The sequence below is a fragment of the Daphnia carinata genome, chromosome 6 (genome assembly GCF_022539665.2).
Source record: "Daphnia carinata strain CSIRO-1 chromosome 6, CSIRO_AGI_Dcar_HiC_V3, whole genome shotgun sequence".
Classification (NCBI taxonomy): Eukaryota; Metazoa; Arthropoda; class Branchiopoda; order Diplostraca; family Daphniidae; genus Daphnia; species Daphnia carinata.
In genome coordinates this window covers 5,918,751-7,020,834 of record NC_081336.1, presented here as the reverse complement: position 1 = coordinate 7,020,834, position 1,102,084 = coordinate 5,918,751, and the positions used below count along the sequence as shown (strand labels likewise).

Below are 1,102,084 nucleotides of genomic sequence, written 5' to 3'. Positions count from 1 at the left end.
TCATGTTAACGTAGCCAAGAAAATGAGAAGGAACGGCGTAATAAATATGGTACACAGTTGGAAAGGTATATATAGCCAGCATCAAAACAAGAGACCACCGAGCGTGATGCAGTTAAATAGAAATTAAAATAAATGACTTTATTTCAAAAGGCCTATGTGTCTCGTATGCTAATTTCCTTCCCTGAAAATTTATGTATTTAAGAAAAAAAAAAAAGGCCACAAAAGAAAAAATTCAATTCATTTAAAAAGAACGTTCGAGGAGTGTATGCGGTAATATAGCCTACGGCAGAATAGCTAATTGCATCCATATATCTGGGGGGAGTACTTCACGTAACACAATAAGAATCATTACGTTTTCCCCAGACTTGTACTATATACATGATATTAAGGGCTGCACGTATAGATATAATCAATGTTCGGATGTCGTGAATTTTTCAGGACTATGTGTACATATACTTGTATTTTATGTATCCATCGAACGAAGGTTTAAGGGGGAAAATACTTCGGAGGGTCACACACACACACACAAATGTATATACAGACAAACGAAAGCAAATGGTTCGCATACAACTGGTTTTGTTTCATTGATTGGCTCCCAGGGAATAAAACAGCAGCCGGTTGTTAGACCTCCTTTCTCATATACTGGACATATACAACAAAACAATCTACAGACGTTTTTCGTTCTCTTCTTATTTTTGTTAGCATCCATCCATAGCATAAAAACGAACTGGTCTAAAAATGAGTTGATGACAAACGAAGCGGCTGCTATTATTCTTTGTGTGTTTTGTTATGATAGCATACATATATATATATATATATATACGAACCAGCGTTGGTTGGACCTCTCTCTCTCTCCCGTTAGTTAAACACATTTTCTATTTGTGTCCCTGTCAATAATAGCCTGAAACACAAACACACGGACGTTAGAATATGATAATGACGTCCACACGCAGCGTATGGTGAATAGACGAGGCCTAAAAATATATATATATACACATTTTGAACCTATAGTCCTCATTTACTTAAGCTCATATAAAATACTTATCAGCATTTATAGATATCTATAGAGAAACGTACTGGTCTATTGGCAATTGAATCCTTATGTGTGTAGGCCTATTGTACGCGTTTGTGTAGCCATATTGGGAATATATAGGTAATGTGACGGATGAACTGATGTATTGGAATACGGTTGACTGGAACTCGCGGCTCACATGATGACATAATGATATGGCATTTTTTGTGTGTGTGTGTGTAGAAAGAGGGTGTGGGCACACGGCGTGATGCGCACCAGGAAGGGCCGATTCTCTTGTGTAGCGATGGAAGAGAAAAAAAAAACGATGAATGGCGCACTCAACTGCGAAATTATAATCGCCCTATCAAACGGTTCTAGCAGCGGACGAAAGCCAGGGACCCCCATAAAAAGTCGGAGGGATTGGCTCCGATCCATTTCCATTCAGATCCAATGCCGCGATATAACACAAGGACATTTTTTTTTTTCTAAAATCTGTTTTTCTCTTTTATTCTATACGCATCTCTTCGCCTTATAGATATTTGTTCTTTATAGACTGTCGACCGTAGGGGTCCATCTAGTTAAAAAAAAAAAATATATATATATACGTCGCTTGGTAAAAGAAAAATATATAATAAAATACTTGGTTAGGTAATAACACACATACATACAGGAAAAGCAAATGGGGATATCAAATCCAATCTAAAAAAAAATATACTTAGAAAAATAAGGGAACCCTCGGAGCAGGGTGGAAAAATATGGAACACCATTGCATCTGCTTCTTGTGTATAAATGTAGTGCGTATAGAAGCACTCATCGGTGATGGCCCTGTAATGTATACATATACCTTGAATTTTTGTAGAATTAAAAGAGAAAAAAAAAAAAAGGGGAACTCCCAAAAAGGGGGCGGTGAACTGGAGCTAATAAGAGGGTAGATGCGACATTAATACGTAAAACTTGGCCATCAACATCGCTTCTCGCTTTTGTTAATAAAAATCTATCCCCTTTTTCGTATTATTATTTTTGTTTAAAGCAGACGGGCAATTCTTTCAGCGCATGTCATAAAAAAAGCTGAAGGGAAATGGAGGCATAACGGGTGTGTAACCCACCAAGCAAAAAGGGGGGGGGGAGAAAAAAGATGAAAGGCATAACGGTTAGGAAGAAGGAAAAAAAAATGGTGGTTGGCTGGAACACCGGGTTTCCCCTACACATATGGTAGGCGTGGCTTTATGAATTTCATAGTCGACCAATGTTCTGTATGCTTGTAACGAGCGAGGGCGTCGCACATCATAACTTTCATAAACGTGCGCGTTCCAGGCAAGCCATCCCGGCGCGGACCAATAGCGACGATGCGCATATGAAATTCCATATTTTCTTTTTGTTTGCGTGCGCGGCTAACCAATAGGAAGACCAAAACACCGTTCATCCGTTTTTCCAACGATAAAGAGAGCGGATAACATTCAATCATTCCCGTATGTGACGCTCTCGGCCATCGATTTTCTTTTTTCTTGTACATCACGTAGGGTGTGTGCCGATGCGGCAAAAGAAAAGATGTACATATATATACGGTTGGGGGGGGGGGGGGAGGGTTGGAAGACCGGGCCCGATCAATAAAGTGACCGTTGGACGGGCCGTCGTCGTTTTGCCCCGGCTGAATCGGCATTTCACGTTTTCTTGCAGAAGATTGTGTAGCAGCAAAGGCAAAACGCGGATCCCCGAAACGAACCTGCGCAGCATTTCCTTTGTCCTGTTATTGTATAAATCGAATCAAAGAACTATACCGCAACTAATGTATAGGCTTGTATTGGTGGGCTTGACGTATTTGGTGTATAAGTAAAAATAATAGCAAAAAAATATAAAAAAAAAAACCTGGAACAAATAAAAGAAAATGGCCGACTAACGAGACACTGATCAATTCGATTGTTCAATACGAAAACAGTGGGACGAGGCGGCTGATGGGATGTTTGTATCGACCAGGTCGGCTGGCAATCTCCAGTCAACCGGTAATGTGGTTTTATCGTTTATAGGATCGTAATGTAATCAATCATACGATACACGCGCATATTAAGGTTGACAAATCAATCGGAATCGATTCTTCCATATGCAGTGGGCTGTGTTAGGTATAACTTGAGAAAACGTGAAGTCCATATTCAATAAGCCTCAAACGTGGCGTGGTATTTCGATATAAATGAAAGCTTATCCAACATCAATCAAAATGTGAAAATCAACTATCTCTTTTAAATGCTGCGCAATGTTGCGTCGTTTTTCACATTGAAAACTGGATCTGCAGCTGCTGAATGATTCTATTACATGAAAAGCCGTTGTTAGAAAACGAGTTATTTAAAGAACGAACTTTAAACACGACCATATAACCATCACTAACTACTACCATACGAATTTGACTGCAGTTTTCTTCTTTTTGGGCTGTGTTAAACGCACATACACGGTCGGTAAAACGCCAGCTTTTTAAAGAAACGCTATTTGCTTGCTCTAATTTTACCGATTGATGCGTACACACCGATAGCTTTTAAATGTTTTACTCGCTATCCCAATGGTTGGTTTCGACTGTTTCACGCGTGAACGCACAGGAATGTATATGTATATGCACCTATTCTACGCAGAACGGTTCCATATAAAATACGGATATGAACGGCAGGCAGGAGCAGCAAAAAAAAAAAAAGAAAAAACAATAAGACCGGGGAACGTTTGAACGACCGTCGGCCGCGTCCACGAGTTTTTTAAAACGGCGACGAAAGAATAAATATAAGAATAGGCAGCATAAAACTGGAAAAGCCAACGCCTCTATATCCCTCCCTTTTGTCTATTTTCTGGGTGATGGGTAAATATAACTAAATCTGGCCGTCTATACTAAGAAACACACAGTGCCATTCTTCTCACTTCATTATTTCTTCTTTCGGGGGCTTCTGACGATGGCGGAGGAGGCCGTGGGATACGACGGATCGTCAACAAGGCGGTTCTGTTGGGAGAAAGAAAGAGAAAGAAAAAAGAAAAAGGAAATTCTCATTCCACCTAATCCTTCTCAATATCTCTATTTATTTCAGTCTTCGGTCTCTCCCCCCTCTAGTTTTGGTGCACAGACAAAAGAAGCTGGAAATAAACGTGTCTTTCAAAACTGTTGTCGACTTCTTTCCTGCTTTCTATATAGACTTCAAATGGAAATAGAACACACACATTTTCGAATTGAAAGAGCAGCTATATAGTTATAGTACGTGATGCGGCATCCATATCATCCAGCGTGGAAAACATAGAAAAATAAAATTGAGAAGAAAAGAACGAATTGTTTGGAACTAATATCACAAATGGGTGAACTTTGATTAGAGCAAACATCAGAGACGTGGAAAAAAAAAGAAAAAAAAAAAAGGGCGGATCATTCCAAAACAGGATGGAGAAAAAAAAATGGAGTACGACCTAATAAAATTTAAAAAAAACCTCAGTGAACTTCTTGCGCTTCGGATAAGACGTTTCTATAGAATATTGTTCCCACCAATCCGCGGTATCAAATCCAAAAGGGCGGGCTGAGTCAAAGCATTCGAAAAGGGGGAACTATACAATGCAAGCAGGTATATGTATATATACATATGTACTATAGAACATACACACACACACACACATGCACAGGGCTATATAATAGTTCCATATGACTGTGTGCACCCGTTTGGCGGTCTTAGCTCTTTTGCGGCACTATTATTTGCCTCTTAGAAGATGATGGAAAAGCAGCAGATGTATCGGCACGTTAGACCGCAAGCTCTTCGACAAATATTCCTGAATGACTTGTTTATCCATCCACCATATACACACACAAACTGCAGACGTACAAGCTGAACGAGAAGAGGGGGACAAAGAATGATAGTTCTTATTTTTTTTTTTCGGCACGAAGAGGTTGCAGACTGTCGTGATATGGCAAAGGCTGGTCACGAAAAAAGAGGGGGGGGGGTATACTGAGTAACACAGTGTGCTGCCGGTAGTCATCTTATACGTTCGTCTTTTATTTTTTTTTCTTCTTCTTTTCTTCTCTGTTCTGTTTGTTTCCGACGGCCTGTCTGTGTGTGTGTGTGTATTTATTTTCAGAATCGCAGGCACATACGCGGCCGTCCGCTTTCTTGTGCGCTTTGCCGACTTTATGAGTCGAGGAATGCAAGCGTCTTGCAGTCAACAATTTCCTAGACGTTGTGGAGAATAGCATTCTGTTTCTGTGACGCCTCTTGTTTTTGTTGGGCGGCTGAACTGCGTTACGGACGGCTCGGATCGTTTTTAGCGTGACGGTTAAACGAGCGGTTTAATTGAATTGATTGCAGTAGATGGGGCCTGCATGCCATCTATGGAGGGCTTTGTTAATCATAGTTTAATTCCAGAGAAGAAGTAGAAAAAAAAATTTTACGTTATAGTTTGAGAGCGACTTTTGCGCAATAGAAGAGTCGGGGATGTTCCGGAGGAAAGGTTTCACGTCGCTTAATATGATAAATTATACGAAATTGCTCAGTTTTATTATAGCAGAATGGAATACTATAAGCTAGCTTGCAATTTTATTACGGAAAGTACACCTTTCGTGAAAGGCAACGCTCGATTTTTTTCTGTCACGATAGCATACCGACCGCCATCTAGCAATTTTGTAAGGAACCATGCACTGTAACTCATGTCATCTACTGCTGAGAAAAAGAACGAATCAAATTTGAGTTTGATCCGTTTGATCACATTGCTACTTCTCCGTCAATAAAAATGTAAAACATTCATAAACGAATAGTGATTTACGAAAAAATCTAGATGAATGCAATCTGGTTATATATTTGCCTCTGGGTTGTAAGTGTCATAGGTTAGAATAAAAGATAAGGGACAAATTCAACTGTCAGTGCAGGTACGACAAGTAGGCAACACACTGAATTGTTAATGATTAAACACTTGTGGCACATAAACCATCGTTGTTTACAGTTCCAGAAGGACAGGCAGATCCAGCAGGTCCTTGCGAATATACGGGCGTGCCGATATAGTTTCCAGTTGGCCCATAGTTGCAAACATACATTCGGTTGTATGGAGATGTTGGCCAAATCTGGATCAATTGGAAAATGAACCCATTTTTTAAAGTATTCTAATATCATTATTTTGTGGACAGTAAGTTCTTACGGCAGTTGATTGGTAGTATGCAACTCCACAGCCAACAGTAGTAGTTGTTCCCCAAACTACTGCAGTGTAATGACCAATAGTTTTGGGTGGATTTGATCTTTACATCCATAAAGAGCAGAACACAGCAGATGTTAGTTGTTACTTATTTGCTATTTGATTCAGGATTGACTTACGGAAAGCTGGTGACATATTCAATTGCCATGTTGTCAACTTCATTGTACCAAGATGTAACAGCTCTATTCCAATCAGATGTGCCAAGGGAATCAGTAGAAGAACCAGAAATATGAATATTCTGGCCTACTGGAAAACGAGCTGTTTGCAACACAATTATCAAGTTAGGTAACTATCAGCTTATAAATTTTGAGACAAATAAATATTGAACTCTAGTTCTAGTTCTTGACATAACACCATTACGTTACAGTTTGCATACCGACGTCTCTGCAGGCGTCGTGCCCAAAAACACATTGCTGGGCGTGGGTTTGGGCCATCACGGCGAGTTCATCATCCCAAATCTAGAGAATCGAATTGATTTCCATTTGCATACATCGTAGAATTTACAGGATACGCATGTAAGGTAAGAACAGTATTTGATTCTACTTATAGGCAGGTATCTAGTTTGCACATACCAATTCCCGCATATTGGATGCCGAGGGTTGAGGACCTGGAAGACCACGAGTCTCGAGGCCTTTGGCAACTCGACGGCGATAGTCATTATGCGCTTTTAAAATGATTGGGATCTCGGCTGTAGTGACATTCGATTTAGTTGGGTAGGGGGTAGACAGGCAGCTCCCCAAGAAGTGCTCTGAACAACCACAAATTCTTAGTTCTAGGATAAATTCTAACTTACAAATTTCCAATTTAAATTATACCGAGTACTTGCAGAGAGTATTGGTATTGGGTGGGCATGTGCTTATAGTACAGTAGGAATTTTGCGCGTGGCCAATATTTGCAGCCCCGAGGACTAGTAGAGCAATAGTTGCGAAATGCATAACTATTCTGTTTGGTTTCTAAACAGCAATAGAATAGAATCAGATATACATTTAAATTGAAAAGATATACTTCATGGCAAAACTAAAAATGAAAGTTATAGTTACCTGAACTGAACGATAGTGAAGTGAAGTTGTAGTGATGAGTGAGTGAAATGGTTTCCGTTTATATACGAATTTGAGAAACCGTAAGTTCATATAATCCTCTGTCAATTGCATTGCAATGCATTTTTTTCGGACGCGCAGATGTTTTTCTTGTAATGATGACGAATCCGTGGTTTTCATTTGAAAAAGGAAAACCTTGGTGGCCTCGTTTTCCGTGAATGTGTCGGGCTGCATTGGTCGGATAAAACGGATGCAAATAATACGAGTCCCCGTGTTGCACGTGGACTGTACGCTATAGAGGGTACGGAAACCGCAGTAGTGGAGATGTATTCCAAAATATTTGCACTCATTTCGCACCTACGATAGTTGCGTATTTCCAAGGTGATGTGATTCGGTACGTCCTCCGTGCCGTTTCTTGCGGTCGTGACACGTTTAAGTACGATGTGGTGAACTGGTCTACATTTATTGATCAAGGGGGTAAACTCAATAATATTTGTTTACGTTCCCCCTCAACCAGGTTTCATCTTCCTTCTTATTATGGAACGTTTACTGCCTTAATTGTCAAAACTAGTTTTGATCGCGACAGATTTTATTTTCTTAATTTATCTTTGTTAATTCTTCTAAGTTCATTCGTGTAGATCATGCATGATTTTCTCACTACTGCATCAGTAAATAAATAGTAAAATACCCCTTTGTTTTCAACAGTCAGCACAACTACTAGAAGGGGGATCAAAAATCTACAATAGTCCGGTTGCTTTTCGCCGCCTCCCGTTGGTTCATCATCCAGCCTCCGCATTGGTGATGGGTATGTTAAATCTTTGTACTATTAAGCTTTGCGTGTCCGTGTTGATGCGCGGTAAAATTCATCTAGCAGTTTTTGAAAATGCCGGTCGCCCATTTGCCAATCAGAAATGGGTTCGAACGAGTTTATTTATAGCACTGTGTATTTAAACGCTTACTGAATTTTTACTGGAGGAAACGGGTAATCCTGAAGCAAAAAAAGGGAAGTCTGAGGAGGTAACACAACCAGTCCATTTTCTAAATATCGATCATGATGATCATTGTCGATTTGTTTTCTTTGAACGTTGGGGCGAGGATGTCATCTAAACAGTTAAATGTAGCGGGAATTTAAGTCAAATTCCGCATCGCAAAATAGTTTTGATTTTTACCGTATTTGTGAGTTGGCAATGCGTTTGATTTTTGTCGTGTTTACTTTCTACGTGCCGTTGCAGACCCTTTTTCGTCGTGTATTTCTAGGTTTCCATTTTTAAATTGTCGAATCGAAAACAAAAGATGATTTTTAATTAAATAGGGTTTAAATTAAATCTTAGCCAGTTTTTACCTTGACGCAAGTTTTACATTGGAAGAATTGCCGAGGGTTTTCCTTTTGTTTCTTCCATTCTACAGCATTGGACTGAGTAGCAGCAACTTGTACATCTAGCAAGCTTGTAAATTCAGTAAGTTCAGCAAGACATCTTTCTTGAAATTACCTCGAATGTCTTCGACGCTTTTTAACTTCTTCCGCAGTCTTTGTATTTCCTTGTTAAGACAACCAATAGTGGCAACGTTATTAAGATTCCTTCTGTACCAATAACAATCAACATCGGCCACAATTTTTGGAACCTTCAAACCTCTCTTTTCCTGATAACCGTTGTCCTAGCAATACGTTAGTACAGAAAACATGTTGAACAATTATGATTAAAATGGAAAGACGGTTCATACTTGCGGCTGATGGAAGTGATGGCAGAGTAAGGTGGGAGAAAATTCAGCGTCTTCTTGGGTCGATCTTTGTAACGGATTAAACTCCGGTTCAATTTGTTTTGCAAAGTCCTCGTTCTGTGCAGAGGACTGTTTGTCGTACTGTTGATCGCGTACACCGATTAATGTGATTTCCTGGACGTTGTAAGGTTGTCGATCATAAGAAGTGCCAACCTGCGACTCCGATTGTCTATTACTCATGAATGGATTTACGACAGCATGGTGGATGTGATTGTATCCGTGGATTGGGATCAGCGGAGGGGGGATGTCATTCTCCTGTTTCACATGTTAGAAGAGAACTAACGTTAAAAAGGATACAAATATAAAGTGTCGTGTTTTTCTTAGAGTCGTTAAAAGAAACACAATTTGACGTATTTATGTGGGAGTCACCAAAAAAAAACGGAGGGTTTCAGCTTTTCTTAAAAGTTGTTGAAGAAAGTTGAACTCGAATCTCCTGAACAGCTGTATCGCCTACACGTTTCGGCATAAAATTAAGGGGTTCTATGATTTTCTAATTTTCTTGTATGCGTATGTATTCACTTTGTTCTTATTCGGCATTTATAACTGTAATGTTTTATAGATATAAGGTAATTTACCCTTGCAAGATATTCGGTTAGTAAACGAATTTTAGTAGCATTACTTACAGAGCAATGACGTTTACGTAAACAAAATTTCACTAATAGTTGCACTTATCAACTCTTTGTTATCTTTGCATTAAAATTGCAAAAGTACTCCCACAGGTGGCAATTTCCAAAATAAAGTAGATACTTGTTGGGGATAAAGTCAGAAGGCGCTAGTTTATCAGAAAATGGGGTACTCACTATGTCGCCACAGCCCTGCCTCATTGGCCACCAGAATGCGAGTGACCTGACGCCGCACTGACTGGCCCAACGAGGACCATAGAAAATTTAAACAAAAACAAAACAAAAAAAATGAATAGTGGGGTTTGGCCTTTTTTCCCTCTTGTCTGTGGCTTAACGCGCTATACCCGTTCGCATTGATGTTTAGAATAGGAGAACAAACAATAAAACAGGTAGTTTCATATTTCAAAGTTAAACTTGACATTCTTTACAAGTGCCATGTGATTGCTGTATTTGATTTCATACATTTCTGACAAAGAGTTCCAAGTACAACAATATAACAAAGATAAAATCTTGTTTAACATCTGTTTTCTCGGGCTGGATGACATTCTAAAAGGACTGGGAATCGGACGGGCAGTTGGCCACTGGTAAGGTTCTACAGTTTCTTCTGCCGACGTTTTGTTCCAGTGGTTTTCTCATCGTGGTGAACTTTGTTACATTGGTTAAATTCTGCTTTGAACAATGCTAAAAGATGAAAATCATTATTGGTTGTGTGTTTACGTAAATTGAAAACAAAACTAAGTTACAGGCAAGTTTTTCCGAAAATACTCCATCAGGCGAATCGCCGGATCAGGAACATGACGTGTGTCCATTTTATCTGAAATAAGTGGTGAAAGGCACCCAACTAGTTCCCAACCACGAACAATCAAATCGTAGACCAGTATGCAGTACCTCGATCCATGATCGAACGTGAACGGCGAATTAAATACTTCAATCACTACTGGAGGTGCACTTTCCCAATCTTGCAATAATGTTGCATAGGCATCCCTACTCATAAACGAGAAATCTCTGGTATCATCAAGTGGCACTGCGAAAACCATCGGTCTTATCCTGGTGCCGATCACACGAAGATGAAGTTCTCCAGACCGATAGGAGGAGAGTAATCTTTCTATTCTCACTATTTTGTACTGATTTTGGATAACGTTGTTTTGCACAGGTAGATCAAGTGTGTACTTCAAATCAATCGCTTGCCGAAGAGGTTGACATTTTTCTTTGAAGATGAGTTCTTGGATATGTAAAGGATTTTCAAATAGAAGTTGTAATCGGTCCGAGATGGATGGTATTTTAACAGGGCAACAATTGGCGTCTTGCATCCTCGATGTCTTGATTTGGAATACAAAGACGATTGACGAACTCTGGCGAACGATAAAGATGAAAGTCCAGACTCGTGGATGAAGTCAAGTTTGCGGAACGGAAACCCTTGGAAGACTGACACAAGATGAGACGGTAAGGGAAAAAAAGGCATATTGACCTTCTCGTGTTTGCTGACTGCTGCAGCTCGTGTTATTGGTGGGGCCAAAAGTCAACAGACCGTTCGCTTCTAGACTTTGTTGTTCCAAAATTTATGACGACCTCTCTGGGGGTTGTTCTTGGAAAGAGTTTTCACCGAGACTCTTTCGACAATAAATTTATGGCACATATGGTGCTTTATAATTTTGAGACAAACCTCTGAAAACTGCCAAAGTACACCAAGATAATGTTGCATGAAGGGTAGTCTACGTTTTTATACTTCTATCACGAGCATCTTCGTATAGCATTTACATCCAAGTTAAGAATTTTGCATTTGGAATATCAACATCTGCAAAAGAGAAAGAAAATGGTTTTATAAAATCCAATATTTGTAATGACAATATTGAAGATTTCACCCGCCGTCGTTCTGCGAAGTGCAGCTTTACGACATCCTTATCTTTGCAAACAGTAATCAACATGGCAGTGTACTTTACGCCTGATTTACAGGACGGTTACATTCCTAACAACGAAATAGTTACCAAAATTGTTCTAGTTTTCGTCCAGACTAATTTATATTTCTTCGGCATTGTACAAACGAATCTTCAAATTCATCTGACCGGCACAATTTATCTGGTGACATGACCTAACACGGCTATTCAGCAGTCGTTTTAGTTCTGAGTAACAAAATCGGAACCACTCCATTTGCCTGCAAAAAAATGGCGTCGCAAAGCCACATCACCATCACAAAACATTTCCTCTTTTTCCGTAATAAATATGCTAGTTTCACTGTGAACGATTTACAGTGTTTCTTGGTGTTAGGTTATGTTCTAACCATGTGCATATTGAATATCTGAGCTGAGTTATTTAATATGGACAAGGCTGTAATTTAACGCGTTTCATTAGCCGAGACCATGTATTAGAGCCCATATCTGAAATGACAAATCTGCTTCTCTTTTTTTTGTCGTTTTCATTTCCTTTGGTAACGACTTTTATTTTCTTACAAGGTCATCACAAATGGAAAGAGAACCCCAGGGGTTTCTCAAACGTTGCAGCATTGACGACGGTTAGTGTATATCGTCCAAACGTTTAGTTGGAAGCGATGGCCGAAGGTGATAAGTTGTTGGAAAATTGAGCAGTTACCCTTATCGGTGTATTTCAGCATATGGTGTCGATCGTTTACTTGAATTCATCACACAAGTCGAAATCTTCAGTCCATTAAGGTAATATTCGCAAATGGCATTAATTGTTACTGAATTTGCAAATAATATTGATTCTGCGAAGCTAGAACATTCTGCCATAGCACGTGTTCGAACTTTTTCATGTCGTGTTCACGATTCAGCCAGTTAAACTTTTACTTATAAGTCTTTTGTTCGTACGTTAACATTAGCTGGAATTTGTAGAAGGGATATTGCTAACTAATTCATGATAAAGACGTGCTTGGCTTTGTTTTGTTCTTCAAACAATTCGTAGTAGAAAAAAGTAAGGTTTCAACGTAAAACCTTTAGGGATAACATGGCGTTGGGGCATCGTCCATCTGTTATTACAGTGTGCAGTTAGATTTCGTCTCTCTCGCGTTTGTTATACCAGTGTGGTTTTTGCAGTCCTTTCTTAACCTCTCCAAGTTACCAGGTAGTGCTCAAGGCTAAGATCGTTTCATGGACGTGTGATTTTTTTTATTGTTATGAAAGGTGGCATCGGGTGTCAAAACAGTTTCAGGAAGACGCTATCAATTGTAGTTTTCGGTTGTACAGTACCTTACAAACTTTCATTCGGATATTCATCTGCCTCTATGTTCCTGATGATAATTGATTTGTTCATATTGTTTTGTTGATGAACGTTTACATTTTCATCTTCTACGTGCATCCGAAGGTAAAAGGAGTGCATTGAAGCCTGTCGTTATTGAATGATATCCGTAGGGTTTTCTGAAAATTAACTTTATCAAGTTGTTGTCCGCACATTGTTAAGCAACACTTAGTTCTGCAGAACGTAGTTAAAAGAGAAGGGTCACTTGTCGGCGGTGAAATATTTTGTTAGTATGTACGCCGTTCTTTTATCTTTGTGTATACAAATTTTACACTATTTACCCTACACTAACAGTTCTTGGTATATTTATTGATATGTTAATTTCATTTTCATCCAGGTTAGAAAATGGAAAATCAGTCGAGAGGAGGAGGGCGTGGTGCAATGGCATATCGAGCACCTCGAGGAGAGACTACACTTCGTAAACAAGGGGGCAGTGGCCGCTTATCGCTGGGTGCAATCCCCAAAAATAGTGAATCGCCAATAACTGAATCATGGAGAAGGGCATCTCCTACAGTCTACCAATACCAAAAAGGATATAGAGGGCGAGGATTTCATGTACCAAACTCAATGCCACATCAAAGGCAAGGCAGTCATCGAAGATTGGATTTTGAATACATCATGAAGTTGGCAAGGGACAATGCACAACCATCGGAAGTGATACGTTGTCTCGGCGATCCCGAAAATGATTTAGCTCTCCAACTTCAAGAAAATTTGAGCAATGTCGAGTATTTGGAAATTATTATAGTCGCCCTTGGAGGATTCTGCATGAAAAATGGAGCCTCGCAATTCAGAGACAGTTTCGTTACCGTCGTGAACATCTTAACGGCACAAAAAATATTTGCATACGTAATTTCAATGATCACAAACATTCCCATGTCTCGGGCCAAAAATTTGCCGCCGAAAGAGGAACGTTTGAAACGCCTGACCACCGCGATCTTTCACCTGACAACCGAAATGTTGGTCTTGACGCCCGCCTTAAGTTGCCACGCGTTGGGCGAAAATTTCTTCAGTGATATCATTTCATTGAAGGCCATGCCTTCAATAAAAAATTTGAACGTCGCAGATGCCTTTGATGTTCTGGAAGGCGGGATTCAACAGTTACAGGTGAAATAATTACGACAAGATATTTCGATCGTATTAGTTTTTTTAATGTGATTGTTTTATGTAGACGGCATGGAGTCAACACATCCCCGTTGTAGCGAACAAAGACGAACGCCGCACTCGCAGGGAAAAGTATCTGGAAGAATTGATTCTACAGGACCCGCCCAATGATTTCCGGACGCTGAATGTAATGCCTAATTGGGAGGATGTGTGCATGGATTTTGAGCCTTTCCTCCGTCCGAACATTGTTAAGGGCAAGTATCCAAACATTGCGACCTATCTGGACATTCAATTCCGCCTACTACGCGAGGATTTCTTTAATCCATTACGCGTTGGATTACTGGCGTACAAAAGCCAGACGGATAAGAAATTTTCACGGATACGAAATCCGGATAACATTCGTCTTTACTATGAAGTTCGAATTCTGGAATACCATATGCACGAAGAATGTTATACGATTCAATTCTCTAACGCCGGATTAAGGAGAATCGTCTGGGAGCACAGCAAACGGTTTCTTTACGGATCGCTCCTTTGTCTGTCCTCAGACAATTTTAAGTCATTCCACTTGTTCACGGTTTTGGATCGCAATCCGAAACTTTTGGAAGAAGGCAAAATAAAAGTCAAATTTGAAGGCGGTACATTATCGGAAGCTCTCAAAATGCAAACGTTTGTCATGGCGGAATCAACAGTGTTTTTCGAATCTTACCGAAGTATCCTAACAGCTTTACAACGGATCAGTCCTACTAATTTTCCGTTGGAAGACTACATACTCGGCCGAAATACTTCACCAGTAGTTCCTGATTACCTCAATAGGTACCTCAATAGGAAAAAAGTAAGAATAACTTTAAAATAAAAAAAAATTTGTCTGTTTCATTTGAAATATAATATCAATTAAACTTAATATTGTCGTTCCAGGCTCTCTATGATTTGACGTGCGTACCAATGCATGTGCCAAGTGATGATAAAGCAGGCAATTTTAAAGTAGCAGAGATAAGCGTTTATGATGACGATTCCTCTAGTAAATCGAAACAATATTTCCCTATTTTAAAACGACGCCGTTTACCATTTCATTAATTGTTTTTACGGTTTGCAGATGAGCAAGGAGGCAAGCTCCGCGAGCAAGAAGTTCCCATTCTCGAACCAAGCTTACGTCTTAATGCGAATGAGCTGGGACTGGATCCTAGTCAGTGTGCTGCATTGTACGCAGCGTTGACGCAAAAAATTTCTGTGATTCAGGGTCCACCAGGAACTGGGAAAACGTATTTAGGTCTGAGAATCGTCCAAACTTTACTGAAAAACAAACAGTACTGGAATGTCAAACGATATGCGCGATCTTCGCCTATTTTGGTTATTTGCTACACCAACCATGCTCTAGACCAGTTTTTAGAGGGCATATCGGAATTTACTCGCAAGATAGTGCGCATTGGTAGTCAAAGCAAATGTGCGGCCCTTGAGCCTTTTTCGTTAATGGCCTGGAAGAAACAGCCAGGGCGATATTCACACGGGGATACCAGAAGATGGATTTTCGAAATAAATGACCAACTACGTGAGATTGACAAGTACCTCGTTTGGTTTTCTTTACAAGAAATGAGATATGTAAGATATATTGATCTAATAATGGTATTGCTTGACAGGGAACGAGATGTCCTCCGCGGTGTTATGATGGTGATGCATTCACGTGGACTGATTCACGAAGATTCACTGCTGTACATGAAAATCATTCCAAAATCTCTGCACAGTGCATTCGAGGCTTTAAAGCATTCAATGGTGAGATCCGGCAACAGAGATTGGACAGCTTTGGGATGTTGGCTCGGAATTTACAGGAACGAAGATCTTCAACAGCTTTTCAACTGTTTTAGTAAAAATAGTTCTGAAAAGCATCATGCTACGAAGAATTTGCCTGTAGTTTCACCAACGGAGGAAAACGAAACAGCAGACGATCAGTGGGATAAGGAACTCATTGAAGAAATCCAAAGTAAACCAATTGTAATATTCGTGAAGTACGAATGCAAAATCTCTTAACTTTTTCCGATTGTTCTCCTTCTAGCTAATCGTAAAGTAGAAGACGACGACCACTTGGCGTCTGTAAAAGCGCAGGCAGTCGATAGACATTCTAAGCCAGAAGATGAAGCCCTTAAAAAAGTGTTTGTGAAGTTCAGCTACAAGTTCAGCGAAGACGAAACATTGGTTAAGCAGTTCAGAGAATCAATGGAAACTATGGAAGAAGAAGATGCAGCTTGGTATGAATTTCATATTCGAGACTTGCAGAACAGAATTTTACTTCTGCGCCAGGTGCTTCAGACGGTTCCTACGCTTAAAGAAAAGCAACTCGATGAGTTGTACACGAACGATATAATGCGAATCCCGTTGCATATTCGTTGGATGATGTACAGTTCCTGGAAAGCCAAAGCTCTGGACATTCAAGAAAAGCGAATTACCAAACTTGAAGAGAGCTATGTGAAACATGCAACACGATTAAAAGACGTTCGAACTCTGGAATCGGCTGAGATCTGCCAAAACGCTGATATTGTAGGTTTGACTACAACAGGAGCAGCTAAACAGAGGGCCCTCCTAAACCATCTCAAACCAAAAATAGGTTGAACGGCTTATTCGTTTACCAATCCATTCAATCCCCTTCATGATCTTATTTTTCTCTCCAGTTGTTGTCGAAGAAGCAGCGGAAGTTTTGGAAGCCCATGTAGTTTGCGCATTGTCATCGTCGTGTCAGCAATTAGTTCTCATTGGTAAAACGCGTATATTGAGTCATGTTGCGTTGTGTATTCATCACGGACTTCTTTTTTCACAATTCACAGGCGACCATCAGCAACTGAGACCGCCGGTCACGGTCCATCGTCTAGCCAAAGATTTCTTTCTAGACGTTTCGCTGTTCGAAAGGCTGATCAAGAATGGGATGGAGCCTTGCATTTTGGGCGTTCAGCATCGTATGCGTCCCGAAATAGCTCGTTTAATTGTCCCTGCTATTTACCCGACGTTGGAAAATCATTCTTCAGTTCTGAATTATCCCGCCGTACGAGGGTTGGCGTCAAATATTTTTTTCTTGACACATTCGGAGCAAGAAATAGGAGATCACGAAGGCAAAAGCCATTTGAATCCGTATGAAGCGCAGCTTTCCCTGGCTCTGGCTCGACATCTCATTATGCAGGGATATGCGCCCAAGCAAATTACAATCCTCACTACGTATTCCGGCCAACTTCTTCATTTTTTCAAGATACGCCGAGAACAACCAGCTGTTCAGTCTGTTCGCATTTCTGTAGTGGATAACTTCCAAGGTGAAGAGAATGACATCATCATATTGTCCCTTGTGAGGAGCAATGAGGATGAAAACATAGGATTTCTTCGCATCGAGAATCGTATTTGTGTGGCATTGTCAAGGGCTAAACAGGGATTCTATATGATTGGCAATATGCAAAATTTGCAAGGGAAGAGCAAATTGTGGAATGGTATTAGCAAAATGCTTGAAACGAATGCGCAACTAGGACCGGACTTCGATTTGCAATGCCGCATTCACGACGTTATAACAAAAGTAAGTTACACAGTGATTCTGTCTAAATTTTTATTGCTAAATATTTTTTTTTTAGGCGCGTAAAGTGACAGATTTTCCACCGGAAGGTGGATGCCTGGAGAATTGTGCTGTAACTATGGGTTGCGGGCATGTTTGTCCAAAGATTTGTCATGCTAGTGATCGGGAACACACTCAATTCAAGTGCAAAGAAAACTGCACCCGTTTTTGCCCTGTGGGACATCCATGCCCAAAGAAATGTTTCGCAGATTGCAATCCTTGTGTGGTGCGAGTGACAAAAAAACTTCCCTGCACCCATGAACAAATCGTATTGTGCTATAAAGACCCAGCCAAAGAATTTTGCCAGACACCTGTTTGGAAGGTAAGTTGTATTAATCGATTGTTGATAGATCATCTGTTCTGCAATAATGGAAACGTTTGTAGATTCTACCAGCTTGTGGCCATGGAGTTGATTTATTGTGTGGAGCGTCTGTTTCGGAAGCTGTATGTCCCGAACCTTGTGGAATGACTCTCGATTGTGGCCATATTTGCCCACTTTCTTGCCACAAAAGGAGCTCCCATGCAAACGTGAAGTGTCAAGAGCCTTGTCAACGTCAGTGTTCTGATCAGCACCCATGTACGAAGATGTGCTTCGAAGATTGCGGCAAATGTCACGTCAAAATGACGAAAACTTTGCCATGCGGCCACAAGGTGAAACATCTGAGGATGGTATTGTTTTTTTTTTTGTTTGTCACATATGTTCCTTTCGAATTTCAGGCGGAAGTGGAATGCAGCGAGCCGTTAGGGAACGTCAATTGCAACGTAAGAGTCATGAAAACTCTTACAGAGTGTGAACACACAATTGAAATTGAATGCAGTAAATCGACTGATGGCTATAAATGTAAGAAGCCGTGTGAAAAAACATTGTGTATCGATGGCCACCCATGCAAAAAGCGCTGCTTTGAACCGTGCGGACGCTGTTCGGTCAGAATGGAAAGGCAGCTTAAATGCGGTCATTCGGCCGTTCTGGAGTGTTATGTGGATCCTATGACGGTTAGATGTCGTATCTTAAAAGAAGGATGTCTGTTACCTCTGTGTGGTCATCGAGTGGCCCTTCATTGCGGGAAAGACCCGTATCAAGCGGTTTGTCCTCGTCTTTGCAACGTACGGCTCGAATGTGGTCATAGTTGCACCTTAAGATGCCACACTCGTAAGGATCCAGACCACCAGGAATACCAATGTAAGAAACAATGCGGGAAGACGAAACAAGGCTGCAAAATGAATCACAAGTGCGGCAAGAAGTGCTTTGAGGACTGTGCCCCTTGCAACGTGAAATGGAAACGAACTTTGCCGTGCGGGCATTCAATTTTTACCGAGTGTTATCGCAACGACGAAGATATCTTTTGCCCGTAAGTTGAATGTAGCATTAAGGCTTCAAAGTCAAGTAACGTTTTTTTGTAAATAAATCTTACAGGAAAATAATGACAAAGGTTATCCCGGAATGCGGACATGAAGCGCAATTAGAATGTTCCACTGTACCAACTCGGCTTCTTTGCAAAGAAGTATGTAATTTAACGTTGCCTTGCGGTCATGCATGCAAGAAAAGATGTTGCGAACCGTGCAATCAAGCCGATTGCAACGAACCGGTGACAACCTCGCGATTGAATATATGCGGTCACCACGTCACGTTGGATTGCAAAAGCTTTCATGCAGGTAAACTCCGTTGTGTTGCTTCTACGTGCTTATTCAGCATTCGATTTGTTGCTTTTAGTTGACGGAATCCCGACCGAAATCCAAATGCAGTCGCATCTGAGAACCTGCTCGAAACCGTGTAATGCCACGCTTGATTGTATGCATCGCTGTAAGGGCACTTGTGGCGGATGTTTCAATGGAAGAGTTCATCGCGCGTGTGATGACAAGTGCGGCCGTTCTCTCGTCTGCGGACACATCTGTGACGTCAACTGCAGTCTTACTTGCCCACCATGTAGAAAGACATGTGAATATTCGTGCTCGCATAGCAGGTGTCGACATACGTGTAGCGAACCTTGTAGCGCATGTCAGGTATGCATGGTTTTCTTTTTTTCTTGGTTCTATAATGGATGAATTTTCAATATTACTCTTAATGTAGGAGCCATGCGAATGGAAGTGTCAGCATCAAACGTGTGGGAAGAAATGTGGGGAGCAGTGTGATCGCACTAGATGTGATGAGCCCTGCAATAAGAAGTTGCCGTGCGGTCATTCCTGCATAGGACTATGCGGCGAAATCTGTCCACGGCTGTGTCGCGTTTGCGATAAAGATCAACTGACGGATTTCATTTTACTCGGTAATGAAGAAAACGACGATGCAAGGTAAATTATACCTCAGTACCAATGTGTTCCAAGCGTGTTTCATACTGATTGCTTGCATTCCACTTAGATATATTTTCTTACCGGAGTGTGAACACTGTATCGAAGTGGAAGGCATGGATCACTGGATGGCTACAGACGGAGGGGGCCAAATTCAGCCAAAATGTTGTCCTCGTTGTAAGACCACCGTTCGGATCTGTATGCGCTATGGCAACATCATCAAAAGTACCTTCGATGATATATCAAAAGCGAAAAAGAAAATTTTGCAGTTGAAAGGCAACCCCCAGGTGTTCTTCGAAAGGGCTACTACACAAGTGAGGAATTGCTTAAGCCTTATCAACAAGTGCCAGCCGCTTAACAGTCCGATCGTCACGTCTGCTTTTGAAAGTTTGAATGGTATTTGCCAACAGGTAAAACCAAAGACGAAAGGCAAGGGAAAGAAAGTCAAGCCGTCGATTGGGTCCGACATACGTTTTCAAATCGAAGTCAATCTGAGTGTTATCGAGAGAGTGCTGGAAATGATGGCAAAAATGGTTGTGAAGGTTAATAACCCGCACGACCCCCGTAGACCATTAGCGTCTACTCCTGCGCCCACGACAACCCAGTCGATATACATGGCCCCGGAATTACGTGATGAATTGCACGCTCTCATTCAGAAATTGCTACTTTCTCTGTTTGAGAGATCCCGGATTTCCGTAAAAGAACATCGAACTGTCGAACGTGAATTGGAGCGATTGGAATATATTCAAGCTTATTTTGTTCTAAAAAGCTCTGCACTCTTTCCAACCGTTGGGGTAACATCGTCTGAAAACCAAGTCATACAAAAACTTCTAATGAACAACGTTCGAGTGCTGGAAGATGGAGGAAAAATTGAGATAAAATCTGCGTTGGAAAAATTGGGAGCCAAACTGAAAACTGGTCTTGGAATCAGCGATAAGGAGCGGAGAGAAATTGTTTCGGCAATTGGATTGGCACAAGGACATTGGTATAAATGTCCCAACGGCCATATTTATGCCATCGGAGACTGTGGAGGAGCTATGGAGGAAAGCAGATGCAACGAATGTAGCGCTGTTATAGGAGGGCGGAGTCACCGATTGCGCGACGGTAATAGTTTGGCTGCGGAGATGGATAATGCCACTCGCCCCGCTTATCCATTCTAAGCATGAATTCATTTTCTTATTTGCCTCCCTTTTTATCTCTTTTTTCTTTTCGTTTCAACTTCTTAATTTTGATATAATTGCATGTTCTAAGCATGGGTTTAAATTTAGAACGCAAGCAATGGGGGATAGCAGTTGCTTTTTTTTAATAAAACACGTTGGTTGTTGAAACTACCAATTTATTTTTTCTTCGATATCTTAAAAATAATCAATTTGAACTTCGGCAGTTGCAAAAAAAAATGCAAATCCCGTAGTTATTTTGTACTTCCACCCCTTTTAAACAATTATCTGAAAAAATTCGCTTATGTCTTCCTGGTTCACTGCTATCTCCCGTAACGAGAAGTTTTCTAAAAAAAAAACCTTGCTTTGCTACCACTTAGTTAATCTAGTGTAGTAATTCGTTAACTTAGAAAAGTTGTTTTAAAACGGGGAAAAATGTATTGCACGATGAAAGATGAAATAACATAGATGTAACGACAACTAGATCGAATATTTTCTTTTGTTATTGCCCATCTTGATGACAATCGAATATCTTCGCACTTTCAATTTTAAAATCATCTCATTAAAACAAAAGATCTACAGAATTGGATTTGTGGCAACCGTTTACTTGGAGTGATTCTGTTAAACATCCAACATATTGGGTTTCAAAGGACACATTCACTCACTGTCATTTCAAGTTAATTACGAGTTTATTAATTCTGTTTATTTGTTAGAAATGAAACGAGAGCATAAATTAGAAAAACAAGAACAAGTAGGAATGGCGTGGTGAATGCTAAAGCGAAAACATCTGTCCAGCAAATGTGTTATTCGAATGGATCGGATGGAAGAATTTGTACCACCTCTTCTTGGACTGTTTCAGTTTCCGCCTGAGCAAAACTAATTCTTTTTTCGAAAGCTTTCGTCTTACTGAAGGAATGCCTCAATGACGTAGCGTCCGGCGCCTTCGGATTTGAACCTTGATCGAATATCTGGATCAATGGAGTTAGTTTGCGGACGCTCTTACGACTGGTCTGCGATGCATTGCAATCTTCAGCCACCACATCCGGTTTCGAGTCGTCAGCCTTCATGGAAGGTTCTGATTCCTCCGGTTTCAACTCGTCAGCCTTCTTGGAAGGTTCTGGTGCCTCCGGTTTCAACTCGTCAGCCTTCTTGGAAGGTTCTGGTTCCTCCGGTTTCTCGACTGCCTTTGGATCGTCGTCAGCAGCAACACAAGAATATTCAATCACGTCCTCCGGATTTACTGCGCGTTCGATTTCTTCGAAACAGGGCACAGAGATGGGGCTGCTGCGAGGTATGTCGTACCCAGGCGACGGGCATTTCACTTTAGTTTTTAAAGGTAAGAATGGTTTGAGTTCCTCCACCTCTAGATCCTCTTTGGTAACATTCCCGCAAGAGATCACCGACTTTTTCCTGGCAGGTTTCTCATTTTCAAGGGATAGTGTCAACTCGGAAGAGTTTCGAGATGATTGGATTGGAACCGTAATGATGTCTTGGCATGGATCAGCGGGTGTTGGATCGAAGTATTCCGGTTGAACGAGGCCAGGTGATTGGGGCTCCATAATTTCAATTACTGTAGCTTCGTAAGTATATGCGTTTTCGGAAACGAAAGCTTCTTCCTGGACAGACTTTTCACCTTCCGATTTTCGAGATTCGTGCCGTTGGAGGACTGAAATTACGGGCACTTCGGCCACTTCACGTTCGATGAGTTCCACCAACTGCTCTTTTTTATGCGTCTCCTCTTTCGACTGATGCTCTTGTCGCTTCTGTTCTTCAGTAATCACATCGTTCTTTACCGTGAGCTGTTGCTGGTCTGATTCGAGAATCAGCGACGTTCTCGCCGAACTTTTCTCTGATGCCACCGCACTTTCGTTGCTACTTTTGCGACTGCGGTCGTTAACGCAGAGCTTATCCTTGTCCACGGATTCTCCCTTGCGTTTCATACTGATTTTGGCCGACATAAAGAACTGTTTCAGCATTGCTAATCCGGATTTCCGACGGGTTATATCCTTCGTCTTTTTACCGCCTTTCTTTTTATCATCCAGCGATTCGGGATCTTCGTTGCCATCAGCACAAGCTGAGCTCTGTTGTTCACTGGAAGCTACAGTTACCTTGTCCTCCTGTTGACTTCCTTCTGGTCCTTTTTTGCAGTCGGTTTCGTCCGGAACAACGTCTTTTTTATCTACCACGTCGTCAACGATATCCTGACAGTCGACCCTAATTGTGTCTGAATTCCGTTTTGATAGAATATCGTCCTTTTTAGGGAACAAAGTTGCGTCCGCGTTGACATCGAAATTTGATTGGGAAACTGATTTCTGTTGTTTGTGCTCAACAGCATTGCAGGCTTCGAGAAGACTGTTCATGCTTTTGCTATGCCTTCTAGAACTGCTGCCCGAATTAGGCGTCTGCAAGTGAGATAGAAGCTTTCCTACACCAAAACTAGTGGGCAGTTTGGGAACGGATGGTAAACCCTTCTTTTTGTTAACTGTTTTAACTGGTTCGATCTTGGTTTCCGCCACGTTTTCAGAGCTTTTGCTGTTTAACAGCAAGAAATTCGAAACGCTCTCGCTCAGGGGTCGAACTTGCTTTACGTTTTTCTTTCTAAGTTTAGGAGTTTCGCTGATTTTTTTGTCATCTTCTGCTTTTTCTTTCCTGTCCCATTCTTCATTTGGCGATAGTTCGACACGGAAAAATGACCGATTGCTGTCATACGTGCTGTATTTTTTCCCGTGGCCGGGAATGAAACCGAGCGAAAATCTTGAAAATGGGCTTCCCATTTTCTTATCTGTTGTTTCACGCTCTTCAGTCGTAAGCAAAACGTCGCTCATCGTTGATTTAGCTTTACGATTTCGATTCGAAACGGGAGATTGAACATTCACGTGAGGGTCGGAAGATCCCGTTTTTGATTTCCTTAAAGTTGATCCTTGTCGTCGCAATACGATCGACGCTTGTAACGCTTGTAACCAAAGTTCACATGATTTTTCATCTGTGGTTCTCTGCATGTAAATTTGAAAAAAAAAAAATAATGTTTAAACGAAAGCATCAACGTAGCGATTAGAGAACTCTACCAGCCAGTGAGGTCCAGTGTGAGTAGAGATTTGAATTCCATTCTCGACGCCGAGTGCTGGTAAAACATCGTAGACCAGTCCTAAATCGAGACGCTCGTGGAATTTGCCCAACTTTAAATAATCGGCCTCGGAGCGATAAAATAAAAGTAGGCGTCCATTTAGGACGCAGTACCACCGACGCCACATGGAAATGAGCCGCTATGACGTAAATAATTTTTATCAATTCAACTCTGTTATCTTAACATTAAATATGCCTTACCTTTTTCCCTTTGTGTTGAAGGTATCCGCATAACTTGTTGTTTTCTTCCTCACACATGTTGACGTTTCCCAAATTCGATATGTGCAACTAGAAACCTGAACGTACAGTGAAATACGAGTGCGCCTCAAAGGCGTTTTTTATCATTAAATATGCCCGAGATTGAGAGGAAGAGAGAGTTGGCATAGCCTCTTTGCGGTTAACCCATTTTGTAAACGGAAGTACATACACTTCCGTTTTTGGCCTTGTACAGATTAAACGCTACAAAGCATCGGTACACGCGGAGACTGTGACGATGTGGAGTTGCTTCGTACACGACCTATTTATTTTCATGCTTACGAAGGTGACAAAATTCCACTTGTCGAACGCACTGAATCCAAATTTCTATTTATGTAATTGCATCGTCCATAGTGCCAAGGCGAATTAATATGCTTTTTTTACTCATGTTCTGTGCAGGGTATGCGGAATGATTCGTGTCTCTGGGAAAAACCCGGTTAAATACGGCGTTATGAGTAACGTGAATGCCTTAAATTATCAGATTGTAGAAGAAAATATTGCGGGTAAAGCTAAGGAGTCGGATGGATTTTTAGCGTGCGTCATCCTTTGTGTTAGATTTTATATCCGTATTCTTGCGAAAGACAAATTCGGATCCTATTACCAAACGTTAAGGAACTACCGTGTGGAAAGCTCGTCACGCAATCTACATATCCTACTTATTTGTTACTTTGCTGCATTCAACAAACTGGGACGAGTAAGTCTTCTTATTGAAAAAGTTTGGCTCAATGATACAATTGTTTTTAATGGTTCAAAAGTGCTTTAATTTGGCAGATTTCTTCATTTGAGGCAACTTTAACAATTCATTCTTCTTCTCGCCAACAAGGTAATTATTCATTCAGATTATAATTAAAGAAGATTTATTTTTTCCCGCCACCCTTACATTCATAATATTACTACTTTGCCATGTGAAACATAACTCAAAATCGGAAATCAGAAAAGAATTGATGCTGATCATCATTTTCTATTTCGTGCTTGATTTTGTTTTGCTTTTTTTACCGTAAAGCTACAATGTGCCAGAGTCAATTCAAATCGTAGAGGAAGTGGTTGTGATCCAGGTAACGTAACGAGTAATTCGGGTGTACACACCTGCAAATCGAGGATCAGCACAGCCCTTGCCGAAGCTGGTGATACCAATTTGAACATCGTCCACCAGCATGGGACCACCACTGTCACCCTGTTGGCCGTTAAGAAAACCACCTGATTTCTTCCAATCGAACAAACGGTGCGGAATAAAAAGAAAAGAAACTAACCTGGCAAGTATCTTTACCCGGAGACGCTGCGCAAACCATGCCACTAGTAATCTTATTATTGTATTGCAGATTGCACTCTGTGTTCGTCAAAACAGTAACCGTAGCCTTGAGCAGATTACTGGAGACGGTCCCACCTTTATCAAAAGCAAATTTCGAATGGTTTTATCGTCTACAGAAAAAAGAAGTTCGTGATACGAACACTCACCAGCAGAAGTTGTTCCCCATCCGACAATTACGGCCTGCTGGCCTGCGTACGTAGTGGTAGCATCAGCTAATGGAAGCTTAGCGAACCGGACGTTTGTTATCGGTGAGTTTAAAGCCAGTAGAGCAATATCGTTATCCTGTAATTGAGATGGAAGCATTTAACAGGAATTGAGAGATGAAATTCGAGTCCATAGAACGTTTACTTGTGTGTTGGGATTGTATGAGGCATGCACGACGAATTTCCTCACTCCTCTGCTAATAGCACCGGTCCCACCACTTAATCTCGTCGTGTTGACGGTCACCTTGAACGTGCTGGCAGAGGAAGGAGACAACCTGTTGGCAACAATAGAGGTACTAACATTTCCATCAAGAGTGATTAATAGAAATACTAATGAAGAACCATATAGTTTTCACAATCTGCTCTGGGATTAAATCATTATTTTTATTTCGAAACATGTAAACAACCGCTCTTAGGAAATCAATTTACCCGTCTACGCAATGCGCTGCTGTCAAAACAATTGAAGTGGAAATCAAGGTTCCGCCACATGAACGACCACCGAGGTTCAAGGCAGCCTAAAATGAAATACTGAGTTTCATTAATTCTTACCATGATTTAAAAAATTTAGACCAACACAGCTATGCAATTAATTCGGCTACTTATTTTGCAGACGTTGTATCTACCTGATATGGAAATTCGCCTACAAGGGCAGCAGTTCCACCGACAATTTTATTCGCATCTGCCGTAATTTGTTTCCGCAAAGATTGGCGGTTGAACTTAACTTCTGCGTGCATTAATAATATAAAACGATTGGTAATTTTGAAAATATTTTTAAAACATTCGAACTAAATTATGATATTAACAAATTTGAAGACTTAATCATTGTTTGTTGATGGGTTTCAGGCTCCAAAATCGTTAATTCTTACCTCCGTAATTGAGAAGACTAGGAAGAGAACTGGAAAGTGCATAATTAACGAGGCACATCAACCCGATAGCCTGTTTAACAATAGTACGACATTTTAAAGAAAACTAGTTTTAGTTAATGCCAAATTCTGTTATCCACTCTGAACTGAGGAGCCAACAGTTTTAAATGGTCATACCAAGAACATGGTGCGCATCGCGAGTTACTTGCAAGGGTAAGCAGATACAATAAGCCAATGCTAATGTGAGTGATGACCAACTGAGGGGAAACTGCCGCCTTTTAAACCTCCTGGTAAATGCAGGATAATACAAGAAACAACAGCCGTCAGATGGAAAGTAATGCAAGAATGAAGTCATCAGGTTGAACTCTGTTATACGCATGTGGACACAAGATGGGCAACATCGTACAAGTGCAACGCAAGTGTTTCAAAACCACGACTCGTCTTGCTGCAATGGACCCTTGAGTATTTATCTAACAATCACTGATTTACACCGGGTTGCCCCCAAACGAGACCGACGCCTAATAGCTGCCCCTTCCAATTAGGACTCGTCCCCGATTACCTGAGATCCGACTTATTACCGTACGGTACTGGCGCTACAGATGTAAATGTATCAAAAAATTCCGTTTATTTAATTTTCCCTACGCACCAGTATGTTACGGCATCAAGCGGGATCTCGGGATCTACCCCCCATATCCAATTGCGTTGTTCTTTCTAGCGAAGAGAAGAGGCTTCCTAAAAATTGTGTTCCTTATTGATTTTTTTTGTAAATTGACAGTTCCTCATTCACTAACTTACTGTTTAAATAACTGCTGCTAAGAGTTGTAAAAAAACAAAATCAGTCCAATTTAATCGAATAATAACAGTGAAATCGTGTGACGTGTTAAAACCATATTCCAGAGTGAATTTCTCCCCAAGCTTCATCAGTTCGTAGAAGGTAACTCATTATAAATTTTTAGAAATTAAATTGTTTCTACTCAAAAACCTTAAAGGACAAAATGCAGTTTGCTTTCTGTTATGGAACAGTAAGATTTCCTTGCGCGTAACTTAGATTGCATGACCTGACTGTTATAGTGCACCAAAAGCAATATTTTGTCGTGTTGCTGCCATTTTTATACAAATTATTAAAAAAAGAAATGGTTTTTGTTCACTTTCCCAAAGCAAATGGTGGCCCTGAAAAGGACCGATTTTTTTGGATGACGAAAGCAAATAATGTCTAAGCGCGTTCACCACGAATACGACGGGCCAGCTGGATGTCCTTGGGCATGATGGTAACTCGCTTGGCGTGGATGGCGCACAAGTTGGTGTCTTCGAAAAGACCCACCAAGTAAGCCTCGCTGGCCTCCTGAAGGGCCATCACGGCGGAGCTCTGGAAACGCAAGTCGGTCTTAAAGTCCTGGGCGATTTCTCTGACCAGGCGCTGGAACGGCAACTTGCGGATCAGAAGCTCAGTCGACTTTTGGTAGCGACGGATCTCACGAAGAGCGACGGTACCGGGGCGGTAACGATGGGGTTTCTTGACACCGCCAGTAGCCGGAGCACTCTTACGAGCAGCCTTGGTGGCCAACTGTTTACGGGGCGCCTTGCCACCGGTGGACTTGCGAGCGGTCTGCTTTGTACGAGCCATATTTGTGTATATATTTAGTTTAACTGGTATGCTGGCTCTATATTCCTAAGTGACGGACGTTGAAGAACGAAATCATGTATTTGATTGCTATTGGTCGGAACGATTATTTTTTCACGTTTCCGATTGGCAGGTAAGAAACAGCCAATGGGAGATGGACAATCGCCTATATAAACTCTGACAATGTGTTATTCCACACAGTGAATTTTTCGACAACGTTGAATTCAACATGACTGGACGTGGTAAAGGAGGTAAAGGACTCGGTAAGGGAGGCGCCAAGCGTCATCGTAAAGTTTTGCGTGACAACATCCAGGGCATCACGAAGCCCGCCATCCGTCGTCTTGCTCGTCGTGGTGGTGTCAAGCGTATCTCTGGTTTGATCTACGAGGAAACTCGTGGTGTTCTGAAGGTCTTCCTTGAGAACGTCATCCGTGATGCCGTCACCTACACGGAACACGCCAAGAGAAAGACGGTCACCGCCATGGATGTCGTCTACGCTCTGAAACGTCAAGGTCGTACTTTGTACGGTTTTGGTGGTTAAATCTCGCAGACTATTTTGAACCAATCGGCCCTTTTCAGGGCTACCACATGTAATCAGAAATGGAGGTCGTTGCCATTTGTCAATAGCGATTTGCTTTTCATGCTGCTTTTGAAAGATATCGTAAACTTTACCATTGTTTAAATGAAATGTAAAAATAGAAATTTTACGTTGCAGCCAACTAAAACTGCAGCATATGTTTGATAATTTGTCATAGTTCATTTTTAACGGTAAGGAAAGTTCACTCTACTGCAATGATAGAAAAACAAGAATCAGATAAGATTGTTAGAGGTAAGATTTTATGTTACAACAGACCTACACTGACAATATTTTCCGTTTTACGATTTCGTTGTTGCGTTGTAATTTTGGATCTGTGGAGAAAACTTATCAAGTGCTGTTCGGACTGGATCATTTCATGTTTCTTTGTATTGCGTATTTCAATTCTGTGGTAGGTTTGCTCACCGAACTGCAGATAATACTTGAACGAAAAAGGGGTTCTCTTATTGACTTGAAAGACATCGTTATTGGTGAGATAAGAGTGGTCAAGACCTGTTTTGGTAAATAAATAATAGGCTAGATTACGATAAAAAGGTGACTAAAGGTAAAGAGTATACCAAACGTAAAAAGAAATCGTCAAAATTTGTTATTTTGAACATTTGATAAGTACATAGCCAGATATTACCACCGGTGTTACCTTTCCCACACTACTGAAAATCGATTCCAGCTGATTGAATAACCATAACCTAAGTTTCGTTGCTGGTGAATGCTTAATTGGGGAAGACGTGCATCATATAGCAAGTCGCACACTAGTTTAATAGTGCAATAAATAATAACTATCCAGCTGCAAGAAATCTGTTTCGGCGCTCTTTTTTAAAATGATTAGATAACGAGCTCTGACTGTATCTATACCAATAGAACACACAAGAAACAGAAACGCTGTAGAACTCTTCTTTTTCTTTAAAATGTGGTGGCCCTGAAAAGGGCCGTTTGGATTGAGAAGCCAAGAGACCATATAATCTACTTGGTGCTGGTGTACTTGGTGACGGCCTTTGTGCCTTCAGACACGGCGTGCTTGGCCAACTCACCGGGCAAAAGCAGACGGACGGCCGTCTGGATTTCCCGGGATGTGATGGTCGACCGCTTGTTGTAGTGGGCCAAACGGGAAGATTCTCCGGCGATGCGCTCGAAAATGTCGTTGACGAAGCTGTTCATGATCGTCATGGCTTTGGAGGAGATGCCGGTGTCGGGGTGGACCTGCTTCAACACCTTGTAGATGTAGATGGCGTAGCTCTCCTTCCTCTTGCGCTTTTTCTTTTTGTCTCCTTTGGCAATGTTCTTTTGGGCTTTGCCAGCTTTTTTCGCTGCTTTGCCGCTAATTTTAGGGGGCATTGTCTAAGATAAGTTCCAATATTTCTCTAAATACTGTGAATGAAAGGTCCTTTTCGTACAGACCAATTTATACAAAAATGTCCCCATCCCTCTACCTGATGGTAGCCAATTCAACGGATTAAATTTTTAAAAAGCAGATGGTTTTTCACAGAAGGGGAGGAGCTACTGATAGCACACAAAGACCGCGCGCAGTTGGACAAAGCAAAGCGTAGTTAGACATAGTTGTCGTTGTTGGCTACCAGTATTCATCCTCTAAAAGCTATAAAGCACTTGGTAGACAGTAAATGTTCATCGCTTGCTTTAGAGCGCTCGATTACGTTTAATATTTAGAACATGTCTGGTCGCGGCAAAGGTGGTAAAGTGAAGGGAAAGTCAAAGACCCGTTCGAGCAGGGCCGGACTCCAGTTCCCCGTCGGTCGTATCCATCGTATGCTCCGTAAAGGATCGTACGCTGAGCGTGTCAGTGCTGGCGCCCCCGTGTACTTGGCCGCCGTCATAGATTAATTGGCCGCTGAAGTTTTTAAGTTGGCCGGTAACGCCGCTCGTGACAACAAGAAGACCCGTATCATCCCCCGTCACTTGCAGTTGGCCATCCGTAACGACGAAGAGTTGAACAAACTTCTCTCCGGAGTTACCATCGCTCAAGGTGGTGTCTTGCCCAACATCCAGGCCGTCTTGTTGCCCAAGAAGACCGACAAGCCCGCCAAGGCTTAAACCTTTCCTCATTGTTACTAACAAACGGCCCTTTTCAGGGCCACCACAATTTACTGAATTGACGGTTGTTGTCACTCTGTTAACTAGGTACCGCACCGTAAGACTTGTAGCGGGTGATTTGAGAATTGAGGTTTCATCATCTCCAATCTTTCAAAAGTTTACTTCGATAATTAACAGCAGTTTTTAACATCTAAATTACGACGAAAGGAGAAGCTGGATGTTTGTGTGGAAGGAGAACGTGCGTTAGATTGTGAAGTAACCAAAAGATTTCCAACCTATTCCACGATTTGTCATGATTTTTCAATTGTCGAGAACTAGATCGTTTTTGTTACTGGGTGGTAACTGTTATTGTTCTTAAGGCCAGATTATGACAGGTCGCGTTTCCGCCTCGTCGAGTTACCCGCTTCGGAATCTGGAATGAGTTGCAGCCAAATTTAAAGTTTGCTGCTTATTTTTCTTCTACCTCAATGGCTGCATGTAGAAGCGCTACTTGTTTTTCTTTTTCATAGATGGCAGCATATTGAAGCGCTCCTTGTCCTTCCTAGATGACACCATTTTGAAAACTAGTAACTTCAAGGCCAGAACTTTTTTCTTCATTCGTGGCTTCGCTGGCGATGCAATGAAGCTGTTCTAGAAAACTGGAGTAATCTGTAGCTCTAGCGTCTTACTGCTTCCACAATGTCATTAGTTATGTCTATTTAATCGCTAAGTATGTTAAGCTCCCTCCACGTATTCCTTAAGTAATTTGGGGTTCCAGTAGAAAGCAACAATTGAAAACGGAAATGGAGTTTTTTCCGTTTCCCTCTTGCGACTAATTACTAAAGCTTCTAAAGAGGTGAACTCTGGTATACTATTTTTCGCCAGATGGCGTGGGGTTTCGTGGATTCTCTAGGAATTAACTAATACAGTTGGCTATGAGATACTGAACGAATATGTTGTTTAAAGGAGCCATTTCCGATCTGGATATCTAAGACCATTAAATTTATTTAACGCATAGGTTTTCTGATTTTATTCCATTGATATTTAGCTGTTCTTTGGTATTTACAATAGAAATTTTCGGATATTTTTCTTAAAAAATTACTTTTCTGATTCGTTTCACCTACTTTTGAACTCCTCAGCAAGTCAATCACCACGCGGTCTGTTTAAGTAGGTGTCAACTACTGTGTTAAGCTATCCAGGCATTGTACCATACCCACATTCTGCCATAACAGTAACTCTAAAGTGTAAACAAGCTGTAAACCAGCTGCGACTGGTGAAGAACTTGTCAACATCATGTAGCAAATTCCGTCAAATAGGTAATTAAATATTTTTACTTGAGTGATGTGTTGGTTTACAATAATGTGTTCTTTGTTTTAGCAATAATTTGTACCAATACAACAACCTATTCTGTTGCCATGAAATACTTGTCACAAAGAATCACATAATTTTCTACCAAAGGTAAATAATTATAAACTGTATGTGTTGATAAGTGTGTGTTTCATGAGTTTCAGTAGAAAATCATTAAACATTAAGCTTTGCCTCTTTGATGTGGTTGTATTTCCCGAGCAAGCACCATTTATTTAATAGCATTCTGTTTTGGTCTGGAACTGGCCTACAGCCATTCTTCTAATCTCAGGTGAAATAGAAAATTTTATTGTCATATAATTGTGCTTCCAAAGAATTTTCAAATTTTATTGGGAAGAAAAGCTTTTGAGTGGGATTGGCACTATAGGCAGGAGGAAATATACACTCGACTGTTCCAAGTAGAGTTTGCAATTGCCGACTGATAAAGATCATAAATTTAGCCCCTTACTGTATAGTTCATTTGTTTGTTAAATTGTGTACATGTTTGTTCACAGGTAATTGGTTGCCATGACCTCCTTTAACACAGTATACCTGAATAAAACATTCAGGTTGTGCTGGCTTGAGATATAAATAGATTTTTTATAATTTCTTCAGTTAACATGCAAGAAATGCTTTGGACAGCACTGGGTTTCACCCAGTTTAAGTGAGTGGTTATTCTTATGTTTACCCAACCACTTCTGTAATAAGTTGTTAATCTAACATTAGATTGCAGTAGAACAACTTGCAGAAACAGTTGCGATCACGTGTTATGCGTATTTTTGTTTTTAGAAAGAAAAGAAAGGCAGTGCCACACCTGTGATTAGGGATTTTATCTGCTGTGATGGAATCAAGAATAAAGGTTAAAACATGTCCAGTTTCAAACAAGATGATTGTTGGCTAAATATAGCTGATCATACACTTAACCGGAGGTATAACAGTTCCTCTGGACCAATGGAAAGCTAGCGCAAATTTGATATGGTAGCCACCACGGCTTACGATTTTTTTTTAGATCATTTATACGATACAGGAGGTGCAATTGAATTTATTTATGTCCATGTTTTTCTTCTAGAGTATTCGGAGCTGTCCTTGGTTTCGAATTGGCAGTCTTATCACATTCTTTTACATCCATCACTGCATCCAGATTAGTTGTGTACAAAAACCCAAGGTATACCATATAATTGCAAACTTGGGTGTTAATCACCAACTTCCTCTTAGGGCTATCTTTTGCAAGTTAAATTTCCCTTGCAATATTATATTTGTTATATAACTAGAATTTCTTTGTTATTCTGAAAACAAGTCCTTTCGTTTTGTTTGACCCAAAGCTCGAAATGATTCAATCCCACATCAATCATTCCCATAATTTGCCGTGGAACTATCCCATAGCCCATTTCGGTGGACTAAATTCGGATCCGCTAAATTAAGCAGCTAGTAGTCTTTCTATCCTAATTCAACCTTTCTTTTTCATTTATTTGTTTTTCTTTTTTTCTCCTTTTTATTTCTTTCTTGTTTGTATGCAACTGGACACCAAGATGTACAGCTAACAACACGCCAGGGATCATAAAACAATGACCAGGCCATCACTTTGGTTTGTTCCTTCATAATAAAATTTATCCCACCTCCATCCCTGCAGTCTTAATTGCACTTAAAGAAAACATGTAAAGAATAGTCAATGAGTCAATACAGCATTAAACAACAAGTAATGAACTTAATCTCGCTGACTGTAAACAATTTGTCCTCACTTGTTTCCAATGTAATATCATACTATATTAGCATTTTACCCTAACTATTTCCAACAGTTAAAGCCAAGAAATTTTACAGTTCTAATTCAGTCCATATTGAAACTCACAAAAAAAGACTTATATGCCATTCCAACAAGTCTGCAAGAAAAAGAACCGCAATTTGGGGTTGAAGGGATGCGCCATTAGGAAATAAAAAAAATTGCATATTTAGCCAATATCCTCTTTTTTATTACGGTAATAAAAATTATTCATTGTCCCAGTTTTTATGGAGATTACAAGTCTGGTTAGTTTCGTTGAGTGCGCGATAGTTCTGAAGTTCTTCGTAACTTTCAGTATACTTCCGGGAAATTTGCACAAAATACCTTAAAAATCAAGTCGAGTACTCACCATGAGTATGTATAAATTATCGAGACTGCATATTGTTAAAGGTTTTTTTAAAACCTTGGTTACTTCAATTGAAAACCCAAAAGATTGAACGCTACCGTCGTCTGCCATGTCCGCCATTAGCTATGTAGACATGCAAACATTTTTGCTCTGTTGTTTTTTCAAGTTTTTCCCTTGTTTTGCGCATCTTCATCAACGAGTAAGTAGCACACGATCATTATTTTTATCCATACGTTATTATTTTACTTTATTGTTGGAATTAGGAGGGTGGAAGTCTCTTATGTTAAACATCAATGATAAGTTGAACACAGAATGCAGGCAAGTCAAGTCAATAGTCAGCTTTTGCTTTGAACATGCAGTCTTCTTTTTTTCTAAGGTTAGATGTCCTCCAAGTCTTCTTCAGAGCATAGCAGGAATATTATTGACAAATTTTATGCTAGAGGATTACTTGACCGTGAATGTTTAACATAGAATCGTAAGCAGACTTAAAAGGACTGGCTGAATTATTTCAAGCTCAAGCCCACAAGCTGATCTATTGCTGTTTAACATATATGCATTTCTTAGCTATGTCTAGAGAACTAAATGGTTTATTACTGTGGTCACTTTTGTATTCAATATCGTGACTTCTGCTGTACTAGATATTCCACATTTCCTTGTTTGAACTTCTTGAATCTTCACTCAACTAACAAAAGTTTATGGCAAGTGTTTGTGACAAGCTCTTGTTGAAAGGAGGTTGACAATATGGAATATTTGTTTATCATTTAGGAAAATATTTCTTTTGAACGAAAGACTGTTTTACAGAAGTAGCATTCCTTGCCTTCAGTCAGTTACATCATTATGGCCCTAGTAATCTTAGGAAACTATTCGAGCTAGTTTGCGTTTTTCACTTATGTCACTTTAAAATCTTTTTTATTCTTAAGTTGTTCTTTTGTCTGATTTATTAACATCTGTTACACAGGGTAGAAAGAGAAAGTCCTCGTAGTCGCCTTCTTCGCCATTGTCTCATCGCTGTCTTCGCCATCGTTTTTACGATCGTCTCATCGCCGTCTTCGCCTTCACCATCGTCATCGCTATCTTCGCCTTCGCCATCGTCATCGCCGTCTTCGCCTTCGCCATCGTCGTCTTCGCCATCGCCTCATCACCGTCTTCGCCATCGCCTCATCACCGTCCTCGCCATCGCCTCATCACCGTCCTCGCCATCGCCGTCTTCGCCATCGCCTCATCACCGTCTTCGCCATCGCCTCATCACCGTCTTCGCCATCGCCTCATCACCGTCTTCGCCATCGCCTCATCACCGTCTTCGCCATCGCCTCATCACCGTCTTCGCCATCGCCTCATCACCGTCTTCGCCATCGCCTCATCACCGTCTTCGCCATCGCCTCATCACCGTCTTCGCCATCGCCTCATCACCGTCTTCGCCATCGCCTCATCACCGTCCTCGCCATCGCCTCATCACCGTCTTCGCCATCGCCTCATCACCGTCTTCGCCATCGCCTCATCACCGTCCTCGCCATCGCCTCATCACCGTCCTCGCCATCGCCGTCCTCGCCATCGCTTCATTGCTGTCTACGCCTTCGCCTACGCCATCGTCTCATCGCCGCCTTCGCCTTTCGCCATGGTATTGTTTTGATTTACATTGTAGTGTGTATAAGTTAACCCATTGGCTGCCACCCCGTTTGCGTCCCATTTTTTTTGTAGCTTTAGGGACCGGTGGCGCTGTTCTGCCTCATGGTTTCTATACCATGGGGTGGGACAGTCGCCAATGCGCCTAAAGGCACAAGGCCTTGTGTCTTTAGGCGCATAGTAGGCAATGCACCAGCAGGGCCTCTCTTTGTCGGTACAGTGATAGTTTACCTGGGGTGTGCATTCCCGGAAAGGTTTCTATCACTGTGCCAGCCCGGACTTTGTCTTCGGACAAGTCCCACTTGGTGGCGATCCTTATGACGCCACGCGTAGTTACTGTAGTTTAAGCAACCTAAGGTTGCATGGCCTGGCAGCCAATGGGTTAACTTATTTAAGTGTATGTATGTATGTGTATTTGTATGTATGTATATATTTGTATATTGTGATGTATGTAAAATAGTGGTGGAATTGTTGGGTGGAGGAGGGACAATAAAACAATTCATTTCAATTTACTTTTTCCTGTGTATTTTATTTAACATTAATTGACTACAAATTATCAAAAACTTGGAATACTCGTTCCACCACCTATAACACTTAACAAACCAGCGATCGACGATGAATTTGTTTAAACACACCTTTTCACTATCGGACAAACGTACATACTTTTTGCTAAAGAAAGAGAAAACAGAGACTTAAGAATTTTCACATTGAATTTCTCTTTCTTTTTCCATCTACTGTAAATCAGAATTACTGAGCAAAGAAAAAAAAAAATAGCTTTAAGAAGCTGCTGTGCTGAAATTTAACCAATATCAGCTTTAACTTCTGATCCGTTGCAAGGAAGTAATGATTCACCAAACACCAAAATCTTACTAGATATACTTTATTTACACTGTAACAGTAACAGGTGACATTTCCTTCGGCCACAAAAGGATCTCACAACCAGCACAGCATACTAGGTACATTCCAGAGACCTGCAAGTACACTTACAAATTTGTTTTGTTAATGATAAATAATGAAACCCTTATCAAGACCTGAAAGAATCATGCTAATTAGATAGGAAAATATTTCACAAAGTAATACCAATTTATCGAAAGAAAAGCTTTGGTGACAAAGCTTTGGTGACAAAGTTAGGTGACTTTTACTTACAATTACGAAATGCTGATACTCACACAAAAATTGAATGCCTTTTTAAGTAATTGTCAAAGTACGGTATGATGTTCTTTCATATTAAGCTTTAGCTATAATACTTAAGAACTTTGTAAGAATTTGTTTTGCTGTGGTTAATCTATCACCAGATGAAAAAGGGAAAGTCTGCAATAAAACCATGCCTCAAAATACTGGAAATGTGAAGAGAACGATGGAAACGTCCATTACAGCCGTCATCCTCGTCGATGCCTTGTAAAATACAACAGCTAACATAACCATAGCTCCTCCTTTAAATAATTTAGAACATGTCTGGTATTAAAGATTCTTTGACATTAATTTTCCCATAATACCTTTAAGAAGTTAGAAATGAAATGCATCGTGAAATTTCAAGAACGGAGACGTTGATCTGAGCTGCCATCCTCAAGTCCGACGCCACGCGAAATAGAACATCTGACGTGGCCAAGCTATTCAGAATTGGATTTCACCGCTAGATGTCTCGAAAATATTCAGAACAATAGTTAACAGAACAAAAATGCTAAGCCGAAACACCGAATATTTCTGCTGCATCGCGCTAGCCCTGTGGCGTACTGGCGCGCTAACATTGAGTCAAATATTCGATGTATTTCGAAAACGATTATTTAATGAAGAAAATAGCAATTTTACCGGAATCAGCATTCATTTTTGAATATATCTTGTGATATTCAACTAATTCCGATGAGTGTTAGTTTCTGCAGAAACAAATTTTAAGCCCGACTAAATAAGCCCGACTTTTCTTATTTTTTCGTTTTTTACGTTTAATTAAAAAACCATAAGGCCAATTGAAAAATAGATTTTATTTCCGTGCTAAGCATTCAATTCTGGTTCGAATTCATGTATTTTAAGCGAAATTTAAAATTTAGCCAAAAATGAAAAAGTGCAAAGGCTATAGCCTTACCACTTTTGTCAAAATCGGCCAAAAATTACATCTCTTTGAATTCGACGAAAATCACACAGCATAATAAAAATTTAACGCTAATTTATAAAAAGCCACTGGTTTTCTTGTCAAGTTAGTCGTTTTTGAATTAAACCGAATCTTCGTGCAAAAAAAGAAAAGTTGGGCTTATTTAGTCGGGCTTAAAAAATTTTTTCTGCAAAAACCGGCACTCATCGGAATTGGTTGAGTATTACAGAGTATACTAAAAATTGAATGCTGATTCCAATAAAATTATTATTTTTTTCGCTAAGTCAACCATTTTGGAAATATAGCGAATATTTCTGCTGCAGCGCTAGCGCTATAGCGTACTGGCGCGCTAGCACTGTGTGAAATATTCAGTGTATTTCAAACACCCACCGCCACCTATGGAGTTTTTGTTCATTCTAAAATTCTGAGCGTCACCTATGGACATTTTTCTGCGATTTTCCAAAATGTTTATTTCTTCTCCATGCTTTATTTCCCAGTCCTCACGTGGGCAATCGATGTGTTTCTTAAAACACAAAAAAGTGATGCCTTGTGATTCTTTGAACACAAAGTAGTGATGCCTTTTCGGGTTCTAGGATAGAAACCCAGATTTTTATCTTTGTTAAACGGTTAAGGATAGTACAAAACAAATTTGATCCACAGTGCCTCTATGATTATTTTACTTATTCGTAAAACCAACTATGATAGCGAAATCGTTTGCGCTTTCTTTAGTTCGCCTGAAATGGAGTGCAATAATAAAGACAAGCAAAGTTGCCGGGAAAACCTTATTCAGCAAATACTTGTTAAGTAATACCAGCTTATACTTCCAAAGAAATTGGTGAACTAATAGTTTCTTCAATCATCAATCATTCTAGTTACAAATGTTACAATATCAACAAGTCTTAGTGGAATTGGAGATACTTTACAGCAACAATATGAAATTTTGACTGGTGATAACCCTAACCAAACTTGGAATAAAAAACGAACAGTAGACATGTCAGCAACAGGCACCGTAGTAGGAGGTTATCATTACCATTGAACAATATGTTTCATCTCTCTAAATCCTAATACCTTCTCACTTTAAAATTTGTACAATGTTTTTATATTAAATCAGTCATTTGCCATTTTTGGTACAATTGGCTTGATAAAAGATTACCTGGAAAAACTTTCAAAATAGTACTGAAGAAACTACTGGTGGATCAAGTGATTTTTTCCCCATTTTTAATTGCAGTATTTTTTGGAACAGTTGGTGTCTTAGAACAAATGAGGTACAGCTCTTCTACATGTTTTTAGAAAAGATTTTAGAATTTACCTTGTATCAATAGCACTGCTGAAGTGTTGGAAGAAATTAAAGCGAAAGCTTGGAGACTTTATGCTGCTGAATGGGTAGTGTGGCCTCCAGCTCAGTTAATCAATTTCTACCTGCTGCCAACCAGATTTAGAGTACTATATGACAACACAATATCACTAGGCTACGATGTCTACACTAGTTATGTAAAGCATGATAAAACCTAGTTTTTCCCAGGATACATTGGGACCAATATAAATACATAGTGCATATTCCAAGATGAGCAACCTATGTAATGAATATTATCATTATCTTTACAAATCAGGATTCAATTGTCTTTCAGAGAGTTGGATTTTCTCTCCTGGCTTAAATGCTGGCATCCCAAGGTATGGACAGCTGGCGCAACGAAATGCATCTCCAAGATAACACTGTAATTTAATAGATTAGTGAAGAAACATCTTATCCGAGAGAATTTCAACTTACACTCCCACAAGATGATGTAGCAGACTTTGTTGCAGGCTTTACTGGCTGACCTGCTTCAAGCTCTTCAGCTAGTCCACAGGAACAGTCTTTGCAAGCTTTGCGCTTCCCGGTTGTTCCACATACTTAAAGGAAAAATATGATGTTACAAATTGTTTCATCAAAAATTATTGCTGAAAAATAACAACCTCTTAAGGTTTCAGCGTCAGGTTTTTTCAGGTCATTCTCATCAAGCAAATCATCTTCATTGATTAGCTCAACTTGGTCATCTACAAGAGCATCTGAAAGAGACCATACTGCTGGTTTTGCAAATGCAAGCCTGGATGATGACCCCACTTCAAAATTAGGTGTCTGGGCAAAAAAGGAGTTTTCAGAGGTTTTAACAATGATATTGCAGAATCCTGCAAGCTTGAGGTCTGCTGAAATTCTATCAGATTTCTCTTTGCCAAATATGAGCCCATTTGTCTTCATAATCCTAACAATTTCTGATAGAAGCTCAAATGAATGTTGTGCTGTATGTGGTTCAAATGTATTTGAAAGAACCACATCGAAAACTGAATTTGGGTGGTTAGCTGCAATAAAAATAATGCAACAATAATTAATCGAATGCTTAATAAAGAAGTTACGCGACAGCTTACACAAAATAAGACGTTCAAAATGCTCAACTATAACACGACTACATTGTTGGGTCGAGAGTTCCTGAGAAAATCTTTGTACATCTTCCGGGGAACTACCAGCACCCCACAGTACGAGAACTGTTCCATCTTTTAGTCTATTAAGAGCTTCTGATGGAATCGTTGCAAGTGACATTTTCTTCCAAAGCTGACTAGATAAATACAGATTGCCAAACACTGTTTTATTTGTTGTCAGGGCCGCAGTAGACTCGTCAGACGCGTGGCGTTTGACAAACTACCATTACTTCGAAGTTTTGCAACAGTAATATTTGGAATTGGAATGTGCAAAGTCATCTAGTTTGTGTAATGCGAAGCAACTGAAAATTAGGACATCTAGCGACCATTCAAAAAGTTTTTTATTGTCATGCAAAATTTGAAAAATCTTGCACCTTCTCTTCCCTTCATATGGAAGTGTATCCTTCTTAAGATAAAAAGAATAAAATGGTGTAGGGATTTGCAATGGTGACTCGGCAAAAAATTTAAGTCATAAATTTTACTGATTTTATCTTTATTTATTACCAAGTCACATTGTACGTACACACTTTTTATTAGCGCCTTAAAGATGGCAGGGAGTTCTTGGCACGTACGCAAAAAGGTTTTTTTAGAACCATTATTTCGTAATAGAAACATGAACAGTGGTAAGTTGTTTTCTTGCAAGTAGTGGTAGGTAGTTGCAAGTGTTCTCACGTCAATTAACGAAATGTAACTACGCAAACATAATTAGGTATCCAGTGGAGATTTCCTCCAAAGGCTCTAACCTTTATTTCCACTGCTCTGAGCTTAATCTGGCTTTTATGTAACGAACTGCATTTCGTTTAACAAATACACATCGGCACTACCTTGTTAGGTCTGTACCCTCGGTTCCCATTATCCGTTAGTCATGGGTCCTTAAAGAAACCTGTGGGGCGTGGAAAATGTCACATGAACGCGCTGTGTCTGACATTACACACCTTTAGTGCTCAAGTTAGCCATTTTTCTTTTCAGTATGTCCAGTATTACTTTACTGACATAATCCTACGTTACTTGTCTTCGAAATCTAGTCTCTGCTGCGTCTGAAATGACATGTTTCCTTACAGGGTTTATGTGTCGCTCTGCATTGGTTTCCACGCAACACATCAGGAACTGATACAACAGGCTCATGGCCCGGTTCAGTGCGATACCACAGTACGGCATCATCACAATCCATAGATAATCCAATTAATCCAAATCATTCGTCAGTGTCTGTCGCCTTCTATTTATAGTTCGTTTCTGTCATTGTTGCGTTTGACGATTGATGCGTTTCCGCATGATCAATCGATGCCTCCCACTACTGGCGTGAACGATCCTTGCCGCCTATCATATTGATTATGAACGATGCGTGCAATAGATGGCGTTGAAGGCACATGCAACTCGATGCGTTTCGTGTGACACACAAACGAGTGCACGTAGCACAGTATGCAAGGGACCGTGAGCCAGTTGCGGCTTCTCCGCTGGATCGTCAGGACGCAGACGAACTGAAATCCGCCAGCTGAATGACTGTGAAGCCTGAGCGGCTTTTCTTTTTCCTGGAATCCAGTTCAGTGCCGGATTACATTCCAGTGCCGCTATTCCCTAGCCGATGTGTTCAGAGTGACGGGCTTTTCTGTACACACATACAAATACACACGGAGTCATCGATCGGACGGCCCGCGGAAACTGAAGCTGATGCCCTTTTGCTTATAGAGCCTCTTGCAAGCGCGTGCCGCCAGTTGAACAACTCGCAGTTGCGTGTGGTGTGAGCTTGCGCGCGTCTGTGTGTGTGTGTATGTGTGTGTACCCGCCAAGTGTGGTGTTGTGTGTGTGTTAGAATGTGACTGTTTGCAGTCGACAAGAAGGATCCGCACCGGATATTGAACCGGAAACCTCTCTCTAGTCCGCAATAAGTAATAAGTGAAGGGGAAAATACAGAACGGTCCCTAAGATCGACTGAATGTGTGATGCAATTGTCGAATCGATCGTAAAAAAGCGATTGGAAACTGAATTACATCTACCGAACAAAAATTCGCTCAGCGCTCAATGCCAGAGGCATGCAATCCTCGCGCACTGATTCCAACTGGCTACTCTAATTGGATTAAATTCCTCTGCTGGGTCTTCGAGTTGATGAGTGCTAGCGAAGGGGGACTTTATAATTTCCTGTTGCCCCGCTGAACCCACTGACGCGCCAAGCAACTAAAGCGGGTGCACACTAAAAAATTCAATATGGAATCGACATTGTCGGTAGATCAAAACCGATTGGCGGGGCAACAGCAACCGGTGCCACAAAGCCAGCCGAAAGTTGAATTGGCAGAGGAAGAGGCCGGTAACAGCGTCAGCGAAGGCGGCAGTTATGAACGACATTTTTCTCCATCTGGACAACAGCTGGCTACGCAGACTAACCTTGAGCCTGGCTCTCAAGTTAAAGCAACCAAATCCGTTCTGTTTGACACTCGGTCAACCACCCATGCCCACAACAAGAAAGTTCAATCAGGTAAACAATTGCAATATCATCAAACAAACGTTCGGTGCCAACGAAGACGTTTGGCTCGCTTAAATGTTCTTGATCGATGTGTATTGATTGCCTCTTCATCTACAATTGATTTTGTCCTATACATCCCGTTCTAATCCAATTTTAATGATACGTGGCACCCCCTCTGTAGGTTGTTATGCAGCCTTTATTTCTTATTCTATACAAAAACAAAGAAAGATATGGGTCCGAATTTTTCGGCATTTAGGACACAGTATATGTCTTTAAAAAAAGTCTTTCATGTGTCGCCGTTATGATTGTGGCAAAGAGAAAATGAGTAGCATAAAATGATATGATACGTGGTTAGAATAACTAAGCCCGTTCCGGTGCGAATCAAATCGATTTCTTCGGTTTGCTGGGCGTGGACGACTGTGTATTGCTTTTCTGTTGATGAAAAACGACTAAGCTATAGCTGTTTTGGGGGCGAGGGAGGATAGGCAGAGAAGGCAAAAATATAAAGAGACGCTGATTGAGTCGCAGCCGTTGTAGCCGGAGCTGGAGTGTACCTTAGAGCTATTCGATCGACGTGTGTCCCCTGTATAGTTTCATCATTGATATGCTCGCAGCCTCCCCGTAGATAATTGAAAGACTCAGCGTGCACTAATCCCAAGTCTCTTTCTCTCACTCGTAGTTCCAGCTGTGCTGTGAGCTGAGCTGTGAGTGGCTCGGCCTCTTTTTCCCCGTCTTTCTTTCCACCACGTAAAAATACAAACAACAACAACAAAAAAGAACTAGATCAATATAGACACCCCCCTATATGGATAAAGATTTCGACAGTAGGTAATCAAGTCCTTTCTAAACTTTGTAATCTGATGAAATCTGACGCCTCAAGTCGTCCTGCCAATTCAGACACACTTTGATTTTTGTGTTCGCTATCTTTCGATCTTAACCGGCAGTAAATGATGGGATTCGAAAAAAGAAAATACGATAACTACCCTACTGTTTCTTTGGTGGTAATGCTACTGTCGTTAGCATTCTTTTTATATTAGGAGAAAAAGAAAAGAAAAAAAAGCAATAATATAGGAGGAAAAGGAAAACAAAGAACAAAGGACAATTGGGAAATCGATTCGTCAACGTATACATGTTGCCAACATTGATACAATGCTTATGTAAACTATACAGAGTTCGTTCTTTGTTTCCCCCCCCCCCCCCACTGAAATTCGTGTTTCAATTTGGGCTTGTCACCAATAATCACGTTTTCATGTATTCCGATTGGCAGATATAATTACGTTATCGATAGCGATGGGATTATAACCAGGAAATTGATTTTTTTGTAATTTGAAGCCGTACTGCGTGACCTTCGGCCGATGTCGTTATTTATCGTATTTTAGAAATGTGTTTTATTTTAACATGGGCAATATAGGAGCCAGGCCGGGAACATTTTTTTTAGTTTATAGACAAATATAGGGACATAGGGTATGTGTATGAAGAGCTATATTTGGACTAGTTGTATATAGGAACACATAAATCATATAGAGCCGTTGTCTTTTTACGTGCTCGCGACTGCTTGTCTTTATTGGTCGCAACCACGTTGGACATTGGGCTTGATTAATAGCCTTTTTTTTTTTATTCATTTAAAACTGGCGTGCCAAGTTTAAGTTTTAGACCGCTCCAAATGCTTCACTGGCCATCATGCTATATGCTGGTCGTAGAATATAGCTAATCCGTTATTCAGGCAGTACCGTATTGCTATTTCCGAGCTCCTATCCTGTTTATGGATCGATTTTTTAATATTTGGATGGCCCATGGGCACTGCCGTTGCGCCTTAGTACATCATGCTGCAACATCTTACTTTAACAAGAAAATCGCCCACTCGCCGTCTCCTGTTCCAAACATATAATCTTTTTTTTTTCTTGTGAAATGCTCCAAACATCTGCGTGTATACAGCAACAGCCAGACAACCATCGGACGGGGGGGGGGATAGACCTGGGAATCGGTGTTATTGTATAATGTGAACCATGCTAGTCTTTCTTGTTATAAGCGGAACTGAATCACTGCAGATCAGGCATGCAAATCTTAAAGGCGATATCAGTATTGCGAGCCCGCCCTTTTGCGTTTACGCCCTGTATGTCAAACAGTAAAAACTAAAAGCTAAGAATTCACTTATATGAAAAATTCTTTTTAAATCTGTGCACGAAAAACCGTATCCCTTTTCCCATTGACTTATCGCAATTGATTTCCTGCGCGTAAAATCATGCGATTTTTTGTTGGCGTTTGCCGCCGGTGGTTTCCCGCAATCTTGGCGGTTTGTTTATATTTATTTTTCTGGCCCTGTATATATGAAGCATTGCCGTATCTATTTCAGGCTTCAAAGCTAAGTGATACTGAAGGATAGACAAATTTCATTTGCCCTCAGACTATGACTGGGTACAGCGAACGAGCAGTTTCACATATCACCAGTCGATCCTAATAAAGCTGAGAATCGGTCTCGTATGCAAATGAGTCTGCTGTGGTTGAATTACATTCTATTTTGGGTAACAACCAACGCAACGGAGTTTGTTCTGAAGGCGCCGGAGATTTGTGTGACTGCGTTTGAAGTATGAACGGTTATACATCTTCGTGTCGATTGCTCACGTTTTTGAATATCAAGTTGATAAAAGTTTAAATTCTTTCGTGATTATATGTTTACAGTGGCCGACTGCTGGCGTTGGATGGTGCGTGGAAGCAATCTGATAAAAGTGCGACCCAATGGACGTACTTACAACCGCTTCTTTTCGCTCGACGATGACCTGTCGTGCATTCGATGGGTACCAACTAGCAAGAAAGCTTCAAAAGCAACCGGTATGTCACATCCGGCAATTCAATTTCGTAAACCATTTGACAAAAAAAAAAGATTTAAATAAACAGAACTAACAAATAAACAGGATAAAATTTAGGTATATGACAATTCAGTGGACAAATGTGAAACTTGCTTGATGAAATATGTTTTGCGTTAGTTATAATCATAGAAGACTCTGTTCGATAGGGTAATTAAAGATAATTGTTTAGGAAATTAACTTCAACCGGAATGATCTGTTGTCGGTACGCGGGGCTTGTTATGCAAACGAGCTTTTAAGTTCAGTGGCACTCCCGCCACAGCCACAATTTATGCATGAGATATTTCATGTTTGTCGTGCAGTCCCCTTCCAAAGCCCTCCCCAGTGAGTGCTAAAATGAACGACGTTGAATATTTTCTTGTTAATATTTAGTTCACGCATGCGCGTGTCGATCATTGATTCACGTCATCGATATATACGGTGATGGAAGCAATCAACACTTTGGCCTACGCCATCAAATATCCAATTATTTCCTCTGCGTCGAAAATGCGATAGGAAGGCTAATGGTGTAGGACCAAGTTGGGCGTTGTTTACTTAAGTTAATGTCATGACATCAAATGAAGAGAAAAAGCAGTTGAGACTTCTTCCGTAGGTATGCAAATGAAGAGGATATAAAATTCAATCAGCATTTATTCGACGAGTTTTTAATCGACCAATTTATTCGATTTCAATCAATTTGAATTCTACTTGGGAAATGTATAATCTTCGATCCGGAGTTCTTAACAAGGCCAACTGCTGAACGATGAGCCCTTTCACCAGATTGAAAATGCGCACCACACTGCATTAATTTGTCTGATATATAAAGACGTGGGTCGATATTCCATGCGTCTAAGCAATTCATCTTTATACGCAATACTCTGCTGTGGGAAAGCCTTTTCACAAATAACAATGATTGTATGCTTGACGATTGGCTAGTATCAAATCATCTATGCAAGGCTTGGCGGCCTTATATAATTTTTTGTAATACTCTTTACTTCCTTTTGAAATCGGACTATACCCAACAAACTGAAAAGCCTCTTTATAAAAAGTAACAGTGTACATAAAAATATAGAAACTTTCAGCTTCAAGATGAAGCCACAGAAGCGGAAAAAAAATCGTTGGGCGGGTGGGTGAACGGGGTGGGGGATCTTAAAGCATCACGCACGAAGAGACGAGAATATCGCGCAGATCGATATATAGACTGCAGGGCAAACTATAAGTCTATTAAAACAAACTTTTGCTTGGCTGACACACAAATGTTGAAAGTCTAATGAGCCCACGTGTCTGATCCCCTGACCTCAACCTTTCCTACCTTGACAATACCAATACAGAACGAAAGTACTGGTTCAAACATTTGACAGCGAGCGAAGGCCTTCAACGTTGCTATATCGATGGATGTTTCGTTCGATATCTCGTTATAGATTAGACTAGCTTTTGTTATGTCAGACTAATCACACGCCTTATTTGTACACACTAACACTAAATTCAAACAAGCCCATCAGAAAAAGAAACGAGGCAATATCGACCTCCGTGATTACTAGTTTTGTTTTGCATTCTGTACGGTGTTCGAGGTGCTGTAAATTGATAATAAACAAACAAATAAAATTGAATTTCTAAACAATATTTTCTTATTGCTATCTTTTTTTAGTTCCAATATCGAGCATCCGTGAAGTGCGCTCTGTCCATACGTCAGAGGTACTAGGACAAGGTGCCTCTTCTGTGCCTACTTCTGGCGCAGGTGTGGCCGTGGCCGTTGCAGCTTCCACCACTTCTTCGGCTTCTTCGACTTCCGTTGGAGCTGGATCTAGCACTTCGTCATTGGATTGGACGTTCTCCATAATCCACGGGGACGATTTCTCTTCGTTGGATTTAATTGCCTCCTCGGCCGAGGAAGCAACCATCTGGGTCACTGGCCTCAACGCCCTACTTGGCACCCAATTATGTAAATATACTTTTATCTTTTTCTATTGTGCATATCAATATTTTAGCACCACTGTATCTCGGGTTGCTTTGTAAACCTGGTTTCGGCAGCTGCACAGTCCTCCCCTTACATACCTCTTTGCCAACTTTGTAGGAGAGCAGGGATGGTATAGTGGTTCACAGACTTCTAGATCAATCACAATCGGACAGTGATGGATAAACTAATATAACTGCTAGAGCTTTAGGCTATTTGAAATTCCCGCACAAATGGTTGGTCTGTGTTCGCTCTATGGTGGAATTGGAGGCATTCAAGTAAGACAGGTTGACTTCAACATCTCAATCACGCGTATGACGTAGCCGTTTGTGAACACATAGGAGCAACAATTCGTCAGCTGATTTCACGCGTATAATTATTTGCATTTGCATAGACGTTTCTTGGGACGTCCTGCTGGTCGTGACGTGTTACCTGCGAAACTTGAAAACGCTGCATCTGCTGTGGAACCATGTTAATTAAGGATAGCAAAGCTCTTAGAGGAATTGGCAAATAGATGCGTCATGATGTTAATTAATTATTCCTCTCGTAACAAACCGTGAAACCTCTGTTTTCCAAACACGTAGAGATTGTTCAAATCGTACCCCGTCACTTCATTAGAAGGCTCGCAAGTTTGCTCTCATCAAAGAAATGGCCTTTTCGCCATCTCAGAAAAATAGAGAAAATGATTATAAGATTTAATTATTAGAACAGTTTCACTACCCAATCGATTTCGGGTTTGAATCTGGACGCGTCTAATTTATATTGCCCAACTGTATGGGACGGTTTGATCCTCTACGTGGTCAGGGTGCGCTATCGCAATTCTCTACGACCCGCGTCCCTTTATGCCTTTATCGATAAGAATTGCTTGTATGCTATATTTAGAAATTCGGGTCGACCGTAGCCATCCATATGCATGTTTTCCTTTTCGTTGGTAACGAAAGAAAAAAAAAAGACAGACGTGGGATGTTCAGCATTTCAAACGATTACATCTTCCTCAATTTCTTTGCTTGTTGTATCTTGATATAGAAAAACTGTGTTTTTTTCTCTCGCTCTCTTCCTTTTATGTAACACACAAGTCGACAAAAGCCTAGTTTTATTACAAAAATGGGCACGACTTGAATTCGAGCCAATCGAATTTTCTACATCAACAACCGAGAAGGAAATCCTTCCATATTTTTTTTTTTTTTGCTCCTGTTCCAACAAGCTAGACGTATTCGATTCTATATAGAAGCAATGCAGCCTTTATAGGACGCGTGATTACTGTGTACAGTTCACACACGGTACGACATTTCGGGAATGCGAGATTTAAAAACAAAAATCGATTTCATTTGTTTTTTGTGTATGTGTGTGTGTGTTGTATAGACTGCATTTTATAGCCCTACCTAATATGTTAATCTAGTCTACATTGTCTGTGAGGCAACCTGAACCACATCATACACATCAGATGTGCGCGGCTCCCTTTTTGGGCTATACACGGGCAACGCCTACGTATACAAGATTTTCTTTTGTTATTATGCAGGACTGCAGTTGAAAGGCGGTAATATTTAGGCTTATATTCTTCATGCCCCACAGGATCCACAGCAATCGATGAACGTGCACGGCAGCCTGGAACCTTAATGCTCGTCGTATACTCGCTCAGACACACATATACACACGAGTGTGTGTATGTGTACATCCCCCACGGTCGTGTATGGCCCACTTCCAAGTGGGCAAGATGTAAGCTATTTTGGGAATGAAAAAAAAAGAGAAGCCGCTGTTGTCGGGCCTGGCCGTATATACTATTGGCGATAGTTGCAACAAAAACTCGTATGTCAACCCATAAGAAAAGATGTAGTAACGTAATGGAGAAGAACGTATCAGAAAAAAAAAAACCAGTCTGAATAGCCCTATGCACTTTCAATAACTTTTGGCCGTAGACATAAGTTTAGAGATGATGGCGGTCGGTATATAGGATAAGTTTCTTTTACGTATACACATAAGGGTTATTGTTGCGTGCACACGATGTGCATAGCCTTATAGCTCATGTAACCTTTCCTTGTCTTTCGAGAAAGATTGTTTTATCGGAAAGAGAAAAAACAAAAATTGTATCCTAGGCTAAAGATAAACACAGGGCCTTAGAGTAGCACACATAGTCGCATGAGAAATGAAACAGATGACGTAGCGCAACGTCTAAACAGATAGCCCCATATCTGATACAACTGTACGTGCTTCTCCATGTTGCCTTTGACATTTCAAAAAAGCTATGGATATCCTTTATTATTTCTTTTTTTCTGCGTGTTTGTTTCCTGCCTAAAGTAGCCAGGACCACCAACGAGATTTATAGTCTTATACGTGCATGCGACCTTGCGAAGCTTTTGTACCTATTCGCCTTTCGATGAGCCGAATATCAAGCGGGGGAGGCCCTGATTGTTAATGCGATGGTCATTGCAGTAGTTTTGAACTTTAGGCCATTGGGACCGACGTGATGTTTTGGTTTTGGAAATAAAAAAAAATAAAAAGGGTTGCAGGAACGATTGATCGCCAATCGCAACCAAACATAAGCGGGGCACGCGAGCATATCGAATTGCTTATTCACGAGGTACACATTTACGAGGCACAAAGCCGGTACTTCAGTCAGCGACAGTGACTTTACTTTTGTGATCAATACGCCAGAATAGCAGCAGAAGAGATAACCGCGTGCCTTATTCGCATGCCTCGCAAGTGGAATTAAGTCAGTGATCCGTGACTTTGAGGAACATGTTTCCCTTTTCCCTTTATCTTTTTTATTCTTGGAACATCTTTTTAAAGCCAACAAAAAGACGTTGAAATAAAAACAAACGCATCATCCTCTTTCGCCACATAAATTCCTTTCACGTAAATTGCGAAAACATTCCGCCAATATCTAGGCGAGACATTTCAAACAAAACTTTTTCTCCTAGAAACTTATGCACAATAAAAAAACGTCAAATAATATTTGCCCAAGTTACGCAAACTTTTGCATTTCGCTTGTGGTTTAATTCTATACGTCCGTTACATAAGTATGAAAACGGTGAAACGATATTGATCAATGGATCACTGCCATTCTAAATGTATACCGTCGCTTTTGACATTTAGCTATAGAAATAGCGCTGATATTATAACAAAAACGCTAACTGATTGAACGGTTCTTATTTGTTTGTCTACTTTACTATCAGCACCGAATGCGCTGGGAGAGACGGATGTGCTGCGAGTGCGCTGGCTGCGAGAGGCTTTCGAGAGGGCCGTTTCAGATACAACGGCCTCCATCAATGAAATTAACAATGCTGACGAGACATCTGCCAACGCCTTACTCAACCTAGACCAAGATGCGGCAATGGCTCTCCTGAAGGAAATCAACGCCGACTTGGCTGCAAGCCGAATACGTCAAAAAATGGCGGTAAGACATCTAACGATAAACATTTTTTTTAGGGCACAACTTATAGAACGTATGTATATAAAAACATGTATATCTTATAAGACGCACAGACGTTGGAGATGGCGTGAATTGAAATGCTTTTGACGATGTAATTGGTTCACGTGTCAAATCAAATCAAGCCTTTTGACGTGTAAACCTCAACGCTGTCTCTATGACATTTGCATTTAAGAATATTGTGTCATTTAAAATTACTTGGCCTTTTTTTTTCTTTTATAACGTTCTGCTGCAATTTTTTTGCGTGGCTAGGCCCACACAGTTTGTTTAGTGTACGGTGTTGATACTATTGGCTATATCTATCCGAGATCCCATTTACTTTATTAACTACTTGGGTACGCGTTGCTAATTTTAGAACGAGGGCTTTTTATATTGATCAACAGTGTTAGCCCCAATTACTTGATTTCTTTGTTTTTGTGTGTGTTTGCGTGTGTGTGTGTGTGTGATTCACAGGAGTTTGACTCGATGAAATCTCCTGCCGATCGCGGTCGGATCAATAGCGATGAGTTCGTCACCATGTTCCAAGAAATGGCTACCCGACCGGAAATATACTTCCTTCTCATCCGCTTTGCCAATCGTGATTATTTTACAGTCGAAGACTTTCGTCATTTTCTTGAGTGTGAACAAGCGGTAATATAGCTATTGCATTTTTGCATTTTTCATTTCCAATATGAGAGTTTCTTCCACTACATCAACTGATGTAGCCAATTTCATTTTTCAAACGGGGATAAACAAAAATAGCTCACGCTTTGATTCTGTTTTCACGCATTGTTTTGCAACTCCTTATCGTATATCTTGGATATATTAGAAAAAAAAAAATAGCTGCATCAATATATGGCTTCGCTAATGGGGGGCTAACGTTATATCCAATGTCACCGTGCTGCTAAATGTGGAACTACGTAACGAAGAACGGAAAGTTGTTTGGCTGGTGCTAAGCAACTGCCATTCAGCTCTAACATGTTCTTCTCAAAACGTGTACGTTATAGAGAGAACTGGAAGTAATTGCAACCATTGTCCCTATTTGTTGTCTTGTTCGGTCGATAACAGATGACAGACGTGACGTTGGAAAAGTGCTGCCAATTGATTCAACTTTATGAGCCGTCATCGGAAGCAAGAGCAGACAATCAACTATTGCTCGATGGTAATTTGCTCATTTAATGAATCCCTTGTGACAATAAATCATTTTCTATCGAGAAAAAAAGAAAAAAAAGATGAATCGATCATGAACTATTCGGATGACCAGCTTTTTCATGGCTTTGGATAATAGTTTCATTTGTTTCTCACGTAACACCTGGCCAGCACCCTATCTCTTAGAAATAACCTAACTCATCTTGTGCTCTGTATTTTTGTATTCCCTGCTTAAAGATGCTTGTCCAGCAGTCAGTTATCTCGTAGCCCAATGGGAACGCTCGTGAATGATTGTTATGCGTCGTGGACCGAGTACGAATAAGGCCTACAGCGAATAGCCCCCAAACGTCCGTCTAGCTGCCTTTAACCTGCCTTTGTCAGTAGGATGGTGCAAATCAAATATTCAACGTCGTCCCTAACTGACGGGGGAGAAGCTAATCGCTTCTGTAGTCTAAGTTAGTTAGTAACCTGTTGTTAGTTAATTGTAGTATAGCATCTTTCCGCTAACGGCTGTCTCAGACTGTTGGCTCCGTAAGGTGGGAAATGTCATTCTGTACATTAATTCCATCAGAAATTGTGGACCGGGGGGGGGGGGGGGTGGGGATTTTCAATGTAGGGTAATTAACTTACGAGCAACGACGGATCTTGCGTCTTCCCCTGCATTCAAGCAATTGAAAAGGGGAACGTGTAAATAGGCGCTATATTTGCATCCAAGTCGAATCATAAATGAAAGATGAACGAGCGAGTGAATCAGTCGAATGCAAAAGACAACAGCTCTGTAAACAAATAAATAATTCACAGTTCAACTGAACCCAGCACGTACGTACATCGTTTATTTAGATGATGCAACAAATCAGGGCCAATGTATTTATAAGTAAAATTGAATGAATAAGAAAGGCTTCTAAACACAGGCATTTGTTAAATATTTTTTTCGTGACGAAGGTTATTAGATTCATCACTTTTTGTGACGTCATAGAATAGCATAAGCTTTTGAGACTTGGGACTAAAAAAAAAAACAAAGGGAAAAAAACTTTAATTTAATAGACGAATCTCAGTAAATGTGACATCTCATCATTAAAGCTTCTCGGTCCCAATTTCTGCTCCTTCTGCTTGTCGTCACCAGGGCGGAAGATTCTCAGTGGAACGTGGAGGTTGTCTGTACGCTAATTGGCATGTTCTCAAGATTTCCGACCTTATTTGTTTTTAACTTTAGTCTGGAAACTGTGACTTGTGCAACCAATGATAAGTGTCTTGATGCAATCAACGCATCTAGCTATTGTCACAGGCCAACTGAATTTCGATGAACATCAATTCATTTTTGCAAAAAAAAAAAGAAAAATCATCTCTTTTCATCTTAAAGGTATGACCCGCTTCCTCCTGTCGGAAGAAGGCGACATCTTCCACCCACAACAACTGCACGTCCATCAGGACATGACTGCTCCCATGTGCCATTACTTTATTTCGTCTTCTCACAATACCTACCTGCTGGAGGACCAACTGAGAGGACCTTCGTCGGTGGAAGGATACGCCCGCGCTCTCCAAAGTGGATGTCGATGCATCAAAAGTAATTTCAAATACTGCCCAAAACTTATTGATGTCGGTGACGTCCATTGGGACAGTTGACCTTTCCCCTTCGTTCAAATGTCGCTTTCATTTCAACAGTATTTTTCAGAAACTATTGTTATATTCCTCCTTTCAGTCGACGTCTGGGATGGTCCCGAAATGCCCATTGTTTACCACGGCAACACATTGACTAGCAAAATCGCCTTCTCCGATGTAGTTTCTGTCATCGCCCAATTCGCCTTTGAAGCCTCCAAGTCAGTAGACGCACACAATCTGTAGCTAAGCATCATCTATAGTGCCTCTAAGTTCACATTATTATCTTTGGTGATAACATAACATTTGTTTGTGGGCGGATTGCGTGTTTGCTATTATGTAGGTACCCACTCTTCATTCACTTGGAGAACCATTGTTCAATATCGCAACAGAAAATAGCCGCCCGAATAATAACAGAGCTCTTTGGACAAGCTCTTCTCAAAGCGGCTGACAAGCCTTTAACACTAACCAGCCCAGAAGAATTGATCGGCAAAATCATCATCTTCGTACGTGTTTTCATATTTACGTGACATTTTGTTTCTCGCTAACGTGCGTCTGGCATTTTGTAATGCAGGGCAAGAAATTCGGTTCGGATCAAACGGAAGACGGAGGAGATGTCACCGACGAGGACGAAGGTGCCGAAACGAACCGGACGCGAGCCGGTCGGGTAGGACAAGCGTCTCGCCGGCTTCGAATTTGCCGAGAGCTATCCGATCTGATTGCTTTGAATCGTGGAAGCAGTATTAAATTACCCAGCAGTCGTGATAAAAGTAAGCCCCCCCCCCCCTCTCTCTCTCTCTCTCTCTCTCTTTTTATTCCTTTTCGTGCTTTAAAAAGATTTACGATCCAACAAATCAAGCCGTGCGTGTGTCGCGATACACACACACACGAAAAAGGGCGACACATTTATTGCGCATTAATGGCATTTTAATGAACAGCTATAAATGCGGTTAACTCTGCTATCGAGTTTTGCTATCATTTAAACGTATATATTTTGCGGGAGGCTTAGATTTTGACCCACATTCATCCCCCCCCCCCCCCCCACGCAATAGCAATAAATATAAGGCCCACAGCTCTAGGGAAGTCATGACGTCATGTTGATATTTGGGCACTCTTGGTAAGTTCTAATTTCGTTTTACTTTATGCGCTACCATAGGGAAAAATATGCGTTGCACATTTCTGATGTACAGTATATAGCAGTAAAAAGATATCCAAGGCAATATTCTGAAGATATCGTCAATGAAAACAAAAATGGCCGACAGTCTTAACAGTTTTTACTTTCCTTTTTATCCTTTATATATATATATATATATATATTTCGATTGGGGCAGAAGTATTGCAGCAATGCGGCTATTCGCTGAGTGAAAGCGCAGCTTCCCGTCTACATGCGAGCAGTCCCGGCATGTGGACGGAAATGGTTCAACGTTCATTGCTACGTGTCTTCCCGAACGGCAGTCGAGTCGATTCCAGCAATTTCAGTCCGCTAGAATTCTGGAATGCCGGAGTGCCAATGGGTAAGTTTCAAAACCCCTCCCCCCTCACCCACTCTCTCACTCTAAATTTAAAAAAAACTATTGCCAATCGATTTTTCAATCGATATAATTTCTCATCCTTTGATTCCCAAACACAAAAAGAAAGAAGCGCGGCATTACAATCGCGCGATTCTTGGCTCGATATGAAAACTTTCAGTCATTTTTTTTTTTTTTGTTTTCAATTCATTGTGTTGTTATAGTTGCGCTGAACTTCCAGACCCCCGGTTTGATGATGGATTTATACGACGGCAAGTTCCGCCAGAATGGCGGATGCGGATACGTTCTTAAGCCAGCAATGATGCGGCAGCCCGGGTTCAGCGTTCCATCAAGCCTTAGGGAGAGTGCGCCCATTTCACCACCGCAGCTCTTGCGAATCAGGGTACATAAAAAAGCTTTTTCAAAAAAATATATTTATATATAAAAGAGAAAAGAGGAAAATGCGTGTCCCATATATTTGACGTCATCACGTGTACACGGAAAGAAAAATGCTTTTCTCCATAACGTTTGAAACATTTCGGCAGATTATTAGCGGACAGCAGTTGCCCCGTCCAAGAGGTTCGGCTGCCAAGGCTACTATCGTCGACCCTTATGTACTTATTCAAATATACGGCATTCCAATCGACTGTGCCGGTATGATGGCCTTTTTTTTTTTTTAAAGAATTAGAACAGATGAACAGCTTTCGGAAATTTATGATTCTATGCCTTTTGCTTTTTTTTTTTTTTCGGACACAGAGAGGAAGACACGGACGATTCCAGACGAAGGAGACTGTCCCATCTTTGAGGAGAGCCTCGAGTTTTATATTCACCATCCCGAAATGGCCCTAATCCGTTTCATTGTCCTGGATGACGAGTTCATCGGTGACGACTTCATCGGCCAATACACCATTCCATTTCCCTGCATTAGACCCGGTATCAAACTTTCATGCGTTCAATTCCCACTGCCTTTTTTTAAATCTCTCATCTTCTCTTCGTTCAACTTCAAAGGATATCGACACGTTAGGCTGCTGTCTAATTTAGGGGAAGCCCTTGAAAACACGACGCTGTTCGTCCACGTTGCCGTCAGCGAGAAATGGGCCGGAGAGGTAGTTTCACTCTTTCATCTGATCATCGGATTAACGAGTTACTTCATTATTATTATTATTTTTTTTTACTCTTTTGATTAGCAGCTATTACCGAAAAGCCGGAACAAGCACGGCAAGAAACAGGCAGTCATTCGGATGACTGGCCTGAGACAGCTAGACGAACATTTCAAGGTGAACATCATTTCCTTTTGCCACAAAGAATGACGTTATCCTCTGGTTGGCATTAATGACATGACTTCCAAGAAAAGAGAAACCCATGTTTAACAAGAGGGTTGGTGTAATGAGCGGCATCATATTCTTTGATTGCACGCGTGATTAGCTGTACAGTATTCGGTTACAAACGTTCGCCTTATGAAAATGTCAAATTAAAAGGACAACCAAATTCTTTTTTTCTTTTCTTTCTGTCATCCGATTTCAGAGTTCAATAGGAGCCATGGTGGAGGCCTCTAGGGCTCGTAATAACGTGGCCCAGGCGCTATTCGAATTGCGCTCCGAATGCGGACTTCCCATTACGGCCAACGTGAAACAATGTCTGCGCGTTCTCCTTCAACGTCTAGCCAATTGTCCCGAAGTCGTCAGCTGTCAGCTCAGCTCGGATAATGTGGTTAGTTTCTTCCTGTTTAACTCTATTGATTGCAAGTTTTTTTGTTTTCAGGTCTATGTATTCAGCCTTCGGGCTAACGACCAACACGAATAATCACGGGGGGGGGGGGGGAAATAGCAGTGATTTCGAACGTGTTTCCTCCAACGCTCGTCACGTTTTCTCTTTTTTTTTTTTTTTTTTTTGCATATTAGAAAGCGCTTTCTTTCAATCGTTGACAGCTAATCAATCAAATCAACCTAATTGCATAACCATTACGCGAGAAGAGGATGCATTTGTAAAACAACGGGGATATTTCTCTGCTTTACAGACAGCTCATCTTGCGGAAACACGTCAAACAACTGGCTTTGAGATCGGCTTTGAAAAATGTATATATTTTAGTTTAATCACATGGTTTGCTGTGCACAGTCAACGGCTTATCAGCCGAGTGCAGCAAAGTGTGGCAGTCATTTGGCATTTTAAATGTTGCAAGTCGTTTCGTTAGTCACGTTATTATTTGATTGAATTTTCTCATCGAATGTAGGGCACGTCTATCTAACTTTTTTTTTTTTTTACCTTTCGTGTGCCAGTTTCCTGTTTTGAAAGTGGAGACGAACAGCGGAGGCGGCGTGAGCAGCGGCAACGGTTTGGGCAACTTGCCAACACCTCTGTATCGTACGCTGGTTGCCTTTGAGAAATCGATACTTGAATGCCACTTCTTGCGGGATAAAAGTCCTGCCATCTTACGTGAACTGGAAGAAGTCCTACAAGCTTTAGCCAAATTTCACGACCAGCTAGACGGACTGATTGAACAGACTGGACTCAAAGGGAAACAATCCGCACGCGTGTACGACGTCCACGGTTGGAATCTCAGCCTCATTACGAGTCACGTAGAGCTGCTGCGTCAATGCCAACGTGATTGCGGATTCATCCTCGATCAAGTATTTAACATTCCATCTATATTTTTTTGGAATTGTTCAATCATCCCTTTCCTTTTTCTATAGATCCGCAATGCCAATATATCGCTGGATGGGCTGAGCCGACATAATTCCGAACGATGTTCTCAGCATCTTCAGGTGGTGTTGTCTTCTTCGTCGGGGTTCGGCAACGCAGACGAACCTTTGGGAGGGGGCCCACTGTCTTCGTCGTCCTCTCCAGCACGTTCGAACGGAACTAGCGGCCACTTGCAGCTGTCACGATGTACTACCTCACCGATGCCGATGCAGCCCGACGATGTGCAGAAACTGTCCGAACCGAAATTGAAGGGCATCTTAAAGAAATGCAGTTCGGCTCAGGACATTTGCGCCACAGTCGATGGGTACGTCATGTCTGCAACTGCTGCAGCGCATAGTCCTTACAACCTGTACGGCAGTAGTCCCAGTGGTAGCAGTTGTACCGTAGCGCCGCTTGCGTCCATGGCTAGCAGCATTAGCAGTAACAGCAGCGAAGATGGCCCAATGACATCAAACTCTTAGTGAAAAAAACATCTCAATGTGTTTGCGGTTTGATTGGACGATTGTTTCTAACCATTCCACCTAAGCAACAATTTATTTGTTCGTTAAGGATTTGATAGGCTCTTTGATTTCAGGTCGTTTGATTGCGGCATTATGGGATAATTCTTTTTTTTTTTTTTTTTTAAATCTACCACAAGATGTTTGATTCATTCACAGGCGAATCATTCCAGCCCATCACATTGCATTTTGAATTGGAAGGCGGGAATGTAAACTTATGCTAGTCCATCTAGTCTCCCTTTTTTTTGTTGCCATTTATCTCAATGAAATTTCTTGTTTTTGTTAGCAACATTAGCTCGACCGTTATCTTGTCATACGCCCCACCAAATCAAAGCGCTGGTATTATAAAATGCGTATCGCTATTGTACAATGCTTGAAAAAAACAAAACAAATCCTGTACGTTATCCCAATTTGAAAATTGGCACCTGTTTCGATGTGATACTATTTTTGTTTTTCTTTTTTCGCCGTTTTTATGCGTACGTATACATGTGTATATGATTCTCCTTTTTGCGCGCTTCTTAAGCAACTGTCGAAAGCCAGTTCTCCTGTTTCTTTTAACGGCACAGTAAGTGTTTACGTAAGAGAGTCTCATTTTGATTGATGGTCTCAAACGATGAATGAGTTTAATCTGTTCTCTTCTTTTTTTTTTTTTCTTTCTCTCCCGTTTTATTCGTGCTTACTAAACGTTGAACGGCTCACTGAAACGTGTCCCCTTCGGATAAAAAACAAAACAATGGTGGACAACAGCTACGTACCGTGCCCGCCAAAGGAGTATCCAGATGAAGACTAAAAAAAAAAGGCGGTTGTTTTGGGTTTGTAAAATTTTTTTTTTTAATTCGAAGATTGGCCAGTCAACGACACTGTGTGTCTGTGTCACAACAAACTAGTCTCTTTTCAACACGGAACAAAAAGGAGAGAAGAAGAAGAAAAACGTGTACGAATGAATCATTCGTGTTTGATTTCGCGCGTCGTGTACTTTCGTGCGAAATCCTAAAAATGATACGTTGTTTCTAGTTTTCAAAGATATAATATATCGGAGAGATAAATACGTAGCTGTTATAACTGTCTGTATATCAATGACTTAAAAAAAAAAAAAAAGATTAAAACCGTGTACCACGCCCTACTTGTTATAAATGCCTCAATAGGAAAATCTGATTTCAAGTCTTACAACTGTTGTTTCAATTCAATCATTAGAATTAAGACCCGTTTCACCTCTAATCACATCAGATGAGTTCCAACATCATCTTTCACGTTTCATTTAAAAATATACCTACGGCTTTATCTTAAAATGTATTGCGTTTTACGTAAGAGATCCTCAAACTGAAAATGTGCAAAGTTTTTGTGACGTTTGAAAAAAGGCGATGACGATTTGATTGGCTCTTGACATATTTTGCATATGGGCTGTTCGTGCCCCCCGTGGTTTTCATTCTGTTTTGGTTTCAAACCCCCCCCCCCCCCCCCCCCCACTTTTGTGTGTGTGTGTGTGTATATGCTCTCTGCACCGTCAAACTTCAAGCTAGTAACAGCATCAACAACTATTTCTGTTTGCATCCGCACGTGTTTTTCCTCTTCGAGTTTGTATAACTCTTTTGCCGGAACGGCAGTCAACAACGGCACCCACCCCCGTGAAACAGAAAAAAAAAGCCCAACATGGAGGAGCTGCGTTCTTCATTTATTTTAGCATCAATATTTTCTGTTTTCTTTGCCTTTTTTTGTTTTTTTTTATTCTTCCTTTTCTTTTTTTTTGCTATTTTTCTCTGCGTTCACCTACGTAGGAACGTACGTCATCCCTACTGCATTCGTTGTGTATGTGCGAGTGTCTGCGTCTTTCGCGAGTGAGAACAATTCATCAGCATGACTCAGCCGTAACAAGAAAACAACCCCGATGCCCTGTGTATACACACCTATAGAGAGCACTAGTATATATATATGCCATCTTTCTGTTGGACAACAACACACACACAAAAAAAAAAGAAAAGAGAGGCCCGTATAGATGATGTGGCTAACATGGATGGTTTGCTCAACCGTAAACAGCACCATCTTCGTGCGTCGGGTACGTAGCTGGACGCGGCTGCACTTGTATACCAAGTGTCAATTTTGTATGATGATGCATTGTTCTTTTCATCAAAGTAAAGGCCAGCTGCCGATGAAGAATGAACGACTATCTTGTTATTGTTTTTGTTTTGTTTTTTTCAGTTCCCAGCTCCGATGTTGCGGATAGTTTGGCGGGTGGGCAATCACTTGCGTTATACGAACGACGCCATAGAATGTTGAATGAAGCGGCTATATCATAAATTTGTAACTGTTTTTGTGAGGATGGAGACTAACTGATGTTAACGATGCATCACTGACGTTCTCTTGCCTTACATTTAGGAATGGCCCGAATGGATTGGCGGAATAAACAAGTTCTTTGCGAATCGAAATGTATCGGACCGTTAAAAAATCAAGTGTGGATTTCTGAGCCCAGCAATTCATCCCATGGATGTTATTATAATTCTATCCAATTTGGCTCAGATCCCCCGTATTTTAAATGTTTTGATTTTGGTGTAAAACTATTTTTTAAAAATTGATCAATTAAATGCGTTTTTATAGCGCAATTTGGCGGCCACGGGCCAGCAGACGACTGATGGAGTCGACTCGTCACCATCAAGTTGCCGCTCCCTTTTTTTTTGTGTGTGTGTGTTGCCGTCCGTGCATAGAACAGCAGACACAAAAGGCTGAACATTCGTGACTGTACAGTCGGCGGGAAATCAGTGCGAACATCCAACCGGTGAACAGATCCCGAGTCGAATTGCTGCTGGCCATTACGTTTGAAAACTATAGCCGCTGTTTTAATGGTTACCGGACAGTTAAACCCGTAAAGTTTAAATACTGTCACCGAAACTGAAATTACTCATTAATCATAAGGTAAGAATGAATCAAACGTTTTATGTTTTTGAAATGCGCTCGGCCCGGGTCTTGTGACATGCGCGGCGGAGGGGCAAAATGTTAACAACTTGTTGCCGGAATGGAATTTTTTTTTTTATATTTTGGGTTTGTTGAATAACTTGAGTAATAATGAGCTTTCAAAATGAAGCGATTGTGGGAATTGATGCGGTATTGGAAATATCCTGTCAGGATAATTGGCCCCCGTCAGTCGTTTGTGAGCGTACCGCAGCTAGTTCGTAAGGAATCATAACTCTTTATTCTTAATCGAATGGATATCGCAAATAAGTGAATTTTAAAGTTAAAAATATTAAATTACGAGCTATTTAAACGACTGATTAAGTATGCCATCTAGTGGTTTTAAAGTAAACCACACATTTTCACCGAACTTTTCATGGAAGAGCGTCTCCGACAACCGATTTGAATTGAACTTGAAACGAAACACAAAAGCTCCGGGATATTACGAAATGAATTTCGAGACCCGCTTTTTAGTAATTGACAAACACAGATTTTTACGAGCAACGTTTTATAGACTCAACTATCCCAAAGCAGAAAGCCCAAATTAGAAAACAATAAATCGCAAATAACTCGCGTTTGCTTGTTGTTGATTTGATCCTCTTCCTGCCCTTGGAGGAGTCTGGAACACACAAAAATGCAGCCATTTTTTTTTTTTTTTTTTTTTTTTTTGTTTTCTTTATTGACTCAGCCACTCCGACAAAATAAACCATGTGTGTATGTGTGTGATTCGAAAGAGTTCTCCGCTCTTTTTCCACGTTACCCATAGCCAGTTATTATGTGCGTGTGCGTCCCTAAACATTATTTGGCTAAACCACGCTGTTGTTTTGTTTTCTCTTAGATATATATGTATGTGTATATTTATATATATATATATATATATATATTCGTCGGCGCTGTCCAGCGTCGTCGTCGTCGTACCGTTCTAGACTTTTCCATTTGGGTCTTGTTTACCGAGACCTTGCATTTTGTTGACACTGGGCGCTTGCTTCGGCTGCTTGCCTTCCCCCTTCTTTTCTCTCCCACTGAGTCCTCCTACCCTTCCCCACACTCTTCCACCTTCTCGAATTGGATTGCGTCAACTAGCGTGAGCAACCGAGTAAGAAGGTGGGGGGATGGAAAGAACAAAAAGGGCATCCTCACATCGACGTTATAGGGCCTGGACAGAGAGAAGAGAGCCCAGCTTTTTATTTTCTTGTGTGTACAACCCGGCGTATATAGTCTGTTCATTCCCACCTAGAAAACTCTCTTCGTCCCGTGTGCCTCGCGTGGTCCGTCTCTCTCCCTTTCTTTTTTTTTTTTCACCACCCAACCACACTAACCTCCCGAAAAGCTTATTCCCTCTGCTTTTTTCTTTTTTCTTTTTTCTTTTTTTTTTTTTTTTTTGCTGCTGGCCCTACTTTGTTTTATCAAGGATCCTTGTTGGTATTTTCCCTATATTTATTCTCTTTCTTTTTGCTCCGGCGTGGGCATTCGTCTTCCGGCACGGATGCAGCGACTTTGTGTGTGTCCTGTATGTTGTTTTGTTTGCTCTTCACATTTTTTATTTTTATTGTTTTTCTAATTTTCTGGGAGGAGGAACAAAAAGGAAAGAGGGGGGACATCAATGCGATGACACGTAAGGACAGGGGGTTTTGCATTTACTCCAGCCGTTTCACCGATCGTCCAGCCCTTCCCAACGATCACCTAAAACAGCAACACTTTACGTGATTATAAACGAAACGCCAGTGTAGGAAAAAAAAAAAAAAAAAATTGCGGGGAATATGAATAATCGAACGATTCCCGAAAAAATAGCGGGACGATTGGACGCTTGACGTTTCCGCTTGTTGGCTCGACAAACGGAGGCCGACCCGTGTGCTGACGTCTCATGCGTCTCTTGCCAAACGCTTTAGCTACTGTTGACAAGCCGATTCAATCACACAGGTTCTTCTACTTTCATCTTCGTGTTATATACTAAAAGGGCTGGCGATGTTCGATTTCGTAGGCATCCAGGATCGCCCCTCCATCTCGAACAAAAAACGAGGGTGAAAATGATCGGAGAGAAATGCGACCTTTCCGTTGACCTGGCGCGTCATTTTTCGCTCACGCTCCAGTGGACATCAAGTTAGCGACGATGTGATGATGCGATGGTATAAACGAAAAGCGAAGCAATCTTCCTCCTTTCGACTGTCAGCGTTTTTCTCTGTGTGACTAACGACACCATTAAAGAACGTATCTTTGTAATCTTTCAAATGATTGTTTCGGCCTAAGAGGGAAAAGAAGAAAAAAAAACGTTTGTCACTATATAGCTTAATTGATTCGATTCCGATCAATCAATTCCCCTCTCTTCTTTCTTGAGAAACTTCATCGAAATCTCGCGATGGGTGGAGAAAAAAGAGGAACTTATCAAAAAGATGTTATGAATTGTCCTCGATCGCGTGATTGTGTTCTTTTTGTATATTTGTCATTTTGAACGAATGGTTTAAAATTTGCATTTTTTTTTTTCAGGGGGAGGGAGGAGGGGGTATATAAAACAATAAGAAGGGGGGGGGTGAGACACGTTTAATGAAACTGACGAGGCCTACGCTTTGGCATATTAAGACTTAATCAAATAAGAGACGAAACTCGTTGAATTCAAGTGGATCAATTAACAGGTCAATGCGCGCTTGTGAAAGGGCTGGGCGCGGACTCTAATGATAAGCGGAAAATAAGAATTATACAAACATGGTGCTTTCGCTTTATTAGGCAAACTATGGGAATCCGAGATGATGCATCCGTTTCCTGTTGCTGCTGTCTTTACGCATATATTGTTCACTCTTGCCATGTTGTACAGCAACTCATAAAACTTGTTATTTGCATGCAGCCCGTCAGGGCCCTTTTTCAAATGCGTCGAGAGCCCGCATTGCCGAGGAAATGGCTTGTTGAATGATGGAACCAGTTTTTTTTTTTTTTTTTTTTTTGCTCTTTTTAAACCAATAACTCCTACTAAAGTAACACGTGATGACGAATGAACGCAACGCTCTTCATCAAAACGTTTTTAAAAGACAGGCAAAATAAAACGAGACAATTGTTGTTGTTGTCGTGCAACTCGAACGATGCATTGAATTTGATTTTATTTTTGATTTTGAACTGTAGCTGCGTTCGTTCACGTTGTTTATCTGTTGATCACGCACACACGAGACTAGCGCTGTACTATCGAAAGACGTGACCAATGACCGCACAATATGTCACTATTTTCTGCTTGCCAACGCTGGATCGCACGCAAGCATAAACGTATATAAACTCAAATAAAATAGGGGGACAGCATCAAAATGGCCAGTCACCAAACGCTGTAGATGTTGGGATAGATCTTTTTTCATCGAAACATCTTTTGTCTATCCTGTTATATGGTATACCATCAAAACTATCACAGAAATGTACACAGTGTACAGCCAAACTAAATCGTTCTGCCCTCGATCCATCGAAAACGAATGAAAATCTTCGCTCCCCTTTTCTCTGCAAAAACCGCCACATTTATCGACATATTTATGATGAACAGATAGCGCTTTGATGAGCTGACCGACTGGACACAAGGCCATACGCACACACAAACACACACACACACACACATGTAGACCACACACACACACATATATATATATATATATACGTAGGAAGCGGAGCGAAATATGTACAAACTTTGATTGGATGACCGCAGTCTCGCAGCCTGTTTTATGGATTAATATCAAAGCATGGGGACATGGGTGATTTCAAATATTCTTTGATTGCGTATACTCCCAAACCAATATCTAATAGGCTACATACCACCAAACTGATATTCGTGTGTCTGTGTCTCGATCTTCTAACGTATATAGGCGTACCATATACTGAAAGCTAAGCTTGGATTTATTGAAAATGGGAAAGAGCTCATAGGATACGTTTATGTATATCTACGTATATATATAATAGTACATAAAAAAAAAAAAGAAAAAGAAAAGAGAGAAGTCGAATGATGAATGGTTAGCTCTTTTGATTGTTGGCTACCGTGCCATAGCGTAACAAAAGATCCTCATCGTCTTCTTTTCCTTTCTATAGTTTTCCTATCGATATATATACATATAATATATATATACTGTATATATATCTAAAGGCTCTTTTGCTTTCAAAGTTTTTTTTTTTCCGCGCGTGTGTGTGTGTGTGTTTCTCTGTTCAAATCTCTCGCTCGTCTTTTCATATTCAAATGGGTTTACTGGTTCTTTTCACATGGCCACGCCAAACCATTCATCACGTAACCTCTTTTGGGTCTACTTTTTGTAGCAGCGCCTAGGGCCACACAGATATTCGTAATATTTGTGTGATGTATTATGCAACTATTTCACGTATAGAACACTCGCATTCACCGTTCTATTGGCCTGTTGTAAAGCCGGCGATTTTTCATCGATCAAGAATTAAAAAAAAAAAAAAAAAAAACGAGATGAAAGGGGAAATAATAGTAAAAAAAAAAAAAAAAAACCAAAGAAACTGTTTGCCCTCGAGTTATATGGCTGTTGTGTCCGTACACATTCTGCGTTTGTTTCTTGCTTTCAAGTGTGTTTCGGTCACGCTATTTATCTCCGATTTGAGCCCTGTCAAACGCATCCTGTTGTCGTACAAGCATTTTTTTTTCCATAGAACGATCTCCCTCCCGCCCCCACACACAATAGCTTCAATGGTACAATAACAATTTTTGAAGCTACCGCACTTCAAACATTGTAAGTCCATCATCGATAGTGCAAGATCGTTTCTTATTATTATTTCGTGTCTGTTTATATATATATATATACTGTATATATATACGTCGGAGCCAGTGCGTGTGTATATTACCCGCGTAACGTTATGTCGATGGCTGTTGAGGACTTGAGGTCCACTTCTATTCTGTCTTTTGAAGCCAAACTTCTTACACGAAGGAGGGGGGGGCGGTGCATATAATGACAGCGGGAGTTGTGTCGTCATTTTGATGACTGTTGGCTCAGCAAGAAGCACACTTTGGGTTTTCCTGCTGACGGCTCACAACAGATTATCACAGACACATAAGGGACGGCGAAAGAAAAAAAAAACAAAAAAGGACACAAAAGATTTTTGGAGAGCTTTGAAAAGAAGATGCTGATGGCCGGTCAGGTTTCCTTTTTTCTTTCAACAGTAAAAAGAAACGTCTATAGAAAAAACGATCGTTTTTTTATTTTATTTTTCAATGTGTATAAAAGACATTGCCAGCAGAGGGTGAAGTCGTGAAGATGGTCATAATGTAGGACTGTCCACTGTTGGAATCGACACAAAAGGGAGGGCTACCGTGCGCGTTGTGCTCTTCGGCAACCCCCCAAGTGGGCAGAGACTCAGCAAAAAAAAAAAGAAAAAAAGGGAGTATATCTATATAGCGTCCGGCATGGACGGATTTATTCGGCAACGCTAGCGCACCGGATGTATTGATATTCCGGCCCTTTGGCCGCTTTAATGGCTCCATCCAATCAATCCCACTCAGTGTACACGGTAGACTATATATATATATATATATGTATGTATATATGAGTGTACTCTCTCTCGCTCCATCGTAGATATATACTACTGTCTAGACGTGGAATGTCGTAGAGGTAGGACAGCTTGGCCTCAACGGAAGAATAACTTGCGACTTTCCCGCCCCAACCCAACCTAAATAACAGCGCTTGATTGATTCTATTAGTATTGGGTTTTTTTTTTCTATTCCCCTTTATATTGAGGTAGTACTTCTTTTAATTAAATTGAAAAAAAATTTTCTGTGGGCGGTCGCAGTGGATAGTTTTATTATTTTTTTTTTGAAATAATCGACAATGTTTTTTCTTTTTTTTTCAAATGATTGGGGAACAAAAAAAAAAATCATGCTATTATTTTGTTTCCTGGTTTGGTTCATCCGAGCGTGATTATTTGCGAGTCACATCATCTATTGAAAAAAAAAGAACTAATCATCGGCAGGAAAAAAAAAATAATCTAACATAAAAAAAAAAAAAATAGATTACAAAAGAATCAGGAAGTTCTTTCTGATAAATGAGGAGGGGGGGGGGGCTGAATGACCACCCACGTATTATGATAGCGGTGTGATGTAACGAACTTCTTGATCGATCTTTTTATTCTTGTATTTTTTATTTTTGCGCAAGTTAATCACTTGAATGATTCTATGGAATCATTCCCTATTGTACCAGTCCCCCTTCCGCTAAATTTTCCTTAAAAAAGATCACAAGACAAAGGGCCAAAGTCAGAAAAAATATGAATTCAATTTCAAAAAAAAAAAAAAAAAAAAAAAAAAAAACTATACGCTAATCGTTAACGGTAATAAACTGTTAGCTTCATTGAAGCATTCGAAAAATAGCTGCCCACCCAAAGAATATCGATTGTGCAAACGGCACTAGCAACACGGAAAACTGACTATTGTAATTTCCCGAGCATAGAGAGAGGGAGAGGGGGGAGAACATCGTCGTCTATCGTAACAGGAGTTGGGTGGACAGAACGTGAGGGTGGGGGGGGGGAGACGGAAGACGGTTAAAAGGTGGGATCGATGTTGACACAAGACGCGCGTCATCTTTTATTTTAAATATTCCCGCCGCTAGTCGGGACTGCCTTTTTTTCCCTCTTTTTACAAGAGGGGGGGGGGGGGGGAGAGTGAGGTGTTGGATGTAGTAACTAACTGGCACCCAAAATCAACAACGACCCTCAGAGGGTCCCCCACGAGCTCGGCCAAGTTCCAAAAGCACAACAGACAACAACACAGGCACACACGCAGAGGCCAGTGCACTTTGCTGTTGTTGTTGTTGCTCTCTCTCTAACTGTGCCACCTTCTCCTCCCGCACGATACACAACGTTAAAAGAGAGAGAAACGAGTGGGTGGATATAGAGGGAACCTTAAAAAAAAAGAAAGAAAAAAGGGAGAGTCATCGTCAACACACTTTGCCTCATTATTCCCGGCATGTTGTTTTCTCTCTGTGCTTTGGGCCCTCTTTTTTGGAAGGCCCTTGTTTTTGTTATGGGCCAGTTGATAAAAGAACAAACAGACAAACGTTTCGGACTTGCAGTCAATATTTCCTTTTGAATAAAGCTCGTTTCCGTTGACGTCCAACAGCATTTTCCTTTTTTTTTTTTTTTTTTTTTTAGTTACTCGTGTAGTTATAGTCCTCGGGCTTTGGGACGTCGTTGTTAACGAGCGATGGACACGTATCACCTCGTATTATTCATGTTAAAAAAGAAAAATGAAAAAAATGAAGATCAAAAGATATTTTCTTTCAAAATGGACACGTCGATTGAACCACGGCACGTGTCGCATTTTGGCCTACATTTTTTGTTTTGTTCGTCCATCCCCAAGTTCTATATAACACGCCCTAAACGGTATATATATATTTAAAAAAAAACACAAATTTAGAAAAGAAAGCGAAACGGGGGGGGGGGGGGGGGGGGGGCTAAGGATAAAAAAAAAAAAAAAAAACAGTTAGAAGGTGTTTTTTTTTCTCCGTAAAACAATAGCCGACATATATGTCCATTTAAAAACAGACGTTGTACACCAAGGCCTACAATGACCCAAAACAAATCCAGTGTTATATAGACTATCGGTCTTGCCAATGGAAAGCTTGTTTCGGAGCAAGGTCACATCTGAAAAAAAAAAAAAACCCAATAAAGGTGAAACAAATAAAAAAAAAAAACAGAATTTGTATGTTTTTGATGCAAAAAACATAAACATTGATCAGACGTCGGTTGATTTCATTGACCTTCAACCGTAGCCTTTTTTTTTTCTTTCGGCCGGGGGTGACCTCCGCACAGTCATTTCCGAAAAGCAAATGACCTCGCGTGACCCTTCCGACTCGATGTGCGTGTTCCCTTTGACTTAAATCGGCGAGAGAGAGAACGAACAGTGTCATTTGTATACACAAACAACAGACAAGCCGCCATGATTCTTTCCCACCCTCGTCCCTAGAGTGATGCGCCGTCCTTTCTCTGTGTGTGTGTGTCTCAAAGTCAGCTGGTAAACAACACACACACACACACAAAAAAAGATGCTGGCTCATTGTGATGGATCCCTCATCTTCCGTTGTCTTCGGTATGTATATACTTGATTGCCCTTTTTCATCTTCTTCTTTAAGTCCTAAATGAAATAAGAAAAAAAAAAAAAAAAGGAAGGAGGGGGGGTGTGTTACATTCGGTAAGGTGATTAACTAGCGCTCTAAAGATTTGCGGGAGGAAGGGCTTATAGACAAGTGTTGATTGTTTTAAGAAGAGATTGTGAAAACATTCGAAATCAATGAGGACGGAGGAGGGAGGGGTGGGGTTGTTGTTTGTTTTTTTTGACGTTGTGCGTAAGAGTTAATTTGCATAGACCGAGAGAGCGATAGGGTCGGGAGTTTTAGCAAAGCCCTTAGCACGGCCCGAACTCACGCCGTGTCATTTTCATTCTGTTTGGGAGGCAGCGCGAGTTTAAAAAAAAAAAAAAAATGTTTCAAACTGTTACAAGCGGTTTTGCCGAAATGAAATCGTAAATTATTTTTTTTTATTGACACGAAATAACAGTTTTTCATTCGAGCGACCGCACGCCGAGATCTCGTTTCCTCTTGACCATCTGATTTTGCCTTCGTCACAACGAACGCGAAAAAAAAAAACAAAAACAAAATAACGCGCTGAACATTTCAAATGTCGAAGGGGAGGAAGGACTCGTTAAACACACATAGCCGCCGTTTTGTTTTGTTTCTTTTTTCGACTTGCTTCCATCATTAAACACACATCAATTTGCATGTGTGTTTTTCTCTTTCTCTCTCTCTCTCTCTCTCTCTCTCTCTTTTTTTTCGCAGTTTAGTTTTTTTTTTTTTTTTTCTTTTGCCTTGGAGATATATAACTTAATTGGAAAGGGGAGAACAACCTCGTTCGTGAAAAAAAAAAAAATAATAATAATTTTTTATTGTTTGAACCACCGGAAGGGATGTGACGTCATCGCCTTAACTAAAAAAAAAAAAAAAATTGGAGAGGGGCTGAAAAGATTCTTTGTTTTTTTTTTTTTTGCACCAGCCACGACGTTTGACGATCCATTGATTCCGTTACGCATTTGCGTAAAAAAAGACCAAACCAAAAAAACAAAGAGACTCGTTTTGTTTTTAATTTTTCCTCCCCATATTATTGCGACCTACCTTTTTTTTCTTTTTTTTTAAAGGGCTATCGCGATAGCGATCTTTACCTTCCCGTGTAAGCCGTACTGCAGCGAACTACTCATTGATATGTTCGCACTTACATCCCGCTCATTTTTATTTATTAATTTTTTTTTCTGCTTTGTGTTTTGGCTTGTATCACATTAAACGCAAGCTGAATTGTATGTACGCGTTTGTAACAACAAAAAAGAACGCTAAACTCGGATGGACTTGATGTATGACCATCAAACACGACGGCCATCCTGTTGCTCTGTGCGTGTGTAACAAGAAGCGCAAAAAAAAAAAAGAAATTTTGAAAAAAAAAAAAACTTGTAAAGAGGGTGAACTGAGAAAGGACAAGAGGCAGAGAGTTCTATGTGCATATGGGGATATCGGCAACACAGAAGGAATGCCGTTTTTTTTTTTTGCCTTGTGTTACAGTCAACTAACACAAGACGGGCCAAAAATAAAACGCGGCTTTTTATTATTATTATTTTTTTTTTTTCTTGACACTAGAAGTTCTTTGCCTTTAGTGTTGGCTTTCTTGTATTTTTCTGCGTAGTGTCCAATGACTTAACGCTGGTAATCATTGGTTGAGGAAGGGACACAGAGGCAAAAGAAAAGAAAAAAAAAAACGGCGAAAAGCGGAGGACGTATCGTTTCAGTTTTTTTTTTTTTTTTTTTTTTTGAAGGGCAGTTTCGAAAAAAGAAAGAGAGAGAGAGAGAGAAGCTGTCAGACATAAATTACATCGGCTGCGAAAGGTATATAACCCCGGCCATATACACACACACACATATATACCTTGGGTTTTCTTTCTTTTTCTTTCCTTTTTGCTGAAAATGCCCCTATTGTAAACTTGCGTGTGTGTGTGTGTGTGTGTGTGTGTGTGTTTGCGATGCGTAAGGCCTCTGAAACGTATAGGAGGGTTGACGGGGTGGGATGGTTGTTCCATGGGTGGGCCCAACAAGATGCAATATGTTCGCTCAAGACGAGGTCACTTACCCTGAAACTCGTAAAACATTACAGCAACTCATATGAAAATGAACTTTTTTAAACAACAAAATTGTAATGGGGAAAAGTTTAATTACTTTGAATCATTAACCCTCCTCCCCCCCCCCCCCCCTTTTCGTTCTGTTTGACTCTAATTGGGAAACGAAAATAATGCCCCGCCAACAGATGGCCAAAGATGCGGGAAATTTGAAACCCGATATGATGGTGGTTGATAGACTTATCAGATCGTGTTTTGATTTTGTCTTTTAAGTAAGACATTGTTCTTCTTTAAAGATAACAAACAAATTCTGGAACAGATTTCGACTTGGCGATAGGTTGGCAAAGAGGTTGGAAACAAAGGTGTTGCAAAGGTGCACTCGTTTTTCCTCGTAGACGAAATTCGACGACGATGTCAGCTTATCGACGACATCCGATTTTCTTTTGTTTTTCATTTTTTTTTGTCAGAATGATAATAATAATAATACAGAGAAAAATGAAGGAGAGGTCTGGGAGGCGAGGGGGAAAACAATTGTCACACCGTCACTTTGTAAATTGTCCAGTTTCCAAAGTGTGCCTGGAAAAACTGGTTTCTCAGATTTTTTTTTTTTTTTCTTCCAAAAAGCCACCCCCCCCCCCTCTCACTAACCCCCTACCCCCCCGTCCGCCTCTCTAAAACACCATATGCATTGGGACAACCCTCATCTTCACTTGGGGATTTACCCTCCCACCCACCTCCCCTGTTTTTTTTTTTCTCTTTTAAATGTATACACATACTCATTCCTCAACTTCTACTTGGCCAAAACCAAGAAGCATGAGAAGCAAAAGAAACAAACTGTGTTTAGTACTCGACGAGCGAGAGACGCAGCCAGCGGTCAGCAAGTTCTTTGCAAAACTCATTAACATTTCAGTTTTTTTTGTTTGTTTTTTTTTTCAAACTGAGGTCGGGTTTTTGATTTGACGTGAATTCGCACAGAGACGCATTTCGTTTTTCGATTGTATATTTTTTTTTTTTTTTTTTTTTTTTTGCTTACGTGTGGCGCATCCGGTGGACGTCGAAAGACTCCACTCACTTGAACTTGTGTGTTGCAGTTGTTTTCGTTTTTCTTGCAATCAACAGTTGGGGTTCTTTAAAAAAAAACCATCGGGAAAACAAACCGGATTATTAATCGTCTTGAACATTTTTCTTTGCGTGTGTTATATAACTAGTGCGGGGGAGAACGTTCTTCCGGTGCGCGCGAAATTTGAAATTCAAGAGAACCAAACCCAACCAGGACGGACAGTGTTTTTTTTTTTTTAGAAGCTTCCGGTTTGTGGCCCCAAGATCTACGGCGCCCCATTCATCCATACATCGTTCCGTAAGTCGAAACTATATGTTTTTTTTTTTAAATCTTCTTTAAAAAAAAAAAAAAGGGATGACGTGTACAGAGGAAGTTTCTTATTGGCTGTCGATGATCTACTCATTTCCGAGATTATTATTATTATTATTTTAAATACCACGAAATGTTTGCGTCTGGGTGTCATTAGTGGTTTGGAAAGGACGAGGTTGTAATCTGGTAAGGAACGTCCGTCCAACGTAGTATATCATTTATTTTTAATTAAATAACAATTCAAAGTCCATCCGGAGAATGGGAAATGGACCTCTTTTTTTTGTTGTTTTATTCCTTCCCTTTATTGTACAAAAAAGATGAGGGGACGGAGAAAATAGGAAAAACAAAAACAATTTATGTAGGGATGCTGTACCACATATACACGTCTATTTTTTAAGAGTGAGAGGGGGAGAGGGGGGGGGTAGTTGAAGGCGGAGGGAGGGGGTGTTCATTGATATCTCAAAGCCAAAGTGTCCCCGCCGATGCTGCTGTCGATGAGATCTTTAATAGCTTTTTTATTTTCATCTTTTTTTTTTTTCTCTCTCTCCTTGGCATTGAAAGGGGGTTCCTCCGTTCCTTTCGAGTGTAGCGGTGGCAGGGAGGGGTAGGAGGTCATTCATTATTGAAATTCCGAACTCCTCCTCCCTAAGTCGGTTCCTTCTCTGTGAAGTCACACAGATCCTTTTCTCTCTGTGCGTACATGAGACATCCACAAGTTTTTTTTTCTTTTCTCTTTCTCCCGGACCCAAACACAAAATTCGAACCAGAAGGGAAGTTGAAAAAAAAAAAAAAAAAAAAAAAAAAAAAAAACTTGTAGTGGAACAGGTCAGCTCGTTCCAGCAGTTGTTCCTTCTCCCGTTTCATGATCCTTCCCTTCCTTTATTCTTTTTTTTTTTTTTTGCCTTACCATTTTTTTTTCTTTTTACGACACTTCCGAGCGCGGCTCAAACACATACGCACAAACACAACTGTAAGAAAGAGAGAGAGAGAGAGAGTGGTCAGTCTGCGAGGCTCTATATACATGCATTGCGTCGTTTGTGTTAACACACACACACACACACACACACAAGAAGAGGGTCTTATGGCCCTCCACTGTGTGGGAGGGGTAACTGGAACTTTTCGAACCCAGTCAAAGGGAGGGGAATCTATGGACTTTTTTTTTTCTTATTATATATTCCCATATATACCGCTGGCTTTTCTTTTATTTTTCGCCTTCAGATTTCAATGCACCTCCTCTTTGTGTGTTCCAGAAGGGGAGGAAGAAAAAAAAAAAAAAAAAAAAAAAAAGAAAAAGAGACCTTCAATGAGAAAAATGTTATTTCATTTCTTTGCCGCTTTTAAACTAAGAAAATCTTAGTCACACGTACACAAGCGGCCATATAACTGTCCGTTTTTTTTTTTCTTATGTGCTCCTCCTACCATTTTCGAACTGGGTACAACAATCAAGACTCTTTTTCTTTGCACCATATGCAGCACCGAATGAATTGCTGTGTTTTGTCTTCTTCTTATTGGCTTCGGGGGTTGTATACACTTAACGCGCTGGACTGTGGCCATCGTTTGTGTGTGTATAATAAACAAGGGAGAGAGAGAGAGAGAGAGCATCTTTAAGGTCAGGTCAACATGGCACAATTGGGATTGTGCGTTAAAGTTTCTCTTCGTTGCTGTGCGTAGCGCGTTATTGTCCCAGCTCAAAAATGCTCGGACAAACAAGACTATCCCTTTTCTTCTTCTTTTTTTTTCTGGAACACACCTGGACCGTCTCTGAGAAAACTTATTTGATGAAACAACATTCGTTTCATTTTTTTGGGGGTGGGGGGGTGGGAGGGGGTTGGGGAGTTTTCTTTATTTATATTCATTTGAATACGAGGGATTGAAAAGCCCCGGATGCTTGTGCAAGTTTATCGGATGAAAGTCAAAGTCAACTGGGTTAGCAATTGAACAGACCAAAATGTGTTGCTCTCCCTCTCTGTGTGTGTGTGTGTGTGTGTACAAATAAAAGTTTTCATTTCCATTTGGACAGAGAAAAGAGGAAAACTCTTTAAAGAGAAAAGCCCTTTTGATTGAAGAGAGAAAAGAGATGGCAAATGAAGATGCTCCGAATAAATGTACAGCGAGAGAACACCCCCCCCCCCCTGCTTCTGCCAAACCCGAAAAGTTTTGACTCTGCTACTGTACCCTTGCACTTGCTTTTTAGTCATCTGTTTGTATTTCTCTTCTCTTCTTTCTGCTTTGGGTGGTGGTAGGGAGGGGCCTTTCTCCCTGGGCACCAGGCGGAGTCGGCCGCTTGATCAACTTGGGCCGAGTAAGAGATTCACGTTTAAAAAGAAAAGACGAGGAAGGCTTCTTCGAAAGCAAGTAAGAGAGAGCCCTACAGTCATTGGACGGGGGTGGGGGGGGGGGGGCAGAAAAAAAAAAAAAAAAAAAAGGCCTGGAGAACAGGGGCCACCACTAATTGGAATAATGCAAATGAGCAAGTTGCTTCTTGCCTATGTTCTTCTTGCAAAAGAGGCGGTGAGAGGAGGCCAAGTGAAGTCACGTTATATATCTGTGTGTGTGTGTGTGTGTGTGTGTAGGCAGAGCGCGCAAAGTCTTGGCAAACCTTTCAATAGTTGACGAAGCGTTGTCTTTTATGTTGCTAATTAGTTGGCTGACGTTTTTGAAGAGGTTGGTAACCCAGAGCCGTTCCCTGGTAGAAGATTTTCTTGTCTTTTAACACACAAACTCGCCCATCCGCCCGCCCTTTCACTCCCCCGCCCTCGCAAAAGTCTCCCCCCTCCCCCCCCCAATCATAGTCGACTGCATTGGAATCAAGCACTGGAACATTTTATATTTCTGTATTCAAAAGATGTCTGACGCACGACGTCGTCCTTTTTATTTTTTTTTTTTTTTTTTTTTTTTTGCGATTCCCTGCGCAAAAGATGACACGAGTTAGAGAAAACGTTGAGGTGGTATCAATCCATCAGACATTTTGGAATTTGAAATTTCTTAAGACTTTGTGTCGTTACGGGTACAGCATTCCCTAAATTTTTTTTTTTTTTCTGACATTATCGCTTCTTTATTTTATTGCATAATTTATTTTTTTTTTTTTTTTATAAACTTCAGTCCGGATGCGTTTGCGAGGTGTAATCCGGATACAAGAGTTTTTATTTTTTTTTCCTTTAAAAAAAAAGAAAAGAAAAAAGATAGTGAACGTATGCGACACACGCCAATTGAAAATGGGCAACCCGCTGTGCGGTTTTTCTTTACAATGTTATTCTTATATGTTTGAATGTTAAGAGTTTTTCATATCGTCCATCCGCACAGTCCGTTGTATTTAAAAAAAAAAAAAACTTTATTTTTTCTGTTCGTGTAATGAGACGCAATTGTTTCGTGCAACACACTGACAATTTTTTTTTTTTTCCCTTTTTGTCCATGTAAATGCGTGTTTCTTGTTGGCATCAGACCGTTTTTAATTGACGTAGAAAAATAGCGAGTTAAAAAAGAAAATCACGCTCACGTGCGTCTAGTACACATGTCGTGATTGGGGTGATGAAACTTTTCTTCTTTTTTTTTTTTTTTCATTCGAATTTTTTATATATATATATTTTTTTTTTATGATTTGATGAACTCGCCTGGCCATAAGACACAAATAAAGGGTTGGTCCAATATTAAAATGTGTAACTCTAGCGCTAATCATTATAATAGACCTCCTCTCCCCCTCCCTTGAAAAAAAAAAACTGGGCTTAAATAAAAAAAAAAAAAAAAAAAAAAGAAAAAGTTTTCATTTGTGTAGTTGCGACGTCTGCGTGTCATGCCATCATCATCAACAAATTGTTAAGAAAAAAATACAACAAATTGTCGCCAAGTTATCGATCAAATGGGAAATGAAAAAGGAAAATAGAACAACGTTCGGCCATAAAGCCGAGGCTTTTGTGTCATGTTCTGTTAGCCATGGAAGACGGTCAGCTTTGGCAGTCTAATGGTGATGTGCCACATCAATTAGCCACTTTGCAAAGGCATGACCCCACACAATCCAAGTCCAAGTTTTTTTTTTTTTTTTTTTTTTTACCTGTCTGAATTACACACACACACACACACACACACATACAAAAAGAGGAGGGGGGAAGAAAGCCTAACCGACGTTTATGGGAATTCTTTTCAATAATAATAATCATTTTTTACGTGTGGCGTGACACGGAGAGGTTAAACATTTTACTAATTATCATCGTACCTATTGTATTGATTAGACAAAAATCTTGGAAATTTTTTGAATTTTATTATTCTTAAAATCGTTGATAAGATAACAAACGTTTCAATCTTCGATCATGTCATTTTTTTTTTTGCTTTTTTCTTTTTTTTTTGGCAACAATTTCGCGTTGACTTGTAATCAGCAGCGCCAAGTGGAGACGTCGACACGGTTCTTAACACCTTTCGACTAAATCATCAAGTGTGTTAGCCGACGGGGACTTCTTTCTTCTTTTTTTTTTTTTTTTTTTTTCCTTCAATGCGGAGAAGACCTTTTTTGTTTTTACTGTTTTTCTTACATCATCTATTTAAACTGCAAAACGGACGAAGAGGTTTTAGTTGCAGCTACCATCAGCATTTTCGCAATGGGCTTTTCCCCCGCGTTCGGCCTCTAGTCACGCGCGGCTCGCCGCACAGATGGATGTCCTTAGAGAAGCTAACTCTTTCGACCATCTAATGATTAGCTTGAAATTAAAATAAGACAACCAGGATGGTCCGAATGCCAAAGAGGAAAAAGATTCACGTTCGGCTATGCGCCCGATTGATATTAGATCACGACAGGTAGTCACGCGAGGCATCCGAATTTTTTTGTACATCCTTCCGCCCATTTTTTTTTTTTTTTTTTTTAATACCCCCATTTAAAAAAAAATAAATAAATAAATATTTGGCAATAGGGTGATAAGAATTTGTTCATCGATACACAATCGAAAATCGATAAATCAAAATGGACAAATTCAATCGAGTTTTAAAACAAAAGCAGACATTGTTTAGTGATGACGTGGAGTTAGGCCAGTAATATCGTGTTACTCGTCATTACGTGAGTGCCTATACACGCTCCCACCGTGCGGATGCAATGGATTCATATAGAGATTCTTCTTGTTGTGCGTATTTCTTTTTTGTTTTTTTTTGCGATCTGTTCGACTGTCTGGCTAATTAATTTTCTGTGTGTGTGTGTGTGTGTGTGTGTCTCTCTCTCGCTATGTGTGTGTGTGAGCATGTGTGTTGACTGCCAACTTGTTTACTCTCTTTCTCTCGTCGGCCATCTTGCTTCAGAGGAAGGGAAAGAGATTGAGGAGAAGAGAGGGGGGGGGGAGGAGGAGGTAGGAAAAAAAAAAAAAAAAAGGGAGTTGAGTTGTTGTTGTTTATTATGGGATGCAATATAAGAGCCGTTGCTAACGACAAACAAGTCCGAACGGAGGGAGCCCCCAACAGCACAGGGAGGTACGGAACCAAACATGGGGGTAGGAGAAGGAGCGGGGGGGGGGGGGGAAGGGTAGTAGAGAAAAAGAGGAGGGCTTTTAAAAATGAGGGCGAAGGTGGAGTGGGTGGGGAATGGAAGCAGAGGGTGGCCAACGAGGAGGGGGCTTCGAGTTTATCCAGCGCCAACAACAACAACAACAGACCCCCGTCCTCCCTTTTTTTTTTTTTTCCGAACCTTCTCCTCTGATGGACGGTCACGTCACAAACACACACAGACACACACAGACTAGAGACACACACTCACGAAACCTGGTGTGCAGCCACCAGTCGCTCTTTTCACTCACTTCTCCGGCCGCTTCATTCAAATTTTCTTTTTGAAAGCCGCCAATTTGAACAAGAATTCATCCGCACGCAGCGTTCCATCCGCTTATTGGATTAATAAATTCGAACGGGCAGTGCGGACGGTTTGGCAAACAATTCACGCCACCGGCAATTCTCGTTGTGTCGATCTTGTTATTGTTTTTTTCGTTTTGAAAGTGAAAAAAACAAAACAAAACAAAAAAAAACAATTGAACACGCCCCCGTTTATTTCGTGATCCGCCGACGTCATCCCGCCCGCAAGTCCAAACGGTCTAAGGATGAGTTCCACTCCGCATTTCTCCAGGTTAGAATTTTGATACAAAAAAAAAAAAAAAATTATTGTTAAATGTTGCGATTTTGTTGTTGTTGTTGTTTTGAGCTATTTATAAACACGCTAAAGGTCCGGAAACGAATGAAATAAGCAAAGTCACATTGATGTGTATGTGTGTGTATGTGTGTGTGTGTGTACGTACGACGACGACTTGTTTGCGTCCGTCCGTACCGACAATAATATTATGAATTGAACAGATTCCAACTGCGATTAGATTGATCGCCTGTAAGTTATTGGCAGACAATCACTAATTATGCCCCCCCCCCACCCCTCGGCCTTCGCATGTTTTTATCGGATGTTTTATTTTGATAGTTTTCCGAACAATCAGAGAGCAAAACGTGTTTAGATGATTTACAGGATTCGCTTGTTTCCCATTCGAACACACAAGAGCAATCGCTTTATACGTCTCTCTATCTCTCGTTCTATTTTGAGTGATATTTCTGTACTTGTCGTATTGATTACTCGCTCTGCGGGACATGTTTATCAATGACGTTGAGTCTCCTCCTGTTTTTTTTTGTTTTGTTTTTTTTATCCCCACCCTACTTTCCACCTATATTTCGTGTATTTATAGTAACCGTACGTGGTTGACCAGGCAACGTCAATCCATTGTTTTGAATCTGTTGGGAAGGTTATAGGTAAAAACCCCGAGACCTATCGGAGGGACACACACACACAAAAAAAAAGCCTAGAAATGTTGTGTTGACATGCGGATCATTTCAATCGCAACGAATGTTCGATGAATTTAGAAATGTATCAATTTTTTTTTTTGGGGGGGGGGGAGGGGGAGGGCCAAAGATGATGATGCCTATCTCTCTCTTTTTTTTTTTTTTTTTTTGAACTGCTGATAGATGGTGGCAATCGGCTAAAAAGACGATAGTCCTTCCTTCCTTCTCTCGGATGTTGCCAACCCAAACTTTTTAGTTTTTTTTTTTTTTTCCTGCCCGCAACCCGCGCCAAGAGAAACAATAACAACAACAACAACACAGACGATAAGGAATGATTTTAAAAATAAGCTTTTATTTTTAAATTCTAAATAAGAACTGCAGAAATGAGTGGCTGGGAGTAGGTGACTAGGAGTAGTAACAAGAAGAAATGATTTCGGCGAATATCGAAATTCTGTTTTGTTGGCATCTCTCGAGGATGGAGAGATAAGAGAGTCCGAGTCATGGCCGGTGCGTTTTTGTATGTAAACAAACATTTTTTTTTTTTTTTTTTTTTTTTTTGCCGTAGAGAAAAATGGTCGTCCGTGGAAGAGGAAGCGATAGAAAAAAAAAAAAAATACGAAGAGAAGATGATGATGGTGTACTATATACATGTTGTTTTTGTCTGTTCTTGCTTGTCCCTGCGCCTTCCTGCTTGATGTTTGTGTTTTGTGCGGTAGCCTCGGCCGAAATGAGCCAGTGGGTCCGCACCAAGGCAAGCAAAAATAAAATGAAGGGCTGGGGGGGGGGGGGTTTGGAAGCAGAGAGAACTTTCTATTTATCTCCCGGGATGTTTTTCGGACAACATAGACCAGGCCCAGCCAAAAAAAAAAAAAAAAAAGAGTAGGGGCTATATATATGTATATATCTTAACTATGTGCTGTTATTTACTAAAGTAAGAAACCTTCCTCCCCCTCCCCCCTGTTTTTGATGGTGCGGGAGAAAGAAAAAAAAACAAAAAAAAAAAAGCCGGGTGGAAGATGTTGTTGATTGTTTCGGGTCGGCTGCCTCCTCCCTTTTTTTTCGCCTGCTACACCTACCCCACTCCTTCATATACATATACCCTTTTTTTTTTTTTTTACCTTGTCTGCCAAAAAACGTGCCAAAGAACATACCATCCCTTAACCGCCTTGACCTCACGACCCCGACTCGTTTTTTTTTAAATTTTATTTTTCTGCTTTGGACCTTTGACCTGTTTTTGTTTGTTCGCTTGGGCCGTTGTTGTTGTTGTTGTCTGGGTTTCTGAGGATTCCTTCGCGTTGCCTTGTCTTGTTGTTTGTTGTTCTCCTCATTTCCTGATGGATAGTTTCAACAACCCCTCTTTTTTTTTTTAGGATTAAACAACAACAAAAAATGCATCCCCTTCTCCGGCAGAAAAGAAATGATTCATAGTTTCACGATCATCATCAATACGTGCGGACACTTTAGAAATTTTATTCTTCCTTTATTTTATTTTTTTTTTTTTGTGAGGCCAACTAGAAAACAAAAAATCGATTCACGTTCATTAACCAAATTCTGAGAAGTCCATTTTTTTTTTTTTTTTTTGTTAAAACCCCCCCCCCCCACTCATTTTATTTATTATTTCTTTTTTTAACTGTTAGAAAAGAGAAACTGAAAAAAAAAAACGGGAGTACTGCGAAAAAAAAAAAAAAAAGTTTTGTTTCGCTGCAAAAAGCGTTACGTTGGATTCGTTAAAAACAAAACAAGAACAAAAAGTGTTGCGGCAACCGAGAGTTTCAGGCTTTTATTTTATTTTATTTTTTCGTAAATCAACAGCGTATAAGTCTCATCGCCAAAGAGATACAGTCAACTCGGTCAGATTACACGCGCACACAAACACGTAGACAACACGCACACACACACACACACACACAAAAAAATATATGACGACAAGAAACATACGTCAAAAGTTATCCCCCCCCCCGCTTTCTCCGCTTCTGCCATTGCAACGTTCCATGTCACCACTTGCCACCGTTTTTTTTCTTTTTTCTTTTTTATAGTGTATACCTGTCGTGGGAAAAAAAAAACAAAAAACAAAACAAAAGAGGGACCAGTCGAAAAATTCTTGTTTCGTTCGCTTTCCTCTTTGGCTGTGTGTGTGTGTGTGTCGCAGCAAAAGCCTTCACTAATTGCTTGTTTATCTAATTGTTGTTGCTGGCAACAAGGTGAAACTCTGTGCGCGCCACACTCTCGGAATAGGGAGTGTAGCATGGGGACGAGTAGCGGGCCATATCTGGCTACAAGCACACCTTCGTAGGGTGGAGGGGGAGGGGCGAAGGAGGGAGTAAGAGAGAATTGCATCCGTATGACTAATGAATTTTCGTATATTTCCTGTGGCTCCGCTAATGTTTTTTTTTGTTGTTTTTTTTTTTTTTTTTTTCGAAGACAACAGAGAGAGACATGCAACAGAAATGCCGGGCTACAGTTGCATTCATTACGGATGTGATTGTTTTCACTTTACGTACGACATGCGAATCGATAATCAGCTTCGCTTGGGCTTTTCAATTGAGACGTCTGGTTAGATCAGGTGGTTTAAAGTCAAACGAAATTTTGGAAACATCATCGTTTTCAATTCGACTATTATCAAATGCTACGTAACATAAAGAATAATGCGCTAGTGTATTTTCTCGATCGTTCTGTCGTTGCATGACAAATGATCGAAGATGGCAGAACATCTTTTTTCTTTAATGGTTGAAGGATAAAGTCCCGCGTTTCTTTCCCGCAAGGCAATCGAACGCGTTCATTTCCCCCCCTCTCTCCTTCAACAGTACACACTTTACAACACTGTGTGTATGTGTATACACACACACACATACGGAGCGATAGGGAAAAAAAAAAAAAGATTTAAAAAAAAAAAAAGAGGCTTTGCGATGATGCGCTTTTCAAACGTCATGTCCACGCGTGGCGTCTGCCGTGCCGTCGGGGGGTTCGTCGATTGATGAACTCCCGGATCATTTTCGGATATCTTGCCTTTCTTTTTTTTTTTTTTTTTTTTTTTTTTTTTTCTTTTACCTCTCCCCATCTTTTTTTTTTTTTTTACCCTTTCTTCTTTGTACATCCATAAGCTATATAGTTTATAACTGGCCTTTTTCTTTCTTATTTACCCGCATACGATCGTTTCCGCTGTATCTTTTCTTTTTTTTTTTTTCGAGACGTAGAACGGACAACAGCAGAGTCCAGTGACGATCGTCGGACATCATCTGAAAGCTTTACCATCAATTGATGGCTTTTATTTTTTTTTTTTGCGGTTGTTCCATATCAGAAACAAGGGATTTGCAAGACTCGCTGATGTTTTTTTTTATTTTTTTTTTTTTTTGGGGGGGGGGGGGGTTCCTGTTATGCTTTAAACAACAGCAGCATCTTTTTCTTTTTGCGCTTGATTCAACGCGATCGACGCACAGCAGTTGTCGCATTTTTTGACGAATTGTTTTCGTGAGCTCGCGCTATTCGTCTTTTAGCAACGCAAAAAAGAAGGGAGAGAGGGGCGTTGCCCAGGGGGTCGTTTAACATTACCCGCGCTTCCCTTTTTTTTTTTGATTTATTTTTTTTTGTTGTTGTTGTTGAAAATTGCGTTTAAGTCCTAAATATCCGGCCTCTCCCTGTTGGATACTCTCTCTGTGGTGGGTCTTTTAATTGTTTAGCATTGGTCACGCTCGTTGTGCGATTTTCGGCCGTGGCCGATCGAGTGCGCTTATTTTTTTTCATTTATCAGACAAGAAACTGGAACAGTCTTGGCTTTTTACCGCGTCCCATAGCCGATGCTAAGAACTGAAAAGGATCGCGCGCTCTACATTGTGTACTTTATGATGGCAGCCTCCGTCCCCCCCCCCCCTTTTCTTTTGTCTTATTATTGTGTGCTGTTGTTTTTTTAAAAATTAGTTTATACTTTGCATTGTTTTTGGCCTGTTCCAGTCCAGTTCGCTTGGTTGACTGCTCATGGAATGTTTTTTTGTTGTTGTCTCCTATCGTCTTTTTATTCGAAAACTATTTGCTCTCGTGCCGGACACAACGTGCCGCCGCGTTCAACCATGCCCCCTCCCCCCCCCCCCCCCATCTGCGTGACCGCCTCGCTAATCTGTCAATTGTGAAAGCAAAGAAAACAAAACGTAAAAATAGGATGGCGTTTAGAATTCTAAGGAAATTAATTTAAGAAAAACGAATCTAAAACTATTTGTATGTAATCTAATTTTTTTTTTCCTTTGAAAAAAAAAAAAAAATAACATTGGATGTTCACGCGTTCGATTTTATTTCTCCAAAATGGCATTGAAGAATTTGTATTTTTTATTGACGCGGCGTATTATTTAGTGTGCGGCGAAATTGTTCCAGCATCCATTCAAAGTCCGCCACATTCGAACGGGCCGTGCGCGTTCAAAAAAAAAAAAAAAAAAAAATATGGGAAGACGTGTGTGCGTTATACGCGAACAACATATCACATCAAAATCAAAAGGATAGGATACGTAGAGTATGAAATAGAAATGGGGGGTGGAGTACGAAAAGAAAAGGGATCGACTTTTGAATGTCGAACGTTGCGCTAGAAGCAGAGTAGCGAGAAAAAAAAATCATAGATCTATCTCTGCTCCAGCAGTTTTCTTCACCCTCGTCCTATACAACGGGCCACTGGAACGTCTATCCCCTTCACGATGTATAGCCTTCACCTCTTTGCATTTTTCCCTATTGAAAAGCTATATAGAGAGACAGATGATCTATATATTTTATTCACTCGATGATAAACTATCGCTCAAAAAAAAAACCAGGAACGACGAAGATTTTTCTCTCTTTTTTTTTCGAACTGGTTCGGTTGGGCCTCTGTCTCGCTTCCATCAAGCTGCACCAACTATGCGCCCTTTCAAAGTTTCGCACGTCTATTTTTTTTTTTTTAAATGTAGATGTTAGTGACTTTAATGTAAGTTGCCTTCTATAAAGTCAATCCGCACTTTAACATGCCAAAATGAAATTTGAGTAAGACTTGCGGAAGGGTTTAAGAACGACGAACGTAAACAATCTGCAATTGCTATGATTCATATCTAATCAGGACCTGTAATCAAACACTATTTGTTGTGAAGGCCATTGGATGAACACCTGTATTTTCAAATCGATTCATCGTGAGCTCTTCGTGAAGACTTGCGAGCGCGCAATGTCGTGGTAGACACAACATGTTCAAACAAAAATAAAGCCTATGGCATTAGGCCTGCGACAAAGACAGTCCATTGTGTTACTAATCTTTGAAAATCAGATTGCGATGCGGTTGATGATGTCGCGATCGTGTCGTAGTGGGTTGTCGAAAAATGAAACGACACATACAACAAAAAATAGAAGGGAAGACTCTGATACGAATCGGAAGGTGTCAGCCAGCACTTCGGGCCAGTGCAGAAGAGGAGAGACTCGGAAAAAAAAAAATGAGGGTGGTAAGTCAAAAAGGTTTGTTGGGAGGGAAGAATGGGAGTGGGTGGACGGTGAGGTACACCGACGAGTTGCATCGGCGCGCAAGTTCTTCTTTTCCTTTTTTCCTTTTTTTTTTTTTTTTGCCTTTTCATTTCGGCTTCATTCTTATTCCTTCTCGTCTCTCTCTCTCTCTTGCCGTTTGGGCTATTGTGGACAGCCGAAAAGGAGGGCCGGCCTGGATGGTTGGGGGAGAGAAAAAGGGGCGGCGGCGGACTAGCGTCATTCTCTACTCAATAGTTGCAGGGTCGAATAAAACACACAGACACACACACACACACACACAGAGCAGCAAAGAGTTAAAGCCTTCACAAAGGGTGTATATCACTGGGTGGTCGTGTTGAATGCGGCCGCAGTTGGGTGTTCTCTTCTTTACTCCGCACACTTGACACCGGCTCTCCACCTCACTCCGCACTCTCGTTTTCATTTTTGAATCGGAACCCCGCCCGCAAGTTGTTACCTGGTCCATCCTTTCCAAAGCTTCCATGCCAGATTAAATTTTTATTTTTAAATCATCCCTGCGGATTCTTGTTTGTCCCCATACGATATTATATATATCCTACCGTGCCCCGTACAAAAAGATCCCGAGATTCAAAAAAAAACAAAAAAACAAAGCAAACACAGTTGGGAAGTCGGTGCGTTCAAATATGGACTCATGGTGAGTAAAGCTAAAACTTGTAACGTTGAACTCGCATGCCGGGATAATTTAGTTCAAATGATTTATCAGAATCACGCCCGTACAAATTGCGTTGTCCGTTGATTGAAGATTTCATTCATTTTTATTTTGAACTCCGGGGCTCGTTTTTATGTCGTAATGATATCTAACTCGGCCTCTGTTCAAAGTGATGATGTTTGACGTATCGTGTACGAATTGCTTGGTTAAAACATAAAAAGAAAAAGGAGGGGTGACAGCCGTTCGCGATTCTTATTTAGGAGAGATAACGTAATGTATAAATTTTTTTATTCATTACGATGTGGCCGAGAGTTGCACGGGACAACTCATTAGCAAACGGAGGAGTTGTGTTTGTACGCGTGGTCGGTTTGTGCGGCAGTTTGTGCGTCTTCTAACCACCGAGTGGGTGATGGAAGGGGGCTGTGCGAGGACTCTGCCAAGCACACACAGACACACACAGACACACACACACACACACACACACACACACACACACACAAAAAAATAAAAAAGTGAGACAACATGTTGTATATCAAGACGACTAGACTCTTGATGATGATGATAGAAAGGATGGGCAAAACGGGTGAGGGACACTTCATTATTTCGTCATCATCTTTCGATTCTATACAAACAGAGCTCGACCACAGACTCCTCGGCTTCCCACCCACCAAGTCTTTTATTTTTATTTTTTTTCATTTTATTTTTAATTTTTGTACTTCTCCCTCCTCGCTCTTTCGCCTATGTGTGTGTGTGTGTGTGTGTGTACTGGCTCTTGTCTTTTTAATTGCGTTTGAATCGTCCGATTGTTGAACTCGCACTGAGTCGCTCTTTCTTGTTCATAATTGGATCGGTGCACCAGTTCGTACAGTGTGTCTACGTATTCACGATAGATATGTATATTCTTCGCCAAAAACAAAAGAGATGCTTGTCTGCTGCAACTGCGTCTTTTCAAAACCCCCCCAAAAATCCCCTCCGCCACCCGAAAATCAAACAAACGTTCTTTCCCTTGAGCCAGCACACTCGGCAATTGAATTTACTGGCCCAAAAATTCCCGACGCTCCATTTCTTCTCCCCCCCCCCTTTTTAAATTTATTTGTATCTTTCAAATAATAATAAAAATAAATGAACAGTCCATTTTTTTTATTTTAATTCACTTCAAATAGGTTGGGGAGCGCGTGATGGATCCAGAAACAGACGTCGACGGTGCCATCAACCTAAGCACTCATCAGCAGGCCGAGACTCAGCCAATCCTCAGTGACCAGCAAACGACATCGTCCCCGACGCTCAACCACAACGTGAGTTTTCTCCTCCACATTCATTTTTGATTTCATGAACATGCCGAGAAAATGAACGTGCATCACTTGTAATCGTCTAAGGCCAAAACAAAAACATATCGCCAGTTGATGGCGTCATAAGTACGTGCAAAAGTATCGCCATCCGTGCATTTTTCAGGTCTATAAAGGATTGAGTATAACGGTGTCGCAGCGGCAACCTGTCAAGGATCTTATTGGATTGCGAGGGGGGGGGGGGGGGTTGGGGGGTTGGCAGCTCTCACGTCATAAGATGCTAGTCCGAACAATCGCTTAACCATTTTGTTGTATTGTGGTATCGGTCTCGAGCGGCTATCACCCACAGCCTTTCCCCCCACGATCAAGAAAGAGAGAGAGAGAATAAGAAGGAGTCTGGTTGACTCGCCAGCTCACGCACGTCTCCATTGAATGGTCCCGTTGGGAGATGATGGGCAGCAGTGGATCCGCGCGTCGGGATCGGGAGACGGTCCCGCCAGTGGTTTGACTTTGTCCAACGAAAAAAAAAAAAAAAAGCGAGCAGACAATACGGTGTCAGCTTCGGTTGTTATTTGTGTGTCCTGGTGAAAGACTCGATGCCTCGAGTTCATCGTTCACGCACACACCAAATAAACGACCAATCCATCCAACGTCCTTCCTTTTTTTTTTTGCTTTCAAATGGCGGCTCCCCTTCTCTGATAAGTGGCACACCAATCATACGTATTGACTGCCATCACTCGTGTGTGCCCTATTTTTGTTTTGTTTTTTATCTCGCAAAAAAAAAAAATCCCTACTGAATTGTCAAATAGAGAACCAGCCTCCGCAGGATCCATATCATATGTATAGGCCTTTGTTATTAGATGTGGAAATCGTTTACTTATTGTATAGCAGTTTTCGTTTTTCGTCGATGCTTTAAGTATGGGCCCAATTGTTTTTGACACTCTATACACATAGATAGATTGTATATAGCGAAGCATATGTTAAAAAAAAAAAAGAGACAACTGGGTCTAGGCTGACGACGTTGGAAGGTGGGTGGGAGAAGGGGGGGGATAGGGAGAAACTAATTAACTGACTCGTTGGTGATGCTGATAGGGCGGGCTCGTTAGCCGCTTGTTTATTCGGAGACGCAAAGCGAGTTGGGGTACGACAAGGGTCGGTGACTTTTCTCACAACACAATCATTTCAACTCGTCCCGTGTAGCTTATTATGAATTTTGCCCTGCTCATTCGAGTTGAGAATTAGAAAAAAAAAAAAAAAAGAAGAAGAGAAAGAGACAGGAGGAAAAAGTTAAAACTTAACTGCGAGAACCCGTGCCCGTGATGCTGACTCATTAGTAAAACGTCGAAACGAAGAGTTAGACACAAATATATGAAGACGAAATGCTAATCATATCTATCACATTTCCTGGCAAACTTGATTGGCCGCTTTCGTATACCGGCAGCACTGTATAACAACCCTCTCTCTATGCTTTAGGCCTTTCTTTTTCTTATCGGCTTAATACGTTCAATTTGAATTGACAAGTGTGGGGGGGGGGGGGTTGTACCGACTCTATCGAGGGTATGACTGCAATTACGACATGTAATGAGCCCGTTTTGGCCGTTACCTATTAAGATCTAAGTAATAATAAAAAAGAAACGTTTGTTGTCGTGAAACCGATGGCGATGCGTCTTTGTTGGCTTTGCTGACAAGTTAACGGCCAGCGTTCTCAATCATCATTCAATGCGTGCTGTGTTGCTCTGATGGTGATGGAAGATCAACCGCACGAGCCTCGTTTCCTGTAACAAATTGCTCGTTCATCACCTAGAAACTTACAGCATTAAAAACCGTACAGTAGGAGTTCAATTTTCCTTGGAAATGTGGGAAAGGTCAGCATTGAAGAGTAGTATGCGAACTGCCATTAATGCTTCGAACTTTGTTTGGATGTACGGCAAATTCTTTTGTGTTTACTGAGCTAAAAATTGCAGTGACTATAGAAACGATTAAGAGAAATTCAGTGATGCAAAAATATTGCGTGTATCATAGGTCGAACAGAGAAAACGAACGTTTTCAGCCGTGTACCCATTTTGTGTTTACCGCGTAATAATGTAGGACTACTAATAATACCTATATACATAGCTGCTGGCCAGAAATTTTTTTCTTTTTCTTTTTCATTGTTGTCCATCGTCAAACCGAGCTAGGAATACATTAGAAAAGGGTCAATGCATTGAAGCGAACGCCCCTTCTCTTCATCGTGGCGCTCTCTTTATTCAACATAAATATCGGCAGAATCGGAGTAATGTCTCTCCCCCCTCCTTTGACAACGATCATGCAGCATGTAATAAAAGAGGCCAAGCAAAAAAAAAAAAAGAAAAAGAAAGAGGGGACGTAGCAAGATCATATATATATATATATATATTATAATAGTGTCCTATAATGTTTGTTCTTGTTTCCGATGCAACCGATGCTCATAGTAGCGAAATATAACGCCCGTGACGATAGACCCGCGTGTGCGATTGTCTTTAACCGACGAAACAAATGGCTTACGGGGAGGGGGGGGGGGGAGCTTCTTGTGTGTCTGTTCACCGATTTTTATATTTTGTTGTCTTCAGCTTCCCTCGTTCATCGCTTTTTTCCAGAAGAACGGTCGCCCTCCCTGTCCCTAAGTTTTTTGGTGGTCAGTTCTCGGAACGCGTCCAGTTTTCAATATATTCCAACTCCCTCCTTTTTTTTTTTAGGCTTCTATTTTTATAGGCGCTCTTGCTCCTGGTATTTATTCATCCAAATGAACAACGTTTACTATTTCATTTTTTTGTTTGTCATGCGCATCCTAATGTTCTGGCCTTCTTTTTATGTATATCCAACACGCAAATGGCCTCTAGCAAAGAAAAAGAAAGAAAACGCTGTATATATTGGACATCAAGTCTTTTAACTCTACATCACAGTCGATCATCGGCCCGTGTGTTTACACATCCTTCTACTCCATTCGATCGTGAAAAACGTCATAAAACAAAAAATTTTGGCCCATTTTCCATTTCGCCTTTCCTCCACATTGAAGATTTCCTTCGAAATCTTATAATTTTATTTTTTATTCCGAGTTTTATTCGTAAAAAAAAAGAGTAGGTCTATGAGACGTTTCGGACAACAGATTGAAAGCAATCCCTCCATTGGATGAGATCGTACCGACTCCAGCAATACAGACGTTGATTGACACCGGTCTAACTTGTTTGTTTTTGATTGGGTCGTATAGAACCAAGTAAAAAATCGCCCCCGTTGGGCTATAGAGGAAGTTTAGATCGCCTCTGTTCTCTTTGAGTCACCTGTGCAATGTTTTGTCGTGGAATATTGCGCAATGCTGTGGTAGAAAAAGGGGAGGACGACAGTTTCTTGATAGAGACATACTGCCATTAAATAGACCGAAAAAAGAAAAGAAAAGAGTTTTCGGGGTGGGTTTGCTTCCTATATGGCTCGACGCCATATTATAGCCACTACCAACCACCCTGTTTCGCCGCCTCAATTTGTTGCTCGATGGCAAAATGAAAGGAGCAAGACTCTGCCGAAGATAGAACAAAAAAAAAAAGAAGAAGAAAACATTGGAGAGGGGGAATTTTCAGTGCTGGCCATATACTGCTGACATTAGCATTTGGCAAAGGTTCTCTATAGCTTTTATAAAGCCTTTGCCCACCCCTCAGCCAAGCTGAGAAGCACACGGTGGACATCTTCCATATACCTTTTGCTCTTCTTCCGACTCCTCCTACTGCCTCGATCGTCCCTACACCACTAAGCAGGGAGATCCCCTCCTGTTTCTATTGCAAACTTCCTTCCGACCATCTTTCTGTCCAGCGTGACCGCGCGTCAACCCTCTTTCCCTATGGGCCCCGTCTTCTTTTTTTTTTTTTTTTTTTTTTTGCCTTCCATCGTGATGCCAGTCGTAAAAAACAGCGACCCGATCGTAGATTTTCTTTTCTTCTTCTATTCCTTAACCAGTTTCACCTCCCCTCTTCTTATTGTCGATTGCTTTCTGCTGGCCATCGTCCGATGAAATGTTATTTTCTGCGGTTCTCTTTCTCAAAAAAGGCTCCGACCGCGATATCCTTGAATACAAACAGTTACCGTATTCGATATATAGACTGTCTCTCTTTCTTTCTCTCTTTTTTTCTGTTTCTTCCTCTTATTATTTCCCAATCGTTTAGTTCTTTGGCCTTTTTTTTTATTTTTTGGTTCTATTTTTCGATATTACGCCATAGTACGTGTTATACCAGAGGCTGGATGTATAGTGTATAGAGAACGGAGGGTTGCTGCCAGAGTTCGTGAGTGTGTGGGCGGGATAGGGAAAAAAAAAAGAGATGACAGTCGTGCGGTCAATATTGTGCTCTTTTCCTTTTTTTTTTTTTTTTTTTTATATTTCTTTTTTTTTTTTTTATTTTCTGTCCTCAAAACAGTGCGCGAGTTTGTCAATATTTATTGTCGTGATGGCTGATTTTCTTTTCTCTCGCTGTCTACAAATATTTCCTTTATACACAACTTCTTCTAGGACAACAATGGCCGTCTGGTTAATCGATCTAAAGTTCCAGCTTTTTATTATTCCGTTTTCTTTTACGAATTCGCTAACTGTTCACGTTTCTTATCGAATCAATTTCAACGCCGTCGTCTTTGATTACATACAAGTTAACCCGTGTAAAAAGGCTAACAATTTTTTTTTTTAAAGCAACCTACGATTTAATAAACAAAACGTAGGTCCCAATCGCTAGGCTTATGTAGATCTTAAAAAAAAAGAAAAGAAAACGGGGACATTCTTCGCTTTCACAGCATATGGAGGGATGAGTGAGGACTATGCAAAACAATAACAAAAAAATAAAAGGGGACGGGAGCCTTTTATTTTGCCCTTCTAATACTGATGAAAGATAGAACAACGAGTCAACACAGACCACTTTATCGGGAGAAACGGTGGGGTGGCCAAACACGGCGCAAATATAGTCGACGGCCGTTGCGCTGTTTGCTGATATTTGCTTAGAGCAAGTCGCACGCAGGAGCGCCGGTGACTATAGACAGCAACTCCGTTCGAAGACAAAATACGCATACAGCCTCAAATATAATAGGAGACCAAAAAAAAAAAGAAAAATATCCAGGGCAGGGGGAGGCAAATAAGAGAAGTTGGAGATGAGCTTTCCCTCTTTCCTAGTCCCCCTATTTACCCACATGACAACGAGCCATGAACAACAACAATTCTATACTCTGTCTCTCTCTTCATATATTTTTGTCTTTTTTTTTTTTTTTTGTTTTCAGTTTTTGTTCTACTTTTCCAGCATATCAAACAAACTCGGCTCTTTCTATCCTTCTAGTCCTAACCGGAGGTAAATATCACGGGGAAAAAGGGGGAGGAGGGACTAGCAACCCCAGAGATAAATCACAACATCGAGACTGTTCTCCGCTTTTCTTTTTTTTTTTTCTCTCTTCCTTCTTCTTGATATATAATCCGGCAGTGTTCGTTTGTTGACTCTGCCATTTTTCCCAGAGTCCTGCTAAGGCCAGGCGAATCGTGCCCAGCTTCTCGTGTCTTGTGTGTATCCGTCCCCCAGTCTATCGCCTCTTCGTATGCACCACCTCCGCATACCTATACAATTTTTCCGTGTGTATATTTTCGGTTATTCAAATTCGGGTCAGCATATAGGTACACATAGAAGAAAACACACACAAATACAAATAGAGTTTCAAAAAAAGAAGAGGGGGGGGGGGGGTCCAGCGAACGTGCTGTCCGGCCGAGTGGCGAAGGCTGATTCTGTTTGTTTATGACGAGTCGGAGCTATTTATCCTAGTTTGCTGCATCGCCAAGTTCACACAATACCTTCAGAAATCTAAGCCTATACGCGCCTACCATGTATACTTTATCTATTTATTTTTTGCTTTCTTTGTACAACCCAGTTTTATTTTTTTTTTTTTTTGCGTTGGTGTAGAGATCAACGCGAAAGACCCGAGTTTTTCTTCTCCCTTTTCACGAAATTCAAATCATTTCAACGCCGATGCGCTAAAATCGAATCCTTTCCGATGGAAAACGCAGACCTTTCGTGCGTGTGTACATCGGCAAGTGGCGGTGAATTTCAAAAGAAGATCCCACTCTTTTCTTACGCCCAAAAAAAAAAAAAAAAAGGGATCGCTAACAAAAGCGCTAAGCTTGCAAAAGACATGTTCGCTAGGTGAACGGTTACGTTTGTCCATGCTTGCTGTGCAAGGACCGAGTTAGTGATATATTTAATAGTCAAATGATCGACGCCATAATAACGCCCAGTTTGCCATTCATTTGTTTTTTTTCCCCTTGTCTTTTCTTCCAACGAAAACAAAGGAGACGGAAGTTTCTATTGTTCGATCGAAACGCGTGAAACCATCGCGATGTGTTGGCAGAAAAAAACATTTTCGAGTGGCCGAGTGATAGGGGTTGATGTGTTTTGCTTGTATTGTTTTTTTTCTCATCGTCTTTTGTTGTTCTACCCTATTTCATTTGTCAGCAAAAGAAACTAATAATCAAGAGCATCGTCAAAACTGTCTCTTCTGCATTTATCGCCACTCCCCCTCTTCCCCAAATGCCGAATTCCAAAAATATATGTTGTTGTCACGAAAATTGAGAGGGACTAACACGTTTTTTTCAAAAAATGTATTGTGTCAAACCCCCCTTCGTGAACGAAGACCGAACGATTCGGTCAAGTGTCTCGAGTTTAGAGAAGGGTTTTCGACTCTTCACGGCACAACGTGCCGTCTCGTTGTTTATATGAAGAAGAGAGTTCATCATGAGAGGAAAAAAAAAGAGGAATGAAAAGAAAAACAATCATTCGAAAGACAATGGACGTTCTCTTGTTCGTCGCGCGTGTTTCAAGTGCTTCATCACATACCGCAAGCACTGACATCTTTTCTTTCGTTCTGAAAACGCGACTCGTTTACTCGAGTGTTGCTTATAATCGACCAATGAATATCGAACTAGCTACACAGAGTTAAGAAACATGTTTATGATTGTCAAACAAAACTTGTTGGTGGAATTTTCATTTCTAATTTGGTGGATGTCGCCGGTTGGTCTTAGTTTAGCTTCTTAGGTAGGACTATGGTAGGTTCGCACGAAGTGGAAGAGCAATCAGCAGTTCTGTGTCACGAAGGCTGAAGAGAAGGTCTCGTTTTTGTTAGGCCAAAACTTTGTTGAAACTCGATTGAAAAGCGAACGCCGTGGTGTGGCCGTCGGCAGTTTCGAACGTGAGGTCCTGGCTTATTCGTCCAACTGGATGAGCTTTCCGATTCAAACAGCCGGAAAACGTAACTTTGGGTTTCGGCCTCACAGCCGGGAAAGGCCGAGCATAGTCACCCACCTCTTTTTTTCTTAATGTTCCATGAGCGTATGATTCGAAGAGATGTCTATATGCAAATAGCCAACGGAGAGAAGCCGACGCTATTTAACAGTGAATTAAATGGTATGCAATCAACGTTGGCAACGTCCCAAATTCACTACGAGAATTGATGAAGTCATTCGAAATTAGGCAAAGATCGTGTTGAATGATTCGCACAAGAAAAAGTTCAAACTGAAACACTTTGAAATTAGGCACCTGCACTATCCTTCATTATGCATTGCAACGATCTAAACTTGTATATGTTAATGAACGCAACTCACTTGATTGATCTTAATTCAAAACCTTTTTAACTTTTCTTTCTTTTTTTTTTTTTTGCTTAGGCCGTTTCGCAGAATCGCAAGGAATCGCTTTCGCCTGAAACCAAGTTAGACGAGGACGGTTCTCCCGTGCGTGATCCAGCAAATTTGCCGATTCTCAGCACCAGCACGGGTTGCAGTAGCAGCAGCGATAGCAGTGACAGCAGCAAAAGCAGCAGTCCACCGGTGATCCATTGGGAACCTTCATCGCTGCTCGCTCCCATCCACAAGAAGAGCGAACAAACGATTACATCCGACGTCGATCCAGCTAATCCATTAGCACCCACGTCGCTGGCCGGAAATCATCCGTTGCTCATGACGCCACAAGGACTCGCCCTGCAGCAGCACGTCCAGCAATTGCTGCGTGATCAGCTCATCCACCCTCAGGTATATACGGTTCCGGAAGGGAATATTATCTGGAACTTCAATAATCAAAACTCCCCTCCGCGCCATTTTTTGTTTTTTAAAGTTACAGAGTATGTTGCTGTACCAGAAACAGCAACAAGAGAAACTGGCCGACCTGGGCCGCAAGCAGCTGGAGACTGTGATGCAACAGCTCCAGGAGCAGCTGCAGCTTAACTTGATCCAGCAATCTCAGTTGATGCAACAACGAAGCGGAACGGGCGTCAGCGTTACGGAGCGAAGGAAAAGCAACGAACTGGCGCAGACGTTGGCTGGACAACAACAACAGCTCATGCAACAATTGCAATTGACTCAACGTCATTACCTGATTGGACTCCAACAGCAGCAATTGCTCACATCTCCTCCCGCATCAGCTGGTAAGAATAATCGAGCTGATTGAATGAAATCAAAACATTTGATTACGGTGTGTTAAAATAGGCGAAGAAGCACCGACAGATAAATCGACATCCGGCTGGAACAGTAAAGAATCGTCGACGTCATTGGCCGCCGGTGGATTGAACGTTCATGTTGCCGCATCCGGCCTACCGACCGTTCAGGTCACTGCGTGCGATTCACCTGCATCCATCAGTCCCATGCGGTCGTCTGCCGATTCCGGTAAAATGGTGACCAACGGTCATCCGCACGGCAGTGGCGTCTATTCGTCGTCTCACGCGCATTACCAGCAAACGAGTTCCACTGGTGACATGAACGACAATCTGATAGGTCATCATCACAACGGCGGAGTGCATTCGTTCAACATTTCCGCATCGAATGGAATGAAAAATGGCGATCAGCAGAGATTCTCGTCTTCTTCATCTACGCCGCTGTCGTCCTCTTCGTCGTCCTCGCATCCATTGTTCCTCTTCGGAGTGTGTCGCTGGCCCGGATGCGAATCTCCGTGTGACGACGTTTCCACCTTCTTAGAGTAATCATTTCATTCAAATGTTTCAATCAAGTCTTTATGATTTTGAATTGAATTTTTACAGACATTTGAACCGTGAGCATGTGCTGGACGATCGTTCGACGGCCCAGACCCGAGTTCAGATGCAGGTGGTGGCCCAGCTGGAACTTCAGCTGCAGAAAGAGCGCGATCGTCTTCAATCCATGATGGATCACTTGAATCGAGCCCGCCAGCAGCAGCAACAAGCTCCGCCACCGAAACAGTCGCCTGTGAAAAGCAATGGATCTGCAATGCGCGGTCAATCGGGCCCTCCTTCCGGCGATCCTACCAACGGACTGCAACAACATCAACAGCATCACAGAATGTCACCTTCGTTGGCCGCTTTGGTCTCGGCCACGATGCGCGGAGTGATGAATCCTTCGGCATCGTCGCATCCTCACCTGTTGCTTCATCCGCCGACGCAGTCAAATCACGCGGCTTCTTCGATGAGCCATCAAAACCAATCGCAATCGCGCAGAAGACTGTCTGAAAAACCGAATTCCGCATCGAATTCCGGTTAGTTTCTTCATGTTTCTTTCGTCTATCGCTCTAATTACTGATCTCCTGTGTGCTAACGTTCGTGTGACTGATCCAAAACGATCTTCCTTTTTTTGTTTCGTACATGGCTGATTCGCGCATTTGTCCCCCCGTGTCTCGTTGCGGCTGAATGTCTTGTGCTTTGCTTATCGCTATGTTCGGCACTGTTAAAGGCGCCGTCGAAGATATCCGCTTGCGCAAACGGAGCGTTACTGAGCGCTCGGCTATGGATATTTCCGAAGGTACTTTTCATTCATTTGTTTTGCTTTGTCCCAAGTTATCCCTTCGTTTAAAGATGGACATTTTCTCTTGCTTTCGTTTCTCTTTTTTCAATTGACGTTTCTTTATCGTATGTGTTGATCAACTAACATCTTCATTCTTGCTATTTCTTTCTCGTTCTTCCTATCTATCATCGGTGACCGGTCTGTTTTCCTTCTCCGGCTGTCTCTATTTTGATGTAACACACACTCTTGGGCGCCAACGTAAAGGACTGCCTTATCTGCTTGATAGAACCGGTCTGGATGTTCATCAAGGTAGTCCATTCTAATATTTTCTAAGTGCGATTTCTTTCTACAAAGTTGGTTGGGCTCTTTTTGTTTAACACGAATTTTAACCCATTTTCCCTGGTCTTCCTACTTGGGATTCATTCCCTCTTTGCATTCTTGACATTTCGTTATAATCCAGATGTAATCAACTATTTGATACGATTCGAGACTAACCTTTAAAAATGACTGATGTAGAGTTGCAGCGCAATCGTGAGTTCTATCGCAACACGGACGTCCGCCCACCCTTCACGTACGCCTCTCTCATCCGCCAGGTTAGTATTTGAACAATTGCACCGGAAATGATACTCGTATTGGCATAATATCTTTTCATTGAATAAATTACAAAGGCAATTATTGAATCTCCGGAGAGACAGTTGACGCTCAACGAGATCTACACGTGGTTCCAGAACACGTTCTGCTACTTCCGTCACAATGCCGCTACATGGAAGGTACCGAATTCATTTCATCTTTCTTTTTTTCTCGGTTTAGTTTTGCCGTTGAATCAATTTGGGTCGTCTCAGTTTTTTGTTATTGGACGTTCTCTTTAAAAATAACCATTCAAAAAAAAAAAAGGGCGGGCGGGTCATGGTTACATATAGGAGGGTAATTTAGTATTCAAAGTGGAATAGAATAAGAGGTGTGACTCCCGCGACGTCCATGTTGCAATGGAATGTCGTCAAAACACATAGCGAATTAAGAAACCGTATACAAGCCCGTACAAAAAACAAAACCATATAATAGAACGCAGTGCGCCACAACCTGTCGCTGCACAAGTGTTTCATGCGGGTGGAGAACGTCAAAGGAGCTGTCTGGACCGTCGACGAGGTGGAGTTCCACAAACGCCGACCGCAACGGTCCACTTCGGGGTACGACTATAAACCTTCAATCAATCATAATTTTAAACTCTCGCTAGTTTTCGCTCTGGTTGATTTCTACTTTCGAAAATCCTATCTCTTTTCCACTATTCAAAACATTTCCAAATAAATAAGATCATTCAAAACAAAATCTGTGGGTCTCCTAGTGGTTTCGTTTCTTCGATTGTTTTCTTTTGTTTTTTTCTATATATTTGCGGGCTTATCTCTTTACGTTTTTCTTTCTTTTTCTTACAATCTTCTCACCCCCCCCCCCCAAAAAAAAAAACACTTTGCACATTTTTTTTCTCGCCTATTGTCTCACACGGGCACTTGAATGTTTTTGTTTTTCACAACAATATTTCTTGCCTACTTTTCATCGTCTTTTCGCTCTGACATTCCTTTTAAAAAAAAAATTCGTTTGTTCATAACTCGTTGCGTAGCCTTATGTATTACCTTTAAGCCGAATAGGGGATATTATTTCATATATATATATATATACGTCTCGTTCGTGTGCTTCGTTAAGCCTATATCGTGACTGGCACTTGCCTGGATATCAACATTCGCTTAACCACGCCCGAGTATGCCAACTGCCCTCAATTCATTTCATGGTCACGTGTTAAAAGGCTCTAGAGATGCCTCTTAAATGAAAGCAAAATAATGTAGATACAAATGAACTCTTCCTTTTTAATTGGAGATTAAATCTCTCGAATGACATATCATCGTCCGTGTCCAACAGCCATTCTGCGGGAGCGATAGAACGTGATTGAAACGATTGTCGAATGGCCATTTCTTTTTGCGAAGGCTTCATGTACTATGCAGCAAGAATGGCTGCGTCCTTGGTAAACATTTTACGAATAACATATGGCGTACAATTACCACAGTCGATTGGGCCAATACGATTTATTATTATCGCCCTATTTTTGAACCGATTTCTATTTGCTCTTTTCCCCTCACATTATTGACCGTTGTTGTTTTCTCCAAACTAGACGGTTATCGTTTGGTCAAATGCCCAAACTCCAGTGGAAAACAAAAACGGGAATTTAGGGCCAAAACAATTGACAACAGCAAAAGCCGATTCTCTTTCCCTGGTGCTTCCGGAACGTTCGTCTTCCGGCCGCGCGAGAACACGAATTATCTTACGCCTATTTAATAATTGAATTCGTAATGAAATTAGCATTAAGATTGCTCAAAAATGTTTAGCTGCCAACGAGCAATTTGTCGAGATGCACGTTTTTGTTTTTGATCTCTTTGCGGAAAAATGAAAAACAAAAAAACGCCCTCGGGTTTTTGTGTCCAAGCAGAATGCCATCCGCACCAATCTCTCGCTGCACAAATGCTTCGTTCGATACGAAGACGACTTTGGCTCGTATTGGATGGTTGACGATGCCGAATTCGTCCGACGACGTCACTTGGCACGCGGCCGGCCTCGCAAATTCGAAATTCCCGCAGCAGCCGCAGCTGCAGCCGCCGCCGCTGTCCAACACCATCAGCTTCAGCTAAATCTAAATCGTCCGCCTTCCCCACATCCGCTGCAACCACCTACACCGTCAACACTAGTCCGAAATCGCAGCGCTGACGGAGCGACAGCTGAATCTGCCCAATGTCTGGTCTTAACTGACGGAAGGAACGTAATCAGCCGCTCTGCTTGCGCACGTCGCGCTAAAATAACGGCTCAGTAAGGAAACAAAAACAAAAATGTGTTTAAACGAGAAAGAAACAACGTCCTTCGTGCGTCATCCATCGTCAACGCACCTGCCAATCTTCTCTGGTTGTTGTCAACATAAGAATTTATCTCTTCACAAAGATCCATCAACAATAGCTAGTTGATATTTATTATGCCGGTTGAAACCGGGTCAGCCCAGTTGAAGATTTGAACGGTCCCAAGACGATGGGTACACAAAAGCTGAAAGAGTAGAAGAGACGCATATAAATCCCGTGGCATTTATTTATTTTTTTTTTTTTTTCACCGTGCGCTTCTTTCGTTTTGGCCAGCGCTTTACTGTTTACCCGTTGTGACCAACTGTGTCGAAATTATAGAATAGATCTTTGATGTTGGTATTACTCTGAAACAGAATGCCCGATTATGGCGGTGGTGATGTTGATTGAAGTGCAAGAGCCAGTCTATAAAACGGTTGGCATTAGGCACGAATTAGGCGTGAATGAACTGTTGTTTTATTTTAGGAAAAAAAATAAGAATCCCGAATCAAATAGTTCTTTAGAACAATCTACGCGTGATTTGCTTTGTCGTATTATGCTTGGGTTAAAAAAAAAACGAATAGCTATCGTTACATTTGGAAATAATATATCTTTTTAGTTTGCCTATTTTCAGGATTCGTGATAGTCTGCTTGATCTATTGCATAAATATCTTGCATCAGTGCTCCATCCTCTGCATGCTAACGAGTTTGACCTGCATGTGGAAGAGTCTTTGTCGGTGTAGTCTTGTCTGTCCTTTTTCTGCGTCCTCCTGTTCCCACCTGGTTGGCTTTGGTCCTCTTATTAGTCTGAATTTTTGATACTTCTTCTGCATCGACATTAAATACCTCTCACGTTAAGACGAGTTTAAAGTACAATTGATTTAACTTTTTAATCCTTCACAGAGGTGTTCAGTCAAAAAGCCCCAGCATGACACCAAGTCCGACCCTTTTCGGTGAAGCTCTCAACGCAAGTCTGCAGGTAAATTGAACAATAACTTCATGAATATGAAGATATTTCAACAGTTGATTTAACTTTACAGGCCGCTTTGGCGGAGAGCAACATGAGTTTCTTACAGCGAAGTCAGTCTTCTTCGTCGCAAAGTCCAATGGATCGCTCTTCCGGCTTTCATCATCATCATCACATGCTGGATGGACCTTTAGGTCTCGGAGCGAAACGCGTTAAAGTCGAAGCTCTAGACGAAGAGCTAAGCAGCTGCAGCATGAAAGCGCCTCCGATCCCATCCGAAGAGTATTACTGCCGCAATCCGGCCGGAGGCAGCAGTTTAGTGGTGGTCAAACAGCAACAACACGAGACTAGCGGGGATGGTGGAGGCAACCATTCCAGTGGAACCGACAACGAGGACAACAACGATGCCTCCTCAACTGAAAACTACGAACCACTTGATTTCAAAGCTTGGCGAGCCCAACGTTCAGCCAGCAACAACACATCGACCGCAGCCGCATCAAACGATGAGGAAGATGAGGAGGATGATTTCAGCAACACTATCCCTGGCCGTGCTTCCATCACGGTGGAAGTGGGTCCTGCTTCGTCCACTCGATTGATGGATGCTAATTCCGCAACCACGGGTTCCGACTTCATGACGCAAACTGTCCGCAGCGCTAAATAAGAAACATCATTCACGCCGTCCACGTTGGACAGTTTGCGTTCCTTGTATACAAATATGAGCCGGCAAAATGGACAGAATGGTGTTTTAGGAAGGTGAAACATCAAGTTGGGCAACAGAATATCCTCATCACAATTCAGGGGCATCGAATAAACGCGAGCTGTCCATCACCTCGAATTTCGCTAGTCCGTCATTTTCATTTCTTGATGTTCAAAAATTCAGTGAGCTCTCATCTAAAGATTTATGACGTGGTCGTCTACGATTTTTGTTTTAAATTCCTCAGTATTATCACATTGTCTTGTTCTTATACTTTGGATCAAATAACTGTTCAGTGTTTTGCACTTTCTGCTCTATGGGTCTTGCCAGAAAAAAATGTGTCAATATTTTCTATTGGTTTTGAAAATCAATTCAACTCATTTGTACCTTTTTTTGCTTGTGACATCTTTAAAAAAAAATATTATTTGAGTGCCAAAATAACAACGGGGCATTGAAATTGAAATCAGGTAAAATGAATAATAATAATTTAAAAAATTAAAAACAAAACAATTCGTAAAAATGTCAACGTGGTACCGAGCACTCCACTGACAGTTTTCAGTTGCGTCATCATATTTGTGTTGTGTTGTATATTACTTACGTGGCACGTCTGTTCAAATACGTCCTTACGCGAAAGTTTTTTCTTTTCATTTGTTTCTGGCTCTATTGGATTCTTGTCTTATCTTCAAAACCCATAAATGTGAGTGGTTTTCATGAAACGATCGTCCCTTGAAAATGTGTCATATAATCTTATTGTTCTTTTCCTTATTTCAATGTGGAATTCAAAGTTTTTTTTGTTTCTCGCTGCTAGGCTTATTTTCGTTCTCGTGCGTATCTCATTTGTGTAGTTGATGACTCTGCTTGTTCCGCCGTATCTTCCATAGCTACCGAATCAAGTAATTTTTAGTCTACTGTAATTCTGCTGGCGCTAATGAACATTGATACACATGAATTTTTTGCAGACGTATGAGTAGTATATGTTTGTGGATCAATTCTTTTCCTCTCGATCCTTTGCTGTTATAGATCGGTCCTCAAAAAGTCGAACAAACTGCTTTCGATTATTGTAATTATTCCATTTCTACTATTCACTATACAAATACACCAGTCAAATAAGATGCTCTCATGTTTTGGCTGCCAAGTTAGTACACTTGTTATTCGACAGCTGATTCCGATTAAAAAGTTATTTTTTGTAAGTTTAACATTGTCTTTGTTTTGTGTGTTTTAGAGTCGAACATTAGTCAAAGCGGGGTCGGAAACCGGACAACATCCTGTTCTTCCGCAACATTGGCGATGGCGATTCGCGGGCTGGAGACAAACCGAGTTTCTGCTGCGTTTTTTCTTTAAGGTACGGTGCAAATTCTTTGTTGACGTGTTTGTTTGCCGGTATGTCCCATCCGATGTAATCGCCATTTTTGATGTTCTCGGCCTCTAACCAAATGCGCAATGGCTCGAAATAATTGAGCAGCGGAGAGGCTAGGATGTCACGTTGCCCAGTCAATGCCTCCATCGCATCCTGCCAGGGTCGTGATGCTCCTAATTTTAACATTTCCCTGTTTGGTGAGAAGAAAACTTTAAACGTTGAACACCGTATTGTAAACGTTGACGTACGCTAGGGCATCTCCGGCAGCGGTGGAATTGTAGAAATCGCATTTGTACAAGGGGCCTTCGTGTCCTGCCGCTTGGCATAGAACTTCATTGAACTGATATTGGTAGAAAGTGCGCATGAAATATCGAATCATGTCAAAGTCGTTGCAAACGTGATAGATGGCTGTAATATCCAAGTCAAGCGCGGGATCACGTCCTACCGGCGGTGCCACTCCAACAACTCGAGCTCTAGAGAGTTTTGATTGACATTCATTGTTCTTAGTTTTTGGATTCAATTTATAGTTGCTAAAAAAATAACAACTTTACTTTTCTGCCCAGTAGTTATCGTTGAGCTCTTCGAGCGGGATGTCGCCTCTGAACATGCTCCAGCGCCAAGTGTCTTGCGTCAAATGGAATGGCAGGGTAGAGATGGTGTTCAACGCTTGGAATAGCAAGAAGTTCATATCCACGTCTGCCGCAATTTCACAGGTTAATTTCAATTAAGTTAGCGTTATTCAAAGTATTCATTATTACCAGGATCATCGGGGACATTTAGAAGACCGATGGCGTTCAAATGCTTGGTAGTAGAGAAACTCATTGCCATTAGTTCTCCAACAGCTTCGTGAAATCCATCATTGGCTCCATCCCTGTTTTTAAATAATCCAATCATATGGATTTAAGTAATTACGTCTTTTTCTTTTATATAGGACATCGAACTGATACGGACTGACATATCTCAACAGATGCAAGATAAAAACAAAGGAGGCCTTATGTACAGATAAATAGGTAAGCATAGACTTAAGAATCGATAAGGACAACCATGATAAGCATGTAGACATTTTTATTACGTTATTATTTATTACTAACCTGAAGTTGAGCGGCTGGAAGGCGTATTGCTGAAAATGGATGCAAAACAAAGGTATCAGTATCTTTTCTTTCATGTGAAGCGCTTACGCACAAATTACCATGTAATATTGAATGTGTCCTAGTTCGTGATGGACGGTTTGAAAATCTTCAAAGATAACTTTAGTGCACATGCGAATACGGAAATCTTTGCCATCGTAGAAGTCCCAAGCCGTAGCATGGCAAGCAACCTCACGGCCGTCAGTGGGCTTTTCCAACATAGACAGGTTCCAAAAAGTATCGGGTACGGGTAGCAAACCCATCGACGTGTAAAACTGATTTCCTGTTTGAAACATGCGTTCCACAGTGTAGTTCTGGCGGATCATCTCCGGTGTGGGATCAGTCGACGGTTTGTCGGGGTAAGGGATGGCGATTTCGTTCAAATTGACCCAGAAACGGCCCCACATGTCGCCTAATAAATGAGCCGGAAGAGGCCCTCGCAAATCGATTTTATCTGGTCCGTAGGCATCGTAGAGTTTGCGGCGGATGTACGCGTGTAATTGTTTGTACAGTGGCTCGACTTGAACGTAGAGATCTTGAACAATAGTTTCCATTTCAGTGGTTTCGTACTTTTGTCGCCATTGATCGCCATAATCAGCGTAGCCGTTGAGTTGAGCTTCCTTGTTTTTCAGTTCGACGTAACGCAAGTAAAGCGGGCGGAGTTGACGACCAACTCCATTGTGCCAGGCCTGCCAAGCCCACAGATGATCGTCATAGTTTCCTACTTGTGCCATCAGTTCAGTCAACTCCGGTTCAAGGTACATACATTCGTTAATACCCGTCATCGGATTGGATCTGCAGGTCTGTCATTCCAGTAAAATCAGCTTATATTTATTTCGTTAATTCTTTTTAAAGGTCTGCCTTGCCTGATACGTGCCGTAAATGTTGGCCATCTCGCTAAGAATATTGTACAATTCTTCTGATTCTGCTGGTTCTAGACTAACTGAATCGAGATAAGCTAATTGACGCTTGATGTCTTCGCTGAAATTAGTCGTATCGAATGTGGCCGCAGTGGCGCAGGCTTCCTCGTAATAAGCTCCGGCAACTCCTCCTGCTTGCGCCTATCATTGAGATTGTGTTTGAATAAATAATCGTATTTAGGGAAACAAAAATTTCGGTGTAAAACACTGACAACAGCGTTGGCGTTCTCGTCGGTCAAATTTGTTTCATAGTTCCACGAAGCGATAACGTACTGATTGACTAAGGCCCCATACTCTGTGTTATACTCGTTCAGGAAAGCGATAGCGTCGGCTTCATTCGAATTCAATCGTCTATGAATTATTTGTCCCGTAATTGTGATTAATAAAACAATAGGAACGCTGTTCGTTGCAGATTGAATCTTTAAGTAAATGCGTAATTAAAATAAAAGCTTACCCTCCATGAAATTTGACGCTGATAGCTGAAATTAAAGAACAGCAAAGGAGAGCAAGTGATAAAAGAATACTACTCGTTGCCATGTCGTGTGTTGATGGAAGCCACCCGACAACTGCAAAACTATAGGATAAAACAACTGTTTTATTTTTTTTTTTTCAGATGTTGGCCATGACGATTGGAGTCAATCGGTATTCGTAATCTCATAGGTAGACGTCAACTTCTGATACGGAACATACGGTGATCTTTCAACAAAGTAAACATTGAAGGTATTAATAACTTGAAAATCATGCCAGGATTAATAACACGCACGGCACTTAGTTTGACTGAACGTCTCCCGATTTGAAATAAGGATTTTATCATGATGATGTAACTTAACATGAATTTGTCTAAAATTCTAGGGAGGAGGTATTCAGAAATTGGCCTCATCTTATGGTTCACGGAGTGACTATCTTTTAAATACCCATCTTTTTATACAGAAAAGGCAGACCGATTCAGTACTTGGATTGATGATGGATCATTCATGCAGACGATGTTGTTTGCTGAAATCCATAGGTGAGTAGCGTTCAGAGTGTTGATGCAAAAACGTCCATAAACAGCGAACTTACCGTGCTAGCGCGACAATACCGTTCAGCGTTTGCACGGCTGCGCTGTATCGTAATAGGGTGCCTATATTTGTTACCGTTTTCCGTTTATTTCAGAAATCTTTGTTCTCATAAAAACCGCACGTCAATTTTCGTGATTCTCTTATATTTCAAATATGAAGTTCGTGGTAAATTGAAGATTCTCGAAAAAAAAAATGGGTGAAAAAGTCGGGATTATTTTGTCTGGCTTATTTTGTCGGGCTTATTTTCAAGCCCACTAATTTGCCGAAAAAGTATATACAGTACATACTAGACCTGCCGTAATCGCGATTGTAAATTAATCGCGATTGCGATTTCGATTAAAATCTTAATCGGCGATCAAATTATTTTAAATAATCGCAATAGGCGATTAAAGTGGAAAAAAATTAATTTTTAATCGCGATTATTTTCCGATTATTTGGTGATATCTATGAACGGTAGATGAGACTATATGAAAGTCTACACATAGCTGTGTCACTTTAGTAGCAGACGGTTTTTTTTACATGTTCACTTGTTTCAATTTTTTTAAATTTAAACAATATGGCAATCCGTTTTACACAAAAAAAAAAAAAATTTTGCCAAAAAAAAAAAAAATTACACTTTTTTCTTTTTTTCCGACACGTAGCCATCTACCGCTCAGACTCGTTATTACTGGCGTAGGTAATTCCAGTCCATTGGATGCCATTCGCAGTTAGTTCAGTAGCGTGGCTGGAGAATAACGTGTGGCTGGAGGAACAATTGAAAAATGGATAAGATAATACAACAAAAGGATGGTAAGTATAAACATTATTATATTGGTTTTTAATTAATAATTATTGTTTATTAGATCAAATTATGAAGCTGCAGGCCCAATTATTGGAACAACACAAAATACTAGATAACAGCAAAGCTAAGGATGGTAAGGCCTAATACGTAATGATTCTATTTATTTGCTTTTATTCATTCGTGTTTTGTAGCTCCAATTTTGAGTCTACAAGCTCAGCTAGGGGAATAGAACAAATTGGAACGGAACAGTTTCCAAACAGTGAAGGAGGTTTTTCAAAACTCATCCCTAACTGAATGTGAGGATGAGTTGGCATTAGGCGAACACAGTCAGGTACCTAAACTTTTCAAATAAGAATTCAAAATAACTATAGAATTTTAACAAACAATTATTTATTGTCTAGTTATTCAGTCCACCACCTGACAGTGTGTAAAATTTAAATTCTGTTAGTGCTGCACTAAAAGAATCGTTAGTAATAAGTTCATGCAGCAAAGGAACTGAACAATTGTGGGACCGTATTTGGGACAAAAATGGGTGTGGTACGGAAACCCAGAAATGGCACGAGTTCAACATAAAACATGGGTTAGGTACTTTTCGGTTTTTTGTCTATCAAAAAAGTATTTTTAATGCTATTATTTTGCATTTGCTGAATTTTAGTGGGGGATCAAGTCAAGTCTGGAAGTGTTACAGGATGGAAGAGTGAGCCTACAGTTGAAAAAACACTGAGAGTGCATTACCATTAAGGTATGAGGTAAAGTAATAGAGTATGCCAATTGTCTAATGAGAAGTACCATCTTGTGTGAATGAATCCTGTATAACAGCAATCCTTTATAGTTATATCACAGCTAGAAGCCTCAAATAATTCTGCTTCTCTTGCTAAAGAACAACTTGTCCTTAACGTTCAGAGTGTTGGTGAAGCTGGGTACTTAAATGGCCCTAAAGATGTTTCACTTCGCTGGCATTGCAGCGATGAACATCATACATGGACTCTTTAGGTATGAAAGAAATTTTGTTGAAAATTTTTAGAATTTATGACGAAGCATTTCTCCTCCTTTTTGCCAACCATGTCTAATCTACAAAAAAAAAATTATCCAATAGGAAAGGATTTTCAGCATACTGGGAACACAGCTATCAACAATGCAACATTCTGTGGGTGCTATTTTATCATTCAAGAGCCTTATACAATGATTTTTATCTGCAATTTGTATGGCCTTTCCCAAGCTTCTGCCAGAAGTTGCATCTATGAGTCATGTAAGTCACATGAGCAACAATTGAGATGCTTAATGGTGTTTTTCTTTTCTCAGTGTAGGTTGATAGTAACATTGGATCTGAAAGATTCTTGGTTGGGGCAAGACATTGAATAAATTGTAATGATTGGATGTTTAACATGACATTTCTATACTTCATTCGGATTCCCAAGACGGTATTTTATATTTAAAAAATTGAAGTGCATATCTGGGCTCCCTTCTTTCTGAGGCCCCGTTTCCCCTAAATTTCTAATAAGCCCGTAGGGGGTCATGCCCCTACTGTACGGTATATATAAAAATAACATATACCGAGGTTTGGAGGGCTCTGGCCGGAAAGGGGACGTGGGGTGTTCGCTTAGTCCGATGATGTGTTCACGGAGGGCGACGTGGCTGCCCACAAATCCGAATTAAAGGTTAATCGCTCCTGTAATAAAATGTTCCAAATCTTCAGCTCTTCTTCCGGCTTCTCTTAGCCAATCACCGGGTAATCTCCCCGGTGGGTCAACAAGGCAGTGTCTCCCCCTGTCTGTGTTGACGGCAACTTTTGAAAGGGCTATTGTGCCTTTTTAAAGTTGCAAAATCATTTATATGTGCAGAGTAATGTCAATACAATTTATATTTTAAACAAAAAATAGCAAAACTTATGTTTTTAACTGCTTTCCTACTTTGCCTTTCTTTTTATCTTGCTTGGTCTTGGGTTTTCTGCTTGGCATTCTTCTTAGTTCTTTCTTCATATAATATTCTTACTTCGACAATTCATATTAAGTCGACTGGGATTTGAACCACAGAATTCTTGCACCATAGGCCGGCGTGCTACCATTATGCCATACTGCCCTTGTTAACATTGTTTCGGATTGTGATACTTATATAGATATTCAGTACACACTAGCTTATTGTTGAATGCATATTAGTCATTTGTAAGTTCATGGTTGGAATAATGGTAAAGCATGTGGTTGTCATGCTAGAATACTAGGGTTCGATCCCCATATCAGTAAATGTACGGCTAAATAATAAATACAAAGTTAAATAGTGTAAAATCGTTTTTATTGTCCCTCCTTCCACCCACATATCCACCACTATTACATACATTTTAAAATACAGTACACAACATACAATACATACACAAATACACTTAAACTAACACGTTGGCTGCCACGCCACCATTTTCTACTGTCGCTAGTGTCGCTATCCTAGGGATAGCGACCAAGGGGGCCGGGTAGGCCGGGCTGACACGGCGATGAGACCTTTTTGGGAACGCACACTCCAGGTCTCATCAGCCGCATCGAAAAAGGGAATTCCCTGTGGTGCGTTGCCTACGGGCCATTCGGCCAATCTTGGGCAGTGGCGCTGCTCCACCCCATGGCAGATAGACCATAGAGCAGAACAGCGCGGCCCGTCCCTGTCAAGCTACAAAAAAAAAGGGGATCAAAGTGGGTGGGTGGCAGCCAACGTGTTAGTTTGCAAAACATAATACAACATAAAACAAAACACAACCATACCACGAAGACGAGGCGACCACGAGGTGATGAAGGGGCGATAGGGGAGGCGTAGACGGCGTGACCACGAGGCGAAGACGGGCGAGGCGATGACAGGGCGACGACGACGGGCGAGGCGAAGACGGGCGAGGCGATGACAGGGCGACGACGACGGGTGAGGCGAAGACGGACGAGGCGATGGGCGAGGCGAAGATGGGCGAGGCGAAGACGGGGCGACGGGCGAGGCGACGGACGGGGCGAAAAGCCAGGCGACGAAGGATTATGAAGTGAAGAACGGGCAAAACTTAGAATTTTGATTCAATTTTGCGTGGAACAGAAGATGATGGCATAGTTCCAAATGATAAATATGAAGAAAACATGTTACTACATGTGGAATGTAATATTATTGGCATAATTATAACAGGGAAGGAAATTTACTTTACCCTGTTGTCCGAAGACTGCAAAAGTTGTAGGGCTGGTAATTTTCCTGAAGGAGAAGGCTTGGCAGACCTACGATGGGATATTATATTTAAACAATGGTAATAGTAGATAAGCCTCAAACTTAAAATACCAAACAGGACTGGCTGTGATGTCCATTCCTATTTAAGTTGGTTGGTAGTGGTTAATCATTGGAATCCAAACAAAGAGGGACATGTTGCACTAGTCAGATTAAAGCTGTTTCTGATGACTAGGCAAAGGATAGTCAAATTAAACAGTGGTGTGTTGGTTCTATTGTTGGTGACCTTCCCACTGGTTAGTATGTCTTCCGTTGTAAGTTTTACAAAGCTAGATTTTAAAGTCAGAATCATGCCAAATGGTATATTAACGGCCACATACAAGTTAAATACCTCTCAATAGAGCAACAGAGTAGCATGATGGAATGCTAAGGTCATAGTTTTTTGACAGAGCAATTTGTGACAGTTTGGAATTGGCAGCTTGCATAGCTTGCAAGATTGCTCGTTACATGAAAAATTAAATATTTGGTTTGCTTCACTTCCAAAACGACACAGGGAATAAAACACTTAATAGTACTTAATTTTATACAACTTTCACTGGAGTCTAACATTTTTAACGAAGACTTTCAAGCAGGATTCACTGCTTACACCACTGTCACACGTAAACATACCACCATTTTGGAAGCGCAACAGCGACATCTAGTTTTTTTTCTCAACAATCAAAATAAAAGTGAATCGAAGAAGAATTAGTGAACAAGTTGTTTATTTAAAAACCTCGGTATTACCATTTAAATACATGATTTAGATTGGAAATTTCACAGGGTGTCAATTGCGGCTTTTTACAAGCGTGTCTGACCAGCATCAAACTGTAGTTTAAGAATAAATAATCTTACGTGTTTTTGTTTAAAATAGTACTTCCCAGGTCTTGCCAGCTTTTAGTCGCATAAATATCAACACATAATCACCAGGTTTTTCTTGTATCTTCTCGGTTAGAAAATGAAAATACAAAATGACAAGGTTAAGTCAAAACAACGAATTACTAGAAGATCAACTGTCGGTCACACAACATGATACAAAAACACGACATTTACATATAAAACAATCGGTTCGGTATTGCGAACGCCTGTGTGCCCTTTGCGCCAATACCAATTTAATGAAGATATTGACCAAAAAGAACGACATTTTAGTTTTTTGCGCTCGTCCCCAGAGTCAGACGATTGAACGTAAAAAGTATAAAACACGCTCAAAATAGCCCAGAGAAAACTGAATCGGATAGCGCGGAATAACACGCAGGAGAATACCGAGTAGTCTAACAAGAATAACGTTTATTACCTTTCAGCACATTGTAAAACGGTGACAGTCAGTAGGATGTTTCATATCCAATTGGAGACGCCTACGTAGATCCTTGGGAAACTAAAAATTTTGGGCAAATCAAGGCAGTCCTCAAAACCCACTTCCTGGTGACGCAAGTTCACATATTATTTACATACTTTAACGGCTGTTGATGCTAGCTGCAATTTTTCCGGCGCAATGTAAATCCATCAATATTAGTAACCTAGAAAGAGAAAGTTTTTATTAGAAGAAAATAAGGATGATTCTTAATGTTCCGAGAATAATTAAACTTCGATAGGTCTTATTTACTAATTACTCACCCGATTTAGTATGTGTCACGCACCCTTGTTTTGCGTAACAGCCAGACAGAGAAAACATTTTAAACCTTGGCTAAGGAGATCCGCCGGGCTCATCCAGGTTACGTGCTAGTGCTTTTCCATAAAACCTTCATTGTTAACTTGTTTGGAATTGATGTGACTCCTTGTTGTAATTATAGTAGGAGAGAAATCCCTTGATTTAACGTAATCTGGAAGGGAAAAATATTATAACGATTCAAGAAAAACATGGCTATTAAGATTACCACTAACTAAAATCTTAATCCTTTAAAGATAAGTTTTGTGCATTTCAAGAATTATTGAACATCAGAATTTTCTATTAATTTACAATCAGGACAGATTAATATGTACCACTGCTATTGAAAAATGTAGACTGTACGTGATGTGTGCGATAAAAAAAATCCAGAAAAATATCTGTTAATTCAAGTTCATCTAATTTTCAACCATTCTACCATACCATTTCATTCCAACTACAGGGGAAACGGCCTCACGTGCAGACTTATCAAGGCGTATTCGGTTTTCTCAAGTATAAAGCACGCTTTGAAATAGATGGAATGATTGTCTATTGGAAAGCAAACGAAATCATCCAGAGCCATTTCGGTCAGTATGGGGATGAGTTGAGTGCAATCCGGCCGAAAACCTTCGACGAAATCAACAGAAAGGATTGAAAACTTCCTCGATCGACAACTTAATTCGACATCTTGTTAACTATATGTTTTGCCCTGATGAGGAATGAATCACACACTTCTGGGATTTAAACTACGATAGGCCTACTCCAATATACAGACATAATGCAATTTTAAAACATCCGCCGCGTATATTCGAGAAAGCCTATTAAGCATAAAATCAAAAGGTGTGTATATAGTTTACATGATGTGAAATAAGAATAAAAAATCACCCGAATTGTAAATTTATTAAATAAATCCCGTGCTTAAGGCTTCGCCTTTAGACCTCAGCCGGATTTAACTTCACCCCGTTCCCACACTGACCAAAACGGCTCTTAGTGATTCCGTTTCGTTCTGCCTGCATTTTCACTTTCAAAGAAATACATTAAACAAAGATAAATTTATACGTAATAAATAAATATCCGCAAGGAGGCCGTTCCCTTTGTAATTGGAATTAGCTTTGAATTTGTGGAATAGAATGGTATAGTAAAATGGAGGACGATTGAGGGATTACTTATGACAAACTACGCAAGATCTCTAGATGTTAGAATGATTTGGATCTAAATGGATGTCCTACCTCGTTCACATCACTTGAACATTTCAATTATATATGAACACGGGAAGAGCTTCTCAGCACTCAACTTCAGATTGAGAAACGTAAAATTTTAAATAAATACTATTACTTGTATGGCTTCCAACTATTTTGAAGTTGAAGCTTTGCTGCTGTGCCAATTCCGGATGTTTAACTCTGTGTTTCTAATAACAAACCCTTATGATAATGGTAGATACATGGTTGCATGTTGCTGCGTAGTCGGTTGTTTTAAAGACGAATGCTTCCTTTTCTTTGCTCTTGTTTCACAGATAAGAAAGACTTCAGATTAATATAGCACATAAAAGAATTATACGACTCAAACCTTACCTAGGCCATTGTTATTTCAGACATCAGCAGCGTTGGCAATACAAGACACACTGAAAACGTGATACAATTTTGAAAATGTTTTAGTAATGTTTAAAATGGAATCTCAAAACGACATGCCTTGCTTATAGAAGAATAAGGTTTTCACAGCTAAAAACAAAGTCCTCGAAGTACATAGCGTAAAGTGAAAGCTGTAACAAAAATTAATTAAGAATACAATTAATGAATAAATATTTGTATAACAACGTACCACGTAGTATCTAGATTCCAACCTTTTTGTTGTTTTAGCCACGACAACATGGATATGGACGGATAAACGTCAAACATGCGAAAAGCAGTACGGTAGTCCAAAAACTCTTATCGGTTTTCTATGTAACATCTTGCCCAAAAATAAAAGAAACACGTATATATGATGAATTAAACATGTGGTCTAAAGAAGAATAGCAAAAGTCAGTTAATTATATAGCTTTACCATGAATGAGAACCTGCAACTGGTTACTGATGTAGTTTTTTCTTTTTCTTGTTGTCATCTATTGCACCGAAATAGCAAGCCTTTTCCCCTATTGCACCGAAATCTTTCGTTGCAATCTTTTTTCACTATTGCACCGAAATCTTTCGTTGTGTATATTTGTTGTTCCATAATATAGTTTTTCCCCTATTGTACCGAAATATAAAAATTCTTATACTACTAATATACTATGTTTTTTACTAATTAAGATTTCGGCACAGCATTTTTTTACATTTTCAACTTCGGCCAGACAATGACGTTTCGTGTAGCGTCCATTTTTGCCAAGACTATGCCTTTGTTGGCCAAATGTTTGCCATCCAGACTATGCCTTTATGTGGCATAATTTTTTTAAATCTTTTTTTTCGGCGGGCCATTTTTGCATATGCCTTCCTTGGGCATCTTTTTCATTTTTTTCCATTTTTGACAAATCTTTTTTTCTTTTTTTTTAAGATTTTGAAAAATGAAAAGATTTGTCAAAAATGAGTAGTAAAATAGGTGAAAAATCGGAAGCTGAGGATGCAAAAATGGCCCGCCGAAAAAACTAAAAAAAAAAACTATGGAACTAACCTGGACTCATTAAAAAGTAGTACTATGGCCGCTATTGTAACGAAAGTTCTTAGATACGACATTATTATTAAAATTTCATAATTTTAAGAAGTAAATAGTAAAATTTAAGATAGTAACAACTTTTAAGTGCAAGGAAATCTTTCGGTGCAATAGCGAATAAGGCCATTTTTGCATGTTTCATTTTTGAATCTTTTTGAAAAAAAAATGAAAAAGATGCCCAAGGAAGGCATGTGCAAAAATGGCCCGCCGAAAAAAAAAAGATTAAAAAAAAGACCAACGAAGGCATAGTCGGTTGGCAAAAATGGCGTGCCGATGAAAAAACAGGTGGATAGCCCACGTAGATTTTCAGGCCGCCAAGTGGCGTGCATAATGCTAATTTTCCTTAAAAAAAGCCTTAACCAGGATATAAGATGAAATATTTAAATATGAAAGAAGTTTTAAATTTATATAAATTTGTCAATTACTATTCTGTTTATAATTACTAGGCTGTACGTTATTTCCTAATGGTGTTAGATACAAAAAGGAACAACAAAAACTTACGGGTATCGAATTGGGTCACATATCCCGATCATAAGCTGCCTGCATCCACGAGCCGTCTTTCAGGAACAAATGGGGACGTTTCTGAGCGTATAGAACAAAGTTATGAGCATGCAAAAACTTCCAACTAAGAGACAGAACTTACGTTCAATGTTCTTTTAAGATGACCTCTTCTCCTGGAAAACCCTTCAGTTTTGTGGGTCGATCTTTAACGTGTAGTGAACAGTACTACAGATCGATTTTTAGCCTGGCAAGGTTTTAAATTTATATTTTGTCCATTTTTAGCCTGGCAAAAAAGGCGAATTTTTTTTGCCATTTTTAGCCTGGTTCAATGGCTTTTTTGGTGTGCCATTTAGTGAACCCCGATTTATAGTAGGCATGGCTTTTCTTCATTTTTCTCTCTTTTTTTCTCTCTTCATTTAGCCCCTTTATTTCTCTTCTCTCTTTTCTCTCTCTTTTTTTCTCTCTTCTTTTATTCTTTCTTCTTTTATTCTTTCTTCTTTTCTTTCTTGAAGGCGTAGAATCTTGCGTATCTTGAATGATGAATTGGAGGGAAAGGGAGGGAGGGAAATTGGCGGTGGCGGGACTTGAACCCGGGGCCCTCAGAATGCGAAGCGAAGGTGGTAACCACTGTGCCAGGACCGCACATTCCAAACAAATTTTGCTTTGGGTGTCACCCATTCAAATAGGTAGCTTAAGAAGCAATGTAATAATCTAGTATGGCGCTATGGCTTAGTTTACGGCTACCATGCTGATTTCGCGGGTTCGATTCTATGTTTTTATATTATTTTAATATTTTTTTTTACGTTTAGCAACGCACTAGTAACTTTTGCCCGTGCAAGACCTGGGGATAGCGCATTTTAACGCTTCTTTTTCTTAATTTTAGTCGGCCAATCGTTAATTTGAGCCAATGCCTAATTTATTCGTTATTTTTCCGTCTAATTTTAATTCTTTTTTTCGCATTAAAACACTCTCTATTTTTGCCCGCAAACCCTCTCCCTTTATTTATTTACTAGTAACGTTGGGCCCGCCCAGGGCCGGGGGATAGTTGGCGCTAGCGTATTTTAACGCTATTTAAAAAAAAATTGACCCATGACTATATTTTGCCCGTCTACTCTTAATTCTATTCATCAATCAAGAGTTCCCCTTTCATCCCCGCCGACCCACTCATTGGTTCTGCCGGCCATCCCCTCACTTTCTCTGCCCAACCACACTTTGCCCGTCGACCCCCTCTCTGCCCGTCAAATCCCATTCTGCCCCCAAAAATGCCCTGACATCTACCTTTTTCTTGCATTTGCCCACCCTTTCGTCACAGTCTCGGCCCGTCAAAACCCCCGCTATAGTTGTCCGTCCACCCATTTTTTGCTTCTGCCCGCTGTTATTGCCCGTCGACCCTCTCTCTGCCCGTCAGCCCCCGTTCTGCCCGTCGGCCCCCTCGCTGCCCGTCGACCCACTCATCTGCCCGTCGACCCGCTCATCTGCCCGTCGACCCACTCATCTGCCCGTCAGCCCACGCGCTGCCTGTCGACCCACTCGCTTCCCGTGACGTGACTCGTGATGTGACAGACACAGGCTCCTCCTCTTCAAAGACATCATGTGTCGCCATCTAGGTAAAATCCAGTTCAGTCAGATTCAAACAAAAAACAAGCTTAACTTTCTCTTTACTTATTTTCTCAGAAATCTGGATTGCTATAAAAACCCATGATTTTGAATTGAAATTCAACGATGATGTCGGAAAACCAGTGCGTGTTATTCCGCGCTATCCGATTCAGTTTTCACTGTGCTATTTTGAGCGTGTTTTATACTTTTTACGTTCAATCGTCTGACTCTGGGGACGAGCGCCAAAAATTAAGATGTCGTTCTTTTTGGTCATTATCTTCATAAAATTGGTATTAAGTTAATACCTTTGCATTAATATTATTAACGCAAAGGGCACACAGGCGTTCGGAATACCGAACCGATTGTTTTATATGTAAATGTCATGTGTTTTCGTATCATGTTGTATGACTGAGTTAGTAATTCGTTGTTTTGACTTAACCTTGTCATTTTGTATTTTCATTTTCTAACCGAGAAGACTCAAGAAAAACCTGGTGATTATGTGTTGATATTTATATGACTAAAAGCTGGCAAGAAATGGGAAGTACCATTTTAAACAAAAACACGTAAGATTATTTATTCTTATACTACAGTTTGATGCTGGTCAGAGACGCTTGTGAAAAGCCGCAATTGACACCCTGTGAAATTTCCAATCTAAATCATGTATTTTAATGGGAATACCGAGGTTTTTGAATTAACAACTTGTTCACTAATTCTTCTTCGATTCGCTTTTATTTTGGTTGTTGAGAAAAAAACTAGATGTCGCTGTTGCGCTTCCAAAATGGTGGTATGTTTACGTGTGACAGTGGTGTAAGCAGTGAATCCTGTGTTTGAAAGTCTTTGTTAAAAATGTTAGACTCTAGTGGAAAGATGTATAAAATTAACTACTATTACGTGTTTTATTCCCTGTGTTGTTTTGGAAGTGAAGCAAACCAAATATTTAATTTTTCATGTAACGAGCAATCTTGCAAGCTATGCAAGCTGCCAATTCCAAACTGTCACAAATTGCTCTGTCAAAAAACTATGACCTTAGCATTCCATCATGCTACTCTGTTGCTCTATTTAGAGGTATTTAACTTGTGTGTGGCCGTTAATATACCATTTGGCATGATTCTGACTTTAACATCTAGCTTTGTAAAACTTACAACGGAAGACATACTAACCAGTGGGAAGGTCACCAACGATAGAACCAACACACCACTGTTTAATTTGACTATCCTTTGCCTAGTCATCAGAAACAGCTTTAATCTGACTAGTGCAATTGTTTAAAGTAAACTTGCAGATAAGCTGTCATTCGTAATTAGGCAATCATTTCACTCATCCTCAAGTCATGATAAATTTAATAAGAAACACACCCCCACTCAACTTGGAATGTAATTGATGAATCATGAAAATTGACACCTGTGCTGCCAACGTTTCTTACATCTGGGATGACTGGCCGCAGTGAGAATCCTTTTCAAATTCATTACAACCGTTCAGCTACGAAAAGAAAGAAATGTGTCACACTACGCAAGTTTGTCAAAGCCCATTGTAAAACAATTGATCAGGAGTTTGATTCCTTCAAGTTCAAAGCAGAAAACAATCCCAGTGGATTGAATGACCAAAGAATAAAAATTTCTTTGTTAAAATTATAGCCTTGTTTTGAATTCGTACTTCAAAAGTTTTATGTACCTGACCAGGTTCACCAACTTGCTCATTAAACTTCTCTTGAAGCACAACTTCTTCAACATAAATCATTTCTAAAAATTAATTCTACCTCTGAGGTCCTATTAAAATTAACTATACCACGATAAATCATAATTAATCAATAATTACCGTCAAGTCCATCCATAACTATTAACTGCTGCTGTCCGTGTCTGTGTGCTAGCCATGGCCTACTATAATAAACGGCCAGCAAGCGCGCAATACGTCCTGCGCCTAAAACTAAATTGCCAGAGGGGCCTAATACCCCAAATCGAATTCCACTTTCCACAGCATGAATCCACCGATTCCGATTTCCTTCATTTTTGCCACTGATTGGCAATGGGGGAGAGGTACTAACGCCGTAGTACCCCAACCAGAATTCCACTTTCCACAACCTCTTTCCACGTATTTCCATTGTATATTTGTTACCAAACAGTGGAAAGTGGAGCTCGATTTGGGGTATTAGGCCCCTCTGGCAATTTAGTTTTAGGCGTAGGAGGTATTGCACGCTTGCTGGCCGTTTATTATAGTAGGCCATGGTGCTAGCTACCGCCGTCCTAACTAGGTGCTATCATTACGAATTTATGTAGTTAGGCAGACGACGCTAGATGGCTAAGGAAGAAAAAAGGAAAAAAGTGCGATTTTTTTTGGGGGGGGGTTAAAACGGACTGCCACAACTGCTAGATAGCGCCTAAAAATAATCGGAAAAACAATCGCTAAGAAATTTAATCGCCGATCAAAATTTTTCAACAGACGAATGATCGGCGATCATTTTTTTTTTTGCGATTATCGACGGCTACCGATAATCGCTCAAGAAATAATCGGACGGCAAGTCTGTACATAGCACAACAACTTAAATATTTTTGATTACTCGATATCCATAGATTCCACGTCAAATTGAATATCATTTTCGTTATTTTCGTTAAATTTTAATCGAAATCGTGCATGTTATTGGCTATTAGGTTTAAAGAATTTTGAAAAGGAAAAGTCGGGCTTATATTGTCAGGCTTAAAAATTTTTCTTATTAAAAAATAATGTCATTAAATCCCGATAACTGCATATGATTCTGATAAAAAATTAGCCAAGCAACATGAATATGCGATGTTTTTTACGTAAATCTTATAGTTTTTGAGTTATCTAAAATATAAAATTAGTGTGTGTGCGAATCAAAATCATTACTAGCGCGCCAGTACGCTACAGCGCTAGCGTGACACATCAAACTTCTTTGATTATTCAAAAACCATAAACTATGTAAAAACAGATTTCATTAGCGTGTTCCTTGTTAAATTTTGAATCAGAATCATACATAGTTATCGAGATTTAATGATATTATTTTTTAATAGGACAAAATTTTAAGCCCGACAACATAAGCCCAGCAAAATAAGCCCGACTTTTAGTTTTTTACGGTTAATTCAAAAACTATAAGCCCAATGTCAAAATGAACATGATTTCCGTAATCAGCGATGAATTTTGAATCGATATAACGCATTTTTCATTGAATCTGGAATTTGACCAAATTTGAAAAAGTGAGAAGGCTATAGCCTTCTTACTTTTTCATTTTTGGCCAAATTTCAAATTTGGCTTAAAATACATGATTTCGATGCAAAATGGAATGCTAATCACGTCTATAAAGTTTATTTTTTAATTAGCCTTATAGTTTCAAACTTCTTTTATTATTAAAAAACCATAAGCTCTATGTAAAAACAAATTTCATTAGCGTGTTCCTTGTTAAATTTTGAATCAGTATTATATATAGTTATCGACATTTAATGATATTATTTTTTTAATAGGACAAAGTTTTAAGCCCGACAACATAAACCCAGCAAAATAAGCCCGACTTTTAGTTTTTTACGGTTAATTCAAAAAATATAAGCCCAATGTCAAAATCAACACAATTTCCGTAATCAGCGATGAATTTTTAATCGATATAACGCATTTTTAATTGAATCTGGAATTTGACCAAATTTGAAAAAGTGAGAAGGCTATAGCCTTCTTACTTTTTCATTTTTGGCCAAATTTCAAATTTGGCTTAAAATACATGATTTCGATGCATAATGGAATGCTGATCACGAATATAAAGTTTATTTTTTAGTTAGCCTTATAATTTTTGAATTAAACGACAAAAACAGAAAGCCGGGCTTATATTGTCGGGCTTAAAATTTTGTCCTATTAAAAAATAATATCATTAAATCTAGATAAACATATATGATTCTGATTCAAAATTAATCAAGGAACACGAGAATGCAAGTTTTTTTTATGTAGAGCTTATAGTTTTTGAGCAATCTAAAATATAAAATTAGAGGCGAATCGAAACCATTACTAGCGCGCCAGTACGCTACAGCGCTAGCGTGACACATCAAACTTTTTTGATTATTCAAAAACCATAAACTCTACGTAAAAAAATCCATTTTCATGTTCCTTGTTAAATTTAAAATCAGAAGGATATATAGTTATTTAGATCTAATGACATTATTTTTTGATAGGAAAAAATTTTAAGCCCGACAAAATAAGCCCGACTTTCTGTTTTTCACGGTTAATTCATAAACTATAAGCCCAATATAAAAATATACCCGATTTTCGTGATCAGCGATCAATTTCGAATCGAAATAATGTATGCTTAAGTAAATCTAGAATTTGACGAAAATTGAAAAAGTAGGAAGGCTATAGCCTTCTCATTTTGACGAAAATCATCAAAAAGCTAAATCTTTCAGAATTCAATAAAAAAGACACACAATAGGCTCAAAATCGAACGCTGATTCTAACTGGCATGTTAGTTTTCTTGTTACTTCTGAAGTTTTTGAATTATTCGCAATCAATATTGCTTTACCGCAACTAGCCTACTTTTATATTTTAGATTAATCAAAATCCGTAAAGTGCACGCCAAAACAAAGTTCATTTTAGTGATTCGCGTTACATTAATCTTAATCATGTATAGTTATCCCTATTGATTAATTATTAAGAGAGTTCCCCAGTTAAAACCTAGCGCGCCAGTGCGCGACACCGCTAGATCGATGCAGCACAAATATTCGGTATATTTCCAAAACAGTTGATTTAATGAAAAAGTAACAATTTTCACAGAATAAGCATTCAAGTTTATGTATATTCTGTGATATTAAACCAAGTCCAGTAAATGTCAGTTCTTGCAGATTTTTTATGCGAAAGTCTTATCTTAATTCCCTTCGCTTTTTTTTCAATTTATTCGTTGTTTCCTCCTAAAAACATCAAATAATGACTAATTATACATGATTTACACTCAAAATTTTACAAGAATCACTAATTTTGAGTTTGTTTTTACGTGAAATAATAGGTTTTTGAAATAAACGTAAAAGACGTACTCTACTTGTAATTGGGACTTTCCGTGAGTGTAGGCCCTATTCATTTTCAAATCTCGTGAAAGCAGTTCGATATCGTCACGAATGCCATCTGGTGAAAAAATATCGTAAAATAAATGCTAGTTGGTTGGATAGTCTGTCATCAAGACAAAATCGCTATCGGGAAACTGACACAGCAGGTGGTATCCGTGGGCAGATGTACCCTAATAACCTTCTGTAGGATAGCACACGGGAACATTAAATTAAGGAATTTTTAACAAAAGGAAAACGATCCTCTTAGAACGGCATGGTTTTCTTTTCTTCTAGCGTAGCGTACAACCCTCAACAGTTTAATCCCATTAATATAGAACGCAGGAACGAAAAGCATCGCATGAAAGCCTCGATCCGATAAACACATACGCCTCCACAACAAAACTAGTCGCAAGGGTTTGCTGATTGAAAGCAGATGTGGTTGCAATAAAAATTAGTAAACAAAGCTGAAACAATTTAAAAATTAGTAACAAATTTGAAAAGTAAACGAAAATTTTTATCGAAAAGCTTTTTTTGTGTGTGTTTTCTTCAAATATTCAGCAATGTCATCCTCTTGTAGAGCATTTGACGGCAATATAAATCAAAGCCCTGGCTACATAAGAATTCAAATGCCCCAGTTATATTAGTTCTTATACTGCTGCCGACTAATTACGATTCAGGGACTTTAGTCCGTTATGTTTACGATAATCAAGACGAAATGTGCACGATTTGCTGTAGATTCTAGGCAATCATTAGATTTATTTTTAGGATGTGGAAAATATCGATTTCCCAGAGAATAATTGGCGATAATCATTACCGGAACTTCATCATTGTCATGAATCCAAACTATTTCAAATATTCGCAGTTTTTTCTCAACACTGACAATTAAGGAAAAGAATTGATTTTTGAAATATGAAGACACGCATTTGAAGTAGGAGAAGTGTTCGAATCGAATATGGAAAACTGTGCAATATCGCACAAGGACTGAGCCAAAATCCCCACATCAATGTCAGGAAATTTTCTCCATCGGTGCAGAATAATGATGTACGACAGCAAAAATTCCGTTACGTCGTCATCCAATTCTTCATTTTAAAGAAGCTCATGCATGTCGCTGGTTTGTCTCAAATCCTTACACAAGTACCGCGAAAAGAAGCCAGCATTTCATAAATGGATGCGTAAATACACGAAACTTCGGTCGCCCGTTGTTTAATAACAGAAAAAACGGGCAAACAGAGTTAACGTGATATATGTACTACGGAATGACCACTATATTATGCAAAGGCTGTTGTCCGATATTCGATTTATTTGAACACAACTTGCGCAGTTTTTTTATTCCATGATGGATATTGTAAAAAAGCCCAATGGGTAGGGCAGCCGATATTGGGTAGAGCAGTGTAAATATCCACTGCTTCGTCAAATATCAATAAATATATATATCAAGCTGTTTGCACTGCTACATGCGTCGACAGAAGTAGGTAATCTCTTTGTTTGCCATTACATAATGGAGAAATAGAACACCGATCGATCACGAGGGCTTCATTATAGTATAGGCTATACGGAACAGTATTTTGGACCATCTGAACAAAGGCTTACGCAAAAGTTGGCAATTTATGGGTCCAAAGACTCATTACATATGAGGTTCCCTAAATAGTTCATTACAACGTTCAGCGAATTAATGTCTTCTAACTTTCACACAATATTTGCTGAACCGCTCTGAACACAAACTAGAGTCTTTATCGTAGCGCAGGGTCGCTTTAACTGATTGCCATGTTTTCAACTTTTCATCGGCCCATATTGGTCAATAAAAAAAGGATTGTACGAAGAGGTCTAGTGCAAAATTTAACCTGTCGTCTGATGGCTTGACCGTCGGGAAAGTTTAACTTTGTCGGTACACAAAACCCAACTGGTGCTTTTAACAACAACGAGTTCAAAGCGCATTACTTGGAGAAGCTGTTGCACTGGAAAACGTACACGGTTATGTGCAAGTGAACAAAAGACATGACGAGGAACCAAAATTGGTTAGAACTACATGCTCGAAAAATGCTTTCCTTTAGTTCAAGACGGAACATAAAGAACACTGAGACGGCGCAGCCATGATTCAGCGCAATGGCACATGTGAAGAAATATAGCAGAAGCAGTCGTAATAATCTAATAGGAAAAAACAGCATCATTTATTTCTGGAAAGTTCAAGCAGCATTGATTCGTGTTGTATCCAGTGCACGAAACAAATGCGATGACACACGCAAGCCCTCTAATACCGCACGCGATTAATTGCGCTCTTCAGAAACACGAGAAATTTGCATATCATTTCTAAAAACCATTTGGCGTAAATGATTTCACGACCCGTATGTTCGGATTAATTAAAGCGAAAAATTGAAAGTGTCACACGTTGAATTTCTTCAACGTACTGTATAAATGTAAGATGATTTCATCACGTATACTCCTTCCTTCGTTCTATTCTCCTCCCACTCCCCACCCCCGGAATCCAACGTTACGTACTCGAGTTGCTACGGAAATAATCCCAATATGCACTTAAGGTTTTCTCTTTTGCTTGTATTGTGTCCGCCGATTGCCAATTGCCAGATGTAAATTGCACGTTTAGCGAACACCTCTGCACTCTTGCATGGACCATAAAAGGACTGTTTCCATGGACTAACTATAAAAGAGGATGTTTACTTTATACGTGGTGCACTGTTTAGGCGAAATCTTTCAGCCATCAACATTTACGTATATTGAAGTTCGGATTTTCGTTGCATACAAACAAACGCTGGTATTGCATCATCCTGCGATTGCGTTGTTGCCTTTTAGTTCATTCTTCGATGCCCTATATACAGGAAAGCAAAAACTCACGACCGAGCACGATCCCATATGCTCGGCGGGCTTTTCCAATCATAAAAGAAAGTCATTTAATGTTTTGAAGCGTACGCTCTTCTACGTAAAAGAAGAGCTGGTGGCGAACAGAGTGCCTCCTTGCGAATCCGGAAATAAGCGGAAGGGCATTATGCGTATAGATCTCAACATATTCGGCGGATGAACAGCTGCTCTCGACAGAAGGCGATTCCTTTTCCCCGAATTTAGTCTCGACTATAAAGGTAGTAGTTAGCGAGCTAAAATATTTGCGTATACAATGGGCACAAAGGTTCGACCATTTGCATATTCGGAATTGAAACGACCAGACAAAAAACGCTTCGTGTATTCAACATGGAAGGCATTTATCAACGTAGATAGAGAATTTTAGTATTTTCTTTGAGTTACGTCATCCCGGTATTAAAACATGGGATTCCACCAGTAACCTCCCGGAAGACAATTGCATACAATACACTAAAAGGAACCGAGATGTTCTGAACTGGATATGCGCAAGGATTCAAATTACCAGTTCTAGTTTAAGGATTTTAACCATATCAGCAGACAGGTATAATGTCCGGAAGAACGGAAATTACTCTGTGATAACATGGCGAATGGCACCATCTAATTAATTTTAAAAGATATAGAATACAGGCCCACGTCGTTTTTAGAGTTATATATAGTACTACCTCGGCAATGCACGTAGGTAACTAAAGCGAGATATATGGTAGATAATGTTTCTCATTAAAGATTTAACGTCTATTCAAATCGTGTTGAGCTGTTTCAGTTTCTGGGAAAGTTCACCTAACGATATTCAGGGGCAGAGATGGAGATTGTTTACATCGAATCTGTTGTCAACAATTGTACACCATTAAAACAACACAATTGGGTAATCAAAGAAGATTATTCTAGTTTGTCATGTTCAGGACGACAAAAGACTAACAGTATTAAATATTTTTCTTTGGCAAATTGAAGGTATTTATTTTCTAGTTTTAACAAATTCTATGTACGTAATAACAAGAGGTTATACCATTCATTAGATTCATAGGATTGCCACGGTTCGATATACTAGGGCCAATTTCATACGCGAGTCATGGCATTGCTTCTAAAAGCAAAACCCTTAAAAACCGCAATTGCTTTTAGACGTGAACATCTAAAATACCGCAAAATCTTAAAGTATCACGAGATTCCAAAAACCCTGACGACAATTCATGGAAAGCACTCGTCTCGCTCCATTATTCCGCCCACAACAAAATAGCATCCTCCATTAACGAAGCTGTCTGTTTCTGCGACGCTGGTTTAAGCACCGCACCGCCGACACACAAGTTTGGAAATAATACAAAGATGCATGTGATTGTCAATATTTCAGAGTGCAACTCACGCTTCTTTTGCAAACATCAACCGCATATCGTTTCCAACCAACCAATTTTCTATTATTATTATTTGTTGGAGAAATTTATTTTTATTTGTTGGAGACGTAATCTATACCTGGGTTTATTGCGCTTGGCTGTTGTTTTCAGAGAGAAATTGAAATCACGTTGCACGAAGTGATTGTAACACGAGAGTTTAAGTATATACACTCAGTTTGTATGTAAGAAGTTTCCCATCTTTATTGACTCTATACGTTTTGGATGCTAATATTGCGATGTTGATTAAGGAGGTAGAGTAAAAGAACTGTCGCCAACACACGAGGCGTGCGGACATGCGCTGAAAGTGCTGAGGACGTGCTAGATATAAGGAAGAAAATAAATGCCGTACGTTTATAAGCTCGAGGTGGCTCTACCCTGGAACAGCTATACGTGCGAACAGGTCGAGCAAGTTGAGTTCCTCCCGAAAAACAAATCGTGTCTTCATTTTTACGGGCCACTTATAGCTGTTGCCGTCTTGTTATAAAAAATATATTGGCTTCATTCGTGATAACAAGCGAGCCAACTCCTCTCAACGTCTTAAAAATTTTGTTCGCAATTTGTTCGTGAAAAGAGATTTGGCATTTTTCGTTAAACGAATTGTTTAGCAATTAGTTTGGAAAGTTATTTTTTGAAACGCAGTGAAAGAATTCTAAACATCTTTCATTGATAACGATTCAGTGTCTTCCACAAACACGCAACGTGATATCTATCCATGACAAAAGGTGAGTGTCGTGTTTCCTTTCAGCAAGCATTACAACACCACTCCCTTCAAATATTAGCAAAATAGCCTCGTAGTGTATCTGCTTTCCGATCAGGTAAACTCCGTATTCATACAAATTAGTATCAAGTTTTATGAGATAGAAACGAATCAAAATTGAGGAAAGAGATTAGAATTCTTTCTCACGTAAATAGGAATTTGCTACCCACAAGAGCGCGAGAAAAATAGTTTCTCCGTAAAAAAATTTTGTTCGTTGGAAAAAAAAAAACTTGAGCTGTTATCACCTTCGCTTTTTTCCCAATTAAATTGTAAGCAAGCAACTTTGTTCTTTTTTACCTTAGCGCACAGTCCAATAAACTGACCATACACGCACTAGCACAGCCGTCTGTACATTTTCTCTACATAGTTCTCGAGTCGCAAATCAAATATAAAGAAAGTCATTTAAAGAATGTCGTACGACGGCAAGACTCCATAGTCTACAAAACAAGATTCTTGGAAAGCCGAGCACTATTACTGAAACAAAAAGTAACCTTGTTTCATTGAGAAGTTACATTGGAACTCGCCCATAAATAACCAACCCCCTGAAATGCGTGGAAGCGTTCATCTCTAATGCAACATAAGGTAGCACAAACCTAACCCAAATGTCACAAACTCTTGTTCCATTGCGATATTCACGTCAAAGTTAAACGGCACAGCTAAGTGTTAATGCCATATAAGCCAAATGTCATCATATCGTACATTTCCGTGATTGGAACCGTTATACTAATTCGTATTCTTATTTCTGTATCCGTTAAAGCTAACAGGCTACACACAATCAATAAACGGATGGAGAACTAAGTCACTTAGCCATTGTCTCATCTCGTTGTTGTGACGACATCATTGCGAAACGCCTGTCGTGCAAACAACTCGGTGCGCAATGGCTTTTACATCATTGGAATAAAACTGAATAAATGTACTGAACTTCCACGACAGTGTGCGAGGAATCAAATCCAGTTGAACTGCTGTGTAAACAAACAACAATGACAGAATACGACAACCTTTCCGACTCGAATATCGTTCCCTATGTTGTTTCATCAAAGGATCTCCATGACAATTGGACGTTACTAGATGAGGCCCCGACTCTAACAACGAGCGCTTCGATTAAGGCGACAATCCTTTGCATTATGGCTGTCGCGTCGCTGATTGGAAATATGGCAACTCTAATTAGCATCGCTCTTACGAAAAGAGGGACCAGCAGCTCGTTATACACTCTTCTCTTCCAGGTATTTATCTCTACTTTAGAAACGTGAATGAAAGATTAAAAAAAAAAGCGATTTGTTCAATAATAAACTGACGATTTCGTTCAAACTGCGCACAGCTGGCCATTTCTGACTTGTTAGTTAGGTGAGTTATCGTTCTAAATCAAATGGTTTTTCCATTCGTGGTAAATCAATTCAATGTGAACATATAACAGTGTGTGGTGCTTATCCGGAGAAGCCGCCTGGACGTACACAGTGGAGTGGAAAGGAGGGCAGTTTTTGTGTAAAACTTTCAAGTTTTCCCAGGTACATATCATTCATAACCTGTTACATCTGCCTAGTTGCGAAATAAGCATGGACAAGGTTTGGATTCTTGTTATAGTTCTGAGTTAAGCGCCATTAAATTTTACCGTACGGTTTTTAGTGATGGGTATTTTCTTAAAAGAGGCCAAGAGTCATCGAGTACCTGCTAGCCTTTCATTATCTTTAATTCGATTTATACAAGAAAAGAAAACCATTCATGAGAATGACGGACGAGTTCCTTTTGTGCCTTTCTCTTTAGGGGTCCCATACGGCATACCCATATGCTTTCATTTCACCAATGAAATTACTTGAAAGGTCTACCTGCTTTTCTTTTTAGTATTTTTCTGTCTGTGTCCGTTTAGCAACTGGATTTGAGATTAAATTTGATGTCTTGCTGATTAAGCCTTCGTCTTTATAGCAATTGCTATGAACTACCTAAAAGAGCTAAACACATTTCTTGTACATCCGAATAAACAGGTATTCAGCTTATACTTGTCAACCTCAACTATGGTAAGCTGTTTTCTAAGAAAAGCCATTGATCACCAGCAAACTTAAGTACACGTCCACGTCCCTACATATAGGTGCTGATAGGATTTGATCGATTGAGAGCTATTCGTCGGCCGATAAGCCACCGTTCGTGTCTAAAGCCAATCTGTGTTGCTTGGATGCTTAGCGCAGCATTAGCTTCACCTCAGGTGAGCTCACATTGACGACGATAAAATACATATAAAATATTTATGTTTTTTTTTCCCCTTATGATTCACTCCATTTTCAAGCTTCTCATTTTCCGTGTATTGAAAGGGCCATTCCGCGAGCTTTTCTATCAGTGTGTTACCTATGGATTTTACACAGAAGAATGGCAAGAGCAGCTCTATACTGTCTTTAGCCTCTTTACAATGTATGATTTTAAAGATACAATGTACAAAATGTACAATGGTTACTCCGATTTTGAAATTATAGGTTTGTCATTCCGCTAGTTATACTGGTAGTTTGTTACGTCTGCATTTTCTGCACTATCGCAAGTAAGTTGTTTTCCAATAAAAAATGTTTAACATTTACGCCTTACGAAAAGGGACCTGTCGCCAATGGGCTACGTTAATGTGCTTTAAAAAAGTAGAAAAAGAGCGGGCCTTCGTGATACGCGCACCACATCCATCGATGGAACGCTGGCCGGCCGAGAGTCTCGTTTCAAACGTGCGAGCGAGAGATCAACATCGGCAACATTCTCCGCAGCGACATCACACCATTTTCAACAGACGTCGTAACAACATCTTCAAACGGGCAAAGATGAAATCGCTGTACGATGACGAAAGCCTGTTCTTATATTTGTCACTATTACCTCACGCGTTTGCATAATAGGCGGATTTCCATTATAATTGTTACCGCTTTTGTGATATGCTGGGCTCCATATTACTTCATGATGATTACTTTCATCTTCCTCAATCCTGATGATAAGGTACCATTTGGATTTTGCACTCTCCTAGGCGCAGCGCGGAATTCGTAATCCGGAGTCATGTTGTTTTACTTAGAGAGATTCATTCTGTGGAATTAAAGTTGTTCTTTTTCTCGTTTTCATTTTTTTTTCATCAGTTGGGAGAGGACATGCAGTCAGCCATCTTCTTTTTCGGCATGAGCAACTCGTTAGTTAATCCCCTCATCTACGGTGCCTTCCATTTGTGGCAGCCCTCTGTTGGAAGAAGTCGAAAGCTCCCCGGCTCCTTCTCGACAGCCTTCACGTAAGTCACGAACCAGCACGTGTAACACCCCCTTTGATCTGATCAGCAACATGTCTCGCTTCAAGCTCGACTGTCCCATTCTTATCAAATATCCATGTAACAAGAACTTTTTCTCTTGAGTTTCAGACAAACTCTTATTGCTATAAGAAATAAAAAAAGGGCAATAATGCCCCAAGTTGTATATTACCATCGAAAGAAACGCACACACACACACACAAACGTAATGTCACGCTCCTTCTGCTTGTGACAATGCAAAACAAAATCTGCATAAACAAGTCCCTTGATATATTGATAAAAAAACAGCAGACGTTTTGCGCTTGTCAGTTAGAAAACAAGGACAAGAGGTTCATATAAACAATGGCATTTTTTTTGTTGCATCTCGCAATTATATTGTGTCTCAGATAACGTTCTATGTGACCTTTCATGTGATTGTTTAATTAACCATCCTGTTGTCATAGAGATAGCGTACGTGGGGGACTGGTAGCCGGACACAGACGTCGCCCAGAACCAGTAACTGGCCATGCCGTTGTAGTACATCAGGCCCCAATGACTCCTTCCGCTGTTCACAAATCACACAAGCGCTGTTCCCTTCGACGACAAAATCGGCCACATCCATGTCGATATCGAACGTCTACCACCAGTCTCTGAACTTATGTACATTGTAATGTACACACTACTCACGCCAAGCGTCTTCTGCGAAACCTGTTGTGAATTCAGCGAGAATTTCCTGTTGGACACATCCTTTAAGATCAGCTGGAATTTGTTTATACGTAAACACTATATCTACCTACACAAAATCGAGTTTTCCTTGACTCTGTTAACATGCTTCCACCGTCAAATTTTGTTTGCTCAACATGCTGAATCATTCTTTTGCTGTACAAATTTAACAATACGTAATCGCTGAAGTTGGTAAACAATGAGTGAAAACATAAACAAGTCACACGCTGTCAGCTTTTCTCAATTTGGTATAAATTGTTTTAGCTTTGTTTAAACGAGCAAACTTTCCCCTACTGGCGTCAGTTTACAGAATACAAAACATTCTTGGGTAGACTGTCAAGAAGCGGCAAATTGGAATTCTTGGAAGATGTTAACTTTCCCACCTGAAAAGGGATTGTGTTTATAGCGCATCATTGTATTACTTAAGTTCGTGTTTGAATCGTGAAGAACATCGACCCAACTGGCCGCTGCTGCTGCCCGTCAATAGAGTGCAAGATCTTTAATCATATTACGTCACCTGGCAACAGTTATAGCTCTACCAACTCATCGATCTTTCAAGTTGCTTGTTATTATTGTTCACGCCTGTATGCAATAGACGCTGTATTTCAAATCAATACCGTTCGTGCCAAAAAATCTCGGTATTTTAACGACCACCGAACGTCCTGCAGCAAAGGTACGAAAGAAGCTAACTGAAATGCAAAACCGGACCTACCTTCGGCTTAGAAGTACAACATAAATCGATAGATATCGACTGCAACACTGTCAGTCATGCTGGCAGAAAGGGCATGTATTGCAAGGGGTCACTACAGTACACGCCATTTCCTATCTGCGTGATTCCCTTTTTATGCAGCAGTTGACCGTTCACTAGAACCCAGATTGGGAAAAAAGCAATTCGGCGGAAACTATCTCGCATCGATTTGCTTCGTATTTTTTTCAACAGGCTTGTAAAAAAAAAAAAGTAATGGAAGTAAACATCAATCCGTAGAAATACACAAATTGTATATATCGAAGCTGCATTGAAAATGTTTTCATTTCCCTCTGTTTAGCTGCTGCCCGCTACAGACGTCACGGCATTCAATTAGAAAAGCCAAGGCGGCTGCCTCACCCCCCCCCCCTCCCCACCTGTAGCTTTCACATTAAAAACTAGTGCCCAAAATATTTTGAGCTGAATTTCCTGTTTTTTCTTCAATAAAGCAACGGTTCGAACGAATGCGATTGCGTAATCTCGTTCAAGCCATATTCTAACGGAAAATAGGATGACATCCATTTTAATTCGTAAAAAAGAAAACCAATATCGTTTCCTGTTCAAGAACTTCGAAGGTTGACGTCTTTTACGATGTTGGGTTTCAGAACTCTGACCCATCGCCATCCTATTTCATTTTTTAAAATGCAACCAAAATAGGAAAATAAACGAGAGAAAAATAAAAATCCTTGCGTAAGACCGATGTTATGTACAAGCATTTGCTCTTTTTGGGGGCGGTTGAATGGCTAAAGCGAGAATCGTACCTTTTGACTGAGCTGGATTAGATTTCTTCTAAGGGCCTAATTTTATGGTTGTCTGATTTCGTCAATAGAATTCTCTTTTTTCGTTTGAGACCACAGAAATATGTTCATAAATATGTACCATGTATAAAAAAAGTGATTCAATTATCTCAGACATCTATCAGAACCCTTTCGCATCGTAACAATCGGCAATCGGCAATCGAACCGAATAGATCCTGTTTTCAAGCTATCATTTATCGAATACGCAGGACACGGACAATTCACTCCATGGTACAAACTGGACAACGAGAAATGAGCTACAGATCTTGTCGAAGATGATAAGCCTTTAAAGTAGAATTTCAATATGACGGCTGATTGTTTCAAGAACACATCAGGCTACTTCCTCAATATGCTACACGCTGTGCAGCAAAGGCAGATAATACATACTGAGCTCTCGTTGTTGATTGTTTGGGGCAGAAACAATACGAATATTGAACCCCGTCGTGTGGTACCATACTCACCGGTATTAAACTTAAGCTCAAAAAATGAATCAACAAAGGGGAAGCGAGTTAACTTCTATTAGCATTCCTCGTCGGAAATGAGCAGGTTTCAACAAACATCACAGACTCGTAGGTGTATATCAATTTTTTCATATTTCATCATGATACCCTGAACTTGCAATACGTTGCGAACTATAATCTATTGCGGAACTCTGAACTACTTGCATTTTGAATGATTGCTACAGATTAATAAGCCCGCATAATTTAATGATTAATCAATTATTCACCGGCAGCGAATGCTGCATGATTAATCAGCTTTGGAAAAAACGACGGCTAATTTAATAATAATAACAAGACCTCGTGATTCGATCCTCTGAATGGGTTCACGGATTCATTCCTAATAGATGCTGAAGAGGGTTGCTGCATTTTGACCGTCAATTGCCGTCATTTCGTGAAACATTGAAATTGGCATAAACGTTGGGTACTAATCCGATTATGCCCGAGTCAGCCAATTTCGTTTCAGGTCATTTGAAGTAGGAATGACATAAGAGATTGCCCCTGCTGGAGTAACGGCACAAATGTTTCTTTCATGCGACGCATTATGCGGCTAACTGGAATTCTTAATTTCGAGAGTGGATCGACTTTTCTAGGTGATTACTTGTCTTCGCGGCAAAGTCGTATACATAATATATAAAGATGTCAGTTTGATCATTTTCGTGCTGAATCAGTAAAAATTGGAAACTCGCGTTTGTCCTTTTAAAATCAGTCGATCGTAGTTGCGCGCAACAAACGATTCAAGCTGCGTATGTTTATACTTAATTTATTTAGTACCCAATTTGGTCACCCTGTACTCTCCAAATACACCATGTATGATATTCCGTTACCTGCCATTGTGTCTCTATTCTTATAAGCTTTCGCTTCAAAGTTGGTACGGAATAAACCATTATTATTAGTTTTCATTTATGGCACTGCACGCAAGAATCGATCCCCTAGCAATCCGATAAGCCGCAGTATTCTCGGAAATTCGTCATAGAAACATATTCCTGCAGCATCAACGACCACGTCCCATTATATAGCATCTTGGATAGCTGGAAGGTCAAAGAAAACTTAATTTGTCAGAACGTGGTATGCTAATCAATTCAATCTTTACGCGAACTTCTTTATTTTCTAACCGAACAATGAGTAGAAAATCGATCGATCGGGATCCTATTCTTTTCAGCTTAAGGTTTAAAGCGTGATTCCAAGTAGAGTCCGCAAAGGTTTGGACCTGGGAAACAGAGAAAAAATCACGGACATTTTCGTTTCAAAAGAAGACGTCTTCGGGTACGGTACTTGCAAATTCCAGTCAGTTGTATGTAGCATGCGCATTTATAATGTTACAACGCATTGTTGAATGGTTCAACAACTGATTTATTTACGGAATTCAGGGTGGGATTAGAAACGTACACTTAAGCTTTTCTACAAAGTTTCTAGAGTACGGATAGCCGCATGCCAAAGTCGATATGAGTCTATATACCCTGTGATCGGCAAGCATCCGTTGCTACCGTGGGGGAGCAGGGTCAGTTTTATTCTTCTTGGTGTGTGTAAGGAGTACGTGGCAAAATTAATTTTCAACTTTTATTGATTCGCAAAGCATTGGATGCTCATTTTTCCCTTCTGTTTTTCAGAAAGTTTCGTTTTCGTGAAGAATCGATGGCAGTAGTCTGAAAACTTGATTCTGTCAATGACTTGTCGAATTCTTGCCGAAGAATAGTTGTAATACTGTCAATTTCATTACACATAACGTTGCGCTTGAGGAAGCAAATCTTATTTAGCAGCAAAATTGTTGCAGCTGCATTCTCCTTCGTCGCATTTTTTCCCCAGTGTCATGCATCATCCGCAGATAAAACTAATTTGAAAGTTCTCTTATACACGCCCACACTACAGTCGTACACTTTAGTTTGAGCAAAATCTTTTTGAAACACGGAGATACAATGGTGCGTCATGGTACCAAAGTGAGACACACGTCACAATAAACGCGATCAACAAGAAAATGGAAAAGGGAATCACCATTTCCTCTTAACTGTTACGTTTGTATCTTTCACTCTTCAAGTAAAAGATGTTATCGTTGGTATACCTTATGTAATGTATCGAAGGATATTGAGTTGTCAAAAAGATAGGACCACCTGTCACGTTGATTTGCTAAAAATAATTTTTTTTTTTTGCCAATCATGTATAGCTGGAGCGAACGCACAACAGTCAAACAGAATTGCATTCTGCTTGAGTAACTGAAATAATAATGATAGTGATAATTGCGAAATAGCAAGCAAGAGAATTATAGCAATTGGAAAGGTTGTATTTTTGCCAAAACTGCAAGGGGTTATTAAACTTGTACGTGTAAAAAGTCTTATTTGTTCGATTAGACGGTAATATTCTTCTCTGTGTGTTTTCCTACAGCCATTGAAAGCTGCGGGTACGAAAAAAATTCATTTAACCTTTCAGGTACAATTCAATTTTTATCCTACCAAATTGCCGTCACCACCAGGTGGTCAATCACAAAATTCAATTGCCATTGGGTACTCGTTGTATTTTCTATTACAGTACATTTAATCCTTACAGATGCTCGATCCCAAAGTACATAAGCCAATCGCGTAGTTACCTTTGTATACCTCAAATTCCTTTAAGAAGGAAAGGGCTAGAAGTTTACCAATAAAATCTACTGTAAATTAAACTTAAATGTAGCACGAGAGCTCTAGAATTGTATTCATGCAGATGTATGTCGACGGAGGAGCATCATTACGGCATGGACATAGCTCATACAATGCATTGAAGATGTTAGCCTTATTCCATGGCACCATCCTCCATTGTATATGGTACACACCAGTTGGTATTGGGTCGAAAACAGATGTCAACAGGCAGTTGCTGCATATCCAAAACAGTCGCGTAAGCTCTTATTGATTAAAACTGTGTGTTTTATTGCTGAGGAAAGAAAGCAATCTACAATTCTACCTCTTACAGCGTGTATATACAGTATATATGGCTATTCTCTTTGATCCGCTTTCGTAAGCAAGCGCTCGATTGAACGAGATCGAACTTCTTGCTGTCGTTAAAGTATGATGAAATAAAAAAAAAATTTATATACTGTACCTAGACGACAAACAAAACTAAAACCACAAAGACTTTTGCCGACACTAATGACGAAACATCCATGCTAGAAATGTTGAAATCGTTCAATGAATTTAGCCGAATGAACTGCTTTCTCTGCACAATGAATATGTTATCAATGCTTTTGATAACGAATCAGAACACTGCTGCATTTTCCTTCGCCGAGGCACGCGTCATCCATCCGCAAGCTGTGCAAACGATATTCCACTTGATAGCTCAAGGGGTATAAAATAATATGATGCGCAGTTGCGCGCAAGAAAAAATGCTCCAACAGATTTATGATGACTGATGTTTTCCACCATAGCTTCCACCTAATTGACACGAGAACACTCCATTACATCATCGGAGCGCAAAGATCTATAAGACTGCCACACAATCTATAGGACCCCGCTAGCTACTGAATGCAGAGCTTCTTGTTATTTCCATAATGGTACCCCCACATGCTTCATGTGTTTCATCTTAGCAGCATCTTGGCGTTTTCCTTATGCCACTTTAGATGATAGCAGCAAACTTGGATCATGTGCAAGATTCCGCTCATAAAATCTTTGCTTTAAAAATCCCATTTTTGTGCTAACCGCCTTTATATTGATGTGGCGGGTGTATACACAAAGCGAAGATTCTGTCACGAGCGTCTGTGATCATTCCCGCATCATTCTTTTTCACGGAGATACCTCATTTTGTAACTCATACCATGGCAGTGTGGTTAACAAAAAAAGGGAAAAAGGCGGAGAAGATACATCAAAGCATGGGTTGCAGAAACCAATCTGAAGGAAGCCAAAGCCTTTCCCTCGTATGAATACGGCAAAGCAATAAAAATGTTTCTTTTTCATGGCAGTGGCGGTTCAACTCATATTGACAGAGCCTGCCATGATAGTTCTTGATTGAAATATTCGCTTAAAAATCTATCGCAATCGATTTTGTGGTTTGACATAGTTGGTGGATGAATACGTCATACGCTGAATAATAGCATCATTATTCGAAATTTAAACCTCCCAGTTCACCGATCTACAGATTAGAAGTTTGCAGCGCAGTTTTCTTGGAAGTAGGACACTATAATAGCCCAACACGGGCGGTGAAAGCGGGACTCGACAGCTCGTGATATCAAGGCTTATTTTTTATCGCCTTTGCAATCTGGGATATAATGCGACGTTCGGGAGCAGTTGCAAAAGCCGTTGTTAACGACGTCTTTTCCGTGTTTCTCATTTTCTCTACTTTTTCATGTTGTTCGTCTTTGATGCGCCTTCTTCCACCTAGCGGAGGTCTCCGAAACTATGTTCTATTTATAAGTCCGATCGCGATCAGCTGATCCCGCTATTCCTTTAGCGAACTACCGAAGTAAAAAAAACCTCGCTTGTTAACCGGTTATGGCGGCTCCTATTGCGAAATCCAACCTTGTGATGTTAAAGGTACTAAAATTACACAGTTATATTTGTAAAAAATGTATTGGAGTGATTTCTTCTTTTATTTAGAACGCTTTAAAATATGTTGGACTTCGCGGAATATCGACCTCTCGACCAGCCTCTGCTCAGGTACATACGGTAGATCACGATTCACTGATTGACCACATTAACAATAAAGTTTAATGCAGCTCACTGTGAGAGATGCCCTCAATCAAGCAATGGATGAAGAGATGGAAAGAGACGAGAGGGTTTTCATTTTGGGTGAGGAAGTAGCCCAGTACGATGGAGCCTACAAGGTTTCAAGGGGATTGTGGAAGAAATATGGAGATAAGCGTGTCATTGATACCCCTATCACAGAAATGGGTTTTGCTGGAATTGCTGCTGGTGCTGCCATGGTAGGTGTTTTAACTGAAACAAGCTGAAATAACAAAATTGGGTGTGCATCATTTCCTATTACTGCTCCTCAGGCAGGATTGAGACCCATTTGTGAATTCATGACCTGGAACTTCTCTATGCAAGCGATTGATCATGTGATAAACTCAGCTGCAAAAACATTCTAGTTAGTATATTATATATGATTATCATGCCAGTATTACATTGCATCAGACACTATGAAACTTGCAATTTTTTTTCATTTTAAAAAGTATGTCAGCTGGAATTGTCAATGTTCCCATTGTCTTCCGAGGACCTAATGGGGCTGCTGCTGGAGTTGCTGCCCAGCACTCGCAGTGTTTTGGTGCATGGTACAGCCATTGTCCTGGTCTCAAGGTAGGGGTATTTTTTAAAATCATATTTGATTGCTAACTCTAGCGTCCCTTTACGTTTCCGTAATACAGGTCATTGCTCCATATTCTGCTGAGGATGCCAAGGGCCTATTGAAAGCTGCCATCCGTGATCCTGACCCTGTCGTCTGTCTAGAAAACGAAATCATGTACGGAACTCCCTTTGATGTGTCTGATGAAGTCTTGTCTAAAGATTTCGTCTTACCCATCGGAAAAGCGAAAATCGAACGGGCCGGTATGCCTTGAAAATGTTGGCAACAAACAGTGCTTTTCTTAATTCAATTTTTATCTTCAAAACTAGGCAAACACATTACTTTGGTGGCCTTCTCGCGCGCAGTTGCCACTTGCCTGGATGCCGCAAAAGAGCTAAGCGCAATTGGCATCGAGGCGGAGGTAATCAACCTACGAAGCTTGAGACCATTAGATTTCGACACCGTCATGGAATCCGTGAAAAAAACAAATCACTTGGTCTCCGTTGAACACGGCTGGCCTCAGTCAGGAGTGGGAGCAGAAATTGTGTCTCGAATGGTCGAAGGTATACTTGCACATTAAATTTTTTTTCTATCGGTTCTTTTAATCTTAATTATTGGACTCAAGGCCCCGGATTTTACCATCTCGATGCCCCACCGATCCGTGTGACTGGTGCTGATATCCCGATGCCATACGCCAAAACACTTGAGGATAACTCTCTGCCCCAAGCCAAGGACGTCGTCCGAGTTGTAAAGAAGATTCTAAACGTGCAATAGATCAACACAGTTCGACACACCAGTGAGACAAGACCAACATCAAAGTTTCTAGATCTTGTATTATTCTCTTTCTCTCTCTCTCTTTCTCTCTCGTGCCGATGTGTAAATCTTGATGGGTAGACTGAAGAATCTTCAACTCGGCAATTCGAGTTGAAAAACTTAATTGTAGTTGGTTTGGTTTTTGCGTAGTGATGAGTAGTTACATTTTTTGAGTTTCATCGTTATTGGCGGCTTTATTTTTTTTTAAGTGAAATTATTTAGCATTTCGGTGTTCATTTCATTGACGAGTTAGAGAAAAAAAGAGAAAGTTAAGAGAAGATCGAACCATGGAATAGAACGTACAATATACATGGGGGTAGTAGATGGGAAAAAAATGGTACACATTTGGAATGGATGGCGATACAGATCTGTACAAAGATAAATAACGACAGCCATATTATATCGCAACAATGAGACTTGACCGAACGGGCAAAACATTCAGACCTTTTCACATAACGTAAAAGAATGAAATAATAGACGAATTTTGAGTTGCAGTTAACAAGTTGATCTCGGCCTCATTGTCTCTGTGTTGAAGGTAAAAGTAGACGTAAATTTCACGTTTACAATGTTTATTGTCCATCCGATCAGACTGATCGTTGTCAAAACGGACATCCACGTAGAACTCGAGCACGTCGCACAACTAGATGAACCTGGAAAATGGGAAAACAGATGTTATACAAAATTATTAATCTCTAGCAACACTAATGATGAATTTTCATGTTAGTGACCTCCAAAAATTTGGTATTTGATGTATACCGTACACAATAAATCAGACTGAACTTCAACGTAGCATTCGCTTTTTGACAATTTAATTTTGAATAGTTAAGGAATTCCAGTGCTGCGGAATCAAAATTGTTTTGACTACAATCACTTTGAATTTGAATAACTTAAAAACCATAAGTTTCAAGTCAAAATGAACTTAATATTTAAAATCCTCGTTAAATTTTGAATCTAAATCGTTTATCTTTGTAGTCATATTTGGGTTTTAAAAAATTAAATAAAAAAATATTATTTTTTAATAGGAAAATTTTTTAAGCCCGACAAGATAAGCCCGACTTTTCCTTTAAAAAATCTTTTAAACACAATAATCAATAATATACACGATTTAAATTCAAAATTTAACAACAATAACGAAAATGATATTTTATTTGGCGTGGAATTTGTGGCTTTTGAGTAATCTAAAATATAAGAGTAGTTGCGCTTTAACAACTTTGATTGCGCATAATTCAAAAATTTCATAGGTAAAGGCAAAACTAACATGCCAGTTAGAATAAGCGTTCGATTTTTAGACTATTGTGTGATTTTTATTTAATTCTGAGAGATATTGCTTTTTGATGATTTTCGTCAAAATGAGAAGGCTATAGCCTTCTCACTTTTTCAGTTTTCATCAAATTCTAGATTTACGTAAAAATACGTTACTTCGATTCGAAATTTATCGCTGATAACGAATATTGGGTATATTTTTATATTAGGCTTATAGTTTATGAATTAACCGTGAAAAACAGAAAGTCGGGCTTATTTTATCGGGCTTATTTTGTCGGGCTTAAAATTTTTTCCTATAAAAAAATAATGTCATTAGATCTAAATAACTATATATCCTTCTGATTTTAAATTTAACAAGGAACATGAAAATGGATTTTTTTAACGTAGAGTTTATGGTTTTTGAATAATCAAAGAAGTTTGATGTGTCACGCTAGCGCTGTAGCGTATTGACGCGCTAGCTAATGGTTTCGATTCGCACACATACTAATGTTATATTTTAGATATCTCAAAAACTATAAGATCTACGTATAAACGAATTTCATTTTCGTATTCCTTGGTTAATTTTGAGTCAGAATCATATACAGTTATCTGGATTAAATGATATTAGTTTTTAATAGGAAAAATTTTTAAGCCCGACAAAATAAGCCCGACAAAATAAGCCAGACATAGGTAAAGGCAAAACTAACATTCCAGTTAGAATAGGCGTTCGATTTTGAGACTATAGTATGATTTTTATTTAATTCTGAGAGATATCGCTTTTTGATGATTTTCGTCAAAATGAGAAGGCTATAGCCTTCCCACTTTTTCAATTTTCGTCAAATTCTAGATTTACTTAAACATACATTATTTCGATTCGAAATTCATTGCTGATCATGAAAATCGGAGATATTTTTATATTGGGCTTATAGTTTATGAATTAACCGTAAAAAACAGAAAGACGGGCTTATTCGAGTCGGACTTCAAATTTTGATTCGCAATTCGATTAAATCTAACCTTTCATAGCCTAATTGGCATGCTAATTCCGAATAAAATGTTAGATTTTCGTTTAGTCACGTAAATTTCAAATAAAACGCAACCCAAGTGTTTTAGTGCAATCGCTTTGAATTTGAATAACTCATAAACTATGAGTCCCAAGTGCGTGTGCCTTAACGCGTGGAAGGTGGATTGTCACCAGATGATTAAGCAGAAAAAAAAAAGATTGAAATAAATGGTAAGCCAGAACAAAGGGTTTGTTAAAAAAACGCGAGTCAAATGGTGTTTCGTAGTATCTTTTGCGCATTTCAACGTGTGATTAAATAATGGACCCGCATTAATTTTGCTGTGGTTCGTGAGAATGAACGCACACGGTCATGCAAGTGTCTGATGAAATAAACAAAACAATCTGCTTCTTCACTCTGCCAACGCTCGGCTTTCCGTTTTGCTATTCGATTAAATCAAATATTCATTCTTTGGAAATGCGTCACGTACGTTCCTCACGTCCGCAAACGCATCAAACTCAAAAAATTCCACCCACCTGATGTGGTGTGGTCCCAGTTAAAAGTCCATTTGCCATCTGAACGAGATTTGGCAGGTTTGCTGTTGGTTTCCTTTTGATCGACCGTGTCGGGAAGTTTGTTTTCATGCGAACGGCCTTTAAAAATCACAATTTAAATGCAATGAAATAAGGTTTATTCGACAAGCAAATACCTTTACTAAATGGATCCGCTAATCTCATCTGAGTTTGATTGCTTGAGTCTTGACTCCAGTCTTCTAATTGCGCTTTCGTTTCAAATTAAAGATTAAGAAAAAACGAATCAAGTTGGAAAACGCATAATAACTTATTACGTTATCTTACCTGGGCTGATGGCGGCTACAGGGGGCAAATTCGCGCGGTTCGATGCCGTTGACGTGGTGACCGACTGTGTATCTACTCACAAAAAAAATTAAGCAGAGGTTTTTCTTATCCGGAATAAATATACGGCTTCTTTATTATTAAAAACTAGCGAATGATTTTTCCTATAGGGCATACACTGACATGCTGGCACGATCAATTTCCTGTTGTGCAACTCGCATTTCTAATACGGTAGGCGATCGATTCATACAAACCGTAGACGTAAGCAAAGTTACATCTGTTGCCACTAGTTTTATACTGGCATTACTTGTTGTACATCCACATGAATCCACGTTTTTCTGATCGTGCTGAACATAGCCCCTCGTCATTTGTATAGGCGACAGGCAATATGACATGAACCTCTAGCCGAGAAGAACTTTGACGAAAGCTAACGGATATGTGATCGCGTTCGTTACATAGAAGAATGAATGGTTTAGCCATTCACCTTGGTCATTGAAGCTCAACAGATGAATTCGAGCATACATTAACGGCATGAAACGAGACGTGTGTTACGTCAATGCCTCGTCGACGTAATAATCAAACAGGGGAATCATGGCCAACTTTCTTCGCAAACGTAAGGGGAAATTAGGGAGTGTAGAGAAAGAAAAGGAGGGCATCGAATTGGCGATGAACGACACAAGAATATACAACAAGTCATACCCTAAGGGGACGGAATAGTTGGGCGAACAATCGAGTCCTTACGCAGGGACCCGCGCGTGACTAGGATTGTTCATCATTTTTTTGTTGGGAGGGATGACGCGTGAAGCCCAACAGTTTTCCGCCAATCGAAAAAAGATTGACAATGGCAATTGCTCACACGGTCAAACTAAACGGAGTTAAAAAAAAAAAGAAATAAATGTGTTTAGGATTTTACGGGCCAATAAAATTCTTGAATGCAAAATAGGATAAAAGGGGCTCATTGCCTCCACTTTAGATCTTTCACCCCGAAAAGGCAGCTAATGCGTTCTCATTATTTGTAATAAAGCCCTTTTATAATTGTTTGCTTTGATTCATGCAAACTGTGAGTGGGTTTCTCTCTAGAATTAAAAATAGAGAAAAAAACAAAACGTATTTGCGTGCAGCGGCGGGACCAAGAATTAAACATTGCGGGAGCAGAGATCAACGAACGATATCGATCATGAGAATAATTTATTACCAACAGAGCCACCGACAATTCCTACTAAAAAGGAAACAAAAGACAAAAAAAAATAAAAATTACAAGAGCTAGGGGGAAAAAACAAAACACAAAAAGAATGCCATAGATGAATCGAGATAGAGTTGGCGATATTGAAGCACCGGAAGCACTGGGACGCGACAAACGACCACATAATTCATCGTAGGGAATTCTTCGTGAGCATGTCTTCTTTACAAACCTATTTTTTTTTTTCTGAAAAAAATATACAAGGCAGCTATATCGCCTGTAAAACAAGATCATACTAACCGCAATTTATTTCAAAAATGAACTCGCATCCCCCGCGATCTAATTTGAACAAAAATCAATAAACATAATCTATTAAATAACAAATGGATATATCCCCTAAATGTCGTCTGACATTATTGTGCTCTTAATAGCGTATGGGCTTCAAAATGTTGTTTAATAAACATTCCATTTTTCGCCACTGGAATTTAACGATCCAGCAGCCTCGCTTCCCTTTTTCCTTGTTTACGCTTTCCTATATAGGCTTAAAAGGGAAGCCATACCAAACATGAAAGGCTGTGGACAACTATCGCGGCCAAAGGAAAGCGAATCGCAGTCTTATCTATCACGATCGATCGCAAAATCCTGTACGGTCAGCGTCTGTTTTACCCAAGACCACCATAACCAACCCTTATATACATTTCTGTGTCTCTCCCTCCTTTTCTCAGTTATGTTTTGGCGTTGATGTCGGCCACGAATTTCTTTCGGCGTCACATTGCAATCGAACAACGGCAGATGGGCTCCCCTCTATTTTTACCCTTGTCGTTTGCCCGCCACACGACTCCTATTACCCCCAACTGAATTGTACGCAACCCCGTTTACTACCCTCAATAACACACCCTCGTGTTATGTCCCCTACGATGCGATTGTTCTGCTGGGGTTGTAATATACAGTAGAAACCCCTCACTTCATTTTCATATATAAAATGCTCGGTCCCATTTTTACATGGACGGCTACCTTCTTACACATTCGCAAAGGGTTATTATTCCGGAATATTGTGTATTAGACACACTGAGCGTCAGTGGACGTTGCTGCGTGATCGTGAAACAAAGGGAGGCTGGTCAAGCCCAGTCGAGTTTAAATAGACAATCGCATCATGACTGCGATGTATTTTATAACACTCTCATCTAAGCGGTTTAATGCGATGCAATTATTCGAGTAATGCCGACCAAATCTCAGATGTTTTATAAAGAAACAAGGGATTCGGGTATATTTGCGGACGCTTTGCGGATATGGATTTAGTTCCAAGGTGTAAATCTGTTGCAAGACTTAAGCTGCCATTACAAATAGCTCTTACTGGCTTCATTATTCCGTACGCTCTAGAAATAATGGGATCGTTAACTTGTCCCAGCATTAATGTCTTCGCATTTATTTCTCGCATATCTCCGGATTAAAACGCAATAAAGATTGGGTAAAAAAAATAAAAGGTTTTGCATACAGCCAGAGGCTTGTGTCCCTTTTAAGCTCGTAATTCCGTTACATATTTATCGTCACGGATTGGTTAAGCAGGCTGGATGTATTGACACTTGTCCGCAGTCAATCTAAACACATGGAACAAAATAGCCTTGTGGGATATATTCCTTTCTCTCTCTTTATTCCTTTTTCTTTCATGATAACAAACTTCTGTTTATTTCTTATCCATAAAAAATAGATGTTTCCCCTTTTATTTTTATTTTTTCTAGTTGGGGGATTTGCTGTCGCGGCTTGGATAACGCCATCGTTGATAACACTGAGGTGTAAAAAAATGGGGACGAGGTTTTAGGTCCGATGGTCGTAGAAAAGTTACTATATTTATCATCAAAAGCCTCTTCTCTTTTTTTTTTTCCCCTACATTTACTCAATATTCTCATTCCCTTGCTCTCCCCCTCAAAGTTTTCTTCTTTCGCTGTGTCCGCTAAACTGTTGGAACGATTTTCCTCGAGATCTCGGCGGGCAAAGGAAGTTTTGATTCAACAGCACCACACACACAAAAAAAAGGGAGGGGAACGTGTGTAAGTTATTGCTGTAGCACTCTCACAAAAGTCCAGCCAAAAAGCATAGCAAAAAGCTTTGGACCGCTAAACGAGTTTGTCAACCCGGCGTCAAGTTGCGTATACATTGAGATGGGCAAGATCTGGGACTAAGCGCAACCAGCTAACGTGTCCAGCCCCAAACTTTTCTTATTTTTTTTTTATGTGAATGTTCCAGTCATTTCCAAGTTGTGTGTTCTACATGGGGAAAAAAAGGGATACAGTACAAGATGACCCGAATACCCCAAGCCACAAAACATTTCTTCTCGTTTGCCATCATGCGCTGGTCTATAATATGGTTAGGCAACATATGAAAAAGCAAAGGGGTTTGATAACTATTAAAGCCCATCCATTTTTGCCCGTTTTCCCTCTTTATACGCAATAGCCATCGAAGAGAATATTGAATTGTTTGGTTTGGACGCTGTGCCGGAACAAGCTGTCGCTTCAGGAATGGCACATTAATTTTATTATTATTTCACACAAAGGCCGGAACCCCTCAGTTTTATTTGATGGATAAATTATGGAATTGAAAGGGCGAAAAAACCCAAAGGACAATTAATTTATATTACAATATCGCTCTGATGGTTGAAAATGCAATTATTATCGGGAACGGCGGACGTGCGACCAAGTGTTGTAAATAGTTGACAAGCGGAAACATACAACTCATTCACGGTATCAAATGCATTTCTCGGAACACAGCGAGACAATATTAAACCCGAATGATACAGCCTCTGATTTCCTTATACATGGCTCTATCTGCTTTAATAAATCGAGATGGGAATAAAAAAAAAATGAGGGAGCTATACTTTCGTTGACCGCTAGCTATAAAAACAACTTTTATCAGCCTTCACGTTAAAAAACAAAACAACAACTTTACAAGGGGAACGGCGTCGCAAAAGGCTAAAGAGATAAACATCATCGTCCTACTATAGCCGCTAGAAAAGTTGTTTTACATTACAATAAAGAAAAAAATATGATTTAAAATAAAAGGAGATCAATATAATGGGGGATGTGGTTGACATTCTCGAGATTCGCTTTTGATAAATTCCTCAAAAGTTTGCACTCCAATTTCCCTCGTTCGTATATGTATAGCCTTAGCGGGGAATGTACGTAATGAACGTCGGTGGTATGTCATTAATACACACGCACCCCTCTCTTAAAAAAAAAAGCCATTGCCGTTTCGTGGGCGCATCTTATTATTTTCGTTTCTCTTTAAAAAGAGCCGCAAAACATCTCTCCAATATCAGTGTAACAAACGCGAAGCGACGTGAGAAACGATGAAGGAAATGTCGCAAACAACGAGCCTTTCTCATCGACGTTTCCGTTGAAAACATTTTCTATATACATAACGGCGTCTATAACAAACTGTAATGTCCCCCAACAAAAAAAGGAAAACGCACATTGAAAAGTCTGAGGAGCGATGTATATCCCACCTTTCTTATAATATAAGATTCGAGAGGGACTACCCGATTTCCTCGTATTTTAATGTTGGACTCAAACTCCTTCATCGCGTTGCGTTCTATTATGAAAAAAGGAAGAACGAATCCCATATTCAAATGAAAATGGGCACGAATATAACGTAGATGACATTTTCTTTCAACAAAAAAAAGGAAAAAAGAAAAAACCTTTTGTCGTACATTCAATTGGTGAAAGTACTGAGGGTGGGTAAAGATGAACTCTTTACTGACATTCGCACGCATTCCCCTTTTATATCATGTTTCGTCTAGCAGCTGATGTTGTTCGGGGAAAGACGGAAGCGAAAGATTGAAAAGAAAGAGGATGTCATAACTTACGGTGGAAAGTGATGACTCCGTCAGCTTCGCCGTACTGATTCTTAGCCACGCAGCGGTAGGCCCCGTAATCTCTGCTCGTGACATTGACGATAGTCAATCGCAACTATTTCGAAAATGATAAATAAAAAATATCAGGAGATGGATTGACATCACACGTTTGATTGGGGAAGAGGGTGGCACAAATACTTGAATACGAAACGCTGGCCAAGACGTTTGCGATGAACCGCTGGGCGTGACGATGGGTCCAATGGACGAAGAAGATTGCATGAGATATTTAGCCGCTTCGTGCAGATCCGTTCCGTCACTGCGACTCCAAAAATGCAGAGCAGCCGGACTGGATTCAATGGTGCAGTCTAGCGAGACGGTCGACCCTAGCGGGGCGCCAATCAACTGCTGATGAAGCGTGACCGAAGGCGGAACTGTTGGACGCATCCGGACAGAAATCATAAAAAACAAAACAAAAAATACATAAAAGAAAGACAATTAACGTACATATACATTTTCATCCTGTCAGACGGAATTTTTTTTTTTTTTTTTTTGGGGGGGGGGGGGTGGACAGTGACACTGTCCGAGAGAGAGTTAGATCCGCTTGTCGCATTTGAAAAATAAAAAAAGACACGAAAAATAATGACGTCCGTAGCGGAGGCTTTTCATCACGCATGAACAATCAAGCGATGAATAAAATTATCAGCCAGGAATATTTTGTTTAAAATTTTAATGAACGGCATCCAACACCATGATATAAGATCGCGGAATTCATAGGAAAAAAAAAAGACTTACATTCGACAGAGAGACTGATGCGTTTGCTGACGGTCGGCGGTACGCCGTTACTTGCGATGCACAAATAGGCACCCATATCGTAACGGCTGACTTTGTTCAGGTCCAGATGTGTCCCCTCCCATTCGGTTACTGTCATACACAAACAACATCATCATTCCAATCAATCAATAATCAGAGCACACACACACACACACACACACACACACACGAAAAAAAGGATTGCCCTGCAGCTAACACAGATTGAATCATCACATTCACACACACCCCCATATTCATCTGCAGGAAATTGTCCCACAAAAGTTTTGCTCTTGACAGTTGTTGACCCTTCATTTTTTTTTTCAAAGCGAATTTCGTGCTGTGCACATTTTCCTATTTTACCCATTTACACGGGGAGATAATAGAAACACGTAAATACCGGCGTGTGTGCGGTTGATGTTGATGAGTTTGCCGTCTTCTCGCCGCCAGCGGACCGTCAACGGCGGTGTGCCTGTTGCGTTGCACGTCAACGTCACAGAGCTCTGCTCTCTGGCCGTCACGCTGGAGCTGCTTAGAGCGTCGTCGATACTCGGCGGTACTGGATAGGGACGGGATATGAAATTAAAGGCTATGTAGAAAGCACAAGGACTGCTTTGAAAAAAACGTCGCCATCCTTCGTGAAAATGAAGTAAACACGCATTGTTTTGCATTTGCTGGGCGACTGAATTTCTAAATTCCGAATATTATAAAATAAACCAAGCGCTTCCGGTATTTTTATTTCCCCGCCCCCACCTTTTAAATTCGTTTTACAACCCAGCATATGCAAATCGGCTTGTTCTAATGGATTTCCAGTGGCTGACTGCGGGACCTAGCCATTTCCTCTTCAACGCCATTTAAATTTTAAAAACTCTATTCATCCCTCTAATCTTTTAAAATCTTTAATTCCCCCCACACTTTATCCAAATCAATGTTTCACTTTGATGAACCCCACCACTATAGGCGTTTCACACCGCGATCATCAATCGCAAAAAACGGCACCCTATTTTTCTCTGATGCCCCTCTGCGACGATGCCCCTCCGCTTTCAGCAATAGCCAACACACACAAAAATACCAATCAAGTTTAACCGCGGGAATAAGAAAAAAAGGGGGAAGGGAGGCGGGACAGCACGTGTCACTAGTTTCAGATGTTTGTGCCCCGCGGAAAGAAAGGAACGAATAGGCTCCTCTCACGGCCGCATCAGACGCAATCTGTCTCTTTGCTACATCGCCGACACACACACACACACACACGCGTGGTAAATAAAGAGACACACAATATAAATGTCTGCGTGAAGGACTGAAGGCTCTCCAGTTGCTCGCTGACTTGTCTGACACTTCGTATATACGACACCAAGGAAGGGAGCTCTCTCATTCACGCCGCTTTGCACTTTTAAGAACCCCTAGAAGGGAGCCTTCTATATCATATAAGGGAACCAATAAGACGGTGAGTCTTTCGAGTCAATCAAAGCACATCCAGATGAAAAATCGGAGGGGATTTTGGATCGAAAAAGGGAAAAAACAAAAAGCCCTTTTTCTTCGTGAATCTCATTGCACGTCTACGTAGTATATGTGTACATTGTGTGTAGCATGGTGCGATAGATATGTGTGTGTCCATATAAAAACTTGAGTGAAATGTCTTCCCATTTGTTGATTCGGTAAAAAGAAACAAAAAAGAGTACTGGTCAAATATTTGTTTATACGAGAGAGAGACGGGACGGATATAAAGGAACCGGAGATTGCTTCGACTTTTCTCTTCTTATTTTTGATTTTTTTTCGGGAGACTATGTCTGCAAGGCCTTTTTGTGACTGCGGGATTGAGCCCCTAGGCGGGTCAATCCTGAAAAAAAAAATAAATAAATAACAAAAAATTCGTTGATTTGTATTTCACATTTCTTAAATTCCATTTTTCCCAATCCTTCGTTGATCCCTTAAAAAAAAATTTCGCCTGTCTCTATTTTTGTACTCAAAGAAAATCTACGTCAGAGAGCCATAGTCTTCTTCTGTTGTTACTACTTCAACGCTATTTCCAAAAAATTCGGGATTGTTGCACTTCTTTTAGTTTATGCCCCTAGACTCTGTATACGCAACACGATCTATACATGGCCCTACCGCGTCGCAGCAATGCACATTTCGTTTTCCCCACTTGAGTATGATAAATAAGAGGTCTTTTGACTTTGTTCACCAGTTGGCATCGGTTGATAGACCGTGATGGATCGATGCATTCCATCTTATATCTCTCCCCTCTCTCTGTATGCACACGTACAGACCGTGTGTACATGAGCCTATTTCATCAGTGGGGAAAGGGATCTCAATTGACGATGCTTTTGGATCGGGACCCAAATCTCCCCCTCTATCTCTTTTGTCTGCATCCACGAGCTGCGCAACACCAGAATATATATATACACTTTCTTTTAACGAACCATGTCAGCGATTAACGGACCTTAGCCAAAGTTTGTCCCTACTCTGCTATTCATAAGAGAATGGCTCACATCTCTTGTTGAGATCATCAACATTTGCTAAACATACATCATCCCTCTTTGGCCCTGTCGAGAAGGGGGACGACGCAAAATGGAGGAGGATTTCCGTGTTTTTTTAATCGACGTTTTTCTTTGATGATTCCTGCATTTATTAAGCGATAGCTGATTGGGTCTAAACGCGATGCACTTACCGACAACGGTGATGTAACCGACGCGAGTCTTGGCAGCGGCTGTGTTGATTTGGCACCTAAATTCAGAATCAATTTAATGAAGTCGAACTTTGTGATGAACGATCGCGTATTTTACATGTATCCGCCGCGATCCGATTCTTGAATGGATGCGATGTGCAAATTCCATGTGTGATGCTGGTCATGCGAGACGCTAATGCGAGGATTGCGCGTGATGACGTGATTCTGCACCGTCAGAATAGCCGACCGTTCCATATAGATCCAGGCGACCTGAATGATCCAATAGAACGAAGGGCTCTTATTTAATCCATTCACGAGATTGGCCGGTCCCTTTTATCCCTCCCGTTTCACGGCATATGACCCCAGACGTAAAACAAATTCAAGCTGCACCACAGGTTTATACAACAACAACAAACAAAAAAAGAAAAATCCATACCTTGTAAGAGCCGAGGTGTTTAACGGAGCACTGCAATTTGACATCTCGGCCCGCCGTTACTGTCAGATTTTGTAGCGGTTCCACGAATTCAGGATCGGGACCCATCGAACCTGTTTTTAAACCCAAAAACGCGTTAGCTTTATACGTGAAACAATGCGTCTATGAACGACTATGACGTCATTCAACTATAGTGTGCAACAATTTTGGGTCGCATCAAAAAGGAGGTCGTTTTGTCTGTTGTTCTGCTTGCTCCCAACTACACACGCTTATTCCCTTTCCCCCGTTCTTTTTTTTTTTTTTTTTTTTCATTTCATCTCAGCTTCATTATGAGAAAATTCGATTGGATTCTTTCGCGAAATTCGAGGCTGCAAGGCGATCCCCCGGCTGCTTCTCTATATTACACGCGTCCAGGCAACGAAGGGGGGCAGCTAATGAAGCCAAACAGTTGCTAATAAGGCCCCCAGTATCTAAACTAAGAAACAATATGTTCTACTCTACATCGTCTACACGAAAAAGTTCAGAAATAAAAGTGTGCAACATTTGTTTTTTTTTTCTTTTTCTTATTGACGACATGTGCACACAAATGATAATGACATCCTTATGTCGAATTCTTTGAAACGACGAAAGAATATATATATATATATATTAAATGTCTCTTGTTTGTTGTATCATCTTTTTTCTTTTGATGTTTCATTACGTGCCTCTGGGCGAAACTTTCGACGGGTTGTTCTCACTAACTTTGCCGGGCCTTCAGACGAATAGAAATAAACAAAACAAAAAAAAAATAATGTCGTCCTGCGATTTGCTGTACTTGGTTTTCTTGTAACATGTGTTCCTCTGCTAACTGTTGTTAGATTTTCAACTTGGAGCATTGTACATTATAGACATAATATTTCCTTTTCAACTATACGCCACGCACATATTTTTTTTTTATTTCCTTGAAAAAGGTTCGTAGACAACAACAAAAGTTGTGTGTCTGTGTACTACTGGATTATTACGTTCAAGTGTCGGCAAGGATTTCGTGTACCTTTGAGACCGTGAGTTTGCTGTCCCTCTCGTTTTTTTCTTCTTCTTCGACAGAACGTGATCAACGTCTTTGTCAAAAGCAGGGAGAAAGAGAGAAAAAAGGAAGGAGCTTCTAACGAAAAACAGTTGAACAAAAAAAAAAGATGCAACTTCTTGAGTCGACTCTTGTGTGGAATCTTTTCATCGTGTACGTACAATACTTCATAAAGATAAATAAACATATGTATGAATGTTTGTATGTCGGTCATTTTTTTTCTTTTGCTCTACATTTACACGCAGACGGTTGGCGTTGAACTGGAAGATTGGCCGCCCACTGGGGAGGCCAAAAAGTGTTGAGGGGAGAGGGATTAGATGAGGCGCAGTTTGATGCACATTGGGGAGCAATCCGACCGTACGCTGTATTCTCGTCAAGAGCTAAAAGTGCTCTTAGAATGTATAAAACGACTAAACAAATGAAGACAAATGACGGCTTGCATCTCTTTGATCGATAGCCTCGTTTTTTTTTTTTTTGTTTCTCTATTTTTATTTGAAAGTTGTAAAACAAATCGAATTTTTTTCGGACTGAACATTTTCAAATCCTTTTTTTTTTGTTCGCTGTGTGTATGAGCCTTGATCATTAGTCCTTTGGTGAATCTCGAATTTCTACAAGGCCCTCGGACTTGGGGTGCAGTCGATCAAAGCGAACGCACCGTTGGTTGTTACTCGCTGAAGTTACATGTATAGAGAAACATGGACGATGATAAAAGTCTAGTGACGATGTGAGTAACTCGAGAGCGCCTCTAGGCTACTAACTTCTCATTTTCTCGCTGTCCATGTTGCTCATCTCGGTATCTATCACATCGCCAAATGAGCTACACACACATTTCGATGTTCTTCCTTGTTTGTTCTTTTTTTTTTTTTTTGAGGGGAACGCATTATAAAACGGACGGAGAATGACCTAATTTTTTAAAACGATTTGACGATTGAATTGTACCTTTAGCGACGGCGAAAACGGGGGTCGTTGAGAAGACCAAAACGGCCACGATGCTCGTCCAAATGGCCAGCAACTTGGCCGATTGACACCGGTGCGACATCGGGCGACGAGGACACGTGAAATGCGACACCAGTCCGTTGGAGAAAACACGATGAATACGTTTACTGTTGACCCTACAGTATTTTCGGCTATTACCACTGGCAGCACTTGACGGGTTTGCTCCGCCCGTTTCAAACATGACGATGACCCGTCGATTCTTTTGTGTTTTCGTCCCTCCTTTTTTTTTTTTTAGATCTTTGAAACCGTATAGAAGTCCCCGTTTACTGTTTTTAACATACAAAAGGTTCTTCCCTTTCCCAACTTGAATATCCAAATGAATATCGTGAACGACAACACGAACGCTGTAAAAACGTGAATTGTCCAAACTGTATGCGATGGAGGTTTCCTTCACCGTCGGTATAAACACAAAACTATACTTTAAAAAAATATATATTATGAAGGATTGTGGATGAAAGAAAACTTGGGTCGGACAGAGCTCAAAGAAAGCACGTCGCTTGCGGATGCCGCTCGGGCGCTGACTGAGCTTTCCGGCGGTTTACGTTCCGTATTTTATTCAACTCCCAGCACGTCATCCCGCCGAGCGTTCCATTGGCGCCGGATTTTTTTTTTGTGATTGTACATCCGCTTCAATTGTATACATGCGCATCTAAAGAAGCGATAGAAAAATTCGTTCATTGCAACAATAAAAATTTTAAAAAATGTACCTGACTGAAAAGATGGCGAACAGACTTGAAGTGAGGTCATTTCTCATCAAGGATGTTGCTTAAGTATAATCCTGTACATGTCCATAAAAGATACTCCCCCCTTCTTTTTTTTTTTCAAGTGTGTAAGACAACATCTGTGTATGAACAGCCAATGTTTCGCAGAGTCAATAAAAGCCACCAGTTTCCCTTTTCAATATTTCGTTGCCATCTTTTTTGAATGTGCGCGGTCGACTTAATACCCAACAACGAAATAAAACACACACAAAAAGAATGAAATAGAGAAGATGAATCACAAGCTTTTGAAGGGACGCATACACATAGCGGAGGGGCATGCCGAATCCGACGTTATGAACTTTATACGGATTCCGACAGGCTTTCGTGTCAACACGAACCGATGAATTCACAAACGCAGCCGCAAAACGCAGCAATTTATTGGCGGATGGAGGGAATATGTAAGTAGAGTTTGAAAAAAAAAACTGTCGCCCATTAATGTAGTGCTCCTTTTTTTTTGTTTCTGATGGATGAATTAGTCCTTTAGACTAACCAACCATAAATGTCCATATAGAACAGCTAGGCTTTTTAAGTGCACAGAGGGAAAATGGCCGGCTTATCCGACCAAAAACTTTGTGTTGTTGTTGAAAGGGAGAGAAACAAATGGTGAACGACGCGAAGGAAGTACCATCGGCTTTTAGGATAAACGGATGTGTTGTTTTGCGCAAAATGAGCGTGCGAAACTTTGCGGATTAATAATCAAAAGGCGTGAAACCTTTTGTCGTTCTGAAATTTGAAGCAAAACTTTGCCCTTTAAAGTCTGAAGAAAAAAAAAAGGAGGGATGCAAAAATGCAAATTTTTTTTGCTTCAGGAGTAGTGACGAGACATTGTTGGCACGTTACGACTAATTACAAATTGTGCAGTTATGACACACATCGTACGTGACTGATCAATTAAGAATTTTTCTTGGCATATACCATAGAAATGCTCTCTCTCTCATGTTCTATTCGAAGAAAACCGAGTTAGCTTTCAAACCTAATCCTCTGCGAAGGGACCCCCTTTTCGTCTATTAACACGTCATTTCTGTGTGTGTATACAGTGCGTAACACAAATCAACCAAACGGCAATAGAAGGCCTTGATGAAATTAAAAGACCTTTCGGGGGAGTGCGTCCAATTAACAAGGACTGACTACATCTTTGATTGTGTGTGGATCAATTTGTTTTTCCCGATTATCTCGACGTTCCATAACGCGGATAACATAACTTTAACAGCCTTCAAACTGTTGGACTTACGAGACTTTGTTAGTCGAGCAACTGATGTGGAAAAAAAAACAAGTTCCTGATTGCGTCTTTCTCGGGTATTCCCAATTTATTTTGAAGGTTATCGCAAACTCCACGTGGATGTACCTGGAACATTTGAAAATAGTCCGCAAAGTTTTTCGTTTCACATCGTCGTCAAACTCAATTGAGCGCTACTGCCACAATCGCTTGTCGCATCACATTTAATTGGGGAAGGTACGTCTGCGTGTGTTTGTCTTTGGCTTGATCCATGCCGATGGTTGCGCGTTTGTTCCATATCAAGTTTTATTGTTGAGAAGAGATCGGTATACATCAGACGTCAATGATATCCACCACTGCGATAGTATAGGCACATCGACACAAACGACGTGGGATATCAAACGCCCAACTTTACTTTAATAGCCATCATTTTCTGCGTTGAGAAAGACGATAGGCGCATGCTCTCGCTAATTGGTTCAATCAACTCCTGATGCGATATAGGCGTATAGAGTTTTACACTCGTGATAATTTACAACATCAACTCTTATTGCACTATGGCTCAGCGGCCATTAATCGTCATCACGCTATATTCTCTTTTGATTTATTTATATCTCTTTTTTTTTCCTAAAGTCTAAATCGATTGTAATCCACGATCAGTTGGTGATATATCTCACTGACCTCCCCGCAAAAAATAAGAAACATAGCAAATGAAGATCCTTATACATAACAATGCCCATTTGTTCTAATGAAGGCGAATTAAAAAAGAAACGAGCCCTCCTTTGTTTCATCACAATATATGCAACAGGATAAAAATAAAAAAGAAATTAAATGTGAAACTAAAAATCATTTGTAACGCTGTCCCTTTTCGGTTGAAGAGGAATCGAGTGCGGCGCTTGTCGGGCTTATAACAAGGCCCCGAGATTGAAGCACTTGAGTCAGGTAGACATTTCTCTCAACAAAGCACATCCTTGTTCTATACATTTATGTCTGTATAATAATACGCACATAAATTCAAGTATACGTATCTTTGAGTGCGTAATAGAGAACGCAACCCTCTTCCCAATTAAAGTGAGACGAGTGAGGCTGCCCGCGTCAGGGACATTTGAAATGATGTGTCCGGCCGCTTGTTATTAAAACCCCCCGCAATTCTATACACGCACGTCTTAGAATGAACTGACGCACGTCAAGAGCAATACATAGACTGTGTCACCATGTCGATGATAGTGAAAGCAAAATTCGCCCCCAACAAGTTGATTCTCAGAATCGTTATGCATTTTGCTGTCGTTCGCCCACCCAGTCAAACTCTCGACAGCGAACGCACGACATTGACCCTTTTAAATAATTACGTATAAGTTTATTAATGTACAACAACAAGATAGCCTAATTGGCTATATAATCTCTCGTGTGTATGGATGACGGTGTGTGTAGTTTTAATACGCTTAAACATTTGATTTCCCTTATGTAAGAGTGTTATTACTAGGCACCTGCATCTTGCGTATAGAGATACATCCTTAACGTTCTGCGTTTTATTGTGAGCGGTTGAAATGCGTAGAGATGGTTCGGGACAAGGGAATACTGTCGTTCATTATAGAGAACATGATCGACCCTCATGACATACGACGAAAGAAATGAAATGGGAGGGGTCAACTGGATGCGATTGGACTCCCTTGTTAGGGTCTCTCTCTCTCCCTTTTGTATCTATATCCGCCTATGTTAGGCTATGCCGTACGTTTGAGTCAGGGAGCACGGGGGCGTCTCGACGCTCTTGCTCCCTTCGGGCAATCGACTAGCATCCTCCCCACCTTCGTGTCTACGGCTTCTTTTTTTCTCTCTCCCCCCCCCCCCCCCCCCCCCCCCCAAACACAGTTCGATGAGGGCTTCCGTTTAAATAATCTTTCTACATTTATTTTAAGTCGACGTCAATATTTTTACTTGTGGATTTTTGCTTTATTTTTTTTTCGGACATTTTACCTACGCTTTTCAAAAACGGAATGGCGGTCCTTTTATTGTACCGAACTTGTTGGACTGTCTTTTATATGACCCGCCTGGACGTGGCTGTCCGTGTAATTATGGGTTTATCCCGCCCACCCCTTCTAGCTCTATTTATATGCCAATCCTATTGATGATAGTCCCTTCTTTTATAGCCTCCCCCCCCAACCCCCGTTCTTTCTCTTCATCATTAAGACAATTTTTTTTAGGGACGAAAAACCTGCAATCAGCAACGTTGCATTAAGAGATGAAAGAGGTCTTTGCCATTCCATAAGGTTTCAGCGTCTATTTGTTTTCTTTAGCTGCGTCGTTCCATTTATTTATTTATTTATTTTTCTTTAACATTTTTCTTCAATCCCTAGTGTTCCGCTCATTCCCTGTTTCCTTCCGGTCGCACTAATTAACCATCTCTTCGTGCTGGGTTCACTCTCGTCATCCATAGAAAAGATGAAGAAGAGAAAGTCTTTTCCTTTCTTTTTTTTCCGTTGTGTTCGCTATCGTCAAACTGAGCGGGACACGATCCTCGAGGGAAGTCTATCGTGCAGCTGTTGAAAAAAGAACGAAATTTTTCTATCGTGACAAAATTTGAGGATTTAAAAAAAAATAATAAAAAATTTGAATTTCTCATCAATCAGACAAAATAGTTTTCCGCATATTGGAGAGATTTTTACAAGAACTGCTTTTGGAATTGAGAGGATCATGGCCACCAATCAGCTAATGAGCTCATTTCGGTCAGTGAATCCAAACTGGAAAGGTGTGGCTCAGAGATTTTGCTGCATTTACAAAAAAACGGTCTAAAGACGAACTTCTCAAGAGCCTGGTTTCCACATTATGGCGATTTGAAATTAACCTTCCCCCGTCCCTTGCGCTCCCAACCAATCAATTATTATCCCCCAATCCCATGCTATTCCATCGGTAGACGCAGCATCTACGAAAGAAAATGAGAACACCCAAAAATATATCTTGATAAATCTTCCCCTTGAGGAAATGAAAAAGGGGGCGTTGAAAATCACGCGAAAAAAAAACACGTTACACACACTGCATCATTCGTTCACAACATTCGTGGCGATTGGCGTACGTTTGTTAACGCCATTGCAGCAGCTAAATAGCTCCGCTGCCGGGCCAATTAGTTCGCCAACCTCGACGGAAATCAATGGCTTACATAGACCGTTGATAATCTTTGTAAGATCCTATCATCAATTTCAATACATCACGAATTGATGGTCTATACCCCCCCCCCCTCCCTGCATCGAATATGTATCAAGATACTTGATTTATTTTGGCAAAAAAAAAAAAGAAACATCGATTGTTACCAGTCGATTGTACCATTGGCCGTTAAAGATAACTTACAATGCCAATGTTTTTTGTTTGTTTTTTAAGAAATGACGCGCACATAACTTTGAAGGGGATTTTCTGGGGGGTCCACTTGACACGCCCCCGAATGTATGTAAATACTTTAATGGCATCTAGAGCGGTATAGACTGGATGACTCTTGTCTCACTTTCTCAGCGGTCGTGACGGATGATTCCACGCGCACCACTCCATGAATTCACGTCGATCGCTTCAATGACGAACATAAGGGAAGAGCTTCATGCATAGGTGCGTATCGGAGCTTTACGAGTACATTTCCATGTTTTCCTTCCTCACATTTTTTTTTTCGTGGAAAAAGAGACGAAGCGATAATAAGAAGGATGATTTCATTCGTCACTGAAAAAAAAAAAAAAATCTGATGATGGCCTTCCGAATCAGCAGAGTGGATATGGAGGCAAGACCATAGAGATCGATCGTCGCTCAAAAATAAAAATAATATTTATTTATCGACCAATATCCCGCATCGTTCCGTTTACGTGAACACAACTCAATCACAGATCGAAAATTCTTTGAGATATTATATACGGCGCTCTTTTTAATTACACCTAGCAGCAGCTTGATGTTTTGAAAATATCAGCAACTAACTCACCAACCCGATCAGTCCACTATTTTCAATTTGTTTAAGTGACATTAAAAAAAGGAATAGAAACCGATATAGATTATTGACGGCCCGTTTGTTCGAAGAGGATTTTGACAAATGATGTGCTCCAACGGCTTGTCAGTTGAGGCAACATCCTTTAGCCTCCTAATGCATAATCAGGCGATAGATTAGTAAAAAAACGACTCCAACTCCTTTTAGTTTGCTTGTCTATTTTTCTACGTACCAAATGGGGAAAAAAAGCTAAGCTTCGTTTATTCCTTTTTTTGTGTGTGTGTGTTTGAGCTAAGATAAGCTGACGAGCTTCGTCGTTTGAAACTGGCGCGTTTGGTTAAATTTAAAAGCGAAAAAAGAAAGAAGAATAAAATAGAAGAACATGAAGAGGGAAATGACGGCAGCAAAGGCTGACCTTGTTTATTTCCCACGACTAATGGCCGTCATCTGTCGCATTCTATATCTTTCCTTCCTTTAAATCGTTATTAAGCAAGTAGTGCGCCCTCCGTGTGAGTGTGTTTGTGTTCTCCTTATGGCAGTTTGCCCAGCCGTTGGTGTGGCACCATCACCATAGCAGTTCAAACATTGGACATCCGAGAAGATATTCAAACACGGAAGAATCCCATCTTTTTTTTTTCTTTTGCCTTCGCTTCTCTCTCTCTCTCGCTGTTATATACAGTTACGTGCAGTAACAATACATGTTGTTCGTTCAAAACGAGCCCGCACAATCCACTCGGGTTTCTTGTCCACTTGAACAGCACTGTATCGTCATATGGAATCCAATTAGTTTTCAGCTTTAAATGAATCAGTTTTCTCATGTTTTGATTAAAATCTAATCATCCCCCGTTTCGTTCGTGCCGCTGTCATGAATGTCTAATGCATTTTCATTCGGTTTTACCGCCATGGCTGACGCAGTTTTTAATGCATAGAATTCATTAATAGAATGGCACCGTGTTGTACAGTGCCATCGAAAGCTGGGCCACGTAAGAAAGGCTGTCCGCATTTTAACATCGCATCACTTGCAGCCCACGTCCAGCACAAGAGCGTCACGTGCATTTGTGTTCGATGGTCAACAACTATTCAACGTTGGCGATGTTTCTTCCATTATACACAGACATCCAATATCAATGGGATAAAATAGAATCGCACTGAATTATACAAAATCTTTGCGATGTGTATACATACCATCACTGGTGAACATAAAGAATCGATCAGTCTGATTGAAGATGTGAGCGTGCGTTAAACTTGCACAACAGCTTCCTCTCTCCCTTCCTAAAGTTCAAAGTCTATTAGATATATAGAACTCCAGTACATCACCGTGAGCTGGGGCTTATGCACGACCCACTTTGCAATTTTTTTTTTTTTTTTGTACTACATTTTTTTCTTGTGTACGTTTTCTTTTCTTCGGGTATCATAGTCGTACTAGCATTACCGTGATTGGATCCGTGACGTTGACGTATATGCACTTATTTTATTTTATTTTATTTTTTTGTGTGGACAGCAATAAAAAAAAAAGAAGGCATCACATTTCAGAAAACTCTTTTTTTCTGAAAAAAATGATGACAATAAATGTTAGTACTATGTTACGAGGACCAATCTCCATGTCACATATTAACTCTATAGACTTCTGGTGGAGGATGCCTTCGTCATAATCAATATCTTTCGTTCTCTCGAGTTTAAAAAGAATTTTCTTGATCCACAAGGAAAAAGAAAAAGTGTGTATGTGTGTGTACACTACGAAGGGATAGATTCTTTTTATTTTTATTTTTTTTTTTAAGGCTGTAGAAGTGAGCGATTCGACAAACAATTTTTGATTTTCCAGGCAAACATTGTGCACCCGGTTTTCTCTGTCAGGATATATACGAATCCAATGAATCGTAAATAAAAAAGAGAAGGACACACCCGTACATGTACTATCAGAAACGATAAAAGTCTATATACAAAAGAAAAAAAATACAGACAGTTAGAAAGAATCATCTGTATATCTATATATTTTTTCTGTGTTAGACCTCCAAGGATACGCGTGCCGTGTTTGAAAAGCGAGGACTCTGATTGCAAACGGTCTCTGTGTGTCAATTCTCAATGGCAAGGGATAAAAATCTTTTAGATTGATAAAAGCTCGAATATAAGATGCGAGGGGTCGCTGTACTCTATTGTTCTATACGTCCGTAAACGTATAGCCGTTGTACGTCGAATAGTTAAGATCGTATATTATATACACAGGGTATTTAACGGAATGAAACTATGCGACGTTGGGCGACAATGTAATTAGAATCATTTCTAGCCTCCTGTTGATATATACATTCATTCTATTGCAGCGATTGTCTTTTCGTTGAAATACATCATCCGAATTATTACACAGTCATATACGCAGACCGCCATCATCGATCTTTTTTCGTCGAGGAGGTTGGATGTGACCCATTCGCACGCGAGCTGCACATCATTAAATGATGCGGCGATGAATTGATGTTCTCCCTATATATATATATGTGAAATAAAAAAAAGGGCATCATTAACAGGCACTTTTTAAGAAGCCAAAAAGACCTTTGTCTATATTGGTGGAGAGGCGTGTAGAAAGGCAAGCGTGAATACGAACGATGCCCGCGTCTGCACGCGAGGGTTGGGCCTGATGAGACGGGCGTTTCTCAACGACCTGCCGTCTTTTGGTGCGCTTGTTTGAAGATGACCACTTATTATTTTTTTTTTCTCTTTTTTTTCTAGCGACATGATATATACAGAAATAGCACACAAAACACAAGACAGACTCACAATATAATATTATCGACTGTACTGCGTGGCTATAAAAGTTTGTGGTCGCTGAGGCTTGATGTAACAGTCTCCCTCTCCCTCGTTCTTATTTTTTAGCTGTTTGTCTCTGCTCTTCACTTGTTCGTGTTTTTCTCTCTCTCTCTCTCGTATATGAGGCTTGTATATGGTATGTATGTTCTTGTGACACAAAAAGAGCTAGCTAGAGACCGTCGTATCGATGGGGAACATGGTCAACGATCTGTGTGGATTGCCGCACATAAATACAAGACTCTTTGTTGGCTTCCCCTTCTTCTCGTATATATCAAACTAGGCTCTCCTTCTGTCTCTTTCTTCCCTCTTCTTTTTTTTTTATATGTATACTTTTTCCCGAATAATATCACATCAATGATAGTATCTGATCCTTTTTGGCGTAGAAATTCAACGAGAATCCAGGTTTCGATTGGCAGATAGATCACGTCTCAACGCCACTTGATTGAGCTAATTTTTTTGTTTTCTTGTCTGGGGCTCGACCCTTTGATTTGTCTGCAAAGTCCTTTTTGTCATGGACATGTCGACGTTTGACGTACACCAAATTTTCGGCTCCATCGATCAGCTGCGAAAGGGCGAGGACTATCTGCTCATATACAAAAGACAAGGTTATTGAGTCAAGTCCCTGTCAACGAGACGCAGGATTTGTTTCCACGCTTAAGATGAAGCTCGTATATAAATGTAAGGTCTCGAACAAACGGTGTACATCTCTACAGATTTTTCCCTTTTTCTTTTGTTTTTTACGAAATTTCCTTTGCAATCATCTTAACATGCCAGAGGACATTTGTCACAACGGTCCCTCTGTATGTAGATTTATGATGAAAAGCGCAATGTATAGCTCAAAGCTTCGTGAGCTCCTATGCGAACGCTCATATTGCCTCTAGAACTAGGTCTGTAGATGTTCTCTATTCTTTACTTATTGATGTGATATAACCTAGGGTGGGGGAGGGAAAAAGTTCATCTTTTGTTAGTGTTCATCAATCACCCCTTCCCCTCTCACCATAGACGAGTTCGCCCTCCATTTTTTATTCTGGTAGGTATTTCTACACCCCAACCGAGCGAATTGGTCTTGTCAAAAAGATGGGGGAAAAAGAACTTAAAAATAAATTGGGATCGTGGAATGTGGATTTGGCACATGACCCCGTGCCGAGGTACACTCGCGAGCAGAATCAGTGTCCGCGTGAATAAGGACGCGCCTCTCTTATATAGCGACACTGTCAGCAGCGCAGTAGCAACAGTTGCAACAAGCTGATTCTATTCAAATTCTGGGAAATTTCCGTCGTCCATTTATTTTTGACTGCCAAAAAAAAAAAAATGTGAAGAGCCAGTCGCCGATGGTAACGGATGTTTTCGCCCACTGCTTGGTTGGATCGAGTGCATTATCGATCGCCCCATCCAATAACCGGATCTCTCTTAAAGAAAAAGCACGCAGCTGGAGCATCTCGTAGTGGCTTGTCATTTACTACATCTCTTGACATTTTCAAATGCTATACGAAAGGTACAAAAAAAAACACACCATAGTAATATAAAAATTCGTTGACAGTCAATGTGCGGAGTAGGCCCTCCCCGGCTGTATAGTCGCACATTGAAAAGGATCATCGACCGGTATAATTTTTTTTTTCCTCCCCCTCCTTAAACACTCACCATCTTATATAGATCTTTGAAAGGCGCACGGAATGGGTCACTACGTATTGAACGAGAAAAACGACCCGTTCATCAATAACTTTACCGCTGGATGTGTGCCATATAGCAGATGGCTGCCGGAGGCTTCTCTTGTGCAGTATATATGCATTATAGAGTGCTACCTCACGATGGCCATATTTTCTTACGTTTATCTTTATTTTTTTTTTCTATTTTTATAAGCGGTGGGAGTAAAATAGGTGTTGTCGCGTACTTCTAGTAAGTTGGATTTACATTTAAATAGTGGAAAAGCAGTAAGCTAATCATTCTTGCAAAAATCACGCCCAATCAAGAAGAATTGGCCCACTTGGATTTGAAACTATAACGGGTTGAAAATGAAATAGAACTAAAACGCTATTTATTTATCTTTGATGAACAACTCGATTTCTTTGGCCCCTTTTCGAGTGTTCTTGAAGAATGGCGATAGAATTGCGATATATCCACGGAACAGGCCTCGTGCACTTCTTTTGACACGCAATCTCGACGTGTCGTCGTTTTCTTTTTTCGCAAGTGATTTATACCACCGAGCAATAATATCGAAATGGATCGAAGAAGGGCAACACGGCCACTCTCTCCTCCATCACAATCATCAGCTCTGATTGATTTACTAACAATCGTTCCGCCTCCAACCCTCAAAGCCATTGATATAGACTTCGTTACACGTTAGACTAACGTTTTAAATCTACACATATTACTATGGAAAAAGAGTTTTTTATATGAATTTTCACCTTGTGGTTTGCTGCTACCCACGTTGAAACGCTCTATTTTTCGTTTGCCTTTTTGTTGTAATCGACCCTAATCCGTTTACACGGTCACTTGGACGTTCCGTTGTTGGGCCGATTCTTTTTTTTACAATTCGATTTGTCGACAACCCACGAGGCAACCCACGGCCCGTGGAAGTGGTTTCACGAAGGATTTTCAAAGACCGGAGAAAAGGCTCACTCGCTTCTTCCAATAGGGAAAAGTGGGATATAGTTTCTGACAGACCCCCACACATACACACACACAGAATTGGAGTTTACCCCGGCACGCTAGCGGCCAAACTCTCGGGGATATGTTACGTTATAATGTAAGCTCAGAGATGGCCGTGAAACATCTTGAGGAATAAAACGCTATGAGTACAAAAAAGAAAAAGGCAGGGTGTATGTGTGTGTATACAGATGGAGATGGTTGGATCTGAACAAATGAGAACAGGTCGCAGTGACGGGCGCAAATCGAAAAGCGTTGTAGTGTGAAATGCCAACCTAGTCGTAGGATTGCGGCCGTCAGAAAGTGTCGGCGACAACGAGACCACCCTCCCTAGCCGTCGATGGTTCGGCACACGAACGACATACAAGAGAGGCCGCTCCCTAGCGGATCTATAAGCTTCTTCCGCGTAACACAACAGTCCTTTTTTTTTTTTTCTCTTCCTTATACGTATTTCTTCTATATCTGTCTGTCTCTTAAGCTACGCCCGCCCTCACCATCGTCTTTCTCGATCTGAACGGCAACATGATAAAAAAAAACATGGTCCGGTCGGCCACACTCAATCAGTTTTTTTTCCTTTTCTTTGCCTTTCATAATGTGTCTGTATATAACTATTGGGTATTATTCGGTAAAGGTGGGATTTGATTCGGTCCATTGAGTTCTGGAGCACTTGTTGACCTATTTCGTTTATCTGTGGCTTACCTAATACGATCATTTCCATTTGACGTAAAGGAATTTCGTATAGCTAAAGAAGCTTTAAATTTAAATCTTTTTTAAATTGTTAATCTGCTTGTCGTATTCTATCAATTTTTCTATTTTCAAACATGCCATTAAAATAGTGGAAGAGCAGGGTGAGTGAGATATTTGGGGGGAGCAAACGGAGGCAAACGACCGGGTTGTTTTCCATAGAAGACCTCGTCAAAAGACGAGGAAGGATAAGGGGAAAGCGAGCAGGTTGGCATGATTAATAGAGGAAGAATACATCAATTATTAAGGAGAAAGGAAGTGCGAGAAGGCCGCTTCTAGCCGGTTGGTTGTATGACAAGAATTTCCGAACATCCTAGAACGAGAAGCACTTGAATCTTGTTTGGCTATATTCTGAGTTTTTATGAAACATCGGACGAACAGAGGGGTTAGTGAATAGCGTCCAAGACTGTAGCACGTCAAACTGGCAGCATAATGTTACGAGCAACGAGACGGAAGACGAAAGGGACCTCTGGCATGTGCTTGTTGACAACTTTGGCTTGGATCCCAACCAATTTGAGTATCCCTTTTTCTAAATTAAAAAAAAAAAAAGAAGAAGAACGAGTTGTCTGGATTGTATCGCTAGCATCTATTTAAGCTTCATGTTTATTACGACTATATTCGGCCGCTTTTACCGCTTCAACCGATTCGTTCACCGATCTCCAAGTAACATTTGAAAGCCTTTAGGCCTGGTCAAAACGTTATTTGGTATGAACCTCTCTTTATTTGCTGGAATACTCGACTGGCATATGAATTCGTGTGGTAGGTCTAGTTAATCAAGGGGAGCTAGCAGCATACCTTTGTTTTTCTCCTTTGTTCTGCGTTTGCGCTACGTCAAGTCGTGCAGTGGTCAGCACAAGAATGGCCTAACAAAGGCGAAAGCAGTTACGGTTCTAGGCGTGAGCTGCATGCTTCCGAGTCTGAAAATGAGTTCCAGTGATTGTCGTTTCACAAATCCCTTGTCTACACATCGCCTGGACTAGTCCTTGTCAACTTTCTGGATGGATGATATCACGCTGCGGAGAGCGGGATCACGATCGACGTGCGAATGGATTCCCCAGCGGCCATCTATCAACAAAAGGGCGAACGAAATATGAGTTTTGCACTAAAGAATTGCTCTATTGCTATTTAAATGACAACAGAAGTGGGAAAAACAAAAGAGAACGAAAAAAAAGAAAAAAACAAAGAAGACGGTACGTTTATATATTTTGAATTTATTTGCTTATCTTCGCCTAGTTGTAGTCTTTGCATATCGTCTCGAGGTTCGGACTTTTTGCGCGTTTGGCCTCAACATTGGCCTCGCATTACCTTAATTTCATGCATAATGCAAATCGTATTATTTGTATTTGTCATAGACCTTTTTAACTGCGCTAGTGTGTGTGGTTGCATGTATATGTGTGTGTAAGTGTGTTGTGCAAGCATGTGTTGAAATGCACAAAATAGTTGAATTATCGATGAATTTGTTCTACCTTTATCTGCTGTTCAATCACATCTTGGCCGAGATAAATCCTAGTTGATCATAGTATTCATTCCTGCCAAATGAGATTGGCAGGAATGAAGAAGGACGGTTTTCTTCTACAGAAAAAAGGTGGAGTATCTAGTGTAACTTGAATCGAACAGTTCAGTTTACCACCGTAGTGTGTGCGTAATAGTCCTCACAGGATCTTTCGTTGACCGGGTGTCCCCAACCCGGCACCCGTCAGTCATCTGACCCAGATGGATCTGTAACCTAGCGGATCAGGTATATTGGATGTTCTTCTTACGTCCCTGCTGCTTCCAACGGATCTAACTGTCTTACATAGTCACGTGATTATACCCTCATATCCATGCGTAATACTCCGTAATGGAGTACACATTCACGAATACCACGGTATGGATGGGGGACCATCCTCACAGAAATGATCATCGACAATTTCGGACCTAACTTCCGTACTAGGCCACCTGGACGGTCACAAACCTAGCCAGCACCATGACTCTTACCACGACACACATGCAAGACTGTGGGCTCAACTGCTGATTCAAGCCGGCTGCATGACTAGAATGTCTAATGAAGGGTATTTAGCGATCAGATCTGTCATCCAGCCACCTTTCACTCTACACTCAGCCGCCTATAGTACTAAGGAGGATTCCTTAGTCACTAGCTTACTCCACCTCTTCACTACATGGTTTGTTCAAGCTTTATATACAGTGAATTCTGGCATCGAAACACTGTTAACAAAATGGCCACCATGTTAGGTAAATTAATGGCTATAATTGGGAAAATATTTCGAAAATTTTAAAACGAAACAGTGAACTTTATTTTTGAATTTTAATTTTCCTCGCCTGTCAAGAAATAAAGATAATTTGTTAAAATGTTAAGATATTCAACGACTTTTATTATGGACATGCGAGGTGGATGTACGTGGTATCCGTAGCCGTGCGGCAGATGTCGACACTATTATTCAAGGTCATCTCCGTCGTCATGCTCGTCTGCAGAGTGATCCAGATTTTAGTGTTTCAGCTGAAATGAGTGCAGCCAACTGTGTTCATGACTATATTCTGTATTTGATTCCTGACAACTCATTTGTGTAGACGTCTTCCTTAAAACAAGTTCGAAATTGGTGAGAGGTAAAAGAGCTTAACTTTACCTTTTCAATATTGAGTTTTTTTCGCCAAGAATTATTAACTGAAAATCAAAGGTTATGGATGAATGCATTTCGCTTAATAGCTCAAAAAGGGGCCAGTGATGTCGCAGTTTTCCACCATTTATTGGCATAGGATAAACCCATTATTTCCACTGGAAATGTATTAGTCGAAAGCCATATTTGATGATCATGCTTATCATGTTATCATCGAGGAAAACCCGGCTCACGTAACCGACCTAAAAATTTCTCGGGTTATCACATGTATCGTGATGGCCATTTCCCCACGAAATAAGCCCAGGTACACTACAACCTTAAAACGTTTTTCTTTCTTTTTCTTTTTTTTACTAGCCAATTGCATGTATCATAGAATCTGCCCATAATCCTAGGCAAAATGTTTTGCTTCATGTTTACGGTGAGTCATTTTCATAGATTTTCCTTTGTTTTTGAATTTCATGTCTTATTCTAAATGTCTCACGGTTACCGTGGAAACCAGGAAAGGTTTGATTTTCATTCCAACGTGTAGTATCGATAGCTATTGATGTTGGCGTTGGCAATTGCCATGCCGTATCCTGAAGCTGAGGCTCCCATCGTTGTCTCACCGGAGTTGCTGGATACTGTGGCACCTGTGGACGAGCTGGCCGTACCATCCGAATTTGCTGAAGGTAAAAAGGTGGACGAGCGTTATCGTCCCATTTACGGTCACCAAGCAAGTGATGAGATAATCCAATCCATTTTGAAATGAACAATTGAATTGGAGTTAAATGCAGCAGCAAGAAAGGAACGCGAAAGCCAAGAAACTTGCTGCTATCCGCCATCGGCTTCAAAAAGCTTTGGAAGTCGAAGAGGTACAAAATAAACATGATAAATAACAGTTCACTAAAAAAAAAAAAAAAATTCCAATGAAATTTACATAGCGGCGGTGCTGTGAAAGAGAAGAGTTATGGATCGAATATGGCTGCGAAGAGAAGGAAGAGCTGGAAACTAAATAAGCTGAAGAGCTAGAGAAGATGACTCAAGCCCAACGAATCACATGGCATGAAGATATAGCTGAATATTTCCGCCAACTTGAACTTAAAAAGAAAGCGCAGAAAGAAGATGAACTTAAAGATGTTTTATGGGTAAACATACTCGCAATTCCCTAATACCTCCAAAATATGCTTGTTACCATTCGAATTTTTCTGATAGATGTTCGAGCAATTCGCGCTGGAGGAAAAGGCTAAACGAGAGGCCACCGAACGAAGACACAATGATCTAACGCAATTGCAGAAAGAGCAGATGTCCGTACTCGAAGATCGACGTCAGCTGACGAAACTGGAATTTGCTGAGAAGGATGAAGAACGACGCATGGAAAAATAGCATCAACAAGCCGAGGACGAAGAAATCGCAAAGGAAAGAAGAAGAATTTTGGAGTAACACGCTCCGCTTTTGATTGGTTTCATGCCACCTGGTCTGTTCCAGAACATGGCATAGATGAGTTCGCTACCCGAAAACATTCAGGCGCATCTCCGCCAGTACGTTCCAATTTAAGAAGATCCAGATTTATGGTAAAATGGCAACTATTCCACTTTACTTTCCAAAAAATACCAATGTCTATGTGATAGTTTCTCGGTTTTCGCCGCTCCACACTCCATTTGTCTCAGATAAAAGCGTTTCTTAGTAAATTTTGAATCCATTTACTTATTTCGCATAGTTGTAGCCTTTGTATATCGTCTTCGTGCGGGTACGTTGATCCTGGTGTGTGTCCATAGTCCAATTAACCTACTGCGCTTTTAATGGCGTGGCAAATTTAGCTTTGTTATTTGTCAGACAATATTTGTATGATGCTTGTCTGATTGTATTCAGTTGTTTTGTTTTGTGTTTGATATGTCGAATGTTTTACAGCAAATTGTACAATGTTTTCACATATGTGAAGATCTGAATTGTTACGATATTTGTATGCTATACAGTACAATAAACCAAAACAGCAGTCAATCACAATGCATAGTACTGTCTTATTCTGTTCGATGGTGTAAACATATAATGAAAATTTTACCGGAATCCTTAATGCGGTGTCAATCGCAAGATAATTCGATATTTGAGATCTTCCTTCAGTAACTAAATATTTTGAAATTAATTTTGGTAACTTTCTAAATTAGCTTTAGCGTACAGTCACTCATAAAGAAAAAATGTTACTAGTAGAAAAATTAATTTCATTATGGCATATCTTGCACTTTCAACCATACATGACAACTGTTATAAATGGCAATTCAATTTTATTAACTATTTAGTTTAACCTACGCCGGAAAAGAAATACTTAAAAAATGTTAGCAGACGATATTTACAAGCCGGCAGCAGACGAAATTTATCAAAATAGGTTTTTAATAGCAGCTAGCACCGTTGCCAGATTACAGGAAACGGAACGCGCATGCGCAAAGTGCGATTCAAACGAGATATTCCACTTGCCTCTTGCTTGGGTCTTTATGGAGTTTTATTGTTTATAGGTTAAAAAAAAGTCTACTCTGTTTTTGTTTTTCAGAGAAGTTGGTTGAACATGATTGAACAATATTTCTAAAAAGTGAAGCGTTAATAATCCCTGTTACTTTTGCAGCGAAGAATGAGATGAGAATATATATTACGTCCAAAACCCACTTGCAAATGGGTTGAGATCGAAAGATATTCGCCCTTTTCCATAAAGATGCAGGAATAATGTACGTATATTATTTGCCTCTTGACGAGTTTTGCTACAAGAATACAAGATGGGAAAAAATAGAAGTAATACTCCATTGCCAACGTCTTCAAGAACAATACGGACAAACATTATCGAAGAGCGAACGAAAAACGCGCCTGCTACCCAGCCCATAACAGGACACCTTATTTTACAAGAGGTAAGCAGCGAAAACGTCATCTACGTAGCTGAAGCTCTATTTTATTGCCTTACCTGTTTTGTCGGCCCAGCGGTACGGGACTTTTTGTGTCGAAAAGGTATCCTTTCATCCTCAACGAGCAATTACGACTACGCGGATATCATGCAGCAACTAAGGTATCACAACGACATCGACAGGAAGTTTCTTGTAACCCCTCTCTGCTACAACGAAATCACTAATGCCATCTGTGCAAGAAATGAAGTGTGCCATATCAACCTACCTGCGGTGAAGAAGAACTGGTCGCGCAGTTTCCAAATTTTGGAGAAGCTTTGCCGCAGTGTCGGTAATAACCGTAGTGCCAGTGACGTACAGACTGTTTACAGATGCCTCATGAGCGGTCAGTATCAAAATGCAATCAATGATAAGCCTTTTTTTTTGTGGTAGTAGCGCTTATAATGAAACCACCGCTTTCGGCCTTACATTCATTTTGTATAGTTGCCTTGCAAGATATGTTAGCCCCGCTCTCCGTGGCTTTTTGATACATGAAAAGCGCCAAGCATCGTCTACTGATCTTGATGTCTACTACAACTTGAAGTTCATCATAGAAGAACAAAGATGTTATAAAAACTATCTCGCAAAAGGTGCTTTTCAAAGAAATGACGCTCTACTGCTGAAGACTGCAATGGACGGAAGAAATTTTATTTGTCACGGGAAGTTCACGAACGTTTTCACGAAGTGGAAAAGTTATCTACAGTCTTGGATTGATCTTTTGAATATCATAAACGCAAAAACTAAAGCCAAAGAAATTCGAGATTTCCTGAATGCAATCACTGTCTCTGAAAAGTTCGGGAAAGAGATTAAAATTAATTTGATACTCTACTGAAATTAAGATGAAATTTTTTAAACCCGTCGCTTAATCCACTTCGGTGTGACACAACAATGTTTAATTCAAAATTTTTTAAAAGTTAGTTTTACTTAAAATTTAAATTGCCGCAGGTTTTGTCCTGAAATAAACATTTATGCGATCTACGTTGCTTATGCATTCAATTCATTGTAAATAGTTACGCTTCGTGTTTTTGTGTTTGAATGTAGGCATACCTGATAAATTGCCTAGTACACACCATGGTCAGACTCTGCCATGGTCAAGCGTGCGTAAGGCATTGGAACTGGCAACGTCGAACTCAGAAAATCATACGAAAACCTGAAATCTACCTTGTTCATTTACGTTTTAAAATTCTGGCAGTCTTTTAATAACTTCTTACTTGAAAGTTCATATGAATATATTTATTCTTCAATCCCAACAGTTAGCACGTCTCCCTGTATTTTGTCTTGTTCATCATGGAAGGTGAACTTGAAGAACTTACTGAAGAACAAATCGTCGCACGTCAAAGAGTGGTAGGCAGTGAATTAAAAAACAAAAATTCGTAGTATTGTTTAAAGTGTAACCAACATTACAGAATAAGGTCCTACAAAGGTTTGACAAAGTCGCTTTCAGACTTACATATTTCTTTTATGAAGGAGGTAAAAAAAAAAATTTCCATGTTTCAGAAATTTGATGCTCCTTAATTTACAAGAAAATATATTGTAGGTCCAATTAAAAGACAAAACATAGCACCACATCTTTTTTCTGCGCTCAAGAACTGTGAGCGCCATGGCAATTACAATGCCTTCTTTGCAATCTGGAAATTTTTGGTAGATTATATGGATTGATTGAATGTTCAAAGCTTATTATTTTACATTTCTCTGTCATTCTAGGCAAAATACCAACTATGTAGCAAAGAATTTGATTGGAAACTTATTGTAAATTTCCTAGAAAAAGATGGAATTGGAAACCTACCCTTATTATCAGAAGCAATCAAAGTGATGTGGCCTTTCCAAACCCGGTATCGTGATGAAGCATATCTGGTCAATACAGTGTTTCTTTTAAAGAAAGAAATGTATGAGAAAGCACAAGAGGAAGCCTCCAAGTTTACTGGTACTAAGTCGATTGATCATTTTGTCATTTGGTAGTTAATGTTTTCATTTTGAGGCAGGTAAACAAATATCAAACCCCACAAATTTTGAAATTACTAAGGCTGCTTCTTCGGATTTACTTATGGGCTACAAGACAATGTTAGATTATCAATTTGTCGAACCTGATGACAAAGAAGCACTGGCTGTAATGAGAGAGTCCTTTGATCAGCTTCTTTCTAACGACACCTGTGTACCACTGTTTGTGGAAACTTATGTCTGTGTTCTGATGCGGTTAAAACTACAAGAAGAAGCTGAAATGATTCTTCGGAAGTATGAGTTGGATAGTCTTTAGCCTATTTCGTATTTCATCCTTTTTCTATTTAGATATGTGGAGAAAGAGTCCCAAGGAACTATTACTACCATAGCTGCAGTTCATGCTTTGAATATAATGAAATTGCACATGCCAAAAGCTAGCCTAGGGATAATCATCTCTTTTCTTGAACTGATTGCCGAAAGAAACTCGGGAGATGAGAAGGTATTTAGTTATATTAGCTCGAAAAGAGATTGGATCGGTCTTATTTTCTCTTCTATTAGGTTTTGGAGCTCTGTCAACATTATTTGCACGTTCATAATTCGGGCGTTAATTGTCAGTCTGACACTGAATCTGATTTTGATTTCGGATCGGATTATGGTGCTGTTACCTTTGCACATAAACGTGAAGGTCTTAGCAAGTGTCTCGAGCTGATTGTTTACTTTCTGGATGTGCACATCTATAACGTACCATCGACTGCCATCCGAGAAGGATGGAGCATTATGGCTGACACTATGAGACGGATTTGTATGCAAGGTATGTTGTGTTAGCGTATCTTTTGCTCGGTTACTCGCTTGATGAAGATTGTTTAACCATTAACTAATCTTTTCAGGGACGGACGATTGCCTACGAACTGTGGTAGACCTTTGGCATAATGATAGGAAAAGGTGGTGGCCATGCTTCCGTCTTCCACATTCCGGGCTTCGTTCGAAATTACCACCTGGTGACGCAGAATTTCTCTCAAACAAAGGTTTTGTCTGCTATGTTTTGGAATCCCATCATCACCCATTTGTGGCCACTCTAAGGGAACACCCAGAGTGCAAATTACTGAAATCCCTCGTTAAACAGCTGAGCCACCATAAAGTCATATTTGATTCCAAAATTGAACCAATTCTCAAATCTAATGGACCGATCGCACCTATACCGTTAATATCGTCACCCGACGTGCCTCGTGTTCCTAGGATCCAATCTCAAATGGTTCCTTCCCTTCCTAAATTCGAAGCTATTGACACTATGGAAAAAGCAAAGGAATTTACAAATTACATCTTGACGACAGCACCTCTCAAAGAAAGGGGAGAGTACAAAACGTTAGCCAAACCTATGAAAGATACGGTCGGTATTTTGGATCTTCAAATAAATGACCTATTGGCTAAACGATATGAGAAAAGAAGGAAGATAACTGTTCAATCGAGATTCCTCCGGATGACTCGCTCTTCTAGAAGTGCGGCACTGTCGGCTGGTGATTCGGTGTGTTCTTTGGATTCTTTGGATTCCCGAGATTCTTACTTGGATTTGTCGGAAAATGAAACGGATGACTCGGACGTGGCTAGCAACAGGTCTTCGCCCATCAATACTGAAGACGATGATATTTTGGATTTTCCGGAGTTAAACCCGTGTCTTTTGGCAAAAATTGAAGCCGCGAAAGAACGCTGGAGAGTTTTTTTAAATTCCGTTCAGTGGAACCCGTTATCCGATGACGAAATTTCTGATCGCGCCTATGTAGATTTGCCTTCAGATGACGATTACGCTCCATCCTTCTGTTCCGACGATTCGGATTTTGGTATCGGTGAAAATCAAGCAGATGAGAGTGAAACAGATGGCCGATCAGAAATACATTATGACTCTTCCGTTTATCTTGCATCAGAAGACGGTAAGTTATTAAATAAGTATCGTTCAAAACAAATTTGACAATGCAATCCAAAATATTTATTTATTTTTTTTCCCTAAGATTCTGAGGCCTCAAGTTCTGCAGCTTCTTCATTTTCGAGTGTATCTACCCCCGTGTTGCAGTTTTCAAATGTGGCTAGCCAACCAAAGGAAGTTATTCGAAACGAGGATCGTTATAATTTCATGGAGTTCGACAGTAAGTTTTTGGTTTAATGGTGTATGACATATATTTTTATTTTAAATATATTTTGTCACAGGTTTCAGTGTCCGCAGCAATAGCACAACAGATGGCATTGCCGATAGTATCAATCGAGTGATAAAAAAACTCGATATTGACGTGTATTGCGCCAATACGGACATGAAGCCCAGCGGTATGGCACAAGAAGAAGACGAGTATGTTGTCGAAGAAGAAATAGAAATCCCTCGAGAAGCATTAGCCCAAAGAACTAGCCAGAATTACAACGCAACATCTGGAATTCAGCTTAACAGCGACGCGTGTGTATTGGAGGGAAATACCGATCGTCGAGAACTATCTTTTGGTTCAAATCTTAACAGAAGTAATTACTGTGAATTTTTTTTAGCTGAAGTATAATGTAATATCGCACATGTTAAACAGGCTTTTCTCGGGATTTCGAGGCATCGAGTCCTGACATGTTCGCGTCTTGCAGTGAAGACGAAGGTAATCCTTTATTTATTTAGATTCTCAATAAATTTTTTCTAATAGCTTTCATTTATTTCGCATTTTGGTATTTGAAGAAGAAAAATTCGACTCAGTTGTTCAACAACGAAAAGTACCTAGTCAGAGAAGTCTACCTTTTTCCTCTCCACTGCCAATAGCTGGTTCTACTCCTAAACAAGTACACAAGGCAAAGAGCACTAATGATTCCAATTCGCCGCAATTGGAAAGACTACAGCCTAAAAAAAAAATGCTGACCAAAACCAGAGAAAAATCCTCGTTGAATAGCTCTTCGCCAGGAAATGGTAAAAGAAATACCACGAAAACTAAGAACCGCAAATCTTCAAAATTGAGCGAATGGAAGGTTTCGGAGGAGAGCACACAGGAAGAATCGCGAACATTACAAAAGGTTTTACTTTCAACCTCTAGTTCGAAGCGTTTGTCTACGCCAGGATCCGCCACGCATACCAAAGCGTCGCGTATCCATTCTGACATTACAAATCCAGAAGTTGAAGCAACACCAGAAGCTGTTGTTACTACCGGCCGCAAAAAGAAACGACAAACTGGTAATGCCAAAAGAATGGAATCAACGTCTGCTCTCCAGGAAAAATCAATGAGTGAGATGAACCGTGTTACTGATGTTGAAACTATTGAACTGTCTTTACTTTCTGCTCAAGAACCTTCTGAACACCAGCCGAAAAATTCCCGTATCAAATCGATTTCGAGAAAATGTCATACTCGAGTAAGGGACCCCAACTTTCTGTCGGATTCTGACAACGAATCAGGCGTTTCAGCTTCAATATCCTTACTGAGCAAGAAAAACAAAAACAAAAGTACTGATGCGGTTTCTGTCGAGGGAAATACGAAGTCAAAGTATTCGTCGGATAATTTGTCTGCAAAGAAAACACAATCTACTGGCAAAAAATCAAAAACGGCGAACTCAATAAAAACCACTTCTAACGAAGAAAAAGAGCTACCATCTTCAAACGAACTGAATTCCTCAGACTCTATATCTGCTGAAGCACTTATTGAAAAAATCCTTGCCGAGTCTAAAAGTTTTATTTCGATGGTGACTCCTGATACAGAAAAGCCAAAGGCGAAAGTAACTCGACGCAAATTGTCTGCGGATTCACGCCCGCCAAAAAAAGCCAAAATTTCCGAAGAGCCAATAGATGTCGCCCTTTCCGTGGAAGAAATTCTGTTGAAATATCTTGGCGATGACAGTATGGAGGATAAATTGGAAGATACAACTGCTAAGAAACGTTCCAAATCAAAGCCAAAGCCTCTTGGAGAGTCATCCGCGATGGACAAGACATCATCGCCAAAGAAGAGCAAGAAGGTTAACAAATCGAAGGAAAACAGAAGCAAAACAAAGTCGTTAGTAAACGGCGATAATGACGTAAGTCGAGGTCAGTGATATTCTCGGCCATTTTGATTTATGGTAAATTCTTAGGTACCTACTCCGGACACCGCCATAAAGACCTCAGCAATAGCGAAAAAGAAGAGCGGAAAGAAAATGACTTCGGCTGCTCGGGAGTCATTTTCGGAAGAATTCGATCCACTGAGTTTCGTAGAAGAACTCCTGCAAGAGAGCCATGGTGCTTCCCGAAATTCCATTGCACCTACCTCACCACCCGAAGGAAAACCTGTCAAGCGACAGAAAGCATCAGTACCAAAATCTAAATCCGTAGTTAAACGGCCATCTAACCAACGGAAAACTCTTCTGTAGATGCTAAACTACGTCTATTAAATATTTTTATTTAAAAGTAACTAAGAAAAAAGAAAGAAAAAACAACTCAATAAACCAGAATGATAATTTCCGAAAACAATTTCCTTCTGAAAAAAATGGAATATTTGCTCAAATTCCGTGGAATTCTGTTGCAAACTTCAAAAGAAAAGTAAAAGCATGGATGTTAATTCTCCCTATTTCTGCTAGTTCCATGTGTGTCCTACAGTGATATCCAAGAATGTTACAGAAGAAAGGTGTGCCCTGGCATTGACGATCTGAAGCCAAGCCGTTTGGAATTTGTGAGACTACGTCTATCCGAGAAGTACAGTATCCTCCACAAAAAAGAGGCACCCCCCGGTCGCCAAAAATAAAATAATATATTACTAGCGCTAGATGGCATTTAATTTTTGCAACATATAAACAAAAAAAGCATGCGTTTTTTTTTTGTTTGTTTGTTTTGACGGCAAAATTCCAGACGGTTTGCCGATTTCCGATTTTTTTTGTAATTTTGCTTCGAGCAAAATAAAGAAAACTGAAAATTTGAGAAGTCTGGAGAAAGGCACACATTGTCTGAATCGTAACCTTTTCCCAACCTCACTTTTTTTCCAAATTTTCCGTTGTCGTATTTTTGCCCGCAGGAAATATTAGGAAAACTTATTGGCCAAAGGCGATTTTAGAATGCAGACAATATTATTTTAGCTTTTTTTAATTAATCTAAATTATTTACAGAAAATTGTTAAGAAGACTATTATTTAAGTTAAGCAAACTGGTGAACGAAATAAGTTTTAGTATTTCGTTCACCAGCCATTATCATCAATTCATAATTGAAGCCTTTTTGTAATCGATAGATTTGAACTTAAATTGGATGGAAAACTCCTGTTTAATTCTAATTTAGATTCATCGAACAAAACCTAAAATAATATTGTCTGTATTCTAAAATCGCCTTTAGCCAATAAGTTTTCCTAATATTTCCTGCGGGCAAAAATACGACAACGGAAAATTTGGAAAAAAAGTGAGGTTGGGAAAAGGTTACGATTCAGACAATGTGTGCCTTTCTCCAGACTTCTCAAATTTTCAGTTTTCTTTATTTTGCTCGAAGCAAAATTACAAAAAAAATCGGAAATCGGCAAACCGTCTGGAATTTTGCCGTCAAAACAAACAAACAAAAAAAAAACGCATGCTTTTTTTGTTTATATGTTGCAAAAATTAAATGCCATCTAGCGCTAGTAATATATTATTTTATTTTTGGCGACCGGGGGGTGCCTCTTTTTTGTGGAGGATACTGTACATTTTGTTTTATTAGAATTTTTTGGTCCACACGTTAACGTAAATAGATTTTTAAAATATTTTTAAATCGGAAGTTATTTTAATGTTTAGTTTTTGGTTGTTTAACTTGTTGCTAACCGGTTTTCTCTTGTTTATGCGCACAGTGACGGGTGGATTTACGCTGTTGCGCTGCTGAACATTGTTTTCCTGGATTTTTTTGCGTGGCGTTGTCTAGACGGAGAAGATGTCGAAAAAACTTGAATCAACTCGTTGGCCGGTTCCTCTACCACCTTCACCAACGATTTCCGAGCAGACGGATTGTTCTTTGTTGATAATATCTTGTTAATGGCTCCAGGATTTTTTGGCTTAACCTTGAAGAACAGTATAATATTATTAAGAACGTCAATATTATTGGGAAAATTATAATTTATGTAGGTCTAGGTAGCAAATTGATTGCGAACTTCACTTACCTCGTCATCACCGTCTTCAAGGGGCTCCGCAATCCCTATCTTGGCTGATGAAGTTTTTGCCTTGCTGCATTTATCGGATGGTGTTCTTGTCTCCATAAGCGTGCTTGCCCGATTGGACTGTTGCAACCACCATGATTTTCACTTGATGGTGGTTCCGAAATACTGGGTTTACTAAGGTCAACTTGGTAGTTTTTAACGATTTGTTTAACACTAACTGCCTTATTCGCGATATTTTTGTAGACGGTTGAAGTTTTTATGTGTCCGTCTTGATCTCCCTGCTTGGAGCTGCCACTGCTGACTTGTGCACCGTCAATATTACAAACTGAAACTGAAGAAGAATCCATAGCAGAATGAGAACAACCTACTGCTGGTGCATTCTTTGGAAGCCGGTTTGTCTGAACTTTTCCGGATTGGTATCGTAGTGTTTTGCGCCTTTCGTACCATATGGTTAGTAACTCGTCTATCGGGAGTTTCAACAACTCGGAAGTGTCCGCGTGAATCTTGCCCACCGATTTGTACTCATCTTTTAGTTTAATGGGTTTTGTATCTTTAAGGTATTGGGCGAAATCCTTGGCTTGTTGTTCAGAGTCAATCGATTGACACTTCGAAGAAAATCCAGTAGCTTGCTTGCCAGTTAAATTCGAGTGCGGTACTTCAGCCGGTGAAATTAAAGGTACACGGTTTACCGGATTGTTAGCTCTAAGAAGACACTCAATTCTTGCGTCAAATTTGAGTTTGAAATGGCTCATCTTTGTGATCAGGGACTTCAACAAAAGCAGTTCTCCATGATCCATTAATCCGGCAACAAATTGATGATTGTTGGATTCCAGAATGTAGCAGACAAAGCCTTTGTTTGAAAAGAATTCGGCCTCATCATGCGTGAGAGTAGAGGGTAATCCAGAGCGCGGAAGGCGAAAGCAAGGCCACCATCTTTTCCTACCATTATGCCAGAGCTCTACAATGGACTGAAAACATTTTTTCAGCTCCTTTAAAGGAAGAAAGCATATTCAGGTAAGACAAAAGGTGCTGGAAAATAAATTGAGGAAACAACCTTGCAAACAAATTCTTCGTAGGGTGTCGGCCATAATTTTCCATGCTTCTTTTATGTCAGGGGACGGTAGATTAAAGATATGTACGTCTAGGAAGTAAACAATCAAACGTAGACATTTGTTGAGATGATCATGTTTACGTGAAGCAGCGCCTCCATCTAATCCTAAATCAGAACTGCATTCTTTGTCGAACTGACTCTCTGTCAGAGAACTATGAATGTGCATATAGTGGTGGCAAAGCTCAAGAACCTAAAAAACAAAAAAGAAAGTTTTGTTTCTAATTTCTGGGTTAGTTGAAATATTGCAAAGACCTTGGGATCCCCTGTAAATCTATCGGCGATCATTTCCAGAAAAGATGTGATAAGCTATAAGCTAGCTCTTGGCAAGTGTATCTTCATTATGTTTAAAGCATAAGTGTAGAAGTTATTGCTGTGTTTCCTTTTGACTCCATATCCACATATCTATTTGCACAATATTACCAACATCATGTCATAAGTAGATTTAAAATGTTACTTTTACTGTACTTCCGAAGGAATGTCTCAGCTTCTTCTTGCAAGTTTGACTGCATCAAAACAAAAATGTAAGGTTCAACAAGCAAAGGTAGAAAAGCGTTTTTCGAAATAATTTGGTGAAAGAACTCGTTCACATCGGGAAGCAATTCATCTTCGGGCTGGATTGATTGACATTCAAAAATCATTGCATAGCCTACAAGTAAAGCTGAGGAGGCAGTTTTGGCAGACATAGCACAGGGCCATGCTAAATTTTTTTTATTACACGTGTAATAAAAAAAATTTAGCCTTGAATGAGAAATGAGTGAAGTTTGGATACCATCATATTTTATTGCTTCCAGCTGAGCTTTTTGATACATTCCTTTCTTTAGAAGTTGGATTGTGTTGACCAGAAGAATTTCATCTTGACATGCATAATCTTAACTTTGCGAAATACTTTTGTAGCCTCTGGCATAAGATCTAATAAATTAGGATCTTTTGATAGAAAATTCAGAAACATTTTCCAAGAAAATTGTTTGCTGCATAGTTGATTTTTGACCTGTCCAACAAAAAAAATGTCTAATTGGCAAAAACCTACTCTACCACAACATTAGCTATCAGAAATTGCAAAATTTGGTGGCTACGTTCAGAGTTGCAATGTTGTAGACAATTTTTTAGAGCAGTAAACAGGTGTGTTGTCATTTGTGATGTAGCATGGGATTCTTTAGCATGTGAAAAAGATTTTCATAGGACTAAAAGTACCTCATTAACACAATACAATTCTATTACCAGTTTGAGGATTGATACCAACAAGCTTGAACTCATCTCCTGCTGAAAATTTTTGAAACAGCTTATGGTGTGAAATAGCATTGAAACATGAATAGCCGACGTAAAAAGTAATGTATAGAGTACATACCACCCTTTGACGTGAGGGTTCTTCTTCATGAGTAAGATTTCGTTTCATTTCAAACTATGCAACTGTTACACGACGTTCAAAACCTTCGAATCTATGGAATTGATTTTTCTGTCTATTTGGTGCTAATCAACATTACAAAAATTATCTTTTGGATTCCGAATGAAAGACTGAAACTGAAATGCGGTTAAGAAAATCAAAATGTCTTTGGAATCGGGGTCGAAACAGGTCATTCCTCCATAGTCCTACGTCTGGTGTGTAGCAATAGATCGTCAGTCCTTGTTGGTCGCGTAATCAAGACAGAACATCAAATCAAGTGCCGAAATATCAATCGCTTTCTCGAGTTAAAAATGACATTAACTTTATTTCCAAGAAGGTGAAAAAGAGAATTGCAAATTCTCTGTGATATTTCAGAAGTTGATAGACATCTAATTTCCACGTCTGTGCATAAACTTACAGTTACCATTCTTGCTTAACCTTCGACGCAATATCGTTTGGCTTTCCGGCTCTACTGTCATACTGACCTTCTGCCTTTGTTCTCCTTTCCTTCGTTGTGCATTCCTATGGAGACTATTGCACAACTTTTGCACGGTAATCGCCATTTGTTGAGGAAAACATGGCCTTGAAACTCTTGAGTATAGTTAACAATACGTCCATCCGACGTTTGTACCCTACATATCTTTGGCTCAGTTAATCAACGTGTAGTAAGACAAAATAACACCGACTCGTCCAAACAAGGTCGTTTGATTAGTTAAGTAATTACATGCTGAATTCGTTTAATGAAGTATGACATGTTTTTCGCTGTACAGACGCCTTCTACAGGCGAACAACTTTTACCATACTGCACCCGGTAATTGGAAACAAGGAACCATCTTTGTTATCGTGTTGGATTCAGACTCTACCGATCGGCGAGGGTGGTCTATGGACATAAATTTGATTATTTTTCAAATATCAGTTCGCTGGTAAGAATATTTCGTCATTTTGCGCAGTATCTCTATGCCTTTGGCAAAGAATTTCTCAACAAGTTTCATGTTGCTACCATCTGCTTGCCTTCCTCTGTGTTTGGGCATTACGTTCATTGAAAACGCAGTGTTAAAGAAGAACACAACTAACATGGTTATTTCGTCTGTTTCGTGTTGGAAGTTTGTCTTGCACGCGAAAGCTTAATTCAAGTTGACTAAAAACATCACTTAGTGTAAACGACGAAGAGTTTAACATAAGTGCACTTTCACGACTTTAGACGAATTCCAAGAAAAAAAAAATAGATTTTTTAAAAAGTTGGAATCATTTGCATCTTTTTACTTTTTTTACGTACAGTATATCTAACGGCGCTGTTTAAAATTATTCTTGGTGGTTCATCATATAAATTTTTTAGCATTTCATGACAGTTCATATTTCGTTAAGATTTTCCAACTTTTTTGAATTTCCGAACGTGGGTGCTGAGTGGTTAGTTAAAGTGGTGATGGAGGGAGAAGGGGGGAGGGGGTTCATTTGAATAAAATAAAAGAGGAGTGGGTTGTAAAACTGGCAACGTCGAGCAAGAAACATGGCGTTGCATGTGTTGTTACTAACGCTTTAAAGTTTCAATCATTCAAATATGCAGTGAAATCATGCATTTTTTTATTGTCGCCGATGCCATACGTGTTGCTTTTATCTTTAACTGAAGCAGCCTCCGAAAACTAGGAGTGAAGTAAATCACGTTACGTGTAAATCGACAAATGTAAGATGCCGCCTTAACTGTGGCTAGTGCTTTTTTTTTTCTCCATGATAACACTGAAGTAGAGTGCTAGACATGTCGTTTTGAAAAATGGAAGGTGTCAAAGAGTACCTGGTGATTTATGCATTTAAAAGTGAATCTGATCCCCAGTTGGATTTGATGGTGAATGACATTATCAAAGTACCAATTGGAATCTCACAGCTGTTGAATGCTGAAGCCCCTGGCTGGGTAAAGGGTAAAAACAAACGTACTGGAATTGAGGGCTACTATCCTGGTAAAAAAATTATTTTATTTTAACTCATCATTGCTTTGATATCAATTGTTGTTTTTTTATTTCAGTGTCTTATCTTAGTGAGCTGGAACAAAAAGCTGATATCCAGCCCACTGTTATGCATCCCAGAATCCAAGGGTCTCCAGTGAAGAGTCAGCTGCTGAATAAACTTGATGATTACAACGATTCAGGATATGGAGGATCTCCCCTTCCTCCAGGTAGATAAAACTATTATACTTAGTTATTTGCATGTTAAATTTAGCCAACGGTAAAGAAATTTCCAAAAAGAAGCTCCTCGTGTTTGAAGAATTGTGGTATTTCCCTTTGAGTATGACATTATTTTGGCCACATTTTCTGCATAGATGTAATAGCTAAAATTTGTAGACTTTGGCATCATGAACAGACACGGACAAATCAAAAACGACGTAAATTCCTTCCTTTTAAAGAGCTGTGAGCTTAATTAGCAAAAAAAAAAGACAAACAGAAAGAAAACAAGGTCAGGCATTCTCCACCGGTTAGGCATTCTCCACCGGTTAGGAAGCTCGAGTTTATGTATAGTTCATAGCGTCCGCTGGCTGACAACTATCCCATTGTTTATTTGCTCAGTTGCGTTTGTATAAATTTCACGCTTCTTCTTTTTTTTCATTTTCTTTTGCGGAATTGACCTCATTTCCACTGTGGCGCAGTTCTAATTCTTTTTTTTTTTTCTCCATTTTTCTTTTTTCAGCTCCTAGCCTACCCCCACGCCGTTGGACGGGTTGCCAAATGCAACAGCCTCAACCGGCAATCCATTCCGGTCAGCAACACAGATTCGTCGAAGTCTACTTTCTAACACCCATCGTATGCTCACATTGTAAGTACAGCGGCCACTAGGTGTCGATACGATCCTTTTTTGTTTCATTGTGACATTCTCCGTGACATTTTTTCGACACAAAAGGTGTGATCGAAAAAAAAGATTGTCGAAAATTTTGGTGCCCCCTCGCTGGTCGCACTCTAACCCAACGGGTTTACGTGACACTGGAACTGTTCCCCCCCCCTTGTTCGTGGAACTATTATTCCTGACAGCTCATCAACCACCCTCGTGATGGTTTCTTTTTTATCGTCCCACCGTCTTTTTCTTAGCATTCTCTCGCTGAGAAAAACAAGTATGGCACTGCCAAGAATCATTTGTTATCCGGCTGCTATAGTAATTGACGAGCCCTTTTTACGGACAATTACCCCTGACATTGGTTCCTGGTTGCGAGCTCAAGTTTAGAAATTACGTTTGTCTTATTTGCGTTGCGCGCGAGGGAGAAAAACGAAACAAAAAAAGGGTCAAGGCACACACACACACACATTGTTTTCTCTGTCGTTTTTGTCCTCGAAAATGGATGGGGAGGAGACACTTCGGACGTCTTAATCCAGACTTGATACCAGCTGCTGGGTGTTCTTAAAAAGAAGGGCTGGATGGTTTGCCAACACAGCCGATTAACATCTGCGATGATGGAATGACATCCAGAATTTTTCTTTTTCCTTTAGGGTCCTCTGTATCTCTTGTGGAGGGTGGGGGGGGGGGGGCTGTAGTACTCGCATAGTGAATGCGTTTGACAAACTTTGCATATCAGCGGCGGCCAAAGTTAGTTGTTTTGATCTCTCAAATGGGTTTTCTTGAGTGAATAATGATCCTGTTTCCACGTTCGTGACGATGGATAGTCGTGCAGACGCATTACAAATGATGAAAAATCCCCCCAGACGGACGACAACAACAACCGACGACTGAAAATAGATCCCAACCTTAGAGAAAGAAGAAGAAAGAAAAAAAAATAACAGCCACTTTTCAACACCACTCAACGAGGATAGGGAGAAAAGTTGCTGGGAAACGGATCGATCCGATACAGCCCGCCCCCCCCCCCCCCCTCCCCTTTAGCAGAGTCGAATGTAATTTTCATACCGGTCCCTTGACTTCATCGGCAAAGCGAAAATCTTCCGTCTCCTAACGTCAACTTCCATGATTGGGTCGTCAACTTGCATGCATAATTCTCTCTCTCGCTCTCTCTCTCCCCATCCAGCCTCGTCCTTTTTTTTTTTTTCGAAAATTTAAGGGGGGGGGGGGGGGAGATTTTGGCAGCAACAGAAAGTGTTTCGGGAATGGTCTCGTTGCAATCGGTCATTTGAGAGTGGGGTTAGCGTTTGGGATCGATCGATACCCTTTTTTAGTTGCTCCCCCCCCCCCTCCCAATCATTGCACGGCGAAATTCATTAGTGCAGGGAGAATGTCAGAGATTAAGAAACGTGATAATAATCTTTTCGTACTTGGTCATTTGAATTCGCAATTGATTTTTCGTTCTTTCGAAAAGGGTTTCATTCTTTTTTCACGCGTTTGTCCTGTTATGTAAAAAAAAAAAGGCACTCACCAAAGCGATCATTCGTTAGGCGAAATGATCATTTCTTTTTTTTTTTAATGGGAACCAGTTTTGTTTTTTATTCTTGAACTGATTTTCGACGAAAAGCTTTTGTCGGAGGTCTGTAGACGCAAACTTGATCCAGAAACGAACGAATATGGGGCAATATCTCGTAGATTCGCAAGTTGTGGCTATTTTGAGATTGGCCGAGCTGCAAGGGGAGGGGGGGGGGGCGAGAGGTGTTGTCGAACCGTTTTCTTCGTAGAAAGTGGCTTGTGGCACAATGAATTCGTGATGAGGTTACTTGTCTTTCGACCATATCAAGGACCTTGCGCGTTCTTGATGGACCCGCCATCGCGTGAAACTGAACCCGCCTGTTGCTATGCGGACAACCAGGTAGTCACGCACATTCAAAGAATTTTTTTATTTTCGAATACGAAAAGAAGCGATGCCACCCAATACGATGTTGTTGTTTTTTGTTTTTTTTTCCTTTTTCTTTTGTTTGGAGGGGGGATCGTGACACGTTAATTGTATAAACTACGAGATGATTTGAGGTCGATATGGTCGTCTGCCTAATGATGAATCATCGCGAAAAAAAAAAGCTATTTCAGCAACTTCATTCAGACAACACGATCCGCTTCAATTTATTGTGCGCCTGTGTGTGTGTGTAATTTTTATTATTAGTGGGGGTTTTTTTTAGCGTACGTACGTCTTGTACCGATTTCCCCTTGGCAACAATACGCTCCACGTGCCCTAATTGGACGGTTGACTTGGCATAATAAGACATTGAACGTATTGATTCCATTTACGAGATTTCCAGCGCTAAATGTGGGCCTCTGTGCTAACGGCTTTCAATAATGATAGGAACATAATGTTGCATTAAAAATTAAAAAGACGCGCGCGCTCGTCCTTGTGTCTACCGAGTAAAAATAAATAAATAAAAGAAGAAATGATGAAAACGCAGGAATGCATTTTTTTTTTTTTTGTTTTGTTTTTAAATGCCCTTTATGATAGTGCGGAAAGATTTTGGCGAATAAAAATCGATCGTGATAATCCATATTTCATTCTCGGAATCTGTATCGATCGAGTTGCCAATGCGTAGTTGAACTTTTTGGCCCTGATCTCTTTTTATTTTAATTTTTTTTTTTCCTTCCCTCCCCCTCGACAAAATGTTGAAGTTTTTCTTTCAAAAAAAAAAGGATCGAGATGGTAGTGGTTTTCTGATGACTGGTGTCGGAAATTTGACGAGCCCCGCATAAATGAGAGCGTGAAAATGACTCAGAACTTATTGCGCATCTTGTTTGCTTATCCCGAAAGCCCCCTTTTTTTTTTTTTTTTTTTAAATTTAAACACTAGACGAAAGTAGCAAATGTTTTTGCCCTCTGTTAGGGAGCAGAGGATTTCACTCGATCGGAGAATGTGTGTTGGAACTGGAACAAGATTCTCTCAACACATCAACGTGAATGAATGAGCTCTCTCTTAACTCTCAAGGCTGCGTGTTTTCACGTGGCTATGAAGCCGTAGGATCAACAAAACGCAAAACCGGACAGAAGCATGGAGAACCGAGATATTAGAAGAGGTTTTGGAACATTTTTTTTTTCTTTTTTTTCCCCCCCATTTTCCATATTGCTCTGACATCCGATTCGGCTTGGCATGTTTGCTTTGCCAAGGGAAACGCTACACCGGACGTCGATATGATGTCAACGTTGGATTCGTTTCGGGAATTTGTTATTCCCGCTTCTCTCCATCGCCAAGTTATGCGCAATGCGTTTTTGTGTTCATCTTCTTTGTCATTTCTTTCGTCTTCAAATTGATGACGTCACTTGTTGCAGTCGTCAAAATCAATGGGGATTGGCCTACACGTGGAAAAGAAACCTCTTGTGTGTCGGCCCCTTTATTCTCATTTTAAATGTCGCCTCTTTTTTTTTTTTTTTTTTTCTCCAATAATCTCGTTTACTTTCTACGCCGTTCTTTATTTCATGTTTCATTATGTTCAATCACTGACCCCTAACTGATTTTTTTTTTTTTTTTTTTTTTTGTGTATTTTACAGGCCGGGATTTCGTGTGGGGAAGCGGCAAAGTCGGCGTGAAATGCGATGGTAAGTCTAAACATTTTTTTTTTTTTTTTTTTTTGGTATTGTGGGAATGAAGGGGGGCAATTTGAGTGCGACGTTAGTTGGTGGGAATACCGTTTGACATGTTCACGTTTCCCATCTCCACGGTGATCTCTCTCTCTCCCTCTCCGTTTCCCCTTTACGCAAAGGAGCGATTCAATTTCGTTGAATTAGCAGGTCCGAAAATCCCATCTCTCCTCTCTCTATATCTCTCTCTCTCTCTCCGCGGGATAAATCGGAGATCTCTCTGTGTCTGTGTGTCTATCCTCTTCGGTTCTTGTTTGTGTTGAGTGATGCCAGCCTCTCGCTTTCTTTTTACCCGTCTATTTGACCATGCGAACGGAAACCCCTTCCCCCCTTACGAAAAAAAAAATGCGATACACAAAGAGAGAGAGAGAGAGAGAGGAGGAGGTGTCAGCTATGTGAGTGATTGGAACAATTCGTCGCTCCATCCAGGGAGGAGAAATTTTTTTTTTTTTTTTTTTTCTTTTAATATATATTTTTGTTTGTAATTTAAAAACAAAATGTGAGGAAAGCAGGTGAATTATTTTCACAGCGGAAATCCTGCGCGTGTGTGTGCCTTTAATGATGGCGCGGCGGATGGTTTCCCATCACGTGATGTCTTCGTGAAAAGAAGCGAAATCTTGCGCTTCGATAGATGTCAACCGTTTCTCGCATTAACAACACGCCTTGCACACGTGTTCTCCGCCACCCCCCGTCCCCCCCCCCTTTTGTGCCGTTCTACCATCGGTAGCGTGTGCGAAAGGCACCTGATCGAATGACACAGATGTTGGCATGTTTGTTTTTTGTGAGCCCTTTTTTTTTTTTTTAATTTTTTTTATTTCGTTTATCTTTTCCAAACCGGTGCACACACACGATAAACTCGTCCAGGTGGTTATGCCGTACCAATGCCGTTTGTCGTTTTAAAAAAATATCGTGCATTAAAAACAATTTCGTTCGTGTCGCAATTCAATTTAGAAAAACAAAATTAGACTCTCGGATAGAAATGGGGGAAAGAAAAGAAGAAAAAAAAAAAAGAATTTAACGGAAAGGAAGAACAATAAGCTATTCACGTTTTTTTTTTCTTACGGAACTTGTTGTCGTTTGCTGCTGTTTAAAAACTAGGGAAGGGGGGGGGGGAAGGATGCCGGCCTGTTGCTATGGGTGTTTCCCGGCGTGCATAAATGTATTTTTTTTTTCTCCTCAATGTCACCTTTGCGTGAGTTTTTTGGGCTTGGAAAAAAAAAAAAGAAGCTTGGCGGATTCAAAAGAAAGGACTGGGACGAGGGGAGAAAGGATAGGGGGGGGGGCTGAGCTTGGGAATATACAAGGAAGCGGACGTGGAGTGTCTTGAGCGACGCCATCGTGAGAAGAAGAGACAAGTCCTCGAAAGAAAAGAAAGAAAGAAAAAAATGAGTTGAAAAACTATTTATGACCGAACGGACCCATTTATTTATTTTATTTTTTTTTATTTGCATGTCGGCATTACGTCACGTTCATGCGTAATCATTAGCCCAGTCGAAGTCTCCCTTTGTCTGGCCAGGGCCGGCTAGTGGAGACTTGAGCGACTGTTGCTAAGCCATTTGAGAATCCTTTGTGTGTGTCGTATGTGTGTGTGTGTGTACAACAACGTGCGTGACGTCACGCTCCGTTATAAGGCGCTTTGTCTCTCTATGGTCGGTTTAAAGAAGAACTTGATGTTGATTGGTCTTTCCCTCCCTCTATTTTTTTTTTCCTGCTGTTTCGTTTCTAATTTACGTTGCGTTATTATTATTAATTTTTCTTAATTGACCTTTTTTTTTGGGGGGGGGGAGGGGCTGGGAATGGATGTAATCTGATGAGAAATGATATGCGTTAAATTTTTTTTTTTTGGCGTTTTTAGAAATGCTTCAGTTTAGATGGGGGGGGGAAAGGTAACGAGTTTCGCTCAGAATTTGTGTGCGCCCTTGGTAACAACGGGGCAGTCGGACGGCATTTCCATTTTGGATCAAGTTCGGACGCCGACTTTTGGTCATGTGCGTACGTGAATCGCATTGAATAATTGATATCTCTCCAACGTTTTATGGCTTTTTTTTTTTTTTTTATCTTGATATTGAATAGTTAGATTGGAACACAAGAAAAAGAAAAGAAAAAAAAAAGAAATGAGAGAGAGTCTCTAAACGGACAGAGGTAAAACTTATTGATTTTCTATTGAATGATGGGTGGCCACGCCACCGTAAAGAAGCCATTTTTTTTTTCGGGGGTGGGGGATTGCGTGGAACACGAAAAAAAAAAAAAAAAAAAAAAAAAAAAAAAAAAAAGAATTTTTCTGTCCAAGGGAAATCGAGATCGAATGATATGACTCGTGCGCCTAGGTATGTAATATAAGATTTCACGGCGGAATCCAGTGTCTAAAGCGGCGCGTGTTAGACACACGTCCATATCGAGTCGGGCCCCGCAATCATCCGAGAATGGGAAGTGACACAAGAACGGGCCCGGAACCTGCTCACTTACCGGGGTTCCAGCCTTTTCACGCTCCCCTCCTCCCCACCCCCTCTCCCACCTCCTCTGTCAATTGTATATCAATCAAAGTATTTTGATTTTTTTTTTGATTTTTTTGATTTGTTGATGGCACCCCGCGTTTATTTTCGCTGTTTAAATGTTTTTACGTGAAAACGAAAAAAAAAAAAAAAGAAAGAAACGTGCGAAAGTAAAAAAAAAAAAAAAAAAAAAATGGGTTGTGCAACTTAGCGGTTAGTGAAAGGAGCAAGGGGTGGGTTCAAAGACGAGTGTATGCGGTCATGCACGACCGCCAAGTCTCCTTTATCGAGTTGGGTATGCAAAAAAAAAAAAAAAAAAAAAAAAAAAAGAGGGACAAAAGGCGTCACGCAGACTGGGTAAACTAGTTTGCCGTGAAACGGCGGACAGCTCGCAATTCGGGGTTGCAGCATTTTTCGAAGGAAAAAGACAAACATTGCGCGTGTGTGTTTTTTTTTTTTTTTTTTTTTTTTCCCAGGGTTAGCGAACGGTATGTTAATCGTAAGGAGCGAGTTTACGTAAGACGTGCTAGCGATCAAATCTATTTTCGGTCGACGTTTTGTCTAATCCAATTTTCATTTATTTTTTTTTTTCTCTTTTCTCTCTTCTCTCCAAACGGTCAACAGAGAGATGAAGTAAACGATGTGATGAAAATTCATAACGTAACAAAAAAAAAAAAAAACTAAGAGACAATACAAACAAGTATTTAGGGTTGGGTGGTGGGAAGGAGGGGGGGTGGTGGTGGTTTGGGTTCGTAGGATCCAGTTTATATTCACGCGTATTAATAGATTTTTTTTTCTTTCTTTTTTTTTCGGCCCGTGTTTACCGACCAAACTCACGAACGACGCTCACCCGCTAGCAGACGAACACAAAGGATGGTGCGCGCGCACATCCAACAAGTTTTTTTTTAATTTTTATTATTTTTTTTTTTTTTTTTTGCTGTGAGAAAAAGGGGTGAAAGAAAAAGTGATCCAATTTTTTTTTTTTCATTTTCTTTTTTAACTTTCATTTGGGATGGAGGAATTTGAAACATTTTTGTTTTAAAAAGACACAGGGGAGATCGTTTTGCGGCGCCACTGCCGGACGGGAAAGGTAATTGATCGATAACTAAGTCGAGTGTGCAATTACATCATCTCAATAAATTCGTATTGCCCAGGAAACGGCAAATAGCTCCGAAAAATTAGCCAAAAAAGGAAGCAGAAATCGTATCCCATAATGTCTTTCTGTTCGTCTGTGTGTGTCTGTGCGTACGTACTCACACACACACACACACACACACACACACGCGGAGATCAATAACCAAAACTGTCTCTTTTGTGCTTGTTTCACGAGCAATCAATAGATAATAATCGCCGTTTGTTTCTTTCCTTTTCGTAGGACAAGAAGTCCCGTATTTACACACACACACACACACACACACACACACCGATTTTCTGTTTCCCTTCACTTGTTGTTCTTTTTCGTTGTTGTCGAGTGCAACCACAGCGCACGGCCAACAGTTGCATATTGCGTTAGTCTGAACGAACCCAATGACCCACCCGTTGGTCATTGTGTAGCCAGGAAGCAGATTTCTTTACTCGAAGACCTTGAGGATTGAAAACGATAGTTTTTTTTTTTTTTTTTTTTTTTTTTTTTACTCTTCCTATATATTTCGCTCGTTTCGTTCGGAAAGAAAAATGAAAGAGACAGGAAACATAAGGATGTGTTGTTGTTGTTAATGGCAGCGGATAGCAACGTCTTCTGGGTTGCGCACCATCGTCTCTTTATTTTTGATGCGTTTTTATTTTGAAAAATAATATTAATAATAATAAAAAAAAAAAAAAAACAGACGGCCATCATCCGGCTATTCAGAAATGTTGGGTGCGTGACGTCAATCGCTAATGACTGTAGTAAAGGTACGTCGATTCTCCGTACGATTCCAATCATAGAGGGGGGGGGGGGCAAACTTTTTTCATTTATCCTAAAGATCAGGGTCTTACTTCTTAAGCCCCGGGATTTTTTTTTTTTATTTCATTTTATGTTAAGTCTTTGCTTTTTTTTTTTTTTCCGTGTGTTTGTCGTATCAGCCGAGTACGACGACGTGACTCTTTCGGGATTTTCTTATTTCAACCAGTTTGCGCAAACGTATTTTTGTTGAACGAACTCGTTCCCTTTGAAATTATTTGAAAAAAAAAAATGATTTTGCTTAAATTTCGTATCGTTTTTCTATCGGTGGTTTACCTTGTCCATTTTGTTTGACTCAGTTCGACGAACTCTTTTTTTTTTTTTTTCTTTTGTGGGTCGGTCTCGTTACTGTGGTGTAGTCCCGCCCCAACCTCCAATGTACTCGATATCAATATCGAAATGCTAACCAGCAACATTGATCTAATCGACAGTTGGTGGGGGGAGGGATAGTTAGGATCGTGTGAACACAGGTGAATGACATGATTTGTTAATTGGGCCCAACGAAAATTTTGCGATAGACGAGAAATCTGAATATATATAGTTCGAAATGGATTATTAATGGGTTTGGCAGAATCAAATTCGGCTCGGGCTACCTGTCCAAAAAAACAAAAGCGGCTGTGATGATCCGGAGACGTCGTCGATTGTAAAAAAAAAAAAAAAAAAAAAAAGATGGGGCATGGCAGTTCTGCGAATCGACTTACATCATTGAATTTGAAATGTTTTTTTGATTGCTTGTTGATTGGGTGTTACCTTACACCTCCGCACCATTAGGAATTAAGAGCCGGTTGGCAATCTGCGGCAGAGCCATTAACCGAGAGGTCATTCGTTTCGCTTATGAATGAACTCTTCATCCGATCGTTTTTTTTTTCGGCCAAAAAAGCCCGTGTGCAAACGAGAGCGCTCTGATTGATGACCGAATGAATGACGAGGTCAATTTTTGATGACTCTCAATTCGCTTGGGAAAAAAAAAAAATCATTGGTTAAAGGAAATTACATCATCCCGGTTATTTATTTATTTAAATTATTGTTGATAGAAATTTATGCGCCAATGCATTGCCATCAGGCCGTGTCTCATTAACCGCGTACGGTTTTTTGCAATTATGAGACCGAAACACACACACACACACACACGAAAAAAAAAAAAATCTTGTCAATTTCTGCCGCTAGGTGGCGGTGAGATCTCGCGCAGCCGCAGTGCGTGAAAAGCTTTCGTTCGTGAGCCAAAGCAAACGAGCGCAAGGGAAGAGGGGTGGGGGGGGGGAGGAGAAATAAAAAGGAAAAAAAGAAAGAAACCGGTTGATATTCGTGAAGATGACAGAGGTTTGCCAGCAGTCTGGGATCCGCCGCCGGTCCACCAACAACTAGTCCCTCGCACCCCCCCTCTTTCTCCACCCTCCCAAAAAAAAAAATATCAACGTCTTTTTTTTTTTTTTTTTTTTTTTTTTTTCTTTCTTTTGCGTTCGAAAACATTTCGAAAAGAAAAAGAAAAGAAAGAAAAACTACTTTAAACACCAACACATTTCCCCACGTCTTTCATTTGGTTTTATTCGTGATTGGCGGGAGCTCGTTGGACGGCAAATCACGAGGCTCTCACGTTGGCTGAATACATTATCGAGTGGTGGGGGGAAACTTGACTAATCCGAAATTGTGGCAAAAAAAAAGAAAATCAAGAGGAATTTTTCGGTATTCGTCCGTGTGTGTGTGTATGTGTGTGTGTGTGTGCGCGTTGTTATGCGTTTTAAGTTGTTCCCTCGTACTGTACGTACGTGTGTGTGCGCGCGCGTATAACCCTCGTGAATATATAGAACCGTACGTGAGTTGGTGAGAGCGCACGATAGGTGCTGCTACTGCAATTTCGTAGGGCCGGCCGAGGCCCGCGCGCTGTTGCTAAGCGGATTGTATATGTGTGTGTGTGTGTATATATATATATATATATATACATATACATATACATACATACATATATCTATGTGTGTATGTGGACGTGTGTGTGCGCCGAGGCCCTGTGTTAAACCGGGGCCCCTGGCAACTGCGTGAAAGAAAGTGTGCCGGTAAGCCCTGCAGGCATAAAGCGAGTGAAAATCAAATGATTTCAGTCTACGATTTTATACGTACACCGTGCGGGAATCATCATCGTTTTTTTTGTTTTTTTTATGTCAGTGCCTGGCATTTGCCTTTGTTTCGCGCGGCAACAAGTCGGAAAGATAATCGCGTTGAACTTTGCGCTGGCCGTGGAATAAAAAAGCCAAAAAAAAAAAAAAACGCACGAGACTTTTGTGTGTTTGAATTTTTTTGGGGGTTTTTTTTAAAGGCGAGAGTGTTGTTTAGCAGCGGGACTGGGCAGCAGTCGAGTCCCCTGTTGCTATGTCCATTGCGGCCCTGAGTTGTTCCAGCCAGCTCGGCTTCAGTCACGGAGCGTTGGGACGAGCTGGAACAGCTGGACCCTCTTTGGCAACACTGACACTAGCTCTAGAAATGGACGATCATTGTGTGAATCGCGGCCCGTCCTCCTCCTCCACCGCTTCCTCCTCGTCGTCGCTCTTTGTCTCGGAGATCACACGCTATAAGCTCGCCTTACTGCAGCAGCAGCACGGTGGCGGCGGCGGTGGCGCTGCCGTCGCCGCCGCTGCTGCTGGACAGCACGCGTTCGATGCCAGATTGGCCGATGAGAATAATTACTTGAAATCGGCTTCCGGCAGCGGAGTCCAGTCTATAGCGGTTGCGTCGACGGCCGGCGTGGCCAGTGCTGCCTCTAGCGGCCAGCCCTTTGAAAATGGCGCGTCGTTATTGGCCCGACCGAGATCGGCCAGTTTGTCTCTGGTGTCGAGGCACTCGTCGCCCTCGCACCATCCGACCCATTCGCATCCGCCGACTCCGCCCGTCGATTCGGCGCCCGTCTTGCTGGCCCGCGTCAAAATCTCGGCCGCTGCCGCGCCGTCGCTGGTCGCCGTAGTCCCGCCGGCTCCCTACAGCCGTCTATTGTGCGCTTGTTTGCCCACCTGCTGCTGCGACTGCAATTTGCTCTCATCCATTGCAGAATGCCAAGCCGTCTATCATCAAGCCTGCGCCCGCTACATCGGCACGGCCATCAACGAAACTCAGGCCGGATGCTGTCCGTCCGTCTCATCCATCACGACCGGCAGCAACGAAGCGGCGCTCAATGACGTTCCATCACCCACCCTACCACAGACAGTGCCTCAGGATGTGGTGAGTTTTCTCTTCTTTTATTTCATTTGTATTTTATTTTTATTTATTTTTTTTTTTTTTTTTGTTTTTTGTTTTGTGTTTTGTTTTTTGTTTTTAAATTTCATTTCGCATCTCCGCCCAGCATCCGTTTTTTTTTTTTTTTTTTTTTTTTTAAATCAATTTCGCTTTAGTTTTTTTATTTTATTTTATTTTAATGGGGAGACAAAGGATGCATAAATCATGATTTCTTTTTTTCTTTTTTTTTCTTTTTTTTTTCTTTCGATCGTTTGGGTTGAACGGGGTATCGATTCTATGTTGAAGGTCTTCCGTCCAAGGTCCTCAAACAGTCCTAATCACACTTTATCTTACCTTTTAAAAGATAAGATGATCCATTTCGGCACGTTTAAAAAAAAAAAAAAAAAAAAAAAAATCTTTTTCACGATTTTTTATTGGGTGAGGTGAAAAAAAAAAAAAAAAAAAAAAGAAAGAAAGAAAAAAGGCCATGCGGAAAAGTGAGAAAATTTGGCAACGGTGGAGCCTACTATATTTATCCGCGGGTAACGGGCGCAAAACAGAGGCATATTCGGGTTTAACGAGTTTTGCGGGGTTATAAGTCATGCCATTTCTTCTTTTGTCGTTTGACACGATTATTTTTTGTGGGGACCGTGCAATTTTTGCTTTTTCGTTCCTTCTACTCCCGTACGAATTTTTTTTTTTTTTTTTTTTCTTTCTGAATTTTCATGTTCGTAAAAAAAAAAAAAAAAAAAAAAAAAACGCTCGAGGGGACTAAGAAAAGAATGGCTGAGTAACAAGTCCGCAGAGGGTCAACGAGTTGATTGTTAGCAAAAGCTATTTTTTTTTTCTTTTGTTGTGTGTGTGTGTGTGTGTGTGTTTGTGTTTTCTTGTCACCCAATAAGGTCATAGTTTTTTTTTTGTTTTTTTTTTTGTCTCAGTTTTGGCCGTTTTCGATTGGTTAGTTGTGCGTGAGTAGTTTGAAACCGCGCGCTGGGAAAAAAAGAAAAAGAAAAAAAAATCGTAAACGAAAACAATGGCAACGCAATACTTTGCTCCATCATCAGAAACCATTTTCCGGCTCTTCAGATTCTTTTTTTTTTTTTTTTTTTCGCAGCTTCAATTTCTTTCTGCACACACACACACACACTGCTTATTACTGCGTGCGTGTGTGTGTGAAGTAACACCATTTAAAGAAAACAAAAAAGAAATGATTCGAGTCGGACTTGGTCATCAATTTGATCATCGAGATCAAAACGTGTGATGACGTCGGTTGCCGTCTTGCATTACACGCAAACAAGGAGATGGCCGAGAGACGAGGGGGGGGGGGGGTTCACTTGGTCGCATCAGCTGAAAAAAAACCAACTGCGAAAAAAAAAAAAAAAAAAAAAACGTTTTGGTTTCCGATGCATTTCATTTCATTTTTTTTTTTTTTGCGTGACACGAATAATAGTAAAATAAAATAAGAGAAAAAAAAACCCGTTGCTTTAAGGCCAAAGAGAGAGAGAGAGAGAAAAATGGGGAAGGGAAGGGAGCGGGAATGCAAATGTATTCGTTGTGCATTAGACGAAGACGAAGAAACAAAAAAAAAAAAAATGGTTTGTGCTTTTGGTTATAAAGACATTCCTGGGAAGAAAGAAGAAGGTGTTAAAAATAGTTTTTGAATTCGATTGTACCCAAACAGGTTGCCGAAACCAGTTTAAAAGTCTGAAGGCGAACTACCCACAAATCTCCCTTCATATGTTTTTTTTTTTTTGTTTTTTTTTTGCGGTGGATGTAGTTTTTGAGAGCAACGGGATAAAATACAAAAAAAAAAAAAAAAAAAAAAAAGAAAGAAAAAGGAAAACTCTCCACGTGGAGAGCTTTAAATCTGTTGGAAATTTTGGCATAGATTCGAAGACAGTGAAGGACGGCCACACTCCGTTCCGGCGAGTCACGGACGTGTGAAACACACGGGCCCCCTCCGGATTGGGGACGGGAATTCGTCAAACGAAAATTTTAAAAGAAAAAAAGGAGGGGGAGGGGGAGGGAGGGACGGGTTTCTTTAACTGTTGGGAAGTCGCAAATTAGCACGGGCGAAATATTATTCGCAGATAGACGCAGATAAATATGCCCGTGTATATACACCATCAACACAGAACGAATGTTGTTATGCTCTCTCGCTCTCTCTGTGTGTATGTTTGTGTATAACCTTGGCCATTTTTTTATTTTTTTTTTTTAGTTTCATTTTCCCGGTGATGAATGTTTTGCTAAAAAAAAATCGCTGGACCTCCTCCCCCCCCCCTCCTCAAGTAAGAGAGTAGGAGGAGGAAAGAGAGAGAGAGAGAGAGAGAGAGAGAGAGAGAGGGGGGGGGACGTATACTATGCGATGCGTCTAACCGCCCGCCGTGTGTGCTATGCTCGTTCGTTCACAGTCCTCCTCCTCCCGTAGCGCCCCCCCCCTCTTCTCCCGTCCATAAGCTAAAAACATCGATCCGTTAGACGATTGGTCGAGGACGGAGCCAATGGCAAGGCAGCATTTTGCGGGAGCGGCGCCTAGTAACGCGTGTCTCTAGGTACCCGTGCACTTGGACGTGGACGACCTACGCTTTTAACACACACAAAAAAAAATGAGCCATTTTTTGTTTCTCGTTCAGATTGGGGAAAAAAAAAAAAAAGAAAAATTCATTGAAAATTTTAGTTGCAAATGTTTGGCTTTTTGAAAAAAATAAATAAATAAATATGCGAAATGAAGTGTGAAAAATACCGCGATATTCACGCGGGATTTTTAGGGTTTTTCTTTTTTAGAAACGAACTTTCGTGTGACGTCTGTTGAGATTGGACAACGTGCCAATTTTCTTCAATTCGGCACGGGGTTCTCTTTTTTTTTTTTTTTTTTTTTTTTAATGATTCGACAACATTTTTTTCTTTTTCCAAGGATCGTCTGCCTATTCTGTTCCCACAATAACATTAAAAAAAAAAAAAAAAAAAAAAAAAAAAGAAGAAGAAGAAAAAAACGGCCTCGGCCCAGGTGACCTCGGCCTTTTTTTTTTTTTTTTTTTTTTTTTGGAAATAAATAAATAAATAAAAAAAACGGATAGACCGAAAAATGCCATCACGTCCGAACAGATAATCCCATACAGTCACGGCTTCGTTGTAGTTGAACTTTTATGAGCCTAAAATATAAAAAAAAAAAAAAAAGAAATCCCGGAAATTCCCCTCCCAATCCTTCCTCTTTTTTTTTTTTTTTTTTTTTCCCGTAGTGGAGGGGTGGGGTGAGGGAAAGGGGAGGGGAGGAGAGGGGGGTTAGGAGAAAATCATCTATTGTTGAACGGTTCATTTTCGAAGCTTCTCTTTTCACGTCCGGACTAGTTAGAATGTCAAATCACACAAGATAGGGTGGGGTTGTTGGGTTTTTTTTTTTTTCCCTCCCCCCCCTCTACCCGTTTTCAAACAATGTTAAAAAAAAAAAAAAAGAAAAAGAAAAAATCGATGAAATCGATCGGGGCCTCCACGTGCCTTGTCCGACCCTTCTTTCTTACTTGGCCGGCGCTCTTCTTCTTCTTCTTCTTCTTATTTTCGGGACTTTCCCTTTCTCTTGGCGGCCCGTTTTTTTTTTTTTTTTTTTTTTTTAGATTTTATTGTGCGTGCAGTACGCGGCGGCCCGCGAGTACATCACAACTCCCTCCCTTACCCAACAGTCGTAAAAAAAAAATAGAGAAACTGGCCTTCGTGCTGTTTTTCTATTTGATTTAAAGAGACTGGCTTCCTCTATTAGATATGCGACCTTCTTTTTTTTAGATTCGTTGATTTCCGTCACCCATAGAAATCAATTCATAATGTGTGTCGCGATCCTTTTTTGGGTAAAGGGGGGGGGGGGAAGGGCGCACATTGTCTTGAAGGCAACTTCCTTATCGTCTAGCCGTCATCCTTGGTAGATTGTTTCAAGTGGACCCATTTTCGTTTTATTTTATTTTTTTAAATTATATTCTTGATTTATTTATTTTATTTTTTAAATGTGTATTGTATTTTTTAATTCGTTTGTTCTTATTTTGTTTGGTGGCAAAAAAAAAAAAAAATGATGTGTAGGCCATCAGCCAATGGACGTCGACTCATGTGGTGGAATGGATGGCAGCATTGAACCTCTACCGCTACGCTGAACTCTTCCGGTCGAAAGATATCAAAGGCGTCGACTTGCTCAGTCTGGACAAGGACAAACTGACGGTAATTTTCCAACCCGTCTTTTCTTTCTTCTTTTCTTCTTTGTTTTTTTTTTTTTTGGCGTTATCGCAGAAGAGAAGGAGAGATGGACGCCTTCATTGAGTGCGTAGATTGGTGGGATTTATTGGCAACCGTCTGTCTTGTTTCTTATCCGATGGCATTGGTCTGATAGCTCACAGGCCCGGTATATAAATACAACCAGCCTTTTGCTATAAATCTTGAAAGGGGGGAGGGGGGGGGGGAGAAGAAGAACCTTGATCGTATTTATGGGACTATCGTCGTCGTCGCACTCATTTGCATTTTGTGTCAAAAAAAAAAAAAGAAAAAAAAAGAAGAAGTCCTATCTATTTTGCCCAAATCTTTTGTTCTTTTGGGGTGTTCTTGCCATCCTCTCGTTTTTTCGCATTTACGCCCGTTCATATATATCAACTGCACATTTATCCCGAAGTTGTTTAGCTTCGAGTTTTTCTTTTATTTATTATTATTATTATTTTATTTTTTTTTTTTTTTTTTTTTTTTTTTTTGCCAACAATTCATTGATAAGTGCATCTTGGCGACGTGCCTTTGTACGACCCACTGGGGTCGTACACGTGGAGCCAAAATTGTTCCCGTCTTGATGACGTGCGCGCGCGCATATCGCGCAGTCCCTCCGCTTTGACGAGATCGATGTAGAGAGTTCCAACACGAGGAAGATGGCGAGCAAACGTCCGTAGGAATTTGTTTTTCGTGACCCGCTTTTTTTTTTTTTTTTTTTTTTTTTTTTTTTTTTTTTTTTTATCTCGGGAATTGCTACGTTACCATTTTTTTTTTGGTGTGTGGTGTGCGTGTGCGCTTTAAACGACAATCTTATGGGCCAAGAATGTTGGCGTGGGAGTTTTTCCTATTTTTTTTTTTTTTTTTTTTTTTTTTTTTTTTTCGTGTTACATCCGATCGATTCTCATCGTTAAACTTGGAACGGCGTTTGGCCTCCAATAGTCGATTGGCCCGTTTTTAAAATATAACAAGAGCTTAAGAATTTTTTTTTTTTTTTTTTTTTTAAATCAACAAGCCTAACGATGAAGAGAGCTGAGTTTATCCAGCATCGAATGACTGGCCGTTCTAGGAAAGGAAAAAAAAAAGGAATTTTTTAAAAAACGAATTTTTTTCAAATCATAAATAGAAAGACAAGAGAGAAAGAGAAAGTAAATAAATCAAGTTATTTTTATTTTTTTTTTTGTATGTTTTAAATAAAGAAACAAAAAAAGGTGGCGGGGGGGAGGGGGGCACTAGGAACGAAATGGTGAAATGCGAGGATTTTTGATTACTCCTATAGCCACCACATCTGTCAGGTTTCACTCTCTTGATTGATATCGTCCTAGAGTGGCTTCCACCGTCGATTGCGCCGAATAGCAACATGCCACCAGAAAACCAGAGTTAACTGGTTTCCACCGGTTCGTGCGCCAGCTAATCCGCACCGACCGGTTTGCCAAGAAATAAAAAAAAAAATAAAAATAAAAATGGAAAAATAAAAATAAATTAACATTTTAGTTTCACTTGAATAGTTAAGAAAAAAAAAAAAAAGGGAAAAAATTAATAAAAAAATAAAAATAGACAGATGATTGATTTTCGAAAATGGCTTCGTCAATAATTTAAAAAAAAAAAAAAAAAAGACCATACACTTTCATTTCCGGACGCTTGTCTGCGTGGCTCTTCCGGACGTTGGGAGAAGAGGGGGGGGGGAATGATTTCCCCTCTTTCCTTTGGCGGGGTGTCAATGTGATTGGACGAACGCTATAAGTCTCTCTTTCTCTCTTTTTTTTTTTTTTTTTTTTTTTTTTATGTGTGTGTGTGTGCTTCATTGGATGACCTTGCCTTGTGTGTGTGTGTGATTGCCTGGCTCGTGTATCCTTATTTGGTCCGGCTAGCTGGAACTGTGTTTGAATCTGTTTGGAAGGGGGGGGGGGGTGTTGTGTTTGAAATTGGAATTGATTTGTTGTGTGCCCATCTCGTTTTTGTTTTTTTTTTGCTCAGAATATGGGGGTCAAGGACGAGTTTCACCAACGGGCCATCCTCGTCTGCATCGACGAACTGTGTCAACGTTCGGCCAGCAAAGAGTCTGAATTATTGGCCGCGTCGGCCAACGCCAGCGAGTCCGATTCCAATTCTCACTCGGCTCTTAGTCCGCCTCACCGCATGATTGAGTCCAGTTTCCAGTCGCTGGAGCGCTGCGACAAGTGCCACAAATTTCTACGCGGACTTTTACATCAAGGACTTATCTGTCATTGTGAGCACTTAGTTTGCACATTCCCTTTTCGATGTTCTTTTTTTTCTTTTTTTTTTTTTTAATTCATTTTTGAAATTCTTTTGATTTTTCATAAATTTTTTTGTTTGTTTCTTTCTTTCTTTCTCTCTTTGCAGCGTGTGGACTGATTGCCCATCGTACATGTTCCGCAACCGGACTGCCCGCTTGTCTGCAAGGCTTGCCCGAACGGGCCAATCGGCTCCATAATCGAACAGGTTTCGTTTTTGATTGTGGAATGAAATTTTTAAAAAATGGCCATTAAAAATTGAAATCTTATTTTTTTTTTTAAATTTCTTTACAGTTTTCGGTGTGGCGTTATGTCGACTATCTACAGGCAGCGATTCGTCGTCTGTTCCGTCTGTGGTTTTGCGGCTCGTACAGGAAATTGAACAACGTGCAGCTACCACACCCAGTCTCGATCTCTATCGTCTCTACAGGACGACCACTCCCACGGCTGAGACTATAGCGCAGTTGTGCCTTCAACTGAGCAACGATCCCGGTTTGTTTTCGTCCCTTTTTGTGCCTTTAAAATCGCGTTTTGTTTTTGTTTTTTTTTGGTCAAATTTAATTTGCGTTTTTCCCCCGCTAAAGAAGGTGCTGGTGGTGATCTGTCCGTATTCGAACCTCACGTCTTGGCCAGCGGATTGAAAAAATTGCTGCGTGAATTGCCAGATCCACTCGTTCCGTCGCAGTGGTACGACGCTTTCATCGAAGCATCGAGTAAGTGGGACGAATCGGTCCATTTCCACACAAAAAAAAAAAAAAGAAATTCAAAAACAAAATTTCGAATTGGATTTGAAAAAAGGGATCAGTCGTGACGATTATTGCGCCGCCCAGTTGCATCGTCTCGTTCAACAACTTCCAGAACTTCATCGGGCCACGTTTCGTTATCTACTGGCTCACATTTGCAGACTGTGCCAGTGGCAACACGGCCGAGGACGTTGCGAACCTCCTACCCTCATTATTCAAGTGTTTGCCCACATCTTCCTGCGGCCGCCGTGGGAACGCATCATGTACTCCATTTTTTTTTTTAAAAACACACATCGAAAATCACAAAAATAATAACTTTATTTTTGTTTTATTGATGTTCCAGACAAATTGTCCATAACGCAGAGGCTCACGTTCGCGTCTTGGAATTGCTTTTACTTCGCTGCGATTGGGGCGAAACGATGCCCGAATTTGCCCCGGCGCCGACGTTGCCGCCCCGCAACCACCTGCGACCCACGTCGCAAAATGCGCCCAACGCCGATGCCAATGCGGCGCTTCCTTCGGCCAGCGAGCTGGACTTGCGCCCATTGAGCGAAGCTGATTGGTATTGGGGAAATATTACCCGTGAAGAAGTTAACGATCTGATGAAAGACACGCCCGATGGAACTTTCTTGGTCCGCGACGCCTCGTCCAAAGCCGGCGAGTACACCCTGACACTCCGCAAAGGCGGATCCAACAAACTCATCAAGATTTGCTGCAGCCGACAAGGCCGTTATGGATTCTCCGAACCTTACCGCTTCAGTTCCATTCCGGAACTTATCCACTTTTACCGATCCGTCTCCCTGTCCCAGTACAATCCCACGCTGGACGTCAAGCTCCTTTATCCAGTCTCTCGTTTCCAACACGTAAGTTTTTTTTTGTTTTTTTTTTTTTTGTTTTTTAATTTGATAAGATTCAAAAATTTTGTTTTCATTTGAAAAAAAAAAAAAAAAAAAGGCGGAAGAAGTGGAAGCCGGAAATGGAGACGTGGAGAAGATGAGACAGCGGCTGGAAGACGTGCATCACGAATATTTGAACCGATCGCGTCTGTACGACCAGTATCACGACGACTATTCGCGCTGCTCGCAGGAGATCCAGCTGAAGAAGCAAGCGCTGGACGCGTTTGACGAGGCCGTGGCCATGTTCGAAGACCAGCTGCACATGCACGAGAAGTTCCAGCGCGAGGCGCACCGCCACGAGATCCACAGCCTGAAGGAGAACTACGAGCTGCTCAAGTCGCGCATGAACACGCTGAAGCAGTCGCGCCAAGAGTTGCAGGAGAATCTGCGCGTCCAGGCCGTCTTGAGCCGCAATCTGGACCGCGAGATGAACGCCCTGAAACCCGAGCTGCACCAGCTGTGCAAGACGAGAGACCTGCTGCAAATGTGGCTCTTGCGTCACGGCAAGAACGCCGAAGTCCAGCCCAATCGAATGAGCAACGGAGAAGAAGTCCAGCCGTTTAGTGTTTCCGTTTCGTCGACGTCGTCGTCGTCGTCGTCGTCGGGTGTCGCCCAAATGCCGACGGGCATTGAAAACAAGGCTTACGATGGAACGGGAGACGGACCGCCGCCGGCTCCTATATCGGTAGTGCCGATTCAGCAAGTTGCAGCGCCTCCGGCGGCGGCGGCCGTGGCGGCCGTCCAGCAGCATCAAGCCGTGCCCTGCCAAGCGGCTGGACAAGCTCACCCGTTACACATGCACGCAGACAGCCAGTACTGGCTCATACCGGACTGCACCCGTCCCGATGCCGAACGCCTCTTGGCCAACAAAGCGGACGGCACGTTCTTGATCCGACGCAGCGCGGCCGGCAGCGCCCCCTTTGCCCTGTCGATCGCCTATCGCAAAGTGGACAAGGGCGTCGGCCACATTCTCATTCACCGGTCAGAGAGGGGGTTCGGCTTCACGGAGCCTTACCTCCTGTTCCCCACCTTGAACGACTTGGTCGTCTACTACGCCGGCCATTCGCTCGAAGAACACAACCCACAGCTGACGACCACGTTGGCACATCCACTACGCGGAGCTCAGCCCGTGGAGATCATCCACTATACTGTCTAAATGAATAGAAAAAAAAACAAAAAACGAATTGATGATGATGAATAATGAAGTAATGCAAGAGTTGAAAATGAAGGCCACCCGTTGCTGATGGAAATCTGTGATAATCATGCGTGATTTAATGAAAGGCTGGAAGGACAGCGCCACCCCCTCTGAATGTCAATTGGCGCCATATTTGTGTGTGTCCATATGGAACGAAAAACACGACCCTAAGTAGAAATAGCTTGTTTGTTTTTTTTTTGTTTTTTTTTAAACTGTCGCGGTGTGTTGACTAAGAGGACAAGTACCGTTGTTATCCAATTGTCACTGGGAATCGAAACGCAACGCGATCACCTTTTGTTTTGTTTTTTTTCTGAATGCGAAGATCGTAAGAGAGAAATTGTTGGGACGGAAAGAAAAAAAAAAAAAGTTAAGTCAGAGCTCAGTACAAAGCATATTTGCTGGCGCAAACCTACGTGGCTCGGCTGTTGTGGCCGAACGCCATCTAGTGGGCGGCCTGTTTACATGAAAAAAAAAAAACGAGAGAAATCCAAAACCCCACTGGTGTTCACCCTTTTGTGCGCACGTTTATTTGACGACCACTAAATTAAGCTTCTTTGTATAAAAACAGAAAATGTTTGTTTTTGTTTGTTTATGTCTTTCCTCTCTTTTCAGTTTCTATCGTCCCTCCCCATTGGTATTTGAAAAAGAATTGTATTTTGGCGGGATCGCGAAGATCCTCTTCCCTCAAGTTGCTTGTGATTTTTGTTTATGTGCGAATTGTTTCTCTCCTTAATTGAGCGGGGGAAAACAACAACAAAAAAAAAAAAATAAGACTCGGATGTTGCGTGATCTCAGCTGTAACGGCGACTTTCGAAACTGGACGCTGGGAATGAAGGTCAAAAATTTGATGCGGCCCCCCTTAAAAAAAAAAAAAAAAATTCTGTGTTGTACAGTGATATAAGCATGCCGAACACCTACTATATTAAATATTATATATATTGGTACCGTTAATATGCAAAACCGAGAGCTGCGGAAGATCCGAAAGGTTCCAATGCAAGCCCTAGGTCTCGTTCGAGCTTCGGGCGAGCTGTAGTTTGACCGCAACATTACTTTAGCGCGCCGTGCCACACGCAGTCTAATCGAATTTTTTTTTTGTTTTTTGTTTTTTGTATTGACAAAAACAAATGTCATAATCGGTAGGATTCTTGTCAGAGTTGAACCCAATGATCCGGCTATTGTACACAACTCTCTGTGTTTTGACCCAATCCCCCCCCCCCCTCCCTTAAGCACTCATAACATGTACATTTTGTACCAAATCACGAGACATTCGATTAATACATGATGCAAGTTTGTTATAATCTTTGACTACGGAAGTCGAAAACATATGTCGGAACGAGAAACGAAATATACAAAAAATGATGAAAACAAAACACTGATCCCTTCTACAAATTTCTACAGGGGTGAAGCGAGAGCCATCTAGCGAATCGTTTACAAAACGTGAAATTGTTTTCATTTTACAAAAGCGAAACCAACAGATCAAAATAATGGATGTAATAGATTGTATTTCATCTTTTTGAAAATTGAGGTTCCCATTCTTGAATGAAAGGAAACTGTCCATATAAGGATTAATTGAAATTGATTCCCAAATTATTTCTGCGATTGTGTTTACTTCACGTTTCGCAAAAACGATTAGCAGACAAGTTTGTGATATTGATAATCGCTGCCTAACACGTGTTTTTTTTTATCTATGGTGAAAAATACGCGGGAAGTAGAGGTTAACTAAATAAAACTTGCAGAGCATTAGTCATTTCAGTCTAGCTTTGCATTGCTGATCACAGGTTTCCTACGATGTCTTACACTGACCATGAATTCAAAAATCTCGCGCTAAAAGACATTCGTATTCACCGAGAAAGAATCCAACAGTTTTTGGATGCCACTTACAACAAAGCTGATAAGGCCGTTGAACATCTATTTGTCAACGGCAGCCATCGAGATGTGTTGGAAAATCTTGATATGATGAATACTGTACTCAAGGAATGCAGAGAACAGTTGGCTATAGTTGCCAATGCAATCCCAGATGAAAAACTGAATTTCTCCCACAATCAAGTAGTATATGAATCTTTTCACTGTAAACCACATTTCGAGCTTAATGCTTTATTTGGATTCTAAGAATCAGGAAGCAACAGGTTCTGTTTTTGACCTGGCTGTACCCAAAACAAGTATTGTGTTTAATAAACCATACTTGGTTGAAATTCTTTCACCTGGTTCACCAAGCAGATTTTGGCTTAAGCTAGAATCTACTTCAGTTGAAAGTCTTGAAGAACAACTCAGCATTGCCTATCGAAATTGCACCCCATTACAGAAGCTGCCTTGTCCTGGCACTTTTGTTGTTTGTTTACACTCGGGAAAGTATTGCAGAGGAAAAGTGGTAAGAATTCCATCAAAAATTTATGTACACTTCCATCATACCGTATTGTTTTTACCAGATAACCACCATTGAGTACAACACTGCTACACCCACCCTGGAAATCATATTGGTTGATTATGGTGAAACCATTGCAACTACAGTTAACCAGCTCTATTCTATACAAAAATCGTTCTGTCTTGAACCTGCTCATGGCTTGTTATGCGCGATGCACGATTTAGAACCAGTGGCGGAGATATGGGAACCGGACTCCATTTTGTTCTTTAATCAGTCATGCGAAAGCATAGTGGCAGTCTTCCGTCGTCCTCCTAAAGAACACGAGAATACCGAGACCTTCTTGAATTACCTACCAGATTATTACGTGTCGCTCCGTAATAGAGATTGCAAAAAAATTATGGATGTTGCAACGGCTATGATCAAAGGGGGAATGGGAAAGCCGTTCAACCCGCATCAGTTGTCGCACGCAATTTCCTCCGAACCCGTCATTAACGAACCTCCTCGTATTCAAGAATCTGTACTAAAAAGTCTCTCATTTGAGACGGAACCGAAAGAAAGTTTGTCAAAGACAAATCTTTCGTTGAAAAGCAGTTACGAAATCCTAGAATCTGATGCTCTACCAACTAACAGGTCAGCGTCCAACGTTTCCTTGCCTACAGATTCCGCAAACGCTTTTCCCACATCCCGGAGTAATAGTACGCTTTCGGCCAATCATAAATCTGTGCGTACAAACTCGCTGGATGTCAATGCACAAGAATTCGTCATCTCCAAGCCGAAGTTCGTCGAAAACAAGCAACGGAATGCTGAGGAAGTAACTACAAATCGTTCGTATCAGGATGAAAATGAAATGGGAACCTCGTATTCCGACTCAGCCAATGTAGCACTGTCCTCTGCATCAGATCAGAATGCCAAAATCCGTGCAATTCCGAGCACTATCTCTACAACGAAGAATAGCTCTCCTGCCACATTAACAAATAATGTGACGGATGATATTGATGCCCTCCTTTTCGTACCTCCTGCCAACAGGGCATCACCCCTGCCATCGTATACGTCAGGTATAATTGTTATTCGATTAAATTTTCGACTGCACACATTAAATTTTTTTTTTCTCGTCATAGATCACAACTCATCGGATGCGATTCCTTCGGATGTGCTGTCCCGCGAACTATCCGATCCCTTACTGATGCAGCAATTTTTAGATTGCGTTAGTTTGTCAACACCCAGCATTCGCCAGTCCTTTATTGAGAATACTCATGGTGATACACACAGCCTTACCGCAGGAACATCTGAAATCCGCTACCTAGAGCACCAAGTAGTGAGTTTCTTGCTAACCGCCATTGACATTAAAATTTATTTATCCACATAATTTTAGTCTCCCTGTGACATGTTTAGTCCAAGACGAGAATCGAAAAAAACTCTAATCTCATTGAGCTATCATATGGATCAATTCTGAAACCACGAGTCTCACCAGCACTTGGAAATTCATGTTTAAACACACTTAGCTGCTGTTTCTCGCACGTGGTATCGCCGACTCATTTTTATGTGCATCTACGCGACGAGATTTCAACTGTCGTCAAGCCGCTGTCCGAACGTTTGAATGAGTTGTATGAAAACTCAAAACCAGTGCCTGTTACTCAGCCGGAGGTGGGATCGTTTTGGGTCGTACAAGAAACGCAAACGAAATTTTGGTCACGTGCACAAATTCTTAGTGTTGAGACCAACGATGAAATCGGATGGAAAACATCGGACAAAATCAAGCATAGAACAACTTGTACCGTCTTTTTAGTCGACTGGGGGAACGTCGACGTTGTCGCAGTGTGTCACTTAAGACCCCTAGTCAAAGAAGTCGTGAATATACCTTGCTTGGCACTCCACTGTCGGCTTGACGGCATTTACCCTTTTAAAAAATCGGAGGTATATCAAAATTTTATATTTTGTTATGAAACGTCTAACAATTTTTTTAATTATTATTAAACAAAGAATTCTGAAGACTGGTCGTCGGACGCAACCGACAAATTCATCGAACTAGCGGGCATCGATCAAGAGTTAACGGCCTTGTTCAGTTCGACAAACTTAGAAAGAGACGGTGCACTTCCACTCGTCATGTTGAAAGATGGCGACGATGAAAAATACTCGGTGAACGAGCAACTTGTTTTTCTTGGCTGTGCGTCTTCCAACGTTTTCCAAGAAGCACTTAGTATTACCATAAATTCATAATTTTCTTTTAAAGCTAATAACCGTGGGATTCACATTTTCAGAGGAATCTGTTCTAGATGAAGTTGAACCAGATTGGGGTGATCCCATGTACGACGACTATTACTCTTCCATGAATACTCTTGCGCTGAATACGGAAAATTACGACTCGGTTACTACGGGTTACATTCCTAAAGATGAGGAGAAAATTTGTCGATTTTTTGCAGCGAAAGGAAGTTGCTACAAAGGTAATAAAGGAAACCTAATTTGCCTACTCACTGACACTCCTATTCCAATGGTTTCTAGGTATCCGGTGTGATCATTTGCACAGTAACGAACGGAAAAACGTTTCGACGGAAGATACAATTGAAGTTTACGTCCATATACCTTCTTTGCATTTGGTCTCGGGATCCCTGGTTCATGTACAGGTAACGTGCGTCCTTGGCGCATTTCGATTCTATGGCATCTTTCCTCATGGTACGAGAAATTTGCAATATGCATTCGCCGATGATGATGACAATGAAACGCTGGAGTCTTTGCAAGTAATACTTTTATTTTAATTTCAGCAATTGTTCACTGTAAATCTGTTTCTTCGTTCGCCAATAGAAAGCTCTACAAGAAGAGTACACCACCAATTACTTCCCACATAGGATTACCATAGCTCCATCTGCTGGCGACATTGTTATCGCTCGATCTCCAGAAGACAACAAGTGGTATCGTGGAAGAGTGATGGAGGAAGGAGAGAACGATTTTTTCGGAATCTATTTCGTAGATTATGGGAATGCACAGTTGGTGCATATGAGGAACTTGTGCAACCCTATACCACGATTCGTTCATTTACCAACTCAAGCAGTTGAAATGTTTCTGAATGGAGTCGAAACCTCAGCAAAGGCCAGCACAATTGAAACACAAAATGTGCTAGTTTCGTTGACAAAGAACCGAGATCTCGTGGCAAGAGTAGTTCACACCGTCCCCTTTGTGTGCGTCGATCTTTACGACACTTCTGGTCCTTCAGAAATCGACGTTGCATCCGAAATGATTCGCCTGAAAGTTGCTCGAAAAGCCAAAAGGAAACCATTTTGTCTGCAGAAACGAGGAAAAGAATTTGCTGGTTGAAACGATTTCTGCTAAGCTCAGCGTAAGTTATTTATTTGTGCCTTTAACTACTTGTGTGATGCAATTTCGCAGTATCCCGGGTGCAAACTGTTGTAATAGCATACAATTTTCCTTCATAGGGGGTTGCAATACATCAACAATGCGGATGTGAACCTGACCATTCTTCGAAGATCTCCCATCAATGTTAAATTCTTTATTATGCATTGCATTTATTATAGAGTTGATGTTGCATCTGTTGCAAAACTCAAAGGTAAAAAGAACAAGAAGAAGAATCGGCAGGTAAAAAAAAATCTGTTCAGTTAATTACATGCGCCTAATTGTACACCATCTAGAAAATGTGATTGAATATTGGGTAATAGTATAAAGCGTCGTTTCTTTTGCGTTTAAAGTAATCTAGTTTTTAACCCTAATTTTGTATTGTTACACATCGATTGAGCTCAAATGAACAGAAATGCTCTTGCAATCCGAGAGTCTGGCAATATGCTTCCAAGCTGCAATGGACAGTAAAGAACATATTGGGAAAAAAACCTCTGATCGATTGCTAAATTACAGAAATCAAAACACTCTTTGACAAGAATTCTGACACAAGCTGTAAGGTGTAGCTTAAGAGCTAAGTTTTGCAAAAAGAAAAAAGAATGAAATAGTTTAATCAACGGGAAGAATTGAATGCGTTTGACTGAAGCTAATAGCTTTTTTCAAAGACGTAATTTCGAATTCGAGAGAAGACTTAAACATTCTATGAAGATTTCTCGCTTTCTTCTTCGGAATCATCTTCGTCGTGATTGTGCGTGACTTTTCTTGGCGTTTCAGCCCTGGCATGGGGCACATTGCTGGTAGTTCTTTCCATCTATAAATGTTTTTTTTAAAATGCAATTAATCATTTCAATTGTTTCAAAAAAAAATTTAAATCTACCTTTGGCCTAGGAGAAGGAGGTATATCGTCGACTACTGAACTGGGCGTGAGTGATCCCTGGCGGGAGCGGAAGTACTTTTCTGGATTTTCAACGACTAAACGCTGTTCATGAGCCACAGCTGATTTGGGGAGAAAAAAAGGTATTTGTTATGAATTTTCTCATTGACTCCAGTATCAGGATTCTTACTAGATTCATGAGGCATAAGCATGGCCGGCGCACGGAACATGTAGCTGAAAGGGTAATAGAGCAGGTTGAGCACAGTGGCGGCATAAATGTCCGCATAGCGAACGACTTGGGAAGAGAAGAAAGTTTGACGAGATCCTGAACGGAAGAGACTGCCCATAATTCCGTAGGCTAAATCCATCTCGTGAGTCACTTCACGCATCGCGGTACGAACTTTACTAATGTCAGGTTTGACTTTGGCGGAGCTATCAAGATTTCTATCCCACGCAAACAAGAAATAAAAGTTAGAAGTCTGATCTCATCATAGACTTTGGTAAGAATATCATATTTTATACTTGTAAAGGTCTCCAAGGCTAATGTCTAAATTTTGTAGACGAGTGTACAGCTGGCATTTGTCCGTCCAGACGTGAAGTTCCTGAACCAGCTCTGGTATGACGAGGAAAGTTCGCCAACCACGAATCTTTTTCGACTTCAAAATGTCACCAAAGATGTGGTCACCGCAACTGAGTTGAGGTAAAATTAGAACGTTTTTTATTTATCAGTTCATCCACCCACGTTTCAATCAACACTTACTAAAGTACGTCTTTTCCTTTGGCACCGATTAGATCAGTGAAAACCTCACAAGAACCTGCAAATCAAATGGATATTAAACTTTCCAGTGCTCAGGGAATTGTAACGTACCTCCGGAATACACTTGGCCCGGCTTCAAAGGACCTAAATGAGTGCCGATTTTTAAGGCGCCCGTCGTTGTATTAACCTGACGTAAAACGGTTCCTTCTCCGAAAAAGAGCGGCTTTTTGGCATCAATAACGATGTAATCAAAATAACTCATCCATTCACGACTATTTTCCGTCTTTTCCAGCTGAAACAATCCATCAAACCGATTAAAAAAAGGCATCGTAATAATGTTATTATGATGTCTTCTAAATTTTCTTACCGGTTCCAAAATGTACTTCATGATTGCGTTGGTGTAGTTGTAATCAGAATTAGTTAAGAGGAAGACTTTTGCGCCGTTTTCCCTGAGCCGAACAAGTAGAGTCGGCAAACGATCATCACGTTGAACAAATTTCGAGAGATTTTCAACCGTTAAACGTTTCAAATCTCCCTTAAGATGGACGTAATCGACGGCTGTGCGTACATCTTGAAACATGGACTTGTAAGACATGAACAAGTCACCCAACTTGATGCCCGTTGATGTCCTATTGCGAAACCATATTACGTATTAAAATTTTAAAAAATTTGATGTTAAATAAGCGACTAACACATCACTGTGCGCTTCTCTTTGGCCCATAAAGTAATCAATTAGGCAGGCTAGCAGATAGCATTCTGGCAAGTTAAAGAGCGTGTTTAGTACATAGACACGCGATTCGTCCAACTGAATGAATTTGTTGGGATACAGTGCGTAAATTTCGGATCTTGAAAAGAAGAAAACAAACACAAATTAGATGGGGGGTTATTTAATTTGAAATTTAAATGGGACGTACGGTTTTAAGAATTGAAATCCTCGGGAACAAACCAAGATATTGCCGTAAGCATCCACCTTAAGCAGGTTTCCGTACAGCGTATCGAACCACAATCCTCTAGTAAAAAAAAAATTTGTCATGATAAATAGAATAAAACTAACTCGATTTAGCTATGTAGAACACGTTAATACCTCAAGGCGAAAGAAGGGTCGTACTCAAACTCCTGAATTTCCTGCGGGTATCCCATTGTGACGAGGTAATCACGGCATAAATCGAATCCCATTTTCTCGTAAGCCGGTGAAATGTATTCTGTCCATCAAGACGGAAGAACACGTTTAAATTCACCTTGAAATGTTGGGTACCTGACCCTAGATCACGCACAATCACACAGTAGAACGCTCTCTCATTTTTGAATGGCGATAGCCTACAGCGCCCATTCCTTTTAAACCTATCATTAATCATCCACTCTCCACAAGCCCAGAAAGCAAACTACAGGTAGGCACGCAGTAGTAGCACGCTATTGTCAGGAAATTCTTTCACCTTCAACACGTAAACAATATCGACGATTTCTGCTCTTGCCAACATTAAAGAAAGAAAAAACACGGGCATAAGAAATACTACCTGCTAAAGTGTAGTCCATGTCGAAGCCATAAAATTTGATCTTTTCCAAATGCAAACTGCGATTGACGAAGACTCTGTTTATACAAATTGAACACAGATTTTTAGATTCTACACGTCATTACGAGACATCTTAAGTTAACTAAATTTTTACTACACACAAAGAGTCCATAACTTTTGCCGAATGGCCGCAACAAAAGTCATGGAACTGAAAGTAGAAATTTACTTATTTTGCTCGTTCTGGCCTATAACGTATCCAAAATTCCAGAGATTATGCATAGCTGATCCAACGCTCCGATTAAAATCTAAAAATACAATGAGCATAACTGGCGACTCGTTTCGCTGTGCAACGCAATAACATCAATTGGTCTTTCACCCCCTACCCTTTCCGTTTCCAGCAACGATTGCAGCATGTTGACGTTGAATTCAGCAATGATGATAAGCAAGATAAAACTATTCAGTTTCGACATAAGTATTTGCGTGAATGATGGACGAGTAACAAGGGCGGATACCCTTTGTAACTTAGCGCACGGAATGTTTCGGATACCAGAATTCTTTCATCATCCTCAGACGGATAGCCGGAAGGCGAACGCAATTGAAGGTTACCACAATTCTTCGACAGTGGAATGTTTTTAGAAATCTAAAAAACCCCGACCGAACATGCTACAAAAAGAATGGGCCAAGGCCATAACGGAAGTTACAATTGTCTAACCTGTGCGCTAATTCGCGTTTGTTGTAGGTGTTCGGATCAAATTTCGGAGTCGAATCGACGAACGTATCAGCCCAATCGTCACCCATCTCCGAATCTCGCCGTTCACCCCGCTCGGCAATCGCCTCTGATTGGAGTTCTGAAATTCTGGACGCCATGAGCACAGGTGATGAAATAGCTTTGCGATTGCTTCGTTTCCCTGGACTAGTGTGACACGACGTCAGCCACTGGCTGGCAAACCTTCGAAGACTGATGACTCGCCGATGGATCGCGACCGTAACTATCATACGTTCTCGATGCTCGGCAGTTCGATTGCGACTGCCTGCTGTTCGACTTTCTCTCTCTCTTTCTTTTCATTCTCTCCTTTTTTTTTCCTCTTCTTTGTTTTTATTCCCTCTCTTTCTTTATTTTCGCCCTATCAAACATGGCGGACTGGAGCGATAAAAAAAAGCTACAAAAAAAAAAGAAAAACATCAAACAAAAACATCGATGACCTTGTTCTCCCACCTAATACGATTAGTAATACCGAAAGTCACCACAACGTTGCAAAATACGAAAAAAAAAAAAAAAAAAAAAACTTTGGTTGCGTGAGTGTATACTTCTTTTTTAGCTCCCCAGCCGCAATTTTCACAAAGTTTCAGTGCGACACGTACAAAGCGCGAAGCTCATCAATTCTTGATATGTGACGGTGGCAATCAAGGACTGCTAACTGAGTGTGTGATGGCATAAAAGGTACACGCAGCCTTTAAGAGTAGTATCTCATCTTTTCAAGCGGAGGTGGCGACGTCTTCGGATACACCAAGACGCGTGTATATTTCTGGCGTTTTTCTCATCGCTTGACACACACCGGTTTCTAACTTCTTTGGATAGCCTTTTTTTTTTTTGTGCAAGCTTTCAAATCAGTTGACGGTTCCCGCAGTGAATCAGTAACGTTCACTATTCATGCCTAAGATTGGCCATTGCAGAGTCTGCTGGAAACTTGCCAAGTGGTCCTTTTTTCTCTTCAACCAAAGCGTAACTTGCAGCATTTTGCAACGAATAGCCCGAGAAAACAAAAAATCGATGTCTACCGCCCGAATCAATACGGCACATTATTACTGATTGAATTGATGTCACTGGTTACTTTAAATCAAGATGTTAGCCTTTAGTGCACCATCGGCAAACTTATGCACAGATTTCATTAATAGTTTAGTACTGCACCAATGCAGTGACGCTGGATCAATGGATTCCACATGGGGTACCCATTCCATTCTAGTAAATGGTCATCATGTCGCCGTGGCATCTGCGTGTTACATTCAATTGAGCCAAAATCTGCTGTGTTTAAAGAACGACTATCACGAAAGTCGCTGACAAACGAACAAGTCCTTGGTCTAGTTAGATAATAAAACTTGAATAAGTAAATTAGAAATAACAATCGTTATGCACCAAAGATCATTCAACTAGTTAAGGAATCGCTGAAACAAGTATTCACATGTGCTACTTGCTCACAAACAACGACTTGTGAAAGGAAAACGACTGTTCGTAAACCTATTACGACCAGAGAACTGCCATATAGCAATCAACTTCTTGTAATACCGTGTGAGGATCGTTTTTCAATGCACGTGAATTTACCTAATAGTGCATGTTTTACCTAACAGTTAGGCTGAAGCAGTTATGTATTTCTTGTCTTTCATAAAACACTCTGCATTATGTCAGCATGACTCAATGACCTTTGATTAATCTCATATCACATCCATAATGGGTCAATGTACAAAGAACATATTGAAATAATGCCATGCAAACAGTAAGTACATGCTACCAAATAATTGAAGTGCAGCAAAACTCACAGTATTGGTTTTAGATACTGAATTTGCGAAATAAAAAACTGTGAAACACTTGCCTGTGAAAGGGCTCCCTGTACCATTTCTTTTGTGTTTCAGAACGATTGAGTTGTCCAATGGGAAACGAATTTGACCTCTCGTCGACTAACGCTGAATCAAGCAGGGAATCGTCATCATTGCCACATGCTTCTTTATTATCAGTCATTTTTGCTTTCGTTGCTAACCCAAAGGGAGTGCAACTCTGTAGAACTGTATACGAATTGATAAAAAAAAGAACTAAAAGTCCACGGTAGCAAGTAACGATCGACTGTTGTTAGGCTGATCAACGCCTAAGGCTCCTCTTTTTTCGTCTGCTAACCATTAAACGTCATGTAGCCACTGGATGCCAAAGTTGAATAAAGAAATTCGATACTGCTCGTTATTTTGGAATAATGTAATTTATTTTAAAATAAAAATGTATTAGCTTTCCCAAAAAAGAGTCAGGTTATTCGACGAGGCCTGACTACAAAACTTACTTTAGCATGTTTTACCATCCAGATTGAACTATTTTTTTGTCGCAATTGCTAGCCGTATGCGGCTATCGCGCAATAGTACACGCAGTGCAAGGGATGCCACTGCGCCGCACTGGTTTTTGCCCTTTGCAGACTATCGCTATGTTGACAAAAACGGTCTGGTACAAGCAGTAACGCATACAAAAGAAAAATAGCCAGTAAAAGCAGGAATAGTCTGCATCTAGCAAACATCAGTAAGTAACGGTAGAGCAAACATGCCCTATAATGTGCTCGTGCGCGTTAGTCAGTAGCCAAAAGAAAAGAAAAAAAAAACAGGGGGGCAGTGCCATCGGTCCAAAGTACGCTCTACGGTTCATTTGACTTTGAGAAAGATACCATCAGCTGATACTGGCCCTCTGTTGGCAAGTTGCCTGAACCTATTCTCAAACACGAACCAATGACAGACCGATTCACGAAATTGCTGTCCCTTCACTAATTTTCCAATCGCTCGCAAAGCATTGTGTATCCATTGCTCTGTGCAAGAATTGAAACGCATATTTACCAAAGACAGTTAAGCAAGTTCTTTCTTTAAGTGAAAGGCTTGCACACTTGACATAAAGATATCGCAATCGTACCTGTCGGTTTGTTCTAAAGATGCCCTCCACAATTGGAGACAAAACGTACTCGAAAAGTATCGAACTTCCAGAGACTGAAGTCTTCCGCAATTTAAAAAATGCCAAAAGATTTGCTATGGATATCGGTATGGTATTTTTATTTAAAAGGCATTGATAATTTCATAAACGTTGGAGCATATTCAAGCTTTTATCGGTTGTCAAAGCACCAAAAAATTGTAGTAATGTACAAAATGTAATAGGGGAGCCTGTCGTTGTTTGAACTATTCATTTTTTACAATTTTACATAAAACCATCCCATAGTTGTACATGAATTGTATTGATTCATTATATGTTAATCATTGGGAAATTACAGGTGGGTCATTGACCAAAATTGCCTATTATTCGACAGTGCCTTATCGAAAAGTTCTCTACAACAAAGACCAGAAGACTGTTGACAGTGAAGTATATGGGTAATTGTCAATATTGGTTTTTTTTTAAATTTAGTTGAAAACAATTTGTTATTGGTTGTCCAGGGTCAGGAAGTCAACCCTAAGTATGAAGTATCTCAGGGAGACCGCCTCCACTTTGTCAAGTTTGAAACCAAGTATATTGAAGCTTGTCTGGATTTCCTGCAACAAAATCTGGTCGCTTCAGCCGATGTAATGAAGGAGAAAAAAATTAAAGTTACTGGCGGTGGTGCGTACAAGTATGCTGATCTTCTCCAGGAGAAATTGGGGCTTACGTAAGACTCTCCCCCAGCAATCTTTTCTTGCGCAACATGCTCACGATTTAAAGGCAACAGGGTTGACAAGGAAGAGGAGATGACCTGCCTTATTGAAGGCTGTAATTTCCTCTTGAAGAACATTCACGACGAAGTTTTTATATATCAGCGCCACGCAAACCCTGAATACCGCTTCCCGAACGTCGATCCGTGTATTTTCCCCTATCTGCTCGTCAATATCGGTTCTGGCGTCAGTATCATGAAGGTGCTTTCTTCTTCAAATTCTACTACATCTGAATAGTTCTATCTTTCTTTTTAACAGGTAGAAGCAGAAGATCGGTATGAACGAATTGGTGGGACGGCAACGGGTGGAGGAACCTTCTGGGGCCTGGGAAAGCTACTCACAAAAGCCAAGGTAGGCCAGCTTTTATATAAATGCTATCTATGTATTCGAGATTAGTCCTTTTCTTATTTTTGTCGAAATGGGAAACACGGTTAATCCCTTACGGCATTTCTGGGTTATGGGGTTACACTTAAATCGATAACCAAATAGATCACATCTAGTAAAGGGTGCGATTAAAAATTCGGGAATATGTACATCATTTTCACGCAAACATAAACAATGATCCAACGTGTAAACGCGTAATCAGTTAAACACTACGGGCTAGTAGAGGTAGTAGTCGAATTCTCATTCTCCTCGGTTACCGTTGTCGCCTCGATAGTCGTTGTTGTTGTTGCCATTGTCGTTGTCTCTAATTCCGGCCCTTGAGCACTGCTCAAGGGATAGTTTCTACGACTTCGGAATACAGGACGACACGTTCCTTTCGGGATACACAGACATATCAGCGAAATGCCACATTTGCGTTAGACGAAAAATTTACAAATTTAGATGAATGCTAATTACCTAAAGAGCTTTTCTTAAAGCCAAGAGGACATTGAATAAAGGGCGCTTTGCCCACCATCCCGAAATACTCAAAACTGTCGCGTTCGCCGGAGGACGGCTTGCGTAGCGGTTGAATTATCATGTGACTCAAGTCGTGCATCCACACTTGCGGTAGGGTGACCAGTGTCGAAAGGAAATCCGGAGGATCGTCGTCTGAACTGTACGAATGATTTGGAGATACATTAGTCGAACTGATACTCCTACCAGAGACTCTGTTGCCGCCCGCTTGCGTGCCGTATTCCGCATTATGTTGCTTGACTGTCGTGGCCGGAATATATGTCGGAGGAGGTAATAACGATGCTGATGGTGGATATGGGTCGGCGGTCCGGCTGCGACGCGGCACCAGCCACACGTCGTAGTAATTGCCTCGCGAAGTTCCCGGCTCTAAAGACGCTGGATCGGAGTCATCTCGACTCATATCGCGAGCCAGTCGAGGTGCCGTGCTGGATTCCGGCCATTCGGGTTTCGATTCAAAATTTTCGAGCATCAACAAGATGTTGGGATCCGATGTTATTATGTCCTTTCCATTATCTACGGGCTCGTCGGGCCGATGAACGACGACGAGAAGGTGTGGCTGTGTCCAGTCATTATTTTTGCCACTGACGTCGCCGTCTTTTAAAACTTCGACGAAAACCAAAACTTCAGGCGTGTAATTTTCAACTTTTTTGACCGCGTCTGTCGGTGCGACTTGAAACGAAGGGGTCGAATCTCGCGATCCGATGGATTTCGCCTCGAAATCGGCAAAAAGAGTCAATACGAAAAGACTGAACTGCCAAACAATCTTCATGTTGACATTTTAGATCCCGTTTGCTTAAAATTGGATTTGATTGTTTTGTTTTGTTCACTTTCACGTTCCCCACTTGTCGTTTCTGAGAATCCAAATTTAGTCTTCGTCATTCCGCGCACTCCAATTGAACAATTTCACTGACGAGAGTCGCGAATGTAACACAAACACCGAATGAGATGCAACGACTAATTCACTTGAATGTATAGCGACGCAGAGGGGAGGGAAAAACGTGTGTCCAGCTCGACTCGACGCACGCTCAGTGTAATCTGAAAGCAACAAAACAAGAACGTTGGTCCACGGTTACTCAGCCGTCAGAAAAAAAAAAGCCTCGAAAGTGAAAGTGGTCAGAATTTTTCAATCTGACCAGCAGAACGGTCTTGGCTTCTATACGTTTTTGCTCGTACTATTACGACTACTTTATCTTGCCACCCTTCTCTCTATCTCAACACACAGTCATAGGCGCAATCACGATTTAATTATTCCCTTTACATTAAATTATTTTTGGAATTTTGGGTACCCGAAATTTTTTGGGTACTCCACCGATGTTCTCGAAATTTGTTGATTGGTTTCTATGTGTAACATGCGCAACATCCAGAGATGATGGTTGGATCCCCTCAAAAAAATTGTGTTTTTTATTGTGCCAACTCATTGGCGATGGCCGCAGATATTTGCGGCCACTCGTCCTGCCCGTGTGGTTACGGAGGAGAGGGGGGAGGGGAGCTCATCGCTTTCGCTTTCTCATTTTCTGGAAAGAAAGGAAACGCCATCGAGGTTGATCGTGAAAGAAAAAGTGAACAATAGTCGTTTTCACTGGGTTTTTCTTTCTTTCTTGTCTTTTGTTTGTCTTCACATTTTCTCGCTCTTCTTCCCTTTCTATGGCTAGCTCACCTTTTTTCTTCAATATTGACCGTGGGTGTGGGTACGTTCGATGAAACGAAAAAGGTGGGAATGGTTGCACAAACATTATGTCCTCTGATCATTTTGTGTTTTTTTTTCTCTTTCTGACGAAGACAATTAGAAGGAGAATATTCGATTTTTTACGATCGTAGAGCCTGTTTTATCGTTTGAAACATGCAAAAAAAAAAAAAAAAAGGAAATAACGTATGATAACAGCAATCAGTGATGGAGCAAATTAGACTGACCGAGTTTGGAAAATATCTACATTTCCAGTCAACTCTCGCGCTCACCAGTGAAAAGAGGCTAAATGGGTCCAGTGATAGAAAACCTGTTGTCAAAAGAATTGTGTTAAGAAATCTCGTTCGTTTTCAATCTGATCAGTTGACGAGATTTTTAACGGGAGAGCAGAGAACCAAAACTCGTTTCGTTTTTTTTTTTTTTTTTTTCACTGTAGAAAATTTGAAGGGAAAGAAAAATTAAAAGTAATTGTATTATGTGGTTCGTATTGCGCAAAAAAAAAAAGAAATAATAAGCCACTCTGTGTATTTACGTCGTATTGGTATATAAATTTATATCTCTCTTTCCCTCCCTCTGCCATCAGCTTCATCCTTGTCCCGATTCAAAGTCCCTAATACGTGTAAGAGAAAGAGAGAAACAACCGCTTTCGGGTCGTACATGAATCGAGTCCACTGGCCGTGCCAAGGTCTTTCTCGCACCTGTTTGTTGTATTGCAGCCAAAGAGTATAGCCCCGATGGGAACATGAGGTACCCCCCCCCTCTCGTTCGTGAGCTACTGCCACTGTTGGAAAACGAAATATCTGAACCAGCCAACCAAAAGTGAGAGCATCCAACACAGTCGACCTTGAATGGGAATCAGATTCCATTCTTTCTTGCACGTCCATTTTGTTATCGTCTTTTTATGAGAAAATTTTGTGTCTGTTCAATAATGCCCTTTTCATAAGACACGATGCGCATTTTTACGTAGAAAAATTCTTTTACTACATTAATCGACCCTAATGGAATTCGATTTTTTAAATCAACCCAGCGCTCGGGGTCGAGAAGCGAAAGTTAAGAGGAGAATATTAAAATAGTATGCACGAAAAATCAACAGGTTTGACCCCAATCGTTTCTTCTGTTTAAGCCGAATGGAGTAAAGTACTACTCGCACGTTTGCGCTCCATTTCAAAGAAAAATTTCCCATCGGCCGGTATGCATTGAAGCGATTTGGAATTAGACTGGAACTAGGCAAACCACAAGAAAAAAAGGCATTTGATTTCGGGACCAAGGTTCAATTAAGAGAGTGAGGCCCATATCGTGATGTGTTAGGCTTTTTTTGTCCCTCACGCTCTCGCATTCTTTCCGTTTACGGTTGTTTCTCGAGCCACACGTAGATAGTGTCGTTCAAGGTGGTGGGCTGTCAAGGAAGAATCGGTTGCGTCAGCTTCTTGTATGGCCCCCAAAATACTGTGTTTATTTTTAAAGGCTATTTCCCATTATCTTTAACATGTTGCTCAAAGTATCGATTGGTTATTTTAGGGATTCGACGAGTTGCTGGCGCTGGCCGAAAGAGGCGATCATCGCAAAATAGACATGCTGGTAAAAAAAATACAATAATTTCAAATGTTTAACATTATTTTTAAAATATTTGGATTTTTTTGTATCAGGTTAAAGACATTTACGGAGGCGACTGCACTTCACTGGGCCTTCCAGGCGATTTGATCGCGTCCAGTTTCGGCAAGGCGGCGCAAGCTGCTCCTGAATCGATCCAAGGTGTGTGAATTCTCCCGTGAAATTAAACTTCTTGAAATTACATTCATTTTCACATTTATTGACCGCGTTTTTTTTGTTTTTTTAGAAGCTGATTTGGCCCGCAGTTTACTATTCGCCATTTCCAACGATATAGGTCAAATCGCCTCGCTCTACGCCATGATGCATGGATTGAAGAAAGTATTAATTTCATTCGCTTGCCATCCATCAGATCTCTCTTTTTTTCCCCCCTCCTACTGACATTGCTATCAATCAATCTGTTATAACCTGTTTTTGCTAATTTTTAAACAAAACTTTTCTGGTCGGATTTTGCGGTGCGAAACGTCCACCTCCCTTAGGTATATTTCGGGGGCTATTTTTTACGTAACCACCCCCTGAGCATGCACACAGTCAGTTTCGCCATCAACTACTGGAGTCGTGGTGAAGTTCAAGGACTCTTCCTCCGACACGAAGGCTATTTGGGTGCTATAGGAGCTTTTCTCAAAGGAGCCGAAGAGTGCGGTAATTCATTCTCGTTCAGTCGTTTCAGTTTGCATGAGCACCCATTCGTGCGGTCTCACATTTCAAGATGTGTTTTTGCCTGGCTTACTTTTTAACCTACTTAAATTTAATTACTTTATGGCACTTTTGATTTGTTTGTTTATTAGATGCAGACAAATATTCATGGTCGGAGAATTATGCCGGCAGTTCGGGACTGCAAAGTCCTTTACCAGGCCATACATTGCCCTCATTGCCAGTAGCTGTTAGTGTCGACCAGCTAGAGATGGACCGGATCGATCAAGGAGTATTGGTCTATTGCCCTTTGCTAGATCAACCGGCTTCTTACATACCCGATATGGTGGACCTTACCGAAGACGCTGAAGCAAGGTATATATTGTGCGATTTTTAAACAAAAACGTGATTGCTAATCTAATCGGCCTATTTTTTTTTTAAACTTTAGAAAATACTGGCTTGATTGTTTCGAAGAGTCTTTGGACAAGTTTGTGTCCCAAGCCATTAAGAGCCAACCTCTTTCGGCCGACGCACCTGCTCGTGCTCAAAAATTCAGGGAAAAGTACATTAGCAGATTGCAGTATCTGAAACAACATCCTTGGTAATTTCCAGAACGATCTCTAAAAATAAAGAAAATTATATAAAAATAATTAGGTCGTTCCAGTTTTAAAACAAATTTAATGATAGTGATTTTTTTTTACGGTTTCTTTACTCTCTAGCGCATTTGGAAATTTAACGGTGAGAAGTTTGCTGGACACTCGCGAACATTGCCTGAACGAGGTGGATTTTCCGGATCCTTATCTGCAGGTGATTACAAAAAAAAAAAGTCCTTCTAAAAAGTAGTATAACTACTGAAATTGTTTATTTATTGTAAATACTGATTTGCATTTTCCGTGTCATCCGTACACGCACACATATACATACACATTCACGCACTTATACATACGCACACGCACGCATACAAAAAAAAACAATCATATGAACGACAGCAAAAACAAATGGAGAATGAAGCGGCGTTATTGCTTCTATCTGATCACCTAGCCGAACTCGATGCTCTGCCTTGGCGTCAGAAGCACGAAACGGCCGCCACCAACCTATTGGCCGGCAATGTTTTCGACTGGGGAGCCAAAGAAGCGGCCGCCCTGATGCAGACTCCCGGTTTCGGATTCCAGCAAGCGCTGGCTCATTTGCAAAGTATTGTCCGATCAAAATTCATTCAAACTCGATTTGTCATTATTATTATTATTTTTTTTTTAATCTTTGAATTGTCATTTAAAAAAACAAAGAGCGACCCTGGTTTGTCGACCATGTCGACGATTGGCTCGTCCGGCTTGAGGAGGGACCTCATCGTTGTGCGGCTATTTTTGTCGATAATAGCGGCATGGATGTCATCCTCGGCGTTTTGCCATTTGCCAGAGAATTGCTGAATCACGGAACCAAGGTAGGACACACACACACACACAAAATGCTCCTATTTCATTCTTCCCTTCTCACTATCACCTTCCGCATTCGTTTTCATTTTCGCCCGTTGCTTTTCTTCTTCTTATCCGGATTCAATAATAAGTTTGTCATGGCGACAGCGTTGAGGAATCTTCCGGAACGCACGTGACTAGGCGATTAGTTGATAACTTGGCATTGGCATCCGTGTCGGACTCTCCATTTGGCTCTTCTTTCGTGTTGGCTTTTGTCGGAGTTGATCCTGTCGCAGGATCCCGCCTCTTGTAGCGATAGTTAAGTAAGCTGGACGTCCGGCTCGCTGGCACTGCTTGTTGCGCATATTGCGGGACCGTCGGCGGATAGGCAACGTAATGCGGCGGTGGCAGTTGAAGTATTGGCGCTACGGTAGGCGCTGCTTGTCGAGAGCGCTGGATCCGAGGTGGCGGCATATCGTCCGGCCCTCCCGGAAAGATTGGCCCATGATTAAGCCGACATTCACCGCTAAGAGGCTCCAAATCGCATCCATTTTTGGCATTGCCCCATCCACCACGGAAATTGAGCCATTCCAGTGGTCCGGCATATCTGTGAGCAAAAGAATAATTTATTTTTATTGATGTTGTTGTTGTTCAGGTTAGACTGAAATGCTGGTCGTGATGTACGGCTGTTGCTCGACTGGATGCATTAGAAATTTGTTTTTTTTTTTTGTTTTTTTTTTTAAATTTCTCCCTGACTAAGCACATTTCGGCAAAAACGATGAGGGCGACCCTGCGTGTCCATTGATGCAGTTTGACAAGAAGAGAGTGAAAAAAAATATTAAAAGAGAAAGAGAGAAAAGGTTCTTTCCAATTGTCGGTTAGCCTGCAGACAGGGAAAGACTTTCACGTTCCCTTTCAACGCTTGCGCTCCTTCCTGTTTAATCATGCATGAAGGCAAGAAAGAGACACTTTACATCTCCTTTCCCTTTCCCTCTCTCGCTCAAGTCTTTTAAAAGAAGAAAAAAAAAACCCAAGTAATACTTTTGCTTTCTATCGTTCCAGGGGGCCCACCAAAAAAAAAAAAACAAGTTGTTTTCACTTGTAATTCTTTCAGGGTTTCACCCGTACCGTACCGACACAAACAAAATAGGTCTTTCAAAAGCGGTAGGAAGGAAGAAAAAAAAATGCCTTACGGGTAGGGAGTATCGTTCCAGGGTATAACCACCAAATTCTCCCAGGTATTCCAGGCAACACCTTGGTCAGTAAAATCTTCTAATAGCGGGAAGGTCGAATACGTATGTTTACCTGTAGAGCAATTTGGGAGAAATTGACGTTGAATATTTCTAAATTTGAGGGGAGAGTTTACCTGGACCTGCCCAAATGCCATGAGATCCATTGGCACTGTAGAGTACCGGATGTTTGCCTGAGACGTGCAAAACGGTCGGGAAAGTCACTTGTAAGTCGCGTGCAAACTTCCGCCGTCGACCGCGACGTGCTGCCTATCAAATTTTTAAAGGGGGGGGGGTACAAAAACAAATCGTGTTGAAGGCTTTCGTAATTTGATTTTCATTGAGAGTGATTACCTTTTCTTTGGGCGATTCGCCTTTGTGCAATTGAAAAAAGCCGGCGCTTTCATTCCATACGTAATAAGCTCCGAAATTGTGGACGGACAGGTAAATGATGTGCGGCTTTCCATTCTAACGTAGAACAACAGTTAGACCGTAACACTTTGATTGTTGGAACTATTTTTAACTCACCTGGAATCGTAAAGTTACGTGCTCCCAGTCTCCTGTGAAAAACCGACAACGTTATCGCCCATCATTTTTTTTTTACTACATTATAGTTAACATACCGACGTGATGACCGAAACTCTCGACATTGCCCAAACATTTTTCCTTTTCTTTTCCGGTGGAAATTCCTGTTAAACCCGAATGAGTGATTCATTTTCTTTTTGGCGAAAACAAAATTTGAATTGATTAGTTTCAATTATTACCGATGCACACTTGTTTGCCGCGATTGTAAGGATAGAAAGTGTGGTAGACGACGTCGATGGTTTTCCAGGCATCTTGATACTCGCGTACGATAGCGTAAACAGGCACGCCGCCATTGTTGACGTTGTTTCCGTGAAAGAAGGTCGGTCCCAAACAAGCTGGACATGCTGTAAAGAACGCGGAAAACACGACTTACATATGAAATTGAATTCTTAAATTTTATTTCTTCCCCTTCGTTCATTCTATCTTCAGCCTCTTTAATTAAAACGTTGATATGATATTTGTGGCTTTACTGAGCTTTTGACGCGATTGAAGGTGAAGGACGGTCGAAGACGGCCCGCCCGGCAGTTTGTTGAGAGTGGGTTGTTGGTCGAGGACTCGACCTTTGCGATTCTGTAGCGTGACATGTTCCATGAAGAACTCGACGCTGCTGGGCATGAACTGTTCGCCACTGTGTAGCCAGACGAGTGGCGCCCATGACTGGATCATCTCCACCACTTTTAAATGGGTTGCATGAAACGGAACAGTCGGTAGAGGAAAACCCGCCCGTGAAAGAATTTTTAAAAAATAGATGAAATCATATTTAATATACTGTAGATCACGAAGGAAAAAGAAAAAAAGGGAACTCGTTAGAAAGCGTCTCGTTGGCATCAACGCTATTGGATTGTGGTCCGGTGAAATTCACTGGCTTGTTTGTTTTCTTTTTGCCTTACGCCTACTCTCTTTTTCGATTGATGCACCATTTTACGTTCTGTTAAACGATCACGCCGAGTCCATTTACACAGATAGAAAGCACATCACAATTCCAATTTGCCATTCCATTAACTTCCTGGGTGTCTTTCCCACATTCTCTCCTATTAAAAAGCAAAGGAAAGAAGAAAGAAAAAAAAAATCTCCAAACTTTATCGCCTAATTTTATTTTATTTATTTTTTTTGCCAAAAAAGATCGAAACGATTCGCCATTGTTCGAACTAGCTAGAAAACTTGAAATTTGAATCGCGGTTTATTTCAGCTATTTATCTTCTTTTTTCAAGGAAAAACCACCGTCTGGAAGGACAGGTCTCTTGTCTGCAAACTTTTTACGGACTTGCGAAGTCATCGGTGAAAAGGAAAGTGACCTCAATCGACAGTGTTCCATCAGTTATGGCCTTACCAGAAAAAGGGCCAAAACAGAATTTCCAGAGAAGCCCATTGTTTTGTTTTTTTGTTTTTTTTCAAACCAGATGCGCTTTTTCCTACTCGTCGTGATCGGCATTTTTGCATTTAGCACTCGGACTGAAGAGTCTCCCTATCGCCTTTTCGTATTCAAAGTAAAAGGTCCGGAACTGAAAAGCCCCTGTCCAATACAAAAAAAACAACCTCAAACAGGTCTAGCGCAAAAGAAAATCAACCTGATGAGTGACGTGGAGTCCCTATAGAGGAAGGTTGGTTGGGTTTCTGTAAACACTCGGCTACGAAAAATGACCATAGAAAAATATTGGCGACGTACTTTTCAGCTGCACTACGGGGGAGTTGCCTGTTCTTTGCAAAACTTTCTCTGTCGTTTCATTCGAATGATGAACGAAAAAAAAAAAAAAAGGGGGAGAGGGAAAAGAAAGAAAAAAAGGCCTTTTCTCCTACTGTTTTCGTCCAGCCGAGAAGTGGGCAGCCCCCCTTCGCTTTTTCTTCAACTATGGGATTCTTTATAAAGTAACTGGATGGGAAAGCGGAATTTTGTGCGTGTGTGCGCGCTTCACAGCGTTTTGATAATGTAGTCGCTTAAAAGATTGATCTTTAAGGCTCGGGCGAAATATGAGATGAATGCATAAATTTCTCTTACCTTCGGGAGAAAACGCAGCCCGCGCCGCGGTCAGGACGGACGACATGGCCAGCCATCTGGTGACGCTCAGCACCCACGAGGAGCTCATCGCGACCATTCCATAATCGAACGGCTTCACCTTCGATTCGATGTCCACGAAAACGGATTTTTCAGTGCAAAACTTGACACCAAACATTGCAACATCGTTGTTGAGTTACGTGTTTTTTTTTTGTATGCGATTCAAACAACAAAAAAACGGGATCTTCGCTTGTTTTTTTTTTGTTTTTTTGAAATTATCACCGTTATTACCTGGCCAACAGCATATCGTGCAATTTTGTTGAAAACTTTGTTCTTACGGGATATCACACTGCTTCCTCCTGATAGTAACGGAAAAGGAGGGCGGTGACGGTAGTCGTACCCGGAATGCCAATAAGGCCACGACGAACGATTTTGTCAGCGGGATAGGAAGTAGCTACGAACGTGAAAAGGAAAAAAAAATAATAATAATAAAGAAAAGAAAAAAAAAAAAATGGGACTCGTAACGAATCACTTGTGTACAATGTGTTAACGGAAGGAACCCAAATGGCCAGGGCTCTATCTGGAACGTGACTGGCGCACCGAGCGACTCAGACCGCCAAATTTAAACAAGTCGCACTGTTGTAAAAAATAAAAACCTTTATTCTCCTGTTCTTCACTTAATGTTCCCACCTTTTGTCGTGTTAAAGCCCCTCCTTTTGATTGCAAAGACGGTGGAACAAGGTGGCGTCCTGTAGGAAATGACACAATGTACGTTACACTTTCGGGATGTTGAACGTTGCAGTCCGATGTACTTCCGAGAGTCACACGAGCAGCATCTCACCGACGAGACCGATCGTTCGTGTATGAGTTTAACTACTAAGGGGAAACGAGCAGCCTTGCTGTATGCTTGAAAAGAAAGGGAAAGTTGGACACTGGAAGGTACGAATGAGAGAAAGAGACTCTTGGTACCATCCCATTCCTTAAAGGGGTTGCGACTACCCAAAGAAAAAATGTAGGCTCGAGGAAAACCACAGAGCCAGCTGCTCCCGACTGGACGACTCGAAGACCAGGGAGTGGCTCTTATATACACCTTATATACAGACTACAAAAACATCTGCCTTAGATACAACCACACAATTGTGGCCACTTGCTTCACTTGTTTCGAAGCCAAAAAACAACAACACAAGGGTGTGTGTGTGTTTGCTCCTATTGGTTGTTTGATCGTAAAGAAATCGTTTCTGGGCGAACATGAGTAACGCTGTCATAAGACGAATGTTCACTTTTCATTTCGTTGAACTTGCGACCGCAACGCGTTGTAAAACCCAATGGTCCATCACCCAGTGTTGTAAAGAGAGAAACAAAAAATTACGTATGCATCGGCGAGAAATCTGCTCTCCACTTGATGGCTTACTCAAGGTTGCACCTCATTGACCAAGCTCTGTTGAATGCAGCGTTCATGTGTACCGGCCGTCATTGAAGCTAGGAGAAGTTTGACTGGTCCAGAAAGAGGAATCATTTTTTTTTTTTTTTTTTTTTTTTTTTTTTTTTTTTTTTTTATTATAAATATATATATATATAAAGGGTACCGTTTTGAACCGGTTTGGTGTTTCATCAGAATTTTAAGATGGTGCACAATGTTTGACCCGATCTGAATAGCTTCCGTCTCGGTTTGCGTAAACCAAACAATGGGAGCTAGCAGGACCCTACTTATCTTACCCTTACATCTCTTCCATTTCCAGTGGACTCACTTGTTTTCGACGAACTTCGTGAAAGACGTTACGCCAATAAAAGAAAGAACAAAATAGAGGGAGTCCATCCACAGCCTACAGAAATGAATTTATATGGCGGCGTGATCCGCCCAGTTCTCACGCTAATGTTTTTGGCCCACTTTCATTTCGGGTGGCAACTTTTCTTGCTGCGTCATCAAAGAAAAAACGCTTTGCAATTCTTCTTCCTTCTTTAATCTTTGAAAGAAACATCTTTTTTTCTATCCTGTTTAATTCTTTTTAAATTAAAATGATACTGTTAATGTCACGATTCAGGTGATTCTATGCGCTAATTCGAAACCGGCGCTTAACGACGTCACTTACAGCGAACTGGTGCTTTTGGTCGAACAAGCGGCGTTGATCAGCAAAGACCTGGGTCGCGCATTGGAAGAAGACCGCCTCTGGGTGATGGATTCCGGCCAAGCGAGTCCATGCCTCGATCTCGGGTAATAACAGATATATGTTAGACAATATAGCAATAGAAATAAAGTAATAAAGGTATCACACTTCCATAGTACTATGCAAAGCCTTGACCGGCTCCGTTAGATTTCTTTTCATCTGTTTGATTTTCTGTTGTACGTTAGCTGTAAAACATTTCGTGGCTTTCACTCGATCTAAGAGGCATTTGATTATGCAATTTTTATTTTATTGTTATTTTGTTTTTTACAGGAGAATCACCCGATCACTGGCTGATGCAATGATAGCCAATCAAGTGGATCTAGTTGTTATTGAAGGCATGGGTCGTGTAATTCACACCAACCTGCATGCCAAATTCAAATGCGATGTCCTCAAGGTTGGATTTCTAAATTCCTGTTTTCGACATTTACGAATTAAATTCATGATTTTGTCTTGCTTTAGGTGGCAGTGATTAAAAATCGTTGGCTGGCTAGGCGTTTTGGCGAGGAAGAAGATACCTTCCCGGTTGTGTTCCAATTTGAGAGGAAAATGGTATTATGATCAAAACTCACGAACTAACGTAAAATTCACGGTTTTTAACAATAAAATTCTGCTCGAAATGGAACCCTGTGATGTAGGTACTATAAAACAATAAAACATTGCACAATGATAAAGCGTGAGTTTGTGCGTGTCCCGTTCGGTAGACGATTTGCTCGTGTCTCTTTGACATACTAGGTCCGTATCAGAAAAAATACACGAAATTGAGGAAAGAAACTACGAAAAACTTCTAAAACGACACACAGTTGGATTTCGCCCACGGAAACAGAGCAGAACAAGACTCGGAAAACCACGAGACACATTCCGTTCTCCAAAAGAAAAAAAAAAGCAGGCCGAATCTACTCCTTCAATGAAACGAGATCGGAACCTCCCCTCCGGAGGATAACGGCATGCTTCGCAACCTAACGTGCATTACCTTCGTACCACATTTAAAGTTCATTTTAGAAAAAAGGTGTGACGAGTCAACTGCATTCTTTTCCGCTTCGTGTTTGGCCTTTGATCCCGGCATCGATATGGAGGTGAAACAGAACAGAACAGTACACACGGAAAGCCCCGAAAGCCCACTTAAGCTTCCGGTTTTCTTCCTTATTTTGGGTCATCGTCAGCTAGGAGGCTATACATTGAGTTGATTTTCGCAAATTTCCTGAAAGGGATTCTATTATTCTAGATGGTCCCTTCCCTTATAGGTGTGTTTTTCCCGAAAAAGATGGCGTGCACAGATCTGGCGCAACCTGGTTTCGGCCTTCGCAACAGTAGGGTACGGTATTTTGTCGCCTTACGTTTTCGGAATTAAAGTTCAATTTTGAGTATAATGTGTAATTTCCATTGAATTTCAAAATTGATAAAAAATCGGGCTTATTTTGTCGGGTTTATTTTCGTTAGGGCTAAATTTTTAATTTGGCTTAAAATTCATCGTTTCGATCAGGAATCGTATGAAAAGCGCGAAAATAAAGTTTATTTTTTCATTAGACTTATATTTATTCAAAAATACTTTAAAAAAACATAACGCGCCAGTACACTATGGTTTTCTAATGGATAATTGCGCTAGCGCTGTAGCGTACTGGAGCAAATCATTTATTTAAAAAACCATAAGTCCCATTGTAAAAGGTTATTTCCGTCATTACCATTTAATGCTGAATCGAAGTCGTGTATATTCATTTGTTATATAAACGATTTTTGAAAAATACAAAATTGATGAAAAGGTCGGGCTTATTTTGACGGGCGTATTTTGTCGGCATTTTTTTAGTTTATTTCGAAAACGACTGGTTTACCGAGAAAATCACTAGCAAAATCGAACTCAGCGTTCAATTTTGACTATGCCATGTGGTTTTTATCGAATTCCAAGAGATGTCCATTTTGGTCGATTTCGACAAAAGTGAGAAGGCTATAGCCTTCCCACTTTTTCATTTTTGGCCAAATTTCAAATTTGGCGTAAATACATGAATTCGATACAGAATTGAATGTTAATGACGTATATCTAGTTTATTTTTTAATTGGTCTTATAGTTTTTGAATTAAACGAAAACAACAGAAGGCCGGGCTTATATTGTCGGGCTTAAAATTTTGTCCTATTAAAAAATAATATCATTAAATCTAGATAACTATATATGATTCTGATTCAAAAATTAACCAAGGAACACGAAAGTCGAAGTCTTTTTTATGTAGAGTTTATAATTTTTGAGCAATCTAAAATATAAAATTAGGGGCGAATGGAAACATTACTAGCGCGCCAGTACGCTATAGCGCTAGCGTGACACATCAAACTTCTTTGATTCTTCAAAAACTATAAACTCTACGTAAAAACAAATTTCATTAGCGTGTTACATTTTGAATCAAAATCTTATATAGTTATCTAGATTTAATGATATTATTTTTTAAACAAAATTTTAAGGACAAAATTTTAAACCGACAACGTTTAATTTAAAAACAACCAATTAAAAAATAAGCGTCATTAGCATTCCTTCTGTTTTTTTCGTTTAATTCAAAAACTATAAGACCAATAGTCAAAATTGAAAAAAATAAACGCACGGCAAAATAAGCCCGACTTTTAGTTTTTTACGGTAAATTCAACAACTATAAGCCCAATATCAAAATAAACACGTATTAGCATATTCAATTCTGAATTTGACCGAATCGAATTCTATATAGTACTTTTTCATTTTTGGCCAAATTTCAAATTTGGCTTGAAATACATGATGTCGATGCGTAATGGAATGCTAATCACGAATATAAAGCCTTTTTTTTAATTAGCCTAATAGTTTTTGAATTAGGCGAAAAAAAACAGAAGGCCGGGATTATATTGTCGGGCTTAAAATTTTGCCCTATTAAAAAATAACATCATTAAATCTAAATAACTATATGATTCTGATTCAAAATTAAACAAGGAACACGAAAATTGAAGTTGTTTCTATGTAGGGTTTATAGTTTTCGAGCTATCTAAAATATAAAATTAGGGGCGAATCGCAACCATTACTAGCGCGCCAGTACGCTATAGCGCTAGCATGACACATCAAACTTCTTTGATTCTTGAAAAACTATAAGCTCTACGTAAAAACAAATTTCTTTAACGTGTTCCTTGTTAAATTTTGAATCAGAATCATATATAGTTATCTAGATTTAATGATATTATTTTTTAATAGGACAAAATTTTAAACACGACAACGACAATATAAGCCCGGCCTTCTGTTTTTTTCGTTTAATTCAAAAACTATAAGACCAATTAAAAAATAAACTTGATGTTCGTCATTAGCATTCAATTCTGTATCTAATTCATGTATTTTACGCCAAATTTGAAATTTGGCCAAAAATGAAAAAGTGGGAAGGCTATAGCCTTCTCACTTTTGTCAAAATCGACCAAAATGGACATCTCTTGGAATTCGATAAAAACCACACGGCATAGTCAAAATTGAACGCTGAGTTCGATTATGCTAGTGATTTTCTCGGTAAACCAGTCGTTCTCGAAATAAACTAAAAAAATGCCGACAAAATAAACCCGACTTTTAGTTTTTTTTTACGGTTAATTCAACAACTATAGGCCCAATATCAAAATAAACACGATATTCGTAATCAGCGATGAATTCTGAATCGATATAACGTATTTTTAATTGAATCTGGAATTTGACCAAATTTCACATTTGGCGTAAAATACATGATTTCGAATTTCATGTTTATTTAGACATTGGGCCTATGGTTTTTCAATTTATTTATAGTTAAAGTTTGAATCAGAATCTTATATAGTTATCTAGATTTAATGAAATTATTTTTTAATAAGACAATATTTTAAGCCCGACAAAATAAGCCCAACAAAATAAGCCCGACTTTTAGTTTTTTAAGGTTAATTCAACAACTATAGGCCCAATGTCAAAATAAACACGATATTCGTAATCCGCGATGAATTCTGAATCGATTTAACGTATTTTTAATTGAATCTAGAATTTGACCGAATTTCAAAAAGTGAGAAGGCTATAGCCTTCTTACTTTTTCATTTTTGACCAAATTTCAAATTTGGCTTGAAATACATGATTTCGATGCAGAATTGAATGCTGATCACGGAAATTGAGTTTATTTTTCGATTGTCCTCATTGTTTTCGAATTAATTCTAAAAAACACAAAAGTCGGGCTTATTTTGTCGGGCTTAAAATTTCTATTGATTTTCCTATAAAAAATAATTTCATTAAATCTAAATAACTATATATGAATAAGCTTCAAAGTTTGTCAAGGAATACGAAGATGAACTTTGTTTTTATGTAGAATTTTTGATTTTTGAGTAATTTAAAATATAAAAGGATGTGCCATAGAAATATTAAGCCCGACAAAATGAGCCCGACTTTTCCTATTCATACATCATATTATTAAATCTAGATAACTATATCTGATTTGTATTCAAAATTTAACAAGGAATACGAAAATGGACTTTGTTTTCACTTTGTTTTATTAAATTTTAAAAGAGGCTCGTTTAAAGAGAAAAGCATGAATATTACATAATGATTTCCGCCTAAAATATCGATTGCAACTCAATCGATTAATTTTTTTCTTAGACAAGATACGAAATCCGATTGAATTCGGGCCGAAAAATTCGACGCCCCGATATGCTCTCACTTCGCAACCACTAGAGGGAACTTATTCTTCACGTACCCATTCAGCTTACCAGTGCTGTAAGTCAACAACTAGTTTTAATTTCGGAGAACGGTGACCTACTTTTCGCATTTTTAAATTTTAGTTAAAATGCTTCGCTCTGGACGGAATTTGAAAGTTTTGTCGAAGAACGTTGTGCGTGAAAACCTGCGGTAATGTATTCATTTTGATTCTCTATAAATTAGGCATAAGGAAAAACTTGATTAAAAATGTTTCGTTGCCGTTTTGATAATAGAGCGGTGCACAGATAGCAAAGTTACCTTCATTTAACAGATTAACAGACCCAGTGATATGGCGCGTTCCTTAAGCAATGTGTTTACCTAAGTAGTTTTATACCCCAACTCCTTACATAACTGTTGTAGAATAGCTTACATAGGACTGCATACACTGTAGATCCTTCTGAAAATTACTGATAACATCCTTTCATTCTTTTTATAATTGTTTTTTAATTTGCAGACTACTTTCTTCAACTCCTCAACCATCTCCTAAAGATGCAACGAAAAAAGTTGCTACAGGGAGAACCTTAGACAAAAAACCAGTCAAATCAAGTTCTTTTGTTATGAACTTGTTTGTTGGTTCCAGCAACACATCACAAGTTTTCCCATTTCCAGACGCTCTAAATGCAGAACAGAAAGAAACCCTGGGAATGCTTATTGACCCTGTACAAAAATTTTTCGAAGAAGTTAATGATGCAGCCCTTAATGATAGCCAATCTGCTGTACCTGAAGCAACTACACAAGGATTGAGGGAACTTGGTGCCTTTGGTCTTCAAGCCCCTACAGAATATAATGGTGTAGGGTTAAATAACACCCAATATGCACGTCTAGTGGAAACTGTAGGAGGATTTGACTTAGGTGTAGGCATTTTCCTTGGTGCTCACCAGTCAATTGGTTTTAAGGTACCATGTAATAATTATTATATGCAAGTTTACAAAGCTTGAAATTCTCTGGTTACATAGGGGATTACCTTGTTTGGAACCGAAGAACAAAAGAAAAAGTATTTGCCAAAAGTAGCAACTGGTGAACAATTCGCGGCCTTTTGTTTGACGGAACCTTCAAGTGGCAGCGACGCCAACTCCATCAGGTGACATAACTTACTCTCTATCATTGGAGTCTTACTTATTGCCCCATGGTTATGTAGATCTCGAGCCGTGTTATCTCCTGATGGTAAACACTACATCCTCAATGGATCCAAAATCTGGATCAGTAATGGTGGATTTGCGGAAATCATGACCGTCTTCGCTCAAACCCCCGTGACTGATCCTACTACCGGAGAGACAAAAGACAAGGTTACAGCTTTCATCGTTGAAAGGTCATTCGGCGGTGTTACATCTGGGCCTCCTGAGAAGAAAATGGGCATTAAATGTTCCAACACTGCTGAAGTATACTATGATAATGTACCCATACCTATCGAGAACGTTTTGGGAGGAGTTGGCCAAGGTTTCAAGGTAAAAATTCTTTTTTTTCCAGTTAATACATAGAACCTTCGATAACCAAGGCGTGGCTATATATCTTAGGTGGCGATGAATATTTTAAATAACGGTAGATTTGGTATGGCTGCAGCCCTCTCAGGCACCATGAAGGCGTCAACCAAAGTCGCGATCCAGCACGCTACAGCCCGTGTTCAGTTCGGCCGCCGCATCGATTCATATGGAGCCATCCAAGAAAAGTACCAGTCAAAGCTCGCTTTTTAATTATTGTTCTATCAATCACAATGAATGAATTTTAGACTAGCCCGTATGGCAATGCTTCACTACGTTACGGAATCCATGGCGTACATGATTAGCTCCAATATGGATAAAGGATCCACCGATTTTCAGTTGGAAGCAGCTATTTCCAAAGTATTCGCTTCAGAAGCAGCTTGGTAACCTGAAGTTTAAATTTTCTAAGAGAACTTTCACACGAACTTGTCTTTCATCTCGTTAGGAACGTAACCGACGAAGCCATTCAGGTAATCATCGCTACTTCTGGAGGCATTATGTTATAGTCCTTTCAACAGCATTTCATTTTAGATATTGGGGGGAAATGGATTCATGTCAGCCAATGGTTTGGAGAAAGTGTTGCGTGATTTGAGAATCTTCCGTATTTTCGAAGGAACAAATGATATTCTTCGTCTTTTTGTAGCACTGACAGGTACCACACAATTATTTTCTCGATTGCAAAATCATTTGCAGTAATTTTTTCCTTGCTGTGATAGGTCTTCAGTTTGCTGGTGGGCACTTGAAGCTACTACAGAAGGCTGTGAAGAGTGGAAATGTTGGAGTTATCCTAGGAGAGGCAGCGAAACGGGCTAAACGAAGTGTCGGACTTCGCCAGTCGAATTCGTTGTCCGAAGTACATCCAAAACTGGCTCTTCAGGCACAATTGACTTCCAAGGTTGGAACTTTACGTTACTTAGGGGCCACATACCTGTTTAAAACAAATGTGTTTTATGATAGGCTGTTGAAGGATTTGGTATAACTTGCGAAAGCCTGCTTATTAAACACGGAAAGAACATTCTGGACGAGCAGTTTTTGCTGAACCGTGTTGCTGCTGCAGCAATTGACATATATGCTAATGTCGTTGTCCTTTCCCGTGCAACACGAGCCCTTAACATGAACAGTTCTTCTGCAAATCATGAGGAAATGTTGGCGCGCGTTTGGTGTAATGAGGTAAGTAGTCTTCCTGTTTAAAAATATCTCGGTTAGTAAACGCAAAAATGTTTTAAATCCTAGGCCTTGGATCGTATTCAACTCAACCTTACAGCTGTGAAATCGCAATCACAGCTCAGCAACTTCAGCACCATGAGCCAAATCGCAAAAGAAATGTGCGAGCATGGAGGTTTGATTCAACAGAATCCGTTGGGCATCTAAAGTACCCTGCAGACTGGAAAAATTAGGGATGAAATGAAATGTATTACATGTCAAAACAATGCAAATCTTCAATCGTTTATAAAAAGCAATTACGGAAATTATGCTGTTGGGAAATACACGCGCTACTAAAGTATTTTATTACTTAGTCTTTTAGGGGGAAAATAAATTCATAAGTATGCAGCTTATAACTTTTCTCGCTTTTTGGCCAATCGTTTGTACATGTAACGCTGGATAATTTCTTCTGCACGGGGCTTATGATCAAATATCTTTTGCACTTGATTCTTCGAATCTTCTAACCCGTCCTGAATTACTTTACTCCGCTGCAGATTGCCCTGTATATGGATTTCCAATCAGAGAATGCCACCACGGGAATGTAATAAGGTAAACAAAATAACGTACCTTTATAAGTTCGTTCACGCGCATAAGATCACGGTCTATACTTTTACCAGTTCCTAATTTTTCCATCATTCCCAAAACTAAGCTCAAACGTTCGTGAACTTGCGACTCGGAATGAGCCTAGAGAAAGATATCTCATTAACGTGCTTAAAGGTTAACATTAGAGCAGACTCACCATTTCTTCTATCTGCGCCGTAAGATGGAAGACCTTCCATCCGTGCACTTTTTGCATGATTTGCTTCTGATTGGCTAAATCGGTGACCGTCGGACGTCGTTCGTCTTTCAATTTCACGTCAGAATAGCGAGTAAAGTGATGATTACGCGGTTTCCAGGTTTGGCGATAAGAACTGATCAGAGAAACGCGAGGTCGCTTGACGACAGCAGCCGCTTCTTTAGGTTCAACTGGAATAGGTTGGATAGATTAACAGTGTTATATGTAGCATGATTACACTATTTGGGAGGGAGTGCGGATTTGCAACTTACGTTTCACAGCGGGCTCAATTTTGAATTCTTTGATGATAACTCCTGTATGCACTTCCTCGTCACTAGAACGCACTTCTTGAAGTTCTTGGCCGAGCCTTGATGGGAAAAAGGATCAAATTTACTTCCACGAAATAGCGCCACTAGACAACTATAGTAACGATTTACAATTGCTGTTTCCTCGGCTTTTTCCTTGGACTCATCTGAACTTCGGTAGTAACTGGGTGTACGAACGACGATGAGGAGCTCATTCTCATTAAGGACGAAATTGCCCCACTTGTCTCAGTGTTCTCCAACATTTCTTGTTTCACCTGAATACCCGACAGGGCTTTGCCTTTGAATAGCGATAAGAAAATCATTAACTGACATTTCCATGCTCCATGTTTCGTCGAAATGGAGTCTTACCTAAAATAGCCGACCCTTGCGAGGTTGTGACACTGGCTGTAGGATTGCTTTCATCGAGATCTGGTGGTATGCCCGGAGAAGACGAAGCCGATAACGTTGTCGATCCACCACTAGAAGACCTTGATGAATCCCCATTGGGCCCACCAAGCGTTAGGCCCAGGTCTAAACGTCGAGGTGAAGGTGGAGATATCGCTGGAGTTGAAGACACAGATGCAGTCGAACTACTGGTTGGCGTAGCGCTAGCTACTGATGTCATTGAAGTTAAAGTTGTGGTAAGATTTTTTTGCGCCTTCAGCGGAACACTAGAAAAAAATCTTAGGATTGGGATTTCTCATCGCAATTTTCCAAAGGGTTTTCGACTTACCCTTCGTAGTCGCGCTTACGAAGTATGCTGGGTCTGGGTGACGTTCCAATCAATTTTGAAGGAGTGCTTGGCTGAGTTGCAACCGGATATGAAACCTGATTGCCGCTATTCTCAGTGGAAGCTAAAACATCAAAAGAAAATCTTTAAAGTTGTTTCTGTTTTCCAATCACCTAATTATATAGCATACCGGCAGAAGTGCGGGATCCAGCATGCAAGTACGTCCCGATAGAAGCACCAGACGACGTAGTTCCAGAAGTCTCATTTGAAGAAGAGACACTAGGCACATTATTGGATGTCACACTAACGGCTGTAAACAAAGTTTACGTATGAAATTGAAAGATTGTAAAAAAAAATATTAATCAATTCACGGCAGTGTTTACTCTTGGGAGCTGAAGGTCCGATTGCCGTTGAGACAACCGGTTGCGGTAAAACTTTGGCGACCGGAACAGTCGCTGAAGGAGGCGCTTGGGTAGTAACCAGATACGTTCTGGAATTGCCGGTCGCTCCTCCAGTTCCAACAGACAACGAGTTCGAAACTGCTAACCAGGTGAATTAGAAGCGTAGAAGTATAAGCTAATCATATCAACGAACACAGAGTGTCATACCAGGTCGAGTTCCAGTAACAACAGGCGGTTGCGGAGCGTTTCCTATCTTCGTTCCCACAGCAGGTATTGACATCTGAGGAAATTGTACTGCAATACTTTGTTGACCGACCTACACAGAATTTTAGACGTGATAGGTAAAAGGTAAAAGCACTATAGCTAAAACTGGTAATGAATATAACCTTTCCAACAGCTGTAACTGTTGAAAGTGGCACTATGTTTTTTAAACCACCGGTAAACATCACTGGTGTTACTCCTAATGAGAAAATACTTGATCAGTAAAAAGAAACGGGAAAAATTTCAATTGTTGCATAAATCCTACCTGAATTGGCAGTAATAAGGGAATTAGATGATGTGAGAGGAATCACTCCAACTTGAGAAACCGTTCTTGCAGCAATTTGCACCGGTGCATTGATTGAAGAACGCGCTTGAGAAGACGCTGGGTTGTTGGCGTTCACGCTGATTGATGTGGTTGCTGATCCCGCAGCAGTTTTGATGAAATGTTTCTCAACATTCTAACGATTCGTGTGCATTAACGATACTGTAACGAAACATTGCTATGACTCACTACCAACCTGAATAGAAGGTGTAGATGTAATCATCATAGATGGCGGTCGTTGTGAAGCTGTTTGAAGAAGTGCTGAGGTGGATTTTATTACTTCCGGTCCCGGACGTGGACCAACGGTCATAGTTGGATTGGGTGGAACACGTGAATTAACAACTATCAACAACAATAGCAAAAAAAATAAATAAATAAATAGTGTACATTGCCAATATAAAATGTATGAGGAAAATCCTGAATCCGACCTGTTTGGTTTGAAGAACCCCTGACCGAGAATAGAGTAATGTTTGATGCTGGGGAAGGAATAGAAGCTCTAGGAGGTCCAATAATTGATATTGAATTTGCACTCGGCGCAGGTGTAAGTTGTGGTGCCGACTTATGGCCTGTCGCCAATACCAAATTGGTGGTGCTTTTTACAGAAGTGTTAGCTGCTGCGTTCGTGGTTGCTTTGTATAACGTAGGAACAGGGGGCGGCTGAATTACGGCAGTAGCTTGGGTTACCGTCACCCAAGTACCACTTAAAGTACCAGCTGCACCAATGCCGACATCGACGCTGCTCGGCCTTATTGCCGAAGATGATGTGGGTCTAACAGCTCGATTAGCAACAGTAAATCTATCAAAAAACGTGAGGTTAAGTAGAGTGCAATTTCGCTAAACAGCAATCGCACGACTTACCCGGTCACTTGAGAAATGGCAGGACTTACTGAAGGTGTTGGTCTTATAATCGCAGCCGACGCCACAACAGATCGTGGGATAGCTATACTCGCCACTGCTGCTGGCCCTGTTTGTGTTTGTTTGAGAAACCAATAAACTTGAAGTGTATGAAAATGATGGAACAATGCAACATACCTTTTGGCACATGTGATGGCAGATTTGCATAGGTGCCAGATGTAGTTACCAAAGCTGTAGGTACCACTCTGGGGGCCAAAGTAACTGTACCACCTGGGCGTATTGCAGCTTGAAACTTGGCCATAGGTATAGGCACGGTAACGGCAACCGACACTGGAGAATTTTGAACAATAGTGGACAAAGTGGGAGAAGGCCCACTAGCGCTAGCCAATGACATTCCAGACCCACTTATGGTAGGAAGTGGGCTTCCTGATGGTTTGACCTGCTTAATTGTAGAGAACAGTATTTTGAGGGATGATTTTAATTTTTGTATTAAATGTAGCCTATGGCTGAATTTTGTTCTCGAAATATTTGTGCTTACCAAAAATATTGGTTTGGCAGCTTCTCCAACTGCCCTGTTGGTTACTGATGTGGCACTTCCTGAAGAACTTATCATGGGACTGGACTTGTGTGCTAGATCCATTGGCTGAGCTTGTAACTCTATATTATTGTCTGCACCTGAAGCAGAGCTCTGTTTTGTATGGGAAGCACTCATCTCTCGAAAGGGAAGACTGCTCCAATTTATTCGGACGACGAAATGAAGAATAGAATGGAAGCTGTATCAAAGGATTGGTTGATTCTTGTTTCTCACCAACCAAGACTTTGTAAAATGTGAAATACACTGATGAAAAACCCTCGTTGGCGAGATGTTTACAGCAACAGTGACTAGGGGATCAACTTTAGCATTCTCCTGCTGGTCATTAAATATTGGAAAGGGTCAAAATAACTTTTGATTTGGTTCAAAGCGTCGACTATTTAATTCGAAAAAAAACATCGAAAAATGCTTGTTGGAGTTTTGGACAAGGGGAAGGGAGAACATTAACACCGTTGCCGTCTCAAGAAATTTCAAATTGAACGCCGATCATTGGGGGGGGGAGGGTAATGAACAGAACGAGAAATGAAATTTCTAAACTGTTTATAGAGATTTAAACCATTAATAATAAAAAAATTATAAACTATTAAATCCAAAAATAACTAATTTTTAATTCTTGGTTTTAAGAATCCGTAAGAATTTGTTTTAACATTTATTGACGCACTTTGTTGTAGAGCTAGGTTTTGGAAGTCTGTCAGTTGCAGACTAAATGTATCAACAACTATTGCTAACTCGAAAATGGAGAGTCAAACTCTCTTAGCTTAAAGGTTTGTTGGACGTGATTCGACGAACTGTGTAGAAAGTAAAATGCAAAATTCCCTACTTAGACATTCACTTTTGGCTACTGAAAGTTTTCTTTTATTGAATACATTAAATTCAAAGCAAAGTAATTTCAAATACTCGTCGACAAAGGCGACGTCACGACCTCAAGTGATAACGGGAAGGGTCAGCATGCTAGACGACTGACTAAGCACAAACGGGCGATCCTTCAAAATGAAATTTGGTATGCAATAATAACGCAATCTCAACAGAGATGCAATTTGGTATAAACGTTTTTTTTTAATATGAAAAATCATGAAATTTGGCCAATGCCAATGAACTTAATTTCACGGGTATTCCCAGTTTGTGAGATTCACTACCCGACTTGCCTTCAGATGGGGAAAGCAATTTCTTTCTTGCTGAACCGAACATTTAAACTTACAATCGATAACCAGTAATGTTTACGAAAACCACTGTGAATGATATTTCTCATCATGCACAAAAATAGAAGAGGATTTCGTGGTATGTAAAATGTCCTATGGCCTGTAGTGAATACAAGTTTTCCTGAGATCCAACAAGTTTATTCAAAATGTATTAGTGAGAGACTGCTACAAAAGTCTGATACTGTATATATTTTTGAAACGGTACATCTCTTTCCGAAAAAAATTGGCATTAGATTAATAGCAGAACAGTTTGGAAAAATACCATTTCCGCGATTGATTTTGAGCATTACATTAATATTCGCTAACGCCCAGCAGTATAGCATTTCACGGGGACATCCTACTTCACAAGGCAACCATTGTTTTTCTCCATAGTTTTGCCCAATTGGCAATAAACGAGTTGAAAACAAAACGTTTCTACCGAATCGTGTCTCACTAAGCATATAAATTGTAAGACACTTTGCAGGAACCTTATTGGGTATCGTGCTACCACTAACTAGCCTGTGTACTTTCGTATGCGAATGATTGTTAAGCATACCGAAAGAAGGCCAACAATCCAACCGAAATTGACAACAATGCCCCAATAAACTTCCGGCTTGTCAATGCCCCATCCGCGTGCAAAAATACATCTAAGGGCTTCGATTGCGTGCGTTAATGGAATGAAATAGGAAAGATAGCGTAGGTAAATGGACATGCCCTCCATAGGCCATAACACTCCACTTAAAAGCATATTAGGAAAGAAGCTCCCGAGTGATAGCTGCAAAGCACTGGTTTGTTGGTCACAAAGGCTCGATACAACAAAACCTGGATATTTAAAAATATCATTAATGTCAGGGCCGACATTGAAAAATTAAAAAAATAATTGTGTTACCGTAAAACATGCCGCACATCCCTTGTAAAAGTGTGATAAACATCGCAAGGGCCAAACTACCTTGGCAAGTGATTTTAAAGACCAGCAACATTACGAGAAATACAACTGACGATTGGAACACCAGCACGGTAAATTGCGTGACGAGATGACCCAGTAAAATTTCAGATGTCCGAACGCCTATGAAAATCAAATTGACTACTTAGTATCTAGGTCACGTAACGGTTTCAAAAGTCTATTACCGGCAACTAAACTGCGATCTAAAAGACCTTGTTTCCGTTCGTTAATGAAAACAGCAGCAGTTAAGGACACGGCTTGGGTGTAAGCAATTCTGTAACGTGAAAAAATAGTTAAAGTTATGTTTGCAAATTCTGTTCTATTTAGTCTTTTACGTTAGAATAATGCCTGGAGCCATGAAGTCTGTAAAAGAAGGATTCTTTTTGCCGTAAACAGGATCCATAAACTGAAAACATAGAGCAAAATACTTGAGAATGATTTCCAATTTTTTTATTCAAAATTTAATATTATCTATGTTACCTCGACAGGAATGCTGGGAATCACCGGTTGGTAATCGCAGGATGTCACTAGATTCCTGTTGAATTCATTGAAACCACCGACGAGGCGATGTTGAAGTGTCAAGGCGATTTGTTCGTCTATTCATCAAAAGTTGAAAATGTCATGATCAGATTGATGTATTAAAACATGAAGTAAGTAAGTTATTTACTTGACCAATCGAGAGTTATGCCTATTCGGCTAGCCTCTATTGTTTCTTTGTCAACAGCATTGCCATCAACTTGACGCTCCAGCAGTTCCTCTGTGAAATTTCGACCAAAATGAATGACTCCCCAAACTGTTCCTTGTAACGTTGCATCCAGCGCATCGGATAAACTTTGATAAGGGATCTAAAAATCAATAAACTTGAATAAGCATCACCGGAATTTGGATAAAGATTTTTTATCAAATCACCTGTACAATTGTTGAATTATCTAAGTATCTTAGATACCGACAGCTAAACATGGAATATGTGCAGTCCGTAGTGTAATTGCAGACGCGGCCTAAACTTGGGTTCAGCTCTTCATTTACAACTGCCAACTTGAGAGAAGTTGGATCTCGGCCGATGGCCAAACAAAATAACGTCGATTGAAGTCCGGGCATGAGGAAAACAAAGGCAAACATTCTGCATAGAAAATATTTAAAAATCGTAAGCGGGTTTCAAAAGTAGCGCGGGAATGAGTCGGCATTACCCTATATTTCTTATGGTAATTAAGAAATTTTTGCGAATGAGAGCTGCGGTACGATGAGGTGAAGGCATTGATAAGGAGAAAGTGCGACTTCCGCGTTTCTTCGCCGGCCGACTAGTAGCCACTGCCGTATCGCAACTGAGGTTCGAGCTACTGCAACTGGATGTCGAACTGTTTCCAGTTTTCAATTCACTGGGTTCACAGACGACTTCTTGTGAATCAAATGGTGCCGCTCCACAATCTGCGTTTGGCCTATTCACATTTGAACCGACGCGTCGCTGAACTGTTCGAGTATCGCTAATTCTTTCTTCGAGGTTTTGACGGGATGGGCTGAATGTTAAACCAACGATGCCGTGCTCATCGGCTCGTGGGATGACAGATTTGGAACCCTTCCAATACTGTTCGTAAATTGTCTAATGAAAAAAAAGACGGGTAAAGTGGAATTCAGATCTGATCGACATTCGTTTTGCGTTTGCCAAACGTGAATGACATGAGCTAATAAATACTTACAGTAGGGGTGTTGGTTCTGTTGCTTGAAGCGACAGCGCTTGTAGCATCTGGATTATCAGCGGTACAAAGAAAGGCTGGATTGTCATGTCCATGATCTTGTTGTTGTGTTGAATCAGCAGAGCGAACAGCACGGCCAGAGGCCGTTAAGGCACCATGTTTCTTAGCTCTCTCCGTTCTGCTTAATTTGAGAAAAACTTCTTCTAACGTACGGAGTCCGTGTGTCGCAAGCAGATTCTGCGGTGATTCCTCAGCGAGCAAATGACCCGATCTCATCAAGCCAATCTGGCGAAAGAAAAAGTATAGAATAAAAATGAAAGTTCCACGTTTTTCCTTGAATCTGTTGACTGCTAACCGTATCAGCCTGTCGGGCTTCTTCGATGTAGTGGGTCGTGATGATGACCGTTCTTCCATGGTCTGTACTCAGTCGTACCAAATGGTTCCATATGCTGCAAAGACACACAAAAAGCAAAACACCAAAACGTGTTTCTTTTTATAGTTACGAGCATAACGAGAAACGGAATAGAACATCGTGCTCGACAACTTTTCTTATCGCAGCTTGGGTCCACCAGAGGCTCGAAGAGAAAGTTTCATCGTTGTAAAAGCGCATTTTTGCTGTAGACTGACCTTTTTCTCAACATAGGATCGACACCAACTGTCGGTTCGTCCAAGATGAGCAGCTCTGGCTCGTGGAAGAGGGCGACGGCAAAGGAAACTCGCCGTTGTTGGCCACCGCTCAGCGTCTTGACGAACCGGTGACCCGGTGGTAAATCCAGCAATTTAAAGAGGAACTCCATTTGAGACTTGACGAAAGCAGACGGCAGATTGTAAATACGTCCAAAGTACTCGAGCGTCTCCTTGATGGTAAACTCGCCGTACAAGGCAAGTTCTTGCGGCATGTATCCGACCCGTGGACCGGGGATCCCACTCTCCGGTGAGCCTGGCTCGCCACCAAGGACCAACACTTCTCCGCTGTCTAAACTGCGTCGGCCGACGATGCAGCTCAGCAGGGTTGTTTTGCCGCAACCGCTGGCTCCCAATAATCCATATCTAACCAACAGTTTAAAAAAAGAAATTTAGGTTCGAGCTTTCTCAGATTTTTTTTTACGTGGTTTTCAACAGCACGATTGAAGACGTTCATCGCTTAACTATTGCGGTTTCTAAAAAAAAAAAAAAAAAAGGGATGTCTTGGGTAAGAAAACGTATCACTTTTCCGTAGAGCCTTACGGGCATGAAGGTAATGCACTTTACGCGGCCCCGATTCAATATTCCCTTTTCTAAATTGTGAAGATTTCATTACAAGTCACTTTCTTCAAATTTGCAAATTTTAATAGGCCAATCATGTGAAATGAAGATTGATCTATTGTCACGTCAACCAGCTGAAAGCTTCCCGCATGAACGAACAGTAACTATTATTCCAGAAATGCAAAGTAAAAATTGGAAACATCTGCTGTAGAAAGTGTAACAAAAAATCTTGTTTACATGGTTCCTTTCTTAACTGTCATCTCCAGGTTTCGTAATACAGTTGCACGACGCTTTCCGACGCCAAAGCTTTTGCAAGCATTGCGGACATAAACGGCCGCTTCACATTCCGGAGCTGGTTGACGAAGTATGTCTTCGTCAACTGCAGGTGTCGATTCGGTCAACATTTGTTAGCGATGTCAACACTTTCGGTTAAACAAAAACGGTACAACCCCACATGAAGGGGTTCAAAAAAACAAAATCACTTGTAGGGTGCGCGAACAAAAAAAAAGGGAATCGTTGGCTCTTGAAATGATGACCACTACGAAATGGACGTCTATCTCTTTCAGCTGCTAGATAGCTTGTGCGCGCTGTACAACCTAGAGTAGACAGTCGTGCAGGGAAAAGAGAGAATGGAAGGCGTAAGGTAGGCAAAGAAAACTGAGCGAGACAATCCAACAATCAGGTCAACGACTAGGAAAAATGTTCAACGCTCGGTGTGAAAGAATCTGAAAAAAAGAGAGAGTGGAAGAGAAACTGAGCTGAAAATATACCACTTTCTCGCTCCGGGGGTATTTGACGGTCGGGCGTTCGAGAGACTCCTCTCTATCTATACTGTTCCCCCACTATACGTTTAAGCCTACTTTTACATTGTTGAAATTGAGTAGCACCAAGTCATAATCATAGAGTATTGTGCCGTTTGAGAGAATTAGGCCACAGATGTGAAGAAAATCGCAAAATAACGCGGTGGATGTCACTGGCTAATGTTAACAGGTTATAATAAAAATTATGGGCAATTGATTCCAATCTTTTAATTAGAAATTTTTATATCTCCCTAGTTGTACCGACTGCCGTATGGAAGATCGTGAACGAGACGCTATTAAAAATTTGGCAAACGCTTCAAGTGAAGTAAGATCACGAACCTGTTAAGTCTCTTTGTAGATTCCAGTCACAGTTTACCCATCTAACAGGATACAACCACTCCATCCGTAATGGTGGGACAATAACCTAACCAGGAAAAAAAATGTGTTTACAATAATAGTATATTAGTAGAATTTCCCTTAAGTACTTGTTTCTCCTTTTTGCGTCAGATTCCGCTGAAAATTACTCCATACAGCTGGTCTGCAATAAACCAATTGCGAATTACGCTGTCCATTTTACATCTATTAAACCTCCAACCATCGGAGAAATGATTTTTCTTTTCTCAACACACTGTTTTAAAAAATTCCGGTTCGAATTTCTCCTGTTATTATTAACGTTACGGGTGTGTACCTTTGGCGCAACTTGGACAGTGCACCGACTAAACGAAGAATGCTCGACTACCTGCAATTAAAATAACAATAGGATATGAAAAATTCTCATTAAACAAAACCGAGAAAAACTGTCAAACGTATCTTTTTTTTGGTATTGCAAATAAGCCTTTCGAGCACGGCGGCCAATGTTTCGCATACGCAGCTTTTTGAAGCGGAATCAAGGAGCCCTTGTTGCGTGAATAGCTCATTATTGCTGCTGTAGGACAGAAGGTACTTCGTCACAGCCTGTGCAATGCAAATAGCCCAGATATATGACAGTAATTTCAGTCTCCAATATTCCTAAGAAGAAAGTGGTGGGACTAAAGATACAGGTTTGGCTGGTGAGATGTTCACTTACTCGTGTCAAGATAAACGATTAATTTGACTTTCTTTCTTTGCTATGCAGAGAATGCAGCCAACTGGCAAATTCCATAAGACGAGCAAATCATTATAGTCAACTGGTTTGAATAACCTCACAAGAAAACCATGAAATTAAACATATTTTTTTATGTTAAAAGACAGAACCAATAAATTTTATACCACATACCAGTGTGACCCAAAAAAGGAATTACATTTTTTTTCTTTTTACTAAAAGCGATTCCCACATTACCTACTACAGCATAAGTGATTCAAAAAATAGGCCATAAGGGAAATTTTTAGGTTTTTTTGTTTTTTGTGCGCGTCATTCACTCGAATATGAACGTTTGTAATTATTTGTACCACAAGTTGTTTTAAGGCTCTAACCAGTACCTTACTTTGTTTGCTTTCTAAGTAGGAATTGAGATTGTATATAGTAAATCAGAACTCTGCGCTGGTACATTCGATAAATATTCTGGATTTGGCGAGATTTGACAGGATGTGATGGGATCGGCGGGATTTGACGTGGTCTGAGCAAGTTAGGACAAGGCATTTCATGCGATTGCGAATCAAAATATGCAAAACGAAATACAACCGTGTTGGTCGATTAGCCAAGATTTTCCAGAAGGTTAAAGGATGGGAAAAATAATAAAAGGTCGGAAAGTACTTAGATTTTATCTGACACCGTATAAAGTTATCTGGCTTAATCCCGATGCATTCCAACTATATTACCCTTACCAAGCTTTAAGAACGAATCCACAGGCTGTATACCTTGAATCACAACTTTTAAAGTTAAGCTGTTAATAGTTCAAATGTCGTCTGTCAAATTTTCCTTTAAGGAAACCACGAAGAGTCCCTTCTACTTAAGGACGTTATGACAGTAACGCACTTTCACTAGGAAATCGTTCCATATTTCTCATTGCTATCTAAAGAAAAAGAACATAAAAGACGACCCCAGAAATACTGTTGACCTAATCGTTACTAGATCTTGGTTACGTCTAATCAGAAATGCCAATAACAGATTTTATCTTCTCTTAAACTTCTATTGTGTTGAATTCTTACTAATCTCTGTCACTTTTGTTCTATGTAGGTTTACAAAATAAGGATAAACGTTTGCAATAATGCTTTACCTTAACCAGCAATTGGTCGAGCCTCGAAGTCCTATCCGAGTTCAGCTGCAGAAATTTCAACAAACAGTATCATAGTTCCAAGAATATGTTGGGGTAAATCAAATGGCAAGTCCTATTCCGATACATTAGAATGGTACAAATTTAACACTGGCAAACAATCGTGACGTGGGAAAATATTAAAGATGTGAAAATCGCTATCTTCTTAGTTGTAAGCCGAATGTAGACTTCCAACCTTCACAAACTAAAAAAGCAGACGCTAGAGCAGGACCAAGTAAATTCGTATGGTAGAAACTGAAAAATGAAAAAACATAGTTTAAAAATTAATAATGAATGAAATTATGAAAATAAAAAAACTTGAAAATGCCATACTTTTCTCTATAAATTTCGTTACTTTTTTATGCCATTTTCAACCACATATGCATCGCCCAGTAAAGCTCACACAAAAATTAAAGAAAAACATACTGCTTGCTTGCTAGAATCGTTTCAATTACCCACTTTTTTTCTCTGACATTGCAACATCGATAGTCAAGTCAAAAGCCATTGATTTTCTCCCCTTTCTCTTGATTTTACCACAAACCTGCTTTTGATAGCAATGACGACATTTGCAAAACTTATTGTAGTATCTGCTGCCACTGAAACTTGTTCAACCTGATCTGGTTGTCTCCCAGCTTCTTTTTACTACAATCTGCTTCACAACTCTCCAAATCATTTTCGAATTTGGAGTATTATAAAGAAATGTTATCTACAGAATGTAAGCTGGGTTTCCTATTTCATTATCAAATAAAAAAGAAATCTGTTAATGGTTAACAAAACATACAGGTGTGAAAGACGTCTAAGGACTAAGGTAGTTTAACTTTAGGAGATTTTTAAACAATGGTTTGGCAGAGTTTTAAAGGAACATTGTTTTTCAAAAACCCTAAGTGTTATCAAACCTGAAAAAAAAAAATTAATACTTTCTTGTAGTTGGATGAAATGTTTATTAGGTGAAATGAAACAACTAGCTAAATCACAAAACATTTTTCTCCACCAGTATTCTGTACAGCAACTAGTGTATTGCAGTAATGCAGACAGAGGAGTTGTCCAAAAGAGGCGCAAGGTGCCTGATAAACAAGGTTGATTGAAAAAAGTTTTGTCACTTGGCATGATTGAATCTAAGAGAACTAGTTAACTGTTGGGGAAGCTGTTGAAGTTAAGTGACTTGGAAAAATAGAACCAAAAATAAGATTATTGGGAAAACACAACAGAAGTCTACATTCTAAATTGCCAAAAGAACAGTTCTCCCATATCCTCCACGATTTCCAAGATTTCCCCGATCTTTTCCCCGATATTTTACTCCATTCTTGTGTAGATACTCCTTTACCATTGATTTAGAACTGGAATCCTTCTTTGGGGACGCCGGGATTAGCATCAAATTGAAATCCATCATCACTAGCTTCTGGAACAAGATTCGGATCTTCAGCCACCTAGGAAAACAACATAATTGCATGAGCTTGTAGAAAAGATATCTAATCATGGAGAGTATCATACCTCTTCAGAGAAGTACTGCTCAATGATATCATAAGCCAATTTATAAATGTCAACATTTTCGTGATTCTGCAACGTCTCGATCTTATCAAGTCCTAGAATTTGAGATAGAAGATTATGCAAAATTATCTGCGTTCAATTACTATGAACAGAATCAAGCTTTTAATACCTCCGCATTCCTCTATTAAAGTCGCAACAGAATCTCTTTCCGGACCCGGTGCAGCCATACGCAGAACATTAGAAATGCCGTCCAAAACAACTTGAATAACCTGCGACGGGAAGCCAAAAAAGAGGAAAAAAAATAGTTAGAATTAAAATACGTTAGGTATAAACGAATGGGAAAAATAATTAATTGCGCTATACCTGAGGATCTTTACATGACAGAAGAGATGACAAAATGGAGATATAACGCCACATTGAACTAGATAAGCCACTTGCTGTTTACGCCCACTGATCGTCAAATTGGTTACAGCCCACGCAGCTTCCTTTTGTGTCTGAAATTCTCCCTATTACATCGATATGAAATAATTACTATCCAGCGGAAAAACGTTTAGCTTTCTACACTTTTACCCTTGACAAATGTTGAACTATCAAAGGAACTAGACCAGCATCGATTACAGCTTGTACTTGCTGCTGATTTCCCGCAGTAACGTTAGAAAGGAACCACAATGCTTCCTAAGAGAGAAATGAAATAGCAAAAAAATAGAACATAGAAACAGAATAATATAACTCAAGATTGTTGACAATTACCTTATTGATTTTCTCTTTATGGTGATTTAAAAGGGTTTGAAAGTGAGCTAGCGCATCGCAATTCAACACACACTGAGTTTGTGCATCGGTACCGGTGACGATGTTGCCTACTGCCCTCAGTGCAGCCGTTTGAACCTAAACATTTTATGTTACCATTATACTGTTGGAAATGTAAAACTGAAACAAAAGTCTTTACCTTGACATCTTTATGTGAAAGAAGAGGCACCAGGCTTGGCACCACACCATTATCGATAACCATTTGAATTTGCTCATTTCCACCGTCGGTCAAATAACTAAGAGCCCAAACTGTGTCAACTAAAATCTGTACAAAGAAAATGAATGGAAGTTAAGGCTAATTGATGCTCTAAATTTAATTATCTTACGTTGGTGTCAGTATGATGGATGAGGGTATTAAGAGCTGGCAGCAGTTCTCGAATGGTATCGACATGCGGTGGGGGGTCTTTGTTGCGGCAGAGGTTCACGATTACCCATGCCACGTTACGAAGGAAGCTTATGGGTATCGTGTCTGTCACAAAACTCAGTAAGATGGGCACTACTCCCAAACTAATAACATAGTCTCGCAGATGTGGACCATCGCCTATGATATTTCCCAGTGCCCATACAGCTTGTTCGCAGACATTTGGATGAGGTGAATGTAGTAACATGAGAAACAAGGGAACTGCGTTGGCTTCCACTACCGCCTATTGAAGGAAAATTAAAAGATAAGCTTTCAAATTTGAACAAGAAACTGTAGTTTTACTGTACTTGAGTCTGGGCAGATGTTCCAGAAGCAATGTTTGTTAATGCCCAAGCTGCCTCGAACTGAAGTGCGGCACTAAACATAAAAAGACAACAATAAACATAAAACAGAAGTCGGAGCAATAACATGAGCCCACGGATCCACATAAACTTATTTGGCTTCAGATAATTGAGTGAAATATTACGATTTCATACTTGTCTTGGCGTTCTAGGCATTTAACAAATACTGGTAGAACCCCGCTTTGAATAAGTGCATCAATCGGTGGGTTACGATCCGACGATAAGAGCTTTCTAGCCGCTTGCACTGCTGCTAATTGAATGTCAGGGTCTGGACTGGATGCATTAGCAACTATCTGTTCTAGTCCCGCCAACGAAAGGCCTCTCTCTGCTTCATCCTCATCTGTTGATATCAAAGTTACAAGGCATGTATGACTTTAGTATTGGAAAAAAAAACTCTGGTGAGCTGAAATTATAAATTTAAACATTCACTGCTAACTTCAGCGTTGATTCATTCAAGATTCCTTTCTTACATAAGTAGATTTAGTGTGATTAGTGAAGTTTTTAGTTCTAGGTGAAGTGCAAATTTCTAGTAAATTTTCAAACAATTACATTCACAATGCACTGTAAAAGTGATTACCAATTGTACAGTTGTGATAAAGATATGATGGACATTAAACAGTGAAGAAACCCTTATAATAAACCACCATGAAACAATGCAATGGGGTTCATAAGGAAACATTTAAGAATGCAAAAGGGTACCTGTAGAGTCAGTATTAGGCACATTCCGTTTCTTGAGAAGAGTTTCTTCTCTCTTGTTTTTCCTCAGTTCTACTGTAACTTCATTTCTCCTTCTCCTCATCTCCTGAAAATAAAAAAAGGATTTTTATATTACCGGCGAACCAAACGAAAACTACTACGCCCTAGTGAAATCGGCCAAACGCAAATGGGATACCAAAAGAAAACTTATTTATGTCCTAATTGTGTCATCAGTCTTACCTCCACGTCTTTGCCCTGATTCTTGTAAGTTTGCAAACGTCCTTTCGCATTATTATCGTGTGACGCCATGGCTGAATTCAGTACATAAAACTTGAAAACAGTTCCACAACCACTTCGAAAGATTTTATAACAATTACGATGAATATAAAAACCAAAGACAAAAACTTTCAACACCGAATTACACGACCATCATCATGGGCGATACGATACAAGCCTAAGCCATCTTACGGACAAAAATTATACTTTGATTGACATTTAACTATTTCGCGAAAATAAAAATAAGCAGTCAGAGATAAAAACACAAACTTATCTACAAAAATCCAATTTTTCACAAACTGCTGTTTTCATTAAGATTCCTGAAAGAGTACGTGTTTTCGTAAAAGTAGTTATTGACAACCGGGCATTCTTTTACGAAAAACTGGCAAACAGGAAACAGTAGATTTCACTAAACAGACAAACTCAAAAGAACGCACCGTGATTTACTCCCGAAATTCAATTTAACTTTGAATCTGCGCTACCTACCATATGTTAATGAAAAGGATGAAACTTATTTTATTGAATTAAAAAATACAATCTCGATCCAATATTTTTTTACGTTAGTCGACAAATATGTTTTTGTAAACCCTTGTTCTTTACTTAATGACTGAAATCTGTCTGTCTATGTTCTGTCCACCCTTTACCACAGTTAACCTGATACTGAATAGCTTAAAAAGCTCAGATAGTACTGCTTGTTCACTTTATTTTCTGTTGATTGTTGACCAGGGACCCGTAATGACAGGTTTGACTTTGACGCAAAATAGTCAACTGCTAAATAGGGCCCCCGCTTTAGTCTAGGCATCTTTTAGTTGGTTAGTAATACCAAGTGACAGTGTTTTTAAAGAGTGCAACAAGAATTTGTGCATGGTGATTGTGTAAAAAAGAATATTTATTACATAAAGCGAGTGTTCAAAAAACTAAAAAGAAGTTTCGGTTTCCCAACTGGATTTGTCCTGGCTAGTACCATCAATCCTCAAATCGGTTAAGGATAAATCGGTAGATTCCATCTGAAAATCTTTGGTTGCCACTTGGTCTGTAGCGTTTGCTAAGCCATTGGGTTTTGGCACGGGAAGGATTTGCTCCTGTTGGGGCTCAGTTGCCAATGGCTGTTGCGCGGCTTGATAGGGTGTCTGTGGAGGCATGTACATTGGCGACTGATAGTACTGGTTCGGTGTCTGTTGTGGTACGTACGACGATTGATATGACATCATTGGTGACATATAACTTGGTGATGGAGGGGCGTATGAAGGTGAAGGGTACGCTGGTGCTGGGTAGGAAACAGGAAGTGGTGGGGGTCCATAAGAAGTTGGTGCGTAAAGGGTTTTCTGGGGGATACCAATTGCCGTTGGTACGGGTTGATCGACTAGACCAACCAAAGCAATGTGCGGAATTCTGAATTTATTGGCAATTTTATCGCTGGAAGGAGAGCGACGAAGACGAGTTACAACTCCAGCTTCAATAGTAATTATCAAGACTCCACACAAAAGGACAACCTTAATACAATAAAGACAAAAATAATTTACCATTTAAAAGCGTACCGATTACAGTAACGAGAATTGGTAAATGGAATATACCATAACAGGGACCTCCATTGTGGTGACAGGATCCGGCTGGATGTTTCAAAAGCGGAGAGTAGTGCGTTTGTGCTAGAGTATAGTCTTCCATCTAGTTATATACCCATCATGTTCCAACCCTTGTCCTTGAATTTCCTCATTAATTCATTACTTAATCACTTACTTAGAATTGCTGTTCAATAGCTTTTTCAGAAAAATTGATCGTGATTGCTTTGGACTTCATCTACCATAATAGCAATTCTTTAATTCGTTATGCGACTCAAGGCCTTTTACATCATAAAACCTATTTTGATGCGAATGGGTTTATCTGTACTTGATAATTTATTGAAACTTATCGTTTTAAAGCGTTTTTTACGCTACCTAACCACCTCAATATTATCACAGTCGTTGCACTTTCTCGATGTGAACATTGCCTCCTCCAAAAACAGGTTGTATGCAACCGACATGAATTGTTGATTCTTTTACAAATCCCTGTTGTTTTTCATCTGAAACCCCATTTGTACATGCGTAAATGGTACGCGTTACGGCAGCACAACACCAATGAATAGCAACAAATGCAGTCAAATTGCACTATTACCACTGCATTAACTTGCTTAAGAGAAGGCGCTGAAAACGATCCAAAACTAAATGCCCAAATCTGGCACTTTAGACATCCCCCTTCTTCCTTCCCTGCAACCTGTTAACTCCCGATAGTCCCTTTTTGATTGCCATATCAAATTAGCCATACGATTTTCAAACCATCTTTTTTGGCCACGGTCTCAAACAAAAACAAGATCTAAAGTAATTCCAGCCTTCAAATAATAAACATAGCAAAAAATACTTATCTTGGAAAAAACCACCAATATGTTGAAGAAATGAGTTATTGGGAAGGTCTTATCACTACTCTCACTAGTCTCACAAGTCATAACAAATATTGCCATGGACTACCACATCGCTACCTAGTACTTAGACTGCTAGCACTAGAGTTTTAGACATTTTGGCAATCATGTCGACATACCGGCAATAGGGGGCGTTTACTTTTTTTTAGAACTGGCAATATGCAGCCCCTAAACAAAACAAGCAATAAAATCAAAACAAGGCTTAGGACGAGATGAGACGAAGGCGAAGGGTTATTTCGGCTTCTGAGAAGTTATATTCAACGTTGAAAATGCGTTTCCGAACAGAAATTTTCAAAGAAAGGATTTCTTTAGAAAGTGGCGAAAAGCAGCAGCTGCTTGAAAGCAAAGGCGATATATCGAAAAATCAAAAAAAGGAATCCCGTTTTTGTTGTTCAATAATGACACCAATACTAGTGTGGATAGCAATATTTGGTGTTTTTTCAACCGCCCTCCTTAGGTCAGCCATTCCCATATACCTTAATGTGGCAGATGAGAAGTTTCTGGAAATCAAAAAATGTCCTGCATGCTTTGGAGTTCAGCTGTGTCCCGCTTTCCTTACTGGTGATATTGTGCCAGAGACGTGGTCAAGATACAAAGCAACTCAGTTACTCAATAAAAGAAATGTTTATTTTGCCACTTTCAAGGATAAACATGTAAGTTCTGTAAGCAACGTGTTCATCATACCCGTCTTATTCATTTTGTAGTAACCTATTGAAATTTGAATGGTGACATGGGTCACTTTCAGTTCATAAGAAGTACTTAATATTCTTCTAATTTGCAGGTTGTGCTAAAAAAGCTAGGCCATAATGCAAAACTTGAACAGCTTGATCGTCATATACTAGAGCAATCAGTAGGACTCCTCAGAAGACCAATTGAGCAGCTGAGCGTGTCGACAGCTGTTCGTCCGTACACGCATCAGAATGTGTGGGTAGACCGGGTAAAGGATTTGCAAGGAAATTGCAGTACGCTTGTTCATCGTTTACGCAACTTTGACCCTGCATCTCATGATCTAAGGAGTAATGCGCTAGAGGGATCCGCCGATCTGTTCCAAGGAAGTGACTTGTTAATTTGCCCTTCACAACGCAAGCTGAGTTATATTGAAAATGAATTCGTAAAGAATAATTTTGGACTTTACCGCTTAACTTGTCTGTATAATTTGATGACCTTACTACTACTCAATTCAGAGCCCTTAATTTTTCAGGTAAGCATATTCTTTTGCACTACGCGTGCCCTTGCTTAATCAGCCCTTATAAAAATCGTATCTTAGTCTTTTCCGGCCAACAAAGGATGGCCTTTTCCTGTCTACTACGGGGCGTGCGGTCGAGTGATAGTAGAAGAATATGTCGGACCAAACCTAGCACAGTGGCTACCTGACGCCTCTTTGACTGAACGCATTGATGCGGCTCTGCAGATGTTAAAAATTGCTGACAAATTCACGAACGGGACTGCTGGTTTCAGACTGTATGTCACTGATTTAAGTCTCTATAATATAGCCGTTAGTTTGGATGGAATACTGAAGATCGTGGACGGTGAAAATATAGTAGTCGTCGATTTAGAAAAAATCGAAAATGGTAATTTTTCTTATATAGTCAATAAAACCTGAAATAGCATAGATCTTCAAATTTCTTATGACCTTTATTTCAGATCGGCCAAACAATTTTGACGTTCCTTATGCGAGTGATAATGCCGGTTGTGAACATTTACCTTCCGATCCCCACTGCGTGAGCTATAGTGAGCAAGATATGTGTTATCGTCTCTATAACGACCACAACTACTTTGCCGTGTGCCGAGAACTGTTTTCACCCCTGGATAGCTTTGGATTGATGAACGGTTTACCCGATTACATCCTAGAACGTTTCCCGCTTATTCACAAGTATCAGTCCGACTGCTATTCATCTTCAACTCCTGGAGCACGAGAGGAGGCGGCTAAGAATCTTATCTCAATCTACGGAGAGATGGTTTCAACCGTCTAGTTTTTGCAGATAAGTGATCTCGAATTTTTACCTCAATGACTTCCTAGTTCTTTCCTGTCGTAAAAATCACAACGTTACATCAAGTGTTGCTTGTGAATCTCATTTGGTTTTCATTTTGCCATATGTTCCGTAATGGAAAGGCTTGACAACATGAAAAATATACGTATAATACAAAATACCCGTACACAGACGAAGAATGTGTAATGTCAAGTTCTACGACGCTTCAAGCTTCTGGGGGGCGTACAGGATTTCTCATTCCGCGTTCTTTTGGTATGCAACGAATAATGCTCTTTTCTTCCACCTTTGGTGTGGGATGAAATTCTGGGCGGAAAACGCTGTGGATCTCTTTCGAATTCAGCATTACGTTGCTCGGTGTCGGACTTGGGCATTCTACTATAATGAGACACAACTTGGATGGGCCTTTTCCATGGCCTGTCTACACAACCAAAACGTAACTGCCCAGATTCTTTTTTACCACCAAAGCCTCCACCTGAAGAAAGAATATAATTATTAGTTATCCAAACATTGTTGATTGTTTAGGTTTCAAAGAAAGTTGTACTATACCAAGCCTTCGAGGAATCCATCCAGGGAGTGTGTTTTGACATTCAAAATCAACTAGTATTTCTTTTCCTTTTAATATTGTTTTTTGTTCTTTACTTTTAGCCAGATGGCAATCATGCCTACTTCTGAATTCAACAAATGCATATCTTTTTGAGAATCCAGTAACAATATCCCTTACAACAGTTACGTTCTCAAGTGTACCATACTTGGAAAATAGCTAGGGAGATTCAACAGATAATACCAAGTAAAAACTGAGAATCAAATTTCATAAGTCTGGTAATACTCACATTTTCCAAATCCTTTTCCATTACGTCTTTGTCTAGCCTACCAATAAAGAGTGTCCGTTCAGAATTGTTTTTAAGCAGGCGATTTGGATGGTAAGAAGCATTGCAAGCTCTTATGATTCCATTATCATGTGGGTCGGTATGAGTTCCATCAATACTACCTACCCGGATAGGATCGTAAACTTTGGCATACGGAGACCAGCTTTGGTCAAATTTCGACATTTTCAGTGAATTGAATATCTAGTCTTTATACATGACACTGCTGATTGTTGTGAATCTAATATTAACCATAATCACTACTTATCTGTGAACGACAAGTATTGTTTGGTACCATCAGAATCTAAACCACGAAACATAACCGTCTCTCTGTTTCTGCAAAGTAAATCTAAACAAACGAACGAGATAATAGCTAAATCAACATATGTCTTTTCTTCTCCGTGAGACTGGCAGACTGCTCAAAATTGAAACAGTGCTCATTTTTATTAGCCCCGCCCCTAAACGGAGAGCTTAGTTTAGCATTGGTTCTTGATTGGTTTTTGTTCTTGGAGAAAATTCCGCGTTTTAAGAATGGAAGCTTAAATTTGTTAATACATTAATCATGTTGCAAGAAAGAGAATAAAGACATGAAAGAGAAGACAATACAACCTTATGGTTAATATACAAGTAAATAAATGAAATGATAAAATCGTTTCGCCGGGATTCGCATTTCATTTGTTTTTTGGCTCGTCATCCAGCTGTCAATTTTAGGTTCATTTGTTTTGTTATTTGGCAGTATTCTGTGGATATTCATCGTGCATAACTGCATACAATTTAGCTCGAGCTGGAAGATGGATCGTGGTCCATACTCAGTAGGAGAGCTAGAACATCTTATTTATACAGATATAGTTCCTCTTAATTTAAACAAAAAAACTTCAATACTCAGCTTATTAATCCGTTTCCCACGTATCTCATTTGTTATAATTATGATCAATCTACGGCAAAAGTTTGTATTTCCAAGAAGGTAAAATATTCGTGTGAGAGCTAAGTGTTATCAACCAATTTTCTACAACAACTCAAAGGTATTCAAAGCTGAGTATCCACATCTAGGTTGTGGAGCAGTGAGCTCTTGTGGTTTTGAAGGTGTGGGCTTTCCACGATGAACGTCATTGTTTCGCCTAAACCAGTAGTCAAAGCTTAAACTGTATTCTGGAGGAGAATATTGTCAGATACATCAGGTTGTATATGCCACATCCACATTAAGTCAATGGGTTGCAAGAATGGCAAAAGCTCGCGTATCCAGGCCACAGAGGAGATGCCCGTTGGCGGTGCGAGTATACTACCAAGACTGTTGCGCGCTTCCATGAAACTGCGTAAGTCCAGAGGCTCAAGAGACAATTCGCCGTGACTGGTGAAGTGCTTCCAATTCGCTATGTGTGGGCGTGTCGAACGCAATAAGTTGTCCAAAAATTACACCTTTCCTGAGGGAACATGGGAAAGCTTATATTTAAAACTTTTAAAGCCCGTAACAAAATTTACGACTTTCATATATTTGTATTTCGTTTCCTGATAAGATGCCTATAACTTCTAGAATACAAAACAACAAATCACAAGAGCATTGGTAAAGGTCTACATCTTCAAAATCACAGTTGACTAGCCAAATAAAAGGAGAAGATGCTCAATCTTCCGTAATAATATACAGTACCCACCAAATTATTAGGCACACCTCCTCCATTTACGTGTATTCTTATGGCGCTACGGTGTTTTTTAAACTCCCATTGCTATTTAATGGATACAGGTAGATTTTTTTAAAAATTTTTGCTGATCAGATTAGGTCGTGATCTACAATTCACTAATACTTAGTTTTTTTGTAGAACATAATGGCTTTCTTCTTCTTAATTTAATCTTTTAACTTAATTCTTAATAAACAGTACAAAGAATAAATAAAACTTTGTCTGCTCTTATTGATAGCCATTATGTTTTTAAAAACCCCCCAACAATTTCAAACATTAACGGCAAATAGCTGCATTGCAGCGCCTCTGGTGACCAAGTGTGAAGTACACTTTCCGTCCCAAAACTTAGACGGGAGTTAACTTCAAGGGATAGGGAGGGGTATTGAGAAAAATTATTTTTGAAAAAATAACATTACATCTATATTAAGTAAGGAATGCTATATCTTTTGGGAAAAATGAATTTTTTTAGCTTAACTCTAAGTATTTTATATAAAATTTTAAAAAACCTAGTCTTAGCATTACGCTTATGGGGAAAAACCGGGTGTGCCTATTTCGTGAACGAGGACCTAGAGCCTTAGCGGTAAGTTCTACAAAAAAACTAAGTATTAGTGAATTGTAGATCACGACCTAATCTGATCAGCAAAAATTTAAAAAAAAATCTACCTGTATACATTAAATAGCAATGGGAGTTTAAAAAACACCGTAGCGCCATAAGAATACACGTAAATGGGGGAGGTGTGCCTAATAATTTGGTGGGTACTGTAGGCCATGGAAATTTAATGGGCTGTTTTTATACATTCCCAATCCCATAAGCATAAGTCGTAATGCGTGAAATATTATTCTCCTAATTCTTAAATTTTTTATGAATGAATATCATTTTCTAACATTTTGCTATTCGGCTCATCAATAGACAGTTTTGAAGCATTTTTCCCATTTCGAACTAAACCTTGCATTTTCAGTAGATCCATTATTGAAATGCAAAATTGACGCACTTCTTCTGATGTGTTAGAATTTGCAGCTATCGTACTCAATATTTCATCTCCTTCTTCTTCATACAACATCAAGCAATAACGCTTTCCTATTTAACAGAGACAGAGAAATCAAGCTCGTTTTACTAAAAAGCAAAAAATATAAAAAGTTTACCGTTTTTGCTACAGACATGTAGAATCGCCCAAAGGGCCCAAAGCTGAACCTGTGGTGCTTCATAGCATAGAATCAAATGGAAGAATGGTGAAAAGGATCGATAAGCCACCATTTCACTTTCAGGGCTACTCCATTCCATTACTACAAAACCCTGTTTTTTGGATCATCATCATTAAAAGAGGAAAAATTAAAGCAAAATGGGAAATAGTTCAGTAAAACAATCTCCTTTACCAATTCTTCAAGCATAACATGTCGTGGAATAGCTCGCGAAGTCCAAAATTCAACCCCACCTGAAGCCAAATGCGCTATGATGCCGGCTGCGAAATATGCAACGTCGATGAGCGGAGAGCGCAAAAGCCTACGAAGAGCCAAAAGGAATGGATCTACAATCAATCGATGGCGCAAAGTCTTCACTTCGGCGATATTATTGATCAGTCCAAGGATCTTTGTGTTCAAATTAAACGTATCGCAATTTAGATTATGTTGTTATTTATCTTAATCGAATGAGAATAAATTTTCCAAATAGATGAAGATCTAAAGCTTACCTTAGTTTCGACAGTAGATTCACCAGGAAAAGCTTCGAGCACTTCAAGAAAAAGTTCCAAACCTCCTTCGCGTAAAAATATTGAACATGTTTCGGGAGATTCATCTAACAGTGAAAAGTATTAAAGGTTTAAATTCCACAACGTTGAGCAAACAATTAGTAAGATCCTTACCGGTGAGATTCCACAATGCTGAAAGTGTGAACTTTAGAGTGATATCAACCTGACTCGATTCCATTTTAGTTCTTACCATCCTTAGCAACTTGCGCATGTATTTTGGTGTTGACCCCAGAACTGTGGTTTCTGAAGTCGAAATTTTCGCTGCCAGAATAGAGCATATTGCTACGCTCATACGGCCCATCGAAGAATCATCAAAGATGCATAAGCAATCTAGAACTAACCGCGCGCAACGATAACGGTCGAATGTGACATCCTGTAGAATTCTGTCGCTGCATAACGTCAATAGGGTATTCTTTTGCAACTTTTTAACGAATAATAAGAAAATCATTCGTTTCCATTAATGTACGACTATCTTCATAATACTAATTACTTGCAAATGGTTGGGAAAATTTTCCATGGCGGCTAACGTAAAATGAACAACTTCTTTGAGAACGTGCGGATGAATTTTCTGGCCGACGTCACCTTTGGTTAAATTGTACACACAAGCGGTAGCCGCCATTTGAATATGGAATTCTTCAGGATGAAGACGCATTGCTCGCAATACCAACTAAAAAAATATGAAGAAAACGTTTGCAAAATAATAACACAATAGCCTTAATGACTTTCCATACAGAGTAACGTTTACCTCAATCACATCTACCCTCGGTTCGCAAAATTGCTGGGTTAGAGAAAATAGTTCATACAGAGACCTCTGGGTGCACCTCACACGCTTTGGGTAGCGAATGAGTGATTCTAAGATTTGCTCTTCATTGGCGGATCCAGTGACCTGTCAAGAAAAAAAAGTTAACTTCTTGTTTTGTTAATCAGGTTGTACCTATGACATTCTGTTTTTACCAGCAAAGACGTAGTATACGGGCTAATTTTTTCAACAAACATATGGTCATAGCAGGCCTCGCAATCCAGCAGACCAAGAAATGTCAATGATCGATGACACTGAATAAATTGGGCTAAGGCGTCAATTTCCACGCGGTCGCAGCCGGATATGTCTAGGTGCTCCAATTCGCATAGCGCTCCTGGTTCAAGAAGGAGCTCAGTGATAGAGAGTGGCAAGGGTGGTGTGATGTGATCAAGCAGGACGTAGACGTGTTGCTGGAAACGTGACGAAAAGTTCGAGTTCCTCGACACATCCAGGTGCCGTAATCGAGGTAGATCCATTATAACAGGAATGGCGGCATCGGATATCTTCAGATTATGCATAACGAGGGCACGTAAACGGCTACGGCATTTTCGCAACGGAGATATTTCTGAAACTCGGGTTTCACTGAGGTCAAGACACTCCAGATGGCGCAAGTCTTCAACAATGATTTCTAGGCCGTGATTGTTAAATTCAGTGTAGCTCACATTCAATGTTCTTAGATTTTTCAGTCTGGACAAAGAGACCATAACAGCCACTTTAGAGCTGTCAACAAATGTACAGTCACTAACACTTAAGCTCCGTAAGTTCTCAATTGTCCATTCACTGAGTGAGCTTATCAAATCGCTGACAGTAACTTTTAACTGTGTTGCTTCTAGGTCCACTATATGATGCTGTTTGAGGGTTTTCAAACCTTTGCAGGTGAGATTCATGGCATTCGGCATGATAACTTTTTCTAACCTGGTATTATTACTGTTGAATATAGATAATATTTCATCGTTGATCTTTCTCTTTTGTCCCAAGATGTTTAAGAGTTGCTCAGACAAGGTAGTGTGCAAGTAGATATGTCCTTTTTTGAATGTAAGTGTTATTGCTTCCTCATCACCTTCAGCCTGAAATCAAATGAAGTTCCATGAAGACTGATTTGACATTCATTCACATTTAGTAAACTTAGTTCTCACCCAGCAAAAGGCTTCGATATTTTCACCGATGTAATTTGCACAGACGTTTTGCAAGCTTATAGGTGAATCATACATTTTCGTCAAATTCGGATGAACCGTGGACTGTTACCGTACTCCGTTGAAAAATTTGACACAAGTATGCGTTACGCACTTTAATGGAGATTCAAATTTCCATAGTGGAAATAAATGGAATGGGTAAATTACAGGAATGCTTTTTTTATTTAACAGACAGACGGATTGAAAGTTTCTTCAGTGATAATCAGGTATGACATGATCAATGTGTTGTTGCTTGGCTAAAACTGATCCAACAGTCGTCTGCATCGAAACTTTCTCCTAGCGATAACGGCGCACAGTGTTTGCCGTACGAAAATTTAAGTTAGAACTAAATACCAAATACAGATGATTATTGCTACGAAAAAAAAAGTTTAAACATTGTATTGCAAATATTCACCATTTTACTAATGGAACATAATAATGTGCTTTTGATCTTTAATTTAATAGGCAACACTGTTACTGACTGGTTTATGTCGTTTACAGCATATTTTTATGCCCTTGTCATCTATGTTGATGTCTTATTGAGGACTATCGTTTACCTTATTTATACAGCTATTTTAAGTTTATGTCGACTTACATATAAGCTTTAATTACGAGCAAAATACGACAACCGCCTTTTATTTTTACAGTAAAATGGTTATTGTTATTTTAAAAGTATCAAATTAAGTTATTTTCCTCAGAACGTCATTTTATGATAAAGAAGAACTTTCACACTTCGGCGCAAGAACTAGTTTACTGTTGACTCCTCAAAGATGTTCACGTTGCAAATATTAAATAACATTTTACTTGTATTCTTTCTTATAAATCAAATCGTCGGTGTGTGTTCCTTCTTTCGTACGAGTCAGGTTACGGATGCGCATCCGTCATACATGGCGACACATGGTCTCTTTCGTCAACGTGCAGAAAACCTAATGCTCTAGCAGTCCTCATTTGGCCTTAAGTTACCAAATAAGGATTGCTGGATTCACCTTGTTTTCAGCAAAGTATATGCCAATACATAAACCCATTTCTATTCTCTTTTTCATCAAATTCCTGGGGAGGGGGCATCAAACCACGTGATAGAAAAAATCAATGATCGTGTATTTCTTGGTATTCTCACCGGTTAAAGTCAACACACGGCCGACAAACGAATTCATTGAGGGATTTGTGTTCTATTAACATTTGCGAAACCAATACCATTTTATGCTCACTCAGAATGCATTTTGGCTATTCTCGAACTGCAAAGGAAATCTAACGATTCAAATCTAAGCAAATTAGAATTCTCCAATAAGATATTAGTTTTTACTACATCTTTTAACATTAAAAATGAAGTTTACAGCGTTGATTATTACGTAGACAATCATCGTATTCTCCAATAAAGAATATCACATTTTGGGATGAATAAACGTAGTATCTAACCAAATACAATTTGATCCTATGATGGAATGTCGACAGAAACTTTTGTTACGATGGCTGGGATCGCAATCGTTCATGCTCGACCTGAAGATCGCGTAAATTTGCCTCTAATATGACAACATCATCGTAACGATTCGCACGTCTGTTGAAAATAAAAAAATTATAAAGTTAAAGAAAAAAATACAAGCATTTAGAAACAAATTTTAATAGTAATTTTCATAGTAGTATAGGATATTTGCCTATAGTACCTTGCTTGTTGAATGTAATTTCTCATTATTTGCATTTGTTGTAGCATGGGATCATCCGACTCGTTTACGTTTCGTATGTAAGAAGTTTCTACTCCCCAGCCTCTATCCACCGAAACCTGTTCAAAAGATTATGTAACTAAATCTGGTTCTCGAGTGCGCAACTGTGAAGAATGACGTCGGCTGCACATATATAGACAAAAAAATTTAAAGAAAAAAAATACTTACCGCTTCAATTTCTCTATGACCATCGGCGTATCGCCTTGTTTCCGTTTCACGTTTTTCGAAAACAGCTTTTTTTTCCTGAGCTATACGATTTTCGATGGCTTGACTGAATGAAAAACACACAATAATACAAACATTTGTTAAGCCACGTTCTTGGTCTTACCGTCTTTCGGCTTGTAACGCCATGAGTTGTTCATCTGTAGGTAAATTGGGCAACCCAAGCAGATTTTCCTTCAGAAAATTTACGGCAGATAGACGAATTTTTAGTTGCAATGAAAGGGCAGTGCCTGTCGTTGGATTCTTTTCATCGTCAATACCCAAGGACTGGATTTTTTTACTGGCGGGTCAACAATTTGTATAATGGCAGTAACAAGTAAAGACGATCGAAAAATGGGACGTGATACCTGTAACCATCGACGTATTCAGCAATTTTCAGCAGTTTAAGACGGCATTCTTGAGCATCTTTTAAACTGTAAGTGGATTCACCTTGACTTGTCAATCAAAGGAAAGTTGTTATTTCGAATTACGAAATTTGCTTTACAAGGTGCTTCTACAAACAGACTACTATCTCAGCTTAAAATAATAATTTTGCAGGGATTTATAATCTAGGCTGAGATACTAGTTTGCCCATAACTTTGAATAGAACATACCTAAAGGATTCAAGCATTTTCAAATAAACCGGCATCAACTCCTTGCCTTTTTCCATGTACTTTCGCATTTCACTATACAGTTCTGCTATAACAGTGTTCTGGCTTCGGCTGTCCATTTGCAGTTCACGTCGTTCAAGAAGCTGAAAAATATACCCCACAGTTTAAAAACAAATTTGATTCGGAAACACGTTTCTTTTTACTGACCTGTTTGCAATAAAAACAAACCCTAATATGACCCTCCCCGGTATCGGTATCGATTAGAGAAGTTAAGGAGGTGGTTGATCCCGTCCGTTTAAGGGCATTGAAGGCGGCGTGAGTTAATCGTTTAGGAGGACTTGGTATATTGTCTTTGCTGTCATCTAAAGCTGGAATATAGCTGGGATTCGTTAATTTTCCTAAAAAAAAAGGTAAAACACTAGTCATGAGCATTCAAAAAGGAAGGATATAATCAAATACGTACTCGCAAATGAAAGCAAGAGAAACTGACTGCACTGGTGGCATTGAACAGTGCCACATACTCTGCAGTGATGTTTCCGCCTGAGGATGTTAAAGGACTTGGCACACTGCGGGCATAATTGTACATCTTCGTCATTAACCCAAGTTACTACGCTCTGTTCATGTTCCCGTCTCTTGGTGGCCTCACTGGGCAAGCAGGATACAATTTTATCGAGTCTGATGATTAATTTATTTGTTTCGGCGGCGTAAAAATCCATGCGGTTGCTACGAAATTTACGGAAGTCCGACCAATGACTGCGTATTACGCCTGTCATTCATGTGTCAGATATAAAAACCAAAAACACAGTATTGACTAAATGTATTGAATTACCAAAATCCTGGGGATCCCATTCAATATGCTCCTGCTTTTTCTGGCTGCTAGATTTACTATTGGCCTTCTCAAGAATTTCAAATGGGTTGTCTGACTTCAGGATCTTCTTCGCTTTCCCAAGAAAATCTGAGAACACAAAAAATAATTGAAAACGATACATAAAAGTACATACTTATTCATTCTGCTGCATTGATTGGTTGTTATATATGTTAAAAACCACATCTACTTCATGTTATTGTGGGAGTTAAGGAACCAGAGTAAAGTAACAATGACATTTGTAACAAAGTGTCTGTTACACATGTCTAACATGAATAGTTATTGATTCCGAACAGCTTTGTACCAGCCCACCTTTAAATGCCTGAAGAACATCCTTATCCTCTTCGGTATCATGAGCTTCTTCAAAATGAAGAAGTAATTTTTCGTCTGTCACAAAATCTTCCATACAAATGGGACAAATAAATCCTTCACGAATTCCACTTGCATTTTCTCCACTGTGCGATTCTACACCAGTCGCCATTTTAATCGAATTTCTCCCTATTACGAAGTGGTAAACAAGAAGAACCCGAACCGTATAGCACCACACCACAAAGAGCTATCAGCTTGTATAACTTAAGCTTCTCAAAGTTTTTTTTTCTTTTTTATTTCATTATAATGTGCGAAAGTTGCGGTCGTATTACGCCCTCCACTAGTTCCCCATGGAGAGCAGACTACTTTTAAAATACGCAATTTAATCGATTCAAAAATTGGAAGTTAACCGATCTTTAGCTAACGAATAGTGACTTAAAAATTTGATTCTGATTAGCCTAGAATGAAACGGCTTTTCCAAAATTTTCAGTTATGCTATGCGTTTCGTCTAATAAATAAATGAATGTTTATGACTAGGAAGCGACTTTCAACACCGTTGTATTAAATTAGCCTGACGAATATTGCTAAACGACTTACTTAAACTTGGAATATTCAGAAATTAATATATCTATAACACTAAGGGCATGTATGCCCAGTTTCCCTATAGGATTATAGTATCTTTAGAATTTCATATTAATTCAACAGATAAAATGGCACAAATACTGTGGCTGAAATATAAACACAGGTGAAATGGAAAACCGAGAGATAGGTGATACAAGAACTAATATTGCGTAAAAAATTTGAACGCAAAACTTTTAGCCATGTTTCCCAATTCTAAATGCAATTGAAAAATACTGTCTATAACGTGAAGTGCAACCCGCCTCGCTATTTCTCTGACGAAAAAATGTATGTAAGATTGTTTAGGGGGGCTATGTCGGCTATGTACAAAAACCGGCAATCATGGGGAATTTCTTAATTCAGATCAATAACGTCTAACTTGTATACTTGCGGAAGCGTACAATCACTATACTTACAATTAGCAAACCAAAAATCCAAGCAAAGCTTATTAAGATTCCCGCTGCTACGTCAAGATGTTCAACACCCCATCCTCGTGTGAAAATACATCTCAGAGATTCGACGGCATACGTCATCGGCATAGAATAAGCGATGTTTCGTAAATAGAACGGCATTCCTTCAATCGGCCAACAGATCCCACTGACAACTAAAGCTGGGAGAAAACTGGACATGGAAAGGCACAAAGCACTTATTTCGTCTTCGCACATAGTGGCAATCAGTAAACCTAAATTAAAAATTTTCATGAAAATAAGTAAAAGGATATAATGTTAAAGTAACCAATTTATACCAAAACACATTCCGACGAAACCTTGGAGAAAGGTAACAAATACAGCTAAAGCCAAGTTCCCATGACAAGGGGTGTCAAAGACCAGTAACATAATTATGAAAACCAGTGCCGTCTGACCAACCATTACGGTAAATTGGTTGATCAAATATCCCATCAAAATTTCAATCATCTGCACGCCTGTGTAAGAATGATTAGAATCAAGATGTACAGGTAACTAGCACTAGAATTTTTGTTTAATATTCATAACACATACCAGCCACTAAGCTTCGGTCAAGAAGACCTTGTTTTCTTTCCGCGACGAAGACGCCAGCAGTTAGTGACACTCCCATGAAATAAATAACCCTTGAGCAGAAACAGTCTTTATGAAATTCAACAACTAAACATACTGAAATTAAATTAAAACTTACGAGATAATGAGGCCAGCAGACATGAATTCGGTATACGGGGTTTCTTTGTTTCCATAGATTGGGTCTTCGAACTGCAATGGAAAACACGAACCGCAGTAAACGAATAGTTTTGTCAAATTTTTGAACCTTCAGTAACTTTTTAAGGAGAACAATAGCGTACCACGACTGGGAGGTAACCCGCTTCTGGCTGATTTCCGCAAGCTACCATAAAATCTTTGAAGAAATCTCCAAAGCCTTCCAAAAGCCACTTTTCAATGAAGACATCAATTTGTTGATCTAAACAGGCATGAAAATAGGCATTCATTTAGAGTATCATTAAAATTTGAAGAAGCATCAACTGACTTGTGGAGTCCATTTTGACATTGATTCTACTGCGAATAATGTTTTCTAGATTCGCTGAATCCCCATCAGTTTGCCGCAGCTCAAATTCCTCCGTAAAGTTGTGTCCGAAATGTAAGAAACCCCAGACTTCATTGTCTTTTCCTGCTTGAAGAGCGTCTGCTACGTTATCGTACGGAATCTGCAACCAAAAATACAACGAATGAGTATTTCTCTTTGTTTTTAACCAACAAATCAATACAATAAAATAAAATATCGTACCTGAATAATGTTGTCTTTTATGTATCGGAGATAGCGACAACTTAGCATAGAATATGTGCAATCTGTCGTGTAATTGCAAACACGGCCTTGACTCGCATCTACCTCGTCATTGACGATGCCCATCTTCAATCCCTTCGGCTCGCGTCCAAGAGTCACATTAAAGATAGTTGCTTGAAATGCCGGTAGAAAGTAGAGAAAAAAAAAGATGCTTCGCCGGTCAAAAACAGCGAAAAATGTTATCATTGAAAACTCAAATAACACTAATGATTTTTAACTGTATACCCGAGATTCCGAAACATCATCATGTAATTTTTGTGAAGAAGTCCGTAAAGACGGCGCATAGAAGGCAGAGTCATTCTGAACATTTGGTTTTTTCGTTTACCAGCTGCCTTTTTGTTTGCAGGGGCGCTGTACGTCTGGCTGGCATAGGTTGCTACCGAGGGAATTGTACCAATGTTGGTAGTTACATTCTGTAACCGAGAAAAAAGAATACATAATTGAATTACTTACAATGAGCGATTGCCACAGATAAAACACGCAAATAACGAGTAGGAAAGAAACAATAGTTTTACCGCGTTGCAATCGGCTGTGGTAACTTGAGATACACGAGTGTTCCTGAGATCCTGACAGTCCACGCCGATTTCAGAAATATCAGACTGACTGGTTCCTCGATCAAAAGCCATGTTATCATGGCCTGTAGATGGTTGTTTCGGCCGAGCTACATTGCGGCGCATACTACTGGAACTTACGGTGCGTTCCAAAATTTTAGGTTGTTGTTGCTCTTGATTGTTACCTTCATCCTTCATGCAAAGCTTTAGGAATACATCCTCTAACGATGAGAGATTGTAATTTATTAGTAGATTATCGGGCGAATCTTCCGCCAGCAAACGACCAGAACGCATCAATCCAATCTAGAAAACAAAAAGAAGTTTGAGTAAGTTCTTTTTCTCTCTTTTCATTTCGCAATACCATATTAGCTTGTCGAGCTTCTTCGATGTAGTGAGTGGTAACAATAATTGTTCTTGAATGGTCGACACTCTGGCTGATGAGATGCTTCCAGATGCTGCAAATGGGAGAAAGTTAGTTAAACAGATCTACACAAAAATGTACAATACATAATCTAGTGAGCGAATGCCAGAAAATTTTTCTTTTTACGAATAGGCAATAATTTCTTTGTTATATTGATACAATACGCCATCTAATCTAATATAGCTGTCCAGTTTGGAAGGATACATCTTTGAAGAACTGACAAAAGAAACCAATTTTGAAATTACCTGTGCCTGAGGACTGGATCAACACCAACCGTTGGCTCATCCAAGATGAGCAGTTCAGGTTCGTGAAATATGGCAACGGCAAACGAAACACGTCGCTGTTGACCTCCACTCAACGCCATAACATAGCGATCGCTTGATGGCAGGTCTAATAATTTCACCAAAAATTCAACCTGGGCGTCGACAAAACTCATTTCCAGATTATAGATGCGTCCGAAATACTGAAGCGTCTCTTTGATCGTAAAATGGCTATAAAGGGCCAATTCTTGCGGCATGTAGCCGACCTTTGGGCCGGGAATTCCGCTGTCGGGAGCGCCAGGTTCGTTGCCAAGCACCAGGATTTCCCCGCTATTCAAGCTACGACGACCCACTAGACAACTCAACAGGGTCGTTTTACCGCAACCACTGGCCCCTAGTAGTCCGTATCTACAAAATTAACCAACATTCAAATTAAATGGTTTGTGTTTCAATTGATACTTTTTCAAGTATTTAATAAATATTTTCCCAATTATGCAAATTAATTTTTACATATTTGAAAAATTCCTTACATTGATCCTCTTTTAACGCTCATGTTTAATCCTTGAAGTACTGTAGCTCGACGACTTCCAACACCATAGGATTTTACCGCATCACGGACCATGACTCCCAATTGAACGCAATTGCCACCGGTGTCGACCATTTCACCACCAGGTCGATGCGATGGAACAGACACGTTTAAATCGCCAATTTGCCTTTTCATTGCTTTCAGAACGATTTCCGATCCTTAGAATGAAAGAAATTGTGCTATAAAACAATAAATGGAGACGAACTTTTCGTTGCACTGTTGTGGGATAAGACGGTCCTAACAATGCTTCTTTAGCAGCTAGATTACAAGTGACAATGCTATGTTAGTTTATGTGGGAGCCGATGTAGAAAGAAAAATACCAAAGTAGTGTGTCTTTCTATCGCCTTGACCGGCTTTTTGTGACCAGGTCCTTTCCCTTTCTCATTGCTCTCCGTCTTTTCCCCCGCACAGGTTTTTTTTTCTCGCTTTCGACTTTTTTTCCCGAAACTTATTGCAGGATAAACGAGAAAAGGGAAATTCGATGGTCTATGGTGCAGTTGCAAAAATGAATTAAATGTTGCGGAATCCATTGCAGAAATCAGGGAAACGACGACGTCCTTAACCAATGGTTTTTCCATCATCCGCTTACCTAAAAAGGAACAAAAAGATATTAGTCATTTTAAAGGCGAACCATCTACAAAGAACTAAACGCCGACATAAATGGGTGTGATTTTTGTATTTGTAAGAGAATTCTTTGCTTACCCTCGTTCATTCGAAAGTAATGGAAATGTTTGATTGATAGTCTTAACATGCTATGGCGTAATCATCAAAACGGAGCACTATGAATAAGTAGTCACGATGTGCGTCTTGCTCATTGAAACGGAATACAAGAAAACGTGCAATCTCCATCGTCTACTGATCTATTTTCCTATTTAAGAAACCAGTTTTCTGTACTGTTTTTGGTTGCGGTTGTTGGTCGTTTAACCCGGATTAGTACATTTAGTTCATAAGAAACTTATGAAGTCGGTGATGAAAGTAACCAAACCAGAAAAAGGGATTGCAAAAACACTTTCTTCTTGAGTTGACGTGGCATTGACCATGTCCCGTGAACTCGTCAGACAGGTCTTGAACTATTGAATGCAAGCCACTCCTCCATGTTCTGAGCACTTTCTACGTTTGATATACGCTTACCAGATCATAAAATGAATAATGCCTACCGGCTATCATTAAAGATAGCCACAAACACCATATTCAACGGTATATTGTCCCACTTAACTATAACAACGCAATATACATTCTAGTTAATCCATCAAAATTGCACAATTCTAAAGCGGACTACTAATGGAATTTTACGGGAATGCTAATTGTACCCCAACATGAACTTTGTTTTTACTTTGGAAGCGTAAGATGAGCCACAACATCACGGCTTTGAAACAGGATACAGAAGATTTTTAATTATCAAACTAAAGCCATTAAAAAGATTAATCCTGCACGTTTTGGTGAAAGAAATTTTTCGTCGTGTTTGTGAGATTTTAAAACGAGATTTCCTTTCCCCCGATTTACTTGTTTTCGTTCAATAGGTAGATAAGTTTTTAAAGCTCTTCTCTTTTTTTATTTTAAAAACAACGTGTGGTAATTAGTTACCGGGTCCCACTACAATTATCTGTTAAAATGTCTGATTTTCAAATGCAAACTTTCTCTCTCTCCATCCACAGACTTTAAACGGATATGCATTCTTACGAAAGAACTCTACGTCACCATTCCGATTGCTTACTTTAACGGTTTAGTAAGGATTTCTCGTAGAAACGGTTTTGCGATTGCTTATCATTACCAATGTCTGATGAGCGAACACATTTTTTAAAAGGTGAAACGTGTTCTACTTTGTTTGCGAATAAAGTCTTTAAATTATTTCTTACGTAAAACGATGCAAAAAAAAAAACAGTATAACCTTGCTGTTATTCGCTTTTTAAGGATGATTTTTTCGTCCTTTAGAGACACAAGATAAACGTACTTTTTAACCCCGTGTTGGTCTCTAGTACAACGATATTTTCCCTCGCAACGTTTAACACTAGAGTAGTTTTATTTGCAAGATTCTGCCAATGATGAAAAATGACCTTTCCGAAAAACTTTAGTTATTTTCTTCTCATATCCTCACGATAAGTCACCAAAATAATAAAAGAAAAGAGAACTGACTTCCCTTACCTGTAGTATAGGAATTCGGCGGAAGGGCGTGCAATAAAAGAAAATCGCTCGAATGTCCTCCATCACCTTTTCATTACTCAAGTTCTCCAAACTCCATCACTTTCATGTGGGCGAAAATTTCATTTTATCTGGTAGTATCTTCTGAGTCGAAAAACAGTACCGATAAAAAAAAGATATATTTTAGATGCTGAATACCCTTCGAATCTTTCCACTGGTGTTTGCAATAAATCTTACTACAGTGGGTGTAGTAAGTTCATTGAAATTTCAACACTTGCTAAAAAACAACAAAATATAGCGATCGGCAATAAATACAGGGCATATTGCATACCACCAGCAACAAGAAACCAAGAAATCATAAAGAAAGAAAGATGGAAATAACCTGGTTAGTATAGTAGACGATAAATGATTGCCCACACGTGGCACCGACATTGTTGAAGGGATAAAAACCTTGTCCATGCTGTTGAGTTAAACACGTAAATGTGTTATTCTAAAAAATTCTGCGTCAAGAGGAAACAGATTATCTAGACATTGGAAATGCTCACATTAGGTAACCGAATTTTCTGGCCATGAAAGCTGAAACATAAAACATACATTAAACAAAATGCGAAGCTAAACATGGAAGGACACTGAAAAGCCAACGTTCCCACATGGAAGCTGGTATTTGGAAAGCTGGAAGTGGGCAAATCTGAAAACAAATGACTCGCGCTAAGGTCACAAAAAGGTATCAAAGTTATGCGGAGTTTGAAATACTTTACGCGGATTGTTTGACAGTTACTACTTGCCAGGTTAGTCGACTGCTTCAAATCCCAAATTCGATTATTTTTGCGTACAATTTACGTCCACGGTTTTTATTTAATGATATTTCAAAAAAAGAAGCTTCCACGTTGATCATTCACTAAGAGAGGGGTAGGATTCTACTTGAAAATAATAAGGCAAACTATGGACAACGAGTTTCTAATGGAAGCTTCTCTTGTGGAAGTCGTTGATAAAGAGTGGGCGAAAGATTCCTTACCAACCGATGATATCGCTGTTTCTGCTATCGAACTACCTGACCCAGATCCGGATGATTTGAACACGGAAAATTCTCTTAAAGCTGTTGAAAAGAAGTGGGCTGATCTTGCTCTTAATCGAATCACTACGCAGTAAACTACTTTCGTAAAGCTGTTTTTACCAACAATTATTGGCTAATAGTTTTTATTATTTAGATAAGAAAAATGGAGTTCCCTTCTTTAGGTGAGAGATGCAACATGGCAGTATGCCAACAATTGGATCTCCTTCCTATTCTCTGCTCCTATTGTCAAAAACATTTTTGTAAAGCACATTTTCAACCTTTTGATCATTCTTGCTACTCCTACCATGATTCTTCATCTAAAGCATCAGAAAAACCCTCTCCAGAAATGCATGTTTGTTCTCTTGCAAACTGTTCTACAAAGGAATTGGTCCAAATGTCATGTTCTTTCTGTGATTTACACTTTTGCCTTCAACACCGTCATCAAGTTGACCACCAGTGCTCTAAACTAGAAAAACCTGTGGAAAAAATGGTGCAGACTGCTGAACTGATAAAGCAGATCCAGTTAAAGAACACAGGGAAAAAAACAAGTTGTCGTGGAGTGAAATCAGAAAAACTTGCTGCTAAAGTACAATTAATGAAGCTCAAACAAAACTCAATAGGTGTGAATGAACTTCCAGCTGAGGAGAGAGTGTACTTTTCAGTTAAAACTCCATTGCAGGTTCAAGTGGCTGTATTTGTTTCAAAGTTTTGGTCTATGGGGAAATGTATTGATTTTATTGCATCTGCAAGCAAAACTGCTAACTTTAATAATATTGCAGGAAAACCTCACCTTAATTTGTTTTCTCCATCTGGCGATTGTCTGTCAGAAAAAAAAGATGTCACAATCGCAGAATTGATTGACGAAGAAACACTTTTCAACGGGCAAACTGTTGTCATGAAATATGTTGATCAATAAACTTTTCAAATTGATCAGATTATATTAGCATCAGTTTCAATATAGTTTATCAGTACTCGTTGTATTTAAAACTTAGCAAGATGGATGACTCCTAGGTGAAGCAATTTAAAGAATTGGCACCGATCTGGCCAACTACCGATGAGTTGATACGAATTAGTATGATGTGGTGATGAAAACTTACATAACATGCGTTGTGATTAGAAGGGGAAAAAAGTAAAAAAAAATTAAATCAAATACGCAACTACATAGGTAAGACCAAACTTGTAACAACCTAGCAAATCCCCCATTTCCCCACTTAATAAACCAGTCCATAAAAATGCGTAAATGTCACTAGAAAAACATACAGGGCGTAAGGAAGTTGATCATAGCTAATACAAATGAAACGCCAAACAATGAAAATAAAACGGTCTACCAGAAAATCATTAACCTAAAAACAGAGCAAAGCTAATATCGCATTTAGCACGCAAAAAAATAAAAAAGGACAATAGAATCAAACGCAATTACCCTGTGTGCTTGCGTATACGTACAACCGCTAAGCTCATAGCCAACATAACAAAAATCCATCCGGTACTGATCAGAATACCATAATAAACGTCAGGCAATTCAGCACCCCATCCTCTCGCAAAAACTGACCTCAAAGCTTCGATGGCGTACGTTTGTGGAAGAGCGTAGGAGAAATGGCGTAGGTAAGGCGACATCCCTTCAATTGGCCAAATGATTCCACTGAGAAGTAGAGTCGGATAAAAGCTGCCCAACGAAAGATGAATGGCGCTGATTTCACTATCGCACAAACTCGACACTAACAAACCTGGAACGCAAAAAAACAATTTTCTGATTTGAACCAGTAAAATAACATGCGCGTCGTAATTTACCATAAGACATTCCGCAAAGACCTTGAAGAAGAGTAATGAATACAGCCAGAACTAAATTGCCCTGGCACGGTATGCTAAAAACAGTCAACATACACAGGAAAACGAGTGCCGTCTGACCAAGCAACACCGTAAACTGGTTAACCAAATGAGCCAGTAGGATTTCTGTCATCTGAACCCCTGTAAAAAAAAAAAAAAACATTAGTTAAATTCATCAACCACGTAGAAGAAAAACAAATATTCCAGGTCCTCATACCAGCCACTAAGCTTCGATCTAAAAGACCTTCCTTTCGTTCACTGATGAAGACGCCAGCAGTTAACGCCACAGCAATAAAATATACAATCCTTGGGAAGAAAAATAATAATTTTAAAACAGCCATAAAACAAGGTAAGAATAGCTAGTAACCTACGTCAATATCATGCCAGGAGCCATGAACTCTGTGTAAGTGGAGTCTTTCTTGCCATAAACAGGATCGAGGAACTGCAAGTTAAAAACACAAACTTAAGCCAAACTGATAGATCACGTAGCCTTACTTCCCACGCCCTATATCAAACAAAAGTTATAGAGAAGTAATACATTACCGTGACAGGAATATTGCCTGCAGTTGGTTCGTATGCGCAAGCTTTCAAAATATCGTTTGTGAAATCTTCAAAAGCTTCGTTCAGCCGGCGTTGAAGAATAACCGAAATTTGTTGGTCTAAAAGCGAATAAGAAGCTTTACGTTAACGCACGTATTTGGGAAAAAAAAAAAACATTTTAATACTCACTGGAAAAATCCATGGTAACTCCGATCTGACTAGCGATAATTGTTTCATTACTTGCAGCACTGCCGTCCGCCTGGCGAACCATCAATTCATCCGTAAAATTCCGGCCAAAGTGAACGACACCCCACACTTCCCCCCTTTTCGTGGCCTCTATGGCTTCTGGTAAACTTAGATAGGGAATCTACAACAGAGCACATTGAACGTTACCCTCAAACCCCCCAAAAAATAAGACTTGAAAAACAAAATCTTAAACCTGGATTATTGTGTCGTTGTCAATGAAGCGCAGATAGCGACAGCTGTACATGAAATACGAACAATCCGTAGTGTAGTTGCAAACACGGCCTTCGCTTGGATCCAGCTCATCGTTAACAATGGCCATCTTCAGAAAGGTCGGATCCCTTCCGATAGCCAGACAAAAGATGATTGCTTGAAGAGCAGGTAACAGGAAGACGAACAAAAACATCCTAAAATGTATAAGAAAATACAGACCTAGGTCAATGCGCTTTCAATCTTTAAAAAATTCTTTACCCAATATTTCGAAATGTCTGCATGAAATTCTTGTGGATGAGCGCCGCGCTACGATGGGTAGACGGTATGGCCATTCTGAACGTACGGCTGCGGCTCTGACTTGTTCCTTGGTCATCATAATTGCTGACTGTGTGAATGTTATTAGCCGTTCGGGTTTCTTTAATGTTATTTCCAATGGGTTGAACATTAAATAGTCCATCCATTTGAAATGATGTAGCGGCTTTTTCACGTTTGCCATGGTGGGAAGAATTCTGAATGGCACTAAGACTCATCTGTTGGAGCTGATTAGGGCGCTTTTGGTTATATCCCCGTAGGTTGTTATCACCAAACCGGTTGAAATTCAAGCACACGACACCACCTTCTTCCATCGGTAATGTCGATTTTGAGCTTGGCTAAATATCGAAATTAGAATCATCTGTCATCTGAAATGTGAAATTATGTAGTCCATTTCTTACGGCATTGTAATTCGCTAACGATCCGGGATGGCTTTTTATGTTGTCCAGACGTTCAGCGTCCAGCTGAACTATGTCAAACTGACTGACATCAAAAGCCATATTATCACGACCTCCACGGTGACATTTACGGGATGCTGCGAAATCAATCTCTTTGGAAGTCGTTGATGTCACCTCAGCATCGTGCTTGTTACCCCCGTCTTTCATGCAAAGTTTAAGAAACACATCTTCCAACGTGGGCAGTCTGTAATTCTTCAACAGATTTTCTGGTGATTCTTCGGCCAACAAACGGCCAGAACGCATCATCCCAATCTACAGGGACATTTTAAAAAATCGTTATTAGAGAAATGGGAAACAATAAATCGCGATAAACACGACAAAGATGAGCTGCCCAAATTGGAAAGTGATGTTTATGCGGTTCAGTTCGCCAAGGCTAAAACAATTCCACTATTACGATGTGCCCGCATTTAGGGCAACCATTAGCCAAGGTTACGTCTAATAAATCATTGCACCACTACGAAATAGAAAACCATTAAAAGAATACATCGCCAAGGGAACAAGTGACTGCCAAGGACACAAACACTCGTTTCGGATTAAAGGCATAATGCAATTACGAATCTTACCGTATCGGCTTGACGTGCTTCTTCGATGTAATGCGTTGTAATGATCACCGTTCTTCCGTGCTCATCGCTTTGGCGAACAAGGTGGTTCCATATGCTACCATCATAATCGCCCAATACAAATGAAAGTAATAAGACATTTAAAGGACAATGCGAAGATTTAAAATGTACCTGTGTCGGAGTAATGGATCAACGCCAACAGTTGGTTCGTCCAAAATGAGCAGTTCGGGCTCGTGAAACAAAGCAACTGCGAATGAAACGCGTCGTTGCTGACCACCGCTCAAAGTCTTGACGTAACGATGGCCAGGGGGTAGGTCTAATAATTTGGATAAGAATTCCAACTGGGCATCTACAAAATCTGCTTGCAATTTGTAGATACGGCCGAAATACTGAAGCGTTTCTTTAATGCTAAATTCGCCATAAAGCGCCAATTCTTGAGGCATGTAGCCCACCCGCGGACCTGGAATTCCGCTTTCCGGCGTGCCCGGTGGGCCACCCAACACCAGCACTTCTCCGCTGTCAAAGCTTCGTCGGCCAACGATACAGCTCAGCAATGTCGTTTTTCCGCAACCACTTGCTCCTAATAGCCCATAGCTAAAAGGCAGAGAGTACATGACATTTTATTCCTTTAAAATAAATATTAAATAGGGGGATATTACATTGTTCCTCGTTTAACGCTCATGTCGAGCCCTTCGAGTACGGTAGATCGGCGGCGGCCAACGCCATAGGATTTTATTGCGTTACGGACGACAACACCCTGACTGGACGAAACGGTGGGCATCTCAACGCCGTCCTTCATTTCTTTAAAAACACGAGCGATCAAAGTAAGTTAAAATACAACGTTAAATTGAATTTTAAAAAAGATTGTAATTTGCGATCGACTAGGTGACAGGTTACGACCAAGTGACTATAATGATGCGACTTGGTCAATTGCTAAAACACGAGTGACAGGTAGGCGTAAAATAGGTCTAGTGTCAGGTGAGTTTTGCGTAAAGTGGGAGGTAACATTATATGGGAAATGGTTCACCTAGCCTCTCATCACCTTGACCTAATGCAAAGCTGAACCTTATGCTCAGTTGTTGCCTAATTTTTGTCTTGATGATTTCCTAACCCCTCACCTTTCTCCACCTGTTTACTGGACATATTCCCAGTATAGACTTCAAACATCAAACTGTTGTTTTGAATCTACGCTTAAATGGACACGATTGATGAGTACTTACGTGTCAATGACATCAACGATAATGAAATAATTTCACATTTGATTTTTTTTTAAACACATCGGAAGCCATACGGCATATCTAAAGGATACAGTAAACGTAGGATGGGTAAGGAATCCTTTATCTTGGGTCGGACGAACGGAATCTCTCCCACACTCCAACGAAACCACCGAGACACAAAGCACATTTTTCTGACGTAAAACTTAAACTGATTTTTTAAAACTTTAATTACGAAAATACATCCCAGCACTGAAATAAAAACGCCGCGTTTCTCTGTACGTGTACACGCTAAAACTAATAATGGAAACTCTTGTTTTATGGTTTTGCATATTATTACCAAGGTTTGCAAAAAAAAAGAGCTACTTGTTCTTACACCAGGCCAGAAATTATAATTACGAAAGGCACGGCTTGATTACGTCATACCGTTTCCAATTTCCATTCGGTGGGTTTATGTTCGCAATTTTTGTTTACAGTTTGAAAAGTACACACAACAATCGTCATGCTACAAGAAGACAACCCAAGACACACAAAAACAAGAACAAAGAAACTTAAACTCGTGTCTTGGTTTAGCTGTCCTTGTGTCGATCCCGTTCATCAAACTGAAAGAAATATAACGGTCATTACAGCCCTGAATGTGCACATATTCCACCGACATTAAGGCAATTGATACGTGAAACGAGCTGGACAAGAACCGTAAAGCAAACCTAGTTTTAGATTTGGTACAATGCTTCGTCAGCTGTGTTAATATCGTTCGCCTTCATCGCTGTCTAACCATCGAGGACGATAGCTTTTGCATAGGAGACTCATTAGAGTTACCATTCTAGTCTGATTTGCTATTCAAGGGAAATTTTGTTTCACAAAAAAAAAAAAAAGAAAGTCACTCATTTTAAACAGACAAATAAAATTGTCGATTTCATATGCAAAATAATAAAAGCCCTAATGGCAAATTGAGAGAAATTCCCTTATGGACGAGGCCTTTTTCGAATGGAAAGTGAAAAGATGGTGGTGTTATTCGCGGTCATGTGCAAAACCTGTATACACTTGGCAGCTTTCTCAGTAGCCTTTATTTTGTTACGTCAAAGTTCCGTTTTCCAGTTGCACAACACCGCAGTCCAGCTGCCGTCACGAATAGAGAAACTGGGCAAAAATTTTATTTTTGCATACGTGTGTCATGTGGACGCGAAATCTGTACCCACATTTTATATTACACATCTGTTATGCTATCCTTTCTTTGCTGACACATCACAACCAAGCTGGCTTTCAATCGTCCACCCAAATCATCGTAAAAGGCCGACTAATCACATCTGCACACTTGGCTTAAAACTCTGATCGTATAATAAATTAGGATTTTATGTTTTCAGAAGCGAATAGTTTTGCTTCATATTAAATCTTGATGCTGCATTTTGTTGAGTTAAACGTAAAATGGAGCCAGTTCTTTTGTTTTCATTGACGAAAAGTTTGTGAATGATAAGTTGGCTCGATTAGCTAATAATCATCTCATTCCATTGAGTAAGGACATTTCTAAACAGGTGGATATCTTCGTGAAAGTAGCAGTTTGATAACGGTGTTATCAATTACGCCAATGAATATTGGCAGTGCTACTCGTCTAGAACTTGTTTTACACAACCAGAAAAACAAGTTCCTCGTTTGTTTTTATTTTTCAGCAACAACCCAGTTCCGTTTTTTACTGGCACAACAAAACCTGGGTATTTTTGGAACTAAACGGCAAAGGGAAAAAAGGACGTGAAAACAACTCGTCGTCCTTCACAAACATAAAGAAAAGAACGCAAAATAAAAAAAAAAAAAATCCTAGCAGGTAGTTACCCCGGTGCAAGTGTACCAAATAGAGTATTACACACATCGTTGATAAAAACTAGGTAGTGGGAATGCCTGGAGGCATTCCAAATGATTTGGGGCTGTATATAGACCGCTATCATCGATTTCCTTTTTTTTTATCTTATAGATCCGGTTTCTCGTGGAGAAAACTACCCTCATCTACGAAAAAACAAACAAAAGAAATCATGTCCTTGCTCGGGTAGTCTGATTTTCCAACGACAGTTTGTGACGAGAGACAAACGAGAAATCGCTGAGCAGAAAACCAGAAACTTCTCGCTCACTTCCCCATCTCCTAACGCGTAGTTTCACGTTGACGCATAACCAAAAAACATCAAAGAAAAAAAAAGCCCCCCACCAAAAAACTCTCTCCTAATGGAATTTTTCTTTTAAAGGCCTGATGCGTAGAAATGCATCCACTCGTACGTTCTTCCCGCTTCGTATGCATATGAATACAGACATTACACAAAACATTTTCATTCCATTTAAGGCTGAACGCGGCCTTGACGGTCACGCTTTCGCCGGCCGCCTAAGGGCTGAGTACGTTGCTATTTCCAGTTGTTTTTTTTTTCTTATTTACAAAAACAAAAAAAAAAAAAAAAAAAGGAGGACTCCGGTTTAAAGCGCTACAGAAATCAGTATAGCCTAGAATTGGCGAGCACTTCAGCACACATAAAGAGAAAACAAGGGACTTTTAATTGCAATGTAAAAGAAAAAAACCGAACGAATGAAAACACACATAGAAAACATACGAGATGAACAATTTTTTTTATTCAAGAGTCGATTGAGGGGCGGGGGTCATGTATTACAATCTTTTTTCGCACGACATACTTTTTTTTATAATGTAGCACATCTGAATTGGCATTTTGCATCATAAAAAAAAAAATTCGAAAAAAGTGAGGAAGAAACAGCAGGAAGGGAAATTTGTTGAACTGAATTGGAAGCAAAACAAATTCAATCAAATCAGTTTTCTTCTGAAAAAAAAAAAGCGACGATTTGAGCAAATGATGAAATGATAAACGCTACAAAATCGAATCAGATTTTCATAGATTTTTTTAAACTTAGCAAAAGTGATGTGGACAACCATTCCCTTTTATTTTTTTAGCGCGTATATTTGTGATGAAAATGAGCCACGTTCTAAAAAAAAAAAAAGAATGTAAGAAAACAACCCCCGAAAAAATGAATTTTAAGTTTTTTAAACGTCGCTTTGAAACCAAAAAGAAAATTCGCTTGCAAACTCAATTCAATTCACGCAACCCACAGACAACCACACGTACATAAATGGGTATATAAAAAAAAAAAAAAAAAAAAAAAAAAAAGAACATAAATAAAAATAGGTCATTGACATACGAGCGACAGGCACGCAATACTATGATTTTAAATTTATTTTAAAAAACGATATCAAAGAGCAATGGGGTAAAAAAAAAAATCCAAATATTGGGAGCGAGGACTTGTCAAAAATTTAAATCTAACGAAATCAATCGAGAGAGGACGAGAATCGCATTGACCTAACGCATTGAATAAGATAATTGTCAAATCGAACGTTTTTTTTTTAAAGAACACATCCTGCATATTTATATAAAAATAGAAATAACACTACGCATACATACACAAAAGCCGCAAGCTCGCCCACGTAACGTGAACGAGTGGCAATGAACCACACAATTGTTTGCTTTTCTTTTCATGGAATTTTTTTTTTTTTAAGAGGGAAATCGATAATTAAAAGAGACGGTCTAAGGGGATGTACAAGAAGTCACGTGATGCGAAAATGGGAACTGTCACAAATAATTCGATCCAAAAAAAAAAAATGATGAAAAAAGGCAACGGTGTCAATTGAAACATTTTTCGTTCGCTAACTTCTTTTTAAATTAAAAAAAGGTCGATTTCTAATCGTTGGATGGTTGGGAATTGGACGATGATATCAGATGCGTCTCTTGAGCACACAATTTCGACAAGCTGAACAAAATACGCGGGTCTAATACACACTCACACACACAATCACTGTCTCCTTCCAAAACAAACATTCAAAACAAATAGAAATTTTATTTTTTTTTTTTAGGTAAAATTATTTTGCGATTTCTTTTTTTTAAATGTCGATAAATCGAAAAATTAGTTAAAAAAAAAAATAACCCGGGAACGAGAAAAGGATTCAAATTTGTCCGCCATTAAAAAACCTAATAAAAGATGAATGATTCTTCTCTCGTCTGCAATGATACAAAATACGACGTTTCTCTAAAATAGCGTCGTGTCCTGGGCCTCTTTCTCTGCGCTAGACTTCTAACCCGTGTACTTGCGAATGCGCACGACGATGAGACTCAAAGCCAAGAGGGCAAAAATCCAGCTAAAGCTGATCACAATGCCGAAGTAGACCTCGGGCCTTTCGATGCCCCAACCTCGGCCGAAGACGTTCCTCAACGACTCGACGGCGTACGTCTGCGGTAGAAAATAGGAGACGTAACGCAAGTAGACGGGCATGCCCTCCATGGGCCACAGCACACCGCTGAGCAACAGGTTCGGGTAGAAACTGCCCAACGAGAGATGGATGGCGCTGGTCTCTTCGTCGCACAGAGTCGACACCACCAGACCTAAAAACACAGCACCCAAACAATTTCAATTTCTATCTCGGTCAGGTGAATTGTTGGAAATATTGTTTTGGTTCATTACCGTAAGACATGCCGCACAAACCCTGAAGCAGAGTGATGAAGACGGCCAGAGCCAAGCTGCCGTGGCAGGCAATGTTGAAAACGAGAAGCATAAACAAGAAGACGAGCGCCGTCTGACCGATGAGGACAGTGAATTGATTGACCAAATGAGCCAACATGATTTCAGTCATTTGAACACCTGCGAAACGGTAAAATTTTTGCATGTGATTCAGGTCGTTGAAAAAAAAAAAAAAGAAATAAAAGCAGCTTATATATATACCGGCCACTATGCTACGGTCGAGGAGGCCCGACTTTCGCTCGTTGATGAAGACGGCAGCTGTCAGGGCTACGGCAATAAAGTAGACAATTCTAAAAAAACCAGATAATGAACCAATAATCAAAACTTCTAACATGGTGGAGATTCGAAAAAGAAAAGGAGCAACTTACGTTAGAATAATGCCTGGCGCCATAAACTCTGTGAAGGATGGTTTCTTTTCACCGTAGATTGGATCCAAAAACTGAAAGTCGATTGGATAAAACACAAAGAATTCCCACAAAAAAAAGGAGAAAAACAAAAGAAAACAAAAATTGGCGTTATTAAAATGAATAAATTTTCGCATCGGCGGTTGGAGCTTTCAATGGCTCACTAGCTTTCCAGGCAATCGACACACAACAAATCAATCCAAATGTTCACAAGCTTATTTCTTTTTTCTTTTTTTTTTTTTTTGCATCTCAAAATAGGCCTACTTTCGAAAATCTATTTACCGTGACGGGGATGCTGGCCGCCGCTGGTTCGTAAGAGCAAGCCTTCAAAATGTCTTTGCTGAAGTCTTCAAAGGCTTCGATGAGGCGCCGTTGCAGAGTCAGCGAAATCTGCTGGTCTGTCATTACAAACATATAAACAGTTAAAAAACAAAAAAAAAACAATCCATGCAAAATGCGAAACGACATATCAATGTTACGCACTGGACCAATCGAGGGTGATGGCTATACGACTGGCGAGGATCGTCTCGTTGTCCGCATGATTGCCATCCGCTTGGCGGACCACCAATTCATCCGTAAAATTTTGTCCAAAGTGGACCACGCCCCACACTTCGCCTCGTTTCGTTGCGTCCATAGCGTCCGATAAACTTTTGAATGGAACCTTCCCAAACAAAAAAATGCGGACGGTTAGTTAAAAGCTTCATTGTCCCGTGTGAGTGTGTGTGGCCTTAATCGAGGCCATCTTGTTTCAAGAATACAAAAAAAAAATAAATAAAAAGAGAAAGTTTCATACCTGGACTATCGTCGTATTGTCCACGAATCGAAGGTAGCGGCAACTGAACATGGAATAAGTGCAGTCTGTCGTATAGTTGCAGATACGACCCTGACTCGGATCCAGTTCATCGTTGACAACAGCCATTTTGAGGAAGGTAGGATCGCGACCAATAGCCAAACAAAAGAGAATCGCTTGGGCGGCGGGCAAAAGGAAAATGAACAAAAACATTCTGCAAAAAAAAAAAAAATTAAACAATTCAATCAAACTATGTACAAAAAATGAAAATATAAAATGAATAACGTCATACCCAATGTTGCGGAAGGTCTGCATGAAATTCTTGCGGATGAGAGCGGAGCTGCGATGCCACGATGGAATGGCCAATTTAAATGTGCCGCTGCGGCGCTTGCCCACAGCCCGGCTGCTGGCCGCCGTGCTACCGCAACTGCTGCTAGTGTCGCCCGCGTTACTGCTGGAGCTGCTGCAGCTGGCCGTGCTGGAACCGCTGCCATTGGTACTGCTTCCACCGTGCTTCAGGTTGAAGAGACCCTCCTTCGTGTCGAAGGTGGCGGCAGGTGAATCGTCGTTACCTTGATTCTCATTGTTGAACGCGTTCATCTGGTTAATGTGCTGCTGATTGGCCGCCTTGTTGCTGTAAGCGTGAATCATGCTGTCGCCAGACGGGCTGAAAGTCAGTCCAACAATGCCATCCTCGTCGGCTACGGGTAGGATGGATTTGGTGTTCTTCCAGTACTGGACGCCCATAGGAATCTAGAATTTTTAGTTTTTTTTTTTTGTTTTACTCATAAATTTGAATATTTAAAGATGCCGGCAGATTTACGATCGAGAGTTGAGCGAGAGCTTTGTGATCCTCTTCTTCATCTCGGTTGTCATGATGCTGGTGATCAATGTCTGCCGTGATGGCATCCACATTGTTGTACGTCTGAACGTAGGCGGGATTGTCGTGACCCTCCATGTCTTGCGACATGGCGGGATAGCCGCTCTTGCCGCCCGTAATGGTGGCAACCACTGGATCCGTGCCGTGCTTGACGACGCCATCCTTCATGCACAGCTTGAGAAAGACATCCTCGAGCGTGCCCAGTCCGTGAAGGGAAAGCAGGTTATGTGGAGACTCTTCAGCGAGCAAGTGACCCGAACGCATCAGTCCAATCTAGAAACAATCCCGAAAAAAAAAAAAAATGATTGTTAGAATCGCTAAAGCCTAGATACGCTATCGCGTTCCAGTTTGTGTTGTTCTTTCTACATAGCAGCTGCGCAAAGTTATGAAAGGCTATCCAATGAGAAATGGAGCTAGACCAGGTCCTAGACAGTTCTGTTTGAAACAATGAGACGGTAACAGGGAACGAAAAATCAAACGAGTTCAACGAACCTAACCACAAAAAAGACACTCATCGCCTCCAGATGACGCCCGTCGGGCGATGTACAAGCCGACACATAACGACAGGTTTTTTTTTTTTTTTTAAAGAAAAACGCTTTCATGCCTCTTTTTTCTCTTTAAAATTTTTTTTCATTAAAGTTTATCACGCGTTCTAGATCAAAGTTAGGCCCACACAAGAACCCTTTTCTACATTTCACAATGCGTCGCTTTTACCCCCATTTATTGTTGAGGGGGTTAGCGCATCGTTATGTTCAAAAGCTACGAGTTCAAAGGAGACACACAAAAAAAAAAATTCTAGGAAACTTCTAGAAGATTTAACCGGACCCCGTGTCAAGGTAAGAAAAGTCGGACACCCGCATCAAATGGCCTTAACGTCGTGGCCTTCCTTCGTTTAAATGGTCCCGCGTTCAGCTGAATAAAACAAATGTCTCCGTAAACCACGTGACTCTGTTCTCAAACATTTGGCGGCTCGTTCAAAAAACAAAAAAAAAAAACCTTGACTATATTTGCAAACAAAACTACCCCCTTTCTTTTAGACATCACGCAGAGAGAGAGAGAGCGCGCGCATTTCAAACCGCTAAAGATTGTCGGAATTTATGATGGTGTCCCACCCATGTTTGGTTTAGGTAGATGGATCGGTGGGAGGTTAGGCAAACTAAGCGCACAGACATCGCAGCTGTGGGTGGAGGATAATGACCAAAGGAAGAGCCAGTCATCGAGAAAATAACACTTTGATTTATGGCACAGTTCGAGAAAGTTGAAAGTGATGGCAGAAGGCCACAGACAACGTTTTCTATAGAGTCAAAGGTTTTTTTTTTTTTTTTTATTCCCCCCCCCCCCAAAAAAAAATGTCTGATTTCGGATTGTTTTTGGCACTTACCGTGCTAGCCTGTCGGGCTTCTTCAATATAATGGGTGGTGATGATGACCGTCCGGCCGTGGTCGGTGCTCAGACGGACCAAGTGGTTCCAGATGCTGCAAAAACATGTTACAAAAAGAAATAAAAATGAAGATCTCATCCCATACGTAAAAAAAAAAACAAATAGCAAAATGTCCAGTGTGAATAAAACAAAGCGGCCAAAAGTGGCACATTATTTCGGCGAGAAACAAGCCAACAGAGTTCTCTATAGCTAGAGGGCTGACGGGATGTCCACTTCAGATAGGGTTTTGTTTATCTCTTTCCTTTTAAACAGTCCCCATTTTGTACCGTCTCGTTTTACGTCAACCATCGTGCGGTCATAAACAATTTGGCAACAAGCCATCCACTATTTGCATAAAGAGACAAGCTGTCAAAGGAGGTTGCACAAACCTTTGTCTTAATAGCGGATCGACACCAACTGTCGGTTCGTCCAAGATGAGCAGCTCGGGCTCGTGGAAGAGGGCGACGGCGAACGAGACGCGCCGTTGCTGGCCGCCACTCAGCGTCTTGACGAAACGGTGGGCCGGCGGCAGGTCCAGCAGGTTAAAGAGGAAGTCCATCTGCGATTTGACGAAAGCCGCCGGCAATTTGTAGATGCGGCCAAAGTACTCGAGCGTCTCCTTGATGGTAAACTCGCCGTACAAGGCAAGTTCTTGCGGCATGTAACCGACGCGCGGGCCGGGGATGCCACTTTCGATTGAGCCGGGCTCGCCCCCAAAAACGAGCACCTCTCCGCTGTCTAAACTGCGTCGGCCGACGATGCAGCTCAGCAGGGTGGTTTTGCCGCAACCGCTAGCTCCAAGCAATCCGTATCTGTATGCAAAAAAATAAATTAATTAATTAATAAATAAAAATCCATAGAATTCCAGACGAAAAGAAAAAAGTCCCGACTTTAACAAGTTGGGAAACGATACCATCGCCGGCCAACGACCATAAACATAAATCACGTCGACCCCCTTTTTTTTTCCCTCTATGTCCTGTACACCACACCATTAACGGTATGATAATGAAGCGAATCCCTCATTCGTCTCAAACTATTCTCTTCTGATTCGTAATAAGGAAAAGGAAATCGCCGACGAGCAGTTTCGCTCGATGTGATTAAATCCCGCTTTATTTTAGACGAAAAAAAAATAAATAAAAATTAAGGACAAAGCAAACGAAGCGACATCTTTTTAGCGTTCCAGCCCGAAAACACTATGCCCTTCCCTATCAGAAGACGCAGTTAAAATATATTTTTTTAAATATTAAACTTACATGGTTCCCTTTTTGACGTTCATATCGAGTCCGCGCAAGACGGTCGATCGGCGTTTACCGACGCCGTAACTCTTGCACGCATTGCGAACAAAAATGGCTTCTGTGATGCCGGCATTGCCCGCTTCATTATCGGCGCCGTTGCGGTGAATGGGAGGCGATGGCGGTGCGGACGTCTTCGGTGCTCCGACGCCGTTCATCATGTCTTCAGACATCCTACACACAGAAAAACAGGTTCCAAATTTCAATTATTCATAAGATTATCAACTTCGTGACACACACACACACACATAAAGAAAATACATTTGATGTTTGTCAACAAATGTCGGTCGGAGCTGCGCGTTGCACTTGCAAACACAAACGTACTGGACCAGACGCGCCAGACGACTGGCCGGTTAAAAAAAAAAAAAAGCAAGAAAGCCACAAGTCCCTTCGGCGTTGATTGGGAATAGATTTGGGTTGTCTTATTTCAAAAAAAAAAAAAAAAAAAAGCCAGATGGACGAGCGAAAAGAGCGTGAACCTGTCGCCTGATGGCAGGCTCCGTTCGGACTTACATAGCAAAGCTCAGGTGGTTGGGGTTAGGATTTTAGTGAAGGAGAGAGAGGCCTGGCCCCTCCTTCGGCTTCAACCTTGGCCTCAAAACTCGACAAAGAAGAAAAAATAGAGGCTTATACGGCCATAACCCCCAAGTTAAAAACACACAAGAAAAAAAAAAGAGGCGAGTCCGATTTCACAGCCAACTTCCAAAACGCGCTAGACACAAGCCCGGGAGATAAGGGAAGGAAAAAAAAAGAAAAAATAAGAATATAAAGGAGAGGCAGAAAAGAGGATTGTTGACAGCCTATGCTGATGACTACTGTCAAGGTAAAAAAATTAAAATGTTTAAAACAACTAAAATTTCGATGATTTGAATTTGTTTGGTACAAAAACATGAAAAGATGCGCCAGGAAAACGATGCAATGATGTCATGCCCCCACTTTTGTTTTTTGTATTCATATTGCAGCGCGAGAAAAGAATTCCGTCTTCTTTACCAAGAGAAAAGTTGGCCGGATGTGACGTCACGTATGGTCGGATGTTGAACTTGCACAAGTTTGGCTGTGTTAGTAGTTTGTACGATTGCGAGAGAAAGGTGGCAGGTTCACCGACATTTGTAAAAAAAAAAAAAAAAAAAGTGCTTTGTGCGCATCAAACAGATAAAACAAAAACAATTGCGGAAATTCCCACCTCGTCACTTTCAAATATTTGCGGAAAATTTTAAAAAGGCGAGACGAATAGCTCAAAAAACATTTTTAAAAAATTCAGAAGAACGCCAAAAAAAGGCACCTGTTAAGACTACGGTTATTTTCCTCTCCTCCTTCCATTTTTTTTCCCTTTTGGCTATAAAGTTCTTCTAGAGTCGAAAAGAAGACTCTAGAAAAAAAAAAGAGGAAATCGCCGTAGGGTCTTTCATTTCATTCAAAGTCGGCATTACCATTTCATTCACAAGCGAGGTGTGTCTGAGTGTGTGTATATTTTGTTCTTTTCTAGTGTTAACCATTCCCCACCACCACCACTGAAAGGCACAGTGCGCGAACGTGCCCTCCGGGCGAATTAGCAGATCTGTTGGATAACATCGTTAATCATCAAACCGATCGCAAGTTCATTTTCCTCCTCTTTTTGTTCGGAAAATAACTGGCCAACTGACTCGTGAATACGAGTTTCGAGAAACAACAGCTCGTCGTTGTTAACCCGAGCGTTTGATGTTAACGACCTGACGATCGTGAGTCACGAGGGCAAACTTGCGGAGCCACACGCAAAGCCGTTAATCTGGATTTGTGAGCGGGTTTAAGAGAATCGGGTAAAAATCGATAAATAGATCGAAATAGATTTTTAATCTTTGACGGCAGCATAACCGGAGAAAAGAAAGCGATTGCGTGAAAACAAAATAAATTCCACGATATTCTTTCAAGCAAATCAAGAAATCTCATCGGATGAATGAGAGGGGGAAAATGTACTTTGGTTATAAACTAATCAAAAAAAAAAAAAAAAAAAAGAAACTTGATAATAAATGCGACGATGCCTACTGATTGGTCAAGGTTAGAGGATGATCACTTGATAACAAAAGAGACTGAAGAGATAAAAAAAAAAAAAAACAGGGAAGAAGAAAGAAACTGGTGTCTAGGTAGATGGGAAAGAAGGGATCTCTCATCGTGATGAACTTCGTGATGATCGGACGCGGCCCAAGGTCTTTCACATTCTGGCCAGGCTCAATTTGGAATTCCAAACATTGCGCGCCAGGGCTTTTCAACTTTTTTCTTTTCAAATGTTAAACAAGAAAAGCAAGTCTGCCTTTCGTTCTGTTCTTCTATTTATACACCAACGTTACTAGATGTCGCCATTTCGGGAACACAATATCCATAAATTAGTTAATTTCTTCGTTCAATTCGTTTGTCCCATTTTCTGCGCTGATTGAGTTACTAAATCCGGCCAGAAAAAGCCCAGAGGTCACAATTTACCAGACCTGTTCGTTTTAAAATAGATTGGAAAAATATGAAACACTTAACAAAAACGAACGTCCCAAAAATAAGGAGGAAAACGGACGTCCATTTTAAAGAGGTTCGAAACGCTACGACCAAAAAATGCATTTCTAAAAAAAAAATCTTTTTTTTCTTGGCTAAATTTTTTTTTTTTTTATAACATTCCAAAAGGAAACAAGAGACTGGGACAACCACCTCCAGCCATCGCTAGACGATCTGACGCTGGCTCAGAATATTAACACACACACACCAAAAACACGCACGAAAAATGTTTGAAAGATTGCCGATGGGCAACTGAACACCGAATCAATAGGAGAAACGAATTCAACATGATTTTCAAAATTTTTCAACCATAGGAATAAAGGAAATAACAAAAGAAGGCTATCCATGAATGAAGTAGATAAAAGACCCAGAGGCTCGTCGCTTCGCTTTTGAATCATTTCGCTCGCTTTTCTTGGAAAGAATCTCGAATTCATTCGATCCATCCGGGATAGATAAGAAACGGGAATTTTTGAATTTCGAGCGACTTGGTGCGCATCTTTTGCGCTCTAGGCTCGTGTAATGTGTAGGCCTTTTAAAGGCGAGTCCAATCTTTCAAAGTCAACCTCTCCAAGCCTTTCTTTTCAAACGCATTACAAAGTCTCATTACACAGTACGAATCCACAATGACCGTAACACTTAAAAGACGATAGCCAACAGCATTTCGGCATTTTAAAATACAAAATAACAAAACAAAAAAAAAAATAGGGATGCAAAAGAAGAGAAAACTAGTCATTAAAACAATGTAGACGCGGTAAACTTTCGCGACCAGGTGTACCATCGGCAAAACCGCCGGCTCAACCAATTTCACGTAACCCTATTTCTTTTTCTTTTTTCTACCAATGTCTACGAACTATCTGCCGAAACACAAACCCTAGTCTGATTAGATCGTACTAGACATGTGTTATCCGCAACGTCCCTATTCTTTCAAAACAAAAAATGCAGGTAAAACACAAACCATTTTCTCTTTGGCCCGCTTTTGCCAAGTCGCCATTACCGCATTTTCTATTGGCTAGCAATTACGATGTCGCAACTAAGGCAATAGGTTACAACGGTTCCAACCGTCAATGGCCGATCGCTAACCCTCCCCACTGTTTGACGTCATCGTATTGACGTCACTGGTCCCGTTTTCTATGTTGTTTTGCACAATACAGTTAGCAGCACGAGGCCCTCGAGGAGATGGCGATGACGTGAAAGCGCGTGATCCCCATGAACTGGCCAAACTCGTGGCACGGTAAAAAGAAAAAAATCAGAAACAAAATATGCGCAACATGTTGGCAAAAACACGCACGTGAAAAATAAAATAAAAAATCTTACCGTAATCGAACGGATCAAATAATTCGAAAAGCGCCAAAACCAAACGACCGTTTCCTCTCAACTACTGATCAATGAATGGCCGGATTGTTTGGCCAAACACAATCGCCGTCGATTGTGAATCAAACCACAAAAAAAGCCACTCACAAAAGAAAAAGGGAGGACACGTAAGCGGTGAACATTCTCCTAACGTGACGGTCACTAGTGCTTAGGTCCGGTTTCGTTTCGCTCGGTTACATCGTCCCCGGATACAGAAAAGAGACCAAAAAAATCCGCAATGTATGGCAAAACAACAAAAAAGGTCCCTGTGAGAGAGTGAGAGAAGGAGAACACGCGCTATGCACGCACACACAATATCGCCAATAGCTATAGGTTACGGTTTTTACTTTTATCGACTTTCCAAAATCCCCCCTCCTCCTCAAAACGACGGGGTGCTCTGGGACGCGTGTCCTGTTCTTACCGTCTGAAACACACATTGCGATATAGAATTAATTCCGTGTGCCGTACCCCGTATTGCAACCGATTGCACATTTTGCCAGTTGACTGCTCCTATTACGATACGATTCAACGAAATTCCCTGAATTTTGAAAACAAAAAAAAAAAAGAAAACCCCAACCGGAACAAGCTATTAGAATTTGTTTTTTCTTTTGTTATCCTTGTTTGGGTTTGTTGTTGCTCATTAACGCGCGTACACATTAACCGCAAAACGAGATTCATGCGTCACGACGGCGCTCACGTCTTCCACATACACAGAAATCGTTCAAAAGTACTTTTTTTTTCTTCAAAGATTAGCACAAGAAAAAAGAAAACCTCATTCGACAATTAAAAAAAGAAACAACGAGATGCCCATGACTAGAACAACTTGCAAGGCCAGCCGTTCTGTTAAATTAGCCTCTCTCTACCGTCTCCAGACAAAAGGGAAAATAAACGGTGCGCTACACGAGAGATCAAGAGCCCTGACGGATCATAATATTCAAATTCCCCGCCAGTCCGTACGCCATATTTGCCTGAGACGTCATCATTTTATTTGCGTACTTACACAAAGCAACAAAAAGGGCTAAATGAGATTCGTTTTAAAAAAAAGTCTGCCTAGAGACGTACCCGACCGAGAGAAACACGTCTTTCGATTGTTTTCTGCCCGCTAGGAGAGTCTTGCCCTACTTTGATGACCAACTTGGCTCTCCTTTTGTGAAAAAAGAAACGGAAAAAAAAATAAATAAAGAGCTTAAATTTTGACCAAAGCCGGAGCTTGAGACAGCGAATGTGTGCTTTCCATTGGGCCTTGAATCGCTCGTTCGGACGCAACGCTTATGGGTACCGCTTACAACACGCGTGCCATTTCGTTCATCTATGCGTCGCCATATAAGGGCGGCCAACTATTTTCACATACTTTTTTTTTTAAAAATACGCCAAGGCAAAACTAATAAAACAGAAAAAAAAATTGGGGCTACGTGACACGAATGAACGACCAAATATGAGACAAGTGCCCAGTGAATCATTCCGTTTCCGGAACGCTCTCTTACCAACTTCCACATTAGATTCTAATCTGATATTGCCATTGTGATTATTATCTTCGCCCAAAACAGACCTACATTTTAAAAAAAATCTAAAGTGAAAAGGAATCGCACAAAAAAAAATAATAAATAAAAAAATCACATGGAATTTAGAAAAGAACCTGTTTACCGACCGACTGGATTTCAACATTGAGGTCAAACGAGTTGGCTGGGTTTTTTTTTGTAGCGACAGCCTAAGAACTTGAGACCATGTAGGAGGACGAAAGGAGACGGGGGGGGGGGGGGATGCAAGATAAGCAAAGAGAGAGAAATTTTCCACTTTTACTTTCGACTCGCAAACTTCCACACACAGCCCGGCAGCTATAACCAGCCTACAAAAGCTGCATTTTTTTTCCAGGTGCACGTCAGAAGGTCTACCCAAAATAAGAGAAGAGAAAAGATGGACAAGTGAAAAAAAAAAAAAAAAAATTGGGAAAAAGCTTATTTACTATTGGCCGCATGTATCTATTTACCTATTCTAGACTCGAAGCTGCCCGAAGAGTGGAATGAAAAAAATGAAAGGAGATAAAACTTTCGCTTTTTTTCTTCTTGTACCTGTGTCTTGTGTATGTGACCGTGTCTACATGTTAGCAGATACTTGCCACAAGCCCCCCCCTTCTCTCTTTCATCAACGTACTACTACCTTCTTATTCTACCTGGCCACTAGTAATCTATTTTCCAGGCCTGCCTATGTTTTTTTAAACTTTTAAATAGACGAACTGTTCCAGGTTCCAACCTCCATAAAAAAAAAAGGTTCAACCCCAAAGAGGAAAAAAAAAAGGCACTTGTTTCACACAGGTGGATGAAAATAGATAAAATAAGGGCAGGGAGCTCAGTGGATCCTTAAAAACAAACCCATTGGTTCAATGTGTAAGAGAGAAAACGAAAAGCGAAAGGTATTCGATTGCGTTCATTTTCCATCCGCGTCCATAGTTTTCACGAATCGTTTAACATTCTTTTTCACGTTACCTAACAGACCAGTAGATTCGTGAAAAGCCACACCCTCGTTTTTTTAAAACCCATATCGACGTAAGTGTTGCTAAATATTTTCCTCATCACTTTAACGCTTAGCTTTAGAACGCATTAATAAACAGCCGAATGAGAAAAAGAAAAACGAAACTCACATTTTGTGTAGAATAATTGGCACGGAATTCTCCGCTCTCTTGTTTGTTTTTTTCGGGCAGGATTTAAAAGGGGTTGCCGCCCGCCAAACCAATTGATCGCGACGCCGACACGGCTCGACGTCGTCCTTATTTGCGAACACTTGGCGTCCGAAAGGTGAAAACAATTAACACTGGACGTTTAAAATGTGGTCTCTCCAAAACGAAAAAAAAAAATGGCTGTCGTCTATTCGTCAAACGTAATCGGCAATCAAAACTGGCAGCGTTGGTGGGTAGATCCAAAAAGAATTCCAAGAGTTCTATAAAATCAAAAAATAAAATAATAATTTCATATTAATCAAATTGAAAAAAAAAAATCGTGACATCAAAAAAAAAAAAAAAACCGACAGGCTTGCGTGAAAGGGAGAGTGGGCCCATCCGACATGACTCGGATGTTAATCGAGGGAAAATGCACGAAAAAAAAAACTTGTTCCAGGTGAGTTGAATGCGCAAAAAGGGGAAGGAGTGAAATCATGCGCACTCGCGACACGAATCCCTTTTTATTTATTTATTCCTTCTCTCTTTGCGTTACCTTGTCTTCTTTTTTTGCGTGATGGCGGCGGTGCTGACCGCTTGAAAGCACCTTTAAAAGTAACTAGTCGCCTCCCTTTAAAAGAAAAAAAACGGCCATGAACTGAACCGCTGAGTCACACACATGTCCTCGTTTTCATTCTTATATATTCCCCAATTTTTGCCCAGGTGGCAAACGAGTCCGTTCCTTTTTTTCAAAATGAGTACAATTTCTATAGTGTTTTTCTTTGGTGGGGGGGGGGGGGTACGAAACTTGGACAAAAATAAGCTATAACAGTTTACGGTAGGTCAGTGAATAAAAACTGTCGGTGCCCTACCATTTATCTTGTGACAAAGAGTCTCAAACGTCTTGAAAGCAGACAATTTTAACCAGATGGACGAACCAGGTCAGACTCTACATACGACCTGATGCGCCACATTTTCCTTTTCACTTTTAAGGCTATGCCTATAGTTTTTCTTTTAAAGCCGACCTGAATAAAAGTTTGCCATTCAACTAAGGAAAAAAAAAATAAAAAGGCAAGGGAAAGTTATTTGTACTTGTTATCTCTACCATTTTTGCTTTCATCGGATGGGAAAACAACAGATCGGGATGCTCAAGCCGATCGCGAATCAATGCTCGTCCTCAACAAAAATCTTTTTTTTTTTTTTTTTGACATGCCGTGCTAACAAAAGAAAGAGAAAAGAGTGGTAGAACCCCCCAGAAACGTTAGCTGTTTTGATAACAAAAAGAAAGAGAGAAGTCCAAAAAGAAACATGCGTATTAAATTCCCGCTACACGGCGAGATGTTCAACTCCACGACACGGAAAACGAGTTTGGAAAGTGAAACGCGCGTTTTTTTTTCCTCATTTTAATTTTTCTTGTGTTTTGACTTTTTTTTTTAAGCCTTTCGTTACTAACAAGAGCGTCGTAGAGTTTGACGTTAAAAGAAAAACGAAGAAATCTAGGGGAGTAAAAAGAAAACATTTGGATGAATTGAAAGTAAATTGCCGCACATTTACAATCAAAAAGAAATGCTAATCTACGGCAAACCGACTAATCAAACTCAAACCACTCGATCTCCCCCACAACGGCGCGTTAGATCCACGCTGGAAGCCAACCACAAAAAGCTAATACAACTGAAGCCTCTTAGCCACAAGGAAAACGTGAACAAGAAAACGAAGAATACAACAGAAAAAAAAGACGGTCAGCCGCCGTGAGCGAAACAATGCGAAAGGAGAAATTCGGCCATCACAAAAATAAAACCGAAACATACCAAATTAACCAACCAATCCCGAAAGACCCATTTTACCTCCCCCCCCCCCATCAAAATTTCAAAGAAATATTCAGAAAATCATTTTTAAACATCGATCACCTTTCGAAATTCTAAACGACAACGTCTCACCTTTGCAAAGGTAATCGACAGGTGACCCGATTATCTTACGTCCAAATGCATCCGCTTTCTCTCTTGTTGGCATATTAGCAAAAAAAAAGAAAAACAAGAAACATTCTTAACATGCGCGCGACGAGTTTTACTAATGCTGCAGAATATTCTTTAAAAAAAAAAGGGCGACCCAAGAGTTTAACAAATATCTCCCCCACTATGACGGCCTTGGCTGAAAAAAAAAACCCATAGCAGACGATGGACGTCATTTGTCTGGAGCTTTAAACACACATTGCAGAGCCAATGAAAATGTACGCCCAAAAATGGAGCCTACACCTTCACACCTGTTGAATTCGTCGAAAGAAAGCGAAAGAATGGTAGAAGAAACGGGACCCGAACGAATGCTACGAAGCAGCTTTTGAAGTAGGTTAACAGCCTCCGAATAGAGAGACTTGAGGGAAAGAAAAATACATGACATACGCTAGAAACCTCAACCAAAGAGAGAGAGAATGTGTATCGCGTAAGAGGACAGGGTTACTCCCATCCGTGACGGGGGATTCGGTTGCGACACTCGTGGCCGCGTGAAACAACCCAGTTGGACACTTGAAAACTCGTTCTTATTCACAAATGAATACGTCTAAAATGTTTCGAATTTATTCTAAATAGACGCGCGGGGGAGAAGGGCTTTGAAAAATGGCGGCTGACACATTTCGAAGCTTCTTTTCGTCAAGTGAAAATGAGAAGCTAAAGGAAGAACGAATAGCGAAACAAACGTTTGTTATACTCGAAACATCCGGCTAGAAGAAAATAGTCCGCCACTTTCTAAAAATGTTTTGATCAAGGGTAATTCTATCGTTGCTGTTGGGAAACCGAAAACCCCATACAACTATAGAGCCTCACAAAAAAAGAGAGGAAAGCAGAAGACTCCAAAGAGAAAATATCGAAACCCTTTTTCTCAAATTTACTTTTCTCTCTCTCCCCCCACATGGAGACACGATGTTTGAAAAAAGGCCAAACACAAACATGGGATTTTTTTGTCTTTCCATAAAACAATTTCTAATCTAGAAAAAGATATGGCAACTACTGGCATTCAAATTTCAGAATCGAATATATAAAAATATAATAATAAATAATTCCTCTGTCGGGAAATCCGTTTAGATGAAGTTGTTGGGAGAAGCGATTCTGTCTCAACTAAGACGGTACGTCGCTGTTTGCCTTTCAAGCGTGTGTGTATGTGTGTATATGTGTGGTGGAGATTGGGGTAACGATCATTACCTGATTGAGACACGGCACGACACAGAGAGAATAAGGCACTGGCACACGCGCGCGCGCACACACAACCAGACGACAGATGCGAACAGGTAAGTTCGGTGGCTTTGGCGATTCAACTAAGACTCTACCACTCCAGTCGTCTTCCTTTTATCAAAGAAAAAGAAAATACAAAAAAAAAGGCCAGTCCCGTCTAGCAGTTCTAGACTTGTCCCTCTGTTCGTCCTAGGCTGTGCCTCTCGCCACCTTCTTCCAACACCCTCTCTCACCACAACGTTAAGGAACGTAGTGGCTCACCCACCCGCTTCTTCCACCAGAGGGCGGAGCTTGGCTATGACTCCAACCAATCAGATGAACGCAAACGAAATTCGGTTGCAGGGGATTTTTTTTCCCTCTCTTTTGTTTTTTTTTTCGTTCTCTACCTCTTCGATTCTTTCTCACTCTTCCCACTAGTCTCGTTGTTGACAAAGGTGCTGCCACTCTTTTTGGAGGGAATTCAGTTTTGCAAAAGTTCTGTCTGAATCGTTCTTTTGATAACTGACTTAATTTAAATACAATGAAAATGGCGGGAAAAGTAAAAAGCAAAAAAAAAAAAAAAAGATGTAACCCAAGTCATGGGGGGATGAGTGACGTAATGACCACGTGTGTTAGCGGCAGATTTTGTAACGCTATCAGGATATTACCATAGAAGCACATAACGGAACGATAACCTCGTGTGCAATTTCGTGTAAAAGAGGAAACGACAATCACGAATTTCTTGAAAAGAGAAAACAAGTGACATGGGACGACAGACAAGATCAGACAGGACTGTCGTGTTATAAGTTAGTTCTTTTTCTTGACCTCGTGGGGCATCTGTTAGCAGCACGATATCGAATTTCCCCATCCAATTAAGAAGAAAAAGACTCAATTTACACCACAAAAAAAAGGTATAAGGGAAAGAAAAAGCCGACAAATAACAGCACAAATTGAGTGTCGAAAAAAAAGAAAATGAATTCAAAAATCAGTGGGGGAAGTGGCGGAAATGAGGGGGGAGAAAGTAAAAGTAAAGAAATTAGAATTTAAAAAAAAGGGTAGGTAGAAAAAACTAACGAAAAAGAAGGGGCTGTTGTGATGAAGAAGAAAAAAACCCACAAACAAAAATGAAAAACGAAACTTGTTTTGAGGTCCGGAATTTGTTTCATCCTCCTCCTGCTGGGTCAGTCCAGGTGAGAAAATGTTTCAGATTGAGTGAGAAAGAAAATGGCGTGTGTACACAGGGTTATGGGACGAGGGAAAAGGGCATTGGGAGTTGAAAGCCTTTTTCAATCCACAACGGGATCTGACCCTGATTTATTTTTTCTTTTCATTCTACCACTTTACCCCATCACGTTTTTAAAAACTCCTTTTTTATGTTTAATGTTATTTTCACCTTCGATTCGATGACATTTTTTGTTTGTTGTTGCCGATCTCACGATCGGATTCCATCAAGGTTGAGTTTATGTAAGCATTGAAGGTACGAAGCAGCCGCGTGGGGGGGCTTGCCATAGAGCGCTCGCAGTGGCGACTTCCATTATCACCGAAGAAGAAAAGGGAAAATTCCACGACAGATTTCGAACGAAAGGGAAAGGAGACAACCGTAACAAAATAAAAGAAGAAGACAGCGCTTTTATAGCCGTGTCCCTCTCTCATTTTTTTTAAATAGATTAAAAAGAATTCTTTTATTTTTTAAAGAAAAAAATAATAATTTCTGGGAGGGGGGAAGTTGTGTGCCGGTTGCACGGCTCCACGTCGCCGGCCTATAGACCGCAAGACGCGGGCTAAACAAGTTTGAAAGCACCGCGTTACCGTACACTGGGTTTTTTAACCTTGTAAAACAAAAAAAAAAAAATGAACGAAAGGTAAAAAAGAAGGGAGAAGTGGATCTCTTTTTTTTATTATTTTCTTTCCTTCATTCTCTTCTTATTCTTCTTCTTTTCCCTTTTTTTTTTCTCTCTTCAATTTCGAAAGTGAAAATGTCGTCCGGAGGGGCGCGGAATACAAGTCCGAGAGAAATAAGAGGAGGCCCGGCATTCCGGCACCCAATCCATCGACATACGGCCTTGAAATAGTCAGTCTCTCTCTTCTCTCTCTCTTCGTTTTCTTTTTTTCACTCTCTCTCTCACTATAAATATAAATAAATGCATAAAATTGTATACGTATATATCGACAAAAGACTCCCACCATTTTTTTTCCTACCCTCTTTCTTACCTTTTGACCCAATCCCCCCAGGTAAATGTTTTACTTTCGAGCTGTAACGAGTAGAGCATTAGCCTTTAGTTTTTGTTCTTACCTTCAAAGATGTTCAAACCTTCCATTACAGGTGAACAGAGTTCACGTAGAGGACCTTTTAACCTGACACAAACAAAAATACGCGCCAAATTTTGTGTTTTTCAAATTTACCTAACCGAAACCGTTGATATTTTCATACACCAATTTAATAATAAATAAATAATCGAGAGCCAACGAAGATTTCGAAAGTCGATTGAGTGGATAACAATTTTCTTGGCTTGTCTTCTCTACCTGATGGAGAGAAAACACGAAGGTTAAGAACACAGGAGAAAACACGGCGATTCGTCGAAAGTCTGTCAGCAGAGGGCCCACGCCAACGTGAATAACGCACGCACTGCTTTATAGCAATGCCTCCTCTCTCTCTCTGATTTCTTATAGCCATCGATAAAATTTTAAAATGTTTCCTGCCATGTTATTGAATATCAAAGACTAAAAATAACCATCGATGACGTCAAAAAAAAACAAAAGAAAATGAGGCTGATTTCTAATGACATTCAAGTTTGTTCGTATTATCTAACCTCTAATGATTCGTTTTTTTAAATAATTGCGTTTTTCTTTACCAGTTACGCCAAACTCGTCGAATAGATTGGGGGGGGGGGGGGGGGAATAAAAAAGAACATGTAACTGCTTATGCTTGATTGGAAATAGTCGACTAACAGAGCGGACTTGCGGTACCGGTTTTGATCTTTTTCAGTTGCACGACAGAAGGGATTGATGAACTCTGCTCGATATGCGTCAGCCGTTTTCTAAAAAACATTTCCACAATTGCGTGGCAGTACGAAAACATGGCCAACAATTCATCAAAACCGAAGTTGAATTTCCCGCCGAACAAGACGCACGGTCCGTTCGAAAGACAACTGGTGTTTGTGTGTTAACCCATAAAACGCTGGTGCCAGACTATCACCTCCAATCTGTAATTGATACATGCGCGCAATTGAGAAATAAAAAATATAGAACACCGTTAATTGCTGTTGGGCCAGTGAAAGTCCATCCGAATTTAGGATAGTACAAAAAGCAATCGCTCCTTTTATGCTTTAAAATAAAAATAACGTTAACAAAAGCGTGACCTCCTAGAATCATATTTCGCTTTAAAAATGATTCGCGTCTGATGGTTCCCGTGCTCGGCGGGACGTTAAAAAATAAGAATCAGGTATTAGTTTTCACGAAATGAAACGGCTGAAAGCCGGGCGAAAGGAAATGGCTATTCATATTACAATATTTCATTTATATGAAAATCTGTACATGAAAATGTTGAACCGTATGGCAACGACTTTGTGCTCACGCGTGTGGTTCGACCTACCAGTCCACGTCTGACGCAACCCCGGCGAAGGGATGAACAAGCAAAAGTTTGACCAAACGATACAAAATTAAATATCGATTACGAACGGGTCTGGCGTAGATTCAAAACGCTTTCAGTTCGTATGAAAACGTAACGGAATGATTTGAGCTGACATAAATATATTCAATCTAATGTCTTATAATAGTACAATGGAGTTGTCACATTCGTTTTCGAGATGATTTTAAACAGAAAATCGAAATAAAAAGCTGTAAAGCACATTTTCTTGTTGTCACGTCAACGTGGCATCAAACTTTCGAAGCGACCCAGACATCGTCCCCTTTGTACACGTCGACTTCTGTGTTTTAAAAGGACTTGCCGACGTAACACGGAAGCTTCTTTGCGTATTGAGGGACGAGGGGTACGCTAGACATTGTCTTATACGACCTCCTCTCTTTGTTGTTGAATGCACTTGTCACCGGCTCCACTCCCAAACGTTCATAAAAAGCTTCTCGAGTATCAAAAGAGCCCGGAAGGAAAAATGAAAAATAAGGTAAAAGCCACGCGCATTTTTCAAACAACGAAAGAGAAAGGAAACAAAAGAACAACACAAAAAAATACTGGAAATGACAACCTTGTCGAATTTCATTTCACGTGTCATATAATCGGAAAATTTAATAAACGACAATAATATAAAATGACGTCATCCGTCTTTCTTTCGTCGTTTCTTGAGGATTTTTTGTTTTAAATTATCGCGTTAACTCCGACATGCAAATCAGCAGCCGTGTCACCTGCTCAGTTCTTTTTTAGCAAGGTCGACACGTTTTGAAAGAGCGGGTCACACCGTCTCGACGCATATCGACACCATCAAAGGATTTCTTCTCACTCTGTTCAATCCGAATATTCTAATGAGCAAGGAAAACACACTTCCGTTTTCCTGTTTGTTCCACGAAAACGTCAGCGCTTAATGAAACGAAATTTTTCAAAAAAAAAATAAAACAATGCAAATAAATAACATATTGTTCTCTATGCAAATTCAGGATGCACTGGGGAACTTGGATCCGCAATCCACGAGGTTTCACCATAATTCGATATTCATCTTAATATTTCATGTTGGAAATTTAACAGTAGCGATGATTGTATGTTTATGCTGTCAAACGTTCTCGCTCATACGAACTCATCGACCTCGCTTTTTCATTTCACGACAGACATTTCAAAACGACAATGAGCTCTTTTTCAAAAAAAGAAAAAAAGAAAAAGCGTTTAAGTCTCCAGTTACATTAAACGTACAGGATTTATGTATCGTATATTCAAGGTTATGTAGCTCCTTGGCTACGCGCTTCAGCTACATCTTTTTTGAAAATCAGTAAATACGAACGCTCTTTTTCACTTTGGTGCTGTGTAAACGCGCACAAATTATCATTTAAAAAAATAAACATTTTTCAAAAAGAAAATTGAACACACAAACACGGAAGAGGATGGCGTGTTGAATGATGCTGCTTTTTCAAACCTGCACGTTTCCGGGTGACATCCACAAACAGATTATCTTGTCAGCGAATAATATGTAATTTTCGTAGCTAAATCGAATATTGTTAAATTTTTTTTTTAATTCAGAAAAATAGAAAAATATATTATATACGACATTTTGGAGGTTAAGCGAGTACCATAAGGAGCCCCTCGGTGCGCAATGGATTTTTAGCTGTGCCCTTCGACAAAGTTGCCTTGACTGTCCTATTATTTCTATCTTAAAGTTCGCCATCTTTGTTTTCATTTCCCCTCCATTGCATTTTACCGTACGTGTAATCGTAAATCATCGAAAGACGACTCAAACACGAGGTTTTTTTTTTCCAAGCTGGCGCATCCATTGTATTTTTATTCCGCAATATCAACGTTCGGCAGGAAATCGATGTCTTTACACTCCACCAACGTCTCCATTTAAAATTATATACACGTTTATTTTTTTATTCGTATTGCGATTCAGTGTACAACAATAGCAGTTCGTGACTATCAGAAAAAAAACGACGAAGCGTCGATGAATAGTACGAATATTTCCGCATATCGTTAATGGCTTTTTAAAAACAGCGCCGATTCGACGCTCGTCTTCCTCAGTTCCTTTCAGGAAGCGAAAAAAAAAATAAAATAAAAAGGTGAATAGAAAACACCCTCGACGACAAGGTTGAACACTCGCACGAACCTTGAACATGGGATTAGAATAATTTTTTGTGTGTTTCCCAGTCACCCGCAACACGGGAAGAAAACCCACAATCAAAGCCAAAAGAATTATAAAGAGAAAAACAATACATTTTTTTTTTAAAGGCAAACAAAAATTTAAAGGAATGTAATTATTTTATAAAAAAGGGGAAAAAGAAAAACAAATTTTTCTTACGTAAAATGTTTTACCTTGTTGGGGTTTCCCCTTTCCCAGCGGGAATTGCAAATTTACGGTGTTTTTTTTTTACGGCTATAAATAGGGACGAGCATATTATTCTCAAATTACAAAGGAAAAAAAAACATAGGTGGTACGGCGTGGTACCGCAAAAAAAAAAAATGACACGCCCCACAAATAAGAGGCTTATATGGGCGCATGGAACAACATGTTGATTCACACATTTCATGCGTTTTCACATAACTGCCAATTGTCGGAGGGCATTCATCTTCTTGCGCATCGCTAAATGATCATCTTTAAAAACAACAGAACATTGGAAATGCTATTAATTGTTATTATATTAAATTAATATTTCTCATCTGATATTCAAAGCTTTTGGACGATATCACGAGAGACGTCAAATCATTTGCAAATGAGGGACGGACATTCATCACCACTGTTTCTAGCTTCGATACAGAAACACTGGAACAATTCAGTAGCACTTCAAACATTAATTTATTCATAAATCTTTACATCTCCCCCCGCTCGTTTTCCATCCAAGGTTTTTTTTTTTTATTATTATTAGACTAACACATAACATCTGGGGCTTAATGTTCCTTCCGTTTCGTCCCCCCCCCCCCCCTCTTCGGACATCATTTTCCAGCACCATGCCATAAGCTTAGACAGCCCGTTCAACAATAAAAGCGTTGAGGGCTAAAGCCCTTTAAAAAAATTTCGCCTTGGAAAAATATTGTTGAACGTAACAAAAGGAAATAAGATGTTCCGTAAGGTGTTGCTGACATTTGTCCAGTCATCGTTCCAGCTATTTCCTGCTTCGACTTTGGCAAGGACTTTTTTTTTTTTTGCGATGAGAAGTGAATTATGACTTTGTAATGAGAGTGCGTCGAAGTGAATCTAATTCTTTAAAGAGACCGTAACAACGTGCGACGCTCGTCTATTCCGCCAGTTCCTCAATGTACGGAAACAACCGAAAAATCCCTTTACAACTCCGCCAGACTGCGTTTCCAACATCCCGCAGCGCTGCTCGCGAAGGCCACCTTACGTTACACGCGTTCAATTAAAAACTGAAGAAGAATAAATTTGGCAAAAATGAGTGGAAGCTTATGAAGAGCCTCCAATAAGTTAAGACAGTTCATTTTCCAGTAGACTTCATTTTATGCTAATTCACTAGTGAGAATGATATTTCTAAACATTCATTTTGTTTGGTGAAATAGTGAGCAACTGCGCAACAACGTCCAGTAGAGGTGGGATACAGAGATCAGCTGCATCGGCATGACTCTGCAAAATCTATACGTTGCTGGCCAAGTTTTGTAACGAGTCTCTTCTGCGTGGTCCGTGACGCATTTCTGTATCCTCCGCATTTTGTTTCTTTTCGTATAGTGCCCCGTAGCGTGATTCTTATTCCCCGTGTTCATTCCTTTGCAGTTGAATGTTCTAGACTCTGCGTCCCATACTCTATTCCTTATACGCACAAAAACGCGGACAGAAATATAAATAAAAAAAATACGCTAAGGGGAAGTCCGGATTCCCTTGCGTTACCTGCTTGCATAAAAAATTTTTTCAAAGTTTCTTTCGCAATCATCGAATTCCAAAATGGCCTACATCGGCCGTTTCCTGATTCCCTGATTGTTTTCAATCTAACTAAATAAAGTCACAATTTTTTGTTTGCTACACTTTTAACAAATAAAAAAAAAAAAGAAGAAAAACCCATGCAAATAAACGAATAAAAGTGCAATTTGATGTGCACAATTGACGGCTCAAAATTGTACAGAAATGATGACAATGAAACCGACGTTTGGATAAGCGGAACACGTGAAGGGCGTCGTGAGAAAAAGGTGTTTTTTTTTTAAAGCTGTAAAGAGGCCATAAGATCGTGGATAACATTCGGTTCATCTGGCTGTATAGAGCTAAGCAATAATATGTAGTGACTTTGGCATTTTTCTTTTTGTTTAACGTATTCAGTGTTTCTTTGTTTGTTTTTATCCCTGTTAAAAATCTCTGATTGGCGATTGTAGCATTGTCAGCGTTAAGAACGAAATGCTCCGGTTCACCTTTCCGGAACAAAACAATAAATTTCGATGAGCCAGACAGATCGATTCTTATCGTCCCTTCTCTACTTCAACATGTAACAAAAAGAATTGCCAAAAAGGAATGAGTTTGTGTTGATTAACTCACGATAGAAAATGATGGGATCCCTACAATAAAATGACAAAGGTAACGTGAAACCAACCAAAGTTTTTTTTTTTTTTTTATTTTAAATCTTAGAATAATAAAAATAACTCGTTTTCGTACAAACAAAAAAGCCAAAGGGAGATGTTCTCATCTCCTTTGTCTTTGTATTTTTATTTTCCGGATTCAGGGGCATTTTTACATTCAAACCCCAAAATCAAAATGAATGAACGGATTAAATAAAAAAAAAAAACATGTTCGCCCACTAAATAAAAGAGGATAGCCTAAAGCTATCGACATCCAATACCACGTAATGATTCAGACATTTTTTCTGTATATTTCCAATGGCCGTCCATTCCGGAATCTAACTCCGGTTATTAAATAAGAGATAATGTGCAATCACACGATCGAACCCCGATATATGTACCTATAACAAACCGACCTTGATTGGGCGTTTATCGGACAATCCCCGACGACCTTAGTTTCAGTGTCGTGGTAGAAACGAAACAGCCTGGAAAAAGAGCCTCTAAGTCCATCGAGCTATAAGTTAATGATCAACCTGGACTTAACGGACATCTCTCACGATGTTATATGTTTCAATAAAAAAAAATTGCCTAAATCTAACTGGATCAAACTGGTTCGAACGAGTCCTTTCTGCATATATAGACTCATCACAGAAACCTCACTCGACCTTCTAGTCTGTTCTTTAAATTTCTTTAAGCCCAAAACAAAATGATTTAAAATAGAAGTAGAACAATTCAACGGCTATTGTTGTACACGTAATAAATAACATCAAATACAATGCAACATTCGAGCGAAAAAAACTAGAAGGAAAGGTTGAAAGGTCTTGCGTCTCTTTGCGTGACATCATTGTTCACTTACGTCTACACCTAACATTACGAACTATGTAGGTGATGTCCTAAAAAAAAAACCTGTACATATTTAATACGGCTTGATGTTATAAACGTGTCTATGCACGATGGATGTTCCCGATGCATTTCTAAACGTCTTTTCCTTCATTCAACACGTCAAAACGTGTGTACCACGGCAAGTGCAGACTATCTGCGGGAATTAGATGTACACGAACATGTAGTTACGTCTAGACTCCTTTTTTTTTATTACATAAAAGTTTAATAGATAAGCTACAAAGGATTGAACTTGAATGTTACATAACGTGTGCACTTGTACCGCTTCCCATTGGCGCTTTGCTTCGTATACACGAAGAATGTTTTGGTTCGCCAAAAAAAGGGGACAAGTCACGATCGGTGCCACCCGGAGACGTAACTGCGTTTAAATTATGTTTTTGGTCTTCAAGAGAGGAGAGGGACTTGGGTTTTCCCCCTTTTTTTTTTTTTTTTTTTGCCTTTACAAACAACTTAAAAGAACGTTGACCCGGAGCGTAGGCAACACACGTTATTGCTCTTAATAAAATAAAACCCCCAAAAACCCAACTAGAAAAAACTGGTTTGGTTTAAAACGAATGACTTAAAAGGACAAAGCGGTTTAACTTAAATTCATCTGAAAAAAAAACAACATTTCAAATCCTATGGTATAGAACTGAAATGCAATTAGAATAAGTAATCAATGTTGTACGCAGTTTTTGAAACATTTCTTTCAGCTTTTAAAATGAAGGTCGCCATCTGCTATATGTGATAGTTGTTTTCCGTGTCTTGGAATTTGAGGTCTCGCAAAAGAAGTCGGAAAAAGGCCGAAAAGGGGACGATTATTCTCTGGATGAGGCAGTGCATAATAATCAGAGAAAAAAGGAAAAAAAAAGAATTGCAGGGAGGGGGGGGGGGTTCAAGGATGTCGAAAAATAGCCAAGGTCTCGGCAGATCCACGAAATGCGCTCAGAGCTACTCAATAAGCGAGGAAAAGAAAAACACACGGCATCTTACATAAATGCAAATACGATGTGAAGGTGTACTGGAAACTTCTGGAAAAGCCAAGCAGAAAATTTCCCCGCGTGCATAAAAAATATGCGAGAATCGCAATGGGTTTATACAAGAAATCTTCAACGTGCCATTGCACCACGAAAATTCAGCATTTCTTGACCAATTCATAAGAGCCGCTCCTAGTTTCGGCCGTGATCGATCGGTCATCCGCCTTTGCACCTACGTGTCATCTTTATTTGAGCAAATCCAAAATTTTCGGAATTCAATTTTTTTTTTTGTACGAACTTGTAACAACGATCAAAATTATGAGCGATGACCACGATTTTTATTTTTCACGTTCCGCAAAATAAATAATCAGGAAGTGAACGTTACACAACACATTTTGAAAATTGCCAAGTTCATAATGAACCGCAAATGCCGGAACGATGGAAGTGATTAGAAAAAAATAATAATAATAACAATTGATTATCATTTTCTTTTGAGTTTTTCTTCTTTCCAGGGACGAATCAGAAACAATCCCATCGAACAGTTTTTCGTTAATAACGTAAAAAACCGCGCAAGGTCTTCGTGTGCTATAACTTCGCCTTTGTATTGATTTTATAAAATAAAATAAAAAAAAAACACGAAGAGGAGACACGCTACTTGCGAAAATGCAACGTGTTTTGATATAAAAAACGATCACGAACTTGGAGTTCATTGCGTTCGTTTATTGGCAGGTGAAGCGGCCAGTTATCGCACGCTCGGCTGATTTATATAGCTCGAATAATCACGTGGCTGAAAACATCTGCTTTATTATTTTTTCCGGTCAACACGGTTGCGAAAAATGACACAACGGTGAATCATCGCCGCCATAACACGACGAACGGTTTGAACTAAAATTTTTAGAGTTATAAATGAGGCACCGAAAAAGACGGGAAAACAAAATGAAATATAAATTTTTTAGATCAATGCCAAATTGATATTCTTCTTTTTTTTTTTGTTTCTATGCCTTCCGATCAGATTGGGGAAGTCTTCCGGCTGATGGATATAACATTCAAGGTCTATACGTACATTGCGTTTTGCCTTAATTGTCTCGCTTCACGCTCGCCTTTTGTTTGCCTACCGCATTGGAAACCATGACGCGACAATATCTCCTTCAGACAGGCTCGATTTGTTCTTCAACCAAACACAAAAAAAAAAATAAAAAATCCTCAACGAAAACAAAGAAGGGGAAATGGCGTAACAACCATTGACTACAACAGTTTTGCCTCTTCCTGTTGCGTTAATGTTATTCTAACGTGAGCCCTTCTCGCAATGTTTCCAATCGTTCCAATCATTCAATCATTGGACAGAAATTCGTATAGCAATTTAAATTGTCTGTAAAACACATTTTTTAAAAATAAAGGGCATTCACTTTTAAAGAGACGATGATGTCCTCTGGCCATCTTTCTCAATTTTCCAAACAATAAAATCGGGGAATTTTTAAAGTTTCCCTTCTTTTTATTTTTTTGCCCCGAGATCTATCCCTTTTCCTAGTACGAAAAACTCTCGGGAAAATCGGAGAGACGTGCGTGATGCACTTCTAGGCTGCCCTATGAATAATGATATCGAACGACCTTCGTTTTTTTCCCCTTTGAGTTCGAAAAAAAAAAAATGTTTGTCAGCAACCAACAAGAAAAAAAAAAAATAAAAGCTCGTTCTTTAAGAGGATGATACTTGCGAGATGGCGATGGGGGTTAACCGGCCCAAACTGGTTATCTTTTTTTTTTTCCTTTTAAAAGCATCTGAACTTTTTCTTAATGATAAAAGCCTACGGAGTAAACGACCTTTCTCGTATATGCAAGGTGAAAACAATCTCGTTCTTATAAAACATTCGGCGTCATCTCCAAATGTTCGCAAAAAAGGTCCCATTAGCGAGGACCGAGGCCACTTGAAAATCAAAGAGGGGGGGGGGAACATCAGTTGTTCCATCATCCACCTAAAGAATCTCTTCCGTCATACGCATTGGAAAAATTACCATAATCATTTCAGCATATTTTTTTATTTCATGTCATCGTTCAATGCCGCGGATTCGCTTTCAGGAAATGTAACACACATACGTATGTCTGTATCAAAGCGGGTTATGTGTACTGTACATGCCTTCCTATGATTTTCAAGGCTTTCACACCGTCCAGGATGCGGCCAGGAAGCACCAAACCGGTCTGGGCTTTTCCATTTTTCGTGTATTTGTGTTCTCTCTACGGAATTGTAAATCGGAAATGCCTATCGCAGTAACGGCTGATACAAGGTTTCCTCCGGAGAACGTCACCTAATGCGCAAAGCCTTCATCCCTTTTTTTTTTTTTGCTGTACGTGTGTCCTTACTATGAGGCCGTTTATATATTTTTTTTTTCCTCTCCATTTTTTTATTTCATCTCACTGGGAAAATGGGAAGGTAAAAAAAAAATGACGCTAACGGCCTCGTTCTTTTAATATTTATTGTTTTTCTTTTAATTGCATAGGCAAAGAGGGTAATTAAGATCCGTGTCTTCTTGATGGCCGCATGCATCTAGGACGTTTTTCCAAATGAGTGACGATCGATTGCCTTGTCAAACTTCGATCTCGTGGTATGACCGTGAATTTAACGCACGCACAAAGGAAAAGAAAAAAAAATGTGATTTCCATCGGACACGCCCTATACGTTTCCGCAGGCCATTTGCATCCGGAATGCGGCTTGCGAAATCTGACGACAAATGATACAATAGAAAGCCCAACGGATGGCATTTCGTGGCACCATGTTAACCTTGAACGAATTTCATTCTATTCGCCGAATATTATGATTGCCGCGCGACAATCATAAATTTAAAAGCTGTTGTATAAATGATTCTCGAATTTCGAGCTGTAAATGCCCAGATTGATTGTGCGCTATAAAAAATAAAAAAATCCGAATGGAAATCAAACAGCCAAAAAAAAAAAAAGCAAATTGCATTCGGTCGTCCTAGACGAGTTGCAATTCTCGGCCTGCCCCTTGTCGAAATATCCAATAAAAAAAAATGAGAGAGAGAGAGAGAGAGAGAGCTAGAAAAAAAAAGTTAAAAGTGAAAAGCCTGTCTTAAAAAAATAACAAACGAAGGAATGAACTTGAACGAAAGATAATTTGAAACAAATATATAGGCGTGACCCACTTTCCGGTCGAACTAACGTGCCATACTCGAAGCCCGTTATTGATACGAGCGTCACGAGTTGCGGGTTGTTCACAGCAAACCGAAAAGAAACACAAAAAAACCTAACAAAAACAAACAAACTTGGAAACACATATAAATTGGAGAGAGTGAAACAAAAAAAAAAAAAAAAGCCTCGAGTCGGAAACCACCAAGGACAGTTCACACATGACGGTAAAGTACGTAACACTCTCATTTCACATGCGTGTACGTAGACAGTTGGGAAACAAACAAAACAGAGGCATAAGTGCGATCGAACTGTGCACGGAACAACGAAAATATAAGCCCACAATGGCGTCACGTTTTGTGCCGTTACGTCCCTCCGTCAGCGCAAAATGGCGTCATCCTTCACACGTCGAGGGAACCCATCCCGATTACATCATCACCTTTTTCGATCAATGTAAAAGATGAAACATCGATATTCTGTCAATGGTCCTTCTTTATGGTCCGGGGCGGGCAGTGGGACTATGAAAAATGGTCCAGTCACACAACGAAGAAAAAGGAAAAGTTGGCGAAAAAAAAAAAAGAAGAGGGAGCTGTGATTGATGTTGATGGATCCTAATAAAGAAGTCTGTCCATCCGTCAACAATGGCCGAAAAACATTGTGTATGGTGATAACAAGGAGAATAGAAATAGCGAGTCAGTTCAATACCATCGCAACTTGATTGTGTAAAAATGTTTCCTTGGAAATCACGAACGACGGAGGCTAACGTGACGAGCGTGGGAGAGGAAGCCGACACAAAAAAAAAATAAGGGAGACTGGAACCTAAGAGGTTCGTGGATATGGTCCGCGTTTCATCACGACGGCATAATTTTCTCATTCTCAGCACGCAAACGTCAAACCGTAGAAATTTAGTTTTTGTCGTTCCCCTACAGAAATCTAATTGAATCGTTGGAAACGACACTCTTTTCACCTGCCTTTCAAAAGAAAAAGAAATATCACAAAAAAGGGGGAGTGAAACACGCGTTGATGGATGTCTCTGTGTCTTTCAAAAAAAGACTCTCTCTTTCGAATCCTTCCCCTAGGTGATTACCCCCCCCCCTCTCTCTCTACAATTGTTATAAAACAAAATTCACGAGGCTTTTAACGACATCCATTTGAGAAAATTTCTTTTAGTCTGCTCATATAAGAGTTTATTATTGAATTAAGAGTTTTGTTTTTATATATGCGCTTCATTGCCAATGCCTAAAAACACGGTACGGGATTCACATATAAACAAGGTAGACCTTTCGTGTCACGAAATTTACACGACTGCTAAATGGTATATACGAAATCATTTCATCATCGTCCTCTAAGTGGTTCTAGCAGTGGTTTTAGCTGTCCGCAAAACATGTCTTATGTACGGCAATACAAAAGGAAAGAGAACGAAAATGGGTGGACGATGACTGCGATGATTTGAGAAAATCGAGAAACCCCGCAGAGGGTGATTGTGTACATATCCGTTGCTCGATATGGATATTGATAAGAAACTTCAACAAGAAAAAAAAAAAAAAAGGTACCCGACATGGCCATTCGGGACGAAGACCTTCACGTTACGTTAAAGACGCACATGGGTTTTTGGCGCCGGAGGCCAAGCATTTAGTCGGAGACATACTAAAAAAAAAAAAAAAAATAATAAGAATTCTACAACATGCATCAACAACATTTTGCTATTATTTTCAACGTAAGACTGCATGGGCGGTCTTTTGTAATAGCTTCTGCGTCGAGCGTATTATGAATTTCATATTTTCATCGTTGGCCAAGTGGCTGACGGCGACAGGTGACTAGATAGGCAACTCAAAGTAAACGCCCCCACCCCCCATCCGCAATGCACGCGGTTCGCTCGTGAAAAAAGCTACTTCGTTCACACTAACATATGGCAAACGAACGGCTCAAACTATTTTCGACTCACTCGGCTTCAACCCGTCTTATTCATCAGCATCATCATCGAACTTTGGAAGTCGTTGTTGCGTTATATAAGAATTGCGCACATGAGCGCGCGTAGCGGCCGGCCACTAAACGTCGGACAAGGTTAGTTTCAAAAAAATTAAACTTTCCAAAAGTGGCATCGGTGTGCGCGCGCATTCGAAAGCCGTTTTTATTTTTTATTTTTTTTTTTTTTTGCGGTCGAAACTCTGGAACATCGTACAATTATTCTCATTCAAATTTTTGAAAAAAATGGGAGGGGGGGGGGGCAGCGTGTATGTATTTGGGTTTGGAACATCCTCTATTCTTTTTTTTTTTTTTTTTTTTTTTTAAATAAAGGACTTTGGAATGTCGCCTGACATCAGGATAAAAAAAAATACAAATGGAAGGCTTCATACTTCACGTGTTTTCTTTTTACCTTGTTTCTTTAGCTGCGTCTAACCAAGGACACCTATCATTTGTCGACTATTAATGTTAAAAAAAATTGAAGAAAAGCGCACGCATCGTCGCATTCTGGCCGACGTTGACGACAGTCAAGAGAGGCCAAATGATAGACCAAGTGGAAAGTCACTTTTCTTTTTATTATTTTCGATCATTAAAAATTTTTGCCGCAAAAAGAGAAATGAGTCTAGTGCGCGTAAGGTACTACTGTTCAACATTCAAAGCGTTCATCAACGAACTTGTGTTGAACAAAAAAAAAAAAAAAAAAGAACAGGTGGGAGGCTTCCCGGTAACGTGTTGCCAATACCGAAAACTTAAGCAACCTCATTACATTTGTACTTTTTCCTTTTAAAATATACGAACAGCCTTTTTAAAAAGCACATGCGCACTTCAATGCAAAGCTCGTCAGCGATGGGATAACTCATTTTTTTTTTTAAACTGTTGGCTGCTGGCTTCACTTGTACTTGCGAAGGTCTCGTTAGCAAAAAAAAACCTTTTTTCGTTTACTTTTATCACGTAAACGAGAGAAATCGTTTTGATGGCGCAATCAATCCCCCAAGACTTTTTTTTTGTGCATAATTCGTATAACGATATAATTGGCTCGGGATGCATATATGTATACGTGAACGCGAACTGGTTCAATTCGACATTTATTTTTTCATACCCCTCCTTTTTCAAACAGCAATCGCTTGACTACATCCCAGCACACAGACTGGACGTATGTAATCACTCGAAGGAAATTTCATCACCGACAAAGTATACACAGCCAAGTACCGATTGTCTCGTGTTTTTCGTTCCTTGGGCGGTCGGCAGAAAAATGGAACATTACCGAGTTGGAGGACGAACGAAAATGTCGGGAGCTGGCCGCTTAAAGTTGATTATGTTTCGACTGGCATTCGTGTTCTATAGCTGCTGTTAATGATCGTTTAGGAACGGTATGACACGCTATACTCCATATGTCGTCCTTTTTTTTCTTACCACTTTGCAAACTATAAACCTGTTTTTTTTTTAACATCTAAATGACACAGATCGGCATCGAAGCGAATGATTTAGACACACAAAAACAAGATGACCATCGTCTTCCTTGTACATTTATTTGAACTTGTTTGTCTTCTTCCAAATTCTGAAAAGCGTTTCGATTTCAAATGATTTATCAATCAATGCGCGCATAATTTGGGGACCAGTATGTACAGCACGCATTTCATGTAGGGGCCCGTGCAAAAAAAAACGTGAATAAAGATTAACGAAAATTTCTTTGCAACGTGTTTTGATTAATTGACCAGCGTGATTCATTGTCTTGCAGTCATGGTAACAAAATGCATTTGCATTGCCGGACAAAACTCATCCGAGCTTCTGACGACGGGGTTGGCTCTTTAATATGGTAAAGAGAGATCCATCTTGATTACGCAACCCCCGACGCGCAAAATGTATTTTTTTTTTCTTTCTGAAAGTCGGCCGCGCATGACGCAAAAAGAAAATATGGAAGCGTTGTTGCCTAGCAACGTTATATAAACACAAATCGCTGTTTAGGTCGATGGCCACTGCCTCCGTCGTTTGCTACTTTTACTCACGAAAATGACGTGATTGGTTTCTAAACAGTGACTGTATACAGCGGACCTTGAACGGTGCCCATAAATGCGCATCGCGCTAATGGATGAATGGGCCAATCGAAGCAGCAAAAAGGACGCACCTCTCTGTTGATTGCCGTGCCATTTGATTTCACGCAAAACTGCAAATGAATCAAAGTTAGGATGCGACAAGCCGAAACAATTGCCCCACTGAATTTCAACAGCTGATCCACGCATCCACAACATCTTTTTATCGTCATAAAAATACACACAAGAAAAAAAAAAGGGAAATTTCAAGTGACAAAATGAGTCCTGTCCTCTTTCCAAAAAAAAAAAAAATAAATAAATCCTGGGAAATGTTGAAAAACAAAAGCTTATGACCACCCCCATATATTTTGTGTTCGCATTGCTCTTCGGTTTGTTTCTTTCAGTGCAATAAAAATTGCCATTCCAGGCGACAGGGATCATAGGCAAACTGTTACATGTTTTCTAAACTTGGCTCCTTTTTTTGTTGTTGTTGTTTACGACATCATCCACTTTGGCATGTGAAATCAGATGAAAAGTGAATTGCTACGAATAGAAGGGGCCACCGATAGAAAACGAAATACGAGACAATGACGAAGGTGAGAAATTTGATTGAAGCTCAGTGGATATGGTTCGTTGTTTATCCGAATGTTCCAGATCTATTACAGGTTAAGAGCGCGTAAGCTAGCAACAGGAATGAGAACTCTTATTGCTTTTTCCTTTTATGACGTGGTACAGTTCACGGATGGCTAGTGACACCCGTGGCTTTTTTTTTAAAACAAAAAAAAAACAACTAAAACTTGTAAGGCAAATGACATTGGCTCCCCATGTTGTGTTCCTTGTCTCCGTTTTTATTTAAAAAACTTTCATTTGTCCAGTATCCTGTTGGACACGTTCCGACCTACACTCTCAATCAGTGAGAGTGAGAGTGGATTTGTTTCAACTACCAGTGCATTACTACCTACTTTTCTTCCTCAACAAAAGTAAACCAACAACAACAAAAAAACAAAAAGGAAACCTAAATAATCATAATAAACAGCTCTACAAAATACAACTCCAACAGAAAAACATTGAAAACTATTCGTTGCTTATAAGTAAAAATTAAAAAAAAAAAAAAACATTCCAGCTTACAGCTATGGGTCATGTTTTTAAAGTTTTGCTCCCTCCCAAACCTCCCCTTGACTACACTTCATTTTCTGCATAGAAACAGAGAAAAAGAAAAAAAAATGATTGAGGTTGGTTTATAATCGCTGTTGGTGCTGGTGTGTTTGAATGAAAAAAAGATGCCCCCGAAACGCGTTATATAACAACGCGCTTCATTTGTTTTCAGCCGCATATTTTTTTCTTCTCTTCTTTTCCTCTCTGTTTTTTTTTTATCGTCCAAGGAAGGCGCCAGCTGGGAAGAAAATAATAGGAAAAAAAAAAATTTTTAATAAAAATTAAAAAAAAAAAAAACCCTCAAAGAACGGCCGGCAGCGGACGCCGGAGTTATATACGCGGCTAACTGGACACAAAAAGGCAAAAGTCTTGTGAGAACGAAAGAGAGAGTGACTCTGCGGAGGGGCGAGAAACAATATTAAAAAAAAAAAAAAAAAAAAAGGAAGGGGAGAGTGAAATGGAATAAGAATAAGAAGAAGAACAGAAGAGAAAAAGAGAGAGTGTTTCTTGTTGTTGTTGTTGTTTCCCTTTCGATTTTGAATGGAGAAGCTCGAAAAAAAAAAGAAAAAAAAAGCTGCGCACACTGGGCAGCGCTCGTGTGTGTACCTCGGAATGTTTCGTTGTCAAAGAAAGTGTTACGTTCCACCGTGTTTCGACAGCAGACAACCTTGAACTGCGTCAATTGATGTAATATAGGCCTACTGATGTTACTACCAGAAACATATCCATCTGATGTTGAACGAACTTCCAGTCACCTGTTGAATTCCTTTTGGACATTTGTATTTTTGCATTTCATTCGCCCACATGTCTGGCCATAATATGTAAATTTATTTTTCGTTCTATTTCCAAAATTGAGAAGACAAAAGATCGCGCCCCCCTTTTCATTAGAAATTATTTTTCCGAATATTTCTGCTGCATCGCGCTGGCGCTGTAGCGTACTGGCGCTTGGGCTTATTTATTCGGGCTTAAAAAATTTTTCGGTAAAAACTGATACTCATCGGAATTGGTTGAATATCACAGGGTATACTCAAGATTGAATGCTGATTCCGGGAAAATTTCTATGTTTTTCATTAGGTTAATCGTGTTTGAAATACACCGAATATTTGGCGGAATGCTAGCGCGATGCAGCTGAAAGTCGGGCTTATTTATCAGTCGGGCTTAAAATTTTGTGTGTGTTGTTGGCAACGATGGATTGTCGGGAGCAGCCAGACGGCCGTGACTCTCTATATATACCGCTGTCAAGGACAATAGGTGATGCATTACGATGGTCCATTAAATTGTTTTGACTAAAGTGAAGAAAGAAAAAAAAAATTCGTGAATTAGGAAACAAGCGGAAAGGTAAGAGATCAGACAGGACACCTTGATAGGTTACACTAAACGCGGCCGCACCTTCATTCAACGTCACAGCCCGATTCTGTGTAGGTGGACGTGTGCTGTTCCTACATTTGGAAATACTCCCGCCGGGTCAATGTCGCAGTCTACTGGCCCAGTTTTTTTTTATATTTTTTGTCTTTTTAAAATCTAGTTTTGTTTTTAAAATATCAAAAAGGAACGTCTATATACGATATAAAACAACAATCGCTGCTATATACAAAACAGTCGTGTTCTTTTCAGACTCTCTTTCATTCTTGCCAGTTTTTGCCTTGTCTTTTACAGGTGCGTTTCGTTCTTTGACCTTCGGTTATTCCGGCGAGACATTTTCGAAGAACGTCATTAGTCCTGATATGCAAATGAGATTTGCTAGAATAGCACACACACACACAGACGCAAAAAAAAAAATGCGGTCTTTTTTTTTTTATTTGTTTTTACATTGAAGTTAGAAAATTGAGTAGCAGTTGGGGAACACCTGTTATAGAACGAATAGTGTTCCATGCACGGGGGGCTCTGAGACATTCAACTTTTTATTTTCATTAATTTTTTTAAATTTTCATTTTTTTTTTTTTTTTGAAGGGCTATACCAACATTCTACTTTCGTCTACAGACTCGCCCAACAGGAAACGGTTAATGGCATATAATGATCGCTGCACGCACGGCCAAAGAAAAAAAAATTCTACCTATACCGCACCTGTGCGACTCACCCATACAAGCGGGAACGCAATCATATAAAATTCGTTTTAATGACACTCACAAATGAAACGTTACGGTATACATGAAAGAATAAGGACCCTACCTGGCGGGACATTTCCCGACGTCACTACACAAACTCTATTGAATTTTTCAACAAATATTGAACGTATGACCCATGGCACCATGAATGGGCAATCCATTGACTCATCTATAGATATCCTTTAAAAAAAAAAATAAATAAATGAAATAATTGTGGACACAAGAAGAGTGACGCCAGACCGATGCGATGACGTGTCGCTCCAGGTAATGGACAACTTCTGTTATTCCCCACAAATCGATTGTTGAGACAGGCACACAGCTGAAACAGATTTAATAGGATTTAAAAATTTTCGTTCACCATTGTGCAGTTGGAATTGTCCCTGTTCCACAGCACACTTCAAAGCGAAAAAAGAAAACTCGAAAGACAGCTATAGCTGGGAAGGTTTGAAACTTAAGAGGTCGGCGACAGCTCAGCAACAGCGTTCTCTCCAAAAAAAAAATCGGGTGCACACGAAAGTGAGAATATTAAAAATAGAGCAAACTATACCACACCTTAATTGGAATGTGAACCTATTGCACGTGCATGTTCTACATGTTTGACTTCGCTAACTACGTGTGTGCTTGTGCGAAGTCGCCAAACGTTTTATTTAGCACCAAGGTCTTCATGTGAACGATCTAGACGAATAGAAAAAGAAAAGGGAAAACTTCGAAGATGTCAATCAAAACGATAATCATTAGTTTGAAAACACAACTAGAGGCAACATGGCACACAAATCTTTAAAAAATGATGTGAAAACTAAAATAAAAACAGGTAGGGACATAGAGAGCGACCTAAATCATTTCTATTTTCGAACTTGGCTGTGTGTTTTCAAAAGATCCATAAAACTCATTCGCTCGTAATAGGAACAAGAGAAAATGGCCGCAGCAGTTACGTGTAGGTAGGTAATCTTTAAAGCGAAAGGGGAAGTTGTTGTGAAACTGACACTGTTGAACGCAAAGGATATATTTTTTCTGGAATATGCAATTGCGAAGCCCCCTTTTTTTTTAGTACTATGGCCTTCGTTTAACTGCAACGTGGTGCAATATCGAGGACCCAGCCATCTGATCCATTTAAGCCTCGCAAAAAAAAAATGGAGAACATATGCACATGAAAGTTTTTCGAAAGGATTTCTACCAGATGTTATGTAACCAAAAGGATGCCTGCCAAACAATCTAACGTACAATTTTTTGTTTATACGATCTGGCAGATGCCTTGACGATGTGCTCGATGGATTGCGTTACATCCGGGGGGGGGTAGGAGGGACGTCAAATTTTATTATTTCGTCCACATCGGTGGCATTTTTTCCCCCTTTAATTTCGGGATAATAAAAAAAAAAAAAAAAAAAGAAATGATCCTGTCGCACGACAAGTGGCTTGGAGTTAAGGAACGTACTGGGCCATTCACATCGGAGTAAGAAGAGTTAAAGACCTCAAATTTCGTTTTCTACCCTCTGTTCATTTTTTTTATTCTCCCACTGAAATAATAACAGATAAGTACAGAGGGAAGACGAGGTGAAACACGAAGTAAAGAGGGACAGAAAACGAAGCAGGTGGAAAGACAAAATGTAGAAGCTCATGGTAAAGGTGGGGGATGCATGGATGGAGCGGCAGGCGGATCTGCTAGCTTCCGGCTATAGGCCAAGGTTAACATGCATCGCTCGCGCGGCGTTTTCGTTTATCTACCGAACATTTTCCGAGTTTAAACAAAAAACACAAAACAAAAATATCTTTGGTGTTTTGACTCCTCCGAGTCTTAATTTAATTCCAAGGCAGCGATAGGCTTTCCTCAAACATTTTGCTTAGCATCCGTTTGCCTTTTTTGATAACGAAAGAAAAACGATGGAAAATGAAATACATTTATTAACATCAATTTAACTTTAAGAACGACTTGAGAGTGTAGCGTGAAATACCGGCAATAGTTCAAATCGAACACGTGAGAATGTACCAATGATGACGATAACAGAAAAGCTCAACTCCCGTCTTCCACATCTAATTGATCGTTTGATTTTCCCTGTTGAGATCTCCAAGTTCTCGATGTGCTCGCTGCTCAAGCAATAAACATTATTTTAAAAAAATGAGAAGAGGATGAACGGGAAGCTGTTGGCGGGACTTATTATTGTTTCCCGCTGTCTATTAAAACTCACGAATCGTCCGAAGAAGAAAAAAAAAATCGAAACGATAGCGCGCCCGAGCTTCGAAATTCTCCACATTCTCCATATTCCCACGAATGTAGGTTTACGTAACCTTGACTGAAAAGCCATCGAGAAAGTTGTCTCTCTCTCTCACTCACTCTCTCTTCTTGTTCCTCTCTCTCTACACACACACACACGCTCAAAGACCTGTGCGAGCTCGTGTATACACACACACCTCCTCAGGCGCACCTGTGCGTGGAACCGATTCCCTCCCCCTCTTTCTGTAAAAAAAAAAAAAAAAAGAAATAAAAATTCCCTTTTACTTTCTATACGATGTAATATAGCCTGTACTAGGGGTCCGGTTAGCGAACTGTTAAATATATACCTGTATTTTGAAGCTGTTGTTTTTCTTACACACACAGTACTTATACTATAGACAATAAAAAGAAAAACCAAAACCGAAATAGTTTGGAAAATTCTTTTCATTTTGTGTGGGCCTTTTGTTATTATGACCCTATACTCGTTGATTTCTTATTGCATTTTGCTTCTTTAACTCTATAGGTTGTATTAATCTTTTTGAAAAAAAAAAAAAGAAATACGTATATGGGAATTGGAACTGGTCAGGGTCCAGCTTAATCTAGCTGTATCACACACGTGTAAATATATACGACAATTCTCATTTTCGACAAAAGTCGGGCAGACAGTAAGCCGAGGCATTGCTGATGTGTGTGCGCGTGTGTGTGACTGTTCTCTCTTTCCCATTCCGAAGCGAAGTTCAGCAAGTGAAAGTTGCCAACTGTCTATGCAGTTTGTCAACGCCCGAGACGGTCAACAACAACAACATAAAAATCAAATAAATCCAATTAATCCCAAACACGTTCCTGCTATTTAGAAAATAAAAGTGGGGAAAGATATCAAACGTTGTAAACCCGGTGAGACGGCTGTTTTTTTTTTCTCGTTCGTTTCTCGTTCATCACGGATGATAGAATCAAAGTTTGGGTTTCTATGGCAGACATGAGAACTATGTGACCATCGCTTTCTCTCTCTCTCTCTCGGCCTTACAATTTCTAGAGGCTATATAGAAGTTCTTTTTAGCGCTTTGCTAATAATAAATATGAGAGGCGAAGCGGTGCTCGGGTCCGCACATACCCGGAGATTGCGGGATCTCAACCTGAATAGCTGCGTCCTGAAGGGAACCCAGCAACGCGGCCGCTTTCAGGCCACTTGCGTCAAGCGCGAAAATAAAAAGAGAAAGGAGGCCCGCGTGTACACTTCACACACACACACACACAGAAATGAACCAAACAAAACGGACTGCCAATTTTGGGTGGTTTACCTTGATTTCCCAATGTGAAACCTTTGACCGAGAGGCTAACGCTTGACTTTGACCGACTTCTCTCGCAGAGGTCGCGCCGTTTTTAATTGTACCGCGTCCAATAAGAAATGATGGACATCGCTGTTCCTCCTTATCGGTAGAGAGAGAGAGAGAGAGAGAGAGCGACAGATGAAAAAATGAAGAAAAAAAAAGAGAATTAAAAAAACAAAAAAAAAGAACAACGATTAATAACCCCGGATTTTGTTGTATGTGTCAATAGGTTGCGTCACTCTCAGCTTCCTCTCCTGAGGCATTCAACTTTCCCCCCCATATCTGCCCATTTTTGGATGGGATACCTATGCGTCTTTTATTTGAATGTATCCTCTCTTTTTGACATAGCTCTGCGTGTTTTTTTCTGTCTTGCATCTTTTCTCTTCTCACATCTGCGTGTCTTCCCCATTTCGCAATTCCAAACATCCGCTACGTAAACCCCGAACGTTTCTGTTTCAAGGAAGGCAGACGTGAAATGCAGGTCCGCTTTTACGCCAAACGAGTCTAGGATATTGCAGCAATCTAAAGCATCTGTATTCATTTTTTTTTTTTTTTTATCTGCGTTTTCGGAAGAGAGATGAGGGAAATGCGCCGTGCGGAAAGAAAGATGTTGGGTAAAATAGAGAGGGAAATGAACGTGACGTCTAAATACAGACAATGTAAGAAAACGCGGCGACTTGGTTGTGAGGCGGGCGGATTGCGACAACCCGGCCGCGTCCACTTTCACTTGCACAAAAAGCCAAACAAGAACATCTCCCTATTGACTGTGCGTGTCCCACCTCTTCCTTCACAAAAAAAAACGGCCAGTTGAATAATATAAGAAAGACAAAAAAAAACGCGTAGAAAGTCCAGGAAAACGAGAGAAAAACAACAAATACTGAAACCGTTTGCTTAGATATAATGCGTGCTTTTTTTTAAAGCAATTTTAAAACATTAAAAAAACAAACTGGTTTTCTTTTAATTATTATTTTGCTTGGCCAGTCTGCCTATACTGGCAAGCTTTTGTTTGATTTATTTTTCCCCATTTTCTTTTCTTTTTTTTTACAAACTGAAATATGCGCTCGAATCTTACGGATTTCACCGAAGGATCAACCTCTTTTTTCGTTTGGTGATGACACGATCAAAAGCGGACCCGGCTGATAGGAGCTGATGGCGGCTCTTCCTGCGCCAGCGAGAAAGTGGGCACTCATAAGAATTTACGCCATCTTATCTTGATGGGTTGACGCGGTTACGAGGACCTGTCGTCACAAACGACTCGCCATCATTTGACGAGTTCCTGATCATTCCTCCCCTCATTCCCTCGATCATTCGGAACAGCACTTAAAACTTAAACAAAAAAAAAACATAAGTAACAGGGTCACGAGACTGAACACGAGTCCTCCTTTTTTTTCCCGGTTCGGCCCGTGTCCGGTTTGGTTCGGTTCGGTTCAGACCATCATGACTAGGCAACCACATGCCTACTGGAACGTCACGAGTGAAAGAGTGGACTGTCAGCAATTTGTCTTGAGCTTTGATGGTCAATTCCACTGACCACCATATTTTTTGTTGTCGTCTCTTTTTTAAATTTCATATCCGTTCCTGGTTTTGTAATTGTAGAGTTTTTAATCAATTTCGGTCAGTGTGTTAAGTTGCAGTCGTTATGCTCGGCTACCACTGACACGGACCGCGTTCGTTCAATAATTCATTAGCTGTTCAGACAAATCGCGCAATCAGAGAAAACAAAAAACGACGCTCAAAAACAAAAAAGAGGCACAAGAATGAGAACTGAAAATCGTGGCCAGTTAGAGGCCACATGTTTGTCTGTAGTGCATTTTAGCCACTGGGAAGTGAAGCATTACAAAAGGGTCGAAGAGAAAACGCTCTCCCTTTCTACGGTGACGACATGTTTTTTTGTTCGTTTTTGCCACACTTTCAGATCGCATACGACGGTCTTATTTTCGAAAAAATGTGAATGCGATGTAGAATGTAAATGAAGTCCGAGAAAGTCAATAGGCAAAAAGCACAAAAAGGATTAAAAATAAAATAATACCATGTATAATTGAACAATGAACACGATAGATAAAAAGCTTTCAAAACACACAGTTTCGTGCAACTTCGTGAAGATAATTGTCTCTCTCTTTCTCATTTTCTTTCCACCTTTATTGTGTAAAACTGATATTTATTTTTTTTCAAATGACTTACAAAAAAAAAAAAAATAGGCTAAAGCCAAAACGATTTGCACGTGCATCTGCTTTGCTTTCCGGCAGTTGTGAAAGCTAAACGCCCCAAACAATTTACTTTTATCGGCGGACGGAGATTTGAAATGATGAACCATCTTACTTTGTCTCATTGGTCAACTCTCTCTCGCTAACATTTTTTTTTTTTGCTTGTCATTCCTGTATTTAAACAACAACTTAAAAAAAAAATGGGTGTCGAAATATTATGAACGTTTCTCTCTTTAATCCCGATTCGGGCATACGTTGCGCAACGGCTCCGTTCGTGAGCGCCCCAATGTCGCTCGTTCCAGAAATTCCTGATTGGCAATGAAAATACGCTTTCTGCAGCAAGTTTCCTGGAAGAGAAAACAATAAACAAATCACCATGTGACTATCAGATTCCCTTTTTTTTCCAACACAAAAAAAAAAATCAGCCAACAGCTGTCACCAGTTTATCTCCTAATGGCCCTTACTAGCGAGCCCTTAACTAAGTCCTATGCGTTACTCGTTCTGTTCAAGAACATCATCAGTTGGATGAAGGCGATTGTTTTCCTCGTCCTTCCGCCCCTATGTGAGAGATTGCGCATATATGCCAGCTCTTCTAGAAATCACTATAAAAGTTGTACAAGATTCCCTGTTGGATAACAGGTATATACACGGCCTTCGGCGCAGGCATGTCGGCGTTGAAGGTTAAACAGGCGTAGACGAGTTCCAGTGCAAGTTCTCGTCATCCGAACGCAACTCGTCCTGCTGTTGGCACGCTCAGGGTTACACCGGAGACGACTGCGTGCTTACGGCACGTCAGCTTTATGGGCATGGCATTTTTTAATGTTCTTTTTTTTTCAGCCATCGCCTACGACGTTGTAACTATTTTTTTAAATATATATTTATAGAATTAAAAAGACGAGTCACACACACACACACACAAGTTCAGTCCCAAGGATCAAATGTTTATTGATACAATCAAACGTTTATACGACACGAGCCATTTGGGCGGCCGTAATTTTCTTTATTACGTAGTAGAGCGTAGGTAACTAGCCAAAATAGTACACAGTTATCTAACCAGCCTTATTAGTAGAAATCGATTTTATTTTTGTTGATTCATTTATTTGGCTGATTGTGCTATCTAGTTTTCTTTTTTTTTTTGTTTTTTTACATTTACATCAACACTACGCGTAAATGCCCCACCTTCTGATGAACGCCAATTTTAGTAAACCGTCACTGGGTATTGAAAATAATTGAGCAACAGTAGGCTTAAGGGCGTAGGGGAAAAAAAAGATGATTCCGTCTGCAGTATCAATAAAGTAAATCCCGAAATCTATGATTCTTTTTTAAGTTTCAATTACTCTCGTTCTCCTACATCATCTGGGATGTGAGGAAAAGAAGAAACAATTATTTAAAAAGAAAAGATCCAGAAAACCCAAATAAAAGGATAACGTTCAAAAAGGGAAAAGATCTGGAATCTAAAGGCTCGAAAAAGGAAAAAAAAAATCCGCACCAGTTAACGATGGCATACTTGGTTCACTCTGGAACTCAAGCTCCATCTTCTGGGCAGTTGTTTCTCTAGGCCAAAAATTTTTTTTTCAGTTTTCCTTCGAAATTTGCTTAGTTCTCTTTTGAACACACTATCACTGTGATAGAAAATAGCTTTATCGTTGCTTTCTGCACGGAAGGCTTGAGGTTATTTTGAAGAGAGATTGTAGGAGTGGCAGATAAAAGGGAGGGGAAAAAGAAATAGGGATAATTTCTTCGCTTAATTTTTGGACGACCCTGTATTGGTTGGTTACTGGTTACGTCTCAAAAATTAAGCGCGCAAAAAAGGAAAAGTTGCATCACAGACTAGTAGACTCAGATCTGAAGGATTGCCTCATCTGAAGGCTAATCACCTCACCGAGGCAACAGCTGCTTCGGAAATAGTTAAAAACCTAGAAGAACAGCAAAAAACGAAGAGAATAGACCAAAAGCAAAAACGAATAACGATGAAGGTGATCCTACGAACTGATTAACTGAATGTGTGATAAAGGGGGGGGGGAATGGCTTCAAGGAAGATCCAAAATTAAAGGGATTCGAATAGAGAAAAGAATCGAAAAGGATACCTAGAGATTGGGTAAAGTGGGATGCTTCTCGGTCTGTTTGAATTTCTTATTCTACTTTTTGTTGTGTTGTTATTGTCAAGTGTAAACGTGGTGAAAATGTTCACACAGCACCCAAGGCACGAGCGGCTGATAGCGCCGAACTTGCGGCGGATCCAGTGGGTAGTAAGTCCTCTTTCATTAGGACGTGACCAGATCCCAAACTCACACCACCAACGATCGCGCTGTTTGATGAAACGTCGTTCAACGAGTTGATCGGGTAAGCACCTGCTGAGCCTCCGCTCATTCTTGTGTCTGGCTTTTCGTACGTCACTTTATCACCATCGCGGCCGTCGGTGAGGCCGTTCTTAGTCAAAAAGTATTTGAAAAATTCATAAACTGACCAGCAAATGGCCGTCGAGGGTACTTGGAATAGTACGCGTGCTTGCAAACCCTGGAAACAAGGAAAAGAAAATTGAAGAAAAATGCCGTTACTATAACATCCGTACTTCATCCATGTTACCTGGAAAAAGCCGCCCAAGCCGCCCAATCGATAAACCATTTTGGCGGCGTTGAAAAATCCACTGATTTGGGTCTTCTGCGCTCGATGTAGAACTTCCGCTTCCTAATGGATTCAAAAAATTGAGACGTCACATAAAAAAGGAAAACCAAAACGTTTACAAACAGTGATAATGTGTCACCTGAGTATTCAGCAGAGTCTTGCAGACGTCAAGCGGCGTGGTGATGGCTGCCGCTAGGGCTCCTAAGTATTAAAAAAAAAAAAATAATAAATATGTATTTGTTATCTATCTTCTGTATTTCTTGATATATGAAACAAACCTGAAACTCCACCGGAGACGACGTGACCCATAGGGTTATAGGTGCGCTCGGGGTTGGTGGCATTTTGCATAGCCTCGTAAACTATGAAGTGTACGCATTGGAACGGTACGTTCATCGCAAGCTGCGTGCCGTATGAACGGTAGAAAGCGGCGAGTCCTTCGGCGCGGTAGACTTTTATGGCACACTCAGTTATGGATCGGAAAGGGCTGTTGTACATCTGTAATCGTTGCTTCACCACTGTGGAGGAAATAAAAGAAACGGGATTGAAAATGTCATCTATCACGTCTTCCATGCGTCTCAGGCTTTTTTTCGTTTTCATTTCTCATAAAATTAGCGCTAAACCTCTAAGCAATTTCAGGTTCATCGCAGTCATGAAACTGCTGGGGGGCATGATGGATACCTTCCGCTGGTGTCATAATTCCATCGTGGATTACAGTCGCAGCCGAGGCAGCTGCTCCTTGAGCCCAGTAGTTATGATTTGCCGAGCCGGTCGACGTAAAACCAACTTTCAATTTCTCATATGCGGCAAAATACAAAGCGTGGGCTGGTCCAGCACCGGCTACCGTGGCCCCGATGCCACGCAGGGGTCTCATCGCTCCTTCGTCCCTGATCATGGTCACGAGCACCGATCCTAGGCTTCGATTGGCGCTTACGAGACTTTGTAAACGCGTCTGTAAGAGATAAAAACCAAATGTTATTCAAATAACGAAAAAGGTCACATTCAAGAAAATTTTGGGATATTTAAGTTTTTTGGTTTTCCTAGCATTTTATCGTTTTTTTTTTACACGCTACAAAAGGGCAGCTCAAACACATATATGCTATCAGGCGTTGGACGTACTAACGCTGTAACTTGAAGCGAAAACGCTGTTGTCGAAATATTTGACAGAGGCACGGGTCACATAGATAAAGCTATATCCTTCGCTACAAGCCCTTTCCCGATCTGAGATAATGACCCTCAAAAGAACGAAAAAGAAAAAACTAATCAATCCAAAATTTAGAAGATAGCTTTTCACTGTCAATTTTATTCTTTGTTAATTATTTTCTAGTGCAATTTTTAATAACGAAAAGTGTATTATAATGTACGACGAAATGAGAAACGAATATTTTTTTTTTTTGCACCTTCGTAGAATTTCGTGAATGTAAACAATAGTCTCCATCTATACGCAAAAGCGTAAGGCAATCGAAACTTCGGTATGCGGAAAGCTAGACGTCGACAAAAACTAAGATGATGCTTCATTTTGCAGTTCATTTTTTGTGTGTGTGCATTAAACTTTTGCAAGAAAAATACTTCCATGACTGTAAATGAATTATAAACTTTAACTTTAATTTAACTATTACAATAGAAATCCTACAAAGCAAATAAGTTTGTTCAATCTTCAATGGTATGCATAACAGACTATGAATATACAGCTCAATTATGTTTAGCTGGAAAGAAAAAAAATGAATTAAAATCCTTGCTAAATGAAATTACCTTAACTGAGTCGATTGGGTACATCACACAATGTTCCAAAATTCCAGCCATGGAACCTGCAATCATGTGTGTGGTGGAATTTGAGGTAGGCAAAGATTCGTACTCATCAAATTCGGCCATTTTTCACGTAAGATGAACACTGGAATGAGCGGGATGAAATTAACTTCTATGGTTAGTCATCGGGAGCAGACGATCGAATGATATGAGCTTCTTCTAGTCCTTTGATGGTCCCTCTTCTACGCTCCTTAATTCGTTGTTTCACTCCCAATCCTATACGACTCGTTGGGCAGTGAATTCTCTAAGCAGACGACACTAACAACAGTACGCGACGTTGCCTACCCAGCGAAACACGTGGGCAGGCCGCGAACCAATCGGTTTTTGACTTTCTACCAAGAAAAAGTAAGGATTTCTCGTAGTAGATGTCGCGCTTTCTGCAGACGAATTCGACTGTAATGCTACAAATCATTCTAGGCATAAGAATCAAAGCGTGAAAAACACGTGTGTGAGTTACGGTACTATTTTTATTGTGATAGATTATAAAATCTCTGCATTTATTGGTTTATTTTAGTTACAAATGTCTGTTCATCTTATTTAGACAGCATGACTTCATATGAGACATCAACAGACACTGCAAACAAATGCATAATTTCTACTCCAGGTATCAATTGGTATTCTGTTTTTCGTAATTTTCTATCTTGATCCAACAACAACAACTTAATTTTAAACATGCCTTATTCATAGGACAGAGAATATGTCTTGCTGAAGACAAATACATCGGAGGAAGTGGGACCTACACTAGGCAAGGCTATATAATGTCTTGTTTGGCAGGTGTTGTCAAAATAACTTCACAACCTGATAAAGTTAGTCATTATCATTATTTTGTTCAATCTATCAAACAGGATTATTAATCCCACAATTTATTAATGGTGAACATATCTTCCTAGAGAATCCTTGTAGAAGTCAGAAGTGGCAAAGAACAAACAGTTGTTCCATCAGCTGGTGACATTGTGACAGGTGTCTTTATTTTTTATATTTTTTACTTATTGTGTGTCCCTCCTGAAACTTCTTTTGCACATTCTTGTTAGCAAGAATAACACAGATCAATCCACGCTGGGCCAGGTGTGCAATTTTGTGTGTCAAGGATATTGTTTTAGCAGAGCCTTTTAGAGGACAGCTGAGAAAAGAAGATGTTCGCGCTACCGAAAAGGATAGGGTTGAGATGTACAAGTGTTTCCGGCCTAACGACATCATCCTAGCCAGAGTGGTAATTCCTTCAAACGTTATACACTCGTGAAATATGTGAGGCTAATCGAATTTTTATTCTCGTGTATTACTGAAAGCTTTCATTAGGTGATGCCCATTCTTATGTCCTATCCACAGCAGAAAATGAATTAGGTGTTGTCATAGCTTACAGTGAAGAAGGGACACCGATGATTCCGGTTGGATGGCAAGAAATGCAATGCCCGAAAACATACGTCAAAGAAATGCGCAAAGTTGCTAAAGTTTCTCCTGAAGTAGTTTCAAACGAAAATATTAAAGAAGCAACGAATTGATAGCTTGCTCAATACACGAGAGTTGGCAACAGAGTCTTCATCAATCGAACTTGTCGACTGCTTTTGTTTTCTCTGAATCGTGTGCTACGTTTGTTTACTGCAATTCTCTGTTTTAATCGAGTTAAAATTATTGAACGTGTTCAGTATGTAACAATTTTTAAAATGCGGAAATATCGTCAAGTGAAATGGAAAAGTTTACCAAAATCCCTTAGTCTCACTTTCTTGTTTGGGTGTGTGGAAGTTTTTGTCACTTTAAAAATTCTGTGTTATAATATATATTTTAATTTCTTTTTTAGGAGTGGTGCCGTATTAGCCTATGAAATACATTGCTTAAATCGCCGCTTCTCGTCTCTACTGTCGGATTCAGCACTTGAAAAAGAACGACAAAAAGGAGATTGTTATATCACCATTTCCCAACCCAGTGCAGAGGCTGAAATTAATGGTGTGATCTCAAAATTTATTGGTGTTGAAAAGTTGATGGAGACTCTGATGAAAGGACCTGCATCTCTTGGTCTTGATACTAATCCTTGGCACCTTTTACGCATTCTTAACTCAAAACTTCCACCTCATGTTCAAGAACACTCTAAAGCTTTGAAAACTTTAGCTACTACAAATTATAATGGTACTATATAATCAATTACTAAAATTCCTGTTTCAGTTAATGACAAGGGATTTTCATCAACAGCTGGATTATCACAGCAAATAGCTCAAGCCTGTGGCTTCAAATTGAGTGTCAAATTAGCCCGCACTAAAAATGTAAACCTAAACTTGTTTTTACGACCTCCAGCTTACCTACTTTTGACCTCTGAGGTTCGAAAAATATTTTAAATTACCTTCTACAAATTTTGAAAACTATTTTCTTATTTTTCAGCCAATTGAAGATGCACTGAACAACATTCTTAAGAAAATACCGGTAATTCATCAACAGACTTGTGCTACATATTTTTTGAGAATTGCCCAACAAATTACTGGCAAACATAAAGATGATGTGAGTAAAGTCATAAATAGATGATAGCATTTATATAATGTGATGTTTCTGAAATTTTTAGGAATATTATCTTAGATGGGATCCTGATATAGCTGGAACCATTCATCCTAGAAGCATCATTCAGATTGTAGAATTGTATCTGCAAGCTTTGTTACAGTTATCAGCCACATCAGAGTGTTCACATTTAATGGTGCAGAATGGTCTTCTTCTCACTTTATGGCGCATTGTACATGCGTTCGACAAAGAAGTAGTTCTCACAACATTGTGTACCAATATAGTGGCAAATATCTCATTATTTCCACAGTTTCACCATCAAATTTTTCAATCGGGTAAATAGGAAATCACGTTTAATTTAAACATGAATTAGCTAATGTAATGTCTTTTTAAAAAATACATAGGTTGGATAGGACTATTGGCTGAATTTTTTGGTTCTCAGTATGCTTCCCTAAATTTAGCAGCTGGAAAGGCTTTAGTGAATATGGACCAGGATCACCGCAAATATGGAGTATATGACAGATCGATTTACTTGTTGCATCCCTTATACGAAGAAGCGGACGACACAAGAAAATCTGAAGCTCGACAAGGCGTAAGCTTGTCTTTTTTTGTTTGTTTCTTAGCCTTTTATAGTTAGACGCCATCTGCCTTATGTTCAGTTCTAATATTCCAATTGATTTGTTTTCATTCGCTCTGGTTCATGGAACAAATGACGATGAAGTGGGATTTAGATGTTGTGTTCGTTCACGGTTTGCTTGGAGGTGTGGGATGGACTTGGCGTCAAAGTGACCTACTCGGCAAAAATGTCGATTACACCGATTGTTGGCCAAGGTAATGTTCTGCAGTGCCAGAGGCGATTGATCGTTATTATTGTTTCGTTCGATAAAACTCATTCAACATTAAAGCCATTAAGAGTACCAAAGAATCAAAGAGGTTGTATAAGCTAACGTTATACTAATCGATTACTTATGTATTTTACTATTTTCCCAGAGATTGGTTACCCGCCGACATCCCTAATCTTCGAATTTTAGGGATAGATTACGTGACTTCGTTATCACAATGGAAAAGTCGGTGCCCTGATGACGCCCGCAGGTAACCAAACAGCTCTTTTGTTTTATGGTTAAGAACGGAATGATGGAATAATTTTTAAAAATGGAATGGGTATAGGAGTACAATCGCTTGGAGAGCAGATCAAGTATTGCTCTCACTAAAACTCGCAGGAATAGGACGGCGACCTATTGTCTGGATCGGACATTCTATGGGAGGCATACTGCTAAAACAATTATTGGTTAATGGTAAGGTCAGTTTTTACAAAATGACTTGTTGGGATTCCAAATATCTTCATTATTCAACAGCTTCAAAATCATCTGACTGTGAACTGCAAAATCTAGTAAAGAATACCAAAGCATTGTTAATGTTAAGCGTCCCGCACGATGGATCAAATGTAGCTACATTGAATCTTCCAGCGCGTTTTCTTCTGCTTCCATCAGTCGAAGTTGAGGAATTGAGGAAAGGTAAAACAAAAAGCCATAAAGTAACTCCTAGTTTCCTCTGTCCCTCACATTAAGCTTCTGAGTTCCAGGCTCTAGTGTACTAGGTAACCTGAACTTGGAATTCAAAAACTTGTTGTCACACTACCCTATAGCGGTTGTGAGCGTCGTGGAAACCAAACCTACGATAGTACAGCCCTGGGGAATTGAAGTAAAATTTGTGGAACCAAACTCTGCAGGTACTATCAAAGAGATGCTTTTTTGAACTGTACAGATTGCTATTTTTTATTTTTTACTAAAGCAATCTATTAATTTCCTAGATTTACTTTCGTCTGGCGAAGTCCACTTTATACCTGTAGACCACTATGAAATTTGTAAACCGCTCAATAGGTACTTCAGTTTATCAGATTAGATTTCTTATTGTACAAAAAATTAGCCTTAAAACTGTGATTTCTGTTTTTTTTTCTTTACCAGAAAATCATTTATCTATCAACGACTCATCAAGCTAATTGTTGGAGTGAGAGAAGGTTCTCCACCAAAGAGCCTAGTTCAAACTACCTGAATTATTATATAGCTGCTATATAATATTTTTTTTATTTTATTTTATTTTCTCTCTTGTTTTGATAGTTATATTTTTAAACAATCCTATTTGAAAACGTGACAAATAATATAAATTATGTTCGCAGGCCAGCTGTTTATACAACTTGAGCTATGCAAGTTAAGCTCCAGAGATGGCGGGATGTACAAATAGCCAGTACGCGGCGGCACTGGACCGTTTGGCCCGCCAGAGTGCTGTGGTAACTTGAGGTTTTGTTGATTGGCGCTATTGAACGAGCAAAAATAGTGGAGTGTGCTGGCGAGTTAGTATAGAAACGCCATCTATAGAGCTTAACACGGAGCTCAAGCTCTTTCGTGCGAAGAGTACCCTCTGGTACTGCTGGTATTTTTCATGGTTGCAAGGCCACATGCAGTATAGTAAGGCATGTTACTCAAACCCGATTATCTATTTTACATCTAATGGAGGAATACAAAGCCGTAATTAACTCATCAACCCAGCTCATTCAGCAGGAGAATGTCATAATGTCCGAAGATGTTTGTCGAGATTATTTACGGAATGTGGTAATTTGCTATTATAGATTATTTAAAATCTATTCAGGAACTTAAATGTTTTTTTTAGTGTACCAGAGGCAACCGTTGTAAATACAAACATCCTAGGTGTGAAGAAGAACCCAAGGATATCATTCAACTTCGACCTGGTGGTATGGTATTTTGCCATGATTTCCAAAATACTGTGTGTACCAGGCTAAGTTGCAAATTTGTTCATCGATCACGACAAGATGAAGACTACTACAAACTCACTGGTGAACTTCCAAAACCCAACGCTGAGCTTATTGCTTCCAACGGAAATCAAGAGAGCATTTTTGAAAGGGAAGTACCACTTTGCAAAGATTTCTTGAAGCGGGAGTGTCAACGAGGGAAAAAATGCAAATTTCTACATTTGCCTGAATCTAGAGGCTACCAAAACAAAACAGAGGAATCTGACATTCCTGATGCCAAAAGACGGCACAATGAAGACCTTGACAAGCTTGAATATGGTTTCAGAATGGGAGAAAGGATGGTTGGCAATCCTTCCCCCCTGTGTTCTAATTGTAAACCAATAAGCTTTCATGCAAAATCCCATTCATTTTGTATGCATACCACTGGATCAAACCATTTAGAGTTATGTGTTCTTCATGAGGAAAACTTATTATTAAGGAAAAAAGTTGAGGATTTGAAAAAACAAGTTGGGGATCTTTTAGCGACAAACGAATTTTTACTAGAGCAAAATGCTCATTTCCGAATTCAAGGAAAATTTTCAACGTCAACCAGCATAGCTACTGTAACTTTGCCAACCGTAACCTTGCCCAGCTCTGTCACAGTTCCAGTTACAACCTCCGTAACAGCATTAGGCCCACTGGCTTCGCTATCATCGGTTCAAACTGCACAGGCTTTGGTGACCACTCAGTCGCAACCAACGTTGACTGCCTCCATACCGTTTGCTACTTCAGTTCCTTTGACTCAACCATCCCAATTGGCAACGACAATAGCCACCACTTTAGGCATTGCTCCGGTCACAATCAATCAGACTACTGCGTTAGCCACTCAAAATCCGACGCTTTCAGCTGCTACAGCGACTGTGACGTTGACCCCTACAATCAATGCAGCAGCGCTGCAGCTTCAAGGACCACATCTTTCGGATTCGGCATTGGCATTTAGTGCTTCCAATGGAGGATCTCTTGTTTCCTATCCAATCATGACCCAAAGTATCTTGGCGCCATCGGAACTCAGGTCTACGCATTGTGGCGTAGCTGATTTGTTTCGTTGAAATGTAGTCATTGTGATGCTTCTCATAACTTTTAATCCTCCGAGTCTGCTGATACTTTCGCACGAGGACGCCGAAATCCGGAAGTTATGCGTTTTTAGTTTGTTTTTTTTTTACTCATTTTCTAAAACAGGTTTTGTTACGAGATGTCCGTGTAACTCCATAATGATTGTTGTTTTCCACTTTGTTTATAGAAAGACGAGTTAAACTTCTGACCTTGTATATCTTTCCCTTTTTACGGAAATCGCTAGCAATAGAGAAATGGAACGCATCAAGAAATGGCTTTTCAGTAAATATTGTTATGGAGTTTTAATTTAACTTCCTTTGCAATATATTATGATTTGTAGGTGAACAGTTTGTACCCTAAGAAAGAAAATAGGCCACACAGACCACAAAATATGGTTAAGCAGATTCCCAAATAAATTCGGACTTGAATGTGATGATTAGAAGCCTGAAGGTAAGACACAATTTTTTCCACTTGCTTTCTAGTCTCATCAGTACTCGCAGAATTGTCGACCACAAAATGTGATTGATGGCATTTTTCGGAAAGGGGCATCTGTGAGGCAATTCTTCGCTTGGCCTCTTCTTCATCATAAGCATTCCTTTCCATCAATCTTTTCAGCTGAATCTTTTCGTCACTTTGCGTAAAATGATAAAACAGCCGTTATAAGAAAAGGTACATCAGCTAGAATATGTAAAGTAAATTCACCAAGATACTGTTATGATCTTATGAAGAAATGGCAGTAATGTTCCAGTTTCAAACAAAAGTGGTATGTCAAGTACAACAAATTTGTGGCCTTAGATCAATATTTAGATAGATCAAATAATGATGGGAAATTTCTAGTTTAAACAGATACTTGCCATTTTTGAAATATTTCAGAACAGCCCAAAACATCAGTCTCTGGATTCTTGGGTGAGTTATTTTGTTTAGAACCTTTCTTCTTTCGATATCAGAAAAAATAATTTTGCCCAGTGCCTCTCTGTTTAACTGACCATCCTCAAGAAAAACTTCATTTCCAAAAGCATCATGAATTTCCTTCCAAGCTTGCTGCCCAGGTTGGACAACTAGAGTGAAATTACACAAGAACATTTATGATAAAATTTTAAACTGATGGCTGAATTAAATGTATGATTTTTATTTTTACTAAGGCGAGCAAAGACATCTGCATCAATAACTGGAACTTGATTTTCTTTGAAGATTTTGGCAGTTGTAGATTTTCCGCTTGCAATGCCCCTTCAATAGTGTCAAGTTACCTTTATAAGTGTATGCCTTCATAGTTAACGCAACTTTTCAGAAATAAGAATTCAGCAAATTTCATAGTTAGTAGATTAACTGCACCACAAACAACTATGGCAAAAACACAAAGGTGGAAGACCTAAAACATGTTCAATTGTTTTTCTACAGAAATAAATAGTAAATTGTTCATATTCACCCTGTGATACCAACTAGAAACATTTTCAACCCTTGTTATGGCAATCCGTTTTACCCAAAAAATAAAAAAAAATATCGCCCTTTTTTTCTGTTTCACTGCTCTCGCCACCTCCCGGTCAGATTTTTAGGTAATTCTCTACATAAACATACCGAATTTTTCCGCTGCATCGTGCTAGTGCTGTAGCGTACTTTGCGGTTGCCAGACGTCGTCAGGCTATTTCGTCACACTGTGGTTTCCCCCCATCAGTCATTTGTACCAATTATAGATATTGTCCATAACAAGTCTTCCTGTTTACATTCTTGCCAGTGGTGCTGATACTTTTTTTTTATCACAACTGCTTGTTTCAGCTGTTCCAAGTATTGAAGCATTACTTATGCAAGTATTTAGAGATAGCTGCCCATTACAAAAGAAGAGCTCATCATGGTATGTTATGAAATAAATAGATTTTTAAAGAAAGAAAACTTTTAACCTCTCCTTTTCCTCATAGATGCTGTGATGGTATGTTTGCAAAACTGGAAAAGATTTTGTGCTATGGTGGCCTTAAGTATGTGCTCAACATTTTGAAAAATGTGAACAGCAAAAACAGTTGGTCAGAATTCCAAACGTCAAAAGTACTTATTTCTGGAAAATCAGTTAATCTACATCCTTATTTTCTGCTGTTCCATCAGTCACTATGCAGTGTGTTTGGACAACAGAAGCATTCTTGAATCAGACTGCTTCAGTTTATACCGAAGATGTATTGCTTGTCATGCCCTGTGACTAACTTCACAGGACTATGTTGTAAGTTAGTATGACTTTACAAAGCCAAATAGTTGAACGAAATGCAATTTTGTAAATTTTTTATACAGAATTATTATACTGCTTTGTTTCATTGTACAGCAAATTTAGACTACATGCCTAGTATGAAAGAGATCAAGTATGTTACCGAAATGGGCTATCTCAGTTCGCGACTTCCGAACCCCTCAGTCTGTCATTCTGATGCAGGGGTCCTGAAAGAAGTTGGAACGTTTTGAACCGTCTCATCCAATAAGTCTGTCTCTTTTTTTGTGCCTGGAAACCCATGATTACAACTAATTAAAATGCTATTTATTGTGTTATTTGCATAGGTATTAGAAAATAGGTAGTCGCTTAATGATTAGTTTCTTCACTGCCCGTCAACTTACCATCCAAGCAAGCACTATGTCTGTCAAACCATTAGCTGAATATAGTTAATACCAGTAGTTCACAAAAACAAGAGGTAAAGAAGGATTGCACCGATCCTTATTGAATATATATTGATAGGCAAACGTTTAAAAATTGATTCATGTTTCGTTTTCTTTAAATAGGTTAATAATCATACTGAATCAAAAGAGGTATCTAGTCGAACCAAATTTCATAATGATAACGGTTGGAAGCCCGAAGGAATTTTTGAAAAATGCTTCGTGCCCATTACCTTCAGTCGTTGCTGCGGCCCGAAAACAAAGTATTAAAAGTTATAAATTGAAGTGCATATCTGGGCTCCCTTCTTTTCTGTGGCCCCGTTTCCCCTAGATTTGTAATAAGCCCGTAGGGGGTCATGCCCCTACTGTGATCAGCAGTAACGGTTGTGAGTGCGCTGTCCGGAAAGGGGACGTGGGGGTCCCCCTGGCTCTATGATATCTTTTGGAGGGCTTTGGGGCTACCCACAAATCCGAATTAACGGTTAATCGCTCACGTAAAAGCTTGTCCGCAACCTTCGCTCTTCTTCCGGCTTCTCTTAGCCACGCACCGGGTAATCTCCCCGGTGAGTCAACTGAGGTAGTGTCTCCCCCTACCTTGGTTGACAGCAACTTTGAAGTCGGCTATTTTGCCTTTTCAAAGTTGGAAGTCTTTAAATTGTGCAGAGTATTGTCAATACAAATTCTTTAAAAAAATTTACAGATTTTGTGTCTTTTACTTTTGTGGTGTTACCCTGCACTTTTCACTATTGTGAACATTCCCTTATTCATATCGCAATGTGAACTTATTGGCGTACACATTATATTTTCAATTTTTGCTGTTCTCGATAATGGTAGAATATTTCGTTGTTAGACGACTTCATTGTTTATGATTCGATGCACTTTGATCTCACTTCATGGAGATTCTACAGCTTTTAGTGCATTTATGATATTGATTAGTATACATGCATTGTATATGAATTTTGACGTTTTGAGTTGTATATATTTATTTTATTTCATTTTGACTCTTTAGAGGATTGAACCCTTAATTTCTGGCGTACGACGCTGATGCTCAACCATAGAGCCATGAGTCTTGCAAGTTAGTTAACTATTTTTCCATATGTTTTGAAGGAAACCTATATGCACTTGTAATAATATTGTTGTGCGTCTCAACGCAATTTAATATTTCCATCTCGGATTGTCACCTATGAATACAATAGAATGTTTCATTTTTTGTACAAAGAAATATTATCTACATTGGCAACCCATTCTCAATCTTCTGTCACAGAGGATCCAGACGAGACTCGAACTCTTAACTTTCAATTCCCGTAGTCACACGCTCTACCTCAAAGCTATTAGTATTACGTAATTTCCCGTGGCGTGCCAGTACGAAGTATAAAGTACAAAGTAGTATTATAAGTATATGCTACTCGCGCGATCAACCAATAATGAAATAGCAAAACAAACACGAAAAAAGCCGCCATCCCATTTTATTTATGATCAAAATGCTTAAAATGTTTGGAATATTAATGTTCGTTTTTTACTTTTTGCCAAGTTGAAAAAAAAAAAAATAAAATACCGGAAGTGACCGGAAGTAGCCGATATCTCCAGAAATACTGGGCCCACAACAAAACAAATATGATTTTCGTGATTCTCGTGAAATTTAAGTTGTGTTTGACCTATTTTGACCCGTTTTTGGCGAAAAGTCCAATTTGGCCAAAACCGCGATTTTTCCTGAACTATAGTTCAGGGAAATTTGCGATTTTTGACGATTTTCGGGTATTTTCTACTGACACATGGATTCGACCCCAAATTTCACGAGGATTACAAAAATGTGGTTCTTTTTTCATTCTGACCAACAGATAGTGAGTTATTAGGCATTTTCAAACCGGAAGTTGAACTGAAAGTTAAAATTTCGAAAATTTAAAAAATGAACTATGTTCTCCTTTACAAGTTACAAAAGATCTGCGTAGTCTTAAACGTAAGCTATAGTAAATTAACATAACATGGCTTTTCAAAGTTCTTAAAGTTCAGTTTTAAGGTACGACCTGTATACCACTTCAAAGCACTACCCTACACATAATAATCGAAGCAAATGTTTCAAAACCTCCCCTTAATTTGATAGCCATCAGAATTAAGGTGATAGTGAAACAGATATGGTTATTACCGGAAAAAGTAAACGGGAGATCCAATTCTTGCGGAATATTCATAGCAAATAGCACATCTTGTTAGAATTTCTTGAAGATTCAACAAAAAATGTTCTGTTACAGACTGTGAATATTTTGTTGCATTGGGAAATGAGTGCTATCCATGTAGTTTTTGCATTAACATGCAGGCATGAACATCTGCATTTAAATCCATAAATAAGTTACAATTGATTCACAAAGTAATAAAATCATGCAAAAAACCACGATATGTGCAGAGTACACAACAGAACACATCTGTTACTTTTAACTCCACTACTCGATATGTTTACTAATAAAGCAGAATAAGATTAATATGTTGCAAATGTAGAAGTAGTAATTAATCATCTTAATAATCCTGAAAATTGGCTTTTGGTTGTAAAACACAAAAGCCATCAATTTTCACCAAATATCATGCATAGTTCTTCTTGTAACACGGGCTTTACCCAGAATGATACAACATGAGACCTGGTTTTCCAAAAGTATGTTAATATTACCTCATTCTAAGCCCAAGTGCAACGGCTGACATTTCGTTTAGGTAACGAAGCAGTGCAATATTTGCATATGGATAATAGCGGTGTAGGTAAAAACAACAACAAAAAAACAGAAATAACGATACTGTTCAGACGAGGGAAACTCAAATACACGTTGTCAACGTAAAAACAAAGTAAACAATGAGAATCACATGACAACAAAAAACAATAATAGTTTGATTTCAGACGCTAGAGGCTGATGAATCTGCAGCGCCATCTAGTGGAAATATAGTTTGGACAGGTTTTTAAAAATAAGCCCGACTTTTTGGCTTGGCCGGTAGATGGCGATAGCAGTAAACAGAAAAAAGACGATATTTTTTTTTTTTTTGGGGGGGGGGGGGTAAAACGGATTGCCATAGGCTATAATCAAAATTGGACGCTGATTTTAAATCAATCCTTTATTTTGTCCTTAAACCACTCGTTTTTAAAATAAAACAAAAAGTGCTGTTAGCGCAGCAACTTAATTTTAGGTTAATTCAAAACCTATAAGCGCAACGTCAAAATAAACCCGATTTTCGTGATCCGTGATCAATTTCGAATCAGAATGATGTATTTTAAACTAAATCTAGAATTTGATGAAAATTGAAAAAGTGAGAAGGCAATAGCCTTCTCATTTTGACGAAAATCATCAAAAAGCTAAACCTCTTAGAAATCAATAAAAAACCACACATTGGGCGCCAAATTGAACGCTGATTCTAATTGGCATGTCAGTTTTACCGTTGCTTTTAAAGTTTTTGAATTATGCGCAGCAGCATCTGGTGGAGGTGGACTGATATGAGGTTCGCAATTCTAACATCAAAGTCTAATTATTCGCCTTTAATTACGGATTCAATAAGGACTTAATAGCATACGTTTTAGTCGGAAATCTGTACATTACAACAGTTCGCATTTTTAATAATTTAATTGAACACCCATCTGCGACCTATGATAAGCCGGAATTGATGGCAGCACTCAGTAAATAAAAAAGCGAGCTCGTGAATTCTGAATCGAGTTTCATATTGATAACAAAAAAAAAATGGATCGATTACATGGGTACTGACAATCAATTGATTCTGATCAAGTTGAGCAGTCTGATCATAACCGAAGGGGCACGGATAGAAAAAAGATAACTACTCATCAAAAGCTGTTAAAATGGATGCATCAACCATCTTGTTACATTTTGTTACCTCTACGCTTTATAATATGAAGTGGCAATTGGTGGTTTCGAATAAGAGATTTGATGCGTTCAGAAATGTGGATTACATTGCGCGTCCTGTTTCATTGAACTCATTTGAAGAAAAAAGAGAGGCAAGAAAGAATTTTCAGCAGTAACAGGGAGGGTAAATACAGAAAAAAGAAATTAAAACAATTAATGGTTGGATGAAAATTAGATTTCCACGGAAGAATAAAAAAAAAAATGATTTCAGGAACCCATTTTGAAAAAATCTGTCAACTTTGTTAGCATGGCAACGACGTGCGATAATTTGAACTGATTGATGAAAAATTAGCGTAGATAAATTGCTGTAGCCATTTAAACTTGCCTTACTTACTGAACAATTAAGTACAAGAAGACACCCCCACCGTATGCGAAACAGACGCTAACGTAGCCGTTCTACGCTTGTTTTTTTCCGTTTTATCTATATAGCTCTGTTTCCCAAAGAGCTTCCGCTCAACAAAAGGTTGATCAATACTCATTAAAGGCAGCAGGGAAGTCTTGATGTTTAGGTAAATGCAAGGGAACAGAAGTTCTTGTTGGGCTAAAAGCTGCTTAATTCGATGACGTTCTTTTGGGGCTTCAAAACAAGCAGGGCAGTTCTCCGGAATTACTGGAAGACGAGCTTCGGTAGCAAAATGCCGCAATTCTTTTTCGCGAACGTAGACAAATGGTCGTATTATTTTCAAGTCTCTCTCTCGATTGGCATATGCAGCTTTCATGGTTCTGAGTCTACCATTGTGGAAGGTCGACATAAGAAAGCTCTCAGCTAAATCATCTAAGTGCTGGCCCAAGGCTATCACATTGAAGCCATGATTTCTTGCAGTAGCATAAATGCGACCTCGCTTTAGCCGACTGCAAAAGCTGCAAATGGAATCAACGTCTGGGATATCCATGGCTTTGGTGATGATGCCTACAAGAAGAGTATGAAAATACTTTAGGTTGAAGTGATTGCTTGTTAAATGTTAAGTACATTGTCTTTCATAGAAGTATGGAATTTCAAGCTGGTTCATGTATGGAATAAGTGGAGACGGGTCATATGACGAGCTGCCAGGATCTACAGTCATTGCTCCTATTTCAAATTGGATGCCAAAACGTTTACTCTGCTGTTGGTACTGGCGAAGAGTGTGGAGTAGGGTGAGAGAGTCCTTTCCACCCGAAACACAAACTAGTACACGATCTCCATTGCTGATCATCTTGTAGCGAAGAAGCGCTTCTAATGTCGGTTTCATAATGTTTTTCGTCGGTGACATCCAAAGTCGTTCACTGAGGGAAATTTTTCGAACAGATTTTGCGACAGGCATCTCCGATTCCTCGTCTTCGTCGTCCAAAACAAGAACACTACTCAAGAAGGTTCCCGAATCGCTTAGGTAATTCTTGCTATCAAGATCCACGACATCTTCTTTTTCTCCCCAGTCGTTCTCTTGCATAGGTTTGTTTTCTTTTATAGGCAATTTAGGCCAACTACTACGCGCCGGAATGGTAGAGTAATGCTGTAAGCTGTACTCTTGGGTTTCAGACGCATACTGCCGTGGCGTAAAGGGTGCCTCAACCTTCGGGAATGTAACTCCATCGAGAAGGTCTTTGGCTTCACTTGGCAAAAGGAACCAACGAAGTTCAGCAGCTTCTGCATTGAAGCTTTGGCGCTGGTCCGGAATGATTATTATCGAGATTCCTTTTGGTGCTCGTTCGAAAATTTCTTCGCCTTTTTGTAAGCAATCGGCGTAGTCAGTTGGAGCACTTGGGGCGTCTGGATCTTTTGGACGGCGTACATGCATTTGGCCAAAGTTGAAATCGACATTACCAAGCCATTTCCGGTTTTTGAAGGACTGGAGTTTAAATCGCACGATTATTAGACAGTAAATTCTAAACCATAAGAGAATTACTCACCAGCTGTGTATGATGATGCCATTCTCCAGTTTCAGAATTCATTTGATAATAAGGTAAGAGTTTCCAACCGTTTTTGGCAACACAGATTACTGCATTAATTATAAAACTGATTTCGGAATCGGAAGCAAAGTAAGGCAAATTTAATCGTGCGAAACCAGGGCGCAGAATTTCGTAGCAAGAATGTTCTTCTTTACGTCTTAGATGTGTTCGGTCTAAACGACTGTCTTCGACGAGAATTTCTTGATAACGCCGAGCAAGAGATTCGTCGATTCCGAGCAAATCCTGAGCGTAAGGTCCCGCGCATGCACAGCCTCCACGAGCTTGTATTCCGTAAACATCATTCAGCAAAGCACAAACGAAGTTATGGTGTAAATAGTATCCACTTGCAAGATGCCGGACCATGAAAGAAAAAACAGCTAAACGCGGTGCTTTAGTACTCCCGAGTATAACGAGTTCCGGTATGGCTTCCCAGTTTGCATAAGCAAGTTGTACAAGAGCATCTTCACGTGCCATGATCCATTCAGGCGTAACACTTTCTTTCAGTTTTAAAACTAAACCAGCTCGAATGCTTTCCACGATAGCTGGCGTCCCACCTTCTTCCCTCATTTCCTCATCCCGCAAGTAGAGATGAGTCTCCCTGTCAACGAAGAACACAGTCCCTCCTCCGGCACCGTTGGGGATACGGTTTTGCAGAAGAGATTTTTTTACAACAAGAACACCCGGTGTTTGTACACCACCGACGAATTTGTGCATCGAAAAGTAGAGGGCATCTTTGTGAGCTATACCAGATTGGTATTCAACAGTAGTAGGATTCATGGCCATCTTGACATAGGGGGCCGCTGTTGCGTAATCCCAGAACGAAAGTGCTCCGTATCGATGGAGAAGTGCCGTTATTTGCATATCCTGATACAAAGTACCAGTGATATTTGATGCGGCAGAAAAGCAACCAATCATCTTCCGATTTTCTTTCCTTGCTGTCTTTAACGAGCACTCAAGTTCATCCACATTTAGAAGACCATCTGAGCTCTCCGTAATGCGAATGACTCTGTAGGCGATTTCCCTCCATGGTAAAAGATTTGAGTGATGCTCATTTGCACCAACTAGTACCTAAATAAAGTCATTCAGATCATCGGTAAATGAGCTCCTGTTACAAATATTCATTTTTAAATAGTTGGCTAACTTACTATTGGTGGTTCTGTTAAATGAAGTCCATTGATTAATTTGTGAACTGCTCCAGTACAACCACTGCCAACAAATATCACAGCATCATCCTCAGACGCTCCAAGCCCATTTCGCAAGATTTCTCTTGACTCATGTCTAAAAAGAGTTGTTTGCAAGGAAGTTACTGAAGTTGTTGTATGAGTGTTTCCATAAGTTGGCAGAACCTCACTAGTAATATAGTTTTCAATACAGTGTAAGGATTTTCCTGAGGCAGTGTAATCACAGTAAACAATTTGTCTCTTTCCAAATGGACTCACAAATTCATTTTGCTTTCCAATTACATTTGTGTTGATAAAAGTTGTTAACTTATTGCCTTTATCAAAGTCAAAATCATCTGAAGAAGTTGCTGATGTGTGATCCTCCTGTTTTGACGATAATAGGTGATGGTTGTCAAGACTATGAGAAGTGGATTTGTCTAAGTCAAACTCTGCACGTGACTTATAAGCTTCGGACAAATCATAAAATTTCCTATCCAGAACTCTGTTGGCACATCCCGCCATTTTCTCTTATTTAGCTATGCTAAATCACATATACACCTACAAATTACTAAATTACTTCGACGTGGTTTACAGCACGAAAAAAATGTACGTTGAATCTAGTCTACTGTGGTAATGTCTAACAACTGCTTTGCGTCCACGTGTTTACATCAGCAGACGACCGTAAACTTACTTCTTTTTCAGTCGCTAGATGTCGTCTACAACCATGTAAATAAACATAAGAATTTACGCTAATTAAATAACCAGAGATGTTTACCGATTGCGCATTTAAAAAACAATAATTCAAAATTCAAAACTTGTATTTTAGGTGATGACACGATGAGGTTGGATGAGTACGAACAAGAAGCAAATTTATTTTGCACAAAATAAATTTGGTGTTAACGGCCTCAAACAGTTGCAACAAAAATGCCGTCTGTTAGAAAAATATTCTATTGGATTCATTTCCCACGAATCTTTTAAGTTCCAAGTCTACAACAGTGCAGTCATTCGTTACCATTCAAGTTCCAAATTCCCTATCTGTCAAATATCGTGGTTTATATTTTTCTCGTAGTTTTCCCTGGCTTATGTTGGAAAGCGTAGTCTGCTAGATAAATTTTTGTGCAACAATTGCATTGAGTTTTTGAGTATTATTTTATGAGGTTTATGGTTTTCTACGTCTTCAAATTACTAAGATTTTTGCAGTGAATACCATGAACCAAGAAGTGGAATCTCATATTCAAAAGAATTGTCCTTGGACAAAGCTCCCACCAAATGTGAAACAAGTAAGAATGGAGAACACATTCACAGTGGTTGACAGTTAGTGACATTTCTTTCATTGATAGCTGTTAGGTGGATCATATAAAGAATATGATAAATGTGTGGTTACCTATAGTATAAAAAATCAACTACGGTACAAAGGCAATCTTGGTAATGTTATGCTTATTCTTATTTTCATTTTAAAAACCCATCATAAAACATTTGTTTTCTAGTGCGTCATGTAAGAAAAGATGAAGAAAGGTATTATGAAGAATTATTAGAATATAGCCGGGTGCACCTTGTGCTGTACCCATACCATTTGTCAGACGTGATGGTCAGAGGTCTGAGAGTAACTCCATTCCATTATTATGTTTCCATGGTTGAAGCTATAATGTTGCAAGAAAGAAGTTATGATGCTCTCCCCAACTTTACAGCAGCAGATTGTGAGTGCAGTCAATTGAAAAATTAATTATTGACAAAATTCTGTTATTTTTCATTTTCTGGTAGGTTTAAGGCTTCTTGGAATAGGAAGAAACCAATATATTGATTTAATGAATCAGAGTCGTTCTGGGAGAAAGCTATTTCGGAAAAGGAATGCTAAAGAATTTCTACCCACAAAACCTTTACAGAAAATGGTGATAGAACCCTGGTGGATGTAAGTCATTTTTACTATGTCATTTTATTGCAATTTTTAATATTGGTTCTGTAATATTCAAGAGTTCATATAGGTTCCATAACTGAGGAAGACATAAAGGTATATTGGCTACCTTAATATTTTCCTCAACATTTTCATTCATTAGGTGTATAAATGTAGGTTGCAACCGAAGGCGAAAAGTGCTTAATTGATAGCGTTATTGATAATGGACCACGTAAAGTGGGGACTTTGAATTACAATGACTTGCACAATCTTTATGGGTAACTAGGATACAAAAAATGCATTATATAGGTTCTACTAATATTTAAATGCAACAAACAAATATGGTACTTTTTTAGTAAGGGTCTAGTATATCTCGAAGTGCCTATTGATGCCAGTGATCATATCTCGGTCCCACCATTAGAGGGTTTTGTGATGAATCGTGTACTAGGAGACTATTTCGAAACTTTATTGTACAAAATTTTTGTCTCAGTGGATGAGAAAACTAGTGTTGGAGAGGTACTGCCTGTTTCTTGCTTTTTATGTTATCGATTTTATAAAAACCGATTACGTGTAGTTGGCCAATGTTTTACAAATTGGCGTGGATCAAGTGAAAAATGCCGTTTCCGTTTACTGCCGCCTGGGATTTGCCCGCAAGAAAAATGCTGAATTGGAGCCCGGCACGCTTCATCCATCATGGAAAAACGTTATTACCACATCTCCCAACCGAACCTCTTCTATTAGTTCGGTGCCATCTGATGAAGATCCTCTATTGGCTGAGCTCGCTGCTGCCTTGGCAGAGCTTGGTACTCCTTTGCCAACTGAAAAGGAAGGTAACAGGCAAAAAAACTTCCTTTTAAGTTTTAGATTTACTCTTTACTTGCTCAATTTTGTCTTTTTTGTGCAGTTAGTCCCACCGTAGGTTCAGCTGCAGATGAAATTGACAGGGACCTAAGTACGGATCAGAAAAGAATAGCCTTCCTTTTCGACTCGACGCTTACAGCATTTTTGATGATGGGCAACTTGTCGCCAGTACGATTTTGAAAATGTTCAACTTATGTGACACATCACTAATGCTTTTTGACAGGGTCTCAAGAGTCATGCTGTCACAATGTTTGAAGTCGGCAAATTGTCAGATGAATCCCTAGACAGTTTGTTGGTCGAGCTGGATCGAATCTGTACTGACGACAGCGAAGGAGAAGCTCAGCGCTACTTTGAACACGCTTTAACACTGCGATCGACAGTCCAGTTTCTGAGGAAGGCCCGTTCGATTCTGGAGATCGATATTAGTAGTGGGTACACCATTTGGAATGGGGGACTGGATCTTATTCGTGTGGAAAGCTTACAGTCGCTGGACGCTGAGATATATAGCCGATTAATGCACAAAAATTATCATTTACTCGTTGCAATGGCTCCCTTGAGCCTTGAAGTCCGTTCTAGCTCGGTTGACGGCCTTCCTCCGTTCTGGGGTCCACCTTCTCCCGAGTTCACATCGCCGTGGTTTAAGCTCTTCTTGTACCAATTAACCCAACAAGGACCACCTACTTTGTTGTTGGCAAAAGGCACGCGTCTTCGCCGTTTACCAAGCGTTTTCCATCGATTCGACCGGATTCTTCTAACACCGTGGGGTAAATATCAAAAGACGATGGAACAAAATGTGTTATTGTATCATAATTATTGTACAGAAAGAACGGCCAGACCATTTTCACTAACCATGTTTTTGCTCGTTTAGGTCATGATTCTGGGCTCGTTCCAGCCTCTAATGCTTTAGTAGTGTTAAACGAAGCACTTACCCATTCGGCCCTCATGATCCAAGGCTATGGTGGCCAACATCAACTTGAGAAACATCATATTCCCTTCCCTTTTTTGCATGATACGGTGGGGGAATCTCTTCAAGAGGATGTTTGGATGAATCATCCAATCGTTCAACGGGTTCGCCAACAGTTAAACTTGCAGAACAGTTGCGGTTTCATAACCATGGTCAACCTTGGCCTGGAAAAAACACCTGAATTACCCGATCAGACGTGTAGAAGCTCAACATTGTCGTCTTCGCCTATTAATGGCATTAAAAGTAAATCAGTCACGATTTACTCTAATTTCTTCCATTCTGAGTTGCTTTAATTTTTTTTCTAGGCTCCTCGTGTGCTGAAATATTGATTGAAGAACTGGACAGTATGGCACCCGCAGTTCAAGGTCCATCCAATCCGGAGGTTGGCATCACCCAGCCTGAGAAGTGGAACGAGTCCGATTGGACCATTTTAACCGTCGACTTTGGCATTCCGTTATTTGATGCGCAATTAAACCGTGAAGTCTGTGATCGCATTACCAGTCAGAAACTGGGACAAAGAGAAACTCTAGACTCCCTAATGAAAGTGCAAAAGGCGCTGTCCGAAAGTTTGATGGAATTCATTCGGCATAACGTAGACCCTTCTACCGAAGGGAAATTAGTAGCATCGGATACAGTGCTGCCCACGAAAAGTCTTTTCTTCCATGATGGCAAATTAAGTTCATGGGACGGTAATAACTAGACTCATTAAAAATGTTCCAATAGCCCGTTAAAGTGAAACATAAACGATGTGATCCATACATTCCCTGCGTTTGCAAAAACCGTTAAGTGTAATTATCTTAAGGCTCTGGTGTCAACTATCTTACTGTTATTGAATATTACAGGTAAAAGAATTTTTCTCTTGTTAGCCACGAGTTTTAATCCTAATTGTGAATCTTAGAGTCAACAGATCCTCTTTAAGAGAAGGTCGCCAAATAAACGGTTGTTTCATGCCAATTTGCACATTTCCATTAACTGCGTAAAACAATCGTTAGAACACTGTTTACACATAACTGTTGCTGACGCATGATTAACTTTTGCCATTCTAATGTCTGATACATTTACCGCACTCAATTTTCCTTTATTGTTTCTTCAAGCTACAATAGACCACTGGTGCCATCGTTTTTAACAAGTGCTCTGGCTAAACAAGATCGAAAGGAAAACAAACAGCAAATAGCTAAACAGACAACGGTGATTTAGTGAACAACGCAAATCTACCGTTCAAAATATTGAAGCAGAATGGGCGTAAACTTCGACCGAAGAACTTGTACGACTCGATAGTTGCCGATTTTCTCAAGTACACAATGTGATTATTAACAACAATAAAATGGAATTAAAAACTCATATTGAAAACACAGTCATGGATACGATCCAATTTTTTAAATCCAAGTCCTTGCGGGAGTGATTTTGGGTTGATTGCTATACGAAAAAAACGCTACTACGAGACACAGTAGTGTACGAGATGACATTAACAACAAATTGAGAACTGGAAGGAGAAAGATGCTTGAGGAAGCACACACAGTTCTACATTCCAATTACTTGTTTAAGGATAGCCATTTTTTTTTTCAGATTTCCTGATCCTAATCGAGTTTCATTTATCCAGGAATACCTGTTCCTGTGCTCTTTAAAAAATTGAACCTATACTTCCTTGATCCTTGCTTTTAGCTTTCGGATCTTCTACAGGTTCTTCAGGGATTGGCTTCTTATCCATGTAAGATTGTATTAGCTCAGCAACAGCACTATGATTGAATCGCACCGCTTCATCTTTCGGTGTTTGCCCCCATCTTAAAAACAAAACAAAATATTCCCTGTTTTTCCTCTCACTGATTTACTAAATAAATAATATCACAGTACCTGTCGACGGGGTTGGGTGGCACCCCGCAATATTTCAAAAGAAAATCCACACAATCCAGGTGTCCTTCCGCAGCAGCCAAATGCAAAGCCGTACGGTTATCGTAATCGGATTGGGTCATATCCACACCAGAGAGCTTATAACGTCTCATAGCTGTCACATCGCCAGCCGCCGCAGAGAACAACAAGCTTACAATATTGAGACCTTTGGTCTCATATTTGTGTCGGCGAGGATCTTGCTTGTTCACTGCGTGTTTCAAATTGTCGTAACGATGGAAGTTGAACATGCTGACCAGTTCCTAGTGAACAATAATTTAATAAATTGGGTCTCCTCAGTTTCAATACGATTATTGCACGGTGAGCTACAATGGCTGTGAATTTCGCACAATATTCCGACTTACTTTACAAAATTCGATGCCTCGAACTGAATTTCCAGATTGGTCTAGAGGAGGTGACCACAAAGCAATACCCAGCACGTTTGGAATTACGACCAGAAGACCGCCACAAACGCCAGACTTTGCAGGAAGGCCAACCTTACGTGAACATAGGATACATATAATTTTTTCTTTTAATCATTCACAAGAGTTATTCATAGTAACTTACGGTGAATGCAAATTGACCAGAGTAGTCGTACATTCCGCAGGAGTGCTGTAATACACAAAATGAAAATTAAATTTCTCAAATTACAATATGATTTTTTAAAAACTGTATTAAGTACCATAAGGGATAACACGTCTCGCACAGAGTCTGGTTTCAAAACTTGATCTCCGGTGGTGGGGCAGATACCTCCGTTAGCGAGTGTGGCAGCGATGACGGACATGCTTTCGCAATCTACTTCCATGGAGCAGCACTGTTGAACGAAAATAAAACAAGTTAAAAGATTATCATACCTTTATTAAAATCCAAACAAAAATTCACCTGAAAATAAAAATCAAGACACTCGCGAAGGTTGATTTTTTCAGGGAAGCATTTGTTTTCACGCATGTAGAAGGCCAGTGCATAGTTACGGTCTGCATTCTCCCTTTCTGAGAGGAAGACGGCGTTGTTGAAGCTAACGAACTCTCCGCCAGACATCCGCTGTGAAAAAGAGAGAAATGAGAAAAATTAATTTATTTACACTGAAAATGATTTCTTGGGTCCAGCCAAAAATTATCTAATAATACGAAAGCCTGATGCGGAGTTAGAAGCATGCCGTTAGTATATAGGATTGCCATTCACCTATAAAAAAAAAGCCACCCTATGCCTTACGCCTAAATTAAAAACTTAAGACATTACGTGTATAGGGAGGTCACATTGTTCCATCTAAACCTTCACCTCATGCTCGGCAGTGCTATCCAACTCATTTTGTTCGTATGGCAAACATGCAAAATTACCTTCAAGAAATCTTTGACAAATTCAAATTTATCCGACAGTGCCATCTCTCGACGAATTAAAGTCAGCATAAAACTGCTCGTTATCAGTGCTCCCGCGTTTATCAGAGGATTATGTGGCTTATCTATAGAATAGCAACGTTTCGTAAACAGTAATCTACGTTGCAAATGCAAATTATGAAACGAAAGGCAAAAATACACACGCAAGACAACAAAATTGAACGTAAAGAAAAGAACAAAATTAAACTGAAATATCAAATATAGTTGATGACTTACTCCCCGTACTCGATTAATTAGTGAATATAGTGTGTAACGTGTCGCACGATTAAATAGAAGCTAATAAAACGGTGCACAAATAATCATCAACAAACAGTTCATCATGCAAACAAGAGCATCTCATTTGGTGCAATAAAGCGAAACGTGTACATCACGAAAAGTCAACACAGGGAGGACATTCGCTTTGCATAAAATGGGCGGTTGGGCGAACTAACCTTGAAGTAATTCATGACCCAATCGAATTTTTCGGCCAACGACATGTCTACCTCGCTTAGATTAAGCAGGAGACTTAGAACGAGAATAGCTCCTGCGTTTACCATCGGATTGTGTGGTTTTTCTAAGGAATCATAGAAATTCTAAACGTTATGATCTGACTCAGTTGTTTGTTAAGAGATGTACGTTCACAGCAAGTTGAATATATTAGCATCAAATATGACTCCCGAAGCGCGACATTACATTACCTTCTTACAAAAAAAACAAAAAAACAGCAATAGTAGAGCAGAGACGTATACCATTATCGAGCTAGATTATCATAGCTGTAACATTGGTATTGGTTAGTAACGATTTCTCCCATGCGGATACGGTACCGCAACCGGAACATCTTTACGCTAGTTTGACGATATCTAATTTGGTTTGTTGGCTTCGTGATCGAGAACAACGTTGCAACAGTTAACATGAAATTTGAACATTTTTCTTAAAAGAGAGAATGTGCAAATGCGGCAGTTAGGATCACAGTTTTAATGCGCACTGGCCAGTGCCCGTTAATAATTTCCTTTTTAGTTAAGCGTTTAGTTACTGCTTTGCCACCATTTCGTGCTTTTTGGAGGGAATCGTAAGCTTACCTTCGTTATCTCGCATTTTTAGCACTACGATATTTTTCGTATTACCTATAGATAAGTCGTCTCTGACAGGATCCTGGCTGGAGGAAAAAAAAAGGGAAGAGGAGGGAGCAAGAAAAATCAATGTGGAAACAAATAAAACGAATCTCGTGAGCTGCCATGCTCACAAGTCAAAACCCCTAGAGTAAAAGTGCAAGGGTAAATACAGTACGTCAAGTGCTGTTGAATGAAGACGGAGTAAAGGATTAAATCGATTCACTTCAAACCCCGGCTACATCAGTTGAAGTTAGCCGTACAAAATCAAACGAGTGCTGGTGCGAAGCAATTCACTTTTGCATTGAACTGGTCTCTGTGAATGATATGAAAAATGTGCAACTAATCACGTGCAGTATGCCATTTATGGCCGATAATTAATGTGCATAAATTTAGGGACAATTCACAAGATGTACAAGTTACCCATTATGTTTCTGTCGATTGCCTTTAAAACATGCATTGCCTGCCAGATCGTTAAAAAGGCATTACGTCACAAGAATTCCCTCAAGAAAACGACAGACTGGCGCAGTTGTTAAAATTTTACAGAAGTATCTATCGAATGCTTACTGTATCGATCTAGTAGTTTGCGTCATATCTAGAAATATTTCTTAAATGGCGAAAACTGTTCCTACTTTCTGGAATGAGACAAAGATGTCTGAAAAATAACGCACGTTTGTCACCATGGGATATTGTCTTAATTAAACCACTGCAGTTCTACAAACTGCGTTACGGACAAAAAAAACAGTCTTATCACGATGTACCCTAATTGACATAATTTAACTAGATACATCACAATAAAGCAAAAGTTAAAAAAAAAATTATTAAGTGTGTTAAAGACTCACTGTTATGATCGAGGATAAGTTCGTTAAACATTCTGCCACTAGGTTCTTGTCCAACATAACGGTGGACGACCTCCGAGCCCAATTCGTTTAAGGCGATGGCATAGGTGAGCGGTTTACTATTTCGGATATTGAAAAACAGAAGATGAATGAAGTTCACGCACGACGTAACACGTCAGCAAAAATCACATTACTTTCACTCATTTATCTTGCGACTGCGCAGTTTGCAGATTCACACGTACTAAATGACGGTGCGTATTACTACGACAGACTTTTCGAAATGCGAAGTTCTCTTTATGTAAGAAAGTAGACAGGGGCCAAAGAATTGCAAGAGTATGGGTACGAATGTAAAAAAAAATTACATTTTCTTTTTTCGCTTTTCTCTGCCAATGCGTACCACACTAATTTATTTAGCTAGAAAAACGCAAAAAAGGAAAGGGAGTGATTCTTTTTAATAGTTCAAGCTAAAAAAAAGAAGTTGGGGCATGATATTAGACAAAGAAAATGCAAAAGAATAGGAAACGTCCCCTAAAAAGATCCCTGTAGCTACGACTACATCTACGTTTTCCAATAGGAGACAACACCCCGGGGTAGGCAAATGGAACACACAAACAAAAAACTATTCCTATGTCCGTAGGATGAATTTATGGTACCCTGTCCTTTTGTTTGGACGTATACAAAAGTATGCTAACTAGAACGAAAAACTTGTGAAATTGGAACCATAGGTTAAGTAACGCACGTTCTTAACCAATTTTCGAGAACGTCTTTCGGATTTAACGAGTCTTTTTCTGAGTACGCATTTAAAATGGCGATGTTAATTTGGATAGCGTTCGTAATAAACCCAATTCGACTCGTTAAAATGGTTTTGTACTATGCTGAATTCTTTTTTTTTTATGTTTACGTCCTCACATCGCAAAGTCAAGCAAGCTCAAGATTTGGAACAAATGACGTACCTGCACGATTGAATGGTGAAGGGTATTTTGACGTCGCCGATGGAAAACCTCTGGCCGTCTATGGTGCAAAGGCTGACACCCCAATACTAAAGGAAATTGACATTAAAACCCTGAAAATGTTTGAAATATTCTAACACATATTTATCTCCTTACGTTCGGACTCATCCGCTCCAGCTGTGGGATGTACGCGGCTACCTGAAAAATGAATACAAGAAATGCGTTTCACGATATTGGCTCTTACAAAGGATCTTCTTTGCAATACGACGTACCTTTCCAGTGTCAATTTCTTTACAAGTGTAGTAAAACTTTTCTATTTTATCCGTGAACTCTTCAAACTCTGGAATGACGAATTGACGACGGAAAGCTCGAGACACCAGAACGATATTTTCATTGATGGATCTAATGGAATAAAATAAACAAACAAAAATTGAAATTCCATAAAGTGCGGAAGTACAATAAAACAAAACAATTACGCTTTGAATTGGTCGCGGTTGAGCTTCAGATTTTCAAGATTGCCAGGACCTTCTCTGCCCAAGTCTTGCTGAATCTTTTGAAGATTTTGCATCAGCTCGCTTAGTCGAGGATCCGTGTTTCGCAGCCCAGTCGACCATAATGCCTATCACATGCCAGACAAGGAGACCAGACAAAAAAAAACAAATGAAAAGTGATCGAAAGCTTCCCTAACGTGAAAAACATTTTGGCAACGAATACCATCAGACTCACAAAAGAACAGGGACGTGGTCGATATGTGTAATGTGCGTACCATTCGACCTATTTGCACAAACAATAAAGCGCAAACTCATGAAGAAAGATCTTACCGAAAGGAAATCCCCGACGACTAAATGATCGGCGTCGTTATGTTTAAAGATGTCGTAAAGCAGATCCTCGACGCTAATGGAAGAATCTTTTTCCCTGCACAAAAATAAATGAAACAAAGTATTTAGTTATCAACACTTAAAAAATAGGAGAACCACATCTTATTCAGAATATAGTCCTTAAAAACGAACTAGTTTAAAAAAAAAAAAGGCTTCGGCCAGATATCTGAACAGTGTAAGAAATCACGTGGGATCAGTCAGAGAAATCGTGGGTGGTGAACCCAGCGGGGCGCAAAAAAGCGGATCTACAAAATAGATGATAAAAAACGGAGACGTCGGATGCGATCAATACGTGCCGAAGGAAATACCGTTGACACAGCTATACTAGACAACGAAATGCAAGATCCTTCTACAAACAAATGCGAACCAGCACTGGGCGATTCTCGTTAAACATGAATTACACTAAAAGAATCTACCCATAATCGAGGAAGCTCATGTTGTACCACGAAGAATTTTGTCGATTGAGTGGCTTCTTTTCATTTTTCACTTTTTCTTTGTCAGCCATTTTGACTATTTGAGATCTACGGAGATGGCAAGAACGGTAGGACAAGTCGTACGATAAGTTGACGCCAAACTGGAACAACCATCGATGGTCGGAGGGGGCTACAATGGAGCATTTATGTCAGTCATGCGCATTCAGCGTTTGATCTGGGGAGCACACGCGTGATAGTCACCGTCTTATACTTTCCCCCCTATAAGCAAGTGCACACACATTGCCTGTGATGCGTTTAGATGATAATTCTACGTCAGCACACTGGGATGAATTAGCTCTACGCCATTGTCATATTGGTCTTGATGATGTTCCTTTATCAGGATTTCTCTTATCTTCTTTTAAGGTTAAGCTGTCTTACTATGACCCAATTTTACCCATTTCTTTGCAATGTGAAATAAATGATACGAAGACCTATTAAGCTGTACCTAGCGACGCGTTTACACGGCAACGAGTGGTGATGAGCTTTAACTGTTTTGTTTGCTTATTTCATAAAAACGTAAAACTCCCCTTTCGATTATGGTAATGAAGTTTTGAATTCAACACGATGAATTTGAAGTTGAATGCAGCCTTTAGTTTACTAATTAACGTGCTTTTTCAAAAAGAGCTTAATTGCAATAAGGTCATCTGACAACTCAAACAAAAGATTGATTAAAATAAATGTTATCATTAGATATGAAAGAAGAATGTGATAAATACAAATGCTGTGAGATAGCAAGCCGTCCTTGTATGGGCGGGAGGCAGTATCACGACAAGAATCTAGATTATCTCATTTCTCTTTTTTTTTACACGGACCTTGCTTGAATACTAACAAGGAAAACTTGATTATTCGTTTTTTGACCCCCATCTATGGCGTAGACAATCACCAAATACTAATGAATTATTCTGTTGACCCGACTAGCGAAGCCCAATTGATTTTCCCATTTTTTATTCAAGGCACTAAATCTGTTGACGTAAGCTCTAAAACTCAACTGAAGTATGGGAAACTGGTCCTTTTTGTTACGAAATCGAGAAAATAAGACAAGCAGCTTAGGTTTACATACCCGGTCGAGGTGGATCCGAATTCTTCGACGGGACTGAAGATGCCAGCTTTGGTTTTATGGAGTGCCTGCAAATAACCATATTTATTAGGAATACAATTAACCAAAAGGAAGTGAAAATATAATTTAACAATTGCACTATAAAAACGTATGAATAAGTGCAAGTCACAGAAGATTCTAGACCAAAAAAGTGTTACAAAAAGCACTCAAAACCAAGATCCAGTTAATAATTGCATGACGAAAATGTGAAGTCTGTGGCGTTACAAAACGTCTCTGGAATTTTCGTAAGCCATTTTGGATTATTCTGTACAGTCCACTCGTCCCACCATGTTTCGATCAAACTTAGCATTTTCTTTTTCAAATCTTTCTTGGCTACAATGTCAAAGTTAGAAACACTCATAAAGATGCAAATGAATCGAGAGAGCAAGGCCAACAATCCGTTGGAAATATGTGCATGATATTTGTCATGTGAAAAGGTGTTGCTAAACAGGTAGAGCTGATTGCATCAGATGACTTACACGAGAATCATTGACATAATCGGAAAACAGAAAACAAGATTAAGTCGGAAATCATAAAAAATTTTTTTGAGAAACACTCATCGACCATTTTCTAATCACTACGGGTTTCTACCTTGCAAACGTTTAGTTTTTCTGACGGAAGATGACGCAACTATGGTTACACCACCATCGCCATACGTTTACTCACATGCTATAAGTTTATGCCGGCATTAGGACCAATTAGAAATTAGGAGAGCTGAGGCAGTAAATGTTTTGTGCTCGTTGAGCACATGATAGTTACCGAAGCAGTGTGCAACACTTGTTGTCTGACGTAGTTCGGCTGTTGACGATTATCCCGTGACGAAGGCGAATACCATTTCTTTTGAACCAAAAAACAGCACGTGACGCGATCGGCGTTATTATTCACCAAAGAAAGGATTGAACGAACACGAAGAAACCCTAGGCCGGAAGACATAGCAATTTGCTCTTGCAATCCGTGTATGTATTTGCTTCTGTCACTAATCAGGCGAAAGAACTGCAGGCCAGGACAATCGACGATACACAAAAGAAGAACGAATCGATGACAAATCACCAAGGCAACGACCGGTGCACCTCAATCCAAACACCAGATGCCAAATTGAAGCAAAAAAAAATTCACAGAAACTCGAAAGACTGTTGAGCTATAAATTTCGATTCTATAGTACACAGTAGTATAATAATGAATGAACTGGTGACTACGTCGTGAAACAACAGAATAGCCAACTGGACGGTAACGAAGGGAGTCTGGCTCTGACGAGGTGGCGATCCAACGGGATTCGAGGGAGACGACTGAAAAGTTTATTTTAAAACCGAGGGCTCTTTCGTTTCTCTTCCCTGCTCTCGGCCGGCATGACTTTTTTTGTATTGAAAAAGGGTGGCCTGGTCGCGATCACGTGACACAACGACCTGACGTCACACGAACTATGCCGACAACGTGATGTTTTCTATTCTCAGCAGCTGACCTTGAATTCTTGCTTCCTTCCTCCCGTGATCTTTCCTCACAGTTGGCTATTGTTTATAACTAATGCTACTGTGGTCAGAAAGATGAATCAGCATCGCACCGGCCATTCACCAGCTCTGTGCTGTTCAAACCACTTCCGTTCGAATTTCTCTGCTTCACAACCTTATCCTTTGGTTACATTTTTCTGGTTTTTTAAAAATTATTTTCAAGAGTGTCGTTACCCATCCTTTATTGCAACGGGACTTGTCTTAAGAAAATATATCAACATTCCGTTTCCTGGCTATGTTTCATGTGAGATGATTGCATCACCCATGTTTAACCGATGTCAGGAAGGAAATTCGGTAGACTAATACCAAGATAAACGTTCATTTGACACCACCGAACAGGATTGCTCTGCTTTCTTATCGTAGTGCCAATTGGAGTCGGGTGTTTGACTCTGCTAACGTGCTAAGTTGCATGTTTCAATTTCTTTTTGAATAATTCATGCATTCTACAATTTTTTTTGGCTCCTAAACGAGGATAATGGGTGTAATGATTTACAAAATGCGGGATCGTTTAACGCGATCACGCGTGAACGAATCATTTTCTGAAACACTCGCTAGATACCAGCACTATGCACAGTAACTGATAAACCAAATTTTCAATCTTTTTTTATTTATTGATATTTTTTTTCGTTACAACTAGATGATGAGTGTTAAAGCTATAAGTTCATTATTGGTTACCATATTGCTGGAAATATGACAGATTAATTAAATGTATCAGACTTGACGAAATGCATTTGGCCGGCTTAATGAATAAATATGGACCTCATACATTATACGATCTAGCCATTTAAAATTTATGAAAGAAAATTTATGAGGCCAACTACTAGATACTTGTGAGTGGCACTCTTTGCAAGGTTATGTCCTTCAAGTAGATGGTGAAGATCATTACAGAGCTTGAGCATGACGACATAAGAAACGATTCATTTCATAGCGATAAATTATTTTCTTGAGGTTGATGAAGAGGGGGTTCACAAAAAAGGAAGTTTCATAATGTTCCAGCTAAGCAATATTCATGACCAAAGCACCGTGTCGGAATCCTTTTTTTTTTACCTCGCTTTCCATTAGACTTTAAATTGCTTCCAATAAAAGCTGTTCAATTTCGTCCAAAGAAGCACATTGGTGGAACAGTTCTTGCAAAACTTCAGATGGATATACGTCTCGCCTATTCGGGTTTGTCACGTGCACCAAAAGCCATTTGAAGATGGATGACTTCTTCGTCTATAGATACTCATGAGGCCGTGCTACCAGCCGCCCAATAATCAATCCAATCCATTAACGAGTTCGTGAGAAATTTTCTTTCGTACCGTTTCGCAGACATTTACTGTGGTGTTACGTATAAATTACGATATTAATAAACCGCTGTTTTGATCGATATTGTCTCTGAGGTTATCCACCGTCATCGTAAAACACCCCAAATATCTGACATTTTCGCATGATGGCTTTAAATCGTCGTGCGCACGGCAATGGAATGCGATCATCCACCGCAAACGGAAGAGGAAAACAAGACTCGCCTATTTAATCGATTATCGATCTCACGTAAGACGTGGCTTTGCTGTGATTAAGTGGGTGACCTAAAGCGCCCCCTTTGCGCTCTACACTAAAAGTCCATCTCTGTCTCTCCCCTTTTTTTTTATTATGTCTATATGCACACACAGTACAATAAAAAATCCAACCTCATCTCTAAGTGTCAACCATTTTCTTTATCAACGAAGAGGCACTCTTTTTTCCTACTCACGAAAACGCCCAATACATTTCATCTCTGTTTATATTTATACTACAGTGCACCGTGGATCATGCTAGAATGATATATTCAGACATCATGAAGAAAAAGCATTGCCCTTTCACAGCGTACTACTTCTATAACGCAACGCTGTTTTGCTATATAGCATTGTCCTTGGTCCCGGGTGTGGGCACCGAATAAAACAGAAGTAATGAAAAAAATAGAGAGCACAAAAATAAAAGAAATAAAACAAAACAGAGTAGCAAACTATAACATAGATGTATATACAGAATCTGGCCAGTTGCTATAGTCATTGTTGGCGCTCTCGGTACCGAACGCATAGCCCGGAAGGAAGCAGCACAGAGACACAGCTATGTAGATACGACATCTATGCATCACCGCTATATACAACTGCGGCGAAGAGACAAGACAAGTCAGAAAAAGCAATATTTTGTGTTTTCTCGTTGCGCCGAGGAGTCTCGCTAGAGTTGTTATACTTATGAATGCCGCCGCCTTTTTTTATGGAACCGGGTTATACCGTTACTATATATGATGCCGTTACTATATATGATGCACGGAGCAGAATAAGTATCGATTAGGCCAATCGTTCATCATTTTTGACGAATTGTGTACCAACTGAACAACAAAAAAAAAGTCTCGTTCTTTGCGGCGATATTTAAAAATAACTTGTTAATTTATTCGACTTACAACTAGGTCTCGTCTTTGTTGCTGACTTGGTAATACCCAACGATAAATTTCGAAAACTTCATTCAATAAAGGAAACAAGCAAAAAAATACTGGAAATGCAGACAACAGTTGATGGAGGTAAAATTGATTTGTCTGGTGCGCTATAACAAAAGTGTGATCTATAGTGTCGGGCGGTGTCAATTCCAGGAATAGAAGTGACCGTCTTTACAATGGATGTTGGTGAATCGCCCAGCTGTCGTCATAACGAATGTCTCTTTCGCTCTTGCACGTTAACCAGCAACCAGATAGAAAAAATGTAATGGTTCCATTTTGAAGAGCCATCTGTTTGATCTGTTATGTATGTGCTGTAACTTCTTTCATTGTTGTCACGAAGCTGCAATCACAAACATTGCCATCGATGGAGCTATATACGTATCCCAAATGGGTTTTCTTGGACAAAGCGATCTAGTCTACTCTAAAATGCACTGTCTATTAAATACATGTCGTATGAAAGTGAATCGAATCCAATGGTGCATCCTGATGTGGCTACCGGACATTTGTCCTTGGTAGAATTTCCTCCTTTTTTTTTTTTTAAAGCAAAGAAATCCTCGTGTCTGATTTTGACACAAGACACTTTCAACTGCAAAGGAAAACTTTTTCCAAACAACCGCTTAGTAGTTCGTAAGAAAACCTTTACAGACGATTCACGTGCTGTGTAGCTTATGCTGTCTGAACTGATTTGGCTTCCGCGAAGTAAAGTATCTAAAAATGCTGATATTTAATTATTTTGGACGCATTCGGGCAAAGCAATTTTCAGGATTATAAACATTCTCTGGACATTGAAATGCTCAATTTTACGTTTAGTCTACTTTGGTTGAAATGAAGAAGAGAAAAAAGGAAATGCTGTTTGAATTCAATGAAAAACGTTCATTTAAACCGGAGTTCCTCGTTATGTGTTGAGGACTCGATCATTTTGCTGAAACTTGTTGGATCAATTTTCGAGTTGGAAACATATTTTGATGTCAGATTAAGAATGGTGTCATGGAGTAAAATTAAGACGCATCACTTGTAAAGTCTTGTTGCACGTTTCCATTTGCTTTCGTAGGCAATGGTCTTTCTCGGTAGCAAAATGAAATTACGCCTTTGCCGTCCTTTCTGTTCCACCAACCGGGTGCGAACAATTGAAGGGTATTATCAAAGGCACGACGTGTGTCACCTTTGGTACACTGGCAAATCGTATAGTCTAATAGACCGACTTAGGTAGCCTAATATCCCTGCTGCATAAACGCTAACAAAGTACACTCACTGCTTGAACTAGCTTTTCATTCCGCAATGTACTGCGTTCAACCGATGAAATCTAATGCGATTATTACTGCAATCCTTAAGTCTCACACACACAGCTATACAGGCGGACAGTTCCACGAAATTGCGAAAGGAAGTTTACTTTCAGGGCTTTAAGAAAAATGTGTTTAGCGATTTGCTATTTTTCAGCACGTATAGCTACATATACGTATAAATGCACAAATTTAATCACGAGATCTATGAAAAACTCTTGACGCAAAGAGAGTCGTATATATAGACTTGTGGGATGTCTAAAGTTGGGGCTCTTAACGTGTGGTGTATAAGGCGGAACGAGCGGAATTGTCAAAAGTGATGCGGCCGGCAATAAGCCGAAGTGCGGCTCTTCGGTGGTTTCGCATCGTAACGTAGCCACACGATTTATGAGCGTACATGACAATCCGCCAAAATAGGCACCTCAATCAAATAAAAACCGGATTTTTCATAAAAACAAACAAAGCCTTGATTTTTATCTTATTCCTTCGTCTTATTTTTTTTTTTAATCTTTTTCCCTTTTTTTCCCCTTGGCATTCTCCGTAAGTAATAAACGCAAGAATAGAAATCATTCAATTGGCTCGGATACAGCGTTTGTTTTTAAACAGCACAATATACCCCGCGAGAATCAGCCGGTAGTTGCAAGCAAATAAATCAAGTACATCTATCTAACCAATTACTTTGCTAGACGGAAAGTTTTTCCTCGTCCCCTCCCCCCTATTATCGATCAATAGCTTTAGGCTTTCTATTGCCATCCTACGGATTGAGCTATAGCATTGCCCGTAGCCCTTTGGCCATTCACCACAAAACAGCGTGAAACTCATCGATGACCATTTCGATTAACCTTTAGCCCGCGCGTTTGAGTAGGCTAAATCTAAAGGGTACATTAACAACCCCTACGACACCAGCCCTTCCCCAACTGTTTGTTACTCTGTTGAATAAGAAGCGTGTCACTGGATTAAAGAGGCTCACACCCCTCGTTAGCATAACCTGTCTTAGAAAATGGGACGTATATCTGCAGCCATACAGATTTGCTTATGCAGAATGGATGTTGCTCATTCAAAGCAAAGGCACTGCTGTACTATACCAAAACTCCGCTGGTATAATGATATATAGTCTATCACATTAAAGTGTAACAAAGCCGGACTATGCACATTGTTGATGGTAGGCTATAATACAAAATAGAGTACTGCACAGTGTCCAATCGTCAGATGGACGGGAAATTGGATTGGCGATTTCGAGTCTTAACAATCGACGCCTATTGCAGCTATACGTTCCTATTCAATGAGAAGTTCAGGAAATCCACCGAGATTGAATTGGGTTTCGATCGACCGTGATGCGCGTGCGTGACGCACCTTTCACCATTCGCTTCCGTTTGCGGCTCGCCTATATATCGCCGTGCACGTCTTCGATATAATCCTACTTAGAGTCTCCGGTGTCACTAAAAAAGAACTAAACATACAGTCTCCTAGTTCCATTGAAGATTTCATTTTCTCAACGTCCTCTCCGGGAGGACTAATAGCTTTCGTACAGCAGTGACGACAACGTAACGATTTGCATTCAAAGAACATCGTTTGTCTTTCCTTTCGCAATTTTATTTGAAAAAAAAAAGGGAATTCATAACCATGTAACAAATCAAAAGTATTCAAAGTAGTCTCATTGAAGTTTAGACCCAAGAAAGGAAAGTGTGATTTCAAACTCTGCAGCTAATAATAATCAACGGGGTTGTTGATTCGCTTCAGTGGTAATGGCGATTGGAGCGTCATCATTTGAATTTGGCGGTCGGTACCACTCGTGCAGCGCTTTGTTCCTCTGCTTTTGGATATTTACAGCCGGCAAGTTAACATACCTGATTTCACATATTATTTTCCTTTTTTTTTTTTTTTTTTTCTTTTCTTACTTCCGCTATTTAATTCCGCTGTTGCTTGTACACAGTCAGTTGATTCGATTAGGAAGTATGGTGGAATAACTGATCCGTTCTTTGTGATCTAACTCACGCAGCACTTCTAATTAATCCTTGTCATCAGAAAAGACTTAGAAAAGAGAGAATGAGAAAATACTAGAAAGGGAAACGAGAGAAAGGGGGGAAAAGAGAGGGCTCTAGAGGAAGAAATAGCGAAGCTTTACGCTAATCACTCAGCCATCGGATTTGATATGTACAAAAGAGCGACCATCACTGGCACTGCTTCCCGTTTGGAGAGACGGAAGTTGGTTCCGACTGAATGCTCATCGACAAGAAAATAAAAAAAATTTCTCAGTGTTGTCACCCTGCGCTGGACGCCGGATCTCATTACGCGCACGACATGCAGCATTGATATCAGACTTAAGCTGCTGTCGTACACAACCCTCGTTCTTTTTGTGTGTGTGTTTATACAATAGGTTAATATTCAATGCAGATATGCATAAGTGATGGTTTTGTCAATGACACTTCATGTAATACCATATTCGACAAGTTTATACTGACCACCATCCGCGTTACGCGATTTACCAAAACAATAAGTTTATTTTGCACGACTTCGTTCAATCATAGGATTCTATACCAATGATGAAGTCGTGCGTGAAAGCCGCCAGTGCGAATGATGGATTGTCTTTTTTTTGCGACAAGTTGAAACCTATACTTCTATTCAACGGATTCCCTTTGTTCAGGTCCAGCTTGCGGGACGTTGCACATTCAGCAAATAGACGTGCCGGTTCAGGTCATGACTGGTTCGAATGTGGTTCTTCGTTGTCTCTTTACCGACACGGATTCCAGCTCAACAATCGCCAACAGTAATTATAGAGAAGCTCTAACCGATTACGATCATATTGCGGGTGGTCCGCTCTATTCGCTAAAGGTTAGCATTTTTCTAGAGACAAACGTTGTTGGTTCGTTCACGTTATAAAACAATTGTCTATTTTCGAAGTGGTACAAAGGCTCGCACGAGTTCTACAGGCACCTTCCAAGGGAGAATCCACCAACAAAAGTGTTCCATTGGTCTCAGTTTAACATAGAGGTATGTGGTTCATGTTGTCCTTATTTAATGGTAGCGAACATTCAGCCGCGATTCATTGGAACTTAACGTTTGAAATTCTTGTACGATGATTCTATACAGAAGACCCGTTAACGAATCTCATGTTTTCCCATGTTTGATGGCACATCTGCATAGGTGTTCCTAGGCTTCGCGGTTAGCAAAGAATATGTTAAGAAATATGATGGGGAAAAGATCTCAACACCCCTAGTTTCTGACTCAGTAGGAGGCTGATGAGTTCGGTTCACGTACTATATGTTTGATAGCACGACAAACGTAATGACAGCGTACGTAAAATATCGCTCCCACATAAATCAAAACTTTTTTTTTTTTGGGGAGGGGGCATGTGGATGAACGATCGTTAATTCTGGTCTACAAAGTTGACGGTTCAGTGCGTCGGAACCCGTCGGAAACAGACCGTTTTCTTATTTATTCATACCCATTCGCTTGCGATTGCATTCGTATTCGCGCAGCATTGACTGACGCAGACAAATTATTGATATTCAAACGAATTTCTGTTCCTTCATGTAATTCGATCATCAAGTAAAATGCTGAACGAATATACGAACTTCAAAACTGAATCACGCAGACAAATTCACTTAATTACGTGTATGACGTCATTCATTTGTAGCCTTTTCAAATGCCTTTTCGTTTCTGTGGACGTTCCAAAACATACGTCTTCCTGAACGAACAAAAAGCCATGAAACCTGATCGTAGATTGCAAAGCGTTGGAATAAGCGTAATCATTACCCAACAAAGACACCGAGTTGACTGGCTAGCATTCCCAATGCAAAGACAAGGATCGCAGATGAGAAAGATTGGCTCTTCTTGTCTTACATTCCGTGTCAGACAGTATACGCAATCAACTTGTCATGGTGACATACTCTCAGTTAATCATCCCAACTAGAATTGCATGCGAAAATTCATTAGTGGTCATGGCAACCTGAAGACCAACATGCTGATTTCTTGTCTTTGTCGAAATTGATTTCTCTCTTTTTGTTCCTTGAAACATCGACGTAATTCTAGACAGATGCGTTGGAGCCGGGTAAAGTCATTTTGCGTGGCGTCACTCCCGAAGCCGAAGGATCGTACAAATGCGAAGTGTCAGCGGAGGGTACATTTCACACTGATGTTGCCGAAGCTAATCTGACCGTCATTGGTAAACATTTCCAACTAGACTTTTTCTAACAACTCTGGTAGGCTCGAAAATTCAATGTCTCTTCGTTAATTTTATTCCTTCCATTTGCAGACGTTGAAAATGAAGCTATAACGCTGACACCAGATTTGCCATTAGAGGAAGCCAGGGTTGGTGATCGAAGAAAGTGGAATTGTACTTTTGGCAGAAGTCGACCGAGAGCTCACATCGCATGGTTCATCAATGGCGAGCCGGTATAGCCTTCACAATGGTAAAAAGAAATAGTAATTATATGTGGATATGTGTGTGTACAGGTTTCGCCGAACTCTCGTTACCTAATCAGCAGCAAAAGTGTGGAAAGTGAAGCCTGGACGACGAATCCAAAGAGCGGAACGACAAAACGTTTGGAATGGGTCAATTCAGTTCTTGAATTAACTCTTTCCGAACGCCATTTCAAAAATCAGGTAGAAAAAAGCGGCCAAAACAATCACAACAGCATAAGAGAGTTTGCATTTTTTTCAGTGGCTTCGAGTATCTTGCGTGGTACAAATTGGCAGTGGATACAGAAAGACGAAGGAAATTTACGTCCGGGAAGAGCAAAAAGGGTCGGCTGGTCGCCAGTCCAACCGCAATCCGTCACCTGTCGTCGGGGCCAATGGCAGCCGGACTGGAAGTAATAGAGAAGACGAATTCCATCCATCCATGTCTAAAATCGCTGGTATGAACAGCCATATCTTTTTGTTTCTTGTTTTGATTTTGAAGGATCTCATAAATTTATGCTAGGATCAAAGAAAGCCAATTCAGATGAATCGGGTTCCCACGTTATAACTGGCTCGTCATTACTCAGCTCGCTGATTTCTACGCTCACTTTGTTCTACGCAGTTCATATCGCTAATTATCTTTGAGGAGGTAATGGCGCAACACTGAGAGGAAGTCTACAGGGGCCCAGAAAACAAATAAGAAAATTTCAATTCAAATTTCATCGTCCATTTGTTACTTGGCTCCAAACTGTGGTATATAAACTCTTTGAAAAATTGTATACATCTTTGTAATCACTACGCCAACAGTCATTAGATTAGCTTCACATTTGTTTTTACTCGATTTTTGTGCTGTAAAGATCTAATCTAAATTATGCGGATATCGTAAGAATTAAACAACAGCAGCTATGTAAGAAATGCAACTAAATGAAAATTTAAACATAAAATTGAGACATACAAAAGTTGAAAAATAAATTAATAATTTCTGAAAAGAAAGGGAGATTGATTATTCCTGTAGAAAGTAAAAGCATATTGCACTGAATAACCAGGTGTGTATTATTCATCTATCATTATTATAAAGCTCGTTCACTGCTACGACGAGGTATGTGCTCAAGCAACCTAATTCTATTGATTGTATGGTATAACTTGTGGTTATTCACTCCCATCACTATTACGGAATTTGGGACATGACATTTAATAGACCCCGTTTCTTACGTGTACTGCAAGACGCCCGTAATTGGACAACGATTGTTGTATCCATCTCCGTATGATGTTCTCCCTCTTCAGCGTTCATGTTGGTCTTCAATTTCTTGAATGAAGTCATGAAAAAGGGGGAAAGTTCTGCATTGATAGAATTTCACAAGGAAGACCTCTTGTAATGTCATACGTACCCTCCCTCTCAACCCAAGAGGCTGTCGTATTAGTTACAAGATGGAGGTTTGACATTTTAAAAAAATTACTGGAAAAAGGGGGGGGGGGGGGATTCTCGCCCAAGCCGTTAACATTGATCGCATTACATTCACCAAGGTTTCGGCTATTTTAAGTGTACCCCTGTGATGGCTTATGAATTCCACTGCGGTTCTTTCATTCAACGATATATTGGGAAACAGCGATGTTCAAGGGACAAAATTGACGGATATCAAGGACCAACTCGGATGTAAGTTACCTGGAAGAACCTTCTTCCGAGTCACCTGACACGCAGAGAATCTACCTCGTTAGCTTGTCAAATCGTAATCTGTTTAGTGCACTCGGATGGAACCCCGCTCTTTCAGTACATCTTTCATCCTTGATGTTATTGATGTTTTCAATTGCTGGTTTGGCTGTCTTTGGTTTGCTAAGCAATTCGTTATATTTACTCTAGAATTTCTTCAGGCCTAACAGGGTGGCCATTTTTACTCGTACCTTATACCCGTAAAAGAAATTAAATGTTATTTGAGACGAAAACGTTTCCCGAAGAACTCGAGCTTTTAACATTCGAAGGTAAAATGAAACAAATACGGAAAAAAAACCCAAAAAACAAAAGTAGTTTCTAAACATATTTTTTATTCATCCAACTCCACTTCATTGAAGTGGTCACTGGTCACTAAAAGTAACTTTGTCCAGAGAATCGCCCTTGACTAATGTGGCGTCACTCAGTTTCTCCGTGATGATTCCCGTCGCGACATTGTAGTTGTTCTCTCTGATCGTAAACGGCTGGCCAGGTTCGATAGCCATTCGCTTGAGCAAGGTGAGATTGACGTCAGAATGATCGCCGGGCATGAGCATGTCTTTACCGCTCGGCATATCCACCCGCACGGCCAAATTCCAAGTTGCGCTGAAGATCTGCTGGATGTAACCAGAGATGATGGGCCTGCTACGACCACCCTCGCCTCGCGTTAACAGGTACAGCTGCGCCTTGTAACGATTGCCGATCGTTGCACTGTTAGCGGCTACCAGCACCATTCCTCGTTGAACTTGAGGCAGCTTGATAGACCGCAATAACAGGCCGACGTTGTCACCAGCTTGGGCAACAGGTACCGATTTGCGGAAGACCTGGACGTCCGTTACAACTGTTTTGATGGTAGAACTGTGACCTAAAAGTTCCGTTTCGTCACCTTTTTTAAGCGTCCCCTTCTTTATGGTTCCCGTGACCACTGTCCCTCGACCGGGTACAGTGAAAGCGCTGTCGATGGGCAGCCAGAAAGGTGATGAAACGTCTCGTTGTGGCGTGGGGACGTACTCGTCGATGGCAGCTAATAATTTCCTGATGGAAGGGGCACCAAGGCTGCTCTCATCACCGTTTAAGGCCAGTAGAGCCGAGCCGTGAATGACCGGTGTTGCCAAGCCGTCGAACCCGAAATCAGATAGAAGTTCCCGCATTTCGATTTCAACTAATTCGGTCATTTCATTGTCTGCCATATCAGCCTTATTGATGAATACCACGAGGTGCTTGACTCCGACTGTTGGCAAAATGAAAATTTTCTTGAATAATGCAAAAAACGAAACAAGGAGCTATGTGTAGTCTTTTACCTTGTTTCGCGAGGAGGAGATGCTCTCTTGTTTGAGGCATCTGACCGTCTGTCGCAGCAACTACAACGATGGCTCCATCCTATAATTCATAAAAAGATCATACATCTCAAATTGCTGTATCAGTGTACCGTGTTTATTACCATCTGAGATGTACCACTGATCATGTTTTTCACAAAGTCTGCATGACCAGGGCAGTCTGTATGAGCGTAGTGTCTTTTCTCGGTGGAGTATTCCACGTGAGCTATGTTTATTGTGATGCCTCGGGCCTTTTCTTCTGGGGCTTTATCGATGGCATCGTACGACACGAACTTTGCTAACCCATCTTTCTGTAAAACTTTGGTGATGGCCTATTTGCGAGAAACTATTATTGACGATAAGGTTTTCTGTTTGTTTTTAACGTTCTAAATACTGCGGTCAGTGTCGTCTTTCCATGGTCAACGTGTCCGATGGTGCCAATGTTGGCATGTGCCTTAACTGGTTGGGCTACCTGGCTGCTGAATTGGCAAGCCCATGCTATCAACCTTTTAGAAAGGACACAGTTTAGGCCATTGCAGTTGACACATTACTAAGCAGATTAAAATTTCTAGTGAAGTACACTGCTGACAATGTTAAATGAAGCTAAAAATATTTGTTAAGGTGAAATGCTGTAATGTCATTTTACAGAGCTTTAGATAAATAATTCAGGTTTTTGAAGGACAATTTAGTCACAAAAATATGCATACAAATGTCAACCAATTCATTCATCTGTGGATGAACATTCACAAACCTTGTGAATTGCTTAAGGTAACACCAACTTATCAAAAGGAAAACTGGACGAAAATGGAAAGAATATCTTAAATAAAAACTTGTCAAAACCTTTGTCTCTGTATTAATAACCGTGATAGCGCAGGCGATACTTGAAGAGGATATGATTTTAAGGGTAGTAGCCGGCTACTACACAAGCATATCCTGCGAACACTGGTAGCCACCATATTTCAACAGGAACTTCACCCGTCAGAATTTCACAAAACCTTAATTCTGATTCTATTTTTACGCAACTTTTTATTAAGCTCTAGCTTTCCAATATTAACTCTAAGCAGTCAAAAACAATGATTAACAGGCACAGTTTCCGAGATTTGTCGACTACTAGTGTCAACACTAATATCGTCTGCTTCACAAGGGTGCTGCTAAACCATCATATTTACGTTTGGATCTAAAATCCTTTGGCCAAATGAGAGCACAGATTCAAATCTATAACCCTGGTAAAGGGAAAAATTACTGAAAGAAAGTAAGCAATAAACAGTAAGCTAACTAGTTTTTAGGGCAGATTGAAGGAAACTGTTTAGTGTTCACCCTCAATGGCCGCCAGTGACTATCGCTGTGACAGCCAATGCTATTTTCGCGAAACAGTGTAAATTTTTACCGTTAGATGCTGCACAAAAATGATCGCTAAAAATGATCGGCAAAATTTGATCGCCGATCCGATCTTTCGCAGTTTGATCGGATCGCCCGATCCGATCAAACTCAAAAGATCGGATCGGAGATCGCGATCGGAAAATTGATCGGCGCGGCAAGTCTGACCCTGGTAAAGGGAAAAATTACTGAAAGAAAGTAAGCAATAAACAGTAAGCTAACTAAGTTTTTAGGGCAGACTACTCTGCACTTTGCAGTCCTATTTCTACACCACTACGGCAAAAAGAAGGAGAGGACGTTGAAGCTTGTTTCGGCCCCTACAAATTCGCAATTACATGTTTGAAACTATAAATAGTTTTCCCATTGCTTCGCGGACAAATTTCTACATTATTACGAAGCTGTAACTAAAAATTCATCTTCTCAGCACATTTTAATTGATTCGAATAGAACTGAAGAACGAGTAATGCCCAAGTTCAGCTGGATGGCAAATATTTTCTTTGTTTATTAAATCCAATTGAATACCTACAAATGTCCAAATATATTAAAATAAACAAAAAATTCAATCGATGGATTAGGCACTGATGTATATTTCGGAAAAAAAGCCATTTTGCAGTTACACCTTATTTGGCAGTGTGACGATACAGCAGCGTATTTTTAAACCTCTGTAACAAGACTGTAGCGTGTACGTGAATGATGATACAGAGGGAGAAGGGGCTGGTGGTTTTCGGGATAGACAGGCATATATATTCATAATGAGCAAGCGTTGTGAAAGAGGCAGTTGCCCCTCTTTTTTTTTTTTTTTTTTTTTATGTTTTGGTTGATTTTTTCGAAAGGGGTTGATTTTGTTTTTGTTGTTCTAGTGATTATGATGTACATTGACATTAATACGCTGCTTTGATTAGACAAAAATTGTTGGTTATACACGTCATTACGTAAAGCTGGTTTGACCTCCACCTCATCGTCGTTGAAACTACAAATTTTCAAAACATTCTCATTTCCGAAATTCAGTAAAGACGATTAGAAAAATTAAAAAAAAACGTGTGATAAAAAAAACCAAAGAAACAACCAAGTGCGCGTGTACGATTTGTACGTGAATTTTTTTTTTTTAGTTGTCACTGTTTCTTTTCCCTTTCCTTTTGTGTACGTGTTAAAAGAATTCAACCAAAAAATGAAAAATGGCCGGTTGGGGGGCGTCTTCCCATTTACAAACAGAAGAAAAAGAAAAATCCAACAACGAAAATAAAAAAAAAAATAAAATAAAAAATGTTTACCATAAAAGAAAAAATGAAACAACAACCGTAATGTCTCGAAGAACGTCAACTCTTCTCTAATGGTTCTCTCTTAAGTTGGCTCTATTTTCGTGGTTCTCTTGGAGGAATTTCTTAAGAGAAGGTACGTTTTTTTTTATTGTTTGTTTTGTGTTTTTTTCTTTGATTATTGTTTCCTCCCGTCTGATTTGATTTTCTTGATATTTTTTCTATGCGCTGCACTTTCCAGTCTTATTTCGTTCCACTGAATTTGCGTTGATCAGTTGGCAGAAAGACTTGGGGCACGGGTGCGGTCCACCTGTACCTCCTTTTGCAGTCGGGGCGGTAATTCCTTATAGATAGCCTCTGGCACTGCGTCTGTAATTTAAAAGAAAAAATTCCAAAATATTTTAGCATGTTACTCGAATCAAAATTTCAACCTGATGAACCCATTGCTAACAGAGAAATAAACCTAATGACACTGGAATTTGAGTTACGCGTCAGGCTTGGCCGTTGACGGTACAGCATACAACAAGCCCATCACTCATTAGGCGGCAAGTATTTGTAGCAAGCGTCTAACAATCTATTGCCAAAAAAATAAATGAGAACACGAGGTTCCATCAGTGTGTCAACAGATCGACGCATCACGCGTGAGTTATGCCAAACATGTAAACAGATAGCCACATGAAGGTGAAGGGTTCACATGAATATTTTTCTCTTTGCGTCACGATGCAAATGAGCTCGGATTGCTAGCCAAGTGATACAGGCGATTTGAAATCCTTGGAAAAAAAAAAAAGAAAAGCTATTCTTGACTCACCGTTACATCGGTAAACCAAATCGGACCAGATAATCATCTCCTGAGAGAAGCAGAAGACACCCAATCGACCACCCTTGAGGGTCGAGTCGAAGACGTTACCGGAATCGGCTACCATGTTCTCGCCCTCAAAGATACGCAGACGGATCAAATCAATCTTGGGTCGATGGAGCAATAACCAACGGTAGGCCACCTTCTCCTTCCATCCAACGTTACGCGGGTCTTTCCACAGCAATTTGACCTGATTATCACGGTCACCAATCGATTCATTAAATTATAATAGAAAGCAGAGAAAGTTTGCAGCTATTTTTATTTCACCTGATTCTCGGTATCACCCGTGTGCCAAAGGGAGTTTCTCATCATCTGACCAGGTCCTGTATTAGACTTGACCAATTTGAGCTGGATGCCCGGTTCAGCGACAGCCCGGAATGGAGTTGCTTGCCAATAAGTTTGAGTGTTCTTTTTCCACATGATCGTGTAGAAGTGGGCGTTGTCTTGGTAACTGAAAATGAAGCCAACATAGTCGTCGTCAATCTCCGTGTCGACGAAGAACGTTCCTTCGAAATCGACGCCACCAAAACGGTGGAAGCCAACAGCCAAACCAGGATCGCTGTTCATCGTCTGAACGATTTCAGCACCCTTGTTGTAAATAACCCAATTGGGATCGATTTGAGAATCGCCCTCGGGATCGAGCACGACCGTCTGATAAGTGCGAAAATCGGTGGCGTAGATCTTTGAGTTGTTCGGGCAGTTGTCCAAGAAATCGGGCACTTTATCGGCGTCCTGATCGTCGTGGCATGCATCTCCGACTCCATTGCGATCCGTGTCCAACTGATCGGGATTGTAAACAATCGGACAGTTGTCCTTTTCGTTACGAACGCCATCGTTATCAGCATCCGGATCGCAGTCGTCGCCCAAACCGTCGTCATCGGCATCTCGTTGGTCGCTGTTGGGAATCGTCGGGCAGTTGTCCAACGAGTCCTGAATACCATCTCTGTTTTAATTTTTTGTTTTTTGTTTTTTAAATAAACAAATCATTTTTGTTAGACTCTTAACAGTGGGCCGGTTGAAAAGAGGAAGAAAAAACAAAAGGACAGCTGCCATTACTTGTCACGGTCGATATTTGTATCGCAGACGTCGCCGACCAAGTCGCTATCGCTGTCAAACTGGTTCGGATTGGGTGTATTGGGACAGTTGTCGCAAGCATCGCCCAGGCCATCGCCATCCGAATCTTTCTGATCGGGATTGGGCGTCTTCGGGCAATTGTCACGAGAATTCATAATTCCTGCATGCCATTTACAAAAGCTGAAAATGATCTTTAAAACAAAAACATCTTGTGGCAAAAAATTACGGTCGTTATCGAGATCATCGTCGCAAGCGTCACCCTTTCCATCGCCGTCCGTGTCCTCCTGGTCAAGATTGGCCACGGTGGGACAGTTGTCACAAGCATCGCCCTTCTTATCGGAGCCTTCCGGGTCGGAATCTGATTGACTAGGATTGGCTACCAATGGACAGTTGTCCTGGAAATTCATCCGAAAAAAAAAGGGAAATGTAACAAAATGAAGATACTTTATCATAATCATCACATCGATGATTGTCGTGCATATAAGCCGATTGAGGGAATGTGACACTGAGGTCGTTTATCCGAGAAAATACATTATTCTTTTTCGTATTTTTTGTTTCTTGTTTTTAAATATTGTTTACGGCAATCAGCGACCATGGCGGCATTTACTTTAGATTTTTGTTTTGTGTTTGTGTTTGCATGTTTTCTTCTCCGTGAATTCTTTGGCGGAACTCCCGTTGGAAATTCCAATCGGGAATAAAAGGGTGGATACAAAAAGCTATCATGCTGGCAGTATTCTGACACGATTCGAAGCCATGAAAGTATTTCTTTTTAAAAATGCAAAAATGAAAAAAAAAAATACGTATACAAAACACCAGTTGGATCAAAATACAAAGACGGAATTTACCGGACCGCCCAAGGCACGCTGTAACAAATAAAAAATCATTCGAACAGATGAGATATGCACTTGTTTGAAACAGAAAATATCAAAATAAAATGCATCTTTGAATTATATAAAATATATACCAATGTTTGTGCTTAATGTAGGGCCATAAACGAAGTTAGAAAATAATTGAAAACGAGTATACTTACAGGAGTGTTGGGAATGCCATCGTTATCGGCGTCGTCATCACAAGCATCTCCGATGCCATCACGATCAGCGTCTTCTTGTCCGGAATTGGGAGTGTCGACGCAATTGTCCTGCAACGCATGTACACACACGAACGTCATTAATTATTCACTATTTTAAATGTTTCATTTCTAACCTTACGACACTTGTCATCGGTGCACGATAAATCATAGTCGGGCCAGCCATCGAGATCTCGATCCGGTCCGCAAACTTTGCCATTTCCAGCATAGCCGATTTTGCACTAAAAAGAATATGTGTAACAAACAAACCAATCAATTCACCTCTCGTCCTCATTTGATTGTCATCTAGTCCTATACCTTGCAACGGTATGGACCCGTTCCCGTTGGTCGTTCGCAATCCGCGTTGGCATCGCACCGGGTCCCATCCGGGCACATTCCGGGCGTATCCTCGCAACCCACTGCCTGGTTGCCAAAGAAGCCTTCGAGACATTCACCACATTGAAAGGATCCCTTTGATTTGGCCCAGCATAAAGAATTTAAACAAAAAAAACATTAGATCGGCCTATGCGTCGCAGGTTCAATTCGTGCGTTGTGTACCTCAGTGTTGATGCATCGCGAGTTGGGCACGCATCCACCGTTGCGGCCGTCAGCGCATTCGTTAATGTCAATGCAACGCTGACGGTTAAGGCGGGCGTATTCGAGGCCGACGCCCTGGACGGACGGCCCGGTGAAGCCAGGTGGGCAAGGGTCGCAACGGAAGCCCGTCATCATGTTATGGCAGCGCACTCGCGTGTCGCAAGGATTGGCTAGGTCGCACTAGCGTAACGACGCGAGGAGAGAGAACGTGACCGAATCAATGAATTCAAAATCAAACATTAAAAAAAAACGAACATACCTCGTCAATGTCGCTACAGAAAGTTCCGTTTCCGGTGGTACCAGCTGGACAAGCTCCGCACCGGTAGTAGGGAGGGTCTTCCAAATTTTGGCAGGGAACACCTTTTTTTTTTTTTTTTATTTTAAATGTACGCGGTGATTATTCGAAAAGTAAATGAAATTTGGAAAAATAAGATGAAGCAAAATATAGAATGAAATCGAACCAGCGTAGCAGGGATTGCTTTTGCAAGCGTTGTCAGGTCGACAGCGTTGGCCGTCTCCGACGAATCCTGAAGGACAAGGTCCGCACTGAGCGCCGTTCTCAGTATCGGTACAGCGAACACCTAAAGAAACACGAGAAAAAGGATGATCATCATTTCCGATGTGTTATCGTACACAAGTGCCTACACGGCCATGACGGTTAATTTAAAACTGTTAATTCGAGTTTAGAAATGAGGGAATGATTTAGACGGTCTTGTCAGGACTTTAAAGGAGGTGTAACATGAAGTTGATGTTTTAAGAAAGTAAACTTTTTTTGAAAAATACCGGGGAAGCAAGGACGATCGGCGCAAGAGATTCCTGGCCTGCAAGTCCGTCCATTTCCGATGAAACCGCGCGGACAAGGTCCGCATCGGACACCGTCGGCTGTCTCCATGCAATTGACGCCCGGGAAGCAAGGTGGCGGAGAAGAGGCACAAGTTTCCTTCATCGGTTTGCCTGAACATTTGATTGTTTGGTTTTGATTTCTGTATTCTTTTGTGCTTAATTTGTTTTTTTTTGTTTTTTTTTGGCTTTATTTGAAATGAGGGCGTGGGTTGCATGTCAAATGAATTTCTTATTATTTTTTTTTTTTTTTCTTTTTGTCTTTTGGTTTTGGGGCTACTTTAATTGACTGGAACATTGCATTTCGATCATCCCGCTTTATTTGTAACTTTCCGCGTTGCATCATAGCTTTAGGAAGTGTGTGTTCCAATGCAGGACGACATGCGTCGTCCCTTAGATTTGAAGTCTTTCAAATTATTCAAGTATTATTACAGGCATTTTTGGCATTTTTTAAAAGCTGTACAATCATCTTTACTTTTCCAAATCCTCCCGCCAACAGATTTCTTTTGCTATTCTTTTTTTTTAAAGCATAGTGGTACAGTATTATTTTTTTTTTTAAAGAGTAAGAGTCAATACTGTTTGCGTATGTCAATCTGAGATTTTTTGTTTTTCCCCCCCTTTTGTTGGACTAACCTGGTTTGCACATCTCGCAGTTCTCTAGGGCATCCCTCAAATGGCGCGTTTCTTGCCTCTATAATAATCAACGAAAAAAAAAAATAAACATAAGTTAGTACAGTTAAACGTCCATTGTACAACAATAAAAAACGTTGTTGTAAACGCACGTTTGCCTGGACTTCTACTTTGAGCTCTTTGATGGCAGCAATGAGCTCGTTGATTACCTTGATGAGAGCTCCGTCTAAATCATGGCGAAACGAAACACGGGAGGTAAATCAAATTTTTACGAAAAAATATTGGAAGGTTAAGGATAATAAAATGCTTTGAGTCCCAGAATGTGAAGAAATGAGTTAGTTAAAAAGTACGGGATTAGACTCTCTACCTCTGTCGTCCAAATCCGGAGAAACAATGGGAATATCACCTGCAAAACAACCCACCCGAGTTAATCAAATCTACTAGAAAGACAGGTAAAAAAAAAAACAAAAATAAAAAACGAAAGAATAGGCTACTAAACTCTAAACTGAATTCTATATAGTATAGCCGTCGACATAAAGAGATAGTAGACCAGACAGTTTTCAATGAAAATACAATAAAGAATCCCCAAATGGAACACTAGAAGAAAAACCGAACAATGTAAAAAAAAAAAACATCCCAATTTTTGAATGTTGTGAAGATTAAGACCCCACTGAAAACAAAAAACGATGCTAAACTAAGAAAATAATAGTAGAAGTATTGATAAGACATTTCAAGTTAATTTCAATATCTTTGTTATGAATGCAAAAGTTGTCCAGTAGCCTGGCTTAAAAAAAAAAAAATTATACTCATAAGACATTTAAGTTTTAAGCCTATTTTAAGTTTTAAAAACTATCAATCGTAAAGATTTAATTTATCTGAAATTGATGATGCAGCATGCATTAAAAAAAAAAAGAAAAAAAGAAAGGATTTACGATCAACCGATTGGAGCTTTAATTCCGCTGCTGGTGTCTTACCTCTCACCGCGCTAGAGGAGGAGGAAGAGGAGGAAGAGGAGGTAACGATGGCCGGCTGGATGAAGGTTGGACACTTTTGGCCGGTTACCGCGTTGGCGCAGTTTCGGACAGGACCATACGTCTCTGTCCGAATACAACGACCAAGCAACAGCATCAGCAGACAGCAGCATAGACGTAATCGTAGAAGCATCAAGAATGTCAGAATAAATCCGTACAAGAAAACAAAGAAAAAAGAGAAAGCCGAACGCGCATTCCGGATTAAACATCCTACTAAATAGCTTTAATGTGCATTTAAAAAAAAAAAAGAAATACTTATGTCTACTTTATGTAGGTGGTGGCTATTTATTGGCAGTTGGGCGTGTAATGCAACGTCCTTAAAGTCATTGTATCTTTAGGCAATGGGACGGTGGGGGCCATTTAAAAAGGGACAAGTTATAGATCCATTCAAGGTGACGTGTTTGCCCTACAAGGAGTTGGGGTGATTGCGGCCGGCTGCACTCAACGACCAGTCACGCTCATACCGTCGTTTCACTGCATTATTCATAACTTTGTTTTTCTTTTTTTTTTCTTTACGTCTTGACAGGTTAAACTATTTTTTTTTTTTAATAATTCAAAAGGGAAGATTCAGAGAAGAGAAGGAGAAACGCGTTGTGTCGGCTCTTGGCCGACGTTGCTGTAACTTATCAAAACGCATTTACTTACAGTTCTTCGCATTCACTTTACGATCAACATGACCCAACGCGGATAACCCTACGTGGGGCTGATGTCTAAGATCAAAAGTCAAAAAAAAAAAAAAAAAAAAATGCAGAACCATTTTTTTTTTCTTTAAAAAAAAAAAGGCAGTTGGCATTCTTCGAAGACGCTGAAATGGCGTTACTTAACACGACGCTACGTTCAGGTATGAAGCTTTTCATTTAGTTGTGTTTGTTCGTTCGCCCAGTTGCCATATAGGTGACTTTGAATGAGTCACATCGTTCGTTCGTGATTATCTACTATAGTTGGCAGGGGGGCAACGGAGAAATGGAAAGAAAAAAAAAATAGGGAAAGGACGTCTGGCTAAAAGAATGTTGACAAAGCTTGGGTATAGACTAGAACTTAAAATATGTATATAATTTAGTATACTGTACTATATAGGTGTAATGATTGTGTCGCTTGGTATATTACCTCGTCTGGAGTAAGAATAAATCTCGTTGGCCTGGACGGCTTGCATGTCTTCTGCTGGGCAGTCGTAACGCTTCAAGACCTTGTCGGTTGGAACGTCAGAGTCAACCGTGACGGGGAATCTCCGATCCCGAGACTGTAACCATCACGTATTTGAAAAAAAAGGAAACATTTCAATTGGCTATTTCGTTTTTTTTTTTTCAATCGGGAAATTTGACGTTTTCATACGAAGCTGAAAATGCATTTTAATTTACGATAGAAAACGCTTCTTGAAGTCAGTGAGGTCATAGATAACTGCTATGTTTTGCGTTCCGTTTGACATGACAGCCAATAAAGAGAGGTGAAGCCGGCGACGCCCCGCGATATTTGATCTGCCTTTTCTCTTTTTCTTTCTCGCTGTCTCTACAAAAGGCGATCGGCAATCGAGTTCTCCACCCTTTGCCCATAGACGACAACTGATCTCACGTTTCCCTCTTACTATTCCATCTTCTTGTTTGTTTCTCTGCCTTTTTTTCTTCTCTCTCTCTCTCTCTCTCTTTGAAAAAAAATAAAATAAAAACGAGACTTAAAAGCAAAGTCGATCCGTCTTCTTTTTTTTTGGAGGATTGTTGTTATTTTTGCCTTGCTACATGGGAGCGGCGAACGTCTGTTCTCTATTTCTTTTTACTTGGGGGAATTACGTACCCCCATACGGACACGCATCTCGCAAAAAAACAAAACAAAATGGAACAAACGAAAAAAAACGATTTCCTTTTTGATCTGCATAGGTAAATCAGTTTCGCCTTTTAAGTCGAACTGAAATAGGCGAAGCAGACAGTTCGCAAGATAATCCTATCGTGCGATTCAACGTCGACGCCTATAGCAACTGAAATATAATTCTGGAACATGTTCGCTCTGCGCTTTCGTTTCAAGGTTTTAAACCAATTTGATAGCCCCATAAATCTGCGATACTGACGATTATATAAAAAAGAAAAGAAAAGCCCTGCAAGGTCGACATATCATGAGGAAGAAAAACGAGGATTTTTTTTTAAATCTCGCATAACACGCAACATTTCGCATCTAGCAATAATACTTTTTAAGACCCAACGATTGTTTTCAATGGAATGTCTTAGCGCTAGAGACGCGCATGTTCACCTTGCCGTGCTAACGCAACCGACCCTTTTAGAGGCAATTCGTGAAACAAGAACCTCGAGCTGCTTACGAAAATACAGATTTATGAATACGTTAAATTATATGAAATGAAAAAAAAAAGTGTTATTAACAAGGCACTGCGATTTTTCATGAGTTTGGATATTTACCGCAACGAGAGATGCAGATGGCGATTGTTGGATCATGTGCCTCAGAGATCCGGCCAAGGATATGATGCCCAACGATTGACAATCGACGTAGATGTAAGCTTTGATCTCATCATCATCGTCGTCTTCATCGTCTTGTCCTTCGTCCTTGTCAACGGATTCCGTGACACCATCCTCGTTGGGCTGTTCGTCGATTGGCTGCCGATGACGTTTCTGACCAACTGGAGATTGGTGAATCGCTACCACCAGGTTCTCAATAACGGAGCGATGTTCCAGTCCGTCGACCAACAAATAGGACGAATGGAGAGTCCCTTTAGCATCTGTCGTCTCGACGATAACTTTTTTTTTTTTTTTTTTTTTTTTTTTTTCATGAATAAAAGAGAAAAACCAAAACAGGAGGAAGGTGTCAGAATGAACGATAGAAAGTGTTGCTTGGAGATTGGCTTTAATTTATGATGGCGTTTGACAAAAACATGCACGTACAACGGAAAGAAGGATTTATAACGACGTGAAAAGATAAGGAATAAAAATAATAATCCGGTTTCCGAGTCCGCACTCGGATTATGCTTTTGTTTTCCTTCGCAGCTCCGTTTCAATCAGCATGTAACCATATTTCTTTTTTTTTTTTTATTTGGCTGTCTTACTCGCAAAAGACTCTCGAATCTGGAGCTTGTTTTTCTTTAAAGATGTTCTACTTTTCCCATTTTACGACCGTCCGTATTTTTTTTTTCTTTTTTTTTTTTTTATCATGCTGTTGAGCACTATGTTATCCTCAGGAGAGGGAATCAAGCTCTTGCAGTAATGCAGTTACCAACAGACGCGCTGTGTAGGATTTGTCCTACGTGTAGGCCGCTTACGGAATGCGCACGACGATACACTTTAAGCTCCTCATGATGGATTGAAAGCGTTTACCTATACAACTCGCCTCTTGCCCGGCTGTCCCCCTTTTTTTTTTTTCCTTTGACGAATGGAACTTTATTTGTGTCATTACGCATGCGACTCAAATGAGTTTCAGCAGTTTCCACATGATTTTTTTAAAGCGAGCGTGTGTCTCCTCATTGGCGACTGGGGTCTTCTTATTTGGCCAAACCCACGGGCTCGGGCAAACGTTGAATGATGACGTTCAAAAACAGTGGCTCATTTCTAGGGAGCCTTATGTTTTGTACAAAGATAACGGTGAGATGGTATTCTGGGTTAACTTGTTGCCATCTTGGCTGTATTCTCCTCTTTTCTCCCCGTTCGTTTTGTTCGTAATGATGCCCCCTTCTGTTGCTACTACTCTGTCGCTGGAGAATAGAGGGCGTCGACTATTTTGGGAATAAGGTCACACTAATATACTAGTTATAGAAAAAAAAAAAAGAAAAAGCATCAGGTTGACGTTGCCGTCGCATGTATATATTCAGATTTTTTTTTTTTTTTCTTTCTTCTACTGGCCGAGCCTGCAGCCGCGGCTGAAATCGCTTCTTGGCTCCGGAACGCTATGCTTTTCCACCCATTCGCTAACCCATAAACTTTCCTTGACCACGGTTCTGTATTCTTTCGAATGCTAAATTATGATGGCTATTACTTATCCTTTAGAAAGGGGCAAAAGAAAAACAAAAATAAATAAATAAAATGCTTAGCTAAAATAAATAAATTACGAAAAACTGGTTGTCTACGTAAACGTATGCGCATATTTGAAAAGCTTAAAGAGTCGTCATTCAGGATATTAGAATAAAAAATTGTTCACACCTCGTTTAGTACGACGATCGACGTGAAGCGAAAAGCGTTGATTTTGGTCCGACAGAGCCGGTTCGATGGCAAGCAGGGTTTCTTTGGCTGGACGAGCCCGACGACGTGGCGTGACCTGCTTCAGCGAAAGGTAGACAACGTCGCGGCTAGCCACCTCGGATAGTTTCTCCGATAAACCTATCAGCAATCAATCAAGACAAAAATAAAAATAGAACGAAGAAATCCCTCATTTGTCATTTCGTCTCCTTAATTTTATTCAAATTCGAAAGGTGGGGCACAGCACATTTGAATAATATCAATTACACGAAACACCATCTGGTGTAAGAAAATCGCTGATACCCTCACCACCAAAATGCGAGATTAACAATGCAGATTGATCGGTAGATAAGAAAAGAAAACCACAGTAACGAACCTTGATCATGATGAAGGTGGGAAGCCGAAGTGGATGCGTTCACCAGAGTGCACAACAAGACCAAGATGCCGGGCAAGGCCAGCATCCTACTAATGACCAACATCGCCATTTATAATTGGCGAAGAGGCCGTACGAATTCCGCTTCGGCTTCCAAGCTGATGCAAACTATAACAACTTTCAGATAAACAATAAAAAAAAACACGACTTGTCCTTTTGCTCGATTGTTTTTCTCAAATCAAAGAGATTTTGAATCTTAAAAATGTTCAATGATGGTGTGATGACAGTTTCATCATAGCGGAGCTCCGATGACTGGCTTCACCTCGGCTCCGTACCACACCAGCAACTGAGCAGGCAACCATCTAGATTTCCTCGGCTTATTCCCTCTCGCTCCTCCTTCGCGAGCCACACGCTCACGAAAGTGGGCGAGCATTCGGGCCACAGCAGCGGCGACAAACGGCAGCCACATCAAAAGTCTTCCCCCCATGTGCAGAGCGATTCGATGTCTATATACTGCGTCAAACCGAGTTAAATAGTATGTAGTATACACGCTGGCCAATGAGTTTTTCTATCATTTCCATGAAAAAAAAAAGACTCATTTGAGCGTCAATCATCCGCACCAGCGTCTACCGTGACTGACGCGAGACGAGTACTGCGATAACAACAACAATAACAACACGAGTAAGAGAAAAAAAAAAAAAAACCTCATAACGAACCGTTCAAAATCGTGATGATGGCTTTCGACTGTTTTTGCTATTGCGTCATGTTCTCTCTTCTGCGCTGCTCGTTTCGTTTTTCAAAAATGTATAGCAAACAGTTTAAATAACGCGCCGAAAAACCTGGTTTGACCTCAATCTCCATCAGCCACTGTTATCAACTCAATTGATTGCCACTGCGATTTTTTTTTGTTTGTTTGTTTTGTTTTATTTTATTCTGTTTTTCGTCGGGTAAAAGTGGTGGGACTGCGTTTCATTTTCTTACTGATTAACGCCGTGAAAGTTAATAATGTGCTTCGAATTGTTTCCTAAGCCAATTTGTCTTCTGTCGGACTGGCTTTTTTACCTTGTGCTTCGTTCTATTTGCCTCCTATTTCACGTCCATATATCTCGAAATTCCCGCGCGGAAGGCAGGATGGAATCTATGGCTCACGCCTCCGGACAAAGACTGAGAATAGAAATGCTGGAGAGAAAGAGAGACACGCGCACATGGAAGTTCTATAGAGTCCGTTGAAAACAGAATGCCCGACTTCTCCGACTCGATGCTCGTCAAAATAAAAGGAAAAGCAAAAATAAAAGAATTAAAAAAAAAAAAAAAAAAAAAAAAAACACAAAACAATAACAGAAAATAGATTAAAAACAGGATCGACAAAAAAAAAAGATCGAAACAAAGACAAACGTGCAGGACAACAAACCGGCGGTTTCTTTTTTTAACACTTTGAATTTTGGAGCGAACAAATTTAGAGTTGGGCTGAATGCCATCTCCACCCTGTGTCTTTTTAAGTCGTTTTTTTTTTTTTTTTTTTTCCTTTTATTTTCTTTTTTTCTTTTTCGTTTTACCACACCCGGTTGACTGGATGACTGTTGGGCTCCGTGGCTCGGTAACTGGCTTTCAAGCGCCCTATAACACGCCCTTGTTGTTGTTAACTCCGGCTGAGTGTTAGATTATTTCGCTATAGCTCCCGCGACGCGCTTGTGGCTGTGTCGCCTTGACGATAATATCCATTTTGAAAAAAAGCCATGTCGACCCTGTTGAACTTCCTTCTCATTTACCTCTGTTTTTCTTTTGCTACCTCCTGGAACTGAGAACAGTTGTCACTTGAAAATCAAACGCGACACGCAATTGCCTGTGTACCAGGAACGGGCGGATGGGAAGCGAACTTTCGTCCTTTACTTTATTACCTAAGCGTTTTTGTTTCGTTTTGATTTTGTTTTCGCCTTGAAACTTGGGAGGATAAATGAAATAAAAACGGCAAAAAAAAAACGGCAAAAAAAAACGCGATCCTGCCCTCGCCCAATATTCAAGGCCGTGACGTCATTGCTCACAATGCAAAGACCACACCCCATGACGAATAGTGAAATGATTTTCATCTCACAAAATATTATGTATATGATGAGGTCCGCGATGACGAGTAATTACAAGCTAAGCCAAGTAAGTCCAATTAAGAATTTGCGGAGCAAGAACTGAGAGCTCCATAACCCTGCATGGCGTGCGACGAAAGCGGGGTTCGGCAAAATCGTGTGTGCAGCACACGAGTGGTAAACTCATCAAGCGTAGTCCAAGTTGATCTAACATATGAAGGACGATAGCGCCGAAATGTTTGTTTTGCGATCGCGGGAAGCTGGGAATTCATCATCCGAATATGAAATGTGGTGATAGCACGCAAAGTTTTTAAATATTTTATAACACGCAGGAGTGTGTGATATTAAACGAGCGCGATCATTTAAGAAAAACACGGAACACGACTTGCGAAGTGCCGACTTTTGATTCAAAAATTGGCGCTGCCTAGAGGCTGGCGGAAGAGAGAGAAAAACAGAAACAAATGAAACAAGATGTAAGGCAATAAAAGAAAACGAAAAGGGCCAAAGGTAGGGGTCGAAAACGGAGAATGACAAAAGATTGTTGACAATGAGGTCAATGACACCATCCGAGATAATGGACGTTACCGACTTCATATCGGCATGCAAACCGTTTCCGTTTCCATTGCTAATTACATACAAATCAGGCAGGCAATACACAAAAGGCCTTTGTTCATGTTGTAAGTAAAATGGCTGCAAAATGTCGACATTGATTCGTTTCGAATGCAAATTTTGGTTAGGTAATCGATTCTGATATTAGGATTGCTTCAGGCAAAACCAAGTTCATTGACCTGAATGGGAACTTGGGTCGATTTTCTTTTTTTCTTTCCCTTTTTCCCGTGATTCTATCACGCCCCGGGTGACAACTACCCCCCTTTTCATTTACGTGAGATGTAGCCCTAGCACCTTTTCTCGCATTCACGTTTGGCCATTTACACCTAGTGGATAGTTAATGTCAGCGTCGAGATAAACTGCGTAAGGTCAGTGACCCGATGATCTCGGTGGCGTCAAGTCTTGTCATCACGTCGACGTGTCAGGAAGTTCGACTTGATTAACTTCCATTTGTCTTTTGATTTCGTGGAGTTCAGTCAGCTCGATTTGTTTTTCATTAGCGTTTTGGATTCTCGTTAGAAGTGGATCTGGATGTGTTATATAGCTAGTCGATCGCGTTGAAGGCCGAACTGGATTCAAAGTTTTTCTTTCATATTCATTTGTCGTCCGTTTTAATTGAACCAAGGCGATCCGAGCCGCCCATCAATTTGGAGCCGGATCGCGGTCTTGACTTCTGGCTCAGCCGACTCGCGGGTAAGATTCGAATCGATTTTGCCTGTTCTCTTTGATTATGTATCTATGAACGCACGTCGTTCGAAGTGAATTTGAGCTTCATTGTCACGTGAATAATGTGTGTGATTTGTTTTGTGAACGGTTGGAAGGATGAACCAGACAGCCGAAGAATGTAGAGATCCACTGCCACCATCATCAGCCGGCCACCGCCTCAGCCTGACGGATTTGTTCTGCACGGAACCATTTCCGCCACCCTCTCCAAGTTCTGTAAGTGCTGCCGTCGCTGCAGCTGCCGCTGCCGCTTCCGATTTGGAAGGATTCCGGCTCGCTCAGTCTCCGCATGGCCTTTTTATCAGCCCAACTAATCCGTTCTATGCCGACTTGGTGCCCGACGAGTCGTATCTGCTAGCCCAGCCTTACTTGCACGATCAGTTCCAGTGGAAGCACAGCCTGCAACCGAAATACCGCGTGAACGACTACCTTTCGTGCCATCCTAATGTAAGTTCCCGCCAATAGATGACGTTACTTATCGAGTGGGAATTTTCACTTAATTCGAATTTTTTTTTTGTAGGTTACTTCGGCCATGAGATCCGAACTGATCAGTTGGCTGGGTAAAGTGAATCGCCAATTTGGATACGATATTGAAACTTTCCTACTGGCTATCAATTTCGTTGATCGATTTCTGGCCGTCACTGTCGTGTCGGCCGATCGCTTGCAGCTGCTCGGATTGGCTGCTATTCTTGTGGCGGCCAAGAAGGTTCCCACTTCTTACGCTCCTCTTTGAAAATAGATGCTTTTTTTATATTTTGAATTTTCGGCAACGAATATTTTGAAAAAAAAAAATTTATCAAATCGCAACTGTTTTGCACTTACAGGAAGAAGTCAGTCCACCGGAGATGGAGGAACTGGTTGGGCTAAGCGGGCACAGCTATCCGGCCCAGCTCATCAGGGATATGGAAATTTGTTTGCTTAAGAAACTCGAGTGGGTATTTCAAAAACGATGTTTTTCCTTTTGAATTAATGAAATGAGAGTGGTAACTAATTTTTGTTGTGTTCTCAAACTTAGCTTTCATCTCTGCGCTCCAACTGCTTCGTATTTCTTCGAGTACTACATGACATTCACTCGGGAGCATAATGCTGATATACGGTGGGCATTTCTAATTCTTTTCTCAAAACAGAAAGAAAGGTCTGGAATTAAATTGTTTGTTTAATATTGTTTGCTTATTAGAGGTGTACGTGAAGTATTTCACCAGTTATTGGAGAACAGCCTCGTGCATTACGAATTGATCCATTATCCGCCATCGACAGTGGCGGCAGCTGCCTTGTGCTTGGCCCAGCGTTTCTTGCCTACCCTGTTGCCCGTTGAACCCATTTATTGGTTGGTCGAACTTTACAGCGGCAGCACAGAGCTGGCTGACATTCAGCGCTGTTTCGTCGACATGTCTCTGTGGCATCATACGTGGCGCCAACAGTCCATCTGTTGGGCTAGGATCGCGTCCGCCGCTGCCGCAGCAGCTGTCCAAACATCATCCGTCGCTTCATCAACGCCATTTCCTTCGCTTATCGGTGATCTCTTCTCTCCAATGCCGGGCGATCCGTTCGGGAATGTTGATTTTTGCAAGCAATTCGCTAATTTTTCTATTGCGCCTCATTGATGATCGATCTCGAGCCGAATCCTTGGTGAGACTCTTTCATTTATATTTAGCTGCATATTTACAAATTCTATTTATCTACGCACTTTTTCAATGCCTAGTCACGTTTTCTTATTTTTGTAATAGTCTATTTATTACCTTTTCCCTTTTCAAAGTGCATTATTTATTCGTGCATTACCTATTGAAGATGATACTTTTCCCCACCGAATGCATAATTTGTGATTTGCTCTTCAAGGTTTGCATTCTCAATATTTTCTACACGTATATGCCTTTATCATTTCTGTCCTGATCTCTATTTTCAATACATATTTTTTCACATTAGCATTCACCTAAAAGATTTTTAGTTGGGACAGGTAAAGATAGTTAGGTACAAACAGGTAGATATCGTTACTGAGATACGATGCACTTTCTTAGCTTTTACGATTGTTGAAAATGGACGGATGGAAGGGAATGGAACTTTAGCAATAATGCTATACGTTTATACAACTGATGATGTTACCGAAATTTTCGATAGCTAAATGCTATAGAAAATAAATAAAATGCAGTGCGGTGAACGGCGCGAGGGCCCGGAAGAGCGACGCAGTGGATCTTGGATTGTACCAATTGCGGTTGTCAAGCAAACGCAAGGTAACGTTCGTGCGAAACGATGTTTTACGTTCTATTGGGGATGAATCCAAAAGCTTTCGGAAAGATTTCCTGCCAATTCCAAGAAACTTTGTGTGAGCCGGCTACTCAGCAGACTGATTAACAAGTGATGCAAGTGGACTAACTGATACAGTTCTTGGCATTTCAACGTTTATAAAAATAATAAATGGACGAAATGACATGAGTACAAAATATAATGAACACTTAAAACATAAATTGCGCGGCGTACTGCTTGGAAATATTGCTGTAAAAAAGAACGCTACGCGGAACTTTTTTTTTCCCTCTCTACTGTATGGGAAGGTATTTTCTGAGATGGTTTTTTTTTTGTTGAATAAAAATATACCTATATAGAAAAAACTCAGTAAAATCACTGAACAATGTTTAATTAAATTATGAAATTGTAAATCAGCACTTTTTTCGATTTTGCGATGCGAAGAAATCATGTAAAATTCGTTTGAAAGGGCGAAATTCAATTCGCGAGCTCTGTTAGTGAGCGCACAAAGCACTTAACGAAAGAAGCTAAACTGGAAAATTAGATTTGTACCTACTTTTTGTGCAGTATAGCCTCTATACGCTCGATAAGTGATTCAAAGCCCTTGATCAGTGATTCAAAATCCTTGAATAGCGATCCAAAACGATTGAAGCGTGACTCGAAAATGTCTTCTTTCGCAAAGTTTTCTGCAAGAGTGATCGGCGTCGTGGCGGTTGGAGCAGGAGTTGCTGCCGTCAGTTGGCTCGGCTGGAAGGTGTACGTCAGCGCAAGAGCCCCCGCTCTGCGAATTGGCGAATCCGACGAAGCACGAGCAGATAACATCCCCGCTGATGATAACGTCATTCCTCTACAAGATGGTGACAAACCTGAGGCAGTACCAGAAGTTCCGGCTGCGAAAGTTCGAAAGGCCCCGCGTCCGAACAAGGCGCTGTGGAACAAGAGTTACCAACGTCGCTTAGCCAGGAGAGCGCAGGAGAGAGTTGAACGATTGGCCGCGCAACAATCAGCCTGCGAAGATGCATCCAGCGAATCGTGCTGCGAGCTGTCTCTGGCTGCTGTGCCAGCCGATGACGAAAATGCATCCGTTTCCGCTCCCACTGTTGAGCCTGCTAGCGAGGAACATTCTCCCCTTCCCATCCATCAAGAGAATGTTGAAGAAGTTGCTCCCGCTGAAAGCGAGCAGTTGGTGGAGGCCATTCCCGAAGTAGGCGCTGCTGTAGATGCTGCCGCTGATGCAAGTGTTGATGCGGTGGTCGCAGACGCACCTGTTCGGCCCGTTAAAGTTAAAAATCCCAACAAGGCCCTATGGAACAAGAGCTACCAGCGACGCTTAGCCAGGAGAGCGCAGGAGAGAGCTGAACGATTGGCCGCGCAACAATCAGCCTGCGAAGATGGATCCAGGGAATCGTGCTGCGAGCTGTCTCTGGCCGCTGTGCCAGCCGATGACGAAAATGCATCCGTTCCCGCTCCCACTGTTGAGCCTGCTAGCGAGGAACATTCTCCCCTTCCCATCCATCAAGAGAATGTTGAAGAAGTTGCTCCCGCTGAAAGCGAGCAGTTGGTGGAGGCCATTTCCGAAGTAGGCGCTGCTGTAGATGCTGCCGCTGATGCAAGTGTTGATGCGGTGGTCGCAGACGCACCTGTTCGGCCCGTTAAAGTTAAAAATCCCAACAAGGCCCTGTGGAACAAGAGCTACCAGCGACGCTTAGCCAGGAGAGCCCAAGAGAGAGCAGAGAGAGCAGAGAGAGATGCTCTGCAAAAGGCCGGAGAACAATCCGACAAGGTAGAGTTGGTTTAAACACGTGAAACTACGGACGGCAAAGTGGACATTGAGCCGAGTCGTGCACTGCCGTTGGCCGCTACACAAGAACCTTGCGCAGTGGACGCAATTTCCGAGTCCCTTGTACCAGCCGACGAAGAGGATGCTCCGGATCCTGAGGCCCAAACCTCATCTTCCACCGAGGTTTGCGACGTTCCTATACCGATTGTTGAACCTGCTGAGGAACATCCTCCCGTTCCCGCACGACACGAGTGTGTCGTTGAAGTTTCTACCGCAGTAGGCGAACAGTCGGTGGATGGAAATGCCGATGCAGTGGCACAGGCTGCCGTTCCACCAGTTGGAGTTAAGAATCCCAACAAGGCCCTGTGGAACAAGAGCTACCAGCGCCGGTTGGTGAGGAGAGCGAAGGAGAGAGAAGAGAGGGCCGCGCAACAGGCGGCGGCTTCTGCAGAACAACCCGCTCATTGAGAGTTTTTTTTCTTTTCATTTTTTTTTCCTTAAAAAAAAACGGAAAAACAAAATTCTTGTACATTCTTTTTCGGTTTTATTGTGTGCCTTTCGCAAACCAGTCCACTCGTTGAGCATTTGTTTTTTTTCCCTTTGGTTTTCGATTTAAATGTGGCAGAAAACAGTAAGTCAAAATTTTGTACATTCTATTCTGGTGTGATTGTATGTCTTTCTCGTAATAATCGTTTTTTTTTTTCTCTTTTCCCTGATTTTGTACATGTTAACCTTTGATGATGCTCTTTTTCAGTCACAATCCGAAGGAGCTGGTTGATGAGCCCTTAACGGAGTTGTTCACTGTCGTGCGTGGGCACTACCAATCATGTAGCCCTCCTGTTCCAATTGTCTTCTTCAAGGTACAAGTTTGCATGCGAGTGGCGGGATGGTAAGCAATATTGCCATCTCCCACCTGCATGCACCCACCGGAAGGAGACCACTATGAGAGTTGATTGTCTCGTAGTGATGGCAGAGGGTTGCAGGTAGTTTTCACCTCCATGACAGTGATCAGCTACCTCTACGGGGGATTTTATCCTCAAAGGATTCAACCAGTTCTGAAGGTGCGTGTACGGGGAGAGAGCTAGTCAAGGTTTAATTGTTCTCTGCAAAACACAATTTTTGAAATTTCCCTTTAAAAATTCAAATTCCCTAAATTTTTTTTCTTTTTTAAATATTTTTCTGCTGCTCTAAATTCTCTATACATTTTCTTGTTTTCGATCAATAAAATTTATTCCTAAACGTGCTACCATTTTGTTTGAGTTTTATTTTTTCAAATTAGTTCCTTTTTACCCCACTCCAACGTTCTGAGTGGCATTGTTTGAATTGTTAATCACGTGATTTAACTCATTCCAAACGGTATCGATAACACAATCGATCATCGGGCTGTTTTTTTGTTAAAGCAGAGATTCGGAAAAAAGGCATCGTTTGATTGAATCACTCTCTCTATGTTTATTCGTAAATTCAGACGATTACACTATGTTAGATGTACATTTTTCAAGCCAACAACAAATAGTTAACAAAATAAACCTGAAATATCAGCTGAAAGACCATACGACGGCGTCAGATAATAACAGAAGACGACTAGAAGGCTCAGTCTTCCCCGTAACAAGCGCAATCTGAGACCAACGGCATCGGGGAGCAATAAACTTTTCCCTAACAAATAACAAAGGAACCAAAAAGCTTGGCAAGATAAAAAGATGGAGGTAAATTGATTTCATCTATGTTTTTCACTACTGTGATTCTGTAAATTTTGCTGTGATTGTCATGCCATGCAATTGAAGAGATTTTAAAAACCTGATCATTGTTAATACTCTGTCTTCTGTAATCATCAATTAATACGCTGCTGGATACTTGTACCATGGTTTAGATATTTCAGAACAATGCATGTGTGACTATAACATGAGGAATGAAAAAGCTTGGCAAATAGGAAGACTTATCCAAGGAGGTAAATCCATTTCTTTCTATGTGTTTTCTGAGATTATAATCCTGTTAATTTTGTTGCAGTTGACACCCCTTCAATTTGGAAGCTACTGAAGCCTGAGCAACGTAATTGCTGTGATCTACAACCCAACTTTTGAAGTGAGAGATAGATGTGTCTAAGGAGGGCATATGCAATTGTAACATAAGGTACTAAGAATCCTGGGAAGAAAAATGTTCTGTGAACTAGGTAAATTAATCTTCTTTCATTCATTTTTACAAGTTATGATTCTGTTGATTTTCTGGCAATTTATAGTTTTTTCAAAAGATATTTGTAAATAAAAAAAATAATGATAAAATAAAGAAGTTGAACCTTCTCAACATGAGAGACCAATAAGTGTTACGACAGAGAAGGATTCTAACAAGGTACTTCTTCTTATCCAAAATTATGATTTTGTTTATATTATTGCCACTTACATTCTACTTAGTTGAAACTCAAGATAAAATGAATTGAGGCTATGCAAAATTTAAATTTGAACGCTTTCACGTATAGTCTATGGATCGGGGAAGATTTCTAATTGAGGTAAGATATTTGAGAGTATTAACACACTTGTTGAGTCAGAAACACGTGATGGTTCGTTTCGTGAGAAACAGAACCGATAGCCTTGAAAACAAACTACACAGCATAATCAAAGGTAAAAGATGATAAAGTTATTGGTTTTCTTATTAAAATTAGCCGCGTCGTCTTTTGTTTTTACGTTCAATTAAAAACTGTAAGGTTAATTAAAGAATAAACTCGATTTCCATGATTATCAGTCAATTCTGATTTTGATGAAATTATTGATTTTCTTGTTAAATCAGTCGTATTTAAAAGAAAAGAAAAGAAAGTGCTGATAGCCCCCAACTTTAACAGTACAAATGTTGGCGCGTAGTACTGTACAGCGCAATCGTGCTATAGCACAATATTCAGTATCTTTAAAAAACAGCTACATTGGCGGAGAAAACGAACAATTTTCATGAATTCAGCGTTTAATTTTGAGTATAACGTGTAATGTATTATAGAATTCCAAAGTGGTATAATTTTTTTTTTCGTCAAATTGTTGCTCGTGAAAATAAGCCGGACAAAATCATAAGCCCGACTTTTCCACTAATTTCGTATTTTTTCTAACTCCTCTATTTAGTAATGAACAGATGTACTTTAAATTTGAATTCAACGAGAGCCATGAAAATTGACATTGTATTTCTCATGAGAAGAGAGCTTTCTGAAATAAACGAAAAAAAACGGACAATGCTAGACAATGACAGTTCTAGCGCGCCAGTACGCCACAGCGCTAGCACGATGCAACAAAAATATTCGGCGCATTTCCAAAACGATTGACCCAATGACAAAATAATAGTTTTATCGGAATAAGCATTCAATGTTGAGTATAGCCTGTAATATTCATTCATTTCCGATGAGTGCCGGTTTTTGCAGAAAAAATTTTTTAAGTCCGATTAAATAAGCCCGATTTTTTTCGGGCTTGTTTAGGTTTCACACAGTGCTAGCGCGCCAGTACGCTATAGCGCTAGCGCTGCAGCAAAAATATTCGCTGTAATTCCAAAATGGTTGACTTAATGAAAAAAAATAACTATTTTATCGGAATCAGCGTTCAATTTTAAGTATATTCTGTGATACTCAACCAATTCCGATGAGTGCTGGTTTTTGCGGAAAGAAATTTTAAGCCCGACTAAATAAGCCCGACTTTTCTTATTCTTAGGTCGGGCTTATTTAGTCGGGCTTAGAATATTTTTCTGCAAAAAATGACACTCATCGGAATTGGTTGAATATCACAGGATATAATCAAAATTGAACGCTGATTCCGAGAAAATTGCTACTTTTTTCATTAAGTTAATCGTTTTTGAAATACACTGAATATTTCTGTTGCATCGTGCTAGCGCTGTAGCATACTGGCGCGCTACAAAAAAGTCGGGCTTATTATTTTGTCGGGCTTATTTTCATGACCAACAATTTGACGAAAAAAAAATTATACCTCTTTAGAATTCTATAATAAATTACACGTTATACTCAAAATTCATTCTGTCAAGAGACAGCCAAACGCAAACATTAAAAAAAAAATAATAATTCATTGAGATGCGAATGGCGTGGAATTTGCAACAATATAGAAAGACCTATATTAATATGAATTTTAAGTAGCCAACTTCCCAACGCAACAACAGGTTTTTGTAACGTAACAGGTTTTTGAAGAAATCGAAGTGGGACAATGACCGTAAGTCCGTTAGTCGGTACCGGACGCATGAAAAGCAGACGATCGTATTCCGCAGTGTTTAGTTCCTAAAATTTTAGTCATGCTCCTTTTGAGCAGAGAAAGTCGAATCTTGTGTAGATAGCCGGCGTTTCAGTTAAATATTTAGAATTTACAGTCGATAATAGCCATTTGTTGTTGAAACTCCATAACATAATCTTTGGTAGACAAGACCAATATGACAGGTAAGTTACACTCGTCACATTTCACCTGTTGTGTTTGTATTTCAAGTGTCCTACTTAGACGTGTTCGTGATACTTCCTGTACCTCCATTTGTCTTTCGTAGGAATGAAAAGTTTTGTGGCCAAAGTTCGGTATGTTTTCGCCGTGATGGTTATCACTGGTTCTGCACCCAATTATTTTCTGTTATGGGCTTTGTGGCGAGGTATTTCTCTGTTTATGCCACACTGGAAGTACCAAGATGGTGATGATTTTCTTTACTCAATGTACCAAAGGATGGTGATTTTTTTCTTTGAACACTGCACCAGTCAAAAAGTACAGTTGGCTCTAGAAATTTCCCAATTCCAAAATATCTTACATAAATTTTATATAGGTTTACTTCACGGGGGATGCTGCAGCCATTTTTAGCAAGAAAGAAAATGTTCTTTACCTAGGTAACCATCAGTCTACAGGTAACTACTACGTGATTGCAATAATATTTTGATGAATGTTTTTAATTTTATATAAAACTAATATTTTCAGTTGATTGGATTGTGTGTAACATGGTTGCAATCAGACAAGGCAGTATAGGCCATTTGAGATATGTTATGAAAGATACACTTCAAGCACTGCCACTTTATGGACACTATTTCTATCAACATGGATGCATTTATGTCAAACGTGGGGATTTCAAGCAAAAGAAGATGGAATCTGCTCTAGAATATTTGAGAGATCCAAAGATTAAGGTAAAGCTAAAGTTTCTGGACAAGAGCATGACATGAAATTGAACAAATTATTTATTTATTGAAATTCAATAATGAATTTGTTGATTCTCAGTCATGGACAGTGATATTTCCTGAAGGAACCTGTTATGCTCCCAATGAATATGATCTCATAAAGAAGTCAAACAAGGCAGCTGATGACAACGGACTCAAACCACTTGTTAATCATTTGACGCCACGCTACAGAGGATCTTTTCTGGCCCTGGAGAAATTGCGGGACAATTTAGACGCAATTTATGATGTAACCTGTGTCTATTCTGGGTCAGTTAATGAGAAAAATGAGAGAACTCCGGCACCCGAATTGATAGGTGAGAGAACATCCCCATCCGCAAACCATGGTTGTCATACAGGAATAGTAAAGGAAAAAACAAACATTTTTAAAAAATAGATTTTCTCCTTGGGAAAAATAGTGAAATGTATATTCACGTAAGGCGCATTCCCATAGAAGATGTACCAGTAGATGAAGCTCAGTTCAAGAGCTGGATGCATAGTTTGTTCACTGTGAAGGATGAGTATGCTTATTCCTTTCTTTTCCTTTTTTGTTTTTCAACGTTTTTAACTTTCTCAATATATGCTTTCTTCAAGGCTTGTGTCGCGATTTTACCAAGATGGATACTTCCAAAAGGATGTGGAATTAAAAACCGCGGAGAATCATTATGCTCTTCCCTATACTGCTACGGTACCAAGTTTCCTTTTTTTCGTGCTATCTTTCTTGCCTTTGGTCCTCTTCCCTGGGCTGAGGCTTCTGTGGTTGCAGGGTATCTTGTTATCCACTGTATGTGGATACTTGGTACTTGCCATTAAATCCGTTTGTTAAGTCTTCATAATTGTGACGTTCAGCCATTCCGCAAACGAACCGCCAATTTTTCTGCCAACAATTCTCACGTTTGTGATCACAACATCTTATGACTGGCTTAGAACAACAGCATGAAGATCTGCTATAGTGTTATCTTTTTTGCTCACCTAGCTGTGACCGCGTATCACTGTTGCACTGATAAAAATATGTGTAACAATGATTATAATGGATTTAACATCAAGAAAAATATTTGTAGCGACAAAATTTAAATAATGGTCGTCCCATAGTAATAACAATGAAAAAAAAAATACATAATACTCCTGTAATTTCGACAATTTAAAGTCATACAAATCGAGTTGATCGCTCAGAAGTTCATGCCAAAGAATATGACTAGGAAAGGGGGCGCTGATAGATAGGGTCCAGGAAAGATAGAAATGCAGCTTGTCTTGCTGCAAGAAGAGATACTGGTTAAAAAAGAAAGCACTTCTTACAGATAAAATGCATTACAGTCACTCGACAAAAAATGAGCCTCCCTGGTCGCTTTCTTAAATAGTACTCCACAAATTTTATAATCTCAGTGATTCATATCTTAGATGTTACAATATCACCTTCAGATCCGTCGATGGATCAATCTTGAACCTCTCTGTACGGCACTTCAGATGTGATATTAAAATCTTCTAAGAAATGATGCAGAAATTCAAAAGTTGGCCGCTTATCGGGTTCAGCTTCCCAGCACGAGAGTATCAGTCTGTAGAGAGCATCTGGTAGAGCGTTGTTGACCGGCTTTGGCATTCGGTAGCCTTTTTCAACGTTTTCAATAACTTCACGATTGTGCATCCCAGGATACGGAACCTAAACAAAAATTTTTACTTGTTCATAATTTAATATAGAAACTAATCGGCACACTAGCTAAAGTACGAACCTGTCCGTAAGTAAAAAGTTCCATGAGTAGCACGCCAAAAGACCACACATCAGATTTAATGGAGAATCTGCCACATAAAGCTGCTTCTGGAGCGGTCCACTTAACAGGGAATCGAGTTCCAGCTGTGGGACAATATTCGTTGTCCTTAATGAGGCGCGCCAAGCCAAAATCACAGATTTTGGCAACGCAACCATCACTCACTAAAACATTACGTGCCGCCAAATCCCTGTGAATCAATTGCCTTGACTCCAGGTAGGACATTCCACTCGCAACCTTTAGTAAATTTTAATTATCAATCGTATCACTAAAGTTGTGCTGAATATCGTGTAAAACCTGTGCCGCGATATACACAAGTTCCATGAAACTCATCGCCTTTCCTTCATCTCGTCGTAGTAAGTCGAGCAGGGAGCCCTTGTTCATGTACTCTGTCACGATGAAAATGGGTTCTTCTTTCGAACAGACAGCGTATAGAGCAACCAAATTAGGGTGGCGAAACTTTTTCATAATAGAAGCTTCTTGCAGAAAGTCTGATGATGACATGTTACCGGCCTTAACCGTCTTGATTGCAACATCGTAAGCATGGCGCCATTTTCCTACGTGTTGCAAAACGTGCAAATGAACGTTTCAATACTACATTAAATGACTTGGACTTACCATACCACACCTCTCCAAAATTACCACTTCCAAGTTTACGAATAAATTCCAGTTCTGAACGATCTATCTCCCATTTATCTCGGGTTTGAGGTGACAAATCCCATATAGTAGGGCGAAGTTTCGGGCATGCGACTGTCAGGGTATGACACAGACCATTTGCTTCACCTAGAATGCAGTTGAGAATTTAGAAGTTTTTTCAACATAAAACATTTTGAGAGATTGAGAAAGAAACAAGCATACGCATGTAGGCAGCAACTAATTCCGGAAGCGTGGTGAATGTTTGTCGAGTTGTAACATAATATCCTCCCTGATCGAGGCATTTAATTTTGTAGTGTTTTATATGTGGGCCTCTTTCTACTTCATAATCACGCATTGTTAATGAAAAGCCACCGGGAATGTGCTCGGCAAAGCGGATCAAGAAAGCTCCTCTCGGTAGATCTTGGCTCAGTAGAAGTTTCTCGGCTTCTTTCCGGCTGATATGACCAAAGAACCAGCTAAAACGTTACTCAATAAAATTAGCGATGAGACGAAGAAAAAAATTTGTTGTTAGATTACTCAAAGCTTTCCACTGATTGTTCCATTGCAACAAAGTTTCGTGGAATGTATCCAACTTTGCTAGTGGCAGTGTGCTCAGCTTTCCACCAATCAGAATCGCTATCATAACATGAATTGTAATTACGCGAAAAACCTATATGTTTAATAAGTAATTGCCCAAACCTATCATCCAATAATTCCATTCTGTCCCCTTTCCTGAAGCTCATATCAGATATTTCTCTAGCATTGTAATCATAAAGAGCAATCAACATTCTAGGTCCACTGGATAATCCTAAATTCAACAGTATTAATTGAAGGTTGGCTGAATAGCAAAAAATGTTATGTTTATGAAAAGTTTAATACCATTCGGACTCTCTAATCTGGCTGAATTGGTTGGTCTCATTGGAGTTTGGGAAGGATGACGAATAATGTCTTGACTAGGAAGTCTAGAAGACGCACCACCAGAAAATTGAATATCATTCCTTGGAATAGATGGTAATCCGATTTCTCCATTTCCAGACACTAATTGAAATTTGTCTATTATGAAAATTTTAATTGACTTCATAAAGTTTTCTTAGTACAAACCTTTCCTTCCATCCCCTTTCCTGTAATTCTGTTCCTGTGCAGGAACTTTGTTACAACAACGATTACCCATTATAATTCAAATAACACTCAAGCTGAGGCAAATCTGGTAACATATGAATATAAACAGTAAGTAAAACGAACAAGCCACCAGCATCATTACTTTGTACACAAAGTGTGTCAAAATTCAGCCATCCATGGACATAAAAATAAGCACTTTGAAAACATGGAGGCAATAATTCTGGACCAATATTTCACTAAATAAAAGCAAACACATCAAACGAGGATTCCATTCAAAACGACCGATTTGTACGTCTCCCAAGAAGCCAAGAAGGGCAAGCGATCCTAGTTCTTGAGGCTTGGCAAGGGCTGGATGATGGTTTGAGCCATCGGCACGTTAGTGCAAGCGCTAAATTTCACTTTTTCTTGAAGAGGACTCAATTCGCAAACGTAAGAACAACACAATATACATAAACTAAGAAATAATTTTCGTTCTACACTTGAGAGCTGTCATTCCATTCTGGTTGAGTGTGACGACGAGCCAATGGCGCAAGTGCTGCCCGCGACATCTAGCGAGTGTTGTGTAGGCCTTCAAAAGACATTTTTTCTCTTTGTTCAAAAACCAAGACCTACGCGTTTCTGGAGTACACTATTGCTAGTAAGCTGTAATGCACATCCTTTCTGGTACAGAGAGTTGGTTTCATTTCCGGGCGTCAAGAACTTAAAAAAGCCTAACGTGAAGCAATAAAATCTATGACTAGTTTCTTTGTCACTGTGTTCAATTAGACGTTAGTTAAAAGAGATTTTGAATAAAATTTACAATAACGGGCAAAGCCAATTAAACTAGCAAGCAGAAGCATTAAAGCTACAAAATGAAGAGGAAGCGGAAAATATTAATAATTGAGATAACGGGCGTGTATTAAGACAAAAAAAGAAGAGGGAACACAAGAGCTTCGACCGCAAAAAAAAACTGTGGCATTCAATAGTACAAATTGGTTTTTGTGTTTGGATCTCCCTGATCCCCATGACGTCTTCTCTTGCTTGCTGCTTGCTGGATATTAATATATATTCTTGGTAGTTCTTTTATTTTCTCCATTTATCCAGCTTTTGTTACACGCCTTGTGGTGCAGCCGAAGGTAAGACCATGGCCGGCATTTGCAAATCTCTCGGCCGATCCTCCAATCGTTCATACTCGACAAACATTTCTTTTGCGACCTTACGCCAGTTGTTAGGGTCAAAGCAGTAATAGGTGCCTCTTTCATATGTTCCAGTTTTCTCCATGAGGGGCATACCTGGTACCCGAGTGATCCACAATCTCTCCTCCTGAAAACCAATTTTGAATGTCATGTTTAAAGACAGCATAAAATTTTTTTAAAGAATTTTCTCCTTAACAATCCACCATTCAAACTTATGACAAAGGCAAACGTAATACTTTATGATAGCGCCAATCTCTATTATAGAGTTCAAGGGAAGCGGCTAGTTGCATCGTGTCTCCAACGTTGGTATAAAAGAGATAAAAGAGCAGATCCTCTTGATATCGGTTAAGTTTCACTGGGGCAAGTTTGTCGCGTATGACGGCGTTGGTCAGGTACTCGGGTGGGACGTGGAAGTCTATATCCTGTGGTCGGCAGGGATTCTCCGCCCACGGACCCCCGAAGTTGTTGTATAGGGGTTCGGGTGAGTTAAGATTGAGACCTAATGTCGTCAAGTCGGAACCAAGGGCTAAAGAGACCAGATTAGAATCGGATTCTGCCACTCGAATGAATGTCAGGAGACCCGCCATTCCAAACTGATCCGCTACCATGTTGTTAGGTATATTCGTCACCTGATCAAGCAAAGCAATTTTATCAATTCCTTTAAACCTTTTTATGATGCAACAGAAGTACCTTTCCATCAGCACTGATTTGAAGCCCACGTTTACTGTGGTTCAAGTTGGTGTTGCTGACAGATGAAGACGAAGTGGATGTGTTAGAGACTTTGCTTGTCTCAGCTCCACTACCGGTTGAAGTATTGTTGTCATTATTCTGCGTGCCGGGGAGAGCGGGAAAGTCTTCATTACTCATCGTGAATTCCGTGGTTTCTGAAGCAGGCGTTTTAATGATCCCCACTAATAAATTGGCGACAGAGAACTTAGTAAATATCCGCTGTAAGAAATGTCAGTCCTCGATTTACCATAGTTGGATCTTCCTGTAAGGGATGAACTACCACCGTTTTCGTTTGGACCCATAGACCTATTCGTCAGACTTGGAAATTCAGACAAGTCCAAAGACGGTGGAGCTAAACTGCCATCCATTCCTATAACACATTATTTTAGTTAGTAATGTAATTATTTCTTAAAAGAAAAAACTTTAACCTAGTGGCATGCCAAAAGGCATTTGCAATCCTTGTACTCCCTGTGACTGTGCTCCTTGCCCATGTGCCAATCCTTGAAATGCTCCTCTCACTCCAGCAAGCCCAGCAGGCCCTAGTCCTGAAGGTGCTGATGCAGGTAGGTTGAAGTAAGAACCGCTAATCATGGATTGTCCATATCCACCTATGGAAGGCCTCTTGTCTCCGACAGCCCTTTGGCCAAGCACTCCTATCCTCTGGTTATTACCCATTTGGGGTAAAATATTTCCACCACTTCGATTGGGGGAAGTTAGCTGTCCACCAGCAGTTGGGCCTGATAATTCAAAATTAAAATCAGTAACAGAGAAATGTCAACATAGAAGTGTTTCATACCTGTAACTGGTAGGTTTCTAGGAGGTTGCTGTATTGATAAATGACTCATTCCTGGTGGTAAATTGATTCAAAGTTTTGTGTAGAACCTAGTAAAGAGGAACAGTAGCCAGATTTATTACCTATGCCTGAGGTTTGCTGACCATACAGCGAAGAGCCAAACGCAGGTTGGCTTGGAGAGGGTGAACTCATTTCTGTAAACCATCACCCGATCATTTAAAAGCTTGCTTTAACATACATTTTGCTGCAAAAAGCTTTGTTACACAGAGATTAATCAAAGGAACTGTCAAACTTTCTACACCAGTAACTCTATTTCGACGTTGGAATGATGGCGCGATACAGGTTCAAAACTTAACCATACCAATAAATACAACCTATATTATGGCGAAGCCTTACCTGATTATTCAAACTACGGAAATTATCGTTGTATCCAATAATAAATGATTCATAACAAGCTAGTACTTCGGTAGTAAAATATAAGAGAAATGCTCCAGTTCTCTTCCAAAAAAAGCCAAATGCGTCGTTGTCTGATCGGAAAAATTAAACGTGAGGATCCACGGCACTCGGCAGAGTCCGCAGAGCGGCACACCGCAGTGAATGTGGATCTTTGGTTCTTTGATTGCTTTTGATCCATTCACATCGAAAACTAGCTTTTCTCCAAAATCTTAGGCTTTAATGGTGCCACATTCATATAGGTATTATAGTCCTTTTTGTTAAAATAACACTTTAATTCAAAGTTCCCTGAGTAAAAAAAAAAAGTAAACAGACAGTGTCACACAAGACATTAAATGTTACGGACGTGTCCTACCATAACATTTAATGCTTCACTCGTAAATATTTGAGAATTAATTTTAAGTATAGTCTAGAATACAAATATAGATTCATCTAATTATGTACAGGCATTAAAAGGGGGATTACCCTTAACGATCTAGACGTCAAATGCAAATTTTACGGATTATTGTTTATTAATTGATTAAATATGGGTGATTTTCATTCAATAAACTTTGAATCAGTTTCGTCACAATATTTTTGTTATGATAAAACTTTACTCCAATAATAAATGGTCGGCTGTATTACATCACGAATAACTGACATAATTTCCTATATTATAATGCCTCAAAAGATTTAGAGACATTGTTGTGTAGGGCATCTTTTTTTATGTCAAAGATTTCATCCAAAACAAGGCAAAAGCTACTTAAGGAACAAAAGCTCTTTTAATTTGCTTAATTCTTTGTCGGCACATGGGGCAATTCCTCTGTAGTATATTTTCCCGCCTGATGCCTACCATACAATCGGCGCAGAGGCAAAAGTGACCGCATGGAAGAACAATAACTTCCCGATTTCGAACCAGGCATATTACGCAGCGCTGCTCTTCCGGTAGGTCATCATTTTCTCCAGTTGACCGACGTGACTCGCAAAGATCACGAAGAATATCGTCTTCTTCTCTGGCATGTCGTCGACCATCATGAATTTTGCGAATCATAAGATAACAAAGAACTATGCCAACGCCACCAAAAAAGAATAGACTCCACTTGCAAACGCTGATACGGGTTTCATAGGTGCTCAGCAGTGCGCTGTAAGGCAAAGTAGAAAGAATAAACGGTAAAGCTTGGTCAGAATTGCTTGGTGATCTCAGCTGCATGGTACCATCGCTGCTTACGACTAATTCACCGACGGCTGTCATTAGCGAACCGTCAATAACCATTTCTTCAACTTCATTAATTCCCTTGAGCTGAACACCACTAACCTTTATCGTACATGATAAAATGAATTAATAAATTTAATCATTTATTTATTTTTATTTATTATATTACCCATCCGCCGAGCCAACCAGATGGGGAAAAGGCAGCAGGAGTGAACTCATTTCTGACGACAGCTATATCAAGACGATCGGCCGTTAATCCTTCTATAACTTGGACTACTGTCTGCTTAGTAGCATTGGCTATTTTAACATTTAAAAGAAAGACAGGAGGATTGGATATTTCTTGTGATTTCAAACCCCAAGGAACTTCATGCTGAAAATTTTTTACAATTCTTTCCTCATGAACCCTAGTAACAAAAGATACAAATTTTCATTTTTGTATGAATACAAACTTCTGCCAAATGTTATTACCACAGCCTTGTCCAATTGCGAACTTTGGCAACTTCTTTAGTTATAATTTTTTGAATCACTCCAGTGCTTTTGTTGTCTGTACTCTTCAGTAATTTTGATTTGTCAAGTGGCTCCACTATCCCTCTCAGACACACATATCTAAAGTCATTCTGAGTTCCTGATGTGGTAGGTGCTGATTTATTTTTTGTCCAAAACTGAAGCCAGCTCCTTGGTTGACTTTTGGGGGCTGCCAGCTGACTAAGCTCCGATATTTCAACTTGTTCTGCTTCCTAGACAGTTGTGCATAGAAGATGGAAAAGTAAAACTACGTATGGCGATCGCAGAGCTGTAAAAGCTTGATAAATATTCACAACTGTTTTTCCTGCAGATTGATGTGCAAAATCAAGATTAGAACGGAAGTGTTTTCTGTTACCTTAAGTGCCTGAATATAGGCAGCACATGACTCGTAAGATTTATAAATGAACCCTAAAATAACAACGTCCAAACTAAGAAAGATACCCTCGCGAACAAGTTCAGAAACAATTTCCATTTCTTTACCTTGCCCCTAGCCCTTTTCTAACATAACTGTTCTTCGTCGAATTATCTCATCTCATGCAAAGGTAGTGTTGGCGACTATCTAAACCTGAAAACGATATATCGATATTTTTAGATACTTTTTAGATAGTCGACTTTTTTAGATAATCGCTGTATCGATACACTCCAAATAGATCTCACATTTAATAATAGATGGCGTGTAGTGCAAATGAAAAAAAAACTATAATAATTTAAAAATTTTCATCTCTGCCTAGATTTGAACTCCGACGCTTCGTGTTACGAGCGCCGACTTAACCCACACCACTAAACCAGTAAAAAAAAACGACATGGCACAAGTATGGTTTTCGTTGGCGAGTATCGATACAAATATCATAAAATACAATATTTTTATCGTCTGCTTTACTTTACAAGTCTTAACAGATGATTTTAGTTGTACATATCAGTGTTGCCTTATGAAATACAATAGATTTTTGTTGAAGTTTTTATTACATGAATATAAAATGTAGAGAAGATGGCCTCGAGAACAAGTTCAAAAACAATTTCCATTTCTTTACATTGCCCCTAGCCCTTTTCTAACATAACTGTTCTTCGTCGAATTATCTCATCTCATGCAAAGGTAGCTTACACAGAAGCGGGCCCTCTATGAGAAGAGATTGAAACTCTGTTGGAGCAACCCGGTTTCACCGCGTTATAGAATGGGCCAGCCGGTTGGGTATATAAAGTGGAAGTCGTGTTTTTGGAAGAACGCTGTGCATCGGGGAAATGGAGTGAAGATTCTAGGCCAATTCCAATCCCCGTCAGAATTAGGAATTAACTTGAAAGATTTTTTGGAATACTATACGAATTCACACTTACACAGTTACACTATTTCGCGTCAATTTTTTATTTTGATTCAAAGTACCATGCGGTATTTAAACTTTTTAAATTAGAATTTTACACTCAGGTTTCTTTTTCATCATGTTTACAATTTATTATCCATTATTTTCAGAAATGGATATTCAACCGATTTGTGGACCACCTGCTGTATTAACATGTGTATTTTCTAAAACTGTTAATTCAAAAAGTTGACATTTATTTTTGAATCGCCCAAAGATTATTTCTGGATTGTGGCTTTGTAATGATCAGCAACTCTGTTATATATTTGACTGTGAAATACGTAACAACCGGTTAAGCCGAACTTATCATCTATTCAGGATTTGCAGCCGACACATACATAACAAAGAGAACAACATAAAAACACACTATGTAGTAACCTGGTACAGGTCCACATGGGAAACGGGAATTATTGTGTAAGTGACATTCTTCTTCTCAGACTGCTTATCCACTGGGCATCTTCAATCCTAATGCTCGACAATATTTATTGCATACATTCTTTTTAAAGAATTTGTTTATGCCAATAGGGCTTAGATTGGTTTTCCCAAAACGAATGTGCTTTGAACAGTGAATAGCGGGGTCCGTTAGTAACAGAATTTCTTTCTCTTTTGCGTTTACATAGGAAACTCCTTGCAAATCACAAACGAGCAAGTATCCATCGGTGATATCGTGGCTGAAATGGGAAAACGCTAAAGCAATTTCGAGTCTTTTGCGGCCATTTTCGTCCAAAGATTAAGCATCATGAACGAAGTCTACGTTGTTTGTATATTTGACCATGTTGGGACTTACCCCACGGAATCTTTGCTCGTAAGCTAAATAACGCGGAGCGACATCTTTAAAAACGCGAGCAACTTTGGTCTTTAAGAATTTCATTGTGATGTTGGGGTTGTGGTGGGTTTTAAACAGCCTAAAATTAAATTCTTTCGCCAGTTTAGCGGCAACTGTCTGTACTTCAAGATCACTCCGGTAACGCCAGCAATCAAGATCTGCTACTTTCGGTGGCGAAATAATTTCTTTAAATACAACGCCGTCAACACTTTCGGAAGCCGATGAATTGGCGTCTTTCGACGACGAATAAAAAATTTTGCCGAAGTAAGCCAAACGAACCGACCCTTTGGCAAAAGGATTCGGAGCAATCTGCAGTCGGCACTTTTTAATTTTATCCTGTAGCTTGGCAAACGAAGTTATTTCTTCAACCGATGTCGGTAACTCGAAAGTTAAAATAGTGCCGTCTAAACGCGGGAGTTGGTCCCAGTTCGGTTCTTTTTTGTCCATGTTGAATGGTAGTAATTTCTTGTCAACCATACTAGGAAAATCAGTACGATGAGTGACAGAGACTGACCTCATTACGCTTTCCATTACTGAACGCAAAACGTTACCGACTTCTGCGCTGTCTACGGTTTCTATTTTTTCGCCGAGATATCTTTCAAAGGTCGCTATCATCCTGTCGCATTCGCCGTTTATACGGCCGAAATAGTACATCAATTTCTTGCGACGCATCTCCCGAAAAAGCTCCTGAAGTGGTGGATCGTTGGGGTGGCCGTTTTCGTAATCATCTCTACGACGACCATCATGGAAAATAGTTTTCCCGTGTGCAGGAGCGTCACCAAGATGGAAAATTATTCTGGTACCACTATTCTGTGGCCAATTAAGAGATATTGCGCGACTGAGTCCTCCAAGAACATCTTCCGGAAAATCTCCACCTCCTTTTGCGCAGATAGTGGCAACAAACGACTTGAATTCAGAAACAGATTTGGTGAACGGAAGTATTTCGAAGTGGTTAATCCCTAGAAATGAACAACCAACAATAAATCAAATGTGTTAGTTTCCGAAATACCTCATCAGTAACACACCGTCACACCAATCTTTGTAGCCTGCAAGTAAATCGAAAATAAAAGGAAGGGTTTCAATGTGTTCGCGAAGGCAACTTATGCTTAGACTTTACCAACAAAAGCTAATCCCTCTATTCCGCAACCACTTGCCTCCAAACGCGCAACTATCTCTACGATTTGTTCTTTCACTTCGTTAATGTAGGAATACATGCTTCCAGTTGTATCCAATAGAAAACAAATGCCAATATGATGAGTCTGATTTATTTGGCATGCGATTCGGCTTAACCATACCAATAAATACAACCTATATTATGGCGAAGCCTTACCTGATTATTTAAACTACGGAAATTATCGTTGTATCCAATAATAAATGATTCATAACGAGCTAGTACTTCGGTAGTAAAATATAAGAGAAATGCTCCAGTTCTCTTCCAAAAAAAGCCAAATGCGTCGTTGGGAAAAATTAAACGTGAGGATCCACGGCACTCGGCAGAGTCCGCAGAGCGCAGACCCCGCACGCAACACACCGCAGTGAATGTGGATCTTTGATTCTTTGATTGCTTTTGATGCATTCACGTCGAGAACTAGCTTTTCTCCAAAACCTCAGGCTTTAATGGTGCCACATTCATATAGGTACTAAAGGTACCTATATGAACTAAGGTTAAAATAACACTTTAATCCAAAGTTCCTTGAGTAAAAAAAAAAAGTAAGACAGTGTAACACAAGACATTGAATGTTACCGACGTGTCCTACCGTAACATGTAATGTTGCATTCGTAAATATTTCAGAGTTCATTTTAAGTATAGTCTAGTCTAGAATACAATTATAGATTCATCTAATTATTTACAGGCATTAAAAAGGGGTTACCCTTAAGGATCAAGACGTCATTTACGAATTTTTCGGATTATTCTTTATTAATTGATTAAATATGGATGGTTTTCATTCAATAAACTTTAAATCAGTTTCGTCACAATATTTTGTTATGATAAAACTTTACTCCAATAATAAGTGGTCAGCTGTATTACATCATGAATTACTGACATAATTTCCTAGATTTTAATGCCAGAAAAGATTTAGACATTGCTGTGTAGGGCAACTTTTTGTTATGTCAAAGATTTCATCCAAAACAAGGCAAAAGCTACTTAAGGAACAAAAGCTCTTGCAATTTGCTCAATTCTTTGTCGGCACATGGGGCAATTCCTCTGTAGTACATTTTGTCGATTGATGAGCACCATACAATCCGCGCAGAGGCAAACGTGACCGCATGGAAGAACAATAACTTCCCGATTTCGAACCAGGCATATTACGCAGCGCTGCCATTCCGGTAGGTCATCATTTTCTCCAGTTGACCGACGTGACTCGCAAAGATCACGTAGAATATCGTCTTCTTCTCGTGCGTGGCGGCGACCATAATGGATTTTAAACCACTTGCGAATCATTAGAGAACAAAGTACCATGCCTACACCACCAAAAAAGAAAAGGCTCCACTTGCATACGCTTACAAGGGTTTCGTACGTATTGAGCAATGCACTATAAGGTAATGTTGATAGAATAAAAGGCAAAGCTCGGTCCGAATTGCTGGGCGATCTCAGTTGCATGGTGCCGTCGCTGCTTACGACTAATTCACCGACGGCTGTCATTAGCGAACCGTCAATAACCATTTCTTCAACTTCATTAATTCCCTTGAGCTGAACACCACTAACCTTTATCGTACATGATAAAATGAATTAATAAATTTAATCATTTATTTATTTTTATTTATTATATTACCCATCCGCCGAGCCAACCAGATAGGGAAAAGGCAGCAGGAGTGAACTCATTTCTGACGACAGCCATATCAAGACGATCGGCCGTTAATCCTTCTATAACTTGGACTAATGTCTGCTTAGCAGCATTGGATGTTTCTTGTGATTTCAAACCCCAAGGAACTTCATGCTGAATATTTTTTACAATTCTTTCCTCATCAACCCTAGTAACAAAAGACACAAATTTTTATTTTTGTATGAATACGAACTTCTGCTGAATGTTATTACCACAGCCTTGTGCCATTGCGAACTTTGGCAACTTCTTTAGTTATAATTTTGTGAATCACTCCAGTGCTTTTGTTGTCTGTACTCTTCAGTAATTTTGATTTGTCAAGTGGCTCCACTATCCCTCTCAGACACACATATCTAAAGTCATTCTGAGTTCCTGATGTGGTAGGTGCTGATTTATTTTTCTTCCAAAACTGAAGCCAGCTCCTTGGTTGACTTTTGGGGGCTGCCAGCTGACTAAGCTCCGATATTTCAACTTGTTCTGCTTTCTAGATAGTTGTGCATAGAAGATGGAAAAGTTAAACTATGTATGGTGATCGCAGTGCTGTAAAAGCTTGATAAATATTCACAACTGTTTTTACCGCAGATTGATGTGCAAAATCAAGATTAGAATGAAAGTGTTTTCTGTTACCTTAAGTGCCTGAATATAGGCAGCACATGACTCGTAGGATTTATACAAGAATCCTAAAATGACGACGTCCAAACCAAGTGAAATACCCTCAAGTACGAGTTCGAAGTCAATTTCCATTTCTTAAAAATTGCCTCTAGCCCTTTCCTGGCATAACTGTTCTTCGTCGAATCATCTCATCTCGTGCAAAGGTAACTTACACAGGAGCAGGCCCTCTATGAGTAGTGATGGAAACTCTTTTGGAGCGACCCGGTTTTACCGCGTTATAGAATGGGCCGGCCGGCTGGGTATATAATGTGCAAGTCGGGTTTTTGGAAGAACGGTGTGCATCGGGGAAATGGAGTGAGGATTCTAGACCAATTCCGATTGAATCGACATTCTCCGTTAGAATTCGAAATTAGAATGAAAGAATTTTTGGAATATTATAAAAATTCATACTTGTGATATTTCGCGTCCAATTTTTATTTTGATTCAAAGCATTATGCGGTATTTAAACTTTTTAAATTAGAATTTTACACTCAGGTTCTTTTTTCGTCATGTTTCCATTGTATTATCCGTTATTTTCAGAAATGGTCATTCAACCGATTTGTGTAACAACTGCTGAAGTAACATGTCTATATTCTAAAACTGTGAATTCAAAAAGTTGACATTTATTTTTGAATCACTTAAATATTATATCTGGATTGTGGCTTTGTAATATTAAGAATTATCAGCAGCTCTGTTATATATTTGACTGTGAAATACGTAACAACCGGTTAAGCCGAACTTGTTATATATTCAGGACTTAGTAGCCGACAACATACATATCAAAGAAAACAATAGAAAAACACCCTATATAGTAACCTGGTGCAGGTTCACATGGAGAACAGGAATTATTGTATAAGTGACATCCTTTTTCTCAGACTGTTTATCCACTGGGCATCTTCAATCCTAATGCTAGACAATATTTATTGCATGCATGTTTTTTAAAGAACTTGTTTATGCCAATAGAGCTTAGATTGGTTTTCCCAAAACGTATGTGCTTTGAACAGTGAATAGCGGGGTCCGTTAGTAACAGAATTTCTTTCTCTTTTGCGTTTACATAGGAAACTCCTTGCAAATCACAAACGAGCAAGTATCCATCGGTGATATGGTGGCTGAAATGGGAAAACGCTAAAGCAATTTCAAGTCTTTTGCGGTCATTTTCGTCCAAAGATTGAGCATCTTGAACGAAATCTACGTTGTTTGTATATTTGACCATGTTGGGACTTACCCCACGGAACCTTTGCTCGTAAGCTAAATAACGCGGAGCGACATCTTTGAAAACGCGAGCAACTTTGGTCTTTAAAAACTTCATTGTGATGTTGGGGTTGTGGTGGGTTTTAAACAGTCTGAAATTAAATTCTTTCGCCAGTTTAGCGGCAACTGTCTGTACTTCAAGATCACTCCGGTAACGCCAGCAATCAAGATCTGCTACTTTCGGTGGCGAAATAATTTCTTTAAATACAACGTCGTCAACACTTTCGGAAGCCGATGAATTGGCGTCTTTCGACGACGAATAAAAAATTTTGCCGAAGTAAGCCAAACGAACCGACCCTTTGGCAAAAGGATTCGGAGCAATCTGCAGTCGGCACTTTTTAATTTTATCCTGTAGCTTGGCAAACGAAGTTATTTCTTCAACCGATGTCGGTAACTCGAAAGTTAAAATAGTGCCGTCTAAACGCGGGAGTTGGTCCCAGTTCGGTTCTTTTTTGTCCATGTTGAATGGTAGTAATTTCTTGTCAACCATACTAGGAAAATCAGTACGATGAGTGACAGAGACTGACCTCATTACGCTTTCCATTACTGAACGCAAAACGTTACCGACTTCTGCGCTGTCTACGGTTTCTATTTTTTCGCCGAGATATCTTTCAAAGGTCGCTATCATCCTGTCGCATTCGCCGTTTATACGGCCGAAATAGTACATCAATTTCTTGCGACGCATCTCCCGAAAAAGCTCCTGAAGTGGTGGATCGTTGGGGTGGCCGTTTTCGTAATCATCTCTACGACGACCATCATGGAAAATAGTTTTCCCGTGTGCAGGAGCGTCACCAAGATGGAAAATTATTCTGGTACCACTATTCTGTGGCCAATTAAGAGATATTGCGCGACTGAGTCCTCCAAGAACATCTTCCGGAAAATCTCCACCTCCTTTTGCGCAGATAGTGGCAACAAACGACTTGAATTCAGAAACAGATTTGGTGAACGGAAGTATTTCGAAGTGGTTAATCCCTAGAAATGAACAACCAACAATAAATCAAACGTGTTAGTTTCCGAAATACCTCATCAGTAACATACCGTCACACCAATCTTTGTAGCCTGCAAGTAAATCGAAAATAAAAGGAAGGGTTTCAATGTGTTCGCGAAGGCAACTTATGCTTAGACTTTACCAACAAAAGCTAATCCCTCTATTCCGCAACCACTTGCCTCCAAACGCGCAACTATCTCTACGATTTGTTCTTTCACTTCGTTAATGTAGGAATACATGCTTCCAGTTGTATCCAATAGAAAACAAATGCCAATATGATGAGTCTGATTTATTTGGCATGCGATTCGGTCGATATTCATGTTTGTTTTGGTACAAACGGAGTTCACAATTCTCTCATCTATTCGTCCAGTTCTTGCAGCAGGATCCAAAGATATTCTTGAGTAAGCACTGACCAATTCATCATCTCCATCTGCAATCGCTGAAAGTATGGAAGACTCAACGCCATTCTTCTTTTCCGGTTTTCTCTCCGTTCCAGCTTCCATCGCTAACAAGAGGGCAGAATCAGCTCGTGTTTCTGAACCAACACGGATTTTAGGCGAATATTTTTCAGGTTTAGAAGCCCCTTCGCGCTTTTTGGGTATAGTCTTGCAACTAGGACTCATTTTATTTAAATGAAGCGCCAAATCTGCCTTTGTTTTAAATAATGCTCTGCAAACAGAGCACTCGAAAGGCCTCGGTTTCGCTATCATCCTGTCAGAAAGCTAAAGCGTGTATGTAGTGTTGAGGAGAAAAAAAAAATAGAAGAGTGAGCATAAGAATTTACAGTAGATAAGCCTACCTTCTCCCGCAGATAAAGTACAAATACCAGCCGATTAGAAAAACCGAAACTGAACTAGAATTAGAAAAAACAGAACTACTAATGACAACTTTCAATTTCAATAAATGAATTAGGCACTGCTTGCGAAGTCCTATTCTGACGCTGTTTGGTCAATCAAACACTGTAAGAATTTGAACAATGGAACTATGCAGCAAGCTCGCCAGCGTCTCTTTGCTACAGAAAATTCGAAACGTTGGTTGCAAGTATCTCAAATATCGTTGTGGAAACGTTCAAGTAAAAAACAAGAGTGACGTGGGCCTCAGGGACAGCAGAGACCGAGTGTTACACAAGGCAATGGAAACGAGCAACTAAAAGATAGAGATTAGAAGGCATTACGTACTAAACAGTTCTGAAACCTGATAGGCTACGTTGATACTAAAATCTGCAAATAAAAAAATAATTATATTGACAAAATATACTATACTCGATAGCACTTTTGTATAGATGGCTTAAATTGACAGTGCCACTTCATTGAGCAACAGTCGCCTAAACCTGACGGTTCGAAATATAGCGTGCAAAAAGGAGGCTTATATTCGCAGTGGTCTTTATAGTCATTTTACTAATTGATAATTTCTCATCTTTAATTCCTTCTTCGAGGACGGCCAGTATGAATATTAGTGACATAACGGAGAGATTCCGTATGGACATCAGTCGGTTCGGTAACGTAGCCGTAGACAATCAGGGTCCCAATTTAAAAAAACCTTTTCCGCGGAGAATTGAAAGTCAGATTAACGGAGGTTTTCACGACCGGACATGGTACGACCGTAACTTTATTTCCGGATCCCAAACAAACTTCCAACACATTTCTTAGGCAGTCTTAGAGCTACCTTTCAATACCGTTTGTTGCGAAGATTGCGGTTGCTGCAGCGCTTCAGACAAAAACAACTTTCCTAGGGCTTGGCTACAGAAGAGCGACACTTGCTGGCAATGGGCTGCTATTTGGGCAGACAAAACCATTGGTTCCAAACGGGGGGGCACTGGAATCGGCTTAAAAACCTTTGTTACGTCTTCATCAGGTAGCGGTGGTTCACCACGAGCTTGTCTAGCGTTATTTTCCAAATTCTATACATTTGAAAAATGAAAGGGATACAACAAAAATAAGCAGAAGTACAAGATGGAATTGCACATGGAACTAACCCTCTTTTGAACATATTTCTGCTTTTCTTGCTGTTGCTTCACCACCTGGCGTTGATAGATGTTGAACTTGTTGGTATCTTGCAAAAGTTCATCAACATTATCTGTCAAGCTCCTCAGATGTTTCTCAAGTACAGACCTTTTCATCATTACAAATAAAATTAAAAATGGAGTTTACAGATTTGAGAGAGTATTTTCACATACGCAGTTCCAAGATCAAGGTATTGAGATCCCTCATAAGGAGCAACCATTTCACTAAGTTCACACAAAAGGGCATTGACCAAGTGAGAGTTGTGAATCACCAGTCTAATTTCCTAAAAGTAACAATTCATATTTAATTAAAAAAGCAAAGATATTGTAGTCAACTTTGCAAACCTGATACAGGCTTTCAAAACTCAAGTGGTGGGTTTTGATGGCATCAGCACCAAAATCATTGTCCTTGTAGAGGGCAACTGCTTGGGGAGTTAAGCGGTAAGCCTTCAAATGCAAAAACCCTCGTTTGGTTTTCAGTGGGTCTGAAACAAAAACAAAATTAGTGTACAGCATCCAACCAAAATATTTTTAAATGGTACCATAGATGAGCACTACTGACTCTTCAATGGAAGTTTGATACGTAAACTGAGACTCAAGGAACTGAGTGGACAGAAATGCTCCTTGTTGAGTACTCTGATACCATCCAACATGAAGATGATCTACATTAACTTTCCGCAGGTGGCGCATCATTTCCATTTGGTAATCCTCTTCATCAAAGTTTTCATCAAGGTTTTTAGGAAATGGAAAGCAGTTTGTCACTTCAAGTCGAGTGTCAGCTACCAGCCCCAATAAAACACCTTGAGCAACATCAACAGCACTGCTTCCTTCTTCATGGCAATGCTTGATGATCTTGGCCACAACCTTGGAAATTCAACGATAAATTCGGTACAATAATTTTCTTTGGAATTGATGGCATTATGATTACTAATTTACAATAAATAACTTACCAGGCCATCCACTTGAACTAAATCAATAGTATTGTCTACATCGGGAGCATTAGCCCTTCTGTTACGATTCGCCATTTTTTTGTGATTTTGGCCAGGCCGGTTTTTTCAGAACGTTGCCAGCTTACCATCCTGGACTGCCAAGTGTCAAAAGAATGAATGAATTAATAATTTTATATGTTTCTTATTTCTTTATACAAATCGTATTTTAAATTTCAGCAAAGATTCTTGCAGCGAATAACAGTAATAGTTGGAGAAAACTAAAAAACTTCCATGTTTTAATTTTAAATATTTTTTTCCACAACATGGACGCAGTTGGCAGTCGACGAATTTTATTTTCCTGGTGATTTAATGTAATATTTTTGCGTATTGGGATTGTCGAATGTTTACTTTGCTTATCGACCAAGGCAAACAGTTCCGTGGCATTCGGCGTGAACTGAAATTATTAGGGAAACCAACAGGAGAATAATGACTTTAAAACTGTATTACGATTTAATGTCACAACCGTCTAGGGCGGTTTATCTATTTCTGAAAGTGGCAAACATACCATTCGAAAGTTGTACAGTTAAACTTCGTGATGGTAGTGTAATTTGAATATTTTGCTCGATTTACAGCATATATCCTTGTTCTTAAATAGGTGAGCACTTTGAAGAAGCTTTTAAAAAAATCAATCCCATCCAAAAAGTCCCTGTGATTGATGATGCTGGATTTAAATTAACTGAGAGGTACCCCAAATACATAATCGTTTTAGCATTTCTCTAACCAACAAAATTGTTTACAGCGTAGCAATTCTTCGTTACCTAGTAAGAAGCAGAAATGTTGCTGACCATTGGTATAGTACTGATTTGCAGCTTCAAGCAAAAGTAGATGAATACCTTGAATGGCAACATCTCAACACCAGACTGTTTTGTGCAATGTATTTTAGACACAAGGTAGATGATTCTAGCAAGATGAAGAAGTGAATTCTGATTAGTTCCTCTTGCACAGAGCTAATACTGATTCACTTTTGAAAGTTTTTAGAGCCTATGATGTTTCAAAGACCTGTTGAAGAGAAAAAAGTTGCACGTTTTCAAAAAGAAATGGAGAAGTGTTTAGGAGAAATTGAAACCATCTGGTTGGACAATGGAAACAAGAAATTTATCACTGGGCCAAACATTTCTGTAGCTGATCTTTTGGCCTGTTGTGAATTGGAGCAACCTGGTAACTTAAATCAACTATATTTGGGTACTAAAACATTCACTCACCCATTGTTATGCAGTAATGGCAGGATATGATGTTTTTCAAAAGTATCCAATTATTGGTTAGACAACTTTTATTAATTTTTTTATTTAATAATTTTTTTTGCACGTCTTCCATGAAAATTGATAACCACATCTATCGTAAGTTTTAAAAAAATCGGATTGGCTCTAAGCAAGCTGTTCATTGCCAATTCAGAGACGGAACGTTGCAACTGTTCTTGTTAATTTCATACATTTTTAGATAGCAAAGCAAAATTATTATAATAGTAAATAAAAATGTTTTCATTTGTAGGTGCATACAGGGAACGTGTGCGAAAGGCAACGGGGCCTCATTACGAAGACGCTCATAAAATCGTTCGAATTATAACTCACAAGTTTTCGGGAGTCCCACGCGATAGCAAACTGTAAAAAATTCTAGAGCTAGTTGGGTTCGTGCACTGTATTTTCCTTAAAGTGTATTAGAAATTACTATATTTTCTATGGTTGAAGGTTTCCAATATATTGATAAATACGTATAAAGTAATAGATATTTTATCCTGACAACTTATTTTTACGGCGAATAAATCTTTCCGCAATAGCCCCGAAAATATTCCCTGGCTTTGATTGGTGAGTATTGATCATTTCTTTCATACTTTGTGTTACCAGTTTTGCTAAAGACTCGGGAGTATGGGATTCATCGTACGGAATGGCGCTTCCTATGAACGTAGTCAGCTTTACAGGAAAACCTCCATATATAGGAACGAGGGGCAAATGTGTTTTTTGGTACAACCAATGCCAGAATGATTGACAAACATTAAATGACCGGAATGCCTCTCGAATATTTCGCGTGAAGATTGGAATGATGGGCTACAAATAAACAAAATCTTACTTTAATCGAATTTCTTTACTTCAGTACTGAAGGTGAAAACATCTTACCACTTTAGCCTCAATGGCTACCTTCGCGAAACCTAACCGTTGCCTCCAAAGAAGTTCATAGTTATGGTCACCCAACTGAGCTTCATAAACTCCTCCTGGAGCTATGGCCAAGAGATTGCCTTTCCTCAAAAGGGCTGCACAGCTCTGTACGGTACCAGGTATTACGCCAAACGCCTCTAAAAGACTACTCCATCCTTAAAGCAAAGAGGTTTGTAACACACAAAAACAGCATAAATTTGGTAAGTAATAATTAATGGTAAAAAAGTACCATTCAAGAAAAAGTCCTTTTATGTACCTGGAATTTTAAAAAGGAATCTATCACCAACAGGATTGATCAATCTTCCTTCATACAGCAATATATGACTGCATATGTAGTAGAAGTCAATGGGAACTGCTCCATGATAATACACCAAAAGAGCACCACCAGGGGGAATATTTTCAACTCCAATAATTTCATATCCTAAACACAACTGTGCTTTAACATTGGCTCACAAATATTGCAAATTAATTACCATGCCAGATCCAGCCTAATGCATCCCAAATAGCTGAAACAACTTTTCTTCCTGCATCCCATATGTCTTTATCATATGCATCTAGTAGCCTATATCTGAAGAGAATGTGTAAGCAAAACAAAAAAAAAAAAAAAAAAACAGTATTGGGAATTGAGAAGTCATAACTTACCTGTGCAATTTGTAAATGTATAAAAGAGAAGATGTGATGTAGAGTAGAATAATGATGATACCCGGTAGCAAAGAGACAGCAATCAAAGGTGTGAAAAGCCATGACAACCAATTGGAGTAATAAATATCTATAGATGCCCCTAAGGCAAACAAAATAAGTGGTGTATATAAATATGTACACTATTTTCTATTTCTATGCTTTGACATTAGAAAAGAGTCCTATTTACCAAACAGCTTAGTTAGATTCAGATACTGAGTTAGATCAGTTAGGTGGTCTAGGGCATTGTAGGGCATGATTTCAATGTTACTATGGTTTTGATTAATCCACTGGCAAGCAAAAAGAGCTACAACTGGGCATCAATATCTTTTACCGAAGTGCTAAAGGATCAAGGAAAAAGTTAACCTAGATTGGACCAAACAACTTTCGTGACATATGCATGGCCGGTCAAAGATCAATGTTTATTGAATCATATAGTGCGTTTGCGCAGACACCATACGAAAGCCAGCTAGAGTAATTGAATTAAGATGATTCACAATTTTCTATTCATTAGTTTCACATTAACTTAGGCATGAACATGCCATGCTTAACATCTATTTGCAAAGTTCTCTAGTTCTATTTACATACAAAAAAAGCTTCTCGGCACATGATAGGTTATACTTTCTCCGACACTGGCTCTAGCAGACGCTAATCACGTTCAGAGTTTCAACCTTAAAAGTTCTAATTTGCTGAATGCCCTATTCTGTAACTGAAACATAAGGCATTGGGCTTATAGCCTATCCTTCAATAGCAAAAGAACTGTGCCATCAAGTGGCGCACACGCAAAAATCCAAAAGTGGTAGGCAGGTCTCGTAAGCAAAAATGGTTCCAAAAACTTGAACACCAGGTGTCAGTCCTAAGCATAGGCATGCCTCGTTTTGCATTGCTGCAAGGGGCGATGATAGGCCCTTTGTACTAGAGAAGACCGGGCATGGTGAATGGTACTCAGAAAAACAAATTGAAAAGGATAACTTCTTCGTTTTGGTTGGATACTATTTGATAGATTTCAAGAATGAGGCTTACCGCAATGCTTTCGAAGATCGCGAAATATTCTACAGATTATTCTAATCTTCCTGAATCCTATATTAAACGAGCGATGAGACAAGTAATTACTTAAATTTCTTGCTGCTTCCCTGGTTAAATTCATATTGGATGAATTGTTTAGTTGTTGTTTTTTGTTTTTATTTTTTGACATTTTGCATTATCTTGTGTGATAGACTGTATTTCCTTTTTAAATTACAGGTTTACTGGGAAGCACCAAAAGATTTACCACAGTACCTACCTGTAACTTTGGAAAAGAAAAAATTTAGGCAAGGTTTTCCCATTTTTTCTTAAAACATTTTAGAAATTCTTTTCATTTCTATGATAATTTGATTGAACAATATGGTAGCTTTTGGATGTATTTTTGAATATAACAGTAGTTAATTAAACTAACTTTTAGGTACACTATGAATCGCCCATGGACAGAAGAGTTTCGGAGACAAAATCTTAGCCGAAGGAAAAAAGTTTTTGTAGAGCCACTTAAAGAATGGACATTTTTTAGAGGGGATAGAGTATGGAAGAAATCTGATATTTTTTTTTTCTTTTGTTGAATGTTTTGTAACCTTGTGTAATATCTGAATTAGGTAGAAGTCTTGGTTGGAAAAGATAAAGGAAAGATAGGATTGGTGAGCCAAATCATTGAGGTAGTAAAAAGAAATTTATTCTCAATTCGGTTAGATGTATCAGAAAGCAATAATAGCTTATGTCTATTTTATTTTACACATTTTCTCTGTTTTCAGGAAAGGAATTGGGTTGTTGTTGAAGGCTTAAATGTGCATTACAGGTGGATCGGAAAGACTGATGATTACCCGGGTACAGTAATTCAGTCGGAAGCACCTCTGTTGGTCACAAATGAGGTTGCATTGGTTGATCCTACTGATGAGTAAGAATACCGATTATGCTAGTGTTATTTTACGATTAATAATATTTTCGGATGTAGGAAAGGGACTAAAGTAGAATGGCGGTACACAGAGCAAGGAGAGAAAGTACGAGTTTCCAAAAGAACAGGTCATATAATACCAGTGCCGATATCAGCTTCGGAAACTATTGACTTCAAAACAAAGGCTGGATATCCAGGTAAATGTCCTTTGTAGTTCTTTAAAATATAGGAGCCAATCACAACATTGATAGACAAATATTATCAGTGTACATGTATATAAACGTATTATTATTATTATTTGAAATTGCACGGGGGAAACGCGTAAAATCACGGATTATTTTGCAGAGGTAATAACTATTATACATGCATTCATTTACAGAACAAGAAAAGGACACACGGGCTGCAGACATATCTGAACATACCTACATCCCGCAAAGCAAAACATTTGAAATGGACTTAATGGAGCATTACAGACTGGAATGAAGTCAACTGCTTTTGTCAGTCTAGCGAAATAGTTTGAATATAAAGGAAACAAAGCTTTCGTGTCGTCAATCACACGTTCATACCTGTTGGGATTTTTCATGAGTTATTTGCACCGCAATATATGTAAACACGCGTTTTGATACACTGGGAACAAAGGCACAAAAACAAACAACAAGCAACAACTACCTCTCAATGGATCATTATAAAGGTAAATAAGGTAGTAACCAACTACATTTGAACTCTCTACAAACAGAATTTTCTATGTGATTGACCATCATTATTGAAATGACACCAAAAACGAACCTATTTATCCATCATTTACTAGTGGAAAGTTTGACCTTTGCGAGTGACTAGAGCGCGATCTTAAGCATACCATTTTGCTCTTTTGAGGTGAAACTCGTTAATAAAAACTGAAATATACGGGGCTGAATACGTCACGAATGCATTACATGATGCAGCACTTTTTACCGTCCTCTTCTTCTAACCCGTTGATTGCCGCTGTCACTTTTCCCGCTGCAGAGTCACTGTTGGCGCTTTCAGCCGAACTTGTGCTCGGCTCGCGCAATTTTGGGAGGTAAGCCTTCATGTCAATGCCATCTCTCTCAAAAAACAGCATGTACGCTGTCTGGCCTTCTATCTGATTTGCTGACGATTCCTAAAAGCAAAAATATTCACGATTACCTTCAGACGAATTTATTTCACAATCAATACGTACCTTGCACGTAGAGTCATTGTAGTAGAACCATTTACCGTTGGGATTCTTGGCATAGGAAATGTAATGGCCTCCTCCCATAATACCCGAGTGACACTAAAATTTTGAAAATTTCATTAGCCGTTATATTGTTATTTAAAATAATTATTTACCACAGCGGCGTAGAGGCTGTAAGTTATATCCAGCTTATTGTAGCCTGGAAGAAGTCGGTGTTGGTGAAAATCAATAAGATCTTCATCGTGAACCGGATGAGTCATGAGCGAAGTGGATTCGAGTCGCTTCCTGGTCGATTCGTTGCCGTTGATCACTTCCCTAATATTTGGTGGATGCCCGTTGGAATATGGGACGGACGAGGAAATGGAATGTTTAGGTGAAATATCATTTGATTCGTCCTTGCTGGATTCTGCCACCCCGTTCGGAAGCACGGAAGAAGCCATTTGTCGATGGCGGACTAGCGTTTCGCTAGGAATTGCTGCTAAGAATTCGGTGAAATCCAAATTGTTATGTGGAAACTGAACAGCCTTGTGGGACTTAATCCAACGATGGTTGACGAACTGGAATCGTTTCAGATGAACAATCTAGATTTGAAAAAAAGTAAGTTGGCTGTTCATTCGCTTTCACACGCTGGATTTCCCGTTTGATAATAATAAAAAATTAGTATAACGTTTTAAAAATTACCAGTATTGGGGGTAATCTCCAGATTTGTAGCTTTTTGGTGGCTGGTTGGTGGGTGGCGCATTTAGGACAGTAGTACTTCTCATCTCCTGAGAGTTGCTCTTCTCGCGTGAAAGCTTGCAAGCATTGCTCTAGGCTGACTGGTTCTGTTTGTTGGTGAAGGGCTTTGGCCACACTGGGATCTTCGTCAAATACCTGATGGGCATACATATATTGACATTAACAGCAAGTTTTTCAACGAGGAAACGTTAATTGAGTTTACTTTTTCAAGCGATGTCTGATACCGGAGATGAAGAGCGGTCGGTTCCCAATCAACCGCGATGCAATAATTAAGGACGCCCTCGATATAGGACGAATTGGTCTCGCTACCATTCGGTAGGGGGTCAGGCGTTGGAGCCAGCGGGCATCCTTTACAGAATTTGGTCCATGGACAAATACCACAATGGATTCCATTGGCCTGTACAACTTTTAGGGTGAAAGGGAACTCGTAGCCCAGACTATCATCGCTGCATATAAAATGAATAGATGCATAATACAATAAAAATTTGAATATTACCAACAGTTACCAGTCATGGGCGTGATTTGGAAGTGTGCCACTGTCAGTAGGGGGAGAAGGCGAGACCAGCCTAGACACCAGCGTCCACACACACCGATACAAGTCTTGGCTCGTCGTTTGTAGGACTAACATTCTGTTTCGTTCATCCGCTGAAGATGGGACTCCATCTGTTCTCCATGCTAAGGGAACCAACAGTGGTAAACCGAAGAGACTAGGTCGCGTTTTATGTGGGGAGACGAAATAGAGATCTTGTCGTATCTAGAAGACAATGTACGTTAGAAAACAAAAGAAATACTACATTCTAAAGAACACAGAAACCATTTTCCGATGATAGACAACCAAAAATGAGGCTCCCATTCCCAAAGAGCCGTTTAGTTCTTGAGTACTGCTATTGTTACTCGTCAAACTAACTGGACTTCCTAATCCACCACTGCCACTGCTGGTACTGGCCAAACTCGAACGATCGCCGTTGCGTTCATCATTAGTTCCCCCATTTGTTACTGGCTGCTGTGTAACATTGGTCGATCTCTGCGGCAGGGATTCTTGTCCAGGAGAGAGACCGTTCTAAGTTTAAATTGAACAAATTAATTTACAATTAATAGAATTTACACACGAAATGCCACAAAGCCATTCAAAATACGGTACAGTGATCACGACGAACATCAAGGAAGGTGTTGGGTAAATCAACTAGCGAATATTCTAATCTACTGTATAAAAGCATTACATACAATATGTTAAGGAAGCTAATCTACAAGAACAATCAACTATAGAATCAGTTTGCGGCAAAACATAGAGTCTGAAGGAAATTTGCTAAATACCCAGAGGCGTTACAGTATGCCTGGGGGCCGAAAAGAGTTAACGTGACATGTGGCTTCAGAATCAAACGTGAAAAAGTTAAGTAAAGACAAGTGACAAAATTTGGAGAAACGTCGATACAGCACATCCCTCACCATTTACTTGAGTAAACCTACTATTAGACTGACCGACTAGAACTGGGGCCGAACAGACAGGACAATAAGCAAAAAATGAAAAAAATAAGGGGCGAATACCTTTCTACAGAATACGGTGCTCATCACGTTCATGCAGATACCGACGGGTCGTCTTACCTCCGAGCTGTTGGTGGTGGCGTTGGTGTCCCCTCCCTTGTCAATGACTTTTGCTATTTGATTACTGGAGTGATGGCCTATTTTATTGTTATTTCGATTGGCATCTTTGACTCCACTGTCTGGAACACCGATGTTGCCGCCATTCGTCGGCAGAAATTGGATCACTTCAGTAGAACTCAGCACCTGGTACGCGAATAAGGCTAATCCAGACGTCGGTCGAACCTTGTTGTTGAGCCCCGGAAACGTCTGAAGAAGAACACAAAGGTCTGGTTAAATTAAAATCGAACAATTTCTTATGACCATGAAAATTGCCTTAATCATTGCTCCAGATACTTCTGCAAATAAAAGGTGATCGGGAGATATTTGACATAAGGAGGCTAATCTTTCTTTAAGTAAGAGATACGTAGCATCCATTGGTAAACGAAGACCATATTTGACTGGCACCGATCCATCCAACCGAAGAACTATGTCAAGAAAGAAAAATCATGCCTACATACACGGATCTATTATTTATTGTGTGCAGAAAAACTTACCGACGACTTCAACGTGAACGTAGCTTTCAAGAGGTAGAGGTAGTGACAAATAGTTAAAAGGATCGAAGCGTACACTTTCACGTTGACATACTCCGCAGGTGACTTTCGATTTAAGTTGACCATGGAAGAGTTCGACAACAATGGAGCGGTTCCGTAGAAGGTGATTCTCCCATGCCTGGCAGGAAAAGATCGGAAATAAAGAAATTGTACAATTTTGTAAGAGATCGTTCAACCTCTTGAGCTACAACGACATCCGGACGGCCTTCGCTGTCGCTCAGTTCAACGTAAGGCTTGTCGTGAACTCGGTTTAGATCTTCGTGAAGACCATCAAGAAGGAAAGCTAAAAGTTCCTGAGCATCGTGTTGCTGATAACCGTTAAACCTTGGAGCGTATTTGCCGATTGTCCACTATTTTACGAATTAGATAAGGAAAATTATGGTTATATCGTGGAACATGTAGATTCATAGTAGTATTGAACGAAGAATTCAACATACTCTTAAGCGTAGCGGGGCAATAGTTCGAGATTTGCCTTTCCAAATATCGCGAATCAAATCCCCATAATCCTTGGCAATGTTTCCTTTCATTCCAAGAGGGTTGTCTCTAAACACGTAAATAAGAAAGCACGTAAAGAAAAGTTGAGGCATCAAAAGGTGCGATTTACCTGTTTAGCTCAAGAAGATGCATACTAGACGTGAAGTATTGAGTCAAAGCTTGCGTATTGCTTACGCATTGCAGGGAAGCGTTCATGAAACAAGTATTGCCTAAATTATTCAAGCCAGTCGCACCCTTCTCACTAGGCAGAGCTTTTACGCAATAACGCATTACACAAATTGTACGTTTATAAACATAAAAAAAACTTAATGTATATCACCTTGGCGATATTTGTCACCGCTCTGGCCAGAAAGAGAAACCATTTCTTCCGGCCATGTTAAATCTTTGTTACGCACTTCAATAAGAAGTTGGTCATTGTCGCGGCACGAAAGTGAGGCAAGCGTAGCATTTTCGTCTTCCAACAAGACCAGGCAATGCTATTGGATGAAATAAATTAGTAGTAGAGTTAAACGTTCACATAACTCTAAAATTGGGTAAGAATTACATCGTCTTTCATGAGCCACAGTCGGACATCATCAAATTTGAGGCGCAGTCTTCCGCAAAGATATTCGTATGTCTGGCTGACTGTGGCTAATTGACTAAATGCTGCAACGTAGGCTAGATAACGACGGGGAGTCTGCTGTGTAGCAGATGGAAAATAGCCGTATCCGCCTGCTGCATCATAATAATTAGTTTTTCACAATGAGTTTCCCAATAAAACAAAAACATACCAAGAGCTGCTGCACCATAGCCCCCAACAATGCTATTCCAAGATTGGCCATTCCAAGCTGGTCCGTTATCATTGGTCGTCGAACTGTGTCTTAGAAGACGAAGCAACAACGGATATAATTCTAACTCAACTGGACCAGAGTCTGTGAATTGGACAGCCTGCAGATTGCAATATAATATTTTAAATCTTAACGCGATCAACTAAAGTCTAGTCCTCCTACCTGTCTCGGCAATGCTGGGCTTCCTCCATACCATGCTGACAATGCTTTCCAGATTGCCTCCGGAACTACTTCGTAATCTTTGCCTTTTTCTAATTCTCGTCGGAGTCGTCCTCCTTCCCCCGTTAAAACAGTAGCCTGGAGACAGATATCAAAGCTGACGTAATTTTTTCGAATACTTACAGTCTGCACATTTACCTTTACTGTTGAAGTTGCCACCAAACACGTGTTGTCAATGGCCCTTGGTCTAACTACAGTGCCCACATCACTTCCAGAATCTGAAGTATTGTTTCTAAGAGGTACGTTACTAGTTGGATTTTTGCTTGAGTCGTCCTGTATAATCAATATTACATTTATTTCAGCTGCAAATAAATGAAATTAATTAATTAATTAACCTGGTTAGCGACATAGTCTGACCACTGTTTCCACCAAACGCTTGATATGAGGTACCAAAATTCTCCAACACGATAACCGCGTTTAACTTCACGTCTCAGCCAGTTTTGAATCAGCTTTCCTTCTTCGATCCGCGAGCCGGGGCGCAGTCCGAGTACGACGTGACACAGCTATAATAATTCATTGAGCAAATTATAATCAGGGCAGATTTGCATAGTAAGTTTCCTTCTACCTGGTGCAACATATCAAGAAGGTGTTCTAATGCGTTTCGCTTCACCGCCCACATTAAAAATGATTCAAGATCAACAGATTCCATTTCATTAGCAATAAGGTCGGATATTTCCAATAAATCGGCGTCACTGTTATTCTCAGGAAACTGTTCTACAGCAAGTCGTTTTAGGCTTTCGATCAATTGGGTAACTTCCGAATGACTGAAAACTCCATCGCGGTCAAAATCAAAAATTTTGAAGCAAACTAAAGAAAAAAAAAATTATTAATGGGGGTTAAATGTTTTTTAATTATCATATTATACATTTTATTCTTTCCACTAAGGGTCCTCGGCATGCAGCCGAAATTCCGCAGACAATTTCCTTAAAGTCCAAGTGCCCATCACAGTTTTCATCGAAAGCAGAAAACAGTCCCCGGGCGATGGAGAATGTGGAGTCATCATCTTCACTGTTTGTACTGATCGGGGCCGAAGCGAAAGAAAGGAAAAGTTGAATATCAAACTTCCCATTTGAGGACAGATTTTTTAGCTGCCAGTATTTTTTCTCAAGGTCTATAATCTCTTGTTCATCCAAATGAGTGACACCAGACAATGTTTGGTAAAATGTTGGGGTCTCGAGATCGTTCGAGAGAGTTACAGGGCAAGGATCACTCAACAGCCACTCAGTTAGAGATGTAGCGCTAGGATATGAAATTAGCCATTCGCGAAATTTGGAATAGTTTACTGCCTCAGCCTGAAAATAAAAAAAATAAAAAAATTATATCTAGACAGAAAGTTCAGGATATACTGCTATGTACCTCATCAAATAGGTTGGATATGTTTTCTAGATTCCATCCATCAGAGTACTTGGTGGTGTAGTTAATTACATCATCTTTGGTCACTACACTGTTTATGTCTTTAGCATACAGACTGAATATAACTTTTAAACCAAAAAGAAGTATTTGCTATGTGAAGTCATTCAAAGTTAAGTTAAATTAAATTACATCGGCACTTCTCATCTTGATGGCCCCTCGTGAGAAGAACTAATCCACTCAGGAGATCTTTGAAATTGATACCCTTTGTAGTTCCACCCCATGCTGTGTAAATAAGCTGTTTAAAAGGAAAACAAATTATACTATATTTTATAAAGTAAATTTGGTTTGATATACATCTGCTAAGTTGTTTGGGACTGTGTCACCAATAATTTCTGAGAGAAAAATGCTTTGCTGGAGTAATCCATTTGGGGTTGAATATTTGCCGAATGTATCCTTTAGTCGTTTGAGTTCAACATTGTTCACTGCAGAAATATAAATCAATAACAAGTGAAAATGATGGAGATTGCCCCAACATTAATCCAAAATGAGCTATTACCGCGCTTGGCGGCTTCTTCGTAGCTGATGACTTGAGGCTTAGAGTCCTTAGCTCCCATGGCGCTGATCAACTTGCAAGTTACACTCGCGATCGCCTTTACCTGAAAATATGTTTTCACTGACAGAAATTCATTTCCTTTCGTATTGAATTAAGTGTTACATTAATTCAGTTCAAGTAAACCATTGCATGATTGAAATGTAACAACATTCAACTTGGTATGGTTGACATGAAGCACTTTTGACATGAAAGATATTTTCCCCCTTTTGTTTACGAAAAAAGTAAAAAACCTTTTTGATAGCCTGTTCAGCTACTCCAGACCTACGACGAAGCCTCCTCTAGCCGTCGGTGTTTACCCTAATGTATAAAAAATATATTAGAATAAGTTTCTATTCCAATGTTATCCTTATAAAAATCTATTCCTAGTGGTAAAGTTTTACTTTTCATTACTTTAATAATATTTAGGATAGTTGGTTAAAAAAGAAAAAGAAAACGGACGACGCGGTCTTGCTGATTACGAAAACCAATCTTTGAAGCATTGCCCCGTGAATGGCGATTATCTTTTCACATCCTTTCGAAGGCGATAGGTGTATCATCTGTCGTTAATATTTTTTAACGAAGTCAGTGAGGGCATGAAATATTTTATCAAATACAACATAGCATTTGACCCATGCCTTTACTATCTATTTGGGATGTGGGTTTATTGGCGATTCGGGTTTACATGCCGGAATGATTTCGGTTTACTATGTAAAATTTAAGCACGCAGTGAATGATTAAATTATGATTAGAATTGGCAAAACAATGTTTCATTTGAAGTTTTTCAACTTCTAAGACGTAGCTTCGGCTACCAAATACCAAATCGAATACCATTTCTATTTCTATATTCTATAAAAACAAGCCACGATTTGCTAGGCAATATAATGAAATCCGGCAACGTCGGTTCACGTAAATGTTAAGTTTTCCTTAAGCATTAAGCTTAGGCAGTTCTTTTTAGTTGGGCACGTCGGCCATTGACAGTGCGTGAAAGCCTCAAAACCTCTCTCGCTCATCGGTAAATATCAAATACATCCATTTTTGTACACCTTGCCAATCCGAACCTCCCTATCGCTATTATAACAACCCGTAAAATTTCAAACTTGTGATGTTTCATTATGTGAAAACAAATCGCTTTAAATTTTGAAACGACCATAAACAAGCGGTATGGCCATAGTGAAGTTGAACCTTTTCCTATTCAAAACAGTTCTGGTGTTCTTAGTTTACTCTCCGTAGAATAGTTGATTGGAACGCTTCATTTATGACAGTGTTAGCAAGTTTCCGATAACCTAAAGTAAAATTATTTGTGAAAGACATGTTTGGATGATCATTTTGTTCTCTTTCACAGACCACCATGGGTAAGATCATGAAATCAGGGAAGGTTGTGTTGGTCCTGGGTGGACGGTTTGCCGGACGAAAGGCCATCATCGTCAAGAACTACGATGAAGGAACCGCCGACAAGCCTTACGGTCATGCCCTCGTTGCTGGTGTAGACAGGTACCCCAGGAAAGTTACCAACAAGATGAGCAAAAAGAAGGTTGCCAAGAGATCCAAGATCAAGTCCTTTGTCAAGGTAAGATATTAGTTTCTTATTAAAGTTGCCAAACAAACACATTCCTTAGATCCGCTGTTGGGGCTCTAACAAAGCTCAACCTCCTTACCGGAGGTATATCGGCAGTGAATGAGTCATTGATGTGTGAGAGTATTATACCTCCATTGGTAGAACATTGCCTGTGCCTGTCAGCTTGTTTACTTAAGTGAGTTATGGGCAAGGATATATTCTGGTGGTGGGGACAACCTTGTCAAAATAGATGTTCAGGTTAGGTTTGTTTACCTAAAGATTAATATCTTGAAAATCATTAATTTAGATCGTCAACTACAACCACATGATGCCAACACGTTATTCAGTGGACCTCAGCTTTGACAAGAACCTGGTCAACAAAGACTCCATCAAAGATCCCCTGAAGAGGAAGAAGGCGCGATTTGCCGTCCGAACCAAATTTGAAGAAAGGTAAAATGAGTTGTTCATTTTGTTTAAGCATTGTAACTATTGGTAATTTTTGAATGCAGATACAAGTCTGGCAAAAACCGTTGGTTCTTCAGCAAACTGCGATTCTAAATGCTACTGGCATGTATCCTGTGAAATAAATAAATCATTGGGATGCAAAATCAAACGTTGTTTTTATTTAATTGAAGACGTAATTTTCATAAGTGAAGTTATTTGCATGTACTCATCGACAAAGAGCAGCGTCTATCTGTGTCAAAGACGGTAGGGCCATTTTGATTTTACGACGATAATTAACATCTTTCTGAATTGGATTGCGTTCTAAGTAAACAGTTGATAATTTCGTAGCTCCACCAAGCCCATCTAATTGATTCCAGTCTTCAACTAAGTTGTCATTAAACCAAAATTCTTCAAGGTTAGATAAATTGTTCAAACCCTGTATCAGCTTGATTCTATTTCCAGCAAGATCTAGAGTCTGGAGTTTAACATTGTGTTCCAAATTTTGGATAACCTATTTAGGAAAACTGTTAACTGTTGGACTGTAATATTAGCCATAGCTGAAGTACCTGAATTCCATTGTGTGACAAATACAATTCCTCAAGGTTACCTAACTTGTCAAGATTTTCTATGGTGATGATACGATTACTTTGTACACTAAGTAGCTTTAGTTTTGTAAGACAATGTAAGTTGTTGAGTTGGGTAATTTTATTTTTACCCAAAAATAAAGATTCTAAGTTAACAAGCTCATCCAGATTTTCAATCACCTGAGAAACAAAAAAAAATAGAAGAAATGGTTGTGGCACATTTACATAAATTATTTAGATACTTACTCTAATTTTGTTGTCACCAAGTTCAAGCATTTGCAATTCTTTCAGACTAGAAAGATTTTCAATTTTTTCAATTCGGTTTGATACTAGAAACAGTTTTTTCAGTTTCACCAAGGTGTTCAATCCTTTAATAGTTTTGATCCGATTGAATGACAGATCAAGAAGTCTAACAACAAAATTTTTAATCTAATGTTTCAATGCAACCTAAAATATCAAAAACTTACTCCAGATTAACAAGTGATCCCAGGTTTTCAATTTCAGTAATCTGATTGTCATAGAGCTCCAATTCTTTCAAGCTGGTAAGCATTCCAATGTTTTCAATCTTTTTTATAAGATTCCAGCGTAGATACAGTCCCTCTACTTGTGTAAGACATTCCAGATTTTCGAGTTTTTCAATCCTTCCATGGTTGAAGTCAACTTCGATTGCATTGGGGTCCAATACAATTAACTCTTTTATTTCGGTCTCTATATTGGCAATTGCATCATCTACCGAGCTTTTCGATGAGTCAGTGTTTTCATTTACCTCTTCCATCTCACCTGATAGCATTAACAAAAAGTTTACCTTACTGCCACAGACAAAGTTTAGAGAAACCTATGTAGTACCTGTTCTATCTATTTCGGAATCCAGGATGTGTAACCGGCAATTAGCGCTCAACGTTTTGTTGTGTTATGGATCCGACAATTCGTCTGACTATGATCAGATGGGTGAAATACGTCTAGTATATGCGGAACAAATGGTGGTATCTCATTTGAGTCTTTGAGTTAAATTCATTTTCATTATTTTATATAATGAAAATTAAATAATTAATAATGTAATAATAAAAATAAAAATTACTTGAGGTTAATGAGCCAACAACGGAGGTGCGGGAAAGACAAACTTCATAGAATTGTGCATATTACGGAACACTATTTGACCCACATTTAAATATTTATTATAAGTTTTTTTTTCTCTTGTTTACCATTTATTTCAGTTACTTTTATAGATTATATGCCAGCGCAGGATCTCTAAAACTTAGTGAATTAAACGATTAGCTAGAAAACAGAAGATGTCTACAAAAAAGAGGAGCAAATACGTTTCGTGTACTACTACATGTCTTGTGTCAGTAGTTAAGCACCCAATTTTATTGTTAGTTCCATACATTTCTTTGTTTTTTGCTTGAGCAAATTTCGGGCTATCAGTGTTTCGTGCCACCAGTAAAGGTCCCTAAAACACCTTACGAATAGCCCATTTTGAAATGCAAAATTGTCTTCCTTTGGAAAATTTAGTTATTCAAGGAGATTCAAATCATGTAGATTACTGGCATCGAAAACAGCCGACGATAAGCATGCCTGTCCTTCGCGATCAACTTTTTTCACGTAACAGTGTGAACGATGTGAAACCATAATCATATATCATGATGATAAGGACAGATATCAAATTTAACTGTGGAATAATGGGGAAAACTGTTAATAAAAAAAATGCTGAGTTTTTCACACGGATTCTTGGGCGATTCACGATTTGTTGGGACGGCAGGATTTCGCTTTGCTGCCAGCTGCTCGCTGCACCAGCTTGCTACCCCTTACCGCCAGGATTATTTCCCGCCGTCTTGTGGTACGCGTGCGCACTTGGGTTCAAACATATTTAGAAAGTCACAAGTTCACACAATTCTTTTCACGAGAACATTTAGTTTAGTTTTTGATAGATCGACAGTTAGGGCTGTTTCATGTTGACAGACGGCCAGTGGCATTTGTTCACCTGCTGAATGCAAGTTTTACACACCCCTTGACGTGGCTGACTTGATCGAATTGTAGGCGTTATCGTTTTTCCTGGAAGAATTCAGTGAGGCACATAAGTTACTATCTTCTTGAATTTACTACTGTCGATTTTTAGTTACTTAAATTTATTAAATAAAAAGTGTAGGATTTTTCCAAACAGAATGCTTTCAGGTAGCCATATTTAAGGCATTGCCGTCCGATGAAACCAAAACGCGAATACTACGTTCCATTTCTTGGAATGTAGCAAATACATTTTAATAACGAAGATATCTTGCTATGCACTTTTTTTACTTCGATTTTCCTACTTGCACGTTTCATTAGTAGAAACGGAGGCTATCAATTTTCTGTTTTCATCAGCTTGGTTTTCCCACTTCAATGCATGTACACGTTAGCTGCCGTAAGTGTCTAGGCACAAGCCTTTTACGAAGATTTATCACCTGGGCTCCTACAACGTTGCGTGTCTCGTGTGGACGAGTAAACCGAAGAGAAGCCTAATGTTTATTACCGTGAAATCTCCAAGTCGTTATTAAACAAATAATGAGTTATTTTACATTAATTTTCAAAACAAAGTATTTTACGTAATTTTTTAAAACCAAATGTCATCCCACAACTTTTAGCTTAGGCCGTCTTATTACATTTTATTATTCAATAACTTTTAAAGATTTTTCGAAAGATTTTAAAATTAAGGTACCATTATAACAGCCAATACATTCATAGAGAACTCCATTAGTGTCACACGGGAATTTCTCAGCCAAACAACGAACATAATTCGCAAAAAGTTTTTTATTGATTGGGTGGTCTGCTGATGAGAATGCAGGTTGTAGAGGTCTGTTAGAGTAGTGAAAACGACTCATAGATGGCGTAGATATCCCTTGTCAAGAAATACAGACCTTTGCTTCTACCCTGATTTGTTGGCGTTCTTCGTTTGAAAGATTTTTGTTTTATTTTAATTGTGGCCAAGTGGAATGATAAATTTTGAACACGAACATTAGTTATTGCTAAATTTAAAGCAACCGCAGCGATAAATCGTGGTTGACAAACGGGAGAAAAAAAAGGTTACCAAAAAAAAAATAAAAAATGTTACATATCAGATAAGAGTTATCGGATGTGGGTAACAGGCGAAAGTTTCGATTCTACAGCAATCTTTTGTGAACGACGCAGCCAAGTTTCCATCGCATGTAGGGGTTTAGTGATGTAAATGTACAGCACGCCATTTGCGGTATGTGGAGAGTTTCTCTTCCTACACGATCGTGTTGCGCGCGTGAGTCGCTGAACTTTAGACCTTGATCCTTTTAACGGTGAGTCATCCTCAGGCAAAAAGAAAGAGCACGCGGGCTAAGTTTTTAATTACACATCCGCGGGCTTAAAAACAGGTCTCTCACTTACTTCCAGATTTCAACTAGAAGCAGAAAAAAAGCAAAGAATCGAGAATAGCCATGAAAATTTACGCATAGCAGTAGCAGTCATATGGCAATTTTGCCGTTCCACCGTTGCCTAGATGGCTCTGTTCTCTATACTTATTTATATATGGATTAGGAGGGGGTCCTTCATTCCCTCGTAACGGAAAATTCGAAAGGAGAAGGCTGATGAAACGTTGGAGGCAGACAAGCGACCCAGCAACCATTTTGCCAGCAGCCCACCAATAGCCAGCCATTTTACAGACTCCGCCCCAGTTGGTGAAGCGCCTGGCGCAGCCAACCGATCGTCAATAGACTTGTTTTCAGAAAAAGGAAAAGAATAAACTAAAAATAAAAAAATACGGATTTTTTTTTAAGGCTACACAACTTTTGTTGTTTCCTTTTTTTGCTTCCAACCCTCTGGCGAGCAATCTTGAAAACCTGAGTAAAGCATTGCTCACCTGTTAGTTAGGTCAGCATTTTTTCTAACCAATCCCTCATCAACTTTAACTCTATAAAATAATCCTAATCACACTAAACGCAAATAAGGTCAATATTCTTTTCTTGAAATTGGAAGGGGGGAATTGACACGAGTGTCTATTGAATTGGATTTGAAGTATTGCTATACGCCAATGGAAAACGAGGCATGAGAGAACAGCTTGCCCTCCCCTTGGCCCCGCAGCTCGCGTTCTTTCTACAGGAAAACACAACACATACACAATGGCTGTTGCTAACCGCCTAAGGGCTGGGCGGGGAAGAGAGCAGGGCGCCATCTTGTTTTTCTGTCTTTTCTTTGGTTTTTGTTAATTCTGTTACATATCTTTCGCAATAATATGTCCGTGATCGGGCGGGAAAGATGATTTGTTGTAATCTTCTTGTCTCTCCGATCCGAAAATAGTTTAGCCATGAAACATCTATGCCGAAGTTTCATACAAATCCAAATCGTTTAGATAGCGGAGCGAGATGGGCATATCCTTTGGCTCTATCTTTTTGTATGCACTCGTCTGCGTTAATATGTGACGAAAACGGTGGGTAGTACGAAATAAATAGCCATTTTAATGTCATTCAGAGATGTGTTTTTTTCCGTTGTTTGTTTCTCTTTTTTTGTAAATTTTTTTGTCACCTCAAAGTTGAGTGATTTGAGAAAACCAACATTAAGTCTCTAAGGTGCCCGAAAAAGAAGGATGGAACGAGTCAAATACATAAAAAAAATGAAAGCGATTTTCGTCGATAGAACCAGAGAAAAATTTTAAATCCTATGGTGCAGATTTCTTCGTAAAAGACATTTGAAATAATCGTTGAAAGAATCCGACTATCCGCAACGAGATCAGAACAACGTATGTGTACTCAACAACGGTTCGGGACTCACTGACGCTGCAGTCCACCTCTTTCTCGATATCGTACAAACTAACACAAAATACGGCCAAACATACAAGCATCCACCGCTACGCGGCGCTAGCCACGCTAGTTCACCCTCCCTCTTTGGGGTTTTCTTCGAGAGGGAGGTTGCTGCGTTTGGGTCGTCAGTCGCGTCGAGTAAGTTGTGCGGTTGTGATCAAGTTTCTCATCTGGGTGCAACACATTGTCGCATTAAACACGTCGAAAACGATTCAAAATATTCACAACGGCGTATTTCTTCAACAGATATCGTTGCTCTCTTTCAGTGTCGTGTGTTAGTGTTGTACGTGATGGCCCTGTTTCAATACTGAAGAGAAAACGACGTAGAAAACGAGCTCTCTCCTGTAGTACCCAACGGCCTCGTTGCAGACAGCAACGATTTTTTTTTTAGTTTTTTTTTCTTCAAATCTTATTTATTAAATTCAACGACAACGAAAATTTGATGAATTGAAACGCCCAACTAACCGACCAACACGAGGATTATAATGAGGATTAGCCGTCTTGTGCAAAATGGTCAGAGAGACGCGACATCTTTGGGTGGGTAACCTACCGGACAACGTCAGAGAGGAACGGATTCGTGAACATTTCCAAAGGTAGACGCCATCTTGTTATTATTGTACCTAATTTTTTTTTTCCCTTTTAGAAGATCCGAATAGAAAACTAGGAATCAAGTGTGTGTGTGTGTGTTATTTTGCGCCGAAGCTTCCTTTCTTTACGAGCGGCCATTGACGACCCCCTCCCTTTTTTTCCTCCCTCATTTCCCCTTGGACTCTCCTCTACAGACCCCTTTTTCCCACCACCCAACTCCCCCTCCACCTCCTTTTATTTTCTTTGTGTGTTCTCTCTCTCTCTCTCTTCTCTCTCTCTCGCTTTATACTTCCTTCCATTCTTGGGTTTCTCTCCCCCATTTCATCAGATCTCTCTCATTCTCCGACTGTACACACGCGCGCGGTGGGGGGAACGGCTGCCTTATCCTACACCCAACAGTCATGGCGGATACAAACGATCGTTCTGACGAAGAGCGTCTCGGCTTTTTTTTCTCTCTCCTTCTCTCTCTTCCAAACTTCTTTCTCGTTTTGCGGTCAAACAACTCTTGGGGTTTTCGATAGGACGTAGTTTCCACACGTAACATTGCGTTTTCAGGTGCTATTTCTTTAACAATTCTAAAACATTTGGGAATAAACTAGAAGTAACTTTGAAAGCAAAGCAGTGGAGATGCCGAGTAGTAGCGTCTCTTTTCCCTCTCCATTTTCTATCTCCTCTCACACCGTTTTTTTTCTGTCTCTCCCCCTCCCCATTTTTGTCCTCTTTTTCTATATTTTTTTCATCCAGCTCTTTCTATGCCCTTTCGTCCGTGATCAATGGGGGGTGGGGACGTGTTACCTGGCGCAGGCAACCGATCGTCTGTACACACTATAGGGTCCGTCTCTTTCTTTCGCCCGTCACGCCACTTCTGCGGTTTTTTCTTCTTCTTCTTGGCCTCGGGCTTTCTTCTCCAAAGTTTCATCACACATACAACCAAAAAAAAACAACAAAAAAAAAAGATTCCAACTTTTTTTTTGATGTAATTCTTTCTGTCTGGTTAGAATTGGACGTAATGATTCTTTATATTTCTGGGTGGAGTTGTCGTAGAGTACAACGAAATGCGTCGTGTGATTCACCTCCATCGAACATTTATTGATTTCCATGGCCGTGTCTTATTTTCCCAGTGTATCGTGTATATATGACCTTCACGATGGTGGTTGTAGTAGGGAATAGTATAGGTTTTGAGAGTTATGACGTCAATATTCAACAAGTTTTCTAGCATAGTGCCATCTGGTGCCATTTTTCATTTTATTTTTTTTTGTCGTCTTTAATTCTGCTTGAAAATTGACTGATGTTGTGTCTCCCTTCTCCATAGATATGGTCGCGTCCAGAGTGTCAAACTTCTGCCCAGGAGTTCCAGCAAAGATGACGAGGCCGGCAGTGGTGTCGGCAGTACGGGCTATTGTGCCGCAGTGGCGTTTATGGACATTAAGTCGGCGGCCAAGGCGCACGCCTCAGAGAACAGTCTCGACGATCGATGCCTGGTGACGGATTACTATGAACCATTGTTGGGCGATCAGGGACGGACGCCCGGCAGTGCTGCTTCATCCACTGGATTAGGGTCGAATACGCCCAGCGGTGGTGGTAGTAGTGGCGGCGGAAGTGCTGGCCGATCGTCGCATTTGATCAACAACAACAGTGGAGGAAGTGGTGGTGGTGGTGGCGGATACGACCGACCCTCTAGTCATTACTTTGAGCGGCGCGGCGATCCGGACGGGTCCGGATCATTCCTCCGCCGTCAAGGGCCCGTTAGCCATCATTACCGGGATCGGCCCTACCGCAGCAGCAACGGACCCTTTGTGCGAGATTGTGGTGGTGAAAGGAATTCTGGCCATTTTCGATCCGGCGCCGGATCGGTCACTGGCCCGTCGCCCGGTAGTTGGAATCCCTACGAACCCGTTGGCCCACCTTCGAGTCGTTACCCGCCACCCGACTACGGTGGCGGCATGGACGAACGTTCGGAACGCATGTCGCAAACTGACTCGCTGCCCAGCACGCCGACCACTGGCAAAAGGACGGTCCCCACTCTCGCTGGCTTGTCTTCCACCAACAACACCACCTCCTCCTCTAGTGTCAACAACACGCCCCTCTCGGCCCGCAAGAGGAAATCCAGGTAGCTCATCGATTTTTATTTTTATTTTTATTTTTTTTTTCGCCACGCTTTTGCGTCAGTCTTGTTACCTTGACAACGGTTTTGTTGCTGCAGATGGATTCTATTATTATTATTATTATCATTTAACTATTTTTGTGTGTCTAGTCGATCTCCTAGCCGATCCAGGTCCAGGTCGGATTCGAGGACACCACCCAGCAGTAGCAGAAGTCGTTCCAGATCACATTCTCCGGCTTCTTCGGCCTCTGTTCCATCGCGTTCGCGTTCGAGATCAACGTCGGGCTCTCGGCTTCGATCGAGGACCTTATCTCCAGGTGGATCGAGTTCGCGTTCCAGCAGTCCGCAATCGGCTACCAGCCGGACGAACAAGACACCCCGTTCCGCCCAATCGTCGAGTTCTCCGCGAAGTCGAAGTTCACGATCCTCACAAGGGTCGTCGCGATCACCCGGTTGGTTATCCTCGTCGGCTGGACCACGGAATTCGCGCTCGTCCCGTCACCGACTCTCTGCCGGTGGTTGTTCGACGGCCCTCATCACATCGTCACCAGCAGGCCAGCTGTGCCATTCGGCCGGATCGACGGGATCTGGCGATGGCGACCGGAGGCCGCTGGCCATTTGTGTCCGCAATTTGCCGTTGCGTTCGTCCGACACTAGCCTCAAAGACGGCCTGTTCCACGAGTACAAGAAGCACGGCAAAGTGGTGACAGTGAAAGTGGCCGGCCAGGGTTCCGATCGTGTGGCTATTGTTCGATTTAAGAAAGCCGAAGATGTCGACAAGGCGCTGGAAGTGTCGCGAGACAAACTCTTTTTCGGCTGCAAGATCGAAGTGACGCCCTGGGACTCTGGTCTCGATTTGGATGACAATGAATTCCGGCCACTGGAAGCCGACTTGGATGAATACCATCCGAAAGCCACTCGGACGCTTTTTATTGGCAATTTGGAGAAGGACGTGACGGCGGCCGAATTGAGGTCCTCATTCGAAACGTTTGGGCCCATCATCGAGATTGACATCAAGAAACAGAGCCAGGGCTCTTCTGGCGGCGCTAGTGCTAGTGCTACGGCTGGTGGGACAGTGACGTCGACCATCAGTGGCACCAGCAGCAGCAGTGGGGGAGGCGGCGCTGGCAGTGCGTCGGCTTCGGCCTCGTCGGCCGCTAACAACAACAACAATAACAACAACGCCTACGCTTTTTGCCAGTACGCCGACATAGCGTCGGTCGTGCGGGCCATGAGGCATTTAGATGGTGAACAAGTGGGCAATACCCGTGTCAAGCTCGGTTTCGGCAAGTCCATGCCGACCAATTGCGTTTGGTTGCACGGAGTGGCCGAAACGGTGGCCGAAAAGTTCTTGGCCCGGCATATGAGCCGTTTTGGCCACGTCTCGTACGCGGCCATCGATCGCGAGCGTTTCAATGGCCTGGTGTTCTACGATCAGGTCAGTTGTGCCCAGGCCGCCGTCCAGGAATTAAGAGGCCGGGCACTAGCCGGACGCAAACTACAGGTGGATTTCGCTTCGCGCGAGTGTCAGGCGCACTTTTTCGAGTTGGTGGAACGCGAGCCGAGGAATAACAGCAGCAGTTCGGCAGCGGCGGCCGCTTTGGCCGTTTCGTCGGCCATCCAACACAGGCTGCCATCCGCCACGACACCGTCGACGTCCAGCCGCACAGTTCGCACTCCGTCTTGCAGCAGTCGTTCATCGACACATTCGAAAGAGCGGACGGGCTCGTCCAGTTCCAGGTATATAAGATCGGCTGATTCGACGTTGCTACCTTCTTAAATAAAATTATGTTGCTTAAATTAAAAAAAAAAAAATGTTTTAAAATAAAAATGTTAGGTCTCGTCATGGCGGCAATTTGAGTCGGGACGAGTCGCTGGAACGTGACGCCGAAATGAAAGATTTGACGGGCGAACGCGACACAGATCTCATCAGCGTCCGGCGCTGTTCTCGGTCGCCTTCGCCGTGCGAAAAGGTCTCATCCATCCATCGGCACGCCTCGGTCGAACCCGACGTGGCCTCTTCTGGATCGCCCTACACGCTGCTGGAACGCAACGAACGGACGCGCCGCTACGGCAGTGGCGGCAGCAGTAGCAGCAGCGGATTAAGTATGGATACGGGCAGCGCCACGGCCTTACCAACGGCCAACGGATCGGACGTGTTCACTCGCATCCGCGACTTGAGCGAGGAACGTGTTGACGGTGTAGCGAGTAGTTCCGGTGAGGACGAGGACGACGAAGAGGAGGAGGAGGAGCAACAAGTTTCGGATGTCGAATCGAGGTCGGCCGCGTCCAAATCGACGTTGTCCGCGTCGAAGAAATCAAAGAAAAAGAAATCAAAATTGAGTGGAAGTAGCGATAGTGGTGTGAGTGATGTTAGCACCAACGAGCCCCTGCCGTCCAGCATCCAGCAGTCATCGTCGCTCCTCGGCGGCCACGTGTCGTCTGGTGGCCCGTCGGCGATCGTTTGCACGACGTCGCAAGCGCCGAAACTGTTGCAACCGTTGAGCCGGCCGAGTCGAAGGGTCTCGCGTCTCTCGACGGACAGTTCGGGTGACGGAACGGCCAACGCCACCACGGCCAAACATTCCCTGCCGCGCATCATTCCTTTTGAGGTGGAGGCACCTTCAACGCGCAAGAGCCGGCAGGAAGGCAGTAGCCGGCCGGGCACTCCCCTCTGCGACGAAAACGACGAGCCGCCGACAGATCCTCGCAAGGAGCGGCCGGCCCGAGTGCCCATCGAACGCCCAATGTCGCTACCGTTACCTCGTTTCGGTTTGGAACTCAACCTGTCGTGTGGCGGCTGCCGCGGTATCAACTCGTGCAAGACAGCGTCGCAGCAGTCGTGTTCCTCTTCGTCCGTTTCCGCTTCCGGGACGCCATCTTCATCGGACGGAACGTTCCGAATCCCGCACCCGCACGGCACCTCAGTCAGTCCGTCGCGGGCCGCTGCCGTCCCCGGTTCTCCTCGAGGTGGAGCCCCTGAATCTGCCCAGCAGTTGGACTCTTCGTCCGATTCCGAATGCTCGTCCGGCTCTTCTCCAAGGGCGTCCCTGAGCACGACGGCCGTCAGTTTGGCGGAGCAGTTGAGGCAATGGGAGCAACGCTACGAGCAGTGGTCGACGCGATCAGCTCACTCGTCCGGCGACGGCCCCGTCGCGGGCCCACCGGCTGCCCCGACGGTTCAACCCGTCACCGCAGTGGCCACGCTGTCGGTGGCGGCCTCTCCGATCACGGCGGCCGAAAGGTATCGGACGCGCAAAGCCCGTCCGATGAGCCTGGAGGAGCTCAAGTCGCAGGAGCCTTCAGATATTGTCCGTTGCTTGCTGGCCAAGCACTCGGTCTTTGACGAAGATCTCAAACGGTTGGAGAGCAGCGGTCGCGAAACGACGACCGCAACCACGCCGACAGTGGCCAGCCCAGCAGTGAACAAAGAGAAGAAATTGAGTCCAGTAGTCAATCACGTTTCCGTCCCAGCGTCACCCACCACCGTCATCATCACCTCGTCGTCGTCTAACAACAATAGCCAAGCTGCTGCTGTCAAGGCGCTTCCGCCCGCCACACCTCCGCCGGCCGTCGAAGTCATCAAATCGCCGGCCGAACCGTCGCCGAGGACTCCTTCGCCGCCGCCGCTACTACCACCACCTCCGCTGCCCAATGAATCGCCACCTCCCTCTCCTCCGCCTCCCCCGACGAACAACAGAGACGATGACTTCTCTTATCCAACCGAAGTGGCGATGGATGAGGATTTGATGGACGAAACGGATGGCAGTCTGGTGATTGCTACCGAAGAGGAAGTGCCCGATAAGGAGGAAATCCGGGACCCTGTCAATCTCCCTCCGCCACCGCTTCCTCCGGCTTCTTTACCGCCGCCTCCTCCGCCGCCTCCTCCTCCACCCGCAGAAGCGCTGGAAGTCAAAGAATCGCCTCCGCCACATCCGATCCCGGTGGATGCGGCGGTCGAGACGGGCGTCGTCGAGGCTCCGTTGAAACCCTCGCGTAGCAACAAACATGCAGAGACATCGTCCAAGTCCTCTTCATCGAGGGATGTCAAATCGGGTGAACGATCTCGGCATTCTTCCAGTTCGTCCCATCGCAAAGACAAATCCAGTTCCTCATCCTCATCGTCCTCTTCTTCGTCGACTTCGTCCAAAGAGACGCCCGTCAATAAAATGCAAGAGATTGTCAAAACAGAACCAACGACGGCGACGATGGCCGTCGATCCGGCCCTTGCCCGACGCAAGTCTCGCGAATCGGGCGAACAGACGGCGACCCCGACATCCAACGACACGGGGAAACGTCGCCGAAGCGTCGATGCTGGAACGCCGTCGAGCAAACGAGTCAAGTCGGAGAAACCGGAGAGCCGGGAGAAGGAGAAGAGTAGCAGCAAGACGTACGACAAGGAGAACAAAGAGACGGCCAAGTCGTCCACCAAGTCGGAGAGTAGTCGTCGTGATTCGTCCAAATCGCACTGCTCTTCGACGACGACGACCGTCAGCAAGAAGCCGAAACCGGATGTGGAGACGAGCAGTTTGAAACCCTCTGTTAAGATAGAGGCGGAGAAGAAAGCGCCGCGCGAAGAGTCGGACAAGAAGAGCAGCAAATCCAGCAGCAATAAAAAGGATAAGAAAGATAGGAAAGAAGATCGTGAGAAGGATCGAACCCGAAGACGGGAAGAAGAGCGAGAGCGTGAAAAGCGTAAAGAAGAAGAACGTGAGAAGCGAAAAGAGGAAGAAAGGGAGAAGAAGAGGGAAGAGGAAATGAAATTGAAAGAGTACAAGGCAAAACACCAGGTAAGAAATGAATCATTTTATTTATAATTTCAGTTGTTTAACTTTTCTTTATTTATTTATTTTTTTCTTTTAGTCACCGGCCAGCGCCTCGTCATCGCATCGACGACGGAGCGATGGAGAACGCAGCAAATCCTCTAAGAGCGAACACGTATCTCGCAAGCCGTCAGCACCTCCACCGCGGCCGAGCTTGCCCAGCAGGAAGAAATCGCAATCGGATAGCGATAGCAGCAGCAGTAGTAGCAGCAGCAGTGTGGGCGGTAGAGTTGGCCGTCACAGCGACGACGAGACTCACTCGTCGATGATGAGAGATGGAAGCAAAGCCACCAGCGACGAGGATTCAGATTCCAATCATTCCAATGACCAAGAGAAAGCCGACCGTGAGCTGGCCGAGTTTTTGCAAAATGAGCCCACCTATTTCTCCATGTACGACAAGGTCAAGGCCCGCTCTCTCAAACTCCAGCAACAGAAGCGGCAAGAGGAAGAACGCAAGACGGTCCAGCAACAACAGCAGGACAAGTTCTGTGCCCTCCGTCAGGCCCGTTTGGCGGGTGGGTCCGCTCCTACCAGCAAAAGGGACAAGGACGGAAAGAAGAACGCGTGGGATTCGTCCGACTCGGACTCTGACGGACCTGTGCGTTCCAATCGACCCAGACCTGTGGCAACGGCTTCTCTATTATCGTCCAACTCTGTTAAATTATCGTCGTCATCGTCGGAAGAGGACGAGCCCATCATGCCATCCACCAAGTCGAAAGACTTTTTGTTCGATCAGCCGGAACCCAAGTCGGTTAAATCTCGGATACATCCGCCTGTGTTGACGCCGTCCAGTCACAAGTCCAAGCCTTTGCTCTCATCATCCGACACGGACAGCGAGCCCGAAATCAAACCGGCTCCTAAACCCAAAGTACGCGCGGAACCAACGGCTGCCATCGTGAAACGAAGGCCGAGCATTCCGGAGATCAATCGGACGCCCGTCGAGACGAAGAAGACGGTCGATCGGTCCAACTCGTTACCTGTCAAGAAGAGCAAGAAAGACACGTCCAGCAAATTGCATCACTCGAATTCCACATCGGGCAAACTGAGCAGCCGAGGCGAAGAGAAGATGGAGAACATTTTCGGCCCGTTGTCGGACGATTCGGATGACCAGCAGCCGATCGCTCGCGTCCCGCCGACTCCCGCGCCGCCGACGGTCACAAATGCGAGGTTGCCGATTGTCTACAGTTCGGATTCGGATTGCGGACGGATCGCACCGCTCGTTCCCAAGCCGGAAAGTCTACCGTCTCCACCGCTGACGGACAAGGCGGACAAGAGTGGCGACCGGCAGCGCAAGAAGAAGTCGAAAGAATCGCATTCCAGAGATCGCAAAAAGTCTGGATCGAAGGAGACTACGACGACGACGACGATGGAAACGAGCAACCATCATCACAAGAGCCGGCCGACCATCGAAGCTGTCAAGGAACAGCAGCACAGCGATGCGGAAGAGCTGCAAGAAGCCGGGCGAGCTCTCGAGTCGAAGCTGATGGAGGATTCTTTGATCGCGATCGCCCATCTCGCCCAAAAGGAGAAGGACAAGAAAGAAGCTGAATCGAAGATGATTGTCGCCCAGCCGGCCGTCGTTGTTGTGGCTGCCGATCAGCACAAGAAGAAGAAGAAGAAGAGCCGCAAGACGCACCGTGAAAACGGACCACCACCACCACCGGTGACGATCAAAACGGAACCGGGTCTCGATTTGCCATCGCCCGTCATGACGGCCCTGAGCATCAAAACCGAACCGAGTGATACGTGTCCAGCTCCAATCGCTTCTTCTTCGCCGAGAGTCAAACCGTTGCCGGACGTTGTCTATCGTCCGGAACATCAAACGGTGGAGCCCAAACTCAGCATGCCGTCGTTGTTGTGGGAACCTTCAACTTCTCCAGTGTTGTCTAATCTACCAGTCGTCCCACCACCACCACCACCACCGGTTGTTCCAGTTGAAATTCCGACTCCGGCCGTCGTGGCCGAACCAGCTGCCCGACCGGGTATTTGGAAGCAGGAGACGGAAGATGCCGTTGCCGGTCTACTAACGGAGACGTTTGACGATTTCAAAGAAGAGAAACTGGACGATGAACCGGAAGAACCGGTTGAAATTCCCGATCCGTCATCGCTGATCCGGCCGGCGTGGCCGCCCGAACAAGAGGAGTCTCCGCAACCCAATGAAGAGGCTCAAAAGGCCATCCAGAGTCTTCAATGCGAGGACGATTTGGACATGTCGGACGAGATGATCATCGACGAAGCTGGAACGAGCTCAACTGAGGATACTGCTGGACCGACGGAATGCCCAATCTATTCCGGCTCCAGTTCCAGCGATGTAGCCGAAGTGGAGAGTCAGCGCTCGGCGGCTCATTTGTCTGCCGTCAGTAAACCAGCGGCCGTTGAGACAGCACCTACCCCTCCACCATCTCCGCCGGAATTGTGCATCGACGAGACCCGCTGCCAGCCGGAGAACGAGTCCAGCCCTGTCAAGGATAAACCGAGGACTCCTGATATTAATCTTTCTTCGAAATCGCCCAGGACTCCTGATTTGGATCTATTGGATCGTGGACGGACGGCCACTCCGGACTTGCCGTCCATGCCCGTCATCAACAATGTCATCACGAAACCTGACCAGCATTTCGTGGCTCAAAGTCCTTCGAAACGGACGAAGAAACCGAATCAGACCCCGCCGACCAGAGGTGGTCCGCGACGCGTTCGCGGACGGACATCGGGATCGAGTCGCGGCGTCAGTGAGAGCTCGTTGGAAGGTCACGATGCCGACGTCTACGAATTCTACGACACTGAAGAGGAAGTGACTCCACCTGTGGCACCAACCGTGCCGGCCGTTTCTGCCCCACCACCTCCTCTTCCACTTCCTCTAGCAGTTGTAGCTACTCCGCCCGCGATCTCTGCCGCACCTGAAACTGTTGAACACAAGACGTTGGAGGCCAAACCGGAAGAGAAGCCTGTCGTGGACTTTGTGGCAAATGTTCAAGAATCTCCTTCGATCAATCAGCACATTTTGAAGAAAGATTTCGAAGGGCTGAAAGGCCGGTTGATTGATCCTAGGACGACGATCGACGACACGATCGAAACTGTTGTCCGGGGTCATCATCATTCACCTGCGGTGGCGCTGGCAACGCCCGTGATGCTTGCCGCCCCGTCCAGCCCGAGAATTCAATCGCCGAGGGCTTCGTACATGAGCGGACCCCAACAGCGAGCGATAGCTGAGACTCCTGGACCGGCAGTGATGAAAGTCGAACTGCCGCAGCCTTTGAAGGAAACGGCCACTCCACTGGTGGATCCAGTTACTGGACATTTGACGCCCATCCGGCGTCCCGACGATCCGCTACCCACTCAACACGCTGGAGTCGTCGTTCGAAGGACCGAAGAGCCGGTTGCGTCGTCGTCCACGGTCGTTCTCAATCTGAGATCGGGACCGTCTCAAGCCAGTCCAGTTGTCCAGCATTCGACTCAGCCGGCCACGACGACCCTCATTCCGGCATCGTTGGTCAAAGTGCCGTCGCCCACCACGTCGGGCGTAGCCATCACGACGGCCAGCGTACCGGTCGTGACCAACTTGACAACGCCATCTGTTAGCCAGCACAGCAGTTCGTCGTCTTCGGTGACGATCACGCCGACTGTCACACCGGCCTCGACGGTCCTAGCGCCGATGCAGAGCACAGAAGTTGCCCGTTTGCCTTCAGCCACAGTCGTTACGCCCGTTCCCGCACGTCCGGCCGCTTCGTCCGGATCGAGTTACCCGGCAGTGCCACTCACGAGAGACGCTCCTGCTCACGGATTGCTGCTGCAGCAGCATCAACAACAACAACAGATGCAACAACAACAGCAGCAAGTTCAGCCTCAAGCTGGACCGATTCAACAACAGGCCATCCAACAACAGCAGCATCCCCAACAACAGCAGCAACAACAACAGCCGCAGTCCCACACGCCGCAATTGCAATTGCCCGCCGGTGTGCCGGTTAGTTTGAGCGGTGGCGCCACTGTCATCGCCGTGGCTAGCAGCGGACGATTGAGCGGACCAGCCCCACTTCTGGGCCGACCAACAAATGGTAATGAACTTAAAATCAATTTTCGAAAATGAATGTCTTTAAAATTTTTAACTCTTGTTAATTTATTGCAGCAACGACCCAACATTCGATGCAAAACCAATCGACGATGGGAAGTACGGTGGTCATTGCCAGAGCGACCGGCCCTCAGCAGCAACAGCCGGCCAGCAGGACGCATCCATCAATGGCCAGCGTTCAAGCTGTTGTGCCTACTTTGTCCGGCCTGTCGTCCCAACCTCAACGACCTCCACCGGCCGTTGTGACACTTTATTCATCTGGCGCCTACTCTTCGTCGTCTCAACCGGGTCCAATCGTCTCGACACCTTCGCTGACCCGAACGCAAGTCTCGTCGTCGTCATCATCAACCGGTTCGAGCGTTTCGGTTCTACCGGCAACATCTCGTCCACCTCTGACGTCGTCGACGACCACCAGTGGCGTCTCGGTGTACCCGATCTACGGACCGAGGTCCGATTCGATGCCAACGACGGTGACATCAGCCCCTCCGGTGTTTGGGTCACCAATGGCGAGTGCTCCGATCAGAGTATCCGTCACGTCGGTACCTACCAGTCGGGCCACGTTGTCGACGACGGTTGCAACACCGTATCGGCCGGTTTACGCATCCAACGAACCGCCATCGCACCACTTTGCGGCGTATCAGCACCATCTAGTCCAGCAACAACACTCGCCCAACATCGCGGCAGCAGAGACGAGGAGCCGAGAAGAGACTGTCCGTCGAGCCAGTACTCCTTCGCGAGAAGAGACGGACGTTCGCCAATTGCAACAACAACAACAGATTCAACAGCAGTTGCAACAACAGCCAATACAACAGCAACAGCCCATTCAGCAATTACAACAACAGCCAATTCAACAGCAGTTACAACAACAGCAACAACCGATCCAGCAACAGATGCAACAACAACAACAACAACAGCCGATTCAGCAGCAATTACAGCAACCGATTCATCCAATGTTGCGCGAACTACCTACACCTCCACCCGCCCACCAACATTCTCCAAGTCAGACAGACATGTCACGTGTCAACCCGCAGATATTGTTGCAACACCAGCTGTATCAGCAATATTACGCTCGCTATCCCGATTTCCCGAGAATTGGGACGTTTTCTCCCGGTCCGGCACCGCAACACGCACTAAATCCGGCGGAAGCGGCCGAATTGCAACGCGATCCGCGCGAACAACGGGCTGTTCCACCGCCATCGTTGCCGTCTCATCTCAGAGCGTTGGCCGCTGGTGGTGAACACCGTACCACCGAATCGCCATTGCAAGGCTGCGTGGCAGTTCCATTCTCTGTGGCCAATACCAACGCCCAGCAGCAGCAGCAACAACAACAACAGCAAATGTACCAACAGCATCATCGTCCGTCTTCTTCCGGTTCGGCTTACCATCAAACGGCGACGGGTCACATGCAGATGGCACCACCCTCACCGTCGCACCAGCACCGACAGACGCACGTCTACGCTCACGAAGAAGGCAGCGGATACCGTCCGTCTCCTCCGCCCGCCCATCTCAGTGGAACTGGAGTCATGCAGCGCGTCAATCCGCCATCTCAGCCCACCCTGGCCTGTGAGGCTCCCTCGCCTGCCACGTCGTTATCGGTTCGGCCGCCAGCCATTCGGACCCCACCACACGCGTCGCAGGTCCCCCCTCAAGCCGATTCGTTGGTTAGCCTCCTGCAACGCTATCCCATCATGTGGCAAGGTTTGATGGCTCTCAAGAACGACCACGCTGTCGTCCAGATGCACTTCATCTCGGGCAATCCTATGGTGGCACGAGGATCGTTGCCGTGCAGTCCCGAAGGCCTGGCTTTGCCCTTACGCATTGCCCAGCGCATGAGATTGGAACAACAACAGTTGGAAGGCGTGGCGCGTAAAGTGCAAATGGAGCAAGAGCATTGCATCCTTTTAGCTTTACCTTGCGGACGGGATGCCATGGATGTCCTGCAACAGTCCAATAATCTTCGACAGGGATTCATCACCTATCTGCAATTGAAACAGGCGGCCGGCATTGTTAATATTGCCGCTCCTGGTTCTCAGCAGGTAATTTTTTTAAATCTTTATTTATTCCACCATATTCTTTATTAACGTTTGTTATGTATTTCAGCCGTCGTACGTTGTTCACATCTTTCCGGCTTGCGAATTCGCCAACGACAGTTTGGCTCGTATCACGCCAGACCTCCTACACCGCGTGACTGACATTGCCCACCTGCTCGTCATCATCGCCACCGTTTGAGATCCTTTAACATACTCCTTCAAGAAAACACACACACACAAAAGTAAATAATAATTAAAAAAAAAAAAAAATATAAAAAATAAAAAAAAATAAAAAAACCGCATAGTTCGGAGAAAGGATAAAAATAAGTGGAAAGGATCCGGAAGAGAATCACACACTACCCTTTAATTGTGGTCTTTTTGCTCAATTCATTCAGAATCCAGCCCACTGTCTATCTAAACTTTACCTTTCTCTCTTTTCTTCATTGTTTCACCGTTTTCTTCTCGTTATCATATTAATCTAATGTACCATTTTCTCTCTCTCTCTCTCTCTCTTATCAACACATAGAATGTTCGTTTCTGTCACACACTGAACTTTAAATTAACGTCGAGCGAGTGTGTCGCAAAACAATTTGAAAAATTCCTCCTCCCTATTGACTGTATGCTCGTGTGTCTTTTCTTCATATTAAAAAAAAAAAACTTTTGTTCTTTCATCCCGCCCTGCTCCGGACTGTTGTGTAAAGACGCCTTTCTTTTTTTCTGTTGATTTTGTTTGTATGTTTGTGTGTGTCTTGTGTGTATGTATGTATGAGCGCATGCGTGCAAAACCCCAATCATTTTAAAAATTGTATATGTTGCAACAACAAAAAATCAACAGTGTCATTGACGTGAATGAATAACAATTTACCTTTTTTTGAGTTCACCGAGTCTGTGATCTCGCGCCGCCGCATTGATCCCTCCGCGCCGTGTTTATAATGGAAATGAATGGATCGGTATGATTTTTTCTTTCTTTATTGCAATTGCTCTTTACTCACACACACACACACACACACACAGGCGTATTTTTTTTCTCTTTTTCTTCTGTTTTTTTTTTTTTTTTTCGTACAGCCCTCCCCCCCACACAATGTAAATTTTATTCTGTGTCTTGAATTTCTCGGCCACAATTTTGTCATCATCGATTTACGTTTTGTACCATATTGTATGCTAGAAAGAAGATTGGATTTCACATTCTGGATAAAAGAAAAAAAATGAAAGCCCAGCAAGAAGCATACGCCCCGGAATTCATCCGTCGGGGTAATCGTTGTATAGAGTTAACACCAATTCAGTACGCCCTTGTATTTGTACATAACTCAGTGGTCAGCATGTATAAATACATGTTTATAAATGTTCCATATTATTTGATCTTCTTTAACTAAAAGGTTCGGTTGGCACAAAAAGAAAAAAGACGAACATAAAAAGGAAAATGAGCACGTGTGTGGAAACCCGTTGATGGTGCAATAATGACGTACGTGACTGTGACCGTTGATAAGTCCTTGAGGGCATGAGCCATATCTCTCGTCTTATTTGATTCGGCAAAGTCATTCATCGCATTTTAATACACTTCCCATATTTTTTTAGTTGAACAAATACAACAAAGATTTATCACCGTCATGGTCGTGGTACGATTTCCGGGGTTGAAAACGTCGAAGTAAAAAAGAGGGCCGGTCGTTGTGACGTCAAATAAATGGCATCCGCCTACCCTAAAATGGCGGCGGGGAAAAAAAAAGGGGGAGGAGATTGTGAAGGAAAGCTGACTCCCTGCTCGGTCTTGACCAAGATTGTTAGTTCACTTTACTCTTTAAAAAGGCGCAGCGTAGAAAGGACTGGCCTTCATTTGTAAGAATCTATCGGCCGTGTACACGTCAACTCTTTCGCCTTTGCATTTCGCCAAACTTTGAAGTCAAAGAGTATGAACCAACTCGCAGTAAGTTTCAACAGACATTTCCCAGTTTTTACCAAGTGTAATTTCATCATTTACATTCTCAAATAGTTTGCAGCCAACTGTTTCGCCTTGGGTACCGTTGTAGCTGCTGCCCAGCACGTATTCGTCAAGAAGACGATGGAAGGGTTGGAAAACGCTGCCGATTCGATAGCCAGACGTAATTTCAGCACGTCTTATCGCTACAGTATAGCTCATCCGGCTATCGTACTACAGTCGTCTCGTCTGTCCAATAAAATGACGTGACACATGATGGATCAGCACCTAAATAGGGCCCAGTATTATCCTTATCTATACTAGCTGTCATGTTGCAGCCGTTTTTTTATGCTGATCTCTTCCATTTGTTGTGTGTTGCTCACTGACATCGTTTATTCTGCCGAATTGTACGTTTTTTTCAATCGTGTTAGCCCACTTTCAATAGAGAATAAAGGATATCATTCAATAGTCTTGTTTTTGCGAACAAGTCGTTTCAGTTTTAATTAGAGAGAGAGAGAGCCGAAGGTTGTTGGCAACTGCTTCAAGGTTGATTCATTGGGAACTTCCCAATCTTACTTGACGGGGAAAATGCCAAGAGGTATTTTTAGTCCGAACCGAATGTTGGGCTTTTCAAAGCCAATACTGACAGATGGCATACCATGTTTTCCCGTGTGACTGGTCTGACGTCATAGAAAGTAATGCCGATGTACTTAACCAGACATAAAGCAAACAACGTCTTAATATTTATACGGATATGACAAGGCCAGGATTGTTATCTATAACGACCTTGCAAAACAAGGAAGCATAATCACTTTCATATTTACGTGATATCTCCAAGAAAACAATCACATAAAACAAAACAAAAAAATGCACCTTCACATGTGACAAAGAAATCAAATTCCCTTGGAAATTAAGTAATTTCTCGTGCGGTAAATACGAAGGTTTGCTGGAAAGCAACAAATAGAAACTTGTTGAATAGTTCTAGAGCTAAAGAACGTCCACGCCTATACCTGTAATTTCGTTTGGCTTGACTACATTTTTCAACCGTCATGGCACGATGATTACCTCATTCATTGTTAATTCTTTGGACGACTGTTTTTAGGAATTAAAGGAAAACTATAGATGGTCTCTGATTTCTTAACATTGATAATCACGTATAAGGGAAAAAGAACAGAAGAGAGAGAGCAGCGATTGCGCGAGAACTCGATCAATACTCTGATACGTAGTGTCGACCTTTGGGTCTGCGACTCAGTCGACGTTTCTCCTACACTAAGGACATTGATCGATTTAGTGCTTGTTTTCTTTCTACTTCTTTACGTGTTTTTTTTTTCTTTTTTTGTCACGTAAAACTAGCCAACAAGAAGGTGAGTTGACAACTTTATTTCTTAGGTTTTCTTTTGTCCCAAGTTCTAATGACTTTGGATATCAATCAACCAGTTCGAATCATGGCTGAAACGGCGCTGGGTGGTCTTGCGGTCATGACCACCGGACTTGGCGACGAAGCCGATTTGAGCGTCTTTGAAAACAAGAGCGGATTGGCCGAAGATCTCAAATTTTTGGCTTCCATGCCTGAGCTGTGTGATGTACGATTAACTTACATATTTCTTATTTCAAAAGTTGTTATTTCCAACTAACATTTCTGGGCTGAAACAAATGAATAAAAGGTGACATTTTTAGTCGGTGATACTCGCGAGCCAGTCTGCGCTGTTAAGGCCGTTTTGGCCGCTAGGAGCAGGTAGCTATTATCTTTCAAACCACAAAAATAGGAAGTATACCACTTTCTTCTTTAGAGTTTTTCAAAAAATGCTGTACACCACGCCAAGTCCTCAGCGGAAAAAAGAACCGAGCACAGGACCAAACAAATTACGATTGTTTCTCAAACGGAGTAGCGAACCTCTGCTAAATTTACAAAATCCAACGGAAAAGGTATATGTTTTTATGATTCTACTAGGACACTTCTAATCAGTCCCTGTTGCACTCTCGAAATATTCCAATGTTACGATACAGAGAGGATATACCCAACAATTAGCTTCCATTCACGAGGTATGCTGTGGTGTGTAGAATAGTTTCACAAATCCTCAGCACAATATCCATTCGCAAAGAATTTGGAGCTTCAACACTGTCCCAATTGCCCATTCACATCACCGTAGTTCTTTGTTTTTTTTCATTTATAGTTGGCCAGTTTAAATGTTTCTCCACACCTCTCTGCATTCACTAATGAACTGTCCCGTTTATTTTCGTTAATTAAAACACGATTGTTTTGCTATTTTTAGCCTGCCACGCATACCCATCAAACGCTAATTGCCGAAGAATTTGAGCCCGACGTTTTCCGGCAACTCATTGAGTACATTCACACCGGTTGCGTCACCCTACAGCCTAGAACATTGCTTGGTATTTCGGGAAGAATTTGTTGCACGCTGATAATTTTAACTGACTTTTTACTCCTGCAGGTGTGATGAACGCGGCCGATTATTACGGACTAGATGAGCTACGCCGATCTTGCGTGGGTTTCGTGCAGTGTTGCATCAACGTAGATACGGTCTGCGCCCTTTTGGCATCGGCCGAGCGCTACATTCAGTACAAGTGCACCAAATCTCTAGTCCAAAAGGTACAATGCTTGCACAATGGTTTTCCCCATTAGCTCTTTTGTTAAATGTTTTTCCTTAAAGGTATTAGAATTTGTTGACGAACATGGGAATGAAGGTACTAAAGAACTATTTTAATACGTATTAATCTTTACTGAATTTTTGATTTTGATTCAAAGTATTGAATCTGGGATCGTTCACTTTGTTGCCACAACACGTCGTCCGTCTAGTACTCTGCAGAGACGAACTTAAAGCAGACGAATTTACGAAATTTCAGGTTAAAAGACAATAATTAATTCCAAATTAATTCTTATGATAAAATGAACCTCATAGGCTGCCTTGATGTGGTCGAAAAAGTATTGCGACAGCAACCCCAACATCAGCCTCAAAGAAACTTTATCCAACTTTTTAGAATTTATACGATTTCATCAAATTCCAGCCAATGTCTTAATGCGGGAAATCCATCCATTGGGTATAAGCATATCCAGCAAATGTTATTCATTAAATCAACAATTTTCATTCCTATAGGACTGGTACCGGATCATCTAATCATGAACGCGTTAGCTTATCAGGCTGATCCCACTTGTGTAGATCCAGCCAAGTTGTCACCAACACCCCAACGTGGAGGTAGACGGCGCTCACAAGCTCGTTCCATGTCTGTGCAATCTTCACTGGATCCGTACGGATCATCCACCACGCTCAATAGTGAAAGCGCCTCATCGGAAATTGAATCCAGTCCTCGTTTAAGCTCCGATGGCAGCCGTGGTTCACCATTGGGTCGACTTTCTAACTAATTTCTAATTGTTTCGTTTATCCTTGTTGTTTTGTATTTCGTCCAAGACAATCTAATTATTCATTGAATGTACCTTTGTATCCGAGTCTATACGTAAGTATACGTTATTTAATTATGGCGGACGATTAAAATTCACAGGCTGTCCTGTCCATCACGTTAGGTCAATCAGTTTAATATTCAGTAAAAGACAATGGTGATCATTTGAGAAGGAAAATTATGTGGTGTCTCGTCTCCATTGAGGTCAGGTAAAAAAAATATCCATGACTTTTCAGAGAAACACCTTGAAGTCATAGCGACGTAGTTAACGATGCTACAGGTGTAGGAAGTTTCGCATGACCTGGAAAAGGCAAACTAAAAACTCTTAAAAATATCGGCACACAGAATTAATTAAATTCTTATAAAAAATCTCGTGCAGACGACAAAAAAACAGGTTCAAATAAACAGGAGAGATGAATCTATCCGGGCAAGTCAAATCCGATGTGTACTTCTCGTAAATCCAAGAGAACAGTGTGTTTTATGGCTCAGTGATGAGCGGCTGTCTTCTACGTCACTCTACCTCTAACTTTTAAAATGAATAGTTACAAACGGTAAGATTTATTAGCATTTAGTTGTTGGTTATTGCCAGTAAACAAAAAGCTCTTGAATTACAGAACATTCTCGTTGGATATTCCCAAGAAACCATCATCGTTGGTGAAGTCACCATCGCTGGAGGTATTTGTTTAAACTATTTGCCGAATTATTCTTGGACTTATTGACAAACGTTGGGACTGTTTGCCCAGGTTTTTCGACGCCGAAATTCGCTTACTGAGTACGGACTGCGGTCTAATGACCATCTCTCGTCCTTTGAGGTAATCAAACCCGGTGTTCTTTTTTTTTTACCTTGACGCAGCCCTAGGCGACCACTTGGTTGTTGATTCTACAGATCCCACTAATTTACCTTTCCTATCTGTTTGACGTATAAATTTGGAAAGAGGGCAGGGCAGTGAACAGAAAGTGGGACAAATGACTCAAAAGTCTTGGTCAGTTCGTCGCAAGCATGCGTGTCGTTCTAAAGTCCCTGTAAAAGCACCGTGTTAGTTTTTGTTAGCTACGATAGTGAATTAGATTACAGTGGTAATTCGTTTATTGGGTTCAGAGCGAAGAAGTCCGAGCTGGTCTGGAAAACGGTTGCACAAACTCAACGAAAAAAGGTAAGATAAAGTGGTGGTTATCGGTGATAACGATATACTGGCCAGCAAAAAGATAGAAGAATTTTGTGAGAACCGTCGCCTACACCCTACCCAACTAAAGTTTGACTTAGATGCTCCACAAGTACATTGCCATTACTGTTTAAGCATAAATCATCACAAATAAACACACATATATTGGAACGTTCCTTGGATTTTCATGGCGGAAAATAATTCACAAAATTTAACGTCAGTCGGCTGGCCAAATTCCAAAGATGACTACGTCTTGGCCGAAGTTATTGGTGAGTATTTTTTTCCATATCGTAAACTTAGGGGATCTTTTTGTCTTACGGTAGAAAACTTGGCTATTAACAATAGTGTTCCTTAAAACTCTGTTTTATTTCTTAATAAAGAATAGTGTCGTGTTCTAAAATTAAGCTCGTTTTTGAAACCTAGTTTTAAAATTATTTAGTTCTTAATCTTCATTAAAAACAAGCTGATCTCAAGTGTCAAAACAGTGGCAGCAATGACTAGGTCACCTCATCAAAATCTAGTTCTTGACCTATATCTCTAGTTGTCTAAGCATTTGATCTAAATCTTAGCTTTCATTTAACATTGTTAATTGTCCACTCACTCAACTGCAAGTTTTATCTAAAAAATCAATCTTGTAATTGGCTGGGTTTGGTGGCATAGAACTGATAAGAATTCTTGTTGTAGGTGTGGGAGCTACAGCTGTTGTACATTCAGCTTTTTGCAAGTCCCGCAATGAGAAATGTGCCATCAAGCGAATCAATTTGGAGAAATGGAACACAAGCATGGAAGAGCTTCTAGTAAATCTCTTCACATTCAACTGACATAAAGATAACCGATAACTATCCTTTATTTATGTAGAAAGAAATTCAGGCCATGTCTTCATGCCATCATGAAAATGTTGTTACATATTTTACATCCTTCGTTGTTGGGGAAGAACTATGGCTCATCCTCAGGTGAGTTAATTCTTTTCTATTTATTTATTTATTATTTATTTATTTAATTCCTTGGGATGTAATAAACAGTTTTATTTTCTTAGGCTTCTCTCGGGAGGTTCCTTGCTTGACATAATTAAACATAGAATGAAAGCTACTGATTGCCGTCACGGCGTTTTTGATGAAGCGACTATTGCAACAGTACTAAGAGAAGTTCTCAAAGGACTGGAATACTTCCATAATAATGGCCAAATACACAGGTAAGTTTTCTAAACCTATAACACTACTCAAATGTTATAGAACTCAACTTACAGAGATATTAAGGCTGGAAACATTCTGTTGGGCGAGGATGGCACAATTCAAATTGCTGATTTTGGAGTCTCGTCTTGGCTAGCTACGGGTGGAGATTTGAGCAGGCAAAAATCGAGGCATACTTTTGTCGGAACGCCTTGTTGGATGGCTCCGGAAGTGATGGAACAGGTAAGCAATAAAATATTCATTTACTACTTGTTCCGAATTCACAACTGATATTTTAGGTCACGGGTTATGACTTTAAAGCCGACATCTGGTCCTTAGGGATCACCGCTATTGAACTAGCCACGGGAACTGCGCCCTACCACCGTTATCCTCCCATGAAGGTATATTACTTCAATACAAAAAGATGAATACCAATCAATGCATTCCTGATATTAGGTATTACTACTGACCTTGCAAAACGATCCTCCTTGCCTAGAAACTGGTACAGAAGAGCGTGATCAGTACCGAGCTTATGGAAAAAGTTTTAGAAAACTCATTGTTGATTGCCTTCAGAAAGATCCCACCAAACGGTGAGTTGTTACAACTTCCATATAAAACACTAAGGTTATTTACAAATCGTTTTGGGTGTAGGCCCACCGCCACTGAATTGCTCAAGCATCCTTTCCTGAAAAAGGCCAAGGACAGGAGGTATTTGGTACAAACCCTGATTGCCCAAGGTGATTCCTATCTTTTTGTTTTTGCAAGTTTAACACCAATACGTGACTGCTCATATATTTAATAGCTCCATCCTTAGAGGCACGTTCTCAGAAGGCTCGTAGCTACCGAAAGGCCCCTGGGGCGTCTGGACGATTGCACCGAACTGAAGCAGGTGACTGGATCTGGTCTTCGGACTCGGAAGATGAAGCAAATTCGAACGACGATTCGGACGATGAGGGGCAGTCAGAGAAACCTCCAAACCCTCTGATTCGAAAAGGTAAAGTTAAATTGAATACAATAGTATGGATTTTAGGCTAACTGTAGTGACCTCCCTCAGAGCTGTCTCAGCAGCAGCAAAGTGATTCTAGAGCTTCCGATACGCATTTGTCTGGCAGTAGCACAAGCAGCTGCACAAGTGCCACCAGTGAAAACGAGGATGTTGGACATCGGCCTTTACCAGCTGCTCCACCGTTCGCCCCCGAACCATTGACAACGCAGTCTCAAGCAGGCGAACTTGACCCTATTAATTTAGTTTTAAGAATGAGGTTAGTATGTTGAGATTTGATAGTTTGTTTTCATGACGTAATTGAGTTGCAAATTCACTACATAGGAATGCAAAACGAGAACTGAATGACATAAGATTCGAATTTTCTGTTGGACGTGACTCGGCCGATGGAATTGCCTCCGAACTCGTTGCTGCAGGTATTCAGAGTTTTTGCGCATTTAAAAAAATTTTACATCAGTTCATTCTTAATTTAATTGATTTAACAGGACTTGTAGATGGCCGGGATTTGGTTGTCATTGCAGCCAACCTTCAAAAGATCCTCGATGGGCTTCCAGTTACGACGAGTGTTACATTTGGTTTGGTAAGAATAATTCTCGTGCCGCCTTTAATTCTAGTTTCATCGAGTCACCTTATTATTCATTACACAGAGCTCAGGATGCGTTGGTAACGAGGTACCGGATGACAGAACACTAGTTGGATTTGCTCAGCTTTCCATCGCTGAATAAGCCCATTTTTTTGCCTGCTACTGCCGATTTTGAGTGCTTATTATACTTTTTAATTTAACACTTCCCCAAGAGTAGTCATCATTTTGGTCTTTTGGGAAGCCTTCTGGTGGAAGAATTTAGGTTGAAGGCATTTTTTTTTCCTGTTTTCGCATCCTATAACATGCCGTTTGACTTTTGTGCAACAATAGCTTTGTATATGATGATCCATTTTGATGACACTTATGACGTTGATTTGCCAACCCTACCCCTAATTTCGTGCACTGCTTCCCTGTTGTTCATTTCAACGAATTGCCAGTTTGTCTAGATCGAACAAGAAGAAGCGCTTCAACAATTGCTGTTCTGCGCACGCATTCACTCAGTACCCGGCTTGCCCGTGACCTGACAACAGGCGTGCAAATTGCATCGAACTTATCTTAAGATATGTGATTTGAATTCATTCAATACAAAGGCTAGTACACCGAAACCTCAAATTTGTTTACAAAAATAACTCCATTCATTAACGCGTTTCTATTTCGCCATTTCTGCGAATATTTGAATGCTCTCCCTTTATAGATTACGCTGTCGAAATGAAACAGGAATGCCGCTAGAATTCGGCTCGTTATCGCCGTACACGTAGTAAACTTTCCCTCCACAATATCTGTCTGGAGAGGGATCAAAAACAACCGTTAGTTGTTCTATGGACTATCCGAGATAAGTTATCAATATGTCGCCACGTTCATGTCCACAGTGCAATGGCTGCGTTTCAACGAGAGATTACGGTGTGTGATGTGACAAAGAGACGTAGCCACGAGTTATCCTTGCAATTAGTCAAATACAGTTACATTTTATACAATAATCCAATGAATAAAAACATTAACACGCTAAGAGGAAAGAAGCATATGCTTAAAAACGATTTTCTATTGACGGTTTTATTATATGTAGATGATACGATAATTATAAATTCAGTTTAAAGTTTTACATTGCCGTCATACACGTATCGTCATCCTCAAAAGTAATGCCAACATTATCATCATATTGGACAGCTGGTTCAACGCGTTCAACTTGACGTCCATTGTTTGCGTTTGCAGGGGTTGTACTGGATTTATACGATGTAGAAGGCGGATACGGAGTGTTTGAATATTCCGCTCGTTCTGACGGTGCTCCTGATGCACCATTTCTCCCGTTAGAGGTAGATGGAGGCAATGAACCACCACCTTCGCCGTGCTTCTTCTTGTAGAACATGATGCCCCCGGTAATGGCACCTATAACTACAAGTCCACCGACTACTCCGCCAACAATGTAGCCAATTTCTGCTGGAGTCAGCCCGCTCGGTGGTTCCGTTGGTGGGATGATAGAGGTAGAATCAGTTGTTTCTTCAGTTGGTGAACTACTTTCGCTTGTGGAATCAGTTGCTGTAGAAAGAGTTGAAGATATTGAGTCTACGGTAGAAGTAACAATGAATTGAGTTGTACTCGAGAATGCTGTGGATGCGGTTGATTCTGTCGAGGTTGGTGGGCTCGACGTGCTGATGGTAGTAATGGGAGTCGTGGTGGTAGAAGCGGTTGTAGTAGAAGCGGTTGTAGTAGAAGCGGTTGTAGTAGAAGCGGTTGTAGTAGAAATGGTAGTGGTGGTGCTGGCAGATGTAGAAGAAGAGATAGTAGAAGTTGAAGCGGTTGAGGCAGTAGTTGAGCTAGCGGTGGACGCAGTTGAGCTTGTGTCACTTGTGGAAGTTAGTGGATCAGTCGATGTTGGTGAGCTTGATGTGACGCTGACAGAAACGTCAGATGTAGTGGAGATTTCCGTAGTAGACATGCCGATTGAAGAATCCATTGTAGAAGTTATGATGGGGGCACTCGTGCTTGTTACCTCGGTAATAGAAGTAGTGGCGGATGTAGTGGAACTCGTGCTCGCTGTGGAAATACAAAGACTTTACGGGGAACTGATAGGGATTTATTAAATTTCTTTAATTATTACTTTGTGGTGTGGTGGACGCTGCTTCGGTGGTAGGTGATGGAGTTGTGAATGGGTATTCTGGTGGGTTGGCTTCTGACCAGACGATGTGCGAACGAGTCTTTATCACACAGAAAAGGTAAATATGATTTTAAGTAAATTATGATTTATACATGTAATTAAAAAAAACTGAGCTCTATCATACTTTCTGGTTGTTCTTTGCAGTTGTTTCGACAACAAAGTAAACACTTTTTCCTTTCGTGTATGGAGTGGAAACGTAAACTGCGATGGCAGTTCCGGCTTCAATCTCGGTTATGGAGCCATAAACAACAGTAGCTTGAGAAGCACCTTCAAAGCTGTCCAATAGTTGTTCATAATTTTCCGAGTACCTAACAACTTGGCTTATGGCTTTAGACGAAAGAAAAAAATTAATTGGAGTAAAATCAGTTCAATAAAGGGAAGAGAAAAATGAAATTATCGTGTTCCTTACTGTTGGATGGTACGCTCCATTTCAATTCGGCGTAAACAAGATTTTGATCAATTCCGTAGGTAGATGCTCTAATATCGCTCACCATAGGTAAGTAGTCCTATAATAAAAAAAATTAACAAATAAAAATTCGTCAATCCTAACGTTTACACTTTAAAAAGGACAACAAAGTCAATGATTTAGATCGTGTCAAACTTTTTAACTTCAAGGAAAACAAAACTGTGATCATCACCTGCGGGAATGTTCCCGTCCCAACATTTCGAACTTCAAAAGCGATAGCCTCTCTGGCGGTGAACTGAAAATAATTCAAAGTCGAGGTGGGTAGCGAAGATCCACAACAGTAGGAATCTGAAGAAAATTAAATGATCATTTTCAATCCCCTCCGATCAAGTTTAATTTGATTTACTTACTCTGATCAGGAGACAACAGCCTACCACCTTCCTTAGCAGAGGCACTATGCACAGCGTAGAAATTCACTTTGTAATTTCCATTCGCGTCAGGGTAAAATGTCCCAGAATAAATCCCATCTTTCGATATGTCCGGATCTGCAATCCAGACGTTAAGTCATGTATTGATTCAATACGTAACTTGACTTAGTACTCACCGATTAATCCAGTATCAAAAAGCGGAATAGATGCTTTAACTATTGAATTTAGAACAATTTCGGCTGTCACGATAAGACCTCCCAAGTTGTTGTTAGCATATTCAAATCTGGTTTGAATCACCGCCGGATGTTCGGAGAGGTCAACGAAACCAGAACTGGTCGTAAGAGACACCCAAGGCTGGAATTTCGGCAAAGCCGGGGACGTTGCGCTTCTGATTGACGAACCAATTTGTAAATGTATTTCGGGTTGTGGTTGACATGCGCTGCATGATGTTGTGTCGTAGACCACTTGATAACTCCATCGTCCTTTAACCTGACAATCACCAGAAATTTTACTCAATTATGGGTTAATAGAAAATGGGAGAATAACAAAACTGACTGTATCATCAGCTAGTTTCTTCCAAATAACCCTAACGGTAGAATCCGGGTAGTTCCAGTTTGTAACTTCCGGTTCGTTGGGTAGATTCACGACGTCACCATTAGGGTTAGTAAGAGTGATTGTAAAAATGCCTTCTTTGGGTAACGATAGAGCAACAGTGGTATTTGTTCCGACAGTTTCATCAATAGAAAAGGATCCACTCCATGGCATACTGGTGGTTATTGAATTTTTTCGACTTGTTATCTGAATTAAGAATTTAATAAATAATTGCGTAATATATATTCGTGGAGACACGATTTTGTGATGCAGTAACCTACTATTCTTCGTTGTGTTTTGAGACCGTTTCTGCAAATGGCATCAACTTCGTTGTTAATTGGTGTGAAGAACGGCGTATCCCAAGTTGGTATGAAGTAATAGCTGCCCTGCGATAGTACTGAAAAACGTGGCAGCGATTTTCCGGTACCCAGTCCAGTTTCTACCACTATCAGTTTAATGTTATTTTGCATGAGTCTTTCAGCCAGGTCGGTTTCAATTACGGTGTCATTTGTCACAGAATCAGTGGACGTAACGAGGTATAAAATGCTGCCGCCTGTATCTTTGTACTGACGCAATCGTGCTTCACCATCTCGTATAACTGCCGATACGTCACGCGACAGCACAGTTTGGGACACAACAAAATTGTCAATTTTGCTTATCAGATTATCATATTCATCCCCAATCCTTCGTGGAGGCAATTCTTCTTTCAGGTAGGAACCTTCAGGACCAGAATCGATGTTTTCAAATGTGGAATATGCCGCTAAGGTTTCTGGATAGATTGACACTGTGTAAAACAAATTTCTCACACCTCTCTTTAATAGATTTTGTGCTTGCTAAAGTAAAAACAAATAAACAAATAGAAACAAAACAAATAAAAAATGAAATGTTTTTAAAGGACAAACAAGTTTTACAAAAATTACTTGGTTTGTATTGTTTGGATTCGCGGGGGAAGATGTGTCCATCGCAACGTAGACAACTGGCAGCATTAGATTTTTGAGCAATCGAAATACTGGCGCAGTATTTTGATTAGGATTCGGTATGACGTTATTGAAATCCGGTGAATTAGCCATGACTTCGCCACTACTTTTTGAATTACACAATCGATTCTGACGATGAGGGGGCCGTCTGTCATGTTTCCCCACTTCCGAAAACTTAATCACCTGTTATGAAATGGTAAAATATTTAAAATATACAAACAATAAGATTGCTGTTTCTGATTTCCAATCGATTTGTAATAATAAAATAACGTTAAGATACCGTATCGAGCCAATGGAAGCTCATCAATGATGTAGTAGCTGTTTGTTCAGTAGCCGTAGGGACGAAACGGCAGTTACCTTGATCAGATATGATACCGTTTGCGTTAACTACACAATTGCCCCCTGACAACCTGTCAATCATTATGTGTTTTTTTTTTAATGGTCGATGTCTTAAATCATACAATAACCTTAAGTCATGCTATGAATCAATGTGGCAGTGGAATCATACGTTATAATTTTTTTAAAATCTTAATGTGTTGGTAAAAAATTTAATTTACTTACGTCGCAAGAGAGCCCTTTATTTCTGTATCGTTGCTTGAAGTTACGGCGTCATAACCATTAGGATGGCGATAAAAATAAGGCAAAAGCTTATCGTTGGGATAACCGTGTTCTTCAAAAACTCCATAGCGAAACTGGGCCCATTGTTGAACCAATCCCTTGGCTTGAACTTATCGGAAATATAATATTTATAGTCGGTAAATTCCAATTTTCATGATGGTTCATCTACCTTTAAGGTTATCAGCTATATCCTCGAGATATTCAGGTGGAAGTGTAATGAAATTTCCATTCACGCCGCATTTGCCCGAATGCAAAGTATACGGCAAACTTCCGGACGCAGGTTCATTGGTTAATCGGATATCTGCTAACTGGTAAGATAGCCTAAAATGGTAATGAGAACGAGAAGCGTAAATTGATTGCCAAATATGCAAAGGCCTTTGTTAATGTGATGTTTTACTTGGATGTTAATAATGCGGTGGAACTAGTCCACGCAGGCGGAAGCAAAATGTCGATGTTCTTCAAATAAACTCTGTTGCCTGTAGCCTGAAAAAGAATGGCTGAAGTCTCTGTCAGCAATGCCTGAACAATCGACAATGAGTGAGCTTTCAGTGCTGTAACTAAAATTTGCAACGATCGTTATACCTTAAGGTCATTTATCAATGCAGTTCCACCGTCGGCGGGTTGGGGAACATTTTCAGATATGGCGACGACAATATTTGTGTATCCATTTTGGTCCAAAACAATAGTCAAATTCGCCTTTCCAATGAATAGCATTAACATGCTCAAAATTACCACTCGCGATGGGAAGATCTTCATGTTCACCATCGTTTGGCTGTGCCAACAACAAATGCGATCACCAAAACTGCCGTAGAATTAAAAACTGAACCGAAATCTGATGAAAGTCAAACGGTACTAACGAAGCTATCTCCACACACGGCACAACTTTGAACTACCTTATCAGGGTCTGTAGTCGTTTCACAGCTTTTTCATTTTACAAGATCAGTAGGTTGTCTTTTATAATCCTTGATAAGGATGCTGTCGATAATGCTCAGGAATGTTTGCTTCCTTATGTGCGAGAGAAGCGTACCGATGCTCACGTCATGTATTGCGGAATGACGTGCAATATGCGCATTCTATTGTACAATTCTACAAATAAGGAAAACGTGACAAAGAGTTGCGCAAGCAACATATTTCTGAAACAGAAATTATAGCTAGTAATATAGAACAATAGCTTACGACGTTCAAACGAAGGACGATAGCAAGTTAAAGACGTGTTACGGTATCAAAGCTGTTGACAATTTCTGGTTGAGTCATCCTTTGGGTAGAGATAAAAACTAAGAGTAAAATTCTTTATTGTTTTTTTATTGACACTTGGTGAATCTCATAATGTGTTGGAATTGTTTGGCGTCCAAAGTTCCCTAGCAAATGACAGCTACGAATTTTTTTTTTTAAGCCTACAGGAAAACTTGTGACATGTAGACAGTCAATCAAGTGTCAAATGTCGCCAGGTGTCGAGGCAATTGAGTTAAACAATATGCCGAGAGAATCAGGTCCCTTTAATTGCATAAAAAGAGACTACGACCTTACACATACAGCCGTCTTTACCGATATGGGGTAAGATAACCATTCGAAGTAAGTCGTTGGTTCTCTACTACGTAAATGATAGTTTTTGTCTATGCAAAGTAGAATCGACCTCTTAGGCTACCCTAATAGTGGAATTAGATACAGCGTTGTTCTTTTTAAAGCGGTGACGTAACATTGGCACCTCACTTTTATCTTTGGCTCACACGACTAAACGAACCTAAAAACTCCATTCCTTTCTTACCGGCAGATTCCTTTGTGGACATAAACGTCTTAAACACTATTGTCTCAGCTGTTATCAGTAGCAAGGGCGGTAAGCTACTCGGCCTATACAGAAAGACGACGACAACAGAACAATGTCCTTCTGACTGATGATTGGTTCTATTTGATCTGTTTGGCAAATAAGTTCACGATCGTGGGTCATCTTCAGGTCTGTTTGTGAGTACTGTAACATTGGGGTAGGTGCGAGATTGCAGTTGGATTCTACAAGTATCAATAATGCAGAAAATGATATAATATTAATAATATAATAGCGGTTTTCAACTATAATGCCTTAAAAATTAGTCCCATACAAAAAAAAAGCACATTCTTATTAAATTTTAGGTCGAAATCGAGTAATTTTTACCAGAAATGGAATTTAGCCGAAAACGAAAAAGTGGGAAGGCTTTTTTGTTTTTTGGAATTAATTCAAAAACTACAAGGTGAATTGAAAAATAACCTTGATTTCCGTGATCTGCATTCCATTCTGCATCGAAATCGTGTATTTCAAGCCAAATTTGAAATTTGGCCAAAAATGAAAAAGTGGGAAGGCTATAGCCTTACCACTTTTGTCAAAATCGGAAAAAAACGACATCTCTTGGAATAGATTAAAAATCACATGTTAGCCTAACGCTTCAATGCTTATTTTGAGACAATGATTTTTTTGCCCGCCATATCAACCGTTTTATAAATATAACGGAAAAGTATGATGTAGCATACGGGCGCTGGAACGTACTGGCGCTCCAAATAGGTTAGGACTTCCTTCCGTTTATTGCTGAAACTTTATATCAGACGTTAAAATGAAGTTGATTTTCGTGATTCACATTCAGCTTTGGGTCAAAATCACGTATTTTTAACACGAAATAAAATTTAGCCAAAAACGAAGAAGTGGGAAGGCTATATAGCCTTCTCATTTTCGGAAAAATCTGCATAATCTGCAAAAAATCGACATATCTCGGAATCGATTAAAAATCACGCACCATCCTAACAACTGAATGCTGATTTCGAGGCAAGGATTTGTTGCTCGCCATAGCAACCGTTTTAGAGATATAGAAAAAAACTATGATGTAGCATGGTAGCGCGCCTGCAACCTTAATTGCTTTTTTTACGTTTATTTTACAAACTTCAAGTTTCACGTAAAAATAAAGTCATTTTTCGTGATCCCCATTAAATTTTGAATCTAAGCCATGTACGCTTGAAGCTACAGCTCAGTTTAATTTTTAAAATATTGAAGAAATAGTCGGGCTTATTTTATCGGCCACATTTTCTAAGCCCATGATTTCACTGTGAGAGCTTACATAAACTAAGCTTTGAAGAAGGTGATTGCATGGTAATTTATATACAAAATACGCGTTCAGGTAAATATGTTTCCGTGTATTCGCATTTGACGTTAATCGACGACAAAAAATTTTAAAATAACTGCGTTTTATTTTTAAATTAAATGGGGAGATACGGAAAATAGACACGGAAAGACAGATATTCGAGGGATACCCCGTAAACAATGCCTGACATGCATCAGACGATACTGAAAAATCTGATCGATTGTACGGGCTTCACTAAGAATCTTAATCGTTTTATCGTGTAAAAAAATTAGATAAAACACAGATCGAAAACGTTAAAATTTTGACGACTAATGTTATTAAAACATTGAAATTAGAGTCGGGTTTAGTTCTGCGTTGCTATTGGCTTTTTGCTCCCGCTCTATAGGAAGGCTTCTTCATCCATTGTGAACTCTCCGCCGGAACTCAGATCCATGTGGTTCAAACTAAAACTGACAAATGAATTAACTAGACATAATTAGTTTTTTCCTATCATTTACCTGACAGCTCTGCAAGTTAAGAAAACAATGCGTTTTAGTTTCCGATTGTAAAAGAAGTAATTATACGACCACAAAGAGCCATCTTCACCAAAAGGATCAGACTCTAGATCTGAGTTGTAACTAATCACCAAAAATATCATTTAAAATAATATAAGAATTCGTATTTTTCTACCCTGGGAGTCACACCTGTAAATGTCACATTCAGGCAAGTTAATTTCGTCGTTAATAGCGGCCCACAGCTGGGCATGTAACTTTGAATTATAGAGATCTCCGGCTGTGGCACTGAGGTTATTATCAACTGCATTCATTACCCACTAAAAAATTCAGCCAAGTTATAGAACCAGTTTTACATGTAAAGATAAATTAAAAAAAAAAAATACCTGAACCGATGGTTCCCGACTAAACTCTTCACTGCGAGCATAAGAGAAATCATAGTCTGGATGAAAGGAGGCATTCAGCGTAGCAATTAGATAAAATAATGTTTTGCGGCTTATTGTGTCACATAACGGGCCCTCTTCATCTCCTGAAACGCTGCAACTGCAATGAAGATGTTGTAAGAATGGTTATTGACTCATTTTATCAAAAAGCTATTGTACTACCTCTGGCTAGTAAAGTAACCTCCAGTTGGTGAAACAGCAAGCGCAGTTTGAGGCGCAGATAACACTTGGAGATCGTGCGGACCAGCGCCCGCCTCTGAATGGAAACGCTTGTAGAGTTGTTTTTCATGCCCGGCCAACTTGCATGAATAACTTTCAATCCTGCAATAAGGACAAAGACTCAAACCATAAGAAACTTGCAAAAACAGAAAAGGCATAGTGGCTTAGCAACCCGTCCGACTCTCTGATTGGTTCTTGGCCAGCCAATGGAAAATCGTGACCTTGACGCTCAGTGACACAAATACTCATGCGAATATGAGTAAACATTGTCGAACGTGCAAACAAAGGCGAAAAACTACTGAAAAACTAGAATCTTTTTTAATGAACAATACTTTACCTTCCAATAATATTGCAATCTCCAGTAAACATGTTAAGCGCAGAGTTTACTTGTTCAAAACGGCTACTCTCTAAAAGCTTCATCTTCAAGTTATTAGTTTTCTCACAAAATTTTAGAGCAATAAGTCACAGGCACAATAGTTGCTTCTATTCAGTTTCTAAGAACACTTCTTGGATGACAAAATACACCTTTTTTTGTGCAAAGACTGACTGTTTCCATGACACAAAAGCTATGGCCCAGTGTTATTGTCACCGTTTGTGGTTTCTGTGTTATGTTGCTTTTTCTACTGTGTCTTTTAGATGAACTCCACATTGACGATTTGATTAATGGCAAAATGAAACACACAGACTCGGAGAGAGAGATCACTGGACGATTGAAGAAACACTGTACAATTTCACGTACTGACAGAGTATGTATTTTTCTGTAAACGATTCTTCTAGCAATGAATTTGTATGGGATTTTTGTAAAACAGGGGATTAGCAGTAAACACTGCGCTCTCAAAACAGTAATCTAGGGATATGTAACTACGCAGAAAAGTTGGCGGCAATCACCAAGAGCAAAACAGCCCAACTATATTTGTTGACGGTTTTTTTTACGCTAGCTCTTGCTTCTTTGTTCTGTTTCCATGGGAACAGCGTTGCCACTTTTCACTATTTTGCTACAATTCTTTTACGTCACGTTGCCAAGAACTCATGATTTCAGGAGTCACGAGTTACAGTGGTTACGCTTGCTGGTGTCTTACTATCTGTACAATAATAAACAAAAATTGGCACACGACAAGCACTGAAGGTTTCTGACGGTCCATAAGCTGGCATCTAACCAGCTTGACTAGGTCATGATAAGTGCATGTGTTCGTTTATCTTTAATAGCTTCCTAGGAAAACTTTCGACTAGGCAACAATTAAATCTTTGTCCGTGAACTTTATAAAATTCATATTTTAACATGAGTTATTAGTAAATTCAAAGTTGGCAACCTCGTAATGACCTGAATGAATACAAGGGAAAGATAGCAAAAATGGCAGAAGAAAGTGAAAAAAAAGTTTTTACGGAGAAACAAGCCACACCCCTATTTCGCCATATCTACCGAGATGGACTCTAGACTATTCTCGCAGTTAACGATGTAGCCACAAGAAGCATCAAATGAGATGATTTTTTTTGTGATACACATGTGACTTCTCATCAGGAAGATTTTCTTTGTTGCCTTATTTTTTTTGTGACTGTTCCAAATTTTATAAAATTTTTCTTCCCGATAAAGTTTAGTTAAGCAAAGCCTGTTTGCGTCTTCAATAGAATCTTTCTTGTGTACCTTGCTGGGTTTACAGGCTTCGATACTAAGTAACTGGCTGAAACTAGATAGTAACTGACAGTATTTTCATGTAAGCAAGAATATTTACTGTATGCATTTCCGAGAGCTGGAACAGAAACTGATACCACAACCAATACCGTGATACTTATCTTATAGAAAAAGAATTGGATTTCGTAAGGACAATAATGCTGAAGAACGGTTTTACAGGAAGAACGGCACTTTTGCAGGCAGAGCCATTGTAAAGGATGCTCGATTTCATATTTTACTTTTTGATTATTCGTTTTCATAACCGCTTGAATAACTACGAAATACGTTCATTTAGCTGCTTGAGATTGTTCAGCGTAGAATGCTAGATTTCCAATGGCCTAACACACTTCGGAAATCTGGTAATCTAAATGTAAACTATTATTTCTAACAAGTTTTTGGCCAGCCGCGTCCTTTAACCTATGTTGCGAGTTAAATTGATCAACATATGAGTTAATTGGTATATACAACCGCAATGATATGGTGCGTATCTTCGGAAAAACAGCTCGAATGGAGCTATTTGAAGATTCAGTTTGCACTAGTGGAGTTGACGATATAAACGACTGGAAAGTGCTGTCGCTCATTTATACGTTGACGTGGCTTCAGTCACGTAGGTTTCAAAGTATCGCCTGATCCTTGAACGCGTGCATCATTTCAATGTATTTAACGACCTAGGGCGTGGTAAACTCTTTCAACTTGCGGTCGACGGCTCAATCAGACGAATCAAAGACATATCAAACACATCCCGGGAACAGAGGTCGTACACGTGCATAATGCGGACGTGGTTCGGCACCGAATACTACTGCATTTATCAGCATTATTTTGCACCACCATTTTGCATCTCTATGAAACGATTTTCCTTCCAGCTTCAAAATTCATGTTCCTATGCAAATAGACGAAACATTCAATCTGCATGCGAAAGTCACACAGTTCGTTTAGATTTTTTAGTAGGAAAAACAAAAGTGCAAGTTGTTGTCTCAAACCTATTAGATTTTCTTAAAGAGAACTTTCATGAACTTCGAAAAGGATATCACGATCCTCACTGAGCAACGATGTTATTTGATCAGCTACGTTGCTGTCAACAGTGAGTTCAATAGTTACATTTAGTAGCTCGAGGATCCTAAGGTTGAAGTGGTGATTAAGACACAACTGCACAACCCTGCGAGACATTTTCTCCCAATGCTATTAAACATGTTGTTTTGAGCAATTTCGTTGATTCTGAAGGGAAATTATGTTTATCCCACCATTTCTGGGCTTCCTCATTAGCCGGGATTAAAGGGAACCAGGTTAATATGATTGACAAACTTGTGTCATTGTTGAAAAAAAGAGTTCCGCCGAACAATTTTTTTCCATAAAACAAAACAAGGGATGAAAGAAGGTAGGCTCCATTGTCGAACAGTATAGCCTACTAATACAAAAAGGAAAACAAAATTTACAGGATTTCCATGACAAGGAAACAATTATAGCTCGACAAAAGGTTAAAGACCATAAAATATACCAGTCCGTTTGCCACACAAGCTAAACATAAAAATTTGCAATTTCTACAATAATAATAAATATACAGGATATAGACATATCTGTAACTCATCGTGGCTCAAGTCACGTTTCCCGAAATCGTTTTTTTGGTGCTTGCTCAATTATCACATCGGTCTTTGGGTGTCACGCCGATAGTGGAGCCACTAGCAAACCAGTAGCTGGACTGTTTAAATTGCCTGTATAGTTTTTGATGAACAACCAGTTCGACGAGGAGAAGCAACCGCTTAGCTTTAACTTCCAGCTCCCTACATTGTCATACTTCGAGGTTGTGGTAGCAGTGTTCTACTCACCCATACATTAAACAACATGGTAACTAAGCTTTTCAAACAATTGAGATTTATTAAATTTTTATTTCAATTACCGCGATTTTTAAGCGAAATCGCTGTAGCTTCATTTTAAGCTCTGCTATGTCTGGGCTGGTAGACAGCGGTCCACTTTCCCTCAGACCGTTTTTCAGTGACTTTGTTATCTCTTTTAAGGCTATACTTGTTTTACGCTATTAAATGTCTTATATTTCTAGGTTTTTTTCATAGAACTATTACTCTGTAACTAAATATAAAGCTTGTGTATCAAGTGGCAGTAAATTTTAACAGCTGCGCATTTATCAATCGCAACATCTATCTCTAAAGAATTTCTGAATTCACGTCTAGAAGCTCCACTTTCTTATAAATATGGTTGTTTGTATCGCCAATATCTTCAGTTCAAAGTTCGAATGTTAGCTGGCTAGACTAAAATTTGAAGCGTAGCAGTTTATCTCTCCTTGAAGCCGGGCTGGTTAACAGACAGTTCACCAAAGTTTGAATTTTGTAGAAGTGTAACACAAAACAGGGCGATAACGTCTTTCTAGCTCCAAACCAAAGCCCAGTCAAAGAGGACGTGGTGACACGATCAACCATACCCCCTTTCCGTCCAGTGAAGTAAAGCTGACATCTCCATTGATCTAAGGAGGTTTCCTTGAAGTGCGTCAATCAACTAAGATAACTAGGTTACACTTGATAACCACTCGTGAAATGCGATGGATGCTAATTCACTACAAAATTTACAAATTTCTTATCAACGATGGATGTCTAGGATTACATCTACAATTCTCTGTTTTCACTATCATTCTAAAAGCACATAGGACCTACTTCGTTAGATGTTGTAAATGCGTTTTACAATTAATTGAGCTTCTTTGTTTTTTCTCGTTGTTTTTCTTTAAAATAGTTGCGCAAATTTCCATGCCCGTTCTTGACCAGGCTTTCAAAGCCCTACAAACGTCATCATGGACAAATGTTGGTGAAAAATTACGCAGAAATTTGCCCAGTGGCTTCCCGCATGGTAACCACTACTGGGGTCACTCCGAACGAAGGTCGTGCAGTTGGTAAGAAGGCCAGTCTTATTGCTCTTCTTAGAAGCTTATCGCCGACTGTTTTTTCCTCGTACGATAGAATGAAATGGATCAATTTAAAACTAAGAAAATCATAATTTTCAAATGACTTCAGACCCTTTTAAAAATATTTTAGGAGCTACTTCTCAATGCCCTTTCCAGGAAAGCGATGGCAACAACATCACCAAGACAACTACTCCGATCATTGATCTTGATTTAATCAATCTTACCAGTAAGTAACGCGCACTTTTAAAATGCTATCAATACTTGGCTCTTCATATGATGTTATCTATTTATCCAATAACAGAAACCAAAGCTTCGATCAAAGTCAACCCAACAACCGAGGGTAATTTACTTTTGATCCTATAAAAACTATAGCCCGAAATTCGAAACACCTTCTCTTCTTGGTTAGGATTCTTTCCCTACGAAGATTTTTTCCGTGATCAGATTTCTAAGAAGAAGCAAGATCACTCTTATCGCGTGTTCAAACGTGTTTTACGTGATGCCGAGAGTTTCCCATTCGCCAAAGAATACTCGTGGGGTGAAAAAGACATCACCGTCTGGTGCTCCAATGACTACTTGGGCATGTCGGCTCATCCCCAAGTCAAAAATGCTATCAAGTATAAACACTAAAATTGAATTTCGCAAGTGTGAATGGAAAATAATTCTTGATATACCATTTTCTATAGGAATGCGGCTGATAAGCACGGAGCGGGAGCTGGTGGTACTCGCAACATTTCTGGCAACACTTTGCTCCACGAAAATTTGGAAACGGAACTCGCCAGTTTACACGAAAAAGAAGCGGCTTTGGTTTTCTCCTCCTGCTACGTAGCTAATGATTCCACCCTGTTTACTTTAGCTAAAGCCCTTCCTGGTAAGATATTTTGGGGTTCGATTTCAATTATCAAGTCGTGTGTAATCTAATGTTACAATAATTGTTCCAATTCAAAGGTTGCCATATCTTCTCGGATGCGGGAAACCATGCCTCGATGATCCAGGGCATCCGTAACAGCGGTGTTCCTCGGCACATCTTTCGCCACAACGACCCAATTCACCTGCGCCAGTTACTGGAGAAGGTGGATCCGGCCGTGCCTAAGATTGTAGCCTTCGAGACAGTTCACTCGATGACTGGAGCCATCTGCCCATTGGCGGAGCTTTGCGAAGTCTCGCACGAATTTGGAGCGCTCACTTTCGTTGATGAAGTCCACGCCGTCGGACTTTATGGCAAGGAAGGCGCTGGAATCGGCCAGAGGGATGGTGTTCTCTCTCAAATGGACGTTATTTCCGGCACTTTAGGTAATTCAATTTTAATCTAAAATATTTTTTCCCTTTCATTGTTTGTTGTTATTTATTTTGACGTTGTATTTTGCGTTCGTCTACGCTGCGTTTCTTTCCACAAATATTTTATTCTGATATTCTTTGAACAGGGAAAGCGTTTGGTAATTTTGGGGGATACATCGCCAGCTCTTCCAACCTGGTGGATATGGTGCGCAGCTATGCCGCTGGCTTCATTTTTACTACTTCACTTCCACCTACTGTCCTGAGCGGAGCGCTTGAGGTATTATTCAGTACTCCTAATACAAGAAGCAATTCAGCAAAATGCAATTTACACAATATTTTTATCAATACAGACTGTACGTATTCTACGTACGGAAGAAGGTAGACAACTGCGCGAATTGCATCAGTTTAATGTTCGTTATTTGCGTACGAAGTTGATGGAAGCAGGAATCTCCGTTGAACATACACCTTCACACATCATTCCCGTCTTCGTAAGTCTTCTTGCTCTTTCAAACCTTGCATTCGCATGAATATTAAAATTTGAGTTGCTACAATTATTTTATTAGGTCGGTGATCCGAAACGTTCAACGCTACTATCCGATGAATTACTACGAGTTCATGGCCACTACGTTCAGGTAGAAGACATAATCATTAGGTGGCTGACTGTATGCTAATTATGTAATTTTACAACGCAGGCAATTAACTATCCGACAGTGCCGCGTGGCCAGGAAAAATTGCGCATTTCTCCGACTCCGCATCACACCGTAGAGATGATGGATCGTTTTGTCGAAGATATGATCGACATTTGGAAAAGTGTTGGGCTCCCCATCAAAAGCAACAAATGCGGAAAGGTATGGAAATTCAAAAATTTGAAAGAATTCTGATTTTCACTAGATGAATTTTGTTTCTTGTAGACTTGTACCATCTGCAGAAAGAACTTCAAATGGAGTAACAACGAAGTGGATTCGGTGATGTCCATGCTGAATGAGAGTTGTCGATTGCCCAATTGCCCACAGGCAGTTGCCATCTGATTTCGAACTAAATCTCGGTCTGACGGAGGGTGCTTCCAAAGAAGCAGAAAGTGCTAACTCTACACTTATGAAAAGAGCTTTACATTATTTTCTACTGGGATAGACTCACGTGACTTGCAAACGCTATTGGTTTTTATAACATATGTCTTAACTTTACTCTGACCTCTAGCAGCCCTCCGTTCAATTTCATACGAGGTTTGTTTGAAATGATGTGTAGAGCTGTTGAATTGGAATTTTAGGTTTATCGGGATTTCTTTAGATCTCTGCATTTAAAGCTTTAGATGATACACCTACACTATTAGCGTAATACAACTTCAGCTATACCGATATTTCCATTTCTACATTTCTTACTATATACGAGCTCAGCAAGCTCATAGCTAACCAGTCTTGGAGGAATAAATCAATAACCTCCAACAGAAGATTAAGGAGATCTGTATTGTTCTACTGAACTAGGTTATATCAGGCGAGATTAAACAAAAACTTGTTTGAATGCAGTTTTATATTCAAACAAAATTTCGTTGTGGTTTGGCCCAAAAGAGTGCTCCATAAGGTTAAATAATCTATCATGCATGTGGCATTTTCGAGTTTACTACATGGCAACATAATATTTATATATAATAGCACGACGTAGTTAACATGCGGTTTTCATATTAGAAAATATAGTAAATGACACGAGACATGGGAAAATTGCGTACATGAAAAAATTGGAAGCATATGCGTATATTATTATTGCTCTTCTGCCATTATACAAACCAAAGTTTCCTTGGTAATGTACGTCAGAAGACTATGACCAATTTAGGTTAAGCGTCAAATAATCTGCCAAACAAAAGGTCAAATGAATATCATTTTATCCCATTGGAACAGATGTTCAGGAAGCAACGCAGCGATAGCGATCTGGTCAGTAGCCAGTCAAGTGAACTCTGGAGTTTATAAAGACTGACATAGACATTACAACAATCAACAATATTGAATTTATTTCTTCCTCGTGTTTTTAAAACTCTACGTCTTTGCAGCATATACAGACGCGGCAAGTGTCTCCAGGATCAGGGGGTAGGAGAGTGCTAACATATTTTTTTTGCCTTTCTCGCTTAGTGGCTGGCGTTTTAATGCTACCGCTGGAGTACAGTATGTCCATTCATTATACAGCACACATGCGTTACGGCTTTGATCCGCTTGTTACAGCTGCCCGCGTTTTTATTAGATCGGAAGAAAAGAAATTAAAAATAGGAAAAAAGTTTTAAAAGCTTACGAGAACGAAAAAAGCACGCGACAGAATCGATAATATATCACATTGCAAATGAGCCATGTCCTCCGTGATCTGCCTATCCAGGAGCCTACCTAGCTACCTACCTAGCCTACCTAGCTATTCTTGCCAACCTTCAACTTCGTGTGCACGTCGTTTAGCTTCACCTGAATCATCTGGTCAAAACCGTTTTTCTTTCATAGCTGACTACCAAGTAATGTTAACATTATTGTAAATCTATTGCACCGTGTATACCAAATGTTGCCGATGTGGTGATTGTGCTGTGCCAGGTAATATAAAACGTAAAATCACTGGTTTGACGAGGAAACCAATAACCCAATCGAAATAACCGTCCTAGTTTGATTATGCCATTTAATTTTTGTCGATTGTCAAAATTTAAAATTTGCGAACATTTGTCTAGTGGTTTAAATAGTAAAGAGAACACAAGTTTCAAAAGTCCTCGATAGTATAGTGGTCAGTATCCCCGCCTGTCACGCGGGAGACCGGGGTTCAATTCCCCGTCGGGGAGGGTCTTATTTTTCCTTTTTTATTTCTGTGATAGTTTTTTTTAAAACAAAATCATTTGTGACTTGAGATTTCCGAGTTCGACCATGATTTATTATTTAGATCTAAAAAATTCATAGCTTGCTGTTTAACCATGAAAGAGATCAAATTATTTGCTCTAAAACAATTTTTACGCATTCTCTTGCAATTATGCTATTAAATAACTTATTTCTAATTGCATTTATACTTTATTTTCTAATTAATTCCGTGACCAGTATGCCTAACCATAAACCACAAAAAACCGTTTTTTTTTATCAAACTGTTGTTTTCAGATAAAAACATATTTTAACAATATTTACATTAAAACATCATTCGCGTTGCAGAAGTTGCAGCATTTATTGCATTTTATTCTTAATCTTTGACAAAACACGTTGAACTACCAGGTTATCTAGCATTAAATCATTCTTTATTTAAATTAAGGTATGCTAGCATTACCAATGTGGAACATGGAATAACTAGCGTGCATGCAAGGTCAAGAAGATTCTAAATCAGGAAGGATCGTGATGGAGCTTGATGTGTGTTGCGGACGGAAAGTAGCAACGCATCCTTCCAAGATGATTACAATTAGGAAAATCCAGCTGATGCAGTAGAAAATGGCTCCAAAATACCAGGTCTTGTAACACACTCGCGCCCAGAGTACGGCGATCCGCGTAATAACACATTGATCTTCGGGAGCCGTCCAGTCGCAAGGAAGCACCACAGTTTCGCTACATTCGCCCTCTCTTGTTTCTCTGCTCAACACGAAGGCTTCATTTTTTATTGTCGCATCGGGAAGGGGCGTCGGAAGAGGAGGGTAAGATAGGGATATGTTCTCTGCGCAAGCGACATAATGTTGTGAGGAGTAAGTTGTGTACTGCGGTAACAAAGCTAAAAGCAGAACATCAACAGCGAGCAGAATGAGTACCAAATTCGCCGTGAAAACAAGAAGGGAACGGCTTTTGGTTTTCCAAGGACTAATGTTGTATGTCTGTTTAGAATAAATGTTCAATATTTAAGCCTAGTTTAACGAAGCAAACGACGTACCTTGATCCATGGGATTCCAATACCCAATTTTTGGAAGGCCGACGTTGCTGCAAGGATCAGGAAAATAACCAGGAATATGATGACGATGAAGTCGAGTGGGAAGACTCGTTGGATGGAGAGTGCAAATCGATCGAGTGGATTGAGTACTTTAACAGTCGGCATCAAATAGCCGACAGTTTCACCGAAGGAGTACATGGCTCGCAAAATACTAATGACAATCTTCGTTCTTATCGGGCCGAATAAAATGGAATGAAATAATTGCAATATACTTGGTCATAAAGAGGGAGACGAATATGAGGAGACCGACAAGCAATCCGACTATGCCGGCGCAGATTTGAGTTGGACGACAGACCATGACAAAGGGTGAAAGCCAATGCTTGATTGTTTCCTTCAGTTGTTCTTCTCTTTCCCGTAAATCAAGATCCTCATGTTCGAGTGAAAGCAGTCGGATTGCTTCCGTTCTCGGTAGCTGATGCACACCTGGTGATATTCTCTAGAACAAACCAGTTATCGCCAAACGGAATTATTCAACAATAGAAGTAATTACCACTCGTGTTTGCTGGATGGCAGATATTTCCCTTTCGATACCAGAGCGGCGATTACGAACATTGGCCAATTCAGTGCGCGGATCGGGATAACCTCGAATATGAGTGATTGGTCCCAATACCATTCCGATGCCCACGTAAGCCGTTATCAAAGTTATTCCAACAATTCTTATGACAGATAACGCAAAGGAGAACATGTCTTCCAATTCTACGATTTAATAAACAACACGCATTTCTTTAGCTCTTCTTCGGAATGATGTGTGGAGTACACAACTGTTCTATTTACCTGAAGTTTTTAAATCGTCTACCATATTGCGAAACTGGTCTTCAAGCGTAGAATTGGGAGCCGGAAGATCTCGTGTAGGCACAACTCCACCGATGGCTAGCAAAACTACGAGTATGACGAGAGACAAGCCGGTGTAACATAACGCCGATAAGACATTCTGACGAGACCTGTCACAAACAAAAACAGTCGAAATAATTGGATCTGGATATGACCATTAAAATTAGCAATCAACAGCACCTTCCAGAGGAACCCGTCTCCGTTTTGTGAAAGAAGTATGCTAAAGGTATGATAACGAACGTTACGAAAAGTGTTGCGATGTAGGACGCTGACGTGCGAAAAAGAATCCGATTACAAAAAAAATTAGCTGTTACAAAATCTCACTTCTGAATCCAACAATAATTGCAAATAATACCGTAGTAAGCAGAGAGAAGAGTGGTGGAAAAGTCATGACGATCTCGCATGTCACTCGCCCACGGCTGAAATTGGCCAGAAGAATTTTTCATGTAACCCACGATGAAAACGTCGATCGGAATCAGCCCTGTTGGCAGCGATGCCATCGTGAGAGCCACGATCGAGACAACCGTTGGAACGCGTTCGGCTGATAGTTTCCCAGTAATGTAGCGGACAAGGAAGGTAAAAAACAGGGCAGAGAGCTATTTCGTTTCAGCCGAGAACGTGTTTCGCCTAAGTTATGGTTGAAAGTAAATGAAATGTGGACGATAAACCTACCAAGACGTAGGTGAAGAAAACCAAAGTGAGCAAGATTCCAATGTTTTGGGGCACAAACGATGCTTGGCCATCGTGAGACATGTTCTCGGCAGGCTCCAGTCTACAAGTAAAAATGCGACATCAGGAAACGACGGCGTCACAACAACGACTGGTAGAGCCTAAAACGTATCATCCATCTGAGCAACATTACAATTTCCAAAGAAAAACAGAAAGGAAGCAAGGTCAATCGCTAGTCACTGTAAGGGAGTTTCTCTGTAATTCTAAGGAAACGACCTTCATTTAAAAGGTATATTGAATGATGATTCGTCTCTTCAACGACCACCGCTTCTTGTGGGAGAAAAAAACAGTGCTTATGTGGTTATTTAACAAATAGAAAGAAAAAATAACAAAATTCATCAAAATTTTCGTACCCGGGAAGCACTGACTAAGAGAATGGTTTTATGAACCGAAATTCTGAAGGACAAAAACAAAACGACTGACTCGATGACAAGATTTATGTATTGCAAATACTGTTATCAAATATGAAGGATGCTAAGGCTGAATATTTGCGAAAGATTTCTTGGGCTACAAATGCAATAAAAATCATGATTAATAATTATATAATAATAATAATATATCATTACTAAATACATAACGCGACAAAATCACCTGGCATAATCAATATGAATGATGGTTTCAATCAAGTGATTGGTTTTCTTGTTATTTTCGCTGCGTTGAAAATAAAATAAGAAAGTACTTTGAGCCCATAACTGTTGGCGCGCTAGTACGATACAGCGCAATCGTGCCACAGAACAATAATCAAAATATGTATAAAACAGCTGTTTTGACGAAAAAACAAATAATTTTTCTTTGATCAGCGTTTGATTTTGAGTATAACATATAATTTATTATACAATTCCAGTGTAGTAATTCTAATGTAGGGTAGGCTACTGGCGCGCTAGCGTTGTGTCAAATATTCGGTGTGTTTAAAAAACGATTAACTTAAAGAAAAAATGAACAACTTTCCCATAATCAACATTCAATTTTGAGTATATTCTGTGATACTCAACCAATTCCAATGAGTGTCCGTTTTTGCCAATTTTTGCGGCAAAATTCCCACGATGTTTTTGGCGTCTATTTAGAAAACCATAAGGCCAATTGAAAAATAACCTTGATTTCCGTGATAAGCATTCAATTCTGAATCAAAATAATGTATTTCAAAGCTAATTTAAATTTTGGCCAAAAGCGAAAAAGTGAGAAGGCTATAGCCTTACCACTTTTGTCAAAATCCGCAAAAAATGAAAACCCTTAGAAACCGATAAAAAATCACACAGTACCAGCAAAATTAAACGCTGATTTCGATAACGTGGTTTATCTTCTCGTCAAACCAACTGTTTTTTCAATAAACGGAAATCAAATGCTGGTAGCGCACATATTTGGGGTTGTTGTTTTTTACGATTTGTCCAATAACTATAAGCCCTCGGAAAAAAACAAACGACATATTTGTGATTTTCGTTTAATTTTGAATCAAAATCATTAATTTTTATAGCTATATCTAGATGTTTCGAAAAAAAAATTAAAAGGCCGAAAAAGTCGGGCTTATTTTGTCGGGGTTAATTTTGAGTATGGCAGAAATTCAGTCTTGTAATTTTGACATTAAATTTGATTTTAGTTAACCTAAAATAGAATGCTGATTTCAGGAAATATATTTGTTTTCTCGTCAAACCAGCCATTTTTGTAATAAATGGAATGAACAGCGCTGCTGGCGCTACAGCATGTATTACCCGTTTTTCCCGTTTATTAAAAAAGCTATAGGCCCAACGTAAAATTAAACTTCATTTTTGTGATTCTCCTTCAATTTCGAATCGGAATCATTATTAAAAAATCAAATTTAAATTTTGGGCCGAAAACGAAAAAGTGAGAAGGCTATAGCCTTACCACTTTTCTCAAAATCGGTTAAAAACTGCATTTCTTTGAATTCACTGAAAATCACACGGCATAATCGAAATTGATCGCTGATTTCGATTCAGCTATCAGTTTGCTAATTAAACCAGTCGTTTTTTATTTCTAACCGTTGGAATTCTCCCCCAAAAATCTTCAAAATCTGACACTCATTTGAATTTTTTTTTTAAATCACAGAATATACATGATATTGAATGCTGATTTCGGAAAAACTGTTTTTTTTCTATTGAATCAACCGTTTTTGAAATACACTACGATGCTGTCACGTACTGGCACGCCAGTGGGCTACAGCGCTGGCTGTATTTGGATGTATTTAAAAAATGGTTGACTGAATAAAAAAAAACAATAATTTCCCGAAAGCATCTTTTAATTTTGTATATAACGCGTAATATATTACAGAATTCCAAGTGGTTAACTTATTCCGTAAAAATTGTTGGACTTGAAAATAAGCCCGACAAAAAATAAGCCCGATTTTTCTAGAAATTTTTTATTTTTACAAAAACTTTAACCAAAACTATTTAGCACTGAAGAGATGGTTCATAGCAATTTACTGGTTTTCTTGTAAAATCAACTAGTGCTATTAGCTCCTAAATTTTCTTTTTTACACCCAAATTTATTTTGCATCCCGCAAACGCTGTAGCGTCCTGGCGTGCCAGTACGTTCAGCGATTGCTCTATTTGGTATATTACAAACATTTGGTGAAAAAATAACAATTTTACCGCAATTAGCATCCAATTTTAAGTATATTCTATGATATTCAACCAATTCCAATGAGTGTCATATTTTGTCGATTTTTGAGGCAAAATTCCCACGGTGTTTTTTACGTTTAATTAAAAAACTATAAAGCCAATTGAAAAATCAACTTGATTTCCGTGATTAGCATTCAATTCTGAATCGAAATCGTATATTTTAAGCCAAATTTGAAATTTGGCCAAAAATGGAAAAGTGCAAAGGCTATATAGCCTTACCACTTTTACCAAAATCAGCAAAAAACGATATCTCTTGGAAACGATTAAAAATCACACTTTATTTATAAAATTGAATGCTGATTTCGAGACAACGATTTGTTTTCTCATTATATCAGCCGTTTTAGAAATATAGCGTAAAACTATTATGCAGCATACTAGCGCTTTAGTATGCTAGCGCACCATCAACCTTTGCTGCTTTTTTACGTTTATTTCGCGAACCTGAAGTTTCACATAAAAATGAATCGGATTTTCGTGATTCTCATTCAATTTTGGTTCAAAATCATTTACTTTAAAAGCCATGAAGGGCCACCGCCTCGTTCTACAGGGTCATTACACCGTTCATTGCGTTACATGAATTTTTTTTAAAGTGATTTTATTATCTGCTACTTCAATGCACTATCAATGGTTCAAGATTTAAAGCCAGGTCATCGTGTATTCATTAATCATTTCCATTCTTCAGTTATCCTATGACTTTATCAAATGTTTAGCAAAGTGGAAGTTGCAAGTGCATAGAATGCCCGCTAGATGGCTACTGTGGTGCCTTACATTTCAAAAATTGCAGGAAAAATGCTGGAAGGACGATGACAATGACGATCACTGTAATCTCAATCTTTTGTCTTTCATTCTAGTAAACCTGGAAAATACTAGACTATATTAAATGTCTGCCACAGACATGTCAACGCTCTCTCAAACAAATGACTCGTTTTCCGTAACGACCTAACGTTATTGCTGCTATTTCGTTCCGATAACAGCTGCTTGATTTGTGCACACAGCATTACGCTCGCTAGAAATGGCAGGAATGCCATAATATTCTTTGAGTTTATAAGAAAGTCACGCGTGCTTGAGAAATACTTCTAATTGCATCTGTTATGTCGGGCCGTTAGAGCAGATTCGCAGCTTAGCCAATATTTTCCGACGCCCATTTTTATTTCCCCATAGATCAACCGGTAGAGAATATCCGCGATTGCATCGTAACGTCGTGTCAGAATCGATTTCAATAAAGAGTCGTAAACGACTTGCCATATTTCGCAAGTTTTTCCCTGAGATTGAAAGAACCAGGGGGGAAAGTAGTGGACGTTTTATTGGTGTCGCACGAAGGCAAACGGTTGTAGCGCTAACGTTTCGCAGAGTCCCAAAAAACAGCGGCAACGCGGAAACAAAAACTCAGCGTAACGATGGCCGTCGGCGATTGAAATATCACAGAAAAAAAAAATTTAAATAAACTGAAGTAAAAGGGAAAATAAAACAGCCGTACCAGCGCGAGCCACCAGAACTCAAACTTCAAGCAAGATTATGATTTTTTTCAAATTTCTTTGCGGCTCGCTGTATTTTTATTGATGACGGCCGACTGCGACACCACTATATACGGCTGACGGGGCAATCTGCCGCGGTTATATTCTCATCGGAATTCCGAGTAATACGACTATCTTTATATCTTTATTGGACTAGAAAATATGTGGCGCGTGCGTAAATAACTTACGCCCCTTTCCTTCGCTCGTTCTCTCGCTGTCGTTCACTCTTATTTCATTTTATGGTATTATAATGACATGGTATATAAGTCTGCTTTTCAAGGCATGGTTCGATGTCAAGCGTTGGCACTAATTAGTCGAACCCTGGCATTGCGCGCAGCCCCACGCTACGAGAAAGAAAGAAGAAAAAAAAATAATGAATAACAATTGGGAGACGAAGATTTGGCCATAAAGATTGTCCACTCCGACTTATAGGGATGTTCATTATAAGCCATCAGTTGCAGCATCAAATATTGTTATAACAACCGGCAATGAATTTCCACACTTTACTCATTCATTTGCATTCCACGTACACCTGTAGAGCCAATTTGCGTAGGGATAGTGAAAAGCATTCTCTCTCCCCCCCCCCCCCCACCCAAAAAAAAAAGCTACGTGTTTTGTTCCGGCTCAAAGTGGATTGACTACTTAGTTTTTATTTCACTCGCTCCGTAGATTGTTCTTCCTTTACTTAAAGAAAGAAGAAAACAAAAAAAAAAAAAAAAAAAAAAAAAATTCACACTTTGACAAAGGGAGATGTTGCGTGTTTGGAAACCAATTATTTCTTGCTCGGTTGTCCATGCGACTCATTCTCGGTGAGAAGGTGCATCAATCTTAATTGCAAACTGGTTTAGGCCGTCGTTTTTCCGTGAAGTGCAGCACATTGAGGCGGTCGCGCTAAAGCCGTTGGCACTGGCTTGTTTTCAACGATTCCGGATAAATATCTTGACCGTGTAATAACTCAACCATCGTTTGATGTCTGTAATGACCAGAACGAGGAATGTGTTACAGGACGAAGTGAAACAATCAGAACGAGAAAACGACAAAGCCTTCGGTGTGTATTGAGTTTTCTTTGAACGGTGGACGATTATCGGGAATTCCATCGCCTGGAACTCAACGGTAATATGTAAAAAAAAGCGGAAAAAAAAAAATAAATAAAAAATAAGGTTCGTCTCCTGTCTGTTGTTATAGACGAACCGATCACGACCCGTGAGGCCTGCATACGTCGCGCTGCTAGCGGAAAGATTTCAAATCTTTCAATCGTTCTTTTTTTCTGGTATGATGATTGTGATTGCGATATACTTTGTCCCGCTTTTTTTTTTTTTTTTTTTTTTATTCAGTGTATTTCTATATTCGACGACATAGTGTCATAGACCCCGCATCGGTGTTAAGTGCTACGCATCAATCATACTTGCAATGCATGCCGAAGAAAATAACACACGACGACGATAGCGTTAGAAAAAAAAAAATGTTTAGTTCTCTCTACGATTGTGACGCATCCTAAGGTCCCTAAAGTAGCGATTAGATAGGCGCCATATATAGAGGGATATGCAGGCATCGGCCGTGTTATTGTTGCTAACAAACGGTCAGTAGTTTCACAATGGCATTTTCATTTCTTGTTACGAATTGGACCTGTAGATAAGGTAGAAACAAATTGAGAAGTTAAGTAGACTATATCGCGTGTTTATGCGAGAGCAATATCATATAAAAGATGTGCAATATTTCGAGATTGCCGGACAGAAAATCGGAAGCAAAGATGGCAAGCAGCAAGAGATATGATAAATTTTGCAAGTCTGATACTATTATTCAAACGCATAATCTTTGAATTCAATAGTGTATATAGAAAAGAATGAATAGCCCGCAATACAAACACCGCATAGCGAGCATAAAATTCTATATTATCTACAACTAAACACCATCCACTATAAATACAGGATACATACAAACACAGCACTTGAGCAATCGATCAAAACTAATCGCTAGATGAAGACAACTGATTGTCGCTTACTGCATTTTTTTTTTCTTTGCCTTTCTCAACCTATTTTGTTTGCCTATTGTTTTCTTCCTTCTTTTTTTTTCTTTTTTTTTTTTATCCGTTATCGTTTTATAATGCGCCCGGCCAGCAGTTGTTTCGTGTTGATCTCACTAGTGCGAAGCAAACGCTGGCAAGGGAATTATGTACAAAAAAAAGACGCGCACACACACATACAACAACAACAAAAAATGAAACGTAGTACGTAGACACACTGCTGTTTAAAAAGATAATACAAGAGAGAGTACACATTAACGGCTGCAAGCCGAATCGCATAAGCGCCAGATAGACATCAGGAATTGTTGGCAGTGTGTGAACGCTTTTGACACGCTGTCTTCCCTTTTTTTTTTTCTCTCCCTCTACGCTTCTCCGGAGCGGATGCTGCGCTCCGGCTTTGCCTTCTCATCTTATACAGCGTTAGCAACGCATATAGGCCTGTACGGTGTGTGTGTGTGTGTGTGTATGTATCTATTCACTGATCTGCGACCATTTCACTGCTGCCCGGGTCACGTGTGCGATAAATACGTAGCGGCCGTAAGGATATACCTTACGTCACACGTCGGTCGCGTGATCTCCCCTCCCCCCCAACGGACGCCTGTCTCCTCCCCCTCTTCTTCATCTGTGATCCCCTCATTGTGTAAGTGTAATCGAATTGGAATCATTTCCTACCACCAACACCGTCCATCCCTCGTCTCCCTTTTGTGTGAGGATAATGGCCATCAACTGTTGTGCGGTTTGCTTCTCTGTCGCCATTTTTTCGCACTCTCCGTCCCGTCTGTCGTGTTAAAAACTATAGGCCTAACCTTAAGAAAATTAACAAATCGTTGAATTATTATGGCCCTGCGTTTACCTACAAAAAAAACCCCAGCTGATTTAACTTAACAACGCATGTTCTTTAAAGAGAATAATGAAAAGCAGATGAGTTCATTAGCGACGCGAAGAAACAAGTAATTATTGTTACGTCAGCGATGCTTAATGGCTACCGTTCGCAGATGTTAGAATAAATGGCATTTAATGACCTTGGCTATATCGATTTCGTAGTCCATCTTGCTTCAGTATTCTCTCACGCCACTTGATTTTCTTCTTCCTCTTTTTTGCTCATTTCCCGCTTGTGCCTGTCGTTCTGATCGCCTTGCTTCTCATGGTATTTAACGTCCGTGTGTCTGTGTGTGTAGCATATATGTGTGCTGTGTGTGCGTATAGCCTTAATCAGAGACTTTGATTGATAGGATTTCCGTGCGATTAGCTCACTGCTCGACTGGATATAATCCGTCAGTCTCTCTTTCTCTTTTCTCTGTTGTGTTCTCTCTAATACATCAGCACGGCAGTGTGTCTGTGTGTGTGTGTGTGTGTGTGTCATGCTGCTGGTGTTTATATACATAAAAGCAGGCGCGACGAGTCCTTCGGCTCTTCGTTACGGTCTTGTCTGCGTGTACGCCGTGTTGACTCTTGAATCTCGCGGCTAAGAAAACGCTTAAAGAGAAGCTTATCAGTCGCAGTGCAGGCCCCGTCGGCATTTTGGCCGGCACATCCATCGCGACCGTCTCGAAAGCGCAGCAGTAGATTGACTTGCTAATTCACAGCAACGGGACACACAAGACGGTGACAGTCTGGACTTTGAGTAGTGGCCTCCCTGTTTTTATAGGAACCCTTCAAACAGGCTGTGTACCAAAGGCTACTGTATGCACAAAGATAATGAATTCATGCACGAACTGCCGCTAGTACGTTCAGTGCTAATCGCATTGCAATCAAAGATTTGAAGGAGTCAATAAAAAAATTTTGTGTTTAATCAATCGATGTGGTTGGATGTGATCATCTTTAACGAATGAAAAAACAAAAATGAAAGTATTTCTTTTATTATTATTATTATTACTATTATTATTTTTCACTTTAACGCGGATGGCAATGCGTGGGCGAAGCGGCGGATCTAATTGCGTTTTCCAGCTCAACGGAGCGAGTAGGTAACAAAGTTCGCACGCTCGGGATCTCATCTCATCTCGACTGACACCTCCGCCGCCCTCCTCTATACGCATCCGCTTTATCCATTCCAGCCTCCCCCTAACCCCTCTCCTCTCTTCCTCCACCCCCTATCAAACTATCATTTCCCTCCTCGTCCCCTCCAACTTCTTTTTTTTCTTTTTTATTCCTATACTTGCTGGTGTCCATAACAAGCTTCCAAGCAAATCCGTTCAACCTCTAAAAATGTATAACAGACGTGAAAGAAAAAAAAAAGAAAAAAGAGGCCCCTTTTATTCGCTAGACAGCATCAACAAAAACGCCAGAAATAATCATCGTAAAAAGATAACGGAGCAGAACAAAAGACATGTCGTCGTATAGGCTCCAGTCGAAAGGGGATGCCACCGTACGATATCCATTTAGAACGCTTGTTTGCTGCCAACACACCGAATAGGAAACAATTCTGGTGACGTTGCGGGAAGAAGACACACACACACACACACACACACACGGATTTTTTTTCGTGTTATGTATGGGAAACTGGATGGTCAAAATAAAAAAAAAAACAAGGAACGTTCGATTTGATTCCCTCCCACTTAAAGAAGTTCGATCAATAGATGGCTCTGTTTTTCTTTATCATCTCTTCCAAAAGCCAAAGAAAAAATAATAAATTTAATTCAATAAATAAAAAAATACGGTGGTGTTTCTCTTAACACATCTAAAGGATAAGAAAAGAGAGGGGGAAAAAAATGTTTGCCTTGTAAGCGTGAAAGTAGGGGGCAAGCTTTACAGCCCCACAGCCGGTTCAAACGACATTCCTTCGAGTAGTGGGCAAAACCTTCCGGGGTGAACAGATCGGACCGAAGTGGATTGTTTATTTCCCTTCTTCGATCCACTGGGGCCTTTCTTTGTGCTCGTACACACCTGGATTATGTGTCTGGAAAATGTCAACCCCGTTAACCATCGAGGCACCTGTTAGAACCCTTACTGCCTATTTAATATCAATAAGATTATATGCGTATCAGCTTGGATTTTATTCTACATGTGTTGTTATAACCATTATTTGAAACCTACGGCCTTTTTTTTTGTTCCCTCTATTTTTTATGTATTCGTACGTCAACGTGCAGCATTTACTGCCGATGGCAGGTATACGTTCATTCCCGTAAGAGCTAAAAAGAATGTTAAGAATTCCCCGAATCTTGATGCCAATGTTGGATATATATACATATATTTTTTTCCTTTTCCTTCCCAATAAATTACTTATACCGTAGGGTACAAAAAAAATGCTTCAAGTGTTTTCAGTGGTCGACCAGCAACAGTCGCACATGTTCTAATAGCGGAAACAGCTGTCGGTCCTATATTGCTGTTTGATGTAGCCCTCTCTTTTTATATTCGTTTCTATTTCAATTCTTATCCGAAATGTTTCCTTTTTCTTTTTTTTTTTTGGTCTTATATCTTCATTCATGTTCATAGAACTGATTTGCCGCAATGCTAACTATTTCCACGGCAATAATTCCTATTTTGTTTTTTCAATAAAAAATATTTTTAAAAAATATCAAAATGAAGAAGAACCGGGAATCCCAGCGGCCAGCGGCACGGATTGCACGTTATGTGAATGTCGAGCATTTTTTTTCTTTCCTGTGCCACTACCAAAATTCAAAGCTCCACGACTTTATAAAGTACTCGCTGAAACGAACGAGGTACGCAAAAGAGCCGTGAGAGAGGAAACAAAAACAAAAAAAAAAAAAAAAAAAGGAATGTCATTCAAATATCGTGGTCCACATTTCATTCGATGACAAAGAGGGCCACCAGCAGTTTCGCAGATGATGGGATTTATTATTATTTTTTAAATCGCTATGTAATATACGTATCAAAAACGTATAGATGCTTTAAAGGGTGGCTGGGTAGGCAGGGGAGGGACGTGAAAAAGAGATGGATGGGAAAAGCGGACACAAGTTCAAACGGGAACAACGTCGAGATGGGCTCTCGGTTTGTTTTTATCCGTTGGACACACATTATAAGCAGCTTAAGTGTTATGATAGGGACACAATGGAGCTGACGTTCGCTTCGTGCCACCATCAGCCATAATGGTTGTCTCTCTCTCTCTCTCTCTCTCTCTCTCTCTCTCTCCCTGCCTGTCTATAGAGCTGACTTTCGTTTTTCCAGCGTGCGCAAAGAAGTTTTATATCCTCGGCCATTGGTGTGATGATGGCATCGGTCGAGCGACAAAAACAGGATTTTGCAACAGCGAAATCTCTATATATTCTTGTCTATGTGCGCCCTCCACCCTCCTTAACTATACACCCTCTGATGGCTTTACTCTTAGTATTTTTTTTTTTTCTTTTGACTTGTGCGTCTGTGTGTGTATTTCTTATGCCGTGTTTTTCTTTTGGAACGCGGCCGCGTTAACTCGGGTCGTGTGCCCGTCGTTGATAAGCTTCCTATCTCTCACTCTCCATCCTTCTCTTTCTCACTCATCTCCATCAACTTGTGTCCCGCATATAGGCCTGTGTTATGTACACATATAACAACCAACAACCGCCCTTCCTATCCCTCTAAATCAAGGCATTTAGCATTGGATCTATAAGCCTATTTATGGTAACGCAAATAGGGACCCTCGGCCTTTTTTTTTTTTAATATTTTTATTTATACATCATTATTCAAAAAAAAATTTGATAAAAACGCGACACGTGATCTATGTCGGTTCAAAGAGCTGAATTTTATTTTATTTTTTTTTTATTTCCTCCTAAAGATTTACGCACGAACTGTTTCGATCGATTGATTCGCCCGCTTGAGTAGCTCCATCTCGACCTGACTCTCAGCCGGGATCTTTAGGCCCAAATAGTCTATCTATAAGAAGTCTAGCTGCTGTGTAAGTGTAGATATCGCATTTCTGGTCCCCTCTTAAAAAAAAAAAAAATCCTATTATTATTATCTTTTTTTTTTTTTTTCAATAAACATAGGGCTAGTATACAGTGGCCGTATTATATAGGCGAAGAGGTTTTGATATAAGAGCGTAGAGAAAACTCAGAGCGATGGTCGGAAAGGAGTTTGACGCCCTGACGGGGGAGGCAAGGCCATGGCTGCGACGCGACTGATAAGAAACAGAGAGAGAGAGAGAGAGAGAGAGAGAGAGAGAGAGAGAGAGAGAGAGAGAGAGAGAGCAAGAGCGACCAAAAGCTTCGCAGCCATTTCGTTGCAAAGAATGGCTGCCACTTTGCCCGACCGACGAGAAACGATATAGTCTGTGCGACCGAACGCGTGAATATCATGCGCTTTTCTAACACCCCCGCGCTCTTATAGTGTTTATGTACAACACCCTCCCCCCCCTCCCACGCTGTGTATGTATGCGACCCGCGCTTTGCTCATCATCACGTCGTTCCAAGTATTGTTGCCTGTATAGATGTCAGATGCCTTTTGTGTCTGTGTGTGTGTGTCTGTCTGTCTGTGTGTGAATTCTGACATCAAAGTCTAAAAAGAGAGAGGCAGGTTTACCAACATTTTCGAACGGGTTCAAGAGTCGAGGGCTGCTGTTGTGCACTGCTTTTTGAAGTCTGTACAACACGATGGCGTATATAAAAGAAGAGCGAAAGTCTTTTGTACGCTCTTGATCGCACCTCACTTGATAGCCGATCGATACAACATCAGCGTTCAAGTTCAACTCTGCGTTATTCATTGAAACATGTAAAATTTACGTTATGATGTTGGAAACCCTTTTGTTTTGTTTTGTTTTGTTTTTATCGAACCCGCGTCTTCTCTGGGAGCGGGGTCTCTAAAATCATTCGATCCTGGTGGGAACCCATAATTCGATGTTCCCTCATTAGGCATTTCTCGCAGTATAGACATCTCGAATTTTTCTTTGAATTCAAAAACGATCTCGTACATTATATTATACGCGTGTGTGTGTGTGTACACAGGCCTGTGCTTGTTGTGTCTATACACAAAGAAAAAACGCAATCAATATTTTTAATTTGAATAGCACGACGAAAACGAGAAGGAGAATAGCGAACTATTGTTCGGATCACGAACGGAAACTTGATGCAAGAGGAGGGCCCTTATTTTTATTGATTTAATTACGACAATAACCTTATTATACTATATAGCCTGCTTTATAGTGATGTTGGGCGTGTGAAGTTGAAGAAAACTCGAATTTTTCGTCCGCTATAGCTCAAGAGGTCAAACATCGTTTGATGATTTCAATTTTTGTTTTCTTCTTTTAGGATTTTGTTTTGTTTTGTTTTGTTTTTTATGTTATCGAGCTGCTGTTCTGCGCAAACATCGTCAAAGATGAAGAGACACGGCGCAGCAATAAGCGGTCGGGGCCTTTATCGATCCTAGACGCGGGATTGGATAGAGGCCCCGGCTCAGGCAACCCTATGATAATACGAACGTCAGGAACTCACGCATGTGCATCGCATATTCCCAAAATGGCCGTTTTTTTGTCCTTTTTTCTTTTTCTTCTTCTTTTCCCTCTTTTCCTGTGTGAGTCAGCTCACTCAATTTCACGAGATGCCGAAATAAAAGAGAACCCCCTTCCCCCAAAACAGCTAAAGAAGAAAAGAAGCCACATAAGATTCTAATCTGATTCCACTTGGCTACGCTATCCCGACATATAACTCCCCCGTCCAACCGTATGGAATAAATAATTAAGTCTATATATATATATATATATATACTGTACGTATACGTTTTATGTACACGCATTTTTATTGCCAACATTCTCTTTCCCTGTGTCCTACTGTATTTATATACAAAGAAATCACAGAGGAAAAAAAAAATGGCGAGAAATATACACATTAGACGGTACGTACCGCTGTTTGTTATCTTGCGAGTTGGATGACTTTCATAGTTCATATATATATCCCATGGCGGAGTCGACTTAAATACACATTGTTTCTACTCCCCATCGTGTGTATATAGAACAGTCAAAAAAAAAAAAAAAAAAAGAACAAAAACTTTACCATATAATAACAAGGCGAAGAGCCGTGAAAGAGAAAGAGAGAAAGAGGAGGGAGGGGGGGGGGGTTCATTGTTCTTTTTACTTATAGATGCGTTGCTACCGGATAAATCCCACCCTTAACGTGAATATTAGAATACATCCTCGTCTTCGACTTGCTTATACGACGATGGTTGGTCGTATACACGTATCAACGCGCGTTTATTGCTATTGCGTAATGAGTATACGGAATTTATCTCGTTCGACGATCGTTTTTTTTTTGTTTTGAATGTTTTTTTTTTCTTACATATTTTCACGCTTTACTAACTAGATGGATGGTTCCGACACGTATGGCAGCGTCTACGCCTACATCGTTGCCGCACATCAACACTTCCTCTCGTGGGTGTGGCCACTACTTTTCATTACGAGAGCTGAAACGTTGGCATCACGCAAGAATTTTTCGTCGCTTTAACACGACATTAACGGCCACGCAAAACAACGAACCTTATTATTATTTTTTTTTTGTTTAAATATTTACACACATTCAGACGTTGTTATACCTTCATTTACATTTTTGCATAAAACATTAAGCTAGTTAACTGTATAGCCGTCATTGTGTGCGTATTGCGTTTCTTTTGGCAGACATTCTTGTCAACACAAGCTGAACTAATCCATTCGCCATGTTCCTTTTTATTTTCTGTTGTTTCTGTCTTTTTTTTTTTTTTTTTTTTTTTTATTGCATTTGATTTTGTTCACTGTACACAATCGAACAACTGGTCAAATAATTCAGATTCGAAAACGATTGGCTCCGTAGATTGCACACGATCCTTTGTTGTTTTCTGTTCGTTTTGTTTTTGTGTGTGTGTGTGTAGCCAACAATGCGGAGCTGGGCTTGTTGACACAAATGAGATGCTGGACGCAGTTGCTGGTTTAGTGGTTTTTATTCATTAGCTCTTTGTATATATATAAGAGCCGGTACTGGTGGAACGACGTGAAACCTGGTGGGACTTATCGGCTATCCGCGTGTTGGCAGCAAACGGAGAAAACACGATAACCAAAGAACCAAAACAAAAAAACATAACCAAAAAACCTGCCACTTATTTCGTAACGGCCACGTCCGCACAGATTGATGATTCCCGTCTGCCGTCCGTCTCTTTACTCTACGTCCATCGGCTAACCGAAGTAGGTAAAAATGTTCAAATTGTTTTGTTTTTTTTGGGTTTCTTTTGGCCGAAGCGTTTGGTCTCATGGAGGCAAAACTTCCTCTCGTCGGCCAAAAAAAAAAACACTCAAACGAAAGGACGCATTTACACGAAAGGTGTCAAGATTAACATGCAGAAAAAGAAAAGTTACAATTAATGATGTCCGTTTGCCTCGTGAAAGCCTTTTCAGGCTACATAGAGTGCTACGATTTGCTAAAGATCGGCCTAGAAACTTAACTGTTTCACTCATACCGAACGTGCTATACCGATGTTATCAATGTGTCCGTTTCCTATGAATATGCGCTTGTCTTTTCCAAAACACGCAATTCCCTACGAATTTTATATTCAACAATAGCCCACGTATTCAAAACTTCCATGATAGATTAGGCCTACCGTAAATTAGCGTTCTAATTCAAAGGCAAGAGTCTTTTCTAAAAAATCGAAATGTTAATCAAGGCCTATCTATCTATACGTGATATACAGACCTATGTTTAGTATACACATTTCTTTTAAAGGGCCTATAATACACAGTTCCGGAATGAAATGCATCATTTCTCTTACCGATTTGGGAGAACACTTCTCTCTAATCTATTTATTCCCCGTCAAGGAAAATTTCCCAAAGATTACCATCACCTGATTGTGTGTGTGTGTGTGTGTGTATAAGTTTTGGGTCGGTACGTTCTGTCGTTATCTCTCTCTCTCTTTTTTTTCCTTTCTCCGCATATATATATATATATATATATATATATATATAAATGCATCAGACATCGCGGGATACATATCGGCGGTGTGTGTACGGACGACATGCCGCCTCGGTTCACACGCATCAGTCAGCGATTCGGATCAAACTCGATTTATTTTTTTTTTAAAAACGTTTATTTATTTATTTATTTTTTTCTTTTTCTTTTTCTATAGCTGTTGTTATTGTTATACTCACGTTGTTGCTTTCCGAGTCACAAGTCTCTCTCTCTCTCTCTATGACAGTCGTATAAGAGTCGAATATGGAACCGCGACGGCTCGTTATCGAGCCATTGTGTCGGCAACCCGCACAACACACACACACACTAGCACAGTCAGAAACGGAATATAAATGCATCGGAAATCAAATGGAGAGGGGGTTGCATTTGAAAAACGAGGGGACTTTTTCGCTCTTTTTTTTTTTTTTTCCTATTCTTCTTCGTGTTTTTTATTTTTTAAATAGTAGAAACCATATTTGATTTGACAAGAAATAATAAAAAAAAAAAAAAAATGGAGGCTGACACGTGCTTGTGCCGCGCGCGACTCAATCCGGTTTGAAAATTTATCGGGAACTATTTGAGGGCGGAGTTTGGCTTGTGGAAATGATCAAAAGAAATTTATTTTTTTGAAACTTTTCCTATCGTAGATCTTGCGACATTTTAAACAAATCGAATCGAAATAAATTAACAAGTCTCTTCTCCTCCCCCTCCTCTCCATTTCCTATTCTCTCACGTATACACAAAGCTCACAAATTTATGTCACCGGTTCCCCCCCCCCCTCCCTTGTTCTTTCCTCTCCGGGCGGCACGCCGCTCGATGCCGCCCATTTTTTTTTTTTAAACAAACAAAAAAAAACAAAAAAAAAAAAACAAAACACTAAAGCATTGAAAATGTGTATTTTTTTTTATTTATTTAATATTTCTATTTGGTTGTTGTTTGTTGTTTTCTTTTTTTTCGAAAAGCTCTTCCTTTAAAAAAGTCCCATTCTTATATAATACACGGTAATATATCTATACACGTCTCATGTGTTTTTTTTGTTTTTTTTTTGCCTTCCACGTAGGGCTGTGTGTGTGTGTGTGTGTGTGTGTTTGAATTCAGTTTTCCGACCATTAAAAATAAATTCAGGGGACGACGAGGGAAAAAAGGGAGAAAAAAAACTTTGGGGGGCTGTTGCGCAGCAGCGACGGAGGTTGTTTGGTCGAAGAAATAAATGACCAGTCAGAAGCTCCAAAAAAATAATAAAAAAAAAAAAAAAGAAGCCCGAAGAAGAAGGGAAAATGTCACCCCCCCCCCCCCCCCCTATTTATACACATACATCCGTATATATATATATATATATATGTTCGTTTTCCGAAAGAGAAGGGTCTTCTTTTTTTTTTTTTTCTTTTTCCTAACATTAACGTAAGGTCGTCGCCGATGGTGAGCTTCTTCTTGTGTTTCATAAGTTTTTTCTTTTTATTATTTTAACATTTTTTTTTTTTTCCTCTTTCTCTCTCTCTCTCCCGGTATTTATATCGCTTGTCACTTTGGACTTCGAGACCGGTTTTTGTTTTGTTTTGTTTTGTTTTTTTCTTCTTTTATTTCACCTTTTTTCGCTCTGCCTTCAGCTCGCCAGTGTTCCTCATTTCGTCCGTATATTAGCGCACACGTTGTTTGTTTTCTTTTTTCAAATCTACGTGTCTCTTCTCTACAACGGCCGTCTATTCCTGACAAGACAAAAAAAAAAAAAAAAAAAGAGATTTATTTTTATAGGGATGTCCTACTCTGTTGTGCCTTTTTTGTTTTGAAAGCGCTTCTTTATATGTAATTAAAGTGCGTGCGTGCGTCTCCAATTGCAACGAGCTTATGCACACAAGCCTTTAATCAATTTTTTTTTTTTTTTGAATTAGTTTTATCATCGTATGGCGGAGCAGTCCGTGCTCGTTCTCGCCACTTCGGATTCAATCTGGGGAAATGATGATAAGCTTTCAACCAGATGTTCACACACACACACACACACACAGATACACACATTCCGTTGCGATAAAAGCTGTTACGCAATGTCATACTTCCCAATTGAAAAGACAATACAAGTGGACGAGTTTATTATCAAAAACGCTCGGACCTTTTTGTTTTCTTTTTTTTTTTTCTGTCACAAAAAAAAAAAAATGGAATGTCGAGTTGAAAGACAACGTCATAACGGGGCAACTTGCCAATGATGTGCCATATATTACAAGGAAAAAAAAAAAAAAAAAAAGGGACAATTCGCCACCACTTGACATACCTGTCTTTGGCTGTCTATTACCAGAGGGAAAGGTCACTCTATTGCTTGAGAACTGTTTTCTTTTCCTCCCTTTTTCCGCAAAAAGCGCCGTTTCGCTTTATATATATACACACACAAAAATATTGTGTGTGAAATGCGGATAAGGCTCTCTCTCCACGCGCTGATTGGATACCTTGATGTTATAGCTTTTTCTTCTCTCTCTCTCTCTGTTTTCCTATACCTATATTTATTTATTTTATTTTTTTTATTTTTGCCTTTAAAATGTTCTTTTTTATTTTATTTATTTTTTTTTTTTTTTTTTTCTCTCGTACATACAAAGTCACAGACAGTCTGGACCCTTCGTCGCATTGCTGACCGGACAGGTTTTTCTTCTTTTTTTTTTTTTTTTTTTTTCTCCAGTTTCCCACACATTCCCTTGTCCTCCCCCCCCTCTCGCACATACACACGCACAAAATGAATAAAAAAAAAAAAAAGAAAAGAAAATAGGTAAAAAAGAAGAAGAAGAGAGAACTCAGTAAAAAAAAAAAAAAAAAAAAAAGAAAAATTTGGCGAGACAGTTCATTTGGAACGGTGTCGCAGTGTCGCAAGCACGCAGACGAAATGGATCACCTGCCGTACATCATTCCAGGAAGGTTCTCTCTGACTTTAAAATTTTTTTTTTTTTTCCCTTTCTAATTCTTCTTCTATGAAATCAAACCGTCTTCTTTTGGTTTTTGTTTTTTTTTTGTTTTTCTTCTGTTGCCTTTCTCTCGCTCTCTCCTCTTTTTTCTTGAACTATTCTCACCATTTTTTATTGCTTCATTGTCTTCATTGTCTTTTTGTCTCAATTCTTTAGATGCTCACATTTGCGTTCGTGACGATGACCGGTCCAATGCGCTGGAGAAATTGCGACGCGCGTCGTAAGATTGAAATGTTATCCTTTTCTTTAATTATTATTATTTTTTTTAAACTCTTTTCCTCCTGACCCCTTTTATTTTTCCGCCGCCCGCATGGGCCGGTTTCGACTCGCCTCCTCCAATTATAAAAAAACGAGATTTCCAAACGAAATAAAATTGTAATTCGAAAAAAAAATTTTAAAAACCAAAACATCACAGACAAAAAAAAAAAAAAAAAAAAATAGACTTGACGAAGTTTTTTTTTTTTTTTCTTTATTTTTGTTTATTGTTCCATGCATTCTTAATCTCTTTTTTTCAACGATTTTCCAAGACAGGCGACGTAATAGCCCAAGACATTTTCGAACATGATCTCTCTCTTTTCAGTCCTCCATAACCGAACATATTTTTATAAAAACTTATAGGTTAAAAAAAAAAAAAAAAAAAAGGCGGCAGTAAAATTTTAAATAAAATACCCCCCGAAAAAAAAAAAAAAAATGCTGTGTGGAGTTTTTTTTTTTGTGTGTGTGTGTGTGTGTGTGTGTTATGTTGCTCTTTTTTTTCCCTCCTGGTTGCGGGACAATAGACGTGCGCTACAACAACAACAAAAAATCCGTCTATATAGGAAACGAGGGGATGTTTGTTTGCTGTTTGTTATGTACGCAACGTAAATGGGCAAAAGCTTAAAAGTTATGGGCCTATATAACGCAGAGACGGGCAGACACGAAAACCAATAGGTGAATGGCGAAACCCCCTTCGCTGAAAAGGGAGAGAATGCACGGTGGTGATATTTATATCAAACCCACAACGGCGTTTGGGTATAGTTGTAAAGCCTACGCGTATACACACAACGAGAATAGGGCAAATATAATAGCGATAGGGCGAACAAAACAAAAAATAATGTCAACCAAAAATTATTATTACATCAAATAAAATAAAAAAAAAAAGAACAGCTTTCAATTTTTGTTTTTCACACCCGTCTTGTATGATGTAATTTGTCAAGTGACGATAGACCCACGAACTGAGTAACGGCTTTATACTTTAGACGTGTAATTATATAAGGCATTAAACAATCATAAGCATTTCTTTTTTTCTTATATAAACGTTGTCACGAATTATTGTCCAGTATGTTAAACAGCGTTTATCATCGCACAAGTCCATGTCGATGCGCAATTAGAGACTTTCAAAAAAAAAAAATAATAATAAAAATATTCAAACAATAAAACCTGTCATAAAAAAAAAAGAAGTCCATCCACATTTCCGACCATCGGGAAACGAGTTGCTTAGTCCCGACCCAGCGCAGCATATCCAAATAATAAGTCATAGCCGTCTCCTCAACCATCCCAAGTATTTATTTATTTATTTTTTTTTTTTTTTTGCCTTCGCATTTATAAAACATTTACAGCCCAGTTGATACTGTAAATGTATATACACAACACAACAGTTGTATACATATAAACTACTCCCGATTGCCAGCTGTTATCTTTTCTTTTGCCCACACATCGGACTGTCTCCACGGCCATTTTTGCTGTGACGATGGCTCCCTTAACTCCTTTTTCCCCTCTTTACCATCACCTCTGAAAAGTCTATACGAAAAAAAAAAAAAAAAAAAAAAAAGAAAGCCGCAGATGCTGTAATCTAAACGAGAGGGCAAACTATACCGTCCGCTTGCAAAGGTATAATAGACGCAAGAGTTTTAAAAACGATTGACTGGTATCTCCTTCTCTCTCTCTCTCTCTCTCTCTCTCTTCTTTGTGTCTATATCCTTTGTGGTTATTGACACAATATATACCGTGCACACATAAGTACATGCATTTATGCAGCAGAGATTGGCTTTTTAAAGCAAACGTTTTTCGGGATGTGCTGCTGCGGCTGTGGCACCCGTGGGGCCATCGGTCGTGCAGGGGGGGGAAACAGTTTTGCTATTCAGCTTTTGAGGAAAATAAAAACCCGAGTCCCCCCCCCCCCCTTCTGTTTATTTGATACTGTCTATATAAATTTTAGTTGCGATGGGTAAGTATGTACATCTCTCTCTCTCTCTCGAGACAGAGAGAGAGAGAGAACGTGATGGTGCATTGCGTCATTGTTCAACTCATTTGCATTGGCAGTGCTCGTCGCCAAAATCACGAGTCAAACCCAAAAACCTTTTGTTCAATTCATTTGATTTTTCTGTGCTCACACCATCATTTATAATAGATGCAACATTCTTGTTTGCCAGTTGTTTTTTTTTTATACAGTAGAACCGGTAGCCCTAACATGGTGTCAGAGTGCGAAAACATAAGACGAAATGAATATATTAAAAAAAAAAAAAAAAAAAAAAAAAGGGCGGAGGAAAAAGAAAAAAAAAGGGGGGGGGGGGGGGGAGAACATGCGAAAATTGACTGCCTCTGTATTATGGAAATTTTTACTTAAAAAAAAATGTGGGGGAGTAAAGAAAAAACAGGAGTGTCGCCATAGTATAGGCCTACTGGAGAAGCAGCCCCCCCTCTCCTCTCATTCCTCTGCTTGTTATACAAAAAAAAAATTTGGGGGTGGTACCCAGCTCAGTGGGCGGTATAGGCCCTGTGTGTTTAAAAAATAGGGAGACCCTTTTTCCTAAGTCCCACTATTTTATTTCGTTTTATTTGGTTATTTTATTTTCGTTTTGTGTGTGTGTGTGTGCGTGTGTGTTGTTGTTGGGTCGTTGGCGCAGATTAGTATACATATAGGCCTATATAGCAGCAGCTCTGAATTGTTCAGCTGCTCATCGGGACAATAGAAATAGGCGCGTGGCTTGATGGCCACTTTTTTTTTTTATTTCTTTTATAAAGCAATTTTCTTTTCTCGTTTTTTGTTTGTTTCGTTCAGAGCGACAAAACCTCCCCCCTTAAAAAAAAAAAAAAAAAAAAAAGGTGAAGGCACATAACCTATGTGTTCGATTCTTAAACTATCGTGCTGTGGAATTGTTATTCTTTTTTTTTTTTTTTTTTTTTTCGAAGTGCAACAATAGGGACCTCTGACCTCTAACCGATTGGACAAAAAAAGAAAAAAATGGGTAGTGCTCAGTGGGCGCCATCATTTTGACGCCAGAAAAAAAAAAAAAAAAAAATACAAGGAAGACTTTTGTGAATAGAAGAAAAGCCATAGCCTTTTCTCGTTTTGTATGGTTTGTTTATTTTGTGTTTGTGTTTGAAGGACCCCTGTCTATGATGTTTTGATTATCGATCAATGACTGAACTTTCTGGCCTTTTTTTTTTTTTTTTTTTTTTTTCTTTTCCCCGTCTCCCATTCATTGCGCGGAAATTCTCTGTGTGTTCAACAATTTGTTTGCCGTGTCAACTCGACTGAATACAATGATTACACTCTTCATAGGTTCCAGCAAACACAACTAGAAAAAAAAACATTTATTGAAAAAAACCGGTTACTTATCGCTAACCGAATGGCGGTGCAGACATACACATACGTAAACGATATTACGTTTCTATTTGTTTGCCATCGTCTTACATTCACATAGACGTTTCACTTGATTTGCAAAGGCCTATTTAGCAATACGTCTGCGAACTCCGGTTTCCAATCCGCACGGAACCGTTACAAAAAAAAAAAAAACTCTTACACAAAAATGAAATTAGATAATCGCTGCGATCTTAATGCGCTTATATATAGAGCGTTAAATAATAATCGGTCACTTTTACGTGTGTCGCTATTTTAAATGTTGATGGTCCGAAACGCGTATCGATTTCCACTGGAGCCCTGTAATACAAAATCCCCCCCCCCCTTTTGCTTTTTTTTTTTTTATGGATGGAACAAAGTATATGTATTTGAGACGCATACTGTACGTGTATATAATTGAAGGAATGAAATCAGCGAGCATCGGAGCGCATCTAAACCCATTACTTTCGAGTCTGTGATCTCACATTCGTAAGGATTTTTTGCTTGCTGGACTTGGTCCTTTCCAGCTTGCTTTTATTCGACGTCTTATCGAGCACGGGCCTGATACATACGGTGTCCAAGAAAATGGGGGGGTGGGGGGGGGGCAGAACAAGTGAGCCGCTTTTTACAAGTATATACGTTCGGCTATTGTAATAACAAATCCGAGAATGGCTAACGAGCTCGCATTAGTGTGTAACATAAGGCTACTTTTGGGAAAATGCTGATACCCCCACTAGCCTATAGGGATGCTTTATACAAACTGGAACGGCAGAAGCGCAAGTTTGTCGGCTCGTTGATGCGCACGGGCTCCCCGTTTATACACGTAAAAAAGGCAGAGGGGTCACGTGGATTTTCGTTTTGCAGCGATGTTCATCCGAATCCAATGAAAAATGGGTAAGATTTACACAAACAAATCGGCGAAAGGAAAGCAGCAATGGGAAGCGGAAGGAAAAAAAAAAACACATTTGAAATCGACTATGACAATGTGTTTACATCATTTATTTTACAATATAAAGAGAAAGAGAAATTTTTTTTTTTTAGCCACAAAGTTGCTCCCTGACGTCCTTCCCTTTTTGCCCGCTTTCATCTACATTTTTTGTTGTTGTTGTTGTACGTTTCCGATGAATAACAATCATAAATGTAAGCAGCTATAGCGTGTACATGACCGTACACTCGTGAAGGTGTGCATATATACGCGTACACATCCATAAGTCTATACACATGTGTGCGTGTCATTGTCGAGTGTAATCGCCGTTCGATCGCATCTCTTTTTTTTTTTGAAACCCCCTCCAAGTTTCTCCCATTGTCGAGTTCCTTTCTTATTTCTATCTTCTTCTTCTTTTTTTTTCCACCGTCAGAAAGCGAGAGAGAGCGAGAGACCGAGAGAGATGGAACGGTGAGACTGGAGCTGATCGAGGTAGATGGGAAGAGTGCGACGATCCAAAAGAAGAGCAAAGGCCAGTAGTTCATCTATGTATCAGAGATCTCCAATCCTGATACATTCACACATATGGTCTCCCACAATCCTATGCACTATATACAAGTCTGTATCTTTACTTCATTTTTTTTTTTTCTTTTTCTCTCTTCTGCTTCGTACATTTGATCATATTCAAAAGGCGTATGTTTTCTTTATTCTTCCATCAGCCTAGAGGGCGAGAGAGAGAGAAAAAAAAAAAATTCGAACATAATAGAGTGACAACACAGCAGCACCAGCAGCACTAAATTGAAAATAGAAAAAAAAAAAAAAACGGATAAGAAGAAATAAATATATATATAGGCCGTCCATCTGTCGCGATGCGATAGGCTCTGCTATTTTCCGTGTAAGTCCTTTTTCTTTTTTTTTTCGATAAGAGAATTTCGAATGTATTCGTCATTGTATGGGTGGCAACAGAAGGGATCTTAGTGTGATACAATGAAAAGAGACCTCATACGGTAAAAAGACACCACAATCTGATTGCCATCCAACTGGTCGCGCGCCCGCTTCATGTACTTTTTTTTTTTCTATTTAATGCACACACACACCAACGAACGGCTGCATATTTATCACAAATCTGATGTACCATCTTCCGTTTTTTTTTCTTTTTTTTTTTTTTTTGGCTAAGCGCTTCCCTATTGGCTGCTATTTGCAGGCCTATAAAGAGAGTCTACACGACACTCTGTTATCATTTCATTTTTCTATTGGAATTGAAGTATTTTTTTTTTCTTTATTTCCGAAGGCCTAAAGAAGGACAAAATTCTATCTATAGCGGTCGCAGCATCTGCCATCTTGCCGTTTTTTTTTTTTGTAATAACAAATCATTATCTCTGGAATGTGTTACGTATAAATACGGAAGTTCAACGAAAAAAAAAAAAAAATGCGCGTCTCTTTCACAGTTCCATATGTTGAACGTAAAATGATTCGAAGATGGATCACGAAGCGAGACTGATGTAATAGACATATAACTTTGACAACCGGCAAATCATTTGACTGAGGTTTTGATCGTCATATCGGGAAACACATAGTCCAATGTAATGTTTGAAAAACAGAAAACAAAAGCCAATCGACAGTGGTTAAAAAAAAAAAAGGGGGAAATAAGAGTATTCACAAAGCTATTGAAATAAAAAATGCAGCCTTCTTCTACCAGCGCATATTTGTATTTTCTAAGGCGCAACATTTCGTGCGGGACCGACAGGAAGGACGTAAGGAAGGATTGAAAAAAAATAATAAATAAGACAAACGGAGAAGAACGCGCTATGCGCAACGGAGCGCATCCGGTTTCCGTCCGTGTACATATACAGTCGCTGTGTGTAGAGAGAGAGAGAGAGAGAGAGAGAGAGAGAGAGAGAGAGAGAGAGAGAGAGAGAGAGAGAGAGAGAGAGAGAGAGCCTATAGACACATCATCATCATCCAGTCGGTATATTGTTCGGTATTATTACGCATGGCGAGAGAAAGCCGACGTCTCGCGTCGCTGGACTTTCGCAATGCGCCACACAATCCCACGAACGACGTTTGGCCCCCAAAAGAAAAATAGATGTTCCACGTTATAGTCTGCATTACGTACATAGCCATCCAGCGAAAATTTTCATTTATAAGCATTCTTAGTTTGTTTTTTTTTTTGTTTTGTTTTTATTCGAAAGTATATTATTATACATCGGGAAACACACACACACACACTACAAAAAAAAGGGGGAAAAAGAAATGAAAGGAGAAAATAAAAAAAAAGAAGAATCAAATGGAATGAAATAAAAAGAAACAAAAAAAAAAAAAAAAGAAGTAAAAAAAAAAAAAAGAGAGATGGAGAAAGAGAGGTTTGATAGCATCGCTATTTTGGCTTAAGCTATTGGCCCATAAGACAAGAGGGAGTGCTGCTGGGAAAAAGAAAAAAAGAAGCAGAACAACACACATATATATATCGCTCGTCGTCCCCCCCCCCCTCCTTCTTCTTCTTCCTCCGGAATAGCCTTCAAGTCTGGCCGTCGCGTCGATCCAGCAGCCTCAACGTACACGCATGCACATATACTAGACAGCTAAGAGCAGGTTCTATGCGCGCATTGGTTTTAAATCCCCCGTCGAGTGTCTTTCTTTTTTTCTTTTTTGCACCAAGAAAAAAAAAAAAAGAAGAAACTAACCACGTACATACTATAACGCCCATTGTCCCTGTCTCTTTATTGATGGGCTACAGCCAAAAAAAAAAAAAGAAAAGAAAAAGAAAACGGGCCAACAGCTCAACTTCTTAAAACAATCAATGGAATTGCTCGCCACCGCAGACTGGCGACGGACCTTTACTGTCTTTTTTTTTTTTTTTTTTATAAAAGTATTTTCATTTTTCAATCCTCTTTCTTCACTACTTCCCGTCCGACTTCCGAATTTTTCTCCTTTAAAAAAAAAAAAAAAATTATATCCCCATTTTATTTTTTGTCCCTCATCAACGTCGGAATCGCTCGAGACTCAATGCCACTTATTAAGATTGCAGTCTATATGGACTTGTGTCCATCATCCACTGACAGTTTGTCCTTCTTTCACTGACTGCCCCCAATGTTTAATTCGGTCTACGACCCCCAGTCGTGTCGAAACAAAAAAAAAAAAAAAAAAAAAAAAAAAAAAAAGAAAAAACAATTGGCTAATATATTTCCCCTATATATCAATCGTAGGGTATATATATATTTTTTGTATATAGACATTTCAAACTGAGCATCGTATAAATGTTTACAAAAAGATGACTGCGATCCGCTCGGTTTTTTTTTATTGGCTCTTTTAAACAAGATGTACTCTATGGCCTTTATACGCATCATTGTCTTTTTTTTTTTGTCCTAAATCGTATCATATAAACATTTTCATGCTATTGGTCCCGCAAGATGGATATCGCTACCTCTTTTTTTTTCTTCTTCTTCTTTTCATAGGTTAATAAAAATTTACTAAAAAAGACACGATGGCAAAAACATTTGAGAATAAAAAAAAAAAAAAAAAAAAATCATTTGAGTTTCATGGTCGACTATATTAGTGTTAGCAGATAGCCCCGGTTGGTTGTGTATATAAAGGACAAATTGAGTTGTTTTGAAACGGACATTTTTGTTTTTGTTTTTTTTTTCGCTTCAATTTTGCGTCCCGCTAGATAAAACGGCGGAATGTGATCCAATCTGCATCGTTCAACTGCTGTGTTTTTGTTTATTGAAAATTAAAAAAAAAAAAAAAAAAAGGGTTTTTAAAAGAGGAACGAAGTCTTCGAAGTCCATTATGCGGACGATAAAAAAGGACGGACAGTTGACACGAATGTTTCTCCCCTTTTTTTTTTTTGTTGTCATTCTTTTGACTATAGAAAGACATTTGAAAGATACACACGTATATCGGACGTAGCGTACATTGATTACTTAATAGAAAATAGTTGATGCAGAAGTGTGGTGGAACACGTAGAAAGTTGACACATCCCCGTTGCGGGTCGGCTTGGTTTGGGAAGAGGCGCCGTACTGTCTCTGTTGTCGCTGTCACGAAAGGACAGAGAGAGATAGAGAGAGAAACAATAGCCCGACAAACATCAGTAAGAAACCAAAAAAAAAAAAAATAATAATAATAAATGGATCGAACTGTGTTATTTAAAAAAAAAAAAATGCCTAACACGAAAAATAAAAAGAATTTCAAAAGAAGAAAGGAAATTCTTGATCTTCTAGTTCGTTCTTCATTCTTCTATATCGAGTTTTCGTGATCAATTGAAGACCACACACGAAGCTCCCGAACTATTTTTTTTTTTTTTGTGTGTTTCCTTTACAGCAGTGAACCACCTCGCTTTCTCAAATTCGGCTCAAAAATCAAGCAGATCGATATACCACGAACTTGTATTTCATTCCCACTCCAATGGGCCCGCGCTGTCAATGGCGTACCGGTACAACATCTCGACAGTTTCAAGTGGCTCTTCTCTTTGATATTCCCAGAATTGATTATTACATTTTTTTTTTTTTTTTTTTTTTTTTTTTTTTCAAATTCGACCCAAAATTCTTTTTCTTTTTTTTGGGGGGGGGGAGGGAGCTTTTGTATTGCGTCAAGTTTTAACACAGAAGACAAGGCGAAAGGAGAGCGGCGCCATGTTTTCTCATTTTCAATTCTATTTGTTGGCCTCTCTCTCTCTCTCCCTTTTATTTCTTGTGCATCTACAACACACAACTCATTGGGCTTTATTATTATTATTTTTTAGTTTTTCAATGTTCAATTTTTTTTTCTTCTTCTCCTTCGTGTTTTCTATTCTATGTCAACACATTGTTCGGGTCACGAAGCGGGACGTGCTCTATCACAAGATCCGACCCGGACCAAACAAGCGCGTCCGTGCCCCCCTCCACAAACATCTCGCCCTTTGGACTATATTCTTTTCTTTTCTTTTTTTTTTTTTTCCTCTTCTGTTTCTTATTCTATCGCTTGTTAATAACTTTTGATTGTCTGCCAGTTGGGGTTGAATGGTGCTTCTGTAGTTTCATACATGTCGAGTCCCCTCCGCCTCCTCCTACCCCCCAAGAAACAGAAAATAGATTCACTACGTATAGGGGTGGGCGTTTAGTTTTTCTTACTCGAGTGGCAAACACAGATGATTCACGTCCCTCTAATCGCACTGAATTTTCTTAGAAAAAAAAAAATGAAAATTCAATGCCGAAAGAATTAAGACGATGACTATTAGAGATGAAGAGCACACGATTGCCTTTCTTTTGTCATTCAAATGATGTTTCTTATTTGAAGGAGAGTTATGTGATTATTTCGTGCGTATAGGAGAACAACGGGCGCACAGGTGATGAAGAGTCAAATGATTCAAGATGAAAGTTGCACGATGATTTTCAATTGACTTCGCAAGTCCCTCCTTTTATTTTCTTTTTTTGCGCACAAGTGCCAGTGTGTGTGTGTGTGTGTTGGTGAAAAGCCCCCTTATCCTTTGGCTGTCTCGTCAATTGTGTTCGGTCATTGTACGTCCGTTTTTGTGTGTTTAGTAAAGAAGAAAAAAAAATGTAGGCAAGAAGCGAAAGGAAAAAAAAAAAGGCTGACATTCTCCTTTAGAAAAGAAGGTATATACTATACAGAACAATAATAAAAAGCTGTGAGCGTGCCCGGTGGTTTCTTCCTCCTTATTTTCAAGCTTCTTTCTAGGTTTTTTTTTTTTTTTTTTTTTTTATACGTGTATACCAATATAGTCGTGCCGTATGTGACAGTGTGTAGCAAAAAAAAAAAAAAAAAAAAAGAGCTAAAAAGAATGGGGGGAGGGTTGGACTAGACTTTCTCACCAAGGGGGGGTTGGCTCCTTGTCACAATTCGCCCTCCCTCTCTCTTCACCCCCATCAAGTCGAAATGTTGTATCGTTTTGGCTGCCAACCGGCCTTCTAACATATACGTATAGCTCCTCTTATGTATGCCATTGGCTCTACAATGTTTTTACTCGCAAACGTTCGGTGCGGGCTAAATGTACAGAACTACAACAAGAAAAATAATGTAAAAAAAAAAAAAAAAAAAAAGAGGAGAAACAATGGGTCGGAGGGGGTAACTCTTGACCAAACAGTGCCATTAGTCACTATGGTTACCTCATGCGGTGTGGGAGTGGGAGAATCGGTAGAGGAACAAGAGACCAGCACTACTTTACAATGGCCGCTCTTTATCAAATTCGTTCAAACAATATATGAATATAAAAAATGATTTTATTTTTTTCACGTTGCAGCATCTTCTGCTGATTAATAAGGCGATTGCGATTGACATGATTTTTTTCTTTTTTTTTTTTTTTTTTTTTTTTTTCCCTTCATGTTCTTATCCGCCTCCCCGCGCTATTGAAATTCTTGTGAATTTTTTATCAGGGACAACTCATCATCGTGTTTCGTTGGAGGCCCATAGAGAAAAAAAGGTGGAGGATGTATTATAGCCTCTAAAAAAGAAAAAAAAAGAAAAAAAGAAGATGAACATCGCACGTTCGCACACATCGAAAGGTGTGAGAGATGATGAGGAAAAAAGAAAAGGAGGAGGAAAACAAACAACGTTGGTCGTCATGTAATCAACAGCTCATCGCGTTAAGGGATTAGGAACACGATGATTGGCCTCTAATTGAATGAAGATACGCCTCCCTTCCCCTCCCCCCCCCCTTCTCGCTTGATATTTTTTCTAATCTCGAGTCTCGTAAATCAAAAGGCACTACATCAAGATCGTTGAGCCCGCCAAAATATTGGATTTACAACAGCGTCGTATAAAACGCGAGGCGTTAGCTGAACGAGCGAAAACAAAGCTGGATAACTTATAAGCGAAATCCCGAGTTGTGTGACGAACTCGCATCTGCGATGCGATTGATATAATTACAAGGTGAGAAAGCGTAATGTGAAGTGGGGTTTTTCATTAGACTAGTATTTGGGTTAGACGTGTTTGTATATTTCAATGAAATCGGAAAAATAAATAAACAAAACAATTTCAATTGCAAATGACGAGAGACGTGCGAAACAGTTGCCATTCGGCGACGTTTGTGTGGTCAGCCAGCAGCCTTGATCGATTGCAACAGCTAGCCGATGATTAATTCATATCTATCTCTGAAAGCCAATCTCAAATGAAATAGAGTCGTCCGTTGTCGTATAGGGCGCTTGGCTGTCGCTTCGTCTGAGTAATGTCAGGCTATTGCCAAACTTCTGTTTATACATGCAGAGAGTTAGTACGTGACTGGCAAGCCAACAACGGGCGCAAATCACGTAACAGGAGCCGAAGTCATTTGACGAATTTCAAGCCAAGAGTATAAATATATAATACAACAGGGAAAAAGATAAATATACTGTATAACAATCAAATCAGCTGATTTCGAATGCGGCACCCATGACACTCATGTGAGCGAAAATAACCGCATTTTTCTCGCACTTTTCCCCATTTCGCCTGAGAATCTGACACGGGCGATGACGTGCCAATGTTGATAAGACTTAATTGATGTACGCACAATAACACCACTGTGCCGCCAGCAAAGAACGGAGACAATGAAAAACGGGAGAGATGTGTAGCACCCCTCCCCTCAAAAAACTGTTGGCGTACTGTTTATTAACATATGCGTATATGCCCGAAAGGATAAAAATATCTAAATATATTTCAACGGTTCAGCATAGAACGACAGGGTCCATTTTGGTCAGCATTGGCACGTTTCCATCTTGATAACGTTTTTCAAAACGCGCATCAACCACAAAAAGTCCCGGAGCTGACACTTCAAGCGTCGCCCTCTCCCCCTCCCCACCATTCGCTCAGTAGTTTGACCAACGAAAAAAAAATAAAATAATAATAATAAGCCATTCTTTGCCTTCCTTTTCTTGTTAGTAAATAGGCTATAGAACAACCTGGAAAAGAGAGAGAGAGAGAGAGAGAGAGAGAGAGAGAGAGAGAGAAAGAGAGAGAACATCATTGGAAATTCATCATCATGCTCACGAGTGCATGACAGGCAGGCAGCTGAGCGGAATATTCAATCCGGTTGCTGGCTATTCGAACCAGTAGCTGGAACACTAGTCATCATTATAAGTTGTCTCCTGCAGCGCCATTTTTTTTTTTTTTTTTTTTTAATATCTATATATTTTTAATTACAAGAATTTAATGCCTCACTGTCTGTGTGTATAGTTCCCCCTGTTTTCTTTTTTAAAATAAAATCTCTTGTTTTCTAGAGAGAAAGAGAGAGAGAGAGAGAGATCCCCGGGGTCACTTGCTTGTCTTCAACACCTTTCCACTCCAAATATTGACAGTATAAGACAAAGCCCTTGTCCAGTTCAGCCATCCTATAAGAAACTGATTATAACTGTAAAGATTAACAGACCTTCTATACAACTCAACGATCTGTGCTTTCAATTGAGAGAGCACGAGACTTAGACGGAAGTGAATGGCTGAATACTCTTCTTCTTCATAGGCCATCGAGCAAAGCACACAACCACCAAAAGGGGTAATACACACACACACAAGCTTCTGAATAGTCTTTTTTTTTTCAGCCCTTAACCAGCAGCCCAAGTAGCAGCCAGTAAGGAACTGAAGATGCCATCATCATCTTTTCTAGTCCCCCTTTTTATTATTTTTTTTTCTTCGTCTTGGTGGGGGGCTAATGCCCAGTGTCGCCGGGTTATATTTTTTACACACTCTCCCCCCCCTCGATATTCACCTGGAAAACGATGGTGAGTTTTTTTTTTTTTTAGGCCTATATACAGTATATGTGAAGGAGACCCTGGAGATTTGAAGTCCCATTGATTTTGTACTGGAAACCAAAAAAAAAAGGCTATATCTATACAAATATGGTATTCTTTTTTTGTGTGTGTAGTGGTCTATATGGGCCTGCGTTTAGGCCACTGTGTGTGTTGATATATACTATGGGGTCATATATATGTTCTATGCGCAGTCCCAATTTATATATCTACATAGGGGCCTTTATTATATGGTCAATGCGTATCTATGGACAGCCGATTCAAGTCGCTTGTTTTGCTTTTCCATGACTGACTTAAATCTGACTCTAATCCCCTTGTTTGGACTGTTGGTGAACAACAGGAAACAATGTGCACATACATTTGGGATGTACAGTATAGATGGCCATAAAGATGGGCAGTATTATAATTGTGTACGATCTATATGGGACTTGGGCAGTAATGGAGTCAGGTCTCTAAAGAACAATGCGCTGCTGTATAGCTGAGAGGACGATGACATTTAAATCAAAACTATACGGAAGGAAACAAACTGCAGGGTACCTCTGAATAATCGGCTATACGCAGTGTTATATCGTATACGCCTATACGCAACATGCAAATCGTGTTAAACTAAGTAGGTGTTGGGGTTTCATATTTCGTCCTATTAGTCTTCATCCCGAACTGCGAAAGAAAACAAAATGTTTTATTGGGGATGTAAATACATCATTTTTTTTTTTTTTTCAAGTCACCCCCCCCCCCTCCACTTGCCGAATGGAAGGAAAAGGGCAAACGTCAGAACAGCTCTTTAAAGGAAAAAAAACGAAAATCGTGCTGCTCTATATAGGAAGCGAGATGACTGCAGCTATAGAGCAAACGTTATCTCTCTCCCAGGACCTATATAATAGAAGTTAGGAGAGAGACAAGAGAGCGACGAAGAGAAGGGTGGAGAGGAAAACAAAAAAGAATTGTCGCACAGTTTTTATAGATCCATGGTGGCTTTGGTCTTGCTGTACATTCAGGAGTAATAGCCGCACGGCTGGTACTGACTCCGTGCGGCCCCAAAAACTGTTGAAAAAAATTCAAAATGAACAAAAAAAGAAGAGGGGGACACACAGTTGTAGATATATATATATATACGCATTTCATGCATACATAGCCCCGTCGTTTGATGTTATCTGTCGTGATGGTCACTATCTTAATACCCATTCAAACTGTATTATACAGCCTAAAATATAAGATAGGCCTATACTACACAGTTCTTCGTTTCCCTTTTTTTTTTTTTTTTTTTTTTTTTTTCCAAATTCCCTTTTGTTCAAACGTGCTGCACGCAGGGTAGCGGGAAAACAAACGACCATATGTACTATTTATTATTTTGTCTAAAAATGCACCACCACCACACATATAGGAATGGTAGCACCAGCTGCCTGTTATATATGTGTATAGGGCAGTGTGCCCAAACGCTATCAAATGTATATACTGTAGGAGCCTATAAATACACACACACATTTTAATTCGAAAAGAGACGTTCAACTTGACTGAGGGAGTTTAACACAAATAGACATACACGTACAATATATTACTATAGCGTCTAGTATATAAGAAAAGAAAAATAAAGAATAAGATGAGGGGAAAAACTGTGTATAGGAAAAAAAAAAAAAAAAAAAAAAAGAAAAGAAGAAACGGGCGAGAAAATCGAGGAAGGTAAAGGGAAAAAAAAAAATAAAATAGGGAACTTTATCAAGGTTCGGGATCGGTGCTGCTCCGTCTTTTTCTCTTGGACAGACGGGCAAAGAGCTGGAACGCGAGACAGGGAAAGAAAAAGAAAAAAAAAAAAAAACGTGGAACATGTGCCATCTTTCTCCCTTATTCACCCACCACCCTCTTCTTTTTAGCCTTCAACAGTAAACAGCTACGTGTACACGTTCCGTAGGACATGTGATAAATGTTTTTCCTCCGTAACGTTCGAAATAACATTCGAGTTCTTCTTCTTTTATTTTTTGACATATACTGCCCTTTTGCCTTTTTTTTTTTTTTTTTTTTTTTTTTTCCTTCGTCTTGTGTTTCCTTCTTTTTTTGTCTTCTATGTGGGACCCCATCTCTTCCTTTCGGTACAACTTTCTCTTCCGCCTGGCCCGCTAATATTAATCGATTGCAATTGGGTTCAAACTGCTGATTACCTTCGCGATTAGATTAGCCCCCGAAGGGGGGGGGCTTCGTCGTAGATCAATCTGTCTCCGGCTTCGGCTCCGCACTATATATAACAAGCAAGAGTATATTATAACTGATATATTACGTCTATACCATGTCGCATTTAAAAAATTGTGAAAATTACAAGAGGTTGTTCGTAACTGCGTAGTTTTTTTTTTATTATCCCAACACGTTGCTTTGGGAAACATTGAAATTTGGAAACATTTTTTTAAAACTATAATTCCTGCAATTAAAAAAAAAAAAAAAAAAAAAAAAAAATTTTTATGTCGAATTGAAGCCTTCATGGTTTCGGTGTGTGACTGTCCGTGTGAAATGCACGCATGCTAATAGTGATGAGGGGGGTTGTGTCAGAGAAGGATGGACCAAAAAAAAAAAAAAAAAAAAAAAGGGAATAGATGGATGAAAAAAAATTCTAGAAGTGAAATGCCGCTGCCTTAGGGTTGACGTCACTCTCTTGTCTCGCCATCTCTCTGATGCATAGTCCTCCTCGGCTTACCGGATGAAAAAAAAAAAAAAAAAATTTTTTTTTTTTTTTTTTTTTTTCCTTTTCCTAATGGACGTTTAACCTTCCTTTCTTCTGCTTCTATTTTTCCCGAAAAAAAAATAAAGGACCAAACTATTTTTTATTTTATTTTCAAAAATCAAATTGCAGCCATTTGCTGCCGAGAGCTGCTAGAATAAGAGTGTGTTTATTATCATGCACATCCACCAACGACGCGTACATTTAAGAAAAGAATAAAAAAAAAATAAGAAAGAAAAGAGGAGGGTATAATACAATAGGAGAGATGGCCACTTTGTGCTGCCACTGCGTCCGCATAAGCGATGGGCAGTCAGCAAGACGAGTGAACTTATAAATGGTGGCATATAGCTACACGCAGCACACATTGACCTTAAACTGACCTGGCGGCATTTGGATAGAGAACAGTCGGGCCGTTTAAGAGCGTAAAAAAAAAAAAAAAAAAAAGAAATATTTGAAGGCGAAAGCAGAGGTTATATTGTAGTATGTGTACAGAAAGGCAAATGATGGGGAAAAGAGCACTTACTTGCCAATCATTGCTGCGGGTGCAACATGTCAAAAAAGGGATGAAATACTTTCTTATACATTCACTTGATGTCCATTGCCTTTTCATCCTGCATAGGCCCTCCCCCCCCCCCACCCTCCTTAACATACCGCCAACAATTTCTTCTCTTTTCATTTTTTTTTTTTTTTTTTTTGACAAGAGAAAATAACTCGTAGCTTTATCCGTCTAATATAAACTTCCCCCTCCGAAAGTTGATTTCCCGGTTGAGATTAAGACGTTATATATCTTCTGTGCTGATCAACTATCTTTTTTTTTTCCCCTCCACATGACCTTTCTCACAATTTTTTTTTTTTTTTTTCCAACTACTCGCCGCGTCTTTTTTAAAATGTGCACAACACATAGACGGGCATATTGAGAGGTATAAATCGATTGGCCTCGAAAACGATTTGATTCGGCAAATTTGCACGCGTATATGCCGCACGCAAGAAAGAAGAAAGGACCTTTATAATAATATCTATCAAAGTCTTTTGTGTGATGCGCATTCTGACTGGTTGTATCATTTATAATCCGTACCGTGTATAGGCCATAGAGTTCTCTGCTGTGCTGTGATGTGGAATATATATATGTACGGAACTTGGCATTCTTTGCGGGATCTCTTGCCGCGCGGTCACTATAACGCAATGACATTTACTGGCCCTATAGGCGAGCAGGAAAGGGGGAGGGATATCATCAATGATGGATGTCAACTCTTCATCGTTCCTTTTCCTCTATATATGTGTATATATATACGCCATTTATGCATAAGCTATAGCTCGGACCTTATAGGCTACGAGTCAACATCCAAGCCCGGCTGATTTTGATTACAGATAATACCGGCCATACAAACATAGAAGACAAACCCGGCTGTTTGTTACATTATTTTGTTTTTTTTTTTTTTTTTGTTTTTTTTTTTTTGTTTTGTTTCAAAATAATACACGAGCACATATAAGACGATATGGAAAAGAGGCTTCTATTACACACAAAATGTTTAGTTTTATTTATTTATTTATTTATTTATTTAGTTTTTTTTTTTGTTTTTGCTGCGTGAGAAGGACGCAAGGAAAGGAGGCCCTGGCGATGTGCGATTCCCACCGCCAGATAAGAGATAATATAACATCCGTATTAAATTTTATGTGATGTTGTCGTTTCCTCCTATATAACCTCAACTCCCCCCTGTCTTTCTGTATGTTTGCCCATCTTTTTTAGTTTTTTTTTTTTTGTTTCTTTTCTGTTTTTCTCTGTTGGATATGCGTTTTGCTGGCTCCTGCTGCTGCCGTTGTTTTTTCTTGCTCTCGCTGTTGCTGCTGCTGCTATGTCGCCTGATGGAACGTTGACATGATGCATGAGCTAGAGTTCGTCTTCTTCTTCTTTTTTTTTTTTTTTTTTTTTCTTTTCCCCCTTCGTTATCAAGACGAGATATCACCGTTTGTCCTATAGAGTTTCTTCTTCTTCTTGTTTCTTTGACTTCCCAGAGTTCGGCCATGCCACGTCGCTGCTGTACATTTTTTTTTTTTCCTGCTTTCCTTTTCCTCTCGCCCTCTTCTATATATATATATTTTTTTCCCCTTCGTTTCTTCGTCTCTCTCTCTCTCTCCCTTTTTAAGGGTAGTTAGTTTTTTTTTTTTTTTCTTTTCTCGCGTTCTGGAACTCCGTGACACGGTGGTTGGTTACAGTGAGCGGCCAGCACGCAAATCAACAGAGCGACAGTTTGATTTTGTATGCGATATGGCATCAGAGATGAGACAAGAACGAAAACAAAAAATAAAAAGGGAATAATGAAATACAAATCTAAATATTTATTTTTATTTAAAAACAAAAACAAAAAACACAACAGATACACACACGTACACACGAAGAAACAAAGGGAGAAAAAATGTATATAACCGTCAACCCCCCTCTGATGCTACCGAAGCGACCGCAACACACACGGCGACACACGAAGATGGAATAAACAAGGAATTAAATTATACAGGCTAAATAGATTGACGTATACAGAAACCAGAAGAACACGAAAAACAAAAACAAAAAAATGAAATGAAATTTGAAAAAAAAATTCGACAGGTAAAACAAAAGAAATGAGGGAAAAGCGGACAGCCACTCGACAGTTTGTTCTCACGATCGCATCTACGGGTAAGAGATGAAGCCAAAAAGATTAAAGAGGCGACAAAAACCTTTGACAATCCACGAAACCACGAATTATAGAAAAAGAAAAAAGGACTGGCATTTCTCGTGGATAAGCGATGATGTACAATAAACACATCGAATAATGAGCAAACACACACACACACACACAGCACACACGCATCAGGAATGAGAAAGAGTTCCCAAACGAAGTGTATTTATCAAATGAAACAAATGCCAAAAAAAAACAAGTTTATTTTGTTTTGCTTTTTTTTTTTTTTTCTTTCTCTATTATCCTTTGCTCCTCGTCGATCCAGTTTATATGGATGTGCTCAATTATTTACTGTGTACGTTTTAAGGGGTTCGTAGCACCTCATAATTATTTATGTGGTACACGATTCGCTTTGTCGCTATACGCCAAACGCCATCCTTATATCATCAGGTTGGTTTCTGCTCTTTTATTTATTCTTTTTATTTTATTTTATTTTTTTTTTTGCTCTTTAACATTTCAGATTTTTTCGGTCGATATTCTATGTGACCAAAGTCGTGCGTTCCACTCTACACGTATACATATATACATATACACCGAGCCTATCTGCTAGTTCTATATAACAAACAGGCATAGATGGCGTTTAACGACTAATCACTCGACCGCTTTTGAAGTCTATCTCTAGAAGAACATCAACATGACTTTGATTAATCTCTTGATGTAATGTACACACACACACACACACACACACACACATCGCTCTTATATACACATTTCACACGTCCTTTTTATCGTCGTGCGCGTTATAGGCCTCTCTCCTGTTAGTGAATCCGACGTTATCATTGAAAATGCCTCTGCTTGTTGCCTGAAATTTTCTATTCCCTTTCCGTAGTGCCTGATGTTAGACATCAGATATAGACGTGTCCAAACGGACATTCTTCGACACATTTTTTTTTCGTTTTGTTTTGTTTTGGTTTCTTCTTGTGTTAATTGTTCATTTTAATCGAACGTCGAAATCATTTCATGAAACCTAAAAACAAACAAACAAAAAAAAACAGTTTCGTAAGTTCTATATCCGATTGTACCCTAGCTCTTGTTTGTGTGTATCTGTATATGTATATATATATATTTGCTCTTCGTATTGATCGACCACGTCAGTGTATAGAGGGCAAAGGATCACGAGAATAGCGCGCTAGAAGGAGAAAGAGGGTTAAAAAAAAAAAGAAAAAAAGAGCCAAAAATCAGATGTGTGTTTTGTATGTATGTGAATCTTCCGGGAAAACCCGACGGAATCGACTGGCAGAATCTGTAACGATGCAGATAAGAACGTTCGCTTGCTAGTTCGCTCTCGATCTCTGGGCCCCTTGACACGACTTTGCTTTTCTTTTTTAGCTCTTTCTCTCTCTATACGCAAGCCATCGCTGTGTATATATACTGTTCAAAAACTTATATTCTATTTTTTTTTTTTTTTTTTTTCACTCTCTTCTAAAAGGGATGAAGGATGGATAATATCCGCCCCGCTCTGGAAGAAGAACGAAAGGCAAACGAAAGGGAAAAAAAAAAGTAACATGATGGGTCCCTCTTGTGTATCACGAGAATAGAAGAAGAAGAAGAAAGAAAGAAAGAAAGAAAGAAAAGAAAAAAAAAGAAAAGAAAAGAAAAAAAAAAAGGGACGTGTGGCTTCTAGGATTGGCTGCAAGCGAAGCGGATGGGCGGGGCTTAGAGACTGATTGGGAGCCGGTGGGGGATAGTTGGGTTGGCTGGTAACTGGAACCAGACCCGCCTGGTGGTCAGGGCTGGAGCCAATGGGAGCCGAGCCGACCATGGCTGTGGCATGGAGGCCGACTTGGTCCGATGGAGGCTGATCCGAGCTGGTCTCATCAGTTCGGCCATCGCTTCCGACAGCCGAGGAACCCACTCTACGGAGCTCTCTTATAGTATATACACACTCGCCCGTCTCTCTCTCTCAGATCCCCAGTACAATTCAACAGCAGCCGCACTCCTATCTCAATCTCGTTACTATATCGCTTAGACTCATTGCATCTTCAGATCTTAAGCAGCACTCACGGCTGCCAAATCGTTTTCAATTGACAGCAATTGTTTCAAAGTATTTGTTTTGTTTGTTTTGTTTTTTTTTGCGCGCGCGTGTGTGTGTGTGTGCTTTTGCGTGTGAACTGTTTTTTCCTCGAAATCGAGTGACTTGATCTTAGTGACTCCGCGATTCATCGTAGTGATATATATACAGAAATATATATATATTTTAAATTGTTTGCCAATTTTTTGAATCGTTCGTCTGAGTTCGTCGTCCGCCATGGAGATGAACGCGGTCGATCAGCGTTCGTGGTACGAACTAGCGGCTTCGCAGTCGCGACACCAACAGCAACAGGAAGCCGGATCCAACGGCAACGGCGGCTTGTCCGTCGGCGGTAGCCTGCAACAGCAGCAACAGCAACAGGAGCAGGAAGTGCAGGATATGTTTTTCCCTGTCGCTTTGGATTCAACCGGATCCGCCGCGTCCTCCAGTGCTAACAGCGGCTCGCCGCAGCAGCGCGCACGCCAGCAATATTACCAGCAAGTCCATCATCACGCCGCTCAGATGCATTCGGCTTACAACACGGCCGCTGCCGCTTCTCACGGTACTTGAATTACCATTTCTCTCGATATCGTTCGAATCATTTGAGTTTTTTTTTTCTTTGTGCCCATCCAATGATCGATGTCTTGACGTGATTGATGAGCCCGTGAGCTAGTCCCACCCTATCTCATTATTATGGGTTACATATTGAAATGTAGACCATATTATTATTATTATTTTTATTATTTTTTTTTTAAATAACAGATTAGGGGAGTCATGACACTTGCCTTTTATAATTCCCTTTTTTTTTTTTTTTATCCCTTAAGGATTTGGGGAAGACTATCGTTGGGAATTAGACTAGTTGGTTTATAGTCTACCCTTATGGTCTCACCCCATTCGTTTTTTTTTTCATTAGTGAATGGCATAAAAGAAATGAAATAGATTTTTTTTTTCCAACAGCTATTATTTAAGGCGTCTATATAGATGTTGCGTGCCGTTCGACATTCAACGAAAAAAAACAAACAAAAGGAGGAGGACAAACAAAAATGAAAAGAAAAAAAAAAACTAGAATTATATAACCGGACTGTTGTGGCGATGTCCGCCGGCTTTTAAAGCAGCGACGAACGCTGGATCACGCACTCATAAAAACCGTGGCACCGTGTCCATACTCTTTGACTCCAGGTCCCATCGTCAGTATACTATGACTATATAGCCTATATATATAGGCTATATATATATATATATATATAAGCCATCGCGGATGATTAACCAGAAGTTTTAATATAGGGAAAGAAACTCGACCAACAACGAGACGATAGTTATACAACGAAACTGTATAAGAAATTAACGGACATATAAATATTTTGAAAGAAAAAAGTAAAATGTTAGGATAGAAGAGTCGAAGGTAGAACGATGTCATATAAGTGTTTTTGTTTTGTTTTTTTTTTTTTTTTTTTTTTTTTAAAAAAAAAGGAAGAAATATATATATATATTACGATGGCGGACGAGAGCAATTCCGTCTATGCAGCCGCCGGCGGCTGGTCTGTCCTTTCTTGCGTCTCATCTAGCCTATAAAAACATTATAAAAAAAAAAAAAATTCTCTGTTCACCGCCGCGCTCTGTTGTTGACATGGGAGAGCGAAGAGCAATCCTCTTGAGTGAGGAAAAAAAAAAAAAAGAAATAGGCTTGTATAGGGTCCGGTTGTAGTTCTCTAAAGGCCTACATATACATACAGGTTAAAAGCCGAACATTCTGTATAGCAAAAAAAAAAAAAAAAAAAATAATAATAACATTTTGAAAAAAAAAAAAATTGATATTGGAATTTCATTTGGCCGACTTTTTTACGATACATTTTTTGTGTGACCACTAAACTATTTGGCAATGTAGCCTTGAACATTTCGAAATGCTCAGACACATCAATTTAGGAAGGGCAAAAAGCAAAGAAATGACGTAGATAAGACTGGAGAGCGAAAAGAAATAAATACATATCAAACAAGCCAAACCTGATCAGAACCCGTTTATCGTCCAATACATACACGTAAGACAATAGGGCGTTTGAAATTAAAAAAAAAAAATAAAATAAAATAAAATAAATAATAATCGCTAGGTGAACGCGTGTGCGTGTGTGTGTGTGTGTGCAATGGGACCTGGTGTCGATCGTGTAACAGTCGATCCGGTTAACGATGACGAATAATCGAATGTCGCCCAATGGTGTTCAGACAATTCATCAATTCGTGATACAAATCATCATGCCATAACTGCGCCGTCCAGACGGTCGCCAAGGCGTCGTCTCAACAAACAAAGGAGGTGGGGGGGGGGGGCAAGAAAAAAGAACATGTTCCTTACATTTTTTTTTTTTGTTTTTTTACTTCCACCCGGCTGTTTTGTTTTGTTTCTTGTGAGACACACACACGCACACAAAACGAATGTTGTATGTATATGTATAAATATATAAGGCAAACAGACGTAGAGATGAAGAGGGAAAAGCCAAAAAAAAAAAAAAAACCAAAAAAGTAGAAAAAGAGAAATTGAGAGCAGCGCGAGGGAAATGCGGGCGCCTGTTGGTTCCGGCGGCGTCGTCGTCGTCCGTTGGCCCGCCGTCAGTGTCACGACAAACGTTTCACTAGCGAAGGGTAGAAGACAGGGTGTGAGAGTATATAAGACTCTCTCTCGTATTTATTTTTTATTTTTTATTTTTTTCCCAGGATAGAAGGGTAGATTGTCCTTCATTGTGACTTTGTGTGTATGTGACATAATATATATGTATAAGGCCCGGCGTTGGAGTGCGGAACAAAAATCGAAGGTTTTATTTATTTGTTTATTATTTATTTTATTTTTTTTTTTGAGCTGTCTGAATAGAGGTGTTCATAGTTTAGACGGCAACACAAGAAGTAGGGAGCGCCTGTAATACGTACACAGCGAAAAAGGAAGAAGAGGAAATCAAACTTCATTTCCGAAGGCGGGAGGTTCCATTTCCGGCCTCACGATGGCATGGAAAAAAACGGATCGTATTTTTTCGTCCTAAAAATCGCCGACCTCCTATTCTCTACAAACCCGTACAAGAAAAAAAAAAAAAAAAAAAAAAACAATCTGGGGGATGAAACGTTATCTTAAATGACGTTACACGATGATGTCCACCATTTCCAGTTGACTGCGTATCCATTTACGAAGTCGTAGATGGTCATAATCTTAAACCGTTTGGCGTTCATTGCTGAACGATTAGATAATCATTTTAAGAAACGTGTTTTGTTTTTTTTCTTTTTCCAATTTGTTGTTCTTATGTCTTCGTATGCATATTAAAAAATTAAAAAAAAAAAAAAAAAAAAAAAAGAAAACATTTTATAACTGATACATATTATAACATTAAACAATTCAGCGGCCCGGATGTCGAGCAGCCAGATGTGCCGGCCACACTTTGGCGTGCCCGTGCCGACCCTGCCGTGGCTCACGCCACACCCGACGCAGGCCGACGCCAAGTCGATGATGGCACCTCATCATCCGCACGCCCACCATCACCATCACCATCCGGCCCACCATCCATCGGCCTGGTCTCCGTTCGCCGCCAGCGCTGTGGCCGCTCAGGCCGCCCAACAGCAGGCGTCCGCCACCGGCGGCGGATCCTCGTCCTCGTCGTCTAGCGGCAAAGCCGCCCATCCGCACTCTAGTCCACATTTGCTGACCTTCCCGCCGACTCCGCCCGAAGATGCGGCCACCGAATCGGCCGCCGCCGCTGCCGCAGCCGCCGCAGCCGCCGCCACAGCCGCCGCCAACCAAGATTTCCAGCAACAGCAGCAGCAGCAGCAACAACAGCAACAACAACAACAGCAACAACAACAGCGAAATAACCTGTCGGCGGCTGTGGCCATGGACTTGGCCGGCGGATCGTCCAGCCCGGTCGACAACAAATCCTCACTGTCCAGCTCGTTTTCCTGTTTCTCCTCGCCGAGTGACTTGAAAATGATGGGCGGCTTCAACAGTTCGAGCGCGGCCAACGGCGAGAATCACAAGTCGAACGCTTCGGCTGGCCAGCACGGAAGCGGAGGCAGCGCCAACGCCAGCAGCGTCTCGGGCTTGATGTTCGCCGCCGCCGGATTCGCCGCCGGATCTTCCTTTCCGGCCTGCTCCGTCGCCGGGAAGCCCCGCGAAGGTAGCCACAGTCCGGTCAATAGTAACGGAAACGTATTCGCCATTCCGGCGTCCGCCTCCCCAGCTTCGTCCACTTCGTCCGCCTCCTCTTCCTCTTGTTCCACACCCGCCCTACCCACCTCTTCGGCCTACAGTAGTTTACCACCGCCGCTGACTCCGCACCAAGCCAGCGGCGGCGGCGGCCAGCAGCAGACGTCCGCCGGCTCTAGCTCCTATTCTTACGGCGGATCGACGCCAACGGCGGCCGACTACTCGGCCGCTGCCGTCGCCGCTTACGGCGCCGCCGGATTCCATTCGGCCGTCCATCATCATTCGCATGCGCACCATCAACAGGCCGGCTCCGTGTTCAGCGCCAAATCGCTCCACCACCACCACCACCATCAGTCGGCCCGTCCGCGGACCAAAACGCGTTCATCCGCCGGTAAAAAAAAACGTTAAACGGAAAAGAAAAAAAAAAAAAAAAAAAAAAAATGGCCGTTTTAAAATTCTTATTAACTTCTCTCCTCCCGGGCTAACTAATTTCACTCACCTTGATGACTATAGCACATCAATTTAAAGCTTTTTGAAAGATAGGCCTATATTAACATTTCCGCAAAATAATATTCTCTGGGCTCTGGTTTGCTTTAATTTTTTTTTTTTTTTTTTTTTTTTTTTTTGGAACACTCCGGCTGCTTATTTACATATAGGCCTTTCTTTTTTTTTTTTTTTTTTTTTTTTTTTTTATCAAAAATAATATTTATTCCTGGTGGTGGTTCGGTGTGTAGCCTAATGGCCTAACATTTTCCTGCCCTTCTCCTTAACTCCTCTCTCTCTCTCTCTCTCTCTCTCTCTCTCTCTTGTGCAATCGAAGCGTTTTCATTGCGCCAACTAAACGCATCAAAACGTTATAGGCCTCAATATATAGAGGGTAACCATTGAATGTATACTTCTCTTGGCCTCTATTTCTTCCGGGGAAGTCCCATCCATCGCTACTTCCCAGATGGATTGCTTTAGCTAACACACACACACACACAAACACACGCGCGCCTTGTATTTTCTTTTGATTTTCACATGTCAATATCTCCTGAAGCGTTTGGCTCAAGTTCCGGTGTGGGGGAAGTTTGGCTCGCGCCCTCAATTCGATCAAGCCGAACGCCCACGTCTGTTTTTGTTTCAAGCTATTGCGCATTACATTGTGTAATATCATGCACAATGAAAAGAGCGATTACGACGAAGGGTTTCTTACTTTCTTGCCCTTCAACGTCCTATAAAATAACACACACACAGACACACACACACAGACAGAGAAAAAGAACTAGGGGAAAAGCAAATCATCCGCATCTCCCGCACGAACATTTCCGGCTATCTCTTTGCTATTCCGTGTACTGTTATCACTTCCCTCTCTGTTCTCGCATTTTCTTTTCTCCTTGAACGCTTTCATTTCTATCATCGAATAGGCCAAAGCTTTCGTATATTTTGGCCATTGATCTAAATCGTTTGTTTTAAACGAAGAAGCGAACCTAAATTGCGTTCGAACACAACAGTTTCTCAGCAATGCATTTGCTCGTTGTTTTCAAAAACAAAACAGGGATGCGTGTTGACAGAAAGAAGCAATATGAAATTAAAACAAAAAATGGCACGCGAGTCGAACGACGCGCCCTTTTAACCCCGCGATCGTGAACTCTTACCGTGCACCCTTTTAAAAACCCGCTGATTGCGAGCCCTTTTGACCTCTCGATGGCAACCTTCGCCTTTTTTTTTTATTCTCTTTCAATGCACGGGCTGTTTCTTTCCTTTTTTTTTTTTTGGAGTAGCGTGCGTGTGTGGTCTTGGTCGCACTTTCTGTGTCTCTTGTCTTTAATATTCAAACTCTCCTATATTTTTATTGCTGGCGTCCGCGCCATCATTTGAAAGCGGTTTCATGTTCCTCGTTCTTATGTCATTTTTTTTTTTTTGTGTAGATTTATATATTTATTTATTTTCTAAAAAATACGGTCTTTCTTATTTTTGTGTGCTCATGGAAATCCGAAAAAAAAACAACAACATAAAAACAAAAGAGGGCCGCGAGTGCGTCAACTGTGGAGCAACGTCGACTCCTCTATGGCGGCGGGACGGCACTGGTCACTACTTGTGCAACGCTTGTGGACTTTACTACAAGATGAACGGGCAGAACCGGCCGCTCATCAAGCCCAAGCGCAGACTGGTAAGTGTAAGTCGAATTCCAATTATTTATTCTCACTTCACTTGCTATTTCAAACTGCGATTTCCTTCTTCCTGCCTAACTCTTGCGATGGCAACGCTGTACAACGACAACGCAATGTCCAACAACTCGGTTTCATTCAATTCCGACGGCTGTAGGACACGCAGAGTGAGAACTATTCAGCCAAAATCAATTCTAAACATCTTTTCGAATCAAAAACGTATGCAAATGATGGCTAACACACACACAGAAGTAAAAAAAAAAAAAATAATAAATAAAACCTGTCTGCGTTAGAGACGGAAGAAAACAGCTGGGAAGAAAAAAAAAAAACAAAACGAAAAGAAAACGGAATGAATAAAGAATAAAGAACAGAATGAGCAGACGAATGGAAAGCTGCAGGGATAGCCCGGTCCTTTTTTTTTTTTTTTTGTTTGTCGGGCGATCGTTTCGACCCGATAAGCACATCCGCCGTGACAAGGCAACCAGGGACCTCAATCCCCCCCCCCCTCTCTCCTGTTCAATTTCTACCTTCAAAAGAAAAAAAAAAAAACGTCTCGTTCTTTTGGCAACGTCGTTTCGTTCTACGCAGCCATTCGTGTTTTGTTTCTCTCTCTTGTTGGGTTGTTGCCGCAATTTCAACGACAGTAAACTGCCGTTGCCCCGAAACTGACGTGAAACGAGAAGGAAAATTCGGAGGGGATTGCAAAACGGGACACTTAAAAATGTAAACGAAAAGATGCTGATGTGTGACCAATAGAGTCGTCAATGCAGCGAAAAATAAAAGAAAAATTCATTTGAAATCCATTAGAGAAGAAAGGCCACAAAATTTGTGTTTTGTTTCACCTACCTCGGGTGGCCATTGCTGTCCAATAGGCTCTTTCTGTCCACCCCCCCCCCCCCAAAAAAAAAAAAACAAATTGAGGAAAAAGAAAAAGGACACACATATGTATGGAGCCATCTGTTCCAACTGTCAAAATCAAAATGCGTGATGGCCTTGTGGCGTAAAGAAAAAAAAAAAAAACGGGAGTGTGTTGCCATGTTTTTTTGTTTTTTTTTTGTTTGTATGTGTGTGTGTGTGTCGCAGATCGATGACGACCAACCGAATACTTGAAAAAAAAAAAAACCTGCGACAAACGCCCAACATGTGCGTGGCCAGTTCAAGAAAGCCTTGTTTTTTTTTTTTAGTTAGAAAAAAATTATTTTTCCGAAATAATGTTAGTTGGGGAAAAATAATAAATTCAACGAAACATGCAAAACAAAACAAACATGACAACCCGGAAAAAAAAAAATCGAAGGGGAGGGGGGGGGGATACGTAATCATTTGTTTTCATTTGAAACTCGTTTGAGAACCCATACCCTTCTAAAAAAAAAAAAAAAAAAAAAATTTGGATATAGCGAAGGTCGAACCCAAGTGTCTGGAAGTGTGGAATAAAGGTGGAGGAATGAAAAAAAAAAAGAAAAAGAAAAAGTGGGACTGTTTTGTGTCAAATTGTATTAGGCCGTTTTGCTTACATAGCTTACGTTTCAGCGGGGAGGCTTTACGCGGGGTCAAGGGTCAAGTGACGTTAACGATCCACCCAGGTACATATATTCCACCAACTCCCCCCCCCCCCCACAATTTTTTGTGTTTTGTTTTGAAGAAAAAGGGGGAAGGGAGGGGGGGGGGCCTAAATAAATGCGGAGGCGACATAGATATCCAAATCCGGGCAGTAGCTTCAACCCGTCCGTCCAAAGTCACTACCTGCCTACCGTGTGTATAACATATATATATATTTATATATATTCTTTCCTATTTAGCATATGTAGTGTCTGTACACCTTTTTTTTTTTTTTTTCTAAGAGGGGGCAAGTGAAATTTGTGGGAGGTTTTTGCCACTCGAAGGCCTAGTCAGCTGTGGCCATTTCCAGTTGTGTCTTGTGTAAAAAGAAAACTTAAAAAAAAAAAAAATAATAATAATAATAATAAGAGATAGTTTTCTCATTCGAGGTGGGTGGCGCTTCTGTCGACCCCCCATCTCTACAAGACAATGTTCCAGTAGACCCTGTGGTCTGGTTTTTTTTGGTTTCTTCCTACAGAGAGGAGCAAAAGAAAAGGTTTCGAAATAAAAAAAAAAAAAAGACACATCTACTCAAAATGCAGTGAAACACAGCAGAGATCGACACGAAAAAGCGATGGGTGTTAATAATAAAATATATATATATATATATATATACAGATAGGAAAGCAAAGGGGAATTTTTTTTTTTTTTTTTTTTTTTTTTTTATGTATAAGGGGTTGTCAGGGATTTTGCGTTAAGCTTTCTTTGCCGACGGCTTCGATCGAAAGAGCGGGCCCCCCTACCTGCGAGCTTTTCAAAACAAAAGAAATGTTTAGACTTGCATTCGATTTTCTATTCGTTTTTAGATTAGCATATGTATATCTCTCACTGCTTTTGTTTTCGGGGCAATTGATATATAAGAGCAAATGCTGGAACACACACGTAGGCTACCACAGAAGGCCTACATCATTTTCTCTAGCAATCGGAATTGAATGAAAAAAGAGTTTTGAAGTGCGTTCCTACTTGCGGAAGTCAAACGTTGCGAGTTGGATATCGACATTGACATCGATTTTAACCGGTTCACTGTTATTTAATTACTTAAAAAAACTGCTTTCCTGGGCTATTCTAATTTGCTTTCGAATCGATAACGACCGTGAGCTGTTGGGCTAAATTCCAGACACGCATAAAAAAAAATGTTTATTTCTTTAATTCAACGAGCCACTTGATCCATCGTCGTTATCGATTCGTAATTTTTACAACATTCTCGACTTACATTTTCTAAATGATTGTCTTCTTTGCATTTTGATTATGTACAGTCGGCGGCAAGAAGGGCGGGCACGACGTGCGCCAACTGCAAGACGACCATGACGACGCTGTGGCGGCGCAACCACAACGGCGAGCCGGTCTGCAACGCCTGCGGACTCTACTACAAACTTCACAACGTGAGTCGCTTATCAATTATCACATCTCTATCTCTCTCTCTCTCTCTCTCTCTCTCTCCTTTTTCTTTTTTTAATTCATTCGTTGCTGTACTGGGGAATGTGTTTCTAAGCACAACAATTTCCCTATTCAATGGATACCGTTAATGCGCATTAGAGATGGCGGGCTAGATTACAAGTAACGCACATGATGGTTACAGTATATCTACACAGCTCCCCCCAACAACAACAACAACAACAACAACAAAATCTGCCAACATTTTTTTATTTCATTCGATTATTTGATAGTTTTAACGTGCATACGAAGGGCCGGAGTGCGTATACGTAGTGAATTGGACACACACACAAAGCCGTCCAACTTGTAAGACAGTCCTTATCTCATTTTCGATAAGAGATCGAATAGGGGGGGGAGGGGGGGGGTTCACCCCCTCTCTTTCAAACGTCGCATTGTGGTCGATTTAATTGCTATACAATTTCGTCTGGTATTTGTCCAATGGCTTTGTCAGTGTATCGACGAGCTTGTGAAACATTCAACTCATCCATTCAAACCGATAAAAAGGAAGAAAAAAAAAAAAATGCAATTGAAAAAAGAAAGGGGCCAAACCCTGCGGATTTATTCTTTCAATCTGCTTTTTTTTTTTTTTTTTTTTAAATTTCCTTCTTCTTCTATAGTAGTTACTATTTAGAAGCATGAATAATAGTGGTGTGCTATAGAGAAGTCTCAGTCAGATAGGCTGTAAAGGCGATACCTATACACGCACTCGAACATTGGGTGACAATCCGCATAGATATGTACACACAACAAACCGTCCCTTTTTCTTTTTTCTTCTTTTGCTATTCAATTGCTACTGGAATTGTGATGAAAAAGGAGGAGTAGCATCGTAGATCTGTTTTGACCTGGTCAATGGAGAGGCCAATCAAAAAGCCTGACTATATAACAAGAGATGGGAGGTTCTTTATATTGATAGTTTTACATTGTATAGTTTTTTTTGTTTGTTTTTTTTTTTTTCTTCTTGGGCCCTTGTATTTGTTCGTGTATGTACACAACAATTTTTCAAGTGCTCTGGCGCTTTACGCGCTCGCGCCGGATTCACTTTATTGTGTGTGTGTGTGTGTAGCTGCTTAGATATAGGCTTGGAGACGTGTATAGAGGATGAACCCTCTCGACAGTGGCCTATACCTCTTTTGAAATTGGTCTATGCGACCAATTTCTCGGTTCAACTCATTTTCCTTTCATTTTTACTGTTGAACCCGGTTATTTTTGGTAGGTCGAGCTTCCGAAATAAAAAAAAAAAAAAACGGGCCTAAATTGGATGGGAATTTTGGCCCGTTTTTTTTTTTTTTTTTCTTTTTTTGTTAGGGATCTGTTTTGATCGGATAGAAATAAAAAGAGGAAATCAAAATAACCGATTTTCAAGAACGGAAAAACAGGGGGTCACAGCAGCTGTTGTTTTGCGAGAGAGACGGCAGATGACATAGCGAATGTTTCAAGTCGATGCTTCGGTATGTTGTTTTGCGGCCTACGTCTATAACGTTACGGTCGTTCTACAAGCAAACTATTCGATGAAAATGAAATCAAGTGGAACTCGAAATCGTGAGCCTGCGTATTTAAAACAAAAAAAAAAAAAAAAAAAAAACTTCCCTCTTGTCTAAATCGTTATGATAAAAAAAACAAAAAAGGAATTGAAGTTTCAAACTGCACGGGGGCCCGCGAACTGGATTCCCTTGTCAAACTCTTAAAACCCGACAAAACATTTCTTTTAAAACCGAAAAAAAAAACAAAAAAACAAAGTTGCATTTTCATCCTACACATACACACACACACACACACACACACACACACGTATAAAACAGATACCGGAGGTCGGTTCTATCGTCTTCTCTTCTTATACATTCTTAATCGGGAAAGCTGCGTGAATCGCCGCCGCCGTAGCCGCCGTGTGGGTCTGATTTATTCCGGCGAAAAAAAAAAAAAAAAAATGGATAGAAAGAAAAAAAAAAAAAAAAAAAAAAAGAAAGGACCTCCTGAGGATTTTTCTTTCTTTTTTTTTTTTTTTTTTTTTCATACGTGTCTACTCAAACGGAGCCAGGAGTCAAGTAGAGGTGCGCTAGAGCTATCTGCGCACAAGCGCCTCTGTTCTGATTTATTATTATTCGCTTCGTAATATCTTGTATGGACGTGATTTATAATAGAACTGCGCTTGATAGGCAGATTTCTTGTGCTGCTCGCGCACTACACTGTGTGTGTGTGTACGACAAGATGCGTTCAGATTAGACGGGCACACCAACATAAAAAAAAAAAAAAAAAAAAAATACAACAACCAACAGCAAAAAGGAGTTTAAAAAAAAAAATGGAGAAAAGAGAGCGCGCGCGCGCGCGCACAATCAAAATGACGCGACGCATTCCAATGGGTCGGAATGTTTCTCCATTTTTTTTTTTTTCTTCCTTCTTTAAATTACGAAAAAAAAAAAAAAAATAGTTGTATTAATCTCGATTTTTTTGTTGTTGTTGTTGTATAGCCTCCTGCTACATAACCGTGTAATTCAGCTATTCGCCTGGGACAATAGGTGCCGTTCCTTTCGGGGTCATGCAAACGAGGCGATGTATATAAGACGGAATTTAAAAAAAAAAAAATAATAATAATAATAAGAGTAAGACGAGTAATGCGAAAATGCAGGAAATTCCATAACTCGATCTGTTGTATGGGGAGAAAAAAAAAAAATGCCGGTGACAATTTGTTGTCGTGGCCGTTGGGGGGGGGGGGGGGGGATAACGTAGACGAAGTAAAAGAAGGTCCCTTAAAAAAAAAAAAAAAGAAACAGACGCAGCCAATCAGAACGGTGAACGTCGTGACGTGACCGTTGTGAATTCTTGAAATAAAATTTCAAAAAACAAAAAAAAAAAATGAAATGAAATGAAATGTTATTATGCGAGCTCTCTGGCTCTTTCTCGAAGTCTATACGGTATTACTAAGGAGATAGCGATCAGCATCCGGTTTCCGGCTTCTCTTAATGCTTAGAAAATTGGAGGGTTTTTACTTCTTTAAATATATATACAGTATATATATATTTTTTTAGTTTACTCTCTCGCGACTAAGTGTCTACTTCTATCGTGCTGCATTTCTTTAAATCAGAAAAAAAAAAAAAAGAACAATGGAAGTCTATGTAGGGACGATATAGGTGCACACACTGCCGGATTAATCCGCCATCGACAGTTGCTAATCGCCAGACAAAAACAAACAATCGTTAAAAGGGGGAAAAAAAAAACTAAGGGACCTGTTTTCTACTTGAAGTTTAAAAAAAAAAAATTTCTTTCTATTCTCTTCTTTATTTATTTATTTTTTTTTGTTGTTGTTGAGGACAATGTGAAAAAGCTCTTCCTTCTTCCGAAACTAATCCCATTGGAATGTCGAGATAGATGCGGACAAGTAAAAAATCATATAAGAGCATCCAAATCAAGAGTTTTCTCTTGCTGAAGGTGTGCACAGTTTTGAAAAAGAGAGGAAGAGGTTTGAACCATGGAGAAAGAGACAACATGTAGTGAACAGAAAAGAAAACATTGAAAATTAGGACCACTCACCTGAGTCTTCTGCTTCCATCCACTCTTCTTCTACTTCATCGTTCTTTCTTAACATTTTATATTGTACATTGTGTCTCTCTGAGTGGGAGGTATATATGCGTACATACAAATGAGAAGGGGGGGTCTTAAAAGAAAAAAAAAAAAAAAAAGTGGCTGAAGTGGATTGGCGCCAGTTGATACTTTGACCCCGGTGCGTACAAGCCCCCGTGCCCCTCATATATATAAGAAAACAAGGCGCCTTGCTGCTGGTTCCTTGATTTTTTTTTTTTTTTTCCTCTTGCTTTGAAACATACATACAATATATAATATTTTATTATTATTTAAAACAGCAATGTCTGACTTCCATCTATTTTTTTTTTTTTTTTTTTTTTTTTTTTTACCTTTCTTATTTCTCTTTCAACTACCTATTTTTATGAAGCGTCATTTTCGTGAGCTGCTGCTGCTGCTACAGGCAGAAATGTCAATTCATGCTTCAGCTGCGCCGGCGCCGAGCCGCCCCTTTTTTTTTTTTTTTTTTTTTCCTTCTTCCCTCTTTATTTTATTTTTTTCTTTTCTGTATATACATGTGTATATACCGCATATTTAGTCAGCTATATAATATAAATAAATGTAACAAAAATATAGAAACAGTGGAGGTAAAAAAAAAAAAAAAAAAAAAAAAACTGCCTGGCGCCCTCATCATTAGCAGAGAGCGCATTAAAATCGTTTTTTTTTTTTTTTTTTTTCGAAATAGACATTAAGAAATTGATGGTTGTTTTCTTCTTCTTTTCCTCCTTGCTTTCTTTTTATAGACATCAGATCTTTCTATTTTTTTTTGGTAGAGGTTTTTTTTTTTTTTTTTTTTTTTCGGTTTTAGGCCTTGTGTGTGTGTGTGTGTGTGTGTGTGTGTGTGGATATGCACAACAGCATTAGGATGTCGCCATTCCGTCTTGGTCTTAATACGGAACCTAGACGGATATGTAGGAAACAAGACCAAAATAAAAATTCAGACAGCCGCGACAGTTTCTTTTTCGTCTGGAGACCTTGTGACCTCTCTCTTTTTGCCTTCTTCATTCAATCCTTAAAAAAAAGGGCTGCATATTAAAGAACATTCTTTTCTTTCGGTAGCCCCCCCCCCTCCTCCCCCTTCTTTCTCTTGGCATGTCACTCTTGCTTATAACCACATATAGACGATGGAGAAAGGGAAAACATGTCCTCATATTCATCAAAGAATTTGTGGAGATGGCCCATATTTTCAAATCTCTGGGCCTAATGTTTTTAGTTGAAGAACACACAGCGGCGATAATTAGCGCGCACAAGCGCACGTCCCTGGGAATTCTTTCATTTTTTTTTTTTTTCAAGTGGTCATGTCCATCACATTTCGATGGGAATTTTAAACGGACCATTCTCATTTTCTTCCAGACTTCTTCTTCTTCTTCTAAATTTTATTAAAAAAAAAAAAAAAAAAAGAGGACTTACGTTTTAGTGTGTGTGAAGCAGCTCAACGCCTCACAGATGTGCGTGATGATTCGGAAGTTGGTGAGCTTCATTACATCATCGTTCTCGCCTTGTTTTTCATTTTTATATTGCAACGCTTTTTTAAACGGCATCACAATGTGATTACGACCAGCGCGCGCGCGCTCCTTCTCAGCTCTTCTATATTTTTTATATATTTATATATATATATTTTTTTTCTTGGAGGACCCGAATGGATCTCTAAGAAAAGCAAAAAAAAAAAAAAAAAAAAAGAAAGAGGGGGGTCAAGCGCCATCCAATTAGCGGGCGCAGCAGGTTGCGAGCGCCCACGGTCCGGGGGTACTCGAAGACCCCAAATCAAGTCAAAAGAAATTTTTTATTCTTTTTTTTTTTTTTTTTTTTTTTTTCTTTTTTTAAATATACATATAAAAAAAAAATTAAAGGAATGAGTCGCCAACACTTTTCGTCTATAGCCAACAGCGGCAAACAACAAGTTATTTCATTTTTGGTTTTTGGTTTTATTACGAAAGAAAAATTCAACGTAACTCTGAATTTTTTTTTTTTTAAGATGTCCAGCAGTGGAGTGGAGGTTTGCTCTTCTTGTAGATCAGCCGTGAGGCGCGCGTGCTCAAATAAAAAAAAAAAAATGTTTTCATTTTTTTTTTTCTTTGATCTTGAGGATGGTGAACCCCGTTGGGTTTCTTCTTTTATTATTATTTTTTTCTTAGAAAAAAAAAAAAAAAAAGATTATTTGATTTATACGGTGAATATAGAGTTCAGCTAGGCGCCTCTGGAAATTACCCACACCTTGTCTATACTATTTCTGTGAAGCGTTAACACCTATTTGAGAAAACCAAAAAAAAATCCAATCAAAAAAGAACTTTGGCGCTCAAAATTCAAAACAAAAATCTTTGGGTTTTACCTTAAAAAGAAGAACATCATTCCAAAGACATCAAAAAAGCTTGACGATTGAAAACCGAGGAGTTTGTCGTTGAAAAAAAAAAATGGCCATCAGTTGTGGTCACAACTTGATTTGAAAATGGTAACAAGGCGCGGGTCTTGTCTCCAAAGGCGTTGACACCCACATTTGGGTTTTTGTTTTGTTTTTGTTTTCTTCTTTGTATATAGACCTTAGATCTCCCGGTGCAAAAGCCCAAACATTCCACTCACGTTTGCTCTCCTGCGTGATTGAAACAAGAAACACGCACACTGTCGGCAACGGTCCAAAACCCCAAGCCATACATCCTTATTCCTTTAAACACATCTCTAAACAAGAGGGTCCGTACAAGTCGAAACCCAACTCTGTCCTTATTCAAATGATTTCGCATCGTTTTCTTGCGCATTTGATTTAAAAAATCAACAACTTATTCTAATAGAATCATTTCTCTTCTTCTTCTTTGTTTTTTTTTTTTTGTTTTTTTTGTTTTTTTTTTTTACATTTTTTTATCGTAATCATCCCAAATGAATAAGACGACGGGGGTAAAAACAAAAACAAAAATGAAATAGTTTAGCGATGTATTTATATCCGTTCGGGTCACGGGTCGAGTCACGCTCTTCTTGATATTTATTTATTATTTTTTAGTGGTGTATATATATATATTTTTTTTTTGTTTCCCTCGTTACCCACTTTCCCGCTCGTTTGATTTATGATGATTCTTCTTTTTTTTTTTTTTCCCCTCCAACTGGCGCGACTACACACGTTTAAAATATCCCAACATACTGCCGATTAATCCGGATGACTGCTGAATTTCAGTTTTCCCTTTTATTTTTTTGTTTTCGGTGGGATAACACACAGGCCCTTTTGCTAGTCGAGCCACGTTAAGTCTCTTTTCGTTTGGTGTGTGTGTGTGTGTGTGTGTGTGTGTGTGTGTGTGTGTGTGTTGGGGTTATGGCCGCGGTCAGTGGCTCCTGCTGCTGAGCTCGGGGTATATTTCCATTAGTTTGAACGACGGGAGGTCGGCACTACTGGCTGTTCTAGACTTTTGCTTGCAGACGGTACAGGGAAAAAAACAGAAGGGCGAAATCAGACAAAATGTGAAAGATAAATATTTCAAAAGAAATAAGAAAAAAGAAAATAGGAGAGGTGCAACTGTATCCCGAAATGGTGCCACGGCAATAATAATCGATTGTTTATTGATTCTCTTCCATGTTTTTGTTTTTTTTAATACATACTGTACGTGTGTAGTACATCGTCTTGAAAACCCCCGCGTTCTATGTAAAAATCAGATCGAAAAGCTTTCTGCTTTTTTTGTTTTTGTTTTTGTTTTCCCCTTTGCTGATCAGTTGCGACGGCCCATATTTCCCTATCGAGACGTACAAAGTATAAGCCAGACGTGATTGAATTTAAACAAATGCAATGGCCCAGTGAATACAGATGGGCCTATCATACCGATATGTGTGTATCTGTTTTTAACAAAATCCATTCCGATACATTCGCTGTGCCAAGTCTTAAGCGATTGATTTCTCGATAACAAAGGGAAGCCCCGCGTGTGTAAATTCGAGCTTTCGGATGCGGATAATGTAATGCAGTTATATATGAATTAGAAATAGAAAAGTCTTACGTTTTCTATACGATACTGTACGTCTGTCATGCCAAACAGTTCAAATATCGCGCGCATGCGCGGTCACTGGCACGCCGCCGTGTGGGGGGCCACGCCTCGTTTCAACGTCACGAAGCCACTGCCCTTTGCTGTTTTGTGTGAGGTGGGTTTGCTTAATTATTCAGCCGATGTTTCACGGTTCAAAAAAAAAAAAAAGAAACAATTGAAAAAAAAATAATCGAAAAGGATAAAAGCGAATGAACTTGGCTTGGAGGTCGTGTTGGGAAAGAAAATCTTGAGTGTCACACACAGGACAAAGCCACACTCACGCGGGACCACCCGGCTCTGCTTTAAGTATTGGCCCCGATAATCGGGTACCATTGCAAAATGAGATCTTAAAGAAAGAAATTAAACAATCAGTTTGTGGCAATGATCGGCTTCGTGACGTGCATTTCCTCTTTATCAATACACGCGATGCACAACCGTATCGACTTGTCGCTTTATACTTGAGTGGTGTACCAATTGGTTCCCATTTTCCAATCATCTTTTTCGAAAGGCGATGATTGTGAAGGAGGGGGGGGGGGGAACCCGAGTCGAGCAGTCGACAGAAATACCGTGAAAATGGCGGCCAAACAAGGTGGTAATTACTTTGGGCGACACAAAAGCATGTAGACCACGAATGTCTACCGTCCTCTTCTTTGCTCGTCGTTTTTATTTTATTTTATTTTTTTTTTTGAATGCTGCAGACATCGTCAGACGGCGGCAATTCAAATTGCCTCTCATTCCAATTTCCTTTTCTTTTCTTTTTTTTCAACTTTCTTACCTCACCCTCTTATTCCTTCTAGACTATGGATTTAATTCTATTTAAATTTACACACACACACACACACACAAAACACCCCCCCCCCCCCCCCCCCCCCCCCCCCAAACACAAGCGGACTTTTTTGAAGAAAAAAAAATAAAAAAAAGAACAACATCGCAGGTTTAAAAAAAAAACACGTTTTGCTTGGCCCTTTTGTTAGTATTTACACGTATTGGTTGACCTTGTTAACGCTCGGTTGGACCAATTAAGGCCTTTTGAATGCGGTGTGTGTGTGCCAGAGAACTGACGCATAGTGTCTATCCTGCACACACACACACACACACACACACACACACACACACAAAACGCCAAGCAAAAATTTGTGTTTTTCTATTCTTCTTTTTTCTTTTTTTTTTTTTTTTCGTTGTTTGGGGTATTTTTTTTTTTTTCTTATCTTTCCTTCTTTCGTTTTGATGTATTTTTTTTTTTTTTTTTTTTTTTTTGTTGTTGTCTGCGATAGCAGTTGGCAGTCGGTTTGTCCACCGTTCGGTTGACAAGTTCCAGTCGTGTGATTTTTCCAGTTCTAAAAAAGCCCTTCCCATTTATTTATTTTTTTTTCCCTTCTCTCCCCAAAAAAAAAAAACAGGAAAAAATCCATTTTTTTTTTCTTTCTTTATTAAGATTTTTTTATTATCATTGTTTGTTTGTCTCAAAGGGTGGGCCAAGCCTTTTATTTAATTTTTTTTTTTTTTCGAAATTTTTTCTCCATCGCATTTCATTTTTTTTTTTTTTTTTGTTTTCGCGTCCGCTCGTGTTGTTGGGGTTAGTAACTGTTGAACGACAGTCACGCCGCTTTAGCGGCTCGGTCGCCAACGCGGCCGACGCCCGCCGCAAGAGAACAAAAGAGCCGATAGATACAAACGATTAATTGATTTTTTTTTTTTTTTTTTCGTTTTTTATTCTTCTTCATCTTCTTTCAAAAGATCGCATTCATCTTTATTTTCGTGCGCAGCTTTGTTTTGTTTTTCACGAACGATTTCATTTTGATTTTGATTTCATTTTTTTTTTTTTTCTTCTCTCTTTCATTCTTTTGGGAACGGACATTCCAGCAGAGAACCGTTGGAGTTTTCCTTTGAATTTTTTTTTTTTTTTTTAGAATTATCTGAATTTCGAGTTGCCACAGATTTTTTTTTTTTTTTTTTTTTTTTTGGTTCGAAATAAGGTCACGCCATCTTTTCACGCGCCACTACGTTTTGGAATGGCGCTTCTGACATTGTGGAATTTAACCACTTTTTATACTTTGCTTACTTTATTTTTTATTTTTTATTTTTTTTTTGGAATTGAAGAATTTAGTTTTTATGACAACTTAATTTTTTTTTTTTTTTTTTTTTCAATTGGCACTCCAACTATTATTATGTAACAATGTTGACCATAGAGATAAAGGCATTCTCTTGCAATTAAACATTCGTTTTCATTGCTGGACGCCAATCGTTCGATAAATTTGCATATTGTATTCAAAATTCAAAAACTAAATGCATTTTTATATCCTTTTTGAAATGGAAAAAAAAAAAAAAAAACAGGTGAACCGGCCGTTGACGATGAAGAAAGAAGGAATCCAGACTCGTAACCGAAAGCTGTCGTCCAAATCCAAGAAGAAGAAGGGATCCATCTCGTCATCAGCTTCGGCTTCAGCTGGATGCCATTTGGGCAGTTTCCAGGATGTGATGTCCATGGGAGCTGGTAGCGCGCTGGACAAAGCAGCCGCAGCGGCCGCAGCTGCCGCCGCCGCCGGATTCCCGAGTTTCGCCGCTGCGGCAGCCGTCGCTTCGGCCGCCGGAGCTTCGTCGGCCATGTCGCACTACGCCGTCTACGCCGGCAACGGTCAGATGCATCACCCGGCTCATCATCATCCTCACATGAACCACTCGGCCGCTCAGATGGGCGGCTTCCATCACCACGGCAGTCCGTCTGGACCGCCTCCGGGTTCCATGGCCATCCACCACTCGATGGGCGGCATCTCCTCCTCCGCCCTCGGCTTGGGCTCTACCTTTAATTCAATGGTACGTTATCAAAATAGATTACCCGTCACGCTTCTATTTGCGTTCTTTCTTGAGTACTTTGATGGCTCCATTCTGAGCTCAATCGAAACACGATGATAACGAGCTACTCGACAGTAGCCATTCGTCCCATGTCGAATTTTCAGATGAGGGTGACGTAAAAAAAAAAAAAAAAAAAAAAAAAAAAAAAAAACATAGGGGCGTTTAAAAACATGGGAAATTAATTAAGGAGAAAAAAAAAAATAACATCTTGATATGGAAATGATTGAATCAAAAACATTAATCATTTTCTCTCTTGGATATAGGCTTCCTGGCGGACGGATTTCAGCACTTAAGAAAAAAACAATGAGGCAACTAGGTGAATCGAGGAATCCAGTTGGGACAACACGTCACCACACAAAAAAACTCCACCGTTCTCTCTCTCTCTCTCCCTCTCTTTTTTGTTTTGAAATCGAACATAATTCGCACATACGATTAATAATGTTTACTTTGTTCCACTATACACCTATACACCCCCGGATTCATCACGACACACACTCGTCCTTTTCTATATATATACAAAAAAATAATAATAATAATTTTTAGAGTAATAATAACAAGCATTATCGATTTGCGATGTCCTCTTTTTCCTCAACCTCCCCCCCCCCCCCCCTTCCTCCAACGCGCTATATAGACATGTGTATAATATAATTTTCAATTCATAGTCGGGAAATCAGAATCATTCATAACAAAAACGAGAAGATGAAATGAAACGAAGCCATATGTTATTTAGTGTTTGGCTGTTTAAAAAAAAAAAAAAAAAAAAAACAAGAAAAGGAAAGAAAAAAAAAACGTGTACATGTAAAAGCACATAGAGATGACAACAACAACAAAAATGAACGCGAAAGAAAAAAGAAAATCAAATTCAAAACATCAGCCGTTTAAATATATTCGAAAAACAAAAAAATAGAAAAGACATTTTTCTTTTGTTTCAAAGAAAAAAATTCATTTTCGGTCTGTAATTTTTTTTTTTTTTTTTTTTTTTTTTTTTTTTTTTAACTGTTCATTTGTATCTCTTCCAAAAGATTGATTTGTTTATTTACTTTGTTTTTATTTTATTTTTTGCTTCATTCTTTTTTTTTTTTTTTTTTTTTTGCTTTTCCACATACATCCTCGGTTACCCCCCCCCCCTTCACACATATACTATGATATATTCCATTTGTATACGTTATACCAAGGAACTAGCAGCATCGTCCCGAGAACTGCCGCGTACGCCCCCTCTCTCTTTCCCTTATACCCATCACTACTATATTATTATAATTATTATTAAATGAATAAAGCCACGTGTGTATGGATGTATCTCTGTGTGTACGAGTGTGCATATGTGTGTGTAATATAAACGTCAAGAGCTTATCGTTAGCGTACTGTCTTTAAATCCATCATTCGAAAATACATTCAATAATTGCAATGGTTCGGCGTTTGATTGAGTGAAAGGGCCCCATGCAATAAACAACCAGTTAAAAAGAAGGGGGGGGGGGGGGATGGAATTAAAGTCGACAGGATCGCGATCAAGTTGTGGACATTCCAAAAGAAAACCGCAACACAAAATCTCGCAATCTAATGGCAATTGACGCATGCGCGTTTCTATCGGCTCACGTGATTCCTTCGCGCTGCCGCGCCCTAATCGATTGCAAACGAAACGACGAAAGTTAATACTAGTACATGCAATTAACGTAGCAACTATACGTGGCTGATTAATAGACTACACACTTATGCGTATGCAGCACTCGATAGAGTCAGAACGTAAGTTGCGATCCACCAGCTTTCCCACGGCTTCATTCCCTCGTAGCAGCACCCAACAATAATTTATGCCTTTCTCTGCAAATGAACGTATTAATAAAACTAGGCAAATGACACGCAAAAAAAAAAAAAAAAAAAAAAGGGAGTGAACTCAACTAGGAGAGGACAACAAAAAAAAAAAAAAAAAACGTTGGTGACAAAAAAGAAAGCCCTCGTTAAAAGAATTATGTCAATTGTGAATGAGCCCTGGAAAAAAGAAAAGAAAAAAGGAAATTAGATTTACTCGTTTCAACATTCCTGTTGCTCGTTAGAATTGTTGATGTTGTTCTGCAGCTGTCCGAAAATCTGCATATGTATAGTTACGCACATGACATAATTCATTCATTTCCTTTTGTTCGTCTATAGTACAAACATGAAAAAGCGCAGCATTACGAAACGTCATCACCTGTTAAGTCCACTTGTCTCTTTGTTTATATATTCGACGACGACGACCCCAAAACCCAACCAAAAGATCAGATAACTCGGCCATCCGTGCGTCTGACTCGTTTCTATCTAGCTCCGTATGGAATGATGTCTGTATATCTGGCATTCTTGTATGCAAAATGCAACGACAATCGACACCGTCTGTATACATTAACTTTATCCCCATTCGATAGTTTTCGCTCAAGTTTTGTTAGCTGCGCCCAATCTCGCACGCATATATACAGTTGTGTGAAATGACAAACTGAAAGATGAAGAATGAAGCGATGGTGCGACAATGTAAATACACTTGTCCCTTTGGCTGTGTGTTTCATCGATAAGCATTCACATTATTGTTGTACTACATTTCCCCCCCCCCCCCATTTTTCGTGTACAGCAAATAGAAAATGGAGACGGCGCACTGCGGCGAAGACGCCGACAGTCCATTACTCGCCGTTTCAAAAAGATGACAATAAAAAGGACATTTTCCGAATAGATCGATGGGGTCGAAAAAAAAAAAAAAAAGAAGAACACTATACATCTATAGAAATGTGGGAAGAAAAGCGCAATGGGGGAAGTCGAACAGCAGCCAAAAATATGTGGTATTACCTCGTGCACAAGAATAACGTTTATAACGTTGACAATACAACACACAAGAGAGGCACCTCTTTCTTTTCTTTCGAAAAACGCCAACAAAAGAAAATCCATAGAATGTGAAATACACGTACGAATACAACACGCTCTGTATACACAAGGTGATTCTGTATAAAAGTGTCATTTTCAGTAACAGGTCTGGCGAGACTATCCTATTCAAATGCAAATGTCATCGAAAAATTCATTCTTCATTCGTTCTTCTATTTTTCTATGCAAACCAACCACGACCCGTGTTTTCTGACCTTTCCTTTTTTTTTTTTTTTTTTTTTTTTTTTTTTCAAAAACGAATGCGCATCTCGGGTATAAATTGGCTTCGAAATGGCGTACAACAACAACAAGGGTCACGTTGTTTAGTGGTAATGCAAATACAGGAAAATGGTTCGCACCATTTAACGCGCTACATGGCAACGCCATCGACCTGTCATCCTCTGCCATTCCATTTGCTCGCCCTTTTTTCTTTTTCTTTTTAATTTTCATTTGAACAATGGATTTTTGCAATTTGCTTCGCGTTCTGCACGTCCATTGTTTGTCCAGTTTGTTTCTTTATTTTTTTTTTTTTTCCCCCTCTCATCCGATATGGAAACAGGAACAAACGTGTGACACAAAGCGGGTCGCGACTGAATTAATAAATCTATTCTCCTCCATGCATCTTCTGGCATTTTAGATTTAAATTTATTCTTTTTTTTTTTTTTTTTTTTCGAAAAAGAAAAATGAAGCGAAGACGTGAATAATGGAGATTTTAAAAAAAGAAAGATGAATATAAACTGATTAAGAAAATCTGCCGTGTTTGGTGCGGTCCCGCGTCATCTTGCGGTTCATCATCGACGTTCAAAGGCAGGAGAGTTACGTTCAAACTTGATTCTAATCGACGTCCACGCTGTCGTGAATCGGGGAAAAAAAAAGGAAGGTGTTACACATTTATATTCACACCTTGTATAGGGCCAACTTTTTATTTCTTTCACGAATGGGGCAACTGTCGGCATTGAGAATGTTTCTTTTTATAAACTCCTATAACATCCTCGTGCAGATCTATAAACAGGGCGTGAGCAAGCCGACAACATTTTCGGCAAAAGATGAATGTTTTAGAGATACGAAACGCGCGCAACTTTCGATTGGAAAAAGAAGGAGAAAATACAATCTTTTAAATGTTTCAATCTAAACTCGTATTTTTCCGTCCTTTATACCAAAAAAACAAATAAATAAATAAATAAATAAAAATTAAAAAAAAGAAGTTAAACAATATCCCCGTTTTAATGTTGACCCAAAATGTAAGGCAAAAAACGGAAGGGATTATTTTCAAAGAAACTTCTTTTCTTTAACTTAACGGGTAGATTGAATGTCATTTGCCGCCGTTGTGACATGTCCTCCTTTCTGGCGTTTGACAAACAAAAATCAAAACACACACACACACACACGCACACACACAAAGCGCCGCATATATACTTATTATATATATGTATACATGCAGGGCGGCAACATAAAAATAGAAACACCATGTCGCCATAGTGGGCCGAAAAAAAAAAAAAGCGCGTCTGCAAGTGAAAAAGGACAGAAATTGTCATCGTCAAGAGAGCGTGTGCGTTATCTCTGCGGGTTTTTAGACGACGACAATATAAGAAAAAGAACTAGACGAAGAGGAGGGAGACACACACACACACACACACAAAAAAAGTATAGAACTTGTTATTGAAGACGGCGCCCAGAATCTTGTTCCTTGTGCCTTCTTCTTTTCTTTTTTTTTTTTTTTTTATATTTTTACTTGTCGCACCGACGCCGCTAACGTCGCTTCTTTTAAATCTTTCGTTCTACTTGTCCCTTTATATATATATATATATTTTTTTTTTTTTTTCTTATCTCATTCAAACCACACAGCCAAAGGAGAAATCCGACACGCAGTTTGGGTTTCCCCCCTTATTTTCTCCTTTATTTTGTGGTTGTTCCGCACTATACGCTATCTTTACTTGCCTCGTTTTCTTTTTCATCATTTCTTTTTCAATATCTAGTTGATGACTGCTCCCTGTATATAGCTTCCCCTTATAGAAGGCCGTCGTCTGGCTGGTGCGTGTCCGTCTTGCGGAATCCCGGCCCATTTTTGTGTTTCCAAACAAACACCGTGGCGCCACCATCGTGTGTATACACATCCCCCCTTAAAAAAAAAAAAAAAAAAAAGAGGAAAGAATAACAACATGACAACATCACAAGACTTGGGACACAAACGATATTTCTTCATCGTTCCGTTATAATTTTTCGAGCTTCGAGCTTTTTTATTTCTTTATTTTTTTTTTTTTTTTGAAGTTGCCATTTTCTTGTTTGTTATTTCCCCCCGCATTTTCTACTTGGCCTTTTTTCTTGAAGTCGATCTTAATGCGCTTCAAATTTTTATTTTTAATTTTTTTTTATATACTGTTCAACACAAGAAAGGGCCATAAGGAATTGTAGTCTATATTGGGCTCTATTATATTTCGTGCCGCAACGGGTGCGAGAATGACGACGCCAGCACTCGGCATGTCCAAACAAGTGCATCTGACGCCACACTGTCGCCATCAATTTTGCCTGTTTCTTTTTTTTTTTTTTTTATTATATATTCCACCGTTCATTCATATTTAACACGACGACCATGTAGCCATGCATCACAACAGGATGTTTCTTTTTTTAACGCGTGTACAATTACAGATTGAAAAGGAAAAATGAAGTGTCGGCCTAAACTCGCGCACCCGACGACGCGGATGAGTCAATTCTACCATTTCACGTATTGTTATACGTTATATACGCACTCAATTAACTCGATTGATCCTTTTCTGGCTAAGTTCTTTTTTTTTTTTTTTTTTTTGTTATGTTGTTGGATGGCGACTTGTGTTTGTTAGTTGTGACTTTCATTATCAACGTCTTAATCAAAACACGGCCCCCCCCCCCCAAAATGGATCGTGAATGATGTGAGTGGGAACGACGAAGAACGTCTCAAATTGTAGCGATTATAAAAGATATGTTAGCTATACAAAACAATAATAATAACAAAATAAAATGTGATGTCTCATTCATTTTAATAGCCATAATCGCACCTCTTTCTCCTATCCCCTCCCCCCACAATTTTGCCCACCGTTCTTTCCTGCGCCTATAGACGCGCGATTTTACTATTCTTCATCCCACCTTTGATTTCTTTTCCTTTCCATCCCGTGTGTACGTTTTGAAGTTGAATGACACCTAATTATCTATCGATTATCGCGCCCAATTTTTCTCGCCTACGTATTTTTTATTTCACTTTTACAAATTGCCTTTTTCCCCCACTTTTTTTTTTAAATTCAAATTTCAAAAACCCGGCATTATGTTGCGCTGTCCAATGGCTTCTTGTTTATCTCTTTTCTAATCATGACTCTGTGATTTTCATTCCGCAAAAGGATACTTTTCGCTGACCTCCACAATTGTTCGTCAGGTCCTCGTAATCAACACGCTCTAAATATTATTGCCCTATTAAATTTCGTTTTAGCGGTCCTATATTTCATCCCCCCCCTCCACCACACGTTGCCATCTCACATTTGATTTCTTTTTCTACATTTATTTTTCATCTTTGCGAAAGTATAGGGAAAAAAACGTTGGCCATCACAACTCTATTATTGTTGGAATGTTTCGTGATTGGTTGATACTATATTATGCTTCAAAATAAAAATAGGACAGCCAAAAAAATACAAAATGATGTTGAAAAATATAATAGACGCATAGAAAAGGCCATGGGTCCGGCTCGAGGCAGGTGGGCCGTTCGGACATTATCGTTCGGCCAGTTTTTTTTTTTTCTCAGTCGTTTATTTATTTATTTTTTTTTTTTTTTTTCACACGTTGGGCAAGTTAAACGGCGATAGCTATATAAAACATAAAAGCTTCTGATAGACACTCTGTATATAGACGAAGGGTTGAGTGGCAAAAGAAAGAGGCCCATCAATATAGACGAAATGATTTGCATCATCCAAAAACGGTGCCGTAACGAAATGCTTTGGGGAAAATAAGAAAGGGGCTCGCGGTTCTTATGTGTAACGACCGAGCCCACCACTGTGACGTTGATTGGGGGACTTCTAATACATTAAGTGCGTCTTATTGCCTTGTTGTACACATAGCCAATCGTTTGCCTCCCCTGAACTTGCCTATTAAAAAAAATACATAACAACAAACAACGGGGAATTTCGATGTTTTATTTTACTTTATTTTTTTTTTTTCTTTTCTTTTTCTTTCCCCCCTCGTGAAAAATGCAGCTATATATAGACGCCAAAACATTTCGTTTGCACTTAACGTGAAGTATGGCGTGGTACTCAATAAATCAATAGGGCCAACCAACGAGATATCGGGTCAATCGAGAATTCCACGTCTCGTCATTTCGTGTAGAGGGTCCAAAATATAAATAAAATAGGCATCCGAAAATCCTCAATTTTCTCGATAATGACGGCCAGAAAATAAATGTGAATTAAAGGGAGTTAAGTTCGAGAAGGACAACAACAACAGCAATAAAAAATTTTTTTTCGAAATTGATGAAAATCAAACCGCAATCGTTTTGTAAGAGTTATGGATTAAAAAAAAAAAATTGAGAGAATCGTAAAGCAAATGGAAAACATTTAAAAATAAATAGACATACTTGTCTAATTAAAAGGGGGGAACAAAAGCATATGTATCCTGCCGAGCTGGACAAGCGGAGGAGGAGACCGATTGTCGGACAGGCGATGGGGGATGGAGCGTGTGTCGCGCAGGCGGAGTCAGCCATCCGAAAAGCTGACTGATGAGGTGAGCGAAGTCACCGCCGGACAACAACAAAAAAAAGATGTATATAAAAATTTATTCGATGAAAGAGAGAAAGATGAACATCGAACACGAGGAAAAATCCAGCAAGAAAAAAAAAAAAACGACACACAAATCAAAAAATGTGGGAGAATACGAGTCAACCAAACAAGACGACAAGGGCAAAAAAAAAAAAAATATATAGAAATAAAAAAGAAAAATAAAGAGACACGTCCACGAAATGTCAAAAACAGTCAGCCAGTAGTGGCATAAGAAAGACAGAAGAGAGAGTAGCCCTCGACTCCCGCAGAGAGGCCATCAAAAGCCAATAGCTATGTACTATATAGTTGTTGTATATAACAGCTCGCGAAACATCACCCTCTATATAAGGTAACCCAAACGTTAGGCCTTTTACATGTTTAGGGAACCTGCCAAAGTTTATGGGGGAAAGACAAGGCAGCACAACAGAAATCGGATTTTTTTTTTTTTTTCTATCCACAGTGGGACGATCAATTAAGGTTAAGGGCGTGAGAAAAGATGGGCCCAACACGCCAACCCCCTACAACTACTACGACTACTGCCCCACACACACACACACACGTTAAACGAAGGGCAACTCATCAAACATTTAAAAACGACAGGAGAGCCCCCCCTCCGAAAAGAAAAAGGCAAGTAAAGCTCCCCCTTTTTTTTTTGGAACTGGTATAGGTCTACGATACCTTCCATGACGTACGTGTTTATACCTTTTTTTTTTTTTTAACTTTCCTTTTTTTTTTTTTTTGCTAGTTGGACTAAACAACAGCAAGATGGGAAAAAAAAAGAGAAGGAAAGAAGACAATCTTCTTCGAATGCATAGCACATGTATATTATAACCTCCCGTTGTTCCAGCCCACCCCCGTGCTTGCTGTGCTTCTGCTCTAGCTCCCTTTGGCTACCTATAAGGTAGGCAAGCTCGGCCAGAGGTCCCCCTTTTTCTTCCCTCTTCAAAGTCTCTCTGTTTTGAATTTTTTTTTTTTTTTTTTTTTTTTTTTTGCTCTTTTTCGCTGCGGAATTTCCATTAAAAATGGAAGAGAAAAAAAAAATGTCTTGTTTTCTTCCCCTCTTTCTTTTTTCTTTCATTTTTATTGCTATATACTTTGAAGACTGCACGCTGGTGTATCTGTGCCCCCCCCCCCCCCTCAAAGAAGAAAAAAAAATGGACGACCTGTTTTGCAAATGTCGTTCTTTCTGCTACTACACGATGGGCAAAGGTGAGAAGGGGCGACATTTTTTTTTTTTTTTGTTTCGTTTGCCAATACTATGTGTCTCGCATGTATATTACCCCCACGAGGCAAACCATCCATCATTCAGGAAAAAAAAAAAAAAAAAAGGGGGGAGCTCTGGCCCTTTTTTTTTTTATTTTTATAGTACGGTCATTAATCCCCCCTGCGCTTAACTACCGCTGATGAATCATCATTTCGGATAAGTGCGCCGTCTACCTCAATACCTGGGCCCCGTGTCTCAAGAATGTTGTTCGGTTCTCTCCAAACTGTTGGAATGCGTCGCTTTATGATGTTGGCTAACGTTTTCCAAAACATTTAACGTCGTCTATATAGCAGTCGAACTCACAAATGGTTTCGTATTGCCAAACAACAACTTTTCCTTTTTGCAATGGCGTATTCTTTATAGATATATATTTTTTTTTACAGACAAACTGAAATGACTGGCGACCCTTTGGCTAGTAAAAAAAAAAAAAAAAGAAACCAAACAATCACAAAATACAAACGTTTTTATGAAAATATTTGGTTTTTCTTTTCTTTAACTTGAATGGCCCTTTCGAAATGAACAAGCTAACCGTTTTCACGAACGAAACTGGTAAAAAACACACACACACACACGCAAACAGCTACATAAAGAAAAGAAAATGAAGAGACAGGTGCCAAATTATCCAATATTCCAAAAGCGAAATACTCCAAATGAATGGGGAAAACAAAAACAAAAACAAAAAATATGTGAGGGCCAACATCCCAGCCAGCGCGTATATACAGCACAAACATCGGCCTGATTGGATTGAGCATCCCCCCGTGTTTTTTCAAAAACCTGCCGCCTCATTAGTCGGCTGCAATTTCTTTTTTTTTTTCGCCCCCAACAGTCGAACACGCATCACATGATTGTTGGTCAAAACCCGCTATTGTGTGTACATATAGTAATACAAAAAAAAAAAACTATTTATTTATTTTAGTTTTCTTTTTTTTTTTTTTTCCTTTTCCATTTCGCATGAAGTCAATTCGCAGGTGCCCCGTTGTCGGCGCGCTCATCGATTGGGTCGTGGAGGTGCTAGAAAACAAACTGGAAAAACATTTTTTTTAAACCGGCGCTCGGGCTAACAGTTGCATGGCGGATAGCGGCGTCGTTGATGATGAATTGCTCTTAATCACACGTTGCGACCGGCTAACAAGGTTTTTTTTTTTTTTTCCTCTACCGCTTGACCCTCTCTCATCGTGTGAATGGGGATAGACCTGGGATAGACAAAAAAAAAAAAAAACCACAAGTCTATACAGACAGAGGAGCAAAATAACGAATTAAAAAAACAAACTGACCGTTCTTCTTCTTCTGTGGGCGGTACGCCCACTAAACGGCATATACCCCGCCGGGTAGAGTACCCATCATCATCAAATAGCAATGTTTTTGAATCACCTTATTTCTTCTTTTTCTCTCTTTTTTTTATAGTTTTTTTTTTTTTTTTCGTTTCTCATTGGTTTTGACGTGTGTTTGTTTAAAAAAAAAAAAAAAAAACTCGGAAAAATAGAAACGATGCGGCGAAAATTGAACTCAATTTTTTTTTAAATTAAATCTCTTTCTCTCTTTTTATTATTCTTAAAGTGCAATCCAAATTTCCGAGACCAAGAACGATTTTTTTCTCAGCCTGTAGAAATATGTGTGCTCTGCATAACACAGCCTGTGAGGATGGCCTTTCGAGAGCAGCCCCCATATCTTTAGCTTTATGTCGAGGATTATATAGCCGTAAGGTGAAGGGCTATTCCCTAAAAACCAATTGATTTACATATCAAAAGATGGTGGTGGAATGCTATACGATCACTGTGCGTGGCATTGGCTCCTACATATGAAAAGAATGGGGAAAACAAGGAAGACACGAAGAGAAAGAGGGCGAAAGCGAGATACATGTATTATAGAAAAAAAAAAAGAAAATGATAATCTTACACTCACTAGAAGTGTAAAAGCGCCCCCTTTTTGTTGCTCTGCTCGTGTTTGCATATGTGTGTGCGTGTTGGGCGGGGTGTCCGGTTATTTCCACGTCTATTTTCCCGCATTTTTCCCCACCATTTCACAACGGTCACGAAGATTCAAAAAGAAAAACCAGAAACACGATGGACATTTTTACCCATCGATACGGATAGATATCAATAAATTCAACTACGATCTATTAATATAAAACACGCATGCTGGTGGGCCGAATTCTTCGCTGGCTTGTTGCCTGTTCACCGTTCAACAATAGAAACAGAGAAGAGGGCAAGAAGAAAAGAAAGATTTATCATGTTTGAGAATAGTAAGAGTGGGGGCATAACAAAAACAAACACACGGGACTAACAATGCCACTCTTATACTTTACGGTTTGATTCCTTGTGTATTTCTCGCTGTTCCCTTTTTTTTCCCTGTTTTTTCATGTGTATTTTTTTAATGTTATTGTTGCGTTTGTCCCAAACCAGATTCAAAGAAATATGAAGGGAAAATAGTAGGAGAAAGACAGACGTTTAATTGACCCTTTTTTTTTTTTCTCCAATTCAAACTTGGATGCATTTGTCGCATTCCGGAGATCTTCTTGGACTCTCTTTGACAGTCCAGTGCAATTGGAAAGAGAGAGAGAGCTCATTAGTATTTTTACGCCATAATGGTTCTAACAACCAAACAACCTAAATTTCCGAAATTGAAATCATCGAGAGTGAATTTAATTGCAATTTTGTCCGGTGGATGTAGCCCTTAAGTTCAATAGCCCGCTTCATTCTTCTTACCCCCCTCTAATGGAAGCGCATAATTTAGCCATTCATTAAACAAAAAACAAAAAAAATAAAGAGGGCAGGTTATTATACGCGGCCAGTATATATACGTATATATATATATATATATATATATATATACACGCCGGTACTTATACAATACGCACCAACAGCCGTGGGGGGGGGGGGCCATCTGCGCCTCGTAATCCATTGTAATCCTTTCGCGATGACCTGGAATATGTACACATATATAAAACGAATAGATTCCGTAAATGAACACGGGACTTTAGTTAGAAAAAGAAAAAAAATTAGGCGATTAATATATGAAACAGCTCTCTTCCTGCTGCGGTTAATGGTATGCCGCGTACGCGCGCTATATAGCTGTTATTCTTTATTTATTGAATGTGCTGCGTTTTTATTCCGTGCATAGCGAACGCTTGTGCGATGGCCACTTATGAGTTAAATGGTGGAAAAAAAAGAGAAAGATTAGGGTTTTTTTTTTTTGTATATTACTTTTATGCGTTAAATATTAGACTTGCGCGCGTTCTATGGCCGGGCCATTTTGCAGCTCGTTACGAAGCAATGTGTTTATATACATTTTTTTTTTTTTTTTTGGATGGGTGTGTTGCAGCAGCAGGTTTTTTTATTTTTTTTTATTGGGGCCTTGCAGCGACGCAAGCGCGCACTCTGTACGGGTGACTTATATGTCAAGTCGTCTCTTTTCTGGCTCATTAAATATTCAACGCAGGTGCGCTGCTGTTCATTGTTCCTTCTCTCTTTTCCCATCTCACTTCTTTTGTTTTAAGTATTAATTTTTTTTTTTAATTCCATTTTCTCTTTTTCTCTTCGTTTTTGTTTTTGTTTTTTGTTGCTTTACGTGTTTCTCACGAACAGGACAAAGAAGAAGAAAAAAAGTCTATGGAAAGCCATGGGATACGACATATATTGCAAGCGTTGATAAAAACAAAAGCCAAACACACCGAACAACTCGAACGATTTTCATCGGCGATCCTGTCGCATTGATAATTGCATCTGCTGGACAAGAACCTCGTGAGAAATCACGAGAAGTTGGTCAAACAATCAAACGAAAAAAAAAAAAACAATCATTCGAATAGCGGGAATTTCGTAGGGAAACAAAATGCCCTCGCCAAGTGAGGAAATAGATATATGCAAAAGTAAAAGCGCTACAAGAGAAAAGAAAAAAACAAATGATAATAAGCCCAACGTCATTAATCTGTCGAACCGCAAGGCGCTGCAGCGGCACCTGCTCGATTACAAAATTCACTAATGAACTTGAATAGTTGCATGGATAATTAAAGCCGCGTCTATGTAGGCCTATAGCCTCCACATAACAAGTTGGAGGCAGACTAGGGTGGTGCATTCCCGCGATCGTCGATTCTCTATATTTTTGTTTTTTTTCCCCTTTCTATGACCTGTTAGAAAAAGCTGCGGCCGCATAAAAATCCAAACAGCCTGGACAACACCAGAGAAAGCCAACCAAACGATCTAATACATCGTTTTAATCAGGACCCGCCGGGTCGGCCGCCATAACGAACGGTGCACTGCATCCAATAAATACACGGAAAATTATTCATGCACACCAAACACACACACACAAAAAAAATTCCATGAAAAATTTGGTTGTAAATTTTGGATTGCATCATCTGACGTGCACGTTACGAAGACCCAACAAAATACGAACACACATGTCATTATCAAATGCCCACGTTAAAAAAATGCATTTCTTTCAAATGTCAATTGAATTTTCAATCATCATTTTTTTTTTTTTGGGAGCGTCAAAAATCATCGCGTGGTGGACGGTGATCTTTCTTTCGGCCATCCTCACAGTTTGCTAGTGGCGGTGATGATGAAGGATGAATAGAAAAAGAAAAAGAGGGGGGGGGGAGAGAGATGAAGATTAACCGCAATGTTTGTCTTGTGTGTATACACAGCATTCAACAGCCATAAATTACGCTGCGTGTGTGTCTATGTAAGCCATAAGAGAAAGAGAAAATGCCATAAGAACAGTTGAGGGAGGGAAACCCTCTCGATCAGAAGAACACGACCACGCCTACCAGTGCCTCCTCCTCTTCGAGCCATGATGAACACACTCCATCTCTCTCTCTCTCTCTCTCTCTCTCTCTCTCTCTTTTGGATCCTTTCTTCTTCTTCTTCTCTTTTTATTTCTAGCGCGTTCTTCTCCTTTTCTTTTTTTTTATGACTCTATACTTTCTATGTACACTCACACGGGCCTATTTGACTGGCTAAAGTTTCGTTTGAAACGAAGGCAAGGCACAGAGCCAACGGAGGTGTTGTAAGTCACGAAGGCTGCACGAGTAAAGTGGACGAAATAGGAACTGGCGTGACACCGAGTCCATTGCTAAAGCGTCTTTACGTGCAGCGTGCAGACAAGTCAGAAAATTAATGTTGAAAGAGGGGTTTAATAAAAAAAAAAAAAAAACGAAATGAAAAATTGGGGATGATGAAGAATGACGAAAAATAAATAGGAATAAAACGAAGAGCGAAGGAGAGAGGCGAGCAAAAGAAAAAAGAGCTGCGAGCAGTTTGTGTGCTCGCTCGGACGGCATTCGATCAAGCGTAATGGACGGGCAACGACGTTCTAATGACAGCCTCGTTCCAATTGGATTATTATTGATACATTTCATCATTGAAATGGACCGGCCGTTTTTGACTTTCGTTTGCTCTTCGGCCAACACGGCGCGCACGCAGTCGCTTTACAATTCGAAACGCAACGGACGGGACAACTAAGAGGCGAGAGCAACAGTCACGAACAGGTATTAACGTGAAATTAACCATTGTTTCCCACACCCAACATCAAGGCCAACAGCAACTTAAAAAAGCCCTCGATATGTACACACACACACACACACACAGGGGGCAAAACCTATCCAAGTTATAATCATCTCTGACGTGCCAGCCTTCCTCTTCAATTTCGTTTTCTTCATTTTCCCTTGTGAATGCCATTTGTTCATCAATGAGTAAACAAGAAATAAACCCCCTCAAAAATAAAAAAAAAAATGAAAGAAAAAATCGTCTAGTCTTCCTTTTAAATATTTCCAGTCTAATTTTTAACTATCTCTGTGTTACCATTTGAATATAGGCCTAATAAAAACGGCGTAATTAATTATTAATCACGTATAGCAATCGAAAATGTTCTAATCTCACAATAACAAAACTAAAAAAAAAAAAAAAAAAAAAGATACAAACGGGATGGATATCATGTTAACAGCTCTATGAATCCAAACTTGTGTCACGTAAACGTGTCGAACGGGTATATATAGATAGTGCGTACTTATCGCCCGTGTTTCTTCACGGAGATGCGCGCGCGCGCTCCAATTAACTCGAGAGCCCGGGCTAATAATTGGCGACTGGCCGCCCCTTAAAAAATCTTATCGAGAGAAAGGCGAGGCGAAGCGATCTACAAACTAGATGATTCTATAACCTGCTGGTCGAAATCTAATCAAGCCCGGTGAAAGAAAAGGAGGAGCAAGACGGGCTTTATACGAAATGAGAAAGCAACAAAGAAAAGAAGTGTTGTTTTGCTTTTCTCTCTCTTTTTTCTTTTTGAATGTTTCACTTGTGTTCCTTTTTTTTTGTTATTTTGTTTTGTTTATTTATTTACTCCTTTTTTTTTCCTGTTTCCTTTTTGTCTTTTCTCATTCCTACTCGATCGTCCCGACGCGCCGGCGATGGTGTAATGATATGCAAAGTTGCGGTCCATTCTTTAACGCGCGGGATTGCCGAACACAACATACACACACAACAGCACGGTCTCTATCTTTTTTTTTTTTCTTTCCCCTCCAATTCCTTTTTCTTTTTTTCCTCATTTTTTGAAAAATATTTTTCTCGGTCGTTCTCCTTTCTTTTTACTTCCATTTGTTTTTCTTTCTGGAAATTCTGCGCGCACGACGAACGTTGCCGGCGCGCGGAACGTGCTCTTATAACAATCACGACAAGCTCTTTATTATTATTATCATTTCTGCCTCCCTTCCAGCACTACCGGCTCTTGCGCAGTCCATCTATTTTAATTTCTCTACTTATCTATTCTTTCGTTCTCTTTGGGAAAAAAAAGGATGGAAGTAAAGAGGTGCTGGGTCTTGTTATTCGCTCCGTTTGCTGTGAGGGCTGTTAGTTGTTAGAGACTTTGAGAACAATGTCCTCGTATAATACAGTTGGCTTGTTCTTTATTCTTTTTTTTTTTTTTTTTTTTTTCTTTTTCTTTTCTTCCCCTGCCGTCAAGAAAGCACGGCTTGTTCATTATTCAAACGACCGGCACGTTTCTTGTTTCTTTCTTCTTCTTCATCACAAAAGCACACACACGCAACACTTACCCAAGTCCCAATAGCTGCTTTATTCGGCCATGGCGATGGGGACTTGATGTCTTGACCACATCAAGACAAAACACGAAAAACAAGTAAGACAAAAAAAAAAACAAAAAAAAAAAAAAGAAGGAGATTTAAAAATTATGAAGAAAGTCGAGACATTTTTTGGTGCCAAAGTGTAGATGAATTATTTTCTAGTAGGGACGACATTCTTCAGCATGTCATTTCAAACCGACCCTATCTCTTTGTCTTTTTTTTCTTCTTCATCATCATCAATTGCTGCCTAGCGCTGCTCTTTTGATTTCAACCGTCTTTCCCTTTGTTTTTTTTGTCCACAACTCGAGCGCATGCGTATGTGTGTCCAGCGCACGTATGAACACGACAGTCATCAAAAACACGGGCAAAAAAACAAAAAACAAACTGAAGATGCATCGAGTCGGGCGGACGTTGCAATGGTCCTGTCTAAGCGCCATCGTTAGCCAATCGATCACGATCGTAAAGCTGAAAAAAAAAAAGAAAAGCAAGAGAACAAGAAGAAGAAGGGAAAAAAAAAGAAAAAGAGGTTTTTTTTTTCGAATGAGGTGACGTTAGTGGGCGTTACAAAGACAACAGGAAGGTTGGAATAGAGCGAGAAAGAAAATTGGGTTCGATCTCTCAGTCAAAGCATAAAGAAGGATGTCGTGCTACGGATCGTAGCGTTAGATATAACAACAACAACAACACAAAAAAAAAAAGGAAAACAATGAAAATAAGCAGAAAAACAGGGAGGAGGGGTGGAGGGGTGGAGAAATAAGGTAACAAGGAAACAAGTTCGAAAAACCCCGGCGACATTCTACGCTCTGGCTCTCCTGGCCATCATCGATCATCGTGCAACTTGCACATGACCACACACACCAACATATAGCGCTATATATATATACAACTATATATATATATATACTTCTGTAGGCTATAGTACGAGGACTTGCAGCGTGACATCTATGCCTTCTGTCTCTCTCTCTCTCTCTCTCCCTTTTCTGTCTTTTTCTTTTCTACCTTGTTCGTTCTCTGCCTTTTTTTTTAGATGTTTATCTCACCTGGCCACAGAATTGTACGCACTCTCCACGCCATCGTCGCACGCCCTCTCGAAGACTATGTGCCTGATGTCAGTTCTCTTTCCGTTTCTCTCCGTTTTCTCTTTATTTTTATTTCTTTTTTCATAAATCTATTTTTTTTTTAAAGGACTCCAGCGACCAACAGCAGCTCGCGTTGGCCAAGCGAGAGAATAAACCGTCGAAGCGATGTCTTTTTTTTTTCTTCGTGTTCTCTTCTCCGTGAAAGAAAACAAGCCAACAGCCAACAGCTTGCGCGCATAAAAGCAGAATTTTTTTTAGATAGAGAACCAAACAGGTTATGTTTTTTTGTTTGTTTCTGTTCTTCGAAGACCACCTCCCTGTCATTTGAATACGCGTTCACCGTATAGCCTCTCTCTCTCTCTATGCGTCATGTATTTTTTTTTTTTTTTTTGTGTGTGCGTGTGTTTGTATCCCATTTTTTTTAACGATTATTTTTAACTGCGTGCCCGATGTCAACTCGACAGTCTGCGATTAACTCCGCCAAAAAAGTTTAGCAATACACATCTTCTCTGAGTTTTTTTTTTTTGTTTTTTTTTTAAAGTTACCCTCCCAACGCATTTTACCTGTAGAATGTTAGCGCTTATCGAAGGGACACATGGAGGCCCTTTTGCGTTGATGTGTCTAACAGCAGTCTGGCCGTCACCAGCCGTCCCTCGTAGTGGCGCTACTTTGGCAATGCCAAAATGGACTATACCAAAGTAAAAGGAAACATTTCATCTTTGTCTCGTTTTGTTGGAAAACAAGGAAAAAATATATATATACATATAAGAAAATTTAAAAAATATATACGATGGTGCGTGGAGGGGAAGACCTGGGGATGACAGTGTGTTGTGAGAAAGAGAGAACCTGTCTAGTCAACTGTCCGTTTCCTGTTTTTCTTAATGATCTAGCAAAGAGCGAGCAAGCAAAAAAGAAACAAAAAAAAAAAAAAAAAAAAGATAGAAAAGTGTCGTTGTTTCTCAACTTACGGTCCAGCAGCCTTGACAAGCCAATCTGGACAAGTGAGCAGCCCGGGCTATTCCGTGCCAGTGGCTTTGCAGCAGCAGGTCAAAATTGAGAAGGAAATATATTTTTTTTTTTTAACAGAAATAAAATAAATAAAAATGAAAATGAGAAAATCAATGAAAAAAACACAACGAAGTGAAAAAAAAAAGAAGGAATAAAAGTTTATGTGTGTAGGGAGAGAAAAAAATGGCGTACAACACGCAAACACGACACAGGTAGAGGAAAAAATAGGCGCTGCCACCGATAGAGCCTTACTGTTTGACTCTTTTAATGGCCGAAACGAGAAAAAAACAGACAAAAAAAAACAAAAAACAGAATGTCACGCAAAGGTAGAAGTTGAAACAATCGAGGAAGCCGCCCTCATTATCTCCAAGCAAAAGGAAACCAACCGGAACTCGTTTTTTTTTTCTTTTCAATTTCTTCTTCGCCCCTTTTTTTTTAATTTTGTCATTCGTGTCCTTCTTTGGCTTTGTTTATAATAAGCCTGATAAAATTCCTTTTATTTTCCTTATTAATGGCGAACTATTTGAGTCTCCATCTTTTGTCAGAAAATTCATTCTTTCACTCACAATCTTACAAGTGTTAGGAGAACAGTATTTTATTGCTTGGTCTTCACAATAACATTATAGCGAAAAAATTAAAAAAATACACATGTTCACTACTTGCATTCGGCTTTCATTATTAATTATTATTTGTTTATCTGTTCGTTGTTTCGACGTTCATTTGTTAGAGGAGCGAATTATATTCCGTTCCTTAGCCGTTTTCGTTTTTTTAAAGGTACAAGTTAGTGTTCCAATCAAGCTATGCTAATGCAATATTGATTATGCTTTCTTGCTTTTTTTTTTCCTGAGCTATTGATGTGGTTATGTTTGTTGTTTTTCTCTCTACTGTTAGTTTTATCTCACTACTCACTTTTTTTTTCCCCTCTATCTCTTTTTTTCCAATTACTTGTAATTGCGGCTCGTTACCACTCCGGCGCCAGTATTGCCTACCAACCGGCCATCTCTACGGTATGTAGACCTAGTGAATGTATAGAGAGCTATACGAAAAGTAGAGAAACCGCTGGGCAATATAGAGTGAGAGAAGAAAAAATCCATTAGGTCTGTATAGGCCTATACTATGTCTACCGTCTTTTAGCCTATCTGTTCCTCTTTAATGCTCACACATTCTTATACGTTCAACCATGCCTAGGCATATATACTCGCTTTCTTCTGTTCTGTTAAAGACCTGCCAAAAGAACAAGGCCCCAAAAGGGAAAAAAAAAAGGAGAATGATGTCGTGCTAGAGACCTACTCTGCGACGGATAGAAGAGCAGTTTTATGCAGGGCTGCAGGTAATCAGACACGGCGCCCTAGTCAATTGTTTAGTTCGGCTGCTGGCTATAGTGATGTTGTCTGAGAGCTTTTTTCTTCCCTCTGACTCGCGAAAAAAAAAGGGGCAACATAAATAACCGTAAAAATAAAAAATATGTGTATAAATCGGGGCTCGTTGGTCAAAATGAGCAAGAGACAGTTGACCCCCCCCCCCCCCCAGCAGCCCAATCGAATGTGCCCCACGCCTATTGTCCTAGCTTTTCTTTTCTTTTGAAGTAAAACAAATCCTTTTAACGACCCGCAGGTATAAATGGCAACAGCACTGAACTTGCACAATTACCTTTCTATGTGAGCCAATACCCCATCGCACAATCAATTCGAAACGACAAAAGTTAAGTTCTTAATGGCGAAATCTCAAGCAATTGTCTGACATGCATTAAACGTTAGTACTTTTGTAATTCTGTTTTTAATGGGAAAAAGAGGGTGATAACCTATTAAAGTAAAGAAATGCTTAGCCATACTGTAGTTTTCATCTCCTTGGCTCCATTTACCACAGCCCAATATTTCATTAAGTTTTTTTTTGTTTTCTTAAATTTTCCTGCTCTTTTTTTTCGGTTCTTTAACAAGAAGAAAATGGAGCGCCGTGTTGCATCCCACCTTTTGACATATGGAGGTGGAGGAAAGAGAATTCATAACGATTGTCTACGCCTCTTCATCACGATGCGCTAAGTGGGCTCCGGCTGCGGCCGCGCGCTTGTCTGGCAACCATTTCGCCGGACGTTTCGGAACGGACGATGAGACGAGCCAAACTCTCGAAGCGAAAACATTTTTGTGTGTGTGGATGACAGAACCGTTTGGTACCACCTCTTCTTTCCCATGATTTCTCTTCAAAATTCCGAAACCATTTCAGTTCTCAAGCGAAACAATCTCCAAACACACGAAATAAATAAAAACCAAATCATTTCCATTACGATAATTTGCCTTGGCGTTACACTCATTTTTTTTTTTAAAGGTATGTCGATCTCACCTATTAAAGCAATCAGGGTTACACGTGTCCATATACAAGAGAAGAAAGAAAAAAAAATCCCAAAACAGACAAGATTAAAAAGAAAATAAATATTTAAAAAAGAAAAAGGGGAGAAGTATGCTTGTTTAAAGAGTCGTAAAACAATCTGTACGATAGGAGATCAATCAACTCAATATGCATCGCGCTTGATGAAGCTACACATCTTTTTTGAAGTTTCTTACATGCCGTATATAGCTATGGCAGTTTCGTATATATTTATTTCTCTTTCGGTTATCAGGTGTGGGTCTCTACGATCTAATCAATTATGGCCGCGCGAGCGCGCGTGTGTGCGTGTGTTTTCGACTGGCCGAAGAAACGTTGCGACTGGCACGGCAGAGAGAGAGAGAGAATGAGAAGAAAAAAATAAAATAAAATAAAAACGAGAACGAAGAAACTTGAAACCTCGATGAGAAACCGATTGGAGCGCTCGATTTCTCTGGAAACTGCTGCCGCGTATTACGAACGCTTTAGATTTGTCGTCTTCCTTTTCTCGTTGCCTCTGAACGTGCATCTTCATCGTAGTGACAATGCCTCCAGCTCATATAATAAGCCTTCTTTCTCCCCTTTTTCTTTTTCTTGTCTCTCATCTTTTGCCTCTCTTCGTTGCTTTTTCTTTTCCACTTCGCGCCCGATTGTTCTTTCCTTCTTCCTTTTTTTTCTTTTTATCTCGACATGACACTCCCAAGCAGCTCCATAGACGGACGACTCTATCGCTGGCACGCCGTCCATCTACCAGCCGTGTAGGTTGACGCAATCCGATTGTCTTCGCTTGGCCAGCACGATGTGTTGAGAAACGGATAAAGATTCATGACACCAAAGCACAAGGAGGCACGCACGAATTAAATAGGGGAAACATTTCACACCGGAAATTTAGATGAAAGCCACGACTATCGTTACAAAGACGAAGTTTTTTTAGTGTAACAAAAATGAGGTGATTTGCGGCTGGTTGCGGATGCTATTTTGTACTGGGCAAAGGGAGCTAAAAGGCGAAACGATGCAATTTTGCTATCAAGTGTATTGTACAGTTGAATCACGTGAGAGAAACAGAGAAAATGAAGTCAAATCGCAATGAGGTTGCGATCTAGCTGAGGTTGAAATCGTAGAAGTTTGGCATATTCAGTCAACAAGTACCGCCAATAACACTCGACGTCACTCATTTTCAAATGGTTCCAGATCAGCTCATACCCTCTAGCGGCGATGCGTGAAACTAGATCGTCGTTTTCCTGCGCAAAGCGGACGAGCCGCAATAAATCACGTTGCGTTGCGCTACTCGGCACTGGAATGTAATGTACCCACGGTTTCAGTGCTGGATAGAAGAATTCAATCCAGTCATCACCAACGTGAAATACGAGCGATTTGCACAGGAAGAGATGCTTGAAGCGGAAGCTAGCGGCAACACCTCTGTAGTTGAACAAGTACTTATAGGAGCAATGATCTTCTAAACTGACTTCTTTAGCCGGCGCAGCACCAAGAGTGTCCTAAACATGCGAAAATATAATAGTCATATTCTTTTATAAAAGTATATCCAATGGGATATGGAAATTAATTTGAACAAAAGAAATTAAGCAAATTCATGGTAGCTACATACCGCATCTGATTTCCAGGCCTGATTTTTCGTATATTGAGCGTCGATCAAATCTGGCCTTTCACGCGAGAGTAAAATCAATGGGTCTCTCTCCGAGCTAGTTCTTGATCCTCGGAAAAACGCCTGTGATTTCTTCTCATTCCAAGGATACATGGCAGCCATTTTATCAATTGATATCCTGTGCTGATCCCAGCGTCCCAAGCCTCTGGGATACAGACTTATAGCTGGACCTCCTTCCCAAAAAGTCCAAGCAGGATACATTATGTCAAGATAATCTTTCGTCTGTCAAATACAAGGAGTATTTATACATGTATTTTTCATTAATACAATACCCTTAATTCCTATAAACTTAACAGCACCTTGCTAAATGAAAATACTGGTGAAAGTTCCCCGAAATGACGACTAACTTGGGGCCAATCCCTGCTATTAATGATCAGTTCCATATCTGGCAAATCTTTTATGATTTTAAGTATAAAGTACTCAACGCCTGAACATCGGGAGGGGAACAGGCAATGAGGTTCGCGGTAAAGTTTGTGGCCAATGATTTGGTACTTCGTACCTCTATTTATTAAAGAGAAAAAGAAAATGTTTATGAATTTAAAAAAAAATACATACAGAACCCTAGCTATGTTTTAAAATATCGTGCTGACAACACAAACATAAGCTTTCATATGGCTATTATGAAACACTGTTACCTGACCTATGGCCACACTGGTAATGGTTCTAGTTCAATATTCTGCCAACAGCCAATTTTAATACACGATAAAAATTCATGGCACACATGTTCAAAGAGCAGTTGTTTACATTAAACATTGAATAAATTTACCTGTCTTTTGCATTGTCAAGCATAATCTTTGTTATTCCAGTATGTTGAAACACTTTTAAATCTTCGTCAACAACAGGAGTAATGCAGGAGCAGTTTTGAAAGAGACATGGTTTATAGTCAGCCGATGCCTTAGATATTAGTTCTGTGAATTCACTCCACTTTTCACTGATTTCTGCAGGATTTGCAAAACAAATAAGGGATTACAGTTTTTAAAATTAACTAATGGTTGCATTTGGTTGGAAAGGGCAAATAGAAATTAAGACATATCCAATGAATACATTTTTCTTTAAAAATATGATTTGCCTAGCTACCCATGTCATTACCGTGAAAATCAAACTTTTCGTCTTCATTCTGTTTGCAATCATCTTCTTTGAAGCAATATCCGTTTCCTTTTGAGACACATCTTACTACTCCTAGTTTGGAAATAAGTAACAAAATAAAGATCTGGACGATTGAGTTAAAGTAAGTAATCATTTTGAAACGAACATTCCATTGCTTTCAAAAATCTCCATGAAATTTTGTTTCTGCAATTCTGCTACGTTGCAAGATGTATTTACGGGATCATCAAAACATGACCTACATACAAAGTTTACGAAATAGAAGTTTGAGCAGGGTGGGTTTGAATAGAATATTGGGTTCAGTAGAATATTTGGTTTTATAAGTATGAGTTTGTAGGAGATTTACATGCTGTTTTATAATAAATGAACTATACGAAAAACTATTCATCAACTAACACTAATGAAGGTTTCATGAATGGAGCCATGGAAGGCTCGTTCGGTGGCTGAGTGCCTTGCTCACGCCTCACGCTGTGGCGAGAATCACCAACACTAGAATCGAAAAAAATCGGTATCAACTAATGATGTATCGCCTTATCGATATCCCAATCTATTTACCAGCGGAAGACGTAGCAGACGATGGTACTTCTTCCCTTTAATCTTTCTGGTTATAAGTTTCGCCCGTCTGGTGTTATTTACAATTTGTGGCCAGCTTAAGTAATTGTGAAGTTGTATTCGGGAAAAAAAGTTGTCATGTTCTCATTGGGGAAAAAATCTAATCCTGCCTCCGAATCGAAATCGAATGAACCTGTTGCAGGCGTGAAAGCAAAAAACCTTGCACAAGTATCTTAATAAAAAATGTTTTCGCACTTCCATCATATTCTAAGTATGTATCCTGCATTCAGTTTGGCTTTCTAGACATGGGGTTTCAAAATGATGGGATGGTTGGTGAAGCAGATACTGATGATGATCTTGAAGCTGAACTTGCTGCCTTGACAAAAGGCACACAACCAAGTCGTGAAAAAAAAAGTAAACACTATAAATCTTTACTATTTCATTGTTAACTTTGTAAAGTATTATAGTTGAACATAAGTCATTTTATGTTCTAGGAGAATAAGGTAAAACAACCAATAACTGTTTTTTAAAATGAAAATCAACATTTGCTTTTGAATGAATTCATAATGTAGTAATTTACCTTTTATTTTTACTCTATTCCTTTCAAAGCAGCCAGGAAAATGATTTCAGAGAAAGAATTAGCTGCCTTGGTTTCTAGTAGTATGGCTGATATACCATCTGATGCAGAAATCTCAGACATAGATGATGCAGAAGTTGAGGTACTTTCTGTATAAATGAAACTTAAAAATGTAGCCCAAAATGTAAATATCTGTATGATTCAGGATGCTCGGAGAACTTTGTGGCGAAGAAGAGGATCGAGAACCTCCAAAGATACAAACGCAAGCTCCCACAATGAATCCAGAAGAAATTATCAAACTGCTAAATGAAAGGAGAGAAATGTATAAAGTGGCCGAAAGTAATGCCAATAAAATGGGTGATACAATAAGAGCAAGAAGGTAATTCAATTTGTTTCACATGGATACATATGATGACAACAAAATCCTTCAGGTTTAATAGAGGAGTAAAATCTTTAAATGATATGCTGAAGCAAACACTTTCAGGAAAAGTGATTTCTATGGAAGATATCCCTCCTCCTTTGGCAGAATCTAATAAAACTTTATCAAGTAAGTCGCATATTTGCCATACGCCATATTTGTAGACTGATAATTTTTCTGCCTTTCAGAAGTAGTTCCGAAAGAAGACGTTACGAATATAGATAATTTAGACGTACCAGCTTCTTGAAAAAAAGGTGACAATACCGTTCCTGTCCTTCCAAAACCTATGGTGCCCGTGCGAGTTGTCCCTCTACCTCCAAGTACCGCACCACCCATTCCACCCAGAGTATCAGTGCTTAATTCTGTAGCTGAAATCGATCAGCAGGAACCCAATGAATGCGTTTTGACTCAGCCTTCAAAAGGTATTTAATGTTTAACCTTTTGTAGTTTCGTTCTAGCTTCTTACTTTTACTACTTTACCTCAGACATTGAAAAAGCTTTAGCGCGTAGACAGGAGTTTAAAAATGCAGCTTTGCAAGCTAAACGCGCAGGAGAGCACGCAGCAGCATTGCAACTTGTTCGTCTAGTCAAAGTAAACCATACCTTAAATAATTTTTTTAAGGATTGCGTATCATTTCCTTCTTGCAATTATAGGTATGTGATCAGATGGTTGATTCCGCAAAGCAAGGTCTTCCTGTAGATTGGTCTTGCTTGCCTTCAGTTGACATAGTGGGGAGTGAAAACAGTATTCCGCCGAACGTCGTTGAAAAAGCTTCAAGTAATAAGTAATACGGTTCGTCCAATTACATCGCGTTTAATTACTAACTCTTGTGCATTCGATGGTAGGGAAAATCCACCTAAAGTCATTGGTCATTACACCCAACTTGTATGGGCCACTTCCTACACCGTAGGCTGTGAGTGGCTTATTACCAATCAATAGCTGTAAGAAATTCAATGTTTCTTTACACAAGAAACGTTTCCGTTCCAAATATATTAATATTTGTGTTTACACATATTTTTGAACAGGTTTTTGGTGTCAAGTTTCCGTACAATCGATTGTACGTGTGCAATTACGGTCCAGCTGGAAATTTTATCGATTCACCAGCCTACGAGCAAGGAACGGCTGGATCTGCCTGTCCATCTCCAACTTCAAACAATAATGGGCTGTGCGCTTGAAAATGCATTTCTAATAAATCCTACCTGCCTTTATTCCTTTCTGAAATGGCAGTAGTTTATTTCCTCTAGCAGCTGTTTTTTTTTATTTACTTTTAATAAATGTTGAAAACATAACAGTAGAATTAATACACTTATGTATAACAGTTGGTTGTTTCATTTCTTTTTTTTTGCAAAAAAACTTATTTTTCAAATGTCTTTTGGGCCAGGTGCCCAACCGTTGTCTCGGCGATTGAGTGGCATCGCTACTCGGCCAGCATCTTTTCAACGAATGTGATCAAGGCTTCCACTGCAGGGTCATTCAGTCCACTCGATGAGTGTTGCATAATTTATGATCTCTATTTATTGTTTGTGACATAAAAATTCACAGAGGAATGTGGATTTGATCTGCCGAAAGGGCATTGATCTCATGAACCTTTCCAAGAGATAAATGAGAAAATTGGTTTTCCCAATCACAGCGCAATTTTCAACCATAGTTGAGAAATAACTAACTACTCGAGACTATTGGGATCACTTTCAATATGAAGTAGGCTATATTAAATGGAAGCGAAGCATAAAGTGCCCCTAGCTACTACACCGAAACCCCCAAGTACTACACGACCAAGGCGCCCGAATACTACACTACGGCATCCTACTACACTACTACGTGTGCTGCTCCGACGTACTACACTACTACATATGCTGCTCCGATGTACTCCACCACTACGTATGCAGCCCCCACTTACTACTCTACAAAGGCGCCCGAGTATTAACCACAACATATGCGGCTCCTATTTACTATTCGGAGGTACCGAGATACTACTCCCCACCGAGCTATTACACAGAGGCGTCGGTGTATTCCACAACAACCTACGCCACTCCAAGCTACTACACTGAAGCTCCCACCTACTATACCACAAAAGCCCCTGAGTATTACACCACAACGTACGCTTCTCCGTCTTACTACACTGAGGCCTCGAAATATTACTCTGCACCGAGCTACACAACAACTGTGTCGTACTACACCACGGCAGAGGCGCCCAAGTACTACGTAGCTCCAACATACTACACCACAGCTGCCCCATCTTACTACCCTGTGCCGACATACTATACTGAAGCCCCGCAGTCCCACGCTGACCCATGTTACTACACAACGGCTGCTCCTTCGTACGAGGTGGAAACTAGCTACTACGCCACAAAGGCTGCTGAATACTACACTACCACGTACGCTGCTCCAGCTTACTACACTGAGGCTCCGCAATACTACACTACAAAGGCTCCGCAATACTCCGCAACGTATGCTGCACCAAGCTACTATACAGTGCCCCCCCCCAAGTACTACACCACAACTTACGCAGCCCCCGCTTACTACACTGATGCTCCGCAATATTACGCTACAAAGGCAGCCGAGTACAACACCACACCGTATGCCGCACCATGCTATTACACTGAAGCTCCAACGTACTACACAACCACGTATGTCACTCCCAGCTACTAGAGCGAGGCAATGAAGCACAACACAGCTCCAAGGTACTACCAGACTGAAGCCCCCCACTACTACACAACGAAATCGCCAGAGTACTACACTACCAGTTACGCCGCTCCCAGATACTACGTCGAGGCTCCAGCTTATTGCACAACAACGTACGCCACCCCCTACAGTGCGCCACCGAAGCATTATTCATCGTGAAATTGCGCTATCCGTCAAGCTCGATGACGGAAGAATCAGATCTTGTTTTATTATTTGTTGTCTTAGTTTCGAAATGTGTATTTCCCTGCCATGTACTTACGCATTAACTAGTCGTTCCATACAAATGTGGTTTATAAATGGAATCTCAATACAGCTATAATGCCGTTACCAAATTCCTTTGGTTTTATTCTTTATCACATAAAGCGGATGAAGCGGTTTAAATTTGTGTTCGTACAATATCGTAATTTCTTAGCACGATTATGCATTAGTGCATATGTGCAAGAACTATATCATGTGTATTTATAAATTTACCATGAATTTATATATTCAGTTGCGTAGCACAAAGTCGCATTGATTCACTGCGGTAGCGCATTGGCATTGTTTAATTGTTGTGGTTAAAATCCATCTACCCTTCACGTTTTATGATTGAATAGCATAGTATAGCGAATTTTTTTTTTTTCAATTTGCATTTCTAACGCTAATGGCTATTTCCTTGTTTCATTCTGAAATTTCTATTTTACGGAAATGCTCAAATATTCGTCAGAGATAAATGTTTCGGTTTGTCAGTTCTGATTTTAGTTATTGGGAAAATAGCCAAAATGGTTGCGCTAAGCACTTGACTGACATACTAGTAACCTCCAGACCTGCCAGGATAGACTGAATCGTATAGTACAGCTATTGATTCGATCCATCCTGACATCAGCTGATAGCTCTTACATCTCTATTCAGTTTTGCATTGGAATGGTGGGCCAATCCCATACCAACGTTTGACGTTTCGAGTTGTAATTGCTTACAGACTCTTGGTTACTAGTATTCCCATCATTGGGAGGGTGCCATACCCAGTCATAGTACCGCTACATTAAAATGTTCACGCAACTATTATATACAGTGAATTACGACCCCAAAACAGGTTGATAACGCAAACCGGCAATTTCCGTCTTAAACTAACTCCCATTTAAATTCGGCGAAACTATTGTACAATGTAATAAGTGAACTGTATCGAGAAAATGATGATAAATAACATCCAAGGTAATTATAAAACAAAAAACTTAAGTAAATGTTTCAAATTTCAATTATTATCTAGTAATCACGAATTAGGGTGTGGCATCACGCACCGTGAATGATATGCAAGAACACTCCATATCACCTGGCGGCCGATATTGGCATTAATGCGTTCATGCATTGGCTGTGTTATTCCATTTGTGTAGGGAAAATAAGTTGGAGACAATCTAGGATCGTCATTACTTATTTTTGGCATTCGTATACACGTATAAGTAGTGCTGTATCTAGCTCATTACGCCTAGTGGGCCACAATACTTCAATGACTTCGCTTTCTAAATTTGCGCATTTGACAACAATGACCTATGCTACATTCCCAGGAATTATCAAGTCTAGTTGATAATGCTGTTCGTAATTGCAGTCCATTCAGTTGTCACCATGAATATTCGAAAAAGGATTTTTTGAACGTTAGTTTACCTTTTGGGTTATGCGTTTAAGATTGAGCCCTTTATGTGATCCACTTCCGCTTTTCGTCTTTCTGCTGCATGACATGAGTTTTGAATATGCATCTGGATGGATGAAACGTGAACCTTTCAAATGATTTATATCTGAGGCTGAATGTAGAACGTTTTTCTTATAATGACCGACTACGAAAAAGAAAAATTACATGTTCATTAGTCGTTACACAAATTATATCTATTGTGATTTCCTCGTTTCCTCGTCCTAAGCCAATCATAAGTATAATAAGTTATATTTTTACTACCAGCATACCTGTCAAATAGCGTTGCTCAAAAGGCATTTTTTAAAACTCTATTTTTACGTGAAACGTATTTAATTGAATGGCTAAACTTGTCGCTTACAGTACCATTCGTCCTCAAACTATGAACCTGTTACAGAGGGCATTTGGTACTGACAAAAATGCAGCCGAATTGTTCGCCCTTGAACAGTTACACGCCATAGGTATATCTCGGCCTTAATAATCTTTTTTAAAAGTAGCCTAATTATTGAGCTGAAGGGAGAAATAGAAATCAATTTTCCTATTCAGCTCCATACCTTGTATTACGACGTGATTTTTCTTTGCCATATATGTAAATCATTTCGTTAGCCTACGCGTAGCGTTAATAAGATAAATGTTGATCTTCAAGCGCCGGTATAGCCTAAGAAAATTTCCTGATAAAAAGCTAGTGGTTAATCTTGATCAAAAAGGCAAAGTTGAGCAAGGTACACGTATTTATTCCTCTTTTTTTGTTCGTAAATCTCATGAAAAAATGTAGGCAACGGAACACCACAAAGAGCATTTTAATTTAGAACGACATCTTTCAGGAACAAACTGCGTAAAACGAGCGCGCAAGGAGCTGCACTTCAAAAGTACAATAAAGTATTGCAATAAGTTGGCTTCCTTTAGCGAGTCTATTCGTATCAAAACAGAAATCCTTGGAAGCTCAATTGCAAGGAACTCGGTAACATAAAAATCGCTTACAAAACATAAGCAAACAGAAAAATTAAAAATATGTTCGTGAATGCTTCATGGAATATTACAGCTTAGCAATGATCTACAGAACCCAAATAGCAACGAATTCACTTAGAGCAACAGAAATATAACTGGTCTGGCATGGTGAATTGGTCATCCAAAAAGCTACCATAACTCGTTAAGCAAAGGTTATTTGATAAACAACTTAATCTCTGTGGTATTATATTTCTAAACAGTGCTTCCAATATTTTAAAATCAAACGAAAGCACCGTGCCGCAAAAAATTCCTTTTGAGAGTCTGCGGACAGTGAAATACAAATTGCCACCTACCTACCGATTGGTAGCAACGTTAAGGTACACCAGTAGCAATACCTCTGACAGTTCGGTAGTGGACGATTCATCCGGAACAGCGGCGGGCGTTGCGCTCTTTCTTTGCGGTGGATGTCACCGGTAGCGCGCATCATCGTCCACGTATCTGGTCAGCTCGTATCTCCTCCACCTTCCTTAAGTTAAGATGAGATTAAATTTTTCCACTTTCCTTAAGTAGAAAAATTAATACCTTCATTTTCCTTACTTACCTGCCTTATTCATCCTCACAAGCGCCATGCACATTTCCTTTTTCATAAAAGCAAGGACGCCAGCACCGTAGGCGGAGATCCTCGACGCCCTGCTGCCGGCCTAGCCTTTGCACTCACCGATGTGAGCGCAAAGGCAAAACAAAAAAAAACGGATTATTGTCAAACTTAAAGGTCATTTGCTGCTTAGCTTACTTTCAAATATTTAACTACGCCTAAAATTTATCTAATACACTTAACATGTAACGTGTACACTAGTCCTTAGCCTATGTCGTAACGCTACGGGTGTCTCGTAGCACACGTTGGTATTATAGCCTCGCTGGTATAATTCTAACCCATTTATTGCTACTCGTCATCCAGTACAGGGTTTCCTTCTATGAGCTTACCACTTGTTTCTTCATCGTTTGAAGGCATATCGTGATGTTTAGACATATTAATTGCCTAGCATCGTAGTAATACTTACCATTCTTATTCTATTTACTCTACAATAGGCTAGACTATCGCATAAACTACAGGGTCGTAAAATACAGGGTTTCCCGTCTCTGAACTTGTACGGGTTTTTAACGCGAGGCCCTGTATTCATAGTGGCAAAAAGTGCTCCTTGACTTCAACACGTTACTTACGTAACTATTAAAGCCCCGCATCCAAAGCATCTGTGACTTAGTTTAGGTAGATGACCACTAGGGTAGATTTCTTCTTATGGGAGAATCAACTAACACCACCAAGCTGATACAATCAACTTGATGATCTCTCCCAAAGAAGCCTAGTCTATAGGCCATCAGATACTTTTGAACAAGCTTTACTATTCGTCAAGGCGGTTATGGAAGAAGTGTAAATCCGGTTAGGTTCTCAATGCTCAATCTCAACGCATGGAGAGGCCCTTTTACTTGTTTCTTCACCGTTTGAAGGCATATCGTGATGATTAGACATCTCAATATTGCCTAGCACTTTATTTACATGAATTTATTTCCGACGCATGCCGATGACCTGCACCTACGGGAGGTGTACACATCATTATGGCGTAGCAGGGGGAAACTCAACTCACGGGAACCGTGACGGTCACGCAATGCCTTGTGAACCGCGACTCACAACTGTACCACGAGATGGCCACCACGGCTCCAATAAGCAGAGGCACACACAAGTCTTTTATACGTGTCTTTCTGCACGAAAACCGCGTTTGTAAGAAATTGCGCGAGTCCCGAATAGTGATTCGTTTTTAGAGTCAATAAATGAATTTCGTAAGAAATCGTTTAATGAACTTTGTTTGAATTTTCATTTTGATTTAAAAAATACAAATAGTTTTCAAATTGTGTAGTTGTATCTTTCTATTATTATAAGATAACTGATGGGAACCCCCACCTTCTTGCTCTTTATCGTCATCTTATTCGTATGATAAAATATTCCACGATTTCATCAAATTTGTTCCGCGAAATACCCTGGTGGTGGTTTCCACAATTGATGGCGCCTCGATTTCCACGGCGATTTCCTCGCCATAGCGTTCCACGTTCCCAGTATACACGATAAACACGGTACTATTTGAATTACCACAGCTGATTTCAACTGATTTTCACAGAAGGAATCAGAATCACACCTAACGTGCTAACTGATTCGAAGTCGCTTAATAGATCATAATAATAATTAAAACAGCCCTTCTCTGCTTAATATTAAGAACCGAGGGAAACAAGATGTCACGGTATAATTTTCTAACAAGTACACGACGATACATGAACAGAATAAGATACATGGAAAGACAACAGTGTTCTCAACATATTTATACATCGTGTTTGTTAAGAGGTTTAATTAAATGTCAAGTTGTAAAAGTAAAAAGGTTTTCTGATCAAAAAAGAGGTAATAGTTTAGCAAATAAATAATTTAAAATTCTTAAAAAGCCTAGCGTGACTTAGTTCCTCATATCCAGTCACCAGCTCTCCACAAGAGAACTTGCATGTTCTGGTGTCTCTCCGATACGCATGCAGACGAAGAACTTTTATTCAAATGTGGCCATGAGCCATAACGATGTAAAAGATTTCGATAACCTTTCCCGATAGTAGCCACTAGCAGAGATTGTTTTTCTTTCTCTTTGTCATACGAACTCAGAGGAAGAATAACACGGATTTCATCTTCGTATGGGCGGAAAACAGTTATTGGGCGCAAGGATGATGCTTCAGCCACGATAAGGCAGCCCCAAGTTGTTCCTATGTACAGTTCCCTTCCTTGCACTGCTAAGCTGGTTACCTGAATTTAAAGATTAGTAAAGAAAATCGTGAAAAGAAGCTAATTCAAAAATTTTATCATTTGTTATTGAGAGCGTTTCTCTACTTACTTGGCATCGTCCTGGACTAAGATGCTCCTCAATACTTATCGATTGGAGTGATTCAGAACAAGGAGCTATAATTTGTTTTTCAGTAAGGAGATCAGACAAGTTCAATAATTACTAAATTTTACGCGAAATCAATCAATAAATAAAACAAACCCAATTTAGAGCAGTCCAGTCGATGAAGAATTCGTCGGGTATTTGCACACCAACGATAGACAACACACCCAGGGTAAACATACGACCATATTACTGAGCTAGTACTTTCGATAATGTTTTCGTTTGGCATTTCTTCTTCATAGTCAAAGGCGTCTACATGATTTTCGATAATCAGATTGTCGACAGCCACTATCTGGAGCACTTCAAGACCGGGTAGGACAGGATCGTAATGATTGATCAGTTCTTGACCGATCACTACGCCTTCTCCTAAAGCGAAGACGCATATGCTGCCTTGAGATTGCCCACACCACAATTCCACTTTTCTATATAAAAATTGTAAACAGATAGTATAAAAATCGGTTCACTACTATTTTTGATTTTATTGCGTGTTACCCCCTGGAAGTTGAATAAATGGCCGCCATACAGTGCAGTGGGGCACCGCTTCCACCGAGTCCGAGTTCGGTCATGACAAATGTGCCTTCACCCTGAGTCGACGTTAGTGGGATGAAGTCATCTCGGCATAGAAATAGACGGCCATTAGCCAAGGCAACTGCTACTCGATGTAACGAAGGTAAATGTATCAGACGTCGTATAGAGGCAGTGCAAGAAGAGTCTGGCTCAAGGGAATAGCGGAAAAGACATTGATACGTCCTTGTGCTGCACCAAAGAGCAGTTGTAAAAAAAAACATTAGAAAATAGAATAGACAACACAATTTTGTAAAAATTTGCACCTGAAGCAGAAAATTTGCCCTCGAGCATCTCCAAGCCAAACGGATTCACCTACCAGACACGCCGCTGTAACGGGCTGATCGATCTCACTTTCAAGCGTATAGTAATCCAGCCAAGACCCGCAGCCGTTAGCAATTTCAGGAGGCTGACTTGAGGCAAGTAGCAGATCAACCTGGAGTAAACGTGTTTGTTTTAATAGGCAACCATTAATTTTAATAAACAAAGAAGAAATGAAGTACAACTGTGATTAACTCACCTGGCATGCTGTACTGCTTAACCAAAGCTCATGAAGCGTTTCTTCCGAAGAGTTGGGCACAGGAACAGCAATGCCGTCAGTACAAAATCCATTGTGATTTAAAGATACCACATCTAGCAAATGGGTAAATTCAGGCGCTGTGGCGATAGATACTATCTGGGATGCAGTAGGCCTGTCTTTTGGTTGCTGACTCCAGCACAGAACCATCAAATCCAGTAGATACACAGGATGGGTTGCATCCTGCAAAAAAAGAAATTATTAATTGTAAGAGAAAATTTTAAAAATCAAATTTTACCCGAGGTGTTATCGAAGGTCTGCCTCCTTCCAATATGAATTCCTTCACTGATTCATGGCTTTCGAAAGGCTGGCGAAGTGTGAGCAGCTCGTATAAGAACATTCCAAAAGAAAAACAATCCACCTATCAGATTCCAATTGCGCGAAAAAAGAAATGCTAGACCATACGCTAAAGCTGAATATTCAAAGTCAAATAGTTCGTACTTTGTCGGTGTACTCCTCTTCGCCATTGAACCGCATTATCTCAGGAGCCATGAAACCTTCCGTTCCTCCAAAACCTTAATATTTTGGAATGAATAAATCAATTTCAGCTTTAAAAAACTTGCTCAATTTAGTACCTTTTGCACCAGTAGGTAGTGATATCCGAGAAATGCCATAGTCAGCCAATTTTACATCCACTTTCACTTCAGGCTGCCTTTCATCGGGACTAGGTAACGACCATACTAATACATTTTCCGATTTGAGATCACGATAGATGATTCGTTGTTGGTGCAAGTACTCCAGCGCTTTGGCAATCTGGAAGACATTTCAACGTGATATAGCAGCGCATCGTTAGCAGTAAAAATATTTTACGGAATTTAATCATACCTGAACTACGATCTGCTGAATGACAGAGAGGTTTAGTTTTGCACCTGATCTTCGAAAATTTCTCAAATTTGAATCCAATGCTCCTAAAGGTGCGAGGTCTAAAACCAACGCTAGCGGTTCGGTGCACAAACCAATGAATGGAACGATATTCGCGTGACGCAGGGTTAGTAGGATAGCCAATTCCTGTCTTACAGTACAGTAGGCCTTGCAAGCATACCTGTACAATAAAATATTTTTAGATGGACCTAGCAAACTAACAAACACGAGACCAAGGCACGACTTACTGTAAAGGATCTCTTTCCCATTGGCTGATAGCTGCCTGAAATTCAGTCAAAGATTACCATTGTTAATACCAATGCCATAAGAAGTTAACACAATGCATTGCCAATTTACTTTATAAATCTGTATAACAGAAGTTCTGGCTTCATGTCCAGGGTCAATAGGCTGAAGCATTTTGACTGCTACCTCAGCATTGGGGTTGCCATTAATATTAGCAGTAGCTCGATAGACGAAACCAAAGGCCCCCCGACCAAGCAGACCTCCTCTTTTAATGTTCTGACCGTTGACAATGTTGCGTTCCCCAATGTCCATAAACATCTGATGCAAGGGCAGACCATAATACATATTAGTTAATATAGTTTCTACCACCGGCCAACATTAATATTTTGTTTTACCGTATCGGGTGCCACTTGAGCTAAGTGAATGTCATTGTGAACAGGACAATGTACGTGACGATTCCCATGGCTCAGTAAAATGCATTCTTCTACAGTGAAAGAGTAAACTGCTTCTGAATGCGAGGAGTGTGACCGTAAAAGCTCTTGAATTGAGTGATGTTCTTCCGTCGAAGTCTTTCGGCTAAAAATGAAGCAATTTTTATAACAATCTAATTTTATATGGATTTATAATCCTTAGTCAGTGTTACCTTAACACAGGAGATTCGTGACCTACACCAGAGTCAGCACCTTCTGACCGGGCACTATTACGCGATCCGCGCGCAACTGGTTCCGTTTTTAGTGGGAAAAACTGATGATTTTCTTGTGGGCGTTCATGTGGACTGTCGGCTGGAGGATTTAGGCCACAGAGACACATTGGACATGGAACCAAGCGCGTCACAAGATATTTTCCTTCAGAAGTGTGTACAAATCTGGTACCTGTTGATTAAATATGACATTTTGTAGAGCGTAAGCCTTTTCATTAATAAAAACACGGATTACCCAGTATTGGATACCAGTCTTCCAAAAGAGTATCAATATGATCCACGGAGATAGTCAAAAGTTTGGTAACGCTATAAAGCCAGACGAATTGAATTAATTTTGAATAATTTTTTTGTTTTTGCAAGTTACCTCTCAACGGATGGTTCTAATGCAAAGGTTTGATAGCCTTGAACAGAAACTTTCTGAAATGGTTGTCCTTCAGGTCGATCAAATATTGGCTTACGTATTGCGATGGTCTCGTTTGGAAGAAAGATTTCAATCATAGCAGCCGAAGCGGTATCCAATTCAGCCCAGTGACCCTCTTGTTTGGCAATATATCTGATTAAAATCATACAGAAATTTCTATGTTAATGATCCCAGTTATTACAGACTTATTTTAACTAACCGAAATGCTCGATAATCGAATGGACTGACACCGACACGATTGGCCACTTCTTTAATTCGAAGCAACGTAGTACCGAGATAGTGTAACTCAATGCCCGTCTGCCAACAACGCCATTCAGCTTTCCACTCCAAAGTATGTGTCAGATCTGCGTCAACCTATCGAGTGAATAAATTCGTAACGAAGTCAAAATAAAGGTGTTCAAACATCCATCGAAGACAACATACGTGTCTGGGAATATTGAAGTAAGAACGGAGCGTATCAACAATGCTATCTTCAGCTAACAGTCGCGTTATTAGACGCGACCAAAACCCTGTTGGCACGTATGAAAGTAGAAGCAAACGATAGATCGCGGTTTCCATGTCAGACTGGAAGCTTACTTCACATTTTCCATCAGTAACTTCAAAAATGAACAACATTTATATATTTAATCCTTAAAATTTATGGAAAATGATTATCAAGTCACCTGTTTCTTCAGCCGGAAATCCTCTATGGCCTTGGGCTGCTGCCGAACCAGGTCTTGAAGGCATTGACACAGCCCTGTTAAATCTCGGACCCTTTCTCGGTCGCATTGCCCTACCTCTTGACCGCACTGGAATCTATTTAAAACGAAAAACATGTCATAAAACTTTAAATAAAAATAGCTGTAAATGGTATATACATTTACCTTTACACGAACGTCAGAGCCAGGTAAGTCATATGCTGTTTGATCTTCAGTGGGCAATAACGAAGGAATGAGTAAAGTTCTCGAGTCCCAAGTTAACGCTACTTCAAATTTGTTGAGTAAATTAACAACATAAGCTTGAGCTTCTGTAGGAGCACTGGTAGACGAGCGGAAGACTAGCTGCAAATCCTCCAGCCTCATAATACCTGTCATAAGAAACTCTTAGAAATTAGAATTCGAGTAGAAAGCTATAAATTTTAGAAACCGTTTGGCGCAAAGGGATTAATTTCTCTGATGGTGACCACATGTGCAAGCATGTCGCACAACCACTGTGGGTCTAGAAAATAAAGGTCTTTCAGGGTTGCGTCTTCGTAGTGAAGCATCACTCCATTTTCGTGAAGAAATGCGGTAGCCTTAAACGGTAAATCAATAAATTTAACACACGGCGTTTAGGATTCAAGATTATAGCCATACTTGGTTTAATTCAGCTGTATCCCTGAATGACATTCGAAATCGGGAATTCATGATGTGCGCAACGCCTACACGATATTCCTCAGCCGACAGGACAGGATCACGACCGCAATTTTTTTGTTCGGTGGCTAGAAGCCCAATAACATCCTCCAGAGCCAAATAAGTTGCCGGAATACGCTGTTCCAACATACGTTCTTTACTTCCTAGAGACACAGACGAAACATCGCAGTTCAATATAAAATAAGGAATGGGGGAGTGGGTAAGAGTAATGAAAATTTAAACTCGCCTGGAAGTTTCAGGCTGAAAACGGCATCATAAATTAGGTTGCATAAAAGTCGAACATTATGTCTTGTACGACAACTAATCTCTATGGTATCTAATACTCGGGGTAAACCGCACTTTTCCGCATCCACCACATTAATAAATCTAAAACAAATTAAGGGACATATTTAAAAGAATTGATGTGATTCTTTGACAAAGACAAATCATTACCGGTCACGAACAAGCTGTTGGAGATCTTCCGAGTAGGAAGGAGGAAAAGTGTCTTTAACCAAGTCAAAATGAGTTCCAACTATTAAAACGGGGGAATTAGGTGCTCTTGCCTAAAATAATTGATTTAACTTGAAACACACAAAAATAGTGGTAAAAAATAGTTTATCTCTTACTTGGATGTTGACTAGCCAATGAAATATTTCATCGATTCCCTTTACTCCATCAGTAATTCGCCATAGGACTAGATATAGACTGCGCTTCGAAAGAAAGTACTGATGAGTAGCATAGTACTCTTTTTGACCAGCAAAATCCCAGGTACTAAAAAAGTGATAAAGCGAATCAATTCTTCGTGAAACAACGTTACGAAAATCCAAATTGTAGATACCGGAATGTGACTGGGCCATAGCCGTGACCTTTCACTTTCTTTTCATAAGTCCAGTCACCAATGTCGACCCCAACGGTTGACAAGTTCACTCCGCGTGGTGTTCGTGAATGTATGTTTCTGTTACCCATTCTTTTAGCCCAGTGCTCTGGAGGCTTTTTCTTGTAGGAGCCCGTGCCTTCCTGACGTAACTGTTCCAGTAACGATGTTTTCCCGATACCTTGGACGCCGACGAGCATTAGCCTTAGGAATTTTGAGTGTTTTTAGTACACGGTCATAAGTTATTTGAATAGTAAAAATACTTCATTCGTGCATAAGGACGTGCATCTTCTAGGATGGATTTAAGATACCCCACGACATCCATTGTCTTGTATTTCTTGCTTTCAATCATTGAACGTAATGGTTCTTGTAAATTGCATCCTCGAACGTTCAAATTCCATAATTTTGACAACAAGCCCATTCGCGGTGGCAATTCGACAATATCTAATACGCATTCAGAATACGCATGTGATAAAAAAACATAAGAAATAAAGAAATTCAATGTGTAAAAAGGAAATACTGACCAGGATTTCCACTAACGTTGAGAACGGCGAGATTGCTTAGCTCGTGGATAACATTTGGTATTTCCCTGATCCTATTGTTGCTAACATCCAATGCGCTTAAATTTGGGAAAAGTAGCTTGGATTTGTGAGCAGACGAAGCGAGAGTATCTACATCTTCTTCCAATCCATCATCCATCCACAGATAGATTCCAGTTAACTGATTATCTCCAAGAACCAAAGTACGTAAACTCTCCAATTTGTGATGACGTCGGTGTGCACATGCAACCGCTTTCGAAGATTTGTGAAATTTTCTCCCTATAACAATTATAAGGGTATAACCATTTTAAATTCATGAGTTCGTAACGACTACCCCCACCTTGGGTTACTGGCGTTTTCGGTGGATTGCGATCAATTCCCGCAAAGCAAGTTATGGTTGCTGATGAAGACAAAAAAGGTGATGAGGTAGATAATGGAGACATTGGTTCATCTAGCTGAAGAATGTCCCAGTTGGAAAAGGGTGGCCAATTTTCTATTTGGTTATGAGACAAATCTAACTGCTTTAAACCGTGAGGATAGTTAGATAAAGGTCCAATATCTGTTAATCTGCAAATGGAGATTTTTTAACTATTACCATGGGCGTAATAAGCGTAGCGATCCATAAAGGTATCTATCTTACTTGTTGAAGCTCATGTTTAACCGGACAAGGTTGACAGCTATACAAGCTAACGAAACCGGGACGCTAGAAAAATTGTTATGTGCAAGATTAAGATGGACAAGCTGTGAACACGATTGAGGCATGTCATCCATATCTGCCGGAAAAGTTTCGTTAATATCCACTGTGTAGCTCCATAAACTTTTAAAAAGGCGAAAAACAAAATAACACGATTAACAATTTCAAATTAAATAACACATTTTTTTAAAAATCTTACCTATCGTGCATTAATTTCTGAGGAGTAAGGTTAATAGTTGCCAACTGCATGCTGCGCATCATTCTGGCGTCTCCCAAGCTGTCTTCGTCAGTGAAAGAAAGGTTGAATTTGTCTGGAGTTGATTTATTCGAGCGTGGCGCCGAAAAATCCAGTTTCTTTCCAGAGTCTCCGCTACTGGTTAGTTCGAAGGAGACGTCTGTTAGGAAATTAGGGAGATCAACAAGTAAATTGAACGACGCATTCATCTCCTTCAATTTTGGGGCTGTCCACATGTCTATTGGGATCTGTTGGAGCTTGTTGTTGGATACATCCAAAATAGCCAGCGAAGGAAGCTTGAATAAAGCTTCCGGAAGGAAATCCAATCTAAAATGCAAAACATACAAATAAAAAAGAGCAAAGAAAAATTATTTTTTCAAATTTATAGTAAATAAGGAACTGCAACTAAGACTTGCCTGTTATCCTGCAACAGAAATTCTTCCAGTAAAGGACAATTATATAATCCTGATGGCAGACGCTCAATTTTATTTTGCGCGACGTTAAGATGGCGTAGACTTTGCAACTGAAATGTGCACGAGGGGAGTTCTATAAGAACATTGTTGGACAAATCAATGCGTGTGATGGAGTGGAGGGCAACGTGGTAAGCGCGAGGGTGAAGTTTCATTTTAGGATTCAGGCTCACAGCAGCTTCACTAAGCCATTGTGGCCTTATATACTCGAGACACTGCTGTCCATGCCAATTAATCATTACGGCGTTGGTGGGAAAAACTTGGCTGAGAGAAGGAAAGCCGCGGCTCTCGCTCGGTGATCCCGCTTTTTTGTTGATGGCATTCTCTCGATCGATATGTGATTTGAGGGCAAGCAGTTTAGATGTTATTATATCGTCTTTTGCTTGAACTGCCACATACAATGCTTTGCTTTCCAGGTCGCGAGCCCCATGTTTGAGAAGCAGGTCAATCATTCCTAACAGGAAAAAAAAATGTAATTCAAGTTAAAGTAATGAAATGCGATTAAATACCCATGTCACGTTGTCTAACCGCCTCTACCAGCACGGTAGATCCCGTAAAAACATATTCGTCTAGGGCCGTCCGAGAACGTAACTTTGAAAGCTCTTCTTCGTTCAGATATATAGTAAGATTCGGGTTAGCACCTGCACCCAATATAAGGGAGGCAATGGCAAAGTGTTTGCTCTTGACAGCTACGTGAAGGGCCGTTTGCGTTCCATGATCGCAGTAGACGTCTACGTCGACGGGGCTTAACGTCTGTTGAACATTGGCAGTTGGAGTTGCTGAATCCGGTTTTAAGTTAACGTTCAGACGGGACATTAAAGCTTGAATTGAGTCTGAAATCCGTTTCTTGGCTGTGATTGACTCGGACGCTGACAGGACGGTTGTTGTTTGGTCGCTCGACTTCAATGTTTTCCCTTTGACACGATACTTTAAAATAAGCTCCACCATTTTTAGATTCCCCATGTAGGCAGCGATATACAACACAGTTTGCCCTATAGAACCGTATCATGAAAATGTCTTCATTCAAAATGTGTAGATACGTACCTGATACGTCTTTTGCATTGATGTCAAACGGAAGCTCGTATTCATAGTTTCCTGTTTTGTCAGTGTACTTTTTCAGAATACTCGAAGGGTATGGGTACTTGAGTAGAAGGTCCAGCACTTGGACGTGCCCCTGAATACAGCACCCGTGGGAAGGAAACCATTTTTCTACTGTGGGAGTTTGTACCAATTCAGGGAATTTCTATTGAACGTGCAGAACAAATATGCAACAACCCAGTTAAGATTTAGGCAAACTATTATATGAAATCGTTGCTTACTCTTAGTAGCAATTCTACAACTTCCTTATGGCCATTGTAGCATGCTATGTATAGGGGAGAATATTTTGTCACAGGATGAACTCTTGCATCCGCGCCATTAGCAAGTAAAAGATGAACGATTTCTCTATGGCCAATTTCTGAAGCCCTGTAATGTAACACTGAGAATTGCTAAAAATTCTATAATTTAAAAACATTTCACTGACTTGAATAATAATGTGTTTGATCCTTCCACTGTCATATTTATGACAAGCTGCAAATCTTCTTTGAGTTCCTTAAAGAGCTTGAGCATAAAGTCTGGACTGCCTTCCATACATGCTTTTAATAATCCATTGAATATTTCAACCCTGCAAGCTTCCTGTGTTGATTGAGCTGTTTTTAAAGCTGATGCACATTCTATGTGACTTCCTTTAAGTGCCAAATCCAATGGTGAAAACCCCAGGCCATCTCGAACATCAATGCGAGCACCATGAGACAGTAAGAGACGTAAGTTGTTGACATGGCCATATTCAGCAGTTAGATGCAATGCTGTCTGAGAAGAAAATGAATCTTTTAGCTGGTACAGGTTACTTTGTGTTTCTAAAGAATGCACAACTTACTCTATATTCCCCTCGAGGGCCACAGGGAATATTTGGATTAGCTTGAAGAAAACATTATTAAAAAATCAAATAATACACAAAACATCAATATTTTTTACCCCCTGACTGGAGTAATATTCTTAGGCAGCTTGAGTTTTCTGTGGTAGCAGCTGCATGCAAAGGTGTTCGACCCCATGCATCGACTCCATCAATGTGTTGTAATTGATCGGCGTGAAGAAGATCTTCTAATAATTCGGCATTATCCCAAAGTGCCGCCTAAACAAAAACGAAAAGCCAAACCCGGGATCACAACGATTATACCATAAGCGTTGTCTTAGAAAACAGTCGTTAAACTAGAGCAAACCTGATGTAATAAGCGTCCCGGAAAATCTTCCAAGTCATCAGAGTTTGGACTGCTTGGAATACTCATGCTTGAGAATTAAGCCGCAGCAAACCGAGCACAAGCACAGTTGTCATCACTGACTGAATTGTCAACAACCAAACATGGTCTCTCCCAATGTGTTCATTGATCAGCTGATGCAGGCACACTTAATGAAGAAGGCCTAACTTCTAATACCGAACATAGCTCTGGCAGCAGAAGTCGCCACCAGGAGTTGTGCTCAGACGTTTCAATCAACGAATCAACAGTGTAGCCTGTAGCACACGCCTAGCACGGGCGTGATGGTATAATTAAAAGGGTGAGTATGCCTATGTCAAGTTCAGTTGTCAACCATATGTCGCAAAATTCGAAGCCCATTTGGTAACTCGCCTAAAAGAGTGCATGACTGCAAGAAACGGAGCAAGTCGTAGTACAGACAGCGCACATTGGTTCCGCTAGGGAATATTTCAAAACCGATCACGCAAAAAAGGGGAAGCTACGCGGCCATGCAGAATAAAGTAGGCGATGATTGACCTGCGCTTTAGGCCGTCGTCTGGCAAACCTTTTTGTTTAGTTTACAAATCACTAGGGTTTGGTTGCTAGAAGGTGGGCGTTACGTCAGATTATCCAATAAATCGGCAAACTAGGAAAAATGGTATATTATGTGAAAGTACCAGTTGAAGTGTAATTCATTTTTTATTCTGTATCTTAGCAATCTTCCAATAGTGAAATAGAAGAAACTCTTAAACGAATCCAATCTCACAAGGGAGTGATTGGAGTTGTTGTTATTAACAATGAAGGTGAACACTCACTCTTATTGAACATTACATGTATATAAACTTGAATTTTCCCTTTTCTTTAGGCATTCCAATCAAATCCACATTGGACAATGCCACTACAATCCAGTATGCTGGGTTGATTAGTCAACTTGCTGACAAAGCCTGCAGTGTTGTTCGTGAGTTAGACCCAACCAATGACCTGACATTCTTCAGAATTCGAACGAAAAAACATGAAATCATGGTAAAATTAAAATAAAAGGTTACATAGTGACATTAAAAGTAAAATTTGCTCTGTTAGGTTGCACCAGACAAGGAGTATATGTTAATAGTTGTTCAAAACCAGTCAGATTAATATTATTCATTGGCAAACTTTATCTCAATAAATTTTCTTCTTGGGCAACTAATTCAAAACATTCTGTTCACAATATTTTTTAAAGAACTTAGCTTAAACAAGTAGTGATAGAGTTTCGTAAAAAAAAAACTTCCCTGTAGCGAAATAATCAGAGAATGAATGATGAGAAGAATTTTTGTCATGATTGGTAACTGATTGTTGTGGTCAGTTTGGTGTCTAATGAAAACAGATAATTGAATAACATGTTCCTAAAGATTTTTGAACCAAAACATTGATTTAGCTGAGGAAAGAACATGTAGCAATAATGTGTACACATGATCTTGTACTAAGATTCTTTCCGCATATGGCACACCCTTTTGTCATGCATTAGACCTTAAGATATTATTGGGTAAGCGACTGAGTAATTTCGACCTAATCTTCCCGACCACAATACCCGAAATTGTAATATCTGCATCAAACCTTCCTTTATGGCTTCTTTAGCGTGAGTAGACGAAATCGAATAAAGTCCTCTAGTTCCATTGGGTAACAAAGAAAACATACTTAAGGTTCGAACTATGTACAGAACATATAAAGGCGCACGAAAACGTGTTCAACCTGGGAAATTTGTTATGATTGACACATTAATTTTTTTTTTCTTTAGAAATAGTTCAAAACGGATGCTGATAACATAATGCACTCTTGCGGAAGATTAGTAGGTTACAACAATCAAGAAGAAAGTGCACATTGTAGAAACTCGCAAAATTAATGAAATTTTCTAGATATATGGCTCCCAGCCAACCCATTATAGCGTTATATCTTGATGGATGTATGGGCGGAGTTCAGTCGAATAGGAAAAGGACAAGAGAAATGTTGTTTCATTGTAACATGGCAACCACCAGGGCTTGGCCCCGATTACCTGAGACTCAGCTTACTGCCGGAAGATGCTGGCGCGACGCACGTAAAATGTGCTTTTTTCACCTCTTGTTCCACTTTAGCGCCGGCACCTTCCGGTAGTAAGTTGGCACTCAGGTAATCGATGCCGACCCCTTGTAATCACGACAGATGATTCCCACAGCGCTTCCCTTTTGCTTTCAATGTTTCTGATTGCAATCATCCAGCTATTTTGTTTGATTTTCTTGAAACTGTCTGTACATCCCCTAGGGATCCATCTGTCATTTTTCAGGTATTTTCTGATTCTGTTTTCTTCAATCCACTAGCGCCCTAATATCACCCTCCATCTCTTAATAAGCGCACTGGTGAATAATACGAGGACAAACCCATTTTTTATTTTGACACACATTACTTGTACTTTATCGAAAGTAAAGCATTATCCTTGAAATATCCAGATTACACACTTGCTTTCATTGGGCGTCCCTTGGAGAAGGAGGGAACACTAAGATTGCACTAAATGTTCGAAGGATTGCTGATAATACAAGAATCGATAACTCAAGCCAATAAACACTCGCTTTCGTCTTCATGTAACCAACGAACAAAGGAGAAAAACAAAGAGTTTGAATTCCGTGGTTAATGTAGTTGCCCGAATAATTTGTGATGATAATTAACGGTTTTCGTAATTTGTTTTTGATATTTGTATTGTTAAGCAGCCATTCGCTAATGATAGTTATAATTAACGTAGGTATGACAATAACTTGATATGGTGGTCTTGAAATCTTACTTTACAGTATTAGTGATCAACAAGAAAGTTCGGTGAACACATTGAGTTTGTCATCTTGTCAAGGACAATCCTTTTACAAAAGATTTGGGAAAGTGATGCTATTCATAAGTAGAACTTCGTCGCAGGAACGGAATGTATATTCTTTGATTTCAATTCTTTTTTTTTTTATAATAAAAAAAAAATGTTTTTTCATGTTTTTGGACTTTATATGGTGTCTCTGTATGAAGGGTATACACAGATTAAAATGCTCCACAGGTTCCTCCTTGAGCGCGGGCCGGATTACTCTACATAAAAAAGAGGGGTTGGTTGGGTTAAACTGTTAAAAATCTGCCTTTCTGAATACTGGCGAAAAGTAAGACAGGATCACTGACCTCTGGTTTATCGAGTGGCTTTGAAACACTTGGGCGGCCACGCTTGGTTTGTTTAAAAAACGTTGTGAAAACAAGCTCCGCTACGATACCCGCAGTGTAAACTATGGGAACACCGTACACAACGGCTGAAAAGAGGACGGATGGGGCCGACTGTAAAGAAAGGAATTAAAGAATACAAATTGTGAATTAATATGAAACTGACAACAGCAACACCAAAGCTTGGCATGCATCTAAGAATGGAAAAAAGGAAGGTAAATGTCACAAAATGCTTCTACTAGTGGAACCCAAAGAGAAAATAAGGGAAATTTTTCAAAACATTGTTAGTTTTTGTCTTTCTCCAGAGACTTCAGAAAAATACTACGTTGAACGTCTTACCTCAATGACTTTGCCAACAATGCTTCGTCCCATTTGATGATCGATCGCCATTTTTAATTGATATTGTTGTATATATTTACTTGAGTGTACTTCCCAGCTTGCGACCTGGTATGCTACCTGCTCAGGTTCCTGCGAAAGACTGGCGCCCAATGCTAGAACACAGTTTTCTTCGTAGACCTGAATAGAAACTAGCGGGGCTATGTTTCACTACAGACATCAAGGTAGGTTTAGTAAACCTCAGGTTCATGCCTCCAGCATCTCGTTCTACCGGTATTTCTCCCATGAGAGGTTTCTGATAAATAACGGTAAAAACAAGGTAAGAGGCTGTTTAGTTCGCGCTGTGTTTCGCTTTGCGCAAAAATGTTGATTCGGAGAGAGTTTCAAAATGAGACGGCAACTGGCCAAAGTAGCTAATACTTACGAGCTCAAATATCGATAAGTTATTGTTTTAAAATTGTTTTAGTGGCTTGACCTTATTGCACCATTCTGTACGGGGTTTTATGAAAATGACTCGATCACGTCTATTTATTCAAGTCAAGTGAATATCAATATACACGAGTTTTGCATCCTGAAACTTCGTTTCTATCTAGGGTCATGTGGGTCAGCCAAAAGCAGTCCACTTCGGGCTACCAGTACCATGCTGCTAAAATTTAGCTTCTCCACTGCTGCGATAACCTGATGATCTAAATCTTTTTAGAACGCCAGAATTTGTCCTGAAAAAGAAAAACGAAACAAAAAAATCCTGTTGTGAGTTTTAATCGCTCGGTTTCGGTTGCTCATTTCTTTCTTTTGAGGCCAAGAAACGGGAGTAAGCAGCATGTGCTGTTTCTCTATTAAAAAGTAGAAAAACCTGTTAAACTGGAGTGGAGTAGACTTATCAGGTTGCCAGAGGAATTGCAAAGTTAGTGGACGAAATCGTATGTAAAAAAGAAACACGCGCAAGTTTCAATCGAAAATGGTACAGGCCGACTACTCTTACTACATAGCCGTACTTTCCCAAATTCCAAAGTTTCTAAATAACCGCGGTTAGGATATTTCAAAAGACAACGAGGAAATATGTTTTTTTATTTATATATTTCTAGGCAGGAGTCATACCGTATGCGGTAAACCTTTACTTTACTTAACGGACACAGCGTTGAACAAATGGAGGCTAGAGGTTCAAATTGTGTACCGTAAGCCGAGCGCAAAGTAGGTCAGCTTTTGTTTGGCTCAGAGGTGAACTTAACGTAGTATGAAAACAGCACGTTACAAATAAATTACGCTGAAGGTATCCTACGCACGCGAGAGAGAACACCAATTAGTTCGTTTAATTATTCTTCGAATCACCGTTACCAATTGTTGTTTTTTTTTTTGCATTGGCGTTCAAATGCGTACATTTTAGGCTGAGCATGAGGCAACATTTAAAGCAGTAATATGCTAGATAATTATGTAATGGCTTATAATTCAAAATTGGCAAAAAAGTAAGATAACTGTAATGAGAAATTATTTTTATCATTTAAGAGGTCCATAAACGTAAATTTTTTTATTGGAAAAGGCAGTGGGTGACATTTCAGCTAGCAATTTGTTCGTAGCCAACTGAAGGATAATTGATTCTAGCCATATATAAATCTGCATTGTCAAATGGTTGTTAAACATTCATTTAATCAATTTTTAAACAACTACCCACTGTTATCTGCCAACGATGACTCACTGGGTCATAAAACCAGAAGACAATTTAGGTATAAACTAATAAAAATTTGTGGATCGCACGTACAAATCTGCTGAAACGGGATGGCAATAGAAATCGTTCGGGCACCAAACTCCAACCCAACTTCTTGTTCGTGCGTTGCTCACGAGATGGTCTGTGTGAGCATGTGTGGAACCAAGGAGAAATGAAAAATGAGCCTTCACCACAGGTAAGTTGTTTTCCTTCTCTTTTGAGTTATTGTTTTCGTAAATATAGCAGACGAATGGGATTCCCGAAGAAGCGGAAGAAACTGGACAATAAAATAGGGGCTCATTTTCCAACGCTGTCAGCTCTATGCCTGTAATTCATGTTGACTTTTACTCTTTCTGACCACAAACAAAGTAACGGATATGAAAGAACTTCCTTGCGTTTGGATTATATTCATAACTCGTTGGTTTTAGTGTTTTGTCTCGCTACCGTCCTATACGTTCTATATGTGGGTTCCATTGTAAAGCTTGTTTTAGAACATATAAATACGATTAGCAAACCAAAGAAACATTCAAATTTTGAAATGTACCTACTTTAATTTGACTAGCCTTTTTACAAAATGGGGTAAGCATGTCATTACAAAGCCAAACTGCTTTTAGAAGAAGTAAACAAGGGCATTGGCCTTGTAGTTTTCACGTCAGTGCAGTGTTGCCTCCATAATTTGAAAGAGACTAAACCCTACATTTTAATGGTTGTGTTTTTATGATGATTTTCTTCCCACAGAAGTATTAAAAATGAAAATATTTTGAACCTCATCAATAATATCAAAAGAAGACGATTACTCTTTCCATTGTTTAAGTGGTCTGAGCATGGAAGATAGCAGACTGATCTAAGTAATGGAGACTCCATTACTGAATGACAGACATTACCAATTCAGCCCGGTTCTAGACAAGTGCCACATGTAGGTTGACGGCTGGTAATCAATAAATGCGAGCTTAATTACGACATTTCAGATTAATGAGAATTTTACGAGAAGAGTTCTCTGTTTCTCAATAAAAGTGCTTTCAGCAGGATGGTCATCATTAGCAGACATTCCCTTGCAGAAAAGATAAAGCTCGCCATTTTGTTTAAATGCTGTCAAACCACATCGCCCAATTCGAAAACTCCTTTAATTTTCTAAAGTCTGAATTCGTTTGCAAAAAATATGTGTATTTCATAAAAACAAACCAAATAAATAGGAAAAAACGAATATTGGTAAAGACATTTTTAAAGATATGCCCTTTGGTTCTTGGAATATTAATCGAAAAAGGTCCCACAAACCCACAAAAAAATTGCTGTACAGACATTGAGTTCCAGGAAAAGAATCACGATAAAAATCTCTTTAGCAAGAGAGAAGACGTGTGTAATTCCATTGAAACTCGAAGGCTGGAAAACCTATGAGTCTCGATAGGCCGTCTCAAGGAAAACAAAATAGGAAAGAAAAAGGAGGGGGCTATTCTTTGGGGAGGTAGTCAGAGAACTCTGTCCGCCATGATGGCTGGTACACATTTTCTTGTAAAATAAAAAAAAAAGTGATTGTCATTTCTGATGTTGACTTTGCCTTTCCTTTTTTCCCTACCATTCTCTGAGAGACAGAAGGGAAAGGATGTCCGCTCTTCCTCTCAGCAACTTGTCAAGGTCAAGGTCGAGAATTTGCTCCAAGCTTTTTAATAGAAATCATGAACATTGATTCGCCCAGTCGCCTGTGAATCTAGTTGTCTTGACCAGTGAAGCGCAATTTCTGTTATACCACCGGCATATACTAAACAAAAGCATAACAAAAAAGTAGAAAAAAAACTTGAATTGATTTGAACGCAAAAAGAAAAAAAACATCGTGGGAACCGAATCAAAATCATTGCCACGTAGCACGCGCTTAGTGGTTCAATCAACTTCCACCAATGGAAAGAAGATGCAAATCGCCGAACCGGAAAATGCTTCATTTCTTAACTGTTGGGATTTTTGCAGAAGCCCTGTTGCTAACTTAAAATACTCATTAGATGCAAGCTGTTTCTTTTTGTTAATAGGAGAATAACGGTATCACGTGAAGAATGTTCTCGAATTCGGGTCATCCGACGGAGGACGTCGGGTGATGAAACCGCAGACAAACCTGAATGGTGAAATGACGTGCACAGGTAAACGAAGCGAAAGAAAAGCAAACGTACGAAATGAAGGTAGTTGAAAGTAGACGAAGGAGCGAAAGGGTATACATATAAACATCAACAGAAAGAGCCTCCAGCTGTTGGCTGATATTCTCCTACGCCAAAGCTCCACGGAATATCATCAGTGGATATACTTTGTGTTTCCAAACTGGGGGTTCATTTCACCCTTGGGAAATGATTAGGATTCAGAGTTGTTTTCATGTGTGTCCTCAGATGCAGGGTCTATCAAATCGGAATGTGACCAACGCCTGGAAATAAAATAAAAAGCTTAAGAGGAATGACCAAAATCCAACCCGAGGTCGTGCCGTTGGTGAAAGGGGGAACCCCTGAAACGTGGCTTGTCAAGCTGGAAGATCATCCTTGATACTATTGCATTTTGCATCGATGGCCCAGATGAATAAATTGTTTCATACGAGAAGCTTGTCGTCACTTTTTTTATTTACCCTTGCTTCGTATTTTGAGGTTATCGTATCTGATCAGCCATGACTCAATAAAAAAAAAGGCTAAATCACGTAAATGAAGCAAAAATAACAAACAATATCAGTAGGGAGAACGGCAAAAGCAGCATTGCCAGATGTTATAAAAATGTGAAATTTTTATTCTCCATCTAGCGGCTAATTCATGCACTTTAGTTTTTTTTTTTACCTGTGTGGCAAAAGAACCCAACCCCGGAAAATAAACCTGTGGAGCTTTCTCAGTTCAGTCAGTGTACTGGGGGCTGTCATCTAACTCAGGTGTGGCTGTATAGTTGTGTGGTGGTTTTCTTGGGGGTTGTTTGTTATTATATCTTACCTATTTCGCTCTGTGGTATTCCTATTTTTATTGGGGGGGTAATTCTTCAGTTTTGTTCTTGCTACTCGTGGATGTTGTTCGTTTTATATCGTGTTGCTCCCAAGTTCTCCCAAACTCGGCAAAAGTACCATCCTTCGACACGTTCGGGAAACTAAAAAGAAGCACAAAAAAAGCGACACAACAAAAAGAAATACTCTCTGCCAAGCTGAACCGTACGCCATTTATAATCTCAAACCACCTGGACTGAAGATCTTTTTGTCTGTCGAAAATTCGTTTCTATTTTTCATTCTTGTCCGGTCTTCTTCTTGGAGCCGGTTTAGAATCGTTTAGGTCGTATGTCTATTAGCTTTGCTGTTGTGTGTCGTGTTTTGGAACGTAAAAAAAAAACAACAAATCAACGTGATCGTTATCCATCGAAGGGTGAACACAAAATTCGCACCACCAACGTTGCAACGGGACTTTAGTTTTTGACCACACTTTTTTCGCCCCCCAACAACAAAAAAAATCCTATTAGCCAACTTAACTCTAACACCAAAGAATAAGAAGATAATCTGTGGCTATGGCGACGACGTATTTGAGCGTGCTTCACCTGGCCACAGCCGGTCTTAATGGCCCTTTACTCGGTTCCGACGAAGAAGAAATTGTTCTCATCTGCCTGGTCGTCATCAACATTCAAACCAATCAGGTAAACAATTACAACAAGCCATTTTTTTTGTTTGTTTGGTACTGCTTTTTGTTCACCTTGGTGCTGGTAATTTGTGTTTACTAGAAGTATTTTGAAAACTATGATAAGAAAGAATTGCCACTCTCTAAAGCCCCGTAAGTTTTCTTATCATTTCGCCTCTCACTTTGAAACTTAACGAAACACCAAACTAGATGGAATGCCTTTCTTCTTACCTGTTGCACTGAAGCACTTGAATCCAAGATGGCGCCCTAGTGTCGTGACCACCTGTTTTTCTTTCTCCCCCGTCTCTCTGGAGCTCTTTCCTTTTTTTTTCCTGTTCGGTTGAGCGAATGTTGAACCAACCGTTTGGTCTAGAGACAAACATTTCAGACAAACACACAAAAAGAAGTTTTAAGAAAAAATGGTGGTCTCCTTCAATATTGACTTGGTTAGAGTTAGTAGGCTACAGAAGATAGGTACCAAAAAGAAAAGGCCGTTGTGTTGATATATGGTTCACTGATGTGTATTTAGGTACAGGATTTCGTGTCCCTTCCTTTTTTTTCAAGTCCTACTCGTTGATAGTAGATGTATACATTTAAGGTACGTAACGTTTGCCCTTATCATTTTCGTAGGCGACAGTCAGGAGTTTGCTCGTAAAATCATACGTCAACGCTAAGTCCCAATGTATTATCATGAACACACACTCTAATCTTAGCTTTACAAATCCATGGGAATCTTATTGACGCAATGAACAAGTTCGTTTAGAAGAACGTATACCTGATTTTTTGTTTTAATTCCTGATACATCACGTTCACTTAAGAACAATTTCTTTTTGCTTCACAGCGTTAACTGTGTGTTGATTGAAAAAAACAAAAAAAAACTGGTGAGTAATTTCAACGCGTCGCATTGATAGTGAAGTCGTATTATTTAAATCTCATGTTGCTAGCCAACCCAAAAGTTGATTCGTCACCTTTTATGGGATTGTATTTCCCCCAACAACCAAAAGGCCTTTTCTTTTCGAAGTGCGACAGGTTTTTTCCCGTTTAGAACAAACAGAAAAAATCAAGAGAACAAAATTTATCATCTGTTTTTTTTGTTTTTTCGTTGAACAGGTTAATTTTTTTTTAAGTACCATCGACTTTTCATCGATTTTGGAATTGTCTTTGTACCCCTTTTTCGTTGATGACCAACAGTCGCTAGTTCTAATAGAAATTCAATAAGGAAGAGACAAGTTCTTGTACAATTTTTGGTCTCATTTATTTCCATTTGTTTTTCCTTATTTTTTTTTGTAGCTTAATAGCACCAACTCAGGGTTGACTGACCCGTGTTTTCAATTGTTTGCCGGTGTGACGAGTTTTCTTTTATTCTCGGCGGCGTATTCTTTTTTAGAAAGTCCTTTACCTCAGCTGTTGAGCGCTATTTTTCACACCGAAATTGCGTTTACACACAGAGACAACAATTTTCCTCACTTGTTTTTTTTTATTCACCTATTGTTTTGGGGTAAAACAATTTTTTTTTATAGAATAAAAACAAAAATGGCTTTAGCTACCCTTGTAAAAAAAAAATAAATAATAAAATTACACTTACCGTGTGTGTGTGGGTTTTCGACAATAAAAGGCACACACGGGATCGTGCATTTCGATTAGGACGTCATTTTCGATCATAAGCTAACGGTACATTTGTTCGCTCAACGTGTAAGAGGTCGCACAGATGCAACACGATTTCGACCTCGCTATGGTCTGGTGCTTGGCACTCTTTTGTCTTCCATTGAGCTCGTTCGTCTTCCGCCAATGACGTCATCTAGCCTGTATGAGAACGAAAACAAAACAATTTTTGTTTTTTATATTTCATGTTTAAGAAGAAAAAAAAATAGACGAGGAAACATTGAGCTATCACACATAACGGCGGTCTTCAAGGCCGCTGGAAACCGGGGCTACCTTTAATTACCTTGCGGCTTGAGATATACATAAAAAAAAAATATATATCTATGAGAATATTGTCGTGCAAAAGAATGCGACCTTCACTCGTTTTATGATTTTCTCTGTGTGTCCAATGTGGTTGCTTTAGTTTGCGCACTATCTGGGTGGCATTTCTTGTGTGTGTGTGTGTATCTCTACCACGGTCGTCGAGGATTTTCTCTTTGGAAATACCGTTGCTAATGACAAACCGCTGAGATTCAATTGTTTTTTATTGGTTTTAATCACGCTCAAGTTGCTACAGATTCAGTGACCAGGTCGTTCATATATACTCATTTTTTTTTCTCTTTTTCTCTTGTTCACAGGTGGTGACCGTGCAAGACTACTGGGTTAAACCGCGTTCGGCTGATATCAACGAGAATGTCCTTTCTGAACAAGCCAGAGAAGAAATGGGTCTCTCTGAGGAACTCATCCGTACGAAAGGCAACTCACTGGAACAAGTTCTGTCTCAGGTAAGCAGCACAACAACCCAAAACACACACACACACAAAAAAGAAAAAGGCTGGAATTTTATTTTTGAACCATCCCCTATCCAAAAACGAAAACCTGTTGGGTGACTTTGACGCATGCGCTGTCCGAAAACTCTCCCCGGTTTGACGGTGTCGATACGTACCGCTTTGGAAGACACAACACACGAAAAATTTCTTTAAAGAAAAACAAGGTTTTATGGAAGTCGGCATCGTTCCAGGCCGCCAACATTTATTTTAAAAAACGAAAACAGGAAAGACGAGCGTATCGTATTTGTAATGGATGCACATCGTCTTTTTTCTTGGTCTAGTCGGTCGACAGTTAAATTACTCACCTCTTTTAACTGAGTACGAGAAAAAGGGTAAACCGATAGCGAATGTAAAACGATCGACGTTCAACTCGTTTCACGCTGCAAGTTAAAGAAATGATTGAATTAGAAATTCATCGAGTTATAAGAGAATCGTGCGTCAAACCCCCCTGTCGTGAACGCAAACCGTAAATTGTGTTCCAGTAGTTGATGATTTTAGTACTTTCGAAAGAGAAGAACTGTTTTGAGCAGCCTCGTATTTTCAAAAAAAAAAAAAAAATTATAATCATGATGCATTTTAATTCTTTCTTCTCTTACGAACCTCGAGGCAACCGTCATCCCGTCATTCTTCTTCCATCTCACTTGGCATTTCGCTTCGAGTCTTTTTCTTTTAAAATTATCATTAGAAAAAGATTAGAAAGAAAGAAAAAAAATTCAGCTTCAAGGTTTTTATTCAGTTTTTGGTAGCTAAACACATACGTACCCAATAATACACGAAGCAAAACACACCGAAACTTACCGATTCACGCCGCCACCGAAACATCATGTATCCGTTGTGCTCGACCTTTTCTGATGCGTGCAAAGGGGAAAGGCAAAAAAAAAAAAAGGGAGAATATGAAGAGGCAAAAAGTCATTCTCACTGTACACGTCCCGGCGTAAATGTTAGATTGGTTAGCCACGGGAGCTTTTTTTTTTTTTTTTTCTTTCTCTTTGTAACGATTTAGTCAGACACGCCAGATGGTTTAAAAAAAAAAAAAAATTGTGCACAAGGAAAAATTTATAATAGCGAAAAAAGAACAATTGCACGGGAGGGGGAAGTACAAAATGAAAACCCTGAAGCATTATGATGGCGAATTGTTATTTTCATATTTTTTTTTTACGATCTCTGCTAACCTAAAATATATAAAAAAAACCCTCGCTAATGGAAACATGGCGTTGACGTCAAAAGGGGTGAACATAAAAGTTGGACTCATTTTTTTTTTGTTAGGATCTGTTTCAACTTCAAAAGCATAGAAAGGGAGAGAAGAGGTAAATACAGTTGGCTGTGCAGCAGGTGAACTATTGAATTAATGTTTACCAAACTCTTTATCCTTCTCCCCCCTTTTGCTCGTGTGGACGTATGTGAACAGGTGTGTGATAGTCGGCCTGTTGCGTGAATCTGTTGGCACCAGATGCATCACACCAACATTCTGGTATCGTTTTCACATCTGAATATCTCGATCGTTCAATTTAGTTGAATCAACAACACAAAACAATATTTATATCGATTTTTTTTTTAAATATATGAATGGCTGGTTTTTTTTTTTTCCCTTCCTCCAAAAAGAAACGTGAATGGTTGACACGCCGATGGCACAAGGAAATCTATTGTGACCACTTCCTGGCGCGGTTGTAATTTTTTTAATGCTACGGCCACATACGTCGAAAATTTGTTGTCCCCCCTCCTCCCTTACTTTTATTTTCGGTTTGTACACGATCCCCCTTTCCTTAAAAAAAAAAGAACTAGTCCTGTTCAATTACCGTTCAATGAAAAGAAGGGGAAATGCGATCGTGAAATGGTAATGAGGTTTTCAAAACATTTGGGTGAAATGGCGCACATGACTGATAGGTCCCTAATTCTTTTCTAAACCAATTTTTTCTTTTTCATTTTTCACTGTTTATTATGTTTCCAAGTATTTTGGAACACACCTATCATTTATTTTGAATAGGAGGGATATGCTGCACGTGTTACGTCTCAAAAGACTGGCCGACTTTCTCGATTCATGACGGAGAAAACGTGCCCGTCCAAATGCATATGATTTTTTTATTGTTATCTCGGAGGTTTAACTTTTTTTTTTTTTTGAGAAAAAAATGATTGGTATACGCCATGCGATAATGAGATGTTCTTTTTTATTTTTGAAGTTTCCGATATTGAGTTCAGCCCTTAGAGGGGAAACACGTCGACCGCTGATGGATAGACTGCCAGAAAGATCATGAAGAAGGCCGATGAGACAGTAGTCAGATTTTCATAGCCTAACATGAAGGACATACTATTTAAAAAAAAAAAAAAAAAAAAAAAAAGGGGGAGAAAAACATAAAAAAAAATAGGGAGGCCATCGACCGTCATGCCGATGAAGAAAAGAAAAACCCACTGGGCAATCTAATAAAAGTGAAAGTTTTTCTTGCTTGTAATTCGGGACCGAGAGAGCTCCAAGGTTTGAAAGATGTCTCTAAGCGTGCACGTGGCGTTTTGGAAACGAGGCCTGTCTGTTTTACTTTTTTTTTTTTTTTTTTTTTTTTGCGTACCAACTATTTTTTTTTTAAATGTATATAAACACGAATGGGGTAGTTGTGTTCAATCGTGCAAAGCAGGTTCATTGAACGCATAGACTCTTTTTCATGACTTTCGTTCTTTCTTTCTTTTTTTCAGGTGGACAGTTTTCTGCAGAAAGTGTCGACCGAAGTGGACCAGAAACCGGCCAGCCATGCGGCCAACGTCGTGATCGTGACGGACGGCCAACTCCCTTTGCGCCAATGTTTATTGCCCGAGACGTGCTCGAAAGGCATCGCCGATCCACCGGCCATTTTTGGCCATTTTTACGACTTGCGCAAAGAGTTCCGAAAAGCCTTTCCGAACGCGCCTGAAATCAACTCCATTCAAGACATGATAAACTGTAAGTTTATTTTTATTTTTTTTTATTTCAAACTGATTTTCTTTTTTCTCTCCCGCCTGCGATTATAGAAAATCGCAGGCCCTTTTTTTTCTTCCAAGTTCAAGGTGAAAATTAAAACATTTGTAAAAAATTTTTTTTTCAAAGAGTCACGAAGACATAGTCTACAAGGGGATGGGAAAATGTCTTTTTTTTTTTTCTTTCATTCTTTCAGTTTTCGAAAGTCACCGGATGAAGGTGGGACAGAGAGAAAGAAAATAATAAAGAATGGGGGGGGGGGGGAGGGGGTGATGGAGGACGCACGCTGCGGTCGGGTGTTAAGGGTGTGGCCTCATGGCCGAAGGCGATCTATGCAAGGTAACCTCGATGCACGACGTTTTTGCGCAAGCAAAAGCGAATTGTATCGAAGGGAGAGAAAACGGAGGGTTGGAAGAAAAACGAATTGATGAATAAAACCGATATTAACTTTCTAATGGCATTTCACAATTACGAAACCACATCCTCGAATTGAGAAACGTAAAAGCTCGTCGATGATAATTATCAACGATTATTCATTTATTAAAAGAAAGAAAAAGAGGAACGTGTTTTCTTTCGTACTTTGGAGTGCGTGTGTGTGTGTGTGTGAGTGGGGGGTTAACTATTGCTGTAGATCCGGGCAACGCCTAGATCTACACTCCCTTCTTTTTTAACAATCCGGTTTGGCATTTCTTTTTTAGGGGGTTCATCGTTCCCTTTTTTTTTGTGTGTGTGTAAAATTCCCGAACGGGTTACCATAAGAATTTGGTGATTGTTCAAATCACCTTTATTTGGGAAGAAAACAAAAACACGATATCTGACCTTGGCTACGTGATTCTACTTTGATGGCGATAGATAGCTCATTTTTATTTGTGCCGAACGATGTTTATATATTATATATTTCTCCAGTGGAAATTCCCGAGAAATCTATCAACTCAACGTGAAGAGAAAAACATTGGCGCGTGACGGAAGCAATCCATTGATTGCACCAATGGCTCAGTGGTTCTGTCAGAAGCCGTTCGCTCATAAAATATCCCGAAATAAATTGTCGCTCAACCACGTTTAGCTCTTTAAATTGCGTTTTTTCCTTCTTTTTACAAGCCAATTAGAAGAGAAAAAAAAAATTAAAAAGACGGTGGACAATTGTTGTCTCCCCCCCCCCCCCCCACCTTTTTATTTTCCAGGTATTCCTTCTCCTTAGTTGGCGTTCCAACGGTTTCTTTCCTTCTTCTCGGTAAAAGAGAAAGACAGGATAAAAGGAAAGGTAGAAAAAAAAAAGAACAAACTTTTCCAAGGACCTTATTCGCTTACCCCACGGCTCTCCCTTCTCTTTTTCAAGCTTATTCAACTCACCTGCTTTGGAAAAGAAAAACAAGACTTTTCTTCTTTTGATTCCGTTTGAGTTTGTTGGGTATCTTTTGTGTTCCATTTTTCTTAGTCATCCTCTATATCTCGACAGTTAAATCGACTAGTCAGCTTTTATTTCCTTTTTTTTTTTTTTTTTTTTTTGAAGCTATTAAATGAAAGGAAGAAGAGGCTTCTTTTTTTTTAAACGTGATTTAAAACGAGCCAATTGTTGATGTATTACTTTCGGCAATCGTTCGCTGTCGATGCCATTTTCATAGCTAAGATTGGCACCGGACGACCTTGTTCGTAAATAGAATGGCAGAAACATTGTTGTTGGTGGATAAATTGTCTTCTGGAACAGTCGAATATGGCCATCCACCCTGAAGGGATATATATATATATTTTTTTAAAAATATATACCTTTATAAATAATTTCCTTTTTTTTTTTTTTGCTTGGGTTTTTCCCTACGCTGCCGGCAAAGTTCCCATTCCAGGGAAGCTTCTCACCTTCTTCTTTTTCCTTTGGCTGGGAGACATGCTTCGTTGCATTTTTTTTTTTTTTTTTTACCCAACATCTAGTCCTCGTGATATTCATCATACACACACACACACGAGAAACTTGTTTTCTTGTATATTTTCTCTACCTCCCGGCCTTTTTCCGTTGGAATCATCATAAAAAATTTCCATTTCCTTCTCAAGGGCTTCTAAAAAGCCCATCTTCTTCACGAAAATATTATTTCTTTTTTTTGTTTACTGGTCTTGCGCCTTTTTTTTTCTTTTTCTTTCGTGATTGAAGGGGAAACACCGTGATAAAAAAGACTTAAGCGCATCGTTGGCAATGACGAAGCAATTTGATATAAAAGAAAAAGGTCAACGTATTTTCTATTGTGTTAGCCTTCATTTGATGTCGCGAAAGGCAAGATGGAAGTTAAAATAATAAAAAAAAATGGTGGGAAACCTGCAGGTACTTGCTGGAACCAACATGTTGTGGTTGAACGCTTTGCCGAGTCTCTTGCACACGAAAAAAAGAATCGATCATAATGGGATTCGAAATGAGGGTAGATGCGGTTTTCTAACTACACCGAAGGTTGTCTTACTTTTAGCTCGGAGATAAAAATGCGAGAATCAGACTCTAACCCATTTTTTTGTTTTAACGAACATCGACATTTTCTGCGTTCCATTACGTTTTCATGGAAATATTTTTTGTATATATATTAATTTTTCTGTAAATATTCTCGTTTCTCCCGCCGAAATATCGTGAAGAAATTTTTCAAAAATTAAGTACCCGCTCGTTTAAATTCTTGTGGCAGTGTCATGTTTTTTTTGTTTCTTTCCTTCGTTCTTTTTTGATGGTGGTGTTAAAAGTTTCTCAGTCTCTGACGCAACTGGCGTTTAATGTGCTGTGTACAAATGTACAAGGGTTTCCTCCAATAGAGCCATTGATCGGTCCCGTATTTCCAACCTTCGGTTAACGGGTACGATTGTAAGGACAAATATTTAAAAAAAAAAAAAAAAAAAAAAAAAAGGAATAGAAATCATGAAGAGGGTTGTTAGCAATGCCGGTTATTCAGAACAGATACCCTTATGTCGTGCCATCAGTCCCGCATGGAATTTCAATTCTTTTTTTTTGTTTGGAGCCCCTCTCTTGTTTATCTTTTCAGGTTTGTTTTGTTTGCTATGACCGCGGAAATGCTACCGTTTTCCGCGAGGTAAAAATACAAACATTTCCTGTATTTTTAATGCTAGAAAAAAAAAAAAGAAATGTCAGAGACAGTTAGTTGTCGATAAACGGAAAAAGTCCACTCCCAAAAAAGACAGCTATTAACTTTTTAGGACAAGAGTTCGGTATGTCCGGTAACGAGCGGGCCTTTTTCCCCCTTTCATTCCCTTTTTTAATGAGTCGACCACGTTTCTTCGCTTGTGCAAGAAAAAAGCTTCGATTTTGTTATTCAATCCGTGTCGCACCCTCTTACGTATCTTTTTTTTCTGCTCCCGGTTTTGTCGAGTCACACTTTTAAAGTATTTTCATTTCGGTCATTAAAAAAAATGGGACTCCCCCGTTTTAGTTCTTGTCACTGCGACTAGATGGCGTTGACATATTTCTAATGGGAAAGCCTAATGAAAATTATCCCCATTTAGTTTTTCGAAAAGCTCTTCTATTCAAGACAAACTCTTCACCATTGGGAAAAGAAAAAAAATTTTATAACAAAAAAGATTTGTATTCCTAGATAAAAACGTGAATTGATGATCTCAGCTTTTCTGCATCCGCTTTGAATACGAATTCGAAACGCGAAGAACATGTTATCTTGATTGAAAAGAAGCCAAACACAAATATTTCGATAAAATTAATGGTTGGGGTTAAAAGACTTGTTCATTTTTCTCATGCATGGTTTTTTCTATTTGTAATCATTTTTGTTTTGTTTCGTTTAACCTCGTCTATCGACGCCACAACCACAGATGGCGCCAAACGCGGGTGTAATTCAAAGCCGGTCACTTCAGTCACTCGTGTAGGGGGACGGCCTTGATTCAGGCGAGGGAAAAGAGGGAGAGGAAGAGAGAGAGAGAGAGAGAGAAAAATGATACGTTCCCCAACTCCCCATTTTTCTGATTCTTTCTTGTGTCTTGTAACACGCAATTTTTCACTGCAACCGAGTGATTTGTGATGTTACTTAAAAATGAATTGAATAAGATTGTGTGAACGCGAGCACGTCTGCCATTCTCTCATCACCAACATGCCTTTGAGAAAATGGAGACGAAAGGAAGGGGCTGGCAACAAGTGGTATACAGCTGGATGCGAATTATGGCTCTTCACTTTGCTCTCCCTCCCCCCCTCTCCTCCCCCATTCGTAAAAAAGCAAAGGGAAAAACAAAACAAAAAAAAAAAACTGCTGGCCGGTTGCTCTCTTTTTGGAATTGGTGTCTGGACGCGGGTTACTTGAGACGTTCTTATCAAACCCGTGGATGAAAATTGCCCTTTTTCTTCAGGATTTGTGTTTCAAAACCGAGTTTTTTTCTTAAACGTATGGGTTTTGTAGGCAAACAAAAAAAAAACGGGTGTTTGTGATGTGGCCTTTTGTTTGATTGAAAAAAAAAACAAACTTATTTATATAATATTTGTTTTAGATCTGAATTTGGAGCCGGAAGAACCAGCTAGTGTAGTTCAGCAGAATGCCACGAGGAGAGAGGCGCAAGATATGGGCCGCATTCTGCAACGACTCCTAAAAGAAGGTACACAATCTCATATTGTGTGTTGCTCGTGCTAGTACAACACACCTCATCTTTTTGTTCGTGATTTAATTGCCATTTTTCTCTAAAAATCTGTGGCCGCCATTTTATCGTTCGCATTTGGACTCGCCAACAGGTCACAAGTTCGACAATCCAGAAACGATCCACTTGCGATTGGAACCAGGCATTTGGTGAGTGTTTCAATTTTTTTTTTTTTTTTTTGTGTGTGCATTCTCATTATTTCGAATCAATAGTTGTCGAACAACGAGTTGTTTTGTGTTTCATGTTGGTTTAGCCTTTGGCTGGCTGATAAGCTGATAACAGTGCTCTGTATGCTCTTCATTGCGTTTGGCCTTTTTTTTTTTGTGGGTTGTTTGCTATCGGCGTCATGTCGACTGTGTGGAAAAGCTCTAAAACTGTCACTCACATTCGAGACTTCTCGACGGGATTTAAATATCACTCGAGCTCGCATTGATATCGTTCATTATTTTGGTGATTTCAACTAATAGTCCACTCTTTCTTTCAGTTCGAAAGATGAAGAGGTGGACAGCAACACAGTAGTACGAGCACGTGGTCTACCTTGGCAGTCATCGGATCAGGATATCGCACGATTCTTCCGCGGTCTCAACGTTGCTAGGTAATTCATCTCTTCATTTTTCCCTTTTGAAATATTGAGTTACGTTTTTAGACGATAAGTTCTTTATCAGTCGTGCTGACGGTGCACGCCATTTACAGAAAAACAAAACACGAGATCGTGTGTTGTAGTTGCAGGCTGTTTTTGTTGTTGCCAAAAGGGGAGAAAGTTCATCAACCATGTTTGGGTGAAAGCTGACGTGTGCAAGAAATGCCCTTCTTTTTCCAACAATTTTTGCTTGGCTTTGCTTCCGGTCAAGTTGGGGGTTACTGAAAGACGATACGCCACTGAAAGAACGATACGAGCACACACACACGCAGCTCGACAACACACACCACATCGAAAATTTCGTTTTTTTTCCTTTCTCATAGTGGACAGCCCATTATTTGATTTCTTTCGTTTTTTCTTTATTTGTACGATGGGCAGTTTGTTTAGTTGTCATTGTATATATGTTAGTTTTTTTTTTTTGGGGGGGGGGGGGGTGGTTTTCTCTAAGCCTGCACAAGAGATAAGATTAAAAAAAAACACACAAAAAAATGACTTGAAGAAGCAGGTTTCCGAAGCTGGACATTTGAGTTAGTTGCAGCAGCAGCAGCCCCCCCCCCCAAAAAAAAAAAAAAAATGATGGGCAAAAGTGGGAGTTTGAGCTCCTTTTTTTTGGGGGGCGGGGTATGCGACTGATTAGAACACAGAGAAGCTGAACGCGACCCATCATCTTTGATACAAAGTTCGTTGTGTATATTTCTAATCTAAGGATAGAAAGAGAGAGAGAGAGAGAGAGAGAAATCCTCGCGGGCACTAAAAAAAAAAGAAGAAAAGTTTATCTGATATTTATCCACCCTCTTGCCGATGATGGCACATCGTCCGCATCTTGACATCTTAGATGTCATTCTGTTCGTTGGCATTGCCAGTCCGGGTCGCAGTTGCTTGTGATTTTGAACTATCGGTTTCTTTCTTTCTTTCTTTCTTTTTTTTGTACGTTTTTTGTGCAGTGGCAAACATATCTGATATACAGTTTTGCGTACCAAAGTGTGGTTAACGTTCGTTATTGTAACACGACGTGACCCGAATCCGTGTGTGTGTGTGTGTGTGCGTGTCCCGCGTGAAGTCACTCGCCATTTGATGCGGATTTCCACTTGATTTTTTATTTTTCGGGGGCGGGGGGGAGAGTTCTGAAAGTTTGCAGTAACATTCGTGCCTGTTTTGTTTGTGTGTCTAAATCACCAGTGAACGAAAAAAAAAAGACGATTTTCTTCAAAGCGGAAATTGGTTGATAGCCGATCTCTTTCGATTCAAGTGTGTGGCCGACTGGCGCCATCTAACCTTGTCAATAATAGAAGGAAGAAAGTTTTTATTTATTTTTTGTTGTTGTTGTTGTTGGTTCAATTTGTCGAAGAAGAAAAGAAAGAGAAGAGAAGCTATGCTGCCTGCTGCTAGTTATTTTCTGATGCCGACTCCTTACATTCATCCTCAACCTACACACAACAGGGGCGGAGTGGCGCTGTGTTTGAGCGCTCAAGGAAGACGGAACGGTGAAGCCCTCGTCAGGTTCGTTTCGGCTGAACATCGTGACATGGCTCTTAAAAGGCACAAGCATCACATTGGTCCGCGCTACATCGAAGTCTACAAGGCCACAGGAGATGACTTTATCGATGTCGCAGGAGGTATGACGTCACAACTCACATATTCAATTACACCTTCCTAATCCGATTTGTTTGTTTGTTTTTGTTTTTTTTTTTGAATTTTTATTCAATTTAAAGGTAGTAATAATGAAGCACAAAACTTTTTATCGAGAAGTGGTCAAGTCATCGTGCGCATGCGTGGATTACCCTACGATTGCACGGCCAAACAAGTCGTAAGTAACTTCCTTTTTAATAAAAATACAAATGTTCCTTTAACAAAAATCGAGTTTCTCTTGTTAGGTTGAATTTTTCGAATCCGGAGGTGAAGATGTTGGCTCTACCGTACTAGACGGAGATGCTGGTGTCTTATTTGTCAAAAAACACGATGGAAGAGCAACAGGTGATGCTTTCGTCATGTTTGCTACCGAAGAAGAAGGTTCGAAAGCGCTAGCCAAGCACCGTGACATTATTGGCTCTCGCTACATCGAACTCTTCCGGTCCACAACAGCGGAAGTTCAACAGGTACAATTCGATACTTGGAACAATTGAAACAAGAAAAAAAAAAGGAAAAAAACAATTCTAACTGTACATTTTTCTCTCTCGTTTTAGGTTTTGAATCGGTCTATGGATCCGCGTACGTACGAAACACAAGCGCCTTTGATTCCGCAATTGCCACAGATGCCTCTCCTTCCTCAACAAATGATTACGTCTGGAACACGCAAGGACTGTATCCGTCTACGTGGTTTACCGTACGAAGCTCAAGTGGAACACATTCTTGAGTTCCTCGGCGAACATGCCAAGAGCATCGTCTACCAGGGAGTTCACATGGTGTACAACGCCCAGGTAAGAGCTAAAACTTCCATTTTTCTTCTAAATTTATTTTTTGGGTTTTATTTTTTTTTTTTGAATGGTTTCATGGCATCATATATTTTTTGAGTCCTTTTTATTTTAATTTTGTTGGTTTGGTATACATTGATTCTACATTAGTTACATGAACTAAAAACAAAATTTAGATGGGGTTTGTTTTTGTTTTTCAAATGTGTGGTGAAATGAAATCCTCCAGTTTGACCTGACCCTCTTTTTGTTGTGTCATTGACTCGGCGGCTGTGCGCTGGATCTTTCTTTTTTTTTTTTTTTTTTTTTTTGTGGTGATTGTGTGTGACGCGGGTGGTGCTCGATTGCAGGGTCAACCATCTGGCGAAGCCTTCATCCAAATGGACTCTGAGCAGAGTTCGTTTCAGGCAGCCCACCAACGTCACCACCGCTACATGGTGTTCGGCAAGAAGCAGCGCTACATCGAGGTGTTCCAGTGCTCAGGCGAGGATATGCACGTCGTGCTGACTGGCGGCCTGGCCCTACCATCGACTCCGGCGACTCCAAAGGCTCTGCTCTCTCCCGGTATGTTGCCCTGGGACCAGCTCAACAGTCCCGCTGCGGCTGCTGCCGCCGCGGTGGCGGCCGCGGCCGCTGCTTCTTCTCCGTTGAGCAACGCTCAGGCCCAGCTCCTGCAAGCGCAAGCCCAGGCACAGGCTCAAGCGCAGGTGATGCAGGAGCAGGTCCAGGCGCAAGCTCAGGCTGCCCAGATTCAAGTCCAGGCTCAGTTGGCCGCTCACGCACTCAAACAACAGGAGGGTCTCTGGCTCATGGGCTTGGCTCCTCCCCCCTCACCTGCCACTTCAAATCCTTCACTAAGTCGGCCTCCACCTACCCAACCAACCTATACGCTCTCTTCTCGCCATTCTAACCCAAATTCCGTTGATCGCCAGCACCGGTCATCGTCCGGCGCTGTTAATGCCCAACAACAGCAGCCACCGCCTTCTGGCTTGGGTCTACTCGGTCAAGGGGGCGTTCGGTCCGCTCCTTTTATGCAAAACTCTCACCAAGGGTTTCCGCACCTGGGCCTTGGCATGGCCGGCCTCGGGATGGCAGGTCTCGGGATGGGTAATTTAACAGTACAACAAGAGTTGGCCGCCTTGCAACAGTTTCCCATGCTTTCCGCCAATTTTCCGGGTTTGAATTTCGGCCAGATTGGCGCCACTAGTAATGGCGCTGGTGCTAGTAGTGGATCGGCCGCCCCGCCCTCGTTGAATCATCCACATCATCCGCTATTTTTGCTGGGCCTTCAGCACGGCCAAAATCAACTTGCGCGCAACAATCAGGCCGGTTTAGCTAACGCCCTTCAGGCGGCCAAAGCGGCCGGCTCGTTTTTTCCCGGTATGCCGGCGCAACCGGCCTCGACACAGTTGGGTGGCGGATTTAAACGTTCATGGGAAGCAGCTTTCCAACAACAACAACAACACGCCGACGCTTCTCAAGCCGTGGCAGCAGCTGCCATGGCGGCGGCAGCGGCGGCAGCTAAAAGGCAGTGGCCACCGCATTTGGGCGGCGCAGCCGGTGGTCCAGGTGCTGGCTCCTCCTCTTCTCTCACCTTCCCTTCTTCCATCTATCCTGCTTTGTAGTAGTTTATTATTCTTGGGGTCATGTTGGATATATCTATTTTTTTTTTCGTTGTTTTCCTCGTCGTGGACTTATATAGACGGGTTCATCTTTTTGTTTTTTTTTTTGTTTTTTTTTCTTGACATTGCGCACCCATTTTTTTTCCCTTAATTTTTGCGTGTCGTTTGGAAATTATTTGGCAGATAAAAAAAAAACCTGGAGACTTAATTCGTAGTGGTAATCAAAAATGGGATCTTGTATAATTTTTTTTTTTTTTTGCGAGTCTGGTTACCCGTTTATTATTTTTTTTTGCATGCCGGGCTTTATCGAGTTGACATTGTTGTTGAATTTTCCCCTCTTAATTCCCGTGGCCTTTACAAAAAAAAACAAGAAAAAACACTCATCAACATCCATTTCTTATACCCCGCCCCATTTTTCTTTACTCGGCTCACTTGTCCTATGTCGCAAAAACATTCCGTAATCCTCTCTTCACCTTTATTTCTTCTCAGAAATATTCCATTTTGCTTTTGTTTTTTTTTCGTTGAGCCATCAGCTCGATTCGGAATTCCAAGATTCGTAGTGATTTTTCATTTCAAAAAAAAAAAAAAAAAAAAATGTCTTTAAACGTTCCATCATTCCCGAATATCTTGCCTTGCGTTTTGTTTTGCCCTCCCTTTTTCGCGGTAGCTTTTTCAAATTATCGTTTGCCGCGCAAACGTAAAACGCAATTGTAGAGTTCGTGTGTACCAGTTGATTTCAGATAGCTCTATATCCATTCTAAGTATCCCTCTTTAAATTTGCGTTCACTTTTTTCGACACTCTTCGTGAGTTTATCCCCTTTGTGAGTCATTCTTGGGAGACCTTTATCTCTATTTTTTTTTTTTTAACCCCCTCGCTCGTTTCAGCTTGCCAAGTATGTCGATACTAACGTCGATGACGACGACTGATGGGGTTGATGCAGTGTTGTTCCAAATGAATTTTTTCTCTTTTTTTTTTTTTTTTTGGTCCTATCTTTACTTTCTGATTATTTGAAAACTAACCTTTATTCTATGTGGTCTGATTTTTTTTTTTCTGTGCCCGTTCTCACTTCACTCTCTCGCTCTCTCCAATGCTTCGATTTTTTTTTTTTTTTTCGTGACTCAATTTACCTAAAACACGGACATTTACGCACAAACACACGAGAGATACACACACACACACACACATACAGACGTTTGTATGTCCATTAGAAACGGTGCTGGTTGTTTGTTTTTAAGTTAAAAATATAAAACAAACAAACAAAAACAAACACGATTTGGGAGGGCAGAGAGGGAAGATCCGAATTTCCTTTGTTTCTTTTCCTCCCCGTTTTTTTTTTTTTTCGCCTTCTTTTGTTACCTACTTGTGTTTCTTCTTTCCTTATCCTTGACGTGGCCTTTATTATATAGATCTATTGGGATCCAAAGAGAAACCACGGCGTGTATGGCTTGCTATTATTATAATCAGTCTCTCTATTAAACCAGATACGATCATCATAACACCTTTTTTTATCCTTTTTTCTCTCCCCCTTTTCAATTTATAATACACAGTGTTTTTTTTCGTTTAGCGCACTTGATACGTATTTATACTTAATCAGTGGCTGTAGGGTTCTCAAAAACTGGTGTTACCCTGGGTTCCTTTTTTTTTCCATGGAAAACAAAAAAATTCGGACACATTTTTCTTCCCTCGATCCCCGTTTTTGAATTTGCGGATAATATTAGGATTGGTTGCGCTTATTGTTTTTTTTTGTTTTTTTTCACGGGTTCATAGTATTTTGATTTGGCATTATTTCTTTGACCCATTTCTTTCGTCTCGGGAAACTTTGCAGTGCGATGTTGATTAAATTTAATGTTTTCTTAATTTTAATTTTCCGTTTTTTTTTTGCTGTGGGTGATTCGATGCCTTGCCCCTTGATTTATTTTTTTTAATCATCGCTCATTTTTAAGCTCCCTGACCTCCTCCCAAAAAAAAAAAAAAAAAAATATCCCAGATTTTGAATTCGATTGAAGCTGTTTCCTGTGCATCTTGCAGCTGGAAAAATCGAATTCAGATATCGAGGGATGATATTTTTCTCCCGCACAGACCTTAAAAAATTTCGTTATTTAAACAAAAAACATAATTTACAATAATAACAAAAGCATGAAATTCCCCCTGTCCCTATATCTTTCCTGTCGGCTTTACGAAGTTCATTATTTGATGGTCGTTTTTTTTTCAAATCCTCGGTTAATTTGATCATCTTCATAGCTTTAAAACTCGATATTCCAGATGGTGCCTCAGGTCTACCGTCCGCTTGTGCCGTCCATTAAAACAAAAAAAACCATTCAAAATGTGATGGTGAATTTGGGGGAAACAATTGGGCTTTAAAGTTCGCATTGCTGAATTACATCCTCTCTCCATGTGCATCTGGTGGATTCGGTTGTGTAGTGAATTTTCTTTCCTCCACGTCATTAGGACTGGCAATTGTGATGCAAAAACAAATCATTTTGGGCAAAAACGTGTAGAGAGTAGACAGTTCAGAATTTCGGTGGCCCTTTTAGGTACATGATCTCTCACTTTGAAACAACTTTGGAACACTACACACACACGTACACGCAAACACTGACACACCACTTAAGAAACATTCGTTTTTGAAATCTTCTTTGCTGTGGTCAAAGGGTCAACAATCAACTACCTGGAGAATCTTCGGTTGTTTTTGTTTTTATCGACGATTTTAATTTTATGTGTGTGTGTGCGTGTGTGCTCTTCTCTTTCTTGGTTGGTTTATTATGTGTGGTATATCGCTGTATGTTGATAACGTTGTTAGACTGCGCCGACTCTCCTCTACGGGCTACCTCACCCAACCCTATCTCAAAAATGGTACAAGGTGTTAAAAACAAAACAAAAAGCAAACAACTTACTGGCAAGACACCCCAACGGTAAGGGCAAGTTATACGGCTATGGCTATTTGCTTTCGACGTGGTATGGTAAATAATGTTGGCACTTTTTGCCTTTTTTTTATTCAATGTAATTTGTTTGTTTAATTTTCTATTGACTATCACCTGGTATGCATTTGGTACGCACACTCTCCTGTCTTTTTTTTTTCAATGTTTGGGGGGACATATTTTTTTCACATTTATAGACGACGCATGGGGGTGTTGTTTATTTGATTTTCTTCCTGTTTTGATCATATAGGAAATTTCAGTTCGTCACGATTAATCTCTACATTTAATCACTTGTTCCATTTACGTGTCGACTAATAACAAATAGTTAAAAAAAAAAATATGAAAATCCTGGTGGTTGACGAACTGCATGTTGTTTTCTATGCGCACGTGTGTCATGGTGAAGGGGGTAAGTCGATTCTATTTTCGTTTACATTTTTTTTTTTTTTTTGGTCTTATTTTCTTTTCTTTAAAAAAAAATGTATCGACTTTGTTACGGATCTATTGGTTGCAGTTGGGCACTGGGGTAATCTTTTTTTTTTTTTCATTATTTATATGGATTTATGTGCCTTGCAATGTTTTAATTCTACCTCTATGCTAATTGCTGCTATGATGTTTTGACACAAAGGCTTGATTCCCTATATTCTCCATCACTTCAACAAGATTTTACGTAGCGTGAAAATTGAGCAATTCGTATTTGAAATGTTTGATTTTAAATCGATTCGCACGTGTCGTGAAACTGACGTTTTCTATTTTGACGTGAATCTTGTAGGTGGAACGCTATTGCCCCATCAATCGTACGGAACGTACCCGTTTGGCCAGCCGCCGCAAATCATACCGGCCGTTAGTCCGTTGACTCCACGGCCACAACCTTTTGGATTTCCTCCCATCTTCTATTGGCCTTACCCTTCGCCGCCCGTCAGCCCAACCAACTACTACGGAACGGCCAACGGATCGGCCGCGACCGCCGCAGCTGCTGCCGCCGTGTCGGCCGCCGCGGGAGGAGCGAACAATGGCTCAGGTCTACCTGCTGGTACCTTGGTAATCATGCGCGGTCTCCCCTTTACCGCATCATGTTCGGACATTCTTCAATTCTTCTCTGGCTTCTCCGAGGTTAGGGGACTTTCATCCGACAAAACTCTTCTCCCTTTCTTTTATCTGATTATTATTATTATTATTTTTTTTTTTACTCTCACCACCTTTTTTTTTTAACCTTTGAGAGAAAAAAAAACTTGTTTGAATTCCATCTGGCGTAAATCTACCATCACGGGAGATTCAAAACGTGAGATCTATCGGCAAAAAAAATTCCATTTTTAAATTAACAATTAAAACAGTCGGTGAACTGGGATCGGGTCAATGGGTTTAGCCCAGGTGTGCATAGTTTGGTGGTGTGCGAGTTAGACATTTGCGGCCATAACGGTGCCCTAATGATCTATTCACCTGGCCACATACTATGCATGGCTTTACAAATGAATCTTTTCACTTCACTTCAAAGCCGACGATGTCGTTAGAACCTACAGTTTTAATATCTCTCTCTCTCTCTCTCTCTCTCTCTCTCTCTCTCTCTCTCTCTCTCTCTTCTCTCTCTCTCTCTCTGTGTCTGTTTCATTTCTTTGATGATTAACAACAACTTCAGTTTGATGTAGACATGGGTTTTACTTTTCTTTTGGTGGTTTCCACTTTTATCATTGCTTTTGATCAATCCCCACCTGCTTTGATTAACATATGGTTGTAAGGTGTGAGATCGGTTTTAACGTCTACACGTCAAAAATAATCACTGCATTTGATTACAGTTGACACCAGATTGCATCCAAATTCACCGCAACAATGACGGCCGTCCATCCGGAGAAGCAGTCGTCAACTTCCAGAATAGAGCGGAAGCTGAGAGAGCCATAGCCGAAAAGAACCGCCAAAATATCGGTACGCGTTACATTGAACTCTTCATGACATAAAACAGCGAATCCTACCAGGTCCATCATCTAACGAGAAGTGGAAAAAGAAGTCGATTACTAGCGGGAAAAAACAATTCCGCCACCGCCAATGGATCAGCACACTTCCCCTTGCACTTCGGTCCCTTCAACTAATCACTTTCAATCGACAATTATTATCATCCTCTATGGGATATTGTCTCAAAACGAAATACGTCTTGAAACTATCGAAGTTTAATTCAAACATTTTCTTTTTTTTTTTTACTTAAATCTAATTCATTTTATATCTTCAGTTTGGCAATAACATTTTTCTACTGGGAGTTGATCGTGCAATCAGGAGTCGCCACGACAACTCCAACTAACCCAGCAAGTTGTCCCGCACTCCGATGTGATGTTGATAGAATTTTTTTTCGATCCCTTTTTTTTGTGCATACGACAATGCGATCATTGCCCACGTCATCTTTCCTTAATTTTTCTTTCCCCATTTTTTGTTGTCTTTTTTTTTCGAAAAACTGTTTGCCGAAGTCGGTGAAAAAGAAAACGTCTCGAATCTTGCCACTAAGGCATTGCAAGTTATGACACACAAAGTCGATCTAAGAACGTCTTTTTATAGCGTTTATTTTCCAATCACGTTTCGTAGCTAGCGTTATTTCCAAATCGCCTGCTCATCATAGTATAGTGACAGCTCTTCTCTCCGTATTCGTTGCGGATTGAACCATCATAATTTATGTTTTCTCCTACTCTTTTTTTTTTTTTCCATTTTCAAATTTGCTGTTCAGAATGTTGATTGAACTAAAAGCAGATTGGCAATCAGACAAGAAGTGCGAAAAGCTTGAGTTTTCCCAACCAAATATGTTTTATCTCAAAGTTAAAACTTGTCAAAGACCAGAGAGTAATGTGGAATAGGATTAGTACTTTCTGAAGATGGTTTCGTTAAAAAAAAAATTCCTTCAATAACATTATCGATTTTTTTTTAAAGTTTATTTTTCATAGTTTATATATTCTCACTCCTCCAAAAATTATTTCCCTTTCGATTTATGAGAAACATACGAGTTCGTGCAATAACTCTTATTCTGCGATTGACACATTTCAGATTTGCCATAGTACTTAAGATGAAAATTAAAAAAAAAATCTTATTGATATTGATAACCAACCGATGGATTGTTTTGCTGTTGCAAAAAGAAGAGCTGTTAGGTTGCGAGTTACCATCATATATCATCGACCGCTGCCCTTGTACGTTGTTGCATGTCAAATGCTAGTTTATATAGATTTTCATTGATATTATCTTCCCCTTTTGTTTTCTTTTTATTACTTCTGCACTCCTCCCCCTCCCCCCTTTATTTTTTGCCCTACTCCAGGCTATACAGAACGAGCCAACTCTTCGTGTGTATTTGTTTTGTCACGTGTCTTTTTTCAGCAATGAATTACACATCTCTTGAACGAAATCTTGTAATTTTTGTTGTCTTATGTCTAGTTTGTATATTGAACGAAAAACAAAGCCATCCATAACGAAAATGTGCGCAAAACCCCGACGTGAACTTTGCTATATAAACACACACCATGATGCATGCACGCAGCATTAAGTTCGAAATAAGCGTCACGAATAGCGTACGCTGCTATACAAAAACGAAAAACACTAATGGCTTTTAGGCAGAAGGAAATGATGCACTAAATCTCAACATCAGATGGTAGCTTTAACCATTGCATCCTTCGCAGTTCAATCTGGAATTTAGTAAAAACGAAATAGAGCGAGGGACATTCAATCTTTCGTGAAATTGTTTTATTCATAGTTTAAATTTTTCTTCAAAATTCCTATATAAAATTCAATAAAAAGTATTCTCAAAATTGAACGCTAATTTCGGGCAAATTATTTATTTTCCCTAGCCGGTGTTGTAATAAACGAGATGTCACAAACAAAAAACATGCAATTTAATGAAAAAACGTGTATTTTTCGAAATTCGTTTCATTGGATTAGGCAGCGAATTTTTTTATTTTAGGTTGCGTCTATTGTCAAAAGGTAATTCGATTGAAGTGGGCCGAATGCAGATATGACGATCGATGAAAATGCCATTGAATCTCTATCCTAACTGCGAAAAATGAAAATTTTTTAATAATTTTCCTATCATCCTAACTTTAACAAACATTTCGAAAAGGAACTATTACGAATGTTTAGAAAAACCCGAATGTGTTTTAAAAAAATTATGTCACTGCTAATGTAAAACTTACCTTTCTTAACGACCGTAGCCTTTTCCAGCAGCGTGACTTCCATATCCTCCACCCATTTGCGATCCGTGACCACCGTAACCTTTGCCTGCCGATGCTGCGTGACCTCCATATCCTCCATTCATCGGAGCCCCATGATCTCCATATCCTCCACTGGTTGGCAATGCATGACCGCCGTATCCTGTGTTCATTTGTGCTGCGTGACCAACATGTCCTTTTTGTGATGGCGCAGAATGGCCACCAAATCCTCCGTGCGCAGGTGCACCGTGACTGTTGCTGTAGCCTCCACTCTTAGGCCGACGGACAGCTTGGCTAAAGCTCGCAGGAGAAGAATGACCTCCGTATCCTCCAGCGATTGGTGCACTATGTCCACCATACCCACCGCTAACGGGGGAGGCGTGACTACCGGCATGCCCGCCACCGATGACTGATGGATGACCACCATACCCTCCACTTATTGGCGCGACGTGAGCCCCATACCCTCCGCCCAAGGTTGTAGTATGGCTGCTATGGTGTCCTCCATGCGTCGAAGACATGTGAACCCCATATCCTCCACGAGCGGGCGATGAATAGCCACCGTATCCCGAACTATAAGGTAGAGCGTGACCACTGTCGTAGCCCATCTTTTGTTGGCCACCTAAAGGTTATAATAATTTATAACATAACCAATAACCCATATGCTCAACGTCGTAAAAATCAAAGTTGATTTTCACTGACTTGGTTGGTCTCGGACGTGCAATGAACAACACTTACCATAGCCACCGTAGCCGCCTCCGCTCCCGCCGCCTCCTCTTCCTACAAATCAAAATCAGTAAATAGGTTATTAAATTTAATCTTTGAAAGATTACTGAAACCACTAGAACTTTAATAGAGTTTAAAAACCTTTTTTATGAGCGTCGGATGATGAGAAAACCAAAACTGCTACTAGTAACGAAATCCACTGTAAAAAAGAACAGATTTAAATTAAAAACCAAGATCGCTTAAACAAAAGAATCAAACAAACCATGTTGGAGAAGAAAAACATTCTGATGAGGATTTCCTTGGAGGTTGGTATTTGCAACACGGTTTGCAACTGAAGAGCAATAGATTTGCAACGGCCCTTTTATATCTGGCAAAAATGGAAAGACCTTCAAATGTGACAGCAAAAAAGGAGATTGATTGTATAAGCTGCTCGTGCAAAACTCGCCATCATTGCCTAGACTTGCGGTATTACCAATGCCACCCCCCCCCCCCCCCCCATCTCACCTTCGAGGAACAAAAGTGGTGGTGCGGACAAAGGGGAGAGAAGAAATAGCAACCCATGCGCGAGAAAAAAAGATTCTAACTCCTCACGTTTCGTGACCGCCAACCTTCAGCCATCCTCTCCTTCAATGTTTTTTCAAGATTTATTGCAAGGAATTTCCCAAAACCAAAGTTTGATATTAAACTTGTTGACTATTGACGCAATCGTTTATTTTGCTTTCACAGGTTGGCAGAAATGACTTCTTTCGTTATGTGTCCGTGATTCAAATTGTTTCCATTATTTATGATTCTGTATCTAATGGTTTATCGCCTTTCCTCAGAACAAAATTGAGAGATTTGAACGCTTCTAAAACTCACCATTGACAGTATGGCATTTACGTTTGTTAAAAGTGCTTAACAACTTCGGCATTTGTTTGAGCCTTTAAAGGATTCATTTCAGCCCTAGCGTACGCTCGCATGTCGGTGTGTGTGTGTGTGTGCGTATGTACAAAGTTTTGATACATATTTCATTACAAGACTGCTTTACTTCTATTTTTAGTTAACCGTTATTACTAATCCTTTTTGTGACAGATGACCGCTATCGCCAAACAATTAAGTGAATAGTTCGATTTCAGCGGATGAGCTTTAAATTTTTTATTCATGTTTATTTTGATTTTTTTTTTACTGGTATAGACTACAAGAAATTAGTACATCGTTAAAGATACGCAGAGTTGCTTTTACTTTGTTTTTTTGGGAACCGCGATACAAATTCATTTAGTCGTTTTGTTTGGCTATAAGTCTACGTGATACAAATGTATATTTCTGCGGCTATGGTTGACAGGTAAAACATCCGTACACTAACACAAGCTTCGGTTGGCGTAGGCGGTAGATGCTCAACAGATATTACGATGGAAATCTTTTTCCAAAAAATGTTACTGAAAGGACGCGAAAATGGCTTTCAATCTGTAGTATTATACTCATGTCGCCCACGGGTTCGCTTCGCTGTTAGGTCTTCGTGTTGCAACAATTGTCTTTGTTGCAAAGACAATTCATTTTTCGTGGGTCACAAGCAGCTTTTATATTTGATATCTTAATTCTATAGAACAGCTTTGCTGCAAAATAAAACTATTCTGAATTCAAATGAAATGACGAAAATCTGATTGACGAAATTTATTCCTGCTGAATACGCCGTCACCGAAAAAGTAAGAATAACAATAATTTCAAAAACCTGAACCATACAACGGAGATAAAGGAGGAAAATAGAGGATTCAAATCGCATTCAAGATAATGACATACATTTTGGAACTATCAGTATGCATATCGTGAAACGCCAATAAAGTCATTTTGCCTAATTTGCTAAGATGTTTTAAGGGTGGTCCAAGTTCGATGCGAAAAGTGTTATGTCGTAGGGATTTCGTAATTCGATTGTAACGAGACGTCGGTTACTCACGAACATGAATTGGACGAGAGCCGATAATATCACCCAGTTCTCGAGAGTTGAACACTACAACCAGTTTGCGCTCACCACTAAACCGGGGAAGGAACTTTTGAACGAAGCTGATCATCTCTCCCGGTTTAACGTCACTTATGAATTTAAAAAAAATTCGAACATCAGTCAGATCTTTCAATTACGAATAATGTAGTTTTTTGTGTTAACTCACCGGTATTTTACTGTTTGGGCCCGAACCAAACCCGATCCTTCAAATGTAAACTCACACTCAGTCAGCGTAACTGGAACTGGATTCATGAATGAGAAAGTAGCAAAGCATTCCTGGCCTATCTGGGGATTTCCTCGCACCTGTAAACGGAGATTTTTTTTGGCATTGGCATTATCTGCTTCACGATACTTACGATAATTATTTGCCCTAATGTAATTACCTGAATATCCAATTTTGGTTTCTCCAGCTGGAAGTCGTCTTCAGCACTCCACGATTGCTTAGTCTCTTGCACTGACGACATGGCGAACACCTTAATGTATCCGTAATCGACAGCTCGTTCACGGTATTCTTCCCAACTTATGCGAAGTTGAAGAGTTTCTCCTATTTGAATTTACAAGAATAGCTTAAAATTACTGGTCTTTCCAAGCAATGAAATAAAAGAACAAAACACTGACGGCTTCCCGGTTGAAGGACAAACTGACGATCGTTGCGGCCAAGACGGCGGGCAGTGACTCCTGTGTAATAGACGGAATTGGCACATAGGTATGCCGTGATGGTTCTCGTTTCTTGAGATCGGTTCTGTGAAATAGCATTGATGCGGAATTTTAAAATACTGAATTAGACAGACGAATCATATTTATAGAATACCTGAATGAGAAGTTGTACATTAAATGGCTGGCCCCATGCAACTTTTTCTTGCTCAACCAAATTGAATTGACAGTCATCATTGGGAGTCCGGGAATCAAAAATGGGCTGGGCTTTTTCAACACTTCGGGCTGCGTTCATGGCTGACATACGATCAGCAGCTGTGTTCCCTGAATCAGCTGGATAGCGTGATTCATCGTACCAGGGTTTGCGGGCGATGTCCACTGCACTTAGACGACGCACTGATGCTCCTGGATATTGGATCATATCCCTTTCTCTTTCCCTATCTCTCCTTTCCATATACGGTGAAGTCATTCCTTGGTCTTTAAAAGTTAAGAATTATTAAACTGTCAAACAAAACAAAAAAAATAAACTTTAAGAAAATTACTAAAGAGGGAACTGAAACATCCGTCGGATTGTTTTTGGTAGCGAGACGTGTTATCGAGAGTCTTGTAAAGGCCAGTGATATCTTCTACGTCAGCATCGCTGACATCATCATCGGCTCCCGGTCGCTTGGTCAAAATCATACGTCCAACCCTAATATCAGCTACTGGTTTTAGTTGCTCAAATAAATTGTTTAAGTATTTGTTTACTGATAATTATTGACGGGAATCTTCTTGAATCCCCAATGAGAGGTCTCGTCCTCCTGGAAATGAGTGACTTCAGCGTTGATTTCCGCAAAAAGCTGTCATCAAATAGCAAAAGAATTAGTTTCTAAAGGTATTGATTAAATTTGAAACATTATACATAAGGAGTGTCAAAGGAAAATCCAATTTCGCCGCGACGGACAGACTCAACCGAAGACGGACCTCGACGGAAACCTTCGACAGCCAAAGGACCTCGACTTTTAGAATCAGCTAAGTGAAAAACCAGAAATTTGAAAACTTCCATGGTAAACCGCAATCATCAGATTTTCTCCATACAACCTCCAGTGTTGTTCTGACGATACAGAGGAGGGGGAGTCGGATCAACTGCCTGCCAGCCATTGTAACCGGGTTGGAGGTCGAGCCGCGACATCCACACTTCAGTCCTTTTAAGTCAACCAACAAATCAGTCACATCTTTTACTTGAAATTTTGTGACTCTTGTTCTACCAAGCGTGGAAGTTCCATAAGGCATCTTGATTGTCGCCATCTGGGCCACCTTTCATCTCGTCTCCGAAAACATCGAAATACTTGTCGACCGACAGCGTGTGATTTGTATCGCGTGCAGAGACGAAATTAGTAACAGGACGGGAAGGAATACCCAAAGCGCGGAAGACTGTTCGAATAGTTCAAAAGAACATGTGAAACACTTAACGTTAAATCTAGTTAAATGTGCTTACTAGAAGTGGCGACGGCCGCGAAGACCCAGCACTGTCCGTATTTGACTGGCTTGGAACCATTTCGCAGATAGTGCTCGAAGATCTTAGAGCTGCCAGTCCAGACCCACGGACAAACTCCGTCTTCAAACGAACCTTCCCATTTGCCCTCCAACAAACCAAAACCTTCGTTGGCGTTGATCTATACAATCAATGTTTTCATTATTATGTAATAAGAGAAACTTTGAAAATGATGTTAATTACGATTGAAGCGATGGCACGGACAACTTGGACAGGATTGCCCCTTTCCGTTGGATTCAAACCAGATTGGCCGAGCAAAAGTTGAGCTGCTGGTAAGGCCACGTCAGAAAACTGTCCGTAGATCCAGCGACGACCTTTGGGTCGGTGATGGGTACCAACAAACACTTTACCCGTGTCATTCATGAGATACTCTCGACGGAGTTCCTCATCGTCCAAGTAAACAGAGTCCTCTATTGAAATGCATAAAATTTAAAACGTTTAGTTGCGCTATCCACTTAAAAATATGACGACGAAAAAGTTGAACCTCGACAAAACGGATTGAACAAGACGTAAATGTCATCTTTACAACGGAATTCGTCAATGCGGGCACCCGGCATTGTCGTGGTAGTTTCGATGTTCAGTCGCCATAATCCGACAAGTGCGTTTGCAGGAATATGAACCTGCAATTGAAAGTAGGAAAAATTATGAATTAGCATTATTCTTATTCAGTTTGGAATGATTTTACTTGACAAGAGAAGTTGAAACCCTCCTGTTGATGGATCCGCATATCCCATTTTTGTGGAGCTCGAGTGAATTCACGCTGATTCATGTGGAAAGGCAAAACCACTTTACTTCCTTTCGTGACTTGCGGATTCGGGCCTAACCAAAAATAAAATAATATGTTAAAGCTGTCGTTCCGTTTAGATCATCATTTTCATTTTGTTACCGAAAGTAAACACAGCGCGCAAAACGTCACGACGCGGATCGAAATTGCGATCCTTCACCCGCACAGCCATGAAAAACGGCTGACCACGACGAAGAACTGCTGTAGACGCCGAAGAAGATGAATAATAATCCATCGAATTCACCGATTCCATATTCGTCATCGACCTGGACATAGCCATGGTTGACGACGATCCAATATCCTGTTATTTTGTGCAGAATTAGTTTAGTGCAAACGTAGGATAACTGGATAGAATGAATTACGCGGCCACAATCAAGAACGACTTCGTAGCGATCTGTACGATGTTCCCTTGCATTGTCTCGCGCGAACAATTCAACAGAATCGATCTTCAAATTATCTGAAGGCACTGTGTTAGAAACAGATGAAAAACGAGTTTAAAATATTGACTACAAATTAGAAATGAAAATTAATTAGAAAATACTTCCGTCGGTTAGTTTTTCCTCGAGAGCTCGTTCAGCCCGGCGACGTCTGTCCAAGTCTTCGGCGTAGTGCGATACCAATGATGCACGATAAGCTGCACTGTTGCTACCTGAACGGATTCCTGCGTTGTTACCCATGCCATCTTGTTCGTTAGTGCGACGAGGAAAGCCTGACGAAGTGGCCAAATTGTTCAGTCCTGAATTGCCACTCATGGAATGACGCAACATGGCTGTAAAAATATTTAGCGTAAAAGATAAATGGTTTCTATATTATTTCCTATAGTAATTTGTTATCCATTTACTTGGTGATCCTTGTTGATTCATCATCGAACGACGCAACATGCCTAATTAGTTTTTCAATTTTACGGGGGATTACGGCTCTATTTTTAAAAAGTTTACCATTTTTTTTTTACCTGGAGAGCCAGATTGATTGAGTGGAGAACTCATTATGCCTTGAGAATGAAAAGAAAAAGTTTTGGGAAAAAATATTATTGACGGGTTGAATTACAGGACGTAGTATAGTGACAGAATTACATTACATAGTATAGTAGTGTTTACGGAAAGCTGTTTAATCTTAGTACGACAAATGAAATTGTAAGACTGACTTGTGGTTTTAACAAACACAACTTTTACAGACATTCTTCTCTTTGAGGATTAAAAATCATAGAAAGGTTAAATAACTACCTTAAAATTTCCTGGGTCGACGACGTGTTTTCGCTGCTACTGCAGAAACAAGACAATGCCATCTTCCAATTACCTTCTCTATTTATATTCTTTTCGTGTCGAGGGAGTCTTAAGAATTTGAAATAATTTAGAGAAATAAAACTCTAAATAAATGCAGATCAAGTAACGTCAGGATATGATTCTTTCTGGTTCCGTTGTACAGTCATACCTGGTTCATAGCTATCGGATTTCATAGGTCTCTCAGCCCCGTGTCCTTTTTCACGCTGACTTAGTGCACAGTCTGGTGACGCTTCATCGTTGCAGACCGAGTGGTATTCAGTGTTGAAGTAATTCCATCCCATGGCTAGAGCCACAACGACAATGAAAGTAGCATAACTATTGACTGAATATGTAAGTCGAAGTTGCGCTGTCCTCGAATACGTTTGTGATCAGTTGTCGGTCCGAAAACTAGCAAAGTTACCAGCTAAAGTTTTTCATTTACCTTACATCAAGAGATTACTGCATTTGTACGCTGTTCTATCTGACTTGTTGAACAATTAAATTTGAACTGGGTAAGTGATTTCTGTTTCATTTTTTTGCTTCGTTTCGTTTAATATTTTTTCGGCATGAAAATGCTAAACACCTAATTGCAAAAAGCTGGAGGAAAAGAATATTATGCATGCTAACAAATGCAGTGTCACCCTAGTACAACTCGAAGATTATTCCAATGTGCAGTTTTTTTTGTGCTGTTGCTAAAATGACATGTGGACTGATGAATGCAGATTGCGTATACAAGTTTACAGATCACTGTTGTCATGATGGCACAGTTGAGGCTTCCAACATTGGTTGTCCGACATTGCTGCGTTTTGGAGCCTAAATGTAAGAGTGGTTCTCGCCAGAGGTCGGCAGGGAACTTTAACCGAAGCGGCCGCATCTTCGTTGAATACGACTACCCCAAACGCCAAGATTCAAACCTTTTTAGATAGCATTCGGAGTGAGAATGTCGTTGAAATGGAGCTCTCATTTCTGTTGGTTAATACCATGAATTTAATCAAATAGGAGGGATTTTACGTGGGCAATGCATCGTCATTAACCTATGCTACAGGCACTAATAATAACGATGTAAATTTCTCCTTCTACGAAACATTTTTTAATAGCATAATTTTGATCCTTTCTAAGTTCTGTGATCTTTTGATTGCTGCTATACAGTTACCGATTGCTGTTTTTTTAAAGGAGCGATGATGGCTATACTCTTAGATATTTCTTGATTCACTCCTGCTCCAGCCTTGAGATACATTACTTTAGATTTTATCCAACAGAAGTAGAATAGACACAGATAACCACTGTCATCGACTATTGATAAATAGGTATGCAACTCCTGACCTCGAACCTGTGCACAAAACTAATTTTAAATGAAAGGATGTTTTACATTCGTAATTAAAATATGTGTATTTGATTTTTAAGACAAAAAAATTTCCTATTACTCCAAAACTGAAAGAATAAAAAACTTCTATGCTTTTACTATAAATACATGAATCATAGAGGAGGTGTATTCTCTACTGATGCGAAAATAAGAAGAAAAGAAGCTCGAGCCGAATTGGTATAGAGTATTGGATTAAGTTAGCGTGGTGCAGCCAAAAAATAGGTTGGATCAGAAAGAATATTGCGGTTTAATGAAAAAACGTGTATTTGCTGAAAATTCGTTTCATTTGAATCAAAGGATTTTTTTTCTGACTGGAAATTTCTTCTATCGACTGGTTAATTCGATTGAAGTGGACGGATTGCAGATGTTGAGGTTCTATTGAAGATTTTCTAACTGCATAGAATATATAAATATTTGTTATTATTCTTTGCACGAGTTTTTAAAATAAATATTCGAAGAGCAACTGCTATGAAATTTTACCAAATCAAAATATACCATTTATTATACCAAAATAATCTTACTGCTAATGTTGACCTAACCTTTTTTAACGACCGTAGCCTTTTCCAGCAGCGTGGCTTCTATAACCCCCACTCGTCTGTGCAGAATGACCTCCATATCCCCCTCTCATTTGTGATCCGTGGCCACCGTAACCTTTGCCTGCCGATACTGCGTGACCTCCATATCCTCCGTTCATTGGAGCTACGTGGCTTCCATATCCTCCACTTGTTGGCACTACATGGCCGCCGTAGCCTACGTTCATTTGAGCTGCGTGACCACTATGTCCTTTTCTTACTGGCGCAGAATGACCTCCGTTCATTGACGCAGCATGACCACCATATCCTCCCCTCGCAGGTGCAGCGTGATTATTGCTGTAGCTTTTACTCTTAGGTCGACGAACCGCTTGATTACCGCCGTACCCCGCGCTCGCAGGAGAAGGATGACCTCCGTATCCTCCACCGACTGGTGCACCATGTCCGCCATACCCAGCACTAACGGGGGCAGCGTGACTACTGACATGTCCTCCACCCATGGGTGATCCGTGACCACCGTATCCTCCACTGATTGGCCCAATATGACCTCCATACCCACCGCTCACGGGTGCTGCGTGACTGCTGGGGTGTCCTATCATCGGGGAGATGTGGCCACTGTATCCTCCATGTGATGAATGGCCACCGTGCCCGGAGCTCAACGGTAATGTATGACCACCGCCGTAGCCTAGACTTTGTTGGCCACCTGAAATTTATAAAAATCTATGACATATTTGACGTCACCAAAATGATACATAAAATTTTGCAGCCAAGAATGGCTATTTTCCTTGAGGAGCAACACTTACCATGAGCACCATAGCCTCCAGCATTACCACCGCCTCCTCTTCCTACATCAACAAATGGATAATTAAATTTAATTAATAAAAGATTAATAACACCACTAGAACTAAAATTTAAGTTTACAAACCTTTTTTATGCGCGTCGGATGATGAGAAAACTAAAGCAGTTACCAGCAACGAGGTCCACTATAAAAAGAAGGAAATTTGAATTGAAAACCAAAATCAATGCTTTATTATTGTATGATAAAATCAAACAAACCATAACATTGGAGAAGAAACGCATTTTGATGAAGATTGCTCTTGAGACGGTATTTGCAACTGCACTGTTTGCAACTGAAGAGCAGTAAGTTTGCAAAGGCCTTTTTATATCGGGCAAAAATGAAAAGACCTTCAAAAGTGTTAGCAGAAAAGAAAATTTGGTTGTAGAAACTGCTCGTACGAAATTCGTCATCATCGCCTAGAATTGTGGTATTACCAATGCCACCCTCCTTCTCACCTTCGAGGAACAAAAGGAATGGTGCGAACAAAAGGAGAAAAATTAGCTATCCATGAGGGGGAAAAAAAAGATGTTAGTTCTTCACGTTCTGTGACCACTAACCTTCAGCCATCTTCTTCTTCTGTGCTTCGCATTAAATTTGCGTACAAAATTCCTGGAATCGTACCTTAAAACAAAAACTTGTGGTAGCTTCTACAAGGGTGGCGATAACGAATTTTCTTGCCATTTTCATGGTTTCTTTGTTTATTAACAGCTATTGGTCTAGTTGTTATTCACAAGATGCGTTGTGTGACGGAACCTTACTTTGCAAATCCATTGTCTTGACGGCAGTGCATAGCCTAGAAGGGTAAACTGTTAGTCTAAACAGCGGATGGTTACATGTTCTGCTGTAAAACTAATGATAAGTGATCTACGAGTGGATTGTGAAAATCAAATAGCCTTTGATTAATCCCTTTCCCCGCCTTCCTAATAGTTTTTCCGCATTTTCAGTTAGTGCATTCAAGGTGACCGTCAACACGACGAAACTTTGCGCAATTGGTATTATCATCAGAGGAGTGAGGAAATTTCTTCACACATCTCTTGTTCAATCCCATTACGTTCTGAAGCATCTTTTAGGACTTTTTTTTTTTAATTATGCCTCTTTTTGGAGTGGTATCAAAAGTTCTGTAAAATGATCCTACCACAATAACACGTTACTCTGCTGGCATTAAGTTACACGATTTCAAATGCCAGGCTCTCTATAAGCTTCCATCAGTTTACACCATTAGCACGTACGCAGGCCAGCCGGCCGTTGCTGTCGGATTGCCAAGAGTTTCGTTTGGTTGGTGTCGGTTTCATTAACTCCTCTCATTCCATTCCATTCATTCTCATTCCATTTAACTGTAATTTGGTCTGAATTCATAGATCAACCGTGGGAAACTAATGCCGGCGTATGCGCAAAATAAACAAAATCACCGGCATAAATTCGTTGAAAGGGAAATAATTTGTAAAATTTACATGTAATTCTATAATGTGTCAAACATCCAAGGTTTATTGCAGCAGCCTTATTCGAAGATTTCAAATGCGATTGCGCTTCATTTACAAGATTATTTCCATTTTGTGCTGAAATATGGTTAAAAGTGGTGTGTTAACTGCTCACTTGTGTTTTCTTTGCCAATGGACGACATTGCATTGCTTATTGCATTACATTAATATCGTCAAAAAGTTTAAAAGCCAGCAGCTTACTGTCAATTGATCACCACTTGTAGTTGCTTACAGTTACTACTTATCCCTGCCACGCTGTTCACCATGAGCACTACCATTTTGGTATTATTATTTTATACTATTTATTTCTCATTTAGGAATAGCTAATAGAATTTGACTGAAAATTAAAAACGGGGTTAGTCTATTCAGAACTATCGCATTATTCTTTAATCAGGCTATCGAGCTACTTTTCTTCGTTGGTTGTGTGTTTTCCTATTATGCCCCTAGCTTCTCCAGTTACAAAGGTAAACACTGACCACTGAACTGCCCAAACCCATCAACACACAATTTTTTTTAATTTTTCCCTCAGTTGACCATTTGGTGGCATAGGTCATTCTTGTCAAAGCGGAAATTTAGAAAGCGGGATCATTGAGGTATAATGGCCCACTAGACACAATGAGCTGGATAAACCACTACTTATACGTGTATACGAATGCCAAAATAAGTAATGACGATCCTAGATTGTCTCCAACTAATTTCCCCCTCACAACCAGAATAGCACCAAGTCACTGCATGAACGCATTAATGCCAATATCGGCCGCAAGGTGATATGGAGTATTCTTGCATATCATTCGCGGTGCGTGATGCCCCACCCTAATTCGTGAGTGCTACATAATAACTGAAAATTTGAAACATTTACTTAAGTTTTTTGTTTTATAATTGGCTTAGATGTTTTTTATCACTATTTTCTGGATACTGTTCATTTATTACATTGTCCAATAGTTTCGCCGAATTTAAATGAGAGTTAGTTTAAGACGGAAAATACACGATTACGTTATCAACATGGTTTGGGGTCGTCATTCACTGTAAATAATAGTTGCATGAACGTGTTAATGTAGCGGCACTTGAAATGACTGCGTATGGCACCCTCCCAATGATGGGAATACTAGTAACCAAGAGTCTGTAAGCAATTACAACTCGAAACGTTAAGCGTTGGTATGGGATTGGCCCACCATTCCAATGCAAAACTGATAGAGATGTAAGAGCTATCAGCTGATGTCACGATGGGGATCATATAGTACAGCAATATGATCTCCATCCGGACAGGTCTGGAGGATACTAGTATGTCAGTCAAGTGCTTAGTGCAAACATTTTGCCTATTTTCCCAATAACTAAAATGAGAACTGGCAAATCGAAACTCCTATCCCTGCCGAATATTTAGAGCATTTCCATAACATAGAAATTGTAGATTGGAAGTAATAATTGCCATTAGCGGTGTAAATGCAAACTGAAAAAAAATTTACATTTCATTTTGCTATTCAATTAAATACCGAAAGATAATGGGTTTTGACCACAACAACTAAACAATGCCTATGGACTGACGCAATGAATCAATGCAACTTTGTGCTGAGTGACTGGATAAATAAATTGACTGCAATCTTATGAATAACCGTGATATATTTCCCGCAAATGTCTTCATGCATAATTGTGTTCAGAAATTACGATGTTGTACGAACACTAACTGAAATCGTCTTCATCCGCTTTATGTAATAAAGAAAGAAGAAAAAAGAATAAAAACAAGTACAGATTGAGTAACGACATAATAGCTGTATTCAACATTTCATTTATAAACCATCACATTCGTACGGAACGACCAGTTAATGCATAAGTACATGGCAGGGAAATACACATTTTGGAACGAAGACAGCAAATAATAAAGCAAGATCTAATTATCTTTAACTATTGAGCTTGACGGACAAGGCAATTTTCACGATTAATAATACTTTGGTCGCTCAGTGTAATAGCTTGGTGCAGCATATTGTGGTGTAGTACTCGGGGGCCTTTGTAGTATAGTATTGAGGAGCCTCAGTGTAGTAAGCTAAAGCTGCGTAAGTTGTGGTGTAGTATTCTGCTTTCTTTGCGTAGTACTCCGAGGCTTTCGTCGTGTAGTATTCAGCAGCATTTGTAGTGTAGTATTGCGGAGCCTCGGTGTAATACGCCGGGGCAGCGTAGGTGGTGGTGTAGTATTTGGGGGCATCGGAATAGTAGCTCGGTGCAGCATACCTTGTGGCGTATTCAGGAGCCTTTGTAGTGTAGTATTGCGGAGCCTCAGTAGTGCGGGGATATCAAATCCACGACGGCCTCCGTTTGCGGCTCCCTTCTCCTGTCGTAATGGCTTTCGGGCCTGTAGCGAATCTGTTAGCTAATTTAATTAAAAATTAGTCTTGCAAAACAAAAGACGTAACAACCACCAGGTTATTTATATCTTTATGTGTTAAGCGCATCTTCATATCATCAATTAAAATCTGGACTATACCTGAAACAAATGACATTAAAAAATAAATTTTTCTGCTAAGAAAGAAATGAAACAACGAACTGTCATGCATAAGTGTATTAATTCTACTGTTATGTTTTTCAACATTTATTAAAAGCAAATAAAAAAACCAATTGCTAGAGGAAATAAACTACTGTCATTTCAGAAAGGAATAAAGGCACGTAGGATTTATTCGAAATGCATTTTCATGCACACAGCCCAGTATTGTTCGAAGTTGGAGCTGGACAGGCAGACCAGCAGACCAGCCGTTCCTTGCTAGACTGGTGAATCGATAAAATTTCCAGCTGGACCGTAATTGCACACGTGCAATCGGTTGTACGGAACAGCGCCATCATACAACTGTTCGAAATAAATTTGCAAAGACAAATATATTAACGGAATAACTTTTTGTATAAAGAAACATTGAATTTCTTACAGCTGTTGATTGGTAATAAGCCACTCCACAGCCTACGGTTTAGGTAGTGGCCCATACAACTTGTGTATAATGACCAATCATTTCAAGTGGATTTGCCCTACCATCAGATGCACAAGAGTTAGTAATTCAACACGATGTAATTTGGCAAACCGTATTACTTACGGGAAGCTGGTGCCATAATCTTTCGTCACGAAATCGACTTCAGCATACCATGAAAATATCGCTTCTTCCAAGTAAGATGTGTTCATGTAATCGACAGAAGATGCACCAACGTAAATATTCTGACCAACTCGGAATCGAGCTATGAATAAATAACAGCCGTGACAGATATATAAACTAAAGAGATTCAATTTGCTTCATATCAAACTTTTCCCTTACAGACATCACGGCAAGTATCGTGTGCGAATACGCATTGCTGGGCGTGCGTTTGTACCATCACGGCCAGCTTCTCATCCCAGATCTTAACAAACAACGTTCATTTAAGATATCACAATTTTTCAGAAACACTGTGCTTTATGGTAGGAAATACACGGGACTTTTACTTACCAATTGCCTCATATTAGACGCCGATCGTTAGGGACCTGGATTGCCACGAGTTTCCTGGGCCACCCAACGCCTGAGCTGATTATGCGTTTTCAAAATTTTTGTGATTTCATCAGCGTTGATGGTTGACGATGTTGGATATGCTGGTTGACAAGCTGCCCCCAGGTGGTATTCTATACCAAATGAAAATTCTGAATTCCTCACCTCTATGAATTGTTTGTTCTGTTGAGTGCATATACCGAATATTTGCAGAGGGTATTGTTCCTTGGCACACTGCACGTAGAAATGTGGCAGTAGGAAGAAGTTGGAGTTGAAGGTTTTGCTGTCGTCACAACTCGCTTCGAAGTTGTGGTCGGGAGCTTAGTGGTTGTTGGCGGGAGCTCGGTGGTTGTTGGCGGGAGCTTGGTGATTGTTGGTGGTAGTTTCGTGGTCGTTGGCGGTAGTTTCGTAGCTGTTGGTGGTAGCTTGGTGGTTGTTGGCGGTAGTTTCGTAGTTGTTGGAGGGAGCTTGGTGGTTGTTGGCGGCAGTTTTGTAGTTGTCGGCGGTAGCTTCGTAGTCGTCGGCGGTAGTTTCGTTGTTGTCGGCGGAAGCTTGGTGGTTGTTGGCGGGAGCTTCGTGGTCATCGGCGGTAGTTTCGTGGTTGTTGGCGGGACCTTGGTGGTTGTTGGGGGTTGCTTCGTAGTTGTCTTCAACGTTGTCTGGGACTCCTGTTTCCACAAGGATTGATTTGTTAAGAATCAAATACCAAAGTGAGCTATAACAATGGCTAAATTCAATAACATAAAAATAAAAGATTAAGGATCTTTCCCCGCAAGGGAAAAGGCAAACAACAATCAACAAAGATACAGCAAATACTTTCATTCTTACAGGGAGCAAATAACTGGAATGAGGCTCAGGATCTCCAAAATGTTTCAACGTTGATTTTTGTGCGCGTCTTTTATTTGACTCGTACGCTGCGTGCCACGTAGCACGCGCAAGTGTTCGAAACGGATCCACCTGCATTTCATCCGCGAAAATGGGTCGACGACTGCTAAAGTCTGGCTTGGAAACAAAAAAACATATTTAAATGAACGATAGAATGCTCCTGAATGCGAATATAGCTATACAGTATAATACACTTGTGAGGGGTTATCAATCTATTAACGACATGGCGTTTGAACGAAAGCTAGCTCTCGCTTTCATTGCTGTATCCATGTTGGATGAGGCGCAAAGCAGGCACCATATGTTTCCATATGCGTGCTAGTTCTGTGATCAACGGCTTTTTTTTTATTATTCTGGCAGTAGATTTTTTTTTACCAGTGGGATAAGCACTCGTGGCAAGGATGCGCTGTTTAAAACTAGTTGAAACTAGTTATTGGGCAGCTGTGGGTATATAGTTCTATTAACCATAATAACCAGGTTAGTTGCATAAAAATTGAATCCTGAATAGTTAATATCGTCATGCGCGCATTTTCCATCACTTACAGAACACGTTGTAATAACTTGATCTTTTATCAAATTCTATCGACATATTTTAAACCGTGAAAAAACCTGTAATTAGAAATGGTATTAGTAGTATATCATTTCCAGAAATGTAAAAATTTTTTTAAAAATGATGCATTTTCAAGCGCACAATCCGTCGTTGTTTGAAGTCGAAGCTGGACAGGTAGATCCAGCAGCACCTTTCACATAAACTGGAGAATTAATGTAATTTCTAGTCGGCCCATAATTGCAAACGTAGAGCCTCTTGTAGGAATACTCTGGGCCAAACGTCTTCTACGTGAAAGATGGTATCAGCATAAACGTTAAATTTGTTTAAGTTAAGGAAATTCGTTACAGCAGCCGATTGTAAGCTATTCTCCACAGCCTACAGAATAGTTATTTGCCCATACAACGTGAGTATAATGTGGAATAACAGCAGGTAGGCTTGATCTCTACCATCATATATTACAAGAATTAATACTCTCACGAAGAATCTATATTAATTTTGGTAAAGATTTACTTACGTGAAGCTTATGACGTAAGCAGCCGGCAAGTCATCGGCTTCATTAGACCATCGCGTTACACCCCACCCCACTATTCAAAGTAGACTATGCAGAACCTTGATGGTGGGTGGACAAAAGACTTAATTCAGTTTCCCTGTCGAATCTAATTTCCAAATAGTTATCGAAAAAAAGTAACTAATAATCAAATTTTCGTAGGTAAGCACAAGCAGCTGTAACATTTGATGTGTTATTTATAGAACAACTTTAGTGAAAAATAAAACGATTCGAAATTCAAATGAAATGCCGGAAATCTGATTGGCTATTTATTCCTGTTGAATACACTGTCACCGAAGAAATAACAATATCAATAATTTCAAAAACCTGAACCATACAGCGAAGATAAAGGAGAAATATGGAGGATTCAAATTGCATTCAAGATAATGGCATACATTTTGGAACTATCAGTATGCATATCGTGAAAGGCTAATGAAGTCATTTTTACTAATGTGCTAAGATGTTTTAAGGGCAGTCCAAGTTCGATGCGAAAAGTGTTATGTCGTAGGGATTTCGTAATTTGATTGTAACGAGATGTCGGTTACTCACGAACATGAATTGGACGACAGCCGATAATATCACCCAATTCTCGAGAGTTGAACGTTCCAACCAGTTTACGCTCACCACTAAACCGGGGAAGGAACTTTTGGACGAAGTTGATCATCTCTCCCGGTTTAACGTCACTTATGAATTTTTCGAAAGTTCGAATATCATTCAGATATTTCCACTATGATGCATGCCGTTATGTGTGTTAACTCACCGGTATTTTACTGCTTGGGCACGAACCAAACCCGATCCTTCAAATGTAAACTCACATTCTGTCAGCGTAACTGAAACTGGATTCATGAATGAGAAAGTAGCAAAGCATTCCTGGCCTATCTGGGGATTTCCTCGCACCTGTAAACGGAGGTTATTTTTTGCATTGAAATTATCTGCTTCCTAATTCAAATAATTTTTTGGCCTAATGTAGTTACCTGAATATCCAATTTTGGTTTCTCCAGCTGGAAGTCGTCCTCTGCACTCCACGATTGCTTCGTCTCTTGCACTGAAGCCATGGCGAACACCTTAATGTATCCATAGTCGACAACTCTTTCACGGTATTCTTCCCAACTTATGCGAAGTTGAAGAGTTTCTCCTATTTGAATTTACAAAAATAGCTTAACATACTGGTCTTTCTAAAAAATGAAATGAAAGAACAAAACACTGACGGCTTCCCGGTTGAAGGACAACCTGACGATCGTTGCGGCCAAGACGGCGTGCAGTGACTCCTGTGTAATAGACGGAATTGGCGCATAGGTATGTCGTGATGGTTCTCGTTTCTTGGGAACGGTTCTGTGAAATAGCATTGACACCGAATTTTAAAATACTGAATTAAACAGACAAATCATATTTATAAAATACCTGAATGAGAAGTTGCACATTAAATGGCTGGCCCCATGCAACTTTTTCTTGCTCAACCAAGTCAAATTGAACGTCATCATTGGAAGTACGGGAATCAAAAATGGGCTGGGATCGTTCAACACTTCGGGCTGCGTTCATGGCTAACATACGATCAGCAGCTGTGTTCCCTGAATCAGCTGGATAGCGTGATTCATCGTACCAGGGTTTGCGGGCGATGTCCACTGCACTCAGACGACGCACTGATGCTCCTGGATATTGGATCATATCCCTTTCTCTTTCCCTATCTCTCCTTTCCATATACGGTGAAGTCATTCCTTGGTCTTTAAAAGTTAAGAATTATTAAACTGTCAAACAAAACAAAAAAAAGAAACTTACTAAAGAGGGAACTGAAACATCCGTCGGATTGTTTTTGGTAGCGAGACGTGTTATCGAGAGTCTTGTAAAGTCCAGTGATATCTTCTACGTCAGCATCGCTGACGTCATCATCGGCTCCCGGTCGCTTGGTCAAAATCATACGTCCAACCCTAATATCAGCTACTGGTTCTAGTTGCTCAAATAAATTATTTAAGTATTTGTTTACTGATAATTATTGACGGGAATCTTCTTGAATCCCCAATGAGAGGTCTCGTCTTCTTGGAAATGATTTACTTCAGCGTTGATCTCCGCAAAAAGCTGACATCAAATAGCAAAAGAATTAGTTTCTAAAGGTATTGGTTAAATTTGGAACATTATACGTAAGGAGTGTCAAAGGAAAATCCAATTTCGCCGCGACGGACAGACTCAACCGAAGACGGACCTCGACGGAAACCTTCCACAGCCAAAGGACCTCGGCTTTTAGGATCAGCTAAGTGAAAAACCAGAAATTTGAAAACTTGAATGGTAAAGCGCAATCATCAGATTTTCTCTACACAACCTCCAGTGTTGTTCTGACGATACTGAGGAGGAGGAGTCGGATCAACTGCCTGCCAACCATTGTAACCGGATTGGAGATCGAGCCGTGACATCCATACTTCAGTCCTGTCAAGTCAACCAAGAAATCAGTCACATGTTTTAGTTGAAATTTTGTGCCTCTTGTTCTACCAAGCGTGGAAGTTCCATACGGCATCTTGATTGTCGCCATCTGGACCACCTTTCATCTCATCTCCAAAAACATCGAAATACTTGTCGACCGACAGCGTGTGGTTTGTATCGCGTGCAGAGACGAAATTGGTAACAGGACGGGAGGGAATCCCCAAAGCGCGAAAGACTGTTCATATAGTTCAAATGAATATGTCAAACACTGAACGTTAAACCTAGTTAAATATCCATACTAGAAGTAGCCACGGCGGCGAAAACCCAGCACTGCCCGTATTTGACTGGCTTGGAACCATTTCGCAGATAGTGCTCGAAGATCTTAGAGCTGCCAGTCCAGACCCACGGACAAACTCCGTCTTCAAACGAACCTTCCCATTTGCCTTCCAGTAATCCAAAGCCTTCATTACCATTGATCTATACAGTCAAGGTTTTTATTATTATATAATAAGAGAAATTTTGAAAATGATGTTAATTACGATTGAAGCGATGGCACGGACAACTTGGACAGGATTGCCCCTTTCCGTTGGATTCAAACCAGATTGGCCGAGCAAAAGTTGAGCTGCTGGTAAGGCCACGTCAGAAAACTGTCCGTAGATCCAGCGACGACCTTTGGGTCGGTGATGGGTACCAACAAACACCTTGCCCGTGTCATTCATGAGATACTCTCGACGGAGTTCCTCATCGTCCAAGTACACAGAATCCTCTGTTGAAATGTATAAAATTTAAAACATTTAGTTGCGCTATCTACTTTAAAATATGACGACGAAAAAGTTGAACCTCGACAAAACGGATTGAACAAGACGTAAATGTCATCTTTACAACGGAATTCGTCAATGCGGGCACCCGGCGTTGTCGTTGTAGTTTCAATGTTAAGTCGCCATAATCCGACAAGTGCGTTTGCAGGAATATGAACCTGTAATTGAAATTAGGAAAAATAAAGAAAAGAAACCTGTTTTTACTCAATTTGGAATGATTTTACTTGACAAGAGATGTTGAAACCCTCCTGTTGATGCATCCGCATATCCCATTTCTGTGGAGCTCGGGTGAATTCACGTTGATTCATGCGGAAAGGCAAAACTACTTTGCTTCCTTTCGTGACTTGCGGATTCGGGCCTAACCAAACAAAATAAAATGTTGAAGCTACCCGTTCCGTTTAGAGCATCATTTTCATTTTTTTACCGAAAGTAAATACAGCGCGCAAAACGTCACGACGCGGATCGAAATTGCGATCCTTCACCCGCACAGCCATGAAAAACGGCTGACCACGACGAAGAACTGCTGTAGACGCCGAAGAAGATGAATGATAATCCATCGAATTCACCGATGCCATATTCGTCATTGACCTGGACCTAGCCATGGTTGACGACGATCCAATATCCTGTTATTTTGTGCAGAATTAGTTTGGTGCAAACGTAGGATAACTGGATAGAATGAATTACGCGGCCACAATCAAGAACGACTTCGTAGCGATCGGTACGATGTTCCCGGGCATTGTCTCGAGCGAACAATTCAACAGAATCGATCTTCAAATTATCTGAAGGCACTGTGTTAGAATCAGATGAAAAACGAGTTAAAAATATTGACTACATTAGAAATGAAAATTAATTAGAAAATACTCCCGTCGGTTAGTTTTTCCTCGAGAGCTCGTTCAGCCCGGCGACGTCTATCCAAGTCTTCGGCGTAGTGCGACACCAATGATGCACGATAAGCCGCATTGTTGCTACCTGAGCGGACTACTGCGTTGTTACCCATACCGTCTTGTTCGTTAGTGCGACGAGGAAAGCCTGACGAATTGGCCAAATTGTTCAGCCCTGAATTGCCGCTCATGGAATGACGCAACATGGCTGTAAAAATATTTAGTGTAAAAGATAAATGGCTTTCACAAGGATTTCTATGGTAATTTGTGATCCAGTTACTTGGTGATCCTTGGTGATTCATCATCGAACGACGTAACATGCCTGAAAAGTTATTCGTCGTTAGAGGGGATACACTATTTTAAAGTTATTTTTTTACCTGGAGAGCCAGATTGATTCAGTGGAGAACTCATTGTGCTTTCAACGTTAAAAAAAACAAAAACAACAACAAACAAACAAAACGATGTATATAAGTAATTATTGATGTGCGATCACAGTTTGTCTCAGTATATCTAGCAATGCCGACGGAAAGCCTGTTGCCCTTAGACCGATTAAAACAAAATTAACTGACTGGATATTGTTACTTAATAGAACCGTTAATAATTGGTGCAAATTAAGGAATACTCTAATTTCTACGAAATTGTCAGACTGAATTATGATTTAGCGAACTACACAATTTATTGTTTTTGGAGAAAAGATCATCTTTGTTACGATTACAATTAAAGAAAAAAATTAAATAACCAACCTCAAAGTTTTCTAGGCCAAAGACGTGTTTTTGCTGCTACTGCAGAAACAAGACAATGCTATCTTCCGTCCATGGTCTCTATTTATAGTTATTTGATGTCTTGGTTGTCTTAAGACTTTGAAATAATTTAGAGAATGGAAATCCTTAACAAATGCAGATCAAGTTACGTGAGGGTACGAGTCTTTCTAGTTCCGGTGTACAGTCATACTTAGTACATACTTATCCGATTTCACAGGTCTCTCCCGCTGTCTCTCCTCATGCTGATAAGGTGCATAGTCTGGTCACGCTTAATTGTTGCAAACTGAGAGGCGTTCAGTGTCGAAGTAATTTCATCCTATCGCGGAGTCGCTGCGACGTTAAAAGTAGCATAAATACTGAACGAAAACGCAAGTCGGAGTTGCGATAGCTCAGAGTGCGTTTCTAACCGGTCCTTGTCCAGAAACCAGCAAAGTTACCATCTCAATGTACGGTTTCTTTGGAATCGAGCTACTGTATGGAGGCTATCTTGCTTAATGAAAACTTAAAGATTTCATCCAGATAAGTTTTTCCTGTTAATTATTGGTTTACGCCTTTGAAAAATCCCGAAGTTGAATCCGATGCCAAAACCCACATTAAAAATTTTGATCAACCCATGGTTTCAAACTTTGGTAAGTTCAAAATAATTTTAATAACTCAGTGCCTTTCCATGATGCGTTTTCCCTTTTTTCTTCCCAAGACTTCGTGTTGCATTAGAAGGGATCCGATTGTTTAATTTAACCATGTCGTTAAATAATAATCGAAGTTATTAATTTTGATAGCTCAAATTAGAGTGGAAAACACGTAGAAGATTAAGTCAACCTTTACGTGCAACATTTCTATTGTTTTCTCAGTTCTTTTGACGACGTGTAGTCCGTTGATTGATGATTGATGCTTGATTGTTCACAGTTACAGATTGCTGTTTTCATAATAGCATGGTTTAGACTCAAATGAATATTGCGGTTTAATTTAAAAAATGTGTATTTTCCGAAAGTTCGTTTCATTTAGATCAACGGACGGCAATTTCCTGACTGAAAATTTCTTTTGTCAACTGGGTAATTCAGTTGAAGTGGATGGCCTATATATCTCAGTTATTGAAGCTTCGTGCTAGCGCCTGAAATATACAAAAAGGCAATTTTTTTCTGAACATGAAGTTGTTAAAAGATATTTCAAACAGCAACTGTTACGAAAATTAAAAAAATTCCAAGTACGCTGAAACGAAATCATGCCACTATCATTTGTCAAGTTACCTTTTTTAAGGACCGTAGCCTTTTCCAGCAGCGTGACTTCCATAAGCTCCCTTCATCGGTGTAGAATGACCTCCATATCCCCCACCCATTTGCGATCCGTGGCCATCGTAACCTTTACCTGCCGATGCTGCGTGACCTCCATATCCTCCGTTCATCAGAGCCAGGTGATTTCCATATCCTCCACTGCTTGGCAATGCATGACCGCCGTATCCTGTGTTCACTTATGCTCCGTGACCAACATGTCCTTTTTGTGCTGGCGCAGAATGACTTCCGAATCCTCCGTTCATTGACGCATGACCACCATATCCTTCGTTCACAGACGCACCGTGATTGTTGCTGTAGCCTCCACTCTTCGGCCGACGGACAACTTGGCTACTGCCACATCCTCCGCTCGCAGGAGAAGGATGACCTCGGTATCCTCCAGCGATTGGTGCACCATGTCCACCGTACCCACCGCTAACAGGGGCGGCGTGACTGCTGGCATGCCCGCCACTGATGACTGATGGATGACCACCATACCCTCCACTTATTGGCACGACGTGAGCCCCATACCCTCCGCCCAAGGGTGTAGTATGACTGCTATGGTGTCCTCCATTCGTCGAAGACATGTGACCCCCATATCCTCCACTAGCGGGCGATGAATAGCCACTGTATCCGGAACTATAAGGTATAGCGTGACCACTGTCGTAGCCCATATTTTGTTGGCCGCCTAAAGGTTATAATAATGTACAACATTACCAATGAACCGTATGCTCAACGTCGTAAAAATAAAAGTTAAAGTCTCGGACGTGCAAGGAACAATACTTACCATAGCCACCGTAACCGCCTCCGCACCCCCTCCCCCTCTTGCTACAAATCAATATCAGTAAATAGGTTATTAAATTTAATCTTTGAAAGATTACTGAAACCACTAGAACTTTAATAGAGTTTGAAAACCTTTTTTATGCGCGTCGGATGATGAGAAAACCAAAGCTGCTACCAGCAACGAGATCCACTGTAAAAAGGAACAGATTTAAATTAAAAACCAAGATCGCTTAAACAAGAGAATCAAACCAACCATAATGTTGGAGAAGAAAAACATTATGATGAGGATTTCTTTGGAGGTTGGTATTTGCAACTTCACGGTTTGCAACTGAAGAGCAATAGATTTGCAACGACCTTTTTATATCGGCCATATATATATCCCCCCCCCCCATCTCATCTTCGAAGAACAAATCTGATGATGCGGCCAAAAGGGAGAGAAGAAATAGCAAACCATGCGCGAGGAAAAAGATTCCAGTTCCTCACGTTTCGTGACCGCCAACCTTGAGTCATCCTCTCCTTAAATTTTTTTTCAAGATTTATTGCAAGGAATTTCCCAAAACCGAAGATTAGCAAACCGAAGATTAGCATTAAACTTGTTGGCTATTGACGCAATCATTTACTTTGCTTTCACAGGTTGGCAGAATGGCTTCGTTTGTGATATGTGTCCATGTATCAACTCCAAACATTTGAAAAAATGCACTGGTATGTGGAAAGTTTTGATACATATTACTTACAAGGCTTTTATTTCTATTATTGATTTTTATTATTGATGGCTATCGTCAAACAATTTGGTAAATTTTTCAACGTCAGTGTGAGCGAGCTTTTTAAATGTGTACTTTCATTTTTTTACTGGTATACAACAAAACTAAGTTTATCGTTGGAGATACGTAGAGTTTCCTTTACGTTGGTTTCTTGGGGTCCGTGACATATTCATCTTGTCGCTCCGCTTTGGCTGCTGTTAACATTATTCAAATAATTTTTCAGTGGCAGTTGTTGACAAAAAAGGCTGTGGTGAAGATTTGGGACGAAAGACTGCCATTTTCTGAAGAAAAATACGATATGGCAAACATGCCATAAAAGTAGGGTTTATTGCAATATAAGGGAGTGGTTACCTTTCAAGCAGCACAACCATGAATGTCTGGTAGGTGAAAAATTTTTGTAAATTTTTTCGGTGTTGGTTTATTTTTTTTAACATGACATGGAAAAGGAAGAATGGTACTAAGTAGCAATCAAGACAGTTAGGAAAACTGACAAACCGGAATCAAATGTCATTCGGTGCGAAAGGTCTTCGCTGAATCCAAAACCACTTGCTGCCAAATTGGCAGCAGTGCACCTAATTTACCATTAGCGTAAGTCAATAGAATTTGATTTGCAACTAGATTATCTCGGTGATGAAAATCATTACCTTTTCTCGCTGAGTTTTCGCCCTTGTCTTTCCATTTCAGCCGCCTTCTATAGTTTCTTTCAAACTGTGCGGGGCTGTCTAATCTACGATGGTCGCCGTTTGTGGCCCCCTTCACCTAGAAGTCTTGATGGCTTTCGGGCCTGTAGCGAATCTGTTAGCTAATTTAAGTAAATAAAATTCTTGCAAAAAAAAAGACGTAACAACCACCAGGTTATTTATATCTTTATATGTTAAACGCATCTTCATATCATAAATTAAAATCTGGACTATACCTGAAACAAATGACATTTAAAAAATATATTTTTCTGCTAAGAAAGAAATGAAACAACGAACTGTCATACATAAGTGTATTAATTCTACTGTTATGTTTTTCAACATTTAATAAAAGCAAATAAAAAAAACCTAAGTGCTAGAGGAAATAAACTACTATCATTTCAGAAAGGAATAAAGGCATGTAGGATTTGTTAGAAATGCGTTTTTAAGCGCACAGCCCATTGTTATTTGAAGTTGGAGCTGGACAGGCAGATCCAGCCGTTCCTTGCTGGTAGACTGGGGAATTGACAAAATTTCCAGTTGGACCGTAATTGCACACGTACAATCGATTGTACGGAGAAGTAACATCAAAAGTCTGTTCAAAACAAATGTGTAAAGACAAATATATTGACGGAGAGTATCTTGTATAAAGAAACATTGAATTTCTTACAGCTGTTGATTGGTAATAAGCCACTCCACAGCCTACGGTGTAGGAATTGGCCCATACAAGTTGGGTATAATGACCAATCACTTTAGGTGGACTTGCCCTACCATCGGATGCACATGAGTTAGTAATTCAACACGATGTAATTTGGCAAACCGTATTACTTACGGGAAGTTAGTGACATAAGCACTCGTCATGTCGTCGACTTCATCATACCATGCAGTTACAGCTTTTTCCCAGCTAGATGTGCCCAGGTTATCGGCGGAAGAACCACCGACGTAAATATTCTGACCAACTCGGAATCGAGCTATTAGTAAATAACAGCCGTGTCAGTTACAGAAACTAAAGAGATTCAATTTGTTTCGTATCAAACACAAGGATTGTTCTTGTTTTTACTTACAGACGTCACGGCAAGTGTCGTGTTTGAATACGCATTGCTGGGCGTGCGTTTGCGCCATCACGGCCAACTCCTCATCCCAGATCTTAACAAAATACGTTCATTTAAGATATAAATTTTTTTTAAAAACGCTGTGCTTTTGTGGTGAAAAATACACGGAACTTTTACTTACCAATTGCCTCATATTAGACGCTGATGGTTGGGGACCTGGATTGCCACGAGTTTCGAGACCCTGGGCAACTTTACGCCTGTAATCATTGTGCACTTGCAAAATGGTTGTGATTTCATTAACGTTGACGCTTGACGCTGTTGGATATGCTGGTTGGCAAGCTGTACCCCAGGTGGTATTCTATACGAAATGAAAATACGATTTCCTCACCTCTATGAATTGTTTGTTCTTTCGAGATCATATAGGCCTACCGAATATTTGCAGAGGGTATTGTCGCTTGGCACACTGCACGTAGAAATGGTGCAGTAGGAAGAAGTTGGAGTTGAAGGTTTTGTTGTCGTCACAGCTGGCTTTGGGGTTGTGGTCGGGAGCTGGGTGGTTGTAGTCGGGAGCTTGGTGGTTGTGGTCGGGAGCTTAGTAGTTGTGGTCGGGAGGTTGGTGGTTGTTGGCGGCAGCTTGGTGGTTGTGGTCGGGAGCTTGGTGGTTGTGGTCGGGAGCTTGGTGGTTGTTGTCGGGAGCTTGGTGGTTGTGATCGGGAGCTTGGTGGTTGTTGTCGGGAGCTTGGTGGTTGTGGTCGGGAGCCTGGTAGTTGTGGTCGGGAGCCTGGTAGTTGTGGTCGGGAGCTTGGTGGTTGTTGGCGGGAGCTTGGTGGTTGTGGTCGGGAGCTTGGTGGTTGTGGTTGGGAGCTTGGTGGTTGTTGGCGGGAGCTTGGTGGTTGTGGTCGGGAGCTTGGTGGTTGTGGTTGGGAGCTTGGTGGTTGTTGGCGGGAGCTTGGTGGTTGTGGTCGGGAGCTTGGTGGTTGTGGTTGGGAGCTTGGTGGTTGTTGGGGGAGCTTTGTAGTTGTTGTTGGTTGCTTTGTAGTCGTGTTCAACGTCGTCTGAGACTCCTGTTCACACAAGAATTATTTGTTACGAATCAAATATGAAAGTGAACAATAAAAATAGCTAAATACATATAAAATAAAATTAAAAGATTGAGGAACTTACCCCGCAAGAGAAAAGGCAAACGGCCATCAACAAAGATACGGCAAATAGTTTCATTCTTACAGGAGCAGGTGACTGCGACGAGGCTCTGGATCTCCAAACTGTTTCAATCGTCGATATTTGTGCACGTCTTTTATTTGGATCGTATGCGGCTCGCCACGTTGCACGAGCGCAAGTGTTCGAAACGGATCCACCTGGACAGCACAGCCACCTTTTCCAACTGTGACCATGGGTTGACGACTGCTAAAGTCTGGCTTGAAAACAAAAACATATTTCAATGAACGGTAGAATGCCCCAGATTGGGAGTATAGATGTAGAATATAACACACGAACATGAGCGGTTATCAATCTGTCAGGGGCGGCTCGAACGAAAGCTAGCGCACGCTTTCATTGCGGCATCCATGTTGGATAGGCCGCAACGCAGGCACCATATGTTTCCATATGCGTGTCAGTTCTGTGATAAACGCTTTTTTTTTATATTCGGGAAACAGATTTTTTTTTTCGAAAACAGTAGGATATACACACCTGACAAGGATGTCCTATTCAAAACTAGTTCAAACTAGTTATTGCGTGGTTTAGGTATAAATAAACGTTTACAATTCTACTAACTATAATTACCAGATTAGTTGCATGAAAATTGAATCCTGATTAGTTAATATCACAATGTGTGTATTTTCCATCCAGTTACAGAACACATTGTATTAACTTCATCTTCTAACAAATTCCTTTGCCATGTTTAAAACCGTGAAAAACCCTGTAGACTAATTAGAAATGGTTATGGTAGTACATCGTTTCAAAAAATCTAAACAAATTTTAAGAAATGGTGCATTTTCAAGCACACAACCCGTCGTTGCTTGAAGTCGGGGTTGGACAGGCAAGTCCAGCAGCTCCTTTCGCATAAACTGAGGACTTAATATAATTTTCCCGTCGGCCCATAATTGCAAACATGGAACATATTGTAGGGATACCCTGGTTCAAAAATCTATTCACATAAAAGATAGTATCAGTATAAACGTTAAATTTGTTTAAATTAAGAAAATTCTTTACAGCAGTCGGTTGATTGTAAGCTACTCCACAGCCTACAGAATAGGTATTTGCCCATACAACTTAAATGTAATGTCCAATAATGACAGATGAGTTGACCTATACCATCAGATATTACAAGAATTAAAACTCTCACAAAGAATTTACTATATATTTATTTTGGTAAAGATATTCTTATGGGAAGCCTAGTGACGTAAGCAGCGGCCATGTCATTGGCTTCATTATACTATGGCGTTACGTAAATATTGTCATGACGTAAAAGCTTGAAAAATGATTTTGACTTATTCTGGTAAGCCTATGACGTGCACTGGAATAGCCAATGCCAATATACCCCAATATACCACGACATGGAAAAAGGGATAAGCTTCCAGTATTTCATTGAAATGTCTTATTCTATCTGTAGTTTCATCGCCCCTCATGTCACCGTCTGGTTCGCTTCATTCTTAGACCTCTGTGTCCAAATTATCTCTGTTGCAAAGACAATCCATTTTCCGTGGATTAGCACAAGCAGCTATTATGTTTGATATGAATTTTCTATAGAAAACCTTTACTGCAAGACAAAACTAATATAAATCCAAATGAAATACCGGAAGTGTGATTGTCGAAATTTATTCCTGCTGAAAACACCGTCACCGAAAAAGTAAGAATAACAATAATTTCAAAAACCTGAACCATACAACGAAGATAAAGGAGGAAAATAGAGGTTTTAAATCGCATTCAAGATAATCACACACATTTTCAAACTATCAGTATGCGTATCATGAAACGCTAATGAAGTCATTTTTACTAATTTGCTAAGATGGTTTAAGGGCAGTCCAAGTTCGATGCGAAAAGTGTTATATCGCAGGGATTTCGTAATTTGATTGTATCGAGACATCGGTTACTCACGAACATGAATTGGACGAGAGCCGATAATATCACCCAGTTCTCGAGAGTTGAACGTTCCAACCAGTTTGCGCTCACCACTAAACCGGGGAAGGAACTTTTGAACGAAGCTGATCATCTCTCCCGGTTTAACGTCACTTACGAATTTTCAAAAGTGCGAATATCATTCAGATGTTTCCATTATGATGCATGTCGTTATTTGTGTTAACTCACCGGTATTTTACTGTTTGGGCCCGAACCAAACCCGATCCTTCAAATGTAAACTCACACTCAGTCAGCGTAACTGGAACTGGATTCATGAATGAGAAAGTAGCAAAACATTCCTGGCCTATCTGGGGATTTTCTCGCACCTGTAATCGGAAGTTTTTTTTTTTGTATTGGCATTATTTGCTTCACGATAGAAGAATTATTTTCCCTAATATAACTACCTGAATATCCAATTTTGGTTTCTCCAGCTGGAAGTCGTCCTCTGCGCTCCACGATTGCTTAGTCTCTTCCACTGACGCCATGGCGAACACCTTAATGTATCCGTAGTCGACTACTCGTTCACGGTATTCTTCCCAATTTATGCGAAGTTGAAGAGTTTCTCCTATTTGAATTTACAAAAATAGCTTAAAATAGGGGCCTTCACAGCGTTGAAATGAAAGAATAAGACACTGACGGCTTCCCGGTTGAAGGACAAACTGGCGATCGTTGCGGCCCAGACGGCGAGCAGTGATTCCTGTGTAATAGACAGAATTGGCACATAGGTATGTCGTGATGGTTCTGGTTTCTTGAGAACGGTTCTGTGAAATAGTATTGACACCGAATTTTAAAATACTGAATTGAAGAGATCCATTTATATAATACCTGAACGAGAAGTTGCACATTAAATGGCTGGCCCCATGCAACTTTTTCTTGCTCAACAAAGTCAAATTGAACGTCTTCATTGGGAGTTCGGGAATCAAAAATGGGCTGGGCTTTTTCAACACTTCGGGCTGCGTTCATGGCTGACATACGATCAGCAGCTGTGTTCCCTGAATCAGCTGGATAGCGTGATTCATCGTACCAGGGTTTGCGGGCGATGTCTACTGCACTTAGACGACGCACTGATGCTCCTGGATATTGGATCATATCCCTTTCTCTTTCCCTATCTCTCCTTTCCATATACGGTGAAGTCATTCCTTGGTCTTTAAAAGTTAAGAATTATTAAACTGTCAAACAAAACAAAAAAAAGAAACTTTAAGAAAATTACTAAAGAGGGAACTGAAACATCCGTCGGATTGTTTTTGGTAGCGAGACGTGTTATCGAGAGTCTTGTAAAGTCCAGTGATATCTTCTACGTCAGCATCGCTGACGTCATCATCGGCTCCCGGTCGCTTGGTCAAAATCATACGTCCAACCCTAATATCAGCTACTGGTTCTAGTTGCTCAAATAAATTATTTAAGTATTTGTTTACTGGTAATTGTTGACACGGATCTTCTTGAATCCCCAGTGAGAAGTCTCATCCTCCTGGAAATGGCTAATTTCGGCGTTGACTTCCGCAAAGAGCTGCCATCAAATTGAAAAAGAGTTAGTTTCTAAAGCTATTGATTGAATGTGAAACATTATACATAAGGAGTGTCAAAGGAAAATCCAATTTCGCCGCGTCGGACAGACTCAACCGAAGACGGACCTCGACGGAAACCTTCCACAGCCAAAGGACCTCTACTTTTAGGATCAGCTAAGTGAAAAACAAGAAATTTTTAAAATTCAGTGGGAAACCGAAATTATGAGATTTTCTCTAAACAACCTCCAGTGTTGTTCTGGCGATACTGAGGAGGAGGAGTCGGATCAACTGCCTGCCAGCCATTGTAGCCGGGTTGGAGATCGAGCCGCGACATCCACACTTCAGTCCTTTTAAGTCAACCAACAAATCAGTCACATCTTTTACTTGAAATTTTGTGCCTCTTGTTCTACCAAGCGTGGAAGTTCCATACGGCATCTTGATTGTCGCCATCTGGGCCACCTTTCATCTCGTCTCCGAAAACATCGAAATACTTGTCGACCGACAGCGTGTGATTTGTATCGCGTGCAGAGACGAAATTAGTAACAGGACGGGAAGGAATACCCAAAGCGCGGAAGACTGTTCGAATAGTTCAAAAGAACATGTGAAACACTTAACGTTAAATCTAGTTAAATGTCCATACTAGAAGTGGCGACGGCCGCGAAGACCCAGCACTGTCCGTATTTGACTGGCTTGGAACCATTTCGCAGATAGTGCTCGAAGATCTTAGAGCTGCCAGTCCAGACCCACGGACAAACTCCGTCTTCAAACGAACCTTCCCATTTGCCCTCCAACAAACCAAAACCTTCGTTGGCGTTGATCTATACAATCAATGTTTTCATTATTATGTAATAAGAGAAACTTTGAAAATGATGTTAATTACGATTGAAGCGATGGCACGGACAACTTGGACAGGATTGCCCCTTTCCGTTGGATTCAAACCAGATTGGCCGAGCAAAAGTTGAGCTGCTGGTAAGGCCACGTCAGAAAACTGTCCGTAGATCCAGCGACGACCTTTGGGTCGGTGATGGGTACCAACAAACACTTTACCCGTGTCATTCATGAGATACTCTCGACGGAGTTCCTCATCGTCCAAGTAAACAGAGTCCTCTGTTGAAATGCATAAAATTTAAAACGTTTAGTTGCGCTATCCACTTAAAAATATGACGACGAAAAAGTTGAACCTCGACAAAACGGATTGAACAAGACGTAAATGTCATCTTTACAACGGAATTCGTCAATGCGGGCACCCGGCGTTGCCGTCGTAGTTTCGATGTTAAGTCGCCATAATCCGACAAGTGCGTTTGCAGGAATATGAACCTGTAATTGAAATTAGGAAAAATAAAGAAATGTACCCTATTCTTATTCAGTTTGAAATGATTTTACTTGACAAGAGATGTTGAAACCCTCCTGTTGATGGATCCGCATGTCCCATTTCTGTGGAGCTCGGGTGAATTCACGTTGAGTCATGCGGAAAGGCAAAACCACTTTACTTCCCTTCGTGACTTGCGGATTCGGGCCTAATCAAAGAAGATGAAATGTTAAAGTTACCGTTCCGTTTAGAGTATCATTTTCATTTTGTTACCGAAAGTAAAAACAGCGCGCAAAACGTCACGACGCGGATCGAAATTGCGATCCTTCACCCGCACAGCTATGAAAAACGGCTGACCACGACGAAGAACTGCTGTAGACGCCGAAGAAGATGAATGATAATCTATCGAATTCACTGATGCCATATTCGTCATCGACCTGGACCTAGCCATGGATGACGACGATCCAATGTCCTGTTATTTTGTGCAGAATTATTTTGGTGCAAATGTAGGATAACTGGATAGAATGAATTACGCGGCCACAATCAAGAACGACTTCGTAGCGATCGGTACGATGTTCCCTGGCATTGTCTCGCGCGAACAATTCAACAGAATCGATCTTCAAATTATCTGAAGGCACTGTGTTAGAAACAGATGAAAAATGTGTTAAAGATATTGACTGTAAATTAGAAATGAAAATTATTTAGAAAATACTTCCGTCGGTTAGTTTTTCCTCGAGAGCTCGTTCAGCCCGGCGACGCCGGTCCAAGTCTTCAGCGTAGTGCGATACCAATGATGCACGATAAGCCGCATTGTTGCTACCTGAACGGACTCCTGCGTTGTTACCCATACCATCTTGTTCGTTATTACGACGAGGAAAGCCTGACGAATTGGCCAAATTGTTCAGTCCGGAATTGCCGCTCATGGAATGACGCAACATGGCTGCAAAAATATTTAGTTTAAAAGATAAATGGCTTTCACGAGGATTTCTATGGTAATTTGTGATCCAGTTACTTGGTGATCCTTGTTGATTCATCATCGAACGACGTAACATGCCTGAAAATTTATTCGACGTTAGAGGGATGACACTATTTTTAAGTTATTTTTTACCTGGAGAGCCAGCTTGATTCAGTGAAGAACTCATTATGCTTTCAAAGTTCAAAACAAAACAATATATACATACATATACATAATTACTGATGTGCAAGGTCACAGCATATCTAGCAATGCCGACGGAAAGTCGTTTCCCATTACGCCGAGAAAATTAAGTGACTGGACATTGTTACATAATAGAACAGTTAATAACTGGTGCAAATTAATATATGGTCTAATTACTAAAAATTTTCAGACTGAATTATGATTCAACGAACTACACGATTTATTGGTTTTTGAGAAGAGGTCATCTTTGTTGGGATTACAATTAAAGAAAAAGTTAAATAACTAACCTCAAAGTTTTCTGGGCCAAAGACGTGTTTTTGCTGCTACAACAGAAACAAGACAATGCTACCTTCCGTCGATGGTCGCTATTTATAGTCATTTGATGTCTAGGTTGTCTTAAGACTTTTAAATAATTTAGAGAATGGAAATTTTTAACAAATGCAGATCAAGTTACGTGAGGGTACGAGTCTTTCTAGTTCCGGTGTACAGTCATACTTAGTACATACTTATCCGATTTCACAGGTCTCTCCCGCTGTCTTTCCTCATGCTGATAAGGTGCATAGTCTGGTTACGTTTAATTGTTGCAAACTGAGAGGCGTTCAGTGTCGAAGTAATTTCATCCTATCGCGGAGTCGCTGCGACGTTAAAAGTAGCATAAATACTGAACGAAAACGCAAGTCGGAGCTGCGATGGCTCCGAGTGCGTTTGTAACCGGTCTTCAGTCCAGAAACCAGCAAAGTTACCAGCTCAATGTACTGTTTCTTTGGAATCGAGCAATTGTATGTAGTCACTTCAATATTTCATCCAGATAAGTTTTTTCTGTTAATTATTGTTGTCCTTACAGTTTTTTGCCTGCTTAATAGTATAAAACCAATCCAGTTATAAGATTTACAAGTAGTTCTTCTAATAACCAAATAGAATTATAACTGGATAGTCTCATTTCTAGAATAAGAAACGGAGCCGAGTTGGGGGGGGGGGGGCGCGGTGACGTCGCACTCAAACGAGAACTTTTTGTTACCCATACGCCTTTGAAAAATCTCTTCGTTCCGTTTAAAAGAAGTTGAACTCGATGCCAAATCCACCGTTTCAAAGTGCGGTAAGCTCTAAATAATTTAAATAACTCAAGGCCTTTCCGTGACGCGTTCTCCCTTTTTTCTTCCTAAGACTTCGTGTTGCATTAAAAGGAATCCGATTGTTTAATTTAACCATGTCGTTAAATAATAATCGAATTTATTATTTTTATAGCTCAAATTAGAGGGGGAACGCGTAGAATATTAGGCCTACCTTTACGTGCAACATTTCTATTGTTTTATCTGTTCTTTCGACGACGTCTACCCGTTGATTGATGATTCATGCATGATTGTTACACAGTTACAGATTGCTGTTGCCGTAAAAGCATGGTTTAAACTCAAATGAATATTGCGGTTTAATGAAAAAATGTGTATTTTCCGAAAGTTCGTTTCAGTTAGATCAACGGACGGCAATTTTCTGACTGCAAATTTCGTTTGTCAACTGGGTAATTCAATTGAAGTGGATGACTTACAGATCTCGAGAAATTATTGAAGCTTTGTGCTAACGCCTGAAATATACAAAAGGCAATTTTTTTCTGAGCATGAAGTTGTTAAAAAACATTTCAAACAGCAACTATTAGGAAAGTTTAGCAAATTTAAAATACGCTGAGACGAAATCATGCCGCTGCCACTAATCAAACTACCTTTTTTAACGACCGTAGCCTTTTCCAGCAGCGTGGCTTCCATAACCCCCATTCGTCTGTGCAGAATGACCTCCATATCCCCCTCTCATTTGTGATCCGTGGCCACCGTAACCTTTGCCTGCCGATGCTGCGTGACCTCCATATCCTCCGTTCATTGGAGCTACGTGGCCTCCATATCCGCCGCTTGTTGGCACTGCATGGCCGCCGTAACCTGCGTTCATTTGAGCTGCGTGACCACTATGTCCTTTTCTTACTGGCGCAGAATGACCTCCAAATCCTCCGCTCGCAGGTGCAGCGTGATTATTGCTGTAGCCTTTACTCTTAGGTCGACGAACCGCTTGATTACCGCCGTACCCCACGCTCGCAGGAGAAGGATGACCTCCGTATCCTCCACCGACTGGTGCACCATGTCCACCATACCCAGCACTAACGGGGGCAGCGTGACTACTGACATGTCCTCCACCCATGGGTGATCCGTGACCGCCGTATCCTCCACTGATTGGCCCAGTATGACTTCCATACCCACCGCTCACGGGTACTGTATGACTGCTGGGGTGTCCTATCATCGGGGAGATGTGGCCACTGTATCCTCCATGTGATGAATGGCCACCGTGCCCGGAACTCAACGGTAATGTATGACCACCGCCGTAGCCTAGACTTTGTTGGCCACCTGAAATTGATAAAAATCTATGACATATTTGACGTCACCAAAATGATACATAAAATTTTGTAGCCAAGAATGGCTATTTTCCTTGAGGAGCAACACTTACCATGAGCACCATAGCCTCCAGCATTACCACCGCCTCCTCTTCCTACATAAAAAAATAGGTTAGGAAATTTAATTTTTGAAAGCTTACTAAAACCACTGCAACTGAAATTAATTTCACTAACCTTTTTTATGTGCATCCGATGATGATAAAAGCAAAACAGCTACCAGCAACGAGGTCCTCTGTAAAACAGAAACAATTTAAATTGGGAATTGTAGCCAATGATATATGCTTTCAAAATAGAATTGAGCAAACCGTAATGTTGGAGAACAAGCGCATTTTGATAAAAATTGCTTTTGAAATTGGTACTTGCAACTGCAACGGTTTGCAACTGAAGAGCCATAGGTTTGCAACGTGCCTTTTATATCAGGCTAAAATAAAAGACCTTCAAACGTGACGACGAAAAGAAAAAATTATTTTTTAAACTGCTCGTGCAAAACTCGTCATCATCAATATGGCGTCATCAATGCTACTCGTCTAACCTTCAAGGAACAAAGGGGGTGCTGCAGACAAAGGGGAGAGAAGAAATAGCTATCCATGCGAGAGAAAAAAGATGTTAGTTCTTCACGTTTTGTGACCACTAACCTTCAGCCACCTTCTCCTTCTATGTCTTTTTTTTTATAGATGTATGGCACGGAAATTCCCAAGACCGCAGCTAAAAACTAAACTTGATGCCTATTGACTTGTATATTTTTGTATTCCCGTATTAACTGAAATGGCTTCTTCCGTGACAAGTGTAACATTCAAGGGCTGTCTTCAGACATGTAATATCGCACTGAAATCAGTCTCTTAATTTCCATGACTACATATTTAAATTTCAATAAAAAAAAGTGCCATTTTCATTTAAACTAAAAAATGTGAAACGATAAAAATTGACAATAGGACCGTCGGCGTTCGTTGATTTTCTTTAGCGCATCGATGGTATTTCATGACCATTTACTTGCCTTTCACTTTCCTATCATCAGCCTTGCCAACGTAATTCTTTGTTGGCAATAACAACGGATGGGATTAATCAAATTTCATGGTCAGTACCAACAAGTCCCAGTGTGAATCATAAATCACGATCCATCATTACTGGGTTGCTATTAGCCTTGCTTCTTGTTACCAAGTATCGGTTTTGTGAGCAAGCAAACGCATTCTTCATAGACGATAGTCTTTTTTTCTCATTTGTACATTGGTTGTCTATGTCATTATGAGGTTCACCGAGAATCCTTAGCAGAAGACCTAGCTAAAACTGAAAAATGCTGATTATGCTCAGGCTTGTCAATGTGTGTGTGTGTGTGTGTGTGTGTGCTTTAGTCTACCGCTTAAAGCATAGCCAATTAAATAAAATTACGTAGAATGCAATTCTTACTAAAGTAAGAAAGTATTTCAACATGTACTCTAATTCATTACCTCTGGCGAGAATCAAACACGCAATCCCCGGCTTAGGAGGCCGGTGCCTTATCCACTGGGCCACAGAAGTTAAAAATAAAAAATAAAAAGATTAAAAATCCGTAAAATCAGCATTAATTCCACGTTTATTATTAAGCAATATCCTATCTTAGTTTTTAAAACTTTTTAAATACTTAGATAATTTGCATCATACACTCTGCTCACCCAAACAGTCATACACCACAACTGTACGAATGACGGAGTAAAAAGAAATCAAGTAGCCTACGCTCTTTGAGCCATAGAAATTCTAATTGTTGGGGTAAGTTGATAGCAGAAAATTTCCGTTTGAAACTGAGAAAATGAGAAAAGATTGGCTTAAGGATCCCAAGTGCTTATAGCTAGTGTTAACTAAATAGTTAAAACAGCCATTTTTTTTCTTTTTATGCATATTTTCCACTAGTTAAAAAAATATTTTTTTTGCTTCTAAAAGTTTATTATACTATCATTTTCAGAAGAATTTTCTATAGCCTACTGTATGTCCCGTCACCTTTACACCCAAATTTTTGCATTTTGCCATGGTCGAAAGTAACTGAAGGCCAACACCCAGAAAAGAGTAGAACTGCTAAACAATTCTTGATCCATGTTTTGTTTCTTTCGTGCAGAGAATCCACAGCATAGACCAGAGGCAGCTCAAATCGCATATGAAGTGGCTTTGATCCAGGTAATGTAGCGAGTAACTCTGGTGTATACGCCTGCAAATCTAGGATCAGCACAGGCCGCGCCAAAGCTGGTGATACCTATTTGAACACCTTCCACCAGCAAGGGCCACCCCTATCACCCTATGATTAAAGGTTCAACATTATTTGATTTTTTAAAAACGATATTACGGCACAATAACGAAATAAAAAAAAAGACTAACCTGGCAAGTATCTTTACCGGGAGCTGCAGCACAAACCATGTTGTTAGTAATTGTGGTGTTTAACTTTTTGTATTGCAGACTGAAAGCTTCGTTTGTCAAAACAGTGACGGTAGCCTTGAGCAAATTATTCGAATTTCTACCACCTGTGAAATAAAAATAAACGCAAGTTAATCATCAGCTTCGTCGCGGAAAACGGAAGGTGGTTCATGAAAACAACACTTATACCGGAAGAAGTGTCTCCCCATCCGACAATGACGGCTTTCCGACCCGCGTACGTGCTAGTGGTGTAGGCTGATGGAAGTTTGACTAGCCTGACGTTTTTAATTGGGTAGCTTAATGCCAGAAGAGCAACATTGTTATCCTGTCATCGTGGTAATATATTAAACATAACACTCGAATCGATTAGCAAAAAAAAAAGGGGAAAAAATAACTGGAAGGTTTAAAGTCCTTTTAAATGCTTACAAATGTTTTTTTATTGAATAAGGGGTGCACGACGAATTTTTTTACTCCTCTCCTGACAGCACCGATTCCACCAATACGTTTCGTCGTGTTGACGGTCACTGTGAAAGCACTGGTAGAAGCAACAGTAAGACTTTATTGGGAAAGAGAAGAATGAACATTTCAGAATAGAACAAGGAAGTTATAAAAACGGCGAATAAAAAGACTAGTCAAAATTTGCTTGTTTCTCAAAAACTACTACAAGAGCCATTAATTTTTAAATTCCTGAATAGGTACTCAGCATAGTTTACCCTTCGAAGCAATGCGCTGCTGTTAAGACAATGGAAGGGGAAATCAAAGTTCCGCCACATGAACGAATACTGAGATTCAAGAAAGCCTAAAAAAATGCAAAGTTAAGTAATCATAGAAAGCTGTGGAAAGAACTTAAAAATGGTTTTGCGACTAATTCAGATATATTCTTATCTATAGATATCCTGTTTACTTGGTACGGAAATTCTCCTTCTAGGGCAGGAGTTCCACCGACAATTTTATTCGCTTCATCAGGAATGGCAGTCCTCGTAGTTGATTCGTGAAAATTTGGTGCTAAACAACGCAATGAACGTAAAACAATCTTGATCAATTCGTAAACCTCGTAAGGGCATTGAAAGGGTCAACAGAGGGAAATAAAAACAATTGTTTGTTGATGGGTTTGGGCAGTTCAGTGGTCAGTGCTTACCTTTGGAACTGGAGAAGCTAGGAAGATAATAGGAAAACACACCAACGAAGAAAAGTAGCTCGATAACCTGATTAAAGAATAATGCGATAGTTCTGAATAGATTAACCCCGTTTTAATTTTCAATCAAATTCTATTAGCTATTCCCGAATGAGGAATAAATAGTATAAAATAATAATACCAAAATGGTAGTGCTCATGGTGAACAGCGTGGCAGGGATAAGTAGTAACTGTAAGCAACTACAAGTGGTGATCAACTTACAGGAAGCTGCTGGCTTTTAAACTTTTTGACAATATTAAGGTAATGCAATAAGCAATGCAACGTCGTCCATTGGCAAAGAAAACGCAAGTCAGCAGTTAGCACACCACTTTTAACCATATTTCAGCACAAAATGGAAATAATTTTGTAAATGGAGCGCAATCGCATTTTAAAACTTCGAATAAGGTTGCTGCAATAGACCTTGGATGTTTGACACATTATAGAATTACATGTTAGTTTTATAAATTATTTCCCTTTCAACGAATTTATGCCGGTGACTTCATTTATTTTGCGCATACGCCGGCATTAGTTTCTCACGGTTGATCTATGAATTAGAACAAATACAGTAAAATCGACCTTTTTTAACTGAAAATGAGACGAGTTAATGAAACCGAAACCAACCAAACGAAAGTCTTGCGCATCCGACAGCAACGGCCGGCTGGCCTGCGTACGTGCTAATGGTGTAAACTGATGGAAGCTTATAAAGGGCCAGGCATTTTAAATCGTTTAACTTAATGCCAGCAGAATAACGTGTTATTGTGGTAGGATCATTTAACACAACTTTTGATACCACTTCAAAAAATAGCCATAATTAAAAAAAAAGTCCTACAAAATACTTCTGAACGTAATGGGATTGAACAAGAGATGTGTGAAGAAATTTCCTCACTCCTCTGATGATTATACCAATTGCGCAAAGTTTCGTCGTGTTGACGGTCACCTAGAATGTACTAAATAAAGATGCGGAAAAACTATTAGGAAAGCAGGGAAAGAGATTAATCAAAGGCTATTTGATTTTCACAATCCACTCGTAGATCACTTATCATTAGTTTTACAGCAGAACATGTAACCATCCGCTGTTTAGACTAACAGTTTACGCTTCTAGGCTATGCACTGCCGTCAAGACAATGGATTTGCAAAGTAAGGTTCCGTCACACAACGCATCTTGTGAATAACAACTAGACCAATAGCTGTTAATAAACAAAGAAACCATGAAAATGGCAAGAAAATTCGTTATCGCCACCCTTGTAGAAGCTACCACAAGTTTTTGTTTTAAGGTACGATTCCAGGAATTTTGTACGCAAATTTAATGCGAAGCACAGAAGAAGAAGATGGCTGAAGGTTAGTGGTCACAGAACGTGAAGAACTAACATCTTTTTTTTCCTCTCATGGATAGCTATTTCTTCTCTTCCTTTTGTTCGCACCATTCCTTTTGTTCCTCGAAGGTGAGAAGGAGGGTGGCATTGGTAATACCACAATTCTAGGCGATGATGACGAATTTCGTACGAGCAGTTTCTACAACCAAATTTTCTTTTCTGCTAACACTTTTGAAGGTCTTTTCATTTTTGCCCGATATAAAAAGGCCTTTGCAAACTTACTGCTCTTCAGTTGCAAACAGTGCAGTTGCAAATACCGTCTCAAGAGCAATCTTCATCAAAATGCGTTTCTTCTCCAATGTTATGGTTTGTTTGATTTTATCATACAATAATAAAGCATTGATTTTGGTTTTCAATTCAAATTTCCTTCTTTTTATAGTGGACCTCGTTGCTGGTAACTGCTTTAGTTTTCTCATCATCCGACGCGCATAAAAAAGGTTTGTAAACTTAAATTTTAGTTCTAGTGGTGTTATTAATCTTTTATTAATTAAATTTAATTATCCATTTGTTGATGTAGGAAGAGGAGGCGGTGGTAATGCTGGAGGCTATGGTGCTCATGGTAAGTGTTGCTCCTCAAGGAAAATAGCCATTCTTGGCTGCAAAATTTTATGTATCATTTTGGTGACGTCAAATATGTCATAGATTTTTATAAATTTCAGGTGGCCAACAAAGTCTAGGCTACGGCGGTGGTCATACATTACCGTTGAGCTCCGGGCACGGTGGCCATTCATCACATGGAGGATACAGTGGCCACATCTCCCCGATGATAGGACACCCCAGCAGTCACGCAGCACCCGTGAGCGGTGGGTATGGAGGTCATATTGGGCCAATCAGTGGAGGATACGGTGGTCACGGATCACCCATGGGTGGAGGACATGTCAGTAGTCACGCTGCCCCCGTTAGTGCTGGGTATGGCGGACATGGTGCACCAGTCGGTGGAGGATACGGAGGTCATCCTTCTCCTGCGAGCGCGGGGTACGGCGGTAATCAAGCGGTTCGTCGACCTAAGAGTAAAAGCTACAGCAATAATCACGCTGCACCTGCGAGGGGAGGATATGGTGGTCATGCTGCGTCAATGAACGGAGGTCATTCTGCGCCAGTAAGAAAAGGACATAGTGGTCACGCAGCTCAAATGAACGTAGGCTACGGCGGCCATGTAGTGCCAACAAGTGGAGGATATGGAAGCCACGTAGCTCCAATGAACGGAGGATATGGAGGTCACGCAGTATCGGCAGGCAAAGGTTACGGTGGCCACGGATCACAAATGAGAGGGGGATATGGAGGTCATTCTGCACAGACGAGTGGGGGTTATAGAAGCCACGCTGCTGGAAAAGGCTACGGTCGTTAAAAAAGGTTAGGTCAACATTAGCAGTAAGATTATTTTGGTATAATAAATGGTATATTTTGATTTGGTAAAATTTCATAGCAGTTGCTCTTCGAATATTTATTTTAAAAAGTCGTGCAAAGAATAATAACAAATATTTATATATTCTATGCAGTTAGAAAATCTTCAATAGAACCTCAACATCTGCAATCCGTCCACTTCAATCGAATTAACCAGTCGATAGAAGAAATTTCCAGTCAGAAAAAAATCCTTTGATTCAAATGAAACGAATTTTCAGCAAATACACGTTTTTTCATTAAACCGCAATATTCTTTCTGATCCAACCTATTTTTTGGCTGCACCACGCTAACTTAATCCAATACTCTATACCAATTCGGCTCGAGCTTCTTTTCTTCTTATTTTCGCATCAGTAGAGAATACACCTCCTCTATGATTCATGTATTTATAATAAAAGCATAGAAGTTTTTTATTCTTTCAGTTTTGGAGTAATAGGAAATTTTTTTGTCTTAAAAATCAAATACACATATTTTAATTACGAATGTAAAACATCCTTTCATTTAAAATTAGTTTTGTGCACAGGTTCGAGGTCAGGAGTTGCATACCTATTTATCAATAGTCGATGACAGTGGTTATCTGTGTCTATTCTACTTCTGTTGGATAAAATCTAAAGTAATGTATCTCAAGGCTGGAGCAGGAGTGAATCAAGAAATATCTAAGAGTATAGCCATCATCGCTCCTTTAAAAAAACAGCAATCGGTAACTGTATAGCAGCAATCAAAAGATCACAGAACTTAGAAAGGATCAAAATTATGCTATTAAAAAATGTTTCGTAGAAGGAGAAATTTACATCGTTATTATTAGTGCCTGTAGCATAGGTTAATGACGATGCATTGCCCACGTAAAATCCCTCCTATTTGATTAAATTCATGGTATTAACCAACAGAAATGAGAGCTCCATTTCAACGACATTCTCACTCCGAATGCTATCTAAAAAGGTTTGAATCTTGGCGTTTGGGGTAGTCGTATTCAACGAAGATGCGGCCGCTTCGGTTAAAGTTCCCTGCCGACCTCTGGCGAGAACCACTCTTACATTTAGGCTCCAAAACGCAGCAATGTCGGACAACCAATGTTGGAAGCCTCAACTGTGCCATCATGACAACAGTGATCTGTAAACTTGTATACGCAATCTGCATTCATCAGTCCACATGTCATTTTAGCAACAGCACAAAAAAAACTGCACATTGGAATAATCTTCGAGTTGTACTAGGGTGACACTGCATTTGTTAGCATGCATAATATTCTTTTCCTCCAGCTTTTTGCAATTAGGTGTTTAGCATTTTCATGCCGAAAAAATATTAAACGAAACGAAGCAAAAAAATGAAACAGAAATCACTTACCCAGTTCAAATTTAATTGTTCAACAAGTCAGATAGAACAGCGTACAAATGCAGTAATCTCTTGATGTAAGGTAAATGAAAAACTTTAGCTGGTAACTTTGCTAGTTTTCGGACCGACAACTGATCACAAACGTATTCGAGGACAGCGCAACTTCGACTTACATATTCAGTCAATAGTTATGCTACTTTCATTGTCGTTGTGGCTCTAGCCATGGGATGGAATTACTTCAACACTGAATACCACTCGGTCTGCAACGATGAAGCGTCACCAGACTGTGCACTAAGTCAGCGTGAAAAAGGACACGGGGCTGAGAGACCTATGAAATCCGATAGCTATGAACCAGGTATGACTGTACAACGGAACCAGAAAGAATCATATCCTGACGTTACTTGATCTGCATTTATTTAGAGTTTTATTTCTCTAAATTATTTCAAATTCTTAAGACTCCCTCGACACGAAAAGAATATAAATAGAGAAGGTAATTGGAAGATGGCATTGTCTTGTTTCTGCAGTAGCAGCGAAAACACGTCGTCGACCCAGGAAATTTTAAGGTAGTTATTTAACCTTTCTATGATTTTTAATCCTCAAAGAGAAGAATGTCTGTAAAAGTTGTGTTTGTTAAAACCACAAGTCAGTCTTACAATTTCATTTGTCGTACTAAGATTAAACAGCTTTCCGTAAACACTACTATACTATGTAATGTAATTCTGTCACTATACTACGTCCTGTAATTCAACCCGTCAATAATATTTTTTCCCAAAACTTTTTCTTTTCATTCTCAAGGCATAATGAGTTCTCCACTCAATCAATCTGGCTCTCCAGGTAAAAAAAAAAAAAAATGGTAAACTTTTTAAAAATAGAGCCGTAATCCCCCGTAAAATTGAAAAACTAATTAGGCATGTTGCGTCGTTCGATGATGAATCAACAAGGATCACCAAGTAAATGGATAATAAATTACTATAGGAAATAATATAGAAACCATTTATCTTTTACGCTAAATATTTTTACAGCCATGTTGCGTCATTCCATGAGTGGCAATTCAGGACTGAACAATTTGGCCACTTCGTCAGGCTTTCCTCGTCGCACTAACGAACAAGATGGTATGGGTAACAACGCAGGAATCCGTTCAGGTAGCAACAGTGCAGCTTATCGTGCATCATTGGTATCGCACTACGCCGAAGACTTGGACAGACGTCGCCGGGCTGAACGAGCTCTCGAGGAAAAACTAACCGACGGAAGTATTTTCTAATAAATTTTGATTTCTAATTTGTAGTCAATATTTTTAACACACTTTTCATCTGATTCTAACACAGTGCCTTCAGATAATTTGAAGATCGATTCTGTTGAATTGTTCGCGCGAGACAATGCAAGGGAACATCGTACCGATCGCTACGAAGTCGTTCTTGATTGTGGCCGCGTAATTCATTCTATCCTGTTATCCTACGTTTGCACCAAACTAATTCTGCACAAAATAACAGGATATTGGATCGTCGTCAACCATGGCTAGGTCCAGGTCGATGACGAATATGGCATCGATAAATTCGATGGATTACCATTCATCTTCTTCGGCGTCTACAGCAGTTCTTCGTCGTGGTCAGCCGTTTTTCATGGCTGTGCGGGTGAAGGATCGCAATTTCGATCCGCGTCGTGACGTTTTGCGCGCTGTGTTTACTTTCGGTAACAAAATGAAAATGATGATCTAAACGGAACGACAGCTTTAACATTTTATTTTATTTTTGGTTAGGCCCGAATCCGCAAGTCACGAAAGGAAGTAAAGTGGTTTTGCCTTTCCACATGAATCAGCGTGAATTCACTCGAGCTCCACAAAAATGGGATATGCGGATCCATCAACAGGAGGGTTTCAACTTCTCTTGTCAAGTAAAATCATTCCAAACTGAATAAGAATAATGCTAATTCATAATTTTTCCTACTTTCAATTGCAGGTTCATATTCCTGCAAACGCACTTGTCGGATTATGGCGACTGAACATCGAAACTACCACGACAATGCCGGGTGCCCGCATTGACGAATTCCGTTGTAAAGATGACATTTACGTCTTGTTCAATCCGTTTTGTCGAGGTTCAACTTTTTCGTCGTCATATTTTAAAGTAGATAGCGCAACTAAATGTTTTAAATTTTATACATTTCAACAGAGGATTCTGTGTACTTGGACGATGAGGAACTCCGTCGAGAGTATCTCATGAATGACACGGGCAAGGTGTTTGTTGGTACCCATCACCGACCCAAAGGTCGTCGCTGGATCTACGGACAGTTTTCTGACGTGGCCTTACCAGCAGCTCAACTTTTGCTCGGCCAATCTGGTTTGAATCCAACGGAAAGGGGCAATCCTGTCCAAGTTGTCCGTGCCATCGCTTCAATCGTAATTAACATCATTTTCAAAATTTCTCTTATTATATAATAATAAAAACCTTGACTGTATAGATCAATGGTAATGAAGGCTTTGGATTACTGGAAGGCAAATGGGAAGGTTCGTTTGAAGACGGAGTTTGTCCGTGGGTCTGGACTGGCAGCTCCAAAATCTTCGAACATTATCTACGCAATGGATCTAAGCCAGTCAAATACGGGCAGTGCTGGGTTTTCGCCGCCGTGGCTACTTCTAGTATGGATATTTAACTAGGTTTAACGTTCAGTGTTTGACATATTCATTTGAACTATTTGAACAGTCTTTCGCGCTTTGGGGATTCCCTCCCGTCCTGTTACCAATTTCGTCTCTGCACGCGATACAAACCACACGCTGTCGGTCGACAAGTATTTCGATGTTTTTGGAGATGAGATGAAAGGTGGTCCAGATGGCGACAATCAAGATGCCGTATGGAACTTCCACGCTTGGTAGAACAAGAGGCACAAAATTTCAACTAAAACATGTGACTGATTTCTTGGTTGACTTGACAGGACTGAAGTATGGATGTCACGGCTCGATCTCCAATCCGGTTACAATGGTTGGCAGGCAGTTGATCCGACTCCTCCTCCTCAGTATCGTCAGAACAACACTGGAGGTTGTGTAGAGAAAATCTGATGATTGCGCTTTACCATTCAAGTTTTCAAATTTCTGGTTTTTCACTTAGCTGATCCTAAAAGCCGAGGTCCTTTGGCTGTGGAAGGTTTCCGTCGAGGTCCGTCTTCGGTTGAGTCTGTCCGTCGCGGCGAAATTGGATTTTCCTTTGACACTCCTTACGTATAATGTTCCAAATTTAACCAATACCTTTAGAAACTAATTCTTTTGCTATTTGATGTCAGCTTTTTGCGGAGATCAACGCTGAAGTAAATCATTTCCAAGAAGACGAGACGTCTCACTGGGGATTCAAGAAGATTCCCGTCAATAATTATCAGTAAACAAATACTTAAATAATTTATTTGAGCAACTATAACCAGTAGCTGATATTAGGGTTGGACGTATGATTTTGACCAAGCGACCGGGAGCCGATGATGATGTCAGCGATGCTGACGTAGAAGATATCACTGGACTTTACAAGACTCTCGATAACACGTCTCGCTACCAAAAACAATCCGACGGATGTTTCAGTTCCCTCTTTAGTAAGTTTCTTTTTTCTGTTTTGTTTGGTAGTTTAATAATTCTTAACTTTTAAAGACCAAGGAATGACTTCACCGTATATGGAAAGGAGAGATAGGGAAAGAGAAAGGGATATGATCCAATATCCAGGAGCATCAGTGCGTCGTCTGAGTGCAGTGGACATCGCCCGCAAACCCTGGTACGATGAATCACGCTATCCAGCTGATTCAGGGAACACAGCTGCTGATCGTATGTTAGCCATGAACGCAGCCCGAAGTGTTGAACGATCCCAGCCCATTTTTGATTCCCGTACTTCCAATGATGACGTTCAATTTGACTTGGTTGAGCAAGAAAAAGTTGCATGGGGCCAGCCATTTAATGTGCAACTTCTCATTCAGGTATTTTATAAATATGATTTGTCTGTTTAATTCAGTATTTTAAAATTCGGTGTCAATGCTATTTCACAGAACCGTTCCCAAGAAACGAGAACCATCACGACATACCTATGCGCCAATTCCGTCTATTACACAGGAGTCACTGCACGCCGTCTTGGCCGCAACGATCGTCAGGTTGTCCTTCAACCGGGAAGCCGTCAGTGTTTTGTTCTTTCATTTCATTTTTTAGAAAGACCAGTATGTTAAGCTATTTTTGTAAATTCAAATAGGAGAAACTCTTCAACTTCGCATAAGTTGGGAAGAATACCGTGAAAGAGTTGTCGACTATGGATACATTAAGGTGTTCGCCATGGCTTCAGTGCAAGAGACGAAGCAATCGTGGAGTGCAGAGGACGACTTCCAGCTGGAGAAACCAAAATTGGATATTCAGGTAACTACATTAGGCCAAAAAATTATTTGAATTAGGAAGCAGATAATTTCAATGCAAAAAATAACCTCCGTTTACAGGTGCGAGGAAATCCCCAGATAGGCCAGGAATGCTTTGCTACTTTCTCATTCATGAATCCAGTTTCAGTTACGCTGACAGAATGTGAGTTTACATTTGAAGGATCGGGTTTGGTTCGTGCCCAAGCAGTAAAATACCGGTGAGTTAACACACATAACGGCATGCATCATAGTGGAAATATCTGAATGATATTCGAACTTTCGAAAAATTCATAAGTGACGTTAAACCGGGAGAGATGATCAACTTCGTCCAAAAGTTCCTTCCCCGGTTTAGTGGTGAGCGTAAACTGGTTGGAACGTTCAACTCTCGAGAATTGGGTGATATTATCGGCTGTCGTCCAATTCATGTTCGTGAGTAACCGACATCTCGTTACAATCAAATTACGAAATCCCTACGACATAACACTTTTCGCATCGAACTTGGACTGCCCTTAAAACATCTTAGCACATTAGTAAAAATGACTTCATTAGCCTTTCACGATATGCATACTGATAGTTCCAAAATGTATGCCATTATCTTGAATGCAATTTGAATCCTCCATATTTCTCCTTTATCTTCGCTGTATGGTTCAGGTTTTTGAAATTATTGATATTGTTATTTCTTCGGTGACAGTGTATTCAACAGGAATAAATAGCCAATCAGATTTCCGGCATTTCATTTGAATTTCGAATCGTTTTATTTTTCACTAAAGTTGTTCTATAAATAACACATCAAATGTTACAGCTGCTTGTGCTTACCTACGAAAATTTGATTATTAGTTACTTTTTTTCGATAACTATTTGGAAATTAGATTCGACAGGGAAACTGAATTAAGTCTTTTGTCCACCCACCATCAAGGTTCTGCATAGTCTACTTTGAATAGTGGGGTGGGGTGTAACGCGATGGTCTAATGAAGCCGATGACTTGCCGGCTGCTTACGTCATAAGCTTCACGTAAGTAAATCTTTACCAAAATTAATATAGATTCTTCGTGAGAGTATTAATTCTTGTAATATATGATGGTAGAGATCAAGCCTACCTGCTGTTATTCCACATTATACTCACGTTGTATGGGCAAATAACTATTCTGTAGGCTGTGGAGAATAGCTTACAATCGGCTGCTGTAACGAATTTCCTTAACTTAAACAAATTTAACGTTTATGCTGATACCATCTTTCACGTAGAAGACGTTTGGCCCAGAGTATTCCTACAAGAGGCTCTACGTTTGCAATTATGGGCCGACTAGAAATTACATTAATTCTCCAGTTTATGTGAAAGGTGCTGCTGGATCTACCTGTCCAGCTTCGACTTCAAACAACGACGGATTGTGCGCTTGAAAATGCATCATTTTTAAAAAAATTTTTACATTTCTGGAAATGATATACTACTAATACCATTTCTAATTACAGGTTTTTTCACGGTTTAAAATATGTCGATAGAATTTGATAAAAGATCAAGTTATTACAACGTGTTCTGTAAGTGATGGAAAATGCGCGCATGACGATATTAACTATTCAGGATTCAATTTTTATGCAACTAACCTGGTTATTATGGTTAATAGAACTATATACCCACAGCTGCCCAATAACTAGTTTCAACTAGTTTTAAACAGCGCATCCTTGCCACGAGTGCTTATCCCACTGGTAAAAAAAAATCTACTGCCAGAATAATAAAAAAAAAGCCGTTGATCACAGAACTAGCACGCATATGGAAACATATGGTGCCTGCTTTGCGCCTCATCCAACATGGATACAGCAATGAAAGCGAGAGCTAGCTTTCGTTCAAACGCCATGTCGTTAATAGATTGATAACCCCTCACAAGTGTATTATACTGTATAGCTATATTCGCATTCAGGAGCATTCTATCGTTCATTTAAATATGTTTTTTTGTTTCCAAGCCAGACTTTAGCAGTCGTCGACCCATTTTCGCGGATGAAATGCAGGTGGATCCGTTTCGAACACTTGCGCGTGCTACGTGGCACGCAGCGTACGAGTCAAATAAAAGACGCGCACAAAAATCAACGTTGAAACATTTTGGAGATCCTGAGCCTCATTCCAGTTATTTGCTCCCTGTAAGAATGAAAGTATTTGCTGTATCTTTGTTGATTGTTGTTTGCCTTTTCCCTTGCGGGGAAAGATCCTTAATCTTTTATTTTTATGTTATTGAATTTAGCCATTGTTATAGCTCACTTTGGTATTTGATTCTTAACAAATCAATCCTTGTGGAAACAGGAGTCCCAGACAACGTTGAAGACAACTACGAAGCAACCCCCAACAACCACCAAGGTCCCGCCAACAACCACGAAACTACCGCCGATGACCACGAAGCTCCCGCCAACAACCACCAAGCTTCCGCCGACAACAACGAAACTACCGCCGACGACTACGAAGCTACCGCCGACAACTACAAAACTGCCGCCAACAACCACCAAGCTCCCTCCAACAACTACGAAACTACCGCCAACAACCACCAAGCTACCACCAACAGCTACGAAACTACCGCCAACGACCACGAAACTACCACCAACAATCACCAAGCTCCCGCCAACAACCACCGAGCTCCCGCCAACAACCACTAAGCTCCCGACCACAACTTCGAAGCGAGTTGTGACGACAGCAAAACCTTCAACTCCAACTTCTTCCTACTGCCACATTTCTACGTGCAGTGTGCCAAGGAACAATACCCTCTGCAAATATTCGGTATATGCACTCAACAGAACAAACAATTCATAGAGGTGAGGAATTCAGAATTTTCATTTGGTATAGAATACCACCTGGGGGGCAGCTTGTCAACCAGCATATCCAACATCGTCAACCATCAACGCTGATGAAATCACAAAAATTTTGAAAACGCATAATCAGCTCAGGCGTTGGGTGGCCTAGGAAACTCGTGGCAATCCAGGTCCCTAACGATCGGCGTCTAATATGAGGCAATTGGTAAGTAAAAGTCCCGTGTATTTCCTACCATAAAGCACAGTGTTTCTGAAAAATTGTGATATCTTAAATGAACGTTGTTTGTTAAGATCTGGGATGAGAAGCTGGCCGTGATGGTACAAACGCACGCCCAGCAATGCGTATTCGCACACGATACTTGCCGTGATGTCTGTAAGGGAAAAGTTTGATATGAAGCAAATTGAATCTCTTTAGTTTATATATCTGTCACGGCTGTTATTTATTCATAGCTCGATTCCGAGTTGGTCAGAATATTTACGTTGGTGCATCTTCTGTCGATTACATGAACACATCTTACTTGGAAGAAGCGATATTTTCATGGTATGCTGAAGTCGATTTCGTGACGAAAGATTATGGCACCAGCTTCCCGTAAGTAATACGGTTTGCCAAATTACATCGTGTTGAATTACTAACTCTTGTGCATCTGATGGTAGGGCAAATCCACTTGAAATGATTGGTCATTATACACAAGTTGTATGGGCCACTACCTAAACCGTAGGCTGTGGAGTGGCTTATTACCAATCAACAGCTGTAAGAAATTCAATGTTTCTTTATACAAAAAGTTATTCCGTTAATATATTTGTCTTTGCAAATTTATTTCGAACAGTTGTATGATGGCGCTGTTCCGTACAACCGATTGCACGTGTGCAATTACGGTCCAGCTGGAAATTTTATCGATTCACCAGTCTAGCAAGGAACGGCTGGTCTGCTGGTCTGCCTGTCCAGCTCCAACTTCGAACAATACTGGGCTGTGTGCATGAAAATGCATTTCGAATAAATCCTACGTGCCTTTATTCCTTTCTGAAATGACAGTAGTTTATTTCCTCTAGCAATTGGTTTTTTTATTTGCTTTTAATAAATGTTGAAAAACATAACAGTAGAATTAATACACTTATGCATGACAGTTCGTTGTTTCATTTCTTTCTTAGCAGAAAAATTTATTTTTTAATGTCATTTGTTTCAGGTATAGTCCAGATTTTAATTGATGATATGAAGATGCGCTTAACACATAAAGATATAAATAACCTGGTGGTTGTTACGTCTTTTGTTTTGCAAGACTAATTTTTAATTAAATTAGCTAACAGATTCGCTACAGGCCCGAAAGCCATTACGACAGGAGAAGGGAGCCGCAAACGGAGGCCGTCGTGGATTTGATATCCCCGCACTACTGAGGCTCCGCAATACTACACTACAAAGGCTCCTGAATACGCCACAAGGTATGCTGCACCGAGCTACTATTCCGATGCCCCCAAATACTACACCACCACCTACGCTGCCCCGGCGTATTACACCGAGGCTCCGCAATACTACACTACAAATGCTGCTGAATACTACACGACGAAAGCCTCGGAGTACTACGCAAAGAAAGCAGAATACTACACCACAACTTACGCAGCTTTAGCTTACTACACTGAGGCTCCTCAATACTATACTACAAAGGCCCCCGAGTACTACACCACAATATGCTGCACCAAGCTATTACACTGAGCGACCAAAGTATTATTAATCGTGAAAATTGCCTTGTCCGTCAAGCTCAATAGTTAAAGATAATTAGATCTTGCTTTATTATTTGCTGTCTTCGTTCCAAAATGTGTATTTCCCTGCCATGTACTTATGCATTAACTGGTCGTTCCGTACGAATGTGATGGTTTATAAATGAAATGTTGAATACAGCTATTATGTCGTTACTCAATCTGTACTTGTTTTTATTCTTTTTTCTTCTTTCTTTATTACATAAAGCGGATGAAGACGATTTCAGTTAGTGTTCGTACAACATCGTAATTTCTGAACACAATTATGCATGAAGACATTTGCGGGAAATATATCACGGTTATTCATAAGATTGCAGTCAATTTATTTATCCAGTCACTCAGCACAAAGTTGCATTGATTCATTGCGTCAGTCCATAGGCATTGTTTAGTTGTTGTGGTCAAAACCCATTATCTTTCGGTATTTAATTGAATAGCAAAATGAAATGTAAATTTTTTTTCAGTTTGCATTTACACCGCTAATGGCAATTATTACTTCCAATCTACAATTTCTATGTTATGGAAATGCTCTAAATATTCGGCAGGGATAGGAGTTTCGATTTGCCAGTTCTCATTTTAGTTATTGGGAAAATAGGCAAAATGTTTGCACTAAGCACTTGACTGACATACTAGTATCCTCCAGACCTGTCCGGATGGAGATCATATTGCTGTACTATATGATCCCCATCGTGACATCAGCTGATAGCTCTTACATCTCTATCAGTTTTGCATTGGAATGGTGGGCCAATCCCATACCAACGCTTAACGTTTCGAGTTGTAATTGCTTACAGACTCTTGGTTACTAGTATTCCCATCATTGGGAGGGTGCCATACGCAGTCATTTCAAGTGCCGCTACATTAACACGTTCATGCAACTATTATTTACAGTGAATGACGACCCCAAACCATGTTGATAACGTAATCGTGTATTTTCCGTCTTAAACTAACTCTCATTTAAATTCGGCGAAACTATTGGACAATGTAATAAATGAACAGTATCCAGAAAATAGTGATAAAAAACATCTAAGCCAATTATAAAACAAAAAACTTAAGTAAATGTTTCAAATTTTCAGTTATTATGTAGCACTCACGAATTAGGGTGGGGCATCACGCACCGCGAATGATATGCAAGAATACTCCATATCACCTTGCGGCCGATATTGGCATTAATGCGTTCATGCAGTGACTTGGTGCTATTCTGGTTGTGAGGGGGAAATAAGTTGGAGACAATCTAGGATCGTCATTACTTATTTTGGCATTCGTATACACGTATAAGTAGTGGTTTATCCAGCTCATTGTGTCTAGTGGGCCATTATACCTCAATGATCCCGCTTTCTAAATTTCCGCTTTGACAAGAATGACCTATGCCACCAAATGGTCAACTGAGGGAAAAATAAAAAAAAATTGTGTGTTGATGGGTTTGGGCAGTTCAGTGGTCAGTGTTTACCTTTGTAACTGGAGAAGCTAGGGGCATAATAGGAAAACACACAACCAACGAAGAAAAGTAGCTCGATAGCCTGATTAAAGAATAATGCGATAGTTCTGAATAGACTAACCCCGTTTTTAATTTTCAGTCAAATTCTATTAGCTATTCCTAAATGAGAAATAAATAGTATAAAATAATAATACCAAAATGGTAGTGCTCATGGTGAACAGCGTGGCAGGGATAAGTAGTAACTGTAAGCAACTACAAGTGGTGATCAATTGACAGTAAGCTGCTGGCTTTTAAACTTTTTGACGATATTAATGTAATGCAATAAGCAATGCAATGTCGTCCATTGGCAAAGAAAACACAAGTGAGCAGTTAACACACCACTTTTAACCATATTTCAGCACAAAATGGAAATAATCTTGTAAATGAAGCGCAATCGCATTTGAAATCTTCGAATAAGGCTGCTGCAATAAACCTTGGATGTTTGACACATTATAGAATTACATGTAAATTTTACAAATTATTTCCCTTTCAACGAATTTATGCCGGTGATTTTGTTTATTTTGCGCATACGCCGGCATTAGTTTCCCACGGTTGATCTATGAATTCAGACCAAATTACAGTTAAATGGAATGAGAATGAATGGAATGGAATGAGAGGAGTTAATGAAACCGACACCAACCAAACGAAACTCTTGGCAATCCGACAGCAACGGCCGGCTGGCCTGCGTACGTGCTAATGGTGTAAACTGATGGAAGCTTATAGAGAGCCTGGCATTTGAAATCGTGTAACTTAATGCCAGCAGAGTAACGTGTTATTGTGGTAGGATCATTTTACAGAACTTTTGATACCACTCCAAAAAGAGGCATAATTAAAAAAAAAAAGTCCTAAAAGATGCTTCAGAACGTAATGGGATTGAACAAGAGATGTGTGAAGAAATTTCCTCACTCCTCTGATGATAATACCAATTGCGCAAAGTTTCGTCGTGTTGACGGTCACCTTGAATGCACTAACTGAAAATGCGGAAAAACTATTAGGAAGGCGGGGAAAGGGATTAATCAAAGGCTATTTGATTTTCACAATCCACTCGTAGATCACTTATCATTAGTTTTACAGCAGAACATGTAACCATCCGCTGTTTAGACTAACAGTTTACCCTTCTAGGCTATGCACTGCCGTCAAGACAATGGATTTGCAAAGTAAGGTTCCGTCACACAACGCATCTTGTGAATAACAACTAGACCAATAGCTGTTAATAAACAAAGAAACCATGAAAATGGCAAGAAAATTCGTTATCGCCACCCTTGTAGAAGCTACCACAAGTTTTTGTTTTAAGGTACGATTCCAGGAATTTTGTACGCAAATTTAATGCGAAGCACAGAAGAAGAAGATGGCTGAAGGTTAGTGGTCACAGAACGTGAAGAACTAACATCTTTTTTTTCCCCCTCATGGATAGCTAATTTTTCTCCTTTTGTTCGCACCATTCCTTTTGTTCCTCGAAGGTGAGAAGGAGGGTGGCATTGGTAATACCACAATTCTAGGCGATGATGACGAATTTCGTACGAGCAGTTTCTACAACCAAATTTTCTTTTCTGCTAACACTTTTGAAGGTCTTTTCATTTTTGCCCGATATAAAAAGGCCTTTGCAAACTTACTGCTCTTCAGTTGCAAACAGTGCAGTTGCAAATACCGTCTCAAGAGCAATCTTCATCAAAATGCGTTTCTTCTCCAATGTTATGGTTTGTTTGATTTTATCATACAATAATAAAGCATTGATTTTGGTTTTCAATTCAAATTTCCTTCTTTTTATAGTGGACCTCGTTGCTGGTAACTGCTTTAGTTTTCTCATCATCCGACGCGCATAAAAAAGGTTTGTAAACTTAAATTTTAGTTCTAGTGGTGTTATTAATCTTTTATTAATTAAATTTAATTATCCATTTGTTGATGTAGGAAGAGGAGGCGGTGGTAATGCTGGAGGCTATGGTGCTCATGGTAAGTGTTGCTCCTCAAGGAAAATAGCCATTCTTGGCTGCAAAATTTTATGTATCATTTTGGTGACGTCAAATATGTCATAGATTTTTATAAATTTCAGGTGGCCAACAAAGTCTAGGCTACGGCGGTGGTCATACATTACCGTTGAGCTCCGGGCACGGTGGCCATTCATCACATGGAGGATACAGTGGCCACATCTCCCCGATGATAGGACACCCCAGCAGTCACGCAGCACCCGTGAGCGGTGGGTATGGAGGTCATATTGGGCCAATCAGTGGAGGATACGGTGGTCACGGATCACCCATGGGTGGAGGACATGTCAGTAGTCACGCTGCCCCCGTTAGTGCTGGGTATGGCGGACATGGTGCACCAGTCGGTGGAGGATACGGAGGTCATCCTTCTCCTGCGAGCGCGGGGTACGGCGGTAATCAAGCGGTTCGTCGACCTAAGAGTAAAAGCTACAGCAATAATCACGCTGCACCTGCGAGGGGAGGATATGGTGGTCATGCTGCGTCAATGAACGGAGGTCATTCTGCGCCAGTAAGAAAAGGACATAGTGGTCACGCAGCTCAAATGAACGTAGGCTACGGCGGCCATGTAGTGCCAACAAGTGGAGGATATGGAAGCCACGTAGCTCCAATGAACGGAGGATATGGAGGTCACGCAGTATCGGCAGGCAAAGGTTACGGTGGCCACGGATCACAAATGAGAGGGGGATATGGAGGTCATTCTGCACAGACGAGTGGGGGTTATAGAAGCCACGCTGCTGGAAAAGGCTACGGTCGTTAAAAAAGGTTAGGTCAACATTAGCAGTAAGATTATTTTGGTATAATAAATGGTATATTTTGATTTGGTAAAATTTCATAGCAGTTGCTCTTCGAATATTTATTTTAAAAAGTCGTGCAAAGAATAATAACAAATATTTATATATTCTATGCAGTTAGAAAATCTTCAATAGAACCTCAACATCTGCAATCCGTCCACTTCAATCGAATTAACCAGTCGATAGAAGAAATTTCCAGTCAGAAAAAAAATCCTTTGATTCAAATGAAACGAATTTTCAGCAAATACACGTTTTTTCATTAAACCGCAATATTCTTTCTGATCCAACCTATTTTTTGGCTGCACCACGCTAACTTAATCCAATACTCTATACCAATTCGGCTCGAGCTTCTTTTCTTCTTATTTTCGCATCAGTAGAGAATACACCTCCTCTATGATTCATGTATTTATAGTAAAAGCATAGAAGTTTTTTATTCTTTCAGTTTTGGAGTAATAGGAAATTTTTTTGTCTTAAAAATCAAATACACATATTTTAATTACGAATGTAAAACATCCTTTCATTTAAAATTAGTTTTGTGCACAGGTTCGAGGTCAGGAGTTGCATACCTATTTATCAATAGTCGATGACAGTGGTTATCTGTGTCTATTCTACTTCTGTTGGATAAAATCTAAAGTAATGTATCTCAAGGCTGGAGCAGGAGTGAATCAAGAAATATCTAAGAGTATAGCCATCATCGCTCCTTTAAAAAAACAGCAATCGGTAACTGTATAGCAGCAATCAAAAGATCACAGAACTTAGAAAGGATCAAAATTATGCTATTAAAAAATGTTTCGTAGAAGGAGAAATTTACATCGTTATTATTAGTGCCTGTAGCATAGGTTAATGACGATGCATTGCCCACGTAAAATCCCTCCTATTTGATTAAATTCATGGTATTAACCAACAGAAATGAGAGCTCCATTTCAACGACATTCTCACTCCGAATGCTATCTAAAAAGGTTTGAATCTTGGCGTTTGGGGTAGTCGTATTCAACGAAGATGCGGCCGCTTCGGTTAAAGTTCCCTGCCGACCTCTGGCGAGAACCACTCTTACATTTAGGCTCCAAAACGCAGCAATGTCGGACAACCAATGTTGGAAGCCTCAACTGTGCCATCATGACAACAGTGATCTGTAAACTTGTATACGCAATCTGCATTCATCAGTCCACATGTCATTTTAGCAACAGCACAAAAAAAACTGCACATTGGAATAATCTTCGAGTTGTACTAGGGTGACACTGCATTTGTTAGCATGCATAATATTCTTTTCCTCCAGCTTTTTGCAATTAGGTGTTTAGCATTTTCATGCCGAAAAAATATTAAACGAAACGAAGCAAAAAAATGAAACAGAAATCACTTACCCAGTTCAAATTTAATTGTTCAACAAGTCAGATAGAACAGCGTACAAATGCAGTAATCTCTTGATGTAAGGTAAATGAAAAACTTTAGCTGGTAACTTTGCTAGTTTTCGGACCGACAACTGATCACAAACGTATTCGAGGACAGCGCAACTTCGACTTACATATTCAGTCAATAGTTATGCTACTTTCATTGTCGTTGTGGCTCTAGCCATGGGATGGAATTACTTCAACACTGAATACCACTCGGTCTGCAACGATGAAGCGTCACCAGACTGTGCACTAAGTCAGCGTGAAAAAGGACACGGGGCTGAGAGACCTATGAAATCCGATAGCTATGAACCAGGTATGACTGTACAACGGAACCAGAAAGAATCATATCCTGACGTTACTTGATCTGCATTTATTTAGAGTTTTATTTCTCTAAATTATTTCAAATTCTTAAGACTCCCTCGACACGAAAAGAATATAAATAGAGAAGGTAATTGGAAGATGGCATTGTCTTGTTTCTGCAGTAGCAGCGAAAACACGTCGTCGACCCAGGAAATTTTAAGGTAGTTATTTAACCTTTCTATGATTTTTAATCCTCAAAGAGAAGAATGTCTGTAAAAGTTGTGTTTGTTAAAACCACAAGTCAGTCTTACAATTTCATTTGTCGTACTAAGATTAAACAGCTTTCCGTAAACACTACTATACTATGTAATGTAATTCTGTCACTATACTACGTCCTGTAATTCAACCCGTCAATAATATTTTTTCCCAAAACTTTTTCTTTTCATTCTCAAGGCATAATGAGTTCTCCACTCAATCAATCTGGCTCTCCAGGTAAAAAAAAAAATGGTAAACTTTTTAAAAATAGAGCCGTAATCCCCCGTAAAATTGAAAAACTAATTAGGCATGTTGCGTCGTTCGATGATGAATCAACAAGGATCACCAAGTAAATGGATAATAAATTACTATAGGAAATAATATAGAAACCATTTATCTTTTACGCTAAATATTTTTACAGCCATGTTGCGTCATTCCATGAGTGGCAATTCAGGACTGAACAATTTGGCCACTTCGTCAGGCTTTCCTCGTCGCACTAACGAACAAGATGGTATGGGTAACAACGCAGGAATCCGTTCAGGTAGCAACAGTGCAGCTTATCGTGCATCATTGGTATCGCACTACGCCGAAGACTTGGACAGACGTCGCCGGGCTGAACGAGCTCTCGAGGAAAAACTAACCGACGGAAGTATTTTCTAATAAATTTTGATTTCTAATTTGTAGTCAATATTTTTAACACACTTTTCATCTGATTCTAACACAGTGCCTTCAGATAATTTGAAGATCGATTCTGTTGAATTGTTCGCGCGAGACAATGCAAGGGAACATCGTACCGATCGCTACGAAGTCGTTCTTGATTGTGGCCGCGTAATTCATTCTATCCTGTTATCCTACGTTTGCACCAAACTAATTCTGCACAAAATAACAGGATATTGGATCGTCGTCAACCATGGCTAGGTCCAGGTCGATGACGAATATGGCATCGATAAATTCGATGGATTACCATTCATCTTCTTCGGCGTCTACAGCAGTTCTTCGTCGTGGTCAGCCGTTTTTCATGGCTGTGCGGGTGAAGGATCGCAATTTCGATCCGCGTCGTGACGTTTTGCGCGCTGTGTTTACTTTCGGTAACAAAATGAAAATGATGATCTAAACGGAACGACAGCTTTAACATTTTATTTTATTTTTGGTTAGGCCCGAATCCGCAAGTCACGAAAGGAAGTAAAGTGGTTTTGCCTTTCCACATGAATCAGCGTGAATTCACTCGAGCTCCACAAAAATGGGATATGCGGATCCATCAACAGGAGGGTTTCAACTTCTCTTGTCAAGTAAAATCATTCCAAACTGAATAAGAATAATGCTAATTCATAATTTTTCCTACTTTCAATTGCAGGTTCATATTCCTGCAAAGGCACTTGTCGGATTATGGCGACTGAACATCGAAACTACCACGACAATGCCGGGTGCCCGCATTGACGAATTCCGTTGTAAAGATGACATTTACGTCTTGTTCAATCCATTTTGTCGAGGTTCAACTTCTTTGTCGTCATATTTTAAAGTAGATAGCGCAACTAAATGTTTTAAATTTTATACATTTCAACAGAGGATTCTGTGTACTTGGACGATGAGGAACTCCGTCGAGAGTATCTCATGAATGACACGGGCAAGGTGTTTGTTGGTACCCATCACCGACCCAAAGGTCGTCGCTGGATCTACGGACAGTTTTCTGACGTGGCCTTACCAGCAGCTCAACTTTTGCTCGGCCAATCTGGTTTGAATCCAACGGAAAGAGGCAATCCTGTTCAAGTTGTTCGTGCCATCGCTTCAATCGTAATTAACATCATTTTCAAAATTTCTCTTATTATATAATAATCAAAACATTGATTGTATAGATCAACGCCAACGAAGGTTTTGGTTTGTTGGAGGGCAAATGGGAAGGTTCGTTTGAAGACGGAGTTTGTCCGTGGGTCTGGACTGGCAGCTCTAAGATCTTCGAGCACTATCTGCGAAATGGTTCCAAGCCAGTCAAATACGGACAGTGCTGGGTCTTCGCGGCCGTCGCCACTTCTAGTATGGACATTTAACTAGATTTAACGTTAAGTGTTTGACATATTCTTTTGAACTATTCGAACAGTCTTCCGCGCTTTGGGTATTCCTTCCCGTCCTGTTACTAATTTCGTCTCTGCACGTGATACAAATCACACGCTGTCGGTCGACAAGTATTTCGATGTTTTCGGAGACGAGATGAAAGGTGGCCCAGATGGCGACAATCAAGATGCCTTATGGAACTTCCACGCTTGGTAGAACAAGAGTCACAAAATTTCAAGTAAAAGATGTGACTGATTTGTTGGTTGACGTAAAAGGACTGAAGTGTGGATGTCGCGGCTCGATCTCCAACCCGGTTACAATGGCTGGCAGGCAGTTGATCCGACTCCCCCTCCTCTGTATCGTCAGAACAACACTGGAGGTTGTATGGAGAAAATCTGATGATTGCGGTTTACCATGGAAATTTTCAAATTTCTGGTTTTTCACTTAGCTGATTCTAAAAGTCGAGGTCCTTTGGCTGTCGAAGGTTTCCGTCGAGGTCCGTCTTCGGTTGAGTCTGTCCGTCGCGGCGAAATTGGATTTTCCTTTGACACTCCTTATGTATAATGTTTCAAATTTAATCAATACCTTTAGAAACTAATTCTTTTGCTATTTGATGACAGCTTTTTGCGGAAATCAACGCTGAAGTCACTCATTTCCAGGAGGACGAGACGTCTCACTGGGGATTCAAGAAGATTCCCGTCAATAATTATCAGTAAACAAATACTTAAAAAATTTATTTGAGCAACTAAAACCAGTAACTGATGTTAGGGTTGGACGTATGATTTTGACCAAGCGACCGGGAGCCGATGACGACGTCAGCGATGCTGACGTAGAAGATATCACTGGTCTTTACAAGACTCTCGATAACACGTCTCGCTACCAAAAACAAACCGACGGATGTTTCAATTCTCTCTTTAGTAATTTCTTAAAGCTTCTTTTTTTCTGTTTTGTTTGACAGTTTAATAATTCTTAACTTTTAAAGACCAAGGAATGACTTCACCGTATATGGAAAGGAGAGATAGGGAAAGAGAAAGGGATATGATCCAATATCCAGGAGCATCAGTGCGTCGTCTAAGTGCAGTAGACATCGCCCGCAAACCCTGGTACGATGAATCACGCTATCCAGCTGATTCAGGGAACACAGCTGCTGATCGTATGTTAGCCATGAACGCAGCCCGAAGTGTTGAACGATCCCAGCCCATTTTTGATTCCCGTACTTCCAATGATGACGTTCAATTTGATTTGGTTGAGCAAGAAAAAGTTGCATTGGGCCAGCCATTTAATGTGCAACTTCTCATTCAGGTATTCTATAAATATGATTTGTCTGTTTAATTCGGTATTTTAAAATCGGTGTCAATACTATTTCACAGAACCGCTCTCAAGAAACAAGAACCATCACGACATATCTATGTGCCAATTCCGTCTATTACACAGGAGTCAGTGCACGCCGTCTTGGCCGCAACGATCGTCAGTTTGTCCTTCAACCGGGAAGCCGTCAGTGTCTTATTCTTTCATTTCAACACTTGGAAGGCCCCTATTTTAAGCTATTTTTGTAAATTCAAATAGGAGAAACTCTTCAACTCCGCATAAGTTGGGAAGAATACCGTGAAAGAGTTGTCGACTATGGATTCATTAAGGTGTTCGCCATGGCTTCTGTGCAAGAGACGAAGCAATCGTGGAGCGCAGAGGACGACTTCCAGCTGGAGAAACCAAAATTGGATATTCAGGTAACTACATTAGGCCAAAAAATTATTTCAATTAGGAAGCAGATAATTTCAATGCAAAAAATAACCTCCGTTTACAGGTGCGAGGAAATCCCCAGATAGGCCAGGAATGCTTTGCTACTTTCTCATTCATGAATCCAATTCCAGTTACGCTGACTGAGTGCGAGTTTACATTTGAAGGATCGGGTTTGGTTCGTGCTCAAATAGTAAAATACCGGTGAGTTAACACAAAAAACTGCATTATTCGTAATTGAAAGATGTGACTGACGTTCGAATTTTTTTTTTATTCATAAGCGACGTTAAACCCGGAGAAATGATCAGCTTCGTTCAAAAGTTCCTTCCCCGGTTTAGTGGTGAGCGCAAACTGGTCGGAACGTTCAACTCTCGAGAACTGGGAGATATTATCGGCTCTCGTCCAATCCATGTTCGTGAGTAACCGACGTCTCTTTACAAGCGAATTACGAAATCCCTACGACATAACATTTTGCGCCTCGAACTTGGACTGCCCTTGAAACATTTTAGCAAATTAGTAAAAATGACCTAATTGGCGGTTTACAATATCCATACTGATAGTTTCAAAATGTATACCACTATCTTGAATGCGGTTTGAATCCTCTACTTTCCTCTTTTATCTCCGCTGTATGGTACAGGTTTTTTGAAATTATTGTTATTTACTTCTTCGGTGACGGTGTATTCAGCAGGAATAAATCGCCTATCAGATTTCCTCCATTCCATTTTTATTAGAATAGTTTATTTTTCGTAAAGTTGCTCTATAAATAACAACAAATATATTAGCTGCTTATGCTTACCTACGAAAAAGGAATTGTCTTTGCAACAGAAACAATTTGGACACAAAGCCCTAAACAACGAAGCGAACCAGAGGGGGACGTGAGTGGCTATAAAACTACAGTTAGAAAAAGACATTTTCGAGTCCTTAATACTGAAAATTTGAATTTCCCATAATGTTCATTTATGATCTTGGTTACTTTTTTTCTATAAATATTTGGAAATTAGATTTTTACAGGGAAACTGCATCTAGGCTTTTGCCCACCCACCATCAAGGTTCTGTGTAGTCTAGCCTAATTTGATTAAGGGGGTGAGGTGTAACGTCATGGTCCAATGAAGCCGATGACACGCCGGCTCCTTACGGCACAAGCTACCCGTAAATAAATCTTTACCAAAATAAATATAGATTCTGGTGAGAGCATTAAATGTTGTAATGTCTGATGGTATAGATCAAAGCCTACGTGCTGTTATTGCACATCACACTCACGTTTGGATGGGCAAATACTTGGAGTAGCTTACAATCTATTGGCCGCCCTAAAGAATTTCCTTAACTTAAACAAATTTAACGTTTATACTAATAACATCCTTTATGTAGACGACTTTTTGGCCATGTTATCCCTACAATAAGCTCTATGCTTGCAATTATGGGCCAACTGGAAATTAAATTAATCCTCAGTTTATGCACAAGGAGCTGTTAGATCTACCTGTCTAGCTCCGACTTCAAACAACGACGGGTTGTGCGCTTGAAAATGCATCATTTTTTAAAATTTGTTTACATTTTTTAAAAATGCTATACTACTAATACCATTTCTAATTACAGGTTTTTTTCGCGGTTTAGAATATGGCGAAGGAATTTGATAGAAGACAAAGTTATTATAACATGTTCTGTAAGTTATGGAAAATGCACGCATATTGATATTAACTAATCAGGATTAAATTTTAATGCAACTAATCTGGTAATTACAGTTAGTAGAATTATTAATCTTTATTTTATACCCAAAGCCGCTCAATAACTAGTTTGAACTAGTTTTGAACAGTATGTCCTTGTCACGAGTGTTTAACCCAAAGGTTTCGGGGAAAAAAAATTTGCTGCCAGAATAATAAAAAGAGGGCGTTTATCACAGAACTGGCACGCACATGGAAACATATGGTGCCTGCGTTGCGGGTTATCCAACATGGATTCCGTAACGAAAGCGTGCGCCAGGTTTCGTCCGAACCGATCGTTGGCAGACTGATAACCGCTCATAAGTATATTATATTTGACACTACATCTATACAGGCATTCAGAGGCATTCTACCGTTCAATGAAATATTTTTTTGTTTCCAAGCTAGACTTTAGCAGTTGTCAACCCATTTTCGCAGATGGAATGCAGGTGGATCCGTTTCGAACACTTGCGCGTGCTATGTGGCAAGCTGCGTACTATCAAATAAAAACGCGCACAATCATCGACGATTTAAACAGTTTGGAGATTCAGAGCCTCGTCCCAGTTATCTGCTCCTGTAAGAATGAAAGTATTTGCTGTGTCTTTGTTGATTCTCGTTTGCCTTTTCACTTGCGGGGTAAGTTCTTCAATTTCTTATTTTTATCAGACTGTATTTAGCTATTTATTATCGTTCACTGTCGTGTTTGATTCTTAACATTAATCCTTGTGTGAACAGGAATCCCAGACAACATTAAAGACGACCACCAAGGTCCCGCCAACAACCACGAAGCTTGCGCCGACAACCACGAAACTACCGCCGACTACTACGAAGCTACCGCCGACAACTACAAAACTACCGCCAACAACCACCAAGCTCCCTCCAACAACTACGAAACTACCTCCAACAACTACGAAACTACCGCCAACAACCACCAAGCTACCGCCACAACTACGAAACTACCGCCAACGACCACGAAACTACCACCAACAACCACCAAGCTCCCGCCAACAACCATCAAGCTCCCGCCAACAACCACCAAGCTCCCGCCAACAACCACCAAGCTCCCGACCACAACTACGAAACCACTTGTGACGACAACAAAACCTTCGACTCTATCTTCTTACTGTAACATTAATACGTGCAGTACGCCAAGCGACAATACCCTCTGCAAATATTCGGTATATGCACTCAAAAGAACAAACAATTCATAGAGGTGAGGACTTCATAATTCTTATTTCATATAGAATACCACCTGGGGAGCAGCTTGCCAACCAGCATATCCAACAGCGTCAAGCATCAACGCTGATGAAATCAAAATAATTTTGCAAGCGCATAATGAGTACAGGCGTAGGGTTGCTCAGGGTCTCGAAACTCGCGGCAATCCAGGTCCCCAACTATCGGCATCTAATATGAGACAATTGGTAAGTAAAAATCCCGTGTATTTCCCACCATAAAACACAGCGTTTTTGAAAAATTGTGATATCTTAAATGAACGTATTTTGTTAAGATCTGGGATGAGGAATTGGCCGTGATGGCGCAAACGCACGCCCAGCAATGCGTATTCGAACACGACACTTGCCGTGATGTCTGTATGTGAAAATAGGAACAATCCTTGTGTTTGATATAAAACAAATTGAATCTGTTTAGTTTCCATAACTGACACGGTTGTTATTTATTAATAGCTCGATTCCAAGTTGGTCAAAATATGTACGTTGGTGCATCTTCGGCCAATAACCTGAACACATCTAACTGGCAACTAGCTGTAACTGCATGGTATGATGAAGTCGACGGCATGGCGAATGACTATGTCACCAGCTTCCCGTAAGTAATACGGTTCGTCCAATTACATCGCGTTTAATTACTAACTCTTGTGCATTCGATGGTAGGGAAAATCCACCTAAAGTCATTGGTCATTACACCCAACTTGTATGGGCCACTTCCTACACCATAGGCTGTGGAGTGGCTTATTACCAATCTACAGCTGTAAGAAATTCAATGTTTCTTTACACAAGAAACTTTTCCGTTCCAAATATATTAATATTTGTGTTTACACATATTTTTGAACAGGTTTTTGGTGTCAAGTTTCCGTACAATCGATTGTACGTGTGCAATTACGGTCCAGCTGGAAATTTTATCGATTCACCAGTCTACGAGCAAGGAACAGCTGGATCTGCCTGTCCATCTCCAACTTCAAATAATAATGGACTGTGCGCTTGAAAATGCATTTCTAATAAATCCTACCTGTCTTTATTCCTTTTGAAATGGCTGTAGTTTTATTTCCTCTAGCAATTGTTTTTTTTTTATTTGCTTTTAATAAATGTTGAAAACAGCAGTAGAATTAATACACTTATGTATAACAGTTCGTTGTTTCATTTCTTTTTTCTGCAAAAAAACTTATTTTTCAAATGTCTTTTGGTTCAGGTATAGTCCAGATTTTAATTTATAATATGAAGATGGGTTTAACGTATCAAAATATAAATAACCTGATGGTTTTTACGTCTTTTGTTTTGCAAGAATTTTATTTACTTAAATTAGCTCTCAGACTCGCTACACACCCGAAAGTCATTACGACTTCTAGGAGGACGGGGCCGCAAACGGCGGCCGTCGTGGATTTGATATCCCCGCACCAGTTTGAAAGAAAAATGTATTTGAATAATGTAAGCAGCAGTCAAACGGAGCGACAAAATGGATTTGTATCACGGACCCCGAGAAACCAAGGTAAAGGAAACTTTACGTATCTTAAACTATAAAAAAAATTTTGTTGTATACCAATAAAAAATAAAAATAAACATTTAAAATGCTCATACACAGACATTGAAAAATTTATTAAATTGTTTAACGAAAGCCATCAATAAATAATAATCACTTATACAAATAAAGCAGTTTTGTAATGAAATATGTACCAGCACTTGCCACATGCTTGGGCATTTTTTAAATTGCACGCGCTGGCGTGTTCAAAAAGACTTTTTGTTTGTTGACAGCTTTTTCGTTGAATTAAGGCTACCACTGCCTTCTTACCCTTGCCCCCCTCTCCTGAAGATTACCAGTGAAAGACAAGACAACTTTTATAAGGGGTTCTTAACGCAGTGCATTTTTGACCATAGCCAAAGCGTTACAGCACGCAGACACATTCCTACTCACACAGACACGCTTCCCACCTCTCATTCCTACCGTCGCTGTTGCTATACCACAGGTAAAGAGAAAACGTTAGTGATTTAAAAGGAAAAATTAATTTAGCTTCAGAAATTCGCGCCGTCAGTTGCAGACGTATATACGCCCATGAATTCGCGGTTGACGCAAGGCCAACCCAAGATACATCCGTTTAGCTCAGGTGCCCAACCGTTGTCTCGACGATTGAGTGGCATCGCTTCGCGGCCAAAATCTTTTCAACGAATGTGATCAAGGCTTCAACTACAGGGTCATTCAGTCCACTCGATGAGTGTCGCATAATTTATGATCTCTATTTATTGTTTGTGGCAATAAAAATTCACAGAGGAATGTGGATTTGATCTGCCGAAAGGGCATTGATCTCGTGAACCTTTCCAAGAGCATTTTTCAACCATAGTTGAGAAATAACTAACTACTCAAGACTATTGGGATTACTTTCAATATGAAGTAGGCTATATTAAATGGAAGCGAAGCCTTTCGCATAATCAGTCAAGGGAGCGTGTTTGCTTCTTTTACCCAATAAAACTTTCATTGCCTATTCTCTCAATATAGGTTTATGCGTGTCACAGAGTGTTGTACATATCTTTGCCGCTGGTTCGAATATACGGCATGGCCATACTGGAATAGCAATATCACAACCTTGCTATGTGCATGATTTAATATTGGCTTTGTAACCTTCTTGATTCCTTGTCTGGAGTAAAGTAAGTAGATTAATCATTAGCCTATAGGCATTGTTTCGTTGGTGTGGTTAAAATCCATTATCTTTCGGTCTTTAATTGAATAGCAGAATGAAGGGTTAATTTTTTTTTTCAGTTTGCATTTACACCGCTAATGGCTATTATTAGTTTCAATCTGAAAATCCTGTGTCAAGGAAATGCCCAAATATTCGGCAAAGATACAAGTTCTGGTTTGCCAGTCTTGTTTTTTATTGTTGGAAAAATAGCCAAAATGTTTGCGCTAAGCACTTGACTGACATACTAGTATCCTCCAGACCTGCCCGGATGAAGATCATATTGCTGTACTATATGATCCCCATCGTGACATCAGCTGATAGCTCTTACACCTCTATTCAGTTTTGCATTGGAATGGTGGGCCAATCCCATACCAACGCTTAACGTTTCGAGTTGTAATTGCTTACAGACTCTTGGTTGCTAGTATTCCCATTATGGGGAGGGTGCCATACCCAGTCATTTCAAGTGCGCTACTGTTAGATGTTCACACAACTATTATATACAGTGAATTACGACCCCAAAACAGGTTGATAACGTAATCGTGTATTTTCCGACTTAAACTAACTCTTATTTAAATTCGGTGAAACTATTGTGCAATGTAACAAATGAACAGTATCCAGAAAAAGATGATAAATAACATCAAAGGTAATTATAAAACAAAAAACTTAACTAAATGTTCCAAATTTTTAATTATTATGTGGCACTCACGAATTAGGGTGTGGCATCACGCACCGTTAATGACATGCAAGAATACTCTATATCCCCTGGTGGCCGATGTTAGCACTAATAAGTTAAGGCATCCGATAAAGGTTATAGTAGGTGAGAGCGCCAATATTAATAATCGAGTTCAATTTACAATTAGTTTCAATATTTAGGTTTGTATTTACTCCTAAATATTAAACATTGTCCGATATCATTCTATCATTCAATCAATTAACCGTTGAAAAAAAAGAACTAGTGTGGTATCCTTATTGTTTATTTCTGAGAATTATTGCCACAGGTAGCATTCCAGTTAGAGCTTGACATTGCAATTGTATGAAGGGACACATCTTTTTTTTTAACCATCATAACGTTTTGAATGAAACTATAAGACAAGAAAATGCGTGGCTTTTTACCGTAATTGCCAACGGCCAAAAGGGAAGAGGATGTTATAAGGTACGCGAACACGTCATAAAGGTGGGGTAAGAATAATATTGCCCTTGCAATTATCAATGCCATAGGCTAGTGACGTGCATTAGGGAGACACAAATACATATAAAACAACGACAAAGCCAAGTTAGAATCAGTCAAGTGGACTCATCTATTAGCAACTGTAGTACAAAAAGTCGTGTTATCAACATATATAAATATATTATCAACAGGGTTTTAAGCTTTGATGCGTCAACATTTCACGGTACCATTCCTGCCGCATTGGTCTGTTTGCCGTGATTTTGCATTGAGCAGCTTTCGTGAATTTGTCCCTGGGGTATTTGTTTTTAATTACTTTGCTGTATTCCCGATCGCCACGCCTTTCTCGTTATTCCGTGAGAAGAAAGATGTCATATTCTTGAAAGGGATATATTATATTGCCACGTATGAAGCAACCGGGTTATTTCTGCCTATAGGTTGTGCCGTAAACAGGGGCGACAATTTCCCATATTCTTTCTTGTTATTCTGTTAATGTTTTGGTGCCTTCTTTTCTATCACCGCCCCAGGCTGAAGGGCAGTGTTGATTGGTTGTCTTCAATGACGTCAATTACCTTCATTCGATAAATATTATTTTTTCTTGGGAATTGATTCCAGGTGTTCATATTCAGAGTCTGCTGTGGCGATTTTATGTCAACTTTTCCTTGTCGTTCTGGTTTTTATTACATCGTACGGATGCATCGGCCTGTGTTTCATTCATGCCTGAGGTAATATTTTTTGTTATCGTGCTGGTCTGTTCCAAATGATGGTACATCTTTCGGGTATGACATTTTTATGATTATCGCTTGTTTCACTGCTGAAACAGTTTGGCATCGTTTCTGACTGTTCTTTAGTTTAATGTTTTGTGTTTGTACGTAGATTTTTGATTCGGTATCTTTAGCCGTACAACATGTTTGTAGGATGATGCGTGTTCCATTGTGTTCGGTCGTTAATGGTTAGCACCTCCTGGAACCATTCCTTTCTGGTGATTGAGTTTGTTCCATATTTTCTTAGAATTGTGTTGATGGTTACACTGCTTCACTCGGTGGAGTAACATCAGTTGCCATGTAGCAGTATTTACCCTATGTGGGGTTTGAGGATTTCAGTTATTTGATTTCTGTGTAAATGATGAAAAATCGAAACATCAGAGCATTGGGATATGAATTACAGTGATTGTTATTTCTGACATTATTAAAGTTGTTGCTTCTGTTTGTTTCTTGGAGCAGTTAATAATTGTTGGTCACTTTTTAGGTTTTTGGAGTGGGATTGGACCTTATTGTATCAGCGCTTAGTCTGAATTCTTCCCTAGTCTGGAGGTTTGTTATTCTTTATGGCTTTCCTGGATGTGTACTTTATTCCGACTTTATTTTGGTGCTTTGGGTAAAAAATGGGGATTTCTTTCAATACTACCTGCACTAATGAGATCGATTACAAAGAGGATGCATGGGGACGTTATCGCGTTAGTCTATGTTCCTTTTGTCCATTTAACACATTATGGGATATTGTAAACACGGGGTCGTTTCTTCTGATGGAGGATCTGATTTTACGTTTAGTCGATCCCACACGAACATTCAACATACAAAATCCGAGTTTGTAATTGTTTAAGAATAAATTCACAGGCAAATTGATTGATTATAAACGTTTTTTTTCTGTGTTGTTACGTTTTTAGCCCCAAAGCAATGGAGTTTAAGCATGCGGCCATATTGGCATTGGAGTAAACAAAATGAACCGAGGTTGCTCGAACACGTGAATGTCCTAGAGTCTTCGTACCACCACCGTTCAGCTAGTCACATGCTGGCCATATTCACGTGATGGTTCAAGCAAAGCTGAGGCAGTCCAGAAGGATCCGTAGAGTACGCGTCGGAATTAAGGTCAGTGCAGAAACCGTAAAGATCTGTTTAACTTGGAGACCGTAACTTAATTCAAAAGAGGGAGATTTCAAACTACAGTCACGCAATTTTTATGGGCAAAAATAGATACGTTAAAGAGTCATGTGGATCGCAGGTAACATACTAAGGCTAAAAATTTAGAGCGTTACATGGATGTCCTCCGCTTGCTGGATGGCGGGTTCAACGTATGCTCGTCAGTTATTCGTATGTTTCTCACGCATGGTAGAATTTGCCAGTCCATCGAGGTTAAATAAAAAAGAAAGGCCAGTAAATATCGATAGATTCTTGCATAACGTTTGGCTTTGCTGCTTTATTCTGAAAATCGTAAACGCCCGAATGCTCGTAATAATATTGCATAGGCTTTGATGTTCCTGACGTTAGGAATTGTGCATACAGAAAGGTACAGGAAGAATAAAGTAAACAAATCCCACTGTCTTCTCAGTTGCATGTTCCGCTTTGTAACGTTATTGAACGTAATTTGACCTATTAGAAGTAGATTCAATTCTTTCCTCATTCTTCAGTTTTGTACGTGGGTGGAGAATGATCTGACGAATTACAATGTGCGTGTGTTTACAAGGTCGGGATAACTTCGGAATCCCCGTTTTATTGCCGAGGGTTAGGGCAGACCGCAGTTAGTTGTTACGTAGGCATGCGGTCAAATTGTTATTTCCTGAGTTCGCAAACCACAATGACGTGATGGGTATGACGTTTGGAATCATTGAATAGGACTTTAGTGAACTTTAAGTTTCTTAACTTGTTTTTCTTAATCTGCACAAAGTAAACCAAACGTGGATCCGCCTCTGCTGATATTTTTCCATTAACGTCTTTTCCACCGGGATATCCTACAATCTGCTGTGTTTTGTTTGGTGATGCTGTAGATACGGTCAAACTTCTCTGCATATATAAGAAGCGTGCTCCAGCGTCGATCTATCAGAAAAGGTTTAGTGATTAAACAGAATAGAATATATGTTTTGATATGCTTTCATTACTTTTAGCCATGCAAGTGCATGTTTTTGGTTTGCTGTGGCTAGGGTTATGTATCTCTTCATCTTACAGTTTGGTACTGAAACCTCTGGCTGAAACAACACACCAACTTAGTGTTCAAGACGAATCAATCAAAGACGTTCAATTTAGCGTCGTTTCCATCAAAGAAGAGTTGGCAGCATTGGGTGAACATCCCGAAACTTTGTGTCCATTCCGAGTGGAAAATAGAACTGTCGAACAGGATCATCCTCTCGGTAATCTTGTTGTCGAAATAAGCGAAAATTGTTTGTTCGGGATCATGCAGTTCTAAAAGCTGTGGAGGAGCAGGACGCACATGTAAACAGCTGACGACTGATTTACGTTTGGCTGTAAATCATTCAGTGACTGGGCTACCCGAGACTATCATCGTCACAAATATGGCCATCGGGTGTAGTTGTGCACCAGACGATTCGGGAGCTCTTGGTGAAGAAGTTTTACGACGCTGAAGAATTCATCTGATAAGTTTGGTCACATTCAAGCAGCATTTCAGCTTCTCATTTACAATTTATTATCAGATCTATTTTAACGTTTTAAATTAATGCAAGATATTGTTCCGTAAAGTATGCTCTTTCAGTTTCCGTAACAATGCTGTCATGCCTTGTATTCCTGTCTTAACTTTACGGAGTGCCACGTTTTAAGCTTGCTCATTGGTGTCAGATCAAATAAATATTGAACATGATTTTATAAAAGAAAATAGATTTTGTTGATGTAATAAAAATTTCAGATTTTAGGAAATAGTTGTTTCTTCAGTTTAAACAGTTTTTAAATGTGAAATGTCGGGAAATAAAAAAATTTAAACCAAAGCAGGGAACAGCAATTCTAGTGCACCCATCATGGCGGCCTGCAAGTATGACCTCATGTTCAGTGAACTTCTAAAATTTAATTGTAGAAATGTTGGTTTTGACTGTGACATTGGCTATTAGTAAGGTAAAGAAATAGTTTTCGATTTTGAACATCAATTTTAGTTTTCTTTGCAAACTACATATGTATGATCAATTAATCCATGTTTAAGGAAATATCTCGGTTACAGCATTTTCTTTTTTAAATGAATAAGCGAGAGTATGGAGACCGAGTAAATCATTAATTTCTACTTTCTGTAGTTTAGATGAAAAGATGGATCAACAAAAAAAGCATTGTTTCTTTAGCATGGTGCTGAAGAGGAATAAATGAGGCAAATACCGATTGAGATCTTTGTTGCAGAACTATCAAGTCAAATGATAATCGCTGCCTTCCATATTTGTAATAACCTCATTTTAGCTCAATAGGCTTTCAAGGTAATATATACTTGTATGGAATTGTTTTACATGGTTTTAATGGTTTAGAAGCAACATGGCTAAATTTGCTGTGGCTAGCTTAAATAATTTTAGATATTTATTTGCAAAAATAGTGTAACATCACAAATACTTTACTAAAACTTGCTAAGCGATTATTTGTTTTTATTGGCATTTGTTGATTGAAATACGTCTTCTTGCAGTAACCAACCATTAAAATGAGTAAATAACCCCCCATAGAGATACACTCCTGTTTCGATGGACCAAACCTGGTCACCCTTCATCATATGGAATGTTGACTGAAGGTAAAATGTCTCATATTGGCAATCTGCACTCATTTCATCAGCATAGCCGTACGCGATGGGATTGTCAAACATGTAAAGACTTATGGTAAAGACGAGTCTGCTTGTTGATGCTGAAATGTAAGCCGTTCCTGATAGGGAGAAAAAGTAATTTCCCGTTACTGGAGCCGTGAAAATTCCCGACGTGAGGTTCATGGCTCCACCCACATTAAGCCTTTCAACTGGAAAAGGAATGCGAGTGGAGGGCGGGAAAGATGAGCTTCTTTGCACGTAGAAAGCCGTTGGCACTGATTTGGTTTCTGTAAAACCAATCAATTGCTGGAAACCTACAGTTAAATGTCAATTCATTAACCAAAAATTTCGTTTTAAACTTCTAGAATTGTACCCGGTTCGCTAGATTGTTTCGTAAAATCGCAGTAGATGCTGTTCATCTTCCCAACGCCCATGGCAGAGTAGAATCCATTTAGGTAGTATCCCATAACCTGTAGATCAGCACAAGAGGTTGGCATTGTGCTGATTGCCCTTGATTTATTACCGTTATCGCCATTGACGACTGATTGACAATTTGATCGTGGTTTTGCGTTTTGTAGCACTTCTAGCAGCTGTTGTTGTTGCTGTGCTTTTGCCTCCAGTTGAATAACTTTGTATGTCAAAGCTTCTCTAATTTCAGCCTGATAGAAATAGTGATGTAACAAAATAGTAATTCAGTTTTATTTATGTAACAAATCAATTGAGATGCTTACATGTTGTTGAACCTTTAACTCCAGGGCTTCCAATCGGTTGTCTCTGTTTTCCAGTAGCAATATTTTATTCTCCAAAAGTGAAATAATTTCAGTCTTAACAAAATAATAAATAAAATGTTTTTGTTTTTTGTATCCTAGATGAAACGGTAAGAACAGACTTTTTTACATAATTGCCAGTTAATTGTTGCAGCTGTTTGTTCGAGGAGAATCCATTGGTTGAAGATATTTTCGAAGCACACAATAGGAAAACAAATGTGGAATACAAGTAATCAGCCATTGCATCGCCTAGGACGTGTACTGATTTCATCTCGACGACTGCATCACCGTTTTATGACATAACATGAATGTGTCAACACTCATTTAAAAAAAAAAAAAAAAAAAAGTTTTATTAAAAAAAAATAAAAAAACCAATCAAACATTTGCTAGTAAATTGTTCACTTGTAGATAAGGATATGGAAGAAAGTGGATCCTACGTGTTTGTTGTACGTATGTGCCTTATTAACATAATTCCTATTTTATTGGACAGATAACTTGACGGATTCAAAAGTTAGTAGCACTTGGATACTGGGTCAACACACTTGTGTAAATATTTCAGTACAGGACTAATCATGTACGTCGGAGTGGATCGGTCAATACAGGTGAAGTAGCTGTTACGTCACGTCTAGTTTGAATTTGTATGCGATCGACTTTTAAAATCGTACTTTACTTCATTTGCTATAAGGAAGATTAATCACATTTTGTCTGTTGTTAATAACTTAGCAGGTCTGATTACGAGAAAGAAACGGGTTTCAGGCTGATATCAACGCTTATGACAGCCTGGTTCACATCTTGGCTTTGATATTGTCACGATTTGTTGAATGTCATTGAGAGTTGCATGCGGATTCTGCAGTCCTTTGTGTAAGATAAGACAAGACTTTACTTAAGCTATTGCATAAATATCATGAACAATTTATTAATTAGCGTATTGTATTTTTAGTTTCCAGAAAAGAATAGAAAAATGAAATGGAAACCCCTGATCCACCTCCAGTTTACAGGAATCGTCCAAACAACTTGAACTTGATTCCTACATATCCCTTGTGCTACAAACGACCACTTATTCTCTACCAGATTCTTGGGCGGCAATCTGAAGCCATCAAGGAGGACACCAAGCTAAAGTAGTATGTCAGTTATTTATTTTTTATGTATTGAAGCAACGCAGGATGCTGGGGCGTTTAGGCAAGAGTTTCACACATGTGATTGATGATGAGTTGTGTACCAATTGCTATCGCAGTCATTCCTGGATATACGAAATCGTTGCATTTCATGTACCCTCCATCCATCCATTTATCGATTAAGACTCGATCAAAATCGGGTCGAGTGTATGCGGTTAAGGCGCACGCACGCAGATATTCCTCGACAATAGTGACGATGGTATCCCACATCATTACTTTCGTACTCCTGTTGAATAAATATTTTAAGGCGGTTGTGGCAGATATGGTAAACTATACCCAATCATTACTTCAGGACACGCTCGATGGCTTCGTTATACATGGTAACCGTTTCCGCATAAAAACCTCCATAATATTGATAGAATTGATCAATTGCAGCATGAAGACGCAGCCAAACAACTCGTTGATGCCGATGTATGGCTAGGTTCTGATTAATCAATGGCACTAGACTTGTTTCTAGTAATTCCTTGAATGTGATAAGGTCGTTCTCTATAATGTGATGAACTGTCAAGCCTTTTTTGCGCACAAGAAAAGTATTATTTTTAATTTAATCAATTATGCTTTAAAAAAAAGTGTGTTGGCCAGTTACACGTCAACGAAATTAAAAATACTGCAAGAAACGTGATTGATTTTGACCCACCTAAAAAAATATGGTCTGGCGCTTGACTGTCGTCATCAGTCGATGCCCATCGTTTGAAATCAGCAATCAACTCGTTATTTATAAGATTTCGCCAGAAGAAAGAAATGCGTAAATTATCCAACAGCTGACTCGTAACGTTGCGATCATCATGATGTTGCATACTCCAATTTTTATAGGCGAACCTGTTAAATTGCGTCGTAATTTGGCTGTCGTAGTCAGGAAATAGCTTTAAAATTTAAAAAGAAAGTGACTTCTAATATTCCTTTAAATAACAGTGAGGTATTTAATTTTGCCAATTATAACAAGAAATCTTACCCGGAGAAAACTGACAAAGTGCTGACGTATGATTGAATCGCCTATAAAAGCAATATGCATCGGTTGTCTTTGCCGTTTAACTGATAACGAATCAAAACAACGGATGACATCTCTCGTTGCGTATTTCCTGAGTGGGCACTGAGTAAAAATGCATTTTCCATCGATCTTATTAATGTTCTTCATGTCATTCATTTCGCCATTCAGTCTACCGCGATTTCGATTGAAATAGCAGTCAGTTACTAAACATCTAGCGGTTGGATTTTTCTATTTTGTTAATTCCGTTATTGACGAATGTTTGGTGTCACGTAATGATTCACGCATGTCCACTTGTGATGGCTCTAAAATATTCGTTTCACTTGCACCGAACGCGATGAGAGTAGCAATTAAAACATTCCTTATTGCCTTGCTGTGCATAATCGCTTATTTTCTGACTAGTTTAAAAGAAACGAGATTACGTGACCATGTCGCTGTGAATTAAATGTAAGATATACGGATTGATGTAATATTTAAAGTGAAGTGTTGCGTGTCGTCTAAATTTGTTGCGAGCTCAAAGTGTAGTCGTGGCTCATCTTCTCATCGAAAATTGTAGGGAGGTAAACTGTCCACTGGATAATTATTGCATCGATCGCGTTGTTCGCCCGTCAAGAGATACGTGAACCCAAGTATCTGTACGTCTAAAATTCAGTCATATTATTTGAGTAAACTCAAGTAAATTTCAAAGCAACACGATTAAAAACATTTGAAAGTCAGTAAGTTTTCCTTGTTATGTATCTGCCTGTTAAAAACAGTTTGGAAATTAAAAGCACCGAGTTGTGTGGGTCTTTCGAAAGGCAGACAACGACTACTACTCGCCAGAATGAGTTCATCTCCAAACTCAAATCTAGAAAACCTAAAGACATTTGTTGAGGCATGTGTACAAGTTGTCTGCAACGCTTTGCTTCTGGCAATCTAGCTGATGGTTCTCTAATGCGGACTGGTGAAAGAAGTCAGAGTTCTTCTAATACATGTCTTATCACTATGCAATGTCTTTTTACTTTTGATATTTCCTTTATAATGAGTCAGTCAATCAGTTTGCTTATCAGGTAAACATTTGTTGTTGTTTGTTGAAAACGTTGAAAGAGAATTTGGTTATGTTCCAATTGTAAAAAAAAAATGTGATAACAAAAATGAAACAACGCATCGCAAAAAAACCGTGAGTTATTTTTGGAATGTTTTATTTTATTCTGTATTTATCCGTCACTTTTAATTTTATTCAGTTGCCAAGGATAAATGGGAAATATCAACGACTTTACATATGCAAGACGAATGAGAAACATAAAGGGCCAAGGGGGTAAGGTTTTTCGGGAGTGTTTCACTTTTCAGGATCGACTAGCATCACCTAAAATGATTTAAAGAAACGAAGAGGAAAAAACATGGGAAACTCGACCAAAGAAACCGAAATACTTTTGGATTCGCAAAAGATGAAAAGGGAAGATGCAAAGGCAGTGTGAAAGAAGAGAACGAAAGACGCGATTAATTCGAGAAAAAGGAGAACAAAATACAAATTGTGAGGATCAATGATGGGCTATCATTCTTGATTTATGGTATAGTTTGACAACGTTCTTGAGGCTTGCTTTCGCCATCTGGAATATATGTTGCAACTTAGAAGAAATGGCGTTTGCGCTGTATCCTGTGGATAAGATACGATAAATGGATTCTTAAATTACCACTGCAACTGACCTCTTTTTTTAATGAATGTTATTTCAAAACACCATCTAGGCAGTTTTAACCAGTTTATAGTTTTCTCGGTATTTCATTTTAAGCCACTGTGCGAAGGCGAAAGGATGGGACAACATTTTTCCGGGACGATGCGATCATTTCTTCTTATTTTGGCGCTGTCTACGTGCTATCTCACGGCTGCTCCACCTGATATGCAAGCAAGAGTTGAACAACTCGAGAAAAACTATGTGAGTTCAAATTCATATCTTTTCTTGCTGCATTTGTTCCTAATGTTTGACTTACGTGTACGCTGAAAGGTTAAAATTAAAGAACATTTGTAGGCCAAAATTATTGATTTGGAGACGAAAGTCGGTCGACTGGAAGCCAAAATTGAAAAACAGGATTCACTTTTAGCTATTTTGGAAAAAGGACATCACCCTTTGAAAGATAATGTCGACATCAATCAACCTCGTCGTCAGATCGTAATTCTTCGCACTTGCCATGAAATCCACGTCGCAAATCCGTCGCACCTCTCCGGTATGTACTGGATTGATCCAGACGGACAAGGCATCGGTGATCCACCAATCCACGTCCATTGCGACATGGAGGCACCGGAGGCAACTGGAGATAACTGGAAGTGGGTTCCTGTCAAAGGCACAACATCTATTTTGCATGACAGCGAGTCGGAAATGGACATTGGAAATTGCACAGAACCTGGATGTTACTCGAGGCAAATCAAATATTACGCAAGCGATAGACAAATCGAAGCGTTAAAGCAATTGTCCCAAAACTGCACACAAAACATTAAGGTACTGTGACCAAAGCTCATATTTATTTGAAAGGTCGTTTGTTTTAAAATTCGTCATTGATGATGCAGTACGATTGCAGAAGATCGCCGTTAAGCTACAATGAGACCGCCTATGCTTGGTGGATCGACAAATACGGCAAAACGGGAAACTTTTCCAAGAGCCACTGTGACAACCTCGATGACGAAAAACCTTTTCGGAAGCGTACGTGCGATCTATTTATTTGAATTAAAAAAGAAACGCATTGACAATTCAAATCGGGACCAAAATTCAGTTTCCTTCCGTAACGAGCGTGTGCCTCTTACGCGCATCCATTTTAGCAACCCGTTTAAGCGCTCCGGCCAGTACGAAGTGAGGCGGTTACGATGTCATGGAAAGGCAAAAACGGAGGCAATGCCGAGATCGTGCGAAGATTTGTGGCTGATGGGACACACTCTCAACGGAATCTACTCAGTCAGGGGTGCTAAACAAATAGAAACTGTTTTCTGCCAATTTGATACACGACCTAATGAACAAGGTAGGTGAAAAGTATTCACGTCTTTGATTTGATTAACTGTCGTTTTGGTAGATCTGCAAAAGGAGGTATGTCAAAATCAAATTCTTGAAAAAATTCTTGTTTTCTAAATTATAGGGGAAAAAAAAGAAAAAATTTTAGTTATATTATAAAAATTTCAGGTTTCCAGAAGAGGATCGGCTATCAAGACATAAAAACAAGGCCAATATACTTCTACGTACAGAAAGACAACAAATTTTCGGAAAGAAACGTTCCACTTCCGTTTGAGCTTACCATAGTAAACATTGGAGGGGCCATGGATTTGCCAAGCGGCGTATTCACAGCACCCGTCAACGGAACTTACTTCTTTTCTTTTGCTGGACTCGCGCAATTTCCGGTGGTTCCAGATCCAGTGCTAAGGGAAATAGGCGCGAATCTTTATAAAAACGGTGAAAGAATAGCAATTAGTCAGGTTAACAAAGGCCACCTCGTATATCCGGATAATCTAAGTCCAATCACCGTCCAAAGTACTGTATCTTTGCAAACCGGAGACGAAGTATGGATCCAGATAAGTATTGGGATCAGCGGAGGGTTTCTATACGGTGAAAGGCAGTTGATGAACCAGGGTTCACACACGCATTTTAACGGGTGGCTTTTAGAAGAAGAAATCTAAGCAACGCAGACGTTTTCCACACCCCAGCTTGGCAGCAAATACTCCAGTCTGTTTTGAATCTGTTTTGATCAAATGGTAAGATTAAAAGGAAAAATAAAATTTTGTTTGAAGATTCTAAGGATAAAAAAAATACGACCGATTTAATGAATTTTTATTTCATTTATTGAGTTTTCAGACACGAAACAAGGCGGGTACACAATTGCTATGGAGCATTAGACAATTAATTCACTTTATTTTTTGTAGGACGCTCTTATTTCAATCATTGCAGTTGAAGGAGAAGACCGGAAACCTTTGGCAGCCCGGCCACGTTGTATGCCTATTTCTACCCCACCATTTTTTGGAACAGCAACCGGGTTGGAGTCTTTGCTGTGATAAGCCTTGTTGCCCGATCCACTTGTACCAGAAAAACTGATTCCAGAATACGATTTCGTGATTTCCAAATCAAACTCATCGGATGGCTCAGACGGAGCTGGTTTTCGAGTATTGTCAGGAAGTGGGTCAGGTTCTTTGCTGTCATAATCCTCATTACTTGAGTCACTTGTATCAGAAAAACTGATCCCAGAAAACGATTTCGTGATTTCGAAATCAAACCCCTCGGAAGGCTCAGACGAAGCAGAAGAACTAACTTTCCGCATTACTGCTGGATCGTTTGTTTCAGCTGTACTAATCGTTCCGGTTGTCTTTTCTAGTTCCAATTGGAAATCGTTTTCTTCAATATCAGTCGTTTCATTGACTTTAAAAGACCCAATGCCACTTACGAGTTGAATGACATTTTCCTCGCGGTTTTCTGTGCCGTAATCAAGTTCTTCGTTGACATCACTGTCGTCCGGTATACTAATCGATGACAGCAAACTTTTTGGCATTGGCTTTCGAATATCGACAGCAAGTGGGTCAGGATTTTTGTTGTCATAAGCCTCAATACTTGAGTGACTTACGCCAGATAAACTGAATTCAGAATAAAATTGCGTGGTTTCCAAATCAAACCCCTCGGAAGGTTCAAACGAAGCTGGTTTTCGAGTATTGTCAAGAAGTGAGTCAGGTTCTTTGGTGTCATAGTCCTCGTTACTTGAGTCACTTGGATCAGAAAAACTGATTCCAGAAAACGATTTCGTAATTTCGAAATCAAACCTCTCGGAAGGCTCAGACGAAGCAGAAGAACTAACTTTCCGCATTACTGCTGGATCGTTTGTTTCAGCTGTACTAATCGTTCCGGTTGTCTTTTCTAGTTCCAATTGGAAATCGTTTTCTTCCATATCAGTCGTTTCATTGATTTTAAAAGACCCAATGCCAGTTGCGAGTTCAATGATATTTATCTCGCGGTTTTCATTGTCGTCAAGTTCTTCGTTGACATTACTGTCGTCCGCTGTCCCGATCGACGAAAGCCCGCTTCTTGGCCTTGGCTTTCGAATATCGACAGCAAGTGGAACAGGTTCTTCGCTGTCATAAGCCTCGTCATTTGAGTCACTTGCATCAGAAAAACTGATTCCAGAAAACAATTTCGTGATATCCAAATCAAACTCCTCGGAAGGCTCAGTCGAAGCTGAATAACTAACTTCCTGCATTACTGCAGGATCATTTGGTTCAGTTTTACTAATCGTTCCAGTCGTCTTTTCTGGTTCCAACTTGAAATCGTTTTCCTTAATATCAGTTATTTCATTTACGGTAAAAGACCCAATCCCATTCTCTAGTTCAGTGACGTTTATCTCCCCCTTTTCTGTTTCGTACTTAAGTTCTTCTTCGACATCATTGTTGTCCGGTGTACTGAACGAAAAAAATCTGCCTTTCGACATTGGTTTACGAGTATCCGTAGCTTTTTCTGCTGCAAACGTAACGACATTCAGAAATTTTGTGAGCAGTGGCTTCAAATCAGGGTTAGTTTCTTTCGAAACCTCTTCTGTCATCGTTGCTAAAAGTTCTCTTGTTAAATCTGCATCACTGTCCTCCAAAATTATGCGCATAATTTCTATCATTGCTGCCATAATTCCGGAATCATCGTTTCCAATCGAAGCAACTATCTCTGGTTTGACTTTCGAAAGATGTGGCAACAAATCATCATCGATAGCGTTATCAGGTCCAAAAATGGGAAAATTTTTGGATTGCGGGGTTTTTTGTTCGCCGATGTCATGCGATTTTTTCTGGGTTACGTCGCTTATAGTAGACTCCGAGAGAGACGTTCTTGATTTTTCAACTAGAATTCCGTCAAGATCTGGTGTAATTTCCGTTGGCAAATCAGGGTGCTCTAGTGAACATTTCACAAAGATAGGATCCGTCGAACATGGGAATTTCTCGTGCCTTCGGGGATCGGTGGCCATGACAATAAGAGTCGTCACGCAAATAAAAGCGATTGTCATTGAAAAAAAACAAACGTAATGAGACGGCGTCAGTTTTTTTGAAGAACCATTATAACCCATTTTTTTTTGTAATTTAATAAGCGACCAAACTAAACTAAACCATAGAAGGCTCTGGTCTCTTATAGAAGATGCCGTATGGACCTGACATTTCAAAGTCAAAAACAGTGATGTTTCCATAATGTTATCACTCGTTAAAAGTAAAAAACTAGGTTTTTCTACTTAAATGTACTTCCGTCTAATTTTCACACGAAGTTCAATCATTACTTTTTATTTTTTGTCAAATATTACTTTTAAAAACAAGGTTTCCGCATCACTCACCACGGGCCAACATCCAAAGCAACGGTTCACGTTCGGCTGCATACCTATGTCCCAAAGGTAGTGTATCTGTAACGACAGAAATTCATTTCAAAAATTGGAAATGGTAGTTGCTGCACTTTCTCGCAGTGGCGTTGAAGGCAGTCGATAATTGAATATCGCAATAGGTGGAACATCAGCGAGGCAAAAATTCATTTTAAAAATGAGAAATGTTAATTTTTGCATCTTCCCACCCAGTGGCGCTGCTGGCGGCACTTTACAAATGGTGTTTACATGTGTTCGTCTGCTAAAACCATTTCAGCCTTTCATTGGCTCTTGAGCGTGGTCACGTTACTGCTTTCAAATCTCACCAAAAAAATGGAAGTCATAGTCAGGAGACCTATTGCAGAAAATATGAAGCCGTGCAATGGAATACACCCTCCTCAGTATAAACCTCTAGTGAGTTTCTTGTAAAAATATAACCTTTTTTTAGGCATTCTGGTTTACTGCAAACTTCATGGCCAAGAGAAAACAGTCTTGTGCAGACCCAACAGAAAAATTCACAGCTAAATCTGGCTTCAGTTACAAGTGCCTCAACAACGTATGACAGCATCAAGTGGAACAAATAAGATGAATAATTGATTTTGAATAACTTGATTGCCAGGAATTCTAGTCAAGCATTTCTGTTGAAGGTGGCACTTGAACAATCCAAATGCAAGAAAAACAAAACTACACAAGAAATTAAGTTGCAGTCGACCTCCTTTGATACCCTGGGTCACAAAAATAATGTTGTTTCACCTGTACATAAAAATGATGAAGATATCAAGGAACTGTTGCAGTTAGCATCAGCATCTGCACAAGTAGAACATACTACTGCATTCGAAGAAAATGTACCCAAAATGCTAGAGCTTTCCAAGTTAGCACAATTAACAGAGGAAGGTATTAGTCATTTTAAATTAATAATTTTGATTATTTGTGTTAAAAAGAAGATTACATATAGGTAGTGTTCTTGTCCGATCTGATGTGCCCCATTTACCAACCCATAACTTCAAGGATTTCCCATTTTTTTGCACTTTGAAAAGCCCAAAACAATTCAAGCTTCTGTTTGGGATGCAATTTTACGTGGTCATAATGTTGCTTAGATCTCAGGAGTGTGAGGTGGATAAACATTAGGTATTGTAATGGCAAACAAAGGCTTACTGTAGTTCTCATGCAGGTACCTAATTCCAAATTTCGACAACAGGCTATCTGATACCAATATTAAATAATTTGCTTGATCCAAGCGAGCACGGCGAAGTGCCAGAAGGTTGTTCCCCTTTGGCCATTGTTATTTGCTCATCGTGGGAGAACGCAGAAATGGTGCACTATTATTGCTGTCGGATAATGAAGAAAAATCCAGTAATATATTGTAGCATTTCATAAATGTCTACGTATAATAATCTAGATTTTATGTTTTAGAACCTTCGCTCTGCCGTCTTCACCGATGGTACAGAACGGTCCTTGAAAGTGGCTCTGCCCTACCTGATCAACGGAGTGACTTTGCTTGCTGCCACAGCTCCTGCACTCAGTTTGTTGCTATCAGAAGGAAAAGGTAGAATTAGCTTAGACGATTCAGACTTTGTGCTCAAAGAACACGCTGGAGCAGCGAAGAAACTGTTTAATTTTTATCAACAGTCTGTTCAGCGGGTAACAGAAGGAAAGAACTTTGTCGCACGACAGGTAAGCATGACAGTGAATTCATATTACCTATACTCGTGCTAAACTTCTATGTTGTAGATTGTGCTTTGTGCTAGCCATTGGACAAAAGGAATGGAAGAAATTTCTTCAAAGGTTTTAAAAAATCCTTCGGTTTTCATATCCTCTTGTATGGAGGCTGCCATTTATGGTGGGATGAAGCTTGATGTTCGTCTTGGAACTTGTGACGAGATGGACTGCCATTTGTTGTAGAGTATGCAAACAAAACGCTTAAGCAGAATCATTATATTCTTCCGCGGGTCGGCTGAAGTCTTTAAAGTTGAACGAATGCTGTCAACGGTAACTTAATCAAAGATTTAATCATTTATGCGCAATTCATTCTTACTTGCTTGGCTTCGGATTGGTGTGGCGCCTCTGTTAATCCACAACCAATCTATTGTGTCAGATTTAGATTTTATAACGCAAAGGTGGAACCATGCCCGAGAGAGTTCTGCCATTCTTATCTGCACGGACGATGTCCTAGAGAGACTCAATATAAAAAATGCACAAACGCTCATCCATTATTTTATACCTCATCATTCCAAATATGATTTTAGCTATCGGCTTTCATTCGCAATGGACAACTTCCACTTGGAGGGTACGGAGGCTGATAAACCGGAAACTCATTTACTGATCACTAAAGAGTTTAACAACTCTCTGCTAACGATCGTACGTTTTATGCAACGCGTTGGACATGTGGTCTTTGATGAACTAGCAACGGAAGCCATACTTTCTTTCTGTGGTAAAGAGGTTCGCAAAAGAAATCTACCACTATGTGAAAATTTGAAGGTAGTAAATGCAAATACGTGTCAGCCGCTTATTAATTGGGATTTGATTTTTTTTCGCGCTTATGTTTTCTATGCGTTTGGATTCTGTAGAAATATGAAGCTATGTGGACTTCGACATGTTATTTTGGAAAGTCTTGACCAACCAGTTGTTCCAAGGAACGGTATAGTTCGCATTCGCATTACAGCCGTGAGCACTGCAACCCAGTATTACGCCCGCATTTGAAAGCATCGCAATGAAAATAATCTGCTGGAAGGTAAAAGTGTATCTCATTTCGAAGTTATGTCACAGTTGCGAAAACACTTTCGCGACGAAAATGAGGGAAAGAATCCGGTACAGGGGAATAGAATACAAGTAGGTAATCTTTACGCCCGACAGACCACTGAACAGCTTTTTGACCTGTTCGTATTGAATCGGTACTTGAGAAAGATCACCAGGTAAGCCTGCTATGAGTATAAATCATTTCTTGTGTATAATCGATTACAAAATATGTTGTTCTTCAGGGAATCCCTACAGAGGTTGCAGTAGTGTGTAGTGATCAAGAATGTGTCGTACAATGCTTTGTCAAAGATTTGTTGGAACTTCCAGAACACGTGAAAAAATGGCCCCGCCATTGGAAGGAAATTCAAGCTGGAGCCGTTACGCGATCGATTTTGTTCGTGAAAAATTAATGGGCAAAGAGCTGGAAGGTCGAATTGTGCTGGCCTTGTCATCTACGCTATGGCTCAGTCCATTACACTAGAGGAAATGACTGGATGGCGTGAATTCCTGCGTTGTTGTAACAGACATACTAAAAGAACTTTTGAAAGATGAGTTAGCCGAAAGCAACGACGAACATTTGGTAAAGCTACACCACCTATGAAACAGGTGGACTTGTTTTACCAGATTGCAGTGTTGGATTGGCAAGCGGAAGCTCCAAACCAATCGAAGTGGCTCATGCATTCCTTCCAATGAATGAAGAAACACGAGTTGAGTTAGTGGCTAGCGATTCTCCGCACCAGGTTTGCATCTCATTTACTCTCTCTCTAATTGTATGTGATAATCTAACATGGCATTATCTGCTGCAGTTTTACGTCACAATCGTCAAGTTTCAGAAAACCTTGTTGTCATTGGAAGAAGATATTAAAAAAACAAGTGAGATTACTCGGTTTCTTATTTTATCAAGTTAAAACATTAATCATACTTTTAAACATTTGACGTACGAAGAAGCTCGTGTAGGAAGTTTCTGCCTCGCGGAATCACCTACAGACCGTGGTGGCGGTGCTGCATAAAGAAAAAGATAATTGGATATGACGCATCCGAGTTCCACGTGTTTTCCGTGGATTACGGAGATTACACAACGATTCCGATACACGCGTGGCATGCCCAGACGAAGTTTAAAGAAACAGTTCCTAATAAAGTGACGAATGGGCCGCACTATCATGTTAAACTGATAAACCGCGAAAAATGCGAGCCTCAAAATTTAGCTCAACAATTGATAGACCAAAATTATGCCATTTCGCTAGAAAACGATGAAGATTTTCGTGCAAGCGTACGCCACTCGGCTGTAATCAAGAAGGAGGCTGAAGAAAAAGAGTTAAGAGACAAAATGTGCAAATCGCAACAACTGGACGATGCAGAAGATGACCTGAAATTTGATGTTTCGCCTGGTTGGATTGACCTCTTTCCGAAATCTCAAAAATGAGGATACTAACTCAAATGCCGATTCTCGTCTATCTGACGAGGCATCTGGCGAAAGTGTCCCATCATCAGAAGAGAAGCTGGTGGTGCAGCAAATTGTACATGGAAATCAAAATTTAGCGCTAATCGATCACACGATGCCTTTGAAGGACAGTTTGAGTCGCTTCCCTACAACGAAATGGGCACAAAGTGAACAGGTAGCTATGTGTTTTAGATTAATGTGATTATAAATTGTCATAACATAAACATTTTTATATTTCAATAGGATGTTTGTGTAACTTTCGTTGTGTATCACCTGATTGACTATACTATTGAACTTTCGGAGAACCATTTGAGCTTCGTGACCCATGTTAATGGATCGAGGTAGTAATCTTTTCCGACACAATGTTGAAATGTATTACCTTAACCATCGTTTCGTTTTACAACTCGGCGTAGATATGAATTGAACACGAGCACGTATGGCTACATAGTTCCTGAAAAAAGCTCCCATTGCATCGTTAGTTGCGGAGTAAAAGCCACGCTCCGGAAGCAAGAAATAGGTTCAACATGGACCCGCTTCATTCAATCCACCTTAAAGCAACCTTGGCTGACTCGTGATTTTGACTATTGGTTGATTAATAATTCGCCAGACGATGACGAGCAATTGGAGCCAATAGTAGGCCCAAGTAGGAAGCTTTTTTTTATTAACAAACATTAGGTGTATTACCGAAATATTTTTTTGATTTTGATTTATTCAGAATACGCATTCGACGCCGAACAACCCGAATCGTCATCAAGTGATTCGGATGAAGAATGCCTCGTTGAAAAGTGGCATCGTGACGATGACTAAGTGACTAACAGGCAACTAGTACATGAACTATTTTGAACTACGTAATCAAGAGAGACAAACTAATATTGAAGACACACCTTATTATTTTATTTCTTTCAAATCCATTTTGTGATCTCTTTACTATTCCTGTTCTATAGTCATGGATCTAAGTATCTTTCATTTTGTCTTTTTTTTTCCACCGTTCTCCTACCGTGCGTGGTCTGTTAAAATACTAGACCAACTTTTAGCTAAAAGAACAAAGGGAATGATTTTTTTTTTTTGCGTGAGTTGAATAAAAAGCACGCATTAGACCAAGAACGGAAAGAAAAATATAGAGAACAAGAAGAACATAGAAGAAAACGAAAAAAACATGCAGTGAAATGTACATTGTTCTTGTACGAGTGCACACAAGATCTCCTGTCCTAAAGAATAATAAAACTCAGCTTCAATAAAATTTTATTTGTATCTAAATAGACTGATTGCTGTGCTTTGGTATTATTCGCCGACTATTCCATGAAAACAAGACGTTGGTTTCTGCGTATTTTCAATTGGAAATTTAGAAATCCCCCGTTAGCGGTGGAAACGCAGCCTGAGAGGATCTTCTCTACACCATACAGCACAACAAAGGTGGGGTAAGAATACTGGATATTCAAAAAAATTCAACTTCTTGTTGCCACTGGGTTAAAGCGATGAATCAGGGTGGCAGTAGCTGCTATAAAATGAGGCCATATCGAAGGTTGAAGCCAGTCGAGTGAGCATCCCCGAATACTAGCCCACGACGTATGCAGCCCCTACGTACTACACCACAAAGGCGCCCGAGTACTATACCACAACATATGCGGCTCCTGCTTACTACGCCACAAAGGCACTCGAGTACTACACCTTAACGTATACGGCTCCTATTTACTATTCGGAGGCCCCGAAGTACTACTCCACACCGAGCTATTACACTGAGCGACCGAAGTATTATTAATCGTGAAAATAGGGTTGTCCGTCAAGCTCACTAGTTGAAGATAATTAGATCTTGTTTTATTATTTGCTGTACTCGTTCTAAAATGAGTATTTCCCTGCATTGTATTTATGCAATAACTAGTCGTCCCATACGCATGTGGTTTATAAATGAAATATTGAATACAGCTATTATGTCGTTACCCAATCTGTAATTGCTTTTATGCTTTATTACATAACGCGGATAAAGACGATTTCAGTTAGTGTTCGTACAACAGCGTAATTTCTGAACACAGTTATGCAAGAGGACATTTGCGGGAAATATATCACGGTTATTTATAAGATTGCAATCAATTTATTTATCCAGTCACTTAGCACAAAGTTGCATTGATTCATTGCCTTAGTTCATAGGCATTGTTTCGTTTGTGTGGTTAAAATCCATTTTCCATTTGTAATTGAATAGCAGTTTAAATTTTTTTCAGGTTGCATTTACACTGCTAATGGCAATTATTACTTTCAATCTAAAATTTCTATGTTATGGAAATGCTCAAAATATTCGGCGGAGATAGGAGTTTCGATTTGCCAGCTATGATTTTAATTATTGGGAAAATAGCCAAAATGTTTGCGCTAAGCACTTGACTGACATACTAGTATCCTCCAGACCTGCCCGGATGGAGATCATATTGCTGTACTATATGATCCCCATCGTGACATCAGCTGATAGCTCTTACATCTCTATTCAGTTTTGCACTGGAATGGTGGGCCAATCCCATACCAATGCTTGACGTTTCGAGTTGTAATTGCTTACAGACTCTTGGTTACTAGTATTCCCATCATGAGGAGGGTGCCATACCCAGTCATTCCAAGTGCCGCTACATTAAGATGTTCACGCAACTATTATATACAGTGAATGACGACCCCAAACCATGGTGATAACGTAATCGTGTATTTTCTGCCATAAAACAACTCCCATTTAAATTCGCTGAAAATATTGGACAATGTAATAAATGAACAATATCCAGAAAATAGTGATAAATAACATCCAAGGTAATTATAAAACAAAAAATTTAAGTAAATGTTTCAAATTTTTAATCATTATGCACACTCACGAATTAGGGTGTGGCATCACGCACCGTTAATGATATGCAAGAATACTCCATATCATCTGGCGGCCGATATTGGCAATAATGCGTTCATGCATTAGTTGGGTGTGATTTTAGTTGTGCAGTGAAAATATAAGTTGAAGCTAATCTTAAATCGTCGTTAGGCCTATGTTTGGAATTTATTGTTAATCCTGCAATTCCAATTTTGATATCGCGTTGTCATCGCAGGACATCCATTTTCCACTACAAACTGGTGAAAATCAAGACAAAAGAGCGGATGTGCGATCAATTGAAAATACTCTTGTTTTCACTGACTATGTGGATTTAAATGGCAATCGCCAACGGCCAAAAGGGAAGAGAATGTCATCAGGTACGCAACAACGTTATTATAGGTGGGGTAAGAATATTATATCTCATTTGTTAATATGTCGTTGGGGTGTACAAGTGTACCCAAAGTCTCCTGCCCTAAAGAATAATACAACACAGTTTCAATAAAATTTTGTTTGTATGTAAATAGACTGATTGCTGTGCTTTAGTTTTATTCGCCTACTATTCCGTGAAAATTAGTTAGAGTTAGAGTTTTGACGAGGTGTGGTTTGAAGGAAATTAAGTCTTCGAACCGTTACATTCCTTTTTACATAGGCATTCATTTGTTCTTAATGAGATGAACAGGAAAAAAATCGCGAGGATAAATTACGAAATCCATTAAGCCGGAAACCTGCTTTTCCTGTCCTTCATTAAAATTTACTGGAGGAGCGCGTGTCTAATTAAAATAAATTTGTACCTTTTTGCTGAAGCAGAGACTTTAGCCCACAATAAACTAGCGTTTTTCAGTTGTTGAATCTACGTACCGTTTCTATACCCGGTAATAATTGACATAAAAAAAAATCGAAAAGGCGTGCTATCTTGTACTTAAATCTATTGGGTCGAGTATAGCCATAGACCGTATTGGATGAATTTATTTTTGTCATCTGATTGGTTCTATCTATCTATTTGTCCAACGTGATGAGAAATGCTATTACGCGGTAAAAATCAGTATGAGGCGATTTCTCGCTTATTCTTAATGCAGCAGTCAGCATGACTTTACTACATTTTAAAATTATGGATGGCTTTCTTTCTTACGAAAGCAACGAAGCCTTGATTTCGTAATATTGCATCCGCTATTCAGAAGAGATCTTTCTAGGTCACACTAAAAGATTCTGTTTTTCATATCGGTTAGCTTTTCGTACCACCCTATGAACTATTATTTGTGTTTTCACGAATGTAAATGTATTAGCAATAAACGAAGGACCAGCTCAGATTTCATGTAAATAAATGCAGTGAATGCGAAGAAGAAAAAATAATGCACCTTAACATCTATCGGCTGCGTTACGAAGTTGTTTACAGAACTGGAATTTCAGGGAATTCCAGTTCTACTCCAGGTGCGCAATCATAAACTGGGCAACAGTCAGGATAGGCGAGCGTAGCATTGGCCGAAACTTTGCACTCTGCGTTTGCTTTGGCTGGGGGGCCGCAATCACTGACGCGCTCCTTCAAACTGTAAAATGTTCATGCAAATGGTAGAATTTTTTAAGTATTTAGAACGAATAACACATTAAGAAAGTGTTTCAAAAACGAATTCATTACCTTCCGTCAGCACCCATCATACAAACGGATTTTCCACAGAAAGGTTTGAGATCCCATTCTTCGCCCTCTTTAAACGTACGACACTGAGTGGAAGCATAGCAAACACCAGGGAAATCTGATTCATGATAATCAATTGACGATTAATTGTCTGCACATAGCTGTTATTGTTTAGCCACAGTTAAAATTAAATGAAGTACTTAAAAGAGTGATTACCTCTAAGCACGTCCGCTCTGATTTCGCGTGTCAGAGTTTTAGGAACGATTTGAACACCCGCAGCCAAGACGACACAAAAACTGAAGCAAATCACGAATTTCATTTTCTTCTAAATTACAAGACGCAATAGAAAAATGTTAGCAACGCTATTCAACTTGTTACAAACCATATAATTTTTTTTCGTTGTTTTATATTTACCTTGGTATTGTGTTGTAGGCAAGATTCTTAAAGCGACTGCTGATTGTCTGTTTTCCTTGTTGGCTTTTATACCTCAACAGTTGAAGGCTGGTGGCAAGGTGGGCTGAACCTGGAGCTAATGAAAACTCCAGAATTGTAGACAGTCACTCGCCAAACACTCTTTTCATTCGTTTTCGTTAACCATTCTCATTTGCTTTCTTTTTCTCAGTCTTTGTTTCTTCGCGGTGCTAGCAACAGCAAGGGTTTTTGTTAGCTATCCAATCAGATGAAACTTCTTAAACAGGGGAAACCATCCACGACTCAAGGACACCTAATGTACACTAGCAGCTTCCTTTTCATCCGCAGGTAGTATCACACGTACCATCGTAAATAAAAAAAACTGGGATTTTCCCAACTTCCGAAAAATAACAAGAATGACCTCGACATCCTTAAATGTCACAGCTAGGACAAAAGAAAGCGATTTGAGACGAGGATGTCAAAACAAGATTATTATATAAAACGGTTAGTTCGTATTACAAAACGAACGGAATTAAGATCTATTGTTTAGTGAAGAAACGAAAAATGGAAAAATAATAAAATTAATTATCCCTTAATTGAACGAAAAAATGTATAGATGCATAAAAACTAACGAGCTAATATCTCTTAAGCAATTGATACGGTCCCAATGGCTAATGAAAAGGCAATTCGTTAGACGGATAGCAAATCTAGCAAAAACGTGTATTGAATAAAGAATGCCAAGTTATGCTGCCTATTGAGCAACTAAATCAACGTAGGATTCAATAATGCGTGCGCAAGGTATAATGTCTACGTCAACATTAAAAAAAATGAGCTTAATAGAAAAAACTAATAATAGTCCCAAAAGGAAACAGTCAAGCACGTCTACAATGAAAACAGGATTTCCTTTCTTCATTCCATGTCAAATGAGTTTTCAAACAAAGACTATATACGGCATTCTACTTTTCTCCAACTTTTCACGCTTTCACCTGCATCAGGTGAAAGGAAGAGCGTAAAGCGAGTTTCTTTACGATGCGGATTTTTTTGGGGAAAATCCATACCTTAATCGGATAAAATTTTTCGTTTATGTTAGGCGTATTAAGCGAATTTGTTGGGCTGGACCCAGAAAAAAAATCGCCTTCAGCTGAATGTTCGACTTATTTTGCCATCTCAAACCAGTTAAATATGTGAAGTTCGGAGAAATCACGTAGTTGCACTGAGGTCGCAGCTAATGTTGTTCTGCTTCATGGCTTCCGCCACACCAAATGCCCGTAGCGAAGGAAAAACCTTTAAGAGCAACGCCCATGCTAGCACATTGTTTAAGGGTGTTCTTTGTTATCTGGAGAAGGTGGGGGAAAAACAAAAAGGAAAACCAAAAGAAAAAAGAATAATAAACAAATTAGCAAACAAAGCTGCTAACTTTAACTTTTCCCGGATCTGTATGAAATTAAATGCTACCGATCGCTTAGTCCTTATCAAAACTAAATTGCCTTTTTGATATGCGGTACGTAGACTTTGGAGTATATACGACTGGAATCCTTTAGTCTTGAAGGTTAATAGAATTTTAGCGAAAATCAAGGCAAAGAGAATTAACTACGGGAGAATTGTTCACACAAAGACATGTAATTGTACCAGGAACACTCCGGCACACACAGTTGTTCTGCGTGCGCGACATGACCTTCAATGTTGATCATGCAATTCGCAATACAATTAGCTTAAAGTGTGAAAAAAAAAAAAAGGAAGCCGAAGTTGTTGGAGTGCCCTTTGTCAAGAGCTTTTTTACTCCAAACACTCGGCTACGTACCAAAAATCGCTTTCACTGTGCGAGACTTTCGAAATAGCCTGTCCGTAAAAGTTATTTTACAGAAAAAAACTGGAAAATTCCTATTAACGCTATTCACAGTTGACACAAAGTGGATGAATGAAGGAGGGTGACCCATTTTCCTTTGAACGCAAAGTTCCATACTGACGCAATTGTGAAAATGAAAAGGTAATCGTCAGAAAATACAAGAGGTTATAAAACAGTTTTAAATGAGGGCAACGGGACAAAAACGTACGTGAACAATGAGAGAAACACAAATACAGTACGCTCACGTCATTCTCGTGTTGTCGGAGATTTTACCTCATGCCGTTTGTCTCCGGAACCTGAGAGGGTTACGGAGAAAACCTAACAAACGGGCATAACCCTAGACATTAAATACGTTGCATTAGAAATCTACTTGAGAAACTCGATGGGCAAAAGAGATTATATTACCAATTAAATTTGTCCGACGGAGACGTCAAGCGATTTCTCACTAAAAATGTTGCCACGACTTCAGCAACTTTGTCTGGGACATCCTCATGAACTGCATGGCCACATTGAGGAAGTACTTGCATTTGAAACTTTCCTATAGAAATCAAAGCAATAATTTAAAAACACCAATTATAAAAATTTTTTTCGCTTGTTATTTGCCTTGCATTTGCCCAATGGTCAGCTCTTTGTCGAGTCGATCTATACCGGCCAAAAGCAGAAGCTTGGCAACAGGGATAGCTAAAAAAGTGGTCGAGAGATTGTGGAACCATCCAGGCCACTGATGTTCTGTTTTCGTCAGATCAATGCGCCAGCGATAACCGGATTTATCTTTGACGCTCTAAATGAAAAAATAAGCAAACAAACAATACTATAAATTTTAAAGTACACTTCGACAATTAATTGTATAACAGGTTACGAGAGAGGAAAATGCGGGTTCTGTTGATAAAGTAGGAGGCGTTTCGGTCTTTTCCTGTTCGTCTTCTTCGTTTATGCATTCACCATGTTTCATCGAAGTCGTAGATTGTGGTGTAAAACCATCTGGAGAAGAAACGGTAGGAGTGGAAATGGCAGATACCTCACATGTGGCACATTGTCCCGTCGCATCGCTATGGAAACGTAAATTGCAAATTACGGATCAGAGCAAAAGTACAATATGTAGGCTATAAATATTTGAATTACAACAGCTACCTTGTTAACTGGCCAGGCATAGACACCCTGGCTGAATCACCATTTCTAATCTGACCACTTCTTACGCTAAAAAAAATGAATTGAAGTTAACTGTGAAAGCTGCTGCTATTTTATGGAATTCTTGTTATAACTTACATACCTCCATTCAATGGCCTGTTCTAAAGACTGAAAATGTTTTGGCCTAGATCTAAGAAAACTTTGCATTGAAGCTAGTGCTTCCATTGCTGTTCCTTCAACAACATCTATCACAATCAAGCCGGCAATCATTGGAAGCTGTTCTGTTGCAGCAGCATGAACAGCAATGGCACCACCCATGCTATGCCCCACAAGCACAATTGGGGGAGGATCTGTTCCAAAGATATGCTTGACTACTGCTACAACATCATCAGCTTGAGTTTCTGATGAAAGGTTTTCATCATTGTTTGTCTTACTATCCCCATGACCTCTCATGTCCATTGCCAGAACCTGACAGCAAACCAACCCTTCAATACACTCCTATCATGTACAAAGAAAATAAACAAATATAGTATGCTATGTTCTATGTATGTAGACAAAAATTAGTTACTGCAAACAATGCCCAACTGAGAGCAGAAAATCCCCCTCCATGAAGCAGAACAAGTAGGGGACCATAGGAGCCTCTACGATAAACTTGAAATGAGTCTCCATCTTCATTTACTATTACTTTTTCACTTGATGTAAAATAACGGCTCCAGTGAACAGGAGTATAATCCTTCTTCTTCCCTATTCCTCCAGGTCTTGCAAAACTATAAAGAAATTGGAAAAATTTATTTTAATTGCATTGAAACACAACAACTAAAATTTACCTTCTGGATGACGGAGGGGGTATTCCCAATGGAGTAACTAACTTATTCCTTACTTTCTTTAAAGCACTAGCCTCCATTTTTTAAACTTATCTGTCGGAATTCCACCAAACCAGCTAAGTTTCAAAGCATATTTGTGTTACGGAAATCCACCCGCATACTGCCGTATGAACGTTAAACAAAAAATACTGTCGTCTGCAGTTGGGCCGATTAAACAAGTAAACGCTAATAAAAGAAAATGATTTAAACAATAACCTTTTCATTTGTTATTAGGAGGTTTCTCAATTGCCTGTCAAACCTCTTTAAAAATATTGAGATACAGTGCATCCAAAAATGACGATTCTAGTGTTGAACCACCAAACTGTACGCTAGAGTATTAGATTCTTTGCCTATTTGTTTTCTTACAAGCCCTTGTGGCCTAATGGATAAGGCGCCAGCCTCCTAAGTTGGAGATTGCGAGTTCGAGTCTCGCCAAGGGTACATATTTTTATGCGTTGTTTTTTATTTAGGCTACAAAGTGCATAATTTCAAGATGAAGTTAACTGGTAGATGTTACGTGGTGAAATTCAAATCACTTTTATTCGATTACGTTTGCGTTATAACTCTGCGGACAGTTGAAAAATCCAGCAGGTTGCAGTAGCTGAGTTGACTAGGGCGCTGGTCAATGAAAAAGTAACTGAGTGTCGTATGATACGTGTGATCGGTACTCGAGAGTGTAATATCTGAAAGCTATGATGTGAAATTTATATGAGATTAATGATTTCTCCAATAATATATACCAATTGTCCGAACCACTGAGCTTGAATCAGATAACTAAAAATAGTTTTTACCGTTTTTCAGCATGCGTTGTTTCCAAAAGCCTCTTCATTGAGTTTATGTAATTTAGTACGGAGACCATCAATACACATAATGGAGTGTTGCTAGTTTATTGGCTATAGTTTGATTCGTGATCGTCTTCATTTTTTGCTTTTATATTTCACGATGTAACGTCAAATTTTCAAAAAATCTGAGAAAATTAAACAGCTAGCTATAACCATTACTTTGGTTGTATAAAAATACATAAAATTTCGAATAACCAGTCATAAAATGCGTTGCTTTTTTACATTTCGAAAATAATACTTGATGTCAGGAAGTTTGCCAGTCACGCTACTGTATTCTTTTAAGGGGTCGACAGATCAGGTTGTTGCTAATGTTTTGTTCGATTGAAAAATGAAGTAAGAAACCTATATCCATTAGAATTTTGACGATTCACACAACGACTGCAGGTATGCGTTTAGGTCGAAAGTACAGTTAAAAATAAAGTGCTGAGGAATTGGCAACTGATTCGAATCACATACACTTGCCAAGAATAATTGTGAATCTAGCCAAATATATATGAAATCAATGTGAATTTAAACCAAAATTTAGCATTCCGTACACTTTGCCAGGGAGTTGCTAATCTATCGCTAAATGCCTATAAAATTTTTCATTTCGTTCACCATTCCAGTATCTCCCTAAAAGGAAGGCCATAGGTGTAGTCCCATTTACTACAGACATAAGGAACGTGAGTCAGTTATTCAACAACACTGAATGGAAACCGTCTAACTAATCTTTAAACAGACAATGATGCGAAAAGAATTTAGGTTCAAATTAGGTAGCAGTCTAGGTAAAGAACTATAACCCATATCACATTTTGCTTGGAGTTTATGATTGACCAACAGTAGTCATGTGTGCGTACAATGGTTTGGGTGACTCCGCCTTTGCTTCCTTGTCAGAAGCTGCGTCTCGCGATTAACTAAGAATAAGAGTAGATTCAGTTAAGAAACTTCTACCATTATTTCTCTACTTCTTGAACTGTACTGTTGAACCATGTTTCGTTCAGCGTTTTTTGTGTGCGTGATTTTTCAAGCCCTCTTGTCGTTTGCGGTACCAGAATGGATTTGCCCTACCGGCAACAAATTTTGTTTCCAGTGGGTCGATGAGCGCCCTCGGTCATGGAATGAAGCACAAGCTAGATGTGCCCAAATGGGCGCGCATCTTCCGGGAGCAGACCACTTGGTATGGAAAGTGAATTACATCATTTGATAAAATGATCCCATTACATCGGGAAAGAAAAAACATTTATTTATTTACCAATAAGATGAGTTATTTTTCTGTTTTCGTGTTAATGGCCGATTAACATTGCTGCCGTTCTCTTCAGAATAGCCGGGTAGGAAGACTAGTTCAATCGTATGTCTTACAAATCGGAAATGAACAATAAATATATTTATTCTTTTGGTCTCCAAGAGAGCCTTGGGGTCTCATTTCAACAGTTTTGCTCTATTGCGGTTTTTCTGCGGATTTCGTGTAATTTTGGTTGCTATATGTGTCGTTGATATGGGGATTCTCAGCTACTTTTAGCAAGAAAGATTTTGATGTTGAGAAATTTCAATTCTTCCAGCGGATACCAAGGGCCTGAGGAATTCGTTATTTTGGTGCGGTTTCCATATGGAGGAGGGTTGCCTCGATTTGTAAGGAGGTCTTTTTCGGTTTGTGGATACATACTCAGGATGACGTATCAAGTTGCATACGATGACTGCACAAACGTTAAACGATGGACCCTTCAACGAGAAATTAAGCGTCAAGAGGGATCTGTTGTCATACTGCACTTTATTCTTACAACTAACGTAAAATCGTTTTTACTTTAGTTATGGAGTAAAGCATTTTCGCAGTTGCAACGTTTTGATCTGAAAATCACTCAGGCTCTTGCAAGGTCATTTGAGGAATAGACCCTTTCCAGATCTATTCCGTGGAAGACCTTGACTGTAACTCCAATTCTTGTTTTACACAGAACCTTTAGTTGCCAAGAAATAAGCTTTCCACATCTTTTCACCCTTCGTAATGGCTTAGACGAATACCTTGGGGTTAGTTAGAAGTTTGCCCTGGTCTGTTCCTGTGTGCTCTATGTTCTTTCCCGTATTTGGCGTATGTGTGTGTGTGTGACGATCTATTTGCCGTGGTTTTCGTTTTTCGCCAGTAGTGGCAGCACAGTGACTTGTCTGCTACAGTTCGAACAGCAACAAACTGCCATAACTGTTGGTGATTGTTTACCTGTTGTTGCATAAAATTACTCGCCGAGAATTACTCGCAATTACATCATGCCTTTAACGTCGTTCATTAAAATATTACACCTGGTTATCAAACTTCCTTTAGGAAGCATTCGGACAATCATGGATCAAAGAGAATCCTTTCTGGACAAGCTTGTGTTTCAGCAATGGGCGCCTGCAATGGTTAAGCAGCACCGACCCTTGTAACATTGAGATTATTTATTATTAACGAAAAGTTTTAACCTTGGTTTCTCTTCGTGGCATAGATGAAGAAAGAAATCTCTTGTTTCTTGAAAAGTTTTTGCCTGACTTGATGGCACCTGATATTATTAAGAACCAAATGTACTGTTACCATACTGGAGGTGATAGGATTGATCAACTAAAAACTTTGGGCCTTTCTCTGAAAGACAGCCAGCAGACTGTAGGCTGTATGTGTGTTTCAAATTATCCTTCTGCTCGTGAATTCAGAGGTTAACTATTTTAACAATTCAATTTGCTTGCTTCTTTAACCAACATATTTTGTGCTTTACCCCATCTTGTATAGTTTTGACACCAAAAGGGCAAATATTATCTGTTTCGGCAGTGACTGAAGGTGCCGACGTTGACTGGGGACCTGTAGGACAGAACCGAAACGGATTCGTCAACGTCTCCCCATCCAAAATTACCTCGCTCAAGTTAAAATGTGAGGTAAAGACAACTGATGACGCTCACGGACCAGCTATTAAAATTAGATGGATTCGAAACGGCGGTTACGTAGGAAACTTCCCCCAGGTTCGGTCACACGTGTATCTACTGAGACAAAGGAAAACTGAAGTATTCTAGATTTATTGTCATCTAGGAGATTAGTTTTGCTTCTGAAGAGGATTTTACTCCTTGGATCGGTTTTATCACATGCGAAGCATTGTACGGGAACGAAGCAATTCGAAGTGACGGATTCCAACTAGTGGCGTGGAACACTGTAACAGTACGTCTCGTTTCCACATGTGTCTCTTGCCGACTTCACAACATCCTAGAGACTGCAAAAATAATTTTGACACAGGTTAACCAAATACTTTATCACATTTTGCTACTCATTTTGGACTACTCATTGGTCAAGCAGAACTTTTATGTTTGACTACACTAAAAAAAATTATTATTGCTAGTTTGTCGAGGTGGAGATCAGTTCCGGTAAGGGAAGGACTTTGAAATTTCACGCTGAACCACCGGTTATACAGCAAACCTATATCACATTCATAATGCACATACAAAATAAGGTACGTTCCCTTTCAAAATCTTTCGGGCGATTGCTAAACAAAAACCAATATAATTTTATTTTACTTTATTTAAATTTTCCATGACAAATCTTAGGAAATCAACAAGTTTGACTTTAAAATGGTTCAAAAGCTTGGAAAGCAATTTCAGTTGTCACGTTGGGCCAAGAGCCGTTCGCTTTTTCTACCTAACGATAATTTTGAATTACTTCTCGATACTATAAGTCCATGCAACATGGCGTTGCCAAAAGATGGCAATAATGTCACGTGGGTTGGCTATCTAGGACAAACAGTAACATCAGGCAATTTTATTGGTGGACCTGTCTGTTTAGACAATCATGGAGATATCGTTACAAGAAGTTGTGGTTTGCCCGAAATATATCCTTTTCAACATCAGGTATGCGCTAGTCTTACTAGGATTTTTTTCTCTAAATGAACAAAATTGATTCTAATCAAGCTTTTATGGTCTATTTATTTAGACCTGTTCGACTATGAAAGCCAGACAAGAAAACCCACAATGTTTCTATGGGTACGAAGAAGTTGATGGAAGGTGCTACAAAATGACAGAGATTACTAGTTTTTCCACAGCCATCGCCCAATGTTGGGCTGGGTGGTCTGTGCAGCCTGAAATATTGATGCCAAACAGCTTGTCCAATTGGGTTCAAACATCACGCGAATGGATTTATCAAACGCGAAATTCAGCGACTGCATTAGTTTGGCTTCCTCTTCGTCGCCTCAACAGGGCGTCTCTTCTCCAAACACCTGTTTGGAGTTGGAACACAGGTAATTTGCTAGTATTTGTTCTAGCCTTTTATTATATATCGTCAAATTATTTGAAAATTGTAATAATTACGTTGCCGTTTAAAAGTCAGCAACCGGTGGATTTTCCAGACAAATGATTGGAATAATACGGTGGAAAGCTCGGAGGACAACTCGTTGTGCGCGGCGTACGATTTAGGAAAGAATCAAATAATCAGCACATCTTGCCAAAATCAGTTGCCGATGATCTGCAATCGTCCCCTAATGCCTGAGTTACCACAGCCATTTAATTTGAACAGCCATGTGGGAGAATATTTTTGCGAGTATATGTCTAAAATATTTTGAGGAAATTAAACTTTAATCGTTCAACAATCTTTATTTTTCAGCCCGGGTTGGCTCACGCATTTGTTCGTACTAGACGCCGGAATTTGCTATAAACGCTATACGTTAAAAGTAGCCGTCGATGCGGACGAAGCTCAAGAATTCTGCGTACAACACGGAGGCCATCTTGCCATAGCTCCGACACATGCCACGCGAAAAGCTTTGGAAGACGTCTACGCTTACTTTAGTAACAGAAGCGTTGTTGATTCCTGGATTGGATTATGGAATCGGGATGATCAGCCAGGAGCCTTCAGATGGTTGAACGAATCAGCTGGCATTAACAATTCGACTTACAATTGGCACCCTTACAGCGATTTCGGAAATGGTTATGGATCTGCGTTCCACCTCGGAATGTGGTGGAACTGGCCACGCGAAACCAAACTATGGGGCCTGGTCTGTCAGAAAACAATGTTCGATTGGCAGCATGGCCTAAGTTTGCTGATCGAGCCTCCCACCGATTCAGACCGAGAAGGCGAATACGCGGTCGTTTTTACATACAACCCTAAACCCACTTTTCGAGAAGGAGATGACCAGAATTTCTGGCCAAACGCTACAGAAACTCGGAGGCAGTCGCACAGTTCTTACTTGAAAAAATCTTTTTGGCAATCTGATTTTGACGTTGTTTGTCATTTAAGAAACTACGTCCGACGTTTCAGTTTTCGCGACCGTGGATTTCGTCGACAATATCGAACTATTGTTTCCGTGCCGGCCACTATGGGATCAGGTCCGCTGACTTGCGAAGCCTGGCTAAACCGACCAGCATTTCGTTTCCAATCCAATACCATCGTTCACCGCCCAGCCCGTTGGTATAATTACGTCATTGTTATTGGGCAACGACATCAGCTGTATCCCCTTCGACAACATCGCCAGCCAGCATTAGACGGGAACCGCGAGTCACTTGCTGAAGATCTATTGCAACGATTGAATGGAAATCGTTTCCGTTATTTCCGAGAAATTATGAATAATTTCTCAATTATTACGATCACCGTTGAGCCTAACCCGAGCAACACAACAGACATTAAAAACATTTTAAATTTTGTGGTGTCGTTCTTCGTCCCATCCGATATCCCGCAATATGATTTGTTGGGTTATGCGAGAAGATGTCAACCACAATGGTATTTTGGTGAACTGAACATGGACACGTTAGAGTATGAACGCGTTTTGCACGCACTCTTGCAGTCCTGTTTGCCATTGATTTACAAAAACGACGAAAACTACCAGTTTATCGAAACTCGGAGCACTGTGGCCTGCCCTCCAGTTCGTCCAATCGAAACACCTAACCATCACACTCGCGAAGAAGCTCCTATGACTATTGATCGTTTGGCTTGGCCTAGGACGGATATCAACCGGATGACCAGATCTATCTCTCCCTGTTTAATTGGAGGGCATATGGTTCATCGCACCTGTATGGGCAGCTTCGAACGAGGTGCCATTTGGGGACCACCAAAGGTGAGCATCAATCCACAGTTTCTTGAGTGTGTCTGTACCGTTGATTGCACGTTTTTGTTGATATTTATCAACCATTTATATTTTTCTTACTCGTTTTGTAGATAGAGGAATCAACTGGAATCATATATGAGGCAACCACTGTATGCGAAACGCCGGAGATAACGAACGCTAAACTGTATCAACTTGAGCGGATGTCTCAGACGGTCGTGAATGGCAGACTATCAACGGATGTCATTTTAAAAGAATTGTTAACTGAATGGGAACAACCGTACTTGTCCGCAGCTAGCCTTGAATTATCCATTGAAAGCCTATGGCACATGATAAGCGCGTATCGGAAGCAAACTGTGCACGTCAATCGCCTTCTCTTGATTACACTCATGGAGAAGGTAAAATTTCGCAACGTTTTTCATGGACGAACAATTTAAAATTAAAACTAACTAAATTTTCTATTACATTGGTTGCATTAGATGGTACAACCGGGTAAAAGTCCTCTATCGGAACTACAGTTTTTACCGGATGTGTTAAATGAACTGATCCAACTATTTTCTTACCTACCCCTACTGGACCGTGAAGGTCCACGAGTTCGGATCAATCTCGGTGATGAGGTTTCGATAGTGGCGGATAAAAGTGACCCCATGCTCATCTCGCAACCTTCAGCGCTGACGATTGATTTCACTCGCTTAACAGTCGTCGTGCAAAAAGGTTCCGAGAATTTTGAATACGGCAACGCGATAGTCACAATTGTAGCTGTTCTCCCGTTCGAGCTCTTGACAATTGATCCAATGACTAAAAAAAATGTGGTCAACTTGTATAAGATAGATACAAGTTATCGGACCCGGAGCAGCCTTCTGGGGCAATTCGTCAGTGGCCAACCAGTTGTGCACGTTAACCTGGAACCCGTTTTAAAGACTGTACCAATGCTGTTCACGCTAACCTTCAAAGAAGATGGGGATTGGGAATCAATACCGGCTAGTACACTATTATGCGCACGTTGGGATTCACGAGCGGTCGGTTTGCAAGGTGGTTGGATAACGGGCGACTGCTGGTATCTCGGCTTAAACGAATATAGAAGACATATCTGTCAGTGTCACTCGTCTGGCATTTACAGCTTGTTCCGCTCCGCTAGCGAGACTCGAACACTATGGTCGGCGTTGGTCCACCGGTTACCGATTGTCATCAATATTGCATTGATAACCCTTGTAGCCACATGTCTTGTTATTCGATCAGCATGCGTCTACCGGAAAGCTGTGCATGAAATGGATTTGGTGGAAATGGGCGCACGTCTTCAGCTGATTATGGCCTGGTTAATGATGTTATGTTGTCATCTTAGTCAATACTTTGTTCAAGCGTATATGGCCTACTGCATTGTCTCGACGACACTCTTTCAGTTCTTCTTGACATCCGCCTTTTTCTGGCAAGGTACGCTACTTGTCATACGCCGCTGGCAGATTCATGAGCATTGGATTCCCAATCAAAACGCATGCTTGGCAAAATTTTCATTTACCGTCTGGGGTCTCTCTTCCCTTACAATTCTGACGATTCCGATTTACAAATGGAAATATGCCGGTGCTAAACCCATCAAATCAGAATGTTGGATTGAAGACCCTGTCGACTTTGGACTGACTGTTGCCATTATTTGTCTTGCTATCGTGGTCAGTATCATATTAAACACGAAGAATATCTGCGACCAAAAAGATTTTGGGATCACTCCGGTGCGGAACGCTAGCGATATTTTAGCAGCCATCGTTCTGCCAGTGATGGCCTTGGCAGGATTGTTTGGCATTGTAGATAACACTTGGCTGCAGTCGTCTTCAACATCGATCGTTTTCACTTTTGCGTCTTCGTTAACCGGGTTGCTGTGGCTGTGTACGTTCTGGACTTCGGTAGCCAGGCCTTTGATCAAACATAAATTTCAACATTCAAATGTCAAGGTAGAAGGGGATTTGCAATTGAAAATCATCTATGGCTCGTCTATTGAATACCTCACCGACCGTTGATGACGTGTTCCTCGCAAGTTGTAACTGGTGTAATACATAGACAAATGCTACTAATAGGCATATACTTCCATTTTCGATCTCTTCTTGTAACTAAACAGTTAAGTTGCAGGTTTTTGTACTTAAATTTAATCGAAAGGCCTATTTGTCAGGACATTATTTTTTAACACTATAATTTTAAATAACTGTTCTAACTAATTCTCTGGTGATAAAGGTTGTCATCATTTAAACCTCGTTACATATTTTTGTCTTGACCATAAGTCCTGCATTCGGTATGTGATTATTACGAAGCAGCGGTATCGAGCACATTTATTTGTTGACTGAAAGTAACTACTCCCTTAGAATGAGCGCCACCAAGCGGGGATAAAAAGCTATTGTTCACAACGAGACCAGTGTTTTATGACAACAAAGGAAAAACTAGTAAAGAGCTATTTGCTATGGCAACGCTGGCTCTTGGCTGTGACATGGCGTTGTAGAGGCTTCCTATCGGTGGTTGGTGGTGAAAAATTCTAGTCATCTCGATATACCAAAGTAAGTATTGCAGTAAATAATTAAACATTTAGAACTGAATAAGTTAATGGGGAATGTGATGTTGTGCCTTGTGGAACCAAAAAACCAACTAACGATATTTTAGTACTGTTTTTGGGTTTTACGAATGGGTTTGGATACTAGAGAGACTCACGGTAGCTAAAGTGTGAAAAAAATATTATTTTCTGCTATTTTTCTTCACACTAGCAACTTATGTTGTTACGTGGGACGTTGCACGTACTTATGTTGTACGTGGCACAGCGCATAGAATAATGCATTAGTATGTTGGTTTCGTATCAAACATTTTTTGTTAAATATTTTTTTCAGATCTTGATGCTAGTTGGAAGTATGACCACTAGATGACTGGTATAAAATGCCACAATACTTCTAAGGTAAAAGAATTTCACTAAAAATATGATGAATCTTATTTAAATATCAATATTACCCTTAAAAAAAAACTTTTTATCGTTTCCATCTACAGGCACAAATTATAAAATGGAAAATTAATAAAAACTAAATACGATAACGTTTATTTCTCACGAAGAAGAACTTACAAAACATTTAATTTGGGGTTTCTGGTTGAGTTGCAAAAATAAGTTCGGACACCTGGAGTACCATACGACGTGAAATGTGGAAGATCTTCAAACAAATTTCTGTCTTAAAATATGATTTTGTTCACGCTATTGGCTGAAACGCTGCAGAATCGGACATGTCGGATTCTGCGGCGTTTCATCATTAATTGCGTCAGCAAATCAGTTATGAAATATAAGTTTTAAGTATACGTTTTTCGATCGCTGCGAGATCTTTTTTTGCTATACGTAGGACTTGTGGGATATACTCTGTATGAAGGACTATTACAGATTTCCCATCAGAGGTTTAAAACCTCCTCCGATAGATTCTTGGGGCATTGCGTAGGCCGAATAGCATCCTAGCATATTCACAGTGAACTGATTCTGCAGTAAATACAACTTCGTAAATATCTTCTTCAGCGATCTCCGTCTGCCAGTACCCACCAAACACATCGATTGTTGAAAACTTTTTCGCTCCGTGTAACAAGTTTAGTGTGTTTTTTCTTCTTGGCAGACGGTAGTGATCCTTTACCGTTACAGCATTCAAATCTCTGTAATCAACACAAATCTCAGATCACTATATTTCTTATTTACTATATCGATGAGGTTCTAAAACCACAGTGGCTTTCTCTTATTTTATTATATTTCAGCATCTCTTCAATCTGCTGGCCGGCTAATAGATTTAATTGCCGTTGGTATCCTTTAGACCCCTCTCAACTTTGGAGTGCCAGTAGTTTCTATCCCACGTTTTAGTACAACCAATTATATTAACTTAGATGCAAATACCATTTCTTGTTCTATAATACTTTCTATAGTTCTACTCTATCCGCTCCTTTTAGGTAGGGTAGTTCAAATCTGATTGTTGCTAGGCATGAGAATACAAAGAGATTTTGGGTAAAGTATGTTATAAAGTTACACAATACAGTAGGGAAACTGGAAGTGTAATGGGAAATTGTAATATAGATTGAATATATTATTATTATTATAATTATACAATTATAATTTAATTAAAAATTTTTAAAATTATTACAATTACAACTGAATTGTAATATAGCATTTCAATAGTCTTGTCTTCCGACCAGCCTGGCCTTTCGACTATACTTTCAAAAGATTAAATCCAGGAGTCAAAGCGAGAAATTGTACTTCCGAAAAAGAAGGAAGTAATTGTAGACGCGAAAAAGTGTGTTATTTTGCCAGTCATTCAAGTCGTCGACGGTGGCTGCCCTAGCGGAAGAGCAACCATACGCTATTTAATTGCTTGGATCAGTCAAGGGAAACTTTAACGCTCTCTGTCATCAATTCTGAGCGAGTTCTGAAACACCTCACGTAACTGATTGAAATTCGCAAAAATCCTTTGCGATCGACCGGACGGACAGTGTCTGCGTCTCGATCGTCGTGGCCTGCTGTTCGACAGCGGCGATGTTTGTTGCGATGGGGTTGGTCTGGTGTTCTTCCTGGGTTTGCTGAATGGACGACTGCAACCGTTTCAATTGGTTGATAGTATAAAGCACTCTCCCCGTAGGGAGGACGACTTAATGTGTTTAAGCCAAGAAATAAATAGCGAACTCGGAGAAGATTACCCTCAATAATGCATGTATTATTCTTGGCTAAGAGATAAGAGTATCAATTGCAAGAGAACATTTAAAGGAAAGCAATAACCGTGAAACAAGTTAAGAGAGACAATTATAATTGGGTCTTACCGTGATCATACGAGTAAAAGAACGAAAGGAAGAACGACACAAGAGCGAACGATAAACTCAGCCCCATGAAGGCGATACACAAACAAGGGTTCGAATACGTAGTACAAAAGAAAATCGAACTGTCGAGAATTATTATGAGTCCGAACATTTTTAATTAAGCCGAACTTAATTAATAAAACATCAAGGTAAAATAGTAACGTTCACTACACGTGACTACTAACTAAAGCAACTAATTCATTCGGCTGCAAGTTCTTGTTGAGGAAGAGGCTCGCCCGAAAGAAGATAATTGATGATCCGGGTTACATTTCGAATCTCCAGGCAATTGCCGAATTCTTCTTGTTGATGCTCCTGCATCAACCGAGAAGAAGTAGGGGTGGGATGATAAATATCTTCACCCGACTCCAACCACCAAAGGATCGGGCGAACCGGATTGGGTATATATCGCGATAGCGAGCATACCGCCATGTATATTTTATAACATTATTTTATAAGAGAGAGAAAAAAAACTTAGAACGGGACTTAAAATAAAAATTTATTGTAGGATTGGACAAATTTAGAGAGGGTCCTAGACTATAAGGAATAAACAAATTGCTATTGGGGTGGAAATATAGAATTTTCGGCGTCTTTTTTTGTCGTTTTTTCCTTTCCGTGGCCGTTTTTGTTGGATGTTGTGGTCGCACCTCTGACGTTTTTGAGCTGTGTCTCATAGCTCCGAACATCAGTTGTAAAGAGGAGGATGACGGTTTGCAGGGCCCAGATCCAGAATTAGCTTCAGGGTGTTTACCGCGCCTCCCCAATCCTCAGCGAAGAGGTCCGCGTTCAGTTGTCTTGTGAACGAGGCTGTGATTTCAGATGTGATATACGATCGTTTAAATTGTTTAAATTTACGCACGAAAATTTTTCTTGTCGCACAAAACTTCTTTTTACTCCTCACACGCTATGTTCCTTTTTCTATAGAATTTTCTCTTCATTCGTTGTACGTCCAATGCTCTGATTTTTATCAGCTCCTTTTCACACTTTTTTTCACTTTCCCTTTTTCTTGTATACTGAAGCGACCCAACACTTCGAAGCGAGCTGAGAGAAATATTCTCGCTTCCTTTTTTTTGCCGCAGGGCAACTAAGAAGCCTTTGCATCCACTTACTTTCGTATTTGAAAATCCCTTGTTCCCCTTAAGGCCGTTTCCAATTGCCTTACTGCTATGCCTTTATGGACTTAACGTTCGAGCCTTTGAAGAGACCGTATGCGATTGTCCTGAATCGTCGAAAATGGGAATAATTCAATTTTCGGATGCCGATTGTCATCCGGAAATAAATGATAAACATCCCATTGACGTTGTATTCCCAATCAAACGTGCTCGAAATGTTCCTTCAAAGCGCACTCTGCGTATGGTTCTATCGGTGCTTCTCTCAGTGGATTTATATGCCATTGTAGTGCTGTTCCTTTTAGACGGGGGGTTAAAATCTTTTTAGTTTCTTTTGGCCATTCATGTATTGTCGCTATTGCTTCTGCAACGCGTAGCCATACTCCTATTAGTTGGTCGTTTACGTTACCGCTGTAAATTGGTATGTTCAGCGTTTCATCTCTTAGACTAATAGCTGCTGCTAGTGCTCTGATGTCATCGTTAGCCGTCATCCTAGTTGTTGTTTTGTTTCTATCGGTTTCGTTGATAACTTCCTCTCTTTGTTCTCCTAACTCCTGATTGTTTCGGAACAATTGTAAAGCATCTTCCCGTTTGGGAAGATGGACTTTACGGATTAAGACAATAAATGTAAATTGAACTCGAGACGTTTTACCCACAATGACGTATGTGTTTATTGTAAGCTAAGACATAAGAATTAAAAAGGTAAGAGAACAAAAGATAAGAAGAAACATTCGGGAAAACAGTTAAAAGAAAGAACAAATAGACAGGGGGTCTTACCGTGAACTCACGAGTGAAAGAATAGAAGAAAACGACACAAGGCGAACTTGGATTTCAGCTTCCACACGAGCGATACACAGCAAGAGTTCAGATTCGTAAGAATCTGACAATCATTGTCCGGGATAGCTCGGGACAAGAACGAATTCTAACTCAAAGTTTAGGCAAGGAAACAATAAGCAAGGCACAATACTACTCAATAAAGCGGGGAAGATTGACTTAAGACGACTATTTGGCACGGCTGCAACTACTTGTCTGATTTCCGTCAACTGCTAGGTTTATCACGAAACTTTGCATACTGCAAGAGTGGCGTGATTGGGCGGAGCTTGTGCATTCACGCGGCAGCCAATTAAACGATGCCGTTTGATGAAGCGTGATGTTGAGGGCGTATCGTCTGCGTGAGTCAGCTGCAGGTGTTCATTTGGGTCAGCTGCACTGCGTATATAGTGTTGCAATTGCCATGTCCAGACTTGTGTTTACTACTGAAGCAAAAGCGAGAAAAAGATAAAGTAATATGTTCGGCTTCGTTACACAATGCTTCTATGTTTTGTCTGAGTATTCTGTTTTCTGTATCTAGATTAGTTGCTCTTTCGGCCGCTTGTCATTCTTGTTGGAGCGGTTGTCTTAGTTCCGTTATTTCACTTTCTAATGACACAATTTTAACGATATTGCATCGCCAAGCTATGTTCTAATTCAAGTTCGTTCGTGCTTGCGGCGACCGCAATATTTTGCGGTCCACTCCTTCCGGAACCTGTTTTTTCTTACCCGGACCCAACCTGGCCGACTCGACATGCCCTCCACGAATGCGAACTCGATGTTCGCACAGCGATCTTGAAGTTAGAGCTAAACAAAGCTCTAAATGAAAAAAATTGGAAAAAATCTGGGGAAAAACTACAAGAAATTCTGGAGCTTGATCCTCAGAATCGCATGCCTCCACCACAAAAGTGGGTTCTATCCAAATTGTGGGTGCAGGACGTGTGCCCTACCTGCGAACGACCGGGAAGGCGCCCTCAAGGACCAAGATTTCTGAATCCATCGGACTAAAACTACTTTGTGTTTTCTTTTGTAAATGCACTTGTGTCTTCTTTTTTAGTTTTGTTAACCATTATATATAAACTTTTGATCTTTGCATTGTGTTGTCTTAATTCTCTTACTCATTGAAAACAAGAGAACAAACACAAAGGTGATCATACGTCATGACGTATGTATATATATGTAAAGCATCTTCCCGTGTGGGAAGATGGACTTTACGAATTTAAGACAATAAATTGAAGTCAAACTCAAGAGACGTTTTACCCTTAATGATGTATCTGTTTATTATAAGCAAAAACATAAGAATTAAAAGACAAGTGAACAAAAGATAAGAAGAAACATTTGAGAAACAAGTTAAAGAAGAAGCAATTATAACAGGGTCTTACCGTGATTATACGAGTATAGGGATTGAAGAATACGATACGAAACGAACGCTTCACCGTCCTCCTCACAAGCAATACGAAGAAGGGAGCACGAAATAAAGGGAACTAGTCAAACGGGTCTCGTAGATAAAGTTAAACCGGAGCAAGTTTGACTTTACTGACTAAGTCACAAAACATTAATTACTACACAATACTACTAATAAAGGCGAGGGAAAAATGGTTTAAGGCAACTAGTTGGCACGGCTGCAACAACTTGTCTGATCTCCGTCGAAATGCTGGGTTCATCACGGAACTTTGCATATTGCAAAAAGTGGCGTATTTGGGCGGAGCTTATGCACTCACGCGGCAGCCAATTAAAAGATGCCGTTCGACGTGGCGTGATGTTGGTTATGTATCGTCTACTTGAGTCAGCTGCAGGTGTTTATCTGGGTCAGCCGAACCGCGTATATGGTGTTGCATTTGCCATGTCCAGACTTGTGTTTTCTACTGAAGCAAAAGCGTAAAAGTCAAAGTAATATAGTCGGCTTCGTTACATATATAAAAAATCACCTGTTAAAAAAAAGAGAAAGGGATAAGAGAATGATAACTACATAATTGCTATTGTAACGAGCCCAAAGGCTATCCAAAGACAGCCACACCTCTTACATCCCTCAAGCGTTTCACAAGTGAAAGTGAACGTATCCCCCCCCTTTTACCTTCAATATGTGTGTTCTCTAGTAGTAAAAATACCGCATGTTTGTATCTTGTAATTCGGAATTGTTTCGGCAATCCACTGTAATACACGAGGTTCGAAACTTTGCAACTGGAGGTCCATTATGCTCTACACTTCCCCGACGAGTCTCCAACAACTCTACCAGACCAAGGAACACCATCAAAGGTAAGCGAATGCCACTTGATCATATTGTACCAGAGACTACTCGTAGAGAGAATACCTTGTATCCAAATATTGTCGACAAATTATCTCCACCGTTGTACCCTGTACTTCCCGAATCAGACACAACCAACCAGAATCCCAACTGTCATCGAGAAAAATTTTTAGACCACTGGAAAACTGTAATGTTTAACTTGTAAATAACTTTCAACTCAACTCACTAATTATTAAGTGTATTTTCACAAGACTAACAAGACTAATCACAGATATAATGTAAGATTCTCTAAAACTCTACTACACTTCAAACGCTCTAGACACAGACACACAATACACTCTAACACACTAAAACTCTCTCTCAAGCCCCCCTTTTGTCACAGCTTTTATCAGTTAATATGAGGTCACTCTTGACGTCAATGTTGGCCTCCAAGAGATGATCACGTGAAGACGAAGTGATCGTAGAAGTGAAGAGCTGACTGATACTGGTTTGGCGTGGGAAGACTTTGTGAGGATGAAGAACTGTTTAATACCCGTTCGCCGTAGAATCATCCAAGGCTGGAATCTATTAATTAGCTAAGCTAACTAATCGGTGGCGTTCTTCGGTATATGTCCTCATCACATTCCTCCCCTTTTTACAGAAGTTGCCTTCGGGGTTACAGGGTTGGAGAATATATTTATGTATAAGGAAGTTATAATAAAACAGATAGGTCTACAACATTTTCAAAGTCTAATTTATGCATTTGCTTCTTTTCTTGCTTCCGAAGGAATTACAATTGCTAAACATTTCTTGTTAGTAAGAGAGTGGAATAGTGGAGGGGGTAGGTAAGGTTTTTTTTTTTTTTTTTTTTTTGATGCGACCTTTTAATTGTTGTTTTTTGTTCCGGTGTGTTTCATTCGTTGCTTGCCCTTCGTCGAGCTCCTTTGTGCGTGATGGAATTTAATTTTACATGCGTTGTGTCTCATCGTGCTGCCGTTGATACTGCTTTGTGGATTTTCGAAGTTATAGCGTATCACAAGCCTCATTTGCTCTTCCGAAGATTTCTTCCCACTGATCGAGAACTTTTCTTCAATTCCTATCGGCCATCGATGAGTGTTGAAAATTGTCCTCCTCTTGACTTCGGGTTCCGACGAGTCAGTTCCACCGACCGTTATTATGTGTAAGTCGCAAATTGGTTCTTTTCTTACCATTCCATTTGACTTGTTTTTCGTTTCCAGTCAGTTTCCAGGTTATGCTCGCTACCGCGACATTTACCCGATCCGGTTTGCACGATTTCTCTGGTGGCTAGAGTCTGGTGAGGATATCTATCACCGTAACTGTCGTTCATCACTCTTCTTGAATGAACAATTGCAAGAAGAATCCCATCACTCAGTGGCAATGCAGAACGTACACCGTCTTCTCCGTCGACTTTTGATTGGCACCGATTTTATGCTGGTTAGTTCCTTGTATTTCCAGTAGAATACACAACTTTACAGGTTGGGTGTCTATGGACGTTTTTCCTTTTTCCTTCTCTTTTTTTTTTTTTTTTTTTAAGGTTTGGTTAGGTATGGATGATAGGTGGGTTTATTAGTTACAAGACGTTACAAATTTTACGTTTAACATAGCCTATAAATTTGTTCTACTTGTCTGGTTACAAATTTCATTTTTGGGGTGCAATGAGACATCCATCATTCCAACAGAGTCCCCTACCCGGAATGATTTGTGTATCATTATGGATATGTGACAGCATGGGAATTTCTTGCTCGTGATTGTTAACGTTATTTTTCTTTTTACATAAATTGAAGATTGTAGCAAATGGTATAAATGCAATGCAGACATATCCAATCAATATTGTTACAGCTATTACACTCACTGCTAGTATTCCATACTTAAATATGGAAACCCAATTGGATATATCCCAGAAATCAACCTGGGCCTTGTTATCTAAGACTAATCCAGAAAGTGAATTAGTATTAGATAGTTGTACTCTACCAATTAATTCTGTTAAAACATTTAATTGTTCTACGTTATTTGGTTCATACATCGAATGGTGCTGAGGTAAATAATCGTATGTTTTTAGAGGCAATTCCTCAAATGCTGTAATCAATTTTAGTTTTACCACATGAATTGATGGTTCCTGGAGTTTCCATTCACCATTTATCCATGTATAGGTTTTATCATTGAAATTTACATATTGACCGTTCCAGAAACAATCCTGGAAAGGATGAAGTGACCAACCATCCTTTCCGATAGTGAAATTGGTTTTCGGGTCTGTCTGAAAAAATGGCTGATAACCGCACTGCGTTTGTACAGCGGCCATTTTTACAGGTACAGTTTCACATTTCTGTAAAATCAAACTTTTGCCGTTTCCGGTTATTCTACTACATGTATCTAGATTTAATGCACGGGCTGCGAGCAGTCCATTTGTTTGTGCTAAAACCATAGCTTGATTACGTTGTAGTGAAGTAATTTTGCAATATAATTGACGAACTTCGTTGGCCAATTGTGATTCGTGTTTGATCGCCTGCCCTTCAATGTACTGGCGATTTTCAATGTCCAGCAACGTCCTAACGCTATCTGTTAATTGAGTTTTTGTCTCATTGCCTTTGGCGGTCAAAACTTCACCAGAATCATTTAGTTCAATTAACCTTTCTTGTCTTCTTTTGTTTCTCTCTTCCCTCCTATTCGAGATGGTAGTTACCTCCTCTATTCTGTCCAATGGAAAAAATGGGGTTGCAAGGGTTCTTTGAAAAACCCATTCTTGCAACTTTTGTGAGGAATCACAGGGAAGTGCTCGCACCGTCTTGTCTTCGTAAAATGGAACTAGACAAAATGGATTGTCCTTTAAGGCAAATTGCCTGTCAATCTCATTGTAGTTCCATAACATTCTATTACTAAGTTCACTGTCGCATGACTGCGTCGTCATCGGTGTAACACAAGTATTGGTTGTGAGAATTCTTAGTTTCCCATTTACGTAGCCGAAATCCTGCTTAGGGTAACCTTCATTAGAGCTACTTTGGTTACAAAACAGTAACGTGAGGGTTTGTTGTTCCGATATAGTTAGACAGTAATCCAAATTGGTGGTGGGCTGAATTTTACCGTATAAAGTTGGAGGATTAAACGGTATGTGGTCACTCATTTTGTCGAACTTTCGTGTGCGATTCCTGTCCCATCTAGTTACTTGTGGCCTTCTTTGTTCTTGTAATTCCCCATCTGTGGCCTCATTGGGTGATTCTAGAATTTCTAGTAACCATATTTGGTTCACGTTACCATTCTCACACGGTGTGACAGTTACAGGATAATCCAGTGTTATGTTTACGGTTAAGCAATTACCTGTGTGAGCTTGAATCATATGGAAAGGAACTAATCCAAATGTCATCGGGTTGGGTTCTAATGACCATACATCCGTTGGGTTATTTAGTTCATCTAAACTACTACCGCATTTCGTGACTCCCGTGTTGTTTTCTGTAAATTGGTGAATGCAATGCTCGAGATAGTTTTGCATTACCATTCCATTAGCAAGAAATTTGAAAGCTTGCCCGTTGGTTGTCACCTTCTGCGTTTCTTTTTCAATTGACAGGGTGGTGTCGAATGCACAAGTTGGGGTCGAGAATCTTCCACTACGTGGCATGTATGCCAAACAACGACTAGGATCGCTGGCTAACATTAATAATCCTATCACTTCTCTATCATAGCTTCTTTTCTGTCGCTTAGGGGTTTCTATAATATCTATGTAGGAATCGGGTAACCCGATTACCGGATCGACGGTTATGTTCGTGCAGATTTGCGTTTTGTTAGCAGATATGATAAATTCTAACTGAGCTGCATGATCTTCTATCCTATTTTGTTTCTTACTTTTCGTTAAGTTACCTCGACCTTGAAATACCGAATTTATTTCACAGGTGGGCTCCTTTGGGTCTGGTGCTTTCCAAACAATCGTTAGTTCATTATGATTCGAAAACTCTGCCTTACTAGAATTCGCTATTATACCAAACGGTGACTTTACCGGGCAATCGTGACAATCCTTTGATAACTGAACTATTTGAGTTACACAATTCTTAGTGGTGTAGACTTGTGTTGTCATCCACTGACCTTCTCCCTCAGGCTCCTGAAGGTATTTAAATGTTTTTCCGTCCTTTACCATCGGGCTATTTACGCATGTATTTGGATACTGTGCCGTGTTCCAGCATTCATTAGCACTAACTTTTAAAATTTGCTTCTTAAAAATAGTGTCATGACTTAAAAGGAAATTAGTGGATATTTCTTTGGTTGATAACCACTGGGTGCACGCGTACCCTTCCCATGTTATGGGTTCTTTGTTTTTGGTTAGGAATCGGTAATTGATTTTAGTTGGAATTTCTACTGGTTCAGGGTGTGAACAGTAGTCGGGATCATCTAAATCTAAAATACCTTTTATTACTGGTTGTGAGCAGTTGCAGGTGTCGATGGTTATTGAGTGGGTTATTCCTACAGCTATAATGAAGACGAGAGTTGCGATAACGTTCCTCATCTGTAATTACATTTCCGTAATGAGTCTTTGTGGCTGTTTGATTGCTTGTCTTAGCGATCTTCTAACAGGTATTCCGATATCATTCTGCGTTTTCCGTCTCACTCTAGGTTGCTTAGTTTGTGCTTGACTGCTTTCGGTCGGTAACTGTGCTGTTTCTTGCCAATTGCTATCTTCTCCTTCTATTGCTTGTCTTACAGCAGTTGCTGCTGTCTCTCCTTGACTTTGGATACTCAATTCCCTTTCCCTACTTTCAATTTCTATCTCACTCTGTGTTTCTCTTTCTTCGCTTTCCGATTCCCTCCTAGGGTTACGTTCATTAACGCTGTTACCTTCTTCCTTTTCTTTAGCTACGTTTTCCGCGTTTTCCTTGCTTTTCCATTTCTTGAGGCGATTCACATGCACAACCATAGTATGGTTTTCTGTTGTTCTCCTAATTAGGTAATTCAAATCAGACAACTTATCTACGATAGTGAAAGGTCCATCCCAACGCATATAAAATTTACCTGTTTGTGGCTTCATTTCTTTCAATAGCACTAAGTCTCCTGGCTCAAACGAGCATTCCTTCGATGAACGATCGTAATTCACTTTTTGTCTTGACTGTGCTACGATTAGCTTACTTTTGGCTAATTCTAAAGCTTCATGCCACTGTTGCGTATAGATATTATTTTGATCTTCTAGAATCCTATTCCGCATTGGGGGTCTCAAATCTGAAGGTTCTAAGGCATCTCTGCCTTTTAAGAGGTAAAAAGGGGTTTCACCGGTGCTGGAGTGAGGCGTCCGGTTATAGGCCGCTACTACGTAATCAAGATGCTCATCCCACAGAGATGGGTTGTGAGCTACATGTGCGGTTAGCATATCCCCTAATGTTCTATTGAACCTTTCTACCGCACCATCTGTTTGTGGATGATAAGCTGTAGTCCTTAACTGTTTTACTCCTAATTGTTTGCATAATTCGGTCATTGCCTGTGACTGGAAGTTAGAACCTCTGTCCGTTAGGATCTGCGAGGGTAATCCCTCACTGTTGACAATGTGCCGAATGAATTTTCGGATAATTGTCTGAGCGGAAATTTCCTTAAGTGCAATGGCTATTATATACCTAGTTGTGTACTCCATTATTACTAGAATATACTTATTCCCTTTTTCGCTTTCTGGGACGGGACCTACAATGTCCATGGCCAATCTTTGCCAGACGTAGTCTGAAACAGGGATTGGCTGGAGTGCGGCTTTGCACGATCCAGAAACCTTCCTTTTTGCACATGTTAAACAGTTAAGTACGTGCGTCTTGATATCATTTGCCATTTTTGGCCAAAAATACTTATTGCTAATGTTAGCAGTGGTTTTAGTTATTCCCAGATGACCAGCTAACTTATGATCATGATAAAGTTCCAAGATCTGTTTACGTAGCGTCGCCGGCACTACGATTTTCCCCCTAGCTGTGGTTAAAAGTCCGCTAGGCAAATATCTGAAGTCATCCTCCGTTTTTTCGGATGTATTCTCTAATGTTTTTGCCACCTCTCTACAAAAAGTATCCTCTTGTTGAGCAACTAGCCAGTCGTCAGCCACGACTTGCTGCGATACTATAACATTAATTGGTATTCTGCTCAACGCGTCTGCGTTTTGGTGCAGTTTACCTGGCCTATACTGGATTTCCATTTCGAATTGTTGTAAGAAGAGAAACCATCTGGCCAGTCTTCCTGTCGGTTCCCTAACCTTTTGGATATACTGTAGAGGCCTATGGTCGGTCACTATAACGAAGTTAGTGCCATATAGGTAATGGAAGAACGCTTTTACCGAATGGATAATTGCGTATGCTTCCTTCTCTGTTGTACACCATTTCAGTTGAACATCTGTTAGGTGCTTAGAGGTATAAGCAATTGGGTGCTCTAGAGACTTACTCCAATCCTCTGTCGATTCGTCGACTACTCCTGAGTCATTTATTGACTCCTCCTTGGGCCCTGGGTTGGCATTCGGATGGGGCATCTCAGAGAGTATTCCGCCTACTCCATACCCGCACGCATCCGTGTGTAGGATGAAAGGGCGCGCGAAATCCGGATAAGCGAGGGTAGGGGCGGAACATAAACATTCTTTTATGCCTTCAAAAGCGCTTGTTTCCTCTTGCCCCCATTGCCATGGTACTGCGCTCCTCGTGAGCCTCGTCAGTACATGGACTTTGTTGGCGAATTGATCTATGAAACGTCTATAATAGTTAGCCAATCCTAGGAATGCCCTAACCTGATCTGGGTTTTTAGGTGCTGGGTACTTTTTTACCGCCTTAATCTTATTTGGGTCTACTTTTACCCCTTCGTCGGAGACTATATGCCCTAGATACTCAACTGCACTGGCTGCAAACTTACACTTTTGAATTTTCACCTTAAGGCCATTTGTCTGCAAAAGACTAAACGTTGAGGTGAGATGCTGTACATGTTCAGCTATGCTTTTGCTGTAAACAATGATATCATCAATGTATACCATCACGCATTTACCTATCAAAGGTCTAAGGACGATTTCCATCGTCCTTTGGAACGTGCTGGGCGCGTTGCACAGTCCAAACGGCATCCTAACATATTCAAAATGACCCATTTCTGCCGTGAATGCAGTTTTATGTATATCCTCCTCCGCTATCTCGATTTGCCAATACCCACTGAACAAATCGAGTGTGGAAAAGAATTGGGCTCCATTTAACAGATTTAATGTCTCCTCTATCCTCGGCAGTGGATAACGATCTTTTACCGTTACCGCATTTAGGTCCCTATAATCTACACAAAATCTTAGCTCTCCAGATTTCTTTTTCACCATTACGATGGAGGCTCTGAAAGCACTATGACTTTCCCTAATAATCCCGTATTTTAACATTTCTTCTATCTGCTGTTTCGCTATTTGCTTAATAGCTGCTGGCATGCGATATGCACCTCGTAACTTCGGTTGTGCCGTCGTTATAATCCGGTGTCTAAGTACTTTAGTGCATCCTAACTCAATCAGCTGAGATGCGAAAACGGGCTTGTGAATGTTCAAAACTTGTTCCATTTCTAGCCTGGCTTCCCCGCGCAAATGGGACAGTTCAAAGGTTATCATTGACTTTTCTTTAATGTTATAGATAGGAATTGTTATTTTCTTAAGGCTAATCGCGGTTGCTGCTCCGTTGACTGATAATCTTAGTGTTTTATTCGCTATATCTATTTTCGTTTTATATTTCTTGAAAAAATCTAGTCCTAAAATACATCCTTCTTGTGTTTCAGGCAACACGAAGAAGTCATGCTCTAAGCTGCAGTTTGGTGTTAATTTAAAACTTAATTTGAAACATCCCAATGGGTGCATGATGGTTTCTGACGCAGATTCAAACGACTGACTAGGTTTAGTTTCTAATTCAGTTATGATCGCTTTATGAGGTAATAGGGCAAATCTTTCAGATGAAATAATACTAGCTGCTGCACCTGTGTCGATTAAAGCTTGTGCTTTCTGATTACTAAATTCTACGGGTATCCTAATTAATCTACATGTTTGTTTAATCTTCCTTATTCCGTTTTTGGTTGGAACCTTTTCGGATTTTTGGTCCGACAATCTTTCGCTATATGTCCTATGTTGAGACATATATGACAAGTAATAGTGTTGTCTCTGCTATTACCACTTGACCTTTGTTTTCTTGCTAGCTCTGCCGATGGGTGAGGGCTCTTGGATCTTGGACGCTCGTCGTAACGCCTTGTCCGAGAATCGAGTCTCTCCCTATTCTGATACCTCTTGTCCTGGTATCGCCCTCTACCGTATGACCGTTCACGCGACTCGGACCGGTTCCTGTCGTACGATCTGTTACGGTTGTAAGAGTGATCTCTACGGTCTCTACTATACGAATTATCCCTAGATCGCTGTCGATCTTCCCATTTAACGTTATTATATCTTGACGAATCCCTACCTTGCTTATAGATGTCGATATTGTTTATGGACCGATCTTGTCCCGATTTCGACGCTGTACCTGACAGATCCAATTTTGTTAAATTGCTTTTTAGTTCTTCTAGTTCCAACTTGGTTTGATTTAATTCTGCTTCAATGTCTCTGGTTGGTTTAAGCATGTCTAACTTGAAAACTGGTTTAAGTTCCAGTGCCTGCGTGTTATAAGCAATTTCCTCTGCTTCCAGAGCTGCTTGCTTAAAATTCTGCCAATTTGCTGTGGTCGGGTACTTGTTGTGGAATAAAATGGTTTTTATAGGTGGAAGTAGTCCGTCTAAGAGCATTTTAATCAGGGTGTCGTCTTTAAGAGCTGTGAGTTCCGCACTTTGCGCCTGCTCTTCGTCTCCTTCTTTATAGATTGCGTTATAAGCCTGCGTTATTTTGTCTATAAAATGCCTAACTGGTTGGTTAGGGGATTGTTTTACCGTTAATAACTTGGACTTCTGTTTTGCTCTATCTGCTGGGTGTTTAAAATGATCTTTTAATGCATTCCGCCAGTCGGTATAAGATTCTCTCGGCGCTACTCGTAACCTATCGATATGCCACTGCAATGCTGTTCCCTTTAACCTTGTGGCTAAAATCTTTTTGGTAGTTTCCCTAGGCCATTCGTGAATCGTTGCTATTGCCTCCGCATCTCTCAACCATACCCTTATCGGTTGATCATTCACGTTGCCACTATAAATAGGAATGTTCTGTGTTTCGTCTCTACGTGTAATGGCTACTGCTAGTGCACGTATATCATCATTGGCTGCCATTCTAGGTGCTTCGTTAGTTGTGTCAATTGTGTTAGCTGTTTGTGCTAGTTGTTCTAATAGTGTCTGGTTGTTTCTATTTAGTTGTTCTATGTTTCCTCTAATATAATTGTTTTCGGTATCCAGCTTAGCTGCTCGCTCCGCTGCTTGGTTTGCTAACTGGAGCGCTTGTCCCAGCTCCGTTAATTCGTTTTCTAAGGACACAATCTTTCTATTCTGTATGGCTAAGGTGTGTTGTGCTATCTCTAACTCGTTTGTGCTTGCGGCTCCCGCGATTGTTTGTTGTAATTGTCTTAGTTTATCTTCTAAGGATTGGTTGGTACTCCTTAAAGTTGCCAGTTCCTCTACCTGTCTAATCTGATTTTGCTGTAAAGCTGTTTCGTTTAGTTGACTAACGTTTAAGCTATGTTTGAGTTGATTATTTTCTGCTTGTATTTTAGTAATCGTAGCTGTGTGATCTAATTGTTCTTGCTGAAGTAGATGTAGCTTTGCTTGTTTCTCATTAATTGACGCTTTTAGTTGCAGAATTCCTTGGTCTTTGTCCGCTACGTTTATGATTAGCTTTTTATGTTCTGCTTGTAAGGACTGGATTTCTTTATCCTGATCAATGCTCTTCGTTTCAAGAGCTTTGTAGTTTATTTGTATCTTCTCAAGGTCGGCTTGAGAAATGCTATATTTGTTTAGTAAAACAGTTCCTTCTTGGAGAAGTTGCGCTTCCCTCTGCTTCAACTTTTCTACCTCTTGTTGGAGTTTAGACTTGTCCTTAACTAGCTTTGTCCTTACTGATGTATGCTCCGACTCTACCTTGCGTATTGTTGTTTCTAAAGATTGCACGTCCTGTGTCTTCTTAACAAGCGTAGATATTAAATTCGTTTTCTCCCCCTGAGTCTGTTCCAATTGTTGGGACAAACTACTGGCTTGAAATTCAATTGCCTGTTGTTGGATTGTAGCTGTTTGTAACAAGGCTAGCCCTTGGCTTTCCAGTTCTTGGATTTTGACTTCAGCGGCAATCAATTTTTCAGAAATCAATTTGTATTCTAAGTCTTTTTCTTTTAACTGCGTTTTTAGTTGCTTAGTCGTTCCCTTATCTTTCGTTGTTTCTAATTCTAATTTACATTTATTGATTGCTTCATGGATCCCTATCAATGCAGTTTTCAAAAAGTCTCTCTCCTCTAACAGTTTGTTTCTCTTCCTGCTAGGCAAATTTTCCGTCGAATTGTATTTCACTAGTTGTTTTTCCTCGTCGCTTTCTCTGGGGCTCCCTTCCGCACTCCTAGTTCGTTTAAAAGGAACAATACGGACCTCTGCTATTTCGTTTTTCTGTTCTTTTTCTAAGTTAGGGTATACTCTTGGCGTCCGCTTAGAGTCTGTTACACTACGCCGTCTAGGACGTTCCTTTACTTCTACGCCTTGTTCTATAGGTGCGGATGGTGTAAATATATCTACAGCTAAATCCTCAGTTGACATTGAAGTGACTCACCCTTACCGCGTCGACTGCCGAACGTTTGCGATGTATGGCTGGCCTGGCCTGCTGCTTCACTGCTGGGCTGCTGCGCAGGAGTCCGGGTTGGTTATAGTTGAACAAAGTCCAACACTGGCACGTTCACCAAATGTAATGTTTAACTTGTAAATAACTTTCAACTCAACTCACTAATTATTAAGTGTATTTCACAAGACTAACAAGACTAATCACAGATATAATGTAAGATTCTCTAAAACTCTACTACACTTCAAACGCTCTAGACACAGACACACAATACACTCTAACACACTAAAACTCTCTCTCAAGCCCCCCTTTTGTCACAGCTTTTATCAGTTAATATGAGGTCACTCTTGACGTCAATGTTGGCCTCCAAGAGATGATCACGTGAAGACGAAGTGATCGTAGAAGTGAAGAGCTGACTGATACTGGTTTGGCGTGGGAAGACTTTGTGAGGATGAAGAACTGTTTAATACCCGTTCGCCGTAGAATCATCCAAGGCTGGAATCTATTAATTAGCTAAGCTAACTAATTGGTGGCGTTCTTCGGTATATGTCCTCATCACAAAAACTCTTGTGGACTTAGAATTTGAACAAGATTTAGAACAAAACAAAACCTATCAGACCACCACGACAAAAGCAAAAATCCAACAAATAGAATTCAAGAAACAAGAAGTTATTAAAGAGACCCACAACGGGGTCTCCATACCCGAATACAATTGTATTCATATTCGTTGTTAGAACAGATGTTGCAAGTACCAAGTGATATAACAGCAGAATCTATTACAGACACCACAAAGACACTTAAAAATTACGTAGAATCCCTCGGTGGCAACACCGAAAACTTTGACAGTTTGTTGCAGCAAATTAGCATTGTATATGGTAAAAAAAAAGAATTCCTATTAGGTATCAGCCGTATTTTACAAAGAGAAGTAGTACTTGCGCAGACCACAGAGAAAAATATTCGTCTGACCTCAATTTCGAGTTACAGAGCTTACGAAAACAGCTAACAAAACCAAAAGTCAATAACAAAATCATCAGGAGCATCAGTATCCATATAGACATGCTCGAAAACAAAATGTTTCTCAAAACTTTTTGTGAACATCTCTTCATCGTGCTCACGCTGGAGAATCTCCTTCACCAACCAGGAGGAAGATGGAGTCGGATGGAAAATATCAATTCCCGACTCCAACCACCAGAGAAAACGCGCGAATCTCAATGGGTAGCGGACACGATATCGCGCATACCCAGGATGGTTCCTAAGAGATATGAGATAAATTTTATTATCTTTAAAAAATAAACCAAAAAAAAAACATACAAGTAGACGAGTTCGTTACATATATAAAAAATCACCTGTTAAAAAAAAGAGAAAGGGATAAGAGAATGATAACTACATAATTGCTATTGTAACGAGCCCAAAGGCTATCCAAAGACAGCCACACCTCTTACATCCCTCAAGCGTTTCACAAGTGAAAGTGAACGTATCCCCCCCCCCCTTTTACCTTCAATATGTGTGTTCTCTAGTAGTATAAATACCGCATGTTTGGGTGGGATTGGGATTGAACCACCAAAATGGGATTGAACCACTGTTATCCGTGTCTAAATCCGACACTATACCACTGAGCTACAACATCTTATTACATTGCTTTATAGATATATATGATATAATTTATTTCATGGAGGCTGAAGGGAAAATTATTTTACTTTTTTTAAGTTATAACATTTACAAATCATATTTGTGAACGACATGATGTATAAAAGTAATCATCTATATGAAGCATTGAAGACCGATTTCCCGCGTCGCAAACCAATACACACCGCTTACGCCCTATAATTACCAGTGCTGTGAAGTTTATAATGACCTAAGTGGGAGAATTACTATGTGTATATTCGATATTTTTCATCTTAGTCTGGGGCATCGGGGGTTGGGGTAAAACAAAAAAAGGGTATACACTACTTTTTCCAGACATTTTTCGTAACACCTGGGGCATTAGACAAAGGTGTCTAGACTTAAATTACCAAACCCAACCTATAGGGGTTTTGCGCCAAACCAGCCCAACCCCTATTTAGAAAAGGTAAACAATTAATATATTTTACCCAAAGATGGCGTTTTGAAAATAAATCGATGTTCTCTTTGTGCAGGATACTGTACATAAAAGTATATATTGGCTTATTACACAAGGGTTTTAAACGATTAACATGCGTACGTTGATATATATAAGAATTATCGGCTATATGTGCTGTATTATTGGGATATACTTTTACAATTGTATAAGGGCTTTATATTTCGAAATGAATTTCCTACAATCTCCTTCTCTAACTACTCGAATATCTAATAAAACTATCGCCTATAATATATCGTTTTCTTCGTTCACGCGTTTATTATATTGTGACGCGGGAAAATGAAGCGAGATGGCTTCAACATTGACTAATCGTATTTGATCAGAAATGTAAGAAAACTGCAAGCGCAAACGAAACTGGCTTGGGATTCTTCGTAATGAACAGAGCAATAGAGTACAGGACTTCTTCGTTCCTCTCTTGGAGAATCATACTGCATAATTTGAAAAGTTGTTGTACCATACTTGGGGAAATATTTTCTTAAAGGGGAGAATGATCTTTACATATTGAAGTCTTCCATTAAAAAAATTCACCCTTCGTCTATCTTTTTTATTGTATTAAAAGGACATTCTAGCCTCTTTCCCTATTTACGCTTCGTATAACTAATACCTAATAAAGAGAAAGCGGTCGCCAAAAGCTTTTGCATTTACGGTCTTGCTCATAGGGGACCCCTCTCACTCACGTTCCAAACACGTGTTCCACCCAACCGATGGGAACCTTTTGTTCTTATTTTTGTTTTTATCCTTCTACCTGCGAGTTTCACCTGTGTAAGTAACAACGGTCAACCGGAGAAGTGGAACTTGACACGGGAAAGCTTAATAATCATTATTAGGCAAACGCTTAGGAAAACTTCCTGTCCAGACTTTTAAAATTAAATATTCTGCCTATAAACCTTTTAGGATTTAAATTTAATGCCACAAACCTGATTTTCGAAAAAGTGATATCAGTTAGACGAATATTTCCATGTCAAATAGAAGTCTATAACTAAAAGACATAAACTGTAGAGAACTTGTGAAAGTGCAGACAAAACTGTTGATTTAACAACCGTTGCGTCAATAATTGAGCAGACACGCGATTAGGGAAGTACAGTCATTAATTGCAACTGTACACCATGCTTCAAAACACCGCGCCCGAAGTTGTTCGTAGATCCAAAAATAGAGATTCCGAAATCCCTCACGGCAGTCGTCACGTACGTCAGGCTCCCGTGCCACAGCTATGATAATCCTTCAGGTTGGAACGAATTTCAGTATGCTGTATTCACTCGTCGGGTAAAAAACATATTTTTAAGGTTACCATGGTGACCTTAGTTCTTTGTTGTTTAAATCAAGGAGCGAGAGAAAGAAAGTAAATGTATTACATTAAAAAAAAAGAGGATTCGGGGGTTTTCAACACGAGCCATAGACGATGTGAGCAGACGAGATAGAGGACGTTCGACATCCAACAAACAATCATAATGGGTAAAAGACGTTATGGATTCGGTAATAATCATGATTCAGACAAGAATTGTTTTCTGTTCTTTCATATTTGTGATCTGCTTCATTTTCTTTTTTTTTTTTTCTTTTTTTATTTGTAGTCTGATGGGTATCTTTTCGATTCCTGTTCCCTTCTTAGATAAATATATATACAACAGAAAGGTTAGATTAAACAAAGTTTCAGTTCATCTTATCAAAATAACATCCGGCTCTCATTCTGTTTTCTCTCTCGATGTCACCGATGACCAAGTATCGGGTTTGTAGCTAATACTTTTCCAACCGATACCGCTCTCTCCACAAGAAGAAAACAATATAAAACATCAAATGCGCAAAACAGATGACGAATTATTAAATTGTTTAATGTGATCCATTGCTAACGCGATGAACTCGGGTGCGAAATTCACTTGGTGCTCCTGCCATGGACATATTGCGCTTGCAGCCGTTGGATTCCTCTCGTGATGAACTGCAAGATTGCACCAATGTATTCAGCATTCAAACGTCGTACATAAAAATGGAGATTGTTGGATTAATTCCTTGCCCAAGTGAATATCTAACTGATTTACGTCAAAGACCCAAAGGGCTACGTACCAAATGAGAAAGATGGTCACTCCTACGAAGACGAGGAAGAGGGATCCAATGGCAATCATAGCAACCATCCAAATGTTGAATTCGCCATCATCTATTGCCAGGCAATTCCCAGGGAAAGGCGAATGATTGAAATGTCAAAACACAATCATTGCTAGACTCCCTTCTCGTTAAGAAACTATCACTCGCGTTTCACTTACTTGGATAGTAGAGGACGCTAATATCATCGTCTATCGATGAGGAAAAGATGCTACTCACGCTGTCTTTGGTAACGGTGTTTTCAGCAGACACCTTGACCAGTTTCTCTGAGTCCGTCATGATGTGCCGTCGAATGAAAAATTAAACGGAGAATTCAATGTTGTAGCAGAACAGTTAGAACGTGCAGACAGCCACGAAGGAGAGCACAACCAAAACATGGCGCCAGATGAAAGGGAAAAAGAGAGATATTGGAAGAAAGCAAACAAGAGTTGAGAATCACGATTAAGTGATTGCGCAGGCGTCTTTACATGGAAGGCGCGTGCGCACGTTATGTTATCGTCTACCACCGTTGCAAATAAACAATCGGGAAGGAAATGACGACGAAGCACGACCTTAAGTAAACAAAGCAAAAAGGGCAAACTCACCAAATGTGCAGAGAATTTTACATTCGGTCATGTGGGCGGGAGGTAGGCGCCTGCTGAGGCGGCAAAATTCAGAATCGACTCGTTTCCCGGTCTCCGCTAGAATGCATTCGAACAACTGGTGCCGGGCTCCCATGCCGCATTGAGCCCCCTTAAGATTATCGACAACATAGCGTTAGCGTTGCGTTTTGTTAACGCGTTCAGTAAGAACTTTCAGCGTGGCACTTCTAAAATAGAAGAAAGAAGTTTCTGACCTGCAGAAAACATCCAGACCAATTGGATGGTCGCCATTCGTAGCAAGGATGGTATGGACAAGGGAGCTGTTGGCGAAGGATAGTCGGGCAACTACGACCGAATTGGTTGTTGATCATTTGAATCTCGCGATGACGTGAGCGCAGTCCTATCGTATAGCGAACAAAAGCGAAAGGAATTTAAGTTGAGCTTCGGGAAAACTAGGTTTGCGTTCATCACGGTGTTTCTCCTATGCATTTTTTAGTTTACGGATATCACATTTCTTTACCTGAATGGTGACCGCATGGAGCGCATTCGGAATCATCCCAAGCCGACCACTGAGATACTTGGCAATCGATCGGACATTCGACGTGACACCACATCTCGGTCAAACCTGGTCTTGTATGAGAATCGCAATTGCTAAAGAGGAAAATAAAAGAATACGAGAAAGCGTCAATATTGCTTCCATTATCTCGACGGCTTGTCTTCACCTAGGCAGGTCGTATACCTAGAGTCAGTGACGTAGCCGTCACTTCGAACGCAAGAGGCGATCCTTGTTCGTACGCCTTCGCCGCAGTTGGACCCGCCCAGAGGTTGACACGAACTCCAATCGGACACCTGCCAGTCGTAGCCAAAACAGCCACCACTGGCGGGGTTGGAACAGTATTCGATTTCCTCCAATGGCGGACAAGTGTGGTTGTAAACAGGATTTCTGATGATTGAACGTTCACGTCTCCTCTCTCCGTGACACTAAAATGACAATGGGGATCATTGGATTGTGTAAACATCCAGTTGGGTAGCAACGACATTCTCGGATAATTTATGGCAATCATATATAGTGAAAAAGAAAGAAAGAAAAAAAAAAACAACTATACGTGTTGACATGGTGACCAAGCCGACCAGGGGCTGATGACGCAGTGGCCTGGACAAGCGATCTGACATGGTTGTTCGGCTTTAGGTTTCTTTGCCTTGTCGCAAACTGCGTCTTCCACCACTATGTCTTCGGGTACGTGTATACACCTGTTCGATTTCCGTTCCAAGATTGATTAGTTCGACTGCGATGTCTATTGATTTCTTCATGTTATGTAGGATTGTAATTGGATCGTGTAGCGATTTATGGTGTGCGGATAATGTACCTGACGTAGCGCGTTTGGAGGCCATCGCCGCACCGTTTGTCAAAGGCCAAGTGACACGGTGTCCAGTCGGAGGTTCGCCATTGGTAAGTGTCACACGAGTGGACGTTGCACGCTTGAATCTCTTCTGTCGATCCGCAAGGTCTCCCACCATTGGCTGGCTCCATTTCAATCTGCAACCGAAGTTCCGAGTCAGCATTAATACTTGATTCCATTGTACAAGCACATAATATAAGTCTGTGGCGTGCAAATATAAGAATGTGTTTGCTATACGTATCCTAGTTACCAGCGGCTGGATCGTAGGCGCGTTGTGTTCATATTCTATATTTAACTTTGCCTTTTCAAAGGGATGGAATCTATTATAACAAGATATTCGCCTCCGCAGGCAAAACCAGTGCAATATTATTCAAGTGCTGTCTCAAAAACTTGTCCCTACTTCCATCGTTAAACTTTTTTGGGAATAAAAAGCAATTATATGCATTCCCCCCAAAAAATATTTGATGCAGAAAAGTAGTTTGCTAAAAAAAAAAAAAAAAAGTCTTCCGTTTTTTATTGCCGGCTTAAATGCAATGTAATTTTCGGCCATATGCCGGATTCCGGAAGGTTGAACTCATACCATGTCAGGTTTCTGAACATTACTCATAACGTTGTAAAGGCGGTGCTAGAAAATGCGATTTAAAGAAATAATGTACGCAAAGATGCGTTTTACGGAAAGTAAAACGATTGTAACCAAGAGGATTATGGCAAATTTAATGAACACTGCCCAATGGCATTGAAAAATTGGATAGCAAAGTTTGTTTAAAAACGAAGTATATTTAAATATACAAACGTAAAGTCCCTGCCTGTCCCCAAACACATGCTAGGTTTGATGGTTTATTTGCCATTCCCCATTGTGGAGGTGGCCAACGGACAACGAAACCTAAGTTAGGTTAATAAATATACGGTCCACAAGGAAGTGAGCCTAGAAATCGGTAACTTCGGACGCCTCTAATGATTTCCTTCGCGGCACTTCACAGCGTGACCGTTTGATCGGATGTCATTTGCCAACAGTCGCTAGTTATTCAAACTCCTGGTGGCTCTTAAGACTTCCGTATGAACAAATATGTTTTTTTTAATAGTTTTTTTTTTAGCCAGCAAAGGGAGATTGGTGTTGCCAGGAGTAGCGCTAGTGGTAACAAGAGAAAACAACCAAGGGACGAAGGGACAAATCCTCTTGGCTCCTTCCGTGTTGCCCGCTTAATTGCAACATCGTAGGTCCAGGGCTTTAATTCAGCTAACGTGCCAGTTAGGTCGGAGAAGCGTGGAATTGCTTACCACAAGACACGCAGGCAACGCAAGACAAAAGAGAGGTAATAAACAGAAAAAAAAAAAAAAAAATAAGGCTAATGGGTACATTCAGTGTGTTGAGGACTGACCTTCCTATGGCGCTGCTGGGAGCCCGGACCGCAAGTGGAGTTGCAGTTGGTCCAAGCACTCCAGGAAGAAAGTTGGCAGTCGATAGGGCAAGGAACATCACAGCTCCTCGTTTCGAAATCTTCTTCATTGCACCAGCTTTATAGATATAAAAAAAAAAAAAAAGAATGAAGCAAATTTGAATTGATAAAATTGCATGTGATGGTTTGCGTTAACATCGGTATTTCTGGCAAATTGAAAAATTTGATAGAGATACGTAGCATTGAAACAGTGTGTACTACCGCATGCGCTATCTTTTTTAAAGACCTCTCCATTTCTGTTTGATTGAGACTTCATCTATTTTTTTTTTATTTAAAGATCGATACGTTGATCCTATAGAAATGCTGACCAGCGAGTTAGAATCGGACCTGATTTTCAACCTGGTAATTACATCAGACTTTCGATGAGCAAGCAAGACATCTAATATTTCTACCAGGAATGGTGCGCTTGTTTGATAGTAAATAAGGCAAAGAAAACTAGATTTAGAAGGGAAACGAAAAAAAAAAAAAAAAAAGAAAAAAAAAAGGTGCAACTCACTGGAGCGGCGCTAATTGGCCGGTGGCCGTGACGATGCACTTTCGTCGGCGAAACTGTTTGCCGCGGCCGCAGCTGCGTGCGTGATGCTCCTCCATCAAACAGGCAGACCAGTCTTCCAGCTCCAGGGTGACTCTCTCGCAGGGACAATCTTCTATTGATGTTTTTACAATGCCGTTGCCATGTCCGTCTTCTTCGCAGTCCACGTTCTTGCCTCCTACATTTCAAAACGTCACAACTTCTCATTAGCCTATTGATACCGTGAGAGCATTGAAACACGATTTTCCCCGTCGAATGGCCATTTTCAGCGCTCTGCTTGCGCACACTGTTTGTGCTCGTCGATGTGCTTACGCCCGACTGATATGCGAGAAGAAGTGACATAACGTACCAGAAATGCTGCGCGTTCCGATGCAATTACGCGGACAAAGAGATCTCGTCTCTATCACATGCTCGTGTTGGCACGCTGACGACTCTGTCGAATTAGCATCTCGTTGACAGGGAACGTAGCATTCGCGGTAGGTCTCCAACTGGCGATATTCATCCATTAATCTGGCAAGACAGACAGACGGATCCATGGTTGCATTGTTACCGTCATGGCAGTATACACCTTAGACGAAGAAGAAAAGAAAACGAGTAAAGAAAAAGCAGGAATAAAGAAAAACACGTTCATCAGATGTTAATTGATCGATCGATCGATCGCGTAGGAGCGTGCAGGAATATTGGATCCTACGGGCTTGTCTATTAGGTTTTCCTGATGTAATCATCATGTGGTAGTTTGCAGCGATGGCCTCCAGCCAACAAACATGTGGGTTCACGGAAAAAGAAATTGGTTTGGGTACAAGTTTTAACTGTTATGGTGAGAAAATAGGGCCAGTATTTGGATTGAGATATTTTTAGCTGGTGCCAGAACTTGGAAGGTTTTTACGTAGCATGAGTTTTTATCTTTATTATGAACGAAATGGACCGTATTACGTCGAATGTGCCATAACAAAAAGCAAAATTGCCGACAAATGTGATTTGCTGGCACCCTACCAGAACGGATAAAATATTAGCATAGCTAATGGACAAGGAGGAGACGAGACGGAGCAACATTAACTAAACTTTTACGATAAACCAACGAAAAATTCGTAAGAGAATCTAATGTCGGATATACTTCGAATTGAAATTCCAGTCCCGCATTTGGCGTTGGTCGGTAGATGACAAGGAGACCAGGCAGACACTTGCCAGCCGATGCGCTCTTGCTGGACAAGCCAATCGAAACAGGAGCGCTTTTCCATCAGAGGCGGGCAAGTAAACGACAGCGACATGCTAGTAGATGCAGCGCTGGCAGGCTGTTGAAGAACGACACGAATCCGCGACTGGATGGCATCATCTTTCGACTGATCGGAGCATTGGGACCATTCCGACCAATCCGACAAGCGGCATTCTTCCGGGCAAAGGACGCTACAAATGCGGACGCTTTCAGGACGACTCAGCAGGGCGCAATGGGAGTCATCGACGTGCTGGCCGTCATCTCGGGTGCATCGGACTTCGCGCGTGTGTGTGCCCGCCCCGCAGGATGACGCGCTTCCGTCAATCATTTGACATGGACCCCACGGCAGAGGCCACCATCCGAAAATGGGCCAACGAACTTGTTCCATTTGCTGCTCGACCGAGCATAGTTGCTCCTCCATCAGCTGATTTGGGCAAGGCTGGCTGTCCGGCTGAGGAAGGCCGACCACGTAGCGCGTTCTCCGTCGTCGTCCTTGATGAATGCAGGGCGTCCATTCGGACCATGGCGACAGGACACAGTCGGATGAGCATTGGATCGTACATGCGACTTGTTCCAATGGCGCCAGCGTATTGTTAGAACACTCGTCGTCATCCACAGTAACCTAATTGTTACAAACGAGAAACCGGAGAACGAGAGTTTGCATATTAGAGCGTCGACGTTGGCCAACTAGATTACGTCATCAAACCCGTTTGGCTTCAAATGAAATGAGAGGAAAAGGATTGCGAACCAGAACGGACGGTCTCATCTGAGAAAGAGTAATTGTTGTGATGGTCTTGGGGGGGGGGGGGGGGGGGGAGGGTAGAACTCGAGCGTCAGATAGAGAGAAAAAATAAGTAGAACACTGTCTTCGTTAAACGGTAGTGGGTGGCAGAGAATGATGCTATTCATTGTTTGTTGGAATGGCGCATTCGAATGACGGCACTATGAACTAAATTCCTAGAAAATAGGGGATGGTCCGTCTTTTCTCCGTCTCGAGTTGTTCCAATGTTCTGGATGGTTTTAGATCGTCCGAGCACTCTTCATTCTTCTCCCCTTTTTCGTTTTTTTTTTTATTTTTTTATTCGACTATTGCGCTGCATTACGTTTTTCCTCTTTGCCATTTACAGTGTTCCCAATGGAGATATATGAACCCAGTTGCCCAAGTATATCTTCCTAAAATGGCTCGTCTTTCACGAGCTCTCTGTCTTCTCTATCTCTCGTAAATTGTGTATTCTATATTGTGTACGGGATGCGTATCACTTGGTCCCTCGACGGGCTGTCAAAAGAATTTGAGTGTTTTTTTTTCTTGCTTCTTTTACCCTTTTTTTTTCTCTGTACTATTTCTTTTTTTTTTTGTTTCACGATCCCGTTTCTTTTTTCTTTCTTCTCTTGTGTATAACTAGTCATTGAGCTCGAGAGCAAACAAACAAAAATGGAGAAGAAGGAAAGAGACGCTAACAATATCGAACAAAAAAAAACAAAAAAAAATTGTGAAATAAACTGGGTGACAACAATACTTTCTCCCGGAGGATTGTTGTATCGTACATCTCAACAATATCGAGTTTAATATCCTAAAACGCATGTCTGTCCAGTCCCGTTTTCGGTTGAGTTCAGCTAGCCTTGACTTACATCCGTCGACAGTATCAGCAGTTTCAGAAACCGACAATACAAAGGAAAAAGGAAAACGGAAGGCACCAATTCCCTTTCTTTCTTTTTTCTTTTTTTTCTTTGAGAAGATGCATTAGACGTAATGCGATTGGACGTTTATTTCTTCTTCATTCTCATTTTCCTTTCTAAGAATACTCTCGTAAACATTGCCCAATGAACGGAGAGTGGGTCGGCAGTTGTATTAAGATGTTGGGGCCAGTAATTTAAACATCAATCAAGTCGTTAATAAGAAAGGAGCCGACATCTTCCGTTCATTCTCCAGCCTTTTCGATAGTTTTATTCCTTCACGTCTAGTATTTGACTTAAAAACAGAGGGATCGAGGCGATGAAAGGAAAATATAAGGTGGAAATTCGGGTTTGTTCCACGGTGATAGGAAATGGGATGTGCCGGACCAAAACAGTGACTTACCCCGTCATATCGACGACATCGAAAGACCAGCTCGTGATATCCAAGTCCGCAGGTGGCGTTGTCGGCCAGATGGCAGGTGTCCAGCAGCGGCTGTACTTCCCAGCGGGTGCAAGCGTCGCCCCAGTCGGTATGGCAGCGACGGAGCTGGCTCAGCGCCGGGCATTCGGTACCGTCTGCACTGGCGTTGGACAGGATGCGTCGGTGACGGAACTGGTATCCGCTGGCGACATTGTCATCCATCTTCTCACCTCCTGGATTGTATAACATCAACACATTACATGATGTTAAGACATAGGATGTATTTAGAGAAACACATGCAAAACAATTATGCTTGGCTGTTTACTTGTTACCCGTAAGTTCTCCATTCTAATGATTTTGCGAATACACGACACATCAATGAAACCGTACCTGAAATGTAGTCCGAGGGCTCTACTCTTCCGCTTCCTTCCTCTTTTGTTCTGTAACGATTTTCAGCCGCTATCCCTTTGGCTACTCGAATGATTGCGGCCGGCACGGGTGGACTATGCTGATTGCCGTTGTTAATGCACCTGGCTGCCATGCATGGCGACCATGGCGACCATTCACTGACTTGGCAATCCGAATCGCACGGTATCTCGCAGCTGTAGATGAAATGCCATCGTCATGAATAATCCAAATGAGAGAGACAAAATCAAATGCGTCAGCAATCCATCAGTTTGTTCGAAATGTTCGTGTCGGTGCAAGGGACAAGAATATTACTATGAAATGACACAATGATCCATGCAGCAATCCCATAACTCTTCGAGTTGTTTATGTTATTCCGTGCATTTTTGATCAGTTGTTTTTTGTTTATCTTTCGCTCTGTTTCGTTCGTTATTTTCTTACGTATGGCACGTGGAGTTACGCCATTGACAAATTAGACGACGGGCAATTATTCCAAGCGAGAAAAATAAACTCTCGCTGGAAGACTGGCATTCAAGATTTACGAGGACGGTTTAGCCAGTTGTATGAAGAACGATGCAATCCTCTACAGGCTACACGTAATATGTGTATGTGAATGTAGAGGGTATGGCTATATGCTCTAGTCTTTTGCTCTCGTAACACACTTCACGGTGCAGTGCTAGTGCGTGGCATTCAATCCAAAGAGAGCCGGAGCAAAAAATGATGGCTATATCTATGGCACGTTTATATATTTCTCTGATATGAAAGAATAGCTTTTGGAAGGGAAGCAAATAAAACATGTCGTAGTTGAAAAAGAAACCAGAAAAAAAAAAAGAGAAAGATGATTCAGATTAGAGAAAAAGAAAATAAAGAACGAGGAACTAAAGAAAAAAAAAAAAACAAGAAAAAAATGGATTCGGTATATACATCCGGGCACTTTTCCAGCTTGCAAACGAAAAAAAAAAAAAAGAAGAAAGACAACAAGGAGAAAAGAGAAAAAAAAAAAAAAGAAACGGAGAAGAACATTACAACAAAAAAAAAAAAGAGGAGAGAAACGAAAGAAATGGGAGACGAAAGCAACGGGATTATTGGATTGTCTACCGAAGAGTATACACAAAGCGTAGTGAGAACGAGAATGGATGGCAAAGAGACTGTAAGGGAGATAGGCTTTCGCTGATCCTCAAAGCACTTGCATCCGAACTCGGATCGTCCAACTCGCGTTTCCGTTACAACAATACAGACTCCTACGATCGAACTGGGCCCTTTCGTTTGAACAAGCAATTGCAAAACTTCGTCTGGTTGACATGTTGCGTCGACGCGACAAAAAGAGCAATAAAGTTTGATGAAATCAAATTAAATGACGAAAAAGGACGGCGGTTTTATGTAGATTTCCTCCAAGCCAAGTGACAAAGATTTGATATGCGCTTTTTGGATTTCCCTTTCGCGGAAGGCATGCACGATAGCGTTCACGCGAAAACAATAGTATGAAAGTGACTCACTGTTGAATAGTAGGCAAAAGAGTGAGTGCCCGGCAGAGTGCGGAGTTGACGGGTCGAGAATCACTTAAACGGAGGCATGTCAGGCTGCGCATTTGGATGCCTCCGCCGCAGATTTGAGTGAGCTGAGATGACATCGGCGGGTCGCCAGCGGCGGAGGGCCCGTCCGGACCCGCATCCAGACGGACTGTTGATGTGATGGGAGAATTGGCTCGACATGTGCTCCATGGTGATGGTTGCCATTTGTACCTGACACACACACAAATGATCAAGTTTAAAGTGCCTTATAAAGAATAGGAGCACTATATTTATAGTTATAACTGTTGTGATCTCATGATCTGTACTTGGTCTAGTTTCGTTGCAAAAAGGATCTTAGTTCATTTATTAACTTTTTTTTCTTTAAATCTATGAACAGTTTTTTTGAGCGTTTGGAAATGGATTGTTCTTTATGATGAACAACGCTTTGTTGGTCTGTTTTTTTGAAGTTCAATAGAAAGACGACATTCGTTTTGCACTCGATAATCTCCTACGTGCTGCGGCATCATTTTGAAAGGGACCAAGTGCGATAATAAGCGAGAAGTTTAACGTAGTGGAAAAATTTCCCCTCCACGTGAAACGCGTTTTTTCCCCCGTCAAACAGATGATTGAATACTACGCAGCTGACAATTAGATCCGTTTGAGAAGTTGCATTTTTAGTAGTTGAACATCGACAGGAATTGCTTTCTACATGTAGGGAAAATCAGCAACCAAAAGAAGAATACTCGAGATATAAATCAGTTTTTTTTTTTATTGGTGGAGGGAGACTTGCAAGGGGGGTAGTAAAATTGAGGTGGAGCAAAGCAAAAATAAGAGGATTGAACTTTTGGATGTAGCGCTGAAGAGCCTCGAAGCGTGGAATGAGAAAAGGGGATGGGATAATACCTTTGATTGCAAAGAGGCAATTGTGAGGGTTGGTCGATAAAACGCCTCTCCTCCCATGGAGGGCACTCCTCTTCTGGCAGCCACCGGCTGGAACCCAGAGTGCGTACCGTGACCGGGACGATCGGTGCCTCAATAATTCTTCGGCGTCGGATTTGAATTTCCGACACGACCTGAAATTCAAAAAAAATAATAATTCGCATTCGCATTTCACTCAAACTTCTGATTTAATATGAATGCTATAGATTGCGTAATCGAGTTTGACGTCAGAGGTTCAAATGCCACATGGAAAAAAAAAGGGAAATCCGTGCCCTTTGGTTTTCTGCACAGGTAATTGGTTTTGGACGTTGACAGCTATGATACAATTGTACGTCTCTGACATCATATTACTGGATTACAGGATGGCAGCTGCGCTGGAGCCCCATTATATGTATTGCCATCTGTGCCCCCTCTAGTCCTACGTCGAGTCTATTTTCGCCAGCCGTCAATCACCGTCAAAGAGAAAGACCGAGGACAAATGTCAGCCAGACCCTTATGGAACTCATCTAATGATTTCTCCTACGATTCAGACATTGAACAATGTGCAATATTGAATCAAGGGGATACAGCTGTCCTTGGCCCGCTGACGGCAGTTGAGCCTAATATTGGCAATTAATGTTGTCGTTGATCTTCGTATTCGAGGTTTTTAAATGACCCACTGTTGAACGATTGAATTTTTTATCGACTTTAGAAAGCGTTTCGTTGTCAAAATATAAGTCAAATTCCCTTAGTGCGTAGGAGAAAACGACAGTTCTAGGAAATTCTACCCGAAATCGAAACTGCGCATCACGATTTAAAATAATATTTTTTCAGTGAATAAAAAGGAAATAAAGAAAAACAAAGGAGAAATAATATCACGAGTAAGGGAAGATAATCACGGTGACCGTCCCTTTTCTCATTTGATCAGTTTGTCAAGAACCTTTGACAGGCTAGTCTAATCGTGAGAAGACACAAGCTGCTGTCCTATTAAGATTGTGATTTATAAGGAAAACAAAAATCGAGCAAAGAAAGTAAAAGAAAAAATAGCAAACAACAAGACAGCAATGTTTTATTTTATTACTAACTGCTTAGACTTAAACTCATAACTACGGCGGACAGTTTTACCTGGTCGTCGTCCCCGCGGCAGCCTTGTTGCCGTGTTTCCCACGCAGACCAATCGGCTACTCGGCAAGGTCGTGCAACAATACAACGACGTTGGTGCTGCGGCAGTGACATCGGCGTATCTCCGCACCGACTGTTACGGAATCATAAAACAACAAAATGTATAAAATATATATAAGTCATGTGAATTTTTTACGTGCTGTCTTTAGTCGGTAGTTTTTTTTATCAGTTCAAAGCGGTTTGAACTGATTTTGACAGGTGAACTCGGAGAAAGAATTGTTATGTCCTTTAGACTTACAGGAATTATGGACGATTGTATTTGATTGCACTAAGTTTGCTTTTCTTTTGAGAGTGACACGAAACCAACAGTCACACAGTGGCGCACCTTCCTTTTGTCAATTTATGAGAATATTTGCCAAACGCTGCCGGATTCATTTTAAGGTGTCGTGCGTGCTCGCTAGTGTACACTCAAGTGTTGGATCGATACAGCTGTCAAACGGGCAACTTCATTGGCTTTTCCACATTCATTTTTTTTTTTTTAGTGCTGGCTTTTTCTACTACACCGAAGTTCATAACTCTGGCCCAACTTACACGATCCTCAACAGGCTATCCGTGGATTGGGTTAACACGAAACGATGTAACTTTTATGAAAAAAAAAACGCTGTCCTTATAAAAATATACTACTGGCTCGTTGGTCCTGTCAGACATACAAAAATGGGACGGGATGAGCTACACTAATAGCGCCAGTCTAATTCCAATTTCACTGAAATTCATGGATAGTGAAAATAAAGAGCAAACGATGTCTTCTCTTTATGATTATTATTATTTGTTCAAGTAGAGCTAAAGCACATTCGTGACACGCTACCGTCGTGCCTTTAAGGACATGCATAAAGATGAAATAGATAATAACCTGGGCGGTAGGACGGAAGCGTTGGCAGAGATGCAGGTTAGCGTTCGTCGTTGAAGACCTATGGTCGGCTTTATCACAAGTCCGGAACTATCGTTGACTGCTTGAAACACTTTCTCCGGCTCGCAAGACTCCCAAGACGTCGTGTGCCATTCACCTAGGACTTCAAACGACAGTCGAGGATATAATTCAGTCAAAGTCGAATATCAAAGACAAGAGAAATACAAACAAGTCACTTGGAAGTCACGATATTTGAATAATAAGAAAGCAAAAAGGAGGAGTGAGGAAAGAAAAAAAAAATGGAAACAAGCAAACAAAGGAACCTCTTGTGCAGATAAAATCTTACTAACTACCAAGTCCCTGGTACTCCAATGAGATTTCCCTTTTCCCGCTTGCAATTTCGCTGACCCTTCTGGCTCTAACAGAGTCTCAGCAGAGATTGCGTTGCTCAAAAGTTTTACAACTTGCACTTTATGAGGGATAAGGATCACATTCTACAAGTTGGGAAGAGTCGTTGATGAGAGTCTGGGGGGGAGTCCTCGTTATCCATGGATCAGACTTTCCTGTTCGCCCGAAGGACGTTGTTTACCAAGGGCCCACAGTTTGAAACTTCCTTTTTTTTTTGTTTTGAACTTTGACAAAGGAAAAGGGAATGCGAAAATGAAATCCATGGATTAATAGCGAATGTTTTATTTTGATACTCTCGGTATTTTCAGTCGCAAAAGATGGCCGCTTTATGAAGCCCAATTTTCCGAGTTTCTAAATGTTGGGTCGTAGCTGGCGATGGATTTAACGTTAGCCAATTTACCTTGTGTGTGAATGCCAACATCTGGCCGGCCACCCACTATCCAACATGTCAGTCCGAGCAGCAGCAGCTGGGAAATAACACGACGGTCCTGCGACATGATATTGGTTGTGTGACGATCACCGGCTCACAGGTGCATGGCTCCCGCACTGAATCAACAACTGCTAACCTGTCATTTTGAAAAATGAATAACATTTTAATTAAAGAATGAAACAAATCTCTATCATTGTGCTTTATGTCATATTTGCTCTTTACAATGGAACCAACTATTGCGCGTATTCAAGTGAGTTTTAGCTTTCAACTAGAACGGTGAATGCAAACACCACCAGTTACTGGGCTATTTCTTTAAAAATGCCGAATTATTATCGCGCATTTGGTTCAGCACTTCGCAAACATTCGCTTATAATTGATGCTTGGATATATATTCCATACAAGCTTTTTATGTTTCCCACCTAACGATATGCACCATACTAAAACAAATATGGATGAAATAAACCAAAGTGAACTGTGCCAGGACTAATTACGCAACGGCACCCATCGAACTTGCTCTTTTGTTCACGCGGCGAAGAAAAAAAGAACAAAAACGTTAACAAAAGGAACCACGGGGAAACGTTGATGTTGGAAGGCCAAAAGAGAACAAAAAAAAAATGTATACGTAAATAAAATAATGGCTTGTGCCGGAAGGAAGTGGGGGAAAATTCAAATAAAAATAAGGGGATCAGCAGTCAGCCTAGGAGGCTGCAGTGAGTGGGATCAATGTTTGCCCCTCTGCCCACCTTTGTTTTTTCTCTTTGCTTTCTTCTCTCTTTCCCTTTTTCACAGGCATTTTTTTTTCAACTTGTTGGCCATCGTATAAGCCGTGTTTGTTGTAATCAGCTTGAGCCAGCAGGCTAGTTATTTTTGTTTCGCTTTGCCCTTCAAACGTGACACGTCGTGGCGTTGTTTAATAATGCAAGTTGGCACGTCCCCCCGGCCACGATAGACGTGTTAAAGCTCCATGTAATAACTTAGGGTGGAAAAGCGGGAGTAGTATGACGCCTTCCACGGCTTGACGAACAAGAAAAAGAATCCCATTGAAGGCACGAGCCGTGTGTGTTAGCGAAACCTCTAGTTACACGCAGGGTGCATACGTTTTGTGCAGCCCAATCGCGTACCAGTGCGGCTATCTCTAAGTGCGTGTGTGTGTGCCAGTCGCCATGGAAACGCGTTCCGAACTATTTACTAAACAAATATACAGCCGTTGGTTACGTATACGGCTGAATGCGTGCACTTCAACCTTATCTATGCACAGTGTCAATATTGCATAGACACATAAAACATGCAGTGATGTAACCTATTGGATTACATACAGACACAGGGGGGCAAGGGCCACCAACATATTGGCTGGACGTCGTAGATATCGACTACAGGTCTACCCATCGTTTTCCATTTTCTGTCTTTTTCACCCTCCCCTCTTCTCCGTGGGCCCTGGGTGAGCGAGAAATGGCGAGAGAGCAATCCAGAAAGCAATGCAGCACGCATAGGGATAAGGGGCTTTACGGCTCGCACCACTCGAGTGAATGCAAATCCAGCGAAAAATAAGGAGGAGGGATTCACGTAAGGGCGAACGAAACGACACGGGCATCCGTCTTCCGAATTTTCTCTCATCTATTCACCGACCCGTTGCCCCCCCCTTACCCCGCCTCGCCACTCCAGACGTCTTTGGACGGTTTTTCTTTTGGAGCACTTGCTAGACACTTTGTCAATGCTGAGCCTTTTGTATTCAAATGCACGCAGCCACTTTTTTTTATACATATATATCTCGCTTCGTCTATCGATCGCTGTTCTTTTCAGCCTCTTTTCTCTCCACCGATAGTTCTAAGTTCAATATTCTCGAAGCATCGGGTTTGGCAACTAGGCAACCGAGCGACCACAGCCCGTTGATCGTTCAAATTTCCGTAGGCTTTTGATGATGTGGAACTTGCTGAAACGTGATGGAGAAAGTGGATCAAACAAAGCCCTTTGCTAAATGTCGTTATGTTGTTTTGAGGCTTTCAGATTGAACGAAGAATGGCCCAGGCGAACTGTTGGTAGCGACCAAACACACACACACATCGGGTAAACGCACGCATATGTAATCCCCCTCTGCCAAACAAGAAAGTTCACGTTTAGGAAAGCAGTTAAACAATGAACAGGAGTCAGACGGATCCTTGGCTGACGAAGATTAATAGGCTTACGCCATTATAAGGTTCTAAATTATATCGGGATGGAGGGCCATCTATTGTTGTGCTTGCCTTCCTGTCTTGCTGCGATATCAGCGCTCTTTCAGGACCCTATTTTTTTTTTTTTTTCCTTTGCCATTCATTTATATGATAAAATACTAAAACCCCATTCACGTAGGCATTCTATTTATAATAAATATACATTTAGGTCATATATGTACGAAAAATGAGCACTTATTATTATTTTTTTTAAACCAACAATGAGTGAATTGTGGGAAGGAATATATTTTGTTTGTGTATTTTTTTATTAATGTGTTTCGAGAAAAAAGATGTAAAGGGATATTAGATTCGTTGGAGTGAGATAAACCTATTGGTGGTCGTGATTCGTGATCTCCTGCGCAATCTACGTGGAATATATCTATCAGTGGCGACGGATTGCCGTCTATAGCCCGTGTAGCATTTTCTTCCTTCATAGTAACAGCATGGGCTGTATATATATATATAGATATATATGTGGAACGGGTGTGGGACAAGATCAAGGACTCTAAATTGATCGTTCACGTCGCTTCTTCCATGTTGTGTCGTCCGTGTCCAATCCCGCACCCGCTTTTCCCCGTAGATATAATTGCATTAAGTCGGCGGGAAGGGGACGGCAAGCAAGTGAACCGTGAATCGCCACAGCTGAGATCGGAGACTGGGTCGGTATGGAAGACTAGACGAGTCTTAAAAGGAGGTTAGGGTGTAGTTAGGGGAGGAGAGAGAGAGAGAGAGAGAGGGACCGCTCGTCAACAGAAAGAGGTTGTTTCCCTTCTGCTGCTAAAGTAGATATTAAAAAAAGAGAAAGGACGCAGATGCTGGCTGGATAAATCTCGCCACTTTATACTACTGGAACTCTTAAATAAGATTTCTTGATGGTTCATTCGCCTTTTTTTCTTTTTACTTGCGGGATTATCTCTTTTTTGTTCTGCTTGTTCTCACGGACTGACGGGAAATGAGCATCGATCTATTCGTTAAGTTGGACGCTGTTGAGTGCATCCCACTGTTTCCGATTCAGACTTGATTTTCTATTTCAAGAAATGACATCGCCAATTTCCAATGTTAAAACTATCAGATTCGTGTACAGTGTACGGTGAACGTGGTATTGGTTTGTTTGTTGCATAATACTCAAATGAAGGTGACGGCATATCCCGGATATTCACCGAGAAACGGCTCGCAGTTGATTGGCTTCCGCGGTTGATTAACGAGACGCCCCGTGACGCCTTCGTTAGAAATCTCAAAGTGTGTTGGCTCCAACAAGTTCATTGCCTGGGCTACTAATAAAGCCGAAAGACAGAAGACGTTTGTAATATTGCAGCCGAGATGTGGTGTTCTGTCAGGGAGTAAGGAGGGGGGGGGGGCCTTACTATTAAGAAACTGCGACTTTGAGTCCCACTCACGAGGCTCATCATCAAAGGCATTGCAATGCTAAATAGACCGTGTCGATCTCTCTATTCTCTACGCAGTTCTCCCTATTCTTCATTTCTCTTTGTCTCTTTTTCCCTCTTATTCGATTGATGCGTGTTTTACAACTCTATCGTACAACGTCGCCAATGTCGACTATGGGATTCTTTTTTTTTTTCGGAAGGAAATGGGAAAAAATAAAAACGTGGTACCGCACCGTTTGCAGAGTGCATCATTCCGCAGATTGAGCTTGACATGTCTCGAAAGCTGACAGTCCCTAAATTGAAACATGCTGATTCGATGGATGTGATCTATTTCCATCGCCAAAAGAGAAAGTTAGACACACAGACGAAAAAAAAAAAAAGACTGGAGCTAAAGTTCCAGTGGTGTCACGCGAAAATGATGAGAACCAAGAAAAAAAAAAAAAAGGTAAGCGAACTTGCTGATTGGATCAACGTCAGTCATCTGGCGTAAAAAAAAACGCATACATGTTCGTGTAGTTCACGTCAAAAGATGCTATAGATTGACGGCATGTAGTTCGTTTCTGCTCAAGTGAGTATAGGTGGGTGGATCAAACAGTCTGAATTCAATGAATGGTGGGGTGGAGTGAAACATGTTACTGTGCTACTTTCGTTGCCATGACAACGCAGAGTACTGATGCTTTCAGCGCTTCAACTGTTTTCGAGTCATTAGCAATGGAAATGTGACAAGTGAAGCCCGAGTAACAGCTAACCCTGTTTTGCATCGATGCGGACTCGGATGGTAACTGTTTGCATTTTGTGTTGTCGATCTCCACCGAGTCCATTCAATGCAATACGCGTATCTCGTCCGGTGGCTATAATACACGTAACCATGGCTGCCGTTATCGAATGTCCTCTTGACTCGGCAAGTATAAGTACCCCGCTCGCACTCGTCTAGTCTTAACGACCGTCTATGTCAGACTTCTTTTTGTGTGTGTGTGTCTGTATGGGGAGGAATGGAAGTGAATATTTCACTAGCTGGATGCGTCGACTTACGGCTTATGGAGTTCGGCAGAGAGTGTGGCGTTAGATAGAGGATGAAAACGAGGCTATAAGAACCAGACGCTCGTACAGGGTAGTAAAAAGCCAAGGCAATCAAACCGTAGAGAGTCAATTCAATTTGCTTTTTGCCTCGTTGGTGACAACAACAGCAGCAAGGACGTGGACGCCCAGTTTAGAATCGATCCTTCCAGCCGGGTGATTTAAAGAGCTGAGAACAAAAGGTTTTGGCCGGATGACGTAAAGTGCGGGGGAGGTATACGGTTTAAGATGTAACAAAGGCATTTCAAATTTTAAAATAAACGAATTCCTTCTTTTTTTTTTTAAATTCCAGTATGCGATTAAAGTGCCGGATTTTGTTTTATGACTTGCATTCTAGAATGAAAATGGATTTTAAAATTTGACTGGCTCGCTAGTACGAAGGTGAGTGCCTTCTTTATTTTTAAATAAATATTAATAATACTTCATTTTTTTTTATTGTTGTTTTGTCGAGCACTGGAACACGATGGTTGTTCTCCGTCAACCTGCTCCAGGCTTTTGTATACTGTATATAAAAATATTTGTTTTCCCTCCTTTGTCTGCTACAGTACGATAGCAACAAGATGTGAACCCTCGTAGGCCATCGTGGGAAAGTCTTCCCACTCTCTGTGGAACAGGAGAAAAATCACCTAGGAGCCGCCAACAATAATAAAACTTCATTGCGATGAGCACAATCGCCTCAAGTCTCGCTTTTGTAGACAGAAGGGACTATAGAAGCACAATGCGGCATTACCAAAAGCATCAGCAAGAAAAGAAAAAAAAAGAAGATGACAGATCTTCTTGTTTGTGTCTAAATACGGAAGAAGGTTGTGAGCGCAAAGAAGAAGAAGAAGAAAAAAAAAAAAAAATGAGAGAAGGAAACGCCCATAAAACACCGTCATTCAATATCATTCCCTTTCGATTAACCCAACTGTATCAACAAATTTCGCCGAGTGCTAAGTTCTTCTGTACACACAAACACAGTGGACCCACCAGCAAGCCGTCCAGGCCTCTAAAGGAAAAACGAAGAGATCTTACTACATGTATAAATATTATGGACCAGCACGTCGCGTTCCAAGACTCTCTCCAGAATAAGCTTTTTCCAAGATGAGGATAGAAAAAAAAAGGGTAGAAAAGGAATGATCAAAAAAAAAAAAAAAAAGAAAAGAAAAGAAAAAAGGGGAACAAACAGAAAAATACCGAGATCGATAAATGTCTCCCCGTCAGCAAACGAATCCATCTAATCAACTCTTTCGGTTCCGTGCTGGCGTGGTGTATCGAACCGAATTCCTTCAAGCGATGCCAAGGAAGCCACGTTATTGCTTTAGCCATTTGGAATTGATTAGATATGTGTTCCGCACATCGGCTGACAATGTTTTGCCTTCGTTTGTAAATTAGAAGACCTTCTAATCCAAATAGGGCAATGAGTTATTTCGTTAATTTGAAAGTATTGATTGGAGACGTGCGATGGCAAAGAAGGCATTACAAGTTTCGTATAAGAATTGTCGTCGTTTCTCTTTGCCGGAGTGTTTCATTGTGATTTGATTTTGATTGGTAGCTACTCTATCCAGCGGAAGTTTGCCGCTACGGTGGAAGCCTCAGAGCGGCGGAGGGGAGATAACGGCGTCATTTGCATGTAAAAGACTCTCAAAAAAAAAAAAAAAGGGGGTGATATCGTTCCCCTTGGATGAGGGGAGGTGAGAAAATGGATGGCATGTATAAGGCGTGACGAAGCGACGTTACAAAACTTGGCCCGTCATGACGATGAGATTACGCGATATCGTTCCTGCATTTGACAAAGAAGAAGGAGAAGGGAACGAACGTTTCGTTTTGCGCGACGTAGTCATTCCGATGAGACGTTCAACTTGTATAAATTAAACAGGGATTGGGGTTTCAAAAAAAACCCCGTCGTTTTCGACATTTGAAATTTGAATATCCCCCGGATTCACCGGGAAAAAGGAGTGCAGAAACTCGCTGTCTGCCCACCTGCCTACCATGTTTGACATAGGCAAGAATCAAAAACGAATTGCAGACGTAAATAAACAATCACTACAAAGTATTCTTACACTTCACGAATGGTATCCTCTAATCAAGACAGCAACACAATGAGCCACAGAATTTCTCAGTGTTGTGGAACAATGGTTACCATAGAAATATGGTGTATAGCAGACTTAGTTCGCAGCACCGGGGGGAGAGGAGTAAACATGATACTCGAAAAGTTTATGATCGACTTTCATATCCCTCGCATCGCGTTTTGCTGCTTTATTTTTATAATTAATTTCTCGTTTATTATAGTGAATGTTACCGCTGATTCATCAACAGGTAGTCTCGTATCGTATCACTACTCCCTTGGCTACACTTTTGTAAATATTTGTACCAACAGATGATGTATATAACGAGCCATATTGACAAGCTAACGAGCTAAAAGCACACATACACACACATATGATTGTGTACCCAAAAGAAAGGCATTACGTACAGTACAAAAAAAAAGAATGTTCAACAAGGGGAAAGCTTTATCCTATTCCAACAAGCCGACGTGGTCCTCATCTCAACTGTGACCTGTGTAAAATGCATTGTACATCATAGAGGCTTTTATAGCCCTCTACCTATTCTCATTTTCTTTGCACTTGAACAGACGCGGAGAACGAAAAAAAAAAAAATCAATAAATACGTAGAGGCGATAGGGCAACATTGAGGCGGGCCGTGTTTCGGATATCTCGACCTCTTGTCGCACCCTCTTCCATTTTCTCCCGTTCCAGAAAGCAAATAGAATCACAGTTTGATGTACTCTCCATCTGTCATGAGTATAGGGAGGGTGAGGCTTGCTATGTGTACGTACAGACACGGGTAGATGGAAGAAAAATAGAAAGCGGCCCAGGCAACAGCAGCAGCAGCCCCATATCCACTGAACATAAATGTCCATTTAAAAAGAGAGAGAGAGAGAGAGAGGTACGAGGGGGAGCAAAAATGATGAACAAGAGGGAGCAAACATTGCCCCAAATTGGAGGGACCAAAAAAAGCAACTACTCTACTTTATTCATTGTGTAGGAGGAGGAGGAGGACGAACGAACGATAGAGATAGAAAAATGTATAGATGGAAAAGAATGGATCGCAATCTTTTACTACCAATATAGACGCCGTCCTATCAACATTTGAAAATTGCCTAAAGCTTCGGAGTGGGGAAATAAAATAAAAAAAAAAAGGGGGGGAAAAGTCAGAGAACAGACGAAAATATGCTTTTCTAGCTTGGGGAAAAAGGTTGGAAAACGTAAACTTCAAAGGGGATGTTAAAATAAGCGAACCATTCCCTAACACAACTTCCCCCCCCCCCTTTTTTGTAACCGGCGGCCTCCAACTTTTTTTTTTTAAGTGAAAAAGCGCCAGAGTTTTGACATTTCGCGTTCACAACGTACATTTTTTTTCTTCTTTACATGGGCGAGGTGGATGTTGTTTAGGCTTGCTGAAAAGAAAAAAAAAACATCGGCATATCGGCGCGACAACAACAATACAAGCTCGAATATGTGCGACAAGAATGAAGGAATGTCAGCAACGCTAAGCGACGCCTATAAACGAACCCCTTTCGGTATAGGCATAGCGTCACATCGCGGCTACCGCATTTTCTTTTCACTTTAATGTTTTGGTTTTTCTAGGAGCAAACGTTTCTCTTTTCGTATTACCAAATTAAAAGACAAACAATGGGATACATTCAAATGGGACATTCAGGATGCTGACAATCAGACGATGCACCGTATATCGACGGATTCCAAATTAGCATAGGTATTCAATTCAAGTTTGATTAGCTAATGATAAGTGTATAAGAATGCAGGATTTATCGTATACACGTCATACGTTTTCGATTGTGTAGTTTCTTTCGTTTTTCACGAACCAAACATATATTTTGCAAAAATGTATTACTTCACATGCGATGGAATTTTTTTTTTTTTTTTTGCCTGGTGATATCCATATCCTTTTCTACTCGTAAAAGGAGACCAGTCAATCACAAAAGAAATTCTGAACAGCAATGGATTTTTTTTTTTTGCGGCTTTTTAGATGTAGGAAATGGGATTTGAAACTTGTTCAGACTATGGTGACGCTTCGTATTTTTCTGCCTCTCTGCTGTGTATATAGGCAAGTTGAGAATATTGACTCTGTCATTTTCTGCCTACGTGTGCGCTCCGGTGACGAGTAGAATAAGAGGCAGATCTGTCTCTTCTTTTTTTTTTTTTTGCTTCTTTCTTTCCCCCCCTTTTTTTTTTCATCTTGAATATCAATGCCAATCCACCTCTCGGCTTCTTCTATGTCTATCGTCAGCGTATATTCAAGACAGCCGGGTACTATTCTTTGCGTTTTTTTTTTTTTTATTTTGGCTCAATAGACAAAGACGAGAGATAAAAGATGTACTAATCATCAGACGTGGCACAAGAGACATGTAAGCATCCGATTTCGTTTTCTATACATACAATCTCATTCACTGTATTGTTCGTTTAACATTTTTTGTTGACATGAAATTCGACCCGCGTTTCTCATTTCCCTTGTCTATTGCATGTTTTGTTTCGTACATTTACGTTGAGTAGCAGCACTTTTAACTCGACCTTCAGTTGCTAAGGGAAAGTAAAACGTTTTCATTGGCATTGACGAGGAAATTAACAAATAGCAGTAGGAAAAAAAAATGTCATTAAAGGACGTAACGAGTCTGCGCCTTTGGGATCGCATTGGTTTGTGAACCGACTGTTAGCCCAGCGGTTCGCCATCTAAGAAACGCCGCCATTAACGAAAACGAGATTCCAGGAAAAAAGCCGCTGTCTTTACGAATATGATTATGCCCAAAAAGAATACCAGCGAAAAGGAAATTGAGCCCGCAGGAGACTTGAAGTTCAAGCGCGAGAACCTCTGGCCAGAATTTCTCGTAGTACAGTTTGAACTTTTCTTTTCTTTTCTTTTTTTTTTTTTTTTGTGGCGGGTTTGAATCCAGAAAAAGTCATTTGCTTCAAACGGATTGCTCGCCAGAGCAGCATATCGTGAAGTTCTGCATGTCGTTTTTTTTTTTTTTTATGAAGCAACTTTTGAATTAGAATATGGAGACAACGTCACACGACAGTACAAAAAAAAAAAAAAAACTTTGAACAGACACGCGGAGTAAGTTCCCCTTTTCTTTATTGTTTCGCTATGTTCCCTTTGCGTGTGTTTTGTTTTTATTAAAAGTTCGTTTTAATTCGTTAATGAATTAATTTTTTTTCTTTAGCTGAGCAAATAAAGTAAAGACAACCTGGACTCTGATAGGCGAAAACAAAGTTTTTTTTTTTTAATGAATTCCAGTTTTGTATATTTTAAAAAATCACCTGACGGATAGAATTGCGGCTATTAATTATCTGGAATGAAAGTAGGCCCCTGTTTTGTTAATGTATGCGTGCTTTCTCAGTAATGAAATGCGACAACAATCAGAGGATTAAAACCCCCGTGCGTGTTCTGGACTTGTTGGATTCACACGCCGGTGGTTTTTCAGACCAAAACAAAAACAAACAAAAAAAAGAAAATTTCTTTGCGGAGGCGAGGTATGGGATTTCAAGTAAAAGCCTCTCTCCCCACCGGCTGGCCATAGAACAGCAAGGATCAAGCTGCGCATAACGACGAACCATGGGCCAACCACTTTATTGACGGGTGCGGCCTGTTTCCATATGAAAGAGGATTATGGCGAAGGCGGTGATTGGCCGCTGCCAATAAAAAGCAAATGCCGGGCACGAACAAAACGATGCACTCAAGTGGCGAAGCCAGAATTAATCCATTCTTTTGCTTTGTATCTTATCCTTGTGCTGTCTATCATTTCTCGCAATATCTTACGCGTCATAAAAATATGTGACGGCTTTTTGGGATCAAATCAATCGCAACGGGACAAAAAAAGCAAATGGCGTGCGAGTGCTGTTCTGAAGGCTGAAGGCCATTTCGGTTCGGCCTCATCGAGGTTTTATCTGTTTGCCATCCATCACAACATTTGCAGATTTTAAAGAAATTTTTTTTTTTTTTTACCCTATTTTTTATTAATTTTTTGGGAAATTTCAATGTTCTTTGTGAGTTGTCGTGCGGATCAGACAAGCCTCTCCTTGCGTTCTTCTATTCGATTCTATAAAGAAATCAATGGAAGGACAGGAGACTCTTCCATGAATTCTACAACAACTGAGTCGCAACGATACTGGAACAGAGTTACATTTAATGTGATATTATTGCTTCAAAAAAAAAAGAGGGGCAAAAGAATTTTTTTTAAGGGACCCTAAGCATGACAGGCAAAACTTCGTAAATTCAGTATTGGAGTATCGAAAAATTAAAGAAAAAAAAATGGTTGTCATCTTGGAAAAGGGAGAAAAGGGAGAAAGCTATTTGATTTATTACAATAAGCCTAGTTGGCGAGTGGCTGGAAGACTTCGGAGGATCGTTCGCTTTCCATAGTCGAGATGAATCATGAGCCGTGCAGTTCGAAACATGGGATGAATCATTTTTAGAACGCCCTTGCTCCAGATTATTTGAAATCGGCCTGAGTGTCTTTTAAAGGCAAGATTGTCCCGCAAGAAGAGCAATGGCCTACATTTTTCATCTGACTAGTTCAAATTTATTTCCCAAATCGATAGTTTCCTAAAGGATTTTTCTTTTTAAAAAAGGAAACCGGTGGCTGATCGTTTTGGTTAACCCCAACTCTGTTTTTCTTTTAACAGGCTAGAAGGAAAATGAAAATGTTGATCATGAATCGAACCAAACTTTCGGCCGGTGGCATTTTTTTTTTTTTTCCTGATTGGAAATTGTAGGGGACTGGGTGTGTTCCGACACGCCCACATGAATTTGCATCAAGGCGAAGTTCTTGAGAATCACATAATCATTCGATTGGAAGCAGCAAGTTGTAGATAAAACTTCTATTTCTTCGAATAATGACGAACCTTTACAATTTATTTACACGTCGAGTATTTCGGAGAACGAACAGCTTAAAAACAAACTTTTGCAATCAGCGCCCGTGTGGACGGCCTCATTTCATTTTTATCAAACATCCTAAAAAAAAAAAAAAATTAGCAGGAAAAGAGCGTACTGCAGTTGTTGGGACGTCATTTTATGGAAAGAGAAGAGCACGTAATTAAGAACGAAATAAAAAAAAAAAAGAAACAATTACAGTGACACTCTGCGTCTCGTCTTTTCTTCTTTGCAATTTTTACTTGAAGCTGTCCCACTAATCTGACGTCTTCTACCACATCTAACGTAAAAAGAAATTTCGGGTGTTATGGGCCGTCGTTATAAAAAAAAATAAAATACGAAAGAAAACCGTAGTGTAATAATAAAAAGAAGACGAAGTAGGACCTTCTTTTTCCATTTGCAGCAGGCGGGTTCCTATATATATTTTTTTTTATGGGTTTATTTGATTATGTAAGGCGGGTGTTGGACTTGGATCGAGTTGAAATCTTATACACGTGGAAAGTACGCCATAAAAAGTAAGGGATAAGACGTTGGGCAAAATTGAATTTGCTTCGGATTCGTTCCTTTTCAATGCCATCAGAATAGAACGGCCTTTCGGCGCGCTAATCCTGAATGAAATTCTAACGAAGCGCCAATTGACCGGAATGATCTGATGATAATGAATAATGACAGTACCAAGGAAGGGGGAGGAAGGCTGACTGGACTCGGCCGCTCCGCTAATACGTTAGGGAGGAGTTGCAAACGTGAAAAGAACAAAACTATACAGCACCGATGGAAGGGACGAGGGAAATAAAAAAGAGAAGAAAAAAAAAACCGCGGGAAAAAAGGAAAACGAGTATCTTGAGAGAAGAGGATAAAATCAGTAGCGACGTGACAGCGTTGTCAAATGCGACCTCCGTTTCGTTTGACATGCAGAATTGCCCTTGCACACGCCCCATATCCTAACGTCTGCGACGAAAGTCAACGGTGCCATCGTCTTTTTTTTTTTTTTTTTTCTTTGCACCCGATATCGAAAAGCAACCGAATTGATCAAAGCTCCTCTTATGAATGTACTGCATACAACGGAGATATATAGACCCTATATTTATGCAGTACAGCGCGGCAGTATCAGATGAAATAGATATACACAGACGACACTATATTTATTTTATTTTGTTTTATCTTATTTTATTTTTTTTTTTTTTTGGGAGGGAGAAAAACCCCCGGCCGCTTACATAAGATGTGCGGCTGTACGCGTGTAAGCTAGACTGCGCCCATCCTTCCTGTATATATATATATATATATATATATATACGCGCTGTTCACGCTAGTTTGCGCTTTTACGGGAGTTGATGGGCGTCGTGAATAACTTCGGTGGGCAACTGGCGAGCGCCTGCCATAGACGACCGACCCGAAGATATAAAGAGATGATGGGCTATTTGGATGTTCTCCTTTTTTTCGTCATCGAAATTCAGTTTCCTTCTTCTTTTTTTTTTTTTGCTTAATTATCTGGTTATGTATAATATAAAGTATTTCATTTCCGTTTTTTTTCCATTTGCTTTTATTTCTAAGATGAGACTCGTGAAAAGTCTATAAAAGCCAATACACGATACAAGAGAGAGAGAGGCCTCTCTGCATATTCCCTAATGGGGTTTTGCTTTTTTTTCTTCATTCCCGTGAGTTTCATATCAAACAGAAAAAAAAGGGAAAGAAAAGAAATGTAGGAAAAGAGACAGAGTGGGGAAATGGTGGATGAATTTTCCATGTTGAGACTCTTTGCTTTCGCTTTACGAGCCTTGAAAACTCGCCGAGTCATTTATTAATCTTGGAGGTTTTGTATAAGAGTCCAGTAAGAGTCCCCCCCCCCCCTACCCCGTTCTCGAGTGGGAGTTTTGTTTTTCTTTCTTTGATAGTTTTAATCTGTTTTTCTTAATTATTTAAAAATTCTATTTTATAGACTACTATAATTGTTGCCCTACATTTCAGGTTGTTGATGCACTCTTCTTAATTAGGTCTATTAACAATGTATTGTAACCTTTCCCAATGAGACAATCCCACACCAATAGTAAAGATCGTCAGGCCCCTCGCTTCTTGACTCATTTCCGCCCCCACTAGTGACTAATTAGTGTAGCAATGAAAACAATCTCCCAATTAATTCAGCCAAAAAAACACAGTCGTCTATATAGAAGAAGGCGGAGGCGAAAAGGGGCTCCAAATGTAGGCCCAAATGAGCAAAGCCGTGCTAGTCTACAAACAAAAGGCTTCGACCATTGGCAATTTGCGCATCGTTCTTATTAGATAGTGATTTCACGTTCAAAGAATTATTTAAAAGACGTAGTGCCTGACGATCATCAAATGATAGGAAAATTGCAGCGCCAACAGTGGGCGCACACACGAAGCACAACGCCAACTCGTAAAACCAACTTATAGATACACTAAAATAAAGTTTATAATTTAATGGCATGTTGTATGTAAAGTTTTCAACTGAATAGCCGCACACCCCCAGTTTTCCTTCCATATTCTCCTCTCTTTTTTTTTTTTTTTGTCAGCGCTTTTTGGCGTTATTCTCTTGTTATTTAGTGATGAAAGTGCGCCCGAGCGTCATTCTATTGCGACCCGCCTTTAGTTTACTCGTTAACAGACGTGGAAACTTTTTGCGCAACTTTTGAGGTATATACTGTATTGATGAAGCTTCTGCCCGCCTATCTCATCTGCCGTCCTCATTTTCGTTTTCTCGTTCGCTGTTCTGTGCATTTTCATTTTACCAAAACTTTCATTATCTCCATGTTGCAAGGCAATTTCGCAGTTTAAAAGGCACAATTCATTCAAACGGCGAAACTCACTTAGCGTGCGCCAGTTCCAACAAAATGCATACGAAATGATTGTTACCTGTATCCGCTCCTCCTGCCTTCTTCTAAATATTACAATTGTTTCCCGCTTCTAGCTGCCTTTTATTTAAAAAAAAAAAAAAAGGAGCCTTTGGGCGTTGCGCTGTGCTCCTTTTTTTATGTAAATATTTGAGTTACTGTTGCTGCCACTGCTGCTTCGGTTTATTGTGTTGTGTTATCGGAGCAGTTCTATTGGCGTGATGCACGCACACACACGCCAACGACGTTCTCTTATTTTTTTTTTTTTCACTTCTCTTGACGTACGGGATACACACAAGGTCTTGTTGACACGAGTTGGTCGAGTTCAACGGTCTGCCAATGTCACTTAGTTTTTTTAACAACTGCAGCTGGCTCACAAACACACACACAAACCAAGAAAAGAAATAATCTAAAAATTGTGATTCACAGAATGAGGAGAAATGTCGGGCACACACAGAATCGGGCTGAAATGACAAGTCCCAAAAAGAGACAAAATGAAAAATGAAATAGTATGGAAATGCACGAGGGACGCAGTAATGGACTGTCACAGACTACTCCGGTAACGATCCAACACGTGGACCAGCGCGCAACCGACTGATTGGCGAAGAGACGAGTAACCGTTTCGTTATAGCCTTGTGCAGACCCGACTCCCTCGCACGATGCGTTGTGCACAGATAGACGGTAAGCCCCATTCGCCCTTTTTTTTTTTTTTTGACTGCTAGATTCTGCGCCGTGGCATCCAATGCTGGCGTGAATGCGTTACATACTCGTTTGTTCTTTCGTCCCGCTCGACGGCTTCTCACCAGGCGTTCGCCTCACACATCTACAGACGCAGACACAATCATATGACGGTTCATTAGCTCCATCTTTTGTAATTAGCTGCATCAGATAGAAAAGGGAAGAAAAAGAAGAAGAAGAAGAAAAAAAAAATGATGAGGGGGAAAATAGGGTAAAGAAAAGGGGCGTGGCGTAGGCAGCAGAGTAGATGATAAAAAAAAGGTCCGCGTCCCCAGACAAGCCTACGAAAATATTTTATGTATTATGTACGCTATGACGGCTGGGTTGTATAGTGAAGATCGATCCTGCCAAAACGAACGATTAATAACCTTCGTCGTAGAAATATCGAGAGCACACTGGCGCCTGCTGAAAAAAAAAAAAAGAATAAGAAAGAAAAGAGAATAGTGCTCTTATTCTTGTCGAGTCTATTAACAAAGGCAAAGGATATCACGTGACCTGAGTAGCCGCACTCGTCCTGAGTGTTAGTCTGTTGTTTGTTTGTATTTTCGTGTGTGTGTGTGTGTTTGTACACGGATGATGGTGTCTGAACGCGTGTTTGTCTACCGAACGGGCCCAAACTGAAGCCCATCACGGTCCCATCATTACAGGGCTCGTCGATATTTTGTTTGACACTTTAACAGTTTCTGTGTCTTTGTTTACCATTCGCCGTATCCTCGAGGAACTACAATAATGGCTGGGGTCTTCCAAAGAACGAGTGTTCATGAACAAGACTTGAGGAGGCTGTTATATATCGAGGCATCAAACTCATCGAGTCAAGGGAGGAGGCATCAGCGAGACGTTTCGCCTTTCTTTCCTATGGACGTTATAGTGTTACAAGCTCATGTCGTATATACCGTCAATTGAACCAATCAACTCTTACATTGATTAGCCACAGTGACGACGTGTATACTCATCGCAATGGGGGGGGGGGGGCTAAAATCTCTAATTACCGATGAACAACACGTGAACTGCGACAAGAATTCGTTGGCAAAGAATTGAAAACAGTGTGAAAGATGATTTGAGTTTATAAGTGCAAAAGCATGATGTAGACGTCGAAATTCTAGATGGTAGTCAAGGGAATGAAAGCCGAGTTCGTAACCTGGATACCTAATTGACGATCGCGCCGGCAACCCAGTGGGGGGGGGGGGGGGGGGGGGGGGTTAGTTGGATTCTAGTGCGTTTTTATATACGAGCTTCATCAGTTACAGTATCAACAACCTGACAACGGCCGTGTTTGAGAGCGACGAACAAATTGATTCCCCGACAACGTCCTACTTGTGGTTTGATAAATGTTGGAATCTCTCTTTCTTTAACCCCCCACACTTTGGTGTAAAGGAAGGACATTCTAATGATGTTGAAGCCACCATGCTCACAGCTGACGAGCATGGTTTCACAGATTTGTGTTACACAAGCGGAACCAAAGTGAAAGTACAACGAGTTGATTAATGACTTTCCGTGATTTTGCATTTTTTATCCATAGAAATATGATTGGAATAACGTTTAAAATCGGTTCATTTTTTAGAGGGGTTACACGTACACGATTTCTTGTTCAACGTGTTAGTATAAGGATAAAAGACAAGTGACACCACGAAAACAAACGAAGAGAGGCCGCTTTCAGCGCACAAAAGGACGGATCTATGAGAATCTCAACTGATGAAGACTAACAAGAGAAAATTGGCGACTCTGTTGCCATGACGACCTGGTGACTCTCTCTCTCTCCTGGCCTCGTTCGATCGATTCTCGTATCTTCGTTTTCTCCTTATAGCTCGTTGAATTCTCGATGAAAAAGACGCGTTCCATCTCTCCGCCAATGTTTCTTTTGTGCGCGTCGTTGGTCCGACTTAGCGGACCCGACTGATCCACCCAAACGAATCTCAGTCTGGCACAGAGAGAGAAGAAGCCTGTGCAGAAAAAGTCAGGGGATATACTGTATAGATATATATATGCGCTTCGTCGAGCGGCAGCAACCATTCTATAGGCTGTATAGCTGCACGGGAAATGCGCCCGTCCACACGTCCGTCCGTCAGTCCGTTCCGGGCGTCAGGGCGCAACCATCTCGATGGGCAAACATCCGAGTTAGTCTTGACGTTCTTTTATTTTCATGCCCTCTTCTTTTTTTTTTCCTCTCCTTAGATTTTGGCCTTTCATCCGATGGGTCTTTAGGCTTTCAATGGTTAAAAAAAAAAGAAGGAAAACCGAGCTAAAAATGAAAATAAAAACATTTAGATTGATCCGTGCTCCGTTTGATCCAAAAATGAGGAAATCCATCGAAATAGATTGAATTGATACGACGCTATCTGCTACGCATCGACATACGCTATGGCAACCTACCAACAAAACTTTGGATGCTCTTCTAAAAGAATTTTTTCAAACATTCGTTTTACTTTATTTTTTTTTTGTTTCCGATTCATCAATAAACAGTTATTGCGTGAAAGCCTTAACAATCACAATTAAGCGCACGAGAGATTGAATCCCTATAGGCATCAACTAGTATATCTTGTTGTCATGGCAATTGTTGGCACATAAAATTCACACTCAACGTACTCTTGTCTTCTTCGTACATGGCCTTGTTTTTTTTTACCTAGTTGAGCAAGAAGTTGTTCTTGTAAAGGAACGAAAAGCCACAAGTTCCAGATCACCAAGTGATCTTGAGGGTGTTGATCATTACCTGCACTTGTCTATATCTTAAAAATATATTGGGCAATGAACTGTTAAGCCCCACTACAGCATCCTCGCTAGGTTGTTGTTCAGCCCTGGAATTGCTTCACCGCATTCTAATTGAATACCTTTAAATCCCTCAGGACAGTCTTCATTCATTCATCCGTCATCAAGTTTTTTTGTTTGTTTTTTTTGGGGACAAAGTTCCTCCAGCTGGCACAACATCGTCTTATCTTTTATATTCTTTTTTTTTTTTTTTGCCCACCGTGTGGAGGGGGGAAAGTCCCGATGCGCGTTTTCTTTAGCACCGGGAGACAAAGTACTTTCGTGTGTGTGCGCGCTGATGTCCGTGAGCGGAATATAACGGTAACGGTTTGTTGGCGAACAGATGGAAGAGACAGAGAGTCGATACGTATAGGACACCCTTCCTGGGGCTGGGTGATGTATTGATTGCGACAGCTTCGCCCCAAGGGTGCACTTAAGACCCGACCAGGTGGGTTACGGAGCCATCAGACAAGGGCAGGGTTACCGCAGTGAGTTCAATCGTCATGGCTGAACGTGTTACCTTCAAGATTTCCCTCATCAATAAGAAAAAAAAAAAAAAAAAAAAATTTCAAAGAGAAAGACGCCGAAAACCCGCAATGACAATGCAATGCAAATACTAAAAACGGCCTTTATTCTTCCCTTTTTTTCTTTTTTTTTTACCTCCTACACCCATTCTCCACTTAAGTGTTCCTCTCTCTGGGTTCAAATTCTGATTTGCTCTTCCTGATTCAAGTTGTTGAAGAGCGTCGTCTGTTTGAAACGGTGCCCACACGTTCGTATTGAACATTCGTCTTTACGGTGGTGAAGAAGTTTGCCCATTCCGCTATATTCCCTTCCGTATGTCTACGCCTTTATCTCTCGCTTATATACACTACCAAATATTCTGTTGCTTCCTTTTTTTTCGCCATTTTCTTTCTTCCTATTGTTCTCACGTTCCCTAGGCAACGTTTATCGATTTCGTTCTGGCGGATTGCTAAACATACCGCTACTATATAGGTGTTTCCTTCTCTTTCTTATATAGCTTTGCCTGTCCTATAATACCAGCTTCACATGCACGCTGTATAGAGCGGCTTGCCTTACATTTTTTTTTCTACCCACGGACCACCCCCATCCCTCCCCCCGGCTCTCATGTCTCTTGTTTATGCCTTTCACCGACTCAATAAAGTCTGCAGCAGATACACGAGACATTCAATCGATGAGAATAACAAAAATCCTGTTGTCTTATATTTTTCACTTTGTGTGGGTGTGTGTGTTTCTATTCTGATCCTTTTTTTTTGTTTTGCCGTTTGTCGATAGCCGGTCATCAGATATCGCCCAATGGAGTAGTATTGCGTCGGCCGTTGGTCGTGCGCGGACCTTTAACCCGGCCGAGTTTTTCTTCCATGGATGTATCGTATTACAGCCCTCGCATTCGGATAGCGAACAGAAAGAAGAAGAAAAAAAAAAGGGCGGAGAGCTGCGACACTATCGGGTTTTCTTTATGGGAATGCACGTGCTTTGTCGGCGAAGCAATGGAACCGTTTCGATGATGTAAAAAGCGATATCTTATAGAGAAAGGACAACACGTTGCAGGTACGTATAAAGGAGGAGACAAAAAAAAGGAAACAAACCAATTGGGCCGACTGCGGATTATATTGATCTCTTTGTTTGTTTTTGTTTTTTCGTGTTTGTTTGTTTCCTAGAAGTTGAAATGTAACAATATTTAGGGTATCAGGTGATCAACTGGCGATGGATTTCAGCATGCTGTTAATGCCCATGTTCTATCGATCACTCGTTCGTTAGCGGCACGAACACGAAAACAAAAAAAAAAAAAAGGAAACGGGAAACAAAGGAAGGATCGGCTGATCTGAACAACGTGATTACGTTAGCATTATGAAATGTCGCTTTTATCTTCCTCTTCGTTCTTTCTTTTTTTTTTTGTTCATCTTTTCAAATTTTTTTTCTTTTTTCTTCTTCTTTATTTTTTTTTTTGTTTCATTTATCGATACAAATGCTTCATAGTAGGATATGGGATTGAAGACGCGCGTGTGTGCAAGCCTCATTCTCTTTCACTCTCAACGATTTCTTCCCGGGTCTACATGGACTCTCTCGGCGCTCGGCCAATCGATATGGAAAAGACCGGACTTATCTTGATCGCTGGGCGTCGTTATATCTGTCTCGGATTCAAAGCCAAGAACACAGCGAAGAAAGAAAAGAACGGAGTGAGACCAAAAGAGAGGAATATGAAAGGCGTCACTGATTCTGTGATCGGTGGTAACGGCAGAGGCGACGGGCGGCCGTTGTGGGCGCCAACAATGGCTGTTCTGTTTCTTTTTTTTCTTCCACAGCCGGGCCGTAAATCGCGCGTGTAGCAAAAACAGGCATGGGGGGGGGGGGGGGGGAGCCATTTCTCTCTCTTTTTTTATTTTTTTTTTTTTGAGCTCCCATATTTCTCTTGTGTTACAATCTATCATTATGACTTGGGTATGTGTCCAACAGGACGAGGGGCAGGAAAGCACGGCATCGTTCGGCGATGTATGTGTACCTCTTCACTCTTTCGCTGGAGCACTTTACGGCGACAGTATGTACATACACTGCTGGGCGGTTGGATAATCAGGTCGAAAGGTGGTTCACCCTCCTTCCATCACGGCATTGTATTATATGCTAGCGCCAAAAGGCGGCCGGGCAATGACGAGCAGTTCCGAGAAACGAGGCTAAAAGAACAGAGAGAGGGCAGCCATTAAATAGTCAATAATAATGTGTTCTCTGTCACTCTCTGCTTTTACTCGATTCTCGCGTGCGAGGCTCCTTCTGAAGAACCAAAAAGGGGGGGGGGGCGATGCAAGTAGCTTTTCCAGTCCAATCGCAGTGTGCTTTTAATCGGTAAAAGGTGTTAAGAGAACGATAGGAAATAGTAAAGTGAGGGATGAACCACTGCACAGTTTATGAGAAACTGACATTAAGGGGGATGCGAGCATAGATTTACATACGAATAACGTGATCGAGAACATCCAAGTGATGGAAGCAAAGTACAATCATTTTGAAGAACGTCTACGTTTATACTAAGCAGCGTCATCATATAAGAGATTTCTTTGCTATTCGTTTAAACCTATTCCAATTTTTAAGAATGTGCAGTTGAATCTTCATCGAAATATCGGAGGAAATCTTGCTGTCAATCAACCATCATTTCAAAAATTTAAGGCATCGTTGCAGTTTCCGTGGTTGGATGCAATGAAGCAAACTAGAGGCGGCCTAGCTAAAGACAGACGAAACTCTAATTCCCGGAGAATGCCAAAAAATAAATGAGAGCGCGTAGCAAAAAACCGATGAACCTCCGTTCTAACGCATCCAGATGCATGTTCGATAGGCAAAAGGGAGGGTAAACCTGAGATAGGGAAAAAAAAAACATTCGATGAAAATAGGAGGCGTTTCATCTGTACCAATGAACTAGCTCTTGTCCCGATGCAATCACCATTAATCAGGAGGCCTGGCATAGACGGTGATTTAGAGACAGAGGGTGCGAGATTGGTGGACGTTTCCCATCGGAGCAAACGGAAAAGGGGGAAGGGAAGAAGGAAACACGGGAAATGGAAGAAAAAAAATAAAATATCTTAACAAACTTTGTGTCGAAATAGAGTGGAAAAGAACTATGTCACGAAATCTTTCGCACACGGCAAACGTGAAAGTTTGCCACTACTTTTTTTTTTTATCACGGTCCATCCATTCCGTTTCTCCCCATTCAGTTTCTAACGCGGTCACCCCATCCGATTCGATTGCTTCGCGCTTTTCGATCCGCTATCTTTTCACGCACCGTCGTTCTAAACTAAGCAATCCAGCGATTTGGAGTTCAATGATGAAACCTAGCCAAAAAATATATCCGCCTATCCCTCCGTGTTTCATGGCTCCCTATACATTAGAAACAACGAAATGCCATCGATCAATTTGAATTCACTGGCATTGACTCCCTTTCCCCACCTTTTTTTTTTTTTTTTTTGCCTATCGCAAAAAAAAAATGTGATCTTTCAGATGTCCCTCTTTATCTCGCCTCTTTTATCCGAATTTGTTCGTCAGTTTTGTGTGTGTGTGTGTGTCACTTTAAACGGAAACGCAAACAGGGAATAAAAGTTTTATTTTAAATAGCTTCCCATACATGACATTGAGCTTCGATATCAACACATTCCTTTTATCTATTTTTGGTCAGCGGTGGCCAGTTGAAATCAAAACTGATAGGAAACGGTATAATCCAGTTCCACGCTTTTGCCTTGCATAAGAAATCTAACATTGTAACAGAAAACCCAGATACTGTTTTTATTGTTGAATGGCCGGAAACACGGGTGACGCGTGGCAGTAGCAGCAATCAGCACAATGGGAAACGCAGTCAACGTCTTATCGATAAATGCACAGTAGACTGTGTGGAAGCTTCCCTTTTAATGATTCCTTCCGCTTTTAAATTTTGTATTTTCCTAAACTCGTGTGTGCGATACCTTATAGTGCAATATTTACAATGGCCATAACATATACATGCACCGAGCGGAATACGATAACATGCGCTTAAATCATTAACCTACAAACGCTTGGAAGCACAATTTGTCGTGTCCCAGTGGTAAGCTCCAATGAGATCTTTCTCTCGTTTTGAATCGGTTTGTGGCTTTGCTGTTTCTCTTTGAAACTTATTATACTGCACTTTGACACTTCAGTTCAACGTGAATTTTTCATGTATAAAATTGTTAATGGATCATAAAGGATTTAAACTTTTGTTATTGGAAAAAACGCATTTCTTTTATTGCTGCAGTTACATAGCTAAAAAACGTAGTGCACCTGTAGAAGGTGACGCAAGAGTGAGGATGACGGGGACGTTTAACTGTTAGATGAAACTCGAAATTCTAGATTAACTCGAAACTCCACACTTTTCCACTTCCGTTTGTGTGTGTAGTATCACAGTAACTACGTTAAACAAAAATGGTGTCTGCGTTTTGGGCTTTGCAAGTTTCGCATTGGCATATTCTATTTTCACCTTGTCAAGAATGCAACGAATTTAAAGGCAGTTTAATGCCATTGCGAGAAGAATTCGAGAACATAATCTTGTATTAATAGATTTTCTCGAGCTCGTGCCATATGTAACGGTAAATGGAGAAAAAAATCAAAAAAGGCGCTGCGTCTGGATGTATTGCGCAACTAGTTCCTTTTCTTAAAAATGGGTTCATCTGGTTTACCTCCTCCTCTTACCGCCCTTCTTTTGTTTGGTCTTAAGGGTCGGCTTCTTTTGTTTTTGCTGAAGTTTTATCCGTATTTCCTTGTTACCACGAAGACGAGCCTTCTCCTTCATCTTGCGAGCCTTCTCGATCTGTTCAGGTCGCTTAACCTCGTCACGCACACGCTGTCCTCCCTGTTTAACCTCGGCCCAAGCCTTCTTCATCGCTGGGTGGTTCATTGGTAGGCCACCTAATTTGCCTATAGATGGGACGATATATAAACAAGCGTCAAATCGAACCGTACCGGTAAAAATTGCGATGTGCTACGATAGAAAATCAATGGGAAAGTACCTTCGAGATTCATTCCCATAGGAACGCCACGTCTCTGATAACCACCACCGAATCGCGATGACACATTACGATTGCCACCCTTATCGTCATCGCCTGAATCTTCACTTGCTGGGTCGTTTTGGTCAACTTTAGATTTGCCCTTCCATCTTTCATACCGGTCGGTCTTGTATGTGGCTGGGATCCAAACACCGGATTCAGTACGGATCTTGCGTTTCTTGACATCCTCCTATAAAGACAAATCAACAGTATGAATTTTTACAAGTTACCATTTAAAAGGCTATTCAAATTTCAACCTGTCCAATAAACTTCTTCTTCTTACGATCCCATTTCATCAGACTTCTCTGTTTACGGAGTTCCTGATCGTCATCACCAGTCAAATCCAAGACGGCATCAGCAGCGGCCCGTCCGAAATCAGAACCCAATGCCAATCTAACAGTTAAAATAGACGTTTAATAGGATCGATATTTAAAAAAAAAAAGAGAAGAACGAATTAAGCTACCCAGATTCTGTTTGGTGATCCTTTGCTACGTAGTTGATGTAGTTTTCTTCGTCCTTGGTTGATTGAGTCTGAATGCGTTTCTTCTTTGCTTGGTTCGGGTCAAATGGCTTCCGGCTGGTCCGTCTCTTTTGAGCAATAACGGTGCTGAACGCCTCTTGGACCATTTCGTCGTCGGCTTCCTCTTGTGGAACGGCAACGTTTTCAGGTTCTTCCGAAGATGCAGCTTCAGCTGCGGATTTAATTGCCGCTTTTTTTTGTTTCATGATGATTCGCTGATGCTTTATGCGTTTCTCTAACATCACTTTCGCCTTCACAGAGTTAGCCGTCACACCAATTTCGAAAATAGTCTGCACCAGGATATGAATTAAAATTTTAGTTTATGGAATTAATGTTATTGAGAAGGAGAAGTGGCCAAAGGATTCAACTTACGTGATGGGGACGATAGCACTTCATTTGCTCTAGTAAATTGAGCCGATCACTTTCGAGTTCACTACTTTCAGCTACGAACACAGGGTGAGGACCTAGTAGTTCAAGCTTGATTTCTTTTCCCTTTTTGACGGATTCATGAGAGGGCGGTGGGCAAGAACGTTTATACTGTTTGTAAGCTGACGTGTAGACCTTGATCATATTTTGAAGCTCTACTGACTCTTGATGCCACAGCTGCATCGCACTACTTCCATCATCTATAACGCTTTGGCCGACACGACCGAGATAGCCGTCCCAGTCCTCGCCCTTTTTCAGTCCATCTTGAGGAATTTGCTTTAGCGGTCTTCCCAAGAAGAGATGTAAATCCACTAAAGCAGGTATTTCATCTAGGGCGACTAGTGAATAAGCTGTACCAGAGCGCCCGGCACGTGCAACACGTCCTGAACAAAGATTTCAATACAGCCTTATTTTCAGTATTAGGACAATGGTGTTTCACAGCTGCAACTTACCGACTCTGTGGACAAATAATTTGGCTTTGGCTGGGAAATTGTAGTTGATTACATTGTCCAACAGCGGAATATCAATACCACGTGCAGCAACATCAGTGGTAATCATGACATTTGTTTGCTTTGTTTGAAACTTAGCAGCATGGATTTTACGGGCAGCTTGGTCCAAACTAGAATAAATGTATGTATTGGAGATTCCCGCTTTGTCAAGTAACTGGTACCAAACAAAATTATATTATTTCCTAAATATGTATATGACAGAAATTGATAGAGATGACTTACTAGGTGCAAGTACTCAACGTGATGCATAGTCGCAGCAAACACAAGCGTCAATTCTCCTGCCTTGATTGCATTTCGTAGTAAGTGAAGAAGAATGGATGCTTTCGATTCACACGGACAGAATACGAAAGCCAATTTTAAAGCTTCAGGTAACTTAGAATCAACGTCCAACCTATAAGTTTGTATTTTATATTATGGTAAATTATGAAGACAAAATAATAGAAGATGTACAGAAACATTTACCTGACCAATACTGGGTCTGTCAGACCTGCTTTGGTGAAATCAACAAGTAATTTCGGAAGAGTAGCCGAAAAAAGAAGTGTCTGTCGCAATTCTGGCAGACGATTCAAAATTTCTAATAACTGTTCTCCAAATCCCATCTCAAAAAGTCGGTCAGCTTCATCAAACACTACATACTCAATTTCCTATACAACATTAAATAAAAAGAATAAAATTATTTCTCACAATGCACAGAATTTTTTTACTACCTTTAGCTTTAGTTCCATTTCTACACAGAGATGGGCAAATCTTCCTGGAGTAGCAATAATGATGTCTGGTATTTCATGCATTGCAGCAAACTGAGCTTCCATAGAGTCTCCTCCAAGAATAGTAGCTGCTTTTAGTCCAGTGTATTTGCCTAGTTCTCGAGTGAACTTCAATGTTTGCAGTGCCAATTCTCGAGTGGGGGACATAATAAGGGCTCTTGTTCCAATAGTAGAGTGTTCTTGAAGTCTTTCAAATAAAGGGATTAAGAAACAAGCTGTTTTGCCACTGCCTGTTCTTGCCATGGCCACAACATCTTTCTTTTCCATAATCAACGGAATGCACTACAAAACAAAATAAGACAATGTTATATTGGACTTTTAAAGCAGTTAAAGACTAATTACTTTTCTTTGAATTGGTGTCGGTATTTTGTAACCACATTTCATTACCCCGCGGTAAACATTATAGCTCAGGCCCATAGACTGAAATCCACCAGACTTTTTCTTTTTGCGATTCTGCTCTTGAACCAAGGCACGTGTGTCTAGTTCAGCTTCCGATTGATATCCCCCATCTCCGAAACCCTCAAGTTCAGGCATTCTCGGCAACAATTCGATTAAAAACCAACCAGTTGACACTTCAACGATGGCAAGTCTTAAACTCCACGATAAAGACAACGTGCTCTAGCAGACGAACTAATAGATTTGAGTTTTTTTTCAGAAAACACGCGTTTTGCCCTCTAAGACCCTAGGTTGCTCAAAATGTGCACAAACGTACATTTAACATTTGTATATTTTTGCGGAGTATAACTGCATTAACCACTAAGCTCTTTTCAATATATTTTATTTTTGTTAGGAAATGTATTTTACGCATGGAATGTAGGTGACACTAAATTTTTGCATTTCGGAAAAAAATAAGCCTAGAAGTATCTACCGATAGAGGCGCTAGAGGATGTAGATACATCTTTTGAGCGCTAGTACTGTACGCTACTTCCATGGTTGAGAAGTACCAACACCAGAGTCATACATTAGTTGGTCTAACTACTCCATGTCAAATTCCCTTTAAGGAAGCCACGCCCCTCATCACTTTTTGCTTTTGGGCTTGCTCGCGTTCGCTTGCTCCGACTGACCTGCACGATGCGGAGATCTGATGCACTACAATGCAAAGTGCTATCTTCATCCAGTCAAACATCCGCTTGGTGCAGGTCAATCGGAAGGAGTAAGGCTTGTGAATTTGACCACGGTTCGTATAGGAGTAGTTAAATCATCCTATCTATGACTCTGCCAACACCAAAAAGTCGAACAAGTTGTGAAAATAGATTTAACTGAGAAAGCGACAACGGTGTGTCGACTGGAGCCGTGGAAAACAGAGTTTGAGGTGTTCTCGAAATTCGGGGAACTTGTTTCCAAGTCCCGAAATGGCTGCAGGAATGTGCGTGTATTTGATGATAAGGAGGAAGAAAACTACAATATTTACAGATGCCAAAGAGACCACTAACGTTTCTGAGCTGAAGAAAATCATTCAAGGTTACTGAAAAGTCTTATTTTTTTGTCTCTTACCTGCCCAATTTCTAAACAGTGTATTTCATATAGGAATAACTAAGGTCGCACCGGATAGCCAACGTCTGTTCAAAGATGATCGAGTCATGGAAGACAATCGTTGTTTGGCAGATTACGGATTAATTTCAACAACTGCTAGAGCCCAAAGTCCTGCATCTCTCAGCTTGGCCTATCGGTAAAATTCTTTCAGTTTACATAATGGGAAGTAGGTTAATAATAAGGATTTATTCTTGGGAATCTTGTTTCCTTCTTGATCGTTTCTGCTGTTTGGTATGATAATTAGTGTAACAGCTACTAGTAGGCTGTGTCGTTCAGGTAAAGCCACATGAGCAATATTAAAGGTTTTTATTAAGGGAGTTGTAAAAAAATTTTCAAACATCCTGCAGAAATGTAAAGGTGTTGCTTTAAAGTGACACATGGCATTAAATTTTTTGACATTAGCTTATTGATTGATCTAATATAATGTGATCCCAAAGAAATTAGTAGACGAATCAGATGTAAGATAACAAACGAAATACTTTCACAAAGATCTTGTGGAAAACCCCTGATTAGATTCATCTTTTTTTTAAACCTTAATTCAATGATGAATAGATGATGCATTTTTTTTTTTTTTTTGTGGCAAAATTCGTTTTTCTGTTTAGATTGGAAAATGGAGATTTTGAAGCCGTCGACATAACACCTCTCTCTTCTCCGCCCGAGCTACCAGATGTGATGAAAGGACAAGAGGCAACCCATGATACTTCAGCCAATTAGGGGGAACATTTGTTTTGATAGCCATCAACTGAGCGTTAAGAAATAAAAACTTGTCTACCTTTGTAACATCTTAATGTCAAGCCCACCCCGAATTTCTTTTACACCTTCCTAATACTACCAAAATTCCTCATTTTCCTCATGAAACTAAGAAAGAAACGTTGAAGAACACAAACACGTGGCGGTACGGTATTACTTGGCTTCACTTTGGTATATTTTGATTCATGATTGATTGATCAACATCATTCGAAAGGTTATATAAATAAACAGGAGTTCAGATAATTAAAATTTCTGATTTCTTATCAGTTTGTTGTGTTTGATGTCTTCAAAACAATGCTACATTTCTTGCTAACTTAAAGAAAAAAGCCAGTGTTCAGAAGAATAACACAGCATCCGTCTTCGAACTCGGGTTATATGAGGAACATCTGGTGGCCATGTTATGCCGTTCTACAGGTAAATTTAGCTATATTACATCTAAACCGCTTCTTTTCTAATTATTGTTTCCCATGACTTAAGAGTTTGAAAAAAAAGAAAATATGTTTACATAAATTTGTAACATTCTTGGAGTTAATTCGTTTTTTTTTAGCAACTAATATCCTATCATTCCCGTGCTCTCAGGAATATTGGCAGCACCCACATAAGAAACGATTAAAATTTGTGGTTACATCGAATTTTTATTTTAAAAGTGAGTCGATGTATTCGCTTACTATGGAAACAGGATTCAATCTCGGTATTTTAGCGTCATTTGCGGGGCACACATCCAGGCATGAGGGAAAAGTGCCAGCAGAATGTCAGATACCCCGTTTGGCTAAATTTTGAAATAGGCGGCTTAGTAAATTTGTACGATTATATAATTATTTTAGTCGAGTTGACGGGACAGCAGATACGGAATCTGAAAAGTTAAATCTAAAATTTTGGGAAACGAAAATAAATTGGGCTGGCACTTTATCCCACACTTGGCAACGTAGGGAGTGAATGAGAAATTTGGTTGTTTGAGAAAATTTGACATGGCTAACAACAAAATAAAGCTGTTATCCACCTTGTGTTGGATATTCCTTATCCTTGCGTCTGTCGCCAACGGTAACTGAAAGAGCGTAAATTTAATTATATTGTGAACCATTCCATTAAAAAAAAATCATGTTAAACATTATTAAATCAAGTACATTTTCTGTATGCCCCACCCTTGCGTTACCTCATTACAAGCAAATCCTACCGTATGCTAACGTGTAAAAATAGTGTGAATGAATCGTGTTTCATTTTCTGGATTACAGCACAAAGCCAAAAAGATGTTTTGAAATGGTGCACTACAACTGCCGGGGAGCAAGAAAAATGTGAAGAGATGGCACATTCCGTAGATCTTCAATTTGCAGTGTTTGGAAAACTAGGCATGATTATTAAGTGCATCAGGGTAAGCTGTCTGAGCTTTTCTTGTTACAGTTTAAATTATTTATTTCCATTTCATTAGGCATTCAACAAAGCAGAGTGCATGCAGTATTTAGACAAGAGTGAGGCTGATGTAACAACATTAGACCCAGGAAATGTTTTTGTTGGAGGCCGTTATCACAGTTTGTTGCCAATAATGCAAGAAGTCTACACAAATAACCAAGCATTTTATTACTCTGTGGCTGTTGTGAAGAAATTTTCTCTACCAGAAGTTCAGAGCCTTGCCCAGCTGAGAGGGAAAAAAGGCTGCTTTCCTGGTGTTGGCATCCACGGAGGGTAAGTTATAAAAATTTACAAAAAAAAAAATAAAAAATAAAGAAACTAATAAGCAAGTTCTGTTGTTTGGTAGCTGGGTGCAACCAATCTACACTCTGATGCAGCTCAGGCATATGGATATTGCTGATTGCAATAACCATGTTAAATCAGCCAGTGAGTTTTTTGGCCCTTCCTGTGCTGTTGATTCACTGTCTGATATTTACAATCCATTGGGAGACAATTCAGATCATTTGTGTCAACTCTGTGCCAGCAAAGTTCTAGGACAAAGATGCACTGCGCAGGATCCATATGCGGGATATCAGGTAAGGAAACAGTAGAAATTTGTAATTGAAATCAGAATACATAAGCAGTTGTGATTATGTAGGGTGCATTTAAGTGCTTGGTGGAAGCTGGAGAAGTTGCTTTCTTAAAGCACACAACTGTAGTAGAAACAATTGCAACTGGACAGTTTGGAACTATCAAGGTATTACTTAACCCTTTTGTTTTTTCGTTATCTCCCTGTATAATTATAGGTAAACATGATAATATGTATTTTTTTTTCTTCAGATTGATGATTTCGAACTTTTGTGCGTTGATGGCTCGCGTCGTTCGGTCCTTGAATACCGCGATTGCAATTGGGGACAAGTTCCTGGCGATGCAGTGGTTACTACTTCAGCGCGAGGCATCGACGTGCGTGTGAAATATCAAAAGTTTTTAACCAAATTATTCGAAATATTCGGATCTCGCACGGCCAACCCAAGGCCCGAAGTTCGCAACACTACTACATTTCGACCTTTTGACGACTTCTCGGGCCGAGATCTAAACGGCGTTGATTCCTTATCCCAACCAGTCTCTCCGAGGCAGTTTCAGCTTTTCCAATCTTCCCCTCGCTATGGAATGCTAAACAACCTTTTATTTCAGGATGACTGTATAAGTCTGAAGGTTGTAATCAAGTTTACATTTCATTGAGTAATTAATCAAATTATCTCTATACTGTTGACAATTAATAGGCTATTCCTGCAGATCAACAGACCTACGCGGGATTTTTGGGCAGAACTCTGGATTCCATTTTAGGGGTTAGGCAATGCCCAGTAAAAGCGATGACCTTGTGTGTTACCTCACCGATTGAATTGACCAAATGCGTCCGCATGCGGACAGCAATGAAAGCGCAGTTGCTCCAACCTGAAATGAACTGCTACAGGGCAGATACAAATATCGGCTGTATGCGGGCAAGTATTAAAAACACAGTGGCTTACATATTCTATTACTAAAAGTCTTAAATCTCTTAGGCAATTCAAACTGGAGTAGCAGACGTAACAATGTTAGATGCCGGCGACGTGTACACGGCAGGGTTAAACTTTGACATGATCTCCATTCTCTCCGAAGTATACAATCTTGGAAAACCTGAGTATTATGTAGTTGCTGTGGCCAAGGCTACTGACCCGGAAACGGAACTCATTTATCTAAAAAATAAGAACACATGTCACACAGGTAAGGTTTAAAAAATAAACTAGAAAATTTGAGCATCACAGTAATACAAATCCTGTTAAGGTATTTACCACGCTGCCGGTTGGATCATACCGTTGGCCCATTTGTTGGCCAACGAAAGAATCCGCAGTTATGGTTGCGATTCAGTTCAATCCGCTGCCTCCTTCTTCACGAAAGCTTGCGTACCCGGCGCTATGAATCAAGAATACCAACCGACTGGGTTGAGCTTCCCTCATATGTGTGACTTATGTCATGGCACAAGTTTTCGATTTTGCCGGCGAGACCATTCTGAGGATTATTTTGGCAATACTGGTGCCTTCCGTTGTTTGGTCGAAGGTGGGGGCCATGTAGCTTTTGTTCGTCACGCTACTGTTCTGGAAAACACGGACGGTAAAAGCCGCGAATATTGGTCGCGTAATCAGCTTTCGCGTGATTACGAACTTCTCTGCCGTGACGGCCAAAGAGCACCGGTTTCAGATTATGCTCGTTGTAACCTCGGGAAGGTCAAAGCTAATGCAATGGTAGCAAGGGGAGGAAGAGGCTATAACAAAACTGAAATTGATGCCTTTATCAATGTTTTCATGTACGCACAACAGTTTTACGGACTCAAAGGTAAAAATTAGTATTCATTTTATAAATAGCTTTGTTTTAATGATTTATTATCACATTACCATTTAGGAGATTATTTGGATTTCGCTTTATTCACATCAGACCCCCCTTACAACGATGTTATTTTCCAAGACGCTACGCAAAAGTTGCAAATCGTGCCGCCCAGTCAACGGCATTATCACAAGTACTTGGGACCCGAGTTCTTGAGAGCTAGACAATTGGTGGATTGCCAAGCTGGAGCCGCCTCTTTGAAGTCGGGCTTCGTTGTTACTTTAGCAGTTTTTGCAATCGTTTTCAGCCGTATTAGGTTATAGAATCTACCTCCGTCCTACCCATTCCATTTTTTTTTAATGACTTTTTAATAACTGACAAAAGAGCACAAGTGCCTAATATTTCCGTCCATTCTCATTGCAATGAATCTCTTAAGATGTTGTAGACAACGTTGATTGGAATTATACATCCATGCCATTTATGTTTAATGTTACTCCGATAGTTGTAAAAAGAAAAGGTAAGGGGGGGAGGATCTACAATAATCCGTTGAATGAGTGCTTGAAACTGTTTGAACAAAAACCCCCGTTTTCGAATGATTTTTATACATTAGCGGAAGCTGAGAAGGAATAGAAATATAGCACCCAAAAGTTGAAATCATATACATCAAGAACGAACAAAGAAAAGAACTTTCTAATAAATAGCCGAATAATGGCTATTAAAATAAAGATGCAAACGACATTTCATGATACCCCACTGGGAAATTAATGAATATTTATCGTGAAGGCCTAACCTTCTTCCCTTCAGTGTATGTCAGCATAGGATAGTAAGGTGCACGTCATGGGCTAGTCAGAACATATCGAAATCATTTTCATGTTTTTCTCCGAATTATCTTTTACATTCAGATTTTTTTTACATTGAGAATCAACGTTATGCGTCACTGAATTCTCCTTATTAACAAAATATTCTTACAACCTCAATAGTAAAAATTAACAGAGCCACTCTTTTTTCTAGCATTCAATAAAAGAACAGCCAATTTTTGTCGCATGAACAAGTTCGCTGGTATCACGTAGTTGTTTCTGTCGTGCAAACTACTCTATAGTTCCGCAGTCGTGCTTTAAAGTAAAAAACGAAATGACTTTGCTTGTTTTACTGCTTGGCGTTGAGTTGCAGTAGGTGCATACGTACAGTACATTTTCGGTGTTAGTTTGTAAATAAAGTCTGAATATAGTACCAAAATGAACCATTTTATATGGATGAAATGAAAGAACTCGAAATCCAGTTTCCATGCCTATTTTACTGCTGTGCTGTGAAGATTCATTGACTGTTTTTTGTCGGCATCGTTACCTCAATGTTGATCAATAATTCAGCAAAAATTCGTCTGGGGCTTGTTTCAGTTAAATACAATCGATTGCAGTCCGCCGATACTACATAAACTTCAAAAGCAGTTGAGTAAAATTGTATTTGAAGTGCAAAACAACCGCTTCGCTAATACGTTCTTGGGAGATCAATTTAACTGCTTTTTTTTCGCTTTTCAGCAAATTTGAAGTATTATATGCAGAGAAAGGCATAATTTTTCCTCCGCAGCCCCACTCTTTAGCCGTTTTCCTCTTGTAGGTCCAGCAGATGGCATTTCTGTCGCTGGATTACATTTCACTAACTGCATTTTCTCAGTTATTCTTTTTGGTTTTAGACGTGTGGTGTGCTGATGTTAAATTTACCGAGAAATATTTGTTACCTTTGTCAAAGAAGGTGTGGATTCCATATATTTCTGAATAGTGACGAAAACTTTAGCAATTTGCGTGATTTTGAATCCCAAGCACGCAGTTATAATTCCATCTTTGCAATCCCATCCTGAAGAAGAACCATCTGCTTCATAGGCGTTTTCCTTTCAAATTAAAAAACTTCGTGTAAAAAAGACAAACGGTATAGTCGGATGTCCTAAATGAAAACTCACTGTATTGTTTGATCATTCACTTGGTTGTGTGACCTGAACACATGAATGCAGTCTTTGTTTGAGGCTGAATCGGTGACATCACTAATGTTCACTTTCTAGCTTTGGGCAAATGTAGTTTATAATATTTTATTTTCTCCTGTTGAATCATAGTGTCAATCTTACCAGCCTTTTAATTGCAATCAATAATGTAAATTGTTTTTTCCAGTGTCAGAACAAAAAAACAACCATGACAAAATCAAGAAGCAGAAGTCGGTCGAAATCGCGAGACAGAGTCCGAAGAAGCAAACACAAAAGGCGTTCTAGATCAAGATCTCGATCGAGAAAAAACGAAAAACATCGAATGCCTACTGCTCGCAAGCAGTCATCAGAAAACAAATACAGGTTGAATAATTGTTCATATGTCTAACGAATTTTTGATTTCTATGGTAAATTCATATCTTAGGAAAAGGTCGAGATCGTCGTCTTCCTCCAATAGCGATTCTGATGCTGGTTCCAGGAGATCAAAACTTGGCAGAAGTAAACTCAGTGAAGTGGAGAGACTGGCTGAAATTGAACGTCAAAGAGCAGCGCAAAACGCAAGAGTCATGTAACACCCTACAAGTCGTTGATTAGTTTTTAAATTAGGTTATATTTATGTTGTTAAAATATTTCTAGGCGTCAGAAAGAACAGGAACAAAAGATAGTTGAAGAGGAAACCGTCAAACGAATCGAAGAGATGGTGGCCCAGCGAGTAGCAGAAGAATTGGAGAAGCGGAAGGACGAAATTGAAGCCGAAGTCCTACGACGAGTGGAAGAAGCCAAACAGATAATGGAGCGACAAATGCTGGAGGAGCTAGAAAGGCGGCGTAAAGAGAGGCTGGAAGAAGAAAACCGCCGTGAGGTATCGTATTTTGTTGGCTCCGGTTATCCCCCGTTCTCTTACGGGCAACGGAACGCTGAATTTGCAATCGACTTGTTCTCTCTGCATATGATGCAGTTCATTCGCGATATACTTGCCACCTTTTTTCAAAGGTGGCAATACCATTATTCGAAAAAGATGTTCCCGAAATTTAGCAATGTGCGTCAAGTGGTTATTGTAAATTCAGCCGTTTCCGCGGATTACGAAAGAAGAAAGTCTATCGGCTGCATTTCTCTCCCATCTTGCATCTTGTTCACAAATTTATAGCCCTTTTCTCCCGGCGTTTACCTTTGTCATTGCGCGCCGAGTAGGAGCGGGCTGTCTTGTTTTTCCTATACAAGACATTTTTCCTAAGGAAGAATTGCAGAGAATTCGATTTTTTTTGTCAAGTGATGAGAGAGAAATTGAACGGTTTGAGGCCCTTTTAAATGGTGGGTCATCATTTCGATCGATCGTCTGGAGTATGCTGACAGTGATATCTCTCCGCCGAGCAAGGTCAGTTGTTTTCTGGTACCGTGACCTCCAGTGTCAAAATTCAAGGGTCATCAGGGTTGTGCAGGTAACAGCAATCATCACCAAACAAAACACATTTGTTCTTCCCCCTCTCTCGATATATTTGATTCTCATCGTTTGACATGATTGACTGTTCATTTCATTTGTGCTTCACTCTTTATGTTAATTTTAAACAAAGTACCATTTATTGTGGTAACTTCGGCCACCATCACTACCCCACACCCCGTTTTTAATGGCGTGACTGGATGGGTATATGGTTCGTGGCGTGCCGTTTAACGTCGTCCTAAAGTATCGATTTTTTGAACCTTACCCCACGTCCTCTCCTATCCTGCCTCTCGTTTCCCCTATGCACCCGGATACCCGTTTGAAACAGGAAGAGGAAAGGCGCAAACGCGAAGAGCTCGAACGGATCGTCGAAGAGAATAACAAGAAAATCGAGGAAGCCCAGCGTAAACTCGTAAGTTTTTTGTTTTCTCGTATATTAATATACCAACTAGTTGATTGATGTTATTCTCTGCCTTCTATTGTTTAAACAGGCGGAAGAACGTTTGGCCATGGTGGAGCAGTCGAGGAAAATGGAAGAGGATCGACAGCGGATGCAGCGTGAGCATGAGAAGCGGATGCGTGACGAGCAGTACTTGATCTTGGGCAAAAAGAACGCACGACCCAAGTTGTCTTTCTCGCTCAGTAAGCAGTGATGAGGGATTACGGGTATCCAAGCAACCAAAATCATTTTTTTTTCTTTCTTTTCGCTTCATGCTCTGCTGTACAAATTCTCGTTTTCGATAGTTCTATGATACCTTCATTTCAGTCGACTACCATCATACATTGACCCGATTGTTTTTTTTAAATCTTTCATGATATCTAGCTAATTAGTACATGCCCTCATGTTGTGCTTTTGTCTGTATTATCGTCACGTCGACTTTTTCATTAATATTACAGTAATGGTTAAACGAGTGGCATTACTTAATATCCGCGCAACATATTACACAATGATTTGACAAGAAAGTGGAAACGTTAAGGAAAAATAGTTTTAAATGCAACTACCCACCAGTGTGCAGCAGCAATAAATAAGAGGGTATAATTTGGATTACGCCTAGGGGCGCTCTTAATCTATTTTGGATTTCTGTAAACTCCCATGAAAAGAATACTTTCTGAGAGATTGTCGTAAATGAAGTACAAGAACGGGTGGTCGCAAATGAATTTCACTCCATTCAAGGGCCGGGCCATACGGAAAGATACCAAAGCAGTAGCCGCAGCTGCTTCTGAACCTTCTTCATTAACTTCGATAAATGCCTTGTGTGTGGCGGCATCGAATTTGAGACCACGAACACCATTAAAGCCGGATAAATCAGCCTCCATTGAGTCGAACATGTCGGTTAAGCCCATCTTGACCAAAACCTGTTCAAACCAAATTGATTAATACACACGTGATAACGGAAGTGACTGACCGTAACCTACATTACGAAGACTGAGGGTTTGTTCCATTCGAAATTTGGGAATACCCACTTCTACGGTAACCGGGAAAGTGTTGGACATGGCGTTGCGCAAAGTGTCCAATGTTAACCGACTTATGGTCTCCTCCAGTCCATTGTTACCTTCAGGTAGCAATGCAAAGAAGCTGACGTCATCACCTAGGAAAGGCATTTCCAGCAAATTGGCTTGCAACTCTTCGACGGCAGCTATACGTTACAATCCCCATGGTTAAAAATGGCGAATGCTATGCAACAATACAAACGACGTTTACCATGACGGAAGCGTCCTTTTTGGAACATCATGTTGGCCACACCCTCTTCTTTTTGGTTAATAGCGAACGACGTAAGCCGAGTATTTGCTACTTTAAATTGAGAACCCCACAGTCCCTTAAAATACGCCGCATTGACCTGTAATTTTAAGAATTAAAAATATGATCAAAAGGCCACATTTTGTGCATTAATTAATGTTATTTTTACCAGAGCTACTCTAGTGTTTGAGTTGATGGTGTCAGATGTAACGAGATCTTGGATTTTGCCACGAGTAATGTCTTCAACCCATCGATTAATGCGCAATCTAGCGTCTGCTGGTTGGAAAGCAAAATTTACCATTTCGATATCTTCGTTGAAAATGTCTTTCATGCATTGGCGAACGTTTTCATCTTCATTAAAATACAAGCGATTGGCAATATCGAAGTCGTACTTGACCAGACCGGCGACGCGCATCAGCTGACGAGTAAACTTGACCAGCTTATAAGCTTGCACGGCTCCAACCTGTTTTGCAATTGAAAGAATATTTAACATTTACCATCATACCGGCATACATACAAAAACACGAAAGTAGTATCTAGGCTTTCAAGAGGAACTAGGTAGTCATGTGGCAATCAAGACTTTCTATATGATTTGTCATAGACGGATGGTAAACGTCATCCACTTGGAGGTGCCACCGTCTGCTTTAAAACCATACAACTTTAGCAGCAATAAATTTTACTCCCAAATTCTCGAGCTCTAACTTTCTCTTTAAGTTTCTCTGCTTTCTCCATTTACGAAAAAAAAACGAAAGCATACTAAAATGACGCAAATGTACTAAAAACAAACGGCCCCGGTGAGCAGCAACACGAGGTGTAGCTACGAAAGATTGGGCAAACAAATGGCGACAGCTTACCTTGTCTGTGGTTTGAAATCCTAAAACGTTGGCCAGCTGCTGTTCTGTGCGATTGTTGGCGCCAAAATAGGCCAAGAGCAATGCAGAGTAAATACTTGTTGGTGAAAAGAAAATGTTTTCACTGGTGCCCTTGTTTGATGGAGATCCCGATTGGCTGGCGTTGAAAATCTTCTTGAAAATATCCAAACTAAACTGCATCTGGCCAGCGAAAAGGTCGGCGAGGGCTTTATCATCTTGATTGGCAGATCTATTTCGCGTTGTGCTCGGTCCAGACTCATTGCCGAAGTTAGTTTGTACTCGTTGTTTCAAGCATTCCTCCTTTATTAAGAATGAAAGGATGGATGATTAGAGATGATAACGTTTGTTTAGAGGAACATTGTGGTGAACTATTCAAAGTAATGATTAATATTAACTCGATGTTTACCTGTGAAACTCTTTCACCAAGTGGAGGTGATCCCTTTCCAGACCCGACTGACGCGGCGAGGCCATGAGATACAAACATGGCTAAACAGGCTACGGCTATGATACACCTTCCTTCCATCTTGAGGGTCATCAGATATGCTAAAAATCTGAAAACGTAAGAAAGCGTGTCACACAAATTCATACCATTTTTTTTAGATATTTAAGGTTTCACTGCTTTGTTTCTGATTGTATTCTGAATTGCCAGAGGGCATAGCAGACGAAACAAGCGGGAAGAATTGGAATGAAAACTTGTTGCAATGGCTGTCCGAAATGAGGGCAGGTTGATGTGTTAGAAAAATGTAGAAATTGCAACACTTTGAATTTTAATAGCAATCATACCGTTTGAATCGTCTGACAGCTGCTTCACACTAGTGATTTTGGTCGAGAATAACAGCTATGGACGGTCAAATGGAAGAAATGAATTGAATCGGCTCAACGAAAGGAACGATTGATACTGTTTTCATTGCAATCCAGGAGCTACGCAACTCCTCTATTTTACCCAATAGCCCATCAAAACGAACCACTAAAAAAATTCTTGCAGCACCATACATTTAATTGTTGTAAACACCTTCGTTTATCAAGCTGAACGAGAGAAAACAAAGTGAAAGTGGGATCCTCCCACTAGAACTTTCACCTGTCATTCCCTCTGGGCATGTCTAGCTTTTCCCAGGAAAACTAACAATTAAAATATTTTAAAAAGCAAAAACAAAACTAATGCCACCCGTATCAATGTGACAGGTACAGTTTGTGGATCTGCCTAATGGGGTAGGGAGACTCCAAACTTGACACATATACCGAACATAAAATTTCACAAAGCTTTTTTTTTTCCAAATTTTGTTTCGTTAATGTGTTTCAGCTTAAACAACAAAAAAATTTTTTTATGGCTAAATTCTGAAGTCTTGTGATGGCTCCCTAGGGAAACGATTCACATCCAAGTATTTTACGTCTGCACTATTTGACGTCTGTACTTAAAATTGTTTCAATGTTTGGGGGTGGCGTATTCTTATACAAAATGTTGGCTTACCAAACGTGTTGTTAAAAGACGTGGGTGCTAAAGGTTCAAAGTTTTCTTTCCTTCGAGATGTGGGCGATACAAGAGGTAATATAGACAACCAGTCACCTCCACCTCTACTGAGACACTGTTGCTTTATTCCAGGTTGCCATGCGTACACTATAGTAAAGCAGAAAAACCCAAACTGGGAATTTTTTTTTCTTTTGGAAACCTAAAGCGGACATAAAAAAAACTGTATTTGTGTACGCATTACGTTTGGGTTTTGTGCAGCCTCGAGGCCACTTTCTCTTTTTGTGCTGTGACGTCATAACATTTGTAATTCGTGGTACCTCCCATTACCTTCAGAAAACATGAAAAATAAAAAAAAAAACCTCCACTTACGTCATTCAGTGCACCAGAAAAATTTGCATTTTCCGGGGAAAAACACCTGTAAAAACAAAAATTAACAAATTGAAAAAAGAAATAAAACCAAGTCGCATTGCAGGACAAGGTAAGCTGCAGTTGTGCATGGCTTTGATGAGTGATGTGAAGGTTAAACTCTCTGAATCAGGAGGGTGGAGATGGATTTGAAAGCTGAAAAACATTGACCTAGCCTTGCCATTTTTTTTGCCTGCAAGGTTGTAAAAGCCCATATGCCTTTTGATCAGCACACCCTGTCGTGCTTAGCCATTTCCGTTTTATTTAGACTATCGTTATTATGTGCAAAGGAAATCTAAAGCCACATGGCAAGATTAGATGTTTCAACAGTTTCAGGACAAATTGGGCGAAATGGCTGATTTTTCCAAACAGGAAAATTTTTCCTAACTATTATTGTCAGTTTCTATTCTTTCATAACTTTTTTTTTAACCCTACCATCAACGAACAACAAAGTTTTTGGCAAACGTGAACATATAGAAAACCATATGGGCGTTTCCGGCCAAAACGGAAGCGCTGTGGCCTTGATTTTGCACACCAATTTTTTCCTGGTGGTTTGGTTTACACACTTGGGCAGGTGATGCTGGTTGGGAATTACCAATTACAACGTGATCGGGGACTGCGGTAGCTGTTTTTAGACTTTGTGTCTTTGGGAATGCGGAGATGCACCCCAGCATGACAACAAATACCAAAATACGTTTTTGTCCGTATGACAACCGGAACTAGTAGGTGGAACAATACATGCATACATAAAAAATACATTTCTATACGTATAAAGCTTAGATTTACGATTTCAAAATTTGCATCGTTCGGAACATGGTGGTGTGCAGAGCGCCAGGGTTTTTCGTCCTTACATCATTTTCGTGTAAACGTACCTTGCTATAGAGTGCTGTTCAGAAATGAAATTGAAACAACTTTGCAACACACAGTATGCATCAACTGTCTAGTACAGAGATGATTTAGCCAATAACGGATCCCTTTGCCATGATTTCATTTCAATATTGTGATCATATCTTTTGATCCACTGTGGCTCAAAGTAATGTCAGAAATTTTGAACTCGTTTTTTTTCTAAAACGAAAAGAGTTTGATTTCTATAATGGCGCTTGGAAGACTTCAGTTCTAGCTTAACTTGTTGTTCAAGTCATCAAGTGGTAACTGTTTGTGCGATTCAGCGAAAAACGTCTTGGCAGCAAACTTAGTAGCACGTCAACTGAAAACCTTGGAAATAAGGCGCCAAATTCCTTTTTTTGTCAGCCACCTAGTAGCTATTTCTGATACTGGGTAGTAAGCCAATTGAGTCAACAGTGCAGTACCTGCACCTATCCCGCATTGCATTGCGACCCTTACACAGTGAACTTTGACAAGGAAGGTTACGTTTTGTTTATGGGATTTTTTATTTATTTCTACAATATGTGAACCATCTTCACCAGGTGAGAAACATTTCTGAAACCATACACATTGTTATATGTACACAATTGCAAATTTCGGCAAGAATTGATTGTTGACGCAAAAGCCTCTCCTCACTCGAATCTATTAATGGATGTTATTGGATCCCAAACAATAAGGCAGAAGTTACCTGATGCAAAGAGATATATTTATGTTTCTAAGTTATTAAAGCAATAAGATTGAATATTTTTTTTATATTTCATTTTAAACATGGGAATGTATATATATATATATACCCTCTGCCGATCAGTTGCATTCAGTTATGTCTTAAACACCCAGGATTCTAAAAATTCTATTGCTGTCGAGTTAAATCCCAAGTTTTGGTTGTTTGAACTCAAGCTAGTTGAATACTACCTAATATGATTTCTCTTTAAAAGCTATATTTGAGTTTTATATTGGTTAAGAACTATTAATTTTACTTCGTGTCAGATAGTTACCTGATTATCCTATTTACCTGATTACCTATTTAGATATCTTAAAATTATTGCTGGAAATAACAACCAACCTTCATGTTTAAAGGAAAATTACTATTGTCCTTTTTTATTTTAAAGAAAAGAGTCAACAAACCTTGAAGCACCACACTGTCAATCTAACAAGATCCATTACCAGGAAGAGGCATGAAGGAACGTGAATCTATGAACAACTACACAAAATCAGTTTCTCAACCAAAGGAGTGTAAGGGGGAGTTAGTCGGTGAGGTTGGAGGTAATTAATCTACAGAAACGTTTCATTCTATGAACACTTTGTAGAATATTCTTTGAAACAATATGCTTTTTGGCACCTATATGGTGTCTACATAAATACAAATGTGCATTCTTACAGGAGGCTTTGATGTATATAACGTGGAAACGGCTTTACCCAAAATCGAGTGGGAAACGGTGGAGGCGAATTTGCGGGCGGCAAATGATGAAGAAAAACGGGTATGCATAAGGCGTTTAATCATAGCATCTGCTAAAGCTCTCGAATTAAAAAAGTTAGATGATTGTGCTAGAAAAAACACGGTTAACATTACCGATTAAGAATTTTTATTGAAAGTTATACGGGATTACTCTTTAAAAATTTACACCTTTATCATATGTGGTCATTCTCATTCCGTTTTGCATTTCTTTTCATAAAGTTATGCAAGCAGTAGGTTTTGAAAGCCTCTGTGTCCAACATACGAGTTCGTGCGTGAACCGCAGCAAGTGCACGATCAGCGAAAATTAATGCGCCAAAAACTAGATCAGTATGCTTGACTGGCTTATTAACTGGTTGCAATTACTTGATTTTTATCTGAATAGCTGTGGTAACAGGAAACATTTCTTTTGTCATTGCGCCCTTGATCCGTCACGATTTTTATGAATATTTCGAGACAACAAAAATTGTCGTATCATTTTTTTTTTTCAATAATTAAACCTAAAATTTTACCGAATGGAATTCCGTATGGAAACCAACATTCCGTTGCCCAAGGGGGAAACGAATGGAAGAAAGTGGACTCGAAGAAATCGCATGCGTTTTGCCAGCGACGTAGATATGCTTGACTGACGAAGTGTTAACCACAGCAGTTCGACTTAGTACATAGCTAATCCCCATCCCTTAGGCTATTTTACTTATGCCCGCCTTAGTTCTTCAAGCCACAATTCGAGTCGCCCCTGCTTTCCTTCTGTGAATTCTTCGATCCGAAAGTTGGTTTTCTGTTCACATAGGTACTTTATTCAGTTACAGTTAGAAAACGGAAGACGTTGGAGTCCTTTACGAACAGTGGTGATGAACTACAACTAGTAAAAATACTCTTCGCTCGATTTGAGACTTTTTTGTGCCGTCCATCTTGTTTACGATCAAAAGTTTAATTGTGCAAGTTTCGAAATTCGACGTTTGTCCTAAAGCATTCGTTTTTGCATTAAAAGAAGCAATGGGTAATCCGAGATACGACCCATTTCGTCGCCATTACAAGAAAGACACTCGATTCCTGCTTGATCTCTATACTCTCACTTACGACTCAGGAGAAACTCTGTGCGCAGGGGACAGCAAGGTCGGTCAGAATTTAGATAAAGTAAGTTCGTGAATCGATCTTTCGATGTGCCTTTGGCCTCCTTTTTTTTAGTACAAATAGTTTTTTTTGGCATCATCGGTAGTGTATGAAATATTGCCTTATAGTAGTGGGAATCGTAAATAAATGCAAGGTGTTAAGGAATTTTTACGAATGTTATTTAAAATTAATCTAGTGCAGCAATTTCATATTCTACCGTTGTTTCGCGCAACGGTCACTGCTTCGAAATTTCTTATTTATGTTTTCATTGGACCAACAAGCCATGCGCTTTATTGTTAGAAAAGTTATGCTCTAAATGTTGTCAACGTACCATACGATAACTAGAGCCGTCTCTCCTATGCGTGTCCTCGTTATGCTAATATTACATTAGATTAAAGGAATCCCCGTTCAATTTCAATGAGGGACAAGGAAATCGTTTTAGTTCCTGTTTCTGAACCCGGACACGAGAATCACGGTAGAGCTTTCTCTTCAACCAGAATGTGCCAGTTATGGCTAGGCAATTGCTCCTAAGGCCTGAGATTGTAATCGCGCCCAATTTTTGCGGTTTGCTTACAATTCTCAAACTTTCTGTCGATTCGTCTTAGGATATAGTTCATCCCTAAGGGTACAAGCTCTAATATGTCGGCCTTTTAATCTAACTAGGCTAAGCAACAATGAATAGACAGCGGTCGTTACTAAAAGTTTTTCTTTTCATTACAGAAGCGGAATGACCGAGAAGAAATCCGACGGCGCTTGGCTATGGGTGTTGAGGCTGAAGATGGTCAAGAACCGGATAAAATAGGCAAGAAGCCTAGTTTGCAGTCCCGATTGCAGAGCGGTGAGAAAGAAATGCTCTTTTCTAAACCAGATAATCAATCGAGTTTCCTTCGAAATTTCTTAGGGATGAATCTCCAAATTTGCTTCATGAATGAGACGGCTGACGGCTCAGAAATTGAAAACCAAAGAGAGCTACTCGATCATTTGAAACTGGGCTCTCCCCAGAATGACGTTAAAAATCCATACGTTAGCCTACCCAACGTAACGAGCTTTAAAGCAACCAAAATTACAACAAGAATTAGCTGAATTGGACTTCTTCTCTCAACAAGCCAAGCTCCAAATGGAAGCACGTACCGCCCTTGCCCAAGCAAAAGAATTAGCTCGCGTCCAGATGCAAGTAGAACGCCAACAACGGAAACATACTAGGATCAGCGATCTTGTCAGGCAGAGTCTAGAGAAGGTAATATCATCCTGCCCTTTCGAGCAAAGCATTTGATTTCATGGTAACCGATTTTTGCACAGTTGGGCATTCCATTTCCATGGGATTGCCGCCGTCTAAGTCGTCAGATATTGACCGAGCTTAATATCGCTCAATTACAAGTTATTGTAAACGATCTGCACACTCAAATAGAAGGTATGCACCTAATAAAGATAAAAAGAGATTACAATACAATAATCTTAAATGTTATGCAAGGATTGAACGAAGAACTCGTCCAGCTTTTGCTGAAACGAGATGATTGCCATATGGAACAAGATTCTATGTTAGTGGACATTGAAGATCTTACACGCTTTCTGTAAGACATTGGTTTTCGTTAAATGAACGCAACCATTAATTTAGTTCATTGTTAACAGGACAGCAAAACAAACTGCCTTAGATGCATCTAGTCGGATCGCAGGGCCTGTTTCCCTGCCAGTGCATGCAGTCCAAATGAATTCGCCGTCCCCATAAAACATCGGACATTTCGTTTCTCTGGTCGATGTATTTCGCTTTATAATGGCAATCAAAACACCTCCCTTTTTAATTCTCATCCCACTTGAATCTAATAATAAGCTTTGTCATCATCACTGCGTATTTTCTCTTGCTTTTTAGTATGTTTTTTTATGGTATTTGATGTCTTTAGTATTTCAATCTCCCAGTGACGGCCAGTGAAATACTTTGGACTACGTTTAGAATTTTCTTTTGATCAGTGTACAAAAAATAGCTTTTCCACAATTTTGCCGCATTACATAGCCTCAATAAAGTTTCTGTCGAGGAGTTTGTTATTTCTTGTTCTACATTATTTTTCAGACACCTCGTTATCTTTGCTGCTTTCCCTTAAACATATGCGGCAAAGACAGCAGTAGCGAAGGGGCCAATTTAAAGTTTTGATTTTGATTTCTCCAAGTATGATTAATGAGTTACAAGTTGCGCATCGTTACTAGCTCTCCCGTAGTTAATTCGAGGCAATCCGGTTTTTAGCACACACATGCGATGCTTCAGGGTAATTGACTTGGGGGGTTAAGAGAAATTAGTAAACCTGATTCGAATAAAAGAATAAGATCATATTTTTTCGCAAGGGTTTATTGCTTGCTTTAGTCGGCAGTTATGCGAGCGCTAGACACAATGAACAAACAGTGGGTAAAGTGTTGACACACCTTGGCGAGATATTTACAATTTGTGATAAAAAAATCGACTGGTAGTTGCACCTAATACCATCAGCTGATATGACGATGCGTCCTTTTTACTCAACTATTTACAAACTAACAGCAAATTTTTACTAACGATTCCCCAAGAAAACAGGTAATCAAGGAGACTGTAACATTTTCAAAGTGGATTGAAGATCGTTGATGGATTGTAAGGTCGAAGTATCTTCCTCCTTGCATCGACGTTGCACCTCCACTGAAGAGCTCAATGCTAGACACAATTTACTCAATGTGGCTTGTCCCTCGGCCAATTGGACGTGGAGTCGTTCGCAATGCTCTCGAAGAAATTTTGTTTCAACTAGCAAATCTAGAAAAATGACATTAATGAATATGCCATCCTCACGTTGGTTTAAAAAAAATGTTAATTACCTTGCTGATGTGCCATGTACAAAACCATAATGGAATCTGTACCTGGCCAACGCGTTGGGAATTCTCCATCGCTATTTTCAGCCGAAGATCCTTCGTCAGATTTCGTAGAATCCGATGTATTCTCCTTGATGGATGACGATGTCAAGGTTCGTGCCATTGTGGGCTTAAGGTGACGCAACCAGAAAGCAACTTCTGAAGTCAATTTTGACACCTCATTCGATCGTTCCACCGTTTTGCAATCGCCGTCTGACAATTCCAACTTGGCTAAATTCGTCACACTTATCAACGGTTTGCTTAACGTGGTTGGCGGCTGTAACGGAAGAATTGTCACTGATTTCATTTCTCCAGTGTCTCCTATCGTTTTGTCAATCGCTGGATCACTCATTTTCCCATTCATCGGCCGAGTGTCGAAATGTTGGGGCCGGAAAGTATCACTCCACAATCTCTTTCGGACATTTTGTTTTTGACCAAAATGGCGTTTCATCCTGTCGGCTACTACCATGCTCCACGACTTCTCAACACCTATAGAAAAAAATGTTTAAGTTCCATAACAAAACAGCTGTGGCAGGCATAACGTACTTTCTGCTGTTTGTGAATCGGTTGGATAAAGATGGAGGTTAGCAGCAAAATTCCTGATGGCTGGGTCCTTGACTTGCGATTCGACGATGGGCCGTACTAACGTAGCAGCGAAGCGAGTTCGTTGCCTTAAGAGGCTGGTAGCGCTGTCTTCGTCTTCGGTGTCTATGGGTGGAGGCGTCGGTTCACGTAAGATGTTTTGCCGCCGAATGCATTTGACAAGTTCAAACTCTGGAAAAAGCGGGAATGATAAGATTAGCCATTTTACTAATATAATAAATAGATATGTAAAATGATGAATCTACCACTACGTTTCTTCGGTGTAACGAGCCCAAACATGTGGAGGAAATTGTGCTGTTCTTCGGAGACTCCGGCAGGGATTGGATAATTTTTTAGGCACTGCTCGACGCTCAAAGATGCTAAGGATGTCTCCAATCCCATTTCATCTTCTAGATCATCATCGATTTCTTCTTCTCCGGGATCGCTGCCTTGACGTTTTCTGTTCCATCGCTCCACTCGAATGTCAAGTAAACTTCGCACAGGCGATTCTTCTGATTGCGTTTTAGCATGGCAAATTTCTACGTTGTTGACTTTCAACGGGCTAATACTACCCACAGATGTATCGGACAGATCGAGTGGAACTGTCACTTCTTCTTCTAATTTTGTAGGTTCTTCTTCCGCCGGAGCCGGTGACAAGGTACGTTGTTTCAAGGCAGCCATTGCCTCTAGGGCATCCCGTGAAAATTCCGTTGTTCGTTTCTCTTCTTCCGTTGGCGGATTAGGACTTATGGAGGCCTCTGGTGCTGCCGATACTTCAGCTGTGTTGCTACAGCTTTCTGCTATCACTGGATACGATGCGTAAAGAGGAGATACGGTGTGAACTTTGACTCCTCGGTCGGAAGAAGACTCGTTAGGTAGTTGGACAGTAGCGTTTCTGTTGGATTCATTATCCTTTTCAGATCTCCGTTTTTCTCGTTGACGCTCGCGCTCCCTGCGATCCTGATTGGTCGTATTGTTTTCTCTTGGAGTTACAGTCGCCAACGGTCGGGTGGAAACAACGTTCTCTTGTGATTTACTAGCAGCTGCTGCAGCGAACTCTTCTTCTCGGATACGTTCTTTGACACGTTGTTCTTCCTCTAATTTCATCCTGGAAATTGAATTTTTTTTTTTTTTTAAATTATATTTTAACTTCAACTCAATATAACGAACCTGTTTAAATCCATGCCATTGTTCATGAGGCCCAAATCAGGGTGGAGTAGGTTCGGAGATGGATAGCGAAAATTCAGGTAGGAAGGGAATCCAAGTGATGGATACGGGGGAATGGCTGAAGATAGAGCTGAACTGGATGTTCCGGGCCTTAGGAGACCGTATCGTTCCATGTACAATTGTTCTTCCAGCGATCTAAAAGTATAAATAAAAATACATGAATACACGTATCATCTTAATTGCTCAGTGATAGAGAACTAGGCGGGTCGAACTGACCGGTAGGAAGCGAAAGGATGCGAGTACATGCTTGGGTGCAAGCTGGAATGATCTAACGGCCCTGGAGAAGCTAGGGCGTACGGATTGAAGCCGGAATTGCGAGCGGCTAATAGGTAATCTTCTTGGTGTTGCGAGAGCATGGTGGAAGGCGCTCTAGATGACGGAAGCTGGCTCAACAGACTAAAAGAAATACACGACATTCATTTCTTTTTTTCCGTTTCCTAGTCACATAGTTTTAAAAGATTCCAATCACCTTTCATGGTAGGAATTATTGATGCTCATCGGTACACTACGGCTTTCTTCCGGCCGGAAATGCGAGGCGGCAGCTGCGGCGGCTGCTGACTGCTGCATAGAGGAGCGTAGGCCACCATAAAAGAGGTCGTCGGGCCTTGACGTTGGAAATGGGGTGTAAGGAGGCATCGGATGACTAAATCCAGGGATTTCAGATGTGCGAGCGTAGTCGTTGTTCGATGAGGCCGGTGAACTGCTCGTAGCCATCATTGGCGGTGCAGTAAATGGGCTGGCATTTCCCACCATTGGAGGAAGGCCGTGCAATCCAGCCAGACCCGTACTCAATCCGCCGCTAAATCCGCCACTAGATGGCACTGTATGGCATAACATCGCCCGATCGAAAGACGTCATAGAACGATTTTGTTTTTGTTACCGTTGATGCACACAACTGAAATGCAATATTATATAGTTGCTTTAGAATAAAGACGCACTTTTCTGGGGTCCTGATACTGCAGATTGGATAGGCTAAGAGTTGGAGCAATCGTGACGACAGGTGGAGAACGAGATCTGGTTGTGACGATGGTATGATCATCTCTTCGATTTTTAGTGTGGCCGGAATCCCTTTTCGGTGTTGAACGGTAATGAAAAGACGGACTGGGAGATTTAGATACTGTGTCGCCATTGTAGGTATGGGCATATCCATGTGTTCCTCCGCCGTAGCTCGATCGGTTAGGGCTGCTCTCGGCTTCTAGTTTGAATAAAATAATTTTCGATTTTTGATTGGATGAAACGCTAATGGGGCATACACTTTTGGTGATTTTCTACTACTAACAAGCGGTAAACCAAGAAAAGAGAGAACAGAGAGAAATAGAGAGAGAGAGAGCGCATGAGGAGGAACAACCGCATCTTCTGTGATAATTGTCGATAGGGAGGTATAAGAAAAAACAAAGAACATCGACGGAAGAAGAGCAAGATCACCTGGATCGGAATGATTGGTCGACTGCGTCGTCGGCCCACCGGCCTGTTTGGCCAAATGACGCAGGGCGGCCGCAAAACTGCTACTGCTGCTGCTGCTACTGCTGGAATTGCTATTGTTACTCGAGCCACCGTTGTGCTGATGGCGTGCCGACGTTCCGCTTGATGGAGGAGACACCACTGTAACCCCAGCCAACCAAAAAAACCCCAAAAAACACCGAAAAAAAGAAGCCAAGAACATGTATGTATATCCTTTATATTGTGTAAATGAACAGAGAGGGGGGGGGGGGAAGAAGAAGAGGAAAAAACACGGAAAGCCAGTGAGAGAGAGAGGGGGTAATGTAACACCTATGCAAATATCACCAGTGGACAGGTGCCATTCACTTATTTTTTCGTAATACTGTTTTGCATTTGGATTGGCTAATGTTTCAAGCTGTGGCAATAGTGTTGCTAATAATAATTTGGATTGGAAGCGATGAGTGAGAAAGGTAATCATTGTTTTGTTATCTCTCTTTCTTCATCTTTCTCTTGTTTTTTTTTTAATTCTTATTTTCATGTGAGAATGAAGATGTAACGCACCTGCTGATGAACCAGGTGCGGCCCGATGGAGATGCGGCGACGATTGAGGCACGGGCGGATGCAATGCCGACGGCTGTACGGCTGCTGTGCTCCTCATCATCAAACTGGAGGTGGTACAACTGGTCGATCTGTGATAGTTGCCATTAAGTCCTGATGGATGCACCAACGGCGAAGAATGTGGGGATGGTGGAATTTTCAATGGTAAACCTGAAATGTTAAGAAAAAAAAGTTTTTTTTTAAACAATGTATTTGATGGGTTTCTTGCCGACCAATGGCTTCCACCATTTTTGATAGATGTTTCTATATAATTATCAATAATATGACGGAACACGACGTAACCATTAAAAGACTTGAAAGACAACTACAACAAAAATGAATCAGATTTCCCGCGGTCGTGACAAGACACAACTCGATTTTTAGAAAGTTCCTGGAGTGGAGTTCCATCATTAGGGTTGTTTTTTAATGTATTCTACTCGAACCATGAAGGATAGGGAACATGTGCAAACCACGCGAGATTTTCTAGCCGGAAGAAGGCGGACTAGCCTCAAGTAGATAAACAGAAAGAACGTGCCTCTTGGTTGCGGAATCAGCGCTTCAGATTTCATCCACGACAGTGAAAAAAAAAAAGCTATCGCTTCCGGCTATACCTTCACGATGCACAATCTTCCCTTTTTTTTCTCCTCCACTTTAGATGTCTATAGATGTCACCATTAATCGGAATCAAATTGAAAAAGGCGATGTCTGCCGCAAATGAGGACTGCATCATTATGCAAAACGTGACTAATGGTCGATACTGTATCTAGGATACAAATCTACCAACGCAAACCTCTTCTTGCAGAAGATATAGCCTAAGGGCTATTGGGGGGATGGCTACAATAACATAAGGGCGCTCACAGGGCTTCATCAACACACGCAAGAGAAACCGACAACAAAACAGCAGGCAGCTGCCTCCTTCACCTGCCGTCTCCGCCAAGAAGTTCTTTTTTATTTCTTTCTTTTTTATGAGATTTGTTTTAACGTTCGGTTTTTAGAAATCGTCAGAAACTCCCCTCTTCCCCCTTTTTTTTAACAACAAAAATGACAGAGGATGGTAACCATGCCGTGTGCATCATTTCCAGATGGCGACACGTTCGTAGGATTAACACGACCCCTAGATGGAACATAGTATAGAGTCGCTCACATACACAAACGTTTCCATGAAGAAAGGAATAGAAAGAAAAGAAGAAAAAAAAAGGCATAATAATAAGAGGGGAGGCAGATGTCGGCTTGGGAGCACTTTTCCACACGCAATAGCCTCCTTCTTTTTGGGGTTTCATGCAAGAAGCGTGTGACGTCATAACAGAAAGAGGGTTCAAAAGGTCGTGACTTGAAAGGTGAAAAGGTTTCTTTCTTCTTTTCGATCTGACAATGGCGCCAGGATTATCACCAATAAAACATTTGTTTTCCATTATTAACCGACCTGGATAATAGAAGATGGGCGTCGGCGTCAAACTGTGCGGCCCTACAGCCGGAGGATATAACAATCCGGATGAAGCGGATGACGACGGTGAAACGACCGTCCGACCGATCCGGAAGTCCATCCTGATATATTCTTTATTTTCGTATGTGTGTGTGTGTGTGTGTGTATAACCTCGTTCACCAGCCCATGGCACCTCACCCGAGAGACCGGTAATAACAGACCGGGCGGTTCTGGGCTGCGTCGTCAGATCAGAGGGCGTTGGCGTCGTCTAGAGTAGTAGGACGAGTCGTAGGCGCGGCGAAGGAGGTTATAGTCGAAAATTTCATTAGGTCACCGAAGCAAGCCCTTTCTCTGTGGCTCCCTTATCTCAAAGAGTCCCCGAGAGATCGTTAGAAGCCATCGCCATAGACACACACACACACACACACACGAGAGTGACTCCGCCCGCCCGACGACGCCACCCACCGATCGATCGATTCGGCCCACAAAAAGCCAACGTGCAAAGAGGAAACAATCCAATGGTCACTCACACAATCTTTGCTTCACTTTCCAGATGCAAGTTGTCGATTAAGCCACACAACGAGACTGATCACACACACACCCGAGGAAGGTGACGAATCTCGATAAACAGTGATGGCGTCCAAAGCAGCCCCAGCCGACGCAAAAAAAAACAACCCAACGAAAAAAAAGAGAAAAACACAAGCAACGGTGGCACACCCAACAAACGTGGACGCACACGTCCGTTTGGCTTGCGAGTCCACTCGCTTCTGAATTCTGAAGGGTTGGGAAAGTTTTTTTGTCAGAAAACCCCAAAAATGATGGCGCTGTTGCCTTTAGTGCTGCCACCCGGTGTCATTCTACGGAATTCTACAGAAAGATCGACAGCCCGTGAAGCATCGAGAAAGAAGAGGCATCGTATGGGTCGATGCTCGATTCTCCCGCTCTTTTTTTCTTTTCGCCTGGTCACGCACACAAGCGATTAAATCCCATTTTGGGTTTTTCTCTTTTCAATTTTTTTTAACCCTTTCAGCTTAGTTGAGAAGATGCATTTGACTCTAAGCACCACTGGTAAATTTACAGGGCCTTCAAAAGTAGGAGACTTGTCTGTTGGGCATCATTCACCGGCTGTGTCGTTGCCCTCTGGGCTTTTCCCACCCTATAGCTTCTCTCTCTTCATATTCAGTTAATATGCACATCCTTCTAACTACCTGAGACACTCATGAAAAAAAAAATGTTAACCCATGGTGGAAAACCTATACCACAAAGTACAATTTCAACACTGCCGCGTACACGAAAATTACAGTGTCACAGTTGAAATGAACCTTATCTGATGAGCCAGAGTGGAATCTAAGGTACGTCACGAATAGAACTATATATTGTTTTTATTTAACAGCCTAATGTCACATGTGTACTATGAAACCACGTGTGATAAATGAAGGGAAATCTGGGTGAGTTAAGGATTGCAATCATCTGGAAACACTTATGCCTATCGTAAAAATGCATATCATTCGAAACAAACATTTGAAACTCATGCTTAAAACAATAGACGGTTAAAGCAAATAGTAGGTGCAACGTCAGGATCACCGACATGCCTACTTTCAAGAAACACCACAAGCTAAAACTATTAAAGTTTTCGAATACGCTGTCCAAATTCACCCCACCTCACAACGTGTACGAAATTCTTTCTAATCTGATTACCCAAAACAACTTAGTTCAAACTGCCAAGCCTGCAGTACTTATCCTTTAAGCCTTAAAAATGAGTATTAAATAAACCAAGCGAGAAAAGCAATTGCGCTTTTAAGATCCAACAACGTATATTTGTTGTTCTCAAATTTTCGTTCGATTTGGAAAACCATTTTTCTTCTTACACGCACAACTGACACTTTGCACAACAAACGACAACAAGTATGGTTCGATTGAAAAAATGCGGTGAATATTTTGTAATTAATATAGAAGTGGGGCGCCGGTAATTGTCCTTACGGTTTCTCGGGCATCGCAGTAGCGGAAGAAGTGCTGCATTGCGTAGGTGCAGTGTTTAGTATTTCACCGCTAGATGGCTCGGCAGTTTGACCGCGTACCGACGGTCGCGGTTTAGAAGGTAAACCAGATACTTGTTCCTTGTTCCGTTTTTGCTGTTCCATTGCCAGCAGCCTTTCTAGTGGTGTCGACAGATTATTGCTATCCTCAGGTGGAGGAGGTATTGCCATCCAGTTGTATTGGCTATCAAGAAATTCATTTCATCAATACACTTATTAAGTTGGACATCCTCATGTCGCGTACCGCTTTTCGACTGGTAATCCCCAACGCTCGTATTCCAGAGATTGGGTTCGTAACGATTCGAAACAATCCAAACATACGACCACAAACTGCCCATTTTCAATCGAAAGACTATGCCGAGGCTGGCGATGATGTTTTAAAAACGGGAAATCCTAATAAAAGGAGGCAAAGGCGTTTTTAATGTAACCATTAAATAATTTATGAAACGTAAACAATTACCTTGACGGGCAGCGCGCGAACTCTTTTTCGATAGGTAGCTATGCCACAAACGTAACAGGCGTAATCGTTGGTGTTGTACACTCGGGTCAACGGCTGAAGCGTCTTACTGGCAGGGGCGTCCTCGTACTGCTTCCATTGTGAATGAACCTGGGTAATAATTAAACTCCAAAATAAATAAACATATCAAAACTGGCCATGGGTACTTCATTTACCATGTGGTAGCAAAAGGTGCAAACGAGTGCGGCCCTGTCTTCGCGTAATCCTTCTGCCCGTGAGCTGGCCGAATAATTCAAAACGTAAGGGAAATAAGGAGCAGCCGGATCAGTAGGCGATGGGGCCGAAGGCAGCCAGTGGGCAAAAGATCGAGTTGAATTGAGTCCACACAGATAACAATAGATGGACGATTCGGCCGGATTTTGATGTGCGTCATTGCCAACGGTTGGCAGGGGAGCCGGTGAAGGGTTAGCAGGAGAATTCCGGTTAGAACTGGGCGGTCGCCGTTCGGCATTGGGTGTAGTGGGCCGAACGGGTCGGTTACGCGACATAAAATTTTGACGCAAACCGGGAGATACCGGTTGTGACTGGGTTGAAATTTTCGAGGCAGAAACGTGCAATGCTGAGTCAGTACGCGAGGGTGAAATGGGACGGGTTTCTAACCGTGGCGGAGGCGCCAGTAAGGAAGGACGATGAACAGCAGAAGGAAGTGTGTAGTGGCGTAATTCCAAAGCCAATCCATCGTTCTCAAAAATATGCCACTGATGACTAAAATGGGAGAAACAGTCGGCACAAACCAGAGTCCGATTATTGCTGTCGAAGTAGGCTGGGCCAGGAGGCATTGGTAGCGTCTTCAAAAAGGGAAAATGCATGATGCGCGGAGGGGACGCATTCCGGCGATCCGGATAGCAACACAAAAGCTTCATAGAAGTGGTCGAACTAATTCGGTGGCACACGTAGCAAAACAGTTCAGGGGCTAGTTCGGTTTCTGTCGGACTGGGTCGCCGATCCGGCAGCACTGGTTGAATCATTCGACCAGATTCACCACTATTGAAGACCTTATCTCGTTGAGGGATTGCTTTAAAACATATGGCGCAAACTTGAACCATTCCTTGTGGGGAAATGGGACTGGCGCCAGGAGGGGCTTTAACATTCTCCAGGTAAGGGAAATATGGCTCGTTTTCGGCGTTGGGTCGACAATACAGGAGCCTCAACGAAGACGATGGATATTCGAGACCACAAGCATAACATATAAAGGTAGTTGTATCGTATACGGGGGTCTGTCTCTTCCGCAGCAGGTAATGACGTTCAGCGTGAGGGGTGCTTCGTGACTGATGCGTGTGCCACTGCTGTAGCAAATAGCTTGAGCAAATCTCGCAAGCTTGTACGCGACCTACAACGAATGAAAAAAAAATATTCATTTGAAGATAACGCATAGCCATATAATATAATATTGATAATACCCGTGGAGTCCATAGGGCGGGAACGGCTGGGACGCGGGTGAAGCATCAAGCTGGGGAAAAACGGGCTGTGTTGAATGGGCTTGGCGTAAACGTGCGACAAAAGGCCTTTTTGAAATTCATCGCCGCAAACATAGCACACTTCGGTAGTGGCGTTCTTATCGGGCATGCTTAAATCCAGGATTTCCACAGCGCCAGATCCTCCATCGCTCAATAAATGACCTGAAAGGCCGCTGTCGTGCGACAGCACTGAACTTCGGGATGGGGCCCGTTCATTGTCCCGTTCCCGGCTGACTGATGCCGAACTGCGTAAGTCTAGCGCCTCACCGGAATGGTCAAGCTTTTCTGGCTTTCTATCGGTCTTGTTTTCGTTTACATACGTTCCACTGATATTGGCTTGTGGAGAAAATCGTTCCATTTTAGAATGAGTTGGACCGACGAGCTCTTGCTGCGTATCTCTCGATCGAGACCGCGGACGTTTAAGAGAATGGTAAACATCCCGTTGTACTGGAAACATAAGACAGTGTTGTGAAATAGCGCAGGTACAAGCATAATGATAACCATGATATGAGATATCTTCAAGAGTTTTATCTAAAGATTAACAAGCTTAACCTGCTTTTACCTTCTGTTGAGGCATTTTCCTGAACTTTTTGAGTTCTTGATATGGGACTAGCTTCGGTTGGCCTTTCTTCAGCAACCTGGCCATCTGACCCTGAATAAGGACCTTGGTCTACCCGTTTGAGCCAGTAAAGCCTGGTGGAGTGGGGTGTGTTGTTTCTTTCATGCGAGTCCCACTGAGCATGAAGGAAACTGTAACAGACAAAGCACACAACCACAGTCCCATTGCTTTTTGGCAGTTCACAACCAATTGGAGGCTCATGATGCTCCAAAAAGGGAAAGTGAGGTTCCGATGTGATGGGCTTTGTCCTGAGCAAGTGTGTGGCGCTGTTGGGGCTCCCACAAACATAGCAAACACCTGGAGTTAAATTGTTCACTAGGGATTTTTGTAAATCTTTTTCAATGTACATGTCCATATTTGTTTCAGGCGTAGATTCACTAAAATCTATGCCATCCAATATTTCTGGTAGACGAAATGAGAGAGAGAGAGTTGTAGGCAGATACTGGGGTACGTGCATCAGAACGGTCTATCCATTTCGTCGCATGGACTTTAAGTAACTTCTTCTATAAGAGTTTAATAGGAACACAAATTTGAAACACAAAACGCTGAGAAAGTAGAAGTCTGTAATAGTGATGTGTTCACGTGAAAGATTGCGTAAAAACTAAACGAATTCAGGGATAGAACGTGAATCCTTTTGTAAACACCAACCCATCCTCTGCCAAGGCATCGTTGTCTGATAGACGCTATTGAGAACATGCTGAACGTCAAAATGCCATAATTATTACTCTATAATATTGTCTCGTATTCAAATAGTATACTTCGTTAGGCCAACAATTTTAATTTTTCATCCACTGTTTATAACGGGTAAACAGGGTTTTAGGTTAATAAGGTGCTAATAAGTAATTCGACAACGCTGCCAGTCACCGACAGTTAAGGGGTAGTGAAAAGTGAGTTTACGGAGATAGACGCGGACAGCAAAAAGAAACAGACTTGAGGACCGTAAGATATTTTTGAAGGCTGAATATTTGGTAATTGTCGAACGCTTGTGTCATTTTCTGTTGTTTTTTGGCTGCTCTGTTTGTAGAAATATTTTACCAATGATATTTAAACTACTGCCATCGGTTGTTCGAGGCTATGGACGCAACTGAATATGTTTGAGCCTTCCCTAGATTCACTTGGAGAACAGTCTTAACACAAATGAATCGACAATACCTAGAAACTAAGCAGGACATTCATTTTGTCGTTTTTAAGTAAAATGCAACTTTAGGGTTGATCAATGTACCAGAACTGAGTTTTGACAAAATTTTACAGTAATAATCCAGATGTAAACTGGAAACATGACTTGTGTTCAATTTGTTAATCATATGCAATAGAAAGCATTCACCTGTAGATCACTTTTTATCAAAATTTGTTTTTTCATAGATGGCCATGGCTGACGACCAGCAGCAATTTTGCCTACGATGGAACGACTTCCAGTCCAATATGGTGAACTCCTTCAAGCATCTACGGGATGAGAAGAGTTTCACTGACGTCACTTTGGGTAACATTATAAAACCTGTTATTCATCAATAAAATGGAATGAGCATTCATCATGGCATTGCCTATTTTAATAGCTTGTGAAGGGCAAACCTGCAAAGCCCACAAAATGGTGCTCTCAGCTTGCAGCCCTTACTTTAAATCTCTGCTCGAGGTGTGTATAAAGCATGCACCAAATGATGAAAAAAAGATCTAAAAAATGACTATATGCTTTTCTTACAGGAAAACCCTTCAAAACATCCCATCATCATTCTAAAAGATGTTCCCTTTGCTCATTTGCAAGCCATTCTAGAATTCATGTATGCTGGTGAAGTGAATGTGGCTCAGGATCAGCTCCCGGCATTCCTCAAAACGGCCGAGAGACTCAAAGTGAAAGGCTTGGCTGAAGTGCCACCTGTGGTCAAAAAGGAGAGATAAAGGGGGATTTCTAGTTCCTCGTGTGGGAGTTATGCCCTTTTCTTCGCCCACACAATCACCCTGCTGTTAAATGTAAAACCTCTCTCTTTTCGTTTATCTTTTTCTCAAAAAAAAAATCACCCGTTTCATCGAAAAACAGAAAAGCAAAAAAAAACTTACCTTTGGGTGCCGTATTACAAACAGCCATATGCTAACACTTCGGTTTTACTTCTCTCTTTCTCCCTTACTTGATTGAGCAAATTTTTTGCCCTTCATGATCTGTCTTTGTTTTAATACTGTCAGATTCCACTTTGAATCGCTCTCCGTCTTAAGATTCTAGGAGTATCGTTTTCTAAACTTTACTGGAGCAGAACCAAACTCTTTAACGAAATGGAGTATCAGCGATTCGTTTTTATTAGTATTTTTTTTCTCGCTAATATTGGGGGCTTATCTTTTTTCTGTTATAACATGGTCGTCTCCAATATGGAGCAGGTGGATTACAGAATTTAATGAAAGAAAAGCGAGTTAAGAAAAGAAATTGGAGGTATCGGGCTATCAGTGATCATCACCAATGTCGGTTTCTTTCGACTTGTTCCTTGTTGGTGAAAAAACAAAGATTGGAACACCTTTTTTTTCGAGACTTGTAAAATGTGTGGCATTCTGTGAATCAAGTGGAATAAAAGTTTCATTCAGGTTTGAGGGTATCTTTCTTTTTTTCCCATGTTTTTCATTTCGAATCGTTCAGTAGCTACAGTTCGTCGATCAGTTTAGACGTGTCAAGTCCTTATGTCTCCTAGTTACGGTACAAATGTGTATATCCTCAGAAACGTCAAATCATCTCGTCAAGGAAAAGCTGAGGTAGCCCATTGGTCCGGAAGAGCCTCACATCTTGAAGACGACGCTGTCCAATTAAAACATATATATACATGTACTGTATACATCTTTTTTTTTTTTTTTTTTAGATAACTCGTTTCGACGCTTCGCCTGAAGATGTTATCGATCTATGTTAAGCCACTGGCATATCGACTTCCGACGACAACTTCCGAATTTATTTTTCATCGATACGTCCCAAGCCAACAGTGTTGCGAGATTTCGAAGACAAAGCTTTGGAAAGCTTATTGACGTGAGTATGTCTGTTATGCAAAAACCGGATAATTTTCGTTAATTGTTACAAAAAATAACCATTATTTTTATTTAGTCTTAATTATCAGCTTGAAGAGAGATCGTAGCCAATTGTTTATCGCCAATCAGGAACGCGTTAGTAGCTACTGTATTTGATTGGCGGAGAAGCGACTGCGAATTGACGATGTCCGTATGATACGAGGAAGCAATGACTTGCTAAAAAAAAAAAAAGACTTATAAAATAAATCAATCGATATTCAATTACCGAAACGTGCTACGTGCATGACCAAGCGTGTTTCAATGCTTGTTGGCCGAGTCGCAAGACAACGCGTGCAATTGCTGCCTAGCCACCGGAAATGGACGACGACAATTAGGAATTGGGTTCGTTCTTTCGAAGTACACACCTCTGGCATTATGAGAAAACGCCGTCATGCATACAGAGCTTGATAAGGGCAAATAACACGGATTCTTATTGAATCCCCTGTTTTCTTTCTGTCCTGTTTTCCCAGCAAACTTTTTATGAAGGGTAAGCGATGAAAAAGCAAAGAGGGTAAAACAAAGAAAATTGCACCTGTGCCACCTTTGTTATGCCCTTCCACTGTTTTCGTCAGATCGATAAAAACGCACCTGGGAACTTGGATGAAGAATGGCCAGACGAAAAATCCGCGTTTGATTAACTCGACTCTTCCCTCTTTTTCTATCAATAAAAAAGCAGGAAAAACATTGAAGGTAACAAAAAAAAAAAAAAAATGCGAAGGTATTAAAAGTCTATAGCAAAAAAAAAAATAAATTTTGCCACAATGGCTGTTTAGGCCACGTCCCTTTCTGCCAATGAGAAAAATTGAACACGTGACAGAAAAAATGCGAAAAAAATAAAACAGGTGGGCAAACACATTTCTCTGGTAGTTTGCGTGCAATTTTTTTTGGTATGCATATCGTTACGTTTCACGTTGGAAATAGGAAAATTGGTACACGTTGCTTTCACGTTTCACTGGCTCCGCCATAACGATCGATTTTATCATTTTCGTCGAGCACATAGTGCGTGAGTGGCGTAAAAGAAGAGAATAGATTAACAAAAAGAAGAAAAAAAAGTTATGAACTTGAGTAACTCTTTTTTTTTTTTTTTTTTACTGGGTTGGTTTTCCACATTCAACTCCCTTTAAGGTGACGTCTCGTTTTTCTTTTGAAGAGGTAACACTTGGCGGCTTTCCATTTGTCGTGACACGAGACGGTTGATGTGTGCCCTTCATTCCGTTTTGTCGTGAATTTATGGGCGAAAAAAAGGCAACACACCTCCTCATTCCGTGAATGTGGCGAAAACATGGGACCAGCCAACCACCCGTTTCCTTACGTATATCCTAGAAGCAAAGCTCTGCGTATTTATTGTACTAAATAAATGTACGCCCCAAAATTGTGTTTGGCACACGCTGCAGCGTAAAAATGTCTTCTTCTGTCCCCATCACTGGGCTCATGGAGATTTATCTCCCTTTTGCTACCTGCGCAAACGGTTCGAAAACTCTAAATAACAACCAGAATATTCCCAAGTTCGAACGCACTAAAACACACGCTCTTTTGTCTACAAGTTTCTGAAAAAACAAAAACGAATGATGAAAAGGGAACGGCTGGAAAAGTTGCGTTCGCAAACGTAAAAAGACGTTAGCTATTTATTTTGCAAAAAAGGAGAAAAGGATAGATTAATGAAAAGTTTCGTAATTTTACGTAGAAGCGTTGAAAACTTTGAGCTCGTTTTTTTTTTTTTTTACCTACTCGCAAACAAACTGATCCTCCCACCCAATCCGGCCAATATAATGCGATCATTTATTACAAAACTTTAAAGGCCGTCTGCTTGAATTGACGGAACTGAGAACACATGGCATTAGAAGGCTCGTCTTTGAAAATACACAAGTCCGATGGTATTTTTTTTCATTCTGAGTATGTGCTCTGTATTGATTTTATTTTTCCCGCCCTATCGTAGACTAAGGGTCGAGAGGATCGAAGATCTTTTGATGGCCACCAATGATTATCAACCGTAACAGGATGAAGAGGATTACCTTTTACAATGCATCCTTTTTTGTTAGGCCTGTATACACTCTAATAACATGGCCAACATAATCAGTAGAATGCGACTAAATCTCTGCTCAGAAATGTGCAAACTAAAAAGCTGTGCATCAGAATGAATCTGAGAAATAATCAGTGATAACCGATGGAGGGCCTTACAAAGAAACTGGTATGTTTTTGCATCTCATGGCATTTCTCAGTAAACGATGTTAACGTTGTAATAATAAAAGGCAATCAACCTAATTCCAATTTTCTTTTCTTTTACAATCTATACATACTCTTTTTTTTTTTGAAAGGGACTACCCCTTACCCCTCCTTGCTAGACCTCACGCGCGCACGCACGCACTTTATATACAATGTGGTGCCACAGGCCCATCGATCCATTGCCGAACCGAAGGAAAGTGCGTTGCCAATGACGAGCTGGCACAAGAAGCCTCTCCACCCTCCCCCAAGGGTGAGAAAGAAAGTAGGGTGAATAGGGTGTAACGACCCCGAACGATCCCCGATTCGATGGATAACAACATCTTTCTTCGTACACTGGAACAAAAATTTCTCTTTTCACCCTACTTCTTCCTGTTTTTTCTAAAAAAAAATGCAGAGGGGTGCACAGAAGGTTGGCACGCAGCCTAACATCTATGGAGATGAATTGCTCGAGCATCGGTACATCAGACAAAGGGAGAAAAGAAAAAAAAAAAGGGGGGGGGAGGTGGACGTTATTTATGCTGTGCATACTTTCACGTGAATTTGCGTGCGGCTTTCAACTTTTTTGTGTATGCAACAAGAGTTGTGATATCGACGACCCACATAGACGAGGATGGTGACAGCTTTGACGGTTCACGCGATCATTTGGCAGCTGATCATAGATGGAGATTGTTGTTATCGTGTGTGTGTGTGTCTAATCGATGCGCTCGTTGGCTGTCATTTTTTTTTTTGTGTGGCAATTTTCTTATCGGTGCATAAAACACATGTTTAGATTGGCACACGGTGCACGTAGGATGCGATCCATCATCCGCATTGCGCCCTACTTTTTGACCGTTACCTGATCTTCACACGGATTCGCCAAAACTGGTATATTTTGTACGCAAATTGCGTTAGCCTCGCGCGTGTTGTTGGATAGGTTTCTTTTAGCAAAATTTTGCAATAGATCGTGTGTATCGTTATTCATTTTTTGTTTCAAAATGTCCGAATTTGCATAGGTCGCGTTGATCGCCACCTGCGTCTGTCGAATTTGTTACAAGAAAACAAGAAGAGCTGATTACATTTATCCAGCCAGTCATAAAACTAGTTGAAATCATCAGTAAACTATTTTGAAAAAAAAAAAAAAAATGGCTAAGTCTTATTCAATTTCCGTTTCGTTTCCAGTTCATTTTTTTTTTCAATTCCAAGAAAAAAAAAATGGCCATGTTCTAGACAATGAAATTCTATGTGACTGCCCTATAACTAAATGCGTTTATAATTTCCCCAACGTTTGATTCTGAAAGTGAAATGACCTCTGTCGAGAATTACATTGGCTAATTGCTTTCTGAACATTCACGTCTCAACTGATGGATGAAGTGCAAGCAGTTCTTTAAGATAAAAATACGAATGTTGAATTGATGGTGAAAGTGGGTAATCCACACTGGCGTTGCCATGACGTGATCAACCAAACCGGAAATAAATAGACCGCGTCTTCTCGGTATCAAACCTCATTAGGCCGCCAAACTAATTGCACTGAAATATAAGCATCGCTTGCCATAACAACGAGCCAGCGATCTCTTTTTCATCAACTACATTTCGTTAGCAAATGATTAAATTTAAAGACTTTTCGCACTGCTACGTTTTGTGTGAAAAAAAACCCAGAAAGTTTTGATGTCAGTGGGGCGGACATCGCTATGCGTATAACGGATGAATTTTCTTCGTAGAGACAGAAAATAGGCTATGCTGTTTTTCTTTTTTTAGGAAAGAAAAAGAAAAGGGACGTCACCGGTCCTTTTTTAAAAAATGGTTTTTAATTGATGAGCAAGCAGCGATGCAAAAGCCATTTTAATAATCAAACCCGGCAGTAATCTAAATTCACGAATTATCCGCTTTTTTAATGAATTTAGTAAAGAACAGAGTGGCAGAAGATTTGAATTCTACCAACTGCACGTCGTTGTAAATGTCTTTACGATGGACGTACTATCCGTTTGAAACGCAATGTCATAAGAACGGAGATGTGTTGGCTCTATCCCTAAACATGTTTTTGAAAGTGAAATTTCCTTAAGCTTCACTGTAAATAATTCAATGAAAGTTTCCGCTTTAAAAAAAAAGAACACCAGTTGAGTAGCTTGTAATCTGTCCATCAAAGTCTCAACTGGCAATCATGCTTCAGGTTGTTCACGCACTATTGATTTTTTTTTTCTCGACCTATCATAGCCGATCTACGCGTGTTACTGCAATCTCCCTAACAAATTGTAGTTTGCACCCTTTCCCAAAAGTAGACACTAATGTTCTATTTTCGATGTGCGTGTTTTCTTTTTTTTTTTTTTTCCCTTCTCTGCTACATGATTGAAGCTCCAAAGTGAGAAACTTAGAAAAAGCTGGATTACGCCGCATTTAATATCTTATGAAGGCACTTCTCTTTGATGCACCAGCCCACTGTACGTTGCGTTAAAAGGAAAGATTTAGGGCGTACGGGATGCAGTCCAATTCAGCTGGCCAGTCAAGGGTTCCCCAGTGAACACGTCTTTCACACAGGGAATTTGAATAAATTACAAGAGTTGTCTTTTGATCACAGCGAATGCTGCATTCGTATTGAAGCCCTATTTTTTCTTCCTGCCCTATATGAATAAAGTAAAAACTTAGATATAGTGAACGATAGCCCAATCTCTCTCGACCCCCTTCGAATGTTGGAGAGAGGGAAACAAAACGTGATGGAGGAAGTGGTGAATGCTCTATGGCGCCGGCGCAAAAGAAGTTCGGCTGTAACAAGCCCGTTTCCCCCCACCAGTCTTGTGTGCGTACAATCTATTACAAGGTGTACGAGGGCTGGTGAAATCAGTCGCATCCCGACCTTACTGGCCGCTCAGCTTGATCGATTCTATTTTTTTTTTTCACTCGTTTTATTTAGTGTTCTTCGATTTTTGTTCCCCCCCTCTTTTTCGTAAATTGGCAGTAGTCAGGAGACCATTACATTGTTTTCGCATCATCTGCCACAACTGTAACAAAAGAAAACTCGCTCCTCTTTTGCTCTTCTCTCAAAGAACAAAAAAAAAAAAAATAAAATGAATTCACATCAACAAATGCAGCGGGTCTCCGAGCTGCGGATGCGCCGGTGGGGTCGGCACGAAGCGTCAGCCAGTTCCAGTATCAGCGCCAGCGAACTGGAACTTTCGTTGCGTACCGCTTCTCTCAACACTTCGTTCTCCACGTCGGAGACGATATGCGAAACAGCCACCACCACTTCTTCTCCATCGACGAGGGAGAGGCGCAGTGGCGGATCGTTCAATGTCACATCGCGCACAGCGTCCACGGCCAGCAGTGATTCACCGGTCAATTTCGAATTCTGCCGGGCAGGCAGTAGTACCGGCCAGTCTAACTATCACGGCGGAGGTGGCGGATCTCGGGCGGCCTCTCCGCTTTTAAACGGCAGTTCGCCATGCCCTAGTCCGACCCCGCGTAGCCCGAGAAGTCCGATGACTCCACGCAGTTCACGCAGTCCGTGTCGTTCGCCCAGTAGCCAACAACCAAGTCCCGGCCATCAAACACCGACGTCCGCAAGTCCGCATCCTTATTCTTCGAGGAGAAGATCGGGAGTGGCGACGGGAAACTTAGCGCGTTTAGCATCGCGTCGATCGAGCCGCGATTCCGAGGCCGGAGAACCGTCACCGTTGCAATGCGTTCGCAATAATCAGCGTAGAACTTCTAATTTTCTAGAAATACCCGGTGAGTTTCCCTTCTTTAAAAAAAAAAAAATGAATTCCGTTGTATTTTTGTGTGAGCGCGTTTCCGTTTGATAAAATTCGGATGGTACGTAAGAAGTAAAAGGCTGACTTTTAGACGTATCCCATAATCGATGTACTTGATAAGACGAAGAGGTTCATCGTTCCGTCTGTTGACGGCTGTGCAAGTGCTTTGTTAACGCAACGCGGTGTTGTCACACGACAGGGTTAACCACTTGAAAGGGGCCACGCTCTTTTACGCATTTGGCATGATGTCAAATTTTGAAACTTCAATAGTCTTTCGTGTTATAAACCTTCAAAGTAGACCTTATTTTGAAACATAACAACAACAAAAAAAGAAGGGGGATCGTGAGAATGAAGTTTGAAATGTGTAAAAGTTCGTTTGAACGACAGATTTAAAAAAACAAACAAAAGAACTGCCGACGTCTTTCGCTTTGTTTGTGTACGAGAATCATTGGTTGGAATAAGATTGGAGCATTGGCGAAACGTATGCGCTACACGTGGGTAAAAAAAAAAAGAAAAGAAAACGCGTAAAAGAAGAATTCACGTTGGGGAAACATTTAATATTCAATATGCCCGTTGAAATCTGCTGAGAAAATCCAGGGTAGCGGTATAAGCTTTAACGGTTAGTATGTATACCGTAAAAGATTATCCTGTGTTTGTCTAGCGCACCTGTCTGATCCTATTATTATTCCGGGTCTGTTGTTGTATTACGCAAATCTTGTTTTTTTTTTCTTCTCCATAGTTGAGACTCTTGTTAGCCTATTACGTGTTTCATTGTATTCTTTGGCAGACATCAGGCTTTATACCGTCTGATACATAAAAAAAAACATATATAACGAGTTAGCCAATCATTTCATAAAGATTGCTAGACGAATGAAGAATCTATAATGGTTACTTTCGATAACTGCATGAGCTATGAAAGAAGGTCTTCGTATTTATTAAGACACGCATGCGTACGTAGAAACCATACGTTCGGGAGGGATACGATAAATACAGCGACTATTTTTTTTCAATGTTCATTTAGAAAGCGCCGGAGAAAGTGAAAAAAAAAAATGAAAGACTAACAAGAAAAATAATGTGGTTCCCCTTTTTTATTAGAATTATTGCGCGTTTTTTTTTTCTTTCCTTTTGGTCGGGAACAGGCCGATGCTATACGAGAGTCACAGACTTGATTAACGTGCGGCATGAATATTCATTATCAGAACGGAGACAATACAAAAGCTTTTGGTGGGCGGCATAACCGGACTTCAATTTACTTTGCCCTTCCGACTTGTATTGACAGTTGGGTAACTATAGGACGCAGGCAGGCATGGAAGCTTTCAAGTCGGAAGAACAATGGCCCCACTGGCCTGATTGCTGTCGTCTTTTCATCAGCGAGGTCTAGCTCGATTATCTTTAGGAAAACAGCTCAATGTCATTCAATCCTCGGCTTTATCTGCCGTACCCGTCTCGTCAGCTTTAATTGAACATTTTTATCTGCAGGTGTAATAGACCGATTGCTTTTCATGAAAGTCGTAAGGTCGTTGTATCCAAGTGCTTTCATATCATTTGCATGTGCCCAACATTTCCATCATTTCTCTATTCCTCCCTCAAACAAAAAAAACAGCATCATTATTTTTCTTTTTATTTATATGTTTGGCAATTATTTTGCATTAGTCTGCAACCAACCCTTTTTTTTTGTAGTGTTTCGTTGTTATAGCTGAAATACAGCTTGATATCATAGATAACAACGTGCGTTAGGAGAACATTGTCGTTCACGCTGATGTCTCCAACTAGGCCCATTCTCATCCTAATTGCCGGACAAGAGGGGGAGGGAGCCACAGACGGGTTATCTTCATTAGTTTATCGGGCTATTTCTCTCTTTTTTTCTTTTTGTTTCCCATGAATGAAACCACATCTTTTCAGTGATTTTCTCATTATATCGTTTCGTAGATGTGCAACATCATCACACACTCAAAAAAGATTTGAGTTCGTTCAATCTTGGGGCTTCCATTTCTTTTAGCCAGTCTTCAAGTGGCACGTTTGAAGTGATGAGATGTTGGCACTGGGATTCGACAGAGAAATTCCCAAATAAATAAATAAATAAAAACAAAAGGCAGCCTTTCAATGCGTTAGACAGGCTCGTGTAGTTGTTGTTTGTTCTGAAAAGTTGCTGTCAAAACAAAAAAAGAGGAAAAAAATGCTTTCGCTTGATGGATGTGCATTACAACCTTGAAAGGCGATCCGCTTTTGATTGAACGTTGAATGTTTTGGTCGTCACCTATCACGGGGTCTTGCGGCCTCGGCAATCGCCAACAATAAAGCCGTTATAACACATCAATTCACTGGAGACCGGTCTTCGGTGGATGGAGGTTACAATTGGAGACACTGTTTAAATCACGTCATATTTCTTATACATGAAAGCGCGTTCGATTGTTTTTCCGTCCGTAAGCGGATTAAATACTCCCGGGCCGAAAGGAGGACGCATTTTGTTTTAAACATTTGCCGTCTTAATATTTCGTCTTTAAAAAAATCAAGACCATCCGATGTGCAGCTGCAGAACCTCGAACCTACAGGTTTCTGGCGTTAAACAAAATGAATGGATTTCATAAAAATGTATTTTTTTTTTGTTATGAAAAATTGCCCCACGGCACAAGACTTGCCACGAATTTTGGCAAATGCAAAATGATGAATTTAGAGAGTAGATTCCTGTTTTTATCGATACCGCATTTCAACGACGAACGGTTCTTCACTGTTAACCTATACATGTTTGAAAGCTGTTGCCGAGCTGCAAGCAAACAGCCATGTGCAAAGAAAAAGCGAAAGGCTTCCCAATTTCCTCTATAGTCTCAATTTTTTTTTTCCTCTCCTGCCTTTTCAGAAGATCTTATAAACGAAACCATCTGGTTTATGTAGCTTTCTCTCTCTCTTCCTTTTTTTTTTTTTTTAAAGCGAAGGCTTCATCACGGGCCTACGTGCACTTTCCGCTCTCTCTGGTCTGGTCTGGCTCACTTTGTTGATGCAGAAAAAAGTAGAAAGGGAGAAAGAAAAAAGGCACCAAATGTCCCGTAAACTATCTGTTTACTATCGTCATAGCCAACCATTTCAAAATAGCTACCGCCATATTCACGTCGCAAAGATAATGACTTGGCGTGAAAGCAACTTGTTCCCACCTCAGGGCTGGTTGTTTCCCCGCGTATTTCACCTTTTCTTTGATCGGTTTTTTTTTTTTGAAATTTCCAAATGTCAGACTTTACAGATAAAAATGCACGAAACTTTCTCTTTTAAAAGTATAATGAATCAGGCGATTCTTCGTGAATAGCTAATAATAATGAAGCAAATGGTTTCTTTTCATCCACATCAAATTTGAATCACAATATTGTTTAGTTAACAATCGTTAAAACTATTACAAAAATTCTAGAACTTTCTGTTGTATACCGATCTTTTAAAACGTCAACTGCTTGTTCCCACCGAGAAGTTAGTCACGACGTAGGGCACGTATCGCAAATTTTTCAATTCATTATGCAAAACTTTGTTGTTTCTTTTTCTCTAGTTCAGTGATGAATGTTTACAGACAAACAACTATAAGACGCGAGCACAAAAAACTCTTTTCTTTTCTTAACGAACAAGTAGTTGATGTTCTACGTCTTGTTTGCCAAACAGTTGACTCTATTTGCGAAACAGATGTTAACAGAAAGATAGAGGGAGCGCAACATGTTGCTCGATTTATTCTACGATGTTATTATTTATTTTTTTCTTTTTACGGATTTTTTCAGAAACATTTGTTTCCTTTTTTCATTGTTCCTCATTTTTGTTCTTTTTTGTCCTACGCTGTTTACATTTTGGGTCATTGTGTGCCCGTATTTGTTGGCCGTTTCAGATCCGGTGCATTTCCGTCCACGCGTCTGCAGCTTGCCAGAGAACTCGCGGGCGCCATACAACCCGCGCTCGCGTGACGACATCTACCGACTGCGCAACTTTTCCATCACGAGTAAAGGCGTCGTGAATCGCGGCGATGCGCTCATCTCGCGCCATTCCCGTTCTAACACTAGCATCAATTCCACGTTGACGGCGTAAGTACTCTACTACACATCTAATGCAAGGTCCTTTTTTTTATCATGATGTTCTTCCATGGCCAAACGAACTTCGGTGACTACATAGACGTTCGAAGGCTCCGTGTCTTCTCTCTTTGATGTCTTCTCGATCGATTGGCAAGACGATATAAGAGGAAAACGCCAATGAGCTCAAGCCAAAGTCATCAGACTAAAAGATTGGATATAACTCCGTCTACAAGCGTGATTAATTCGATGGCTTCCATGCCGTCTTCTTAGTAGATTGGTGGCCCCTTTGGCTAAAATAAGAACACGGCTCTATGGACTTTCAGCGAATCCGCACATGAGGACAATAATTTTTTTCAATCAGCTTGATGACGACAAAAAAAAAATGTTGAAAAGATGGGACGAGAGCTGCAAAAAAAAAAAGAGAAGCGAAATTGTATACGTCACTATTGGACGTTAGCGAATTAAAGTTTAACACGAGGTTGATAGTTTCTGGTACAAGCGAAAGAGAATCCTTATTGTTGTATTGATTTCGATTCATATATTCTTGGCAGGACCTTTTTATGCCGACATCGCTAATAAGTTTTTCGATGGCAACAAACTGATTATTCAGATTTCTTGGAATGAGATTGAATCGATCGTTCCGCGAGAGCTCCCTGATGCACATGATATTATTGCTATTCTTCTTCTTCTTTTTTTTTTTTTTTTGTTGCTCCTTTCCATGTAAATATGGGGGATTTACGAGAGAAAAATGCGTATCGTGATCACGTCGTAATCTTCATTTCCATTTCCACCTCCGTTGCGTCGCATCCTAGTTTTGGTTGGGCGTCAAAACTCAGTTAACTTTTGGTTAAAAATTCAAAATTGATTTTTTTTTGTCAAATCCATAGTGGGCAAAAGAGGTTATAGTCTCAACGGGTCATAGAGCACGGCGATTGCGTTATATTGACAAGCGATCTATTGGGGGATGCAGTTCAAGATCGATGTAGCATTCCAGTCTCGTATTGAGTGCGTCGTTCGCATCCCGACCAAATCGATAAGCGTTCAATTTAAATTGCGGTTTTGTATGGAAATGTTGATCGGCCTACTTTATTATTTGTCGTGCACCGAAAGCAAAGTGTGAGATTGTATGCAAACCATTTCCGAGGCAACAGGCACAAAACGGAAATGAATATATTTTACGTTATAAATTGTTTGGCATTAGCCTCAAATAGAAACATGAAATCTTGTTATGCGCTTGTTATTTTTCGTAACTGATAGACGTGCTACAGCAAAAAAAAATTGTACAGAAAATATTCGAAATGTACAATATTAAAAAAATTATATCAGATAACAAGAACATTTAGCTTTGAGCGTTGAAAACACAACTCTGCGTTATCGGGCGTTTAGAATTTTCTTTGAATGTTTTTTTTTGACGTAGCTTTAAGTCTACAATCAATTCGGCTGAAAATGAACGAGAGTTTCCTCCGGATGTAATAGCAAAGAAGCCTTTAAAAGTTTGAATGACGTTTAAGTTGACATTGGTATGGCGAGCCTTGGGTAGGTTAAACAACAAATTTCATTTGTAGTTGGCGAAAAAGACTGGCAACAGGGGACGCACAGTTTGCACAGGTGAATGGCGCAGTAAAAAGAGGAGAAGGAACTTTCGGGTTGCTATTTCTTCCGCGTGTACAGGGGGGTCCGCCACTGACGTATTGATCACCTTGGCTCTTGCACTCTACCAAGCAAAACAAAGAATAAGAGAAAAATAACAACGTCGCCTTCCACGCTGATGTCCTTACGCACCACGTCTACCGATCCCGTCTCCCCAAAGTCTTACATCTTTCTCGATCCTTTTTCTTTTCTTTTCCACGACATCACCTCCTTCCATTTTACCTTTTAGCGATTGAGTATATAGCCGTCTCGCTCGTGAAAACATTGAGGAAAGAAAGGCGAACATAATAATACAAGAAAAACGGAGGGGGGGAAGAGAGAATGTTTTTTCTTGCCACTGCAAGAAATCTAACGGATCGATCGTGAATCTTAGATGGACAGCATATCTTTGTAGATCCGCGACGTCGAGACAGCCGACAAATGGAAACGGAGAATCGCACAAAGTACCCAAATCTAGCTATAAGCCGAGACGTCGTGGCCTAAAGATAACAAAAAAGGAAAACTATAGCCCCCCGTTTTTCTTATGTATAATTGGTAGCCTACATCTCATTCTTACGTGCGCTCGGCATTTTCACTCCCACGTTCGAAATATTTAATATTCTTAAATAAATTTAAACACGAAAGTTATGTAGCTATTGTTCTATTTCTTTTATAAATGGGATATTATTTCAAACGCTTTCCAGTTGTTGATTTTTTTTTCATCCGCGTTTATTGCCTATTCTTGTAGAGTAGAAACAGTTAGATTTAGCCACTTTGTCGGATTTTCGTTGAAAAGTCGGTAAAGGGCACTGTTAACGACGTTACGCAACACGACCTTTTGTGCAGTAAAAAGTACGTATCGACGAGCAGATGTAGGACCTCCTACAACATCAAGAACGGCGAGGATCTTTTTTAGTTCAAATTCTTTTCGTGGATGTTCATCATAATACGGTGCAGAGTCTCTCCGGATGTCGTTGCTGAGTGAGGAAGTTAGTGAACCATGACTACGGGCATTGACGACAAGCGACAGTCCGGGATTGAGAGTGGGACGGTGGACTTGAAGCGATGAAAAATATTCCTTTGAAGTTAAATCTTGAAAGGGGGAAAGGTATACGGCCTGGTGCTTCTTTTCTTATAGCAATTTTTTTTTATTCGTTCTCTGAATAGAATAAGCCAACGCATCTAGACAGTACACACAGAGACTGAACGCAACAGGTAGGACGCGGCTTTTATGATTTACGTTGCCATGGCTACATTTTCCTCTCCAGCCATGGCCGTAAAGGGAAACCCAACTCAATTGGTACATAGCCTTATTGAATATGAAAGTAGGTTTCGTATTTTGATAATCGAGCTGCTTTTTGGCACCAGCTGTGTATATATCTGTGCACACAAGAGTCAACACAGCATGCTGGTCGGCGTATATATTATATTTATAGGATAGCACTGGCATTATATTGTTGGTTTAGAGCAGGATATATTAACTGCACAGCGGCCAACACTTGTCCCCATTTCACAATGGGATCCAGTTGAAAAAAAAAGATAATAAATAAAAAAAGAAAAAGGAAACAAAAGCACGCGAGATCCATCCGTCAACCAGACAGGGCTCGAGAGTCAGTTCGAGTGGGTTCAGATATAAAAGGCTTTCTAGTCATTTCTTTTTCGAAGCTAGAAAACGAAAGAAATGCGGATCAAAATGCAAAGCAAAACCAAACAAAGAAAAAGGATGCACAATAATAATAATAAAAAAAGACTGTTAAATTGACAATTGAAATTGAAATTGTTGTTTGGTTAGTCCCGCCGATGGAAATTGCGAATCTATTAAAAAATCACATCGTTTCGTTATCGCGTTGATACTTGGAGCCGTGCAGGAAAAAGAGTCCACTGATAAACTGTGTAATCTGAGATGCTTGTATCGGGTGGATGACTGAAGGAACAAACAGGAATGATAAGGTTATACAATAACTCCTCCAGTGGCTCTCGCTGGCGAGTTGCAGCGGCTCGGACAATCTGTCATCGAGGACACATAATCGATCGGTGCAGTTTGTTGTCCCTTCTGGCGTGCACCACAAGGTTTTGACGCAAGCAGAACTTTTTTTTTTGCTCAAATAGAGACGGACTTTTGTATTTAGCCATCGAATCTAAGCAAGAAAATGGAAGTTTTATTCAACTGGAAAGTCCCTAATGAACCATCGATGTACGTACGGTGCAGGAATTAGAACTGCTTGCTTTGAACTGACCGAACTGTCAAATCATTTCACTCAACGTTCGAATCGCCTTTGTTGTGTGATGTTACAGGTTGAGCAGTCGGAGCGGAAGAAGCCGAAGCGGTGAGCGATCCTTTGGCGGATCGTGTTGTGGTTCCAGTTATGTCTCGTCAGAAGAAAGCAGCGACCATTCCAACACCAAATATCGAGTCGTCATGCTAGGTATGTCATCCAGACTTCACTTCCGTTTTTTCATTATTTTGGCTACGTGTTCTTTACAATATTTTGTTAGTTTGCACCCAGCGCAACGTATTGAACAGACGGCTATCGTCTTTAGGGCAATCGGAAGTCATTTTTCATTTCAAATAGTTTTCTTATTTGGTACAAAAATACATCCTATGTATTTTCAAATGATTTCACACTGTACAGGCGCAGCCGGTGTAGGCAAAACGGCGCTCGTCTCACAATTTATGACATCCGAATACATGAACACCTACGACGCCTCTTTAGGTATGATGAACTGTTTTTAAATAATCTTATCTGTGACTTTGACTGAGCACGTCCATATAGTATTCCATGAAAAAAAAATATTTACTTATTAAACGATTGTACTCCTGAATACCGACCACTTATTATCCTGGATGTGCATAAAAAAATGTGGAAAAAAGTTTGGAGAGCTTGTACAAAGAAGTCCTGATTGATGTGACGTGTTCCATCCATTTATCAGGACGTTGGTTATACCCAACGTGTCAGGGAAACGAGGGAACGTTCCCCATTTTTGCATGCGAAAATTGCACCCGCGCTTATAATATCCAATTAAAAATTTCTTTTGCTTAAGTTTTAATATCGCTGAAATACGGTGAACCAGAAACTGTTGATGAACGACAAACTAATGTGTTGTGAAATTGCTATGGTTCGATTGGACGTTCGCAGATGACGAGTTCGGTGAGAAAACTGTCAGCGTGCTTCTCGACGGCGAAGAATCCGAAATGATTTTCATCGATCACGCCAGTGCGGAGATGTCGGTAAGCTTTCAAAGCTCATTTTTTAAATTGGAGGAAAATGTGTGGGCAACGTACCACGTTTCTATTTGCCCATCTATTGATTCAGCTTTTCAAAACAGTGGTTGGCTATCAAAATGATAAGCCACGAAAAGGCACACAAACTATAGAATTCTTAGAATAACTGGTTAAGTAACCCCTTTTCCTTCCTTACATGAAAGATGTTTCCCTTTTATTCTCCTGCGCTGTTGAGTGATAAGACTGAATGACCATTAGGAAGGAAAGACTATTGCAGATGACCAGATCCGAGAATTCCCTTATAAAAACAGGGCGTCTGTAATATCAGTTTTCCCTTTAATGGTTCGCAATGAACCAAGTTAGTTGACGGTTAGCTAGCAAGCTCGTAGTATCTTTCGATTGCTAAGCAAGACGCAGGACGAAAAACGATTAGGCCAAAGAAGACCGGATGTTATGGGTCAGAGCAACGCCATTTACGTAGCACCCTGTTGATTAAATGTCAAACGATTATAGTATTTTCATTTTCGTTTTTAGGGCTAATTTACTTACCTTTTAGACCTTTTTTTATTACTGTCACTCCGCTTTCTACTTCTCTTTTTTTTCAAAGCATTCTATAAGGCTAACAGTCAGCGAGCTACAGACGTTACTCAAGATGACGTAATCAAATAGTTTATCCACGGCTACGCGACGCGTATAGGGCACGGTATATTACGCTAATTCCAAGGCTGTTTGTCGCTCAACAACAAATCTGAGGCAAATCCCGCGTTAATAGGATTATTATGAGTTATTAGAGTAAGATATGACTACGAGTTCATAGCGGAGTTGGTCCTTTCTATGTATGTACTAGTTTCGTCGTTATTGCCAACATCCCCCGGACTCATAATGCACATGCAAAGCCATAAGGCTTAAGCTGGACCCATTTGGAGTTCTGTTCGGCTTTTGCTAGGAGAGTATAAAGTAGCGAGTCTTGGTTGCGTTGACAGGTGGAAAATTGCTTGACGACCTACGATCCGCACGCCTTTGTGCTCATCTATTCGATAACGGACCGTGGGAGTTTCCAGTTTGCCGAAGAGGTTCTCAAATACTTGTGGCAAGAGTCTTGCACCAAAGAGAAGGCTGTGATCTTGGTCGGTAACAAGGTCGATTTGGCTCGATCCCGAATCATCAAATGTGAAGGTACGCGACATTTGAAAGAACATACATACATTTTTCAAAAAACTCTACTGGGAACTTTCCCATTCCGGTGGCAGATTTCCTAAGGGCACATGAATATGCCAATGGAGCAGAAAAATTCGCTAGCCTTTATGCGGAATAAAATATGCGGAAGAAAGCTGTACAGTTTTCTTTGTTTAGTTTTTTTTTTTTTTTTTTTTTTTTTTTGTAGTATTTTCTTATTTATTAGTAGCTTGAGGCGTTTGTACCCGGCGTACCAGGAGACTAAAGAATTCGGCCAAATGGTTCATTGCAAATGGACGATTCATATTCATTAACAGGGAAAAAAAACGATTGCTAGGAAGTCATTTCTATATCATTGGGCAATTTTATCATCGTGCCCTTTTCTTTTATTCGCCGTGAACGAAGTGCGATAAAAAGAAAAACGCTAGACACGTCGATATATGCGGCGAACCGTAGGGGAAACCGAAGATCAAATAAAAAAAGCTCTTCTTATGCTTTTCTTTAATTGCAATCCATTATGCAGGCAACGAACGGTTGCCATTTACCACTTTCATTTTCTACGTATCATCGTTAGACCAAGTTTGGTATCAAAGAAGTTCTGCCGCGTGGGACACGCCTACAACTTTGACGTGTATCTTCATTGATAAGAAATTCTTTGTTATGTGTATAGACTACATTTGAATGGATGCTATTGGTTGATGATAAGGGCGAATAAGAGCGAACTTCTAAGAGGACGATAAGAAAAAACTGTTTCAGAAGTAGGGGATGATAACCTGACAAGATACAAATCGTACTTCCGTAACTAGGAATAGGAAGAGAGAACCTGTGGGAAAATCAATACGGGGCAACATCGACCAGCTCGCAGGGTCCATTATCGCGGTGAAGCAGTCAGAATTACAACGTTACAGACCTATCTCATTGATACGAGGGGCGGTGTATAAGAGGAACGTGACTAATGACCATGTGTATTACGTTTCCCCCCATTTATTTTTCTTCGTGATGGACTACGTATGCGATGACGGTTTCGACCCAGACGGACGTAACAAAGAAAACCCCATATCACCTGCGCTATATGCTGTGTATATACAGACAATGTATTGTATGAATAATCCATCGTTTCAGTTCATTAGAAGTTTGAGGGACACGCCCAATGAGGCAATGTCAAACACTGCACGGCACGGGAATGTTGGCAAACATTTTCTCCGACCAAACGAATAAACACTAATAACGACAATAGAATTGGGCTTTTAAAAAAATTAGCCTATATAATCCGGCGATGAATCATTTTAAGTACTAAAGTATAGTTTATAAGGTTGGATACAATGTTGCGTGAATGCAACATATAGAAATTGTAAGGGAAGCTCAAATGTGTGTTCAGCAATCGTCAGATGGCTTTGAATATTAGCTTTGTATTGGACTTGCGTGAATTCAATTGATCTTCAGTATATGTACCTAGACACATACTGCCGTGAAATTAGAGCGCTACCATCTGAAACGACTATAGATGGTCCGAAGCGGCAAACCTTATATTGGTATTGATGGTCTCTAAAATCCCGCCCGATATAGTATAATAGCCAGGTTTGGCCTCTATTGGACGTAACGGTGTGCGATCGCTGTCTCACCGAGCCAGTGCTGCAAAGAGCATTGAGCAGATACAATAGATGTTCCTTCAACATCACTATGCGTCTTTGTACAGCTTCCTGTACGAGGCTTTATATGTATAGGCGAAGGTTATTACCTTATCTTTTTTTGCATTTTTATTCAACAGTGTTCTACAAAAAATTGTGAATAAATAAAAACAAAAGTAGATCAAAGCGATCGAGTGTAATATATACGCCTCGTATGCAAAGTAGCTAATTTACCCGACAATGTACTAGATGGGGAGAACAATAACGATAGTGTAGCTAATGTACTTAAATGATATACGAGTTGAGCTAATATTTTTCTTGCCTCTCCTTTGTTTTTTGTTTTTATGTTTCGCCCAATAAAGATGGCAAGAAACTAGCCACTGAACATGATTGCAAGTTCATCGAGACGTCGAGTGGTATCCAACATAACGTGGACGAACTGCTGGTCGGCGTCCTGAAGCAAATCCGGCTACGGGAGGATTTGGACAAGAAACGTCGGAAGAAGAAATTGATGGGAAGTGGTTCTCGCACGTCATTGTCACTCGGCGTTGCTCGCGACATTCTCCAGAAGATGTGTCTCCAAGACAATCGATCTAAATCGTGTGAAAATCTTTTAGTTCTCTGAAAACCTTTTCTGTTTTTTTGAACAGAAAATCTTTTTTCCTGTTTCAATCGTGGTACATTGTTCACGGATTGCCGTTCTCCGGCTTTATATACTGGTCCCATATTAGACACTTTAGAAGTTGCGTTCTTGTTTTTAGCCAAAGCTTTTCGAAAGCTTCCGTACATTAAAAGAAACTGAAACTGTCGAAATGCGGCTTGACGATGACTCCACGAACGATTTCATGACCAATCAGCAGAACTATTTTATACATTGCTGAGCATCACCATAGATTCAGCCGGTGACCATTACGGTTTTGTTACGTTGTCCGTGTATATCTGTATAGGTTTACGCAGCGTATGCTGTCACACAAGTTCCGGCGCTCTGCGGGCAGCGTCTTTCCTCGCACCAATTTATAATTACACAAGTTTATACATCTATTTCAATCCTCATTCCTACACATTTAAACCGATGGAATTCGCATTGAAATGATGGCGTTGGGATGCTTGAAAAAATGTTTCAATTCTCTCCTTTTGTAAAGTACCGTTTCCTAGTGCCATACTGTAATTTAAATTCTCCTTTTCGATCTAACTCTTGGGAAAAACTTTCACGTACGATGAAAGGAAGAAGCCATTGTTTATTTGCATTGCTTAAATTCCTGATGACTCACGTTAGCTATACAATGATTGTTTATCAGGTCACGCAAAACAAATAGCACTAGAGCAGCACAAGCGTTGATTTCTCTTCCGATCTTAGGATGTTATCGTATCGATTTGAATAAAATGTGGAAGTAAGTATAAAAATACAGCTACTCTCAATTTTCTCGTTGAGGATTTTGGATTTTCAACTTGAGGATTGCAGGGTAATACATTGAAAATTTTTTATTTATTTTTTTAAATGTACAAATAGCATTTTCTCTCATGTCTTCTCTTGTAATCTAGTAACACAGACACAGATAGAGATTCGACTACGGCCAGTAGAATGGTGAAGCCTGTTTTCGTGTACAATTGTCAGGCAAAGTTTCATAACAGGTGGCATTCAGAGAAAGTCGTTCGATTACATCACTGTAAGCATTTTTTTAAAAGCCAAACGTGCGTGCAAGACTGTCGGGGGTATACGATGTCCAGCTTACGTAAAAAGGAAGGAATTACACACACAGCTTTGGTGCGGTGTATAACCTGATGAATGAATGGCAACCAGAGGAAATTTTTCGATCTCCATATCACCAAACCCCTAAATGCGTAAAAAAAAAATACATCGTCGGTCATTATCCGATGTGAAAAGCGCACGTTATTTTACTTCCCGCTTGCGTTGCGGTTGGGCTTACCCAAACCAGCCTCAATTCTTGGCCTTCTCCAATATTTTAATGCTGTCATCTGTATGTCCTTGTATTCACATTCATCTTTTTTTTTAAATTTAACTATATCTATTTAAATTATCTTCCGTAATTTTTCTTCCTTTTTATTAAGTAAGGGAGAGCATCATATTTTTACGAGCCATTTACCCTATTCTCCTGTACCAACCTTGGTGTTGTGATCTTCAGCCATTTCGTCATATCTCAATCTCTCTATGATTTGAACTATACGTTTTGGATGAAAAAAAAGTCTTTTTTTTTTGTAATACACATTATGCACGGAAGTAATTGAGAGGGAAGGCTCCATTTTATTTTGGAACAACAAGAACATGGTTTAGCCTAAGCATAGGCATATCTCCTCTTTCAATATGATCGGTAATGATGTCCACAAGATGAACAACTATGATAGTGATATTGAGCAACTGAGTAACAATGACCCAGTTGAGACGCATCATTCACTGACAAAACAGAGAAGGACATCCATTGAAATCAGGCTTAAATTTTGGAAATTTCAATCGGCAGAAAAGCTCATTGTCTTAACATTCGATTCGCTTAAATTCGTAATAATAAAATCCCGAATGGATTCAGTATTTTGGCATTTAGTGCAACACTGGCTGCTCCGTTGAAAGATGAATGAACACGAAATAATCCGCCTCTCATATCTTGGAATATATTTCCTTGAAGTCAATAACGATTCTGGTAAGCTCGTAGTCAGTGGCGTCACACGTTTGATCCTAGCCCGTCATGCAGCCTGCACTCGCGTGATGCTCTAACTTGTATGGTTTACGATGTTGAAGAAAGTAAAGCAAGTTTCAGTTAGAAACTCCTTGTACTTCCAAAATCAAGCGCAGAAACAAATCTGGGTAGCGTGCTGCAGGACAGCTAAAGGAAAAGCTGAAAAGCAGAAACCACTAGACATGATGTTCTTTCAACTCAGGAAGTTTTTATTGTCTGAACATCCATGCAAACAAAGACATGCTTTACCGTTGTTATTACAACGATGTGAGGCATGAATTGCTTCCGCCTTCTGTTTTCATATTTTAACAATTTAAAGTGAAAACCAGAGAAAACATGTTTGTCTACCTGTTCACCTGTGAAGAAAAAACATCCGAATTCTACAAACGAAAAGAAAGGCTTAGTGTGGTTCAATTTTCATAGTATTCCTTTGTTTAACTACTTGAAGCTATTTTTCTTATCGTCTTTAGCACGCGAAAGAGTATCCATAAAATAGAGCCTTAAACCACGGTGACAGATTACCATCGCTAACGGAAGACAGTTATATTGTCAGTGCCCTATCGCGGAGAAAACTGGGCCGAGTAGAATATAGTGCAGTGTAGCCTCAAGCTCGCGGAAAAAACATTCGATTTAGGATATTTAAGGCTCGTTTCAATGTATGGGACGAGAATAGTTTCACTATTGTTTGAGTATTAGCAAAGTGCTTTGGAACTCTCTTTTTGGAAATTCAGAAGAAATGTGACACTCATTGAAATTATTCGTTCTAATTATTGAATGTATTGTTATATATTTTGGCTCTTGTTTCCTCCACTTTCGGGGTCTGGGGCTTTTCCTTATATCATTGGCAAAAACTGCCTTCTCTTGTTCTGGTTTTGGTTCTTCCGTTTTGCGCCCCAACTGCGGAACAAGAGTTCTATAATTCTAAACTAACTTTCACGGTAAACTTATCTAAGTAAACGAAGAAGGAGAAACCAGAAACGGGTGACAAAAGATGCCAGTAAGAGTAGACCCCTCCGTCTAAGAAAATAATTGTTTGAGATAGTACAGTTCACGATGCCTCCAATGCCTTCACATGTCATGAATTGTTTAAAGAGCTAATTCAGGTACAAGAAACTAAATGGCTGTTTTAAACATACGTACGTCTATTTGATCACCTTAACAATTCAAAACGCAAAAGTAACTTCAAAAAGCCGCATACATATTGGATGCCCACTGCAATGGATGACTTGAGAAAGTCTTGACACCAAAATGCCTCACAGCATATATACATTCTCGTTGATTATCCATTAAAAATTCAATGAAACAAAATTGAGCCAAAATCCGTATTATTCAAAGCCAGCTCAATGATACGATCGGCCGACGCGGTACCAGTTGACTTCGCGGCGCAAGTTATCATGAGTGTTGGATATCGGCGGGAATCCCAAAGCCCTGGCTGTTGGCGGATGTCCGAACGGGCGGTCATAATTATCGTTTCCGTGTTGAGCGTAGGTGGGCCGTGGAGGGCCATAAGAATTGCTTGGCTTATTTTTCGGTTGGTCGAACTGAATCTGTTGGCTAAACGGATAAGGCAAAATCGAATGCGAGACAGGGTAGATGATCCCATAGAACGGAGGCAGCGCTTTGTAGAGAGCGCCTTGGCCAGCATACGAATTTAATTCTATTTTCGTCCATTTGGTCGGGTTTAGTGGAAGAACGCTAAGATTTGCGGGCGTTTGAAAATTTTCTAATGTTAGCGCTGAATGGTTCAGAGCTTCTCCTGAAGGACTGACAAGGACTTTGTCTGATGATGGTATAGAAGAAAGATGTGGGATGGCAGGTTCAAGTGGCAGAAGAGATAGAGGAGTAATCGGGTAGGGCGATGAAGCCGATGGGGCACGTACAAGTGGATAGGCATGTGGAATATCTGCAGACTTTGGAGGTGCAACAGATGAAGGTTCCGGTGCTTCTGTTTGAATCTGAGGTGGTGAATTCACCAGGATAGTGAGGAAAGGTTCTGCTTCTATTTTAGTATCAACGGAGGGATCCTCTTGGACTTGGGCACCATTGATATCGTCTGAATTCGTTTTATTGTCATCTGCAATTGTTTGAGAGGATGGAGATGCATTCTCTACCGAATCCGAATTGAATGTGTCAATATTCAGTGGCGATGCGAACTGTTCGGCCTCCTGAAGTCCACTTTTTATGGGAGAAGCAGCGTGGCCTTTGCTTGTGGATAGCCCGCCGTTAACGACGTCCATTTTCAATGCAGGAAAGTCGGCAATCGTTGGTGTAAACGATTCGTTTGTAGGAGTGATAGGTTCCGTTGTTGTTTCATTCTTTGGGTAATTCTTTGTCGAACTCGGATTGTTGCGGATGACACGTTGGGTGTTGGGTAGTATCTTCGATGTGAGACTCCGGCTGTCAGTCGACAAAGAACATGCTGGATAGATGCAACAAATCGACAGTTGGAGCAGAATAATGCAGGCCGAAATCACTAAGTCTTTTCCTGGCTATAAACAAAAACGTGAGGTTAAAATAAAGAACATTGAATTTTGATACTCTGTTCTAATTAACTTTTTAATTGAGTACAATCACATGATCAACTTACGTTGGAAATATTCATGTCGAAAACCGGAGTCGAGTTGCTTGTCCTGCAGTCGATAGTAGACGGTTTGAGTCTGGTGGACCTATTAGTACCGGACAGGCTTATATAGCCAGCTTTTGTTAGTTTCTAGTCATTTCTTATTTCTCCACGCTTTTGTAAAGCTGAAGAGCAGCCGTCTTAAAATATGGCACCAATGTTGCCTATGTAACGGAATCGCCGTTGGCCATCATAGCTTTAACTAAATGCCGACGAAAGGGAAACCTGGACAAGGATTGAAGTCATCTGCCTGCCCGGAGCTGTACCTGGACGCCCAGCAAATGCGATTTCCTCGCAACAAACCTAACTGATTTCTCTATTTAAAATGATGCTTATTATGTACCATAAGTCGTTTTTCTTTTTTTTTTGTTTCTGAAGTGAAAACCCGTCAAAACGACGTTATCTTCCTGTACTGAGGAAAAAGTTTGTCTGGGAAGTGTTTCTCCATTTTCAGTCATTATGCGACGCAAATCAGAAAGTTTTCTGAAAACACAATATATTGTTTTATCAAATATTTTGTCTTTTGCAAACTGGGCACCTGCACATGATGCGAATTTATCATAACGCCAAACTTACGATACACATAAGTTCGCAGTATACTTCCTGGCCAATAATTTTTAAAAATAAATTATACCTCAAGGGTTTTGTTTCGCCTAGGGTAATGGTTATCACGGCGAAAATGTACATAAACGAGGGCAGTATTGTTGATAAGATGGCGTCTTGGCCCGGTCAATGGCTGGGAGAGAACGAATATTGCAGAGATTTTTGCTTTCACTTTCTGTTAGTCTGGCAAAACGAAAGTGATGTGACCTATATGGCGTTGCAGTTGACACTTAGAGATGTACAGTCGTCGTCTCAACCTTTCAAGGCCTTTATTGCTGTCCGTTTTCTGATCTTACTTTATTTTTTCACTTTCTTTGGAAAGTGTTGTTAATTATATGAAGAGAAGAGATTCATTCTCGATGTGGAATGCGGAGAAATTTAGTTTTCCCGCGGGTGCACGATGTAATGAATAGAAGCGTGCAGACATAGGGTTAAAACTGCGAATCGGGATTAAAAACATTTTTCTGAAATTTTTAATAAGGCAAGATAATTGTTAAGAATTACGATGTGTACATTCAACTAAACAGAGAAATGCGTAATTGAGCCAAACAAGTCCAATAATGGTACATGGATTATCGTGGCAAATGCCAATGCCAACCTACCCGCTCGTGGAAAAACGTTAACAAAATCCCGCGCCCGCACTGTTTTCAAATTTTTCCTTTGATAAGCGCACAGCACGTGCCCCGAGTGGCAAAGCACGCACAAACGAAAATTTCACTTGAAAATGTAGAATTGAATTTCAGTTCAACCTGAATGACCCCAATTAGAAGCGTAGCCTTAGGCAAAGTTCGGTAAAGTCAAAATCTTGATGTTGATATTTAGTTCCTCTATTTCAAATAAAAATAAAATGCTTTTATTTTTAAGAAACTGTGTGGCATAATGTTGCCAGAAATGTTCAAAAATGAAGTTGGAAAATTTTTTCTTTTTTTTTTTTTTTGGCGCCATTATTTCCAAATACGTCTGGCAACCTCTAATGTAGCGTCCCTTAAGACAGTTTGTGGTCTCTTGTCGTTTGTTTTGCAAAAACACTTCGAATTTGTTCGGGTTTATTCCTATTTTAAATCGCGTTTAATTGCTTCTTCGCGTTGAAGTATAAAAACTACCACACTCGTGGTGAGTCTAACTTTTTAGTTTTTAGAAGTTTTAGTATTTAAAATTTTTTTTGCTAGAAGTCATTCTACATGATTTCTAGGACACTGTTGGATTTGTTTTTTCGCGCTCATTCGTTCTTATTAATTTATTTATTAAAATTATTTTGTTCTGTGCAGGATTTAGTCCTTGGTGTCCATAAATTTCATCCCAAAATGGGAATGTTTACTGAGAGTCCTCTGTTTGATGATCCCAGCCTACCGACAGGTTGGTATAGAAAAGTTGTCCAGCGTCAGACAGGAGCAACAGCAGGGCAATGGGATGTTTATGTATACAAGTAATAAATAATACATCTTATTTTCTTTCGTTTATAATAATTCTTTATTTCATTTCACAGCCCTGAAGGGAAGAAGTTCCGTTCTCGTAATGAACTACGGTCCCATTTCATCCAAATTGGGTCTACCATGAACTCTGAAGATTTTGACTTTTCAGTTAAAGGGAAAGGTCATCATAATAAAGGTAAGAGTCCTACCAAAAAGAGTGAAGCTGAAAATAGCAAAGAAAATCAGGTTACCAAAAAAAGCATCACACCTGTCGGTAGAAAAAGTAATACATCTAAACCCAATGTCACACCTATTGAGAGACCAAAAAGAGAGTTAAGGAAACGTTTGCATAGTAAACCTGAAGAAGAGTCAACTCCAAAGCAAGAAGAGGTAGACGTTCATGAGGAAATGGAAGAGAAAGAAGAGGTGAGCAATGTAAAGTTGAAAGTAAAAGTGGGCTATACGGCCACCGGAGCAATGATTCGGCCTTCGACGAATGGTAGCCGGAAAAAGAAACGAAGATTTAGAAACATGCACGTAAAAAGGAAAAAAACTGACACGAAAACCGTTTCGAAGCCACCTGTATCTTCTGCCAAGCGAGTCAGCCCTATTGCAACAGTAGTTGTAAACGACGTTACGAAAGAGGAATATAAAAGTATCGTGAGCCCAAGAACGAGATTAACAAGTCAAAGAAATAGAAAAGATAAAGCGACAGAACCAGTGGCTGGCCCGTCCGGCTTGCAGAAAGTTAAGCGAAGTCCTCGTCGTATTCTAAAGCGGAAAATTGGAGGAGCTGTAGCAGTAGGTGAAGGTGCGAATGATTCCGAAGAGGACGATGATGAAGATTTGGATTATGTGTGCAGTCTATATCCAAACAAACCAACTATTGATGTTGAAGACGCCGACATGGAGACCGGTGTACCTGAACCAGCTGAAGAGGCTTGCGACCCGCTACAGATCAACGAGGAAGACGTAAGAGCTGCAAACTGTGAAGCCAACCACACTGAGGAACTTCATCCATGTCTTCAATCCTATAGTGAACCGCCAGTGTCTGCTAACTGTGTCCCCGAGGCCATTCTTTTTGCCTCAGCAGAAACGGACCCTGTAGAAACGACTAGCGCAGACACAATTGCCCAGTCCAACGAAACTGAAGCTACCGACGATCATATGCAAGTAGTCGTGATTGGTGATACGGTAGATGTGCATAATTATGCCAAACCTCACTCGCAGTAACCACAAAATTTTCAGAATTCTTTTAAAGCTGTGCATTAGAAACACAGATGTTTTAATGACAACCAGGTTGATTTTCAAGGACTTTCATATCTTCATTCATGTCACAGAATCTGTGTTCACCTTCTCCCGTTTATATGACTTGACATTTTATTTTTTATTTTTTTTTTACCTCTCGATACATTCTTGTCAGCCTTCCTTAAGTGTGGGAACACAAATAATAATCTTTCTAACGAGTTTTCCAAATAGCCCGACAAAAGACTTGTATCCTCATTCGCGTTTTTTTTCCTGTTATGTACGCTATCCATTTTACATTTTTTTGAATGAAGAAAAGCCTACCAACAACTCACTCACGAGTTCTATCGTCGTGTGTGCTTGTGTGTGTGTAAACCAGTTGATACATTATTACATGATGAAAAGTCCTGCCAGAAAAAAATGCCTGTCTTTTCGTATTCATCATTCGGTTTTTATCACAATTGCACATAGATATTTTATATTAGATGATTACTAATGGTAGAACAAAAAAATAAATCTCTGCTCTCCCCCTTGCAGATGGCCCTGCAGCGTCTGGAGAGGCGACCGGCGGGGGAGAGCAGAGAAAGACTAAAATCAGAGCCCTAAACATCAGCAGCGGTGAAACACCAGGTACATTTTAGTTCTTTAGTTGACGTAATTGTTTAGAATCTTACGCCTTTTCTTTCAATATTGTATTCAATTTTTTTTTTCGTGCATTTCATTCTGTTTCATTCGTGTTGCTTTGGCTTAATTCTAATGCCCTGCTCTGCCATTTTAGGCACCGCGAAAAGGGCAAAGTTAAAGCGGAAGCTGGATGACAAGATTGCGGTAAGGACGCCCTTAGCTTCGTCTGCGCCCAGGCCGAAAATAGCTGCTTCAAAGAAACTAACAAAGAATCAAACAACAACTGTTGCAAAGAAACCCGAAACGGAAGTCATTCCAGTGGAAGATGATAAGAAAAGTCGTTACTTTTCTTTACCACTAGATGTTGTACCTCAAAGTAAAGATCCGCGTATACCAAATAACTGGGAACCACCTCGGTCGCCCTACAACTTCATACAAGAGCATCTTTATCGAGATCCCTGGCAGCTGCTAGTAGCCACAATATTTTTAAACAAAACAAGCGGTTTGTTGTTTTATTACTTCAACCTTAAAAAAAAAAAAAAAAAAAAATCCGAATTTTTACAATTAAATTTCACAAAAAAATGTTTTCTCTGTGGTTAGGTAAAATGGCTATTCCATTAATTTGGGAATTTTTAAAGCGCTGGAAATCGCCTGAGACTGCGCGTCATGCTGACGTGGTGGTATGTAGTTATTTACAAAAAAATAACTTTTTTTGTTTTGTTCTGTCTAAGCCATCTTTCTTTAAACCCTAGGAAATAGCACAATTTATGAATCCGTTAGGACTACATCAACTTCGTGCCAAGCGTATTATCAGAATGTCCGGTAGCTGGGTTAATCCAGAACGTGCAATTTGGATAATTAGAGATGCTTAACACGCGGTTCCCTTATAGAAGACTATTTGAAAGGAGAATGGATCACGCCTTCTGATTTGTATGGTATCAGCAAGTATGGATCAGATTCGTACCGAATCTTTTGCCTTGGACAATGGAGAGATGGTAATTCATTTGTAACGTGCTGTCAATTTTATTACGGCATACTGCGGATATCGATAAAATGTTTATTTTATTACAATTTTTTCAAGTTCGCCCTACTGACATCATGCTGAGAATCTATCAAGATTGGCTATTTACCAATCAGAAAGCCTTAAAATTATCAGAAACGTACAACAACCAATGATGGGATGTAACGTCAAAATGTCGGTTGTCTGTGTATGATAAGCGCGGAAAAATGCCACTGTTAACTTTATGGACTAATACGTCAACGATGTTTGTGTATCGAATAAAGACATTTTCACTCATAACACTTAAGCAATAATTTCTAATGAATTCCAAAGAATCATACGTAAAGGTTCATAAACGAGCACGACCTTCCATATCACTTCGCGCCACTGTATAACTCTTTGTTGTTTTAGCTCTCTTTGCAAAAAATATATTGGGCCTTAACTCAAACTAAATAACAATTGTAGATCGGACTTTAAAAATGAACACCACTAATGTAGTTGAATCCATCCATATCTGTCGAAATTTTTTACTGGGAATAAGATATACAGTAAATTTGCTGTTTTCAAAGCCTGTGCGTTTACCAGAAAATACGAAACATTTTACTTTATTTCTGTGTATACTTATAGATATTAATAAAATAATTTTAAATTGAAATAAGCGTTTTCCGAAATCGGTTACCAACGAAAAATTGCACAGTTAACCGAACAAACATTTATGCTTAACTTGGTGAACTAGCTAACCGCATAATAGAAATGCACTTTTGTGGAGGGTTAGTTCAAAGATCAAAGAATCCTGAAATTAGTTACGAAGTCAGTCACTAGAGCGACTGATAGACATCCAATTTCAAGTAGTATTCCAACCTAAAAACAGTTGGCACTACTCTTCCCTACCCCTGTTTTCTATCAATTACACGGTATATGCATGCAGGTATATGTATTTATTTATTGGTATGGAGTCATTCGATGGCGGATTCGCCTCTATCTTCGATTAAGGAAACCAAAAACCCTGTTTGTAAGTATAAAATATTTCATAAATATCATACTAAACGTCTTTCAAGTAGCGGAAAGATGTATGGACCTAATAGTGGCAAATTTTTATTCAATTGGCATTTCATGAGCTCCAATGAAACTTCTGTTGTTTACCATTGTTGATCCTGTTTATTTTTCAGTCTCGCGCTTCGTTTTTAACAATGAATGTTCGCCGTTTTACATTTGTTTTTATATTTCGTTACAGATATAGTTCGTAAATTCTGGATCTACCTGTGGGCCTTTTGGATTGTACTTGTCTTATTTCTTCTTTATTACCTGAGAGGTCCTTTGAAAATCCTCGAAACACTTACAATGGGTCTGTATTTTTTCACCTTTTAAGGGTTCGTTGAATGTTTATGTTTTGTTTGTTTTTTCTCAGCAACAATGTTCCTGAGCACCTTGACTCCCAAGTTCTATGTTGCACTCACTGGAACATCTTCTCTTATTTCGGGACTGATATTGGTAAATTAGCAGTACAATTTATTTAAGTTATTTACATAGTTTTTTAACTTCTGATTATGAATAACTAATTTTATTTCATGTTCCTGATAGATATTTGAATGGTGGTATTTCCGGAAATATGGGACTTCATTTATTGAACAAGTGTCCCTCAATCATCTAAGTCCATGGCTAGGAGGTGGTGATGCTAGCAGTAGTGAGCCTTCTACCCCAAGCACAAACAATAATACTCCTCAAGCAACTGTACCAGGTATTGAGATTAGGTCTTGTTAAAGTTACCTGACCATTATCATTTTCTTTGTGAAAAGAATGTAAGGTTTGGAGAAATCCTTTAAATCTTTTACGTGGTGGAGAATATCAGAGGTTTACTTCCAGTACTGGAAAAGATCCCTTGACATATTATGATATGAATCTGTCTGCACAAGATCATCAGACATATTTTACATGTGAAGCTGATGCTGGAAAGCAAGAGTATGAAAGTAACTGTAAAACTTTGTTGAAATGAAGGAAAGTAAACAAAACAAAATTTTGTTTTTTAAAGTTATGGCTACTGCATGGAGAGAAAGAAATCCCGCAGCTAGAGTAAGTGCGGCAAAAGATGCATTAGTTCTGAACCCAGAATGTGCGCCTGCTCTTCTCCTTTTGGCGGAAGAGGATGCTACTACTGTCTGTGAAGCTGAGCAGCTCTTGAAACAGGCGTTGAAAGCCGCTGAAGCATCGTATCGTAAATCTCAGCAAAATCAACATCAAGGATCCTTAGCAGAAGGATTACATCGTAAGACCATATTTCTGTATATTGTTACCAACCGTCTCATATTGATTTGGAACTCTAGGGCGGGATACCAACGTTTTGATTTGTGTAAAACGACGCCTTGCGATGTGTGCAAGGAAGCTAGGCAAATTGAAGGAAGCCGTGAAAATGTTTCGCGATGTAGGCAGTTATTTTATTTGCTAACCTTTCAATTTTCAAAATGTTATTTTATGCTCCTTATTATTAGTTAACCAAGGAAGTTACACCAATTCTTTCTATGCTGAACATTCACGAGAATCTTCTAGAAGCTCTGCTTGAAATGCAAGCCTACGCAGATGTCCAGGCTGTCTTAGCACGTTACGATGACATTACTCTACCAAAAAGTGCCACAATATGTTATACAGCGGCTCTTCTCAAAGCCAGAGCTGTAGCAGACAAGTAAAGTTTCAAAAAGAAATCATAATAGTTCGTGTTACCCAGATTTTCATACAACTATTAAATCTTTTGTTCAGGTTTTCTCCCGATTTGGCCAGTAAGCGAGGTCTAACCCCATCAGAAATGTCGGCGGTCGAAGCCATACATCGAGCCGTCGAGTTCAATCCTCACGTACCCAAAGTAAAAAAAATAACAATGAAGTGATAATTAATCTTTTAGAAATTACGAGCTATTGTTGCTTAATGGGTTGCCCTTGTTTTCAACGAAACCATTCTGTTCAGTATTTGTTGGAAACAAAACCACTGTGTCTGCCCCCTGAACACATACTTAAGCGAGGGGACTCGGAAGCGGTTGCTTACGCCTTTTTTCATTTACCTCACTGGAAAAGGGTTGAAGGCGCATTACATTTGCTCCACTGTACATGGGAAGGAACATTTCGTATGATTCCGTACCCGTTAGAGAAAGGCCATCTTTTCTATCCATATCCAAGTTGTACTGAATGTGCTGATAGAGAACTTCTTCCAGGTAAAGAAACTTGTATTAATTTCACAGAAATTGTTAAATGATTTGGTGAATATTTTTGTAGCTTTTCACGAAGTTAGTGTGTACCCGAAGAAAGAACTCCCCTTCTTCATACTTTTTACAGCTGGTCTGTGTTCTTTTACTGCTCTCTTAGCTCTTCTAACCCACCATTATCCAGAGCCAATGGGATATATCGCTCGTACTGTAAGTGTCTTTTATCTAGAGTCTTAGCGTTTTATATATATTATGTGATTTTACTAGGTAATCAACGGCGTTTCGTTACCATTGCTCTACATTCTGGGAAAATTGGAAGCTTTTTGTCCATCGAGTCTCCTGCAGCATTTGTCGCGTGTCTGAAGATTGCAGAGATCTCAACCGCTAGGCGATCGTTAAGAGAGCTGTTTTCCTTTCTGTTCCAGACTACTAGCTTTGCATTTCTCTGTTTTCCAGCGCTTTTTTTTTTCATTATTATTATTTTAAAATTTGTTCATGTGGTAAGGTATTCTTACCTTATTTCACATTGAACCGAAAGAATCACTTATTTCCATGAGAAACAGTTGAGATGTTAAGGTAATAGTAACGTGCTTATAAGTCACATCGGCTAATCTCTCGTCATGCTCTTTGGCCTTCATGCTTTAACCTTTACTGTTCGTCCTTTCGTTTCGTACGTTCAAAATCATTACCTTAACGTAAATTCAGTCGGAACTTTTTTTTTTCTTTTCTCTGTGGATACTTTGCACTTTTAAAAGCACATCACATCGCTTTCTTCAATGCTTCTCGAGCTATTCTATCAGATATGATGGAATTTTGGCATGGCCAGCTTGTGAGATGCCAACTAACATATTGCTGAAATGAGGAAGAACTTCAAAAATGGAGGGCTCCTTGCATCCGTGTTCTTGATGGCGTACCGTTCTGTACATTTGTGTTCATGTAAATGTGTCTCCTCGGTGTCGTTTTAAGGAATGGCAGTCGTTCCCAACTGTTGGTTCGGAATATATCCATTAACGCTATAGGCGTATATTTTATGGTTTTATTTAACATTATGCATTAGTTTTGTTTCAAGACTGTGTCCGCCTTTCACTTGTGTTTCTACTATATTTTCTAAGCTAGGTAATTCTTACGCGTATGAGAAATTCAGATTTCTCCTTCTCTCGAGGAAGAGATAATATATTCTCGGTTCCCGTACACGTAAAGTAACATTAGATGATAAAACGTTTTGATCAGCTCATTCGTCTCTGGAAAAAGCGTGTGATGTTTGGTCACGAATGAATAGCGAGGAGTCTGTTGATCAAGGGAAATCGGAGGTTTTCTTCCATTTCAAATTAAATCAGATTACAGAACTGGCCAAAAGTAAAAAAATCATGCAACACATCCATAAAAAGTTGCAAAGTTAGGTGGGAAATAACTGCTATAGGCACTGTGTGCTAGTCGCCGGTAGATATTCACGATGTATATTGACTCAGTTATAAACACTTAAAAATTCGCAATGGTACAAGTTAACTTAATATAACTGTTTCAATGCACAAGGACAGTCCATTTTTCTTGTACCTGTTCCATTTCTTTCCCAACGATAGGATTTCGAAGTCTTATTTTTACCTCCAGTTTACCTCCAACAGGTTTCCTTCCGTCCATTAACTGAAAACAGAAAATCGGAAATTAAAGATTGTCTGTTGAAACGCGAACCACAATACAAATTTAAAAAACCACTCACGTCCACGGCCTGATGGATCTGACAGTGATTTAGTAGATCCGCTAGTTTCACTGATGCTGTTCCTATCAGAACGTCACTGCGCAAGAACCTACTGCGGTTACCGAAAAAATTAATGAATAAATAAAGCAAAGAAAAACGGGGGGAAAAATGGCACGAGGAAAATCATACCTTTTAGCCCAAACTTCAAACTTGATGAGCTTTGCTTTGAAAACGCGGAGCAAAGTCCGTGATTGTCGATTTATTGTGACCACAAAAGTTTCATTATATTCCGGACTATTTGTATGCTTGACAGTTTTGGTTTTCTCCTTTGTCGGATTGTCCGAAGATGGAATAGGAACTTCAAATCGCGCGTAAGTATCAATAGTTTTGGGATTCGCTACATTATACGAAAGCCCTCGGATAATTGTCACTTCCATATCATCATCTTTCAAGTCGGTACAGCACCTGTTTCGAATATTGTTTTATAGTGCCAGCATAAACAACGAAATGAACGAAAGAATAAAAACAAATAGGATAATATATAAATATAAATGTAATTTTCAAAAAGAAAATTACGTACTTGACAATCGAAAAAGTTCTCATTTCGTTTTTCCATCGTGGTATGGTGTCACCTCTCATTGCTGAGCTGTGTATGAAATCTAAATCTTTCCGGGTGTGGAGTGCCAATTGGTCAAACCAATTGGCATTCGCTATGTCACCAATTAATTGATTATGTTCGCGATTATCAGTGCACATCTATTCATCGTACGACAAAAAATGTGGTTATGTGCAAAAAGTGAACATATTCAGTTTCGTTACCTTTAACTGCGCCAATAGATCATTATGCAACTGCCCAAAAATACCGGAACTGTTTTGATCGCCGGTTGATGAAGGCATACAGTCTTCGCTTGAAAGTATTACAAAATCATCCATAAATGAAGCCTCCAACGATCCCTCTGATTTGATTGGGATGCCTTTTTTATCGGATGACCGAAGTTTCATTTGCGGGGGAATCGGTAACTGGAACATCACATGAGCGATGTATAACTCATAAAAAAATTATACGAAAATTACCGTTTCCATATCAACAGGTACTCCACATTTATTCGCGCTTATAAGTGGATCCAATCCTTTGGCCATTCGTAGGTATTCTTTCGCCAATTCCAGGTCTCCAGATTTTTTTGCTTCTAGCGCAGCTGTTTTGAACATACTCTGCCGTTCTAATAATACAGCCAATTGTTTATCTTGCCGTGTCGCCAATGGAGTTTTGGTTTGTGAAGCTTTCGGCGATATCACTGTGCTCGGACCAGCAGTCGGAAGTTGCAATACAGAAGGCTTTTCTGGGGTTATGGTAGTGTATTCTGAAGCTGCGCCTTCGGCAGATTGGATTTGGACCGCTAACGCACCTTCGGTTTCTTCTGCTTTCCGCGGCGCTCCAGGAATTGGAGGATATCCTGAACGACAAATTTCCAGTTCACAATGCAAGGTAGTTATAACAACTTGTATGGAATACCAGGTGGGTCGGGAAGTTCGTCAAATGGTATTGGTTTCCCCAGTTTGTGCAGCTTGATGGCATCCTGGTATTGCTTAATAATTCTTCCGAATCGTCGTGCCTTCGAACTATTTCCTTCCTCTTGGGCTTGTTGCATGACACTCTGATATTTGGCTAAACGTTGTTCTAGCGCTTCTAACGTCGATTGAGGGATAGGTATCGTAGGCACAGTGGGTAGCATCTGGGGTTCTTTTGCCTCATCCGTGGCAAGAGGTATAATATCATTTTGTATCACTGGGCTTGATACCGCTTCCTCTTTCTCAGAAACTTTTTCAACTACGTTCGGCGGAATACTGTTTTTACTCCCAACTATGTCAACTGAAGGCAAGCAAGACCAATCTACAGGAAGGCCTTGATTTGCAGAATCAACCATCTGGTCACATACCTATAATTGCAAGAAGGAAATGATAAGCAATCCTTAAAAAAATTTATTTGAGGTACGGTTTACTTTGACTAGACGAACAAATTGCAATGCTGCTGCTGGCTCTCCTGCGCGTTTAGCTTGCAAAGCTGCATTTTTTAACTCCAGTCTAAGCGCTAAAGCTTTTTCAATGTCTGAGGTAAAGTCGTAAAGGTAAGACGCTAGAACGAAACCACAACAGGTTAAACATGTACCTTCTGAATGTTGAATCAAAACGCATTCTTTGGGTTTCTGCTGATCAATTTCAGCTACAGGATGAAGCACTGATGCTCTAGGTGGAATAGGTGGTGCGGTACTTGGAGGTAGAGGGGCAACTCGCACGGGCACCATAGGTTTTGGAAGGACAGGAATGGTACTGTCACCTTTTTTTGAAGAAGCTGGTACGCCTAAATTATCTACAATCGTAACGTCTTCTTTCGAAAGGCAGAAAAATTATCAGTCTACAAATATGGCGTATGGCAAATATGCGACTTACTCGATAAAGTTTTATTAGATTCTGCCAAAGGAGGAGGGATATCTTCCATAGAAATCACTTTTCCTGAAAGTGTTTGCTTCAGCATATCATTTAAAGATTTGACTCCTCTATTAAACCTGAAAGATTTTGTTGTCATCATATGTATCCATGCGAAACAAATTGAATTACCTTCTTGCTTTTGTTGTATCACCCATTTTACTGGCATTACTTTCAGCCACTTTATACATTTCTATCCTTTCATTTAGCAGTTTGATGATTTCTTCTGCATTCATTGTGGGAGCTTGAGTTTGTATCTCTGGACATTCTGGATCATCTTCTTCGCCACAAAGTTCTCCGAGCTCATCCTGAATCATACAGATATTTGCATTTCACTAACTTTTGAAGTTCCATTTATACAGAATGTACCTCAACTTCTGCATCATCTATGTCTGAAATTTCAGCATCAGATGGTATATCAGCCATACTACTAGAAACCAAGGCTGCTAATTCTTTCTCTGAAATCAATTTCCTGGCTATTTTGAAAGGAATAGAGTAAAAATAAAAGGTAAATTACTACATTATGAATTCATTCAAAAGCAAATGTTGATTTTCATATTAAAAACTGTTATTGGTTGTTTTACCTTATTTCCCTAGAACATAAAATGACTTATGTTCACCAGTAATACTTTAAAAAGTTAACAATGAAATAGTAAAGATTTATAGTGTTTACTTTTTTTCCCACGACTTGGTTGTGAGCCTTTTGTTAAGGCAGCAAGTTCAGCTTCAAGATCATCATCACTATCTGCTTCACCAACCATCCCATCATTTTGAAACCCCATATCTAGAAAGCCAAACTGAATGCAGGATACATATTTAGAATATGATAGAATTGCGAAAACATTTTTTATTTTGATACTTGTGCAAAGTTTTTTGCTTTCGAGCCTGCAACAGGTTCATTCGATTTCGATTTGGAGGCAGGATTAGATTTTTTCCCCAACGAGAACATTACAACTTTTTTTTTCCGAATACAACTTCACAATTACTTAAGCTGGCCACAAATTATAAATAATACCATACGGGCGAAACTTATAAAAAGAAAGATTATAACTGAACAACAGCAGACGAAACTATATCTGTAGCTAACAAGAGAAAGGTACAGTAAATTGGCCAACTGGTGGCCAAAAAATGAAGCTCTCCCAAATTTTATCGATAATGCACGACTCCTTTTCCTATATAGGAGGACCGAAGATCTCGATATCGCCTCATGGTGGCGCTGGCCGAAAACATCAAGCGGTAAGAAGCGCGATTTCAACCTACGACAGCGCGATTTCAACCGATGACATTTTAACGGGAAGTAGTAGCCGCGCTATTTAAGTAATTTGCATTGTTCCATTTAAAATAACTTTTTTTTTCTTTTTCTCAAGGTATGGGCCTAGGCCGCAGCATTAAATTAATGCTGTGGCAATGGGGCTAATCACGAGACGAACCTGTGCGCTTCAGGTGAGACTGGCTGCAGCATGCCCAACCCAGGCTTTGCTTGGTCTGCAATGCGTCCTTAGTGTAAATTGCCCAAATGGTGGCCTGCTTGCTCACGCAGGCCATCCCACCCCCTATTGACGGGGAAGCGAGTGGCGGGAGAGCCGGGCCAAGGCGGACTATGAGTAAATTTAAATTAAAGTCGCCGGATGGTGTACAGAGTGCACGGGCAAGGGCTTATTGGCCTTCTCAAGGATGAACAGTCGCGTATGGCCTGTGCGCCATGCGGAATGCATTACCTCGGGTAGACAATCGTCTACCCGAGTTTTTAAATTAGCAAAGTTTAATTGCTGAACTATCTAACAAATAGCTAGGCAGACCTCTCCTACTCCCCATATTCAATACTCACATTCTAAACTACCTATTCGCAAGCTAACAAGAAAATGGCCCTACTTGATTTTCAAAACCAGAACCCGATATGATGTGCAAGTTACCACCTGGGAAATTGCTTAATGACTTGATGACTAAGCTTAAGCAGTTAACCTATATACCAGTAATTCAATCGGTGGAGGAAAGATCCAAGGAAATAAGTCCTAAACCACCCGTTCGGGTGACACGGATACAATCACTGGAAGAGAAAAACGAGTTGGAGTCAAAGAGAAAGCGGGCTCAGCAAAGACTATTGGCTGAGGCAAAAGATAAGTATCCATACAAATTTGGCTAAGACTAAAGCTCCTATTCTTTCACAGGCACCTGTCAGTTCTACGGTGGTAGCGTCCGAACGAGTGGCTAAGGCTAAAGCTCCTGGTCTTTCCCACACACCCGCCAATCATACGGTGGTACTGGCCAAACCAGCGGATAAACGTAAGCGGACAGAGCATGGCCCAGAAACTCACCCTGTCGAGAAGCGTTTCAAGGATGGAAAGTCTAAAGATTTGGTGCGCCAGTTACCATCTCGAGAAAGGCCAAATTATCTGGCGGCCAAGCGTAAGCGGGAAGAGGATGCGCCAGCTACCCTTCCTGTGGAGAAACGTGCCCAGCATCTAAATTTGAAAGACTACAAAGTTCCTGCGCCTCCATTTAAGAACCTGACCAACAAACCACGACCGATGTCTGAACGTCCGGTTCGACCCCCCCCCCCCCTGCCTGTGGCTGAACGTGAACAAGACTTGCCCCCATGGTGCCGGCAGAGCTTCTACGATTATAATCATCAATTTTCCTTTGATTAGCCTAAGTTATTACTAGCGTGCATTCATGAAATTAGTATGTGTGTGTGTGTATGTGTGTGTGTGTGCGTGCAAATGTGTATACCTTTGATGCAAATAATAACCTAGTCAAAATTATCTCTTGTATGCATGTGTGTGTATGTGTGTGAGTATGAGTGTGTTGTAACGTTTTGACCGTAGTTAAAAATGCACTGCTTTAAACCCTTAAAATAATTGTCTTGTTTTTCATTGATGTTCGGTGGGGGGACAGGTGGGAGGTAGAGTTATAATTGAAATGCCGTAACTCATTATTCTAGAGTAAATTTCGAAAAAGTGGCCGATACGGACAAGTCCAGTGTACGGTATTTGGGACTTGACGGAAATCAATTTAAAAAATACAAGTTTCGTGACGATTTTTTTCCCCTGTTCATTTCATTAAGAAGAAATGAATGCCTAGAGAAAAAGGAATGTAAGGGTCGAAGACTTAATTTCCTTCAAGCGACACCTCGTCAATATTCTAGTTTTCACGTAACATTCGGCGAATAATAATACTAAAGCGCAGCAATCAGTAAATTTAGATAAAAACAAAAGGTTTTATTGAAACTGAGTTGTATTATTCTTTAGGACAAGAGATTTGAGGTGCGCTCGTACAAGAACGACGTACATTTCACTGCATGTTTTTCTTATTGTTCTTTCCGTTCTTGGTCTACTGCGTGCTTTTTATTCAACTCACGCAAAAAAAAATCATTCCCTTTGTTCTTTTAGCTAAAAGTTGGGCTAGTATTTAAATAGGCCATGTACGGAAGGAGAACGGTGGGGAAAAAACACTAAGTGAAAGATACTTACACCCATGACTATAAAACAGGAATTGTAAAGAGATCACAAAATGGATTTGAAAGAAATAAGATGATAAGATGTGTCTTCAACATTAGTTCGCCTTGTTTGATTACATAGTTCAAAATAGTCCATGGACTAGTTGCCTGTTAGTCAATTAGTCATCGTCACGAAGCCACTTCTCATCGATGCATTCTTCATCCGAATCACTTGATGACGATTCGGGTTGCTCTTCGTCGAATGCGTATTCTGAATAAATCGAAATCAAAATATTTCAGTAATACACCTGATTTTTGTTAATAAAAAAAACTTCCTACTTGGGTCTACTATTGGCTCCAATTGCTCCTCATCGTCTGACGAATTATTAATCAACCAATAGTCAAAATCACGAGTCAGCCAATGTTGCTTTAAGGGGGATTGAATGAAGCGGGTCCATGTTGAACCTATTTCTTGCTTCCGGAGCGTGGCTTTTACTCCGCAACTAACGATGCAATGGGAGCTTTTTTCAGGAACTATGAAGCCATACGTGCTCGAGTTCAATTCATATCTACGCCGAGTTGTAAAACGACACAATGGTTAAGGTAATACATTTCAACATTGTATCGGAAAAGATTACTACCTCGATCCATTAACATCGGCCACGAAGCTCAAATGGTTTTCCGAAAGTTCAATAGTATAGTCACTCAGGTGACCCACAACGAAAGTTACACAAACATCCTATTGAAAAAAAAATGTTTATGTTATGACAATTTATAATCACATCAATCTAAAACGCTTAGTTACCTGTTCACTTTGTGCCCATTTCGTTGTAGGGAAGCGGCTCAAACTGTCCTTCAAAGGCATCGTGTGATCTATTAACGCTAAATTTTGATTTCCATGTACAATTTGCTGCACCACCAGCTTCTCTTCTGATGCTGGGACACTTTCACCGGATGCCTCGTCAGATGGACGAGAATCGGCATTTGAGTTAGTATCCTCACTTTCTTGAGATTTCGGAAAGAGGTCAATCCAACCAGGCGAGACATCAAATTTCAGGTCATCTTCTGCATCGTCCAGTTGCGATTTGCACATTTTGTCTCTTAACTCTTTCTCTTCAGCCTCCTTCTTGATTGCAGCCGAGTGGCGTACGATTGCACGAAAATCTTCATTGTTTTCTAGCGAAATGGCATAATTTTTGTCTATCAATTGTTGAGCTAAATTTTGGGGCTCGCTTTCTTCGCGGTTTATCAGTGTAACATGATAGTGCGGCCCTTTCGTCACTTCATCAGGAACCGTTTCTTTAAACTTCGTCTGGACATGCCACACGTGCATGAACCCATCAGGTCCAGTGGTAAGGGATGAGAAAAAGTCGACATCTTCTTCGGTCCATCCGCCACTGTCATTTTTCGGCCCCACGCCATACAATGAACAAGCGATGGCTTGAAATGGTAGGCGACTGATGAATTTAGCTGGCAGTGTTTTCAAAGCGTGTATCGGAACAGTCGTGTAGTCTCCGTAATCCACGAAAAACACTCGGAACTCGGATGCGTCATGTCCAATTATCTTTTTCTTTATGCAGCAGCGACACCACGATCCACGTTCTGTAGGTGATTCCGCGAGGCAGAAAATTCCTACACGAGCTTCTTCGTACGTCAAATTTTTACATTTCGATAACTAAATGTGTTTTTTAAAGCATCATTAGTATGTTAACTTGATAATATAAAAAACCGAGTAATCTCACTTGTTTTTTAATATCTTCTTCCAATGACAACAAGGTTTTCTGAAACTTGACGATTGTGACGTAAAACTGCAGTAGAGAATGCCATGTTAGATTATCACATACAATTAGAGAGAGAGCAAATGAGATCCAAACCTGGTGCGGAGAATCGCTAGCCACTAACTCAACTCGTGTTTCTTCATTCATTGGAAGGAATGCATGAGCCACTTCGATTGGTTTGCTGCTTCGGCTTGCCAATCCAACACTGCAATCTGGTAAAACAAGTCCACCTGTTTCACATAGGTGGTGTAGCTTTACCAAATGTTCGTCGTTGCGTTCGGCTAATTCAGCTTTCAAGAGTTCTTTTAATATGTCTGTTACAACAACGCAGGAATTCACGCCATCCAGTCGTTTCCTCTCGTGCAATGGACTTAGCCATAGCGTAGTCGACAAGGCCAACACAATTCGACCTTCCAGCTCTTTGCTCATTAATTTTTCACGAACAAAATCGATCGCGTAACGGCTCCAGCTTGAATTTCCTTCCAATGGCTTGGCCCCCACCAGAAAAATTTCGATGGCTTCCGAGGCCATTTTTTTCAGGTGTTCTGGAAGTTCAAACAAATCTTTGACAAAGCATTGTACGACACAGCCTTGGTCTATACACACTACTGCAACCTCCGTAGGGACTCCCTGAAGAACAACATATTTTGTAATCGATCATAAACGAGAAATGATTTATGCCCATGGCATGCTTACCTGATGATCTTTCTCAAGTACCGATTCAATACGAACACGGTCAAAAAGCTGTTCAGTGGTCCGTCGGGCGTAAAGATTACCTACTTCTATTCTATCCGCCTGCACCGGGTTCTTTCGCTCATTTTCGTCGCGAAAGTGTTTTCGCATCTGTGACATAACTTCGAAATGAGATCCACTTTTATCTTCCAACTGATTATTTTCATTGCGATGCTTCAAAATGCGGGCGTAATACTGGGTTGCAGTACGCACGGCTGTAATGCGAATGCGAACAATACCATTTCTTGGAACAATTGGTTGGTCAAGGCTTTCCAGAATAACATGTCGAAGTCCACATAGCTTCATATTTCTACAGAATCCAAACGCCTAGAAAGCACGAAGAAAAAAAAGTACAAGATTAAAATCCCAATTAATATGCGGTTGACACGAATTTGCATTTACTACCTTCAAATTTTCACATAGTGGTAGATTTCTTTTGCGAACCTCTTTACCACAGAAAGAAAGTATGGCTTCCGTTGCTAGTTCATCAGAGACCACATGTCCAAAGCGTTGCATAAAACGTACAATCGTTAGCAGAGAGTTGTTAAACTCTTTAGTGATCAGTAAATGAGTTTCCGGTTTATCAGCCTCCGTAGCTTTCAAGTGGAAGTTGTCCATTGCGAATGAAAGCCGATAGCTAAAATCGTATTTGGAATGGTGAGGTATAAAATAATGGATGAGCGTTTGTGCATTTTTTATGTTGAGTCTCTCTAGGACATCGTCCGTGCAGATAAGAATGGCAGAACCCTCTCGGGCATGGTTCCACCTTTGCGTTATAAAATCTAAATCTGACACAATAGATTGATTGTGGGCTAACAGAGGCGCCACACCAATCTGAAGCCAAGCAAGTAAGAATGAATTGCGCATAAATAATTAAATCTTTGATCAAATTACCGTTGACAGCATTCGTTCAACTTTAAAGACTTCAGCCGACCCGCGACAGAATATAATGGTTCTGCTTAAGCGTTTTTTTTGCAAAATCTCCAACAAATGGCAGTCCATCTCGTCACAAGTTCCAAGACGAACATCAAGCTTCATCCCACCATAAATGGCAGCCTCCATACAAGAAGATATGAAAACCGAAGGATTTTTTAAAACCTTTGAAGAAATTTCTTCCATTCCTTTTGTCCAATGGCTAGCACAAGCCACAATCTACAACGGAGAAGTTTAGCACGAGTATAGGCAATATGCATTCACTGACATGCTTACCTGTCGTGGGACAAAGTTCTTTCCTTCTGTTACCCGCTGAACAGACTCCTGATAAAAATAAAACAGTTTCTTCGCTGCTCCGGCGTGTTCTTTGAGCACAAAGTCTGCATCGTCGAATACAAGATGACAGCATCGATCGAAGCTAATTATATCTTTTCCTTCTGATAGCAACAAATTGAGTGCAGGAGCTGTGGCAGCAAGCAAAGTCACTCCGTTGATCAGGTAGGGCAGAGCCACTTTCAAGGACCGTTCTGTACCATCTGTGAAGACGGCAGAGCGAAAGTTCTAAAACATAAAATCTAGATTATTATATATAGACATTTATGATTTATTAAAAAATATTACTGGATTTTTCTTCATTATGCGACAACAATAGTAATGCACCATTTCTGCGTTTTCCCACGATGAGCAAATAACAATGGCCAAAGGGGAACAACCTTCTGGCACTTCGCTGTACTCGCTTGGATCAAGCAAATTATTTAATATTGGTATCAGGTAGCCTGTTGTCGAAATTTAGAATTACGGACCTGCATGAGAACTACAGCAAGTCTTCGTTTGTTATACGATACCTAATGTTTTTCCACCTCGCGCTCCTGAGATATAAGCAACATTATGACCACGCAAAATTGCATCCCAAACATAGGCTTGAGTCGTTTTGGGTTTTTCAAAACCCAACGAATTCAAAGCTTCATGAATAACCAGTTCAAATGGGAAATCCTTGAAATTATAGATTGGTAAATGGGGCACATCAGATCTGACAAGAACACGACCTATGCATAATCTTCTTTTTAATATAAATGATCAAAATAATTAATTTAAAACGACTAATACCTTCCTCTATTAGCTGTGCTAATTTGGAAAGCTTTAGCATTTTGGGTACATTTTCTTCGAATACAGTAGTACGTTCTACTTGTGCAGATGCTGAAGCTAATTGCAACAGTTCCTTGATATCTTCGTCATTTTCATGTACAGGTAAAACAACATTATTAGTGTGAGTTGGGGTATCACAGGAGGGTGACTGCAACTTCGCTTCTTGCGTAGCTTCTTTTTTGCTAGATTTGGCTCGTTCAAGTGCCGCCTTCAACAGAAATGCGCGACTACGATTCCTTGCAAACAAGTAATTCAAAATTAATTATTTATCTTAAATAGTTCCACTTGGTGCTGTCATACGTAGTTGAGGCACTTGTAACTGTAGCCAGATTTAGCTGTGAATTTGTCTGTTGGGCCTGCACAGGACTGTTTTCTCTTCGGCATGAAATTTGCAGTGAACTAGAATGCCTAAACAAAGATGGTTACATTTTTACAAAAGAATTCATTAGAGCTTTATACTGAGTAGGGTGTAATCCATTGCATGGCTTCATATTTTCTGAAACAGGTCTCCTGACTTTGGGTTCCATTTTTGTATATTCTGGCCTAGCACGTTGGATTGATTTGGGTGCTCTATAAGGCATACCGGCAGGCATAAAAGGCATAGGCAAGTTAGAAGTTGGTTTAATGGATGCCTTATTGTATTCTTCCTTCCTCTCTGGTTCACCTTGTGATGCAAGTTCTAAATTATTCACTATGGAAGACAATACAAAGTTTGCTTCAACACATTTCCAAAATATACTACATATGTGACGTGTACCTGTCGCTTTTCCTTGTTCACCTGGTTCGCTTTCCATGACAAAATTCTTTGTAAGTGTTTGAGAAGAGAATTCATGCTTGGTTACTGGCTCTTTTATATTGGGGAACTGAGAAACCCAATTGGAATTCATAGTTGGGAGTTGCAACCCAGCAATATCAGCAAATTGATCAGATGGCATGGAGTTGGATTCTAAATTTGGCTTTTGCTGGGGTTTCAGATTTGCTATTGTTGTTGACAACTTTACGGGCTGAGAAATTGGTACATATTCTTTCAATGACTCTGTTTGGTTCTTCTTTGATTGGCATGAATTAAGAAACTCAGACATGGCCAAAATGCTTCGGCCTCTTGCAAAAGAGAATTTGCCGTTTGCTGAAGAGTTTAGCGGGCATGTCTTGATGCCATCTTTAAATTCTTGAGGTGACAAGTGGACATTTTCTCGTGGACAACTTGGCTCTTGATTATGCAGAGATCCATCTCTACGGGACGCCATTCTATCTGCTTTTTCAGCCGATAAACGTGCTTCCTTCATTTGTCGGAGAGTCTCGTAGTGCCTCGCATAATCTGAGAACCCAACTGTGTAAATGTTAGTTTCCTCGTTCTGCATCTGTATACTCTTCTAAAACTAGGCACCACCTGATCAGCTGTTTCGTCCCAGCTTAACTTAAACGAATAGACAAGGCAACCCAAGTGGCACGAAGGGATCCAAAAACGTATAAATAAGATGAAATCCGAATAAAAGGCGGGCATTTCCTTGTGTTGAATTTGGTTCTGTGTTTTGTATATGAATATATATATTATAATATATATTTATTATTATTATTATTTAAAAATTATTGTCTAAAATGTGTATGGCTGTTGAAGTGTAGAAGTGTAGGCTAGAAATATTTGCTGTTTGGCTCTAAAGCGCAATAAGAACATGATGATGCTGCAGGCGATTTATTGCCGCAATTTACCTCTCTTTGTCCCTATACGCGATTAAGTGTGAAGACCACGTTTTAAATCTGCATTAGTAATTTAGTAGGGGGCCATATCAGATACTGAACTAACGTCTCATAACACCGTTCATGATGATGTGTCAGAATACTGCCAGAAATATTGAAATAAAGGCGAAAATTCACGACGTAAACGCTGTGATAAAAAAGGTTGCTGAAGTGTGTAAAATGGAAATGGAAGTGATTGAGCAATGTGACACTTTTTTCAAAACGGAAAATGGCCGCCTGAAATTAAGGGAGTTTAAAGTCTTGTACACAATACTCTAGTACAAGTTGCTTTGCCTTACTAATTCCAGTTATGTCTTCCAGGACGGCAGCGGAGAACTTATTTATTATGATAGACCTGATGTAGATGGTCCAAAGCTATCGAGCTATTCAAAATCGTCGGTAACCAATACAACCTCATTAAAAAGCGTCCTACAAATGGCTTTGGGTGTAAAAGGCCTGGTGAAGAAAAAACGTCTGCTGTGGCTTTTCAATCAAACGAGAATTCACGTTGACGAAGTGGAAGGTTTAGGATTTTTTTTTGGAACTTGAGGTAGACTTGTTTGTTTCAAAAAATGCCATGTACTATCTGCATCAATTCCCGATTTCAAGGTGGTATTGAACGATAACCAAACACCAGAAGACGGAACACATACGGCCCAAGAGCTACTTGACATTTTGGGTATTCCAGTTTCTGATCTGCTGTGTGGTTCCTACTTGGATTACTTAAATACTTCCAAATCTTAAATACAGTACAACTTTCTCAAATGTAAACTGTACTATGGGTTTTAGTACTAATATCAAGGCTTAAATTGTATTTCAGTTGCACACCTAGCCTACATTTTTAATAGCCTTTCCTTTATCTCTTTCCCTCATCCTTGTGTCAATTTTGGCAAATTCTTCTTCACAAAGTTTTTATTGTGTTTTGGCTGAGACAGTTGCACCTAGAAGGTCAATAACGTATCATTACAATGTGATATTTTGCATATCGCGTAATAAAATAGCGTACATGACGTAGCCCACAAGTGGTTGGTATGCCATAAAACGTAGCAAGTTTAGAGTGAGGCGATATTTCGGTAGAAAAAAATTGCATGAGCGTTTCAAAAACCGAGAAGCTGTACTTGCAATATTGTTCCTTCTCTATGTTCTATTCTCATTATCCAAAGTTCCATTGCTAATTTATGCCAGAACATTTCAGACCAATTTAGTTTACAGTTTCGACTAGTCAATAGAATATCATGTAAATCACGTAATGCTGGTATAACAACCAACAAATTTCAAATTAGTGAAGCAAAATAGTTTCTCAATCACCGATAATGCAGTTTGGAAAAAGTGAAAGAAAATAATACAAAAGTTAAAAATAATTTGGAAAATTTAGCTTTTCCATGTTCGCCCAAGAAGAGTGCTCATCTTCCAGACAACATCTTGGAAGTGGCTTAGTAAAACTGAATAGTAATGGTTTTAACTAAATCTTGGCAAAATCTTAGGCTACTTATCAAAATCGCTGTACTGCTATTGAGTGCGGAACATATTCCAACTTCGGTGGCGTTACCTGGTAGACCCGGCTGACCCGCCCTGAAAACAAAAATACCAACCCTTGAACGGGTTGGTTTGCCGGACTGGGCGGGGCCGAACGCGAAATAAAAAAAAATAAGAAATTCAATATATTACATGAAATTTGAGCCTTTATCAAATTTCGGGATAAGAACCGGGGTAAATCGGACCAGTAAAAGGGTGTAATCGGTGTATGTAACTGGATTTTAAGCTGGTTTGTTGCCCATAGGCCATAGCCATGAGCAGGAAAAATAGTTCCCGGAAACCCGAAAGAACTGCAGAGAAACACATAACGACCTAGCCGATCGACCAAGAACCTACCCGACTGAGACCGAGCTATGGCAGAAACCGAGCCCTACTGTGAATCGCGCTTCAGCGCCAATATTTTGGGAGATGGCAACGCCGATCATTACGAATTTCAACAATTTATTCTTTTTAGTGAATTTTAAACGGTTATTGTTGTCTTAGTTGAGCACACTATTTCAACTTCTTTGCAAGAGCAATTATTATCTGTTATTCGTTGTCGTTCCAACATATACATCCCAGAATGTTTTCTGTAGAGCGAAATCTTCGAGGACATCATGGAACAATCACATCTTTGGCATTTAGCCCTAATATGAAGCAGCTAATTTCTTGTAGCAATGACAAGTCCATTATTCTATGGGGACTTCAACAAAAAATGAAAGCATTTAGGTGAATTTATGAACATTCTGCTTTAACTTTTGTGCTTTGTTGGTTATGTAAATGTCTGGGGAATCAAAGTGATTGCTGTGTCAAAGATTAAAACGTTATTGATAATGATTGTCAAACTAACTATTGCTACAGTGACATTATTTTATGCTTAAAGTGTTGATGTCTCTGGCCATGTTTCTCTGTAGTTTAAGCTAAAATAAGCTATGGTCTCATTTAACCAACCAATTAAAGTGTGTGTGACAGGCCATTGTGTGCAATCCGATGAACACTTGATGTGTGAAGTGCTTTATCTTAATTCTGAGCTTGAAAATCTTTTTAGGTTTACCGGCCATACATCTTCTGTCAGTGATGTTTGCTTTGCTCCATCTGGAAATCTAATGGCATCTTGCAGTCAAGATGGTTCATTAGCTGTTTGGATTCCTAGTATTACAGGTGAAAGCACCTTTTGGAAAGGTCACCAGGCTGCAGCACGTTCTGTAGCTTTTACACCAGATGGGAGACAAATTCTTTCGGCATCTGATGATAAGACAATCAAATTGTGGACTGTGCATAAATCTAAGTATTTATACAAACAAAACCAAATAACCTGCAAATGTGTAACTATTACCAATTATGTCTTAAGGTTTGTAGCCTCGTTCAGTAGTCATACAAATTGGGTTCGTTGCACGCGGCCATCTCCAGACGGAAACCAAATGGTTTCATGTGCCGACGACCGGACAATCAAGTTATGGGATTTAAAAAGTGGTGATTGCATCCACACATTCTATGAACCTAAGGTATTTTCCGCTTATTTCAATTTCTTTAGTATTGTAAAAGAAGATAGTTTTTAGGCTCAAGGCAACTATGTTGAATTTCATCCTAGTGGAACATGTATTGGAACAGCTCTTGCTAATGGAGTAGTAAAAATCTATGAAACCCGCATGCGGAAGGTGCTTCAGTTGTATGAAATCCACAACGGCCCAGTGCACAGCTTATCATTCCATCCAACGTCGGGCAACTACCTGATTACAGGATCACAGGAGGGAACATTGAAAGTTTTGGATCTGATGGAAGGTCGCCCAAGTTATACTCTTTATGGGCCGAAAGGCGCAGTTCATTCGGTGAAATTCAGTCCAGATGGTGACTATTTCGCCACAGGTATTAAAACGGTTGGATTAAAACCTACTTAAAAATTAAGCTAACCAAATGGTTTTGTAGGAGGAGCGGACAATGAAATTCTAGTTTGGAAAGCCAATTTTGCTCCAGTTCTAGATGTCGCTGACAATTCCAGCAATAAGTCATCTACCAAAACTAAAATTCGCCCCTCCATTGCTGGTGGACTTCAAGGTGTTGACGTAAAGAAAATCGTGGCATCTTCAGTGGCAGAAGATAGGCAAGATATCGAAGATGCGAGTGTTAACTCAAAAAGATCGTCAAGCATTGACGAGCTAGAAATTAGTAAGAAAACTATGGACATGCAAATTAGCGATTCGCTTGAAAAAACAGGAAATGTAAGCAAAACAGTTAGTTAAATAATGCCTTTTCATCAGACTGAATTTTCTTAGTATATCGTCTTTCAACATTACATTTTTAACAGGAAAGAGAGAAGCGGTTGGAGATTATTATCGCGGATCTAGTTTCCCAAGTTGATGTCTTAACAAATACGTTGTTAGCCCTTGAACAACGTGTTACATTTATTGAGGATCAACAAAAAGAAAATCTTGGCACAGGAATATTCTCCAATGGGGAACAAGTCGGTGCGCCCTTGTAATTTAATAATGTGAAATCTAAAAAACTGTTGCATTCCACCGGATACAATTTTGATGAAATCTCTTTTGCCAAGAGAAAAAAAAAATGCCGCCTTCTCTTCAAATTTTTTTTTTCGTCTTCTTCAAAAACGGTTCCGTTTTCATTCCATTGGACTCGTGTAAAAATATGATAATAATAATAAAAGTAATTTAGTGAATCGAACTATGAAAGCTTTTTTTGTGCAACTTCTTCAAATTTTGTTACATCTAAAAATTTTAATATGCGTATATTTTTTAATCCCCTCAACAAACGAGTTCGGTCTCTAACGACGAAGAAGTAATGTGTAAATTGGTGAGTTTGTTTCATGCTGCTTACTAGTAAACTGATACACATGCCGTCCATAAAGAAAAGAACGTTCGAATGATCGGGGCTCAGGGGAATCTACGACGAGAAATACGTAAAGAATGCCTTCTGAATGTCGTTCAATGGCTGCAGCGACTCATCAATGCAATTGTTCCAGAAAAATCTTAAGCAGTGGTAAAAGACGATCTCATGGTCGGTTGCGGACTTTGAAGCAACAAGGATCAGAATGTGACGTAGGCGGCGAACACAATGCCGCTGCCCCAAAAGCATTCCGTCATATTGTACTCCATTCAAGCAGGCTAAAGGAATCAGGGCCAATTAGTGGGGCCCAGGCATTCAATATATCTTTTACACCCGATTACATCCCTTTCAGGAATCACTTCAATCGTATAGGAACCCTCGAATGATTACAATATCTGCTTGTCAGTTACGATTGAAATCATTTCTTAAAGTCCTCTGCAACGATTGCATTCTCACTGTAAACTTTAACGACGTAGCAACGTGCCACAGGGTAAAATAAAAAAAAAGAAGCTCATAATCGTCTTTTCTTTGAAAAAAAAAGAAATCCGAAGGAGTATCTTGTCTAATAAATTGGGACTAGTAGCCGTATGGGAAAAGAACATGGGCTCAAAGTAATGAAAAGTCAACTCTAACCAACCCCCTCGTCTTATTAGTGCGTGACTACGTGACACATGGCCCCACCCTTGGATACACATTTAATTGAGAATTCTCATTCTTCACGAGCAGAGCAGCAGCAGAGATAACTCGGCCAGATTTCTTCATTTGTTGTCATAAAAGCTAGTTATTAACAAGGTTACGCAAGGTGGCTTATGCCGTCATCACTTGGACGAGGCACAATCTTGCGGTTCCACAGCGGCCACACCGCATATAGGGAAAGTGAATTTTGTCTTCGTTATCTTTCATTAAATCCTTTTTTTAATAGTCTAAGCTTATTTCTTGGTAGTCGAGTTTCATTAAAATGAATAAATTCAACATTGTCAAGACTTTTAAGAAATTGGATGTTCGAAACACTTTTTCGTTTTTCTTCGAGGAACGTCCTCTTGTCGACGAAGATTGAAATAAACAACCGCAAAACAACAGGTTAGAAATTTTTTTAAAGGCCGTCATTGTAATCTAGTTTACTGGGATTAAGTAATTTTATGATGTCTTTTGTTTAGTTTCGCTTTGTTTGTGTGCGTGGTCCTCGTCACAACTTAAATGGCGCCCTCGTAACAGAAATGTCAAACTTTGATCGATATATTTTCCATTTCGATGCATTAAACAATATTTCACGAAGGAGGTGAAAGAAGACGGACGGCATATATTCCAAGGTAAGCTTCTCAGGCTGACATCTAAAATCAATTAGGAGTATCATTCCCGCAGGCATGAGTATAAAGCTCCCAAAAGATGGTGGACTTTGGATTTTTGCTTACTGATGAACCTTAGAGCACTCAATAGTAATTTCCGTCCCGCATAAAATTGAGAATTGTTGCTTCAACGAGAAAGAAACCCCGTCCGTGTCTAGTGCATGCAAATTTACTTCCCCATACCTTTGCAGCAGAATCACAAGTTTCGAACACGTAACTCCGTGGGAACAAATCCACGGGCGGTCTTCTAATGGGTCACGAGGGGAAGAATGATCCAGCAAATTATGGTGTGGACTGTCATCGATTACGCTTGATGTGGACAACTATTCAACAGACATTTTAGTTGGGAAACTTGTGGTTGAACGAGGTGAATCAACACCCACCTCATCCAAACCAACCTATTAATATATACGTGAGTATATACATTGTATACACAGCTTGATTAATGACCATCTTGCTGTTCACTTTTCCGTATAGCCCGGTAATGCGCCAATCCATCATATGTCCATGGGCTAGTGACACGTAGCGTTGAAATACGTATCAAGAGCAAAAAAAAAAAAGGTTAAATGAAAATAACTTGAGGCAAGTGAACGGCGCAGGCGGGAAAGAGGTAGTTGTTATGTTTCTCGATGAAGGCGTGGCTCCACTCCCGCGCTACGGTACTAGGATGGCTTTGACGTAAACCGAGAACCATGATATATAAAAGAGCGTTGCAAAAATGAATCTGTTCCATTGACGGTCCCTCCAAAACTTCGAACATTCCCTCAACCGGGTAAGTTCTAATTACCTAAACTGGAATTCTGGAAATACGGCCTACTTGGCTACGCGTACAAGATGTCAGCAACGTCTGTTTCGCCGAAAATTGCTGTGAACCCGGCCAATGCAGCCGGAGGCATTACTTCTTTTCATTCCGGTCGAGAACAGTTCGTCATGAAAAAATCCTATAGTATTGAGGTACGTCCAAGACTATCCTTAACACATTCCGTGTGTAACAATGCTATCCGATTTCGCGTTTAACAGAGTTCAGTTCTTGGTTTAAGTATAAATTCCATAGTTAAAAAGATTATGATTTTTTTTCTAATAAACACAATAAAAGTCGCAATCTAGAGGGTGTCAAGCAACAGGGAATTCCCTAACTAGAGCGGCTGAATGATCACGTCATGAAAGCGCTCGGTTATTATGGCACTTGGGGCTTCTATTCCTTTTGCTGTTTCATTATGACATTCAATTCTTAGCGCCGTTTCAATAAGCGAATAATGGCGCACTATTTAATCCATCTTTTGAGATGGTACTCGCTTCTGATTCATTTAGAATTTGCACATTTGACTGTAGTGGCTGGTAAACTGTTATAAGTTTCGTCTTCACTTTGACCTTACACCCGAGACAAATTAATTATTTTGTGACAAAGAAAAATTTTGCTATTTACGTATACAACAATTTCGTTTGTTGCAAAATAACAGATAAGAGGCAATGAGAACAATACCCTGTTTTTGTCGATAATATAACAGCAAGTTAGGGTAGCCTTGTGGAACATAAAAACTGGAGAAAATCATTGAAAAAATAATAAATGCGCTCGGTTGAAGACAGGATAAGAACACGGAAAATTTGTGTCTTTTGCCATAATCTCTCGGGTTTATTGCACAACAGGCGGAATTTTTTTTTCCAAAATAAGGTTTCATTTTATGTGGAGAAATCCAGTCAAGATGCCGACATGCATGTTGCTTCATGATCCAATCAACTATAGACAAACGCATGATACGACACATAGTGAGATAGTAGTTCGTCAAAGGATGGAAATCTCTGCCATGGTTTATTCTGTTTTCCCGCTTATGAGAAATAGCTCCCAAGCTATATCGAATTACACGCATTTAGAATGCAAATTCGATAAAAATACGTTGATCTTGTGTTCCTCAAGAAGCTTCTCTCTAGCAAATTATGCTATCGTGCATGTTAATTTTCCAATGTAATCTTGCCAACCAATTTACTAAGCGTATATGCGCCATTAATGGCAATAGAACGGATATACCGGAAGACGTCGGTCTCTGGTGGACGACGCACGTTTCGAATCAAAAGTGAACAGAGAGAATCGAGAAAATTTACTTCACGAAAATTCACTCTCTCGTGGTAAGTTCAAAATAATCATCCGATAAGTTCCAAACGAATTCTGCAAAAAAAAAAGTTATTGCAAGCACAGAAAATTCGACGTCGCAGGAGGAACTCGTCTTATCGGAAGAAGCTTTTACCGTCGGAGAAAACGGAAGACTTTTAGTGGCGATAATTATCCGTATGCGCGAAGAAATGGTTACGCTATCGCGTACATTCAAAACTATACAGGTAAACCATTTTGTTTTAACAAATGTTGATTCGTGTTCAGTAACAATTTATTCGTTTAAATCAGCATTGCAAGGGGTCATTGTTGCATGTGGAATCACGTCCATCGTACAACAAAGAAGAACCCCAATTTGAAGTGATTTTGAAACTAGACATTGCTCGCGACAATCTTATATCCCTACTCAAATTACTGAAGCAAAGTACATCGCTTAGTCGTGTAACGGTCGCCAGTGCAACCAACTTTGTTGGAGACATACCAGGTAAGACGAATGCTGCATTATTTGGCTATCGAGAGGACACAATTTTATTAATTAAGTAACTCTTCATTAATAAACAGAAATCTGGTTCCCAAAACATATCTCTGAATTGGATTTATGCAATCATTTGGTGACACGTTACGAACCAGATCTAGATCAAGGCCATCCTGGGTTTACTGACGCTGTCTATCGAAAACGGCGTCAAGAAATTGCCGATATTGCTTTCAATTACAAACAGTATTTTTGATTTTGGACTAGTATTTCTGTGATCAACAATATCAGATTCGATTGACATTTTTCAATAGCGGAGAGCCTATTCCACGCGTCGAGTATTCGCTCGAAGACAAAAACACTTGGAAAGCTGTTTACACAGAACTGATGTCACTGTTGCCAAAACACGCGTGTCGCCAACATTTGGAAGCTCTTTCTCTACTGCAAAAGGAATGCGGATACGCGGCAGACAACATTCCGCAGCTAGAGGACATTTCCAACTTTCTCAAAAGTACTCCCTTTGAAAATACTAACTCACATTTGCATTTAAATGTTCATAAAAATGCAGGAAGGACGGGCTTTTCTCTTCGTCCAGCAGCTGGTTTGTTAACGGCTCGCGATTTTCTTGCAAGCTTGGCGTATCGCGTATTTCAATGCACTCAGTACGTTTCCAATGAGAGCCTACATACGAATGGATACTCAATTTTAATTATCATTTATTTATTTTATACCAGATACATTCGTCATTCTTCCTCTCCGTATCACTCTCCGGAACCGTAAGCCTAAACAACAGAAAAAAAAAAAACAATACAAAAAATTATATAATATTATGCTATTAAAATTCTTTGAAATAGGGATTCTATTCACGAGCTGTTGGGACATGTTCCAATCTTGGCCGACAAAAATTTTGCACAATTTTCCCAAGAATTGGGTTTAGCCTCGCTAGGGGCAAGCGACAGTGACATTGAAAAATTCTCGACGGTAGTACTTTGTTTTGATTTTTGTGTTTTTACCCATATAATATTGCGATTTGATACATAAACACGCTCCTATGAATTTGTTTTTGTTTGCGACGTAGATGTATTGGTTCACTGTCGAATTTGGGTTGTGCAAACAAAACGGGGAACTTCGCGCATACGGAGCCGGTTTGCTGTCTAGCTACGGAGAACTGAAACATGCTCTATCCGGGAAACCTAGTCTGTTGCCCTTTGATCCGAACGTCTGCGCCGTACAGCCCTATCAGGATCAGGATTATCAAGATGTCTATTTTGTGGCTGAAAGTCTGGAAGATGCCCTTCAAAAATTCCGGTTAGTAACATTGAAATACATCTGTCACAAAAATCAAAAATTATCACCAATCATTCCCTTTTTTCCTTTTTAAAAAATGTATTTTCTAATTTTTAAAAAATTATTATTAGCGGTTGGGTGGCAGAGAACATACGTCGACCTTACGAAGTCTGCTATAATCCGTTCACGCAAACTGCCGAAGTCGTTGACTCGCTTACTGCGCTGGCTAGTGTTACCAAACAAGTCCAGACGGATCTGTCTCATGTCTGCACCGCCCTGCACAAGATGAAGTAAAACCTAAAAATAAAAAAAGAATGTATTTGATGAAGAATCTAGTCAATATTCTTACATTATGGCTAAACGATAGATTTCTAAATGTCTCGTAGCACCCATGGTCTTCTTCTGTTTGTGTTTTTTGCATGCGTTTTATTTATTACGACCGTTTCCACAGTCCCGGCTTATACTGCGGTCGGTTGCACAAGCAATCTACATGTGCTGAAGTTGTTTGTTTAATATAATTTAATCTCAATATTTTCGTCGTATTCACTCAAATACACGCTTATCTGTTCATGTTCTCATCGCAAATGCGACATTTCGTTCGGTTCAAAGTCTACGATTTCCTTATTAAGTACGTCACTTCATAGCATATACGAAACTGCGCCATCACCGACACTTTTTTCGTTCGTTTTTGTTTTCGGAGATGCGTCAACAACCGCAAAACGTTATGACCCAGTTGTTTATTTATACAGGAAGCAGCGAGAAAAAGAATCATTAGACCTACGGATAAAGGATTGTCTAGCTTTATTAGTTGTCATCTTTCGCCATATGTTTCATGTCTCGCCCAGTTTTCATTTTACTTGACACTTCTTGCCCACATACATTTGACACACATCTAGTTTAATGCGCGTGGGAGCCATTGATACCACCGTTGATCAATGTATAATGAGAAATAATATTTTGATCTGGAACCATTCATGGCTTGCGAGGAAAATGCGTATTTAGCGAATATAACGAAATTAGGTTCCGATCAAAACATGGCCCCTTTTTGCTTGGCAGTGTCATTTGCATACAATGCTATTTGACATCGAACTTTGAATCAGAAACGTCGCATTGCCTAGAGATCGGTCATTTTCATTTGGGTCACATTCATCGAAAAAATATTCCAAACAATTCCGTGTGAATTAAAATATTCATCATAATACTCAGTTTAACACCAGTTGCATTCAAACATTGCTGTAAAAGTCCTACAAGTATGACGTTGAACTTCTAATCTAGTGTCAAATTTGAAAAAAAAGCATCCACTTGGGTGAAATTGCGTAATTTTAATTGCACAATTTTACATAAATCTGTGTGAAAATAATGATCGTATGGAGTGCTATTAATTATAAAATCGTTTTCAGATTCTACGAATCATATCTTCCACGAAATTAAGATAGCGTGTTGCAAAAAGAGCTGCAAGAAAACTGTGCCAAGACAAGCTGGCAAAATGCACGAAAACAAAAAAAGAAACGTAACAGACAAACTATCTTTTCTCGGTCAGAAATCGATAGTGAATACTGATATCGATTAATAGACGATCACAGACTAACCTTGGAGCCTTTGGACGTCTGAAGGCACGGTTTATCTGATCGGGCAGTCTGAGGCCAAAGTACTTTCTATTTTTCTCTCGACTATTTATTGAAAAGCAGCTGTCAAACAACTGAAGTAACCAGTTGACTGTCTTCTCTGAAATAAAATAGTTCTCGACTTGTTCTTTCCCATCAAAATTCACTGTTTTAACGCTTTCTGTTGGCTTCGTTCTACATGAAAAAACTTCGTTGCTTCATTTGCATTTGATAAGCAAACGTTTAGAAAATGTCAGTGAACTAAACTTCTAGTAGACATCTTTTCGTTAAAAAGCAAAAACAACGACAAACACCGTATGGTGCAAAGTTTTCTTTCAATCTTGTTGCAAAACAGCAAGTGTCATCTTGCAGAATGAGAAAGATGAATCTGTCGTTCGCCGGCTGTGGTTTCATGGGTATATATCATGTTGGTGTTGCAGCCTGCTTGAGAAAGTAAGTAACTACCTGCATTGGATTGTTTACCTTTTTTAAAAAGACTGTGTAATTATCACCTGTTCAACTAATGTGTAGATATGCTCCAGATTTGTATCTAAAAAAAGTATCTGGGGCGTCTGCGGGTGCCATAGCTGCCGCCTGTCTTTTGTGCGATGCACCGTTAGGTAAATAAAAGAAATCTTCTTTTCTGCGGTTACTCCGCGATGTACAGTATCAAAAAAATTTTTGTTTATTTATTTATTTTAAAAATATGTCGTACCCGTGGCGTTAAACATTGGTTTGATTGCATATGGTATATTATGTATCGTTTTACATAATGATTATTGATGCCATCATTATTTAGTTTTAAATCGTTGTCGATTCGAAATTAATCAGATTTTTCTTTTGTAAGATAAGTGTGTAGAAGAGGGGGAAATCCCTACTGATTAATGTATTTTGTTTTGTTTTTTTGTATTTGCCTTAAAAAAAAAAGGAGAAATAACGAGTCATGTACTCCAAGTCGCGATGCAAGCCCGTAGTCGAATGTTAGGACCTTTCAGCCCCTCGTTTAACATTCATAACCTATTGAGACACGGACTTGAAAAGGTACTCTAGGAATATCTGTTGTCTACCCTGTTTCATTACGAAACGAATGACTCCCGAAATGAATGCACATTTATTGGAAAAAAAATTCGAAAGAAAAGAATATTTCGATAACGGGAAACTTCCTTGTCAGAAATAAAACGTGAACATGATATAATTAATATATTGTTTTTCGTTTTTCAGAACCTTCCTGACGACGCCCATTTACGGGTCAACGGAAAGATTCACATTTCTGTAACTCGAGTGTACGATGGTAAAAATATCATCCTTAAACACTTCGACACCAAAGACGAATTAATTCAGGTCGGTCTCATGTCATTTCACTTCATTCAAAATTCGTATAGCTACTTTCAAACTACTTTTTAAAATACAATCAGGCCATAACGTGCAGTTGCTTCATCCCTTTCTTTTCTGGTATGATTCCACCTAAATTCCGCGGCGTTCGTTACATGGACGGCGGCCTAAGCGACAATCTTCTTGTTCTCGACGAGCATACGATAACCGTGTCTCCGTTTTGCGGAGAATCAGACATCTGCCGTAAATATGAAAGTCAAATATACGTATATAAAATTTATTTTAATAAATTTATTCTTATGAATTAGCACGAGATAAAGATACATCAAGACTGATCCACGTAAGTCTTCGTCAGATAAGGTCTACCTTCCCACAAAAACAAAATAAAGAAGAGATGTGTTCAAAAATGCCCTGTCGTTCATTTGATTTTCAGGTGGTATTTGCCAATACGAGTATTGAGCTGTCCAGGACAAATTTGTATCGATTGGCACACATCATGTTTCCTCCGAAACCAGAGGTTAGCAGCGACCTCTACTTGTAATTGGGATTCTTTTACATGATTATTGGCATGGAATTAATTTAAGTTGCATATTTGATACAGACTTTATCGAAGATTTGCCAACAAGGCTTCGATGATGCTCGTCTGTTTATTCAGCAAAATAACCTAGTCGCATGCGACCAATGCGTTTCGACGGTCAATCCTGTCACCAGCACTGCAGCGACCGATATCGATTGTCTTGAGTGTGAGACACAAAAGCAAGTAAGTGCCTGTTTATTGTTTGCCTTTACTCATCTCATTTTCATTTTTAGTATTTGAGGTGACTGAATTTCAAAGCCGTCAATATCGGAGAGATGAGTAACTGTAATTTTATATAAGCAATCATCTAAACGAGTGAACGAAGGAATCGAGAGATATTATAATGTTTCCAATTCCTATCAATTATTGATTTTATAGATGGTTATTATCGATCGTTTACCGGAAACTGTCAGTCTAACGCTGCAGAACGCTATCGCGCAAGCCAACGAAGGCCTGATGAATTGGATTTTCCGACACCGAGGAATGAGACTACTCTCTATTTTAAGCCTGCCCTACGTCATACCAGTTGATGTTGTTTACGCCACGTTTCTCAAGTAAAACAAAAGAAAAATACTTCAGGATTAATTCTGTTCTATAATTTATTCTAAATTCTACGGAATCCGAACTACGCCTTTCATTCAAGATCGGACGTGTCCGTACGCGTCATAAATGTGCCTTTATATTATTGTCTTAATGAAGTTACTGTTCTAGGTTCGCTGATAGTGCTCCAACCATGTCAACAGTAGGAACAAATTTAAAAGGAGCTGCCGACTCCTTCATGACGTTTATATTGAGCTTGATCATGGAAATCATTAAAAAGCGAACGCCTTGCAGTACACGACTTTCCTGCCAGCTGGCTGTCACCGAATTTGGTCATGATGGTATGCTCTTCTCCAACATTTAAGAAAATTACTTCAGTAATCTTACTTTTCTCCAAAACACATCTTTTCCTAGCAAATCCATCTTCGGTCGACAACAAGGAAGCAAATGTAAGAAACCATGTCAACTTCGGATTTACTTTTAATCTCGGGTCGAGGTATGCAAAATTCATTTAATTTCCTGATTTCGCAATAACTAACTCTGTTCTCGTTCTAGCCATGAGGGTCAATACTCGTCGACCCCGTTCTTTAGTGACGATTCATTCGATGAAATTTTAGCCCTAACAGCCAGACACGATGCCTTAATGGCACACTACTTTCTTGACGAAAAAAATCATGTAGAATCTTCCATCTATCCCAATGAGTACGCATCGTTGTTACATTTCCTGCCTTCAGGCCCATGCCCGTAGTATTCCGGAAAACAGCAATAATTTATCGTATGAAGAAGGGAATGTATTTAAGTCAGGATAAAGATTGGTATGTTAAGCTTTAACGTGGGATTGCTGGACATGGAAAGCTCACCTTGTTATATATATCCGACGCAGTGAAATCGCCTCTTTGTGGGAATTGATCGTCCGTTGTTTATTTGCATGACCTAGATTCTCTTATATTTATGAATAAAACAGATTGTACATTGACAACGAAATCGCGCTTTTTCTTGGTGCGATTTGATTCAAGCCAAAAAATCTTGTTGTTCTGTTTTCGCATTCAGCATTCGTCGATGTAAGTGTATTTTAGTGGGTTAACGTACAATGTAAGTTACGACGTTTGGAAACTCAATTGTCAAGATAAGGTTCAAATAGATAGTACAAAAATCATGTCTCTTTCATGCTATCTCTGTTTGTGCCACTAACTTTAGTCAGGACAGATAGTGGTTTTCGAGAAAAATAGCGACCCGTTTGTTATGCAGAATTGTGTCATGCACAAAACTATGCATTGCTTCTATGGAACGGAGAGCTGAACTCATAATAAATACATTGGGATTACGCATTGCTGGTGTCAAATCAAAACTTACTGACGTTTCGATTTTTTCGTGGTGTATAAATGTTAAATAAAATATAAAAGTATAAATCTTTTTTGATGTGGCTGTTTTTCGGTTCCACTCTATTACGATGTTGATGCCCGTAAAAAATTCAAATTCAGACATGTAGAATCACGTACCGACGATCGAGATATGTAAGTAAAACCCACAAAGCAACGTGTCCATTATTCAAAAAACGATTTTTTTTTTCTAAAATACCGTATTAAATTTTTTATCGAAATTTCATAGTTTTGATTTTAAGTTGTCAGTTTCGGGTTCGTTTTACTGTTGACAGTATTCGGCGGATATTCACTAAACATATGGTCGACTCGTAAGTTGTAGCATATTCCGCACTCGTTAGTCGAATTTTTTATTTTTCTATATTGTTTTACAAGAAGCACGCAATATGGCGTGCTTCCTTGAATTTCCTAAAACCAATGGATTCTGCTAGACTCTAAAGCAAGGTTTTGTCATAAACTTGTATTGATATAGTACTGCACGACATCTATTGCGTCCGAAAAATATTCACACTTCATGCGTCATTTGGGTTTAAAAACGTCAGTTCAATTTCTAAAAATCAGAGCTTAAAAAATTGCACAGTGAACAACTTTGCATGAAGCCCGCTCGTGCAATTTTAAATGACTTAGAGAATGGCAGAATTCGACACCATTCATTAAACGAGCGACAAGCGGAGCACGTCTTACATTACGGTCTGAAAAGGGAGCCAGCAATATGACCATATCATAGACCCCGTTGTGCTGCGGTCCATTGCTGTAGTAAATGCCAACATCTCCACGCTCCATAATAAAGGGACGTTGGTAATAGGCATTCTCTCCCTGGAAGGTCATTAGACTACGGCTATTGTAAGGTGAACCGAATACAACAAAAAGGCTGATTCCTGCCTGCACAACAGAAATCAAAAGGTTAGTAAAAATATAAAGAAAATTTTAAGAAGAAATCTAGGAATTGAAATTTACCTTCACTACGACCGACTGAAAATAGCTGGCGTACGTCGATGAAAACGAACGAATAAAGATGCTCTTAAGCTCGGAAGAGGCTTGAGGAGCCAATTGAAAAAGTAGAGTTGCTTTCTGAAATATAACGTATAGTTCAAAAGTTTTTACTCGTTTTCAACTTAAAAGTTATGCTCCTACCTTATCAAAGTTCACTTCCACCGTCATGGAGCAATATTGATGGTTTGAATGAAGCTGTTGTGGCAGAAGAAAAGAGCGAAGCATTGAAACCGTATTGTTGGGTGACGTCGTGATTTGAGAGGTTGACGGTACAGAAGGTGAAACAGGCGCGTTCACTTGCTGCTGGTGACGATTTTGCTGAAGCTGAAGGAGCAAAATGAATGAAAGAATGTTAAGTCCTGCTGCATTAACTGCCTTGTCGTCGATTTGGTTCATAAGGCACAATTTAATACGATTGAGCCACGGGAGTGCTGGCGCCATTTTGCCGTCAATTGTTTCCACGTTCATGGAAATCAGAATGTTTTTGGCTCCCTCAAATGTTTGGGCAAGCGACAAAGCTGAAGAGTAGGCTGATTCGGCTTCCACTTCTACGGGTTGACTGCTTTGCTGGCGTTTTGAGTTACCTCTTGAAGCATCGCACGTCTGGTGTAATTCCATTTCATGTAAAATTCCTAATATAAAAAAATATTACATTGAAATATACGTCTTTGACATTTGACACGCTAGAGGTCTAAAATAAATGGCAGTGTGTCACCTTCGACTAAGCTGATTTGTACAGCATTATCTTCTTTCAGCTGAGCCACATGCTTATCTAAGATTGAAATACTCTGTTTCATGGACTTTAAGTAAGAGTCTATTTCCATGCGTCGTCCTAACGCTGTAGATAACGGATTCAGTCACAAAAATAAGTTTAAGTTTCAATTCGGTCGACGTACAAAGTGTATGACATACCGTAGGAGAGATTTAGCTGAACTTTGTTCTTTTGATTCTGCGAGAGATGCTTTTCCACAACGTCATTTCCTAAAGGCGTGATGGAATGCACACCGAATTGACAGGAAAGACCAGCCAGTTCGTCGCAGGTATGACACCATGCTGGCTGCCTACAGTTTCAGTTAAAACAGAGCTATGCAGTTAGGATCTATGACAAGTTATCTAAACCGACCTTCTGCTGGAACAATTAAGATTAGTGATTTTTTCTTGTAGCTCCAAGACTCTAAGAGCATGCTCATTAGTTCTTAGACTAACCAGACCACCGCCAGGGGAAGTGACAGTTCGACATGCCGGGCAACTTATCGTCATCGACGACGAATCTAGTAGCATTTTCTGCAAAATAAAGGTGGTAGACACACAGAACAAAATTCTAGGCTAATAAGAAAACAAAATCTGAAACTAGTTCGTAACAAAAATTACTCCTAGACAGCTGATACAGAAGGTATGAAGGCAGCTTAAAAACTTGGGCAAGCGATCGACGAAGTTGTACTGTTCGAAACACACAGCGCAAGTGTTAAGGTCGTCAGCCTCGTGGACTGCCGATGTAGCCATCGTATCCAACTATCAAGCCGTATTAACAAGTCTTAAGTATTTCTTTCCTTTTAAATATACGTTTTTTTATAAAACTAATCAACACCAGCCTTTTAAAGGTAAAAACTCTTGCTCTAAAATCAAAGACACGAATAAAATTATCGACCAGTGTGCTCGTTCAACGAGTTGTGGCTCACGTCAAACTAATATATGACACTTCGATCTATCCTGCCTATTGACCTCAGGTATGCACAGGCTCACTGTTGCCTAACTAAACTAGACCAGTAGGTGTGCTGGTGTCGTTTTTTTGTCTACCTTTTTTTTTCCATAACAAAAGCTGCCAATGTCACGTATACTGATCGAGAATTACATATCGCTTTTTTAACGTGCAGCTCCTTCTATAAATAATAGCGATATTTAATTCAGAAACTAATTAATTAATTGCTGGTACATTAACGCCATCTTGGGTATAATCAATCGAATAAATTTCTGTCGACTGCAAGTTAGCCTCTTTGGTATTTTGATTATTGGGAGTTGGCCACATTTGAGCGCAAAGGAGACAGGCTATGGGAAATCAACGTTGCGGACCTGGTTGGGAAAATCAGTTGTCGAGTTTGGCTAGAGTTTTTTTTCTTTTAATGCTGCAAACGAATATTTTGTAAATGATTCACAAACGGAGGCCTATAAAATTTTCGAAAGCCTTTCAGTTTCTTTCTGCTGGGATTTTTAAACATTTCACGAGATAATTGGTGAATGGAAAAGTGACGAAATGTAGTACAAAATTCTTGTAGGTTTGTCGTCTTGCAGAAGAAAAAATGTGTATGTTACTGATTTTTCATACCCTACTATATCACACCTTACGCTAATTCGAGTCACAACAATAAGTCACCCGACTGCTCAACGACCCTAGCTTCTGAATACTACAGCACGATCTCCTATCACACCACCAAACATTCCGCGTCAACCTATTTACACCGAAGCTTCTAAATACTATTTGGCCCTATGTCGAACGACACAGAAGCCCAGTTTATTGCACTACAATTTGCGCCAGTCTGAGGTACCACGCTGAAGATCCCAAATAGTACACCATAAAGGCTCCATGGTACTACCCACTCAAAATCGAATTTTACAGGCCAGCTGACCTGTCCGAACCCGACAAATCCTTTTCGTCTCTGAGCTATACTCCCACCCGTGATCTGTACTCTTCCACACAAGCAGTAGATTATAATGTAGCCAACTTACAACACCGTACTACACTGAGACAACTCTGGCTTACTTCGCTGAGACAACATACTACACCAATGATACGAATTACTAAAATACTTACAGTTACTACATCATTGATACTCCGTCTTAGTACTTCGAGCCCAGCTACAATACAACAACAAACGTTGCTCCAGCGTAATACGCCGAGGATCCAAAGTACTGTTCAGTCCCCATTATTCGGAGGCACCCACGTACCACACGACTAAGGTCTATGAATAATACACAACAAAAGCTCCTCAGTATTGAACCACATAGATAGCCAATTACTACCCTACACTTACGCAGCTTCTGTTTACAACACTGAGGTCCCCAAGTAATATACAGCTCCAAACTATTACCAAATATAGGCTCGCAGTACTACACCACCCTTTTTGGTATACGCAACTGCATTTTCCGTATCTGCCTAACCTAGCCTATTTTCTCGTATGCCCTACAATTGTCAAGTCTTAACAAACGCAATAATCGCAGATCAAAATGAAATGCGAGTAAAAACTTTTTTTGTTTGCACAAAACATTTATTTCCTCAAGCGTAGGTCAAACGAACAAACATTTCATTAACATATGCGTTGCATGTGGTTCTGTCGGATTTGTTTTTCACTCGTTCGGTTGCCTCGTCACCTTCCCATTGTCGAGATCGCTTCGCTAATTCGGGCCTACGTCTCAGTTCTAGCGATAGGGGAAGATATGCGACTCGCCTAGACCATGAGTGAGATTGACACCGTGAGCTGGCCACCCTTTTGGGTCAGATTATACTTGTCGTATAAATTTAAGGCTTGATTTCCGGTGGTTACCCAGAACACTCAGAGGACGTCACTGGATGCTATCATGTGACGCCTTGATACCACATGTCTCGTGGCCTGCTACTTTTTCCTGGCCCCACCATTTTGTCAAGAGCGACTTCAAAAGAACTAATCGTAGGGCATTCGAAGGGCGAAACTTTCATCTCATAACCTTTCGTCAAACTAGTTCGCGAAGATGCTTTCGCCACCTAGCGTTAACGATCGAAGATGGACTCTTTCCCCTACTACTGAATAAAAAGGTACGTCATCTACTAATAATCACTTTCGAATTGAAACCACATGTTTTAGAAGTGTTTCTTGTTGTTATAGACTCACTTACGTTCTTTCCGTAAGGTAACCCGTACCAGGATTGAATGGAAGTAGTTTCGCTAAAACTATCCAGCTGTATGCGAAATTTTACTCATCTGATATGGGGCACTGAAATTCTAGACAGTCGTTTACACATTTTGAGGATACATTTTTTGTAAAATGACAGCTAAAGGCAGGTAAGGCTTGGTCGGTGGTAGTAGGTAGTAAGGTTGGATTAATGGTAGTAGGTAGCTGCCGTTTGTGACGCTGTAGCCAATATTCAACGCTCGAAGTTAGATCGCGAAATGCAATCTATGCTTCAAGCCCATGTTCAGGGAACTAACTTCGAAATTTATAGTGTTTAATGGAACTCAGAAAGAAAGTAATGAGAGTTCAATGTCACCAGAACAGTTTTTAATCAACAAGATTTCTGATTACGTCTTCATCGCTAATAAAAATTGTGGTCAGCATATTTACATTATATGTTGTAACAAAACATTACATGAGCGTTGCATTTAGAGTTCTGCCATCTACTGGCATCTTGAAGAAATCTTGAATAAAAACACTTTCACGCCTTTTCTATAAGAACGATGGGTTTTTATCGAATTCCAATGCTAAGTTGAAACGAGTTTGCCCGACCATGATGAACACAATTCTTGCTTCATTTACTCAGGTGTATGGAATTTGGTTCTCTTTTATGTGCTTCCCACAACATATACAGTTCTTGATTATTGGCATAGTTACAGAACTGAGCATATAGCCTACAAATGTGTATACATATGGTGATTAGCTCTTCATTTTCATCTAAGGAGCTTCTAAGGATGAACCCTGCTGCAGTTGCCTTGAGACTTAATTAGATAGAAATCGTACTATATCCAAATTCGTTACCGCAAGATTGTGCAGAGCACCGTCTTTTCATTTGAAATTCGAATACTAAATCTGGAAAAGAGTTTATTAAAAACATTGTCAAGAATATTTCGAAACGTTTGTTGCTCTAGGTGATCAAATTGCTCTTCAGTGAAATCTATCCTTAATTTCCTTTAACCTGTTTTTACTATCAACAAAAATGTTACCTAATTTCTTTATAACACATTAAAATAATGGTAGAAAATAAAATATGAAACTTACACTTTTGAAAAATCTTAGTTTTACAAGCTCTTTGCGTTAAAGTTCGATTCCCCAATCCGCTTCCTTGTCTAGCCATTTTTATTGCAACCCTAACGAGGAGTCCGTCCAAGATAGCGAATATAACAACACCTAAATATTGGTAATAGTAAACGGAAATGGTTACAGATATGAGGAATAAGGGCCACCGCGGCCGTAGTCTGTTCTCATTGTGGATACCCGTGAACTCATCCAATTGTCACTAACCCGTTGAACCAACACTTCAGAATATCGGCCCCTCGTTTTATCTGGCCATCGACTCGGCCATTGCATTTGTCCGTCCATCTGTTGTAATACCCCTACATCTACATTCAGTTGTTGTCCGCCGTAGTGTCCGTCGATTTGCTTGTGCTTTGAGTTGCCCATCGAACATGACATTGTAGCATCTGGTTGATCTACCCTTCGTAGCAGCTTGCCGGCCCACAGTTGTATTTACCCATCGACCCAGTCTTTATAAACGCACGTTGAAACAATATTCTTTTTGCTCGTCGACGCTCGCCTACTGTTGACCACTTTATTTCACCTGTCCGTCGACCTGCTAGTTGAACCTGTCCATCCCATCGCCAATTATATATTTACACGTCCATTAGTCGTATTGCCCGTCGAGTTATGTCGGTGATTGAGGAAAGGAATCGGAGATTCCGTTTTTGAGAAAAGGCGAATAAAGTGAATATGCCAAGGATTTAAGTATCAGTACGGTCAGTGATGTGAATAATACATTATGATGTATTTTTGGTTTGCAGATCCGTCTCTTTGGGAGCTTAAATATCAATCTTAAATAGAGTGGATATTACATGGACGGATAAGCTTCCCATTGCCACAGCACCCTTCAAAAGTTGAGCTCAGCGCTGCTGTTTCCACGCCAGCCATTTGTTTTCAAATCTGCAGGAAAACCTGTTTAGATTCGGGACAAACGCCAAAAAAAAAAACGGTTCGCATAGTTTGCCTGTACAACTGCAAATAGGAGTCGGTGTTTATTGGCGACAGCAGCCAAACAAAGGAGTTCTTGATACGGAATGCTTATGTTTCGCCGCTGGAATAGAGGCGGACTCTTTATAGCTTGGTAAGCAATAGTCAGTGTTTGTTTTCATATGGCCCGTTCCAGTTGATTCTGTTAATCTCGACCGTTCTGGCATACAGCCTTAGTCACTGACTGAAGAAAAGTGAAGAACTTACGACATATTTCTGTCTTACTCTCCGATTCGCCATACTATGCAACGCTTTCATCTTTTCTTGATCAAATAATCAGATTGGTAAACCTAAATGATCTTGATGAAAAGAATTTCGGGCAATTTTGGGAAATTCGAATTCAGAACAGAAAATATGAAACTCTAAAAGCACATTAGAGTATACTTTCATGCTTCTTTCTTCAACATTTCTTTAGTACGAAGTTAAGTTTGACATAATATAGGGACGGCCCTAAACAAAAAAGTTTTATTCCCGTTTCTGCCATCCCCGTAGTTTCTGCTTCTTTTTCCTCTTTCCTCCAAATCCCTGTGCTATGTCATAAATATGTAATAAGCCTCTCTAGGTTAAAAACGTAGAATGTCACGCAGGAAGGGCACGAACTTCAAATCTTGAATTCTTACTAATACTTCGCGAAGGTTCTTACTAAAACCGTATCAATCACGCCTTAGACAAGCAAATGGTCAAGCAAATGACTACTATATGGGGGGGGGGGGGGGGAGGAAAGAAATTGAGTAGTGTGGTAGTTGAAATAAAAAGTATTCGTCCTGGCAAACGAAAAGCCAAAAATCTTTGTTAAAAGCGACATTCTCCTTTAGAAAAATTTACCTCAAATAGTACGCAAATGAATAAATTTTACCGTTGCGTTGACGGGATTCATATATACCCTTATCACCAACCAAAGTCGTTGTCTACGTGTTAACTCTACTCAAGTATTCTGACAATAGCTCTGCTTTATGTGGAAATAAGCTTCTTTTCACCGTTGAAGCTCTTCTAATTCCAAGTTAATTTCTTTATCCAAGCACTGAATTTCGAATTTGAAAAACAAAGGAGACGTGTAGAAACAATTTTAGCTTCATAAAAGGAAGAGAATTCATTTAAACTTGATCTTCTTTTCTTTGCACATGATTCGCAAAAATTAGCGCTTTATGAACGTGCATTCAATCGATTGAATTGAACGGATGCTCTAGAATAACCGAACGACGACTCTCAATAGAAGACCTTACGCAGGTCGTACACGTACGTACCGTTCTTTTTTTTTTATTGGGTTTCCACCATTGTAAGTTTGCCGAACAGAAAAACTCATCCGGATTCTGGCCATATGTTGGTATTGCGCGCAGTGCGCAGCTAGGATTCATGTAAATAATCGATACTTTCATTATCGACTCATACAACGATCCCTGTCATCCCTTAACCCCATCCGCAGACAGAAAGAGGAAAATATTAATTGTAAAAAAAAGGGTATTTCGAGGATTCGGCCAATCTCTAAAGAATATCTTAGGAAGCCTTAAGTAAGAAACGCTAATGCCACCACGAAGACCATACCATCGTTCGTACCACGTTGTGTAATACCTATATATTTCGTACTGAAATACGAGTTAATATACCTCTTCAAAATTTGATAAGACTGACGTATAAACTAGAATAACAATAATTACAACATGGTAACAGAGGATGTTACCAACGACTAATACCACAGCACACGTCTGTCCAGTGGACATTCGTTATCCTATGACAGTTCAGCCGTTTGGTTTAATGAGCTTATAGGAGCGGTATTGAAATTACCTAGATCAAATTATGATCTACCTTTGCCGTTTATTCGACCATGCATGTTTACTACAAAGCTTCTGCATTCATCATCCAAACCACATATACATTTCAGCTATGCTTTCATTCTTCATCAGTAGGCATAATGCGTACAAAGCTACATTTGTGCCATTCAAGGAGGCTTACGAGAATAAAGAAAAAAACCTCGCATTCCGTTGTCCGGACCCCTTACTGTAATCCATTTAACACATGTGCTACTCGAGTGTTTTGTTCTTAAAGAGTATATGAGAAAATTATTCGTCCTTCCTTCGAAAAAGTAAAAACAAAACTGATGAACCTTCTGGTTAGATCAAAAACATTCAAACATGTAAGGAGCCATACGTGCCCCCAAACAAGAGATAGTTGATCTAAGCAACAATAGTTCAAAGAATCGTACCGCGTGTTTGTCAGCCGGAAGGTGAAAGGTATTGGGAACGGTCGTAAACAAAACGACAAACATGTCAAGCTATTACATCCAAAAACGGTAGTCAGATAAACTCAATGCCTTCTGGTTACAAACATTATAGTCCCGCCTGCTGCACTGCTGTTACACGATCGGTTTTATTGCTGCTACGCATTGTCAAATGACACCTTATACTTGCCGTCAATTCAACGTGATAACTTTCTGTTACCAGGTTTTTTTTTTTTTTAGGGAAAATATGTTTATTTGTTACTATATGCCGACGTAAACATATGGAAAAAACTGTAATGACTTAACTTGATTTTACTGGTTTTTGAAAAAAGCTGTCTTCCTGGACTAAGAATAGCGATCCTTTGGGGCTGGTAATAATTCATCATTTTGCACAATAACATTTTTTCCTAAACGAGTCATTATCTCTGTTGATTTATGAGTTTTTATAAAACGTTTGTATGAAAAGCGCTGTAACGAAAGATTCAATTACACAAACGCCTGATAAATATTTTGGTTTCAGTTTTGGTTATGTAGTCGAACTGCTTTAAAACAAAGGTCATCCACGCCTGTTCCGCTGCAAGACGTTCCCAGCAAGAAATCGCGCCTGGCTACAAAGTGGGGTACTACTCCAACTGTTTCCTCGTTATCGCCTTATGTTCAGTTTCATTATTGTAAGCCAGCACTCAATTTCTTTTAAGTTTTATCTCAAAGGTGGCCTAGATCGTTCGTCGTGTTAACAAAACAACTGAGTACTGTAAGATTTTCATTAAAAGTTGGTTATATTCATTGGCTAACAACTACGTACATTGAAACAAATTCAACACAGTTAACAGAAATTAAAGTTTACCGTAACAATAGTTCGCAAACGTGCATAGAAGTGTCTTAGGCGCTTAGTTTTTTTTTCTTTTTGCGGTACAATAGGAAGAATTGACAATAGAAGTCGCTGTGCTATGATGAAGTGAGATGAATGTATCATTCCCTGAATTGGTTTGCCACTTGGCACCAATCGCTTATATGTGTCACCATTGAGAACAGGCACAGGCAATTTTCTTAGAAACCAGTAACGAGAATATATGCTGTGTGGAATACACGTATACGGGCTTCAAGTAACGAGATGTATTCCATTTTTGTAGGCGACCATCATGTTGATTAGGGTGGCCCAAGATACTTCCGTTGATTTAGGCCATTTAGCATGAAGCATCACGTTTCAATATTCCGTATTTTCAATACATTTTTTTTATTTCATTCGCAGCTCTATTTTTTAGTATATGCGTATGACTGTTGTAGAAATGTAGCCGAGTGCTAAATTGAAAAGAAAATAGCCTTTGTTGCTTCGGAAGAAATGTAATTAGGTAATGACGCATTTCCTCTTTGAAAAGTCCTAAAATTAACATCGTCTTCATGTACTTAACTATGTATGGAGCAATACGTCCCTCGCCATTTTGATGTGCGAAAAAAAAAAACAACAGCCCGCTCATGCAATTTTCAACTTAGGTCAGTTGTGCGGTTTGGTAAGGGTGTGATGTATACACAGAGTTCGGTGATTCATCAACATATTCTTAGCTGTTGAGAACAAAAGCCTAAACGAAGACTTACGGTACGAAGTTGAAAGAGGAAAAAAAAATATTTCCGTCTGTAGAAATATACACGATTACAATATCTCATGTTAAACAAAGAAAGGCAAAGACAAAGTTCTATTAATCTGGGTGGAATTGTACGTTATATACAAGAAAGAATCTCGAAGCTGATCGAGCGTCAGTATTTGCCGGGTGAAGATGAGCGCTGTTGCGTCGGCGCAAAACCGAAATGGTTTGGCAACAGACGTACTAACAGAAGAAAAGCAGGAGAAAACTAGAGAAGGAAAGGAGAAGCGACAAGATGTGATCCTCTAGTTTTACATGGCAACGAACTAGTTCGTTCTCTATCCTTCGACAGTTCACACGCGGCCACCTTGATTTTTTTAAATTATTTTTTTGAAGGCAGTTGAAGGTTAATTGATTTTGCAAGTGAAAAATAAACATTTTCGGAAGTTGTTGGCGCTAATTTCTCTATAAAACACCGGATTTTCTTATGGATTAAAACTACTTCAATCAAATAATTCAGGCGGCGGGAATATCAGGTCTGGCTTCTAAGCAAAGTTCATTTTATTTTAAAATAAACAGAAAAAAAGAAGGCGTAAATCTCAAATAGAAGGAAAATTTGCAGACGCAATATGCGAAGGGGAAGATTCGACGGAGTTCAGGGCGAAAATATGCAAACGCATGTTATGTAAATAAATTGTTTGGCCATTATGTCGAGATCAATATGATTATTTGCTTAAGATGTGTTTAAGCTTGACGTCAGAAGCCATATGATTTATAACAAACATTTCTTTTCTTCGTATAAGAAAACGCTTATAGTATAGAAAGCCCGCCCTCACATAACCGTTACAGAAATATGTGCAAATTATTTCTAATATATACAGCATGGCGGGGATATAACACACGGGAGGAACCGGGGAGGGCGAAGACTTTGAGCTGACACTACATTAAATCATCAAGCTTCCGTTTTCTTTCCTATTCTGCACGAATGAGATGACGTGTAAAATGGGGGGAGCTGGCCAAATCAAACCTATACAGCGTAACTAGCACACTTTTCCTTTCGACCTCACCGTGATTGTTTGAAGAGGATCATGTAGTGTACTTGCGTTTGGTGCGTCCATTTCTATGGTTAATGTGACCTTAGGGATTATGCTTTGGCTGACTTTTTTTTTGTTGTGTTTGTTTGTTTGTTTGTTATAGACGCGGAACGGTAAGCGCTACGCCTTTGTTCAATCAAACCTATTTGTACGCCGAGTTTGTCCAAAATTATAAACAAACAATTGTCAGAGATTATTCTTCTGTGGTTTAAACACTGTATTGCAATCGTTGACAACAAAGACGTTGAATAGGCGGCTGGCAGCTCTTGAGATAAGTTGCAAGAGATTGATTTGTCTCTTTTTGTTCGGCGATTCAAACTGGAATTTGGAAACTCTGCCGAACATTTTAGATGAAAAGCCCGCCCTTAGATAGAGTTTTTAAAAATATTTTTTTATTTTGCTTTTAGGTAATAGAACATTGAGATTTATCAAAGATTTCACTTTAGGGCACAAAGACGTTCGGAGACAAAGTAGGTTGTCTTGGCGGACGTGCTCACGAAACGTAAATCGATCGTGAGCTGGGCCTCGGAGATTCGTCTGAGCTGCGTCCACAGCGGTGCACAAACGCGGAAAAAAAATTTAATTAAAAAAAAAAATCTTACACCTGCTTCGTGTTTCAAAAATATGACTGCGCTGGCCCTTTGTCCTCAATCAGATCGGCTTTGACAATTTTACTTCAAGTTCGATGGTCGTTCAGAATCAAAGATGGTTAGGATCGCTTCCTTTGTCTGTAGAACGAGTTAAAAGTTGTGCGTTCCCGAAATAGATCTCCGAAATCAATAATAACTAGTTAAAAAGTCTCTCTATATAGCAGCCAACGAACTAATGGTCGCTGTTGGACACGAGTAAACAACCATTTCCATGAAAAAATCATTTTATATTTCAAAACTGCATTTTTCTTTTTGCTAAAAAACAAACAAACAAAATTTCATGTGGAAAATTCGTTAACGTGATTGCTGTTTATCATTGTTTTGAATGCTTATGATTAAGCATAGCGGCAAGTTCTCTGAATTTAACGTTTATTCAGCCATATTCTCAATAATAAGAGCTACGCATAAAAATGCCGGTGATAAAACGAAAGGAAGTAGCTAGCGGATAATACACAAGCCATCCGTACCGGGCATAACAAAAAAAGAATAATAAAAAAAAAACGTGACTGTTGAGAACTCACACCGAATGGCAGAGCGTTTGAGAACGAGCGTAGAAAAAAAAGGAACGGCAGCAAGGGAAAGAATGAGAGAGGTCTTGACTAGTGGAATCGATTTTGGAACTAAGCCAATAGCTGGGGCAAAGATGCTGAAATGGGCAACGGGAAGAGTAGGCAAAGAGAGAGGAAGCACTACCGCCTTCGAACGTAGAGAGTGTTCCTACGTACTAGACAAAAATTTCGGACAGTTTGATTATTGCTGTCAGACAAAGACTCTGATCAATCTCTGCCGGCGCCCTGAAGCTCTATATACTCTCCTATAGAATTAGATTTCCTTTTATTGTCTTGTCTTTGGCAAGCGGCATGTTCGCTTGGCCATCGTATGGTGATCAAAAAAACAAAAAAAGGAAAGAAAAACGTATCGACAGTGACGAGACACAAGCGCCTTTTTATGTAGCACCATGGATGATGTATACGATTAGCGCAGTTGTGTTTCCTATCACGCAAGTTGTACCAGTTTGTCATAACTCACAGGTCATCCGTTGCCTTGGCGTCAATTAACCGAATTTAGTGAACTTCGTATTTATGTGTTCCCGGAGGCGCATCCTAACAATCGATATCGAATAGACGTTCAAACTATGTACTATTTCAGTAAGCTTACTGACAGCGGGTTTGACAGTTAGTGGAAAACGTCGCGAAAATCGAAAAGTTACGCGTGTCATAAATTAGGTTTTTCTTTGAATCATCATATATTTTTCGGAGAGAAATTTATGAATCCCCAATCCCACCTTGTTCTGGAACTGCAAACTGTTCGCTGTAGGAATGATGAGTGATTCACTAGCATTGCAGGCAGGTCAAATGCAATCAACTTTGTATTCGGAGTTATACGGAAAGAACTCTGCTAAACTAAGAATTCAATCGAAATTCGTATATAATATTATATAGTATTATCTAGCTGGTTAAGCTATTTTGCCCTTATTTGATCAAGAATACAAATCCACGAAAGCGCGTAACACGACAGCTTGTATACGCAGGCCACGGCGGAATTCAATTATTTGCAAGTGCCTTGGATGGCCCTTGTCAGTGGACAGAACGAGATCGTAATACCAACATGTTGTGATATGTGGGCTACTCGAAGTGAAAGCCAGTTTCCAATATCTCTTCCCACATCGGATCCGATGCTAACTTCAAGTGGCACACAATCAGGATTTGTTGGCTGATTCACCGCAATTAAATAAAACGCTACAAGGGAACTATTTTCAAAGATATATTGAAGATTTCTCCGCCCCAACACGATAAATGGTTAGGTTGATTAGAATCTATTGGGCATTCGACACTTGCGTGTCTTTTTGAACAAGAAAATGAATAAGGAAGTATAAGTTTTGTCGTTCTAGTAACACTTCTGATTGAGTAAAAAATCGTCTTTCGGGAATAAAAATAGGAGAAACTGGTGAAAACTTTTTGAGGCTAACCCACTTGCCACTCGTGCAATCTAATTTAGGTTTTAGCTAGTACTATAGAAGTATTTCAGTACATTCCCAGCTTAGATTTCTACAGGGAAGTGAGTCAAATTTACATATTACATGAAAATAAATTTTTTGAAACCTAGACAGCAAACTATAGGTACATCGTTAGCAAATCCAAATGGGCTAACAAGAGGAAATGTAATTATGATTATTTAAATTCGACAGCAAAAAAATGCTTTTCTGTAAACTATATACGAAAAGAGTCCCATTCTAAGTTACAATTCCAAGTACCGTGCGCCGTTCGTTAAGCCCAGAGCCTTTCGATACTCCTAGACGCGGTAAAACGCGACAACGACCGCATATACTCTTCGCGGTAGCCAAGGATTGCTAATCAAAACTACCAACAACTTTGGTCAAAAGTTTACGTTACCATGCGTAAATGTTGAAAACTGAAATCTCGAGCGATACTCGCAAAAGCCTAAAAATATGTACTATGGCGATAAAAATAATATTATGACTGAACAGTGAATACAATGAGGAAGACAAATCTGCGTGAAAATAGGGGGAAAAAAATTGAAAAAGTTAAATTCCAGAACTTTTCATTCTGTCATAATGCCCTGATTGAAACTTCAGAAGGAACTTTTATATACCAACCCGGCCGCTATGCGTTTTACTTTCGGAACATAGCCTTTCTTGTAAATTTACTTGACTAAAAATGAAGCTAAAAATCAGCTCGAATAAATCCGGTTAAGGCTAAACAAAGAGAGTGCTAATACAATCAAACATTAAATGTAATTCACATGTCTTTATTATTTAATAGAAGAAAATTTTAAAGGATAAAAAGCGGAACAAAAAGAGGAAAATGAAATGGTTCGTTTAACACTGAAAAGAACGATATATTATCTAAATCCGTGAAGATTGAAATTCTGAAAGTCGATCGGTAAAAGACTTTTGAACACGTGATTAATCGCTGTGTGTGCGCCGTATAGCATATGAAAATATTCCGTGTTGTATTTTCGTGTTATCCTTATTCCCATCGTTAATGACTAGCTTTTAAAAATGTCTTGAACGGTTCCTTGCGTGATTCTCAAGTTGACAAACGACGAACTGCAGGTGCTGCGTAAAAAGGCCATGAACGCGTTGCCATAACAGCAGCTGCGAAGAACTTACCGAATATTCCGTGATGTTTTCTCCGATCGGAGTAGTTTGTCAAGAACCTCGTACATTGATTACTTCGTTTAGAAACTCCCTAAAAAAATGTTTGAAATCTTAAAAACCATGACTCTCGATGGTGGAACAAATTGTAATTCATGAATACGGCGGCCGAATCGAAATGACGAAAATTGCTTTTCTCTTTTTTCGCAAAGAAAAACGGGAATACTAATGGCGCAACAAGTTCATTCAATTACCATCCTATTGCTTTAGCTCGATTTAGCCAGCGCTTGTTTGGTTATTTTTAGATCGTTTCCCTGCAGACCTGATCAGTCGCAACCGGGAAATTGCTTATTTGTTTGAGCCTTGGTGCTCAGCAAACCGCCTTCTATAGCAAAAAATCCTTTCACAACTAAACGCGAGCATCGCAAACGAGTTTCAAGAAAACATTTTTTTTTTTAAGGAGCGGGCACCGAACATCGTGCAAACTACACTTATTTCACTAAAAAACATTCCAGTTAAGTGTGGAAGCCAACGATGATCTTGCATTTAACTTCAAAACTGCGTTTAACATTGGAATGTGTCTGGCGTTCTTTAAATTGTTTGTGTCATAAAGCCGCCAAATTTTCTGGCGGACAGGACATTAAAACGTAACGTAATGTCACCTTTGAATAAGCGAACAAATAAAAGTAACGTAATGCTCAATTAAACGCTGATTACTCTTTTCGTTGGAAAAAGATGAAATATTAGTTTAAAAACTGCGTTGTTCTAGTCAACGAAAACAAACGGGTGAAAATGTATTTCAACGTTTCTTTAGTACTCGTTTTTATTGGCTCCATGTCTTTATCTTCAAAGCCAGCGCTTTCAAAGCGTGTATAGTTTAATCTAGTGAGAACATTTCTAAAACCATCCGCTCTCTTGCAGAGAAAAAAGTGGGGGACCAATTTCTGACGTTATACGGTGGCAAGGAAGCTGTCAATTGTCTCTTTACACTCGACTGAATCCTATCAACACCATGAAAACCCGTGATGCCGACCTCCGAGATACGCTGTTTCCGCCCACCAATCAAATGGTATTTTTTTTTTCTTTCATCCTTACACATTCCTGTATAGCACAAAAACGCAATTTTAAGGACTGCACAATATGTTATTGTTGGAGCACGAGTGTTGCCATAACTTCATGATGACAACAACCATAGCTCTGTTATTAAATTTTTAGAAATTTTCACAACAAAAACGGGAAATTCATATTTTTAAGGTTTGTGTTCAATATTCTTTATTTCCTTGTTCTACAGCCTTCTGGTTAAAGCCTTTCAAAAACATTAGTAATGAAACGCGTTCAAATCTGTATGCTAGCAATCATGTATTCATCCTGATATAGGGTAGTGAGTCCGCCTATTTAGTTAACATGTTCTTTGGCATTAGGCAGAAATCAAGGTATGAAATATCAATGCTCCACAAAAGTTCATCACTAATGAAACAAGTTTTCAAATAAAGTTCTTTGATGTCGTTGGTTTCCATTTATGAAAATCTTCTGTGATATCCTTGAAGGCAGAAATCAAAACAGTTCCTGTTAGTTATATGAAAAAAAAAACTGATTGAATAAGGCATTCATTTAAAGACTTTGATAATTCTTTAAGAACAGATAAATCAAAAGACTTTGGGGGATTCAAACAAATGTTTCGTTAAATATAATAGGAATGCCAAAAAGTGGGCGGCAAAAGCGAAACATACTGGTCCAGCTATGAGCATGGTGGATCAAAGATTCAAGAATGTCCTGAAGATGCCGAAGACATGCTACCACACAAAGAAATGGGACAACTTACTTTTGAAGAAAAAAAATTTCTTCTCGCCGTCGAGCGGGGCGATGTCGCAACAGTAAGGAGGTAAGATTTTCCATATTTGAAACTACTCTACCAACTCACTAATGCTAGTTGCTTCTATTGTCAATTGTTGGCATAAATCCAATAACTTTTGTTTTCCCCGAGGTTTGTCCTCCATTATAATTTGTTTTGCCTATTTATTTCCTTTACGCAGCGATTAGGAATCTCCTTCATTAGAAATATTGTATTCCCATTTACTTTCCGTTTCTTTTTCTGCTTAAGATTTCGTCTGACGACAAAGATTTGCGTAACTATTAAAGCATTCACTTTACTCACACGTACGTGATGTTATGAGAGGAGAAATATTAGGTATAAGACAAGATATACGTCCTATGGGGATGTTCGGCCCTAATGTTTGCCATCCGCCAACATGCGTGTAAAATGGATGCAATCGCGATATCTAAGGGATGGTAAAAATTGTGAGTACATTCATGGTGACAGTAACTGTATAGCTCCAATACCAAGACGGAAGCCGTTTTCTGTACTTACGCGCACGTTGCCGGACAGGAAACATTAGTTTTGGATAGTCCTTTCCGCATTCCTGCACACGTTTCCTGAACACACACGTCAATACCCTAAGCTCGTTCTTGGCAAGAAAAAAAATATATATATGTATAAATAAAATGCCCTAATCAAGCTGCTCCTTCTGAATTTAACATGCTGTGCACGTGATGCGTGCGTCGAAAATCCACAGCTGCCAGTTTAATGTTATGCATGTGTTACCCTATGATATTAAAGCATCCGCCATTTCGGTGGATTTGCAGTATTTTCCTTCTTTCTGTTTGTGAAAACAAAACGCAAACTTTTTATTCAATTTTAGCGCTAATCAATTTTTTTTATAAAAGAGCTGTGCTCGTCCCCGTCCTGCATTCCCCAGTTTCACCTACTTGACGTTGGTTCGACGGATTCCTGACGAAGCAAACAAAACAAAACAAAACACTAAATCATAATAAACAAAGTATGGATTTTTTAAATGCAAAATTTCTGGAGCAGCTTTTTTTCCATTTCTACAATTCAAGATGTCCGAATTAGATGTCTAAGCACAATTAGATTTCAAAATAAAAACTTCCATAACAAGCCACTTATACTTTACTTGCCATTGAAGCATTTGGAAATCAAAATTTGAGACATCATCTTTCTTCCTAAATCAACTGTCATAGCATGTGTGCCAGGAATGTGCAAAGTCAACGAATACAAATTATTTCCCATATTAAAATTGCTATTTAATAAAAACAAATTTTTTGTGGCGGGCTTAGCTAACCAATTTAATATTAAAATCCGAATAGGATGCTACAAAGGGCGCGGGATACAAGCTACATCGATGTCAATTGTGTGGATCCCCTGGGCCGTTCCGGACTCCTGATGGCCATTGACAACGAGAATCTGGAGATGGTCGAGCTTTTGATTGAATATCGAGTTGAGACTAAGGATGCTCTCCTTCACGCCATATCCGAGGAGTACGTCGAGGCCGTCGAAGTGCTGCTCGATCACGAAGAAACTGTTCACAAAGAAGGAGAACCTCACGTAAGACGAAGTTCAATTTAAAAAATTCTAATTCATCAACTTTAACTAAAGCTTATTGTAGATATTTGGTGTATCATAACTTATCCATTTTACATATTTTGCAACATGTAAATAACATTTGACGTACTATGCGAATAGAGTTGGGAGGCCTTACCACCCGATACAGCAACTTTCACGCCAGACATCACCCCATTGATCCTTGCCGCCCATCGAGACAACTACGAGATCATCAAGATTCTACTAGATCGTGGAGCCAACCTTCCTGCGCCGCACGACGTCAGGTCGAGACGTTAGACCGACAGGTCGATTTTTCTTCTTCTATTTTAATCAATACTTTATAAAAAAGGAACATGCGCTGATATCCTCTAAACACCAGTCTGACTCAACATCACCCTCGTGTCATAACATGCGTTCAACTATACTTTTTAGAGTGTGCTGTTGATTCTACGAATCGTAATCGGCCAGTTGAACACGGAAAGCTATTGCCGTTCGAAGCTTTCGCTATCAGTCGAGTGCTTTCATGGGCAACGAAATAAAAATAATGCCGACAGGAGAAACGTTTAAAAAAAAATGCTAACAAACATAAATATTTGCGTCTTTTTTCTTTCGTTGCTTTTATCGGGTAAAGCCATTTGATTCGATACATCCCAGAATATGAAGAGATCATTTCTTCCACCTCAATTCGGCTTTTGAGTCTCGGTGTAATTTAGCAGAAAAACTTCAAACGAAACAAACGGTACTAGCAACTAATTGAGTGGTACACGAATGCACAGAGAAGAGCCGAGTGAATTAATCGATGGATAGCTCGGTATTGAATTGTTTTGTTCTAAGCAATAACAGCGACCTATACGTTAGATAGGCATCTCAGTTAACTGGGAATGTAGAAGACCAACTGGAGACAGACAAACATGTGCTGTATGTTAATTTTAACTAAGCAGATCGTTAAGCAAGCAACGAGTTCACGTTCAATTGTTCATCCTTTATTCATTTTATTGTGGTTGTGTTGCATTCTACATTTTAATTAACGAACTTCATTGTCCGGTTTTCACGGACTCATTTCCTCAGCAAATATTGTTTCGTAATGAGCTTCACGCTTCATTGCTGTTCAATCAGTAAACTGCTACGAACCCAAACGGTCGTTATTGCAACACTGAAAAACTTTAGATAGAAAAAAAGTTCTTTATTGCGAGAATTATCCTCCTCGGTTCTCCTTAAATCAAACAAAAATGGGATCGTTCTTATTTTTCCGTTCCTTATTTTTCCAATAAGAAAGACAAGGGCCAAGATTGGCGATAATCTGTTACTAATGACTTGCGAGTTAATGTAACTTTTTCATCGGCTGCCAATAACTCGAGGGCTATCTGAAACGCTTTCGGGAATTTGTACCGACGAGTGTCGGGTGAAAGAGAATGAAGGAGGAGGAGTCGGCACTGCCCATTTCACGCAATCGAAAGAACGGCAAAATAAAAGGATGTTAGCCTGAGAGCCAAACCACCAGAAAGCAATCGATAATGGAGGGCTAGACACGGACACTTCATGCGTTTGAACTGGTTTCCAGTCAAATGAACTGAAACTTGGAATCAACTCGCATTTCCCGTCATTCATTCCCGTCGACAAACAGATAACGTCCGTTTTATTAGAAGGCGGAAATGATAAACGATCAGAGCGCTGTTCTTTTAATTTTTTTTCATTGCGGTATACTAATCAATAACGCAGTTTTGACAGGGAACAGGAGATGCCTTAAAGGATTTCGTTTCTGTTTGCCATAACGACTATCATGTGATTCCAAAATATTGATTCAAACAGTATTTCAAGTAATGCATACGCTGTAGATAATTAAATAATCGATTATCCCATCAGACGCACACATTGATAGAACTAAAACCCTACTGCACATGGCATTCCCGGCAGGGACTATTGTACACAACATTCCAATCAAACTTATAATAAGAAATAACAACCTCAGCATCCCCGTTTCTGCTCAACACAGTCACGCACAGTCCAAGCATTTAACTTTCGACGTAGAAACTGCCTTCTTCTTCTAAAATGGAATTAACTTTCAAAAATTGCAGTATGAAATGCTAGAACGACAATTCAAGGGCAACATTTGCTTTGTGTGGGCTGCCATCACGGTGAAAATTCGTTGACTTTGAAGTAGACACGGCAAAGTCATGACTGGGATTACTCCCTCATCGTGGCCTTGTGCGTTGTAATCATCCCGTCCAGGAATTACACCTACTTTGCATCAGTTGTCATCTCGGCTTTAAAAACATGAATTTATACTAAAACAAAGTTTTTATACTTTTTCCTCCCTGTTTTTTTTATTGGAACTCATTTGAAAGTTTGGAAAATTTCTTGACACCGATTGTCGAGATCAATAATAGCATATCAATAAAATGTATGCGTGAGAGAACAACTACAACAAAGCGTCTTTTCAAAAAAGGTACCCAAGAACCTAATCGCTGTGCTTTCAATAGTTGCCCGCCTTTTTCCCCTTCCGTTTTTACCCTTTAGCTTGAACGTTAGTTAAGGCGTGATTTTCTTCCGTCTGGTAGCAATGACAACATCTTTTTGGTAAATTCAGCCTCTGGGGTAGACAATGTGGTCCGCGACGCAAAAGTAATGAAAGGATATTCGCATTCGTTCACCCAAATTTTGTGTCACGCAATTAAGAAACTCTCCGACGGAATGGAACAATTCCGTCGACATTGGGACTTAAGCCGCGGAAGATAATTGAGCAACGGCTAAGATGTATCTTTGTTTTGTTTTGTTTTGTCTTAAATAATGGCCGTTTAGATGCGGATGTATCGATTGCGTGACATCGAGGCAAGAAGATAGTCTCCGTCACAGCCGATCTCGAATAAATGCTTACCGAGCTCTGGCTAGTCCGTCACTCATCTCTCTATCGAGTAAAGATCCCATTCTGACAGCTTTCGAATTAAGTTGGGAACTACGTAGACTCAGCTTCATGGAACACGAATTCAAAAGCGAATACCAGGTAAGATAAACTAATCTAATTTTAACAGCTTGAAAAATGATTCACTCGTCAGAGAATGTTGCATAACTGAGATATGAGAATGGCTAAGAATCGCTCAATTTCAACCATGTTAATTACGTAATAATGTGCCCTGATGAGCTTGTGTAATTTATGAAGCTTGTTAGCATTACGGGATTGGTATGAGCACAATTCTAGAAATTCCTAAAGTCCTACGCAAACTAATCCTGTAACCTATTATAGCAGTTCGGTATGTATGCTATCATCGTAATAAGGGATTTTTTTTTTCTTTAATGCAACTAAGGAACTGAGGAAACAATGCCAAGATTTTGCTACTGCGTTGCTTGATCATACGCGTAGCTCGTACGAGCTGGAAGTCATGTTAAATCATGACCCTAAAGGTCCCGCCTTCGAACACGGAGATCGGATGAGCCTCAACCGACTGAAATTGGCCATCAAATATCGACAAAAAAAGGTAATGTCCGCTAACTGCGCTAATAATGGACATCCTATAGATGTAATATTTTTTATTTTTATTCTCCTTTTCCGATAGTTCGTGGCGCATCCAAACGTGCAACAACTTCTAGCTTCCATATGGTACGAAGGCCTGCCAGGCTTCCGGCGCAAAAACATGATATTGCAGAGCTTAGAAGTCATTCGAATAGGAGTGCTCTTCCCACTTTTCTCCATCCTCTATATTTTATTTCCCCACTCACGTGCGGGGAAAACGTTGCGCAAACCGTTCATCAAGTTCATATGCCACTCTGCTTCGTATTTCACCTTTTTGTGTAAGTACGCTGCCTATTTTTAAGCTGTGGTAACCAATAAGCTGGAACGGCCATTAAGTGCTGGCACCCACTCATTTTTATAGGTAAAGAGTCAAGTTGAAAATGGAGGACAAAAGTCTTCTTATTAATAACGACCGCGTGCACTTCAACTGACTGTCATATATTTTTCTGGAGTTTTTTTTTAGATTTTCTATAGGAGAATAAAAATAGGGCCTTTGTTTGAAATTTAACAGATTCATGCGTGGGTTGTGCTGACTGCAATAGTGAAAAAACACAAAGTGGGGGCCTTCATTTTATTTTTTTTATATTGAAAAGTTGATCGATATTTATTACTTTATCAAGTTTAATTTCATTAACTTCACCCTGGCAACTGCGACGTGAGTGAGATATGACCGACGGCCACCTTCGTTAGTAAAATATTTACCTATAACAGAGTATATCTAGAACTGCTGGTCAGCTGTGCTCGCGAAGACTAGCAATTGCATATGTAAAAAGTAGTTTTCAGTCAGACTATCATTCGTCAGCCATTGCTTTGCGTTCCACGAGTTTTCTGAAAGATAGGCAACTGCGACGTGAGTGAGATATGACCGACGGCCACCTTCGTTAGTAAAATATTTACCTATAACAGAGTATATCTAGAACTGCTGGTCAGCTGTGCTCACGAAGACTAGCAATTGCATATGTAAAAAGTAGTTTTCAGTCAGGCCATCATTCGTCAGCCATTGCTTTGCGTTCCACGAGTTTTCTGAAAGATGAAAATTTCTTTGTTTTCGATTTTTTTTTTGTTTCTTTTTGACCCATACAGTCTTGCTGATACTTGCTTCGCAACGTATTGAAACGGTGTTTAAGAACTGGCTTGGGCGACTTCCAGGCTATTTTGAACAATGGATTTCTGATGACGTCACGACTAAAAGAGGAGCTCCCCCAACAATGATCGAATGGCTGATCTTAGCATGGGTTTGCGGTAAAGTAAAATCAAAGAAATTTGTTTTTAGGGTTATAGTACTGGCAAATGCGTTAAGAGTTACAAACCTTGTGTGCGTGTGTCGGTATACTGCATATAACTGCTAAAATTTGCATTCTTTTGTTTTTTACTTTTATTGTGCAGTCTGATTCACGATGTCAAGCTTACTAATTTTAGTTGTTCTATTTTTGCATCATACCCTTTACCAAACAGCTCTTTCTTATGTGGCTAAATTCAGTTGATAAGGTTACAAGTCAAGCAAGCGAATGAAAATACGCAACTGCCTGAATGAAGTTTCCAAATTTCGCTAATATAGCTTTCTGCACGGAAGGTTAATAGCTATGGCAACGTTTGTAATTGATACGCTTTATGTACGTAGCATGCTGATGACGTATTTGACTGTTTGGTTGCCATACCTACTACTTGGATTCATTTTATCTATTACCCGTTTTGTTTTATTCTTCTGAACTGGTAAACGCGTGGGTAGTTGCTCTGTTAAGGGACCATCATGTTTGGCATGCTTTTATTTGTTTGGGCTGGTTTGGGCTTCATTGCAACTCTGTTTTTGTTTTTTCGTTATCCTTTTGAGAGAATGCAACTTTAGTTTTAGGTTTTTGATAGAACGTCATTTTTCGTGTTTATTACATAAAATTTTATCACATTGCTTTATCGTGTTCTCCTTAATGACGCGCAATTGGTAATGACGACCAAATAGGATTAGTTTGGAGCGAAATCAAACAGCTGTGGGACGATGGGTTACAGGAATATGTCGGGGATATGTGGAACGTCATTGATTTTGTCACCAACGCCCTTTACGTGGCAACTGTCGCCTTACGCATCGTAGCTTTCTTCCAAGTAAGTAGGATCATGACTCCTTCTTTTTGTCGTAATGACTGAACGCACGATCCTTCCCAAATTTTTAAGTAACCCTGTAAAAAAACAAATAAAAGTGAACTGCCAAGAGAACCGTTATGTTGTCAAGGGATGTTTAGCACAAAAAGCACAAAGTTAACTGACAAAAGTAAACTGAAAGTGAAGACTATACTCGTTGCTGCTTGCAAATACAAGAAGCCAACTTGATTTACCCAAAGTTACACTTGGGCAAAAGAAGACAAGTAAGACTTGCTTATTTCATGATCAGAGTTAGGCTCTCTAAAACACATTCTTCCCTTGTAAGTGGGGATGATGAAAAGGTAACGGTTAGTCGTTATGGAATAGTCAAGATGTTTCTCTGGAAAGACCAAAGAATGATCTTGGCTTCTCGTCTAGAGAGGAAAGAAGACATTAAATGAATTCAAATGGCATAAGCATTTCATAACATGATAATATTTAGACACAAGTTAGTCAGAGGAAATTCTACAGAATAAAATTAAAGCCACTTGCCCTCTTTCATTTCCTCATTACAATTTTTGATGCAAACCTTTACATTCACCTTTTAAAGTAAAACAATTCAATTACTTAAGAATTTCCGTTACATATGCATATGTGTATTATGATCTTATTTCTGGATGTATTGGTTTATCTGATCGTTTTCGTATTAAAGGTACAAAAGGAAATGGCAAAAAACGCGAATTCAGCCTCTTTACCTCGCGAACAATGGGACACATGGGATCCGATGCTTATATCAGAAGGCCTCTTTTCTGCAGCCAATATATTCAGGTTCTGTATGGTTTCTATTTTCCTAAAGATGAAATAAGAAATGCCTAGGAAACAGCAGAATTAGTCTAACCATACCCATCTTCCTTTTTTAAGTATAAAATGAAGTGTGAGTATAAACTCAATTGACAGTAATGGAAATAATTCGTAGTTTACTAGCCATACACCCATCATACGTCAACAGTAATTGCAGTATGTAACACGGAGGAAGCTATTCTGCGAAGTTATTCGTGTAAGGATTTTTGCAAGCAGACATTTAAGTGCGACACAAACAGAAACGCTTGCAGTATCGCTAAATAAGAACGACAAACTAGCTAATTTCTTTGTAAAAAAAAAAATTAAACAAATCAATGGTAACAATAGCTTTATATGCTACCAGGAAATCTAGACTAATAAAGTGGCGAGAGGTTGCGAACTCCTTGGATGTACGCAATGCTAGATGTTTTGGCTTATAGATTCACTTTGATTGAAGATAGATTTTGGCATAAGATTCTTAGTTAGCTTAAAATTCACACAGATTAAGGCTTATAGATCCAAAGTTATTCTTGGCAGGGTGTACCTGTTTCAAATCAGTTGCCAACCCTCCGTACAGTGGCTAATAGATGCTTTCAACTCCAACAATTCGTTTCGCGAAACGGCTCTGTGATAAAGCTTTCCTCCATTACTTGAGACAGTAAAAAAAAAAAGTATGTAAAATACAGGAATCTTCATTCTTTCCATGCTTTGTCGCATGGAAATGAACTAAGTCATGCACTATAACCCGTCACCGCCCGTTACGTTAGCTCAAAAAAATAGGATAGTAACTTTTTTAGTGAATCTTGTGGCGGGTGCAGTCGGCAATTGATCTTCACAAATGATCGATTTTGTGGAAATATTAATGGCTCCGATTCATGGCTACTCGTCACGGGGTTTAATGGGGCACTTACAGCAAGGGAAGTTTCACGTATATTCAATTATACTCTGAGCCCGGTGCCTGAAAACAGTTAATGAAATGCAGTTCGATGCTGTCAGATATCGAGAGACGACAATAGACGGCTGAGTTTTGTTTTACTCGTCTTTTCCCCCTTTGTTTCCCAACTCTTATTATTATCCTAACGGTGGAAATATCTACACAAATATTCGGAACCGTTGGAAAACAAAAACCTGCATTAGATTTATTGGTTGTAACGTCAGTATCGCAAAGAATGCTAATCCTGGAATAATTACAACCGGAACGTGCTTTTTTTTTACATTAGTAAGGAATACTAAATCTCGTACACTTCAACATCTAGTTCTTTGAAGCTGGTCTACATCTTTTCCGTCAACCCTTATTTGGGACCGCTGCAAGTCTCCCTCAGCAGGATGGTGATGGATATTATGAAATTCTTCTTCCTCTACGTCTTGGTTCTTTTCGCGTTTTCCTGCGGTAAAAAAATACATTTTTTTAGCGTGCTTTAAATTATGGTTCATGATTTTACGATCTTTCATATGGGCACGTTTACCACACCCACGGCACACCCCGCCGATTCATTCGGTACGTGCCAAAAGGCTTGAATCAGCTCCTTTGGTATTACGCTGACCTCGAAAAGCAAGCCTGTGACGCACCTAGGCATGGCAAGTCGGATCCGGACGCCTGTATTGTGTGGAGGCGATTTTCTAAGTAAGTAGCTAAAGTCCATAATAGTTTAATGGTGTATCAAAATAATTAATTCTTTTGTTTGCGGTCGTTTTCATTTTGACTCCAGCTTGTTTGAAACAGCACAAACTCTGTTCTGGGCTGCATTCGGCTTAATAGATCTTGACAATTTCGAATTGGTTGGCATAAAAAGCTTCACGCGCTTTTGGGGTCTGCTGATGTTTGGCTGTTACTCGGTCATCAACATCGTCGTTTTACTTAATCTACTTATCGCCATGATGAACCACTCTTATCAATTGATCTCCGTAAGTTTTTGCAAGGAAAACGGCTAATGCAATCGTACTGTTATCGTGCCATCTACAACAGCAAAAACAGCTGTCGGGGTTGGAAAGAATGTAGTAATGTGTTTTTTTCTTTAATTTTTTCTCAGCCGCTAGAATTAAATTAAGATTGCAGAAAGACTAAGTCAGCTTTATTACTTTTGGCTGTGATTACATCTTGCAAACCAAGCAATTGCTAAAATAAAAATTAAACAAGATTAGTTAGCAATCAACTTTGTTTTTTGTTCTAATCCGTATGTTTGAATTTCTTAAAACTTGGATTCTCCATAAATTTAGGCCGTAAGCTAACCGTAGTTTATACTTGTGTCCAAAAGATGAAAAACTACGTAACTGTATACATTTAGATTTTTTAAAATTTATGTTTAACTAACAATCTCGTTTTCGTTTCGTTCTAAAAAAACTGATTAACCTTTCGGTAATACTTGCCATGGAAGGAACGGGCTGACACGGAATGGAAATTCGCTAGAAGCAAATTGTGGATCAGCTATTTCGAAGAAGGAGGAACGGTCCGTAATTCTAAATCACGGTATATTTTGCGGAACGATTTCTCATCATCAATCATGTTGCGCTTTAATCGCAGGTCCCACCACCCTTCAACATTATTCCGACACCAAAAAGCGTGTGGTATGTCATCAAGTGGGCATACTGCCAGTGCGTTGGGAAAACTGCTACACATAAGAAAGAACACATGAAGACCATTCGGGTACGAATTATGACACCCATTAGAACCCACTCGAGAATGTTTTTGCCTATCTGTTTTCCAACTGGTTTCGTAAGGATCACTGTTCTTTTTCAATCCAATTCACTTTTGAGTGTCATTGGTTCACCCAAATTACTTGTAAAAAAAAAAATAAGACTATAGAATTTTATGTTATTGATTCCAGAATATTATGAGGAATCTGGTGCGTCGTTACGTGACAGTCGAGCAGCGCAAATCAGACAACCAGGGCGTAACGGAAGACGATGTCAACGAGATAAAACAGGACATCTCGGCCTTCCGCTGTGAGCTGATCGAAGTGCTCAAGAATTCGGGCATGAATACGTCGACAGCGACGGGCGTTGGGCAAGGTATCTCCTTTGGGAGCATCAGGGGTAAATTGAGTATTTCATTTGTTCGTTTTTATTGCTTCCCTTAACGCAGCATTCCTCTTCGCACCGTTTTTGTAAATCAGCTTTTCTATCCCGATGCATGCTATTATTTTTGTCGTCTGTATCCTGTCCGTGTTCCGCATCTGTTAACGCACCTTCCCCATTTTCGTTCACGCAGCCTTATGGTAAATCATTCACGACATCTAGCGATAGTTTTTTTTATATCTTAAGACGATTGAAACGAATGCTAGTATCCACATAGTTTTCACCATAGAATATATAGTTAGGCTGATTTATTAATTCGGACTTTTTAAATCGCATCGCCATCAGCAAACAGAATTCCACATCCAGCTTTCATTTTCTTTGTTTAGAATGTTTGTCATTATGTGCCTGAAAGAATAGGCTATTGTTGTTTCAATAACTATGATGTGCATTGCTTGTTCGTCTATTCTTACCAACGGGTTGATAATACTACCATTTGATGCCAACTTGAAGAAAAATGTTACAAGAACAAGTTGAGTCTACATACATAAAAAACATAACATACTAAAAACAATCACTAAAAACAGATTCGTAATAAGAATAGACTTCGTTTTCTCAGCACACAGCCAATCACTAGAATTGCTAACTTGCACTTTCGTAAGATTTCATGACAAAAACTTTTCTTTGACAACTTTAGAATGGCTGTAATTAAAACCAACAAGTAAGACGTTCTTATTACCATAAATATTCGTTTTATTTTTATCTAAGAGATTCTGGTGTTCGTATTCATCGTCTTAAGATAGCAAACCAGTAGTACGAAAAGTACGACACCTAGATGTTTTCTCTCATGTGGATTGATTTCCCCCCCCCCCCCCGCGTCTTTTAAACTATTTACCTCTTTTGCAAGTGAAGTTAAACCAAATGAAAGAAAACCATCAGCTAACCCTGCCAAAATTTCATGCTGCATATCTTCGCGTGTAACAACAACAATGCCAACGACTTTGATTGAGAATTGATTTCCGAAACTCAGTCACAGCTGGGATGAATGGTCACTTTATTTTCTAAGATGAATCATTCAAAAATCACATGAAATGAATAGCTGCTTTGACTGTTTGCTCATCCGACATTTAATTTTCTGGTTAAAAAAACAAAAAACGTGTAGGGGGAAAGAAGAATCGGCAAAAAGAGCGGCGATTGATGAAGGGCTTCAACTTGGCAAACGTCGGTGGCAGCGCCGGTCAACCAGGATTGACTTCCAGTACGCCTTCCTTAGCAGGATCGAGCACGGCCCCAGCCTTGGCCAACGCCTCTTCCCGAACGAGCATGCAAACATTGAACGAGACAAACGCCTTAGCTACCATCGTCGCCACCGGTCAATCCAACAACAAAGGCAATCCGATGCGATCGCCCATTACCAAACTAGCACAATTAGCCCGTTTGGCGGGAGCGAAAAAAGCCGACTCAAAGAAACGATGGGGTAACTTGATTGAAGCTGCCAAATCAGCAAAGGGAGTGGGCCGAATGTGGACAAGGAGCCGAAGTCGCAGTGAAGATTCCGTTTCTAGTGATGGCAGTGGCGGAACCGCGGCTCAGACACCTGTCAATACCGAAGGTTCCAATCGCCGTGAGAAATTCCTCAAAACACGAACCGGTCATCCAGTCGTGCACGTGACTGAAAATGAGCTTCCTGAAGTTTTGGAAGAAAGTTGTATCGACTACGAACTCAGTGGTCGTATGGGCATTGAGACGGTAAACGGCAGTCACAGTCCCAGCTTCAGCAATCCTCATTTTCGACGAGCGTGCAGCGAGCCAGCCGATCAAATCACTCTGATTTTAGAGGCAGAATCTCCGAATATCGACAACAAGATGGCGGACGACTGCGAGTTTGCTGCTTATCCATCAGCAGGGCATTCGGCGAACACGGTAGAACCGTTGCGTTCTAAAATCGATGTCGAGCAGGCAACCAGCGCTGTTAGTTTGCGTTTTCGAAAAGGTGCCGACCTGACGTCACCCGTTTCGTTTAAAGGTTCAGTGACATCAAGAGATTGGATGGCCGGCCATAATTTACCTGACAACCTTACTCTTCCGTTTGTGGATGATTCAACTGACACTATCATGTCGAGTGGTAGCCCTATGGAAGTGGTTCTCAAATCTGTAAATGGGCTTTCACCTGGCATTCACGACGGCGTGGCTTGTGATGATCCAATTTGTAGTGCCCAGTCTTTAGAAAGTAGTTCCGGCGGTGGATGGCTATGAAAACATATATAGACGCTCATTTGAAAGAATTTTAAGTTCACCATAATTTGTGCTACTTTCATTCATTTATTTATCTTTGGTCTGCTCTATACGCAGAGAAGATTTCATCGTCATCATTTGTAAAATGAAAACTTAATAACGATGAAAGAGTGCTAGTTGATCGAATGTTTGTTTCAGTATTTTTCACGTGTAATGGGCTTCTTCACACCAAAATCGCCACTCTGCAGTAATCACATAGCATGCTATTGATAAACATAGAACGTAAAGGAGTGAAGAAACAGGTCAACCTCTAAAAAGTGTAGATTTTCTTCTTCAATTTCGATTAGATATATTTAACTCTTGGCGGCCATGTAGAAACTATTATATCTCTGCATTATTTTGTCCATATTCAGTATTACAGTCACTGAAAGCAAACAGAATACACTTTTTTTCGATGGCTACATTATCGTAGCCATTTTGATGCAACACCTCGCTTTTTGTTCTTTCTTTCTAAGCTTACAAACATAATAATATGACAAGACCATTGCCGATGGAAATTCAATAAACTGTTTGCTATACGAAATTTTTTATAGGGTTCGCAATTTTTGGTTGTTCTTTTTTTTTTATCACGTTTATTAATTGTATGAATTTAAAGCCTACAGTTACGGAGCGGTGCCATTTAAATCGGAGAGCTTTTCTCATTTATTCCACGAGGGTTTTTCTTTTCGTTGCGGGGATAACGGTGCTTAATGCCAACCCCGATTTCAATACGAAAATAATCCACGATTCCCCTTTTACAAACACGAACAACATCATGTTTCGCTTCCTCTCTCCACCACGAGACAATATACAAATAATTTTACACAATTTTTTACCATTTTTTTTTTTTAAATAACTGCTTTTAATTCAAGGTTTGGTCCGGTAAACCTACCCAACTTGGAAAATAGTCTATCCGTATCCGTATCGCCCAAAATAGATAATTTGATCGACGGCGATCCGTGGGTAAACCGGGTAAGAGCAAAACCGGGACCGAGCCCTACTTACCGAAAACTACGGACTAATTTTAACATTGTATATCTAGCCGACAGTAGATAACAATGAATATATTTGTTTACGTGGGATTGTCGTTTACGAAGGCTGATGACAAAGACAAATAGATATTCTCCAATAGGCAACAGCACAATAGGATACGTCTGGAAGCAAAGAAAGGGTTAGGGATCCATTGATTTTACACAGTGTAAACTATGTCGAAACATATCCATATCAAGCTGCGAAAAAACACACTGCACATTTTTTGTTTACCAGTCTGACCGAAGAAACAATCAAATTGGAATCAATATTTTTTTCTAAAATAGATTTACACGTTTTAAAACACAAAACAGATTGAAACACGGAGTAGGAAAGTAGGTAACACAAAGAAAATGAAACCGAAAGCAACAGCCTTTACATCGACGAAAACTGCCATCTAAATAACCCGTAAACAACAATTTCTTGCAAATGAAAATAAGATATCTGGTTGACGTGCGATGTGTTATGTTTCCCTTACAAACGGAATCAGTTTATACCAAGAAATGGTTAACGTCGTCAACGTCAAACGATCCAGCGCTATGTGAACAAAGCCTATTGTTGATTGGTCCTGCTGTGACGCCGAGTGGTGGTCCCCAATGCGAAGAGAAGAGACGTCGGCGGAGATCGGTTTACCACTGCTGATACTGTTCTTTAGGCGCACCTCGATAATAAGCGTAGCGTGTGATGCATTGGCGGCTTCGAATAACAAAGTCTGATGAAATTCAGGGTGACAAGTCTGCCTCACTATTCTCGTCTTTCGTACGCCAATAACTCGTTCCGCGTGACAGAGCGTTGCCTAAAAACGATACATAAAGAGCAAAGACAAAACAGTGTTTTAAGTAAATATTTGTCGCTTGAATAACATTTAAGAGAAAATTGGAAACAATGGGATATTCTTCTTGTCTTTCGATTGTTTCCAAAACAGACAACCATGCGTTTCTCATTCAATTTGAATGGAAGGTACATGTACCTTTACGTATGTGTCTGGTAGAACGTGCTTTTCCACATTCGTTACAAGATTGCGGGCGGCGATCACTTCCACTTCTAGTTGTCCTTGAGTAATGATTAGACCCAATTTAATCTGACCACACGATTCTGAGTGAGTCTTGAACAGGCGTTCGTCTCTTGCCAGCAACGATTGACCAGGAAGAATTTGTCCCGTTCCGAATTCCAGTGCCGAACTGTTTATAATTCTGGCAGACGCCCTGTTTGCAGGCACATCTTGCGCATTGTGTTGTGCATGCTTAACCTCGGATCGGAAGCTTTGGCTACGCCACTGGCTGCTGGGAACTCTGTGATCCTGAAGAGCGCAGGGGTCGAGGTTAACGGCTGTTGAAGCAGAAAGCTTTTGATGTCCTTTTACGTTAGGAACTTCGCCCTCGCCGACAAATACGGAAGACCCTCGCCGTGACGACGGTGGTGACTGCGGATTCAGATATTCTTCTTCACAATTATAAGACGAACCCCGTCGTGACGGAGCCAGCGACGCGGGAGCAGACAATCCCGAGTTAGTCCAACCTTGGCTTTCCGGTTGAAGGAGAAGGTGACATATCTCAGCTGAACGAGACCGTGGAAACGACAATGTTGGAGGTGACGGCGTTCTTTGTTGCGACGACGTAGAAGATTGATCGGCATGGTCGATATTCAGTTCACAATTGTTATGGCTAAGGACGTAGGGCTGTTGGTTCTGTTGATTCTGTTGGTCATAGGATACAGCTTTGCACAAACGTCGAGGTGAAACTGACGATGCGTTGCTATAGCGCAGTGGAAACCACGTCGGTCGGCCGTCCATCGTGATATTTTGTAGATCCATGTTGGTGTCGGCTTCATAACAAGAAAGAAAAGCCCACGTTAAACAATTTTATTAGCATATTTTTGGGAAATTTGCTACCACACTCAAGAAATCGTACATACGTATTTGCAAGCTTCTTATTACGGAAGAACTAAATGGTCATGTTAAGTTTCTAACAGATGGGTATTTGGTTAGTTTTTAAGTATTTCTGGAGCGCAAGATAACAGCTTATGTATTTACTGTTTGAAAAACCAAGAATGTAAAACATAATTATTAACTAAGCTAAATTCTTACCAATTTTGACTTCTCCTTTTTGAAAAGAATCTCCCCAAAGGGACAGCGTAAGCTGGGATCGCGAAACCTCTTCGGCAGTCAAATCAGAACAGGTAAATAAGGAATTCCAGCAGAGATCGTAAGATGATTCAACTTTATCCGTCAAGAATTTTCTACTGGCCCCACTGGAAAAACGTCGAAAAATCATTAAATAAAAAAAAAAAAAGGGACGAAACAACAAATTGGATCTGAATAAAACTATGGTCGCCTAAAATTTAAGAAAACTGATGCGAGATCAGTGCGTTACCTAGGCAGAGTGAGTATGATTTTTATCCATAAAAACGCATGTTCTTTCTCCTTCTCTCCCACGTCATGGGCCGGCTTTGGTGCCACAGGTGACCTCTCAGCCTCCACTACCGTAATTACCATACAAACACTACCATTCCGCTCAATGTTGCACTTGAACTTGAGCTGAACGCGGTATATGAAGGGCAATGGAGAGTCGGTGTCAGCTGCAATCATCATAACAGCTGGAGCTTGAGGAAGGCGGCGACGGGTGGGAGAAGGGGGCGTAGATCGACCGGAAGATTCAGCATCGAGAATCAGAACGCTCGATGGAAGTTTGTTGGGTCTCATCAGTGGTTCGCCGTGGTGCTCGTATACGTTTTGCGGCGGCGTGCTGGATGGCAACGTCTCAGCTACTACGGAATTGCGGAGCACTTGTATGTGAATGCTATCTCCGCTGTGCTGCAGCTCCTCTTCAATATCATCGAATTCAAAATTCCAGCCAACTAACTGCATCAAATAAAAAGGACAAGAACAAGCATCAATAACTGTTAGTCAGAAGGCAAGTAAACTGCAATATAATATACCTGAACTCCATCCCACGAGAGGACTATATCACCGCATAGTAGGCCTGCTTGATCAGCTGGCCCTAAACAAATCAATAACAGTAATGAATTAATTTCTTTTATAAGAACGAATGTTTGAAATTAAAAAACAAAAACATGTAAGGCAATACACGTCATTTCGGCTATTTATGATTTACCATGAGGAGCTATCCAGCTGATGACAACATTCTTACGTATGGTCAATGATAAACCAAATCCGGCCGTGAAGCCATGACCACCATAATGGTGATCACGCAGTAAACGGACAGTAAGAGTTGAAGAAGCTGTAGTTAAAGTCGGTGTCGGTACCGCCTGGCAGCTGTCGGGACAGTCGACGTCGTCAATTATGATGCGGATGGCCTCTCGTTCCACAGACCGGCGTTCCGATCCGCTGTGGCATGAAGCGATCGAAGGGCGAGGAGAATGCGATCGGCTGAGGCTAGATGGTGGATCACTTAGCTGGGTTGATATCTTTCGCTGTGGCATTAGACGCTCCTCGTTAACGCCATCGTAAGCAAGAGAGCCTCGTGGCGAATGTGATCTTTGCTGATTGGCTGACGGTGCTGTAGTTTCTGATGTAAGCTCATTGCATTTACTGACTTGTGATATATCGGAGCAGGAGCGCCGAGATGATCGATTAACACCATTGTCTGCTGTGAGGAAATTAACGTTTGAGATAAGATGTCAGATTCAAAATACCGAGAAAACACTACGCTCTTCGAGGTTGTTGCGATTGTGAAATCATAAGGGTAAAGCTTAAAAATGTATACAATGAGTCGGGTTAGCAGTCTGAACGCCACAAACTATAAGTTGGTATTTGCTAAACGGTTTGACATGGTGTTTGACCTCAAGTTTCATATTGCCCTTAAGTTCTGCTTTCCCCCCAAACAAATAACCTTTGCCAGTATCTATTTGATTCAGGATCTAAACTGAATTTACTTCTACCCCAAAAACACAGTTCGTTAATTTTTTTTCCAACTTAGGACAGTTACGGAATTTTACTCTCACATTCTACTCATAAAAGGTAGATTTACCTTACGTACGTAAGTGAATGCTTTACTCTATTACTGTCACACTCACCATAAAACTATTCCAATAGAATATGAAAATTGTAATAACATGTAAACATAATAAGAGTACATGTCTAGTTGCTATAAATAAAGCTTACTAAAAAAAGCAACAACTCCTGTACATGGGAAAGGGACGAGGGCGGGTTGTTGGCACGTTTCCCGGTGTCGAGACCCACTTCACTAATCTCAAATTCCCATTGCATATTTTTTTATTCTAGATTTAAACACAGCCTCACTCGACTAAAAAAATGCGATATTCCCAATGAAAATGAAACGGCTTCATTAAATAGAACTGGGCGAAGTAAAATGTTTAAATTTTCTTTCATAACTTTGATCTGCGTCTTCCATAAAAATTGACGTTACAAAAAATATAGTTTTTCTTCGTTAATTAAAAATATACAATGAAATACGTGATATGTATATTTTAAAGTTGATCGACTTACTAGATTGATCTTCCGCATCGTAATAAACGTCGCTGCCATCAACGTCATAAAAATGACATGTACGATGGCTGCGAAATGACTGGCGACGACGGGTCGACGGAAGCAGCGAAGCACCATAATCTCCAACTTCTTCAGTCTCTTCCTGCGAGACAAGACGCGCTGTTGCCGAAGTGCCACTAGTGTCGCTGGCATCTGAACTTTCTGAACTGTAGCGCCGCTGTTGACTCCATGGAGAGAGACAAGCGTCATCAGCTGACAGATAAAGAGATTGGTCCGTTGTTTGTTTCTGAAACGAACGGCGACAGGAAGAACGACGCGATGAAGTTTCGCTGCTACGTTCGTACTGCAGCGAATGCTGTTTGTCAGCTACGTCCTCCGGTGAACTTTCAGAAGCCGAAACGGATCTAGCCGCCTTGTGCGATTGATTCATTCGTCTTGGATTTCGATCGGGCGTTCGACCGCCACTTCCGTTTCCCCTTGAATTAACATTCTCGGTGCTTCCACCGTAGTCTTGTCTAGATGGTTGCACGTGAAGCTTCGATTGAAAGCCCGACAAGTGTTTCTGATCAGCGGTCGTGACGCTTTCGCCAGAAGTGCTTCTTCGTTCGCGTCGAGAAACCGGTGCTGATGCTGGTGTGGTGCTCAATTCTTTCGACCTTTTATTGTAGTCGTCAGTAGACGTTGACAGCGAACCTGCCTTCTCCTCACTCCATCGATGACTTGTTGCTGATAATGGCTGTTGACGCGTTACACCTGTACCAGCAGCTCCAATGCTTGATAACATAGGGGACGAGGCGCCCTGATTTCTTCTGCGACAGACGCTGCATCGCCAGAAGTTCTTTTCAGACACACACGTCACACAAAAGCAACAGGAAAATTAGAAAACAGTTTGTCATCTTCGGAAAAAAGTTGACACATTAATCGTTTAAAGGTGTTTTTGATTAACTGATAGCATTACTTTTAAATTAGTGGCACTAAGTGGTGAATAGTTACCTTATCGATGTCGTTATCCAAGTTGGAATAAGAGGCACAATCCTCGCAGACTTTGAGGTTGCACTGCGAGCATAACCTGTAACTGACATCGCTGTTGCCGATCGATAAACTTCGAACGCAAACCCGGCAAGAAGTTAGCCGATTTGGTGGCCCCGAACAACTTTTGGTCCCAATAGAAATATTCCTAGTCATCAAAGAACATGCGTTTAGAATTATTACATGATTGTATCAGAGTAACAGTGGACAAGTTCATAATGTCATATAACTTCAAATCTAAATTAAATGCGTTTTCTTCCTTCTCTTGGAGTAATGAAGTCACTTGCAATAAAGGTAAATTCCAATTTCGAAATTGTTCTCATACGTCAAACTTGGGGCACAAATGTAGGGAACATGAATTAGATATTGAAGCCGAGCAAATTCAAGTAAATATAACTGTGAATATTAGGCGAAATCTAGGATGACATCATCATGAAAACTAGGATGAAAACCATCTGTCAGAAACACATGGACCGTTCTTTTCTTTGAAATTGGTTGGCATGGAAGGTACTTACAACAAGGCAGGTTGTGGGTTTGTGGAATTCAAAGCGTCTTTGTTCAATATGTCACTGGTTGCGATGGTCGACGCCTCGTTAAGCGGTTCTTTACCGCTCGGTTGGCGACCTGCAATTTCACCTACTCCGACGTGGATGCTTTTTGGAGAAAATTTCGCCACTATGCAAAACCAATAGGCATTATAATGTAACAAAATGATCACTTGCGTGGAACTTGGAAAGCATAGATAAACGAAATACACGGTATATTCATGGTAATAAACGATAAACTAATGTGCATATAAATTGTTATAAACCTCATTCGTGACCTTATTGTTTGCGGGGTATTACTGTGTTACCCGCAGCTGGTGGAAACGAGGGTGTTCATAATTAAACGTAAAGATATAAAAAAATAAAATACAAACGCAGATGTTACACACAAAGTAAGGCTAGCCTTATGATTTATGGCCTTACGTTAAGCTAAGGCGTGCCTTAGTAGCATATTTTTTTTTAGGTTTTTTTATATTGTCAACATGCCAATTGCGCGTTGCATTGTGTCTGCAACTGTCGGTATAACGAGAACATGGCAAAATTCTGATAAACGATCGTACAATTTCGTACGAAATTTCCGATCCTGGAAAATGGTTAATCTTTCACGACGAAGGGTTTGTCGGTGATTTCGCATTAATCAAAGCCCACGAACATTATAAGCTTCCCCTTTAGCCAACTCAATACCCTTCAATCATCTACGAGTATTCTTTCGCTTCCGCCTTTTTTTGTCTTGCAAAAAAGAAACGTGATGAGGGTAACGATTATCCGCCATTCCCAGCATTCGTGAAAGCGGAAGCCTATGTATACCAATCCAATGCGCACCGTATTATCTTACCCGAATCTTGGGCTTGTTGAAATCCGGTCGTCAGTGTCTGTTTTAATCGTGTCAACTTATTTGTGGTAACCATCTCTTGTTGGCCCGTATCCGAATTCTTCACCATCTAGAATAGGTTTGAACATAAAATTTAGATTGTTAACGTATCGAAGCGTAATTCCGAAATTCGCTTTGTCTTAGGAACGAGCGTGTGCATAATGTTCGACGTGTTATCTTGTATATCATCACGTGTTACTTATCCAACTGCCTCTTACTCAGTTATGCAATGAAATCTGAATATTTTTGCTATTTGCATGGTATTATGCAATCGTAATTTGTTAGTGCTCTTTTACATATTTCGTCGTTACTACCAAATCTGCGGGCTTATGGGGAGCGTAATGTAGAATCCGCTTACCTTTTTCATGAAAGAGACGACTGGCAACATCAGGGAATCGGCTTTGAAATTTGAAGAAGAACCAGATTGTCCCTTCGGATAATCCTGTTGATACGTTGGAGCAAAAACGGTTAGCAACGTGTGACAAACTTTCGAGTGCTTCAAAAGAATACGTGATGTTAAAAAAAAGGAATTACGCATCTTACAAACTCGTTTACGTGCAACTTAATGAGCGTTATGTCGTTTTCTAATTATTTGTTCTTCGACGTTTCAACTTTTAAACTGTTTACGAAAATTAGAAGCGGTAGGTAAACGGGAGAAATTTTATTGACACTTTTACCTATTTTATATTAAGTTATAAAAGTTTGCTTTTCAATTGATTAGTTACGTGTGAATAAGTCTATTGGTAATTCAGGACAAAACCTAACTAGAGTTCTGCCGTTGCTCCGTAACGATTTCTAGTGTTTGGTAGGTCGCTTGCGTCACAATATGTCAATAGTGACGACTGCTATAACAAATGGCAGAGTCGGCAAGTGGTATTTATCGATTGCACGCTGCTATAGCATTCGAACGTTAACCAATCCAACAACCCACACTTACCTCGCAAACAGTTATTTCTTGTTGCTCCCCTATTATCAGAGACATTTTCTAATTAATATCCATCTTGAGGGAATTGGGAAGAGTGGTTTCTCGAGTATTTATTAAGGCTGGTTTTAAGCGTTACTGACATCAAAAATTATTGAACTGAAAGGAGGTAATTGTAACGTCGACTTTCTAAGCTAAGCGAAACAGCGTGGAACATAAATCACCTCGAAAATGTACGTACACGGCAAACAAGTCTCGGAATAAGCGTTGAACATTCTGCGTTCAAAATAGATCTACTGAATAATTACTATAATCTATTATCCTACAACATTCAAAAATAATGATAGTCTTAATAGAACAACCAGGATGTACCAACAGCTTTTTTTCCCCTTTGAAGTATTGATCGTGTTGCTTGGTTATCTACTCTACGAATCAACAAGTGACCATTGCGATGGTTAAAGAATACCATAGAAGTCGCTTTGAGTTAATGGTCAAGATTGTGGCTAACATAGAGGAAATAAATAATTTATCCAATTTCTGCCTTGCCATTTTCATCGTAGCTCCGCTATCCGCTTTCTATGAGTGTTTTTTTAATGTGTTTACTGCATACATTGAGCAGTATGTTATAAGTTCGTTTTTATTAAAAATATCAAAGTGAGGCAGTTGTGTACATTGCATGAAAGTGCAAACCCATATGCAGCGTCATAACAGAACTTCGAGGGAGTAGGCCTTCAAATAGCCAGTGAAACTTTCTATTCAGAAAAAAAAACAAAGTGCACAGTCCATAGAGAGCCGATAGCAATGCCTTATGTATGACTAGTGCAACTACGCTTTTTAGAGACAGGCGTACAAGATAGCACAGAGCTTTATCGATCGTCTCGATGGTCGGAGAAGCGTCATTTAACGAGATCGTTAAATTGAAGACCTCTTGCATGCTATAATTGAATGAAGCATCAAGTTGGTATATTTTAACAGAATCATAAATGAAATAATTTTTCCGAATATGCATCAGTCTATCCACCGTTATCGAATAACTAAAGAAATTCTAACTGTTTTGCTCCAGGGCAAGAAAAACGAGGTCTAACGACCAACGAGAAAGCACGTTGAATATTTGTTCTTTTACCTTTGGCAATTCGTAGTCGTTAGATAATTTTCTCTTAAGAGCTCGATGTTGCAACAGGTTACGCATTAACACTCGGCCGCAGGTATGCACTCGTAGTTCACAGCTCGGGGGGAGGGCAAGGAGTACCACCAACGCCAAGCTGCAGTAACTCTCTGCTCCGGAGCGGTGCGCCAACCCCACAGTATACCTCTCGTTCTCGTTGATGACAAGCTTCGGGTGACGGTCTATTCGCCGTTATTTCCAAACCCCTGAATCGATGAGACGTTCCCCTACCCTACCTCTCCGCGAACTGGGGGATCTGTTGGCGACGACGCAATCTCTATTCAAGCACTTTTCTAATGCAGTGAATGCGTTATACCTATGAGCTGGCACCGTTCACTGCCCCAAAAATTCTTCTCCTTCTTCAAGAACGCTGAACGCCAAACAGCATCATTTGTAACTAACGTCTAACCTTTTCTATACTAAAGTCAGCTGATTTCCTTTCTTACTTTGTTAGGGTTCAAAATCGGATAAAATGTAGCAATTTGTCAGACTGTTCCTTCGCCTGCTGATGATGTGCCACATTCGAACCGTAACGCTAAGAACAAACAGACAATAGCAATAAAACAGAGCCGGCATTTATCGGGTCGATTGGATGGCCTTTCCATTAAAAAATTACGGTTCCAGCAAGCTCAGCTGTTTGCGTTATGTGTCGAAAAGCACTGCTTTATACAGTACACACGCGCAGGACGAGAGATGCCATCTAGCTTCTCCTGATTCTTTGCTCTGGACTGAGTCCCACCCCCCTGTTTTGGGAATGAGTATTGATCGCTTTTCCGTGCCGTTGTCGCTTGCTTCAACTGTTCCAACATCAATCTTCAAACTTTGCTTGCTCGCTGCCTGGCACCAAGTCGTTTCTATTAAATCATATACTGTATATAAATATATATATATTTATATTTTGGTTCCCTTTTTGTCCGCGTTCACTCATTGGTATTCGCTATTCTCCAGCGTCCTTAGAAAGCCATCCTTAGTTCGCTCAACTAATAGAAAGTGCTTCTACAGGGAAAAGCTTCACTCAACGCTGAAACTATGTTTACCTTTGATACACTGTAGCGTCTTGGAACTTCGACAAACTTTCCAGATTTGCACTTGTAGGATTCGAGTAAATTTTACCGTGATAACACGTCAAGGCCAGGTTAAGAAAGAAAGAAGTCCAAATCTGTGTCCATGACCACCATCGAATTTGCGTCGTTACGCTTGTCCCAATCGATAGAACTGCTTTCTATAAGCCATGATAGATAAATCTGAAATGTCCTTTATACACCTTGGGTTCTAAGCTGAACAACGTAATTCGGACTGCGCACAGCCAGTGAAGCATCGCAGCTTATAAAACGGCATTCTTGTAAAAATGTTTGTGTATTTTTTTTTCTGTGAACAAAGCCGCAACATAAATGAAGTACAATATTACAAAATACCCTGAGCACTATTCAGCATGCCCAGGCCTTCTAATGAGTACAGAAGGTTTTCCGGAGTGGCGTCAGCTTCATTCTCCAGCCATATCTGAAACATTTTCTTCGCTTGCAGTTCCACTTCGCTCGTTTCACTTTCAAAATACTCCACCTAAGGAACGCAAATACAAGAAGTAAACTATTACCACCTTACGTCATTTGATTTCCGATAATTGATTCAAAGGCATGGCAACAGAACCTTGTCCACCACACACTAGACGAATTCTTACAGGCTTGATATGGATGATGCAATTTACGAACTTCCCCTTATTGATTTTTTAACACCGATTTAAATTATTTCGGTATAACTTACGTCTTGGTCAATACAGTTCGATAAATTTCAAAAGCTTACATATTTAGTGTTTTCTACCTACAAATGCGTTTCTTTACATTTGATAGCAAAGCACCCAACTTAACTAATCCTTGGCACACACTTTGCATATTGGTTTGCCACAAAAAAAAAAAACTTTTAGCATCACCTTTGGCTCTGGCTTAACGTAAATTATTTCACATGGTAAACTATTGAAAAGGTTAACGCTGACTACGGGGTGAAACAGTAAATAAAGACATCAAAGATGTTATATTTACCTCGTCTGGTCCAAAGCCAAGTTTCGGGGCGAGAAGTTTCCATTTAATTCCTATTTCTTTAGCCAAGAGAACCAGTTGCTCCATGGTGCAAAGAATAGGTTTCTTTTCTGAATTTTCTTCTTCAGCCGCTTCCTCTACTTCATCTGGTTTTACGTTGGCTTCGTCTGGCCCTCCTTCGATTTCCGATGTACTTGATACTGGATCTGCTTCCGGTTCCATTTGCTCTACATCACCAGCATCATCCACTGGTTCTGGTTTAACATTGGGCAACACATTCACTGACTGCTATATGAGATGAGAATAGAAGTGAAAAATCATAATTACGCCTATCTTATTGGAAGTTTACACATGATTGATAGTGTCCAGTAATACAAAGATTCGATTATGCGATCTTGATACATAGCGTCTTCGTTTTAAAGCATACAATTTAGACTGTTTTACGAGTGCAGGAATTTCACGAGCAATAAATTATGTTGCCATAGACTTCGTTGTAATCTGCATTTTGTGACACACGTCCTTTTAGGTATGATTTTTGATATTATTGATACTTTTACATTAAGTTATAATGAGTTTTTGAACGCATATCAACAGCCAGAGAGAAAAAAACTTAACGAAATCGATGAAAAAAAAAGGAAAACAAGCTTTAACCCTGTTTCTTGTACCTGAATGTCCTTGGCCAACTTGCGAACGTGCGTTTCCAAATAATCTGGTAACCGTGTAATTGGAGTGTTGCCGTGGGTGAAAAAGTGCAAACTTCTTCGTGCTAAAAGTCGTAATGCACGCCACCCAAAATTCGCCTCATTAACTCGCCTGAAAAAGTCGTCGAAAAATTGCACTTCAGACAAGAACTGACTAAAAAAGTAGACGACGGCTATTGCCAACTTATGGTCAGCTTGAAATTTCGTATTTGCACGTACTTGTATTGACTCTCCACAGAAGGATCAAGCTGTTCGATCGCTTCTTCAAAGTAATGATCTAAAGTTGGTAGAAAATCTCGGTCTTTGGAACGACAGGCGGCCATGTTATCGGGGCACAAATTCCAAAGACGATTCATTTCGGCACTAATATAAGAGCAGCCCAGATTTGATAGACGTTTTCTTTTCTTCTTATAAATAGGTAAAAATCTTTCCTCTTACTTTCCAATGATGCATTTCTGTCTTTTCGAAGCTTCTCGAATCTGATCACCTAAGCTTCGTTTCAAGCGTCTAGGTCGGGCTGCTGCGACAGTCTTTTTTTCGCCATTGCTACTGTCATTAGGAATGTCATCCGTGCTGGAGGTGATGTTTGGCCGAAATTCTGGACAACCATCGTTCTTCCAGTTGCTCCATAATTCCTCGCGCTAAAATTCGAGCTACTTAGAAGAATGCCAGGGCTATCTCTTTTCTTTCTAAAGGATTATCCATACCTTCAGTATGTGACGGATGGACTGTGCGAACGAAGCTCCGTCCGGAGGGGTATCTTTCAACAAGCGGTAAACTTGATCGGTAGCCTCTGTGATCCACGAAGTTTGTTCTTCACTCAATTTGTGTGTTTCCCTGTAACAAAAAATTTATTTTTGAATGTAATAAAACTACAACACAAAAACTACATACAAACTTACTGTTTAAACTTCACAGGCGAATCAAGATATTGGAAAATAATCAGGAACTGGAGCAGAATATAGCGTCTGAAGTTGGAGTCGCCCAACTGAAGCTCCAATAAATTCTGACTCGTCAAATATTTGGCGAAATATTGTTGAACGTCCCCACCATTTGTGCTGGTTTCATCTATCCCGACATTTGCTGACACATCTGCCTCATCCCATTTGGAACGATTCCGCCGCTCATCCAATTTGATTGTAGAAAAGGCTGACAAAACGTCATTGGTGTGCTAAAGATCAAAAGTTATAAATACGAAGGCAAAATAAACTAAAACATATGAAGTATATAGCTACCTGGCAGAAAGTTTTCCAAGGGATTTTCGTATAACACTGATTGGGATTTCTGAAGAAATCTTGTAGAGACCAGAATTTTTTGTATAGATTATAGTCAGAGCCCAAACTGTAACACACGAACACATATTGAAATAGGTACTTTTCAAAAACACATCGTTCACATGATACCTCTCCTCTACTTCCATAGCATCTTTTTCTTTTTCTGGGATATCGGATCCATCAGAAAAATCCTCTTTACCTCCAAATGTCGTTAAATTATCTAAATTGAATTCGCTGACTACGTTTAGTCCAGATCGTTCGGAGAACGGGAAGAACTTTGCGAGAAATAGAAGAATTCGACCACAGAAAACTGTATTCTGGCTCCGGGACAGGCGTCTCAGCAAATCTTAAATGAAAACAAAAAAGAAGCTCGTCAATTACAAGTAAAATGGCAGAATGCTACGACTAAAAACTGTTTCCTAACAAGCATAAAAAATAACCATAAAACTATTTTAGCAGTAAGGATATTTGTGCATTACCAAATTAGGGAAAGTAAAATTTATACTTATTCCTCTTAATTTGATCAAATATTCACTCATCACACACCTGCCAAACAATCACCTTGTGGTAGGCATTTGTTTAAACATCAGAATAAAAAAATATGTCATACCATTGCAAAGACGCAGTAAGGTGTTTTTGCACTGATTGAAGAATAGCTCTTGCTTCCAAGTTGAGACTTTCATCTCAACCATGTAAAAGATTTCTTCACATTTTCCCAGAGAGAGGATATCAAAGGCATCTGTGAGAAGGATCACAGGCAGTGTTGGAGAACATATCAGAGCTACAGCACAATCTAAGCTCAGCTGCAAAAGTTTTTCAAACACCGGTATGGAAAATGGAGAGTCATTCAAAAATTTATCTCGAAAAGCTTGATCCCAGATAGCTTTTTTATCTGCTTCTCTATTTCATCAAACATTTGTTAGCCATTGATGAAGAAAACATATTTTGCTTTGTATTTACCCAATCTGTGAGGTGTCATTAGTTGTAAGCAATCCCTTTATTATGGGTAGGTCCCCACAATCAAGAGCTTGTGAGATGGATTCCTATTAAAATACCACAATACATTAAAAAATTTGCCGCTTTACTTTCTTCACTGGGCAATTTGAATTTTAATGCTTTGCTATGAGCAAATTCAGACTGCCAACTAACGAGTAACATAATTTATCATCATACCAGGAAATCGAAGCGAGTTTTTTCAAAGTCAATTTTATCCATTTAGCTGTTTCTGTTGGTTGTTTTTGTTAACTGTGAAACAACCTAAAACGAAATCTATTGCACCGCTACCTCTTCTTGTTCAACCATGAATGTCTAAATTTTTTAGTGATCTATCGATATTTTTAGTCACTTGCCAAATGATTAATACTTATACCGGCGTTATCGATACAGTAGACCAGTAAACTATACAGCAATACTGGATATCTTGCTGCTGTTAGTTGCAAATGTATGTTCGTCTGCTAATGGTTGCAGTTTGTTTTATTTTCAGGTTTATCACAATTCAGAAAACTTTTATGAAATGTAAAAATAGTGACAACCATATCTTCCAGCATTACGCACCTCCATGAAAGAATATCCCTAATATAAGTAAATGGTGTAACTCTCATCTCTAAATTTCAATTTTCCATCTAGTTTCCCATTTAGCCGCCAGTCCTAGCCCTAAGAGCAGCATTTCTCGCATACCGCTCCTCACTTGTTTTTGCTGTTAGAAAATTATATGGAAGCACGAGATAGAACCTAGGATACCAGAACTGAGTCTACGGATAACAGAGAGGCAGTAATGGCGGACAACTAAGACGCTCAACAGTTTGACAAGTTCTCCTAGAAATTATTCCAGAAGTTTATACTAATTGAGAATCAAGCAGAATGACGCAGTTTTTGCCACCAAATCTTTTGGCTCTATTTGCGCCGCGTGATCCTCCCCCGTATTTGCCACCGGCCGACAAATTGACCCATGAGAAAAAACGAACGCCATACATTGGTATAGCTCAGTACACACATCTTTTCGAGGTTTGTTTTTTTTAAATTAACTGCCGTACATTTCTGCTGTTCAAGTCTTATTCCAGTAGTTAAAATAGGTTCATAGTATGGCTTGTACTGGCTGTCTGCTGGACACTTGTGTTTTTCAAATTTGTGTGCATCACGTTGACTTGAGCATTTTCAGTATGATAGACTATGAGAACATCCCAGACATCTGAGTTGAAAATTTATTTTTGACCATAGACGAAATCAAAAATTTCTTAGCCATTCATTTAACAGTATGTTATAAGAAGAATAATAAAGGTTTTGGATAATGTAGTCTAAGGCTAGTTTTTATTCACAGCCTGTGTCAGAAAATTTGATGTATTTCTTATCGAGCAAGCCCATGCCAGTATAATGTAATAGTATATGATACAAGATATTAAGTCTGGGGTGGTGCTGTATATTAGCTGCATATGTGAGCATGTCTATGTGCTTTTTGATTTAAACTTGGTGGAAATGCTACTTGAAGATTATTTGTTGCAGGTTGATATAAATTATTTAGGTTGCTCATTTGGGAAGTAAATCAAGTTTGTCTGTTCTAGGAATTAATATTATTACCACTTATTTTTGGGGTTTTGGATAGAAAATGCTTGTAATCCTGAATAGTCTTGCCTTAACATACAATAAGTTATTATAAGTTTGATTGTTTGTTGGATTGAATAACATGATTATACAGAGTTAAAATTTTATTTTAAAGAAAAATGTATTAGTAATCTCATTACTAAAAAATTTCTGTCAAGTTAATCATAATTTTTACATTTGTCTTAGGATCCTAAAGACACGCCTCCTCCTACGCGAGCTGAAACACGAGATGAACGTCGTGAAAGAAAACGCCGTGAGAAGGCAGAACAAGTTGCCTATAAACTTGAGCAAGAAATTGCAACCTGTGAGTACTAGTATGGTTGATAGGAAGATGTCACAAATCTCAAAAATCATATAATTTCCTGATATAATAGGGGACCCGCATAGCAGTGGTGTTTCTACCATGGATCCGTTCAAGACACTCTTCATCGCGCGCATCGTAAGTTTTCTTTGTTCTTCTGCAAACTGATGAATTAATCCAAATAGCTAGACAGTATGGAAGTAGTGGCGAGGACTCTGTGTTTTACAAGGATAATAATTCAGCGTGCAAATAGATAGACCAATCGTACTAGAAATGATGAGAATCGCCATAGTCACTTTCATATTGCAGTTTTTTTTTGTTCGCATGATACGGACGTAGACATTTAAGCCCGAGTCGACACGTAAATTTATTGCAATTTTCTTGCGTTTTTTTATACGTTATTGGAGAAAGGAGTTTATCTATAAAGAAGTTTTATTAGAGACTGATTTGACTTTGGCTTACTCAGCTATCGTGTCAGATGAAACTTGAAGTGTGTATTTTATACTGTTTGCTATTAAGTTTGATTATAATTAATACTTGTTTTTAATTTTTAGAATTTCGATACCTCGGAATCTAAATTACGTAGGGAATTCGAAGTATATGGTGTTGTCCGGAAGGTAATTACAAAATGAAATGCAAAAACTTTTAAACAATACAGACTACTTACTCAGCGCCTGTTTTAATGCAGATTGTCTTGGTGCATGATAAGAGGACAAGCAAACCACGTGGATATGCGTTCATTGAATATGAACATGAGCGGGATATGCATTGTAAGTATTCCGTTTCGTATCGTTCTTAAGACTTGTAACGACTGGGATGACGGGTATATCAGTGAAGCCTGCGATAGCTTTCACTGCTAAAACAAAACATCGCCCTCCACCAAATTGCATAACGGAAAGGGGAGGGTGGGGGGAAATCTGTGAATGAGTTGTTACCTTAAAGTTTTCCTATATTTCCTTTTGTCGTTTCCGGTCACAGCCGCGGCCTCCGACTATTTGGACGGTCACGTGACCTTTGTCGCTTTTTGTCTCTTGATGCTAGGTTTGTATGGTCAATTGGTAAGGTTTCGTTTGGTTAAAGTTACGCCAAAAACCCATTGAAAATCGACTGCAGGTTTACGTAGCTTCAAAGACCAAAATCGTTTTTTCTTTCAATTTCTCCCCTTTGGCGGTAGTAAGTATCCTGGTAAGTCGGTTACTAGGCATTCTAGCTCCACTAAACTTAGGGCCATTTCATATGATCAGATTCTTCGGATGCTGCTGCGCGTGTTGAGCATATAACAGGTAATAATAGAAAGGCAGCTTGATGAAGAGGGGAATGAATCTACTACTGTGGTTGACTTCGCGGATCGGTCATAGGATCTATCTGGATGTTGTGTGTACAAAAATTGCAAGTTAGCCGAAAACCGGTAAACGGCGTTCGCGATGTTTCTTTGAATTGCCTTTCTTTTTTCCAGAAGTTGTACGATCGGTCGTATTTGGAATGGTTACAGTTTACGTTATTTCTAATATTTTGATAGTAAGTATTTTCGAAATCGGTGGGAGGGGTAGGTAATGGAAATCCTTCGGTAGGTGTGCTGGGTGTGTGAAACTAATTGTTGGAAATCTCCTTCTCCATGTTGTATACGCTGAATTTTCCGTCTTTTCTGCCTGCTGTTTTTCCTGCTCTTGCGGTTCCCTCCATTTGCTGCCGACGCCGAAATATTTGTTTGATGTATTTTTTGAATACTCAGCTGCATACAAACACGCCGATGGAAAGAAGATTGACGGTCGGCGTGTCCTTGTAGACGTGGAAAGGGCACGTACTGTCAAAGGTAACCACCCTGCTTGTTATCCTGTTTTTTTTATTGATTTACCTGCATTTTACTCGAACGCATTCATATATCATTTTACTACATGAAACTTCATTTTCGATGTCGTAGGTTGGCTTCCTCGGCGCCTGGGTGGAGGTCTAGGTGGAACTCGTCGTGGCGGTCCAGACGTTAACGTCAAACATTCGGGGCGAGAAGATAACGAACGTGAAAGGCAGCGTTATTTGGATCGTGAAAGAGAAAGAGAGCGCGGAGTGCCTGAGCGTGCCGAGAGAGATAGGGGTCAAGAAAGGGAGAGAGATAGGGAACGGGATAGAGATAGGGGGACGGATCGTGAAAAAGAAAGAGATCGTGACCGTCGCCGAAGATCAAGAAGGTAATGCTCATATTTCATACAATTTACCAATTTCGCATTTTCACTCTTGAGTAGTCGTGAAAGGAAACGTACGCGAAGGAGTGAGGACAGAGGTGATGTATCGGTGAGTGCGTCCGAGAATAATGGTCCTGCAACATCGGGCGATGAACGCCGTAAAGATAAAGACAAGGAGAGAGATAAAGAAAGGAGGAGATCGCGCTCTCGAGATCACGAGAGGCGGAAACGTTCTAGAAGGTAATTGCTTCGTTATTGACTTACGTGATTGAAAATAACCGATGAAATTTATAGTCGAGATAGGAAAAGGTTGCGACGTAATGACGGTCATATTGACGGTTCTTTGGGTGGTTCAGAGAATGCTGCTCAAGTCGCTTCGGGTGACGAACGTCGTAGGGAAAAGGATCGAGTCAAAGATAAGAGCAAGGAACACCGCGAACGCCGTGACAGATACAAGGACAAGTAAGTTAACTTGGTTGTTAATCCGTGTTTCCCAGCTTAATAAATTATTGCTTAGGGAAAGAGAGCGTCGAGATTACGTTCGAGAAGACGGTGAACAAGTCCGAGTAAAGGAAGAGCCAATTGATGGTATGTATTTTATACACGACAAAGAGCAAGCGTTAGTAATTTCAAACTATCCATGTTTAGACTATGACTACACGGCTCAACAGTACGAAGGGTATGGGCAGTACGATCCAGACAACATAAAGTACGAAGTTGAAGAGTCACAATTCCAGACTGAAGAATACTAGCGTATTTTTTTTTATAGCAGTAACTTGTCTGTGTATCTTTAAGACTTAAACTTCATATTTTTTTTTAATGAGGTGAGTATGAATGATGTAAGGTAATGTATGCGTTTGTTTATCAACATACAACGGGAATAAACGTCATTCAAACTAACAATAGCATTTTTAATGTTCCAAAAAAATAATTGGAATTTGCAAATATGAAAAAAATAAAGCTTTTAAACAGTAATTAGTTCATGTAATTTTATTAAGCAAGGTGTTCATTAAAATATTTTGCGTTATAATCGCAATACTATTCTTTTTTCCCACTATTTGCATCTGGTACCCACAATCCTGAATCTACACATCTTTTCATATGATAACGTGCGTCTTCTTCTCGCAAAGTTGAAATTGCCTGCTGAAGTAGTTCAATGTTTTGTGTCTCAAAACATTCTTTAAGGACCTAATCACAAGAATTAAAATCTTCTGAAAACAGTTTAAAAGTCAAATGATCATACCTGTGGTAAACTTTCAAACACTTCAACAGGATCTAATCCACCTGGCCCGAGGCGATTTTTTCTCTCTTCCTCCTCAGCCTCCGCTACAGCAGCTTCCATTTTCTCTTTCGCGCGCCTCTGTATGCGTTCTTTGAATGATTTGAGTTCATCTTCGAATCCTTTACGATATTCCACATCAGCTATTTGGATTCTTAAAAAATTCAATGATTAATCATATAAATTTTTAAAGCTGAATAAACATAACACAATCGAAGATACCTAGAGAAGAAGGATGATACACACGATCTTGGATCTCGATTGAGGTGTCTAGATAATTCTAGAATGAACTGCATGCAAATGCATTGATGGGCTACATGTTCCATCAAACTAGTTTTCTCTTCCATTTCCAAATTAATACACCAAATTACGAGATAGTTTGCTGTTTCTTCACAAACAAGATCTGGATTTTCTTGAAGGAATCGCTTACTATCATCATATTTTTGCAGCATTCCATATTCTTTCAGATTTTTCTCATGTTTTTTGAAAAATTCCCTGGTTTTTATTTCCTTTTCTTCGTCAGTGAGCTCTACTTGTTTCTTAGGTTGACCAACATTCACCACAGTTTTTGAAAATCCAGGTTGACTAATTGTATCTACATTCCTTTACCCAAGAACAAATAACGTTATTTAAATTATACACTATACCAGCCAAAAGAATGATTTACTGATATCCCACATTTTGCTTGATAAAAAAAGAGATTAATTAATTCCATACCATGGCATCAGCTTTTCCTTTTTCTTCATTTGCTCTTCCAGGTCTTCTAGCTCAATCTTTTTCGCCTCAAGTTCTTCCAATTGCTTCTTCAAATCAGACAAATCAGTGGCATCTTTCTGAGCCTGTTCATATTTAATTTTTGCCTCTTTTAGTTTAGCCAATACCCTGGGAGCAAGAAAAACAGTAACACATAAGTCCTTAGTAAACTTCAAAACCCCAGCATAGAGTTGTCTTAGGTTAAATAAAAAGAAATGTAAATGACAATAAAACAAATCAAAAGCCCCCCCCCCTTCTTCAATAAGAACCCTTCCCAAGTTTATACAGTTGAAAAGATTATTACTCATTTTTATCTTTGAGAAACTTGGCTTTTTCTTTTTCCATTTCGTTCATTTTTTCTATCCTAGCTTCATGTCTCCATTTGAACAAGGATGGTGTGTCCACATTAGGATGGGTATCATCCTCGTCATCTGATATCTATCGACAATAAAAAGTTAAGTTCGATAACTAATTGTTTTTTCTAGACAGTATGGATTTTCGAATGTAAGCAAAGAAAAGGAAAAAGGAAGTATGAGAAGTTAGGCAATGGTAAATTTACCTCAATGTCTTTCCACTTGCTATAATCAACCATTTTCGCAACAACTAGATACCGAAGTTGCTAGAAACTGACAGATTCGAAACGTCGTTCACTTAGGTTATAGGGGGGTCCCACAATCCTAGATGGCGTTACGTGTTCGATGCTATCTCTCAATTTTGCCGTTTTATCTTGTTATCTTTCCTCTGTGAAGTGAGTGCGTAAACCTGGGTTTAAATGAGTTAAGCGAACGTTCGAGACTCACATGCACACTACTCATTATATTAAGATCAGGCAGTGTGCATCAGAACAATAGATAATTTGGTGCATTGGCTGATAAGAAAGCTTATCTCATATCTTTTTATTTCTTGCGAAATTGTTTACTATTAAATAATTCTAATATTTTTCGTGTAAAAAATACTAAGTTGGTAATACATATCCAGATCTTTTAGAACGCACATTTTATTTTTCCAACTAGCTAAGAAAAATGTTAGATATTACATGAGAGCGAGAGCCTCTTGTCCCACATTGTTTTTCTCCTACCTTTCTTTTCCGACCAATCAATTCAATATCTCTTGTTCTATCTGAAATGCCATATGTAGACTACGACACGACGAACAAGAAGAAAATCCTTGCTAAGGATATTAACTAATGGGCTGTTCGACCCAAAGCAAAATTGTCTGTCTGTTACTACCATAATACTTTAGCAAGCTGCAAAATACATCCTTAGTATAAATATAGAGGCTTAATTATTGTATTCAGAGTTGTGGCGTATCCTTGTTTGCCAGCAGATTCACTATTGAAAAGAAAATCCGTCAAACATGAAAATGGCGTGAACACTGGATTAGTAGGAGCAGAAGCGATGGAGGCGTGAAACGTAAGATCAAGGTTGCGTGAATTGTTGCCTTTCTAAGCCACATAATTTAATGCAATTCTTTTCCTCTGTAAACTCCCCGTCCTTAATTTCTTTTAGCATCAGCTATAACACTTTTTTTCACGCATTTTGTACTACACATTAGAGGTTTATTTCAAAACATTCCGACGCTTCTGTTTGTTTTTTTAAGCATGTATGAACTGTTTTGAACCTGCCTTTATGTTTTGAGGTCACAGCTATGCGACTTGTATGTCAAATTTTACCGCGATAGTACGCTGTTGTAAGAACCTGACTTCCAACAATTTGCGAGATCTCAAATGGCCAAAGTCATCCGTTGGATCTACCATTTCATCATTTTCCCTTTGCGTTCTAAAGTACTGAAAACTATCGCCATCTTTCCGCAACTATCTATTTGTCATTCATAATATCATTGGTCTTTCCTTCCCGAAGTGACTCCGAATTCACATTACATTTCCAGAGTCACATTAGTGGGGATCTGATAAGCCCGTTGAGGCAGCAGAACATTTTCTGTTTTACTGTGTACCAGTGTTCTGTCGAATAAAACTTTCGAATAAAATTTCGAATAGAATAACGCAAAAATTCGAATATTTTATTCGTTATTCGTCGAATAAAAATGTCCTTATTCGTATCCGTTATTCTTTTTCGTTGTAAATTCGTATTGTATCATTTCGAATACAATTTCGAATAAGTAAATATTTTCGTACGACAGGAAGTCTTGTTTTGATTGCTGTCCTGTTTTTTATCTGGCTTGATGCCATTTTTATTCGATATTTGATTCGAAAATTTATTAGTTATTCATTATTCGAAAATTATTCGTATTCGCGAATAAAACGTCCATTTTATTCGTCGTTCAAAAAAGGGTGATTGCCAAAAATATGCCAGAATACAGTTTGAGCCATTGGCATCGTCACTGCATGTGTCCTCTTGTCATTGTGCCATGAAGTACGACTAAAAGAGCTCGCACGTGCATGTTCTCAACCACCTCAAAATTAAAGAATAGAGCTCTAGCTTTTCGAGAAAAGGAAAGTCTAAACACCAGATGGCAGTTTTAAGTCATCTTGAAACAATGCAAAGTAGGGAGTCTATGTTTATCTATGTGCTAAAAACAGCTATGGTGTTCAGTCTTATAGCATACCCTTTTGCTTTAGCTAAAGGCTCGAGCTGTTTTGCGATTGCGGACCCCCCATACGCGCTCCTTTGATCATACTTTATGTTTGTGCTTTAGATCGTCGGAATAACTCTGAGCTTATCGAATAACATTATACTAAATTCAAAATAAATGAAAAATAAAATCCCCCGAATAAAATGTTTTTTTTTTCACTGATAGTCAAATACCGTGAAAATTTTGTTTGGTGCACAACGATATAAATAAACAGACAAGGAATGGAATTCGATCAATGTGACATGCGTGAATCTTTTCGTGTGCCAATTGTGATTAAACCGTGTTGTGTTGGCCACTTTTTCTTATTTTTCTAAAACTTATTTGCACATCCAAGTTTCCTAAACATTTTACGTCAACTAGCAGCAACTATACTAAAAATTTTCAGGGGGTTAAAAGGTCGAACATCCTGATGGAGTCTCACATTTTTATCTTATATGTTGTAATCGCGGTGGTTTCCTGCGTACTCTTAAATGAATTGTCCTTTACTACATTTACTTTTTGTACGACATTTTCAATAGCAGGCTAGTCAAATTCGAATTAGATACAGCGACTAAAGTAATTCGTAATGAAATTGCTCAAAAATCTTTAAGGATTGGGGCTAAGTTGTACTGAATTTAAAATAATCTTTAAAAAAACGTGGTCTTTGTTATGGATGCAATTGCTTTACAGGCTTCCATCCAAACTCACTGGCATCCCACTTGAGAATGTCAGAATTCGACTGGATGCAGATACGGTGACAAGGCGTGCCATTTTCTTTCCCCCTTTTTTATAAAGATTTATTTTGAGAAGAAGTCGGTATTTTTGCAACTTATGTTGGTTTCGTATGCGTAATCTGCAATGTCTGATAGAATAGACAGAATGGTCTTACGGACAGTCTCGGCCAGAAAGACGTAAAAAAAACTTACCTATTCTATTATAAACAAAGAATGAAAATTACGTTTCAGACTAAATCTAATTTTATTGGCGATTTGTCAGCTGATTAATTCACGAATAGTAGCTAAGACGAGAAGTCTCGTTAGTTGGCCGTTGGCAACCGTGAACGACGGAAGTCCGTTTTCTTTGGAACAGTTCTAACTTTTTTTTTGGTGACACATGGTTCCCCGATTTTTCAACTCCCTCTACGTGAATCTTTCACAATGTTTAACTTGTTGAGCCTCATCTGATCAAAATCGGTCGGGGAAACGACTATCGTACATACAAATATAGTCGACTACAAAGTGTTGCATCATGACGAAGTTCAAAATTCTACTATCGACGGATCAGAGATGTGAGTGTTATGGGCTTTTTGCGACAAGGGATCTCGCTTAGAAGAGCCCACAAATATGCCTTAAAATTTTTCACGGCCAAATTGTTTTCATCATCATGTGGCAAAGTGGCGGGATGGGTGGCGGCGCTCAGGGGACAAAAATCCCATCGTCGGAAAATCCCATAAGCAAAATGTTGGCAGGGCTTTTAGATAGACAGCAAGGTCGACGCTCCAGTGAAAGGTAAATCAGATTTCTGAAATATTTGTTGGTGTTAACTTCCGAATGATTTCCTGACAACTGAAATCCTCAGCATTGCGTAATTTCGCATTATAAATACAACGCGTTCCAGCGCAGCCATTGCAATTGCTTAGTATTAAAACTGGTTGCACGGTGTACTGGACAAATGGAATTTTTGCTTCTCTCTGTCTCTCTTTGAAAAAACAAACAAACAAACCCCCAAAAACAAGCAAACAAAGGCACTGCATAGTAGTGCGGAACAATAAATGTACTGTACCTAAAATCGAGGAATAAAAATTAGGGCCATCCCTGTCCCTCTATTCCTCTGCTCTGCGCGAATGTGTGAATCCATTTCGGTGACGATAAATGAGGTTTATTCTATGTTTATCTTCAGTCATTGGGTGCTGGACTACATACACTTTTGGAAAAGTCATTCCGCCTGTTCCGTGTGTGTATGTAGCCATGTTGCGTGGCTGTGTGCGTTCCAGTTCTTCTCGCCTCCGCCTTCTAGTGCAACTGCTAATTTTAGGATTGTCTCTGAAAAACTTTTTTTTTACTCCCATTCCCTTTGGCCTGCGAACAGTTCAGAGATATCGTACGAAACGACAAGCTCCCGAAAAAAGATCGAGCTCACGCTCGCAACAAATGAAGAAAGAAAGAGCCAGATAGCCAGAAATTCATGGGGAGGAGAACCTTGCCAGCCTTTGCTTTTATCGTGTTTTCAGTTTTTTCCCCTTCGTATACAGCGCGGAAAATCAATTAATTCGAACTTTTAGGTCAACCATCGTCCTAAGCTGTCCATTACAAACCAATATCGTTCTGTGATCTATTTTTTTCTTTACAATACGGCGTGATGTGAGTTTCCCTACATCACGTCGTTTCGTATTTATTTCTTTTTATCTCAAAATGATTAATTTTCTGTTTTCATTGTTACTATATTTCTTATTAGTTTGTAAAAAGCCAACTGTCTGTAGTCTAAAACAGTTCATGTTTTACGCTTTTCATATTCCTAGCGCGTAGGTGAGGAGGATAAGGCTATTATTCCATAACCAACGTCAGCGATGCCCACTCCCATATTCTCTGTAAAAAGATCTAAATTTTTTACCTTTTTGGGAACTTTCCAAGATCTTTCGCTACATACTAAAACACAGCGATATTCTAAAAGAATGTTTCAATAACGGTTGAAGACACATATTGTAGTCGGCAAGCACCGACAGAGAATTCTACTAAGCGCAAAAATTAAGGATAGCACATCGTTAGTAGACTACCTCCTACTGATGACTACATTTGTGAAAAAAAGGACGAATCGTAAAGAACATAATACGAGTACACATTTTAACGCGGACAACGACAGAAAATGTTGTTCCTGGTCTTACACATAACGGGAATTTCGCCGCTAAACAGAATTGAATCCGCGAATGTGTTGCGTAGGATAAGGTCATTAAAACAGAAATGTAAATTCTGCTAACGGTTCCTATCACAAGTAATTTGAAAGGACTTGGAAAATCACTTTTAGATTTTTAAAACATCTAAACAAAGAACTTTGCCGACGAAAGAAATGAAAACATATGATCACTAAAAGTTTCACGATAAACGAAAACCTCCTCGGTAAAATGTTGGCTAACATTTGCAACAAGGATCTTCTGCGTCTATACCCTTTCCTTGTCTGACAACAAATGGTGCGTGTAGTTAAGTACCGTCTGACATATTCAAAATAAACGTTTTGACGAAAACTGAATTTCTTCAGTTTTTAACGTTTTTCTTGAACAAACAGACGAAAGTGCTTACTGTGCTCAGATTTATTTGACAAATACGAGTTCTGTAAGTTTTGAAAAACACAATAAATACGACTCTTTAAGTAAAAAAGAAAAATGAAACATGTTTAAGGTTAAAAAATGAGTACCAAAAACAAAGAGAGGAATAACAAAACGGAGGGGAATAAAACCTTACTATTACTTGTGTCTAGTCATTGTTGTAGACGTATAGTAGCCTAGCTAAATGTGTGTGAGTCATAAAGTGGTCCATGCAAGTGGACATTACATAAAACATGTTTGACGGCCGACCATAGGCTACCATTCGACGGCTGCTAGTAAGACCCACCAGTACACAGTGGCTGTTGCCAATAAGCTACAGTTAAGAAAAAGTGCCATACCGACTCCTTCTGGATACTATTCTGGCTTGAATGCCAATATTTAACCTGTCAAGAAAAGGGGGAGGCTCTCCCTGGTGAAGTCTGTTTATGCCAAGGGGAATGCAGCCAGGTGAGAGAAAGGTTCGATTGTCGAATATTTAGCGAGTGTTATCTATTTTTTATGCAAAACTGGGAAGCTTGCTTATGCAAGCTTTCAGCTTGAAAAGTACTATTCCGATAAACGATATGATTGTCTGCAAACCTTTCGTCATCTAACCTTCTCATCAGAAATGCCAGCAACTGTGCGACAGAGTAGTTCGAATGAGAACATGATCAATCAAAAGCTGTCTGCAGTTGTCTTACGCACGTGAAATGAAGAATTTAGAAAGGAATCTGAGTAGCGGGAACTATTTTTCAAACAAACATATCTCGACAATCTTGGCAGTCATTAAGGCCACTTTCCATTAGGGCTTGTATAACGGACAGGGCGTTTATTTATGGTGGATAGAAGTTAGTTCTGAACTGAGACGCAATATTGCAACATCAAATTTTGCATAAAATTCCATTGCGGGAAGCTATGCTGAGCCAACACTGAAAATGCATAAAGTTTCCCGAGTATTTCGTATAACCGTATCGGTGGTACTGTTTATCGAGAACCAATTGTGGTTTGTTAGGTACCTTCCGATAAACTTGTGTAGCTGCAACTGTATCCAATTTCCTTCGATAAATGTGCATCATTTAGTGTACTACGTTCCATTAAGGCTAAACCTAGTCGTGGAGCTAGGTCTATTGCCGTCTATTTTCGAATGTAACTCTGCATTTCAATGCAGATATCCCACCGAGTTCTTTAGGAACTGTCGCCATTTGACTCACATCGCTTTAGAAGCGCAAACGCAGCAACAATTTAGAAAAAATGGCATGTCATCTATGAAATATTGTCCTGCACATTCACGAACAAAACGGTAATTTTTATTTCTTTTCAGCCTACTTTAGAAAAGGTTCGAGATTGTACAGCTAGTGAAATAGAAACTAGGTTTTCAGGAATTTTATTACTAATCACATATCGAACTAGAAATTAATTTGTTACAATTGTACTGGTTGCTTTTTGGTTTGCGGGAGGTGAATATTGCAATCCAGAGATTACTAGAAGCCGGTAGGTATTACGTGACGTGATGTGGTTAGGAACGTCTGCCATTCTCCGGCGGCCGCCGGAGTAGACATCATTATTATACAAAAAATGCTTGGTACTTCTGGATGGACGAGAACCCTCTAGTAGCGGGAGGTCAAACTATGTGTTATAGGAGGTTGCCAAATACCGTTAAGGTAAACCGATACCTAACATGATAATGGCAAACACTGCCTAAAATAAAACATTCTACGTATATTCATTGCGACGGGACTGAGAATAAAGCAAGAACAGGCAATGGCCTGGTATTCAACATTTTCAGCCTATTGTGGTTAATTTCGAGTTAATTGTCGAGTGGGCTCACTGATTGACTGATTCACATTCAACGTCATCTCTTTCAGCACACCAACATTGACAATACTAGGCATTTCGCCAACATACAAATGTTTTATAACAAATCTGGATAGAGGAAAACCTTTTGGAGGAATACAAATTAAGATACCGTTTGTGTGTCACATTAGATCAAATCGTGTTAAACCAAAAACTTATAAAAACGGGTTGTCCGGCTTAGCCGCTAAAGGGGAAAGGTGGACCAAGTGTTACTGTGTCTAGGTCGAAATGTCTACTGGTTTAGGTAGGTTTACTTTTGTTAATGTCTCGTTTGACAAACTAATACAAAATTTCTTGACGATGGTTTGAAGCGGGAAAGTGTTCACTTTTTGTTTGAGGTTTCTATTGATTCAACGAATCAAAGCTCAGATACAATACAAACGTCAATACTGGTACGTCAGCAAAGTCTGGCAATTAGAAATCAAAACTGCCGATTTCAGAACCTCACAATGCAGATTTTAGGACCTGATAACGTAAGGCCGTTGATCGAAAGCTCTAGAGATCTATTCCTTGACGGTTTGGCAATGTCACGCTCTGCATGGCAGAATGTGTCTCAGGTGACATCCTGCTTCGTTGTTCTTTGACTTCGGGAAGCGGACAGCTAGATGTTACTATTAGTTTCGTACCTTGCTCGTGAGTTCAGAAGACAGTATTCGATGACGAATGTGTCTCGTGAAGAACGCATCCAGTTACGAAACACACACGTTGACGATTACCACCGCTAGGCGGCCAATCAGATAGTTATTAAATTTAGCGTTGCGCGGCGCACTGCTTTTTGCTTGGATACGTTTACCGGCAAAAAATCGTGAATCGCCCGTTGTTGATATTACATCACTATAAATATATAAATATTTTGCTTCCTCTATATGTTTTTGCCTGAAACGCGGTGTCTTTTTCATTTTTACACCTCCATTTATTTTTATTTTTCAAACCCCCTCCACCGTCCTTACTGTTTTTTATTTTCGATAGATTTTGATTTTCATCGCCACATATCTTTTGCGCTCATTGCCATATAAATTTAGATAGAAGAGATTCTTATCCGTATGTTCATTTCGGCTTTGAAATCAACTCTTAATTGAATTACTTCAGCGGTCGCAATTGCTTTCCGTAGTTGGCTTCCATTACGAAAGTTTGATTTTCTTATTTCGAACTTGACATGGTCTCACTCTTGAGTTCCGATATCAGGCATAAGTAAAACCACGAAATGTTCATTATTTGTTTCGTCTTTTTTAAAAACGCTATGTTGTTCATTGTTGGGCCGTGCTCGTTTTCCGTTTTTTCTTACAAGCTTCGATGGTCGAGTGCAAAAGCCGGCGCAAGAGCAAAAGCCACGCCACCGTTCCCCGACGCCTGTTTGGGTCCGTTCGATCGAATGAGGTTTTGCTCTGCGACGACGGGCAACCGGCAGCAACTGACGATAGCGACGGTGCAGTAGAGCAGTGGGTCGGCAGAAGGAGAAGCAGTGGCTGTTTAGCGTTGGCGGACCAGCAGCCCTCCTCTGTGTTGCATGTGTCAGACGAAACGAGAGACTGTGAGAGAGAGTTGGAGTCGGAAAGAGTCGGAAAGGTGACCGCCAACATTCGTACTGGCATACGATCATTCATTCATAAAAACAGTGAGCATCTGCATTCGGTGTCGGTTGTTTTTGTCAGTGCCGGGTCCTGCAGAGTGTGCAATTTTTCACGAAAGAAGCGAACTGCAACAAAATTTTCACTGATTAATTGGACAACTTCGTTGTTGAGGCGAGCACGTGATTTTTTCCCCCCTTTTTTTTATAATCATTATTTTTTTTCCCTTTGTTTTTTTTTTTACGCTATTGTTTTTTTTGTTGTTGTTATTTTTTCTTTTTGTTTGTGTATTTGTTTTTCTTTTTTTGGTTCATTTTCAAAATGCAGACGGTAGTCTCTTGTTATGTGCAATTGGCATTCATATCGGCAGAATGCTCGATAGTTTTCCTGCCCATGTAACAGCTACCAGGGATGTTTCGCTATGGGATCCAACTGGTAAGTCATTTCTACGCTCAATTGCTCTACTTTCTTTTTTTGCGGTTTGTTTGCTTGTTTTGCATTCTCCTTCGTTTTTTTTTCGCTGTCTGGTACTTTTTCTTTTTGTTCTCTTTTATGGGGAATAGTCGTTGCGTCAAAAACCAATCTCTATCTACCTGCTATACAAGAACCCCCCCTTATGGTTATGATGACATTTCGCTTTCGTTGAATAGTAATGCTGCTTCTCGCCCATCCACGTCTGCATCTTTTGCCGCAGTGGCTCACACACATACACACACACACACACACACACACTGACAGACATACGACGACGTTATCGCTGCAGTGTTCAACTCAACCCCCCCCCTCCCACTCCCCGTTCCTCCTGAGCAAAGCTCTCTACACAGTGTATACACAAACCTAGCGAACCGAGGTGGAGCGTAGCCGCCTTGCCGAGGTACAGCCAGCGCCGCATACCCGCAAAAAGTCCCGTAGTCAATTGAAACTGCCTAAAGCTAAGCGTTACCGTAAGGCAGCAAATGCTACGACCCTATTTTTGGGTTTGATACTCTTGTGCAACACTACTGAATGCCATTGCGAAGGCCACAAACGGACGCAAATTCTTATAAAAGTATGGCAGCAACGGGGAATTCACTGTTGGTTAGCTAATGGGATGCGCTAGCCAACTCTGTTGTTTTTAACACTACAAAACGTAAAGAAAAAGAGTAGTATCGGTGGTTTCTTTGAGCTACGTACAGTACTGCCTACCTATTTTCGTCCTTCACCGTATTGTATATAGCTGTATTTAACTATAAACATACGTTGAATTTATATATAGGCGCGTGTGTGTAGACGCTCTTGGACATAGACATGTCGTGAGTGAGTCGGGAATGCGTGCGCATTTGCTCCTTTCTAAAGCTACAGCTGATCGTTGTTGGGCTAAAATCTGATTAAAGCAGTTGCCTATGTTTTCTTGTAAATGAAATCACCTGGACTTATGTCATACGAATTGCGCGCTTCAAAAGCTTTGACAATCGTTCAAAATAACTACGTTTGACGGTGCACAAGCGTATCCCCCTTTTTTTTTTGGCACGGCAATCTTCGGGCTGAGCTCTCGTATGATTTAGAGTACAACGCTTGTCTTTATACTCAAGTGGCTGGTGACGATTCACGGCCTAACTGGGTGCTGGAACTGCGTCATTTTGCGGATAAAGGCGCAAAACATGTTGTGTTGTTAAACGATCGTTAAAAGCGCAAAGGCTTGTTAGATTTTCTATTTCCTCTAGCCTCCTGGCTTTCTTTCTTTCATTGGCAATGGTGACGAAAGTTCTTTTTTTCCCTCAACCCTTCTGGTCCATTTCCTCCGTTGGTAATAACACAGCTAGACACGACCATGTTTTCGGTTCTATTTTGAGCCCTTGGGTGCCCCACCTAGACTTGTATCACAGCGTGCGTACATGGAAGATTTCATTACGTTTTTTATTGCAAATAATCGTCACCTTGAAGTCATAATCGAGGCAGTACACGGTTTTAAACGTCCCAATATCTGATCTCGATGGATCAATAACTCGCATCTATAGGTTTTTTTTTATATTTTTGTGTTTGTTTTCTTTAGTTTTGTTTTTTTCCCTGGTAATTTTACTTTACTGCTGATGTTAGATAGAGCATATCCTTTGCCCCCTCCTCCTGGAGTTATTGAATTGAGACAACCGGCACGATTTAGTGCACGTTTCGTGTCTTGGAGGCGGCCAAACACCGCACATGATTTTTGTCACGTCCACGGTGACGCCAGCTTAGAGCGGCTTAAAAGATGTCGTATTTCGTTTGATCGATGAATCGGCCACTCAGATGCTTTTACCTAAATTCCACGAGTCCGCCGAAAGCGAACATCCATGTTTTGTGAAATTCCCTCCGTCTTCATGTGGAAAACAATACGGCACTGATTGTAACACCGAGTTGCATCAGCGCCATTAACTAATTAGACGCGTATGCAAATCAATATCCTTGCTGAAATTGTGTAGTACAGCTAGTAGCTGATGCCGCTCCATGCGGGTCTAGTTTTATCGATTCCTCTACGCCAGGGCCAAGTAACAAACGAAGGCTATAGCGAAGAAATTCATGAAAAGCGGACGAAGGCCATTTTAGAGCCGGCAACAGAGAAATCTCAACGATTGCTAAGAGGAAGAAGCGTTGCGTGAACTACGCAGTTGAAGGCTGATACTTTTTTGTTGTGTTTGGTTACAAGCGAATCCGATAACCGGATGTCGTCTGTCGTGACTGCCATTTTTACTATACTGGGAGGATGCTTTTCAATTTAGATTTTCGTTTTACAGATGACCAGAATAGTTTATCGCTAAAACCTTAACTCTTGTCCCTAAAAAGGATATCCATTAGAAAGCTTATCATTCTTGATTTAATGTAGACTCATGCGTCCCAACGTTTAATCACGAATTCATCTTCTGAGTACGACAGAAAAATCCGCCTTTAGTTCAAACGTATCTCATACATTTCTTCAAATCGGAAAGGCACTTGTGCCTTTTACGATTTATTACATAAAACGTTACATTATTCTGCGTCCCGAATCAATTTATTATAAGTTATCGCAATGTACTGATTTCTTGAAGGACGCCCGCTAGCTCATATAAAACAACGGCCAGTAGGGTACTAATTTGTCGTTTGCAACAGCAACATCGCAGCGTAAGCATATCATGACAATCTCCGTCATAACACCAACAGCCTCGATTATCACAGCCGTTGAGTTTTCATGCTGTGATTGCAACATCGATCGGGATCTCGATCGATTTTAACTGATAAAATTGTAACCGTAATGTTGCTAGAACTCGCACGGTCTTCGTTTTACGCGAAACGTTGTGCGTATAGCAAAAAAAATCCAATCTTTTTGTTGACGGAAACAAGATTCATGAAACCCTGTGAGCGTTTGGTTGTGTCGAGGTATGGCAGTGTTTGTCGGCAGAAAAGCAAAGGGAACGCGTTTTACGTGAACGCAATGCCGTGTATATTGTTGACGGTCGACCAATGGTTTGCAGCCCCTGCGCAGTAGTATTGATTTAGACACCCTGCTTGTGCAGCGTAAACGCTTGAAGATCTGCAGCCGGCTCCGTAGGGAAACTTACCAGATCGGGCTTTTACATCAATTGAACGGCAACGCGTTGGTATCCAGCTTATCCAAATGGTGTCCAATATGACGATTTTGCAGCAGATAAACCAGAGTTTTCTATTTCAGATAGCAAAATTATGCAGCTTCGTTAATGCAAAATTCGGTAGCTCCCCTTGTTCTTGTGCCAAGAGGTTATTCTTTTAGTTGTGCGCTTTTCACCTAGGATGTTTTTTTTTAGTTCGGCATGCACAAACTACGCTTAAGAACTCTAATTTGCCAAAAATGATTTTTATTCACGTTGACAATCGAATAAATTTGGACTTGCACAGCTTAATTACTCAAAAATTCACGTTTTGATGTAGGGGTTTTGCGACACGATTAAATTATTTTCGCATGCTATAGCCTTCCAGTCATTCCGCATTTCATTGTTGACAAGCAACCATCAACTACATCTCCCGTCAGAACGCGAAGACAAGAAGCGGTATCAGCCCATACCTCGATGGATTCTTGTTAATCAGCTGACATCCAAATTTCGAATTCTTAGCTGTCAGTTTCAATAGGGTTACGCTACAACAGCAAAAGTCCAATTTCTTTTCTTTTTATTATTACGTATCATTATTATTATTATGTTTACCTATAAATATACGTATTTTTTTGTGTACGGCTTCTATGATAAACACCCAACGCCACGCTTTAATGCGCAAAATTTTCACTTTTCTTTTGCAAACTAGTGGCCTCGATGGGCATGATCTTTAATTTACATACAGGATGAAATTTAAATCGAAATTTAAATCATTTTGTGGATTAAGCTGCGCTCAGCATTTGAGGGAAAAAGGAAAAGCAAGTAAGTATTAATTCTTTAATTGTTATCATATTATTATGTGTTCAATTGCTGTATATTTACACACGAAAACAAAGGTTGAATAAGAAACAAACGGAAAGCAAAAAAAAAAAAAAAAATGTAAAAAATTGGCACTGTGATCTTAGTTACGCCATTGTCAATGAGTTTACGCAACGAAGCAACAATATTTTTATTGAGCACCACTGAATCAAAAGAGGAACGTCAAGCTTATCACAGCCAAGAAATGTTTCAAATTTTCGAATCTACCTACATAAAAACATATCCATTAATGGATACAAGAATGGTGCGGAATGCGCCAAAATGATTCACTTCTCTAGTATGTGAGAGCAAGGGCACATGGAAATATCAAGTGTGCGCGTGTGCCCAATCTTTTCACTCATCACAGTAAAATGGTGGTATTTAATTAACACGTACATTGACAGTGCGCCCCTAATTGCCTCACAAAATTTTGATGCGAAAAACGAGTACAAAAAGAACCAAACGAATAGGTCAATGTAAAAAATAAGTAGTTGAAAACACTAAACCGCAAAAATTTGATTATTGTATAATGTTTTAGCCCGTCATTTTCAAATCAAAGCGCCAAATGAATGACCACTATGTCTTGGATTTTACTGACCAGAAACCTTTCCATAAATGTACCGATCAGTATTATGATAAGCAAAACGTGCCCACCTATGAATTTCATAGATTGCATACTTTAATGTTCTGCAATAGGCGCAAAAAATATGATTCATTAAGTTCATACATGACATTTCAGTAAGGGACCAATTCAACTCTCCGTTTTTTTAAAAATAACGGTAATGAAGCTAACTGGGCAGCGCTCTCTCGACTGACGCGATATACGACCACAACCTTTTTAATGATTGTCATTCAAAGTGTCCCTTGTGTTTCTTTCGTTGTCCCATAGGTTGCAAATATAACATCAAGCAAGACAAATGGTCGATGGTGAAAGATTACAGGGAACGAAGCGTGTTTTGTGACAGCCATGAGACCGTAAAATTTATGCGTTACACTGGTGTGAAAAATCATGTTTGTTCTTCGGCTTAAAGGGAACAGTCTAAATGAGGATCACTGTATAACGTGAAACGTCAGATGATTTTCGTTTCTTCCAAACTAGTACCAAACGGCGTATTTTGCGAGTCTTGCCTTTCTACTTAATCCACTATATCGGGAAAGGGCAAAAAAAATTTAACAGAATGAGCAATTAGTACCATATTTATGGGATCGTGCTATTTTTAGAGGCCTTCAGTGAGACTCTTTCAAAGTTGTTTTGTCAGTGAAAACATTAGCAAGCGAAAAAACAAAATGAAAACAACATTAATTCATCATAAATAACTCTAAAATGTCAAAGAAAAAAAGAAAGAAAAAAACCTTCAGCGTCTAGACAAAGGACGAGCGATGTCCGTAACTGGAATCCCTCATTGACAGTGTTTCACTGCATAGCTGCAGCCTTAAGATACGGTCGGCCGTGTGTGGACCTTTCTTTTCACGCTCCATCGATTGAAAATGGAACTCGCAAAACTGTTGACGATTGAGGCAGGAGTTTAAGGATGAAGTTCACCAAAAGGCATTATTGCGACATTTAACAAACTGTCTATTAAACTTGTTTGGCTGACTATATATTTTTATTCTGTAGTTGACTACTTCTTTTCGTAATGCAGAATGAGGATTCTGTTTGCACACCGATACATCAACCTGTGGCCTATCGACAATAAGGGCGGAACTATAGGATGAAAGATGGGGCACGCGATATTTTAATAAATTTTTAAAAAATCTCAATGAGAAACATAAATATGTCGCTAATTCCTCTATGTACGAACTCTTAGAGCCTTATTCTCACCATTTTTTTGCTGTTGACTTGTTCAGCTTGTTTACGTGAAATGTATAAGAACGTTTACCGATTACGCAGTCTCGTTTCTAAATGTTGGCGTTTAGCTGCCGAACGAAATTTTCCATTATAGCGTTAGGGGGGGCTTCTGCGCCGCAGTAGACGGACTTACTAGATCAATTTCTCAATATTATACAGTAGCTTTAGAAAAAAAGACTCGAAAAAAAGTTTCCTGACTTTTTATTTCTTTTTGTAGAGTTTTTCAGCGAAATCTTAAAAAATCTCTTTATTTTCCTAATCATCGTGAAAAGTCACAAGTTCTCCGTAAAATTCTTATGTGTCCAGGTAAGGCAGGTAGTGGCACGCTCGCGCCACCTTTCACGTTCAAAGCCCACCGATGGCTTCCTATTTCTTTTTTTTTCTACCTTTACCGATAAATTCGCCCAATAGTTGTAGAGCGGTTTGGAGATTGAAGGCTGTAGTTGGACGTCCCTTTAGCAAGTGAAGAGACTAAGGCAGTCAGCATTGTAAAACGATCACCAGCGAGTTTCCTCTTTGTTTGTATTAAACCTACTTTAGTTTGACTTTTTTAGCTTCGTTAGCCCCGATAAAGAACCTTCTGCACGTTGGATGTACGTTGGGGATCCAGTCAAAGGTTTCTCTTTTCCTCGAATCCCATGAAGGTGGGGCTAACTACCTTCAATCTCAAGGGGAAACGGAAGGAAAATCCGGGTCTGATTAGACGCAATAAGTCCAAATAAACAAAGAACTAACATATATATATATATATATAAATATCTTTTCATTTATTTAGATGTTTTAATGATTGTACCTAAAGTACTATCAATAGAAAATTTCCACTTCATTTGAAAAAGATTTATAACCAGTGAGATTGCATGCTAATAACAAAAAAAAGATTATTACGCCGAATAGATCCCTTCATTGATACATTTTGCATTTGTATTGGAGTATTTCAGTTTTTAGATCAATGTAAACCTTTGTTTCATGTAGCGAAGCCAAGTGCGTAAGCCGTGGATAGTGCTTAGCTTTCATAGCTGCCGCAGAATGTCAATCGTATCTGCGTAAATGAGTCCTTACAAATCGAGAACACCATAATCGCTTTTATCAAAACGTTTCGTTGTAACAGTTGGCCATCCGTATACTTGGTGGTGTGACTGCTGCTTTGTTGCCTCACTTTTTTCTTCCACTTGTAGATGACTGCGTACTCTGTGCTGCCTGTTGTTGGCTGATGATGTGCTGAACGACGCATCAGCAAAAATTGCCCTGTTTTCATCACTCACTAGACAACCTTACAGAGCTGCTTCTAGGAAAGAAATCGAATAACACCATAACAGGCACATTTTCGATATTTTCTTTAACAGAAGATGTTCGTATTTTTGGATGCATCTGGGCCAGTTGTGCAGGACTTTGTGCGAGGGGCAACCGTTTCGGTCCAATTTTCTTTCATTTGTTTCTCTCTTTCCAACTTTCCGTTGAGCAAGCTTCAACCTGCATAGTGTGGCTTTTCTCACCTCTCGCGAATTGCTGATGTCCCGTGACTTATATTTAGCCGCTGTCACTGTATGTCTGTAGCTTTCGAGATAAGGGGTAGCGAACTAGTGTCGTTAGCCTCGTAAACTTTGCGTCATAATTTGCCAATGGATTTCACACTTTGAGAGCAGTCCCAGCAGAGACAATATGCACTGGGCTATGGCAACAACGAGCCCCACTGCGATAGTGATTGGCTCTACACGAAAGCCAATTTTTTGGTTCCAACTTTAGTGCTCAAGAAATGTTTAAAAGGGTTTCGATCGGAGATAAGCCAAATGTCATGTGGCACGCGGTTTTCGTTCAAGTGGCTTTTCATCACTCTGTTACGAAAATCTTATCTGTCGATGTGGAGGAAAGAATAAATTGCTTTTTGAGTATGTGTTAAGCATTTCAGTTGGCTATTGATCTATTGACTGAATTCTTCGAAAAGCAAAGCTAGCTGAACACAGTGCATGAAACAGATAACGTGCGAATAGTAGACCACGTTTACAGCCCTGAAATAATGCGAATACTTTTTTTCCCTTTATAATTTGGTATAAGTTTTTGCAATTTCTTTTTTAAATCACTTAAAAAATGAAATTTCAACGCTCATGACATGTGTTTTGATGGGTGAAAGGCGAGCTGCATTTGAGCACGGATCAATGGTCATTCCAGCCGCTCATTTTCAAAAAGTTCAAAGGCCAAAGATTTTACGTTCTTAGAATTATTCACGAATTTCTGTGATGTTCCCGAACGAGAAACGTCAACCTTTTTTTCAACAGCGAGATTTTTTTTTTGAACAACAAATATTAGCAACGAAAACAGAAGTAAGCCACTTTAATGCCTCCAATGTTTGCATTACCTCGGTTCGCGGTACGAACACGTGTTATGTGACCCAGAAAACATTTTTTTTTTTTACACTAAAAATTCCAACGAACTACTGCAGCAAAAAAAAAAAAGATCAAATACAATGAGCGGTTGCAATGAATGCAAAGAAGAGGAGGGAGGAGTTGGAAAGGGGTAGGAGCTAAATAAATCACAGTACGGAAATATGAACTAGGCGGATACGCAATAGTTGCAACTTGTGTGTGCAGCTAAATGTGTTCTAGTTTATGTGTGTCTATGTGAGCGAAAGTGCTGCCAGCAGCCACTTGCTCCCTTCTGGGCATGTGTCGAATGGCAGACCATGGCAGCGGCAACACTACTCGACGAGAGCCAACGCGAGCCAACATCATAAGCAATAGCACTATTAGTGGTAGCTCTCGCCAGTCGCATCCTAGCTTCAAGCTGCTCCGACAGACGAATTTCTATTTCTCGGTCGACAGATCGTCCATCTTTATTCATAGAGTCCGACGCAGACAGTGGTTGAACTCTTCTTGTGGGAGGGAGGAGGGAGAAATCAGAAAACAAACAGACGAGTGTAAAAAATTGAACAGTATCATTGATTCATCCGGGCCACGGGCATTAAAGGCATCACGATCCGAGTTGCTATTGCCGGCCACCAGGGAAGACTCACTCAGCCAAATATTTCGCGGAGTTGCTTAGTTCCACGTCAAACAAACTTACTTACTTTATTTTATTTTCCCGAATTTCATTTGTACTATGCATTGGCCGGCATTCTTGTGTGCAAGCAGCCAGCGAGACGGCGACGGACAGCGAAGGCGTGTCATTCGCGCGAAACGATCGTCTGCGATGGCAGTAGTAGAGAGGCTGCCATTGAGGCAAGTCTGGTCACAACAGCACATGGTGTAGTTGGGGGGAAGCGAGACTATCGACCCGACCAAGCCGCGCACACACACACTATCACTCCCTGTGCAGCATATCTTTTATTCTGTGTTTGTGAGTGGCTGCGTCTACTGATCGTGCAGGTCGAGGGTTTGATTTCGCGTAGCGGTTACGTCAAACCTGCTGTTGCTTGATGTGTTAAGTGTGAAACAAGGAAAAAAAAAAAAAAAGAAAAGAAAAAAGCAACAGCTAGATAGGGTCAGCGGATAGAGTGATGCTCTATGTCATTCACTGATCGTTAGCCGTTATTGTGCCAGCCTGTCTGGTTGGGACACCCGCAAAAGAAAAAAAAAACAAAAAACGTTCAATTCGGAGGCGGGGCTGTCCTACAATTTGGTGCTTTTTGTGTCATGTTCCGGACGAACCGCAGCACAGTTTTGCTTTCCTCCACCTGGTCCAATAGTGCGCTAGAGTTCGCCGTCGATATGGCCACAGAGCCAGATCAACAAGAAGAAACAATCGTTATTGGTGGCGCCTGCTTTCGACGCCGGAACCCAAGACCGTAGCCATCATAAGCTGCTGGCCAGTTTGCCTTCCTGTTTTTTGTCTTTTTGCTGTCGCCGCAATGCAGGCTTTTATTATGGTCGGCGGGTAAGTCTCAAACTCAATCGTTCATAGTTATCTTTATAAAAAGTCTTAGACTCTATGCTCAAACTCGGTGAACGACCGAGTTTTCCATTTATATTGAACGACCAAACGAAAGCAAACATGAAGAAACAGCCGTAAACTGTTCCTTCGGATGTTTTGACTCATGCCAATGTGTGTGCACCAGCACGTAAGTCATCGGCGAGCTAATCCACCTGTTATGCCTTTTGGATAACTCTGCTGATGGGAGATAAGGAGGCGATGGTTAGGGGGATTTGGACTCGTGCCGATAGTCACACGTATACGGAATGCGGCTGTGTCAGCCAAAGAAAAACAACCAACAGCCTGTAAGACGTGGCCACTGTTCACTGTTTGCCACTGCATCAGAGGTGGGTGGCTCTAAGGCCAACATTCAAACACTTTCAAGAGATTCCAGCCTTTCAACTGTGTGGAGGTCTATGCGCAAACACAAGTCGAATGGCGAGAGATAGTTATTTTTGCTTTGAAAAGCTTCAGCCGGAAAGCCCCGGAATTGTGACTGGCGCATATCAAGCCACAGCTTTTGCCTTTTGGTTATATTTAGATGTGTGACAGTGCGAGAGAGATAAGCTCGAAAAAAAAAAAAAAAAAAAAATGGAAAGAAAACTGCACACTCTGGTCCAGTTTGACGTGAGCTGTCCCAATAGCTCATTCAGTTCTATTCATCATCGATTGCTACGTTCAAGGTTTCTCAGTTTTTTCGCTAAAGGAATTGCTCTCGGCCAAGCCGTGGCCTCTGTTGGCAACCTAATTCCGTGACGAGTCCAGTGGCCGACTGGATAGTGGCTGTAACCCCAAATTAACAACCTTTTATTACTCGTCAGCAGCCTGTTAGCGCCGCGTACGACAGTGATAGCAACAATATCAACTAGCGATATATATACGACCTATTTAGCCCGCAGCAAATAGCTGCTACTAGGGAAATCAATACAAAGAGTGCAATCAAGTTCAGCTGCTACCCAAATTCTTATTTCTGATGCACGAGAAGTGGGACGAAATCACATTATTTCGCGTTTGTTTGGTTTAGCGAATACATCGGTACGTTAGTGAAATCTAGTGTGGCATCATTAGTGTAGCCAATCGTCTGACTGCGGTCGATCCTTGTCAGCATCAACACATGCGAAACGATGCCGTTCTCTGTTTGCCCTAGCAACCGATGACCGATTGTAGTAGCGTTGCCGCGTACATCCAGAATAAATACAGACACAAAAGCCTTTGTCATGTTTGTCATTAGTCATGTCCGTTCACGTGGAATTTCCTTTGCCAATCTCATTTTGTCCATGTTTTGGCGATCAATATTCACCGGATGATAACGCGGCTGTAAATCCAAATAAATCATTTTCAACATTTGTATAAGATTGATCTCGGTTTACTTGAAAACAACAAAGCAGAGGATTTCATCCGATTTTCCTGACAGACCACAAAGATTTGCGCTTTAGTAGCCCATCTACTATTTGCATCCATTAAATTAGGACGACTCGACGTGCTGTACGCACTGTCCGTTACTGGGCAACCAACGCTACAAACCGCATCGGCATCGCCTCACGGCCAAGTACTATGCGTCAGACCTAATACATGCCTGTCTCGATTCGCCTATTCTTTTGTGAACAGCTCACGCACACTTTTTAGGCGTAGTATCGACTTTCTTTCTGCAACCTTTGCTGATAATATGATGCGCCGTGCTGGGCTCATTGCTAGCTGTCACGAACAAACAAAAGGCATGTAATGCCGTATAAATATGTAACTTATTCGTGTAGTGTGATCTAATGAGCTCTCAGTACTATGGTGTGCGTGCACCTACTCGGCACACTGGCGGCTGGTGCTAACATGAAACGTTGAATTAATTCGTTTCCTGAATCAATATCGATTCGTTAAAAACTACCGTTGGCAGATGGGTTTGCATTAATTGAAAGAAAAATGATAATGAAATTCAACATTGCCAAGTGTTTGTAATAAAGTTATCGTTAAAAGTGGGAAGTAAGTAGGAATGGTTCTGCAATGCGCGTAGACTTCAGCGTAATCCACTAGCGTTGAAAATTTTTGCATTTTTGATTGCCGACTTCCTCGTATATGGCCCCGGTTATTTGCTTCATAAATTTTAACGGATAGCCATACAACTCAGCTATGATGCTGCAGAGAACGAAAGCACTTCTAGTGACAGGAAGCGCCCAATTGCAGAGATAGTAAAATTCGAGGAGAAATTGCAAGCTTTCAACACCGTACGCAAGTTATGCGTTATAGGAAAAATACAGACTTCTGTAGACTTGTTTAAAGAGAGACAGCTTACAACTTCCGAAAAGAACGTCCTTGTCTGACTTTATCAAATCCCTTTTCCCTCCCTCCCCTACCAACAACAAAAAGAAAACAAAAAAAAAAAAGAGATAATACATATATACGTCAACAAACGTAGAGCCACACTGCGGTGAAAGTTACGCTGTGAAGTTTCTTTTGGCAGGTTTTTCTAATATCCTTTTTGTTCAATCATCTTGTTTTATTGGATTTCTCTTGCCTTTTATTTTTCGAGTTTTTTCTTTTCCATTTTATCAATGGTATGCCAGCATAGTACTATCCCGCAATGTTGTGACCGTTACAAACATTCCCTGGGTTCGAATCCGTTGTTCATTTTATTTTTGTTATTATTTCTGTCATTCTCTTCGTACTTGTTTCTTTCATTTGAAGTAGTAACCTACAGACATTACTAGAGAATCAATCATTCTTTTTATTAAGAGTGAATTAAGAGTGAAAGGTATTCGAACAAAGCATATCCTTAGCAAGTTTGCCGTCCATTATGTGAACAAAAATAAAAATAAATTTGGCCCGCTCGATAGCAAAATCTTTGAGCACCATGATAACGGCTAAGCGGAAAAAAAAAAAAAAAAAAAAAAAAAGAATCCTTGTTACGCGAACATTTTTCAGCGAACATTTTTCTTTCTCGAAACGAATTTGGGACAAGATAAAATCAGGGCGCAATAGAGAAAATCGCCTTTCCCAGTGTATAGCTTTAATGTTTCTTGAGGAGCTAACCAAACAAATGGTGGCAGTTGCAGCAAAAAAAACCCCTATATTGTGACGTTTTGTCTGAAACACAAACCGATCGATCTCCTTTCAGCCGACAGTTTACAATCTCTACGCTGCTGCGCCATATATATATACGCGCTGCAGAGTAGGTCGGCGATAATCTGACACTTGGTTCCAATTCGTGATTTCATTTCAAAACACAATACAAAAAATAGCGGAGATTTTTACGGTGATCTTTCTTGTTTAGTTTGGAGGCGGGAAAAACAAAATACGCAATGTATCAAATACTGCTTTTGCTTAACTCTTACATGCATGTTGAAGCTATTAACGCTATTGATTTTTTTAATGTGAACTGTTAAAAAAAAGTTTCAACCTACTTAAAACAAAAACATCCCTATTTTAGTCACAAATTAGAAATGTTGTTGTTTTTTCTTCTTCTAAAATAATGGGTGATTATCACGAACGCCATTGTCCCCTATAAACATTGGAAAACCGATTGTGGTCATTGACGCCAGAGACCCAAACTCGGCAATAAATTAGGGCTGTCGGAACAATAAGTCGGGTACGATGAGCAACTAGCAAACAGTCTTTGACGAGAGGCTTGACACAGTGCTGTAACGGGAATAGGGAGGGGTTCTCAAGGTTGATCCACAATAACAACAACTGGCATGTAGCGGATCAGAACTAGCCAATTGATTTGTCGTTTGGGCCGTCAAGAGATACAACGTTGTACGGTGCCGGAAACGCTTCTTGGTTTATTACTGTGTATACGTGTAATTGGGACGTTGGTAGTTATGCGAGCTGTTTTGTTACGTTATCCAACTGATCACGTGACTAGGCTAAATTTATTGCTATGTGGACAAACACGTAAGTTGTTATGGACTAGATAGGGCAGATAGGCAGGCAAGAATTTGTCAATTTGTCATAAAGTGACGTGTGCAACGCACGACACCAGTAGAACTAGAACAAATAAGACAACGGTGTAAATAACTAATCTGAAAAACATGAAGTTATTTCAGGTTTAAAATAAACACAGATTGCACATCGCGCTAATAATTTACCGAAACTGAGAAGATATTGAAGGCAGCCAAGAAATTCCTACTCGCGTTGCATTCCGTCGCATCACGTCCGTGCGGCAGATATATTCCTGTAGCTCTATATTTTATTATCTATTATTATGCCTTCTTGTTGTTGTTGTTTTTTTTTTATTGTTATTATTTTTTGAATTTTTCCTCCTTCTTTTTATTTTTTTTTTTTTGGCCGTCATACTGTCGCGTTCGGAAGACAAGGCATTAAGGCAGCAAGCGAGAGGTACGACGCCAATGATGGATAAGGTCGCCTCTGGGCACCTTGCCGATGTAGACTAACTATCACCAGCAAGGCTAAAAGTATGGCAGAATTTTTTGCTTTATGTCATTTCTTCTTTACGTTTGAAAAACAAAACAAAAAACAAGGCAAGAAAAAGGTTTTTGAACCTTATCCGACGCATCTTTGTTTTGTACGATCACAATTTTTGGAAAAAATTCCGCCGCTCGGCTTGTTGCGTAAAAAAAAAAAAAAAAAAAAAAAAAAAAGGGGGATGATTACACGCATCGGCCCGCCATATGGACCTGGATGGATTTTGCAGGTTTGCTCAAATGCGTCCAACCAGAGAGATCTTAAAGCTCAAAAAGGTTCCCGATTTTGGCGCCATAGGACGAACGAACGAGAACTAGAGACCCCATTTATGATAGCTATGTGTGACGTGGGCTATGGGTGCCAGCCCTCGTGACACGGTTGCTGCGAACTGGCATGCAGCACACTCAGACGAAGGTTCGATCCAGTAGACATGAGCCAAGGCGAGAGAGCGCATCTTCCCTATTCCCTATCCGACAACGGTTGTGTCGCCTAATGTTTTCTTTTTGCATCCGGTATCTCTTTTACAACTGTTTTGGTTTTTTTTCACTTAGATTTTTTTTTCTTCTTTTTTTTTCTTAGCATATTATTATCATAATTTATGTGTTTCTAGTTTCTTACAAGGATAACAGAAGAAATGTATGCGTTTGTGCTATGAAAAAAAAACAAAAAAAACAAAGATATCGTTGTGCCAGCAGGCGTGGTGACCATTTTCGACCTCTTGTTTTTGTGGCTGGTCGATGCAGAACTTGCGTTCGGTCGATTGAGCGTCGCCATAGTAATAAAAAAAAAGAAAGAAGTCGAAATAGAAAAAAAAAAAAAAAAAATAAAATAAAGTAAAGGCATCGTCGTAAGAGTTTGGCACAGCGGCAGAGTTAGTGGCGGTGCTAGCGGTGGCAAGCGACGGCATCGTCACGGATTCGAAAAACTAGGCGAACACAGCAACTACTGAGCGGATTAGACACGCGATCTACCTATCGTTAGCTATATATTTCTGTTGCTGGCACGTTGAAAGCGCCAGTCGTCATCTGCGCTCGCCGTTTGTCTAACGTTCCTAGAAAGTCAGCTCGACTAACAGCCCCCCCCCCCTTGCGCACCAGAGACGGACTCTAGCACTACCGACCTGTTTCGATTTCAGCCGATCCATGTCGACCTCTGCGTTCTATTCGTTCTAAATTCATATTAGACTCTCTGCGATTCTTGTCACTCGATCGCACCCGTCCCTACACCTTACCCCGAAAACGTAGGGAAACGTGAGCGCTTGCCCATAAGTGGGTGCCGGATGAGAGCAAAAAAAAAAAAAAAAAAAAAGAAATCTAGGGCGGGTATTGCTGTCCTGACTTCACTTTGACAAAATGCACGAGCAACCCTTTCCTTTTTATTAGAAAAAAAAAGAGAGAGAGAAAAAAAAACTGCTTCTCTACACTCCTCCCCTTCTTTTTCCTGACATTGCCGAGCTGCGTCGGCTGCCGTATTTTGGTTGGGGAGGGAAATTCGGGAGCATATTCAAAATCAACACAGCAGTGGTGGGCAAAAGAAGCAGCTGCTTCGTTTGGCGGAAATGGATGCGGCACTGGTGATGCTGGACGAGAAAGCAGCGCTGGCCACGTCTCGTCGTCGATCCCTTTTTTCACGCCATTCGGTCGGTGGCAAATTGTGCTTCAATTGACCGAACCAGCGACACTCGCAAAGTTCTCGTCGTCCAGTGCATTTCTTTTGAGGACCAATCGTGTGTGCGGGTGCCAAATCCTCGAGACCAGAGAGTCGTTTGACTTTAAATCGAATGCCATTTGCATCGCAAAAAGAGTGATTGTGAAAAGACACTGAAGGCGAAACTGAAATTATGTGTTATGGTCGTTACTGTTACATGGACTTGCAAGCTTCGTAACGTGCGAAATATCGTCATCAGTTTGTGCTTTGGTGCCAGCGTTTTTCAAAGTCACGAAAACGCAAACGAACTTTTTCTTTCCCAATTTCTCCGTTGATATTTTTGATGAGTTCTTCTGGCTTTTCGCCTTGCCGTTGAAATCTGGCAGAAAAAGTCCGTCCGGTAGAGAAACAACAGCAACTGAATATGTTTTCGTGATCCAGTGGCAAAGCTCGCTCTTCTTTGGATAAACCAACCCTTCACTGTTTTGCTTAGCGGTTTCGGTATTGCCTTTAGCTCTAATATTGATGTGGCGAGTGAGGTGCTGGATGGCAATTCAGTAAGCGCCACACGATGGCTGCTGCTGTGGCCGGCTTGTACGGATTAGGCGACGAGCACGCGCGCTACTCGCGATTCGTGTAAGTACAATACCACCACACCATTGAAAATAATCAATTCTTCCATACATTTCATTTTCTCCGTCTTTTCTTTGAATGCTCTCTCCTTTCAAACTTGCCGAAACTTTTATTTATCGCTCGAAAGCCAGCACTTGCATCCTGCGACAAACTTCTTGACAGTCGATGTTTTCATGGCGAAAATATTACAGCGACAGTTCGGCCTACGAAGGCAAGCTTAGCGTTGTTGTCATCAGCATTAAAAAAAAAAAAAAAAAAACATGGCCACGACAGCTCGCAGTCGCCCAGGGTAGTTCTTTACTTATAGCCGAAATGCTCTATTGGCACACGACGCTAAGTCGTTCCGTCCAAACGTAGGCAGATTGGCTTAAAACATAGCTGGCCGGCTCAATGCTTGTGTGCCCTAGAACTGCGTGATTCAGGCCGTATCGCTGCAGCTTACACGAGTGCACCATTGGGCCGACCATCGTTGGCATGAGCCTTACCGCCAGCCAGGGTCTGCTTTCACGATCCAATGGCAACAAATCATGAAATGACCGTCTGCTCGAGCAGGTCAATCTCGCTAATGCCTCGATGGGTTGCGCCGACCTCCCCTCTCTCCAAATAAAACGAAAATGTATACACGCAAAAATGCCCGCAAGCTTTTATGGTTTAATGCATCGCTTGAACTGGCCACACCGGTCGATACGTTGAAAGCATACACATCCTCCCAGTCTGTCCGCTTTAATCAAGACCGAAGACAAATCGAGTGATCCTGCTATCCAAGTTTACGTGTGCATTTTCCTTTTTTTTTTTTTTTTTACCCTGTTCGGATCGCAAAAGAAATAAGCCTCAATAAATGCAGACTTGACTGCCTGATCGTGGTGGATTACCCTGTCTAATCGTGAAGTGAAAATTGTGGGACGCTTATTGTTAATCATTTAGAAACGCGGTTTTAATGCTCGTGATTGCTTCCCAATCTATTAGTAGGTTCCCTGGGAGCACACGTTAACTTTGGGCAGAGACGTAGCGAATGGCCGTGAAGGACGCCAAAATTAAAGATGCGTGTCACTTTGCGTGGCACGGGAAATCGTGTGCGCATAGCAGCAGTGTATGGGCGGATGGGGGGGGGGGGTGGCTTGGCGTAGTGTTGGGGGGGGGGCAAAATAAGCGGAGGGAGGGAATGCGGATGAACTGAGTTAGTGGCTGCTTTCGTCGATAGCCAGGAATACATGTGTGCTATGTGTTATTTATACCGCGCGCACACACATTGTAGGAGCATAGCACCAGCACTATGGAAGTTACGCACGTAGTGCTACCATCCGTTGGTATTCACTATATTCGACCAGTTTCAAAGCAAATCCTGAATCCGGGGGGAATTTTGTGTCATCCGAAAGTGATTCCCCTTTCTCCTTTTTTTTATGATTATTATTTTTCTTTTTTCTTTAAAAAAAAAAAAAAAATTGAGTTACTACTAACGTTTAGTGTAGTAGGCATCGCCGAGCGCTAGTACATAGTGCCGCATCATTTTGCCGTTCTGCCGATTAAAAGTTGTGACATAGTTCTAAAAACTGCAACGAACGGGAAGTCTGCGTCTAACGGGCGTCTGAGTGGCGAGGGGTTGGCCAAAAGGGGAAAAGAAAAAAGACAACATCGAAGTCCCGCCGGGAGACGAAGAGAAAACCCAATGGAATCAGACAAGATGGATATCTGCATGCAACCATAGCGATAAGCATAGAAATACGCGTCGCTTGCGTCGTTGTTATTCTAGTCGAAACAAAAAACAAAAAAAAAGAAGAAAAAATTGACTACAAGAGTGATGAATTTTTTAAACTGAAAAAAAAAGGATTTCCAGTAACTGGTAGAATTTTTGCCGAAAAAAAGAAAGAGAGAGATGAAAAGCTTCATGCTTGTTTTAACGGCGTTTTTATACGCTTCCGGTTGGAAGACCACCAAGGCTGACAGCGCTTGGCAACGACATCCCTGCGGGTTGGAACTAGCCTAGCCCCATGGATCTTTTACTGTAATCCGATGACTTGATTAGCAGAGCTATCAAGCTATCGTTTTCTAACCTACCAAACACCGTAATATAGCCACACAGCGATCTTGTCACCTCCGGTTCTATTATCAATGTACACCTCGGATAGAAAATGCCGTGAAGCCGCCATCCGGTTGATGTCGAGCCCATCGAATTGCGACCCTGGATTCCGTTAGCCTGCAAAATTAAAGCTCTTCTCGCTGCTACCGTCCGTTCCGTCCTGATCGATATTAAGGAAGCCGCTATCAGCCCCCCCCCCCCCCCCCTTCCCAAAAGCCCAGGAAAACCCGTGACAGGCTCGTGCAGACCGCCGGTGTTGAACTGGTGTTCATTTCTCGTTTAAGCGGATAGATGGTGCTAAGAAATCTAAGACATGTTTGTTTCTTCGTCAAGAATCACGCCGGCATTCGTGAATGTAAATACGTCGGCTGCATGAGGAATACCCCATAGTCCCAAATTTGTTTTGTTCTTTCGTTTTCTTTTTCATTTCACAAAAATCGAATAAACGATGCTTGTCCAAAAAGTCTAGGCGATTCGTAGCTCGAAGGAAACTAGCGAAGCAAAGGTCGATCAAACTGAGAACAAAAAGTACAAAGTAACAAGGCATATTTGATGCAGTCGGCAGTCGTTACTGCCCCTCTCCTTTTTTTTGCCTTTCTATATAATACCATTTGATATCAAACTAAAAGAAATAGTTGCGTATTCAACTTAGAGACATAGTTCCAAGCAGGACTCTGAGAAAGAGTTTTTTTTTCTGAACCAGCTACTCTTTTTGGTTTATTATTATTATGTTTTTTTTTTGTACGAAACACGTTATAGCTCCGTTCTCTGCAGTTCCGCACCCCTTACTCTTTCGTCCTCCCTCCGCCCGACTCCACCCGGCCGCACCCTCTACTGGATCCATACAGTTGGTAACTTTCCGGTCTCCGCCCTCTCGCGATTTTCATCCTAGACACTGCTGTAATAAGATGCTGAACGACTGGACGCCAACAGCTGCAGTTCATCTGCACTGCAGCAGATTTCGTCCTCCACCCCCCTGTCCCCCTCTCCCTTACTCCCTTCTCTTTTTCTCTCCGTTAGTCTACCACTTTGCTGTACCTCCTTTCCTTCAAAGTCGTTTGGCTCAATGCTCACGCTAAAAGTACCAGTGTATAGTGACTGAAACTCAATGACGAGAAGTCGACTCATGCTCCACCGCTCGTCTACTCTACTCACTAGTTTACGTCGCATTAATTCCCACCTATTCTTTCTTCTCAATACCCCGTGTTTTGTTGTTGTTGTTTTTTTTAAATAACTTAGTTCTTCGTTTTTTTTTTTTTTGTTTTTTGAGCTTTTTATAACAACAAATTTCCATGTGGAAGAGTTTGCCAGCTTAATTGTTTCAAACTTTAAATGACGCAGGCAGTAGGCCGGCTAGTTTGCATCGTGATCTCAAGTTATTTATCATTTATGTGGGGCGTCTCGTACCAATCGTTTGTGTAGTAGTCCCACGCTGTTTCATAGGCGGAGACTAGGATTAACGGTTTTGATTCATTATTTGCTTAAGTTCAAGCGTGGCACGCGTTTATGCCCTCGCGATGTTGCCTAAATATTTTACTATAGTTTAGATATTCTTATCCTAATTGCGATCCACGGGCTTGTTTTTGCCCTGTTATTGTTGTGTCGTCCTTTACTTCGTTCTTACGTGGGGTACCACTGAGAACTGTTAATGACCTCACATTTACGCAGTTAACAATCGATGCACGTATCGACTAGTCTGCTGAATTTCCATGTCTTGAAACAGCTGACACTTATCTCAAAAACTCAGTTGGGATGCACTCTCTATTGTTTTTAATCTGTTCTCGTTTATTAAAAGACTACGTGAATAATACGAAGCCAGGTCGATTGACAAATGACATTTAGACAGCACTAGAAACTGACATTGTTTTGTCTCTTGCGATAGCTTTTTTGTGTGTGTGTGTGTGTGTGTTTTTCTCTAGAATAGTCAACCGTTCAGAAAGTTGCCGCTATTTTGAAGGTGCCTGTCAACATGCCATTTCCCATCAAACTCGCTGTTTTCCTTTTGTGTGTTATACTCTTTTCAGTACGCATGTTTGTCGTGGCTAAGCAGCAAAATCAATGATAAGAGAGGCGAAGAAAAGGGGAGACAGTGAGATATAAAAACAAGAGATGTCGAGCTGTGGTTGAGAGAGCACGTGCCAGAGTTGCACAGGAATGCACAAGCCCACAGACATCAGTGCACAAGTGCAGAGGGCGAAATCGACCAAGGAACCAATCCGTTTTTGTGAGCGTGTCCTTATGCAAGTTTCAGAAACAAGAGACGAATAGAAAAGAAGGGACATGCGGAGTTCAGGGCACTACAAGGTGCTGTAGGAGTGCATACGTCTATGCAATGGCAAATAAGAAAAGGAAAAGAAAAAGTCGAATAATAATGAGAAGATGAAGACGACGAAGATGTGCAAGCCAAAAGTAGCTAGTGGCAGCTGCATTATTGTAAGCTGGATCAATGCTAGCGACACGCACACAGTATCATCTTGCTCAATTGAACCTCGCTTTGGATGCCGTCTATGACATCCTTACGTGAAAACAGACCGCCCCCCTTATCGCGTTCGTAGCAAAACCTTACCAGCCTTCCTCCTTTTTTTTCCCCCCCTTTTCCGCTACGGTATCTGGTGCATGCGAGAAATCGGACGAGATTTCGTCCGATCAGCTCGTCGACTGTGCACCATCCTCTCTACAAGTCGATGCTGTGCGTCTATGCAGAGGCTACGCATCGATTCGCTCTTATAGAACAAGAGCAACGGTTGCGAGAGTAGCTGCTAACACAGAACTTTGAAACCGACAAAACGTAGCTCGCACGGCAAACACACACCAACCGTCTGCCATAAGCAGCAGTCCTCTGAAGGAAACACGACCATGTGAACGTATCTAGACACAGCGCTCCAGGTGGCAAGTGGTTGGTGGTGCACTGGTGGCTTCAATCGCTGCGTCAACGTCCGTTATCCATCACGTTTACGTACCCCTCATTACACGAACTTTTTTCCCTCCATTTTTTAAATGTTGGGTAATCGATCCGCAATTAGCACGTCCCAAATATCAACGACCCAACAGTAGTGTACATGTGTGTATACTTCTAATCCGTCTATGGGGGAGTGGTTTTTTTTTCCAATTTGATCGATGGAAATGGCCCAGTGGCAGCCTCGTAGCAGCTTATCTCATCAGATCCAATGGCTCATCTCCTGCGATGGATGTACGTAGTAAGAAGAACTAATATGCCAACGTCGTCGTATCGAGAAGATGCGTGGCATCGGTGACGTTGCCTTGTCTTGAGGTTTGTCACTCGCTGGTGTCGCTTTTCACGTTGACGTCATTCAATGGAAGATTCGAAGAACCAATAACTAGAACAGAAACTTCATTTATCTAATCACTAAAAACAAAAGTTGATATACTAAACATGGATGGATGCTATCCAGTTCACCGGCGGCACAGGTATTGGACGTTCACAGCTCTATCTTCACTTAGCTAGAATATTCTTCAGTTTTTGGAACACCAGCACTATGTGATCAAGTTTCGTGAGTCGAACAAACGTGTTATTTGTTTAACCTTTTCATCTGTGTAAGTTCCACCGTCTCATTTAGTAAAAAAAAACGAATAATTTGCAAAAAAAAAACAATTTAAAAAGCATTCTCTGTTTTGTCAGACCAGCACAAAAATGCATTGCTGCGTTAATAGGAAAAGGAAAAACACATTTATTCATTACTGCGGTTCGAATGAACTGCGCGATGCTTTCATGTTGTCCTCTGCCTCATGTTATCCATCCGTCAGAGTTGACTGGTGTATCTAAAAATAGGAAAGTAAAAAGCCCGAATGGAACTCGTGCCCTACCGTGGCTGCATGTTCAAAAGGATCGGAATAGATCGATTGTTGTCTTTCAAACGTTTATGGAAAACACACAAGCAGTACGAAATCCGCAAAGTCGGTTCCAATCGCAATCGTATACATAGACTCATAATGTCAACATTGCTAATCAAACAAATGCTGCGTCCTCATCGTTGCAGCGGTAGAAACAAAAATAAGCTTTGTTTGTAGAACCAAGATTTCTTCAAGTACGAAGCAGTAAATGTGATAGTTGATTTCTTATCTTGGAGTCGTTGTTCCAATAAAAAAATCATCATTGGATTTAATTTTTCAGCGGTCAAAAGGGTAACCTTGGCCACAGGGAGAAAACAAAAAATACAAGAACAAATAAGAACAAGAAACGGATTATGTTTTGTCAGGCAAGGTGCACTCGTTATTCTTCCTCGCATTGCGTGGTTTGCAATAAAAACAAGAGTTCGAAAAAGTAAAAGAACAATATAAAATGCAAGCGTGGCCAAGTTGAGTGCAACACAAATACTTTTCTCGGCCGTTAAGAACTATTTAGGTAATTTATCTGGAGTTTAATTTTTATAACTGACCGATGTTTCTGTTCCACGTCAGTTTTTCCGGCTATCTCGTTCACAGAAACACATTAAGTAAAAAAAAAAAAAAAAGAAAAAAGAAAACTAGTCGACTAATCCTTCTTATTTCGTCTTAGCGTCTCAAAAATAAAGAAAATATAGTGTGCAACTCGTAAGCTTATTAATATACTATCATTCGCAAGCATAAAAAATACCTTTTTACTTGAAGAACTTAAGTCGAAATTTCTTTTGGCTACCATTCGTGGTGGTAATGTGATCATTGGTGTTAATGAAAATCGAATCAAGTGTAATGACTGTCGGAAGCGGCCGCTTTTCTCATTTTGCGTGACTTACAAAGTGGGTGTGGCGTGAAAAACAAATTTTCTTTTTAATTGATCGACCCCGACAAAAGGCCGGGCGCAACGGTGTGATTCTCCACAATCAAACAATACCGGTTGTATGGGCTGTCAGTTGTGTTGCCTTTTCAGACACAAATGAAAATTTTGTCACATAAAAAAGCGGGTTTCCTTTGACAGTGACTTGGTTCTGACGAATTCGCATATGTTTATAGAACAAACATTAAAACCTAATTGTGTGACATTTGCTAACTGAACAGACGTCGTATCGTTGCTGTGCCTTGCAAATCTGTCGTCCTCTTTTATGGGACGTAAAATTACCCGAACGTGTCAACCGCTTCTACTGCCGAATTTTACAATCCGAATCGTTTATGCTTTCCTTTTTATGGTTTTGTTTTTTTTTTGTCCAAAATTGAGGCAAAACATTCAGAGTAGTCTTTATGACTTTTCAAAGGATGATACTATGATACTATGAGCATCTCTATACACATAGCAAATTTAATGTTTTTTTTCTAAATTCGTTTGTAGGTCTCTGCCCAAATTGGCAAGTCACGATGACGACGACGGGCTTAACCCGAACGGGCAATACCCAGGGGTGGGCACCTTTGAGCCCATTCCACATGACCACGATTTCTGTGAGCGGGTCGTCATTAACGTAAGTCGCTTTCGGTTGCCCTAAATGTTGTGCCCAATATAGAAATAGTTTGCTAGTGTAGAAGATATGTCTTCTTTAAAATAGTTCAAGCCATCATATTTTCTTTTTTTCGCCATTAAGTTAGGAAGCTATTGCTTTTATACCCTTTCTTTCGGTGTTTTCGGTTGCAACCAGTTGCAAAAGTAACAACCAAATCACGTCTGGTTGTCTAAGTTGCCAATGTATTATTAACAAATTGAAGCATGCTTCCCGTTTTGCCAAATTAAAGTCAAATTTTTGTGGTGAATAGAATTTGCAAATCCTTATGATACATTAGCCGCGTTTTACTTTCTACTATGGCACGACAAACATTTTCAGTCGGCAATCCAATTGGCATTAGAATTCGTTGTTTATATTAAGATAGAAGTGAAGTGTTAAACAGAATTTTGGGCTCCTAATTTCTACTCAAATAAAAAAATCTTAATATGCGTAAGTTACATAAAACAAAAATGTACAAGTTGGCCTGGTTCCTAAAACCAAGACTACATGGATAGTTCTAAAAAATGTGCATAATTTATGTTTAAATTTATCAAAATTGGACTAGGTGAGTGGACTACGATTCGAAACCCAACTACGTACACTAAACCAGTTTCCTGAGACGCTTTTGGGTGATCCAGCCCGACGGATTCGTTATTTCGATCCACTAAGGAACGAGTACTTTTTCGATCGCAATCGGCCTTGTTTTGATGCCATCCTGTACTATTATCAGAGTGGCGGCAGATTACGGAGGCCTGTCAATGTTCCACTAGATGTTTTTTCTGAAGAGATCAAGTTCTACGAACTTGGCGAAACGGCCATAAGCAAATTCAGGTAGATTCGATGCATTCGGTTGGTTCACTTTCAACGCTTTCCCTCCACCATTATTGATTGCAAAAAGATCGATTTGAATTCTCGCTCAAGCTGATGACCTTCTGCGGAATGCTACTAATTTGAAAACAAACTGAGATACATTTGTGTTGTGTTTGTTTTGTTTTCGGATTGTAGGGAGGACGAGGGCTTCATTAAAGAGGAAGAAAGACCGCTACCTGAAATTGAGTGGAAGAGGAAAGTGTGGTTACTTTTCGAGTATCCGGAAAGTTCACAAGCAGCTCGCGTGGTAGCCATCATCTCAGTAGTGGTCATTCTCCTTTCGATCGTCATATTTTGCCTTGAAACGTTGCCGGAGTTCAGACATTATAAACTTTTCAACGGCACTGACAATCTGACGAGAATTGAGGAGGACGAAGTGCCCGACTTTACAGACCCATTTTTTCTCATCGAAACAATCTGCATAGTGTGGTTTACTTTCGAGATCATCGTACGCATCATATGTTGTCCAAACCAACGAAACTTTTTTAAAGATATGATGAATGTCATCGACATTATGGCCATCATTCCTTACTTCATAACGTTGGCCACTGTCCTGGCAGAAGAGGAGGACATCGACGACGGAATCCACCGAGGACCACCACAAGAGCGGAACAGCAATCAGGCCATGTCTTTGGCCATCCTTCGAGTCATTCGACTTGTTCGAGTGTTTCGAATATTCAAACTCTCTCGCCACTCCAAGGGACTCCAGATTCTAGGTCGCACGCTCAAGGCCTCCATGAGGGAACTAGGACTTTTGATTTTTTTCTTGTTTATCGGTAAGCCAATTCAATCTACTCATTCGTCTTATTTAACTTTAGCATTGTCATCGTTTAAGTTTCATTTCAGATACATGTAATCTTATTTTCTACATTTTTTGTTTAACTACCGGTAGCCGGTCTCATTTCTTATAACCAAAATGTAATTACTGTAAGTAGTATCTAAAAAGAAAACAGAAATTATATTTAATTAATGCTCAAAACTAGAAAGTATACATATAAACTAACGATGTATGCGCGATGTTGGTCAACATTAAGAATAATCTCCAGTCCACATAAAGAGAATCGCTACATTTCGAGGATTTTACGCAGCACTTCTAGAGAAAAAACATTACAAATAAAAAAAGAACGAATAGCGTCGCACGCAATCGTGATCAATTTTTGTTTCAGTGGTTATCCCTCCTTGTTGTTTGTATCGGAAAGGAATTTCACGACATTGATGCGCTCACGGTCTGAAGACGAGACCCTCTTGCGGGACGCACACAACAGATACACACACACACACACACACACACACACTAGCCTACAATTTCATTTTTGGTTGTTTTCGTTCTTGCTGACGGTGTATATTGCCAGGTGTTATATTATTTTCGAGTGCCGTCTACTTTGCTGAGGCGGGCTCGGAATATTCCTACTTCAAATCCATCCCGGACGCATTTTGGTGGGCTGTGGTTACCATGACCACCGTCGGTTACGGGGATATGAGGTATTTCCAGCCGTGTAATATTTACACCCTCATCGACTTGAGAAATACGAGTTCTTTCATACTCTCTTTTAACGAGCCAAGAAAAAAAAAAAGATGCTCGGTTCTTTCTTTTCCGTTTCTATTTTTCAGTTTTTGTGATCCTATTTTCTTTTTCTTTTTCTTTTTTTTTTTTTTTACTGAATCGTTTATTATTATTTTTTTTCCACAAACTTATATTTTCTTTTTTCGTCAACCCGGTGTGTCTAGTTTTACTACCTCTTTTACTTGCTATTTGGTTCAGTTTATCGATCGTCAAAAGTGTTGGTTGTCTAGATGTTTTTGGATAGTTGAGCACACCGCAGCAGCTCGTGCGCCTGTGTCAACCTTTTTTCATTGTTTCTCGCTTTGTTCGTGTCCATACATACCGAGGCCTCTCGTCATCTTCGTCTTCTTTTCTTCACTCGTCTTCTGACTCTTCATATCCTTTTCCTTCACCATATTAATCTAAAGCCAATAGATCTAAGGCAAGATCCTGATTAGCGTTGAATTTTTAAGTTCTTTCGTGTTGTCGGATGCCTAGAGTACATTGACCAACGAGTTGGCAAATGTGGTTGTTACGGATCAATTAAGCAACCTTGGATTTATTTATTTCGATGATTCTTAGGTCATAGTTTTAGCATCATACCTATAATGCAAGGGAAATGCAGGATATTGCTCAGTATTGTCTCTCTTTTTTTTGCGTTTATTATGTGTGTAAATTTTGTATCTAGTTAGTTGCCAACTTATTGAAATCACAGTTTTCGAATAAGAAAAAATAATATTGAAGTTCTTTGTAGTTGTTATGGTTAGTTAGTTTACGTTTCGCCTTTCGTTTGCTGGGCCTGCCTATCCGTATTCCTCGTGTGCTAAAGATAGATCATTTTGAACAGCATCTTAGCATCGTAAGTTTTCTCCGCGAAAATTGTATCCTGTCGCGTACGCGACGCAGTTGTATTATCGGTCCTTTGAGTCAAATTTTTTTTTTCAATATTTGGTTCGTTAGCATTAGTAATTTCAGGAGAAATGCAAGATACAATGATCGATAGTCCTATGACCGCAAAGATGTTTTCGTTTTTTCTATGCGCAAAGAAGAATTTCAGCACATTTCTTTTAGGCGTAGCTGTTTTACGCTCATTTAACTGCAAAAAGGTTTTTAGAATTAATTTTGAAAGAGCTAAAGGGCTTTTTTCAATCAAATCGTGTTCAAACGTATCGGGGCAAAGGCTGTTGAACGTTAGAGCGCTTTCGCAAAATCGTTATTTTTTCCCAGTGCATCTAAAAATGGCGTCACCATTAAACCGTCAAATTAATGACATCAAAGGAAAAGAAATCATGTAAAAATTTCGTAGTATTGTTTTTTTTTAATTCCCTTTTTCAGTGGTGTTAGGCGAGTCAGACAAAACAACAAATAAAACCGACCAACTTATGGGGAAATGTGAATCGCACTAAAAGAAGTTAAATGGGCCGTGACCAGAATCACGAGACATATATATACGTATGTATATTTACCAGTTAGCTTTTCGAACTTGTTTCATTTTTTTTTTTCCAGTACATCGCGTTTTATTTGCTGCCTTTCATTTTTAAGCCGGTAGCTTGAGTAAGTCAGTGTTAGCTGGGTTCCTCATCGGAGAGCATATCATATCAGTAAGCTACAAGAAGGAAACCAATCGTGACTTTCAAAAAAATATTATCTATAGCTATTAAGATCTATCTGAAGCTTTGGTGTTTGCTGTTGATAGTGTATCGTTTGAAAAATTGTTTTTAATTAGAATCGGATTGTTTGGTAGGTAGAAACGATTGATTCACTTATGATAGCTGTTTGCCGCCCACATTTGTTGTGAGGAGTGGTTAAGTTACTTTGCATCTAAATAATATTACTGTATGGCAATAGAGATACAAATTCAGACAAACCTATTAAGGATTACTTTGACCCGAAACTCCGCCTCACTTTGCAGGCGTAATATTATTTTCAAGTGCCGTCTATTTTGCCGAGGCTGGCTCGGAGGTATCCCACTTCAAATCCATCCCGGATGCTTTCTGGTGGGCCGTAGTCACGATGACCACCGTCGGCTATGGTGACATGACGTACGATGTACTTGCCTGCCCTTCAATTTCTTTCTCCTTTTTTCATCCCTTTTTCCTATACATCTTTTTTTTTTAAATCTTTCTTTGACCGGCTTTCTATATTTCTTCTCTTTTGCAGTTGTGTCTTTGATCCGTTACTACTAAAAACTGTCTGTCGGTTAACATGAACCCGTATCGTTTGGTGTACTAAAAACTAACATTGCCAAGTTGTTCGATCCACTCCACCTCTTTGTTTTTTAATTATTATGTATGTGTATCCTTTAAAATTACTTTGAATGCGCATTCAGCTAAAGTCCCTGGATTAACACAACACCCCGTGCACTTAATAATGTGATTATCAATTCTGCTAGTTAGTTTGCCGTAACCAAGGCAATCGTTTTCTTACACTTTCGTTCAAAACTATTTAAAAATAAACCTGTGAGTTTGGTTCTCGCATTCCAGGTTTATGGTCGCTTGCGAACAATTGCAATTACATTAAAATTCAGATTTCCTTGGTGACGGACTGTGATCATTTTTTCTTTATTTTGTTGCTGCCTTGTGATTTTTCGTTGTTGGCTTTTTCCTTATTTCTTCTTCGCTGTTGTAGAATTCTTGCATTTTCACTGCCAATCGTTGTAGGGAACGAGGAAGTCGACAAAATGAAGTATTTCATTCGTCGGAAGGGTAACTCAAATTCACCTGTGATATTTACGCCAGAATACTGAGTGGTGTTCTCTATCCATTCCTGGCGAAAACGCAAATGTAAATGTTCTGGTGCTCGTAAATTTTGAGATGCCCCCCCTTCGAATTATGCCTCGCTTTATAATTTTGGTCTGATATGCCATTTTTTTTTTTTGTACGATAAGATCATCTTGTATCTATTAACCGGCACCATTTTTGTGTGATTTTTTATTACAACTTTACAGGCCAGTGGGAGTATGGGGGAAAATCGTGGGCTCACTTTGCGCAATTGCTGGTGTACTTACTATTGCCCTTCCCGTACCTGTCATCGTCTCCAACTTCAATTACTTTTACCATCGAGAAACCGATCAAGAGGAAATGCAGTCGCAAAATTTCAATCACGTCACAAGCTGTCCTTACCTTCCTGGCACTTTAGGTATATGATCCTCTATGTTACTGTTATCAAACTTCAAAGTTAGAAAGAAAAAAAGGTCGTTGCAGTCGCAACAGTCAAGTAAATATGAAAAGGGTTGAACTCTTGAGTACGTCATTTTAAAGACGAGCATACCATAACCCTTTTTTAAAAATCATGTTTCAATAGAAAAGCTACAAGGAGAAATCCTTTAGGAACAAATCTGAAAATTCTTTTAATCTTTCATTTTCGGGCGCAGAAAAACAAAAGGTTTTTTTCCTCCCTAGTTTAATTTCCATCATCTCTTTTAAAAAGTCGGTGACCTATTTTACAAATGCAGAATGTCTGCCAAAATTAGCATTAGTCCAGAAAGAACTAAGACAGGGCAATGCAAGTTCGTGCAGGTTTTTACAAAACAGTGTGCATTGTCCCCATTCTTCCGTACAGTAAACTTTATGGCCGAAATGACTACGCCATTTACTGTGCGCAATGTACTTCGATCTCCTGTAATGCGGTAATCCTGACGGACGATTCGGTGACCTGCGCATGGAGGATCGTCGCAAGATAATAACACCCGTTGTCCTTCTATGCAGATTTAAAACTCGCTAGCGAAATAGCTATTTAAATATTTGCTTACACAATATTTTTCTTTTTCAATTTTCTAGTACCTTGTGTAATAGAACATATTACACCAAACCTCGAACCTGATTGAGACAAACGGAAATCCCATTGATGCTTCTGGAAAAAAAATATTAAAGAATTTTCGTTGTATTTCTATGATGACAGGTCATGCACGCAACAAGCGAGATTCATTGTCAGATTCTGGTGGTTCTGATATTATGGACTTGGAAGAAGGCATGCTTCTAGAGACGCCACTGACCAAGAAACAAAACTGCAGCACCCGCTATAATAACAACATCAGTAACACAAATGTTTTCACCGTCGAGACGGATGTTTGATTATTGCAAAATCTGATGACACACCAGCCTCGTTGTCTCGCGTAACTCTCTCTCGCGACGAGTTAGCTAACTCCATCGCCGTTGTATGGCGAAACTAAATCCGTAGTTGTGCATCTGTAGTCTTCCGATCCTACAAGCGTGAAACATTACAACCAGACATAATCACGAAAAATCCTGCAATTCATAATACCACAAGTAACTAGAAAACAAAATTTAGAAAGAAATGCGTCAACAACTCCCATCAATAGCTAAACTACACGCCTTCAATACTTGCGCCAAGCTACAGTGCTAATCATAGTACGCTCCTTGAAAACGAGATTATCGGTTTTACCCCCGTGTATAGGATTCAGACAGATACGGCCATCCTTCAAATAAAATATGGTTAGTTAATACCGGTATTTCACTGGACGTCATGGAAGCGATGGTTGTGTCAAACGTCTGGGTATGCGCATAACAAAGAAAATCTCTAAATGCAATTCTTCTCACGTCAATTTTGCCTACACCCTCCTGTTCTTTTCTTTTCTTATTCGAAAAGACCCATGCTATTCTAGCACCCCTTCAGTTTACTAATATTCATTCTCATGGAATTTTTTTGTGTTTTAGTTATGTTTATCCTCTTGAGGCAAATACCAGTCATGGTATATCATAAGAAAATTTAAACCCGACACCCCTGTAGTTTATTGTTACACAATTACTCTTCTGATAGAACTCTTTCATTTGAAAAAAGCTAACGTAGAACTCCTTAAATCATTTTTCTTTTGCTTATTTCTTCGGCCTTTCACGTGTTTGGCGCACATCTACAGTTGATGTTCTCAAATAAGGAAAAAAAAAGGGAGAAAAAAAATCACGGCAGCGACAAAACTGATAAATCATAGTTTTCAAGTTACGTTTGGCTTAAGTATCGGGCAAAGTCATTGAACATGCTCCTTTTCCCCAAACGTTACATCCCCAGCATTTTCCAAGTCTGTCGGTTATTTTGGAGTACTGTCAAATCAGTACGAATACCGTCCATCACTTGATAACGAAAAAAAATTACCAGGATTTCCAGTTGAAATCTCGAAATATTTCACCTGGTACGATGCGGTGGTGAACAGTAAAAGATTTGGCTGTATGTGTTCTTAATGCGCAGGAGATCTCCTAAATCGACCTCAGAATGGCTTTACAGCATGCACGGATTGTCGGTCACACGTAAAACGAAACTGATTATGGAACAGGGTATACCCAAAAAGAAGTGAATTTGCGGTCACGTAAAATCTTGGCATTTCGTAATCACTCGCAAAATGTAAATGTTTCAAAAAAATTTTGAGGTATACTGTATTTCCAGTGCCTTATATCTTGATGCTTGGTCCTAGACTCAAATAAGGAAAACCAACCAAAATTCTAAAAAAAAAATGGGAAAGAAAAGAAATCGAATGACAAGAAGACCATCAAACAAGACTTTCTTATAGTGATAGACTGTTATTTTGGGGAGAGCCCTTGTAAAGTTATTGTTACCGCCGTTAAGGTTGCTAGACTACGATTGCATGCTTAATCTTTCGTAATTATTGACAAGCTTCAAAATTTTGAATTGTGAATAAAGCAATCAATGTACATAGGAAATACGGAAAGTTACACGTTTCGTCTGATCGTCCCACATTTGCGGGCGTGTTTATACAGATTAAGCCTGTTCATCTCAACCCAGCAACAATTGTACGAAATATTTTTACAATACGATCTGTCCTTTTTTTTTTCTCCTAGTGCTGATGTTAGTTAGCAATACTCAACTAGCTACATCTCTTATTCTAAAAAAAAATAAAATTCTTACTCACTTTTGCACTGATCGTCTGTAGGTATACAAACAGTACATCTCTATAACCGTTCTTTCTTCTTCTATCTAGTTAACTAAAACCTCCCTCTCGTTTTTCAAAGTCTCTATTCCTCGCCTCTATTTCTCTTTCACACTTTCTCTGTATCTTTCTCTCTCTTCTTCAAGCAATAATTCTCTCTCGATATTTTGGTATAAGTCTGTATCTGTCCGTTATTCTTTACATCTGCAGCAATATTGATGTTTCAAATCAGACTCGTTCGAAAAGAACGACAATTATGCTTGGGCGCTAGCTATCCTTCTATCCATATCAATCATCGTATTTTGACAGTAAGATCATTTCATCCTACTGTATCCCTCTTATCTTCGTACCATCTGTCATGCGCCAACCAATTTTCTGTTTGAGATCTTGATATTAGAATTTTTAATTAAGAAGGTTAAATAAATTCTTACAGTGATCGCGGTCAAATGCACGAGAACTCACAAATTTATCACTGAAATTGAATCCGTTTGAATTTGTTGCCAACAACTCTGTTTCTTCCCTGCTCCAATTTTTCATTTGCCTATTCTATTTAAAGACCTTTCGTCTTTTATCAGTGATTATTTTTTAAGTTATTTCTCTTATTACTTCTATGCTAATGTAGCTTTTTTTAAACAACTAAATTCGGCAGTATGAATGACGAAAGAAAATGATTGGTCCAAGAATAATCTTGACATATCATTTCCCTGATGTTAGTGGCGAGTCTGAGAGGAAGCGGCAAAACGTAGTAGCAACATCCGAATCAAATTGGGACGAGTCGATCAACGAGGGACCGTAGATTGACACTTTTCTTTTTTTTTTCCCCTTTGTTTTTTTCTAATGAAACGGAACGCTAATTATAGATTTATTTGCTATTTTGGTTTTGCAATTATCGTCTACAACCCATGGAAGCATCCCAAACATTTCCCTCCCAGTTTTCCCTTATTCTTATGTCGAAGATGCCGCTGGTAGACCTTACTTTCAGTTGCCCTCTCTTGCGTGTAGTACCATATCGACGACTTGGTGAACTTTGTGTTGTATCTCCTCCGTTCCCAGCCCCAGGTTTTAACTCAAAAAATGCTCATCTTCAAGGTTCTACGTGTTGTGCATTTCACTGTTATCCCATAAAAATCCTTGAATTACTCTTAGTACAGTATAGGTTGAGCCCAAGTGTAACTGTACATTTTTATGATTATATTGAAAATGAATTTCGGAAGTGAGCTTGCTGCAATCGAGTTTAAAAGTATAGTAACATTTGAAATCACCTGGTATGTATTTTTTGTGCATGCTACACAGATAGACGAAACGCTACACCGTGGAAACTACACATGTATAATAATGGACGGATAAACTGGAAAGGCCAAGTTAAAAAAGAAAAAAAAAAGGAGGAAACAGACAGAGCTTAGAAACCATGTCAGGGTAGGTGGCTTTTAAGGCTCTAAATACAAAAAAAACATAAGTACTGTATGTATATATATATATATTTTGGGTTTACGTCTACTACGTACGATAGCAATTTGAAAAACGAAATCCGCTGGTTGGCGAAAAATGAACGTCATCTACGTCTTACAAAGACTTCCGCTATAAAAAGCACAGTGTTAGTGACATCTTGTTTTCTTCGACCAGCCTGTTCTTTCATACGGATTTCGTCAGCAAAACGTATGGGAACCGTCTATATGTTCGGTAGTCTGGCTGAATACGGTGAATCTAGCAGAAGAGTTCTACAGTATACGAAGAGATATGAAGAAAGAAGAACGCACATATGACAACTAAAAATCAATGCTTCCTGACAAAATACTATTAACGATTTTCGAAAATAGAGAAAGGAGACACGCAACATTGATACATCAGGCATCAAAACAGTTAATAAATTGGGTCCAGAGGCATCCATGAACAAGCTAAAATTTTCCGGATATTATGCATGTTAAAAGATATGCATTTTTGCAATAAAGGTTAAAAAGTTAACAGAAGCGATTGGCACACCTGGTACGGTACTTGTCAAAAACCAAGACAAAAAAAAAAAGCAAATTAAAAAAAATAGGGTAAATCCAGTTGCTAACCGCTCCTAAAATTCTGGAATTTCTCATACAGCGGGAGCATGAGTATTGAAATATGTGTGTAATAAAAATAATGAAAAAAAGGGGAGACAGTGAGATTGCGAGCGGGAAAAAAAAGAAATGCAACAATGGCAAAAGATGTAATGAAAAAAGTTGCATGAATGGTTTTCCATTTAGAAATGGAACAGTAGAGATATGATCGTCAAACTAAAATCAGGAATTTCCTTTAGACGAACAAATGTCATGCGGATGGAGTCTCAATCGTGAGACAAATGTTGATTGTATCCCGTTTACGGCCAGTCTATTATCGGCGCATTTAAAATTCACTTTTCACAAACTTTGACACTAGGTAGTAGTTACTGTTAGAATTATTTTTAAAGAACTCGACCACGTTCAGGTTAGACACTCAATCACCGCAAACTCGGTAGAACACCAAGTTATATTCAACGTATTCTCCTCCCGCTGCACTATTCGTTTTGCTACACAAATCCTACAAACAAAACAAAAAAAGGGGCATTAAAATGAAGGAAGGATTCATTTAACACATATGAAATATGACACATAAAAAAACTAATAAATAAAAAAAATGCAGAACGGAATACGATTTTTGTAGGTCCGCATCTAAAGCGGTTTCACCGAAACCGTTCCAGGTATCGTATAATGGTACAATGACTGATAACTGAACATGGCCCTTACCACAGTGTCCCCTCTAAGAACAGGGAAACGGAAGCGGTACGCCACAATTGAGGAGCGACCAACATCAATGAAGAATGTGCGTGCTACCGAATCAGCATGGTTAAGGGTGGGGCCTCGCTGAATGCTATTAGCTCCCATCGGGTCCCGCTGACCATCGGGACAGGCACCCAAACGCACAGGTGACGTGCATTGATCCGGCTGGAGACTGAAGCTGTTCGTAAAACTGATGAAAATAAGAAAAAAATATTTTGGTAACGAAAGACCTTTATGTTCCTCTAAATAAACTGTTTTATTTCATGTTTTCGTTTAGTTTCCTTAAAGCGACTCAACTCTTACCAATCGACTGGATTGCCGCCACTACAAAAATGAAAAAAACTAAACCCATTTAATCATATCTATAACATGCTATTCATCTGATTGTTTAGCACACCAATACATACAAGCGGTGCTTAAGGGGCATAACAGCTAAAGCCCTTAAGGCAACGTTGGGTTGATACTTACTGAAATTGTAGGGTCAAACTGCGATCAGGCATATGCTTGCTGAGCGGTATGCCGTACGTGTAGTTGACTGCGTCACCATTGAGGCATCGGATATACTCGTCACTGTTGGGCATGCAGTAGCTAGGGCCCAGCGTAGTATTGAAGTTGGAGCCCACCAAGCGTATGTAGCTGACTCGTCCATCCCAGGCTGAACGAAATAATACAAAATAAAAGTTAGCAGCGCTTTCAGCAGCCCGTGTGAGAAATCACGAAAGTGTTTGCTTCAGCCGGGTACCAAGTAGTTTTAGTCTAAATTATGTAACGGTGTCGTAAGGGCTGATTTGCTTACTTGTGGCCTGAGACGTGGGCTTGACGCTGGGAGCATGAGAACGCGCTGGTGTGAAATCACCGTCCGTAGAACCCCGGAAACCTAATTCTCGTGTTTGAGTTAACAAATGGCGCTTCTGGCGGGGAATGCGACCAGTTTTCTTGTCTCGCTGCTTCTGTAGATTGAACTGTTCCAATCATGCAATGGTCGGAGATTAAAAACGCTCTTGTTTCGTGGTAGTACTTATCAACTCCTGGCAGACTCTTTACCTGTCTATTGATCTCACGCAAATTGAAGCCACCCGAAAGATCGCTAGGGCCTCCAAAGTTGTGATTTTTCCTTTCCTTGCTTTCAAAATGTTCGACGTTATTGGCCAGCTCGTCGTCAGGTGGTGAAAGGCTAGATACATCATTCGTGGCGGACGTGACTAAAAAGAGAACCATTTTAAGAAACGGATAGACATGAATTCATAAATAGTTAATGTGAACGTGACAATACCAAGAGGACGCTCTGCTACAGTGCTTTCATTTTGCACGTCATTTTGCTGAGTAGTTATGCTTGTCCAGGCTCGTGTAGTTGCAATTCCTGATGCAGCACTTGCGCAGCAGTAGATCTAATCAATAAAAAAAAATGTCGCAATGATTTTTTTTGAAAAATCAAAACAGGAAACAAAAAAGAAAATCTAATTTCACCTGGCAAGAAACGGTGGCTACGCATGCGTCAGGTTTACCAACGACTTCAGGTTTGCTACTAGTCAAAGACGTATAGAAGCGCGATGTCGAATTGTTGGCGGCTCCATCTTGCTTCGTCGGCAAAAGAATGCTTCGCGAAGAGCTAATGACGCTGATAGTTGTCGAATTACTAGTTGACAATGTTGTGGATACGTCCGGAGGTTTGAAAGTTTTATTTTCCGCATGAGAAATCGGTTCACCGTCAGGTAAGTAAACGTAGTCCAACGATGGATCTGTGTAGTTTAGCACGGTGTGGAATTCTGAAGTCGCCCTGTGCCCACTGTTTTCAAAATATGCGTCATTCACTATCTTTTTTTTCCATTGGTTAAATTATAGAGAGCATTTATACTTGGTTTCAGCCAACAAGATGTCCGTATTTCGCTTCTGCCACTCGAGTATGTATAATGTAGCCATGGCAATCAAGCTACGATAGTAAATTTTTTTTTACTCAAAGGTAAATATTTAATAGATATGAAATTAAATTAAGTACCATAGGGCCATAATCGTAACCAAAATGATGACCGTAGCTTGGATTATTCGGTTTGCGCAAATCGGGTTTCCCTCCGAAGGTGAAAATTTACCACAAGGTTTACGGTGACGGCTCACACTGGACATAACGTTACTCACTACGTAGAATTGAAGGGGGAAAAAAAATATATTAAAAAAAAAAATACTCCAATGACACCGAATAAAATAATACCTGTTGATCCACTAGCCGAAGAGCGGATGCTGTCAAGCCGTTTCAATTTTGCCAATTTATGATTCATTCGCTCCAGTTCATCAATGCGTGTTTCAAGATTATCCGTCACTTTGCACAGTTCTTTTACTGCACCAACATTTTCCATGAAGATGCGCTCCTAAAAAAAAATTTACTTGTTTACTATTTATGGTAAGAAAAAAAAAGGAGAATTTATTGAATTTCCAATTACCTTGTTGACTACTAAGAAATTTTCGATTTGTCTTCCGTCTGGAAGAACGATGTTGCCGGCAGGTCTAACTGCATCAGGAAGGATGGACTCGACTTCTTGGGCAATGACACCTGTGTCTCCACGTTCGTCTTCTTTTAGTCCGGCGGTCTTGGAGAATTCTTTCGTGTACTTATAATGAACCACACGTAAAGCTTGAACATTACGCAACTGTTCCTTAGTATCCGCCTAAACGTGCAATAAAAATAATTCATATCCGATCGGATTAAAGTTAGGTCTCACGTGAAGAAAACGGAGTTGAAGGCACATTACCTCTTCGATGCCTTCCTTTGCTCTCCGATCAGACGGTTGAACCAAGTGGCCAGTAATTTTGAGATTACCGTGAACTACCAAGGCCTCATCAGGTCGGTCTGTATTAATTCCAACTCGTCCAGCGTGAAAAATGGAATCAGAAAACGTTCCTCGTTGCCAATTTTGTTCCACCTCATTTTCAAACATGCCTGGATTCGAAGCCTACAAAACATTTTGGGTTCCATTAACAAACTTCGTTTGTTAATGTTTTAAGACTAGCGCAACAAATACGTTACATCTGACTAAATAGTTTCAAAAACGTTCGATAACGAGTTTCCGTTTAGCGATAGGCGCACGTTAATGAATGCAAATGTTTCCGTTTCAGCAGATACGAAAGAGAAACTCACGCAAATAGGTATGTAAAAGGCCTTGTAAAAGCATACATACTCGTACAATGATGCGCTCAGACGAATGAGCAATGACAGTGAATGTAGTGTCACCACAATGTGCCTGAAGGCTGACGACAAGATTAAAAAAGCGCTGGTCCGGATTGGGTTTGCCTTTCTTGCGCATGTTGTTGGCCGTCGTTTCGTTAAAGTGCAATCTGCCCACAGTGATTTTGGATACTTGATCTTGTTGTAACTCCAAGCTTCAAAATGAAAACATTAATTAGCGTTTGACGGTATTTCGTATGAAATGCACTTTAAAAAGAATCAGAACTTACAGAACAGGGTGGAAAGGTTTTTTGCTGCGGTCGCTTTGTGATTGCTCAACGCGAATCATTTGATTTGGAGCTTCCGCTTTGACTCCAAAAAAATGCAAGTAAAAGTTGTCGACCTTCTTGAGTCCTTCCGTAGTTTTCACATAATATGGCTCTCCATTCTGCTGCACGTGGCACGTTATCTGCATAATAACGTAACAGAATCAAAACATTAGCTCGGCCATGATAACTCAAGGTCGAGTTTGTCTTGCATTTCTCGCTTCCTCCTCCCATAGATATGTTGCAAGCTCACACATTCCTCACCTGAAAATGGTTTTTCTTTTGGCAAACAAAGGCGTCGTCGGTGTTTGAAAAGTTAAAGCCCTTGTCCGCATCGACACGATAATTCGGCAACGGCCTACCCAATCAACGATAAACGTAAAAATCAATATTCGTATAATCAATTAATGCAATATACGCATTACAGCTCTTTAAAGTTGCCATCGAAAAGCAAATGCCAAGTGTTTTTCTGGAAAGCCTGGAAACGGATGCATTGGTAGCTGTCGTTGAACATACTGCTGTCGGCACTAAACTCGTAGCTGTAATCCTCATCAGAACCTACGACCGATATTTGGCGTGGACTTGTGGCCAGTGATCCAGGAGAAGGCTCTAAAGACACAGACAAATGATAACGTATTTTTGATCAAAAAAATGAACTGGTTTGCGTATTACGCGGTTCTTGTTTGACTCTTGGCGATGTACTTGTCGCGCCCATTGCATTGTCTCCGATGGGGAAACATTCAGTCATCGAGAGCTTTCGCTTTTTCTGCTGAGCAGTCCTACTAGCCGGAATGACGTCATTTTCACCAGCGCTGCAATTCTTTTCCGACAGGCTACTCAAAGGTGCCAGGTTGATGAGCGGGCTATTGCTTGTGTGATCTTCAATGGTGTAAATCGAAGGCGCAGCATTGGAATTCATGCAAGATCTCATGCTCAAGCCGACCGAAAGAGGCGGTGCGACAGAGCCAGTTCCAGGGCTGCCCTGGGCATTAGCAGACAATAAGTTATGAAGACCGTGAGGCTGAAGATTAGAAGCCGATCCCACGTAGCCGACTGGTGATTGGTGCTGCTGCTGGGAACCAATCAAGTCGCTCTTGAGATCAAGGCTGGCGCCAAAAATCGAACCATATGTCTCGGCAGGAAAGGCATAGCGCTGGCTGGCACTGTGGTCATCTACTAAAAAAAAAGAAAATTTACAGCCGTTAAGTAGCCCATCCCATAATTGCGCGTTTCACTTTTTTTTCGATTGCGTAACATGCTAAACGAGAGCGAATCTTAACGACATTAAACATGCCCATTTGAATGAATCGATAACTACTCGAATTGTTTAGCTCCATGCATTTGGCCGGACAGTGAATTCTTTGGTTCTAAAATGAGTTTTTGACGAGTTTTTCTGGACTCTCACAGTTCCGAATAGGTGGAAACAATGGTCGCTATGCATCGTCTATTTCTCGAGAAAAGTTTTTATGGAATTTTGGAAAGGGACGGAATAAGTACGGACGGTTGGGCCTCGCGTCAACATTAATCGGATCCCATCGTGCTTCACGTCGTCGGCATGGTGCATCTGTTTGGTCAATACCCCTTCCTCCTTTTTTCCCATTTCAATAAGGCGGCCATTTTGTGTGCAGAAAGAAAAAAAAGCAAAAGGGAGGTGGACAAAAGGTAGAAGAAAGAAAGTTGACATGGCCCGCGTTAAACAAAAACCTTGAAACACGCTGTATGAACCGCCAGCTGTGTGATGATATATAGAAATTAATAATAATACCATTCCAAATAACATTTACAATTTCTACTGGTAAAAGTAAAAATAACTAAATAAATAAAATTATAATAACATTAAACGCTATTGAATTTTCTACTGTTTTAGATTCAGGATATTCTACATTTTTGCAGATTTACTGAACGATAACAAGCTATTGCCATTTGACTTCTGGTACTGTGCTTGTTAATAAAGAAAGGAAATAAATGCGTATGGTAAATGGCTTACAAGGCGAGTTTCCGATACTAGAGCACGAGCGGTTCGTTTCCGGGGGTGAATATGGTGGTTCAGACGCCGAGTCTGGTGGACTATCAGGTAATCCATGCCTAATAATTGAAATAGATGCATTACAAAAATGACATTGGAATTGGAATGAATTGGTCGTTAACAATGCAAATAAAAAATTCAATGGCAGAAATAAAAAAAAAAGTCAAGCCTAAGTACAATTGTGCAACTTACGATATGTGGTAACCCCCGCAAGAGATAGACGTCCCGACTCCCACACCGTACTGTCTTTCTTGTGCTCTAGTCCTTAGAGTTTCATTCATACGAGGCCGGTGTTGGTGGTTCTGATTACTAAAATTGGTCGACGTGCCATGTCTTGCTGCATTGGAGAGTGGCCGGTGAGCCCCTATCAGATCTGACGAATCAACAACGACATCACAAGAAGAGACCATTGCCGAAGAAACAATCGGTTCATTGTGTCGGGATGCTTCTTGGTTTGCAAGCGTGTCAGCAAAATAACTACAAAAACAAATGATATACAAATATAGACATGGTTTAATCGTGTACAGAAGAGGAAAAACTAGAAGACAACACAGCTTTTTGGTAGTGGCTAAAGTACTACTATTACTACGGCGGAAAAAAACAAACAAAACAAACAAGGATCAACAAATGAGACGATGAAATAGTTAAAACAGGAATTCTTGTCTCCCTAGAATCTGGAATTAAATTATTGATATCAAATGGTTCATTCGTCGCCAAGTGAAAATTGTATTCGTCGCATTTTCAATATACGCAACGCAAATTTTTAGACGAATGTGGTTTATATTGGCACTTACTCGCTTTGTTCGTCGCTCTCGCTGTTGATGAAGTGTTCCAACTGAGCAAAGTCTGGTAAGGTATCATTCTCCATCCCGACGAAATCTTCGTCACGGCCTAATTGGAAGGGGGAAAATGGAAACATAAGATTTTGATAAAATTCGTAGAATATAAGTCGATACGGATAGGCTGGTATGACAATTAGCTCCGAAACAGTTAGTTCCGAAACAGTACGTACTGTTATTTCGATCATGTTTCTTACTTAATTGCATAAAATCTATAACAACGACATTTTGTGTATAGCACTTGTATAAGGAAAATTCGATTTAAAAAAACAAACACAGGATTTGGAATGAACATTGAAATAGTTTTCTTCGATTCCCACTAAAATACCTGGGCTTTTTTTACTGTCCATGATGTGATTCTCCCTGTGCACAAATTTTTGGTATGATTTAAGATAAACGTGACACTTCTCTTCACGACTAAGGGTAACGACGGAATGATGTAGCAACAAGATTTAGATCCAACCACTCTACACTTAAAAAAAAGAAAAAAAAGCAGGGCACAGCCAATTTTGAGAATTCAGCTATGCTATTAGCCCAAAGTAGCTGGCCTACATCAACGTCTTAGTTTTTATGGCAGCGCGAAAAAAAAAAAGAAAAAAAATCGTCACAAAAAACTGCTGAATTTCATCTTCCGTATGAAAGACGCCAATGACGCTTCAATGGGCAACTCGGATGAAAAGAGAAAGACTAACAATTAAAAAGGGAAGAGGAACCCACGAATTATCTAAATTCTATTCAGCCGTTAAATTTAAATTGAAAAAAAAAAAAAAAGATTGTCAACTAGGCAGCGAAGATTCAGACCGCAGCAACTGCACGACCGGACTAAAAATCACTCGAAATCTTTCAAAACCAGTTTTTTTTGTGTGGCTTTGTTCACGGCGATAACAATGAATCCCGCATACTTGATCAGTTCAGGAGGCTAGCGAAACAAAGCTACAAAGCATCGATCAATTTCGCCAAATGGAGGTCAATGAAACAGAAAAACACCCGCCACTAACAAAATGAAATCGCAGTAGTTAGAGTTAAAACCATCCGCTTTTGCCAATCAAATCCGACTGTACACTTCAGTCCGGTTATGCAGCTCATTGAGAGCCCAACAGAGGGGGACTTGTCTCACATGCGCATTGGCTTCCGAGCAGGCATTCACGATGGGCTACGCAAACTGACCAATCCAAACAACTGAACTGAAGTTAGCGTGTTGAAAACATCTATCCGCTAGGCAGGTAGCAGTCATGACCTTCTCTTTCTTCTAGGTTTCTTTTATACCCTATATTATCACAAGTCCAAAATAAATACAAAGTACTTGATAGAGTCATTCGATGAACAAGGTCAAAACGCTAACTCTTAACCAGATTGAAGCTGACGTGTGGAAAATTAACGCTCTATAAAAGCTCTGTATTTTTGCAGTTGGTGAATAGCAAAGCACAAAACTAAGTATTGTGAATTTCCGTCGCTGCCACCTGTTTTGTCGACTTCGGCGAAAAGATGGAACATTGTTTCGAAGCGTACCAAATCAATTGGTTTGATAGCAAGATGACTCTTTGAAGAAATTGTGCTGTGAACAAAACATTAATGCGGCGGAGGGCTACGGAGCGGACAACCACTTAACTGTGCAAGGCCGGTCAATCAACTCAACGAAACGTTTCGATGGCAAAAAGGCATTATATGCAAAGTACACGTATTCTTTTTGGAACATGTGGGGTCAAAAAGCTTAGATGCACTATGGGTAACGCCAAACAAGACAATTATCCAACGTTGCCAAATTACCGAATTTTCTTACCGAATTGTGTCTGTAAACATTGGACTCACTAGTATTTGTTTTCGTCCTACGAAAGATTGTGTTTTTTATTTGCACGCATGCAATATCCAGTTTCTAGTTTTACACTAGACGGTGTTGTTTCTTACACAAATCTACAAGTCCTAGTTTCATGCGCAAGACAATTTGAATGATTAAGTATTGGTGGCTTTTTAACGATTCGGAATAAGACGCAATTGTTGTGAAACTGTTAGCAGATTAATTGCAAGGAAAATACTGCGAAGACAAAACAGATTGTGAAGTAACTGACTGACTGACTAACATGACTTCTTTCAATATTACTGGCCAATCCAACCCACTTTTACAATTTATATAGCCATGCTTTAGACTAGTAGCACTGCTGAATCATCTTTACCAGGGGCATGCAATAAAAATGTCCGTAAGTAATAATCTCATTTGGAACTCTTCACTTGTAAAAAGAAATATTTCCACCCGTAAAACTAACAAATTTTAATTTCTCATAGCCATAGTTTTTCGTTATGTTTTTTGTTTTGGCTAACACGCCCAGTTTCGCTAAAGGCTGGCACGGATCTATTTTCACGCCAATTACGTTTTTCAATGTTACTTTTTTCTATAGCGAAAATATCTAAAGAGGAATTCCAACAAAATGTAACAGATACCATAACTCTACATTACAAGCTAATACAAGCCAAAATAAATGCAATTAAAACATAAAGACGGCGTCGTACATTAAGTATGTATTTCGACATTTCCTAACTGCTCTATAGTTAACCTCTTTTTTCTTTTTCCTAGGGAGAGGGGGTAAATGGAAGAATCTTGCCTTTACCTGTTGCGAAGATGTACTTCATGTCAGTACAACTAGCCAACCAGCTCAACTCGTATTCCACAACACATTGGGACATTAGGATAAATACAGAAACTTGCTGAATGATTTTCACAGCGTTGCTACACCGACACGGACAACTCTACTATTGGTTCGGAAATCGTGTTGCTCTGGCAATCACATATTCTCTCTCGTGCACTAAAAAGGAAGGGTTGTGAGCCCGAAGCACCATTTTGTTTGCCGGTATACATTTCACTATTCTCGCCATAAGGTAATTTGAGCACGCATATTGACATCACAAGAATTTTCGCTATGAAAATACTATTACATACACTAAGCCACGAGGTTTTGAAGAAAACTTAAATGCTGCAATAATTGCGTTTCTTTAGATTTCGACGGTCAAAATAATAACCCTTTTCTTTCTCAAGAGGGCGGGCGTATGTCTGCTTAAGCCTGGGGGCATGAGTATGTCGCTACACAAGCTTGTAGCGAAAAAGCTTATTACGTGAATATGAATGATCGTATATACGTGAATTTTAACTTCAGTTTACAAAGACGTTATGCTTATTTAGTAGCATTTTTCCTGAAATAACGCCCAAACTAATTTTCGGCGAAACATGAATGATGTCTCATTTCGTGAAGTACAGTCTACGTGTTACTTAAGACACCAGAAATCTTTGTTTGATAGATCGTCTGCTTCAAGTAATAATTTCGACCTGAAGTCTAATAACATTTTAAAAATCAAACGAAAATTGCACCATACTAGTTTCACCGTTACTTTCTATGCTAAATAAAACGCAAACTATACTCCACGTCAAGCAAAAAATCAGCACGTTTTCTCGAGAATTACACGACTATTGCGGCGCACTTACCGAGAATGGCTTGTATATCAGTGTCGTCGCAAGGTCCTAAAGCATCCATGTTTCACTTTACACAACAAACTTGCTGAATAAATACAGGAAGACAGAGGCTAACGAAAAACGGAAAAGATGTTATTGTACGATGCCATCTTTTTCCAGGTTTGTGCACGCGAGTAACACAAAAAAAGTACTAGATGCAGGGTCTTGTCTGAAGCGTCACCACCCAATCACTAAAGAAAAGAACTGATAGGGACTGAGGCTACAAAAACCTCCTCCAGGGCTCGTTTTACCTTCTTAGACTTTCTTACGCTTCAGGCATTTTCTTTTAGGATTCGGGAAAAAACCCACAATAAAGAAAATAAGGTAAGTTTTTACCTTCATCGCTAGATGTCGGAATTCATGGTAGAGTCAGTGTCATAAATTCAAGTATGAAAGGGCTTCGAGGGCAACCTTTTAGCTTTGCTTTATTTTTTTTTAATGTTACCTAACCGTTAACCACTTATTATTCTTCAAGAGTGAACTGATTTTCACTGATGTGTTTATGGAAAGTGTATAGCTATGCTTTTCGTATTATTTTTTAGTTTCAGTATGTTACATGGGGATGTTCCACCTTTCTGCCTGTCCGGCAACCTTCGTGACAGCCTCCATCCATCTTCTGCACTTGGAATAATAGAACCTATGCAAAAAACAGAATTATTGTAACAGTACTCGCTTAATTATAATTTTAAATTCATGGGTTGAATGGCATTTGCAGAACATGCAAGCCTGCTAACCCAATTTACAGGGGTGCAAACTCGAAAGAATCATCTTTGATTTGTGAATCAGTCATGATTCTATGTATATAAAGATACTTGTAGAACTTGAAACTACTCCTCTGCAATTGCCCATGCGAAATCAAGAATTCGTGCTAGAATGTTATCCTAAAGCTCCTAAATTAAAAGTCCCAATTCACCTCATCAAGCCGAAAAGTGGTTTCCTGTCGGATAGACTTCACGTCCGCTTCAAACAATTTCAGAAAACGCGTTGAAAGAAAATACAATAGTCCTCCAACAGCCAGCTGCTTTATTAAAATATATTTGCGATTCAACTCCCGCCATTCCTTCCTAAATATTTACTTTCGTTTGACCATAATTATTGCGATTTCCGCCAGTTTCTATATGTATATCGCCATCTACCAGCGAAATAAGAAACATATTTCAGGATACCTCCTTTTATAGGCGTGTGCACACAAAGGGCTCAAAGTACTGTACATTCGTTCATCAAAGCAACTTTATTTACCTTACAGAATGCCCACATCAACAGCTATGCACTTCTGAAATATTTATGTGTTTTAGACTTATAGTTTTCCAGCTATACTTTATTTTAATTTCACGTATTAGTGGAAGATGGAGATTACCTGAGATGCGTTAAACAGCATCGACTTACTCGAAAAATGGCGAATCGGTTTACTACTCGAGTAAATACGTTTAAACAATAATTTTACAGAAATGGACCTTATCGGGAGCTATCCAATTTCTGGATTTTTTTTTAAATTTTCAATTCTAGTTTTCCCGATTATAGTTAATTTAATTTCACGTATTATTGGCCGACTTGCCGGGATCAGGATCGAATCGCGCACACGATCACGATAAAAAAATTGACCGGCGATCGGATTGGCGATCCAAAAAAATCATCCGATTCGGTCCATTTTTAGCGATCAAACTTTTTGTCACCTAGCGCTAGATTTTGTGACGGCATGTAAGTATTCTACTACTATTGCTGTCGAATGCCAATTGACACAGTATTTTTTGTTTACTCTCATTTGTAAAATTCTAAATTCATTAATAGTGTGAATTTTCATCACTAGATGTCGTTTAGAAACGATCGTAAAAAAATGTTTGGCAAAATTCGATCCGGTCAATCACAAATGATCTGAAAGTAAAGTGAATGATATTCATAACTTTTCGTTGATTTTTGCAACATTCAGCGTTAACTAACCCTTTGGGAAAAATCTGTCGATTCTTGACGGACTACGCTTGATTTTATAACACAAATGGTTATTGTCTGGGCTTTAGTTCCTGGAAGCCTATAGTAACGAGTAAAACGATATCTTCTACTGTACAATACATAGTAGTAGTACACAACGTGAAGATCAAACTTAATCATCAAAAGGTTAGACATAGGGCAATAAATTTGTCGTTCAACTTTAATTCAATTCAATTTTTTTGTGACTAAGTTTACATATACATGCCCATATAATATACTTACGACTGTACTATCCTATTAAATTGAAAATAATTTTTTTTTGTTAAGTCCACAAGGATGTAGGCAAGATGGCTTCTGCTGTACCGGCAGCAGGGCTTAAATCTTCTTGGCTCATAAAACTAAGTGGCAGCATCACTAAATGCCCCTAATGTTTAAAAATAGGTTAACTCCGTAGTGGCACAATACAAACTGTAATTTACTTTAATTTTTTGAAGTTTTTGCTGAGCTATGGATGGCTCGGTTAATGACAACGGCAAAACAGATTGATATTCCCGCAATTCTTCGAAAGAAGTTACTTCGTCACCTGCATTATGCACAAGTTTAGAAAAGAATTGTTGGAAATATCTAAGTAACCGATATTCACATGGTATGCAATGGAACACTTCGCCGTATATTTTTGTGTTAAGCGCAGCTGTTTGGATCCAAGCATCTTTGTAAAATGAATCGCAGACTGGATCATCAACAACTATGTCAGAATCACATTCTGGATTCAATAAACCTAGGTGCTCTCGAAAAAGGTTTTTTCGAAGTGATAGTGCAAATCGACCAGCCCGATAAGGTTTTCCATCCATAACCGATTCAACAAACGCATTGTCCTTTACAAAACTGCCAAATTATTCGTTAATGAAAATGTTTTACTGAGTCTTTGCTACCTCTATCAGCAATGCCATCTCAGAATCTCGTTTTCCTAGTAAACTGCGATCATTAATATTGGCTGAACTATGGTCGAATAGAAAAGCTTTAGTAATTGATGCAGATTAAGACAACCTGAATCGACTTACCCACAAATAACTTTCTTGTCATCAACAATCATTAATTTAGAATGAACGTATATCAATTCGGTCACCTACGTATGTTCAAAGGATAGAAATATTAGATTTTTTTTGCCTGTTTCTTTTTAGTTCTTAACAAATGAACAAACCAAGTGCTTATTTAGCTGTGAATGAGTTCTAAGACCATAGAAGGATATGTACGCCAAAGGATCTAAGTTTGCTGCTCGTAACTTTACAAGTAAAGAATTATTACCCCTGGAAAACGCGAATTGAAACCATAGTATAGGTAAAGACTTTCAATAAAAACAACCAAGTTCTTTAAGAGTAAAATGGTTCACCTGCAAATCGAGGCATAGTTCCAATGCATTATTGCCTGCATGGCTCTTCCTGAACTTGTTCCAATTTGACCTTCAAAGCCTGGAAGAAGGGGAAGAACAACTATAACACGAAATCGAGATTTCCTCCTATAGATAACTAAGAGCTCAAGAATCAGTTATTAAAGAAATGTAACTTTTTGTGCTCACTCAGAAGCCAAAATAATTCGGTCGTAGAGAGCTCTCCCTATGCGGTTATTCACTTCTCCAGAATTACAGGCCGTGATGAAGAACTGGTTTTCTCTGAAAAATAAAAAGTACAACGCTGTAAATTCATAACCTGGAATTTAAAAATCTCATTCTGCCATTCAAAAAAATAAATTTTTTGTCGCGAAAATATTTATAAAATTAGCTCAATGTTCTCTGTGTAACCATGATCAATCTGCCAAAGGATACATTTTCGGACCTAACATGCAAGATGCAATTTATAGCCGAAATTGACCTTTTCTTTTATTCAGCCTTTCCACTTTAGTTGACTACCACTACACCCTCTACATATTTACGTTGATTAACACCTTACCGTAGCAGATGATTAACTCACCTGATGTAGCTGACCTTCGACGGACAGTCAAGAGTAATATAGCCAAATAAAGTAGATGTCTTTCAAAGCTAAACATTCTTATACTTTTTGTAATGGAAAAAAACTTTTGTTTTCCCGGGATGACCTACTTACATGTATATGAAATGTTCAGCATTCTGAATCGCATGAATGTAGGCTGAGAGAATTGAATCCTCTGTAATTCGGGATCCCACGCTCCACGTAGTACTGCTACGAAGCACCTGTTTTATTCATCGGATTGGATTAGCAAGTTGGTAATAGGATCAGTTTTATTTTGATGTAATACCTGGCAATCAACTGAAGAAGCTGGAGTGTTCTGGATGCTCAAATAAGGATCGAATTCGCTGTAGGATTTCGGCACTAAATATGGGAAGTTGCTGTTTTTATGAACTTTTTCGGCCTGATATTTAGCTTTGCATCAGTAATTGTCTGAAATCCATTTTTAATAAAGAAATTTTACCTTAGTGGCATTCCACCGTTGAATGAAATGACGAGCAACATCTCGAGCAGCTTCCCCTACAACAGCACACTGATAGTTCGAATGATATTATTTGAGAACTTGGATTTTTGCCACCAATTTTTTTTACCCCAATATCGTGCCATGGCATTCTTGGTGTTGTAGTTCGATCAACAGAATCTAAGATTTAAAATAATAATCATACCAACTGAAAATAGGGTTCAACAACTTAAGCACAAGGTTTGCAGGCCCCTTTTTATCATTATAAATAAACCTTTCAATGGTTGGTCAAGCTTGTCAAAATCTTTCACAATGAAATTTGTATAATCTTTGCCAATCCAGAGTTTCGTAGATCCATCAAGCGCATCAGTAATTGAACTGTGCGCAACAGTGCCAGAAGCATATGGGATATTCATTCCAGTGCATCCTTCAGTGGTTTCCCCATCTTTTGTTTCTTCTTTTAATTGAAAAAAAAAAATTCAAGAAAAATCTAATAAATAAAATTGGTAAAATCTAACAAAATTTAAGCACTTGATTGCAATTCTAGTTTAATACTACCATCAATACTGTCAAGCTTTGTTTTGCGACGAAACGTGAAATGTTTCATCTTTAAATAGTGGCTGGTACTCTGCTCTGATTTTTCGGAAGAGCTTTTTCTTTTAGTTTTGGTTTCTTTCTTTCCATTCGTGGCACTGCAGTAAGTTAACAGAACTATTAGTCAAAATGAATTTTTTTGTTTTTTTTTATTAGTTTCCATTTCATTTTTCCTGCGCAACAAATTTTAATTCAAAGATAGTTTTTATGATGGGATAAGATAATCTTTATTGCATCATGCTTTTTTTCCACCAGCTGAAACTAGTGCAGAGCTTCGGATTTTGTTGTCAATGGTCGTAGCATTTAAGTAAAACTTGTATAGCGATAGGTTAGTTATTCGAAGAAAAATTGTACTACTGCAGCAAGATGATCAACTAGCGATCAAATATGTGTTAAAACGCGGAAAATATCAATCGATGTACGATAAATTTTCTTTTTATGTGAGTTTGGAACTTCCTGATATAGCGGAAAGAGTACGACCGCAAATTCGAAAACGTTATGAAACTCATAATACTTATCGGGTTATTTATAAAAGTAAAGAATGAAAGTTAATCCCAAGTTGCAAATTCGATAGGCTTTACATTTAAATGAAAAGAAGTTTTCGAAAGGCTATCCAAATTTTGAATTTACGATGCATTTCGAGATTTCAATGGGTTCAATTCAAGTAAATTCATTTAAACTACAATAACATACCTACTTATAACCGTTCCTAATGTGACGTCATTGGCAGATTTCGCTAAGTGGAAAAGTACGCCGGGCTTTTGTTGTCCGACGTTGTGACTTGATGTAACATTAGAAATTCCCATGGAACGTCCAGAAGTTCCTACGCTTCCCAAGTCTGTCAACCTATAAAGGAAATCGTTCAGTCAATAAAAACAAAAACAAACGTTAAATTTCAACGATGAAATAATTGATCCTGTACCTGTGCTGTTGGTCATCCCATCTTCCATAACATAGATCAATCCCGCTAACAAAGGCAAGAGTTTGGTCGACGATAACTAGTTTTTCGTGGTGAGCCTTAGGAGATCACCACGTTAGGAATAATTGTTTGGTTTATAAAAAATTTATGAATCTGTCAAAACGAATACCCATAACAAAGTTCCAGTTCCTGCAATGTGATCTGGATGGCGAAGAACCTTAATGTTGGGGTGCATGGCGGATAAAGCTTTCTTTGAATAAAAGCTGTTGATCCCAAGAGCCATTTCAACTTCTTTGTAAAGTAAAACAAAAACACGGACACCTTCTTCCTGTAATTGAAATTTTTTACGAATGGCAAAATTAAAAAGGGGCAATAAATGTGGCTTTTATAACACTTAAGAAAACTAAAACAGACTAAAAAGATGGGCTTGGGCGATGGGATTATGCTTTCATTCTTTACGAACAACAACTCATGTAATTTCTCAAACTTTTTGCTTGGAAATTTCTCTCTCAAAAATTCCCAAAAAAAAGGCTCAAAACTTTTCTTCCGCCGTTCGTTGTTTTGGCATCATTTAAAAAGACACATGTAAAACAACACATGTAAGGAAATAACATACCGCTTTTCGGCGAAGAATTGTATCAAGTCGCCATTTGTTACCTTTTTTTGAAAAAGTATTTTACATTGTCATGTTTGTTAATTAACCTTTATGAAGCATGGTATGCTAAGAATTGTTTACCATCTACTGCTGGCCTTTTCATGTATATTTCAGGACTTAACCACCTAATAGAAAAAGATTATTAAGATACAGAAAATTTTAAAAAATCTAATTAAGTCGTTAAAAACCAGTCAGCAATCATAATGTCTTCTTTCGCACTCTCCAAAGCATTTGCGACGGCTGACATGTATCCTGCGCCATCAACGAACCACCAACATTTTGCTTTTTTTCTGATCGGCACAAAACTTCCAAAGCGGTTGGGGCCTTCCAACTGAAGAAAATCGCGACCTTTTTCCATCGATCAATGTATGTTATTTATCTATTTGTGTTTATTTCTGAAATTATCATAGCAGTTTCTACCTGTGGATTTCATGACGTCCTGGATAGAGTCGGCCCATTCTTTTACTTCCCGCTTCGTCCAGCTTTTTAAAACGAGTCTCCGACTTGAGTTGGACACAACTAATCCATGTTTTAATCCAGTTTCTGCTATCCCTGACGTTATTTTAAAGTCTTGATCCATAAGAAGAATACCTCCAATTTCGCTGGTATCCGGTCTCAAGTAACCGAAAAAAGAGTCTTTTACGAAAATCCATTTTCGCCTCCAGATTCCTGGCATTCCCATTCTAAACCAACAAGAAGAAAAGATGGCAGAACGCATTTAATTCTCCACGTAACACTAATTAATGGTTAGTATAAGATAAAAAAAACCAGCAAAAAGTGTTGTATTGGTTATTTTACACCATACCTCCACAATAAATCTATTATTAGTAGTTTACCTGTGACGAACAATCAGTTTGCAGCGATAACCTGAAATATGGTCGCAAAATCGTACATTGTAATTCGACCTAGAACTTTACTGGAGAGCTCGTGATCTTTGATTATCAGGCTGCAGTATGAGTGCTAAATTCGGAGCGTCAAATTCGATAAATAAAAAGTCCAGAGAGAAAATTAGCGCGGCCTCAGGGAATAGGAAAATTTCAGCATTGCTCCTTGAATTTGTGCTACTAATATTAATGTATCCGAATGGTAATTTTCTTGGCCACCACGTTTTGTATTAAATGAATCAACAAACAATTCTTTGGCTTGATTTATGTTATGTTATGTCCCCAATTTGCACTCAAAATCGTCTATGAAAATTGCCTAGTATCCTGTTCTTCTCTGCTATTGTCCCTACAATTGCTACAGTCCCTACACAATTCTGTGTGATTGACCTCCGAAAACATTTCCAAAACCAATAAAATTTTTTTAATTTCCAAAGGGCCTACGAGGGACGTGTCATCGGTCAAGAGATTTGTTTCTCATGTTTTATTTGATTAAATCTAAAGGTGCGATAAGGAACTATAGAACCTAAAGCCTAGAATTTAGCGCTGATCTAGTTAGGAGACCGCCGATTTTAAGACCAAATGGACAATAAAACGGTGATGGGTTTGACCTAATTTTCCCCATTTGAGCGCCCTTATGGAAGATTTGTCGTATTTTTTTAATAACTGAAAACGGGCCTATCAGTTGTAAAACCATTTGATTGTCAATACTTCAACGTACGCAACGAACGGCAATTACAATAAACGGATCGGCATAGTACTTCACTTGTCATAGCTTAAATTTCATTTAATAATCAAGATAATGACTTACCTATGGCCACACATTAAACAGCAACAGCAAATGTATTCTCCATCCTCTTCTCGGCAGCGTACTTTACATATGGTCGATGAATTAGAACCGTTTTGTTTCTTTATCCACCCTTCTTTCCTTTTCTCGCCAAGTTGATCGATGAACGACATTCGGCTTACCTCCAGAAAGCTCAGCTAACCGACGGAAAAAAGCACAAGTTAATGTTGTTGGGGTACTGAAGTGTGTTATGACTGATATGTCTTTTTTAGAGATACTGGATAAGGGATAGAACAGGTTATTTTACCAAATAGTCATCACATTTCTAAATAAAATCTGAAACGGTTTGTCTTCTAATAATGTAACTCAAAAATCAACTAAAACTCAAATTGCGAACGAGAGGCTTTTAGTAGAATCCTAAGTACTATGTAGGACTGTGTAGAGTAGCCTATATAGTAAACTCGTATAGCCTAGTTTTGTTGTAAATTTAAAATATCCAGAACCATAGCAGTGCTTTATTTTACTAGTAGTAAGCACCCTAAACTGTCGTTTCTCGCATCGCTCATCAATATGTTGGTTTATCTTATACCCTGGAACTCAAAAGTTATGTCACCCATTTTAAGGACTAACGTGATTGGTAATTAATGGCTGTAGACTATTTCCCGTGAAAGGCATTTGTGATGAAACAATGCCACTGATCTTATCCAATTTTCTAACTGTTTAGTCTTTTTGTTTAGCACTGGACTCAAGAGATCGTAGCAATCTGTAAAAAAAAATCTGAACACTTACCGTCTCGCTGTGGTTGCGGTAAATGCCGTTATCAAGAACAGCGTTCATATAGTTTTCTAATTGGTTCATTCGTTGTTCCATTTGGTCAAGCGGCACTAATGCCTCGGGACGAAGGGGGAATCTTTTTTTCAAAAATTCGAAATTTAGATAAACATTGATAACAAATATTTTTAAAATAAGGATTACCGAGGAAGGGAATGCCGAACAGTTTTTGATTTGCGAAGCTCAACTCTGAAGCTAGCCCGTTGTTCGCGGTGCATTCGTGAAGGAAAGGGAATGTTCATTGATGTTCTGCAATTAACGAAAAATAGTTTCAAATACGGAACATAAATTTTTGGGTTGACTTGAACACTTAGCAAGTAACGGAAGTGTAAAGAATAAAAGTGGGGGAAGGGGGGCTGAAGGAACCAGAACCAGATGACCCGTTCCGACTTTCAATTACACTGAACGCAAACGATGCAAAATGAATAGCGGCACCGTATTCGAACGTGCATACAAAAGCAGGTATGCGACGCTTTAAAGCCTCACTCATGTTAAGATAAGGAAACAAATAGGCTATCCACTCTGCCTCCGCGAATGTGAGCAGATTAGTTTCTGTCCTTCTAGTGTTGGTTCTGACCATTGGCTTGTACACACTTCTTAAACTCTGAGGCAAAATCAGACTTTTTACAAAAGGACTTGATTAAACTAGCGTAGCGTTACAATACTGAATTACATCACCCGTTCGTTCAGGCAAAGGCAACTAAAACTATTAGAAACTGAAGAGGCAAACACGATTAAACGTACGAGCTAATTCTATAATATCAGGCAAAAATCGACAACATCAGTTTAGTTGTCTACTCGTCATGCTAATATAGAAACTATAAACGTTTCTGTAGTTGTCTTGTGTCATCTGAATAGATGATTAATTACAAAAAATGTTATTGTATTTCTTCCATTTTGTGGCGCGTCAGCGGCAGGATAAATTACTTGAACTTACCGCAACAGCTGGAGCTGATTGTGAAGATGTTGAAATTCTTTAAACCGACGGCGTAGGATCCACTTCGAACTGGCATTGTTAACTTCAATCAAATAGCTTCGCGTAGAATGATTAAAAAAAAATACATATTTTAGCGTTTTTTTTAATCAGTGCTGAAAAAGTTGCTTACAGGTTTGGATTAGCTCTTATCAAAGTAGATGTGCTCCTTTCGTAGCTGACAATTTTCAGCCTAATATTGTTAACTGGTAGAACAACAATGTTGGGTTTTACGTTGCTTTCCCTAGGCGTACAGTAAATTGATTGGTATGGCAATGATTCTGCAAAAAAAATTGTAAGATTAATAATGTTTACAATCAATAGTTACATGAACTGACAAAACCAGAAAAAATAACAAGAAATGGCTAGTTACGGTTCATTCTATGACACCTCGATCTCCACAATCTATCCATTTCTACTTACAAGGCAACAAAATTACTGGTTAACAGAGTCTGCTGATTGGCCTTTATTTTCTGGGGCCGGTTCATTTGCCAAACTAAATGGCTGGTTGGTAAAAAATAAATACTATGTAGATACATCTTGAAATCATGAAGAGTGAATTTCTTTCGTGGATTCAAAGGTATTATGGCCAACAACATTTCGTGTAAAACAGGCCCACGATAGACACAGCCCTCACAGATTCAGACAGTTTCAAGAACCTATTTAAATTGAATTTTGATGCTGGTCTTTGAAAGACAGAGGTCGATATCAAAGACATTGAAAAAGTGCGGTGCAATTTTATTAAAGACATTGACTACCACGTTGCGTTATGGTGGACGACATGTCTAATGTTGCATTTGAAATTGGTTTCATTAAAACGAGCGACAAAATTATTGAAAAAAGCTTTCCGATACAAGTGTCCGACGTTTAAATTTTACCGTCGAAATCACTGGATTTTCGATGGCATATTCGAAGTTTAATCCAGCCTTAAAAAACTTGGTTGTTCTGAAAATAGTTTGGTATGAGGAGTAACCAGTAGCTGACGGAAAGCATTTTCAAAGGGTGTTTTTCTAATTTGTGTGGGGCGTGCGCTAGGCTGCCATATGAACGACCCTTATCCTCCCTCCACTTGTGTTTTGTAGCGATTTTCGTTTACCTGGAAATCTATAGACTCACGGAGTAAACAGAGTTCTTTTTATCGAATGATAAAATGGCAAAGGCTAAGAACTCGATAACGCTTCCCTGATTATCTTTAGCTGTAGGATGTGCAGGAAAACAAGGTGAAGAAACCAACAAGAGACAGTGAAAACGGAAAATGGAAATATTACTTTATTTCCACGTAATGATGTCAAGACATGCGTCTTCAATTATCATTTTCTTACACAAAAGAAGCTGATAAATCTCATCCTAGTAATATGCAACATTTTGACTGCAGGAACATCGAACCTTAAATATCTATAAAGATATTATACCTTTTATTATATATAAAAATTTGTTTAACAAGCAGGCCGTCTTTAGAATAATACTATATCAGCAGATTAGGTTTATCCATTACTCAATCGATAAAAACAGCTTCAAACACAATCCGTTAATTTTTAGTTTTACTATGTAAGGATGATGGTGTGGGCTAGTTATTGATCACCACAATCCATCCGTTTTACAATTCGGACAGTAATTTCGACAGCAATGAGACGTCAATTGAAATCACTATATCTATTTCAAAGCAACTCCTCGCACCATGGAATGGGAAGGAGTTCGACGAAGTTTTAATTTACCAAAAAAAAAAAAAATTTATGATAGCTGTGCTTTTGCATTTCTCAGATTGAATTTTTCTATCTGTTACCAGCAATTACACTCTTCACAAATAGGCAAACCCATCGCTTTGTTCCAACACACGTCTATGCAAAAAATTATTCTATAATACTAATTCATTTTTATATCTTACTGTTCGATTCTGTGGTGACATCTTGGAGACGCAAGCTGTCGGGTAAATCTTCAAAATTATTTTTTCTGGATTCTTTTGGAAGTGACACGTCTTCAAAACCGGTGTCAACGGATTGTCCAGCTGTAACAGGCGAATCGTCTATATGGGCATCTCGGCTACGCCCATTTTCCAAATCCATTTTCCTAATTAAATTGAACGTAGTTTTAATTAAAAATAAATAGAATGATTGGTCACTTTACTTATTAACTAAAAATATTTACGGGGTGACTTATAAACGATGTTCCCTACAATGATGAGCGTCTAGATTATTATTTTTTGAAATTGATAACACATTATATTTGAGTATTCTCGGGTCTCTCATGGAATGAATAAGAAATATACTGCACTGCGCCGCTCTGCGAAGTTTTGTTTCGTACAAAATCTATCATGTCTTTGGCTTTGGCTTTGTGGATTCTCAAAAAAATTCTCTTTACAGTTACAATTTCATACCGATTTGCACCAGGGAATAGCCAACGCTCGTGTTCGTAAGAACAATCAAAGATGGTATATGCTGCTTAGGTTTTGCACGTACGAAAATATTATTTCAAGTCTCACGGAGAACAAAAAAGCTTTCCTAATACTCGTATCACTAAAGAAACATGACGTTAAGAGATAAATCACGGTTCAAGCGAAAAAACCTGATATGTAGTAATATTGCAGAAGTCACGAAGTATGGCGATAGAGTTAGGATTTGTGCGACCCAAATCCAAGCAGTTGTACAGGTGACTGCTGCTATGTGTTCTTTATCATTAGTTAGTGTTACTTGTGCAAAGATTAAACCTTATCGGTACCGATAAAACAATGTTGATTGATACAAGGGAAAGATAATAAGCCAATCGCTAGTCAAACAAAGCCAAGACATAAAGTACGTTTGTGAAACAAAAAATGTTATCTGTTATATTTTGGATCTAAAACATAATCACAAGGAAATTTCGCAGATTAGCGTTTTGTGGCACGATGGATGAGCAAACTTCATGCCCTATGGCTCTCGAAAAATAAATAATTGAATTTTTTATTTTTTTTATTCCATGCTCCATACACAGATGTTGAAAGAAACCTAGTTTTCTCGTTCAAATGACGACTGGTTAGTATAGTGTAACGAATCATCTAGCGAAGCCCCTTCTTACTTTCTTTCTCAAATAGACTAGAATTTTATACCTGTAGCCCTTGTTATTGAAAGCCTTCATTTACTAACCTAGTTTTAAAACTCCCTTAAGAATAGGGAATAGGAATATCCCTATAATAAATAACGAAGACATGTCTCGGCATGTTGGCTAAAAATAGATTTATTTTGGTTGGTCTGGGATTGCCCGAAATTGCCTAAAACCGTCCGGCCGATTTTTAGCTATCGTCCAAATTCGTTCGATACCGCCCGAATTTGCCCGCCTATACCTCTCCATTGCGCCCAAAGTCGCCCGATACCGCCCGATATCGCCGCCTATCCTTTAACACTGTCCCGTATGGCTCTCACGGTCGATGGCTAACATATAAAAAGCAATCGACAACTTGCCGTAGTTAGTTGAGCCCTGAGAGAACTATCTTGTGTAGACCTTCAGCACTCTTTCAAGCTGCTACCTCATCCTCGCCAGCTGAAGCTTAAGTCCCCTTCTTAGCAATATTCGCTACTTGTCTTAGTTGCCCTTTAGTAGTGTATGCCCAAGTAATTGATAAGCAATTGTAGGCTTTTGGCCTTCTGATCTGTTCATTCGGCTAACTACTTGTGGTGTTTCAATACACGATTATTCTATTAAACACGTATTGTCTGGTGCTTACCTATACGCGACATTGTGAGTAGCAGCGCCGTATCTAGTTTTATTTCTCCGTATTGGAGGCAACAAGACAACGTCGTGTCCTTCTTTACAATAGCGAATATATTTTTAAGTGCAGGGTTTTGGATTATGTATTTCTAAAACATATGCAGTTCTTTCTATTGTTCAGTTTGTTATTTCTCTTATGCCAATTAGAGCATGAATAGCTTTCGTTTGAAACGGAAATGCTTTTATTCAAATGTATAGCACCTAAGCGGTTGGTTTCACAAGATTTCGATTTCGAATTTTATTCTTGCTTCAGTTTTAGAGTTTCCTTTTTCCTATCAGTCGATAGCGTCCGCAAGCTGGAAAACTCTGCTTTCTTCGCGCATCTTTTATTTACGAGAAAAATCCCAAAAAAAAACCACTAGATGAGTCGACACGTAAAGAAACAGGATGCGCTAACTCATGTCAGTTCTCAAACTTTCCCTTTAGTACTTAACGTTTCCTATTGCGTAGGTGACGTCACGGAAAAGGCTGATACAGAAGCAGCTGCTTAACTATCTACTTACTTTAGTTTTCCCTAGAATCAATCCTGTTCATAACTTCCATAATTGGACTAAAAATTGTTACCTGGCTTATGTTTATTTCACAGGGTATTCCGATACAGCACCAATAAAATTGGCTACGTTTGCCAATTGTTCTTTTCTACACTATGCTTTGCAGTTGCAGAACCCACCAACAGGCAAACTGAGACTGCATGGCTTGTGCCAAATGAAACGCAGTGTGTGTATAGACAGGACGCACGAGGCCGACGGTAGTTTTTCAGAGGTATATGACAATCGCCAGTGTTTTGCTTTCGTACTGGTGACGCCATTCTTAGCGCCGGGAACCATCTGATGTATCTGAAAATTTCCATTCTCTCTTGTTACTAAGCAATAATTTCTCAAGAAAAATAAACGTCGTTTGGAATCAGACAGAGATTTTACTTACAGCTTTTCCTATGCGACAGCAAAACACGTTACACACCAACTAGCAATAGTGCACATGTAAAAGATTTATATTGTTATACTGGATAGAAAAACAAAACTCTATTGAGATCAACGTTTTCAACGGCACGCCTTTGGTTAACCAACAACGAAAGATCTTAATTCATAACCATGAAGTGTACAATAAAGGAAAGCTATTTATATCTTTACTCCATCGTTCTCCATCTTGTGTAGTTTTAATCAACTGTTTTACGTTAACCAGACTTTCAATCGGATGCTGTCATGGTTCGCAACGCCCTAGGCTTTCTATAGGCGGATGGTGTGGCCCTCCTTTTTCTTTGCAGCGCTATCACGCACCAATACATTTGGCACATCGATACTTGTGCAAGTGTTGATATACGGCTTTACTACGCTACACTTATGTTTGCTTAATGCTGACTTCGCGCGATCGGAGTGTCATCTTATTACATACTGCGTGTGCTACGTTCGGCGACGTGTGAATTGTACGTGCCTTAAAGGACTATTGCAGCGCAGTGGTATCCAACACTAAGTGTTGATACGCAGAACGGCAATAGGGAAGAAATTTACATCAATGTCAACTGATGTAAGGTAATTAAATACATGTAAGTCAATGCAACCTCAACCAATGTAAGTAAATTAGTTACATCAACATCAGTCCATGCCCGTCGTCTTCGGTCTCAAATCAAGGACAGCTCATTTCAAATCGTGAATGATTGGAAAAGATGCTGAGGAAACCTATGTATTCGATAACCAGCTGTCTGTTGCTATAACCGAGGCAAAGCTAACGATTAGTTCTATTTTCCAAAGGATAATGTAATGTAACATAAAAAAATGGATTAACTGCTGCGTATTCTTGTTTTCAAGGTTCCTCAGGAAGACATCAAAATTTCACGAGAAGTTTACCGTCGGCTGCTCACTTTAGTAAATCCGTCGGCGTCAATTTCTTTTCGTTCAACTGTCACCACAAACAAAAAAAATTAATTGCAAAAAAACAATTAGTTAAATAGTCGTCGACAAAATTCTTACTCTTGGGCTTTTCTCGTTCCCGATCACCCAAACGAAAGTCGGGTCGCTCGCGCTCCTCGCGATCAGCACCTGAGCGTGCAGGACGAGCGCCGGCGTCCTCACGATCGGATCGTGGTTGACGACACATTTGCTCTCTATCCCCTCCTCGTTCCGTAGGACGTTCTACGGGGCCACGGGCAGATCGCCAGTTCGACTCACCATCTCGCGAGGCAGATGGTGGAGCTGCACGACGTATCTCCCGGTCATCACGACGGATTTCACGATCATCACGGCGAAATTCGCGATCATCACGACGAAACTCGCGATCATCGCGACGGATGTCTCGATCGTCACGGCGAATCTCCCGATCATCGCGACGGAATTTTTCCTCATCGCGAAATTGAGATGGACGATCCAATTCGATATTCTTTCTTGTAGGATCCCGTAGAGCAGCAAAATCGCGACCACCCCGTTCAGGTCGTTGCTCGCGAGGACGTTCTACGTCTTTAGCGGTCCTCCAGCTGGATTGCTCTGGTTCACGACGATCATCGCGATCACGGCGATGCTCTGGTTCACGACGATCATCGCGATCACGGCGATACTCTGGTTCACGACGATCATCCACTTCACGGCGATCTCTGTCATCGCGGCGTTCAATATCGTCAGATTCTGGACGGGAAGAATATTTCTCGCTTCGATTGTTGCGCCATTTAGGTTCTTTAGGTGGTCTGTAAGGCTCCGCCTGTCGGCTCTCCACGTTTTCGGGAGGGCCTCTTCGCCAACTAGATTCGGCAGGACGCTCTTTCGTTGACGGATTCGCGTGCTATGAGAAGAATACGATCAAACTAAATAACAATAATAAGCTTACACGAATGTTACAAAAATGAGTAAATTATGGATTGAACGTTGGTTCGACGGTGGTTATTACTGTTTCACCGAGTTTCGCTGGTATTGAAATAGATAATAGATCGTAAAAGTTCTCGGTCCGTTCACTGTGCGTCGAATGCAGGTACATTGACGCAACATGAATTCGGTTTTTCTCAATTTTCGCCCGAGTGTCACAAGGTTACGTCAACTTGTTAAGGTTGACAAATTCCCATAAAAACCATGAGCATGAGTATTCAACTATAGTAAACTATTAGGTTATAGTATTTAACCGGAGTTGGTTAATCCCTCTACCATTAATTGTTCCCTGCGCACGAACAGCGAAATTATCAGTTTGTTGGTAGATGGTATTACCTCTCTCTCTTTTTCACGGGCTTCGCGGTCTCGTTCTCGTTCCTCTTCTTCTCGTCGTTTTTGCTTTTCCTCGATTTCTCGTTCGCGTTCTCTTTGCTTCAACAAGACTTGGTCGGCAGCTTCACGCCGTTTACGGAGTTCTTCAAGTTCAGCTTGACGACGTTCTTGCTCAATGCGTTCTGCTTCTTCTCTTTGCCTCTTCAATTCTTCGTCACGTTTCCTTTGCTCTGCTTCTTCCCTTTCTGCAAGAAACCCGGCATTATTTCGTGTCCTTGCGATGACTACATTATAGATATAATACGTACCCTTAACCCACTGGATCCGACGTTGTTCTCTCCTCTGTTCTTTGCGTTGTTTGAGACGTTCGGTTCTCACAGCATCATACATTGATTCAAATTCTGCTAATTTTTCTTTAAATATATTCTTTCGCGCTGATTTCAGGTTATCAATGAACTTTTCTTTGTCGGTTCGCATCCGCATCAGACGATCGCGGTGAAGCATTGCTACTTTGCGTTCTTCTTGAAGTTGGGCAATTCGCTCTTCTTCCTGTTGTTTCCATGCTAATTTATCTTGAACCTTGCGCTCAGCCAGGTATTTTTCAAGCAGAGGAATTTCTTCAATCCGTTTAGCACGTTCCAAGAAGTCAACTTTTTTTTCCTGACTCCTTAACTTGGTCTATAATACGAACATCAATAAATTAACATTCACTACCATATAAATAACCGTCCTACCTGTAATTCCTTCCTCTCCTTTTCTAATTCTTCCAGCTGGCGTGCCATTATCACGTCTGGGTCTAATTTGGATATATCTTCATCTTCCATCTTCTTAATAACCTGGATAAAAGCAATGAAGCTGTCAGTGACACTTTATGTCATGACTAATTATCAATTTCATTACTTTTTGGCCTATCGCAGTCTGGCTAAATTGCGCAACTTTCTCCTTGAGATGCCTTGCTTGAACTTGGCGGAGTTCAGCTTCTTGACGAAGTCTTTCTCTTTCTTGTCTCTCAACCTCTAGACGGCGTTGTTCTGCCAACAACTGTTGTCTAATCAATTCTTCTTGTCGTCGACCTTCTTCTTCCTCTCGTTCAGTATTTAGTTTTTCTAGATATTCCTTTCTGTCTTCGATAATCTTTTGACGGCTTAAAAGTTGGTGATGGTCTCTCACCTGGAAAGACGAAAAATTAAGAAGCTACTTACGAATAAGAGAAGCAAGATTTGATACTTTATTTTGGTGATAAAGAGCAGCAATCTGAGCCTTCATTTGCCTTTCTTCCTTGGTAGGGGCATTACCAACTACAGCAATTGTTGCTTTGCTAAGCACGCAGTACATCGAAATAAGGTGAGTTCGGATCTGTTCAGATGGCATCGCCTGAAAGTACAACAACGAAATTTAAAAGAAGGCACTTGCATGTTTGTGGCGGTATGCAACTGAAACAAATAAAAACAATATATTTCTAAACTATAGTTTTCGTTACCTGAAGAGTTGGTCCTTCTGGTAAATCCTCCCGTTGGGCTTCAAATAGTTCAGTACCAAAGTGAAGGCAATTGTTGCGATGATCAATCCTTATTTGCATGTCCGTATGTCGAACAGCATTAACAACTATACGTTCCAGATCGAACGGAGATGCAAAAGGAGCCAATTGTACCAAACGTTCGAAACGAATGGATGAATATAGCTGAGCAATTTGTTTCACTAGTCTGGTCAGAGTGATTTCTTCTAATGCATGAATATACTGGCTCAAATATGACGTTTCTTCCACTTCAGCCATGAACGATAAAATTGTTTTGACTTTGTTACACAAATGCAACGGATCGAATTCAACCTCCAGATAATGGTACAGTTGTTGTAGCTGGGGCATTGCTGTAGCTACTACACCAAGACGAACCAAATCTTTTATTAATCCATTACGCGTGGGCGGCTGATTTAAATGAAGAAGGGTCGCTAATTTCTGTGTTTTTTCCAGTGCGCTTTTCTCCGTTTCAATAAAACGATCAAATTCCGGATGAGCAGATGGCAAAGGAACTGCTAGGGTGGCAACAAGAACGCGGGATCCTAGTTTCTGAAGCTCCTCAGTTGTAATGTTTTTTTTCAAGTCGCGTGAAAGCTGGAAAAGACGGAAGAGCGCGGCAGCATGGAAAAGATGATTGCCTGATTTCCCGAAAACGAGAGCAATTTTCTGATAGTATTGGGCCATTTGCTGAGGGCGTGGCATTTTCTTGGCCAAAATCATTAAACCATGAATATCTTCAATAGCTTTGTATGCTTCTTGCCACAACTCCATTTGAATAGCAAAGTCAAGCTGCAAGAGTCTAGTCTCCAAATTCATTTGTTGAGTCTCAGGGTTACTCAAATTAACAGCAGTCACCGATGGTGTTCCTTTCACCTACAATAAGATGCTAATGATTGAAGAAATAACAAAATCCTATTATCAGCCTACCATTAGGGCAAGATGTGATCTTAAATTCTCACAAAGCTTGCGAAACTCGGTTTTCCTAGCATACTTTAAACAGAATTTGAATGCATGCTGTGCAGTATCATGATAAAGCTTTTCAACTCTTGAATTAGTACGAAGCAGTTCCAAACACTGGCGGTATGATTCCCACAGAAACTTGACCCAAGGTGTCAAAATCACACGATCTGATCTATCTTGTGCATCTTCTCCACTGACAGCGCTACAAGGGGAAAAAAATGATTGCTGAATTAATATTACCTTTCAACCACACAATGTTTTTATAGTTACCTCAGCAAAATACTTTCTGGAGTTGCAACATTATCTAAATCATCAATATCCACAACAGCCTGGTGGGATTCTTGGCGTGCAGCTTCTGTTTTTTCTTCTGCTAGATTCAGATAGAATCGGACTACATTTTCCAGAGAAGCAACATTCACCTAGAAAAATTTCAGCTTAATATTATCACAGCCAAATTATACTGAGACATGTTTTGAATTGTCCTTACAGATTGACACATATTCCGATATTGGAACAAGCCTTCTTTAGCCATGTAGGCTTTCTTCAGATCTACACAAAGCTCCAAATATTTTATCATGATGGGTTCCAAAACTTTCTCGGAATAAGTCGTAGAGCGGTATTTCTTGCTCTTGATAACTTCCGCAAGGGCATCCAAAGCCCGAATTGGCTTACCCACTTCAATAAATTCTGAAAACGGGGAAATGAAGACATTAGCAAACACCGGTTAACAAGATGATTTCTCAAACTTTTCCAAACATAAACAGAAAAAATCGACAAAAAGAAAATGCATACCATTTGCTCGCTTAAGAGCATTTTCAGGTCTTTGATAGAAACGAGACATCTTTAAATTCGCATAACACGTAGAACGCTATCAGAACGCTTTCCTTTTACACGGGCTGCTAAAGCAACGTGGCTGACACAGGAAAATGGCCGTCAAATCTTTCACCTAGTGTAGTTTCCGTAAGAACCGGAGAACTGATACGTTCGGAACGAGAGTTTCCCAGGTCTGACGATAGAAGACAAAAAATTGCCATAGGCTGCGATAGATGGCGAAAAGGTTCCCTTCATTTTTAGCTTTTACAATTTCCAAACGCTAGGCGGTAAAAAACAATATACAAGTGACCAACCTGTTTGATTTAGAATTTTTCCTGTAATATTTCAATAAAGCTAGTATAGAAGTCTGGAATGTGTTAACTTGATAAACACAATGAATTATTAAATAATTATCTAACAAATACATTATAAAACACTGAAACGAATACAGTAAAACAAAAATTAAATCCTTTTTCCAAAGACATGGTTTTTATTATTACTTTTTAAATGTTGCTCCTATAATAAAAAGAATAAAAACAGTAAAACCATTGAATAATGTAATTAATTCATAAAATACCAAATCAATGGTTTTTTTTCTCTGTTTCATTTTGTTTGGAAATGATTATAAATTAATTTCAAAATACGAAAATCCACATTGGTGGACTGACTAGTGTTCCCTAAATGCATAAAGGCAAAAGTTGCTGTACTCATATTTACCACTTTTATTACAGAAGCAACCAAAGCCTTCTTAAACTTTTCCAAGATGTTCGCTTTCATCATTTCAGCCAAAGTAATCGGTGTAGTGGCATTTGGAGCGGGAGCTGCTGTTGGGATGGCTATGATGGAAAGCTTATGTGAAAAACGGTACGCCCATCGTGCAAGTTAACGTATCCGAAGAACCGCAGGCCGGCATCGCTTCGACTGAAACCGAATATTTGTAAGATTGTGCCCCTGTAGATGAAGTTAAGACCGTTGATCCAAAAAATGATGAAGAAGTGGCACCAATCGTCGCGCCTTCCACAAGAGAACGAATCACGAATTGTACGTAATTAAAAGAACATAGGCTAATGGAAGATTACCATGTTTTTGGTCTTTACAAGTAACGCCAAGAACTGGCAAAAGAGCAAATATTTTTGTGGCCCAGATTTGAAATGTAATAGTGCCGTAGTCATAAGGCGATCGTAGATAGATGATTCATTATCTTTCTTTTAACCATGTGAGGTCGACAGTGGATTAGATGCTGTCCAGATGTATTCCTTGGAAGACCTTGACATTAACTCCAACCCTTATTTTACCTAGAACTTTAGTTTTCGAGAAAATTCTTTTTCTATCTTTTTCTCCTTGACCAACGTAGATGAAACCTGCGAAAAGTGCTAGATAGTTAGAGTTTATTTCTAACATGCGACTATTCCTTCCGTGTTCTTTCTTGCGTTTGGTGTGTTAACCCCGATCTACTAGACGTGTTTCGTCAGAGCTGGCAGAACAATGGATTGGCTGCTTCATCCTGAACAGCAACTGACCGTATCACAGTTATCAGTAATCGTTCATCTGTTTGTTCCTGAATAATAAATTGTCCGTGACAGTAGTTTCCCGACCCGGTTTAGAAAATTACAACCAAGTTCCAAGTAATAAAACCCACCTCGTTCCACCACAGTCAAGGCTGATATTTGGAGGCGAAAAAGGCTCTGCATGCTTACATGTCGTGTATTCGGGCTCAAAAAGAACGAAAGAAGAAAACGCTGTGGATTTCGTCTTTTGCTACGATACTGTGTCTTTTCTTTTATTGTTCTTCAGGTAGCCAGGGTAGCGCGGTCGATCAGCAAGAAATAGAAATCGGTGGAAGGGTGAGAATTCTAAGAATTTGTATTAGCATTATTATCTAATACTGCGCCAAGATCCAATTTAGAAGAGGAATGGTTTTTGTAGCATGGCTTCGTGGCTCGTAAGACACCGAAGCAAACAAAAAAAAATTTAATAATAAATAAAATTTTAACTACAAAGTAGAATCTCATCACACTAAAAAAAAGTGTGCTGGCCGAAGGCCAATACCATCGTTGACTACAGTCTCCAACGTCGCATTAGAGTCGCTTGCAAAGTCGAGGTGTCACCGCACCTGGTTAAAATTTCCAAACATTACCATAAGGAATAAATCAACTATGCAGACAGTCGTACTACAAGCGCTCCCCACAATCAAGTTCATGTCTTTATATATAGCGGCGCTGACGTCCATCTCAGGCAGAGACCCGCTGTTGCCAAAGGGGATCTTTACTTTTGAACTCCTATGCTCCAGGCTTTACCTATCTGGTATTAAGCTTTTGTTATCCTGTTTTGTCTTTCTCGTAAAAATTTCATATCTGGCCACTAGATGGCTTCATGGTGGAGTCGGTCATTTTCGTAGTGTGGGGTGGCCTTTGCATGGATATTCGGGGCATCCTAACCGTGTGTGAAGTGTCAAGTGAGGTAGTCCGAACTGGGACTGGTTTTATGTAGTCGTGGTAAAGAATTTTCACAGCATCATTCAAGATGGCAGATTCGACGCTGGAATCCGTGACTATTGTGTCGTCTTCATATCAGCCAAAAGGAAGAGAAAATGCTGCAGTTCAAACTTCGTCTTCACTCAAGTTTTCGGTTTGTGGGAGCTCGCATCTATCGTCAAGCAGTCGAATAACGGATGGTGTGGCAACGGGTAACGTGCCGTTGTCAGCCAACCAAGCGGACATTACAACAAAGACAACAGCCGATTCAGACAAGAGGAAAAAGAGTAAGATGGCCGAAGATGCTAGAAGCAATACAGGGGCGTGTGAAGCTATCGTTTCGACAAACGGCTATGAAACAAAAGAAGTGTCTATCAAAGAACATTTTGATGATCAACGCCATCCTCTCAATACAGCAACAGTGCTGGTCAGTGACGAAAAGAAACGCAGGCGATCGGACAGATATGACAGTTCCGAAAGTTCAGACAGGTCAGTAACAAATAATTCATTAGCAATTGAAGGTTAAATGTCCCCAAGTTATTCTGTATTGGTATGATGCAGTGAATGGTTTCCTTGAGGTGGAAAAAGTCTCGAACTGCCATTATTCTATATATCTGAATTTCCTGCAAAACAGAAATGTTATTCAACTCCCAAAAATAAGCCAACTGTTTTGGAGCTTAATTTATCAATCATAACAAACTAGATAACATTTCTAGTTTTGGCCGCCAATGTGCCATGTCTCAAATATACGCCAACAGATTTAGCTAGGCGTCATTTTGTTCTCGGCGTCCACCATTTCCTGGTTCTTCTTTCGTTCTCTGTCGTTTTTTCTTGTTTGTACGCATCATATAGCCTTTGGGTTACCGTAGTCTTGGCCAATGATTTTGTACCGCGTGCAGTAGGTCGGCTTTAGGGGAATTTTCCAAATACCTTGCAAACAAGATAAGTATAAAAGTATTTCTGCTAACTTTTAAGGTTCGATGATGGATCTGAACGGCGTTTTCGACATTTTGAATCTTAACTAGTCCAATCTACTTTAGTTATACTAGTATTGTTTTTATTTAAATCTTTAGCATAATTAAATGTGTTACAATAACAATATCACGAGAATCTCAATGCTCTTTGAAGATCAACCAAGTATTGAGTGAAATGGAAATGTTTTTACGTTCACTTAAGTTCGACCCACCATATCACAGGGATACCAGGAAATTAGTGAAAAGGATCCTGTTCTAAATTCATAATAGATTCTGCCTGTACCTTTGCTGTATTGGCGAAAATTCGTCTAGTTAAAACCTCTTATAATAATTTTCAATTTCCATATACACATGTAATTTTTTTTTAAATTATTTAGTGGAGTGGCGTCTCTCACGTGTTCAGATGCCTCGTCTTGGAGCAGCAGTAGCGACATCACAGAACCAGTTTCTCCTGCCTCACCTGCATCGTCACAGCCAAGCCCAATGGGCCAACCAGTGTTGGACAACATTACTAGCAACCACCATTTCGCTACAATAAACTCTGCAAGAATAAAGGAACGAAAAAGCTGCCCCAACCAGAAATGCCTCATCAGTGGTGTCCAGCAAAAGCAATTACTTGCAGGGGGCACCTCTCTTTCCACGTTGTCGCCAACATTTACTTGTAATACGAGCCTGAAGCGGCGTCGCAGATATAGTGATTCTGCGTCACCAGAAATCTTCCATCAGCATAATTTAGATGGCTTTTGTGCACGGGGTCGCGGGAAGCGCATCCGCCGTCTATCTGGAGAACCCATTTCAAATCACAACAAAGATTCCTTCCAAAATTACTGGGACATATCAGAGAATCACAATGGACCGGTGCACGGCGTAACGTCTAATCTGGAGTGGCTTGCTTTAGTTTGGAAGAATAATGGATGCAATGCTGTTTGCCCAGATACCAAACAAATTCGTAAGCAACAACTTTCATCAAACCAACGTCAATCGTGGCCGCTAGCTAAACATCTTCACCAAAAGAGTGGTCAGCTGAAGATCACGGAATTCTTCTCAACTCAAGTGAAACAACATTGGAATTATTCCAGATTTTCAAGTGTAGATAACAAGGGTGTCAAACTTCCGGTTGGTCTATGCAATTCCAATTGGCGTTTATCAGGATCTCGTGTCGCCATCGTCTCTGTTGCTCAGGTCAACCGTCATAGCGACGAAGGTTCTTTTAATCCACATACGGCCAACAATAGTGTAGGATTTGAAAAGCCTATGCCTGCCGGCCGACCACTTGATTTTGGTTTCCCCGCTAAAGCGTCTGGCCCTGCTCCGATCCGCTTCCCCATTCATCAGGTTACCTCGTGCCATAAAAGTGATGCCTCTTTACCTATTGGCGTGGTCCAGTGTCAGTGGCAGCACTGCAAGTTCAGATTGACGCCAGGACAATCACTTCTAGAGCATATTCAAAATGTACACGTAGTTTCTCAAGCCTCAAAACCAATTTCTCTATCCAAATGGGGTGATTCCGACGCCGCGGCGGAAACGACTGCTGACACAACTTCTTGCGACGAATTGTATTCTTGCCAATGGGAAGGCTGCAAAGTCCAGGGAAGGACTTCGTCTTCAAGAGCGTGGCTGGAAAGACATGTCTTGTTACATGGAGGTCATAAACCATTTCGTTGCATTGTTGATTTATGTGAGCAGCGCTTTAATTCACAGGTACATTAATTACTTCTGATTTTATGCCTTACCCCAGTGATTAAAGTTTGTTTCATTTTGTTTTGTATTTAGGCTGCTCTTCAACGTCACGTCAATGCACATTTTAATCAGGAACCTGGCCAAACTGGTAATGGCAATGGTATCAAACGTGACAATGCACCTGCTAAAGTTATCCGCCGAAATTCGAAGAAGCTCAAACACCGTCGTAGTAAAGTCGCGCCAGGTATCTACCCAAATAACATTGTTATGGTGAAAAAGTTTTGAATAATCCCAAGTGATGGCAGTCCAGTCGTCAACTTGGCCTTGGAATCAACAGTCATAAACCAGAAGATTCGAAATTCATATGTATCATTTTATAATTTCTTTAGCACGCCTGTTTGATTTTTTCGATTCGGGAGTTATGGAACGCTTACGCCATCAACTAATAAATTCACGGACGACCCATAATCAAATTGGTGTTTCCTGTGTAACCAATGATCTCACAGTTCACAGCCAGGTGAAACTGTTATTGCCCTGTATAGCCTATTATCTGTTCTATTCCTAACTTCCATTTTGCCTTCGGTATAGGTAATTGCGCGGCGTTTGGACGCCAATGGAAAATCAAGAGTTCTATTACGGTGGACGCCGCAGGACGTGTAAGTTTTCCTATTGGTTACGGAATATTTGTCTTGCACGAGGGAGTATATGTGTACACATCAATCATTTTGTTGTTGTAATTTTGCAGGCTGCCTGATCAATGGGTATTGGAAGAAGAAGTGGTAACGCAGAAGAATGTCTCAATGGGCAACCTTAGCGCTGCTGTCCAAATTAAATTGCATAACTTGTTGGTTCGACCTCCCGCCGGAAAGGGAGCTACCAAACAGCGTCGCAAGCGATAGCCTGTTATTTCATGTCAACTCGAGCGCTGTTGTCTGTAATATGAATCTATTTCTCTTTGGGGTTCGTGTTTCAAGCTTGATGGTATATAATCGTGTGTTTGACTGGCGTTACGACAAACGTCTGCTGCCGTTGACCTGTCGAGAACGAGTGGGAAAATGGTTCCATGTCGGCAATATCGCAAAGTATGTATTTAGCAAACATCGTCGTACTTGCAGGACACGTTCGATCAGCTAAGGGAGCTTTCGTGTGCCGTAGATTCTTATTTTTCAGACGCTTTTTTCGTTCTCGACAATGCAACAACGGAGAACAGGGTTAAATCACCCCAGCCTTTCCATCTTCCATTATTATTTCGTTTTATCATGGAATCAAACTTTCGCTGACTTTTTTTTTTATTCATTGCTAAACAGTTATGGATTTTTTTTCTTTTGACACCCAAGTTCCAATGTTACACACCCTCAAACTGACACAGTTTAAAACAGAATGTAGGCTTTAAAGTGGAGATGCAGGGAAATATGCGACCTGTTCGTGTATTTGTCTGCGTGCGTGTCCTCGTTCCTGTTTGCCCGCTTCGACTTTCAAACGGCAAACATTCCTAGTGTTTGCGAATCACTTTTTCCCCCTCCCACTTTTTCTATACTTTCCTTTTACCTAAGTCCTAGTCAACGCAATCTTTAAAAAACTTAGCCGCGTTAGTACGTATATGAAGTCTGTAGCACACGAAAAATTACCGATGAAATTTACTCGGCGTAGTAATATTTTGACTCTCGGGATTGTGTTCATCTGTTAGTCTTTTACGAAGGGAAACTCACGCTATGTTTCGTAAACCTTTTTTTACATTTTTTTTTTTTTTTTTTTTTGCACTGCCAATCCTCGCGTTTATTTCAGGACAGTTGCGTTCGTATTTGCGATTCCGAAAAGAATATCTGAGTTCTGAAAATGGAAATTGATACGTTTCGATAGTGGTTTCGGCGCTATGTTATGTAAATGACTTGATGCGTGCTTGCACATTTAAATTGGGGAATGACATCGTTGCGAGTTGCCATCGCATTTTTTATCCTTGGCGCATACCTCGTATAATTTTGCTCACCGTTTGTCAAATAAAAAGTAACTATGGCAAAGTAGTAACGGATGGATCGTCGTGGCTGACATAGACCACATTCATCTAAACATGGTGCTCGAGCAATGACTTGAGATCTTTCATACGTTGTTTCAATGAATTGTAATGTGATCTCAAAAGTTCGCCATTTTCTGTACTTATTCATGAAGTTCAAGACGATTGCCTTGTAATCGTTTCTTTTGCCTTCACATTGTCAAATGTCATTTTTTTTCCTCTTCTTTGTGGAAAACGTTTTACGAGTATCAAACGATTTTCAGTAGAAATCAGAAATAATTGTGATGCTCCCTTGAGGTTTCCCCGTATTATTTCTTTTTGTTTGACGAGTAAAATAGACTACCTCATTTCAGCACTGCCAACTGTGTAACTCTGCCACGTCCTACGTATTACTCATTTTATTACAAGTAAGAAAATAAAATCAAAGACTTAGTTACATCTCGTCTCGGTTTCTCCTTTTTTTAGTTACAGATATCGTAGAATAATTAAGGCCTGCGATGACCATCTTTATCATTCCTCTTCCTCCAGTTCCGATTGCTTTGAGTTTCTGGTGGTACATGTTCCAAGTTTTTTGGTTTATTTCTAACACTAATTTGATCTCTTGTTTTATTGCTTTCCATAGTACATCACATCACGGTTTGGATGGTAATCCGACAATTAGCAATCAAAATCGGTAACATTAGGGGAGATCATTGATAAATTGGACTGGCTCGAAGAGAGTGAATATAGAAGCAAATATGGTTGCAAGAGAATCCAAAGCGATAGCGGCAAAACTATTTCCTACAATGGTTAACATTTAAAGAGTAAAAGGCTTCCCATCTTAAACAATTGTCAGGATGCATTTTGTTCCAGACAAAGCTAGAAGAAAGAAAAAAAAACATTAGTCAATTCAACGCATGCAATCATATTCACAGCAAACATTGAAACGTTACACACATAAGATTAAAACCTCCATAAATAACTTGTACGTCTCAAATTTTAAGTTTCCTATCGCACAATAGGCAGCATGGCTTATATGCCTAGAATCAATTGAGTGATTTAATTTCCTGCTTAACGCAGTGTTTGAAAGCGTCCCATCCTTCGTTGCGGGAATGTGACTGCAAATAAGAGACAACAACTAGTTGACATTACTGCAGTGAACTGTAATGGAACTTTGTTATTACCTGCAATCCGCGGTGAATGCGGTCTCGCATGATAGCAATGAATTCGCGGTCTGATAACCTTCCGTCTCCATCCTGGTCGAATATGAGGAAAACAATGCGAACAACATGCTGGCTTAACGAGGCACCAGTACAAATTTTGACGGCCCGCTGAAATTCACCTAACAGTGGCAATAGTTCGAATATTCCAAAACAAATAGATCAGATAAGGCAAGTTATGGAATGTTTTCTGACAACTGGCATTACTTTCAGAAACCGAGCGATCTGCAAGTGTGTACATTTTCATAGCAATAGCAAAATCATCCAAATTGTTTAGAAATGTACAGAAGTCATGAAATTCGGCAAATGTAATTCCCTTTTCTTCTGGATCACTTTGAATTAAGCGTTCTAGAAATTCGTCATACCTAAAAGTAGAAAGGGATATTTACAAAATTTGGAATGTCATTTACTGCAAGTGCATGCTGTGGGTCTGCAATTTTCATACGCCGGTTAAGTACGCTACTGTAACGTATTCGTACTGTCCGTCCAATTTCAATAAACCTACTGCCCCGTTCTTAAGAAATGCAACAGGTTTGACTTTGGTTTCTCGAAAAATGTAAAAACAAATAAAAATAACTCAATGTGTTGCCTTCGTCGGTCTTACTCATCAACAGTAATTTCACGCTAAGATGTCTGGTCAGCTATAGAATTCTGCACGCCCTTACCTGGCTGTATCCAGCTGGGTGTAGCGGAGTAGGATTTTAGCAAAATCCTGCTCAGTAATGGTGTTCAAACCTTTAGTAAACCCACCAAAAAACAAATCATTAGTAGGTAACTTCTAATAATGTATGAGTACACAAAACTGCTTGTCACCCTTTGAAAATTCCTGGAACTCAAGCTCGAGAACCTCCGTCTGTAAGTTTTGCATGAAGCGAGAAAAGTCTTCAAAACTCAAACTCAAGTTTCCATCTTTGCCAAAAAGATGGAGCAATAAAGTCGTATCGAAATCATTGCGTTTCAGCAAGCCATCTCCTTCGGCTGCCAGTCCCTGTGGGTTCGGTCCCATTTCGCCTTCTTGATCGCTTGCAGGTAGGGCCAGTCCACGTCTGTCACGGTATGCATGGCTAAAAATTCGCTCCAACTGAGCGTTGGTAACAGCGTAAAAAACAATATCAAATGTTAAATTCATCAAGTATAGTACGCTGTTATAGGCGGTTGCCTTAAATTTAACAAAAGACACGGTGTCTGCTGACGTTTCTCGCTTCCTGTCAATGCTCATCGGCTATTGACGTCTTTATGCTGTAAGAAATATGCATAAAATATGTATGCAGTTTTATATTTTAATTACGATTAGTGTGTTAAAGTACCAATACTAGAAAGTGTTTCATAGCTTCACTAAAAATCAGCAATAATGAAAAAACAAATAGCTATGTTATACAAATTACAATTCTATGCAGAATTCTTTTTGGTCAGACATGCAATTTTAATTCTTATTGTAATTGATTAGATATGTTAAGGTAGCTACTTCACAACTCACTGAATTTGCAGTCAAGGTTATTGTGGGAGAAAAAAACATAACACAGCATGCACTGTCATGCGAGGATAATATTGAACTACTTAAAATTAAAATTAAGCGCACTCGGTCGTTATACTTACAAGTTCTTGGTCGATGCCGCGAAGGTTATCTTCTTTAAAAATCTTCTGACAGAGTATGCCCAACAACTAAAAATGTGAAACAAAATATTTGACAGAACCAAGGAACTACCTACAACGAGAGGTAAACTCATATAGTAATTCAATAAATACGGCTACATTTTTCTTTCATAAACAAAAAATGTAGAAATATAACTTTTAAACCAATGAAGGAATAAAACATTTAAGTCATCAAAACAAAGAAAAAGGTGGGAGCAAAATAATATGCCAGTTTCTTTGTAGGAATGCTTCATGCAATTCACCTAACGGTGTCGAGTGAATAACAGTGATTGAACACTGTGTCAAATAAGAAAATAGCTACTAGATAGCTTAGAATATTATGAGAATGAACGAAATGTATGGCCACGATGCTTACCACCATGAATTCTTGTTTATCCACTCGTGCATTTCCATCTGTATCGAACATGTTGAAGGCTATGTGAAAGCCTGATTTGGGTTCTACATTTCAATCAACGAGAAATTAAAAATACGTTAAAAAGATTTTTGTTTTAACAAGAGGTATGCCACAGATAAACTTACTTGTCAATATCGAAAGTAGAAACAGATACTCTGCGAATTTTGAAAAGGACGCGTGAAGTAATTTTCAAATTTTTTGAATGCGATTTTCTGTTTCAAGCTTACCTGTGTAGGATATCAGGCCTGTGTATCAATGCAAAAATAAGGCGAAATTCAACTTTTGTTTAGAGTTACAACATTGTTTTGCCAGACGCACCTCGCTCTCCAAGGTCTCTAAAGGTTCGGAAGTTTCCCTGTGATAACGGAGGTGTGGTTTTCTGCAAAGCCAACAAATGCTGCTCCTGTAAATTTCTTCGTTTCAGCCGAGCTGTAAGTAAAAATAGGAAGAACGAGGGAACATAATCAACTTAAGGTTTCACTTGTAATGGCAATTGTAAATATTTAAAATGCTCTTACGTCGAGGCTCTCCTTCGATGACCGACTCCTGTTAAAATAGAACATTAGACACGCCATACAGCTTCAGAGAAAAGAATGGACTGACTAGGAAATCTTGAGGAGTCATATACAGTTGTCCACGGAACTCGTTGGAGGCAAATTGGACGAAACGACGTTCACGTGAAGTCAGCTGTGATAGACTGGCAGTGCTCCCGATTTTCTTATCATCCTGTGATTCAAAATTAGATATTTGTTTTACAGAACTCTTTTGAAAATTCAGTAAAAAAAAAAAATAAATAAAAAGAATTATTAAAATTTTACATTTTTCTTATTTAACGATGCTTCAAGTAAACGTTCTAATCCAAACCATGAAAGACGATAGATTTTAATTTTTTTAGTTTTTCCGTGAAGTTTAATGAAAATTTTGTCAAGTTTCAAATTCCAGTTAATTGTCTAAATTTCTGATTAAGTATTTACCATATAAATTTGACCATATAAATTTTGTTTACTTAAAGCTGAAACTTGCCTTTCATAATTCACAAATAGTACGTAATGCTCATCTTAACAATCAAAATCGAGTCCCGTTGCATTGGCAACATTGAAGCATTCAGTCAGAAAACATTAATCGACTCAATAAATTTACTTTTAAACTGAGAAACGAATCATTTTTATCAAGCTTGTGTAAGGTGCGATAAAAACGATTGTTTTATTGGTTAGCCTAAGAAACCGAAAAATATAGCTTCTCAAAATATGCGAAAAAAACAAAATTTAAATCAATACATTGCAATTTCAACCGAGCAGAATAGTGCATCCTACTTCCGAGAAAACAATTAGTATTAAAATGCATAATATTTCAAAAATACAGGGATACTACTAATTTAAAGCGGACCACACGTGCATGAAAATGGATAATCATTTTCATGACATTGTCAAATTTCAGCAAGAAATTCAAGCTGTCAATTATTACAGCACGTTTCTTTTCAGTTATTTTCATTTATTTCCACGTAAAACTGTAAACGCTGATGCTTCTAGTCGATAACATTTGAAGAAAAAGATGCAAGAGCAAAGAAGATTCGAGAATGAAAACCCAGCAATTTCTTTTTCTAGCGATAAGGTTTACGTGTCATTCTTTTTCTTTCACATTTGCAGGGGTAAAGCTCTTAAGAGTATCTTAGCTATAAATTAGGAACGCATGAAAGATATGACAATGCTGACCTTGACGTAAAGCTTTCACACCTCAATATTTCATCGAGTAAATAAATGTAATCAATCTTTGCAAAGTCGGAACAGCTCGCCTGGGAGACGCAAGCAACTAAAGCTTTCTTCTTTTCTATTAGGAACGGCTGTAAAAATCGAAATCGACTTGCCCTGCAATATTATACAGTTGCATTCTTTCGCCTGGCTTACAACTTGATGTTGGAAATCGAGATAAATAACCGAGTTCCTTACCTGTGTTTCCCACAACCCCAATTTTTTTTTCCTTCTTCTTCTTGTCCAATAATAAAAAAAAAAAGAAGGCGAAATGCATTCCCCGATTTTCATTTCTTTTCTGTTTTGAGCCTTTCTTTTTTTTTTTTCGACATTCCAGCTACCATAATTTTCCAAACCACGGTGCCTTGCTTTTCCCAAAAAGCGGAATATGAAGGCCTTATGGGTCTCTATGGATGATGCCAACAAAACCTTTAGGACAAATCCGTGTTTTACTATTTTTCCGATTCTAGAAAGGATCTAAGGACTATAGATATTTATTTTACGTACACTTTTCATACACTGATTTTTTTTTTTCTAACCCCCCCTCTACCATTTAAGCATGACATCCCATCCTCCACTCATTTGAACTGAATTGCCGGGAATGAGAAAGAATGTCTCCCAGCGCCCAAGTGCCGATCGGTTCGTTCGTTTGTGCTGAGACCGAAACTGATCTGTTAAATTTTTTCCCTCCTCCCTTCGAAAAAAAAAAGCAAAAAAAAGAAAGAAAAAAAAAAGGAGGAAAGTAAAGAATACAAGAGACGTGGGAAGCGTCCACTGCACTTAGAAAGTACATTCCTTCAAACATTTCTACTGGTGACAGCTCAAATCTCTCATTCTCACCCCACCCACCAACGGGGAGAAGAGATGCCTCATCAACTTTATCTGTGAGAGTTGATCATGGATGCGCTTGCAACGAATATCACTAAGGTATTTACGGGGAGGATATGATTCTAAAGTGGGGTTTCTTTCTCTCGGCGGCTCTGTAGCAATAAGCCAATCTAAGAACATGGCATTGCCAAAACATTCCTGATAAGGGCAAACCACTTGCAACAAGGAAATGTTACCGAACAATCGATATTTTGCCGCTGGGAAACATGAAAAAGAAAAACTCCTGACAGCCCCAAAGTGGCCGATCCACGTCCAACCGATCTGCTATGATCTTCTTATTTTATTTTATTTTTCTCATTATTATTAATTTAATTTTTGGTTAAATTTCGTTTCCTTTTTTTTTTTTATGTTATTTTGGTTTTTAATCCTGCCTCAAAGGTGCATCTTGTTTTTTTTTTTGCCGATACCTGTGAATACGCTAAAGCCTTTTTCTTGTCTTTTTTCTGGACGTTAGGACAGCTGCCCAGTTAATGAAGGTACAGGTCAAAGCACAGCGTTTTTGTTATATGTACGGAAAAGAGATAAATCTAGTTCTAATCCATTCCGATTGTTTGTCAAAAACTGTCTTTTATCCCTCCTTTGTCTTTTTCTTTTTTTCTCGCAAAGATAGAGAATCTATATGCTGCTGAAAAAGTCTCCGTAATTGGGAACCCCCTGGTTAGTTTCAACAAAATTTCGGTGGAACAATTATAATCCTGGTTCCACGGTAGACCCCGTCCGTTGTCAGTCTTCGACTTCGATACAAAAGAGCGTAGGCTAAACACCCTTCCCCCAGAGCATAGTGATCAACGGAGAAAAAAGAAAAACAGAGAAAACAAAGTCGACTAGGCAAGGTACAATGGGATGTGGGAAAATGTGAGCCGTATAAATGCGCGATTAAAGGACATTGCTTGGACCCGTGTTTTGCGAACGAGTCCGAAGTTCAGTGGCAGTTGGAAGCCTCTGAGCGCTTCTTTTTGTTTTTCCGCCCTCTTCCACCTCTAATCTGCTATTGTCGGTGTAGCCTGAATCAAATGATGAGCTGCTCCCTTGCGTCATTGCACCGCAGCGCTACTATTTAAAAGATGTAGAATGAAAACGAGAACCGAAAAAGAAAATTCGAATCTAACTTAGCACTACTCGCTTCTAACGTCTTTAGGTACAATTCGATGTTAATTGGACTACCGTTGTTTTTATCTCGGAATTTTATGATTCAATTATGGGCAACGACGACCTAGTTGATTCTAAAACATGCTTTTATCATTTGCCGTTTTTTATTACTATCCGCCTTAGATTTACAACATAAACACTTGGATATGCACCATCATATATTGCTCTGCAGTCTTGCCTTTTTGTAGGTAATTAACTTTTGAGGGACTATTCAGAACCAACTTTTGCTTTCACATTTTAGCTCATAATCATGTTGTGTTGCCTACTGAAATTTTGACACAAGTTGTTTTGCTGTAATATTTGTTGCAGATCATTATTTAGATGAAATGATTTGGGTATGCAAGTCAACATGATGAAGAGCTGTTGAGTTAATCACATTAATGAAAGCAAACTTGGATGAATATTTTGCTAGCTATATAGTACCCTGTAACAGTAACAGAATTAGCAAATAACCTGAAATCTTTCATTTTAATGGGAACACAGATGAACTACGATTAATGTCTCATTGCCATGTTGAGCTGACTGACAATAAATGATGATGAATCTACCTATTCACATTCAGCATTAGTGAGGCAGATTGTCTTCCAGTCTATTTTGCATACTGGGAGTTACGAGAAGCTAACCTAGAGGAAATGTATGAGCAAATTTCATTTAACTTGGTGGCCTAAAATTAAACTTAATGGCAATTTTCATCACTAACTTTTCAACACCCTACAACAATTCGTTTCTAAACCAACTAATTAGTATTACAACAGCTGTCAAAGCAATTGATCAACCAAATTTTTCTTGACAATATGAAGAAATATAGACCTATGTAGGAAATAGCTTGATCTCAGTTAATCTTTAGACATTTTGCTGCTGTTTATATTACCTTAGATCTAATTTTGGCTGTGGCTGACGTCAAGGCGTGAACCGATGACATCCGACGATGTTCTTCGTACGCTATCCATAATAAAGCGCCACTAACCAAAGCAGCCCCAGAATAGGTTGAAATTTTCTTTAACGCCAACAGTCCTTTTCCGATCCTCGGCTCACTTTGATTAGAAAATTGCCTTGAGAAACCAAGATTGACAAGGTACGAATACCTTTTAGCTCTAAGATAAACCGCCATGTTTACGTTTCGTCCGGTTACTGTTTTCCATGTAAAGCTTACTTTATATTATGGCCGAGAAAACCTCCCCAGAACGTTTGTCACTCATGCAACGAGAAAACGATAAGTCTGCAGCGCCACTGGCGGCCAAAGTGAATATTTCTTTCCGTTTTCCCGATTTCACACAAACGCAAAAAGTCGCAGCGTTACAAATTTATGACCACCATCTCTTATGTATTCTTACGCGTGAGAGATAAAGTCTAGTGTCAAGTTATCCAATAAAACTTTATGGGAATTGTCTGTGAGAATGCGAGGGAAATGATGAATAGCCATAAGAACTTACATGATCGTGCCGTAGTCCTTTTAAATTAAATTTTACACAAAAGACTTTTTCTGATGCAAATTCAATCAGCATATGGTTCATGGCAAATCCGTTTGTTTTTTTGTTTTTTTTTTTTTTACTGATACCTTCCAGCAAAAAATCAAAGGAATTTTTAAATTTGATTAGCTCCAAGTCTTAGTCTGGATTAGTCTGGAAAAAGAATTATTTGAGCAAAAAAAAAAACGGGAAAGGTTGCGTTTCGATTTTTATAGCTTCGTATTTGCAACGCTTTAGAGTTCAGACAAACAGTCTTGTAGCCGTTGTTTGTTATACGTCTGGCTTATGAACCAGTCCATCTTTTTATTTTCCTTCCCAAAATTTCAGACTACTTGCGTAACCTTGGTTTTCAAGCAAATGTTTACGACCGATTTGTCACGGAAGAGTAGCCCCCATCCCCCTCACGAAAAGAAGAGGGAGAAAAAAAAAACGATACTATTTACCAGCATAGCGTGATATTGACCAGAAGTGCCGTGTGCATAACGGACCACTTGTTTACCTTAAATAGCTGATACATCCGACAGTATAATTGAAAGCAAATGATTTATCGCTAAGCGATATTTGATTCCGCCCTTGTATTCAACACCGTCGGCTCGGTAAGCTTCGACTGCCGCATTTCTTCTTCTTCTTCTTCGCTTTGCCCTGCCAACAGACTGGAGAGCATATGTATATCGACGGGGGGGGGGGGTATAGAGAATGCGTCGCTAGCTTGATATATGATTCTCAATTGCCCTTGCGTATTACCCAACAGAGTCTGAGCTTGCTCATATCACCAGCCCTGCAGGCGCTGGTCTTCCAAATGCAAGCGTCGGCTTATACTCGTAGAGAAATCCAGACTAGCCAACGCCACCACTGTATTCGATTTCAGAGCCCTTTTTGAAAGTTCAGATCAACTCCGTTAATCGTGAGCATATAGAAATGAGCTGTATAACTACTTTTTAAAAAATCGTTTTGATATTTCGAAAGCGAATACGAGACCGCGAATAAGCTCAGGTGTATCACTGAGACGTCTCTCCGGGTGACGTAAGAGGGCGTTGGGTTACGCGTCTAGTGGGCGACAGGTCAGATGTTATTTCACCATCAATTAGCCACTTAACAATCAACGTCTGGTAACCGATGGCAAATAAGCCAAGCTGAAAAAAAAAAAAAAAAAGAACAGCGCTGCAAGGCCAGTGATTCTCATTTCAAAACTGCTGCTTATTGCGCTACTAACCGGGCCATCAGTCACTTATACAGTCATCAGTCTGCATGTTTAGCCATTAACCCCCAAGCCATTACTCATAGCCAAGAAATCAACGTGTATTGCTTAAACGTGGTCAGTTTGATGAACATACATTTTTATCCGTTCTATATCGGACGCAAAAAAAAAAAATATATATATGTTTTTGATGCGCTAACAGATGTGTCTAACGTGAATCGAAGATGGCTGACAGACGATCGGTGCTGATGCGTTGCCGATGCCCTTCTCCATCCGCTTTGGCACTCACCTATTGAGTTGGCTAAGATTTGATGATGTGAAACAAATAAATAAATAACGGAAAATGTTTTCGCTGCGAGTTGCTAAAAATCGTGGCGAGTGCGTGGCCGCTGAACGACACCACCTTCCTAGAATGGCGTTGCAGACTAACTGACATCGGCTTCAGACTAAACATGGACATTGACTGTTTGGTCTGAAATCCCAATATAAGCTAGCAGTTGCCAAAAAGGTACAGAGAAATGGGATCAAATGAGACGGGATGCGACGCGACTGGCCGACGCCGGGCGCCGCAGACTTTAGCTCGTCCAACCCCCGCCAAATGACCGGCTACCCTGCCGACACAATAACATATGGCCCACGAGGTCTCTCACCGCTATGTCAAACAAAAGGCGCACGTTTCAAACAAAAGTTCCAGCCTATGGAAAATGGATTCACTCGTGAAGACGCGTAGGTGTGTGCTGCCGCAGTGTACACAAAACTGTGTTGTGTGTCGACGTAGACGAATCATTGGTAGACTGACTCTTTTGTCATCGCTGCGTACTGAAAACATCGCCTCAATCGATCCAGATACAAGCTTGACCCGCATTCATTGCTGCCTCCGTTCGGTTTGTAAAACTCTGCAGTGGGTGTCTACGTTAATGCGTGCGAACCGTTGAACAGTTTCATTTCGTGATCATTTCCCCTGATTTTGAAACTCTTTTTCATCTTTGCAATGGGTTCGAGATCTGTCGTCGTCGCCAAGGCAAACTCATGGCGTCGAAATGCTTCGATAAAAATGTCCTTTCAAATATCATTCGTACGTGAAATTACGTACAATTACAGCGAAAAAAAAAAAAATGTTTTCCACGGAAGAAAAAAAATGATAGTGTAATCTCTTCGTATCAAATCTGAGTCAATTCGTTCCTAGAACCATGTCCCACGACGAGAAATACTCACATTTCATGTGCTAAATATTGAAACGTCAACGATGACACAGCAACATTTTTATTATAAAAACCGTGCTTGTTTGGACTTGCCGACCCCTTTGATGTTAAGCATTCTGCCGGATCGAAGCAGCTAAAGAATAGATTTTCGATAGAAGATCTCGTAAGAAAAAGAAAAAAAGAGAAAATAAAATAGAGCGATGGTTTGCGAGAGATCCGGCCAACACCGCACAATTTAACAACAAGCTGGAGACGGTTCGTTTTAATCGAAATCTGCGAAAAAGTGGTCATTGTAGCTTCACGCTCTTCGGCGAAAATCAGCGCCGGCTCAACTGTCCGTTCAATGTTAAGCGCAGTTCATTAGCTGATGGACCCCCACTCACGTAATGTTTTTGTAAAGCATATAGCGTCCCACTTAGTCGCAGTTGCATTTGCAAGTGGATAACGAATGAAAACAGGCGAGTGCGTTTGCGTGCATGTGCATGGAGATAAGGAAAAGAAAATAGAGAAGTGAGAACGAGAGATGTGTTAGTCATCATCAGCAGTTGGCGTTTTGAGATCTCAATATTTCTCTGTCGTACGGATATAAGACCAAAAAACTGAGCTCGTAAGAACTAATGGTCCATTCAGCACTCATTTCAACCACTCAGTAAAGTGTCTAACATTATCGATTGTCTTTGTGTGAACATGGGAAACCCAATTTTCAAAAGAAAAAGGAAAAATAGTTCTCCGGTAACATGATGCTCCATACCCAATGGTTTTCTTCTCTACACATAAACTGTGACCCATGTTCCGATAGAATTCCCCAATAGTTACAACTAGTTGAAGAGAAGTAGGGTGGTAGTCTATTCTTGTCCAACACACAGGGCTCTTTGCCCATTCAAATTGTTCATTATGCTCCTTGGCAATATGATTTGTTGTGTCGTTGAACTGAAATTTCGGGAAATGGGGGATTGTATGAAAAAGAAAGGTCATCCGGAGTATGTGCGTAGAACGTTTACTAACAATGAATGGTGGCTTTCAAAAAAAAAAAAAAAAAAAAAAAGAATGAAACAAAACAAAACAAAAAATTGAAATACAAAAACTAGCCATGACAGAAAGGTCGGGTGTCGCGGTAAAGGGACAATCCGTGATGTATTTAGTGGACTTAAAAATCCATGAGAAAAAAAGCGGCCAAGAACGAAAGTTCCACCGGCCTTATATATGTACAGTATATATAAAAAAAAAAAAAAAAAAAAAAAAGCATTGAGAAGTTTTAAGACGTATTTTTTCCTAAGTGACCGTCTTTGACCAAGCAGACACAGGTAGCGTCAAGCCCGAATGTTTAACACAAGAAGAAACAGAAGAAAAAAGAAGAAGGAGAAGAAAAATAAGAAAAGGAGGGTAGAAAAGGACAAGGGAAAGAGGAAGAAGGAGAAAAAAAAAAAAGAAGAAAACGAGAAAAAAAAAATTGTTAAATTTTTAATCCCAGACTAAAAAAAAAAAAAAAAAAATATATATATATATATATATATAACCAGCAAACGTGACCTGCAAGTCTTACGGACGATTGACGAAAGAGGCGAGACTTAGCTGCACTAGCACGGTGGGCTATACATCTGAAAAAGAAAAAAAGAAAGAATACCATAACTTTCTTCGTTTGGATTTGTCGTGTTTTTTTTTTTTTTTTTTTTTTTTTTTGTTGTTTTTTCTTGACTTCGTTCTATTATATTCTCTCTCGTTTATTCTCTTTTTCCTTCTTTTTTCTTGGGGACAACTCGTTCTTGAAAAGACAGGTGTACAACTTTCGGGGGGGGGGGGGAGGGGAGGAAGGGAGGGGGGGAGGAATCGCCGATTTTGACCAGAGTGGAGCGTGCTTGTAACCCCACCTCAAGTCCTTGTCTTTTTTTTTTTTTTTTTTTTTTATTCATTTGAGTTCTCCTTTCCCTCTCCGAGAACTCCCAACTCACGCAGCAGACTCTATTACATTTGTATATACTGTGCTGCCCAAGTACAATCGGCTGGTTTTTTTTTTTTTTTTTTTTTTTTTTTTTTTTTTCAGTCTAGCCACACACCAACAGTTCAGCAGGCAACAAACCCCTCCCCCTCTTCCTTTCAATCCCCACCCATCCAGCCCTCCCTCTTTTTTTTTTTTTTTTTTTTTTTTTTTTTTTTTTTTTTCTTTTTAACTTCCCCTTGTTCTGCCGGTCCGACACCACCCCTCCCCATCTCCCCTCCCTTCTCCACAAACTCTGCCACCATCTGCTGGCCGACGGGCTCAGCAGTGAGTGTTCCAGGGGGCGCTCTCTTCTCTTTTCCACTACTAGTTCCACAAGACTACCACAATCAGTAGTCGTGCTGCAGCGCTGCAGATGGGATCTACGAAACGGTTTGACGCACTCTGGCCCGTTTTGTGCACGGTGTTATAACGAGGCTTACAAAAAAAAAAAAAAAATAAAAAATACGAGAAATCGAAAACAAAGAAAATATAATTTAAAAAAAAAAAGAAAAAAGGTGAAATTTTTCCAGTTGTTTTCGAGATTCGCTTGTATTTGATCCAACAAGTTCATTTCAAAATTTTTCGGCTGATGACCGTTTGATCAAACAAAACCAGAAGGGAACTATACACCCAAAGTGACAACCTAACCACGGATACCTTCAACAGTTATTTCCATTTATTTCGGTGCACGAAAAATATTATTATTATTATTTTTTTTTTCGAATATTAAAAAGAAAAAAAAAAAAAAAACTCGTCCGCTTTTCACACACGGCCGGATCGAATCGCGTGATTTCAATAACACTCCGTCGTACTAATTGCCCACCCGCGCGCGTTTCGTTCCCAAAAAAAAACAAAAAAACATCCATCCTACCGTAATCCGACCCCCCTCTCCTTTTATTCGTGTGTGTGTGTGTGTGTGTGTGTGTGTGTGTGTGTGTGTGTGTCTGTGTTTGATTTGGCTCTCTCTCACCTTTGGTTCTAATTCCACCCCTTTTTAATTAATCGATAATTATTTAAAAAGAAAAAAAAAAAAAAAAAAAAAAGAACAAGAGAAATTTAAAAAAAAAAAAAAAAAAAAAAAAAAAGAATGACTCTTGTTTTCTCTACACTGTGTGATGCCGTCGACTGAAGCTGTGAGCGGTTCAGTCACGGCTTCAGTGTCGGTTGGTGTTGACCAATGCTGCGGCAAACGGTCGCCGCCGCCGAGTGTTGCCCTTACCAAGTGACGTCGTCGTTGTGGGCCTACGGCCGCATCGCGCCTCTCTTAGCGTGTCCATTGGCTCCGCCGGCACCGCCCTGCCAATTCAGCAGCAGTTGGATAAACGGTCGGGGGGCTTCTGTGTAGCCATGCACATCAGTGTCGTTGGCCAATTCCCCGATTTGCCGTCGTCGCCGTCGTCGTTCTCTCTCGCGTCCCGGTTTCTGCGCTCACCTCGCAGAGCCACCCCATCGCATTTGTGGTGCGCTTGTGCGCCGTGTTTCTTGACTCAGCTGCTCCTCTGTGACGGCCAACTGCAAAGGAGCTTCGTCCTCCAGCCATCGGCCTCCAGGTGGCAAGAGCCTAGTAGAGCTGCTCTTAGTGAACGTCTTCATCTGAGCCGGCAGCCGCCGACTTGCTGCACGACCCATTGCGCTCTGACGCGCTTCTTTCTCGTTCCTCTTCAGCTTGCCTTACTCTGGACCTTGCTGTTGAAGCCAAACTGAGCCTTTTTTTTTTTTTTTTTTCTCTCTCTTCCGAATTGCCTTTCAAAAAAAAAAAACAAACAGACAAACTCAATTTCAAAGAAATCGCCAATTTAGAACAAAAGAAAAAAGGAATAGAAAGAGGAAATAAAAACAACAAACGAAAATAACCGGGGCTCGTTGATTTCTGCTCAGCTCGCATTGCAACTGTGCCTTGTCCCCCCCCCCCCCCCCCGTTGTTTGTTGTTGACTTTGGTTTTTGATTTCTTTCGACGTGTTAAATTTTTCTTCCTTCTTCTTCTTCTTTCTCGTCTTCTCGCAATCAAATTAGTTGGGACATTGAGTCTCGTAACGGCCAGAAGACTTCCCAAATTGCCTTGTTGGAAGCCGTAACCACCCACCCTCTTGTGTCCATCAGCCGCCCTCTCCCCGCTTCTTCTCTCTTTAAAAAAAAAAAAAAAAAAAAATTAAATAAGAAAAAAAACAAAAACCAACACTCTATCCCACCCCTTGTGCTGCTGCAACTGCAACACCAATGTGAAACCCTGAGTGGGAAACTTGAGAAGAAACGCGGGCACAAGACCATTAGTCCCTTACTGGCGGGTGTCATCGCATTTGCTGTTAGGTCTTCGCAAGAAGACGCAGAAGCAGCCATAAAATTTGGAATAAAAAGAAGAAAAAAGAAACACAAAATAATAATAAAGGAAATCCTTTGCTTTTAAAAAGAAAAAGAAAAAGAACAACGAAAGGATTCAAGAAAAAAAAAAAAAGATATATTGCTAGTGCTTTTCTGAGCTTCCTCTGATCAAAGAATATTTTCTAATCCGTCTTTGACTAAATCAAACCCCTTTCCAACCTACGTCTGGCCTTTTTTTTTTGTTTATTTCCTATATTTTTTTATTTTTTTATTTTTTTTGGACTATTATTATTATTATTATTATTATTTTCTCGGAATTGCAAAATCGTTGGGTGGGGTAATGAGTGGCAGGAACAGTGCGTCCGTTCAGCTGCTGTCATTGGCCCCCATCGAATTGGACAAGCAACGGATTTGTGTGCGAGCGACACGCAGTTTAGCGTCTGGATTGAGCGCGTTTTTGTGTCGTACCGGCTCGTATGTGTGACTCGTTGGCGTAGTGCCTTTGCGAATTTGCCAGAGCTTCCGAGCGGCCTAGTCGAGTGCCCAGACAAGTTTTTTTTTTTTTTTTTTCAGTTGTGGTGCCCATTTTTTCATCGCTCAACAACTTCAGCCATCCATCAAGCGATAGTGCTACTCACGGTGTGCGGCAATAACTGCCGTCCAAAAATCGTACTGTTGGGGTCGCCGAGGGCGGGGCCGTCATGATTCGTGGCCCTAGCCGTGGCCTCGGGACCTTCCGCTGTCGCTGCCGCTGGATCCTGCTCGTTCCGCTCCTCGTCACTCACCTCCTCCTCTTGTCGGCACAGGTAGAGCCATCGCGCGCCACCTCCGCTGCCACCGGCGAACGGGATCTTTCGTCCGCATCAGCAGGCAGCAATAATTACATTGCCTTAACGAGGGCCGATCCTGGTGCTCACACACCGCCAACCGTCTCCATCTTCCAGCCAATACAAACGCCCACCAACATGGTGGTCGCACCTGGTGGCTCCAGCGTTAACAGTGGTGTGTCCCAACATCATCACAGCCGTTTTCAGCATCATCACCATCACCACCACCACCAACAGCAGCAGCAGCAGCAGCAACAGCAGCAGCAGCAACAAGTATCTCCGCTAGTAGCTCACAATTACGGAGGATACAAACCAGCAGCGCCGTCCAAAGAAAGCGGCAGTGGAAGCGGCACGGAAGAAGGTTCGATTCTCCGACTCTTGAGCAAAAACAATCTTTACATACAAAGTTTCCCCAATGGGACCGTCAGCGCCACAGGACAAGACTCCAGTTTCTACTGTAAGTACCCCCTCCTCCCTCTCCAATCTCTTCTTATCCGATCATCGGTTATTTTATTATTATTTTTTTTATTATTATTATTATTGAAAAAAGAAAGGCTATGCGACTATTACGAAAGTCATCGTCGATAGTCGCGTGTTTCCCCTTGGTTAATTACCTGGTTAGAGAATGGCTCCAGCTTATTATTATCATTTTTTTTTTTTCACGAAAAGAAATGCGCACGTAATCCACTTTTTTTTTTCTACAGTTGATCAAATATGGCGAAAAGGTCATTTTATTTATTCATTTATTTATTTATTTATTTTTTTTTTTTTTGTTGAAATAAATGGCCTTTGATAAGATTCGTGCCCAATAACGTTTGTAAGGGCTCGCTCAATTTCTCTCTCTCTCTTTCGGTCAGTGTCTGTTTGTTACGTAAAACCCTGCTGCCGCTTTGATCTTTACGCGACCAATCAGAGGTCCGGAATCGGTGACATCGGATTGTTATCGTTAGAGACGTTTTTTTTTTTTTTTTTTTATTTCTCTTCTGGGAACGACAACCTTGAAGATGGGTGGTGTCAATGGGGAGGGGGGAAGGCGTTTGCCACATGTGGCCATTGTCGGGTTACATCGTTTCTTTTTCATTTCGTTTGATGCGTGAGAATTCGTAATTGAAGGCCTACTCGCCTATAAACCCAACCGATGAAATTGTTTTCGTGATTTATTGATTGATCTGCGGTCGAGTGGCCCGACCTCAATCGGTGAACTCTTGAACGTCTCTTGTATTTTTGCCCAATGAGCTGGAAAATTTGCAAAAAAAAAAAAAACAAAAACAAAAAAATGATTCGGGACCAGTTCACGGGAATTGTACGACAACGTCGACGTGTTGCGCAGCACAAAAAAAGAACGGCGATAGAAATCAACGAGGCCAATACGTTTAAGGAGTTTGAGGTGTAAAGCCTACGGCCGTGCCATGATGAAGTGCAACTTGAGAGACTCAACCCGCAGAAGCATCAAATGGAGGCTGCGGCTTATTTTTTTTTATTTTTTTTGATATTTCGCTTTTGCGTTGAACGCGGACGTTTTAAGCCACGCCTAATTGAACCGACACACCCTCGTTTTCTCTCCTTTTCAAGCAAACAAATAACTCGCGTCCCTTTTTCTTTTTTTTTTTTTCTTTTCTCTTGTCGATTAGCATACTCGCAGTTTTTTTTTTCTTTTTACTCTTGTCGAATAGCGGCTTGATCTTTGATCGACTAGAAACTATAGACATCATTAATAATGCAGTTGGCGAATCGCATTTTTGCCTGCGCTACCATCTGCTACAAATAGCACACCCTTCTTTGATTGCCATCGCCAGTAAATCGTCATCTTTTATTTTTGTTTTTGTTTCGCTTTTATTTTTTCCCCGAGTATTAGCCAATAAAGCGGGTAGAGAACAAAAAGAAAAAAAAAAAAAAAAAAACCTTTATTGCCCCCGCGCAGCTGATTGGACCCCTTGTGAAAATGTCATCGTGTTTCCAGAGATTATCGTATACGCGCGCCACGGTTTTTTTTTTTTTTACAGCTTAATATAACCGTAGGTGAAGAACGTACTCGCGAGAGAAACTATGAATGATGGGTCGGGAAAAAAAAAAATAATAATAAAATAAATAAAAAATCAAATAAAAGCGACGAGACAAAAGAGGTGATGAGGCACAGTCCATGAGAAGTTCCAGAGCTGAATGGATAACGTGATCGATGCATGTGTATACAGTGCGTCCCGCTGCAATAATTAGGGTAATTTAGACAGAGCTTATGGGCGGCATTGTGCATCAATGCGTCCCATACGGCTTTTCATTTCTGTAATAGCAGCCGGTCGTTTCAGAATAAAGCGTTCTTCACAATGTAGCAGGCCTAAAGGCATGGCATACACACACACACACACACAAAAAAAAATCAAAACAAGAAAGGAAGCTCAAGACAGGCTTTTGTGGCGTTCAACTTACCGATGCAGCCGTTTTCTTTTTTTTTTTTTTTTTTTCCCATTGCCTTCATTATTATTATTTTTTTTTTTTTCCTTCTTCCTCTGGTTGTCAGTCCATTGTCCCTCGAAGGATCGAATAACCTGGCGTCTGTTCCAACTTCCTCTCTTCTTCTTTCCCCCCTTACATTTAGTTTTAACTCTGCGGGCCAACCGGTATCCCCCTCCACCTCCCCTTTCGGTCTCTCTCTCTCTCTCACTATTATGGCCTGTGCTTCCCCTCCTGCAACACTATTGTGACCGTCCTTCTTTATTTTTTTTTTTTTTTTTTTATTCCTTACTCATACACTGGCATCAGACGTCCACAACCGAGGGGGTATATAATGTCCAACAGCCGTTTGATAATCCTAGAGCAGGGGCTCTTCATGTTCTACTACATGACTACAATAGTGGACTTGTTCAGCCTACTGTCTAAAACAGAGGTATATCAGGGTTTTTTTTTTTTTTTTTTGACTCCCTATGTATGTACACACCATCCCCCCCACCCCCTATCCCAAAGTCCATCAGGCACGAGTCCGGCTGGGTTCATTCAGAATGCGCCAACCGGAGCAAACGGGGGGGAAGTAAAAAGAAAGGAAACAGAGAGTTCCGCGTTGGGGGGAAAGGTTGAAAAACGTAGATTGGGTTACCGGTGCAACAGCCCTCCCCCTTCCTCTTCGCCTGTTATTCCTGTTCGATTTGCCAAAGCCCTCCACATGTACAAGAACTGCGTTAACAATTACCGCACGTTTGATTATTGAACATATTTTACCCCAAGTTAACGCGGCTGATTTTTTTTTTTTTCCCATTTTATTTCCCATTTTCCTGAGAGAAAAAGAAAAAAAAAAAAAAAAAAAAAAAAAAATCTTTACTATTGGACAGGGCTCAGATTTCACGGCGTATTTGCTTTTCTTTTGTGCGTTTCTTTTATTTGCCGCGCGCTGTCGATTTGCTATCTCTATTGCCACTATAATCATCTCGCCGTTTCGAATGGAAAGTTTCGGAAAATTATTCAGTTTTGTTGTTCTTGTTGTGGTTGTTGTTGTGCGGATTTTTGTCGTGTTATGAGCAGTGTCAGACAAGCGAACGCGGAATGCGCAGGTGTGAACCGAGAAACAACGGAACGCCTATTAGCATAGTCTTTGACCATTGGTCCAACAGCCATGGCATTTCGTTTTTTTTTTGTTTTTTTTTCTTAAAGCATTTTTTCCGGCTTAGCTATTTTTCAAACATGAAGAAAAAAAGAAAAAGGATATTTACGTTAATTCCGTTTTCTTCAACATTCAATCATTCTTCATCATATATATGAGGCTCACTTGTTGATTGCTAGGCATCTTTCGTATTGAGAAATGTTGGTACGCGCTAAAGAAACCCCCCCAAAAAAAATAAAAAATTAAAAGGCTAAATGTTGAGGATAGATTTGAAAACAAATAAAGAAATAAAAAGGAGCTTTCCGACTCCTAGATTTGTGGGGGGACAAAAATCCCCGTAAATATTTCTGGCATTGTCGTTTGTGGCATTCGATCAGACCAACACATCATAACTTGGGACATGTTTTTTTTTTTTTTGTTGTTGTCTCCTTGTTTCTTTTTTAACCATCTCTGATGATATATCTGCTCCTCTGGTAGTAGAGACCTCCTGCGAAGGGAGAAGCAAGAGTCCGCATCGACTCTTCGTAATCTCTCAGACATAGCCAAAGCTGTCCAAAGTTATTTCCATAATAAAAAGGGAAGAGTATTTCTTGCTTTTTTTTTTTTTTTTTTTTTTTTTTTTTTTTAAGGTAAACCTTTTCATAACGTGAATATAACCCGCTCGTTGGAGCAATGCAGGAAGCTATTCGTGTAACCCAAGTCTGTTAAACGCTATACCTACTGTACCTTTGCGCGTATTGTCTTGTCAGTGCACACAGGACACGATGCTTATCAAGTTCGGTCCATCTGTGCCCATTCAGAAAAGTCATTCGATCGTTTTTTCGATCAGCGGGCCACGATGCAAACGGTCGTGCGATTGAGTTCGACATCCGGCCGAATTCCAGCTGATTTTTTTTTTTTTTTTGATGACGCTGGAACATTAAGCTCTCCATTTTGAAAAGAAAATTTTTATTTATTGATTTATTTTTATTTTTTTTTTTTTTTTGCGTTTTTTTTTTTTTTTTTTTCAACTAAACTCGTTACGGCGATTAAAAATATATTGGGGAAAAAGCTGTTTGATTCTACAAAAGGATTGCCAATTTTCGATACGGCTATTATTATCATCCAATTCCAAAAACGAATTCACACCGCCAACAGCTGTAAAAAAAAAAAAAAAAAAAAAAAAAAAAAGAACCAACTGGCCAGTCTAAGCAAGTAACAGGCTACGACGCAAAAAAAAAAAAAAAAAAAAAAAAAAAAAAAAAAAAAAAGAAAAAAAAATTCCGGTCAAGGCTGCAGACAATCAGCGCATGCTGGTTCGTCTGAACGATGCCTGTCTAGCAAAGCGATTTTTCATGCGTCTCTTGTTCGTGCCACCTTACCTACGTAAAAGGAGAACTCAAAGGAACGTAAGGAAAAAAAAAAAAAAATTAAAAGAACACACACACAAAAAAAAAAAAAAACGGGAAAAAGAGATGAGAAGGGGAGATGGTAAAAGCAGGATGGGAAAAAAAAAACAAACAAAACAACGAGTAAGAAGTTTGCGTCGAGGGTAGGTGTTCCACTAATTGGAAGAAGGAGGAGGAGGAAAAAGAATCGTGAATATCGGGACGAGTGAGAGAAGGGAAAGGAAAAAGGAAGTCTGTTTACGCAACGGCAACGAAGGCAAACGAAAAACAAGTAAGACACACAAGTGGACAGGTGAACTTGTTGACACCGGCTCACATACATCATACGTTGTGTGTAGTTGTTGTCACTTTTGCAACGGCATGCCGTGTTTTCGCGTTTTACGAATCATTATTATTTGATTAACACTGGCGCGCTAGCTTTTGGAAATGATTTGTTTTTTCGTTTTTTTTTGTGTGTGTTTTTTTTTTTGCGACTGGTGGTTTGCATGTCTCTCTTTGTGTAGTGTGTGTGTGCGTTGTTCTTGAGTTACGGTGAACCGTTTTCACTCAGTTGATGAATTCATCGTTGCTGGCTTTCGGCAATAGATAAATGATGCGATGTTTGAAGCTTGCGAGAAACCTCTTTAGAGCATCAAGCAAAGGCCCCTTTGGCTTGTATGCCGTAGTAAACTGTTCAAACACTTAAAAGAAAAAGCAGTAAAGATGCAATAAAGAGAGAAGAAAAACAAAAAACGAAAAATAATAACAATACAAAAAAGGCAGAGAAAGAAATATTGTCTGATTGTAGAAGAATAAGGAGGAAAACAAAAACAAAAACAAAAACAAAAAAAAGGAGAGCCACAGAAATTCAAGCGTAACGTGCACCGGGGACAAATGTTACAAGTGTGTGTGTAATCTATAACACACACAAAAAAAAAAAACAAAAAAAGCTTTGTGCATCAAAAAGGGGAAGAAGAAGAAGAAGAAGAAGAAGAAGAAAAGAAGTAAAAAGAAAAAAAAAAAAAAAAAGAAAAAAAAAAAAAAAATGTCTACTACGTAGAGGTGGAACGTGACTGTCGGTTATCTGTTTTGGTGTTATAGAAAATGAGAGAATCTTTCGAAACGGTGGAAAGAAATAAGAAAGAAAAAAAAAAAAAAGAAAAAAAGAAAAGACGCATTCCTTTTTGGTTTGCCGAGAGCGGGTAGCCCAGTTAAATCACTTGTACAAGTTGACCTGCCCATGAAAGGAATTTGGGTATTTTTTTGTGTGCGGTTTTCCACATCTGTCGAAGAATGGCGACTGGCGAAGGAACCTCTTTTCTTAATTTTCGGACGCGCAGGTACGGGTGAACTACGTAAGGAAAGGAATGTGTTATTCGGCAGGCATACACAAAGAAAGGCAGAGGTAAAGAAAATTTATTGGCAGAGCTAAGGGTATGAAGGTTGCAACTGTTCAACATGTAAATGGAGAACTCGCGCTTCTTTTGTGCCCATTAAGTTTCGTCGAAATGTCTTTATTTATTGACTAAGACCCCAGAGGGGATAAGGCAGTTATGGTCAGGCCATCAGTCGTGAAAGCAGGGAGGAGAAGCGAGAAGGAGAGGCCGCGCCACTCTCCAGAGTAAGACATCGTTTACCGCAGAAAAGAGCAACAGAAGAAGGAGAAAACACGAAAATGTTTTCCAGACGCGCTAAAAGCCACCGGTTCGACTAGAGCAATGAATTGCACTTTTTCTCTCTCTCTCTCTCTCTTTCTTTTCTTTATTATTTTTTTTTTTTTTCTTCTTCTACATTTTCTTCTTCAGCTTCCACATAGCGACTAGAGGCAACATCTTAAAAAACTCACAGACTTGCAGTGCATTCCTTTTTTCTTTTTTTTTTCTTTTTTGTGTGTTGGTACCTCGGAGAAGGGGGCATTCTCTTTCCTTCCATAGCTTTGTGTCCCACCCATTTTAACCAGCCACCCGCTCGTTGGTTGCCGGTCAGACCGATGGCCCACTTTGACATTCAAACTTCCAAAAAGCTGGCCTCAATTCTCTTTGCTGCTTGATTTGAAAAAAAAAAAAAAAAAAAATCGAATCAAATAACATTTGTCTCGCTGCTGCCTTCTTTTTGTGTGTGTGTGCGAAGGTAGACGTTTCATTGGCCGGTTGATTGGCCAAATGAATCGTCTTTCTAATCGCTCAATTTATCCTCGTATCAAAGCAGACAAGAAACAAACAAACCAAAAAAAAAAAAAATAATAATTAGGAAGGAAAGACACCTGTGCAATCTTTGCCCGACTACAACTAAACGATCATCAACGAATGAAAGGGGAAGGCCGTCCAAGCTTCCCGTCGTTGTCCAAAAATAGATTGTTTCTTTTTTGTTCCCCCTTCCCCTTTGCTGGTCGATGTCGCCTTTTAAATCAACAGTCGCCTTGCCTCACCGTTACCTGAAGTTATTTTATATCGAGCAAAATATTCCAGTTCCCCTGTGGGCGAATGTTTTTTTTTTTTTTTTTTGTTTTCTTGTTCCCATCTACATCGCGCCATTTTCGTGTCAGTATCACGTCTACACCGCGACTCTACGAGTCTGACCGAAACAAAGCCATGGTCCATCCTCGAAACTTTCCACACATTCCCCAATGTCCAAACTAGAATTCGGAGACCGATTAATTATCACCTGGTCTTTTAAAAGGATGCCGAATATAAAGCTATACGTTTGGGGGTATTGGCAGCGTTTCAACCATTGGGACTTGTTTTCTTTTTTTGCTGCTTTTTTTTTTTTTTTTTTTTTCGTTTTCGTGTGTCTGTTTTTGTTCGTTTTCCACATGAATTCAAGATCATGATTGAGCAATCAAGACAATGGCGCCCCGGCTATAGATAATCATATTCCGTGCCATGTTTTTTCTTTGTTTTTGTTTTTTTTCTTTCGACGGAGACAAACTCAACGCCCCTTGCGTGTAATTGGCGTTGATCATGTCACCATACGCGCAGTTTGGGCATCACGAACACGCTGAGCCATCAAGATGGTGGATGACCGTTATGCATAACTGTATGAACGGTGTGAAACGAATTGTTATTGACCCGGGCGTTGGTCGTTGAGAAACAAACGTTTGTAGATCCTCATTCTTTGGACATGATATATCAATTTGTAAACCCTTCGTTGAAAAGAATGTTCCAGTTGATTAGCAAACACGATCGTCAATAATTAGAGACAACAAGTCCACCCTTTTTTTTTTTTTTTTTTTTTTTTTTTTTCCCCCAATGCGTTCACCGGGCGGAAATGGATTCATGTCGGAGAATTTTAGAGAAATTCAGTAGCTACCGCAGGTATTCGGAAAGGGGGAGGGAAACAAAAATGTTGGTACGTAAAACATCCGTCCTTATCTAGCGAAATAAGCCAATGTTTTCTAATGGTGATAAACTAGCATCGGACCAGTGGCGTGAAGGAATTCTTCGGGAAATATTCACGAGCATTCCTTTGCACTTGTGCCAACCGTATACAGATGAGGTTCTTAGCGTGTTGGACCCCGTCTCCCTTGTTCGCTAGATCATCGGGTTCCACATTCTTATCGTATTTTCGTCGAAATCATCATTTTTTTTTTTTTTTTTTGTCTGAACAGAAGCATTCTTCCTACATTCTATTTTGTACAATCGACTCGGGATTCAGCTTAATCGCGCACAAACTCAAACGTGAGCTGGAAGAAAAGCAGTGATGACACTGTGCACTTTCCTATACTGATTTCTGATTGGATTTCACAATTAATACGCCATCACCATCCGAAACGATTGCTTTTTAACTACCGTTAGCAATTATGAAAGAACAAAGTGTAGCTCAAAGCTACAAGACGAGATAGGGAATGAGAGAGAGAGAGAGAGAGAGAGAGAGAGAGAAAAAAAGGCACAAAGCCAAGATTTGACACAATTAAATTAAAAGATAGTTCATCGACTATATACTTATAAACCAAATGCAGCGTGCCATGGAAACAAATCAACTAATGGCAGAGAAAAGCGAGAAACCTGTTTTGTTTTTTTTTTCAGTAGGACAAACTATTTATTTATTTATTTAATTTTTTTTTTGGTTTTTTTTTTTTTTTGGTTTTTGATTTTCTTTTTTCTGACATTTGATTGTTTTTGTTTTTTTTCTTTCGTTTCGGCCTTTTGAGCGCAACCTCCGACCATCGGTTCGTCCCGCGACGTACGCATCTAAATACGAAAAATCGCACTGCTTTTAGCTTTCAATTTGTTTTTCGTTTTTTTTTTTTTTTTTTTTTTAGTTTGATATTTTAGTGCGCGTATCACAGAGAACGACATTTTTACTTAGGAAAATGAAACGAGTTGAGGCTGCTTACATGCCGACAGCTACATGTCGAACGAAAAATCATTTTCTCTCTGCGTCTACGTTCTCGTTCTCAGGTGGTCACGAGAAAGGAACAAAAATAAGAAACAAAAACAAACTGAACAGAAAAAAAAAAAATATATATATATATATATATATATATTTAAAATAAACAGGATTGGTTACCATATGACCTCCGATAAATTTGGAAACTATTTTCCTTTTTCCATATGAGCGACAGCAGTTTTTCGGTTAGTTTTTCGAAGCCACAACCAGATCCTATCAGATTGACATGCATAACTAGGATTTGTCGACCAGCACCAAACTTTCCGAACTGAACGACAACAACAACAACAAAAAAAAAATGCATTTTATTTATGTATAATAATAGATCCTTTATAGTGTAGAACATGAAGGCTGTTATTGTTTAACTTTTTTTTTTTTCTTTTCTTTTAGCCTAGATGCAATCAGTATATATAGGCTGCTCAAGGTTGCCGTGGCAAGTCTTTGAGTGTCGAAACCAAGAAATCGGTTCCATTTGCTATTCGCCTCACCGAATTCTTTTCTAAACGTGTGCCGAAAATTTTCTTTGAATCGCTAGGAAAACTGTTGCGATCCGAACACACCGAGTAGTCAGAAAGAAAAGAAAAAAAAACATGCCATAAACGATGGATTGGATTGTTAAAAAGAAAATGGGCGTATCATGATTGACACTGAAAAACAAGGCTTAACAAAGCTGAGCTTACGAATTCTTTTTTTTTTATAGCTCTTTGAATAATCTTCAACGTGGAGGATGTGACCGACTTGTAGTGTTTATGCTCTTCATTAAAAACAAGGGGAAAGAAACAACGCACTTGCAGTCAAACGTTTTTTCGTGGGTCCGTGGCACTCGGCTGCGCTGCGCAACTCGAATCATTCGCATTTGATTTGATTTAACTTACAGAAATATCATGTTTTGTCTTGTTTTTTTTGTTTTTTTATTTTCCCGCTTGTTTTTTTTTATTTAGAAAAAAAAAAAAAAAAGCTTAATAGATACAAGATGTTACCAGAAGCCATTAAAAGCTAGATCTAAGGTTGACAGCGTCTCTTGCACGAGCCAACAGTTGAATTGAAGAAGACGCGTACACGGAATGGCTGGTAGTTTGTCTTCTTTTCACTGTTGGCTTACAATTTCGCTGATCTATCGCCCGTGTCAAGGCTCGCAAGCTAAACTTTAATTGCTTTTCTTCGCATGTGTTCGCACTTGTTTTGGTTAGGCATTTCATGTGGCAGCATCTCTAACGCGGAGCGAAAACATGTTGAAAATGCGGATTAAATTACAGATAACAACGATCAAAAAAAACAAAAAAAAAACAGTGAGCCTTCAACGGGCGATGCAAGATTATTTTTTTTTTTTTTTGTTTCTTATTTAATATAAAAGAGAGAAAGAAAAGAAAAAACAAAAAAGAGAAAAGCAATGCTACGTAGTAGTGTAAATATGTAGAGATAAAATATGTTCGAGGTCTCGGACGCAGCCAAAGGTCTGGCGGGCCAACGAGCTGAGGACCGGCTTGGAGTTTATCTCGTCCAACCATCGGCAATATCTTCATTTGTAGGCAGGTGAGCAGCCAGCAGGCAATCCAATCCACAGGCGGCCCCCTCCCATCTCGTCAGTTTTTTTTTTTTTTTTTTTTTTTTTTTTTTTTTTACCTACTTGGTTTTTCCTTTTCTGTTTTGCGTTGGCCATATCAGGTTCATTTCGAAGCGTCAGTTCAAATAACTTTTGCCGTGTTGAGAGCACCATGGAACGCCAAGATTCCGCTTTGTGTCTCTTCTAGAAAACTTAACATGTCACCTGAACGTACCAATTTAAATGTTGGCACTTCTTTTTCTTTTCTTTTCTTCTTCTTCTTCATCGTCCCCGTCTCTATCTCTAAATCGTAAATTGAGGTCTCCCTCCTTTTTTTTTTTTTTTTTTTTCTTTTTATTCTCTTTAAATGTTTGTTAAAACGAGTCATTACGGCAACGTTGTCGAAAAGGTAATGCCTCATTTGACGCTGCAAACATAATCCGACAATCAGGAAGATGCGCACAAATCTGGATCACTAGAAAACAGAATAGAACCGGTATGAAGTGCCCCATCGGTGTATGGAACAAGCCCCAGCTGTATGGAAGCCGAGTCAAGTCAGGTTCGGATTTCTACACCTTTTTCTCGGCCTTCTCAGCTGACATGGAGCTTATCTACTTAACAAAGACAGAGAAGGCTTTTCTTTTTTGTTTTTTTTTGTTTTTTTTCTCTCTCTAACAAGAGAATTTATAGTGGGATCACTCGTTTTTTTTTTTGTTTTTTTTTTTACGTCGATAGCAGACGTAATGGGAGCAGCATATTGAGCAAAATGTTAATGAGTGGAAAGGGGGATTGACGGAAGAAGACTACAGGGGAGTGGTTGGTACTCAATCCAACATTTGTCTTGTTCTTTTTCTTCTCGTGTGTGGCTTCACTTTTCTTCCAGTGTCTTATTTTTCAAACCAAAGATAGTGAGTCTCTGAAAGAAATGAGCTGTTGCACACATGAGTTCTTTTTTACTCGATTCAACCGGGATCCTTGTTCAGACTGAACAGAAAGCCGAGAACAGTTGCCGGTTTCACAAAATGTTTTCATACATTTGCGATTGGCTGCTCATTAAACTATTGGCAAATCGCGTGTGTTTCGCGGTGGATGGGAGTTATTCGCATTAGATTATTCGGCTTGAAGAGGCGTTCAACGCAAACCTATTTTGATTGTTCTAAACAGCGAAACATGTTTGAAAGAGAAAGAGATTTCTGAGAAAATGGCCTCACTCACATTTTCCACAGAGATCGTGTAGCGTGTAAATTATTGTCTGCACGGCCAATTAGACATCTTTCTTTATTCATTTAAATGCACAATTCTATTGTCACTCGTGCCGCGATGTCGGTCTTAGTTTTGGGGTTAAGCTTTGCCACGTTGTAGCGAAAATGTTCCACCGTTGAACTGCGCCCCTTTTTGCTGTTACGTAATCGTTTGATAAAAGGGATTTATTTTTTTTTGTATTGCAGTCTCATCGCTCAGCCCAATCTTCTTACTGACGAAAAATCTTTTTAAAAAATAACCATTGCCAAATTGGGTTGATGGACAAGCATAAGCACAACATCCGTTCAAAATTCTCAATAAACAAAAAATTGCTGGGACCGTAACGGTATAATCTCGTTCGATGTAGTTGGTGTCTGTCCGTATTAGGCGTTAAGCTTATCTCGTTATATATATATAAAAACAAAAAGATATCCCCATCAAGATATTGGATTTTTCGATTTCTCTTGACCTTTTGCTACACCCTACACGTGCACGGCATGCAGCATGAGTTCTTTTTTCAAAAAAAAAAAATAAAAAATAAAACGAACAAGAAAAGGACCGTCAGGAATGTAGCATAGACATATAATTGTCATAATTTTGTGGGATGAGAGGAAAGAGTGGAGTGGAGTTTGTAACTGCCTCGATCCTCTACACGAGAAAAGAGAGGGGCTACAACGATGTGGAAGGTGGGGGAGGCGGGAGGGTGGTGGCCAAGCAGCTAGCAGCAGCAGGTTAGGCAAACAAGGTCATTAGAAATGCATAGCAGGTCGTGTTCGAGTGCCAGAGGCTCCCATTTTCTTTTTTTGATGTCTTTCAACAAAAGTTGAAGCATATACGACTAAGCGCTCAACCAGCCGCAACCAGCCACGCTCGTCGAGAGAGGCAGAAAAAAGGGAGAGAGAGAGAGAGAGAGAGAGAGAGAGAGAGGAGGAAAAAGAAAAGAAAAAAAAAGAGAAAACCAGACAGGCTAAAAGAACTGCCTTACTAGAACAGACTGTTCCCCGTAGATGCATCGACTGATGGCCAGCGTTCTTTTTCGTTCCCTCCTCTGTCGAGCACTCGATTGATGACTTCATTGTTCGAAAAAAGAGGAGAAACAAAAAGGGGAAACAGCAACAACAACAACAAAAAAGAACCTGGCCACGTCTTTGTGCCCGTTTTCTTGTCAAGTTTTTTTTTTTTTTTTTTTTTCATTTATTTATTCTTTTTTTTTTTTTTTTCTCTTTTTTTTTCCACGTTTATTCCTTGTTATAATCAAGTTTCGTTTCAATAACTAGCCCGTGCTTTTTAACTTACCTGTATGTACGTATATATTGACTGACTAGAGAATCGAAAGTGCTTTTTCTTTATAGGGATGATGTTTAGAAAAATCGTACTGTTTATACAGAGCCCTTTGATGATCTGTTCACGGTCTCGCACCCCTCTATGATTTCCACTAAGCATGGAACGAAAAATTCCAGCGGTCGTCAGGTATAGCCTCTCTCTACACGAAAGACGCGAGCAACAGAAGAAAGACACACACACACACACACACACAGACAAAAACTCGTTTGTCTCGTCATGGTGGACACGTAGCTCGCATTCATAGATTTTCAGCTAGAAAACAGATGCAACAAAAATCGACATTCCATTCTAAAAACGAAAAAAAAAAAAAGAAGAAATAAAATCAAGGAAAAGAAATAGACAGAAAAGCCAGATCAAGTTTGTAACTTTACATGTTGCCTTATAGCCATGCGACGTCTCTTTTTCTCTCTTATTTCGATCGGTTACGATTTACGTGCTTACATATTTTAAAATTAGGGAATTACCCAGATTACAACATTTCGAAAAAAAAAAAAAAAAAAAAAACTGGAAGTAATCATCTACAAAAGCATGTCCTTGTCTCAGTTTTCTGAAAATCAAATGAAGCCATTCTATAATCATTCCTGTAATTAACCACAGGAGGGAAAACAACAACAAATACTTTCATTGTTTATGTGAGATTTTTTTTTTTTTCTTCATTATTCTTACCTTTCCTTTTTTTTTTTTTTTCAACTTAGCTGTTTTGAAGCAAAAAGCAGTCGGCTTTGGAAGAATCTACATCCAAGGAGTCGCGTCGCGTCTCTTCATCTGCATCAACGAGTGCGGAAGGCTCTATGGCTCTGTAAGTATTTGTGTGTTCATTACTTGCATGACTTAGCCATTGCTAACCATTAATTCCAAAATCGTACGTTCTTTTCTTGCAAATGAAATGCCATTTTCTTTATTCTTCTAAATCTTTTTAAAACTAATACTTTCTCTATATTAAAAAAAAAAAAAAAAAAAAAAGAAGTTTTTTGGACGCACGGGGTCATTTCTGAACTTGCAATGAATCCAATTTGCTCTTAGCCTTGGCTCCTTCAAATCGACAAGCCATGCGGCGATCAATCAAACTCTCTTTTGTCATTATTATTCACGTGAAGGAGGAGGGACCGAGAAAAGCTTAGAAATCTGCGTCTTCATTTAGACTCTATTTACTTCCAAGTGGAAAAAGGGAGGAAGAAAGAGAAAATGGTTGGTTGCACGGCACATTGATTTATTGTTTATTTTTTGTTGTTGTTGTTCTTGGTCCTTTTGGGGTAATGGTGGCTGGAAATATATATACCGGGCATATGAGCAGACAAACCTGTGTGTGGTCTGCCATGGCCCAAAGCCGGTCTCAGCGCTAGCTACTTGAGATGCTGGACGGGATTGCACCCGCTGGCTTTCTCGTATACTCGGAACGTGCTGCTTAAAAACTCTTCTCTCTCTCTCTCTCTCTCTCTCTCTCTCTCTCTCTCTCTCTCTGTGTGTGTGTGTGTGCGTGTGTATGTGTGTGTGTGTGTGTGTTGGTCTGGCAGTCAACTTTGGTCAATGCATCGCATGCATTCTATTCTCTTTTTCGTTTCTTTTTCCCCTACGGCAGCGTTACACCAGTCAATCCAGTTTAGCGTCTCCATTTGAAACATTTTCTCTCATCTTCTTGTTTAGGAATACTATCGATTTCCCTCCCCTCTCCTCTCTTCTCTTTCTCATTCCAAACATTTTTTAAGTAGAGGTGCAACATAACAATCACCGTTCACATTTAGCTTTTTACCTATGGAAAACAAAACAAAAAAAATCGTATTGATTTGTAAATAGAACTGTTTTCTTTAAAGCGTTTCTTCCTTCTCCCTTTCGCTTTTTAGTTTTATTTCTTCTTCTTTTTTTTTTTTTTTGGATAGGGAAGGGGGGAGGATTTTTTCTCTTTTTTTTTTTTTTTGTTGTGGGGCAGGAGCTAGGAAGAGACGAAACGATGCAGTTAAACAGTTGGCAAAGATCAATGTAGCAGCTGGCGAGAGCTTGCACACATTCCGTCGCTCGATCTCCTGAAGAAGACATCATAAAAATGGCAGGTGTTTCGTGTAGGGCTAATGGTGAGAAACAACAACAACAACGAAAGAAGAAAAAAAAAAAAAAAAGTCGAGAGAAAGCAAAGAAAAACTCTATGAAAAACCCGGTGGCTATGAGCTAGATTGCCCGACCGTGTGGCAGTTTCTAACACACACACGCACACACACACACACAGACACACAACCGAGTACGGCAGAGTCAACAGATCAAGAGTAGGTCGCCGAAGGTTAATCGTTTAATGGCCCCTACTCAAAAATATCCGTCTCATTTCACTTATGGCTTTCAGATCAGTCTGACACCTGACCCCACGTATCCATTTATGAATTCAACGCCTTCGTGTTTCAGGATATCCTGTCAAAATCAGACCCCAAACAATTTTTAGATTTCGGGTTCTTCTTTATTCTGCCGCAGACTCAAGATGCCCAAATGAACTGCATTCATATCACAACAAGCACAAATAGCTATATCACTATTTTAAAACGCTACATCAGCTGACTGAGCTATTGTGTAAAAGTAGAAGCGTGATTTCCAAAATAATAATAATAATCTACGATGACGATTCTTTTTTTCCGCCCCAATTTTCTGCGTTTTTTTTTTTTTTTTTTTAATAACTAAATTTGGAATAGAAAACTGTTGCATCACCATCTCCGACAGGTACGAGTCTTAGGCATTCTTTCGCTCATTCGAATGCCAAGAAAACAGATCTCGTGATGTAGCTTAATTAAACCGTGGCCAAGTATGGCCTGAACAAAAATTGCTCGTTTGGTTTGAGACGTCAAACGGTTTTTGGCAAATGCTCGTTGATTTGGACGTTTATGCTTCGTAAGGCCCCGGTGTTATGAGGTTCCCTTGTCATTTTCCCAGCTTCACTGCCTAGAGAATCGAAAACAAATTTGAAGTCATCCTATCGTATGCGCACGTCGAAATGAAACCTCGTTCGGAATAATTTTCGGTTTGTCCGTACGTTCGAAACAAAGTCAGTCGTTATCGTACTTACGCATTCCATCCACCCGTAGCTTTGCACTGTGCGCAGTTCATCCTTTCTGTTGCCTGTTCGCATTTGAATAACAAATTCGTTAGAGGCTAGATGAAAGCAAACTACCGTTACAGGCGACATTGTTGTACATAAATGCCACCAAGAATTTTAATCAAGCAAATCCTTTCAAGCCATTCTCTAATTATTTATGTCTTCTAGCAGCGATCTGCCAAGAAAACTATGACCTTATCTCAGAATATTTTTTTTTGTGTTTTACAAGCCGAATGTGTACACGTTTACAGCTGAAGCCATTTGCAAACTAGATCGGTCACAACAAGCGCTTGATTTAAGGACTGCTGCTCGACATTAGAAATGAAAAGTGTCAAAACAGCTCGACATATTTTGCAATGCATTTGGGTGATCTCATGAATTGCATTTAAGCGTAGAAAAACAATTTTTGAAAAATCATTTTTACTTTTGTTGGTGGAACTGAATGCGCGCATGTCGAAGATGAAGAGATCAGACAAATGCCATAGCGCAATCGTTGCATGAATAATTTACCCACGCGCCCTGAGAGCTTTGCATCCCTCGAGAGCCGACACTGATTATGGTGTGCGATCAGCTGCACTCGCATGTTCAATTTGTTTACCTTTTTCTATATATTCTTTTTATGTTTGAGTTTCTGCTTTCGCCCGCAACGCTGCGTCTATGTTTCAACAAGTGATTAGTGTACTATGTTTGCATAGGACTATTAGACTTGATCCTACGGAGAACTCAACAGTTGAAATAACAAGAACTGAGCTGGAAGCGATTAAAAGCCTTTGCAATCCAATCATTCGAAAAAAAGGAAAAAGAAAAAAAAAAAAAAACAATTCACAGACAGACACACACACACACACACACACACACAGACCAAAAGCAAAACAAAAAAAAAAAAAAAAAAAAAAAACCTTTCGAATGGAAATGGTGGGAAAAAAAAAGCTTGCATTTTAATTTTATGAAAGTTTAATTGGAAAGTAGACAGTGTTAGATAAAGGCCAGAATAGCGGGTAGAGCAGTTTTGATGTAGAAGAAGGGATGGAAAGAGGAGGGACTGCGCAATTGATCGGTTGGAGGTGCTGCTGCGACGGTGGCCGGTAAATGTAAAAAGGAGGTAGCCGCAATCGAGTTGTTGGCGGCAACGTCATTATCAGAGACCAGATAGCTGCAAACAGGTAGACTGTTGGTCCCAAGTTGGTATTCGGCAGTCGTGACAGTGACGGATGAGAGAGCTGGTATGAAGAATCTACGCCGCACCTGTTGCAGGATTCAGCAGCAGAAAACAACAACTAGCGGATGACAATATCTCTTTTTCTTTTTACAAGCTTTCAGCAGCCAGGCCTCTTTTCTTCTTCTTTCTTTCCAGCCTTTATTCATCATTATTTTTCACTTTATTTATTTTGATTTTTTGTTTTTGTTTTTCGAAAATTCTAACCAAGCCTTCGTGATCGTTCAACTACGTAAAACTATTAAGTAAGCTCTAAGATAAGCTATATCAGCTTGTTGGTGAACCTCAAGAATTTCTCTGACACCGCGAAAATGCGGCCAATGGTGGCCCACTTTTTTTTTTTTTCTTTTTGGCCCAACAACACTCGCACTCGAATAGAATTTACAAAAACAAGAACTGTAATTGTTGACAAAATGGCCAATTGTGTTACTGAAAATTGAATTTTGTTTTTGTTGTTTTTCGTTTTTTTTTTTTTGTTTTTGTCACGACAGGAGCATTTGGAGCAAGACTGCATCCTTCGAGACCAAATGGAAGGCAACTGGTACAACACGTACACGTCCATCAACCACTCGACAGCCGAAAAGTCTTTGTATATGGCTTTTAACAGTAACACGGGCTCTCCGTGTCGGTTACGACTGAAAAGCGAAATGACAAGTGACGGCCGTTCGATAGTGGCCCTAGGCAGCAACGAGAAATACGCTCTCTTTTTCCCCGTGCGCAACATATCATTGCCGGATGGAATGAACCTAACTAGTCTGATCCAGCTGAATAAAAGGATTCCCTTTGTGAAGAACAGCGTCAAGCCAACTGGTTGTGCTCCTCGTTGCTCCAAGTCGTCTGACCAGTCCATAAAAGCCGAGACTAGCTCCAATCGAGCCAGTAGCAAAGAGAAATCCAAGAGGAAAAATAAGTGTTCCTGTCTTTCCAGTGAGACTCCAGCCCAAGGCGGAGGCAATGTGGAAAGATGTCGGAGACCACGCCAATGTCGGCCGAAGACATCGGGCCATCAGCGCGCGGCAAAGAGCCACGGAGAAAGCGGCAGCGGCAGCGGCAACGGTGGTAGCCCCGTTGCAACGCCGGCACCCGGATGGAACCAGCCGAAGCGACCCGAACGCCTTCCACGGAAAGAAGGACGACATCCAAAACCGAAACGCGTCAGTCCTGAAAACAGCGCCTCGGACGTCAATTTGCTATCCACCGAGGCGCGTTTATTGAGTCCAATCGACCGGCTAGAAGGCGATCCTTCCTCCGTCAAATGGACGGTGGAAAGCGATAGCCCTCCCAATGGCGGCAAAAATCCAAAGAAATCGACGTCACCATCGGTGAACCATCGGGACCGTAACGCGGAGCAATCTGGCAAGAAATCGAAACATCGACGCGGAAAGAAACCAAACGAAGAAGATAGGTCGCCATCCGGTACTATCTCGAATCCAGCCAAAGATAGAACCGCTATCGGCGTCCGTCAAGATCGAACAATACGATTGCCACACAGGAAAAGCGACAGCCGGTTAATACGACACAGGTATAGGAAGATTCGTGCCCATCCGGAACTCGCCCAACAGCTCGACGCCATGTCTTAAGACAAGCCATTTTTGCAGTCGAGACTGTAATAAAGAATCAAACCAAAGCCAAAACAACAACAAAAAAAAAAAAAAAAAAAAAAAAAGAATTAAACAAAAAAAGAAAAAGAAAAAAAAAAAAAAGAAAAGGGCATGTGAATAAGTCCGGCAAAGCTGCCGGGGTCGTCCAATATTTATTTTGGAAGAGCCGTCCTTGTCCGAATGCATGGAAGGATGCAACAGCGCCTGCGGGCATGTTAGCGCAGCAACTTGAAAAAATTTTTTTACAGCCTGGCCATCACCGGGTCTACACATTTTGGGTTGATTACCTCGATCCGTGTATATACGTAACTGGTAGAAAGCAAACATTTCTTGTAAATAGTGTACAAAAAGTTTTTCGAGGCACGCCCCAAGTTGGCGTGCCCGGGCGTTAACACGCATCGCTTTCTTTCTCCGTTTCAACATTGGACAATGGAAACCCCTCTTGACGTCCTCCCGCCTGCCCTAACTTATAGGCAACCAAAAAACATAAAGAAGAATAAAAACTCAATTCGAAATTGGCTGCTCATCAGTCAGACAATTCACTGGTGCCCCCCCCCCCCCACCCCCACTCCTCCTCTTCTTACATGTGAGACCAAGTTCGTAGCGTCTCAATACTCGTCTTGGCGTGTGGGTCAGCTGAATGCATACGCCGATCGAATAGCATTCACACCATGGGTGATGGTGATCAAAATGGAAAGACCTTTCGCATGAAGATGATATATATTCTGTCGTTGCATATCATCATCGTCATTTATAGAAAAAAAAGCAACTCAAACACTATTTATTTTTTGTTTTAAATCAAACTTCGCCCTCTCTCTCTTCGAGTGATTTTTCGTATTACCAACTTGCTCAAACTCGAGGCTGAGAGTGAGTCGAGAAATGAACGGCGCACCAACCACGATCCAAAATCGACGTGCGGACACGCCCGCGATTGCTGCGCTTTTGTTACGTCGCGTCATTTGCTGTGCAGACAACAAACATGTTCACCACGCTCACTTCAATCACTATCAGGCTGACTCGTTGACGGCCAAACTGTTATACAAAAAGACATTTTTCACCTTAAAAAAAAAAAAAAAAAAAAAAAAAAAAAAAAGAAATAAGGTGGGGGGAAGGAGGAGGGGGGAAATAAATTAATAAGCAGGAAGGTTACTAAAGGGGAAAGATTGCAGATTATATACGCTATGCCCTAAACCAAATACGTGTACATTAGACTTCTTATGTCGCATTACTCCAATCGTGGCCATCTTGTCTCCAGTCAGTGAAAAGGAAAATTCAAAACAAATGACAAAAAAAAAAAAACTTTAATAAAATAAAACGAAAGATAGCATCAACATTTCCATCTATGCCTACATTTTGCAAACCTAAACATTAAAAAAATTTGTGTAACGTGTCATCATTTTTATTGGTGTAGCCCCCTCCCCCCCCCACCCCACCCTCACCTCCCTCTTGTGGTCCCCACTTATTATATATATGCAAATGATATAGGAAGGGAGGGGACTACAAAAAATTCTGCCTTACCCTTGAGTGTTCGAGACGGTTTCTATTCTGTGTAATCCTGTACTAAACTAGAGAGACAGTGCAATGTGCATAGATTAAAACGAAGATTGTTTTTCAAAATGTATTGCGCCGTCGCACTGTACATCTTTTTGTTGGCCATCCTTTTCATGTCGCCTGCCACAAACAAGTCTAACTTACACATCCAGTCTTCATTTTAGAATTCCCCTTTCTCATGCTTTCTGTGCCATAATTGTAATTTCTTCTATTAAACAAATTAAGGTTCGAATATAAAGCCATGTTCTGTCTATCAAGAGAAAATTAAAACTATGTGCCTCATTTATTGATTCAACTATTTTCACGTCGTTCGTCGTGCGGCTTCTATCCGATTGGGATTTTTAAAAAGTGCGTGGATTTATTTTTCGCTGAAGTGTTCCCAGTTGGTTCAGTGTTCCACGTGAATGCACTGGAACAGGAAATAGATACCTATAGTGCTACACAAGTATCTTGCCATCTTTTTCGACTAAACGTAAATACTCAGTTAAATGCGGCAACTGCTTCAACTGATGTGTGTGAGGGGGGGGGGGGGGGGTGAAGACAGTAGGGGAAGGAAATATACAGACAAGAAGACCGTATAATGTAACCACACGTATAACCATCCTACGCAAGATGCAAGCGTATAGGACTCGATGACGCGCAAAACAAACAGCAGTCACAGTTTCCAGACACGACTGGACCCTTCCGTGGGCTGTTCTAAATATTTAGGTTTCGTTGGCCTGCCCGTAGCCATCACAGACAGGAGACATGCGGCGGCAAATGTCGGCCATCGTTTTATTTTTTTTCTTATTCACTGTACGCGTACACCTCTTTCGCTTGCAACATCCCCTCGTTCTTTCCGCTTATTCCGCGCCTGTTTCTTTGGACCAACGTGTGCCTTTTTTTTTTTTCCCGACTCTTTAGGTGCATGGCTTCCAAAAAGGATTCTATTAAGTCGAAAGAAGGTTTCTGATGTGGATCACTCGTCAGCACAAGGATTCCGCTAACCTTAGCAATACCAATGGCAGTGCACTGCAACTGGACAGTGTTCTCTTTCACCCGTACACACGTTGGGTCTACAACGTAGACATAGCACAGCCAAGATGAGGCTAGCATACGGTGTGTTATTATTATTATTAGTTCTTTCCCCCCCCCCCCCCCAGTTTAAATGTACAGCACCTTTATGTTTAGCTGTTGCCCTATCCAGGTCAACTTTTTAATCGCTGAATCGTTTTTTTTTTTATTATTTGGTTTTATATTCATATAGAGCAAGAAAAATAAAGGCGTGGTTTTTCTGATGCAAAAACGTGATAGATATGAGAGAGTACATTGATGATCTACAAGACATTGGTGTCAACAACGAGGAAAAATATGCTTGCAAACATTGTCGAGCACTTTTGCCGTATAATCTCAAATCCGCCCTCTGAACAGAATCCAAAACAAAAACAGTTTGATGGAGAATATTAATTTGTTTTTTAGGTAATATACAGTATACCAAAATATAAAAGACGTCTACAGTATAGCAGATATATAGACCAACGACAAAACGAAGGAAATGAACGCGAGCAGTTGACAGCAGACCGACGAATGGGTTAGAAAATATTGATCGAATATAACATTACGTGCATCAATAAAATTACGGCGCTCAAGTGTAAGCGCATTGTCATTTCGAATGGACTAGACGTGAAAATCAAAAGTCAAAGAAAAAAAGAAAAAAAAAGGAAAACCCTAAACATTTTTCGAAGATGTCCAGGTTCTAGGTGTGCGCATCCTAGCCGTCCGTTTTGCACATCGCAGGGATTGGGTTGGCGGAAAAGCTAGACAGTGCGCATACCAGGCGATACATTGGTAGGGTTTAGGGTATCACAACCGCAACTGCATCAGAAATAGTTGCGGGGCAGTAAACTCAGACTTGCCAAAGCAAAAGATGATTTGTTGAGTCTTCGCGGCCGACGCTGTCAGACAATCCACTGTGCCGGAAATCCTCGTAGCCATCGCCGCCCGAAATGACCAACAGCCGAGTACCGTGACTCGAGACGTTAGTCGACGACGATATGACGCTCGCCAAAGAGTCTTTGTTCTTCAATGACAGACCGTGGTGAGCGTTATGGTGTAGGCGAGAAGAGCGCAGCAAGTGCGAGTCACGGATGGATTCGACGCATGTAAGGAACCGGACGTGGCCAGTATGTCCGTGCGATAAACCTGCGAAAATCAATATTCACGTAAACAATCGTGCAAGACTAAGTGCAAACCTCGTCGAACATGTACTGACAATATCCCACGCTTTTTTTTTATTTATTTCTTTGTTTTGATTTTATTTTCTACCTGTAACACAAGGTGGAGAAGATAGCCGGGACGATGTCGGAGTCAGATGTGGAGTAGGAATGGTCAGGATCACCCCGGCGCTAGTACCAACCCACAAAAGATCACGACACACCATCATGGACGTGACACGCAAGCAGGCGGCCTTATGTTGACGAATTATATCATCGCAACCTAAAATAAATGGCAACAAAAAATTGCTATCAATTATAACATGTCTCGAGCAGGATCGATGTGCTTGATTCTCCTCCCCAACAACGATGACGTCAAAAAAGAGAGAAAAACGTGATACCTGAAAGCATCTTGTTTACGGCAGGAGCCAAATTGACGTCAGAAATGCACTCGTGAGTGAGCGCGTGAAAAAGTCGGACGACTGCCGACCCCTGCATTGCCACCCACACGCCTAATCCGTTGCATGCCAAACTCAGTACATTCCTCTGCGAATCAGAACTCACAGCGAAATCGTCCTGTAAGGAAAGCCAATATTTAAACAACTTTACGCATAGAAATACTGGAAAAATAAAATCAAATAATTGAAATCTCAGACAGGATTGATGTAAATAGCAATAATACATCAATCGACAAGGTAGACGTGTTGAGTATCTTGACGGTATTCTGAGAGGTGCACCAGAGGCCACTGCCTACGGGTAGCATGCGCGTAACTGGCCCTATTATGCTACCAACTGCAACGCATTTCGGTTCGCTGATGTTCCATATCCCACCTGAACAATTGCGGTGGAAAATGTGAAATAAAGAACAAACAAACAGAGAAATCGAATACAAGTCCGTGACAATTACTTGGTGAGCGTTGATAAATCAATACATCTCCATTGGCGAGCGATGCGAAAACGCAATTATCCATGTACCTGAAGTCAATGAAATATAGACATTTTTCATGAAGACGTGAACAAAGGAACACGACTGGAGTTCGGAATGCGTTAAGGTCAAATCAATGAAAGCAAAAGGGCTTACACGAGGCACAAAACAGCTGCGCCTTGCTGTATTCGTGTACGATTCTTTTTTAATCGAATGTTTTCACCACAGTGGTAAATGTGGATGCAACCGTCCTCTGTTCCCAACCACATAGTTGCTTGATTCGTTGTATCGGCTTCCTCAGTGGCTAAATAAACATCAATATAATAAAATGACGTAAGGAATTAAAAGAAAAATGACAGACAGAACGTCAAAGGTACCGGGTAAAACATTAACTTCAATGGGAATGGAGTCGGAACGGTATCGATTATAATTGGCAGGATCTTCGTCAGCACTGTCTTCGCTTCCGGAACTTTCAGAACTGGATTCACTGTGAAAATGCAATACAGAAAATGCGTTAAAAAAAATTATTATTTATTCGTCTTTGAAGGCTTCTTCAAACGTATTGCGTCATCGCAAATGAATACGTGTAAGCACCTTTCAAGTTCGAATTTGTTGCAGACAGAAGATTTGATTTCGTTCGGGTTACTGGCGCAAAATGTCGAGGATTCAAACTTGGAGTCGTTCTTAAACATGGATCTGCCTAAATTGCTGGCTGATTCGTCTGTCCTAGAAAATCAAATTAAACCAAGTATTTAGTGCCATTTGCAACAGAGAAATATGTACGAGTTACGTCGAAGGTGCGGCTGGAATGGCTGCTATACAGGTAATGCGAGCGTTGCATACTCCGTTGCATGACGTAACATTCGGTTCGGGATGTAGACTAAGTATGCATACCTGTGACAGAAGCATGCCAAATTACATTCTTGCTAAATTTCTAACACAATTAGTTGGGCTTTTGTAAACTAAGCACACCAGTAAATATATTTTGTCCGCTGCCAATGATTTTCTAAAACATTTCTAACCCAATATAAAATGGTCAAATAAAAAAAGCTAGATGTACCAAATTACCCTTTTACTGTTCTTCTATCGAGAAACGCGTTGTATATTAAATTATATTTCCACTTTGTTCTAACTTTACCACTTTATGCTTTTCCCGTCCATGTTTACTCCTTTGGACGATAGCTGTACCACAAAGCTGCCTTATCCTTATCTCGAAGCGGTTGGATATCTTAAAGAATGATCATCTTATAACAATAAATTTGATTTCAATGATTCAGCATTTTTCTAGGAACCTAAATTCAAAGGAAATCAGCAGTTTAAAAACAGGGTCAAATGACATAAGAGTCCAAATTCTTCGACATCCTTCAATTTAGAAAACATGTAAATTCTACCGCAAAACCCTAAGCAGTGTCAGTAAAGATAAATACTGTTTCACTCAGCCGGAAAATACCCACTTTCCTTTTTCCTCGAAATTCTGTTTGTTTACTTATTATGGAAACTTTTCTTCTTAAACAGACATACTGTGCTCTATCCGCCCCCAACCCCCCTTCCTCCCTTTTGTTTAGTACGACTACCAGGAGTGAGGACAACGCCCAAATAGACCGTATAACTAGAACAGGGACGACTTTTACTTGACCAACGTAACCGTCACTATTGCAGACCCAAACGTCATTGAGGTGTTGAGTATTCCAAGTTACTGTTGGAGCAGCACAAGTGAATTGTAGACCGGCTCGTGTTTTACGTATTGGCAACGGCATTAAGAATTCGGGTGGAGGTCGGCGTTCAGGAGACATAGCTGAATAGAAATCAATGAAAAAAATTCCACATTGAAATGAACGCACTTGTTTGCACGGAATGTAAACCAGCGTTTAGTGAATGCAACATGCTCTGATATAAGCGTACCTCTGAGCTTAAGCTTAGTTTCAGTAAACGACTCCTCCCAACTTGCTCGCTTTTCTGAGGTGGCGAAGGCCACGGACAGGGTCTCAATGCCATCGCTGTTGACAAAATAATGACCCGAATTAAAGGAAAACTATTGAGGGTATGTAAACTACTTTTAACTAGGAAATTACCGGGTGCAAATGGATAGCGCTAGGGTGGCCAACTGCGAATCCGTCGATATGTTTTGTTTATCGTTCAGCTGTCGTTGAATTCCTTGTTGTATTTCCTTAATTACTTCGTCGAGGGTGGAATGGGACACGTGTAGCAGAGTCACCAGCTCTGTAATTTGATTCAAAATCGCCAAATCTTCTTCTACGTGTTCCAAGTCTTTGGTCGACCGCTTTGAACCCTCATCTTTATCTTTAGGTTTAACCGTTGATTTAAGAATTCATATCAGACAATCAAACTGAGGTTGTGACTAAACATGTTATAATTTGCTTACTTTTGGTCACTTCCAGGTCATCAAGAGGCACCCGCATCAGAAGCTTGAATTTGTTTGCTTCCAAAGTGCTGGCGATTCCGCTAGTCGAATACCTTAAAAAAAAATTAGTTAAATAAACAGGATTCCTTAGGGCTTACATGGCTGTAGGTAGAACTTACGAAGAAGATTTTCGCATGGCAGCGCTCCTTCGTTTGACGCTAGTGATAACAAGTAGATCGGAGAAAAGGAAGAAGCCTCTTTCTTTCCTGGTGCCTAGTGCCGAAGGAATAGTGACGCAGTCATGACGAATAAATGCTCTTTCAGGTGTCGCTAAGTTTCCTGGACCCAGGCCTTCAACAAGACTCTCTAGTTCGCGCAGGGTTGCTTGCTGTTGCTCAGCGCCATAGGCTTCACGCTCGACACAGTTAATCTTAACAGCTAATTCATGGACTTCTTTTTGAGCGTCCAATAAAAGAGCGTGATCAGGATGCTCCCGTGGTGTATGCTTCAGCAACATCTGTTAAAGATAATTCAGCTGGTTATAGCTTTCAACGTCACATTACGAATATCCTCTCCCCTCATGCCGTTCTAAGACATTTAGAACCGAATTTTGGACTCACAATTACCTTAATAAGCAATTCATAGCGAGGTATCCTTTGAACGGGCATAATTAGTAGAGAATCCAGGGCTAGTTTGCCTTTATGCTCTCGGGCGGTGGCCTTTGCACACAAATTGAAAAAGAAAAATGAATAGGGCGATGGGCATTGTGCTAATGGCCTTCACAGAGCACGTATTTATACAGCAGTTCAAAACATTTTCATAGTGTGCCAGCATGAACGTCGTTTTTTTTTCTTAAGGTTTTGTTGTTTGCGCGGGAATTACCTCTAGAAATTTGGAAAAGGCAGATTTGGCCAGACAAGCCGTTTTGATCGCCTCATTTGCGTGTTTCCAATGGTTGATGTAAGCAGTATACGTCTCAATGACCGAAGGTTTAGTGAGCTAAGAAAAACAGAAATGGAAAGGAAAACGTAGACCAAAAATAGTCACACTTAAACCATACTCAGTCACACAAAAAACATATGTAGGTTTTCCGCATATTATTACCGTATCCAGAAAAACACCACCGACGCACTGTTTGATATCCCACGATTCTAAGCGCTTGCGCAATTCCTCCAGAAATACCTCGTGGTGGGCCAAAATAGCTGGAATCTGTAAAACGAATTGTTTATTACTACTGGAACATTTGTTTTTCATTGGATCACAGATATATCACAGTACGGGAGTAACTATAAATAATCGCAACAGTTTTACAGACTTGTAAATTAGCAATTTAACGTTATAATTTTAAAATACAGACCTGATAGAATATTTCATCCACAAGATTTGTTTCCACCAATCCGGAACATTCAGGACTTTTTAATGGTTGTAAATATTTCTGTTGGAAAAGAAAAAAAAAATCAAGTAAATGAAGATTAGACTAAACGAAATCACTGTCGGTAGCCGACATTGTAAAATAATTTTGATTACGAACCGTGACCAAGATCTGAAGAGATTCAACGTAAGACCGCTCCGTATCGTACAACTCGCCAATTGCATGTGTTCGAGTATCCTGCAATAAATATGACATCTTTATTGACTAGTACTTTAGGCAACTCTTACGTGTTGAAAAACGATTTATCGGGCTAATATATTTTTACATAAGTGAAAAATTTCACCTGAAAATCATTTTAAGTTTAATTTCAGGTTGCAATTTCGAACGCAATAAGTCAAATATTTGCATACTTAATTTCGAAATTGTGCTACGTTATTTGGCCATGACGCGATCGTACAATGTACAGTAGTCAAATTTAGCAGAGCGTAATTTTCGAAGATTTCACTAGGGATTATGACGTCTTATTCGGCGGCAAACATTAAACTGGCGTTTGACATCTTTAGGTTGGTAAATGAAAGGAGAAGTTCTACAGTATGCGCAAAACAAAAAGAATGAGGCAGACACTAATCAGGAATTAGTACGTTTCGAAATAATCATCGTGTCAATTTTTAATTGACAAAGGGGGTAGATAATTTGGCTGCATTCGCACTAACATGAAAATATCGGAGTACCAAAATGGAACTAGTCGAAATAATCGAAAAAGAAAAACGTCAATAGTTTACAAATTAGAAAGAAGACAAAGCCAATCAAAATTAGCAAAAAACACAAAAAAAATTCCAGAAAATAGAACATTTTCTCACATATACACAAAGATTTCTTTGGATTTCATACAAGTTCCAATAAATTATTGCTCGAGCAGAATCGTCCCAAAGGGTGTAAAACACTCGAAAATTGGAGTTGATGAGTGTTTGTGTTGTAAGGTTGGCAACTCAAAATTTGGTTGTAAGAAATTCAGAATCTTTCGAGGTTTTACGGATTCTGTGAGATTCTACAAGATTCTGCAAAATCTTTTATGTTTTCCAAAGAGTCTGCGATATTTTCGTTACATCGCGATTCAATCGAGTACCGATCACGAAACCTTAATGATTTTTTTGTTTTAAATGAAAATAGCGTTTTTATTGTAATTTTTTGCTTTTGCTATGGTTTCTTTACAAATCTTAAGGTCAAATTGGCCAAAAAATGCCGGGGCTGCCTGACCTGCTACCGCCCCAAAAAATGGTTGATCGGGTCATATCGGGTTTTCATTTTTTTCCTAAGATCGGGTTCGGGTTCAGTAAATGAGTGCACACTTTCAGTTTCAAATGAATTTGTTCTATCTTGGTACGAGTGGTAACATTTCTTGGCGCGCGTGGATTTCCTGCATCTTTAGCAGCTAAAAAATGTCCATTAATTAAGATTTTGCAAGATTTTGCAAGTTCACAGATTCTATGAGATTCTATGAGAACCTGGCGAATTTGTGGGATTTTGGGAGATATTAAGAGATTCTAGAATGTGTTGCTCCCAACTAGAATAAAGTCAACGTGATTGCCGTATTACTGCACAGTTTGATAACCTTCACATTTTAAAGTTTCCTTAATTTTAAACGGTTTTAAATGTCCTATTTAAATGTAGCAACCCGTAAAAAAAATCATTTTGGGCATACAGGGCTCAAATGCCGTAGCCAAACACGGTATGTTTTTAATTAGGTACCCTATAGACAGATCGATGAAGGCTGAGAGCTTACACAGTCCCTGCTGGAAGGACAAGAATAGTTGCTGGGCGACGAAGTCAAAAAGGCCGTCAACGACGAACGATCCAGTTTGTCGGAGAATGGCGCATCAGAATGCCGACTGCTTCTCATGAAATCACTGCTAATGACAGTGCCGGCTTCTGTTTCTGTACTAGTAGAATTGCCGGGAAAAGGGCTTGGCGTAACAGAAGGTGAAACTAGTGGTATAGGCATTTCTTTCGTACGAATTGTCTCTGACTCTGAAGCGTTATCTTGAATCAGAGACGTACTACTACAGTCTCCCTCGCTGGGGCTGACTGCAGCATTGATCGGTGGACCTTTACAATCGACCGCGTGATGCTGACGCTCTGACATTTTCCAACGCTCTCCGTAGGCTTCGCAGTTGTACTGGCACTGTTGTGTCTCAGCATCAACGATAGCAGTGTAAGACAATTTTCGTTTCATGACTTGCGATTACACGACATCAGCTGTTTGTAACTATCGATGTCCTGAACTTGCCACAAGAGCATACTGGTTACACTTTCGCAGCCACGTATTGGATATCTAAACAAAAATCTCAGATATTGTTCAATACAGGTTGTATCACTTGTACGTTAACTCACAATAAGACTGGCGTATCGGCAAGCTATCACCCACACGAAAATGTCGACTAGTTGCATCTGCTTGTCTGCAGAATCCGTCAGGCAACACCAGTATTACTAACAATAATGCCTTAGCAGCATTCTACCGGTTCACGCAACAACGCAGGCGCGTTCATGCCACAGCCAGAAACACGTAATAGTCGCGCATGTGCCATTGTCATCAATCGGAAAATTTAACTACTTTTTCTACCGTCTCCTCGGCTGTCTTGAATATCCGAATAGTTTTTGACGCTCCTGTTAAGTACAACCAGGACACTTCGTCGCTTCTGGCATTATTTCATTTGTTCCTCTAAAATGGGGCTATAAAAGTGTTTTCTGATATGACCCTTTAACACAACAGCAGGAAAATGATGGCGCAGTATTTACTCTGTCAACCTTTTCGCTGTTAGTATTCTACGATAGTGACATATCACAAAGACTGATGTTCAGGTAAAACCAATCATCGATGAGCAAAGTGGGATAGGAGTGGAATTGGAAACGCAAAAAGCCACTGCTTGAACTTTCAATTGCTTGCAACACAGAATTGAGATACTAAATCAGCAAGTGGTATTTGAATCGGGTCCCTCTTCTGTTAGAAAATGTTTGTTCATTTTCTTCTTCTTCATTGGTTACACAAAAATGCATAATGGGTGAAGGCCGAAAGCATGCATTTACATCGTTTGGTCGCAGTCTACTAGGTTTTGACAGAGTTAACACGATTTTCTTGTTTCTTTTCCAGTTCAGGGATAGCTTACAGTTATTTTCTTTTTTCGATCCATTGTCCTTCGAATAACCAAGTTATGCGGAAAATTACCTACCGCAACAATAATTTAAAAACGCGTTTTCCCGTTTTACTCGCTCTGCACATTAATGCAACCCAACTGCAACACAAAGGCAAACGCCATTTTCAGATCATATCTAGTCTCGTTGTAGCCAAAATTTACATGGTTGCTTAGGGAGTTATTATGCAAAATTTTAAGAATTCCATCAGCACAACCTACTTAAGCTTTTGCCTAATTTGGCAATATTTAAAATAAAAAATTTGATGCCAGAATCCACTGTCAGTTTTACTAGTTGAAGTACTGGTCCAGTTGGTACAGAAATACGGTTAAAAGACTTCAAAGAACACAGACCCTTATGGTATAGCAGGTAACTAGTTGTTAAGATTTGGGACATGATATAACTGCAATCGCGTGATAGTCAATTTGATTAGGGAGGTGTATTCCTTCCTTTTAGATCACAAAACAACCTCTGAAAACCTTAAAATGAAGAAATAAAAATGCGGAATAATGGGCTGATAATTTGTGTCCAACTTCTCTAAGCTATGGGATTATTTCCGCGTAAAACCAGTTTTCTTTCAACTAATTTTTCTTCGCAGATTGGAGTAGTTGACCGAATCAGATGATAAAAAACCTATTGCTGTGTAAGAAAACGTAACTGTTTGAATGCAAATCTATTTTGAACTTCTGTTGTATAACAAAAAGATTCACTCGGAAATCTGCTACGTTAATATCTTTGCTGCAGGGTTATTAGGTCCATGAAGGACGTGTACAATTATTGCTTTTGTGTCACCGCTTTGCGGTTAAACTGTTGTTTCCGAGACAATTTCGAGGCACTTCAGTATACAGTACATTAGCTGTTGCAATCTTACATATTCGATCAAAATTATGATAAAAACGTACGAGCTTCAGATCACCAGACGAGCGTTGAGAGTTGAGTTGAGAGTTGCAGATCCTACGGATTGCTATATCCGAGTTGTTTTTAAAGGCTCAGGTGAGTGTTCCTTGCCGTTTCTTCCACATTAAGAGAGTAAAACTAATACGAATAGAAAACACGTGTCACGTGTTTTAGTTACGAATTTCGACGAAAACAGGACGAGTGACGGCGCAGTCGATAGGTTTTGCAATTACAAAAAAAAACACGAGTTAATCAAAAGGGAGTCTTGACTACATCACAAGACGGAAAATAGCAGCAAAGAAAACACAGGTTCAATAAGCCTGGTTTTCTGTGAAAAGGTTTTGGGAACGGGGTTTTGGATTCCTCGTCATAAGATCCCAGACTGTGTCTATTGTAGATCGTCACATGTTGGCACCTCGCCACCCGACGTAAGACACTCTCCCCCTCCCTTGTGATTCGTAAATGCAATGTAAATTGCAAATGTAAATGATTCAACGTAACGTAACGTTTGCATGGAGTCTTAAATCAGGAGGGGTATTTGGGTTTTTTCATAATTCCAATTTCCTTGAGAAGTTGCCGAAAAAAAAATCCGCGCATGGTAGCTTTGCGAGCAGTCATGTCAGAACAACCTGCAATGTGCGGATCATTTTCCACATTTTCTCTGGGAAGTTTGTAAAACAAAGGTTTAAAGGAAGTAAAGCTTTGACGTGATATGAGCACATACTATCAGAATCATTTGTCCAGGAGGGCAATAAAGATCATAGTTGCAAATTAGCAACACAACAAGGATTACACGAAAAAGGATTCAAGTCTACGTCTAGTTTTTGCATCGAATTTCGTTGATACGGCTGCCATCTAACGGTCACAGGAAACGTATAGGGACAATCACGACGATGCAGGATTTATGCTTCTTATGATATTCTATGTTTTCTAGCACTTACCCTTGAACGTTTGGCCGATCCCAGTCTTGTAACCGGGAGATGGTCAGTGTTGCTGGACTCTGAGTTTAGCAGCTGGGCGGTGGATCTGCTCAGTGAACTAAGCGACGTCAATTCCAGTAAGTCAGGTTCGTCCTCAGACGTAAATCCACCTTCGTGTAATACAAGTTGGCACGGACTCGATAACGTACGCTGATGCGATGGCAGTGGGATGGCTTTTATATGGGCACCGCTTTCTATCCCTATCGGTAGGGCATGGCGGTTATCCAAACAACCCAGAGGAGGCGACGACATGGCCGGAAGTAAGTTGGCGCCTGTCATATGGTTACCCACCTCTGAGTCGCTGTCCAGCAAATCATAAGGGGCATTTGCACTGCTTTTACGCTTTGGTACGGTAAGTCGTTGATGGCGAGATGATCGGTCGGAGATGTCAATCGGTAGGCTGGTGGCATTGTATCCAATTTTCAGTTGTGAATCGTCCAGTGAATGAGATGTGGAAGGACTAGCAGAATTTTGTCGAACACTAGCCGTTACGCTTGCCCAATTGGATGACACTGGCTCACTGATAAGGGTGTGCGTGCCACACGAAGTTGGCGGACTCAACGGCCTCGGCGAGCTGGATTTGGCATCACGATTCCCGCGTGGACTAAGTTCGCGAAGGAAACTAAGATCTTCGTTCCGTTTAGCATACATTTTATTGAATTCTGATTTATTCATTTCTGCTTCTAACATTTCGCCATACGGGCCACGAAGAGGCCTGCGTTTCAGCCCGTAACGCCTAGGATTTTGAGGGCTCCTCTGAACTTTTTCGGTGGATAGGTTGAACGCACCGGTTTCTAGGTCAGAACAAAATGGGGATAGCGACATGTGATGAGTTTCCGGATTGGCGCTACTCAGCTCGGGCGCTAGCGTCACCGAAAGCGATACCATTAGGCGATGATTCGCCTTTGCCGGTGCATTGGTTTCACTGTCGAGAATGGATGCAGCTTCGTGTTCCTCACAATGCTTCTCGTCAATCTTTGCGACCTGGAGGTGCTGGGCCTCATTTGGGCTAGCTTGTTTCAAGAGGTCTTCGCATGCAGAGTCCTCTACTTCATCTGACTCAACTGAGGCATAATGCCCTTCTTTCACCAAAAGTTGGCATTGTGGAATTTCACGAACGAAAGTGTCTGTTACAATTTCATTATCATCCAAAGTCGAGCCCACAAGAAGACAAGATGCGCAAGACGGAATTTCCGCACCAGGTTCCTCTGGAATTTCGAGCGCCTGAGAGCGGTTGGTCAGAGAAATTTCTACCAGTGAATACTTTGGTGTCGGGTGGCTTGTGCATTTTTCGGCTGCGGTATGAATGGGTTGAAAACGATTAGTGGTCTCGTTGAAGGTGGGGCTCCCTACGCTTGGGTCGCGTTCGGCGCGTTGGCTGTCTTCGTTGTCTGCAGTGAAGTGTGTTGTGTTGGCCTTGTCCACATTGTCAGTAGATGTTGCGTCGGCATCTTCGGGAGAAGATAGTCTGCTTGCTCCCCTGATTCGCAAAAGATTGTTCTCATCACCGTACATTAAGTACATTTGGTTCGACCAGCAGGAAGCTGGCGGGAATGTCAGGGAACGGCCTCTGTCGGACTTCGGGTGAAAGCGCCTATTATTTCCCGCGCAATTATCAATAACCGTCGACGAATGACGACGGCGTCGCTTCGAACCTTTTCTTGCAACTGCCGACCTTTTGTTAGTCACGTCATTTGGCGGTTTATCGGCGTCTGCAAGTGAAGTAGTCAAGATATCCGGATGTAAAACAGGTTGGGCGCATGAGTTCGATGTGGGCAGTTCATCAAATGCTTGGCATGTCTCGTCAGGTTTCACCAGAGGATCGACTATGGTAGAAGATTCTCTTATCAAATGGACTGGGCAGCTATCGTCAGAAGGGTTCCAGCCATTTTCTTCTCGCTCAAAATTGGTGGCCAGCCGCAAGAGCTCGTTTAGCCAAGGTCGGCTTTCGGAATGGTCTGAAGTCCTTACCACACTGTTTCTTGACGACGCACCCGAAGACTCCACGCTGGGCGAAAGTACTGGAATGGGCTCGCCAAACTGAGCTGCCACTTCTAAATCGGCCAAGCGATCCAGCGTGCTGTCACGCGTAGCGGCCCTTAATCGCAGCAGGTGGTTATTGAGCTCAAGCAAATCCAGTACAGGCAAAGGCTTTGCATTTGTCAAAAGTTCGGCGTCAGTACGGGTCTCCGATACGTCTAGCTCGTTAGTTTCAGCGTCGACATTTGGCAGTGGGCTCAAACGGATTTCAGCGGAAATTGACACCTCTGTGGTTTCGTAAGAAGTTAAATCGACGGCCTCAGCTGCTTCTTCTTTGACTTCGTTTGCCACTTCAGGCAGACAAGTTGTATGGCCAACGTACTGGAACACGCCGAAACCTTTCGAAGTAGGCAAAGCTTCGGTATTTTGATTAGAATCATTGACCGACGGTGGCTTCGCCAATTCCTCGCCATTCAGTAGTGTATCGGAGCACAATTTTTGATTCTTTGTCACCAACTCGAGCTCCTCAGGATTTAGATTGTTCAATTCCTCCAGCTCTTTGGTGGACTCATCCGTAAGCTTGCGACAAAAAGGTGTCCCATCGTCTTTTGTTAAGCAATCACGGTGAACTAAAGTATGAAATGAGCTAGACTGGCACGTGGTGTCTTTAATAGTTTCAGAATCACTTGTGTTTGAGATCGCAATTGGAACCGTAGAAATGCCTTTCTTGTCCTCTGCTACGTGGAATTTGGAGATGTTTGATGTTTCTCCGCAATTGCGCTCGTTGATTTTCAGCCGGCGAGGAAGTGAACCAGAATAGGGCAAGCTGGAGTTGCTGGCTACGTCTCTTCCTATGCTATATGTTACAGGTTTCAAAGTTATAGATGTCCTCGGTCGTCGATTGTATGTTCCATCCGCACCGACGTCGATCTGGGAGAAGGAAGCACTACGAAATGGGATGGTGCGCTGCTGGTATGTTCCGACCATGATTCGAGGATTCAATTTGGATAGGGTGAGATGGACTTCGTCGAAAAAATCATCATTATTTGGAATCGGTTGGTTGTTACTGGATTTGCCTGAGTTGTCCGCAAAGAGATTTTCGTGAGGCTGGTAGCGTACTTCAGTTGTCGGCAAAACTGGCACTTCTGCAGACAGAGATCCTTCTGATGCCGGCGTGGCGTCTGGAACAATGCTTACGCCTGTCGTATCGCCGTTCTCCAAGAAGTTCTCGTTTTTAGGGTAAGAAAAATCAGCCTCTGTTGTATTTTGTGCTGATGCGTTAGATCTTCCTGGAAGGACAAGGTCGGATGTGGATGTGGCGGAATCTTTTTTAGAACGGGAAGATTTTTTCCGTTCGGAACGAAGACGAGGTTGGCGTGGGGGAGCAACAGGGATTGGAGGTAATGGAGGTCGGATTGACTCCTCGGCGGACGCTAGTTGCGTAGGCTCGGGAGACCTGCCTTTCCCGGTTATGTGCGTTGACGACGAGGAAGGCCGAAGCCTTCGAGTTAGTTGGCGCAATTTTTCAACTTTAGTTGATCCAATGTTGGCTTTAGGATAAGTGACGGCTCTACTTGGGCCACTCTCGTCAACTTTCTCCATGATGTCGATTGCAGAATTCGGATATGGAGAACATATTGGCCGGTCTGCACTATAAGCCCGTCGATCTCTGACGGCTTCGCTGTAACAATTACTGGAACTTGTATTAGGTGAACGAGACCGTGCAGGTCGATGAGGAAAAGAAATATTATCTACAACCTTTTCGTTTAGGGGTTCAGTTAACGTCACGTAAAGCGTATCTTTCTTAGTTTTTTTTATTGGCTCGGGAAGAGATTGGCTACTAGCTCGGCCACTGGTATTTCTCGTAAACAGCCTAGGCTTTTGGTCAGCAAACGGCGTAGCTTTCGCCATCGTAGTAGACGTGCAGATGGAGCCATGCAGCCGTGCGAAGTCACTGCATATTGCGTCTTGCTCTTGGCAGCTTTCGGAGCAGTAAGTTTCACAGACCATCTCCTGGTTTTGACTGTTGACGTGATGCTGAGCTTTCTGTGTGGGTGCAGAGGGAGTTAGTGAAGGTGATTGACTCGCGGCCACTTCCGTACCGTCGACAGGCGCGCAAGTAGCGCTTGAGTCGTGAGGCGACGACGTTAACGCCGTGTAAGATAAAGACGTCATTGGTGTCGGAGACTTTCTATCCATTGGTGTTTGGGTAGAAGTGTCAACATAAGGAAGTGGCCCCCAAACCACGTTAGCACAAACGCTCAAAACATTGGGCTCTTGCAATGCTCCTGGCAGCCTCGGAGAATCTACTAAGTGAGGTTCGCGATTGGCCACCACCGCGTCAAAAATCTCGTTTCGTTTGTGATCGGACCGAGTTAATGAACGAGATTTTTCGATCTGTGTGCCCCCGGCTGGGGTTGAGTGATACGACCCGAGCCCGATTTGTACAGAAATCACCAGTGGTTCTATTATTATCCACACGGTACGCCGACTGCTGATGATGGCGGTGCGAAGGTAGGTCGACTACGCGAAGAGAACTATGTTTAGTGCAGCGGTAGAGCGACGCTGCTGCTGTCTGTTGTTGCCAACTTAAATGTTGCTGTGCTTCATCATCAGAAGAGGCTGACTGTTGAAGAATAGTCAAACTGCTATCACTGTTGGGTGGCGGAGAAAATTGCGTCAATAACGACGGGGTTGAGGGATTGGCGTTCAAAGTGGCTGCTGGCACAATTCGTGAAAGGCCTAGTGAACAGGGTGAACCTAAAAACTCTGATGAGCCGTCCTTATATCCGGAGTCTGGCAAAGGCCTGAGATCGAACGGTGACCTATTGAGAACTGTATTATCACCGACAAGTAAGGCACAATTTTGAATTGGATAAGCCAGTTGAATGGAAGCATCGCCGACGGGCTTCTCAACCACAGTGGATAGACGGCGACTGGCCGCGTAGCGGCTGCAAGCTAACAATCCGACAGACGAGAACGGGTAGAAGAGAGAACGGCGTCGCCGTCGATAGGAAGTGGAGGACGACGATACTGAAGACGACGGCAAGGAGGGAAAACTAAAGATAGTTCCGTGGTGGTAGGTGTGTGGCCAACGTGGACTGCAGCCAGGCAGCGATGCTCTATATTTAGAGCTAGGAGATGAAGCAGGGCTAAGGCCAGCAGGAGGGCAGTCGCGACTCAACTCCTCGACAGTGACGACATCGGTGCTGCCATGTTGTTGCATCGACCGGAAATAGGACATTTTCTCCCTTTTTGACACCAGGGGAAGATAATTCCGTGCCCCATCATCGATCCCGGCGCCAGCAAACCGAGTCCACTTTCCCGTACATAAGTTGGCGGTGCTTTCCAACTTGGACACACCGTCTTGATTGAGTGTCAATGAACCTAATCCTCTTCTTTCTGATAGGCGATGTCTTAACTTGCCAGTTTCTGGTGTGTTCACATCCATTGTGCGTCAACTAATCTTATTTACAGGAAATTCACAGAACTGTCCTTGTTCTCCTTTCAAACTGAAGGTTCACAGCGTGTTATGGTATAGCACCTGGTTGAATGACAGCCTAAAATTACGCAAGCTTCAGAAGATGAATTAACATTCACGCTAGACCTATTCAAACACAAGTGAAGCATAACAGTGTAGCAATTGCCGACGCCATTGATTGTGCTGTAAGAAATATTTCCTGCAAAATTCACAGTTTTCGCGAATTTCTACGAATTCGAAATGGCACTTGTTTCGAAATTTAAGAAAATAGCCACTATCTGAAGCGAGCAAAGTTCGAAGACTTCTTTCCGATGGGAGGTTTTGTCTAACACAAACCTCTGCAGTATTTTTACCACGTGATCAACGAGGCCGCACCTTTTGATTTTGACTTTTAAATTTCCTTTACAGCACGAGGTGTGGAGACATTCACATTCACCAGGTGAAATCGGTTGTGGCCTTGGGTTACTTGGGAACCTCTGTCATTGAAGAGGGTACAGAGTACTCTTCTTTTATGTCTATTTTCATTATTCAAAAAAGCTTAGCTTTCTGGAGTGAATCGGGTAATGTTTAGTGGATATAACAAATTGTGATAACTGATGTGCTTTAAAATTTCGAATCTATAGCTTTTTGTAGCAAATCATGCAAAGGCTCGGCCTGCTGCGTCCTTTTTTTCGGATGGCCAGGCCGTCTCTCCAATGTCTCCAGTGAAATACAAATTTTTCATATCCCTTCCAACAGCAAAAAAAACAAACAGCGGCTGCCCTAATCACTCGTCAGAACGCCAGACTAGTAAGGCTCAGCACCACGTCAATTTGGCAGTGTTTTGAATTTCGATGCGGCACTGTGGCGTTTGGATGAACCTCGTTTCTGTCCCATGGACCTACCCGAAAACTGAACGATCGGTTACTACCGGGATGCGTACTTACGACGCGGTTCGGTTTGGTATAAAATACCCGGCGAAACCGATAGGCCCACCACAACGTAGAAAACAGGCGGATAGAGGGCGTCAAGTAAAAGAAAATGAAAAAAATTTTGCCAATGAAAATTTTTCCAAAATTTTTATAAAAGCGGATAGTTCTCATAAAGGTATTTTCCTTTTATCTAAATTTATGAATTTAAGCGTATAGTTTTCTCGATAATAATTATTTAAATTTCATATGTTGCCTGGAGGAGGGGAAACAACGGAAAATTGAAGAATTTCGGCTCTTCGTTTAGGCAATGTTTTCGTTTTTCTTTTTCTTAATATAACTATTATATTCTCTTAACACCAATAATGCTAATTTTAATATTAAAATGTAATATTTATAATTGTAGTCTCTGCTCTGAGGCTTGTGCAAAAACCAAACATACTGGCACGACAATCGTAACTATTGCAATAAGTATTGAGCTGCGCTAACGAAAAAAAAAGAAACGCATTTTGGTAAATTAAAAGATAACCGAAAATAATAAAATTATTTGAAAAATAATAGGCATTTTGTTACTCGAATAAGCCTAAAAACATATAGCAAATGATTATTACAACATTCAGCATCACCAATGACAGCAACACCTGAATTTTAGTACAATCCCCGCCTGCCATTTCCCCTATGTGATTCACGAACTGAACTCAACTGTAAAGTTCAGTCTCTTTCGGCCTCTTTCGGCCGGTTCTCTCTTCGGGCAAAAAGCTCTCCCATTAGCTCGGCATCGATCGCTAATGCCATCTGTGTGGACAGAAGGGATGTAGACCTGTGTTCGGTCCACCAATAATTTCACTCCGGTTGTGTCATCAAGATTTAATAGCTAATTTAACTCTGGTTAACCTTTACGGGGTAAACTCACTGGTAGGGCATCAGGCTCTCTCTTTTGAATTTAACTTAAACTACCATTTTCAAAATGTGGTTGTATTCGTTCAATAGGCTCTAGATACCTTGGAAAACAGGTCGTATTCGGGATCACCCTATCGCACTGGTAATAATCGATCGATTATGCTTATGTATGCTGTCGATTACTCGTACTCGACGTGTGAATCCCGGATGTGCAGCCTGAACGGAAACCCTGCGTCGTGTGGGGGAAAAACCAAGAGACCCCGTACCCCAAAGAGCTCCATCCCAGAAAGTAATTACCTCCAGTGGTTAACAGTTTCACATTTATTTCCCTAGCTTTGATAAAGCAAGACTTACAAATGAAGCCGAAAATAACGTTAGAAAAACTAACAAAGGTTATTATGTTCCGAAATTTAATACAAGTCTTATTATGACTTGAGTTTGACAAATGGGATGTGTTCTTCTTTTATCTCAGCAGAATTTGGATGGCAAACGAAAGCGAGAAAAATTTATGATCCATTTTGTAAAACTGTAGCTACGGCTTATAATATGCGCATACCACCCCAAAGGAATCCAGTGAAAAATGTGAGCTGTTTTCGGATTTTTTTTTCTCCCTTTTGTAATCCTCTTTTGCGGTTAGAGGCATGTTTACTTTATAGGCGGTTTTTTTTACAGTATTTGTTTCTTGAAGATCTTTCGTTTTGTTTTATAAATTCCAATTCGGTTATCAAGCTTCAACGGTGTTTTCATGTCAAATACGTGTGTACATGGGTGCAGCGTTTACTCTTCCCAACATTTAAAATAACAGTCCTACTGGTGATTCGTACCCAAACAAGAACACGAAAAATATTAGTTAGTGTGAATAAACATGAACTCGATCGTAACCTTTTGCTGCAATAACAAAGAAAACACGAACCAAATCGTCAAGCAAATCGCTTCAGTGGTTGTATCAAAATGATCCGAAACGGCGTTAAGAAAGAAATACAAGACAGCAAAAAAGTTTCCTTTCCTTACGTTAAATACCTGCTTATAACTAGATGAAACTCATACAATCAAGAAGAAAAACTCGAGTTAAGCAGCGTTTCTCCGTAAATCATTTTAAACTTAGAGATAATTGTTATTACGATTTGTTATTATTGTTATTAAAGTTTTAAAGAAACGAAAGATATTATTTGACAAGACTATTTCCCACTGTAATTGCATATTTTCACTTAAACAGTGACAGTTTTTTTTAAACTTTCAAACAGTTCCCCATTCTTTAATTGAAATGGAGTCATTTGGACAGCTTGCTTTCTAATTGACCATTTAATTTTAATGAAACATGCAACTCTAATGCACTTTGCTTGACTTTTTATTCACTTAGATCCATAGTAAGGTTGGCAAGTCTAGGTGGACCTTCACCAAGGTCACGATTAAAGTTTGGCCCATTGGCAGTAAAGGAGTCTATATCACTGTCTTCTGCTTCACGACTTTCGCTGTCATCATCTTCATGTTCCTCCTCATCTTCTTCATCTTCATCTTCTTCTACAGGCTGTACATGCCAAAAATAAAAACAAATATAAGACTAAAAACAAAAGAAGAATATGACAAATTGATTATAAAAAAGAGAAACCTCTGACGAAGTCTTTCCAATAGGCAACATATCATTGTTCTTCGTAGCTACTGAGTTCAGCTGCATGGTATTTTAACATAATAAAGAAAAACAATTATAAAACGAAGTTCACCAACCACATGTACAGATCTGAAGGCAATTTCATGACTATCACGAAATACAAAGGGAAAAGCATCCATACCCACATTTGGTGTTCTTGCTCCAACTGGGTCAATTCGTTTTCCTCATCAACTATTAACAAGGAAACATTAAAACTGGAATGATTCCCAGCTTTTTAAATTCTATTTTTAAATAGTTTGTCATTGTTTACTTGGTTTATCTGCTTGAAACCACGACGGACTGGCATTTCGAGGCACAAGATTTGGAAAGAACGAAAAAGCCATCTGTCAGTATAAAAGGCGAAAATTGGGTTTATATGGCAATCCGTTTTACCAAAAAAAAAAAATTTCGGCCTTTTTTTTTCTTTTTTACAGCTATGGCCATCTAGCGGCCAGATTTCTATTTAATTTTTTAAATACAACTTTACGCATTCTAACCATATAAATATATAATTTTTTAAATTAAGAATTTTATTTGATTAAAATATAACTATACAATAATTATTTTGTTATATTCGACTTACCAGACTTAACTATTATTACTATTAACTATTAACTTTCCATTTTGTACTGCAGCAAATATAATGAATGCAAATATAATGCAAATATAATGAATGGTGCAGCCCGTGCCCCCCACATACCAAAAGCAAGGAAGCAATGAGAGCGGCAAAGGCTCGTATTCGTCCGACAAAGAAATGGGCGGCGTCAGGGCTAATGGATTCTTCAATGGTGTCGGTGGCGGAGGAGCTATATCGGTAGTTAATCCGGTAGCTCTTCACAGGTATCTATCATGTGCGTCACGGCTTCTCTTTCTCTGGTCTTCGTCCATTCTTTTGACTTTTGTTTTATTTCTGGCTTTTTCAGTATTTTTTACACGACACCCCTTTTCATTTGTTTTTTTTTCTCTGTTTTTCGTTTGGTTCACTTACGGTTCGCAAATCTTTCGGGTTCGTGGGATCGTGCACTAGTGGTCAGAAACAAATCCAAAGCGGCTCAGACCATTGTAGCGGCCATCAACCAGGCGGCTGGAGCGCGAAAAACTCCTCGACGATCAACAATGGGAGATGATGAATCCCCGGAGCCTACCATACCTACCAGATCGGCCAAATTCGTTGATCGTTGCGTCACAAAAATTAAAACTTTGATCAATAAGTGAATGCGTAAACACTCGGCTATAGAGACACAGTGAATTGTATCATTTTGTACTTCGTCTTGGAGGGGGGGGGGGGGAGGGGATAGAGCAGTCGGTATTTTTTTGAAAAATACCTTTGGCGAGTGCTACACCGAGTTCGAGTGTCTTTCACTTGTTTCGAACGTCCCGAATGATTGATTATCATTCAGGCAGCTCTTATCTCTATAACAAACACACTTCCCGCAGCGCACCAGTGAAAATTTGATTGTTTCTTCTGCATCACGTGTTCTCGGTTGTTTGGCTGTTTTCTTTCTTTCTCTTTTAAGCAATGGTTTCGACTGGAACTGTCAAGTTCCGACCTAAAAACGGAAATAACGGCCGACTGAAGGAAGAACGAAGAAAAGCGAAAACAATACGTTTATTGTTTTGAAATAATTTCACCGTGTCGTCCTTCATGTTTCTTTAATTTATTGTATGTGCATTATAACCGTGTGCCTTGGTTTATGTGTATGATGATTTATGTCGATGATAATCACGTGCCTTTGCGTATATAATTCTGCGGCTGCCGTGGGCTGCTGCCATACATTTGATATAGGGGAGGTAGGGCGCAATTGGAACACGCGGCAATTGAAACAAAAATTCTACCACTTAAAGTATGCAAGAGATTTCGTTTAAAAAATTTGAACTAACAGGAATTAGGATTCTATATTTTTAGAAAAAATTGGAGGCTTTAGACTCCAAAAGTTGTTGAAAAAAAACAAAAACCATTTAAATAATGAGTAAACGCCATCGGTTTTTAAAAAAGAGAAATGGATATAATCCGACGCTCTTACGCAATACATTGCCTACCGGATTGGAGGCTCATCGTTCCCCTTGGAACAAGGTAAATGGAATAGGACTATTTCTAAGGAGAAGTAGTTTTTTTTTGTTTCAAGTAATACCGGTAACGCAGGATACCACTGAAGATCAGTCAAAACCAGGTCAAAACCTTTCAGCTCGTCAGCTATATGTGCGGTCCTGGCACAGTGGCTATCGTCATACCTTGATAGTTAGTTAGCTCGTGTTCGATTCTCACCACCCCCAATAAACCTTCCCTTCCTAAAAAATATCAACTCAAAAAACAGGAAAAACAATAATCACTCGTGCGTAAGGGATTGCTAGGCAATCCGTGAAGCTGGTACAGATACGCCAGTCGCATTTAAAGCTACCAAAATCGTCAGCTGAACTCCCCTTATGTTTCTTTCGTTTTGATGGACCACGTGCTTTTTCTAGCCAAAGAAATTTTGAATAGGAACGATAATTAAGATATAAAGCTACATTATGGTTAAAGAACAGTATCGGGAAACTGATGTTATCAGGAAGATGTAAGTTACAAATTTTCAACCACCTTTAGTTTCCATAAAATTTTGAACTAGAAGTTGTATTTGAGATCAGGAAAAACTCGATATATATCTAACTTGTTCTTACAACTGTAGAGCCAAAGTAAGCTTTGGAATTGCGAGCCCTCAGCAAAAACAAAAGCAAGCCCATATGCAAGTTGTAGCACAAAATTTGTACAATCGTGATTCTTCCCGAACACCTGTGCAATATGGAATGCTCGATAGACGAATGGTACATTAATACCCCATAAATTCAAATCATGTATCATATTTTACATCACTTCTTTCCTAGGGATGAGTGTTAAAGATGCCAAATGTGCACTGTTAGTTTTAGTTAACGGTTTTCGTACGGAAAAATGGTCTGAAAGCGGTGGACAAGGGACGCATGCTTTAACCGACGAAAATCGACGGTACGTTTCCGAAAACGAAAATCGTCGTTTTTTTCCGACGATTTTCGGTAAGTTGCTTTGACGAAAATCGTTAGAAAATACCATCGAAATTGGCATAATTGGCGAAATTGGAATAATTTTTATTTGAAATTAAAAATGCACCCATTACCTTCCAGAAACCCTCCTATCCACCCCTTTTATTTCGAAATATTTAAAATAATTATGGTAGCCCTCAATTTAAAATAAACAAAAATAACACAAAGATTTTCAGCTAATGTTTATTCGCCGAATGTATACATAAATTTATTTAACAATAAATATTCGAAATGAAAAATGATATGAATTGACAATTGCGGGACCTGGAAACGGGTGACGTTCCAGTAATTCTTCAGACAGACCCAGTTCGCTTCCTAAAGCTCTTACTTCATCTTTATGGAAGTCTATCTAGAAAAATTTTGAAAAGAATAAAAATCTTGTTAGAATGCCATAACGCAGGAAACACCTTAATATCATTACCTTGAAGAAGTTCTAATATAAGGCCGCGAAGGCACAACTGACGAACCATTTCGAAATCGTTATGAGTCGTTATGGCATCATCGCGCGAAGAATCCATATGCGAAGCTGACTCAAATTAAATGAGCCTCAAAGTACCTGTAATATTTTCATAAATATTGAAATTAAATATTAGGTGATATGATGCACTAAAAAAAACAAGGGAAGGTTAATACTGTTAAAAATTAATACAAACGTTGCCGCTTCTATCTTTATCCAGAAATTTTTTTAAAATTACGTTTTTGGCAACACAGCAATATATGTGTGTGTGTGATAAAGAATAAAGAAAAGTGAAAGAGTCAACGCGTCTTTTTGTTTAACAGGTTATGGGCCCAGGATTTAACGCTCTCCAGTTAATCTCGACAAATTGATCGCAAACATGTCAAGCTTTTCTTTTAAAGATGTCAGCCACATCACCAGATTTAATGGAAGCAACTTCACAATGTGGAAGTATCGCCTTAGCCTTGTGCTTGAAAGTCAAAAATTGTGCGATGTTGTCCTCGGGAAAACTAAAATTCCACACGAGGTCAAGAATGAGGCAGGAGATGTCACCAACACAGCAGAAATTACTGCATGGTATGAAAAAGATATTGTTGTTCGTAATTACATTTCAGCTACTGTAGAAGATTCGATTAACGAGATGGTAATGAATTGCAAGACGTCTCATGAAATGTGGGTTCGATTGTTGGCACAGCACCAAAAGAATTCAGCTGAAAATCTTCTACTAGTACAGCAACAGTTTTTCGACTACAAATATGTAGAAGGTAATAGCATCATGGCACACATTGCAGCCATCGAGGCCATGGCCACCCAATTAAAGGACATGGGAGCTCCGGTGGACAACCAAGTAATTGATAAAATCCTAACAACTTTACCACCGAGCTATCGCCATTTTTTTTCCGCCTGGGACAGCGTTCCCATTGAAGACCAAACAATTGCCACCCTAACGGCTCGACTTTTAAAAGAAGAAACCATAAGCAAAATCCATGGTGGTTCCGAAGAAACAAATGCAGCCTTTTTTGCTCGTCAGTCCATACCCAGTCGCCTAAATAATCCAGCCACAAAGAAGAACAAGTGGGTAGACCATATCTGTGAGTATTGCAAGAAAGTGGGCCATGGCGAAAAAGTCTGTCGTAAAAAACATCGAGATGAAGAAATTGCATCAGCCGTGTCTGCAGCTTTGAATGAAAAAACAACACCGTCAGCTTATGTAGCTCGATCGACCAAACAACACGAACAGTCAAATTTGGATGACAATTTCTGTTTAATGTCTTTCGCCTATTTTTCGCATCGCAGGAAGACCGACTGGTATGCAGACTCAGGTTGCACGTCTCACATGAGTGACCAACGTTGTTTCTTCATTTCCTTTCGACAAATCAACCCAACCCATTGGTCAATCAAGGGAATCGGTTCTGACAGCCAACCACTGCAAGCCGTTGGAATGGGCGATATACCAATTAAAGTTCGTCTGAACAATCAATGGAAAAAAGGAATTATCAGAGATGTCCTGTTCGTCCCTGGGCTCGGAGCAAACTTGTTCTCTATCGGAGCAGCAGCAGATCTTGGTTTTGATGCCTTGTTCACTGCCACAAACGTAAGCATATCCAAAAACGGCGAAGAAAAGCTGATAGGAACACGAGCAGATAAGAGGCTTTACCATCTTGAGATGTTGGCAGAAACATCATCGCCAAACCAGCTTTTAACTGAATTCGCTTTAACTGCAAGTCCGCCCTCAATTGAAACATGGCATCAGAGGCTTGGGCATATTAACTACGGAACAGTAAGAACAATGGCTAGCGGCGAACAGGTGACGGGACTCACAATGGGTGACACCTCTATTCCAGCACCCTGCGCAGGATGCGCGTATGGTAAGAGTCATCGCCTACCTTTTCCAAAAAATGGCCGCACTAGAGCTAAGACTATAGGAGAGCTTGTCCATTCAGATGTATGTGGACCAATGAGCGTTGCAACACCTTCAGGTTCAAGATATTTTGTTGCCTTCAAGGATGACTACAGCGGTTTCCGAGTCGTGTATTTCATGAAAAACAAATCTGAAACTCGAGAACATTTTGAAAACTACCTCCATCGACAAAAAAGTGAGACTGGACACGACATAAAGGTACTGCGTTCAGACAATGGTGGTGAATACCTAAATAATGATTTTAAGCAATATCTCGTGAAACATGATGTCATGCATCAGACGAGCGCTCCTAGGACTCCCGAGCAAAATGGCGTCGCTGAAAAAGACAATAGGACTATAATGGAAGCTGCGAGAAGCCTTCTGTATGCAAATACTATTCCCCTGGAGCTCTGGGCTGAGGCCGTACATTGTGCTGTGTATGTACTGAACAGGTCGCTGACATCCACCGTAGATACAACTCCTTTTGAGAAATGGTATGAAAGAAAACCCGATTTGTCACACCTTAGAGTTTTTGGATCAATCGCCTATGTTCACATTCCTGATCAAACCAGGCACAAGCTTGAGGCGAAAGCTGAAAAGACCATTTTTGTTGGTTACAATGAAAGACAAAAAGCCTACAGATTCTGGAACCCGTGCACGCGTAAGCTGAAAGTCAGTCGTGACGTCATTTTTGCAGAAGAAATCGCTGTTGGAACAAACGATGATGAACCACAAACAACGGCAGTGCCTCAATCTGTAGAACAAATCAACGCCAAGCACTCTGATGATCCAAATGAGCAAAGTGAAGAGCAACAATCTACACCCGTACTAGTCAATAACAGAAACGGAACAGATGCCGCAACAAATCAGCCTAGCGAAGGTGCTCGACGGTCTGCTAGAGATAGATTCATACCAAAATGGATGGAGAATGGGGAATGGATCATTGATGAAGAACCAGAAGAGCAATTCGAGGAGGAGCCACAAACTAACGCACTTTTCGGTGCTCAAGAATCACAAGTGCCACGAAAAGAACCTGTGTCTTATGAAGAAGCAGTCTGCGGAAAGGACAATCACGTCTGGATTACTGCAATGCAAGAAGAATATGATTCTCTGATGGCTAACAGTACATGGAATTTGGTTCCACGACCAACTAACCGAAAGCCCATCAAAAATCGTTGGGTATTCAAAATCAAACAAAGTGAAGATGGGTTTCAGCACTACAAAGCGCGCCTTGTAGCCAAAGGCTTAACACAAAAGCCGGGAATTGACTATGGTGAAACTTTTGCTCCAGTTATGAAGCACGATTCCCTTCGGGCAGTGTTATCAATCATTGCATCCAAGGATCTTGAAGTTATTCAAATAGATGCAAAAACAGCTTTCCTTAATGGTGTACTGACCGAAGAACTATACATGGAGCAGCCACAAGGTTTTGTCACGGAAGGATCTGAAGAACTCGTCTGTCGCCTGAACAAAAGTATTTACGGATTAAAACAAGCCTCGCGAACTTGGAATCAGATGCTCACAAACTGTATGGTAGCCAACGGTCTTAAACAAAGCGAAGCAGACCCTTGTATCTTTTATGAACTGGACGGTCCGTTTTTTACCGTGGTAGCAATTTGGGTTGATGATGGCCTGCTCGCGAGCAACGAGAGAAACAAACTGACCAGACTCGTGAAGCATCTTCAACATCAATTCGAGATGAAAATCAGCCTGGCCACACGTTTTGTTGGTTTAGAAATCACACGAGATCGTTCTAAGCGAACCCTTTTTCTGTCACAACGTGAGCACCACAAAAAGGTACTAGAGAGATTCGGAATGGCAGAATGTCATCCAAAGAGCACACCAGCAGACCCGCATACCTGCCTCACCAAAACGATGAGTCCTTCAAATAAAGAGCAGGAAGATGAAATGAAGGCGGTCCCTTATCGTGAAGCAGTAGGTGCCCTGTTATATGCTGCAGTCACAACAAGACCCGACATATCCTACGCCGTTGGCCAAGTGGCCCGTTTTTGTGACCGACCAGGACCAGCCCATTGGAAAGCTGTCAATTGATCTTGGCCTATTTAAAGGGGACAGTTGAATACGGTTTGGTTTTAGGGAGCACACCAACAAACCTAGTAGCATACACAGACTCAGACTATGCGCGTTGTCCTGATACCCGCAGATCAGTCACTGGCTACATTTTAACTTTGGGCCACGGTTCAGTTGCTTGGTGCAGTCAAAAACAGCCGATTGTGGCAACATCAACGACCCAGGCGGAATACATTGCTGCCTGCGAAGCAACTAAAGAAACGGTATGGATCAGGAATCTGCTCGCAAACATCGGTTTCCCTCAACAACAGCCAACCGAACTCAAATGCGACAACCAGAGCGCAATCAAATTGGTTTTTAACCCGGAATTTCATAAGCGGACCAAGCATATAGACGTGCGCTATCATTACATCCGTGAGCAACAGGAGAACTCGGTTATCAATGCAACATATGTGGAAACAAGTCAGCAGCTAGCCGATATTTTAACAAAACCATTGCCGGCCCCAAGGTTCGCGGAGTTAAGAGAGAAGATCGGAGTCAATAAGCGGCCTTCCACTGCATCGTTTGAGGGAGGGTGTTAAAAATTAATACAAACGTTGCCGCTTCTATCTTTATCCAGAAATTTTTTTAAATTACGTTTTTGGCAACACAGCAATATATGTGCGTAGTTATTACGCCCCTTTTTTTAGTGTGTGTGCCTCAGTGCTTCTGTACGTTTCAACCACGTTAATCCTGATATGTGTGTGTGTGATAAAGAATAAAGAAAAGTGAAAGAGTCAACGCGTCTTTTTGTTTAACAAATACCTTGTCCCAGAAGTAGATTATCCCAAGTGAGGTTTAAATCATTGCGTTCTATGTGCCACTTCATGGACTTCCACAATAACAGAGTGAAGATCAATACTTGCTGTACTCAGGAGTTCTCAGTATATCAAGTAGTTTTTTTTAACGTGAACATGCTTCACTCCAGGTAGAATGGCCCATGATGCTAATTTCTTAAGGAATGACATCCTGCATCTGACCATCTTGTTTTTGAAAAATGACGTTGCTTACAAACGTGAAATAAACTTTAAGAAAAAGCTGTACCTTAACGTTTTCGCTGGATGCCGCTGGACAAGCGTTGTACACTTTTCGCAATAAGACCTATAACGTTTGAAAACAAAATATTACATGAGTTTTCTATTTATATAATGTTAATTTACCTCTAGTTTACTTTTAAAAAATTAAGTACAACACAGATATTCCTAAAAAATATCCCGAAAACTAGAGCACAAAAAGATCGTTATCGACTTAACTAAACGACAAGGAAGACCGAGAACAAACAACAAAGGGTGACGCTTTGCTTTAACGTTGCCAATTTGCGAAATTCGCGTAATTGCCATTTTTTAAATTTTATCTGCTTTGTAGCAGACCAAAATAAGCTGGAGGTTTTGGGGAAGGAAATAGGGGGATTGGGGATGTCTAATAAAGGGCTTTGAGTTGCTTTGCGGGATATCTATGATTGCATTATTTTTTTATTGCATTGCACAAAATTTATACTTCCTGCAAATGTACAAATTGTGAGATTTCCTATTTGACATCTGTAAATTTCAAAGACGATGGGACGGGGTAAGAGCGTGGTGAGTAGGGTTGGAATTAGCCTACAATACTTATTCATTGTTCTGAATTATATCTAACGATTATATTTTATATCGAGCAGATTTTATAGCGAACTAAATTGGTTAGGTAATATGTTAGGTAAATATATATTTAAGATAAAGGTATTCTACGTTTCTTTTAAGAAACTTAACTTAATTATTTTTAAGGAGGCTTTTTGGATGACATGGCTATTTATTTGGTCTAAATAACCAACAAAACCAAATTTGAAACAAAAGATTTTAGCTTACAATTGATTTCAGTTGATACGTGCCAGATTGGTTAGAGATCAGGCTCTAATCACAAAGGTATTGGTTTCAAGTCCAGTCACGGTCATGAATTTTCAATTCTTGATAATAATTTTTTAACTTCATTTTCTTTTTGGTACTCGAATTACACGATATTAACTACAACATTTAAATTGTGAACATCAATAAAAATTCTTCTTCCCTATAACCTAAAATTATAATTTGTTGGTAATACGTAATTGGTTCATAAAATCAGCAATGATAAATAAAAATGCTATAATATAAAAATAATTTCTTTGTCCTATTTTCAACTATCTAAAGGACGAAATCCTTTTTTATCTGAAATTTATTTAATACCGCTGTTTACCTGCTTAGTATGAAATACATTTGGTTTTTGACAAAACGATAAAGGATGCTGTTTAGTCTTCTTTGCCAATGTAGGACTGTAGGGGTATAATGCGGAAATCGGTTTCATGTGCCGTATATCACACACAAAAACCGACGAAAACCATTAACCAAATGTACCTTTGCGGAAATCACTCGCGGTAACGTTTTTCGTTTGTTTTTAACGAACGAAGAGCGTTAACCAGAGATTACCTTTGCGATTATCGCAAACTCCGCTCGATATTAGTTACCCCTAACCGACGAAAGGCGTAAACCCGAAATTAACAGTGATACATTAACAGTTGAAGAGAGTTTGGATTATCTCAATGTCGTTCACTTGGTTGGCTTCTTTCGAGTTATCCAAAACCAAACCTCTTATCGGAGAACATCTTGGAACTGACCTGCAATGGCTGTTTGGAAATCTGATTACGTGTTTGTTTTGGTAACAATTTTGTTTAAGGAAACAGTTGATGGGAAAATTTATATATTGTACTTTTCCATTTATAGTGCGATTTTTTTTTATTTATCAGAGACCTACATAGCTTTCACAATCTCAAACAATGTATGTAAGGACAGTTATGGCATAGCTGTGCTGTCCTACAGTTCAAAAGGCCTGTGGTTCGAGTCCCAGCCAATAAGTTTTCCTCAAAAAAAACGCATGGTTTTTTTGTTTATATATTGCAAAAATTAAATGCCATCTAGCGCTAGTAATATATTATTTTATTTTTGGCAACCGGGGGGTGCCTCTTTTTTCTGGAGGATACTGTACATCGAAAACCATAATTTTTCCCCAAGCTGTTCTTTTGAGAGAACCGCTTTTTTTCTTTTTCCGTTTTTATTTTCCTTATTCGTTTTTCCGACCTGCAAGTGGCCCGTGGTGGCAATGACCCATTTAGTGTCGAAACAAACAATTGCTGTAGTACAAAATAGAGCTCAGACAACGTTGCGTATTGGTAAAACACAAAAATAGAAAACAGGAATTTTTGAATTTTTTACAAAAAGTACAAAACAAACATGGAAAAATCATGGAACATGGACATTTTTTTTCTAAGCCGAAAAGCGTGCATCACAACATACACAGCCACGTTGCACGACAACAGAAATCAAAAACTTGTTTTTTTCTTTGTTTTTTTTATTCGATTCTTTTTCGGAATTCGATCCTCCTCAAACATCCTGCAGATGCCAATGAAATAATTATAACTATTTTTTGCGGCATTCAGCTACACGCAAAATTGCCTTAATATTGCATGCCATTTCAAAAGGGCTTCGGCTTCCAAATTTTGTAAGAACGCAATTTAGAAAAGGGGAAAAAAAAAAAAAACAAAAAAAAAACAAAGAAACGTAAATATACCAACAAGGACACATTTTTATGGCTAGCGTGTTACATTGGTGGCTTAATCAAATGCGACTCCCGTACTAAGAAAACAAAGGTTAATTTAAAATTCAACAGTTCCTCGTTAAACTTAAACACTGAGATTCCTGCTAATAGCAGCAATTCAGGTAATGATTTCACAATTTTATTCAGAACGTGGTACAATGTAATTCATGTAAATATTAATACGATTTCATCACCGGGGCGTATCTACTGACTTTAAAGGATGCATTCTTTGTTCGAGCCAAAACCTGTCAGATGGTTGCATCGATGCTTACTTATTGTACTTAATCCTATACAATTGGTAGATTTCGTTAATATTTTCCTTGCAGCTCATTAGGTGAATATGGTCATCAAGCTTCCGCCTCCATGCATCCAAAAACCTGCAGCCCTTTGGTCAGGGAAACAGATTTTGTCTTATTCTTCGACCAAACCCTGTGTTGCAACTGTTTCTCTCTTTGGTCTGTTTTGTAAGAGCTGCCATCTGTTTCCTAACTTTGTTACCATGTTCTGTTTTCGTTATTGCTGTCTTTCCCCTAGAGGTCAGGTCGAACGTGAGTCGACCTCTTGCTCTTTTTTATTCAGACTGGGAGTCGGGATTTGGCCCGATGTCCGATAGGACGGTAAGAGGGGGCTCTGCTGTTGCTGGCCGCCCTCGTGTAAGTCCTTTAAGAAGGAGCTCTGTGAAAGCTGGCTTCCCTTCGCGTATAGTATATGTGTTGTAAATAGTATATTTGTGTATTTTGTATGCCCTTTGTTGTAATGTCTGTTTTGTAATATCTGTGCAATTGTAAGAGTAAATGAAGAAACTGTAACACCTGGAAATCGCATTAAGGTCAATTTGAGAACCAAAGGAAAAGAACATTCGAAAAAAAATGAGGAGTTTTGCATCAACGACGGATTTCTTTTGGTTCGGAATTCCGAGGTGCTAGCCGGTTGCGTTGATAAATCTACAGTTGGCTCCGGTTCAAAAATCAACGTATTGTCACGAAGAGAAAATAGTAACGTGGTTGTCATTTCTGAAAAGACATGACAACCAACGACCAAATTGCGCACAATGCAGCTTCTCTTGAAAAGATGCTGCAACACGCAGATAACTTGATAAAAGATAGTTATCTCTAGAATTTATGTAATCCTAGAGATGGGGCGTATATTCCTCACGAGGGTATAAAAGCCCCTACATTTTTAGCCCTAAGTTAGTTCTTATAGTTCTTCAGTTCTCTTCAAGTCCTCCTACAGTTAAATTCACGTTCAAAGTTAAGTAAAGTGTAGTCCACCTATTTTTCGAGGTAGCCCAACGGAAGACGCTCGTCAATGGTTAGAGCGCTACGAGACTATCTCTACCCACAACGGTTGGGGTGATGCGGACAGAAGAAATAATTTTTGCATGTACTTGGATGATGCCGCAAGAAATTGGTTCTTGTGTGTAAGATTGCCAAACGACTGCCAAGATGTGGCAGCACAACCGGCTGCCGGAGAAAACCAAGCAAGACCTGCAGCTCCCGGTCTACGTTCGGTATTTTTGAAAGAATTTCAGCCAAATTCTTATGGTCTTTTACTAGTCTGTCACTAGGCTCAGAAGTAGAACCCAAGGGGTGGACGAGCCAACCACCAGATACTACTACGAAATTCTTAATCATTGCAGACTGGTCGACCCGAATATGTCGGAAATCCACCGACTAGAGCATCTTTTTAGAGGCCTTCGACCAGCACTTTTTAGAAAAATCTATCCTCAGACCACAAACGTGTGAAGAATTCTTAAAACTGGCAAAAGTCTACACGGAGACGTCAATGATGTCAGATGCTAGCGGATGGAAGGAGCCCATGACAGAACCCCAAAAGTCGTTTGAACAAGTTCCAAACCTTTCAGTGGTCTATCCGGATCAACAAGCAGATCTTTTAAAGACGATGCGCGAAGTCATTCAAGAAACTCGTGAAAAATTGTTTAAACAAGGCAGTCAAGAGCAAGCAAAATCAAGAGGGCCGTTCAGACCCAAAAGACGCACAACAAGCGGTAAACCACAGTGCTTTTACTGCAAAAAGGCAGGGCACATTGCACGAAACTGTTTCAGAAATCCTGAATCGGAGCAGTATAGAGGCCCGGCAAAAGACGCTGGGACAGGGACAACTTCAAAAGAGAATCCATCTGTAAACTCAGTGGTTCAAGATTTCTTGGTGATGCCAGAAGAAAACAAAAATGGTTCAGAAGACTACATTTTAAATTTAAACGCTGCAAGATTGATTAAGGAAAAAGTGAAGTGCGGTAAAGAAACTGCAACAGCATTGATTGATACAGGAGCTGCAGTTACAGTGATTTCCCCTGAATTGTTGAAAAAAACGGGGTTCGTGGAAAAACCCCGGAGTGGACCTGGAAGGTTCCTGCATTGTGACACCTTCAGAGTCATTGTTAGCAACAAGTAGCCTATCGACTGGTCATGCACTAGTACAAAATGACTTAGAAAAAATCCCTGTGGCTAACTTGTCTCCGAAAACGATTTGGCTAGAAAAAGGAATGACCTTAGGGACGTTAGAAGAACATCCCGAAACAAAAGAAATAGAAACAAGCCAAAAAGTCCTAGCAATGGACACCTCATTCGAGGAACAAGATTTGAATCAAGATGAAAAGAAATTGTTAGAACACCTAGAAGGAAGAATTGGAACGGGTCTAAGAAAAGAAGAAAAAGAAGAAATACAAAAAATTCTCAAAAAAATTTATCCATTGCTTTGCACTAAATGAAGATGATTTGGGATACTGTGCAGTAGTCAAACATGACATTAATACTGGAACAGCTTCGCCAATACATCAACTCCCTTACAAAAGTGCTTGGAAAGAAAGAGCTGTAGTTCAAAATCAAGTGGAAGGAATGTTACGTCGAGGAGTAATTGAACCGTCTGACGGCACTTGGCGTTTTTGTGTGGATTTTGGTAAGCTCAACGCGGTAACAGTTAAAGATTCCTACCCCTTACCACGCATAGCTGATACACTGAGTCGGCTAGAAGTGGCTACATTCTTTTCAAGTATGGATTTGCAAGCAGGATATCACCAAGTTCCAGTGTTTAGCAGTGATAGACCGAAGACAGCCTTCATCACTGCAGATGGATTGTACCAGTTTCGCACTCTCCCGTTTGGTCTAACTAATGCCCCAGGCACTCTTCAGAGAGCCATGGACATTATTTTGGCTGGACTTCGCTGGACGACGTGTCTGGAATACCTGGATGACGTCATAATCTACTCAGCAACATTCCAACAACACTTAGAACGTCTTCGCTTAGTGCTGAGTTGCCTATTGAAAGCTGGTTTGAAACTAAAATGGTCAAAATGCTGATTTTTAGAGCACACTCTAAAAGTGTTGGGACATGTGATTTCAAAAGACGGTGTAGCACCAGATCCTGAAAAGCTCGAGGCAGTCTCGAACTTCCCATCACCAAGTGAAGGCCATTCAACAGCAAACAAAGTTAAACGAGTACAAAGTTTTTGTGCCTGTGTTCGTACTATCGACGTCATATCCAAGGTTTTGCTTCAATTGCTCGCCCACTCACGTCACTCACGAAAAAAGAAATTCCGTTTGTGTGGGGAGAAGATCAGGCTAACAGTTTCAATGCCCTGAAAAAAGCGCTTACGTCAGCTCCAGTTTTGGCCCATCCCAACTACGATTTGCCGATGGAAATTTTTCCTGACGCTTGGGGATACGGGATAGGAAGTGTACTAGGCCGACGCATAGATGAAGCAGAACGTCCCATCGCCTACGCCATCCGTTTACTGACCAAATCGGAAGTGAACTATTCGATAACTGAAAAAGAGTGTCTTGCGCTAGTGTGGTGTCCCTCCAAGTTTAGATGTTTTGTGTGGGGCTGCAATGTGAAAGTCGTCACTGTTCATCAAGCTCTATGTTGGTTGATGAGCAAAAAAGACCTAGCAGGTCGTTTAGCACGTTGTAGCTTATCGCTACAAGAATACGATATCACGATCGTATATCGCAGTGGAAAAACGCATGACAACGCAGATTGTCTTTCAAGAAATCCATTACCAAAAACAGAAGAGCAAGAAGACGACCGCTGTGTCGTCATAGGGGCACTAATTGATGACCCAACACTCTCTAAAGAAGAAAACGAGTCCCTAGCAGACAAGCAAAATGCATGCAGTAACAGGAATCAGCTAATTAAAAAAATCCAAAGTGGAAAAGCAAGAGTAAAAAATTTCGTGATGAACAATGGAAAACTCTACAAAGAAACTATAAAGAATGGGAAAAGTTACAGAAGATTGTGCGTACCTGTTGACTATCGTGAGAGAATCCTATACGCATACCATGAAGACATCGTCTCCGGTCACCTTGGAATCAGTCGCTCTCAGAGTAGAAAAGGAGTTCGAGATAAGCCTCCAGGACTTCTACAATGCATTAAAGTGGAAAGACCCTTTCAAAGAGTAGGAATGGACTATCTTGGGCCATCCCCGCTCTCCACAAAAGGAAAAGAATGATTATAGTCGCAGTTGATTACCTAACCAAATGGGTCGAGTTAAAAGCCATGCCCACTGGAAAGGCAGACGATGTTGCAGAATTTTTTGTTCACCAAGTTTTCCTACGCCATGGGGCTCCAGAACAAATAATCACCGATCGAGGAAAGTGTTTTATCGCCGATCTAACTCAAGCTGTGGTGAATAAACTACTTACCAACCACAAGACAACTTCCAATTACCACCCTCACGCAAATGGAGCAGTGGAAACCCAGACAACACGCCTGGTTTTTTCCGGGATAAAAACCGTCTTATCGAAAACATAATGTAGGACCGGAAAAAGACGGCTTTTATCAGGCCCAGACTGGTTCCCCTTTGCCAAAACGTGCGGTCCGAAACGCAATAAAAGAAACGGTTTTTATCGGGCCAAAACTAGGCATGTTTAATGACGTTACGCGGTTCGAAACGCCGTGAAAAAGACGGCTTTTATTGGGCCAAAATCAGGCTTTTTAACCGAAATACACATGGTCTGAATCCCAGAAAACACGCCTGGTTTTTCCGGGATAAAAACCATCCTAAAAATTTCATATTGGGCCGAAATTAGAATTTTGAACCGAAATGCACTTAGACTAAACTTATTGTTAAGTGGTTTTTTCTAGTTTTCTCGAGCTTGAAGTCGACACCCCTTTTTATCACAATGCCTTATCAAATAGCTTACGAGAATCAAGCTATTGAAATAAGTGTAAGCGCGAAATAAGGGAGCCAGGCAAATATATACATTAATTTAGCATAGGAAATGCTCAGAACAAGCATTAGTTATTATTGGACTTAAATATCAAATAATTCATGTCCTAAAAAAATTTGCAAATCATACTAAGTTTGAAATTTAAAATAAATTTATGCATAATTGGTTTAATTACTTTTGATGGGACTAGGGTTTACCTTAATTTTGACTACATTTTTATGTTTTTTAAATCCTGTTTGGGATCTGTTCTCGAAAAAACCTTAAGTATTTTCCTACATTTCTTTTGTAATACTCGGGAATATTAACTTTAATATATGTAGAATGGTCTAGTGGAAAGAACATCTGAAAGTGGCGCGGGAGACCCGACTTCGATTCCAGCCACGGAATCTTTTTCCTCTTTGCCTTTAATATATGGGCGGCCAAAAAACTTTTTATTGGCCCTATAAAAGACGTCCTTCGGCCCGACCAAGAGACGTCTTTGGGCCCACGTCACAGTACAAAAACCCTACAAAACCCCTCTTTTATCCCTGGTTAGGCGGTCATGAATACCAGAATTGGCGCCTTTTAGACCATTCTGGGACGTTCTTAATACGGTAGGCACAGTCCCGTTGACTAGGACAAAAGACGTCTTAAAGACGGTAGTGTGCTGTCTGGGAAGGATGAACAATACCTTGGCTGCAATGCTATCAATGTACGTAAGCAGTGACCAACGAGATTGGGATGAAACCTTGCAGTATGTGTGCTTTGCCTACAACACAGCCAGACAAGAATCCATAGGATACTCACTATTCTTCTTCCTTTACGGACGTGAGCCAAGACTTCCCATCGATTTGGAGATGGAAGCAGATCCAAACCCATTGCTGGAAGAAGAAGAAGCTGCATTAGGATACGCAGAACGTTAAGTTGCTGACTTAGCATCAGCTAGAGAAAAAGTGAGAATTAGAATGGAACGTTTACAGCAAAAGCAAAAAGAAACTTACGATGCACGCCACAGAGAATTGGCATTCAAAGAAGGAGATTTAGTGTTGATTTACAAGCCTGTGCGTAAAGCGGGAAAATCAGAAAAACTTCTTCATCGTTGGCTAGGACCATTCAAAGTGTTAAGACAAACCACACCAGTGAACTATGAAGTGATATCGGCAATTGGCCGAGGTAAAACGGATATCGTCCACGTACTGCGTATGAAGTCATTTCATGAAGCTGTGTCAAGTCCTAGCATCACTGAAGAAGCCACAGAAAAAGATGAAAATCAGCAAGAAGAGGAGACGCAAGAAATACCTGATTCAAGTGATCCACAACCTCAGGCTGATCCAGAAGAAACCCTAGTTGAACAGAGCAGTGAATCACCAGACATCGAAGAAAACGATGTGGTCACGCCCACTCCGGAAGTAAGCACGCCAATGCCAACTAGAAGACCCACTCGTAGCAGAAGACCTCCAGCCAGATATTTAACTCTACTAGTGCCGTTCCTTTTTTTTCTGATTGGGCCGCTGTTAAGAAACTCACTGATCCTGAGAGAAAACGCTATCTTCAAACAACAAATCGATTCAAATAAACCGTCGAAGTCTTGTTGACGGTGGAGGATCAATGCTGAAATGGCTGTTTGGAGTATCTACACAAAATGATTTAGAAGAATTAAACAGTCAAATACAACTTGTTTCTCGAGATCAAAGAGAAGTAATCCACATCATTGATAAACAAGCAACAATAGTGAATGAATCACTTTGGGAGTCCAGAACAAACGCAAAACTCATCAGAGAGCTGCAAGGCCAGTGTTCCATACTAAACAATGTCATAACACACCTCATGGAGACGGAGGGGAACATAGGACAACTAATACTAAATCATTTCGAGTATTACATCCAACTGGACGAAACACTTTAAGCAATGAATCAAATCTTGCTGTGGCTACAACAATTTGCCGATAGTCTCGATGTCGGCTTCAGTCTGTTAGCCAACGGGCATTTGGCGCCACAAATTGTCTCTCCAGCAAGATTCAATAAAGTTATTAGAATGATAAACGAGCAATTACCAAGAGGATGGTCTATTTCCAGCGACGAGCTTTGGGTCACCTACCGAGAATCAACTGTCACTGTAGCGGCCGTGGAAAACTCGTTTCGTTTCTTCATACATGTTCCTATCTTCGATCACGTCCAGCAGTACAAGCTCTTCGAAATTATCAACCTTCCGGCAGCTACAGACAAAGGAACGCATGTGTTTGGAAATTTACCAGAATATCTTGCTGTGTCTGCCGATCTCGAAACGTATCTAGAACTATCCAAAGAAGATGTTAAAGATTGCAGCAAAATAGGAAGACCACTGTGTAAATTTCATACCGGCATCAACAAGAGAACAGCCCGAAAATCTTGCGCAATGGCTGTCTTTCTAAATGATTCGGCCCGAATTAATACACAATGCAAAAAGAAGTTCACAGATTGGCGCGGGCCTGAAGTAGTCTACATGGGATCCAATCAATGGGTCTACTCAGCCACAAAGCCGCACGAGATTGTGTTTTCATGTCCAGCAGGAGGAGAGCAGCCACCTTTGAGAACAACAACGTTACCAGCTGTAGGAATGTTTAAAGTACCTTTGGGATGCACCGCTCGAACCGAAGAATGGGTATTCCCAGCCAGCATGGAAGGAAATGTAATGGCGCCAATGTACAAGCAATTGTTCTACCAACAGTGAAAATTTTTGCTCAAGATTTCCAAGCAACTGATGGCAAGCACACTTTCGTCGAGCTTCCGCGAGAAAATACTTCGTCTGTAGACATTATCAGTCAGCTGCTTCATCGCAACGCACAAGCAACGTTGTCATCTGAAATGATTGGAGAGCAAATTCAAAATTTAATTTTGGAAAAAGAAAAACAAAAAGAGTTTTACCTTACTCGTTATCCTTACGAGTTAGTGGCCTTCAATATCCTTCTAATGTGTGGAATAGTGCTCTTAGTGCTTAAATTCTACATGTTACATAAGCGTCTTATCGCTCATGAACAGTGTGAAAGCGCTCCACCCGGACACCGTGGCAGGGATGAGATGAAAACTGAAAATCTAAAAAAAAAAATTGCTAGTGACGTTAGTGAAAGAAAAAACCAACTGCTCTGTGAAAAAGCGAAAAAAGTTTATTGATAAAAAACAAAAAAGTTACAACTATTCTTTACGATTATTGTTAAAATCTAAAAGATCGTCGTTTTCAGCGTCGTGTTCTTCAGCCTCAGCATTCAAAACATCAAGCCAAACGAGCCGAGGATCTTGCCGTACTTGCATTTCGTCTTCAGTAACTTCTCTGTAGAATTTGGAACAGCGAGGAGTCGGGTGGTAAATGTCGTCATCGGACTCAAACCACCAAAGAAGACGCGCATAAAAATGAGAAAAAAGGTTCCGATACCTGGCATAACCAGGATATGTGCTAAAAAGAAAAAAGAAACAATAGTGTGAAATGAAGAAGAAAAGAAAATTATGAAGAGATTACTTACCTGTAGTAAAAGTCGTCAACCCATGGAGCATGGAAGAATAATGGAGAATCCAAATGAACGTTGTCGTTGTACACTCTCGTTCAGATCTCCAAAAACTCCGCACGGTCATATGGGGTTAGGCGACTAAAACGGCTTATAATACTAGTAAAGGTAGTGTCAACAAAACACACAATAGCACACTAAAAAACGCGAAGATTTTGAAGAATCAATTCAAAAGTGAACATTTTTGTTTGGGGGCACGAAACAAATTAAAGATGGAACGCAACAGTTGAATTTCCTTACACATCATAACGTTGTAGTTTGTCTTTTTTCACACCTATGTGTAAATTGCTAATTATAGCCGTCTTTCTTATGCTTGTATCCCTTCCGTAGTTCTAGCAAATTCCTTTCCGATAAGAGCTCATTAACCTCTCTAAAGCGACCTCGCTTTGTCGTATGTTTGCCCTTTACTATAGTTGTTCCTTTAGCTCTCTAAAGCGACCTCGGTTTATCGTATCCTTGACTTTTTCTATAGTTGTTTCTTCACCTTTCTAAAGCGACCTCGCTCCATTGTATGCTTTCTCATTACTATAGTTATTCATTCTCTACTAGCTTCTGATAGATTTTGAAAATCACGAGTTTTTTCCCCAATATTTTGTTATGCCCTTGATTTCCTTTTTATGATTGTTAGTACAGTCGGGTCGCCTGTCTTGAAGAAGGGGGACCTACCGCGAGGGAAAAAAATAGTGACGTGGTTGTCGTTTCTGAAAAGACGTGACAATGGCGTACAATACAGCTTCTCTTGAAAAGATGATGAAACACGCCGATAATTTGGTAAAAGATAATTATCCCTAGAATTCATGTAACCCTAGAGATGGGGCGTATATTCTTCACGAGGGTATAAAAGCCCATACATTTTTAGCCCTGAGTTAGTTCTTAAGTACTCTCGTACACTTCAAGCTCTCCCACAATTCTCTTCACGTTCAAAGTTAAGTAAAACGCGTAGTAATTCTTCATTTCTGTCATGCTTTGTATTTTCTGTTAGAAATAAATACAAATCACTTACAAAGTAAAGTCCAGTGTGACAATTTTAAACTATCCAAACACGACATGTTGATATAGTTTTACCTCTTGCAGACTATGTACAGAAATAAACTGGTTAAGCTCGTGGTGAATTTTGTTGTACGCCAGTGTCCTGTCATAATCGGCTGTGTAGTTTTGACAATATCATACACTGTTATTAATAAAAAAGGAAAATAACTAATTGAAGCTGCTAAATTCCCCTCTTAACATGAACCTACAAACCACTTGAAGGGCTCAATATATTGACGACTTCAATTCTGTCAAAGTAAAGCAAAACCTGCAATGGGAAATATATACTTCTTTTAGATCATTCTTTAACACAAATTTAAGTGAAACATTATTTGAACAACATCACGATTAAAGAAATAGATAAAGGAAGCAATGAAGTTAGTCCTGGATTGCTTCCCTAGCAGAAATTCAGAGGGCAAAAACCCCTCCAAGACTGGTATTTCGGACTCGTCTAGACTCCTAGACCGGTCCAGCGGGCGGGTATTTGGACCGCTTGTTTGCAGCCATAACAGCCTCCTAGACTGGTATCGAGGACGAATAAAAAAAAAAAAAAAAGACGTCGAGCCTCTCAAGTAAGAGCCAAAAGCCGTTCACATACCCAGCCGTTAGACTCAGCCGGGGCTCATCTTCTATACTCGTCCCAATACTCGTACCCGATATCCCTTATGGGACTATTCTTCGATTTTTTAAATGCATTTTTACTGCCTACATAAAATTGTTACAGTTTCAGAAAAAAAAATAACTGCAGAATAACACAAATTTCTTTATATTTAACATGAAATGACTGATAAATCCAGTTCGTCCTGGCAACATACCAACACGGCATGGCGAGGACACAGAAAAAAAACATCTTTTAAGACATTTAAACAAAAAATTTGTAACTTATTCGATGTGCTTTTTGAAATCTCATATGTTCTTTTCCAAGGCAGCAATTTTGGACTGCAGTTCTGCCTCGTAAATAGTACTCACTGCAATAACAAAATTAAAATGAATTCTAGAGATTACAACATAATTGCACATAAAGTAATTGAAACTTACCAGGCTTGTTCTCTGGATTCATAATATTGTCACGGGCAATTCTGAGACATGCGCAAACACAGTTAAAAACTAACACAAACACTTTAACAACGATGATTTCTTCACCAATAATGGCGCCACAGATAGTTGCTGTGCCGATAACATAGACAATTCGCTGTCTTACCACTACTGGCAAAATGCACTACCAGTAGTTTGTTAGTATGAAAGCACACCAAACACCAAAATAACCTATACCGCATGCAATCTCTAAGAACACTGACTCCAAACGATTCCACACTGATTCTACCAGAGTAACAACTACGTTCTTGATAAACGTAGTCAGGGAAATTCTAAGTAACAAATGGACAAGGTTTTTCTTAGTACTCAATGCATAGTACCATAACAATGTTTTCCACAGAATGGACCCGAAGATCCATCTCGTCAATAACCTTGCCAAAGGCACAACATTAATAATTAAGTATTACAAGTTGCAATCGTGACAATATTATGAACATCGTATTCCAGGCAAGTATTGAATGGGTGGTGGAATCTTTCAAATGTTTTTTCCCCCAACACGCAGGATTCAAATTGCCTTCTGATGTAGTACATGGTGGGTATAGCAGAAACTTGTGGTCCGTTGATAACCAGTAACGGGGCACAAAGCTGTATAAGCATAAGGGATTGTTGTTACAGCCCCTCTCTAAGGTTTGTACGATAAAGCATGAAGGCTCTTTGTATTTGGAAGGTTTGCGTTTTTCATTAGTTTCCTGTATGGTAACATATCTTCCACACCATTCTGGAAATGGTCTTCCATCCTAGGGATAAACATTTAGAACCACAGAAAATGTTTAATAATAATACACAACATTGAAGAAAAAGTGTACCTGAATGTTCCTTGCAACGTTTGACTGCTGAAGTCTGTCGAAGAACTTGTAGCATTTCTTTGTGTCTTCCTGCGCAAGTCAACTATGGCTAGTATTTGTCGCTCTGACCGGATGTCGGGAGCTTTAAGACCCCGACTCTGACAAGTCAGTGGAGTTCAGTTTTTAGCAGTTCAGTTAGTAGTCGAGTAATCGAGTGAGTTGATTAGTGAGTTAGTTCAACAGAAGTCCTTCATCAAGGTACTGTGTCGCAGTCGTAGACTAGTTGTTTGAGTTATCACCTGTGCTTAGTACTGTATCTTGTGAAGTGAGTCCAATAAACGAACCTTATCTTAGAGTTGTAACATGGTGGAGATGCTCCTGCGTTCCCAACTGGTCAGCCGCACGTGTAACTCAGGTAGGCATTTGTTGTGAGGGGTCTCTGGAAGTCGAACTCAGCAATTTATTGTTGGGCACGAGGCCACAACAACGGTCTGATAGAACGTGTGATTGACAGTAGGTCGCGGCGGGTCCTCGTTTTGAAGTCACACGGGAGAGGTGTGATTCCAGACGCTGGGGAAAGGAGTCGTAGACTAGCAGCTGAAGAGGCGGCGAAGGAGATTCAGACCTATTACACGGGTTTGAGGCCAACGGCAACTCTAAGTGCAGTGGCACGGGCTTCTACGAGATTACAGGAGGCAGGTACAACATCAGTGCGGTCTAAGGGGCGATCAAGAGGTCCCCCTGGTGAGGTGAGTGAGCTTACTTTCGGGCAGAGAGGTGCGTGCGTAGCCGAAGAGGTATCCCAACAAGGAAGTATCCCAGATTTGACGCAGTTTGAGTTGGATTCCGAACAACAGGGTGAGGAATTCGTGGAGGCTCCAGGTATTCGAGAGTCAGGAAACCAGGTGGGCTGCGGAAAAAGGGGGATACGAGCTGACGGTGGCATACGAGCATCGTGAGGGTGCCCGTGTTGTTGGGAGCGCGTTCGTCACACGAGCAAGAGCGGGAGAAGAGGAGCGACAGGAAGAGTTGGTTGTCGACCGAGGCCGGAAATTGCAAACGCGACGACCGGAGGTGGACGACGCTGCGTCGCACATCCCGCAAGTAGCAGGACCCGCAAGCCAGGAAAGGATCGTAATACAAGCCATTCAGGCGGAAAGCAGGCAGCGGAAGGTGGAGAACGTTGGCAGCGATCAAGGGTCGCGAGTTCAGCGGACTATTGCGACGAATTCGCTCGCGACGCAGGAGTTGGTGACCGAAAACCAGGAAGGGGCGCGTCCAGTATCAGTGCAAGCGGATGGCGCTGGTGACGGAATAAGCGCGGTTGGCGTGGAAGCCGACACCACTGGTATCATCGGGAGATCGTCAGGTGCTGAGAGTGAGCAGCTGTCGAGGAAGAGCGGACTTTGGAAGAAGAAGCCTTCGCGAAGGTCTACGACCTCGAGCTTCTAGCACGCCGCACGCAGCAGTGTTGATCAGGCCGGAAAGAAGTGGACTTAGTGTCGGGGGTTCACCAAGGCGGCAGTCCATAGCCCAGGAAGAGGAACTAGCTTGGGATCCTTTTCTGGCAGAGGAGGAGGACATGGCGGAGAGGGCGATTTTCCAGTATAAAGAGCCGGAGAAATTCCGCGGCACGACGAAGGAAAATGCTGTGGGGTGGATTGATCGTTTTGAAAGGATCGGTCGCCACAACAGATGAACCAATAATGACTTGGCGAGAGCGATAGACGTGTCGCTCGAAGGAGCGGCCTACAAATGGATTGTAGGCCTTGAGGCGGGGAACGCGCGTCCGGAGCACTGGGAAGACCGAAGAGAGAGAGGGACATATGGCAAGGAATTGTCCAAAGGAAAAGAAGCGAGACGGCACGCCAAAGCCTACAAAGCCTACAAAACCTACGAAGCCGGAGGGGGCGGAGCCAAAAGCAGCCTGTGCTGTGATTGGCGGAGAGCAGAGCCAATCAAATGGAGCGGCCAATGGCGGCGATCAGTAGCCCACCGAAGAAATTTGGATTGGTGGATGCCCCGTTGAAGCTTTAGTGGACACGGGAGCGGTAATTTCTGTAATTACGCCGTCATTAACAAGCAAATTGAAGTTGAGAATTACCCCATGGGATGGATCCATGGTGGTGACAGCCGATGGACAACCGATGCAACCAAGAGGGAAAGTTGCCCTGAAGGTGAGAAATAAGAACACGTCGGTGGAAGGAGAAGCTGTCGTGCTGAAAACTTTTGCACCCGACTTCATCTTGGGAAGTAATTTACTGAAGCTCTATAAGGAATTGAAGATCTGCTTTAGCAGCCCTCCGACAGTGGAGCTTGGGGCGATCGACATTGGAGCAGCCGGAGGAGGAGAAAAGGAGTGCTGTACCGGTGAAGGTGTCTATCCCGGATGGAGGAAGTAAAGATGCAATTATGCTCCTCCGCCCGTCGAAGAAGCTGCTCGAGAAAAGCGGCTTATCAGCGGGTCACGCGTTGATTGACTGCACCAAGTCGGATGCAGGTTCACGTAATGAACGTCGATCACACAGATCATGTGATTGTGGAAGGGACATCGCTTGGGCAATTGGTGGCTGTCGACCAGAGCAGCGGTCTTCCGCTGGAAATGGAAGATGGTCGTGCAGCCGGAAGGGGCAGTGAACGGCCTGGAAAACGAGACCCGGCTATGTTCGAGGAATGTGTGGCGAAGTCACTGACAGGAGAAGATCGCATGGACCTCATTTCGCTTTTGATGAGTTTTAAAGATGTGTTCGTTGAAGGCAGTGATTGTCTTGGACAATTTACTGTCCTGGAGCATGCTATACCTACGGGTGATGCGGCGCCGATCAAGCAATTACCAAGGCGACGCGCCTGGCAGGAAAGGGAACTCATAAAGGCGGAGGTAGACAAGATGTTACGGCAGGGGGTTATTGAACCTGCGCAAAGCCTCTGGTCATCGCCAATCGTCCTTGTGAAGAAGAAGGATGGGAAATGGTGATTCTGCATTGATTACAGACGGTTAAATGATGTTACGACGAAGGACGTATATCCACTTCCGCGCATCGACGATGCATTAGCGAAGCTGGAGGGAGCGACGCTTTTTAGTGTTGTAGACCTTCAGAGCGGGTACTGGCAGGTGCCAGTCGCTGAAGCGGACAAGCCGAAGACAGCGTTTGTGACGCCGGATGGCCTTTACCAGTTCCGTGTAATGCCATTTGGATTGTGTTCAGCACCGAGCACATTCCAGCGGCTCATGGATATGATGTTGGCAGGGCTCAAATGGACCGATTGTCTAGTGTACATGGATGATGTCGTCATCTTCGGGAGGGATGCAAAGGAGCATCTGGAGAGGCTCGGAAAGGTCTTGTCATACTTCCGGAGGGCCAACTTAAAGCTGGAAATTGAAAAATGTGGTTTCGGAAATGAGCGGGTGCGGATGTTGGGCCACGTCGTGAGCCGAGCTGGGATTGAGCCGGATCCAGACCACTGCAAAGCCATCGAAAAGTTCCCTGGCCCAAACCTCAATGCTAGTGAAAAAGTAAAAAGGAAATGGGTGAAGAGCTTTGTAGGTCTTTGCTCTTTCTACCGCAAGTTTGTGCCGAACTTCGCCAAGATGGCGTACCTACTCACAGCAATGGAGGGAAAAGGAATATTCCGGTGGGGAGAGCCAGAGCGGAGTAGCTTTGCAGATTTGAAGGCGGCGCTGGTAAAGGCAGCTCGACTGGCGCATCCAAATTATGCAAGGACTTTTGAGGTACACCCGGACGCCTGTGACTACGGAATAGGCGCAGCGTTGATGCAAGACAGGGACGGGCACGCCATGCCCATTTGTTTTGCGAGCCGAGTGTTAAACAAGTCAGAGAGGAACTATTCAATCACCGAGAAGGAGTGCCTAGCCATTGTATGGGCCATGAAGAAGTTTCGCGCATACATTTGGGGAACGAAGGTGGTGGTGAAAACAGATCATCATGCCCTATGCTGGCTGATGACAAAACAGGAGCTGAGTGGCAGACTGGAACGATGGAGTTTGTCGTTGCAAAAGTACGACATAAGCATCTGCTACAAGAAGGGAAGTCTCCATGAGGATGCAGATGCCCTGTCGCGTTACCCAATACAGGAGGGGGTGGAGGAAGGACACGCGACACCTATTCCAGTTGCGGCTATGGCGATGGACGTTCAGTCCTGGATTGACGGACAGGATTGCGTATAGCAGTGGAAGCGGATCAAGCAGGCGATGATCCACAACACTTCCACGCGATATGGGAGCTTCGTGCTGAAGGAAGGCCTGTTGTACCTCAGAACGATCAGGTTCGGACAAGAATTTGATCGGCTCTGCGTGCCTCCAGAGAAACGGAACGAAGCACTGTCGTGGGTTCGTGATGAACCTATGGCGGGGCACCTTGGACAAGCAAGAACTCTGGAGAGGGCTCGGCAGAGGTTTTACTGGCCGAAGATGGATAGATTAGTTATCCGGTATGTCAAGGCATGCAAAAGTTGTCAGACACGGAAGCCGGTTCAAGGGAGAAAGACGGGACTCATGGAGATTACTCAAGTGGGAGGACCCTTCGAAAGGATCGGGATAGATGTCCTTGGTCCATTCCCGCGATCACGAAGCGGGAATACAAACGTGATCGTTGCCATAGACTACCTTACTACGTGGGTAGAAACAAGGGCCGTACCGGATGCCACGGCTCGGCAAAAAGCAAAATTCTTCGTTGAGTAAATCGTGTTGCGGCATGGATTTCCGCGGGAGGTGACGTCCAATCAAGGCAAGTGTTTTACGGCAGAAGTAAACCGTGAGGTGTTCGCCCTAATACGACTCTAACATCGGATGACGGTGCCTTACCACCAACAGGCCAATGGTCTTGTGAAGCGGCAAAACAAGACGCTGGCGACCATGCTGGCGATGTATGTGGACGAAAGTCACGAGGACTGGGACGATTTCCTCGGCTTTGTCACATTTGCCTACAACTTGGCGCGTTAGGAGAGCACCAAACATATACCATTTATGCTGGTGTATGGACGGGAAGCAGTGATTCCGACGGACCTGCTAGCGGCGACAGGCCCGAGTCAATCCAAGCTTGTTGATGCAGAGGATCTGATGAAGGCAATAGCGAGCTTGAGGGAGGACGTGAGGGATAGACTGTCCCTGGTGCAGCAGCGCCAGAAGACGCAGTACGATACCGGTGTCAGTCAGGCACCGGTATACGAACCTGGTGACCTGGTATTAGTCTTCCGGCCGCAGAGGAAGAAAGGGCTAGCGGAAAAATTACTGCACCAGTACGTCGGCCCATTCAAGGTGGTCAGGCAGATCACTGATTTAAACTACGAGCTTCGAAAGCCTTCTGGGAAGAGGACCATTGTGGTCCATGTTTCGCAAATGAAGAAGTTTGTTGTGAAGTCGGAGGACGAATTCGATGGCGTAGTGGAAGCTGAGGAAGTGACGCGTACTGACAATCCTGAAGGAACGCCAGAGGACGACACCACGGCAGTGACCGAGGAGCCGAGGGCAATGGTGGAACCTGAGGGGGCGGCGCGTGCGGGCACGGATCCTGAGACATTGCTGGAAAGCGATACTGCGATGGTGGCTAGTCAACCCAAGGCGAAAGGCGCAAGGGGGAAGGCGAAACGCCGACTGTTGGAAGTAATAGAGGAGGTAGATTGTATTCCAGGTCTACAAGTGGAAGATGAGCCAAGGCCTGGGTTGCAAGAGGAGGTGGAACCGCAACCAGGTCGTCCGATCCGACAAAGACGGGCACCAGGATGGATGAAGAACATGCTGCTTTCATCAGTGATCTATACCATTGGACAGATGATCCAAGCGCATGAAATGAAAGGAAAATTCGTGGTGACAGAAGGAGCGGTGTTTCACCCGGAGGGAACCCTGGCGCTAGGCGATTCTGAATGGATCGTCATTTACGATGTACCAACCAAACGGGCGGAGCAGGTGATCAAGCATGTCACCAACTGGGTGGACGAAAGGCTTCGAGCATTTGACAAGGTCGCGACGGCAAATTTCCCAATGGAAGTAAAGCCATTCTTGGAGGGACCTGCGTTCGATTTGGTGGAAATCAAGTCCAGAGCGGAGCGTCGGCGGCAGGAGTTCAGGGAGCTGAAGAGAGCCCTCAAAGGTGGTGGAACCCGGAGGAAGGGCGGGATGTTCGACGCAGGAGTCAAATTACTTAGTTGGTTATTTGGGACCGCTACCACCCAAGAGCTAGAGTCGGTGCATTCAAGGCTCGAATCTTTCGACAAGAAGGGCCTGGAAGTAGTGCACCTTCTTCAGGAGCAAGCGACACTCCTGAATGTCACGCTGGGACACCTGGTGGAACATGAAGCAGAAATTAACAGCTTGATGGCGGCGTCGGGACAGATGCGCCGCGAACAAGCTCAACTGAAAAAGGCCTTCAACGAGAGCTGGACACACCTGGCGAGAGAATTGCTTTATCTCCAAAAAGTCGCGAGGTCGATTGAGAAAGCTAACCGCGCACTGGACTGGACGGCGGAAGTCCTGCACGGCTGACAGACGGGGCTGGCGGACGCAACAGAATGGTAGCTGTCACCCCTGATGTGCCCCCCGAATATACTGAATCAAGCGTTGGAGTCGGTTCGACAGGCGTTGCCACAAGGATGGGGGCTGACACCGGCCCTTCAAGGGGGTAATGGCTGGAGGGCCTACCAAGAAGCTAGGGTGGAGGCGGCACTGGCAAACGGCAACATCTGGTTGTTTATTCATTTACCAGTATTCGAATTTAATTACGTTTTTTAATGTGTTTGCAAACACATTAATTCAATTATCATTTCTACTATTTATTTTTTAAAGCTAAAAGCTAACACGGGAATGCTAGTTTATTGACATTGACTTGTTTGTTGCACCAGCAACAAGTTATTGTAAGTGTTTGAACTAGTTGATGCAACCTGATTGTTGAGACGGTGTTCATGAAGATGAAAATCCTCTTTTGACTAATCTTCTCTAATTAATAAATAAATTATAAATACGGAATAAGATTGGTACAATTTTTATAACGTTTTCTGGTTTGCGCATTCAGGCATGATCCAATATTGTTTAGCATCAACCTGGCTTTCCAGACAACAAAATTGTTGTCGTCTGTTTTGGAGGAAATCGATTTCGTCTAACAGGCATGCAAGGGAAAATCAATACCTAACTTTCATTCCTTTTTTTTTCTTTGTACGCGTACATGCATAATTCTAGCTTAGCAATCAAATAACCTTACTAAAAGAATTGAAAAGAATTGAAAAGTAATTTTGAATACAACAGAAAATGGTTTCCCCATACATGCAGTGTATTGGATTTTAACAAATAAAATCCTCAAATCAAATCCAAATCACATCATTTGCGGATGTGGATTAAATTGGATTTTGTTGGTTAGGTTAGTTAAAGTTAGCTTAGGTTAGTTTAGGTTAAGTTACTCAAGGACTTTTGCTGTCTTGAATGATTCAAAAAGCCAATGCAAATCCGCAAAAAATTGGATTTGCTTCGGATTTTTTGTTTTTTGAGGATTTTATTTGCCAAAATCCAATACACTGCATACATGGCACTTATATAAAAGAACCCGAAATGGGAAAACTGGCAACGCCCATGCTGTCCGTATGAAATTTGTACGTATTTCACAGAAATGCTTGAAGTTCTTCGACAAAGACTCACGTTATTGTACCGTTTTGAAACGCTAAATTACACGCAGGTTTGATTTCTTGTTTAATATTCTACGTCTGGTGCTAAGTCTTTTGCATCCGTAGTGCACATTTAACATTACTAGTGCAAAGCTTTGAGCAAGTTCAAAAGATTACTGCCACCATGGATTATGTAGTTGACGATAACGTGTAACATACTAACCACGACATAATTCAGCAGTCACACGTTGCAAGGAACATTCAGGTACACTTTTTCTTCAATGTTGTACATGATTATTAAACATTTTCTGCGGTTCTAAATGTTTATCCTTAGGATGGAAGACCATTTCCAGAATGGTGTGGAAGATATGTTACGATACAGGAAACTAATGAAAAGAGCAAATCTTCCAAATACAAAAAGCCTTCATGCTTTATCGTACAAACCTTAGAGAGGGGCTGTGACAACAATCCCTTATGTCTATACAGCTTTGTGCCCCGTTACTGGTTATCAAGGGACCACAAGCTTCTGCTATACCCACCATGTACTACATCAGAAGGCAATTTGAATCCTGCGTGTTGGGGGGAAACAATATTTGAAAGTTTCCACCACCCATTCAATACTTGGCTGGAATACGATGTTCATAATATTATGAATCCAGAGAACAAGCCTGGTAGGTTTAATTACTTTATGTGCAATTATATTGTAATCTCTAGAATTAATTTTTATTTTGTTATTGCAGTGAGTTTTACGAGAGCTTACTTACTTTTACGAGGGGAAAACGTGTCTCGAACAAAAGGAAGAGGTACGGTGATAACAGTGAAGACAGCAGTCCGCCTACAGTTGTTACGGCAGCCTGAACAAGTTCCGTCATCAACACTATTCAAAGTAATTACATTAAGGTATTTTTAAACTTAATAATTCAAAACCTTTTTTTAAATTCAGGTAGCAAGAGTGGCGAAGCAAGGGCCCAACTTTTGAAGCGCCAGTACCTAGTACTATTTACGAGGCAGAACTGCAGTCCAAAATTGCTGCTTTGGAGAAGAACATAAGGAATTCAAAAAACCCACTGAATACATTACAAATTTTTTGTTTTAGTGTCTTATAAGATGTTTATTCTGTGTTATCGCCATGCCCTGTTGGCCACGTTGCGCCTTTCTAGTCTTTGTGCCTGTTGGTATGTTGCCTCAACGAACTGGATTATCAGTCATGTCATGATAAATATAAAGAAATTTGTTTTATGCTGCAGATGTTTATTTTGTGAAACTATATAAAAATTTAAAGTAGGGAATAAAAATAAATTTAAAATTCGAAAAATAGTCCCATAACGGATATCGGGTACGAGTATTGGGACGAGTATAGAAGATGAGTCCCGGCTGAGTCTAACGGCCGGGTATGTGAACGGCTGTTTGCTTTTACTTAGGAGGCTCACCGTCTTTTTTTTTTTTTTTTAACCGTCCTCGATACCAGTCTAGGAGGCTGTTATGGCTGCAAACAAGCGGTCCAAATACCCGCCCGCTGGACCGGTCTAGGACTCTAGACGAGTCCGAAATACCAGTCTTGGATGGGTTTTTGCCCTCTGAATTTCTGCTAGGGATGAGAAAAGAAAAAATAGCTAGTAACAAGCTGGTAGCGAAACGAGACAGAAATGTAAAAAAAAATGTCATGGACCTAAGGCGATATCTTTACATCTATTGATCCCTCCAGGATTGTGTAACGAAGCCAAATAGACATCTTCAACATATACTTCTTCTTCACATCTTTATTAATCATCAAGGGTGAACATATTAATTGCACCACAACATACGCAGCTCGGGTGACCTAGATGAACACCTGCTAGCTAGATGACGCATCCATGTGTCATCAGCATCACGCCACTTATAAAACATTTTGATTGGCGGCACGAGCGACGCCCATCATCGCACCATTATCACGCCATTTTAAACATCTTTGATTGGTGGCAAATACTCGCACAGCAACTCACCAATTTGCCAATATGCGAAGTTTCCTGGTGAACCCGGAATCTGAAGAAAGTCAGTCTACGACGTGTGTATGACTGCAGCAGTTGGTTTCAAATCATCTGGAGCCTTCTCTAATTGACCATCGTGTTGTGTTACGTTTTTTGTCTTATACTTATCATTGTGGGTAAAACGCCTTGAGTTCAGTATCTATTTTATTGTCTTAATTCGTAAAGTCAATCTTTCCACACGGGAAGAAGCTTTACATATCGGTGGCAGCCGATTTTTCGAACTGAACCACAATGATGGATGTTATTCTTCCTGATGGGTATAAAATTCCTCGTACCCTTGTGAACACCCCATTATTTCCGTAACGCCAGTAGCAAAAGATTGTGGATTATGCTCATCGTTTACAAGAAATTTCAAATAACAGCATATCCTGAAGCCTATACAAAAAGTCTTTTTCGATCCTTTTTATGCACAAATTTATTGAGGGATTTGATTCAAAATTGTAAGCGAAAGTAAGGTATAAAGAATTTAGAGCCTTTAACGGATTTATTGCGTCAGCGCGTGTTTATGTCTTTCGCTTAGAAGATTTGGAGACGGACAGTGGAAAGCATAGATAAAGACCTCTGGTTCGCACTCTGCTATGCTTTTAGCCCTATCCCTACTGACGCAGAAAAAGCCGAATGCTTACTCTGGTTACAGTGCCTCTCGCGGACATAGGGAAGAACTAAATGACATGAACCCTATAGAAATAGGGTTTAGGTTTGAGGGATTTTTGGCGGATGTTCAAAACGAATATATGTTTACATGTAGGCTAGTTCATTACTATTAACATTTGATAAATGTTTATAGGAATAATATTATAATGTTATGTCTTGTCTTCCCTTATGCACATTTTCAAGGAGCTATTGGTAACAAATTAAACATCACATACTACACTGAAATTTAAGGAAGCTTTGCACTTGTCGCTAACAAAGTTACTAATAACGAAAAGTCAATTTTAATTATTTTCCACCATGAAAGACCTTTTTCTTATGAGTCTGTGATTAATGTTAAGTTGATTAATGGGATGTGTCTGCGGTTAATGTTTATTATTAAGTCACTAAACCTTTTTAAATAAATCAAAGATTTTTTACTTCAAATTTTCCACGATCACGGAAAGCATGCCAGTGTATTTTTATACAAAACTATTACATTTTTTGCACAAAACAGAACACGAGTTAACTCATCCAAGAGTAAGTATCGCTCATTAATATAATAAATTGGCCTTTTTTCAATAGTTTAGGTTCTTTCTTTTCATTTTTCTTAATGTTGGCTTTTCTCTTTTTCTGTTCTTCGATGCATTCGTACACTTCTTTTTACTTTGTGATTTGATTTTATCGAGAGAAATTGGAGAGCTCCCCCTCATCGCCCCAATACTAACACCAATTCTTACCAACCTGCAAGATTTCCGAATAGACCTACGCCATTCTCGCCCTCTTTCTCGAGACCAGCTAACGATGTTAATTACGGATCAGATTGGCCAATAGTAGTTTGCAATTTTTTTGGAAATCATGGACACAGTCAGCCCAATTGTCATCAACTTCAGCGTCAAAATTGGGAACAATACTAACCTCCAATCTATTATGCATGTCTTGAATTCGAACATAAATCTAATACTTGTACTGATTTCAGAAACTCCCATAGACCTAATATTCCAGGTCCCTTTCAGCGACATGGAAACAAATAATTATCAATTGTAACTTCTGTTACTACTATTGCCCTCTGTTGTCTTTGTTGCAAGTGCTGCCCTCTGTTGGCAACCTTATCACCATGTTTGTTTTCTTCACTACTGGCCCTCTATTCCTAGAGATCAGGTCGAACCTGAGTCGACCTCTGGTCTCTCTTTTAGTTAGACTGGGAGTCGGGATTTTGCCCGATGTCCGATAGGACGTTAAGAGGGGGCTCTGCCGTTGGCTGGCCGCCCTCGCGTTAGTCCTTAAGAAGGAGCTCTGCGAAAGCTGGCTTCCCTTTGCGATTTGTGTTGTAAATAGTATATATTTGGTGTCAATTGTATTATGTTATGGTTGTGTTTTCGTGTAATGTTTGTTGTAAACCTTATGTCTGTGTTTGGGTAAATGAAGAAACTGCAACATTTGGTGTCAGAAGAGGGATCTACACTGGCCATCGAACGACTTTTACAAAGTCGCCTACAATGGACCCGCGTGCCACGTAAGGGAGGAAATTTCGACTTTTCGTGACGCCGCCATCTTGGTTTGTCCCTTTGAGAGTGCCGTCTGAGAAGTATCAGTTCCTGCCATCCGCCAAGAGGAATAACACAAATATGTTCGAGTTACAACGTGGAAGAGGTCAACCACAGAACCTGTAAGCGATCGCCTTAGGAGCCATGGAGAGGAAGCTTTTTCTTAATTTTCCTGTTTTGATTTCGAAGTTTTCTAATTGGTTTATTTTGTATCATTGGCAAACTTCGAGTCAGGAAAGGCCGAGTGTTACAACTATTGCCCTCTGTGTCTTTGTTGCAAGTGCTGCCCTCTGTTGGCATACCTTATCACCATGTTTGTTTTCTTCACTACTGGCCCTCTATTCCTAGAGATCAGGTCGAACCTGAGCCGACCTCTGGTCTCTCTTTTAGTTAGACTGGGAGTCGGGATTTCGCCCGATGTCCGATAGGACGTTAAGAGGGGGCTCTGCCGTTGGCTGGCCGCCCTCGCGTTAGTCCTTAAGAAGGAGCTCTGCGAAAGCTGGCTTTCCTTCGCGATTTGTGTTGTAAATAGTATATATTTGGTGTCAATTGTATTATGTTATGTGTGTATTTTGTTGTAATGTTTGTTGTAAACCTTATCTCTGTGTTTGGGTAAATGAAGAAACTGCAACACTTCGGGTCAGTTGATAGGCAGCCTCACATTAAATCCAAACAAGTCGCCAAATTACTCACTATAACGAGTGAATCGACCCAAGGAATTCCATTAAAGATTTTTCAGATCCCGTTACAGATACAGACGCGTCAAAAAATATTCATTAGAGATTATTCAAGAAGTTACCTCCAAGAGGTCAAGTGATCTGCAGTCAGCTTGATTTCGATTTGTATGATGTAGGGGGGAAGAAGTTACACACGCCTGGAAGAGTTACATTGCCCGTACGATACGGAGAGTCAGTTTTAAGACAGGTGTTTATTATTACAAATGGTGTTTCTGCAGACTGTATCCTTGGATGGGATGCAATCCAGAAACACGGTTTTCGGCTTGACGGAGAAGCCAGGAGCATTTATTTAGCAAGGGATGAGCAGGGATCAGCCATCTCTAGGGTACCGGACATGGCAGTTGCTACGGTCAAAAAGCAACGTTATTTCGTCAGACGTCGATAATAATTGCAGCACAGATGAAAGGTTCCTTTCCGTCTGTCCCCCCTAATACAGCATATATATAGTTGGACCTTCTAAGGAAAAAATTCGAAAAAACGCAAAGTACTAATCAAGCAAATGCTGCAATGCGGTAGCTTCTCAGCCCAAACAGTAACTTAATATGCAGCCGGCTTCCTTAATTCAAACTACACTTTTACAAACCTTCCAAAAGAAAAGGAGAAAATGCCGGATGGGCAGGAGACAAAGGAATCTTCATCTCCCCACTCGACGTCTATGGAGGAAATTTCCATGGAGCACTCCAGAACAAAAAAAGAAGATTGTAAAAGAAGAATTAAAACGGCACACCGACTTTGATCTATCTTTGTTTTGGAAGCTGGAACACTTCGCCATCTTAAATGATTGCGATGCAGTGGAGCCAGACGACCCTTTAGGCTCCTTTGGAGACAAAATCACCCGTCAAGAAGATGGGCGATACTGCACCCCAATCCCCTGGAAAACGGATAAGTGGAGGTTTGAAAAAAATTTCATGATGGCAAAAAGGAGACTGGAGAGTCTTTTAAACAGACTCAAAAGAACGCCAGCGCTTCTATCTGCTTACCACCAGGAGATCGAACCACTAAGAGTCCAGAACTTCGTAGAAAAGGCAGACCTAAACTTCGATGGACTCCACACTTATCTAACACATCATCCTGTCATCCGACAGGATAAAACTACAACGAAAATTCGTCTGGTCTTTGACGGAGCGGCTAAGTCCAAATTTAGACCAAGCCTCAACGACGTCCTAGAAACCGGCCCAAACCTGAATCCTGACCTGCTAGCCGTTCTAATGCGATTCCGAGTAAATCGAATCGAATGGATAGCAGATATTGAAAAAGCCTTTAAACATCGCCCTGCATCCTGAAGACTCAGACGCAGTACGATTTCTGTAGGTAGTGGAGCCAAAAACGCCTGGCTCCACTTTAGTTGCTTACCAATGGAAACAAGTTCCATTTGGACTAAGTTCCAGCCCATTCTTGCGAGGAGTTACTCCCAACAAGCACTTGGATGGAATGGAACCACTGTACTCCACTACAGTGAAGCAACTGAAAGAACAGATTTACGTCAACGATTACCTTGTGGCGCCGACAGCATCCCCACAGCCAAAAACAGGATTCAGGAAACAAAGGCCATTTTCCAGGAGGCTAAACTCAACATGCGAAGCTGGGTGACAAACGACAAGACACTTCGCAAATTTCTCAGTGAAAAGGGGCTTATCAACCCCATTGTAAAATCTTCACTCAGAAACTGGAAGAGGGCCAGCCAAAGGTCCTAGGCATTTCGGTGGGACACCGAATCCGACAAGTTCCAATTCGACCCTGCGCCTATCATTGAAGCCGCTACCGAATTGGGGGACCGAGTAACAAAAAGAAATATCCTACGAATGTCTGCAAGAGTGTTCGAACCCCATTCGGTCCTTGGCACCCACCATACTCCTGCTGAAAATCATCTACCAGAAACTTTGGGAAGCAGAAATTGACTGGGACGTCGAAGCACCACCGGAAATAAGACAAACATGCATAGCTGCCATGACTGGATTGAACGAGTTCACCAAATTGAAAATCCCCCACTGGATAGGCCGCTCGAAAAGAGTAATACAATCATCAGAAATTCACGTCTTCGGTAATGCGTCTGAGGCAGCGTACGTGTTGTGGATTCCAAAACAGAAAACAACTACGGGGTTTCCAGATTTGGAAGACCCATCAGAAGACCTGCTATTCTTGACATTTAGTTTTGTTATTTTTATTTATTGTTTGTGTTTGCCACTAGCGGAGCTGTTTAACAGAGCCTTCTTGGTGGCCGATCTCTCTGAATTTCCTATTGTCGCGAGCAGACGTCTTTTTTGTAAGGTTCAGTCAATTTAAAATAAAGTGCTAGTGAAACAGCTATCCCAGACAGCACACTTCCTCTTTAAGACGTCTTTTGTCCTAGGCAATGGGACTGTGCCTACCTTATTAAAAACGTCCCAGAATGGTATAAAAGGCGACCAATTCTGGTATTTATGACCGCCAAACCAGGAATAAAAGAGTGCTTTTGTAGGGTTTTTGTACGGCGACGTGGGCCCAAAGACGTCTTTTGATCGGGCCGAAGGACGTCTTTTATAGGGCCAATAAAAGTTTTTTTGGCCTCCCATACATTAAAGGCAAAGAGAAAAAATAATAAAAAAACAAATTGCCGTGGCTGGAATCGAAATCAAATCTCCCGCACCACTTTTAAATGCTCTTTCCACTAGACCATACTACATATATCAAACTTAATATTCTCGAGCAGTACAAGAGAAATGTAGGAAAATACTAAAGTTTTTTTCGACAACAGATCCCAAACAGGATTTTAAAAACATAAAGAAGTAGTAAAAATTAAGGTAAACCCTAGTCCCTCAGAAGTAACTAAACCAATTATGCAAAAATTATTTTTAAATTTCAAATTTAGCATGATTTTTAAATTTTTTAAGGACATGAATTATTTGATATTTAAGTCCTATCATAACTAATGCTTGTTTTGAGCATTTCCTATGCTAAATTAGTGTATATATTTTCCTGGCTCCCTTTTTTCGCGCTTACACTTATTTAAATAGCTTGATTCTCGTAAGCTATTTGATAAGGCATTGTGATGAAAAGGGGAGTCGACTCGAGCTCGCAAAAACGAGAAAAAACCACTTAACAATAAGTTTAGTCTAAGTGCATTTCGGTTCAAAATTCTAATTTCGGCCCAATAAAAGCCGTCTTTTTCACAGGATTTCGAACTCCGAAAAGTCGTAAAATATGCCTAGTTTGGGACCGATAAAAGCTGTCTTTTAGCCGGCCCTATATAAAGTTTTTAGGACGGTTTTTATCCCGGGAAAACTAGGCGTGTTGTCTGAGTTTCAGACCATGTCTATTTCGGTTAAAAGGCCTAATTTCGGCCCAATAAAAGCCGTCTTTTTCACAGCGTTTCGAACCGCGTAACATCAAGAAATATGCCTAGTTTGGGCCCGATTAAAAACCATTTCTTTTATTGCGCTTCGGACTGCACGTTTTGGCAAAGAAGAACCAGTCTGGGCCTGATAAAAGCCGTCTTTTTCCGATCCTACATTATGTTTCGAATTATGTTTTTATCGCGGAAAAAAACCAAGTGTGTTGTCTGGGATTGAGTGTCTTTCTCCCTAACAAACGTGTTTTCTAAGGTAATAAGTTTAAGTTAATCTAATTTAAAGCTTTCCCCTTAGATAAGAAAATCGTTACATGGTCCTTCGAAATCATTTGAATTGATAAAATCGTCCAATTTAGACGTTTTGGCTGCTTAAGCATTACATTCACACACGTGTTTAGCAAGAAAAACGTGTTGAGGAAATTTCTGGGCCACTATCTTAAACTAATGTAAGGGTTTAAGCCTTTCTTTTAAGTTAACTAACAACCATTTCATTCAACCACAGCCAATTTTCAAGATATCTTGCAATTGTAACGAGCCCAAAGGCTATCCAAAGACATCCCTCAAGCGTTTCACAAGTGAAAGTGAACGTATCCCCTCACATTTTACCTTCAATATGCGTGTTCTTTAGTAGTATAAATACCGCATGTTTGTACCTTGTAATTCGGAATTGTTTTGGCAAATCCACTGTAATACACGAGGTTCGAAACTTTACAATTGGAGGTCCCAACGAGACTCATACTTGTTGTCCAGTACAAAGTTTTTTACCTGTACCTTATTTCAGTGATTGTGCTTTACACTTCCCCGACGAGTCTCCAACAACTCTACCAGACCAAGGAACACCATCAAAGGTAAGCGAATGCCGCTTGATCATATTGAACCAGAGACTACTCGTAAAGAGAATACCTTGTATCCAAACATTGTCGACAAATTATCTCCGCCGTTGTACCCTGTACTTCCCGAATCAGACACAACCAACCAAAATCCCAACTTCCTCGAGAAAAACTCTTGTGGACTTAGAATTTGAACAAGAGGTAGAACAAAACAAAACCTATCAGACTACCACGACAAAAGCAAAAATCCAACAAATAGAATCCAAGAAACAAGAAGTTATTAAAGAGACCCACAACGCATTACAATTGTATTCATATACGTTGTTAGAACAATCGTTGCAAGTACCAAGTGGTATAACAGCAGAAACTATTACAAACACCACAAAGATACTTAAAGATTACGTAGAATCCCTTGGTGGCAACACCGAAAACCTTGACAGTTTATTGCAGCAAATTAGCATTGTACATGGTAAAGAGAAAGAATTCCTATTAGGTATCAGCCGTATTTTACAAAGAGAAGTAGTACTTGTGCAGATTACAGAGAAAAAGTATTCGTCTGACCTCCATTTCGAGCTACAGAGCTTACGAAAACAGCTAGATAGCAACAGAAAAAAGGCAAAGAGTTCCAAATACACCTTAAGTAGTTACCTTGAACAGCTCCAAGAAAGTAACGAAACACTAAAAAACTCCCTTGAAAAATCTGCCACTCGAAGAAGTCTGATAGATAGTACTACAAAGAATAAGAATCTTGAAACAGAAATACAAAAAACCAACGTAGAGGCAGGAGACCAAGAAGAAAAGATTAAGTATCTGGAAAACAGAATAAAAGAATATAGAAAGCAACAGGTAACATTCGCTGAAATCGAAGACTTGGACAACTCCAACGAACCGGGAGAGATAACGAAATAAGTGAGTGAGATAAACGTCCTAACCTCAAAAACAGAAGGAGACAAATCCCTTCACTTCGAGTTAGAATCAGAACAAGTTGAAAAACTACAGCAACTCAACAACGACCTACAAAACCAAATCGAGATCCAAAACGATAATCTTCTTCAACTAGGACGAAAGTACCAGACTCTCAAAAACAAAATCAAAATGGGACTTTCACACAAAGAAACTTCAAGAATTGACCGTGATACAACCGATAGCGATGACATCGATACGTCCACAACCCAACCGATTGTGAAAGCATTAGGAGAATTATTTTCGAGAGAAGACAAAAAGTCAATTCCAATTTTCAAAGGGAAAAGTACTGATAAATTAATAACAGAATGGCTAAAGGACGCAGAACATGTAGCACGCAACAACGACTGGGACGACAACCAAAAAATACAATTCTTCTCCGACAGACTAAAAGGTGATGCCCTAGAATGGCATGGAAACTACGTAGTAGAGCAAGGTGACGAGTTAAGTTATGACGAGTGGAAAACCGCCATCATCGAGAGGTTCCAGGATGCATACGACTTAGCAGCAAAAAGAAAAAAGTTATCCACACTAAAACAAAAACCTGAAGAAAAATGCAAAGCCTTTATCTCAAGAATCAACAGTCT

At 40.2% G+C, this 1,102,084-nt stretch overlaps 126 protein-coding genes, 15 long non-coding RNA genes, 3 other non-coding genes and 5 pseudogenes across 209 annotated transcripts; 74 read left to right on the top strand and 75 right to left on the bottom strand.

The window, feature by feature from the left end:
• Positions 1–5,792: 5,792 nt before the first annotated feature.
• LOC130702472 (venom allergen 3 homolog) lies at positions 5,793–7,285 on the bottom strand. The gene is given in 8 exon segments (XM_057524142.2): positions 5,793–6,074; positions 6,149–6,245; positions 6,322–6,460; positions 6,579–6,660; positions 6,775–6,920; positions 6,923–6,950; positions 7,018–7,155; positions 7,243–7,285. Coding segments are annotated over 7 exon segments (768 nt in total). The 5' UTR covers positions 7,138–7,155; positions 7,243–7,285; the 3' UTR covers positions 5,793–5,918.
• Positions 7,286–10,041: 2,756 nt separating this feature from the next.
• LOC130702423 (uncharacterized) lies at positions 10,042–11,075 on the bottom strand. Its single transcript, XM_057524098.2, has 2 exons — positions 10,385–11,075; positions 10,042–10,322 (listed from the first exon to the last, which is right to left on the bottom strand). The coding sequence occupies exons 1-2, from the start codon at positions 10,949–10,951 to the stop codon at positions 10,188–10,190; spliced, it is 702 nt and encodes a 233-aa protein (XP_057380081.1). The 5' UTR covers positions 10,952–11,075; the 3' UTR covers positions 10,042–10,187.
• Positions 11,076–13,355: 2,280 nt separating this feature from the next.
• LOC130702424 (NFX1-type zinc finger-containing protein 1-like) lies at positions 13,356–21,549 on the top strand. The gene is made up of 15 exons (XM_059495758.1): positions 13,356–13,994; positions 14,059–14,823; positions 14,907–15,009; positions 15,070–15,550; positions 15,626–15,966; positions 16,039–16,587; positions 16,652–16,735; positions 16,805–17,535; positions 17,591–17,893; positions 17,956–18,222; positions 18,289–18,920; positions 18,986–19,224; positions 19,283–19,572; positions 19,640–19,860; positions 19,928–21,549. The coding sequence occupies exons 1-15, from the start codon at positions 13,458–13,460 to the stop codon at positions 21,015–21,017; spliced, it is 6,633 nt and encodes a 2,210-aa protein (XP_059351741.1). The 5' UTR covers positions 13,356–13,457; the 3' UTR covers positions 21,018–21,549.
• On the bottom strand, positions 21,535–24,505 carry LOC130702425 (uncharacterized). Its single transcript, XM_057524100.2, has 3 exons — positions 24,339–24,505; positions 24,080–24,277; positions 21,535–24,007 (listed from the first exon to the last, which is right to left on the bottom strand). Exons 1-3 carry the CDS (start codon positions 24,393–24,395, stop codon positions 21,818–21,820), a joined length of 2,445 nt encoding a protein of 814 aa, XP_057380083.1. The 5' UTR covers positions 24,396–24,505; the 3' UTR covers positions 21,535–21,817.
• LOC130702427 (uncharacterized) lies at positions 22,430–25,533 on the top strand. The gene is made up of 3 exons (XR_009004313.2): positions 22,430–22,557; positions 24,792–25,215; positions 25,396–25,533. It is a non-coding gene; the product is annotated as an uncharacterized LOC130702427 (long non-coding RNA).
• On the bottom strand, positions 25,380–27,080 carry LOC130702426 (trypsin alpha-3-like). Its single transcript, XM_057524101.2, has 8 exons — positions 26,945–27,080; positions 26,771–26,840; positions 26,528–26,628; positions 26,334–26,419; positions 26,050–26,179; positions 25,848–25,983; positions 25,643–25,776; positions 25,380–25,566 (listed from the first exon to the last, which is right to left on the bottom strand). The coding sequence occupies exons 1-8, from the start codon at positions 26,960–26,962 to the stop codon at positions 25,417–25,419; spliced, it is 825 nt and encodes a 274-aa protein (XP_057380084.1). The 5' UTR covers positions 26,963–27,080; the 3' UTR covers positions 25,380–25,416.
• LOC132088045 (uncharacterized) lies at positions 26,017–27,695 on the top strand. The gene is made up of 3 exons (XR_009421156.1): positions 26,017–26,197; positions 26,321–26,657; positions 26,748–27,695. It is a non-coding gene; the product is annotated as an uncharacterized LOC132088045 (long non-coding RNA).
• A 278-nt stretch (positions 27,696–27,973) lies between these two features.
• LOC130702434 (histone H3) lies at positions 27,974–28,397 on the bottom strand. Its single transcript, XM_057524103.2, has one exon. It carries the CDS (start codon positions 28,389–28,391, stop codon positions 27,981–27,983), a length of 411 nt encoding a protein of 136 aa, XP_057380086.1. The 5' UTR covers positions 28,392–28,397; the 3' UTR covers positions 27,974–27,980.
• Positions 28,398–28,611: 214 nt separating this feature from the next.
• LOC130702568 (histone H4) lies at positions 28,612–28,944 on the top strand. Its single transcript, XM_057524237.2, has one exon. It carries the CDS (start codon positions 28,618–28,620, stop codon positions 28,927–28,929), a length of 312 nt encoding a protein of 103 aa, XP_057380220.1. The 5' UTR covers positions 28,612–28,617; the 3' UTR covers positions 28,930–28,944.
• Positions 28,945–29,905: 961 nt separating this feature from the next.
• LOC130702420 (histone H2B.3-like) lies at positions 29,906–30,325 on the bottom strand. Its single transcript, XM_057524096.2, has one exon. It carries the CDS (start codon positions 30,313–30,315, stop codon positions 29,944–29,946), a length of 372 nt encoding a protein of 123 aa, XP_057380079.1. The 5' UTR covers positions 30,316–30,325; the 3' UTR covers positions 29,906–29,943.
• Positions 30,326–30,647: 322 nt separating this feature from the next.
• Positions 30,648–31,046, top strand: LOC132088055 (histone H2A-like; annotated as a pseudogene).
• Positions 31,047–36,962: 5,916 nt separating this feature from the next.
• Positions 36,963–37,676, bottom strand: LOC132088094 (uncharacterized). Its single transcript, XR_009421313.1, has 2 exons — positions 37,595–37,676; positions 36,963–37,531 (listed from the first exon to the last, which is right to left on the bottom strand). It is a non-coding gene; the product is annotated as an uncharacterized LOC132088094 (long non-coding RNA).
• A 1,021-nt stretch (positions 37,677–38,697) lies between these two features.
• LOC130702566 (mpv17-like protein 2) lies at positions 38,698–39,748 on the top strand. Its single transcript, XM_057524236.2, has 4 exons — positions 38,698–38,988; positions 39,057–39,203; positions 39,296–39,449; positions 39,507–39,748. Exons 1-4 carry the CDS (start codon positions 38,883–38,885, stop codon positions 39,694–39,696), a joined length of 597 nt encoding a protein of 198 aa, XP_057380219.1. The 5' UTR covers positions 38,698–38,882; the 3' UTR covers positions 39,697–39,748.
• Positions 39,742–40,854, bottom strand: LOC130702256 (anamorsin homolog). Its single transcript, XM_057523908.1, has 4 exons — positions 40,588–40,854; positions 40,138–40,521; positions 39,953–40,074; positions 39,742–39,897 (listed from the first exon to the last, which is right to left on the bottom strand). Exons 1-4 carry the CDS (start codon positions 40,757–40,759, stop codon positions 39,784–39,786), a joined length of 792 nt encoding a protein of 263 aa, XP_057379891.1. The 5' UTR covers positions 40,760–40,854; the 3' UTR covers positions 39,742–39,783.
• A 1,202-nt stretch (positions 40,855–42,056) lies between these two features.
• On the top strand, positions 42,057–59,909 carry LOC130702634 (inactive phospholipase C-like protein 1). 3 transcript variants are annotated; one of them, XM_059495667.1, is made up of 20 exons: positions 42,058–43,108; positions 45,776–45,925; positions 47,588–47,881; positions 51,067–51,287; positions 51,774–51,950; positions 52,368–52,461; positions 53,809–54,012; positions 54,148–54,265; positions 54,388–54,550; positions 54,619–54,814; positions 55,376–55,558; positions 55,777–55,955; positions 56,098–56,206; positions 56,309–56,485; positions 56,561–56,658; positions 56,740–56,829; positions 57,077–57,262; positions 57,829–58,179; positions 58,243–58,556; positions 59,497–59,909. In XM_059495667.1, exons 1-20 carry the CDS (start codon positions 42,841–42,843, stop codon positions 59,537–59,539), a joined length of 3,615 nt encoding a protein of 1,204 aa, XP_059351650.1. In that variant the 5' UTR covers positions 42,058–42,840; the 3' UTR covers positions 59,540–59,909. The 3 variants fall into 3 exon arrangements, with proteins under 3 accessions (XP_059351649.1, XP_057380280.1, XP_059351650.1); XM_059495666.1 differs by lacking the exon at positions 59,497–59,909 and having other exon boundaries at positions 42,057–43,108; positions 56,743–56,829; positions 58,243–59,487; XM_057524297.2 differs by lacking the exon at positions 59,497–59,909 and having other exon boundaries at positions 42,057–43,108; positions 58,243–59,487.
• A 12,977-nt stretch (positions 59,910–72,886) lies between these two features.
• Positions 72,887–101,907, top strand: LOC130702435 (forkhead box protein P1-like). 8 transcript variants are annotated; one of them, XM_059495966.1, is made up of 13 exons: positions 72,887–73,163; positions 87,267–87,398; positions 95,074–95,436; positions 95,519–95,828; positions 95,890–96,376; positions 96,438–96,907; positions 97,102–97,170; positions 97,417–97,461; positions 97,669–97,745; positions 97,821–97,922; positions 99,629–100,002; positions 100,926–101,001; positions 101,063–101,907. In XM_059495966.1, exons 2-13 carry the CDS (start codon positions 87,282–87,284, stop codon positions 101,648–101,650), a joined length of 3,078 nt encoding a protein of 1,025 aa, XP_059351949.1. In that variant the 5' UTR covers positions 72,887–73,163; positions 87,267–87,281; the 3' UTR covers positions 101,651–101,907. The 8 variants fall into 8 exon arrangements, with proteins under 8 accessions (XP_059351949.1, XP_059351948.1, XP_059351951.1 ...); XM_059495965.1 differs by lacking the exon at positions 72,887–73,163 and adding an exon at positions 85,832–86,088 and having other exon boundaries at positions 95,525–95,828; XM_057524105.2 differs by lacking the exon at positions 72,887–73,163 and adding an exon at positions 85,834–86,088.
• Positions 101,908–102,729: 822 nt separating this feature from the next.
• On the bottom strand, positions 102,730–105,669 carry LOC130702436 (angiotensin-converting enzyme 2-like). Its single transcript, XM_057524106.2, has 9 exons — positions 105,542–105,669; positions 105,300–105,438; positions 105,034–105,228; positions 104,230–104,970; positions 104,132–104,160; positions 103,799–103,911; positions 103,592–103,736; positions 103,289–103,513; positions 102,730–103,230 (listed from the first exon to the last, which is right to left on the bottom strand). Exons 1-9 carry the CDS (start codon positions 105,622–105,624, stop codon positions 102,915–102,917), a joined length of 1,986 nt encoding a protein of 661 aa, XP_057380089.1. The 5' UTR covers positions 105,625–105,669; the 3' UTR covers positions 102,730–102,914.
• A 1,162-nt stretch (positions 105,670–106,831) lies between these two features.
• On the top strand, positions 106,832–108,770 carry LOC130702437 (uncharacterized). Of its 4 annotated transcripts, none has more exons than XR_009421173.1 (6): positions 106,832–107,059; positions 107,118–107,257; positions 107,328–107,506; positions 107,582–107,919; positions 108,023–108,175; positions 108,229–108,770. It is a non-coding gene; the product is annotated as an uncharacterized LOC130702437 (long non-coding RNA). The 4 variants fall into 4 exon arrangements; XR_009004324.2 differs by having other exon boundaries at positions 106,876–106,934; positions 106,988–107,059; positions 108,023–108,770; XR_009004323.2 differs by having other exon boundaries at positions 108,023–108,770.
• Positions 108,771–110,117: 1,347 nt separating this feature from the next.
• LOC130702075 (uncharacterized) lies at positions 110,118–110,690 on the bottom strand. The gene is made up of 3 exons (XR_009004228.2): positions 110,495–110,690; positions 110,218–110,432; positions 110,118–110,156 (listed from the first exon to the last, which is right to left on the bottom strand). It is a non-coding gene; the product is annotated as an uncharacterized LOC130702075 (long non-coding RNA).
• Positions 110,691–110,942: 252 nt separating this feature from the next.
• LOC130702432 (uncharacterized) lies at positions 110,943–113,404 on the bottom strand. Of its 3 annotated transcripts, none has more exons than XR_009004320.2 (5): positions 113,353–113,404; positions 111,754–113,282; positions 111,592–111,656; positions 111,434–111,514; positions 110,943–111,082 (listed from the first exon to the last, which is right to left on the bottom strand). It is a non-coding gene; the product is annotated as an uncharacterized LOC130702432 (long non-coding RNA). The 3 variants fall into 3 exon arrangements; XR_009004321.2 differs by lacking the exon at positions 110,943–111,082 and having other exon boundaries at positions 111,407–111,514; positions 111,754–111,959; positions 113,011–113,282; XR_009004319.2 differs by lacking the exon at positions 110,943–111,082 and having other exon boundaries at positions 111,407–111,514.
• Positions 113,405–113,469: 65 nt separating this feature from the next.
• Positions 113,470–113,865, bottom strand: LOC130702433 (uncharacterized). The gene is made up of 3 exons (XR_009004322.1): positions 113,822–113,865; positions 113,600–113,728; positions 113,470–113,540 (listed from the first exon to the last, which is right to left on the bottom strand). It is a non-coding gene; the product is annotated as an uncharacterized LOC130702433 (long non-coding RNA).
• A 13,646-nt stretch (positions 113,866–127,511) lies between these two features.
• On the top strand, positions 127,512–130,971 carry LOC130702364 (gonadotropin-releasing hormone receptor-like; the record flags this gene model as incomplete). The annotated part of the gene is made up of 11 exons (XM_057524046.2): positions 127,512–127,814; positions 127,910–127,935; positions 128,006–128,096; positions 128,571–128,603; positions 128,675–128,788; positions 128,870–128,991; positions 129,054–129,115; positions 129,208–129,391; positions 129,453–129,549; positions 129,684–129,829; positions 130,288–130,971. Coding segments are annotated over 11 exons (1,368 nt in total), but the record flags the coding sequence as incomplete, so codon positions are not given.
• Positions 130,972–136,945: 5,974 nt separating this feature from the next.
• On the top strand, positions 136,946–138,763 carry LOC130702371 (pyruvate dehydrogenase E1 component subunit beta, mitochondrial-like). Of its 3 annotated transcripts, none has more exons than XM_057524054.2 (8): positions 136,946–137,078; positions 137,142–137,201; positions 137,261–137,467; positions 137,540–137,631; positions 137,717–137,840; positions 137,909–138,089; positions 138,156–138,389; positions 138,452–138,763. In XM_057524054.2, the coding sequence occupies exons 1-8, from the start codon at positions 137,037–137,039 to the stop codon at positions 138,598–138,600; spliced, it is 1,089 nt and encodes a 362-aa protein (XP_057380037.1). In that variant the 5' UTR covers positions 136,946–137,036; the 3' UTR covers positions 138,601–138,763. The 3 variants fall into 3 exon arrangements, with proteins under 3 accessions (XP_057380037.1, XP_059351543.1, XP_059351544.1); XM_059495560.1 differs by having other exon boundaries at positions 137,909–138,095; positions 138,162–138,389; XM_059495561.1 differs by having other exon boundaries at positions 137,261–137,471; positions 137,544–137,631; positions 137,909–138,095; positions 138,162–138,389.
• A 51-nt stretch (positions 138,764–138,814) lies between these two features.
• Positions 138,815–153,178, bottom strand: LOC130702357 (lachesin-like). The gene is made up of 12 exons (XM_057524036.2): positions 152,668–153,178; positions 150,669–150,778; positions 150,351–150,502; positions 150,236–150,291; positions 147,968–148,126; positions 147,553–147,681; positions 146,959–147,191; positions 146,773–146,875; positions 141,737–141,808; positions 141,589–141,660; positions 141,416–141,532; positions 138,815–139,289 (listed from the first exon to the last, which is right to left on the bottom strand). Exons 1-12 carry the CDS (start codon positions 152,903–152,905, stop codon positions 139,135–139,137), a joined length of 1,596 nt encoding a protein of 531 aa, XP_057380019.1. The 5' UTR covers positions 152,906–153,178; the 3' UTR covers positions 138,815–139,134.
• Positions 153,179–161,516: 8,338 nt separating this feature from the next.
• Positions 161,517–230,437, top strand: LOC130702390 (4'-phosphopantetheine phosphatase-like). Its single transcript, XM_057524071.2, has 18 exons — positions 161,517–161,520; positions 216,816–216,921; positions 217,149–217,237; positions 217,309–217,517; positions 217,578–217,761; positions 217,819–217,911; positions 221,660–221,719; positions 221,788–221,893; positions 221,979–222,070; positions 222,229–222,391; positions 222,538–222,757; positions 222,831–222,983; positions 223,102–223,189; positions 223,372–223,576; positions 223,669–223,823; positions 229,644–229,813; positions 230,037–230,160; positions 230,226–230,437. Exons 2-18 carry the CDS (start codon positions 216,816–216,818, stop codon positions 230,322–230,324), a joined length of 2,316 nt encoding a protein of 771 aa, XP_057380054.1. The 5' UTR covers positions 161,517–161,520; the 3' UTR covers positions 230,325–230,437.
• LOC130702380 (meiosis-specific nuclear structural protein 1-like) lies at positions 167,348–169,440 on the top strand (annotated as a pseudogene).
• LOC130702341 (uncharacterized) lies at positions 171,627–176,650 on the top strand. Its single transcript, XM_057524014.2, has 13 exons — positions 171,627–171,701; positions 171,764–171,827; positions 171,895–171,998; positions 172,062–172,281; positions 172,340–172,589; positions 172,644–172,794; positions 172,854–173,106; positions 173,183–174,220; positions 174,299–174,433; positions 174,495–174,794; positions 174,854–174,916; positions 174,994–176,312; positions 176,367–176,650. The coding sequence occupies exons 1-13, from the start codon at positions 171,645–171,647 to the stop codon at positions 176,640–176,642; spliced, it is 4,230 nt and encodes a 1,409-aa protein (XP_057379997.1). The 5' UTR covers positions 171,627–171,644; the 3' UTR covers positions 176,643–176,650.
• LOC130702342 (uncharacterized) lies at positions 182,306–205,590 on the top strand. 3 transcript variants are annotated; one of them, XM_057524018.2, is made up of 13 exons: positions 182,306–182,819; positions 182,885–183,034; positions 183,544–183,669; positions 187,249–187,296; positions 194,810–194,979; positions 199,039–199,173; positions 201,181–201,433; positions 201,568–201,666; positions 201,753–201,950; positions 202,043–202,171; positions 202,257–202,464; positions 202,545–203,064; positions 203,156–205,590. In XM_057524018.2, the coding sequence occupies exons 1-13, from the start codon at positions 182,636–182,638 to the stop codon at positions 204,251–204,253; spliced, it is 3,318 nt and encodes a 1,105-aa protein (XP_057380001.1). In that variant the 5' UTR covers positions 182,306–182,635; the 3' UTR covers positions 204,254–205,590. The 3 variants fall into 3 exon arrangements, with proteins under 3 accessions (XP_057380001.1, XP_057380000.1, XP_057379999.1); XM_057524017.2 differs by lacking the exons at positions 182,306–182,819; positions 182,885–183,034; positions 183,544–183,669; positions 187,249–187,296 and having other exon boundaries at positions 193,865–194,979; positions 202,046–202,171; XM_057524016.2 differs by lacking the exons at positions 182,306–182,819; positions 182,885–183,034; positions 183,544–183,669; positions 187,249–187,296 and having other exon boundaries at positions 193,865–194,979.
• On the top strand, positions 205,877–210,067 carry LOC130702344 (uncharacterized). The gene is given in 11 exon segments (XM_059495557.1): positions 205,877–206,006; positions 206,071–206,341; positions 206,403–206,660; positions 206,719–207,709; positions 207,773–207,969; positions 208,027–208,087; positions 208,090–208,568; positions 208,635–208,851; positions 208,913–209,095; positions 209,154–209,389; positions 209,454–210,067. Coding segments are annotated over 10 exon segments (3,393 nt in total). The 5' UTR covers positions 205,877–206,006; positions 206,071–206,080; the 3' UTR covers positions 209,964–210,067.
• Positions 210,358–214,162, bottom strand: LOC130702391 (cytosolic purine 5'-nucleotidase-like). Its single transcript, XM_057524072.2, has 12 exons — positions 213,854–214,162; positions 213,145–213,218; positions 212,715–212,832; positions 212,545–212,640; positions 212,323–212,475; positions 211,998–212,259; positions 211,742–211,922; positions 211,634–211,688; positions 211,396–211,563; positions 211,064–211,317; positions 210,877–210,995; positions 210,358–210,810 (listed from the first exon to the last, which is right to left on the bottom strand). Exons 1-12 carry the CDS (start codon positions 214,135–214,137, stop codon positions 210,700–210,702), a joined length of 1,875 nt encoding a protein of 624 aa, XP_057380055.1. The 5' UTR covers positions 214,138–214,162; the 3' UTR covers positions 210,358–210,699.
• Positions 216,917–219,502, bottom strand: LOC130702372 (uncharacterized). The gene is made up of 2 exons (XM_057524055.2): positions 218,401–219,502; positions 216,917–218,317 (listed from the first exon to the last, which is right to left on the bottom strand). Exons 1-2 carry the CDS (start codon positions 219,224–219,226, stop codon positions 218,154–218,156), a joined length of 990 nt encoding a protein of 329 aa, XP_057380038.1. The 5' UTR covers positions 219,227–219,502; the 3' UTR covers positions 216,917–218,153.
• On the bottom strand, positions 223,911–228,436 carry LOC130702362 (uncharacterized). 4 transcript variants are annotated; one of them, XM_057524044.2, is made up of 10 exons: positions 227,893–228,436; positions 227,605–227,764; positions 226,079–226,282; positions 225,788–225,952; positions 225,647–225,712; positions 225,552–225,583; positions 225,378–225,491; positions 225,161–225,293; positions 224,988–225,099; positions 223,911–224,401 (listed from the first exon to the last, which is right to left on the bottom strand). In XM_057524044.2, the coding sequence occupies exons 2-10, from the start codon at positions 227,699–227,701 to the stop codon at positions 223,951–223,953; spliced, it is 1,374 nt and encodes a 457-aa protein (XP_057380027.1). In that variant the 5' UTR covers positions 227,702–227,764; positions 227,893–228,436; the 3' UTR covers positions 223,911–223,950. The 4 variants fall into 4 exon arrangements, with proteins under 4 accessions (XP_057380027.1, XP_057380024.1, XP_057380025.1 ...); XM_057524041.2 differs by having other exon boundaries at positions 227,605–228,055; positions 228,134–228,436; XM_057524042.2 differs by having other exon boundaries at positions 227,605–228,055; positions 228,142–228,436.
• A 4,009-nt stretch (positions 230,438–234,446) lies between the features above and the next one.
• LOC130702354 (very long-chain specific acyl-CoA dehydrogenase, mitochondrial-like) lies at positions 234,447–237,421 on the top strand. Its single transcript, XM_057524031.2, has 11 exons — positions 234,447–234,606; positions 234,911–235,352; positions 235,413–235,537; positions 235,595–235,901; positions 235,971–236,122; positions 236,183–236,317; positions 236,380–236,404; positions 236,466–236,586; positions 236,651–236,829; positions 236,892–237,104; positions 237,168–237,421. Exons 1-11 carry the CDS (start codon positions 234,545–234,547, stop codon positions 237,303–237,305), a joined length of 1,899 nt encoding a protein of 632 aa, XP_057380014.1. The 5' UTR covers positions 234,447–234,544; the 3' UTR covers positions 237,306–237,421.
• LOC130702346 (histone deacetylase complex subunit SAP130-like) lies at positions 237,328–241,830 on the bottom strand. 3 transcript variants are annotated; one of them, XM_057524022.2, is made up of 17 exons: positions 241,325–241,830; positions 240,964–241,228; positions 240,790–240,895; positions 240,360–240,727; positions 240,128–240,273; positions 239,875–240,067; positions 239,735–239,808; positions 239,556–239,664; positions 239,331–239,489; positions 239,138–239,257; positions 238,951–239,071; positions 238,587–238,888; positions 238,350–238,515; positions 238,185–238,279; positions 237,877–238,103; positions 237,705–237,821; positions 237,328–237,637 (listed from the first exon to the last, which is right to left on the bottom strand). In XM_057524022.2, the coding sequence occupies exons 1-17, from the start codon at positions 241,496–241,498 to the stop codon at positions 237,488–237,490; spliced, it is 2,892 nt and encodes a 963-aa protein (XP_057380005.1). In that variant the 5' UTR covers positions 241,499–241,830; the 3' UTR covers positions 237,328–237,487. The 3 variants fall into 3 exon arrangements, with proteins under 3 accessions (XP_057380005.1, XP_059351542.1, XP_059351541.1); XM_059495559.1 differs by having other exon boundaries at positions 239,331–239,486; XM_059495558.1 differs by having other exon boundaries at positions 240,964–241,225.
• A 924-nt stretch (positions 241,831–242,754) lies between these two features.
• Positions 242,755–247,863, bottom strand: LOC130702348 (ABC transporter G family member 20-like). 2 transcript variants are annotated; one of them, XM_059495638.1, is made up of 13 exons: positions 247,721–247,863; positions 247,575–247,659; positions 245,818–246,240; positions 245,546–245,639; positions 245,194–245,475; positions 244,687–245,096; positions 244,409–244,619; positions 244,167–244,344; positions 243,980–244,095; positions 243,835–243,905; positions 243,685–243,773; positions 243,446–243,622; positions 242,755–243,378 (listed from the first exon to the last, which is right to left on the bottom strand). In XM_059495638.1, the coding sequence occupies exons 3-13, from the start codon at positions 246,087–246,089 to the stop codon at positions 243,071–243,073; spliced, it is 2,208 nt and encodes a 735-aa protein (XP_059351621.1). In that variant the 5' UTR covers positions 246,090–246,240; positions 247,575–247,659; positions 247,721–247,863; the 3' UTR covers positions 242,755–243,070. The 2 variants fall into 2 exon arrangements, with proteins under 2 accessions (XP_059351621.1, XP_057380007.1); XM_057524024.2 differs by lacking the exons at positions 247,575–247,659; positions 247,721–247,863 and adding an exon at positions 246,673–247,044.
• Positions 247,864–250,529: 2,666 nt separating this feature from the next.
• On the bottom strand, positions 250,530–253,680 carry LOC130702359 (importin subunit alpha-3-like). The gene is given in 13 exon segments (XM_057524037.2): positions 250,530–250,893; positions 250,958–251,049; positions 251,124–251,223; positions 251,318–251,347; positions 251,350–251,460; positions 251,525–251,629; positions 251,705–251,839; positions 251,901–252,026; positions 252,088–252,405; positions 252,470–252,539; positions 252,659–252,863; positions 253,223–253,325; positions 253,460–253,680. Coding segments are annotated over 13 exon segments (1,560 nt in total). The 5' UTR covers positions 253,529–253,680; the 3' UTR covers positions 250,530–250,797.
• A 649-nt stretch (positions 253,681–254,329) lies between these two features.
• On the bottom strand, positions 254,330–255,506 carry LOC130702382 (uncharacterized). The gene is made up of 2 exons (XM_057524064.2): positions 255,070–255,506; positions 254,330–254,988 (listed from the first exon to the last, which is right to left on the bottom strand). The coding sequence occupies exons 1-2, from the start codon at positions 255,085–255,087 to the stop codon at positions 254,413–254,415; spliced, it is 594 nt and encodes a 197-aa protein (XP_057380047.1). The 5' UTR covers positions 255,088–255,506; the 3' UTR covers positions 254,330–254,412.
• A 549-nt stretch (positions 255,507–256,055) lies between these two features.
• Positions 256,056–258,110, top strand: LOC130702361 (divergent protein kinase domain 2A-like). Its single transcript, XM_057524039.2, has 4 exons — positions 256,056–256,600; positions 256,729–257,148; positions 257,215–257,518; positions 257,592–258,110. The coding sequence occupies exons 1-4, from the start codon at positions 256,160–256,162 to the stop codon at positions 257,918–257,920; spliced, it is 1,494 nt and encodes a 497-aa protein (XP_057380022.1). The 5' UTR covers positions 256,056–256,159; the 3' UTR covers positions 257,921–258,110.
• Positions 258,068–259,201, bottom strand: LOC130702376 (U11/U12 small nuclear ribonucleoprotein 35 kDa protein-like). Its single transcript, XM_057524059.2, has 3 exons — positions 258,769–259,201; positions 258,485–258,698; positions 258,068–258,410 (listed from the first exon to the last, which is right to left on the bottom strand). The coding sequence occupies exons 1-3, from the start codon at positions 258,985–258,987 to the stop codon at positions 258,127–258,129; spliced, it is 717 nt and encodes a 238-aa protein (XP_057380042.1). The 5' UTR covers positions 258,988–259,201; the 3' UTR covers positions 258,068–258,126.
• A 1,074-nt stretch (positions 259,202–260,275) lies between these two features.
• Positions 260,276–264,439, bottom strand: LOC130702353 (protein zyg-11 homolog B-like). The gene is made up of 9 exons (XM_057524030.2): positions 264,155–264,439; positions 263,174–264,085; positions 262,965–263,105; positions 262,710–262,886; positions 262,334–262,640; positions 262,163–262,266; positions 261,849–262,061; positions 261,618–261,768; positions 260,276–261,552 (listed from the first exon to the last, which is right to left on the bottom strand). Exons 1-9 carry the CDS (start codon positions 264,227–264,229, stop codon positions 261,335–261,337), a joined length of 2,298 nt encoding a protein of 765 aa, XP_057380013.1. The 5' UTR covers positions 264,230–264,439; the 3' UTR covers positions 260,276–261,334.
• An 828-nt stretch (positions 264,440–265,267) lies between these two features.
• On the bottom strand, positions 265,268–268,257 carry LOC130702360 (rabenosyn-5-like). The gene is made up of 10 exons (XM_057524038.2): positions 267,898–268,257; positions 267,550–267,675; positions 267,184–267,486; positions 266,928–267,118; positions 266,724–266,863; positions 266,478–266,564; positions 266,237–266,410; positions 266,077–266,179; positions 265,852–265,967; positions 265,268–265,745 (listed from the first exon to the last, which is right to left on the bottom strand). Exons 1-10 carry the CDS (start codon positions 268,064–268,066, stop codon positions 265,652–265,654), a joined length of 1,503 nt encoding a protein of 500 aa, XP_057380021.1. The 5' UTR covers positions 268,067–268,257; the 3' UTR covers positions 265,268–265,651.
• A 179-nt stretch (positions 268,258–268,436) lies between these two features.
• LOC130702352 (ABC transporter G family member 20-like) lies at positions 268,437–272,640 on the bottom strand. Its single transcript, XM_057524029.2, has 12 exons — positions 272,084–272,640; positions 271,539–271,961; positions 271,234–271,327; positions 270,837–271,175; positions 270,547–270,734; positions 270,265–270,472; positions 270,007–270,184; positions 269,825–269,940; positions 269,665–269,735; positions 269,511–269,599; positions 269,258–269,434; positions 268,437–269,194 (listed from the first exon to the last, which is right to left on the bottom strand). Exons 1-12 carry the CDS (start codon positions 272,272–272,274, stop codon positions 268,887–268,889), a joined length of 2,382 nt encoding a protein of 793 aa, XP_057380012.1. The 5' UTR covers positions 272,275–272,640; the 3' UTR covers positions 268,437–268,886.
• Positions 272,641–275,282: 2,642 nt separating this feature from the next.
• On the top strand, positions 275,283–276,258 carry LOC130702375 (AN1-type zinc finger protein 1-like). Its single transcript, XM_057524058.1, has 2 exons — positions 275,283–275,423; positions 275,487–276,258. The coding sequence occupies exon 2, from the start codon at positions 275,496–275,498 to the stop codon at positions 276,246–276,248; it is 753 nt and encodes a 250-aa protein (XP_057380041.1). The 5' UTR covers positions 275,283–275,423; positions 275,487–275,495; the 3' UTR covers positions 276,249–276,258.
• Positions 276,259–276,290: 32 nt separating this feature from the next.
• Positions 276,291–280,415, bottom strand: LOC130702350 (ABC transporter G family member 20-like). Its single transcript, XM_057524025.2, has 12 exons — positions 280,142–280,415; positions 279,654–280,076; positions 279,486–279,579; positions 278,866–279,174; positions 278,411–278,802; positions 278,136–278,346; positions 277,886–278,063; positions 277,700–277,815; positions 277,528–277,598; positions 277,374–277,462; positions 277,121–277,297; positions 276,291–277,056 (listed from the first exon to the last, which is right to left on the bottom strand). Exons 1-12 carry the CDS (start codon positions 280,279–280,281, stop codon positions 276,749–276,751), a joined length of 2,508 nt encoding a protein of 835 aa, XP_057380008.1. The 5' UTR covers positions 280,282–280,415; the 3' UTR covers positions 276,291–276,748.
• Positions 280,416–283,899: 3,484 nt separating this feature from the next.
• On the bottom strand, positions 283,900–299,906 carry LOC130702347 (ABC transporter G family member 20-like). The gene is made up of 14 exons (XM_057524023.2): positions 299,748–299,906; positions 296,545–296,840; positions 290,001–290,213; positions 289,137–289,559; positions 288,709–288,802; positions 287,271–287,600; positions 286,740–287,200; positions 286,451–286,661; positions 286,141–286,318; positions 285,940–286,055; positions 285,622–285,692; positions 285,455–285,543; positions 285,197–285,373; positions 283,900–285,117 (listed from the first exon to the last, which is right to left on the bottom strand). Coding segments are annotated over exons 2-14 (2,673 nt in total). The 5' UTR covers positions 296,547–296,840; positions 299,748–299,906; the 3' UTR covers positions 283,900–284,809.
• Positions 299,907–326,816: 26,910 nt separating this feature from the next.
• Positions 326,817–330,569, bottom strand: LOC130702370 (mitoferrin-1-like). Its single transcript, XM_057524053.2, has 6 exons — positions 330,271–330,569; positions 329,200–329,470; positions 328,800–329,036; positions 328,661–328,722; positions 328,483–328,584; positions 326,817–328,413 (listed from the first exon to the last, which is right to left on the bottom strand). Exons 1-6 carry the CDS (start codon positions 330,388–330,390, stop codon positions 328,084–328,086), a joined length of 1,122 nt encoding a protein of 373 aa, XP_057380036.1. The 5' UTR covers positions 330,391–330,569; the 3' UTR covers positions 326,817–328,083.
• Positions 330,570–330,753: 184 nt separating this feature from the next.
• On the top strand, positions 330,754–331,856 carry LOC130702381 (exosome complex component CSL4-like). The gene is made up of 6 exons (XM_057524063.2): positions 330,754–330,772; positions 330,866–330,928; positions 331,012–331,130; positions 331,215–331,284; positions 331,356–331,534; positions 331,611–331,856. The coding sequence occupies exons 2-6, from the start codon at positions 330,871–330,873 to the stop codon at positions 331,821–331,823; spliced, it is 639 nt and encodes a 212-aa protein (XP_057380046.1). The 5' UTR covers positions 330,754–330,772; positions 330,866–330,870; the 3' UTR covers positions 331,824–331,856.
• A 4-nt stretch (positions 331,857–331,860) lies between these two features.
• LOC130702356 (protein SERAC1-like) lies at positions 331,861–334,963 on the top strand. The gene is made up of 13 exons (XM_057524035.2): positions 331,861–332,053; positions 332,120–332,445; positions 332,509–332,633; positions 332,695–332,811; positions 332,873–333,140; positions 333,210–333,397; positions 333,527–333,636; positions 333,796–333,897; positions 333,973–334,100; positions 334,161–334,319; positions 334,388–334,534; positions 334,616–334,685; positions 334,770–334,963. Exons 1-13 carry the CDS (start codon positions 331,986–331,988, stop codon positions 334,855–334,857), a joined length of 1,896 nt encoding a protein of 631 aa, XP_057380018.1. The 5' UTR covers positions 331,861–331,985; the 3' UTR covers positions 334,858–334,963.
• A 292-nt stretch (positions 334,964–335,255) lies between these two features.
• LOC130702365 (zinc finger CCCH domain-containing protein 10-like) lies at positions 335,256–336,951 on the top strand. Its single transcript, XM_057524048.1, has 2 exons — positions 335,256–335,414; positions 335,473–336,951. The coding sequence occupies exons 1-2, from the start codon at positions 335,313–335,315 to the stop codon at positions 336,658–336,660; spliced, it is 1,290 nt and encodes a 429-aa protein (XP_057380031.1). The 5' UTR covers positions 335,256–335,312; the 3' UTR covers positions 336,661–336,951.
• On the bottom strand, positions 336,952–338,158 carry LOC130702378 (dephospho-CoA kinase-like). The gene is made up of 5 exons (XM_057524060.2): positions 338,091–338,158; positions 337,803–337,891; positions 337,519–337,722; positions 337,367–337,454; positions 336,952–337,295 (listed from the first exon to the last, which is right to left on the bottom strand). Exons 1-5 carry the CDS (start codon positions 338,111–338,113, stop codon positions 336,992–336,994), a joined length of 708 nt encoding a protein of 235 aa, XP_057380043.1. The 5' UTR covers positions 338,114–338,158; the 3' UTR covers positions 336,952–336,991.
• Positions 337,289–337,806, top strand: LOC132088019 (uncharacterized). Its single transcript, XR_009421085.1, has 2 exons — positions 337,289–337,427; positions 337,502–337,806. It is a non-coding gene; the product is annotated as an uncharacterized LOC132088019 (long non-coding RNA).
• A 121-nt stretch (positions 338,159–338,279) lies between the features above and the next one.
• Positions 338,280–339,944, top strand: LOC130702395 (uncharacterized). Of its 2 annotated transcripts, XR_009004298.2 has the most exons (6): positions 338,280–338,513; positions 338,578–338,679; positions 338,759–338,870; positions 338,970–339,120; positions 339,197–339,327; positions 339,416–339,944. It is a non-coding gene; the product is annotated as an uncharacterized LOC130702395 (long non-coding RNA). The 2 variants fall into 2 exon arrangements; XR_009004297.2 differs by having other exon boundaries at positions 338,578–338,870.
• Positions 339,945–342,981: 3,037 nt separating this feature from the next.
• Positions 342,982–346,893, bottom strand: LOC130702345 (uncharacterized). 2 transcript variants are annotated; one of them, XM_057524020.2, is made up of 4 exons: positions 346,248–346,893; positions 345,064–346,170; positions 344,147–345,002; positions 342,982–344,086 (listed from the first exon to the last, which is right to left on the bottom strand). In XM_057524020.2, exons 1-4 carry the CDS (start codon positions 346,782–346,784, stop codon positions 343,518–343,520), a joined length of 3,069 nt encoding a protein of 1,022 aa, XP_057380003.1. In that variant the 5' UTR covers positions 346,785–346,893; the 3' UTR covers positions 342,982–343,517. The 2 variants fall into 2 exon arrangements, with proteins under 2 accessions (XP_057380003.1, XP_057380004.1); XM_057524021.2 differs by having other exon boundaries at positions 342,983–344,086; positions 346,244–346,349.
• A 457-nt stretch (positions 346,894–347,350) lies between these two features.
• LOC130702351 (protein FAM91A1-like) lies at positions 347,351–350,932 on the top strand. Its single transcript, XM_057524026.2, has 12 exons — positions 347,351–347,542; positions 347,603–347,687; positions 347,750–347,959; positions 348,024–348,171; positions 348,234–348,270; positions 348,331–348,431; positions 348,510–348,669; positions 348,728–348,983; positions 349,058–349,182; positions 349,238–349,778; positions 349,883–350,221; positions 350,284–350,932. Exons 1-12 carry the CDS (start codon positions 347,471–347,473, stop codon positions 350,676–350,678), a joined length of 2,469 nt encoding a protein of 822 aa, XP_057380009.1. The 5' UTR covers positions 347,351–347,470; the 3' UTR covers positions 350,679–350,932.
• A 103-nt stretch (positions 350,933–351,035) lies between these two features.
• Positions 351,036–359,860, bottom strand: LOC130702355 (glutaminase kidney isoform, mitochondrial-like). Of its 3 annotated transcripts, none has more exons than XM_057524033.2 (15): positions 359,340–359,860; positions 358,545–358,609; positions 356,955–357,048; positions 356,610–356,752; positions 356,406–356,535; positions 356,290–356,331; positions 356,137–356,222; positions 355,187–355,302; positions 353,200–353,321; positions 352,745–352,903; positions 352,545–352,676; positions 352,430–352,474; positions 352,228–352,359; positions 351,830–352,125; positions 351,036–351,759 (listed from the first exon to the last, which is right to left on the bottom strand). In XM_057524033.2, the coding sequence occupies exons 1-15, from the start codon at positions 359,511–359,513 to the stop codon at positions 351,600–351,602; spliced, it is 1,896 nt and encodes a 631-aa protein (XP_057380016.1). In that variant the 5' UTR covers positions 359,514–359,860; the 3' UTR covers positions 351,036–351,599. The 3 variants fall into 3 exon arrangements, with proteins under 3 accessions (XP_057380016.1, XP_057380015.1, XP_057380017.1); XM_057524032.2 differs by lacking the exon at positions 353,200–353,321 and adding an exon at positions 353,688–353,809 and having other exon boundaries at positions 359,340–359,857; XM_057524034.2 differs by lacking the exons at positions 353,200–353,321; positions 358,545–358,609; positions 359,340–359,860 and adding exons at positions 353,688–353,809; positions 357,428–357,594.
• A 112-nt stretch (positions 359,861–359,972) lies between these two features.
• On the top strand, positions 359,973–369,134 carry LOC130702373 (uncharacterized). Its single transcript, XM_057524056.2, has 8 exons — positions 359,973–360,211; positions 366,468–366,655; positions 366,725–366,814; positions 367,856–367,988; positions 368,079–368,218; positions 368,279–368,428; positions 368,487–368,682; positions 368,748–369,134. The coding sequence occupies exons 2-8, from the start codon at positions 366,521–366,523 to the stop codon at positions 368,867–368,869; spliced, it is 966 nt and encodes a 321-aa protein (XP_057380039.1). The 5' UTR covers positions 359,973–360,211; positions 366,468–366,520; the 3' UTR covers positions 368,870–369,134.
• Positions 369,135–370,244: 1,110 nt separating this feature from the next.
• On the bottom strand, positions 370,245–372,364 carry LOC130702363 (elongation factor Tu-like). Its single transcript, XM_057524045.2, has 5 exons — positions 372,086–372,364; positions 371,640–371,751; positions 371,371–371,577; positions 371,231–371,309; positions 370,245–371,160 (listed from the first exon to the last, which is right to left on the bottom strand). The coding sequence occupies exons 1-5, from the start codon at positions 372,199–372,201 to the stop codon at positions 370,295–370,297; spliced, it is 1,380 nt and encodes a 459-aa protein (XP_057380028.1). The 5' UTR covers positions 372,202–372,364; the 3' UTR covers positions 370,245–370,294.
• An 823-nt stretch (positions 372,365–373,187) lies between these two features.
• Positions 373,188–384,852, bottom strand: LOC130702386 (cartilage oligomeric matrix protein-like). Of its 7 annotated transcripts, none has more exons than XM_059495612.1 (21): positions 384,515–384,852; positions 384,103–384,279; positions 382,375–382,709; positions 381,080–381,212; positions 379,874–380,038; positions 379,309–379,347; positions 379,094–379,167; positions 378,945–379,002; positions 378,255–378,425; positions 377,933–378,052; positions 377,731–377,831; positions 377,433–377,651; positions 377,193–377,345; positions 377,012–377,116; positions 376,839–376,946; positions 376,654–376,671; positions 376,035–376,203; positions 375,791–375,968; positions 375,002–375,677; positions 374,687–374,924; positions 373,188–374,247 (listed from the first exon to the last, which is right to left on the bottom strand). In XM_059495612.1, exons 1-21 carry the CDS (start codon positions 384,621–384,623, stop codon positions 374,150–374,152), a joined length of 3,444 nt encoding a protein of 1,147 aa, XP_059351595.1. In that variant the 5' UTR covers positions 384,624–384,852; the 3' UTR covers positions 373,188–374,149. The 7 variants fall into 7 exon arrangements, with proteins under 7 accessions (XP_059351595.1, XP_057380051.1, XP_059351600.1 ...); XM_057524068.2 differs by having other exon boundaries at positions 379,916–380,038; positions 384,515–384,851; XM_059495617.1 differs by lacking the exon at positions 378,255–378,425.
• A 2,805-nt stretch (positions 384,853–387,657) lies between these two features.
• LOC130702368 (cyclin-O-like) lies at positions 387,658–389,802 on the top strand. Its single transcript, XM_057524050.2, has 6 exons — positions 387,658–387,891; positions 388,020–388,368; positions 388,442–388,627; positions 388,746–388,852; positions 388,937–389,017; positions 389,099–389,802. Exons 2-6 carry the CDS (start codon positions 388,021–388,023, stop codon positions 389,523–389,525), a joined length of 1,149 nt encoding a protein of 382 aa, XP_057380033.1. The 5' UTR covers positions 387,658–387,891; position 388,020; the 3' UTR covers positions 389,526–389,802.
• A 3,552-nt stretch (positions 389,803–393,354) lies between these two features.
• LOC130702396 (uncharacterized) lies at positions 393,355–394,546 on the top strand. The gene is made up of 4 exons (XR_009004300.1): positions 393,355–393,642; positions 393,807–393,884; positions 393,944–394,282; positions 394,345–394,546. It is a non-coding gene; the product is annotated as an uncharacterized LOC130702396 (long non-coding RNA).
• A 1,641-nt stretch (positions 394,547–396,187) lies between these two features.
• LOC130702392 (1-acyl-sn-glycerol-3-phosphate acyltransferase epsilon-like) lies at positions 396,188–398,222 on the top strand. The gene is made up of 7 exons (XM_057524074.2): positions 396,188–396,344; positions 396,446–396,654; positions 396,713–396,791; positions 396,862–397,064; positions 397,156–397,408; positions 397,489–397,612; positions 397,686–398,222. The coding sequence occupies exons 1-7, from the start codon at positions 396,338–396,340 to the stop codon at positions 397,915–397,917; spliced, it is 1,107 nt and encodes a 368-aa protein (XP_057380057.1). The 5' UTR covers positions 396,188–396,337; the 3' UTR covers positions 397,918–398,222.
• Positions 398,205–403,846, bottom strand: LOC130702387 (tyrosine-protein kinase Fyn-like). Its single transcript, XM_057524069.2, has 17 exons — positions 403,703–403,846; positions 403,429–403,500; positions 403,310–403,360; positions 402,942–403,250; positions 402,761–402,883; positions 402,475–402,695; positions 402,021–402,413; positions 401,732–401,911; positions 400,592–400,625; positions 400,370–400,528; positions 400,190–400,298; positions 400,028–400,126; positions 399,713–399,966; positions 399,473–399,637; positions 399,152–399,411; positions 398,819–399,091; positions 398,205–398,748 (listed from the first exon to the last, which is right to left on the bottom strand). Exons 2-17 carry the CDS (start codon positions 403,496–403,498, stop codon positions 398,524–398,526), a joined length of 2,925 nt encoding a protein of 974 aa, XP_057380052.1. The 5' UTR covers positions 403,499–403,500; positions 403,703–403,846; the 3' UTR covers positions 398,205–398,523.
• A 406-nt stretch (positions 403,847–404,252) lies between these two features.
• Positions 404,253–406,035, bottom strand: LOC130702367 (mitochondrial E3 ubiquitin protein ligase 1-like). The gene is made up of 4 exons (XM_057524049.2): positions 405,832–406,035; positions 405,420–405,688; positions 405,121–405,355; positions 404,253–405,053 (listed from the first exon to the last, which is right to left on the bottom strand). Exons 1-4 carry the CDS (start codon positions 405,946–405,948, stop codon positions 404,502–404,504), a joined length of 1,173 nt encoding a protein of 390 aa, XP_057380032.1. The 5' UTR covers positions 405,949–406,035; the 3' UTR covers positions 404,253–404,501.
• A 1,208-nt stretch (positions 406,036–407,243) lies between these two features.
• On the bottom strand, positions 407,244–408,931 carry LOC130702474 (alpha-protein kinase vwkA-like). Its single transcript, XM_057524143.2, has 3 exons — positions 408,772–408,931; positions 408,680–408,700; positions 407,244–408,613 (listed from the first exon to the last, which is right to left on the bottom strand). Exons 1-3 carry the CDS (start codon positions 408,866–408,868, stop codon positions 407,559–407,561), a joined length of 1,173 nt encoding a protein of 390 aa, XP_057380126.2. The 5' UTR covers positions 408,869–408,931; the 3' UTR covers positions 407,244–407,558.
• Positions 408,932–409,583: 652 nt separating this feature from the next.
• Positions 409,584–411,279, bottom strand: LOC130702369 (mitochondrial E3 ubiquitin protein ligase 1-like). The gene is made up of 4 exons (XM_057524051.2): positions 411,104–411,279; positions 410,692–410,960; positions 410,429–410,627; positions 409,584–410,361 (listed from the first exon to the last, which is right to left on the bottom strand). The coding sequence occupies exons 1-4, from the start codon at positions 411,218–411,220 to the stop codon at positions 409,801–409,803; spliced, it is 1,146 nt and encodes a 381-aa protein (XP_057380034.1). The 5' UTR covers positions 411,221–411,279; the 3' UTR covers positions 409,584–409,800.
• Positions 411,280–411,855: 576 nt separating this feature from the next.
• LOC130702389 (uncharacterized) lies at positions 411,856–419,839 on the bottom strand. The gene is made up of 14 exons (XM_057524070.2): positions 419,376–419,839; positions 419,150–419,288; positions 418,981–419,075; positions 418,764–418,928; positions 418,490–418,662; positions 416,319–416,399; positions 415,911–416,232; positions 415,714–415,853; positions 415,543–415,652; positions 415,342–415,477; positions 415,032–415,266; positions 413,509–413,871; positions 413,417–413,437; positions 411,856–413,350 (listed from the first exon to the last, which is right to left on the bottom strand). Exons 1-14 carry the CDS (start codon positions 419,440–419,442, stop codon positions 412,008–412,010), a joined length of 3,390 nt encoding a protein of 1,129 aa, XP_057380053.1. The 5' UTR covers positions 419,443–419,839; the 3' UTR covers positions 411,856–412,007.
• LOC130702379 (glutathione S-transferase theta-1-like) lies at positions 416,660–418,074 on the top strand. The gene is made up of 6 exons (XM_057524061.2): positions 416,660–416,895; positions 416,953–417,040; positions 417,097–417,247; positions 417,329–417,515; positions 417,574–417,615; positions 417,846–418,074. Exons 1-6 carry the CDS (start codon positions 416,784–416,786, stop codon positions 417,959–417,961), a joined length of 696 nt encoding a protein of 231 aa, XP_057380044.1. The 5' UTR covers positions 416,660–416,783; the 3' UTR covers positions 417,962–418,074.
• A 272-nt stretch (positions 419,840–420,111) lies between the features above and the next one.
• Positions 420,112–421,653, top strand: LOC130702394 (large ribosomal subunit protein uL24m-like). The gene is made up of 7 exons (XM_057524075.2): positions 420,112–420,290; positions 420,428–420,495; positions 420,627–420,738; positions 420,811–420,870; positions 420,967–421,109; positions 421,167–421,303; positions 421,486–421,653. The coding sequence occupies exons 1-7, from the start codon at positions 420,198–420,200 to the stop codon at positions 421,587–421,589; spliced, it is 717 nt and encodes a 238-aa protein (XP_057380058.1). The 5' UTR covers positions 420,112–420,197; the 3' UTR covers positions 421,590–421,653.
• LOC130702385 (ubiquitin carboxyl-terminal hydrolase 32-like) lies at positions 421,300–428,959 on the bottom strand. Its single transcript, XM_057524067.2, has 25 exons — positions 428,679–428,959; positions 428,477–428,604; positions 428,312–428,417; positions 428,126–428,247; positions 427,635–428,061; positions 427,335–427,576; positions 427,105–427,272; positions 426,908–427,042; positions 426,713–426,847; positions 426,494–426,650; positions 426,268–426,437; positions 426,043–426,199; positions 425,833–425,974; positions 425,666–425,771; positions 425,405–425,578; positions 425,172–425,346; positions 424,951–425,102; positions 424,582–424,884; positions 423,851–424,096; positions 423,543–423,790; positions 423,239–423,482; positions 422,980–423,171; positions 422,454–422,879; positions 422,305–422,397; positions 421,300–422,244 (listed from the first exon to the last, which is right to left on the bottom strand). The coding sequence occupies exons 1-25, from the start codon at positions 428,734–428,736 to the stop codon at positions 422,035–422,037; spliced, it is 4,716 nt and encodes a 1,571-aa protein (XP_057380050.1). The 5' UTR covers positions 428,737–428,959; the 3' UTR covers positions 421,300–422,034.
• Positions 428,960–429,598: 639 nt separating this feature from the next.
• On the top strand, positions 429,599–468,892 carry LOC130702383 (large ribosomal subunit protein eL27-like). 2 transcript variants are annotated; one of them, XM_059495630.1, is made up of 5 exons: positions 429,599–429,726; positions 430,057–430,281; positions 430,577–430,719; positions 430,779–430,847; positions 468,880–468,892. In XM_059495630.1, exons 2-4 carry the CDS (start codon positions 430,063–430,065, stop codon positions 430,825–430,827), a joined length of 411 nt encoding a protein of 136 aa, XP_059351613.1. In that variant the 5' UTR covers positions 429,599–429,726; positions 430,057–430,062; the 3' UTR covers positions 430,828–430,847; positions 468,880–468,892. The 2 variants fall into 2 exon arrangements, with proteins under 2 accessions (XP_059351613.1, XP_057380048.1); XM_057524065.1 differs by lacking the exon at positions 468,880–468,892 and having other exon boundaries at positions 430,779–430,882.
• Positions 430,317–430,506, top strand: LOC130702641 (small nucleolar RNA SNORA53). The gene has a single exon (XR_009004388.1). It is a non-coding gene; the product is annotated as a small nucleolar RNA SNORA53 (small nucleolar RNA).
• Positions 430,921–432,248, bottom strand: LOC130702374 (protein phosphatase 1 regulatory subunit 7-like). Its single transcript, XM_057524057.2, has 5 exons — positions 432,144–432,248; positions 431,765–432,077; positions 431,544–431,706; positions 431,280–431,477; positions 430,921–431,224 (listed from the first exon to the last, which is right to left on the bottom strand). The coding sequence occupies exons 2-5, from the start codon at positions 432,070–432,072 to the stop codon at positions 430,940–430,942; spliced, it is 954 nt and encodes a 317-aa protein (XP_057380040.1). The 5' UTR covers positions 432,073–432,077; positions 432,144–432,248; the 3' UTR covers positions 430,921–430,939.
• LOC130702340 (msx2-interacting protein-like) lies at positions 436,203–451,047 on the top strand. Its single transcript, XM_057524013.2, has 7 exons — positions 436,203–436,683; positions 437,991–438,788; positions 438,933–440,522; positions 440,620–443,572; positions 443,646–447,654; positions 447,726–449,704; positions 449,769–451,047. The coding sequence occupies exons 1-7, from the start codon at positions 436,601–436,603 to the stop codon at positions 449,895–449,897; spliced, it is 11,541 nt and encodes a 3,846-aa protein (XP_057379996.1). The 5' UTR covers positions 436,203–436,600; the 3' UTR covers positions 449,898–451,047.
• LOC130702262 (serine-enriched protein-like) lies at positions 452,841–455,102 on the top strand. Of its 2 annotated transcripts, XM_057523916.2 has the most exons (11): positions 452,841–452,974; positions 453,048–453,193; positions 453,275–453,345; positions 453,401–453,536; positions 453,618–453,653; positions 453,884–454,001; positions 454,061–454,218; positions 454,280–454,313; positions 454,375–454,472; positions 454,529–454,667; positions 454,724–455,102. In XM_057523916.2, the coding sequence occupies exons 2-11, from the start codon at positions 453,056–453,058 to the stop codon at positions 454,987–454,989; spliced, it is 1,194 nt and encodes a 397-aa protein (XP_057379899.1). In that variant the 5' UTR covers positions 452,841–452,974; positions 453,048–453,055; the 3' UTR covers positions 454,990–455,102. The 2 variants fall into 2 exon arrangements, with proteins under 2 accessions (XP_057379899.1, XP_057379900.1); XM_057523917.2 differs by lacking the exon at positions 453,618–453,653 and having other exon boundaries at positions 452,849–452,974.
• LOC130702259 (serine/threonine-protein kinase OSR1-like) lies at positions 455,527–459,547 on the top strand. 2 transcript variants are annotated; one of them, XM_057523914.2, is made up of 17 exons: positions 455,527–455,575; positions 455,639–455,699; positions 455,768–455,836; positions 456,124–456,178; positions 456,409–456,456; positions 456,872–456,984; positions 457,046–457,140; positions 457,224–457,379; positions 457,434–457,599; positions 457,656–457,757; positions 457,813–457,946; positions 458,008–458,093; positions 458,159–458,350; positions 458,411–458,618; positions 458,684–458,775; positions 458,845–458,939; positions 459,007–459,547. In XM_057523914.2, exons 1-17 carry the CDS (start codon positions 455,559–455,561, stop codon positions 459,082–459,084), a joined length of 1,767 nt encoding a protein of 588 aa, XP_057379897.2. In that variant the 5' UTR covers positions 455,527–455,558; the 3' UTR covers positions 459,085–459,547. The 2 variants fall into 2 exon arrangements, with proteins under 2 accessions (XP_057379897.2, XP_057379896.1); XM_057523913.2 differs by lacking the exons at positions 455,527–455,575; positions 455,639–455,699; positions 455,768–455,836 and having other exon boundaries at positions 455,888–456,178; positions 456,323–456,456.
• Positions 460,024–464,948, bottom strand: LOC130702257 (calcium-activated chloride channel regulator 1-like). Of its 2 annotated transcripts, XM_057523910.2 has the most exons (16): positions 464,697–464,948; positions 464,512–464,633; positions 464,284–464,435; positions 464,058–464,223; positions 463,777–463,906; positions 463,440–463,679; positions 462,801–463,352; positions 462,484–462,726; positions 462,105–462,417; positions 461,911–462,045; positions 461,733–461,848; positions 461,504–461,600; positions 461,219–461,421; positions 461,038–461,134; positions 460,536–460,973; positions 460,024–460,475 (listed from the first exon to the last, which is right to left on the bottom strand). In XM_057523910.2, exons 1-16 carry the CDS (start codon positions 464,877–464,879, stop codon positions 460,039–460,041), a joined length of 3,624 nt encoding a protein of 1,207 aa, XP_057379893.1. In that variant the 5' UTR covers positions 464,880–464,948; the 3' UTR covers positions 460,024–460,038. The 2 variants fall into 2 exon arrangements, with proteins under 2 accessions (XP_057379893.1, XP_057379892.1); XM_057523909.2 differs by having other exon boundaries at positions 460,024–460,973.
• On the bottom strand, positions 467,247–469,269 carry LOC130702263 (repressor of RNA polymerase III transcription MAF1 homolog). Its single transcript, XM_057523919.2, has 6 exons — positions 468,706–469,269; positions 468,312–468,470; positions 468,093–468,249; positions 467,899–468,026; positions 467,713–467,832; positions 467,247–467,658 (listed from the first exon to the last, which is right to left on the bottom strand). The coding sequence occupies exons 1-6, from the start codon at positions 468,786–468,788 to the stop codon at positions 467,595–467,597; spliced, it is 711 nt and encodes a 236-aa protein (XP_057379902.1). The 5' UTR covers positions 468,789–469,269; the 3' UTR covers positions 467,247–467,594.
• Positions 469,270–471,726: 2,457 nt separating this feature from the next.
• Positions 471,727–475,572, top strand: LOC130702267 (5-aminolevulinate synthase, non-specific, mitochondrial-like). Its single transcript, XM_057523925.1, has 12 exons — positions 471,727–471,879; positions 472,774–472,930; positions 473,073–473,168; positions 473,244–473,282; positions 473,349–473,556; positions 473,626–473,810; positions 473,888–474,232; positions 474,364–474,494; positions 474,568–474,705; positions 474,781–474,849; positions 474,910–475,065; positions 475,129–475,572. The coding sequence occupies exons 1-12, from the start codon at positions 471,877–471,879 to the stop codon at positions 475,243–475,245; spliced, it is 1,644 nt and encodes a 547-aa protein (XP_057379908.1). The 5' UTR covers positions 471,727–471,876; the 3' UTR covers positions 475,246–475,572.
• Positions 475,573–476,945: 1,373 nt separating this feature from the next.
• Positions 476,946–477,017, top strand: Trnad-guc (transfer RNA aspartic acid (anticodon GUC)). Its single transcript has one exon. It is a non-coding gene; the product is annotated as a tRNA-Asp (tRNA).
• Positions 477,018–477,483: 466 nt separating this feature from the next.
• LOC130702258 (probable lysosomal cobalamin transporter) lies at positions 477,484–479,805 on the bottom strand. The gene is made up of 8 exons (XM_057523911.2): positions 479,636–479,805; positions 479,319–479,559; positions 479,144–479,231; positions 478,907–479,073; positions 478,623–478,828; positions 478,345–478,568; positions 478,076–478,283; positions 477,484–478,019 (listed from the first exon to the last, which is right to left on the bottom strand). Exons 1-8 carry the CDS (start codon positions 479,714–479,716, stop codon positions 477,525–477,527), a joined length of 1,710 nt encoding a protein of 569 aa, XP_057379894.1. The 5' UTR covers positions 479,717–479,805; the 3' UTR covers positions 477,484–477,524.
• A 38,326-nt stretch (positions 479,806–518,131) lies between these two features.
• LOC130702475 (transcription factor GATA-4-like) lies at positions 518,132–537,902 on the top strand (the record flags this gene model as incomplete). The annotated part of the gene is made up of 5 exons (XM_059495757.1): positions 518,132–518,866; positions 521,679–522,869; positions 524,485–524,636; positions 527,481–527,606; positions 537,561–537,902. Coding segments are annotated over exons 1-5 (2,136 nt in total), but the record flags the coding sequence as incomplete, so codon positions are not given.
• A 1-nt stretch (position 537,903) lies between these two features.
• Positions 537,904–539,429, top strand: LOC132088034 (uncharacterized). Its single transcript, XR_009421095.1, has 2 exons — positions 537,904–538,040; positions 538,343–539,429. It is a non-coding gene; the product is annotated as an uncharacterized LOC132088034 (long non-coding RNA).
• Positions 539,430–559,525: 20,096 nt separating this feature from the next.
• LOC130702260 (O-glucosyltransferase rumi homolog) lies at positions 559,526–561,462 on the bottom strand. Its single transcript, XM_057523915.2, has 5 exons — positions 561,259–561,462; positions 560,936–561,107; positions 560,469–560,670; positions 560,113–560,391; positions 559,526–560,002 (listed from the first exon to the last, which is right to left on the bottom strand). Exons 1-5 carry the CDS (start codon positions 561,407–561,409, stop codon positions 559,583–559,585), a joined length of 1,224 nt encoding a protein of 407 aa, XP_057379898.1. The 5' UTR covers positions 561,410–561,462; the 3' UTR covers positions 559,526–559,582.
• A 356-nt stretch (positions 561,463–561,818) lies between these two features.
• LOC130702264 (coiled-coil and C2 domain-containing protein 1B-like) lies at positions 561,819–564,139 on the top strand. 4 transcript variants are annotated; one of them, XM_057523921.2, is made up of 10 exons: positions 561,819–562,053; positions 562,116–562,239; positions 562,438–562,544; positions 562,608–562,781; positions 562,834–562,949; positions 563,009–563,242; positions 563,306–563,412; positions 563,475–563,605; positions 563,667–563,734; positions 563,847–564,139. In XM_057523921.2, the coding sequence occupies exons 6-10, from the start codon at positions 563,107–563,109 to the stop codon at positions 563,978–563,980; spliced, it is 576 nt and encodes a 191-aa protein (XP_057379904.1). In that variant the 5' UTR covers positions 561,819–562,053; positions 562,116–562,239; positions 562,438–562,544; positions 562,608–562,781; positions 562,834–562,949; positions 563,009–563,106; the 3' UTR covers positions 563,981–564,139. The 4 variants fall into 4 exon arrangements, 1 of the variants encoding a protein (XP_057379904.1); XR_009004285.2 differs by having other exon boundaries at positions 561,822–562,053; positions 563,475–563,598; positions 563,667–563,762; XR_009004284.2 differs by having other exon boundaries at positions 561,822–562,053; positions 563,667–563,762.
• A 375-nt stretch (positions 564,140–564,514) lies between these two features.
• Positions 564,515–565,662, top strand: LOC130702476 (adhesive plaque matrix protein-like). Its single transcript, XM_057524145.1, has 4 exons — positions 564,515–564,519; positions 564,553–564,738; positions 564,789–565,433; positions 565,503–565,662. The coding sequence occupies exons 1-4, from the start codon at positions 564,515–564,517 to the stop codon at positions 565,660–565,662; spliced, it is 996 nt and encodes a 331-aa protein (XP_057380128.1).
• A 4,725-nt stretch (positions 565,663–570,387) lies between these two features.
• On the bottom strand, positions 570,388–581,104 carry LOC130702266 (leucine-rich repeat serine/threonine-protein kinase 1-like). Its single transcript, XM_057523924.2, has 39 exons — positions 580,887–581,104; positions 580,642–580,798; positions 580,544–580,584; positions 580,151–580,476; positions 579,948–580,092; positions 579,673–579,871; positions 579,138–579,620; positions 578,575–579,082; positions 578,123–578,485; positions 577,870–578,046; positions 577,570–577,796; positions 577,215–577,508; positions 576,954–577,134; positions 576,655–576,894; positions 576,443–576,587; positions 576,270–576,379; positions 576,060–576,203; positions 575,781–575,976; positions 575,572–575,719; positions 575,310–575,512; positions 575,109–575,241; positions 574,870–575,042; positions 574,646–574,800; positions 574,390–574,578; positions 574,261–574,331; positions 573,969–574,197; positions 573,721–573,901; positions 573,440–573,643; positions 573,331–573,365; positions 573,047–573,263; positions 572,797–572,974; positions 572,663–572,736; positions 572,460–572,582; positions 572,165–572,404; positions 571,911–572,080; positions 571,573–571,836; positions 571,180–571,502; positions 571,030–571,094; positions 570,388–570,941 (listed from the first exon to the last, which is right to left on the bottom strand). The coding sequence occupies exons 1-39, from the start codon at positions 580,950–580,952 to the stop codon at positions 570,615–570,617; spliced, it is 7,704 nt and encodes a 2,567-aa protein (XP_057379907.1). The 5' UTR covers positions 580,953–581,104; the 3' UTR covers positions 570,388–570,614.
• Positions 581,105–581,407: 303 nt separating this feature from the next.
• LOC130702265 (dynein light chain roadblock-type 2-like) lies at positions 581,408–582,091 on the top strand. The gene is made up of 4 exons (XM_057523923.2): positions 581,408–581,556; positions 581,614–581,701; positions 581,764–581,921; positions 581,979–582,091. Exons 1-4 carry the CDS (start codon positions 581,554–581,556, stop codon positions 582,030–582,032), a joined length of 303 nt encoding a protein of 100 aa, XP_057379906.1. The 5' UTR covers positions 581,408–581,553; the 3' UTR covers positions 582,033–582,091.
• A 7,398-nt stretch (positions 582,092–589,489) lies between these two features.
• LOC130702295 (epithelial splicing regulatory protein 1-like) lies at positions 589,490–605,935 on the top strand. The gene is made up of 11 exons (XM_057523963.2): positions 589,490–589,761; positions 592,022–592,168; positions 594,899–595,142; positions 599,625–599,729; positions 599,863–599,917; positions 600,253–600,363; positions 601,849–602,024; positions 602,121–602,215; positions 602,283–602,504; positions 602,592–602,825; positions 603,167–605,935. Exons 1-11 carry the CDS (start codon positions 589,636–589,638, stop codon positions 604,439–604,441), a joined length of 2,790 nt encoding a protein of 929 aa, XP_057379946.1. The 5' UTR covers positions 589,490–589,635; the 3' UTR covers positions 604,442–605,935.
• A 5,316-nt stretch (positions 605,936–611,251) lies between these two features.
• LOC130702320 (uncharacterized) lies at positions 611,252–621,475 on the bottom strand. The gene is made up of 6 exons (XM_059495629.1): positions 621,405–621,475; positions 621,274–621,331; positions 621,152–621,193; positions 620,626–621,051; positions 611,509–611,686; positions 611,252–611,369 (listed from the first exon to the last, which is right to left on the bottom strand). Exons 1-5 carry the CDS (start codon positions 621,426–621,428, stop codon positions 611,514–611,516), a joined length of 723 nt encoding a protein of 240 aa, XP_059351612.1. The 5' UTR covers positions 621,429–621,475; the 3' UTR covers positions 611,252–611,369; positions 611,509–611,513.
• LOC130702291 (hemocyte protein-glutamine gamma-glutamyltransferase-like) lies at positions 613,884–618,446 on the bottom strand. Its single transcript, XM_057523960.2, has 20 exons — positions 618,417–618,446; positions 618,146–618,184; positions 618,035–618,076; positions 617,735–617,962; positions 617,556–617,659; positions 617,296–617,494; positions 617,095–617,228; positions 616,894–617,029; positions 616,593–616,819; positions 616,353–616,530; positions 616,123–616,288; positions 615,956–616,059; positions 615,777–615,886; positions 615,623–615,714; positions 615,418–615,566; positions 615,033–615,352; positions 614,840–614,963; positions 614,605–614,765; positions 614,388–614,524; positions 613,884–614,310 (listed from the first exon to the last, which is right to left on the bottom strand). The coding sequence occupies exons 2-20, from the start codon at positions 618,177–618,179 to the stop codon at positions 614,169–614,171; spliced, it is 2,787 nt and encodes a 928-aa protein (XP_057379943.1). The 5' UTR covers positions 618,180–618,184; positions 618,417–618,446; the 3' UTR covers positions 613,884–614,168.
• A 3,141-nt stretch (positions 621,476–624,616) lies between the features above and the next one.
• Positions 624,617–626,977, bottom strand: LOC130702477 (uncharacterized; annotated as a pseudogene).
• A 1,508-nt stretch (positions 626,978–628,485) lies between these two features.
• On the bottom strand, positions 628,486–632,672 carry LOC130702292 (hemocyte protein-glutamine gamma-glutamyltransferase-like). The gene is made up of 19 exons (XM_057523962.2): positions 632,623–632,672; positions 632,526–632,567; positions 632,226–632,453; positions 632,049–632,152; positions 631,789–631,987; positions 631,589–631,722; positions 631,387–631,522; positions 631,086–631,312; positions 630,846–631,023; positions 630,616–630,781; positions 630,449–630,552; positions 630,270–630,379; positions 630,116–630,207; positions 629,911–630,059; positions 629,536–629,855; positions 629,343–629,466; positions 629,109–629,269; positions 628,895–629,031; positions 628,486–628,817 (listed from the first exon to the last, which is right to left on the bottom strand). Exons 1-19 carry the CDS (start codon positions 632,654–632,656, stop codon positions 628,676–628,678), a joined length of 2,787 nt encoding a protein of 928 aa, XP_057379945.1. The 5' UTR covers positions 632,657–632,672; the 3' UTR covers positions 628,486–628,675.
• Positions 632,673–636,792: 4,120 nt separating this feature from the next.
• LOC130702479 (mucin-2-like) lies at positions 636,793–638,979 on the bottom strand. The gene is made up of 8 exons (XM_057524148.1): positions 638,903–638,979; positions 638,712–638,809; positions 637,977–638,611; positions 637,729–637,905; positions 637,560–637,641; positions 637,328–637,466; positions 637,166–637,262; positions 636,793–637,090 (listed from the first exon to the last, which is right to left on the bottom strand). Exons 1-8 carry the CDS (start codon positions 638,977–638,979, stop codon positions 636,941–636,943), a joined length of 1,455 nt encoding a protein of 484 aa, XP_057380131.1. The 3' UTR covers positions 636,793–636,940.
• A 1,601-nt stretch (positions 638,980–640,580) lies between these two features.
• On the bottom strand, positions 640,581–644,621 carry LOC130702331 (hemocyte protein-glutamine gamma-glutamyltransferase-like). The gene is made up of 19 exons (XM_057524008.2): positions 644,584–644,621; positions 644,488–644,529; positions 644,188–644,415; positions 644,009–644,112; positions 643,749–643,947; positions 643,550–643,683; positions 643,348–643,483; positions 643,047–643,273; positions 642,807–642,984; positions 642,577–642,742; positions 642,410–642,513; positions 642,231–642,340; positions 642,077–642,168; positions 641,872–642,020; positions 641,487–641,806; positions 641,299–641,422; positions 641,066–641,226; positions 640,851–640,987; positions 640,581–640,774 (listed from the first exon to the last, which is right to left on the bottom strand). Exons 1-19 carry the CDS (start codon positions 644,615–644,617, stop codon positions 640,633–640,635), a joined length of 2,787 nt encoding a protein of 928 aa, XP_057379991.1. The 5' UTR covers positions 644,618–644,621; the 3' UTR covers positions 640,581–640,632.
• Positions 644,622–646,336: 1,715 nt separating this feature from the next.
• On the bottom strand, positions 646,337–647,428 carry LOC130702321 (keratin, type I cytoskeletal 9-like). The gene is made up of 4 exons (XM_057523998.2): positions 647,368–647,428; positions 647,237–647,294; positions 647,116–647,157; positions 646,337–647,015 (listed from the first exon to the last, which is right to left on the bottom strand). Exons 1-4 carry the CDS (start codon positions 647,389–647,391, stop codon positions 646,351–646,353), a joined length of 789 nt encoding a protein of 262 aa, XP_057379981.1. The 5' UTR covers positions 647,392–647,428; the 3' UTR covers positions 646,337–646,350.
• LOC130702338 (uncharacterized) lies at positions 646,849–647,373 on the top strand. The gene is made up of 3 exons (XR_009004294.1): positions 646,849–646,973; positions 647,079–647,173; positions 647,268–647,373. It is a non-coding gene; the product is annotated as an uncharacterized LOC130702338 (long non-coding RNA).
• Positions 647,429–649,176: 1,748 nt separating the features above from the next.
• Positions 649,177–650,775, bottom strand: LOC130702480 (trypsin Blo t 3-like). The gene is made up of 8 exons (XM_057524149.1): positions 650,758–650,775; positions 650,580–650,646; positions 650,346–650,446; positions 650,155–650,240; positions 649,868–649,997; positions 649,631–649,766; positions 649,406–649,548; positions 649,177–649,317 (listed from the first exon to the last, which is right to left on the bottom strand). Exons 1-8 carry the CDS (start codon positions 650,773–650,775, stop codon positions 649,177–649,179), a joined length of 822 nt encoding a protein of 273 aa, XP_057380132.1.
• Positions 650,776–652,227: 1,452 nt separating this feature from the next.
• On the top strand, positions 652,228–653,504 carry LOC130702319 (keratin, type I cytoskeletal 9-like). Of its 2 annotated transcripts, XM_059495581.1 has the most exons (6): positions 652,228–652,294; positions 652,368–652,425; positions 652,506–652,547; positions 652,648–653,073; positions 653,131–653,341; positions 653,488–653,504. In XM_059495581.1, exons 1-5 carry the CDS (start codon positions 652,271–652,273, stop codon positions 653,334–653,336), a joined length of 756 nt encoding a protein of 251 aa, XP_059351564.1. In that variant the 5' UTR covers positions 652,228–652,270; the 3' UTR covers positions 653,337–653,341; positions 653,488–653,504. The 2 variants fall into 2 exon arrangements, with proteins under 2 accessions (XP_059351564.1, XP_057379976.1); XM_057523993.2 differs by having other exon boundaries at positions 652,648–653,341; positions 653,488–653,503.
• A 1,727-nt stretch (positions 653,505–655,231) lies between these two features.
• LOC130702290 (hemocyte protein-glutamine gamma-glutamyltransferase-like) lies at positions 655,232–659,634 on the top strand. The gene is made up of 20 exons (XM_057523959.2): positions 655,232–655,281; positions 655,514–655,552; positions 655,627–655,668; positions 655,741–655,968; positions 656,044–656,147; positions 656,209–656,407; positions 656,475–656,608; positions 656,674–656,809; positions 656,884–657,110; positions 657,173–657,350; positions 657,415–657,580; positions 657,644–657,747; positions 657,817–657,926; positions 657,989–658,080; positions 658,137–658,285; positions 658,341–658,660; positions 658,730–658,853; positions 658,927–659,087; positions 659,165–659,301; positions 659,379–659,634. The coding sequence occupies exons 2-20, from the start codon at positions 655,519–655,521 to the stop codon at positions 659,518–659,520; spliced, it is 2,787 nt and encodes a 928-aa protein (XP_057379942.1). The 5' UTR covers positions 655,232–655,281; positions 655,514–655,518; the 3' UTR covers positions 659,521–659,634.
• Positions 659,635–661,218: 1,584 nt separating this feature from the next.
• Positions 661,219–675,120, top strand: LOC130702481 (venom allergen 3 homolog; annotated as a pseudogene).
• LOC130702318 (keratin, type I cytoskeletal 9-like) lies at positions 666,726–668,132 on the top strand. 2 transcript variants are annotated; one of them, XM_059495580.1, is made up of 6 exons: positions 666,726–666,792; positions 666,866–666,923; positions 667,004–667,045; positions 667,146–667,571; positions 667,629–667,839; positions 667,986–668,132. In XM_059495580.1, the coding sequence occupies exons 1-5, from the start codon at positions 666,769–666,771 to the stop codon at positions 667,832–667,834; spliced, it is 756 nt and encodes a 251-aa protein (XP_059351563.1). In that variant the 5' UTR covers positions 666,726–666,768; the 3' UTR covers positions 667,835–667,839; positions 667,986–668,132. The 2 variants fall into 2 exon arrangements, with proteins under 2 accessions (XP_059351563.1, XP_057379975.1); XM_057523992.2 differs by having other exon boundaries at positions 667,146–667,839.
• LOC130702332 (hemocyte protein-glutamine gamma-glutamyltransferase-like) lies at positions 669,731–674,133 on the top strand. The gene is made up of 20 exons (XM_057524009.2): positions 669,731–669,780; positions 670,013–670,051; positions 670,122–670,163; positions 670,236–670,463; positions 670,539–670,642; positions 670,704–670,902; positions 670,970–671,103; positions 671,169–671,304; positions 671,379–671,605; positions 671,668–671,845; positions 671,910–672,075; positions 672,139–672,242; positions 672,312–672,421; positions 672,484–672,575; positions 672,632–672,780; positions 672,846–673,165; positions 673,234–673,357; positions 673,430–673,590; positions 673,668–673,804; positions 673,882–674,133. The coding sequence occupies exons 2-20, from the start codon at positions 670,018–670,020 to the stop codon at positions 674,021–674,023; spliced, it is 2,787 nt and encodes a 928-aa protein (XP_057379992.1). The 5' UTR covers positions 669,731–669,780; positions 670,013–670,017; the 3' UTR covers positions 674,024–674,133.
• A 656-nt stretch (positions 675,121–675,776) lies between the features above and the next one.
• On the top strand, positions 675,777–677,535 carry LOC132087747 (uncharacterized). The gene is made up of 7 exons (XM_059495654.1): positions 675,777–675,933; positions 676,033–676,475; positions 676,542–676,718; positions 676,805–676,886; positions 676,980–677,118; positions 677,184–677,280; positions 677,365–677,535. Exons 1-7 carry the CDS (start codon positions 675,777–675,779, stop codon positions 677,512–677,514), a joined length of 1,245 nt encoding a protein of 414 aa, XP_059351637.1. The 3' UTR covers positions 677,515–677,535.
• Positions 677,536–684,698: 7,163 nt separating this feature from the next.
• LOC132088042 (uncharacterized) lies at positions 684,699–685,534 on the bottom strand (the record flags this gene model as incomplete). The annotated part of the gene is made up of 2 exons (XM_059495653.1): positions 684,699–685,171; positions 685,231–685,534. Coding segments are annotated over 2 exons (777 nt in total), but the record flags the coding sequence as incomplete, so codon positions are not given.
• A 1,265-nt stretch (positions 685,535–686,799) lies between these two features.
• On the bottom strand, positions 686,800–687,943 carry LOC130702482 (uncharacterized). The gene is made up of 4 exons (XM_057524150.2): positions 687,752–687,943; positions 687,437–687,662; positions 687,087–687,309; positions 686,800–687,025 (listed from the first exon to the last, which is right to left on the bottom strand). The coding sequence occupies exons 1-4, from the start codon at positions 687,941–687,943 to the stop codon at positions 686,800–686,802; spliced, it is 867 nt and encodes a 288-aa protein (XP_057380133.2).
• Positions 687,944–689,574: 1,631 nt separating this feature from the next.
• LOC130702306 (uncharacterized) lies at positions 689,575–691,550 on the top strand. Its single transcript, XM_057523975.2, has 5 exons — positions 689,575–689,697; positions 689,791–690,258; positions 690,327–690,459; positions 690,530–690,772; positions 690,931–691,550. Exons 1-5 carry the CDS (start codon positions 689,575–689,577, stop codon positions 691,419–691,421), a joined length of 1,458 nt encoding a protein of 485 aa, XP_057379958.1. The 3' UTR covers positions 691,422–691,550.
• A 2,916-nt stretch (positions 691,551–694,466) lies between these two features.
• Positions 694,467–699,549, top strand: LOC130702483 (putative ATP-dependent RNA helicase TDRD12; annotated as a pseudogene).
• Positions 699,550–702,499: 2,950 nt separating this feature from the next.
• Positions 702,500–703,298, bottom strand: LOC130702325 (U-scoloptoxin(16)-Sm2a-like). The gene is made up of 4 exons (XM_057524003.2): positions 703,163–703,298; positions 702,965–703,073; positions 702,752–702,866; positions 702,500–702,662 (listed from the first exon to the last, which is right to left on the bottom strand). Exons 2-4 carry the CDS (start codon positions 703,065–703,067, stop codon positions 702,506–702,508), a joined length of 375 nt encoding a protein of 124 aa, XP_057379986.1. The 5' UTR covers positions 703,068–703,073; positions 703,163–703,298; the 3' UTR covers positions 702,500–702,505.
• On the bottom strand, positions 703,163–707,159 carry LOC130702311 (protein phosphatase methylesterase 1-like). Its single transcript, XM_059495631.1, has 10 exons — positions 706,961–707,159; positions 706,702–706,900; positions 706,276–706,631; positions 706,137–706,202; positions 705,865–706,054; positions 705,605–705,786; positions 705,286–705,301; positions 704,961–704,998; positions 704,751–704,796; positions 703,163–703,541 (listed from the first exon to the last, which is right to left on the bottom strand). Exons 1-10 carry the CDS (start codon positions 707,035–707,037, stop codon positions 703,473–703,475), a joined length of 1,239 nt encoding a protein of 412 aa, XP_059351614.1. The 5' UTR covers positions 707,038–707,159; the 3' UTR covers positions 703,163–703,472.
• Positions 707,160–707,364: 205 nt separating this feature from the next.
• On the top strand, positions 707,365–707,437 carry Trnar-ccu (transfer RNA arginine (anticodon CCU)). The gene has a single exon. It is a non-coding gene; the product is annotated as a tRNA-Arg (tRNA).
• Positions 707,438–708,783: 1,346 nt separating this feature from the next.
• Positions 708,784–715,881, top strand: LOC130702283 (uncharacterized). Its single transcript, XM_057523950.2, has 12 exons — positions 708,784–708,994; positions 710,129–710,225; positions 710,289–710,492; positions 710,567–710,793; positions 710,861–711,061; positions 711,165–711,275; positions 711,370–711,669; positions 711,752–712,055; positions 712,141–712,354; positions 712,418–713,861; positions 713,963–714,247; positions 714,329–715,881. Exons 1-12 carry the CDS (start codon positions 708,806–708,808, stop codon positions 715,856–715,858), a joined length of 5,106 nt encoding a protein of 1,701 aa, XP_057379933.1. The 5' UTR covers positions 708,784–708,805; the 3' UTR covers positions 715,859–715,881.
• A 415-nt stretch (positions 715,882–716,296) lies between these two features.
• On the top strand, positions 716,297–717,815 carry LOC132088054 (uncharacterized). Its single transcript, XR_009421199.1, has 3 exons — positions 716,297–716,386; positions 716,711–716,775; positions 716,865–717,815. It is a non-coding gene; the product is annotated as an uncharacterized LOC132088054 (long non-coding RNA).
• Positions 717,816–737,168: 19,353 nt separating this feature from the next.
• LOC130702286 (thrombospondin type-1 domain-containing protein 7A-like) lies at positions 737,169–765,698 on the bottom strand. Of its 2 annotated transcripts, none has more exons than XM_057523955.2 (21): positions 765,172–765,698; positions 750,675–750,840; positions 749,870–750,023; positions 748,963–749,092; positions 747,823–747,992; positions 746,905–747,150; positions 745,394–745,605; positions 744,986–745,236; positions 742,810–743,530; positions 742,045–742,263; positions 741,660–741,873; positions 741,086–741,221; positions 739,674–739,843; positions 739,413–739,557; positions 739,046–739,287; positions 738,827–738,957; positions 738,561–738,706; positions 738,310–738,457; positions 737,887–737,991; positions 737,690–737,780; positions 737,169–737,564 (listed from the first exon to the last, which is right to left on the bottom strand). In XM_057523955.2, exons 2-21 carry the CDS (start codon positions 750,769–750,771, stop codon positions 737,459–737,461), a joined length of 3,834 nt encoding a protein of 1,277 aa, XP_057379938.1. In that variant the 5' UTR covers positions 750,772–750,840; positions 765,172–765,698; the 3' UTR covers positions 737,169–737,458. The 2 variants fall into 2 exon arrangements, with proteins under 2 accessions (XP_057379938.1, XP_057379936.1); XM_057523953.2 differs by having other exon boundaries at positions 749,870–750,029; positions 765,172–765,697.
• Positions 765,699–773,653: 7,955 nt separating this feature from the next.
• Positions 773,654–777,023, bottom strand: LOC130702485 (ATP-dependent RNA helicase DDX54-like). Its single transcript, XM_059495618.1, has 10 exons — positions 776,749–777,023; positions 776,350–776,688; positions 776,105–776,286; positions 775,865–776,033; positions 775,586–775,796; positions 775,080–775,516; positions 774,651–774,997; positions 774,445–774,580; positions 774,152–774,377; positions 773,654–774,059 (listed from the first exon to the last, which is right to left on the bottom strand). The coding sequence occupies exons 1-10, from the start codon at positions 776,938–776,940 to the stop codon at positions 773,818–773,820; spliced, it is 2,481 nt and encodes an 826-aa protein (XP_059351601.1). The 5' UTR covers positions 776,941–777,023; the 3' UTR covers positions 773,654–773,817.
• A 621-nt stretch (positions 777,024–777,644) lies between these two features.
• LOC130702326 (elongin-B-like) lies at positions 777,645–778,810 on the top strand. Its single transcript, XM_057524004.2, has 3 exons — positions 777,645–777,867; positions 777,934–778,075; positions 778,542–778,810. Exons 1-3 carry the CDS (start codon positions 777,759–777,761, stop codon positions 778,651–778,653), a joined length of 363 nt encoding a protein of 120 aa, XP_057379987.1. The 5' UTR covers positions 777,645–777,758; the 3' UTR covers positions 778,654–778,810.
• An 813-nt stretch (positions 778,811–779,623) lies between these two features.
• On the top strand, positions 779,624–782,917 carry LOC130702333 (transferrin 2-like). The gene is made up of 10 exons (XM_057524010.1): positions 779,624–779,730; positions 779,922–780,058; positions 780,116–780,369; positions 780,443–780,671; positions 780,734–780,832; positions 780,916–781,290; positions 781,359–781,577; positions 781,638–781,839; positions 781,900–782,448; positions 782,515–782,917. The coding sequence occupies exons 1-10, from the start codon at positions 779,658–779,660 to the stop codon at positions 782,757–782,759; spliced, it is 2,382 nt and encodes a 793-aa protein (XP_057379993.1). The 5' UTR covers positions 779,624–779,657; the 3' UTR covers positions 782,760–782,917.
• A 1,127-nt stretch (positions 782,918–784,044) lies between these two features.
• LOC130702316 (arginine and glutamate-rich protein 1-like) lies at positions 784,045–786,758 on the top strand. 4 transcript variants are annotated; one of them, XM_057523987.1, is made up of 6 exons: positions 784,045–784,185; positions 784,596–784,771; positions 784,833–784,976; positions 785,045–785,270; positions 786,175–786,258; positions 786,338–786,758. In XM_057523987.1, exons 1-6 carry the CDS (start codon positions 784,060–784,062, stop codon positions 786,497–786,499), a joined length of 918 nt encoding a protein of 305 aa, XP_057379970.1. In that variant the 5' UTR covers positions 784,045–784,059; the 3' UTR covers positions 786,500–786,758. The 4 variants fall into 4 exon arrangements, with proteins under 4 accessions (XP_057379970.1, XP_057379969.1, XP_057379973.1 ...); XM_057523986.2 differs by lacking the exons at positions 786,175–786,258; positions 786,338–786,758 and having other exon boundaries at positions 785,045–786,055; XM_057523990.2 differs by lacking the exons at positions 786,175–786,258; positions 786,338–786,758 and having other exon boundaries at positions 784,074–784,359; positions 784,602–784,771; positions 785,045–786,055.
• LOC130702308 (serine protease inhibitor 88Ea-like) lies at positions 786,687–790,070 on the bottom strand. Its single transcript, XM_057523979.2, has 7 exons — positions 789,925–790,070; positions 788,863–789,007; positions 788,439–788,756; positions 787,754–788,047; positions 787,549–787,684; positions 787,263–787,483; positions 786,687–787,202 (listed from the first exon to the last, which is right to left on the bottom strand). Exons 2-7 carry the CDS (start codon positions 788,989–788,991, stop codon positions 786,915–786,917), a joined length of 1,386 nt encoding a protein of 461 aa, XP_057379962.1. The 5' UTR covers positions 788,992–789,007; positions 789,925–790,070; the 3' UTR covers positions 786,687–786,914.
• Positions 790,071–791,621: 1,551 nt separating this feature from the next.
• Positions 791,622–795,812, top strand: LOC130702317 (schwannomin-interacting protein 1-like). The gene is given in 9 exon segments (XM_057523991.2): positions 791,622–791,756; positions 792,324–792,477; positions 792,595–792,692; positions 794,501–794,618; positions 794,682–794,827; positions 794,829–795,017; positions 795,080–795,191; positions 795,252–795,351; positions 795,410–795,812. Coding segments are annotated over 8 exon segments (948 nt in total). The 5' UTR covers positions 791,622–791,756; positions 792,324–792,389; the 3' UTR covers positions 795,507–795,812.
• Positions 795,813–796,097: 285 nt separating this feature from the next.
• On the bottom strand, positions 796,098–802,694 carry LOC130702329 (uncharacterized). The gene is made up of 11 exons (XM_057524006.2): positions 801,912–802,694; positions 800,453–800,659; positions 799,877–800,053; positions 799,389–799,646; positions 798,921–799,302; positions 798,668–798,847; positions 798,395–798,586; positions 797,491–798,332; positions 797,189–797,416; positions 796,610–797,131; positions 796,098–796,547 (listed from the first exon to the last, which is right to left on the bottom strand). Exons 1-11 carry the CDS (start codon positions 802,030–802,032, stop codon positions 796,342–796,344), a joined length of 3,315 nt encoding a protein of 1,104 aa, XP_057379989.1. The 5' UTR covers positions 802,033–802,694; the 3' UTR covers positions 796,098–796,341.
• A 1,012-nt stretch (positions 802,695–803,706) lies between these two features.
• On the bottom strand, positions 803,707–807,148 carry LOC130702296 (uncharacterized). Its single transcript, XM_057523964.2, has 6 exons — positions 806,484–807,148; positions 805,865–806,368; positions 804,620–805,794; positions 804,408–804,554; positions 804,192–804,340; positions 803,707–804,131 (listed from the first exon to the last, which is right to left on the bottom strand). The coding sequence occupies exons 1-6, from the start codon at positions 806,995–806,997 to the stop codon at positions 803,888–803,890; spliced, it is 2,733 nt and encodes a 910-aa protein (XP_057379947.1). The 5' UTR covers positions 806,998–807,148; the 3' UTR covers positions 803,707–803,887.
• A 244-nt stretch (positions 807,149–807,392) lies between these two features.
• On the top strand, positions 807,393–809,111 carry LOC130702324 (longitudinals lacking protein-like). 2 transcript variants are annotated; one of them, XM_057524002.2, is made up of 4 exons: positions 807,393–807,479; positions 807,903–808,020; positions 808,094–808,170; positions 808,239–809,111. In XM_057524002.2, the coding sequence occupies exons 2-4, from the start codon at positions 807,903–807,905 to the stop codon at positions 808,431–808,433; spliced, it is 390 nt and encodes a 129-aa protein (XP_057379985.1). In that variant the 5' UTR covers positions 807,393–807,479; the 3' UTR covers positions 808,434–809,111. The 2 variants fall into 2 exon arrangements, with proteins under 2 accessions (XP_057379985.1, XP_057379983.1); XM_057524000.2 differs by having other exon boundaries at positions 807,406–807,508.
• Positions 809,112–814,601: 5,490 nt separating this feature from the next.
• LOC130702301 (pneumococcal serine-rich repeat protein-like) lies at positions 814,602–829,438 on the top strand. The gene is made up of 7 exons (XM_057523971.2): positions 814,602–815,495; positions 819,375–819,567; positions 823,480–823,610; positions 823,818–823,898; positions 824,322–824,413; positions 825,391–825,583; positions 827,574–829,438. The coding sequence occupies exons 1-7, from the start codon at positions 814,835–814,837 to the stop codon at positions 827,834–827,836; spliced, it is 1,614 nt and encodes a 537-aa protein (XP_057379954.1). The 5' UTR covers positions 814,602–814,834; the 3' UTR covers positions 827,837–829,438.
• A 1,585-nt stretch (positions 829,439–831,023) lies between these two features.
• Positions 831,024–832,601, bottom strand: LOC130702312 (uncharacterized). Its single transcript, XM_057523983.2, has 2 exons — positions 832,489–832,601; positions 831,024–832,390 (listed from the first exon to the last, which is right to left on the bottom strand). Exons 1-2 carry the CDS (start codon positions 832,501–832,503, stop codon positions 831,242–831,244), a joined length of 1,164 nt encoding a protein of 387 aa, XP_057379966.1. The 5' UTR covers positions 832,504–832,601; the 3' UTR covers positions 831,024–831,241.
• Positions 832,602–834,089: 1,488 nt separating this feature from the next.
• On the top strand, positions 834,090–837,677 carry LOC130702486 (methyl-CpG-binding domain protein 4-like). 2 transcript variants are annotated; one of them, XM_059495988.1, is made up of 9 exons: positions 834,090–834,237; positions 834,393–834,550; positions 834,611–834,732; positions 836,319–836,411; positions 836,560–836,907; positions 837,006–837,085; positions 837,158–837,227; positions 837,296–837,400; positions 837,487–837,677. In XM_059495988.1, exons 2-9 carry the CDS (start codon positions 834,429–834,431, stop codon positions 837,579–837,581), a joined length of 1,035 nt encoding a protein of 344 aa, XP_059351971.1. In that variant the 5' UTR covers positions 834,090–834,237; positions 834,393–834,428; the 3' UTR covers positions 837,582–837,677. The 2 variants fall into 2 exon arrangements, with proteins under 2 accessions (XP_059351971.1, XP_059351970.1); XM_059495987.1 differs by lacking the exons at positions 836,319–836,411; positions 836,560–836,907; positions 837,006–837,085; ... (1 more) ...; positions 837,296–837,400; positions 837,487–837,677 and having other exon boundaries at positions 834,094–834,237; positions 834,611–836,086.
• Positions 837,678–838,256: 579 nt separating this feature from the next.
• LOC130702300 (protein ST7 homolog) lies at positions 838,257–841,611 on the top strand. Its single transcript, XM_057523970.1, has 12 exons — positions 838,257–838,417; positions 838,640–838,750; positions 838,814–838,896; positions 838,987–839,143; positions 839,202–839,372; positions 839,435–839,668; positions 839,727–839,824; positions 839,892–840,082; positions 840,157–840,259; positions 840,361–840,604; positions 840,666–840,805; positions 840,863–841,611. Exons 1-12 carry the CDS (start codon positions 838,324–838,326, stop codon positions 840,956–840,958), a joined length of 1,722 nt encoding a protein of 573 aa, XP_057379953.1. The 5' UTR covers positions 838,257–838,323; the 3' UTR covers positions 840,959–841,611.
• Positions 841,612–842,036: 425 nt separating this feature from the next.
• On the bottom strand, positions 842,037–845,787 carry LOC130702297 (coiled-coil and C2 domain-containing protein 1-like). Its single transcript, XM_057523965.1, has 14 exons — positions 845,635–845,787; positions 845,449–845,572; positions 845,145–845,251; positions 844,908–845,083; positions 844,740–844,855; positions 844,459–844,677; positions 844,292–844,398; positions 843,805–844,228; positions 843,366–843,745; positions 843,111–843,311; positions 842,872–843,047; positions 842,481–842,756; positions 842,313–842,403; positions 842,037–842,236 (listed from the first exon to the last, which is right to left on the bottom strand). Exons 1-14 carry the CDS (start codon positions 845,722–845,724, stop codon positions 842,117–842,119), a joined length of 2,607 nt encoding a protein of 868 aa, XP_057379948.1. The 5' UTR covers positions 845,725–845,787; the 3' UTR covers positions 842,037–842,116.
• Positions 845,788–848,008: 2,221 nt separating this feature from the next.
• Positions 848,009–854,226, bottom strand: LOC130702285 (putative ATP-dependent RNA helicase TDRD12). Of its 2 annotated transcripts, none has more exons than XM_057523951.2 (16): positions 853,558–854,226; positions 853,260–853,491; positions 853,101–853,208; positions 852,762–853,036; positions 852,500–852,700; positions 852,276–852,430; positions 851,931–852,215; positions 851,616–851,873; positions 851,127–851,555; positions 850,686–851,048; positions 850,086–850,619; positions 849,954–850,019; positions 849,017–849,886; positions 848,853–848,950; positions 848,551–848,780; positions 848,009–848,482 (listed from the first exon to the last, which is right to left on the bottom strand). In XM_057523951.2, the coding sequence occupies exons 1-16, from the start codon at positions 854,159–854,161 to the stop codon at positions 848,391–848,393; spliced, it is 4,800 nt and encodes a 1,599-aa protein (XP_057379934.1). In that variant the 5' UTR covers positions 854,162–854,226; the 3' UTR covers positions 848,009–848,390. The 2 variants fall into 2 exon arrangements, with proteins under 2 accessions (XP_057379934.1, XP_057379935.1); XM_057523952.2 differs by having other exon boundaries at positions 853,260–853,464.
• A 323-nt stretch (positions 854,227–854,549) lies between these two features.
• LOC130702335 (uncharacterized) lies at positions 854,550–855,300 on the top strand. Its single transcript, XM_059495632.1, has 3 exons — positions 854,550–854,795; positions 854,859–855,087; positions 855,147–855,300. Exons 1-2 carry the CDS (start codon positions 854,622–854,624, stop codon positions 855,084–855,086), a joined length of 402 nt encoding a protein of 133 aa, XP_059351615.1. The 5' UTR covers positions 854,550–854,621; the 3' UTR covers position 855,087; positions 855,147–855,300.
• Positions 855,301–856,519: 1,219 nt separating this feature from the next.
• On the top strand, positions 856,520–858,685 carry LOC130702310 (POC1 centriolar protein homolog A-like). 2 transcript variants are annotated; one of them, XM_059495523.1, is made up of 6 exons: positions 856,520–856,781; positions 857,101–857,340; positions 857,404–857,557; positions 857,612–857,918; positions 857,979–858,271; positions 858,358–858,685. In XM_059495523.1, exons 1-6 carry the CDS (start codon positions 856,636–856,638, stop codon positions 858,529–858,531), a joined length of 1,314 nt encoding a protein of 437 aa, XP_059351506.1. In that variant the 5' UTR covers positions 856,520–856,635; the 3' UTR covers positions 858,532–858,685. The 2 variants fall into 2 exon arrangements, with proteins under 2 accessions (XP_059351506.1, XP_057379964.1); XM_057523981.2 differs by having other exon boundaries at positions 856,523–856,781; positions 857,979–858,283; positions 858,358–858,681.
• Positions 858,686–860,812: 2,127 nt separating this feature from the next.
• On the top strand, positions 860,813–864,673 carry LOC130702303 (tyrosine 3-monooxygenase-like). Its single transcript, XM_057523973.2, has 11 exons — positions 860,813–861,193; positions 862,255–862,363; positions 862,434–862,573; positions 862,638–862,830; positions 862,908–863,064; positions 863,133–863,329; positions 863,387–863,480; positions 863,553–863,594; positions 863,673–863,799; positions 863,897–864,126; positions 864,237–864,673. The coding sequence occupies exons 1-11, from the start codon at positions 861,074–861,076 to the stop codon at positions 864,397–864,399; spliced, it is 1,572 nt and encodes a 523-aa protein (XP_057379956.1). The 5' UTR covers positions 860,813–861,073; the 3' UTR covers positions 864,400–864,673.
• Positions 863,518–863,984, bottom strand: LOC132088035 (uncharacterized). Its single transcript, XR_009421096.1, has 2 exons — positions 863,832–863,984; positions 863,518–863,600 (listed from the first exon to the last, which is right to left on the bottom strand). It is a non-coding gene; the product is annotated as an uncharacterized LOC132088035 (long non-coding RNA).
• Positions 864,674–865,734: 1,061 nt separating the features above from the next.
• Positions 865,735–869,142, top strand: LOC130702334 (1-acylglycerol-3-phosphate O-acyltransferase Pnpla3-like). Its single transcript, XM_057524011.2, has 12 exons — positions 865,735–866,162; positions 866,241–866,329; positions 866,638–866,750; positions 866,931–867,050; positions 867,125–867,284; positions 867,350–867,381; positions 867,475–867,558; positions 867,643–867,801; positions 867,997–868,172; positions 868,330–868,499; positions 868,573–868,654; positions 868,714–869,142. Exons 1-12 carry the CDS (start codon positions 866,083–866,085, stop codon positions 868,904–868,906), a joined length of 1,458 nt encoding a protein of 485 aa, XP_057379994.1. The 5' UTR covers positions 865,735–866,082; the 3' UTR covers positions 868,907–869,142.
• Positions 869,143–869,982: 840 nt separating this feature from the next.
• Positions 869,983–872,245, bottom strand: LOC130702305 (uncharacterized). Its single transcript, XM_057523974.2, has 7 exons — positions 871,902–872,245; positions 871,654–871,814; positions 871,443–871,591; positions 871,246–871,368; positions 870,672–871,162; positions 870,495–870,608; positions 869,983–870,419 (listed from the first exon to the last, which is right to left on the bottom strand). Exons 1-7 carry the CDS (start codon positions 872,031–872,033, stop codon positions 870,102–870,104), a joined length of 1,488 nt encoding a protein of 495 aa, XP_057379957.1. The 5' UTR covers positions 872,034–872,245; the 3' UTR covers positions 869,983–870,101.
• An 8,404-nt stretch (positions 872,246–880,649) lies between these two features.
• Positions 880,650–900,700, top strand: LOC130702288 (transient receptor potential-gamma protein-like). Of its 2 annotated transcripts, none has more exons than XM_057523957.2 (18): positions 880,650–880,833; positions 886,081–886,228; positions 886,854–887,041; positions 888,325–888,562; positions 888,701–888,843; positions 891,359–891,560; positions 891,862–892,032; positions 892,111–892,345; positions 893,151–893,309; positions 894,025–894,164; positions 894,853–894,968; positions 896,237–896,370; positions 896,493–896,604; positions 896,690–896,885; positions 897,356–897,427; positions 897,502–897,624; positions 897,806–897,989; positions 899,155–900,700. In XM_057523957.2, the coding sequence occupies exons 2-18, from the start codon at positions 886,172–886,174 to the stop codon at positions 900,246–900,248; spliced, it is 3,564 nt and encodes a 1,187-aa protein (XP_057379940.1). In that variant the 5' UTR covers positions 880,650–880,833; positions 886,081–886,171; the 3' UTR covers positions 900,249–900,700. The 2 variants fall into 2 exon arrangements, with proteins under 2 accessions (XP_057379940.1, XP_059351594.1); XM_059495611.1 differs by having other exon boundaries at positions 897,806–898,013.
• Positions 900,701–901,312: 612 nt separating this feature from the next.
• LOC130702287 (uncharacterized) lies at positions 901,313–910,522 on the bottom strand. The gene is made up of 12 exons (XM_057523956.2): positions 910,254–910,522; positions 908,567–908,650; positions 908,173–908,278; positions 907,308–907,467; positions 906,757–906,940; positions 905,764–906,601; positions 904,409–904,903; positions 904,233–904,294; positions 903,668–904,155; positions 903,382–903,545; positions 902,266–903,119; positions 901,313–902,091 (listed from the first exon to the last, which is right to left on the bottom strand). Exons 1-12 carry the CDS (start codon positions 910,317–910,319, stop codon positions 901,759–901,761), a joined length of 3,834 nt encoding a protein of 1,277 aa, XP_057379939.1. The 5' UTR covers positions 910,320–910,522; the 3' UTR covers positions 901,313–901,758.
• A 1,110-nt stretch (positions 910,523–911,632) lies between these two features.
• LOC130702299 (THO complex subunit 1-like) lies at positions 911,633–915,623 on the bottom strand. 2 transcript variants are annotated; one of them, XM_057523969.2, is made up of 12 exons: positions 915,477–915,623; positions 915,264–915,346; positions 914,914–915,203; positions 914,433–914,649; positions 914,265–914,370; positions 913,932–914,200; positions 913,737–913,866; positions 913,468–913,670; positions 913,249–913,392; positions 912,994–913,141; positions 912,332–912,613; positions 911,633–911,855 (listed from the first exon to the last, which is right to left on the bottom strand). In XM_057523969.2, exons 1-12 carry the CDS (start codon positions 915,516–915,518, stop codon positions 911,700–911,702), a joined length of 2,070 nt encoding a protein of 689 aa, XP_057379952.1. In that variant the 5' UTR covers positions 915,519–915,623; the 3' UTR covers positions 911,633–911,699. The 2 variants fall into 2 exon arrangements, with proteins under 2 accessions (XP_057379952.1, XP_057379951.1); XM_057523968.2 differs by having other exon boundaries at positions 912,332–912,616; positions 915,477–915,622.
• A 416-nt stretch (positions 915,624–916,039) lies between these two features.
• Positions 916,040–920,285, top strand: LOC130702309 (U1 small nuclear ribonucleoprotein 70 kDa-like). Its single transcript, XM_057523980.2, has 11 exons — positions 916,040–916,307; positions 917,088–917,205; positions 917,276–917,340; positions 917,757–917,819; positions 917,891–917,972; positions 918,935–919,015; positions 919,124–919,388; positions 919,443–919,622; positions 919,677–919,844; positions 919,900–919,970; positions 920,031–920,285. The coding sequence occupies exons 1-11, from the start codon at positions 916,164–916,166 to the stop codon at positions 920,132–920,134; spliced, it is 1,341 nt and encodes a 446-aa protein (XP_057379963.1). The 5' UTR covers positions 916,040–916,163; the 3' UTR covers positions 920,135–920,285.
• Positions 920,286–920,357: 72 nt separating this feature from the next.
• LOC130702313 (hsp90 co-chaperone Cdc37-like) lies at positions 920,358–922,126 on the bottom strand. Its single transcript, XM_057523984.1, has 6 exons — positions 921,974–922,126; positions 921,719–921,852; positions 921,379–921,543; positions 920,884–921,264; positions 920,626–920,815; positions 920,358–920,570 (listed from the first exon to the last, which is right to left on the bottom strand). Exons 1-6 carry the CDS (start codon positions 922,004–922,006, stop codon positions 920,421–920,423), a joined length of 1,053 nt encoding a protein of 350 aa, XP_057379967.1. The 5' UTR covers positions 922,007–922,126; the 3' UTR covers positions 920,358–920,420.
• A 2,950-nt stretch (positions 922,127–925,076) lies between these two features.
• LOC130702302 (potassium voltage-gated channel protein Shaker-like) lies at positions 925,077–964,463 on the top strand. Of its 11 annotated transcripts, none has more exons than XM_059495627.1 (7): positions 925,077–925,493; positions 954,906–955,032; positions 955,616–955,881; positions 956,056–956,696; positions 957,273–957,402; positions 959,376–959,512; positions 960,411–960,552. In XM_059495627.1, exons 1-6 carry the CDS (start codon positions 925,369–925,371, stop codon positions 959,497–959,499), a joined length of 1,413 nt encoding a protein of 470 aa, XP_059351610.1. In that variant the 5' UTR covers positions 925,077–925,368; the 3' UTR covers positions 959,500–959,512; positions 960,411–960,552. The 11 variants fall into 11 exon arrangements, with proteins under 11 accessions (XP_059351610.1, XP_059351609.1, XP_057379955.1 ...); XM_059495626.1 differs by having other exon boundaries at positions 925,079–925,493; positions 959,376–959,505; positions 960,411–960,553; XM_057523972.2 differs by lacking the exon at positions 959,376–959,512 and adding an exon at positions 961,364–964,463 and having other exon boundaries at positions 925,082–925,493; positions 960,411–960,601.
• Positions 964,464–964,590: 127 nt separating this feature from the next.
• Positions 964,591–976,200, bottom strand: LOC130702327 (myelin regulatory factor-like). The gene is made up of 21 exons (XM_057524005.2): positions 975,966–976,200; positions 972,449–972,545; positions 971,847–972,131; positions 971,616–971,713; positions 970,301–970,804; positions 970,054–970,237; positions 969,893–969,986; positions 969,593–969,771; positions 969,316–969,517; positions 968,890–969,090; positions 968,581–968,805; positions 968,352–968,508; positions 968,142–968,277; positions 968,001–968,075; positions 967,613–967,931; positions 967,419–967,533; positions 967,190–967,347; positions 966,942–967,107; positions 966,614–966,800; positions 966,113–966,335; positions 964,591–965,906 (listed from the first exon to the last, which is right to left on the bottom strand). Exons 1-21 carry the CDS (start codon positions 976,012–976,014, stop codon positions 965,823–965,825), a joined length of 3,738 nt encoding a protein of 1,245 aa, XP_057379988.1. The 5' UTR covers positions 976,015–976,200; the 3' UTR covers positions 964,591–965,822.
• Positions 976,201–978,124: 1,924 nt separating this feature from the next.
• On the bottom strand, positions 978,125–988,666 carry LOC130702289 (phospholipase D1-like). The gene is made up of 28 exons (XM_057523958.2): positions 988,563–988,666; positions 987,886–988,067; positions 986,134–986,281; positions 985,965–986,060; positions 985,172–985,276; positions 984,986–985,106; positions 984,221–984,393; positions 982,949–983,211; positions 982,717–982,876; positions 982,610–982,653; positions 982,490–982,530; positions 982,043–982,201; positions 981,877–981,971; positions 981,648–981,800; positions 980,919–981,052; positions 980,635–980,817; positions 980,491–980,540; positions 980,364–980,432; positions 980,190–980,303; positions 980,018–980,124; positions 979,495–979,587; positions 979,309–979,434; positions 979,120–979,225; positions 978,980–979,044; positions 978,851–978,917; positions 978,562–978,793; positions 978,398–978,501; positions 978,125–978,342 (listed from the first exon to the last, which is right to left on the bottom strand). Exons 2-28 carry the CDS (start codon positions 988,061–988,063, stop codon positions 978,241–978,243), a joined length of 3,288 nt encoding a protein of 1,095 aa, XP_057379941.1. The 5' UTR covers positions 988,064–988,067; positions 988,563–988,666; the 3' UTR covers positions 978,125–978,240.
• Positions 988,667–991,407: 2,741 nt separating this feature from the next.
• On the bottom strand, positions 991,408–996,372 carry LOC130702330 (eukaryotic translation initiation factor 3 subunit A-like). The gene is made up of 12 exons (XM_057524007.2): positions 996,192–996,372; positions 995,887–996,086; positions 995,670–995,818; positions 995,367–995,601; positions 994,404–995,312; positions 994,151–994,297; positions 993,824–994,093; positions 993,658–993,759; positions 993,232–993,601; positions 992,927–993,168; positions 991,709–992,510; positions 991,408–991,637 (listed from the first exon to the last, which is right to left on the bottom strand). The coding sequence occupies exons 1-12, from the start codon at positions 996,238–996,240 to the stop codon at positions 991,582–991,584; spliced, it is 3,531 nt and encodes a 1,176-aa protein (XP_057379990.1). The 5' UTR covers positions 996,241–996,372; the 3' UTR covers positions 991,408–991,581.
• A 2,232-nt stretch (positions 996,373–998,604) lies between these two features.
• On the top strand, positions 998,605–1,003,789 carry LOC130702298 (uncharacterized). Its single transcript, XM_057523967.2, has 6 exons — positions 998,605–999,175; positions 1,000,038–1,001,361; positions 1,001,434–1,001,584; positions 1,001,730–1,001,857; positions 1,001,929–1,001,996; positions 1,002,086–1,003,789. Exons 1-6 carry the CDS (start codon positions 998,736–998,738, stop codon positions 1,002,237–1,002,239), a joined length of 2,265 nt encoding a protein of 754 aa, XP_057379950.1. The 5' UTR covers positions 998,605–998,735; the 3' UTR covers positions 1,002,240–1,003,789.
• A 151-nt stretch (positions 1,003,790–1,003,940) lies between these two features.
• On the bottom strand, positions 1,003,941–1,011,556 carry LOC130702307 (calcium uptake protein 3, mitochondrial-like). 3 transcript variants are annotated; one of them, XR_009004290.2, is made up of 14 exons: positions 1,011,254–1,011,554; positions 1,007,201–1,007,323; positions 1,007,116–1,007,143; positions 1,006,916–1,007,026; positions 1,006,825–1,006,842; positions 1,006,723–1,006,752; positions 1,006,559–1,006,641; positions 1,006,147–1,006,212; positions 1,005,364–1,005,631; positions 1,005,216–1,005,285; positions 1,004,758–1,004,915; positions 1,004,515–1,004,672; positions 1,004,288–1,004,448; positions 1,003,941–1,004,209 (listed from the first exon to the last, which is right to left on the bottom strand). XR_009004290.2 is itself a non-coding variant. In XM_057523976.2 (13 exons), exons 1-13 carry the CDS (start codon positions 1,011,491–1,011,493, stop codon positions 1,004,377–1,004,379), a joined length of 1,425 nt encoding a protein of 474 aa, XP_057379959.1. In that variant the 5' UTR covers positions 1,011,494–1,011,554; the 3' UTR covers positions 1,003,941–1,004,376. The 3 variants fall into 3 exon arrangements, 2 of the variants coding, with proteins under 2 accessions (XP_057379959.1, XP_057379961.1); XM_057523976.2 differs by having other exon boundaries at positions 1,003,941–1,004,448; XM_057523978.2 differs by lacking the exon at positions 1,006,147–1,006,212 and having other exon boundaries at positions 1,003,941–1,004,448; positions 1,011,254–1,011,556.
• A 5,042-nt stretch (positions 1,011,557–1,016,598) lies between these two features.
• Positions 1,016,599–1,038,808, top strand: LOC130702315 (uncharacterized). The gene is made up of 3 exons (XM_057523985.2): positions 1,016,599–1,019,833; positions 1,033,546–1,033,649; positions 1,037,631–1,038,808. Exons 1-3 carry the CDS (start codon positions 1,019,251–1,019,253, stop codon positions 1,038,717–1,038,719), a joined length of 1,776 nt encoding a protein of 591 aa, XP_057379968.2. The 5' UTR covers positions 1,016,599–1,019,250; the 3' UTR covers positions 1,038,720–1,038,808.
• Positions 1,038,809–1,041,654: 2,846 nt separating this feature from the next.
• Positions 1,041,655–1,057,776, bottom strand: LOC130702282 (uncharacterized). The gene is given in 21 exon segments (XM_057523949.2): positions 1,041,655–1,042,472; positions 1,042,596–1,042,766; positions 1,042,885–1,043,059; positions 1,043,166–1,043,314; positions 1,043,391–1,043,458; positions 1,043,565–1,043,712; positions 1,043,786–1,043,895; positions 1,044,003–1,044,134; positions 1,044,199–1,044,302; positions 1,045,040–1,045,203; positions 1,045,311–1,045,405; positions 1,045,481–1,045,709; positions 1,045,792–1,045,883; positions 1,045,950–1,046,287; positions 1,046,397–1,046,489; positions 1,046,653–1,046,769; positions 1,046,875–1,046,979; positions 1,047,128–1,047,205; positions 1,047,302–1,047,379; positions 1,052,170–1,056,598; positions 1,056,600–1,057,776. Coding segments are annotated over 21 exon segments (8,211 nt in total). The 5' UTR covers positions 1,057,640–1,057,776; the 3' UTR covers positions 1,041,655–1,042,176.
• Positions 1,057,777–1,057,846: 70 nt separating this feature from the next.
• Positions 1,057,847–1,059,115, top strand: LOC130702337 (uncharacterized). The gene is made up of 3 exons (XR_009004293.2): positions 1,057,847–1,058,229; positions 1,058,293–1,058,755; positions 1,058,840–1,059,115. It is a non-coding gene; the product is annotated as an uncharacterized LOC130702337 (long non-coding RNA).
• A 1,697-nt stretch (positions 1,059,116–1,060,812) lies between these two features.
• LOC130702418 (anaphase-promoting complex subunit 15-like) lies at positions 1,060,813–1,061,533 on the bottom strand. The gene is made up of 4 exons (XM_057524095.2): positions 1,061,397–1,061,533; positions 1,061,268–1,061,317; positions 1,061,087–1,061,146; positions 1,060,813–1,061,005 (listed from the first exon to the last, which is right to left on the bottom strand). The coding sequence occupies exons 1-4, from the start codon at positions 1,061,467–1,061,469 to the stop codon at positions 1,060,826–1,060,828; spliced, it is 363 nt and encodes a 120-aa protein (XP_057380078.1). The 5' UTR covers positions 1,061,470–1,061,533; the 3' UTR covers positions 1,060,813–1,060,825.
• Positions 1,061,534–1,102,084: the final 40,551 nt, after the last annotated feature.

Excerpts from the sequence above, each read along its gene's own strand:
- LOC130702346 (XM_057524022.2), bottom strand. The coding sequence starts at position 241,498 with ATGAGTGCTTCCCATACAAAACAGAGCTCTGCTTCAGGTGCAGACAAT. Across the intron at positions 240,728-240,789 it reads GCCATTTCTCAAGTGACCGG|ATTTACTGTTGCTAATCGAG; the intron begins GTAAGTCGTGCG and ends GTTTTTTGATAG. Across the intron at positions 239,072-239,137 it reads TGGATCCCGCACTTCTGCCG|CTTCCACTGAGAATAGCGGC; the intron begins GTATGCTATATA and ends TTGATGTTTTAG.
- LOC130702386 (XM_059495612.1), bottom strand. The coding sequence starts at position 384,623 with ATGGCGATGTTGGTCATTAGTAGGATGCTGGCCTTGCCCGGCATCTTG. Across the intron at positions 376,947-377,011 it reads CCGATGACAAGTGTCGTAAG|GACAATTGCGTCGACACTCC; the intron begins GTTAGAAATGAA and ends CATGCGTTGCAG. Across the intron at positions 374,248-374,686 it reads TTTGGTTTACCGATGTAACG|ACGCAGTGCCAGAGGCTATC; the intron begins GTGAGTCAAGAA and ends TTTAAATTACAG.
- LOC130702392 (XM_057524074.2), top strand. Across the intron at positions 397,065-397,155 it reads TGAGAGATCCAAAGATTAAG|TCATGGACAGTGATATTTCC; the intron begins GTAAAGCTAAAG and ends GTTGATTCTCAG. Across the intron at positions 397,409-397,488 it reads TCCGGCACCCGAATTGATAG|ATTTTCTCCTTGGGAAAAAT; the intron begins GTGAGAGAACAT and ends TTTAAAAAATAG.
- LOC130702434 (XM_057524103.2), bottom strand. The coding sequence starts at position 28,391 with ATGGCTCGTACAAAGCAGACCGCTCGCAAGTCCACCGGTGGCAAGGCG.
- LOC130702340 (XM_057524013.2), top strand. The coding sequence starts at position 436,601 with ATGGTCAGAGAGACGCGACATCTTTGGGTGGGTAACCTACCGGACAAC. Across the intron at positions 443,573-443,645 it reads AGTACAAGGCAAAACACCAG|TCACCGGCCAGCGCCTCGTC; the intron begins GTAAGAAATGAA and ends TTTTTCTTTTAG. Across the intron at positions 449,705-449,768 it reads CCGCTCCTGGTTCTCAGCAG|CCGTCGTACGTTGTTCACAT; the intron begins GTAATTTTTTTA and ends TATGTATTTCAG.
- LOC130702387 (XM_057524069.2), bottom strand. The coding sequence starts at position 403,498 with ATGAGTTCACCCTCTCCAAGCCAACCTGCGTTTGGCTCTTCGCTGTAT. Across the intron at positions 402,414-402,474 it reads AAATCAGTGCTGATGGAAAG|GTGACGAATATACCTAACAA; the intron begins GTACTTCTGTTG and ends TTGCTTGATCAG. Across the intron at positions 399,638-399,712 it reads ATTAGTTGCTGCCTACATGC|GTGAAGCAAATGGTCTGTGT; the intron begins GTATGCTTGTTT and ends ACTGCATTCTAG.
- LOC130702335 (XM_059495632.1), top strand. The coding sequence starts at position 854,622 with ATGATGATGTGTCAGAATACTGCCAGAAATATTGAAATAAAGGCGAAA. Across the intron at positions 854,796-854,858 it reads TGAAATTAAGGGAGTTTAAA|GACGGCAGCGGAGAACTTAT; the intron begins GTCTTGTACACA and ends TATGTCTTCCAG.
- LOC130702634 (XM_057524297.2), top strand. The coding sequence starts at position 42,841 with ATGGAATCGACATTGTCGGTAGATCAAAACCGATTGGCGGGGCAACAG. Across the intron at positions 54,013-54,147 it reads TGGATGTCGATGCATCAAAA|TCGACGTCTGGGATGGTCCC; the intron begins GTAATTTCAAAT and ends TCCTCCTTTCAG. Across the intron at positions 58,180-58,242 it reads GCGGATTCATCCTCGATCAA|ATCCGCAATGCCAATATATC; the intron begins GTATTTAACATT and ends CTTTTTCTATAG.
- LOC130702378 (XM_057524060.2), bottom strand. The coding sequence starts at position 338,113 with ATGTTTCTAGTTGGTATCACAGG. Across the intron at positions 337,892-338,090 it reads TTTCTAGTTGGTATCACAGG|GGGCATTGCAAGCGGAAAAT; the intron begins GTGAATATGAAC and ends ACACTATTGAAG. Across the intron at positions 337,723-337,802 it reads AGATGTCTTTGCTCGCCTTA|TTGTCCAACCTGGGCAGCAA; the intron begins GTAAAAATAAAA and ends ATTTCACTCTAG.
- LOC130702259 (XM_057523914.2), top strand. Across the intron at positions 456,457-456,871 it reads CGTCTTGGCCGAAGTTATTG|GTGTGGGAGCTACAGCTGTT; the intron begins GTGAGTATTTTT and ends TTCTTGTTGTAG. Across the intron at positions 458,940-459,006 it reads CGAGTGTTACATTTGGTTTG|AGCTCAGGATGCGTTGGTAA; the intron begins GTAAGAATAATT and ends TTCATTACACAG.
- LOC130702260 (XM_057523915.2), bottom strand. The coding sequence starts at position 561,409 with ATGATTACTTACTTTAACTCAATCGTCCAGATCTTTATTTTGTTACTT. Across the intron at positions 560,671-560,935 it reads CTTGACAATGCAAAAGACAG|AGGTACGAAGTACCAAATCA; the intron begins GTAAATTTATTC and ends TTTAATAAATAG. Across the intron at positions 560,392-560,468 it reads CAGTATTTTCATTTAGCAAG|ACGAAAGATTATCTTGACAT; the intron begins GTGCTGTTAAGT and ends TGTATTTGACAG.
- LOC130702325 (XM_057524003.2), bottom strand. The coding sequence starts at position 703,067 with ATGAAATTCGTGATTTGCTTCAGTTTTTGTGTCGTCTTGGCTGCGGGT. Across the intron at positions 702,867-702,964 it reads CAGAGCGGACGTGCTTAGAG|ATTTCCCTGGTGTTTGCTAT; the intron begins GTAATCACTCTT and ends ATCATGAATCAG. Across the intron at positions 702,663-702,751 it reads ATGATGGGTGCTGACGGAAG|TTTGAAGGAGCGCGTCAGTG; the intron begins GTAATGAATTCG and ends AACATTTTACAG.
- LOC132087747 (XM_059495654.1), top strand. The coding sequence starts at position 675,777 with ATGTGGCAAGCTGCGTACTATCAAATAAAAACGCGCACAATCATCGAC. Across the intron at positions 675,934-676,032 it reads TTTGCCTTTTCACTTGCGGG|GAATCCCAGACAACATTAAA; the intron begins GTAAGTTCTTCA and ends TTGTGTGAACAG. Across the intron at positions 676,887-676,979 it reads CGACACTTGCCGTGATGTCT|CTCGATTCCAAGTTGGTCAA; the intron begins GTATGTGAAAAT and ends ATTTATTAATAG.
- LOC130702424 (XM_059495758.1), top strand. The coding sequence starts at position 13,458 with ATGCCACATCAAAGGCAAGGCAGTCATCGAAGATTGGATTTTGAATAC. Across the intron at positions 15,010-15,069 it reads TTATGATGACGATTCCTCTA|TTTTACGGTTTGCAGATGAG; the intron begins GTAAATCGAAAC and ends TTCATTAATTGT. Across the intron at positions 17,536-17,590 it reads TTCACGACGTTATAACAAAA|GCGCGTAAAGTGACAGATTT; the intron begins GTAAGTTACACA and ends TTTTTTTTTTAG.
- LOC130702301 (XM_057523971.2), top strand. The coding sequence starts at position 814,835 with ATGAATTCACATCAACAAATGCAGCGGGTCTCCGAGCTGCGGATGCGC. Across the intron at positions 819,568-823,479 it reads ATCAATTCCACGTTGACGGC|GTTGAGCAGTCGGAGCGGAA; the intron begins GTAAGTACTCTA and ends GTGATGTTACAG. Across the intron at positions 823,611-823,817 it reads ATATCGAGTCGTCATGCTAG|GCGCAGCCGGTGTAGGCAAA; the intron begins GTATGTCATCCA and ends CACACTGTACAG.
- LOC130702391 (XM_057524072.2), bottom strand. The coding sequence starts at position 214,137 with ATGATAGTTACGGTCGCGATCCATCGGCGAGTCATCAGTCTTCGAAGG. Across the intron at positions 212,833-213,144 it reads CATGGACTACACTTTAGCAG|AATACATTTCACCGGCTTAC; the intron begins GTAGTATTTCTT and ends CTTGATGGACAG. Across the intron at positions 211,564-211,633 it reads AAAGGAAAAGACGTACTTTA|TTGCGGTGACCACATCTTTG; the intron begins GTAAGTGTTGAT and ends ACCTCAACTCAG.
- LOC130702256 (XM_057523908.1), bottom strand. The coding sequence starts at position 40,759 with ATGTCACTTGCAACGATTCCATCAGAAGCTCTTAATAGACTAAAAGAT. Across the intron at positions 40,522-40,587 it reads TTTTGAACGTCTTATTTTGT|CTAACCACCCAAATTCAGTT; the intron begins GTAAGCTGTCGC and ends TTTTTATTGCAG. Across the intron at positions 39,898-39,952 it reads CTACATCATCTTGTGGGAGT|TGTTATCTTGGAGATGCATT; the intron begins GTAAGTTGAAAT and ends ATTAAATTACAG.
- LOC130702436 (XM_057524106.2), bottom strand. The coding sequence starts at position 105,624 with ATGGCAACGAGTAGTATTCTTTTATCACTTGCTCTCCTTTGCTGTTCT. Across the intron at positions 105,229-105,299 it reads ACGAGAACGCCAACGCTGTT|GCGCAAGCAGGAGGAGTTGC; the intron begins GTCAGTGTTTTA and ends TCTCAATGATAG. Across the intron at positions 103,737-103,798 it reads AAATGTCCCCGATGATCCTG|ACGTGGATATGAACTTCTTG; the intron begins GTAATAATGAAT and ends AAATTGCGGCAG.
- LOC130702390 (XM_057524071.2), top strand. The coding sequence starts at position 216,816 with ATGCCCTCCACAATTGGAGACAAAACGTACTCGAAAAGTATCGAACTT. Across the intron at positions 217,912-221,659 it reads AGCTACTCACAAAAGCCAAG|GGATTCGACGAGTTGCTGGC; the intron begins GTAGGCCAGCTT and ends TGGTTATTTTAG. Across the intron at positions 223,190-223,371 it reads TTCCGGATCCTTATCTGCAG|CAAAAACAAATGGAGAATGA; the intron begins GTGATTACAAAA and ends TATGAACGACAG.
- LOC130702288 (XM_059495611.1), top strand. The coding sequence starts at position 886,172 with ATGAAAACCCGTGATGCCGACCTCCGAGATACGCTGTTTCCGCCCACC. Across the intron at positions 894,969-896,236 it reads TCTGCAGCCAATATATTCAG|TTCTTTGAAGCTGGTCTACA; the intron begins GTTCTGTATGGT and ends TTCAACATCTAG. Across the intron at positions 898,014-899,154 it reads CTCCTTTGGGAGCATCAGGG|GGGGAAAGAAGAATCGGCAA; the intron begins GTAAATTGAGTA and ends AAAAACGTGTAG.
- LOC130702266 (XM_057523924.2), bottom strand. The coding sequence starts at position 580,952 with ATGAGTATTCCAAGCAGTCCAAACTCTGATGACTTGGAAGATTTTCCG. Across the intron at positions 576,588-576,654 it reads TATGGCCCAGTCACATTCCG|TACCTGGGATTTTGCTGGTC; the intron begins GTATCTACAATT and ends TCACTTTTTTAG. Across the intron at positions 575,043-575,108 it reads ATTTCCGGCTGAAGAAACAG|TTACTGATGGAAAATGTGAA; the intron begins GTGACTTGATAA and ends TCATTTTTGAAG.
- LOC130702305 (XM_057523974.2), bottom strand. The coding sequence starts at position 872,033 with ATGGCTACATCGGCAGTCCACGAGGCTGACGACCTTAACACTTGCGCT. Across the intron at positions 871,369-871,442 it reads TCAGCTAAATCTCTCCTACG|CGTTAGGACGACGCATGGAA; the intron begins GTATGTCATACA and ends CGTTATCTACAG. Across the intron at positions 870,420-870,494 it reads TTCAGTCGGTCGTAGTGAAG|GCAGGAATCAGCCTTTTTGT; the intron begins GTAAATTTCAAT and ends TCTGTTGTGCAG.
- LOC130702264 (XM_057523921.2), top strand. The coding sequence starts at position 563,107 with ATGGTGCCCGTGCGAGTTGTCCCTCTACCTCCAAGTACCGCACCACCC. Across the intron at positions 563,243-563,305 it reads TTTGACTCAGCCTTCAAAAG|ACATTGAAAAAGCTTTAGCG; the intron begins GTATTTAATGTT and ends ACTTTACCTCAG. Across the intron at positions 563,606-563,666 it reads GAAAAAGCTTCAAGTAATAA|GGAAAATCCACCTAAAGTCA; the intron begins GTAATACGGTTC and ends ATTCGATGGTAG.
- LOC130702296 (XM_057523964.2), bottom strand. The coding sequence starts at position 806,997 with ATGCACGTACCCCAGTATCTGCCTACAACTCTCTCTCTCTCATTTCGT. Across the intron at positions 806,369-806,483 it reads GGAAAATGCCTCAACAGAAG|TACAACGGGATGTTTACCAT; the intron begins GTAAAAGCAGGT and ends TTATGTTTCCAG. Across the intron at positions 804,132-804,191 it reads GGATTACCAGTCGAAAAGCG|CCAATACAACTGGATGGCAA; the intron begins GTACGCGACATG and ends ATTTCTTGATAG.
- LOC130702258 (XM_057523911.2), bottom strand. The coding sequence starts at position 479,716 with ATGTCTCACGATGGCCAAGCATCGTTTGTGCCCCAAAACATTGGAATC. Across the intron at positions 479,560-479,635 it reads TTTTCTTCACCTACGTCTTG|CTCTCTGCCCTGTTTTTTAC; the intron begins GTAGGTTTATCG and ends GAAACGAAATAG. Across the intron at positions 478,569-478,622 it reads CCATCCAGCAAACACGAGTG|AGAATATCACCAGGTGTGCA; the intron begins GTAATTACTTCT and ends GGTTTGTTCTAG.
- LOC130702383 (XM_059495630.1), top strand. The coding sequence starts at position 430,063 with ATGGGTAAGATCATGAAATCAGGGAAGGTTGTGTTGGTCCTGGGTGGA. Across the intron at positions 430,282-430,576 it reads AGATCAAGTCCTTTGTCAAG|ATCGTCAACTACAACCACAT; the intron begins GTAAGATATTAG and ends TCATTAATTTAG. Across the intron at positions 430,720-430,778 it reads CGAACCAAATTTGAAGAAAG|ATACAAGTCTGGCAAAAACC; the intron begins GTAAAATGAGTT and ends TTTTGAATGCAG.
- LOC130702285 (XM_057523951.2), bottom strand. The coding sequence starts at position 854,161 with ATGCAGAACGAGGAAACTAACATTTACACAGTTGGGTTCTCAGATTAT. Across the intron at positions 852,431-852,499 it reads GCGAGGTGGAAAAACATTAG|GCTACCTGATACCAATATTA; the intron begins GTATCGTATAAC and ends TTTCGACAACAG. Across the intron at positions 848,483-848,550 it reads GGAGCCAATAGTAGACCCAA|AATACGCATTCGACGAAGAG; the intron begins GTAGGAAGTTTT and ends CGATTTATTCAG.
- LOC130702315 (XM_057523985.2), top strand. The coding sequence starts at position 1,019,251 with ATGATTCGTGGCCCTAGCCGTGGCCTCGGGACCTTCCGCTGTCGCTGC. Across the intron at positions 1,019,834-1,033,545 it reads ACAAGACTCCAGTTTCTACT|CTGTTTTGAAGCAAAAAGCA; the intron begins GTAAGTACCCCC and ends TTTTCAACTTAG. Across the intron at positions 1,033,650-1,037,630 it reads GCGGAAGGCTCTATGGCTCT|GAGCATTTGGAGCAAGACTG; the intron begins GTAAGTATTTGT and ends TTGTCACGACAG.
- LOC130702370 (XM_057524053.2), bottom strand. The coding sequence starts at position 330,390 with ATGGCCGAATTTGATGAGTACGAATCTTTGCCTACCTCAAATTCCACC. Across the intron at positions 329,471-330,270 it reads ACCCAATCGACTCAGTTAAG|ACGCGTTTACAAAGTCTCGT; the intron begins GTAATTTCATTT and ends TATCTCTTACAG. Across the intron at positions 328,585-328,660 it reads AGACTCTGCTGAATACTCAG|GAAGCGGAAGTTCTACATCG; the intron begins GTGACACATTAT and ends TGAATCCATTAG.
- LOC130702385 (XM_057524067.2), bottom strand. The coding sequence starts at position 428,736 with ATGGGAGCTAAGGACTCTAAGCCTCAAGTCATCAGCTACGAAGAAGCC. Across the intron at positions 426,651-426,712 it reads GCCCAGCATTGCCGAGACAG|GCTGTCCAATTCACAGACTC; the intron begins GTAGGAGGACTA and ends TGCAATCTGCAG. Across the intron at positions 422,245-422,304 it reads ACAATGACTCTACGTGCAAG|GAATCGTCAGCAAATCAGAT; the intron begins GTACGTATTGAT and ends TTTTGCTTTTAG.
- LOC130702330 (XM_057524007.2), bottom strand. The coding sequence starts at position 996,240 with ATGTCTCGTTTCTATCAAAGACCTGAAAATGCTCTTAAGCGAGCAAAT. Across the intron at positions 996,087-996,191 it reads TGCTCTTAAGCGAGCAAATG|AATTTATTGAAGTGGGTAAG; the intron begins GTATGCATTTTC and ends CCCCGTTTTCAG. Across the intron at positions 992,511-992,926 it reads CCCGTGAAAAAGAGAGAGAG|CACGCGAATCCGTCAACGAA; the intron begins GTAATACCATCT and ends TTCTTCTCATAG.
- LOC130702374 (XM_057524057.2), bottom strand. The coding sequence starts at position 432,072 with ATGGAAGAGGTAAATGAAAACACTGACTCATCGAAAAGCTCGGTAGAT. Across the intron at positions 431,478-431,543 it reads TTGGTGACAACAAAATTAGA|GTGATTGAAAATCTGGATGA; the intron begins GTAAGTATCTAA and ends TTTGTTTCTCAG. Across the intron at positions 431,225-431,279 it reads TGTCACACAATGGAATTCAG|GTTATCCAAAATTTGGAACA; the intron begins GTACTTCAGCTA and ends TTTCCTAAATAG.
- LOC130702319 (XM_057523993.2), top strand. The coding sequence starts at position 652,271 with ATGCGTTTCTTCTCCAATGTTATG. Across the intron at positions 652,295-652,367 it reads GTTTCTTCTCCAATGTTATG|TGGACCTCGTTGCTGGTAAC; the intron begins GTTTGTTTGATT and ends TTCTTTTTATAG. Across the intron at positions 652,548-652,647 it reads TGGAGGCTATGGTGCTCATG|GTGGCCAACAAAGTCTAGGC; the intron begins GTAAGTGTTGCT and ends TATAAATTTCAG.
- LOC130702263 (XM_057523919.2), bottom strand. The coding sequence starts at position 468,788 with ATGAAGCTTTTAGAGAGTAGCCGTTTTGAACAAGTAAACTCTGCGCTT. Across the intron at positions 468,250-468,311 it reads GGTTACTTTACTAGCCAGAG|TTGCAGCGTTTCAGGAGATG; the intron begins GTAGTACAATAG and ends TCTTCATTGCAG. Across the intron at positions 467,833-467,898 it reads CCTGAATGTGACATTTACAG|TTACAACTCAGATCTAGAGT; the intron begins GTGTGACTCCCA and ends TTTGGTGATTAG.
- LOC130702334 (XM_057524011.2), top strand. The coding sequence starts at position 866,083 with ATGAGAAAGATGAATCTGTCGTTCGCCGGCTGTGGTTTCATGGGTATA. Across the intron at positions 867,559-867,642 it reads TGTTTCCTCCGAAACCAGAG|ACTTTATCGAAGATTTGCCA; the intron begins GTTAGCAGCGAC and ends TATTTGATACAG. Across the intron at positions 868,173-868,329 it reads GTTTACGCCACGTTTCTCAA|GTTCGCTGATAGTGCTCCAA; the intron begins GTAAAACAAAAG and ends TTACTGTTCTAG.
- LOC130702307 (XM_057523976.2), bottom strand. The coding sequence starts at position 1,011,493 with ATGGCGGTTTATCTTAGAGCTAAAAGGTATTCGTACCTTGTCAATCTT. Across the intron at positions 1,007,144-1,007,200 it reads TGACTCCTCAAGATTTCCTA|GAGTCGGTCATCGAAGGAGA; the intron begins GTCAGTCCATTC and ends CTATTTTAACAG. Across the intron at positions 1,005,632-1,006,146 it reads GCGGCATCGACCAAGAACTT|TTGGAGCGAATTTTTAGCCA; the intron begins GTAAGTATAACG and ends ACCAACGCTCAG.
- LOC130702345 (XM_057524020.2), bottom strand. The coding sequence starts at position 346,784 with ATGGCGGGATGTGCCAACAGAGTTCTGGATAGGAAATTTTATGATTTG. Across the intron at positions 345,003-345,063 it reads GGCATCATCATACACAGCTG|TCCTTCAAAAACCGGAAATG; the intron begins GTGAGTAATTCT and ends TTTAAACTCCAG. Across the intron at positions 344,087-344,146 it reads ATACTTCTATGAAAGACAAT|GCATCATCACCAAAGCCATG; the intron begins GTACTTAACATT and ends CTCTTCTTGTAG.
- LOC130702310 (XM_057523981.2), top strand. The coding sequence starts at position 856,636 with ATGTTTTCTGTAGAGCGAAATCTTCGAGGACATCATGGAACAATCACA. Across the intron at positions 856,782-857,100 it reads CAAAAAATGAAAGCATTTAG|GTTTACCGGCCATACATCTT; the intron begins GTGAATTTATGA and ends AAATCTTTTTAG. Across the intron at positions 857,558-857,611 it reads ACACATTCTATGAACCTAAG|GCTCAAGGCAACTATGTTGA; the intron begins GTATTTTCCGCT and ends GATAGTTTTTAG.
- LOC130702308 (XM_057523979.2), bottom strand. The coding sequence starts at position 788,991 with ATGACCCTCAAGATGGAAGGAAGGTGTATCATAGCCGTAGCCTGTTTA. Across the intron at positions 787,484-787,548 it reads AAAAGGACGCTTCCGTCATG|CTGCCGTCGAAGAGTTGCAA; the intron begins GTAAACGTCGTT and ends TGTAACGTATAG. Across the intron at positions 787,203-787,262 it reads AAACCCTCAGTCTTCGTAAT|GTTTTGGTCAAGATGGGCTT; the intron begins GTAGGTTACGGT and ends TGGTTTGAACAG.
- LOC130702299 (XM_057523968.2), bottom strand. The coding sequence starts at position 915,518 with ATGGATAAAATTGACTTTGAAAAAACTCGCTTCGATTTCCTG. Across the intron at positions 913,867-913,931 it reads TCGCCTGTGAAGTTTAAACA|GGAAACACACAAATTGAGTG; the intron begins GTAAGTTTGTAT and ends TTTTTGTTACAG. Across the intron at positions 913,393-913,467 it reads CAGAAATGCATCATTGGAAA|TGCCGAAATGAATCGTCTTT; the intron begins GTAAGAGGAAAG and ends CTCTTATATTAG.
- LOC130702353 (XM_057524030.2), bottom strand. The coding sequence starts at position 264,229 with ATGTATGATTCACCTATAAGCTTGCAAAACGTCTGTGCAAATTACATC. Across the intron at positions 264,086-264,154 it reads ATATCGAAGCCTTTTGCTGG|GCTGAAGGTGATGAGGAAGC; the intron begins GTGAGAACTAAG and ends ATTTGATTTCAG. Across the intron at positions 263,106-263,173 it reads CGTATACTACGTCTTTGCTG|GTCACTGGATCCGCCAATGA; the intron begins GTAAAAACAGAA and ends TTTTCTTGACAG.
- LOC130702311 (XM_059495631.1), bottom strand. The coding sequence starts at position 707,037 with ATGGAGGCTAGTGCTTTAAAGAAAGTAAGGAATAAGTTAGTTACTCCA. Across the intron at positions 705,787-705,864 it reads AACCCGCATTTTCCTCTCTC|AGCGTCAAAGATAAATCCGG; the intron begins GTAACCTGTTAT and ends TTTTTCATTTAG. Across the intron at positions 703,542-704,750 it reads GTGTGAACAATTCTCCCGTA|TTTTTTTTATTTACGATGGT; the intron begins GTTAATTCTCTT and ends GGAAAATCCCAG.
- LOC130702357 (XM_057524036.2), bottom strand. The coding sequence starts at position 152,905 with ATGTTTGAAACGGGCGGAGCAAACCCGTCAAGTGCTGCCAGTGGTAAT. Across the intron at positions 148,127-150,235 it reads CGGTTACATCACCGTTGTCG|TACCGCCGAGTATCGACGAC; the intron begins GTAAGTGCATCG and ends GTCCCTATCCAG. Across the intron at positions 141,533-141,588 it reads AGCGGATCCATTTAGTAAAG|GCCGTTCGCATGAAAACAAA; the intron begins GTATTTGCTTGT and ends TGATTTTTAAAG.
- LOC130702485 (XM_059495618.1), bottom strand. The coding sequence starts at position 776,940 with ATGCCTGAACTTGAGGGTTTCGGAGATGGGGGATATCAATCGGAAGCT. Across the intron at positions 774,998-775,079 it reads AGTGCTATCGTCCCCATCAC|ACTATTTTCGAAATTGGTGT; the intron begins GTAAGTTGAATC and ends ATCCTGGTGCAG. Across the intron at positions 774,060-774,151 it reads TATGGGAATGAATCTCGAAG|GCAAATTAGGTGGCCTACCA; the intron begins GTACTTTCCCAT and ends TCCCATCTATAG.
- LOC130702375 (XM_057524058.1), top strand. The coding sequence starts at position 275,496 with ATGGAGTTCCCTTCTTTAGGTGAGAGATGCAACATGGCAGTATGCCAA.
- LOC130702309 (XM_057523980.2), top strand. The coding sequence starts at position 916,164 with ATGACGCAGTTTTTGCCACCAAATCTTTTGGCTCTATTTGCGCCGCGT. Across the intron at positions 919,016-919,123 it reads AAGGGCACGTACTGTCAAAG|GTTGGCTTCCTCGGCGCCTG; the intron begins GTAACCACCCTG and ends TCGATGTCGTAG. Across the intron at positions 919,623-919,676 it reads AGGCGGAAACGTTCTAGAAG|TCGAGATAGGAAAAGGTTGC; the intron begins GTAATTGCTTCG and ends TGAAATTTATAG.
- LOC130702379 (XM_057524061.2), top strand. The coding sequence starts at position 416,784 with ATGACTTTAAAACTGTATTACGATTTAATGTCACAACCGTCTAGGGCG. Across the intron at positions 416,896-416,952 it reads TACAGTTAAACTTCGTGATG|GTGAGCACTTTGAAGAAGCT; the intron begins GTAGTGTAATTT and ends GTTCTTAAATAG. Across the intron at positions 417,516-417,573 it reads TTGTGAATTGGAGCAACCTG|TAATGGCAGGATATGATGTT; the intron begins GTAACTTAAATC and ends ATTGTTATGCAG.
- LOC130702389 (XM_057524070.2), bottom strand. The coding sequence starts at position 419,442 with ATGCCCTACAATGCCCTAGACCACCTAACTGATCTAACTCAGTATCTG. Across the intron at positions 419,289-419,375 it reads GAATCTAACTAAGCTGTTTG|GGGCATCTATAGATATTTAT; the intron begins GTAAATAGGACT and ends TGTTTGCCTTAG. Across the intron at positions 413,438-413,508 it reads AGAGGGATTAGCTTTTGTTG|GCTACAAAGATTGGTGTGAC; the intron begins GTAAAGTCTAAG and ends ATTTACTTGCAG.
- LOC130702373 (XM_057524056.2), top strand. The coding sequence starts at position 366,521 with ATGACTGGTTCGAATGTGGTTCTTCGTTGTCTCTTTACCGACACGGAT. Across the intron at positions 367,989-368,078 it reads AGCTAATCTGACCGTCATTG|ACGTTGAAAATGAAGCTATA; the intron begins GTAAACATTTCC and ends TTCCATTTGCAG. Across the intron at positions 368,683-368,747 it reads ATCCATGTCTAAAATCGCTG|GATCAAAGAAAGCCAATTCA; the intron begins GTATGAACAGCC and ends AATTTATGCTAG.
- LOC130702313 (XM_057523984.1), bottom strand. The coding sequence starts at position 922,006 with ATGGTTGATTATAGCAAGTGGAAAGACATTGAG. Across the intron at positions 921,853-921,973 it reads GCAAGTGGAAAGACATTGAG|ATATCAGATGACGAGGATGA; the intron begins GTAAATTTACCA and ends TATTGTCGATAG. Across the intron at positions 921,544-921,718 it reads TTTCTCAAAGATAAAAATGA|GGTATTGGCTAAACTAAAAG; the intron begins GTAATAATCTTT and ends TCTTGCTCCCAG.
- LOC130702320 (XM_059495629.1), bottom strand. The coding sequence starts at position 621,428 with ATGCGTTTCTTCTCCAATGTTATG. Across the intron at positions 621,332-621,404 it reads GTTTCTTCTCCAATGTTATG|TGGACCTCGTTGCTGGTAAC; the intron begins GTTTGTTTGATT and ends TTCTTTTTATAG. Across the intron at positions 621,194-621,273 it reads ATCCGACGCGCATAAAAAAG|GAAGAGGAGGCGGTGGTAAT; the intron begins GTTTGTAAACTT and ends TTGTTGATGTAG.
- LOC130702435 (XM_057524105.2), top strand. Across the intron at positions 96,908-97,101 it reads GAATTCCGCATCGAATTCCG|GCGCCGTCGAAGATATCCGC; the intron begins GTTAGTTTCTTC and ends GCACTGTTAAAG. Across the intron at positions 97,171-97,416 it reads GGCTATGGATATTTCCGAAG|GACTGCCTTATCTGCTTGAT; the intron begins GTACTTTTCATT and ends GCCAACGTAAAG.
- LOC130702291 (XM_057523960.2), bottom strand. The coding sequence starts at position 618,179 with ATGAGTTCTCCACTCAATCAATCTGGCTCTCCAG. Across the intron at positions 617,660-617,734 it reads GGAAAAACTAACCGACGGAA|TGCCTTCAGATAATTTGAAG; the intron begins GTATTTTCTAAT and ends TTTCTAACACAG. Across the intron at positions 616,060-616,122 it reads TTATGGAACTTCCACGCTTG|GACTGAAGTGTGGATGTCGC; the intron begins GTAGAACAAGAG and ends TTGACTTAAAAG.
- LOC130702329 (XM_057524006.2), bottom strand. The coding sequence starts at position 802,032 with ATGGACTTCCGGATCGGTCGGACGGTCGTTTCACCGTCGTCATCCGCT. Across the intron at positions 798,848-798,920 it reads AATAATTCCTACCATGAAAG|TCTGTTGAGCCAGCTTCCGT; the intron begins GTGATTGGAATC and ends TATTTCTTTTAG. Across the intron at positions 797,417-797,490 it reads TACACCGAAGAAACGTAGTG|AGTTTGAACTTGTCAAATGC; the intron begins GTAGATTCATCA and ends CGCTTTTTCCAG.
- LOC130702367 (XM_057524049.2), bottom strand. The coding sequence starts at position 405,948 with ATGGAAATTGTTTCTGAACTTGTTCGCGAGGGTATCTTTCTTAGTTTG. Across the intron at positions 405,689-405,831 it reads CCTATATTCAGGCACTTAAG|GAAGCAGAACAAGTTGAAAT; the intron begins GTAACAGAAAAC and ends ACAACTGTCTAG. Across the intron at positions 405,356-405,419 it reads CGCAATTGGACAAGGCTGTG|GGTTCATGAGGAAAGAATTG; the intron begins GTAATAACATTT and ends TTTTGTTACTAG.
- LOC130702341 (XM_057524014.2), top strand. The coding sequence starts at position 171,645 with ATGGAAGGTGAACTTGAAGAACTTACTGAAGAACAAATCGTCGCACGT. Across the intron at positions 173,107-173,182 it reads GAGACGGATTTGTATGCAAG|GGACGGACGATTGCCTACGA; the intron begins GTATGTTGTGTT and ends TAATCTTTTCAG. Across the intron at positions 174,434-174,494 it reads TAATTTCATGGAGTTCGACA|GTTTCAGTGTCCGCAGCAAT; the intron begins GTAAGTTTTTGG and ends ATTTTGTCACAG.
- LOC130702381 (XM_057524063.2), top strand. The coding sequence starts at position 330,871 with ATGACTTCATATGAGACATCAACAGACACTGCAAACAAATGCATAATT. Across the intron at positions 331,131-331,214 it reads TAACTTCACAACCTGATAAA|AGAATCCTTGTAGAAGTCAG; the intron begins GTTAGTCATTAT and ends ATATCTTCCTAG. Across the intron at positions 331,535-331,610 it reads ACATCATCCTAGCCAGAGTG|CTTTCATTAGGTGATGCCCA; the intron begins GTAATTCCTTCA and ends TATTACTGAAAG.
- LOC130702265 (XM_057523923.2), top strand. Across the intron at positions 581,702-581,763 it reads TGTTGTTATTAACAATGAAG|GCATTCCAATCAAATCCACA; the intron begins GTGAACACTCAC and ends CCTTTTCTTTAG. Across the intron at positions 581,922-581,978 it reads CGAAAAAACATGAAATCATG|GTTGCACCAGACAAGGAGTA; the intron begins GTAAAATTAAAA and ends TTGCTCTGTTAG.
- LOC130702289 (XM_057523958.2), bottom strand. The coding sequence starts at position 988,063 with ATGGATTTGGAAAATGGGCGTAGCCGAGATGCCCATATAGACGATTCG. Across the intron at positions 985,277-985,964 it reads AATCAGCTCCAGCTGTTGCG|AACATCAATGAACATTCCCT; the intron begins GTAAGTTCAAGT and ends CGTTAATTGCAG. Across the intron at positions 981,972-982,042 it reads GAACTGGAACTTTGTTATGG|GCTCACCACGAAAAACTAGT; the intron begins GTATTCGTTTTG and ends TGATCTCCTAAG.
- LOC130702479 (XM_057524148.1), bottom strand. The coding sequence starts at position 638,979 with ATGTTTTTGTTTTCAAGCCAGACTTTAGCAGTCGTCAACCCATGGTCA. Across the intron at positions 638,810-638,902 it reads AAGGTGGCTGTGCTGTCCAG|TTTGGAGATCCAGAGCCTCG; the intron begins GTGGATCCGTTT and ends CGATTGAAACAG. Across the intron at positions 637,906-637,976 it reads ATACCCTCTGCAAATATTCG|AATACCACCTGGGGTACAGC; the intron begins GTAGGCCTATAT and ends CATTTCGTATAG.
- LOC130702326 (XM_057524004.2), top strand. The coding sequence starts at position 777,759 with ATGGCTGCAGGAATGTGCGTGTATTTGATGATAAGGAGGAAGAAAACT. Across the intron at positions 777,868-777,933 it reads GCTGAAGAAAATCATTCAAG|GAATAACTAAGGTCGCACCG; the intron begins GTTACTGAAAAG and ends TATTTCATATAG. Across the intron at positions 778,076-778,541 it reads TCTCTCAGCTTGGCCTATCG|ATTGGAAAATGGAGATTTTG; the intron begins GTAAAATTCTTT and ends TTTTCTGTTTAG.
- LOC130702333 (XM_057524010.1), top strand. The coding sequence starts at position 779,658 with ATGGCTAACAACAAAATAAAGCTGTTATCCACCTTGTGTTGGATATTC. Across the intron at positions 781,840-781,899 it reads TAAGAACACATGTCACACAG|GTATTTACCACGCTGCCGGT; the intron begins GTAAGGTTTAAA and ends AATCCTGTTAAG. Across the intron at positions 782,449-782,514 it reads ACAGTTTTACGGACTCAAAG|GAGATTATTTGGATTTCGCT; the intron begins GTAAAAATTAGT and ends ATTACCATTTAG.
- LOC130702476 (XM_057524145.1), top strand. Across the intron at positions 564,739-564,788 it reads TACTCTACAAAGGCGCCCGA|ATACTACTCCCCACCGAGCT; the intron begins GTATTAACCACA and ends GGAGGTACCGAG. Across the intron at positions 565,434-565,502 it reads TATTACACTGAAGCTCCAAC|GTACTACCAGACTGAAGCCC; the intron begins GTACTACACAAC and ends CACAGCTCCAAG.
- LOC130702300 (XM_057523970.1), top strand. The coding sequence starts at position 838,324 with ATGCATGCAGGTATATGTATTTATTTATTGGTATGGAGTCATTCGATG. Across the intron at positions 838,751-838,813 it reads CCTCGAAACACTTACAATGG|CAACAATGTTCCTGAGCACC; the intron begins GTCTGTATTTTT and ends GTTTTTTCTCAG. Across the intron at positions 838,897-838,986 it reads TTATTTCGGGACTGATATTG|ATATTTGAATGGTGGTATTT; the intron begins GTAAATTAGCAG and ends TGTTCCTGATAG.
- LOC130702418 (XM_057524095.2), bottom strand. The coding sequence starts at position 1,061,469 with ATGGCTTTTTCGTTCTTTCCAAATCTTGTGCCTCGAAATGCCAGTCCG. Across the intron at positions 1,061,318-1,061,396 it reads GTTTCAAGCAGATAAACCAA|TTGATGAGGAAAACGAATTG; the intron begins GTAAACAATGAC and ends CCTTGTTAATAG. Across the intron at positions 1,061,006-1,061,086 it reads TTGGAAAGACTTCGTCAGAG|CCTGTAGAAGAAGATGAAGA; the intron begins GTTTCTCTTTTT and ends TGGCATGTACAG.
- LOC130702394 (XM_057524075.2), top strand. The coding sequence starts at position 420,198 with ATGAGGCTTACCGCAATGCTTTCGAAGATCGCGAAATATTCTACAGAT. Across the intron at positions 420,291-420,427 it reads TTAAACGAGCGATGAGACAA|GTTTACTGGGAAGCACCAAA; the intron begins GTAATTACTTAA and ends TTTAAATTACAG. Across the intron at positions 420,496-420,626 it reads TTGGAAAAGAAAAAATTTAG|GTACACTATGAATCGCCCAT; the intron begins GCAAGGTTTTCC and ends ACTAACTTTTAG.
- LOC130702482 (XM_057524150.2), bottom strand. The coding sequence starts at position 687,943 with ATGAATGACATGAAGAACATTAATAAGATCGATGGAAAATGCATTTTT. Across the intron at positions 687,310-687,436 it reads GCCAGACCATATTTTTTTAG|GCTTGACAGTTCATCACATT; the intron begins GTGGGTCAAAAT and ends TGCGCAAAAAAG. Across the intron at positions 687,026-687,086 it reads GCCATCGAGCGTGTCCTGAA|GAGTACGAAAGTAATGATGT; the intron begins GTAATGATTGGG and ends TTTATTCAACAG.
- LOC130702368 (XM_057524050.2), top strand. The coding sequence starts at position 388,021 with ATGAACCAGACAGCCGAAGAATGTAGAGATCCACTGCCACCATCATCA. Across the intron at positions 388,853-388,936 it reads TGTTTGCTTAAGAAACTCGA|CTTTCATCTCTGCGCTCCAA; the intron begins GTGGGTATTTCA and ends TCTCAAACTTAG. Across the intron at positions 389,018-389,098 it reads GAGCATAATGCTGATATACG|AGGTGTACGTGAAGTATTTC; the intron begins GTGGGCATTTCT and ends TTTGCTTATTAG.
- LOC130702420 (XM_057524096.2), bottom strand. The coding sequence starts at position 30,315 with ATGCCCCCTAAAATTAGCGGCAAAGCAGCGAAAAAAGCTGGCAAAGCC.
- LOC130702342 (XM_057524016.2), top strand. The coding sequence starts at position 194,137 with ATGTCCATTGCGGCCCTGAGTTGTTCCAGCCAGCTCGGCTTCAGTCAC. Across the intron at positions 201,951-202,042 it reads TCAACTGAGCAACGATCCCG|AAGGTGCTGGTGGTGATCTG; the intron begins GTTTGTTTTCGT and ends CCCCCGCTAAAG. Across the intron at positions 203,065-203,155 it reads CAGTCTCTCGTTTCCAACAC|GCGGAAGAAGTGGAAGCCGG; the intron begins GTAAGTTTTTTT and ends AAAAAAAAAAAG.
- LOC130702332 (XM_057524009.2), top strand. The coding sequence starts at position 670,018 with ATGAGTTCTCCACTCAATCAATCTGGCTCTCCAG. Across the intron at positions 670,052-670,121 it reads CAATCAATCTGGCTCTCCAG|GCATGTTGCGTCGTTCGATG; the intron begins GTAAAAAAAAAA and ends AAAACTAATTAG. Across the intron at positions 670,903-670,969 it reads GCGCGCTGTGTTTACTTTCG|GCCCGAATCCGCAAGTCACG; the intron begins GTAACAAAATGA and ends ATTTTTGGTTAG.
- LOC130702486 (XM_059495987.1), top strand. The coding sequence starts at position 834,429 with ATGGGAATGTTTACTGAGAGTCCTCTGTTTGATGATCCCAGCCTACCG. Across the intron at positions 834,551-834,610 it reads TGGGATGTTTATGTATACAA|CCCTGAAGGGAAGAAGTTCC; the intron begins GTAATAAATAAT and ends TTCATTTCACAG.
- LOC130702372 (XM_057524055.2), bottom strand. The coding sequence starts at position 219,226 with ATGAAGATTGTTTGGCAGTTCAGTCTTTTCGTATTGACTCTTTTTGCC. Across the intron at positions 218,318-218,400 it reads CTTTAAGAAAAGCTCTTTAG|GAACGTGTCGTCCTGTATTC; the intron begins GTAATTAGCATT and ends GTATCCCGAAAG.
- LOC130702347 (XM_057524023.2), bottom strand. Across the intron at positions 289,560-290,000 it reads AACGTCAAAAAGGGAACCAT|ATACGGATTGCTTGGAGCTA; the intron begins GTAAGTTTAATA and ends TTTTGCATACAG. Across the intron at positions 285,544-285,621 it reads GCGCCAGGCATTATTCTAAC|AATTGTCTACTTTATTGCCG; the intron begins GTAAGTTGCTCC and ends TGGTTTTTTTAG.
- LOC130702348 (XM_057524024.2), bottom strand. The coding sequence starts at position 246,839 with ATGTTGACCGAATCGACACCTGCAGTTGACGAAGACATACTTCGTCAA. Across the intron at positions 244,096-244,166 it reads CATAACTCTCGATTGGTCAA|ACGAACAAATCGCCTTGACA; the intron begins GTAAATAACTTA and ends TTTGATGAATAG. Across the intron at positions 243,774-243,834 it reads GCTCCAGGCATTATTCTAAC|AATTGCTTACACCCAAGCCG; the intron begins GTAAAAGACTAA and ends TTCACGTTACAG.
- LOC130702355 (XM_057524033.2), bottom strand. The coding sequence starts at position 359,513 with ATGTCTTCCGGCCTAGGGTTTCTTCGTGTTCGTTCAATCCTTTCTTTG. Across the intron at positions 357,049-358,544 it reads TTCGGATCCACCTCGACCGG|GGAAAAAGATTCTTCCATTA; the intron begins GTATGTAAACCT and ends ATTTTTGTGCAG. Across the intron at positions 352,677-352,744 it reads GTCTTGATTTTTATTTTCAG|TGCTGCTCCATGGAAGTAGA; the intron begins GTGAATTTTTGT and ends TTCGTTCAACAG.
- LOC130702290 (XM_057523959.2), top strand. The coding sequence starts at position 655,519 with ATGAGTTCTCCACTCAATCAATCTGGCTCTCCAG. Across the intron at positions 656,148-656,208 it reads TCGTTCTTGATTGTGGCCGC|GATATTGGATCGTCGTCAAC; the intron begins GTAATTCATTCT and ends ACAAAATAACAG. Across the intron at positions 657,581-657,643 it reads GTATGGAACTTCCACGCTTG|GACTGAAGTATGGATGTCAC; the intron begins GTAGAACAAGAG and ends TTGACTTGACAG.
- LOC130702426 (XM_057524101.2), bottom strand. Across the intron at positions 26,180-26,333 it reads GCAGCGCATTGCGTAGACGG|GTTGTCTCCTTCCTCTGCCA; the intron begins GTAAATTGATTT and ends TGTTGCCAACAG. Across the intron at positions 25,777-25,847 it reads ATGGGGAACAACTTCTGCTG|GTGGGACCGTCTCCAGTAAT; the intron begins GTGAGTGTTCGT and ends CTTTTGATAAAG.
- LOC130702566 (XM_057524236.2), top strand. The coding sequence starts at position 38,883 with ATGATAGCGAAATCGTTTGCGCTTTCTTTAGTTCGCCTGAAATGGAGT. Across the intron at positions 38,989-39,056 it reads ATTCAGCAAATACTTGTTAA|TTACAAATGTTACAATATCA; the intron begins GTAATACCAGCT and ends CAATCATTCTAG. Across the intron at positions 39,204-39,295 it reads AACAGGCACCGTAGTAGGAG|TCATTTGCCATTTTTGGTAC; the intron begins GTTATCATTACC and ends ATATTAAATCAG.
- LOC130702425 (XM_057524100.2), bottom strand. The coding sequence starts at position 24,395 with ATGTGTGAGGAAGAAAACAACAAGTTATGCGGATACCTTCAACACAAA. Across the intron at positions 24,278-24,338 it reads TTCAACACAAAGGGAAAAAG|CGGCTCATTTCCATGTGGCG; the intron begins GTAAGGCATATT and ends TTTACGTCATAG. Across the intron at positions 24,008-24,079 it reads ACACTGGACCTCACTGGCTG|AGAACCACAGATGAAAAATC; the intron begins GTAGAGTTCTCT and ends ATTTACATGCAG.
- LOC130702324 (XM_057524002.2), top strand. The coding sequence starts at position 807,903 with ATGGCCATGGCTGACGACCAGCAGCAATTTTGCCTACGATGGAACGAC. Across the intron at positions 808,021-808,093 it reads TTTCACTGACGTCACTTTGG|CTTGTGAAGGGCAAACCTGC; the intron begins GTAACATTATAA and ends CTATTTTAATAG. Across the intron at positions 808,171-808,238 it reads ACTTTAAATCTCTGCTCGAG|GAAAACCCTTCAAAACATCC; the intron begins GTGTGTATAAAG and ends CTTTTCTTACAG.
- LOC130702361 (XM_057524039.2), top strand. The coding sequence starts at position 256,160 with ATGAGACGAAGGCGAAGGGTTATTTCGGCTTCTGAGAAGTTATATTCA. Across the intron at positions 256,601-256,728 it reads CCACTTTCAAGGATAAACAT|GTTGTGCTAAAAAAGCTAGG; the intron begins GTAAGTTCTGTA and ends TCTAATTTGCAG. Across the intron at positions 257,149-257,214 it reads CAGAGCCCTTAATTTTTCAG|TCTTTTCCGGCCAACAAAGG; the intron begins GTAAGCATATTC and ends ATCGTATCTTAG.
- LOC130702474 (XM_057524143.2), bottom strand. The coding sequence starts at position 408,868 with ATGTATTCCTACATTAACGAAGTGAAAGAACAAATCGTAGAGATAGTT. Across the intron at positions 408,701-408,771 it reads AGAGGGATTAGCTTTTGTTG|GCTACAAAGATTGGTGTGAC; the intron begins GTAAAGTCTAAG and ends ATTTACTTGCAG. Across the intron at positions 408,614-408,679 it reads CTACAAAGATTGGTGTGACG|GGATTAACCACTTCGAAATA; the intron begins GTGTGTTACTGA and ends GTTCATTTCTAG.
- LOC130702283 (XM_057523950.2), top strand. The coding sequence starts at position 708,806 with ATGTTTCGTTCAGCGTTTTTTGTGTGCGTGATTTTTCAAGCCCTCTTG. Across the intron at positions 712,056-712,140 it reads TGTTTGGAGTTGGAACACAG|TCAGCAACCGGTGGATTTTC; the intron begins GTAATTTGCTAG and ends GCCGTTTAAAAG. Across the intron at positions 714,248-714,328 it reads TGATTACACTCATGGAGAAG|ATGGTACAACCGGGTAAAAG; the intron begins GTAAAATTTCGC and ends TGGTTGCATTAG.
- LOC130702297 (XM_057523965.1), bottom strand. The coding sequence starts at position 845,724 with ATGTTCTCGTTGGGGAAAAAATCTAATCCTGCCTCCAAATCGAAATCG. Across the intron at positions 845,252-845,448 it reads ACCAAGTCGTGGGAAAAAAA|CCAGGAAATTGATTTCAGAG; the intron begins GTAAACACTATA and ends CTTTCAAAATAG. Across the intron at positions 842,237-842,312 it reads AGATCCATCAGGCCGTGGAC|TTAATGGACGGAAGGAAACC; the intron begins GTGAGTGGTTTT and ends TTCTGTTTTCAG.
- LOC130702286 (XM_057523953.2), bottom strand. The coding sequence starts at position 750,771 with ATGTCGCAGGACCGTCGTGTTATTTCCCAGCTGCTGCTGCTCGGACTG. Across the intron at positions 741,874-742,044 it reads CGGAACGCGCAGCATTTCTG|GAGGCAAGAACGTGGACTGC; the intron begins GTACGTTATGTC and ends TTTGAAATGTAG. Across the intron at positions 738,458-738,560 it reads GGTCTGGATGTTTTCTGCAG|GGGGCTCAATGCGGCATGGG; the intron begins GTCAGAAACTTC and ends GATAATCTTAAG.
- LOC130702331 (XM_057524008.2), bottom strand. The coding sequence starts at position 644,617 with ATGAGTTCTTCACTGAATCAAGCTGGCTCTCCAG. Across the intron at positions 642,169-642,230 it reads TTTCCTTTGACACTCCTTAT|CTCTTTGCGGAAGTCAACGC; the intron begins GTATAATGTTTC and ends ATTTGATGGCAG. Across the intron at positions 642,021-642,076 it reads ATCCGTGTCAACAATTACCA|GGTTGGACGTATGATTTTGA; the intron begins GTAAACAAATAC and ends AGCTGATATTAG.
- LOC130702257 (XM_057523909.2), bottom strand. The coding sequence starts at position 464,879 with ATGGTGAACATGAAGATCTTCCCATCGCGAGTGGTAATTTTGAGCATG. Across the intron at positions 462,727-462,800 it reads TCAAAACACAACGAAGAATA|ATAACAAGTCGAAAAAATTC; the intron begins GTAGGTTACTGC and ends TTCTTAATTCAG. Across the intron at positions 461,849-461,910 it reads GCTGTTGTCTCCTGATCAGA|ATTCCTACTGTTGTGGATCT; the intron begins GTAAGTAAATCA and ends AATTTTCTTCAG.
- LOC130702321 (XM_057523998.2), bottom strand. The coding sequence starts at position 647,391 with ATGCGCTTGTTCTCCAACATTACG. Across the intron at positions 647,295-647,367 it reads GCTTGTTCTCCAACATTACG|AGGACCTCGTTGCTGGTAGC; the intron begins GTTTGCTCAATT and ends TCTGTTTTACAG. Across the intron at positions 647,016-647,115 it reads TGGAGGCTATGGTGCTCATG|GTGGCCAACAAAGTCTAGGC; the intron begins GTAAGTGTTGCT and ends TATCAATTTCAG.
- LOC130702316 (XM_057523986.2), top strand. The coding sequence starts at position 784,060 with ATGGCATTTCTGTCGCTGGATTACATTTCACTAACTGCATTTTCTCAG. Across the intron at positions 784,186-784,595 it reads TGTTACCTTTGTCAAAGAAG|TGTCAGAACAAAAAAACAAC; the intron begins GTGTGGATTCCA and ends TGTTTTTTCCAG. Across the intron at positions 784,977-785,044 it reads GCGCAAAACGCAAGAGTCAT|GCGTCAGAAAGAACAGGAAC; the intron begins GTAACACCCTAC and ends AAATATTTCTAG.
- LOC130702352 (XM_057524029.2), bottom strand. The coding sequence starts at position 272,274 with ATGAAAAGGCAAATTGGCGATTTAAACGTGTCTGTTCCATCGCATCGA. Across the intron at positions 271,962-272,083 it reads AGCGTTAAAAGAGGATCAAT|ATACGGACTACTAGGGGCCA; the intron begins GTAAGGAATTTT and ends TTAATTTTGTAG. Across the intron at positions 270,735-270,836 it reads CCACAGCCGATTGCAACGCG|AATGTAACTACCAACATTGG; the intron begins GTAAAACTATTG and ends TCTCGGTTACAG.
- LOC130702365 (XM_057524048.1), top strand. The coding sequence starts at position 335,313 with ATGGAGGAATACAAAGCCGTAATTAACTCATCAACCCAGCTCATTCAG. Across the intron at positions 335,415-335,472 it reads GAGATTATTTACGGAATGTG|TGTACCAGAGGCAACCGTTG; the intron begins GTAATTTGCTAT and ends TGTTTTTTTTAG.
- LOC130702363 (XM_057524045.2), bottom strand. The coding sequence starts at position 372,201 with ATGGTGGCTACCAGTGTTCGCAGGATATGCTTGTGTAGTAGCCGGCTA. Across the intron at positions 371,578-371,639 it reads GAAAGACGACACTGACCGCA|GCCATCACCAAAGTTTTACA; the intron begins GTATTTAGAACG and ends TCTCGCAAATAG. Across the intron at positions 371,161-371,230 it reads TCTCCTCCTCGCGAAACAAG|TCGGAGTCAAGCACCTCGTG; the intron begins GTAAAAGACTAC and ends TTTTGCCAACAG.
- LOC130702292 (XM_057523962.2), bottom strand. The coding sequence starts at position 632,656 with ATGAGTTCTCCACTGAATCAATCTGGCTCTCCAG. Across the intron at positions 632,454-632,525 it reads GAATCACCAAGGATCACCAA|CCATGTTGCGTCATTCCATG; the intron begins GTAACTGGATCA and ends ATATTTTTACAG. Across the intron at positions 630,380-630,448 it reads TCGTCAGAACAACACTGGAG|CTGATCCTAAAAGCCGAGGT; the intron begins GTTGTGTAGAGA and ends TTTTTCACTTAG.
- LOC130702360 (XM_057524038.2), bottom strand. The coding sequence starts at position 268,066 with ATGGCGACTGGTGTAGAATCGCACAGTGGAGAAAATGCAAGTGGAATT. Across the intron at positions 266,411-266,477 it reads GAATACGTCGATGGTTACAG|TAAAAAAATCCAGTCCTTGG; the intron begins GTATCACGTCCC and ends TTGACCCGCCAG. Across the intron at positions 266,180-266,236 it reads GCGTTACAAGCCGAAAGACG|TCAAGCCATCGAAAATCGTA; the intron begins GTAAGACCAAGA and ends TTTTTCATTCAG.
- LOC130702262 (XM_057523916.2), top strand. The coding sequence starts at position 453,056 with ATGGCTGAAACGGCGCTGGGTGGTCTTGCGGTCATGACCACCGGACTT. Across the intron at positions 454,219-454,279 it reads CCAAATCTCTAGTCCAAAAG|GTATTAGAATTTGTTGACGA; the intron begins GTACAATGCTTG and ends TTTTCCTTAAAG. Across the intron at positions 454,473-454,528 it reads ACGAATTTACGAAATTTCAG|GCTGCCTTGATGTGGTCGAA; the intron begins GTTAAAAGACAA and ends TGAACCTCATAG.
- LOC130702306 (XM_057523975.2), top strand. The coding sequence starts at position 689,575 with ATGGGACAACATTTTTCCGGGACGATGCGATCATTTCTTCTTATTTTG. Across the intron at positions 689,698-689,790 it reads AACAACTCGAGAAAAACTAT|GCCAAAATTATTGATTTGGA; the intron begins GTGAGTTCAAAT and ends GAACATTTGTAG. Across the intron at positions 690,460-690,529 it reads CGAAAAACCTTTTCGGAAGC|TTTCCTTCCGTAACGAGCGT; the intron begins GTACGTGCGATC and ends ACCAAAATTCAG.
- LOC130702351 (XM_057524026.2), top strand. The coding sequence starts at position 347,471 with ATGAACCAAGAAGTGGAATCTCATATTCAAAAGAATTGTCCTTGGACA. Across the intron at positions 348,172-348,233 it reads GTGATAGAACCCTGGTGGAT|AGTTCATATAGGTTCCATAA; the intron begins GTAAGTCATTTT and ends GTAATATTCAAG. Across the intron at positions 349,779-349,882 it reads GATTCTTCTAACACCGTGGG|GTCATGATTCTGGGCTCGTT; the intron begins GTAAATATCAAA and ends TTGCTCGTTTAG.
- LOC130702371 (XM_057524054.2), top strand. The coding sequence starts at position 137,037 with ATGGCGGCTCCTATTGCGAAATCCAACCTTGTGATGTTAAAG. Across the intron at positions 137,468-137,539 it reads TTGCTGCTGGTGCTGCCATG|GCAGGATTGAGACCCATTTG; the intron begins GTAGGTGTTTTA and ends ACTGCTCCTCAG. Across the intron at positions 137,632-137,716 it reads TCAGCTGCAAAAACATTCTA|TATGTCAGCTGGAATTGTCA; the intron begins GTTAGTATATTA and ends CATTTTAAAAAG.
- LOC130702480 (XM_057524149.1), bottom strand. Across the intron at positions 650,241-650,345 it reads AAGGAGAATTTCCGTACCAA|GCTTTCTTGAATCTCAGTAT; the intron begins GTAAACAGGATA and ends GCATTTTTTTAG. Across the intron at positions 649,318-649,405 it reads CCGGTAAAGATACTTGCCAG|GGGTGGCCCTTGCTGGTGGA; the intron begins GTTAGTCTTTTT and ends ATAGGGTGATAG.
- LOC130702362 (XM_057524041.2), bottom strand. The coding sequence starts at position 227,779 with ATGTTTGGTGTCAAGTTTTGCACTGAAAAATCCGTTTTCGTGGACATC. Across the intron at positions 225,713-225,787 it reads CGGCAAACAAGTGTGCATCG|GAATTTCCACCGGAAAAGAA; the intron begins GTAATAATTGAA and ends CGGGTTTAACAG. Across the intron at positions 225,492-225,551 it reads ACGTAACTTTACGATTCCAG|AATGGAAAGCCGCACATCAT; the intron begins GTGAGTTAAAAA and ends GTTCTACGTTAG.
- LOC130702350 (XM_057524025.2), bottom strand. The coding sequence starts at position 280,281 with ATGAAGGACGGCGTTGAGATGCCCACCGTTTCGTCCAGTCAGGGTGTT. Across the intron at positions 279,580-279,653 it reads GATCCATTACTCCGACACAG|CATATGGAACCACCTTGTTC; the intron begins GTACATTTTAAA and ends TTATGATGGTAG. Across the intron at positions 278,803-278,865 it reads CGTTAGCGAATTACAATGCC|CCAAGCTCAAAATCGACATT; the intron begins GTAAGAAATGGA and ends TTCGATATTTAG.
- LOC130702298 (XM_057523967.2), top strand. The coding sequence starts at position 998,736 with ATGGCAGATTCGACGCTGGAATCCGTGACTATTGTGTCGTCTTCATAT. Across the intron at positions 999,176-1,000,037 it reads AGTTCCGAAAGTTCAGACAG|TGGAGTGGCGTCTCTCACGT; the intron begins GTCAGTAACAAA and ends TAAATTATTTAG. Across the intron at positions 1,001,362-1,001,433 it reads AGCAGCGCTTTAATTCACAG|GCTGCTCTTCAACGTCACGT; the intron begins GTACATTAATTA and ends TTTTGTATTTAG.
- LOC130702287 (XM_057523956.2), bottom strand. The coding sequence starts at position 910,319 with ATGCGTAACCTGTTGCAACATCGAGCTCTTAAGAGAAAATTATCTAAC. Across the intron at positions 908,279-908,566 it reads TCGTCTCTTTCATGAAAAAG|ATGGTGAAGAATTCGGATAC; the intron begins GTAAGCGGATTC and ends AACCTATTCTAG. Across the intron at positions 903,546-903,667 it reads ATCATACTCACTCTGCCTAG|TGGGGCCAGTAGAAAATTCT; the intron begins GTAACGCACTGA and ends ACGTTTTTCCAG.
- LOC130702318 (XM_057523992.2), top strand. The coding sequence starts at position 666,769 with ATGCGTTTCTTCTCCAATGTTATG. Across the intron at positions 666,793-666,865 it reads GTTTCTTCTCCAATGTTATG|TGGACCTCGTTGCTGGTAAC; the intron begins GTTTGTTTGATT and ends TTCTTTTTATAG. Across the intron at positions 666,924-667,003 it reads ATCCGACGCGCATAAAAAAG|GAAGAGGAGGCGGTGGTAAT; the intron begins GTTTGTAAACTT and ends TTGTTGATGTAG.
- LOC130702356 (XM_057524035.2), top strand. The coding sequence starts at position 331,986 with ATGCGGAAATATCGTCAAGTGAAATGGAAAAGTTTACCAAAATCCCTT. Across the intron at positions 332,812-332,872 it reads CTGGCAAACATAAAGATGAT|GAATATTATCTTAGATGGGA; the intron begins GTGAGTAAAGTC and ends TGAAATTTTTAG. Across the intron at positions 334,686-334,769 it reads ATTTGTAAACCGCTCAATAG|AAAATCATTTATCTATCAAC; the intron begins GTACTTCAGTTT and ends TTTCTTTACCAG.
- LOC130702327 (XM_057524005.2), bottom strand. The coding sequence starts at position 976,014 with ATGGATGCTTTAGGACCTTGCGACGACACTGATATACAAGCCATTCTC. Across the intron at positions 969,987-970,053 it reads GATGGCAACTTTAAAGAGCT|GCCGTTGCCGAATTATCGTG; the intron begins GTAATGCGTATA and ends TTGATTGGGTAG. Across the intron at positions 969,518-969,592 it reads AAACCTTTCCACCCTGTTCT|CTTGGAGTTACAACAAGATC; the intron begins GTAAGTTCTGAT and ends TTCATTTTGAAG.
- LOC130702354 (XM_057524031.2), top strand. The coding sequence starts at position 234,545 with ATGCTTCGCTCTGGACGGAATTTGAAAGTTTTGTCGAAGAACGTTGTG. Across the intron at positions 236,318-236,379 it reads TTCGCTTCAGAAGCAGCTTG|GAACGTAACCGACGAAGCCA; the intron begins GTAACCTGAAGT and ends TCATCTCGTTAG. Across the intron at positions 237,105-237,167 it reads CGCGCGTTTGGTGTAATGAG|GCCTTGGATCGTATTCAACT; the intron begins GTAAGTAGTCTT and ends TTTAAATCCTAG.
- LOC130702267 (XM_057523925.1), top strand. Across the intron at positions 473,169-473,243 it reads TGATTTAATCAATCTTACCA|AAACCAAAGCTTCGATCAAA; the intron begins GTAAGTAACGCG and ends ATCCAATAACAG. Across the intron at positions 474,495-474,567 it reads TCCTGAGCGGAGCGCTTGAG|ACTGTACGTATTCTACGTAC; the intron begins GTATTATTCAGT and ends TTATCAATACAG.
- LOC130702303 (XM_057523973.2), top strand. The coding sequence starts at position 861,074 with ATGTCAGCAACGTCTGTTTCGCCGAAAATTGCTGTGAACCCGGCCAAT. Across the intron at positions 861,194-862,254 it reads AAAAATCCTATAGTATTGAG|AACGGATATACCGGAAGACG; the intron begins GTACGTCCAAGA and ends TAATGGCAATAG. Across the intron at positions 862,364-862,433 it reads CGAAAATTCACTCTCTCGTG|AAAATTCGACGTCGCAGGAG; the intron begins GTAAGTTCAAAA and ends TTGCAAGCACAG.
- LOC130702295 (XM_057523963.2), top strand. The coding sequence starts at position 589,636 with ATGGCGACGACGTATTTGAGCGTGCTTCACCTGGCCACAGCCGGTCTT. Across the intron at positions 589,762-592,021 it reads TCAACATTCAAACCAATCAG|GTGGTGACCGTGCAAGACTA; the intron begins GTAAACAATTAC and ends TCTTGTTCACAG. Across the intron at positions 600,364-601,848 it reads CGCGGTCTCAACGTTGCTAG|GGGCGGAGTGGCGCTGTGTT; the intron begins GTAATTCATCTC and ends TACACACAACAG.
- LOC130702369 (XM_057524051.2), bottom strand. The coding sequence starts at position 411,220 with ATGGAAATTGACTTCGAACTCGTACTTGAGGGTATTTCACTTGGTTTG. Across the intron at positions 410,961-411,103 it reads CCTATATTCAGGCACTTAAG|AAAGCAGAACAAGTTGAAAT; the intron begins GTAACAGAAAAC and ends ACAACTATCTAG. Across the intron at positions 410,628-410,691 it reads CGCAATGGCACAAGGCTGTG|GGTTGATGAGGAAAGAATTG; the intron begins GTAATAACATTC and ends TTTTGTTACTAG.
- LOC130702423 (XM_057524098.2), bottom strand. The coding sequence starts at position 10,951 with ATGCAAGACGCCAATTGTTGCCCTGTTAAAATACCATCCATCTCGGAC. Across the intron at positions 10,323-10,384 it reads ATTTTCGGAAAAACTTGCCT|CATTGTTCAAAGCAGAATTT; the intron begins GTAACTTAGTTT and ends TTCATCTTTTAG.
- LOC130702376 (XM_057524059.2), bottom strand. The coding sequence starts at position 258,987 with ATGTCGAAATTTGACCAAAGCTGGTCTCCGTATGCCAAAGTTTACGAT. Across the intron at positions 258,699-258,768 it reads TGGAAAAGGATTTGGAAAAT|CTATTTTCCAAGTATGGTAC; the intron begins GTGAGTATTACC and ends GAATCTCCCTAG. Across the intron at positions 258,411-258,484 it reads ATGGATTCCTCGAAGGCTTG|GTGGAGGCTTTGGTGGTAAA; the intron begins GTATAGTACAAC and ends TTCTTTCTTCAG.
- LOC130702302 (XM_057523972.2), top strand. The coding sequence starts at position 925,369 with ATGTGGCAAAGTGGCGGGATGGGTGGCGGCGCTCAGGGGACAAAAATC. Across the intron at positions 955,033-955,615 it reads GTGAGCGGGTCGTCATTAAC|GTGAGTGGACTACGATTCGA; the intron begins GTAAGTCGCTTT and ends AAATTGGACTAG. Across the intron at positions 957,403-960,410 it reads GTCGGTTACGGGGATATGAG|GCCAGTGGGAGTATGGGGGA; the intron begins GTATTTCCAGCC and ends ACAACTTTACAG.
- LOC130702568 (XM_057524237.2), top strand. The coding sequence starts at position 28,618 with ATGACTGGACGTGGTAAAGGAGGTAAAGGACTCGGTAAGGGAGGCGCC.